A 1,153,433-nucleotide genomic window follows, 5' to 3' on the forward strand; every position below is an offset into this window, starting at 1 on the left:
AAAAAAGATATAAGGATATTTAGTAGCTTGAAATAGCTAGTACATCACAATTAGAAATGTGTAAATCAAACACACCGGTCACCCTGATAGGCAGATTGCACATCAGCAGTCAGCATTGCTGGCATCTTACCACATTTTGTAATATTTTATCAGAGGTGTCAATGTAGTTCTAATAGTTCATCTTTATTTTTTTGTTTGTTTGTTTATTTTTCTCCCTGCATGGCAAACCTCTTCACTGATCTTGCTTCTTAGGAGAAAAACAGTAACATGGGTAAGGAGAGAAATTCTTTACCATTGGTAAAGAGCAATGATTTTAATTGCACCCTCTATTTTTTGGGCTTCTGGAGAGCTTATTTATCTATTTATATGTCTATTTATTTATTTATTTATTTATGATTCATTCTTTCATATTTTTCTGGAGTGTTTCTGAGTGATAGTGGGCGATCCAGGAGTACAGGATCCCACCCACCCCTTACTCTTCCTTCTCAAACAGCAGAATCCTCCTTAAAGCAGCACAGATCTAAGTAGTTCGTAGTATCCAGGGTCTCCATGCCCCAGCACTCCTGTTTCTACAGGCAGAAAATGAGTGTTCCTTTGTTTGGCATGAGGGGAGCCTGAGGGGGCCCCAGGAGCCACAGCACTGCTGGTGTAGCAATTGAGCAGCAGGAACAAGGACTTTCCTAAGAGCAGAAAGATCACACTCTAGGGGTGAGCATCTCTGTCTTTATGAAATGTGTATTCTGGAGAAAAACTCCTGTTTCCTAATCTTGATTTTGAACATCTCCCATGCTGGGATCCTGTATTTTCCACTGTATGTGTTTAAGACATTATCGTGAGGAAAAATGACAGAGAAGGAGAGGAAGGTATCTGAAGTGGATTTGCAAAATTATTTTTTATTGTAGCTTTAAAATTTTTTGCTTCTTTATACATTCACTATTGTTAATTTCAGCCAGCAGAAGGAAACTGGGATGGGTTCTGGAGAAGGAAGAACTAGCTCAGGTGCCCTAGGCATGTTGAGAGTCTACTGTATATATAAACATTTAATTTATTTTTAAGATGCAAAGTCCTAAATTTAAATTGCCAATTGGTCTACAATAGTCTCAAGAATTCCATTATTAGACTTTAGATGGCAGTCTAAAGAACTAACACCCTGTCCTGGAACAAGGCCTGAGGTAAGAGCTTAAACAAAAGGGGAAAAGCATGAAGAAAACCAATATGTTGACAAGAAAGATTGTGTGAGGATGTTTGCAAAAAACACATCAAAATTTCATATTTAATTAAGTAATAGCTAATTTAGAAACTGGGATGTAAATGCTTCCTCCTTTGAGCGATTGGGTTTTTTTCCCAGCCACAGACGTTTTGCTCCAACATAAGCTTCATCATTTTCAGTGTATTGTCACTTAATGTTCCCTCACAAGATTTGTGTGGGTGACATTCCAGCACAAACCAGCTCCAAACAGATCTTCTAGCTTGAAAACAGTTTGTTCATATAGTTGAACTAAACTCTTTAGTAAAGTCAATTGTTGTTTTCCTAATTAATGTCCAGACTCTTAAATACCTTCATTCCAAAGGTGACAAATCGACTCTTCCAAAAGTCATAACACAAAGAATCACTCCTAGAAATAAACCAGAAAGGTTTTGAGTTGAGTCTTATCTCCTCCTTTGTGTAGTAATGCTCAAAGCCCAAAAGGTTTATCACCTAAAGACCATCTCAAAGTTGTAAGCAGACCTAAAAAGGATTCATAATAGTAACAGAAGTAGTAGTGGTAGTAAGAATTAAGATTTAAAGTATGTGTTGAGTCTCCATGTAGTGAATGCCATCAGATTAGTTGCAACCTCTCTGTTGTGTGACTCCTCCAGTTTCATGGAGCTGATTTCAGACTTACTGTTCCAAGTTTCTCTCAATGAGTGAAATGATCTGTCACTGGGTTTTATTAGATTTCTGCTTTTATATTTTAGAGCAGATGGCTGATTCTTTTTACCTGGAGAGCTGCCACTTTCTTTAGATGCATTTGGGCTTTATGGTAGTCTCATTTATCTGTTTATTTGAGAAATAAGTAACCTAAATTGCAAATGTGTTATAATTTCACTGACCTCAGAAAAGCTGATAGAGTTCCTGAATTTTGTTGAAAAAATAAAAACAACCCCACAAAGAGAAAATAATTTAATCCACCGGTAGCTGGACTGCTGGCCATGAAACAGCAAGTCCAGGTCTTTATTAGTTCTGGCATCTGTGATCATGGAATCATAACATGGTTTAGGTTGGAAGGGACCTTAAAGCTCATCTAGTTCCTGTCCCCTTGTCACGGGCAGGGAACCTTTCACTAGACCAGGCTGCTCAGAGCACAATCCAACCTGGCCTGGAATAGTTTCATGGCCAGTTGCTGGATATTCTGCTTTACCTTTCATCTTGCAGACATACATCAGAAATAAACTTGCCCTGTGCAGCCATTCACCTGTATTTATGTCTAGGTTTCTTATTTGCCTTTTATCAGCTTGTATTCCTGAACTGAAATTCCTTCATGTTTGTTTTTCACCACATTGTACTGACAGCACCACAGCTACTTCTGTCCTGCCTGAATGATTCTGCACTGGCTCACTGCAAAGTTGCTGGATCTCCCTTGCTTGGACTGGGTTTGTGTTGGTGACTCAGCCAGAGGTATTTTCTTGCTTTTCTATGGCCACAGTTTCAGGTTAGCAATAAGTAAGTAAGACTTACAGAGAAGAACATGTGGTTTGTAAAGCCACTTTCATAGCCAGCAGTGACTACAGATGAAGTTTCTCTCTGAGTACTTGAGCTCTGACCTGCAGCCCATGGAAGGAGAGGTCTTGTGCTTGACCTTGTGAACCTCCCTCTCTGCTTCTACCTCACTGATGGGAATAAAACAAATTTTGCCTCAGTCAAACATGCTTGTGAAAATGTCCTCTGCCTTCTACAGTGCTGTTCAATGAAGTATGAATGATCTTTCTAAATTCTGCTCCTGTGGGTTGCCCTTTGCTTGAGTGCTGATGCCCTTACAAGCTCCAGGTTTTCCATAGAATCCATGCAGGCACTATGGCTCTGCTGAAGAATTCACACAAATCCTAGGCCTGTCAATAGGAGTGAATCAGTATCTTAATTAATTAGCTATTTATGCTCCCCTTGGCACACTGCTAAAAGGGAATCCTCTAGTAGGGTAGCTGGCACTGAGTTCAAGCTGACTGGTATTTCTTGGTGAAGACAAACCACAATTTGCCTGTGTGGTACAGAGAACTAATTTCAAGTGTGCAAGAAAACTGTATAATCCAGGCCATTTATTTTCTTTTTTTCTTTTCTTTTTTCTTTTCTTTTTTTAACTGACTAGGGAATCCCCATTTTATCCTTTTTACACAAATTTAGCATTAAAGTTTCTGTTTTCTCTAATCCCCATGGACCTCCTGTCAGCGTGGAATATACATCTATTTCTTTTCTTTTTGATCTTAACACTTGTAAGTAATAAATAATTGATTGCCCAAGGAATTCTGGGAATATATTCAGCCTTAAATTGAGCACTAAACTATTTGCAAATGTGCTTAGGCACTAGTCCAAAAGATACATCAAAAGAATGTCAATGGATATTGGGAAGTGAAGTGCCATCATATGTTGGAATTAGGAAGCATAAAATATAAGTAGAGAGATAACCCTGTCAGATCTGCTGCCAGCAGTAATAGAAAAAGGTATGTTTTTATAGAAGGCTGTAAACTGTTGTTCAAGCCACACTGGACTTTTACCTCACTCCAGACCCTATTCAGGGAATGCCTTGTTTTTGTCTGTTGTCTTTAAACCGGGACTCGACAGTGCTCTCATCCCAGAGATACCTAAAGCTGAGCCTGAACAGCCTGTGAGCTCCATCTGTCAGAGAGACCTGGGGTACATTTCCTGCAGTGACTGCCCATCTTTGGCACTGCAGACAGGTTTTCTGTGGCACTCTGATTTCACCATGGCTCCAAGCCCCCACAGAAGCCTGCTCAGTAAAGTGACCAAGTCTGTCCCCCTGTGGGTAAACTGTTTGTAGGCTCTGAGCTAACCTCACTGCACCTGCACTGCTGTGCTTGCAGCAGGACCATACCCCAATATCTGGATATCTGTGAATAAATTTAAGAGTTGTGTAATGTTGGCCTTGCCACTACCCCTGAAGCTCTGCTCTTCATGGAGCACATCCTTTGGAAATCCACTTGGAAACACACAAATGATAAGATGGTAATGACAAGGAAGAGTGAGGATGGATTTATTTACCAAAGGTAAATTGTTCTTGACCAGCCTGGTTGCTTTTTATGGTGAAATGACTGGCTAAAAAGATGAGAAAATGGATGTAATACATTATCTCTTCAGTAAGGCTTCTATAGCATCCTTATCTGGAAGATGAGGAAGTACAGCTTGGATGAACAGACTGTTAGATCAGTTGAACACAGACTGGACCATGAGTTTGAAGAACAGTTATCAACAGCCCAAAACTCAGTAGCTGTGTACCCCAAGATTGGTGCTGTTCAATATTTTCATTGTGATCAGTGAGAATGCAAATTCTAAAAACCTGTGTATGATGCTAACCTAAGGGAAATGATCAGCACCCTGAACAACAGAGGTTCAGTCCAGAGTGACTGAAAACACCTGTGGATGGGACCTTAAGACATTCAGTAATGTGTGTGAAGCCTGGTACCTGGAGCAGAATAATCTCATGCAGCAACACAAACTGGAAACTTACTGTGAAATGTGGAAACTCAGAGCAAATTCAAGGGCAAGGGCTACTGTTTTCATCTTGGGAGATTGCAACTGGACATTAGCAGAATTTCTTCAGTAGGAGGACAGTATAGCACTGGAATACATTTTTTGGAAGAGTGGTGAAATCTTGGTCCTTGAAGGTTTTCAAGATTCAGCCAAATAAATCCATGTCTGGTTTGATTTATAGTTGGTGACAGTCTGGCTTTGAGTGGGAGTTTGGTTCAAAGGGCCTTCAGCAGCTTACTCCTGTTTCTCTGATTCTGCAATCCTTGTTTCCACACAGCACCCTGAGGAGTCTCAGGTGAGTTTGCCTGTGACCTGCCTGGGTCTGTAGGGTTTTCCTTGCTTAGAAGTTTCTCAGAAGTTCCAATCTGTGCAAACTGGACATCTGTGACCATGGCTATGGATCAAAGATGGCTTTGCAATGGCTTTTTCAGAGCCTTTTCAGTCTCCTGGTACTGTGGAAAGCTGCATTATCCATGATGGATGTTACATCAGCCTCAGAGAGTCTCTCTCTTGTGTAAGGCAGCTGGGATTACTTGCTGTGAAGTTGCACATGTGGAGAGTTGCAGGGGACATCCTGCACCCTGGCATGCTTGTAGTTCTTCTGTCACAAGGATGGAAGATGGTCATGGAAGCAACAGCAACATGGAATTGAGTCAGCCAACAGTTTAACAATCTGTAGTTCTCCTATCAGAGAATAAAGTCTGGCAGAAAACAAAAATTCTCTTGTGGACTCTCTTGGCTGAATAAAAATGGGTTGAATGGATATCTCATCTTCAAAATCTCCAGGCAGAAGTGTTTTAGAAGTGCTGAGACATCATAGGTTAACAATTCGAGTGTGAAAGCTGCCCCATGAAACATTTTTTCTGATCTTAACATTAAATACACTAAGATATTTGAATGAAAGGAGGCCATAGTTAAAGTGAAGGATTTAAAAAATGTTCTTGTTAGCTCGGCTCACTGGTGAATTAGAGTACAAGACTTTGCTCTTTGGGTTTTGAAATACTGAAACTCCCCTAGGATGGGAAACCTCCTCCTACTGTTTGTTAAAGAAAATAGCCATCTAATATTCTGTTAGGTTAGATGGCTTGTCATGGCCTGGGAACATTATCCTGTGTTTTGATTTCCTATATGCATTGTGTCCTGACACCACTGCAAAAATTCACTTTGGGATAAGTAGCATTTCTCTAATTTTTAACTGTATTCACTTTGCTTGTGATCATACCTATTTCAATGCTCGATTGTCTGCACATGCTCTCACAATAAACTGCTGAGAGGAATGTTCACTGAAGCAGCAAATTTCTAAGGCAACATTCAAATATAGCTGCAATAAATAATTCTAAATAAGTATATTAAAAATATATATAAATCACATTTTTTCCCATGAACTGTATGTTCTGTGTACTCACATAAGCAGTGATGGCCTGAATCTTCTGATGGTGCATGTTGCAACAAACTTGCTGAGGGATAGGTTACAAAAAGAGTTCCTCTTATAGAAACATTTGGAAAACAAGTTAAAACTGTGGTTTGGTAACCGTAGTCTCTGGAGGGAAAAGTGTGTGACAACGTCCTTTCTCTTCAAATGGACTTTTCTGACATACTTTCTCAGCTTATGTAGATCATGAAAACACGTTCACCTCTTTCACTGCCATAACCTGTGATGATCCGTGCAGCAGTGAACAGTGTTCTATTGAACCATTAAGCACTGCACTAAATCTTAAATTACCTGAGTAATTTGAAATTTTCAGTGTGCAGGCTAAGGTTGCAATTGCCTGATTGCTTTAAAACAACAGAAACTCAAGCTGCTCCAGGAAGATGTGAACCCTGTCTGGGCTGCAGGTCCTTGCTGTCTCCTTTGGGCTCTGCTGGTGGTCGTGCACTGAACCAGGTCAGCCTTGCAATGCTGCTGGGACCTGATGGAGCTGAGAGGAAGGGTGGTACCCCAGTTTGGGTGCTCAATTCCCTGGTGCAGAGATGGCATCATGAAACCAGAAGTGAGAGAGGCCAGGCCACGCTTCTGTATTTAGGTTGGCAAAAAGTGACTACTACAGTTGTAGGGATACCTCAAAACACTGTTAAATCTCAGAAATTAATTTATCCTTTGTGAGATTTAATCTCAAAAACAAAGCCTGAAATTCTGAAGGATGTAATGAAGTGTCCAGAAGAAAATACCCTGTTCCCAGGATCACCTGGAGGTGATCCAAAATGGTTTTTGTGCCTGACCCAACACAGGGCATTTCTACCCTTTTATTTGTGAGGGAACTGTGATAGATCCATAGGCTTTATCCATTTCTGGATAAATCCTCTGACAGCAGCAGAATTTCAACAAACAGTTTATCAACAAGAATGATTTCACACATTGCTACAGCAGCAACAAGTGTGTCACAGTGCTTCCCCCAAAGACCTGCATGCAGACACTTGCTTGGATTGATTAAACAGATGGTCCATAACAAAGGAGATGATCTAGGACAACTTGGAAAGTTGGGAAGCAGAAGCAGACTTGTGGGAGCTGCACAGCCCTTGAGCATGGATTTCTGAGAACCTCTCCATGTCCAAGAGGTATTTCAGAAGTTAACTGAAATATTAAAAATTACTACAAGTATCCTATGCAATAAGAGCAGGCTTTCTGACACCTCACACCAATAAACAAAGGTCCTGGCTTTCTAAGAGACTTATTTGTGTCTATGTTAATTGGGAAATGTGCTTCTCAGGATGCAGTTGTAGAAGGAGAATGGGACATGGAAATATCTGCAAAATTTGTGCATCACTTCAGTGGAATCACTGGTCTGAGCAGTACTGAGAATGCTGAGAGCAAAGGACTAGGAAAGAATGGGGCTGGTTTGCAGCAGAGGGGAGATGGGGGCTGATGTGATTAGGACTCTGAAATTAACACCACAGCTTCTAATTGAACATGACAGCCCCTAATATTGCTGGGGTTTTTTTCTGAAATTAAGGATAACAGTAACAGAGTAACAGAGTTATGGGAGCCTAGATAAGCTCTTCTTACCCCATAATCTGGAGGCTTCAGCAGACTACTGTGCTTGCCTGCTCTTCTAAAGTAAACCAAATAGTTCCTTCAAAAATAAAATAAAATAGCCAGAATCTTTCTCTCTATTTTCTTTTCCCTCTTGCCATTGGAAAAGCCTCAACAGGCCAAAGCCTTCACTAAAATAATCCCCAACCCCACAAATTAATGTAAAGAGTAGTATGGAGATAAAAAAATAAAGGCATAATTTGGTTTGATTTTACCCATTATTACAGCTGCAGGAGTAAGTGTTCTCCATGCTATCAAGAGATGAGGTGCCTCTGAGAAGTTAAATAAAGCTGCCCTAGGAGCAGTAAAAGGGAATACAAATAGGTCAGTTTGCTTCCCTTGGAAGCAGCTCTGCTCATGCATTAACACAGACATAAATGAGGGGCCTGGAGAATGAACAGAAAACTCTGCTGCTAAGTTTGAGTGATTGTGGAAGTATCTTTTGGAGGTAGAATTCAAACTTTATCTGTATCTTCAATATTGCCCTCTTTCTCTTGGGATCCTGTCTTGGAAAAAAATCCCACTTCACATCCAAGGGAATTAGCAAAAAAAAAAAAAAAATCATTAATTACAAGCATCTCTGCTTACATATGACCATGCATTGACCTCTATATGGCTAAATGAACTGTGCCACCGCCTTCTTTTTTCATTTTATCACCTTTTCTTTTCAGTCCCTTTTGTCCTTATGGCACGTTGTGCTTTGCCTGTGGGATATTTCAGTCCAGGTAGCAGCCATGTGCTCCCCTCCTCACTGGCAGCTCTTTCACTTGTGTCCTTTCCCACCACCCACTCATCCCTCAGTGGTAGCAGTGATTTGGCACAGAAAACGATGCTTGGAGGATTACCAGAGCTCTGTCTTTGCAGGGCCAGCCAGGTGTTGACCACAGGAGAAATAAATGCCCATTTTCCTCTTCTCAGGCTCGCCCACTCCCTCTCAGTTAAACAGGAGGGGAACCAGGCCCTGCCAGTGCTTCCATGCCTGCTGACATTCTCCAGCTGTGCATTCCTCATCTGCCTCTGTTCTTTATTTCCCCCCACCTCCCTTTTTGAAGGATGAAAGTAATGACAATGTGGGATTCTAAATATAATCGAGCTGCTTGCAGGTTCTGTGACTGCGCTGTGGGCTGTGTGAAATGTGAGGCAGCAGAACGCCTGCTTACGGCATTGCTTTAGGTGGGAATCTGCTCAGTGCCCTCTGACAAGGCTGGAGACATACAAGAGCCCAAAGGCCAACACACTGAGGGAGATGTTGGCAGTGGTTGCCTGAAAGCCTGTGTCTGTCACAGGTAATGTCCCTGCTGGAAAATGTGTTCAGTGGCAGATCTCCGTTACAGTAAATTAGGTATTTGCCAGTACATGAAGATTCATCAAGTGAAGCTCTTCAGGGAGTGAGCACATCCATCCTCACAAGGGCACCCCAGGAGTACTTGATCCCAGTGAGGGAGTTATTTTTTTAAGGCTGCAGGCCCCAGAGCTGAAGAAGTCCCTTCTGCTCCCTCACCTCCTCCTACTTCCAGCCACTTCTTCCCACTCTCTTACTCCTCCTTCTGCTACCCTGGCACAAGCATTTGGGCATGTGGTGAAGTGCAAAGGGAGAGCTAATCTGACTTAAAAAAACTCTGGCTGAAAAAGAAGAGGTGGGGGGTTATCTAGCTCAGCTCCCTGCTCTAATTTATTTGCAGCAACCTAGGAGGTACAAGGAGAAACAATGTAGGAGCAGGGACGCCTTTAGCAGACAAAGCTGCTCAAAATATTGCTCATCAGGCTATGATAGGATTTCCTTTTTGTGATGACTTCTTCCTGCCACCTGCAAGGAGACAAGACAGCCCTGTGGCAGTTTGCTTGATAAGGATGGGAAGGAAATAACCTGTTCACAAGTGCTGGGTGCCAAACTGGGCATCAAAAGCGAATTTAGAAGAAACTGTTAGGTGACAGTCAAGATCTATATTCTACTTTGACATATATTTCAGTTTAAAATAAAAGTTTTCAAATAGTGAAGCTCTTCATGGTTTGAATCTCCCTACCTCCAAACAGAGGAACTATCATTTAGTTCAAAGCACTAATAAGAGAAACCACTGGACCATTAGAGAATTCTCTACTGAAAGGGAAATATATCCTTGGTTATATCAAGGAGTTTTTCATCTGTCCTCCAAAATGTAACAGTTTATGTAATTTGTAAAATATCTTTCTATGAATTTTTCTTGTGATGTTAAATGTTATCATAGTGTACACAGATCTATTTATATATCTTTTCTTACCTCCTTTGTTTTTCAGTCTTACTCACCTCTTGTCCTCTGGAGATAACTGGAGGCTGTAGAGTGTTTTCAATGAGTCAGTTTGAAAGTGACTCTGGGGATCTGAGGTTGCACAAGTGCTTTTGAAAACACAACCAAACACTTGATATACCCAGTAGCTTCAGGCATTAGGTTAAAGTGAAATAATGCTTCAAAACTAATTCCTGGCCATCAGGCAGTGATTCCAAGTGAAGACAGATAGCTCAGAGGCCATGTCAGTGTGCTGGAGGCAGTAACTCTCCTTTTGTTTGTAATGAATCTCTGAGATGATGAAGCCTGTGGGCTGAGGAAGAAGCTCCTGGGATAGATGATGAGATGAAGATGTGTCTGAGACCAGATGCCTGACTTGGGACTGCCTGGGGGCGTCTCTGTCCCTTGCAGATCAAGAATACTGAGCTCTAGGAAGGTAGGTAATGATAGGTGGACTCTGAAATGGAAAAATACAAGCAGTCACTGAGTAGGAACCAGATTCCTGCCTTCTGGAGCTGCCCATAATTAAGGAGTCAGATTGATGCTTAGCTTCTCAGTGTCCCCCTGAATGTTGTCCTCTTTGCAGCTCAGTGAGCCAGCTGTCATGGGAGATGCACAGGAGTGGGGCTGGGCAGTTTCTGTTCTGATGGCTGGAAGATCTTGCTAGAGAAGTGGGAGCTGTGGGAAAGAAGGGTAAAAGACTCAGATCTTTAACACCCTGGGAGTGTGCTGCACAGACTGAGTTGTGATCTCCACCTGTGTTCAGCACTGAACTCCTGTGTAAGGCTCACTTGGATATACTGAGATCATGTTTTATTTTATTTTTTTCCAAGGAGCTTTGCAAAAAGCAAAATTATGAGGCAGCCTTTAAGGGCTCACTATGTTTCTTCTTTTTCAGACCTCAGGTAAGCTTTATTCCAAAGTGATGACAGAAGTTGATATTGATGTATATACATACATACATACATACATACATACACACACACACACATGTTTATGTATACAATAAGTTCCTCTGGGAGTTATTTGGTACTGCAATAAGTGGCCAGTATCACTATTTTGAGTTCCCCAAACTGGCTGATTTGCTGGTAATGTAAATGGGGAGGATGGGGAGGATCTGACCTTCTGGCTATCAGCAGCCCTCTTTTTTTTTTTTTTTTTTTTTCCTTGTGTGTTTTTTTTTTTTTAACTTAATTGTGTTAGAGAAGTCAATATAGAACAAGCCCCTTGTATTTTGCTTTTTTCAAGTCCCAGCAGAAATGCTGGTGTCTGGGGTGTGGTGCACAGAGATGACCCATGACATTGTCATTAAAAAGTAAGTAAGGGTTCACAAAGTGATGATGCAGTGACTGTGTCCCTGCAGTGTGCCTGGCAGACTGTGACTGCTGGATAACCTTTATTGCCTCATTCTATGGAACTCTCAGCTCCTGAATTACATTAGAATCTCATATTTCATCTACAAAACTGTGAAGCAGATACATTTTTCAAAGAGTATGAACATTTTTCTTTCCTATTTTTTTCAGGCCAATTCCATACCTTTCCTGAGGGAGCCACAGTGTCTGGCTAAGTGGAAAAGTAATAGTGCATCTGCAATGAATAGATAAGATAAAAACTTGCTCTATTGTAAAGGGTGCAGCTGCTTGATTGCATCTGCTTATTTTGTCAGTATGTGATTCCCACTTTCCTCTTGTCAGGCTTTGAGATTATTAGTACTGAATCTTTACCTCACTGCTTGCATCTGCTGATAGGCTTTCTTACTTTGAACCTCATGGTATGATAGCCTGAGCTGCTGTAATGACAGTTTTTTATGCAAAAAACCCCCCCCCCCAAACAACAAAACAAAACCAGCTGAGGAAAGGCATGGCACCCACACATGTCCCAAAGAACTACTTCTTCCTTAGCTGCTCTGAAGAGTTGCTACAAGCCTTTCTCAGAGTGGGAGCACAGGCAAGAGGAAATCTGATATGCAAGGATTTATGGCATGGTGGCCATGCATGTCTGCCTCAGCCGAGGGTCTGCTTGTAGTGTGGGTAAGAACATTTAATTTAACTTTGATCTACTTTGCTTGGGCAACAAGCAGGGTGAGGAGATCAATGCAAGCACCACCCACCTGGTTAATCACCCCCAGCCCCCTCTGCAGGCTGCCCGTGGCTGAGATACAAAGATTAGCAATGCTTTGCATATGTTTACAGGTGTTGCAATTGTATTTTTATTTCCAGTTGCAGAACAGACCTGTTGCACTATGGTGTATGTGAAGGTGGTGTGTGAAACCAGGTGTCCACAGACTTGAAAGTCTTTGTTTTCGCAAACGCTGATGCCATGATACGGGGACTCGGGACACAGGGGTTGCCTCTGTACAGCAGTGGTATTGAAACATTTTGTTATGTATTAGCAAAATTCCATACTTTGTGGAAAAAGCCTAGTTTGTTATTTATGTATTATTTAATTCTATACTTTGTGGAAAAAGCTAGCTGAGAGATATTTCAGTGCCCCAGAACAAGTGGAGCTGGATGCAGGGAGGTATGAGTGGAGATACAGGAGCTGAGGGGGGAGCAGCAGCAAAACATTTGAAGAAAATTATCTCTGTCCATATAGGCGAAGATGGAAATACTGCTTTGGGAAGATGGGTTTCCCTTGATATATTATATAGGGAAATAAGAAGTTTTGAAAGTGACTGATCTTATATAACTTTAAAATGCTGAGGCTTGCACAAACTTTGATGGTGCTTGAGGTAGAAAAAGGAAAAAACGGTAGAAATAGGAAAAATCAATGGACAATTACCACAGGTTTGAGTACTCTGCAGTGAGTGACAGCTGTTGGATGTTGGACCTGTGAACTTAGAATCAAAACAACACCTCACACTCAGCATTTTTACTGCTAAATGGATGAATACTGTCAGTGAGCTAAGTCCAACTAGAGATTCTGGGGAATTTTAATATGCAAATACCCAATAAAGATGTATTTGCTTGAGTTAGCAGTAAGATCTAGCTCCAGTTTTTGGGAATATTTTTGTGGGAAGGCCTTGGAGAATGAAGCAGCCCATTTCACTGTTGGCAGAATGAATATCCCAGGATTTTCATGTAACTGAAGAGAATTAGCCCCTGGCCTCTGTGGAAGGCTGGGTTTCCACCTCCAATCACTGTATGCCAGTACCAGTCTCAGAGCCCTTCTGGTGTGTGACTTGTTGCAACCTGAAAAATTCACAAGTTTTTCCTCAAAAGCTTTTTTAAAAATAGTTCTGCTGCTTAGGAAAGTTACACACAGACTCAGAGAGATAGTTGGTCTACATAGCAGGGGTTTAGGAGATGAGGAATAGCATGTTGCTTTTAATGGTGCTTCAGACCAGCCAGTGCCCTACTCCTGCAGCAAAGCTTGGTCAGGCTCCGTTTTGTGCCTCTGGGGCTGATCCTGTCACATGCAGTTTGGATGTCTGTGATTTTTGAACAGCTGTATTCAGCTATAAATGTTTTCTTAAAGCCTAACTAGATCAAAATGATGTTTGTGTTGTGTGTGACAGTGCTGCGGTGACCTCAAGAACCAAAGACTTCATCACAAAGAGGCTTCACTGTGTCTTTGGTTTGGCTGATTAACAAATGCATTTAGTAACTGGAAAAATACGTTGTTGCTTTGTTGATGTGTGGACTCATTTGATGTATTTTAAAAGAAAACAAACAACAAACTGCTTGTCCAAACGAGTCTACTGACATGTCTGCAGAGCTAGGCTGGGCTGGAGGATATCGTCTCATCAGATTATTGTGAGCTCTTGTTTGCTTCATGGGCTGGATGAAGAAATCACTTCTCTATTACCATCAGGTCTTCTGGGCCTCAGAGGAGGTTTCAGATGGCATCGTTGTGACAAAAACATCTACGCTTTATGAACATGTCATGGGAAACTTAGCAAACCATGAAACTTGAGCAGGTTTGATATTGATAAAAACCACATTGCATAAAAGTTATCTGAATGGTATTTTAATGACTCAGCCAGTAATAGGAGAAAATATTCCGTTCAGTGCACAAGAGACAAGATGTGCAGCTGTCACTCTAGAGTAACAGAGGCTCAGTTCAGCTTGCAGGAGATTTTATTTAAGGATGGAACCATTGGACAGGAGGTTCAGCACACACATATGGGTGACACACTTCTCAGAGCAGGAGTGCTTCTATATTGTTATAGAATACGATGGTATATTCTATATCTATGGGTTCTTGTTTGCACCTGGAGTAGCCCTGCATGAACTTAAATCTCTCTCTGTCTTGGTGGTTTTAATTTGGGTGGCCATACATGCTCCAACAGTGACAAATTCGTCGCTGTGTTGCTGCGTTCTGTGCCTTTCTGCTGGGTTTCTGTAGCTATTTCAGGCAAAATAAGCAAATTGTCCTATAGATAGTGGCACCTGGGAAGTTGCCTCTGCAAAAAAGGGTAATTTGTTAATTTGTTAATAATAGAGCTGTGCTGATGCTAAAATCTTTCTGTGAGGGTGATATTGGCCTTCCCCTGTAAGATTCTCAGGAATTTTCTCCACACAACTCCTGAAAATCTTTCAGGCCTCTACCCCTGACTCCAGTTTGGTTGAAATTGCCCAGTGAGTTTGTTGGAGGGAGGGAAGAAACTATCAGATAATATAACCTTTTTTCCTAAGAAAACCAAACTGAAAACCCAAATGAGGAATTTGAAAGTGAACACTACAATTACTATAAAAACTTGACAAACACAACTGACTCTGTGCCATTCCCATGTTCAATATGGGCAGACTTATTTTTCCTTCCTTAAATTTACAATTCTAGTGTATAGCTGGGATTGTTAAGCAAGATAGGACGAATGGAGTAGTTCAGACCTTCCCTAGGTACTGGCTAGACCTTCTGTTGTTTGCCAGAATTCTTCAGTAGTGCAGTAGTGCAGGTGTAAAATCCCCTGATGTAAAAATATGGCTTCTTCTGGTGTACTCCTTTTAAAATTAGAGCTGGAATTTTTTGCAAATTTCATGGTGCAGCATCACAAAGTACACAGAACTGAGTATATGGAATAAAATTGGGTGTTCTGTTTTAAAACCATGTGACACAGTTATGTCATTATATATACATATACCCTCAATATGCAGACTTAGACTGTACAGGCAATAATCAGATTTTGAGGTAGATGGGCATGTTAACATAGGTGAAAGTGACCATGAGTTTACTGCGAGTCTTCTGGTTTTGCTCACGTTTGAGGAACTGCTGCTTTAATTAATTATGAATGTTCTATATGTTCTATAATATTTCTCTTTGAATATAAGAAATGTAAGTGTATTATTTACATTGGTGAGAGTTGCTGCAGCTGATATTCTCAGCTAACACTGGGTCCCAAGTGTTGGACTGGCTTCGAATTACAGACAGTTCCTTGCAAAGTGCAAAAGGGCAATTTCTTAGCTGGGGTAAGATGAAGTTGAGAGAATTCAATTTTAAAGGCAAAGAATCAGAATGGTTTAAAATAAGCTTTGCATAGTCTCTACCTCAAAGGCACTTTCTAAGGCATTCAGCTACCATGGTGATGAATGTGGTATAAATAGAAAATAGATTAGATAGAATCCAAAACGTTTCTGAGTAGATCTAAATTAACAGTGGCCATTCAGGAAAGGGAGGTAGGAAGTCACTGTGCAAAATTTAAGAAAATACACACCAATAGTAAATCTAGAGTGGCTTATAGAAAGAGGAAGGTAGGAAGTAGTTGATTATATCATGGCTGGTAGTACAATATCAACAGGAGTATTGGATTCTGATTCTGTTCAACCCTAGCACAGAAAAAGGAGACACAGAAGATGTTTTAGAAACCTGAGAAGCACTGAAAAATTTTTAGCTGGGAGACAAAAACTTCTTTTGAACAGACAGATGCCAGTAATAGCAATGTTCCCCCATGGGTCTGTGAAGCACACAAGGGTCTATGAACCACAACAGTGGGATACACAACTAGGAAAGACACTCAGAAATAAGACACTTATTCTGCAAAATGCATCTCTGTCCCCCATCAACCAAACCCTCTTAAACTTGTCTTGTATCATAAGACTCTGATATAATTTGAAGACAGCAAGTACTTTTTTAGACTGTTTGCATAAGCAGCTTGTAGTTTTTTGCCACAGTATATTAAGGTCTGGTTGGCAGGAATTAAAGGCCTTGATTTGCAGACTTTTTTAAATGACATATAACTTCAGGGACATGGATGGTTCTGTTGTTTTCAGTGGGAGCACTCATGTACTTTAAATTGCAGGTGGACTGAAGTACCCTGCTGAAGAATAGTCCTACAAATAGCTGTGCACAGGTATGAATATGCAATAAGCTAATGTGTGCTTTACAGATACATCTTTGTATGAATAGTTCACACTGTGTTACTGCTCTTTTTGGGAGACTTTACAGCCAAAGGAAAGATTTAGCTTCTCCATCCATTTACTTTCTAGTGATTGAGCAACACTCTGTGATTGCTGGTGTGTGAACATCATTATTTGGTGACCTTTCCTAAGTGATTGTACGATGACAACTGTGTAACAGCTGCTCTTAAACCATCCTCAAGTTTATGAAGATCGAAGGATTAAAGACCTGGTTTTTGTGCTGCTGCTTTCTGAGCTTCTGAAGTGAGTCTTTTTTGTTGTCATCGCTTCTGATAGTTAGAGAACAAGGTGGGAATTCAATCCTGTATTTGTGACTGAGATGTCAGCACTGGTTTTGGCTGGTACAATGAATAAAATCAGAGGGGACAGTTCATCTAACTCAAAAGTAATTCACTGAATATGATATGATAGCAGTTCTCCACATCAAAAATCAAAGTTTAAAGAAAGAATGCTGACTGGACATGTATCTAAAGATTAAAATTTTAGATTTGAAAGTAATTTTAAAAATACCCCAAAACATATTATTTTGGATGAAGCATGGACAGCACAGAAACTTCAGGGGACATGTGGTAGTGTTTCCTCATTCTCAAGTTACACAATTCAAGATATTGGTGACCTGTCTGTGAAGAGGTAGAAGTGCAGGAGAATGTTCTCAGGGCCTCTGTGAAAGTGGCCACCAAACAAGAAGATGTGCACCCTGAAAAGGAATCCTTTCAACTAGAATTTACCATGAACATGCAGGTTGGTTGTTTGGGCAATGTGAAGACCCACAGTGCCAGCAGCACAGTCCTTCAGCAGATCTTAGGTGTTATCAGTCCCAGTGAGACAGCAGTGTGCTTTCACAGAGCAGCTCAGCAAGGAGGAAAAGCTGACTGAAGCAATCTCAAGCAGGGCAGAGGTTATGTAAACAAAGAAAACCTTTTTTTGTAGTTGCATTTCTTTGAGGGTATGCAAACACTATGGGTTAACCTGCTAATTCATTTGGTGATGGCCCTGGACTCTGAGCTGCCACTAGTCTTGTGCATCTGTTTTGTTTAAGAACCCCTGTCTCCTCCTGGCAGATTACAGATGTAACCAAGGCTGGGTTTCCATTACCCCTTCCCTGAAACAGCAACATGATGTAGCTGGGTATGGCACTATTACCTTTGGAGATGCACAATCTAGAACACAAAGTGCAGTTCATCTTCACATAAAGCATCACAAGCACCCCCTTCTCACATGCTGGCTTCTTGTAGCTGAGTGCAGATGTGCATTTTCAAAGTTATCTGAGTTTCTTGGGACCTGCTCTGTTAGTGCTGAATAAATTCTCATGGGAGTAAAGGCTTATCAAAGCTACACCACCTTCTACTCCCTTAGGTTACTTTCTTTGTTGTAAACATACAGTAACATCAACACTTTAAGATAAAACCCCTAAAATAAAAAGTAACCCCCCAACCCTCTGCTGCCTACACAGTTCTGCCTTTGAGCCTGAAATGAAAGAGTGGCAGATATTTAGCCACATCACTTAACACATTCCTGGAAGGCATTTGGATGCTGTGGTGAAAAGGGGTGTAGACAAACCAACATAAGACAACAAAGCTTAAATTATGTAACTTGTGGCAGGCACTACAAAGATCCAAACTGAGACCTCCTTGGGTGTCCATTTCCCTTCCAGCACAGCTTAAACTCAGCAACTGCAGTGACCTATACAGTGTTGAGAGCAGAAGATAATGGTATGTGTGGGCTTAAAGCATGAAATGACAATTACAAGGGCTGTGTTCCAAGGGAGAGGCCAGGGTATCCTCCAAACACTGCATGATGATGTATTTGGAAGAACTGATCATTCCCTGTATCTTAGATCAGGTGTCTCATTCTTCCTATTCTACCTGAGAAACTAGTTATTGTTATTCCCATTTAAATAATCATTACATACTGGGTTTCTAATATAGCACCAGGATGAATGAATGTTTTCACACTTCCCACTGCTCTAAGACCATCAGCTGGCGTTTGTCATCACACTATCGTGGCACAGTTTCTGTTCCAGGTACTCCATGGACTCGTCTCTACGTTATTTAAACTATGGACAGATGTCATCTCCTGAAACAGCTTAAGATGTTACTATGTCTTAACCCCTCCCCTCACTTCTGCTAACAAAGCAACTTGTTTGAGCGCTCCCTAACCCACTTCAGGCACAATCAACACAGTTAGTGTATGGCTCCTATTTAAATTGTTTGAACTCAGCTGATTCTGCTTGAAGTGGGTTAGGGAGCACTCAAACAGCTGGGAGAGCTACCCGGGTAGTAATCAATGCCCAAGGGACTCTATAAACAGCTTGAAAAGAGAACGGCAGGGCACAAATGTTTGAAACCTCTGCAGCTGTTTGCAAATTGAATGTCTACAGAGAGCCTGTAAGCTGCACGTCAGCTATTGCAATACCCCTTTCCAGATGAGGTGCTCTCTCTCCTCAGCTGTAACAGCCAGCAGCTTCTTTAAAAAAAATAAAATGAAATGAAAGTTGAGAATTATAAGAAACTTTATGGTGATGTGCCCATACAGCATACGAGCAAATATTCTCTGAGCCCAGTGCAGCATATTGTGCAACAGCATGGGAGAGGGGAAATTTTGGCCAGGAAAGTCAAAGCATATTCTTTCTTTTATCTGTTGGATGCTAAAGCAGCGCCTTCCATGTGCTGTTTGATTTCACTGGCCAGACGAGGGGGGGCAGACAATTTCCATCACGCTCCAATCCCCAGCTCTGGAGGTACTTATTAGAGTCTGAACATCTCGCTGAACATATCAACCCACCGATAAGGGAGCCCATCCAACAAGCAAATTGGGCTCCCTTCCATCATGCTCTGTATCTTCCAAAATCTCCAAGGGGAACAGAGCGAACAAATATGTTGAGCGAGTGTGCTCAGTTTGTGGCAAACGGCAGAACAACCCCCCCAGGACATATGCACAGTCTATAGCCATCACACCAACATTGGGTATGAGGACCAGAGCATGCATCTCATTAATTTTCTTCCACAGGCCTTCAGTCAGCATGAGCTGCTGGTAAAGTAACGTGGAGCTGGGAGTGGGGGATAGGAAACTGCCCCCTCACGGGAAACATGCTTGCTCTGTGCTTCATGCTCAGGCCAAAGCATCTGGAGGAGCTATTTCTGGCATCACCACGCACTCACAGTGTGACCAGGGCTGAGTCACACATCATTATCCCGTATGCAAATTAGATGTCAACAACTTTGCAGGTGATGTTTGTTGCAGCCTATTTTTTTTTATTTTTGTTTTGTTTGAAGTGCTCAAGTGCACCAGTACATGGTATTCTGGGCTGACCTGGAGGATCTGTGGGCTGAAGGGCAGACACCTGCACCCAAAGAAAGAGGGTTTTGTGTTTTTACAAGTGATTGGTTCCACGTTGGTGTTTTTTCCGGGGGCAAACCCCACCTTCACTGAGACGTGAACCGAGGCAGGTCTTGCTCTGAGGGGCAGCAGCAGCTGCAGCATTTGCTGGAGCGTGGTGAGCCTTTTATTCCCCCTGCAACATTCATTGTCACCTTTTGCCATCATGTGTGGCTTGGAAGAGCCACAGAATATCCTGAGTTGGAAGGGATTCACAAGAATCATCAAGTCAGACTCCTGGATCTGTACAGGGCATCCCCAAGAGCCACACCACGTGCCTGAGAGCGTCTCCCAAACATTTCTTGAGCTCTGCCAGGCTGGTGCTGTGACCACTTTCCTGGGGACCCTGTTCAGCACCCAACCACCTACTGGGTGAAGAATAATCTAATATTAATACCTAATATCCAACCTAATTTTTTTAATATCTAACTTAAGAAGATTTTAAGCTCATGAAATCCATCAGGAGCCCTGGTTGACATGGGTGAAGGAGTGTTCTCACAAACAGGAGAGTGAGTGTGGGAGCTGTGCACGATGTCAGTGGTGTGGAATAACGAGTGGAAAGTGTTGGCTTTAGCTGGGGTTATTTTCTTTACAGTGTTTAGTGGCTGGTTGGGATTTGTGCTGAGCACAGTGTTCATAATACAGAGATGTCCATTTTGGGGAATGGGAGTTCAGTTCGGAATGAGCAACCCAGGCAGGTGGCGGAGCCACCATCCCCGGAGGTGTTTTAGAAAAGACTGGACGTGCTCTGCTCGTGCTGGGAGGTAGGCTGGACTCGAAGAGGTCCGAGCTCCTTCCCAACCCCATTGACGGGGCAGTGCCGGGTCCATCACCCGCTCCAAGCACGGCTCTCCGCCACAGACACAGCCCCGCACCGAATTCCCCCTCACGGCGCGCCCGCGGTAGGGCCCTGACCCGACATGGCGGCCCGGGCGCGGGCGGCGGCGCAGGCGCGGGGGGCGGCGCTGGCGGCGGCCGCTGCGGGCCCGCCCGCATGGAGCCCGCGCCGGGGGAGCCGGCGGCCGCCCGGATGGTGGCGTAGGGCCCGCAGTGTCGGCCCCGCAGCATGGCGAGCTGCCTGCCGCCCTGCGTGATCGACGGCGGCACCGGGTGAGTGCGGGCAGGGGAGACCGGCTGCCGGTGCCCGTGCTGGGGACGAGGGGGGGGTGTCTCCGCGCCGCGCCCCTCCGCTGCCTCCCGCTGCCGGCGAGCGCTCCTCGCACGGGGCCGCGCTGCTGCCGTGTGTCCCGGTGGCCTCTGGGCTTGCTGAAGGTTTCTCTCCCCTCCGGCCTTCAGCGGGCTGGTGCCCATCGCTCTCGTCCTCCCTCTGCCCCTCCTGCCCTTCCATCCCGCCGGAGCGCGGAGCGGGGCAGCCCTGCCGTGTCCCCGCCGTGCGTGTTTCTGTGTGCCCTCTTCGCCTCTCTCTCGGGACCCGTGTTCGTTTGTGTCCTCTGGCTGTGAAGTATTGCATGATGCAAGTGCTAAAATTGGGGACGGCTGGTTTCAGAAGGGGAGAGGAGCCAGGAGCCCGCACTGAGCGGTCCAGAGGCGATGCCTGGGGAGGCTCACGGAGGTGCCCGAGCCGGGGGCAATCCTGTCGGTGCCGTGCCGTGCCTGGACACGGAGCCCAGCTCGCCCAGCTCCCTGCCCCGGGCCGCTCTCAGAGCGGGCTCCTGCCTCCTTTCCCCGTTTGAAACCAGCCGTTCCCAATTTTAGCATTTTCGGCTGAGGTGGGAGCGCGCTGCCTTGCTCCAGTGATGCGCTCGGTCATTGGGTCATCCCTTCACCTTTCTCTGATCAGTGTGAGATTTATTCCATACTTAACCACACCACAAGTTTTGTAACTCAAGTCTTTGAGGGCAGGAGTGACTCTGAATTGCATAGGCTGTGCTTGGGAGGCGTTTCAGGAGCGGCTCTGTCCTACCTCTCTGTGCTAGAGAAGACCTGAATGGATATTCAGCATCCAGTCCTGCTGTGCCTTAGCGGGGGAGGTGTCAGAGGGAGCTGTAATTCAGCTGTAATACTGAATATGTGGTGCGTTTTTGCTAATGAATACCTTTCCTTTGGCCCAACAGTTACAGACAGCTCCTAGGAGAGGAAGTGAAGCACCGGTCCATGAGTAACTATTCGTGCAGTAGCTTTACTTGTCAGTCTCACTGATTGCATTAATTCAGCCTTTCCTCTGCAGGGAATTTGCAACACTATTTTAATTTCTTTAATACTTGGAAAGTTATCTTTAAAATTTCCTGAACGGAACAATATCTACAAAACCAAACCCCAGACTAATCCAACCAAATCAAGAAACCCCAATCCCTAGGTAACCACAGGAAGCACTTTCCAGTGCTGTGGTGCCACATTGCCTTCTCCTGAAAAAGTGTGTCACATTTTGAAATATGTATTAAACTGTCATGAAAGTTTTAGAAATCTTTGCCTGTTTCTGCTTGTACTTTAGCTTGCCAGAAACCAGGTCTGCTCCCTCAGTGAGGAATACTGGAGTTCACAGCTGGAGACTTTGGAAGTAGAATAGAGACCAGGTTCTACCTTGTGTCTAATTCTGCTTGCTCTTTAGATACTTCTTGGTAGTTTTCCAGGTTTTTTCTATCTATTTGCTGAAGATATTGTAAATATCTGTTCTCCACAGATCTGTTGATATTACAGGATTACTACTTGATAGTTTAGAGAGAAATGGGAGGTCTGGGTGGATCCTTTAAAAAGGGTACAGTAGAAACTGTAAAACTGAGAAAATGCATTAAATGCCAAAGCTGCCTTTTGCAGGAGACCCCCTTGGCTTTCAGTTTGTGGAGTAATTCCAGTGTTGCACTAGCAGTAGATATTGCTGGCCAACAGTTGCACAAAATAAATAAGGATAGGACATTGCTTATTGTGCCCTTTCAAAGAAATAATAATTGAAGTAGAATTTCTAAAATCTATTTAGTGCTTGCATGGGTAAAGCTGATGGGTTTTGTGGGGGAGGGACATGTATATTGTTTTGTTTCAGGAAAAGTTTGGATAGTCCCCAAGTGATGCACGTTTGTTTTTCAATGCCTCCAAGTGATCTTGATCCACAGGAGACAACATATCTCTGCTGGTGGGACTTGTGCTTGACTATGTTGGAGGGCACTCAAAAATGGAAGACTTTTCAGCAAAGGGACTACTGAATGTGAAATAAGTTGTCTTGCAGAATTCAGGATAAAACGAGTCTGAACAAAAGCAGCCAGAAGAAGTAGCTTGACTCATTGATACACAGTCTCTGAAATTTTCCTCTGTGTGGGCTGAAAACCTTCTTATTGTTAGAATGAGTCTGCTTTGGGTTACAAGCTTCAAACAATTCATTCAAATTATTCATGAAAGGGCTTTCAGATGAAAAATTGGGAAGAGCATAGCAGAAAGGGAAAGGTATATGCACTGTGGGACATTGCATATATAAAATACTTTTCTCCTTAAATCTCTGGTACTGAATGAGGTATTCTGTCCAGCCACTAATCTATCTTTTTTTTTTCATGTAAGGGATTTAAAGAAAATTGTTAAAAGAATGGTTTTATTGTTGTTTTGTGCATAAGGAGACTGGCTTAATTTACTGTAATTTCCAGCCACATGCCTCAGTCCTGTAAATGCCAGAATTCCTCAAAAAAAAGTAAGAACAGGTGTATAAAAAATACTTACAAACCTTCAGTGAGAAACATATTTTTATAGAGGACAGGATAATGTTCCTTTAGTCTATTGGATGTAGATGACTTGAATTTCCTTTGCCATAAACTGCTCACTCTTTATTCACAAATCTTGCAGAAATAGTTAATAATTTGCTATACTCTTTTCCATCAGTATTTGCAAATGACAGAGTGCAGTTTTGATGCACTACATCTTGATTTTCTCTGCGTGAGATTCTCCTTGTGATCAGTTTACACATTGCTGTCACTCTTTTTGTGGAGAAGGGCATGCTATTTTTAGTTTCTTAGGACTACCAGGCCTTTTTGTGTTGCTGTTTTAAATAGCATTAGACTTCATAACCAGTTTTATTAATTGGCATTTAGCTGTGGGACATCAGAACAGTAGTAGGTGGGTGAGCAAAACAAAGGTATCTTAAAATACCCCTATTCAGTGTATTTGTAGATTGAGGAGTGCTTCTGGTTTGGGTGTACTTTATTGAAGCCATTCCTTTTTAGTAAAGAGAAAGTACTTGGGCAAAGTCTTACACATGAGTTTAAATACTTGATTTCTGGGAGAAGTAAGCTGGACTGGATCTTAAAACTTGAAGCTCAAGGTGTTTTTTGATGATGTTGCTATTAAAGATAGCTGGAGCCTCAGAACATGCTATGTTTCCTCTCTCTTACTATATTTGTGAACAGGCATTATTGTAATTGCTGTTCTGGGTCTAAGGAACTTGAGTTAATTAACTGTTGTTTATAATCACAGGCTTCAGTCCTGCAAAGTGCTTGACTTTCTCAAGAAACCCAATGGCTCTACTGTACTCTTTATTCTTATAGTGGCTGCTTTTGAAAAGCTCTTGGGTAAATTGTGCAGACAAAATAGATTTTTTTTTTTTCCTATTTGATATTTTCTCCTTCATGTCTTCTTTATTCCCATCCCTTGATTTCAAAAGTGCTTTTCCAAATCTTCATGGAGAACTCGTGTTGCAAGTTCCTCAGCCATGCTTGTAATAATGATAATAGAGTCTGCTATGGCAGCCTGGCATCACAGGTGTTCTGGCAGCAGCAGCCTGGTTATTCAGCCTCTTAGCTGTCAGGGAAAGTGTTCTATTTACAGAGGCTATTTGTTTGTTTACAGGACTTTCTCAAAGCATTCTGCTATTTTTAGTCACTTCATATTTATCTTTTCAGAAGTTTTTTGTGCGAATGTAACACCTGGTTTTAAAGATGTGGACCAAAAAAGCAATAGAGAGTGATCAAATGCTAAAATGGTCACATTTGGGCTTTGCTCTTTTGCATACTTGTACAGGGAAAAATTGGATGTCTTGTGTTTTCAGATGGATAAAGCAACTGCTTGAGTTTGTGATTTGTTCTCATGCTTTGGGAAGAATTTTCCTAAACAAATCTCTTCTCTCTAAAGTGGCTGAGGGTGCAGCATCTGCTTCCAAGTGCAGTCCATTTGTACATCTTTGGAGTCAATTTTTGATTTAAGTTCTTCCATCTTTCCATCTTGGTGGGACCTCAGAAGAGAGCAGGGTTAGGATGACCAATCCTCATGCAAAGGTTTGTGAAACTGGTTTGTGTACAAGCTCTTCACCTGGTCAAAACAGTATGGAAGAGACCACACTATTTTTAGAAATTGCTTGTTTCAACAACATGTAATTTCCAGAGATTTAAAACAAAATGTCTAGTCCTCCAAATCTCCTTGCATGAAATAGCCTTAGTCTATTGGATCAGCTTTCTGCTAATTTTTAGTGCAGTATCCTATATTTTGGCCTGTTTCCAGTAGGTTCCTCTCTCACTGGCAACAAATTGCTGCTTTTAATGAAATTAAGTTGGAATACTGATTATCTACACATTCCACTACAGCTGTCTCTGTAATTTTACAGATCACAAGATGTTGCATTACCATTAGTCTGCTAGGCTGTAACCCAGGAGAAAGAAAACTGTGTTTTAGATGCTTAAATATTCATTGGAGAAGGGACTGGAGACCAGGTACCCTCTGTAACTGTTCAAGTCCAGAGCTTTTCTGTTCAGTAAATATTTAAATATCATGTAGGGAAGGGAGTATTTTCTGTAGGAGGTGCTGGAAATGGGACATCCAAACATTTTAATGTACCCTTGAGAGGTGGAAGGAGTTTGGGTCCTGCTGGGCACAACAGAGATCTGGGACCAAGTCTGCCATGTCCTGAGGCTCCTGGAGAGCAAAGAGCTGCACAAATGCATAATCTATTTTCCTTCTCTTCCTGAGTGGTCTTGGGAGAAATTTTGAGTTTCCCTTCCATTTGGTTTTGTCAAGAACGCCTGAAATGTGGCTGCTTGTTCCAGTCTGTCTCTTGTATGATCCTAAGTGGATTTTCTTTTTTAACACATTTTGTTTTTCTGCTTATTTGCTTCACCATTGAACTGAGAATTTAGTTATTCTCTTTGTTTTAATATTGGTCTTTCATGGATTAATGACATGCAATAGAAATCTTTCCATATGTTACCTTCTGTGAGATTAATTCTTTGAAGAGAATTTTTTTCATGATACTGAGAGATAAACTTATTTGGTAGTATTTTAGTAGGAGAATTAACCCAGGTTAAAAATGAATCTGTAAAATACTGAGCTGTAGGGGTTTGGTAACTTTACAAATGACCCTGGCAGGGGGACCTGATCCATTCTGGAGAGGGAAGGTGAAGCTCTTGCAGACTGGTAGCCCAAATTGACTTTTAGAGAGTGTTTTCTTTTTTTAATACTGTGAGTGGGTGTGAGTTGAGCATGTGTGTTGAGGGGGAAAAGATGGCAAACTGAACTCACCTCTTGGCCAGACTTTACTTTAAGAAATGAGTTCTGGTTAGACTGCAGGAACCTTTTAGTTTATTCATATACACAGATATATAAAAATTGTATGAAAAGTATATATATGTATGTGTATTGCCTTTGGTTTTTGTCCCTGAGGCTTGAAAGGCTTTTTTTCATGATGTTTCTGCCTAATTGTCATTTCTAAGTCTTGAAACTAGGTCTTTTAAACAAATAAAAATGCTTTCCTTGGTTTTCATTATGTTCATTTAGTCATGATTCATTTCAGAGAGAGAAATAAGAGGAAATGGCCTGTACTGCTCTTAAATCCCAGTGGAATTCCTGTTGTTGCTTGTTATGTTTTAACAATATTCCCTAGGTAGGCCTCATTCTAAAATCTGAGGAATCTATGCAATAATAATCATAAAAAGAACTCCTACTAGTAATGTCCTCCTTTACAGTCAGTGTGATTTAACATCCTGATTATGTTTTTCTGAGAGCCACAGGAAGTGTGCATAAACAATTTGGATTAGACTGAAAGCATATGTCTATAATGATGATTAAAAACCCAACAAACCCTTGCCTGCAAAACACAGTCCTTGTCTTTTTAGCCTTGGGGGAATGGCTTTTTAACTATTGTTTGAAGTCTATTGAAGCTATAGCTTTGAAGAGAAGTTGAAATATAAATATTTAAGTCCAAGGTCATTGATAATTCAATTTAGATTAATTCCTTTATCTAAGAAAACTGTGATCCTTAATGACTATTTTTATACCAAATACTCTGTAAAGAGGAACCTACTTTTCAAGCTGCTAATGAAGATGCAAACCTCTTCTTTGGCTGTGGCATAATATTATTTGCAAATACTGAAAGTAGGATGCAGACAAAGACTTTAAATTCACTTTAGGACCTAAACTGGGATTGGTCTCATTTAAGAATATCATGGCTTTATGGTTTTTGTGTAAAAATGATGTGAACAATGCTGATTCCCTCAAATCCTGCTACTGCTGTACTTTGTTTCAAACTAATGGCAATACTCAAGAATGACATCAGTCTCTGCAAGCATGCAATCAATTTAGTTGGGTTGGTTTTTCTTTTAACAGTTTCTGATGTGGGTTTTGTTGTCATTGGTCATTGTAGGTTTTTTCTTTTTTTTTTTTTTTTTCCTTAGGAAATAGAGCTGTTTTTCACAGTCTGGGATGTTATTTATTTCTAGTTGTTAAAGACCTGGAGTAGCTTGCAGTCGCTAACACCTGTAGAAAATTTTAGGTTTTATGTAAAAATCTCTTTACTTTTTTTGTTTCCCCCTTCTTTCCTCTCAAGCCTTTAATTGTTTAAAATAGATCTTATATGTACATTGAAAGAAATGATCAATGCTTTGTACCATCTGCTGCCCATTTCTAAAGCATTTCATCAGTGCAGGCTTGCTTTGGTGTAGTATTTGTCTTTTATCACACACAGATAATATACCTGTGACAAAGTGAGTGGTTTGTTCAAGGCCTGAAAGGGAATTGTATCAGGATTGTAACAAGAGTTCTCTCCTGTGGTTTATACTTGTGATACTGTATTATTTCTCATTTTCCTGTATTTGAGAATATTAAACAAATATGTCAAGTCTAAGGCTCTCTTTGGTCATGGTAACTGAAGGGTAAAATCTATGTGGCCCTAATTTTTCCCAAAGAGTGCAATGTGACCTGCCTGTCCTTTGTCATAGCTGGTCAACAAGATGGAAAAAGTAAGAGTTGAGTTTTCAGACTTGATAGTTATGAATAACACTAGCAAAATCCATGAGCTGAAGTTGTGTGAAAAATAAATTAACACTTAAAATGTTTCCCACTTTGAGTTTTCTTTTCAGTAGGATGATGCTTGAAAGCATAACCCAGAAAATATCGACATGGCATGTGATGCATGTTTCACCTTTACTTTAAGAAGTGGAGTGAATTGAAAGTATTTTTTTCTTCATGTTTTTGCATCTAAGTGCATCTAATGACCTGGTGATATTTTTTTTCCCCCCTAGGTATACGAAGCTTGGCTATGCAGGAAATACAGAACCTCAGTTCATTATCCCATCATGTGAGTTGATTTTTTTTTGTCCCTCCAAATTGTAACATACACTGCTGTCACTGAGCACTTTGAGGATTAAATGACATGCTTCCAACTCCCAACTCAGCCCTCATAGTCCTGTGTCCATCTGGGAAGTGATATTCACCCTGTTAGCATCCTTGGCTGGAGTGTAGCTAAACAGAGCTCCTTGTCTGCAGTTAGCTAGGACTGTTGCTCATTAAACCAGCTCTTGGTTGCTATGACAAAGATGAAGAGAACTCCAGTCCAATTTCCTTTTTATCTCCATTATTTTTTGGCCAGGACTCTTGAGTAGACAGAATGCAATTTACCTCCTGTCTACCTGACACCATGGTTACAGCCTGGATAATCTGGGGGAAGGCTCCCAATCAAATTAAGTACTAAAGTGCAGGTGGTGTCTGCCTTATTTACATTGTCTGGGACTGTAGACAGTTTAATATACAAAAAAGTTGTTCCTATTAGAAAATGTTCCTTTTGGGTGTGTGTTTACCAATTAAAATGTTCTTGCACATTTAACATGCTTTTGTTGAACAGATTTACTCTTTAATTTTTTTGTGTGTGTTAAAGTTGTTTAAAATATTATACTTTTCTGGTGTTCTTGATTTTAATTGACATCTTCATAGTTTTTCTGAAATGCTGTATATATATATATATACAGATGTATAAATAGTAGTACTATGTATTTACATCTATAATGACATCTGTTACCTCCATTTATGTTAAACACTGCTTTTTACTTTTTGTAAACTTTGCCAATTAACTACTTATTAATGCATCTAGACTACCTTGTAGCTACTCATGGGAGAAAGTATAAAGATAAGGAAGTTATAAAGGTAATTGGTAGCCAAAGGAGTGAAGGGGACACAGTTCTTCACCAGGTATAGCTGCAGTACTGCTTACAGTCTCACTGTTTTAAGTATTGTAAAATTTGAAACCTAAACCACTGGTAAAGATTTGAATGTCTTATTTTAAAGAAATGGGATAGGAGGGATTTCCTGTGATTTTGGTGTAACTGCTGTTTTATACAACTATAAACCTGTTGGGGGTAGATATTTTTGCAAAAGAATTGTTTGCCTGTGAGTCATTTTTTGGTGCTAGTAGTATTTGGTGTGTTTGTGGATGATGCCTGCCTACTCTGCTATATGTTATTTAGACCCTAATTATGACCCATTAAAAGAAAACTATATAAACAAGGTTACATTAGCAGTACTTCATTCCATTTTTATTTTTAGCTTGCCCCAGATTTGATTTTTGCTGTCTCATCTTCTTGCCTACAGCAGCCATCATCTAATAATTTTAGTGATAGTTGAAGGCTGCTAATGGGAAGCATAAGTGTCTCCAGAGATTTCTCTGTAGCCCTGCAAATTGATTTCTCCCCTCCCTCTTTCCTCTTTCTCACCAACCAGGATAATGACTCCAATACTTATTTTTGAATACACAGTTTATTTTCTTCTTCTCCTGTGTTCTTGGTCTTTGTTCTAGAGTTGGAACTCAGAAAATCATGTTGCTTACTGGAATGATGCACTTGTATGGGTTTAGTGACTGCTGTAGTCTGCAACAAAATGCATTTTCAGTATTTTCTGTGATTTATTAGGTACAATAATGAGGGATGGGTGACCAGAATCCTGCAGGATGCAGTGAGAATGAACTTGGCTCTATTGGCTTGTCAGTAGATCACTTATATGATTTCTACTTTTTATATCCCAATTTTTATTTCTGGAAAAGAATCCTTAAGTAAATAAACATTCATCACTTGGTATTTAACTGTTTTAATTTTGTTTTGATTTGTTTTTTGGGTTTATTTTAAGGTATTGCAATCCGAGAGTCAGCCAAAGTGGGGGACCAGGCTCAAAGGAGGGTGATGAAAGGTGTTGATGATCTGGACTTTTTCATAGGAGATGAAGCCATAGATAAACCTACCTATGCTACAAAGGTGAGCATTCAGGAGACTTTGACAGCCTTTCCCAAGTCTCAGATTTTTATGATAAAATGTTCTAGGACTTCTGGATAGTCATTCAAAACACGTTTGCATTTTTTGTAAAGTATTTTTATTGCTTTTTAAGAACTGCATGATTTGGTTCATGGCTTTACCCTTTTTTAGATATCTGTTTTACTAGTGCTGTCTTGTGTGGTTGGTGTTTGTGTAAATATTCATTGATACACTGCAGCTGTTCAGTTTTCAAAATTCTGAGTTATGAAAATAGTCATATACACTGAATATTTAAATTCTTGCTAAAAGTGTACCCTTTTAACATGGCACACAAACTGGGAAATGTGTTGGATACTTTTGCTTCAGGGAAAGTCGCAATTGTTTTGTGAAGGGCTGTCTTCAATGCAGCTTTTCTGTGAATCATATTTTCCATACCCTAGTAAAGGACTTCTTGTACTTACAAAACGTTATTGGCTTATGAACTGTGTGGAAAAAAATCATATTTTATACATCCTTCTGTGTTACTTAAATGTCAGCTGTGTTCTTAATGTTGAACAAAATGTAAACATCATCCCTGCCAGAAATTTTAGATGAAAAATATATAGCCTATATGGCCTTTATTTCTTTTTGTAATATGGAAAGGCATATTGAAGCCAAGTATGCTTCTCAACTTTTTAAGTGATAAAATTTATACAAAAAGAGGTTAAAAACCACAGTTCTGCAACAGACTAACAGGGATAGAGTCTGGATTCTGGTTGCTAGTCCTGCAAGGTAGAATTGGGCTTGGAAGTAGCTGGGAGCAGGAGGTAAATTTGAATTGTGCCTCTGAATTCAAGTCAGGATGAGCTTGGTGAGATTCCTGTGAGATGAGGTGTCAGACTGTTCCTGCTGCTGGGTTTCTTTGTCCTTGCATGAGCCAGTGCTGACAAGTTCTGCTCTTGCAGTGGCCTATCCGACATGGGATTGTTGAGGACTGGGACCTCATGGAGAGGTTCATGGAACAAGTCATCTTTAAGTACCTTCGAGCTGAGCCTGAGGATCACTATTTTTTAATGGTGAGTTAATGAGGCCTGGGAAGGAAATAGTTTTGTAAGAGGAAAACCAAATACCATTCCAAGCACAAGGAGCTCTGCTTGAGGATTTTTCTTTGTATGTCTTATTTGTCTAGCAATGACAGGGTTTGGGTTGGGAGGAGAATACTAATCTTTAAAGCTACATTATAACTATATTCTGTTAATTTTGTGATGCAGGCTACTGCAGGTCAGCTGCTGCTTTTGAAAAGCTTCACACACTGTTTAAATTCTGTTTGAAAATTTTTGAGAGCACTGAGGATTCTAAAAGTTTGATTACCAAAAGTTTGATTGGCTTGATACCGAACTAATCAAGGCAGGATCCTATCGAGGTGCTTTTTCAAAACTCTTTGTTTTTGCAGACAGAGCCTCCGCTGAACACACCAGAAAACAGAGAATATCTTGCAGAAATCATGTTTGAATCATTTAACATCCCAGGACTTTACATTGCTGTGCAGGTGAACAAAGTGAATTTGTTCTTGTAAAGTAGAAAACAACTGCAGTGTTTTGGTCTTTCGTAGGCACGTGTGTAAAATGTTTGAAACTGTACTTTTTGGTAGTGCAAATTAGAACACTCTGCCTGCTTCTAAATCTAAACTCTCTGTGCTGTAGGCAGTGTTGGCCTTGGCTGCCTCCTGGACGTCACGGCAGGTTGGGGAGAGGACTCTGACTGGGATTGTCATCGACAGCGGTGACGGAGTGACCCACGTCATCCCTGTGGTAAGGAGCAGGATGCACTTTGAAATCAGCACTGCTTTGGACAGGGTTTGTTCACTATACATTTAAATAAGAAGCACCAAATGAAACCTTATTTTTAAATTTTTAGTGTTGGCTGAGACTGCTTTCCTTGCAAAAGTATGTATTTGATTATGTATTAATTCAGCTTGCAGACTACAGGAAAGTCACAGTAAGAAACCACCAATCCAGCTTTTAAAAGGCTATTTCTCTGTAAAACCTTACCTTCTGTTACTGTGATGCCTCAGTTCTCTTCAATATCAATGATTATCATGGGTTTGTCTCCTGCATGCCAAGAGTGTCTTTACAAGAAATATCCTAACTTATTTGGGTTGTGCCTAACTTTTTTGGGTTGTGCCTCTGCCTCTGAATTAAAGAGGCACCCTGCATTTCAACTGTTTAATATACCTGGTAATGTGTGCTTTTTATATAATGTATTGTATTTTATTGTTTCCACTCTGCTTATATGGAAACAACTACAAATTTTTATAAGTACCTGTTCTTACACATCATCAATCTCATCAGTTTATGTGAGGATGTTAAAAATACAGTTATCTGTACATACTGGCATCCATTGATGTAATTTTGTGTATTTTTTGAACCATTCTGTGTCCTTGAATGATCAGACATATTAGAAATGAAAATTTGATTCCCTTTAACTTCATCTTGGCATTTTGGTGTTAACTTGATCTTCTCAGTGTTTTGTCATATGGGCAGTGCTGAGAACAAACAGCATTTACTACGTGAAACTCTGAAAAGTGTAAAAAAAAGCAAGGGAAGAAATAATGTGGCTCAGCAATACCAGTGTTTGCAGTAAATGCATCCTAAAAAAGATTCAGCAAGTAGATTTCTTATTTTTGTTGTGCTTATTGTAAGATCCTACTTCTGTCTGTGTTTTCTCTGTTCCTATGTGATTTTTCTTATCTGAGAAATTTAATTTTATACTTTTTTCTATTAATTTTTCGCTCTCAAACAGAACACAGGTGGTTTATCTATATTATGTTTGCTTTTCTGATGATATCATAAAGGAACCATCAGATCTGATTAATATACACAGATGTGACTGATGTGTTTATCACTTGTGTATCTATTAGATAGTCAATATCTGTTTATATGTGGTAATCAAGGTCTTTAAAAATTACATTCACTTTGCGGTGGGGTGCACATTTTTAGAGTGATTTTGAAGTTTCAAGATTTTACTTTTAATAGAAAATCAGAGTATTATAAAAATGAATGTTAATTATTGATACACAGTAAGTTTTCCCCTTAAATATGTCTTTTCCTCTCCTCCTACATAGGCAGAAGGCTATGTAATTGGAAGTTGCATCAAACATATTCCTATTGCAGGTAGAGATATTACTTACTTTATTCAACAGCTTCTAAGGGAAAGGGAGGTTGGAATTCCTCCTGAACAATCTCTGGAGACAGCAAAAGCCATAAAGGTACATCCTCCTTTATCTCTTAATAAATACATAGTAAATCTCTGTGAGCTAATTTTTTGGCTCTAGCAAGTTGCCAGTGGCTCTCTTAAAAATGCAGATGTCGGCAGTGTATTACAATTACACCAGCTTCTGCTGGTTTATCCAATCAAGTGTGGGGGAAGGAGAAAGAGAAAGAAAATATTCATGCTAGGCTGTTTGGAGTGAGTATGTTCTGCAGCTTAAATCAGCATTTCAACTTTGGAGTTGTTTAAAATTTGCTTTGTAATAGAACTTAAAAAAAAAAAAAAGAAGTAGGGTGATTGTGTAGGCCTGCTCTTGCAGTGAAAGCTTGCCCTTGAAATTCTTTATTGTTGGTGATGTTTTCATTTTGGGAGAGGCAAATGTAGCTGAGTCAGCGTGTGCAGCCCTTTGGAAGCAAATGGGCCTCGTGCCTTGAGGGGCTGAAGCTTCAGTAGTGATTTGGGTGGGAAAGTCCCTTGAACAGCTCCATCTGTAACAATGCTCACATTTTTCTTTTCTGATTGTGTTGCACTTTAATTCACTGATGTACTAATGATGTCAGCTATTTTTAACACCTGGTGTTTCTTACCAGGAGAAATACTGTTACATTTGCCCCGACATAGTGAAGGAATTTGCCAAGTACGACGGGGACTCTCGCAGGTGGATCAAACAATACACGGGCATCAACGCCATCAACAAAACCAAGTTTGTTATAGATGTTGGTTACGAGAGGTTCCTCGGGCCAGAAATCTTCTTCCACCCCGAGGTAAGAGCAGGGAACGGGTCTGTGCTCACTTGTGCCATTCCCGGTGCCTGGGCGCCATCCCGTGGCAGCGAGGGGCCAGTGAGTCTCCTGAACACAGCCAGGTGCACTCACAGGTAACGTCAGCACAGCAGAAAAGTGTTTGTGTGGTGTCCAGTCTAACGTTTAAAACATCTTCTTCTGTTCCTGTTTCAATCTCAGCTTGGGAAGTAATTGTTTCATTTCACAGTTTTTGTATAGCATTTTCCTCTTTCAGCATCATTTTAAACAAGTCTGCCTTTATACTTTGTATGCTGCCAGTCCCTTTGGGCACTACTAAGCATGGCATTGATGATATTCTAAATATTGGATACAGACTTTTGATACTGAGTCAGTTTGTAAGGCATGGATGATAAATTTATCCTTGAAGGAAGTCTATTGAAATCTCTCTTGGTGTGGTCATAAGTAGTATGTACAATTCTGGGAAAGATTACTGTACCTCATCTCTCTGGTTTTTGATAGTTCAGTTTGAGTGAGTTCCAGGATGTTGTTGAGAGGAAGGAGTCAGGTTTTAATACAGGTCCTTTCCATTCCTGCACACTTAATTGAACTTATTCAGGCACCCATAGTCTGTAATACTGTTAAAAGGTTTTATTAAAATCCACATCAATACTGGCGAAGCTTCCCTTTTTCTACCCTCCTCCTTTGGAAGAATATTAAAAAGCTTCTTTCTGCTACCTTTTGTCTGTATTCCAGCTGTAATCTTCTTTGGTCAGTTTGTAGCCATCTGATCTTCTGCCAATATTAAATCTCTAAATAGTTTTTCTTCCCTGCTGTTTACCAATGTGATTTAACAGAGAAGTACTGAATCCCATGTTAGACATCATTTCAAGATTTTCTCATTCCATAGGCTCTAAAAAGACTGTTGGGAATGGGATAAAGGACCAATTTCCATTTTTTTTTATTTCTTGGTAGTTTCTTGATGCTGTATTGAAAAAACCACCCAAACCTGAACTGACTTCATAGACAAGAGAAATAGATGATGTGTACTGCATCCAAAGAGAATTTCTTGTTGTGTTTCATTAACTCCTCACTTGAAAGGGTAGCAGCTTAGCTAGGTAAAAGCTGCCTTTGGTAAAGCTGTCTTGTAATCTTTTCCTATTTTCAGTTTACAGGATTTGTTCTGAAGTCTTTAATACTCCTGGAGTTAGGTCTTGGGGTTTGTGGCTATCCAGATTATTTCTCTACTTTTTAAATTAGAGATTTTATTTGCCATTCTCCAACCATATCATGTTGGCAGGCAGACTGCAATTTTACATTCAGTTCTGTTATCCCTGTTCTGGGATGATGTTATACCCTAACTTTCATTCCTATTTATTCCTTTTTCCCTGTTGTTTTTTCAATATCTTTATGGAGAGCTCAGGAGTTTTCAGGCTGTAGTTCATTCAGAGGAAAACTCAGTGTGCAGCAGCTTCTCTTTTGGTTTATGTGGCTTCATTTTTTTTTGCTTCTTGCATGATTCATTCTTACTGTGGAAGTTAGTTTGAATTCTTGGGAACTGCTCCCATCATTCTTAGTGCTCCTGAGCTCTGAGCCAACTTCCTTTGCTAATTTTTTCTCAGTTCAGTGTATACTTGTTATGCTTGACAGTTGTTACTTGTTCATCCATGTAGATACTTCATCTTGTTTTGAATTTAAATCCCACATACTTCTACACTAAAGCTTATAATACATCTACAATAATATATTATTATGTATTGGTAATTAATTAAATTTTGTAGAGTTTACCCTCTGAAAGGAAGAAAACTATGGGCTATTACCAGTTCTTTACTTTAAAGCTTATGTTAAGTTTTAAGTGGAAAATTTCCACTAGATTATTTTCTAGCATTAGCAACTCTTAACTCTCTAGTTTTATAAATGCAGAAATTTACATTAGCATTGTGTTCATGTTTGCATTGATAGGGGCTTTCACTCAAAATCTTAGGCTATTTATGCTTTTTTGAACATTAGATACTTCCTGGGCTTGGGAAAAGAAATCTGACTTTTTGGTGGGAATTTAACTGAAGTGTTTTAGTAGCATTAAAATCTTTTTGCAGGGAAACATTCTGATTTGCCCATTGGTGTTTCTAATCTCACTTGAAAGGAAAGGCAGAACCCCAGTGAGTGGTAACAGTGTGTTTAATATTGCAGGGAAACTCAAACTCATCTTGCTGGCAATAAAAGTGCATAGTGCATCAGTTGTAAACAGTGAATTTCTGACCAAGGAAGAGAATCTGATTTTCCTAGCAGAAAAAAGAAATTCTCATTTCCCTTGCAGAGAAATGTTTATTTTAATGTAGAATAAATTGTGAGCAAGACTTGAAACTCCCAGTCGTCCCCTATTATAAGGTCTCTCCACAGTCTTATTTCTGCATTTTTAATTTCTCTGTTCTTTGGATGAAAAAATCTAATGCCTGTTCTGTTTCATCTTTAGTTTGCCAACCCTGATTTCATGGAGTCCATTTCGGATGTAGTGGATGAAGTGATACAGAACTGTCCCATTGACGTCCGGCGGCCGTTATACAAGGTATGGCCTTTCCCTTGTAGGACTCATCTCATTTATTTCAGGAATTGAAATAAGAGTCTCTTCAAGCTAGGTCTCACAAGCTTTTGGAGATAGATTTCACACTCAAGATAGCTCAGCTACTTTAGAAGGCATTAAAATTACCAGGATGGGTTTTGTGCTAGTGTGTGGTGGTGTCTGAGGGTCCCCAGGACGAGGTGAGAGATGAGAATCTTGACTCCATGTTTCAGAAGGCTGATTTACTATTTTATGACATTATATTATATTAAAAGAAAATGATATATTAAAACTATACTAAAGAAAGAGAAAGGACACATCAGAAAGCTAGAAAGGAATGAATAATGAAATCTTGTCACAGACTCAGAGAGTCTGATACAGCTGGCTGTCATTGGCCATTAATTAAAAACAATTCACATGCTGGGTAAACAATTCTCCAAATCACATTCCAGAGGAGCAAAACATGGAGAAGCTGAAGCTTCCCAGGAAAGGAAATCCTGGCAAAAGAGTTTTTCATAAAATATGTCAGTGACAGTAGTGTTGGAAACAAAAAGGTTTTAATAAAAGGCAAATAACAAAACTCTTTACAAAGAAAAACCAAGCCAGGTGCAAGAGTTCCTTGCCCCTGGTAAAACACCTCACAAAAACAATTAGTTTCTTTGTTCTCTTCTTCTTCTAATAAATTACACAAACAAAACTTTTTAGCTCCTTTCCAATTAACTGTCCTTAAGTTTGAAATAAAATCCTAAATCCTATAAAATGTCTTTTCACCTAATTAAAAATAAAAACTTCTACACTTATTTCCTTTTTAAAAAACAAAAAAATAATTTTGTCACTCCATCAACAAAAACCACATTCTTATTAGGAATAAATACCAGCATTGTATCAGCAGCATGTGCATGGCTACCAGTTTCTCCATGATGAGAAACGTGAACTTTGGATAGAAATTAAACAAAGTGCCACTTCTGAATGCCACTAGATACTTGCTGCTTTTTAGTTTTGAAAGAAAAGTTTCTGTAAAGGCTCAATACACAGGTAAGTATTGTCCCTGAGGAGCTGTGGCAGAAGGATGTTATTTGTATCTGACATTTGTAAAGTGAATTCTTGGGCATGAAGGACTTCTAGTTTTGCTTATTTCAAGGGTTATCCTGTGGTGTTACTCCTCTCACTACCCTCCTTCCCCTGATTTATTAAGTGGTGGTTTCCAATATTTTTTTCATAGTCTTATATTGTACCTGCCCATTGTCTGCAGTGTAGTCAGTACTGCATCACTTATAAAGTACAAGAAAACTGAAAATATTTAAGGAGAGAACAATTAGGCCAACTTAAACCTGCTTAACCCTAGGGTGTAGTCCAGAGAGTACTTTCAGTTCCTGATTCTTTATGGAGTGAAAAGTAAGGTACTGACATGCATAGTCCATGGCAAGCTTTGTCTGTATTGGCAGCACATCCCACATCCCATGGTTCTCTTTTTAAGCTTGTGCAGGAGCAGCACAATTTTGGAAATAACAGCATAAAGCTATAGCATGCAGAGATGTGTCTGCTCATGTAAAAGGTGGTAGTGTTCCTCACCTGGTAGAATTAACATTAAGTTTCCAACTAAGTCATGTCTCAGGATAATTTTGAACTATTAAATTTTTACAGTCTCTTCTCCTTGCCTGGTAAACACTCTGTGTAATCTAGAATGAGATGTAGCACTGCAGAGCAGATCTGTGGGGCAGGATAAAAGGGGAAGTTGAACTGCCTGACAGATTAATATGTCAGTTATGCAGTAGATGTCTTCAAAGACTTCAAGCTTAGGTAGCAGCAGAGTTTAGGAACCCCTTAATGTGTGGTTGTGCTTAGGGGTCTCTGCTTTTTATCTGAAAGACCAAAGCTTCCTCAGAGCAGTTTCTTTGCTTGGTAGGGGTAGGTTTGGTAGTGATTAGAAAATGGTGTTTAAAATTTGATGTCAAGTTACTTCTGCCTCATCATAATCAGTAGACAAATAACTTTCACTTGGCTTGCCACTGATTGAAGCTTTGTTTTTCCTTTTTTCTGTTTTTCATTATACTTGCTGAATTAAAATAATGTTTCACAGTTACCTGTGCAATGTACTGAGAGATGTCAGTAGTTATTAATGGTAATAACTGCTATCTTCTTTAAGCAAGGTCACTTCAAAGGGATGAGCATCCCTTGTTCTCATGGATAAAACAGTGTATGGATGCAGAAATATTCCACTCATACTTCCTCTCTGAGGTTTATCAGGTTTCACTTCCCATGGTGCTGAGTGGTGGCCAGCCAAGGGCCTGTGCTTTGGAACTGAGTTTCCATCAAATGTATTTGGATTCTTCCTCAGTGTTACTGCAGAAAATACCCAAGAGTATCCTTATTGCAGGTTTTATGTGGGATGTAGCCTTTGAATCATTGTTCCATAGCCCATCTTTTGATGTCCTATGGTATTTCTGAGTTTTACTGGCAGTATCCCTGTTTCCTAATCTGATCAACATCTCTCTCACCAGGCCAGTTATCTTACCTCATGTTGATCTTTGGACCAGCAGAACCTTGATAAGACTTTAGCCAGATCTGTGACAACCCAGCCTCAAGGGAAGAAAGCATCTAAGATTTGTGAATGCTCATTGGAAATTACAAAAGTCAGAGAGTCTGAAAGTTTTATTGATAAATGACACACTTGGCATGGAAATTGGTCTGTTAGTCCCTGACCTGCTACCTAAGCACACAGCAGTAGGTTTTGGGTAAAGGGGTAGGGTGAAAGGGAAGACAGGAATTAAAGAGGGAGAAATGAATTAAAGAAAAAAAGAGAGAAAGAGGAAGCACCAGTCCTGGTTTCAGTGTTGATCCAACTACATCAGTCTGGCCAATGACATGTCCTGGGGGCACCCCTGGGCTTGGGGTGGGGACACCTTTTTATGGAGAGGTTTCTCTGCCCCAAATACAGGTTTCTTGCTTTCCATGTAAATTAGTTACCATGTGCAGTCTGTTCTTTCAGGCCTTTCTGGAAATGGGCTGGGGGGCTTTGGGGACTTTAGGTGGCAGCATTCCCACCCTGTAGTGCATGCCACTTTCCTCCCACTCATTCCTTGTACTGTGTTGTGGTTTGTTCTCATGGACAAAAGCCCTATGTGTGCCTGGCCCCTCTTCTCCAGCCAAATCCTCTTCTTTCTCACAGTGTGTTAATACCAGTAGTCCCTGGTTATTACCAGCAATTCTTGTCTGCTGTTACCAACAGTCCTTGGTTGGCTCCACAGCCATTTAGTTATTGGTGTTTGAGACATACTCATGAGCCCCTTATTTTCTGGGAATTGAGAGCTCAAAAGAATTCCACTTTGAACTGCTATTTACAGGACCAGTAGAGAGTGGGCTTTAATCACAGTACTTTCCCATCCTGGCCACAATTTGAGTTGGTAAGGTTCTTTGGAAGTTTAATAACAGAAATATTATTTCACTTGAGTTGTTATTTGGGTAAGAAAAAAGTTTCCAAGGCTGTTTGTTAAAAGACAGGTTCTCACTTTGCACCTGTTAGTTGTGGGAACAGACAGTGTTTCTGTTAAGCTCCAGAAGGGCTTGGTCCAAGTGCAGTTTGTCAGGGCTGAGGCCTAATGAGCATTTCTCACATCCCACTGGGGCCTGGAGAGGGGGAGATGCACCCTTAGAAATCCATCCCACAACTGAAGTCAGCTTCTCTGTGCCTCCACAAGATCCCATAACCTGCAGCTGTTCAATACCAAGCACAAACATCCTTTCACACATGATGAAGCCTTTTTTAATTGTATAATGATTGCCAGCAATGCACTCTCTAATTCCCATGATTACATCATCTTAATGTGATTGCTTGGAAAAACTGATTTGTATTCTCCAACATAGAGTTGAGAGATCTGGATTGCTTGGGATGAATTGCTTTCTGCAAAACAGAAAAAAATAGATATGGGTTTGAAACCAGGGGACTTGCATTGAAATTTGAAGAAATGAGGTGGGTTTTGGTGGGATTATTCTTTAATTTTTTTTATTTTTGCAAGACCAAAGCTTCAGAAAGCAAACTGAAATTTAAAATGAGTGCTCAAATGAAATGAGAATTGACAGAGGAGATAATTTTTGGATCTTAACCATATGGATGAAACAATTTGGCATCCTGGCTACGTTGACAATTCCTATGTTTTGAATTCCACTGAAAAATAACACATCCTGCATGCAGCTAAAATTCTGCATTTGTGGGGCTCAGTGAGACATTCCATCACCCTTAGTGTTCTCTGGGAAGAATGTGTATAGTTCATCTATAGGTTTTTTTTTTTTTGAGAATTTCTTAGCTTCCTTTTTTCTTAAAACACTGTTCTACAACCTTTTCTTGTACTTATATGACTACATGGTATAACTGATCTCTCAGAAATGGAGAGAAATTACAGGGAGAGTGCAGTAGCATGATGGGGGCTGTGGTCTGCACAAAAATGAGACCCTTCCCCAGCTTTCAGGTTCTTGTGAGCACACCAGTAAATTCTGTATAACTACTGCACCCCCAGCTTGGATCAGTGATGAGCATCTGCTCCTGTGGTACAGCCACAGCAGATGCTGGTCTGGAATGTTTTCATCACTTGCTGGTATTTAAAAGTTTCTTTTCAACCTGAAAGTGCTCTGAAACTTGTCTTAACATTGGTCAGTTAGGCTATGAGTTTTTGGTGTTTAGTGTCAAAAACAGTCTCCTCCTGAATGTAGTTACAATAACTTCAGAGGTGGACAAAGGGCTTTGAAAAGTTTTAAAAGCTGCTTGCTATTCTAATAAATAGTATTTTTGTTAGTAACAGATTCAGAAACTGTCCCTTTTATTCCATACTCTACTTGATCTTTCTTGTTCCTTATCCAGAGTCTCTCCCCTGGTACTTCCAGAGTTAAATGAGAACAGTATTAAGTTCTGAGGTCCTTGCCTTCTCCCAGTACAAAGGATAGAAGTGTAGGGCCACTGACTGTCCCAGCAATTGATTTTTTTTCTGCTTTTCTCTGCTGTGTTTTTAGCACAAGTACCTGAAAGAAAGAATATAAGATGAATGACATCTGAAGCCAGGTAAATTCTGTCAGAAATTCCTCTGAAAGGTCCTAGCCAAGCATGCTTAAACATTCATGATTCAGATCATACTGAATGAAATTACAACATCCTTGACCTCAAGCTTCTAAGCCAACTTCTTGAGTTTAAAATTGTGCATGAGGTGAGGGACTGTAGGATATTGGTAAGTTTGGTGTTTTATTGGAGATGGATTATCGAGGTTTTTCCATGGAAACACAGGTGCATGGAGAGAAGATTTTGACAAATGGGCTCTTTTCCTTAGAGAAGGTGACTTAGCTGGGTGTGCAGCTGTTGTGGACTCAGATTAGTCTCTCTCAAAATGAAAACTTAGTGAAATTATGAATTCAAGCTCCTTGCCACATTTAAGACTTGGGCTGCCCTTGTTGTGTCAGTGTTCATTCAGCAAGTTAAACTGCCAAACCCACAAGAGCCTGTCCTCAAACACTGGACAGGTCCTGGGTGCAGAGACAAACTGGGTGGTAAAAACCCCCTGATAGCACTTCTGACTTCATTTGCTGGTAAACAGAAGCCCTTGGTGTGAGAGGAGCTCCAGCTGCACAGCGTGGTGGGTAGATGGCACTGTAGGACTGGCTTTGCTGCCTGTGCTCCAGCACCACAGAAATTCCCTGTTACTGACCCAGAGCACACTGGAGAGGCTCTGGGGTGAGGGAAGAGTGGAGAGACTGCCAGGCCATGGCATCTGCTGGCACCATGGCAGGACATGGGAAAGGAGGAGCATTCCTGCTGAATACTGCAGCATTCCTGCAGTATTTTAATGAAAGCCCCAAGAGATTAAATTAACTCTGTCATTGTAGCACAGGAGTACTGAGCAGAAGCCCTGCTTATTCCCATCACAGCTGTAAATAAATTTGTAAGATTACTCCTGCTAGTTGGTTTAACAATAGCTCAGTGCATCTGCAGGATTTTCTGGTTCCTTTTGTGTCTGAGGCAGATTTCTGCAGAATGGAACCACCATGAGTCATGCTGAAATTTCTTGCTGTGACTTGAAATGTGAAATGAACATTAAATTCATGATTTTAAGGAAAAAGAAATTATTTCTTTATTATTAGAAGTAAATGTACTTTAAAAATAGTGTTTCTCACAATAAATGTACTTTTTTGTGCTATATTTATTGTTTGGTATGAACAATATTTATCCTTATACTTTCCATACTGTGTTGGCAAATAGTACCCTGTTTTTACCAAATTACAGAGACATGTAGCTTAATTGATTCACTTGCTAATGAAGTGCTTGGCTTCAGCTTGTGAACCTTCCTGGTTTTACCCATAATAATTTTTTATTAACAGTCATATATTGATCTCATTACACGTCTCTGGTGGTCTGGTCACGTCATGTTAACTTTAATTTAGGCTGTCAGCTGGAAAGAAAGGAAAATGGGATGTGTTGTTCTTACTTGCCAGAAAAGCAGGAGATGCTTTTCAGTTTGGTGCTGCAACGTCTGCTGTGTCCAGCTGAGAGTGTGCTCACACCACAGAGCAGTGTGAAGATGCTCAAACCAGATCAGCACCTTGTGTTTGGTAGTGCTGAGTTCTTCAGGAGCTAATTTCACTCTTTGGAATTTTTAAGTGAGTTTGATTTAGTCAGAGATTTCTGTTGCAGGAGCTGGGTTGCTTTGTTGGGTAATTTTGTATCTCTGCAGTGTTACATTGTACAGGCATAATATCAGAAATGGTGCAAGGAGAAACTCAGTACCACAGAGTTCATAAGAGAAGCAAAAGGTACAGATGAGAAGGGAGGAATTTCTTGCAAACCCTCTGAAGTGATCTTGATGATCTTTGAGGTCTCTTCCATTCTTAATGATTCTGTGATTGGTATCCACTCCTTGCTCTTCTTCCAGAAACAGCCTATTTCCATTTATTTGCTTGCTGTGGTTAACTTTTTCAGGTGTGTGGAAGAGCTTTGTCCCTCTCTGCTAAGGGAACACATTATTTCAAAACAACTTAAATGTTCAGCTAGTTAGCTGAACGTTTCACATAAAAGTGAAACCAGCTGGAGGTTCTTTCCATCAGCAGGTATGATAATTGGTGTTAGCTGAGAAACATGTGGGCTGCTTGGAGCTCTTAAACCAGCTGAAGTGTGTTTGAGCAGAGTAAGATCAGAAGAAGTCTTCTTTAAAGGAATCAGCTGGAAACAGATACTTAAAGCCTAACTTCTTTGATGTCTTTTTCTGGGAGGCCAGAGGATTCTCTGAAAGGCTGAAAACCTAAACATCACTAGTGAGCTTCCTCCACAGATGTGTTTAGCATGCTTTATTTTTATAGTTTTTAAGTAGTTATTGGAATTACTCAGATTTAGTCTAGAGAAGATATTTAAGAGGTCAGGGTGGAGGGAGGTGGGTGGTGCCCCCTTGGTTGTTTTTTGGGGTTTGTTTTTGTTTATTTTAATCTGACCATTTTACCTTTATTGTGTCCTTTGTAAGGTGGTGTTTGAGGGGTTTGGAATGGATATGGATTCTGCTTTCATTGAAAGTGGGGAGTACCTGGCTTCTGAGCTGACTTGCTGAGTTGAGAACTTGCTGAAGGCTGCATGACAAGTCTTCTGCTAAAGAGTTAGCATGGATTGGTCTGGCACTGACAGTAGTGCAGGGAGCAGGGGAACTGTAAGTGTATAATTAAACATCTTCTAAATGCAGTTGGTGTTGCCTAGTTACTTATATCCAGAGTTTTGCTTAGTCTGGCTGGTCCAGATAGGTGATAATGAGGTGACTCATCTTTTCAACATTTGTGCCTTGGTGCCTTTGATCTCCTTGGGCAGTGTTATTGTTGGACTGATTTCAGTGTGTAGAAGTACTTGAATAGTCAAAATTTGAAGAAGATGTAACTTCTTAGCCTGTAACCCTGGAGTGATAACTAGGTGGAAAGATCCTCTCAGTGATGCTGCTAACTCTGTAGTTACACGAATTGGTCTTGGATGTATTAGAAAAATTATTGTTTGGTTTATTCTGGAATCTATTTTTAGTGATAGCATTGTCCACTTTGTGGAGCATGCTTGAAGTTTAATTTGCTTAGAATAGAATTATTGCTTTCATGTTCTTTGCCAACTTCATTATCTCCAGGTAATATTTTCTGATGACATCTTTTTAATTGCTATTTCATCACTCAGGTTGGTTGTTGTCTTTTTTTGCCCATTAGCAATTTCCTTTTCCCAAATGGAGTGCATGACCACTTTGATGCAGGGGAAGAGATGTTCTTGTGTGTGGGGAGAGTAGGGGGAATCTTCTCTCCTGCTTTAACTTTAGGATCAGCTGTGATTTCTGGTTCCTTTCATCTTCTCTGTCCTCCTCTTTTCCTTTTGGAAATGTTTCATTAATGTTACTGAGACTTGTGCTTTTTTCTTTAAAGCACACCTGCCTTGTTATGCATTCTTTTATACTGTAGATAATCTGAAGCTGTGAAGAAATGAGTTTTTCGTACTGTAATGGTTTAATGATGTGCAGGGATTTTTTTTTCTCATGAAAAACAAACAGCTTTCTTCTCACTTTACAAGGTACAAACAAGATTTCCCTGATAATTTGTTGCTTAAAATCCAAGCATTTCTGCACCCTGCAAGTCTGAACACTTATTATGCATATCTTTGACTCTTTAGATCCATGTGCAGGCTGAAAACAGTGGGTCAGGGATTCTTTCATTATGTGCATAGTCTTGCTCTGCAGTGTCAAAAAATGGTACTGAGACATAATCCTTGGACCTGTGTACAATGAACTCCTGATCTAAGTTCCTTGTGGACGTGTGTCAAAGGTTTTAGCACTGTGCAAAGGCACATGTGAAGTTTTGTCGAGTTCTTTTTTCTGATCATAAAATGCATTTTTGCTGCCACCAATGTTATGTTCTAGGGGTCCTATTTTGAATCCCCCACCTTGAAATTACTCCTGTGTTAGTCTGGGATGCTGCAACAATGTCAGAATTAGGGATGGGAAATTTTAAAATGTCTGTTTAGAATCCAAATACAAGTTCAGGCTGAGAGGCATTTGGTTGTGCTCTGAAAACTGAGTAATACCAGAGAAGCAAGGGAAGAGGCATCATACCTTTCTCTGTGAAGATGTGGTGCCTTTTTGAAGAACTCTGGAAATTAAAAAAGAAAATAGAGTTCTAGATAATTTTGTAGCTCTTGTACCTATGTAATATGATGAGGCTTGAGCCTTATTTAGTGTCAGGGTTAAAACTGCTTGCTGTGAGCATCCCTAGAGAAACTTCTTGATGTAGTGTCTTATTTCTGCTGCTTTGTGTATGTAGAGTACAAGCTTATTTTTTAATGGAATCCTCCTTTGTAATAACCCATTCTACATAATTGTATTTAAAGGAGAAAAGTAGGGGAGCCATGAAGTTCCTGTGATTTGGAGGGTGCTGAAAGGCTTCTACCTACTTTGTCAGCTTCCTAATGATGCTGAAATTCAGTCACCTCTGCAGTGCTGGCTGTTGGGAAACTTGCTTAAAGATGGATTTACAGAGTGTGTGTTTAATTTCTGCACAGAATGTGGTCCTCTCAGGAGGCTCCACCATGTTCAGGGACTTTGGACGACGACTGCAGAGGGATTTGAAGAGAGTGGTGGATGCGAGACTGCGGCTCAGCGAGGAGCTCAGTGGTGGTCGGATAAAAGTGAGTGTGTGTTTCAAGTGCTTTTATTACATGACTAATGACAGAAATCAATTTGAAAGTATTCACCCCACTAGTGAAAATATGCTGTAAAGTCAGTAGGATTTGTTTATGTGTTGTTAAAAGCACACTGGTAGCCTTGCAGTGATGGCATCTCTTTATAAAATTACTGTGAGCAGTTCGGGTTTTCCCTCTAGGAGATGTGTCAGCATTAGGCAAGAGGGATTTAACTTTGTGTCCTTCATCATAGTTATCATGAAGAGTTTTATGACTTGGTCTCCTAGGGGGAGCATATCTGAGTAATAAATGATGTGAATGCAGGGCTGAAGGTGTCTGGTTCTGACCATGTTAAGTTTGAAAACCAACTAAATATGAACTGTTTTCCTTAGCCCAAACCAGTGGAAGTTCAAGTGATAACACATCACATGCAGCGTTATGCAGTTTGGTTTGGAGGTTCCATGCTGGCTTCAACAGTAAGTCTCCATCAAAGTTATTCTTAATTTTTATTGCATGTTGAATTCTGGGTGTATTTGATCTGAGTACTAAGTTCTAAACTTTTTTGTTGTGACAGCCAGTGTTACATTCTGGAATCCTTACCCAAGTTTTATCTCGGTAAAATTTGTACAGGGCAAATGGGAGCTTTGCTCAAGTAAGGATGTCAGGAGTTGACATAATTCTAAAGTAGCTTTGATATGATATTTCCAATATAGTGCCTTTATTCTTTAATCATCACTAGAGATTAGTTAGGACTTCAGGAATATAGAATCCAAATCAATGGTCTTAAATTGAGAGAAGAATTGCAAGAGAGAAGCAAATACAGGAAAATGGGAGCAATTGCTGTCTGCCAAGTGGGATTTCTTACTGCTGTATTTAAAAGTATTCTGGTCTTATGACCAGAAAAACTTCTCTTGATTAGTTGTATTCATATCCTAATATTTCTCATTTTTTTATATTTCAAAATGTAATACAATGTCGTAAAGCTGCAATCTAAAGAAATGCCAAGATGTTATTTATTTGTTGTTTTTTTTTGCTTACATTCTTATGCTTTTGGGGGGATTTGTTTTATATTTTTATAGCCAGAGTTTTTCCAAGTATGTCACACCAAGAAGGACTATGAAGAGTATGGCCCTAGTATTTGTCGTCATAATCCCGTTTTTGGAGTCATGTCATAATGCTCATCCAGTGGAAATAAGATCTCTGATACTGTGCTGGTGAAGAAACTCTTGCAGTGCAGAGGAAGGCAGCAGATACTGTAAATACTGAAACAAGATGTGGTTAACTCTGAGGCATTTGGATCACAATTGTGCACTAAAGCACAGCTTACAGCCCCAAGTCATTTCAGTACGAGCCATTTCTCTGCTGACTTCTCAGAGCCTTTCCTTCTTTCTTCCTAAATGTGAGGTAATTGAAAATAGGTAAGTCTCGATTTAGGAGGTTGTGCAAATACTACTGAAACTGAATCTTGAAGAATAAGGCAGTGTTTTACTGCTTGTGGAAAGATCTAAACCTTTCCCACTTGTGCCCTGAGTTTGCAATCAAACCTTTAGCAATGGAGCACTAAATACCACATTGCCTTTAGGGGAGCTGGAATGGATACAGGTACCTACCCAAATGGAATAGATTGCAGGATTGGGAAAGTACTTTGTAAATGTAGGTTTTCATACCATTTTGTATTTTATGATATTGGTAGGGTGAATTGATGACTAGTTCTAAGCATGAACAGCTGTCAATGTCATTGGAATGGTGTTATGCATTTCCAGGTGTGAGGCATGTATTGGATCAGTGCTGGTATATTTTTTTGGAGAAAAAAATAAGCCATGTATGATAGAAATGGATCTGTTCATGTTTGGATGATGCAAAGTGATTTACAGTATTGTATGAAGTTTATTATAGCCACTGTTCCTTTGTTTTGAATTTTCTGAAACTGTTTTTTAGGAGATGATGTTTTGTTTTGCTGTTGGTGAGTGGTGGGTGACACATGGGCCTTGCACCAGTGAAATAAAAGCTGTTAACATCTTTATGACTGTTTGTGGTAGTCCTGATTTACTCCCACACTTCATTTCATGGGGTTGGCTTTGCATTTTTATGTCAGTCTATGTGGGATCACATACCCTGAATGTAAAGGGACCTCTGGAGATTTCTGCTCCAGACTTGTTTAGTGCAGGGCTCACTTCAAAATCCTCTGTTTGCTCAGGGCCAGTCAGGTTTCTGTGAACGGAGGTTCCTGAAAACCTGGGCAAGTTGTTCCAGGGCTTAACTCTTCTGTTATGGGTACATGTTCTTGTGTTATGACTGAGCTTTTGTTCTTCTGTGGTTTAAATCTATTAGAGTAGGAAATCCTGCTTGCCCTGTCCTTGCTGATATTTAGCTTATCTCTGTCAGCAGAGGTTTCATACAGTTTGTGGAGCCCAATAAGAATTTTGTAAGACAAATCAATTTGATTTTAGCATGCATGGAGGGATTGAGGCCAAGCAATTATTTCTTCAGCATAAGTTGGAAATTAGGCAAAATGGGACTGCAAGACTCAAAGCTACTTCTGAATGCTTTTGAACTTAAAGCTCAGCACTCAGGGGAAGAACATTGAAGCATAATTTGCTCCATCCTCTCACTAAGAAAGAAATGGATATTCTATTACAATGTGTACTGTTTCAGCTTGTTCCAGTGTCACATCAGCTTGTCTGTGTTTAAATCTGCATTTCAAGTTTGTCAGTGCACTGCTGCCTGCTTAGGATTTTGGCCTGTACAGCAGAATCCAGATCCATGAGCACAGCATGGCTGAAGTCAGGCTTCAGAGGAAGAGTTACACATTTTTTGCAGAGAAAGTGGCTGCTGAGGCTCCAGCACATTCACATGGTGCTACAAAATAGGGAATGCTGGGTAAGTAGCTTGGGAAGTTACATGTGGCTTGCAAACAGCTCTAGCCAAGCATTAAGACATCTTGAAATTTGCAGGAGGCAGGTAATTTTTGATAAGAACTTCTGACACAAGACATGGGCAACCATATTGTCTTGGGGGGAAAAAAGCTTTCAGAAAGTGAGCAAGACTTGTATTGAAAACAAACCAGGAAATGTGCTCATGTTTGCTCTTCATGAAAAATATATAGATAGTAAGAATGTTTAGGATGTTTGAGTGATCTGGAGCTGAATTTCCCTGTTCTTCAAGTTTTTGGAAGGCTGAACTACCTGCCACACTACAGACCCAGTGAGTCTGCAACAGTCATTGAGCTGAAAAAAAATCCAAGGTGAGATTAGTCAGGGGACCAATGCAAATGTGAGTTATTAACCCTTCTTTCTTCCTGCTGTTGGGATAATTTGAGCTTCAGCCTTTTCAGTTACATTTTCTGGATTTGTTGCAAATAGTTAATGAGTAGCCATAGTGACACTGAAAATGGTCCCCTCACCTTCTGTTTTGTGTGCTAACCTAAGAAGGAGCACTTTGGCTTTGAATTCTTTTGGACAGAGGGAGGACTTGAACCCAAGACTCATAAACAAGAAGGGCCAGCAGGTACCTAGCCCAGTTCCAGGCCCTTACACACCAGCAGGGTTTCCTAAGGAGTGCTCTCTCTAAACATAAAACATTTCTGGAGCTTGGTGAGGGTAAAGGTTTGCTGCTCTTACAGCTGTTGTTGAAGGAGTTGTGATCCTGCTTTGACCCTGGTGATCACAGGATGCCTCTGTGAGGTCATTTGTAGTTAACCTTGCAGGCAGCTTCACCCCACCCCTGTTTTCCTGAACACAATTATCTGTTAGAGTGCTCCACCATGCTTGTGGAAACTGCAAGTTTGTGAATAGAACAATGAACCTGGGACCTAAATTGGTCTGGAGTTTTGCTGCTGCTTTCTAAATGAGTCTTGTGAGGTTGGGTCCTCTGGTTTGTTTGTTTCTTTGGGCTTTTTAAATTGGTTTGTGGAATGCCTTTTTAAAAGAAAGTCTTTTTAAAAGCTCTTCAAAGATCTAGATCAGCACGGCTCAGGTGGAGGGCCTGCATGGAGGCCAAAGCTAAACTCCAGCAAGAAGTTCAGCCTGATCTGCATAGCTGTAATTGGGGCTTTTGGCTTTGTGAAAGATTTCTGATTAAAAAAAGGGATTACCTGTCCCCCCTCAGCCAGTTAGCAAATGATGTGTTCTACCTCTGATTAACTTTGACTTGATTTGAGTCAGTGCTCTAGAACTGAAAGGTATTGTTTCCTGCTATCAATCTTCTGAACCTTTCCCTCTTTTTTCAGTAGTATTTAAAAACACTTGAAACTTTTATGAACTTGAAGAGCACTGTGTATATGTTCAATGTGGTATTTTTAATTAACTACAATTAGTGAAGTCTTGACATGTACTGGAGTACTGATCTTTATGATTGCTAGGTTCTCTCTCATCTGGAAAAATTGCTGTTGTGTCAAACAAGTGTTGGAGATGGAACAAGCAAAAACCTTATTAAAAACCACCAGGGATACTGAGCAGAGATATGCAGCCTCCAGCCTAATTGGAGAGTGTGTTGCTTGATATTAAAGTGCTGTGTGGTACCTTCAGATAGTTACAGAAGACGAAAACTCAGGTAAAATTGTGAAATAGCCACTCCTCACTTTCATACACTGCTCTCCAGCAAGAGCATTTTTGCAAAAGGTAAAGAAAAAGTAGTGGAGTGTTTGTATAACTTTCCAGCTTCTTAGGGTTCTTTTCTGCAAGCTGAACATATGTGATGGAAGAAAAAATCAAAAGGGTATGTACTCATGTCTTGCTTTTGTGTCACTTCTGTGCTTGCTGTTTCACCTCTGGTGATTCCTCTGTCAATATCCAGGGCCTGACCCAAAGTCAGTGGAAAAGATTTCTCTTTGCATTATTGATCCTGTATTGATATTGATACTATTCTGTATTATTTTCCATTTATTACAGCCACTTGCCATGTCAGTCTTGCCCATGCTGCACCACCTTGGGCAGGTGGCTTCATTCCTGTGTGCTTTTTCCTGACCTTTTCCTAGGGATTGCCTCTTAGACAATACCTTAGCACCAGTGTGTGTGCTGTGACATAAGTCACAAATCCTTAGGTGCAGATGTCTGACATGGTCACTTGGGCTTCAGAAGTAGTATAATTACATTCTGAGGACAAGTAATCTCATCCTAGCATGTATGCATCAAAAGCAGTTGGTTCATTCATCCTTTGGCAGTGCTTTTTCCATTCAGTTAATAAAATTCTATGATACGATGCACAAATGCTGCATTTAATTCTTAAAGGCTCAAAGTTTGAGGAAAAATAAAAAGAACCCACCCTGATTTTGGTCTCTGGGCATTGTTGGTGGAACACACACAGGCAGTGTGGCTGAGGGAGCTGAGGAGGGGCTGCTTCACTTCCCTGCACTACACCCAAGAAAAATGCTGAAGGATGCTGCTCTACTGCTTTGGCTTCTAAACAACCTGAGAATTTTTACCTTGATGTTGTTTAAATGAACAACCTGTGTGGTCCTGCTTGTGTGTTCACACCTTGACTCTCCCTGTGCCAACTGTTACACTTCCTGCCTGTTTTTAGGAAGATGAACTCCTGTGAGCTGCAGCTTTCTCTGGTGCAAGGTAAAGGGGAGCTGGCACAGCTGTTCCCGTGTGCCTGGGGACACACGGAGCTGCCATGGTGGGATCTCACAGCACAGAGCTCTCAGCAGCTTTCTCAGCTGTGCCAGCAGTTGTCACATTGTTCAGGAAGGAGGTTTTGTCCCCTCTAAGCAGTCAGTGCTTGTAGAAGTGGCATTTGTGCCTTGCAGCTCTTTCCTGCTGGGCAGGTGAAAGGCTCTGGAGGAGCCTGAGAACCCATCTGCTGCCTCCAGCTATTGCTGAAGCAGAGGTCAAACTAAATCAGGACATTTGGATTATTTTTCAACTTTCCATTGAGTGAAATTGGGAAGAAGAAGGAGAATTTGGTAACTCTTTTAGGGATTTAAATGAGATTTTGTAGTTTTACCAATATATTACAATAAAAGCCTGTCATATTGGGGAGAGGCATGGGGTTCATCTAAGTACCTGTAAATAAAATTCCTGTCACCTCTCCTGCTTTTCTAGTGCTATTTCCCTTTAAGTCCTCTTGAGTTCAGCTGGTGAATATAATGAAGTTTTATTAGTAGTAATTGTTTCTCACTTAGGCCAGTTTGAGGGTGGGTGCTGCTTCTGTATCCAGGAACCTCTTACATCTCCCCAGTTGCTTAGACTATTCTAAAATTAAAGACTTTACATTTCCCAACAACCATTAATGAATATATGGAACATTATTAAGGAATTTCCCCCCTCATTTTCAATTTATCTTCCAGTTTAATCCAGGCAAGGAAGTGACAGAGCTGCCAGTCAGGGGAGATGTTTCTCTGCATAGGAAACAAAGTGAGTGGATGTGGATTTGAAAAGTCAGTAAATAGAGGGTGTTAATGAGAATGATTGCCTCCATATATCTTGAGTTTGTGATGCACTTAAAGAAGTGGTACACTGCTATGTGTTTCCTATCAGTAAATAAAGGAGCAGAATGGTTTAACTGGGAGGCTGTGTTCCTCTCAAGCAATTTTTCAGCAGTTTGCTGTGCTATTGTTTTTTCCAGCACCCTGTAGGGTAATGACAGGAGTTGCAGCCACTTCTACAAAGGGAAAATTGTTCACTGCCTTTGACAGGTGGTATGAAGGAGAAATATATTTTTAATGTAAACCTGTATTGCTTGTAATTCTATCGCTGCTGATAATCTGCAGCTGGATGTGTTTGGGTTAGTTGCAATAAGAATTAGTTAAAACACAATTAAAGATGTGTTGCTGAGGAGGTGGGCACTCTCCTGGCCCACAGGGGAGCACAGAACTGACAGTGAATGTGTGCTGTCTGGTGTGTGTGGTCTGTTGTGCTTTCACTCCCTTTTGGACTGAGTCAGCATCTACTGCAGTCTAACTCCTCATAACTTCTTCCAAAGAATTGCTAGAAATCTATTTCTGCCCTTTCCTTGGTGGTTGAGTGACATAAGTGGCATTTTATGACAGATTTTTTCCAATAGCTGTGACTTGTGTTTCTAGGCAGGTGCTCTTGAACACCAACTACTGATGCAACAAATCTGCAGAGTGAGAGTAGAAATCCTGGTGTTTCTAGGTTCTGTGCTGTGGTGTTTATGAATTGTTCCTTGTTTAACAGCCTGCATCCCTGGCTCTGCTGTTGCTTTTGCTCTTGCACAACTTCTCAGCCATTTGCTCGTGTGCTTGTGTGCTATGTCTGTAATGCATTAGATGATATTGGCAATTAAAGGATTACAGTCAGGATCTAATTATGGCCCTGTGGAATAAAGTTTTCAAAATTATCCTGCTGCAGTCTGTAATTACACTGTGTGTGCCCTGATGCCAAGGATTAATAGGGGGATTACAGGCTGTTTTCCTGTAACATGCAGTTCATGGATATACTGTTCACAACTCAGTGGCTTTAAGGAGCTGGTGGCCTCTCGTGGGGAATGTTATTAAAGGATACAGTCCAGGAGAATGTTTTGTGTTATGTTATGCTTGTTTCCTTCCCTCACCCTGAGTTTATCGTGCAGGGACTGGTCAGAGTAGCTCAGATCTTGGGTAGACAACCCTGAAATTGAAGTATTAAGGAAGTGAAAGCAGACAAGCTTCAGTAGCCAGCCCTGCATTGTTAAACTCACTTCTCTTTTGCACTCTTCCTTCACACCTCAGCAAAAAGCTGTGGATTCCCCATTGCTGTGGAACGCAGAAGAGAGCTTTCATGATTTATTGGTACATATTTCACAAGTAGTAGGATATAAATATTTTATTTCTGTATATCTGGAAATAATGTACTCCAAGAACCTCTGCAATCAACACTTCTCTGAAGAACTGGAGTTGTTTAGTGGTAATGAAGATCAGCCAATGCTGGTGCTATTTGAAATAGGTGAGAATGTAACCAAGGACTGTCTTTGGAGTATCAGAAGGGTGCTAAACTGTTGTTTGGAAAGCTTAGGCTGCTTGTTGCCAAATTACAACACATAAACTAAATGCCATTTAACTCTGTCAACTTGCATGATTCTCCTGAAGGGTAGTACAAACCTTAGATTAATTTTGAAGTGCATCATCTTGCTTCCCATGTCATTTCTGGGTGGTTGAAGCAATGCTTGTAAACTGAACATGCTCAGAGCCCTTCTGTGGCACTGAGACCCACTTGCCTGACACAGCCTCTTCTTCCTCAGCTCCCTGACTGTGCCAAGGAAGTGACCACATCTGGGCTGCTTTGTGGGCTGATCTCTGCACTGTGTTGATTCCTGAGCCGTGCTCTGCCGTGTCTTGGCTCACTGACAGCTGGCCATGGCCAAAATGGTGCTGTGGATCATGATTACAATTTAATGGCGTAGTTGATGGCACTCCAGCACCTGGGAATGTTCCTTGGCAGTGTTTAATTTGCCAGCATAAATCAAACCTGTGTCTTTTGAGTAGCAGAGTGATGCTAAATATTTCAAACAGGATGTTTTATTTTCCTAAGACCCCATATCTTTGTCATGCTGGTTTTTACGTGAACCTGATTTATGGTTTAGGAGAGTGCTTTTACTATAGTTGCTGAAGAAATGTGAACCTCAGACTGTCAGATAACAGTGATGAAAAAAGACTCTGTCAGAATAGGATTTAAATGTTTAAGTTGTACATATGTAACAATACAGGTCAGCTTATACTCCTGACTTTTTGTAGTTTTTGCAGTTTTTCATGGCTAACAGGATTTTTTTGTCTTTTCATTTCACTGCATGAGTTACCATTGTGTAACCTCAGTAAAGCTGTCATTACAGAGATGTATCTAGCATCTAATTTGTCTTTGAGAGTTTTTCCTCCTGATGGGAACATGTGAGAAAGGAAGAACCATCCTCCCTGACTTCCACATTTCTCTGGATGGCTTTACAGAACTATCAATTGAACAATTTGTTCTGGAGTATTGCTACAAACAAGGCCTGGCAGCTGGAGCCAGCCTGCTGTGTGGATGGCATGAACATTAAAGCTCTTCTGTCTTTCTCTTCAAGCAGAAACTGCTTTGAAACTGTAGTAAAAATTCTCCTTTGTCCTTTTGCGTCTGTATGGTATTTTCCCTCTTCCCTCTACCAAAGTTTTCTGCTGCCTTGGTTCTAAGAAGTTGGCATGGATGTTTTGATTAAATTATTAATGTAACAAAAAAGACTAGCTGTGATAAAATGTGACTTTTCAGTGGAAAGAGGAAGACTTTTTGGGCAACTCTGCTACCTATAGCAATTTTTGAGAACAGGGCATACAGTTCTCAGTATTTAGCAAGATGCAGACTTTTGCACCTGTGCCTTCCTAAATGGATCCAACTAATGAAATAGTAAAGCAGAGTTAAATAACACTGCTAGATGCAATTGCCATTGTGGTTTGTGTAGCAGCAGAAGAGCAGTGAAGGATAGACTGTTAATACCAGCAGATGACAAGTTTAGTGGTGTGATTCTTTTCAAAGCCAAGCATTGTTGCATACAGGTAACATCTTATGAAAGAAAGGCCTTACAAAATCAGGCCCTGCTGAGTTACCAGCTAGCCTGTCAGCTCCCAGAAGAAGGGATCAGAGGAATGAGAAGCAGTTAGCACAACAACCTGTTCTGGTAAGGGAACTGTTTGCACCTGCAAAAACAAGGAGTCTGTCCTATGAAAATCTGCAAAGAAAATATGTAAACACCTGGAGAAAGAGAGAATCTTAGCATGGACACACGTAAGCATTTTCTAACCAATTGAGTGGTAAGAAAGTTATGAGCCAATTAGAGTTATATATGAGGTCTTGAATAATGTATAAAAATGGGCTGTAACATTAAAGATTGGCTTTTCTGCATGAAGAAACTGAGTCCTGTCTGCTCATTACTACAACAAAGCATTGCCTTCTTTTTTACAGGTTAGGCTCACAGTTAGAGGCAAAGAAAGCAAATCTTTCACAGAATAGTAATTGAAATCCATCCAGTGAGTTAGAGACCCTGGGTCATGAGTACTCCAAAGTCTTAATAACTGAAGGTAACAGTGAAATTAATTCCCCTTTCCCCTCCTGGTGCTGAATGTAACTGGGCAACAGCTCGGCACAACCATCAGTTAAACTGTAAAGATATAAACACCTGAAACATGAAATGAAGTAAACTGCAGCACAGCCAGCTCAGTTCTTTCTGAAGGGAAGGTCTGCTTGTTCCAATCATGATTTGTGCCACAGGCTTTTATAGCAGCACTAAAAATCTTATAAAAATTGTATTAAAGATCAGCCACCCTTAAACATATTAGGCTTCCAGCTGTGACCGGATTTGTCACAGAAGCCCAGTGAGTTTTGTGTGAGGTTCCTGATTTTATCTTTCTTTAATTGTGTCTATTGTAATAATAAAGCTATTTCTTGCTCCTGGATGTGTACAGAGCAACAAGCAACTTGCAATTAAATGCATGTTTGGGTCCTGGCTGTAGCACTTAGTGATTCATGAGGCATTGTGTTTTCAGAGGCAAAAAGAAAATTTTGCTCCAGAGAGCATGCTTTAATTGTTCAAATAGGTACATTAAACTTTTACACTTGAATAATAAATTATATGGAGGAGTTGTTGCCTCTTTTCAGGCACTTTTTACCTGTTCCAGCCACTACCAGAAATCATCAGGCAGACCAGCAGCTCCCTGAGACCATTCAGATACTTTCTGACCTGGGGGGTTGGTGTTCCTTGTTCAGGATTTCTCCCCCATCTGAGGGATGGTCTGTAGCTTCTGAAGGCAGCTGTCACTCTAACCAGACACCTAAAATTAGCTACTAATAGTTTTGTTGTTTATTTTTGGTTGGTTGGGTCTTTTGGGTTTGGGTTGGGTTTTTTGTTTTTATTTTTTGTTTAAAGGAAGGATTCATGATGGGCTGCTCAGCCAGAGTAGGTTAGTTCAAAAACCAGTTTTGATAAAACCCTTTTTAATGAAAGGCATTATTTTTTTGTGAGGAAAATAAAGCATTTCAGTCCCTAAACTGAAATAATTATTTTCAACTGATGCTAATAAAAGTATTATACATCAAATTATGATTAAACTGCACTTCTGCTGTGATTGGCTCTGGTTGGGTTCTTCCTTTCCTTTTGGACTACATGCAAGTGCTTTCTGGATTTCTTTATTTTTTTCTTTTCTTTTTATTTTCTTTTTTTTTTCTCCTTTTTTTTAATAAGTTTTCCTTTCATTTGAATGCTCTCAAAAGTTTGGTCAAAGTGCTATTTTGGTTTTGTGAGCTCGAGTAAATCTAATGTTTTGACCAGTATTGTGTACTGCCAGAGATGCACTCAGCACTCTACCAGGCCTCCATGGTGGTAATTAACAACAGATACTAATTTTCTTCAATCCAGATGATCTCTGATATCATCATGGGAATGGTGAGTGCTGACTAAGAAGGCAAACATATGGCAGCCTGGCACAGCTGCTCCACATGAGCATCTTTTGCTCTAGAGCTCTCAGTTTCTTGGCCTTGTTGATCACTCTGTTGGGTTTTTCAGCTCTGTGAAGGGCAGCAGAGTGGAGCTAGATGTGAGCAAATCCTCATGGAAGTAGGGGGTGTTATGAAAAATTTACCATTTTTCCTCCTCCTGAAGATGTCAGCTCTTCTGTGAGGAAGGTATTAATTTGATATTCCAGATTCCTGAGTGGATATTCAGGTAGCTCACTGTTTTGTGCTGAGAAAACAGGGTTATAATCTTGAGATGATGTGCTGTGTTTTAGGACAGAGTTCATCTGTTCCACTTTATGATTCTCAGGTACCTGAACCTGAGCTCATCAGTTTTGGTTCTCTTTGTAATCCAAGGAGGGAAGTGTTTGCTGCTGAGTGCAATTCACCCAGGTCTGAAATAGGTCAGAGCAATGACTCCATGGCACTGCCTGTTTCTTCCCATGCAGTGAGATCAAGACTTGCAGCTGAAACTGAGTGAGAAGAGTTTTCTTCAACTCAAATCTATGTCACAAGCTTGGGCTTAAATCTTCTGCTGGTATATCCAGTGTCTGACAAGGATAGAGATGCTAACCCTTCTTCAGAAACAGCAGGCTTTTTTTGAGCCCTGAGACAGTCAGGTTAGGACTAACATCTCTGAGAGGCTGAGAAAAGCTGTTTGCTTCTAGAAGAAGGGGAAGAAACTGCATTTCCTAATGAAATTTCTGGTAATGTTTTCATGCTGCCCTGGATTTTGAGTTGATTCAGACATCCATTTACCAATTACCAGCTGGTGGTAGCACTAAATTGGGTGGAACCATCACAATCAGATAAACTGTGAGTGTTTATTCTTTCCATGCATCCTTTCTCCATTATTCAGTGGTGCTTTGTGATGCTGTACTTTAACTGCCCCATGGAATTTGTGTGAGTGTGAATATTCCATCTTTTCAAAGGCGTGGGGTTGATGTGCAGTGTCAGAGCCGAGAAGGTTCATTTCACATTGTTGTTGTTTGTGACAGTGCTGCTTATGTTTAAAGATCTTCTTTTGATGTCTTTGAAATCATTTTACTCCTGGACTGTAGCTATTCTTGGGTCCTTCCATATTTGTGTTTCATGAATCTGTTTTTAATGTTATTTTGCTTCTTATCTTCACTGAGCTGTCAGCATCTCTTCCTTCTAACAAACAGGGCAGCAATGACTTGCTATACTGTGACTTATCGAGGGCTGGGGACATCAAACAAGGCATTTGAAACAGCTTTGGAGTTCAATAATAGGGAGTTCAGACACAGGGATTCAGCCTTCTTATCCTAAAGGCAACTGTTCGTTCATCAGTGTCCTGTTTCTGGGTCTGCATTTCTTGCCACTTAAAGAACAAACTCCTAAATAGCTTTATGAATTCATGTCATATTCATTTAGGATTGCTTTAACCTTTCCCAAACCATGAGTTAGAGCTTCTAAGAAGAAGCAGACAGATGAGGAGGAGGAGAGCAATGTGTTAAACTGTGAGCACACTGAAAGGAGATTGGGACTAAATCCTGACCACTCCTTGTGGGGAAGGAGGGCAGGCAGTGGAGCCTGTTCCATCAGTATTTGTTTGTTAAAGGGATGTTAAGATAGGAGGTGCCAAAGGGATACTGTTACCTTGAACCTGATCTTTTGTTTTTATGATAATCTTGATGGGAATTCCCAGACCTGAGACAGCCACACCATGGCTTTGCTGCATGGAGCCTTTTGAACAGCTGGCCTGACATCTCTGGTTACCTGTGGTTTTGATGAGGAACTGACAAGTATTGGCAGGGCTTTGAATGACAATTGCTCAGTGGTCCTTCTCTTGTCCTTCCACAAAGGTGATGGATGTGGTGCCAATGGTTCTGGGAAAAAAGCTGTGCTGTGGTTCCTGTGGTTTCTGTGGTGTGAGCCTAAGACCCTGTGTGATCTCTGCTGTTGGTGTAGCAGGAGGAGAAATAAAGAACTTGGAAGTCACAAGCATCACCTTCATATAAAGTTTAAACACATAAAGAGTTCCCAATCCACTGTCCAGAAGTTCAGATAATCCCTTTTAGCCAGTCTGAAGCATCTCAATGGTCAGTCCAGCACTTGCTGTTCAGGACATTTGGACACATCCAGCTTGGTGGTGTTTTCATTGGTGCTGTAAAACTGAATGTGGTGCTTCTGTTCTCTGCTCTGAGCTGCTGTGTGATGGCTGTTATTATACAGAGCCCATCTATCATTCCAGCCATTCAGCTGCACAGTATCCAGCTATTTGTCTTGCACATTGAAAATTACTGTCAAGTGTCCTGTTTGTTCAGCCAGGTTTGCTCCTCTGCAGTGAACAACAGCAATTGCCTTTGACATCAGACATTGTGTGTCAACTGCCTCAACATTTTGAGGTGCACCCCGAGTCCCTCATCAAAAAGATGTGATTTGACTGGTGAAGGTAAATTAACCCATTAGGATTTGACTCCAAAGAAGCAAAAGGCATGTGCTGTTACCTACAATTATTTGTGCCATTCTACCTGCTCTTCATCATGAACTGTGAGGTTAAAAAGGGCAGGCTCATAGCAGAGAACAAATTCTGTATCACAGGAGTGACACCCTCCACTTAGAGGTGGGTTTTATTTTTAAAGTCAAGAATTGTGCAAGGTGAATAAATTTTGATGACCTCAGGTGGGGAAGCAAAAGCAGAGGATCCTGTAGAAACTACAGCAAGTCATTTACTTCCTACAGTAAATTACTTGCTGTAGGAAGTACAAAGGGTCAGTGGGGGTGGTAAAGTATCAAAGTGCCCTCTCCACTCCCACACCAGAGCATTTTCCCTGTTCACACACAGGGCTGTCGATATTCTCTTGCTCTGGGCTGCCACTTTCCTAGGACATTACTCTAAGGGTATCCTTCTAATTAAATTGTTTACAGACAAGTGATTTGCTGGGCTACCTGCACTGTCTTTCTGCTGCATTGACTAGGAGTGCTGGGCACATCACTTTAGGGCCTTTAGGTTCTTTGCAGGAAAATTTTCCCTGTGAACACACCAGGGATAATGCAGCAGCTCAGTCTGGGCTGACCTTTCCTGAATCAACATAAGCAGTTCAACTATTGGTCCTTTTGGACTATAGTGTAGCTTTTCAGGACAGCACCATTTTCTACATCTGGAAATCCATCACTTGGATTTCCCATGTGCTCTAATGGTGTCTTTTGAATGGTGCCCACAGTGGCTATGGGATGTCAGTGGCTGAAGCAGAACCAATATTTCATGGGTGAATGCTCATGAATAATGCTCATTTCTTTGTTTGTTTGTTGGCAGCTTTAGAGCAGTTTGTGAGACACCAGCCTGCATGCAGAGGCAAATGTCTCTTACCTCCTTGGCTGGGAAGGATCTTGACAATAGATGTTCTGGCAGCAAAGGATGTTTGGGAAAGAGTCACCTATGGAAAGCATGCACTGCAGAGAAGGCAGCAGCCAGGAATCAAGCCATTTGTTTTCTCCAACCTAAAAATAGAAAAGCAACAACAGTGGCTGAAAACAGGACGTCCTGTCCCTCACTGGTAGTGGGGAGGGTGTTTCAGTTTATCCTCTTGCTTGGGAGCACAGCATAATTCTGTTAGTCAAGCTGTCATAAACAGTCAGGTATAACTACAAGGGCTTTCTCAGGGAGTCAAAATCAGTGTTAATTCACTCCAAATGGCTGCATTTATCTGGATTGTGTTGACTTTTGAACACAAAGGGTCGTGAGGCACAGAGGGATGGGGAGGAGGGTTGTACTGACATTTAATCTAAAGCCCATGGCACCTGATGCTGTTTTGGTTACATGCCTTTGCTCCACAGGTACTGCTGTGTCCAATTCTGTGTCCATCTTCTTTTGGAGATTGCTAGGTTTATGCCAGCACTACCTTGTGTCCTGCTGATCACTGCAGTACTTCTGGTGGTCAGCAAGAACCTGAGCTGCTGTGCAGGTTCATAATGTGGGGGAAGATAGACTGATTTATTCTGTAGGATCGATGGAGAAAGTCTGTTTATTGCTCTGTAATTTTCTCTGGGGAAGTTGCTAAAAGTTCAAATGCTTTTAAAAAGCTGATTTACTCGTTGTGCTTAACTTGGATAAGAATATGAAAGCATTTGGTTTTCCTAATCTTGATGAAAAAAAGTTTGTATGAAGAATTTCCCAACAGCCATCCACCACTACCATCATGAACAGTCTGCATGGATCTGTTGTCTCCTGCCTTCTAGTCAGTTTTAAATCCTACTTGTAGTATTAGGATCCTGTAATTACACTTAATAATTTTAAAAAATTCCAAGCTTTGGGCCCGTTCATTGCATGAAGTTTTAACTGATGCAAATTTATTATTCCTTGCCTAACATTTGTATAAGCAAATGGAATTTCACCACTGCAGTTAGCCTACAAGATGAAAAGTCATAGATACTGAACAGCAATTTCCTTCATTACTCTGATTTTTGTGTAAGTCAAGTGCTTCTGGTATATTGCCAACCATTTTTTTCCAAGGTCATTTCTATTTAATGTATCATAATGCTTAATTCTGCTATAGCAGTGCCTGAGTTGAATTAGGAATCCCTATATGCTGTAACAATTTCTTTTGAAAGGATATCTTAGTAATACTTCTCAGAAGAGTGAAATGTTCAGGTATTAATAGGTACACTTTTTCAGGGATTTTTGAAGATGGTAAAAAAAAGCTGTCATGCACCTCAGTGATCTTTGCTGAAATTTAACTGGGACACTTGGTGGAAGTGTGGAGGCAGCCCCAAGTCCTGGGCTTGGTTTGCTGCCTCCATTACAGAAGTGAGTGGGAATCAGAAGAGAAGAGCTTTCAGGAGATGCCAATAATTGGGAAACTGATGGACAGATGTTGCCATTTTTATATGTCTTTAGACAGTCAAAGGCATATATTGCTTTTGCAATATATATTGCTCATCAGTCCTAGCAGGATCCCCAGCTCTCAGGAATGATTCCACCTGACACTGTCCACTGCTCCCTGTCCCATTAGAGATCAAATGCAGAATATAATGTTCAGGAGTGATTTAAACTGGGTCTGGGAGGGCTGCTTGGTCCTCATCTTGTAATTTTGTCACCTTCAGAAGAGCCTGGTTTAGGAGCTGTAGGGGAATAGGAGGATTCCAGTCTCCAAGGGGATTTTGCAGGTTGTCTGGACAGAGTGGTCTCTTTTCTGCCTGTGTAGAATCCTGGACCTGGCAGGTGTTAATTAGCAGCCTCTGGCCAGTGCAATCAGGAAGAGCTGGAACACAACCCAGTGTTTGATGCATAGCTACAGTTCACATCCCATTTAGGTTACATATACAATAACACTCTATGTATAGAAATCTACAGAGCACATGGCCCACTGCACCTTTTCCCAGCCACAGGAATGACTGCATAGCTGTTGTCTTCTATAATTAACATTTATGTCTTTGGTTAGAACACATCTAGTAAAAAAAACCCCTTCAGTAAATGGTTAGAGGTAGCAGTGTGGTGTGTTGTGGTTTTTTTCAGGAAACTGTGTTTAGAAAAACTCAACATCCCAAGGTGTCCTGGATTGCCAAGCAAATTGTTTTCTATTTGCCATCTGTATGAGCAGTTTTCCTTATCTCTTCCACACCCAATCCTCCCTCTGGGGGAACATCTGCTGATAACAGCCATTGAATGTCACTGCACGGCTGATAAGAACTCCAGCATCCCACTGGGAGATGTGGGCCCAGAGGGAGGAGCCAAGCATTCCTACCTGGATATAATCTGGAGATTCTGGAACACCAGCACAGCTTCTCCACTGGATTTCCCAGAGGAACAGCAGCTGCCTCTTCTTCCACTGGATCTTCAGAGGAAGAAACTGCACCCTTTTCTACAGGATCCCTGCTCCAGCAGAGCCACCCCTGACACTGCAGGAGGGCTGAGCCACAATTCCAATGGGACTGCTGCCAACAGCCTGACCCACAGGGTGTCAGGTTGTGTTCTGACTCTGTCAGTGATGTTCTAGTTTACTGCATTGTTTATTTGATCTTTTTATTTTCTTCTCTAATAAAGAACTGTTATTCCATCTCCCATATTTTTGCATGAGACCCCCCTCAATTTAAAATTTATAACAATTCTGAGGGAGAGGGTTTATGTTTTTCCATTTCAGGGGAGGCTCCAATCTTCCTTAGCAGACTCCTGTCTTTCCAAACCAAGACACAAGGCCAAGACATTTTACAGTGAGCAGTACCAAATGAGCAGGGAGAAATAGCCCAGAACATCTGTAGAACATGTTTTAGTTCTGCCTGCATGTACCAGCCAACAGCTCTGATTTACACCTGCTCTGGAGTGTGTCAGTTTTGCCACAGACAGAACACACTGTCCCCTGTGTTGAACTGTCTCTCTGCTGCCGTGTGCTTACAGTCACCTTGTGCTACTTTCACCCCACAAACCACACTCACACCTCATCAGCATCCAGGTCCCAGGCCAAGGGTCCTTCTGTCCCAAAAAAGATCTCCATTACCATCAGAACTGTGCTGCCCCTTCTAGGATCCCCTCTGGCTTTTAATAAAACCAGTTAACTTTGGGAAAGCTGCTGAGTGGCAGGAGCTTTCTGTTTGCTTTGCTGGGCTGTGCAGGGAAGGAGTGGGAGGAAATAAAACCAAGAGTGAGTGTGAACTTGTGTAAGATAGTTTCTAATTTCTTGCTTGACTTTTTCATAGTTGGATACAGGAAGGACACCTGACCATAGTGTCCCTGCATGCTTTGGGTTGGCACTTTTAAAGGTCATTTAGTCCAAGCCACCTGCAATGGGTAAGAACATCTTCCATAGATGACTTTGCTTTTCTGGGGTGCTTGACTTGAGAGCCTCCTGTGTGGATTTGATGCAGTAAAAGGAGACTGTACTGAATAATCAGAACCAGCCCAGATTTCCTGAAGACCCTGTGAGTAAAGCAGAGATATTCATGAAAGCCTTCTCATCTATTTGAATACCTTACACTAGCCATAGTGTTTTCAAAATATTTTTGCTATTTTTTACCTACTTATTTTCTCCTTTAAAAGTACTGTCCTAGATGACAATTGTAATGGGCTTAATTTTGTAATAGAAAACAAAATTTCTATTATAGCATATAGCAGTGTTGTCCATCACTGCAACACAGTGGTTTCCTCAGTTGCCCAGATGCTCACTGGTAGAGCTCTGTGACTGTGTGAATTAAAATAAACTATCAGCCAGCCCTAGTTTGTTAGCTATGGAAAGGGAATTAGGGTACTAATTGGAAATGGAGTGCATAAATTTGACTGGCATGAGTAGGAAATGCCTGAGGAAGCTGACAATCTGTCTCCACGATGTGGCTCCTCAGAAATTCTAATTAGAGATAGCAATTGGGTCCTTTGAATTTTTTTTCCATGTGCACTCTAAGCAACATGAAACCAATTAACTTCCTCATTGCATTGATACATTACTTTATGCACAGAGCACAGTGATAGAAGACATTTTCATTTGAATTCTTGCCTTTTGGCCTTTAACAGAAAATCAGATAGTTGCAATTTATTGGACAATTACAGATGATATAGGAACACAATTTTTTATCTTTTTTCTACCAGAAAGGAAACCCAAGACTTTTCTACTCCTAGAAACTTTTTTTTGCACAGAGCTTATGATTTCTCAGCAATTTTCTAAAACCTGATAAGGATGCACATTAATTAAGTTTAGATGAAGGAAACTTCTTTGCAGTTTATCTCTAAGTCTGACTGCTGTTCTGTACTCTCCTTGGCTGGGAGTAGGTATTTAACCAGGATTCTGTTTGGAGGCAAGGCTGGATTGTGGGCACTGTGCATGTTCACACACAGGATGAGCTATTAACTAAAAATAAGTGTATTGATCCAGCTTGGGATGATTAATAAATTCAACTTTTCCTGTTCTGACTTTCTTCTGTTTAGATAGGACTTATTTCTGAGGGAAAGTTGTATAAAGCTAAAAATGAAAGTTTTATGGTGATTCTAATTACATTGCTCTAGTGAAGAGAAATACTGAACTGAGGCTGATGGGGGGGTTGGGAGGAGGCAGGAACAGATCTGTCTCAAGACATTTCCTCCAAGCCTTACTTCCATTTTCTTTCTTTATCAGTCCTTCATTCAAGGCTCATAAATCAAGAAGAACCATGATGATTTCTGTGAAACAGTGTCTGTTTGGGGAAACTCAACAAAGGGTGAAAACTGACAGAGGCTGGAATACCTGGTACTGTCTAAATGTGGATTTGTGGTGTCAGGGACCTCCAGTCACTCCCCATCATGGTGCTGCCTGTGCTCCATGATGCTGAAGGAGGAAGAGGCTTCCTGCTGCCATTGTTGGACCCTTCCCAGTTGTAACCAGCTCTGTCCAGCTCTGACAGATATCCAGACCCAGCTCTCTGTTCAGACATCACCCCAGACAGATGCAGCTGACTGAGAAAACAGTTTCCCTATTGCTCAATAAAGCAGAGCAGGGCAGCTGTTCTTTATTTTCTGCATAAGCTGTGCTGAGGTCCCTGGCAGTGAATTAAAGCCCAGCATGAGCTCCCAGCTTCTGCAGCAGCGTGGTCCAACCTTTGCAAGTGCTGGGTGTGGGGAGTGTGGCCCCATCCCTGTGATCTCCAGGGGTGTGATCTTCTTTACCTCTGGAAAATCAATTGTTTTCATCTCCTCCCTCTCCTCCCCTGCCCCTCCAGCAGCCACTGCAGGCACTCTGTGGCACCAAATTCCTACCTGGGGACAGGGAGAAGAAAGTGGGGATGGTGGGATGGCTGCTGCTGCCCAACACACAGTGCAGGGGTGCTGCAGTGGGCACAGGGGTGTTGTGGAGCCAGGGACAGTAACTCAGGTGCTGCCAGGTGCATTCCAAGAGGTGCTGCTTGCAGGGGTTTCAAGGAAATCGAGCAATTTCTGTTCTCCCATCTCCTTCTGGTGAACCTGCAGAGCAAAATCAGCTGCATTACACAGACTTGCAAAACAATATTGAGAGCTGTGAGGGTTTTTTCCTTTTGGTTTTTTTTGGTAAGATTCTGAGAGAGTTGCAAGAAGGAGCAAAAACTCTTCTAAAGCCTGGTTGGATTTAACATTAAGGAAAATGAAACTCTTGGGAAACTGAATTTAATATCTTACTTGTTTGTATTTATTGTTGTCCTCGATCCTATGGGAGTGATGAGAAGTGGATTTTCATGCTGTGTATGCTCCATACTGCAATACTTTTCTGTAAATCCAGCTTGCATGTGAAATCTAACTTGCATGTGTGCAGTGTTGCTCTGTGGTGCAAGGAATGGTTTTGTAGTACTGAACACTGATGAGCTAGAGGGAGCTCTTAGACAAAGATATGTGCTATTTCAGCTTGCTTTTTCTCTTCAAAACAGTAATTTTAATATCACCAACCTGTCATGACTATTGTTTTCCAAACTTATGACACTTAAATACTTAGAATAGGTTTTCTGTGTAGGAAATTGGGTTTTGTTTTGCTCGTTTGCCTGTCCGACCTCCAGAAAAAATTTGGGCACCCTGACAGAGGAATATTTCAGCTTTCCTTACAATGACTTCCTGCTACAGTGGAAAGGCAAATATCTGCTTAAAAAAAATCTAATTTTTAATTCTGAAGTCAGCAGAGCTGTGTGTAAGAGGTGATTTCCAGTGAGAAGCACATCTGCTCATGGGATGCTCCCATGCTCAAGGATCTGCTCCTTAACAACCTGACCCAAAGCTCTTTGCTCTCTGTGGGATGGCACTCATTGACTTCAACAGTTTGACCCCAATTATTTCTTGCTGGAGCTGTGATTTCACACAGGAAGAATTCTGTTGTCTTGAAAAGCTTGTGAAGACTCTGTAGGTTTTCTCTTACCAGAGCTTCTCCCTGCTCTTATGTCTGGGTTTGGCAAAAAGGTTTTGGTGCTTCAGGAATCTTGAATTATCACTTCCCTATGTTCAGATTACCTTTCAATGCTTATGAAGTAAACCCTGCAGGGTCTCACAAGCCCAGCAGTGCTGCTTTGCTCAGTCCACAGGTGCAAGAACTGAGGTGCACTGTGAGCCAACTGTGTCCATGGAAACATGCAGGGATTTCTGTGGCAAAGCCACTGAGCCCCCAAACCATCCTGCCTTTGCTGTGTGGCTTGGATTAAGGGGTTTGAAGGCTTTTAGATGTTTACATGTGTGTCAAGACTGAACTGGCAACCCTTTTCCCCTCTGCTCAAGAACTTTGCTGGTTTATTTCTGAATATCAATACTTCCATAAAATTCAAACTCCCTGACTGCCCCATACCTCAATGTCCAGTTTGTTGAGCCAGAGCAATAGTGAGATGTCTCAGCTGGGTGTGGTGGATTTATACTTGTACATCTTTTATAGTGAGCTGGTACCTTGTCACAGACATGTTTTATGAAAAATCCTTTAGGATTTTTTCTCCTGAGAAGCTGAGAGGCCTCAAGAACAAAATGTAAACAATGATTATCTGCTGCTGTGGAGTGAAACAGGTGCATCTTTGATTGGTCTCGTGGTTGTTTCTAATTAATGGCCAATCAAAGTCCAGCTGTCCAGAGTGTCTTGGTCAGTCACAGGATTTTGTTATCATTCCATTCTCTCTGCTTTCCTTGCAAGCCTTCTGATGAAATCTTTTCTTCTATTCTTTTAGTATAGTTTTAATATAATATATATCATAAAATAATAAATCAAACCTTCTAAACATAGGGTCAACATTCTTGTCTCTTCCCTTGTCCTGGGATTCCTGTGAACACCATCCCAGTACCTGGCTACAAAAATGTTATCTCCTAAACCTGGACTATTGGCATTTGTAATTCAAGGCAGGATACATTTTTATGTGTGGGGATAATGGAGAACAAGCCTCAAAGATTCCTGAACAAAAGCAGCACTAAAATCAAGTGGAGCATGGAGTCCTTTTCAGCACAGGTGAAATCAATTCCTCTTTCAGCTCCAGCTGCCACACGTGATGTCCCAGCCAGGTCTGCCTGTGCAGGAAGCTGCTGATGCTGGGAAGAATTCCACAGGCAGAGGGTTGGGTCAAGTGTCTGGTTTTGTACCTGGAGGGTCAGGAAGAACTGCCTGTGTAACTTCACCATTGCCATGACCTTTCTTTCCCAGGGAACAATTTGTTCTGGGCAGGACAAGACATCATGTCCAGGTTTTCATTTCAAAATAAATACATTCAGGGTGAAAAACAAGGAGAAAAACACACACAATAAAGAATTTAAAAAATACTTAGGAACCCTTGAAAACTGCCTTATTTTTCCATTTCAGGATGTTTCAAATAAACTCCATTCACCACCACTCCCTGGGCCAGGCCATCCAGAGAGGTTTTTACCCAGTGAACAGAACACCTATCCGTGCCATGGGAAGCCAGTTTCTCCAGGAGAATGCTGTGGGAGACAGTGCCAAGGGCTTTACTATAGTCCAGGTAGACATCCACAACCTGTCCCTCTCCTCTAAGTGGGTCATCTTGTCACAGAGGGAGATATGGATTTGCCTTTCCTAAATCCCTGCTGGATGAGCTGATCCCCTATTTGTCCTTGTGTGCCATGTGATAGCACTCAAGATGATCTTCTCCATGACCTTCCTTGGCACAGAATCTGTAGTTCCCTGGATTCTCCTTCTGGATTTTCTTGTGGATGAGCATTACATCTTCTGGCTTCCAGTCAACTGGGACTTCCCCAGTTAGCCAGGACTGCTGGTAAATGATGGGAAGTGTCTCTGTGAGAACTTCCTGCAGCTTCCTCAGGATCTGTGGGTGGATCCCATCCAGCCCCATAGAGCTGTGTGTGTCTTTAGTGCTGTACCAGATCCCTTTTCCCCTTGGATTATGGGGGTTTCATTCTGCTCCCCATCCCGGTCTTTGGGGGAGCTTCAGCTTGAAGCAGGGGATGCTGAACCTCATTTCTGAGAGTTGAAATCACAGTTTGAAATATTTGCTCTGAAGAACCTGGAGAGGCAAGGTGTGGTTTGCCCTTTCCTGTTCCACAGGTGAGGGTAGCAGGACCTGCTTTTAGGTGCTCTTGAGGAACATCAGTCAAGTGCTTTGGTCTGTAGGGGAGCACAGATGAAAATGAAATTTCTTTATCTACAGTCAAGAATGCTTCAGTTGGCAGCTGTTGCTGAAGTCACTTCCAATCTCATCTTGCAGAAATGTGCTGCCAGTTAACAGGCACTGGCTTCTCTTCCATTACAGATGCAGCTGCCAGGAGCTGGGACCAGTCCCAGAGGGCAAACTGGCCAGGGAGCCTGCAAGGTAATGTGTGTATAGAACAAGAGAGTGAGGAAGTGCAGGAATGTTTTTTACACATGCATCTCAGCCCAAACTGGAGACCCTGCACCTGGCAAGGTTTTTCTCTGTTTTGTTTGTTGCTGCTGAGTCTGTTTTGCCTGTGAGTGACTGCCCAGGGCCTGCCCTCAGCGTGTGTTTGTGCAGGGCTCTGCATTTCTGCAGCACAAAAAGTGATGGCAGCACTCTGGAGGCTGCTCAGGTTGTGTGGGTGGCAGTGTCCACATGAAACCCTTCCACAGGAGAGAGAGGGTGTTAGGACATTCCTCAGAGCTTTGTCTGGGAGGAAGATTTACAGGGGACAGGCACCAGGATCAGCACCAGGTGCTGCAGCACATTCCCACATCCCCTGATAAGGACACAGCTCTGTAGCTCTGTGGTCCCCCTGCTTGTATCATGATGCATCTGGCCCTGGGGAAAGGTCAGGAGGATTGCCAGTATCACTATAATTGTTTTCAGGCTGGTGGAGCATTGAAACTGCTCCCCAGCCCCAGATTTAATATTTTCTAAAATTCCTAGGCCTGGGATATCTGCCATTAAAAAATCCCTGGCTGAAAAGTTCCTGCTAGTTTAGTGTTTTCAGGTCAGGAGAGGAGTCTTCTGAATTGTTTGTGTGAGCTATAAATAACTTATTATACATATATATGGTGTAAATGACCAATTTTGGGGAAAACTCTTAGAATGCAGTCATGGAGAGATACAAGTAGTGAGGGCTTGAAACTGCCCCAGAGGTTTGAGTCCATCAGTTCAGTGGAAAACAATGAAAATTATATGGGGATCATTTGATCTCTGGTTTAGATTCCTAAGATTTTGTGGCTACAGTGTAAGCATCTGCAGAGGCAAAGCAGATGTCTAAGCTCTTATAGCTGATAAAAATGAAGGCAAAATAGTCACTGGAATTACCTGCTTTAAGCTGAATAAAATGATTCTCTAAATTCTTGTTGATGGACTGTTAACCACATTGGGATCTTAGACACCTGGATTCCATGTATGGAGCTACAGCCAGGCACTTACACAGAGGTTCATTCTCTGGAGCTGAATGCTACTGGAAATTAGCAGAAAATATAACCTGAAGAGATTGAGATCAACACTTGTTTAGCCTAAATATGAAAAGACTGAGAAGGAGTAGTTCTAGTCTTCAAATACACAAAGGACTGCTACCAAGGATAACTTGTTTTTCAAGTTCCTGCAGAATGTGATGAGAAATGATGGATTTTGGTTGCAACAAGGAGGATTTAAAATCGACATCACAAAAAACTTGGTAATGAAACTCTGAAGAGAGATTCACTGAGAAGGATGTAGAGCTGTCAGCATTTGAGGTATTTGTCATCAAATATCTGGCAGAGGAGGTTGGTTTGGATTCCTCACAGTTCAGTAACTGAAAGATAAGGTCTCTTGACTATTGTAGTGCAATTGAAAAGCAGTGTATAATGCACTACACAAATCATAGCTTCATTTACAGAAACATTTCCTGCCCTGGAATTGAGGCTGTCACCAGACTGGGATGTTCCTCATGTTATTGGAGGTTATTGACTGTGCTTACATTTTCCTGAGGAGTCACTGATGTGGCAGCAAGAACAAAAGGGTCTTTTTGGAGCAATTCAAATGGAGTTTTGTTTCCAAAGGCTTAAGCTGCTTGTAAAACAAGTGGTATGAGCATTTCTGCAAGCATTTTGCATGTTAAATGTATCCTATCCACCATTTTGAACCTCTCAAAATCAAAATCACCCTTCTGCATGCCCTACAGAAGCATCTTCTGAAGGTGCAAGACTCCTGTTGCAAAACCTGTGTGCTCTAGAGCACATGGCACATTTTATGCTCTGTATTAAGGCAGAAAAATTGCAATAGACATATTATAAGTGCTTGGATACTGGATTTTTTTGGCAAAAAAATGGGGAGAAATGAAATCTTCAAAGGCATTTGACACAAAGTAGTTTAAACCTTGTGGACTGCTGAAGCAGCATGTTTGGGTAGGGCTATCTACTGTAGCTATTATAAATATCAAGCACTACATTACTGTGGCTGTGTTATCTCTGACAAGATTAAGTGCATTCCTGTCAGAGAGAATTCCCTGATAAAGATTTCATTGCCTCTTCCTCACATACAAAATGATAAGTGACCCTGATATTTCTCTGCTCCACTTTATCAACAAAAATTGTTCTGCTTGGATTATTTCTGTTTGTCTCCTAATGAAGTGACATTTTGTGATGTGTCAGTCAATCCTGGGCTTGAGAGAGACATATGAACTCAAACCCACATCCTAGAAGTTGTAACTATGCACCACACTCTGAAATATGCTGTGCTAGGCTTTTAATCTGCTTTGCTCATAAAACCATAAATCACCAATTAAAAATAATGACTGAGGTGAGGGAATAGATTATTTGATGAACCAGATTGCTCACTGTGAATCATTGCATCACTTGCTGAAGCAGACATGCAGTGGCAGGGACTTGGAGACATCAAAGCTGATTTAGGAATAGACACCAGCAATGTTAAATCAAAGTTACTTCTTGGAGAACAGAATTTATGGTTTGCTGGGTAGACATCCTGAGGATCACATGGAGTCCCATGAATATTAAATATTCTGTGCTGCATGTGAAAAGTGCAACACAATGGTCTAAAATATGCACAGGGACCTGAACTGGTGACAGTGCCATTGTGTCCTTTTCCTCACTCCCTCATCCTAATGCATCCATTTCCAGGGAATATTGGCTGTGCTGGGGTGAGCCCTCCACACTCACTTGGGCCCAGTACAACCAAGGGAGTTGGGATTTCCATGTTGAGCTTGCCCAGAATAAAAGTTATCCTTTGACACCGTGTGGGTTGGAGGACCTCATGATGGCTGGAGCTGCTTTCCAGAGCTTCCTGGGAATGCCATCTTAAGAATATTTTTATCAATGAAGGTGGCTTTGGGAATGATGGAAGGAGTCCATCAGTGGCCAAATGGGCAGAACACCTGAACATTCCTGGCTTGGAGAGCTAGGGAGCTGCTGCAGGTGGTGGAGATGGAAACAAGTTCTGGCACACTGTGAACAGACCAAAGGACATTCCAGTCCCCAGGCATGAGAGCAAGAAGGGAAGAGCAGTTACAAAACACTGGAGCTGGTGAGATTGCATCTGATTTAGAGTGTGGAATTTGCTACCTAAACTGAGCCAAAGAGCCAAATGAAGAGCCAGGAAAATGGAGAAAGGAGCTGTGTGTAGAGAACTGACACCATAGCATGGGGGGATCATTGATTCCCTCCATCCCAACAGAGAGCCGTTGGTTTCTTCTTACACCCATGGCTGTTCTGGTGGGACAACACCTAAGTAGCAAGGCCAGACACTGGGCAAGCTAAAGTGAATCTGCAGCAGTCTGTGCCAGTGGTTGTAAAGGATCTGCAGCTGTTTTCATAGGTGACATAGTTTTCATTGCCCATTATGATGTCAAGTGTGTAAAATTTATGAGGCAGTGTGTTTATTTTAATGTGCAGTGTCTGCATCTCACCAGCCACATACATTTCAATCTTTAATGCAGCCATCTCTTTGGATTATAACACTCTTGCATATTTACTCACACTCTCTCTGAATGGAGAATTGAGCAGTATCTCATGGCATTTTACTAATTAAATAGATTGTGTGTTTTGCTGGCAGTGTGTTGTGAACATTAACTTCTGAAAGCTTTTTCATTTGTCATTGTCTCATTCCTTGGCATTATGATTACTGCAGTTTTATATGTGATAAGACTGTACAGCAAGTTAGGCTCCACATCAGGAATTCCTGCCAGCAGCAATCTGCTCTGTGAGATAGAAGTGTAATGGGATTCATAATGTTCACTCACACTCTCCTCATCAGCATTTCCTCCCTCCTCTTGACTGGGCATTTTATTTGTGTCTCTCCCTGTTCCATTTGGACTGTGGGGAGGGGGGCAGTGCTCTTTTTTGATTTTCTGCTTTAACCTTGACTGTGAAACACTTTCTTATCGGGAAGCTGTTAGATGGGGTTTCACAAAGGCCAGGGTGCTGGAGGAGCACATGGCTGTGAATAGGATGTGTGTTCTCACAGGGACCCTCAGCTCCCTTGCCTCTTTGGCTGTGGAAGAAGCTGCTCCATCCCTGAACCTCCAGCTCAGTGGCACTGCTCTGGCAGGGTGTGATGTGTAAAACCCCACTGCTGAGCACTGGCTTGCTCCTGGCACTGGATGAGGTTTGCAAATCCCCCTGCTGCCTTTAGGTTTGGGGTTGCTGTTGCAGCACTGTGGTGTTTGTACCTGTTTGGGCCCATTTTCTACTGCAGAAAAGCCATGGCCATCAGTGTGAATGGTGTTTGTATCCCCTAATTTAGGATGCCTCCATTATTTATCCAGTAAATAGTTTATCTTTGGAAAAAGATTCTAGTCCTGATTTCAGAAACTGCTGGTGAGATGCAGATTTAAATTTAGGGATTGGTAAACTCTCAGATTGAGATGGCTGTGTGTGAGCCATGTGCTCAAATTTTATTCCATGAAGAACTTGTTGATGGAGAGACCAGATAGCAGAGAGTTGTTCAGTTCTGTATAAATGTAGGATGAGGTTAATACTTCCTAGATTTCTCTAACTGGACAGGTTGGATCTCTTTGAGTATAATATGAGGTCATCTGCAGATGTCTCCATGTAGACACTGGCAAGATGTGCCTGGAGGTGACAGTGCTGGATGTCAGAGGTACTGTGATGTGTGTCCCAAGGGATGGCAGGGACCTTGAAAATTGCCTTCTCCAGGCTCCTAATCTGAAGAGACGCTTCTAGAAATGATGTTGAACTGGTCCCAAACTTGGAAATGCTTCTTTCTTCCTCCTTGATTCTTCCACTGACCACAGGTGCCTCCCACCTGAGCAATGAAGTGCACACAGCAGTGAAGGTGCTGTGCTGCTGTTTCTGCAGGATTATTGTTCCTTGATGCCTCTTCTCAGCTGCATCTCCAGGAGCTATCAGTCTGCTCCCATCTGATGAAGTACAACCATCTTCCTCTGTCTCCTGGTGGCCTCATCTCCAGATGCCAGTGCCTGTTCTTGTGTGGATGTGTTTGGAACCCCTCTAAGCACACTGATCTCAAGAGCTTTTTAATGCTTGTTGGGCTCTTCTATTTCTTTAAGGTAGGGAGCCGCTCTTATAAGTTACACCTTTTGAATTGATCTTTTTGCTCGGGCAAAATAAGATCAATCAAATCATATGGCTAATAAAATTGATAAAGAACCAATAAAAGCCCAATGACACACCATCTGGCCTGCTGAAGATGAATGAGAAAACCAAGCCACTGCTCAAATCTTAACCTTCCCAATCACATTAGAAGCTCATTCACACTTCATAACAGCCTAATATTTCATTCCAGCTACTGAGATTAATGCCAAAGAATACATAATCAGACAATAATTCTCTGTATCTTTCCATCCAGATGCATCGAGTGGAATCATCAAAATAAACAGATCAACTGTTTATTCCTTCCCACTATATTCACCAGCACTGTAACAGCAGCAACCAAAACAGAACCTCTGCAGGAACTGGGGATCCTGCTGTTAAACAGAGGCAGCTGGAAATAACAGCTTTTCCAAAGCATCAAAATTATTTAGGAGGAGAGCCCCTGTTAAAGTCCACAAAATTTCAAGTTGTAACTCATGGAGCCTCCTGCTGTGGAGCCATCAATGGGCTTTTGAAATTTTCACCTGACCCTGCCAAGAAGGGTGTTACCACAGAATATAAAGTAGAATCTCAGATGGGGAGCTGAGGTGAGAGCACCACAGTGCAGCCAATGGAGGTGTATCTTACCAAGGGCTTTCAAACATCAGAAAGAAACAGAAAAGCCAAATAAGGGTTACTGGAGGTCATAGCTCTGATCAGCCACATCTATAACATTGAGTGACCTTTCAGAAACTGAACATACCCTTCACATGGATTGTGATCCTGATGCACCCTGAAAATATGGGATATTTTAAGAAATATTGACAAATTGTCAGTGTAATCCTACCAGACAGGGCTGGAGATTTAACTGCATATCTGAAGTACAGATTGCTGAAGGCTCCTCATCTCCTCCTGCCCCACTGCTGAGCATCCCTCTTGTAACACGGGGTGTCTTGTACAGGTCTGCTGCAGCACTGTGAGCTGTTCACAGTCCCAGTGGCAGGACTTGGTCATCCATCACCCCAAGCCCTAATCAGAGTGCTGCTCTGCCCGTGATGTGTTGGTGCAATACATCTGCCCAGAGACAGGGCTGGATATTGCAAACCCACACATCTGCAAAGGCACACGTCCCACGTGGTTATGGATGTGTGTGGAGGGGTGTATGGGCACACACACTGAGCCTTTGCCCTCTTTGGTGTTGGATTAAAACTGTATTGGTGATTGCAGGGTAGCTCAGGGCTCCCAAAAAGAGAGGTGTGCATCTCTCAAAATGCCTGTGGGCCAAAGTAATCCTGGTGTAGCTGCCCCCAAGGGATGACAGGAATTGGGAACAATGACTTTGGTGGGAGGATGACAGCAATTGTGCTCAGTGATATTAAATGACCATTAAACCATCTATTAAGGCCCACAATAAATGGCATACTGAATCATCTGAACCATGCAAAATATCTTAAAGAGCTGCCTTACCAGGAGAACTCAGTGAGTGGCTACACACAGGGTGTAGCTCAATACAATGCATTTATTAATGATACAAAGGAAAAGATAGGCTCATTGCTAGCAAGGTTTGTGGTTTGGAGCAGCAGCTGGCAGTGGTGAATAATGGTGAAGGAAGGGCAGTTATACAGAGCTCTGTGATGTGGAATGGTTTAAAGAACCATCACTTTCAATGCACCCAAGTGCCAACATGTGCCCCTGGGAAGTGGAGTTGTGCCTGGAGCTGGCAGGATGTGGGGCTGCCTCCTGGAAGTCATTGGCTTGGGGAGGGGATGGGGGGTCATGGTCAATAAACAGTGTGCAATGGTTGTCTGATATAATTGTGTGGCTTGGGGATCTAATGGGAGCCTCAGATTTAAATGGAAAAAATGGAAACAAAAGGGCAAAATGGAACAAAAGAAAGAAAGTGGTATTGCTGCTGTTAGCTGCTGTATTGTGTTCAATGGCCAGAAATTATCTTGGAGTCTGAATGAAGGTGCAATGCCATCCTTACTACTAAGAATAGCCACTTACATTTAAAAAAACCTCTGAGTCTAGGCAAAAAGCCTAATTACAAGAGGAAGTACTCAGAAATAAATATGTGTCTTACAGACTGTAAGCACCTATGTGGGACAAAATATTACTGAAGGCAGAGGGCTGGGGAAATGAGCAGACAAAGACATGGTGAGATGCTGTGTCAGAACTTCAGGCTGGATAAATTCAGGGTAACAACACAAAACTTTTTCCAAGCTAGCAGCCCTGGTGATATTCCATTGAATGATTTTGTGGATTCTGCATCCCCGCTGGATTTCTCTTGGTAAGCTTTATTCAGTTCAAGCAGAAATTATGCAGGAATTACCAGGTGAAATGTTATGCCCTGTATTACGGTGCTGTCATACTCACTGATCCTGATGTTCCCTCCTGGCATTACAAATCTGTGAACCTGAGAAACACATGACTGAAGGGCAGCCATGGTGCAGCTGCTGCATTCTTAAGTGGAGAAAGCTATCTGGGTCATATCTTGGGGAGAGAGATCGTGCTGTGCTGGGGAGACAGGCAGAGGTGAGGACTGACCTTTGGCTTGTTCTCAGTGACAGGAATTGCAAATACAGGTTCTTTGCAAAAATACACCTTTCCCTGCCAGTCCTAGGCAGCCTTGCTTCTGCAAAGGTCTGTTACAGACAGGGCCTGGCTGGCTCTGCACAAAGCTTGGGGAGGGTAAGAGGGGAACATTTTTGCAGGGGGGCATACTTAGGGCATGTAGTGGAAGAGTGTTGTGGTGTTCACAGGGGTCCCAGGACGAGGGAAGAGACGAGGATCTGACTCCATGTTTCAGAAGGCTAATTTATTATTTTATGATATTTATTATATTAAAACTATACTAAAAGAATAGAAGAAAGGATTTCATCAGAAGGCTAGCAAGGAAAGACGTGGAATGGGATCATAACAAAAGCTTGTGACTGACCACACAGTCTGAGACAGCTGGACTGTGATTGGACATTAATTAGAAACAACCACATGAGACCAATCACAGATCCACCTGTTGCATTCCACAGCAGCAGATAATCATTGTTTACATTGTGTTCCTGAGGCCTCTCAGCTTCTCAGGAGAAAAAATCCTAAGGAAAGATTTTTCATAAAATGTGTCTCTGACAAAAGAGGGCTGTTTGTGTGGCCACAGGGTGAGCTGGTATGGTTCTCCCTGTTCCAGCAACAATTCAGACCAATATAACCCATGTTTAGCACTCTGGCATCCCATGCTGTCAATGCTTCTCACAGTGCAGCCCAAGATACCATTTTCCTTCTTGGCTACAGGGGCACATTGCCATTGAAGTGACTTGTGCTCAGCTTGGTGTCCACCAGCACCCCCAGGGCCTCCTCTTGGTGTCCACCAGCACCCCCAGGGCCTCTCTGCCAAGCTGCTTTCCAGTCAGCCAGCCCCCAGCTTATCCTGGTGCCTGGGGATGCTCTTCCCCAGCTGCAGGACCTGGCGCTTGCCTTTGCTGAGCTGCGTGACATTCCTGTGGACCCATTTCTCCAGTCTAGTGAGGTCCCTCTGGATGGCATCACAGCCTCTGGGGCATCAACCTCTCCTCCCAGTTCTGTATTGTCTGCAGATTTGCTTGCCAGTCAGCTGGCTTCAGTAGCCAAGCTGCTGCTGGACATTCTGGCACATGAGGTTTCTATCAGGACTTCCACCAGCTTTCATCATACCTAGGCAGCCCAATGCTCCCAGAGCTGAGTGCCACATTTGGGACACCTCCATACAGACAGAGCAGGTCTGTGTGACAGCAGCCCCTTCAGCCACAGCAGTAGGTGACAATCTATGGGCCAGGGGCACAGGTATCTAGGTTAGGTTTCTCGTAGAGTGTCAGAAGCCAGGACATCTCTCTGGCTGTTCTGGATGGCTCAAGCCCCTGCCAGGGGCTCAGAGACCTTGGCACAGACCCCATAACATCTGTGAGTTTGATTTTGACCCATGGTGCAAATTACCACCTTTATATGAAGGATTACAAGTCAAGAGAGTTTAAATAGAATAATAGTTTATGACAGGGTGAAAAGTAGAATTTTGGGGTTTTTAGAATGGAGTTCAGGAGGCAAGATGGAGGAATTTGGGCATGTTTTGTCTTTCTTTCTCCTCCTTCCTTGCCTCCCTGTTCTGTGTACTGTTGGCACTTTTAGATTGGTTTAAGGTAGGAACGCACTGTCTAACATAAGTGATAGGTATTGGAAAATAATTGTAAATAAAGTACACATAATTTGTAGTATAAAATGTTGACACCAGCCCAAGGGTGGGCAGAGTGCCTCAGACTGACCTGTTGAACGGATCTCAGCAGCCCAAGGAAAGAATGTTACAGATAAGAAATAATAAACAACCTTGAAAACCACAGCAGAAGAATTCTGACTCCTTCGATTGCCGGGAAAAAAGACTTTTAATGTATTTCAGGGTCATCCTGACCATTAGAGATTCCAAGAGTAGAGGACTGATGCCTCCTGTGCTTCTTTTTTTTTTTTTTTTTTGGTCAAAACTATCTCATCCCTGTGGGCTCCCTCTTAGTGCACAGCCACAGTAGGAGACTTGATCTATCCTGCCTCTAGGCACATCCACACCTTACAGCTGATTTCACTGCAAGCACCAGCGAGTTAATGTGGAGTTTTCTGCTGGAGACACAGATCATGTGGGCCATTGAGCCATGCACAGATGCTAGATCAGACCTCAACAGCTCTTCATCACTCTTAGCACAGCAATAAACCCACACTGGTAATCTCTGACTTGTAGCAAAACTGATGCCCTCAGAGGTGGGGCTGGGCTGCTCTGGAGCCTGGGTGGCCGTCACTTGTTCTGGCATTTCTGCTCTGTTCATCTGGTGTGACATAGTTGCACTCTTAGATACTTTTCAGACTCATTAAATCATGGCAGTTCCCGGGAACTGATTGGGAAGTTGTGTTCTCACCTCCCTGGAAAATTATTGCTATTACATTGTCACATCAACAGTTGGGGAGGCATTTTTACAGGCAAATAATACCATATCAGGTGGAGACATTAAAAGGTGTAACCAATAAAAAGAACAAAGCAACAGGGATGAAAAATTATTGCAGTGCAGATTAATTGCACAGCACTTACAGATGTAAAGTGTAAGTCATATAAGTCAGGAAGGGAAGAGAGAGTTTGACAGACAAGGAATAAAATGCAAAGTACAGGAACAAATGCAATTTCAACAGAAAGTTTATGAGGAATTATTGCTCTGAGGTGAAGAATCTGAGGCTGGAAGAAATAGCTAATAAAGCAGAAGGAAAGTAATTTATTATTTGAAGAGGTTAAGGTTTAGGAGCAAAATCTGTGACAGTCCTTTAATATCAGCAGAGATCTGAGTGCCATTATTCCCATGGATAACCTTGAGACCTCTGGGGCTTCTGCAAACTACAGAATGAGACCAGCAATAGCCTATCCTGCTCATGAAATAATTGTGGGTTCTTTCTCCATTTTTCAGAGGGAAACTCAGAGGTAGCAAATGAGAACCTGAAGGCTGAATGAATTTGATGAACACTTAACTTGTGAAATGCATTGCCCTGGGCTGTCATGGAGCTCACCACATTGAGACAATTCATTGAAATAATGGTCCCAAGGAGAAGGCTGCATTGTGGTGGCAGTTTGACATCACAGCTGAGCCAGTCTGGCCTGCTCAGCTGGGAGAGGCAGCACACACCTTTTTTTTCAGCTACCAGGCAGGTGGTGCAGCCATCTCCTGCTCAGTGCAGGCAGCAGCTCCTGCAGTGCCCACAGGTGACACTTCTGTCACTGAGGCTGCTTGACAAGTCCCACTACAGAACTGTCACGTTAGGTTGGCATAATTTTGCTGGACATTAACATTTGGAGAGAGACTTTCTTGGATGGACAGTTTGAGGAGGATGGGATTGATGATTTTGTGTTTCTCAGCTTCTCTCTCAGCCATGCCCAGCCCAAGGGTGGGTGTGGTATTTTCACGGTTCCCAGACAAGGAAAGGAAATTAATCTGACTCCATGTTCTTAGAAGGCTAATTTATTATTTTATGATGTTATGTTATATTAAAGAATACTATACTAAAGAATAGAGAAAGGATACAGACAGAAGGCTGAAAGATAATAATGAAAACCTTGTGACTCTCTCTTCCAGAGTCCTGACACAGCTGGACAGTGATTGGTCATTATGGCAAAACAATTCACATGAAACCAATCAGACAACCACCTCTTGGAGAAACAATCTCCAAACCATATTCCAAAGCAGCAAAACACACGAGAAGCAAATGAGATAAAATTGTTTTCCCTTTTCTCTGAGGATTCTCAGCTTCCCAGGAGAGAAATCCTGGCGGAGGGATTTTTCCAGAAAATATGATGGTGACAGGTGGGAATGTGACAACAGACTGGCTGGGGGGTCCCCTTGGAGCAGCCAAGGCCATTTGTCTTCAGCCATTGGCATTGCCTTCAGCTTTCTTCCTAATGTGCTAATTTTCCTCAATGGTGCAAAGGGCTCCAGCACACAGAGGCTGTGTGTACAGTACTTGTGTTTCTGGAGAAAGAAGAATTTGATGTCTTTTCCTGAAGTAATTAATGCAGGGGTTTGAAACCTTTCACTTATACTGATGCCTATCCAAACTCCACTCAGCCAATGTCAGTCTTTTGATGAAAAGTGTTTTATAGAAGGTGTTTGAAAAACCTCTGAAAGATTGTCAGTGTCTTGTAGACTTCATGCTGTTCTATACTTGGTGAAGGTTCCTGGAGAGTTTGCCCAACAACTCCATCATTTCATGTGTAAATGTCTGCCTTATGTACAGAAGGGATTTCTGGGAAAAAAAATATTTATACATTTCTGGTTTGTTAACTTGACCATGTAATAGGAAGAAAGCCATGCTGTCAGTCTGAAGGGGGATGAAATAGTTTCTACTGAATGAACAATTCATACAAATATGAGAATGACCATACAAGATCAAATCAAAATCCATCCAAGCCTGTGTTTGGCACAGCCAATAATGTGTCGGAGGAAAATGTAGAACAGAAGAGCAAGCAGACAATTTACCCTATATTTTCCACCAGCACTTTATGGTTACCTTATAAATATACTAGTTTTTTTGTGTGTGTGATTCATTCTTTTGCCTTCACACACACAGATCATAATCCTGATCAGAACATAATCCTATAGCAGTAGCCATGTTATAGATTTGTGTAAAAATGCCTGGTGCTCTCATCAGGCTGAGGTCAGTAATCCAGGTTATAGCAGAGCTGCTGATCCAAAGCCCTTTCTGCTGGAAGAGTCCAGGACTGGAGCTCTTGGTGGTTTAAATACCAGATGGGATTGACTTGATCTCTGGAAACTGAGATGCTAATTTGACATTCTGTAAGAGTAAAGATAGTCCTGGGATTATATTTCACTAATAAACTAACCTTGGTAGTGAATTCCCTCAAATAAATAGAAGATTCACATTGGTATTTCAGTAAAAATCAGAAGCCTTGATAGTACAACAAAGCTGATGTACTGAAGCAAATAAAAATTTTTACCAGTGAATGCTTGAAGCTCAATAGATCAGTTCTTTAAAATCAAGAGCATTTATACTTTTCATTACTGAATTTAGTCATATTATAGCAGTAAATACAAAAATACTTGCTATAAATTTTGCTGGCCTTGTATGGTCACATTATTTGTGGGAATAATTGCTACATGGACTAGAATTCATTACCTCAGGTTATTGGATTACATATCATGTCCTGCTGAATTGTAATATCATTTTGTTTAAATGCAAATGCTAAAATAAATGATAGCTTCTGCTTTAGGGCTGTGGATTAGTTATTCAAGATGATCTTACTATTAACTTTGCAGGGAAGATAAATCGGTTAAAGGAAAAAACTTGACATCTTATCAATTTTTTCTATATAGAGGTTTCAGTGGGAAAAACTGCTTGTTGCAGCAGTTTCACTCTTGTTCCTTAATCATGTGTTAAGTAAGCCTCTACTAGGAGTTTAATGTGGAATTTTAAAGTCCTTGGATCTAATGAAACCAGGCACTGACGCTGTGGCAGCAGCAGGACAAGGTGTCTTAGAGTAGGAATAACCCAAACAAGTCATGCTAATGTTCCTCCTTCCCATCAAAAAGTTTACCAAAGTTTTTATGGTACCTAATGGCAACAAATTTAGGTGCCAGAGATTCATTCACAAGAGAGGCAGGTTAGTGCTGTGCGCTCCCAAGACCCCTTTCCAGTACTTAAAAGAGACCTATAGGAAAGATGTGAGCAAAGTATTTAGGAAGGCCTCTTGTGATAGGGTGAGGGGGAATTGTTTTGAAGTGAAGGATGGTAGATTCAGACTAGATATAAAAAATCATTTTTTAAAAAATTAAGGTGGTGAAACACTGGCACAAGTTGATCAGAGAGGTGGCAGATGCTCCATTCCTGGAAACATTCAAGGCTAGTTTGGGTCAGGCTCTGGTCTAGTGGGAGGTGTCCCTACCTGTGGCAGACAGGTTGGACTAGATGACCTTTAAAGGTCAATCCAAACTGTTACATAATTCTATAACTCTGTACAAAAATTTTGAGAGAGAAAACTGGGGAGATGGTTGGAAAAACTAGATGAAAGGCAATTTAAAGAAGAAGAACTCTGCATTAACTCCAGATTCAGAGGAAGGACCAAGAGTAGTGGGAAGGGCTGGGAGAGCAATCATGGGTGTTATGGCTTGGAGCAATGGGAAGAGGAGGCAGTGACTTCACTCTGCCTAAGCTGGTGGGCCTTTACTCTTCTGGTCTTCCTGGGCAGGTCATAACTGGGACACACTGATGGACAGGACAGAATTCAAGCACAGATAGTGATAAGGCTGTAGAGCAGGATTTATGAAGAAAAGTTAAGCACCAAATGTGCCCAGTTTTTCTCTGTGACAGCCTGACATTAGAGCAGCGTAAATACAGATGAAAAGGAAGAGGTGTCATTTAACATAATAGAAGGATGCTGTGAGCAAGGAAGTCTGCACATTAATGAAGACAAAACTCAACCCCTTCTGCATGCTTGGCTGCTGCTGAGATTCCCACCCCCCTCAACTCCTCAGCCTGTGCCTTATCCCCCCTCCCTGGAGAGAAATCAATCACTCCCAGCCACATCCAGGTGCAGTGAAGAGGGATTCACTCTCCTGGGAGTCAGCAAAACTCCCTTCCCATTTCCCCAGAGGCTCAGAATAAATCCCCTTAGTGGATGATGGCTTGCACATGGTTCCTGCTCTCCTGTCACCCATATCTCAGGTTAGGTTTGAGGTGTAGCTGGGAGCTCTAATCCAACACTGCTCACTGGGGCACTGGCACACAAACACTTGGCCCTGAGGAACCACTTAGCCAGGGAAATGGGTTACAAAGCTCCCAAACCTCAGGAAAACTTTGGAGACCATCAGGTTGAAAGAAAAACCTGTCCAGAGGAGCTGTCTGCAGCTCTTTTCCAATTCCTCACCCAAGGATAGCAGCTGTCTGAAAGCTCCTCCAGCCCAGGACAAGGAAACCAGTGCTCAGCTATCAGAAAGCACCCAGAAGTAGTAATTTCCCTTTATTTGTTAGATTGCATTTTAATTATTGAAAGGCAGCCAGCCAGCATTGGATGGCCATGGCTGCCAAGAGCCCAAAGGCCTTCTGTATAGGGGGTTAAATTTTGTTAATGATCTGAGTTTCTGCCAAACTCACTGCCACATATCAGGAGTGACACTAAGTAGACTTGGAGGCTGTTTCAGTTAAGTGCTTACACTTTATTTACATAAGCCATTTCATCTATTGCTGCTCAGAAAATACAGAAGAGCACAGAGAAGGAATAAGGCTGGCTGAGTACCTCTGGATAGCTGACCAATTTCCTTCTTCACACTGTCAAGTTATTTTTCTGCAGCTGGGGAAGAAATTGGCCCTTATACTGTCATGTTGATTCAAGAAAACTCCTTCTTTCCAGTCCTACCTGCCCTTCTGCCTCTCATTCCAGGAAAGAATTTTACTAGGGAGTTTGGAAATTTTTGTACAAGAGGAATGTTGTGATTTTTGGGTTCCTTTCTGAAGTACTTACATGTCTGTTTTATTTTTCTCTGTGCTCCAGCTCAAGCAGTCACAGAGAGAGTTTAGGTTCATTACCTTCCTTGAAAAAGTCTTTCATGATCTTCAGCTTCCCTCCTGGCTACCAAATCTGCATGCTCCCATCTTCTCCCTTATTTTCCTTAAGGTTGCAGATCAGCTCATCTGTATTTCACTTTTGTCCTTACCTTTGGTGTATTAAATACAGAGATTCATCTGCCCATTTCAAATTAATTTTCATCCTTCCATGTTCCACTTCCTGAAGCCCATCTCTCATGGTTACCCAGGGCTTTCCAGGAAGCCCTTATGTTATCCCCTCTTTCCAGAACTCTTGTGGCTCCCATGCCAAAGAGGATGGTGCTGTTGCCATCAGAGGATTTTCACTGCTACCACCAAATTCTTGGCTGTGATGTTTTTCCCAGGACTTCAGTTTTTTCCCACTTCCTGCATTCAGAAGGATTCAAAAGGAATGAATGTGGCACTGACAATCTGTTCAGCAGTGACCTGAAAGCTCAGGGGTGGTATTGCAGCAGGAGATGGTGCTGACAGGATGGGAGTTCCAGCTCACCATTCTGGTGGCCAGGGGCAGTGTCAGACTGTCCCCTCCTGTGTCAGCCTTGCATCAGAGCCTCCTCCCCTGACCTCTGGATTCCTTTGCAATACTTTGTAAAGTGATTTCCTGGGGATTGCAGAACGTCTGAAATGTGTGCCCACTGCCTACACCCACACAGCTTCAGGGCAAACACAGAACTCTTAAGCAGGATTTAGGGCTGAAAAGTACAAGAAGTTATGTGGTTCCTTACTCTTAAGTCAAGAAAGCAATCACCTGTCAAGGCAGTCTGTCTTCCCTGCTTTATCTTCTGAGAAGAAATGCATGGTTGATAACTTATAGACGTTAACACAAGCAGGTTATTTTAAGGGAAATATTCACAACCCTCCAGAAACCCTTTTGTTCAAATTTGGCTGGTCCCCAAATGTCTTGCAGAAAGGTTATTACTGAGTGCTTTAATTCCCTCTCCAGGCCTCCACAGGCATGAGCTATCATTTCCCTTCCCTTCCCTTCCCTTCCCTTCCCTTCCCTTCCCTTCCCTTCCCTTCCCTTCCCTTCCCTTCCCTTCCCTTCCCTTCCCTTCCCTTCCCTTCCCTCTTTTCTGTTTCCACTTCTTATATAAATAAATTTCCAAGTGGAATGCATCTCATTAGTGATTATGTTTCATATTAATTGAGGAAAACCAGGAGAGGACATTGTATAAAGCCCTCAACTGAGCCATAGGCTGAGTACCAGTGTGTTGGATAAGCAGGAAAACAAATTCCCAGGAGGATCAGTGCTTTGTGTTCAGCCTTGCCCAGTTCTTTGTCCTGGCAATAGACTTCCAGGAATGTAAAATAATGCTTAATAAAACTTACACTTGAAAATGTAATTTGCTTGGGCTATTGATTTAATTAAATTGAGTCAATTTGTCTGAGCACTGTTTGTGTTTTAAATGCACAGCACAGAACCCACAGAAGAATGTTCCTCACTGCAGCTGAGTGCTCTGTTCCTTCCTGCAGTGAGGTGAGGAGTGGTACAGGAGTTTCCCCTGGCAGGTGCCCTGTTGAAAATCTAAATATGGAGGGTTAATAATGAATCAGTGACCTGGTGGTCCAGTTTGGGCTGATGTCTGTGGAATGGGAACCTTTCGTGTCCTTGGTGCAATGGAGGAGGGAGAGTTGGCAACTTCACATCAATGGGCATTTTGTCTGTGATTGGTTTTCCTTGTTATTCAACAACAAAAAGGCTTTAAAATACCATGAAACTTGTTAGGCTTTGTGCACCTGATGTCTATTCTAGCAACTGCTTCTCTTTTTTTGGTAAATTTACTCATCTCTATTATTTTGTAATGCCAATTATAACTTCAATTATAACTAATTTATAGAGTTATAACTTCATGATCCGTGAGTCACACTGTTTGTCTCATCTGAGGGAGTGTGTTCTGGAAGGCCTCACCTGTGAAAGGTCTTGATGAAAGTTGGAAAGGTTCCTCCATTTTGGCATTTGTAAAATGCAGCTATGCTTTTCTTCTTGGTTTAGTGCTGGACAACAATCAACAGGCAGAAGAAACAGCAATAAACCAGTAGTATTAGGAAACAACTCCTTAGTGTAAGAGTATAGAGATAGGTTGCCTTGGATCTATGATTGCTAATAAGGCATGAGAAAATATCAGGCATTTCATTTTTTCCTGTGTCTTTTTTTAAGGCTGAGGTGTGGAAAGTGCTACTTTCCACTTACTTATTCTGAACAGGGAGCCAGTAGTGTTCTGCAGAAGTGTCTCTAAAAACTCTAGAACTGATTAAAAATAAGATTTTGAAAGAGTTGAATTTTTTAGCTAGTACAGAATAAAAATGTTGGGTTACAACTGCCTATTGCATTCTGTGCATCACTCTTGTGGGCATGAGAATAAGGAATTACCATCACCCTAAATAATTGAACTTCCTTTGTACAGAGAGTAGAAAATCAAGAATATTTTCTTCAAGCACTGCAGAACAGGGTATCACAATTCTCTCATTTTGGGACCTTGACAGGGCCCCAGACAGAATGGCCACATCACTGAATTTTTGCCTGGAAGGCTTGTTCAGCCCTAATTTCCATTCACAAAATCACCTTTCAGATTTTGAGGAATATGGGTGGTATGAGAAACTGAATGGGATGGAATAAAACCAGAAATATTTTTATTGTTTTGTGTTTATTGCACCATATAAAGCTCAGAAAATGAGTTTGATTTGCTTCTAGCATGATATAATTGTTGTATATTTTGTCCTGACACTTCATTTCCCTCCTCAGCCACAGAGTTGCCATTTTATACCATTAACTAATTGTTCATTATTGTTGAAAATGGAAGAGGAATTTGACACTTCCAGGGAAATCCAGAAGTCACAAGGTGTCTGTAGCTGGGCTCCAAGTGTGAGCTCTGCTCCTCTGGTAGTCAAAGGAGACATTCTCCATCGAGCCAAGGAAGTGCAAGTAAATAAACACCCTCATTATGTTTTGCAGTGAGGGCCTCATCACTTAACTTATTGATATTTCAATCAATTTGGAGAACTCTCAGGATCCTTGCTGCTTACAGACTGCTGACCTTCATGGCCAGTGATGCTAATGCTCAGTTAATTATGAACAGGTTAATGCCCAGTTAGTTATGAGCAGGATCATGCTCTTAAAAAAATGTAAATATGTTTGCTGTCTGAGAAATGATCTAACAGTCAGCAAAGGAATGGTCAGGAAGAGCTGTTGGTATTTTTCCTCTTCTTCATTTAGTTTTTCATTGTTTTTTAAAGTGTTTTTATTAGTTTATTTATCTCCCATTATTAATTATCTCTGCCTAAGGAGTAGAAAAGAAGCAAGAAGACATTGTGATTTTTTGTATCTATTTCCTAGCATGAAGAATATGTCATAAATTTTTAAGACTGCAAATCCAAATGTAAAGAAATTAGTAAATCACAGCCAGAGGTCTCCCTCTTTGTGCATCATTTGGACAGACACATATGGAAAAAATCCATAGGAAGGTACAGTTAAAGAATTATAAAATTATAGAATAGTCTTTTTTTTAAAGGAAGAAACCTTTAAAAGTCATCCAGTTCAGCCTCTCTGCATCGAGCAGGGACTTCTGCAACTAGACCAGGTTGCTCAGAGCCCCACCCAGCCTGACTTTGGATGATTCCAGGACTCAATCCTGGTGCATAGAAATCTACTTGCTTTCTGTGGAATTTCACAGGGCTTTCTGGTCATAAAGCTCCCTGTACAACCACTGGCATGGCATCCATTCCTGCTTCCTCCTGAGCATCTCCCTGTCTTCTTCTGGACCTTTGAAATCCTAGTAGCTGCAGATACTGATTTTTTTTAATATCAGCATAGCAAATATAATGTATGGGCTGTAATGTGAGATGCAATATAACACCGCTAATTCCCTCAGCTATTCCATGCTCTGTGATTCACTCTGCCTTTCACCAGCTCAGCTGTGAAAGCACCATTCACAATGCTACTGGCTGTGCTGGGGAGCATCTGTCTTGAAACTGTACCAGAGGGTAATTAAAAGGGAGATGGGGGACTGTTGGAACCATATAGATTGTTCATATTTATTGATAAAATACTTCTCACTGCTTCTTAATTCTCACTATGGAGAATAAAGGAAAGCAACAGATTTTCAACCATTATTATTTATTAATGTTTATATTAATTAAAATTTAATATTGATATTAATCAAATTCTATTAAAACTCAGCGTAGCTCTTTTGTTTTATTTTTGTTATTTATTAATTTTTAAACAGACCTTATGATCCAGCCAAGCAGTATTTTAATGGCCTTAGTGAAAGAATAATAAAATCCACACTGTGTCCCTTTCTTTTCCATTATCTCCTTGTTGAGCTATCTAAGAAACACTTGCTGCTGCAACAGGCTGATGCTTTAAAATCCAGGCCATCCATCTTGCAATTGCTTGCAATCAGTAACATCAAGAAAGTTCTGCAGAGTCAAGCTTTTTTAGGCTCAATACAGGGAGGAAAATTAAATTCCTGTAGTTTTTTAGCTGCAGAATTCATTCAGTATATTCTTCATTTAATCACAATCAAACCAAATTTCTATTAAAACTCATTGTGCATTTGACTGCCCATGTAATAGGAACCACAGCAAACAATGAGGTATTAGTTGTCTTTTTCCTGTCCTTTTCCTTTGACCCTTGAATCTGTACAATATCCATGGAGCGCAACTAACTACAATCTCTGTATTTAATCTTAAATCATAATTAAAACAAAGAAGTGTGAAATGAAAAGCAATCAGACAGAAAATACAGACTCCAGTCAGAGCACTTCGGTCTGTTTTAGGAATATAAATTGGACTGATTGCATATTTGGATCAGCCTAATCAAAGTAGTGCTAGAAACCCAAACCAGTTTTTGAGGAGAAAAACCAGATATAATTGTTAGGTTTTCTGGGCTACAGTGGACAAAACCCAACCAAGATTACAAAAGCCTTGTCCAGCACTGGGTCAGTGTCTTGGTTTCCAAAGAAAAGTGTCTGCTAAGGAAGGCTGGAGCCTCCCCTGAAATGGAAAATGTAAACCCCCTCCCTCCAAATTGTTATAAATTTTAAATTAAGAGGCTCTCAGGGAAAAATATGGGAGAAGGAATAACAGCTCTTTATTAAGGAAGAAAATAAAAAGATAAAATAAACAATGCAGTAAACTAGAACATCACTGACAGAATCAGAACACAACCTGACACCCTGTGGGTCAGGGTGTTGGCAGCAGTCCCATTGGAATTGTGGCTCAGCCCTCCTGCAGTGTCAGGGGTGGCTCTGCTGGAGCAGGGATCCTGTAGAAAGGTGCAGTTTCTTCCTCTGAAAATCCAGTGGAAGAAGAGGCAGCTGCTGTTCCTCTGGGAAATCCAGTGGAGAAGCCGTGCTGGTGTTCCAGAATCTCCAGATTATATCCAGGTAGGAATGCTTGGCTCCTCCCTCTGGGCTCACATCTCCCAATGGGATGCTGTAGTTCTTATCAGCCATGCAGTGACATTCAATGGCTGTTATCAGCAGATGTTCCCCCAGAGGGAGGATTGGGTGTGGAAGAGATAAGGCAAACTGCCCACTTGATGAAAGACAACTGCCATACAGATGGCAAATAAAATACAATTTGCTTGGCAATCCAGGACATTCAGGTTGGGAGTACAGGGATGAGCCTGTGCTGGGGGTCCATGGAAAGGCTCTAGTCAGGCCCCAGGGGAAGTGGCAAGTGCCAGCCCTTCTAGTTTTGGTCATCACTCTGTGATTGCTGAGTCAAAAATTTTAACAAAATGGCGAAATGAACAGCAGCAATGCCTGCTTTGGTTTGGCATCTCACTCAGGGCAGTGCTTAGCCTTACCTTTTGTATTTCTAACTTATCTGATTGTCACTGAGGAGGCTTTGCTGCCATTAAACAAATAGTTTAGTGCTTAATCATGTCTGTGTCAGCAGCCTCAGCTTGCAAAACATAAAAAGAAAGAAAAAGTAAGAAAAAAAGAGAAAATAATTCCTCGTTTTGGGTAATCTTTGGGTAAGATTTGTCCTCTGTACATGTACAGAGCTTCATCCCACCTTGACTATTTTTATGTCACCAGGATCCATATAATGAACAGTTTGTGGCCATGCTGTAGATCAGCCCATTTGACTCAAAAATTAAAGAATAGTAATATGAACATCAGGGACCAACATTGAAGCTCTTAGTCAGTTCATCTAGGAGTGTTTTATGAAGGTGGTCAGGTACAGCAGTAACCAGTCTGCTCTCTTTCTCAAAATGACACCCATAAGTGTCCATCCTCATCCTCACTTATGGGTGTTTTTCATCCAAACACTCATAAGTGTTCCTCCTCATCTCTGTCCTTATTATTAACTGGCTGAGATATAAACCATTCAAGTGGCAAAGTATTTTTTCATCAGTGTTCCACAGTAAGAGAGAATCTCATAATCCTACATAAGTGGTTTTAAAACAAATATACTCTGGGTCCTCTCAAAAACTTACAAAGAAAGGATCTCCATCAGCTTTGTCAGGTTTTGTTCTATTCACTCTGCATTTGGCCCATATCCACCATCAGTCTTTGGCTAAATTAGAATCAGCTCAATTTGCTCTACCTCTTGGGTGGACAATACAGGAGAACTATCTTTCTCAAGGGAGATTTTATCTCTGTTTGAATCAGGATTGTGAAAAATCTCATTGCTGTGTTGTCTTTCCAGGCTGCAAATCTAATTAATGTGAGCCCAAGAATCTTGGGTATTAATCCTGAATTTAGCTATTTTTAGGTATTGATGGTAAAGCACAGAGAGCTGTGCAGCAGCAGGGAGAAGGACAACTTTATCACCTTCTCCAGGATGGTACACCTGGGGTCAGGGAGGACCTGGGAGGGAGAACTGCTCCTTCTCTCCTTTCCTCACTTAACTGGGAAAAACTGCAGGAACTGGGAGACTGTAGGAGAGGAGGTGACCAGGAAGTTCTGAAGGGAGTGAAGGGCCACACTGAAGCCTTCAAGAGTGAAGGCGGAAGGAAGTGAGGAAGGAAGTGGTGGAAGGAATTGGCGGAAGGAAGGAAGGGAGACATTTTCTACAAACTCTGAGGGATGCAGAGTCCATTGATCTCGAGAAGTCACTGAAGGTTGCTGGGCTAAGAACCAGCTGGGGAGAATGGACCCAGCAAGTGAGGACTGGGACAGATCTCTTTACACCTCCTTATTCTCAGTCATTGCACCCATAAGACCCAAGTTTCATCCCCCTAAAAGTTACCTACTTCCTTCTAGAAGGTGCTTTGACAAAGTGCAGAACTTCAGTTTTTGATGGGGAAGATTGAGGCAGAGGCCTCTCTAAGCCTGACACCTCACACAGCACTGGAGATCCTGGCCAGGCTTGTGCTGGGGCTCAAGCCATGCTGTCCAGCAGTGATTCCACCCTCAATCTCCCCTGCACCAACCTAAGAGCCTCCCTGGCACCAGGTGGTGGAGGATTGGCACCTTGTATCTTTTTCTTGAGAACACCATGTGCTTGCAAAGGCTGGGAAGTGGCCTGGTGCAGCCAAAGTTCTGACCACAAGCCAGATTTTCCCCAGTAGCATTGAGCAGAGAAGAGGGAAGCCATGAAAATTATTAGTGGTGCTTTCCTGTTATAATTTCCATGGTTTAGCAGGAAGATTACTCTGTCTTTCCTTATGGTTTCACATGAAGGGAGGAGAAAGGCAGGTGAAATCCTGTGTTGAGTGAAGTGCTGCTCATCAGCAGGGCATTAGCCACTGATAAGGGGAGAGTGTTTGGTGAGGGCTGTGACTGCCCAGCACTCCAGTCTGACTACAAGACAATAACACAGATGTTCCTCATTCCTCCTGCTTCTGATAGTGCTCTTCTCTCCTTCCCACTCTTCAGTTTGCCCCCTCTTTGATACTCTTCTCAAACTTTAATTCTCTCAGCTTTTTCCTCCCTGCACTGCCAGCACTCTCTCCTAATTTCTCCTTTCATGGTATTTCCCTCTTATCTACTTTTGAGCCCAAATTAATTTTGTTTTGTACCACCCCATTTTCTTTCACCAGCTCTATTCTTCCTCTTCACAACCCTAACTCTGTTTTCCCAGGAGGTCTGGCTTATCCCAGCTCTTTGAATTCAATTAATTGATCTTCATCAGCCAGATTGCCATTGGCAAAGAAAACCAGCATGCTGACTGTCTTTGTGCTTTAACTTCTGTTTTATCCTCATTTAATTTGTGCCCTTTGCAGATTATTGAGCCCTAATTACCTCTGCTGCCACCTCACTGTATTCAATTATAGCCTCCATCTCACTGACCTGATGTCTCTGTCCTCATCAAATCTCACCTTTCTGACTTTGCCCATTATTTTTGTACAAAGTCAGTACCCTCAATGGGGAGCTCAGTTCTTCCAATCTTGCTTCATTTTCTTGACTCCTTCCAAGCACTTTTCCTGTATTTCCCTGCCTTCACTTCTCCAAGATATTATGGGATTCACCAGAGCACAGACAGACCAGGCACTCAGGCAGTGGTTTCAACCAGGGCATCTTGACCTGGCTTGAGGAAAATTGATCTATACACCAGCATCTCATAGTAAGTGTAAAAAAAAATCTCCTACACCCACAGCACAAGCCCTCAGATGCCCATACAGGGCTATTTAATACATTTTGCTAACATTTTCTGGTGAAAATAATCCCTCTTGTGCCTGGCTACCTCCTCTCCTGCTCCTTTCTTTCCTGTTCCCATTATCTCTTCTCCCATCATCCCATCCTATCTCTGTCAGGTCATGATCCTCAGATATGCCTCTTTCCAACAGTGAATTTCCCATATCCTTCACTCTCTGACCTACTTTTGCACTTCTCCTTCTCTTTTCCTTCCTACAAGTGTGGCCATAGTGTGGTGCTGACCACAGCAGTCACACCTTCACTCTCCCTCCACTCTCTCTTAATTCTCCTTTGTTTCTTTATGCCTGATTTTGTTAACTTCTCTGGAAAGGCTGATGCTTTCCTTGTAGCTAACATCCTCTCCCTTTGCCCCATTTTAATTTTTACCTTTATTTTCATATTTGCTCTCTCCCATGATGATGATTTCTGAGAGATTTAAGGGCTGTTGTTTGGAAGTGGGGATGGTTCACCACTTGAAAAACTCAGCCACAACACAGAAATGCCCCTGAAAGTGCATTTCTCACTGAGTTGCTCCTTCAAAGTGCTGGGGTTTGACCTGTCCAGCCTTTTTTGCCTCTTCCTGTGAAGCTCCTTCACATGGCTAAGTTGGGCTCTGGGTGATGTCTATGATTCTGTCCTTGCCCACCAGCAGGTGTCTGGTGTGTGCTTGTATGCCTGGGGGTCACCTGCATCAAACTTCATCCACTGGTGGCAATATACCACGGTCCATGGTGCCTCTGATATCTCCTAATTTCATTAACCTCACTAGTGCTTCTTTAAAACAAGAAATTCTGGCAACTGCTGCCATAGTGCCCATGTCAGGGGTGTCATGCAAAAAGATCCTGGGCATGAGGTCTTAAAAAATGCTCATTCAGGTGATTTGTTTCTGGTTTTGTAATCCATCTCATAGGTGAGGGGGATCTGGACAATTGCCCTTTCCAGGCTGTGTGAGTCCCAAACTCATCAGTCAGAGCTCTGATTCCTCCCAGTGTTCTGATTCCCATTGCAGCTCTTTTCTCAGCTGGATGTTTGACCTCATCAATGATCCCAGAAGTTGCACTGCTCTGCTTTGGCTGAAATTTTCCCTGTTTCTCACAGTGCTGGTGCTGAGATGTGGCCTTGAGGAAACTTGCAGACCATGGACATTGAGTTGTACATTAAATACACCTGCCCCAATCCTTTGCTGTTCACAGGGAGCCAGGGTCCCCTGTCCTGCAGCTGAGCCTCCAAAAATGTCTCCAAAAATGACCTTGATCTTTTCTCTCCCACAGCAATATCTATTGCTCTGGGTTGGGAGGGTGGCTCCTGAAATTTTATGCAAATTCTCCAGTCATTAGTGCAGCCTCAGATGGATATTTCCCTGTGAGGGAACAGGCTGGGAGACTTTCCCTGAGTTATTTTCTCACCTGGGGCTTGCTCCAGAGGCCATGGGCAGAGTTACTGCTGGATCTCTCACTCACAAAGGAGTGAAGCATGACATGCCAGGTTCCTCCTCTGACCTTATGTTAGAAGAGAAATTGCTTTTTAGTACTTTTTCTTTTTGACATGATTGTACCCCTTTGTATTCTTCCTATTCTTCCTGAACATTAAAATCCCTTCACAATCCCCTTGCTAACCACAAAATTCCTTTTTTCCTTCCTCCCTGTTTTATTCTGCTGTGTTACTAGAGAGATAAATGAGAATAAAACAAAAGAAAGTGTAAATTTGGGAAACACAGGGCTATTTTGATTATCTGGTTGCTTTTGTGCCAACATTGAAAATTCTATTTCTGTGTAAGAAATTCTTTTAAATCGGAGGAGAACTTTCTGCCTTCACTGCTCATTGAGATGTTTTGTGGTACACACAGGTACAATATGACAGCAGAGCTTCAGGTATGCTGAATGATTCCCATTTATCCCAAAGGCTTTGCATGAAAGCAAATTATTATGAAATCATTGAACAAGTCTCTTTCTAAGGCTCCCAGAGCAGGCAGTCTGAACCCAATCCCTTCCCAGAGTACAATGAAATGAGATCTTCATCCCTATTGCAATATTTATCCCAAGGCATCACATGGAACTACAGAGCTTAATACTGCAAGGAATTTCAGTAGCATTTTTTATCATGTCCAGCTTACATCTCAGCCTTGCTTTCATTTACTTACCTTTAAATTCAGTCTATTTACTCTTCAAATGTACACTGTGGCTATTTCTACCTGGTAAAAAAATAGATAATGTGTGTGCCTACAGCTTGTTGTAAATGTGTACAGAAGCACATTATGGGGTCAGATTTCCAGGAGACACAAACCAACACTATTTCTTTAATGTGTTTGTAATATCAGCCAACTTTCACTGCTTAGAACTATTTACAGCTATTTTCCCCTTTACACAATGCACAGGTTTCAAGGTCACAGTTACCAATAAAATAGAAGAATTGGGTCAGACTAGAGTTGTCTGCACCTACTGTAGGATGAATGAACTACTTAAAATTGGTGGTGGTGCCACAGGCCCCAGCTGACACATAAATTGGTGAGTGTTAAGTGTGTGGGCTTGGGAAGTTTGTGTCTGGAAGGAGGAATTCAGAGTTTTACTGCCTTATGGGTGTGCTGTAAGTGAAGCAGAATGATGTGATGATGATGGCACTGGGTAGGTTACTCGAAGTGTTGTGTGATTTGGGGCACATCCTTCACCTGGACACATTCTCTCTGCTCACTGGGGTGAAATAAAGGTGCTGTTCCTCTCCTCTGTACTGAGAACCTTAGAGCAGAGCAGTTTTTATTCTCTAATATAAAGCCCTCATTGAGAAAGACAGGTTGGATCTGTAGGATGCATTGCCCATGGAGCTGGGCACTAGAGCTCCTCTGATTTGATGATGGATCATAAACAGTCCCATCATTTTTTGGGTTCCCAGGGCAAACAGGCAGAGGCAAATCTCTATGACTTCCAGGAATACTGGGCTTTTTGTGAAATCTGCTCCTTCCCTAGCCTGGCTAAGGGAGGCTCTTTTATGTGAAAGTGCCTTTTCCCTCCACATTCCTGTCAGTTTTCTTTCAAAGCTATCTCAAAGTGGTAATTTGGGAAATCAAGCTTAAGGTTTCCAATTCCTCTGTTGACAGACCTCTTTCAGAGTGCAGGTCACTTCTTCAGTGGTGATTCACTTTTTGCACTCTGAGTAATAGGTTTCCTATTTCATTAACTCAAAAGTTGTGTCAGAATGAGACCTTGTGTCCTGATGTGGTGGTGGAGCTACAGCAGTGAACACAGCAGCAAACCCCAGCCTATCTCCTCTCATTTAGGGTCCCTGTCATCCTTTGGAGCAAATTAAGGGATGTTCCTTAGTTTTTTGGGCACATCTTCTGCATTTTAGGCATGTGCCATGCCTTTGGACAGTTGCTGCATTTGCTGTCCTGTTTCCTTTTAGGGTGGATGCATGGCAGGCAGTGCAGGTGTGCTGAGCATGGGGTTTTACTGCTGGGATTGAGCTGGGAGCAGCAGCTGCTTATTTCTCTGGAGCTCAGGCTGGAGTGGAGACAAGATGGGGAAAGTGGATGTTTGGAGATGCTAAGGATAAAATGGTGAGGAAGGGAAGTGGTTGCTAATCAAGGAATGTGGTCCTCACGTAGAGATTCTCATGAAGAGTATTGTGCAGGGAAAGGGACTGTAAGAAATGTGAGAAAAATAGCTTTATTTTTGAATAGGAGACTAAAGGAGGGTATGAAAGCCACTGATGAGTGAGAAGAAAACACTTCAATCAGTTTTTTGTTATTTGTATTCATTATCTGTGTCTGACTATGTCTCGGGATCAGGCAGGGATTCTGCCTTGCTTTTGTGCTTGGAGGGCTGCGAGGACCTGAGAGCCAAGACCTCATTACTCAAGATCTCCTGTGGCTGGAGGACAGCTTCATCCAAGCAGGCAAGACCTGGACATTTTGGGTATCTCATGTTCTGTGTCCAGCTGAGAGGAGTTTGGATGGCATCACCACATACAGGTGAGATCCAGGTGCCCGCTCTGGTCTCCCTCCCTGGCTTCTCCTTGCAGGTGGCTCAGAACAAAGGGGTGAATGAGTCAGTTTAGAGCTTGTTCATGCTTTTCCAGTGCTGTTACCAATAATGATTGTAAAAATTTAAAGGCTAACATGCAATGGAAGAAGCTCTTCCTGAGAGCTTTGTTCCAGGACCAGAGGTAATTTCTCCGAGGCTGATAATGCTGAAAATTAATAATTCCCCATTTGAATTAATTAATGTATTTTGGTTGTCTTAGTATTAGGAATGTAATGAAGAAAAAGTGGATGTGGGGGAGGTGAACCCAATTAAAATGTAATTGTTTAATTCAATTCACAATCTGTGAAAATAAGATTTTATAATTAAAAAGAAAAGTAGATTTGATGATCTCCACTACCACATTTGGAGTCCATCTATAGAACAACAAAAAGAAATTCAAAATGTTTGTGTCTGGAAAGAGCATCTGGTATGTACCCCTCCTTTCTGACTAGCTAAGAGTTTATTAATCACTTACATGAGAATAGAAAAAGCAATTCAAAAGGAGAAAATATGTAATGATCCTTTACTGCCACTTCTAATACTGGAAATTTGTAATGTATCATAGTGGGGACTCTCCTCCAGCATGGTAAGGTTTATAAGCTTGATGAAATGACTGCCTACTTACTAAATCCCATCTGTTCCAAGTACTGCAGGAAGCTCTGTGTTGCACTAGATTTTGGCAAACAGTTATATGAGGTTCAGCCCCATATTAGCATTTTAATTGCTGCCTGATTGCTTTTATGTTGCAAAACTCAGCTCGAAACAGTGTGTAAGTTGCAATTAGTTTTTACTGTGTGATTCATTAGCTCCTCTAAAGCATGTCGTGCTGCAACATTTGGAAGGTAATTTGCTAGAAACATTAGCCCTGGCATTCAGGGGTGGGGAGTGGCACTGGAAATGTGGCAGTCCTGCCTTTCACAAACAGAGCCCACGTTGGCTGCCAGGATGTCTTCTCTCCAGTGAGACTGAGCTAACAGCTGTGGGTGGAATTGTCTCACAGTGGCAGGTTTGCCACATAAAAAAGCATCTTGGTCGTGCAGCCTGCTCTGTGTGGGTTCACATCTGCCTGGGATCTGGGGGGAGCTGGTAGAATGGACACAGGTGGGAGAATTCCCTTCCTGGGGGTTTGGCTGCCTGGTTGGTGATGTTCCTCTGGGGGATTTTCTGATGTCTTCTTCATGCCTCAAAATGTCACACTTCTTTTGGAGATGCTGTCATGCTCCCATTGCTTGTGATGGGGAGGGTGTGTGTGTTCAAGTGACATTAATCAGTTTTGCCTTGGGAAAGGGGAAGAAATTAAGCACCATTTTACAGTTCTGCTACCTCTATCATCCTATATTCCTCAGGCAAAAGCAGGTATTTTAGCTGGGTTTAAAACCAGCCAAGACTTCTTATGCCCATTCTGTTAAGAACAGTGGTTCCTTTTGCCTTCTTCCATCTCTTTTGGAAATTATTGTCTCTGACAGAAAAAAATCTGCATGAGGACATGATCAGTGAATTTTCTACTGTTACATGGTGTGACAGCTTTTTTGAGTTTCCATGTCAGTCATGTTATTTTATTTTCCATGACTGGATGAAACTACCCTGGGAAGGGTTGTTCTGCATGTGGCTGCTGGCAGTCCAGATTCTAAATCCTGGCTGTGAATGGCCTGTCTGGGATGCACCACACCACACCTCACACTTCAGCACTCACTGCTAGCACCTCTCTGAAGGTGTAAAACTCAAGATGTGGCCTATGATTTTATGGAGGAATCTGAATTTTTCTTGACTGAATAAAAAATTTTCTTGACATGAATAAAAACTGGATGCAGAAAACAATAGCTAAAACATCTCCCCTCTGAGCAGTTTCCCACAGGATGTTCTATGTTTCCTTTCTTCTATTTTCACAAACTCTCTGAAGGTTTGAAGTCAAACTTTTGTGCATCTTGGCTGTCAGAAGTTTTGCATTGGGAGCATTTGCCAAGTGAAGAGAAACAATTCTCATTCCTGCAGAAATACACTTAAGTCAAATTAAACTGCCACATTTGTAATTATACAACAAATTAGGTGAAATAGAAAGTTTCAATACTTCACCTCAGACTGTAACAACTCACTCAATTTTCTAGCATATGCTTTACACCTGTAGGAGTCAAAAGAACCTGCAGCTGTTTAGTCTCCCCTGTTGGTTTGGTGTTAAGTGGCAGCTTCCTCCCAGCCTTGATTTTCATCTCATTTTCAGCATCTTGCTGCTCACACCAAATTGTAATGCAGAGCGTGGTCTGTGCTGGGAGATTTGAGATGTGTGCTCTAGTTGTCTGAATTATTCCATAATTCTGATTATGGAAAAAGGGTTTTTTTCACTTCTTTCAGCTCAAGCTGTACAGTGTGCTCTGTGTTGTGCTAGGATAGACTGGCTGCTGAGAGCATCACTGCAGAGGTCAGCTGCCAGGTAAAGGTGTGGGACTCCAAAGATTTGATGTTGGGGGTGAGTCAGAAGTGCAGGGTTTATGCCTCATTTTGTGTTTCTGCTGCCTGGAAAGTGAAAGCCATGGGAGGTGTACTGACAGCAGCAGAGGTTATGTCAAAGTGGGAAAGATGGAAATCTTTCTCCTGCTGCCTTTTCCTATTTCTATAGTTTCTAGTGCATGGAGCCCAACCAGCCAAAATCCCTCCTGAAGGTTTACTTGGTAGTCACTGTTGGGCTGCTGTACCAGCACTACCTGTGAATAATTTCTCCGAATTTCTATGGAGTGGGAGCAGGTGGAATTTCCCAAACAGGAGTTTGCCTTGCTCAGGTTTGAGGGCTAAGTGCCACTGACAGGTGTAAAACAGCTGTTCTGACTGCAGTGAAATGTGAGTGACTTTGCTGTGTGTGTTTGAAGTCTTGCTCCAAATATAACAGTCCATGAAGAAAGGGCCAGGGAAATCAGAAGCACAAATTGCTCTGCTCACCCACTGCTGGCCCACACAGCTGGGCAGGCAGGGCATGTGGGGAAGGGAAAATGAGATTTAAATGGTGCAATTGCTTCTTTGGGGTCTGACAAGCAGGAAAGTGGGCACTGAGTTTGTTGAACTCTACTGGTCCTGTCCAATTGCCCTGGATTTAGTCCTGCAGTGTTACCCAGGCTCTCCTGGGGATTATTCAGTTCCCAGCAGGGCTGGTCTCCAGGAGTGTGGCTGAGACTTGGGTATCATGATAATGTAACCATGAAAATATAACTCCTCTGTTGCAGTGGAAATATTTTTCTTCAGCCCAACTTAAACTGGTTAAAGTGATAAACTAAGCTGGGAAAAAGTCCAAAAGTCTGTGTTACACTTGAGTAGGACTGTCTGTGTGGTGTGTGTGTTTGTAAGTAACTGAGAATTACATGGGGCATTGTAGTGATCAAAATTTACTGCAGAGGCAAATCCTTAAACCAGAGTCAATAACATCTTTTTTGGACAGCATGGCTGGAAAGAGTTTTTTTCCACACTACGTTTTTTTTTCTGTATAAGCTTTAAAGGAAAGTGGTGACTTGAATACATTTATATTCAAGAAATAAGCAAATAAATTAAGACTTTTCTCTAAATACAAAATTACTGATTTCTTTTTTTTCCACCTTCCCCAAACATTTTTTAGTGATGAAAGGCAGGATGAGAGTGTTGTCAAAATTTTTTCATCCCAGCACTTTCAGTGGGTGGTATTTAATTTCAGAGGTTTCTTCCTTCTCTGTCTGCTCTTAGAGCTGACCTCAGAGATTTCCTTTGCCCCTGCAAAAAAAAATGACTAAGACTTTTGGAGATAAGGCATTTGCTTTGTGCCACCAATGGGTAAAAAGGGGAATAAAAGCTGATGACAATATAGGTCTTGGTACATACTTAAAAAAAATATATGGCAGCCTAGTGCTGCTCAGATTTCCAGCTTTCTTCTCCTATTCATTTTTCTTTTACAAGTACAAGGTGCAGGTGGGGGAAGTTTGAATAAGTTGGCAGAGACATTTTGTGTGAGACTGTGCTGCTTTTAACACACCCCATGTACCACTGGCAGTGTTAGCCAGCACTGCTGCTTCTGTGAGACTTTTGATGGGGACATTGTGGTTTGCTGAAAAGGCTCTGAAAACCTGTGGAGAGACAGATTTTCTATTTCACTGTGTTTTATAGATTGTCTTTTGCAAATGTGTTTTACTCTGGTAGAGGAATGAAAAACTTCTTTGCGACTCAATATTTCAATCACATGGCATTGTGAGGGGTGAGGGCAAGAGTTCCTAGTCCAACTTTTCAAAAGGAAAGTGGGTGCAAAATGTACATGGGAGAAGAAGATTTCATCCTTGTTTGGATGGCTGTGGGCTGGAGGAGAGGAGATTAAGGCAAGCCTGGAGTCAGGCTGGCATGGGTGCAAGAGAGAGCCTGATGTCTGCTTTCCTCTGCCAGCTGCAAGGAGTGGAGATGTCTTCACTACTGCAGCATAATGGAAAAATTCAGTGTGACAGCCAGCCTGATGTTCACAGGGACCAGCAGGAACGTCCTGCTCTCCCAGAGGAAATGGGAGCAAAGGAAATTGTACCTTAAAGGAGAATTTTTCTGCAGGAGTGACAGATCAGAGACGGCACAAAGCAAATGTGTAAGAAACCCCCCACATGCATCTGGCTTTGGAGTGAGACCAGCCCTTTTCTCTGAGATGCCACACAAGTGCCTAGTGATGGCAAAAGCTGGTGGTAAGACAAAAATAAAAATATGGCAGTCACTTTCAAACTATCAAGCCAGCTGACATCAGTGGTGCAGAAGATCAATCAATGGTTGATTTATTTATCCCTGTATTTCTCTGGCACACCCAGCCCCTGTTTCTGGAAAAGGAAAACATTTGTGTGTTTGCATATTGTAGGAGCTGATTTGTCAGTGGAGCAGCTCAGGATGTTGGTTAAGTGAAAAATAATTTTGTGTGTTTTAGTAAATGCAATTCATCAGAAGCTGTGCAGATTAACTGGGTTAGAGCTGCACTGAACACCATGGCATCTGCAGATAAAAAAAATGATAAATTATGATATTACTCTTGCTCTATGATTCATTGGGAAGAACTCAGAAGCCAAGCATTTTCTTCAAAGAAATTATTCAATGAAGACTGAGCAGTGACTATAAAACAACAAAACACCTCCTTTGCAATGGTTTTAAATATTGTTGTACATAAAATCTAATTTATATGGTATTAAAGGCTTTTCTTTGGACTACAAATCATCTTTGAAAAATGCATCCTGTAAACGGTTCATCAGATGCATCTCAAATACTTTTATGATTATTAGTAAATGGAATTAGAGCACCTTGTAGTAGTTTTATTACATTTTGCACAGCTGTAATGGATTACAGAGAGGCTCTCACTGCTGTAGCTCCGGCTGCACAGCAACTTCTGAGTCAATACACGTTTTTCATAGGTTCTTTGTTTTTTGGGTAGATACACCACTTTGCTTTGAAATGATCCATGCCTGATGCCAGCTGAGAGTGGGAGCAGTCAAATGGAGCTGCCTCTGCTGGTTAAGAGAGCCCATGATGTGTGTAAAAAAACCAGCCTTTGCCACCTGGTTTTGTTTATTGCTTTGTCTGGCAGGGGGAAGGAGACCTGCTGCACCCCAAGGAGGTGTGGGAGAGTGAGGGGTCATGTTGGTGTTAATTGGGGTGTTGAGGGTGCCACCAAGCTTCCATGACACACAGTGGTGCTAAAGGAGCCACTCCAAACCTGTGTCATTCTGGGATGGCATTTGGGGGCCATCTGTGACAACACACAGTGCCCAAAGCAGTGCTTGGTCCTGACGTTTATGGGGCTGGATGTGGCCCCCTCTCTGCAGCTGGGCTAGAGAGAAATGAGTGTGTTTAGGGCATGAATTATTTCAGCTAAGCTTGTGTCTAGTTAGTGTGCAACATCAATATCTTCATTGGTACCCAGAGGTAGCTTGGGTGGACATGAATTCGGTCAGATGAAACTCAGGTGTTTAATCTAAACTGCTTGTGTGGGGCTTTCCAACAAAAACAACAGAGAAACAGAGCATGGTTCATCCCACCCTTATTGAAACCTCCAGATGGGATGGATTTATAGAACCAGTAAGGCTGGAAAAGACCCCTGCTAACCCAGCACCACCATATTCACCACTAAACCATCTCCAGGTGTCACATTGATGTGTTTTATGAACACTTCCAGTGATGATGATTCCAGCACGTCCCTGGGCAGCCTGGTCCAATGCTTGGCAACCCTTACAGAGCAGACATTTTTCCTAATATCCAATCCAAACCTCCTCTGGTTCGACTTGAGGCCATTTCCCCTCATCCCTGGCATCTACATGTGCTCTCCACTGACTGCAGAGAAATCCTGGGTGAGTTGTTTAGGCAGCAGAGCTTATCTGGGGTCAGCTCAGGTCACACAGGATAAATCTGAGCTTTACAGGCCTGTAAGAAGATTTCTGCTGCCTAAACTCTGCAAGTTTCATCCAACTGCATACCATGTAGTAAAGAATACTGATTCCTCCAGAACTTGTGTATTTTTGTCCTTAACTTGTCCTAGTTACAGCTCTGTGCCAAGGTCCATCCAGAAACTGGTCTTGGCTTCTGATTTATAGAGATACTTTGAAAATACAAGCCATTATTCAAAAAATAAAGTATCTTATCTCAGTAGTGCCTGGACCAATAGCACTGGTGAAGTTCTCACTGCTCCTATGATTTCTCACATTTCCCATGATTCCCTTGATTCCCATTCTCACTGATTCTCCCTGAAATCCCATGATTTCCTTGTTCACAAAAGGACCCCTGTGCTTGCTGGATGAGTGTTGAAGTAAAGCACCAGCACATAAGTGCTTTGCTGAACAGGGATTGATTAAAATACATACTTTGGGGCCTTACTTAATTATGTGTTGGGGACTGCATAATTGGCACAGTACTGAAGACATTTAATAACTTTCTTCTGATAAATCTGTACATGCACAGCAGTCCTGAACTGTAATTTAGCATGATAATGCCAGCTTCATCAAGGCCTGTGGAAAAAAGCAGGAAGACGTTGGGCTCTCTGTGTCCTTGTGAGAGGACTGAATTAGTGATTGCAGCCTCTGATCTGATAAAAAGCAGTTCAGTGTATTTTTCCACTGAAATAGTTTCTTGGGCAGAATGAAGGAGGCCCTGCACAGCTGGCAGAGACTGAGCTCCCCAAGGTAGTCAGGTAGATTTTGACCCACTGGTCAGAGTCAGGCTTGCAAACAGTGACACAAGATAAATTCACTACAGGACTTGAAGAGATTGTAATGCCCTCAGTAAGTTTTAAATAGTAGTTCAGTGTCTGATGGGAGACACTAAAGCTTGGTGTAGTAAGAGTCTGAGCCCTCTGGTCTGTATTTTCAGGGTTAATAGAAAGCTACATCAAGGGAAATAGAGGTTGGATATTAGGAATAAGTTTTTTACAGAAAGGGTGATAAAGTACTGGAATGGCTGCCTGGGGAGGTGGTGGAGTCACCATCCCTGGATATATTTGAGGAAAGCCTGGATGTGGCACTGGGTGCCAGAGTTGAGGTGTTGGGGCTGGGTTGGACTCAATGATCTTTAAGATCTTTTCCAACCCAGTCATTCTGTGAATGCTACACTACCAGAAGCTCCACAAAATGTGCATATTTAACAAGTATCCTTCCTTGAGAACAAGTTGTGACTGTTTGCTTCTTCTCTTTGTTGCAATACAGAGGGAAAAAGACAAACTTCTGCTTTCAGACCCAAGCAGGAAGAGGCAGGAGAGACCCCTGATGGGGATGCAAGATGTGATCTAAAGGCTGCACAGGTCACTCTGGCTGCTGGCCTGTCTCTCCCAGCCATGGACAGGCTTTACAACTTCTCCTCCCTGCTGCTGCCTTTCTCCTCAGTCATCCTCCAGGGCAGCTCCCCTGTGTCTGTGCTGGTGGGATCAATGCTGAACAAAGCTTGTCAGATGTGTTGAGTTGGGAAGAAATATGTTCTTCTTTGCAACTAAGAAGGCATTGACTTTTATGTTTGAGTTTTCCTGTGTGTTTCTGGAGCTCAGAGTGCGCTGTGCTGTGTAGTGCAGGGAAATAAGGCTCTGGAATACTGATACCCCTGTGTCCAGGGCATCTAAGGTGGGTGCAAGGTCCTCTCTACCTCAAAGAGTCTCCAAAAAGGAGACAGGTGAAGAAAAAGTCATGAGATATTTAAATTTGTTAAGAAAATTGGCAGTTTGGCAAGCAAATCCAATCAAAGCCTTTGAACATGCATCATAAAACATGAAACATTTGCTCTGAAGGGTGAGTTTCCACCAGCCAGTGCTTCACAGCTCATGGGATGGAGGGTGTATGCTTGCCCTGAGGTCCAGCTGTGGATATTTGCCATGGGGTTCATCCCACCAGCCCATATCCAAGGCTTTTTTAAGAGTGATTTTTCCACTGGGGAGAGCTGATATCTTCAGCAGATATTTCTTTACTGTTCATTTACCAGAAATGTTAAAAAAAGCCATGTTCTGCCCCCCTAAAGATTACAGAAGTATGCAGTGGAGGTTTTTACTACAGGCCTTTTATTATTCTGCAGCAGTCTTCCCACAAAATGGTCTCTTTTCTCACTCAAGCTTAAAGTGAAAATATTTGATTTATTTTCAATAAATCTGAAGGCCATCAAGCAGTGAGGCATTTGGTTTATTTTTTCTGGTGGCTTCTCCAGTGCTATTCTTGCATTGGGTTTGTACATTGGTAGGACCAACGCATTAGAAGAGGTTAAATAGCTTTTGTTTATAAACATGCTGCTGACATAAATATCTGGATATCATTAAGTGGCTGCTCCTCTTCACCAGAGTGCTAAATATCATGCAAAACTGAAATAAATGTCACAGCAGGGGACTCTAGGGAGCAGTAAGAAAAATAGGAGAACTGTAATTTATGTTTTATATAATTCTGTTTCCCATGAAATTACCTGGTTTTATAGTCTAAAAAGAGTGATCTTGTCCAAAGGGGAGGCATATTTTACTAAATTTTGCCTTACCTTAAATCAGGCCTTATTGTTCCTTGAGCAAGGTGGAACAGATGTTAGAACAGCCTAAAAGAAAAAAAATCTCTGACAATCCCCTGAAGTTAAGCAAATGACAAGCTATTGTTCAATGGAATGTAAGAAATGGGAAATAATTTTCAAGGGTGGCTTCTTTAGGGTAAACCCCCCCTAACAACAATCAAAAAAACCTGAAGAAGAATTTCAGAAGGTTTGGGAAGGGTGAAAGCTACAATCCAAAGAGCTGTAGTTGTTCTGTGACTCCTTCATAGCCAAGAAAAGCTCAGCAGTACAGACTCAATCACCATCAGAGTATCTCCAACAAGAGAGACAGATTGTGTTTGGAAGGTCCTTCCATGGGGAGGAGAGGGATTTTGGGCTGATGGCTCAGCTCCAGCAAGTTCCATCTGTGGATAGAAGGGAAGTGTTTGGGCTCTTGAGAGAGTTCTTGGGTTCTTGAGTGAGTTCTTTGGCTCTTGAGACAACAGGAGTTGCATGAAGGTGTGTAGGGAGGGCACAGGGATGTCCCCATGTCCTTCTCATCCCACAAATTCCCTGGGTCCCAGCATTCCCCATTATTGCATCTCTCAGCAGGAGCACACAAGGTGAATGGCAGGCATCTAAATTTAATGAAGGGTGTACTGCAAACAAAGTATGAGGCATATAAAGTTGTTGGGAGCTAAGGAGCTAATGGAGAATGACAAAACTGCTGGGAATAGACAGAGATGAGGGTTAAAGAGTTATGAATTATTAACTTATTGCCATGAGATGAGAGAGGCAGGATGCAATTGATCCTCTCCACTACTCCTTCCCTGCCACATGTGACTTACCCCCACCTCAGATTATAGAATCTGCCATAAAAATTAAATTGCACAGCTAGGAGCATCCCAAGGACAAAGAAAAAACATCAAAGGATGCTCCCACTCCTGCAGATGCTGGTGCTCTGCATATTGACTCAGCAGTTCAGATTTGCACCTGCTGCAGGTGGTGACAATCCCATTGTGCCTTTGGTCCCTGCATCTCCTTTGCAGAGTGCCCTTTTTGATACTTTTTCCAGGACAAAAAGTCTGTGTAAATGAGCACAGCTCCACCAGTCTGATGCATTCAGCTGCAGCCAGCCCATGTGTGATATTCACAGCTCTCACACAACCCTCTGGCTCTGTGCCCCCAGTTGTTCCCCACTGAAATTGTCCCTCTTCAAGTACCTGGATGATGTTTCCCTCTTGCCAGCCACATGGGATGGTTTTGCCCAGCTTGGCCATGAGAAGGGATCAGCTGCTGTTGAACAGATTCATCCCCTGCCTTAGCTGCAATCATTTAGGGTACAAGAGAGCAACCAGCCAGAGCTGTCTCTTCCCTGCATCCCACAGCACCTGCTGTGCTTGTCAGAAGGTGAACTGAATCCTTGAATGACATAGGACCCTTTCATTGCCAGCTGAATTTTCAGCTGTCTGTACATCCTGCTGCAGCCTGAACTGCTGCTCCCAGCCTGGCACTGAGGTGCCCAGACAGGTGGTGCAACCCAGGGCTCATTTATGGGGCATGAGTTTGAGCTTGCATGGCTTTGATTTTCCCCTGCCTCCTGTGCTATTCCTTCTCCATGCTGCTGTTACCAAAAAAGCAGAGCCAGGGGTTGGTCCTGCAGCAGATTTCAGGCTGAGAACAGCCCATTAACAAATGGTGCTAAGTCTCACAGAGCCATTCTGAGTTCTGCTTTGCTCTATCAGCTACCAGTTGTTTCTGGTTTTGTTATTATCAGGCTGCTACAGAGACCTTTGCATAAGGGACAACGTGAATTAAAGACAAAGAGGTGTACCCAATCATTCATTGCCTTTCTCACTTCTAATTTGGCATTGAGAGAATATCACTTCCTGATACAACATTTGGTGCCTGGCCAAACACTAAATTTAGGTTTTTGTTGTCCCCTGTTTACCATTTGCATGAGGAGATAAATATTGCTCATTGAGTCATTGTTATTCCTTAGAAATAGCTCAGCTGCCCTAAAAGCTTGCCCCTTAATTGAAATGGGTAAAAGGTGTGTCAAGTATAGAAAGCAAAGCAGCTACCAGAGGGGCTGCCATGCCCTTTCCTTGCACACAACTTGTTTAATTGTTATTGTTTAATGCCTGCAGGAAACTGTTGTAGCTCACATCTAGGTAAATATTGTAGGGCATGACTTAATTTTTGATACTGGGGGCTATGACACTGCATTTCTGAGCTATTGCAATTTGTTTTTCCTGGCAGGCACAGATCCCAGGGTAGTTTATCTCACAAGAACATTGGCAATGGGGAAGTGCCTTCCTTGGAATAGGAACTCTTTGTGGAAAGATGAACAAAAGAGCTTCTCCTTAGCACTGTTCCCTTCCCTCACTGACTCTGATAAGCCAAAAGCAGGGATGGATCACAGCTTGTGCACAAGATTGTCTGCAAGGTTCCAGGGAACTGTGGGGTCAGTGGGAGCCTGTGGCTATGGGCACACCACAGCCAGTACCTGGGGGTTGGACAGGAGAGACAGGAATATTTGTGTCTGGTGCTTCATTCTGCACTGATACAGATGTCCCCAGCTGGTGCTTTGTGACTGACCCTGCAGTATTTAAGCAATGAGTAAATCATGGATTGGCCCAAGTGTTGGTTTCTTGGGGTCTGCATTGAAGGCCCTTGACATAGCAGTTCATGTTTGGACTCAGGTGTTTCTTATTTCTTATCAGTAAAACAGTCTCACTACTGAGAGTTCATTAGAAGGCAAAAAATGGCCAACAATCTCTTGTTCCAAGGTCTTTTAAGCCTAAACTATCCAATGAAGAACTGACACCTGGATTATTTTCCCTTTTAACCCAATCACTGATCCCAGAGAGCTGCAATGTGGACTTTCCTGCCCAATTACAAAATGCCACCCAAACCCATGAAGAAGAAGCACGAGGAAGAAGCCCAGGATGACACCCTGTGCCCTCCATCTTGCTTCCATCCACAACATACTAAAAATCCCAAAACCTAAATTTCTCACCGAATGACACACCTACACTACTCTCTATAATCTATTTCACACTTTTGTGGATCCTGGTCTATCTTGAAGTCTGGGAAACTTTCGCCATGAATGAGGGTCAAAGTCAGTGCTCCCCTGGGAGTCAGGGCACTCCAAAGGAGACAAGGAAATATTCCCAGTGACCTGGGTTTCCACACCTAAGGAGTCAACCCAGCTGTGAGTGAGGCTCATGATGAGCAACCAGTGCCTGTCCTGCTGAATCAGTTGGGCTCACTTCTGCCTCGTACTCCTGCATCCTTTTGTACCATTCCAGCTCCCCTTCCACACAGCACACCCTCCCCTTGGAAAAGGCTCCTGTACCCCATCACAAGGGCTGTGGTTTGGTTCTCTCCTTGGTTTTCCTTCAACGTTTTTGCCTCCTTCTGTGCCTCAGGCCAGCTGCCAGGCACACATTCCTCCAGCAAACAACATGTCACTTCTCACAGCACCCTTATTCACAATATGTACCTCCTGCTCAAAGTTTGGATTTGTTTTTTTTCCCTTTCTATCCCTCCAGTTATTCCTTGTTGTAAGGATGTCTTGGTTTAGAAAGCCAGGTGTCTGCTAAGGAAGGCAGGAGCCTCCCCTGAAATGGAGAATGTAAACCCTCCCCACCCCCTGAATTGCTATAAATTTTAAATTAAGGGGCTCTCAGGCAAAAAATATGGGAGCAGGAAATAACAGTTCTTTAATAGGGAAGAAAATAAAAGGATAAAATAAACAAGGCAGTAAACTAAAACTACTCTGACAGAGTCAGAGCACAACCTGACACCCTGTGGGTCAGGGTGTTGGCAGCAGTCCCATTGGAATTGTGGCTCAGCCCTCCTGCAGTGTCAGGGGTGGCTCTGTTGGAGCAGGGATCCTGTAGAAAGGTGCAGTCTCTTCCTCTGAAGATCCAGTGGAAGAAGAGGCAGCTGCTGTTCCTCTGGGGAATCCAGTGGAGAAGCTGTGCTGGTGTTCCAGAATCTCCAGATTATATCCAGGTAGGAATGCTTGGCTCCTCCCTCTGGGCTCACATCTCCCAGTGGGATGCTGTAGTTCTTATCAGTCATGCAGTGACATTCAATAGCTGTTATCAGCAGATGTCCCCCTGGAGGAGGAGTGGTTGTGGAAGAGATAAGGAAAACTGCAACTGCCCACTTGACAAAAGGCAACTGCCACACAGAGATGGTGATAGAATGCATCTTACCTTGCAGCCTGGAACAAAGGATTATCTTTGCTCTGTGTTTTTGCAGAGCCACAGACAAGGCAGGTTGGTTTGACAGTGGCTCTGGGTACTTCTGCATGTGGCTGAGCCACAAGTGGTCCCCCCTGGAGCAACAGGAGGTGTCAAAGCCATGAGCTGATGTAAATGCACAGCTGAGGCTGTGGCTATATCCCTGCCATTTCTTTCCCTCGCTAATGTGCAGGAACTCTGCTAGGAAGATTATACAGCTTAGGGGAGGTCAGTTTTTCAGTAGTTTGTACTACTCAGAGCTGCAAAGTGAATTTTGTTTGCAAGCTGTGTGAACCTCTTGCTTGTTTTTCTGACAGGTGCAGGGAAGACACGGGCCACTTGTTTGCTCCCTCGTTTCTATGCAAGAGCATGGTGACATCTGCTCTGCTTGACATTGTCTGTGCTGTGTGCAGGATGCTGAAACATGGATTTTATGACGGCTGCCTCTCTGGGAACTCCAAGAAAATTAGATATTTTTCTCATGAGGCTGATCTGGTGGGGAAAAAACATTTAAATAACTGCATGAGGCTGCAGTGATGCTGTTCTTTAAAGTGAGAAAGCAGCTTGCTTTGCTTTTGTGCCTGGATTTTGTCTCATACCCAGGCTGATTCTTAGCACTGACTAAAAGAGGATGGGTTGATTTCCACAGAGCTCTGGGCAGCATTTATTCCAGTGCATATGTACCAGTCTGAACACCCAATAAAAGCACTAGATGGAGATACTTAAATTTATATGAGCACCAGGGAGCTCTGGCTATGGCTCTTCCTGCACACACCTGTGCTGCTGCACATAGGCCTGGAAATTATTTGCCTGAATTTGACAGAATTGGCTGTGTTTGTGTCAGGAAAGACCCTTCAGAGGAGCTGATGCTGAGTACCCCCTTTAGCTTCATACTGTGATAGATTTTATTTCAAACCAAACTTCACCTGTTGCTCTGCAGTGAGTTTTCTACTTTATAAGTAGCTTGAAGGTGTTCAAAGGAGCAGCCCTTGGTTTGTAATCCTACCCCCTCTTTGGGAGGGGATTTGTACTGCTTTTGGTGAACACCTGTGGAAGAGCTTCTGTTGTAGTTTCCTCCAGAGGAGATTTATTTAACACATGCCAACATTATTTTTCTCTATGCTGCAGAGAAAAAAAATAATGGAAATAATAATAATCATAGTGGAGAACCTCCTTGTGGCTTTGAACCAAGCAGAATACCCTGATGTAAACCCAACCGGCATGAGCTAGACACCACTGTGAGTTTTTCCACATGTGCCCTGTCCATGCTAACCAGAACAAATCCACCTGCTCACACCTTCCCTGTTCTTGGCTGCCAATGGGAAAAAGCAAATTAAGAAAGCTGTGGCATCTAGGAGTTGTGCTGGAGGTGAGTTGTAAACATTTTCTTTGTGACTGGGCTGGGTGAGCTGTGTTTTTTGGGTGAGTCACCTCAAAGATGTAGGGGACGGGCAGCCAAGTCTGGGATCTGGCTCAAGTACCAGGACAGAAAAAAGCACCAAAATCTGCACTGGGAACTGCTGAACCACATTAGAAATGTATTTCTGGGCAGATTTTATAATATTTCTCTCTCTTTCTTTCTTCCCATCCCCCTTTTAGTTCATAGTGGTTTAGGCTGGCTTTTCACTTAAAGTTTGAAATTATCCTAAGAGAATGCTTTGAATGAACACCATTTTCCAGTAGAAGGCCTTTATTAAACCTTTTTGATTAGCCTTTTTGATTGTTGAATTTTAAAAGATTTCCTCTTGGCATGGTAATTCAGGCCTTAAATAGGAAATTTCTTATGAAAGGACTCAGTGGTTGGTTATAAAAAAATGCAAACAGATGTGGTTAGCAATAAAATCACACCATGATGTCTTTTAATTCCATATTAATATGTAATTGAGTAATAAAATAGTGGCCTAATGTTTTGCATGCTGTAGTTTTACATACCCATAATTTATCCTGTAATGTTACCTGGCTTTCTTAATCTCATCACAGTATAAAATTGGAATTTCATTATTGGAATTAAATTCTATTTCTGCTGCACTTTATATCTGAGTCTGCCAGGCAGCACTGAAAACCTTCAGGACAATTTACTAGAAGCTAAAATTGCTGTTTTTCTTTCAGCATAAGACACAAATAAGACAAAACTACATCTTCCAGTAATGTGGATAATATACAGAAGCTGAGCTCTGTTAAAAAAAAAAAAGTTTTATTTATAATTAGAGTAGGATAACCACTAAGCCTATAAAGCCATCATCCAGAGTTGATAGTGGGATTAATATGTCACAGATATTCTGTGTTTTTTAGGAATCTGTAATCATTCAAAAGCTGTACAAAGGCCTGGAAGCTGTCTAGGAGAATTGCTTACCAACCTATTTTGAATGCTTTTGAAATTATTTAATTTACAGTGATCTTTCAGCAAAGCTTTTCTATAAATTCAGTTCCCTCTGGCTCGCTCTTATATCTAAATCTATCTTATAGAACAATCTTCCTGGTTTTAATGATACCCAAGATGAATATATAATTATGCTTCTTCCTGTAAGTCATGACCATTTCCATAGGATGAAAAAATACACGTGGGATTTGTTTGAATTTGATGATAGCACAGTCACTGTTGCAGCTCCAAGTGCTCTGCAGACAGAATGCTTTTGAGTTCAGCAAAAAAATTAAATTAAACCCACAAAATAGAGACCATCAGATGATTCCAAAGCTCTTTTGTTATCTCCAAGCAGGGCTTTTTTAGAGATGCCTCAGCAAGGCATAGGGTTTCTGAATTGTAGATTTTACTCATTTTCAACAGCACATTAAGAAAAAAACACAGAGCAAATGTAATATGGATACTTAATTTGTGGATCTAGCAAACCATAAATGTTGCATTTAAGAGCAGAGGTAGATTAGCATTTTAGCAGGAGCTGGTGTTATCTGAAATGTTTTACTGGAAAATGAGGTTTTCTTTTGAAAATGCTCCTTCAGCAGACCTGTGTTGTCAGAGGCAAAGGCTTTGGGAAGCATTGTGGGCTCTCTGTGTAGCTCCAGGGGATGGATCCTGGTCTGATGTGTCCTCCAAAATGTAACCTGTGACCTTTGGGTCCTCACTGGCTTTTTGCCAACAGAGCATAATGAACAGGATCATGAGAAAAAGCCATATTTTAGACATTCTCCCAGGAAAACAGCATTTCCCTTGGTAAATCACATGTATTTTATCTCAAATATGTATTTCTGCTGCTTTGAAATGTACTGTCAGTCACCACAAGTCTCAATTTATTGGTGAAAATGCTGCATGTTATCAGTTTTTATATACTTTCAGTACATTTTGTTTTCGTAAACCTAGTCATAAAAATCCATACCTCTCCCACTGACAATTTTAATAGAAGTTCAGCTTTAGCAGAATCCCTATTCAGCAAGATGCTGCATCTGCCCAAATCCTATCACAGAGAAAAATATTCTTTCTGTAGCTGCATTAGAGATAGGAAAGGATGTAATAAATTCCACATGTTTTAAAAAAAGTTGGGGGAAAGTGATGTTGAAGGTTCTGGAAGATTGTGTGTGCTCACTGCACTGAGCCAGTAGGTACAATGCATTTCTAAAAAAATCCATGTTCAGATCCAACCTTGTATTATGGTTTGGTCTCTCTCAGTGTTGAGGACCTTAAAAGTTAACTTTTTTTTCTTCCCGAGAAAAAGACTGATTCAGGGTAAGTTTATCTAATTTGCTATGAAATTTGGTGTTCAGGAGCCAGCTCATGCCACAGAATAAAATAATTTTTGAGATTTTTTTTTGGCCAGAGATGTTTTTAAATAAGTTGCACATTTGACTAAAGAATTTATTCTTTTTTTTTTTGTTATAATTTGCTCTCTACTGAATCTTTTGTGTCACAGACTTGAGCACATCCTGTATGAGACTATTCTACTCCTAAGGCAGCACCGACAAATTTTTAGCATGCAATTTTAGCACATAATTACTATTCAGTCAAAAGTGTCTTTCCACTATCTTCATCTTTGCCACTGTGAAGAAAATGTAACCCTCACCTTAACTCTATAGAAAGAGGTAATTTTTGGAAAATATTTGAGATCCTTTCTATATACATGTAATTATCTGTGTGGATGTGCCTGAACATTTTGCTGTGCTGAAGGCTGACAAATGGATTTCCTGTAATTTTGAAATTCCCCTGGCACATGACAAGTGACTGAAAAGTGAAGTTACATAAACTTCCAGATCAAAGGATGCTTGTCTCAGGGAGCTGTGCTGTGTGGTGCTGTGTGAGAATGAAGCACCTGACTGCAAGCAAATATTTATTCTTGTTTTCCTTTGAACATCAGACATATTAAAAATAGCAGCTCCAAATGAGGTTGAATTCTTGAAGTCTCAGCCATTTATTTGACTTCAGTAACCTTTTTGTACCTGCAATTATTCTAAATGAAGTTTCAGTGCTGCCTGGCAGATCACCAGACAATGGATTGTTCCTTTTTGAAGCCCAAAGAAACAAGCAGTTTTGGGAGTCATGTTTTGTATATCCATGATCTCAAGCATTAGTGGCAGAGAAAGAATAAGCTCTTTTCAGCCATTTCATGTTGTCTTGGTTTGGAAAGCCAGGTGACTGCTAAGGAAGGCAGGAGCCTCTCCTGAAATGGAGAATGTAAACCCTCCCCACCCCCTGAATTGCTATAAATTTGAAATTAAGGGGCTCTCAGGCAAAAAATATGGGAGCAGGAATAACAGTTCTTTAATAGGGAAGAAAATAAAAAAGATAAAATAAACAATGCAGTAAACTAAAACAACACTGACAGAGTCAGAACCCAACCTGACACCCTGTGGGTCAGGGTGTTGGCAGCAGTCCCATTGGAATTGTGGCTCAGCCCTCCTGCAGTGTCAGGGGTGGTTCTGTTGGAGCAGGGATCCTGTAGAAAGGTGCAGTCTCTTCCTCTGAAGATCCAGTGGAAGAAGAGGCAGCTGCTGTTCCTCTGGGAAATCCAGTGGAGAAGCTGTGCTGGTGTTCCAGAATCTCCAGATTATATCCAGTTAGGAATGCTTGGCTCCTCCCTCTGGGCTCACATCTCCCAATGGGATGCTGTAGTTCTTATCAGCCATGCAGTGACATTCAATGGCTGTTATCAGCAGATGACCCTGAGAGGGAGGATTGGGTGTGATCACTCAGAGAGAGAGATAAGGCAAACTGCCCACTTGACGAAAGACAACAGCCATACAGATGGTGATAGAATGCATCTTGCCTTGCAATCTGGAACACATGTATTTGTTTTCTTTGGTTGGAAATGGTTTATATATGTGTGAGGTATATGGAGGAAGAGCTGACAGATTTTGGCACAAAACTGTGAAGATGCATCCTTTAGGTTGTGCTCTCCAAGGTTCACACTCCACCTTGGCTGCTGTTCTTGGGGTATCCATATGAGAGACTGTTGGTAATCTAAAGGACACTTCTATCCCTTCTGTAGCCTTGTCATTTTCTATCTCCTCCAAGGACCCTGGCAACAAAGTGTTTCAACTGTTTTGCTGTCAAAAACTGCAGAAATTTTTAACATCTGCCCCATTTGCATGCTGCCTTTTGATGATCCTCCATGAGCAGCTGAGAAACTCTGCCTGCCTAAACTGCAATAAGCCTTAAGGCAATTATTGCTTCCCTCAGTGATCCATGGAAAATCATATCTCTGCTCATTTAAGAAAATGCAAAGCTTTTCCTTCTTTCAGGGCTTATGTCTTGCCTTGCTGATGGGATGGTAACACCTCTGGTGTTGGTCATAAGCCCTTTAAGGCTCTAATGCAACCAAGTGTAAATACATAAATAATCCATTCATCTGCCTGTGCTCTCTCTGTGTCAGCTTAGAGCTTCCCAGGCACTCTGGGATTGGTGCTCATGAGCAGTCAGCCCATGGCTGAAATAATTTTTGTAAAGTAAAAGAGTGTGTGCATATGGTAATATTTATGCACTAATCTTCTTTTCTGGCCAGGCTGTGGCTACTCTAAGAAATTGTCTCACAGTTGATTCTTTTATTTTTAACATGTCAGTAGTGGCTGAAATTTCATCAGTTTGAAGTTTCTAGTGAAGTTTATGATCCATTGTTCTTTAAAGTGTTGCATGAATAAATGATTTTGCCTGGAATCTAAAATGGTGAACTTGATATTAAGCACTTATATGATGGCAGGTACTTAGCTGGGGTTAGCAGACCATCCTCACTGAGGAAAAAATACAGTGCACTTCATAAAGTGTATTCCCTGGGTGACTCCTGCTGAGCTAAATGGGACTAAAGCAAATAACTAAATTTTCTCTTAGTAGCATTTTGTGGTATTTTCAGGGTTCTCAGGATGAAGGAGGAATTCAGAATATGACTTCATGTTCTTAGAAGGCTAATTTATTATTATATGATATGAGATTATAGAATGCTATATTAAACTATCCTAAAGAATAGAGAAAGGATACTTACAGAAGGCTTAACAAGATAATAATTAAAAACTCATGACTGACTCCTCAGAGTCTGACACAGCTGGATGGTGATTGGTCATTAAGTAAAAACAATTCACGTGTTGGATAAACAATTTCCAACCACATTCTAAACCAGCAAAACAGGAGGAGCAAATGAGATAATATCATTTTCATTTTTCTCTGAGGCTTTTCAGCTTCCCAGGAGAAAAAATTCTGGCCAAAGGGATTTTTCAAAAATATGACAGTGACAGAATTTTTTTCAACTTGACCAATGTATTTGGTGGCTACTGAAAGGATTCTTTTAGCATGGGATCCTAGCAGGTACAACAAGCTTTCACCTCCTTGTACTTCTGATAGCAGCTTTTCCCCACTGTAATTCAGATGTGTCTGAGGAAAGCCTCTTTAATTTGGCAAGAGTAAATATCTGCAAAAGTATTTTAATTATTTGAAGATGAGTTGTCATAAAGGCTTTCTTCCACTCTCCTTAGGGTTTCTGTTTAGTTCTTATCACTGAAAGAACATTATTCTTTTACCTTGAGATGGAGAACAGACAGTTTAGGACAGAAATAATTAATTTTTATTTCTTTATTGTTTATTTTTTAAGTTTTAATATTACTGTAGTGGATGGTTTCCATGGCACTGATAATAACAATGTAAGATCAACCACAGATCATAGAATATTGTGATGTAATGGATAATGTATTGAATACATTCAATACTGCACTCTCTTTTATTCTGAGTCAAGTTTAAATTACATGTGACATTCAGATCAATGAGAGGATTTTGAATTAAATGTCTCTTTATCTCCTAATAGAACAATAAATACTAATGCAGGTGTTCCTAGGTAGTAACTCTCTTTGGAATATGGTTTGACTGCAGAATGCTTTAGTTCATAATAACATTTAATGTATTTCTATATTAACACCAGCAGAAACAAAGGTGGGGCAATCCACAGCTGATCCTGAGGTCTGTGTTAATCCTGTGTTTAGTCTAGTCTTAACTCAATCCTCACTGGCTGAATGAGATGCAAGGAGTTGAGCTCTTGTCAATGCAGTTCAACCCCTTGGGTATGAAGGGTTTTGTCTGTGAGCATTGCATCATGACCACTTCAGTCAACTAAAAAGGAACATATTTTAAAAGGAACATCTAACAAACAAACCTTGTCTGTTACAGCAAGCCCAAGGCTGTCCTGTGAGTGTGTGCAGCCTCTGCTGGTGCCTGTTAAACCCCACTGAGCCAGTGGCCAATGTCACACCTCCTGCTTAAACTTTGCTCAGTTCATGTGCTCAGACTTTTGCTTCCCTTGCACATTAAACATGCCCGGACTGCTTTAAGCTCTTGCCACAGTTTGATTAATAAGTGTATAAAACTCAGATCTTGTGAGACTGCAAGAACGTGTCACTGTCATATTTTTTGGAAAACTCCCTTCACCAGGATTTCTTCTCCTGGGAAGCTGAGAAGCCTCAGAGAAAAAGAAAAACAATATTATTTTATTTGCTTCTCCTGTGTTTTGCTGCTTTGGAATGTGGTTGGAGATTGTTTATCCAACAGGTGAATTGTTTTGACTTAATGACCAATCATGGTCAGGCTGTGTCAGACTCTGAGGAGTCAGTCACAGGTTTTTCATTAGCATCTTGTTAAGCCTTCTGTCTCTATCCTTTCTCTATTCTTTAGTTTAGTTTTAGTACAGCATTTTTTTGTATAATATAATATCATAAAATAATAAATTAGCCTTCTAAGAACATGGAATCAGATTCATCATTTCCTTCCAACGACGGGGACCCCAAAAAATACCACAAGAACGAGTGAGTTTCTGTCAAAATGTGTAAAGCAGAGCTAAAGAAAGTTTGTATCTGACTCTGAAGCCTTAAATGTTTAAAGAAATGTATGCACAACATCTGTTAAGAATCAGTGGGAAAAGCCTCAATTTCAGCCGCATGCATGGATCCAAAATTATTTCTCTTAATAAATTAAGGACTTGGCTTTGCTAAATTGGTTCCAAATATAACAGGGTGAAGAACAGCATCTTGCCTAATTAAGATTTGTAAATGGCTGAAGAAAATTGTCACTGGGACTTTATTTAAAGAAGTGGAAGAAGAGTTTGACTGAAAAGCTAACTACACACCAAGATATATAATTAGGAGAAGATGAGTTAATAGTGTTTATCTCTTCTTGCTTTAATTAGGATTTCTTGTAGCTGGGGAAAGAAGGGAAATGTGTTTTTTGAGAAAACTGCAATGTAACAACTGAAGCTTTTGATTCCTCAGAAACAATTATTTTCCACTGGAGCTGGCATTTTGACTGTTTGCTCTGGCTGTCAGTTTGTGCTGCAACTCTGTATGTTTCCCTCAGTGCAAGTTTGGTGTTTTGGTGGTCCTGTCTCATCACTGAGTAGCTGTGAGTGTGTCTGCACTGACTTTAATCCACTGTTGCTGAATCGATGGCCATCTTAATCCCCTTTGTGCTCAAATTGAGGCCAATGGATTTTGAAATGAAGAAATCAATAGGCAATTGATGTCTTGGAGGAGATGGAAAATGAAACTCGACTTGTGAAATAGTGTTACAAGATATACATAAATATGATGGTGAAAATGGCCTTAGGCAAAGCAGCTTCAATTTGCTGCACCTTTACCAGAGAACTGCTTGCATGTTTGCTAGAACAAGCAGAATTTGCTGATGGTTTTGCACCATTTCTTAGACAGGTTACAGTCTTTGCCAGTTTTTCTGTCCTCCTTTTCTTAGTTTGATGTGTTTTAGTAGGTTTTTCTATTTTTATAATTTGCCTGTTATTCTGAGACTGCACATTGTTCTGAGCCTGCCAACATCTCCTCCCATCTCACAACTTTCTCTTTTTATCTTTCTCTTGCTTCTGGCATCCTTCTGCCTTTTGTGCAGTACTCCACACTTTTTGAATCATTCTCTTGTGTGCTAATCCTTCTTAAAATCCTTATCCTTCTTAAAATCTCATATGTTTTCTAAGGCTCTAATAAAAATCCCTTAGGCATTAAGCAAACCTTTTAAGATTGGTTGATGCCTCTTGTATTGACAACAGCAGCTGCTGGATGAGTCTCAGCTGCTTTCCCTGAATATTATAATTCATTACACTTGAAGATTTTGCTGGTGAATACCCTTTTTGTGCAACCCTAAATATTAGTAACCCTCCTTAGGGTTTGCCTGCAAACCCTAAATATTAGTAAAATTGGCTTATGGGTTGGTGTGAGTTAATTGAGTGGTGCTGAGCCCACAAGCCTTGAGAAGAGCTGCAGAGGTGAGATCCAAGCAGGTCTAAAAATACAGCAGTGTGCTCTGTGACTGAGGAAACTGAAATCTTGGTTTCCTGTGGCTTTATATTGTGTGGTTGGATTATCTTCCAGCAAATTATGTGCAGGCTCTGACTGAAACTTTCCCTGAATTTCTAACAGTGTTTGTAGCGCTGCACTCAGGGGGATTCTCTGATGTCTAACTCCATAATTAAAGTAGTGCTGATCTAATTTCTTTCCTCTGCATTGGAACCTCTTTTCACAAAACTTTCAGGATCTAAATGTGTCTAAACCTTCAGTTCCTCTCCTCAAATTTTCACTGAAATGGTTCTGATTCAATTATCACTGAGTGGTTCTGATGTTAAGGGAATGCACAAAGGCAGTGGGATTGCCCAAGCCCTTTTTGTCTCAAATCAACCTTACAAAAATGGTTGGACCAGGACCCATGGTTCAAATATTTGGAAAATTGATGGCTGTTTCTTAGTTATGGGAGTGGATGGAGGACTGTCATAAAAAAATCTCTGCTTGTCTTTTGGTGTGAAGAGTCAGTAACTCTTGAGAGAACTTTCTGGTGGGCATTTGAAACCATCTTGGTGTGTCAGAAGGTGCAGAGAACAAGGCTTATTCTTGTTTTGCATATTACGTGTTAAAACAGTTTCATTCTAAGCAAAAAATGGGAAATAAAATTTTATAGCAAAATTAAAATATATCTACCCTTTCCACAGAGACTTATTTTGTAATTCCTATAGAATTATTCCTTACTGAATTAGAAAATCAAATTCACTTATAAATTATGTAAAAAAGCAAGAACATAATTTTGGAAATTATTGGAGAGAAATCCAGATTTTTAAGTAGCCAGAGGGCACTTGTACATTTGATTTGAAAGCGATTCTGCTTATGTGGGTAGAGTTCCTATCTGGCTTTCACAGTTACTGGACAGCTCAAAGGGGCCTTCTCACTTTGGTTTAGGAACTTGCTCTGAATGGGGAAATCACAAAAGGGGTTTGGCAGAGTTTGGGTACCGGCAGAGAGTGGGAAGGAAAGGGTTGCTCTTGTGTGTAGGTAGGAAATAAAATACTCATGTCTGTCCATCTAAGAATGATAACTGTGGAAATATTTTTGTACTCTCTGATGAACCCAGGTAAAGGTGCAAAGTTAAATTTTTCCCATTCCTGTGTATTGGGCTTGAATGGGCTTTGAAGCAAATCTTCCAGTGCTGATACCCCAGCTGATGGTTAATGCCACAGTGGCTGCTGTGAGGAACCACTTGGAAACCAATTTCTGAGGTATTTTCTGAACACAGCATTATTTTCCTCTGCAGAAACACAGAGAAGAGTGCCTGTAAATGTACATTGGGATGTGGGCAAACCTATGTTGCATTGTCTCCCTGCATTAATGTTATTTTTCCCAGACACTGAATTTTAGGAAATTTTTTTTTAATTGAAAGGGGTGGCCGAAGGCTTTTAGTCATTTGTAGGCATCCTATAGTGATTTGTTATTCTCTCCTAAAAATTTGCTTTCATTTCCTGCTGGAATTTGTTTCACTTTAACATTGGACCTTGTTATGTCTTTGTCTGCTGACCTTAAGATCCTGTTAAGTCAGAAAAATCTCTTTCTTAGAGGAGGTATTTATAGACTAATTCATCATTTAAGCCAAACTGAGCATTTTTAAAACTCTTGGTGGAAAGTTGATTTTACAGACCTTGAATCCTTTTTTCCTTATCCTTTGTGAACCCTTGTGTGACCTCTGCACTCTGAGAATGATGACAGAAATGGAATGGATTGATGTCCAGTCATAAAGTCTCCATGGTCTCAAAAGCCAGCAGTTGTATATTCCCATGGGATATTTCTATTTTTAGATTTCACAGTTCTACAACCATCCTAGATGTTGTTAACCTGAGTTATAGAGAGATGTATATTTATTTTCTTGGGCTTAATAATTCAATGCTTTGCTTCTTAAATTTCACTGGTACATTAAGGTAAACTCTAACATTTTCCTTTTCATCCTCTCCTCTTGTTTGTTTATCTGAAAATGTCACAGAAATTAACTTTTAAAGTGAGCAGTACATGCTTAGAGATAGAAAAACATCCCAAAAGGATTTGCTTTCCACTCTTTGTTGTACCCCAGCCATGCCCTAAAAAACCAGTGAAGGAGCAGTCTCAGACTCAGACGAAGTCAGCAGACAACTATTCATTATTCCTCATTATTTTATTGTGTGTTCCTTATTCTGGTATTATCAGGCAGCAGAGTTAAAACAGTTTTTTAGTCTTCCTTTTTTTTTCAAAGCACTCCAGCCCAACACACTCCAAGGCAAGGATCTCAGTAACAGAGTTCAGGGAGCTATCCAGTTTTTCCTCTCTCAGGGCAATAAGCAAATGTATTTTCTCTTTTTTTTTTCCTCTCTCTTTTTTTTGTTTTTTTGTTGTTAGCACATTAATCTGAAACCAGAAAGAAAAGACCAACAAGTATTAAGGGTGATAAGGGATTTGCTGATGTTTCATGAAGGCAGCTAAATTGCAGCAATACAGCTGGGAAATAGGAATACTAAAGTCTACTCTAAACTCTATTTCACAATAATGACTCATAAAATATCAGTTCTTTGCTTTAAGACATTGTGGCTGTATAGTAACTATGCATTCCTGCAGAAAGCATCTGTAAGATGAGTACTAAGACTAACTTATCAAATTGAGAGGAAATGAGGGAAAGAGATTATTTTTGTAAGCTCAAATGTGATTTTTCTGGCCCCAGTTTTTTGAGTACAAATTGAAGATAAATCTTAAGGAAAGAAAAAAAAGTGGACTATAAATGTAATAACTTGCCAGAGCTTTTTACGAACCCTCAGTACAAACAATATTTCTTGTGATAGCTTTGAAGATGGAATTTGGGTCATATTTTATGTGCTGATGAACAGTGGCTGTAGTACATGACAAATATTTCTTTCTTTTTTTCTTAAAAAAACCCCACCTACATCCCATCAGTACAAAAACCTACCACCTAGAACTCCTATTGCACTTTTTCTTGTTCACTATAAATCTGCAAGTGTTTTGCTGAGGGGAAACAAAGAACAGCAAAAAAAAAAAAAGGATTATAATCTTTCATTTTAATTGAGATCTTTGTTGTACTCATTGCACTCCAAATGGACTCTAGCAATGCTCTTTGTAATGAGTCCATGTCAAAGAGCCTGGTCTTTAATTCATAGGGGTAGTGATGCTCTGCAGTGCAGCTCCACAGAAGTCAGCAGAGCTGCTTCAGACAGCCCCAGAGGAGGGTCTGCTTTATCTGCTGGTGTCAGAACAACCCAGCACAGTTGGTATCATTCTCCCCAGGTTCAGTTTGCTGTGCAGTCATTAAGGTGTTTATCTCTGGATGTCTGTGATCAAGCCATTTGCTGTGGGAAGCTATAAAATCAGAGGGTTTTGGGAAAGCTGCAAAAGGCAGGCCTCAGAGACAGCAGAACTGTGATTGGAGCTAAGCAGCAGCCATGAGATTGGTCAGCAGAAAAATGATGTAAAATGTAGAAAAGTAAGGACAAATGTAGAAAAGTAAGGACAACTAGAACAACGGTCTGTGTATTAACACTTGTCTAGAATAACTCCCTAAGCTACAGAAAAGTTTATCTAGTGAGATATTAGGGAGTTCTAAGCTTAATAGTGGAGCTCTGTGCATTGTGTTTGAAGGCTTACATGCAGGTATTGTGTTTGAAATAAGCAAGCATTGTTTAACCAAAGGTACAAGTGCCTATAGTGGTTGGACAGAACTACTGTCAATGTGCTTTTGCTTTGTGTGATTGGTCAAAAAACTTTTAAAGTAAGTTGGAACATGAAGTTCTGGGTCTGCTGCCTGGGATGTGAGCTGCTGGCATCTTCCCATTGTCATAACCATGTAATGAAACTGATGCTGAAAAATAAAACAGCTCAAGGCATGTTCCTCAGCAGTCCTGTCCTGTTTGTGATTTGTACACAGCCCCTGGCTGGTGATATTTGCAGCCAAACCCAGACAACCCATGCTCCTTTTGGTCAATGGATCAGGTGAGTTGGACCCTAAAATGTTTGTTACATGGAGCTGGATGAAATAGGGCTCTAACCTTTGAAAAGTGGGCAGAATACAGATATGTCTAGTCTTTTGTAGATGGTTACCAGCTTGTTTTGATCTTGATCCTCATCTGAAAGAAGTGGACCCATGTTAGTGTGAATATATCCTGCTTTTGATCTGGGATATATCACCTGGTGCAATGTATGGACTGGTGTAATACATTGGTTATCACCAACCCCACCCCTGCATGGACCCACCATGAGCCCATGGTGAACACAGTGGTGTTGGGGTCATTTTGGACTTTTTCAAAGAGGTCTTTTTCAATGATTCTATATTTTTTTCTTTATGTGATTGACATGTGCTGATAGAGCCAGCTGGGTGTGTGGCTGAGCCTGCACTGCCCCTGAGCTGTGCAAATCCCCAGTTAGGTGCTGTAGGCTATGAGAAAAGCTGCTGCAAAAGGGCATTCTGGCTATTTTGACCCTGCAGAGCACTTCTGTGTTTTGACAAATGGCATTGGAGCCATTTGAAGCAGGTACCCAAAAGGGGGAAGGAGGATGCTCCATGCAGAACTCCCAGTCCCCAGGACAGTGACTGGGAGACAGCACACACACTTTTTTCATTTTTATTTACCCATTTTTCTTTTCCCTTCTTTTGCTGCTATGGAACTCCAGCTTAGGGAAGCTGCCTGTGCCTTATGTTGAAGTTGAGCCTCCACCATCCAGACAGCAAAACTGGCTTGGGTCAGAAAAACAAGTTTTGGCCTCTTGTGATTTCTGCAGCCCAGTGAAAGTTAAACAAGCCTGGAATTTGTTGTAAATGTGAGGGGAATATGAGGGAGGCCTGCCAGCTATCTTATCACATCTCCTTGTCATTTGTGCTGTTTTATTTTGCTGCTCCTCCTAATCCACCTCACAGTGGCTGCCCAGAGAACATGTGAAAATACTGCACAGAGCTCTTGAGGAAGGGAAATAACACCAAGAGGGACCTTGCATGGCAACAAGGAAAACACTTCTGTGGGCTTTCCAATTGGTGGTGGTGGGCAGCATCAATGTCATAAAATTTGATTTCTTTTTCAGGAGGAGATCCTGGGCAGAGGTGACTGCAGCAGGCTTTGAAGGGAATGGTCAGAGTGGCAAATACTTGGCTGGACAGTGATTTCTGCACAGAACACCCTGATCCTTTCTCTGTCTTTCCCAACACAGCTCAGGAAGGGTATGAAGGAGAAGAAACATCTGCATCACGGTAATCTGTGTCCTTGCCAGGGCTGTGACCTGGGACAGTGGTTCCATGGCTGAAGGAGCAACCTGAGGATGCTTTTGTAGGGACAGCTTTCAACAAATTGTTGCTGGTCCTGCCTGTGCCCTGAGTCACTTTGAAACCTGAAATCAGAAGTGCAGAGGTGCCACAAACACAACCTATCCCCTCCTGTCAGCTTCCACCCAATACAGATTATTTTTCCAAAATATGTCATTTGGAGAAGAAAACAATTCACTTAAAAAGTCCTTATGTATGTATCCAGAGATAGACTAACTAGAATTTCTTTTGCAATAGAATTTCTGCCTTAGGAACTGGGCAATAATCTAAATTGATCCAACATACAGCAGCAAAATAAGGAGGGGGAAAAATGTACATTTTTTTTCCTCAGCAAAGACTCCAGGACTCTGATAACATTTAACCTTCTCTCCTCTCCTGTAAATATTTGTCCCCTGAGGACCCTGACAATGGCTAAAACCCAATTGTTCAGTCCAGCAGAGCTCTAGAGACATCCTGCTGTTCTAAAATTGTAACTGTGAAACAGGATGGCAGTGTCTCATTATAAAAATTCCCTGTGATACCATTCCTAAATCAAGTTAGTATGCAAGAAGAGTCTTGGAGCAGAAGAGAGGCTTTCCTGTTTTTCATTCCCCTCTGATATTTTCTGTGTGGGAGGCAGCTGTTGGAAGGCTAGCAGGAACTTGAGAATTTGACTGAAAGCCATAAAATTGTACAAATACATTCAAAAGCTTTGTACAGTTTCTGTTGGATCTAGGTTGCAAGTTTATGGTGAAAACTGAAAGCTTCATCTGCCTATTATCGTTTTTGATATGAAAGTTTTTCTGTGAATATTTTGGAACATCGAATTTGAAATATTAAAATATATCTATAAGAAAGAGGTGTAAATACTTTCCTGGAATCAACTCCCATGCAAGAAATTAATTACAGTAAAGAATTCTCTTCAACATCTATGTCTGCATATGTCTGTTTCCATCTAGGGCTGCTGTTCATTGCTATTCAGAGGTGCTTTCCAACTGTTTTATCATATAGTGTTAATTAAGATGATGTTTTCATTAGTTTCAGTTCACATATTGTTGGAATCTAGATTTTTGAAGAGAGATTTCAGCAGATAATGGGAATGTGGGTAGCATAGTGGAGGCCACAGGGAGCTCATTACCCTTTCCTCAATTCATTATGGTTTCATCAGTCATTAATTCCACTCTAAGTTCCCTGTTGTTAGAATGTACATTGTGAGTGACTTTACTTTTCATATTCAACAATGTGCCACTTTCCATCCATAATACAAAGGTAGACAGTAATTACTGGCAGCATTAGAATACTTCAAAAGATTCAGAGACTTGGAAGAAGGCTCCCTGAGGAGGGTGTGTTTGAGACAACAACACAACCTTGTAAGGCTGGAGACAAAGGCAGTGAAGAAAAGGGCTGATGTTGAACTTGCTCTTCTATCACAAAGTGAGAATGAATTAGGCTGAAGACTCTCTGGTCTAAGGCCCTGCTTAAAGCAGCGCTGACTTCAGTGTTGGGTGCTATTGCTCAGGGCCTTTTCCAAGTGGGCTGTAAACGTTTTTGAGGACACTGATTTCAGGCTTGACTACCCTCAAGATGTTGAGCTTTTACTTATATTCAATGGGATTTTTTTCTTGTAACTACCACTTCCTACCCCTTGTCCTGTTTCACTTCATCTCCCTGAACATTTTGTGTGTGTTCTGTCTATACCACTCCACTAAGCAGTTAAAGAGAGTAATAAAATCCTCCCTTGGACTCTCTTTCTTTTCCAGGCAGAACCAAACCAGCTTTTTCAGTCTCTTTTGGTACTCCATGTGCTCCAGGCTCTGAAACATCTGCTGTACTCTCTCTTGTATGTCTGTCTCCCTCCTGTGTACAGGAGCCCCAACTGAGACACAGTACTCCATATGCTGTCCTGTGAGTGCCAAACAATGATGAAAAATTACTTCTCTTGACTAGTTCTCTATGCTTTTACCCAGTAATTGCTTGTTTATATTTGCTGCAGTGGTGCCCTCAATTTTCCCACCAGCACCCATGGATCCTTACCTGTGGAGCTGCTTTCCAGCTGCTTGGCCTCCAGCCTGTGCCAGCATGCAGATTATTCCTCCCTAGGTAGAGGAAATTTCCTGATCTCTGAGAAATTTCTGCCAGCTCATTTCTCCAGTCTGTTAATCCCCTGCTCCAGCTCCTTATTGCCATCCTTGAAGATGCATCTGATGTTTGTCTTGCTCAAGTCATCACAGGCCTCCCCAGCCACCATGACCTTTCCAAGACATAGAGAACACATCCTTAATGCATCAGCCATCACCCTTGGGTGCATCTTGCCTGCTCTCAGAGGCTTGTGCAGTCTTTACTTAGATCTTCTACCACAATCTGTCAGAACTCAGTGCATCCCTCCGAGTGTCCAGAGTTGCTGAGAACCTTGCCGGGGAGCTCAGAGACCCTGGCATGCTGCTCAGAACACCTGGGGATTCGATTTTGACCCTTGGAGCAAGTTACTAACTTTGTATGAGGACCTGAAAGCCACACAGGTTTGAATAGTGTAATAACAAAATGATCACAGGGTGAAAATGTAGATTTTAGGATTTTTGGTATGGGGGTTATGGGGACAAGATTGAGGAATCTGGGCGTGTCTAGCCTTCCTTCTTCTTCTTGTTCTCCATTTTCTGCAGTGATGTTGCCACTTTGGGATTGGTCTAGAGTAGAAGCTCACTGTCTAACATAGGTGATAGGTATTGGGAATTAAGTGTAAACATGTTATATGCAGTTTGTAGTATAAAAGGACAACACCGCCTCGGGGGCGGTCAGAGTGCCTGTGGCTGCCCTGCTGAGCAGGAGACCTCCACTAGACAGAAAGAAAATTTTATAGATAAGAATTAATAAACAACCTCAAGACTGAAAAGTGAAGAGTCCAGACTCGTTCTTCAGTTGCGTGGGCCGAAGCAGAGACACCCTGCACATCTCAGGGCAGCAAATATCAACAGCAACCCCAGAACAATAAGTGCTTCACTGCCCTTGGCTTTGCCTTCAGCACAGAGGTGTGGGAAGAGACCTTTCAGTAAACACAAAGGCAATGAAATAAAATACCAAATACCAAAACAAACATGAAATACCTCGTGTATTTCTGTGTGGAGGCTCAATGGCCATACCCATTTCAATTTAGACACTCCTGTAGTTTATATCCATCACCCATCTGATTCAGACACACACAAAACCTTGTGCCTGACATCCCCTCTCCTTGTAAAACTGCAAATGGACCATGTGCATACTAAGGCTCACGCCTGGGAGCTGGAAGCAACCTCCCCAAAATGGATTGAGGAATCAGACTTGTGGCCGGGCTATTGCTCAATTAACAGATTTACCATCCTCTTTTGGTTGTTTGCTAGGTGCCAGAGCTTGGGCAGATCCAGAAGTGAAGGCTCACCCTAGAAAAGGGAAGTGATGGCTGGCTATAAGTCAGCTCTCAAGCAGATGCATGCAGAGAAAGGTAGGACAGAGAACTACCAACTATCAGAAAAGCTGAGTATAATCCTGGCACAGTCCTATAACTCACAGGGCATATTAGGTGCTGAAATTCTTATTCCTCATTTTCTTGACAAATGATGCAACAAGAGCAGAAAATGGCTAATATGAATCTTGTCTCAGGCCTGTGATTACAGTGGTAATAAGGAATGATGTAAACTTAACTTGTTCCTGTTAGTGACTGCTAAGGAGAGTGAATTGGACTTCAGGAGCAGTGTGCAGTCAGAACAGAAGCTGTCTATGAAATAGGAGTTTAATAACCCTTTCTCATGATTTTTGAATTCTGTTTAGCATGCAGGGTTCTTGTGTGATACTCAAAGCAACAGAAAACAAATGCTTCTTAGCTGTACCTCTTGACTAACAGAGACAATTTTATTTAAAGGAAGGGCATTTTGTAAGGATTTCAGGCCCACAGAATGGTTTGGGTTGGAAGAAACCTCTAAAGGTCATGTGAAATGAAATGAGCAGGGACACCTTGAACTACATTAGATTGCTCAGAGCCCCTTTCAGCGTGGCCTCAAATGTTTCTAGGGATCATTCACCACGTCTCTGGACAGCCTGTTCCTGTGTTTCACTGAACATTATTGTAAGAAATCAAATTAAAAAAACTTCTTCCTTATATCTAGTCTGAATCTACCCCTGCAGGACATGAAATACTTCTTCACAAATACCATCTTCTAACCAGACTCTGTGTGGGTTTGCTTTACTTGAACATGAAATCTTGCAGAAAACACAATATGATACAGAAATCATGGCAAAAGGAGGCTTCAGTTCCTGGAAATCTCTATTTACTCTATTTTAATCCCTTTCTATACTTTCTAAATGAATGATCATTAAATTAGTAAGCTCTGATAGATCCAGTAACTGGTATAGGCCTTTATTTTGCTTTCAGGCAAACTTTCAGTGTCTTAGGAGGGGGCACAATCTTTCCAAGCCACTGTTTTGCAGCCCTCTGGGGCAGCACTCTGCTGAGCTGTCAATACATGGATTATCAGGTGCCTGCCCCTTTCACTTCCTTCTGTCAAAAGGCTTCTCTCAAAACCTTGATTTCTTTAAAAGTCTTCATCTCTCCTTAGTGACTGTGATTGAAAAGATTCTTTCTGGAAACATAATAGCTTGGCTTAGGACTGTCCATTTTACCAAATTCTTGCTATTTTGAGCTATGAAAACAATTTTCTTCATTTATTTTGTTTTTGACATCTCTGTTCTTTTGGTACTTTAGCGTTTCTTTAATGCTTCCATTTATCTGTGGCCAAATGAGAACTATCTCATTTTTATTGGGATTTTCTGATTCTGGTATTCACTCTGACATTTTTCTTTCCACTGGTGTAGAAGTTGGTTTGTTCAGCCCTGAGAAGCATCCCAGACAACAGCACTAGAATTTTGATATTAGAAACATGCACACAGACTGATTCTCTTCTATTTGCAGTATTTCTTCTTCAGTGATCTGCTTCTGGTTCATCTGCAGACTTGCAGATTCAATGCAAAGCTTTTTATCATGTTTGCATGCAGGTTTACTGCTGGTTTCAGATCATTAGCTGCTCTTGAAAGTGTTTGTGGTATTACTAATGGGACCCAAGCTGAACCTTAGTTGTGATTAAGTACTTCCACATTTGCAAAATCCTCTTTGGTGGTATCTGTTAGTTTCTCTTTTGGGTCTTGCAGCCAGTGCTCATTGATTAGTTTCTGCTTTGAAACTGCAACTCCAGGGGAAGCTTGAAAATGTTATTCATAGGTACTTGCTTGGGTCAATATAGCAAGTGCACCATCTATTTCACTTTGTGTACACATCTTCAAGTAGCTCCCAAACCTGTGGGTGTGTAAGAGGCTAATAAACATCCTGCTCTGTGATTCTGCAGCAGATCTGCTCCCAGCCCTCCCTGTTGCTTCTGTAAAGAGAGTTTAATTTATTCCAACAGGTCAAAAGTTGGTGTTTTCTGCTGATGCCAAAAGGTTTTTCTCTTTTGGGCTCCTCTTGTGCTGTAGCCCCCATGGCAGTTTGCTAATCTAGCACAGGTTCAGTGGGCTTTGCAGGGGGCTTACATTTTTTCTTCTGATTTTTGAACCATTTTATATTGGAGTCTTGGCACATGCAGTATGAGTTGCAAATGAGGTAATGGGGCAAGGCTTTTTTTCACTTTAATATAATATAGCTCTTGTTTGAGACTAAGGTCTGGTCTTTCATGGTTTAAGACCCTTTGCTTCAGTCATTCTTAGTGTTTGCTGCAGCTCATCTCCCCAGGCCATCATCAAGCCCTTTCACTTTTTCAGATGAGTTGTCTGGCTTGCTGTCCAGTGAAATTTTTATACATATTCCTGTATAACATTTACATTCTACTTTACCATTGTGAGGTGGAAACAGATGTAAGGGTTTCAGCTCTGCTCATGAATTTAGCACCCTGCTTTACCAGTTTCCTCTGTCATGGCACAGAAGGTACAAAAATGTCATTTTGGATCCTTTGCTACCTCCCATGGCATTGTCATAAGGAAGGAGAGTGCTCAACTTCTCATGTCATTAAATTTGACACTTCTGTTTAATTTTGTCCTGCTGAACCAAAAATTGTGCAATCCAAGAGAATGGCCCATTTTCTTCCAAGGTGAAGACAATGGTTCCTACTGCAGTAGAAAATGCAGGGAAAATGTACAGAAGGCCTCCTCCCTCTGCTGGTATCGTGCAGGTACACCCAGGCTATCCACATGTGACTGTTGTCCAGCCTACCTCCAAAAACTCCTGCTTGAGGAAGGTTCAGGACGTTCTCTAGGAGGTATGAAAAAGAATTTTGTAATTCTGATATAACATTACCTTTTCCCTTGCTTTACTGGTAACCAAGGAGAAGTCAGATCCATTCATTGGGTTTTAATCTGAATGTTATTTCTTGATTTTGGATGGCAGATACTGCACACTCTGTCTTTTCTGAACTCCTGTGGTTTTACTGGCACATGTTGTTTGGTCATATTTTTATTTTGGGCTCTGTATAGGATACTCTTTTGGTGAAATTTAAGGATTCCCACCCTGTTAATTTGGTCATTTTTTTTAGCTACACTTGCTCCTCTGTGTCTATCTTGTGTTGTGTGTGTTACTAGAATGCTATTTAATGAACAAGATCTCTTAGGAACAATGATTAAAAATTCTTTACTGTGTTTAAAACACATCTCACTGACTTATTGGTACACTGGAACATAAGTTTTACACATCAACACAGCTTTGTTTTCCATTGCCTGTGCAGTTGCCTGAATGTTTTTTTCTCTGTAGTAATATTTTGGCCTGAACTTTTTTTCTGCACTATTTTTCCCCTGTAGTTGTGTTGATTGCTGTGTTGTGGCATTGCTTCCTGCTTTCCACCATTTGCAAAATTAATCTCTGTTGCAGTTGCTTCCCAATTTTGCTTACAGATTATTTTTAATGTATGGTGGCCTTTCTCTAGGATTCTGTGTAGCTATTTCTTTTACTGTTTGATATATGCACGTCTGTATCTATCTTGACTACAGTCATGTGAAATCCACCCCTAGACCTCACAGACTTGCTTTTTAATAGTTATAACCTGTCTGGTTTTTAATAAAAAAGCCTTTTATGACTCCATCTTCAGATGAAAGGGTCTTTAAATTTGCATCTTCATTTTGTCTTTTCAAGATTTTTAATAAGTAATGGAGAGTGCTCTAGACTTGCTGTGAATTTGCAAATGCATTTCCATCTTTGCTGAGTTTTTGTATTAATGTTCACAGAACTCACAGCATTTAGGATGAAAAAAAATAATATGTGAGACTATCTTCAAACAACAGGCAGAAACCTCATGTTCACCTCAACAAGCCCTGAACCTCATGGTGAACTGAAGCCACCATGACATGTGCTGGAAAGGCCCAGCAGGACAGGCAATGCAGCAAGTTTCTGATGACAGAGCTGAGCAGAGCTCCTTGACACAGGTGACTGAGGAGCTGATGAGAGGGGAGACCCTGCTGAACCTCATGCTTGCAGTGCTGGGCTGTGTGAAGTTTGGCAGAACCTTGATGACACTAACTGCATGAAGGTAAAAGCCAGGATTGTGAAAGGAGGCCAAAAAGCAGGATCACAGCCCCAGACTTCAGTAGAACAGACTTTGGGTCTTCAGGGACCTGGGCCTTGTTCTGTCCAGCTTGAAAATCTCCAAAGCCAGTGATTCTCTGAGCATCATTTTCTCTGTCTTTTCCCCTCTTCCATTGTCCTGACTTCTGCCTTTTTATGGTGCAACTGCTGGATCATCCTGTCCCTGTCCAGCTGCTAAAGTCCCTTCACTGAACTGTTGGGGTAGATTTATCTGCTATGCTCAGCCATGAACACACAGCTTTCTGTTTCACTGGTCTCTGTCTTGTGGGGTCTTAATCTTTTCAGTGAACATTTCAGTGCTGCAGGTCAAAGGGATCATAAGGGGCTGAGAAGGGGCAAGGGTGACAGAAACAAGGACACAGCTGATGCTATTTTTCAGCCCTTTCACTCTGAGATCAGTACAAGGAGTGACAACACACATCTTGGAAGTAAATGCATGGCTACATATAGTGGAGGTGGCCTTTGAGTCCTAGCAAAATGCATGTATTGTATTTGAATATCTGTAAAGAGGCTTTGCCCCAGAGGTCCCAGTTGTCCTTGATGGGCTGCAACTGTGACCAATGGAGATAACTGGGATAAAAGGGGGCGGGTTAACCAGTCAGGGAGAGCCTTGAACTGAGAGAGAACAACATGCAGAAGAAGGAGTCTGTGCTGTGAAGATCTGCAGCCATGAGAACACACCAAGGAGGTATGGACTTTAGAAATCTGATAACAACAGTATGGGACTCTAGAAATAGAACAGCAACAGCTACATACCCAGAGGTCTTTGTTTTCCTCACCTAAGAATGATGTTTGAGCAGAAATGGAGACCAATAAAGATCTGTGACTTGGAACTGATCAGTCCAGAAGTAGCATAAAAGATGGTGACTTGGGTGGACGTAAAAACCAAGCTGGGTTGTTCCTCACAAAGTAGGAGTGTAGAGAACTCACTGTAATGGAGGAAGGATGATGAACAAGCAGAGGGAGCTGTAAATCTTAATGCAGGTTCTTAGTTGCCCACATATCTGTTGCAAATTAAATCTATTTCAGAGAGAGCCTGTTCAGCAAGTGTTTGAATGTGTTTCTCATGGACTTTGATAATGTTAATTAAGATAACAGCAATAGGGTGGACTTTGATTAAATACTGACTGATGAAAAAAACTGTTTGACAATATTTAGACAAAGATCGTGTTAGTTGAGAATGATCATGAAATGATACATTTATGATTTACAGGATTTGAACGAACATAAGCAACAAACAGTAACAATGGATTTCAAGTAGGAAGGCTTCAATACTCACAAAATTGGTAGGTGTTGCCTGGGAGGCAAGACTGATGGAACAGGGAATTTTAGAAAGCTGTCAGGTCCTTAAGAAGAATATTAATAAGGCTCTCTCCTTGTGGAGGAGAGATAAGAAGTCAGTAGAAGATCAACTTGGCTAAATTATGAGCCTTTCATTGACTTCAAACACAGGAGAAAAGGATACAGAAAGTAGAAACTAGGTCAGTTACTAAGAAGGAGAATAAAGGCAGTGTGAGAGATCTCAGTGACTTAATCAGAAAGGTTAAGACTTGAAGTGAGATGAAATAGCAAGGCACATTACTTAGGAGAGGTCCAAATGTTGACACTTAATAGACAGAAGATTTGGAGAAGCCTAAACTGATGAGTGCTTTATTCTGTGCTGATCTTCACTTGCCAGCAGGTAGACAGTACTGTTAATATCTGTAGCAAAGGAGTGAAATGACAGCCAGAGCAGGAGAGCAAAACAGCAGAGGGAATTCTCAAACTGATAATGGGAACTTTTTCTGTCAAAGGAATTTTAGCAGCCCTTAGCAACCTTTTATTTCCCATGGGAATGCCTGGAGATAAGTGAGGTACCCGGGGGTGTAAAAGGTGGATGGACAGTGGGGAAGTGTGATCTAGAGGAAATGACAGTAGACTGATGAGTTCTCTCAGAAAAACATAACACACAAGCATTTCACCTTGAAATGGAGGATTTAGTCAGTGAAGTCCTTCAAGGTTTCCTCAGGGTTTGGCTGTGACCAGAGTTGTTTTTTTAGTGACCTGTACAATAGAGATGAGAATCCCCATCAGAGCAACACAGACCATAATTCAAAATGATTTTGACAGAATGGAGGTATGACCTGAAAAATGAGAACATTATTTAATAGGGAATGATTGCACTTATGTAGGAATAATCAAGTAGATGAGCATAGGATGAAAAGAAAACTCTCAGGACATTCTGAGATGGGTGAAGAGGCTATAGAGAACTGCAAAATAGACAGAGATGAATGATGGCAAGCTTTGCAAAGTACTTAGTGTCACAGGGAATGTGTGAACAGGAGTACAGGCTGCCCAGTGATGTAATTACTTCTGTGTAGCAAAAGGGAGGCCTTGGACAGAGAATTGTGCCATTTTTAGTGCTGTCCTTCAACACAGAGATGATCTATTCTCTATCTGAGAACAGCTTGAAACATGACCTACACAAAAATATTGAAAGAATTTGGCTTATTCAAACTAAACAAAAGAATGCTGATAAAAACATACTATCTTCTTTATTTAATTTTCATATTACTTTTTACTTATTTTCCCCTATTTTCTCTAATTAAGAAAAAAATGAGAGTATTTTCTCTGAATGCATTTTTAAAGTGGAAAAAGGAGAAGGCTTGACCTTCAGCAAGGAAGTTTCAATTTGAGCTGCAGAGACTCTGTCTTTGGGGCTTACTTCACTGACAAATTTTCATCAGGAATGTCAGGAATGCCTTGGACAGGGAGATGAGTGGACCAGGTGATACCATGGACTGGACTGGATTTCTTCCAATGAGGTTTTTATTTGCATTACTATTTGGAGGCAGTGACCCTTGTCCCTGCTGATGCCACCCTGGTTTGGGAATGACACGAGGATGAGGAATACGGCTGGCAGTAACCACTTGTTGTTTCCTTATCTTTACTTTCAGACTTCTAGTCACCAAAAAGAGGGATATTATCCCATGGCACAGCTGATTTTTCCTTTTCACTGGCAGAGAGTGAAATTCATATAAAGGCCTTTGATTGAAAACTGTTTGTTTCTGTGTGACGTGTAAATACCACATTATCACTTCACAATTGATGAGTGAGCAGAAAAATAAACATCTTTGTGATCACTTGTTTGTAATACAGGCAAATCTGTTCACATTATGAAATGAAATAAATTTGCCAGCCTTTAAATATCTTTTTTTTGTCTTTGTTTGTCATGCTTCAGAATGGAATAAATCTGCAAGAAAGTTGTAGGAAGGCAAACTGTAATTGCTGAAGAGAGAAATTGGCAAGGAGTTAGGACTTGTCTATCATTTGTCATCTATCAGTTGCAGAGGAGGCATAAATGACTCTTGTTAGACTCTGAGATGTTTTGTATTAGGACAGAGTTTGTTGTGTTTAATGGCATTTAAACCTTCCATAAGACAATATGTTTCAGCCTTGTGTACTCTCAGTTTTAGAAAACAGTTGTAGACAGAATTTCCTAGAAATAAATGATGCTGTGGGTTGATTGATACATATGAACCTAAAGCCCCCAAAGACTGTTTGGTAGCTAAAAAAAACCTGAGGAACCAAGGGCAAGAGTTAGAATTTTCTTCTTAATAAATCCGTTCTCATGGACCATAAATAATTCTGATATCTAGGACGATTTTTTCAGGACAGAGAGCATCATGTTTTGGTGTTTGATATGGTTCCACTTACATGTCATTTTTCCCTGTACATAAGAAATAGCTGTACTGTGTTGAGGTATTTGGTTTTTATACTGTCAGAAATCATAATCAATGGAGTTTTAAATATTCTTTTTTTTTCTTTACTTGTGGGAAGTTATGCATAATGCAGCATGTGAGAATACCTTTAGCACCGCTGCTAATGAAAATTCATTTTTTAAAAATCTCAGGCTTTAATGACTGCAGGAATGTGTTATTCCTTGCAGACATTATTTTGAAGATTATCCCAGGTTATTAGATTTGATTAAAGGATTTTATGCTTGACTTGCTTGAGAGCAGAGGATTAAGCAATAAGGAGCTTTCTCCTATGCTGTATCTTTGGGCTTATCATTTCAGTACCGCAGGGCTTTGATTACTTACTCAATTTTGTAAAACATACAGATTTTGTTAATTTACAGCTTTTCAGATCAGTCAGAGCTATTAAGCCTGCTGGGTGATATCCTGCCTGACAAGCCCTATTACAGGCTCAGTTTGCTTCTTCTGGCTTGACCAATATGTGCCCTTTGTCAATACAGAGCACTCAGCACTTGTGGGGTCCCAATCCCTTCATACAGGGACTTCAGTACCCTTGGGGATTGAATTTGCCCACCTGTTAGCAAAGTTTTGGGCATCAGAAACTTTTTCAAGCTTGTGTGGAGGATGTGAGGTCCTTCAGCTTCCTTCAGAGACAAGGGCAGATGGTTCAGGGGGTGCCTGTCTGGATTGTTTGTCTACTTTACTGTAGAACTGTCCCTGACCTGCCTTTGCACCACACCAGGCTTCATCTGGTGCTTTCTTCCAGAGTCTTTGGAGGGAAATGTCAGGAATCCAGATGCTCACTTCACTGTCACAGTGGTTTACAGACAAGAGGACAAATGCCTTTTCACTCCATGGATGCTGCAGACAGAGGATGTAAGTGTCTGTGTCTGTATGTCCTCTTCTGAAGGCAGTGCAGAGGTGGTCAGAGGTCCATGAGCATGGTCAGAGTATCACTGTCAATAACTCTCCCATTTTGCTCGTGGTTCTGCCTCCCAGGTACCAGGAGTTAGGGCTATAAAAATTCTCCTCCTCCCCAATGGGTGTGCCTGGCTGTTGTGTTATGCCTGTGCTCACTGAGGATGTCCTGGTGGGAATGCTGTCACCCATCCTCCAGCCAAACTTGCAGCAGTTTCAGCAGATGATCTGCTGCAGGTGCCTGTGTAGCCCAGCCTTCCCATATACACTGGCAAAGAGCAGGTCAAATTCAAGGTTGTGGGTTTGTGTTTTGGGTTGGTCCTTAATACCAGTAGATGCACTTCACATAAATATGGTCTTTGTTCATGGCAAAAGACTTTCCTTGTCCCTAAACAGCTGCCTGAAGGATACAGCTTGTGTTTCTAAAACACTCTGTTTTGCTGGTTCTTCAGCTCATTTCCAGTGTGGGATGAAGGACCTTGGAATTTAGAACAAACAAGACCTCTGCTTCTTCAGCCCCACTTCCCACAGACAGATTGCCAACAGAACAAGTCAGCAGGCTGACCAGGCTAATTCTTGATATTTCAAGATCCTACATGTGTATGGATTCCTCAGATGTTCTTTGAAATATGTGGGCTTGTGGTCACTTTAATGTTAAACTTCAGTGTACAGCAGCAGATAAATACAGTAACTGAGCTTTCACAACCTCTAATGCATTTAAGTGTTACTGCCCCATCTGACTTGATGTTCCCACTTTGGTCTATGATTTTGACTTTCTTTTCCAGCCTTGACCTCTTTTCTATTATCAAAGAGCTGAAAAACAGACACCATTCTTTTACTTTTTATTCCCTGGGGTCAGTTCATAACTTATTCAGTGTATTAATTGCGTGTTTCACCATGCTTGGCTTATCTTTCTTCAAACAACTCATTTGCAGAGCTGCAGTTCCATCTGGTTCCAGTTCTCATTTGAAAGAAATTAAACTTGGATTGAGCAGAAATCAGTCTGTAGCTGTTAACCCTCGGGAGTCCAGGGAAAGCTCTGGACTGCACAGCTTCTGTCAACTTTTATATGTAAGGTGGTCTGGGTGGTGATGGGACATAGAATTCAGTTACAGCAATGCCAGAGGAGAGGTATGAATGGGAGCCAAGATGTTTCTAATGCTGTTGATGATGTATATTCCTTTGCTTTCCTTACTTGCTGTTTCTTGGCAGGACCCTCCTCCTTTTTCACATACTGTCCTTGATGGAAGCATTTTGGCAGGTGGGCTGGTACAAGGGTGAATGTCTCAGAATAGTTTGCTCAGCTCATTTCCCTTTGCAAGTTTGGGAGGTGTGGACCTGGGCAACCTTAGGGAACAGTAAAAAAAAATTTCCAGTGACTTCCATTCAGAAACCCTTCCTGAATGAAACACACCATTTTTGTTTCTGTTTTGGTGTTGTTTTAATCAATCAATTGAACTTACTAAAATGTGATCCATATTCAGACATTAAAAACCTTTCACCTAAATTAACTTTTGATAGAACCATTTTATTAGTGTTCTTAGACCTCCAATGAGGAGTAATGATGGTAAATCATTAATATATATTCTGCCATTTTAAAAATTAAATCTGTGCCCTGATGTGTTTTACTGTTTTATAGCTATTATATGAAGCCCCTTGGGATATTCTCATAAAAGGTGCCCCATAAATTTTATATAGCCTTGTATGGCATTATATTTTATTGCAATATCCCAGCTTTTCATAAAACCCCCAAGGAATCATTTTTTTTTCCTGAAGGCCTCCATGAGAGAAAGACATCAAAATTTGTGTTGGCAATTTCTAGTGAAAACACCTACAATTTGCAATTGTCATCTCTGTTCTCAGTGACATATTGCCTTCTGTCATTTTCAATGGAAAAAGCTTGGGTGTAAAAGATACAAATGGAGATGGATCTGTAGGAATAAGAGGGATCTATTTTGTATGTACTTCTCCTGTCTCTGATTACACACCAGTTGGTTTCTCTCTGCTTGTTTTACCCTCCTGCTGAGCTTTCACAGGCTCTCCTGTAGTTTAGCTGCTTCTGTAAAAAGAGCCAGGGCCACATCCTGCAGGGGATGGCAGAGGCAGGTGCTGGGTGGGGTCCATATGCTCCCAACTCCTCATAATGGTCCCTGGGGATAAGTAAATGAACCCTGGGGCAGCATCCCAGCCTGGGGACTGGGATTGCTCTGTGATCCCCATTGGTAGGAACAAAGAGAGAAATGCTGATTTTGTCAGCCCTCTGGAGACTTGTAGTCCCTACAAAGGAGAGAAGGAATGGTCTGGATGGTAGGCTGAAGTTTAGTACATGAGCTCAAATCCCTTATATGCCTCAACACACTGTTCAAAGCATTGGCATGATATTAGAAGGGAGCATGTTTTTAATGTTATTTTGAAGGCCTAAAGATGCAAATCCTCTTTGTGTGTGGGGATCTGAAATGTTCTGGGGTGCTTAAATTATTAAAAACTCAAGATGGGCTCCTTCTCAAGAGGAGAAGACTCTGGGACAGACAGATGTCATCATCTCACTCTCAGTGCGCAGTGCTCAAGGCTGTGGTGCCTGAAGGGAAGGAGTCCTTCAGGAAAGCCATACTGCTGTTCCAGAAACAGCAGCTGCTCCATCTCCAAACTCCAGTGAGGAGGGACTGCAGAAACCCAGCAGCTCAAAATAGACTGCTACAGACACTGGGGAATACAGAGGAACTTCCTCCATGCTGTGAATGTTCTTCAAAATCACATCAATTGTCTCTTAATGTGGAAATGACTTTGCTGCTACTGTTTTGCTCAAGGATTGAATTTAGTCCTTGCTTGAATTGCTTTGGGGCATGCAGAAAGGAGGTACTTTCCATGTCTTTCAATTTCTTCAAGGGACATCAATGCTTTTCCTTCATGCCTTACTTGCAATGTCTCTCAGTTATCAAATATAAAGTACTCTCCTAGATTCCAAGTTAAGATAAGAAATACTTAAATCAGAATGCTTAAAGCAAAAGATAATTTCAGAAAGGTCCCATGAGTTTTCAGGCTTGTGATGTTTCTGAGCATTTGTCATCCCCTTCAGTTATTTTTGATGGGACCACTGATGGCCAACAAATTCTGTCCATCAACATATCTGACAGTACAGGACATATCAGAGTTGCTGCCTCTGAGCAAATTACTTGAGAGTTAATACCTCCTAACTTGTGCCTTTTGAATGATGCATATATTTTCTACCCCCTTTGACCCCGACTTCATCTGTGATCTAATTCAAAGAGTGAACTTGAGTGAGAAAAGGAAAGAAAGTCCAATGTAAATTCATCTATGTATCTGGGTTCTTGCCTTATCTAATGTATTTTTCCTCTTCCTAACACTGAGCAACTTATTAAAAGTGTGAAATTTATAGTTAAGTTTGTCTGCCCTTTGATAGATTAAAAAAAAAACCATGGTCACTTGTAATTTTGCCATCTGAGTTTTTCTCTTGGGATCTGGTTTTGTTCTTGTATTAGATGTGCTGCTGGTCCTAATGCCTCTATAAACCCATTTACTTTCTCACTCCTTGCTGTTTGATTCTGTTCATCATTATTATCTAACCTTGTCAGCAATTTTAATCACAGTGATGAAACCAGATTAGAACTATTTAAATATGCTAATATGGTGACAGGCAATTGAAGGGCTTCTTACAAATGACTGAAAATCAAATAAAACTTCCTGTGCTTTCCTGCGCCTTATTAGCTGTGGTGTTTCTGCCTGTCAAATGTGTTATACTGCCACTTACTTTCTTTGTGGTCTGACCTACCCTTTTGATTGCTCTCAGTTTATTACAAATCCTTCCCAAATTGCCTTTGTGCATTTCTCTCCTCACCAAGGTGGGTTTGTAAAACTGCACTACAGATTGCTCCCAATTGCAACCAACCATAATCTACCAGAAAAGCAGGTGATCAGCCAGGAAGAGTTAAACAATCACTGGAGAACTTCAAAGACTGAATCAGGAATTCTTGTCATCTAGTTTGCAGCTGTGAAGGCAGGAGGTTTAAATGTAGGCTTTAGAAACCACTGACCAGCACAACATGGGAATACAAAGGTATCACAGAGCTGTCAAATCGCCTGGTGAGAGGCTTTCAGCACTACATCAAGGCACTTCCTGCATGTCAGACAGTGATAGGACAAGGGGAAATAGTTTTAAACCAAAAAGAAGGGATTTAGATTACATGTTAGGAAGAAGTTCTTTATTCAGAAGGTCATGAGACACGGGCACAGGTTGCCCAGAGAAGCTGTGGACACCCTTACATGGAAAAGTTCAAGGCCAGGTTGGGCAGGGTTTTGAGGTACCTCCTCTAGTGGAAGGTGTTCCTGCCCATGCCAGGGGAGTTGGAATTAGATGATCTTTTGGGTTCCTTCCAGCTTATACCCTTCTGTGATTCTGTGGTTGTTACAGGACTGAATTTATTGCCAAGCCTAATTTGGTCAGCTAGAAGTATAACTTCATTTCATGCTTCTGACTAATCTAATTATGGTAGCAAAACATTGAGATTAGCAGTCTCCAGTGTAACCCTAAATGAAAAAGACAGCCCAGATCCCAGCAGAGATCCTGGCCTGTGTTATAATTCTGGCAGAGTGGGAGGCAGTGGGAATAGAAAAGCAGTGTGTCTGTTTTGTGGTGGCAGCAGAAGTGCTTGTCCTACACAGACTTACATGGGAGATAAAGACTTTGCCAGAGGATGGTGTCTCTAGACAGCTTTCCTCAGGAACACGTGGGCTTTGTCCATGTTTACAAAGTTAGTAAAGAAACTGTTGGCAAATTTGTAACAGAAAAATTGAATATATTGATTTTTTTTTTGGACAGGGGTCTGAATTGCGTGTTAATGAAAGCTAGTTTATGGCATTCTGGAGGGAAAGTTTTTGCTGATATTAGCATTTCAGAAAAAGAAAACCTAATTTTATGCATTCTTTTTCTCAGATCTTCATGACCATTGGTGTACATGCTATAGTACACTTATATGTAGGGCTGGGATATGCATGAACAGGTCCATGTACAGTGTAGCCAGCAGTGCTGAGATCTCAGCTGAGTGTTACAGACATGCATTAGTGAGACATTCAAAGAAAATCCAGAGCAGTTGTAGAGACCCTGAAAAATGAACTCCAGAAGGAGAGGACTAGAGAATGTGACCTACATCTTCAATTTACTAAAACCACAGAATATGAATGCCTTAGGACTTGGACAAGAAGTGGTGAGCTCAACCCCTAGAAAGGGGAGGTTCAGGTAAGAATGATGTTGAAGTTAGGAAAAGTCTTTTTGGAAGATCTGTGGATCTGTATGGGAGATGCACAATTTCCACCACTGGAGGTCTTTCAGGAGCTGTCAACTCAGCATTGCTTGGGATGATTAAGGCATGGCAAATCCTCAGCTAGGACACAGCTGACAGATCTGCTGGTGTCACTTTCTTTTTATTTACTGCATCAAAAAGAGTAATAAGGAAGTATAAACCCACAAAATGCCATGATAATTTATAATTTCAAATACAATAATAAAAAGATAGAGTATCTAAAAGGCTAGAAACTCTTTTACCAAATGAATTCTCAGTTCTAGACTCTGGATAAATTAATGCTAGATGTATCCCAAGATAAATTTGGAAAGTGCTAGAGAGATTAAATCACATACATGTCATTCTTTTCAAAGCAGGATGTCATTTGCATGTTTTACATCAAAACAAATTCTATAAAACTGCAGTGGTTTGCAAAGCCTGTCTTCACACAGACAAGAAAGTCTCTTTCTGTCATGTCTTCCCAAGTAAACTCCTTGAGAGTGAGCTGGGAGAGTGAGTGACCTTCAGCAGAAGGAGGAGGTCACATGCTGAGGATGCCTTGGGATGCCTTGTCCTGTTCCATCACCATTGCAGGCAACAAGGAAAGCTTTTCAAGAGGTAACAAAATCCAGCTCTTACAGGGATTTACAGTCTAACATGATAAATCACGTTTGCTACCCAGGCATGAGAATAGTCTTGATGCTATTTCTACTACTCATAAAATCAGAAGCTTGCTTTATGTGGGAGCAGGCATTAAAACTGGGCTAATAATTCTGCCCTGTTATGCATAAATATGGCAAAAATATCTATATGTCCAAGAATGCCAGATTTCCTTCTGAGTTTAAAAAGCTAATGGAAATAAATCAGTGTATAAAACCAAGAGAGAAATGTAATTACAGCCTCTCAGTGCAGTCTTCTCCACATAAGAATCCCCTGGCAAAAACTACACCTGTGATCATCTGGGTAATGTAAAGTGTCACTTACAGCCATCACTAATGGAGCTCTCAGTACGTGAAATGATGAGCTCCCAGCCACAGGGTTTATTGAAGATATTAAATAGTTCAGAGCACATAAACACTCAACTCCCAGCTCAGCTTTGCCAAGAGATCTGCAAAGGGAAGGTTGAAATGGGAGATGGCAGACATCTGCTGCCCTGGATCCTCTCACCCTCCCCAGCCAGGGCAAGGATCTTCTTTAGAGTCTGTTTTCTTGTGGTTGTCTATAATCTGTGATTGAGAGGGACAGATCTAAGTTAGTTACGTGTTGTTGAGTGCTGAAATGTTGTTTTTCCTTTGTTGAATTATTGTTGTCATGCTGAGTTGGGGCAGCCAGAGGTTTATTTCTTTTTGTCACATAGATTTATTCTGCAGTTTTCTGTGATTAGAACATTTCAAAATCTGCCAGAAATTTTAATGTAAATGGACTTTAAAAACATCATCACCTTCTATCATCATTTTACTGAACTCCCCTGAAATTATCTTCAGCTTTGAATTCTTCTACTTCATTTTCGCCTATTGATGTTCTAACTTGTAGCCTGAATAAAACAAACCAGTGATATTCTTTTTCTTTTTTGTTCTCATTTTGTGTGTCCCAAAAATGTATTGCCAGGGCCCAGCTAGGAAATGTGGCCACTGATTTAAGTTCAGCTCCCTGAAAGACAGAAAGTGGTTGTGGTGTTAGAAGATCTGCTTCCCCGAAGTTTGGTTTCATATGTTGGAGGAAGCTCTTACATCTCTAGGGCTGAACAGCAATAGCCACAACAGTCTTCAGGCTTTTAGTAAAAGTAAATAGTAATTAAAAATGCTAAGAAGAATATAATTACAGAGCTAGTAATCAGCATCCACAATCAAGTACTTTCCCTGCCATCATTGTTAACAGTGCTCAGCTAATCCTTTGGAAGACTTTTTGCTTATACCCAATACAATTTATTTTCCATTTTCACTTCTATTTATCTGTTTTTATGATAATTAATGCTTAATCCACCATTCATCACTAGTCTTATTATGATCCATTTGTGAACGTTTAAATCTGATTACACCAGTCATGTATCTCAGGGAATTAGCACAGCAAAGTGTGAACAGCAGGACATTATCTGGCTTTTTATTTTTGTGTGGGTAACATTTTTCAGGTGGTGTTTCTAAATTTTTGCAACAAAAATAAATGAAATGGCTGCTGAAGGGGAATGTAGGAGACGGGAGGATTAGGCTTAAGGTTAAAATGGGTTAATAACAGCCAGGAAGAGTAGCTCTGTGAGAGCTTATCAGCATCACTCTCTCCATGGATGTAAGAAGGAGCCTGGAAGGAGCCTGGATACTGCAAGAATTCAGCTGGGGATGGCTCCCCAGTGCTCTGGTGATTCATTTTTACTGGTTCTGTATAAAAACACAGAATTCAGAGAAACTTAAGAAAAGAAGATATGAGTAATTCTGTCAAAAGTGATAAGCAACAGAAGAGGCCAGACCTGTTTTTGATACTACACCAACATTCCAAAGCCAATGTCTTGTTGATTTCCAAGAGGAGTAAGACCTGAAGGCTGATGGTTGTTGGCCAAGGTAGTGATGGGTGTTTGCTGATATTGGGGAGGAGAGGTCTTTGCTGCCACAGCTTATTGCTGCCCCATAAACAGCACAGCAGAAGTGTCACATATGCAACACAACCACCCTGAAAAGCTTTTGTCAACACAGTTGTTGGTCACAAATCACAGCTTACCTGGCTGCAACAAGAATTGTAGCAACAGCTGGTGACAAAGGTCTCTGCTCCAGGCCCCATCCCACAAAAAACCCTCCAGCTTTAGCAATCCTGGCAAGACAAGAAACCCAGACCTTTGCTTACACCAGTGTTGCTGCTCTTAAAAATTTAATTACAGAGCTATTTCATTGCAAAGTTGCTTCATGAAGTTATGCTGGGAACAAGTTTGCGAAGTTCTTTTGGACATAGTTGGATCAGTTCCCACCGGAAGTTTTTAAACCTTGCCCAAGCCTTTCTTTGCTGTTCATTCTTGATAGTGATATGCTATTGAGGTCTCAAGCAAAGCAGGTTTATGAGAACAGTATTGCAAAATACAAGATAAACACAGGTTATTTATTACCATGACAATACTAATGAGGTGAGAATAATTACTTGTTACACATGGAAATTAAAATAATGGCTATTTCCCTGTAAAGCACCGTAGTTTCCTGCTGCACAACCCAGTTCAAACACCTCAAGCCTTACGGAGAAATCTGGGACAGGTTCAAGTTGTGTGGAGTGTAGGAGCACAGTAGAAATAGTAGGGAAAGAGATCACCTTGTAGGCAGATTTATGTAGGACATTTAAAGAAAAGGTGGAAGGTCTGGACTTGATCTATTAGAGAAGAATATCTGGATTCTACTCTTGGACAAACAGTAGGAGAGGAGATTTACAGACCTCTCTGGGCGATGTTCAAGACCGTGGCTTGTTGTATGTCACTCAGCCACCCTGTTTCCCCTGCCCATTCCATACTGAAATATGGCCCTGCTGAGAAGGTAATGGAGAGTGGCCAGAGAGCCTACAGAGAAGGTGGAGGGCAGCTTGGGTGAGGCTGATGTGAGCGTGGGTAATGGAAGAGGCAATAAAAGAGGTGCTGAGATCTTGAGCCAGCTAATCAACACCTTTTTGTAAAGCTAAAAACTCTTAAAGAACAGTCTTCATTTTATAGGCAAAAGGAAAGAATCCTGCAAACTGATTAATCTTTCCAAAAGAGGACTAACAGCTCATACTAAGGCAGAATTATGTCCCTGCTCTTGTGCCACGAGCCATTGAACTTCTATTGAAATATGAAGGGGCCATTTTTTGGCCAGATTGGATTAGTAAAACAACCACATCTATTAGCAGAACTTAAGGCACTGTGAGATATAGTTATCCTATGGAAAAAAATGTGCTGCAATATAAAAGGTAGGTTCATTTGGCATTCTTGAGACGTAAAGTCATTGAAACTGCTTTTGTTAGAACAGCACAGGGGGAGGGAGCTTATGAATAGGAACAAAAATGCTTTTGTGCTTGTATTAAGTGTGAAGTGACTTAGGTATCATACAGAACACAGTTTTTCCTTCCTTTCCTTCCTGTTCTTTTTCTTCATTTTTTCCATCCTTCTGAACGAGCTTCTTCCTTCATTGTTATGTTGAGATAAATAGAATGAAAAATAAATGCTATATGAATGGACAACTTGTATTCCAGCTCTGTCTCATTTAGTTTTACAGTGACCATACACCCACCTGGGACAGAGGACACAAATACCTCAACTCAAATTCTCAGAGTAATTTGGTTAAAAATGAAATTTTTTTTAAAAATAACACTATTACAATCTCACGTTTTTACATTAACAGGCAAAAAATCATTTTCATCCATACAGTAGAGGTGGGTACCCACCTCTGACTGAGTTTACTACAGCAGGTGGCTTGCTGGGGTAGGGCAGGGAGAGCTGCCTTGGGCAGGAGGAGAGGCTGGGTCTGCCTGGAGAGCTCCATGGGGAGCCCCAGTAACAGCATTCCATGTCAACACATCACAATGGATCCTCAGATCAATACTTCTTTGGTTTGCATACTTGTAAGGCTGAATGATTAATTGAGCAAACAAATGTAACAGAATGACAATTCCCTACTGGAGATTGTTAGAGGAGCAGCATGATTCCCTTCCTCATAAATCTGGAGGCTTGTGTGTGTTGCAGCATCATTTTCACAGAATGCTGCTTTGGTCTCTGCTGAGCAAGAGCTGATGGGAGAGGCACTCATGGTGCTCACACGTGAGGGATTGTGTGACCTCTCCAGTCTTGTATTTCCAATGGATAAGAGAATGGGACAGGGCTTAGCTCTGCCTGCTGAACCCTCCTCTGAAAATGGCCCTGCTTAGAAATTCCTGAGCTATATTCCTACTTTGGGCTGATTTTCTTTTTTTGCACAACTTTGGGCACATTAGTCATTGGTCAGCTGTCCCTTGAGATGGAGAGTCCAGAATTTTGTGAGTATTTTGCACTCCCCATTCTAAATGTGCTCCATATTTATAGTCTGAAATTCTCAGAATCATAGAACATTTTGGGTTGGAAGGGGCTTTTAAAGCTCATCCAGTTCAACCTCCTTGCAATGAGCAGGGTTGCTTTGAAAGAGGTGGGGACCTCCTCCAACCTGACCTTGAATGTTCCCAGGGATGGGGCATCCAGCACCTCTCTGGGCAACCTGTGCCAGTGTTTCACCATGCTCACTGTAAAAAATCTCTTCCTTATTTCTAGCCCGAATCTACCTTCTTTTAATTTAAAACCATTATCCCTTGTCCTATCACAACAGGCCCTGCTAAAAAGTTTGTCTCTGTTTTTCATGTAGCCCCTTTAGGTACTGGAAGGTGCTCTAAGGTCTCCCCAGAGCCTTTTTTTCCCCAGGTAGATCAAACCCAACTCTCTCAGCTTTTCCTCACAGCAGAGGTGCCCCGTTCCTCTGTTTGTCTTCATGGCCTCCGCCAGACTCACTCCAGCCTGTCCATGTCCTGCTTCTTTCTGCCTTAAACATCTCATTCTCCTCTCAGAAATCCCTTTTCTCTGTGGCACACAAGGTTGACACAGACACTCTCTATGAACCAAACCAAACCCACACCAGGATCCCTGAACAAAGTAATTTCAGCTGAACTCCTCACAAGCAGCCTTGTGCCTGCAGTTGACTTTGTGAACCTTGGATCTCAGAGTTGGCAGCTTTGACTTCCTGTAGATTTCAGTGGGTGACAAGGTTGAGCCTTCCTGTAGAAACCAGTTTAGTCATTTTCCCTTTTCAGTCTTTTCCATGGGGAGTTGTCTCCCAGAACATCCCCTTTCTGGAGATGCTGTCCATCTGTCAGAAGCTGCTATCACTCCTTCCCACCACACCTTCCCCTGGGCTGCTCCTCAGAGCCTCTGCTGTCAAACCCAGCTGCCCTCAACCCTGCTGTGGATTTTGGAAGTACAGACTCAATACTGTCACACAAGGGCTGTCTGACACTGAGTTGAATAATGAAGTGATGACAGGGGATTTGCATTTGTTGTTGGTTTCATCCTCTGCTCAGGGTGATTGCAACCCTTAGGAAATGTAATTCTTGGTGTAGAAATTGCAAATACTTCAGTGGCATTCAGTTTTCAAGAGGAGAAGGGAAAATGGTGGCATTGGAGGCAGTTCTTATGGTAAGTTCTGCACTCTGCACAGAAATGAGGACACTGCAATGTGCATGTGTATTTATGATCTCTGGAGGCTGGGTGGAGCTTGTCAGCTTGTACTTTGGCAGAAATAGGTTCAAACCCCAGCTTTGCCTAGCTGATAACAGTGCTTCCCTGTTCTTGTCATCCCGGATCTGGGAGAATGAGAGCTGAATTTATCTCTTCAGGCATCCAACTCTACTAACATCTGTGTTTTCCACTCCCAGCCTCTGGTGTGAGATGCAGGAAAGGCAGAACCCGTGGCAAAATTTCCCTCTGATCACTTCTGTACAGAGGAACTATTACAGAGAGTAATATTTCCAAGGCACTTGGAAAAGTGGAAATAGTACTTTCCAATTAAATATTAAATTGCCACTTAGGTAGTTAGACAGGCATTAAGCCACCTTCTGAGCTCAAGGAAGTGGCTCCATGTCAGAAAGAAGGCATAAATCATCTGAGAACATGAACTTTAAGTGACTTGGTGGATTGATATATATAGAGAACAGCTCTTCTAGCTGTATTTAGTTAAAAATCAACGTGAATTACCGAAGGGATATAATTAAGACAAACACTATTCAGCTTGATGCAGGAGTATCTTCAATAAAGGCAGGAAAATCTGGTGACACAGGAGGTAATAAGAGCTGATGTTGTAATTGGTCTTGAGATGTCACTGCCAGGGAGTGGGAGAAGAATCTGAAATGAAATTTGTTTTGGGAGACACCAACCCGTGAATGTCAAAATTTAAGGCAAACTATCAAGAGTTAAATTCAAAACAGGAAAATATTTGCATTTGAAATATTGTTCCTTTCCATACTTCTTGTTCTCCAGTTAAATTCCATAACTTTATTGAAAGATTCAGAAATACTTACCACAGGTCACATCTCTCTCACTTTTCTAATAAAAAGACTATTTATTCCAGAAATGCTGCTATCATGAGTGACTGCCCCAGTGATCTGGTCTGTGGATAAGTCCCAGAGAAATCACAACACACCAATGGAAGAAAGTAGGAAGAGAAATGTCAATAAAATTGGTCTCAAATATCTGAGGATTGAAGTAGACTTCTAATCAGAGGGATTATATCACTCATGACCTTAACTCCCTCACCTTATCCTTGGTGGGTAGTGCCTCCTGTATATGTCTCCCCAATGAAACCAAAGGTGGTTTGGTTTCTCTTTGTGTGTGTAGGCTGTGTGGAGGCCAATGGCATCTGGGGGTTGAAACAGCTCCTGGGCTCTCCCATGATCAGGCTGAGACAATAAGAGCCTATCTGTATTTTTTTTATGCCCTGTGGTAGAAAAACCTTCTTGCAAGCTGTCTAGAGCCATTAGCGTGTCAGTTGTATTAGTGTTTCCTTCATGCATGTAATCACAGCCATTGCCTCTGCTCCTCTTAGACTTGTGAGAGGAAATAATTATCAAAGGGAGAAAGGAGACCCCAAGGTCAGGATTATACCTGAGTGCTTTGTATTTCAGGCACCAGCAGTGTCACAAGCCCTGTGAGAGCCTCCCCTACCTAAAAATAAATGTTTATTGGTGGAGCATGACTATATGTGTCCTCCATATAAGCAGAGGAGGTTAAGACATCTGCCTTGCTCTTGTGACTTCCAGAGAGTTCCATTGGGGTGGAACAAACCTTTGCTTCATTGAGTAAAAGGAATTTTCTCTGCTTTTCAAACAAATGTGTCTTTCAAGGAATTAGTGGGTTTTCTGCCAGTAGAGTTTCACTATGCCCAATACAGGTCAGCCAGATTAAAACTTTACAGTTTTATATGTATTTCTGTAATTTAAAAGAAATGATCAGGTATGACATTTGTCTTGATTTTCATGTTTGGGGCTTTGCCCACTTTTTTGAATCTCTGGAAAGTGGAAACAAACTTTGTTATTCTTAGAAGCACTCGGCTTTCACTTGTCAAATGTAGAAAAATGAAGTATAGAGGAGGGGAAAATTTATACCCTTAAAATTAATATATGGTCATGAAATAGTCACCCTTCCTTATATGACTGCTGCACAAAAGGGTGTGACAGCCTGTTTTTCTATCACCATTAAAACCTCCTGCTTTTTCTATAATGCTTCAAGCTGGACCTTCCCTGGGTAGCTGCCTGTCAGTTGCTGTGCCCATTGCCTTTTAGCACATATTTTTCTTTTTTTATGTCAGTCAGAGGGGTGGGAATTTTCAGAAGAAGCAGATGCTGGAGGAATTTTTGGTAACTTTCCGTGGACTTTTCCAAGCCAAAGTCATTCTTCTTTCCCTTCATCTGAGAATCAGTGAAGGTTGCCTTGAAGATCTGTTGTTGTTTGTGGTAACCCTGTGGAATAGCAAGGCTTGAAACTTGACTGGTTTTGCTATCACTGTGCTCCAGGAGACGTGCTGTGAGGATAGGGACTTGACATAACATTTCTTCTCTTGTCATCTCTGATGATGCAGATGCACAAACGAGGTTCTAGTTGTTTACTCAAATGTTAATTTTAAGCTTAATTAGTAACACAAGGGGTGCAGGGAATTAGTGTTTGACAAATAGAAGGAGACACATTTGGAAGGAGAACGAAGCAATGTTTGTTTTTAAGCTCCTAAGGGGCTGTTGGAAACTATGAAGAGAAAAGGAAAACAAAGTTGAACTACAGGAAAAGTACTTAAGAGTGTGTCCTTTCAAGTACTCCTTCCTCTAATTTAAAAGGGCAATGACTACAAGTATAAAGAGCAGAGCAAAATTTGTCCTGTACTTAATTTTGTAGAGGAATAAGAGCCAGTATGAACCTGGCTGCTCATTCCCCAGGGAACTTAAGGAAGATTAAGTTACAAAGGAAACATCAGTTATAACCCATATAGTTTTTTCCACTGGCCCCTCTGTGATTTCTGCAGTCCTTTAATGGCTTTATTCTAGCCTTATGTTGGTTAAACAACCAACAGAAGAGATTGTTTCCTCATCACTGTCTAGCCATTGCTGAGGGACAGAGAGAATGGCTTTAAAGACCCCTGCCAATTTGCTTTACCCCTAATATTTCCCATTCCCAGGTGAAAAGCAGCCTTTGTGGAAGATCTCAACTTCTGTATTTCTAAACCCTTTCTTCGAGTGAAAAATGGCACAAAGGGTCACATAAAAACTGATAGAGAGTCAAGACCAGGTTTGAGGGCTATGACCTGTGATACAAGCAGCAGCACCAGTTGTTCAGGAGGTAAGATTTACCCCTGGCTCATGGTGTGCTGTTTTTCCCAGAGTGTTTAGAGGCTGCATCTCCTCCTTTCCGGCTGTGCATGCCATCACTCACCTGGAAACACAGAGCAGCAAGATCAAAGCCCATGAAACAGCTACACTGCACTTGCAAAGCACTTTAAAGTCTTGTGCCTCTGTTCTTGGTGTCAGCTGAACAACCTCAGCAGAGCACAGGGGCCTGGCTCCACAGCTTTTGATTCTGAGAGTCTCTGGAGGGCGAGCACTCTATTTAGAATTGGAGGAAAATCAGTAAGAGCAGGTGAAGGGTGGGAATTACTGTGTAGCTCCTGAATGAGAGCTAAGAGGTCACGGTTCCTGCAGCCCATCAGCTTTGAATGGTTATCTCTCTGGAACAGTGCTTTGCACAAGCAGCTTGTCTCAGGCCCTCTGAGCAGCTGGAAACCCTTCTGGTTTTGTTTAGTTTAAAATGTCATTTCAGCAGTGCTGATGAGTAAGGGCATATGGAGAGGCCACAACGCTGTCACCCATGCTGCAGGTCACTGTTGGAACCCTGGATGCTGAGAATTTTAGACTTTCTGTGTTGAAAGGCACAGACCCTCAAGAGAACATTGCATTTGACCTGAAGCTGTGGAGAAGGCTTCCAAAATTGAATTATAGCACTGGGATTAAGAGTGTGTAGTTTGAATAGAAGTGTGTAATATCACATGGTGGCATACTTAAGAGTTTAAGGTTTTAGAATATAGTAATAGATATAAATCTAAAATGGAGGTTTTAGGGCAGTGGCTGGTCCTTCTTCTTCACATTGCTCTTCATGAGTTTGGGTGGTATTTTGTAATTGAACAGAAAAGTCCACATTGTGTGACACGGGTGATTAGTTATTGGGTTAAAAGCAAAAGTAATTTAGGTGTCATTTCTTAATTGGATAGTTTTTCCTTAAAAGACCTTTTTGAGATAGATATGGGGCCATTTTGCAGCTTGTTAGTTAAATGCTGCAGAACTCATGCCTTGTAGGACTGTGATATAGATAAGAACTAATAAACATCTGACTCTGAACATGAAATCCCATCTCGAGCACATTCAATCCTGACCTTGACCAAGGCAGAAAAAGAAGATAAAACTCAAAAGGTCATGAGAAACAGATCTGCCACTTCTCATCCCCAGAAAGGCTCCATCCAGCCCTGTCCTCCAAGAGGTTCTCTCAGTGCATCTGTGCTGTGGTAGGGGCACCCCACACAGTTGGTCTGTTTTTCCTGTTTTGCTCTTTTCCCTGTTTTGCTGTTTTACACTTGGTTTTCCCCTGTAACTGTGCCAGCTGTTCAGGGACAGGGAAGTGCAGCATCTCCTGGTTTTGATAGTCCCATGGAGAATTCTTGTAGAGACATTGGGTGCTGCTTCCATTTCTCCCATTCCACATATCTGTCATCAAAATTTCAGTGACTGTTTATTTCCAATATTGCCTAAAAATTTTGGCATTTGGCATGTTTCTGCTTGCATGTACGAAGAGTTGAAGGGCAAATTGAGTCTCTGCCAGGTATGTTTGGGTCTTGTAGTTGGTTTTTGTTGTTTTTGTTTTGTTTGATTTAGTTTGGTTTTGGGTTTTCCCCTGGAAAATTACAGCTCTGGCACTGGGATCTCTTCTGTTCCCTGCTAAACTGGTGAGCATTTAGAGAAATTTCAGTGTGACTGGTAGTAAAGTGAATTTACTCTGGGGTTTCTGAGCAGAGCAGCTGGCCCTGCATAGATCTGTCTTCAATGCCCTGTGTGAGCTGGTCTATACAATTTAGATTGTTCTTTTTTACACCTCCCCTGAGAAACCATTTGCTTTTCCTTGAAATAATGAGTGCAATAGAAATTGGATTGGTTCCCAAATGCCATAAATCTTTTTCCTGGTTTTGGCCTGATTTTTCCAAAATCATTGACTAAACTACAAGCAGAATTAAATACCTATTACAGACTTACAAGGAATCTACCTTTAATATTTGCACTATGTCAGCTATCTTTATTTCTTTTTTTTTTATAAAAAATCTATTACAAAATTTCTCAGAGTTTTGAGTTGTAAGTGCATTCTGTAGTTATTTATGGCTAAAGGTAGTATATGGCAGATGTAGGGAAACAGCAACCTTCAACAGCCCTGTGCTCAGTTGCTTAAAAGGAAAAAGACCATTTCACATTTTAAATTTACCAGCTTTGATAAAAGTAAAAGGCATAGAGAGACTTCTTACTCCTTCAGACTGAGTTGAAGGCATATATTTTCTGTCTTCACCAGGGACTAAGTGAAGGATGTTCAGATCTTCCTCAGCAAGGTTTCCTGAAATCACAGGAGAGGCTCTTCTTGTCAGGAATTCAATTCAAGGCATCAGCAAAATCTTACTGTGGCTTCTTAAATCAGCCACAGTAATACTTTCCTTTTTGTAAAAAGTCAGCTTTCTCTAGATCAAAGAGGGGTTTTTCTAGAACTAAGAGGCATGTAAGGATACATGTTCTAGTTATATTTTCTATGCACAGATTATCTGAAGTTTTTCCAAAATATTTCTGGACAACTGTTGCAATACTTTTATTGCAGTGTTTTTCTTTTTCTTAGCATTATCAATCAACCTGGTTTGTTCAACAAAATGTCAAGATGAAAATTATAAACCATTTTTCTTCTTCCACCAAAAAAAAAGAGAAAAAGTGGGCTTTTATATTTAGTTCATTTATTATATAAAAAAGTATGAGGATATAGCTTCTATTTTGCTGCCAAAGTTTTGGGTTGTACTCGTGTTTTGAGTCCATGGCTATCATAACTGAGTTGAACCTGACAGCTTTTTGGCAGCCTTCTGCAGCTGAATGATAATTCCTTTGAGGTTCATGTAATAATTTAATCCTGCTTCACCTGTGTTTACCAGTCACTCATGCTCAAATAAATCTTATTAATAGGCCATAATGCTCCAGACATGGGCTGACTTTGATCCTGTTCTTCCTTAAGGAAAGCTCCTGCCCCTTTCCCTGTGATAACAGTTTCCTGTTCTTTGTGCTGCTACAAATAATATACTTCATATTTTAAGTTTAGTCTTTTTGCTGTACTTTATGTGTTGTTTTTGTAAAATTGTTCTGCCCACATGATTGAAATTATTCTTGCAGAATTTCTCTGCTTAAGCCTCCTTGCATTTTTATGAGAGTTTGCATTGCTCCCCTCAAAGACTGTCTCCAATTTACACAATAATTTTCCTATGCACTTAAATTTTTCTCCCAGAAAAGGAATTAGTATCCTCTCTTGGCCTATGTGTTAAGATTTTTGATTTTTTAAAATCTGTTTTAAATTGGAGAATGAAAAACCATCATTTAACTAGACCCAGATGGAAAACTACCAAGTATTTGAAATCCAAAAGACATTTCTGTGGAGTTGTTACCAAAACTCATCTTTATTAAAGATGTTCTAGTACTAGGGTACTCATTTAGGGACTGTTCTATGTACCCTTATTTTACAGCATACGTGGAAACAACTATTAATTCCCTCATTGGTGAATGCAGTGCTACATTCAATTTTGTGCATTCATGCCTATTCTTTAGCATATTTTAAAGTTATTTATGGAACAGGATTTCTACCTACTTATACAAAAACAAAAGTGATATTTTCTTCTTTCTTTGACAGACTGCTTTGCCTCTTGATGGAAACCTAGCTGTTTGCACTACTTCTCCTCATGAAGGAATTGTTTCCTTTCTCAGTTCTTATTTTAAGGGAGATTTGCTGGCTCTGTTGTCTAACCCAATAGTTCAGGTGCCTCTTGTTAGGCTGGTTGGCTGCACTCCTCTCTCCATATGTGATGCCACAGCAGTGCTTATCAAGATGAGAGATGAAAATCTTGGCCATGTGGGATTTAATCAAAAATAGTAATACATGGAAGGGAGGATGAATGAACTAAATTCAATCAAAGAAATAACTTCTGGAATAGTGATGTTTCTTGGTCTGCATTCTATATGATATTCCCCTAATAGAGTAGGCATTATCCTCCCATATTTCACTTTTCTCTCCTGATATCCCTCCTTTTCCTCTCCTCACTCAGGTGCTCTGTGTCTTTTTTCCTGTGTGGCTCCAGACATCAAGGACCTGGGGCAGTGGATGTTTCAGACTACACAGAGTTTTGCCTTGCAGAAGGTTGTGAGTGGGCTGGATTTCTCTGACTTGTTGGAGAGGCTGTGTGTGTGTGAGAAAGGGCTGGCACCAGGGTGGGATAGCAGAGCCTTCCTTTGGGGGAGGCCTTTTGGGAGGCAATGACCAAAAGAGAACAAAGCCATGGAGCTGGAATTTTAATTCCCTCAGGGAAGAAGATGATCAGAAAGAAGCAAGAGTGTGGTGTTAAACAGTCTGTAGAACATAGAGCAGGTTGGTCTTTCTATTTACCCCAGCCCTGAGCCACTAGAACACACTCACCATCTTCTGGAGCTGCACATACTATAGGAAGTGATCCTGCTTTGTCCTTTGGCATCACGCCTTCCCTGGGACAAAGTTAATTTGCATTCACTTTTGCTTTCCTGCACTGCTGTTTTTCCTGATCATGGAGGAGCCGTGGTACTTTTCCAGTGTCTCTCATCTGGGTGTGTTGAGGAGACCTAAACACCACCACCTCTGCCTAAATCTTCTGCTGTCACAGGTAGCGCTCCAGAGGCAGGCATAAATCAGGCCTGATGACTTTTCCTTCTCTGCTGTAATACACCTAGCTCCATTAACCTCAGAACATGAGGCCCCATCTTTCACAAAACATTACGACTTTGATGTGTTCAGGGCCTGAAATGAAGAGACTGATGCTGAGGAGGGAGGGGAGCCACATCCCACCCAACCTCCACCCTCTGTTTCCTTCCCTGAAAACACTTGTGTTTACTGATGTTGGTCATGAGCCCAGGGCAATTCCAAACAAGGAGCTCAGCAAGAGCTGGAAGAGAAGCAATTTCAAAAAAGAGACAATTTAGAGCAATCAGCCCTAACTTGTAACTCATAGAATAAGCTCCTTTCCCATGCCATTGGCACCAGGGACAACCATGATGACACAATGTCACTTTGCTTTACAATCTCCCTCTCTGGATGAGGGCTCTTTCTTGCTTTTCCCCCTTTCATAGCCATGACCAGTCCCAAAAAGGCTGGGAAATGAACATAGACCTCCTGGTTCAAAAGTTGCTGCTGAAAAGGCTGCTATTGAAAGGACTGTTGTCCTTTGAGCGTCTTCCTCCAAACGCTGGGTTTGATTTCTTTCTAGGAAATGCTGAATAACCATTAAAGAGTGAAAAATGCATAAATGTCTGGCTTTGTGGCATTAAAAAGAAATACCTTAGCACAGTGGTTCTTTCTCCTGTTTTCCCACCTCTTATCTGAGGATGTTGTCATAGGGCAGTTCAGAGACTGACACACACTTTGCAGATATGGATTGTCTTTCCCTGCAGTGCTGCAGTAAAATGTGGTTTTGGGAGAAATCTCTCGGTTTCCCCTGTGATCTCTCATTTTAATCTTCTCACTCTTCAGCTCTTGTTAGCAACACCTCTCAGCTTCGGGGAGGACTGAATGGCCACCAGAGTCACTTGCTCACATACCCTAAAGTCTTTAGACAGATATCAGAACTCATATTGAGCATTCCAACATAGAAACTCTTTGCATTTCTGTGCTTTCTCTCAATATTCTTTTGGTATTGGGACACAAAAAAAAGTTTTTAATCCATCTGAGGACTTCCAACTACCAGAGCAGGCTAGCTCAGTCAGTAGGGCATGGGACTCTGTCACAGACATCTTTTACGAAAAATCTTTTCCTTAGGATTTTTCCTCCTGAGAAGCTGAAAGGCCTCAGGAACAAAATGTAAACAATGGTTTTCTGCTGCTGTGGAATGCAACAGGTGGATCTGTGATTGGCCCATGTTGGTTGTTTCTAAATAATGGCCAGTCACAGTGAGGTGACAGAGTCTGAACCACAAGCCTTTGTTATCATTCTTTCTTTTTCTATTCTTAGCTAGCCTTCTGATGAAATCCTTTCTTCTATTCTTTTAGTATAGTTTTAATATAATATATATAATAAAATAATAAATCAAGCCTTCTGAAACATGGAGCCAAATCCTCATCTCTTCCCTCATCCTAAGACCCCTGTGAACACGGTCACAGAACTCTTAATCCCAAGGTTGTGGGTTTGAGCCCTACATTGGGTGCCAATTAAGAATGTGGGTGTTAGAATGGTAGGTGCTGCTGCCTAATTCTTGTCCCCAGCAAACCTCCCCTGTTGAAAGGCAAGATGTGTTAACATTCAGGCAACATGGTCAAACCTCCACTCAACACTCAGCACAACTGGCTCAGTGATACAGGTAAGAAAGGCTCTTTTGCAAGGTTTTATTCCAGCAGAGTAAAACAGTTCCTGAAAGGAAACCTGGCTAGAGAGAGGGTGAACCATGTGGAGCAGGCAGCTTATAAAGGGGAAGGGGTGAGAGGCAGAGCTAAAGGCTGGGCAGAGGGGACTGGGGGTGGCCACCAGGGATGCCAAGCCAGTGACAGGAGAAGGAGAAAACAGAGGAAGTTGTGACACAAAAGTCCATGGGGGAGGCTGTTTTTCCCTTTGGGAGGACTAACTCTATGATAAATAGTTATTAATGTTTCCAGGGCTGAGGGCTTGGGGATCAAGGAGAGAGAGTTCATGGGATGCTACACCAGGGTGCTTGTATCTGCACCATTTTCACTGTATTTCTGTGCTAGAGTTACAGCAGCTGAAATGAAAAGTGACACAGCATAGATGGAGCAGTGTGATCAGGAAGCACAGCTGTCCCATGGGGCTGATGTGATGTGATGTTGTGCAAGGACAAGAAGCTGCCTGATAAACCCTCAAATACCTCTTGTGTACTGAAATGCCTCCAGTTTTTCAGCATCTCCAAGTCTTTCCAGACTCACTGATGACTGAATCACCTCATTAAAGGAGACTACCACAAGCACATCTCCAGAAGTACCCTCAGCACTTATGTCAGCAAAAGAGCAGCAGTTTTACAGTCTGAACAATTTGCTAACTGAAAAAAAATTGCTACTAAAAGGAGTGGTTAAAAATGACAGCTTAAAAAAGGGAATCTCATAAAAGTAAATTGAATTTAGACAGATGAAATAGGATAGTCTTTTAGTTTTTGGCTTCCCCAAATCCTGTTAATTTTGGGTCCTGGTCAGTTAAACATTTTACTTCATGAGATCACTAAAAATAATGAAGTACATGTTGCTGATGTAAAGGAAATTCCAGCAGTGGTTGTATAGAAACTGATAAGGATTTGCTGCTGGTGGAGTTCTTGGAAACAGGAGTTGAAAAGAGGATAATTATTGTGGAAATTTTATTGACTTTAGTCAGTGGTTACATAAAACTGTCCTGATCTGCTTTTTCCTCAGAAATAAGGCAATATTTTCCCAACAAGGGTATTGTTTGGCATTGCTGATGCTATCCATCTAAGAAAAAACACATTCCCTTCACAGAAGGAGAAATGTAACAGGCTTCCTCTGTAGATGTGGAGCTATAATTTGGATAGGACTTTGTGTCAGATAAGACAAAAGACACCTAAATAATCAAAGTTGGGCTCATGTTTTTGTGCAAATTCTTATATTTTCCTGCAGTTATCAATAATATGAAAAGTGCATCTCAATTCATGTCATTTACAGTATTGTGAGGGGCTGGTGGTTTGTAGCTACCACTGAGGATTTGGGGATCTGGGGGCAGAGGCTGTGGATACAGGTGTCATTACAGAGGACTGTAGGGCCATGATGTGTCTCTGGGACCAGACATCATCAGCACAGGACTTGGAGGACAAGGCAGATCCACAGGGAGCTGTAGGGTGTGACCCTGCATAGGCAGAAGTCCAATTCTCCATGGTGCTCAACTTGGGGGCACCAAGTCCAGAAAAACCCCAGAAGAAGATAGGTTGGATTTTCCCTGCTAATGTTCTTTCAGACAGCTGTCCCAGAGGGTGATTTGCCACTGACCTGGACTTTTCTGGGGCCAAGGATGAGCCAGGATCACCCTGCCCAAAGGCTGGTGTCTGTCAGCTGAGCCCCTCCATTCCTCCTTGTGCTGATGTGTCAGGAGGGCAGCAGCCTCAGGTGTGTCCTGCCTGGATGCACAAGGAGCTGAGCAGTTTTCCCTGGATTTTGGGTGGATTTTCCAAGTAAAGCATTGCTGTTCTGCCTCTGCTGAAGCTCTGGGCAGTAACAGCCCTGTGAGGGGGACACCTGGAGACTCCATGGGGCAGGAAAATCTTCCTGGCAGGCGTTGTCTCCATGGGAGAGTTCTTCCACTGCCCCTCTGCTCTTGGCTGCTGCCAGCTGCTGATCTTGGTGTGACCCAGGGGGTTCTCAGCCCCCAGAGCTGGACAAAGGGCTTTCAGTCCTGCAGGCTGCTGCACAATAACAGTTTTCTTGTGCTGTCAGCTTTCACACAGACTGATAACTTCTTGCTGGTTTGAAAGATGGAATGCTTGATACTTTAGGAGGCTTAGGTTCACCTTGCAGCAGATAATTGAGTCTCAGTGTCATTGAACTCCAGATTCTTAGAATGATTCCGTTTGATTCAGTGTTCTTCCATGCATTCAGTACTATGCTTTTGTTTGTTTCACCTTTCCCCCAAAAGCTTGTACTCCTTCAGAAGCAAATTCCAGGTAAAATGCTCTAGTTGGAGTGGCAAAATGTTCTGTTCAGTGCAGGTGAACAAAAAAAAAAAGATATTTCAAGCGATTTCACTAGCACTAATAAGGGTAATTGGAGTTTTTTACTTAGAAGAAGCATGGTGGGTTTAAAAGCCTAAAAGCTATAGAATTTTGTGAATAGAGAGATCCTCCTCAAAAGGGAATGATTTCATTTATTATAAAGATATAAACTCCTACTCTGGACAATAAGTGCTGAGAACATCAGGGTTAGGAATGTTATGGCTTTTAGAATAACTGGCCCAAAGATTTGAGTCATAGAAGAGACTGTACTTTTTGAATCCTGGTCTTCAGAAAAGATTTGTGCAAATCTTTGGAACAATTTCTGTTAAGTGTCCAGTTACACTAAGGTCATACTTAAAAGGAAAAGAGGAGCACGAATTGAAATCCTGATTTCAGCTAGTAATACTGTTATTTGCTTAAGTGAGAGAAATTGCTTCTAAGACTTGTCTTGGGAGAAGGGTGATGTGGTTTACAATTATTCTTGTATAAAATTAATACAAACTGTCAAAAATGCCTTCCTAAAAAACAGGGAAAAGGCTGCTGGAAACTGGTATAAATGTTAGTATGTGACTGTATCATAAAATATTCCTCTGTTTATCTGAAAAGATAAGAGAAGAATAGCAGAAATCACTGTATTGGGAGCACTCTAAGTCCTGGTAAATGTGAGATAATGAGCTCTTAAGCTTCTTCCACTGAGATTAAAATAAAGTGTATTACACTGTACTTGCTGTGGGCAGCAGTGCCTGTGGATGGTTATCAAGGCTCAGTTAGCCCATGGTAGCTGTTTCTCAATCACCTGAATGTACAGGTTGAAAGAAAAAGGAAAAAATCCAAAAAACCCCACAGGTCTGAACAGTTCATAAAGCACCAGAGGTAGTGGGACTGGGATTTTACTTTACCATTATCTGGAAGATCAAAGCTGCTGACTGTCTAGTTTGTCCTCCCCTCTCACACCATGGCAAGCAGCCCATTTACCCCATAGGTACCTAACAGCTGCTGAAAAGATTTTTATGCTTTTTCCAACTACATCAGCTAGTCTAATAAAAATAAAACCATCTTTCCCCATATTTCTTTGGGTCCTTAAAAGCCTACAGCATCACCACCACCATATCCCTAACACATTCAGACTGGGAGGGGGGAACAGATGAGGAATGGGGAGTTAACCCTGTATTTTGTGTGTCTGATGATAACCCTGTACCATTCCTGCCCAATCAGTTAGAACAGTCATCTAATAATAGTGTATCTATTTAGGTGTTAATTGGGTGAAGTATTGCCTTTTTGATATCACTTCCTTTGCTCTGGTCAGATCCATGGAGGTCTGAAGCTGACTTTATCAAGCCCCAGCTGCTTGATTTGTCTGCAGTTCAGGTAGGAGACACATGTCTGTAAATATTGACTTTCTCCTTCAAACCCTGCTGTGGCTGACATATGCTGTTCTCTGTTCCCTCTTTAAGGCCTGATTAATAAAACTGAGGAGCTCAACATAATCCTGACTCCTTTTGTATTACTGAGCCAGTGATTCCTTTTCTGATATTGAGCCAGTTAACCTCTGATCTATTAACATTAAACTATAAAATTCAATAAGTAAGGGCTGGGCTTTAAATAATTGAGAACAGGCTACAGGGTAATTAGATATTATGAACTGGGGTTGAAGATGATCTAATAATCTGAGGAGAGATGCAAATCCATAGTGAAAACTTCTCTGGAGGATTACTCCCTTTTCATTTAGGGGCTGGTAGGGAGGCTGCAAAATAATCTGCCAATACTGAGTGGGTTCAGGAAGAAAATCAGTATAATGCTGACATGACCAATATGGAATAGGTGACAGAGTCTAAGTAAGTTGGATGAATATTTCTTAATTAGTGTAGGAAACATGTTGTAATTGAGATATATGAACACTCTTAAGCATCTTCATGGTTTATTCATGGCTATTCCTAGCTGCTATGGAAGCAAACCATGACGTACTGCAGACTTCTTCTGTTGATAATAAAACCAAATCCTCTATTAAATAACTCTGTAGAAAGTCCTGATGTGCCATAGGATTTTTTTCAGGCAGCGCTGTGGAAAAAGGTTCAGATCCCAATGGATCTGATAGAGTTAGAAGATTTACTCAGATCTTATAGGATCACTGGAGACCCTAAAATTTAGGGCAGGGACATAAGGTCCCTTGATAGCCACCAAAGGGCTCCTTTGGACACAACTGTGTTTAAAACCAAGCTTTTGTGTTCATGAAAGCTACTGGTGTTTGAATCTGAACATTTTCAAGGAAATCTTAAGAAATTTGGGAAAGAAATGCTTCTTGTTATTCTCTCCTGATGTTTGCAAGCCTTGCAAGAGCTGAGTCAGTTTGCCTGTGCTGAGGAAATTGCCTGTGATTATCCAGGACTAACTCAAAATGGGACAGAACAATATTTCAGTATGACTAAGTCAAAACAGGTACTTAATGGGCTGAGCCATTTTGAACTCAAAATGACTGCTCACATGGTTAGAATTAAGTTACTGCTCCAAAATGAGTCTAGATTTCACTTTCAGTTTATTCACCTCCATCTTAAGGGCAGGTGTACAAATTGCACATCTCAATAAGGGGCAATGAAGGGCACCCTCAAATAGTAGCTTTGAATCTTTGTCAGCACTTTATTAAAAAAAAAAATTGATTGGAAAATGGGCTGTTTACTGCTCCTGAAAAGAGCAGTTCATCATCCTGAGTACACACTGTTCATAAAGTGTAGAGAAAATCCTCCAGACAGATGAATTATTGACATCTATCACTAAACCAGTCCTCCTGTGCTCCTACCACAGTGTCTGAGCTGAGGTGCACTGAATATCCCCATGATTCAGTCTACTTGATGTGTTTGAGGTGCTCCCAGTACCCATTCCTGTAGCCAGCAGCATCCTGTGGAGTTGTGCTTGAGCTGCTTGCAAGGGAAAGCAAAGAAGAATTCAGGCTGATGTAATTTCCTGCTTTCCTACAAACCTCTTTCTGTCCAGGGTTCCACAAAACAAATGGGCAACTCTTAATTTTCAGCAGGGAAAGCACAGCTTTAATGCCAATCTGGTTTGGTTCAGCTGGGCCGTTTGGACAATGTTTGTTCACATTCAGAGTGTATTCATGGCTGCCTTGTGATCTCAACAGCAATTCTGAATCCCCTGGGCAGCAGACAGGGCAGAATCTCTTGTCTTAAATTAATTCTGTTCAAGGCTTCATCTGGAGTCCCAAGTAAAATCAGAATGATGTCAATGTCCCTGGAAAGCATGAAGAGGCAGCTTTGGAGGTCAGCTCAGGATCTCAGCTCGGCTTTGGCATTTATTCATTATGTGGCAATTCCCAGGGAGGGTCCTCAAATGTTCTGCTGGAAATACTCACAAATGGAAATTCTCTGAAAGAGGGAGCAGAGATGCTGTTTATAGATTAAAAGTAGGTTATCAGGAAATTAAATTATTTTAGTGAAAATTTGGCTGAAAATCATCAAAGTCTCTTGGGTTGAGATAAAAATTGAAAAAAAATTGCTCCAAGTTATTTCTCTCAGTAGTTTCTGATGACTTCAGTGGTCTGTAGAATTTTGTCCTCTCTGTCAGCAACATCATTATAGAGATCCAAATGAAAACGTAGTCTTCGCTTTTTGAAAAGCAGAAATAAATTCTATAAAAAAAAGAAAGAGCACAAACCAAAAAAGAACATAAAAGAAATCACCCTCTTTAATCCACTTTATATCTATGCTGCAAGACTCTTCATTGTGATGAGTCTATACCCTCCTTTCACAGCTAAAACAGAAAAATGAATAAATGATTGAGATTTTAATCCCCCTCCAAATACAAAGCTCATCTGCTTGTTTGTGAATCCTTTTTTTGCTCCCTCTTAATTGCATCCATGTGTATCAGCAATCACTAATGTCTCTAATAATGAGGGAAAACTTGCAAAGGCTGAATGCTGAGAGTGGCAATTCTGCAGTCTGAGTCTGCTTGTGCACTGTGTTCTTGGTTTTTGTTATGTGGGGGTAGGATTTTGTTTTTGCGGTGTGCTGCAGAAGTAGTGTCCCTCAGGGATGAAGAAATTGCTTCTTGGAACCCTAGCCAAAAGAAGAATGAGGAATAAAAAAGAGGTTTTTTCCTTTTTTTCTTCCTGTTAAAAAAAAAAAAACGATTTCAAAGGTTGATTTTGTGTTAAATAAGAAAACTTGCAGTATGTGTTTAATGTTATATTTAAGCAGATAAATTTGACATTATTGTATTGTCAGGCCTTGCAGTTTGGGGTGATAATAGATGGCAATTTATTTACTTATTCATTCCAAATTTCTACATGCACATTAATGGAGCATCTCTTCCTGGATGTAGGCAGCTTATCAGACACACAAAAATCCAACAAAATTAAGACAAGAAGGAGCACTGACAAACACAAGAAGGAGCACTGACAAACTAGGAGAAGCCTTTTTGGACACAAAAAAATAGCTGTCTGCAGAACTGACGTCCTTCTGATCCATTCTTCTGTTTGATTCCCTCTTCCAACATTTCCTTCAGATCATCTCAATCCTGATGTGCAAACACATCCCCTGAATCTCTGAAACCCTGCAAGGGCCATCCCCAGTGGGATTTTCATGTGCCCTCAAGAGCAGACCTGGGGTCCTCTGAAAGCCAAGATAATGAGGATTATGAGCTGCAGCATTCTCAGAAAGGATATTCCAGCAGTATTTTCCTTTCTTATGTTCAAAGCAGGGTTCAGCACTTTTGTTGCTCTTATTTGTAGGTACATGGGAAGAGAGAGTGCATTGGATCAGAAAAAGTTGTGAAGAAAAAGTACACTGCTACAGACATGTAGAAGTGGTGCCAAATCCTGAAAAAAAATACTTCAGACTATGTAGAATTATAAAAATGCACCCAGGCATCTTGAAAGGCTTAAGGCTTACTGGACATGCTTCTTCTTTTTTTTTTTTTTTTTTTTTTTTAATAAGAAACCATGCAGAGCTCCCTCTTTACCTGTATGCACACACTTTTAAAGCTGCTCAATTTGCAAAATCCATGTCTCAAAAAATTAAGATATGCCAGTATAAAAGAATGACATTTAGTCTTCTTTTTATCACTTTGGGCATATGATGCTATGGTATGTACTTTATAATTTGTAGGCATAGTTGATATTCTAGTTTCCACAGGAATTTTACTTCTGTGTTTCAAGACTAACAGCTTTCTCATTATTTTTTTTGTGGTGGTGTTCACAGGGGTCACAGAACAAGGGAAGAGATAAGAATCTTGACTCCATGTTTCAGAAGGCCGATTTATTATTTTATGATATATATTATATTAAAAGTAAATGATATATTAAAACTATACTAAAAGAATAGAAGAAAGGATTTCATCAGAAGGCTTGAAAAGAGAGGAAAGGAATGATAATAAAATCTTGTGACTGACCAGAGAGTGTGAGACAGCAGGACTGTGATTGGCCATTAATTAGAAACAACCACATGAGACCAATCCCAGATGCACCTGTTGCATTCCACAGCAGCAGATAACCATTGGTTACATTTTGTTTCTGAGGCCTCTCAGCTTCTCAGGAGAAAAAGATCCTAATGAAAGGATTTTTCATAAAACGTGTCTGTGACATTTTTTCCCCATTAGGTGTCACCTGGCTGAAGAAAAAGTAATGAGAGGGAAAGTTTTGCTCAACTTGTGCAATCTTTAGCCCTTCTCAGTAAAAGCAGTATATTCAGAAGTTAGATGCATGTGTATGGTTGCACACCAGCTTATGTGTTTTAATCTTTAACCAGATTCAACCTCTAAATTCCCATGACCATCTGAGTTGGAGTGAAGTGAAAAGTGAGTTTTTCACTGACCATGAGGGGAGATTAGGGAAATCCATGCCATAGCTGGACACCCTTGGCTGATTCCTGAATTTTTTCATGAGCCATGTGGTGTCCTGCATGGCTACTTTCTGAAGCACAGAGCCACTTCCAGTTCAGGTGTTATTTACAGCCTGCTCTTGCTTTCTTCCTGGCCAATTGCATGAACTCTGCCATAATTTGGGCTGGTGTGTTCTTCTATGGTGAAATAATCCCCTGTATTCTTCATTTCACTTAAAGCAGGTGCATTTTCTGTGCAGCTCTTTAGTCACAGAGTGAGTGAGAAACAGGAAAGGGATGTGCAGACACATCTGGTGGCACCATCAGGGGCTGTGCTGGGTGTGCTGGTGGCTGGAGAGGGGGTGTCCAGGTGTCAGGTGTACAAAGTGCAGCCCAAGTTTCCAGTCCCCTAATTAATGACAGCAGAGCCCCATGAGAAGAAAAGCCTAAAGTGGTCCATGAGGTACAAACCTGCAGCTCTCAGCTGGTGGGTGGGCTGCTCCTGGTGCTATGTACAAAATTCCAGCACCCTGCAGGGGTTAAAACTGGATGGGTTTTTTGTTATGGACCTTAGATCCCTCTTTGATACCTGGTCACTGAAGATGATGATCTTTGCACAGGAATTAACAAGGAAAGAGGGATTTAAGGAGAGCAAACCTATGTGAAGGTGTGGCAGATGGAAGTGGATATCAAGCAGAAGTTCTTACTGGTATTGTAAAAGTAGCTGGAAAATATGCTGTGGTGGTAGCAATGTCAATATGAAGAATGCAATGAGAAAATCATAAAAAGAAGAAGCAGAAATATGAATTCACAAATTATCTAATCTGAAATACTCTGAGGTATATGAATAGTGACTGTGAGAGTTACCTCTCCACACACAAAAAAATCTTAAAGGACTACCTCTCCTTCAGCTGGACCAGAAACAATATGAAGTACAACATCCTAATCCAGTTAGGATTCACCTTGAACCTCTTGTTAAAAAGGTAATTTTATTTCTAATTCTCTGCCCTGCTACAACCCAACAATCTTCTTCCCTCTATGATCAACAATTGGATCATGCAGACTGTGACATCCAAGAGACAGAGACACCTCATGGGGAGGCTGCTGCTTCCTTTGTCCTGTAAGGACTTGGATTGGACAGAGCAGCTGGGTGCTCATCATGCAAATGACATCCTTAACAAGTCTGTGGAACAGAAGAGATTATTTGTTTCTGGTAATTTCCCCTATTTAGCACCCCACAGAACTGCCCTGGATTTCCAGCACAACTCACAGGAGCAGAACCCAGCCTACTATTTGGCTTTGTTCTCTTTTGCTTTTCTCTCTGTTCTGTCTGCTTTCCTCCATGCTCCAAGCCCACCTTCATATTTTAGAGCATCTTGAAGCATTTCCCAAATGCAGGTTAATTAGCAGTTTCAGACCAAACTACACAAATAGGCAGGAGCCTTTATCTACCACAAGGCTGGGTTGGTTTGCTCTGTCTGCTTTGGCTCTGTGAGATGATGGACAAAATGGGCATGTGCTTATTGAAGCTGACACAAGGAATGATGCTTTTCTCTGGTGCAGGGTGAAGTTTAGATACCATTTTCTTAGAAATCTCTAATGGTGACAGCCCAAACCCCTCCTTACCATCTATTCCAGCCTTTGAATATCTATCTCCTAGCTACAGCAGGCATGAAAAACACCTTATTACTGTCTTTTTTTTGTGTATATCTTTTATGTTGTTGATGTTTGTGTTCTTGGTCCTTTTTCCAACTGAACTGAGCCCCAAGCCTTTCCCATGGGTCACATTTTCTAGAGCTGTTGTTGTTGTTTTTCTCTATTCTCTGATCCATGCATTCCTTGAACTTGATGCTCAAAGCAGAAGAGTGTTTTCTTAGTGATTCGGTCAACTTTGAGTTGCAAAGCAGAAATTCTGTTTGTATTTCAAGAGTTGTTTTATGTTTTGGGGTTTTTTTTTCTTTTTTCCCCCTTTTTTTTATCTTTTTAAAGCAGTTTGACATTGGCTTCTCTTTACTTTGTGATCCTCTAAAAATCCCAAATCCCTTTTGTAGAAGAGCTGCATAATCAGTTGCTTCTTCTCTCTTATGCAGTTGATTATTCTCTGGAGTTTGTACTTGTGCTCTGCACCACATCCCTTACAGGCTGCTTCTGCAAGGGGACAGTCTTATCAATTCTTCCCACTGAAAGGCAGAACTTATTATTTAGTTTATAGATAGGTTAACCTGTAATTCTTGCTGGTTTAATGTCCAGGGAGAGTGTGACTGTATCTGTAACAAAATTTGGAAAATACCATATAATTTTTCTTTTCCTTGAGCATCTTTTATCCCATTAATGGATAGGACATGTACCTGCTTCTGAGTACCATCACAGAACAACATAGGAACAGAGCAAAGTTCAAATCTAAAAGGATAAGGGAGAATGTAGCTCATTGGAGAACTTTTTTCCTAGGAGAGTTTTATAAAAACATTCAGAATTTGATGTCCTGTTATTTCCTGAGGTTGAAGTCACAGACTGTAGTATTTCCCACAGCTCTAAATCAGAGCTGAGTTACAGCAGGGCTCCTTTCACATGCCAAGTTGTATAGGAGATTTAGGAACTTCATGCTGCCTCTTTGCATGAGCCCAAAGATGCTAAATACTGGTAATTAGTAACTAATGGGAATTAATATATGACTACTATGAGGGAATAATTTAGGTCTTATGTTCATCTGTACTGAGCAGCACTTGCACTTTCATGGTTGCTATTATCACAGTGTGAGCTCTGACAGAATAAGAGAGCTGGGAGTATAGATCAATTTGCAATAATAATAAAAAAATTCAGTCTGGAGGAAAGCAGTTCAGTGATTGAATTAATGGAAATGCAGTGCTGTTCAGTCAGTGACTAAGCCAAGTTGATGCTGTAGAGTCAAATGTCACAGCTATCATAGCAACTTCTAGTAGGACAAAAAAACCTTCAAATAAATTGTCTTCTGCCATCTGTATGATCTCTTTCTGTCTGAATTTTGTTGTGGCCCCTTTCTTGGCTGTGGTTTTGTGCTCTGATGTACAGCCCTGCCCTGAGCTGGTGCTTTCAGCCAGTGCAAATCTCTTCTCTGAGCTCCCAGGGTGCTCTGTGCTGTCTGCTGGCAAAGAGCAGCACAAATCCAGTTACTGCAGCTCTCACTCAGGCACCAATTAAGAGTGATCCTGGAATGGGCTCTGGTACACAGCCTGAGAAGCCTGACAGCTGTGTTATGGAATGCAGGAAGATTAGCTTTTCCCTCCAAATCACTGAGAAATCCCCAGTGACACAGGGTTTGTGGACAAGGAATATAAGTAATATATGCATTTTTTACACAAATGTTTTAAAATATACAAACAGTTTAGGAGCTGGAATTCCACCTCTAAAATCCCTGTGAACTTTGTTTTACTTCGTCCCTTCTCAGTAGCATAAATCTTGCCTTGGGGAAATATTTGCAAGCCCAAGCAGGGGATTTCAAGCCTGTGTGAGCACCTCCTGCCCATATCACAGTGGATCAATCAATACCACAGCAGTGTGATAATGCTCTGCATCAAAAATTCTGCAGAAGCCTTATCAAGACCTACCAGGGAATGGAACCAGAGGGTGTTATTTTGCCTGCAAAGGCTGACCACACGTTTTGAGAGAGAGGTTGTTAATCTCAGCACTGTCAAAATGTGTGACACCTGGGGAAGAAATTAAAAAATAAACAATATTTACAGCTGAGCAATGCAGTATTTTCTTTTCTTATTCCTGCTTCTGCTTCCTCAACAGAATTCCCACCACTGTGATGTAATTGGTCAAGTTAATAACCAATAATGCCACTTGGTTTGACAAGAAGTTGTAAAATTTTTTGTTCCTTTATTTCTGTACACTTTTTCATGTCTACACTTTTTGCAGATTCTCCTGCAGGACCTGGCTCCTGAGGCAGAAGAAGGACAACATTATTATGGAATATTCATACCACCTATGCATGTTTGAAGCTGTCTCTCCAGAACCTTGTTGAAATGCAGCCACTTCTCCCCTGAAAACCAGCTGTGAAGTGCCTACTACAAATGCAAATAGCTATAAGAGCATGCAAGGCAATATATTATCTGGCACTGTAGCACTAAAATTTTGAGGGGGAGGAAGAAAAATTGTAATTTAACCCACAAAGCATGGCTTGCTCTTGCTTCTATTTGAGAAGATTTCATCATAATCTCTTCCAAAACCACTTGTATTAATCTCACAGCATTTATGTTAATCACAGCCATTCATGCAATTCATGTAGAAATCAAGAACCTACAATGTCTCTTATCACAGCATCAGTGTGATGGGTAATTAAAAGCTAATTAAGTGGTCTCCAGGAGTTCTGGGCCATCATTTACCACTGTAGCCAGCATGATGGATTAAAGCAGTAACACAGCCTGAAAAGATAGAATCCATGTTATTTTTCCTCATTTTAATTCAAATGGTAGAATTTAATCCTTTTGGTAAGATGGATGATGCCATTTCAAAATATTGTATGTTTGTGGGTGGATTTAGGAGGGGAGGATTTAATAATAAGGAAAAAGGAGGATAGAATAACAGGAAAAAGAGAAACATATTGTTGATTGAGCAATAAAATACAGACAGCACAGCAAGGAGGACAAAATAACAATCCTGGAGCTCAATCCCTTTTGAACCCAAGCTGCAGATTGGTGCAGTTCAGGCTGTGGATCCTCATGGATGCTCTGAGAGCTTTGCTGAGCTTTTTCTGACAGAAGGATTCCAATATGCCTTCTTTCTCTTCACCTCCTAAATTCCTACTTCCTCTTTCCTGCTTTCTTTCCTCTGGGAAAATCTTGCTCATTTGAAAAGCAAAAGGCCAAAGCTCAGAAACTACAGGCTAGCTGGTGTAAATCATTAAAGCACCTCTGGAGACACTGTTAGCCATTAATGTGCTCTGGGATGTGTCTGTGAATTGTAAAACTCTCTGGGTTGATGGGGACACACATGAAGATTTGCACTAATTATTCTCTTGACTCAGTATTAATTTGGTACCCTGGGCTGTTCTCTATTAACACAATTGGAAAAATAGAGATAAACCCTTGAGGCTCTCACATTCAAGAATCTTCTGCATAAGGTAAAAAACCCACAGTGTAGATCAATCACAGGAAAAGCAATTTTTTTAGAATTCTAGGCTCTTGAAGACCTTTGTGAGGTGCAGTCTCTTGTGGGAACCCAGGAAATTCCTCTGGCTGCCCTGGAGGACTCGAGACCCTGCCCAGGGGGCTCAGAGACCTTGGCACAGAGCCCAAGACCCCTGTGCCTTGGATTTAGCCCTCAGAAAAAACAATTACCAACCTTATATGAAGAATTACAAGCCACTAAAGTTTAAGTAGAATGATAGTGAATTTATCACAAGGTGAAAAATAGATTTTTAGGGTTTTTAGAATGGGGGTTCAGAAAGCAAGATGGAAGAATCTAAATGTGTCCAGCCTTTCTCCTTCTTCTTCTTGGCCTCCATCTTCTGGGTGATGTTGACACTTTTAGATTGGTTTAGAATAGAAGCTCACTGTCTAACATAGGTGATAGGTATTGGAAAATGATTGTAAATATTGTACATGTAGTTTTTAGTATAAAAAGATAACACTGCCCCGGGGGCAGGCAAAGTGCCTCTGTCTGTCCTGCTGGATGGACCTCGGCAGGGCAGGAGAAAGAATTTTCTAGATAAGATACAATAAACAACCTTGAGACCGAGAACTGAAGAGCTCTGACTCCTTGTTCGACCACTGGGCTGGGAAAAGGAACTTTCTAACTTATCTCAAGGTCACTGTGGCCAGCGAGAGATCCCGAAAGTCTCTGACAAGAACCTGTCTTTGCTGTCTCTCTTCAAGGCCCTGTCCTTGGGCTGGTTGTGTCAGTGAAGGAAAAACCATCCTCTTCCCCTCAGTGAACTGTCAGACTGTGCCAATAAAAATGATGCACAGCACTGACAAGTTCATGGTGGTATCAGTGCTTGTTTTCAGTAAGTGGTGTGCCTTTACACTTGCTTCTATGACATTTGTCATTAGTAATAATTAGGTGTGTTCTGCATCCTACAGCTTCCAACTTTCCTTTACCCAACTTTTTCCTCTTCATTCTTCTTCACTGCTTGATTTTCTGGAGCTCTTCTTGGAGCACCAGACACACCTGGTTATTTATACTCAAGCTTCTCCTTGTATTTGATGAAAAATATAAAGGGCATTTTTAGCTTAGGTTAGACTGAGAATGATCACCTATGAAACAGCTGTAGGCCAGAGCAGAGGTTCATCTTTCTCTGAGAGTGGGCAATAGTAAAGGCAAGAAACACGGAGTGATATTTCCCAGCTCATTCTTCCAGCCTCTGATTTGTGACTCAGCAAATTCCTCAGCCAGAGGTGATAGATTTTTGCACTTAGCACCCCTTTCTCCATGAATTTGCATATTTGCTTTGAAATATGTTTGCCATGTACAATGATTTATAAAAATTCCAAAGGCTAAATAGCTCCATGTAGTGTTGGGGGCTGACCCCTGTGCCCTGCATTACTCCAGGAGGAAAGGCTGTCTCCTATGGACACTGACTATATTGGATTTTATGTTTGCAGTGAGGGATTTGAGGGTAGACTTCTCTCTTCTGCAGTGCTGTGCCAGCTCTGGGCAGCCTTGCACGGTGCTCCCCAAGGGATTGACTATTCTCAGGCTTTCACCTGTGTGAGAAAGAAGTTTTTATGGTAAAGCTCTGTGTGGCTTCAACAAACTGTGCACTGGTTTCTCAAATAATTTATTTTCATTTGGTTCAGTGCTGTACTGATTCTGCAGGATGGCTGATTTTATGCCCTTCTACAGCAGTGACCAGTCTCTTAACAGGCAACAATAAAACTTCACCTATAGCCCATTTTCCCCCCCAAATACTGATTATATTTTAATGTGGAAGGAAATGTTCTCATGGAATACATTTCTCAAAAGGAGCAGTAATAAAAAAAATAAAACCAAAAAGGAGACAAGAAGGAATGGAAAGAAAATGAGGCTAACTCTGCTTATTTTCTCCCTGTGACCTGACAATAATTTATGTGCAGTATTATGTAAAAGAGAAGTTACCATAAAGTTTCATATTGCCTCTCTCTTGAGGGAATAATAATTGTAAAATGGCAAAACCCAGACCCTGTTTGCTGTTATAAATTGATTGTAAGTATGAATAGCTTGTGGAGGTAAGTGGTGAAACTGTAGCTTATGAAGGTGTTTATTTTACATTGCTTTTGTGTGCAGGGCAATCAGTCTCCACTTGTTTATGATTTTTATTAAATATGATTCCCTCTCATATTTTATGAGAAATGTTTATGCAAAGTAATCTATTTGATTTGTCATCTGAAATTTACCTAATGAATATATATTGCATATGATTAATCTTATATTTCACTGTTCCAAGCATTTAAAAAAAGCAAATGTAACCAGAATGGGCAACTCCATGCTATCCAATAAATTGCAAATGAATAGACATCTTTTAGCAAAGGTGTTTGAACTTGCAGCTCATGGCTGGCTGGCAATGTTTTGCTTTCAGACAAAATGAGTTTTCTCAAAGAATCTTTTTCTTCTCCTTGTTCTCAACTAAATAGAACTGAAATGCTTGACTTGCAGTTTATAGGATTTAAGAATTTGAACTGTGTAATTGGATGGGGTCTGCAATTTGTTTCCATCCTTTGGTTGTGTTTGTCTCCTTTCATCAGATGCTGCAGAGGGAAAGAGGATCCCTCTTCATAGTGAAACAGAAAACACTGAAAATGTTTATGAATTTGGGCCTTTTTGATCTCTAATATATTCTTATAAATTAAAATGTCCCAGAAGCTGGGACATTTTTTCTGTCTGTTTTGCTGGGGAAAATGGTGGACTTCCTTTAACACACACTGGGATTGTCTCTTAATGACTCTGTCCCTGGAGGTTGAATTTTCATAAGCTCTACATATAAAGAATGTGGCTTTCACATTCTCTGGAAAAATCCCTTTGCCCAGAATTTTTCTCCTGGGAAGCTGAGAAGCCTCAGAGAAAAAGGAAAACAAATATTATCTCATTTGCTTCTCCTCTGTTTTGCTCAAGTGGAATGTGTTTGCAGACTGTTTATCCACAGGTGATTGTTTCATGGATTCTGGTGTGAGTTGTTTTGACTCTTTGGCCAATCAGTGCCAAGTTGTGTCAGGGCTCTGGAGAGAGTCACAAGTTTTTCTTTATTATCTTTTTAGCATTCTGTAAGTATCCTTTCTGTATTCTTTAATATAGTTTAGTATTGTATTCTTTAATATAATATAGTATCATAAAATAATAAATTAGCCTTCTGAGAACATGGAGTCAGATTCATCATTCCTTCCTTCATCGGGCCACCATGAAAATACAATAAAAGGGTGATATGTGACACTTTTTTTGACCCTTGTGTCTTGGAATCAAAGTTGTGTAATGGAGCTTTTGGTCTGTTCTCCTTCAACAGCTTTTGGTGCAGGTGGCCATTTCCACTCAGTGATGGAGTGCCTCTGTCCCTGCCAGCACTGATGAAATCACACCTTGGCTCTTGTGGTCAGTTTTGTCCCCTCACTACCAGAATGACATTGAGGTGCTGGACAGTGTCCATAGAAGGTCAACAAAATGGTGAAGGAGATGGAGAACAAGTCCTGTGAAGAACAGATGAGGGAGCTGGGAGTGTCAGCCTGGAGAAAAAGAGCCTTGGAGGGAGCTTCTCACTCTTCTCACCTGAAAGGAGGCTGTAGCCAGGTGAGGGTCAGGCTCTTCTCCCAAGGAACAAATGACAGGACAAGAGGAAATGGCCTCTAGTTGTGCCAGGGGAGGATTAGGTTGGATATGAGGAAAACTCTTCATCAAAAGGGTTGTCAAGCACTGGACCAGGCTGCCCAGGGAAATGGTGGGGTCACCATCCCTGCAAGTATTTAAAAGATGTGTAAATTTGACTTTTAAGGACTTGGTTTGGTGGGGACTTGGCAGTGCTGAGTTAACATTTGGACTTGATGATCTTCAAGGTCTCACACAACCTAAATGGTTCTATGAGAATTGAAGACCTTAATGATTTCTTTAAAACTTAGGGAAGTAGAAGAGAAAAGAAGGAACCAAAGGGGACACCAAAGAAGAAGGAGACCAAAGGGACAGCAAGGAAGGAGCAAGGGGACAACCACTTAAACAGGCATTTATGGGCTCATTCATCCTGGGCATAAGAGCCCAGCCACTGCCCACCAGCCATGGCACATGAAACCCAAATTGCTTTACTGGGAGGAACTGGAAATACTGATTGGGGTGGATGGGAAAGAAGGCAGAAAACTTGGTTTGTGAGAGAATGTCAAGAAAACTGTCTGGTTTTAGTTTTACCATTCAGCTTTTGTATTTTGGAGCTGGATGGGGTTTCTGAGATGGTTAAGGCCATGCTGTGAATCATTACTGACAAACAGGACATTTTTTGTTCATGGCCTACAGTCCCTGTATTACCAGGCAAGCTGTCAGCTTGGAGCAATTGAGTCTGTGGCAAAGTCAGGGTGAGGGGGAAGCAGAGATGCTGATTAAGATATGGATATTATCCCAATGCATAGGAAAGTGAGGGAGATAATCCCTTTTTCCATAGGCTGGAAATTTGGAGTAGTATATCCCATTATTTCTACCCTTCTCTAGTTTACATAGAAATGTATGGCAGTATGGTCTTGTAGTTTTTTTTCCCCAGAGTAGGTAAGAATATTGTTATTTAAAAATTAAGAATCCTGGGCTAGATTAAAAGCAGGTAGGGTCCAATCCTTTCTCTGTTTGTACTCAGTGATTCCCCCAGGTGAGGATTAACAGGTTGTAAGGGAAGCTATTTTTATCTGGTATATCCTACCAGCTCCTGGCAAGCAGCAGTTCTAGGAATTTCTGAGCCACCATTAATCTGCAATAACATATTCTCTATCAGTGAGATTAAGCTTTTTTTATAAACCAGATTTTTTTTTCTCTACAATTTCCTGTGGCAATGAGTTACACAATTTAATTGTGAAGTGCATACAAAATAACTTCTGTTGGTTTTGGGTTTTTTAATCTTCCTTCTGATCCTTGCATTTCACACTGGCTATTTCTTGGGCATAATGAATAATTCTTGGCAGTCTTTCTTGTCGGCACAGTTCCTATACAGACCTCTCTTTATTTTTTTCTTCCCTCTCTCTAATTCCTATAACCTATAATTTTCTATGTGTGGTTATGGTTTTTTTTCTCCCCAAATGCATTACTTTGTATTCATTACTATTGAAATTTAACTGCAATCTTATCACACTGTCATTCAGCATTGTGAGCTCCTTTTGTGAGTCTTTGAAATCAGCACAGAATTGACTGTTCTGAATAGGTTTTTATTATTTATTCCTTTCCTTAAACCATTTATGAATATGCCGAGCTGCACAAACGCTGGGACAGATCCTAGAGGGACTTCCCTGGTAATTTTACCTTTCTCTCTTTCTCTCTCTCTCCAGGTTTTTGTTATTCCTTTTGTTTGTTGTATTTTAATGTGTGCATTAATCTGCAGGGACATATTTGTTTTGTTGGTCTGTCCATGCTTGTGGTTCACTACATTATTTCCCATCTGCATTCACGTAGTTCTCCTCCAGATGAGGTTTTTTCCCACAAAGGCAGACCTTCCCCATTGATTACACAGCAGTGAGCTGGGAGCAAGGCCAGTGGAGTCAGGAGTAATGCAGCAAACCTAGAAATCCCACTGATAAGGGAGGCTGTGATGCCTTTTCCTTTCCTTTCCTTCATCACTACTGGAAGAGAAGAACAACTCCAGGTACCACACTAAATGCAGCCTGGGCTCAGTGCTGCATCAGGAGAAGGCAAAGGGAGAGCAGCAGACCTGGCTGGCCATTAATTGAACCTGACAAGTGTTTACATGAGGAATCAGACTGGCAGTGCCCTAAATGCTCTGATTTATAAGGCTATTGATTAGCACTGACCAGTCAGGAAAAGCAGTGGCAAACTGCTGCTTCAGCATTGCCCTTAAGAGCCAAGATGAGTGCCAAGAGCCCACACCTGTGTATTTATAGCAATGTCCATGCACTCATTGCCATCCCAGGCTTCCATTTACATATTCATATATCACAACATCTGTGCATTCACCACACCCAGCCCATGCTCTGTTATCCTTCATATTGATTGGGTTTTTACACACATATTGAGATAGATGTACTAGATGTGCTTGTTTTTAACTGATACATATTTATAAAGGAAAACAACTAAGTATGTGCCTGTGGTCACCATTTATCTTTTGCTGCCTTGCTTTCTGAGGGATACAACACAGCCTTCTTCAAGATTACTTCCCTTTTTATTGGTATCTCATCTTCCATACTGAAACAGTCTCTTAAGTCCTTCAAATTATAAATATATCTTAATGCTCCCTGATGTAATGTATCATATTTATGCATCTCACAACCCAAGTAAGAAATAGCCTCTTAGTCTACTTGGGTTGCTGTACATGGAATATTTTAACATAGTAAAAATCAGCTTTTCTCAGGCAAATATTTTTTCATTGCCTTAATATTGGGGTACTTTTTTCAGATGTGTGAATAAAATTTGGTGCCTTAAAATCCTCATTTATAGCAATGCTTTTGAACTTTAGATGCAAATACAATGCAAAATTAGGTTTATCATTTGCCCTTTCTCTGATAGTGCAGAGAAATATTATATATCAAGCCCAGTTTCAAGTCCAGTGAGCTTTCTCACTCAAATGTCTTCTGTTCTGCATCTCCTGAGAGGACAGAAGCCTCTAACCAGAAAATTCCCTACTGGTTCTCCTGACATGCTCTGTGACTGAAGCCCTGCAATTTCTTTTCCCCATCTGAGCTGTCTCTATCTATCTACCCACAAAATAATGAGAAATATCATGGTTGGAGGACCCAAATGCATTGGAGCCCCAGGGAGCTTTCTCAGTAATATCAACCCTCCTCATTTACACAGTTCATTCATATCACTTGTTATTAATATTTATTATTTTCATCCCTCTCTTTGCACAGCTTGGCAATGCTGTGCAAAGAGAGGGATGTAGCCTGGAGTAACCAAGGGGACCAGCAAGAGGTGTAATGCACTTCTGCACTTCCAGGTTACCCCTGACCATGCATCTTGCAGGAGCTGCTGCTTCCCATCACTAGGTGAAGGAATTTTTTCTTTCTGCTCTTCAGGTGAATCAGAGCTGACTTCAAGAGCAGATTTTTATTGCCATTTTTTTTCTCAGTCTCTCTTGGAGAGATTTAGCTGCTGGTGGGTGCTCCTGGAGAGCTGGTGGCTGGAAGATGTCTGAAATCTCAGGATCTTCCTTTGAGCAGCAGCATTGTGGATCCTGCAGTCATGCAGAGGCAATACCCAGTGCAGCATGGGCGCACTTTGTTTCCTGGGCAGCTTTGGGAATATCTGTAACTGCAAGCAACTCACCTGTCACCACACTGTCCTTTCAGGTTAGCTGCATCATCACAAAACTTTGCTTGAGGCACTCAGAGGGAGCTGCTGGTTCAGTTTTTTATGACACCAGGGAACTTTTGGGATGGGTGCTGTGATATTGTATTTGGGTCGCCCCTAGACGAAGGAAGGAATGATGAATCTGACTCCATGTTCTCAGAAGGCTAATTTATTATTTTATGATACTGTATTATATTAAAGAATACTAAACTAAACTATACTAAAGAATACAGAAAAGGTACTTACAGAATGCTAAAAAGATAATAAAGAAAACTCGTGACTCTCTCCAGAGCCCCAACACAGCTTGGCCAGTAAGTCAAAACAATTCACATGAAACCAATGAAACAATCACCTGTGGGTAAATAATCTCCAAAGACATTCCAAATGTGAGCAAAACAGAGAAGAAGCAAATGAGATAAGAATTTGTTTTTCTTTTTCTCTGAGGCTTCTCAGCTTCCCAGAAAAAAAATCCTGGGTGAAGGGATTTTTCAGAAAAATGAATGTGACACTGTGAAGTGCAAAATGAGCAATGTCCTTCAGCTAAGAGCTGAGAGTGCAAAGGAGGGCAGCCATGAATGCTATCTAGAAAAGCCAGCCAAAGTTTAGGTCTCCCTGCTAAATAAATAAATAAATAAGTTAGAGCTTTTGGCTACCAAAGGTTTCATCTGTAAAGAAATTGTTTCTGGCCCTTAGCATGACGTTTGCCTCAGATGTTGCAAGAAGAGAACATTTAAAAGACTGAACTGTGCAAATGGGCTTTAGAAGCAATATTATCTGTATTTGTAGAGATCAATATTACAGCAATACTTGTGGCTATACTCTCACTGGGCTGCTCAGAGGCCCTGAAACAAACCCACTGCTGTCTTTGCCCTGTTTTGGTCTTTGTGGCAGCTCTCACGGCTCCAGATAAAAACATCCATTGGCTGGGTTAGTCCCCACTGTGACCAAGGTAAGACTGATCTGTGAGCTGTTCCTGGCTCCACATCCCTAATTCCCTTCCTCTGCAGAACTAAATGAGCTTTCTGGGGGTCTGGTAGGAGCCAGAGCTGCTCATCCATGATCACAAGGACCCTTTCTGCATTTCACGCTTCTACTACTTCTACAAGAATCTTTGTAGGAAGTTGTGAGTTCTGCAACTCTATAAATTGTCCTGGCAAGAAATCAATAAAGACTAAAGCCTAATGAACTGGGTTTCCATGAATGATTTCATTAACAGCCCCAAATCAGCCAGGTGCTTAGACAGACTTACCTTTAAGCATCTGATTGGTCTTATTTTAGTCAGCTCTCCTCTGTCTTAGCTGCAGGCATGCAAGCAGCTCAAGTAAAGACGTCTTGATGGAATAAATTCATGTGCATGATAAATCTCATTAATGAAATATGTGCTTTCTGCTTTCCTGAGCATAAAAAACCCAGAGAATGGCAATTTCTGGTTTGTTTTTGCTTTGAAAATCCTATGTATAATGATGTCTGTTATCAGCTTTAGGTGGTAGAATTCCTTGGGCTGTATGAATAGTAACTAGATGAATTTTCTAATCCAAATTATCTTTACTGCTGGGTGAGGTTTAGGGATTATGGCAGGGCTCTTCAAGCATCTGTTGTGAATGCTGTTTTGAAGAGTTATGAACAAGGCTTGGGTTTCACCTCTCTACCCCTCTGCTATCCCTCCAGCTTGAGAGGATGATGGACAGAACTTCTGATCTTGGAGGTCATTTTACACTTACAATCCTTTCAACCTCCAGTAATCTCTAGGAATCAAAAATTATATTTCTTATTAATGCCCTCAGAGAGCCTCAGTTTCCTTGACTGAGACAGTGTTGCAAGGAGACAGGATTTAAATGAACAAGATGGACAGAGCTAGAATCCAGAAGCTTTCCTAGTTTGCAAAGTACATTCAGCTGTGACTGTTGTTTTGCATATGCCATTCTTGGTTTGCAGATAAACAGCAGCATGAAGGGATTCACATGTAAATTTGTCCCATGATGATGCTGTGTAGCAGAAAAGAACATGGTTCTCCAGGGCTTATCTGCTTCAGTTCAAAGGGTAGCCAGCTCCTCTGTAAAGCTGGCTGATATGCTCAGGAGTGAGACCAGGGGAAGGAGTGAGAAATCCTTTTTTGCTATCAACTTTGTGCAATTGCCAGCAGCAGACACAGCACACATGGCTTTAAAATACACAGTTAAATGTGTAAAGGGGCATATTTCTGTTAAGGATTTCCATCAGAGCATCCTCACTTCAGAAGCAGCAGGTCCCCAGCACTGTTTAATTGCTGGGGCTCATCCACCAGGGTGCAGAGGGCAGGCACTGCATGACTAATGGGAGCAAAAAGCAACCCAGTGATTTCAAAACCACACTCAGCTCTCCTGGGCTGAGTGATGACACACTTCTGTCTGCAGGATCATTTAGTCAACTCCCCCTGAAACCCAACTGTTTGTAATGGAAATGCTGATATCTTATCTTCAGTGGCAATAATGGAGGAGCCATGAAATATGCCCAGGGAGCCCCTTTATTGGCTTTAAAGTGACAACAGAGGCACATTCACAACTGTAATCTGCTCAGGACAGAAATTTGCTCCTTGTTATCTGTGGGTCCAAATTTAATGTGTTTTTAATTGCCTATTCACTGCACCTACCAATTAAGGCAAAATGATATCTCTTCATTTGAAAAATGTATGAGCTTTACAATTAGAAGTAATTGTCCTCGTTAATTGAAAGTGCAGCTTTATTTTCTGTTGATTGTATTTTTTTTTATTAAAGGATTGTAAAGGCTTATGAAATCCAATTAAAGGGCAAATGTGCTTCCACTGCAGTCACAAAGGACAAACTTGGGGGTCAGCTCAGCACCTGGGGGCTCTTTAAGCTCTGTGAAGATTAAACATAAAGTTAGTGATGTTTAAATATGCTAAACTGTGCCAGAGGGTAACTTTCATACTGGACATCTTTTTCTCACTGCTTTCAGTAGCACTCAGATTCTTGCCTCTTGGGACAATGGCCATCCCTATATCATGCATAATTGCTATTCCAAGGAAAATAGTGCCAAGCTCTGGTGTGCTGCTGTTTGATGAAGGAATGTTAAATATATCTGCACTGCATGCAGAAGAAGACTCTTGGGGAGCACCAAGAATTTTAGGAAGTCCAGGATATTGGACACAGGGTCAGCAAATCCATGGGTGGATCAGGGAACCAGGGAAAACAGAGCACAGCACATGAACCATAGCTGGTGTTCACATCAAAGTTGCAGAAGGTCTGATCAATCTGTGTTTCAAATTACTGTCTCATTCAGGAGACAAGGGAAATCTCCTGTTCCCAATAGCTCTCATATCTCATGCTGAGAATGTTCAGAGTAAAGGAATACAGTAAAAATTGTGAGCTCACAGGAAAATGCTGAAGAAAATTTTGGGAATGGAAACACCAGGGCAGTTCTTTTACACTCTGAACATCTCATTCCATATGAAAAGTTTTTTGGCTGCATCATGATTTTGATAATGGCATCACACCTTCAGTAGTGGAATTGGGACATCTTCAACATCCAGGCTGCCCTGCCTGTCAGTGGATGCCAGAATTAAACTTCAGTGCATGAAATCAAGCCTCACTGCTGTGCAAAGATCCTGCCCAGGAGCCTCAGAGTCCCTATTTCCCCTTCAGCAGAGAGCTGGAGCCTGCAGAGATGCACTGACTGACATGCAAAGGCATCTTTCATCTTTTCCTGTCCATGCTTTTGCAAATGGAAGCAAATGGACACAGCCAGCCTTTTTTTTTTTTTTTTTTTTTTTCTGAAAACTCTCTGCCTTATTCTTCACATGACCTTTAAATTACTGGATCCTGTGTTCCACAGAGCAGCTCAGAAGAAAGACACAAGGCAACTGCTTCATTTAACACTGCTTGACAAAATGATCTCTCCTGACCTCCCAGCAGCAACCTTCTCACTCATTTTAAGTACAGTGTAATTGCTGGGTGTCTGATTCACCTCACTGTTTTTCAAGTGCACATCTGTGGCTACATTTTTAGGCATGACTTTAAAGTACACAGTTAAATGCTATCTGTTCATGTTTCTGTATTGCTCTGGTGTTCTGGCTGGGATGTGTGTCAGTCACATGGATGTTTAACCTTCTCTTCAGAGAGAAGAAAATACTGTGGGATAATATTGATTGGTTTGTGTGAAATGAGCCCTTGAAAGCTGCATGGCTCTGTGTATTTGTTTGGGTGTAATCAGATTTAATGGGACAATGCTTGGATTACTTCTCCCCAGACGTGGCACACAGCTCAACACATTGATTTGTGGGTTTTTCAGTCAGGGACCAGTTCACTTAGAGTGGTTCACTGCCTCAGCAAAGTACTGGAGATTCAGACCCACTGGCAAAAAGAAAGCTTGAACCCTGGTTGTATTCCACATTAAAGCACAAATATATTGGTTGGGCTGCATTCATGTTCAGAAGCTCTCAAAATGGTGGTCCTGCCTCCTGCTGAAGCTGGCAGGCAGTGAGAAGCATCCAGAGGTATTCCATCCTGTCTTGACAGCAGTGTCTGAGCAAGGGACACTCTCAAGGCCTGCCTCTCTTTGCTTTAACTGTTGTGGAAAGTCAGAACACCAGCAAAGCAAAATAGCTGGTATTAGCCAAAACCAACTCCCATCACACTGTCCATACGTTCACTGTGTGATTAATATGTTGGAAATACCCCATGTAGAAGCCCACATTTGTTCTACAAAGGAAATTCATGCTGATTCTTCTGACATTTATCTTAAGATGGGCTAAAGAGCTCTGCAGAGGTGCCCCTGTCCCCATCCAATTCACGGAGCCCAAGAGTAGAATTCTGGATACCCAGAGCAGTAAGAGCAATTCCAATGCAGCCTGGTGAGCCATACTTGGCCACCTGTTCCTTAGTTGTAGTCTTCATGTATATTTTATTTTTCAAGTTCTTATGAGAATGCATCTAGAATATAAATATATTAGTGGAAAACTAGAATTTAACAAAATTTAAAAACACATGGATAATATTATCTTAAACTTACTTCAGAGCATTACAGCTTCTATTACAGGTACAATTTTGCACTAAAAAAATGTATTTAAAATCCATTGTTACTTCTGGATTATGCTGAGGAAACTGTGGAATTAATTTGGACCTAAGGAAGAGATTCTTGATGGGTGCAAATGGGTGCCTGATCCTGTTATCCAGTGTCTGTTGTTTTGTCTTAATCTTGAAATTAAAATGCTTTTCAATCCCAAGAACAAGTAGTCCAATGCACAGGGCATCCAGGAGAAGCCTTTTCTTCTTGTTTTCACTGGTCTGCTGAGGTTACTTGGGTGCTGCACTTTTCTCTTAAAGCTTTTCCAGGCAAAATATATCCATCAAAGGCTTTACCCCTCGGGGTCCAGAGGCTTGTGGGAGAAATGGAAACTTGATCCAGCTTCAGTGGTCCCCCACAAGCACTGGGAGTGCTGGGTGCCCTCCAGAGGGAGCTTTTAAAGAGGGCTTGTCTCCTTCCACAAGTCCTTGTTGATCTTGGTTTCCCCAGTGTTCCCTCCTCATATAAATTACAAGACCTGATCCTTACAACCAGAAGACAGTTTTGCAAGGCAGTGATTATTACCCAAGGTCTTGTTTGCCTTCAAAATTGTTAAAGTATGATGAGAATTTGGAGTGAAACAGGTGTGCTACCTGCTAAGTCTTGAATGATGTCTTGGGTAAATTTATATTAGCTCATTCCTATATTCTATCATTCATGTGGATTTTAATTTAACCTTCAAGAAACATGCAGTGATGTGTGTTTTTATCTTATCTGTGTCTCCTGCCTTTCCCAAGCTGGGAAGTGGGGAGAAGGCATCTTTGATCCATTGGCTGGCAATTGCCATGTCCCTCTGGAATCCAGCCATGAGCAGTAGGATGTGTCTGACTCAGTCCAGCACAGAGGAACCACTTGACTGAAGCTGCCCAGGGTAATGGTGTGTACTGGTTTAATTTTCTTCACAGTAGCAACATGGGGCTGTGCTTTGGCTTTTAGAGATTGGGATGGAAACATCCCTGTTCTTGAGCCTTTTCTGGTAGTGTTGTGAGGACTAGGGCCAGGTTCATTACTTTTTAAACTATTTTTAGAGAAAATTTCTTCTTGTCTCATTCTCATTATCTTTTACATGCTGAACTTCTCCTCTTACATTTCCTTTTTCTGCACTGCTTTTCCCTGTGCTACACATCTGTTACTCTGCCTCTTCCTATTTATTTCCTCTTCATACTTTCTAAAATCACTAAAATCCCCCCTCTTCCATCTTTTTTCTTTTCCAGAAACCCTCAGGCTTTCTGTCTATTGATCTGTTATCCTGCACTTTGTCTTGTTTTCTTGACTTAAGAGGGAAGCTTAGCTGTGCAGGGGACTTGTCATCCAGGAAAGCATTCCCAGTGCTTGGCACTGCAAAGCACAGGGCAGCTAAAATGGTATGAGCATGTTTTGCAGTAATAATCACCTATAATGTTTATGTTTACATGGCCAAATATTAACTAGAGTCAAGTTAGAGGCATAAATCCTGAAAATTGCAGAGATCTCTAATTATGTGGCTACAGCAAAGACTTAAAAATATTGATGACAGTTCTGTTCCTCTTGTGTATGATGTAAGAAAAGAGGTAGCAGAGACCTGTTACAAGTTTTGCCTTTTACATTACTCTACCCTTAGAAGCAGAAACATCACTACTAGTTGTTTTTTTCATTAATTTCTGAGAACAGAGCTGTGCAGCATCATACAAAGCAGAAGCAGCTTTGTAGTCATAGTATCATGCAGCAGAATATCAATAAAAAGGGTGGAGGCAAGAATTCTTTTTGTATATTCAGCATGTAGAAAACCTGAGCTCTAAAGGTTTGAAACCAGTATTTTCTTTTATAGCAGGTACAGGCTGAGCAGCAATGGGCAGATCCCATTTTGTCACTGTGTAAATGGTGACACACATCACTAGTGAGGTTTTCAAATGTGCCTCAGGAATAAATCTTCATGAAAAGCAGACTCATGAACATTCAGGTTCTGCTAACAGCAAGTCCAAATGAAGTTTGTGCTGGCACACGACAGGAAAAAACTTCATATTATAATAATGTGGGGTTTTTTTTCTTGACACTTGAGTATCTAAACAAATCACTGAGGTATTTTTTTCTAACTGTCTCAGCCTAGAAAAAATAAGCATGAAAAATTCTGCTTGCATCCATGCATGAGTGATGCACATGTGTCTGCCTGCCATGAATACACACAGGAGGGAGGGGATGGAGAGGGAGAGGATTCTTTTTGCACCATTACTCTCAAAGATGTTTTGGAGCAAATTCAGGCAGAAGTTAAGTTTTGTCTGCCACATTAAGTCAATGTGTATTAAAGGCACAATAAAGATGCAAAGATGTCAGTGAACACAAGAGCCATGCAGTCAGAACTGTCAGGCTGAGGGCTCTGGAATGTGTGATTTCTTCCCTTTAAAGGTGTTTTGGAAAGTAGCAGGGAGCATAATTAACTGTCCTAGCAAGATATAAATTGTTTTCTGAGAAAAACACTGAGCTTTTGCCAACATATTTCATGCAGCTGTGATTATAGAACAGGAGGTTTTAGGAGACTGGCCTCCTCTGATTGCATCCTTATTATAGATGTGTTGATTTCCATTTCTTTGTTTTGTTCCATTTGCAGAGGCATTTTGTGATAAAAAAAATAATTAATTAATAATAATTTTTTAATCAAAACAAATATGTCATAAGAAAGTGATTTCTTTTAAAGAAGTTTCCTTACCCAAGTTTTAGTCTTTCAATTGTTAATTTTCTCTCTCACCAATGAATCTTGTCCTGATGCTCGTGATGAGGGCAGACATGTCTGCAACATAGTGCAAGTAGTAAGGACCCTGAAATATGTTCAGATATGGCCACATGAGTCTGTCTGAAACCTTTGAGGTCTGCATGTACCTTTCTGAGGGTAAAATTAGGCCTTTGCTATGTTCTGCATGGAGCCAAGACTGGAAGGGGTGTGAGTGGCAAGATGCACAGAGCTTCAGCAAATGAAACACATATTTTCAGGTCACAGTGTCAAGGATCACAAGTTTACAGCTTACAGCCTGGATACACTAATTTTCTTCTATGGGCCATAAAACCATTACAGCAGCCATTACTACAGGAGAAGCAGCACTGTGAAAAATCCTGGCCACTCTTACATCTCTGGGTCAATGGGCATGTGAAGTTTTGCAATCCTGTGCATCCACAGCTGCTTCTGAGGCATGGCTAAAACCCTGCTCAAACCTTCTTTTTTAACGGATAGATGTGATGTTACTGTTTTCCTATATTCTTTATAATTACTGATACATTTTTTAGGATGTGATATGCAGTTTGTTGCTGATTCCGAAGTTGAAATGAAGACTCATGTTCTACTCAGTAACATTTTTATAACAGTGTCCTTAGATAAGCAATTTAGAGCTGATATTATGCATAACTTTTCTGTCTTTTCCTAATGGGTTGGGTATTTAGTGACAGTACAGATTCAGGAGTCTTTTATTTTGAGACAGCCAATGGGAAAGTCAAGGATATACTTTTTATTATCTCCAAACAATGGCAAATCTTGAAGCCTTGGAAATAAATTCTTGCTAAAAAAATATCTGTGGCATAGAATCTAGATGCTTACTTAACCTGAATTCTTAGTAAAGTTAGTATAATGCCTCTATTGTGCAGGGAGATATTCAGAAAAAGCAAATCAAACTTTCACTCCAGACAATCAAAAAACCATTCACAATTCACTCTCTCTGGACAAATTGAGTCATAAAATAAATTCCCTGCTTGCAAGAGCTTCCCTAGAGGCAAGACATCATCTCAATAACAACGTGGCCAATATGGTCTTTCTTCAACACTTTTGCATTCAGAGAATTTATAAAAGCAGGTGTGACAGAGCCTCTCACAGTAAGAGCAAAACTAAGCTGTGTCCATGCCAGGTAGGTAGGCAAATAATTTACCATTGTTTGATACTAGGAAAATTAGAACAGATTCAACTTGGGGTTTTGGGGATGTTCTTAGCTACTTCTGGCTCTATTCACTTGAGAAACAGATGTCTTTCAGCTCCCTGATGGGAAAAGACAACAAGTACTTTCTGGAAATGCTCCACATTCTGAAGAGATTTTTCTGGTTTTTCCTATATAATGAATGGCAGTGGGGAGATCTGTGCTGAGAAAAGAATGTCTGCTGAACTGTAGCAATTAAAGATGTTGACTGTAGTAATTAAAGATGTTGTTCCCTTTTAAACTTTCTTTTAATCTGAAAATTTCATTCATCACAAATTCAAATAAAATGTTGTTAGAGGGTGTAAGCCTCTGTCACATATTTCAGTACACAGCCATACCATGGGGAAATATTGTAAAGAAGGTCCATTTATGCTCCACTTACTGGCTTTTACTCCTTGGAAAGATTCTTTAATGATAAATGTGTTTAAAAATCCATTACAACTGGTACATTGGGTTGTTTTTAGTTGGAAAGGGGGAAAAAGCAGCATAACAATTTTATATTTCAAATGCATTTCGTGCTGAAACATTCTGCTGTGGCAGAATTTAAACTGCAGACAGATTGGAACAAATAATGCAGAACTGCTTTGTTTTAAAATATTGGTAGAGACAAAAAATGTATTATTCAAGGGAGCTCTTTGGACTAGTTCTGAAATAGCAAAGAGTGAATGCAGATGGTCTTAAATACATATGTAAGAGAAATTTGAGGGAGACGTAGCACATGGGACCCAGCTGTGATCCCATCAGATGCTCTGCAGGGATGCTCTCTGCCTTGTAAAGTTTATTTTTTCCTTTTTCCTCCTTCAAAGGCTGTGGTAAATATTTTCTATCTTGTATCTTTTATTCTGCCCACCTTATTTAATCTTCCCTTGCCTCTTCCTTAGACATCCTTCATGAGGATATGGTAACTGGTCAGCTTGCTTATACTTTTATTTCTTCTCTTCAGTGTCACTTCTTTTGAGGTCTTCATCTGAAACCTGCCTTGAGTGGCCACATGGAAGATGTCTTCTCTGTACCCTGCCCTGGCCATCTCTGTGCTTCATTAGAGTGTTTTATAATTGCTTGGAAGGTACTTGAGACAGAGTCTGCTCTGAGGCCTCTGCAACGCCCTTGTGCTGTTGGCTGATGAGAAAGGAGCCAGTCTCCCTCATAATTCCACATAATTCCTATAGTAGAGGAAATGTATTTAAATATCTGTATATAGGCTTTGCCCCAGAGGTCCCGGTTGCCCTTGATGGGCTGCAGCTGTGATGTCCTTAATTGGGCTGCAGCTGGGACCAATGGAGATAACTGGGATAAAAGGGGGTGGGTTAGCCAGTTGGGGAGAGCCTTGGAGGAGCCCTGGCCTGAGAGAGAACAGCATGCAGCAGAAGGAGTCAGTGAAGATTGGTGGCCATGAGAATACAGCAAAGAGGTATGGACTTTAGAAATCTAATAACAACAATATGGGACTCTAGAAATAATAGAAGAACAACAAGAGTACAGCAAAGAGGTATGGACTTTAGAAATCGAATAACAACAATATGGGACTCTAGAAATAATAGAAGAACAACAAATTCCAAGGTCTCCCTTGTAATACCGTGGCCATTGTTTCTATTTCTTGATGACCAGACTTCACAGAGAGGTGGCAGGAAGAGCTTTTGTGTAAGAAACAGCTTCAGGCATCTTGTGTTTGCTACCAGTGGAAAGTCCATCAAACAGGTGGAGCTTCTCCATTTTCAGAATGTGAGGATCACTCCTCCTGCTCTCTCACACTTCACAAGCAGCAGTGACACACTATAATTCTGCCATACAAGCAGCTGGACCTGTTGCACCCTGTGATTTTTAAAGCAGGGATCAATAGTGTTTTATTTTGCAGCACAAACACTTCAAGGGGAAAGCAGCAGAGTGCAGGTCATACCTTGTGCCCACTTCCAATAAATATTTAGCCTAGGGCTCATGGAGGACATGTGCAAGTTGTTGATGAGGAATGTGCTGGGGTCGATGCTGTGTGGTCAGAAAACAGAGACTGGGTGTCTGAAGGGCTCATGTCCCACTTCAGCCCCATCTGCTGCCCAAGAGCCTTCCTGGCATTGCTGGCTGCCAGGGGGAAGGGCAGTATTGGGGTCCAGGCTGGTGAAATGTGGTGGTGACTGCAGCCTGCAGCCTCCCTGCATGGCTCCATGCCCTCCCTGCATGGCTGTTTGCATTTCCTGCATGGCTCCATGCACTCCCTGCCTGGAGCCAGCTGCAGCTGAGCCCCTCCTCAGCTGAGCCCCACCTGTTTGATGTCCCAGCACCTTCCCATTCCCAGGACAGACCCTGCACTGGGCAGGCAGCTGGGGTTTGATCTTCTCCATCCCAGGCATCAGAACCAGTGCTAGCAAACTGGCAGGGCTGCCCTGCCTGTAAAGAAGCTGTGAGGGGCACCCAGGCTGGCAGGACAGATGAGGGGGAGTTGGAGACAACCTTGTGCCTCCATGGAGCAGGCTGAGGTCAATGCTTCCACAAAAAGTGCTGTGGTTTTGCCTTCAGACTCCCTCTGGGAGAGATGGAAGGCATCTGCCATGTGGCTGGCAGGTATCTTTTCAACTCTTTTCATGTCCAGCAGCTGTAGTTGGGCAAAAATAATCTCAAAACCTACAGGTTTCTCTGCCCCCAGCCAACACATTGATCTGTTTGTGAGTAAATCAGCAGGGGGATACCCTTCAGCAAGTGCCATAAATGCCCTCAGGCAAAAAATTATAGTGATCCTCCAAGGGAAGCATCAGTCATTGCCCTCTGTGGTAGTCTGAGTTTTAACTTTTCTATCTCCTGTCAGTCAAGGTTTCCTGACCACTTGAGATGCTCAGGGCTGAATTAATCCACCTGCCATTACAAGCAATCCTGAGGCCAAAAATATAAGGCCAGTGCTTTAGCCAGAATAGGTGTGGAACACACTGCAGTTGTGACTCACCTGTTGCCACATACTGACGTGGGATGAGGCTTAATTTATTCTGGGTTTGTGAGAATGAGGGGCTTGGCATTTTCAAATGTGCCTAAAGGGAGCTGGAGCAAGGATCTGCCAACCTTGCAGGGGGGTGTCTCTGTCTCCACAGTCAAAATTGTCATATTTGTAGCTGAGGATCTCTTGATTGTATTGGTGTGTGAAAAAGAGATGATGTGGCCTGAAGTACTGGTGATAAAACAATCAGCAGGCAACACCACAGAAGGAAAAGAGTATAGTTAACTTCTGTACTTGAGAGAACTGGGGATGGGAGGAACACTTCAAAGCAAAGGCTGAAAAAGGTATTAAACTATTTTATCTCCCTGATGAGTTTTGCTGTACAATTTTCTTCCACCCTTTTAGCCAAGGAAGCTGTATGTCAGAGAATATACACTTAATATAAAAACAGCTCTCAGTAAATAAGCAGATAAGATTGAGGGGTATCTTTAATATCAGCAATGTGCATAAGTACCTTTAATAAGCATGGCACTAGCTGTAGAAGTGAGTGCTCCTTATGAACACCTCAAATTGGCATATTCTCTGGGATCCTTTTGATGTGCAGATCTAATCTGTCTTTGAGCAGTAATTGTGCAGCTCACACAAAGGTATTAGCATGTAGCCCATGCAGCTCCACTCTGTAAATGTGTTCTGCTGCAGCAGATGGAGTAGCAGCTTGTTTTTGAAATTGAGATAAAATATGAAAAAACTTGAAGCAATTTTTTAATTATTTTTTTCAAATGGAGGGAGGTGTGTGCGCTGTAATTTTGGAAGATGCCAAGATAGCAAGATCAAACACCTGGACCCTCTTTAGCTCAAACTTTTATCACCATGAGTTACAAATGTTGCTTTATTCTTTATAAATAAACATCAGCATTTTCATTTTCAAAAACAACCAGTTATTTCTGGTGTCCCAGTTTCTAGTTTCCTTTTTTTCCCCACTATACAGAGACCTATTTTTGCAAAGTGACACTTCAGAAATCAAGCCTCTTCAATGAGATTCAAATTGGACATGCAATCTCCTTAGTTATTTGGAAATAATTTGAACTCATGTAGTTCTAGTGTAAATATCCACAATTTATCCATATGAGAATCAGTTAATATCAGCTGAAACTGATATAAATTCATTAATGTTTTCTGTGCATGTGAAAGGAAGGATCCTGTTCACACTGGGCAGAAAGTGATGGGATTAAAAACAAAGGTTTGCCTTAAATCAGAAGAGCAGCTGCCTACTAGCAAGACAGCCAGCACTTGAATAGTTTATTTGGGAGGTTGAGCAATCTCTGGTGTTTGAAGATTTTGTGAAAAGCTTAGGTACCTATCAAGAATGATCTGTTAGATATGGTCCAGCTTTGCAGAAAAATATTCACTAGGTGAGATCACAAGGTCTTTTCCAGCCTCATTTTTGACAATGTATATAAAATTATATATATGTACACATATTTATAAATGTATGTATTCAGAATTCACATATATGATTTAATAGATATAACTGATTCTGTCCGTACATATACACATATACAACACACTAGACCAAATATATATTGATAGTTTACAGACATGGCCTGATGATTTCTATTCAGATTTCTAATTTTTCACACTGTGGAATGAAAAGCTAATCAGTCTAATGATAATGAAAGCTGGCAAGTGCAGAACAGATGCAGAGGTTTTGCTAAGGAGCTCATTCTTCCTTTTCAGCTCCAAGAAAACTCTGCAGATGGGCCACAAGGTGGCAGATGAGCTGCAAAGATTACAGATTATTAGCTACAAAATGAAAAATAAGAATGCGAATGACACGTTAAAAAAAAAAAAGCAACAATTAGGGAGGGAGTCTTTGCTGTGCTTTTGGGTGCTTTCCTTGAAATTCAGCAATGCTTCTCATTTTCATCATATAACAAAGTAAAGGAAATATCCCCATCCCCGTTGCAACAGGTTTGGGTTCTGATTATACTTGATGGTAACAAAATCAACCACAGTAGTTTTTTTTGGGCGGGCTCCTTGCCTTGGGTAATATTCCAGAAAAAATACTGATTTTGGCCTTTCATCAGTGTTTGGGCTGAAACAGCTCGAGCATGGATTATTTTGCATCTGATGGTTTGGAACCGTAGTGAATGCATTTCCTTGAGACTGGAGTGTAGCAAATGCTCTGTGTGTTTGTGCTGGAGCCTCAGCCTCTTGTTTGAATGCCTTGGTGCATCTGCTGAGTGTAGCAGGAGAGAGAGGAGTGATAAAACCTGGCAGCACCTGTTTGCTGCAGTTCAGAGCTGCTGAGCAGGGGATCCTGGCTCAGATCTGTGGCTCAGCCACTGTCTGGGAGATCATTCCCTTTATGCTGGCTCCCCAGCTTATTGTTTTTTTCTGAACTACAGACAGTCTGCTCTACACAGTTACAACCAATGTTAAAAAAAAATCCTCCTGAATTGCTATAATTTTCCTTCTGGGATGGACTAAATTATAGTTATTGTCTGAATCACTGCCCACCTCAACTGACATGCAGCAGACAGGAAACAAGCTCTAATTAATTTCATTCTTCATTTCAAGAAGACTGAGTTCCCTTTCAGCTTTGTCTCTGAGGCTGATCTGAACCTGTTCTTGTAAGAGCCATTTGAAGCACAGATTTGCCCTCAGAGAGTGACAGCCTCTCACTAACAGTAAAAAAACTAATTGGAGCAAAGACATGCTGCTTCTTAATGGAAACATTAATAACAGTTCCATTGCTTTTGTAGTTTAAAATAATTTTACTGAATAATTAAACAGAAGTTTATTCATTTTGTTTTGAAAGCAGTCCTCTCATTTTTCAGCTTGTGTTTGTTATGTTGTTGTTGATTTTCCTGTGTTTGATCTTATGTTTGCTATTAGGATATATACTGGAGTACTTTTAAAAAGTAATAAATGAATTTGATGGCTGTGGTCTTACATAAGGCTTTGCAATTATATGAGTGAATGTTTTGTTATAAATAATTCAGCCAGTATTAATCAAAAATTCTTGTTTAATAATCACTTGTTTCTATCTGTTTATTAGTTTTCTTCTTATTAAAATAGTCTCTCATAAGTTATAGGAACTCTGAGTATTTCCCAGAGAGACCCAGTGACAATCAGAGTAAGTGGCTGAAAAAAGATTCCTGTCAATGTTTTTTCAAAAGCTTATTGTTGTTTCTGTTACTTTTCTTATCTCATTGTCCTGAGAGCAAGAATGGCCAGATTTTCAGAGTGCAGAAGAGAAATGCTTGCAGTGTTTTTTTGCCTTATGGTTGGTTATGGTGGCATAATCAATCAATACTATTTAATGATTTAATTAATGATAATTCTGCAAAATCAAGACTTTAAATTCTCTCTGTTTCAAAGAAAAAGTGTGAATTATCTTCTACTACAAATTCAGCTTCTAGTCAGAGAAGGAAGGAAAAAAGGTTTTATGAGATTGTCTTGGTTTTGGGTGGGATAGAGTTAATTTTCTTCCTAATGGCCGGTACAGTTCTGCACTTGGAATTTAGAATGAGAATAAAATATCAGTGTGCTATCAGCATTAGTTGCTGCTGAACAGTGCCTACTTTAAATCAAGGCCTTTTCAGCTTCTCACACCAGAGAGGAGCCTCAAGGGGCACAAGAGGCTGGGAGGGGACACTGCCAGGACAGCTGACTCCAGCTCAAGGGGTCATCTCAAGCTGCACCAAGGGAAATATAGGTTGGATATTAGGAAGAAGTTTTTACAGAAAGGGTGATAAAGATCTGGAATGGCTGCCCAGGGAGGTGGTGGAGTCCCCATCCCTGGATGTGTTTAACAAAGCCTGGATGTGGCACTGGGGGCCAGGGTTTAGTGGAGGTGTTGGGGCTGGGTTGGACTCGATGATCTTGAAGGTCTCTTCCAACCCATTCACAGTCATTCTGTGATTCTGTGAACTGGGCAAATACTGACATCACAGTATTTAAAGTGTGGGGAAAGCTGCCAGAGGCTGCTGCCCGGGAGCTGCCTGGGCATGGGTTTGTGGGTGGAGAGCAGTTGCATTGTGCATTGCTTATGTATCATAATTATTATTGATCATTATTGTTCTTTATCCTTCATTTTCTGTCCTATAAAACTGTCTTCATCTCAACTCAAGAATTTTACTTTTTTTCCCCCATTCTGTCTCCCATCCCACTGTGTGAGGGAAGGAGGCAGTGCCTGTGTGGTGTTTAACCATGAGAGATAGATTTTCTGGAATCTCTAAGCTGAACCACATGATTGGTAAACACCCAGTCTCATGGTGATGTGAGCATCCATCAGTTTGGCTGGCTCTGGGGGAGCCAAAGGCATTCAGAGCCTCTCAGGTGTGGGCACAAGCCCTAGAAGAATTAGCAGAAGGGTGTAATGGCTCCTTGCTGGAACTGGCACAGCTGATTTTCTGATTTGGAAGCACTGATTTGCTCTCAGCTGTAGCACTTACACTTAATGAGAGTAAATAATTTGATTCAGGTAATATTGTTCACTCTTCTCCTTTGCATTTCCTGATTTGTCTTTATTAGTTATTTCTGTCCCTAAACAGTGGTTCCAACAAAGCCTCATTACTGCAAAGAAGTGTTTTTTTACAGTTATCACAATTCATATACAAACAAAGTGCTCTTTTTTAATCAGGTCTTCTGGTATTTCTCATCAAAAAACAAACCCTCTAGGGTTTGCCATTTAATAAACTCTTCTCTTAGGGGAGAAGCACATCTGTTTTTAGCTGTACTGAAAAAAATTGAGTATTTAAAAGTTTAAGCAAGAGGAAATGGCAGTTAAGAAGTTATGAGGAAGGCATAGTTTGTTAAGCTGGCTGGACATTTTCAGTTTCTTAAATCATGTTTCAAGTTTTGTCTGATATCCTGAACAAAGTCAATATTCTTTTGGAAAAACTCAAGCAGCAAGATTTTTTTTCACAAGAGTTACTTGCATAGATGACTTCAGCTGAATTAATCTTCCTTGGCTTCCTTTACAGGCACCAGAGTCAAAACTTGGGACTCATGGGATGCTATTCTATTCATCCTAAAATAGTTTAAGTTAATCACATGCTTGAGTCATTTAATTCTTCCTGATGACCATAAAGAGACACTCAGGTATTTGTTTAGCAGCTGACATCCTTTCTGTGGATGTTTTAAGTGAGATGAAATCCCACCCACAGAGACTTTGTGAGGTAAGGCAGGAAGATTTTGTATAATGTGGCACTGAAAGAACGGAAATGGTGTAAAGCTGAATTCACTGCATGAGTCAGTGATGCTGTTGTTGAGATGTGTGGAACAGCTAAATCAATACAGTGATAACAGAATTGGACATTTGCATATTTTTAGTTACAATACCATGATAATCTACACTATTATGCCATAGTTACAATAGTAATAATATCACTGGAAGTTTTTATGCTGCAATGTATTTCCTAGGCCAGGAAGAGGAGGAGAAGCTGTCTCTGGAAAACTGAACTGAAGTCATTATTAACTTAAAAGTCCATGTCCTTTCTTTATGGATTAGGTTTAAACATAATGTTTTTAATTTAAAATGGGCACTTTTGATTTTTTGCTGAGTCCTATCTGTGGGATGTCAGTTATTTCATAGACTTTTTCTAAAGTGCTAATATGAGAACTCGAGAACTAAAGTAGAGAAGCTCTGGCTTTGTGATATCTGTGACAGAACATTATCCCCATTTTATAACCTACTTTATGTTAGTTCCACACCTGAGTAAATGGATATTGTACTTTGAAGGGAAGTTTTTTTTCTGCCATTATAGGCCTGAATATATATGAAAACCTGTTTTGCTGATGGACAGTGGGATGGGGTGAAGAGAATACAGAAGATGGGATTGGAAATCATGGCTCTTGACAATCTTGGCAGAAGATATCTTGAAAATGAGATTATTGCTAAATCAAGGTAGCATCTGTATTCCTACATCTGCTTACTTAGAAATGAAAGAGTGCAGGAATCTGTGAGAGGAGTGGAAAATGTTACAGTAAAAGGCAAGGTGGAGGTGATGATGGCTGGGAATATGTTCCCATTGATCCTGGCAACCTTTACCAGTCAGAATCTCTCATTAGAGAGAATTTCTTGCCTCAAACACCCATTTATCTTTCCTGTAAGGAGCCTGCAGGAGAATACTCACGGCATATTTCAGCAACTGCCAAACTTGATTAGCTGGAGTCAGCCTTCTCCATATGCTTTTATTGGGGTTCTGAGATTAATTTTATGTCCTTTGGTATTGTTATTTCTGTCTCTTCCAGTGACAAAGAATACAAGGAAGGGTGTTTTCAGAGATGTAGGGTACGTATGCTTCTTTCTTTGCTATCTTCTTTCTGTGTAGTTCCTCCTTACAGTCAATAATTTTTCACCCAGGTATGAGCTGGAAAAGCTCTACATGACTCATTGTTGTACTGTGCTGATAAGATGCTATCAAGAGCTGAAGCAGCAGCATATTGGTTTTTCTTCTCACATCCTACACTACAGATAGAAGATACATGTCAGTTGAAAACATGCCCATTTGGAAAAAATGTTCTTATAGAAATCTTTATTATCTGTTTTTTTTTTTTTTTAATTGTCATTGCAGCCAATCCTTTCATGAAAACCTCCTCAGACTAATGTTTATAATGCAGGGAATATAGACCAGCAATTGCAATATTCTCCCCTCTAGTGCACCTGGCCACTTTCAAAATGCAGCAATGTTACTTGGAACTGACTTTAATAACCAGCTTTCCTCTGGAATGGATGAAGATGTGCTGGGAGACAGATTCAGATCCTTTGCCTCCAACTGTTTGGCACTGGCAGGATGTCCATGTGACACAAACCAGTCCATGTGCATCTTGCCAGGTTCTCTTGTGTTCCAAAGTAATCTACTGGGAATGATCAAATCTGCCCAGGAATCTTGTGGGATTCCAGAAGATATTGGTCAAATCTGCCCTTGGAAGCTCTCTGTCAGTGTACCAGGATGAAGAGCATTTCAGAGTCTGGGGATATTGCCTGGCATCTTTCAGTTTAGTAGCAGAAATATGGCTCCTGCAATCATCAGAGTTACATATATTTTAATACCACAAATGCTGGTATTCAAAAAGCTGTCTCTATCATCAAACTTAGAGTTATGTGCCATTTATATGTGCTGTCAATAAAAACCTGGGTTTATAGTCTCTGAAGTGGAGGTTTAGAGGAAGAATTAATGATTCAAGAATTCAGAAACTAAATTTTTCTATTAGATATTATTCCTTTTTGACAAATCCCTCTAAAAGCCAGCATTCACATCGTTCATGGCTGTCTCCATGCACAGATGCAGCTGCCTCCCTTCCAAACATTCTGGCTATTGGTAGGAAGTGAATCCATGACTTTGTGACTATTAGTGGGAAGTGAATCCTTGACCCTGGGTACCAAAAGAGTAAGATGTGAGCCAAAAGAGTAAACCTTTCAGCTGTAAGAAATCAGTGGATTATTGCAGACACTGAGGCTTGCTCTTAGGTGAAGACATGATTATACACTAAGCCAGGGTATTATTACACTTTCATTTTCTCTACTGAAAGGTCTATTACCCTTTCTGTAGCATGATCTAATATCTGTTGAATAGTGTGAGCTTTCCTTTGAGTTTAATCTGCTCTGATTCATGATCCAAATGTGTGAGCTTGTTCATACCAGCTAGAATTAAGCAGGATGTAAGAAGTGTGAAGAGGTAATCTTTAAAATCTATGTATTTATTTCTAGATCTGCCTCTGCATATACATCTGCTTTCCATGTAAACACCTAGACATAACAGAATATCTACCTTAAGATAACAAAATGTGTGAAGGAATCCAGTCTAAATTTAATCAAGTGGTTTTAAAGGTAAAGCTGATAGGAAGAAAAAGGAGATTTTTGGGTGAAAGGAAAAAAAAAAGAGGAGTTCTCAGGTTACTCTCTGAGTAACCTTCCCAAAGAAGGGAAACTGATATGCAGTTTCATGGTGGATGGTTTTCCTTCTACTGCTGTGAAAAACTCAGCTATCCTAGATCTGATAAACACATTATCTTAGAAAAGATTATTTATAATCAGGGTTTTTTATCATCAATGTACGGCTGTTTTGTTTGAAGTTCATTTCCTACTTTTTCTTACTCTGTGACTGCAATGAATATATTTTAGAGGTTTTTCTTATCTGAGAATTTTTCACAGATATTTTGGTCATTGTCACTGAAGGCTGGTTCTCTGAAGGCAGCATGAACCCAAATCCATCAGCATGGAATCAGCCCTCTGAGACTGTGCAAATAATATGGAAAATATTCCCCTATTTTTAATCTTGAAGCACATGAAATATGCCCTAAAGTCTGAATTTTTAATTATTTGAAATATTTACCAGAGGAAAATGTCTGATAAGGACAAGACTGGGGCTTTAGGTCCAGGAAAGGGCTCTCAGTCATCTTCAAGTACATGACCTGGAACTATTCATTTTCCTTTTTACTTCTGTGTACATGACACACTGGTCAAACCAAAAGGTTGTTTAGAGTTCATTCTGTGGCTGATAATTAGTAGGTGCTGATATCCTGGAAACATTTAGGAGACCAACACAGGTTGTACACAGAGCTGTCCTGCAGCGTGCAGCCCTCAGCTTCTCTGAGTCAGCACTCTCTGAGCTCCAAAAGTATTGGGATGTTTTACAGCCAGTCTCAGTCCTCCCCTCTGGTGTTCCAGGAAATTTTCCAGCAGAATAGGGGATTCTGTAATATATTTCTTTCTTGACAAGCCCAGCTCATTTGCATATATTTTAATGGCAATTAATTCACCAGAAACTAAGTTAGACTCCAAAAGGGACTGTATGTGCTACAGTTCTGCCCACAGCTCACATCTCCCCACTTTCACTGACTGGTACAACTGCACAATGACAAATCTTCATTGTGACAACCAAAATTTCCACCAGTGGGAATAACCTCTGTTGGAAAGCAGGCAAGGGTATTGTCCTGCAAATTGTGCTTGATTGCCATAAGGAGTCCATCCAAATGGAGCTCCAGTTGTTCAGCTACAGGAGTAGATGGATCACTTTAAATCTATAGCATAGACAAGGGTAGACTATAAATCAACAAAAATTCTCAGTGGACAAGCTGTTTCAGCCACAATTATTTGTTGTGGTGGAAATTAACATACATTAGGTGTGTGCATATAGAAGGTGACAGGATACAACAACTGGGAGAGGATTACATGGGATATGGCTGTGGGCTGCTGACTGATGGGAGAAAATTCTTCTTTGCATCAAACTCAGGAAGAGACTAACACCACTCAAATCTTCCACAGTTTGTCACTGCCAACAGAGAAATCACCTGGTATTATACTCTCTATAAGCAAAGGAAAACTTTGCTTATAGAGAAAACTTCATAAATCAGCCACTAACTTTCAAAATACAAAAAAATATATTTTTGCAATAACACAGTGCTGACAACTTCAAGCTCTCTGAAGGGCTCACAGACACTTGCATAATCTCTGCAGAGAGTAGAAATAACCCAAGGATTTGGGGCCAGGCTTACTGAATTTCCCTATCTCCCCCTTTATCTTCCAGTCAACAGGAATCAGCATCAATTACTGTGCATACTGTAGGAAGTGAGAATACTTTTCATATTGTATTATTGGTCTATAAATCATATTTTGATTCACTGAACCTAGAAACTCAAACCAGAGGCTGAATCCTGTGTTAGGTAGCAAGAAGGCAGGTGTAGAATGGGGAACACTGTGGCTTGTGTCTCTATTTCCTCCTGCCTGAGGAAGGGAGTGGCCATGGCACAAACCCAGAAATCTTTCCCCTTGAGGATCCCTGCCACTGCATGCCCTCAGCTGGGTAATAATTAGCAATGCTTCTCAGAAGGCTGCTCAATCACTTTATAATCTTATACTTATTAAGAAACCTATTGCCCTTACAGACAGTCACAATACAAGTGGACCCAAATTGGTCCTTGGATCCAAACACCAACACCATTGGCTAATTAGGAAACCACCCTTTGGCAAACAAATCTCCAAAACACATTCCACATGTTCACAACAGCAGGTGCAGCAAGTGAAGATAAGAATTGTTTATCATTCTTTTCTCTGATCTTCTCACAGCCTTCCCCAGGACAATGCCAGGGAAAGTTGTGCATTGCTCTCTGTGGCCTGAGGGCTCCAGCCACAGGTCTCCATGTTTGCACAGGCCTGCCAGAAAACACTTTTGAGGATGTGGCTCCATCCACAAATTCCCTCTTTGCCATCCTTCTCCTATCTCATGCCTCTTCACCACTTGGTGCAAAGAGGCAGAAGAACAGAAAGCAGTGGGAGGAAGCTGGCATACACATTGTCTGGAGGTCCAGGACATGTTTGTGTGACACAAACTTTGTGCCTTTTGGGCACTCTGAGCTGTTGGATGTGTTCATGCTCTGGACTTGTTGACCTTAGATGTCTTTTCCAACCTAAATGATTCTATGATTCTCTCTAGCATGTTCTGCTTGCCCCACAAACAGCCAGAATAACTTGGATTGTGACATGGCTAATGCCAAACCTGTGGATGAACATTGCCCTTTTGAGGATAACAGGAAGTTTCTACTGTGGAGAACCAACTTATTAGTTAAACTTTCTCCCCTAACAACATGACATCCCTAGGGAGCTGGTTCAGACAGGAAAGGAGGAGAAGAAGGAAGAAGATATAATTTAGGGCAACAGTAATTTTTTTTGACATTCCCATTTTGATGCACTTAGCAGGGGTGGGCAGGTTTTCTGATCAAATTTACATTTGACCTAATGACTACAGTCTGCCTTAATATCAGTGGAGACAAGAAGGCCCTGCAAAGGTATGACTCACCTCCTGAAAACACACATCTGAGTCAAGAGAAGCCCCCAGAAGTGCCTATTTCTTTCCATTGATTACATAGGTCAGAAATAAGTGCTCACATTACAGATGTATAAAGATGGGGGTTGTGAAGACACTGCAGAAAAGCGCTTTCTACCTGTCCATCCACCAAGTATAAAATAAGCCAATCAATAATATGATAAAATCTTTTGGGCAGGAAACATCTTACTGACATGCCAGTGCAGGTAAAAGTCTGGGAATAGCAATAAAGGCTCACAGAAATATCAGAAGAGAAAAAAAAAAAAATCATTTATGTGTCTAATTTCACAGGGTGGAAACTCAAGCACTGCACTGAGATCTGTCATGGGATCTATGAAATATGACTGACATTAAAAGAAAGTTTATAAAAAAGGGTAATTTGGTAACCTCATAACTATTCCGGGTTAAATTAGTTTTTATCATTTTAGAGGAGTAGGTTTCCACATAAACTTTTATGGGCTACAACATCTTTATTGCTTGACTCAAGCAGGGTCTAGTTTTCTGGATCTTATTTTGGTCTTGCAGAGATACTTATTTTTATTAGATTATTTGATCTTGTCTAAGTGCAGCTGTTAATCAATCCCTTTCTACATCCTCCTTTCTTCCTCTGCCTTTTCTGGTAAATTATTTTTGCCATTAAGACCAAAATCTGCTTGTCTTAGTAAAATTCATTTTGCCCATTGCTATAGTAGGAAAACTTAACATCATTTCCAGATGCTTTTGAAAGGGCATCTGTTGGGTATATCAAGGAGGACCTTGGTTGTTTTGGGCAGCCTTGTTTCACTTGCCTCTGTGTATTTTTTAATATTCACTGGTCAATAGTCCCATATGTAATTTGCACATTTCTGAGGATTTAGATCTTCTAGCTTTGATTACATATATAAAAATATCAAGCTATCACAAATCTTTTCATACATTGTACTAAAATATATATATAAATGCTATCAACAGGGAAAGTTGTGAGATATTTAGTATTTTGTTTTTTTTTTTCTCATATACAGATTTTTTTCTGAGTTAACCTATTCTCAATCTTGTTGAATCTCAAAGACTTTCTAAATGCTTTTTAATGCAAAAATAAAAATAAAAAAAGAAAGAAAATGAACAGGTATTTTTTCTCTATAAATAGAAAGAAATAGAAAGTTGTTTTTTGCTTTCCAGATTGCTAGCTATCCAATGCTATACAGCATAGAAAGATATTGCCAATTTATGCAGAAAATCAAGGAACAAGAATTAACAAGGAGAATGAAAAGAAAAATTGGTGTTGGACTGATCTTTTCTTTCAGTATCTACAGTCCAATCTTAGCAAAGTCCTAATTTATTTTTATACCACCCAGGGTATAAAAAGATAAATATGGAGTTAAATTAGCTATTCTATATTCTACAACCCACTATATGCATGTATAGTTTCTAAGAAAACCCCAATGTTCAGCATATGCACAAAGATTGAAAGGTACAGTTGAGAGTCTGCCTTCCCAAACTGGATTAGATTCAAAGGAGATAATGAGGTGATAGGAAGGATGCTCTAAAGCTGTTTGTTTTATATTTACTGTGGACCTCAAAGGACCCCCACAGGGCATTGTTAGTGGATAGGAAGTCAAACCATATCATCATCTGGTTATAATTTTGTTCTTTGTATAAGTGAGCCCAAAAAGTGACTGAAAACATGTAATGGGTTCAAGAGCTGCTGGAATTTGTGGTGGGGTTGTGTAGTGTTTGTTGTGGGAATCCACAAAATTAGAGGGCTTTGGGAAAGCTGCAAAAGGCAGGCCTCAGAGACAGAACTGTGATTGGAGCTAAGCAGCAGCCATGAGATTGGTCAGCAGAAAAATTATTTAAAAAGTAGAAAAGTGAGGACAAATAGAACAATGGTCTGTGTATTAATGCTTGTCTAGAATAACTCTCTAAGCTATAGAAAAGTTTATCTAGCAAGATATTAGGAAGGTTGAAGCTTAATAATGGAGCTCTGTGCATTGTGTTTGAAGGCTCACAAGCAGGTATTGTATTTGAAATAAGCAAGCATTGTTTAACCAAAGGTACATGTGCCTATAGTGGTTGGACAGAACTACTGTCAATGTGCTTTTGCTTTGTGTGATTGGACAAAAAACTTTTAAAGTAAGCTGTAACATTAAGTTCTGGGTCTGCTGCCTGGGATGTGAGCTGGTGGCATCTTCCCATTGTCATAACCATGTAATGAGGCTGATGCTGGAAAATAAAACAGCTCAAGACACGTTCCTCATCAGTCCTGTCCTGTTTGTGATTTGTACACAGCCCCTGGCCGGCGATATTTGTTTTGTTTTTTCTTTTCCATTCACTTTTGGTTTTTTTTTTTGTTTATCTCATATGATGCAGTTTCAGCAGACAGGATGTAAATAGGCAGATTTTCTAGCTTACCCTTCAAATAAATCAGAGTTTTTCCCTATCACCTCTGTGTTGGCCTATGTGGGATACAGAAATCCTCTTTGTACTCCTGGCCATTTCCATGCCTTGTTTGTGGAAGGTTGTGTTAAGCCAAGAAACATTAACTGGATTCACCAGCAGCACCCATCCTCTTAATCTGGTCCACTCACAGCTGTGCACACTTGGGCCCTCTGTGTGCCTGGGACAGCAGCCTTCCCCTCATCTTGGTTGTTTGCATGTTGACTTCTAGGATGGAAGAAGTGATGCTCAGCAGCAGTGACCAGCAGTGTGTGCTCCTCTCTCAGCAAGTAAATCAACAGAGAGTGTTTCTCTCTTCCAGACTGTTCATCAGCCCCTGGGCTCTTGCAGCCCCTGTGTCATATGGCTTGTGCACATAAAACACTCTTTGCAGCTAAGAATTGGGCCTGAAAGGAGAAATTGCTGCAGCAGCTCAGTGACATTTCTTCAGTAGCTATATTTTTCTTGTCCTTAGCAGTTCATTACCCTCCAGAAGTTTAACAGGCTGAGCAGGACTTGGAGTTAGAAAATCTGAGTTTTGCAAAACGCGGTTTAACAAACTCCCCACAGTACAGAAACAATATTAACAGTAGATGATAATTAGAGCTATTGGAGCCTGATTGTTAATTGGGTTGTTACAAATGGAACACATGGATCATTAAAAGGACATCAAACATGGTGGCTTGCAGTAGGGACATGAAGCTTTGGCAAAGACAAATTGTTCATTAAGGCCATATGATGACTGTAAGTACCAGTTGTTAACACCAAATTTCACTCTAATGGGAAGCTCTTTGGTGCCTGGCTGATTTCCTTTCTTATCTTCTTGTGCTTCTTTAATGGGCTTTTTTATTGCTGTGTGTTGTCTTTGGCTTTGTCACTGTCAGCTGTGCTCACTGGCCCTGGCAGTCTCCTGGCAGGTTTTCTGTTTGCCTGTTTGTTTGTGCAGCCATTTCTTAGCTAAGTCACTGATGTACACCAGACACATCAGTCCTTTTTAGCTTGGTGGGAGCACTCCAGTGCACATGAGAGTCTCCTATTTTCTCTTTATTATCCTGTTTGTATCTCTTTTCTGTTCCACTGTGCTTACCAGCACAGCCAAAGAGCCAGATTTAGAAAGACCTGTTGCTCTACACCCAAACTGAGTGAACAAAAGCAATCCCAGCAAAAGGACAGATTATAATATCAGCATAAGCAAAATCAGGAGCAAGGTCTCAGTAAAAATATCCTCCACATGTACTGAGGTGATATCTTAGATATCTTAGTGCTCTAAGAGAAAGTTGGTTCTGGGAAAACCTTTCAGCTGGGATATCTTAAGTGTTTTTTACTAATTTCAGTATAGACCTTTATTTTTCTAGTATTTAATTTCCAGGGGAGTTCTGCACTCAGCAGCATTTGGCATTAGTCCTCTAATGGACAACAGGCAGCCTGCTCATTAGTCCTGTATTTAATTGGTTTTTAGTCACACTCTCAAGCTTTCCATCCCTTTAGTTGTACAGATACCTTTATTGAATTCCACTTTTTTTTTTTTTTTTTTCCAGACTTTTCCAGAATTTTTTAGCCCTTGCTTGGAGAGAGGAAGCCTAAATAAAATTTCTGAGGGCATGGGGCTGGCCAAGAAAAGGGTTAAGAGGTGAGGGATGCTCTATTCCAGGTTTGTCCCAGATGAGTGAGAGAGTACCTGAAAGTGCCTACAAGAAAGTTGGAGAGCGACCTTTTGCAAGGACAGATAAAGACAGAATGATGAGGAATGGCTTTAAACAGACAGAGGGCAGGTTTAGATTGGATATTAAGAAGAAATTCTTTACTGTCAGGCATTGGACTAGGCTTTCCTGAGAAGTTTTGGATGTCCCATCCCTGGAAGTGTCCAAGGCCGGGCTGGATGGGGCTCTGAGCAGCCTGGGATAGTGGAAGGTGTCCCTGCATAGACAGGGAGGTTGAAGCTAGATGATCTTTAAGGTCTCTTCCAACCCAGATTGCTTTAGGATTCTATTCCATGACTTCTGGGGCTCATGGCAATGTGCTTTCAGTTGGATTCACCCTTGATCAGTATCTTATGCTGTATTTTCACATCCAGAGGGATCTGGCTGGGTGCAGCCCTGCCAGGTGATCACCTGCAGACCCAGTGCAGGTTGCTTTATGAACTGACCAAATGCTTATGTGCTTGTGCAATCCATATGAAGCAAAATAACCAGGTACTGCTCTGGGGACAGGGACTGCCAGTTTGGCATGCAATCTCTGCTTGAGAAATTAGGCTGAATAAATTCATGCAGATAGCCTGTCAATCAGCTGCTGTAGCTGTGGTCCTGAGCAGTCTGAGGGTCATTTGTGTCCTTCAGAGACAAGCCTGTAGCAGACACATGGTGTGATAATAGCATCCATCTCCACACAAGAGGCCTTGATTCTGCTGCTGATTTCGTCAGCAGAAGGCATTTCTTGTGAGGAAACCCTCTGGCATAAGGATTCCCCAGGCTGGGCAGGGCCATCTGCAGACAGGTATTTGTACCACGGTGACCTGTGCTCTATGGGGATAGAAATCACTGTGATAACAGACTTTCAATAAAGACAAAGTGACACTTCTCTCTTATTGGCAAGATTAATGCATCATATGTATTCTAAACACTGTCTCCTAAACTCTCTGGCTTGAATTTTGGGTAATGCAAATGTTTTTTTTTTTTCTTCCTGCTGCTTACAGTACCCTTTCAGTTGAAGAAATAGCTTTTCAAAGGAGAGATCACACTTTGCAATGCTTTAATCTTTGTAAATGTGGAAATCTGATCTTAATAATCACTTCCAATTATTTCTTATAGCAGACCTTTCTAACCCTAAGAAGTTATTGATGTAATTGTGTTTGCTTCTTGTTAGGCAAATGATATCCTATAAAGTGTCTTGAGCAAAATTAATGGCTCCATTTTTTATTGATCTGTTTGGCTCATGCAATTGATTTACCTTTCAGTACTGATTGGCTGATGATACTCACAGTCAGAGCTGATAAATAAATCCTTTTCTAGTGCAAAGCATCATGAAAGAAATTGTCCACTGAAATCTTTCTCTTTTCAGTAGGTCTTTAATTGATGCAGAAAAGGGATTTGTCACAATGAATAAAAACTAGGGGTTTTATTTTAATAATGAGAGAAGATAATTCCTGACAATAGAATCTGCTTTTTCTTGTCACAGGCAGACTATTCCCTATGGAAAATATCCTTCCTTTGTAATTTTAACTGATCATCAAGTTCACTTAACCAGTCAAAGATGAGAGATGGGCAATGCATGTGTAATGATACAGGATGTGAAGCTTCTCTTTTCTGTGGTGTTAGCAGCAATACCTTGATGTCATCCAGCCAGGAGTCCAGTATTTCAGGGGACATTTCTAAGTCAATCCTTATCCCCACTGAAAGGGATCTACCATCCTGGAAATGTAAAGGGAAAACTTCTTTAAGACACTGGAGAACCAATTGCTCTTTCTTTTTCCTCTCTAATCATCTTCAGGACTATCTTTTAAATGCTGAATATATCAAATGCATACAGATAAATACAAAGTTTTTCCAAAAGTGTCAAAGACTTAAAAACACAAAGGCAAACCCAGGGTGTCTTTTTGCAGCATGGGTTCAGTTGTGAAATGTGCTTGGATCCCTGACCTGTGCCAGTCCTGTTTTGGGGAACAGAAAGGGTCTGGAGAACATTGCCTTATGAATATTTTAACTCTCTGGTCTCGAGTAGCAGGCCTGGATAAGGTTTTGAAAATTTCTACCACCTCTGAACATGAACAAAAGGTGTTTGTGCTCAGTACTCAAGCTGTTGACAGTTTTCAACCTGTACACCATCACAGGGGGTCAGAATTACAGAATTAGGTTCCATTCACATGTGATTTTTAGGGGTGTTACTGTAAATTGAGAGAGAGTTATGCTGTTCCTAGAAACATACCAGGACAATCAGCACCCCAAACCACCTTCCTCATGCTGAAGTTTTTAGAATGACACCTTTTTTGCAGGAGCAGGCCATGAGAAATCCACTTCCACAAGAGTTGCTGAAGGTCGGCAATGATGAGATAATCAGAACGGGGCCTTTTGATTTTTTCTGCTGTTCTGTTCTAACCTCCTAACCTGCTGCTTCTTTCCATCAGAAAATGCAGAGCAATATTAATTTCTCTCACAGAAACCACATGCTCTTGTTGAACAGACTCCTGCACCTGGCTCGTGGCTCCTTTGCATATCCCACTCTCTAATTGCCAGCCAACACTGACCTTCAAGTGCTTTGTGCAAAATGCTGGAGAATGACCAAGAGCAACGTTTTAATAACTTCACTAGCATGTTAAAATGTACGGGGGGAAAAAATCTACTTTATTGTGTGGAACAGCTGGTACTCATTTCAATAGGATTTACAGAAAAACTTTTTTGCTTCTGGGTTTAGGATGACTCATAATTGATCCCAAGAGGAGAGCTCAACTAATCTCTGAACAAAACATAATTATGATAAGTATTTTGGAAAATTTAATTATTCTGCCCTTGGGAACTTACAGCCTTTAGAAGACATCCGCTTCTTACCACATTTTCTTGGACTAGTGATTTGTAAAGGGACAAATAACATTTAACTCCCATCATAAAACAACCTTAATTTCGGCCTCATTAAAAAATTAATCAAGGCACGTATACTTTACTCCAAATGGCATTGGTGTGGCCAAGACCCAGGTCCTCAAAGGTATACAAGTGTCCAGATAGGAATTAGCCATCTAATATTCAGTGATTTTGATGGAATTATTTACTTAACAGCCGTTGTGGGTCTGGGACTAAATCCTAGTGGGGAGCTGTGTACCAGCTGGCATATGTGATGCTGCATAAATGCTGATGCTGCACAGCAGTGACTGAGATACTGAGAGAGCAGCTCTGACACTGTTGGCTGATAAATGGGAGATTATGGTTTGGGCTGCAGAGGGGGAAAGCAATGTCAATGCCATCAGGCAGAGAAAGGAAGAGTCACACAAGGGGAGCAAAGACCCCACTGTCTCAAGCAATAGAAGATATTTTCCATAATTCTCTATTGTTCTAATGCTCAATAGTATTTACAAACATCCTCTGATTGGTGCCATATTTTGTGAGTTCAGACATTCTCTGGAGCACCTGGCAAAAATATATTGAGGCAAAGATCAGAGCCAAGGGGTTACACAGTAAAGTAATAGCAAATTTTTCACAGTCAGGTCACATTTAGATTTTGGTTTCCACAACTCCTGTTAAAATTTCATTTTTCTAGCAAATGGTGGCTAGAACAGTATATTCCTGGTCCTTTTTAAGAGGGAGCTCTCAGAGTTAAATATGGTTTCTGCTCCTAGACTCCAGGAAAGAAATATGTTTTAAGTGAAATGTTATATGTTTTAATGTTTATATGTTTTAAGTGAAAAAAAAAAAGATTACTTGATATAAGAAAAACCTTTAAAATGAAAAAAAACCAACAAACCAAAACCCAAAACTCAAATCCCATAACCAACCAAGCCACAAAACAAAACAGAACAACAGCAAGGGGAAAATAAAGATATTTCCTTCTGACTTCAAATGAGCATTCATTCTTTCTGTCTGTGATAAACCAGTCAGAATAATTGAAATAATCTATCTTGGTGGCCCACAAAAACAATGTCTCCTGTATTTAAACAGTGTAAATACATTTTTGCTGGCAGGGAAAAATATATTACAAGTCTAGACTATTTTCTCAATTCCCTGAGATAGCCTTAACAGGACCCTGAAGCTAAACAAGTACTTACACATATCAAATTCATTTTCACTCCATACCTGGCACAGTGATGCTTGAGAATAGAGACAGGCTGATGGGTATCAGTTTATGCAGTCTACTGAAAAGTGTGGATTTAAATGTTGTATCACAAATTTCTACCATACAAAGCTTCAGGGGCTTATATAAGTGATAACATTGCCATCAAAAAAGTTTAGAGTGGAGCTTGGACCCTTGTGCATCACTGGAGCTATAGGGATGGTGTGTGGGAGGCATCAGCTGTGCACTAAGGTCAGATCCAGCTTGGGGCTGCAGGTGTGGGAAGGGACAATGAGGAGCCAGATGTGGGAATCTGTCCTCACTCACAGACACAAACTGCACTGGTGCTCCTAGGACAGACTTGGACAGATCTGGAGGGGGGAGGTGGAAACACTCCAGAAAAAGAGGCAGAACTCCTGATTCCATAAAACATGGAGCCAACCCTCCTGGCTTCACTCTGCCCCAGGTCTGGGCAAAGCAAAGTCTGCATGTGAAAGGCCCTGCAGTACCCATCAGCTGTGGTGCTGTTTGGGCAGCAGGTGTCCCAAGGAGTTTTCTCCATCAGTGCCACTGCTCAGAGCCTTTTAGAGATGGTTCACTAGAAAGGTGTGTATGTATAATCTGTCTGTGTGACTTTTGTTTTGTTTTGGTATGACTGTGCTTTACTGAGGAGGGCTAAACCTTCACTGCTTGCTGTGTTGTGGGCAATATTTGCATTATCAGCACTCTAGAGAACTGGAGAAATTGTCCTGAAAAATAGAAATCCATGGGTTGGTGTTCACAGGTCTCTCAGTCAATTTATTTGTCTTGCAAGTAAAAGATTAATTTTATAATTTCTGCCAAATATCAAATGCAAAGTCAAACTCAAAGCTGGAAGTCGGGTTGGAGAGACCTTCATCTTCATCATCACCAGTAATAGGAGTTTTTGGGTCAAGATGCTCCTCTACAAATCCATTAGCTTTTAGCTGGACTCTAGGATTTGTCAATGCTTTGTATGCAGACCATAGACTTATACAATAGTAAATGTACATTCATGTCTGTGACTTCTACTTTTGATCTGCAAGATGATCTTTATTGATGAGCTATCTTTTTTCCTAATACTTATTTTCTTTTTCATTGTTTATAAGCATCTTTTTCTTTTTCTTTTTCTTTTCTTTTTCTTTTTCTTTTTCTTTTTCTTTTTCTTTTTCTTTTTCTTTTTCTTTTTCTTTTTCTCTTCTCTCCATCTTTTCTGGAGCTTTTTATTGACACTAATGCATGGCATGGCAATTGTTTAAATGAATAATTGAGTGGATTCAGGTTTAAATATTGATAAATTGTTAAGGAGTCCAGGTTCAAAGTGGGTAGCTGCACAAAGGGCTGGCACACATAAGAAGGGAAATACACGAGGAAGGAAAAGACCATATTTATTGTGTGGCTTTGTCATAAATGACTAAAAAGCTTTAAAAAAATTACACTATAAGTTTTGCTGCTCCAGATATGATCTTGCTGTAAGAAGAGACTATAATTTTCCACATTATACTGCTATAAAGAAGGAATGTGTGACATGCCCACACCTACTGGCAGAGAGGCAAAGAAAATCCACCACACCAGACATTCCTGTAACACCATTGTGGTGCCTGATTGTACTTGAGTGCTGGTTGCTGTTTGAAATCCAATCCATTTTGCAAACTGTACATTCCTCACCAGCCAGATTACAGTGCTCCCAAATGATCAAACCATGAATGATTCCTAATATCCACCCATATGAGAGTTTGGAGCTTTTGAATTTATGGTGCAGTTATGTGGTCCTAATGGCAAATCCTCAGCTGAAACAAACTGTTCTGTTAAAATCAGGAAAGTCACAGTGGTTTAGAACAAAACTGGGGTAAATTTTCTTATCAGAAGCAGTTAATAGAAGACAGAAATATCCTGTAGGATGCTGCATCCCAATGGATCACTTTTTTTTAGGAATCAGCAGAAACTCTCAATTGCAGATCTTCCCTGTTATCTCCTGTATCTCCATTTCTTGTATCAGCAGCTGACAAGGGCAGTTACACTTCTGAAATCAGGAAATTTGGGTTAGATTTACTATAGCAAAAGTGGGATCAGAATTTGGTTTCTCCTTTTTACACCTTAAACATATGTCAGTATTTGTTAGAGCTCTGCCTAGATGGAGACTGGCCAGGGAGAGCTGGCTTTAAGAAAGAGATAAAACCAATTCTATCAGTAAGCAGGAAGAAAAAGAAACTCTTCTACTTGCTGATCCACACAAAAACCCCCATTTTTCTTTCACAGAAAAACCCAAGGATGTGATTTTTCATTCTGGGCGAAGCTGCAGAAACGATGTGAAAAGTGCTTTTTCCAAGGATTTTTCTCAGAGGCAGATCCACCTTGCATCCCAATGATGGCAGAGGGCTGGTGAGCTGTGCAGTCCCCGTGCTCCACAGGAGGGTGGGGTGTATCAGTCCTGAATTGCAAGTGAACAAACCATGTCCTCCTGCTACATTCAGATCAGGGTGATCTGTCTGTCCATCAGTCTCAGCAGTGCTGCTGCTGCCCATGGTCAGGATATGTCAGCACTTACATGCAAAATTCACTGGCAATAGCAGTTTTTGACTGTTCCATTATAATTCACTATCAGGCTGCAAAACCCATGTGGCTGAGAGACTCAGAGAGAGAATTAAAGGAGCCTTTCTGTGTGAAATAAGCAGAAAATCTCTGAAGTAGTAATAGTAATCTGTTTTGGTGTATCTGGTGTGCAGGCCTGGACTTTCAGTTTCTGGTGGCATTAATTTATTATATCAAGAGCTATGGTGTTACTGTCAGAAGGTCCAGATGCTTCTGTGCCTGCATGAGGAAAGTCAAAGCAAGGAGGGGATTCTGGCTTTGATTATTTTTTGTTGCACATTTTTGTTGGAAATGGTGATCTGAGGCAAACATAAATTTTAAGAGGAAAAGTTTTAAGATTTTAAAATTTTTAAGATTTTTAAATTTTTAAAATTTTAAGAGTCTCAAGTTGCAGAGACCTGTGCTGTAGAGAATTCTGCCTCTCAGCATTGGGTAATACATTTCCACAAGCCAGCACACTGGCTTCTAAGAGATGGGAACAAACAGGACTGTAAGGATTGTTTTTTCTTCCAGAGAGCAGTGTTTGCTGCTTTGTAGGCAGGTTTGTAGCTCTGCACAAGTCTTTATTCCTCACTTGGCCAGTCCATGGGTGGTATCAATGCCTCCTTGCTGGAGCTCTGTGCATTGGAGGATTGGCACTGCTGGGGTGAGGCACAGGCAGCAGGCTGGAGGAGACACAGCTCTGAGGAGGACAGCCACAAGGAGCATTTGGTCTTTTCAGCAACCAGACAAAAGCCCTTTGTGTTTGTGCTTTCAGATGCTGACCCCATGTCTTGTGATTTGATAGATCAATATCTCCAGAAAGAATCTGGCCAGGCCTGGATTTCAAACAGCCCCAAACACAGTAAACTACTTCAGAGCTGGGCTGCATAACAGGGGTGAGTGGAGAGGTCATTTGTTTATGTTTCTGTGATCAAGGAGTTGTGCCCTAGAGCCCTACTGAAAGTCTTAGCACAAATAAGCTCTCTAATACCCAGCTGAGAACTAAAAAGCTGCAGTGAAACTTGACTGGTTTTAAAAGAAGCAGAATCAGACCAGCATTAACTGCTTCCTGAAACTTTGGCTTCCCTTGAGCTTTTTTGACAATTCAGATTCATTCTTTGATGTGCTACCAGCAGATATACTTATATCCAGTATTAATTTGAAGAAACAGCAATTTTGCTCTCATGAAAGAAGCACCAACATGATGGCTTGGACCTTTGCACCTTTGCAGCAGCCAGTGCAAGATATCACAGGAGTGTTAACAACATAAGAGTGACCATTCCAATTGGAATAAAAAATCTATTAATCCTAGCAGTACATCCTGCTGCTGCTTCTCAGTGCTCAGCTCCTGCAAATCCCTGGGGTGGAGGGAGTGGCTCTGGAAAAGCTGTATTGGGAGCACTGAGTTTGAGGGGCTCAGCCAATTATGCTGTGTTATCCAACTCTTCCCTGCCACATGAACAGCACCACCTACAGCCACTGACAACTCAGTTACGATGGGAATAAAATCTGAAACAAATCACACAATCTAAGATTGATTTGTTTTTCTTGTACGTTTTACTAACTTGACTGGTGAAACTACCAGGCTTTCAGGCTTTTCCTATCCCAGGTTCCCCTGTGCTCCTTTCATTTTCCACCTGCTACATCCTTCTGATCCCAAGAGAGCTTTAAGGCAAAGGTTAAATGTTGCCATTGGTATTTTGGCTATTTCATCACTGGGCTCTGTTAGGAGTGGATGCCCTGGTCAGTGGCTGGCATTGGCTTTTACTGTTTGTTCCAGCACCTCTCCTGTGATTATTCAGTCTCAGACAGACCTACAGGCTATACAAGGCCCTTTTCAGCTTCTTTTACAGCTAACACCTGTACAAAGAATTTGTTATCTGCTTGGCAATGGCCTTGTCTTTCCTGAGTGATCCTTGTCCACTGGGATTATTAGTTGACCCTGCAGGCTCCCCAGGCTGGCATTTTGCTCCTGGTGTATTGAAAGAAGAAATTACTATTTGTTTTAATCTTTTAGTAATTTGCTTCTCAAAAAGTTTTTTTTTTTTTTTTCTGTAAGCCTGATTTTATTTTGTGTTTATATAGTGGTTTTAGTTTGCCAATTTGAGATTTTCCCAATTTTAAGATTTCCCAGCCCAACACACCTCCATTGTCTATAAAGAATTTATAATACTTCACTAGTATTTTTATTACTATTATTTGTTTTGGGTACAGTTTCAGCCTGTGGAATGAGACCTTCTTAATTCTAATAACCTCTTTTTCTTTGCTGTGTCATCATGCTGTTTTCCTGTTATCTTTCCTCAAGATTTCCTTATTGGGTGATATTCACTGTGCTTCCAGTTTCACATCCTGCAGTGGTCTTCATACTGCCTAAAAGGTTTTAATTCCCCCAGCTGGTTGATTTAACTTTTTAACAAGCTCCCTCATTTTTACCAAAGTTGTCCATTGGAGTTTAGCTCTACTACACTGGACTTTTGTTGTGGTGATAAGGATATTGAATCTCAGTTCATTTTAGTCTCTGTTAAAAGTGGGGCTTCCACTGTGTAGGTCTGAATCAGACCTAGAGCACTGCTCAGTGTGATGACAAGAGTTGCTTTTCATCTCACCATCTGCTCCAATGAACTATTGCAGATAACTGAAATCACTGGATGTATTAAAAAGATAATTCCTATTTCACTTAGGTCATGAAAAAAACCACTTTAGAGGATCCACTCAGGGAATTTGCCAGCATACAAATCTGAAACCTGTGCTCCTGAAATTATCCATTCACAGCCAGCCCATGTGGAGAACAACAGGGTGGAGAACAAATTGAAGAATGAATGGAAGCTACCCTCAAAATTTGAACTATAATTTCCCCTTGAACACATTTCAGTTCATCAACAGCCAGTGCTTGGTCTTTGCTGGGAGTGGGAATGCTGATCCTTAATTCACTAATTCACCCCTAATTTGCCAATCCTTTCCAATCAGACTGGGCCTGCAGGTGGCTGCAAGGCAGGAGGGGAGGGGATCTTATCAGAGGCACAGAAGGAAAATCCCCTCCAACTGCAAGCCAAGCCCAGTCTTTGGGGGTGTGTTTGTGCCATATGGCACCACACAGCTCTGAAAAACAAACCTGACAGAGCAGGCTCTGAACACACAACCTAATGCTGCATCTTGCTGTTATTTTACACTTCTTAGGTACAACTCTGGGAGGTCTTCAGCATATGCCAGCATAACCCAGATAGGTACTCCACTTTGTCTTTTTATACATATGTGTGTATATATATATATATATATTTGTATATATATATTTTTTTTTTTTGGCTGGGGTTGATAGTATTAGGAAGAAGCTTTAGAGTGAAGAACTAGCTGCCATCAAATATCCCTCATTCTGCCCTGAGATAATGTGATATCCTAAGAAGTCTTTTCCCTATTTTGTATGCATTGTATTCTCTATATTGTATGCATTTATGTCTGTAATGAATTTGCAGGGGTTTTTTTGAGGATTACTGAACAGGGCTGGTATAGTTTTCACAGGAGAGAAAATCATGTTTCTAAATCATGAATGCAGGGAGTTACCATCACAGATGGTGGCTTTTACTCTGTGCTATTAAACCCTGCTACAAAACTGGATTCAGATACAGCTGAGGTGGAAGTAGATTGGTGCCTGCTCAGCTTCTGACTTTTTTGTTCTTGCACTGTGAATATCCTTAGATGAGATGAAAACTTATCAGGGGCTAAAGGCATGGTGATGCCATGCTGGCAAAACCCAGAGCAAGAGGAAAGTATGCTGATGAAAGAGGATAGCTGAGGGCACACATTTTTCTTCTCCTGAAAATTATTACTTTTTTTGGGAAGAAAAAAAAGGAAAAAGCTCCACACTCCTGGTACAACACTAACAATGATGTATCACAAATATTTACCTCTTCCTAAGATTGAGTAAAGACAATTCCTATCACTGAGTTGCACTCCTGGTGGTTTTGGACAGTTTGGCAATGGTGTCACACTACTGGCAAGAACTCAAATGAACAGAAACCCATGAAGATACCCAATGACAACTGCAATTTCTGAATGCATTTGTCTAGTATCTTGTGCATTCCTAATTATTTATCCTGCTGTCCAGCTCTCAGCACCAACAGCCTTTGTAGTCTTGGCCTCTCCATGGGGCTTAAAGGAGTTCAGAGATCTCTGAAAGACAGCTAAAACACAGATTGGAATTCCCACTGCATTTCCCTGGGCTATCATATGACAAATATTTAATTGGCTGTAGATCAGTAAAGCACATATCCCACCTGCCAACATTATTTGGAAAGAAATCATTGAGAAGTTTGACCACTGCAATGCAACTCTTGCACAGAGCAGGCAGGACTGGGACGACATTTTATGGCAGTCTTATTTGCAGGCTCTTGTAATTTCATTAGGATTTGATTGTTTCTCCTGGACAATTTTATAGGGCTTTTTTTTTCTTTAAGTTGCTATAGATTGTTAGAGAAGATGCCACTGCTCCAGCAGGTCTTACAGCAAGTGCTCTTATGAACTCTGGATGCCACAGACACTACTGGGAGCTTTTCCCTTTTATGGTGAATTACAAAGCTGAAATGTGAAAAAACAAGTTTGCTCCCTTTATTGCTTCTTTATGATGCATAAGGGCAGTTTCAGCATCTATTCTGCCACTGGCCTTTCAACACAAATATCAGACTGAATACCTGGATTTTTTCAGGAGCTCTGGGGAGAACAGGTTCAACAGGACAGAAATATCACAACAGACAAAGCAGAACCTGTGTTTTATTCTGTATTCAGTGCCTGAACTGCTGTGTGACTCCAAACTCTACTTTACTTTTTCTGTGTTGGGGTCTACCTCTTTGCCAAGATTGTTTTCACCCAAATTTAGGTGTCACCCTTCTAGTTAAAGGGAAAGAAATATATATATTTAGGGAGTGACTCATCCTACCCATCTTAGATGTCATCTTTAGCTTGAGAAGAATCCCACCATTGTTCAAGACATGCTTCAACTTGTCATACATAAGAGCCATGATGGGTCACATGAATCACTTAAACTTGGAAGAAAAATCACTGGAAGGAGAACTTGGAGAACCCCTTATCCTTGTTTGTACATAAACACTTCAACTACACAACAGAGAGAGTCACCAAGGCCACAGGGACCTTCATCTGTTTCCTGTGATCACACACTGAGCAGCACTATCTGATTCTGAGGGCACAGTTCTGCTTTATTTAAGAGTCTAGTTATTTTAAGGCAGAAAAGAAATCAGAGCTTCTGAAGAAATCCCCTAGCTTTTCATCCTAGAGTAGGATGCTGCTTGTAGGCAAAGAAAAACCATCTTGGGAGATGGGGTATGACAGTGCTTTCTGACTGTATTTAAGCATCAGAAAAGCAGTTCTGGGTGTCATGTGGATGGAACTGGCTGACAGCACAAGTCATGGTGAGCTTTTAAGCCCTTACTTGAGTAGAGATAGTGAAAACATTCTAGAAATAAATGATGGTTCTCACATACCACTTGTGTTTCCGTCTGTTTTGATTTCCACCAAATAGGCCCAAGGCTAAAAAAGAAGCAAACTTACTTATCCTTGGGACATAACAGGGAAAAACCCCATCCCCATTGGGATTAAAGGACTTGAAGGGACATGGTGACAGGCATGTGAAGAGACTGACCTAACACTTGATCAAACATTTCTAATATGTTAGAAAACATATTCCTTCTGAACACTGATGCTCATATGCCCTTGGGACACCTAGAGGGATCAGACTTGAATATAAATGTGTGCTGGGAAGGTTGATCACTGAACAGGGGGAACTTGTGCATTGTGAGTGCCTCCCATGCAGATCATAGCAGCTGCTGGGGGCAATCTGCTGAAGATGACATTAATATATCTCCATACCAACTCTTATACAGACCTGTATCTCCACCAGTATTTTACATTCCTCCACTTACACAGAGAAGAGGAAGAATTGTTGGAGGGTTGGGTGTCATCTTTGTCCAGCTTCCAGTGGCTGGTTATGCTCCTAGTGGGTATCTCTTGGGGATAATTGATTCCACCCACAGACAGGTCATGTCTGAGTATGAAGAAAGCCATGAACAGTGTTTAAATTATACAGGTAGAGTGGGATCAGTCTGAGCACTTGAGCTCTTCCTCCCAGAGAGAGGAACCATTTTATCTTACTTTGTTTCCTTTTCCAGTCAATTAACAGAAAGGAGCAATTTAGAGGATGATGTATGTGATTACTTAGCCATCAGCTTTAGGGTGAGATAATTCATAATAAAAGATTCTCTTGACTGGGCATGGAGACAAAGGTTGAGTCATGTTTAAGTGAATGTAAGCCAGACCTTACTTAATAATTTCTGCCCCAACTCTTCCTGCTATGCATTTCTTCCTGCCATCCCAAGGGCAGTAGTTAATGCAGTACAGAACAGTGTCAGACTGGAAAAGCAAGCAGCAAACCCAGCAGTACTAAGGCATCACCTTCTAATATAAAATTGGCAGGCAAGTCAGAGGAACAGGGCTGTGTGAGAGATACCCATCATACTGAATTTTGGAGGCAGCACTGGAGCATAGCTGCCTTGGAAAAATAAAATATATGTACTTCAGATTTTAGATTTGGGTTGAAAAGTCAACATATGTATCTGCCTGGAACTAGTGGCTTCAGTTTGCTATGTTCACCTCTGGAAAATTGTTGCTCATCCAACTGTGAATATGACAGAGAGCCAGGCTCCCCTGAGGGAGTTTCAGTGGATAAAGTATATCACTGGCACACACACAGAGTGCTGGGGAGACCCTGAGTGATGGCAAGTAAATCAGAAATAATATCCTAGGCCAAGGGACTGCAGCTCTGGAGGTTGTTGTGATATGGTTACATGGACAGGAGGTGAGAGTGGATGGCCTCCAGATGCAAGGACATTTAGGGTGGTCTCTGGGGTAAATGAGGTGACTCCTGAAATGGAGAGGCAGCACTCCAAAGACCCAAAGGGATACAAATAGCAGGTAGCACTAACAGGCACCATGGAAATGGGATCAATGTGGTTGGAGGGGGCTTAGACTAGAGTTTGTGGTTGGTTGATGCTTTTGTGGCTGTTTCATGAGAAAGGTGTCTCTGGACATGGAAGAAGCCAGAAGGGAATGGCCTTCACCCAGGTGAGACAGCAAACAGATCAAGTGGAGGGTAACAGAACTAAAGACACACTTGCAGCATGAACCCTGGCTGGCTGCAGCAGCTGACAGTGGACCTGGCAGTGAGGTGTTACTGATGCAGAGGTGCCTGTGCCAGCCCAGGGAGAACCACCCATGTGCTTGCATGGAGAGGAGAAGAGCACGGCTGGGAGGGGACTGAGTCTCAGGCTGACCCAGCTGCCTGGATGGCCCATCCCTGGGGAGTGACAGCTCAGTTCAGTCAGGAATTTCCTTTTGTTCATGCTTATCTACCCCTTCAAAGGCTGAAGGCTTGTCCCAGCAGGGAAGTCTGGAAAAGCCAGAGTATAAACACAAGATCTAGAACTTGCTTTCCCACAGTGATGAAATATTAGGTAAATGTTACTTGACCCAGCCCAGCTAGTGTGGCTGTTGGAGAGCCACAGGTGTGATACACTGCCCAGGGACCCTCACAGGACCAAGGAGAAATTGAATTAACCCTTTTGATATCCAGCTCAGACCACAGTTCCAGCCAGCACATCCCAGCATGGACATTCTGTCCCATTCCAGTGGAGCCAATAAACAAGCCCCTCATCCCTCTCTGGTGCTGTTGGCTGCATGTTGGACACCTCAGGCTTCCCCAGTCTCCTTCACAGCAGAGGTCCAAGGATCCACAACTGATACCCTGTGTTGCTATAGGACATGAAATAAAATGACACAAATGCTGGAACTTCCAAGGTAAAAAAGAAGGGAAGTTTATTTTCTGACTCTAACAGTTATAGACTTTCAAAAGTGACAGTGGATTGGAGGATGAAAGTGCCCCCTCTCCAATGACACTGGGCAAACCAACAGTCTATAAAGTTTCTCCTCCTCCAGAAAAGAATGTAAAACAATAATTATTTACATAAAAATGAATGAGAAACTTCATTACAAGAATGTAAACATCAGGAGGCTTAGAAGAACTTAGAAGAACAGGGCAACAACCCTGCTTTTGTCACTCTTTGCAATACCTGAACAAACTAGAGAAAAAAACAACAAAAACAACCTGCATGTGAGGTGAATTCCAAAGATCACTGTGTGCTGAGAAGCACCATAGAAGGGCCTGAAATTGGAGGGGAGCAGGATACCTTCATACAGGACCCTCATCAGGTCCACAGCAGCCCTTTGTGCCCACAAAGAGTTGTGTTCAGCACGCAAAACCAGATATCAAATTCATGTGAATCCAGTAGGCTAAGCTATAAAATTCTTAATATGATATTGAGGTGTTACTCTGATGTAATAGGCCATTTAGAAAAAAATGGATATAGATTTTCTGTCTTTTACTTGATCCATTTCCTTTCTCACAAAGGAGCAGCTAAGGAGGAAAGTGCTGTGCTCTTGTTTCATAACCATTCCTCTGATGCTTATGGTGATGCTTTAATGGAGATACTTTGAATCATTTGCTTTATATTGCTGTTACCTGTTATTTTCATATCCGCTTTCCATTACAGTTAAGCCAAGCACCCATTTAGTAATTCTTACCCAAGGCCACGAGCAAACAATAGCAAGATATTTAGTGTTACTAAAAAGCCTTGGGAACTTTGTGTGTCCATAAACTATACAAATATTTTTGAGAACAAAATTAATTTGCACACATGGCTGGGATTTGTGCTCAGAGCTGTAGATGTTGCAGTTGTGCAGGGTTCTTGGCATCTGTGCTCCGAGAGTGGGAAATTTCAGCAATTTGTTATAAAATGCTGCATTGCAAAAAGCTTGAGGGCTTTTTTTTTATTCAAAAGATTGAGTACATGTTGCATATCCTTTCCCACATCTTGTCTGCTTGGAGGTTGGGCTCACAACAACCACAAGAAGAGGCAAATCCCTTGATGAAACAGTAAAACTCCTGGATTTGACTGTCAATCCTTAATATCAGTGTCAGAGGAGAAGAGTGATGGGGCTACTTACAGAGTCAATTGCAATTTCCTATATTTTGATAGTCTGTAAAAAAATTGTGGGTTTACCCAAATCTATACCTATTATAAGCAAGAACAACAGATATTTTTAATCTTCAAAAACATTTTTCTCAAAGCAAATAAAATTCTCTAAACCTCTCTGTCTCTCCCTATCACACATGGTCCCTCTGTGCCAACCTAAGGAAAGAGTTTGAAGGCAGCCAAACATTCTACTTTTGACATTTTCTGAATAGATCATTTTTCATTGTGAAGTCATCTGATACCTTAGAATTTGCTAAACCTTTGACATATTATAAAAACCACAAACAACAGCAAACAAGAACAGCAGCAAAACAACATATACTTCCCTGAAACCTTTAAATAAAATTTTTTTTCCCCATTTTGTCTTACAGGTCCATTGAGTTGATTTGTCGTGCTTTGGTTGCTGTGTAATGCAGGGGGATTGGGAGAAGAAAGGGTTCTATTGGAGGTATTTAATTCAATCCTTCATTTTTTAGCTGCTAGCAGTGGTGCCATTAATAATTTAATTCTTCACACATGCCATTGTGGGTATATGTGTAACACATTGTCACTTACCTGCCTCTTACAACCCAGGGGTGTCAGAAGTGGGAGCCTGAACAACAATCGGAAGCTATATTGTATTATTTTGTCCAGAACATTGTACAAAGCAAGGGACAAGTTCACTGTCAGCCACTCTGAGGGCAGAATCTATCATCTGGGTGCTGTGGATTAACAGGTCACATTCCAGGGTTTCTCTGAATGTACCTGTTCTCTTACACTAAATTGGGTGTTGAATGCAGACCTCTTCCCAAATTCAGAGAAGAGTAAGTCGGACACAGCCAAATGCAACTTGAGCAAGGCAAGGGAACTAATGATTTCTAAAGTCTGTGTTTGTGGTATTTTCTGGGTCCCCCGTTGAAGGAAGGAAATTATGAATCTGACTCCATGTTCTTAGAAGGCTAATTTATTATTTTATGATCTATATTATATTAAAGAATGTTATGCTAAAACTATACTAATGAATAGAGAAACGATACAGACAGAAGGCCAAAAGATAGTACTGAAAACTCATGACTCCTTCCAGAGTCCCAACACAGCCTGACTGTGATTGGTCATTAAGTGAAAAACAATTCACATGTGGGATAAACAATGTCCAACCGCATTCCAAAGCAGCAAAACACAGGAGAAGCAAATCAGATAATTATTGTTTTCATTTTTCTTGGAGGCTTCTCAGCTTCCCAGGAGAAGAATCCTGGGCAAAGAGATTTTTCAGAAAATATATCAGTGACATATGTTTAGTAAATAACAAAGCAAATATTAAGGGATTGTCAAAAAGATTTGGTTCTAAAGATAAGTAAAAAGATTTGGTCCTAAAATCAAACCCTTTATGTTCTGCTAATCAATACTTAATCATGCTTAGTATTCATTGAGTATCCTGTGGTTTTGCCACTGCCCTCAGTAACAGAACTCTTAATTTAGTGAGACAAACCTAGTAGGTGACTGATTTGGTAGTGATGTCATTAAAACACCATAAATTATATTGACCCCGTGTTAAACAGCTTTTTGGTTTCAGTCCTTTTTGAAAACCTGAAGCAGTGGGACATGACACAGTGGAGATGAGGGATTAATCTTTCTTTAGTGCTCTTTCTTTAACAAGATTGTGTAAAAAGATAAATGAAAAAACCATTTGAATCACGTTAAAGTGCTAACACACACTCCGCCCTCTTCCCAACTGTAAAAAAAAACCTCAAACAAGAAAAACACAAAATAAATTATTCTCATCATAATGGTTGGTGAAATTCTAGTGCCTGTAGCCACCCTGTTTCTTGTATAGTAGGAAAACTGTACTGGAGTCATGAGACACAAAATCCTAGTTCCCTTAGCTGTGCACAGTGAGGATCACAATGTACTTGCTCCCTAATCATTCCTAAAAAGAGTTTTTAGGTCTGATCCTTTAGATACTCCTGAATGGCACAGCCTGGATTTCAGAGTGTCCTCCAACAGTTCTGTTTCCACCAAAATTTCTCCCTGAATGGTGAAATGTGCCATTCTCCTGATCAGGGTAAGGATTGCTCCATACCTCACTGATTCATGCCATGTTGAGAAAAGCTCTTTTCCTGGAAGAGTTTGGTGCCAGTGGCAGCTCTGCATTCCCCTGGGACACCCTTGCTCCTGTGGCCTGTGATGGAGAGGGTGCTTGGATGGGTGCCACTCCCTCAGCCTGAATGTTTCCCTTGTTGCAACTCCTAAGGAGTTAAAGGACTGTAAAAGAGCAGAGGGGGGTAACTTACATTCAAGAATTTTAGGGGAAACAGCCAAAGTACCCTTAAGTTCTTTAAAACTGATGTTAGCAAGACCATGAAACTGCAGGAAAGTAAACACTGATGTTTTTAAAGGATAAATAGTATGACCAGAATTACAGTTCTTTCAGCATGACATTGATTCCAGAGAAAATAATGGAACAGTCAATCTGGGATTTGACTGATACAAGATTAAAAGACAGTAAAGTAATTAATGCTAATCTACCTAAGATTATTAGCAGTAGATCTTGTCAAACTAAAGTGGATAACTTTACTTGATAGCTTTACAAACTATGCTGATAAGGAGAATGATATCCCTTTGATGGACTTAGGCTTTACTAAAAAATTACATTAGCCCCACACAAAAAAGTAGAAAATCAACATGGATGCATTGAATTGATTAAAAGCTGCTAATGGGAAGAACTCAAAACATTCCTGTAAATTAGAGATCATTACTGGACAGGTGACCTGCTAGTAAAGATTGCTATTTAACAGTTTTGTCAATGCTTTGAATAAAATCCTATCTGATAAAGCAAGGTGATGACAATAATATTGGGGGAGTGATAAATAATGAGGGGAGGTGTGATGGAGATGGAATGATCTGCACTGATTGCCCAGCTGAGCTTGGCCAAGCAATGTGTCTTTTGCAACAGCAAATACAAAGTCATAAATCGGACAAAGAACAAAGGAATGGGCGCTGGACAGAGCCTGCTGCTCAAGAAACTGCTTGGCCAGAAACTGGCCAAGATGGATGAAACTGACCCATTGCAGACTCCTTCTTTGGAGGTCTCACCAGTGGAATTTTCTTGGAGGTTTCTTGGATTGTCAGCTAGGAGTCAAGTCAATCAATTTTGTGAGGTTTGAACATCCTAAATTCAGTTGGTGGTTGATGTAGGCTGTTTTTGTTTTATCATATGTCTATACATAACCAAAGACTTAATCCAGCAAGTTACCCAGGACCATTTCTTCCATTAAGCATATGCTTAAATAGTTTGCTGAGCTGGGGACCTTTGCCACAAGATACTCTTCCATTATCTTGTAGTTGTTTTTTTTCCCTTGGTTTCATAAACTCATTTGGATGCAGTGGTTTTCTGTGGTTTAATTTACTTTCTCTGTGTTATTATTGTCTCCAAACTGTATATATTTACAAAAGGAATTAAATGAGTACTATTTATTTTACAGCCTGTAATGGCCCTTTTGGAGGGAAGCCATTATGTAGCTACTTAGAACATACATCTTTTCACATTAGAGAGCTCTCATGACATAAATACAAGAAAACAAATATCAGGCTCAGTCCTGGGAACAGTTTATTGCAAAACAGGCTTTATTTCCAAGAACAGCTCTGTAAAAAAGCTGAACTATTCATTCAGCTGGCAGTGTCTCCTGATTTTTCCCCATTAAAGCAGGAGTTTTGTTATAGATGTCTGGGTAAAATTGTCATTAGAAAATGAATGTACTTGTTTGCGAGTAATTGCATGTGCAGAAATCACAACCTGTTTCCGTAGGACTGAACTTAAATGAAGGAGATTTAAAAACCCTTTTGTGTTGCATAGTCAGTACAGAAAACTTAAGTAGAAGCTGAATCTGGACCAGTGTAATGAATGTTGGATTAGAAAGGGGAGAGGAGAGGAGAGGAGAGGAGAGGAGAGGAGAGGAGAGGAGAGGAGAGGAGAGGAGAGGAGAGGAGAGGAGAGGAGAGGAGAGGAGAGGAGAGGAGAGGAGAGGAGAGAAAAGGGAAGGGAAAAAGGAAAAGGAAACCACAGGAAACAATTTAACAGAGGGAGAGAAATGCATGAACTTGCTGGTAGTGGGTGACTTTCTCCATTGCCTTGTGTCAGGGACATTGTGATAGTTCCTTCAAATTTTCTTTTGTCCAACATTTGCCTGCTTCAGCCTGGATGAAATTGTTATTCAAAAAATGACTGTACTAGAGAAGTTTTGTGGGGTGAGTATTGTATCTTCTGCCTACAGTAAGTTTTGAAAACAAATGGTGTGTGTTTAAATGCAATTGGTCTACCACAGCTGAAGCCAAAGGGTCTTGTATTAAAGATAAAAATTGTTTGGATGTATTGACCTTAGCAGGGCAGCAGTGATTTATTCCAGCTGAGAATCTCTCTCTGCATGTTTATTTATTTCCTTTTTTTTTGTTCTCTTCCTGACTGCTCCTATACTTTGATTCTCTCATCTCTTCCTGCTCCTTCTGCATACAGACAAATATATACATCTAGACTTGATTCTCATTCACTTTTTAAATTTTGCTATGAAGTTTAAAGATGATTTCTGAACGGAGCCAGAAGCACTTTAGTTTTTAAGCTCAAGAAATTTTTTCTCTCTTCATGCTAATCAAATCCAGCAATTTGTAAGGGATAAAGGAAAGCTGTGCCTAGCCAGGCTCAAAGATTATTTCTTGACAACATATTAATGCCAAAAATCTCAGTTGTTTTATTCTGGTCATTGCTGTTCTATGAACACAGGAAAATGGTTTTATTCTTTTGTATGTCCTAGACAATCAGCCCAATTTTCTTTGAAAGCATCTCTTGCCAGAATGTATCTCTCTGATGCAAAGCCTGATATGTTGATACTATGCCAAATCACAGTTTGAATAAAAGACTTCAGAATTTATATTAAATATATTTATCACCTATTGAGCTGATACTTCTTGGAGAGCAATTTAAAAAATAATTTTTTTTTCCTTTTCCAAGTCCAAATGAAAATAACCAGAGAATGAACCAATGAACCAGTGGATAAAAATGTCATGTTAGTCATGGAAATATTTCTTTGCAGTCATAGTGTTAGGAAGATGTAGCCTTCTGTATTTTGAGCTAAAGACTGAAGTCTACAGCTAAATGTTTGTGGGTCAGATCTGTGCTTTTGCCCTTCCTCTGAAAAAAACCTGCCAGCACAAAACAAAGTAATAATATTTGAAAAACTGAACTTTGTACCTGTTTCTCATTAGAATCAGAGACCCAAGGCCATGAGCAACAGAGAGAGGAGTGGAACAAGGATCAAGGGTGATGAAGGAAAATGGGATAGGAGACCCAAGGGGTCTGGGTTAAGAGGGATCCAGTGATGCATAACTGAGATGATTCTTTGTCAGGAAAAGCAGAAGGCAGAGCCATAACCAGTGCAGTGCACTTGTCATCTTGCAATCCACCTTGCAGAGAATCAATAATCTCAACAAACAATTGCCAAATCTAGAAGTGAATTGGGACCCTAACTGCATTTGATGCTGATTCCACATCATAACTGTTCATAACTGTTCATTTGGGTAAGGCAAAGCTTGTCATCTGACCGAGTTCACTCACAGGGGAAGGTTTCAGGGGAGATTTTACCTGAGGTCCAAACACACTGTCCTTAGCACGCAGAAAGGTAAAAAGGTAGCCAGGAGACTGATGATTTCAGAAAGCACAGCTCAGGGAAACTGTTCACTAAAACTGAAATAGAGGAAAAGATTCATAGCAGGAGGCAGTAGAAAAAGAGTGAGAGAAAGGGAAGAGCCTTTCTGTCACAGTGACAGAAAGCCAGAAGTGAGACAGAAGCAATAATATTTTAATCACTGCTCTCTGTTCCAAGGCTAGCAAGTATTTGATGATTGTTGACAGACCTGTAAAGTTTCCACATGTTATGTTGACCCAGATTATCCCTAAATTTTTCTTTTAATGGTGCTATTAATTCAAGACTTCTTTGCTTCCTGTCCTTCCAGAATGGGGACAGCAAGGAGATCCAAACTTTCCAAACCCAGACAAGTCATAGGCAAGCTGTCATCTTGGAGACAGGAAACAGACCAGAAAATCTAAAGTCTTAAGGGTTTTGTCTTCTTCTACCTGTTTCAATTTCACTTAAATCCTTGTAGAAAATATATATAGTCCTCCATGCTTTTAGATTCATCTTCTGGGCTTCATCTTTCTGCCAGCAGCACTGATACCTCCATTTCTTTTGTGGCCAGAGATCTGGGTGATCAAGAAAATAACAAATGTAAGAAACAGGGGAAATGGTGGTTTTGCTGTCACCCACAGCAAAGACTGGATGCTATTGTGTATCTCTCTCACAAACACTTAATTCCAGTAGCTGTTGATTGTCTGCCTGGGAAAGGGTTTCAAGGCTCCCAAATTTGTCTCCTGCATACATTTCACTCAGCTTTGAAGGGAAAGAAGGAGTGTTTGAGATGCAGGGATTGGGCTGTGGATTTAACAGACAAACACAAGGAATGGCCAAATCTAAAGAGAAGGCTTAGCATGAGCTTTGTGAAATTATCACTCCTTTTGTTTTGTTTGTGAAGTCCAAGCTCAGGTTATGTCTATTGTGCTTTATAGGTTAAAAAGGTACCTGACATTTATAAATGCCTGATGGAAAATCAATAGTTACTGTTTATGTTCAAGGTCATGGGCCTGGGATGCTGGAACCAACCTGCAGCCAGAAGAGTGGCCTCAGCTGAGGAATTATGGAAAGCTCTGAGAAAGGGTGGGGTGCCTTTTATAACAATTTCTGGGGGAGCACCTGATCTCTGAGCAATAGTGAGAAATGCTTCTCTTTTTGTTTTCTTTAATGCATGCACTGCAAATTAGCACAGCCTTCAGAATTTTAGGGAAAACAGTCATTAAGAGGTAACCATCCCACATTTGTAGGATGGCTCCCTGGCAGCATTTGCTCTAATTGATCCATTCAGGAGAGTTATGTTGGTGGTGTGAACATAATCGACCCAGAGCAGATTATTATTTCTGTCACAGTGCTTCTCTGCAGATGTGAGAGAAAGTAACTTGGGCAGGGGCTACAGGCTTCAGAGAATCTCATCAGCCTTCAGCAGTACAAATACTTGTATGCTACTGAGATAAACATGAAATACAACATTCATAAATACCAGGCCCTTGGGCTCAGAACACCCAATGAATGTGGAATGTGTTTCTTATATTATAGTAGATGTGAGGGAATGCTACATAGTAACTGAAAATAGAACACTCTTCGTGAAATATCCGTTGTAAAAATGTCTATTTATGTTTGTCTTTAATTAATAGATTGCAATAACATCTGTTCATATAAAATTAGGAAAATTATTGACTCAAATACAAGTTATTTGAGCAATTATAATTCTCTGACTGACAACTTGCTGGAAACATTTGCATTTTATATCAGTATCATGACAAGTCTGGCAAATTGTATCTTACTAGCCCATTAATATTTAGCAAAATGTCAAATAATGTCCTTGTTGGAAGAGTTTTTTTTATTTTTGTTGTCTATCATACAGAAACCAAACCGAAAATTAAGTAAGGCTTCACTCAGTTTGCCATGAAAACAGTCTACCTATAAAAAATGAACTGTAAATGAAATGTACTGGGGAGATTAATTAAATAATATCTCTTAGTCTTGGACTTAAGTCCTTTCTCAAATCATGGCATGCATATAATCCTGCATTTATGGTGATGGTGGGGAAATACCTTCAGTGTTCCACTGCTAATAGATTTTATAGAAGCTGTGTTTGGGCAACAGTTCCTCAAATCCTGATTGTATTCTTTTCCTATCCACCATTATACATTGCCAGGAGTTTTTTGTATTTAAATTAAAAATTAAAATGCATCATAGGCAAACTTTAAAGTAAGCTGGTATATGAATCATTTCAACTGCAATATATACCACTGCAGAAACTGGCTTTGGATTAATTTCTGCAAAGAAAATAATTTTAAAAAAATTACACCCTCTTATCCATAGAGTTGTGGCTTCCTATGTTTATTTCAAGAAGGTTGCCTGGTTTGGTGACTAATACACTTTTTTACTGTTGTGGCCAGGATAACTGTGCAGCAAGAAGAAATAAACTGTGCATTTGACTCTTTGTGTGCTAGCATCAAAGTCTTTTTACTCCAAGTATTTGTTCCCATGCAAAGACATTGAAACCAATGTTTGTTTTTTTAAATGCTCCTGAGAGCAGTTAAGGCTGAAAAACTTCTGTCATTTCTTGGAATTAGTTTAAGATTCCCAGCTTTTACCTCAGACCTTGCACACACCAAATAATCTACAAAGTGGAATTTCATGGAAAATCCTGTCTTTATGGAGGTGCCATGGACACATCTTAAATTTTGTCATTGACAAAACCTTTAGGCACCGAGTTTTGATGTGAGATGTGAGCTATGACAACATCCAAGGAGGAGAGGATGAGGAAGAACAGGAAGGGAAAAAGGGAAGGGAGACAGAATGAAGGCAAGGCACATAATTTTGAGCAGCTGTACCTTTAGGCCTGGAAGGAAGAGACTGGAAGCCTTTGTTTTTGCCCGCATATGAGATAAACATGACACTGCACAGCCAGGCCTCCTGTCTCACCTCTTCTCAACCCTCCTCAGGCTCCAAGCAATCAATTAAAGCCATCCTGGGCCATGTATGTTGAGGCTGTTTTGGGATGAGGGATGTTTAACGATGAGAAGTGAGCTCTTGGCAGAAGTACAGGGTATGATGCAGAGCCTGGTGAGTGCCAGACTTGCCCAGATGTAGCCCCTGGCACCTCTTGACCCATGAGGGTCACCCAGGCTGTGATCAGCACCATCACCTTCAGCCCCAAAATGCATCCTAAGAGAGAATGTGTGCTCCTGCTTGGGTGGCACTGCACACAAGCAGCTGGCCTAGCCCAATCTGTGATGAGCAGGCATGCAACACGGAAAGGCAAGCAGAAACTCTGGGATGTTGGCCTTGGGGACTTCAAAAGCTCCAGCATAATTTTTGAAGGATTCAATTTCTTGGATTTTATTTGAATCTCCCATCAGACTGATACTTAAATTTTTCTGGACTCCAGAACATTGTACTTGCTCTTGGGAGGACTTTTTAAGTTCTGTGGAGTTTGAGACTCCAGCAGGAGGATCTATTGTGGTGTAAAGCCTTCATTTAAGTCTGCAGAATGGCATGTGACTGCATCAGCAGTGACATGTGACACACTTTATTTTGCTTTGCTTTTGTCTCCTTCAGGAGAATGTGTTTAACTGGAGTAGTCCCATGTGAAAATTACTCAGTTCCTGAGTCCATTTCATTTACAAACCACTGAGAAGTGTTAAACACAGAATCTCACGTTAGCATTAATGCAAACCCACTTTTTAGGGCAGAAGTTGACATTACCAGGTGCCAACTGATGTCTTGTAAGAGCCACTGATAAATGCTATTTGTGGAGACAATTCAGCATGTTAAAACTGTAGAGAGCAAGAAACCGGGTTTACTTGGTTTTATCAAGTTTTTTAGCATAAGTACATCACTTTTGCTTCTCAAATATTGACTTATTCCTCTTGTTACTGCTTAACGTGAACAGATTAGGGCAAATTTGTCTATGGTGCCATTTTGACTTGAATTAAGATAAAAGCCACTTTTAATCAAATACCTTTTGCTCTGTGGCTTCTCAGCCATTCCTCATCTCTTACTGAGCACGTAATCCACTCTGTCGTTTTGATTTTGTATCAACAATTGTCAAGATTGGTTGTCACTCTCTTCCCTGACCAGCAGATACTTGATCAAAATAGATTTAGGATGGTCAGACTCTTTCAAAAGAAGAAAGCAAAGATTTAGAATGTTTTTCTTAGTGCTTAAACTGGTCCCTAAAGGGTTTTTTTTTGCATGTGAGGAGTTCTGGTTTTGTTACAAAAACTTCTAGCTTTCCAGTTCATTTTCTATTTCCATGTGAGTTCAATGTATTGGCTCATAAAGTGACAGAATTCTGGAAATGTTTCTCTAGACACAGTTTAGAACATTCACAGTCCATCTTTCAGAGGACACAACTGAAGACCCATTTTTTCAGAGTGAAACTGAGAAAGAATCAGTCCAGCACACAGCTTGAAAAAAAACCAAGAAAACCTAAAATCAAAACCAAACAAAAAAAAAAAAAAATCCAAATCAACAACAACAAAAGAAAAAAAAAACACAAGAAAAGGAAGAAAAAGCATCTTAGCAGCTTTGAGCTATTAGATTCAACCAGTTCTTAATAAATGGAACATTTCTGTTATATTTCTGTTATTTCTTAAATACATACAGTATTTAAGCTCTCTGATTCCAAAGATGTTACTTTAGGAGCCTGTTTTGTTCTTGACAGGTTTTAAATGCATTTGGACCAGGCTCTGAAAGTTGGAGGGCTTCATTTAGATAGAGAACTATGAAGAGTCTGGGCTGGAGATGTACAGAAATATGGGCACAGTGTGATTTTCTGTCTGTGGTCACCTGGAGGGAAGATGAGGGTAGGAGATTAAGAGGGAATGTGTTTACTTCTTAGGGATCTTGAAGGAGAAATAAGGAAAAATGCATAGCCTAACTTACTGTGCAGGGGTTCCTGCCTCTGTGGAAATGCCTGAAGGTCTGCCAATTAGATGGAAACAAAATAAAGAGCTGAAAGCTATTAAAATACACAAATGCTGGAACAGCACAGCATTTCCAGACCTTGCTATGAATTTGCTTGCTTCCAAGGGATGCTGAGTGAGCAATGTGTAACAAATAATTTATTTGACCTGTTTGTTTGGGTTTTTTTTCTTCTTTTAATCCATCTGCAATCACAGTTTTCAAACTGCCTCTGGGTGTGTTTGTAAAATGAGGGCCCCAGTGCTCACCTACTACAGAAGGATCTTCTGAATGTGGCTGGGTGAATTCTACTGTGTCTGATTGAGCAGCCCCAATGCTGCAGGCTCTTGGAAAATTGAGTGAACTTTGGTGTGGAAGAGGCCAGGTGGGATTTGCTTCACAGCCTCACTCCAGGTCTGAAGGGCTTTTGAGAATGTTGCAGTGGCTCTGTGAGTTTAGAGCCAGCTTGTACAGACTGAAGGCTCTGTGAAAATATTTAGAGCAGCCCTATTTGCTAGGCTTTGTTCATTCACTCTGTGAAGTCCTTTTGAAGGATTAAAGGTGTTACCAGAATGTGTGATGAATTCATAACAAATGTACCTAATTTCAAATACTTTTAATACTTTGTACATCAACCTCTTTATATAGCACCTCTTTATAAAAACAAACAAACAAACAAACAAACAAATCCAAAACAAAGACTCATGCTTTGTAGACAAGCACATGCACAATGACTGCATATTATTATCAAGTCATGTAGAAAGTGCCCTAAGATTTTATTTTGGATCTCATATAAATAGAACTCCTGGGATTCTTTCATGGGGTAACAATTATCATGGACCATGTATTGTCTGCTTCCCTTATAGACAGCTTGAGCATAAGTTTATTTGAATAAGGAGAGCTCTTCCTGATGGGAAACCTATGGCAGGAGGCTTCAATTCTAGACCCTAGTGGTGGGTTAATCAGGATAGTCCCAGAGGTCTTTGTTCTGGGAGAGTTCATCACCCAATTAGGATGTTCTCTGTGGTATTTTTGGGGTCCCCCGTGGCAGGAAGGAAATTATGAATCTGACTCCATGTTCTTAGAAGGCTAATTTATTATTATATTATATTATATTATATTATGTTAAAGAATGCTATACTAAAACTATACTAAAGAATAGAGAAAGGATACAGACAGAAGGCTTAACAAGATACTAATGAAAAACTCCTTACTTGCCAGAGCCTTGTCACAGCTGGACCATGATTGGTCATTAAGTCAAAACAATTCACATGTTGGATAAACAATCTCCAACCACATTCCAAAGCAGCAAAACACAGGAGAAGCAAATCAGATAATTATTGTTTTCATTTTTCCCCGAGACTTCTCAGCCTCTCAGGAGAAGAAATCCTGGTGAAGGGATTTTTCAGAAAATATGATAATGACAGTCCTCCACTGTGCATATGAGTGTAGTGGTGAAGAATCACAGAATCACAGAACTGTTTGGGTTTGAAGGAACCTCTGGAGACCATCCAGTCCAACCCCACTGCAAGACAGGGTAACCTGGAACAGGTGACCCAGGAACTCTTCCAGGTGGGTTTGGAACATCTCCAGAGGAACTCCATGACCTCCCTGGGTCACGTTCCAGTGCTCAGCCACCCTCAACATGAGGAAGTTCTTCACATTGAGGTGGATTTATTGTGTTTTAGTTTAGTGGCCATTGCTCCTCATCCTGTTGCTGGGCACCACTGAAAGGGGTCTGGACCCGTCCTCTGACACCACCTTTGTGATTTTATTTGTATTGATGAGATCCTCTCTCATCCTTCTCTTCTCTGCACCAACCAGGCCCAGCTCCCACAATGTTTCCTCATAGCAGAGATGCTCCAGACCCTTTATCATCTTTGTGACTCTCTGCTGGACCCTCTCCAAGCACCTCCTTGTCTCTCTTGTACTGAGGAACCCAGAACTGGACAGAGCACTGCAGATGTGGCCTCACCAGGACAGGGTAGAGGGGCAGGATCACCTCCCTTGACCTGCTGACCACACTCTTCCTGAAGTGTAGGAGCACTGGGGGGTAGGACAGTGGGGATGGATGAAGATGAGAGATCTCTGAAACCAGGTTGTGGAATTTGGGGTTTATTGTAAAGGGTGTGGATGTAGGGGCCCTGCTTGGAGCTGCCAGCCACAGCTCAGAGCAGGCCCAAGAGAGGAGAGAGGTAGAGAGGATGAGAGAGAGAGGGAGTAAAAGAGGGTAAGAGTATAAGAGAGCGAGGTTCTCTTTACAATACAATAAATCTTCTTCTGTGTTGAATATTCTGATTCTCACTAACCAATCTAGTACAAGATACAAATCCTATAGCATTTACATACAGCCTATAAGAATAATTACATTACCATACTGTGTTACATTTTAAACTCTAAAAACTCCTCTTTGGGCCCCTTCTGCCAAGCTGGCAGGGTCTGCTCTGACCCTTGGGCCTGTCTGAAAGCAGAGGGTGTTGTTTCATCAGAAGGGGATTACCTTCAGCCAGCCACACCATTGTTTTCCAGTTGTTCAGTAACTGAGGTATCTCAAAGCTTGATTTCATTTCAATCTCACTTATAGTTTCTACATTCTCAAAATCTTTTGCCAGGCAATCATATTTATAAGGCTTTCCTGTTTCATCTTCCCCAACACTGAAGCACCCCAGGACACCATTGGCCCTCTGACCAGGGCACTGCTGGCAAACTTGTCACTCACCAGGACTCCCAGGTCCTTCTCAGCAGAGCTGCTCTCTGGCAGGTAGGAAGACACAGTCTCATAGATAATTTTAGTTACCTTTCAAAGGCTTCCTTCTGGAATAAAACTCTGAGCAAGAAATGTAAAGTTTCCCACTTGTAACTAGTTTTATGCAAAAGAGACTTCTATAAGATCAGCCCTCGAGAAACTTCACCAGAAATTTCAGAGAGTTTTGATAAACCTTGGGTCTGACTAAGCTGGCTACATCATGATAACAATCTCTCTGATAGTACTTTTTATTCTAACCATAGACAAATCAAGGGCTATAATCTAAAAAATCATGCAAGTCCCCATTATTTTTAAGTCTGGCTTTATTCCTCCTGCTGGATATAAGCCTGTGTGCTTCTTGGCTCTTATCTGAGCTATTGACAGTTACCAGGCAAAGACTGCACTCAGCTGTTGGATTGATTTATTAACAGAAATGACAAGAGGTCTGCATTTTATCTTATATGTCTCAAGTTTAACTTCTCTTGACAATCACTCAACTTTGACCTTAAACAATTTGAAGCAATTTGCCCACAATTCCTCACTGTGAGTCAGCTCTAGTCAATATGTCTATCTCCTTGAGGGAAAATGTTGCAGTTTGGTCTCTGTGGAGGAAATCCTGCCACTATTTTCACTGGGGGAAAGAAAGTCCTGCATAATATAGCATGATTTATCTGGGAGAGATATGATGAGGATGCTATTTTTAATGATAGCTCAGCTAAAATATAATGTGCAATGACTCTAGGAGGTTATCATTTGAGAATCAGAATCTCACAAAGACAGAAAAAGGGCAGCATGAAAAATTGATCATAGGAATGCCTAATCTCCACAGAAGGCACTTTCAAAGGGGAACACCTTTCATGCTTTCAAAGGGAGCCTTACCTCCTGAAAAGGCATTTATCAGAGACAGGAAACAAGACTCCTGTGAAACTTGCAGTCCAGAACTGGGAACTGCAGTAACAGGTTCCATGTTTTGTTGCAAACTTGTTGTGGTTTTGGCAATATTGACTGAAAGCTCTGGGTAAATTTGTGCTATGAGTAGATCTGGGTGTGTTTACAGGTGGCACTGAAGATTAGACAGTGGCAGTAAGAGAATATTTTTGTTTTCTGGATCTTGAAACATCCTCCCCAATGAACAAATCTTCAGAGAATTCCTGGTCTTAGCACTGATGTTTGAAAGGGTCCTTGAGAGATATTGAAAGTACTGCCCTTTCTCTTTTGGAGAATGTTGGAAGTACTAAAGTGGAATAATTTTTACACGAAAAGTATGCCCACCAAAATCCATACAAGCAGAAAGCAATTAAGAATCTCAGAAAAGAAATATTCTGTTATTCACATGTTATAAGTCTACTTTAATTTTTATGCAATAAAAAAGTTAAGATAAAACATGGACCTCAGATTTCATCCAAAAGTCAGAGACACCCAAGTCTGTGTGTCTCAAATATTGTTCTGTTCCATTGACCCAAGTTGTCCAAGTCTTTTGGTTCAAGCTTGAATTTTTAATCTTTAAAACCCACTTAAACTCTCCTCTCTGAGCACATTAGCAGTTGTGCCAGTCTGGGCCATAAAACTTCCCAGATTTTATAGCACTGCTGCTACATGTGCTGCAAGGTCTCCTGGAGATTCTCCCAGAGAGAGGACGTGGCTGTGTGGGATTTTAAAGGCTGTTATAAATAATGTTCTGGAGCTTGCTGTGAGCACAGTTGGCTTCTTATGCTTGTACACTCATTTTATTTTTTTCTGTTTATTTGGTTTGGACTGGTAGAACAATGTTTGCTTTTTTTTATTTTTTTTTGTGGCAGGTGGAAGATGCTGGAATTTGGGTGTATTTCGTGAATATCTGAGCCTCTTTGGATTACAGACAGATCAAAACTACCTCAGCAAACACCCCAAGGATTCATATCTCTATGCAGAGGACAAGAGCTTTCTTGATCCAAGCTCACATTCTGACAAATAATAGAATTAATGTTTTTGCTTTGGAGCATAACTGATGCAGCACACGAGAGTGACCTATAACTTGTCCATTCATCAAAACCTGAACTGCACAATTTTTTGGTGTTTTCTATTTGGCTGGATAAATGCCTTGATCCAAACACCATGGGAATCAGTGAGAAGATTGTCTTAATGTTGCTGGGATTTAGGCAGAACTCACAGAGGTTAGGGATTTTTGCAGGGAAGATTCTGTATGGCCTTTTGAAATCCATCCTTTTAGAGAGATATCCTAGAGTAAGTGCTAAAGGATTAGCAGTACAAATCATCACAACTCATTAGGACCATCATATAGACATTCATAAACTTCTGTAGGGTTTGCTCAGCAGACCTACTTATTTTATAGTTTCTACCACCTGTACTGGACACTTAAAAATCCTGTGAAGCTAATGTTTTCCATTCAGCTCCTGGCAGTCTGCACCCTGCTGAGCATACAAATGGTTTGCAGTTGTGCCTGTGCCTCCTGCTCTCTGCCATGTCAGGAAGTGAATGCAGATGGACTCATTTGTTGACAACCTACAACATGGGTTTGATATAAATTGCAGCTATGACATCAATTTCCTTTTGTATAGAACTCCAAAATCATTGAATATTTACAAAAGGCCAAATTCACCTCAAGGACAGTGCTGAATTAAATTTAGCAAAGGCACAGAGAAAACATGAGCAAGGATACACGACTCCTATTTCTCTATTTTTTTGTGTGAAGCCTGCAAACCAATTCAGATCTTCATACAAGATACAGAACCTTTGAGATCCCAGAAGTTCTCATTATAAAAGTTGTGTCTTTTATTTCTGTGGTCCCATCCCATTACTAGAGTTGTTTAGAGGGAAAACATCCCCTCATTCTGAGTGACTGACTGTCTGAGGGTGACTGCTTCTCTAGTCACCAGTAGCACCCAAAAAGCCATGGAAACATGGAATGCTGAGAACCAGAGTCAGGAAAATCACTGAAGTTTCTCAAAATCAACCAGGCAAATGACCAAGGGGCTGAGGCAAAGGGACAGCAAACTAGGTGTCCAAAGCTACAGAGCAGGCAGCAGTCAACCTTCAGGCTGTTGGAGCATCTGCAAAACTAATACATCCAGGAAGAACTTCTTCATTCCAACAAACTGATAAGGTCAAATATTTATTTATACATATGGCATTGATCTCTGACTGATCAGACATCAGTTTTCTTCTTCACCTGACTGTGTCTCAGAGTAAGGTTAATTTTGCATCTCAGTCTAGAGTCAGACTCATCCTTCTGGGAGCACAGCTTCAGACTGAAGGAAATTTGTCTTGTTTCATAGATTCTCAAAGGATTATATTTTTATTCCACCATTGTTTAACTATTTATTCTTCCAACCTCCTTTACTGCATCTAATTTTTCAACTTTATGTGCTTCATTCTAATCTATAGTGACTTCCTCATGTGCATCACTTGCAACAAGACTGATGTTTTATTATTTTAAACTGTAGGGAAATGTAAAGAGAAACATAGTGAGAAGAAGACAGAAGTGTCTGGCTCATCTCAGAAGCCTCTAAAAAATCTGAGATAATCCTGGTTCATTTTTGAAAGGGAGTGATGTAAACACTGGATAGCGATGCCAGCAAACAGGAGCCACCTCTCCAGGCTCCCATCAGATGTAAATCCCTGTGATACCAAATTGGAGAAAAGAAGGACCAGTCTTAATTCTTTCTAACAAGGTAGAGAAGAAAAATGTTTTGCACTTTTAATTTGTTGCCTTCAGGCTGTTAACTGAACAGAGACATATAGGGTTATTTAAGCAGCATTTTCATTTTACAAATTACTAGACTATGTGTTCATTTCCTCAGAAAGAAAAATGAGATGCTTTCTTCTCCCTTTTTTATTCTTTGGAGAAAAGATGCATGTGTATGTTGTGGGAAGCTTGCTCCCTGTGAGTGTAACCGAGGAGAAAGTAGAAGTGAGGAGAAAGGGCAGTTTCAGCCAAAGGTCAGAATTGGAACAACACAAAATTGCTATAAATTTTTCATGAATTAGTTTAGACTGGATTGCTCCAATCCACAAATCTACCTTTCAGGTAGTTGAGTAAGGGCAAAGCAACCTGTGAGCTCTGGCAGCAGATCTCAGCAAGCTGCCAGGATAAACACCAGGACTTGGTGGCTGCAATGGGAGCTCTGCAGCAGGGCCTGCAGCCTGTGGCATCTGCAGAGATCCTGCTGGGAAGGGCTCTCTGCCTGGCAGGGGACAGTCTGCAGCATGACCTGACTGCTGGGCACAGATGGCTCAGCTCCTTTCCCTGGACACCTGTGGCACCAAGCTGCTGCTGCTGTCATTGCCACTGTGAAAGGTGGTGTGGAGCCATGGCTTGTCTGAAAATGTCATTAATTTCCTTTTCCTGAACATGGTATGGGTCAAACACACCTGGGGCCAGCTGAGTTGTCCAAGCATCTCCCACCCAAACAGTGTCACTGCAGGAGGCAAATTTCTGTAAGTCTTGTGTCTTATCTGCCAGATTCATGTCCCTGATGCTAAAGGGCATTTTGCATAGGAAGTACACTTACATTTAGAAAACTGATTATGGCCCCACACAGAGGTTTGTCTGAATAGATCTGGATAGCTACAACACAAATATCTCTATGAGTTATTCAATATGTCCATTGACAACACCCTGATTAAATCTATTAAGTCAGTGTAAGTCACTGGCATCTATGGTGCACTTTATTTCATTCTGAAGCAGACACCTAAAATTAGTCAAGTGGCTCTCACCCTAGAAGTGCCAATTTCTCTCAATTGTCTGTAATGTGAGCCTGATGTGAGATATTCTGATTTAAACCTTCGTATTTTTTTAGCTGTTAAAGGTTAAGGGACCGCAATTTTTTTTCTAGTTACACTGGTCATTTGTGAACCCTGATGAAGGCTCCCCAAATCCAAGAGTTTCTGGTTGGAAGGAGGAGAGGTACAGCTTTAGCAACTTATGATCCAGAGTTTTGTCTGAATTAGAGTGAGCTCAATCAACCACAGGGATGGTTGGCAGTTCAGTGACCCAGGGCCTAGCTTAGCTCAACTGCAAATATGAACCCCAAAAATCTCCTGTCACTGCCCACTTAAACCACCATGGCTCAGGTGGCATTGTCCAGCTTGGAAACCAGAGTGAAAAAAATTGTTTACTGAATTGTGCAGGTGCATTATTTTGTCTGTTATTAACATTGGTGGGATTTCCAGTATTTAAACACTCTGAATGTTTTTCCCCTTAGGCTACCAGTACTTGCTTGCAGCCCAGAGGAGAAGAGCTCTGTGAACAGTGCTGTTGAAAGTTTTCACCAATTTATCTGAAGACAGAATTAACTGATATAAGCAATTATGATACTTACAAGATGCATAATTGACCTCCTTTGACTATATGAGATAAATGGATATGATGTCACTGAACTGCCCTCTGATTATCCTTTAAATCACAAACACTCTTGCAGGTAACACTTGGGATGTTATGTAGGAATATAAATATAAAATTCATTGATGGCATATTGATTTCATACAGTGACTCAAAGCATTTATCTCAGCTATTCTTATTACTTATCATAACTCCAAGAATGGCAGCAGATTCAGCTTCTCACTAATGGAAAACATTGTTTAGGTTTCTCTGAAGAGAGATACAAATTGTTTGGTAATTGTGTTTTGCATAATCACCTGTTTAAAAAATTACCAACATCCTCCTCCTGCTGATGTTCTATAATAAACCTAATGATTTCTGAAAACACTGTGTAGCCTTCTCTAACTGGTGCAATCATGTCAAGGTTTTCTGGTCTAGCAGTCAGCAAAAAGAAGAAGAAATTGTGCTGAGCATGTGTAGGACTTTTCCTCCAGTGCCAAAGCCAAATGTTCTGCCAAGCATCTTGCTCATGTGCAGTGTTTTCTGCACATACCCAGCTGTCACTGCCCTGTGTCACAGAGCATGTGCATTGCTGCTTAAATGAGGAAGACAGCAAAACATTTTCTCTTTGGGATAAGTTTAGTCATTAATCTCCTGAATTTTCTTTTTCTTTTTTTTTTTTTTTTCCCAGATAGAGTAAATATGGTTATTGATGTTGCTGTTTGAATTGATGATATTTATATAGTCTTTTCCTGTTGGGGAATTGGGAAATTGACTCCGCAATAGGGTTGAAAGTATGCTTAAGTGAACAGCTATGCGAAATGCAAAGCATCTTGTGATTTTATTTTCTCATTCCTTTCAAAATGAAAGAAATTTTGCAAAATACAAATAAGTGGAACACTTTTTTTTGCTTTATGGTAACGTTTTACCCTGATGCAAGCCAGTAAATTTCTACAATGACATATTGAATGTTTATGGTAGACAAGGATGGCAGCAATGCCACCCCTTGGACTTCAACAGCATCAAGCCATGGCTCCAGATCTGACATCTTGTGGTGGCAGTGGCATTTCCCTTATTGGTTCTGCTTGCTTGTGCTCCACTTTACTGGTACTTGCACTTTAAATTGAACAAAGATAAGATGATTTAATTATCTGTCCCAGTTTAGTGGAAGTGAGGTCATTATTTAACTGTTTAATAGTTTCCTGTGTCAGCATCATTATTTTTTTCCAATAATTTCCTTGTCTTCTCTTGTCTTCGCTTTCAAATTCCTGTGGAGATCATGGGTCCTTTGTGGAACAAACCTTTAAATATATTGACATTAAAGCCTACAGATAGGGATGAGCCAGGATTAATGCTTAAATCTCAAGGGCTTCCAAATGTCAATGACAACATGGGAGTTGTGCAGAGAACTGAAATATACCTGTCGAAAAACACTGATTTTCACATAGTCCAGGCAGTTCACTTGAAATTCTCATTCTCCGAAATTAATATTTAAAAAGTTAGACATTACTTCAGTTTCTGGGAGGATTTGTTACACCACTGAGTGCAATTATCATTCCCAGCCTGTTGTGAAACAAAGTACTTAATGCTAAAAGCAGCAGGGATGCTGGGCGTCAGGGGCTCCCCGTTAAAAGCACCTCGGTCTGTTCACACTGGAGTTAATGCAGCCTGCTTTCCTCCAGGTTATATCTTGTGGTTGGCTGCCTGGTGTCTAATGAAGTGTGTGTTCATGTTGCATCTTTTAGTACTTTACAAGCTCTCTTTGTCAGCCAGTTTTCATTAAACATCTCTGAGATTTCTGCTCATGTTGAATTTGGTTTTGTTATGGCAGGACTGTCCCACAGTTTCTCTGGCGTGCATACGCACAAATAGAAAAGAGCTGCTTAACCTGTATAACCTTAGAAAAAGAGTTTAAGTTGTCTTGGCTGCAAATAATTAAGCTAATTCTGAATTTGCTAGTGGGTTTTGCTTGTGGGGAATGTTGTAATGGTCAGGTTCTGCTTTCACTGGTTGTTGCACAAGTCCATGCCTCAACCTTCCAGTGACCTTCCTGCAGAAGAAGGTTGCTCTGGGATTGTTTGCATCAGCAACCTGTTATGGCCATGAATGCTATTGAAAAAAATGTACTGGTTTGGAGGCTTTTCTTTTGCCAAATGAATGCCAGTGGATAACACTTCATGGTTTGTAACCTAACCTGGTGATTGCAGTGAAATTACAGCTTGTGGCAGAAACAGATGATGGCTGTGTCAGAACATTTGAGGTTTTAATGAGGCAGAATTTTGTTACCCAATCCCACATCCAGTAGCTTGTCATCTAGTTGTGAGCAGAATAATTACCAGTGATAAGGGCTCATTAAAAAGGTAATTCTCTTTTAGCAGGAGCTGCTGTCTGAAGCCCAGCCTTTGGGCTATCAAACCTCTGAGTGGCATATGGGGGATGGCAAGGAGATGGCAGTCAGTGTGCAGCTCAGAGGGCTGGGATGGAGCAGAATGCTTTGTAATGTCACCCTCCAGTTACAGAAAAAGCACATTGGATAGAAGTTAAAGGAATGCCCTTTTGTAAGAACTGCAATAGGACTTATGACTCCCAACCCTTTTAACAATAGAAAGTATGAGAGGATCAGCAATATCTGACTCCATAGATGAGCACAGACCTCATAGCAGGGACAAAGGCAGCAAATTGGATCTAAAATGAATCAGAGAAGAAAAACCTTTAAAACAACAATGACTCCAGGAACATCAGGGCTGAAGAGGATTTTGGGGAGATAGGAAGAAAAAGGAAATCTTTTGTGCCTTTTAGGGACAGTGTCTTCACAGCTTTTGTGCCTTTGGGCTTGTGAAGGAGTGATTTGGCTGACTAGCAGAAGTGACAAGGCTGTGGAAATCTGCTGGCTTCAATGTGCCCAGGAGGAGCATGCACATCACTTTTTGCCCTCCCATTGAGCTTCTTTGTGAGAGACTCCCAGCTAAATGCCCTGAGATGCAGTCAGATTAAGTATGGGAGTTTTTGAGGCTGGGAATTCATCTTCCTCCTTGGCTGGATGGGACTGATGGGAGGGAGAAGACTCTCATTTCAGGAGAGGGCAGGTTCTCTTCCCCTACAGCAGCCTGGGCAGCAGCAAGTGGGTAACTCAGGACAGTGCTGACAGTCTCACAGTGTGGCTGGTTACTGCAATCAGACTGTTCATTTTGTGATGTATTTGCATGCACTAGTCAAAGCAGCAAGAGGAGAGTGCTTTGATGCCTGGAACACATGTAATCAAGTTTCTTCACCCCAGTGTGGATGAAAGTTGGTGAAAAGACAGCAGTTTCTTATCCTTGATATTCAGTTCAGTGCTCCAGCACAGCTGCTCTCCTGACTTTGCAGCATCCAGACCTTAGAACATTGCAGGGGACATTACACTGACATTCTCCCAGATCAGGTTTTGGGCATGGTTCCCCAACCTTGCTCAACCAAGAATCCTGTTGGTTCAGAGACCATTAGAAACTATCTGCTGTGGGACTTTTCTTGTTCTCATACTTCTTTCCCTTTGTAAATCTCGTTTAAGGACCTGTTTTTACTCTGCCTGCCAGTATGTCTGTAGAAATCATGGAGGTTATATTGAGAAGATGAAGGGGGAAAAGCTTTGGGGTTTTTAGACACTTTTCTACAAAAATATCAAGTTTCTCAAGCCCACATTCACAATAGGCATGGAGAAAGACCCAAAATTATAATAGTATTATCATATTCTATGTATTTTTTGTAGAAATATAATTTTACTATATTAACAGGTTAAGTAAATGGCTTTTTAGTAATTCTAAAGGAAAAATTCTCTTCTGAGCTCAGCACAGTTATGTTATTTCCTTCTTTCTTTATCTGGGAAGACTTTTGATGTAGCTCATTTAGGGAGGAAAAGGATGGAGCACCCCTGCACTCCCTGCTCTGGGGGCTTTCCTGTGCCTTGGAGTCACAGGGTCTCTTCTGCTCTGTTTACTGCTTTTACATCCCTTTTTGTACCCTTTCAGGGCTTGTGCAGCAAACTGGAGGTGCCCAGAAACAAGGATGACAGAACTTAATTTAAATTTCCTTCTGTGCTGGATTGTCCTACCTGAGACTGCTCAATGCATTTTATTTCTGTTATTGTAACTATTTTGCAGTTAAGGTTGAGCAGTAAAGATGAAATCCCCCTCCTCCTCTCTCTCTCTACTCTTGTGGCACTGCAAAGAATATTTCAAGGCACTTTTTTTGTGCTCTGCCTTAAGAATACAGCACTGACCAGGGGCGAATGGTCCCTGTAGCTCTATTAATGTTAAATGAGGCTTTTCATAAATCATGACTGAATTTCCTGTGTTACATTATGCCAGAAATTCTTTTCTAAATGCTCAGTGAAATCAAAGTACCATGCAAGGATTGACATTTAAGTTGCATATCTACCTAAAAGTATTTTACACACTCCATTAAAAAGTTGAAGATAATTTAAACACAGTGATTCATATTGATGTCATTAAGTAGAAAGGAAGTATATTTTCAATGCTGAAATATGTTTATCTGGCAGCTTCATCAAGTATTAGAACAAATAGAAAAGTCTGAGGTCTAATTTCCAAATGTTGCACAGTCATATTTGGACAAGAGTAAATAACCCTGCATCTGTCTGCCTTTCCAAACAAAAAGGTTGCTAGCTACCTGGATTTTATATCTCTTTTTGTCTTTCATCTCCCTAAAACAAATAAAATTCATGCTGCACCTATAATGATGGAAGTAATAAGGGAAATGGTAATCAAGCAGATTTAAACACTGAAATTGTCTAGCAATGAATTACTTTAAGTGAATGTTTAAACTGCATAATCATTTTACTGGAAGATTGGAAAATCTCATCAGGCACTGCAGATGGAGAGCTAAGGATTGTCTTTTCCCATGAGTTCAGTCCTTGCTGATGAAAATGCTCCTCCACTTGTTGCTGTGACTTGTAGCCCTCATTCTGCAAGGCTCAATCCTTGTTTAAATCTTTACACTTGAAGGCTCATCATGTTCATCCACTTTGAGACTGATTTCTGCACAGCTTTTCCTCTCACGTCAGTCACTGGGTTTAGAAAAATTTGTGCGACTCTCCTGGTGCTCTTGTCCTTCCCTGTCCCATGCCATGTGTAAATCCTGGTTCCCCTGAGAAGGGAAGGCAGCACAGAGGTGAGTGCTGGAGAGTTTACAGGTTTTATTTTCTTGGTCTCAGTTGAAAACATCTCCAAGGGGCAAGGCTGGAGGGTACCTGTAAGAGTGAGTGAGCCAGACCCATTGGACTGAACAGGAGAAAGCTGTGCCTTGACTTTCCTTAGTTCTTTACAGACCCATTGGATTGAACAGGAGAAAGCTGTGCCTTGACTTTCCTTGGTTCTTTACAGACCCATTGGATTGAACAGGAGAAAGCTGTGCCTTGACTGTCCTTAGCTCTTTACAGACCCATTGGATTGAACAGGAGAAAGCTGTGCCTTGACTTTCCTTGGTTCTTTACAGCCCCATTGGATTGAACAGGAGAAAGCTGTGCCTTGACTTTCCTTAGCTCTTTACAGGCATTGGCACAATTATCAGTGAGTATGGGAGGACTCCACAACTGCTCAGCACGAGGTGCTGGAGAATCACAGCTTGAGGCCCCTTTGTGTCTTCAGACTGCAAATAGGGCAGGAGAGTGTCTTACTCAAACCTCCCTGGGTCATTTTGCCTTCTGCCAGTCTGGTGCAGGACAAGGATTAGCACTGAGGTGTGAGATGAACAGAGAATTTCTGGTTGTCTCTGTCCTCCCTGCTGTGACTGCCACTGGAGGAACTCATTTTACTGAAGGAGAGCAATGTGACCTCAGAAGAAAACCAATTATTAGTATGGCTGTCAGCAGAAGTGTTTTCAGTACTGAGTGCTGGTAATGTTCTCAACCAGTCCCAGCTGCCACCTGGCTGAAGCTTTTCTCCTCCCTGTTCTTTGTGCTTCCTTTTTCTGAGAGCACTGAAGAGCCTTCCCTGATAGAAATTTGCTCAGGAACACACAGCTGATTTTGCCTGCCCTTCCTTCATGGTAGCCAAACATCTCTGAGGGAAAGACGTGTCACGGACATATTTTATGAAAAATCCTTTTGCCAGTATCTTTTCTCCTGAGAAGCTGAGAGACCTTAGAAATGAAATGTAAACAATAATTATCTGCTTCTGTGGAATGCAACAGGTGCATCTTTGATTGATCTCATGTGATTGTTTTTAATTTATGACCAATCACAGTCCAGCTGTCTCGGACTCTCTGGTCAGTCTAGATTTTATTCTCATTCCATTTCTTTCCTTGCTAGCCTTCTGATGAAATCCTTTCTTCTATTCTTTTAGTATAATTTTAGTATATAATTTTCTTTTAATATAATATATATCATAAAATAATAAATCAGCCTTCTGAAACATGGAGTCAAGATTCTCATCTCTTCCCTCATCCTGGGACCCCTGCAAACACCACCACAAAGATGCTGATTGGAAATATCCAATTCCTGTAGTATCCATGTGGATCCACAAGACAAAACTTGCAGCAGAGGCAGGGCTGCTCTGAGTTGTGGCTGACCCTAAATTATGGCTGACCCAGAATTATGGCTGACCTGTTGTCATCTGAGACATCTTTGCTCATTTCAGCCATTCACCTGAGGCTGCCAGACACCGAGTATGGCAGGAGCAGGACCTCGTTGTGCCAGACAACAGCATCCACATATGAACAGCCTCTAAAAAACATGTGGCAATATTTTTTGCAGAGCATTGCCTCCAAAAGGGAGGTTCATACGTGTTCCAGAGTTTGCAGGCTGTGACAGTGCACCTGCTCCCATGGCAGCATCCCTGGCTGTGCACGGGGGGGGGGTTTGTTTCTCTTTTCCAAGCAGTAGATTACTGTTTGAAAAAGCTCCATGGCCTTATAAAGAAATATTTCAATTGGATGAAATCTTTCTGACCCTCTATTATTTTTGTACTTGCCAGCTTCCCCTGTGTGGGTGAGTCTTTTCTCCCCTCATTCAGAAGCTTAACGAAAGTCATTAAATTTCTACAATGTTGTCTGTGAACAATTCCTGTGTGTGAAAGAAAAAAGACAAGAGAGTGTTGGAAGGATTGTTTAGTTTTTAAAAACACTTTTCATTTTTCTGATCTCCTTGTCCTATTCAATCATGTGAAGCAGAAGTAAGCATTTAAATAATAAGACATTTGTGTAAAATTACTTTTTCCTTGCCCTTGTTTTATATTACATGAATCTATCCATTTTCCCCTGCATAAACAAACAAGATTAATTATTCTTGGATGTTTGAGAATATTTCTGCCTCTTATCATCAAGCCCACTCAAATGATTAAAAGGAATAATAAAACCAGCATTTCATGTTGAATAAAACGTCTTTTATTTGGTCATTAATGCACTGTGGTCCTTATGTACTAACACCCTAAGCAATTAAATTCTCATGAGGTAGATTAGCCTTTGAAGGCTAATCAGAAACCAAACAGAGGCGCTTTTGAAGGGGCGCATATTTCAGGAGCTGGCTGAAGGATGGATGTTCAGAGGTAGTTTTGAACGCTGGCTGTTCATAGCAGAAAATGGTTTGTGTCATCAGAAGTGAGTGTGAATCCATTTTCCTGTCTTGTGAAAAATGTTGAAGCTTCAAGGAGTTCTTTGTGCCAAACCCATGTGCATTGAAGACCTATCAAAACGACTGTGTTTGCTTATTTATTTTTCCTGAGAAATGAGGAAGGGGAGGTCGAGGAACAGAGCAGTCTTGGGAGAACAAAGAGTTTGGTAGTCAAGTCCCTCTCCTGAACTCCCTGTGGGTGCTCTGCTCGTTAGGAGGGAAAGGGCTCTTTCCATCTCCATTTTTCCATCTTTCCATCTCCCCTCACTGTCTGCTATCACTCTGAGTAGCAACTGCACATGAGCACAAGAGGGAAAAGAGTGACTTGTGTCTCTCCCTCTACTCAGATCCTGATTGGAGATTTTGATTTTTCATCTACTCCAAGAAAAATGAAATGGTTTTGAGGAAAAAAAATAAAAGACCAAAAGGTCTTGTTGATTGATCAGTCCTTTACAAGGAATATCTTGCCCAATGCTTTCCAATCAATTAGCTCTCTTGTTTTATGTGTCCAGCTCAGCCCCTAACTTTTCTTCTCTGCGCCAGAAGTGAAGGGCCTGCTGTGGAGCAAAGATAAAATTATTGCTTTGCTTCTTGAGACAAAGAGAGGAGAGACTGAGGCATGAGCAGCAGCACTTTGCTAAATTGGGATGAATCTTGAGGATCCCCTTGTCTTGAGAGAGTGACCACACAGGAAGGCAGAGGACAGACCCTTCAAGTCTCCTGGGGCTGGGCCCAGTGAACTTAGTCTGTATCAGCACCATTCCTGCCTATGTGAAATATTTTGCTGTACAAACAGGAGGACAACCAAGCTGCCAGCAACCTGAGGAAATCAAGATAAGGTGGAGTCTTCTCTCCCTCTCCAGACCACCCCCTGGCTCCACAGCTTGGAGGGTGGACCTTCTTGGCAGTGAAGCATCCTTTTGAGTTGGATTAGCTGTGAGAGAAGGTACAGGCAAGTTGATACATGGTTGAGCAATGACCTGCACTGAAGAGGACCACAGTGACCATTTGGGAAGTGTACCAGTAAATAGAGAAATTTCTACTATTGTGAGAACACTCATCCCAGTCAGGATGACATGAAAACATAATTTTTTTTTTTTTAATTTCTACATTTTTTTTCTTCTGTCTTACCCTCCATGTTCAGTATTTTAATGCTCCTGGAAACCTGAACTGAACAACTCAACAGTGGGTGCTGCTGACTGCAGTGTCCCAATGGTATTCTACAGCTCACTTTGACACATTCAGAGTTCAAAACATCTTTGGCCTTTGTCATACTCCTACTGGATTTGGTCTAAGTAACAAAGTTGATGTCTTTATCTTCTTTTAATTTATTTCTATCTCTCTCTTGTGGCTTATGGTTATGGGAAATATTTTATTTGAGTTAATCTTCAATCTTCATTGATAAACACTGCATGTGTCATAAATGTACCAGAGAAAACTTGTTCTGCCAGCAGAGGCATTCACTCAAGTCAGACCTGCTTGGACAGGTGGATGAGGGGAGTGCTATGTGACTGACTTCAGAAGGGTCATTCTGGCAAGTGCCACGGAATTGAATTTAAAATGTCAGACACTTGCTCCTGTTATAGCCCCTGCTGGGCACCAAAGCCTGTTGAAAAACCCTAAAAGACAGCTGGAAAAGGGAGTATTGTAGCAAATGTCACTGTGGTTTAATTGAGTGGTCTGAGCAAGGAAATCCACAAAATACTGAGAGGCCAAGTCCTTGCCCTCGGGTAGTTGGCTTCAGGAGAACTTGCAGGTGCCTTCAAAGTGTACGTCACGCATCCCTGTTGTCTAAGAAGATAAGAGTCTAATGCAGCTGGTGAAGTTCAGCTTTGAGTTTGAGAGGTGCAGATCTGCGTTCAGTTCCACAGGTCAGGGGTTCAAACCTTGCTAACGACTTTTGAAGAGGCAAATCTCACACGTCTATGTCAGAAAGCAGCCCCAGAAGTTTAACACCGCCGAGTTCTCAGTAATCCATTGAAAAGCAATGATATGAAGGAGGGAAGCTTTTTTGCCTTTGAAAATGCAATCTCCACACCCTGCTGTACCTGAAAATGTGCTTTAGCAGTGGGAAAAATGTCACCGTGCCACCAATGTGCATTGGATAGATCTGCTCACAGCAGATAAGGCTCATTTGGCAAAATGTAGTAATGGTAGATATTCTCAGCATTCAAAAGACTTCAGCTGAGCTAGAGTTGAGCCAACCCATCAGGGAAGGCTGCTCTTATTTTCCTTAGTCATTGCTCTCCTCACACTTGTTCATGATTTTCTCATAAAAGTAGAGTGTGGGGAGGTGACTTTCTCTGCAGGAAGAAGACGGGGAATACATATCTCAGGAGTGAAAATGTGTTGTTACGGAGCTAAAGCCGTAGGCATGGGCATGTGGAACAGGTCAAAATATCTTGACTTGCCTTTCAATCAGAGAACAGTGAAAGCTACTGGAAAAAAAATCCCTCAGGTATCACCTGAGCTAGTGTTACAATGCCTTTTATATATAGCTCAATAAAAACAAGACCAGTGTGCAGTGATTACTTGTTGCTCTCATGCTGAGTGTTTGGTCAGTTCCACACATTGAAAAATGAAAAGTGCATTTGAGATTTAGTTCTAGTAATGATTTTAGGGACAACTTTCTAATATCTTACAGGGCACCAATAGCTGCCAGAGGAGGAGAATCATCAGCATAGATGCACCTTCCCAGGACCTGGGCCATGTGTGGCGTGTTATGATGTTCATTTGTCACTGTGGAGTAAGAAATGACACAGACTCACCAGAAGGCTGGTTAGTACAGTAGTGTTGCTTTACTTTGGATTCTCTCTGTTTTATACATTGTTCTGATACAGATAGACTAGATTGGTCAATTAATTAATACATTTCACCTGATTGGTTGATTAACAAAAGGCCTTTCTTATAAACAATCTGAGAAAAACAGGAAAACAGAGAGTATGAAAACAACACCTGCAGGTTGTAGGTTGTTTATAATAATAAGTTATCATTTTTTATCTTCAACTCCCTAGAGTCTCACAAGCTGATTCTGGGAAAACTTATCTAGTTTTCTTGCTCTCTGACCAAGCTGTCAAATCCACATTCATTGGCAAAGACAGACAAAATGGGAAAGAGCAGCATTAGCCAAGGGATTTTGGTAGCATTTTAGAAAGAAGATATGAATACCTCTTTCTCGTGAGAGTGAGGAAAACCTACTCTACTGTAAATCCTCTGGCATGATGCTGAAAGAAGCAAGTGCTGTACCTCAAGGCACAGTCCTTGAAAGAATGAAAAAGATGCTTCTGCTCTGCTGAGGTTTAGTTCAAATAAAGTTCCAGTTTGGGCTTGGGAAGGATCAGCCACTTTGTTTCTTTGCCCTGCTCCCACCTGTGTCATACACTCCCAGGTGTGCATCTGCTTGTGACAACACTCAGGACAGGAAGAGAACAGCTCAGGTTTCATGTGGTGGTGAAGGATTAAGAGAGAAACAGAACCTGAGGGGGTTGGTGTCACTATAGGACATAACACGATGCGGACACACTGCTCTTTTCAAGGTAAAAAGAGACTTTTTGATTTCTGACTCCAACATTTATAGATTTCCAAAAGTGACAGTGGATTGGAGGGTGACAGTGCCACCTCTCCAATGACACTGGACAAACCAACAGTCCATCAAAATTCTCCTCCTCCATAAAAGAATGCAAAACAATGAGTTATTTACAGAAAGTATGTGAGGAAGTTCGTTGCAAGAATGTAAACATCAGAAGGCTTAGAAAAACTTAAAAAATCAGAGTGACAGGTTGGTATATTTTTTGTGTTCTGAGAAGCATCAGCCAACAAAAAGAAATGAAAGAAAAATCCACTTCTGTCCCTAGAGAAGACTAAAGAGACAAGGTATGTGAGGAAAGGGATGCCTGGAGAGGTAAAAGATTTGCTCAAGGCCACAGAGCCAGGGCGGGGTTTGCTGAGGAGTCAAAACTTTCCCAGATGCAGCCTATGGTTTGTCTATTTGTTGGATGTTCTTGACTTAAAATGTCATTTTCAAAGCTGAGTTAGCAGCTGTAATTGCACTCCAGTTATCTTTATTACATTCTGCTGGTTTATTCAGGCAGCCTCTTAGGCACAGCACTTTATGGACCTGTGGAATGGCAGGTGTGTGCTGTGAGGAGCTCAGCTTAGGCTGCACTTAGCACTGCAAGGTAATGGCAGACAATAAAGTAAAGCAGACAGGTGGGAGGGCTGTAACACTGAATGTGCTGATATATCAAAGGAAAGGTAATGAAATCCTACGTGGGTAGATCATCCTTCATCTGCAAAACAGGACAGTTCTCAGCAAAAGGGAATTACATTTAAATGTAACTTTGTCTTCTTAATGTTTTTTGGACATTGTCCCTTCTCTCTGTGTTGTGATGACCACTAGACTTTCCCTTCAATCTCAAGTTTAGTCTGGACAAGAAAAGAAGAAGATTTCAGTAATATTTAAGGATAAAAAAAAATACATAGATTAAAACCTAATTGTTTGCCTAGCATCAACTTTCAAAATGTGGATAAGGCTGGACCTGGAAGTAAAGGTGTGAGGATGCATGGATGAAAATACAGCGCTAGTGAGAATGCATGGATGAAAATACAGTGCTAAATGTGAGGTAATAGTGAACATAAGGAGATTAATCTGCTTGGACCTTCTGGAGTAACACTGTCCTGCAATACCAAAAGTCAGAAGGGTGAAATTGCATTCACAGCACTAACTATATAAATGTATGTTATTACTGTTGGAGAAAGTGCTGTCCTTGAGAGGAAAATAAAAAAAAAGGCCTGAAAAGTGATAGAGAAAATTAAACATTAATAATCTGATTGTAATTGTACCAAAAATCTTTGAATCACTATGAAAGCAAAGAAAAATCAGAGACATTGAGGTAAGCAAAAAGCAGACTAAAAATAACACAGGTTTATCAAAGGGACAGCATGTTGTGCTGCTTGATACCTTTCTCTGATAAAGAGATTTTATCCATGGGATTTACCTTGTATAAAAAACATTTGAGAAAGTGCCATGTGGGAAACTGAAGTAAAAGCAGAAAACATGAGGACCAGTGCAAGAACTGTACAGTGAAATGACAGAAAGGAAGCTCTAGTAGTTGACAGGAGCTATGTCAGTCTCAGGGAAGTTACTGACAATCTTTTTCAATACTTCTTGAAAGATCACTTAATAGACAAATAAAGGGGAAATGGTGAGGAAAAATAAGTACCTTCCTTCACAAAGTGACTCGGAGACACCATGGCTATGAAAAGATAAATCCCTTGGTAGGCTGCACTGGCACCAGCACATCCAGTAGAGGTAGGTAAGAAATGCCATCAATGTAGGGCATTGGTCAGGCATCAGGAATTGTGAAATTTTTTCTATATAAGATGTAAATGTAAAATTCTAGCCATCTACATTCAAGTGAACTGAATAACAAGGAATCAGAAAAGTAGAGTGGGTAGAAGGAAAAAAATGTCCTTTATGAAAAGAGAAATGAAGACTAAAACTTCTACAGCCTAGTAAAAGAAAAGATAAGCAGGTGTGTGGCAACCATCAATAAATCTGTGATTGATGAGAAAATGCACAGGATGGAGACTCAGCAGGAGAGGAGAGGAGAGGAGAGGAGAGGAGAGGAGAGGAGAGGAGAGGAGAGGAGAGGAGAGGAGAGGAGAGGAGAGAGGAGAGGAGAGGAGAGGAGAGAGGAGAGAGAAGATTAATACAGGTGAAGGAACAGACATATACAGACTAGCTGGGGAGTACTCTTTAGTTAGAAATTTCTAGCCATCAGAGGAGCAAGGCTCTGGAGCAGTCAGGATACAAAACCAGACTATTTTGAAGATGGCACATACTTTGCCTGCAGCAGGAAGGGTGAAAACACAATGACCTAAGAAATCCCTTCTTGCCCTGCACTCCTCTACATTAACGAGGAATGGATGAAGCCATGAGTAGGGAACCAACCTCCACATGAATTCTCATTTACTGTCCTCAGCTGAGGATTTTTTGGCTTTCTGTTCAAATGGCAGTTTGAACACTGTCTGACTGAGTTTTGGATGTGATATCTTTTGAAGTAATCTGCAAACTTTCTCCCCAGCCCTGACAGCATGTCATCCATCAGGGAGTACATCCCTGAGCACCCTACCCTCCAAGGATGTGTCCCCAGGAGCTGAGTGTCAATGGGAGAAGACAATGAATCACTGAGGCATGAATGCAGGTATGCAGCTGTAAGAGATGCTCTGGTTTATGTGCCTGCTGTGGAGAGGAGGAGGTGTGCAAAGCAGAGAAAATAAACTGTGGCTCAAACACGGCTGTTATGGTTACTAAAAACATTCACACTCCATCAATTCTAAGACCTCTGGTCTTTAATCCAATACCTGAGGCTTACAAACAACTTGCTACCATAACTCACTAAACCTTCATGACTCTCTGGGTCAGAAATGCAGCTCTGGTGATTAGGATTCAATAGATCTCCACCTCTTTACACCACACTTGGGTCTGGCCATGCAGCCGTCCTGGTGGCCTTTGGCTTGGACTCTGTATTAATTTAGGTACAGCATTTATGTCTGCAGTTCAGCAAAGTTATCTGTGATCTGAATAATGTCATATGAAAAGGAAATACAATTTCATTTAGAGATCTACAGGGATAATTCAGTGTTCCAAATAGCCCCTTGGCAGATCTGTAAATTAAAGGTTACTTTCTTCCTCAGCTTAATAACAGAGCTTTCCTTGATTCATCTATCTTAGTAAGAAAATAAAAAATTTCAAAATCTAATTTAGCAACTGTCCACATAGTACTGGGATATTTATAAGCAAATGATATCTGAATTATTTTAGCCTTTAGTAAATCTATAACTGTCACTTACAGAAGGAGACACTGAGGGTTTTCTTCTGTGAGCTGGAATCAGAGGCCTGAATTCAAATGCTCCCCAAACACCCCTTCAGAGCTGGGCTTCAGAGATCTCACTGAACCCACTGCTAGAGTTGGAACAGAAGGCAACAGAGATTTCCATCTCAATTAAAAGTTTGTTCTTCTTGTAAGTTAACCATTGTGCTTAAAAAATAATTTGTGATTTTAATTCGTAAGGCTGTTGTCCACCATAAAAATAAAAAAAAATATTTTGTGTTATTCAATTTCTTCAATTTTCATATTAGTTGTTGTGATACAGTTGCATTTGTATGATTTAACACACCATTGATAGAAAAAGGAATCCTTTGCTCTTAGTTCAGGAGAGAACGATGTGGTACTACAGAACAAACCCCTACAGCTTCATTAGATGTTGCCTTTTTTTTCCTTTAAAACGTGTTTCTGTGTGTCAGGCATAGTGTATATTTCTAACCACTTTGCCTAAAAGTTGGGATTGGTTAGACTGTCTCAAAACACAATTATTTAAAGACATTTTCATTCTACTAAATTAATACCGTGCTAATTTATTATGGGACACAGCTCTCTGCTCTCAGGAAAATGAGGATGGAAACACAGTGCTGCTTCCTGCCTGTGGCTCTTCCTTTCCTCCCTGGGATGTGAACTCCTCTGGGCCACTATCAAACTACATTTCTGCAGTCTTTTGCTTCTCTGCTTAAAACTGAGTTTCAAACCAGATCCCAGGAAACACTGAACATTTAGATTCCTCTTGAAAAGGACATGCACAGTGAGAGTCTTAACACCTACTCAGGTCAGGTACTTCTTTGATTCTGCTACAAAAGAGGGAAGCTGTGAGCTTCAGTTCCCACAGAGTGGTTCAGTGTTTATCTCCAAAGGGGTATGAGATTTGAAGTGCAGTAACAAGCATCTATCCTCCTAAGCAGACAAAGCTAAATGCAAATTTCACGGCAATGAAAATACAGAATTTCCATTTCATGCTTGGAAGAAGGGGCAGGCTTTGTATGACCTGATCCAATTTCAGAGACTTCCTGAACTGATAGATCTGATCTGATCCAAACTAGCTGCTGCTGCCCTTGAGTGCCTGCAGTCCTTGCTGTGTTTCTGTATGTCTTTCCTGAAATTTGATCCTCTGCCCTTCCCTGTCTCCCAGCACTGACTCCATTTTAGTGCTTTGCAAAGTTCTTGCTTTTGTCCCACGTGGGTGCATTTAGAAGCCCACATTACTAACTTAAACTCCTATCTTTGACCACTCCAACCTCTCCAAATTGTCATATCTTCCTGTCTACAGCATCAACACCTCTACTGACTGTCCCATATCAAAGTACTTCCAAAGGGGAATAGTCCTGCTGGCTGGTAGGAATTATCTGGATAGTAGGCTGTAGGAAAGACAGCAGCCATTTAAACTGATTTTTTTTTTTTTTTAATTGTGGGAGCATTTCACTGTGCTCAGCACAAGCTGCTCCCCCCACTGATGCTGTTCTGTGACACCATCACAGGGCTGATCTGTGCAGGGCCAGGGGGAGGTTGTGGGTTTGCCCCTTTGGTTTTGGTGGCTATTTTTTTCCCCCAGATAAATTCTAATCTTCCCTTTCTGCCAGCAGGTGCTCACATACAGGATCTGTTGGCTGGGGCAGGTCCCAGATGGAACAGGGCAGCTACCCAAGGGCACACAGGAATTCTGTGGTAGAGCAGGAAATCAACTTTCCACCAAAATGGCAAGATTTATTTCTTCTTCTTTATACTGAGAGCCCAGGCAAAATGCCAGACCCTCTGACTGCTGCTGAGGGGAAAAGAAGGGACTCTTTGCTGACTTTATATTGGTTGCTGTCCTTAGAGCAGAGAGAAGGGCTGGGGCTGTCACACTGGGATACAAGTGACCCTCCAAACCTGCACCTGTAAAACCTTGGGGCCCCTCCATCCTCCAGCAAGGACACAGAGCTGCTGTGTGGAGCAGTGAGGAGTTTGCTATCAGGGATGTGCACCAGAGTGGGTGGGAGTGAAGCTTTCCCAGCCCCCAGTTACCAGTCATGAAAATATGGCAGCTCCAATCTCAGTTTTCCCACATTTTCAGGGGAAGGCTGTGGTGTGGAAACCTCCTCCAAGGCTGCACCAGATTCTGCAAACCATGGGTGTGGCATAAAGGAGTGCTGGGTTGTTGTGAAGGTCCCCAGGATGAGGTGAGAGATGAGAATCTGACTCCAAGTTCTCAGAAGGCTGATTTATTATTATATTATATTATATTATATTATATTATATTATATTATATTATATTATATTATATTATATTATATTATATTATATTATATTATCTTTTTATAAGAAATTATATACTAAAACTCTACTAAAGAATGAGAAAGGATACACCAGAAGGCTAGACAAGAATGAATAATAAAAACTCGTGACAGAATCAGAGAGTCTGACACAGCTGGCTGTGATTGGTCATTAATTAAAAACAATTCACATGTTTGGATAAGCAATCTCCAGGCCACATTCCAGAGGAGCAAAACATGGAGAGGCTGAGGCTTCTCATCTTCTCAGGAGAAAAATCCTGGTGAAGGGATTTTTCATAAAATATCATTGTGACAAAGGAGAGTAGAGGAAGGGTGTGTCCTGCCCAGAGTGGCTCATGCAGAGCAGTGTGAAACTCTTCCCCCAGTGTTCTGAACTCTGCCTTCCCTTCAGGCAGGACAATGCCACAGCCTTCAATCAAGCACAAGCAGCCCTGAGTGCAGCTGGGTCCTCTCACTGCAGTGCATCTGTTCCCACTGAGTGTGAGGCGCTGTCTTGCAAAATATTCCTCTCTTAATAAATTATTGATGAAGCTTCTCCCTGACAGATTGCAAACCAGGGAGCCTTGGGCAATTCTGCTCCTCCCCCAAAATGTTCTAACACTTGTATTTATCTGAAGAACATATGCTTGTTGTTCCTGATGACTTTGCAGCTTTTTGAGTTGTTGTCTTCTTCAGGAATACAAATGCTTTGGCTTCCTGCAGACAGGAGAATCATTTTCTCCTCCTCTACACTCAACTTTTCATAGTGTTTTTGGAATCTAATAGGAAAATTCTCTACTGGGGATGTGACTGGACTGCTTACTGATGGATTATGGAGTTTTAACTTTGGACTGACTGTTGATATTGGTATAAATGCTCAACAAAGCAAGTTAACACAAAACTCTGTTTTGTATTTTGTGAGTTTCTGTACAGCTTCACATCTGAGGAGCTTTGGATTGTTCAGCTTTTATAAACACAAGAGGTTCTCAGAACAGTAGGAAAACATGATTTCCATAGATTTTTTTTTCAAAAATACAGACTCAAATTGACCACCTTAGAGTCAGCATGGCAGATATGAGCTTCTTGTCAGTGTGCCTAGGGGTGCTTGTCTGCCCTGAGTCATCCTTGTGTATCTTAGACCACTAAAAACATGAGGCAGAGCTATATCTCTGCTGGAAACTCATGCGTGAGTTCCCCAGGCATGCTCTGACTACAGCAAGCTGCCTTGGGGGTACGTTAGCAGCCAAAACCTGGCTTATCTCTACAAGCAGAGTAGCCCTCAAATGGCAACAGAAAATATATTCTACTGTTGGTAAAGCCACATGGAGCCATTGCTGAGCCAACCACAACAAGGCTGAGGGTACTCTTTGCAGTTCTTGAGCCACACAGGTGGGCTTGGGGCAGGCAGGTCTGCTGGGGTCATGCCCATGCACAGGTCAGGTCATGTTTGCAGGGCTGCACTGAGTGCTGCAAGTTGGGTTGCAGCTTTTACAAAGTGGGTTAACCATCAAACTTCGCATTCTTCCCAGTTTCCCTCAAGTCATCTTTCTAAAACTTGGCACCCTTTTACTGTGCCAAAAATATTTTAAAAGATTCTCTTTTAAGTCAGCAGAATCTCCTGCTATTTCCATATTTAACTTCACCATTATTTTTATCTGCTCTGTTTTGTGCTTCTAGAATCAGGTAGAACTTTTTTTTGTTCTCTTTGAAAGCTGCAAATGCTCACCTACCAGTCTGCTTTTGTGTTGGCTCCACTGGCTTAATGGAGAGGGCTCCTTTAAATTCCCCAAGGAAAGGAAAGGAATAGAAAGGAGGAGGGATGGTAAAAAACAGGTAGGGTTTGGAGGCTGGTCAACAGTTTTCAGCACTATTTGTGAGTGGTTACATATGTTCTCCTTGGAAGCATTTAGATCTGTCTCTGTCAGTCCTTGCATGGTAAGAGCTTGAACCTTTAGGGTTTTCATTTTTTAAATTTGACATTATTTTACTTTCCTAAGCCATCAGTTATCATACCCCAATGGCCATTGTTTCCTTGCACTGGAGAAAAATACAAGCTAGTTCTCCTTTAGTACCTTTGTCCCAGTGTGCCAATCTTTGGTTTAGAATATGAAGTATCATAAAGTTTATGTAAGGCTGTTGTTTCCATTCTATTTTTCACTATAATTAATATAGACTTTCAGGAAAAGGACATAAATACTAAAAAAAAATTTTCTGCTTCTTCTATCTGACCTGGTAGTCTGGCTAATTCTTACTTTGTGAGTAAAATTTAAGGGTACAATCTATTAAACTAATTTTATTTTTACATATCTCCTTTGCTGCCTGAGACCTGCATTTAAAACATTCATCCATTGTGAAAAGCAGATAGGAAAAACATTGAATGCTGGCTAAAATGGAAATTTCTAACCATTAGATAAAATGGATCTCTCTTTCTATGAGATTTCTACATCTTCATCAAAGCTACACCCAGTTCACCCTCCTTAATCCTAAAGTGCAACCATTTTCTAAAAACTTGGGAAAGATGGATAATACTGTAAAGAAACTACCTGGAGTGTCCCAGGGCAACATCTGTGGCAGCAATTACCTGCCTGGTGAAATAATCCCACCTCTCATCTCTCAGAGGTTACAGTTTTTAATGACAGGATCTTTTAAACCCTTCTGTCAAGGTTAGGAGTTTCTAGAGGACTTTCACTCTATTTAGGATCTCTTTATGCAAGTTTCTTTTTACATTACCAGCAAATGCATTTTAACTCACTACTGAAATGATCACGTGAGGGGCAATGAGAGAGATGGGATCACAGATTCACCTGTTAGAGGTCTGGCAAAACACTGTAACTGTGAACATGGTTTCTGGGTCCTGATCTTGGGAACAAGAGGCTTATTTCTGAAACTAATATTGTAAGATTAATCTGAAGTAAATCCAGCCCAAGCACCTCAAAAGAAATATTTTCTCATTTATTGGACAGGTTTGGAAAAAAGTTTCCAAACTTTCTGGACCACAGGAATGCCTCAGCCCCAGGTGTACCTCACTCATTCATGCCCCTGGTGAAAGGTTTGCAGGGATGTGGTGACCAGCTGTGTCCAGGACCTGTGGTACCCTACAAGCCATAACTGTGGGGTCACTGTGCCTGGGTCTCATGGACATGAGCTGCACAAACTGAATACAAGCAAACCTTGAATGACAGTCATGGTCAAGTTTTTGCAGCCAGGAACACAGGTGCTTCATTCCAGGAACTTTTTCAAAACTGGAAGAGGGATTCACTGTTGGTTTTGTGTCTCAATATCCCCAAATTTGGCATGTTAAACTGTGGAATAGGATGGAAGACAAGGGCCAGCAGTGACCCATGCTGGCAGCACACACAGCACAGGGCAGCGCTATGGGGAGATGCCAGCTGTGGCCTGAGGTCCAGCTGACCTACCTTGCATTCCCACAGGATTTATTAACTCAGGTTGTAACAGACCTGCACCATTCCTTATTTCTGGTACTACCTTGGTTAAGCTCAGGGCTTGAGGGGCCACTTGGTGGGCAGCACTTTAGGAACTTTTGAGGATGATACCCTTGAAGCTCATGCTCCTGTCTGGTAGGTAAGGAGTTTTATTTAGTAAAGATAACAAAAAAGACTTTTAGAAACTTCCTAATTCACACCAAAACAGTTCCACTCTGTGTTTCATTTCCAAACTGAGCTCTGGAGCAGCTAGTTACAAAAAAAAACATTTGGTTGGTTCTGGGTCATGAAGTCCAGACACCTTTCACCTTTGTGAAGACTGTAAATCCTATTCATAATCTGACAAACTCTATTTTGAGATCACCTAGATTGCCTTTCCTCCATTTCAGCAAGGCATTCAAAATCCTCACTCTTCTAACAGAAACTGCAGTATGATTCTCAGCCCAAATTTACTGAGTCCTTGTTCCAGCATTTCTTTCAATAGTCCTCTCTCTAGGGTTGATACTCAATCCATCATCTCACATTTTACAGAATGATCATCTCTCTTTCATTTTTTAAACCAAATGAGTTAAACAGAAGATAAATTACTTTAGAGTAAGAGGAGATCAAACATTGTCTCATAGAATTGAACAGAAGTCTTAAGCATCTCTTTCAAATCATCTTTTTTGTTCTGGAGTGCAGTGGTCTGAAGTTATGTAGTGAAGTATTAAAGGCAGGGATTTGTTTATTCCTGTGGGAAAATACCTGCCATTACTGGAAATATCACATCTGAAAAGTCCTGGCTCACAGTGATTATTTTCATGCTGAATTCCCTCTTCCCCCCCGGCCATGCTATTTTTTTAATGGGAGTATTCCCAATCCAGCAAGATTTTTACAGTTCCTGCTGTCAGGGTTGGATTTGATGTGCTGGGATTTTTTTCCCAGCATTCTGGGCTAGGGATTTTTCCATACCTTGGGTATACTGAGATCTCTGGACTTGGCTTTTACCTGGAATGTGACTTTAATCTTTTACCTGTGCTCCATTAGTCTGATTGTCTGGGCTTTACAAACAATCCTGCCTCTTTCTTCTTATTAAAACAAGAAATGTAATGCTTATTTCATATTTTATCTAGAACTTTATAATCCCTTCATAATCCATATTGGCTTTGTCCATTTTTTTCTTCTTCCTTCTAGTAGGTAGACACCTTTCACCAGAAATAACTCAATTTGACTGCTGGAGTTTCTCATCCTGTTGACAGCATTAACAGATCAGATGTTTTCCTGATGGTTCTGAGGTGATGGTCTCAATATTTTTTTCTTGTACAGGTTGGGTTACAGGAGTCATTTGCTAAAAGTGAATAAACAAGAACTCTTTACCTATAAACAGAACTTAATTGGGAGTGGAATAATTTAGAGATAATGCCACAGTGCCCTCCTGGCATGGGATGCACCATCACTTTCATGCTCATTGATCAATGAGGCTGGAGAGGGGCTGGGAACACAAACCCTGTGAGGAACCCCTGAGGGAGCTGGGGGTGCTCAGCCTGGAGCAAAGGAGACTCAGGGCTGCCCCCATCGCTCTCTGCAGCTCCTGAAAGGTGCCTGTGCTCAGCTGGGGCTGGGCTCTTTCTGCAGCAGCACTGACACAACCAGAGCACACAGCCTCAAGCTGCACCAGGGGAAATACAGGTTGGATATTAGAAAAAAGTTTTTTACAGAAAGGGTGATAAAGTTCTGGAATGGCTGCCTGGGGAGGGGATGGAGTCCCCATCCCTGGGTGTGTTTAACAAAGCCTGGATGTGGCACTGGGTGCCAGGGTTTAGTTGAGGTGTTTGGGCTGGGTTGGGCTCTATGATCTTTAAGGTCTCTTCCAACCCAGTGATTCTGTGAATTCTGTGAATCCTGTTTAATTCCCATGGCATGCAGATTGCAGCTTCCATCAGACCTCTGGAGCCCACCATGGTCACTTTATCTGACACCTGCATCTCATTTAACATTTCTCACAAGTGGCTGTCCCTTGGTTTCTCATTTCCATGACTCTCACCTTGTGTAACATGCAGGCAGAATTCAGTGGGTGGGCAGCATCCTGCCTAGGTGAGCACCTTCCACAGGGCTCTTACATATCACCAGAGCAAAATTAAATGGTGCCACTTTGATCCAGTTTAATCAGGTGTCTCAATTTTGTGAGCATTCAAAGTATTTTCATGTAACTCTGACACCTTTTCCCTTTTTTTTTTTTTGGTGATTAATGAAAAGAAGTAGGGTGAAATTAAATACTTCTAAAATGTTTTGCCAGTTTTCCCCCAATGTTCCAACTCTGCTTTGCTCTGACTGACAAATAAGATGCATATGAAATTAAAATCACCAATGAATAACACATTTCTCCAAGAGAGCGTGTAAAGCCAGGAAGATTGTCTTTCCCATTTATGAATTTAAAGCATGAATAATTTAGCAATGTACTGGCACACTAAATATTTATTTGTGGTGCTGCTCTGAACAAAAAAGATTTAAAAAGGCACAGAAAACAAACTTGACTTTGACCATGAAGATATAAATAGGAGATTTACATGCTGACTTAAGAGGTTTAGGAACATGTACCTCAGTTGCAATAGGATTTATGCTACTAAATCCACATATTTCTTCCAGAAATGTTCTCTAACATCCTCTGTGGTTCCTAGATATTGCCTTGGTTTGTCTGGATGTGCCTTCTACTTCTGGCCCTTTTTGAACACAATATGTGGTAATACTCTAGAATCAGCACTTCAGCTGCACTGGTTTTAATTATAAATACACTTCATGCAATTAAAGATTAAATCCCCCATCCTTGACTAGCTTTTCTGAAACTGGGCTAACAATCAGAGCACTTATTTTGCTGTGCACAAGGCAAATCATGATTGGCCCTCCCTGGAATCAGCCTCTGGAGAGAATATGGGGGTGGAAAGAGAGGATAACTGAGTCTGTTTGCTGTAACCTGGGGATGTGTTTTCCACTGTCCAGTGTCCAAAGATGAAAAGCAAACAACACCTAAAACCCCTCAGGCAACTCAATGTCTCTTTTTTCTCTCTCTGTTTTCAGCTGTCACCATTTGAAATGGTTCTTAGGGTCCTACATCTCTGAGTTACTGAGGATGGAGTGGACAAAATGTGCAGACACAGACCCACTTTCAAGTACTTGGCTTTGTAGTTCATACACCGTGGTTTTAAGAAGGAAGATGACTTAATGTATTTTTAGCTAGAGATAAACAGCACAGGTGAAGCTGGAAAGAGAGATGATATTTTAAATAGGGAAGCACAAGATGACTGAGCATCCCATTGTTTGCATTTTGAATTATATTAGAAGTATCTTTTCAAAATACTTTCTTCATATTTTTCATTTTTGCAGTTCCCTTTTTTTTAACAAGCTATTCACATTGCTTTCCTCTGCAGAGTGGTAAGATGAACACTGCATTTTCAAGCTGGGAAATGAGCTGAAATGCTGCATTTAAAACCACTTACTGCCAAATCTCCCACACAGGAGAAGCACCTTGTGAGCTTAATAGTCTGCCCAGAGCAGAGTCTGGGCAACTCAGGCTTCAAATGCAGCTCCTTCCTAGGAGAGGCACAAAAATTGTGAAGTGTCAATGAGATGGCTTTCTGAAAGAAGAGTCCCAGCTAAACTTGGGTCATGCATGCAGAAGGCATTGTCTTGAATCCTCTGGTCTGTGGAACAGCAGATGGTTGGAGTTAGACTAGATAATAGCATTGGCCTGTTGAGGTTGCATAAGCCATAAGTGGCATGAAGATAGGAATGTATGTTTGGGCTAACCCTGTAAAAACTCTTTGAAAATATCAGTAGCATTAGAAAATCAGGCAAACAGAGGCTAAGTAAGGCCAGAATTTGGGGAAGACTACCAATTTATGCACAGCCACTGTGATTGCCTTTTCATGTGGTAATTAATGATGCACATTTCTTTGTGATGTGAGGGTTCAGGGGAAAAAAAAAAAGAACTCTCTTCTGACCTGTCCTGACAGAGCCAGTGGGACACCTGTGTCATAGGAATGCTTGGAACCCCTGTCTTTGGGTTTGGGAACTCTGGGAGCATGGATTTGGATACAGGGCTTCCCTCTCACAGTGGGGTACAGAGCAGAACCTGCACACCATCAGAGAAAACAGATTTAGGCTTTGTTCTTGAATTACTGTTCCAGCTGGTAAGAAATAGTCAGAGCTCTACCCCTGCAGACAGGCTTGTGGTAACACTCAGCCCTGCAGTGCCCCAGCCCATCAGCAGACTAGACCTCAGTCCTCAGGTCTCAGCTGGAAAACAGAGGCAGGAGCATTTCCTTGTTGTACAGGAATGCTGTGAGCCAGGCAAGGCCATTTCTGACAGATTGCAACTTGTTCAGACTGCAACAGTTAAATAAATGGAAAATGTTCCATATGAACCTGTCAGCTCCTCCACTGATCTTCTCCAGAGCAGAGACTGGTAATTATAGCACTGTAGATTAAATTAAATGGTGAGTTTGTCCAGTAAAGCTTAAGTTAATTAATTTTTTACTTATTCTCTATAAGATTTGCACTGAACTTGTGTTCAAAGGCCTAAGCCTTAAGTGTTTTCTAGACTCATTGTTTTGCTTTAGCTACAGCTAAATCCACCTCACTCTGAAGCTTGTATCATCCACTGGCTAAATGGGTAAAAGATGGGTTCTTTCCCCCACTTTTCCTAGTGGTAAGTGGCCACATATCTGAAATAAGAATCATCGCCTTAGTTTACTATTCTGAGTATAATCTTTTTTCCTGCTTGAATTCCTGCTTTATTCTTGACAGGACTTCAAGCTCATTAATTATTTGACACAATGACTAATTTCATCTTCGCTCCATAACTCTGTATATTTTAATTTCTTTCTCCTTTTTAAAAAAAAACCCAAATGATCATTCGTTTTGCCCATTTGGAATAAGAAGTTTCCTGGGAGCTTGAGACAATGCTCATCCTTCAGCTTCCACCTGTAGCTGGAAACAGGAGTCTGCCATGACTTCCTCCACAGCACAGGTTTTCCATCCCCTCCTCTGAAGCCTGGTTACTTCCTGCACAGTCATCTCTTCAGCTGGATGAGCTAAAGGCACTTTCCTCAGCATAACATTGCAGTAGCTGGATGTTGGTCACATTTCACATTCTCTGAAAAATCCCTTTGCCCAGGATTTTCTCCTGGGAACCTGAGAAACCTCAGAGAAAAGGGAAACAATTCTTATCTCATTTGCTTCTTCTGTGTAGTGCTCACATGTGGAATGTGTTTGGAGATTGTTTACCCACAGGTGATTGTTTCCTTGGTTTTCTGTGAATTGTTTTGACTCATTGGCCAATCAGGATCAAGCTGTGTCGAGACTCTGGAGAGAGTAATGAGTTTTCATTATTATCTTTTTCGCATTCTGTGAGTATCTTTTCTGTATTCTTTAGTATAGTATAATTTAGTATTCTTTAATATAATATAGTATCATAAAATAATAAATTAGCCTTCTGAGAACATGGAGTCAGATTCATCATTCCTTCCTGCCACAGGGATCCCTGCAAATACGATAGATGTTGTTTCTGGATCTCCTTGGCAGGGATGCTGTGGCACACCTCACTGTGGGAAGGTGGTCATGGTCACACACACCAGGGGTTTGGGCAGCCAGCTCCTGGAGGGGTGGGGTTATGCAGGGTCACAGTGACCTTTTGGGGGAAGAAATGTTGTCCACACCAGTCTCCCTAGGACCCACCTCTTCCCACTTCCAGCTGTGACCTTTCTGTGTCCCCTCCCCATGGCAGCAATAGCCTGGCCCAAGTGATCTCTGTAGGATTAGGGTAGAAAATGCATCCAACTTTGTGCTCCTCCTCTGTGTTCTCAGCCTGGCACTGTTTCCTGTGCTATACACCATGCTGAAATTTCCAGCCCCTAGCTGCTGCTGGTTTATTTATTTATCTGTGTTTTCCAAATTCCAGGTCTCACAGGTAGGCTCAGAAATGACCCCCTTGAGGTAGGAAATTCTATTTTATCAGACTCTGGATCTGGGTCTCCAATACGTGCCCAGTAACAATGGAAAATTGGGATATTAATACCTAAATAGACAGATTTAGGTCTGTCAGACTTTCCAATGGCTCCTGGTAAAAATCATTTCCTTTGAGAAAAAAAGAGTCCCCTTTCTCCATTTTGGATATATCAATCTTTCTTAAGATTGATATAACCTGGATTTTGTAGAATGGATGACTATAAACATATGGAAAATTAATATATGCAGTGTTGGGTGAATGTCCAGTCAAAGTGAATTCAAATGTGAACTTAAACAACAGAAAGTCAATTCCTGAGCCACAGCTCATACCTACTTAAACAAAATATAGAGTTACTCCTGCCTATATAGATAAATGCACTTTTCCCTTATTTACACTGATAAAATTTTTATTGCAATGGTTTATCTACATCAGAGAGATTTTTTTTTTCCTGTGGAGGAAGAGAAGTGGTTTATATGCAGCTTTATATGGCTTTCTGGGATAAAAAGATGAGGAGAATGCTCTAAACTTTTTAGTGAAAGATGAACCAATGACAAAGATGTAACACAAACCCACAGACCACAAATGCCTTTCATCAAATACTGCCCAATCAATAAAATGCTAAACAAAATTAGACAGCTGGGGTAAAAATAACACATAAAAGATCACTTTGGAAATTGAACTAAAAATAAAGATTAGGATTTGTTTTGGGATTAAATGGTTTAATCCTTCTTTGTGTTGGATTTAAAAAAATTGCAGGTGGTTTGTTTTTAATTGAATATTGTTTGTGGTCCTCTGTGGGAGTGACGTGTTAAAAAAGCAGTGTTAATAGCAGGGGAACACAGAGGGACAAAGAGTTCCCAGCATTGCAACTTGCCCTAAACTTCCTTCTGCAAACCTTGCTTAAAGCAGGTTTAATTAAACAATATTGTCATGATTTTGGAAAGAGCTGGAGACCTGAATCTCCCAGATGAAATATGATTTACATGTGTTATAGAAGCTGAAACTTTTCAGAAGTGTCCAAAAAGCTAAAATTAATTTGGTGATTTAGTCACAAGCTAAAGTAGAAGCTGGGGAAGGCAGGTGGGAACAAGGGAGGGGATGAACTCGCTCACCAATTCCTTGTCCATGAACGTGGAGGTTGTATCCTGCTGGGTTAGCTCATCTGAAGGAGTTAGAGCAGTAAAAGTGCACTTTTCTGGCACTTTCTGGTTCTGGCACTTTCCAGTCACCCCTCTTTTGTTGCATCCCAAAATGGATGCATTAGCTAAATTTGATATTCTTGCAGTCCTGAGAGTTACTTTGTTTGGCTGTTTTAAAGAGAGCAGAATTTGATCCTCTGTTGTGGCTCACAACCCTTCTGTGGGTAAATGCTAAAGAAAGTCAACTCTTTTCCAAAAGATTCATGTCTTTCCAACCCACATCCACTAATTGATTGCTCTCTATAAATTGTAGTGGTGTTTGAGATAGTTTTACTACCTGCTGAGGTTTCTGATTCACTGCTTTATTTGAAGTGGCACTTTCTATTTCAGGGTACTCTGATTAAAGCACTTCTGAGCTTATATTTAAAAGGTTATTTTGATCATCATTGCCTTCATGCAAGTCACAACGCTGAGAAGATGCTGCACAGGTTGGGTTTGTGCTGCTGCTTTCATCACCCGAACCATTTTCAAGCATTCCTACTTGACAAATGCCTCAGCAGTTCAGAGCATCCAAATGGCTTCTTGTTCTCTGCAGCTTCTGGAAGCAAATTATCTGGAGATGGAGAGAGGCTCTCAGCAGCTTCTGGTTTCTGCCTTTAGATTGGGGTGAAGGGCCTTGTGTGGAAATACAGACAAGTGTTCTGTGTGGACAGTGGAGGATAATGGGCCAGCTGGGGGCTGAAATGACATTGCTCTGGTGAAAATAGGCATTGGTTAAGCAAGGTGAGAATAGACACTGAAAGAGATAAGAAAGACAGTGAGGAGGTTTCTATCTGATGGGGAGAAAAATGCATAGAATGAAGAGAAAAACAAATGGTGGGCAAAACATATTGTTGAGATCTTGTGGGGATTATGACTGGGCAAAATTACATTTGCCAAGAGCAGAGGAAAGGGTGTTGGGAGGACCATGTGGTGAGAAGCAGATATCTGTCACTCTCCTCTAGGAGCTCCTTGGTTCTCATTATTTTTTCAGTAACCTTCCAACCAAATGTTTCTTATGGCTGAAGTCCTCCTCTCTTCTGACAGAACTGAAGAGTTGTGGCCTGGATACAAAATGTGTTATTACTGAGGAGAAAAAGAGGAGGTGAATTGTTATTAGAATGGCATTAGGGTGGTGCTAAGGTTTCTCAGCAGTGGTGGTGTTTACTTGCACTGTGTGAATTGTGTGCTGCAGTTTTACTGTGTCCACAGAGTGAAAGGAAGACAGATGAGTTACAATTTTCTGCAAGGAAATTGAGTGGTAAGCTCTGTCCTAAACTCCCAGGAGGAATCACAGGGAGAAGTCATTTGATTTCTCAGATTCATAGCATTGTGGTATTGGAAAAGACCTCCAAAGTCAGCCAGTACATTCACTGCCCAGGGCAGGACCACCTTTATCAATATTATTCCTGTCAAACTTCTCTTGAAGATGTCCAATGCTAAACACTCATTTCCTCCCCAGACATCCCATTCTCTTGCTTATAAAGCATCTAGAAATATTTTTTTTCCTGGTTTACGCTTTGTTGGCTATTAGTAAAATATTTCAGTTGCTTGTTTTGAAAGTCACTTTGTAGACTTGATGAGATGAATTCTTGTCAGGACTGCAAGGCACAGCTCTAACTCCTGTTGCAACACATTTACATCATGTGCTCTACTAATTTAGGGGCCAAGGTATAGCAGATGTGCCCATGGTGGAGTCCAACACCTGCATGTGGCATCATGCTGTTGTTTTACTGCAATCTGGGACCTCAGCAACAACACCTGTCCCCCAGCTCTCATACAAAGACCTGGAATTTTGATTTTTTTTTTTTTTTTGAGGAAAACTGGAGGCTCTGCTCCTGCTTTTTTAATGCAGAAAATAGGGATTCAAATGTGATTTTACTTACTGCTGTTGGGTTCCCTGAACCCACTGCACTCCTTAAATAGTCATAGAGAAAAAAAACCTGTAAGAAAGCTCTGTAACTTGAGTCACCTGAGCTGTGAGAATAGTTGTTTCAAATTTTTGCAGTATGTACTTGTGGGAGTAGAGCTGATCCAGTCTTCATGCTTCTTTCTTTTTATTTTATAAAACATTACTGTGAGATTTCTTAAATATTTCTTTATTTTGTTAATCATGGAGACACAAGACATTAAGTTCAATAGATTCAATAGATCCTCTTGCCCCAAAACAGCATCCTCAGCATAGAAATTGGAGAAATAATCCTTTTAGATTAGTGCAGTTATAGGAAAAAATTACTTGTGTGCTTCAGGAAAAAGGGAAAACAACCTAGGGGACAGATATTGATCTTAAGTTTTCATGTGAGATGTGAGCTCCTTGCATCAAGAGCTCTGATGAACTGCTTGTCTCCACAGCACCTCATGCAGAGCAGCGCTGCTGTAAATGGATTCTCCTGACCATCATGTTAATAATGTCTAATAGGAACCATAAAATTACTTTTGTATCTCTCCTCCATGATCCAGTGCAGACACATGAAAGGCAAAATACCAGCTCTAAATACATATTGCTCTAAATCCATAGACAGCCACTGCTTGTAACCACTGAAAAGTCCTTCTAAACCATGAACAACTTAAGGGATGTTTCAAACACAACTGGTCCCCACATATTTACCTTGAAAATTTGACATCAGTGGGAAAGCTGGAATAGTAAGAACTCCAGGACTGCACTTTGGGTGAATTTTGAATAAAGAAATGGTACAAGGACCCAAGGGAACAGGTTAAGTATTGCCTATATGATGTCCATGGTTGGATATGCCTCATTTAACCCAAAAATAAGCAGAAATATCAATGCTTCACTTTCTTTTGGCAAATTGTGTTGTTTGCTGGTGAAAGAAGTACAAAATATTAGTACTTGTGATCATTATCAATGTTATTACTAAAAATTTCACATGCATTTTAGGGAGCAGGAAAATAAATGTACACCCCCCAAAAATCCCAAAGCCTATCTTTAGGAGCTGGATTGCTGTGAACAGGAGGATGGGGAGTTATCTGAATTGGGTTGAATGGAGCTGTGTGTCTTGTGCTGTCCTCAGGCAGAAGACTTCTGTCTGCTGCCTGTGGCTGGGACAGAATCCTTCTTTCAAATGGACACTGAGCACTACCAGGATATTTCAGAAGTGTATTGAGACAGTTCATCCTGGAAAATGTGATTTCACAGCCAGTAAAACATTAGACATGGTAATAAAAAGGCTTAATATGCATTGTTTGTCTTCCTGGCAACAGTGATTGTTTTTGGTTTTTTTTTGAAGCTGAGCAGAATGAAGCCTCTACAGGATTTTTGGAGTAATTTGGTTCGGATTTTCATCTGTAAAACAATGAGAAAAAAAAATCCCACAAACATAACTGCTTCTCTGTTTTTTTGACAACTACAAGCACAAGCCCCAAACACCCCAGTCCTGGAGCTTGTCTAAAATACACACCCCAGGGTAACATCCTCTTCAGGCAAAAAGTGCTGCCTTGGTGCTGGCCTGTAAAACTATCAGGTAAAGACTGCAGTTTAATTGCTGGTTTAAGACAGCCTAAACCTGCCCTGCTCTCTGCCCCAGCTGCCTGCCATGCCCCAGCAGCAGACCCAGAGGATGCAGCCAGATAAATGAGGCTCCTTGCAGAGTGGCTCCCGTGGATTGCGCAGCCCAGGGCAGTGGGAGGGATGGAACCAGCCCTTTCCACAGTGATATCAAACTGCATAACCATGATTTCAGGCTTGCAGGCAATTAAGTCACTGCTGAAGCCCAGGATGTTAATATAAACTGTAGCTGGTGGTGATTTACATTAATCTGGGGGCTGTGATTGTGGCAGTTCAGGGGTAGCTCTAAGCTCAGTTTGGAGATCTCTGTGAGAGCCTAAACATCAGCTACCCTTAAATGGACTGTGAAATGTGAGTCAGAGCCTTGATTTAATTCTTTATTATGGTGGAGAGGTTCAAAGTGAAGCATTACATTTTACCTTGGAGCTCTCAGCAGTGAAGGCAACAGGCTGGCTACAGCAAAGGCCAAGCAAGGGGCAGTGGCATGAGAATGTGTGCCTCAAGTTTAAAATTAATCAGTTTTTCTCACCTGCAGAGTGCCAGTTATCTTCCATGATGCTTCTTATGTTTTCCAGTGTCTTGTTATTTTCCCTGAAAATAAGAGTCCAAAGCTAAGGAGAGTTTTATGCACTGAATGAAACTGGGGCAGGGGAAGTGACTGCAGGCACCAGGGGCTCTCAGGAGCTGCAAATCCCCTTTGTTTTAATGTGTAACATTTGGGATCCAATCAATGTCATCTGAAACAGGATGGGCCAAAAATAAAAGCAGCAGGTGAGGAATGAGGTGGCCAGAGAAGTAAAACTGGGCTCATAACCTGCTTCTTTAAAAGCATCCCTGAACAGGTGGACAGCCTTCATGCAGCTCTAGAAAATGAGGAGGGAGCAAATTTCTTCAGACTCAGTGGGAACCAAAAATATCAGAGAAAAAACCTCAAAGATCCCTGGATCAAGGGCATCAAAGACAGAAGGAATGTCTGAAGGAATGGGAGCAGCTGTGTGACTGCAATCCATCACCAAGGAGATGCTGTGAGCTGTGGCTCTTGGAAATGCCATCATCTGGGAGCAAACCAAAGTCTCACCTGTCCAGCAAATTTTAGGAAAAAAGCAAGAGGCTCTGGAATCAAAAATGATTTAATCTTTTAATTTTAAACATATTTTAACCTTTGTATTTAATAGCTGCCAGTAGACCTGCCACCCATTAATACAGCTTATGACTAATCTGTTTCTTAATCCATTTATTCTCCTGGCTTCTATGATATATCACAGAAATGAGTTACAAAATTGAAGTGTGGTAAGGTGTTTGGCAGGCTGCTTATTCTTGTGGCCTATTTGTCATACTGTGAGAAATAGTCAACAGCTCACTCTTCTAAGTGCAATAAGCCTTCCTAGCTCTTCTTTTGTCACCTCAGGGCTAAGAGAGCTTCTGTAGAGTAGGAATTGTGGGGCAGCTGGGACCTTTCACCTGTATTTTCTATTCCTTTGAGTTCTTTTCTGTCCTTCACTGCACTATCATTTCTTTTGCTGTTATGCACAGCCTTCAGAATACAATAAATCACATTTCATTTATGTTTCTAGTGGGCTTAAACACACTTTAGTACTTCTGACTCTCTTATAGAGTTTTGGTTTTGTTCTCTTGTTGTTCATCAGCATTTCCAGCCACAGAGGCTCACAAAATGAATTTGGGTTGATCATTTTTTAACATGCTCTGTGTAAGCAGTTATAGCTGGCTCACAATCCTGAAAAGTCCTGAAGCCAGACACAGTTTTACATAGACATAAAAAAATGTGAATGATTTCACTATTTACCTGTTTGTAAGTTATCAGTTTCAGGTGACTTGCCAGTATATGACTTTGCCACTTCATTTATCTTTCCCAGCTACTGCATATAGAGATTTCTCTTTGTGCCACCCTGCAGAAGATCTTTATCTGAACCTTTGCAGAAAATGTCTTCCTCTGGCATCTCCTTCTTCAAGCCAAAGCAAACCAGTAGATTATTGATGCTCATGGGAAACAGGCCAACAACATACATTAGGGGGGTGTGGACCTGTTGGAGTGAGCCCAGAGGAGGCCATGAAGATGCTCAGAGGGCTGGAACACCTCTGAGCATCTTCATCTTATCTTGAGACAGAATGAGAGAGCTGGGTTTGTTCACCTTGGAGAAGAGAAGGCTCTGGGGAGACCTTGGGTTGAGATGACCCCCGAGGTGTTAGAAAATCTTTTTTTTTCCCAGCCCCGCGACCGAAGAAGAAGTCGAGATTCCTCAGTTCTGCTTTTCAAGGTTGTTTATTTTCTCTTATCTATGACATTCTTTCTCTGACCTGCTGAGATCTGTCTGACAGGTCAGTTCGTGGCACACTGACCACCCTTGGGGTGGTGTTAGCTTTTAATACTAAGAATTATGTATACTTTATTTACAATAATTTTCCAATACCTATCACCTATGTTAGACAGTCTGTCTCTACTTTAAACCAAGAAGTGTCACCATCCCAGCAGAAGATGGAGGACAAGAAGAAGGAAAAGAAGTGCGGGACACGCCCAGATTCCTCCATCTTGCCACTTGAACCCCCATTCTAAAACCCCAAAACTCTACTTTTTCACCCTGTGATAAATTCACTATCATTCTACTCAAACCCTTGTGGCTTGTAACTCTTCACACAAAGTTGGTAATTGTTTCCATGGGCTAAAATCAAAGGCACAGGTGTTTGTGACTCTGTGCCAGGGTCTCTGAGCCCCCTGCCAGGGTCTTGAATGACCCACGGCAGCCAGAGGAATGTCCTGGGTCCCAAGAGGGAGACCTTATAGTACCTTGTAGTACCTAAAGGGGATACAAGAGAGCTGGAGAGGAACCTTTGACAAATGCATGTAGAGATGGGACAAGGGGAAATGGCTTTAAACTGAAATTCCAGCACTATCCAGATGAAGGTATCAGCTGTGGATGCAATAGACTGTCCCTCTTCTCTGAGTGATGGAAAAGTCCCTCATTAGGGATTGATAGAAGAGTTGAGAGATTGTTTAGAAAGTGTACAATGAAAGAGTAGGTGGCTGTATGCTGAGCAAGGCTCTGGGCCATTTGTTTATGACAGTTGTAAAAATTGAAATGTTACTTACTCTTCACAATAATGCCTCTGAACAAGCAGCACTGTAAATTCTAAGAAATTGCACATCTCCTAATCAGATATACTTCTCATGTTTGCACTTCTTATGTAGCTTATGATTCTTATATGGCTCACTTACACTCCCTCTAGCCATCAAACAAAATGCATTAACTTTGAGCTGAAAAGAGCTATTATTTCTTCTGTCCTAGCTTGGGAAGGGATAGAAGGCAAATCAGAACTATGTAGTTGCTTGCATTTGTGTCCTCATTGTATGCATAGATGGCTAATCTGTTCATTGTATGCACAGAGGCAGATCTCTGACAGTGCTGCTGTGTGAACCATCATGGTGTCTGGCAGTACAACCTAGAGCTGCAGATCTGAATATATATTCCTTTAACTGACAGGTCTATCCTAAACAAGCCCTCTCTTAGCAGGGAAGTGGGGAAAATGAACCATAACATATTTATGAAGAAATCTTGGCTCAGTATCCATTGAAGTAAATAGAAGTTTGATGCCTTAAGTTATTTTTTTAGTTGTTAGTGCGTAACTATGGAAACCTGAGATCAGTTGTTCAATCAAACAGTGTTCTGTAGTCTTGCAGTCTTTTCAGTCCTAGTATCAAACAGGAGTTAAAAAATACCTCCCAACAGAAATTTGGTCCTTGTGAAAATGGTGATGATGACATTGCATACTTAGAACACCAGCTTGGAAAAGTGCTTTAAGTTATTACAGGGAAAAATAGTTGAGAGTGGTCCACTGGTGCATTATTTACAATGTGATAGCTCTGGTGTTCCTGTCCTTCCAAATGAGTGGCCATGGAAATGTTTGGACATGTGAATGCTTTACTGGGGAGCACGAAGTCACTCTGTGGCAGCTGCTTCATGACCATTTCCCAGGTACAGGCACTCCCCTAAAGGGATCTGACAGTAAATGAGGGACCTGGGGCTAACACACTTTTAAATTTCTGTTCATGGAGGCCTAAAAGCAAAAACACAGGTCAGTTGCTGAAAAGTAACAGTAAAGTGTTGATTTGTTAAACTAAGGAAATTACTCATAATTCTATATCAGTGTTTGTAAAACTATTTTCTAAAAATAGAGAGATGTGCTTTCTTTCTGAGAGCAATAGTACTCTGCAGCATACAGTTATGCATATCTCAATTTTATGAAATGGATTTTTTTTTTTCCTTAATGACCAAAAGATGCATAATTTTGTCCCTGCTGAACTTTCAGAAGAAGAATTTTTACTCTTTGCCTCAAAGTGTTGATGGGTCTGCTCTGTGGCTGGTTTTATGGCTACCATGGCAAAGGTATTTGGTGATTGCTATTTTGATGCCCAACTGTAAAAGCTTCACAGGCTCCTCATCTGCATAGTCTCTTGAAAACCAGGCCAGTGAAAAATTTGGGGCAGTTTGCCAAAGCTGTTAGAAAATGGCAGTCTCTGTTTGTAGTGGGCATAATTTTACAAAGTTGATAATAAAAGAGTGGAAATGTCAGGGAACATTGTGACTAAATTAGACACTGAGCTGCCAGGTGTTTAAATGTCAATTTCTTGCCAGAGTCAAGGGGATATCAGAGCAGAAGTTTTATATCCAGAGTGGAACTGTGGTGTGCATCTACCTCATGTCAGTCCTCTAGTTCCTGGGGAATTGGCATTGGTGGGGAAAAGGAGAAGGCAGCACTGTTGGCATAGCTCCTGCTGTCCAAACCCTGGTAGAAGGAGGTGTCTCAGGGGAAATGGTTGCAGTAAATTGGGTTTGTTCTGGGAATGGCAGGCAGTTAGTCATGTCTCCATTCACTAAATGTGTTCACTGGGATTTCCAAGAGAGAGGAGAAGGCTTTTAGTTCACTCTGTGCAAAATGCTCATCTCTGCCGCAGGATGAGGGAGTCACCAATTGGAGAAGTTGGTTCCTCTTTCTTCCCTCCATGTTACATCTGCACTCTCTTTCCTCAAAACTCCTTTTCTACCACTGGGCCTTTTGCTGCTTTTCACCATGCCCAGCCTGGTAGCTCTTTGGTTTACTTTAAATGTGAAAATCTCTAAGTACTAAAAAGTCACAACTGGATGATGGATATGACTGCTCTGCCTATGTGTTGCTTTTTTTCTCCGTACCTTGAGGCTGAAATGTTCACATTAGGGCTATATTATCTGTTCTGTTTTGATAGGATAGGGATAGTACAAGGAGTAATGGATACAGATTAAAAGAGGGCAAATGTAGCTTAAATATCAGGAAGAAATTATTTCAAATTAATTAGCAACAACTGCAGTTTCAAGACTTAAATCACAAAGTCTTGATCCAAGGATCACATGGAAAATCTACCTCTTCTCTCTTTTTCTCTCTCTCTCTTAGTTATACTGCAAAAGGAACAAGGAAAATGCAAGGCAGATATGCTCAAATGGGATGACACTAAGAATGTGTTGAAACTTTTCCCCTTGGAGATATGAATTCAGAGCATGGAAAGGCTTGAGCCCCTCTGACCTGCTCAAAGGCCCCAGACACCCAGAAACATTTATTTGGCTGCTTGTAATAGATGTATTTTGAAAATATTGCCCCATTTAGAGTTTCTGAGCACTGAGCTCAGAGAAAATGAAGACAAAACATCCCACAGGCTCCGTGCCTACCAGCAGACAAACTTCCAAGCAGATCCCATTGCCAGATGCTGCCTACTTTGCTTCTTTTATCTGCCGTTACCTGCTTTCATACTCTCAGTGATTAATGTAGGCCATCCCCATTCCTCAGGCAGAAGTTGTTGCAACTGAATTAATATTAAATACTTTTGGCTTATTAAAATAATAATTTTGCTTTTGCATAATTAAGATCTTTAAAGGATTATCTATATTTTTTTTACTCTCTATGTGGCAGCCCTAAGAGCTCAGTAGTTATTGATCACCACGAATCCTAATGGAACCACCAGAGTTTCTGATACAGCTCTGATCTGTCTCTGCATTGCTAATGAAGGCACTTTAAGCAAATGAGATTAGCTTCAGCTTTATGTAGCTCATATAGAAGCTTTGAAAATATATGAAATAAAAGTCATCCTGATAATTTTGACATTACTAGAGATGAAAGTCTTATCATGACCTGAGGTAGCATCCTATTTTTTTTTTTGAAAGCTGCAAGTGTAAACCTCTGTCTGTCATCCCAGTCAGCACTCCAGGTTTGTTGTGTTCTGCAGCAAGGAGAGGTCAGCATGAGATAAGGACCATGATACCACCACAGGCTGTGGGGCAGTGGAAATAACAGCTAATGATGATCACAGAATCATAGAATACCAAGGGGTTGAAATGGACCTTAAATATCATTTAGTCCCAACTCCCCCGCTGTGGGCAGGGACACCTTCCACTAGACCAGGCTGCTCAGAACCTCCTCCAGCCTGGCTTGGATCACTGCCAGGGTTGGGGAATCCACCACCTTCTGCTCCAATGTCTTACCATCTTCACAGTAACAAAATTCTTTCCAATATCCAGCCTAAATTTCCCCTCTTTCAATTTGTATCCATCACTGTTTGTCCCATCCCTGTCCTATCAAAACACCCATGTCAAGCTCAGGCCAAGAACAGTCTGCATTGTGTGTTCCATTTCTTCCTCTGGGAAATAAAGCACTGTTCACTTCAAAAGTGGATTTTTACTTGGAAAAGTAATACACTTTGTTCTGTTCTGTGTGGAAGGGAAGATTAGAAATAGTGGCTGGACTTCTATTAACAGAAAAGGAAAGAGGGAAAGGGGGGGTTTTGCAACTTGTCTTTCTAAGTCACTTCAGGAGGCTCCCAGGAGTGCTAGGTACTCAAAAGGAGCCTTTAATTGCATTTCCTGTTTGGCTGTGGTGAGATCAAGCCCAGCTGCTCTGCAGACAGGATCTGGGTGGCCCAACAAGCAAAGTTTGTCATTAGAAGGTACAACAAGACCTCTTGGGATTGACTTCTCTGAGTACTGAACCAAACTCCTCAGGCCCCAGATTGGAAATTGAAGTTGGATAAACATTTCTGACAATGAGGGCTGTGTGATGACCTCTAGTGTGGTGGCAGTTCAGAATCCTCTTGATACTGCCCATGATCTCAGAGCCTGTGCTAAGAGCTTGCAGAGTCCATGCACATTTTCTTCAACCATCACTGACTCAAATCTTGATATTTTTCACTACTACATCTCTAGGGTGATAAAAGGCCAAAAAATCCTTAATGATTATCAGGCCTTTGGATATTGTGGTAATAAAGCCATGTTAGTCACCAGAGAATCTGTCAGTAGTTGACTGAGGTGATGCAGCAGGAATCGGACAATTATTTATTTTTAGGTAAGAAGTTTTTGTCCATTTTAGCAACATTTCACACTAGTTCTCTGAACCCTGAAACTCTAACAAGGACCATTTCAGAAATTAAAAATGTATGGCATGAGGCTATTTGATGCTACCATTAAGGCACTTCACTGCTGTATTCCTGGATCATCAGGGGAGGAGGAGGAGGGGTGCCCTTCAAATTAGCAGAAGCTGCACATTGCACTGCTCTTGGAGGGAGCCTGAGTGTGTTTTACTCAGGGAAAAGAGGCAGTGGTGGCCAGCAAGAATTGCCTTATGTAATGAAAATGGCAAACAGCCTTTGGGTGTGCAGTTAAGAGGGAGAGAAGCCTCTGGACATGACACGTCAAAGCACTTTGGAGATTTTGCCACTGGATCCCAGTCATTCAGAGAGCCCAGTGGCAGCAAAGATATCCCACCACATAAATTTAATTTTCTTTACATGTTTATCCATTCTTTGACTTTGTCTTTTCCTTCAAATCAGTTTGGCTGTGTCCTGGTACTGAGATAGCTTTTCCCTGACTTTTGTGTCGTACATGGAAAAGGCAAGGGATGGGCTGAGAATACAGTGCTGTGGTGCAGATGTGCTCAGCACTTCCTTTCAATTCCTGCTGGCTAAAGGGTTCAAAGCCAGCTGGCTGGAACAAGGCTTACTAACTTTGCCTTTAAACACCTAAATGCAACTGGCCTGACTTCTGAGAAATGATGGGGACCCAAAGAAATTTCCTGTCTTTCTCTGGTCACATTTGGGGAGTTCTCATTAAAAAGCTACAGCACTAATCCCCACACTTCCAGCTGGCCAACCCTGAGGGCTTGGCTAATTCCAAAGGACTGAGCTCTGTGACCTTTCTGTTGAGTACAATGTTTATCATGTGTGAGCTAGAACAGAGAGCAAGAGGGCATCAGAACAAAATTCATGCCCTGAATCACAAACAGAACTGGAAAGACAGCACAGTTATAATAATTATTTTTTTGTTCTAACTCTCCTTGTGGCAAGGCATGGTTGATTATGGGTTTTTGGTGCTCCTTACTGCCATCATTTTACTCTACTTCTGCAAAAACTGCCACATTCATTCTTAGCATGGCTGTCTAAAGGAAGAGAGGTCAGAGAGCCAGTGTAAGACAAGGGAAAAAACTTTTATTTGTCTGCAGGTGCTGGAGCACCTTTTGCAGGAATGTGCAGCTCTGAGCCAATGTTCCACCTGATGGCAGTGGACTGGCTTCTCTCAGGGTTTTGTAAATGTTCCTGAAGACTGCACTCATGAAAATAAGGCCTCTGCAAGTACTTCTTGCTGTTAAAATCACATTCTGTTATTAGGGGCATTCCCAAATTAGAGTTTTGACTGAAATGTTCTGAATGGCCATCTAAATCTATTCTTTGTTTCCAATAATAGATTTAGATGAAAGAAGATGAAGTTTGTTATGTTGAAGAGAGACAAGAAAAGTATCTCTGCTGTAGACTTCAGTAGGAAGATTCTGATTTCTAGAAGAGAAACAAAATATTTCACATATTAAGAACTGACTTAAATGCATGTTTAAGTGAGGGATAGCTCACTGTGATATGACACAAAGATCATCTCTTCCTAGTTCAGAGTTGGCCTGTGATGCTTCATGCAAAGCTCCTTAAAGACTCGTAATGATATCACCTGGTGTGCACATTTGCACCCTGGGCTTGGGCTGGCTTAAGTCCACAAGAAACTCTTCTAATGCTTTAATTTCTCCCTGAAATTTGAAGCTGAAACAGCTTTAGTTCTTTCCCTCTGCAATGAGCAAAACACAGAACCTGCATTCACCACGAAACTTGTGATTTGGTGCTTCTTGGTCCAGAGCATCCTAGAATGGTTTGGGTTGGAAGGGACCTTAAAGATCATCTTCCTTCCAACCCACTTCAATGGGCAGGAACACCTCCCACTAGATCAGGGTGCTCAGAGCCCCATCCAACCTGGCCTTGAACATTTCCAGGGATGGGGCATCCACATCTCTGGGCAACCTGTGCCAGTGCCTCACCACCCTCACAGGAAAAGATTTCCTCTAATACCTAATTTAAGCCTGGCCTCTTTCAGTTTAAAGCCATTGCCCCTTGTTCTAGCACCAGGTACCCTTGCAAAAAAGTGCCATGAAGGCCTGGAGGGTGGGAAGGCAGCAAGGGCTGTGCTGTGACTGCAGAGCTGTTAGCACTGCTGTGACAAGCAGGTCATACTTAGTTAAGCGACCTGTTCATTTCCACTCTGCCTGAACAAGAGGTCAAAAGCAGTTCAGTGCAATTAACAGAAGAGAGATACAGGGGATGCAAAAGTATGAGGTGGTGTTTATTTAAACAGCTATAAACTTGGTGAAAAAAAAAAATTCCTACCAGAGAGGGAGCTATTAGAATCAGCTTTTGTCAGGAATATTTCTATAACAAAGAGTTGTGACTCCATAGAAGGGTGTAAAACTGTATGAATAAAACCCAAGGAACAGATTTCTAAAGCCCAGGAGCCACAAGGGGTAGGAGCATCAAGCTTTGTTCATAGCTCCCTTACCTGGAGCTCATGCCCGTGAGGGAAGCTGCATTCCCACAGATGCCCCATTCATAATGATCCACTATTATCCAGTGGCTGAACTGGAAATTTAGGAGTCCCAGTGAAGAATTCCTGCTCCACAACTGCAGGGGTTGTGTTAGAAATGCTGGAGAGCTTTTACAACTCAGGGAACACCTGAGCACACTGCCCTTCATCACTTTGTTCTGGCTGCAGCTGTACCCTGTGGTAATAATGTCAATAACTGTAATGCCATGGCTGATAATGGTCTTTGATGTGGGTTTGACTGACAATGGTCTCTGACATGGGTTTCCCAGGATTCAAATGGTTTTTGTACAGTGAGGCTGTCCTGGGCTGTTCCTCCCCTCCTCTCCTGGGCAGGAGGGGAATGAGAAGGGTCAGAGCCACAGAGCTCAGAGCAGCAGGGCTGGGCCAACACTGGAACCAAAATGGGCCAAAGTGGGGATGCACAGAGACTCAGGGATTGTGGGGGTATGGTCAGTGCTTCCACCTGGATCTGTCAAATAGGGCAGCAAGCATGCAAGATAGGACAGCACCTAAAATATCTTTCCTGCTTTAAAGCACCAGAAACTAAAAATAGTAATTTAAAAAATGCCGAATTGAAGTTATGATTGGAGTAATGTGATAAGTTCGTATGACAATGTTTTGGTAGCAGGGGACTACAGAGGTGGCTTGTGAGAGAAGCTGCCAGAAGCTCCCCTTTTGTCTGATAGAGCCAATGTCAGCTGTCTCAAGTAGTGAAGAACTGCAGCCTGTGGAAAAGACCCACACTGGAGAAGTTTAGGGATGACTGTCTACCATGAGAGGGACCCCATGCTGGAGCAGGTAAAGAGGTGAGAGTTTGCCCACAGGGAGGAAGGAGCAGAAGAGACAGAGTGTGATGAACAATCCCCCTTCCCTGTCCCCCTGTGCTGCTGTGGGGAGAAGGCAGAGAAAATTGGGAGTGAAGTAGAGGCCAGGAAGAAGGAGGTAATTATTTGTAAAAAGCTATTTGTATTAACTTATTACCAATCAGATGAGAGTAGGATAATAAGAAATAAAAATTAAAGCCACTCCTGTGGTTCTTTCACAACCAAAACCTTGCCATGCAAGCATAACTCAAGTAATCATATTTCAAATATAACACGGGTTTAAAAATGATCCACCATCATGTAAAGGTGGAATCAAATCCTATCTATGGATCAAAGGTTCTTTCTAGTTAAATAATTTGTTCTGCCTTTGCTCCTTTGAAAGTGCTTAGTACAAATTTTGTTTCTGTAAAGATAATAATTATAACCATTCCAATCAAAGGTCACCCAAATGTAGGAAGTAAAAGTTTTATCTGAAAAAGGACTTTTAAAGCTGTAGGTTTTGGCTCACTGTCAAGGAACATTTTCTATTTCACATCATTATAGGAGCTTTTGGATTTGCAAGGAAAGTACAGATTCTGAAATAAAACCCTTTCTCTCTAAATGCTTAGATTCCACACTGTTCTTTATCATTATTGCTCAGTGAGATAAATTTCTAGTTAAAGTTTACACAGCACTTTATAAACCTCATAAGATATTTTCTATGTCCCAAAGTTCCCTGATCTAAGGGAAAAAAGCAAATCATTCAGTTTGGGGAATAGAGGGACCTTGTCACCTGAAAACAGACCTGAAACCCACCTTGCTTAGAATCCTGCCTCTGACACAGAAACAGAGTCAGAGGGAAGCCACAGAACCTGGCAGGATGCAGGTGGATTTCCTTCCCCACTCTCGCTTCTAATCACAGGTAGCTGCCTTAAGTCCTGATGGGTGAGGTTCTAAAATCCCTGAAGCTCCCTCAGGATGTTGGAGGTAGATGAAGGGGTAGGCTTGAAGATCACAGGAGTCCTGTGTAGGGGAAGAGGAGTCCCCCACCTGAGCAAGCTGGTGGGGAGGTGGATGAGGTGCAGACACCAAGATTTTCTACTGGTTACACACAGACACTGCAGCAAAGACATGAATTTATCAGCTCAGGTAACACAGGGATTCTTTTGTAAACCTTGATCAGACCTTGTGTTGTCCACTGCATGGTACGTCCTCCATCCAAGAATTCCAATAATTCCTGGAAGTTTTGAATTTCCAGGGCAACAATTTCCCCCCAGACATGAAACCAAATGGAAGCCTTGCACTTGGTGCTGCTCTCAGAAACACTTCAGCCTGAGCCTCAGCTGTGGAATATAATTGCTGACATGTTTGAAGTAATGAGAATCCTCATGTACTTTGGCAGATGAGACTGACAGTGCTCAGCACCAGCCAAAATTAAGTGCTTGGATGAGCTTACCCTTGTGACAGGGATTTCTTAAGCTTAAAACCCAAATTTCTCTCAGAGACAGATAATTACATATTTTTACTTTGTGAAAATACACAGGTTTACCATGGCGAGCCATAGTGTCCTGGGGTTTGCATGTTTTGTACCCTCTTAAAAAGAAAGAGAGTTTGACTTTGAAAACAACATTTCAGAATGTTCACATCAAATTCTCATTGCTTTGAGGTGCTGCATGAATGGTTGCCAGGTAGGAGTGCAAAGGCTTTAATACAGGTATGTAAAGAGGAAATGTCAAGTAAACTTTTTTTTTTGAGAAAAATGTTTTCTTGTATTTTCTTCTTCTGCTGGGTTTTATCCTGGAAAGCAATGACGAGAAAAGAAAGCTTTCCATATCTGAGTTCACATTTCCATTTGTAGTTGCATGATCAGAGGAAGATGGAGCAGAAAAGTTTTAAACCAGAACCATATGGAGAATAGAATTTCTATACTAATGGATGTGTTAATTCCTCAATATTTGCTGGAACATCACAATGAAACAAGCTTGTGTTTTAAAATTTCAGAAGCCCTGCAAAAAGCTGATTCAAAAATTTTGGAAAGGATTTTTTTGTCATGATTTCTGTGAAAATAAACCTACTCTTTGGAAGTGTCAATATTGCAAAATATTGATTAATGTGGAAGTACCTGATTTTCAAAGTCTCCACCAGAAAATATAAATTATTGTATTCCCTAGCAAGAACTCTCCTCTTCTGTTGATTCCTCTGCCAGCCTCCTTTCTTCACAGTGTAATTGAAGGAATAAAGTTAATTGAAAATGAGTGGTCAGCTCCACTTATTACTGATCAGACACCAAATCACTGCAGCTCCAGAGGGCCTGGGGGATGTGTCCTTCTCAGGTGGTTCTGGACTCCACAGACAGCTTCCATCCCACAGTGCTGATAGGACATCCTGGGTGATAAGTGTTTTAAACTTGAGCTCTTCTTTACCTTTTATTTTGCTTCCAATGAGTCAGTGGGAGTTTTACAACAATGTAAATGTGAGAACCTCCTGCTTAACCAGAATTATATTACAGCAGCTCATTATTTCTTTCATTCTAAAATATATCAAAGGAAATTTCCCTCACAATTAGGATATTGTTGTGTGATCCTCCAAACAGGCAGTAGCTTCTATGACTGTGTTTATGAACAGAATAATTGATTTTTATGTCGTTCTCGACAGACTGTGCAGTTGCTCCTCTGTGGCATAAAGGACTTTATGTTGGTCATTATAAAGCACACTGGATTTCTGCTTTCTCTAGGAATCATAACTGTTGTAGAACATCTGAATCACTGCTGCAGAGGGTGTATCACTGGTGACAACTGGATGATTGATCCAAAACTAGTTCATTAAAAATTAATTTGATGTCTTTCGTAATGTTGGCTCCAGTGCTGCTTTCTCTGAAGTCCTGCTTCCTTTGAAGTTTTGTCACTGTCTTCTTCAATATCAAGATCAAAAACTTCTTCTGCATAAGTGTTACCATTCAGGGCAGCTCTGTGTGTGACCTGTTTCCTTGATCAAGATTTTCTGGTGACCTATGCAATCAATTTGTGTCTGTTGTGCTACTGAACATCCAGAGCTCAGCCGCACATCCTGGAAAACTTTCATGGGTTTTGGTATGGTTTTTAGTTTATTTTTTTTTTATTTTCCATTTTTATTTTCCATTTTCAGATTTTTGCATTTTTTATTCTTTTTTCACATCCTGAAATGGTTAGAGAAGTTGGAGTTGATAATCTGAATCCATCTAGAATGGATTTTATGCTTTATTCATATACTGTGCCATCATGACCTCCCAAGAAAATCCTCAAGTGTCTTGATTACAGTTGACAAAATATACATCACTTTTATTTCTCCTTGGACTCCAAAAGCAATAAGAATTAGCAGTCTGATTCTTTTCATAGCCTTTTCTCCTTGTCACAGAGATCAAGTTCACATTTATCAGACTCCCTCCAAGTCATCAGTGTTGCTCTGCTGTTTTGCAATTTCATCAATTTATGACAGAACAGTTACATTAGTGTGATTGTTTCTTCAATTTTTCCTTTCTCTGAAATTATTCCTCTTTTGGATACTTCTTATTATTACTGCTATTATTCTGCAGGTCTCTGTTCAATCACCTTCTCTGATGAGGGGAGCTCATCACCAGTAGATATGAAAAATACAGGAGATAGAGCTGTAGGTGGTAGTAGGAACAAGGAGAATAAATGTGCAACTCTGCAAGTTATGCAAGTCTAGCAACTTACATTCTCTAATTTTTGTTGGTGCATTTTTGAAAATAAAATCACAGATTTAAGGACTTTGAGGATCTGAATGTTGGAAAATTTCATCCCAGGCATTTTGTCCAGGGTCTCATGTAAAGAGCTTGTGAAGGAGCTGGAACCAAATATCTTGAGACCTGATTAGCTGCAGGATGATGAGCCTTTTGTTTATTCCCTCTCCTGTGGTCATTGCAGCATCACACACTCCCCTCAGTCACATTCAGCTAATGCAAAGGTTGTCATCTAATATGCTGAGGATATTGCTTTGTCTCTCATATTTCAAACATCCCAAACTACAAAGCTAAAGAAAAAAGATGTCCTCAGCTCCTCATTTATCATTTCTGCTCTCACAGGAGCTGCTGCTCAGAATTTGTTTCCAAAGTGAGTTGAGGGGAAAATCCCTGCTAATTGCTAAACTTTTCTGGTTTATCTCTTATTAGTTGCAATTAAACACATGAATTGCTTAGATGTCTGTTATTCATGAATAATTGTAATGAAGTGTCTTTTTAAAACACTTCAAATTTATTGACATTTTCCCCCCTTCAGGAATATTATAATGAAAACATAGGAGGAACTTGCCAAAAATGCTTTCTGGGTGGGGTAATAAATTGATGCAGCAAACATCACCTCAAATGATATTGAAGGCAAAAAGCTCTGTGGAGATTTACCATAGGTAGGTGTGTTCTCCTCCTTGTGGGTGCTTTATTTCCACAGCTTTCATATTTCACTGCCAGCATATTATACCCTGAATCATTTTGAGATAATAAACCCAACAGTCATACTCCAAATACTTCACAAATTACTCAATCCATTTTGCCATTTCCTTAGAAAATCAATTCCATGTCTCTATTTTAGCTCTGGTGAGCACAAAGACCACTGTTTGGAAAAGTGTTGCTGTGCCAGGATAATCTGTGGCCAAGTGGGATCAGCACCTGTCAAAACCAGAGTGTCTTTCCTGCCTTAAGTTTTATTTATGAGCACACCTGGCAAGGAAATGCAAGTATTTCTTGGTCTTTGAGGCAAAAGATGTGATGAAAACAAAATTTCGTAACTAGTTTGCAGATCTATGGTTAAAACAGACACCGAGAAATACACCTTCAAGGTGTGGGGGTTTTTTGTTATTATTTTTGTTGTTGTTGCTGTTTATAATTTTGTTTTGCTTGGGTTTTTTAATAGCAAGAAGTAATTTCCTCTGGGTTAGCACATGGTGACTCATGCCAGTTCCTGCAGCAATGGCACACAATAAATTACACAACTAGCACTTGACATTTCTTGTCATCTGAAGAACCAGGTTACAGATTGCAAGATTTGCCAAGATAGTCTTGGCACAATTCTTTACAAATATGCATAGTCATAATTTTTTATCTTCCACCTGGCACTGAAATGATTTGTCATAGTTTAAAGACAAATAGAGAAGCTAAAAGGAGTTTTTGAGAAATGCTTTTTGCATCCTTGGGGTCCTCTAAAATGTTAGGCAGGTGTAAAGCTGTACACAACATCTCAAGTATGAATTCATTCTCATTAGGCTTGGGCAGCTCCTGTGCTTTTACACTGAAAACCTTCTCTGTCCAAGTGCAGATTCTGCCAGGAATTTCAGCTGAAGGAAGTAATTTTCTTTCCAACCAAATAAACTCTCATCAGTTCCCTTTTTATTTAATCTCTACAAAGCAAGGAGTAAGACCCACACACCAGAGTGAAAATTCCAGCAAATAGCAACCAGTGACCCTCCTCTCCTTACCCTGAGGTGCAGCCAGAACTCAATACAGTAAACTATGACCCCCAGTTACATTCCAGCCACAACAGTAACAATATTTGCATTGTGGATTTAGGGCTGAAAAAGTGAACTATATGGGCAGAGGATCTAGAGTTTTCCATCAGGCTGTCTACACTTGTGTCCAGGAGAGGACAGCAGCTCCCATTGCTGCTTAACAAGGCTGTGTTGAGCAGCATGTAACAAAATCATGGGCACAGGCAGAGATTTAACAGAGCAAAAAGCAGAGATGGGCAAGAAAAATAGAAATAGAAGATGAACCATCTTCAGGGGCACCCTCATGGCTCCATTGTCCTGGCCATCCCCTCTAAAACACACAGTGAAGGCTGTCAGGCTTGGCAGAACTCTTTCTCCAGCCCTTTCTTTGGTTGTGATGGAGCCTGTTTTTGTGGGCATCTATTTACACTGTAATCAAAGCACTTTTATTTTGAAATGTTTGGTTTCATTTGGGTGGGCTGTAAAAGCCTCCTGTTTTTCCTCTGCTTCTGAATGGAAATTGAGGCTTCAAAGTGACAAACTCAAGAGCTTCATTTTGGAAGCTGTTAGAATGAAATGTTCCATCATGTTAGAAAGTATTTATTTGTGAAACTTGAAAACAAAACTCCACTATTTCTAAAATCCTTCCATTTTTTTTTCAGCAGAAACAAAAAATCCCCAATCCGAAAGTAAACCCCAAATTAACAACAATCCTGTTCTGGAAATTAGATATCAATCTACTGGAAGTTTCACTTGCATAAAGCTGCATGTTTCATTCCCACTGAAACTACTTTCTTCATTCAATTTGGTGGTTAAAAGGAAAAATAAAATATTCCTTTCCCTGTTTAAGGAGACAAGCAGAAGGGAATGACAGCAGTGTCACTTGCAGGCTGGGCCAGGGACTTAGGAAGTGCCAACACTACCAGTCTTTTTTCCATTTCTCATGGGGCTTTGCTAATGGGATTTTAGCCAGTGGGTTGAAGGTGCCAGAGATGTCTTTGAAATAAAAGCAGCCTGATTTTCAAAAATACCCAGGGCCTGTCTTTTACTGACTGCAGAGGAACTTCACCAAACTGGAAGAATGGAATGTTAGTGTAGGTGTTTAGCCAGCTGACACTCAGGTTACTTTGTTAATGAGACACAATTTCTGGTGCTAATACACAGTATTTCCCCTATAAACAGTGATGCAAGTGTGCTTTGGAAAAGTGGGTAGTCTCTCAGAAAATAATATGATATTTTCACATACATATGCAAAAAAAGAGTATTATTTACTGTGTCTGTACAGATCCTGTTGGACTCAGTACTATCCAAGCAAATTCTTCTAGAAACTTGTCACAGAGGCAGTTGTGTTATAATGTTCTTTTTACAGCCAGATTTAACAGTTATCTCTTGTTTTCCTTAATTTGTATTAGTTAATTGCTTTTCAAATCAAAATGAATAGAGGCAGAGCTCCTGTGAGACTCTGGGAGTGTGCTGGGAGCATGTTGTGCTACATCTGCTCACTTCATTTTGAATTCCATCAGATTTTGGAGTGTAACAGACTGTTAATGGGTGCTGCCACACACACTTTGATGCAACCATATCTCTACATTCTGAATTTTCAGCCCTAAACTTGACCCCACTGGACCCAGGGGAAGAATTTTAGTTCCTTTTGAGGGGCCTCTTTTAAACCTACACCAATGCATTTTGAGTTCTCTCAGACCACACTGTTTCACAGATGTCACTGCACAAGAATTTATTGTCAGCATCATAGGCTTGTCCCAAAGATGCCAAAGTCAATGATATATGAATCCATTTATTTGCAACTGCAGATCCCTGAGTGCTAGTGAAAGACCCAGTTTGCATCCCTGAATTCAAAGACAATATCATAATAATAAACAGCATAATCATGTGTGTGATCACAGGGTGTAGGAACAGCCCAAAGACTTAATGAGACACAAGAGGCTTTAGAAGAGATCTCGGCGAAGGGAAAGGGTTAGAACGGTGAGTGTGGGATCAAACAGAGGGAGAAACAGGAAAAAAATGGGCACATAGGGCTGGAGTGAAGATACAAGTGACATGAGGTGAAGTTCAGTCTGTTCCACAGGAAAAGAGAGAAAGCAGATGGTTCACAGCTACTGCAACTGTTCCTGCAAGCCGGAATCACGTCGGCAAATTTGCCTCCAAGATCTGGGTGAGGAGTGATGACATGAGGAGGAGAGGAATGGATCACAGGAATTTTTAGTTCCACAGGTAGGGAGGGAAAGGTCTACTGTGGCTTTAAGGCTGTTGGTCCTAGTAGGGCTGCAATGATACTGCTCCCCTTTGCAGTGCCCTGAGAAATCTCTGCTCTCTGAAGATGTGCATGGATACAAGAGAATACAAGCTGAAAACTGAAACCCTAAATTGCATTTAAAAAGTGAATTATCTACTTTAGGGAAATGAAAACTATCCCTGGATCAATCCATTCTGGAGAATTGACCTAGATGTGTAGATCCCCAGGGTGAGATATTTGGTTTTAGCAGAGACATGTTCATTCACTCTGAGTCCTGCTAGAGATTTGCAAAGTATTAAACTTGCCTCTGATACTTATGCAGTGAACCAAATTCTTGCCTTCAGCAACATTAATTTCATATTGGAGTTAGCCAGTGGAGTTGCTCAGAACTCCAGCTAATGGAAATGAGAGGCACATCTAATCTAGAATCTCATGTGGAAACCACCCATATAAATTGAGACATTATTTAAAAATATTTCACAGTCAATACTGTGACTTCAAAGCTCAATGTGATCTGAAGTCTCCTGGCATGGATACATGACATTTATTAGTAGAGGTGCTGAAGGACTGGCATCCAGTTGATGTCATCAGACAAATTACTTCTCCATTACCTATTGATTACTGCTCTGCCCAGCAAAAAGTACATGCTTACTTCTCATACCAATGGGGAAGAGAAAAATTCAATAGCTGACCACTTTAGGTAATTATCCAGTTCTTGAAATGCTTTACTATGGGCAAATGGAAGCTGTGGCTTTTCCAGCACCCAGGAATCTGTTTTCTCAGCAGAATAATCCAAGAGAACGTATTGCTTTTGGTTTCCTTGCATTTCTCTGATTCTTTTCCACTAGATGATAGGTTTAATTCATTTTCTTATTTTCCATAAGTGGGATACAGTTAGTAAAAGATGACTTTACTGTATTTGATTCCCAAGATAAAAGAGAATCATTAGAAGGGTTTATGAAAAAGTTTGGATCCAACAGGTTTCCACACAAAAGAAATCCCAGTTATTTAAATAGAAATGTGCATAAGAATGTGTCAGTTTTCACAAAATAGGATGAGAGAAAATCCAATTTTTTTTTCTCATTGTATTTTGATAGGAAAAAAAATGCTTTCTTTTGACTCTATTGTCCAGACTCATTTTGTCTAGACTGCTCCATCCCATGCCAATATGTATTTTTACAGCATTGCAAAGGCATCACATAAATTCATATATTATTTCCTTATCTTTGCAAAACATTTTGGCACTGCTGAAATGAACTACTTCTGAAGTCTCAAAATCAAACAATAGATTCCTGTGTATGAAAAGACTTCTGGTTTAATTTTTTCCCCCCTCTTTTCATGAAACTACGTAATCCAACCACAGATTTTAAGATGTGTTCTGGTGACAGAATAGTAAGATCTATTTCCCAGTCACAGCTGAGGTTATGGTTAGAAGATCCAGATTGGTTTGTGTTCTCAAAGTGCTGATTCTTTCACGTGGAGAAAACAACCCCACAACTCTCCTTCCTGTGAAATAAACCTGGTGCTGCTGCATCTCTGCAGAGGTGTTGTGGAGGTGACTGTTTATAGACTTTCTAATAGCGTTTGAGATGGGATAGACACAGCACTGAGATTGGAGAGCTAAAGGGGAATTCATCAAGATGGGAATGTGATGGATAAGTTTTAAGAGTGAAGCCCATGGAAGAAAGGATGGAAAACAGCCAAATGCCCTTAGAATGGTGATGAGGGAAAAGTTTCTCTCCTAGCACCAAGTAAAAAAGGGATTTGTCTCTTTCGGGTCTCCTCTCACTGCTAAAGAATCAAGAAAACTCTCCAGGCAATTGTGACTAAACTCAGACATTCCAATCCTGCTGTGAACCACAAGGAGGGTTATTTGGGATGAGCACTTGCACTGGGGTGGGAAAACTGAAATTCATGAGAAATGTGAGCACAGATAGCCTTTTGGTGGCAGATTTCATCTCAGGAGACCATTATTATTCACATTTTAGTCCTTCCAAATATCTCTTTAGGAGTAAGGATGTGAAGAGTCATTGCTTTTGGAGTCAAGGAGCAGCTCCCAAAGAGAAGACAGAAACTCCCCCATATCTCAGCAGTGCTGCCACCACCCCAGGAGTGCTCTACAGCTCTGTGCAAGAGCAGGCAGCTATTAAGATCTCTAGAAATTGCATGGAAAAGACTTTGACAAACCCTGTTCTGATTTACATCCCTCACAACTTCAAAGTTTCAGCCAGCTTGCACAGAGAGTAAATCAGAAGAGGGTTTGTCTCACTGGCTGTTTGATCTGTCTGTAGTTGTTTAGCAGCTCTCTAGACTGGCCAGGGAAGTTCAGGAGCCACTGTGACTTCTTGCAGAACATGAGGTAATTAATAAAAAGTCTTTCTTTAATCTACATTCTCAAGGGCAAAATGGTCACCTACTGGAAAAATGGTGAATGAGATGGATTTCATCAGTAAATAAAAAAAAAAAAAAAAGAAAAAAGAAGAGGTGCTGTTTTTTAGATTTCTGGTATCTACAGCTAGGAGAAGGTTGAAACCTTGCACTACGACATATCAAATAAATAAATAAAAAAATAAATAAATAGGAATATTAAAAACCCAACTACTCAAATCTATTGTTAAAATTTACTCCACAGAGAGGATCTCAGTGTCTCTCTTTGTCCTAGAGCATTCCCCTTTCTCAGACAACAGTGAATCCATGTCCAGCTCCTGTTTTGGTGTTTCCCAAAGCAAAGAGAAGAAACACCTCATCAGCCTGCAGGGAACATCTTGGTTATTTTGTAGTCTCTATGAAATCTTCACATGAATGTCTGAATGCTGTCATTATTTGTCAGGACTATGAATGGGAAAACAGGACCTACCATAAAAATCTGAATGAACCTTGAATGGGAGCCAACATGGAGAGCTGGAATTCATTACTAGTGGACTGCAGTGGTTTCTGTGGGGGGAGAAGGTGAAGGGCAATTGCAGAGCTACAAAAGGTGTGTGTTTGACAGGGTTGTGCTTTCTCCATTTGTGAGTAGGATCAGGATGTTCTTGCCTCCAACCCTTTTGAATAGGGTGACTTTCCTCAGCTAAAAGGACTCAAGTCCTGGCCCTTTCTCATTGGCCCAGTGAGCCCTAAATGCCCCTACTGCATTCATGTACAATTGTCAGTAATAAGGAATAATAGATGTATTTATTATCTGTGCTTGGGAGTTACTCATACCTCCCAGTGCTGAGTGAGGTAGCACTCAGGCCATCTTTCAGAAGATAAATAAATGAACAGACATTAGCTTTTTATTACTTCTGTGATATATGTAAGTGCTTTGGGTAAGTGTCTGCTTCAGTTTTAACAGCTGAAAGTTAAGCAACCTTAAAAGAGAGTGCAGTTTTGTGTTCACTGAGGTAAAAAGGATAACTTTTCTGGCATGATGGAGGTTTTTGAATGTTATTACATGCCCTGTGAGCAAGTGAGGTTTTAAGATTACAGTTCCAGAACTGAAAGCTATTGAGTGATACATCAGGGACTTGAGAATGAAACATAAGCCATGGGTAGGTCTGTTATCAAGGATGAGGCCTGTATGGCATACAATCAGTGTCCAAACCTGGGAGGGACATAGCTCGGGTGCTGAACAGTATTCCACACCGTGTCTGGGATATGAACTAGGGAAATTACCTGGAAGCAGGGACTGGTGTGGGTTCAGGAAGGGGGATCTGGCATCAGTCATTTCATGGTGAGCAACTCTATAGTTGCATCACTTTTTTTTTAATGGGTCGTTTTCCCTTTTTATTATCATCATTACTATTATTATTATTTACCATTGTTTTTGTACTTTACGTTGTTTTCAATTATTAAACTGTTCTTAATTCAACCCACAAGTTGTACTTCTGATTCTCCTCTGTATTCCATAGAGGGAGGGAGGGCGGAGAGGAGGGTTGAGTGATTGACTTAATTTCTCTAATAGTGCTTAATTTCTCTAATTCCTGCTGGGTTTAAGCCATGGTGCTAGTCCATGACTTCCAGTGCTGTTGGCTTTGTCAGTGTGATGACATCCACAGGCTGATGGTTCCCAGTTTTTGCTGTTCCTCTTTGGATAGGGTACATTGCACAGACATTCCTGCTCTTGTTAAACAGCACTTTCTGCAGATGGCTTCCTTGGATTAACATCATGCCTTTGTTCAGCTGTCAAAAATAATTCATGCAACAGTGCGAAACATATTTGAGGCAAATAATAGCACAATAAAGAATATCAACCATGTAGCAGAGCAATGCAGATGAAACAAATAGAGAAGGAGATGAAAGAATTAATAACTACAACTGCTGGAAACAGATTCTCTTTTTAAAGGTAAACACGGAGTGATAAATATCAGCCTAAAAAGTAAAAGTGTGTGCAGCCTGGAAACAAGGTGCAGACAAGCAGAACACAGTCTCCCCTTAAAGCAGCAGAAAAATAATCAGAAAATTTCTGGCAAGAGAAACTAAGTCATCTCTAAACACTGCCAAAAAATAATGCATAATGCATTTGACTGCCTGCTTTGCTTTTTGCATACCCAAAGCTTTTGGTTTTTTTAGAGGGAGATCTGGCAAAGCCAAAGAGGTGAAGCCCTGAACAGGAATCCAACACATATTTTGCTTCTCTTACATCCTTCCCTGCCCTACATAGGCTTATGTGATTTCATCCCCTTGTAAATGATCCCATTATCATCACTGTAACACCTGAAAGTTGATCTCAAATGAACTGATTTGCATAATGTTACATCTGAGCTTATTTATTTGGAGCAGCACTTCAAGCTTGGTTGACTCTTTTGGGGATATTTTCTAGTTTGTTTGCTTTATTTTTTTACATAAATATAAAATATATATAGTGTTCACTTTGCAAAAGAGCAAAGCTGAAGATTTGTGAAACTCCATGAAAAAGAATTTCACAAGATGAGGACCTGACTTAAGCACATTTATGCAAGTCCTTAAATCCCTCATTGTTTAAATCATCACTTAAGTTTGTGCACAATGCAAAGGATGTTTTTCCAGCCCATTGACCACAAGGTCTAGTAAATGTGTTTACCCAGGAATTTTTCCAGCTGGTACAAGAGTAATTTATTGTGCAAGGTATCTACTTAAAATAATATTCATTATTTTTCTGAATAAGAAGTTAATACAAGTCAGAAGGAGGAGTAAATGTGGGAACATCAGAATTCACAGAATTCATACAAGGGGGGGATCTCCCAGCCCTTGTGCCCATCCATCAGGGAAAGAGGGGAGATAGCTCAGACCCTGTTTCATTACTTTCTGGAAATTAGTAGGTTCCCTGGCCTCTGCAGTCACATTGTTGGTGGTGGTGAGGGCAAGCATGAGAAAAGCCAATCCCAACAGGCTGGTGAAAAACAAACACTTTTCCCCATAAAAGTTTAAGTAGCACAAAAGATTCTCCAAAGGAGGTGGTCCATTTTGCTTACTGAGGATTTTTAAATCATTGTATGTTAAATGAGTGGAAGTGGTTTTGATCCAAGAAATCACTTAGAAAAACAAAACAAAGCAAAATCTCTTTTTTCTTTTTTGTCCATGTCCATGGACATCATGTTTATGCCATATTAACCCCTTGATTTGGGACTCCTCCTGGCTATCTCAGGGAACAGGAAAGATTAATTTTACCTATTTTTAAGCCAAAATTGGGCTGCTAGGAGGCAAGAACAATGGTGAATTGTTAATTTTAGAGCTGTCATAAGGAAGATGTACTGGGTGTTCCTAGTAACATCAGGCTTTTTAGCCCCTCAGAGTATGTAATATAGAAAAAGTGGTTTACCTCTTTTTGTCCCCCACATGTTGTCTTTTGTAAAATTGGACCTGAATCCACAGATTTGGGTGGGGAAAGGGAAGTGTTGTCCAGCAGTTCATTTGTATCCTCCTGACTCACAGAGCTGTTCAGAAACAAGAAATTCTGGCTCTTTTTAGAAGCAGGTGAAAATAATTTTCCACTAAACCATGGGTTTCCCATTTAAAATACATATATTTTGTCTCTGTCTAAGACAATATGCAGGCTTGGTATTAAAAAGCATTTTTGCATGTTGGTATTGAATAGGTTTTGTAAAGTACCTTCATGGCTATTTGTCTTTCATTTCAATGCATGTCAGGTGATTTAGAAAATTCTGATAACTGCCTCTCTTATCTTTCTATAAATATCTTAAAAATCTCTGACCTGCATGACCCAGATAAAAGCAGATAAGACAGTAGCAATCTGTATGCTTCGTGGATGGTAAATGATCCACATGGATTGTCTGGCTCCTCTCCACACCAGAACATCTCCTTCCATTGTGGCCCTGAGAAGGACATGACTTTCTGAATTTAATTCAAGTTATAAGCATGAGTAAGGAAGTGGAACTGCTCAAAGGGAGAGGACAGACTTGTCTGACAAGCAGGAGGAGCCTCCCAACATCATAGAGGTAACTTTGGGAACAGTTCTTGATATCTTCTGGGTCACTTTTCTGGAAGGGAGAACACTGGGAGTGGCTACATTTATCCACATGTCCTGTTCTTGTCTCAGACACACTAAGATGTGTGTCTGAGACAAGAACAGGACATGTGGATAAATGTTAAAATTCAGGCCAGATTTATTTGCATGTGGATTTGCCAAGGTGTCAAACAGTCCCTAACACATAATTTGATGATGCTCAGATAATCTAGAGGTTGTCACTGCAATGGGATAATATCCTGCTGCAGAGGGAAAGACTTTGCATGCTTCTTCCATGTCCAATTCCGTTCTGCTTTTTGAGACTATATTAGAAAATAAAAGTTTGGGAGTTCTTGGACTTTGAGGAATTGTAGAATTTGAGAACTCAGATTACAAAATACTCCTTGAATTCTTTATGCCTGCTTTCCTTTGCTAGTAGATGTTTTTGTCAAGAGTGATAGAAAATATCCTTTGCTCTATCAAAAAATAGGAAATATCCTGGGGAGGACTGAAAGGGAAGTTACATGAAGAATACATTTTTGAGAGGCATCTCCAGTGAAGACGCTTTATTTAATGTTGTTTGAAAAAAAAAAATCCATTTCTGTCAAATTCTTGTTCCTTTTTTCCAAAAAATCACACTTGGACACTGCCATCTCAGTCAGAAGGTTGCTGTCAGGGGTTATTAACATTTACATGCCCTTGAATGTTTCAGGGAGTGTTTCCTTGATATTCTGGTGGTTTTTTCTTTTTTGATGTCCTACCTTGTAAAATTGGTAAGAGCTTCCTAGAAGAGGGTAAGTGCTTTTCTTTCTTTTTAATTCCTGTCTTCTGTTGGCATCAGAAGCCATATTGTTGCAAGCTGAATGCCTCAGTACAGCAGTGGAGATATTTTGCTTCTTCACACTCTTTTTATTCTTCTACACTGCCAGCTCATGAGTTGGTCTTTGATGATAGTTCCCTTCAGCACAACTTTTTACAGATCCTCTTGAGGCTAAAACTTTCCAAAGAATCTCACTGAACTTTCACTCAACATGCACCAAACTGTACACCAATATAAAAGTGTTCCTACCATTCTAGTTGGTTTGGAGAGAAAAACTGAAGAAGAGAATGAGGAGAACAGAATATGAAAAATGAAAAAAAAAAAAAAAAAGGAAGAAAAAGACTGTTTATAACTCCTGAAAAGTCTTTCAGAGATCTGACTTTCTCTTCTTGGACATTCTTAAGTCCAAATAATGAGTCCTAATTGTGACTTTTACATATCAGTAAGGGAACAGTGAAGCAAAATAGAGGTAAATGAGGGAATTAAAGAGGCTGAGTAGAAAAATGTACAATAGGCATGGCTCAGGATGTCAGAAGTGTTCGATAAATCTTTATGAGATGGATAATAGGGAAATAGGATGGATTCAACAGGTACAGATGTGCTCCACAAGCCAGTTATAACCCCAGCTATTAGAAACCTGGCCCTCCCCACCAGATTATCCCCACAGGGATCTGTTTGCCCTAATAACCCTCAGTAGATTCTCTGCTGGGATACAGTGCCTGGAGCAGATATTGGGTAACACTTCTGCTTTGGGCCCAGATTAATTCAAGCAGGTTTGTATCATTCTCCTGGAGCAGAAGGAAATGGGTCCAAGAGAATGTAGGGCATTAGGAACCCCTCTCAGCAAATTAATTCCTACTGGGAATTCTGTATACAGCCCTACAAAGTAGAGATTTTTATGGGTTTGAAGGGTGGGTACAAATGCCATCAGAGGAGCGTCTTCCAGTTTCATAGAGGGGAAAATCAGTTCTGCATGCAACTTCATGGATGAGTCTGCACTGGCTGTGGTAGAGTGGGAGAGGGCAGCAGGGCTTTTGTTTTGGTTCCATAATAAAATATCTACAATGAACTTTTATATAATAATCCCTGTTTCCATCAGAAATGTTCAACATACCTGACTTCAAAAGACAAGATTCTTTACCAGGTAGACTAGGTCAGTTATATCTTGCCAGTAAATATGGCATCTAATATCAAATCTATTTTTACTCAAGTTAAAACGATTATTTTAATGTATTATCAGTTGTTAATTTTCACCTGAATGTGTCACATTAAAATAAAACATTTAGCATCCAAACATAGATGTGAAGAAACACAATTTCACCTGCAAAAATCAGAACAGAACAGGGCCAGGCACTTGCTGATGGGCTCACAGGCAATGACACAGCAAAGGGCCACATCCTGTCCTTGGTGCCACATCCCTGTCCTTGGTGCCAACATGTAACTGCAACCTGAGCACTGTCTCTGAGCATTTCCATTATGTTCTGGTTATGAAGTAGGACAGTGAATATGATAATCTGGAAAGAATTACCATGAGCCCCAAGTACAGGAAACCAGTTTATGGAACTGAATGAATTGATGACAAATGTGCATGGCAAAGGTAAATGTGGTTTCTCAGGTGGCTTAAAAAAAGGCTGCCATGGAGAGGGAGTATCCCTTCCCTTTCTGCTGCCCTTACCTGCATGGTTCTTTGTCACCATGATATTTTCTGAAAAATCCCTTCACCAGGATTTCTTCTCCTAAAAAGCTTCAGCTTGTCCCTGTTTTGTTGCTTTGGAATGTGATTTTGAGAATTGTTTACCCAGCATGTGAATTGTTTTAACTTAATGACCAATCCCAGTCCAGCTGTGTCGGGACTCTGGTCAGTCAGGGGTTTTTACTATTCATTCTTTTCTAGACTTCTATCTGTATGCTTTCTATGTAGTTTAGTAATATAATATAATATAATATAATATAATATAATATAATATAATATAATATAATATAATATAATATAATATAATATAATAATAAATCAGCCTTCTGAGAACTTGGAGTCAAATTCTCATCTCTCACCTCGTCCTGGGGACCTCACAACACCACAGTTCTTCTCCTCCTCTTCACAGTTCAATAATTTCACTGAGTGAGTGAAATTTTCAACCAGCTCAGAGGAGATGGCTTAGTTTGACATTACCAACACAGCAGAACCAAGGCACATCTTCCAGGTCCACAACATGCCTTCATTACATCATGGTGAAGGACCAGGAGAAGAGGCAGATACTCACTGGTCTCTTCTGCCTCACAGACACTGTGTGCCAGAAGGGGTTACAACATGTGAGGGTCCCCAGGATGAGGTGAGAGATGAGAATTTGACTCCAAGTTCTCAGAAGGCTGATATGATATGATATGATATGATATAATGGTATACTAAAACTATACTAAAGAAAGAGAAAGGATACATCAGAAGGTTTAATTTTATTATTCATGAGAATGAATAATAAAAAAAAAATAATTTTATTATTCATGAGAATGAATAATAAAAACTCTGACTCAGAGAGTCCGACACAGCTGGCCATGATTGGCCATTGAGAAAAAACAATTCACATGAAACCAATCAAACATTTAGCTGTTGGTAAACAATGTCCAAGCCACATTCCAAAGCAGCAAACACAGGAGCAGCAATCAGATAATTCTTGTTTTCATTTCTCTCTGAGGCTTCTCAGCTTCCCAGGAGAAAATCCTGGGCAAAGAGAATTTTTCAGAAAATATCAGGGTGACAGATCCCCATCTGGACATCAGGGCTGCAGAACCCTGGTGGGATGGGTGGTCAGGGCCTTTACCTCTCAGCAGATGGAGAGGAAAAGAATGCCTGGGTCTGTAAAATGTGATACACAAACTCTGTGGCAGAGCTGGAGATAATTCTCTTCAATACCAGTCAATAGGATAAATGACAGGGCCTCAAGATGTCTTTAGCTATTATCACTGAACTGAACTCTGTCTGAAGGGTTGATATGGCTGTGATGACTTCTATGCCAGTGAGGCAGCTTGGCCAGAGATCAAGCTAGCCAACGTAAAATCACTGTTGGTAAGTGATGGTTTCCAGAAGCCAATGCCTTTTAACATTCCTGCCACAAGAGTGATACTAGGATGTGCTTTCTATTTTCTAATTGGGTGAAGCCCATCCTTATTTTACATCATTTTGAAGCTTTATATAGTTTGTCTTCTTTTTTAGGTCACAGGGCCCACAAATCAATATGTATTGAGTTGAAGAACCACAGTGAGATAGTTAATTCTCATCCACCATGCTTTGAGCACCACCTGCATCGACCAGAGAAGGCAGAACTGCCTCCTTACACTGAAAAGCAAGGAAAAAATCCACTAATGACATTGCCAAGTACTAACCCTAAGGTTTTTAAGTTGGAATTTTTGCTGAATTAAACCAGCAGTTCTTCCACACTGAATAATGACTTTGCCAAGCAAGCTCATAGGTATGCATTTGAAGGTTCTATCTGCACTGTATGTTTTATACTCTATGGCCAATTTCAAACACATTAAAGGTAAAAATGCCAGAATCTGACTTAAACTGACACCCAGGTTCTTTCTCTCATGTATAAACCACATTTTTTTTTTGTATTTCAGTAAGAAGCCTCCATATAAAACCTGGTACCACTGGTGAAATTAAATTTACTGCAGGGTATTTGGCAAATAGACAACACCATTATCCCATCTTTGCAGCTTATTTTTACACATGGACTTTAGCAGCTGGTGGCAAGTGGTTATCCTACCTGTAACAGTGTGAAAGGGTTTTGCTTTGTAGGTATGAAGCACTAGCTGTCAATGCCATTTTTTTTCCACAAAGCTCAGAATACTTAGAATATTTCTTCAGACCCTCTCTGTTATCACGCACAGCTCCTCTCTACCTCTGATTGAGTGTAAACACATTAATGGCTTTATGATTAATGAGAAAAGCCTGGAAATGTCATTATTCACAACTTAGAGCTCAGAAGATAAACAGTAATAATCCCGAAGCAATTGGCTTAAAATGAGTAGAGTTATATGTAAATAATTATAAGTTAAAAAAAAAACCAAACCACAAACAAAAGCAAATTTCATACTGGCAGTTATGAATTGCCTGGAAAGTCAATTTTATGGTTCACTAAGAGACTGGGGGAATGTGTTTTTCTCAGGCCCACCATGGCAGGATCCTGAACCCAGGTGATGATTTCTTAACATTGCTACAACACACATGGATAATAAATTATTCTAAGAGCAGTGTTCAGAGCCTCAGCATTGTTTAGTAATGCTGAATAGCAGATGATACCTCAGGGAGCTTTCAGACTCTTGGGGATTAAATGGAATATTGCCCAAAGCCCTGTGAAATTATTTATTTGAGGATACCTACCAGGCAATGAGAGAGTGGAAATAAATCATGTCCAGCCCTGGTGTGACATCCCAGGCAGAGCAGTGCCTGGTGTGACTTGTTTAGCAGTGAAGACACCCAAACCATGGCATGGTCAATCCTGACCTGGGACAGGTCCAGGGTTTGCTTTTCCTGCTTTTGGAACCTGCTCCCATGACCAGCACTGATGGAGACACCTGACAAAAAAGTGTGTGGGCTTTTGTTTCAGCTATCTTAAAGCTCCATTCCTTCATTAATTCTTTACAACTCTTTTGATCCAAATTTTCTGTGTTCAGTTTTGCATTAAGTAATTCTGCTCTTTCAGAAAACAGAGATGAGGAATTAGCTCAGCCATCTTCTGTGAGAGATCTCAATATTTTAAAGTAACTGCCTCTGCAATCTGATTTTTTTACTGTCTTTTTTTTGCTTGTTTTGTTTTGTTTTTCTTTTGAAAGTTTACAACCAGACAAAGGCCATTTGCAAAAGGAAATTAACATTTGCTATTTTTCCAGATTTGATAAGTACATGTAGTGGGGTATTTCCCACCTCTCTTTTAGGTTTATAAACACAAAAACAGTGAAAATCATGTTCATGTGACATGAGAGATCATAATATTCCTGGGAAACAGCATTTTTGATGGAATCAAACCAAAACTATTTCTAATTCTTTTTTTCCTCATAAGAGTGCTTGGTCAGGGAAGAATGTAATCTTGGTGCTAATTTTTCCAATATACCCATATGCCATTGTGTTTCTGGCTTTCTCTATTATTATAGTAATTCCAAATAAATTTTCTGTGTCTCACATATGACTATAGAACAGTTTTCTGGAAAAAAAATCTTTTCTCCCTCCTATCAAACTCTCTGAAGAAGAAGATGCTACACTCACATCTATTCAACCACCTCCCTAAACAGAGAAGCAGCAAATAAAGTCATTCTAACTCTCTAAATAAATGCCTATAGGCAGGAAATTATAAACAACCTGTTGATATTGGTAGTTAGGTTACAGTGACAGCATTAGCACCATGAGGCTATTGCAGTGTACTCTACTATTTTAGTTACTGTTTGTGCAGTAAAGGGTGTGCAAAGACCTCTAACAGCCTTACCTCTCATTAAATGTTCTTAATACACTACTTTATGTGGACTGTCAATATCTACAGAGACATCTTTTCAAACAGAACTTTCTGAGTTGATCAAAGCTGTTCTAAATGGTTGCTCCCTTCCTTTGGATCTGGTACCTCACTTAATACCCAGGTGTTACGGGTTTATTTTTCTTGTTTGCCAATTTGCAAGGTTTGTTTTCTTTTTCTTCTGTTTTTTTCTGTTTTTCTTTTTTTTTTTTTAAGCTACAGTTAAATAAAATTTAAAAGAGCCAATGAAATCAAATATTTAATGTTTCATACATATGTCTTTTCCTCAATGTATTTTCCTCCCTCTCATAATCTTTGTATAATTTTGTAATTAAATCCACAAAGTCTGAAGGTCTGTCTAGCATTTCTCCTACTTTCAACAGAAAGGTGCTCTCTTTAATGCATCTGTTTCTTGTTTTGGTTGCAGAGAAGTTTGTGCATTTTCCTTAAAAAATGTTGAAGACCCTTGCAGTGATTTTTATCACTCTGCATCTCCAATTTTTTGTTGGGAATGAAGTCTTTGCTAATGGCTCTCTTTTATTATGCACTGTTCTCTTTGGTGTCAAATATGACTACACTCTTTAGGGACACTTAAAAAGGGATGGCCCACTCATTGTCCTAGTTCATAAAGAGCAACTGAAGTGGAAGAAAAATTATCACTAAAGAATTTTCCTGGAGATCTTCCAGGGAAATATTCAAGACTGAGCAAATGAGAAAGGCAATCTCCATCAGTTACACCTGATTGTTCAGAGAATTAAGCTTGTTACAGAAATCATAACAAATGCATTTTCTGTCATTGGGAGGTTTGCTGGCAAGGCTAGAGCTGGAGGAAGAACTTTGGGCTGTGCCAAAATTATTCTACTTAGTGATGTTACAGTTCATACCTGCTGCAGCTTATTTTGAGCTGCCATTCCTGTTTCCTTTCTGCTGGCACCCACAGAAACAGGGAATGCTGTTTCCAAGGTCCAGGCTGATCCAAGCCCAGCCAGCAGTTCAGTTTATATCACTGATTAACTAAAGAATGCAAACCAAGACCTGTCTAAAGGGGACAAAAGCCATTTAGAGACAGCCTTGTCACATCATGGAGAAGAGAGGGGCAGGTTGTGCAAGGGGCTATAAGGAGAGGCAGAAAAGCAGATTTGTACCTGAATAGCACACAATGATTGCAACCTCTAGTGCTGCTGTAATACAGCTGAACCACAAAAGGATCTGAGCATAGCTAATCTTAACCTTCATGGCTGTTATATCTGGTTTGATAAACAGCCATAGCCAAAGACAGAGAGCAGCTTTTTATTCCTGTGTCCTGAGTCTGGATAGATCCTGCTGCATTTTGCATCCAAATCAGTTCAACTACTGCAGCTGCATTCTGGGATCAGCTGGCAGAGCTATGGTGCACCACAAGGTCCCCCTGCCCCAGGACTGGGGAGAGGCAGGGACAGGTTCACACTGTGGCCTGAGAGAACTAGAGTTTCCTCTGATAAAGCCCTGACTCTGGATGTTAGGGATGGCAGAGGAAGCCAAAAGAAGGGAGGTTGACACTTGCTAGAACTTCTGATCTCACTACCACTTCTACAGGCAAATCATCCAAACTCCAAATGGATGAAATCAGAACCAAGAGCACCAGAGATGGATTTTTTTTTTCTCTTTCTTGCTCCCTTTTTTTTTTTTTTTTTTAAATTTTTTTTGGTGTTTTCCACCAGTCTCTGCAATACTGTTTATGTCTGCCTGCTATGTGGGTCACAGACAGACTTGTCTGCTCCTAAAAAGTTATCATGTTCTTTTATCTGCCATTGGGACCAGTCAGGCTGCTGCAGATCTACCTGCCCCAGATCATTCCTTGCTGTGGCTCACAACTGTGAATTCTTCCAGCTCATAAGATGTGCCAGAAATCCCATTTTCCTACAAAGCAGCATTGTTATAACAGGTATAAAATAACTAGAGGGTAGGCAGTGGAAGCTGCACGTGGATGGGCAGAAGGAGGCTGGATCTCATTTTTCTGCCTCAGTAATTGCTCTGTTTCCTCTAAGGGCAGCTCTCCTAAGGCTGGAGCAGGGCTGGGCTCACCACTCCTGGGCAGCACCAGCCAGGGTCTGGTCCTCTGCTTTGCTCCCACTGTGAATATTGATTAGGGTTTTTTTCCCTAAACATCTGCTAGAAAGGGAGCTGCATTTTTTAGGGGATGGACACAGGAAAGTGGTGCTTCCAAAGGGTGTGCAGACTACTGTAAGGACCAAGGCTACTAGAAATGCCTGCAATTCTGCTTATTCAATTATTAAATCAGTGCTTTCCACTTTTTAAAATACTTTTATGTGCTTGGAGGAGAAAGGTACTTAATTTGCACATTAGCTAGAACAAAAGCTTTTGTTCTGAGTTGATGAAATCCCACATCTTTCTCCAGGCAAGCACCCAGAATTTATCTACTGAAAAAACATCAGCACTGGTGGTGACTGTGCACAAGAGGATGAGGATAGAGAGGATTTTGCTGCCTGTGTTCTTCTGCAAATGCTCATTCCTGTCTTCAGTTTGCTTTCCACCAAGCAGTGGAGAGCACTGGTTGAAGACTTGGATGCCAGATTGACCTCCAGCTGCTCCAGGCCAGAACCCAGAGGAGTTTGCTGAGGAAGAGAGGAAATGCTATTTCAGCCTTTCAAAAGTCATTTGTGCCTCTAGGGATGATCAGAATGTCTGAGAGGTCATTCTGGTGTGTCACTAACAAGCAGGCATCCAGTCAGTCATGTTGCATTTGGGGTGCTTTGCCTGGACAGGGAGAAAGAGCTGAGGGAAAATGAGGAGGGAGCAGAACCCATCCCTGCGTGCCAGCTCAGCCATTCCTTGGGTCTGTCCTGTCTGCTGCAGGACAGAGCTGCAAATATTTACACTTGGCATGATCTGTTACATAAGCAGCTGAAACCCTCATCACCAGTAACCATTAGAAGCTGACATCTACAGAAACCATGGATTTGGCACTGGTAGTCAAGGTGAGAGAAGAAAAGTCTTGGCTGATCCCTTCTGTGTCCAAAAATCTCCAAGCCAATGTGGGTTTAAGAGCATTTTCAGTGGCAACAGCCCATTTTACAAAATTCTCCTTGCTCCTCTTTTTACTCCAGCCATCTTTTGAACTAAGCTTGTCAACAGCCTCTGGAGCTGTTCAGAACCTTTTCTGTTGGATATCAAACTTCTTTTTATAGTGCTGCTCACTTCTTTCTTCCAGTTTGCACAGAGGCAGTAGACACATCTAAACCCGCAGGATATTTTTGGAAAATTAAAAAGGAAAATATTGTGTTTATCTCAAGAAAACAAAGAAGGCAGCCCACTTTTTGAACAGGGCCAAGGTGGCTGTTTAAAATATTGATGCTGTTACAAAAGGCCTGGTGACAGAATGGTATTTCATCTTTGTTGGTGTTTGTCTTTCCCTTTGTTCTCTCATGAGACAAGCCTGTTTATTTCTGCTGGGGGCAGCTTGCATGGTGCAGATGAGACTGAGAATGAGCAATGAACTCTCTGGACAGGAGAGGAGCTGTCATAGCCCTCCTCAGCCCAGGACTGCTGAATTTAATTCAGAAGAGAGCACAGGGATCACAACTGCTCAGGGTGGGAGGGAAGAGCTGGCTCTTGAGGCCTGCTGGCTTAATAAATCAGCTGGATTTATTCTCACATAGCTTTAGACATCTCTGGTACCATTCTGGGCTTCCTTTGCACTCAGTGAGAGGAATGGGCACCTACAGCAGTGTTACAGATGTTGTTTCCAGAGGAGCTGCACCCCCAAGACTCTGCTCACTCTCCTGCTGAATATCCACTCACTCTGATGGGATCCTTGTGGGATCAGTGTGGGTTAGAATATTTAAGTGCAGGGAGCTACATTTAGCCATCTGAATGCATCTTTAGTGGGGAAAAAAGCTTTTTGCTGCTCTCTCCTAGAAGCTTTTTGTACTTTAAATGTATGTATTCCTACTTTTTATCTGCAACCACTCCCTGGTGGGAGGATGCATGTGTAGCAAATTTAAACCTACTGAAAATAAGCTTGTTTTTCTTATTTACCTTTCTCTGACTCTGTAGGAATAGTCCTCTCACTTGCCAGGCTCCATGGGTGACAGAGTAGAAACCACCAAGTTTTAGAAAGTGTTTTGTGAATAAAACTGTGAGAATAATCTGAGTGAAACTGCTGGTGGCTTATGGCTTATAAACCAATGAGGCACCTCCAGAGAAAGAAATAGCAAATAATGGAGGAATAATGAATAAAATTCTGTTCTCCTTACCCTGATAGAAATGTGGAAAGTATTTACCTGGCAACTCCCATGGTGAGTTTTGTCAAAGCAGTTGCTGCTGGCCTAATTCTGCTGAGTAAGCCAGGTTTTAACCTTTGTGACAGCACAGTTGAGGCAGCCTCAGTGTGTACTGCTGTTCCCCAGCACCCAGATGAGGGCCTCTGGCACCAGAAGGGTTGCAGGAGTCCCAGTCCTCATGAGCAGTTTTGCTGCCCTTAGACACAGTTCCACTCTGTGTTTGGGAATTTTGTTGTCTCCAGGTGCAGCCTCTCATAGTGGAAAAGAGACAGCACAGGTGGTTTTCCCCAAATTTGATACCTGAAATATAAAAAAATACCGCCTTGACTGAAAAGTTCACATTTTTTCTGGGATACTCTGAAATCCCTCCATGGCCTGCTGGATGTGAGGAGCAGCTGCCCACCTGTTTTGCAAAGAGACAGAAGCATTCTGGTTTTGCCCTGTTGAAATAATGACTCACATAAAGGGAAGGTTTTGAAAAATCAAGCAGGAGGAGTGAGAGCGCATGTGACTGTGTGTGCATGATGCATAAAAGTCTCAGTGAGGATTAATATTATATTAGAAATTTAACAACTCTGAATCACTGCAGTTTTCATTTAATGTTTTACCAAATGCCTGTAACCTTACAAGTCTAATACATGACAGATACACTTAATTACCTCGCTGTAAGGAAAATAATGATCAGGACTGTTAAGCAGGAGAAATGAAACATGACTAAGCTGGCATTTGTTACAGTGCCTAGTTTTAGACTTTTCCAAGCCATTTGATGGCAAGGCAAGTCTGTAAGCAGTGGGTGGTTACTAATGACTTTCCATGGTCAAAGTAACACTTTCTGTGCCACTCTCCACGCTGGGCTTGGGGTGGGCTGGGTCCTCCCCAGGATGTTCTGACAGAAGAAAGAGAGGACTGGGATGAATAGAGAGAAGTAGAGTCTGAGAGTTTCAATCTGTTTTCACTACTGACACCATTGGGACTGGGGGAATCATCTCCTCCAAACAAATTTCAATTATTTTAAATTTTAAAATTTTTTATTATAGCAAAATGCAATAGCCAGTGCCTAGTTCAACATTCAATTTTCATTAATAAACATAACATGTAGTTTCAGAGAAGCAGACTTAGGTGTGGGCCTATTATGGAGTGCACCACCAGAAGGGAGAGATGATTTTTGACATAAATTGAGTTAATCTTTATTTGTGGAGAGTTAGTTTAATTAAAAAAAAATCAAAACAAACAAACAAACCAAACTTTATATTAATGGCAAATCCAGCTATAGTCTTCAAAATATACCTTGTGAACGTGCTTGAGCATTAGTACACAGAGCCTCTGGAGCACCTTTTAATGTAGTATTTGTATTTCTCCTTCTTCTTCTTCTTTCCTCAGTTTTTGTCTCATTACAAAGTAAAAAACTGTTGAGCTGAAAAATGATCATGTTTAAATTTCTTTTATGTTAAACATGTCAGTGAATCAGCAAAGTGCTTTTTGTATTTCTCCATTGCTCATTGCATTTCTTAAAGCCTTTTCTCATGATCTACTTCTACCCAAATGCCTGGGAAAAGAAAAAATTCTTCTGAATGAATTGATTTATGAACAAAGCTATTGGGTTTTAACACACTTTTTGGGTTTTTTTTGTCTTTCTCTCCTGGAAGAAAGATGTTTAGTCTATGAATATTATTGGTTCTAAAAATTCTTTCTCATATTTCTCCTACAATCACAGAGATTAGAGAGAGACAGAGACGCCTTTCACATCCTTTAGTGCTTATTGCAGTAATCAATTAAGGAGACTATGCTGAGCATTTTTTTAACTCAAACTCCTAAACCCATATCCAGGAACCAAAGAATGCACCTGGATTTCTATGTGCCAATGCCCAGGAGATTACATGCATAGAGGGCCTTGGTAAAAAAGGAAAAGAAAGCAAAAAGGAGAAAGAAAAAATGATAAAGGAAAAACAGAGAAAAGAGGAGAAGGAGAAGGAGAAAGAGAAGGAGAAGGAGAAGGAGAAGGGGAAGGGGAAGGGGAAGGAGAAAGGAAAAGGAAAAGGAAAAGGAAAAGGGAAAGGGAAAGGAAAAGGAAAAGGAAATTTCTACTTTATAAAGTTGATTCATTTCATGTAGGTAATTTCAGAAAATTATGGCCTAGGGACATCAAAATTTACTTATACCCACTCAGGCAGACTTTTAAACTAGAGACACCTATAGCACTGAGCTGTGTGTATTGGGTATGTTCCATTCACTGTGGGGACAGCCAAGTCCCAGAAAATTTTCTCCTCAAAGGCAGATCCATGTGAAAGTGATGCTTCTTCATATCTGTCTTTCACCAAGGCACCACTGAACCTTGACCCAAACTCTCCATGACCATGTAGCAACAACTCCAATTTTTATTAATGTCATTAACAGCTCCTCACTGCCCTTGCTGCTCCCTCCATTGAAATTTTAGGGATATGTCCACACCACTTATTTAATTTTAGGCCTAGGAGACAGTGGGGGAAGGTAGGTCCCAGCACAAGCCTTCAGTGGCTGACTGTGTTTTTGCCAAGCATTTTTAAAGGGACAACTGCCAGACCTTGCTGGATAAAGATATAGTTTGCTTTAAATTTTAAAGAACAGCCTACAAGGTGCAACACCCACTCATCTCCCTCCTGCATATCATGCCTGCTTAGAGACAAGCAAATGTTATAAATGATCAAATCAGTAGCCAAATTTATAAAAAAATTTAACAAAGATTTATTAGAGCGAGAGAGAACAAAAAATAGAATTTCAAAAGACCTCCACAGCCAAGACAGCCTCGGCCCTGGGTGCAGGTGCTGGGTGAACCAGGATCCGACTGACAAAGCGACAGCGCTTCCCCAGGGGTTCACCCCAATGCTTCCAGCAGCCAGCTTATATACAGTTTATTCTGCCTGAGGCAGGGATGAGGAACGTTTCTTTGTGTCTCTTCACATGTAGAACTGGATCCATACACGTGCAGGAACAGACAAAGGTAGGTCCACGGGTCCAGATGAATGTCAGCATCTAGGCAGAGGCTGCATTCATATGTAGCAGAGTGAGCCAGTTCTTGAGCACGTAGATGCAATCTTCCCAGGTGCAGGTCTCATGAGTAGCTGAGACATTCCAGCAATCATGGCCCAGGAAGGTTTCATTAGATGCAATCCTCCCAGGTGCAGATGCATTCCAGGGAAGTCAGCAATCATGGCCCGGGAAGGTTCCATTCCTACGTTAACAGACCTGGCATTATCTTAACGTTGTCAGGGGATGAATAGAAATAGGACTCTGCTCCCAGCCAGAGTGGTCAACGACATAGCTTTGGACTTTTACAATATTTTATACATATATAGCATGAATTATCTCTACCATATACTACAGCAAATATCTGGAAAAAAGTTAATTGAAATCTACATTTCTTTCTGGCTTAACACCTGCACTGCTCTGCTACCTGGTAGCTGAAGTCATAAATCCAGTCTCCCCATGTGCTGAATGCTATGGGAGGAGAAGGAATTTTGGGGAATTGTTAATGTTTGCTCAGGTTTGCAAAGTCCCACATCCCTGTTCACCCACCTTTTGGATAATTGTAACACTTTCCCAAGCAATTGCTGCTATTTCTTTGGAGGATAGCCTTGGCTGCAATTCACTCTGGCTTTTTAGCTCTTAAATCAAAATATCATTATTAGTCTATCTAGGTCTATCAGTGAGTAGAGGCAGGGGATCCTTGGTATTTGCCCCAAAAATACTGTGTTCTTTGGCCAGCCCTCTCTAAATGAGGTTAGAACAGGAGGTCACCAAGTAAGAAATCAAAGGCTAAATCAGCAGTAAGCGAGATTAACTAAAAGGATGAACTGAATAACAACTAAACAGCATAAAGCTGATCTGTTAAAGGAGGATATTCAATACAGGTTTTTCTAGTAATCTTCATTTTTTTCCTATGAATTTCCAAAGAGGCTGAGGAAGGAAGAAATATTGGTAAAAGAAGTGTTTTCAATTCTGTTTGAGGGACAACTTAAAATTCTACCCCCTCATGCAGCTGGTTGTCAGTAGGGCACAGAATTGCAAAACTATTTTTGTAATTCAGCCTTTTCAACTTGATTCCAAGCAGGGCTCTGACAATTGCAGACTACTTGGAGATATTCCCCTGCTCCCAGTTTAAGGTCTCTCTCAAAAACAGAAGCAACAATAAAATTGCATAGATTGTTACTTCAGACACAGTCAGAAGTCACTGGTCTGCTTTCCATTATGTTCCCTTGAAGCTCATTACCCTATTTTTGGGGAAGCACAGTGAAAGCCAACAGTAAGTGTTGTGGCACACATCTGTAGTGGCAAAATTTTGAAGGGGGCTATGGGATGTGGATAGCAAAAAGAGACAGAGAATAGTGCTTTCTGTAGCTCTTTGTTGCTGTTGTGAATAGCATCACAATGTCTCTTAATGAAGCAGATGTTCAGATAAATAATTTCAGGCTATATGCACCAAAAAATAGAAGTTTCCACACAGCTTGAGTTCCAGCTCTGTTATCCTTGTTAACCAGTTGTCATGCTCTTCCTGGCAAACCATAAGCTCCAAGGCACCTGTTTGATGGAAAGTATATCAGAAATATTTCCATTCTTAAGCACATCTTGCTGTGCACTCTTTGATCATGTTGGATGGAAACTTTTCAAACTTGTGATCCCAATTCCTATTTCTCATCTCACTCTTGTGTGGGGCACCATGGCCCTAATGCACTGCTGTTGAAAAGTGGGAAATAAGTTTACATAAAACGGATGAGTTTTGATTTAATTGCTTTTTACCCTAATTATATGTTAGAGCTTGCTAACTGGAACTGTGTCAAACAATCTCCAAAGTCTCACAAGAGAATTGTAATGTTAACATTAACATTTGGTAATACTCTAATACCTTTGGGACTCTAGCTCATTTTTGGATATATAAATGAGAAAATTGTGAGGGGAAGGGGAGAAGATATTTTGGAGGAAAGGTCTGGTTTGCATGTTAATTATGGGGTAAGAAGGTCACACCTCACTTTGGAGAAACCTGGATCACTTGAGGGTATCACCATTCCTAGAGTGAAAGAGATTTGGAGACCACTTTCAAGCACAAAGTAGCTGCTAAAATGGCTTGGTGAACCTAGAATTAGGTGCAGAGCAAAGACAATTAGACCACTGGGTGAAAATCAGGATTTGCACTGGGAACATCTGCTCAGTGTTTGTGTCCAGGCTCTCCCAACCTCCTGCAAACCAGAGGATGGTGAGTATCTGCTAGAGAATGTCAGCCAGAGGCATGGACAAAGGAACAAACCCACCCATAACAGGATGTGCTTGTTTTTTAGCTGCCATGGTTGATGTTGAAATGGCCTGCTTGGCTTGTTGACAAGGAGAGATTTGGCAAGTGGAAGCATAAAGCTGGCTAATGGGAAAGGTGCAGAAATCTCTGCAGAAACAATAGCTGGCTCTGTGCAATCTGGAGGCACAGCCAAAACCATCATGTGCACTGAGGTATAAAATGAACAAAATAAAAAGAAAAATAGGACCATAAAGGGCAACAGCAGTGACTACAGTGTAGTTGTGCTGCTTATGGCCTCCCACAGGCTGTGTTAGACAGCACAGATGCTGTAATCACTCCTCTCATGCTTCTGACTGGGAGACAAGAATTCTCCTTGTGCTGTGGAAGAGCTTATGTGGTGGTGAAAACCATCTGCCAGGACCTGTGCTACTGCCTCCAAACAGCACACAGAGGAAGAGTGCCTGTCCTTGCTGAGACAGGGATTCAGAGGGACACGAGGCCCCTGGTCACCAAAACTCAACTCAGATTATGAAGTTATGAGGTCTTGAGCTACAAGAGCCCTGCAGTGAGACCTCTGTGGAGGCAGCTGGAAGCAGAGTAAGCTACAACAACAACAACAACAACAACAACAACAACAACAACAATGGGTGGGAGTTAAAGCTCCTGACCACACCTGTGCTCAACCCACCCTGACCCCAACTCTGCCTCTGAGCGTGGGTTTGTGTCCATGGTGTGAGTCCTGAGGTGTGGGAATGGCATCTGCCCTACAGCAGGACCTGGAGTGGGAAATGATGAGGGAAACAAAGCTCAATTTGTCACCCTGCAAAGGAGAAAGGAACCTGAATGCACAAGGTGGTACAGAGGGTGAAAATCATGTCGGTGATCCCAAAGTTTGAAGAGCTGGTGTGAGGTTTTCAGGTTTGCTAACACATATGGATGCTTGGTGGTCCTATGAAGACAGACTGATGCTGCTCTTGTGTTATGGACAGGATTCTTTCCTCAGCCTCAAGGGCAGAGTTGTCTGGAATTCCCAGATTCAGGAAGGGGAATTATCTGACCTGAAAGTAAATTTTTTTCGCTATGGCTTCTGCATCTTCAGACCTTTGCTTCTAAAGATCACATTCCAATCCTGGGCTATGCTAAGATGCCTTGGGAAGATGGCTTTCCTCTGGAAGTCTCTATCAAGGACTGCAGCACCATATTCCCTTTGTTTATTTTAGTTAATGGCTTGAGATCACTTCAGAAAAAAGAGGGTATGTGAGTAAGAAGGAATTTGTCTGACCTAAGTATGATTACAGAGGAATCAAAATAGCTTCACCCCCTCAGATTTATCATGAAGATCTGCCTCAATAGGACTCTTTGTTATCAGTGGAGATAAAAAGGTGGTTTGAGAGCAGCTCATCTGGCCTGTTTCAGATGCCTCTGTCAGTACAATGGTTTCCCCCTCCCCTGTTCACTGGACCTGCCCTGCCTTTAAAGGCAGCCTGCAGTGACTGGCTCAGCTACAGCCTCCTCCATTTAGTCAGCTAAATCCACAAGCTGATGCACAGAATCTGGGTCAGAGATGTCAAGTGCAAAACCAGGAAAGCAATGAAGAGACACATTCATCAAACTCTCCTATTGGATGAAAAGCTGGTGCAGGAGCAGCAGTACACAGCTATTTCTTTTTCATTAAAATGTGCTTAACTTGGATTGCTATTCACTTAAAGGTTCTCCTTCACATTTCACCTTTCCCCTTAGAATTAGCCTTGGAACTCACAGCATTTTCTTTGAATATCACAGCCCCAGCCTCCAGGGTTAGATACTTTTTTAGCAAAATTGTTCTTGCCTAAGCAATGCTGTATACTAACCAGAGCTATGTCAAAACATTAATTCACTTTCCTAATTATTTGGTGAGGGGAAGGCATTTGGGATATTTAAATAATGTTGTAAATCTAATTAAGGAAATCTAAAAGACTCTGAGTTTTCCCAATTGACATTATTTCCTGAGTTTCTTCCACTGATGCTGATGTTTCTCCCTGTCACCTCTGGATTCATCAGATGTCAGGCTTTGCAGAACAAGCTGTTTACCCAGGAAAATTAAAATTGCTCAGTGCCATGCAAGTCTTCTGATTGATAATATGCCCAAAAAAGAGATCTGGGCTTCTTTCTCTTCCTAGGCTGGGTTCTGTGTGCCAAGCACTGTCTGAAGCCCGCAGTGATTTATCTGTGCACCTCTCTGCAGCTGGGGGGGATGGAAGGATGTTGCCACAGTCTGAGTTGGAAGTGCAAGTGCATTGCTTGGGCACTAATAGCAGACTGCTGTATTTCTGTCAGCCCAGGCTCTGTCTGGAAGTGCAAGTTAAGACCTCTTCCAGTAATTTATGAGATGAGTGAGGAGCCAGCAATGTGAAGGAAGCTGCCAGGGAAAATCCTTGATAGCATGAAATGAAGTGCTAAGACAACATGCAGCCCTGGAACAATGTGACATGACTTCTGTTCTTCATCTTTCTCAAAGAACTGCAATTTCCTGAAGGTCATGAACAGCTTGAGCAGCCACAGTCCCAGTCCCAGCTAACTGTCCAGATCATAGTAGGCCACAATGGGACATTTTTTTTCTCTCCAGCGACACTTCCAAGAAAGTCAGCACTGACTGACCCCCAGATTTACCAAACTATTTCTTCTCCTGCTTATCAGCTCTGGTTCCTCCTGATGGGTCATGAATCATAAAGTTGCCCTGAATATTTGTGCAGTGCATAGGACAGAGGGAGCTGTGACCCATGGCTGAGGTCATTGAGCTCCTATAAAGCCAGCAGTAATTACAATAATAACAAGAAGTTTGAAGAAGCCTGTGCCTTCCTAGAGGTTCTGGGAAAGACATCTGCTGTAAGCAGTTCTTTCATGCAAGATGCACAGAAGCACTGTGGAAACCATTCTTGTGATTTGTCACTGATTTCTGTGCCGTCACTACGCTTTCTCTAACCCAAATATTTGCATCTTCAGTTGTTCCCATATTGTTAATCCTTTTATTGTCATTGTTGTTTTCATGGATACAATTTCTCCTCATAAGTGACTTTTCATTGGTGCAAGCATTGTTTCATTGCTGTATTGTGCTGTACAGCTGCTATTTCCCCTAGAATTGCATTCTTTGCCTGTAATTTCCTGCTTAGTACTTAGCACAAAAACCTGTTGTCCTTTCCTGTAATTTTTGCTTTTTTCCCTCCCTAGTTCAGTTTTGCTATTGTCTGTGATTCAGCCTCCACAGACTTCTTTATGGATTGTCCTTTTCCCTCTCTATAATTTGCATCTTTTGAAATATTGTGTATTCTTTTCTTGTTTCAAAGGAAAGTTGCAACACTGTTAATCAGATTCTCTTTTCCTATGTGCTGTTCTGCTTCAGGTCCAGCAATCCTTTCTTTTCCCCCTCATTTTCCACTATCACACTAATACAGAATTTCTACCACCTTCCAGAGCAGCCTGTTCCAATGTTTGAGCACCCTTTCAGTGATTAAATATTCCCCAGTATACAATCTAAACCTCCCTTTCCTTTCTCACAAGAATCTGATGACTGAGAAAGCATTGCCTCTCCACTACCCTCTTATTCCCCCCTCAACCTTTCTCTTTCTGTCTTTTCCTTCCCTACCTTTCCTTTTCTTTTTCCTTTCTCACTGACCTACAATATGTCTACCTAAGCACTCTGAATATTGGGATATAAATTATTATTTTGCTATCAAATAATTATAATTAATTATAATTAATTAATTATTATAATGAGAAAGAATAGTAGAAGAATAGAATTATAATTATTATTAATTATAATAAGTATAAATAATAATTTTGCTGTCAAATAATTGCTGTTTCATTTTTGTTCCCTTCTCTGGACTATAATTCTTTATTGAGTGGTCACTGCATAGTTAATCTCAATTCATTACATGGCTGTCAGAAATCCAAGCCATAGCTTGATATATTCAATCAGTGCCCTTGGCTTCTGTGCAATAATGTGCAGTGGGCTTTAGATTAAATTGCTATTGTTTGTTAACAGCTTATGCTCCTTCCAGGGCAGTCCTTGCAGGGCCTTGGGTTGTTTGGATGGAGAAACAGCTGCTCCCAAGTGGGATTGGAGATGGAAGAGCAGCAGTGGCTGAACCAAGACTGGTGGCAGGACTCCAGTGCCTGGGATTTGTCTCCTATATTGTGTGGACAGGCAAGGCTCAGGGATCTTGGTCCAGGCTGCAGCCAAAGCAGATGGCACTGCTTTGGAAAGTCATGGAAATACTTAGTAAGCTTTGAAGCTTGTTGAATTGAGGCTGTAAGTGAAGCAGGTTTTCTGGAGAGAGATGAAATAGATTTCTGGATTGACTTTCATCCCTGGCTAAAATATGGAAACTGTTGGGTAAACAATCCCATCTTCCAGGCCAAAGTAAAATCTCTCACCTTCAAAGTTAAATTAACTTGATGGTGCAACTCAAACTACCTTGCTGCTACTGCCTTAGTGATGAAGGATGCACAGTGGTATTCCACCCTTGGTGGCAGCCCAGCATGTGCTGGTGCCTACAGCCTGCACTGAGGACCTGTCAGAATAAAACCTACCTGTAGGCCAGCCCAAATATCCTGCCAGCCCAAACACACTGCCAAGTTCATCTTTTAACAACCCTTGCCAACACAGTTCCTCCTGACTCTTTGAACAGAAGTGGACATCAAGGTGTCTCCACTCTACAACAGTTTCATCAAGCATTGCTGAAGAGGATTAAAAACCCCAAATTTGAAGTCAGCTTCAGTCAGCCTTTTACCTGAGAAACACAGATGGTATCTATATTGTCTGGGATGAAATTTTTGACTCCATCATTTGTTTCTAAGAAAAATTTGAGACACTTCAGTCTACCATCAAACTATCTCTTGAATTCTCTTCTAGCAGTATCAAAGTGTAGCAAACCATGGTCAGCATAAAAATGATATCCAAAAAACTGTGCTATATGAACATATGCAAGTCACAGCCCAGTGAACACAAACCCAGCAGTCATCCAAAACCTACTGAAAAAGGGACAATAGGCTGTCAGGTTTTCACCACCATCACATCTGTTCTAAGGGCACCCATACCCACCTCGACAGTCTGAAGAAGCTGCTTGGAAAGTAAATATTTCCCACACAAACAATTCTTTTATATTTTCTCAGAAGCTTGCTTCAAACCCCTTAAGCTGCACCATATACCACCAAGCTCATAATTAAAAGGAAAATCCCAAAGAAGAATATGTACCAAATGGAATCATATAGTTCCTTGAATAAAATGTAGGAAAATTTCCAATATGTGCCCAGTCTTAAAAATATTCCTGAATCCTATGCCTAGGGCTCCTCCCAAAGCATAATATATTTCACCTACATCCTCACAACATCCTCATGGAAATGTTATGGTTATAACAACCTCCATGAGACAGGAAAAATAACAGGCAAAGCTGAATGGCAAACCCAACCAGTTATTAGTAGACTAAAAACTTTTTCAACACAGACACTCAATTTCCTCTCTCTCAGTCTCTGTCCTCCAGGGGAAGCTCCAAAACACTTTCCAAGGGTGACAATCAAAAGACATTACTCATGATAAGAAAAAGTCACAGCCTCAACAGAGACATTCATGGCATGTTATAATTCTCCCCTTTCAGCACCACTCCAAATTGCTTCCCAATGAAACTGCCCATGTGCAGTAAATTCTTACTCTCTCCTTTCTCTCTCTCTGTGTATCTCTTTCCAGTGGTAGTTACTCTCATGGCACCTTTTCCTTTGCAATACCCTTATCTCTAGTTTGATAGAGATATCTATCTACTACAGATATCAAACTTTTTCTCTTATGTTCCCCCCACAACTGATTAAGAGAACATAATTAAATTCCATCCTTTGCTCTCAGCTCATCCTCACCTTTGAATTTTGGCCCATCTATTCCTGGCTCAGCAAAGAGCCTTTAAGCCTGATATCTGATATCTGTCTGTTGTTTCAAAGTAAATCAGTTAATGTAACAAAAGGTGCTTTTTCCTCCATACAACTCGGCCAAGCTGAATACATAACTTAGATCAATGCTTAGAAAAACAACACCTCCAAATCTATTTTGTTGCATAAATATTATTCAGACTTGATTTCCATGGCTCAAAATGAATTTTTAAGGGATTTTTTTCCTTTTTTATTTTTAATAGAGTGTGTGGGAGTTCTAGTGGTCTACTACTTTCTGACTTAACAGGAATTATATGAACTGAGTTAAACTTTAAAAAGTGTATCTAGATCTATGTGAATAAATTTGTCTCTCCATCAGCCAGGATAGCTTGCTGCAGGAACACAGCTCTTCTTGTTCCTCTTGTAATGCATGTTTAACTGCCTCAGTACCTCCATGTGAAATATCTGGCTTTTAGAGCCATATGTCGGTGTTGAGCTGTAAGATGTGTGCTCGTGCATCACCTGCTGCAGTGAGACTCTGATGCATGGCTTGGTCCCTGAGCTTTTACTGCCCAGGCAGCTCCATGCAAGGCTTAATTCTGCCATTCCTGTGGAGTGGAGCCTTGAACTTAAAACTGAAGTGGTGCTAGGCACAATGCACGGTGTGGGGAGTGCAGAGAGAGCTGGGTTAAAGATCCTTCTGGAGCACAGGTCCATGGATCAGAGCAGCTCTGGGCTCCCCACTGCAGCTGATCACAGAGGGAAAGCCCCCAGGTGATTTACATATCAAGTCTGGTACTGCATGGTGAGCAGCATCTTTGAAATTGGGAAGGTTTTGCCCTTTCTCCCATTGAGCCCAGCACGTGACGTGAGTGCAGAAACGCTCCTGCTGCTCTTTAGGGAAGTGGTTTGGCAGTGAAATAGCCAACAGACAGGAACACTTGAATTCAGGTACCTCATTTCTGTTGCCTTTGAAATTTAAACAGGCTAAGTGACTCCTCTTGAATTACTCTTATCACTCCATATGAATCTATGATTGTATTTTACCTCTTTATTTTTTTTAAACTTGTCTTCTTTCTGTCAGTAAAAGCCCATCAGACTATTCTGTGCTCCTTGTGCCCCTAATAATGACATATTATCTCCTAAACTCTGTGCACAGGAATGTACTAGGGAAACTCTCAGGGACTGAAATTCCAGGGAAATATTTCTCTAGGTGAAGTGAAAAAGGTGGGATGGCGGATTTTACTGAAATATTCACCATGAGTGACTTATAAGTTTGGGAAAATGTGTTCCCAGGCCTCTCTCTGGGTTGTGTGAAAGCAACCTGTATTGCAAACCTCCTAGTAACACATTCAGCACTGCTTCCTTCAATATTAAATTAATCCACAAAGCCTTTATATGTATGACCCTGTGGCAGGGTGAATGACTATTCACCTGCTCCCAAACTGCTGGAAACACAAGGGAAATTTAAATTCTCAAAAATTCATGGTGCTTTGATGTTGGTAAATTTTTTAATGCCATTTTAGCATGAAATGGCAACCAATAGAGAAAAATCCTTAAAGCTGTGAATGTCTTTGTCAGTTGTTTATGGTAGGATTTGTTCCTGTAAAAGCTAAAAAAGGGATGCTGTTGGGGATTATATATTTATAAAAATAGACCACATTCAGTAGCTCAGTAAGGGCAAGCACCTGGTTCCAGTTTGGTGGAGGTGGTCACCTGCACACAACCACTGGCTAGGGGGTGCTGGGGTGGGTTGTGGTGCTGCAGAAAAGACTTTGGATACATTTGCAGGAGCTATGGTAAATGGGTCAGTGGGGTCATGGAATTAGGCATGGGATGCTTAGAAATGGAGTCTTCCATTCCCTGCAGGAAAAATACAGGTTGAGCTCAACCACAGCATTCAGTCCAGAGCACAGCAGTAATAATGCAGAGCACCTATGGGAGTTTGGAGGAGTTAATTGGAGTTGTTCAGTAAAAGATGAGGGACATTAACAGCCTTAAGAGATGCAAAAAATGTTATAAACATCAAGGAATAAACTGCTCAGCCTGTTCCTTTGGGTGGGAGTAAAGAACCAGCATTAGTCAGCAACAATGCAGAGTTTTGTAAGGCATTAGGAAAAACCTTTTAAGGTTGCTGAAGCTCTAGGAGGGCCCAGCATTTCCACCTTTGAGGGTTGTTATGAAGAAGCTGTGCAGGCACCTGTCAGCAATATGTTAATGATTCTGAGCAGAGCTGACCTCTGAAGGTCTCATTCCTATGAATGGGAAGCCAGTGGGTTGTGTATATCCCATACATAATTTAGGAAGACCACAGCTGCTGCCTATAGGCTTCCAAACCCATTAATGCTCCAAAGTCCTTGGCAGAAGATGCTGTCTTTCTCAGTGGTACCCAGGGGTGTTTGTGGAGGTAATTTCTTTTTTCTGCCTGAGCATCAGAGTCCTCCATTTACTTATCCTTGGCAAACTCTATGCTATCATCAGTGAGGTAAAAGGCAATAGGTACATTTTAGGAAGCTACATCACTTGCTTTGCTTCAAACTCTGGCTTGCCTAAACTGAATTTTTTCTTCAAACATGACCAAATTTTATTTTTTAACAGGACCTTTTTTTTTTTATCCTGGTCATCCTAGCCATCCTGGCTTTCCTTTTTTTTTTTTTTTTACCCCAAGTTCTGTATTTCAAACTAAAATGCTTGAAGGACAAAAAAGAATTGTACAAAACAATTTTTCCTATTGATCCTCATCAGCTTTAGAAGTTGGCTGGATGGACACAAGTCTAAGTATTCCACTTCAGCTACTTTAAGGTGCAAGCAAAGATCTGAAAATCCCATTCAGAACCTTTTCTGAGAGCTAAAGTTTATGGCTGTCTTACAATGCTCATTTCTCATTGATTTTCCTATGCAGAATGTAACTAGGGAAGCAGGATGCTCAGGCCAGGTCCTGCATCACTCTCCCTATGAGGAAATGATTAGATTTAGATTTGATTAGAGAAATGCTTTACTCTGCTTTACTACTGATTCGAGCACTCTCATAACATCATAATCCATCTTTAAACTGATGCCACCAGAGAGAGCTTGACCATACTTAGCAGAAAACAGCACTACAGAACAAGGGATGTGTCAGTTTTCTGTCTGGTGGAGGGCTCTGAAATAAACTGCTGAAAGACACCTCTAACAAAACTTATTCCTAGACCCAGCAGTGCTACCTGAAAAGCAAAGTGCCCTTGAAAAATTATATATTCCTTCCTTAGCCTAGTATCTGCAACATTTGCAAGCTCATTGAGTAGTTGCTAAATAATGTATTCAGCTCCTAATTATTCTTGCAGATGAGAACAGCTATAGCACAGCCATCACGTAGCCCAGCTCTGCTTTTTTTGTGAGCATTGATGTTTGCTTAGCAGGTTTGCCAGCTGTGGGTGCTACATTTTTCTTGTTTTACTTGCAATGAGCATGAACATGGAAGATCTTATGATCCTTTTGCAAACCATGAGCTTCTGTGCATCCTGACTCATTTCTGGAGCAAGCAGGAGGATGGAGCATCTCACAGGGTCAGACTTGTGCACAAACAGAATAATTTAGCATTAAAAACCAGAAAAAATGCTGTTCTATTCAGCAAAATATTTCCCTCAAGGATTAGTGAGTCTAAGAGGAAAGCAGAGGAAGCTAATGTTTGCCAGAAGGGAAATAAGGTCTCTCCCCCATTATGGGGCTCAACTGAGCAATCAATCTTGAACATGCAGCCCAGCATGCCCAGAGACAAACACCCTACTCCTTATCCCCTGCAGGAATGTATTAGTTTGAGAAGATTTCCACAGCTTGCTCTCTGTACTCTATTTTCATAGCTCACAAGTGCTCCTGGAGGGCAGGAAACCCAAAAGTGTGTTTTGAGTAATTGTTGCATTGCTCCTTGAGAGCAGGAAGGGAGAAGCCACAGACATCCCATTCTCCAGCCAGGGTGGCTGATGTTCAGTTCTGTGTTTTTTCAGCTGAAAAGGAATGCAGCACACATTTGGTGGAGGTGCCACTTTAGCTCTCAGCCTGCTGTCCCCTCAGTTTGGAGCTTTCCCCTGAGAGTGGTGAAGGGTTTTTGAGCTACAGGCAAGGAGAGCCTGAACCAGCACTGCTGTTTTAGACTCACTCCCCTCATCCCACTGGGCCTATTGCAGACCAGTCAGGAAATGTCTTAATCTTCCAGTACAGCACAGCAGAGATAGGAGATAGGAATTGTTGATAACTGCATTCACTACTTTCTTTTCACTTGTGAGCAAGGGAAATGGTGAACAGGAGACTGAGGGAAGGCCTCATTACAGATACAACTTCCTCATGAGGTGGAGAGGAGGGGAGGCACTGACCTCTGCTCTTCAATGGCCAGTGAATGGAACCTGAGGGAATGGCCTGAAGTTGTGCCAGAAGAGGCTTAGGCTGGATGTTAGGAAAAGGTTCTTCACCCAGAGGGTGCTTGGGCACTGAACAGGCTCTTCAGGTAAGTGGTCACAGCACCAGCCTGGCAGAGTGCAAGAAGTGTTTGGACAATGCTCTCAGGCACATGGTGGGACTCTTGGGGTTTTCCTATGCACAGCCAGGAGCTGGATTTTGATGATCCTTGTGGGTCCCTTCCAGCTCAGGATATTCTGTGATTCTGCTGCTCATCTCTGTCTCTGCCCAGCTGGAATGGCAGCCAGTGAGATTTGCATTAACCTCCCCGACCCCTTGGGCTAGTCTCTGGGGTGGGATCACCTTGGGATGCCTGCAGTGAAATTCTGAACCTGTCACTCTCGTGGCCAGCATGGGTTGGTGGGCACATGGAAGGTGTAACTCACCTAGTCCACATCAGACCTTTTGTTTAGGTGACTCACTTGAAAAACCAATGTCTGCAATGGCTGTCAGGGTCTCTCTGTGACTCCAGGCACCCGTGTTCAGTCAGAAGCAGCCCCACCTGTCTACTTGTGCCATATGTGGGATATCTCTGGGGACAGGACACTGTTTCTCCCTGTTATGCAATGCTTAGCCCTGTGAGGAACCGTATTCCTTACCAAGACCACCAGTTCTGACATAAAAGCTCAATAATTAACATGCTATTTCTATAAACTTATGGTCAATAATAAAGATGCTATTTCTATCATCTTGTTTTCCATTTGTTTTCCAAAGAACTATTCCCAAGGCAGTAGCAAACTGACTAGAAGTCAGATCAGAGACATTGTTGACCTCCATTTGCAGATGCCACCACTAAATCTTAAATTACAGATGAGACCATGAAATTGTTTCTAACAGCTACTGCTTGGTTTGAATGATGTTGTCATTTTTAAATCTCACTTGCAATGAGTGTTCTCATCCTGACATATCTTTATTTTGTAGAGTTGGTTAAAGATTTTGGAGAACATTTTTCAGGAAGGGATTGTTTTGATGATATACTTAGCACATAATACTTGAACAATCCCCATCTGAGAGCTGTGTTGTTAAGATATCATTTTACTCCTGGTGGAAGCAGGGAAGTGCTGATGGATTGTCTATAATGTGCATGAGCAGGGGAAGCAGATTAAACAACAAAGTCTGAAGGAATAATTATTCTGTGTGCTTATCAGAGGAAATTGATTATCAGACATTCCTGATCAATTCATTTTCCCTACATCTGCTTTTTCACAAGAATGAATACATTTCACTTTATTAAAATTTCATGGTCTAAGGGAGCTTTTATTTCTATAAACCAATCTACCAATAAGCTGCTAGTATGAACAGTTCAGCCTAGCAGTGATATGCAAAAACTTCAAATATGGAAGCAAAACAGTTGGGAAAAAGAGCAAAACTAGGACCAGCTATATGAAATGAAAGAAATGTGTAGCGAGTGGTAAAATTATCTTCTGCCTCTTCCTCGTTGTATTACTCTGTCATTAGAGTTTTCTGTCTGTATCCTGTCTGGAATTATCTCTTTTCTCTAAAATATAATGCACATAAGGTGAGGAGATTATTTGGAATGTCACAATGTTATTTTTGAGACTGGTTTGCAAAATTAATGAAATCTCCCAGTGCTCTTACCAAAACTCTGGGCTTTGAAATTTCTTCCTCAGTGTTTGGAGCCCATGGAAAGCAGCCCATGGAAACACAAGCCAAGAATTCTCTGGGGAGGGCAGGGGACACACACCTTGGGCTGTTAAGTGCAGCCAGGAGCCATGAGTTCCTCCATCTTCACATGTGCTGTGGTTTGCTCCATCTGGAGTGCTGACACAACTCTGCATGAACCTGCAGGATTGACTTACCCTCGTATTTTCTTCCTGACCCTTCTTGCTCGCTTGTCAAGACCTAAAAATTCCTCACTTGGTCAGGAGCTCCCCAGCTCCCCAGGAACAGAGCAGTGGTTGAAGTTCAAGCAGGGGACCAAGAAAGCTGAAGCAAAGGGACTGACTTCACTTCTTGCCACATTTTCATACAAAATATTTAATTATTCAGTGTAACTGAATAGTAATTTCTAGGTGGGAAATTTGAACTGTCCTGAAGACTTCTCATGTGCTGTGCCTAGAAAAATATTTATGCTTCAGAGCAGTTTTTTCCATTTTGATGTGTTGATTAATGCCCTGGATGGAGAATCTGAAGTATCTCGGGTAGTTCTCTCTGCAAAACCAATCCAATTGTATACAGATAACAAACATTAAAGAATTCTCTTGCAGGTACAGAAAGGCTCAAAAAGGACATTTTTTTGTTATTTTGTTTTGTTTTACTCTTTTGCTAAGATGGTAAATGTTTATCTATGGTTTAAGACAACCAAGAACAACCAGAATTGTGCATTTGCAATAGTGGTCATGTAAGAGCTGGATGTCAGAACTGCACTTTGGGGATTATCATGCAACCCATATGGGTCTCCAGATGGAGATGCTCTTGCACAGCTGCTTGCAAGTTGGGCTCTGGGCACCATCCAGGCAGCAACCAGACACTGCTCACAAATTTTGTTTTCTCATGGAAGCATTACCTTTTGCAAAAATGTCAAGTTTTTGTCAAATATTCTGTTGGTGCAATAGTTAAGTGATGGAAGGTAAGTGAGACTTTCCTATCTGAACAGAGAAAACCAGTTTCTACTGGAGTAAATCACCTAATCAAGAAGAGAGATATGCCATATAATATTTAGGAAAATTTATCAGGAGATTGCAAGACACAGTGCTCTGCTGCTGACAAACCCCTCCACCAGCTCAGAGTTCTGCTTGTAATATTATTTCCTCCTCTAGGAACACTTTCTGCATCAATCTCAAAAGTAGGAATGTTTTCTTCATGAGCTGTAGACCAGCTGGTCAAGAGGGAATAGCAGCAAGGACAAAAGTGATGTCCTTGAATCCTTCATACAAATAATTTAGATTCAATCTGCTAACAGAGGTTAGATGCCAGTACTTAATTCAGATCCCATTAGACTAGAACATCAGGGGTGAGATGATGTTTAGATGGATCCTACAAACACAAATCTCCTTTTCCTTAATGCAGTTAACCTAATACATATCACCTTACAATGCAAAATAAGCACTCTGAAGAATCAGAAAGATGTGTAATTTAAAGAAAAATCCCAGTTTCTTTATTAATTTGAGAAACTGCATTGCTTTTTGCATTGTTACAACTGTATTGCATGATTACAACAGTCAGCACTCTGAATTTCCAGGTTAAAAAATCACAACAATAAAATGAAAGGAAATTCTTTCCATTACAGACTATGAAGGACAAAAGGGCAATCAAAACACTTAATTTGAAAATCCTTGTTGACTAGAATATTGACTCACTGTGATCATTACTGAGGAATTCATCTAACTGAACTTAGGCACATAAAATGCAGGCTTCTGTGTAGGGGCTGCTAGTTATCCTGGGCTCCCTGTGTGTGGCCATTGGAAACTCAGCCAGGGAATTTTCAGAGAAGTTAAGATGCATTTCATCTCATCCTAAAGATGCCTACAGTCCTGACATGAAGGTGTTCCTCTCCACAGACTGAAGAAAACACCCTGGCAGGCTCATAGGCTGGAGGAGTGCAGTGTCAGCTGAGGTGGAACAAACACTGCCCATTTGTAAAGAAGCCACAGAAGCACTTGACACTCCTGGCTGTGAATACTAAACTGGCTGCTGTCTTGTTGGCCTGGTTCTAAACAGAGGGGTCACAGCACCATGAGCCCATGAAATTCCCAAAGAAACCCCTAGGAATGAGAGCAAGAACACATCCCCGTCTCAGGGAAGTCTTAGGAAACCTTGGTCCTGCCTCACAGTGTAGGGCTGTGGGGAGAGGAAATGTGCTCATTTTCAGGATGCTAGAAACAGCAGAGCTGTAAAATGTTGTAGGAGGAATGGGAAAACGTCTGAACCTCTGTTAACCAGTGGGAGCCAGGGGCCAGCCTGACCTTCTGGAAATGGCTCCTTTTGAGAACTGATGAGCTGTACCCATTTTTATGACAGACCTTGTTCAGCAAGTCCCTTTTGCTCAGTTGTAATTTCTGCTGGAGTCAGTAGCTAGATTACAATGTTATAGTGTACATATGGTCCTTACAGCCGGTGAATTAAAACTTCCCTGATTCTCCTCAGTCGCTGCTGCTGCTGCCAAAATAAAGATATTTTGCATTAAACATGAAATCTGTGACTTTAAATCTGCCTTGCTCCAGCAGCCAGGCTCACTTAAAAAATGATGGTTCAGCCAATGACCAGCCTGTTAATTTGCTGAAGAGATTATTGAATCTTGCCAAAATGCAAAAAGGAGAAGAAGAGCTGGGCTTTTCCATCATCGCTGATAAAAAAAAAAAGTGAAAGTGATGAGACAAACGTGTGTGTACAGGAAATTAAATCTCTGGGACAAAACAACCTGGTAAGCTGGAAAGAGAGCCAAGCACCCAGGAGACAGTAACACTGCAATCATAAAATATCCACATTTTTGGCTGCCAGGTTCCTAATAAATGCCCCCTTGGCTTCAGTGTTTTGCTCTCTGCCTTCTGTCTATTCATCTTCTTCCCCTGGAATAAAGCTTTCCACCTCAGTTCTGCTTTTCAATTCTGAATTCCATCTTTCTCAGAATTAATCTGTATTGTGCAGTGCTGTCAGTAGGTGCCAAAGTCTCCAACTAAACTACTGCACAAATTTAGGAATTGCAACAACTTCCTCTACCAAGTGTTTTCAGCGCAAAGGTCCATGTTAGAGTTCCCAGGTCTTGCAGCAGACAGGTCCTGTCTCTTCTCACAGCCAGCCTAATTTGCTATAAGATCTTGATTCTAACAGGATAAGAACTTCCAAAGTTGATAGCTAAGATTAAAAGTGTAGGAACAAACTACCACTAATGAGAAAAAGCCATCTTAATCAGGAGGACAGAGCTCAATTTAGATTTTTTGGCTCAATGCTTGCTCTCCCTCCTTGAAGATCACCTTAGGAGAGAAGAAGAGCCCTTGAAGCTTAATTTCATGAAGTTTGGCTTAACATTGGCAAGCAGACTTATGAGAAACTCTTACAAAGTCGGATGGTGCAGGAATCCTTCAGTCGACGGGATTTCTGGGAAATCCTGTAGTACACAATATGCATGTGTGTAAAAATGGACCAAAACCATCCAGGATCACTGCACAATGACCAGCATCATCTTCTGAGCATCCAGCTAGCACAGCAAGGCCTGTGACTCTCACGAGATGTGGTTTCTAAAACCCAAACATTCACAAATAGTTTGAAGACTGGTCGCTGCTGAATGCTCATTGTCATAGTTATTTTTAATTATAGAGCTTGTCATGGTGAAATGTTTATGACGGTCCCAGCTTTCACTGGCTGTCAAAGGGAACTTAGTCCCTTCACACCACTGGAGAAACTGGCACAGTATAAACCCATCAAGTGGAAACAAAGAATTAAATGTCAGTGGTTTGCCAGAGCTTTGGTGACAGCCTTCTCCTCCCCTCTTTTCATTGCTGAGCCAACAGCTGAGAGAGGCACAAGAAAAGGCAAAAGAAAAGAAGCCTTTCAACAGGAGACAAAAATGAATCACTTTAGAATAAACAAAATTCCTCATCCATGAAGGGCAATTAAACTTATTTTACTAGTGAAAAGGAGAGCTTAATAAAGTTATGAGTGTTTTAAAACTCATAAAAGCCATTTTTACGTTCCCCCTTCACGGATGAGCTCTCACAAGTCACAAGTTTGTGAGCTCATTATCAGCTGCCATTCAGGGAGCTGCAGGTTGTTAAAGTGCTTTGTCAACTCTCTCCATCTCCAAGCTTCGCCATTAATTCAAGACTGGGGTTTTTTCATTCCATCCAAGGAATTAGAACCCAATAACAATTTTGATTAGAACAAGATAAACAATACATTCAATTGCCCATCTCTTCCCTTCGTGCCAGCTCTGTAAAATGATCAGCCAAATAATTGGTAAATTTTCTGGTTTTGTTTCTCCCCAGGTAGCTGTTGAAAACAGGTGGAAATATGAACACATGATGGGAGGAGCAAAGCAAGGCACTGTGGTGGAGCAAAACCTGAAACACAGGAGTGATAAGCAAATAACCAAGTTTAAGGAAGGTATTTGAAAGCCTGGACAATTTAATTTAACCCTGGTTCATCTGTGAGCATAATTGTCACCTTCTAAGCAGATCCATATCACTTTGAATGTTTACATCCTCTCTGGGGTTTTCTGCATTATTTGGATTTTTCCTCCCCTAATCTGGATGAACTTGACTTGCCGTAGATTGACTTGTTTTAGTGATTCTGGCTTAAAATTGATTTGGATCTACAGACTGAAATTGCCTTCTCTTTCAGTGCTTATACAATGACACATACAACAGGGGAGAGGATGAGCTGGGAGGATTCTTGATTTGTTTCAGGTTCCTAAGAGCTGACATACAATAGACACAAACCTTGGTTGTGATCTGCTGCTTTGAAAATTCCTGTATCTGCAAATGCTTCAAGAAGTTAAAGCAATTCCTAAAACAATGGTGACTGAAAGCTGTATGTAAAACTCTTGTTTTTTAACAGCAGCTACCTTGTGCCAAGAAAAATAAAATAAGTAGTTAGCTGAGATGTGGAGCTTCATTTACATTCTCCCCTTCTGTTGTAAACCAAACAAAATGTACCTTCTCAGATGAAATTTCAGACACTTAAAATAATAGCACAAATCAGTCACAACCCAGGTGGTGTTTTCAGAGGGGTCACCATATGAGCAGCTACAAGGAGTCTGCCCAAAAATCATCTTTCACTCAGGCACCTCTGTAAGTGGCTACCTCTTAAAAGTCAGCTGCTTTGTTCCTGTCCATAAAACATTAAAAATGTTGAAAAATTCAGATGTTATTTATCAAGGCAACAGCAGAGCAGGAAAATCACACTCCCTACAAAGCTCTTGACCTTTTGTTCAATCCCACTCTCCTGCACATTTTAATGCATGATTTTAAATGCTCTGCAATGAAAGGGAAATCAGACTGCTGTGATAGTAGTGGTGCAGTTATTTACAGTTGTTCCTGGAGGCTGATTCAGAAAGGCTTTTGCTGGACCATGCACCCTCAGGTTTCTTTGAATATCCTCATCATAACTCTCCAGGATCTGGGCATTGTTCAAGCACAAGTGTGATGCATGCACATGCATATTTTAGGAAGCTGCTCCTCTTTGAGCCCTCGGGTGTCAGGATTATGAGTAACATATTTGTTCTCTGGGACAACCACACCATGTACTTCCTAACACAGAAAACAATTTTTGAAGAAAGGTGAATAAAAAAGGAAAAATCTATCAATTATAAATTTTAACAACCTTAGCTGTAAGATCTAGACCTACCCACAACAATATTCTCTGTAACTGTTGGCAAGAGCATGTAGTGATAGGACAAGGGGGAATGGCTGTAAACTGACAGAGGGCAGGTTTAGATTACATATCATGAAGAAATTCTTTACTATGATGGTGGCAAGGTGCTGAAACAGGTTACCCAGAGAAGCTGTGGATCCATCCCTGAAAGTGTTCAACCCAGGTTGGATGGGGCTTTGAGCAACCTGCTATGGTGGAAGGTGTCCCCAGCCATGGCAGGGGTAGGAACTGGAAGATCTTTAAGGTCCCTCCAATACAAATCATTCCAGGATTGTGAATATTCAGCCCTCTTACATGGTCATTGGTGAGTAATTTACGGATCAGGATCACTTATAACACCAAAGTCAGAGAAGTTACTCTTGCACCAGCTGTGCGTTAGCAGAACAAACTTCTGAAAATGATACACACTTTTGCCACTTGCAGTGCTCAGGTTTTTAACCAATTTCCCATTCAGACACAAATTTAATAAGATCTTGGTATTCTATGTGGTGCCCAAATATAATATCATTATGTGATACAAACCATTTTACTGATTTCAAATGTAACAACTCTCCAGAGTGCAATACTGTTAATGACCAGCATAAAACAGTGATCATTTTAGTACAGGTGGTAAATCAAAATTTATTTTGTACCTTGCCTGCCATGAGGGTATGATTAACTTTTATAAAATGGGCAGGATTTGGGGAGCCATTTGATTGGTCAATATTAGTTCTAAGCCACAGGTATAAATCTTTATGACTAAACAGGTCGAAATTCATTAGTCCCGTGCCCCTCCTTCAGTTCACATTGCTGTAAAGTGGCAAGGAAAAAACTACCAGTGAAAAGAAGTGCTTCTTTTTTCATTTCCTGATCTATTTTCTGCCAGCAGAATGAAAGCATACTGTGGGCTTTAGGTGCAGCCTTACTGAATGATGATTTCTCTCAGTTACAGCCATAGGCTGGCATCTGTGGAGAGCTCTGTGGAGGCTGCACAGCTTGGAGGGGCTTGTGAGAGCCAAAATCCTGCAAAAGGTGCTCACCCCTCTCAGCCAAGTCCTGGAGCCATCCCTTACCCCTTCCTGTGTCCAAGGCCAGGGCTGAGAAGCACAAAGCCACCTGGTGCTGCTTGGAGAGCCAAAATGAGGAGGAAAATGTGGCATGGATTAAACAGAAGTCCCTGAAGTTATCACCTCTCAGCTAAGCCATTGCCTCCTCCATGGCCTGGAGCAACCCTCTGTGCCAATTCTATTCAAATGGAGACACTTAATTTCACACTGCTTATTCATTCTCTGTTTCCCTTCCTCTCCAGGACACAGACATCAAACTCCACAGGAAACAGGATTTCAGGACTGCAGCTTCTCGTGCAGGTGCTGCTTCCCGGAGCCATCACCCCAGCAGGCTGTGCTGGAAGGGAAAAAGAGCCTGCTTCTTGATTACTGTGCTGTTTTCCACCTCTCTGCCCAGGCAGGTGTGGATGCTGAGCCACCTGGTGCATGGGGAGGAAAGAGCCCTGTGAACAGCTCAGCCCATCACTGGCATGGTGAGGCACATCCAGCACTGCATTTCTCAGAGGTTCTCATGGAGCTGGAAAATAATTCACTTCTATACCTCCTTCTGGGCAGGCAGAGGGAAATATCTCCATGCCTTGACTGAGAGATCTGATTTCCTCCATTAAAAAAAACAAGGGAGAATGCAGAAGCCTTGCTATCAGGTGTGGGCACCTGAAGAGGTTTATTTCTGCTGGAGACCTGCTTTGCAGATGAGGAGGTCAGGAGGGGGCCACAGGAGGAGCTGTAGCACAGGAATATGTCCCCAGGAAGCAAATGGCCACACCTGCAGTGGGGTGCACTGGCTCAGAGCTGGGGGCACCTGGGGCCTCAGCACCCCCATAGAGCTCGTGGCCAAGTGGGGGTGACAAGGACACACAGACAGGCTGGTGACAAGGACACACAGACAGGCTGTGTGCCACAGCAGGAGCCCAGCCAGGACCTTGTCACTCCTCTGCAGCACCTCTCTGGCAATAAATCTATGAAAACTCACTCCAGACAGTTAATGAGGTGTTTATGTACCAGAGTTTCTAACACTTTATAAGCGATTCTTATCATCCCTTTAATCATCTTCCTTCAGCCATTCTAAACTGCTGCTCCCATGAGATCTATAAATGAATATTATTCATCAGTGAACAATGTTAGTGAAGGAATCCAAATAGAATCTGGTGCTTTATATGTGGGAATTAGGAGGCTTTATTATGAAAACTCTTCTGCAGTTTTAATTACAGTGGCTGTAACTTTTGACTGTGCATATTAAAAAAATTATTTATCTCTGATAAATGCTAGAATAACAGCTCCAAAAATGACACCAAGAAAACAACAGAAAATACGTGGTGAAATATTTGTTATTTTGTGTCTTTAAAACACAAAATAGTATGGGCATGACTAGTGCAAAGCAAGATTTGGAAAATAGTAAAATTGCTATTAGATGGGAAAGGGCTTTCTTTGCATAAAGGAAACCTAAACAGATTTCCTCACTCTTAACAACAAATTGAAAAGAAATCTTGATCAAAACTGGAAGGACTGTGCATGCAATACTTATTAAGCAAATTATTGTTCATTTCCCATCTGAATAGTCAGAGATTTATCGAGTCTGTGAAGCAAACATCCTCTGCAGCAGATTTTAGCACCTTCCTGACCTGGTGGCCAAAAAGCACAGCCAAGCAGGCAAAAACTGGCTCTGCTCTTTCCAAATGCTCACTGCTTCTTGTTTAGATAAGAAATGAGTCATCTGCAAACTTAGCAGGCAGCACTGCTGGCCTCATTGCACAGATTTTTTTACTTCAGAGGGTACTTCCCTGTCTCAGGCTGTTCCTCCCAAGGCAGGATGCATTGCCCTGTGTCTGGAACAGCACCAAGCATGGCACAGCACTTGCCATGGTACATGCAGGGCTCTTCAGAGCAATCGAGCCTGGTTTGGTTTAGTTGATGTTGAAAGAAAACAAACAGATGAACATCTATGCTGAAATAAAAAGAGTTCCCCTAACAGAGGAATATTTTGGGGACAGAAGAGGCTCTTCTTTCTGAGGATGGGACACTTTTAGCTTCTGAGCTCCAAGGAGCAGCCACTTAACTGGGACTCACAGAACCACACCAGTAAGAATTACTTAATCCCCAGTACTCCTTCCAAATGCTGTGTCTTCTCCTTTAAGACTGGTGGCTGACTGCAAGCTAGGCAGACCTTTAAATGTTTTTATTTGACTTGTGCCCCCCACATCCAGGGTTGATTCACAGTCTTTAGTGCCTTGGTGCAGCCATCTGTTCCCCTGGCCAGCTGCCCAGGGACAAACCTGCTCCTGCCCTGCCCTGGACATATGGTGCCAGCACTGAGTTGGGGGCAGCCTGCCCTGCAGGGAAACTCGGGGAAATTCTCCTCTCTGCCTCTGCTCTGACAGGGAAAAATAGAAGCAAAAAGGTGAAAAAATACAGATAAGGAGCCTGAGGGTCTCCTGAGTTTCTCTGGTTGCTTGTGCTGCTCCCAGAAGAACCCACAGCCAGGCTGAGGGGAGGCAAGGTGGGCGACCACCCTGGAGGAGTTTACCCTGAGGTCTCTGGATAATCTGCAGAGCTTTTTGCATTGCCAGCCATCTGACTTGCTCCAGGCTGTGCTCAGATGAGCACACCAGCTCCAAGGGGAGCTGGGGAGGGCTGGTTCCCCTTAGACACCCTGCCTGCAGACATCTACCTGCAGGTGAGCCAAGTCCCTGCTTCCTCCAGGCTTCACAGCTCCCACAGGATGCTGCAGGGAAAGACATTCTGGGGAGGAGCAGAGTCCCAGGGCAGCCACCCTTTGAGGCTGGATTTGCATTTGGCACAGGTGGGTGAATGTCATTTTAAGGTCTGGATGCCACAGCATCAAAAACGCAACTACAGCTCTCCTGGGTGCAACTTGTGGAAAGCTGCAAACCTCAACAACAACAAATACCAGCAAAACAAAACAAAAAACAAAAACCAAACCAAAGCAAAGAAAACCAAATAAACAAAAAACCAAACAAAAAACAAAACAAAAAAAACCCCAACCAAACCAAACCAAAAACCCAAAAAACCCCAAATCCAGCCTGCCCTTAACAGCAATTGGCAAAAAACCATCTCACTGAGAGTTTCACAAGTTGTGTGCAGGCTGGCAGAAAGTGGCAGGTCACTCTCAGCACAGCACACACACTGGGATAATGAGCTGCAGGCGGAGGAGTTATCCATAGGGGGATAGGAGGCAGCAGGTCTAAAGTGACAGGGCATTAAGTCAGCACTCCTACAGAAGATACTCAATTTGCCATGGTTTGTCATGTATGTAGAATTCAAAAATTAATGTGCAGTTCTGCTCCTTCAGTTGTGCCTTCTAATGGGTTTTGGAAGGATTTATTTACTACTGCTTGTTGTGATATTTTATAAATTTTATTTCAACATTTTATTACCGACAACAAAAGCTGAGAAAATACTTTGAAATATTGCAACCTCTTATTATATTCACAAAGTACCTTTTCTGGAGAGGGAAGTACTTGCTATTTTATATAGGACTGTAATGATATTCTTGCTTCATGGTTCACTACAGGTTTAGAAGACTCCTACACCCAAACTCAGCTTTGCTGCTGCAGAGTTGAAAAAGGTGGCCTGAAATGAAGAGCTAATTGTAAAGATGGATGTATTAACTCAAGCATTCAAATGGTATTCAAATATGAAATTGAGGAATCGCTAAGTACTGTTAAACTGAGCCTTCCTGTGTGAGCAATGCAGGGCAATAAGCACAATCTCAGTGGGAAATATATTATTACCCTTTAAAAAAGCTTTAGGAGTGGTGTGAGAATCCAGAGATTAGTGATTCTGTCTTTCACACCAGACCAAAAAAGTGTAAAATACAATTAAAAAAAAGAATTAGAAAATACAGATATGAAACCCTGATATATTATAAAGAAGTAAGAGGATTTTTGTTTAAAAAAAAGGGAACAAATTATGCTTTTTGCATATCTCAGGATTTTTTGCAAGGAGCCAAAGAGCATGAAGATAATGGTTTTGTCACTGCAAAGGAGCTGAAGTTTAAAAAACTTGAATATCTCACCAAAGACTGTTAAGGAAACTAAGTTCTTCAGGGATAAGAAGGAAATTCTTACTCCAGATTAATCACTGAAAGCAATTAACCAGGAATTGCTTAATTAATTAGATAAGAACAGTTTGTTCTCACTCTGGAGAGCAAGGTCCTACAGAAAGGATCTCTGGTAAGGTTGGTGTTGTCTGTGTTCAGAAATGACCCAGGAATTGGGGAAGACAAATCAACCCCTGGCTGATGAGCTGTGCCAGAGTCTTGTGCTGTTCTGCAGCTTCAAGATAAAAAGATGTGTTTAAATAATTTCAGACCTCTGTCCCAGCTCTCACCATGTGGAAAACTCAGATGTTTTCTCTCAGTGGTACCAGGGAGGTCTGATGTCTGTCCTGAAGGAGTGTTGCATGGCACGTGGGTGTCTCCTGAAGCCATAGAGACACGCCTTTGGAAAATCCTGTGCTTTGACCCTGGTCTCTGGCCAGTGTGTGATGTGTCTGCAAATAATGTAGAGCAATTTTCTTTCATGGTCAGTGCCAGAGTGATGCCAGAGGCAGTGGGAAAGAGGAGTAGAGGAAAACATTTGGGCTTATGACTGAGCATCCCACAAGCATCCCACATCAGCAGTAAAATAAGTCCAACGAGATGGAAAAGGTAAAGCAATGTCACTGTGGCAAAAGTGAAGCTCAATAAACCAAGAGAGAAGTGATATGCATATATCAGAAAGAATATTTGTCAAAGTTGATGCTGTAAGTCCTCTTAAATCTATCCCAGGTCTTTGTGAAATGGAAACCTGCCCTTTTTGTGGCTCACTGTCCTAGTGCCACAGATAAATCCTCCTGGGAAAGAATTGATTCTGAATTTTTCTTGGCTCTTTTTTTTTCCCTTTACTGTGTAACAATAATAAGTGACTTCCTGTGCTCAATTTTTAAATGGTCAGTGTTGAGATTATGAGCTGAAAATTAGAGCACTTGACAGCACACACCATGAAAAGCCCAAACAGAGGAACTTTTACCCCAGAGGAAGGGGAGGAGGAGGCACCTTCAGTCCTTCATTGCCTCATGTTCAATCAATTCTCCCTCAATGCTGAACCAGTTCCTTTTACTGTTTCCTGTCTTTCCCTTATGCAGGGCAAATCAGTCCCATCCAGTATTTATAGCAGCCCTTATTTCATATTGATTATTTTTAGCTCTTGGTATTCAGCAGCAGCAGAATTCTCTATTGAAGTTCAATGTAAAATCTAACTACAGCAGCACTCTTGCAATAATTATTTTATGAATTAATTACAGGTAAGTGGCTGTACATAAGGGCAATTGTAATTATCTGTATCACACAGTGAGCTGCAGTCACACTTTTGGGCTTGAACACTTTTCCTCTGCCTTTTAAGAATAAGTCCATGGAGTCTAAAAGAGCTCCTTGCACCAGAATTTGGCTGACAGGCTGTGTTGATTGAATGCAATATTTCTGTCTTAGGTTTGTGGGTTTTTCCCCTGAAGAATCTATTAACAACTTTTCTTTTCTATATCCTTGCTCAGTTGCTGTGTGATGTGAGTTCCAAGGTCAGGCAACATCACCATGGGCCTTCATTCCACCACCCCTTATTTGGGCAGAAATCTCATAAAAAGGAATCAGGAAAGAGTGTGGAAGCACCTTTGTAATATTGCTCACTTTTTTGGGGGAATCTGGCTGAGCCCTGATTAGTTATGTGGAGTTATGTGGTATCTCATACCTGCTGCTTCACTCCATCCTCTGAATCTTTCTAAGTATATTAAGACTGAAGCCAAACAATCATGAAATAATACAGATAATAAATTCAGGGCTTACACGTATCTCTCCTCACACATGCTCACTCACAGCAGCATGTCTCAGAAACCTTTATTGTTTGCAAAGGTCAGGAGCAGATGAGCTGGGTGTTGCTGGTCCATGCCAGCAGGAAGAGGTTCCTTCCCCAAATCTCCTTAGGGCCAGTGTTGGAACGCAGCTGGGATAATCTGCAGGAAGCTTCCCTGGCAGGGCCTGAGCTGAAGGTGCCCCAGTCCAACCTCCTCTTCCTGTGGTCTCACACCAAGCTTAGACATTGTTTACAACTTGTGGAAACCCAGGGCACTGGGAATATTTTCCTGTCTGCTCTGGGGTGTCCTGACCCCCAGGGGAGCACTGACTTTGACCCTCATTCATGTAGAAAGTTTCCTAAACTCCAGAATAGACCAGAATCCACTAGGGTGTGAAGTAGATTATAGAGAGCAGTGTAGGTGCATCACTTAGATAGGAAATTTGGGTTTTAGGATTTTTAGTATGTTGTGGATGAGAGCAAGATGGAGGGCACAGGGTGTCATCCTGGGTTTCTTCTTCATGCTTCTTCTTCCTCCTTCTCCATGGGTTTGTTTGGCATTTTGTAATTGGGCAGAAAAGTCCCCATTGCAGCTCTGTGGGATCAGTGATTGGGTTAAAAAGGGAAATAATCCAGATATCAGTTCTTAATTGGATAGTTTAGCTTTAAAAGACCTTGGAACAAGAGATTGTTGGCCATTTTTGTGGTGCTTTTCCAGTGTGCTGAGCCTGGTGTGGACAGCGCGCAAAACTCTAGATAAGATCACAATAAACAAAGATCCAGCGTGTCTCTCTTTCCTGACACAAAACCACTCCAGGAGGGTCTCCCCCAACAGGGGAGCCCCCTGGGAGGGCCCCCAGCCAGAGTCCCAGAAGTCGGGGAATCAGCAACAGGTACCCCAACAACTATTTCTCATTCCCCCAGGTGCTCAGCACCCCTGGCCATCCCTCTTTGCTCTCCACATCCCTGGTCCTTTATCCATTGTTCTTCTGGGCAGGACTCCAGATGCACAGGGGCATTTAAGCACTTAATTCCAGTGTGGAGCACAGGGATGCAGCCACCGTTGCAGATTTTGGGTGAAGGAAACTCCTTCCGCCCACTGTGGAGATCTCTAGGAATGACATCAGGGTTCAGTGAGTCACCTGTGGGTGTTCAGCAAACATCAATATCTTGCACACCTTCTCTGGAGTGTGTGCAGCTGATCAGAGGGGTTCTACCACAACCCTTGGGAGGTGGGCAAGAACATTGCTCTGAGGGCTAAAGGGTCCCTTTGCTCTCTCCTTCTCTCCTGGGGATGTCTGCACACATTCTGTGTATCCCACTAAGGTCAGCACTGGTAGGAAAACGTGTTTGAAATCAGAGAAGGTTCTTTCTGTGGGAAGAAGAGATGATCAAAGACTAATTAACATCTTGAAATGAACCATGGCTCAAGCAAGAAAGAAACTAGGGAGATAGATAAGGGAGATCTCTTACCTATCAGAATTCAGATCTGGAGAGCTGCAGTACCCTGCACTGTCTGCAGTGAGACCAACAGGTCTGGAAGCATTTCAATATCAAAGGAAAGACACGGTTAAAATAGAAACACTTTTCTACAAAACCGGTTACAAAACAGTCAAGGAAAGCTAGCAAAAGCATACCTCTGCTAAGTTAACCTCTCTCAAATGTGATTTTTTTCCCAAAGTCAAAATATGAAATATGAGGAATAGAAACCATTGCCTCAAAAAGTAACTTTGAGAACATTTTGGTTACCACACTGGGAGGCACCACATATTAATTGCTCTTGAGCCCTTACTCAAGAAGTTCTGAACACCTTCAGAAGTTAGTAGATCTTTAGTTTCTAAACAACTCCAAATTTTTCATGTTTCCTTTTCCTGTCCACTGTAAATCATTTCCATAAAATTTCTGAACTTCCACAGGAGAAGTAGCTAGTGCACTTATCTTTATCAAGCAAAACCAGTTTGTTAGACTTTCTTTCTCCCCAGATTCTCTGAGCCGAGCTAAATAAGAGAATCTCAATTAGTTAAATGCACAAAAAAGGGTTAAAACTGAGAATGGTCTGAAACTTGGCCCTGGTGAATCACATTTAAAATTCCATTGACTTCCATCAGGCAGAAAAACACATCTGCTTTGGAGAGGATGGGTTTAATTTTATGGTAGGATTAATACAGCTGCTTTGGAGGAGGCTCACTCAGCCCTAAATGCTTCCAACTTTCTGACAGTTTTGCAGCCCTAATCTTTGATGTTGAAATGGCTCAGGGGGTCAGAAGTCCAGCTGTAGTTCAGATCCCAGCCTTGCTGAGATGAACCTTCTATAAGAGAACTATAAGAGATCTATAAGAGAAATATTAGGAGCTGGATTTAATAGTGGCCCTGGAAAATGTTAAAGATAGACTCTGAAAATGTTAGGTTTTGTGTTTTGCCAGATCATGTGAAATTGCACCTGGGTAAGCAGTATGATAAATGATATAATTGTTAGATGTGATGATTGTTTAGTAATTAAATATAATTATTGTATAATCATAAGAAGAATCATGAGAAACTATGTTAGAAGTTTGAGGGGGAGCCACGAGGAGCCCATGCTTGGCTGAAATCTATGTATACAATAGAACAATATCAGTTTAATAAGTAACATGAAAATTATATATTGATAGAATATAAACATCCCCAATCCATATCGGAGTCAGATTAAGGTTGGTACCCCTGACACCCAGAGCTCTTCAATAAAGCACCTACATACATTCATTCTCGTGATTATGTGTTTCTGAATGCTAACAGATTTGCCAGGATGAGCAGACTCTGAGCAAAGAACCTTTCCCATCCATTTTGCAAGAGTCTTTCAACAGATGTCCCTGCCTGGATGTACCTACTGAGGGAAAAGTGTCCTGGAAGTGTCAAGGTGACATTTTGCATGAGCTCTCACAACCTCATGGTCTTGACAAGTCAAAGGGTTTGAGAAAGTTATGCCACAAATAGGCTAAACAGCAGCAATTTCCAAACACTTCAACAGGCCTCTGACATTTAAAAAAATTGGGTGTTCAGCTTCTCTGAAAATCAGGCAGAGAGGTTAAAATTCATCTGCAGTGTAGACATTCATATCTGAGCAAGGTGATGGGGGCTATACAGGGTAGGGAACAGCTCAGCAGTCTGAGACTGTGAATACAGGTGATAAATTATGTCCCCAAAGTGCCTCTGTGTCCCAGTGACCATGAAGGGTGACCAGCTTGGCTCTTAAGGTGGGTGAGATGAATCACAGCACTAGTTAGCTAGAAAATGGTGCAATGACTTTGCTGAGTTGGTTCTTAATAAAAATATAAATTTCACAGTTTGCCACCTGTAATTGGTGTAGATTCAGATTACTGAGTCCAGTATGGAGGAAGTTCTGCCCTCACCCTCTAAAGACCTGAAATACTCTAAAAGCACCAATGAATGGTGGTTTCCTGAAGAAGCTGAGACAGAAAATAAGAGGACATATCACTTGCCAGTGCCATCAGGAAATGTTGCAAAAGTCAGGGACTGAACTGTAGTTGCCCTTGCTCTTTATTTCTGTTTCATGTTTGCTCATGAAGCCATTCTTTCTACTGTCCAGAAGAAGTGGCAGGATGCAGACTCCAAAAATGTATTTCAGTCTGCTTGCTGATGATAAATCACCTTTTATTGTGACGGGTGGAGGACTGACAATCTGGTGAGCAGGCTTCTTAATCATGTCCTTATGGAAGAAAATTGCCTCCAACTATTTTGAAATGTTTGTTTAAATAAGTTTAAAACAAGTGTCTGTGTCCTGGTTTAAGGCTGACATGGACACTCATACATCTCCTCCCAGTGGGATGGGAGAGACAATTGGAAGGGCAAAAATGAGAAAACTTGTGGGTTGGGACAAAAACAGTTTAAAGGGCAAAGCAAAAGCCACACACAAAAGCAGAGCAAAACAAGGAATTCATTCCTCACTTCCCATGGACAGGCAGGTGCTCAGCCATCCCCAGGAAAGCAGGGCTCCCTCAGGCATGAAGGTGAGTTGAGAATTCAAAAATCATCACTCAGAACATCTTCCTTCTCCTTCCCCCAGCTTTATGTACTGGGCATGATGCCATAGAGTGTGGAAAATCTCTGTGGTCAGGCAGGGTCAGCTGTCCTGGCTGTGTCCCCTCACAATCAGGTGAAGAGAAATGGCCTTGGCTCTGTGTAAGCCCTGCCCAGCAATAACTAAAACATCCCAAGCAGAGCTCCTGTGAAGGAAATTAACTCTATCCTAGCTAAAACCAGCACAATAATAAAGATTTCTTTACAGGGAAATAAATTTCACTTTTGTCCCTAGACAAACCCATAATCTTGTCTTGTACTGTGGTTGAAGCAAAGTTCAAGAGTGATGTGTGGCCAAAGACAGCTTTATGATTATTTCCTTAGAATCAACTATTTTTTTATGAGCTACTTTAGCCTGTTTTAAGCAATATATCTGGCAGCCTTAGTTCTTTTGTCAGGAATATAAAATACCATGCCTGTTTGAGAAGTTGATTCCTATTAATTCCCAACCCTTCCAAAAGTCAGTTTTACTGTGGTCCTTTCAGGTCTTCCTCTCTAAGACTGGGTGCTGACTACATCTGGTGAATTTTCTACATCAAGAGTGTTCTGTGAGTCACCCTGGGAGAAGGCACAATTAATAGTCAGACTGTCTCAGATGCTTGGAGATAGATAAACATCTCCCCCATCTCTTTATACTCTTGGGTTTGAGTGGCTCTCATATCTCAGCTGAGGCCATCTCTTTACTCAGGAGGGGACAAGGAGCTCTGGCTGGTGTCCCCACATGATCTTGGGGAAGCATCTAGCCATTTATGTCTGTAAAACACACTGCAAAACTGAATTCTGCAGGGACTAAGCAGTATGAGCTGGGCTATCAGCAGGATACATCTCGAATGTGAGTTTTTTATTTTCCCTTTTCCAGATTTTGCACCCCCCTGTTAAGTAAATCACTTAACACTCCAGAGGTTCTTTACAGAGTTGTAAACTGAGATGTTGTTCCAAGTTGCCAATTTCCACTCTGTTATTTCACCCTTCCCTCCACACAGGTGAGCTCTAAAGAATCAATTTTCATCTTCAAAGATACTAAAGCAGTTGATTAGATTGATTGGGTTACCTTCCTCTCCAGATAAAACTGTCCAGCTTTTACTCATTGTTCTCTTTGTCAAAGATTATTACTCTTCCTTTGAAAAAAGAATGTGTAAAATTCATTCTTGACCCATATCATATAAACATTTTCAATCACAAAGGAAAGGACTGCTGACAGAACTAACTTTTCATTGTTTTAATGTTTTTATGAAAAGGGCACCCAGAGTGATAACTTTTGAGGGATTTAAGGCTTCCATGTCTCTCACTTACAAGATGTGTTAACAGCAGTTAGAGATCTCTGCTGTCAATCTGTATTTCATATTTGGCTTTCCAGTAATGGTCTTTTAATGACAGTTTTGTTTAATATTAAGGCTCCCTCATTCTGCTTTGGTTAAAAACCCAGACAGAACATTGTTACCACCAGGGTGAAATAGTTTGTGTCCCACATCCAGCAGAGTGAAGGTGTGGCCTTTGGTGGTGGTCACTGGGATCAGTAACTTAGAGCAGGAGCTGGTCACTGTTCCCAGTGCAGACTGCACTGAAGAGCAGGGCAGTGGCTGGCCAGAGGGTTTCATGCTTTTCCATCAGTGGCAGGAGAGTCCAATGAGAATCTGAACCTCTTCCATTTACCATACTCAGAGGTTTTTCTGCCAGTGCACCAGGTGTCTCTCCCTTCCCTCCTTGACTGTTTGGTCCCAGCTTTATTTCCCTTTCCTTGGTCTCTCTTCTACCTCCCAGTGCTCGTCTCTTTGTCCAAGCATTTTTTCTGACTTCCTTCCCTTATCTCTAATTTATTTACATTTTTAACTCTGTCTAGCCCTGAAATTCTCCTTTTCACCATCACAGTAGCAGTAAAGAAGAAAAAGCTGTGGGAAGCACAGGACAGAAACTGGCCACTCTGATATTGAGAAGCTGAAATGTGTTACAAGAACATCTGGCTCTGCCTTGGAGCTGTAAAAAGCAAATTCAGTCACTGTCTCCATGCAAGCAGAGTTCAGGAGGAGCAAGAGCTGAAAGGCAGGAGGAACCTCAGAGAAAGCCAAGCCTGGAAGATGTTGCTGTCAAGCTTTCAGAAGTCTCTACTGATCCAGGGGAAAACAAACTGACTTCCAAAAACAACAGCTCAGTAGGTTTTCTAGGCACTGGCACAGTCATCCTTGGCATAAAGGCAACTTTTCTGCCATAGTTTCACCTAGGGAAAGGGGTACTAAAGCTGCAGAGAAAAGTCTCAGGTGTTGCCTGGCACAAGCAGTGCAGTGGTTGAAATGCCCTGGCAGAGTCCCTATATCAAAAAGTCATGGAAAACTCAAAGCACACAAAGCCCACCTTGCTCTACAGGTCTCAAAGCTGGCTGAATAGGAATTGCTTCAAGGATTAATTCAGGTGGGCATTCTCCCTCAGCCAGGATACATGAGCCCTAGCTGATGGGATTCAGAAAACAGAGAGTAGAAAAGTGGTGGAAACAGGCTCATCTTACAAATATTTGTTAGAAAAGCAGTGCCAGTGAGCAGCCATGATTAAAAACACACAAAAAAAGAGGCAGCAGCAGAAGCCATTGTCAGGATTTTCATGCTCTGCTCAGGCAGCACATTTGATCTGTCACAAAACCCCCAAAGCCACCTGAATATGTCCTAGCTCCTGTGAAGGGTTCTGGTTTAAAGGAGGAATCTGTTTTTAAAGGACTCACAATGTGATATAGGCTCTCCTTTGGAAAGCCCATGTGATTTGATAAACAAAGTGTTGTGCTTTGCTGGCTTGTTAGAGCATGAGTTTTACTGTCAGTGTAAGGCTTCTGTGATGAAACCAATCACTGCATTGGGTAGGAAATTCATAAAGCTTTTAACCCAATTCTTTGGTTCCTAATTAAAATAACGTCTAAGAAGCAGTTATACAGGCATGAGATATTAGCACTGTGCTTAAAATTAGGTTAATTCTAGAAATCATCTCTTTTAAAAGAAAATTTAATGTCCATGAGAGACTCTGCAAAAGCCATCTGTGGGATGTGGGATTTATTATTGTTTATATTAACACTGGATATAATGGCACTGAAATCAAGGTTTTCTGGTTTTTAGATTATGCTAAAGACCCACAAATGATAATGGGCTTTGAAATTGGACTCTGAAGTAATATCAAATAGTGAATGTGATTAAATATAGATAAACAGAGCACAATCAGTCACAGAACAAGAAACCAAAAAAGCAGTTGTGAAAATGGAAATACAGGGCTGCAAACTGCCAAGAAAAGATTTGTCAAAGAAACAGAAAATGGTTCAGAAAATGTCCTGAGTTTAGGCAGGAATTTTGGTAATGAATGCAAACAGGACTTTGGACTTCTGGGGAATATAACAATTTATAAATCAAAAGGAGTGGTAGTACAGTCTTTCTGCACAATGTACATAGTTAAAGACCACCTAGAGTAACTGACATTGTGCTTCTGAAAGAACCTAATTTCTCTTTATTGGGAAAAATAGAGATGAAGTCTAACATTATGCATCTCAAAGATTTGAGGGCTGCAGGGATTTAATAAAAAATTAGACTTTTCCTTCAGTGCCCGATGAAAAGGCTGTTTTTGTAAACATTCTCATATCAGATTGGTAACATTGCCCAGAAGAAAAAAATACACGTGGAGAGGTGCAAGAGAGAAGAAATATTGCCACTTCCAGCAATATCTATCCAAATCCCCTGCACCCCATGCTGTGCTGTTGTGGTTCGTTTTGGTATGTTCTGATCCCCCCATATTATTATGTTAATGGTTCTGCTGGTAGTTCCCTCCTTTTCCTCGTTATTTGTCAATCTCCTGACTCCTCCCCGGTTTCCACAGTTACTATATGTATCCTTTTAATTCCCCGCCCCTAGCTGCCTGCCAGTCACTTGGCACTCCTGCCTGTTTTTCTAGAAGCTTCTAGCCAGGGTGTTGGGTGGTTGGTTCAGGGGCCGGGGCCCCTCCCTTAGTTTTGTGTGATTGGTTTTCCCATTATGTCAGTTATCAATGTATCACCCCTTCCCTGTTTCTGATTTGTCCCTAAGTTGTTACCACCCCTACCTCTCACCTTCCTTAAAACCCGAGGTTTCCCCTTCTTCAGGGCCCTCCAGTTCTTGGACTCCTTGGGTGTGCTTGGTCCCTCTGGGGGCACAATAAAACCCGATTGTGCCACCAACTAGAGAATCGTCTCTTCATCCTGCGGATTGAAGTCCTGCTCGGCCACGTCCTTGAAGGTGGTTTATCACCTTAGGCACATGTCCTTGAAGGCGGTTTATCGCCTTAGGCACGTGTCCTTGAAGGCGGTTTATCGCCTTAGGCACGTGTCCTTGAAGGCGGTTTATCGCCTTAGGCACACGTCCTTGAAGGCGGTTTATCACCTTAGGCACATGTCCTTGAAGGCGGTTTATCACCTTAGGCACACGTCCTTGAAGGTGGTTTATCACCTTAGGCACATGTCCTTGAAGGCGGTTTATCGCCTTAGGCACTGTACCCAGCGACGAGGTTGGGGGAGTGCCCACACTAGCTGAAGGCGGGCTGGCCAGCTAGCCAGGGTGTGTCTCCATTGGCCGGGTCACTTCACTGTGCCCCTGCCATGCAAGGGGGGTCACTGCAATGGTGCACTCAGAAGGCCCCTCCTGAGGAAGGTTCAGCTCTCTGAGGGCTCCTTGGTGCAGCTGTGGAGGTGCCAGAGATGTCCTGGAGAACAACAACTCCTGTTTCACTCCATTTACAAGGGGACATGCCCTGCTCTAGAGAGCTTTCAATGCCCACAGAGGAAACACAATCAAGGAAAAAGAGAGGTTTGCAATAATTTAAGTGGTAGGAGTAGAAACAGCATCTCCAGACCCCAGAATTTTATGGTTTAGCAATACACCACTGTCACAGACATCTTTTATGAAAAATCCTTTCCTTAGGATTTTTCCTCCTGAGAAGCTGAGAGGCCTCAGGAACAAAATGTAACCAATGGTTATCTGCTGCTGTGGGATGCAACAGGTGCATCTGGGATTGGTCTCATGTGGTTGTTTCTAATTAATGGCCAATCACAGTCAGCTGTCTCGGACTCTCTGTCTGAGCCACAAGCCTTTGTTATTCATTCTTCCTTTTTCTTTCTATTCTTAGCCAGCCTTCTGATGAAATCCCTTCTTCTATTCTTTTAGTATAGTTTTAATGTAATATATATCATAAAATAATAAATCAGCCTTCTGAAACATGGAGTCAGATCCTCATTTCTTCCCTCATCCTCAGATCCCTGTGAACACAGTCACACACCACTGTGGGTCTGAGCTGTAAAACAGATTTGCAGTGAAGATTAATTCTGTCCAAAGTTTTGGGTTTTTTTTGTTTCTGACCCTCAGTTCCCGGATCTGCCATGGGCCCCTTTCCTCTGTTGGTGCTGCTGTAAATCTGAGCTCTCTAATGCAGCTCCTACATCCACCCTGTACAGCACAAGCTGCTGTCAGAAACAGAAACAGTTCATGCCAAAACATCTGCTCAGCAGGAATGCATTGCTCCTTGCTTGCCTCTCTCCTGTTCCCATGATACTGCTGTTGACAGGTTCTGAACACGTCACAGACACAAGGGAGGGGAACAATATAAGAATCAAGCTAAAATCCCCAGCAATAAGATTCCTTGCTTCTAAGACCTTGTTTTCCCCTGTGTTTGATAAGAAAGTTCATTTATTACCCTGGTTTTAAGTGAGTTGTATATTTTACCTTCAGGATCCTAATTGCTTTTCAGGTTGTGAATATCATTAATACTGTATATCTTCATTTTCTAGCCTAGGTAATAATTGAGCATTCAGTCATTGTTATACTCACCATTCTGCCAAAATTTATTAAAATGAAGCAATTAACTATTGTCTTAAATGGAGTTTAGAGGTAAGGCTCATTAATTTTACACCCAATACAATTAACTGGGATGATAAATGTAAACTTTTTTATCACGGCTTTGTACAAAAACCTTTTTTTTATTATGCAGTGTCAGTGTTCCCTTTGTGCTGCACATTTCTTAGTTTGTTTGGCCTCCTTTTATGAAGACAGCAGTCATTACTGTGTTTGACATTGGAATTGTTGTGACTCACACCCAGAGCAATATTTGCACCCCCGTGGTAGGCAGAAGGCAGCACCCTCCTGGACAAGACTTTCAGATGCAGAAATTCACAGCTAAGGGCTGTCACACAGAGTGGCTTGATTTCAAAAGCTGATTTCTCCCCTGCCCTCAGCTCAGCTATGAGCCTTTCAGATGAAGCCCTTTTCTAATTAAGGTCCTTAATGCAGATGAACCTAATGATGTAGCTACATGTTCATGAACAAGGTCACAGAGATGAGGACTCCTGATGAAGTCCAGAAGGAGCACTCAGGAGCATAATGTCAAGGCACATGATTAAGTGCCTTGCTGAATGAAAGCCTCAGGATCTAAATATACCCAACCAGGCTCCCCAGAGGCCCCACAGCACATCAACTCAGACCCAAAGATGATGCAAAAGTTTCATTCCATTAAATTTTCTTCTTTAACACACAACTTCCAGGGCAGTATTATCCATATTCCTCAGTTTGATTTATTCCTTCTCTACTGAAACAAGGGGAAGAAATAAGAATAATAGCTAAGAGAAGAGAGTCTGAGGAAAAAAAACCTAAAATAATAGTTTTAAACTCTGTCATTTGGTCACAGGTCTGAACAGTACAGCTTTTCTGCACCTTTGTCTAGCAGCTGGACAGAGCACTTTGAAAGTGTTTTCAGTTCTTAGAGACTGGGTATTTTTGTCCAGATATCCAATTATAGTCACCTTGCAGGACATGTCTTCTGCTGTAGCTTTTGTGTCATTTGAGATGTAAATTACATCACCACTTTGCTTATATTTATTTAAGAAGAGCGAGGAAAGGCATCAGGATAGGGAAGGATCTGGATCTGGCTGTCTCCACACATTCCTACCTTCCTCCCCTACCTCCACAAGGAGATAAAAGGGGGACAGTTGGTAAATGGCTCTTTGAAACCTGCCAGACTTTCCTTTTGATTCATGACAGCTTTGAGAATCCCTGGGCTGGCTGCAAAAATGCTGCTTTTGTAACCTTCACTCTGATCTGCTCCTAGGGTAAAGGTACACAGCTAAAATCAAGAAGGGTTTGGCTTCTACCTGCAGGTAGGTTTTCATCAGACACCCAAGAAATGCCTGAGATCATCTATTCCAAACCCCTGGCAATGAGCAGCAGCATCTTCAACTGGATTTGGTTTCTCAGAGCTCCATTCAATTTAAGATAAAAATGAAATCCAACAATTTCTGAGTAAACAGAACAACTTGATCTTCTCAAGAGAAAAATATTTCAGTAAGGACAAGTACCTTATATGAAACTATTTTGTGCTAAGGGAAGACAAAAATAACCACAAATAAACAACACTTTGTCTGAGTTTGTGTTTCCATTGCGGTACCAGATTAAATCTCAAATCTGAGAATGCTTCTTAGGTCACAAACTTTGGTTTTCAACTTATTCTCATTCCCTGGGAGAGTTGGTGAGGTAGCAAAGGAGACTCCAGAGAAGTCACAGATATGTCAAGACCTGTAAGTAATATTTCAGGAGAGGTCCTTGGTGATTTTGTCTGGGTGATAGCACTTCAATGCAATCAGCAAGAGGGTTTGTGCCTTTCTGGGGATCTTTCACAGAATCAGTTGTGGCCATTCTTCATTGTCAGATCCTCAGGAGCCAACAGATTCATACATTCAGCAAACAAATAAGATCAACAGTGAATTATTTGCTCTAGCAGTAACTTCCAGGTAGAAAGTCTCATTTCTCTGGTTTGCAAAGGGAATTTGAATTATAAAATTCAAAGCATCCAACTTAAACTATTACCCTGCAAAAGGCCCATAACTGCTTAAAATCATCCTCAATTCCCACCTCATCAGAGAGTTTCTGCTCATGGTACAGCCAGTCTGGTTTCATAAATCTGCTGGCTGCAGAGCAGGAAGCCCAGGTCACCCCCAGGTCACACATGCCAGTGTTTACCCAGAGAACAATGGCACAGGGGCACTGATTTACCAGATTAGACGTGACCCCACTTCCTGAGCTGCACAGAAGAGCCTGCCTGTGATTAGTAGCTATCTGTGAAATGTTCAAAGTGAATTGAGACTTAGCAGCCTCATCTGACTCCCTAAAGGTCTGTAATCCCTCTGCAGGGGGGTTCAGATGAGTTGATGTGACGTTATTTGTAATGAGGCAGCTTGAATAACAGAGAGCCTTTGGGGGGGCTGGGTAAAGTCTGCTTTCTCCAGGGAGTGTGTTCTACACAGTGAAAGGGGGGGAAAAAAGCAGCAAAACAAACACACAGCTTCCTGTAAAGCCAAGAAGCAGCCACTCATGCTGCCCATGGCATCTTTGCTGTCTCCTCCAAACAAGCTCTCTCCTAGGAGGCTCCCTGTGCTGGTTTGTTTCCAGAAACAGTGGCTGCTTCCCCTGTTGGTGATGTGAATATCCCAGTTGTGGCCCTAAAGAAAAGGAAAGCAACACTACAATCATTCAGAACCTCATTTCATGCCTATTTAGATCACCACTGACTCCAGTAACCCTGAAAGAATTCTATTCCTGTCTGTGGCAGATTTAATGGTTGGTTGTCACTTTATTTTAAACATTAATACCATGTTTTATTTCTATAAATAGAAGACCCAGGTGTTTTCTCAGGATTAAAAGGGCTGTTTTCTTGTCTTCTTTCCCTTTAATTTCCTGCTTCAGTTCAGAGAGAGCTGGATTCTACAACTCCTGCCTCTAAATCCTTGCTAGGGTAAAAGGAGTCTGTGCCAGGGGTCCTGGCAAGGACAGTTTCATATTGCAAGTTCATCTTAAGTCACTTTATTGCATTTTCACTGTTCAGCCTCCAATCCAAGATTATCTTTGCCCATCTGTTATTTATCCTACTGGTTACATGACCTGTGGATTACCCAGCTTTTCTTTTAAAATCTCATTCTGCTTATGTCCATTCATTACTTGCTGCTTATTTGTCAAAAAAGTTGCCAGCCTGCAATTTTACTTGAGGCAGTGGTGGGATGCACAGTGTCCAGCTGAAGGGTTTGTGCACACATCTGCAGCTGTCTCTAACAGGGACAGCAGAATTTGGGAGAAGCACACAAGTATCCACTGCACCCCCTGAGGAAGTCCAGATGGCCACAAGGGGAGATTTTGCCTGAGTGATGCTTCTTGAGAAAACATGTACCCATCAATGTGAGCTGAACATTGTCATTTGATACTTCCACTGATTGTTTTTTCACTGACCTCTGTAATTTTCACTCACAATCACCCAGTGCTGCCTGTGCATGAGCACCAGCCTTGCAGAAGCAGCACCACTTGACTTTGGGAGCAGTTTTGCTGTCATTCCTGAATTGCTGTACTTCTGCATTTTTGGGTTCCAGAAGGGTTTGGACTATGTCTGTTCTTGCTGAGACATAGTAGGGGTGTTCTAGCACTAAGGATGCAGCCTTTGACCAAAAAGAAATCCTTCTTTCCCCCAAAATAGTTCTAATCCAACTACAGCTCCTGCACCTCAATCATGACTTAATACATATACCCTGTAAAAATGCAGAAAAAAAAGCCCATGGACACAAGAATAGTTAGAAGAGAGTTGTTGCTTTAGGGGACTGTAAGCCATAAATTAGCTACAAAGAGGTTTAACAAGTTGTGTGCATTAAGCCCCTTCTGATTTTAAAGGCATTCTTCCTATCTTTTTTCATAATAAATAATTTTTCAAGAGGGAGACTGAAAATGTGATATTGCTGCTACTGCTGTATGTACTTTGCATCATCCTGCTTCTTTAAAGCTTCACTCAGGGCTGAGTTCTGTTGTGCTGGGAGGTGGAAAAGCAGAGGGAAAGTCACTGCTCACCTTAGGGAAATCAGCTTTGAATTAATAGCATAAAACAAATAGCTGTGAAAACTTGGAGCTGGCAAGGCCTGGGAGCATGTTGTACAAACAGAGAGGAGAGACTAATGGGAATGGTTCAGACAGGAGGGGAATATGTAGGGAGTTAAACCTCGATTTTTTTTCCCCCATCCTAACACCTCTCCATTGCAATCCCTTGGTGTGAAAGCAGAATTAGTCTCAGCTGCTTTGTTGCCATTTTCATGTGAAATATGATAAAATTATAGGTATAAAATGCTTTGAATTCTTTAAATTGTCTGTATTTGTACAGTTGTTGATATTACCTGGTGCAACCATCATCTTCTTGATCACAGTGTGGATGTACAAACCAGTGACACGGCTTGCAGTGGACTGTGTGAGCCAGGAGTTGGAACAAAGTCTCCTGCACCCAAAATCAGCATGGTTTACACCAGTTCTATTTCCTATTGCTCCCTTTTATGTTTGTGTGCAAGTTTTTGTTACCTAAAAACAAGTAATAATAGCCCTAAGGAAGATACAGAGGTGCCTGGCAGCATCCTTGCCTTTGAGTGATTGTCCTGGTTTAGGGCAAATTTGGGAGGAAACTTCCAAATGTGTCCCTCTAGAAAGCAAATTCAAGCAGCCCAACTGGTTCGGGAAAAGATTTCCTTGGAGAAAAGTGGAAAAACTAAAAAATAAAGCTCTTTATTTAATAAGCAAAGTATTCGCAAGCATAAAAAATTAATTATATTAAACAGTAAAACCTCTGTCTGTTCTGAAGAGATGGCAAATTCAGAAAGTCCTTGTTGTGGGGGGTAGTTCTGCTCACTCAGTCCTTGGCCCCAGTGTCAGCTCCTGGTGTTTTATTGGGTTTTCTGTCCAGAGCAGGTTTGAACAGTTGTATGAAAAAAAGAAAAACCATCATTCAGGGAACTTCACTGCCTCAGCTAGCTAAAAAAAAAAGAAAGGAAAGGAGAGAAAGGAGAGCTCTCTCCCACTGTCCATCCAGGAGAGAAAAATGCTGAAGATCTTCATCTCTGTGTTCTCAAAACAACCACCTCAGACATTCCACTACTTCTCTTTCTCCCCTCTCTTTACTCTCAGATCTAGTTTTAAAGGTGCAAAACTTATTTCTGGGCTAAACAGACAAATGGGGATAGAATTCAGCCTCATAAAGTCACCCTGGGAGAGTGCTAAAGGATAGATGGATAGGGGAAAAAAAGCTGGGAAATGGTGCTGTGAGCTGTTACTGATGTTACAAGTGGGTTCTGACTGCTGAGCTCATGGACACATCTTTTTCTATTGCACATGAGGCCAGTTATCCTCTTTCAGGCTTGGGAGGGAAGCAGGAGGACAGGACAGGCTGCTGTATTTTCTCCAGGCATGGTTTCCTCCACACCATGAAAAATACTGTCTGAAATGGCTGAAAACTCTTAGTCTGTATAGGCTTTATTGGGCCACCATGGAAAAGGAAGTTGTGCTGGCTCTGCTTGTTACGTGGTGCAAAGAGAACAGAGATATTTTTTATTCTGAGAAAACTTAGGATACTACTGACAGAAAAGGAGGAGCTGTGATTTCAGTCTCACAGCCAGAGGAGGATCCAGAAAAATGACTGTCCTCATGTTCTCTAAAGCCTTATTTTCAGGGATGTGTCTTAAAATGCTGATTATTGCTTGTGGAAAGCAAAGGGAGCTCCCACATTCCCTTGCCCCAGTATTGCCCATGTCTGGGTTCTGGAAGGCAGGTGCAAAAACATCTGAATGGAAGAAAAATAGATTTTCCATAATGCCAAACTAAAGGCAATTTCTATATTTTTCCTAAACAGAATTTACAAGCCATTACCTATCACATTCAAAATATTACCAGAGCTGTCAAGAGAAAGAAATCAGTGTGGAAACAGCATTCCACTGGGAAATGTGAAATGGCAACAAGTTGGTCCCTCTACAATATGTCCAACACTTAATATGAAATGATGTACAACTAACCTGCAATGAGTTCTGCACAGGAACTCTCTTCTGGGATGCTGGCTTGTGATTTACTTGCTTGCTCAGAAAAAGAACTCCTTATAAAAAAATATAATTCTTTGTTTCTCTTCTTTTTTTTCAGCACAGACTAATGAAGAAGCTGAGTGATTCAGCTGCTAAAGTGTTCATGAGGGGGATATGTTTCAGCATTTATGATGATTCTGTAGTGATTACAGCTCTCTCTCAGTAGCTTTCCTTGCCATGCTCTCTTCAATATGAGTAACAAGTGGTTTCAGGAACTTTTGTGGAGGAGTAAGTATCATGTCAGTGATGAAGTCTTCTCCTCTCTCAGCTGCTCTCTGTTCTTAGTGCTTTGTGTAGATCTCTTCCATTTGCTTTCCCCTCACATGCTCAAGCTCTCCCCCAAAAGTTAATTTTGCATTTCAGCTTTGGTTAACCTGTGCCAGTGTATGGTTAACAGCCAAGTGAGGGCTCAGGGACACTGGAGGAATTTCCTGCAAGCATTTGCCCTGTGCTCCTTCAGTTATGATTTCAGCTCCCAGATAGAATCCCTAGACTATCAAACTGTGACAAAGTGGCTCAAAGCTGCAGCCCCCTCCATCTTTCTTTCTTTCTTCATGATCTTGTCTTTTTTTCCTTCATTCTTTCTTGTTTTTCTCACTCTCATGTCTCTGCTTGCTCTCTATTCCTAATTCTTTCCTCCATTGATCAATCCTGCATCCCCAGCTATTATCTGCCTTTATTTCCTTCATAGCTTCCTTTCCTGAAGTGGTCCAGGCCTTTAACATTAAACATTTCTGAGAGAAAAAGCACTAGCTAAGCTGATTTTACAAGTCATTACCCATCACACCCAGCACCTTGCCAGAGCTGTACTCACCTGCTTCCTGTTAATCTTATCACCTCCCTAATTTCCTTCTTCTCTCAGCTAACTGGAAATGCTGATGAAAACCATTAATTCCATTTTATATTCCCCCAGCCATTTTTCTGGCTTGCTTTTCACCCAATTTTAGCTTCTTCCTGAACTCTCACTGACAACTCTTTTTTTGGCCATGGCTCCAGATCTCAGCTCTCTCCCCATCCTCCTCAATGCTTCTTCTAATGTTATTACTCATTCCTCTTCAACAGTTTATGGCTTGCAGTCCCCTTAAGAAACAACTCTCTTCTAACTGTTCTTGTGTCCATGGGGTTTTTTTCTGCTTCTTTTTTTACAGACCTTCCTCTTATTTCTTTTGTTCTGTAAGTGGTGCCAACCCCATTTCTCTCTTCCCAGTCCCAGCACTCACCCCCATTTAGCCCTGCAATCAGCTTTCTCTGTTGCCACTCCATCATGTTTCTTGTCATTCTGGATGAATCATGGTCACCCTTGGTCTCCATACCAAAAAATCAAACAGGATGTTGGCTGGGGAGCATCTTTCCATGGGAAGGCCTTGGTGTTGAGCAGCTTTCTGTGCATTTCACATTTCCATGTAAATTCAGATGAGTTATGTGTAAATAAATATTGCCCAAAAGGCATTTTATGGGTTATCCAAGCATTTGTAAAAGCTAGGTCATAAGAAAGTACACTTTTACACTGTGGGAGAAGTTTTACATCAGGAATATTCCAGGGCCTCCTAGACACTGTGTCCTATTAAGATGATCTGTTGTAACTGCTGTGCCTCCCTTAGGACACAGCAAAGAATCATTCCTTATACATTATTTACACACAGCTCCAGCCTAGGTAAATACACATGGTAATGCTGACTGTGTCATTTTGCACCTTGCTGTACTCATGCTCTTTTTGTTGCTGTGGTAAAATACACTTGTTTGCAGCAGCTGTTTCATCAGAATATCCTTCAGCAGGGTTAGTAGTGCCTCTCAGGCTGTGGTGCATACATTTGCTGGGGGATACAGAGAAAATTGAAATAGAGGAGATTATTTTTTAAGCCCCAAGATGTTTGTCACTTAGGCTGTAAGTCAGCTGTGCATTATACAGATATGTTACTGCTTTTTAAAGTGTTTGTATTTAAAAATCCACTATGGTGGAAGCTGCAAATTCCCTCTGGACTTTCTGCCATTAGATTATTTTAATTATGCAGCAACTTCATCCTCATTTGAATACAAAGGGCCTGATTTTCATTGTGTTAAAGACACCCAGGCACTTTCTAACCAGAGCAAAGGAATGTCAGCAGGAGCAGCTCAGACCTCTCCACACTTGCTCCCACCAAGCTGCCAGCTTCCATATGGCTGGGGAGAAGGGGACAGTTCTGGTGACCAGACATCCCCAGTGACAGATGCTGCACTTCAGGGAGGTTGCAGATCAAAGGAGTGGCTGGAAGCTCCTGGGAGCTCAGCCCTGAGGAGGGGCTCACACTCCCCAAGGGTGGGAGCATCCCGTGGTGCCAGCCCTGCTGTGGGCACCTGCCAGGGCTCAGAGAGGGAGCTGGGCTGGGATGAGGGTTTGTCCCTGCAGGAGAAGGTGTCAGGGGCTGAGCCTCTGCTCTGGTTTTGCTAAGAGGTGCAATTTGTCTTTTCTACTGAGCTTTCTTAGCAAAACTCTCTCTGACCTGGACAGTAACTGTACAACCTTCCTCCATTTTGGGGTGATATGAAGAAAGGATTGTGCCTCAGCCAATGCCTTTTTTAGTCTCCAAGACATGCAGAAAAATGTATTTAATGCATTTTTGAGTGCTGCACTCACACAGTAGAGAGGAGGGTGTGGACAGGCAGCTGCCCTCACCCAGCCCTCCCTCTGCCTCATCCAGGGAAGCCCAGAGAATTGGCTGATCCCTCTGTCCACCAACCCTTTTCTCCCCTGAACTTCTACAGTAATTTCTTTAGGTCTGTGCAAACTTTTAGCATTTATAACACCTGCAAGTCTGACAAAACTACCACAGCTTAAATATTCATTGTGCAAAAAATTACCCACTCTTTTGGTTTTGATTTAAACTTGCCACCTCACATCATTTCTAATTATGACCTCTAACTCTTGTACAATGAGGGTGAAGTGCAATCACCACCTTGCCTCCTCCACTGTGACACTCACAACTTGTATCTTTGATGCTGGTTCTATTCAGTCTAGTGGCTTATATGGAAATAATTTTGTACTTCTGATCACCTCTGCAACTTCCTCTGTGTATTATCCAATTGTCTGTATCCTTTTCAAGAGGAAGGATAAAAATTGCATGCATTACTTCAAACGTGGGATTATTTAATGGGTTCATATAATGGCATAATGATGTTTTCTGTTCTATTCTCTATTCTTCTCCTTTTTATTTTATCATTTTTTGATTGTCAGTGAGCATCCAGCTAATAGATGCACGAAAGTGACTTTTCTAACCTCAAGATGTTTTTCTTGAGTAGTAATAACTAGCTCACAGCCCATAATCATCTATGCAAAGTTAAGATTGTGCTTGGATTTTTTTTTGGCATTTTTAAAATGAAGTTCATTACTTCACACTTTGGTGTTAAATTTCATCTGCTGTTTAATCATGAAGTCACATAGTACTGTAATTCTTCCACAATTCTTTTCAGTTCACTTGTCTTTTACTAATCTGAATAATAAAAAATCAGCAAGTCTCCTCACTGACAAGGCTGTTCTCCACATCCTTTGTGTATAATTTGTAAAGTGCACATGCTGGAACCCTCTGTAGGGTGGCACTGGAACAACCCCTACACTTTCCTACCCTTTTATTCCCACCTCCCAGCCATCTGCTTGTCCATGCAAAGATTGTTCACAATCATATTCCAAAACAGCTAACTTTTTAAGAATAGCTGGTAAAACCATTTTTCAAAAGCCTTTAGGAAATGTGAGGAGCTACCTCATCAGACTACAGTCTTTTGCACAGACAAGTTTCCTTCAAAGTACTCCAATAGACTGGAGCAACATTATCTTTTTTTTCTCTGCAAAAGTCTCAGCTGTGGTATTTTTGGGGTCCCCCATCGAGGAAAGGAAAAGATGAATCTGACTCCATGTTCTTAGAAGGCTAATTTATTATTTTATTATATTGTATTATAATAAATAATACTATACTAAACTATACTAAAGAATAAAGGATACAGACAGAAGGCTAAAAGATAATGAAAAACCTGTGACTCTCTCTAGAGCCTTGACACAGCTGGCTGTGATTGGTCATTAAGTTAAAAAAATTCACATAAAACCAATGAAACAATGACCAGATGGTAAACAATGTCCAAACCACATTCCAAAGCAGCAAAACACAGGAGAAGCAAATCAGATAATTATTGGTTTCATTTTTATATGGGGCTTCTCAGCTCCCCAGGAGAATAAATCCTGGGGAAAGGATTTTTCAGAAAATATGATGGTGACACTCAGCTTTTCCTAATATATCCCAGATTTGGTCAAGGTGCCTGTTAGTTTTTGATATACTACAGCTTCTACCAATTTACCCAGTGTGACAACCATTTCCTACCCTGAAGCTTCACTTCCCTGATTCTTCTTCCACAATCCTTTAAACCAGCATCATAAGGCCATTTACTCCTTGATATTAAGACAGTTTTAAACAAAAGACCAGGTACTACCAGCAGCTCACCTATTTTATACCTCAGTATCTACATAAATGCATTCACCTAGCTTTTGGTGAGTACAATCTAGTCTATGCCTTTTGTTATTCTTCACTTTTTCAGCTGTCTCATCTGGACTTTTTCTCTGAGCTCTTTTTACACCTTGATCATCTTCTGGCACCAAAGCTTTTTGCAGATGGAGCACCTGGAAAGGATATTCAGAGATTTGAACAGTAAAGGCCTTGGTTTGCATTCTGCTTGTGCATTTAGTCTGATAGGAAAAGTGCAATTTTTTTTTCTTTGATGGATAACCTCAGCCAACCAAGAAGTGATTTTTTTCCCTTAACTGCTCCCTCTACGTTCTTTTAACCACAATTAAAAAGAAAAAAAAAACCAAACAAAAAACCCATAAATATTTATCTGTATTTAAGCATGTTATTTTTTATCAATTTAAGCATTCTCTGATCTGCATGCCAGCTTTTTACCTTTTCAGATGAAACTAAAAGCTAAGGGAATAAAATGCTGTAGATAGATTAAGGATTGAGTATGCAGACAAGGGATTGATTTTCAAAGCATTAATTTTCTAGGTGACTTTATAAGGACTCTATGATCTGGACAGGTTATGTATACAGTTTAACAGAATGTACTAATTTTTCAACTAATTTTAAAGATCTCTGCGAGAAACTTTTAATCAGTGTGAAATTGCTGAGTAATCCACCTCTCTGCCTTTGAAGCCTGTGCTCAAATCTCTGTTCCATCCCAGCTGTTTTGTACAGAAGGTGAGCAATTGCAGCATATAAAAATTCTGCTCAGGTGAAATAGCAAAAAGATCCCTTCTCTCCCATATGTGGCCAGAAAAACAGATTTACAGATTTTACTCCATGAAAAATAAAATTGATGAAAGATTCACATATGTGAAAGATCCACGTATATGGGATCTACAGCTTGATCAGAGAGCACAAGAAAGGAACAGATGAACAGGTAAAGCCAAATGATGGTTCAGATAAAAAGTAATTTATCCTTCAGATGGACCCAGCTGAAACCTCTAAAACACTTGGAAGACAATTCTACAGCTTGAGTGCCAGAGGGCTTTAAAACAGGGGAGCAGAGAACAGAAACAGAGGTGAGCAGGCTGAGGGTTTACCTGTCTTCTGTGGAGCAGATGCTCTCTCTTCAGGACTTGAGGCAGCAATGGATTCCCTAACACCTTGTGATTTCTCACAATGCCATTCAGCTGATTAAACCAATAATTAAACTTCTTAAATTGAATGGAGATCAGGGAGATGAAGGTGTGTATGAAATAATTATGCTGGTTTTACATTTGTAGCTTTCCTTATCTGCAAACCTTGTTTGCAATCTTACCTCTAAATCCACAGATTGTATGCTTCTTTTCTCTAAAAGTTAGTGAAACAAGTGATGCAGTTTGACAGAGACTGCTCTAGCAGCTGAATTCTCTCTGCCCCACAAGCATTTCACAACTAAGTCATTCTCTTGCCTTTTTTTTTCTTTGTAGAAAGTCAAGGCTTTATATCTGTAGGAGTGATGATTTTTGATGATTTTGGGAGAACTAGGCAAATAATATTCTGTGATCTCAGAACTTTCACCAGTTTGCTGGTCCATTTAGTAATTTTCCTTTGCATTGCTAAATCCATGCATTGGAAATGAGTAGAGCTAAACACTGTTGAACCCCAAAATTCCTGAATGTCTCCTAAAGTAGTCATGCTCCACTAACATTAAAAGTTAAGTGCTTCATAACAAGTAAATGATCATCTGAAAAATATAGCCTTTGCTTAGTTAGCCTTTAGGAGGTGTGGAAGCTCTGTAGGTAATAGCTCAGAAAAATTAAGGAAAAACTGGAAAACTTTGCTGCCTGGTCTCATTGTATCAACATTGGGTGCTTAGCAGGACTTGGGAAATGAACTTTGGTAATGTAGCATAAGGGTTACATCTAAAAGTCTCCACTGGTGCAGGGTCACACTGTGCTGAGAACTCTGAATATAAAACCTGTGTAACAATGGAGCAGCAGGAATTAATAAGATTATAAACTCAGTTATGAAGTACTTTACTTAAGGTACTTATTCTTTGAAGTCAGAAGGATTTTAAATGCAACACTCCCTTGACTTGAAATTCAATCCTTTCAACCCTTATTGTTTGCTTGTTAAAGTTGCTACAGACTATTGGGTCAGGTGGTCTTCTTACATATTGGAGACAAAAGGCTTTGATTTAGCTGTTCACAGAGTCTATACAGGAGCCTAAATTGTAGATAATCCTTAAGGACCTATGCAGGGGCACTGTGTTTCTCCTCTGATGCCATTGCTGAAGTTCTTATGAATAAAGCATTTGGAGACAATAAACTTGCAGCATCAAGTTTCATTCTCTTCCTTCTCATTCAGCTCAGTAAAAGTCTTTCCACAGTGAAGAAACTGAGGGAATGAACTTTGAATTCCCAGAAATTTAGGACTGAAAATGGTGATTTTGACTTCTTTATAGTAACCAGAATGACTTTGATAACGTGACCTGCAGAGGGATGAGCCACGTTGACGTACAGGCATGACCATGTAGCTTGCAGACACTTCTACATCTGCTGAATTGCAGAGGGCTGAGCTGGCCCCAGCCAAAATGCAGAAGCAGGGATTCAGCTGCAGCTGGGGGCCCATATTTCCATCCAGGTGATGCTGAGCAAATTCACAGCTTGTTTCTGCTGCAGTAGATGCAATAATATCCCAAACACCCACCAGAGCCTCTGTACCTGTGCTGCAGCACAGCTGATCTCTTAGAAAAGAGACATGTCTGAAAATACCCACATGTTTTGAACAAATGTCTTTTGTCTTCCACTAAAGCAATATTTCCCGAAGAGGAAAAGAAAGTAAAAATATGATCATAGATACCAAGTCAGAAAGCAAATTCCCCATCTACTGAATTTGTTCCTCATAGCTCCTAGTCCATATTTCACACTGCATTAATTTTAAAAGGTTTGCAAGTGAAAGGTACAGTTTTTTTTTTAGTATTAGAGAAAGATGTCCCAAACCAGGACACTTTGGTTCACCCATCCAGCTAATGGAAGAGATTAGAATTGACTTGGATTGCTGCTGTGGGAGTAGTGATGTACAGGAAATGTCCTGCTTCTGAAAGGGCTTTTTGGCCTAAAAGAGGATAACAAGAACCAGTGTCTGGAAGTGAAGACAAAGCTAAATTTGAATGAAGGATGTGTTTTGTATTAGCATGACGATGTAACTGCTGGAAAAATTCCCAAAGGAAATGATAGGTTTTTCTACTTGTTTGTCCTTAAGGCCAGCACAGCTTTCTGAAATAAATGTTATGATCAAATACAAGTTTCTGGGCTAAACAACAATATCTGTTTGTGAATTGGAATAATGAAGGACACCTAAGAGGACAAAATAGGTGCTCAAATGTTTCATTTAGCAGTGAAAGTCCTCCAGGTTTCTGAAGCTGCTCATATACCTGGTCTGAGTAGGGCTGTAGGGATGCAGGATTCACTCCAATATATTATTTATTGTTTCTATATGTTTGCAATTCATTATTATTTATTTGCAATTAGAAAGATGATCATTTTCACTTTAATATTCAGCAGCATATTGCATTTTTAGGGAACAGGGCATTACCTTGGAGGGACAATTTATTCTCAGTGCAGTCATGTTTGACCTGGTAATGACAAGATCCCAAACAGGGACTTCAGCTTAAGTTTCCTAAAGAAAAAGGTATCAGAGAAGAATTTCATTCCACTTTGAACTGAGATTATTTGGATGACTTCCAATATGATTCCTTTCTGTTTCAAAGGATATAAATCCTCTAACATTAGGGCTGTCTTCTGCATTAAGAGTCAGGGTTAGTGTCAACACAACTTTGCCAAGACTTTGTTTTCACTTCATCTCCATTTACTTTAAAAAGATGCCATACTGAAATAAGATGCATGCTGGTAATGTAGGATTTTACTATCTACCCTTTGAATATTCTCCCTTCCTCAAAAAGCATCCTCTGATTTTCTGAAAGGAAAAGATATTTCTCCTAGAAATCAATAAACTTTAGAGGACATAAAAAGCACCATTGCCTTTTTCTTTTTTCAATTTAAATCCTACAAGAAAATCAAAGCTGAATTATTATGATCTGTTCTAAAGTTTATTAACAAAAATATTGCCTAGCTTCTTTCTACTGGGTTGTAGTAGAAAAAAGAAATCACAACCTAGTGTCAAGAGAAACTTGGCCCTAATTCAGCACTGTATAAACAACTGCTTATGATACATTTGCTGAAAAATTATATATATGCTTAAATGTGTAGCTGAATCAGGACTTTCCCATGTCCCATTATAGATTACATTCAGCTGCTTTTCTCAAGCACAACCAGAGTTTGAATCGAGGAGATGTTTCAGCTCATATTTAACCCTTCCCTACATTCAAGATAATTAACTAAGATGCCTAACAGTAATGGAAACACCTCTCTCCTCTTGGCATGGGCAGAACAGGGACACAAATGTCCCCAGACTGCCCCCATCCCACTGTCCCCAGGTCCCTGGGAGTGTCACCCTCCTCTGTGTGCCAGCACTGGCAGAGAGGCATGAACCCCACTGGGATCAGCTTCCCAAGCCCCAGTGATCCACAAACACCAGCAAACATCCAGGGAGGATGGGAGGAGCTGCTGCTCTTCCTGGCACTCCCTGTGCCAAGCCAGCACTGCAAACCCTGCCTCTTGCCAAAGCAGATCCTTGGAAACCATTTATCCCAGTCCCATTCTGGGGGTACCAGTCTTTGGTTTTCCTGGGTCTGGATTGAAGGCACTTGAGACAGTAGTTCATGTTTGGACTGAGGTGTTTATTATTTCTTATCAGTAAAACAGTCTCATTGCTGTGAGTTTGGCAGCTTTTCATGAGAAGGCACAAAATGGCCAACAATCCCTTGTTACAAGGCCTTTTCAGATTAAACTATCCAATTCAGAACTGACACCTGGATTATTTTCCCTTTTATCCCAATCACTGATCCCACAGAGCTGCAATGGGGACTTTTCTGCCCAATTACAAAATGCCACCCAAACCCAAGAAGAAAAAGGAAGAAGAAGCATGAAGAAGAAACCCAGGACGACACCCTGTGCCCTCCATCTTGTTTCCATCCACAATATACTAAAAATCCCAAAACCTCAATTTCTCACCAAGTGATGCACCTACACTGCTCTCTATAATCTATTTCCTACTTTTGTGGATTCTGGTCTATCTTGAAGTTTAGGAAACTTTCTCCATGAATGAGGGTCAAAGTCAGTGCTGCCCTGGGGGTCAGGGCACCCCAGAGCAGACAGGGAAATATTCCCTGTGCCCTGGGTTTCCACATCCCTTTCCACTTTTCCCAGCCCCTTCCATCATCATCCCGTCTTGTTAAGGAATTTGCTATTTTGCCCGTCTTTTGATAGGATATGTGGTGATAAAACGAAGGTTTCTGTGTTCTTATCTCTCCATCTATCTCTACTAGAATAACAAAGATTCAAAAGCTTAGTGCTGGGAGATGAAAATTATGAAAATGAATGACAGCCAAACCCTCTCCAAGTGATTTTATCTCATGCTCTTCTCCTCCTTTTTTCCCTGCTTACTCTTGGAGTGGAGCTCTGCCAATTATCAGGCATCAACTAAATCAGAAAATAATCACTGAGATATGTCTATCTGCAGATTTCCTTGTATTGTTTTCTCTCTGTGTTCTCTGTTCAAACCACTGGCAATTATTTTTTGCTTCTCTTTTATGTCCCTGTCTATTTCTTTTTCACCAGTTTCACAATTAGTGCACCTGAAAGTCATGCAGGACACTTCAGGTACCACACAGAGAGCACTGAGCTCTCAAAAGTCAGGGTAGCAAGCACACAGTGCAGGAAAAAAAAATGACAAAATATAATTTCTTCAGTGACAAGCTTTGCTCACACTGTGAAATGATTGAATTCCTTTCTTCATTTTAGATACAATATTTTATGCTTAGAACTTCCCCACAGCACTTCTCTTCCTGGTTCAGAATTTAGCTTATGGACATTTAATTTCTGTGACTTGTAGTCCCATTTAGAGCATAGAACTTCCCTTCTTTGATTGTATTTTGAGTTGGCCATAGTGGAGCTGTGCTGCTCCAACTCCATGAGACCAAGTGAGGGGATGAGCCACATACAAGGGGACATATTGCCCAGCTCTCCTTAATTTCATGGACTAAGAATAAACTTCCCATGGAATTTTTTTGAATTAAATGAATTAAATGAAATAATTAATTTACTTCCCCTTACATCATAATCAAATTCACAGGAGTGAGGAGAAGTGATGGCATCATTTCCCCTTATTTCAGTTATCCTCCCATGAAGGTGTTTTTTGCTCCTGAAGAAAAGAATTTTTTTTCCTTGAAAGGCAGTCTCACTATTACTTTAAGATCTATGTGAGGGACAGTGCCTAAGAAACATTCCTTTAACTTCCTCCTCTAACCTTTACATGATAAGGGGAATAAAGTGTGAATGAAGACCAATCTCCATGTAAGAGTATGGAGTAAATACATTTCCTCTGAGTAAGAAAGTCTGAGAGTAGATGTGTTCTGAAGAAGCTTGGCTAATATTGCTGCTATAACATGTAGATGTGTCATAAATCAAATTCATCACAGCTGTAGGAAAACTCCCAGGAAAAAATCGAATGCAACCTCACTGGCAAAATTGCATGAGAAACCTCAAGCAGCCTAGCTGTAACTTCATAAGAAAATAAAATATCTGTGTTCCCTAGACCTGGCCTTCTGTCCAAATGAAAAGTTACTACTTAAATTATTCCTTCAATATGACTTGCAAGCGTAAAAGTGGATGCACACATTTTGATAGTTCCTCAAGGAAAATTTACTTCTGTGCTGCTTGTAGGCAGATGAAGATTTGATATTGAACGTGGTTTTAGTAGAAAATTAATTGATACAATGTATTTGCAATGAACTTGTCTTTGTGAGGTACCTTACTCTACTAACATGGCAATAGCAAAGTTTATTTAGAAAAATGCAGTAGGCTAAAATTCCATGGCAAATTTATGTTTTGAGACTCCTAAATGTATTAATTTCCCTTAAAAATTAATCTAGAAGTTAGAAAGAGTAAAATGGGTGGTAGTTTTAACTGGAAAAGCACATTTGTAATCCACCAGCAGATTTTCATGTACTCTGCTATGGTAGTACCTATCATGTGAATTGCTGAATGGGAGGCCAAAGCAGAGTCTATCCATTATTCAGTTTATATTATAATTATCAGTGAAGATTTGTGTGGTTACAGCCATCACACCTCATTCACTGGAGTGTCACTATGGCACCACAGTCACCACTCCATCACCCAGGGTGCTGGCACATTGGAATACCCTGGAAAAGAGCAAATCCCTGGTAGCACCCTGGCATGGATGGTGTCATTCCAGCTTATGTGTTCTGTAAATGCATGGCCACTGATGAAGGAAGGAATGATGTATCTGACTCCATCTTATCAGAAGGCTAATTTATTACTTTATAATACTATATTATATTAAAGAATACTATACTATACTAAAGAATACAGAAAAGATACTTGCTGAATGCTAAAAAGATAATACTGAAATCTCGTGACTCTTTCTAGAGCCCTGACACAGCTTGGCCCCAGTTGGCCAATGAGTCAAAACAACTCACCCCAGAGTCCAATCAAGCAATTGTTTACCTTGGGTAAACAATCTCCAAACACATTCTACATGAGCACAACACAGGAGAAGCAAATGAGATAAGAATTGTTTTTCTTTTCTCTGAGGCCTCTCGCTGCCTTTCAGCTTCCCAGGAGAAAAACTCTGGGCAAAGGAATCATGTTCAGAGAATGTGAATGCCACATATGTGATGATCCCTGCTGACCCAGGCCATGGCAGGCTGCTGTGTAGGCACTGGCACTGTGCTCTCCATGCTTTGTGTTCCTGTGTCGCTGGCCGGGGGCTGCATACAAATCACAAACGGGACGGGGTTGCTCTGGAACGTGCCTTGAGCTGTTTTATTTTTCAGCATTACGTGATTATGGCAATGGGAAGATGCCAGCAGCTCACATCTCAGGCAGCAGAACAAGACCTTAATGTTACAACTTACTTTATAAGTTTTTTGACCAATCACACAAAGCAAAAGCACATTGACAGTAGTTTCATCCAATCACTATAAGCACACGTACCTTTGGTTAAACAATGCTTGCTTATTTCAAATAAAATACCTGCTTGTAAGCCTTCAAACACAATGCACAGAGCTCCATTATTAAGCTTCAACCTTCTTAATATTTTGTGACATAAACTTTTCTGTAGCTTAGAGAGTTATTCTAGACAAGCATTAATACACAGACCATTGTTCTATTTGTCTTGCTTTTCTACTTTTTAAATAATTTTTCTGCTGACCAATCTCATGGCTGCTGCTTAGCTCTAATCACAGTTCTACTGTATCTGAGGCTTGCCTTTTCCAGCTTTCCCAAAACTCTCTGATTTTGTAGATTCCCACATTCCTGGAGGAATCAATTCCAAGCCAAAGCACAGTGTAAATGTGCAGGACTCGTTCAAATCTGGCTTCCTAACCAAGCTAACAAGCCACAGCCTGTTTGGATCCAGGAGGACTTTTCTGATTCCAACCCAGAGGTTTGGGACCCAGGGTCACTGCAGTAAAGATGCTCAGGTTATGCCTGTACCAAGGGACTCAGGAATACTTTCCCAGTCTTGGTCCCACATCCTGATTGCATGGCACTGCCTCAAAATAAACATCCTTCTCTCCTCTGCCTCAACCCCCATGGTCATAGGAGTCAGTGCACTCCAACCAGCTCCAGATGAGAGCTCAGATGTCTTGAGGCCACTCATAGCCTCAGTGTCCTGCATCAGTGTCATCTTGGAAATGATCCTGGCAGAGAACTTTGTTATCTTGATTGTGATCCTTAGCAGGAACCAGGTAGATGTGCCTTGATCTGTCGTGTCTGGAAATAATGATCCCAGCTCAACCAGAGCTGGATGAATGTGGAACTGTACAGGTTGTGGTTCAGATCTCAGCCCAACCAGTTCTCAGGAGGAGCACCTGTGTCAGCTCTAGATGTATAGATTGGCTTTTATTCTGAACAGGTTTTTAATTCAAGTTGGCACAGCCCAAAAATGAATAGCCTTATTTCTGTCCCTGGAAACAATGGAGCTGTGTTTCCATGTGCTTCCTCAAAGAGCTCGCTTAGAGCTGAGTCAGCTCTGAAGTTCTGGCATGGAAAACCCACAGCCCAGGTAGCCAAGAGCCAAGTGCCCTCAGCAGTGCTTCATCTTACACATGCATTTTTCAGGAGGGCAGGAATTCTGTCAAGTGTTGGCACTGTGAACCTCAGGAGAAGAGCACCTTTGATGTCAGCTGAGTAAGTAACCAAATTATACCCTCTGGGAGAGCAGGCCAAGTAGTTGAACCACAGTTTGTAGTAGTTGAAACACAAGTTGAAACCCAGAACAGCAATTATCACATTAGCAAGACAGATGCTTTACAGGTACAAGTGTTCAGCTCTGCACACCTACAGCTCCCACCAACATCATGGTGAAAATATTTGCATAAGGGTGGTGGGATTATCTTTGTGATCATCTGAGATTCTGTAAGAGGGAGCTGACTGCTTTTTTTCAGAGGAAACAGAATAGTGCACACGTCAGCTGCTGTAATGAAAATGTTCATCCTCACATCATACCAGGAAAAAAAAAATCACTAGAAAATGGTTAGTCAAACCCATGTTCCCAGTACAGAAATGCTGACTCTTAAACAGAAGGTATAAAATATTTATCTGTTTGGAGAAGCCCATATCCCAATGGTCCAAGCTTCTTTGCACTCAGAGAAGAAACCAAGGAAGAATGGTACATTGACCCAAGTGGGAAAGTGGGTCACCAGCATCCCAGGTTTTGAACTATTCTGAGGTTTCTCTGTTGAATTTTCCTATGTAAGATTATTTTATTTTTTTTAAATTCTGATACTGAATAAAACCTTCAAGTCCTCTTTTTGTGAGCATAAAATACACTGTTTTGTTTCTTTTCCAGCAAGGCTGTCAGCTCCTTTGAGGAGCAGAAATAGGGAACCCACACAGCATATGGTGATAGTTGTCTGCATTGCTGTTCCTAAAGAAAGCTGTCTGGCTGTCCTAAAAAAAGAGAGACAAAACATGTGAGGAGAAATGCTGCAGATTAGCACCAAGGATTACCTCAGACACCACATATTTTTCTCAGAATATGTTATGAAGACTCAGCAGGAAAAGATATTTAAACATATACCTAAAATAGTGAATATTCTTGTGTGAATCACTGAAATTACTCAATCTGGTAACCTCTCAGATTCTATATGCTGAATAATGCAGTTATAGTAGGTATGCTGGTACATTCATATTCCCAAGATACCTGGGAACTTGTACCAGAGCCCTCAGTCTGAGTCCTGACCTGGTTAATGCTCATGACACCACCTTGAGCAGTGCCTCAACTACCCCTAAAACTTTTTGCCTCTTTAGGATCATCATCAGATTTATGTGTAGTGTAAATGTACCTGAACAGGATTGCCCCAAGCAATCTCCTTCAAAGGCTGTGCTGTGCTGAGCTGTGTTGGTTCTGAATGCTCCCTGCCAAGAGTATTTGCCAGCAGAACTTGTTTCCAGCCTTGCTGGTGATCAAATTCCTGACAGGACACCAAGAAACAAGAGCTTTGCAGCTTTAAATCAAATGTTATTGCAAATTGTCAGCAGCTTTCTTACCCCTGGTTATCAAAAGGCCTTGGGAATGAATAGTTTAGTGACAGCAGGAGCTGTCAGAGGAGCCTTGGTCCCTGCCCTTTCTCTTTGCAGTGGCTCACCTGGTGACCAGTGGCCCTCTGATTTAAGTGTGGGAGTTGTTCATGTAGCAATGAGTGCAAGAGCTTAGAGCAGGGCAAGATCTCTGCCTAACAGCATGGATAGGGTACTTGATAATTCTGCTTATCATTTAAGTGGATTTCCTCTGTGCCTGGTTTTCGTGGTTCTCAGGCAACCTTAGCTACAAGTGCAGATTTAGATAAATTGTGGGGAACTACACATTTTCAGAGATGATTCATCTGATATACTTTAGACATCTATTCTACAGTGAGATTATCATGTCTTAGAGTCCATTGGGTGACAGATGAGCTCTGCATTGACAATAAAGTAAGGCTTTAGTGGTAACTCACAGGGAGAGAACTCCACTGTAGCTACCTCCTGCTAGTCAGACAAGTCCCATGCTAAATACCTGTCCCAGCAAAACAACTCAGTCTGAGTCCCAGGATTTTTGACTCAAACCACATGTGAAAGGTAAATGTGTCTTAAACAAACATTTTGGGATTCCTCTGCTTACATTTAAGTAATATTGCTGTCAACAGAAGGAGGGTTGTTTCATTTCATTAAGCAATCGAGTACCTGTTCTGCAGATCTTATATGAGGGGAGAAAAGCAGTTAGGTGTCCAAGAACTATAAATCAGTACAATCACTCCACTTATCTTGGCATATGGAGTGGCTACAACAAAAAATTTGGCTGATCATCTTTCTTCAGCTGTCAGCTGCTTTGGGGCAGTGGAAGATTTCTATCCTTTACAAAGAGCTCTGCAGCTGCCAAATGTCTCAAGCAATTCAGGAACCTGTCAGGGCTTTCCTGTGGCAGCCATGAGTGAAGCCTCACTGCAGAGGAGAAGGAAATGAACTTGCTTTGCTGTTTTAGTATGGGTGTAATCAGCATCATTACCCAAGAGAATTGAGCTGTAAATCTGATGTCAGCTTCAAGGTTAGGATCATCCAGAGGGCTTCCTAGGGAGGGATGGCTTTGCTGTGACAAGGGGTTTTGACTTACTACTGTTGTGTTACTTTTGACTGTGCAGCCCTGCAGCTCCACAAGCTGTTACCTCAGTGGACATTTCCTGCCTGTGGTCCCTTAGGAAGGTGATTTGGAAGACCAGGACTGTGTGCACTGAAAATCCATATGCCAGAGGAGGGGCTGAAGTGCAGGGTTGGGGGTAAAGTGTTCAACTGCAGCTCTCCTTGGCCTTCATGGTCCCAAATCTGAATAAGAATGAGTGAGCCTGCTTTCCACATGCCCTTATAATGAGATTTAACCTGCAGGGTCCAGAATGGTGACCAATGCCAGGGTAATCTGAGCCAGTGAATTCCTTCATTCTGTCTCCTTTGCTCTGCCAGTTCTTTTGAAGAATAATCTTCTTCACCTGGGGCTCCTTCAAGTTTCTCCAGGAAGTCTGAAGTCAGATGTGCCTTCCTCCCATCTCTAGATGCCTGTCTGGGAGTGGGTGTGTTTTCCTTGTGGTTTTGTTTCTGGTTTTCCTTTTCTGCTCCTGCAGTTCTTCAGGGAGAGCTGTGATTCCTTAGCCAGCCCAGGGCTACAACAGTCTGTCAGCATCACCAGAGCCAAGCAGGGTTCACCAAAAAACACCTCACCCCTACCAGGTACAATCTTTCCCACTTTAGAGAGTCTCCAGCACTCCCCTCCCTCCTCTGCTGCCTGCCAGCATGGTGGCCTGATGACAGATGCCTTGAGCTGACTCTTCCTCAAACAATCCTCAGGATGGGCTCAGGCACAGCTCCAAAGAAGGACCTGGGAGCTGTCATAACCCTTCAATACCAGCTTCATGGTTCAAAGTCCTGTTAAAACTAAGAGCACCTTGCTGCTCCTTGTCATATGATGGCTGGCCATGGATTCTCCTGGAGTGCTGGTGTTGCTGAAAGAAGCCAGAGAGGTTTCTCCAGAACTGCTACTCCCAAAAGCTGCATTACTTTTCTTACTCCCTTTCCTATGAGCCTGAAGCCACACCTTTTAAAATGCCTTTCTGGTGAAGGTAGGAATTTCAGCACTCAGAGATGTTATGGGCAGTGACCTCATATTTATCTCAGCAAACACTGAGGCACTCCACTGAGCACAGGCTGTGAGTGGCTGCAAACACAGAGAACACAGGACATGGTGACACTCTCCATGGAACATGGTTTTACATCACAGATCAAAACACAAGGCTGAACAATTTAATCACAGCATAACCAAAGGTGCTGTTAAGCAGCAAAGGCTCATGAAAGAGACATGAGGGGGTTTTGTTTCCTCTCCCAAGACTGCTGAGTGTGTTTCATCTTGAAGTATGAAATCTGGTTTATTTTACTAACAAATCTCAATCCCAATTTGGCAAAAAGGCTTCAAATTTTCCTTCCCCTTTTCCATGCCCATTCCCTTCTCTTTGTTTTCTTTCCTCTCTGAATAACTTGAAAGTGAAAACTCATGTTTAAACACCTGTGATTGAATATTTTTTTGTCTAACTCAAACAAATCTATTCCCAGTGCATTATTTTGTAGTTTGCCTTCAAATCTGTCTACTTGCTGATGTTGAGTGGACATTACAGAATCCTCTGTTGGAATTTCAGCACATTTTCAGCACATTTCTGAATTCTCAGAATAAATTATCACAGTAATTCCTTGTAATAATAATTATAATGATGATATTAATAATAAATTCCAAGAGGACAGATTTTGCCCTTGTTTTATTCCCATGTAAACCCATGGGCAAAATTTCAGTCACAATACTTCAAAGCAAGATCTGGATAACAAATTTTCAATTTTGCAGAGCTTGCAGGACCCGATTTCTCTAATCTGGAGCTGGGCCCTAAGGCATATTTATGCACATGGAGGTTCATCCTTGTGCAGTCAAATAATGTAAACTTCCATTTATAAATGACAGGATTTACACATGCAAGGGCTATAGTTGTCCTTGTAAATAAAATCTTGTGAAGGCACTTGCAATTATCTGCAGGAATAGCAGTCTCTTTTCTGGCCTGATGGCTTTTTTTACCATATTTAGGTGAGAAATAGATTTCAGCATGACTTTTGTATAACCCTTTTTATCATAACTGCATGACTCCTTCCACTGTCTTCAGCTGAGATGCTGACTGTGCACCTCAAGATCTTGGACTATTAGCTCTGTTCTCTCTCTAAAGGAAGTTTAACATCCTACAGTTAGGCTGAAAAATGGGTAGCATGCATGTTTCACTGTACCCTCCTAAGTTCAATTTCTGCAATATAAATTCCATTTCTACTACATAATGCAAGCCAATAAGACTAGAAACTGCTTTTGTAGAAAACCAGATAATAGCTTCTCCCTAGATTGCTTCTTGGCATAATAACCTTATTTGGTGGCATCTCATCACAAGACTGATGGGGCCATGCCTCTTTGTGGAGAATGGGTAATGGAGCACTGCAACAAGACCCTGACATAGTTTAATTGGGAATAAAATGCATTTTATGCTAAGTCATAACATACAGGATTGGAAAGTGATTTTCAATGTAACTCAGTTCCCTCTTTCTTTCCTGTTACTTTTTTTAGCAGGCAAATTAATAATCTGTAACATAGAATTATAATAATTGAAATTCTAGTATAGAACAGGCATGAACATAATTTAAATGAAGCAGAGCTGCATGGTGACAGCAAGAAGTCTCAACTTTCTTGGCCAAGTATAGCTATAACAGTCATCATGAACATGTTTGTGTGAGTTTCTGCAGTCAGCACTATTCTGATATGGTTCTGTATGTCTGTATTAATTATTGATGGTATTGAGCTAAACAAATATTGATGTGTCTCTTATCAATATAATTGCCTTTGGAAAGTTTGTATTGCCTCTTGCACTGATTCCTTGAATGTCGCAGACATCTTTCATGAAAAAACTTTTCTTAAGATTTTTCCTTGTGAGAAGCTGCAGTTTCAGCAACCAAAAGTAAACAATAGTTATCTACTGCTGTGGAATGCAACAGGTAGACCTGTGATTGGTCTCCTGTGGATGTTTGGATTTACTGACCACTCATGGCAGAGCTGGCTCTTGCTCTCTGTCTGAGACACAGATCTTTGTTATTCATTCTTGTCTATTCTTAGCTTAGCTAGCTTCTGAAGAAACCTTTTCCTTTCTATTTCTTTTTAGTATAGTCTTAATGTAACATATATCATAAAATAATAAATCAAGCCTTCTGATCATGGAGTCAACATTCTCGTCTCTTCTTCATCCTGAAAACCCTTGTGACCACGGTCACACTTGAATAGTGAGGTTGAATAGTGACAGTGCTGGCCATGTCCAGTTTTTCCTTTGGAGAGGTTGTCTGGGGAGGTTGGAGCAGTCTAACAGCCTCCCAGGCCCACCTGGCCCATGGAGGATCTGAATACTTGGCCCTTGCACTGCTCAATGGCCTGGCATCATCTCAGTGTCCTTTGCAGAGCCTCAGAAGGGATTTCACAACCCAAGGAGGAAGGTGTTTGCACCAGCTGGTAAGAGATCAGCAGGCAGATGTGTTCTGTAAATCCCACTCTCCCTATGCTCCAGTGATGCACTTAATGCATCCCTTTCCTCCATTCAGAATTAATCCCTAAGCTCTGTTCTTTCCATGGGAAATACAGCAGAGATCTGTACTGCCTTCCTAAGGAGACTGCAGTAGGGCCAGGCTTATGTGTCACATGGATACTACATTTTTATCTACATGTGGATAATTCAGTACCCTGTGTTGGATAATTCAGTAACCATAAAGGACCCAAATCACTTTTGAGTGTTCACTGCAGATAGTGGGCCAGCAGCATCCTCCTGCCTCTCCTCAACCACTGCCAGAGTGCCTAAGCCAGCAGCTGCTTGAGCCATGCTGTTGGATCTAGAGAATCTTTATCCAAATGCTCAGGAAAGCTGCACCAAGAGCAAATGAGAGTAACTCTCTTGGTTCCCAGCCCTCCCTCCCCTAAAGGAGCCCCATACACATCCCAGGTTCACCTTTGGCCTCAGGGTAGGAGAGGGACCCAAACCACCCACAGTAAAATAAAGCTGGACCAGGAGCAGCAGGTCCTGGTGAGGTGGGTTAAGGGGCAGGTTATTTCTGAAAGATGGAGATCATGTTCAGGCCACAGGCCAAAGGAATGCCACAACCAAAGGTGGTTTTCTGCAGGACAGCCTCAGCTGTCCATCAGCCCAGGGTGTGAGGGGCAGATGGACAAACAGAACCTTCCCATGTTCTCCAGACACTTCTAACTTTCCCTCTACTGAGAACTGGGATATCTGGGGACTTTAAGCATTCAAATTAAACATATTAATTTTTTACTTCCCTGATAAGTGAGAGGGCATCAGTGAGAGCAGAGGCATTTTTTGGATCTAGCCTTGTATGTCCCCCTCTGGAACTAGGGGAAAGAGCCTTTTTGAGAGTAAACACATTGAAAATTGCAAGAAACATAGCTAGATGTCATGGTAATTGGAACAATGACTCAGTTGGGCAGAATCAGATTCCAGGGAAATCTCCTTCCCAGAGAAAATCAATCTGAAGCAAAAATCAAATCAAAATCCTGAAGAAAACAGAATTACAGTGGAGAAAATTCTAGTCCTCCACTTCCCAGAACCTATAAAAAGAACATACCTATTTGACACTTCACTGAAATGGTATTACCTTCTTATCAAAAAAACTGAAAGAGAATGAAAAGCCAGTGGTTTTATTTATACAATATACATTTGTTCCTGCTTCATTTTTCTAGGTTTTTGTTTGGTTTTGTTTTTTTATAAAGAGTGCAAACCCAGCAAGAAAAATCTCTTGAATTTCAATTTTTCTGACTGAAATAAAAGACTGAATCCTTGTAATCTCTACCATTTTACTTTTATACTGTTTATAAATACTGTTTATTTTTCTATTCAGAGACACTTCTAAATCATAATTTCTGACTTCCTGAGTTGACCTAAATCAGGTTGCTATGTATGTTTTTTTCCTGTATCCTAAAAACCTTTGCAGCATAAAAAACGTCCTGTTTAGTCAACAGATTCCTCCCTATTCCATCAAGCTTACTGAGTTCACAGAAATGCTGGACATTGCACTCAAGCTGTCACAGATGACAGCTAAAAACTGCTTAGGTCTAAAACCTAAATTAAAAATAGTTTCAGTATGAAACTTGAAAAGTAGCCAAAGACAGATTGCAATTCACATTTTCTAACCCACCCCACAATTACAAAGGTATAACTGAGTAAGAATAAAAGCTTTGATTAGTCTCTGGAGATCAAAATGGGTTGGACTTTGTCATGCAGAGAACAAGTACCTCAGTAACAACTTAATAGGCTGAAATTAGGATCACCCACTTGTAGACTCACAATAAATCTATATCATCATCATCATCCATCTGGAATTAGCATCTTCAGAAGAAATTAAATAGGTACTGGCAGACATGTGGTTGATCCTTCAACTCAATTTGCTAAATATGTAGACAAAAATATAAATATAGATATAGATAGACATGACTGTGCTGTGAATGTCTCTGTTGATGAGTATACATTGATCTGTTTGTCTCAAAAACTTTCTGCAGGAACTGGCATTGTTAAGGCATTTTTTAGCAGACTGGATGGAGAATTAAGAGTCTCAGAGTTATTATGGGATTCCTGTAAATAGCTGGCCTGGGAGAACAAGGATCAAGACTATAGGAATTCCTTATTGAGGAAAGGGATGCAGCATGAAGCCAAACTGCACTGGAGAATCTAAGTCAAGGACAACTGTTGCAAACATACCAGCAGCAGAAAATGCTTCAGCTGAGCCTGGTCCTATTCTGGAGACCAGAAAACTCCCTTCCTAAAAGTCCAGTTCCAAATTCCTTCATATTTGTTGTGTCTCTCACCTGAATTCCCCCATATTCTTTTTCCACTAAAGACTTTCTCTCTTGGTTGTGCTGCATGGTATGAGAGAAATATATATAAAAAAAAATTATAAACAAGGGAAAGAAAAAAGCATAATCTGCATGTATGCATGTACATACAACTTTGGGGAGCTTTTGTTTGGGTTTGGTTGCTTTTTTGTTGATTATTTTTTTTCAGTGAGCATCACTTCTTTTTTTTTTTTTTGTGTTCCAGCATTTTTATTTTTCATTGTGGCATTTTTTTTTTGCCAATTTCTAATGCTTAGTTCAGGATCTCTGTTTCCAAGAACTTGGTGAGGCGCTCAGTGTCAAATGGGTGTTTCCATTTATTGCAGTCAATACCTTAGAACAAAAAGTAAGAACAACAAAAACTTGTGTTGCTGATTGTAACACTAAAGGAATTTATGGTTGAGTCACTCTTAATAGATTTTGTCCCTATAACTCAGATGAGCTGGGCACTCTGCTGATTCAGCTGAGTGCTTTCAGCACCTGGACATTGTGAGATCCCATCTGCTCTGGACAAGGCATAGAAATCCTGACCCCTCCTCTGCCTTTACCATCCCAGAGACCCATCCTGAGATGGCCTTACCAGAACCTTTCCTGAGAGGAACCTGAAACCAGACCCAATTTACAACAGCAACTGGAATCTAGTTCTTCTGCAATGAACAAATCTGTACTTGCAAAGATTGCCAGTGCTGGCTGTTGTTTCTGTCTAACTTTTAAGGAATAAAATAGGAGCTTTATATTTGTAATATCTTAATAACATACCCCCTAATCAGTCCTGCACTGATTAATTCTAAATGTAGCAGGTCAGCAAGAGCACTCCAGTGGCTTAATTTATTTGTCAGATGAAGGCTGTATGTGTGTTGTTATGGAAGCTCCCATGTGCAGTGCCAGGTCAATGTGTTGGCCTTGACTGTAATGCTTCAGTAGATTTTTTTTTTTTTTTTTTTTTTTTTTTTTATTTTGAATAACTCATCACTAAAAGGATCAACTAAACTTCCCCCTCCCCTCCCTAGACAGACTGTAATTAACACAGACCACAGACCCTAAGAGGTTTTACAGCTTTAAGTACAAAAGCCACAATGTTTTTTTGGTTTAAAAATCTGGTTGGTATTCCTTCAATATTAGCTAGAATTAGGTAGTGCCTGCTAGTATTGCAAGATTTTTCATCTTAATGATGAATTCTTTAGGATGGAGTTCCTATAAAACATCAGTCCTGATTTCAACTAGGAAAGAGTTAAATTTTCTTTCTTCTAGCAGGTATAGTGTTGTGTTTGGATTGACTGACTGCTATATCAACATCATTGCAGTAAAATCACCCAAAAAATCACCAATGAATTCTGGTGATAGAACCAGACAAACACAGTGGTGATGAAACCATAACTGACTTCAGCCCCCAACAATCCAAACCTCTGTGTGTATATCAAAAGACAGGGAAGGTGATTGTGATTAATTGGGATGAACTAGAAAATGTTGGATCGGAGCAAGACATCACAGCATAGAATATGGGGTGGACACTGCTCTGGTTTTGGCTGGGATGGAGTTAATTTTCCTCCTAATGGCTGGCACACTGCTGTGTTTTGGATTCAGTGTGAGAATAATGTTGGGAACTGCACTGGGTTTGCATGGCAAGGGTTTGGTAGAGGGGACCAGAGACATTGTGTGCTGAACTGACCATAACCCTCATTCCCACAGAGCCCCTTTGTGACGCTGTGTGGGAGGAGTAGAGAATTTGGGACTAAAGTTAAACCCAGGAAAAAGGGAGGGGTGGAGGGCAGGTGTTTAAAGATTTAATTTTTATTTCTCATTATCCTATTCTCTTTGATTGGTAACCAGTGAATTTCCCCAAGTGAAGTCTGTTCTGCCCATGATGGCAACTGGTGAGTGGTGATCTCACTTGTTTTGTATACTCTAACTATTTTACTTTTATTATTATTATTACCCTTTCTTTTTCTCTTCTATTAAACTGTATTTTTCTCATCTCACAAATTTGCTCACTCTTCCAGTTCTTTCTCCCATTATGCTGCTGGGGGACTGAAAAAGTGGCTGTGTGGTGCTGAGTTGCTGGCTGGTATTTGACTATGTCATCACCATAGTGCAAATTATTCCTCATTGATCTCTTACATGGAGGTGGAGGGAGAGTCTAGACACATTCTGTGTTTCAAAGTAACTGCTTGTTAAATATTGATTCATTTAAGTTAACAAGCACCTTCTTGCCAAGTTTTCTCTAAGCTCCTATGTGATTTTCACTTTTATTTAGACGTCCATATAGAAAAACTTATTTCTGTAAATGGTTTGATAAAGACATCAGAAACAGCATGCAGGAGGAAAAAAAATAAGAAGAAAAGGCACTTACACCTGCACAGTAATGCATGACTAGTTTTTCTGGTAACTGCTATAGCAGTGATTGCTTCATTTGCTGCCCTTGATGCAGGGAGAATCTGTCACCTCAAAGGTTTTCTCCTGCTGTCTATTAATTCTCCTGAATGTGTTTGCTGTGGGATATGCCATTTTGTCTTTCCTGGCAACTAAAATTTGTTCCCATGCAGCTCCACAATGAATGCCCCTAGAGAGATAATATTGCCTGCCTTAAAAACCAAAAAAAAAAAAAAAAAACAAAAACCCCAAACCCCAAAACCTAAAACAAGCAAAAATTAAGCCATAGCTAAACCATAACAAATGTAGAGGCTGGAATGCCCTTTTAAATAGAATATGTTCTGATGTGTATTTTCAGGATTTGTACTACCAGGGTACTTTCAGATATAATAGGTTTTGTACAGGTCTGATATCCCTTGGCAGGAGGCTTTACAGGCACTATTAACCCAGGCTTAATTTGAGGGGACTGAAAATGTCACCAGATTGTATTGATGGAAGGGCTGACCTAAGGCACCACCTAAGGTTTAATTGCAGCCACAGTTTTTAGGGGGCTCATAGACCTGACCCAGCCATCAGGCCTTTACCTGAAGCTGGTTGGGTTGGATGACCAGGTGTAACCTTCTAACCAGTAGTAACCTTCTAACCTGTTGTAACTTTCTGACCTGTTGTAACTCTCTGCTGACAGGGGGGAAGCACTAGGGTGAGATGGGATTGCAGCTGAAGAGCAGAGGTGGGGAGGATCCAGGAAAACAGACTTAGGGGAGTCTGAACAAAGAGCTCTGAGGATGAGATGAAGGAGAGCATGTACAGAGCCCCATTTAATCTAAATTCAGGCTGTCACTAATATGCTGCTAAATCAGGCTTTAGTAGGAAACTGTGGTCTAGAAGATACACAAAGGTGTTTTGTTCAGTGTATAAAAAGCTGTCTTGGTGCCAAAACCTGGGCTTGACCTCTTCTGTTGCCAGCCCTTCTGGAGCTGCAGAAGGTTTTGTGAGAAATGAACTTGAGAGTGCAAAAAATTTTGTGGCTGATGTGAAATTGTTGTCTTCAGCTGCCTTTCAGAGCCAACCTTTCTGATCAAATTTGGCCTCACAATGCAGAGCAGGAGCTGTGGTCCTATGTTAGAGGATTCCTGATCCCATCTTGTGCTGCAGAGCCACCAATCCTGCTCTGCTGGCTTCTTTGTCCAGGTGATAAACAAAACTTGCCCCAAACTGAGCATTCAAGGCTAAACCCTGCCCTCTGGTGCTCTGCTGCTGAAGGGGTAAAGAAAACTTGAAAAATCTTTGTATACAAAATTAATGTCCCCCATTTACTCCTTGTTTTTTGACATGTATCTCTGAGTACTTCCTGTGTTTGGGTTGCTTTTTGAAAGCAAGTTAAAATGCTTTCAAAGCATTTTAAGTTAAAATGCTTCACATTCAAAGTACGAATTTGAAGAACTCAAATGCTTGAGAAGTGGTAAATGCTTGAGAAGTGGTAGGATGGAAGTGAGGTGGATTCCTGGGCCATCATTCCAAACCTTGTGTGACAGTTTAGGAATTTCAGTGCTGTGTTACTTCATGTGTCTGCCACAGAGTTCTCCAGAAATGTGATTTTAGGCTCTTTGACCTCTTCAGAGCTGGTGGTGGCCATGATGGGAACAGGACTCCAATGTGGGGTCCCAGCCCAAGGCTTCAGCCAATGATTTGGGTTGTTCCTTAGTGTTGAAATGAGGGATAATGGATATTCCACCCCAGCTTGCCTCTCACCACCCACATGTGTATCAAACCTCCCCGATCAACCCAGCACCACTAGAGATACCACAAAGAGGGAACACAGATTGATTGCTTCTGTGCAGCTCTTGCTATTTAATGCCACCTTCATCAGCTTATTTGTGTATCTGTACACCTGACTGTGGTTTTCAAACACTGGAGTTTATTTCAACATCAAATTACTTTTTTTTTTTTTTGTCTTGTAAAAGATGGAGGTTTGAGCAGTGGGTCTTGGAAGACAACAGGGGGTTTGTGGTTGTCCCTGACAAATGAGCAGACAGCCATTAAATACATTGTACTGATGTAGTTAAAAGAAAATATTTTGTAGAAAACTGAATAGTCTTAAAGTTTGAGGTTGAAAAGGTTTTTGAATCACTTAGGTTTTTTTTAACTTTCTCTTCCTTGTTGAGAACAGGAGGGTAAAGGGAGAGCAAAGACCCTTCAAGCCAGGAGGACCTGCCCAGTAAGAGGTGTGGGGGACTGTGGCATAGGGCACTACATACTGGAGGGACACAGGTTCCTCATCCTGTACCTTGATTTCCACTCCAAGCTGACCAAACAAGCAGCTAGAAACACAATTCAGAGCTCAGAAGCTGCTACATGAGCTCTTCAGGAGCCTAATGCAAGTCTTCTTAAAAGCACCTGATTTTAGAGAGTGAAAGCTTACAGCCCAGCACTTTGTGAAAATGAGGAATATCTTTTGGGCTTGTTGTCCAGTAACTGAAGCGTTCAGAAGAACTGATCTGGTTTCAAGAATCTTGCCTTAAAACATCTTTTTACTGTTCCTTTTCCATCTAAGCAAATGCTTTAGTTGCCTTGGGGATACTGCGTGTCTGTGTTGCACATCCTTCACGCTAAGAAGTAGTTCACACAGAACAAAAATGAGAACTAAGCCTGCCTGGGAATTTTCCATCAAAATTGACCATTGAGAAATCCTGTGCTTTCATCCCAGGAAGGGCAATGTGGATTCCACCACCTCCTCAAAGAAAAAACCCCAATGATTTTCCTAACTACTGGGGGAAGAGTTTAATGTTTTTTGCTGAACAGTTTTAATGTTTTTTGCTGAATAGTTTTAATGTTTTGATTTCAAAATATTGTTATTCTTTATAAAAATTCTTATTTGGTGGATCCAAGTCTCCTTATCGTTCTCTAACGTCCATGATCCACTGAGGAACTTCAGACCCCATAAAAACCCCACTGGGTTTTTAGTTCTTCTCCAAGAGACAACTGTTCTGCAGCATGACAGGTGAAGAGCAACTGAGAAGTCCAGGGAAATGGACTTGGATTACTGCTCCTATGAGCAACTCTGAGACAACCATTCCACCTAAACCTCATTTTTTTTAATGAGATACTGTGGATCTTAAAATTTTAATTTTTTTAAATTTAATATTTTTCAATTTTTATTTTTGTTTTTCAAAGATATTCCAAAATAAAAGATTTCCCTTCAGTCTTCTCTAAAGAGAAACTTAAGTAGTATCTAGTAAACTTTTTTCTTTGTAATTAGTATAGGCTTTGTGCTTTGTTGGGCAGCTGTCAGAGGTGACCTTAACTTCCAAAACATCTAAGTGGTGACCAGTGCAAGGGACAGAGATGCTCTTTGAATGTGTCACCCAAGTCAGGCATGGCCAAAATGTGTCACTGCCTCATGGTCAGCAGGATTCTGGCATCACTGCCAAAACCCCTCTCATTCACCTGCAGGTGAGCTTTAGCTAGATAGATGCCCTTCATTTTCAGTGCAGATATAACAATCTTTCATCTGCTTCACACAGCTTGCTTCTTCTGCAAAGGTGAGATTTGAATGAAATTATTTCTCTTTTATTTATTATATTAAAAGGGCTCATGTAGCCTTAATCTAGCCTGAAGAACATTTGATGGCAGGGTTTATTGGATGATTTTTCTTATGTTTATAATCTATATAAATTATGCAATATTTTTGTAACATGTCATGTATCATGATGTGATTTAATATCCCATATATATTCTGGTGCCTGAAAGTAATGTGGAGAGATGTCTTTGAAAGGCCATTAAGTATAAATAAATTAGAGTGAGAGCTAGAGTGGTGCTGATGAATAACATTCCTCGATAAAGAGACCTCGTAGACTAAATGGAATGAGTAAATTATTACTTAATAATGCCATGCTTAAAACATTCCTAATAGTTACAGCATTCACCTGGGAGTGTTCATGCATCTGGCCAAAGAACTGCTTATCCAGCAGCTGCATAGCATAAAATAAAATGCAGTTCCAGAAGCAGGGAAAAAACCCAGAAATACTAAAACTAAAAAATCCCAAAGAACCCAAACTGTAGATGTTCACCCTGGACATATGCTCTTTGGCCCTGTAAGCCTCAATTTCTCCATTGGGCAAGTTCAAAACTTTCAGGGGATGCAGGTTTAGTACCTCAGCTGGGGCTTTCTGGTGCTCAGTGAATTTAGAGCCTGTGTGACCTACAAAATATAAAGGTGAGGTTGGCTGTTTTCTAACTAACTTGGGTGTTTTGCTTCCACTAAATTCCTCTACCAAATCTAGCAGGTTGTCGGTGACCCAAGGTGTTAGAGAAGCTGCTTGGCTGACCTGCAGCTGGAAGAAAATGTGGATTTCAGCTCCAGGGAGCTGAAAGGATTCAGTGGATCAGCAGCTGAGCCAAAAGCAAAGCTTGGAACCCACATTCCAGGCTTGTGCTCAAGTGTTTGAGAAACCACTTGCTCATGAATTATGACAGTGGGATGGGATAGGCAGGCAGGGAAAGGCAAGAGGAATATTGTGGGAGAGCAGAGGAGTCCAGCATTGTAGAATTAATTGGTTTTTGCTTTTTAAGCTCTCTTTTGCCATCACATCTTGGGGGAATAACAGGCCAGGTAAAAAACCATTTGGAAAGTGTAACTGAGGAGACAGGATGAACTTGGTTGAGGTGAGAGCTGATGTGAGTACACTGCGAGAAACAAGACCAGAAAAGTGTGGAGTTTTTTGATGCTCACAGCCTTTTGAGATCCTCATTGGGTCAACTTCTTTCAGGGACAGGTTTGCCACCAGTCAGGACTGCAGGCTGCAGGGGGCTGTGGAGATGCCATGATCTGGTTTTGAATGCACAGAACTGAAATTGATCCTTCTTGAGGAGTGGATATTGGACCAAGCTGGGCTCTGAGCTGGCAGCAGCAGCCTGGGTATTCTCCCTCAAAGATATGCCATGATAGGGTCTGCTGAACAAAGATTTCTCTTCATGATTAAGGTTTTGGGGCACTCAAAACGCCTCTTATTCCATGCCTGTTGACAGATCTGGAAGTCTACAGAGATGTCTCTGTTCTGGGGAGGTTTAGTGCTCCTATCAGTGTTACTCTACACTGGCATTTTCCCCATCATTACCTTGTCTTTGATTAACCCCCACCATGGTAGCAATGAAAGGAAAGTGAGTGGAGCTGCCTCCTTGCAGTTCCACAGCAGAGCCACAGAGCACAGTGTGGGCAGAATATATCAAAGTGTTTCAGAGTTTTGCTGAGTCCACACCACTCCCAGAAGCACAGCTGCAGTAGGAGATGCTCTTGTCTACAGGTATCACTTTGTCATGGTTAGAAGAAAATTTGAGAGAGCCCTGTGTGTGCTGGGGCTTTTACCCATATTGCTGTAGGGAGACTGAAAGCTCCTGTGAGTTTGCTCGGTGTGGCTGTCATGAGAAGAACTGCAACAATCAAACCAAACTCTGCACTAACTCTGTCCACTTGAGTGGATTCAAAAAGCTCAGTCAGGCTCCTGGCTATGACTAAACCATCTAATTATAGCCTTCCTGTGCTGTGCTTTTTGCATTCATTCCTGATCCATCACTGCATTGATTTTTGGAATTGTGTTCTTTAGCACTCCATGGTCTCAATTTTCACATCCTCCTTGTCTCCCATGCTCTCCATTTCTCTGCCCTCACTGCATGTTGACTGCTCATCTTTCTGTTTTCCTTAAACCAGCCTTGCAACCACATTTCTCTGCTGAGGTGGAGAGCAAGGTGAACCTTGGTGGTTTCTGCAGTACTTTGAACTCTGTACAAGTGCCAGTTCACATTTCAGTTTCTGTGTCCCTGTGCTGTGGCTTTGACCTGTTCAAAATGGATGTGCTTTTCTGGTTACATCACAAGTGATGTCCAAAATTACTGAGTGGTGAGGTGTTGGGCTAATCTCAGGCAGCTTTCTACTGAAAATATTGGAGAAGGAAATCAGCAGGGTTGTGTCCTTGCCATGTTATTGAGAAAACCTCAAAACCCCTGGAGTTCAGAGAGCAGTGTTACCATGCCCCAGACAGCTCAAATTTAGATCAAAATAGGCTCCTGGGAAGAACTTAAAACATTAAGAAATATTTCAAAAGTCTTCATCTAAATCTAACCTGGAACTTGAAACTAGTTGCATGTAACAGTCTTGGCAGTCCTGTGTTTTTTCTTTGAGTTTTGTGACACCGGATATTTCTTCAAAAGACTCAGCTGTTGGAGACAGGATAAATATGTAAAACTCTGGATTTCAGTTTTGATTTTCACTCAACTTTACAGAGTTCATCTGCAAAGTATGAATTTGAAGAACTCAAAAAGTCTTCCACACATTATTAAATTTTGTGGCATAACTCTGGCTTTAAAATTTTGTTGTGTTTTTAAGTCTTATGTCATGATCGCATGGATTTCCTTGCATTCATTTTGCATAGCTTTAGCTCAGCTCCAAAGACAGATTACTAAATGTTCCCAAAAACTATGACTGAGATTCCTTTTTAATACTCTTTTCAGCCCAGCTTATGTATAATCCTTTTCAAAGTGTAAAATGCCAAGGGATGTTTATATGCCACAGCTTATATGACAGTATATTGTGGTTCCTTCACACTTCACTAAGCAGTCTACGAATACTAATCTAGAAATCACTTACTTTTCTCACAGGCACTGGAAAACTGTGCTGTTTGTGGCATTGTCTGTTCTTTTCTAGATATATAAACCACTCCAGTTTAAAAAAACTATAGGCTGTAATGATTTCACTGTTGGTTTTCTGCAGAAGTTAGGGGCCTTCACTGAAACAAGGGCCAAAATGAGGGTGGTCACTGTAGGCTTGCACAGGTATTTCCTGCCTTAGGGAAGTTGGAAGTAAGATAGGCAGAGGTGGGATGGGCAAAAAAGGATGGTGGTGATTTTTTTTTTCTCCCAGGATCATGTAGAGAGACCTTTGCAGAGTTAGAAATTGAATCAATTTCTCCCAAATTTCAAAGGCTGCACTTCCACCATGCATTCAGTAGCCTCCTTTCGAGAGTTGGTAAACATCAACATGCTTGCTCACATATTTGAAAGCAAAACCCCTTTTCTGTGAACATTCCCTGATATCTCAGTTGGAAATTGCTCTTTCCTATAAAGAAGGCAGGTTCAGAGCCATAAGGTTTGTTTTGGTTTTAGGTGAGAATGGAGATGCCCATGATGGGACAGGCATTAAGTGGAAAAGTGGGAGAGACCAGGGGACTTTCCTTGTGTCTCTCTTGCCAGGGAATAAGACAAAATGTGCCCTATGGTGAAAATAGACTCCCTGCCTGCTCTGACTGGTTACAGAATGGAGAGAGGCCTTCTGCTCAGAAATGAGGAGTGGAGTGGTATCTTCTGCTTTGCTTCAAAAAAACCTGATAAACCCAGTGGGACAACACTCCCGTGATCTATCTGTATAATGCAAAATATTTTTTGTGCAAGAAAGAGAGAGAAAAGACTACAGATTTTTCACCTGTTCCATATAGTGGCCAGAAGGGTTTGCTATGGATTTGAAATCTCTTTGGGCAGTGTTTCTTACCCATCTCTTTTTTTTTTTTTTCCCCAAATTTCTTTTGCTCACTTGTACAATTGCAAATAATCCAGGGACTTCTGCATGTCTCTGTGCAACAAATCATGCTGAGAGAGTATAATCATGCCAGGCCCCATCAAATATGCAACTCTAAGTGTTTAATTGGATTTATTAGCAGGCATTTTCCTTGGGAAGGTATGAAAACCAAAGCACTTGAATGGAGCAGTCAGAGAAGGAAACTTCAAATCTCAATTAGTGTAAGAAAGTGAAAGCCATCATAGAGCTGTAGCAGGGAATAGTGATAATGTGGGGTTTGGGGCTGAGCATGCTTGATAGAGCAGCCAGGGTGCCAGCACTCACTGAGATTGGTGGGACACTTGTCCCTGAGGGAGGCTCATTGGCAGCACTCTGAGCTAAGGAGGAGCTGACACTGCAGGATTCAGGAGCAGAGTGTGGCCATCACAACAGCACAGCTGCCTGAGGAGGAAGGACAGACCCTGACAAGGTGGTTTGTGCCCAGAGGCACTTGTTGCTCTGATAAAGCCAGTCCTTCGATGGCCACTCTCATCTCAAAAGCAATGTGCTCTCTGACAGGGAGGGATGTTTGACCACACAGGGTGGCACTGGGTCCTCTCTCCTGCCTCTGAGCTGAAACCAAGTGCCTCTAACTTTATTTACCATTTAACTCCACTATATTCTGCTGTCAACCTCCATGATGGGCTCCTTACATCTCTTTAAGCCACATGGGCAGAAGATGCAGCCAGTTAAAGGTGGGCTATTTGCCCTTCAGTAAAGAGGGAGCTGAGCTTCTCAAAGCAGCACGGGCTCTGGGGCAGGACAAGCAAATATTTCTGTTCTTTCTGCAGCATCCAGAAAGGGTTTTATTTATTTAAAGGTTTTAAAGTATGCTGTAGGAACTTAAAAATACTTGAAACAATTTATTTGGATAGATCAATTCCAAGACAAAAGAAACCCTGATTTGATAAGATGAAGTGTGGATCCTTTTAGCCTTGGCTATCCAGATCTTGTTACTCAAACATACACTATGTTGAGTTTTTTGTTTGTTTGTTTGTTTCTTTTGCTAGTCTGAGAACTGAGTTTTGCCATAGTTTTGTTGCAATAAAAGAGGAGGTGGTGTCTGACCTCATGGGCTGAAGTGGAGAGGTGGACCAGGGATAGGAAGAATATCCCAATAATGATATCCCATACATGGATATTTTATGTTTGGTTTTGGTTTTTTTTTAAATCCCACAAACTTAAAGCACCAATTTTTTACCAGCAAAGCAGAGCTGCTTGTGCAGCTCTTATCTCACCAAAACGAAAAACAACAAAAAAGCCAAACCCTAAACCCTGAATCCTAGCACACCTGGAAAAGGAATTGCTCAAAAAAAGTAAGACCCAAATCCTTCAACTTGGTCGTAAGAAAACATCTGCCCAGCATTTCTTTCACTGTAAAGAGCCGGACTCACTACCCTGAACACCAGCGGGTCAAACCCCAGCTCTGCAGGAACCCGTGGCATCTTTAACACGATTTCCCTCTGCCCACGCCGGGGGTGGGGGATTAAATAAAACGATGCCGTGGGAGTGAGCGGTGCCGGGGGCGATGCCGGGACCCCAGGGCGCGGAGCGGAGCATCCCTCGGAGCGGAGCATCCCTCGGAGCGGAGCGGAGCCGAGCGCAGCCGGGCTCGCCCTCCCCGCTGCCGCGGCGGCCCCGGAGCGCGGGGGGCGGGCGGAGCCGGGCTCGCCTCGCCTCTGCTTTGGAGGGCGGGGGAGGGAAGCGGGGCCGGGGCCGGGGGGTGCTCCGGGTTTTGTATCGGAGCCGCCAAGCCGGGAGCGCCGCCAGCGCGCAGATCCCGCGGACGGGGGCAGAGTCGCGGTGTGGGGCGACAATCCCGGCACAGGGTGACGATCCCGGCACAGGGTGACAATCCCGGCGCGGGGTGACAATCCCGGCACAGGGTGACAATCCCACTCTGCTGCCATCCCCCATCTGAAGCTCCTCGGAGAGTCGTGCCCGAAGCCCAACTTTGCATCCCGCCCGCCGTTCCCAGCATGAACCAGACGGCCGGGGTGAGCAACCACGTCCGCTGCTCCGGCAAGGGCTCCAAGGTAAGAGCGGCCGGGGCTCGGCATCGCGGGCAGCGGGGCTCGCTGGGGCGGCGGGGATGCCCCGTTTTCGGCTCACGGTCCCCAAATCTACTGCTGAGAGCGTGTTCCCCTCCCGGGGAAGCATCCTTGAACTCCCTGCTAGCCCCCCATCACTTGGCGAAGTTCAGCATCTCTGCCCGGCTCCCGCCGCCTCCCTGCGGGGTGCTGGGGCAGGGATGGCTCCATTCCTCCGGACAGGGGTGACCCCTTCGGGCTGAGACCTGGGTGGGTGCTGGACCGGGCATTCAGGGTGCTGCGGCCTCTCAGCATCAAGTGCTGGAACGGTCGGAACTCGTGCACCTGCTCCAAACGGGATAAAATGCTTTGCAGGTAAGGGTTTGTGGAGTGAAACCAGGGGGGACCTGGTACTGCTTTAGCCACTGCTTTAACTTCTTGCCATGGTGTGTTTGCAAAGCCAGCATGAAAAATAAATAACTGAGATAAAATATGTCATTGGGCACTCTGCTGAATTCAGTAGAAATTCTGGCTGCTCGTACCTGATCCAGGTCAAATTTGTATTAACATTTTTTAGGTAGTGATGGACATGGTCCTTACATCTACACAACTACTTTATGTTGCAGAGTGAACATAAAGTACTGCTGTGAAGTCAGATGCATGTGCCCTCTTACAGACAATTCTGTTGATGTTGTTCTTCTGCAACTCTTTGAAGTGTTTCTCCTTGTTTATGTTTCTCTGTTAGGGTGGACACACCACCATCCCCAAGATTTCATGTTCTTTTTGGGGCTGGTATTTGGTAGAGAGATATGATTCTATAATACCTAATGGGATGCACCTTAAGGAAATGCAAAATTTACATTTCACCACATATAATGCTGTGCTAACTTTTTTTTTTTTAATTTTATCTCTTAATACTGGTGTCCTGTTCCATCCTCTAGACTTGGTGTTGTGGTGTTGTTTGAGATGCTGGTGCTGCTGCTCACCTGGTTGTACACTTCATGTGTAGTTAGAGTGGACCTGACCCTACAAACTCTTAGGCACACAGGTTTACTTCATACCTCCCCTACTGTGAAGTGAATACAGTTGTTCCTCCTTTTTTCATATTGTATTTTAGGATTAAACCCACTAATCATAAAGGCTATGTGCATATTAAAAGATGCTACATGATGAGGGCTGTGGAAGTAAACAAACAGATTAGATGAGTCTGCTGAAATTATTTACTTAGCTCCATGACTAATCATATATTTGAAGTTGAACCCATACCTAAGCTCTTTGCATAATTCAAAGGCCCTAAATTAAATGTCCTCTGGATATTGCCTGAATTTTGAATGTTGGGCCTCCTTCCTTTGCACTTTCTGGTTTTCTTTGAGTTTTGGGTCGAACAGCTAAGGTTATTGCATATCAGTAATAATTTATTGTATCAAGCTGCTGACCTAATACTTTAATGCAGAAGAAAGAGATGGGGCTCAAATGAGTATATTCTTAGCACATGAAAATTGATACATTTTTATTTGCCTTGAAGGCATTTTCATCTCAAATTCCAGATATTTTTTCCATTGGAAATAAATACTTTTTTTTTCAAGTCAGAAGATTGAAATGATTGATGGTTTCAGGATTTAATTAAAACACAGAAAGCTTCATGCATGACTGATTTAGTTTCAAGGAAACCTTGCAGAGTTCTGAAATGAGAGTTTATCAAATGGGGCTGAAAAATCAAGTAACTGATCATTAAGAGGTTTCTGATGGAGTAGACAGGAGGCAGAATAGCCAAGTTTTTGTGACTCTGACTTCTAAAGCATAGAAATTAGAAATGCTGGTGCTGAAGTTTCATATCTGGGCTTCATTTGTTTGAGTTTTTTTCTGAACAACTAACAAACAAACAAAACCTCAATGAAAAATAAAACAACAGAACCCCAAACAGGATTTATCTGACTTTCCTAATCTCCTAACTTTTGAACTTGCAGCCAATTTTAACCAAAATTGACAAAATAAGAGTAATCTTGTGTTCAGTTTGCCACAAGTATCATAGAAATAAATTTTTAATACAGAAGGATTATTTAATAGCTGAATAAAGGAAGAAGCAGGGAGAAATCTGTCCCAGCCTGTCCCACATGGCTTTTGCTACAAGAGCATCTGTCCTTTGCCCATCACAGGCTGTGCAAAGATTGGGAGGGAATGGCAGGAAGGAAGGAGCACAGAAGGAACTTCCAGAAGAACTGGAAGTTTATGAAGGCAAAGCGGGAGCTGTGGGTGAGGGCTGAGGTCTTCCCAAGGGGGAGTGTGTTGAGCAAATAATTTGTCATAAATCACTTTGTTGTCACAGCTGATGAAACAACATGTTAGGGTTTTTTTCCTCCCCCCAAAAAAGTTGTTATGTTGTGTTAGCTCTAATGCCAGCTCAGTGAGGTAAGGTCACTCTTCTTCCTGGCTTCTCCCGAGCTTCCCTCTTGCTGGGCAATGGGCACTTAGACTTCACATTTCTTCTGCAAGATTTACAGCTGTGCTCAGTTGTGGTGAGCAAGAGAGGCAGCTTTTCAAAGGAGGGATACAATTAAAGCCCTTAAGTAGATGGGCTTGATTGTCATTCCAAACACTAGTAATGCATGCCCACTAAAAGGTGTATATATTTTTAACATTTCTATGTAATGTTTTTCAGCTGTTTCTAACCAAGAGCTAGAAGCTCTAAGCCACTTGTGAGTGCTATTGAAGGACTGATTTATTGTCTAGAGAGAACTATTTTTGAGAAATAGTTTGTGTACATACAGCTTCTAATGCTTTTTTCCTGCCTGTGACTAATCCCTTTGCCTTCCCTAAGATAATTTGTGGGAGGAAAGCAAGAGGATTCACCCCAATGCTGTAATGGAAAGCTGTGTCACAGGAAGATTTCTGATGTGTTGGGGTGGTTGGGGTGGTGAGCAGCCCCAGTGTGTACAAAACCCACCCACCTCTCTTGTGTGGGCTGGGAGCAGCCTTTAACTCTGGTGAAGGAAGTGCACTTCACTGCAAAGTCACTCACATCCTGCCAGAGGAACTTGGGGGTCAGCTCCAAGCTGCCACATTTCAACAGATTTCTTGAAGCAATTAATGAGGGCTAAGTCCATATGGGGATTCAGGCTTTTTCAACACTACATGTTGCAGCTCCTGGCTTTTGGCTTTTATTCAGCAGTCCAAAGCCCCACACCAGCCAATACAGGACACAGAAATTGTGAATTTAGCTTCGTTTCTTAATACCAAGGAAGACACTATGAGAAGGCACTTGGTTTCCTGTTGGGGCTCCCAAATTCTTCAGGGAGGAAAATCTATAGAAATAATTTGGATACCTTCTTTAGAAACAACTATACTTGGGGTTCTTCATCTGAGGACCATCCCCATCCTCACCCAGTGAGAAAGGAGGTGTCCTGTGGAGCAGGATTTGTGGATCTGTTGTCCTTTTAAGTGTTGAGGATTCAGAGACCCACCATTTTCCATCCTTCTGGGGGCTGTTGTACCCATCAGGAGACAGCAGGAGCCCCATCCTGCTCCACAGCAGGAGCCCTCCCATCTCTCCTTTTGGGGAAGGGGCAGAGCAGAGTTCAGGGCTGTTCTTTGGAGTAGGTAAGATGGAAAATCACAGTGTAGTGTCTCCTGGGGACAGGGGGATGCACTGTCTCTTTATTTTGGATGAAAATGCCTTTGGCCAAACCATTGGCTGACATGCACAATTTGGAGGGCTAAACCCCCAGCTCTGTACAGCAACCTCAGTACCACCTTAGGACATGTTTGGCACAAGCCTGCTGCTATTCAGTCTCTTCTGACTTCTCCCTGCGTGTAGTTTTGAACAATTGCAGCTGCTTTAGCTGTTTTGTGTGGAGCTCAGTGCATTGCTCTGGATCAGGTCACCCAAACCCAATTCCTCTTGTCATATGAGATGTCAGTCCAGCTCCTTTGCCATCCTCATATGCAGCTTATGACACCACTGATGAATACCCAAACTGGTTATGTGCTTGGAGGGTTGATTATGTGTTTATTAGGCATTTATATCTTTATTTTGTGCAGCCAGGCTTTAACCTCTCTCTCATTCCAATCCTGATGTATGGGTGGGAGACAAGTGTTTTTTGCTGCCTCAACAGCAGTGATGAGAGTCCCTGTATGGTAAGAGGAAACAAATCTGCATTAAACCTGAGCAAATGGGGCTTGTTTCCATCATGGATTTTGTTGGTGTCAACACATGTGACATTTTGGAATGTAGCAAATACTAAAAGCCACCTTTCCTCTCTCAGCTTTAATTATGTAAGCATTAAAAAAAGCTTGGTGAAACAAAGTTAGAATATTCACCTGAATAACTGTAACCTCACTTTTAATCAGCAGTAACGAATGCTCAAGAATAGCAGCAAATCATTTGGACAAATTATTTTTTTTCTTTCCTTTTAAAGGAGAAACAATTGTCCTAATTAGTAGTATTGGTATGTAAGAATGCAGTTATGAAAACAACTCAATGCAGTAATGTAAAGTGTTTGTTAAAGGAAAGCACACTCAATTAAGCTGAACTGAAAATGCAGTTATCATTGTACTCCTGGCTGCTCTCTCTCATTGTTTTGAAAGAAACAAATTTAACCTCTGAGAGAAACAAATTACAGATGTAGGGTGTTCTGGCTGCCCTGGTTTAAAGGGACAGGGCAACAATTGCACAGCTGTGGGCAAGAGGTCCATGATGTCCTTTTAACAGATTATGAGGGAATTTGATTTTATAGTTTATTCCTTAAACGATTAATAAGAGATTATTGCATCTACACTGGGTAAATCTAATTACCTTCTCTTTTACATGAACTATTCCCCTCACATGAATTCCACTGATTTCAATTGAATTACTGCTTATTTATGCTGGTTTAATTGCAGAGAGATTCAATACCTCCAAAGTTATGGAAGCAATAGAGGCACAGCATTTCTAGGATTCTTGGATGCAGAAAATTAAGATGAGGAAGCTGTGCTGGCTCCTCTGTATTATTGCTGAAGCAGAAACAAGTTCAGCTTTCCTTGCACATTGTGTTTTACTGTGAGTGGTAAGTTACCCTGCATGGGCACAGCTAAGCAGTGTATTTTTGAGTTTCCTAATTTTAATGCTCTAGTGGGAATTCAAGGCTGACTTCCACACCTAATAAGTATTAAAGTAGGACTGGATGTAGCTGCCAGGGCTTTAAAACATGATTGGTCAGCTATTTCCAAAATCCAGCCTTACTCAGAGGGCAGTCCCTTGGAAATTACACTTCCATCTCAAAACATCAACCCTTCAGAGTGGTCTAATACAGCATTGCATGAAAGAAACAGGCAAGATCAATGCCCCATCCTGCTGGATGCTGTGACCCCACACAGACAGAAATGCCTTGGCCTTCAGTGTATTTATGGTTTAAGTTAACAATAAGAAATAAAAATCTGGGAGAATGAGAGAATTACTCTGGTTTTGCAGGCAGTGAAGTACCAGGAATAAACCACCAAAAAATTTCACACTAGGTAGAGATGATAGACTAAAGTTGAGCTTTTCTGCCACAGAAAATAAGAAAATACTAATCATTGTCCATTCAAGAGCCAGCAGCTCATCAGCATGTGCTCCCCAGATCCCACCAGCATATCCCTCTCTATGAAGCATGAAATCCCTTGCCCAGGACAGGTGTCAGCAGGAAAAGCCTGTGGGCAAAGAAGGGAGAGAAAACTGTACACTTGGGTCCTCTGTCCATTAGGGATCCAGATATTAGTTTGGCTCCTTAAAGAACAAGGTTTCATTTTGCACAAGCTGTGGAGCTTGTGTTGATTTAGCTCTTTCCCCTGTACCAATTTGTGAAAATCCTCTATCTCCTACATCCTTGGGGAGGAACTTTCACAATGCTGCAGAGGCAAAACCCATCAAAACTTCAAGTGGTGAACTCTAAATCAAGAAGACATGCCAAGGAACTTAAGGCAAAGTGTTTGAAACTGGTTTTTTATTACAGTCTCTGACTTTCTTGGAAACTGTAATTTTCAGTGGACAGTATCTGGTACAGGTACTCAATTTAGTGAAGTTCTGCTTCTGCTGATGTAAATGGAAAGATGATTTTAGAAATTTTACTGCCTTAACCCATGCAGCCCTAAGGATTTTAGGAGTAACAGCTGTGGGAACTTCTTGAATTGATCATCCTATTATTTCAGACAGTGAAATCTGCTTTCTCTATAATTCCACCTGTAAACCTGATGGCTTTTGGCAGTTAATTCCAGCCATGTTCCCTAGAGCTCTTCCTGCAACTGTCTGAGTGTCAGCTGTCTCATAAAGGTCCCCTTAACAGGAAATTTGGCAAGAAGAATGATGCTGGGTCAGGACCAGAAATTTCAGTGGAAGGCTCAAACACCCCTTTGAAGGATGGGAAGACAAAGGGAGATGGTCAGGCTGACACTGTAAATGTCCTGAATGATCAGAAAACCTCCTGCCAGGGGTTGTGCTTTCCCTGACTGGAGGGAATCAGGAATCAGGAATCAGGATGCACCCTGAGGAACAGCAGGCTCCTCTAGCCCTGGTGTTGATGGAGCATCCTGTCTGGGATATTCTGGGTGATGGGGAGCAAAAGGAGCTGTGGTTTTTGTAGCCTTGAGCAAATATGAACCAGCAAGAGTGTACTTTGCTTACAACAGCTATTATTTTAGGGGCTGGAGAAAGAGTGTTCCTCCCCCATGAAATATTTGCCTGGAGCCTTATGGAGGAGCTGTGTGGAGCTCCAGGGGTTTCCAGCAGTGTGTGGGATGTTGTGCTCGGCATCCCTGCAGTGTCCTCAGGCACAGGAAGCCCTGAGACCTGAATCTGGATGAGTTCTGGGCATCAGCAGTGACAGAACCATCCCTGTTTGTTTGTGGGTGCTGCTCTGCTGCTGTTTTTCATCTTTAATGAGAGTTGAACACGCCATAAAGTTTTATTGGGTGTTTATGCTAACAAAATTAACTAACAGTTGGTGCTTTAAAAATGCAGCCAGAGCTCTGTGCACTATAACTGGGAATCTGCAATGGCTTTTTAACTGGTGTAGGACAGAGCAAATATGTGAGTGCCAATGTCATTTAACAGCAAACCACTTTATATTAACTTTTTATAGACCAGAACTGATTAATTGAAATTTCCAAAATAAATCTTAGCACGATATGTGCTTAAACAAAATCAGATTTTCAGACATTAGGTAGCTGGAAGCTCTGTCAAAATTGTGGGGTGAATTTATAATACCAAGACTAAGGTGCTGATAATCAAAATAAATTAGCTTAGCCACTTCAATACTTCAATGCTTAAATCAAATAATAGGAAGAAGATTTATTTTAGCATTTTGATTATTGTGTTTCCCAATAAAACAGATATAATATCATGCTGTGAATGCTGTATGGATTACTTGAGGCCAGGATTTCAATGGGAGTACAAAGGACCTCTAGGCTACAGAAAAAAAAAGGGATTATCTTCAAACTCAATTTCTTGCTCAGTAGAATGTATTTGGCTTATTTCTATGTCAGCACTGTTAAGTAAACCTAGGAAAGTGATTTGGTTTCATTCATTTATTTATTTAGTGCTTTTCTTTATTTTCATGCTGTTTGCCTGTGTCTAGTCTGGAGAGTTTGAGGTTTATGATCTTTGCATTATACTGGGGAGTTTTATGCCAGTTTTAAAATAAGCAGATTGACATGCTGGGATTTTTTTTTTATTTTATTTTTTTTATCAGTGAAATAGTTTGATAATCAAATAGCACTGATTTATGAAGTATTAATCTAGGTACAGTCAAGGATGATTTGCATTTCATGGCATTTACATTAATAAAGTTTAGCTAAAACACTTGAGGGGAATGTTCTGATTCCTGCATTAAGCCCTGAGTTACATTGGGATAATATCTGAGTCTTTTAGGGTTTGCATTTTCACACTGCTATGTTATCATAAGTGATAGCTGATTCTCAAGGCCAGACACTGCTGCCATCAAGAAAAACTTCTCTAACCTGCTTTTAACCTGCCAGTGTAGGATGGACTTGGTGATCTGATGTGAACTCACAAAAGTCAGCAGTAGTATTGTATTTGCAGGGAATGCCCCACGAAGGCAGGAATGATGAATCTGACTCCATGTTCTCAGAAGGCTAATTTATTATTTTATAATACTATATTACATTAAAGAATACTAAACTATAATATAATAAAGAATACAGATAGGATACTTACAGAAGGCTAAAAAGATAATAATGAAAACTCCTGACTCTTTCCAGAGTCCTGACACAGCTTGGCCCTGATTGGCCAATGAGTGAAAACAACTCCCAGCAGAATCCAATGGAACAATCACCTGTGGGTGAACAATCTCCAAACACATTCCACACGAGCACAACACAGGAGAAGCAAATGAGATAAGAATTGTTTTTCCTTTTCTTTCAGGCTTCTCAGCTTCCCAGGAGAAAAATCCTGGGAAAAGGGATTTTTTTCAGAGAATGTGAATGCCACACAGTAGTTCCACCTCACTGAGACTGGGACAAAGGTTCTGCCCATGCTTTAGTTCTTTAGTGAAAGTAAGGATGAGCACTTCCTTTGCATGGTCTGTGAGCTCTTTGGTGGAGGAGGATAACTTGGTATTCACTAAGTGGGGTTCCCATCTTTATTTTTGGCCTTGTTACTCTGCTTAACATCTGAGAATCTAACAAATTTTGGTGCCAATCATTCCTTGGAATGAAGGAAAAAAGGGAGAGGAGTGACAGAGATATGGTTGTTTTCACAGGCTGTGTTCCATGTCATCCAAGCCTTGCTCCAAAAGACAACCTTGGAGGGAAGAGCACCCTAAAGACTTGATTTCTGTTGCAGGTGTGGAGTGCATGGAGGATAAGCAGGCACCACATCAATTTTTCAGCTCACTTGAAAGGAAGGCTGTTAAAATTATAAAACCTCGGGTAATTTAAAAAGAGAGTGTGTACAGCTCTCCTTGGTGTCATGTCTTCAACTAAACAGAATAAAATACACTGCAGCAAAGTCAGGGCTTGTCCTTTGTCAGAGCTCTAGGGAGAAGCTTGGGGTCTGACAAAGATGGTGGGCACTGGGCCCCTCTCAGCTCTGCTGGCAAATTAAAAAAGGGCAGGACATCAACATTTTGAAAGCAGCAAATTTTCTTATTTGCAGATGGCATCCAAAATTGGAATGCTAGGAAGAAGCTGAAATTATGGCAGACAGATGTGTGCTGCTGGTAATTTACTGCTACTCAGGACAGCAAAGACACAATACAATTTCCTTTTTTATGTATCAATTTATGCTTCTAGGCTTTTGACTTTTCTTGGACCTTCCCTTCACATCCAAGCCATCCTAGTGTTTGCAGATTTTTAGTGCAGTTTTATATTCAAGTCTGACTTTGCTAGATAATGACCTCACACAGAGCCTTTGCCACTGCTTTAACTGCTTCTCCTGAGTGGAGGATCAGAGAGTTTTTCATAGCTACAAGCCCAGGAAAGGGCCAGCAACAGGGACTAACATCAGTGTTATTTCTATTGCAGCACTCTATAGGAATGCTGGTTGCATATTGGGATTCAATTGAACAGCAAGATACAGAATACTGCTTGCTGCATCAAAGAACTTCGATTTGAAATTTGTTCACTGCTTTATGGTCATCCCTCAAGCTTAGAACTTTATTCTTCTCTTTATATTCTTGGTGCTCAGCTGTGATATCACACAGTGATATCTGTGTGAGCTCACTGAGGGTCATGGGGCTTCTTTTATCCTGGGAAACACCAGAGTTACACCTGCAACCCTCTGGGAGCAGCAGTGGAACACATTTCCCTTGCCACACTGTGCTGCCTCACTGCCCCTCCTCTTGTCTGACCACCCACTGCACAGTTAATCTGCCAGCAGAGACCACTGAGGTTTTTCAGTCATTTACTCCAGTTTTAGCCACTTTTTACTGTTACAGATCTCTCCTCCAGCAGCTCAGGGCTATCCTTCAATTTCCCAGGTCCTGATCTCTGCATGCTCTGTACCATCACATTTTCTGACTTGTTCCAAATTTAATCACCTGAGTTATCTCGATATTGTTAGAATTCCCTAAGGCTGAAGGAATATGACAGAACATATCTGTGTTGTGTCTGTACCTTTCACTCTCTCATTTAGGGTTCATTCCTGCTTTCCTCCTATTCCTGCTCTGCTCCTACTGTTTTGGGTGGATTTTTTATGGCAGGGAAGGGCACTGAATAGTCCATTTTACAAAGAAGTTAATTTACTTTTGGTGAATAAAACCAGCTGGTTTTCCTTTACATTAATTGATAAGGGAAATTTCCCTGTATTTTTTTTTGGTTTTTTTGCTGTCATTGTTAATCTGTGTATATTTTGCCTGTACAGGGCATTTGTAGCATAAAAAATAAACAGCCTTGCTGGTTTTTCCAGCTCAGGGGCACTGAAAGGCTGATGTGGACTGAAACACAGGCATCTTTAATGGGCCACTGAAAAGGCAGTGGTGGCTCTTAGGAAGGTACTTCAAGCTGCCATTCAGAAGCTGCATTGAGAATTTCTACCCATGCATGATCACAGTGGAAGTGACAAAGGTATTAGCCAAGGAAGAAGGGAGGAAAGAAGTTGTTTATGAACCCTCAAACTCTTTAGTTATGGCAGGAATTTGGTGGTGGGTTTTTTTCTCTTTTATCCTTTTTTATTCTTAGAAAACTTCAGTGATTTTTATGATTTTAATGGAAAGTGATCAATGCTGTGCACCATCACAGCATTATGATCAAAATGCTTCAGCTATCTTTGACAGCAGGGACCTCCAACAGTTAACCTTGCCCACATTCTTTCCTGCTGTAGATTCATTATTTTACAACATATATTTTTCACCAGAGAAATTCTGATTGGCAGCTGATACAGACTAACTGCAAGAGAGGGACATTGTCCTGGTTTTCTTCAAGAACAAGAAATATATCCATGTCTAACTTCCAGTAATGCCAGCAAAAGTAACATCCCTAAATCTCTAGTGTGCTGATGGAAGAATTGCCCCTAAAGATTTTCCAGTGTAAAACATAAGGTTTATTGAAGATCAGTAATGAAGAATGATAGTTCCTGGTGCTTAAAGTTTTAGTGATTTTACAAAAATGAGGACTATAGCACTTTAAATTATAGTTTGTAGAGACATTACCATAAATTATTCTTTCTTGAAAGATCATTTCCTATTTCTTTGTTAGCATTTGATAGATTTGGATTTTGATATGGACATCATTTAGGAAAAAAAAAATCAATATTTTATTCAGTGGAAATTGTCATTTTTGTACTCTCATGCTTTGGAAATAGAAATTAAAAAGAGTTAGGGAAAGGGAGCAAATGTCACTGTGGTCCTACCATTGTCGTTTCTAGACTTAGCAATTTAACCAAGACTGTAAAAACACTCATCTGAACACTGACTTTATTTATCTGAGAAGCAGCTGTACTTTGCAGAGGCTGATGTGCACAGATGCACCCAAATACTGCAATAAAGTAATAAAATATATGTGCTACCAGAGCAAAGGTATATGTTTACATTCTGTGGTAGAAAAGGTATCTTCTGTCCCATGAATCATTTGAAAGCCAGCATGCCTGATCTTCTTCAACAGCACCATGGGGTCCAGCTGATGGTGTTTCCCAAAAAAGAGGTATTTTTTGATGAGTCAGAAGGGTATTCTGGAACATCACTGGAGGGAAATTGCCTTTTTGATGTGTAAATATCAACAAATCTTCACATTTTGGCTCCGTGTCTCTGTGTGGTGTAACAGCACTCCTATGCACCTCTACAGCATTATAAATGAAATTTATTAATTTCATTTAATAAAACCAACAAACAAAAGAAAAAAAGGAAAAGAAAATAAAATGTTTATAGCTAGTGTTGTTGCAGAGGTGAAAAAATGCCAAAGTGCTGCAAGGGACTTGAATGAGTCTTCAGAAAGACTAAAATTCCCTCTCTGCACTAATTGGAAAACCAATGTAAGGTGATCCTTAAAGGATAGGACTCAGTTTAGGATGAAAGCACCAATATTTAGACATTTATTTCTGCTCACATGTAACTCAGGAGCAGGATTTTCTGCACTAGTGATGTGTGAGGCGTGCCATGTATTCTTCCAGCTGCTGTTGCACGGGGACATGAGCATCCCACAGCTCCTGAGTTGTGTCTGCTGGCACCAACAGAATGTCTTGGAGGTGCTGGGATGTCTCAAATGATGCTAGATATCTTCATTTAGTCAGTGGGATTGGACAGGCAGTACCTAAGCTCCCAGTATAGTCAGTGGGACAAGGTGGTGTCTAGGGAGTGATGAAACTCACTGCAAGGCTGCTGTGGGCTGGCTGCTCCCTGACTTGCTGCTTGTATTCCATTGATTTCCTTTGACTAGACCCCTGTTGGCTCTAATAGGAGTTTAGACACCTGGTACTCACATAAACACCCCAATGCAGACATCCTAATCTCAGATTGCATCCCTCTTGTAGCATCAGCCTGGTCTACTGTGTTACCAGTTTTCAGTGTGGGTAGAATTATGGTATTAAATCCTTGCCTGCCATTTCCCAAGAGCCAGGACATTTCTTGTGTGTCCAGATGGATGGCTGAATACCAGAGCGTAATCAGCAAAGCTGAGAGTGATTTATCTATAAAATACAAGGCACAGCAGTCAGAGCTTGGGAAATAAAGACTGGGTCTATATTCCTAAATTTCAGGTTTTAGCAAAGCTTTGTTTATTCTGATCTGACTGAGATTGATGTCTGCATTTCAATCTTGATGAATCCTTGGAGAGGCAGCCTGTTGTCTGGACCAACAGAAAAAGGATGCTCACATGAATTTGAAGATACCAGTTCTCTTGAAATAGGCAAATGATATTTCAAGAATGCTGATGTCAGTGCACAGAAGATTTATGAATCTCTGTGTAGAGCAGAAGGCAGATGTAGATAAAGCAGGCAAGGTTAAATCATGCTTTGCCAGAAATTGTGAGCATGATATCAATGTCAGTGTCTCTGGCTGCTGGTTCCTTTGGGAGCCCTGATAAACATTAGCTCGTCACTTGTTGCTCAGGCCATGCCTTATTTTGTAGATTTTGCTCTAAATAAAGTTAATTAGTGATGAGATCTTGGGTTGAAAAATACACTGCTTTCTCTGCCCTCTCCTTACTGCTCCAAGAACTAGAGATGGGGTATTTACTTCAGTGCCCAAAGGCAAGGCTCATTCTCCACTCCCTTAAGGTGGTTAAATACCAGCATGGTGACATTTCCCTCAGTCCTCTTGTCATAACCTCAGTGGGCTTAATTCAGCATGTGGCTGATGGTAAAGAAAATTCAGGCTGTCTCAGCACTGCCAACAGCTCTTGTTATACCCACTGTTAAATCTTAGCATTTAGTTCTACCCTGGTTCTTCAATATTTAGGAAAGAAGATATAAAATATTTAGACCTCCGAGAGAGGCAAATGTCAGAATGGTTATTTCAGGGGAAATAGAGTTGATTTAATCTTTTTTTTTTCTGGTGGGTAGCTCTGACTTGTTGTATTTAGAGGGTTATTTAATTTAGTTGTGCTTTTTAAAGAAGGTATATATTTCCATGAAAAAATAACTTTATGGCCAAGTGACAGAAAAATTTGTAAAATCTGTGGGGAAAACATCAATTCCTAAGGGGACACATACACACATTAAAAAGTAATTTTCAAAACTCTACCAGAACTTAGTGAACTGTTGTTTAGGTGCATTATCCTCAAAAGGGAGGAGATAAGGACTATAAAAGAGACAGTAATCAGCTAGGATATGTCTGTGGGCTCCATTGCTGCAATGTTTTAGCTCCTCAAAGCCTCTATGGAGATTTGCTACAGATAATTACTGTTTGCTGTAGATTGGATTGAATGAATTACATTAGATTAATATTACTGTTTTAGAGTGGATCTGAGAAACAGAGACAGCAGGGACTGGATTTTGGAAGATATTCTTCACTTTTGTGTTTAAACATGACATTTGGTAGTCCCTAGCATTGTCTTCCCCTACATGGGAGGTGGGAGCCCTTTGTAGGGTTTTTTATTTCCATCTTCCACCTCTCTGGGCAACCTGTTCCAGTGCCTCACCATGCTCACAGTAAAGAATTTCTTTCAAATATCTAACCTGAAGCTGCCCTCTTTCAGTTTAAAGACATTACCACTTATCCTATCACTGCATGCCCTTGTAAAAAGTTCCTCTACAATTTTTCTGTAGGCTCCCTTTAGGCACTGGGAGGTGCACAGAACTCCTGAGGGATAAATACAGAATATTCCTACTTGTTTATTATTTGTAAGGTCACAAGCCTGCAAAGGGGATTTTCCTGTTTCATCTGGTCAGTTCTGATGGCTTTCTGCATGACATGCCCATGATATGTACAAACACACAAATCCTTCACTTGGCTAGGAGCAAAACTCCTCTATGATATTTAATTAGCCCTAATTTGCAAAGCCCTGAAGAGAACTCCCTGAGAATCTCCCTTCTTTGCTTTATTCCCATGTTTGCTGCGTGCAGAGAGCAGGAGCAGGGGGCTCTGTAGTGACTTGAGTGTTTTAAGCCATGATTTTTGCTGAATGCTGCTTGGTACATTTGCACACAAGGATCTGCATTCCCCAGCACAATTTGTGGGGAGGAAGCAGAAATGCCTCTCTAGAATGGAGCTCTGAGGTCTCCTCACTCAAACTCTGGTTTTTGTTCATTTGGACTCATGCATGCTCTGCTAATCACTCAAAGGCTCTGCTGCTCTTTAAAATGCTTTGATCATGAGGTTTTGGCATTTTTTTTCTCTTTGTGACATCCCTGCTTTCCCAATTCTTTCATTACATAAAGGAAAAAGGGCAGTGGAAGTTTTTTGAATACATTCATGCTTAATTTTCTGTAAGCTGACTTGTATCCTCCTTCTTTGCTGTGGCCTCAGGTGAATTTTAGATTTTTAGAGCAGTGATAGAAACCATTAAAAACTTTTGCTGTCTAACCAGGCACAGTGCTTCTACAAAGCTGCCTCTTCCATCAAATAAAGATGAGAGAAAGATCAGACTGAGAAAATCACACTCTTTAGGAACAAGGAGCATGTTTTATTGATCCAGAACAAGGAGGCTGCGGTGCTGGGCTCTTGGTGTGCATCATCTTCACTTGAGCACAGGTTTGGCTCAAGGATTGATAGCCAGCAATAGCTGGCTGCCAGTCTAAGCTCATAGTCATGGCCTGTGCTTGACAGCAAAGTTTCAGAAGAAAATTTGAGTGTTATATGAGCAATTAAAGTGTATTTTGACGTTGAATTTTGGGTACAGCCAAATTGTGGAAAGCACAGGAGGCACCCACAGAGGCGGCTGTAAGGCTGTTCAAGCAGGCAGGAGCTTCCAGCATCCCAAGAAAGTTCTGCAACAGGCAAAGAGCAGTGATGGGCCAGCTGGCCAACACTGTCACCATGCTGAAATGTCTGAGCTGTGCTGGAACACAGGGAACTGAGCTCTGACATGCTCCTCCCAGCAGAAAGCAACTCCTTTTTATCCCCTCACATTTGAGTCAAGGCCAAAGAGGAGTGAGTGGCAGGGCTGTATTTTTGTAGCAGTACAGCTGCTTTCAGCAGGGCTCCTTTACTCTCTGGGTGGCTGCTGAACATTGCAAAGCCCTCATGGCACAGGGCACCATCCAGGGCACATCCACACATTTCCAGCTGAATGAAATCCCTCAGCTCTTTCCCTTTCACAGCACCCCAGTGATGGAGACCCCATTGTGGTGGTGTTCACAAGGGTCCCAGGACGAGGGGAGAGATGAGAATCTTGACTCCATGTTTCAGAAGGCTGATTTATTTTATGACATATATTATATTAAAAGAAGATGATATACTAAAACTATACTAAAGAATAGAAGAAAGGATTTCATCAGAAGGCTAGAAAGGAAAGAAATGAATGACAGTAAAGTCTTGTGACTGACCAGAGAGTCTGAGACAGCTGGACTGTGATTGGCCATTAGTAAAAAACAACCACATGAGACCAATCAAAGATGCACCTGTTGCATTGCACAGCAGCAGATAATTATTGTTTTTCTTTTCCTCTGAGGCTTCTCAGCTTCTCAGGAGAAAAAAATCCTAGCAAAGGATTTTTCAGAAAATGTGTCTGTGACACCCCATTTTCCAGGGAATCAAGCCAAGAGATCATCATGTGCCAGTGGCAAGTAGAGGCTGCTTTCTGCCATGCATTATTTATCACTCTGTCCACCTTTGTGCTGCTTTAAAGGCTCCTTCTCTCTGCTCTGAACAGGTCTTAAGCCTGGCTAAAAATCAGGACTGTTCTGTGCAATTTGGTTTATCTTTTGGCAGCAGCATATTAATTATTTTGTAATGAACCTCAGATGTAATAATAGGCTGCATACTGAAATCTGTGCCTTTCTCTTCTTTAAATTCTATAATAGTTGTTGTGTTATGGGGGAATTACATAGTTTTTTTTTTCCTCTAGGGAAAATAAACATTGTTGGTCCTGACTCTTCCATTTTTGCCTGTCCCTTGATTTTTGGGCTGTGCTGTAGTTTAATTTCAGTTTGTGCTGATCTGTTTAGCACTTGTGGTGGGTTTCCAGGTTTTTAAGATGAGAACCAATGTCAAGCTATCCTTTTTTTTATTCTCTTCAGCTTTCAACTCAGATCTTGGCCTCTCTTTGGCAGGTTGAACAGCTAATATTTGCACCATTGACTGCTGTCTTGGCATCTGAGGGGGTTTTTGTTTCAAACCTGAGATTCTTTGTGAGAGGACTGCTTTTAGAAAGGCTTTAGCACCCAACAGAAGCAGAATGAGGCCACTTATTTAGCAAAGTTAGATATCTACAAATTGCTTCTTAAAAATCCTAACCAAAAGATATACAATGATTTTTTTTAAGAGTGGAATTATCTAATTAGACTTTTTTTTTTTTAATTTACCATGGCATTCATTTAATCTGCTCTTTCCCATCTGAAAATGCTCCTTGTTTTCAGTTCCTTCTGTTATTCTATTTAAAAGTTCCTTTCACAGTGCACTGCAGAAAGAAAAAGAAAAAAGATGTGGAGAAACTTTATATGCTAAGGAGGCTACTTCAGACAGAGGCAATTAACTGGTGCTGTACAGTTCAGACAAGAAAATCAGGAGATGTGAACTGAAGATCAGTCTTTGAAAATGTGGTTAACAGGCAGAGCCTAAAGTCTCCCACTGCAGCAGACTGGGCTGAGGGCACCAGGGTTTGATCTTGGGTCCTAAGCGGCTTCCTGGCTGCAACCCAAGATGAGGAACTTGGTTCCTTCTATTCTCAGATCTGTAATTATTCTTAATTTTCTTTTATTTTTTTCCCAGACCTCATATAAGGAACACTGTGCTTCCCTCACAAGAGAGAAGCAGCAATATGTTTATTGCTATAAACTGAAAATTTTATGAAGTTTAATTGTACAAATTCAGTGGCAAGGTACATTTGATTATTTCCTGCAAGAGGGTAGAGTTAAACAAAACTGTCAGGGAGACCCTCCTGTTAAGCCATGAGATTCAGAAGAGAACCTCTTGAATTCTAAACTCCTCCTCAGAGCTGGGTTTAGGTGCAGCTAGATCCAGACTTAGTCTCAGGCTTGGTCAATGGTTTATGTCTAAGGGATTATTTGTGCATAGTCAAACCTTCATCTCACTTAGATCTAAGATTTCACAGATTCAGGGATCTGATTCCCAATTCGCTTCCAAGAGTAACCCTGACTGTGGTCCCAGTACTGATGGGTGGGTGGATGGATGGATGGATGGATGGATGGATGGATGGATGGATGATCAGAGGACAAGGCCCTCCTTGCATCATCTTAAAGAAATTTTGATCTCTGCCATTTGTCCTTTGTTATTTGTATTTTCTCCCTTGAAAATGTCTGATATTACAAAACCTCTCTCTTCTGCTCACTTTACTAATTAGTATGTCTTTGCAGGTCAGTTACAGAGATTTGTGGTGGTTAATTGTGAAGGTTACTTGCTCAGGAACTGTAGACCTGGAGACATTATTTCTTTGGCAAAATCTGAGCTCCTTCCTTCCTTCCTTCCTTCCTTCCTTCCTTCCTTCCTTCCTTCCTTCCTTCCTTCCTTCCTTCCTTCCTTCCTTCCTTCCTTCCTTCCTTCCTTCCTTCCTTCCTTCCTTCCTTCCTTCCTTCCCTCCCTCCCTCCCTCCCTCCCTCCCTCCCTCCCTCCCCTTCTCTTTTTTCTCTGAACCAAACCTGTTCTCTTTGTTTCCACAGATGGAATTTTTGGACCAAAGGCTGGGTATTCAGTCACCTTTTGCAGGAACTAGTTTCAAGCATGTTTTATTCATGGATTTAGTAGATGTCATTCACAATAGAAACATTTCAGTACCTGCTTGAAAGCTGCAGGAAGAATCAGGAGCTGCATCATTTGCACTTGTACCAGAGGCTGCCCATGCATGAATATGCCCAATGAAAGAGCAGGACTCTGTGTCTCTGTAACAGTGCAGTGCCTCAGCCTGTGACTCAGGACTGGCTGAGCTGGCACAGTTTTGCTTCAAGTATTTGCAGGCAGGGCACTGACCATTCTCAAAGCTTTTCTTGCAGCATTTCCCTTGCTCTAAGCACACTGGCACGTATAGAAGCCACCCATGCCCCACCATGCTCAGGAATTTAATGCAGTAGTAACACAGAGAGGGTTTTTTATTCTCACAACATTGAGAGAGAAGTCTCATACCACAGAATGCAGAAATCATTAATGGGGTCATTGGATACAGATCTTATTTTGCTCATTCAAATTTTTACGTGAGGAGCCAGGATATGTGAAAATCTATAAAGAATGAGGTTTCAGTTCTGCATGGTTTTTGTGCCTGAATCAACTGCTGAGAGTGGAGCTGATAAAAAGTCAGAATTTATCTTTCCTCCAAAATTTTGTCAAAATTGGTATGATTGCATAAACAGAGCTGGTTTTCTCAATCAGACTTTTCCTGGTGGAAATCTATTTCAGTGGAAAACCTCTGCCAGATCTTGTGAAGGAACACAAGGATCCTAAAACTACTTTGACTGAGGAATGAGGCAATTGTCTGCTTTTGCATTGAAAGGAAAAAAATAAAAATCCACATCGACAACAGGAACTGCTGTTTTGAGACTTAACACTTATCCATCCATCCATCCATCCATCCATCCATCCATCCATCCTTCCATCCTTCCATCCATCCTTCCATCCATCCTCAATCTCAGCTCTTGGTCTGAGCAGAATTCTTCTACATTCCAGATCTTCATTTCTGGCAGTAGATTTTTAGCACAAATGCAGCCACATCTGTCTGGAGAAAACAAAATTGCACAAAACAAAATTCAAGACAAAAATGAAATAAACACATTTATTGCCCGTGATGGAAAGCTGTAGGAGTGTGGCAGAGGCATATTCAAACTCAAAATGCAAAGCCTGCTATCAGGGAGCTGAATGAGCTGTCAGATAAAACAAAAACACTGTAGAAGGCAGCACATTCATAGTAACATTCAGAAAGATAATATACTACAGATAAAAGTCAAGCCTCCTAATACAGAGAGAATTATACTTCCTTACAATGAATATGTCTTTTCTAGCAGCAGTGCTGAATTTTTTTTCTAGGCTCAATTCCACTTTTTTCACTTGTTCATGTGAATACTACTTCTATCACAGTTAATTAAGCAGATTAGGGTTTGTGGGGTTTTGCCAGGCTCTTTATTGTTTCTCCCAGCAGAAGTGGTCACTGGCTACAAATTCTCCAGAGGGTGTCAAGAGTTGGCAGGAAAAAGTCACTGGGGCCTCAAGTTAAAATGGAAATGTCACTGATTTGCTACAGTAAAGAAGCAAAGATGGTTCTTCCCCAGTACTGCCATCCCAGATGTGCTCCCACATTATTTGAAATTCATGGAAATTAGATATTTATAGCACTGTGCTCATTAATTCAGATAGAAATGGGTCCCAAATAGTAAGCAAATGTTTTCAACTTTCATGTGTTAAGCAGCAAGAACCTATTCTTAGCTGATTCATTTCAGGTTGTGATCAAACTGGATTAAGATGTGTATTTATACATAGTTTGACACAGTGTTTGAAAGGTGGAAGGAGAGTTAAGTGATTTCCACAGTTATCAAAGTATTTGCTTGTAATTAGCAACCAGAAGCATGAAAGGATTTGTTGCAGCAGGGATAAATCTTTAAATAATGCCAGAACATTTCCCAAACTTGATCTCATTCTGGCCTCTGTGGTTAAAGCATATGAACAGGAATAGAGATAAACCAAAGGGAAAAAAGATACTTGGAGAGAAAGAGGCAAAAATGCAGTGTCTTTTGAGGAGATGCCTCAGAGAATTGGTTTGTGTTTGAATCACAGTAGCCTTGTATTTGAGATGTGTGCTGGACATCCCTACTGTTCATCATGCCCCAAAATAAACAACAGATAATGTGTAAAACGTGGAATCAGAGATGCAAAGTGCAGATTAGTGGCAGAAGGTGGAGGAAAGGCTTATAGATCCTCAATTCCAGAGCACTGGCTCTGCTCAGCAGCTCCTCCCTGGAGGGTGCAGGCACAGCCACACCTGCCTTTCCCTGGGGGATTTTTATAGTGAGAGCTCTTGCCAGTGGATGGCTGGGAAGACCCAAGTCCCTCTAGCTGCTGCTGTTGGACTAAGAAATGGCAGGGAGATGCAGCTTGGAATATTCAGGAACATTTAGGAGATGTGCTTATGCTTGGTACCCTGAAACAGCTTGTTAGGGGAGGTCTTACACACCTGGCTGCTTGTGGTGGGAGGTTTTCCTGTGCCAGGAGGGGATTCTTTCCAGCTGATCATAAACTGCAGAGGAAAAAGTCCCTCTGAGTGAGAAGAACAGATTTCTTCTGTGCTCTGGAGAGAAGCAGAAGCAATTGTGCACTCACACACATATTGTGGTCACATAACACCTCATTTTCCCTGAAAACCAGACTGGAGATCTTCCTCTCTGTACAGGCCATTGAGAAACAAACCACTTCCAAGAGAATGGAATTGTTCACACTGTACCACAGAGGAAAGTTCTCAGCATGTACTCTTGAGGGGAGGTCTTATACACCTGAACTGCTTCTTGTGGTGGGAGGTTTTTCTGTGCCAGGAGGGAATTCTTTCCAACTGATCATAAACTGCAGAGGAAAAAGTCCCTCTGAGTGTGCAGAACAGATTTCATCTGTGCTCTGGAGAAACATGGATGCTGCTACCTGCTCCAGCTGAGGGTTCTGGCATGAACCAGGGTGGCATGGCCCTGCCTCAAGACTCCAGTGTGCTAGGCAAGATGGCCATCACCTTAAATGAGTTCTGATCCCTTCTGGCCCAAGTCTGTTAGCCCTGTGTCAACAGGAGACTGAATTATCTGCTGTGGCCCAAAGTCTGGGTGCCAGCAGCTGCCTGCAGTCCTGTGCCACTGCAGCACAACTTGTTCCTCTCCTGGCTGCACTCCTCATGGAAAAGCACTCTTCCAATACCCTCTAAACTTCCACAAACCACGTTTGGAGTGAGTGTTAGAGGCTGAATTGAGTGTCCCTGGTACCCCCAGCACGGAGCTCCCTCAGTGGGGTCTCTCCTGCAATGCCTGGGGCTCACAGGGAGGCAGCAGGAGGAGGGTATGTGATGTCCCCATGGTGTCCCCATGCAGAACAGCCTGCACACTGCTGCTCACTGAGACTGATGGGCTGCCCTGTGTGGCTGGGACAGCTCTGAGGCACTGAAGCCATCTGGAATATGCTGCCTGCATCTCCACTGCTGAGCTTTGGAGCCTCCTCAGAAAGGATGAACTCTGCTTTTTGGCAATGGCCAGCACCTGTGTTAATTCCCAATGCACCCAGCAGTTGCTTGGAGGAGCAGTGGCTGTCAAGGGTCAAAATCATGCAGGTGATTTTGTTAACAACATAAATCTGTAAAGGCCTCAGGGCCAGAGCCCAAAAGTGGCTCTTGACTCTGGTTAGTTTATTAACAGAGACATGTGGCCCTTTCCTTTTTTATCTCTCAGGGGCCCAGTCTCACAGCCATGCCCAGTGCTTCTGGCTGCACAGGGGGCAGGTAATGCCAGCATTTGAGAGGCCTTAGGAAAGAGAAGTATCTTTCTTAAAATCACACAGTTTCCAGATTTCTCTGTATAGCTCCAAGCTAGGACTAAAATCCAGAGGAAAACTTCTTCTGAAGTGTTTTAGCGACTCTCACAAGTCAGTAAGTAGTTTCATGGGCTCTTTAGAGCATGGCAAAATGAAAAGACTGAAAATGAGTGCTCTCATCCCAAAGGCACCTTGGCTTATTCTCAGTCTTTTCAAGGTAACCATTCTGTTACTTAGATGTTGCAGGCAGTTGGGCAAAGCTTCTTCTTTAAAGACCCACGAATGGATAGACTGTGTGTCAAAATGCAATTTAAAAAGGCACATAATAAAAACAATATCATTCCATAACTCTCAGTACCATTAAGCCAGTCAGCAGGGGATGCAGAAGTCACCCAGGAAAGAAAAAGCATGATAATTTTTTCAGAAGAACATAGGCTGCTAAATTACTTTGCAGCTTCCAACCATCTGGGGAAAAAAATAAAGTACATTCATCCCTGCTTGAACTGATGAATAGAAACTGCAGAAAAGACTGGGTTTTTGTATTGCTGGTCTGCATGTTAATTCAGAGCCTGGAGCTGGTGGATTCTGCAGCGACTGAGCATAGTTAGCAGAGAGTACGTGCTGGGAACTTTCCTCTGTGGTACAGTGTGAACAATTCCATTCTCTTGGAAGTGGTTTCTCAATGGTCTGTACAGAGAGGAAGATCTCCAGTCTGGTTTTCTGGGAAAATGAGGTGTTATGTGACCACAATGTGTGTGTGAGTGCACAATTGCTTCTGCTTCTCTCCAGCAGCTTTTTTGATTCAACCAACCAGTATCAGCCAGATGTGATGAAAGGTCTGACAAACTTCATGAAAATCAATGGCTTCATAAAGGAGAGAGACTCTTTTTGTGTCTCCACCATATTAAAGCCTGCAGAATGGATTTACTCACTGAGATACTGGAGGCACTGTACAAAGGAGACAATGGAATGCTCTAGCCAAGGAAGAAGCATCAGCAGGAGCTGATATCTTCTTAGACATCAGAGAATCTCTCCATGAGCCACAGAAGACAAGACTTCAGTAGTTTCATTTCCCAGGGAACCAATATTTTCCCCTCTTTCAGTTTCTCTCTGTTCTTCCAGAGAGCAATATAATGTTATTTTAAGGGCTATGAGTAACTAATAAATAAAGAAGTTATGGCATCCTGCTTAAGACTTCTGGAAAACAGCCCAGCAGGGAAATTTCTAGCAAAGAAACTGCCACCTAGACCGTGCTGCCTTCCTGAGGTAACAAAATTGTGGTGGAGCATCAGGGGTCTGCTTCTTTCTTTGAACTTGTGGGCATCCTTTCTGCAAGGAAAGGTTGGTTCCTTTTGGGGGTGAGGAGCAGCTATTACTGTGAACATTGGCTGTGCCATGGTAGGGTTATGGACCCTTTGGAATACAGCCTGTCACTCATGCCCTTAAGACCAGAAAATTAAATGGAAGTGTGTAGTTTTTAGCAGGTTTTGCTCATTTTAGGGTGAGCAGGTAATTAGTAATGCTTCATGAGTTGCTATGAAGGGTAGGATTCCTTGGGGGAATGATCCCAGATGTGTGAGGATTGGGGTGACCCAAAGGAGGCTGAGCTAACACCCATCCAGTGACAGCACAAGTGACAGTGGAATGAGAGCAATTTCAGTAGAAGAAGTTGGGCAGACCTGTATCTAGGTCCAGACTTAGCATCCTTCAGTGCCTTTCAGTATTATTGTTGTGTGTGCAAGAATTAAAAGAAAAAGGGCAATAAAAACAGCTAATGAGCAGTTTGAGCCATCATCACAAGATGTGATTGTACATGTGGGAGCCATTTACCCACATACATCTTCAAACAAGGACTCACTTTCTTCCTTTGCATGAGAGGAGCCCCATGTACACATTTATGAAACTATTTCACTATCATCCTTTATCATCCTTCAAATTATTTTTCTTTTTCCTCCTTATCATCCTTCATTCCTTCCCCTGTTCCTCTCCTGTCTGTCTGTTCATGTCTGTGAGCTGTCTCCTCTCTGAAATTTGGGATTTCTGGTGCACAGGCTCTTTCTGTTTTTTTACACAGCACATTGCACGATGTGAGCCCATTCTTGATGAAAATATTGTATTACTTTTATAATAATCATACTTTACACACACAACACAGAGGTTTACTCCTTATTTATTTTTTAAATTCAAAAAGAAATATGAACTCTCTGACATTTTGATAAAGAATATCCTAGGTAGAATTGCATGTGAGTTTTTGTTTTATTTTGTGGTAATTTTTTTTCCCTAACTACAAGGCACATTATCCAGAATTTTACAACTTTTTCATTTTCCTTGGGCCTGGTTGGTGTTTGGCTAGCACTTTATCAGGTCCTGAGTCCTGTTTCTGCCCTATTTCTTGAATATTTTCTAGCATTTGCATGATTTTTGGCAGTAACCCTTTCAATCATATCCATGTGATAGAATCCTCTCCCACTTCCAACAGGCAGCTTGGTTAACAGCAGCAGCATTTTACTCTTGATGCAAAACCCTGGTTCTCTTTGCTACAGGGAGTTGTGTGCTTGGGTTCATCCAACCTTGCTGACAAATTTAAGTGAGAAGTCTGGTCCCCTCCAGGCTCTCTTTATAGTTGGTGGAGTTTGATGGACTTGCCCAAAAGCAATTCTCCCCACCCAATATATGAAACATTCTTCACAAGCCTGTCTCAGAGCTTCCAGCCTTGGCCTGAACAGTGTCAACGTTTGGGGATTGATTTTTTTGTGCTGGAAAGTGTTGCAGAACACTCATGTCATTCCTAATGGAGGATGGACTGGTGACTTCACTGCAGTTTCAATTTCCAATACAATAAGAAACAAGGTAATGCATTTTTGGGATTTATAGCTTGTGGTTTATGACTGCATTGCTGCAGTTCAAATGGATAGCTGTATATTTAACAAATTTAAACATGAGGTTGATGGGTCAATAAATAGGTGGGCAATGGGGGTACAGGAGTTACAAATGAAGACACACAACCCATGGTCTTTGGAGTCACCTGAAGTGTGGAGGAAAAGGAAGTTGGAGAGAATTGAGAACCTGGGGCAGAGTCTGGCCAGCTGGAAGGAGGCACTGAGGATGGAGTGGAGTGGTTGCACTGTTGGACAGGAGCTCTGCCTTGGCAGGAGGCTGCAGTTTGATCTCTTTTGGGAAGGCCATAGCTGAACTGCTCAGGGCAGACCATTCTGGGACATAGACTGTAGGCAGAGGCACCTGCATTCTCAACGTCGTGCCCTGAGTCAAGAGCCAAAATTCAGCTGGGATAACTCTGGAACTCTGGATAATTCTTTATCTTTTTGTACACATGAGAAAACTAAGAGCTGTGTCCCACGACTTTTGTATGAAGCATCCCTTCCACATTTTGCATCCAGTATTTCTAAAACCTGTCAGAGTATGTCTGGGGTGCAGGAGAGAGAGAATCTGCCAACATGTCTAGAGAACTAATATTTTATTGAAGTTATTCCATTGCTGTTTAATGCATTCTTTGTCATCTTACTCCTGGAAGGCAGGAAAGTCCTTTCACCTTTCTGTAACTGGAAACTGTGCCATGAAATCCTTTGTCCAAGGTATTTCAGGAATATCTTTCATTCTGCTGGAAGGATCAAGGTCCAACACTGACTTCTGAATCTGTGTAAGATGAGATCTCACTTGGGATCTTTGCTGATGGGTTGGGACTAGCTACAAAGGTAGGTTACTTTTGACCAGAACATGTTCAGGACTTTGAAAGGGCTTCTGTTCTACCCTCAGGGAAGTGGTGGACACAGGGATGGTTAGGAGGTGTTTGTGCAGTTCACTGATTTCAGGAAGGGACAGGAATTTAATATCCAAACTTTGGGGCTGACAGACACAAGCAGAATTTTTTTTTGGTCAATAATATTCAATGTTCAGACTCAAATCTGTCAGGCTCTGTATTTTGCTGTTTGTCAGTTTCTCTTCCAAACTCTATCTATAGTTAATAATTTAAATTTTGCAGGCTGGCTGCTCACTTTGTTTTGCTCTGCACTGCATTCTTTGAAAAGGCATGGGAGCTTTCCTTGGGATGATAACAAAGACTAGGTATAATATACCCAGAGAGGTCTTATCACTTTCTTACAGTGTATAGCAATTACAGTAGAGCTTTTGATGGATGTTATATCCTCCTAGCAACCACATATTTTGTTTGCTGCCTTCATTTCAGCTGCACATTGAACTAACTGATTTGGGATTCTTTTACTCACAGTGAAAGTCCTTAATCTCTTAAACAGCTCCAAACCATTTTCCTGATCTCCGTGCTAAAACTTCTCATTTTTATAATTTTTTAAATTATTACTTTTTTTTCCTTTTCTTTAGACCTATTATTTTCTTCACTTTTTGCATGAACTTTAAGCTTGACCACTTCATAGATTTAATACCCAACTGTACATTTTTTAGATTTGAGGCATTGATATAGGTACTCCGTGCCTACTCCAAGTTGGGATTTGCAAAATTACCCACCAAGTCTTCTGTGCAGGGTAAATGCTGGCACATGGGAAGTGTTTACTCCATCCACAACATTCCACTCTTTGTGCTGCTATTGCATTTCTGCTCTGAATGCCTTCAAGGGAAAAGCATTTTCCCCTCCCATTATCCACTGGAGAGAGAAGGACCATTCAGAAGAGCTCATTTCTGTTGAGTGGGTGCTAATTTATTATGGTGCTCTAAATTTATATATAAACAAGTGTTAATTTGAGAGCAGGTGGCTTTTACAGTGACAGAGCCATCTGTAGGGGACTGATTCTAATTTCATTTCTTTATTTCAGTTTCTATTTCTAGAGCACGGCTACCACTCAGTCCATTGCCAGTGTGGAGGCAGGTGGGGACAGCCACAGGGAGGACACAGTGGCTGCTGAGATGCAGCTTGGCTGGGGGCTGATGTGGGAGGAGTTTCCTCACATGAATTGTTCCAAAGGGATTTCTCCCAGTCCTGTCCTTTCTGTGCCATAGTTAATTCCCATAGACTCAAACTTTAGGACTCCATCCCGACAAAGTGTGTCAGGGAAGGGCAACAAAGCTGGTGAAGGGTCTGGAGAACAAGTCTGATGGGGGAGTGGCTGGTGCTGTGGGTGTTTAATCTGGAGAAAAGGAGACTCAGGGGGGACCTTATCAATCTTTACAACTCCCTGAGAGTGTAGCCAGGCATGGGTCAGACCCTTGTCCCAGGAAACAGGGAACAGGGCAAGGAGAAATGACCTCAAGCTGTACTAGATAGGTCTAGATTGTAGAGCTGGAAAAACTTCACTGAAAGGGCTGTCCAACATTGGAACAGGGTCCCCAGGGAGGAGGTGGAGTCACCATCCCTGGTGGTATTTCAGAGATGTGTAGATGTGGCACTGAGGGATGTGGTTTAGTGGTGGACATGGCAGTGCTCAGTTGAACTCAATCTTCAAGGTCTTTTCAAACCTAAAAGTTCCTATAGTTCTTAAATCAAGCAAACAAAAAATAAATGAAAGGTTGCAAGCAAATAGGAGATCAAGTCCTCTTGAAAATGCTTATTTAATTTGAAAAGCAGTGGAGAATTAAGCATTTGGGTACAACTGAGTGTTTTAACACATTTTACAATCCAGGAACCTGCATCCCTCACATGGAAGACTTTGAAAACCTTTTTTTCTTATAGGTGTCTCACATGGAAGAGGATTTATCCCTTTACAAGGCTATTTGTAGGGCATGCCCCTTGCCTTTTGTTTTTGAAAAACAGTAAAAAAATTCCTTGGTAAATTTAACACAGGACTTTGGAATATGTTCTCTTATTCTGCATGTTTCAGAATGTATTTCTTTTTGCAAATGTTTTGGGTGGATTCTAATCCATGATGCAAGAAAATAATGAAGTCAACAGGTAAAATGTAGTGTTAAAACTCTAGTAGGAAAACACTGAAAAATGTCTGTGCTGAATGAGAAAACAAATAGTTTCTGAACTGCAGCACCACATGTGCATGTGACATGAGGGCCATGAAAGGTCTATGCAGACTGATCCCCTGCCTTTGGGAATGAATAATTTCCTTTTCATACTGCTCATCTGAGTTTATAATTTTTTGCATTTACACTATCAGGAAGAAGAGAAGTTTTGAAGTAATTTTTCTGAATTTCAATTAAAATTGAACTTATGTTACACTAAATTCAAAAGAACAACCATTACCTTTATTGTTCATGGGAATGTATTTTCTCCTGTGACCTTGACACCTTTGATAGTGCCCCAGGACATTTTCTCTCATCATCTTGGTTTAAGCAAGATGATTATGAGGATAATTCTTTGATTTATATAAAAAGAAAGGAAAAAGAAACCTGTATAAAAGCTTTGAGCTTTTTCTGACCTAATGATTATTACTGCTAATATAAAATGTACTAACAGAGAATATATTTCTGAGAGATGGGTATGTGAAAGATTCTACCAATTCCACCCCAGCCTTGATGCTCTGCATCCCAGCTCAAAAGCTTACAGAAGGAATCTCAGACACATTGGAAATTGATTTGGAAATGTTTCCTGTGTTTCTGAACAGAATAAGCTATGAAACTGTGTTATAGGAAGATCAGATGCTGTGAATTTGAAGTAAACAGCAGTAGCACAGCCTTTAAAAGACTGAGCAAGAGGCTGGCAGAGTGAATGCTGCTGCAGAACTCCCAGCTTTAATTTGTGGATCATTTCCCTGGAGAGATACCCTTTCCAGTGGCATTTCTGTGTATTGTGGGAGCTCAAGCTTGACTTCTTCCTGCTGGCTGATGCTGGATTCATTCAGCCCTCACAGTTTCAGCATCATTGCAGACTAAGACCTAGCATTGCTTCAGTCCCAGTGAACTCCTGAAGGAATATTTATCCCACTATCTTTGTTGTTTCCTACTAACTACTGACCCTAAAATTCATAGCTCAGATTAGAGAGATTAAAGACCAGGATGAAGAGGAACATCAGGTGTACAGGTGAAAAGATTCTTTTCCATCTTTCACCCACCCAGCCATTTTTGCTGTCCTTTTTCTTCTATCAGCAGGAAAAAAAAAGTACAGATTTGTAAAGCATTTAGTTGTATTCATCTCCAGGGAAATTTCATGTGTCTGAGGGCCCAGGAGCCCTCAGGGCTTTTTAACTCATGCTGTTTCTTGGTACAGTGGAAGGATGATAACTCAAGATGACATATTTGCAGGGCAGTGATTATTAATTAACTGAAATAAGTTTGCCTTTGGCAAAAGCCAGGTCACATCAATGGTACACTTGAAAATCCCACCCTCTGTGTGTACCAGCCACAGCCTTCAGGTGTAACTGTCATAGGCAGATAAAAGTCCTGAAAGTTTTAAACCACTATGGTAGCATAACCTTTTCATTTTCATCTTTATAATTTTGATGGTTTCATTACAGGTGGAGTGCTTGAGTTGAGACTGAAAATGCAGAGGTTCAAGCATATACTGATAAAAACTTGGATTTGGCCACAGTGGCTTCATAAATTTGCCAGTCTGAGCTCCAGCTGGGAGGGGCACTGGAAGGAGCAGAGATGGAAGCTGCCCTGTTACCCCTCTGGAAAGGAACGGGCTCCTTCTGCTCAGCAGAGCTGCCGGTGCTGTTCTGCATCCTGCCAAAGGATGGTGGCAGCACTCCAGGAAAGCCTTTGTGATTATCAGTGCTTTGCTCTGAGCCCCCCAGCCCTCTCTGGGTTCCACAGTGCTGTGGTCTCACCCTGCCCCTGTGAAGCTCAGCTCAGTTGTCCCATGGGGAAGCTGCCCTGCCCCAGTGACAGTGAAGATGTCACCTCTAATCTCTGTCCCTGCAGCTGGGGAGTGAGCTGAACCCAAATACCAGCTTGGCAAAAGTTTAATCTGGAGGAAACTTGCTCTTTTCCCAGAGGACTCTTCTATATTTCACCACTGATGAATTAACTGTCTTTGTCTCCATTTGCCATAGGAGAAACAACCTTTGTCACCCTGATCTCTGAAAAACATCCCCTTCTGCTTCATAGGTGCACTCTGCCTTTTCTCTAAGACAGTCTGATTCAGATAAATAGTAAATTCTGAAGAGCTGTTCTTAGCTTGCACCTTCTTTTGAAGGTGGGTGCTTGTGCCAGATCTAGAGAAGTTCATTGTATATCCTCTCTCCACAAACAGAGAGGTGGACAGGTAAAATCTGCAGAAGGCTCTTTGATAGAATGTAGTGTTCTGCTCAGGGCATACTTCAACAGCCTGCAATTTTGAATTTTCCTTCCTAAACATTTCACCAACTCTGAATGACACATAGCAATCTCTGACACACACCAAAGAAAAGTAAAAAATTACACACTTTCCCACCTCTGGGGAGCTATGTGCCATCTTTTCCAGAAACAGTGCAGGCTTGATGGTTTAGTATACCAAATGTTTTCAGTACTTTCCACTTCTTCTATTGCAAAATACTTTATCTGACCTTGAAAAGAATTATACTTTTATGCTCCAACAAAAACAAAATCATCTAGTACAGAATGGAGCTGTAAGCCTCCTCAGCTGCATGGATTACTGAAATCACATCACCTCTGTGCTCTGTTCATTGCACCGACTGCCTACATAGAGCAACAAAAGGATTATGCAACTCTCTAATAGATTGGCTGTCATAACAAGACCCAAAATCAGGTGAGTTTGGTCTAAATTTGGATTGTTATGAATGCTTTTCAGATAGCTCTGTGTATGACTCCAGGTGTCTCAGTCTGAGAAAAATAGGGATTCATTAAAACTCAACATCAAGCTTTCTGATCTGTCTTAAATAGTTATATTACACATAATTACATTTAGACTCAAAATCCCTAGAAGTCTCTTTTATAGTTTGTCTTAATTAGCATTGATCTGGACATGTTGAGCAAAAGCAAAAATTTTCGCTTTGCCCTATTCCATTCTTTCCTTTACTAGAGCAGTTTAAAGGATCCACTTGTCAAAAAGAATAAAAGACTCTCTCATATTGAGAGTTCTCATAAAAGGCCCTAAGAGCTTCTACAGCGCCATTACTGTCTATTGTGCACAGCAGATCTGTAAAGTACTGGCATGGGGTTATATTTAATGCACTGAACATGGTTAAAATCAGTGGGAATCAGCATGTTTTCCTGTGGAACTGGGCATCTTTTGCCCCTGTCTCCAAAGAAGCCCAGTGGTTTAGCACTTTCTATTAATTCCTTTATTTCTTTGAAACAGGGTGCTTTGTAGGGGAAGAAAAAGGAAAAAGGGAAAAATACAGGGGAAGGCAGAAATCACTGGCATTATAGGTGTGAGTAAGCTGTGTGACGTGACAGTTTATGTATTAAAATGACAGCTGGAGGAAAATTCATTCCTATTAAGACTGAAAGAACTGAATGTGAATACACGTGAATGAGATGCACAGAATTGCTAGAGACAGAGTAAATAGTGGGTGTCACAAAGCTGCATCAGCCTGAAAAAAAAAAATGCAGAGAAGGCAGCACTGAAACTTTGAAGGAAGATTGATGTGGCAACAGCTGCAGGTAAATGCTGGGGGGGGGAAGTAATTTCCACACAAAGTATGGCAACACTTCCCTTTTAAATCTGTTTATGATGGCAGCAATGCATCAGTATGCACAGGAGGAAAAGAAGAACACAGAGGATTTGTGTAAAGGTAATTAAGGTAATTAATCATGATCTTTTGGTAGCCTTATCACTGAAAACTTTGACATTATAGGAGAAATTATCCTTTGGTATTACTTTTGCAGTATTGTACGTACAGTCTGTGGGACCCTGACTAATTCAAGGAGGACATAATGAGGCCATCTCCTACAGTCTGAAATCTTGGCAGTTCTTGCAAACAGCTCCCCCAGAAATCTACCCCATAACTGCAAAAAAAAAAAAAAAAAAAAAAAGGAAATTGATGCCATTAAAAAAAAAAAGAGAGAGAGAATTCCTGTATCAAAAAGACTTTTTGTCAGCAACAAGAAAAGTGGGTAAAAAGGCCACAGAGTCCATTAAGAATTTTGCTATTAATGCCAATACTTTAAGTCATGCTCCAACAATGCTCCAACACTGTGAAACTAAGAAATGCTAAAATATCTTAGTAGAACTAAAGGAGCTCAAAACAAAGATTAGCTTTTCACGAGGCTAGTGGAAATGCCCACTGTTAATATATGAGCACTACATGCTCCATCTTTCTTCAGTTTCTTTGCTTGCTTGGAGTGTAATTAATTTCTCCTAACTGAGAGCTATGAGAGTTAATTTCTGTGGGTGACCTACTCACTAAAGGGACAATATTCAGGAAGAAAGAGACACCTCCCAAGGACTGCTTTTCACTAGATGAGACATTTAGATGAAAACTGCTGGGAATGCACATTTCTCTCCATTGAAAATATCAAACACTGATGCCTGAGTGAGGTTGGGGTATCAGAGGAAATAAGAGAAATGCTACCATTGATGGTCATATTTAATCTTAATCATCACAATGTTACACTTGTGGAATTTATTGCAGGCTGTAGTTTGTGCTGCTTTCTGTGCATTTTATTGCAGCCAGGTTCATTTCTGTAAGGATGCTGGCTAAACTTGAGAAACTTGTCTAGAGCACAATGTTGGTGACAATCAGCTTCAGTGTTTGCTGGCAACAACCAGGGCAGAGAGCAGGATTATGGTGGGAGTCTGTTATGAGCCAGGATGAGGAGGCAGATGAAATATTCTATAGGATAAGTCTGGGATAAGTCTTGCTGTGGCTGGATCTTGTTCTTTTGGTGGACATCAACTTACCAGATGTCAGCTGGAAATGCAGTGCAGCAGAGAGGAAAAATTCCAAGCCTAGCTGAGAGTCCTTTGGGAGACACTCCTGAAGAGCCAAGGGGTCCAGGAAGGTTGGACATTCTTCAAGAAGGAAATTCCCACGTGCTGTAGGACAAGCCAGCAGGGAAGAGAGCCTGACTGAACACAGGGCTTTGACAGGCACTCTGAGAATAAAAGTAGTTTATGACCTTTGGAAGAAGGCTGAGGGAGTTAGGGATGTTGCACCTGTGGTGACTGAGTGGTTGAGGCACCAACCCTGGAGAAATTTAAAAGCTGTAGAGATGTGGCACTGAGGATCTGGTGTGGTGGTGGGCTTGGCAGTGTTGGGTTAACAGTTTGACTAGATCATACAGGTCTCTTCCAACCTAAACAATTTTATGATTCTAACTTAGTGAACCTTGCCATTCACCACTAAAACTTTTCTCACACCTTTCTGATTCTCTTGCCATTGCTTTGGATTCCTCTGTGCTGTTGTGCTGCTGGTGGAGGACTCCCTTGGAACAGGAGGTCCTTGCACTGTGGCAGTGACACAACACGTTGCAGGTGATGTAAATGATTCCTGCCTTGCAGCCAAGCTGGCCAAAAGGGGATCCTGATTTAGCAAGGGATGAAAAGGTGGAAGCAGTCAGGCAAAAAGACTAAATGAGATACAGGAATCTGGGCCTAGCTGCTGGTTCAGTGCCTTCCCAGTGTCCAGAAGCAGGTGCAGAATAGGGGAAGAGACTACAGCATGGTCCTAATGAAAACAAAAGATTATTTCACATAGGTTTTTGCCAAAAAAGGGATTCAGTATTGTTAGCAGGAACTCTTCCTTTGAATTCTATTTCAGGACATTGCTTCAGATGATGTTCCAGGAAAAAAAAAAAAAAAAAGAAATAAAGGGATTGTGTGAAGTTGTTTTCAGTGAATAAGCAGAATAATATCAGGGAAATATCTGACTGTCAGCCACCAAAACAAAACATCAAAGGCTGAATCAGCACTTGGATCAAAAAGAACTTTTAATTTCTTTGAGTTTGACCTTAAAACTTCTATAATTGGTTTCTGATGCTTTTGCCTGCTCTTACCTAAATTTCCATCTCCATTTTTGTTGTCTTCATCTCCCAGTATTGTTGAACTTGTAAATCAGGTGTTGGCTCCTGTAACAGCTCAGCTTCACTCATTTCATGCACCAGTCACTGTGTTACTGGAAAGTACCTGGAAAAACAGCTTATGCTTTGCATTATCTAAACATAGCTGCTTCAGAATGCATGCACCTACAGAATGAAGAATTTGTTCCTTGTACTTTTTTTTACTATTTGATCAATTTATATGCATACACTTGAGAGAGCTGGCTTCTCTGTTCAGAAAAATTTTTAGTTCACTTATCCACCTCAAAAGCTGTGCCCTCAGTTTGACTTGTCTTTACCTTGCACTGAGGAAAACTATCAGTATTTTTATATTCCAATAGCATATAGTCCACATCCATGAAGATTCATGAACTTCATCTATTTGCAGAACCTTTTACACACAGTGCTACCTCACTAATTTTTCAGAAGGTTAAATATAAAAATATTGGTCTGTTTTTCATAGATAGTCTATTGGTAACTCTTGTCCCTGTGGAACAATCCTATTTTATGAGTGCCCTTTCATGCTACAGGAATTCAAAATCATCCATGATTACTTTCAGATTTTTTGGCAGTGCTGCTGTCACAATGCTGTAGCCAAAGTAACCTAAATTAATTTAGGTCTACGGGCTTTAGGACCAATTTGCAGTAATTGATGATCTGTCCTTTATGGTTAATGCTTTTTATATGTGCTTATCCTTACTTGCTGCAATAGCTTGTCACCCAAATCAAAATAGACAAAGTTGCATAATTATGTCAAACTTGGCCTCCCTACATACTGATCATGTAATAAACCACTAGATTTGATCTAATCAGCCTATCATTTGCCTTGTTTATATATAAATGCATTTTTTCAGTACTTCCTAGCCTGACTACAGCTATTTCTCTTGCTTGAAAGTGTTGCCCCCAAAATCTACAAACTGAAATCTTGGTAACAAACCTCTTCCTATCCTCAATATGTTGAAAAGTTCTATGTACTCTTTATGTTTTCCTTTTACCTAGTTCCTAATCTGTGCTGTTACTTTCTCTCCCAGCCTAGCAGAAGCCACTGAAGCTCTTGTGAATGTCTGTCTGTTGTGGTTAGAGGGCTTTGGATCAAACAGATTTTCCCCATAGTGTCTTCTGAGGGATTTTCTAAAAAAAAAAAGAAATTAAATTGCTATGATATCATTGCTAGTCTCCTTTGCTGTGGCACAAAAGCAAACATGACTACAGAGGTCTCCCTTCCCTCTGAAATGCCTGATGTACTGAACATTTCCATGCAGTGAACTGCCCAGGGCCAGGGCAGCACCTGCCAGCTGCCTGTGCCCATGGTGCCAGTGTGTTTACAGAGCTGCTGGCACAGTTTGCCTCAGCTGGTGCCCTCAGAAGTGTTTGGGCACAGCTCCAGCCACAGCAGAGGCTAAAGAACATTCCCAGTGGGCTGCCAACATATGCTCCCTGTTTTGGAGGAGCAAGGGACTGCAGCTGGATGGCTGGAGTTCTACTGCTTGGCCTCTGGACAGAAGATGCTCAGTGGGTTGTTTTGTCTTTTTACATAGACATGACTGCAAACTGGTAGCAAAACCAGCTGTTCTGAGCCATGGTTTTTGTGTATCACAATGGGTTGGGGCAGAAGACAACGCTGTGGTGGATGCACAAACTGGATGCTGGGAAATTGAGTGCCCAAGGAAAGGCTGGCAGGATTGCCACTGATTGTAAAGTGTGAGGAGGTGCAGAAGGAAATGAGAATGAATTTTGATGTCCTGTTTTTCAGTCTTTGTCCCTAGGCTGGCCTCCTACTTAGAGCTCAGTAGGCACAAAGTGTCCTGGGCTGAGATCATGATGGGGTCATTCCCCAAATGATCTGTGCAGGATGCTCAGTGGTGTTTTAAGAACTGGGGGTCAGCTGTTTGGTTAGTTGGACATTATGTGTAGGCAATTGGCTGCAAGAAAGGTTACATCCTTTAATGTATCCTTTAAGGATATACCTATTCCACCTCCTTCACAATTTAACTGGAAATATTGAAGTTCACTCTTGAGTGGTTCACATGAATAAAAACCCTACAACCCCAAAAAATCCCATTATGTAAAAACTTCAAACTGAAAGCACAACATTGCAGCCAGTGTTCAACTGTACAATTTCACTTTGCAAAACCCAAAGTACCAGGATGACATTTAGACAATTGACTATCCTTGCCCCAGAATAACACTGTTTATGAAGTTCAGTTTTCTTCTGCCCTTAAACACCGCATCTGTTGATTTTTTTGGTAGTACCGTAACTCACAAAGATGAATTTTCAATTCTCTCTGAAAGGGAATTACTTTAAAAAAAAAGAGCCAAACTAAGAAATGTCTAATAAAACAAAAGCCAACTAAAAAAAAAAACCAAACAAAACAAAAAACCAAAACAACAACAACAACAAAAACCAAACAAAAAACCAACCCCCCCAAAAATCCCCCAACCTCCTCCTCTCAAACCCTGAAAACAGTGAGAGGCTGCAACCCCGGGGGAAGGAATGTGCTGGGCAAAGATCACACAAAAGAGCATTATCCTCCTCTTCAAGGTTTCTCACCAAACCTGCCTACATCATAAAGTTTTTTTCTTTGGAAAGTGGTTTGGGAAATGGGAAATTTCAGTTGACCAGAATCATGTTTTGGTGAAGTAATCATTCAAGTAAACAAAGTGGGTGTCCATTCCTTAAAATGAAAATTAAAAAACCCCAAATACTGAACACCTAAAAACAAACTAAACCCCCCAAATAATTAAAAGAAACTCTATTATTGTGTAGGATGAGAAATTCATGAAATAGGTGTAGCTGTACTCTTCTCTGTACATCTTCACAAAGACATGAACACTCATCAAGGCAAGGGCTGGTATAGCCAGGGAGTTTGACAGGGTACCAAGGAAAAAATGTCACCAAATGAGAGGCAGGAGGAGACCTGACTTCTCAGGTAGCTAGAAATGATGAACAGCCAGAAATGAGTAATCAAGAGCTGCCCCTGTCCTCCAGAGGGCCACTTATTTGTTTCCCTCAAAAGCATTTTTACAAGGATGCTGCTCTTGCCTTGGCTTACCTTTGTCTACCATCCCCACCCCTTGTGCCCTAAACATCTGAACACCACTTTGCTTGTGCTTAATCTGGGGCATGTCTGAAAAAAAAAAAAAAAAAAAAACAAAACCAAAACCTAAACCAGAATTCCTGCAAGCAGGAAAGCAGGATCATTTTTTTTGTGTTTGGAAGGTAATGGGCATGTCAGTGGCGTTGCATAATGGAATCACTCAGGAAAAACAATAAATTTGGATTTAGAAACCATTATGAGATGCCATTCAATAAGGAACTGGATTAATACCTTAAATTACTTAGAAATGTGGGGCTGTAAAGGGCATCTGGGGCTGAGGCCAGCCCCTTGCCATAGTCAGCCTCTGTCAGATAAACCCTTTCATAAACTAATTAGCTGATCCATCTTAGAACAAATTGGGTCATTTACCACCACTACTCCCACGGGGAAATTGTTCAAGAGCCTCACTTCTCTGTTGCTTTGAAACATTCTTCTAATTTTCAGCCTCAATTTATTCATGGCCAGCTTATATCCATTTGTTCTTGTGCCAATGTTGTCCTTTAGCTTAAATAGCTCTGTTTCCTCTCTTATTGTATTCCTTGATGTATTTATAGACAACATTCACATCCCCTCTGGGCTTCTGTTTCACTAGGCTGAACAAGACAAGCTTCTAGCACAGGCTCAGTGTTGGTGTCATCATTCTCCTCAGAACCTGATCTTGGATTTGTTTCACCTCTGTTTATATGGTGACAAATACAAGTAATTGAAAATAACAGCCATCGCCGTTATTCAAGATCCAATAGAGAAGAAATAATCTGCATTAAAAATAGGAAATTTTACCTCCAGTAGAAGAAGTAGCATCATTCCCTATTTTTGGTAGCATTTATATAATTCTGAGTTTATTTCAAAAGCAAAAGAAAACCCATTTCATGCTCTAGAAAGTGTATGTGTTGCTTTCCTCCACATATCTAAAAGTATAGGGTTATTTGACACTTGTGGTTGATATTTTCTCCTTCCAAGCAGAGTTTTAGGCCATGTTCTCTTTTTAGGGTCTGAGTTAAATTCAGATGGAAAAGTTATCGGTGATATTTTGCCCAATGTCTGGGAGGAGTGATGAGGAGGACTCCATCTTATCAGAAGGCTAATTAATTACTTTATTATACTGTATTATTCTATACTATATTACCTTACATCTAAACTGAATCTGCCAAGCACTCAACTCACTCACCAAATCTCGTCACAGTCAGCCGACAGTCCTGACTCACACATGGGTTCAATTGGCCAATGAATCAAAACACTCACACCAGAATCCAATCACCAATTCCCTTCAGGTAAACAATCTTCCACAATACATTCCACTTTGGCACAACACAGGCACAGCAAATGAGATAAGAATTGTTTTGATCAATCTTTTCTCTGCTTCTCTCATTGCTTCTCTCAGGTTCAGAGAATGTGAATCCCACAGGAAGTAGGGGAACTTTTGCATTGACGTGGCCACATTACTTCAGCAGAATTTGAAAGGATGTTTCCCCTTTCTGCCCCTACTCCACATGCAGTTGTGTGCCAGGGAAGGAGCTGTTCCACAGTTCTGCACTGCACTGGGTCCCTGCAGCTGAGGCTCCCCCTGTCCCTGTGCAGAGGTTGGTGGCCAGAGCACTGCCCTTGCTCAGAAAGGCTTGGGCAGCTGTGAAAAGGACGTGCCACGTGCCTTGGGACATGTGGCACGCCAGGGCATGGAGGTCGCTTTGGAACCCTGAGTGAATCCAAGCTTGGGGAGGAAGGTTTGAAGGAGCTGGGGCTGTTGAGCCTGGAGAAGAGGAGGCTTAGAGGTGACCTTATTGCTCTCTACACCTTCCTGAAGGGAGGCTGCAGACAGGTGGGGTTGGTCTCTTCCACCGGGCAGCACAGAGGACACAGTCTCCAGCTATGTCAGGGAAGGTATAGGTTGGATATTAGGAAGAAATTTTTCACCAAAAGAATAATAAAGTACTGGAGTGCTCTTCCCAGGGAGGTGGTAGAATCACCATCTGTGGATGTGTTTAAAAAAAGACTGGACATGGCACTTGGTGCTATAGTCTAGCTGGGGTGTTAGGGCATAGGTTGGACTTGATGACCTTAGAGGTCTCTTCCAACCTCATTATGCTGTGATTCTGTGACTGTGTGTGACTGGATTCATCTGTTGTCAAACAAAATATACAGTTCTCTTTCATGCTTTCACACACTCCCAAAAGCACGTCCTGAAAACTTCATTATTTATTATTTTAGCTCTCACATTGTGTTTGATTTAGAGCAAGAACCAAAGATGCTGACAGCAGTGTGTGAGACACATATGAAGATTGTTTTAAGGAGTTTGTATTCTGGTGCTTCGGTGCTGCAGAGATTTGAGTATCTATTTCACTTCAAAAAAAACAACCATATTTTAAAAATGAATGTATATTTCTATTATTTAGAAATATACATTCATCTGCTTCAGGTTAAGAAACCATGAAAGCCTTTGAAAAACCAGAGCCTAAAAGAAGCACATAGCTGAGGTTTTTTGAGAGATACAGAAAAGGTGTTAACACAGATTTATTGATTCAGTTACAAAACTCTCCGCATGCTCATCTCTTTATACTAAGAAATGTGACATTTATGGGCCTCACTGGTAAAGTAAGACTCAAGCAGAGCCCTAAAACCTGATGCTTCAGGTGTGGGAAATCATTCAAGTGAAGGAGTTAATGAGAAGGAATGAAAAATATTTCACAAACATTTCTGGAAATGTGTGTTATTCCTTTCTTTCTTCATATTCCTGGCACAGATTGTCATCAAATGGCCATTTGACATACCTATGGACATCTACTCACATCTTTCTTTCTCATCTTTCTCTCTGCTTTGAGCAGTTTCTAGAGTGTTAGAGGTCTCTCAATTAGAGATGATCAAAAACATTTCAAATTTAACAACCATCAGGAAATACAGCTAAATCAAAGTAGGCACATTTTTCAGGAGCAAATTGGTTTCAGTTTTGATACAAGTTTAAATGGAGAATGAATGTAAATTAATTGTGTCAGGTTTCTTTTGTTTAAATATAGAAAATATTTTGGTTTTACTTTACCATTTTGATTAATATTTCAGCTGTCATAGTAAAAAAATATATTTCTGTTAATCATGCATCTATTTATAATTCATATTTAATTAAAATGCTTTAGACTTGAAACTTTCCTGTAACTTGATGGACTTTTTATTTCCCTTTAGAGTTTTGTGTTAGTGAGGAATTAAATGGTGATTTTTTTTTTTTTTTAATGAAGAATTCCTTTCTTCCATCAGTAAAATTGGAGTGAACCTCTTCTCTGTATTTCATATGTTGTGGGGAAAATTAGCTTCTCCATATTTTGATTTTTTTTACCAAATGATCCACATCAGTTCTGCTCAGACAGCCTTTGGCACCAGAGGGTCCATCGAGATGTCACTGAGTACCAAAAACTGGCTTGGCAGTCAGAGATGTGCCTTTCTTGAGATGATTCCCTGTGTGAAGAACTGCAGAGGGTTTCGGACAGGGTGGTTCAAAAGCTGTCTCTAGGAAGTGAGGGTACAAAGCCTGGGGGAAGACAGGCTGGCAGAGCCCAGATGAGTCACAGACTATCAGACAGTTCATTTCATGATAAAAAGTGAATTATCGTGGTACACAAGTTTTGTAGTTGAGAACACAGCACGGAAGGCTGAAAGCAGCATTACCCAGGTCTGGCTGCTTATAATATGGATTTAACTGTCTTTGACATCCAGTGCCCTGTGAGCAGTTTATTATCTGGAAAGTTTTAGAGCCCCGTGTTTCACTGATGGTTATTCATCAAGTGTTGTCTTCCTTCCCAGGCTGTGCTCAGACGTCTTTCAAAATTATGGTAAATATTGATTTAGTGCCCTGCTTAAACATGCATCTCTGGCACAGACTGTTCAGCAAGTGTGCCTGTGTCAAACAGGAGAATTAAATTCACAGCCAGAGTTCACTATAATAGCTGTCTTATTCATCTAGTGCTTGCCTTCTTGGAAAGCATCATCCTGTCATGTGTGTCTCTGAAGTACATAAATGAAATAAATCTATTAAAATGTTAAGATCTTTGACAGTGAAATACGTGCAGACCCTTAATGCTGGAAAAGTCAATTTTGAAAAGGCACTGCAAAAAATGGTGTGTTTGGGCTGAGTGTCTCAGCTCCTGCAGGAGAAACTCCCATCATTCCCTCTTCCATTCTCAAGTTGTATTTAGTTTCTAGTGTTAGCATTTCCTCCTTGAGAAGTTGTGCTGTGGTGACTGGTTCACCTCACCCAGTGCCAGAATTAAAAGAGACAGACATCCTTTGAAGAAACTGGTTTGTGGTTTGTGAGCCAGGTGAGCAGAGGAGATGAGAATGGGCAGATGGATGTTCTTTTGTGTGTGGTGCCTGGTGGAGCATCCTCATCAATGGCAGGCCAAATTTATTTCTGTGGGTAGAGGTTGACAGAGAACTCTGCAGGGATTCAATTGTCTGGTGATCCTTGTGGAGAGCTTCCGTGTGACCCACTGAGAATGCTCAAAATTGGGATCTTTGCCAACTCAGTCTAATATTACAATGATTCTCTTATTCCTCAGTATCAGCTTCCTTGACCACAGTGTTTGCAACAACAGAAATTGCTAAAGGATGTAAAATTAATAGAGCAAAATAGAAGAGGGTTGAGATGTTTGTCAGATGCACAGGAAAGATTAAGTGCACTCAAATTTAAAAAAAGAAATAGTGAGTTTTTGCTTCATAAGAAACTATGTTGAGTTGTGCAAACCCCATCTAAGTTGGTTTTTTTCTCTTTAGTGAATGCATGAAACCACAAATATTATTCTTTTTGATGTTGCATAAAGCCACTAGCAGTATTTAATCATTGGCCTCTCTAGGAATTCAAGTTATGAGAGGAATTCAATTTTCTTCATCAGAAATATACTGTTAGCTCTACTGGATGTGGTCCAGTTTCTGGCTATGAGGACTTTTGCTGGTGACCAATGTTGCCTCTGTTATTAACTGATCCAGTTCAGCCCCAAGCTGCAGGAATGGCACAGCTCTCAGCAGAGCCTGAGGATTTTTACCTGAAGGTTTCTGCTGCTCTGCTTGCACAGGACCTTTCCTTGGTACTCTCCTTTTTCCATGCCACCTGTGACCTGCATTTACCTGTACCTTATTGCTTTTTCCTAGAACCGCATCTTTTATAATCTACCTACTCTCACTCAAATAAGTCAAGCCTTACTTTTTATTTTTCCTTCATTCTGCAGAAAACTCACCCATGAGGAAGGGATTGTGTAGCTCCTGCTCTGGTGCAGCGTTTTTCTGGGATAAAGAGTTTTGATTTCATTAAATGCATTTTCCTGGAGAGCAGATGGGTAGATATTGGTCCATTTCTGTGTCTAGGAGGTTAACCTTGTCATTAGTCATTTCTCCTCATTTAGGTTTCAAAACTGAAAGGGCAGAAAAGAAAATTGGGCTGATACTGAGTGCTGCAACAGCCTTTATCTCCTATGGAAAAAGATTTAGATATTTGTGCTGATTACACTTCTTTGTCTTTTTTTTTTTTTTTCCCTTTGTGTTCCCTTTCTGATTTTTGATGTCTTTGTTAGGCATCTTCAGAGGAAATCATCTGTTTTGTGGGAGGCATGAGGCAAGGCAGCTGCTGCTAACTCTGGGGAAGGGAGAGGATGTAACTCTTAGTGGTGTCAGTTTAAGGTGCTGATGGATGGGATAGCAGATTCACACAGGCAGGCTGGTGTCCCTCACAAGATTAATGATGTGAAAGGTTAATTAATGACACATGGCTCATTTAGATTCGGAAGGGCAGCAGCTGGGCAGACCACGAGATGGATTTGCTGAAAGCATCACAACTGAAATGGGTTGTGTTGGGTTTGCTCTTGAGGGAATGAGCTGATTTCAGGTGGACATTCCTGGATTTGCTTGAGCAGAAATGGTGTTTGTGCATGTTTGTATGGGTGCTTTACCATGTGTGCATCCCCTAAAGGTCCCAGAGAAGATAAGAGACTCCCAAGAGAGGACATCATTGATGGTTTCTGAAGAGCCAACAGAAATCTGGGTCCTACTGAGCATGCTGGCACCAGGCCAGGGGGTGTTTAATAATATGCTGAAATTTTAGTGTGGGGATGGTCACTGAAGCTCAAAGTAAAAGCAGAAATGGTTGGCTGGTCTGAGCCAGGCTGCTCAGCTTTCTGCAAGAGTGAGACTCCTCATAGAAATAGTGGCATTTCCCAAAATTCAGGCATGAATTCAGTGCTTTTCATCTCAGCACTTTATACAGGCTGCCAGTTTGCCTTATTGCAGTAACAGAGTAAACCCTTTACTCAAAGGTTACCCATAAAGGCCAGTGGCAGCTTTGCAAGTAAAACTCAAGTGTCTTGAGTTGTGAGACTGTTGGGGACTAAGTTCACCTGAGCCTCCCCAGAGAGTCCCTCTCACTATGGATGGCACTCACAGTAGTGCAGTTCTGGTTCCTTTGGCTCTTCCACAAGAAAATCACCACTAACAAGAAAAATCACTTGGCCCCTAAATCTCACCTGTGTGAGCAGAACCCCTCCTTCCCTCAGTCCCTGTGAGTGATGATGTCCCCACACCTTTGCTCTGAGGTTAAGTTTGTCGTGGCAGTCTCTGAGGGCTCCCAACAAGAACAGGCACCAGCTTTGCTGTTCATCCCTGGTGCTGAGGAGTTGAGCTTGAGCTCCTTGCACCTCCAGCTGCTGGCTGTGAGCCATGATTTCTGTGAGAGGAACAGGAGACAGACACACATGTGAAAAAGACTTTGAGAAACAAAAATGGACCATGCAGCTCATCTGGCCAGGGTGAGGTATTGCTGGGAAGGCTGTGGGCAAAGTCCATGGCCAATAACAGCAGCAGGATTTTGTATTAGGGGAAAGAAGTTCTTCAAGAAGTTCTTCAATGTCCACCTGAAATCAACTTTCTTCAAGAAAGTTCTCCAAACATGCTTGTGTTGCTTCATATAGCCCACAGGTTTAAAGCAGATGTTACTCTTTTAGACAGCAGCTAACTCAAAACAAATCTGCTTGAAGCAGGTGTTCTGATATGTGTTATTAAGAGCAGGGAGGTGAATTCCTCATTTATCTGTTATGTATGTGGGCAAACTCCAGAAAATAGCTGTGTAAGTGCTGATTAATCAAATATTGGAATTAATGGGATGAAAAAGCATGCTAATGGAAAATATTCAAAGTGTATGTTGTTCCTTATCAGTTTGTTGATTTTGTAATAAACATTGATTTGTCTGAACAGTCACTGAATTATAGGTATGATTGAAGCAGCTTCATCTTATAAATTCTGGTGCTGCAGGTTGCTAAATATCTTTGTAGGTTATCAAATGAAAGATAAACATGTCTGAACATCAGCCATGCACTGTCTTAGGAGCACTTTGAGAATATATAGGCTAAGTTTGCCCTCTACTGGATTGCAAAATTACATCACTGCTTTTATTACTGGCCAGATATGTTCTGGTTATTCCCAAGGAAGTTCCCCATTACATGATATAACCCGTACACACCTCATGCTCAAGGCTTGTGTCATCTTTCCAATCAGTCATCTTTGCTGTGTGAACTGCTCCCTGAATTATTTTGTTAAGAACTGTTCTTTTTACAAATGTCTCCACCCAGGGCTACTTTCAAACAGGGTTATTTTGGTGCTCTTTTCTTTGGATGAAAAGTTTGTGCAGCGGGAGCAATTCTGAACGTCAGGAATAAACTAAAAACTGATTGACAGGAGCCAGCTGCACAAACAGATCTGCTCTTTTCCCTCTGACAGCTTGTTTCTAGCAAGGCCTGGGGTCTCCAGCAAGCTGCATTCACAGCCAGAAAACAGCCCCTGAGGGGCTGCAGCTCCTGCTCTTCCCCTGCCAGTCAGGCTCCTTGCCACACATTTACTGAGCACTTTTAGTGGGGATGCAGCTACTTGCAGTCAAGGCATGAAGCAATGCTGCATCTTAATTCTAAGTATGTACAGGGATTTCAAGCCTCATTTGGTGTGTGCTTGAAATAATAGCTACAAACATACACATCTGTGACAGACTGCATTTGACACCAGCTCTACACGAGTGATCCCAGAGTTAGGAGGTCATACCCATGAAAGTTAAATCTGCTGTGATGAATCATAAAGTATATGGGGCCAGGTGCTCATCTAATGTAAATCAGGATAAGTTCTCTGACCTGAACAGAATTGTGTTGACTTGTGCTGGCTGAAGCACAAATCAATGTAATACTTTTTTGTTTTAATGTAATTTCTCATTTGTTGTTTTCCCCTGTTGGGTGTTCTGGTAAAGAAGATTTCTTGGCCTCATCAAGCCACTTCAAATTTCTGTCCTTGCTCATAATTTTTAGGTTTGCCAGGCTCTGTTTATAACCAGAAATGCTGTGTCAAAAATATGTTAGTTCCAAAAAGTAAATCAGCATCTGACTGGACACTGCTCAGCTGTTCTTTGTTCTGTCTCTGTGTTCAGATTTTATCTGTACTGAAAAAAGACCAGACAGCACAGTGGGGCACTATTGTCTGTCCCTCTGGCAGTGCCAAAAGCATGTCAGGATCAGCTTATGGCATTTGTAAGGCTCCTGTTACAGGTCTCCTTTAGTCCCTGAAACTCCTGGCAGCAGTGTGAACCAGAAAGCTGCTGAGAGCTGTTGTACTGACAAGGTTCAGGGTTTTTTTTTTTGCTATGAAGTTGTATATCTGCACCCTGGTGTGCTAGAAGGTTGTGGTGAAAACCCCTGAAACTCAGAAAGCTCTTTCCAATAGCACTGTAGTTTTCCAGAGCCAGCAGGTTGCTGTTTTCATGCTGGTTTTATATACAGATAACCTGAAAGAGGAATGGAGACTGAATATTATCTGAGCTGCTCCACAGTCAAAACTAAATTTGGAGGTGAGGAGGAAACCAGCATATCTTAGAGCATTAGGTAATAGAGGGGGAGATATTTCTGTCTGGCTGATTTATTTGTCTATTTATTTCACCATCAATTTTGGAGTTAAAGTAAGTCCCTGGGAAAAATGGGGTAAGCAACAAATGATCAGTGGTGAAAAGTGTGTGATGAATTACTGTGCCCATGGCTCTACAGTTCATTTCAGGGGCAGCACCTCCAAAAGAGCCAGAGGAAAGTCAGATGCTTCAGACTGGGAAGAAATTATTAAAAAAAAAATTGGATATTTGAATGATGTGTAGGCAGAAAAGGAGGACTGCTGTACCAGTGGAAAACCCACTGACTGCTCTGACCATGGAGATTCCTCTTGAAGTCTAGGGAATTCTCCTCATCAGCCTTTGATTTCAGAATGTCCTTAGGAAAAGTAAAATCCTGGCATTTGTCCTGGTGATTGATGTCTTGTAGTGTCCCAGGCACCCTCCCAATCTCTGTGGGAACTTTGTGCTGTGCTGTCAGGCTGGGCACAATCTGCTTGCTCTGGGAAATGTGTTTGAAGGCAGAGACTGGTGCAAACTCCTTGAGTCAGGAGATACAATTGCACAGAGAACAGCTGTGGTGGTTTGACAGGAAATGTGTTTTTTGGGATGCTGTGTTTGGGCCAATGGATATTCAGGCTTTAATATTGGCATTTAACCTGGCCATTGGGACATGGACACGCCTCTGAGAACACGGGGTTAAAAGCAGAGCTCTCCCCTGGGAGGCTCCTCTTGGGTTTCCGGCGAGAAAGAGTTCGGGTCTCTGTCCCGGCCCAGCTGCTGGCTGGGCAGGGGGAGGGGAAAAGCCATGAGGCCGAGAGAGGTAGGCCTGAGCCCCGGGGGTGGAAGAGAGAAAGAGAGAGAGAGAGAGAGAGAGAGAGAGAGAGACACCGACACCGGGAGCCATCGGGCAGCCCCCCCTGAGAGAGAGAGAGAGAGAGAGAAAGAGCCGCTGCCTGAGACTGTAACCTTGAGACTGGATAAACATGGGCCTGTGCCGGCAGCAGGGCTGGGACGGAGAAGAAGGGGGGGTTCAGCCGGCCACTTGTAGGAGCTTTTAACCCCTTTTCGGAGAATGAGAACTTTACAGAACAGTGACCTCTCCTGGAAGATAGAGTGGAAGATGAGGAAGGAAATGGGCCAGTGTCAGAGAGGTCTGGGCGAGTGAGAAATAGTAGAAGAATAGAGAAGAACCCTAGTGGGAAGAGATGATGGAGTGGCTTTAGCTGGACTCTTTTTGTATAGCCATGGACAGAACCATGTTCCTTTTGACACAGAGACTGCATCTAGGGGGAGGCAATGGCCACAGAACCAAGAGGGTTCAGTGTTGGTGCCCCTCGGCCCCAGGGGGTGAAAAAATATGGGTGGGACAGGTGTCCCAAAGGAGAGACTGTGCCTTTTTGGATTGGGACAGAGCATCCTTAAAAAGACAACCCTAGAAGCAGCTCTGGTCTGTGTTCAGGGGTGAGAGCACTGGACATGAAAAGGAAGAGGTCACGACGGCAGATGTACTCCGGGCAGTGCCACGAGTGACACAGAAACACACGAGGCTTCAGCTGTGTTTCCAGGGGAAGCCCATGGTACAAGAAGGACTCCTCTCCTCTTGATGAACTGAGGATTGATTGTCTGAAGGGTGGTGCTGGACCAAGAGTTGGTGATTTGGGGAATAGATGTGTTGTATTGGAAATTTGATGGGGGGAGGAGGAAATGTATTTGTGAGGTTTTCATTTTCCCTCTGTGTGTTTCTTTTTATCTATAGTTGTAGTGTAGTTAATAAAGTTTTGTTTTCTTTCTTCCCTAAGTAGGAGCCTACTTTGCTTATTCCTGGTCACATCTCACAGCAGAAACCAGGGAGAGGGTATCCTCATGGGGGCACTGGCATTGTGCCAGTGTCAAACCATGACAACAGCTCTGCTCTGTAAGGAGCTCCTGTGACTGCAGGGTTCAGGGTTCTTTAATCATTCCCAACCAGCCCCTCTGTGCTGAAGTAGAATTGCATGGAGGTCCCATCCCGAATCTTATGTATCCTGAAATCTCAGATTTCAGGATTTTTTTGGATGGCACAGAACTCTTTCACAGAGAAGATGCTACAGCTGTGCTTTGAAAGGGTGAACAAGGCTGGGTGTGGGAGGCAGCTCACTGGACCCCACCCAATACCTGGAGGAGCTGGGTGGGGGCTGCTGGCTGCAAGCAGACCTACAAATTCTCTTATTTGAGTGACAATTTTTTTCCCCATTTCGATAGTGAATATTCAAGAACAAAGTGTGCAGGTTAAGACCTGAACAGTTGTAACATTGCTGGCAAAGCTCTTTCCTTGACTGTAATGACTTTTGGCTTCTAAGTGATATTCTTAGGACAAATCCTGAACATCACAACCTGTTTCCTAACGAGAAGCCTGGATAGAGCTAGAAGTGTCCTCATTTTTCCATGGACTGGTGCACAGAGAAGCAAAGATCTGGGTCCTCATAGGTTATGAGTGCTTTACTTCAGTGTTGTGAGTGCATGAATTGCCTGACCAGCCACATCTTGCACCTGTGTCCACATCTCTGGCCATGTCTAGGAGCTGTTTAAGCTTGTGCTCAGGTGTCCAAGTCGGCAGGTGTCCCTGAGCCCAGCCCAGCCTCCTGCTGTCCTGGCACTGGACAGGCACTGCTCTCCCTGGATTCACCCCTGTGGAAACCCTTGGGGGCATTCCCTGGTTTAGGGAGACACAAGAATCTTCCCTCAAAATGCTGTTAAGACACTATTGGCTCCTTCCCTTGTTCCTATGTCCCTGAGCCACTCCCTCCCTATTCCCTGACTGGCCTCATCTTTGTACTGCCCCAAGACCAGGGTCATGCCCTGGGACAGAGACCTGGACCCTCCAGGTGTCTGTGCCTTGGACCTGAACATCTTATTGGGCAGCTGAATTAAGCATCTGTGGACACCATGCAAAGGCCCTTTTTGCTTCCTTACCCTGGACTTTACTAGCATCAATTCCCAAACCTTCCTCAAGGGTAGCTTGTCCCAGGCTGCTCTCATGCTGGATCTTGCTGGATAGACCTGCATCTGACACCCCATTCATTTCACCTGGATGGATGCTCAGGCTCTTATCAGCACAGCCCTGCCCAGGTCTGTGGGGTGCTGCCCTGTGTCTCCCAGCTCCTTCTCCCTTGAGGAGCAGCCCTGCTTTTGCTGCTCCCTGGCACTCAGCCCTGTGGAAGACAGTAAGACCTTTATAGACATTTCAGGAACTGTGCCTGAGGTCACAGAAGAATATCAGCAGACATGACAAATCTTCACTGAACCATCTTTCCTTTGTGCTGCATCAATCCTCTGTAATTAATACGATTTACAAACTTACTTCCATCACTTAAGTGCTTCTGTATTCATAAAAATGTCACAGCATTTTAGTTCCTTTTACATTTATGGGCTGGAGCTGTGCAGGCTGTGGGGCAGTACACAGATTTCCACTTCATCATTACACAAATGGTAAATAAGTGCACAAATGGCTTTGTTGTTAGCTCAGGCCTTAGAATTGAGCTCTAGACCACTGCAGAGCACAGGCTACTTTAAAGAAAAGATACGTGGAATGTATCATGGAGGATGATAGAAAACATGGAGATAAGCCATGGAAAACAGTTTGGGAAAATGAAAGCAAATGTGAAGGGTAGGTTGATTGTCTTTGAAGACAAGCCATTTGAAAGGGTTTGGAAGTAGATGGGGAGAGAAAGAAGAAGAGGGGGCCTGACTTATAAGCACATTGCACAAGACTGGCCAGGAGGTTGTGCAGCATCTCTCACAGAGGAGTAAGGCCAAGCCAGTTTTCTGTAATGCACATGAAAGAAGAAGAAACACCCACATCCATTTTACCTGTGCAGGAGCCAGCCTGGATTCTGTTCTGTAAGTATTGCAGAGATATTTTGTTAACTCAACTGGTAGTCTGCCATTTTTAATTTTAAAAACAATAGCTATGGCGCTAGAACTAATCTGTGGGAGTTGTAAGGGAAAGAAAATAATTTCTCTTACATGCCTTCATCTCAGCTCACATCTAATTTATTCACTTCATAGACGCATAAATTCACACAGAGTTCAGACTCAGCTGAAACTAGAATAGATGGAGTATTTATTGCACAGGCAAGAGCAGCCTGAGGAACATCAGAAAAAAAAGAGAGCACCAGAAGACATATTCCCAGCTCTTGTCTCATGAGCACCTTTCATTTCAAATTCTCTTACAAAGGGGTAAATAGTACCAGAGCAACTGCTTTAACAGACTGCATGTTACAGCTGCTTAGGGACAAGTTGTATCTCTTGTACCAAAAAATGCCTACTTTTTATTTTATTTTTTTAAAAATCAATTATTTCAAGAGGAAGTAAGGCATAAAAACTGTAATGGCCAAACTCATGCAGCATTTGGAGTTACATCAAATTGCTCCACAATGACTTTGGCCCAGATCTGAGTTCATTTTCTTTGTATTCTACAAAAACACAGAACACTTGAATTTCAAGAAGGTAGCAAGGATTTGTGTGGAACTGAATGGGAGACAAAAGAAAATGAGTGGCTGCCTGGGGTTAGGATCTCAATCCACTTCTAGCTACAGCAGCAGACACAGGAATATAAATTTTGTCTCTCAGTAAATTTTTGAGAAAATAATGTCATTTTTCTCCATAAAAACTGCTTCCAAGCTCTCCTCCTCAACTTCTAAGGGTGTCTGCATGTGTGTTGTAGCTCTCGGCCCTAGAGGTCTTGGGGATCCACCTTGTTCCTTATGGAAAGGGCTGAGGAGAGGACTCCTTGCCCCAAAGCTGTAGGGTGGGTGCTGGATGTTGGTTTTCAGGCAGCCCAGGCACACAAATGAGCTGTGGAGCACTGTGGTTATTCAAACTCAGGGCACTTGTTTGGGGCACCCAGGTAGGTCTGTGTGAACCCAGGACAACTGTGCGAGTCACAAACCTCAATGCCAGTGGAGCTGAAAAGGTACCAGAGTGAGGTGTGGGCTGAGCTGAAATTCTTATGATTTCATCTGTAGACCCAAATGTCAGAATTCCACTCACATCTTGCTTTAGTGCTCCAAGTCTTCCACTGGCTTTAATTCCTTTTGTTCCTCATATTTCCACTTCAGAGCCACTGTTGCAAAGTTATTCCAACTCTTCCCATTTGCCTCTGTGTTTGATCTCTATGTCCTTTTACAGTATGGATTGGTCAAAATGTGTTGTTTACATTTTGACTTTGCCACTATTTCATCCTTGGAATCAGTGATTCCTCTTGCTTGATTTTTTTTTTTTAACTATATAAATGACAGTTGAGATGGGTTCAATTTGTAAAACATCTTGCATATAGATATTACAGAAGTCAATAAATTTTCTTATAAATATGCAAGTTTTGGTTACAAAAAGTATATTTTAAAAGTATATTTTAGCTTAGTTTATGAGAAACAGTAGCCTGATTTTTTTTATTTTCAGCAGCCTGTAAAACTTCATTTGGTGGGGGACTTACAGGACTTAGCTTCAATGGAAATGAGTGACTTAGTAAATTCTTAATCATCTATTTTAAAACTAAACAGCTTTAGACACAATTAGCAGGTTTTGATAAATAAAAGTTTTCATTTTTTATTTTTGATAAATAAAAGGTTTTCAATTTCACCACAATTCCCACAGAAACTTCCACATTTTCTCCTTGCTTGTGTAGGGAGAAGGTTTTGCTGTCTTGTAACTAGGATTTGCCTTTTTATGCCCTTGTTGTTTCTGGTTAACTTTCCTTGTGTAAGGCACATTGTCCATATTCATGATGTGCATAAGACACCTGGTAAAAAATCCAGTAGTTGAAAGCCAAGATCAGTTAAACAAGGATCTATCCTGTAGAAAGAGTTAATGTATTATGAACCCCCATGATGTAAAACAGCTGCATTTCAAAACAAAATCACTCATGAAGAATAGTTTTGCATTTTAAAATGTCAGCATAAAAATATATTCTTATCTGTAAGAGAAGAATATAATCCTCAAAATGTTTCCTCATGTTGTATTCCAAACACTGAACTTTGTTGTTTCATTTGTATTGGTGTTTAATAAATTGGTTTTGTTTTTCAGCTGCAACAAGGCAAGATGAATTTTGTGGAAAAGGGCAGTCTAATGGAGATGTGGTGTGTAATTTGGATGATGAATTATCAGAGCAACACAGTAGTCTGTGTTGTGGTCATTTTATTGTTCAGTGCAGTAATAGAGTTAACTTATATTTACATTTTCTAATTATATTTTGTTATGCAAAAGATTATACGTACGTAACCTCTTGCCAAACCAACCACTGAACTCTACTTCTCTCTCAGAGAAAAAAAGAAAGAGAATAACTGAGACTGAAATAGAAAACAAAATAGATAATGAAAGCCCACAGAAATTACAGAGAGGCTCCACACTGAATTCCAGACAAGCCTCCTGCATTTCATCATGGCCATGGCCTTCTCCTGTCCGCCAAGCCTGCAGCTCAAAGTCTCCTCCTGCCAGCAGCCTTGGCCAGGATCCCTTGCTGACTTCTGCTCTGGGAAATGCATCTTTAAAATCCTTGACTTTGGGATCAGCTGGGGAATGTGCCTGCTGGAGGTGGTGGCACCCAAAACACTGAAATTGTTCTCCCTGGAAAGGTGGCTCCCCATCAGAGGAGCTGCAATGGCAACCCAGTGATCAGCGTGAGCAGATGCCATCTTCCCCAGACTCCAGGCACAAAGAGTTTTTGTTCAAAGGGATGGCTCAAATTTTGGTCCCCTTTTCATGCAGGATGGTCACGCAGGAGCCACATGAGTTGCCTGGGCAGTCACTTCACTGACAGAGAGAGAGGGAGGGACCCCAAAGTTTTGGACCAGTTTTTTTTTCTCATACCTTCCTGTGCAGTATCTGTCTTGGTTTGGAAAGACATCTCTGCTAAGGAAGGCAGGAGCCTCCCCTGAAATGGAGAATGTAAATCCTCCCCACCCCGCTGAATTGCTATGAATTTTAAATTAAGGGGCTCTCAGGCAAAAAAAATATGGGAACAGGAAATAGCAGTTCTTTCATAGGGAAGAAAAATAAAAGGATAAAATAAACAATGCAGTAAATCAAAACAACACTGACGGAGTCAGAACCCAACCTGACACCCTGTGGGTCAGGCTGTTGGCAGCAGTCCCATTGGAATTGTGGCTCAGCCCTCCTGCAGTGTCAGGGGTGGCTCTGCTGGAGCAGGGATCCTGTAGAAAGGTGCAGTCTCTTCCTCTGAAGATCCAGTGGAAGAAGAGGCAGCTGCTGTTCCTCTGGGGAATCCAGTGGAGAAGCTGTGCTGGTGTTCCAGAATCTCCAGATTATATCCAGGTAGGAATGCTTGGCTCCTCCCTCTGGGCTCACATCTCCCAGGGGGATGCTGGAGTTCTTATCAGCCATGCAGTGACATTCAATGGCTGTTATCAGCAGATGTCCCCTCCCAAGGGAGGAGGGATTGTGGTCACTCAGAGAGAGATAAGGCAAACTGCCCACTTGACAGAAGACAACTGCCATACAGATGGTAATAGAATACATCTTGCCTTGCAATCTGGAACAGTATCCCAGTAAGCTGCTCTCTGCATCCCTGAATTGAAAAAAAACCAATGTTTTTATTAATCTACTCGGACACACTGGGTCTGCCTAAGTCAACTGAGAGTCTGCAGAGGTTCCTCTCACCTCCCCATCATGAGCCTCAATAGCTGAATTTCCTGAAACCTCATTTATGTGTCTTCATAAGTGAAGGATGGTAAAATCTTTTTTTTTTCTTTTTCTGATAGGATTTCTAAAGATTTTTGTTTGTTGCTTCCCATGCATTTGTTGCAATGAACACCATTTTCCTTACTTAACTGTTTCCTCACCTTTAAATGACTGTATCTAAATTAGACACAATAGGGTGCATTAGAAAGATATTGAGAGGATATATTAATTTATGACCCCAGGCAAAAGAGAACTTCCCCAAAATAAAGTCCAAAGCAGGTTTAAACTCTGGTTCTTCAACCCCAAGGCTGGCAATCTGAGCTAATACCTAGGAAAATAACAACTTTTCCAAAGTTCCTTTTGATTCTGTTAGGAAAAGTTCTACCTCCACATTAGGCAGCACTGTCTTTAACTGAGGGCAAAATGTTGATGTAAATTATCATTTGCATTCTATAGACCTTGATTTGGAGCTGAAAATGACAGAATTAATTAGATACTTGACTATTCTTCTTAAATATTTTAGACATTCAGAGCTAAACTCTTGGTCTCTACCCATCTTACTAACACTGGAAAAACAACAATTCTATGGTAATACTTCATATTATTGGATAGATGTCAGGTCCCTGTTTGCTCCAATATTTTATAAATGTGATAAAGTGAAGGCCCTAATCTAGAGAGTTCACACTTTGATAAACTTAAATAATTAAAATTGAGTGATTGTCACAAGAGATTAACTAAATCCTTGACTTGGGAGAACTCCAGAACACCATCCTAGCAATTGATTCACACCAATAAACAGCAAGATTGCTTGTAAACATGATATCAAGCTCTTCAAAAGGAAGGAAACTTAGGTACCTGGTCTCAAAAAAATTAAGAAATTAGCTTACAAAACACATATAAGAAGAGTAAACTCTTTGTTAAAATGCCTATACAGCAATATTTGGTCACCTAATTTGGTCACTAAAATTCCACTGAAATTCCACTACAAAGTGGAGAAAAAAAAATTTTAATAATTTTCTCTACTTTCTGGTGTTGTAGGAACATAATCCAAGAGCAAGAAATGTTATCTTTGCCCTCAAGGTGGAGAAGAACTCAAAGTGAATTGACAGGCTTATATCAACCTCTCATCATTAAGAAAAGGAGTAATGCAATTAAATGTAGTCTTATTTTGTTGAAATATTTTATGTCAGGCACAGGGTGTTCTGAGGTGATACAGATAATTAGCAGAGAAATTTAATCATCCATATCACAATGAAAGGAAAAAAATTGGCTCTTTAATCAAAAGATAGACCCACCTGATCTGAAATGAGAATGTTTCAGTATGTCTTCCAGGCTAGAAAGCCTAGTTAAAAATTAATGGAAGTTGGCAAGCATTAAATTATCTACCTAAAAGATCCTATACAGCTTCACAAATTAAATAGAAGTCCATTGATATTCACAAAATAAGTTATCTGCAGGACTAATGCATTGGAATAGTGAAATAACATATACCAAAGGCAGAATGCCTTCTGAGCAATGTGCCATCACTGGGGCTTGTGCTAAATACAAAGTTCATTTGTGGCTCCAGGTTTTCTGCTTGGTTTAAGTGGGAACTGTGCTGTTTTATACCAGTAGAGCTTGACTTATGGTGGTGTTGAAGGTAAATTTATGGCTAGAGCTGGCTGCAGCTGTGGCTTCAGTGGCAGGACTTGTGTTGATTTCAGTGGGATGAGCCTCCTTGGCTCCGAGTGCTTGGCATTTTCTTGGCAATATATGAGATCCTTCTTGGTTCTGGGACTTGTGGTTTTGATATCTTTCCAACTTGGCTGGAATCACTGTCAGGAGTGAACATTTCAGTGAAGGAGATTTTGATGCTTTTTTGCATTCTCAACATAATGGTGATTAAAAAATGTAGACTGTCAGAACTGTATTGAAATAAAATTAAACTTGTTTCAGAGGATAAAATCTGTTGCATAACAAACTTTCAAATGTTTACCACAAGTCTGTCTGTATTTTCATTTCAGTGGTAATGAGAAAACCTTAGCACATATGCTGCTTTCAGCATACTTTATTCTAGTTAGGCTTTTGTGTGGATTTATGCATTTGTTTTTAAAGATCTGCTGAGTCTCCACTTGCACTGGGAGAAGCTTGGTGGCACAGGATACTCTTAATTTAGCAAACACAATGGGATCCATTTGCTAGGCACTGGAATTGGTGAAGTCCAGATGGAAATCCAAAGTACATGTAAGGATGAGGATACTTGCTAGAAGAGATTAATGAGGAGTTTATCATTCTACAGCAGGACATGTAGTTTTGGAAGTATAAAAAAACTTTAGCTCTGATTATCCAGAAGTGGTACTTGCCTGAAAAACAGCTCCTATAATGCTTCTTATTAGCATTTTCCTGTTACTGCTAGTAATCCTAATGATGTTGCTCAGATTTTCTAGCATCCCCATGCATTTAAATTTCATACGCCCAGACATGATGCAGAAATCATATTCTGAATGCTTTTCCTCCTACTCTGAATCCCTTAGCAACTTCAATTTCATTCATGGAGAAGTAATTATTTGAAGTCTGTGTATTTTTAGCTTTTATTAATGGAGTTTAAAAGTTGGAAATGTGAAAAAACAAGAAGCCTTAAGGCAGAATCTATACTTCTAGTAGAAATCCTTCAGATTTTGCCCTCCTACAGCTGTCCTACATCACTTCATGCTTGGGCTGTACTACAGAGTTTATCTGGTGCTTGTCTTAGGAGGAAACCTTGTGTGCAGTGTGGACAGGGACTCATGTATGAAATACTTCTACCTAAGCAAGTGAAAATACAGCACATTCATTATTCTTATGGATGAGTCTGAAATCTCCCCATCTAATCTGCTTTTGGGAGGGCACAGAAGGTTCTGCCTGGGCCAGGTGAGGTATCAGCACAACAAAATAAAAGGCACTGCCCCACATGAGCCTGTGAGCTTTTGGGTTTATCATGGGCTACATGAAAGCAAGCTGGGGATCTCTGTACTGACCCCATGCTCTGTTTGCAGGGAATAATTCACTCAGGGCTGGTGGGGAGTTGACTGAGTTCCAAGTGATGTGTCTCAAGCCAAATCCTGGTGAATCTTAACAAATTACTGAGTTTTCTGAGAACTAAATGTCAGAGCACACATGTGAGTATTTAGTGTCTCAGTAGTGTCAGGAGGCACCTGATGTGTTGAGCTCCCCACTGTTTCCCCTGGGAAATTGGTACAGGAAGAATAAACTCTCCAATTACACCCTTGGGAAGATACACTCCTGTTGGTGTAACAGGAACATATCTGTCTTCTCTCAAAGACAACAGTGTTCAGCTGTTCCACTGCAAACTCCCTGAACATGTGAAGGTTTAAAGTCCAACATTAAACTGGAAGGGATATGAAGTGAATTAACATGCTGTCAGAAAAATGAGATGGAGAACAGGTTGGTAGTAACCAAAAAAAAATCGAAGAATTAAAAAAAAATCAAAATATATATAATTCTAAAATTCAGAGGTTTCTATCATATTCACTTTTCAGGAAAAAGAAGATGCTGTCTGAGATAATATAATCTCCTTTTTTTCAGACTCTTCCATTCATGTTAACAAAGATGGCTTAAGCACCCTCATGCAGTAAGAGCTAGCAAATATTAACTTTTCAACAGCAGCTGCTCTGTCATTGTTCTAATCTCTTGAAGAATTAGTGATCCTCAGAAGTAAATTTTAAGTTTATTTAACTGTCTATTTACTTTATCTTTCCTTCCAGCTTCTTCTCTGGAAGACAAGCCAAGACTTCCTTAGAAGTCAAGACTAGAAGCTGTAAATACTTGGGCAAAGTTTTAGGATATTAGGAGTGAAGACTTTTCAGAAAAGACATGTAGCTTGGCTTGAGCAATGAAATTCTCAAAATTGATCCACTTAGAAAGAAAAACTTATTCCTTGCTGTAATTCTCTGAGGATTTTTTGCAGTGTTGCATTACTAAATACTCTTATGGAATATGTTTACTATTACTAAAGCTGTTTCTGACTTATTTAGGATTGCACAGGATGGATAGCACTCAACCATTTCATTTGGGATCCCACCAATTCTGTTCCTCTTGAATATTATAATTTAATAACAAAGCAAGTACTAGAGATAATCTTTGCCTCAGCTGTTGTCTCCTTTTCTTGGCACTCATTTGACCACATCTGTGGTTCTGTTCTGAGGCCTCACTGCAAGACTGATATAAATTGGAGCAAGTTCAGCAGAAAGCCCCCAGGATGGTCAGGAACTGGAACATTTAACTTTTTCAGAGGAGCTGAAGGAGGTGGACTGATTCAGTCTGGAGTAGAGATGGGTTTGGGGAGACCTGGCAGCATCTTTCCAATGTTTTGGGGAGGTTTATGAGAAAAGGGAACCAAGTTCTTCACAGTGAGGTGTGTCAGGAGGATGAGAAGCAACAGGCACAAGCTGAAACAAGAAGAGTTCAGACTGAATATAGGGAAAATCTTTATCCCTGTGAGAGCAGTCAGCCTTTGGGACAGGTTGCCTGGTGAGACTGTGCAGTCCCAGTTCCTGCAGGATTTCAGGATATGGCAAAGCTCTGAGCAACCTGGTCTGACCTCAGAGCTGACTCTGCTTCAGCAGGAGGTTGGGGTGGAGACTTCCTGAGCTCCTTCCACTCAGAGTGATGTTTGATCTCAAGCCTTTGGGATGGGTTCCCCTCAGCCTTTCTAATGGAAGTCACCAGCTTTCAATGACACTTTACAGAAACTCAGCCTCCCTCCCTGCTCAGCTCAGACTGTGGGCTCAGTGAGGGGAATTAGATGTGAATCACATGAAAAACAATGTGCTGGGGACCTGGGTCTGGTGGGATGCAGAGGATGGGGAGAACTCAGAGCGAAAAAGTAATATGGCTTAGCCCAATCTTAGAGAACACAGTCTTGAAATTAAGTTTGGACAGAAGCCTGGGCATAGGCTTGTGGCATCAAGCTGAGAGGTTGAAGACAGGATCCTCACAAAAGGGTCTGACAGAAGAAAAAAACATTTGTTGCATTTTGAAAACACAAATACTTTTATTGGAGACAGTAAAAAGTAACCTTAAATGAAGGAGAGGAAGTGAAATCCTGATGCTCTTAAAACTGCTTCTTAGTACAACAGCTGTTGCATTTTTCTGTGGTCTCACATCCTCAAAGATTTTTCTTTCAAAATATTGAAAAAATGAATGTCTGTGCTCTGCAGCCAGCTAATACTTTGTGAAATTAATTATTTCCTTCTATTCAGAAGGACTGTTCCTAGGCTTGTTTGGAGAGTCAGGAGAGCCAGCATCAAATGCATTGAATGGGTTTTATTTGATAAAATAAATTCTCCCAGTCTCTTATCAATGTGGCTTTAAATAAAGTATTGTGAGTAGGATGTAAGCATTGTAGCCTGTGTTCCTTCTCAGATAAAGAAAGTCAGCCTCAGAGTACTGAAACCCACAAAGAATAGAATATCTATGAGGCTTTATTTTTTTTTTCCTAGATCTCATTCTGTGAGAGATGTAAGAAAAGCACATTTTCTCAAAATGGCCTATAAAAATGTTGGGGGATGAAGATGCCATGTTGGTGTTGTCATAGTACCTGAGGTACAGAGGCTATCTCTAGATCAGATTGAAAATGAAAACTTCCTCATTTCCCAGGGTTTTCCTCCTGTTATACACCTTAGATTCAAATGGACAGATTGCAAAAAAAGCCCCTTTTTGTACAGGGGTTTCACTCCAGACCTTGCTGTTAAGATGCAGCTGAGTCTGGGCCAAACCTTCCCACATTCATATCAAACGTAAATGTACTGGCAAAGGAGGTGCACTGAGACTAAACCAAGGAATGCAAAAGTAATGAATTTTCACATTTTCCCTCTGAGAAAAAGCCTGATATGATGAAGGAATTTTTTCATGTTTTATTGAGGTTTTGTGGGCTGGATCTCTGGTCTTAAATATGGAGGCTTTTTAGCTACTTAAATCATACTACTTTATTGGGTCCCAGGGTGATTTTCTGTCCTTCCACATCATTCAAAGGAAGCAAAAAAATATGTTCCCTACAAAAATACAGAAGAAATATCAGATCATCTTTCTGCATTCACCATGTCACTTCCTAATCATAAAAAACTTGATTCCTTGTTGAGTGAGAGTATTTGTTGCAGCTCCAGCGAATTTCCATTAAAATGACATGGAGAATATCCATCAAGAAGAAAAGCTCAAAAGATGTCTGAATGGTGGATGATAAGGACTCCAGTCAGATTAATGCACTTGAGGGAGTTATGTGGTGGTATCACTTGTAGCTGCCCTAAAAGTCCCAAATCTGAAGGAAAATGTCATTGACTGTTTGCAACAGAATCAGCTGGCCACAGCCTGAGGTAGAAATCTGCAGCACAGCTTAGTCTCACACTTCTAGATCTGAGACCAAGTCTTGGATGTTCCATCAGCCAAGCAAAAGTGGTTTAGGAGTGAAAATTACCAGCCAAGGTCGTGATCAGTATAACCTGAACTCTCTGGGAACACGAGGGATGCAGTTTTGCAATCATAGAGAGCAACAGGCAAGTCATTTGTTAAAGAGATATTTTGATCTGTAACTAAAAGGATTATTCTGTCTGGGGTGCTGTGATCCTTCAGGCTGGAAGAGGCCTCAGGAAGTCTCCAGCCCAACTCCCTGCTCGAACAAGGTGACCTCTCACATCAGACCAGGCTGATCAGGGCTTTACCCACTCAGCTTTGGAAACTTCCAAGGGTGGACTCTGGTCATAAAACTTATCAGAGTTTTCACTATGTCTTTTCTCAAAGTGTCAAACGAGTCAGAAAATGAGAATTAAAAGCTGTAAAAAAGAATTCTCTCTCGTAAGGTGTTTGGCATTTTTCTACGGCATCATCAGTGTTATTTTGCACAACACCTAAAAAAATTTTTGTTTCCTGCTCTGGAAATCTCTGGATTATAGGGTCAGCCTTCAATGGCAGAAATGGGAACATAGTAATGTATAAATTCTAGACAAATGGACCCTGGTTGATGTTTAATAAAAGAAAAAGCCCTAGATATTGTCAGTGGTAAACTAAGCATTTTGCCAGTAATCTCAACCTTAAACAAAGCTGTCCTAATCAAGATAATTGCTACTTTTATGCCAATAGTGCATAAAATAAATATGAAATGAAAATAAGAGATAAACACTGCAACTGCATTATGACAAATCTGAGGTAAAAATATGCAAAACCCCACTACTGCCAGAGCTCAAAGTATGGTGAGTATTTCTATTGGTGTATGAAGTCATGCAGGAGGGAAATGAGACTATTAACAGTCAAGCACAGATATATTTTGCATTTCTTTGTAATTAAAACACCTAAGGGTAAAAACCGAGATGGAAGAGGATCTGCCTGATAAAACACCAAAATTAAAGAAATCAAGACCAGAGTTTGAGGAACAAAATGAAGAACTTCCTGCTCAAAATGCATCTTGTGTAAGGTATAAGCCATTCCCAATAAAGACAAGGGAGAGAGTAGTCAAGATCTTCAAGTGGGGAGTGGGATTTTTGTAAAACAAAAGCTCTCACAGGTAACCCTCAAGGGTATCAGCATCACCTGCCATTGGCACTTGCCACAAGTGTCCTGGAGTCTCACCTCTCCCATTACCACCAATTCTGAGATACTTGCTTAATGTCTTGGGTGAGATTTTGTATTTAAATATCTTTCAACAGCTGGGTGGCTGGAAGAAAACTAGAGTGTGAACAACACTCTGAGATTGCACAGGTTGTGTCCTATTTCTAGTGAACACCCATTGCCTATGAAAATGCTGCAAACTGAGAAGGAGCAGAGTTCAAAGTGCTACAGATGGGCATAAAATAAGGATGCATGGACATGTCTGCAGTTCCCTCACAGGAAAAAAAGAAAGAAAGAAAGAGCTTTTGGTTTAGCCATTGGCTTGGTTAAACCTTGAATTATAAGAAGAGTTCCTGCTTTTTCTTCTCAGATATTAAGCAAATCACTTCTCAGTTTCTTCTCTCCTTTTGAGTGATCAACACGCAAAGCATCCCCTTTCCTGTGAAATCAATGGGCACCTAATTCTCCTGAAATATAATTACTTCTGGTGCATCAATCAGGGAGAGACAAGAGACACCACACTTCACAAGCATTATTTTTCTGTGTGCAAGCTGAGGTGTGAACCTCTGGGATGTGTGGCAAGGCTCTATCCCTGGAAAGCTGCACCAAGGCGATCAGGGACCACGTTCTCACAAGGGCAGCAGGATCACAGCAGGATCACAGCAGGATCAGAGTCTTCCAGCGGCTGCTCCAGCCACCTGTGGGGCAGCAGGACTGCAGTGACAGCCAAGGGAAACCTCTCACAAGTGTGGGCACCTCTGGAAAGGCACAGAGGCCACGGCCGGGTCCATCTGCAGCCCGGCGCGGGCAATGCCCTTGGCTTTGCATTTTCCCGTGAGGGAACCGAGCTCCGGCATCCCCCTGCCCGCTCCTGCGGCGTGCGGAGCGTTCGCCTCGGATCCCAAAGCCTGGCGTTGGGACAAGTGCCTGGCAGCTCCCCATGCCCGAGAGCGCCCCACGCTGTGTCCTGCGGGCTGGCAGCCGAGGGTCCGGGGGCTGCGGGGCCGGGATGCGGGCGGGCCGGGGCGCAGCCATGGAAACGCGCCGAGCATCCCCCGCTCCCCGCGGCAGCGCCGTGCGATTCCCCACCCTCCCTGCACCAGCCGTGGCCTGGCCGGGGCCGCGGCGGCTCAGCCGGTGAACAGTTAACGCCGGAGAGGCGGCTCCTCTTCCCACACCCTCCCCGGTTCCTGTTGTAAAAAGCGTGTGTAACCCCCCCCGGGAGAGCGGCGAGCCGGGCACGGCCAGCGGAGGGGGCGACCGCCCCTCCGCCTACTCCAGCTCCCCTCTTTTTTTATTTATTGCCTCCAAACCCTCCCTTTTTCTGCAACTGCTCTGCGGGGTGGGCTCGGCTCGGCGGGACCGCCCGGGCCCGGGGCGGCGGCCGGGCATGGCCGGGGCGGGGGGCGTGTGTGCGGCTCCCTCCTGCCCACCCCGCCCCGCCGGCTCCCGCAGGGCAAAGCCTGGATCCGGGTGGTGACAGAGCTGGGTGCCCCCGCTGCTCCCCGCCTCGCCTCTCCTCTGACAGGGGTGCTTCATTTTTATTGCCTTTTTTTATTTTTTTTTCCTCGCCTTTCGGTCAAAAGGAAAAATATATATTGAAAAGGGTGGGGAAGGAAAATATAGCAAGCAGGCACCCTCCCCCCTCCGCTGCTCGTAGTCCCCTCCACTCCACACCAAAAAGAGCCATCGCAAGTGCACGCCAGTTCTTCACCAAAGTGATCCAGCCGCTGGATTAAGTAACTCTCGGGGAACAGCACACGCACGCACACACACGGCAACAATGAAGGAAAAGGCAATGTTTCAAACGGCTAAAATGCAAGGAAACATGCTGGTAAGTGGCTGCTGCTGGCGCCGCCAGTGACTGTGAGTGAGTGTCGGGGCTCCGCGCTCGGCTCGGCGCTGCCGGAGCCGCGGTCGGTGCGGAGCCCCGCTGCTGGGGCTGGGCTGCCCGGGGACACAGGAGAGGGGGCTTTGCTCGCTGTCCGTGCCCCGCGTGGTGTCTGTGCCCCCGCTGAAGGGGTCGAGGGGGATTTGGGGCTGCTGGGGTGTCCCCCTTTGCCGGGGGAGTGGGGCGCAGCGGGGCTCGCTGGGGCTCCGCGCCCCGGCACGGCCAACTTCGCCAAGTTGATGACCACGGTGTGTGTGCGTGAGCTGGGGGCTGTGCGGGCTGCATCGCCTTTCCCCCCGGTATTACTACTGGAAACATTTGTCTTCATGCCATTAAAAAAAAAAAAAAAAAAAAAAGGGAAAAAAAATCCTACTCAGGATGCTTTTTCAATAATCCCCCTCCTCCCTTAAGGAAAAAAAGAAAAGCATCCAGCTGCTGTGCCGGAAGAAGTGCTGGTTGCCATCTTGTGCTGATGGAAATCTATTGGTGTGTTTTGCCTGCTGGCTTGACCCGCTGGGGGCGGCGGGGCCGGGGGTGCGCGGGGCCCCGCATGCGGCGGCTCCGCAGCCGGGAGGAGCTCGCTGCGGTGGGGCGGGGGAGCACCGCAAGCTGGGAGAGGCTTCAGCGAGCTTCGCCTTCGAACCAACTCCTTTCAAATAACCTGAAGCTCGTAAAGGGGACCTGTTGGTCTCCTGTCCCCTCTCTGCTCAGGCAGAGCACTCCTGTCTGTGTTTTGCCTCCCCTGTGAGGGGAAATGCTAATATTTAATACAAAGGTGGTATCTGTTTCTCTCATGCCTTCTGCTGATGTGTTCAAGAAGCAGCCAAAGTATTCACCATCCTTTAATCAAGTTCTGTAGTAAAATGCTTTGCTGGCATTTTAAGGAAGTGCCTCCTTTTTCAACTCCAGTAATATTGCTTTTTCCAGCAGTAGTGTTTAAGAGGAAGGTGCAATGCTATGTGACCTGTGAATTCAAGTAAGGGAACTGAACAGGAACTTCTACAAACATTTTTTTTCCAAGAGAATTGCACAGCCTGTGTGATTGCAGTGTGGTGTTCCTTTTATTGTGCTTTTTAAAAGCCTGGGGAATATCTAGTGCTGGAACTTGGAAAAATTTAGATTATTATCTGCTTAAGCTACTCATCCTCGTGGTCATTATAGCCTTTGGTTAGGATGTTCTCTATCAGTAAGAAAAAATAATTAACCAGCTGAGATGACATTGTTTGATTCAAGTACAGGGTGAGCCTAATTCGCATACACAGAACGTGTAAAATCACAGAATCAATAAAAACCTCTTGCACATTTTCCTTGCTGGTCTCTGAAGTCAGGGAATGAGGAGCAGGCAGGGATTCCCCCACTGCCACTCAGCACAGGGCTGGAGCTTCTGCTGGGATTTCTGCCTGGTGCTTCAGAGCATGGCAAAATGGATCCACACATCCACAGCTCTGCAGGATGAGCAAAGGCTGGGAGATGGATCTGCACTCAGGGCTGGGTAGCAGGGGCTGCCCACAACTCCAGCCTTCAGCCACAGACAACAGCTTTTGCTTCTGACTCAGACAGGAGCAGGATCTGGCCCCTCAGGCTGCTAAGTCACAGTTACTTCTGTCACTTGGGGCAGCCTCCCTGGATTTGAATGCAAGGTTTTTCTTTGGAGAGCTCATTTTTGAGACACTGGGCATCAAATTTAAAAACAGACAAACTGTTACATTTGATTTTGGTGGGGGAGACAGGTGGTTTATTTAGATAATGTCTGTTTTTATGGGCCACCACAACCAAACACACAGCTGGTTTCTGAGTTAGTCTGTGGTTGCAGATGGATCTGTTGTTTATTTAAGCGAGAATTAAGTTTAGGTGAATATTTGAGCTCTAAAATACTTGAATAGATTTTATATTCCTGCAAGATAATATTTAGCAGACCTCATTCTGAAAACTGAGGTATGCTTTGGATGGAAGTTCCAACAAGTTAAGCCAAGTACTTTCTCCTTTTCCTTAAGCTGTTGTTTAAAAAAACAGTATTTTTTCTTTTATATCACTTTTTTTACAATTAAAATGAGAATTCCTGAACTATACATGTCAAATCCTATACTGTGGATGTCCTCCCTCACATATAGGCAGTGATGGAGGATACAGGGTTAGGGTGTGTGGAATCCCAGAAGGTGCACTACAGAGTGCCCTGCAGTAAGTGCCTCAGCAGAATTCAAAGAGTCATTGAAAATTCAAAGCCCACCATGACTTTTTGTTTGTTTGTTTGTTTTCTGGCAGTTTTGCTGTTGCTTAGAATCCTGACAAGCTTCTAACGATGTATATATTTCTCTTCTCTTTAAAAATCTTTGTTAAATTGAGCTATTTCATTCCTAAAAGGATGTGACAGCAGGTGATAATACTGACACACTGGTCCCTGGCCATGCAGTGGACCCTTTTTAAGTGTGGTAATAGCTCATGGAGTCACTACACCTGTGACTTCTTTATTACCTAATTAGACCAGCAAAAAACAAAGCCATTCTTGTGACACTGAGATATATGTTTTTATCCCTGTGGCAGTATTTTACCAGGGCTTTGTTTGGTTTTTTGGTGGGTTTTTTTTTTTTTTTTCAAACAACAGCATTTACCTGGAAAGGTGCCTATTTTTATTTTACTGCTGTACTTCCCATTCATCATTTGAGCCAGGGGAATGCAACTTACAGAAATAGCTCAAGCTCTTACAATGGGATTTCTCTTAATTCTACATAAAAGCTGTAGGGAGTGATTAATACACAGTGGTTTCTCCTAGTAAGAACTGACATACCCTTGAGTTTTCCACAGTGTATTTGAAGTTAATGTGCAACAATATGGTATGGAGATAAATGTTTATCACTTTTGGAAGTAAATTTAATGCACTTGCATTTTATCCTAACTTTAGGTATGGCTATATAAATTATTTCATTAAAATATTCCAGATTTCTTCCTTACATGTCCAGTTGTCAGGTGAAGGACAAAAATGCCAGCTACATGTTTTATTCTACACTTCCCTGTGCCTCCCCAGGGTCTGATCTATCATGTACACAGGCTTTTTGTTTGGTTTTATTTGATTGATTTGCAAAGAAATGTATCCAAAAGAGCTGTTTGGAAGAGGGCCTTGTCTGTAGTGCCAGATTCTTCTCTTACATGCACCCATGAAAATCCCAATTTGTTACAGGTACAATTGCAACAAGGGTAAAAAGGAGCTACCACCTTTGATTGTAGACAATTACGTGAGAGAAAAATGGGTTTGGAGGGGTACAGAGGGGTTTTGAAGGCAAATTAATGTGGTGTGTGTGAGCAGGCTGTTACTTTGGCACACTTAGTGGTCCGTGGAAGCAGTGAGCACCTTGCTCTATCCATGTGTGTTAGAAGGATATTGCTGGGAAACTCATGTTCTGAATTTCAGTCCAACCTGCAGTTGTTCAATTGTTTGGAAACTGCCAAGAGGAGCCATAGTGGATGTGTCATGTTTCTGCTTGACTCTGATGAAAAAAATCTATGAATAGGGCAAAAGAGACAGTGTGGGTTCAATGAGAGGAGTTGAAGGAGAGTCTAGAGATTTAGATTTTCAGTTTGACCATTTAAATTCCAAGTCTGATAGCTGCAGTTTTGATGCACATATAAAAAACCCAACTAAAATAAGCCCAGTGGCAGCTGTTGTCTCCTCAGAAGTCTGCTAGCACCTCTGAGGCCTCAGAGACCACAAGGGTACAATTGACATGAAGACTAAGCTACTCTGTCATCCCAGGAGTGCTCCTGCTCTTCCTTGAGAAACACGACTCTGCTGCCTCTCAGGAGCAATAAATTCTTACTGAAATAAATAAGACCTTGGTGTTCCACTGTGATTTCCCTTATTTGCCATAATTTACCTACAGGTGTGTTTCTTGCAGTGTTCAATCACATGGCACTGAAACAGGGTGAAATTCTTCTCAGCCAAAAACACAGTTTTCCTAACAAGGGCTAGAAAAGCTGGGTAAAGATTAATTTGTTTTGAAACTCCCACACTGAAGTGGTGGAGTTTGTGATCCAGTGCAGCTCCCTGCTAGTTTGGCCTTCCCTATGTCTTATATTCAGCTTGACTTAGGAGCCAGATGCAATCCAGATTTTGTGTACTATTCCTTAGTTGTCTGCTACCTCAGCTGAAACACAGGGAGCTCCCGAGCTGAAGGCAAGGGAGCTGTGGTAGCAGTTCCCAGCTGAGCTATCATGAGTTCAGCTGAAGTTTAAAGCCAGGCAGGAATTCAATTGCTGATACTACAGCAAGAATTGCAGCAAAAAAAAAAAAATCTTTGGGGCTGCAGCTGCTTAGTGAAGGCAAGTTATGTTTTGAGGACTGTGACATTCTGGTATCATTTCTGGGTCAGGCACAAAGGGAAACAAGGGTTCCCCTTTGTTATGTGCATCAGGTGTACAATCCATAGGAGGTGCTGGAATTGCTGCATTGTGGGGAAGCTGTAAAATATGCTGAAACTGTTCTAATATCAGGCTGCTAGTTGGTGGAAATCAGGAGTCCTTTTATATTAAAGGTGGGATAGCAGAGAGCTCCACAAGATTTGTAGGGTCCTAATATTGTCCATATAATGTAGTGTCCTTTTAGATATATCCTTATTTAGGGCATAGAGAAGTTCAAAGCCTGGAATTATAAGGGATCCACTAAAGTTGCTGGACCTATGAGAATTACAAGGTGCCAGACTGTCTCAGAATTACTTTGGGAGCTGTGGGAAGCACTACACATTGCTGGCTCCTTATTTAGCACCATGAGATTGGAGGAGGGCATGTGGTCCAACTAATTTTCACTGTCAGAAGGGTTCAAAATCTTGAATCTGATGGTGCCCCTCACCCCTGCATCTTTTTCTTCAGTGTTCCTCAGCAGCTTCTCTGGTTCTTCTTATGCAAGGAAGAAGGTGCACTTTGTGGTAATTTCTCCCTTCCTCCTCTGAGTTGTCTGACTTTTCACAGGATAGTCTATCTCCTCCCTCTCTTTATGAATCCTTTCACAGTAAAGGAGGAGAAGTTGAAGGGACTGTTGTGATTTTAGTGAATGACAGCTGAGTAGGTGGCTGTAGAGCCCTGAGCAGCAACAGAGTCACAGAGCTGTCTGTGCAGCTGGGAAGGCAGCATTCGTATTTCAGAGGTTACATTTATTCATTAATGAAGTCTGCATTTGCTTGTTAAGATAAATACCTAAAATGTAAGTTTTGTAGATGTTGATGGCCTGAGGCTTTATTTGATGAGGAGAGCTTCCCTTTCTGCACTGTGGAATGAGTCTTTCAACTGCCAGCAGATACTACACAGCACGTTTCAAGTGTCACTCTTGCATATCTCAGAGGTCTCATTTCTTGGCAGAGCTTTGCACTCTCTGTATTGGCCTCACTGATTATGTAAAGGGGAAGGCTATAGAGCATCATACCCCAAGAACACCTCTGGTTTGTACACAACTCTTAGTGCTAACAGGGTGTTTAATGCAGCTGACAAAGACAAAACAAGATTCAAAGCTGGAAGTTGAAGTTAAGAGCATTCCAAACTGGAAGATGAAGTGCCTGGTTTTTACAGTGAAGGTGATGAACTGCTGGAACAATCTCCATGGGAATGTGGTAATTCTTCATTAGAACAAGATGGGCATAGGATTCCTCTGACTAAACACTGGCTTCTACAGTATAGACATTTATATCTAAGTTAGTCAGCCTGGGCTCTCTCTACAAATTAGTCAGTAGAGTCTGGGCCATGATTCATCCCATATTCATGTAGATTGTGAAATGGGCCAGAGTACCTGCCCTCTGAAATGCCAACTTCTCTCCATTGACTCAAGGAGTTATGGGGTACAAGCTGAACCATAAACATCTACCCTGCAGATATCTAAGTGATGAGTCTGTCTGTTGCTTAAACATAGTCATAGATATTCCAGAGCATCCTCAGTGAAACTAAGAGCCCTTTCCAGCCTCCTCTGTTAAATCAGACAAAAACTACTCTGCACGTCTGCCCAGGGTTTGTCAACTACATCTGCAGTAGCATGTGAAGACAGATGATCTCCACAATTGGAGCTTTTCTCTTCTGCAAGCTTGTGCAGAAGCAGATCCAGTCTCCCAGCAGCACAGCCCAGCTGCAGCAGGAGAGGAGCTCCATCACAACAAGATGCCATCCTGCAGCAGAAATCTCTTGGTCCGTAGTTTGTGTAAACTGAGCTGTCCTAGAACATTATAATTCACCTTTGGCTTTAAAATGATATAATCCAAATGGTTTAATGCCATCACAAGTGCAATATGAGGATTTATTCTTCTAGGTCTGTGTTTGTATGTGTGCTGTCTGTACAGTATTGTACTACACAGTGACTCACGTGAGATTAACAAGCAAAGCCCATTTATTAAATTGTTTTATGTACTCTAAATCTCATGTAATCCACTAATGCATAATGCTGTCACTTAGTAAGCTTGGCATTCCTTCCCAATGGAGCATTGCATTTAGCAAGTTCCCATAGTACTCAGTCCTTTTGAAAAGGCTGCAGTTGAGAATGCAATTTTAAAAATAAATCTATTAGAGCCTGAATGCTTACAATACACAGAGAACTGGGACCCAGCCGTAGCATGCATTCACCTGTAGATTGCATAGATTTTCTATCCTCTTAAGGAGACTGTACAGACAGACCTTGCATTGTAGCATGCAAAGTTTGCTTTTGTAGTGTCCTCTTGCCCTTGGAGCAGGTGATCAAGATTATACCTAAACTCTGCTTTTGCAAAAACTGGCTTTGTGCATCTGTGGAGATATTGGTGAGGTCTTGGGAATTCCTGGAGCACCTGTGTTGTAACGCTTATGCTGTGCTCTGGGAAGGAGTGTGTGATTTCTGAGCACAACATTTTCCCTGTGGCTTCAGTATGCCCAGCAATATCCTCTTCATCACTACAGAGGTGAAGAGTGGGAGCAGAAGCAGTGGAATTGCCTGTCATATCTTGATCAGAGGGATAATTATTATCTGTGTAACTGGATCTGAGTCCAACCCTCAATTGTAAATTGGTGGTTCCCAAGTTGCACACTTGCAAGGCACAGTAGAAGAGCTGAAAAGTCTCTGCATCTCCAGCAACTGGTTCAGGATTTTGTTTGTGAGAAGGCCTTTTTCACAGTGTGTCTCTATTTCTATGAAATATTCCCACCATCTCATCCCCAATTACTATGGAATGATGATTTAAGGGGTTATACTGAGATGCAAAGCAAGTCAGCAGAAAAGAACTCCAGTCAAAGCAAGTGTGAGGAAAGAAACAATTCAAGACAGTGGGATGAGCTGCAGTGGTGAACATTGCAAGCCCAGGTCAAGCACTGGATGGCAAACAGGCTGGTCAATGCTGGGGAAAATCCCTCTCAAATCACAGGGAATACTGGCCAGGAGATTTTGTCAACTCAGGCATGTGTAGGCAGACTTGGCATGAATTCCAGTCACATATTGCATAGCCTCATTCTGTAGTCATTATTCAGCACTTACTCAAGCAAAACTTTTGCCAAACTTAATGGGTTTACTACTCCTGCTGAAATGAGTAAGACTTTTGTCTGAGGCTCAGGTGCTTTCAGATCTGAGTCTCAACACATAACCCAGCCATGTCCTGTGTCACCAGAGATTTTCAGTAATTTTTTAAAGGTAACAACAGTGAAATATACTGCAGTCGACAAGAAAAAAATGAAATGGGTGAACTGCATGGTAAGAAGCAAGCAGAAGAAAAGCAGGGTGAGGTGCTCAAGACAGGCACTCTGTGCATTTTACTTCATCTCATTTTGTAAGTTGTCCCCCATGGAGGGCCCCATGAGCTGCTCCATCAGCTGCTCCCCAGAGCATGCTGTGTGCCTGCACTTCTGCTTATGTTTGTTTTCAGTGATGGTGTTAAACTAGAAAACATGGTGAAAATGAAACATTTTTATTTGTTTATCATTTGGGACCGATGTTATTAAAAACATGGAGAAAAATTGAAAATATAGCTTGGCATGTTTTCTGTAAGTACTGAGTAGTCCTTCTGCAGCCTATGGTATAACCAAAGTAACCTAGAAATAAGCTTGTATTGCTTTTTTCTAGTGCCTAATTATAAGGATATAAAAAATATGCTCATAATAATGCCTTCTCATCTGGCTGTGAGGGGGCTGAAAGTACCACTTAGGAAGATCTAGTCTGTAAAGCAAGTGATTGTAATGCAGGACTATGACTATTCATGAGCTCTGAGTTTATTGACTCTGTTAAAAACTGGATCTGTGGTCTACATGAAGGATGTATAAAATGCTGTGTGTATCAGAAATTAATTGTAGTTCATATCAGTATGACTGAGCCTTTCCTGATCTCACTATTTAGAGTTTTTCTCAGGGAAGAGAAGTTTATGTTATATATTCTATGTTGATTTTCAGTTATTCTCTGTGCATTTTATTTCATTTGCATTAACCATGTACATCTACATTTGTAATAAGTTAAAAACATCATTAAGGATGGTCCATTTTGGTTGGATTTAGCCATTAGGAATCAAAATCTTTAAAAGGTTCTAGAAAGTTTAAAATTAAAGTTTTCTCCTCTCTGTTCTAGTATCTTGGGTTTCATAGATATGCCTTGATTTGTTTTTTGGGTTTTTTGCATTTTTTATTTATAAAGAGAGTATTTCTCACTATTCTTCTACTCAAATTTTAACAGAATTGCAGTGTTGGTAGGGAAAGGAGACCGTTGTAAATATCTAAGGGTAGCAAATAAATCATATGCAACAGCAATTAAAGGAAAACTTGCGTCCTCCAGAGGCGTGCTCCTTGTTATGTTCCCTGTTCAGAACGTACTTAAGCACCTGTTTAACATTAATGGTAAGCATATGCTTAAATGTTTCTGGTGACTTGGGAGTTATGAGAAGCCTGCCTTGCACACACAATAGTTGAACAGCCCATTTTCCATCTGTGTGCAAGCCCAGAGCGTGGTGCTAGCTGAGCATTTTCCAGGTTAATTAGATTGGCATAACAAGATCCCTGGTGGACTCCGTGCAGTCATCAGCTCTTCTGTGCTCTCTGGCTATTGGGAGCTCTGCTTTGAGTTGTGCATCTTGTGCTGGTAACTGAAAGAGAATATTGCACTCTATTTCACCAGCGTGCTCAAATGGAAACAGAATTGAATGGATTGCAAGTACACCATAAATACAAATTTGGCTTTATATTGCTAGCATGAATATGGCGCATCCTTCAAATGCACAGTGTCTACCAAGGACTATTTATTCTACAGAGCTACCAATAATGGGTATGCTTTCATGAATTATGCATGTGTTTGTCCTTAAGCCTCACCTGGATGTGATATGGAGTGTTTAAGATTTGAAGCTGGCTGTATGTATAAATTGCAGATATTTTTCATAAAATATAAAGTCCTTAAAGGTTTCTTTGTGATATTAGAATCTGTCGTGCATGTGTCTACAATAAAAAAAAAATAGAATCAAAACAATTCTAATTCAGTACTGGAGGAAAAAAGAGAGCTTGATACTCAACAGTCTCTCAAGAAAAGGCAAAATTATGTGAAGTCAAAGGTGATCTATTCATCTATTCAATAAAGTAAGTAAGATGAGATGGAGGCAGAGAAATCCATCTTTGGAAAAATAAGGGGTTATTGTAGGAATAAGGGAGTTATTATTTACCAAATGTGGGGGCATTCTGACCCCATAGAATGCCTAGAAGCAACTTGCCAAAGTATAAAAATGTAGCACTGAACATCACATTATCTATTCTGGTCTTCTGATGGATTGAAATGAGGAAAAAAAGCACCTGCTTTCAGGGAGATATTAAATAGATGTGGAGGAGTATGATCATTTCACCTCAACTCAGTGGCACAAAATTTAGCTTTTCAGTATTTTCAGAGAGAGGCTGCCTTGGTTTCCTCTAAAGTTTCTCCTATTCTCACCATTCTTACTGTTCTATTGTGTTTGAATTTCTGGTTTCTAGAGAGTTCCCTAGTATTTAATTTTCACATTCAGCTTCATTGTTTGGTTGGTTTTAGCTTAATCCCTTATGTTTTTTAAGAGTTATATGCTAGTGAAACATTGCATATTAACAGTGCCATCACCAAAAACATGGAGACAAAGTGGACTAACCTGCAGAACGGTGACAAATGGCTGTAGTGCACTCCTGAGCTCTCTGCTTCCTGCTATGGTGAAGAGAACACATTATGAATAGATGTGACTGCAGAAAGGCAGAACAATGGAAAGACTGGGAGGCTTTGGGCATTTTGCATTTGTGTAAGGGGAAGCTTTCAATCTTTGAATCCATCCTAAACGGATAGTTATTGATGATTGCTAACATTCATTGCCTGCTTACTCATTTTTGGGTACTGTGGGAGGAAGAGAGCCCCATCTGAATGAGGAATTGCCTTGAACCACCTTGTGACCACTCAGGCACTCTCTGGAGGTGACTGATGCATCCACATTGCACATAACTTGGCAGGAACCTCCTTGTTCCCAAATGGCTTTGTTGTTACTGGAATTGAAATAAATTCCATGGGTTTTCTTCTGCTTGAAGAGCATGATTCAGTCCTGAAAGGTTATTTTGTTCTGTGAATGTGTGTTTGTTTCTTTCAGGGGTTGAGGCTACAAGGCAACCTGAGACAAGGCTAGATCAGAGGAGGAAGGAGATGAGATGTGTCTTAAATGTGCACCATCTCTGTGGGGAAGGCTCTGGAATGGGCTGTCTTTGTGAACTGTGCCTTTTGCAGGGACCTAGCAGCATTTCTTGGAGGATGAATTGCCACTTGGGAAACACAGATGCTCAAATTCTGGTTCCTGGAGTGAAATAAAGAGCAAGTTAAATTTGTAGTCAGGACACATGCAGTCTCCACTTGTGGGCAGAGCCCCTATGCCAAGGAGTGTTGCAGTTGAAGCAATACTCAAGAACTTGCAGCTCATAGGGTTGGAGGATACAAAGTCTAGTTCCAAGCTACCTAAAGTAACTGTAGCACAACATCTTTTTTATTGGTGTATGCTGGAGAAAATCTGCTTGAGGCTAGGAGAGTCCATAGGATCACACAAGGTAAGCCCAGTAAACACATTTTCTATTTGAAAAGTGAATTCATTTATTTCTCTTGTGCCTTGTAAATGTGTCAGAATGGCACATCCATTCTGCTGGATTCTGTATCTTGTGCTTTCTCCTTTTGGAGATTCTCATAGTAAGCTGGTTTTCCTCCTACGTAAGTAAACATGTGGAGACTTGTAGCAGAAATACTAACATTGAATGAAATACAGATGCAAATATGTCTCTGTAAACACTGGAAAAAACCGTGAAATAAGTGTGAGAAGAATGACATATGCTGATAATAGAGAATATTGTTCCCAGCAATAAAGCTGAGCAATGTGCTGTACTGTCAAGCCCAAAAAAGTCACAGTACAGACATCTCTCCAGCACAAGACCTCACTTTCTAAGGACACTAAAAGGCCACAAGGTACTAGCACATTGTGTGTGTGATTACAGTTCTTTCCCTGTTATGCCTACAAATGCTACACCTGCCAAACAAATGTTTATTTTTCAGACAACCTCCATATAAACAAAATCAGTTACTGACCTGCAACCTCACTAAGACTTAGGAATGCCTAAATAGGCAAGATTTGGAAGGAAAGGATCAGCTGTTCTCAACTGCTGACTCATAAAAATGATAAAAAAGATATGCCAAAAACCTAACTTGTCATTACCAGTCAAGAAAAAACTGAGTGTTGTGATGAGAACTTAATAGTTGATAACCCTTGTCTTCCATGACATGTGCAAATCATCTCAGCCAGACTACCTGAACACACATCTCAGTGCACTTGACAGTGTGATGGATGAACTCTGAGAGAGACAGCGAATGAGTGAGTGGATAAAACCAGCATATTCAAATTTTGCTAATAAATACCACTTTCTTCCATATGGTATTGCACTGGAGCTTGTTACACTAATTTCACACATGCTCAGAAATAGATGTCAGTCATTTGCTAAATGCTAACAAGAAGGACCTGTGCTTTGTGGTGGGTCACATACAATATATGGGAATGGGGGAAGGTCACATCTCCTGATCTCCCCAGCCATGTGATGGCACTCATGCCACTGAAAGATGTGACTGGAAAACATGAGAGCAGGCAGCTGGGGGCTGTGAAAATCCAGTGATGGAATGTGTTCAAATAATGAAGTCAAGTGCGTTTCCTAATGTCTGAGTCTGTCATGCCTACATCATTACCTTTATCAATCAAATCTGTAATTTCATCAAGAAATGAAATTGGATTTTTTGACAGGACCTATTTTGCAGAAATCTGTATGGAGTAACATTAATTATAATGCTATCCTTTAATTCTTTATTAATTGACTCCCATTTCAGTTTTACAACTTCTCCATTCTTAGACAGAGTCCTTCTAAAGGGAGACCAACCAAGCCGTATAATTTCTGTGGGTAAATAGGGCATTAATTTTGGAAAGGCTGGTCGTAAATGCTGTAAATCATGAGAGTAAAACCAGCAAGGGTGAAGAGGAGATGCAGGGAAACACTTTATGATACGAGGTGAGACGGAGCACCATCAGCAAGAAAGTCCATTTGAGAATCTGTGGCATCAGTGAAATGGAGTGCACGCATCCGTGAGAGGACAGGGGAGTGTGAGGCAGAGAGAATTGTTATCAGGGAAAGTCCTAAGGAATGGTATTGTTTGTTACACACTGTTTGCAAGCAGTAGGAATGTGTGCTGAAGGTGTGAGGAGAGGCAAAAATGGTATTGGTGATTCCATAGAGAAACAAGTTCACGAAGAGAAGAAAGGCATTAACAATTAACTACAGCAAAGACAGACTGGGGTGAGAAGCAAAAGAATATTGATGGAGTTCTGTGTGTGCTGTGCTGGAGTGGAAGTGTAAGTCATGCAATCTGACTGAAAAGCCTGTGCCACAGGCTCCATATCAAAACAACTCCTCAAGTTGTTTTGATGTGGAGCAACTTAAGGAGTTGTTAATGCAAATGTGTCCTGCCGTGGGGAGAAAAGTAAACCTAGAAATTTGACTGTAAACAAGAGTAAGGACTAACCTGTGGTAATGAAATGTAAAGTGTCTGATCAAAATTCAGCATGTTCATCTGAACAGTAAATCTTTTATGTGAATGGGTCACTTGAGCCCCATAGTCTATGTAGTTTTCTTCTCACAGTGTATGTTGACCTTGATGTCCATTGTGACTACAGAGTGTGGTAACATTTCACTGTTCCCACTTTGTTTGCCTGACAAAGCTGCATGGGGTTTAATGGCTTTAAAAGTATCCTGACTACTGGAGGCTCCAGGATGTGCAAGACAAGTGTGATTTGTTGAACTGTAGGGCCTTTGCATGGGGTTGAGGGGGTGAGATATTTAACTAGTGATTATTACATTTAAACCAGTCATAAAAAATGAAATTTAATGGAAACCTCATGTTTAAACGCCAGCAGGAGAAATGCTCTGTGCTGAGCAGGGGCCACTGTGGTATCCTCAGCTTATCTCCTTCATGTAGGCTCTTGGACTTCTCATGGTCTCTGAGGAGAAGCAGTATCCTGCAATGAATACACTTGGATTGGCACACAACAAATTTGAATTTAGAGGGAATATGATAGTGGTTTCCTGTGTGACCTTGGACAAATGTCATCCTGCTGCCATGCACAGGAGAGCTGTGTCCCTGCAGGGCAGCTCTACCACCTCCTTCTGTGGGAACCACATCCTGCCTAGAGCTTCTCACTGGGCTTTGCCTTCCTTTCCATTTGTTGAGTAAGGTTGATAATTCCTTCCATTCCCTTTCTTTCCAAGTTTTGACTGTGGAATTTAAACTCCCATAATATCCATCTGTATTTGTTTAGTACATAAACTGTGTCTTATTGTGCTAAATATAAGTGGTTATCTATAATTAGAATTACATTAAAGGATTCAAATATCATTGATCTACTGAATATACAGTGTTCAATAAGGGATGATAGGAATCTGTAAATCCATGCAATACTGGTCAGGGTACACTTGTAGAACAGGTTTATACCCAATTACAAAGAAAATGGAGGATAATGTCTTCTATTCATGTCCATGCTTGGGGCTGTCAGGGTTTTAGTATGAACCAAAGCAGAATTTGTCACAGATAGTGCACAGAAACTAACTTTTTTTACTGAATTAGACAATATCCTATGTATTAGTAATAAAAAAATTGATAATATTTCAGTTGATAAGGGAATTCTGGCAGATAGTGGAGTCTAGTATAAAATTTCCAAATCAAATATTTCTTTCTGTATTTTTGCCATTAACCTCATTTAGGAACATTATGGTTTTGATAATGCAGTGCTTAGAAAAAGATGAATTAGAGTACTCTGTTGAAATCTGATATCTGAAAAAACCACTTTGAAATGTAATCCTTGATGGTTGTTTGCTTTTATGTTATATAAATAATATGTGGAAAATTAATTATTTCAGTTTTAATAAAATGAGAGTTTGATTGATGTGAACTGGTTTTGTTTATTGGGAAATTTCTTGTTTTCATCTTGCTTTGGAAGGAAAACAAATATTGAAATAATTTTTCTGCTAAATGGAGATTTAATTTCCTCTTCTCACCTCGGTTTTGCTTTTTAGCACATAATTTTCCCATCCATCTACAGCCTGCCAATACCATTAAAAATTTATTGTAAATTGAGCTGACTGAAAAAAACATTTTTAAACATAGGCTATTAGTCTGTTCCTAATTCATCCTTTGCTTATGCAAGACCACAATCTGCATTTGCAACCACTTTAATATTCAACATGGTGTTTCTAGCCTGATTTGACTCCTTTCAGGTTGTTGGTAGGGATAAAGTGAGAAGAATTTAGACTAGAACCCCCTACCGGATGGAAAGTTTTTGAGAGGTGCCTGGTTTCTGTCTTCATCAGAAAGAGAGCTGCTGTTTGAGATCTGTAATGGGTGTGTGTAGCTTTCTTTGTGTTGAGGCCCCAGAGAGTCATTACAGCTTTTACAATAAGAATGTGATAGCTCCTTTGCAGTCATGAATATTCCTTTAAAAACTTGCTTTCAAAGTCACTCATTACCAAGAGTGCACTGCTGACTGAGTACTGCAGGCATCCCTAAAGTCCTTGGTGTGCACCATGATTGGTTTCAAGCAGAGCATTCTAAGACCTCTGAAAGGACAAAACTTTCTAACATGCCTGGATGGATCCAAATCCCATCCAGGGTAATCATTCTGGTGCTGGTACCACCCATTTAGATCTTGGTTCTCCATGCATATCATGTAGAGTTGTGCATTTTAAGATGAGCACAGAGAGGGAAATGATGCTCAAGGTGAAACCACAGTACATAAAGGCACTCTTTATCCTTTTTTCAAGTAATCACTGGCAGAGAATCTGGGTCAAGCAGCTGCTCTGAGCACCATGTTCGTATGACTAATCTAATATCATCCCAGACCTGCTTGGATAGATCTACCAGAGCTGCTGTCATGCCCTGACTACATTTAAACTTGACCTTGATCACAGTTCCCACTCTGTTCACTCTTTCTAAATGCAGTTTATTCTGTCCTTGTTTGCCTTGTTAAATCTGCTGAGATGTGTGTTTGGCTTTAGATAAACAGTTCCTAGAGAAATACTATCTCTTAGGGTAATCCTTATTCCATAGCAGATTTGCCGGGGTGGTGGGGTGTGGTGTGTGTTTGTGGTGAGAGATCCCAGTGTCCCAGGGCAGCCATCAGCAATCTACAAGAATGGGACCAACTGACCCAAAAATTACTTGAGCATGAAAGCTGGCCTGGAGATTTGCTGTCTTTTTATAAAGGACACCCTTCAAAGTTTATGTGAGCTCCCTCAGAAGGAAGTAAAAGAAAAAAGAAGAAAAACATAACTCTATGAAAGCATCAGTAACAAAGTTTTTAGCTGTAGTCCTAACCTTGTTTTTCTCCCCAGCATGGAAGATCTAGCTTCCAGACTCTCCTTTCTTCAGGCCTTTTCTGTGATCACAAATGTACTGTGGGATGAAAGTCATGCCTTCCTCATGGTTTATCTCTCTGTACCATTACAGTGCTATGGTATATGTAGGTCATAGGTTTATTTTGCTGGGAGAGGCAGACAGTCTTTGAACTTCAACAGGAGAGAATTTGGATGACTGTGGTGTTCCTATTTTTTGCTGTTTTTTGTTTTGTTTTCCACTCAGCAATGTGACCAGGAGCACTTCAGTACGTATTTTTACAAAATGCAATTGATAAATATTGAATCCAAAGCAAAGAACTGGATTTAGCTGGTGGCAGTGTAGGTGCATATTTCTGTACACTCTATCATGAAATTTGGATGCCAACTGCTATTGAGACTGAGGTGATGGGGCTTTTTTAAAAATCAGAACTGATACTTCATTGCAAAGCTGCAGTGCATAAGGACCTTGTATTTCTAGCCATGCTGTCTGCAGTCTTCTCTATTGTAATGACAAGAACTCCTGGCTATTAGTGGACTGACCCAAATAGACTAAAGGATGGTTTTGTTGCAGAGAAGGTTTTTGTTTCTTTTAGTTTTTTTTTTCTTTCTGCCTCAGCACTGCACAGCAGAGACTCATGGGGGCTGTGAGTATGCTGGTGTGATCTATAAATGACCCCGATTATCACTTTCATAAATGACTCTGAATTTTCCAACCAAATTACCAATGAAGTGAAAGGCACTGAACAAGATTTTTAATTATAACAGATGAAATCTGTGCTCTCTAATCAGATTGTTTTACTGGTGGCTATTATTCATTGCTAAAAGTTAGAGCAATTAAACTTCAGACAGTCATTGGGCAGATTATATAAAAGAATCACTTCATTTGAAGGTTTGGGTATTGGTTTGTTGTTTTCTTTTTTTTTTTTTTTTTTTTTTTTTAATTACCATCTCTAGTGGAAACTCACAGTATATTGATTTTTCAAACCTGCCTAAAGGTGAAGTATTAAGACTTGTGCCAAAACAGCTGCTACAGGTGTTACTGTTATAGACTTGCAAACTTGGACAAAATTAATGTTGTATCTTGATTTTTTGAGACAGTAAAAGTAGTAGCAGGCAATATGGGGGTTTCTATTATTTTTTCATCTTAGTGTGTCTTTCAGGATCTCAATTTTCTATCTACCTCTGAGATGACAATACCACGTCCTTTTTCCTTTTCATATATGTCAAGGCTGACTACATGCTTGCCAGACAAGTATGGAGGGGGTATCTATTCTACCTCTTTTGGAGATGAGGGTATTCTGGACCAACACTGAGGGTAGATGTGCTCTCTTTGTTCAGTCTGCAGCTGGCTGTTGATGCAGTTTGATCCTGCTTTGAAGAGTAAGGTATATGGCTCCTTTGTAACATATTTGTGGTAGGGCTTTACAGCGACATTGGCAGGAAAAAAAAAATCTCTATTTCTGCAAATATTCTCTAATGGGCCTCATTGTATCTTTGTTCAGCCATTTGTAAAGTGGGCAAGTTAACATTTGTCTGTCACATGGGAGTATTGTTCAGCTTGCTGAGGGGTAACTTAAAAGCATGTAGAGATCCTTGGATGACAGACCCTATAAAAATACCGATTCTTTGCACTCTTTCACTGCTCTTATTGTCCATTTTAAGTCCAGCTCAGCACTTAACACAAGATTTCAGCACTCTGCTCCCGTACAAAAGCAAGTTCCCTGCCTGTTTTTGTGGAGACGTAGTATTTGTATTCACCATACATGCACAAACAATGCCTTTAGAAATTAAGAATAAAGCCACCAAATCCTGAGTATATTTAACTGACAGTAGCATATACCAAGAAGGTGCTTCTACATCCAGGTTGATGAATATTACAATAATTCCTCTTCAGCCTTTACATACAGAAACAAAGATGAAACTCAAGACTGTAGTGTAATTGTGGTTCCCTTCAGGCCTTGGATATTTGGAATCACAGAATCAACTCATTACTTAAGTGAGCTTTGAGTGATGAGCTTTAAAGGCTGAGCATCCTTTTTAAAGGATAACAGTTGCTGCTTAGTCGAACGTTTTCCAAAAGCCTTGATGAGATTTGAATGCCTGGTTCTCTGGAAATAGAATAATCCTCCAAGTGGCCTGGAAAAGCCCAGCCTGAACACTGTGCTTTCAGAACAACCTGTTCTGTGCTACCTTCCCTGCTGAATCTGAATTCAAAGGCATTTCTTTGGACAGGCTTTTTGGCAAGGCTTAAAATCCTGTGGGAGGGAGTGGATGGTGTGGGCACTGTCCACGGTGCTGGGGTGCTGTCCTCAGTGCTGGGGCACTGCCCGTGGAGCTGAGCACTGCCCATGGTGCCGGGTGCTGTCCGTGGTACTGGGTACTGTCCATGGTGCTGAGCGCTGTGTGTGGTACCAGGGTGCTGTCTGCAGTGCCGGGTGCTGCTCACGGCACTGGCGCACTGAGTGTGTCTGTGGTGCTGGGTGCTGTCTGTGGCGCTGGGCTCTGTACTCGGTGCTGGGCTCTGTCTGCAGCGCCAGATACTGTCTGTGGTGCTGGGGCACTCTCTGTGGTGCTGGGGCACTCTCTGCGGTGCTTGGGCATCGTTTGCAGTGCTAGGCACTGTCCCGGGTGCTGAGCGCTGTCCATGGTGCTGAGAGCTGTCCGCGGTGCTGGGCTCTGTCCATGGTGCTGGGTACTGTCCGTGGTGCTGGGCACTGCCCTCGGTGCTGGGCACTGTCCGCAGTGCTGGGCGCTGTCTGTGGTGCCAGACGCTGTCCACTGTGCTGGAGCTCTGTCCTTGGTCCCGGGGTGCTGTCCGCACTGCTGAACACTGTACACAGTGATAAGTGCTGTCCGCGGTCCAGGGGCTCTGTCCATGGTGCCAGGTACTGTCCTCGGTGCTGGGGCACTGTCCATGGTGCCAGGTGCTGTCCGCGGTGCTGGGGCTCTGTCCATGGTGCCAGGTGCTGTCCTCGGTGCTGGGGCACTGTCCATGGTGCCAGGTGCTGTCTGCGGCGCTGTGTACTGTCATGGTGCCAGGTACTGTCCTCGGTGCTGGGGCACTGTCCATGATGCCAGGTGCTGTCCTCGGTGCTGGGGCACTGTCCATGGTGCCAGGTGCTGTCCACGGCGCTGTGTACTGTCCCTGGTCCTGGGGTACTGTCCTCGGTCCTGAGCGCTGCCCACCACTGGCAGCGAGGAAGGTTGAGCCTGTCCAGTGCCTGCCCCACTCCCTGGTTTTTATCCCACAGACCTCTTCTTGAGAGTCAGCACACGGTGATTCATTTGGCACTGATTAATTTGTTTGTAGTGGAATCCTGTGTGCACAGAACTGTACAGAGGCTTGCTCTGAAAGTACCACAAGAATGGTGTCTTCTTAAAATGGGGACACAATTAGGCATGCAGGAGCCAGGATGAAAACACAATACTACTATTCTCTGCCTTGTTCTTTATTACTGTGTTGTAAAGAAGAAGGAACATCTCTACAGGATCACCTGCCTCTTATTTCTGTTTGGCCACTGTCAGAGACCATCTATATGGGGATCTTCAGCAAATTTCATCTGAGAAGTTGTGGATTCTCCATCCCTGGAACTGTTGAAGGGAAGATTGCATGGATGTCTGAGCAATCTGGTCTAGTGTAAAGTGTCCCTGCACATAGCAGGAAGATTGGAATGAGATAATCTTCAAGGTGTCTTCCACCCCAAGACATTCTATCATTCTCTGAATTAATTAAAATGTTTCCAGTTGTCAATTCAAGCCACACAGAACTCTCATTCAGAATTAACGTAGCCTTCATTTCATTTTGTTTATTTTACTCATGAAGTGGATTAAGCTAAATTAAATTAAAAGCATTTAATTCTGTAGGGGCCATCTTTGCATATTCTTAATGTGGCGTAACTTGTCCATCTACAAAGTAAATTTACACGTAGCATTCCAAGAATCTTAGGATAAACAGCTCTTTAGCCTTTATCAAGAAAACCTTTATTTGCTGTTTGATAATGTACTTTGAAAGTGTTTAAACTTACAGTGAACAAGGGCACCAACTGTTCACCTGGGGAATTGACATGGAACAGCAAATGGACTGTGAATTTCTAGCTTAGTATGTTGTAGCTTTCCCTCCATATAGACAGAGCAGGTTCTGTTGAGGTCTATAAGTATTTTCTGTGGACTTTAAGACCTCAGTTCACCTTAGCAGCATGATAGTCATGGATTCATAAAGTAAAGTGGGAATCTGAGGCCTGATTTAGCAGGAAATACTGTGCACATGCTTAGCTTTAAATACAGAGGTACTTTGATTGACTGGTTAAGAATTGCTCTGAATCAGAGCCAAAGTGCTGTGGTTTTTTGTGACATTTATATGGCTTCAGGATATGGATGTTCAATGAAAACTTCAATGACATTGTTCCTCAATAATTCAGAACTCCCAATTTTTCTTTAGAATTAATATCATTCTGGATGATACAATCATTCTGCAATTTTGTGTCCTGGCTCTATAAGGATTTGTTTGAAGGAAGTAGCTTAAAGATAGCAGTTTTATTACAGGCAGAAGAAGCAGGCTGTAAACTCTTTTTTATTTTTTTTAATTGAAGTTGCTTGTCTTTCATTAAAGTCATTATAAAGCTATTTTTTTTAGTTTCCTGGGAAACAGTGGTGTGCTTTCCAGCAATCTGTATTTTGTAAGGCCTCACCTGGAGTACTGTGGTTTGATCAGATCTTCAGCACAAGAGAGATGTGCAGCTGCTGGAGTGAGTTCAGAGGAAGCCACAGATGCTCAGAGGGCTGGAACACCACTCCTGAGAAGACAGGCTGGGAGAGTTGGAATTGTTTGAATTGGAGAAGGGAAGGCCCTGGGCAGGCCTTAGAGATCCTTCCAGTGCCAGGGCTGTGTGACATCTGGAGAGAGACTTTTGACAAACGCATGTGGTGATGAGAAAAGGAGTCATGGATTTAAACTGGAAAAACACAGGTTTAGATTGGATATGGAAAGAAATTCTTTACTGTGAGGGTGGTGAGGCCCTGGAACTGGTTTCCCAGAGGATCTGTGGATGCCCCATTCCTGGGAGTGCTCAAGGACAGGTTGAATGGAGCTCTGAGCAACTTGGTCTAGCGAAAGGTGTCCCTGCCCATGGCAGGGGGATTGGAATAAGATGATTTTTAGGGTCCTTCCAACACTTTGCCACTGTAAAGAAATCCTCCACTACTAATCCTCTTATTAGTTTAAAAATGTAAAATAACATTTTTGTATATTTAAAATAATGTTTTGAAACATGAAAAATAACTTAAGAACTCTAGGAACTTACCTAGACATTTGAAAATGTCTAGGATGAATGACCATTTCTCTTGAGTGTCATTGAAATAGCACAGAAAAGAAATCTGTTTTTTTGTCCCAGAATTCTGCAGAATAATGGAAAGCAGATGCAAAGACCACAGTTACCTGAGAAATGAGGGTTCTGTCAGCTTGGCCTTAGGAAACATGAAGTATACCGCAAGAAGGAAGAATTTTGTTTAATGCAGATATATTATTCACTACTGTTATATGCATTCATTTTGCCCAAGTGTGTGGACTGAGGCTACAGACATATTTGAATATGCTGAAAGAATCCAACAACCTGAAGTTAAAAACCTTCAATAAATTTATGTCATTATCTCCGTAAGCGGGGTGGGAGGAAAAGACAAAAACCTGTGTCTTCTTAAGTGCTTGAGAAGAATGAAATTCTCTCCATGTAAAAGGTTATCTCTTGACTTTAATTGCCAGATACACTGTGTGTTTCTACATAGATGTTTAAAGAAAAATTTAGAAAGGAAAAAGGCATTATGTGCATATATTAAAAAAAAAGGTCTATTCTGTAAGGAAAACTATGCTTGCTGGAAAGTCAAATGTGCAATTGAAACAGTTTGGCCTTGAGTAGTCATAATTTCCCTCATCTGAGGCCTAGGTGGAAGTCAAGGCTTTGAACCTGTAAATGTTTAAGTGCATGAGCAACTTGCACCTGTGTTTTGTACTTGGAAGTCCCTGGGGACTCTGTCACGTGCAGGGATGCTCATGTGGGTGAGTGTTTTCTGGCCAGGTCTTACACAGCAGTGATGCAGTGAGTGCTGGGAGCTGCACTGCTCCAACCCTGCCCTTTCCAGCTTCAGGGATTGTGGATCTTCCACAGCTTCTTGTATATGCCACAAAGATGTATCAAATAATTTTGGATTGCTTTTAGCCCTGTAAAAAATGAGCTATGGGCTTCACTTTTGTGTGTATGGAATCCAGTCAATAGAGATCTGGTGAAACAGGACCTCGAGGTGAGGCTGAGACAAATTTGGGATAAATGCCAAGCTGTGCCTCCAGATCTTGCTTAAGGCCCTTTATTGTAGAAGATAAACCTTACTCTACAACCTGTTCCAAACTTTCATTGTTAAGCAAATTGATGTAACATTCATGTTCTTTCTATAAAGAAAATTCTACCATGGGAACTATTAAAGCTTTTCCTTTTAACTGCTCTATTCTGTGTTTTAGTACAGGACTATTTTAAATTAATTATCCTCTAATTTGTAGTTGAGGCACTGAGTGGCTGTAAGTGATAACATCTCCACTGTGCAGTTAATGTTATGCTTCTTTGTGTATATAAATACTTCACAAATGCATTTTTCTGTGATGTAAATTGAAATCTAATAGTCTAAACAGCATCATGCCTGTACAGTGCTTAGCAATGCATTCCAGGTACTTGAAAGCAATTTCAGAGAGAGTGAAAAAATTTCCACAAATTCTTCATATCTTAAAATTTCTGTCACTCTCTGCAGTTAACCTTATATCCTGTTAATTGGAAACATTGAAATATTTTTGAGCATGGGTTTAGCATGGGTGCAAAGATAGTGAAAAAATTTAGATTTTCTGGGTTTTTGTTTGAGCTTTTTAATGCAGGTTCAGTTGAGAAATTATAATGAAAAGTTTATTAAAGTGTTAAAAAAAACGAGGCATAATTATTTTATATATTCTAATATACAATCTTTTAAAATCTGATGGTGTGAAAGCAAGAATTACAAGAATGATTTCTCTAGGAAGTTTTCATTTTTCCAGTATTTGAAAAGACAAATTAAAGATTCTTGCTGAAGGATCTCTGCATTTTTGGGCAGTAAGGCCCTGTAAGGGGCAGGTTGCACTGGAGAAAAAATTGTGACCTGTCTTGAATGTCTTGGGTTTTGGAATTAGTCTTCCATTTAAAAAAATGGCAAAAGGTGTAGCATTTACTGGGATTCAAAAGCCTTGTCAGATCAATGAATAACACAGAATAAATGTCATCTCAGCGCTGTTAATACATTGCTTTTCCATCCACCAGTCAAGAAGAAAAAAAGACATGGTAACTAGAGGTGTTTTTGCTCTTTTAGATAAAGCCTTAAACTTTTAAAGTGCTCTCTGATACACTATTATGCATGTCTTGATTGTTATCTCTCCATCATTTATTTTATAATGCATTACTGGACAATCTGGAGTAAATTTAATTTCCTTACCAGCTGCAGTCTTTTTCTTTTGGCACAGAGTGATTGTGTTTGGCTGTGTTTAGAATGAGAATAGAAAGAGCTTTCCACAGGGCTTCTTAGACCTGTGGTGATGTAGAGAGAGCTGAAGTAGGAACTTGGTGCAGTAGAGACCCTGGAAGATGGGAAAAGAGCTTTTCAGCCACAGCAGCACAGTTCTTATTCACTCTGCAAGAACTCTGAAGGAAATCAATTCCTTTTGCCAATACTCAGAACATAAACCATATCAATACTGCAGGCAAGATCACTGAAACTCCAACAGTGAGAGAACAATCTGGGATGTTTTTTTATCAATTCTTCATCCAGGGTGATGTAGTTAAAAGAGAGCAAAAAGCTTGATCAGCAGTTCAGCGACACAGATGTGATTACCAAAAGTGTCAAGCTTAGCAGAGCTCTTGTTGAAGTCAGCAGGCATTTCCTCAATGACATTATGGGTATGGGGAACTCATATGTTTTAAATAAGCAGTTTGCAAATGTATGTCCCATGGGCACATTTCAGAGCCTTAATGGATCATCTTGTTCTTCTCATAATTTCTTTTGATTATACCAAGCTGCTGATGGCTGTTCTGATGTGTGAGATAGGTACACCCCAGTGCTGCTCCTGAGTCTGTTCCCTTACCAGTAAGCATTTATCCAAGTCCCCAGTGTGACTGCCTCTTCAGGAGTGGCTTTGCACGGAGAATGTCTGTCCCTCTGACCTTTATGCACTGTAAAAAAAACCCCTTAGAAAACAGAGTAAAAGATAAACACAGCATGATAGCAGCAACAACTCAGCAAGCTTCAGTTTTTCCTAAATGCAAATCAGCGTAATTAAATTCTGCAGTTAATGACAGACTATACAAGCCTGATTTAGCAGATCCTCTAATGAAACCCTGGGGACTTGAAAAACAGAAGAGTGCTGCCCTCTGAGGTTATTAAGGCACAGCAGCATCCTCACCTAAGGTTCTGGAGCTGCTACTGTGAGTGGGAGGCTGGGGCCCTTGAGACAGCCAGGCCAGGTTCCCCAGAGCAAGTAAGAACTGAGAGAATGAGCAGAAGGGAAGCACAACACTCTGTCATTTCTCCCATAGTTATTGCCTGTTTACTCAAGGAACAACAGGCAAAGTGTTTGGGCCTCTTCCAGCAAAAGATTCCTGTTTTTTTGCCTCTAATCAGAAGGCTCTCAATAAATGTGATTTCATGTGCATTTCTGAGCTTTGAACATTATTTGTGTCCTGTCCATAGAAAAATACTTTTGATTTATTTTATTTCACCAAGACAATTTGGTGTGATTTGTCAGAGATCTGCAACCAGTGCCCAGTTTTGTCACTGTGTTTCAAAATGTGTAGCCAAAGAACTTAACTGTGGGGAGAGAAACCAGTGCAATTCATTAAGGTACAGTCCCCTGCACTCTTAAGCAAAGGCCTTGAACTTTCACTTTGAAGTCAGGGTAGACACTAATATCTGCCAGATGTGAAATAGCAGTGACATGGAAAAGCATTGAAGGGATTAACATGCAAATAAAGGCACAAGTCTTGTGGTTTGTTTCCAAATTCCCACATTCAGTACTTTCACAATAGATTTCTGAAAGTAGAGCAGTTTTTGCCCACAGGACAGGTTTATAAGATCACTGCAGCTTATTCACTGGTGTTAGGTCTTATAACTGATGCACTGATTTGATTTCCACTCTAGGATGTAAATTCTCTTTCAGCCCACCTCCAGTTTTACAGGAAAGCAATGACAGAACTCTGTGGAGTGTGGGGATTGGGGCAAAAAGGTGGCTGGTTTTGTTAGCTGTGTATACTTAGAAAAAACAAAAACAAACACCCCTCCTCCCCAACTTAATAACTTGTTAATTTTCTTCTAAGCAAAGACCATCTGAACACACAGTAGGCCATGGTCTCATGTAATCTCTTCATGAATCTACACTGACAGCCTAAGAAGTTTGTTTTCTGCCAAGTTCCCATAGTCTATATCTGTGAGGAGGTGAAATAGGTATGTGCTGTGATATTCCATTGCTTGACTAGTGCTAAGCATCCCCAAAGGGCCAAGGTAAGTGTTTGTTCATGTTGGCAATTTTTAGGAATTTGACAATGGTTTGTAGAACATCCAGCACAGTAAAACACAGAACAAAGTGAGGTCCTCATGTGTCCCATCACAAGAGGTGCTGCCATCACCTTCTTCCTGCTGTCACATCTTCTGAGAGAGAAAGAAAGTCCCAGCTGAAGTTCACATTCATATATTCACAGTGTTTTAAAAATTATTATTTTTCAAAGAGTAACAAGTAAAAGAAAAAACATTAATAAAGCAGATATTTCAAGGCTACTCAACATTATAAATTTTCACCAAGATTTTTACATTCAGAACTCTTCATGATGGAAAGGATGTGAAGCTGGTTTAAATTTACATGTTGGAAGTTTCTCTTTGACTGAAGGCTTTTCCAGGGAGAGGAGTGAGGATAAGGAGAGCCACTCAACAGTGTTTAAGAATGAAGACTGGGAAAGGGTTCTTTGGGGGCGGAGAATTAATCTGTCCTTGTCTGACCCATCCCAAAAACCACATCCTACTTTTGTTAAAGCAAAAGCAAGCCTGGATCTAATTGTTTTGTGAGAAAATTGGATTGAGTGTTACAAAGTACTTTCTCATCTTCCCCAAGTCCAGTTCTTTGATGGCTACACACAAGAATTACTTCTATTTCCTCCAACCTGTCTCCAGTATTATGGATAAAGGTCTGGAGTCCATCTAATTCCCCACTTGCCCCTTTTGTGTTTTGATTGTGGGATTTTTTCCATTCTTTGACCTTTTCCACTGCTTTCTCTGTAGGGATTGACATGTTTTCCTGCATGATGGTAGAAGATATTCTTCACCACAAAGCACAAAGTGCCAGAGCTGCAAAATTTTAGGATCTGCCCATTGTGTTGCAATCTGCTGGGAGAGCTCTTGTTTGAGTGCAGGAAAATTCTTTTAACTGGTGAGCCTGACTGAACAGCTAAGGAAAAGATATTGTGAGATTTGGGACATGATATAATCCTTACCCTTAATTATGAATGACTGAGTCTGACTTTAATGCCTATGAGGCCTAAATTACAGAGCAGTCCCATGCTGCTCAGAGCAAAATGAAACTAACAGTAATTGCCAAAAAAAAAAAAAACCATAAGTTAAGATTTCCAATCCAACTGATAGAAAAAATTGGTCTCCAAAATGTCAAGGGTGTGAGATAAAGAATTCAAAAGGACATGGGAAATCATCAGTATGAAGGCAGATAAGTGAGCAAATTTATGTCTAAGAAGGTATCTAGCAGCCTGAAGGTAGTCATCAGGATGTAAATTATTATTTTGAAGTGTGTTTTGTTAATACAGTGGTTGATTAAGTACTCCTCATGTCTGGTCCTAATTTGCTGAAAACATCCCTTCCCTTCCCTTCCCTTCCCTTCCCTTCCCTTCCCTTCCCTTCCCTTCCCTTCCCTTCCCTTCCCTTCCCTTCCCTTATCAGAAAATCTTGAAAGTTCAAAAAATAATCATGTCATTCTGCCTATTACCAAACTGAGTAATAATTACTTGCATTTGGTGTGTTAGTACCAAGATCTGCTTTCATAAATGGAAAATATTGAGAATTACTTTCTTTTCTCTCAAAAAGTTTAAATATTGATTTCTAGGGCTGTGTGTACATGGATTCTTTTTTCTCCAATAAATTCATGCCCAAAAGAAGCCATTTCAATGTTTCAAAACCAGTTTTTCATTTCTCAGCAAACTGACTGATGAGATTAACTTAAGTTTGATATACAAACAGTGCTAAAGAAATACATAATTTCTCTAACACAGCATTAATGTCTAATTTTTTCAGCATTTTCAAGTGACAGTTGAATTTTTTTACAGTGCAATCTGTTTCACAAGGTTGAGCCTCCTGCTGGGGAGTAAAGTGCTATATCACTGAAGGTAGATGTCAAAGCAAAGTGCTTTTAGGTTTTTTGGTTTTTTTTTTGTTCCACTTCCTTCCTGATAAGACACAAAGCAGCCTTAAGGGCCTATCCTCCACTGGGAAATCTAAAAGTGTCCCACTTGTTCATCTGCAAGTGATGAACTCTCAGCTGACACCAGTGTTTTAGTCCTCCATCCTGAGTAACCCTGCTGAGAGCAGGTCTAATAGGCACAGCTGTAATGGCCCCGAGGTGATGGAATTTCCCAGGTGCAGTCAAAACTAAAGGTTAAGTGGTGTTCTCTCATTGTGTTTTTTAGGACTAGCAGAAGTTTAACTTTTCTTTCTTTGGGCTCAAGGGCTTTGTTTATAGTTCAGGTAGTAAGTTATTCAGTGCTGCAGTCCTCTAAAGCTGAAAAAAGAAAGGAGTGAATGAGGATCTGATTTTTCCAGAAAAATAAATTCCAGTAAGCCAGCACTAGCTTTGAAGATGTCTCTTCTAACTGGGAAATGTCACTACTCTTGTTTCATAACTTCCTGAAAGTGTAAATTGAGGTAGGGCAACTTGTGAGGGAGGCTGGAATAAAGGAGACACCTGGAGCAAAGCCACCAATTCCAAAGCTCAGGATGGATTTCTTGGGCCCTGGGTTTGCCACAGCTGCACAGGCAGTGCTGAGAACTGCCAGGGAAGGAGAAAACACAGAACTTGTTTGCAGAGAGGTCACTGCAGAGTTTCCACAGGGGCAAATGTAAACTTTACTCAATATTATGTAGTGATTTTCTGTGTGGCCAGACCTGTTCCATAATTGAAGTGAAATTGTGTGATTTTTTAGGAATTAGTGTCAAGGTCCTCTTGACCTAGGAGACACTGGGATGGTTTTGAGTTAAAAATAACAAGCAAATTGATAAGAATGTCGGAGAGAGGGTGTTTTGGAAGCAGGACACTCTGCTATTTCAACCTGAAATTATTTACCTAAACTGAGGGGAACTTAAAAAATGACTAAACAAGGTAAATAAAAACAGAAATTTTTTTTACTACTGTCCTCTTTTGTTTTATATGTTTTTTCCTTTTGGGCTGATTAAATAATGCTTTGTACTGAAGGTCTAGAGCCACTTTAATCAACTGGCTTTTCAGATATTCCTTGGAAGAGCTCAAAGATGTCAAATGCAGTTACTTTTGTTGGAGTTAAGAATGCTGGAAGATGGAGGAGCACAGAGAGGCAGAGGCTGATCCCAGTGTGGGTAAAGCAGGTGGTTCTGCTCAGGGTGGTGCAGAAATACCAGCCTGTCATCTCAAATATAAATTGAAGGAATATTCCTGGGGCTCTCTGGCAGAGGTCTCCTGGGGGTGTGACACTGTCTTTGTCTAATAAAAGCCTGTCCCCAGCAGGGTGACAATAATATTAGGGTGACAATAATATTAATGACAACTTATTTCTGTTATCTTTATGAACTAGACTTCTCAAACCCGGTACCTTTTCATTACAAGCCTTTTTCATTACAAGCTGCAGAGTTTAGGGCAGAAGCATAAACCTGGATTTTCTTTTTACATTAGAGGTGACTAAAAGGCTGTCAAACTTCCATTTGTAATTTCAGTAATTCAGACATGGCTTTGAACTTTGTTCCATTTCAACAGGAGCTACTCATTTCTTACGCTGTGGTGATTACATGTGAAAAACAACTTAAATGTGCTTAAATGGGCAAAGGGTCACCAGACTAACAATTTATGAACATAATTTAAATAATTCCTGTGAGGAATTCAGTTTAGATTTAAATAAATTTATTTATTTTAATCAATACAATAAATTTTAGCCCTTTTGGCAAAACAGAAATGATAATTTCTTAAACAAATTTAACTTTTGTGGTATTTCTTATCCATGGAGATAAAAATTGCTTTTCAAATGAGAATAAATAACTTCATGTCAGTTATTCAGGAGTGAAACTAAGCCACCAAAGAGGTGATACAACAAGATACATGCAAACAAGTCCTCTACAGTGTGGATTTCTGCTGCTTATTCTGCTGCTTATTCTGGACTTCCATGATAGTGAGTTGAGAGCAAGTTGCATGTTTAGGGTACAATTCCTCTGATCTATTCTAGATATATATATTAGGAGGAGAGAAATCCAACCTTGCATGAGGGCTGTTGGCTATCAAACAAGATGAAGATGGTCAGTTCAGAAGTCAGATAGTCAGAAGCATCTACATTTGATCAAATAATTCCCATCCTTCATAAACATTTCATTTTCTGGAGTGATGCAGTGTCCTAGTTTTCCTTTGTGGACAGTGACCATGTAGCCAAGGCCCTTAAGATTGAAATCTTATATGGAGGGAGGCTGAAAATAAAATGTGGTAAAAAGGAGAAGCTGCCAAACAAATGAGCAGAGTGGCTACCTTGGCACCAGCCAGGGTGAATGCTGACACACTCATCAATGGTTAATCAATCACTGTAGCAATGCAGAGTAATAATCAATGCTGCAAGAATTTTCATTTTCCACTATGAAAAGCAATATGACTAGAAAAAAATTAATTGCACTTCCATTGCTATGTAGGTCTTAATTTCATAGCAAATATTCTTTCAGAATAAAAACTATTTTATTTAAGATTAGAGTGCATGTAATAGAATGCTATCAATTAATCCATAGCCATGTATTTTTTTCTCTGCTTTGTAGCCACAGCAGTTAATTTTCCTGTGCAGCTGAGTACTGAAATGGGTTGGCTTTGAAGCCCAAATGCAGCTGTAAGTGAGATGGGATACATTGTGAAAATTGATCAGAATGTCACAGCTTGTAATATAGAGGACAGCAGTTCCTGTTAGAACCTGTAATATCCTACTCCTCAGCCTCTGGCACGAACATTATCCAGAGGAGAGGGCCATCTCAGACAATTTGCTGAAAATCAGTTCCTGTGTAGGTGTCCCTGCTAAGCAAGTACCTCATTTAAGCTTCACACTGATTAAGGAGGTCTTTCTATTTACAAAGTTATTAAAATGAGGTTGTTCATTTTTTTCCCCTTGTAGATTTAACAGATATTTTTTTCTCTGGGAAAGAACTTCATTATTATCTGTTTCATTTGTTAGTAAGTAATAAAGTTGTTTTTTATTGCCAAGTAATCAAGGAGAGCTCCCTGATACCTCAGACACTGCAGAGACCCAGAATAGGCAGCTCTTACCCTAAAGGTGTGTGGTCTGTGTGAGGTAGCTTAGTGGGAAAAAGGTTGGGAGTCCTCATTTCAGACTTCACACAAACACAGAGGCAGTCTTTGTGCACAGAGCAGGGCAGTGCCCTTTCCTAAGAGCTTCTGGGACATTTTACAGTGCTTCTGCTTGTTCAGCTGGGACTCAGCTAAAAGCAAAGCAATGAAGCAGGTGTGAAGTGAAGCTTGGGGGCAGAAGATGAGAAGCAGAGGTGGAGAGAGCTGGAGTTCACAGACTATTAGTGTACAGTGGTGGAAATCCAGGCAGCACTGCAAGTGTTTCTGTGAATGGTCAAAGGCTCCTCATGTATTTGCTTCCACAATTGTTTTTATTTTCTGAGGTGTCTGAAAGACTCTGCAGCTTTTCCTGGTGCTTGTTGCTGGAGTGGAAACACTGGGAGGGCAGAGTTTATCAGCACAGCAGATAAACATTCCTCTGACCAGTTTATAGATCAGAGGAGAGAGAAGCTGTCCTCATTGAATGTCTCATTACTTTCCCCATCTCTGTCTGATCCACCCCCCCATTTGGTAATGTGAATAAAATCTCAAGTAAAATTGCTACTGGTTTTCTGGTAATACAGGGGTTTTCTCTTTGTTCACTGTAGCAGTATTTATTTTTTTTTAGCTTTCACTATGTGTTGCTGGTGTTTCATGTTAAGATGCAAATATGTTGCTAATGTTGACAATAATATTAATGGCATTTAATTTCATGGGGAGCATTCTCTCCATAGGGATAGCAGACAAAAGAAGGAAGCTGGAAAATAGACCTGTATGTGTTAAGTGAAATGAAGACAATCACTGAGGTGTCCCAATCAAAAATGACAGCATTCTGTTTTGATTCAGACTGTCATGACACTTTCTGCAGCCCTGCTGGCAGCACATGCTGTGAAATGTGCAGCAGGATCAGGATGAGACTGCAAAGCAAGAACTACTAAGCCTGATTCCCAGTCCTGACAGCTATTCCCAGTGACCTGGAGGGTAATTCCTGACCTGCCACACTTGCTCCTTCTAGGGCAGCTCGTGGCTCCCAATGGCCACACACTGCCCCATACCCCTGAGGGTATCACAGCACTTATTGCTGGCAGCTCTAAATAGGAATTTTTTTACTGAAAGGGAGGGTGTGTTAGGTGTGGCATTTAGTCACCAGCCCAGAAAATATTGGTTCCTTCACTGCAGTTTAAATCATCACTACAGGAAAAAACCCAAGGCATTGTCATTAACCTCTATATCCCTGTTGCCACACAGTGGCAGAGGAATAAAAGTGGAGGTTTTTTAGACAGGGTATTGAAGTGGTATTTATTGCCTCAGGACTCCACTTCAATGCAGATAATAAAATGCATATTGATATTGGCCCACATACAGCTGTGCATAGGAAAACTCTGCTGTGGGACAAGGGACAATTCCTCTTTCTTTTCTATAAAATATCAATGGAATCTTGAGGTTAGTGAGACCTCATATGTATGGCTGCAGTAAAAATTATAAATGTTAACAATTAGGGCTGTATTTAATTGAGCAGGGTTCCTTTGGTATCTTAAGTGCAAAGCTGTTCCATGCCAGTGACTGTCACCACAAAGGATCCATCTCGTTTGGTGGTACTATTTCCAAATAATAGATCCCTGAGCAATAAAGAAAACTGCAAATATCACTTTAAATCTTTGAAATGGGAGGCAAACTTTAACTGATGGGAGCTTTAATTCTCCCTCCCTATTGCAACCCAGGGAACCAATAGATAATGCCACAGCTTATGTGTCAGCTCTGTTAAAAGCAGCTTCTGACAGAAATCTAGCACAAGGGGTTTTTATTTTTTCTGGAGAATGGAAGAGATGTTCAGTGTTCCTCTGTACAGATGCCTTTCTAAAGTGCATTGTTCTGGGGTTGGATTTCAGCATTTTTATATGAGAAGGAACATCTGAAAAAAAAGCAACAATCACATATTCAGTCTTTTAATGCTTGGATCTCTCAGTGATAAACCTTATTTCTATTGTCAAGTCTCTCTTTTAGGAGAGTGTATTGAGAAAGAAGCAAATATTTGATTAACACAGTTGAAACACTACCTTAAAATCTCTTACTGAAATATCTTATTTCTCTAGACAAACTCAGGGACAATGAACATATAAATTTATTGTTAATAACGGAGTTTTGGGTTTGGATAAACATTAATTGGTAATTTAAAGGGATTGTAACTGAGTATGTAACTTACTTTTACTTCTATCTTTTACTCCAAGAACATGCTTAGAAAGAGTCTGTGCTGAGGAGTCTGCTCAAAAAGTGATTTTTCATCTTTAATGGTGATTTTGTTTTTAACCAGTACATATTGTCTAAATTAGGATTGCATTTCTTTTACCACTACAACTATAAAATAATTGTGCCAATGAAAAATTAGGGCAAACCCTGACTCCATGAATTTTCTAAAGCAAGTTGGGAAATGAAGCTATCTACACCCCCTACAATTAGAACTTTTTATAAAGAAATATTAATTTATCTCCTTCCTGATACAAGCAGATCATCAGAGTAAAATTGTGCAAATCTTCCTGTAGCAGAGTGCAAATATTATTAACACACAGACTCCTTGGTCTGGCACCCCTGTGATATTACAACAGAAATGATTTGAACTTGTAGAATTCAGCATCTCTACATATTACCCTGTCCCCCAGAGTTACATGTGCTGAATGGAATAATTAGGTCAGTAATCCAGAGCTGAAACTTTGCTGCTGGATAATAATCCACTTTCTGGTAATGGTTGACTCCTGTGAAGAGTCAGCATGAGTTGCATTGATTAACAAGATGAGAGACTGCAGCTTGACAGGAACCTACACTGGTGACTGTAGAACAACAGACATATTGTAAATTGCACAGACTAACAAATTAGACAGCAGGAATAAATTGGTACCTGGGCATTTTGAGATCTCTTGACCAAAATCTCTCTAGCATGAGCAATAAGCTACTCCACTTCTGTCTCTAAGGGAAAGGGAAACAAACTAGCATGGCAGAGAAAAAACAAGGCATGTTCAATAAAATGTTGATAGCACATTGGTACCTAAATTATGAGTCTACATAGAGAATTTATGGAGTGGTGACACAAGTCATAAAGAAAGGGCTTGGTAAAAAACTGACCTCCTAGAACAGATAAGAAATCCAATAACCTGTATCTGGTAAGATCATATATACATTTAATTTATTAAAAGTATATCCAGGAACTGTTTTGAGTAAGGCCTGAGAAGCTTCATGACAGACTCCATGCTTCCACTGTTCTCAGAGGAATTCAACATCTCTGATACTGTATATTGTAATACTGGAAATGAAGTTGTCAGGAAGTCTAAAACAGACTTAAAAAGTTGTGAGGTTGCTTCCTTGAAGCCTGGGTACCACTCAGCTTTTCTAGGCTGGACTGGGGTGACATCCCTGCATGGATTAAAGGTCATAGGGGATGAGGATGAGATCACAATGCCTTGATAGCCTGTTCCAGCTTTTGGTTGATTGTAGGGTGGGTGCCTCATATATGTAAAGATTTTGAGAAAAGAAAAAAAAAAAGATACAGTTGATGGGGTTTTTACAGGCTTCATTTCTAGACTCTCAACATAAAGTAAATATCTGAGGCAAAAATAATTAAATATTGATTATGGAAAAAAAAAATAAGAATCACCCGACTTTGAGCTGTTTTGTAACTGGGACAAACTAATTCGAGGAAGAAAAATTATAATATGAAAGCAAAACAAAATCAGCAATTACAGATGAAAGCAAATAGAAATAGGGAAAAAAAGTCACCAAAAAATCCTTAGCAAAGCAAAATGTTGGCATTCATGATAGGAATTTCCTGCTGACTTCATGGAAACAGGGTTAGGAGCAAAGGTGCAAAGTTTGACAAAAGACGTTACTTAAACTGTCAAGACAATTCTGATGAGCCTGTCAACACTGTGTGGATGCCTAATCTCACATGTGATGCCAGGACCATAAATCTGAGCTAATTTATTCATGGAGAATTAATCTGCCAGCATCAAATGTTTATTCTAAGAGCTCCCTTACTGATATATGGCCTTACTACAAAACGAAATCTACTCAGTGAAAATATTTTTAACACATTTTGGCAGTAAATGCCTACATTCAATCATAACCATAAAGGTGTCCTCTTGGTGCTGTTGTGAATGTTTGTTATTGATCAGCAGTGCTTCTTCAAAGGTAAGAAATCCAAGTTCAGTAGGGGTGAACATTCTTGATGCTTTCCATGTCCTCTGTAAATCTGAAAGATTTACAAGAAATGTTCTTGTAACTCTTGAACCTGAAAGGTTCTTGTAACTCTGTGATCCCCTGCACAGCAAGCTGCCACAGGCCCTTGGTGAGCATGAAGGACTTTGAAATTCCAAATCATGCTGTGTGTTATGCTGTGCTTTAGGTGGGAGGGCTGATTAATGAGGAGCTTGACATGACCTGGCAACGTGCACTGGAAGCCCAGAAACTCATCTGTGTCCTGGGCTGCACCAAAAGGGCTGCAGACCAAGGGAGGTGATTCTGCCTCTCTTTTCTACTCCTGTGGGACCCCACCTGCAGTGCTGCATCCAGCTCTGGGGCCCCCAATGTGAGAAGGACATGGAGCTGTTGGAGGAGTCCCGAGGAAGGTCATGAAGATGATCCAGGCACTGGAGCACCTCTGCTGTGAAGCCAGGCTGGGAGAGCTGGGGTTATTAATCTTGGAGAGGAGAAGGCTCTGGGGAGGCCTTAGAGCACCTTGCAGTACCTGAAGGTGATGCCTCGTGAAGGCTGACGTAGAACAGAGACTAGATGGAGCTAAAGAATAAAGTAGGTATTTATTGAGAGGCCTCAATAGATCCGCCTTGGGCAGCACAACCCAAATGGACTACAGGTCTGGGGTCTCACACTTTTGTAAGTTTTGGTCCATTTGCATATTGGAGCTAACTGTCCAATTACAGCTTTAGCCCATGAAGTCCCATCCTTCTTATTTTCTCTCTTTGGTCCACATTGTTTATGCTCTTGGTCCTGAGGTCTCAACTGGCTGTCCTTAGATTCCCAGCTAGAGAAGGAGTTTTGTCTCCCTGTCACCCCATTCTTCTAAGTTCTTCTAAGTTCTTCTAAGTAAGTTCTTCTAAGCCTTCTGATATTTACAATTTTGTAATGGAGTTTCTCATGTACTTTTCATGTAAATAATGATTGTTTTGCATTCCTTTCTAAAGGAAGAGAGAACTGATGGACTGTTGGTTTGACCAGTATGGCTGGAGAGGTGGCAATTTCATCCTCCAATTCATGGTCACTTTTGAAAGTCTATAAATATTAGAGCATTTGAAAATAAACTACTCTCTTTTTACCTTGGACGTCTCAGCTTGTGTGTGTTGTTCATTTCATGTCCTATTGTGACATCTCCCTACCCTGTGAAGAGAGCTCACCATCCCCTAATATGAAACCCAGACTTACATACTCAAGCAGAACAGAATCTGAAAAATATAAAAGCTAAAACCTGAGGCATCAAAGGGGCTACAAAAGAGCTGGAAAGGGACTTTGGGCAAGGACTTGCAGTGATAAAACAGCTTCAAATGGCAAAGGGCAGGGTTGGATTGGATATTGGAGAGAAATATTTTACTGGGAGGGTGGTGAGGCACTGCAACAGGTTTGCCAGAGAAGCTGTGGATGTCTTACCCCTGGAAATGTTCAAGGCCAGGCTGGATGGGTATTCAAGTAACCTGGGATAGTGAAAGGTGTCCCTGCCCATGGCAAGGGTTGGAGCTGGATGGTCTTTAATGTTGCTTCCAATGCAAATTCTTCTATGATGATTCTTTGAAAACTGGGAAATATCTTGTCCATTACTCCAAAGAAAGAGTGAAATTTGATCTGATACATCATAGGTCTCTTTTAAACTCTTCTACATCTCTTGGGTATGGAGAAACAAGTCCCATTATCCAAACCATTGGCAATCAATAACTATCAATTTACTGCAAATTCTAGTAAATAATGTTAGATTTTGAAAATGGAGCAACTTAAATCAAGCTTTTATTCCCGAATCAAACAAGTAAATTCAAATTTGATCAAAAGTCATCTATGCCATCATTCTCTCCTTCTACTCAATTAATTTTAACACACAGCAAGGATTAATTGAATCTGTAATAGTAATTGTTTCCCAGAGATAAGGATTATGGTGAATGTGTTCAGATGAGTTTTACTCAGTCTCGTGGGCATCTTTTCCTCCTGCTTCTCCAAATTTATGTTTTGGGAGCAAAGCTAGAGATATTTTTGGTTTCCCCTCCTCACACACATCCCCTATTGAGTATTGATTTGTTGTCCCATTAAAATACAGCATTCAGCATTCAGGTGTTTAAGTGGGACATAAATAAAATGGCTTACTTGGCTAAGCCAAAGGAACTATTTTCCAGGGAGCTGCTGTAGTTTATGGTAGGCTTGGCACCAGCATAAATTTCATAAATTCATTACCATAACCAAATGGTGAACCATTTTGGGCTCATGGAAGAAGGGTTGTCCCAAAGAATGGAGAGGAGAAGTAGGAATTGAGTGCTGCAGTGGTAGGGATGAGGGTTTGAGGCAGCCATGCCTTAACATGGCTGTGACTGGATCAGCTCTGCTCACTGCCACACACAGCAGGAGAAAGGAGGATGGCTTCCTAGAATGGGGATAATCACAGAATGTTCTGAGTTGAAAGGGACCCACAGAGATCATCAAAGTCCAGCTCCTGGCCCTGCACAGGACAGCCCCAAGAATAATTGTGGTTTTCATTTTGGTGATTGATTTGAGCCCTGAGGAAGGCAATGGGAGGCTGATGAGAAAACTGATGGGGGGACTCCAGGCTGCAGGGACAAGAGCCATCAGCACCTTCAGCTGTAGAGGGGGCCTGGAGCAGGGTGAGCCTTGACCTGACTGAGGAGGGGGATTTTACTTCCCTTTTTCACAGGCTTTGTGATGATTTCAGCTCAGTGAGTGACCACCACACCCTCCTCCATGGCCTCCACATCTCTCAGGGAGCTGGCAGATGCTCTGCCCTCACACCCCAGCCATGAACCTCCCTGGCTGCTCACCCTGGCTCTCTGCAGCTCTCTCCTAGGGCTGGGCATGCCCAACCTCCCACTGGTTTTACCTCTCATGAGAAAAACCTCCCAGGGCTTTGCCTATGGAACAGCTTTTTCCCCTTCAGATCCATCTCAGTGCCAGGGCAGCTGAGGCCACTCGCTGTGAGGAGCCTCCTTGGGGAGCTGGGGAGGGGGTGAGTTATGTCAACCTTTTAAACACAGCAGCACGAGTGCATGTTGTAAAGCAGAAGGATAAATTCATCTCCACGATGCAGTTTCAGTGTTTCAGCAGCCTACAAATTACTATGGAAATTGTATTTCTCAGTGGTGTCCCATCCCCCAGCTCCTGGCTCTCCTCAGGCAGGAAAGCAGAGCTGAGAAATCAGTGAGAAAAGTGTGGGAAGAGGAGAAGGGGGTGGGAAGAGGGAGGGAAAACCCCAGTGATGAGGGAAAATCCCTTCTGGTGGTCGACAGAGCCTCCCTGTGTTTCCCAGGCAGAGGGAGAGGGGCCAGTGCCTCTCATGGGCACAGCAGGGTGGGAAGCAGTGGTTCAGCTGAGACCTCCTGGGCCCCTCATCTTGCCCAGAAGGGCACCTCCTGTGCTTTGCACTGAGAGAAAAAAGGCTGAAATCTCATCCAGCACGCTCCTCTAAATCCCAGGGAGGAGGGGTAGTCAGTTTTATTTACAGAGAGCGATCTGGAGCTGTGCACAATGCCAAACACTCCGGGATGATGGGAGGTCGGCTGCTTATTTATTTGCTTTATGGATCCTTCTTGTGGATGCCACTCCCCTTCATCTTTCTGATGCTGCTGCCAGATTTTGTAATTTTTGTAATTACTGTATGTGAATGGTTTTTTATTATTAAAATATTACACTCCATCCCCCACATTTCTTGCTGATGCTTGTCCATGAGACATGTGAAGACAGTGGAACCCAGTCCTAAGATTTAATTTCTCACCTGCATACCTATATGACCAATCACCTGAATGTCTTTAAAGGAAAGGCAAATCTTTCTTAAGGATAAACCTAAAAGTAGCCTAAAAACCATTCCCCAGGAGAATGTCTCTGTACTGCTTCACTTGGGTTAAAATGCTGATGTTTTTCATCCCTTAAGCCCTTGGCTAATAGAAGGTAATAATTGGGTTGATTATAATGTTTAGTTTATTTTGTTGGTTTATTCTGTTTCCTACTGTGAGAAGCATATTTAAAATGGCTTTGAACTGTTTCATTTTGTGGCTGGAAATCAAAGTTAATCATAAGCCTCTTTTTTCTTCTTAATATAATGAAGTGTTTCAAGTTGTAAGATCCAGCCTGCATTTTGCACCGTCTCATATAAGCTTCATGCTTCATGGAGTTAAATAACAGAGTCAAGGCTTTTAATCATAAGTAACAGCAAAGACAGAAGCAAATTAAGAGCTGCAGGCAAAAGCAGAATGGTGTGTCCTGGTGAGTTTTGAGAATTGATGGATTATATGCTTATTTATTCTCCAGGAGCACCTATGGTCTTTGCTCATGGAAGAAGGGCCAGGTGTGGTAGGCACAGGTTCTGCAGGATGTTCCTGATGGACAACAAGAAGCAAAAAAAGTGGGTTAAATAGAGATGGAGAAGGGGATGATGCAACAGAAATATGCCCAGTTATGTTTTTAGGAGAGTAGGTGTAAGAATAATGTAGCTCTGTGGAGGTTACAGGCATTTGGCAGCAGTCAGGAGTGCAAGAGGTCCAGTGATGGCTCCTGAGGGAGTTTGGATGGTGTGTGGAAACATGAGGATATAGCAGTGTGTAAAAAGCAGTTCCAGAGCACAAGACCTGCACAGGAAAAGGTTTAAACTCACTGTTTAAACTCACAGTGTCCAGGTGATATGAAGAGATGGGGAGTGATTTCATTCTAGGCAAGAAACACTCATTTTGGATGTGACATCATACTCAAAGTCAAATTTTAAAATAATAAATAATACATAAATACATAAATAAGATTTCTGGCCATATTGCTGAAGATATCAGCTCTTACCCATGAGATGAGCACACAGTTCCAAAGCCCTGAGAAGGGACTTGCCAGCTGAACCTTGCTGATAAAGCAGACCAGATTTTTTGTTTCCAATGGCTTTGTGCTCTTGGCTTCTTTGCTGCAGTAGGATGCCTCCCTGGTCTGAGCATCTTTCAGCTGTTTTCTTGGCTTGATGATCATTTTTCTCCTAGGCTGCAGTTGCCTGTTCTGAAGAGACCAAGCAGGATCCTGACTTTCTGTCTGCTGGAAGGAGAAAACTGCAGTGTTTCCATGTTTTGGAGCAAGGAACCCATATTTTCCCCTCTTGCCTGTGCTGTTTAGTTTCTTGGTCACTTATTCACTTCTGGCTTCCTCCATGGATAAAAGGAAGGAACTGGCACCACAACACTTCCATGTTTCACCACATTCTGATTGTGTCTACTTTCTTTGTGTGTCTGAGCTCAGCAGAGAAGATGTGCTGCTCATGATAAATTTTTCTCTTGTGTCAACAGGCCATGCTTGAACATCTCCAGAGCTCTCAGCTCAGAGAAATGGAGCAATACCTTTGAGCAGACACTTCCCCATGCAATGCTGTAGAAAGTGGGTTTAAGTCAAAGTCCTCAATTTTTATAAGCTTCTTGTTTACCACTGATAGTCTTAATTCCATTATAGCTTTAAATGCCTCCCATGGATTCTGAATTTCACTCTCTTCCTGGGGTATATGACATGTTATTTTCAATCCATTGCCTGAAAATATGTTTTTTTTAAATTTTAATGCAATGCAGCATAAACCCTATTGTGACACTTTTTATGCCTGCATCACTTCAAGTTTTCCTGATGTTTTACTGTGATTAAATCCACAGCCTGTGCTTCTCAGACCTGTTCAGTTCTGCATGTCAGCCAGTGTGAACTTTATGCAGTACTTGCTCTTGGTTTTTGTGCCTCTCCTATTGACACCTCGCATTTGGCCTCAATGTGGCTTTATTGTCTGTGGGCAGATCCTGCTCACCAGTGTTATGGTCTGCTGTTAGTGCCTTGTCAGAGCTGCAGGGATAACATTGCAGCTGGCTGTTCAATCCTGCTGAAACAGAATTGGTCATTGACCTAACAGCATAACTGCCAACGTGGTGATTGAATTGTTGGCAGTTCTTTCCTGTAGTGTCTACACACTGATGGCCCTTGGATTTGCTGAAGTCACTTTGTGTAGCTCTGTTTAATTGGAAATCCCTGTCTTCAATAACTGCATACATTGCCTTTCTGCTTTAAATGGTTGTGTTTTTCAAAATGACAAGACAGTGATTTTCAGCACATGACCTGCCTGTCTTCCTTTAGCCTCCTGCACCCCCACTCCCTCTGTGTATCCTGGACCCAAATGCCTCTGTATTGGTTCTGTTTCTTGTTCTCCTTTGACCTTGGGCTTCAGTACTTGGTCTGACTCTTTCTGTTTCAGAATTTCTCCTGTCAGATCACTTACCTTTGCTGCTTGCAACCACTTCTCTAAGAGCAGGTGCAATTCAAGCCTTGTTCCTACATGATAAAATCAAATCTTCCAAACATTTCTCTGACTAGGAATCTCTGATGGCAGTAGAGTCACATGTTAATTGCAGAAAGGTCTCACTTACTGCAAGACCTGCCAGCCCCTCATTGCTCAGCAATAACCAACTACTGTGCTCCATTTCTTGGTTCTTGCTATAAGAGGAAAGGTATTTCTCTCTGTTTTTTTTCCTTTCTTTTTTTTTTTTTTCTCTTCCTTTTGAATGTTGGTACTTACTAAACACTCTCATTAGCTGTTACCGGATTTGAGGCATCATTCCTGGCAAGTCTGTCTCATATGCCTTTCATTTTTTTCTGCAAAGGAATTGTAAAAGTTCTCATAATATTCATGAGCACTGTTAATACAAATTGTTCTTCCTTCCATTGTCTCCAAGTTTTTGCAAAGGTTTTTTTTTGTAGATAATCACTTTCTTCCAGTTGCCAGCCAGAATCCCCATCTGGCTGCTTTAGTAGATGGTATTCTATCCTGTTACTCTCACTGCTCTTTGCTACATTTCTGTGTTATTTTTATCAATTGTTAGGTCATAAGAATTCCCATTTTTAAAACTGTACTTGCTTTCTTTTCCAGGGAAATGCTTGCAAAAATATATGTTATATGATAGCCATGTGAAAATGAATTGTCTTACATCTTTGCCAAACTCTTTTCAAGATCTGCTTTCTTCTCTTCTGCTTTCATGGTGTTTGGCTAATGTGCTAAACAAATGATTCAGTGATATATGAGGCAATGAAGAGCCTTATTCAATTTCTGGAGTGAAAATTAATTCATTAAGATTGTCATCCACCATTAAATATCTGTGTTTTCTGGCTACTCATCTTTCTAGTGTTTTGCAATTGATCATGTCATAATTTTTCACTTCTTTAATGGTTTGGTGTTTTTCCATACATGGATTGAGTAATAATTTTGTAGTATGTACCTCTGGTTCTCTTCAGTCCATACCAGTCTTAATTTTTATACAGACTAGGGGTAAAGTGATGTTACAGACACATTTATTTTAGGGAATGAGAACTTAATCAAAAACCAGGATTCAGCTGATTAAAGCTGAAGCTGTCAAGAATTTAGCCATATAAACTAAGAATTACAGTTCTGGAACTCTTGGATCAGCTCTAGCTTAAAGCTCAGGATATGTATGTGGGTTTAATATCTTCCTTTTTAATCTTAGTCTGCCAAGTGCCTGCTCAGCCTGTTTTTGTATGCTAAGGTTTGTCTCTTTTTCACAATGGAACAACTTTCTGCCTGTGCCAGGTCAGGAGAAATTGTCCAGATCCCTGCAAGACTGTTCCAGTAGGTGCTGCTAGCCTTAACAGGCATTCACCACCTCTTACTGAAAAAACCACAGCTGCTGCTTCAGAAAGAATGGTGGAGGTGCATAGAGCAGGGATAGTTCATATTTTTTATGCAAAACCTCATGGTTAGAGTTTTCACCTATATAAAGCATGAGTTCCTTCCTCTGCCAATGTGGCTCAAGCCCATATGTCCCTTCCTGGATGTAAAAGAGCCTTTTCCCATTAGCTATTAAAATTTTAACTTGAATGCAATTTGGGGTTTCACAGGATATCACAAGACCCACTGGGCAGCTGATTAAATTACTTATCTTTGACTGGGGAGCCTTGGGTTCTCCTTCTTCATCCTAGGGCCTATTTATGCATTTTGAATCAACCAGTTATTGTAATTCAGACTGTCACTGCTTGTTTCATTGTATTTTTAAATAGCATATCTCTCCTAGAGAGCTGGGTTATAAACTGTATCTGTCAGATCAAAAACTAAATAAATGTAAATATCCCTTAGGCCAGAGAAATTATCAGTTTACCTTGCTATTTTTGAAGTAATAAAAACACTTAGAAAAATCAGCACCTCTGTTTCAAGAGGAGTTTTATCCAGGAGAAAAATGAGCACTGGAGAAATGTGTGCAGGAGACATTGTCTTGTCAGTGGCTCTCTAAAATTCCCCTTTATTTAACCTTTATCCACAATAAACCTTTAAAAAGTATTCTCTTCACACCTGATTTAAGAATCCTTAATCAGATCTTTGTCACTTGAGTGTGTAGCAAACAGAAATTGGAGAGAAATCACAGATGCAGCGTTGTATGAACACAGCAAATAACCTCCAGTGAGGTGCTTTGATTTGACTGTGCTGGCACTGACCTCAGTGACCTTGGGCTGCTCCTGGACACTTTGTGTGTCTCTTGCCACCTGTAAAATAGAAAGAATAGATCTTGTAAAAGGTGTTGAGAGGTGTGGAGCAACATAATGAGATACTTCACTCCTCTGCAGTTACTTGCTCTGTTACTAATGCTGGGGTAGGGTTTATACATAGATGTGCACATTCTGGATTAGGAAGTAATTAACATTTATTTCAATGAAAATGCATTTTCTGTTTATGCCATGGTCTTGTTATTACTTGTTATTATGTTCCTCTCCTATCTTTGTTACATCTGGCTATTATAATCTCATGCACATCAAGGCAATAATAGCCTTTGTATTATCAGTTTTTATGTCTTTGAGAGTATGTCCGTATAGAGTGAACTGCCTCCCATCTTACAGCCTTGCAGTCATGTGTTTAATGGAAAATCTAATATTCAATTGCAGTATTTATAAAGGCAGTTGCTGTCCATGATGCTTATGAAGGAACTTGCAAATGGAAATCTCAGTCATTTGAAAAGCAAATGGCAAATAAAAGCACTACGAGTAAATAATTATTGGATTTCATGATTTTTAGACTTGCATTATTTAAGGAAGTTCAGCACTGTAATTGATTCATTAAGTTCTCAAAACTTTCAGTCCTGACTTTCTGATTTGTGGTTTTATCAAGTATTCTGTGACACCTCTGGGTACTACTTGGAAATATAATCATAGAATGATTAAGGTTGGAAAAGACCTCCAAGATCAAGTCTAACCTTTGACTGAACACCAACACATCAACTAAACCAAAACACCAAGTACCACATCCAGTCATTTCTTGGATATTTCCAGGGATGATGCCTCCACCACCTTACTGGAAAGCCTATTCCAAAGCTTGAAAACCATTTCAGTGAAGAAATTCTTCCTGATGTCCAAGGTGAACCTTCTCTGGTGCAGCCATTTCTTTTTGTCCTGCCACTTGTTGCTGGTGAGAAGGGACCAACACTCTCCTTGCTACATCCTCTTCTGCAGACTAAACCACCCCAGCTCCCTCAGCTGCTCCTCACAGGACTCTCCAGACCCTTCATCAGCTTCTCTACCCTTCTCTGGGCTTGCTCCAGCACCTCAAAGTATTTTTGTAGTGAGAGGCCCAGACCTGGACACAGCACTCCAGGCATGGCCTGACCAGTGTTGAGTACACAGGGACAGCCCTTTCCCTGCTGGTTACACTATTTTTGGTGTAAGCCAGGATTCCATTGGCAGATCCCCTGTCCAGAGCCTTCCTGCCCTCCAGCAGATGGAGGGAAACACTCCCACACAACTTAGTGTCATCTGTAAAGTGGCTGAGGATCTACTTGATCCTCTCATCTAGATCATTGGTGAAGATATTAAGCAGAACTGGCCCAAATCCTGAGCCCTGGTGGACACCATTAGTGACCAGCTGCTCTCCCAGGAGCCCTTCTCTGTTTGTAAACATCAGATCTTAAAATATTATCTTGCATTTAGAAGGTAATTACCTAAATATTTATTTTGTTGATTTAATGAACAATAATAGCTTGATAAATTGGGTGAACTATAAAAATATACAAGCATCCAAATGATAGGACAAGGAGTAATGAGTACAAATTGAAAGAGGGGAATTTAGATTGTAGGGAGGAGTTCTTTGCTGTGTGGGTGGTGAGACAGGCTGTCCAGGGAGATTCTGGATGCCCCATCCTTGGCAGTGTTCAAGGTCAGGTTGGATAAGGCCTTGAGCAGCCTGGTCAAATGAGAGTTGTTCCTTCCCTTGCCAGGGGAAGTTGGGATGAGAGAATCTTTAGGGCCCATTCCAACTCCTTAACATCCTATGGTTGTATGATTCTATGCACACATAGATGGGAAAAAATACTGGTATGTGATTTTTGGGTTTTTCTCCAGTCTCAAAATCCCTGTATGAAAACACACTTTGTGAAAACATAATAAATCTTCAGTGGAATTCTGAAATTTGACTGCAGCAGGTGTTACCAAAAAGATAATAGATCCTCAAATATCTTCTCATTAATTTCAGGTTATTGCATACTGCACTAGACATATGGCACAGCATTAGCAGAATTTTAAAAAGTGCAGTTGGGCAGAGAGTGAAAGTTTATCTACTTTTTACCCATATTTACAAGGAAATGTTCACCCAGTATAAAAAGATACTAATTCAGGTTGAGTAGCACCTATGAGCCCAGTCCACAAACCAGAGCTGTGACTTTGTCTTGTGCTATCCAAAACCTCACAAAGTTCTAATCCAGGTGCTCTAGAATAGAAGCACATACAGTGTTGTCCTTCTCTGCTAGCATAACCACATGTCTGGGAAAATCCATGCATTGAAAGAGGCTCTTTTGTCCAGGAATGAGCCTTGATGGAGTTGCTGAAAATACTGAGGGATCTTCTTGTACATCAGGACCATTTTAAACAGGTGTTATTTTTCTCCCACATCTCCCTGCTTGTCAGATGCAAATTGATGTTTTATTTTAGCCTCTTAAAATACACTCTCAGTTGCAACTCATTTTAAGAGCTACCACTGTCATATGGAATAGTATTTCAAAAGTTCTTCATAATGGATGCAGTGCCTGGATGTCTGCTTGTGTTAGTGAGATGAGGTTTTGCACATAGGGTTGAGGATCAATTTTAGTTAACTGCCAAAGTTCAGATAGTGCAGACTGTCATTTCAGATATCTAAACCCTTTAAAACAGAGTAAAAAGCTACAAATGTTCCCTAGTCTCCTGCTTGTGAAAATACTGTAAGAAAAAAACACCATCCTGATAACAAATCATGTCAGGTTAAGGACATTTTTATTACCACACAATGATGTAAATGTGACTGTTTTATAGGTTCTGTCTTTGTGACTTCTGCTGATGACTGAGTTATTAAATAGTTTATTATGCTTTTATTTTAAATATTTTATTTCCCCTCAAAAAATGAGTGCAGCCAACCAACATTTAAGGCCATGCATCATTGACGAGGTTGAAATATTTGAACATTCTGATTTGCTTCAGACTGTGGAGAGCTCAGTTTCAGTCTGTATTGAACCCCAGTAGGTTTTTTTTTTTTTTAACTCTCTGTATTTCATGCACTCTCAGAGCACCTTGTAGGTGTAAACAGAAGTGGTGCAGCTGAGTGTCATTGCTGTCCTGGTAATGGAGAAATTCTGCTGGGCCTGCCCTCCAGGAGAAACCTGATTTCAGACTGCATGCAGCCATACCCATCTTGCACCAGTATTTTCCCTATGTACTGACAAGAAACAGTATGATTTTTTTCAATTGCATCATTCTCAAAAAGTTTGCATGTACAGAGAGAGAACAGGTTTTTTTACCTCATTGGAAAATGAGACTTTTTCACAGCTATTACCCTCACCAGAAACAGTTGGTTTTTGACTGAACTTTTTAAACACTCAGGAACTCTGAAAACTAACCAAAATCTCAGTCACTCAAAAGCCTCTGAAGCAGGAGGATGGGTACTATTTCTAACTCTCCTCTTTTGGGTTGTATTTCTGAGTTTCTGTTAGAATTGAACTGCCCAGAATTGCTGAAGCCCTGTAAAAAAAGCCATTTTTGCTATTCTGTGCTGTGGTCCAGACTTCCTCTTGCCCTGTACTGCTGTTGTTTGAGCTTTTCAAACCAAATTAAAGTTTGAGGCCAGTGGAGATCTGTGGGAATAGAGAGGTCTGTCTGTGTTCTCTGGAGAAGACAGAAGCTGTGACTTCAGAATCATCTGTATTCATCTGCAGTGGGCTACTGGAGCATGCAGCAAGATGGGCTGGATCTAATCTGGGGTTTGGCACGTGCCCACATTTCTGTCAGCTCCTTTGGCTTCCAAGGAAGGCAAAACTATACCTGATTTCACAAAAAACCTGCTTTTTTACAACCCTAACTTGTCCATACTCCTGTAATGGATTTAGATCAGCAGAATGAGCTCCTATTGGACAGCCTGGTGTGTCATGTAGGCAGAACATTTTTGGTCTGGTGCTGTGAGCCTTACAGACAGGTTTTCTGCATTACTGAACTGTGGTCTGAGTGTAGAAATGTGAGATTTAGAATTTCTTTACTACTTAGCTCTGCTTGTAAATAGAGGGCAAGGACACATTTGTGCAGTTTTTTGTTGCAACAGGAATTCTAATAAAACAAGTTCTACTAAAGTTTCTGTCTAGAAAAACAATTTCTAAGTTTCTGTCTAGAAAACTTCAGATTTACATTAATAAGTCTGTCTTACAATTTTCATAAAATTAGTCACATAGAAGGTAAAAATGAGAAAAAATTAAAATAAATGTGTTTCCTAAAATAAAGAAGCAAGAGAAACAATACCAAGACATGTCCCTAACATTGTGCTTATCCATAGGGATTTTCCTTATCTGTTCCAAGTAAATCATCTAATAACTTCTACCTGACTTGCTCTGGAGACTTCTCAGAGCTACGTCTTCTTCTTTTCTTTTGGTTTTAAAAATCAACCTGCTTTCTTTTTGACAGAAAATAGAATGGTTTGGCCTGGATTAGCCAGACTTTTAGAAGACCAAATTTTTTTGCTACTTGTGATTTGACACTGGGACATCACAGATACTATGACAGTGTAAAATTATATCTTTTCCCTGTCCTTCCTATAGTTGCTGAATTAACATCTTTATGGCATATCTGGATTGGATTATATTCCTAGTTTTAGGCTTGGAGCAGTCTACCCCATACTATACCCTTTTTAATAGATGCTGATATGGCTTTAGAAAGTGCATTATGGGACATTTTAGCAGTGTGCAGTAATCTCAAATATTGTAGTAAATAGGTCACCACAGGCTTTTCTCAGGTATATATGTGTCTATGTATATATGCACAGGTAAAAAATAGAGTATATAAGGCTAGAAAACCAAAACTGAGTAATGCTTCGCTTCCTTTCACTTTTACTTTGTTAGGTTTGAAGGGGTTTGGCAGAATTTCCATTGCAGGAGTTTAGTGCTATGCTGTGTGTTCTGAGGCCTATTTTAGGAGCTACTGGGCTATTTTCTGACACAATACCTGACTTTAAATGCAGCAGCTGTGTGTCTGTTGCCTTCTGCTAGCTGTATCTCTCATACCAATTGCTATTGCTCAGCAGAGATGCAATTTTAAGCAGATATTCCTGGTTTGACTTCCAAGTCACCTTAAAACTGATGCCTGCATCAGATTGCTTCATAAACCTGTGTTCTGTAGCCAATCAATGAGAAAAATACAGGAAACTTAAATACATAATTCCTTACAGAACACCATGAATTTTCGTCACTTTGCCTAGGAACAAAAGAAGTTTCATCTCTTTGGATACAATTGCACAATTTCAAATACTGGAAGGTTGTGATGAGGTCTCAATGCAACTTTCCCTTCTCCAGGCTGAATAGCCCCAATTTTATGGTCTTGTTCTTTTCTATGGTAAAATCTCAAAAAAACCGCACCTCTTTGATGTTTTGGGTTGGAAAATTGGTGCGTATTAAAACATTTTAAATGCTGTAATTGTTTTGCAGAGTATTTTCCTCCAATATACCCATCAGTGAGAGAGTTAATCACCTCTGCTGAGAAGAATCAGCCTAACAGTGAGGTGTTTACTGTGGCTGAGGAGCTGAAGACACCAGCTCAGAATTAGGAACTCATTTTGCACTAATCTTACATGTTTCAGGTAATTATGGGCAAGACCATCAGGAGAATTTCTGGATTTTTTTTAATCTTCCCCAGATAATTCAATTAGCCAGGAGTATCCAGAGCAACATGGGTTATTTTGGAAACCGACACTGGTTTAATGGCTTGTTTTAAAGCAGTTCTTTACTGCTCCTGTGTATTGATGAGAAACAGCAAGGAGCTTAAGCTTATCCTTTTCCACTAGTATATGTTTTCTAGAAGGTGGCTCTTCTTTCCTGACTCTTTGATTGATGGATGCTGTGGCCAAAAAGCCAGAGCTGTGCAGGATGTGCCTCACCCCCACTTCACTTCCAAGCCTGATGTGATGGAGTGAGTCAAAAGACATTATCTAAACTTGTTAGCCATGGGAAGGGTCCTTCTAGAGGAATGTGTACATTTAGGATCTCTAAGGATAAAACCCAGAGGAAGATTGAATTGCATCATTAAATTAGCTGATAACAGGAATGCATCAGGGAAAGCTGGTGTCTTGCCAGCTGGGAAGTTTACTGATTTGTTTCCAAAGCAGACTTTCTGGTTCTTTGAAAAGCTGTCAGAAAATCTACTCCTGCACAGGAGGTGGTCAGGGAAGGTTGGTGCTGTCAATACATCCTGTAGTTTTTCCTTGGATTCATTACTAAAAGCAATAGGATTTTTAAGAGCAACTGTTAGCTAATGTCAGTTAGGCAAGAGAAACTTCACAGAAATTCAGGGAACTCCTGTTTGACTAAGCAAATAGACTTGATACTTGCCCTGAGTTCTGCAAATACTACAGTCTGTTACTGATGCACTGGATACACATAAAGACTCCAAGGAATTTATTTCAATGTTCCAAGCATTGATCGAATAGTAATCTGAGTTTCTCTAATGTTGACATCAGTTTACAAAATTATCTCTGATAATGTGCTGGTTCAGAATAATAGATTTTGTGGCCTAAATCAGATCATTATGATAATCTAATCAGAGCTTCTAGGCAACACAAGTCCACAGGGGACCTGGTGGAGTTTCTGTGCTACTTTGGCTGGCAAATTTTACTTGCAGAGTGTATTGCCTCCTACCTTACGTAAGACTGGAATGTTTCCTGAACATTTTTATGCTCTATGATTGTACTGGGCCCCAGCATATGACAGTGGCTCAAATAGTCTGCTGAGGAAGGAGAAATCTTGAGGGTTTTTTTCCTTTATTTTTGCAAAAGCTTGTTCCTGTTTGTTCATTATGCCAGAGAGTTATTTTGACCTTCTACAGGAAGTCAAGTCAATAATCCTAGAGAAACCTAGGATAGATAAACAATACAGATAAAGATCTTGAAATCATATCAAAGTGCTGATTGGATAAAACAAGGGCTTGAGGTTTGGACTGAGGTTCCTTGTTTAAGAAACTTTGATAAGTAATTTGGAAATGGTAGAAAGAACAATCTTGAAAGAGAGAGGAAACAAAAACTAAATGGGAAACCTTGGGTTTTGTAATTGGGGAACTTTAGAAGAAGACATTGGGCTCTCTTAAAAACTCTTGGGAAGAGAGGGTACATGTAATCCATCTTGTGTGATGGCCCATAGTTCCCTTGCAGAAGCAGTTTGCTTTTACTTCAGAGAAGCTTTCTAGGGTCATTGTGTCTTTTTTGTGCCTCTCAAAGGAAAATTGCCCAGAACTGAATGCAATCAGGCCTGCTTGGGAAGCACAGGAAGTGCATAGAGTTATGGAATGGTCTGGGTTGGCAGGAACCTATGAAGATCATGTAGCCCAAACCCCATTCCACAGGCAGGGCCATCTTTCACAGGTTCAGGTTGCTCAAAGACCCATCCAACCAGCCAACCATCCAAGCATCCAACTTCTAGGCAAGGGACATCCACAGCTTCTCTGGGCAATCTGTTTCAATGTCTCAACAATCACTGTAAAAAATTTCTTCCCAATGCCCAATCTAAACCTACCCTCTCTGAGTTTGAAACCACTGCCCATTGTTTTATCACTACAGACTTTGGTGAAAACTCTCCCTTCTTAAGTCCCTTCTCTTTAAGTATTGAAAGGCTCCAGGAAAGTCTCCCTGGAGCTTTTTCCTCTCCAGGGTGAATAACTCTTTCAGCCTTTTGTTATAGGAGAGTTGTTTCAGCCCTCTGACCTCTCCTCTGAACCTGCTTTAACCGCTCTGACCCCAGACTTTAGCAGCTCTGACTCCACAGTGCTCCAGATGGGTCTCACCAGAGCAGAATAGAGGGGGAGAATCCCCTCCCTCAACCTCCTGACTCTGTTTCTTGTCATGCAGCCCAGGATATGGTTCTGGGCCATGAGCACACATTACTGGGGCATGTCCAACTTTTCATGTCACTCTCAATCCAGTCACAATTTATGTGCAGGACCTTGCACTTGCCCTTGTCAAACTTCATGAGGTCTGCACAGGCCTGCTCCTCAATCCTGTCAAGGTCCTTCTGGATGGCATCAGAGTTACTAAAGGTTATGTCAGAGCAAGATCCAGATAAAAAGCTATGTGAATTGTGACCTTTCATCTTAAAGTAGAAGCAAACTCTAGGTGTGCTGTTTGGAAAATATTGAGCATATGCTAGTTGCTGCACTCAGGACACAATTTCATTAGTGCTAATAGATAGTGAATGCCCACCAAGGCAAAGAATGCAGTTGTGAAAAATGCATGTTTTACGATTGGCTTTTGGCAAATATTAAAATCAATATTATATGTGTTATGTTAGAAACTTATGCTGTATTAAATTTTTTTAAGTAGTGTGTTAAATATAGTTTTAGGTTATAACATAATGTTAAAATAGAAACTATGTATGTGGGATTATTTTTTTAGAAAGGAATGAGGTACTTGCACCAGATAGCAGCCACAAGACACCTAAATCTTTCAGAAAAAAAGAATTTATTGCTCCATTATCAGAAGAAATGAACTTCTTCCTGTCTTGCTCAGTCCTGAAGATGTCCTCAGGATTAAGAGGAAGAAGTTCACACTGCCCAGACAGAATCCTGTGTTTGAATGGAATTTATGCATCATGAATGAGGTGCATGAATATGCAACAGGCTGTTGTTTTTAAGGGTTAATCCTCTGTTAACATGTGTCCTTTTTCAGACTTATTTTGCCCAGAAAATGGTACCCAGACGTCCATAACTCTTTGTTCTTATTGTCTCATATTGTCCTAATCCAAATTGTCCAAATTTTTATTACTCTAATTATATTGCTATTTTTATAACCATTTTATTACTATTAAATTTTGAAAATTTTGAAAACAAGTGATTGGCATTTTTCACACAGTGATACTGAGGGGAGCTCGAGTTCCCAGGTGTAGCCAGTGAGCACTTTTATTTTGTCCATTGATTTCTCTGCGGTTTTGCTCTCGTAGTTTCAGTCCTGTGCAGGTTTTTTTTCTGATTTCCCATGCAGTGCAAGGGTTATGATTTTCTGATTGATGTCGCCAGACCTGCTTTTCACATTATTTCCAGAATAGCTTCTTGCAACTCTCAACTTTGAAATAGTTTCAGAGATGCAGTTTTGCCATACTCACAGATTCCCTCAAACTGCTTAAGGCAACACATCGTTCCTGCATTCCCAAACAGCTTCACTCAGCTCCCATTTGTCAACAGCACTTCTCTTCCTCCAGGCTATTTTGGGTAGGAAATGTCATTCAAAACCAGGACATTCTAGCAATGTGATTATGTGAATAGCTTTAGTCACCTATCACAGCACCTCCCTATTGATTAGGTACTTGTTCCTCCAGGGTGATTAACAAACTAATTTATTCTGCTAATTGCCAAAGGACTTGACCCTTGACCTGGAGAATTACCACAGATTTGAGACAGGACAATGCTCAGGATTTCTTGTGTGAGTGGCTTGTTAGAGATCCTGTGAGCTGTTGGCAGCCTGCACAATCAAGGAACAGTTCTCTGCTGAAATGTCTTCCAGCAATGGTGCTCTGCAGGAGCTCTTTCACAGGGAGCACAGGTGGAGCATTTCCTTTGGAGTGCTTGCCTTGATTGATGATCCACACAATGTTCAAGGCATCCTCAGCTAACCCCAGCTCTGGATTCAACACTGGTTTCCAGGTGCTGAGTTTTATGGGCTTACCTCCATCTTAGGCACTTTCTTTTTACCTCTTATCCAGGATTCTAGGGCCTTCTGCTTATAATATATGCAGAAATCAGAAACAGTCCTTTACAAAAGCCACCATAATTACTTCTCTTATGAGAAAGTGGGGTTAGGGTAGGCAGAATTTCCTTGCTGTGAAAGTAATGAAATCTTTTTCCACGTGAAAAACTCTTCTACATTACCTATTTTTACTTGCAAGGGAAGAAAATTTTGGTGATTATCAGCTCTGTGGATTTCCTCAGGTTCAACTTTAATGGAAGAGTTTAGCAAACAAAAAAGGGGTCATGACATAACTTTTTGTCTCCTGGCTCCCTGAAATTGTCCTTTACAAAAGTCACCATAATGACTTATGAGAAAGAGGTGGTAGTGTGGTTAGGTAGGCAGAATTTCTTTGCTGTGAAAATAATTAAACTCTTTTCCATCTGAAAAACTCTTCTAACTTACCTTTTTTTACTGGTAAGGGAAGATAATTTTGGTGATTATCAGTTCTGTGGATTTCCTCAGCTTCAACTTTCATGTTTAGCAAACAAAAAATGGTCATGACATAACTTTATACATCCTGGCTCCCTACAAACCTCCAGCTTGCCAGTTATCTTCCTGGGTAGGACAGAGTTTTGAAGGGGACTTAAACTAGATTATACTTGAACGAGAAAAGGACACTTCAGCCTTTTGATTCTGTAAAAGACAGGTGAATTTTGAGAATACAAACTAAGAGCTACCTGCTGTGACTTTCCCAGAGCCTTTAGAGGTTAAATATCTTCTTGGGTGTAAGGACTGTTTACTCTTGGCATATCCTTTATCCATGAAGGATGGTCTCTCAAACTACCTTTGCCAGCCCAGTGTTCTTGTTATTAAATATGTATGCCCCTATTTTGGGTATATCCTCCTTCAGGGAGTCCTCCAAGATAAAAAGAGGCAAGTTCTCATTTATTAGATTGTTGTTCAGATCTCAAAAGTTCCAGTTGAACATTGTGAAGCCGCAAAACTTTATGTCTGAAAGAAATGAAATTTGTGTTTGGAAGATGCCCAATGCTCCTGATATATTCAGGAGCAATGATGTGGCACTGCTGGAGATCAGCACAGCTTTGATATTGAATGCAATTTTAAAACACTTACTAAAATGGACTTTCAGAGTATTTCCAGTTAAGTTTAACTTGCAGGTCATTATAGTTATTGTTGTGGTAATAATGTGTTTCCTCAACTCCAGCCAATGTGTAAAATGTTGAACATTATTAGGGCTTTTCTCTACAGGTGGACTGAGATCTGAAAAGAGCACCAGATTCTCAATATCCCTTACTTCATGCTGCTGAATTCATGAATTCAGGAGTGCAGCTTACCAGGGGCTGAAGTCACAGAAAGTGAGTGGAAAGCCCAGCCTTTTGAGGAAGCTTGTCTTATTCAGTGAGAATTTTGTCACAATGAGATGAATCTGCTCAGTCACTTCTTGAATTGTTTCTAAACAGACTGCTGCATTCAGCAGCTTGCTGGAGAGCTTTTCATGTTACCTGTATTTAAAAACTGCTGGACTGAGTTACAGATCAATCTCACCCCAGCTGCAGGGTTCTGCAGGGGTTCATCTGTCTTCCTGGGCTTATGGAAGCAAACACTGTCTTACACAAATACATCCCTGCCACTGCCATCAAAGAGACAATTTATAGGTATAAAGGAAACCTGGAGGACAGTAGTAAATGGCAAAAAATACCCAGAAGTTTGAAATTGTGTAATGCTAAATCCATTTTACTCATTTAGGGCTGGGTCTACCCTCATTTAGAGTAGTGTGTGTGAAAACAGGAGGAATAATGCTGTTGAAGTCAGTAAAAGTGCTGCCTATTAAAGTGAGAATAGAACCAGACTATAATCAGGTGAGAAATATGGAGTATAATGAAAATCATCTTTAAAATACCTACTCTGAAGGCTCTGAAACTTTTTTGTGGAATTTTATCATTTCAAGTGTGCAGTTTCCTCAGAATATAAATATTTTTTCTGTGTGCTTACACCCTGCAATCTCGTGTCAGGATCTGAAAGCCAGGCTGTGGAAATTCTGCCTTGCTCATCCACAGGATAAACAAAACAAGAAAGAAACAAAGCTCACCAACAAGAAAGAGGGAAATACAGAGCTAAAGGGAAAAATAAGGTTTTACTCAGTTCATTGCTCAGGTGCAATCTAGGATCATTCTGCCTTCGTCACCCTCCGGTTGTGCCTGTTTAGTGTTTCAAAAATTCCAATGGGGTAGGTTTCTCACTCTTCCTGGGTGATACTGCAGCATCCTTAGAAATCTTTTCCCTCTCTTATCTCCTTGTACTGTCTGTTGTCTGCTCTGTCCACCACAGACACAGCAATTTTTGCCTCTTCCCTTAGAACCAGCTGTTAAGAGCTGTTGGGGTTTTACTTTACCCCCTCAGTTACTTTTTCTTTTGCATGTTCCTCTTTGTTTTTCTCCATACTTTCTCCAAACTGATCAGTATTTTGTGTCTCAAAATGGGCAGAGAATCCTAAATGCTAAATTTAGTAAAAATCTTACTGAAAGTGTATTTAAAGCTGTTCTATCTTTCACTGAGTCCATCATAGTTTTTTTACTTCCCATAAATTTGTGCTATTGTCTCATATCAAGTTTAAGAACTGTTTTAGTAGAAAACAGTTCTATCTATCTGTAAATTCCCCAACACTTATTTTTGTACCTCGTTATTGTTGAAATGCAATTTCTTGTCCTTATTGTATTATTTTTTTTTAATTTCTCCACTTTAAAATCTGTTGGAATTGTGATATCCTGATGTTGACTAATGTGTTGGTCAGCTTTTTCCAAAATCAGACCCACCTGCTCACTGTAATGATCTGGAGGCATTTACAGGTGGTGCACCCACATTTGTTGACTTGGCAGCAGGTGGGGGGACTGCAGTTGTGCCCTTGACATGCCAAGAGTAGATGGTGATTGCATAATATGGGATATTATGATCCCCTTTCCAAGCCAAACCTTAGTGGTCCATTAATGTAAACTGCAGAGTTAAGGCACGCAATCTGCTCAGCTCCTGATACAGAGGAATTCATCACTTTGCAGAATTATACCCAGTTATATTTTATAAATAAAGAGATACTACAGCATTTTCCAAACATCTATTAATATCCAGGAGATACAAGTGCTAGTGATAAAAATCACTGCAGCATTACCAGTTCCTTCACAGGGAGAATGCTGCTGTCATTCTCTGGCTGAAGGCAAAGCAGAAGAAATTTATTTTTTCTGTAATGCTTTTACCCTCCAAAGAAATCAAGGTGAAATTAAACCCATCATAGCTGTGCTGAAAAGTAAAATTTACACGAGGAGAATACGAATGCAGTTTGTGGGCAGACTCTGTTTTCTGCCCCTAGGAAATACAATGAAAATACAAACCAGCTGGCTGAAATTGGTTTGTGAGTGTTTTTCTAAGGCTGTAGGCAGGCCTGATGAGTCTCATGCATGAAGTATAAGATCACACATTTGGCTTCCAGCTCACACTCTCGAGTCCCTTGGTTTGAGCATCTCACATTTGAAGCACACGTGGCTTCCCCCTGTGCTGTGACCCCACAGGACTGTGCTCTCCAGCTGCAGCCTGTCTGCGTGGCTCTTCTCTTTCTCTGGCCTGTGATGCATGGAGATACATCCACATCTGACAGAAGAGAGACTCCATATCTGAGTATCTCTATAGATTTAATCTTGGCTTCTCCTTACACTCGATTCTGAGTATAGCAGACACTGCCAAACTGGTTTTTCAGTGGTCTGCCAGTGGGATTTTAAGTACTCTGATGCTTGTCTACAGATGGTGCAATTTTGGAATTGTTATGCAGACACTGTTCTTCTTTTTTTGGGTTTTTTTTTCATAGTAGCTTAATCCTCTGTGAAAGAGGATTTAACTAGAAAACAGTTCTCTTCCTGTGAAAGGAGCTGATCATGGTATAACCCTGTCCTCTCCATTGCCTTTGTGACTGGGGCTGGCTCTGTTTGGTTTTCCTTTTGCATTCACTGATGAGTGAGTTCACACACAAATAAAGTCAGACTATTCTTTAGGGATCTTTGCAGTTTTCACCATCCTCAAGTTAATTGGCCTGCACATCCCAGTGTCACAAAAGAGTTAATGGTTGAAAATCAAAGGCATTTGTCCTCTCAAGTCAGATAAGGAATTGAGGCCAGGTATTCTAGGTAGCTTGAGGTTTTGCAGACATTTAAAATATGTATTTGTTCTTATTCTTATATGTTTTCAGTGCCTTTATTTATGGAATTTACATAAATACTACAGAAGTGATTACACATGTAATTAAGAAACCATACTTGGTTTATTTTGATTTTGGCGTACTTGAAAATGATTTAATAAACATAGAAATGTTTCACAGAGAGTACTGGATAGATTTAATCTGGATCAGACCCCGGGCATATCCCTTGTGTAGTAGCTGTAGGGGTTTCTTTTGCTGTGTCTTAAGGCTGGAAATCTCCTTTTACTGAGGTAAATTCTCCCCAGGAAGGTGTCAGAACATGAGGTCATGGAGGGCCACTCAGTCTCAGCTCTGCCTCATCCTTCTCTGGCCTCTGCCTCAGTAGCCACATGGAACAGCCTTTAAAGGCTTTTTCTTTATGGTACTTTTATGTGAGATCAGTGTTCCAGCCCACTCAGGAGACTGACACACACAGGGAAGGGCTGATTCAGGATTTCTGATGGAATGTGGACATGTGGATGGATATTCTGCATCTTAACCGGTTATCCCAGTTTCCTGCTGAAGTCTGTGGAGGCCCAGTGAGTGCTCTTAGCAAGGCTTGCACAGAACTCATCTCTGGGAAATAGGTGCTGAAATAGATCAAATGACTCCTGACCTACAGTGGTTATTACTTATAAATGGAGCTTATGTAATGAGCTTAGCTATAAATATTTAAATTGTAGGAGGTTAAAGGTGTGAAATAAAGCTCAGCTGGTACAGTGAGGGTACAGCATGGCCCAGAGCTTGATGATTAAGAAGCAATGAGTTAACTGTGGACTCCATGCTTTGTTTCTAAAGAAAGTCAGACAAAGTGTTGGCTTGAGATCCTTTTCTGTCACTGCTGGGTTCTATTTGTGTTGAGATCCTTTTCTGTCACTGCTGGGTTCTATTTGTGCGGCCTTGCAGACATAATTGAAGATGCAGGTTGAAAATGGGCAATGCACTGGAGGTAATAGTGGTGTTCATCTAAATATCACAAAGGAGAACTTCCACTGTGCAGGAGCAAATCCAGAGAAGTGAATTCATGTCCAGGTAGCACACTTCACACTGGCCTATCTGTCCTGTTGCCACAGCAGAGGACAATCTAGAAGAGGGAAATTGATGCTGTTGTGTTGAAATGCAGGATTTTTTTCCTTGCCTGCTGAATGGTTTACTGCATGCTGTTAGTGAAGTTATATGAAGAAGGAAGACTTACAGTGTTGCTATCTGGAAACTCTGAGGCTGGTGCTCAGTATTGATTTAGCCATTGTCCACAGGAACACTAAGAATTATGCCTGCTGTGCTTGTTATGCTTTCATCGTAAAGCCTTTATTGAGCAGCCTTGGCCAGTAATGCTAATGGATGGAGAGCTACCAAACCCACTGCTCCTGCAGGTCAAATGGAGTCTCAGAATTTAGTAGTTGCTTGGTGTTTCCTTTCTTAGTGGTTCTGCTCACAGTTTTCCTGGAGCAAGTTGTAAAATCTAAGTGGTGTGAAAACTCTGCTTTTTCAAACATCGTGGCTGCAAAGGCTCTGCACACACGAGGGACCTGGACTGACTGTCACCAGAGGCATTAGGAGCTCTCATACACACTTTTCTCCTAATCCTCAGAAGAGATCTCTATTCCAGCCCTGGATACAGCTGAAAAAGGGATTGAGAAGATTTTCTGGTATCAGCACTGTGTTATCAGCTATTATGTATGTTATCAGCTATTTTGTTGTAAATAGTGTTTTTCATCAAAGTTTTTGGAGTGTGGGAAAACTGCTTGTGAGTGATTGTAAACTGCAAAACAAGTGGACCAGAAAATTGCATAACTGTGTCATCTGGCATTATTAACAAGTTTTTTGAAGAGCTTAAATTTCCCTGTGAATACAATGAAAGCTGTAGGTCAGCAGACACTACATTAGTATAGTTGCCTTTGATTCCATTGGAATCAGATATCAGCATAGCTGGATACCTAATTCCTCTTGTGAACTTCATTGATTTATTTGCATACAGCAGCTTTCTTGATTTGAACATTGTGTTCTCTGCTTTGTCAAAAGTAAGGAAGAACCATTGATAAAGGATGCCCAGAAAGAAGGGCTGCTTTTAGTTAAAAAATGTATCCACACGAAGGGAGTGGGTAGATGCAGAGGAATGTAGATGGTGTTTCAGGTAATGGCAAGGTCCATGGACTTGTGGTTAACTCCTAAGAAAGGTATTGGATCTTAACAGGTGTTGGCCCTGAGGGAAGCTAGTAGGCTTTAAATATAAGTGAAAAATTGAGATTTTTTTAGGAACTCCTTAAAAATTAGAGTTTCTTAGTGCACCCTTTTCTGTTTTAATCTTCTAAAGAGATTTTCCTATTCCACATAATTTTACTGCTTACATTACAAAAAGAATCTGCCTGTTGCAGAGAAGCTTGGAATATGGGGTTATATCATTAATTTTTTAAGGACATATGTTATTAATCTATTGTCAGAAGCGTCTTCCATAAGAGTGGAATGTCAGCATTTCCATAAGCGTGGAATGTCAGCATTTCAGTGTTTCTGTTTAAATGTCCACTGGTGAATCAAGGTCCTTCATGACTCTGTGTTAATGTGCACATGGGAGCTTGTGTGTGCTGTCTGCTACATTCATAAATATCTCTGGAATCATAGCATTGGCATCCACCTCTTAATAAAATAGCCACAAGCTTTTCCTTCACTACAGACAGCCTGAATGCAGGTTCTGCTCCACTCTGTGGGTTTCTTCAATCTTGCCTTGTTTCATGTGGAGATGTTTCCCAAGAACAAGCATCTGTTGTTGATGATTTTTTTGGTGGTGTGAACTGAGACCTCTAGAATCAGTGTAAACAGAAATCAGTTTAAAAAGATGCAAAATAAGAATACTGAGGGAAAAAAAGAGGTGTTTGGTTTTATTCTATGAAAGCCTCACGTATTAGACAGGTCCAGGGTTTAAGTTGTTGGGGATTTTATTTTCTCAAGATCGACTTATTAAAATGTAATTAAGGATCATATGTGAAGAATCATTGTGACTGAGAGCCCTCTAAGAGACTAGAAAGGGCAGTCTATCATGATGCTTGTAAATCATAAATTTAATATAAATGTGTATCTAGGAACAGAGAGGTCTTGCACAGGGAGGTAAAAAAAACCCCACATTAATTGCCTTATGTTAAGTCTAACAAATTGAAATTCTCAAATGAAATTATTCTCTGACCTTTTATCACCCTTGGACTGTGCTCAAATGTTTTAGAGAACAACTTAATGGCAAGAGTGCTTCTGCCTTCACTGAGGGTTTCATGCTGCCTGTGTTTGAGACATGCCACAGAAGCCTGACAAAGGCATTTGTCTATTCTTGGAGGTCGATGATGAACCTTGTAGTCATTCCCATACTTCTTTCAGCAGAGAAGATCATGCACACAAAGAGAAATAAATCTCCTTTATGTTTTCATAGTCTTACGGCTTCATACTTCAGGAGATGAGGTGACCTACTTAGGAAAAAAAAAAAAGATGGTAAAAGAGAAATAAAGGACAAAGGAGCCATAACCTAGTGTAGATTCACAAAGATTTATAGCAGAATAAACTGATCATTTTTGTTTCTGGGGATGTGATTCAACCTGCTTTCTGCTTGGAGCTCCCCACAGCTTGGCTCACAGAGATGTTGTGGAAAGCAAACATATTAAAGATGTCAAACTTGTGATTAGCAGGCAGCATGACAGACTGGACAGAGGGGAGGCTTCAGAGCCTGGAAAGAGACACTTTTATTCCTAGCTCTGTGACTGGTTTTGATGTGTTTATATTAATTCTGTCTGTTTCTTTTCTCACCCCCCACCTCTCTTGAAGACTGTAATCTTTTCAGAGCTGGAATTGGCTTCCACTGTGTATTTATATGTTGCCTGGCACACTGAGAGTCAGATCCCACTTGTGGTTCCTGTGTGCTGCTGGTATATAAGTAATAAAACTCTATTTTCTTTCACTAATTCTAACTCTGCATCTCTTGATACTTCTTTAGTTGTGCTCAGTTATTTTATAAGATTGCTGAGACATTTCAGGGAGTGCACACAGTCCTTGCCTACCAGTTATCCTACAGATGTCAGAACAGAACCCCAGTGGCTGCAGCTGAGCTTGGGATGGAGCTTTACCAGAAATAAAATAGAAGTGATCCCAGATGGCCTTTCAGTAGCAACAGGTGCTGTAGTGGTGAAGGTTTTTCTGTAAATGTTATGCAGTTTTTCAACACTGAGCTGATAGGTGAAGGAGGCTTTTTAGCCAAATGCAGCATCTTTCTCTTGCTGAAACAGTGCTCACCTCACAACACATCTCAATATTCACAAACATCCCGGAGGATGTGCCACATTTATATCACAAAAGATCTGAATCTTTGCAATTTTACCACTCTTTGCTTTTGTGCCAGCTGTGTTTCAGTATAAACAATGTGTGTGCTTCTCTTCCTAGAAGTCCTTAGGAATGAGCTTCAACTCATGGAGGGGCTGCTCACAGACTGTCTCACATCCAGGGGTTATTCTAATTTGACAAAGGAAACTCCCTGGCTTCACCAAGGGAATGTTTTTGGGGGATCCACAGAGCTCTTGGTCTTCAAAATTGACAACTTGAGAGATTCATTTTCAGCATTCAGTTCAGATGTCTTAGAAAGGAAGTTTGGTCTCTAGAGCCAATGGAGAGTGGGGTGCCCTCCCAGAGAGGGATTTCAGAGCTTGTAAGTTTTAAGTGTGCTTAATTTCATTGTCTGAAGACCCCAACTGCAGATGGTAATACTTTTCTAATGCTCCCTTGTGGAGGGATAGAATATAAGAAAATAAAGATAGTGCAGAAGGTAGTCTCACACCTGAGGAGCTGCAGCTGCACTAATCACCAAAGATTAGGAACAGGCCTGCCCTTAACAGGCCACAGCTGTGTCCAATAAGGAGAAAGAGTGGGTTAGGTGATTGAGAGAGGGAGGTGGAGTTAGTTTGTTGGTTGTGCTGATAAAGAGTCAGTGCTGCAGGGAGCTGCCCATGAGCAATCACTAAGAAGGTATGGGATTTTGCAATAAGATGACAACACTCTCTCTTGTTTGCTTCTTTTCCAAAGGAGTTGAGGCACCCAGAGCTGTGTTTGGTGTGTTGCTATCTGATTTTGCCTCTTACAGTACTTTTGTAACCAGCTCTGGAAAAATGCTACAATTTTCTTTAAAATAGGTAGTTTGGTAAGAAAATACACAATTGAGAGGCCTTTAAAGGGAGAATGCTGTGTAATTTTTTTCTTATCAAGCACTTGAGGCCTTCTAAAAGAAGAGCTGTTATAAAATGTATGCCTGCAGGATAAATTCTAGCTGGAGCTGATACCTCATTAGACACTAGAGGATTTAACCATTACCTTTGCCTAGCTGGAAAAGTTTGCTTCACTACTTCTGCTCCACAAAAATATGTGTTGGGGGTTTTTTTATTGTCCTGGTTTTAGGCCAGTTTTGGTTTTGTTGTTTTATGGTTTTTTTATGAGTGGCAAATCCCAGTACTGCCATCTGCAAGCAGCAGCACAAAATACCATCTGCTGTGAATGACTCTCATTGCTCTGTACCCACTAGAACCCCACCAAAGATATTTGTTAAGATGCAGAGGAAGGCTTCAGGAGACAGAAATGCAACTGGAGCACTGGTTTGTGCTATACATGATCCCACTGATGCCAGGAGGATTATCTGAAGTTTAAATTAGCATATAACCTGACCTCAGCTGTTTAACATTAAGCAGTGGGGATAAATCTATTTCCATTAATCATGGCCATGGTGGATGTAAAACGCCTGCATTAAGTCATTGTGATGATTTAAGAAAGCAAAGATTGCTGGTCTGATTTGAGATGGAAAGAAATAGGAGGAAATCTGCAGTAGGGAAATTGCAAAAGTGAGTGGTATCAAAAATTGCTTTCATGCAATGCTTTTTGTTCTGCATTAGATTTTTGCATTGCTTTTCTAAATGGAAACCAGTGTTATTCCAGCTTGAAAAGAACATTGCCCACTTGTATTAAATTTCTGGCCTGCATTGCAGAGCCTTTTGGCAATTATACAAATAGACCACTCAATTTAAGGATTCCTCTGCCTTTTTTGACATATATAGAAGGTTATTGCATTTCCTGTGCATATTTGCTGTTCAAATAGTAGAAAGAAATTTGGTTATTGCCGGTGGTCAGTTCATTCAGACTCATAACATTTCTCATCTTGTAATGTCAAAGTCTAGGCAGGGAAGATAAGCAGAGAAATAGTGTTTTGAACTTCTCCCTTTTATGGGTCATCAACAGAAACAGGTTTTGGAGAGATTAAATGTATTTTGTAGTTGCAATATGCCGTGTATTCTACCACATTGTGAAATGACTGGTGGTGCTTTGAAATGTCTGTGGTAGTCATTTCAGCCAGAGTCATGAAAGATGTGTGTAGACAAAGGCATCACAGGTAAAATTCAGAGTGCAGGAGGAGAGTGAAATATTGCCCAATTGTATAAATAGAAAAGCTTACTTAGAGATCAAAATACTGCTCGTTTAGACAGCCTGCTGTGGCTGTACTGTCTTTACAGATAAACAAGAAGCCTGATTCTCTAGATATAAATAATCCCAGGGATGAACATAATATCTCATCAATGTTCTACTCCCCTAGCCATTTGCTACTCTTGGGAGAATTCAGTTCTTCTTTCAGTACATACAGGGCTAACACCTGGAGCCTGTGATAAGACTCTTAGTGGACTTTGGATCAGGCCAGAGTTCCAGCTTTAGACTGCTGAGAGTTTGGAAGTCCTGCATGTTTCCAGTCTGGACCGAGGCTCCAAAATTTGCCAGTGCTTTGAGTCTGTATGTTTGTGTGCCCCACCATGTGTCTGTACAAGCACTGAGGTACTTGGGAGCATTTTCAGAGTGAATCTGGAATGCTGGAAGTCAGCTTCTCTCTCCAGTCATGTCTTGGTGTGGATTAAAGCAAACTGCCTGAACTTCATCTACTTCAGCAATATGGAGGTTTTGAGGCTAGGATGAGGAGGCAGGTATTTTATGTGCCTTAGAAAGAAAGAATTGCATCTGATTTCATTTGGACAATGCCTGTTGACCTTCCTTTTCAGCTGCCTTGTCCATGCCTGGTCATGAATTAACAGGTTACTGTCACAGACCAGACATGGAAATGCACATTTGCAGATGCAAGGCTCCTCCTTCTGAGGAAAACATTTTGCTTGGCATGGCCAGCCCAGGATCTCCACTGGTCATTTTAAAGTTATGGATGGTGCACAAGATGCCAGCTATGATTTGTTATGCTGGGGGCTTGTCCAGCACAAGGCTCAAACTTGCATCATCAAGCTGAGATCAGAAAGGTGCCTGACTGTGGGGGGGTAGAATGTAAGAAAATAAGGGTAGTGCAAAAGGTAATCTCACCCCTGAGGAGATGCAGCTGTACTAATTATCAAAGATTAGGAACAGGCCACAGCTGTGTCTAATAAGGATGAGTGCTATAAAAGAGTGGGTTAGCTGGGTGAGGGGGGGCTTGGAGTTTGTTACCTGTGCTGTGAGGAAGGAGTTAGTGCTGCAAGGAGATGCCTGTGAGAAATCACCAAGAGGGTATGAAATTTTTGCAATAAGATGACAGTACCTGACCTGTGTGTCCATTAAGAGCTAAGGCAATTAGAAGAATGTTCTCCAGGACTCTGGAATGAGTTTCTGTTCAAAGAACTGAAATAATCCATATTTAAAGAACTCGAGTACACTGCAAAAGGCAGAGTGGGCTTATTCAACCTGCACTGAAGCAAGTGATATCTTGAAGTGGTTTGCTGCCTGGGTTTTTGTGAACCTGATGACTTTAAAGCTGTTGAAATTCTATTGGGTAGTTAATGATGTTAGGGCACTGAGACCCATGGAGAGGCAGATCTGTGAATTCTTTTAAGTCTAGATAAACAAATGTTGTCATAGCACATGAAGTATTTCCATTCTGTTTTTTACCAATCCTTCTTTTCCTCCAGAACTGCCTCTCCTCAGTGCTGCAGACAGAAAACATTTCAGTGATTTAGTCTCATGATTTTAAGAAATGCATGTGATTCTTTAGTCACTTCCTCAGCCCATCAGTAATCCCAGAAACAGAGGAAAGTGTCTGGGCATGGAAACAGTGCTTCTATATTCCTGCCTTCCCAAGGTGTGCTGCCCTGCCCTGCAGAGCCCTCTGTGTGTGCACACAGCCTGGGAGCAAGAGCAGCTCTGGTTCTTGTTCTGTGGTTCTCCTTGTACAAGGGGAGTGACACAGGGGTGTTGCCTGCTGTCAGCTCAGAACTTGCTCACCTGCTGCCTAAAGAGGCAGAGGCCCAAGAGAGAGAAGGGGACTTTGACTGATACACAGCAAATGAGAATTGCTGTAAGGGGTGGGCACAAGTGTCTTCCTCTGCTATGCCCTGAGGCTTGGCAGAGCTCTGGAAGGGATGCATAAATGGCAGACTGTGATGGGCACCTTCAGTACATCATGGGAATCAGGCAACCACATATGCCAAACACCTGCAAAGCTCGACCTTGAAATTGTTTTTTGAAATGGATATTCCAGTGTAGACCATCTCCTTTCAAGAGCAAAGCTGTTTAGTGCTGGCTTGTTCCCAGTACAGTGGGTGGCTTTCTCTCTCTGTATTTCAGCTCAGAGGGAACAAGAGTGACACAGACTTTGGAACTGACAGTCTGGCAGAGTGTCTGGCCAGGGCTGTGCTTAGGAGAAGGGTATGTTTGTGCCATAAAGGAGTACAAGTGGTGATGAGGCCTAGGAAGCAAAAATGTGGTGTGGTGATAAGCTTGGGGAAGAGCTGCCTGTGGCCTGGGAAGAGGATTATGTGGAAAATCCCTCTGAAGAGAAAAGTCTTCTAGAGGAAAATGTGGTGGGGGACTACCTGAGGTAGCATGAAATGTGGGATGAGTTAGTTACAGCTGTTTTTTCTAGGATTCCTGAATTAAAACACAGGGTTGTTAAGTCTTTATTCTGCTTTGTACGTTATTTTCCCCAAGGAGCAAAAGAACTTATGAAATACTGAGAAGTGGTGAAGCTTTTTTCTTAACAGGAAAGAGAATGATAGAGCTGGAGAAAGCAAGGAGTGAAAGAAGGATTAGAACTCTTCATAGGCTAAAGGTGAGGACAGTGGGTTATGAGGTGACCATACCAGAAAGCTGTAGCCCTGATCTTGCAAAGATTTCCATGCAGGCTTGTCACTGTGATATTTTATGGAAAATCCCTTTGCCAGGATTTCTTCTCCTGGGAAGATGAGAAGCCTCAGTTTCTCCCTGTTTTGCTGCCTTGGAATGTGATTTGGAGAATTGTTTACCCAGCATGTGAATTGTTTTAACTTAATGACCAATCTCAGTCCAGTTGCATTGGGACTCTGGTCAGTCACGGGTTTTTATTATTCATTCTTGTCTAGCCTTCTGATGTCTCCTTTCTCTTTCTTTAGTACAGTTTTAGCATATCATTTTAATAACAAAAAAAAACCACAAAAAAACCCCACCAAAAAACAAAAAAGAACAAAAAAACCAAAACCCCCCCCAAAAAAACCCAAAAAAATAACAAAAAAACCCAAAAAATTTTTAAAAGCTAAAAAAAGTAAAATAAAATAAAATGAAAGTAAAATACATAAAAATTAAAAATTTAAAAATAATAAAATAAAAATTTAAAAATAATAAAAATAATAACATAAAAATAATATAATATATTTTAATAATCAGCCTTCTAAGAACTTGGAGTCAATTCTCATCTCTCACTTCATCCTGGGGACCCTCACAACACTGCAACAATTGGTGACCACACAGACTGAACAACATTTCTTACAGAAGTTGACCAAATTATCACTTTATTAGGATCTGCCATTTCAAAGGATAAGTGTTTTCAACTTCAGGTGAAATTCTGCTATCACTGAACTCAGTGGGGAGTTGTGCAGGTGATTTGCTGGTGTGGGATAGATGTTTGAAGAAATGATAAAATGCACAAACATTCATGTTTTCCTGCAAGAATTGGGTAGCAGATGGGAATTCTGGAGTGTGTTCTAGCTTCTTGCTTTCCCTCCCCTCCAGCTGTTAATTATTCTTTCTGGTTTGGATCTTAAGGGAGGAATTATTTATCTTTTGCTATTTGTGTTTCAGTGAAACATTAACAATCTCTTATTAACTGCCTGTGCTAATTATCTCAACAGTAGCAGTGTTCCTGCTCATCAGTGAATCCTTGAAGGAAGAATGTGGAGCAGGAATAATGAAATCACTTTGTTGTCCCCTTTCTCTGCAAGCTGCACACAAAGGAGTGAAAGGATGGTAGATCCTAACCCTGCTATGCACAAAATGCAGTGCTCATGATCTTCTTGGTAGGAGGAGAGAAGTTTTGAAATGCTTCTGTGGAGAAGTTTGGGGAGTTTTGCACTGTGCCATAATTCAGTGTTTGCACAGCTGGCTGTACCTCCTGTGTGTGTTGACACAAAACAGCCACATGCTCCTTTGAATGAAATATTTCAGCCCAAAGATTTCAATGTTTTAAAAACATTTGTGTGTAGGAAACTGAAGTGGTCTGATGTGAGTGTCAGTGCTCCTCATCTGTGATGGGTGCTCACAGGAGTCTGCTGTGACACCAGTTATTTACAGGAGGAAAATTGGAAATGTTACCCAGCATGTCACTGGTGTAATTAAACTGAACAAAACATAAAGTAGGAGTGTTTATTGTGCAATAAATAATAAAATTGTTTGTTGAAAAAGCTGAGGGCTCCTAACACTTAGGAAAGATTTTGCAATGGCAGACTCAATAAATATGCCTTTTCCACAGTGCTGTTTGCCACAAAACATAAATCCTTTTAGTTAAATGAGATGACTGAAAGAAAGCAGTTATGGAAATCCATGACTGATGAAGAGAAGGTGATATGAGTTATTCTAATGTGAAAGGTTGTCTCCTATCTCTAATGCTGACCTTTTCCCAGTGAAATACATTTACAGTGTTACATGTTACTTGTTAATAGTTTCAACTATTCTGGTGTTTGAGTTCATAACTCACAGCTTGAATATGTTTTTTAAACTAACCATGACCATTTTCTGAGAAACAAGGAAGTTCTGATCATTTTTCATAGACAGACATAACTAGGACAAATGTCTGTCCCTGGGATCCAGGTGCTTTCCTGCCATTAATCTTCACAGCCCCCTCTGGGGTAGGTGAAGGTTGTTCTGCACACATTTTATTCCTGGGAAAGTGAAACAATCAGAGAGGCTTGCCCAAAATTTAATCCTGCTCTGAGTGAAGTGGATAGGAGAGAAATGCTTTGGTAAAAGTTGTTGGAGGCACAATTTGCTATGCAGTAAAGATGCATTTCAATAATCACAAGTTTGTGTCTGTGCATCCAACAGCCAAATCACTCTGGCCTGTCTGCTGACACTTCCTGCAGGAGAAGGCCAAGCTGGAGCTCTCACCTGTGTGAGATGGAATTGCATTTTAAATGAGGCCAAGATGGTTTTCTGCCTTCCTTTCTTATTTTTGCCTTTCAAAAAAAATCCTCACAGCAGTCCTTTAACTTGTAAAAATTGTACATATCTTTTATTTTTTTCATTGGGAATATTTATCTGGTAGTTGTGACCTTGGCATAGGGAAGCAGGTAGGTCTTGGGCTAATGTTAATCATGTGTAAAGGCATTTATAAAGGTATTTAAAAGGATGCCATTCTCAATGGAATAATCAGGGCACTTTGTGCAGAGTAATGAAAATTTAAAAATAACTGGTTGAACAATGCAATGTAGAAATGAATAGGCTGTAGGAAAACCCACATAGTGTCAAGACTGTCTGCCTATTTCTGACACACTTTTTATAAAGAGAGTGAATATTGGCATGCTGGCTCTAACTTCAGATGCTTTATTAAAACAATGTCTTGCTACATAGCCTCAAAGATTACTCCTGTCTCTGTAAAGTGCCTACAGTAGATTATTCTCTCTTTTTCTGTTGCTGAGTATTGCAATCTAGGGGCCAAATGGCTCTAGGCTATTAGAGTGCTAAGGCCAGGGAAGAAGCACAGTTTGCAGAATGAATTTCTGGCCCTTCACACCTATCCACAGTCACCCTCATCTCATTGCTTTCCCTCTGTCATCTTTAGCTGGGAAGGAGAGGCTCAAGCATTCACTGGGCAGTGCACACACGCTGCAGAAAGATGTTCATCATGTTGAAATCAATCTTCTTCAAAAATTGGACCAGTTCCTTATTTCTGAGAGCAGAGCCCTGGGCGATGCAAGCTGTGGATCAGGGGTGGCAAACACCTCAGCAGCAGCTGCTGTGGAGCAGTGCTCTGAGGGAAAGGATGTGGAAACAGGGGGAGATTCTTTCCCTGTCACTGCAAAGAACTATTCCTGGTGTTTCCTCAGGTTCTGAGTTGCTGAAATGGCTCCCAAGGTATTAAAAGTCTTTTTCCCAGCCCTGCACTCTCAGAGAAGAAGTAGAGATTCCTCAGTTCTGCTTTTGAAGGCTGTTTATTTTCTCTTATCTGTTCCATTCTTTCTCTGACCTGCTGAGGTCTGTCCAGCAGGTTGGGTTGAGGCACAGTGACCACCCTCAGGGTGGTGTTAGCTTTTAATACTAAGAACTACATGTACTTTATTTACAATAATTTTCCAATGCCCATCACCTATGTTAGACAGTCTGTCTCTACCCTAAACCAATCCAGAAGTGTCACCATCACAGCAGAAGATGGAGAACAAGAAGAAGAAGAACAGGATATGCCCAGATTCTTCCATCTTGCCTCTTGAACCTCCATTCTAAATCCCCAAAATTCTACTCTTTCACCCTGTGATAAATTCACTATCATTCTATTCAAACCCTTGTGGCTTGTAACTCTTCACACAAAGTTGGTAATTGTTTCCAAGGGCTAAAATCAAAGGCACAGGTGTTTGTGACTCTGTGCCAGGGTCTCTGAGCCCCTGCCAGGGTCTGGAGTCCTCCAGGGCAGCCAGAGGAATGTCCTGGATTCTGACAGTGCTTACCAGTTTGCAGGTTGTGCTCAGCCCAGGGCACTTTTATTCTTCCAGCTGATTTTTGCAGCACTTTGACATCAAGGTCAAGGTCCAGGTAATCATCATCATTTCCAATAGTTTCAGAAAGAAAATTTCAGAGCATCTAGTGGGTGAGGAGGTCAGAGCTGAGAGAAACTAAGGCTTCAAGACTTCAAAAACTTTTCTGCTGAGCTGGGATGGGTGATAAGCCTTGCAATTGTCTGCTCTGTGCCAAGCCAAGGAGTCAAATTAGTTTGGTTCAACTTAAATGATTTCATTTTTTTTTCCCATTCTTCATTCAAATTTGAAAATCACTTTACTTTGGGATATAAATTGCTGTTATATTCAGGCTGAAAGTGGCTGATTTATATCTTCTTACCTTAAGTAATAAATCCCCCTCCACCAATGTCTTTGATCAGGGAATTTTCTTCTAAACTAGCTGTTTTACCACCATCAGTTTAACTTGGATGGGTCAGCATTTCCCAAGAGTATCACAAAATAGCTCCTGACCAGCTCTCTTGAGTACCTGAGAAGAGTCAGATTAAAAAACTGCAATTGGACAAACTTTACAAATGAGATCTCATTTCAGTCACTCTGCTTTTACATACAAAATGATTTCATACATTTCAAAAGATATATCATTATCATTTTTTTTCATGTTTTTATATCCTCACAAGCAAATAATGTTGGGTTTTTTTATTATTATTATAGAAAGATGTTTCTACATAATAGGAGAATCCTAGATTATGTTTGACACAGGCTCTTCATTTAGGTTGCTGTGGCTTTTTTGGAACATTTTCTACTGTATTTTGATATTGCTTTGTGTTTTACTGACTATTCAATATATTTCCCACAGAGACCAGTTCTGTGTGTTTCCTGTAGTGGAGACTATTCAAAGAGGCTATAATCCTGCAATAGTTTATAGCAAAATCAATTTGATATGCCTTGAAAAATACTCACTTGTATTACAGTCAAAGGAAATGTGTGTGCAGAGCTGAGAATTTATACTTGTAATGAATTTCTTGAAGCTGGAAATGCATGTGCTTCTGTAATTGAGGGTCCTCTTATGTTGGACATAATTTTTCCTTTTCCCAGCTCTTTTGAAGGAGAATCCTATTTTATCACTGCAGTTGGTTAGGAAGGTTTTTAGGATTTTAAACCTCTATTTCAGAAGAGGCTCTCCTGTTCAGCAGTATTTTGTGCTAATTTAGCTCCAAATGCTCTGAGTGCCTCCAAGGAGGTAATTAGGTGAATTATTGTGGCGTAGCTCTGTGTACAGTACCTGCTTGGCAGCACATCTTTGAGTTGAAACTTAAGAACTACTGCAGCACCCTCAAGTGGTGATGCTGATCTGTGTTTACAGTTGGTTTTTTTTTTCCCAAATATTTATTTCTAGGCTTATGGATAATTTCAACGCTCAGGTATTGTCAGACCCTGCAGTCCTTACTCAGGTGAAGTACCCCCTAAATACAATTAATCACACTGGGATCTGCACAACAGTCTCAGGGAAGTTTTCCTTGGATTGTCAAATGATTTTATGGAGGATATAAAGTGTTCTCTGTGCCTGCAGTAACTTTGGCTTTTGGCTAGAATAAATAACCTGAGAACCCTATAGAAAGAGAAACCAGCACTTAGGGTTTTCCTCAGACTGTGGTACAAACATGGAACAACTGTGGCATAAGAAACACAATTTCTTGAGCACACACACCAACCCCAGTAACATCTATAGCAATGACTTAAGAAGAATGAATGCCATTTCTTAAGGAATTTTTTTGCTATCCATGTGGTTTAGTTCTTTTTCCATTAGCTGCCTATTTTAAACAAGCAGCTGGGCACCAGATCAGATGAATAGCCCTGGTTTGGGGCCTTGTTGCTTCCAAAATTAGCAAATAGCACCTCTCCTGATGTTTAATCTCCTTCTAATTCTGCTGAGCCTTCCCAGTAACAAGAGTCACTACCCTGTAAAACAAAAGGCCAAAGGACAAAAAGCCTGTGCACCCTCCTGCCCCCAGGACAGACCTACATGAACAAATCCCTCAGCTCCACTGGCCTCTAAAACACTGACGAGAAATTTCATCTCAAAAATTTACTGTAAGTCTTAATGGGTGTTGTCTCTGCTTTAAGGGCTTTAAGTGAAAACAGGTATCACAGATACTCTCTTGCCACTTAATTTGTACTGGACACAGTGCACAGGGTGGGGAAGTGGAAGTGCTCCCTCACCCCCAGAGCTGCTTTGTGCCCTGTGTGCTAATGCTGTGGGTTAGCAGAATGGCACAGCTGCTAGATTTTCATCCCTTTGTTCCATGTCTGGTGTCTTTTCTGGATCAAACTCAGAGAACAGGCTTGAAAAACATGATAAAAAATTCAGTTTTATTTCTGGAGGGTAGAAGGCAGTCCAGACTCTTATTTATAAAATTGTATTGATCCAAATGAATTTTCTTCAGATTATTATTAATATTTAATTTTAATTTATTTTTTCTTTTTTGCCCTCTCTCAGCTATTTGACATAGAAAATAGACATCACTAGAATTGCAAACTTTGTCCTCCTGTCTTTTTTTTAACCTCTCTTTTGAAAAAAAGACTCATTTTAAATGTGCCATCTAGGTTGCCATCTCTATAAGAGACTGCATTGTGTTCAGAAGAGAAGCATGTCAGTAGAGGGCAGGGTCCAACAGCAGTGTGATTCCAAAGGGATCTGATAAAGAAATGACAACTATTTTCTAATATGAGCTATATAATAGACAAAAACTTTGTGTGATGGAATATATTTAATTTAACGTCTGTGCTCTGATCTTAAAGGCCTGCTGTCAGCTTAGAAATCACAGTGTGATCTTTTTTATTGTATTTTTTTTCCTATAGAAAAGCACTCCTGGTAGCAAAAGAGAGAGATTGCTTTGTAAACTTGCCTTAGGCTGCTCCTAAAATAAGCAGAAAGGTGCAGTCAGGCCTCTCCCACCATGGCTGCAGTACTAAGCTGGGATGTGCAGGCAGCCCACACTGCAGCTGACCCACAAACCTATTTTGTGACATTTTGGGGCACGTGTGGGGCTTGCAAGGTGGCAGGACAGGCAGCTTCTGCTGCCTCTTAAACTAGGTGGCCTGGCTAGAGAATTGCCTGTGGTGGAGGGGAGAGCTAAGCTCAGCATGAGAATCCCTGTCAAGGTTCAGTCATGGTCACAGGGAGTCCCTCATGCCTGGATCAGGAGCTCAGGAGCATCCCAGATAAAGCAGGGCTCCTCTGCAGCTCCCTGGCAAAAGCAGACCAAAGATTAAATGATTACCACTGTACTTATTTAGAAATAGGCCTCCACGAGTGTGAAAAAGCCACACTATTTCAGGTTTAAGAGGCTGGGAAATTCCAAAGATTTGAGCCCCTTTCAGGTGTTTTCTTCCCTTTTCCATAGGATCATGTAATCATAGAATTGTTTAGTTTGGAAAAGATCATTGATCCCGACTGCTGGCCCACCTTTAAACCATGTCCCAAGTGCCACATCTACACCTATTAAATTCCTTCAGAGAATGACTCCACCACTGCTCTGGACAGCCTGGTCCAGTGCTAGATAGACATCCCTTTTCGTGAGGAAATCTTTTGTAATATCCAGTCTAAATCTCCCCTGCTCAGCTTAAGACTGTTCCCTGTCATCCTGTTTCTTGGAAAAGAGACCAATCTCCACCTGGCTACAACCTGCTCCAAGGGAGCTGTAGAAAGCAATAAGATCTCCCCTGGGCCTCCTTTCCTCCAGAAAAACACCTTCAGCTCCCTCAAATATTCCTTATTGGACTTGAGCCCTGATACAGGCCAGTTTCCAAAACTTTCTTGCAAATTCTTTAACACAAAGAAAGCGCTGTGCGTTTCAAGATACGACAGATGCTTTTTGTAGGAAAATCCCAGGTCATTTAAATTCCTGCATGTCCTATTCTAGCCAAAACACAGTTTTTCCCCATTTTGGGGTGGCTGTCCTACTTTCTGCTTGTGTCATCTCTGTTTTCCAGCAAACATTTCCACCTCTGACAAGTTGTTGCCTGCATTTGTCATAATGCGCCGCAAGTGTCGGTACCACGTGTGCTCCATCTTCAAGGACCCGTATGTTTCTGGGTGACACAACTGGGCCGTGCTCGTTGCTTTTGAAGCATCATCCACTTCCAAAAATACCAAGCAGTACCAATAGAAGGACAGACACCTTTGAATGGGGGTGCTCTTTTCTCAGTAAAGGAAATTTTCACTATAATTATCACCCCCAGAATCAGCAGCGCATTCTGTTTTGCCAAGTTACTGGATAGGCAAAGATGTATTTAAATTGGTGAATAATGGCTAGAATAAACAATTTCCACAGAAAAATGTGGAAATTTTTTAAAATTCTCTCAGCCTCATGAAGTTGAAGAAGGTTACATTGTGGTTGTTTATATAAAATCATTGAAGACGTAGCATTGAGAAACAATTCAGTGATTTAAGAACCATAAATTCCTGATAAATGGTGATGCTGGTTCCCTCTGCCCATTGCTGATAAGGTTCCTGGAGGTCTGGCATCAACCAGTGTATCGAGTGATGTTTCATTAGAAGTTACTTAAAGTCATGGTGGCCTCATTTTTTCAACAATTGGATTAAGGTGTTGGTGTTTTTACAAAATGCTGCTCTGGTTGTGCTGCTGAAGTTGTGTTGCAGAAACTATGATGGACTCAACAGCTGCATTTTGGACCCTCTTGTGACATTTTTCAGCTGCCTGGTTGCTGTTTGTCTGCTTTTGTGGAGAGGAATAGGAGAATCTGAATGCTCTTGTATAATTTGGAGGGAATTAAATTATTTTTCTCTGGAAGAGCAAACCTTTTCTAGAGGTTTGAAATGATCAGTTGCATTCAGAATTTTCCAGGATTGCCTTTGTCACACTCTTATTCAGATCATGATGAAGCAGTTTGTATTTTCTCACTTAGTGGAGTCCTGAATTGCTTTTATCTGTGTGGTGAAATTATTGAACATCTCTAAATACTTTCCTCAGTTCACTTGACATGCTTTTATGATTCCTTGTCATACGAAAATAATATAGATCTATCTATCTATAGATCTATCTCTAAATCAGGAGTGACTAGGTGTGTGCCTGCCTTGTTTCACAAAGCACTGGGTTTATTTGTTTTTTAAAGATATTACTTAACAAGCCAATAAGATCTCTGTCAGTTTAACTAGAAACTAGAAATATAATGCACCTAAATTTAGGTTCATGCAGTGAATACATCAAGGTTCATGTGAATATCCCTGGAATTTTCCAAAGCAGCAGCAGCTCATATTGATTATATCATCACTGATCTTATTTTGATAATTCCAGTGTGTATTCCAGTACCTCACGTTGCTGACTACCCTTGCAAAGTTTGGTGCCTCTGGCATATGTTGAAAGAGTGCAGTAAAATTAAAAAAAAAGCACATACGTTGGTGAGTTTAATCCAGGTACATCCTAAGAGATGTTTAAGATGAAAACCTCTCATTGGTTGGCTTGTTTATTGACCCTAAACATCTTTGGTCATAAACTTTTTTTAAACTGGTAAAGATGTAATCTATTAGTCTCCAATTCAGTATTCTTGTCCTTGTGTCTCCCACCTTTTAAAAAAATGAATGCACTGTTTGACAGCCACATATAATTCTGTATATTTGTTGTTACATAATGGCACTTGACCAGAAACATTTACAAACCTTTAAAATAACTTCCTCAGCCATTTTTGATTTTATGTTACTGAGACAGGTGAATTGGACAAACTGTGTAATTTGTACTTTAAAAACAATGAGCAGGCCTGTAAGCTTTTTTCCTCAATCAATTTATGAAGGCGAAGAGGCAGGCAGGAAAGAACATGCACCAGCACTGAGAGTGAAGAAGCACCAATATCAACCAATTTAAATTAGTCCCAAATCCAAAATGACATTATTTACTTTAAGGTGATTTCAGGGGACTTCAGACAGTTAATCTAGAGCTGTGATCTATAAAACTGCTGTTCACAGCCTACTTAGCTCCAGATGACTGGAACTCATCAGATGCTTTCTGTTCAGCCTGGAAACCTCCTCAAGCAGCCCCAGTGTCAATTCTGCATATTCAGAACTGCCCATAAAGACATCCCACAACAGCTCCTCACCTGCCTGTAATCCTGCTGGGAGGCAGAAACTGGGATGAATTGTACCTACAGCCTTTAAATTTGCCTGATCTGGTATTTATTCCTAGAAAATATCCAACATGCTCCTCACAGGGAGGGGTTTTACAAACCTCCATTATTGCTCCTTTCTCTCTAAATGCCACAAGAGAAGAACATTTGAATATGCTGAATCTGTGCCAAACTGGAGGAAGAAACATATGTCTGGCAGGGCCAGAAGGAGAACAAAGGAGTGGGAGGATATTTGGTTAGCCTAAGGTAGCCTTTTTGAGATGTCCACTTCTCCAAATATACTTTTTTCCTTGCATATACATATTTCTCTCTAGGGTTTCCTTTTATCTGGGGGGTTCCAAAACCTAAAATTGTGTCATTACATCCCCTGAGTCTTTTAGTAAATCTAGGTTTTAGTTCTCTTCCAAGCAACAAAAAAAAAAACCCTGTGAATTTAGTGACAACTCATCTAAGGAGTCAGGTCTGTTTAAAGAAATCTTTGTATTAGAAAAAATAAAAAGTCTTCAAGTTAAATTATTTTGTCTTGTCTGCTCTCTTTGAATCTTGTGGCATGCATTTGAAATGCTAACTCATTAAATTCCTTCTGCTTCTCCAAGATTCTTCATGCACAAGTGCTTTTTGGGAAGTGGAAATTCAGAATTTCTCCAAGGTATTTTGCTTCTGCGTGCTGCCAGAATTTTACAGTGGTGAATTAGGCAGGAATTGCATCAGCTTCTCCCACCTTGGGCAATTAAGGATGTGCAGATGTGGCTCATGCACACAAATGGAGCAGGAACCTTTCACATCTAGGGCTGAGTGTATCTCTTGCCTTGGGTCAGTCTGTCTGAGGTGACAGAGGGATGCTTTTGCAAGATGGTTGCATTTCTGATGGACCTCCAACAGCCTGCTTTGACTTTCTGAAGACAAATATGTTCCCTTTTCTTTCTGAAAACCCCCTTGAGAGGTCAGATTAATCAGGCAACCTGGTTGCTGTCATGGCATATCTGACTTGAGTACCAAACCCTGGCAGTTACACAGCAGAGAGGAATGTGCCTGTTGGAGATCAGCTCAGGAATGTTGGCCAAGTCTCACATGGATGCCAGCAGCTCATGGCATCCAAAGAAAGATGTATTTATCTGTAATGCTCCACTTCCTAGCTTCTCTTGGAGACACAGAATTGGGATCTCATCCTAACTTCTCTCAGATAAAGCTCCCAAAGACAGAATGTTAATGTTAGACAAGAAAGACAGTCTGCAGTACAAATTCTATTGGTATGGATGTCAGTACCAGCTATGGGGCCAAGCCAGGACCCTGATGTGGTGTGCAGCTGTACAAACACGTGTACATCAGTATTTTCTTTTCCTTAGGCTTGGCATAACCTTTTCTAGCACCTTTTTTAGCACTTGCACAACCATTGTTTCCAACTCCTCTCTTCTGTCTTGGTTTCTTTTTTTCCTGCCTTTCATCACCTCTGCACCAACTGCAAAATCATAAAAAAAAACATATGGGAAAGACCTTCTTGGTCATGTGATCTATACTTTTGCCAGTTGGCAGGATTATGCCTTACAGCACATTTTCTAATGCCTCATACAGGCTATTTATAAGTGCCCTCAGCATTAGGACTTTCACCCATTTCCTTTGGACACAGTCCTGCTCACACTACAGGGAAGAACCTGCTGATATTCAGCTACCTGCTCTTGATTTCATTTAATTAGGCCTTGGTGGGTACCAGGACTCTTACTTGTTCAAATCACCTGTCTTGCTGACCCCTGAGAGAACATTCATCCCCCAGGTGTTGGAATTGCCCTCTGCAGCAGCTGATCTCCCTGGTTTGGACAAGGCTCCATTGTGTGGCTCCAATTAACCCTGTACCAGCCCAGCCTGGCTCCCTGCTCCCCAGGCACACTGGTGCTTTCCATCTCTGACAGTTTTGGTCCATTTCTTCTCTGCCTCTTTGACCTCACTCATCTTCATCTCCTTTTTCTCTCAGCCCTCCTGGTACTTCACTGTGTCCCTGCCTCTTCTATATGCTTCTGATTTTTTTTTCTTTTTGGCTCCCTCTGGCCCATTTATTCTCCTGAAGAGCCTTTTCTTCCAGCCTACTTTCTTTTTTCCCCAAAATCTTGTATCCTGTGAAGCCACCATTGTCTATTATTCCCAGTACTTGAGTATCAGTGTTTTCTATTCCCCACAAGAGCCTTCATTCCACCACTTGTGGAAGACTGCATTATTCTTGTGGTGCCCAGCTAACTAATTTTACCAATGTTTCTCTTAGTCCAGCCTGCAGAGCTTCCTTGTTCATTTAGGAGCTTTAATTTGTTTTAATTATTTTTAATCATTATAAGGCCTGCATAGTTATTTTTCTGAATAGTGTGTGATTCCAGAGAGAAATATGCATCTCTATGTCCTCACTCACTGGCCAATGCTGCATTTCTCTATCACTTGCTCTGAGATGCTGCTGGCACAAATGATGAGCTAAGAAAGTGAGCACTCAGCCTACCAACTCTACAATGTCCAGTGCCCCTCTGCAGCTCTACTGTCACATCTTGCCACAGTGCAGTGCTCCCCCCAGCACACTCATTAAATCTAAATGAATGACCAAGTGTGTCCTCAGGGACTGACACAGGAAAGGGAATTCTTGTTCTGGTTTGGTTGGGTTTCCAGTTGACACCAGGCAGCAGATGTATAGGAGGCATAAGCCTGGGGCCATTAGAGATTCATGAGCTGGATGATTTTATCTTGGCTGACCAAGGTAATAGGAGTTAAAATATTGTATCTTTGTCTCTCTAGTGCCTAGACAGTTGCTATTATAAAAACCCCAGGTGTTTTATATTAATAAATACAGTCATTTAAAGAGAAAATATTAACTTGGCCTTTTTGGGAGTGATATTAAAAAAATAATCAGGAAATTGTAAAATTCCTTTACAAGCTTGTTGGAAAATGAAACTATAATAGTTCAAATAATAAAAAGTGTACTTGAACTGTTGAAAAAATCTTCTGTTGAAAAAATACACTAATCAGCTGCTTAATAGCTATCACCACTTGAAAACGAGAAACATGTTTAGCTCTGTCTGCAACAAACTCTATATTATTTAGATGGCAAGCTCATAAATTGCTTTGTCAGAAAGAGGAATGGAACATGAATAACAATGCATGAATTCTCTGACAGATAGAAGTTATATCTAAATAAAAAATGTCCAGGAGTAATATTGCAGGATTGTTTCTTTGCCAATGTTATTCTGAGCTGATTTGTCTGAAAACAAATATTTAATGTAAAGTTTTAAAGGCAGAAGGGCTTGGGTTTGACCTGCTTTTGATTGTGTTACATTAATAGTGCTGAAATATGGGCACGCTGTTTATTTATACAACATGGGGAGAAAAAAAGTATAATTTTTTTCTGAATGCTTTAAAAATGTCAGTAAAACATACTTTGGTGCTGCAGGGAAAATGTCTTAACTAACACACTTTATTTTGATGGAAATGTCACTAGTTAGGAATCAAACCTCCCTTCAAAACTTTGGATACTGAATTAAATATACAACTAAAAGATGCTTGAGGACACTGTTTGTTTTGAAATGCCTTGATTTTTATCTTGGGACCTCATTGCAGGGTTTGGGGGAAGGATTTTCCTTACATGCAGGATGTGTGTTTAAAGACAAGAACCTTATGTTCGTACTTTTGAACTATTTTGCCTCTTTACTCATGCTTCATAACACAAATTGCTCACTTCTCAAGTCCTGCCATGGGCGGGGAAGGTGTTTAGCTGCAATACAACCCCAGTTCCTGAAGTGGTGCTTGTTTAGTGCCATTTTGCTGCCATGTCTCCATGTTTCCTGTGTTTCTTGGTTTTGGCTCCATGTTTTCCATGCCCTGTCTTTGTGCAGCTTGTGTGCCACTGTCTGGTCACATAACCAGGACATTGTAGAGGACTTTGTGCTCCCAGTCATGCACAGATGAGCAGCACATTACCCAGGGCTTGCAGGTGCAGGGGAGAGGTGCCCTGAGCAGAGCCTCAGGAGCCCTGGGCTCCCTCCCTAGCAGGCAGCCAGGGCTACCATAACACATTTGCAGGGACATCCTGAGCTAACTTGTGCCCTGGCAGGCTGGAGTGCTCTCCAGAGTCTCTAATGCAATCATCTGGGTCCCTATGACTCAGAAAAATCCTCCTGCTTTCAGCAATGGCATTGACAGACTGATCCTGGTGCATCTTGTTGCAGGGGCTTATTTAAGATATTTCTGCCTCCAGCTGCCTGCAAAGCCCTTCCACACAAGGTCACTCTGGCTGGAACAGGGTGACAGAAATGTGTCTTGCAGTTCCCAACTGGTGCAAACATCCTTCACTCACCATGATACCAGAAAGCAGCATTAAATTGTTTCTTCTGTCCCTGGTTTGTCATGGAGGGGAGAGCTGGAATCAGAAGTGCCTTTAAATAGCTGTAATTATGTATTTTTGGGTGAATGAATCACAGCCCAAAGCTACATGATCAGGATCTCTTGGTGGATGAGAACCATTTGGCTGTTTGTTTTTTACTGAGCTTTTCAAGTATTTGACATTGCAATTCTGTGTTCCCCTAATATAATTTTTCCAGGAATTGTGTACGCACATACATGTCCAATATATGTGTGCATGACTAAGCAAACTCAATTATGTGAAATCTTGGTTCTTAACAATTAAGGCCACAATGTATTTAGATCTGAATTGGTCCTTAGAGGTTCTTTTGGTTTTGAACTGGGCTGTGATGCTGAATGTTTTCTTTTTTCTGTACTTTCTTTGAAACTTTTTAATTCAGACATTTAATCTTTGTTGTTCTTTCCTGCCTAGTGGTTTTGTCTTGCCTTTTTGTGGCTTTCTTTGATTATTCCTTTGTGTCCTAGTTTTTCCTTAGAAGTTAAAAATGTATTATTTCTTTTAATTTTATTCTCTTGTTCCTTTTTTTTTTCCAGTGCTATTTGTCACCAATTACAAATATCATATGGCCATGACTATTCCAAATATCATTAATGCAGTTTGAGGTGGAATTTAGCTGAGCTATGTGTCCAGATTTTTGGTAATCTATTTGTGCCTGAAACAGAAGTTACAAGGTGCCCAAGTGGCTTTTGGAAAGTTACCTCTGTTATGATGGATGTCACTATGACTTAGAAGCCAGACCTTTGCTTCAGAGCATTGTGTGCTCATCTTGTTTTCTAATTAAATGTCAGCATCTCAGTTGGGAAGATCAAAATGATTCCTTCTTTGAAGTTCCATCAGGAAGGAGATAGAGCGCTTGTTTTTGTTTTCTCTCCTGATGAGATAAGGTTCCCTTTTCATCTAAATGTTAAGACATTTCATGCCTGACTTTGAAGGCTCAAATAAAAAGGAGTGGATGAAACTATTCAGACACAAAGTGATTTTTGATCAGGCAGTTACTGAAATCATGGAGGGGGGAATCGTTGCACTCTAGAATATTGTATACATGATCTACTGAAGTGGGTTTTTTAAGACTGATGAAATGACATATATTAGAGATGGTATTATCTTAACAACTAAAACTTTAAGCAAGAACAGTGTTTAGAAACAGAATTTTAGCCCATAAAATCCACTAGTTAAATTATAATGAAGTTTGTGTGCTCTAAAGCAGCAAGTTTCTCAATGGGAATGAGCAAACACCGGTTTGTGCTTTGTGTGTTGTGATCCCAATAACTCTGGCAAATTTAGAGGTCAAAGGGGAGGATTTTGCAGAGCAGAAGAGGGGACACCACCTCTGCCACTTTCCTTTTAACCTAAGCATCTGTTGCTATGGAAACCCCTGTGCCTGGTGCTGGAGCAACAGGAACTGTCACCCTCTGTCCGGAGCAGCCGCAGCCGCGCGGGGCTGGCGGGGCAGGAACCCGCTGGCAGCTCCGGTGTCCCCGCCAGGGCCGTGCACGGTGTCCCCGCTGGCGGCTCCGGTGTCCCCGCCCGGGCCGTGCCCGGTGTCCCCGCCCGGGCCGTGCCCGGTGTCCCCGCTGGCAGCTCCGGTGTCCCCGCTGGCGGCTCCGGTGTCCCCGCCCGGGCCGTGCCCCGCTTGGCACCTCCGGTGTCCCCGCCAGGGCCGTGCGCGGTGTCCCCGCTGGCAGCTCCGGTGTCCCCGCCCGGGCCGGGCCCCAAGCGCTTGGCAGCTCCGGTGTCCCCGCTGGCAGCTCCGGCGTCCCCGCCCGGAGCTCGGAGCGGCGCCCGCGGCTCCCGGGCTGGGCGAGCGGGGCCCGCCGGCCCCGAGCAAAGGCCGTGCCGGAGGCTCCCGGCGTGTCCCGACCCCGACCCCAACCCCGATCCCAGCCCCGGCCCCAGCCCAGCCCCGCTCCATCCCCGCCGCCGCGATCGCGGTTGTTTATCCCCGGCCGGAGCCGCCGGGAGCAGCTTTGGGCGGATTTCCACTGAGGGGCGCTGAAGCACGTTTTAATGCAGCAAAAATGAATTAATACAAAAATAGTAAGAGACGCGATTTACCGGATTATTTTAAAAAGCGACGACAACGACCACCTCCAAAAAAGCCGCAACCATCGCCTGCTCTCCCTCCTCTCCCCGGCCGTGGGGGGAAGGAGGACGGGCGGAGGGACGGGCCCCGGGCAGTGCCCGCTTGCCGGGCTGAGCCCGCTGGGGCAGGGCAGGGCAGGGGGGAGGCTTCGCCCTCCCTCTCCTCGCCCCTTCCTCGGGGCCGAGCCACTCCGCGCCCAGCGGCCTCCCAGAGCCCCTCCAGCCGCCGGTCCCGCCTCCCAGCCTCGCCTTCCCCCTCCCCACCTCTTTTTTCTCTCTCTCGGCTGGCGATCAGGTGTCTGTTGCCTTTTTTTTTTTTTTTTTTCCTCTTTTTTCTTTTTTGAGTTGTTTCCCCGGGAAAAAAAAAAAAAAATAGGCAGGAAAAAATCCCAGCCCCAGAAGGTACCGAAAAGGAGATGATCGTAGAAGAGCCCTCCTTCCCAAGAAGAGCAACGTGCTTTGAATGAGGCTTCCCAGCCTCTTCCACTCCGTCTCACACACTCTGTCACTCTGCCTCTCGCTTGTGCACACTGTTGGTATGCGACCTCGGAGGCGACTGCTCCGCCACCTCTGCCTGGGGAGCCGCTGACAGCCAGCGATTGAGCCAGCCCCCCTTCCTTTTTTTTTTTTTTTTCCTCCCTGCTTTTGCAAACACACACGCACACCCCCAAAGCACATTTAATGCTGATCCACTCAGGCGCCATTATCGGGGGTACGTCTTCGTGGAGTGTTTTGGTTATTTTTTTTCTCTTCTGTTTTTTTTTCCCTTCCCAACACTGGATGGTGCAGCATTCCCGGGGCCTGTGGTGTTACGGCTCGATTGCGTTTTATTATTTATTTATCTATCTTCTCTCTTCCTCCTCTCATCACTCCCCCGTCTCTGCTCTCTTGAACCCCCCGGCTTCTCTCCGGGCGCCGGTGCAGAAGACCGGGGAGCAGCATCCCTCTCTCTCCCTCCCACTGATGTGGGACTGATCCTCACCCGCGTGTAGCATGCTGTAGCCAAAAAAGAAGAGAGGAGGGGAAGAAAAAAAAGAAGCGGCTCTCTTGCCCTCCCTCTCCCTCGCTTCCCGCGGATTGACTTCATGGCTTCACTGTACCAGCGGTTCAGCGGGAAGATCAACACCTCCCGCTCGTTCCCCGTTCCCCCCGAAGCGAGTCACCTCCTGGGCGCCCAGAGCAGCGAGGAGGACGGCGCTGCCGGCAAGACCCCGCGTCCATTGCAACAGGAAGGCAGCCGGCCCCGCTTCCAGTACCAGTCGCGAAGTGACTGCGAGGAGGAGGATGTAAGCGCCGCTGTGGTTCGCGTGGGGCTGGGTTGGGTTTTGGGTTGGGTTTTGGGTGCCCCCCCCTCCCCGCCCCCTGTCCTGCGGGATGGCTGTGTGCCCCTCTAAGCTGGCAGCGATTTCTTGCGGTTTGTCCGCTCGTCTTTCCAGGCGGGTGTTTGCGCTGCTCCTCTTGCCCTGGAGTGCCGGGGATGGTCCGGGACGGAGCCCGCTGGGAGCCGAGCGGAGCCGGGACCCGCCCGCCCCCGCGCTGGCCCCGCAGCTCTCGCCGGTACCGAGCTCCTTGCGCGGCTCTGCGCTCCCGTGGAGCGGGGCTGGGGGGCGCGGGGTCAGCACCTTAGGAAACGCCAGGTGCCAGCTCCGTCCTGCTGCCCCCAAGCTACGCGACAAGGCTCCCCATCCCCTTTTTTATTTTTTAATTTTTTTTTTTAATTTTTATTCCGTCTTTTACCCTTTAGCAGTCTCCCGGGGCAGAAGTCTTCACCTTGTCCCTCCCTCCTCGCCTTCCTGTCAGCCTCCTCCTAACCTGGCAGCAGGAAAACTTTTTAACCCCTGAGCAGCCGTTTCGGGGTCTCTCTGTCCCCCCTCCCCGCTTCCGCCGGGCGGGCCCCCGTGGGGAAGCCGAAAACTTCGGCCGCGCACCTTCCGCTCCTTCAAAGGGTGCATCTGCATATCGCCTTAGTAACGAGTGACTAATCCAGGCCGCTGGCTGCCTGCTGTGTCCGATGGAGTTAAACTAGTCTGGGTCGATTGCCCCTAGTTCCTCCGGGGTGTCGAGGAGGGGGACAGACTCAGAACAAGGGCCAGTGATAGATCAAAACGTGTGGCTCCACATGGCTGGCTGGTGTTAGGTTTGCAGAGGGATTTGAGTGTGTTTTGCCTCTGTGGAAGCACACACAAGGGGAAGCAAATGGCTGCAGCTGGGAATAATGTTTGTGTCTGTTAAAAATACTTCTTGCCCGAGTGGGACGCGTTAGCTTTGCAGCAGGGTTTAGCTTTGGCTCTGGGAGCCTTCCCAAGCAAGGCAGAGCTTCAAGCCACAACAGCAGGGCTGCTTCACTCCGAGGAGAGAGTTGTGTATGCAGGGAAATGCCCTCCGTTTATCTTTTAAATCCCTGTCCATTCTCCCGTCCCTTTGTAAAGACTTTTATGGTCCACAGAACAAGTGCACTTCTGTCAGTGATGGGGCCAATCGACTTAAACCTCTCCCCGAGGTGACTGAATGCTGACAGCCCCGGGGGACAGCAGTGACAGGGACCTGAGCTGACTCTTCCTGTGACTCGCTCACCGGCAGCGATCCTGGCACTGCTGTCCCTTGGCCCTGGCCAGGTGCAGGAGGACACGGCCCTTCCCCGGGTGCCCGCACCCCCTGGTGACTCTCTCCCGGTGTGGCTGGGGACACGGGGCCCTTCCCGGCCGTGTGCTGGGCTCTAGGTGTCGCTGCGAGCCAGCGGAGTGCCACCTCCAGGGCTGGGCTCAGGCACATTCTCCTCATTGTGTTAATTTCGCTTTCCTGCACTTGCAGACAGCAGATGTCTGGAGCCGCTTCTCTGGTCACCAGAAGCTCTGAGTCCGGAGGCAGAGGAAAGCCTGCAGTTTAGCATGTGCGAGGGATTTCTGCTGATAGGCTCCAGAATAGTAATAATAAGAATATCCTTAAACTTCTATTAGGAAAGTTTTTCTCTCTTTCTTTCTTTTATTTTTTTTTCCTTTCTTTTCTTCCTCACCTCCGATTCTCCCCCATCCCGTCAGAGTTGTGTGGGTGCCCAGTGACTGCTGGGCACTGTTGAGGGACGCTGCTGTCTGTGCCTGCCTGGTGTCTTCCGCAACGAAGTGCAAAAAAATTGTGGCCAGAAGCAGGGATTTGGGGTGACTCTTTAACGCACGTGGACAATTAGTGTGAATTGTTTCTAAAGGGGGCAACCTGTCCGAGAAAGCGGCTCGGCAGTTCACAGGGGTGTCCTTCAGCAGAGACTGGTAAACCCGAGCTGGTGGTCTCTGGCATAGGGTCCTTCAGGTCGGGAGGATGAAGTCGTGCCAAACCAGTGGAAATGGTCTTTAAATCGCGTGTTTCAGGGAGCGGGGTCCAGGCGCCGGCAGGAGGGGGCGGGAGGCTGGAGGTGTCCGCGGTGCTGAACCGGAGCGGGGCTGGGGCGGCCGTCCGGGGTGCCTGACCCGGGTCAGAAGGAGCTGTCCGAGGTGCCGAACCCCTCTGTCCCGGGTCAGAAGGAGCTGTCTGGGGTGCCAAACCCCTCTGTCCCTGGGTCAGAAGGAACTGTCCGAGGTTCCAAACCCCTCCTGACCGGATCAGGACGAGCTGTCCAAGGTCCTGAACCCCTCCTGTCCCGGGTCAGAAGCAGTTGTCCGAGATGCCGAACCCCTCTTGTCCCGGGTCAAAAGGATCTGTCCGAGGTTCCAAACCCCTCCTGTCCCCGGTCAGGATGAGCAGTCCGGGGTGCCGAACCCTCCTGTCCCGGGTCAGAAGGAGCTGTCTGGGGTACTGAACCCCTCCTGTCCCGGGTCAGAAGGAGCTGTCTGGGGTGCCGAGACCCTCCTGTCTCGGATCAGAAGGAACTGTCCGTGATACCAAACCCCTCCTGTCTGTGTCAGAAGGAGTACCTGGTGCCGAATCCCTCCTGTCCCGGGCCAGAAGGAGCTGTCCAGGGTACCGAACCCCTCCTGTCCCGGGTCAGGAGGAGCTGTCCGGGGTCAGGAGGAGCTGTTTGCTCTCCAAACACTCCCAGGACCGTGCTGGGGTGAGCTGACAGTGACCTCCCGCCCTTGTCTGTGGCGACAGCAGCAGAGACAGAGTGGCAGCCGGCAGGCTCACTCAGGATGAGCAAATGCATCCCTGGGCCTGAGAGCCTTGAGGGAAGGGGGAAAGTAAGGCAGAGAGCTGGCAAAGACCACGGGACAGGTCCAAGGAGAGTGGTCTGATTGTGCAGGGTGCCAGGAGTACGTGCTATTGCTCATCATGGGGAAAGGCTTAAGGAGACAGCACTGGAAACTCTTTCCTAAGATTAGACTTCTGTTTTCTGTTTTGCACAACTGGGACATTCACCTTGTCTTTCATCTTTTCTTTCATCTTTTGACACCAATGTATTAGGAGAATCTAGAACTTAAACAAATAGAAACAAAGGGTTTTCTCCCTTCCCACACTTGGAAATATCAAAAGCAACCTGAGAATGAGACTGTTCTGTTCCTAACTTTGTCATGTGATTAATAAAGGGGAGAGAACTGAGTGTATTTTATGGGTTACTGATGATGACTTTTCCTGCTGAAATATGTGTGCTGTATTTTTAAGCACCAGCACAGACCTCAATGCAGAACAAAACAGAGGGAAAGACAGGATGTTGCCTTTGAAGGTCACAGTATTGAAAGTAAGCATTCTGTCCACTGGAAGAACTACTGATGGAAAAATACTGCTTGAAATCTATGAAGAGTTAAAAGGAGGTAGTAACTCTCTAAGAAAATTCAAATCAAAACCAGTAATGATTTTATATGACAACTGCTGACCTACAGGCACCATTGAGACACACTTGAGAACATTATTTTAGTAACAGAAAAATACAGCAAAGTAGAGGTCACAGCATTCTTTTGAATGTTAATTTTTTTACTATGATTTTTAGAATTTTAAAGTTTTTACTATGATTCAACTCGTGGCAGGTATATGAGAAAATATATATAGTAGACCAAACTACTGAACAAAACCTGGATTAAGTCTTGCAAAATGTTCATGTTAATTGTTCATCTAATTAGGTTCTATATAAATGACCCCTGAAAAACACTTCCTAGTTTGCTCAGTGGCATCATTGATATTAAAGTTATTGCAACAGCTTTAAACAAAATTCAGAATACATATTTACCTTGTTATAAAATTAGTTTTTTACTGCATTTATTTAGATGAGGAAACGTCTCTGAGAACTCTTCATTCAGTTCAGTGTGGTGGTATAGCAGGTTATACAATTTTGTTAGCATAATTCTCTCTTTTAGATTGATGAGGTTACCTTTTAAATGGTAATTTTGATTGGTTTACCTTTTAGACTGATGAGAGAAATGCTTTGCATATTGTACAGTGAAAAGGATTTTCTCCTACATGTTGACTTGAGAACTGTTTTCCCATAAAATAGAGCTTCTTCATCTTTTCCAGGCTTCTTTCTTGGCATCACAGTGATTAATGAGTTTAATTTTTGCAGGCAACTGCCAGGAGGTGCTGAGTAAGATGTATCATGCTGATTGTGTGTAATGCCGCTCCTTTTAATTACTGGGATGATAACAATGCATTAATCAGGTGCATAAAAAATTCAACACTTTCCTGTAATGTGGAATATTGATCCATTTTATAAGTCACTAACAGAAGTACTTTTTAAAGTGAATTGTTAAGTTATCTGTTAAAAATATTGAATCCTCCAGTGAAATATCATAACATTTTTTTATATGAAAAGCCACGTGCTGCATTCTTACAGGTTCATTACTCAGCCAAAACTCTTATTTGCTTTAATAGGAGACCTAAGCATATAAAAAAAGCCAGTCCCAAAGTACAAAACCTTTAATTCCTCTGATATTCTTTCAATAACTGAATTCTGAATTTTTTTTTCTTTTCTACATTTGCCTAAAACTACATTTGGCCATATATTATACTTTATTAGTTCTGCAATTGATTATTCAGACTTATTTACCTTTTGAGAAGGTTTTCATTCAGATATAAATACAGATCATTTTGAGATGCCTCAGTAAAACTGTGTTTTGTGCTTAGATAAATTAAGGACTTAGTAAATTAAATATCCTTTGTTAATAGAGTGAGTGTGAAAAAGTGAGAATCAAAGCCATCAGTATAAAAAAGAAAAAAAGTAATTTGGTACAGCAGACTTGCTGTTGCATGTAATTGAAAGTGTTACTTTTCAGTTCATTATTGGTCTAACAGGAGGAGATATTGCCTCCTAGAAATGTGTGTCAGGGACAGAACCCTCAGAAATGTTGAGGCCTGAGCTTCAGGCAACAGGCATTTCAAAAGTGGGCTGTTTTTCTCCTAAAGAGATGAATGGATTGATTATATAGAGGAGTTTGTGGGACTGCAGAAACCCTGAATTTGTTGTAAGCTATAACAACTTGAATTGTACCAGAAGTCTATCTATAGATCTGTACTGCTGTGTGTATGGACAAAACCAACTGTTTAACTCCGTAAGAATCTCCTATTCTCAAGTCGGTAAGATTCTCCTAGAATCTTCTTGGTGAGTTCTTGGAGCTGAACTCAGTTATCCTCCAGCCATTAAGATGCAGAGAGTGGGAATGGATATTTCCATGGAAATATTTAGGCCCTGCTGACATTCTGTAAGCTCACCTTTTGAAAGGAGCAAAATTTGCAGCTTACTTCCTTCAAAAGGAATAGCTACAAACCTTATAAAATCATGGGTTATATTTGCACAGAATCTCATCGTATATTTTGTGATTACTGAATACTGGACACTGGTCTGCAAGTGATACACTTTTTACACTTTGCTTTATGGCTATATCTATAATTAAACAAAGTTATGATATTTGCTGCCAGTTTAAAACCAGCCTCTGTTTCTGCAGTCTTCCCTAGCCTTGGTGATGATGCACACACTAGAAAATCTACCAGAGCAAATGTATTTTTAAGTATTCAGAAATAACTGTGTGAAGAGGCTGAATCATCTCTCTAATAGTAGTGAACTGTGCCATAGGTTGGGGTGCTTCATGTGGAGTACTCGGCTCATGTTATTTCTCTTTCTGAGCTGGGAGCTCCAGTGCAGAAAGCAGAGACTGAGCCCAGGGCTGGAGCAGCTCAAGTTGGTTTCCAAGGGGTTTTAAAGACATAGGAGGGGGGGGGGGGGGGGAATATAAATCTGTGAGTATGTGCTGTTCTCTGGCCATTTGTGTGTATTTTTGTTTTAGGAAAGGCCAGACTGAAGGCAGTCCTTAGGGTGGTATCCCAGCTTGGAAAATTCTCTTTGAGAGTCAGCAGATTTTGTCCTGTGAAATAAAAACCTATACGTTATTTTGGGCTAATATATTTATCCTTGTGCTGGTGCAGCAAACCCTCCCATTACAGTTCATGAACTGCAGGTTGATTTTTGGGGGATTTCTGCCTGGAGAGCAGGATGATTCCCAGCACGGGGCCGTGAGCTGTGGACATTTTCATCCCGTGACCAAGGGGTGGCAGCGTGTGGTGATCACATCGTTCCTATGGAGCACTTGGCTTTTCCTGGATTTTGCAGGGGAACATCAACCACCCCCTTGTTTACACACTCACACCTACACGTGGGGGTTCTTCAGCTCCTTCCTGCCTTCTCTAGGTCTGCTGGAACTGGTGGCAGTTTTGTAACTCTCTTTTTCACCTTCTGGTGGAAATATTTTCATAAGAAAGGGTTCAGCAATAGTTTAAGTACATGGAGGAAGAAATAAACCTTCCTTCTAAGGGAATGTTTTTTCTTTTCTTCCAAAGGAAAGCAAAAAAAAAGCCAATTTTTTTTTTTCCAAAAGCCTCTTTCACTCACTGATTTTTATTTATTGCTTGTGATACAGTGTGTCTTTTCAAAAGTACACTCAGAAAATTTAGGTTTGTCATTTCAAAGTGTTTCAAAAGATTTGTGGTCAAAGCAAAAACAGATACTGAAATATATTTCCTCGTTAGATGCACAAATACTCATTTTTGGATTCGTTTTTTCTACTGATATATGCACTTTTGAAAATATTGTATGTATCCATTAAGTTGTGGGTGTTTGGTACTGGTAAGATTCAGTGTGGGTGAGTTAACTGAGTTAAAGCATATTTTGAGTGTGTGCATTCATCTATAGAAATAGATCACTGCATTCATCTATAGGAATAGATCACTGTGCCATAATCTTTACTGCCAGTATAGAACTATAAAAGAGAGTGGGAATGAGCAGTGGGCTCATGGATGTTTTGCAGCACAGAGCTGTGCAGGAGGGAACAGAGGGAGAGCGTGGTGGGACAATCCAGGAAAGTGTTCTGAAGGGGGAATGGGCAGTGGTTTCTCTGTGCTGGAAAGAGAAGTCCTTCACAGCATTTCCACCTGTAGAGTGTTTGGGAACATAAATTTTCCACATGCAACCAGAGATTTAATTGCATCTTATTTTTTAAGCACTTTAATTTAGAGATATTTCATCATTTATTTTGTCAAAATAGCACTTGAAAGTCTTCCCAAAGATTACAGCAAAGATTAATACAGCTTTTAAGCCTCAGAGAACTTGCAATATGGAGGCAGGGAGTGAGATAGAGAGGGGTCTGGTCCTCATTCACTCTGAAAACATTTAAGTTTACACAGAGGTACTGAAGTGTATGAAATAATTAGAAAAAGATCAATTTTGTGACTCTCTGCTGAGGAAAACTGAATATGTTTTTAAATTGTTTATCACTTAGGAGGTGTAAATTATTTTACTTTAAACAAGGTGCTTGTTAGTAGTAGAGCTCAGCTATTACAGAGATTCTTCCAGGAGTTGCAGTCTCTGGGCCTTTTAAAACTACTACTACTATTATTATTATTATTATTATTATTATTATTATTATTATTATTATTACGTTCACTTTGTAGATGGAAAACTGGGGGCTGAGGTGGCACATGGACAATTCATCTCAGCTCTATGGCAGCAATGCTCTGCTGTGGCACAGCCTTGTGAGTTATTGCAGTTTCTGGTTTTGGGCCCCAGGGGCTTTAAAACTAAAAATTGTTCGAGTTATCACCATGGATATTCTTACAGGTGTAAAGCTAATTGTGAAGTCTGGCACATTTAAGTCTTTGTTGTAGCTAGCACTCATTTCTGACAGTTTTCCAGCTCTTCTAGGCTTTGGAGTTTGCTTTGAGCAAAAGGAGATTTAAAGCATCCAAAAGGAAGGACAGGAGTATCTTAATGCTTTCATTATAGTATTTCAGGGAGGGGGTGGTTTGGGGCTTTTTATATTTCTTTTCTGTATTTGTCAATAGCATCTGTGCTCCAGCATTTCAAGCAGATTTCAGTCTAGGCAGAACTCAAAAGCAAATGCAAATTTCTCCCCAGGCTTTCTCTTTTGGATATACAGAGCTACATGAAATGGAAATGCAGCAGTGGGAAATGCTTGGTAACCTCAGCTCCAATTATACCACAGTCATTGATTTTAAAGTGTTTATGACAAAAGCATGTTTGTGTTCCTCATTTTCCATTAAAATAAGCTCAAACTCTCTATAAAAAAAATGCAGCTGTGGCATTTTGGTCAGAGGAGAAATGAAACCCATGCAGACTGAGCAATTACAGATGTTGCTGCAGTCTCCCAGCCCTAGATCTGAAGGCACTTGGTGAGCAGACCCTGCAGGAGGTTTGCACAGGGTTCCTGTGCCTGCTGCTTTCCTCCTGTTCTGGCAGGGCCAGAGGGAGAAGTCCAGCAGTAGGAGGCTTGGTTCTGGCTGCTGTCCCTTCTCAAGGGTATGAGCAGAGGTTTGCAGAGCCCTGTCTGTACAGTTTGTGTCTGCAAAGAAGAATTCAAGTGTCCTGCAGTGCCTCTGGCTAAGGGGGATTTAAAAAGACTTTTATTTATAAGGCCATCTTTTGGCAAAAGGAAAAGTATGACCCGCTAACAGTAGCAAAAGAGACACTTATGCTTGTAGCAGTGTCACAGAAAAGGAATCTTGTGGCAGCTGCTGCTGCTGGCTGGTAGGGTGCTGTTGGAGGTGGCTCTGGGGTGGAGGGCTCTTCCAATTTGCTCCCAAAACTTCTGAATCCCTTATAAACCATAGGGGCAGCAAGCACAGCTCATCCCTTCCTCTCTCCCATCCCTCAGCTCTGCCTCATGGAGAAGAATTCTGGGTTTTTTTGCACTGCTGGGAAGCCATGGGTCAATTCTTCCTCCCTGTGTAACAGGGGGCTGCTGGCAGCCTTATCTCCCTGCCCTGGCTCCTAGGGATGGTGCCCAGCAACACCCAGATGGCTCCACTGCAGCCACTTCCCAGGATGCTCCCTCTGGCACTGTTCAGCTCCTGCCTGTGTCCCTGCCCTCCTCTCAGGATGGGCAGGTTGGGCTGTCTTGTGCTTCAGGGAAAGCAGGAGCAGACTGGAGCAGAGAGCAAGGGGATGTTGGGATCTGCTTTAAATAGAGTTTGACCTCTTGCATAAGAGACTGATTGTCCCAAGATAAGTTTATTGCATACACAGCTCTGAGATTTGCACAGATTGCTTGTGGGATTATGTTTCATGTGACTGTAGAATCCTATCTTTGTTTGTAATTTATTGCTTAATCTTTCCTCATGTTTCTGTAAAACCTGTATTAAATATGATTTGGTTTTGGTTTTGTTTTTCTATTTCTATTTCATCTGGGTGCTAGAAAAGAAAAGCAATATTTAAAAGACTGAACTTCTATTACTTTGTTCTCAGGGAAGCTGTAGAAATCAACAACCTTGTTGCCATAGACACATAAATACTTTATAGTGAACCAAAGATTTTCACTTCTACTACTCTTACTGCTAGGCATATTGAATCTCTGCACTTTATTGATACTGTTCCTCTGCCTGCTCTATATTAACTTCTTTTTCATTTTTTTTTCTTTTCTTTTTCTTTTTAAATATTTTTTGGTGTAATGCCAGATACAAGAGGAGACACATGGAGAAAACACTGAAGGTATTATAGTGCTTCACAATGGTGTCTCTGATAAAGTGGGTGCTGTTGAAGCAGCTTCTTTGTTCTGTTATGAACTGCAGCACAAACATTTGTCAGAACACATACAGTGAGTCATTGCAAACAAGAGTAATTAATTAAAACTGACAAACTGACAGAGCCAAGGTTTAGGATCACAGTAACCCCTTCTATTGTGCTTGCCTTGTTTATACTCTCTGTGTTTGAGGATGGTGACATTGAAACAGGCTTCTTCAAGGAGTGGGCAATTCTCAGTGATTTCTGGGCACATTTGGATGCCTTCTGTTTGAGGGGACATGGATCAGTGGTGGAGCCTGGAATAAGTCCCAGGGAAGTCTTGCAGTTCCTGGGTGTGCCATGGACATGCTGCATGACCTTCAGCCAGTTATTTGCCTTTGTGAGGCAGGACCTGCATCTCTTGGGCACCAAAAAGGAACCAGGGCCTTCACTTCATTTGTGGCTTCCTTGTGAAGGGTGCAGAATTAAATAATTTTTGCTTTGGGCCTAAAGCTTTGGGCTAGAAAGAACCCATGGACAGAAACATGAGATTATTAATAATTAGTAGTGCTGTCATTAATTCTGACAGTGGCAACATTTGTAGGAGCATTGCTAATAACCAAAACAGGCCCTGATTGTGCTTGTTTATGGTGGGCTAAAGGTCTCTCTCATTACAATGTTTCACAGGCACTGCCAGGAACTGATAATCACTATAATGCACATTTTTTCTTTTAGCTAAGGAAAGCTAATAAGCATCTGTAGTTTTGAAAATGTCAGATTGAGCCAAAGTGCATGCAATTAGATAAGGATAATATAGCAGATAATAAGGAGATACATGATACTGGGTGAGCAGTTATCAGACTGTTGTGCTTTGGCTGCTAAAGTGGAAAAGGGAGCAGTGGTTGGTAGGGGGGAAACATGCCAAGAGTTGTCACAAAGGGAAACCTGGCTAATGTGGTAAAGTGACAAGGTTGGTCCTGGGGAAGCAGGAATGTGGGTGTCAAGCTGTTGATAGATGGAAGGGGTGTCTGGGTTAAAAGTCAGGTACTTGGGAGGTGGGAAAGGCCACTGAGGAGAAAAATGGGAAGCAAATATGGAAAGGGAGATGGGCAGAATGGAGTAATTTGTGGTTGCTGTCCCTAAGGTTTCTTTTTTTCTTTTTTCAAAGACTCTCTGCCTTCTGTGTGTGTGTGTGGTGTCTGGGCTGTTCTGGCAGCTTTAGTGGACTAAAACCTTTCTGAGATTTCCTTTGCCCAAAAGGAGACACAGACATGATGCACTCATTAAGAGCCTGGGTGGGAATTTTCAATCAATGTCTTCAGTTTAATTTGCCTCTGGGGGAAAGAATGAGGCAGACTCTGGGAGCAAGATTAAAAACAGGAGGATGAGAAACAGACAAAGGACAAGAAAAAAGAAAGAAGAAAGAGGAAAGCCATGAGGCACAGCACTGGAAGCCAGCTCTGATATTGGAAGATAAGGAATTTTGCTTCTAAATTATTTTTTTCCCCTATGGGGCAAAATATCTTTTGTGGCTGAGACAGAACATTCCATATTTTCTTTTTCCTTCTACTTAGCCTAATCTAGCAGCTCATTCTTGACAGGAAGGCAGGCTATTTGTAATCTGGAAGACTGGACATTTTTGTCTGATGTTTTTTCCTGAAATGTCTCTTCTACTCTTATTCCACCTCTCATGAAATGTTCTGGTGCCTCCAGAGGGAAGAGATTGGAAACCATTTCTGCTGTATTTTAGTTCTATGATAACTTTTTCCATTTTTTTTTCTCTTTAGAATTCAGCAAATAGTTGATATCTTTATAAAATACATGACAGAAAAGCTGTATAGTTCTCATTCTCTCCTCTTCTCTAAGAAGGTATTTTATAAATACTTAACTTGTGACTAGCTATGTAGTGTCACACCTGCAGTCCTTAAGAAAAAGAAAATATCCTTATGATATGTTGGAAATGTGAATAACAAATTCAAGGTATATTTTTGTCACTTAGAAAACACTTTACATTTCACTTTACACGAGAATATACTCTTTTTTTTTTGGTGTACTTCCAGCCTAGATTAACTGTTTGTATTACAGGGTTGTAAAGAAGTGTGTGTTTGATGTTTGGAAAAGTCTCTAGGAGAATCATGGAAATCACAGAATTGTTTGGATTGGAAGGTATCTTAAAAATCTTCTTTCCCTTGGGCAGGAGCACCTTCACTGTCTGTGACCATTTAAACTCAGGGGGGCTTGAAATTTTCTTCCCACAAATGTTCAGAGAAGATAACAGTGCATTCACAGGATGTAAATTCAGAGCACATATAAACATGGCCAAAATGGATGTTTTTGTTATTGTTTTGTTCTATTTTACGTTTCAGTCATTAGCAAGTTATTGGTTCCTCAGTAAGTTGCTCTCCAGGCAATGGGCAAACTTGATTTTAGAGGAGAGGCAGAAGAGAGGAAATACTTTCTCTTCTCTTCTCTCATGTTGGGTCAGAGGGAGTATTTCCTTTCTCCCAGGGGTGCTCATAACAACTGCACAGCTCTGTAGTGGCTCTCATTTTTGGGTGAGCTGCAGAAAGTGCCTCATGGCACTGGGCAGAGAAGGTGAAGAGCAAGGTTAAAACCAGTTTAATCCCACTCAGTAAATCTGCATGTGAAATCCCTCAAATTATAACCATGCTCCTTCCCTGTCCCTCCCTATGTGTGCTAAGCTGGAGCTCTCCTGGAAATAGGAGATTTCCTATTTGGAAATAGCACACATTTGGATATTTCCAAATATGAAATGGCAGATGGCACCTGGTCCTTGGGCTGGAAGGATGCCTGAGAGTGCCACAGTCACCTTTGTAACTGTGCAGCTCAGTGCAAAATGCAGGGAGCAGCAGTGTGAATCAGAGGGTTGAATTTGCTCTCAAGGTTCCACACAAGGCCCCTCTTTTGCTGAAGACAGATTGTGCCAGTCCAAGCTGAAAAACTGTAATTTAATTTGAAAGCACCGTTCTGCTTTCCTTTCAGCTGATCTCGATTGGTGACAAGCCATAAAATTTCTCTGTGGTCCGCTGCAGTTTAATAGATGAGGATTTCCTAACTTCATAAAATGATTAAAAGCACTCCAAAGGTACACCAGTAGCAAGGCTTCTGTGAGACAGCTCAATCAGCAGGCTCCAGGGCCCTTTGAGAAAGGTTTGGTGAGCCTTACTTCAAAGGCAGATTGCTGAGATAGGCCATAATTGAAGGAAAGACTCATAAACTGCAAGACTTAAAGTAACTTAAAGAAAAAATTATAAAGGATCTGTGTACCAGAGGTTTTTCCTATTTGCCACAATGCTGTGAAGATGAATTGCACAAGGATCAGTGTCTCTAGCAGGGATAAGTGATAACTGTGGGGCTCATCTTGGCAGCAGCCCACTCCTGGGTTTTCTTTAACCCAGCACCTTGGACAGCACTGAAAAGCAGAAAGGAGCAGTTTGCTTTGTGTGCTCAGCCTGAGTCTCATCTAGAAAACTCATCTTCCTCCAGCATGTTGGATCATAAACCAAAAGCTGAATCCACTTTCATCAAATGTTTGTAAGTAATGAACCATTTCAGGACTGCTCTGTTCTGCTCGGGGCATTTCTACAAAGAGAAGAAGGATGATTTATGGACTGATTGTAAAATGCATGTTGGGCATTAGGGATTGCCTTTCCTATCTCCTTTTCCCTCCTTTTGTAGGGGCTGTCTGTGACTTTCCAAACAATCAAGAAAAATGTGGCTGTTTTACTTTCCTATCCCATTTCTTTTCATGAATGTGAAGCAGAGGCTGGTTAAGGGGTAAATGGGCAACCAGGTATTTGGAAACTGAGCCTCTTAAACTCAGTTTAGATACCTCAAATTTCTAAGATTGGGTGAAGAAATCTGGTGGTGGCTTTTAATCAAATGAGTTATTTGAGAGTTTGCCTGCTGACATTGCTGAACTTTCTGTCAAAAACTTAGAAAATATCTCATAGTTAGTGCTTACTTCTCTTTTCTACCTCTGGAGCTCAGGGAATTCCAGCCAGGTACAGCACCGAAATATTTTCTTTACATCACAGTGACATAATCTTCAGAGTTTCCAAATGTAAATTTGTGTGCTGACTAAAAGGCAAAGAGCTTTTTATACTTAATAAGTCTTATCTCTTATCAAAGCAGGAGATAAGAATTTTCCATAACTTAGGCTCTCCCTTCTGTTGATAATGGTGGAAATGGAGAATCTGTCCATCCTCAGGATATCTATCTAGGAGAAAGTTTCATTGTCAGACTGAGGCATTTGCAGCATTTTTCTTGGTCAGCTTCAACAATCACTGATTCTCATTTATTCAGGTCAATGGGCCCTTCTCTGGAGACAGTAAAAAGTTTTTTTTAAATGAAGGATATTGTTGGAATAAGAATTGATGGCTCTGATCTGGTCATAAATTGTTTCAGGCAGGAAATAACAAGATTTTCATGATCTTGAGCATTGAAGTATTGGAAGAGTCTTCTAGAAAGGCTGGGCAAAGATAAAAGATATATCTAGCTTTAGGCTAGATCTCAGAAATCCTACTTTTTGATATTGTAGACCTGCCCTTGGTAGCAGAGAAAACATAAGGGCCACTTTTTAAACTAAACATATTGAAATTTTGCATGAGCCAGTGAAGAGGTCTCTGCCTCCAGCTAGGTAACAGGAACTCAGTTTTGATTATGCAGGCTAAACATCTTTTCAAAGTATCTTCAGATGAGGTAAAGGTTATTAGACTCTATTTTTTTTAGAAAATAATCACAGTCAAATGGGTTATACAAGGCTGAATCTGTCCTTTAAAGGTATTTTAAGATAGTTCAGTCAGGTTTATTTGAGAGTCCCTTGATTGCTGCATTTCAAACAACTTGTGTCAGATGTCTATGATATTTCTCTAAACATTTCCAGCTCCCTCCCCTGTAGGCCAAACACTTTTTCATTTCCAGAGGGAAAATGTCAAGAGGTCTGTAACTAGGAGGGCAGCAGCATCTACAGACATTTATGCAGCAAATATTCTGTGGGGGAAAATCTAATTCAGTGCAGTCCTTTTTCCCTTATTGTTGTAGAATTGTACATTCTTTTTTTTTTTTTTTTTTTGCTTCTACCCAAAATCCCAGAGTCCTTCATAAGCAGTAGCTTTGCCTATCTCCATAACAAAGGCAGTTTGCAAAGAAAAGCCTATGGATGAGAAATTCAGAATATCAGACAGCTTGTTTTCTGCTATAGGACCACTATAGTGTATGAACATTGTCTCCAGACTACCTGAGTTGTAGATTTTAGTATCTGAAGAGAATTCAGTAGCTCAATACATTCAAATGATTGAGAAAACTGAGCTGAGTTTGAATGGCCTCACTGAGCATTTTCCTTTTTTAATAAAAATCTCCTCCAGGCTATAGGAGCAGTGCTGCTCATTGCTCATGTGACAGAATTTCCCAGCTCTAAGCACATAAATCCATAAAGTTTCTCTGTGTTTCCTCTCACAAACAGGCAGAGCAAGAGTTCACCTCGTGTAGGAACACACCTGGTGCCTTTCAAGGGCTCATTGCACTCATTGTATGGGTTCAGAGTGGGTTTAATGTGTGTTGGAATGTTTGAGTAATGAAACACAAATTGTTTTAGAGGCCTCACCTGGAGGAGCAAAACTGCCCATTGCTGTGTGGTGAGAAGTCTGGAATTCATTCTCAGCCTTGTTCCAAACCCCATCTCCCAGGCTGAGCTCTTGGCTGCTGCTGCAGAACCAGGAGGGGTTTCTTCTCTCCTGTCCTTTCTGAACACAGGAAACACAGGAGAATTGGAAAGAAAACTGAGGAAAAGTGAACATGGCTGGGTGTGGGGGTGGTGGTCAGAGTGCCAGGAGGAAGGGCCGTGCTCCTCAGCAGATGGTGAGTGCAAAAAGGACCCAAGAAGGGCTACCACAGGCAATGCCAGGCAATTCCTGTTAGCTTCCTCCCCTCAGTATCCCTAGTGCTGATTTTTCAAGCTCACAGTGGGCTCTAAATGTTGCCAGTGAGGGAATGGCTTGTGAGCAGCTGTGTCCTTTGCTGTGTGTGGCCCTGAGCACTTGTGAGAACTTTACCCCACAGCCCAGGCTGGTTTCATGCAGCCACTTCTCCAAATCAAATGATGACACATGGGAAGAGGTTTAATGTAGCAGGATTGCTCAGAGGCAGAAAATTTCTTACCAATTATTCCAGCGCTGAGAGAGGAGAAGGGAATTCTCTCTCCTTTTCTGAGCAGTGCAGGAGGGGAACAGCAGAAGTGGAGCTTTCAGGAATGGGTGCTGAGGGGAAGCAGTGACACTGGTGCTCTGGCAGTGTGGTTAGGGGCAGAGGAGGCAGGTGACAGCTTTGCACAAGTGCACAGGAGTGGATTGGGTGCTCAGGACAGCAGTGATGATGATGATGGGAAATTGCAAAAGTAACCTCCAGGTATCTCATCCCAGCAGCAGAGGGAAGGCAAGCTGCACGTGAGCAGTAAATCAGCCAGACCCATGGCTGTGGCACATGACTGGGAGTTAGAAAGCTGGCTTCTCTTCCTGTGTGGCATTTAATTTTTCAGGAACATTTAAATCCCTAGGTTGTATTGGGTAGATTTTTCAGAAGATTTTGGTTATGCAATAAAAGCCATCTGATATTGTTTCCACACTGCTGTTAAGATGAAGTGTTCTGTTATATCCTATAATCTTACTTGAGCTTTCTGTTCCTGATGGTTTTTCTAAGCCCTGGGCTAAAAGGCATTGTGCTAGAAATTATTCAGCCAACAAAATGTCCAAACTGTGTGGCACTAAAACTCTTTTTTTTTCTACTTCTCAAGACAGCAAAGATCAAGCAGCAGAGCTCATACTGCTTCAAAGTGCTAATATGTGTTGAAGACTCAGGATTTTTATGGTTATTTGAGCTGGAATTTCACATGTCACCAAACACACAGCCAATCTAAATCAGTGCCTCCCCAGGGCTGTGTGTGCCCCAGGGATGAGGGTCCCTGGTGCCAGAGCTGGGCAGGGCTCAGTGCAAGGCTCTTGTGGGAGAGCTGAGGGTACCACAGGCTCTTTGTTGCACGGATGCAGTGCAAGCTTTCAGCTGCTGATCGTTCACATTAGTCAGAACTAATTTATCCACTGATTACTCACCCTGCTGTAAACTTTCAGATTGCTGATAGAGGTTTTTCAGGGCTCCTGTAGATGCATCAGAGGAATCACCACTCAAAAAATATCAACAGTGCTGGACTTTTTGTTGCTCTAGTGAATCTCTTCATTATTTTTTTCTTGTATTCGTTACTCTAATTTCCTTGAGCGTTTTGTGCATCTTTATGAAATGATTTTATGTCATTGTGGTCGTGTTTGGGGTTTTTTGCACAGGACTCCTCTTCCTGTGCTCACAGTCCTTTAATGAAAACCTCTTCAATGTTTGATTTCCTGCCCATTGTTTAATGTATGGCCTTGGGCCTTAGTCTGTACTCTTTTCAGACACTGTTTAATTTTCTCTTGCACTCTTTTCTAGCATTTTCTGCCACAATTTTTGAATGCTTCTCAAAACCTAGTGAATTTGTTTTCATGGGACAGCTGCTGAACATGAGGAGGGGTTTATTTCCCCGAGCTAAGGAACAATTCCTAATGTATCCTGAATACTGAGAGGTAAAGGCTATTTTTGTGAGAGTCTAAAACACAGATCTGTGACCTCAGTGGCAGTGCTGACCCTCAGCATTTCTCAAATAGTACCAGAAGTCCCGGAGGTGAACATCTGTGAAGCAAGTAACACTGTAGTGCTCACTTAGCAAAATTCAACTTCAATGTTTTGCCCAGCATCACAGAAAGTGGCTGCATGAGCAACAGGGAAATCATCTGTGTCTTCAGCACGTCCTGCTGAGTCATGGAATTGTTCCTCCTCCACCTTTCCAGCTCAGCACTTCATTTACTGCACACTGCTGCTTTCCAGTCATGCATGCCACCATGGCCCCAGTGACTCCCTCAGGAGGGCTTTCATCAGAAATCCCTGAGTGCTTGAGGATGAGGCTCAATTTTAAGGTTTGCATTGCACTGTATCAGTTCCAGAGAGACCCCCAAAAATGTGCTGTGCTTAGAGTTAAAGCAAGACTTGCAGGGAGAAGTAATTTCTTTTATTAGGGTAACTGGTCTTGTGGGTAGAAAAACTTTCAAGTGCATGAGCCCTTCAGTTTCCTCTCTCATGAGCTGACTCTTCCTAAAACAGAGCCTTTTTTAGACCCCATCTGAGTCTACAGAAACAATCTCCTCTTACAAAAGCCAGCAGGAAAACAAGAGGTGGCATTACATGTCAGCAAATGGAGTCCCCAGAGGTTCATTAGTGGATTAAAGCAGGAGAGTGACCACAGACCTTTGAGTTAATGGAGTAACTGAAAATTATTTTGTTCTCATCCTCTTTAAGGATCAGCTGTTGTGGGGAAAGAAGTTCCTTTTCTCTCCAGTGTCATAGCTGTCAGAATGCAGGAAATATGTAAGGAATTTGGGATGCTGCACTCTTTTCTGAAAGCAAAGGGTGTGTTTTTAGTAAATTCTACCTGACTCATTAGGAAATTAGATCAACAGCTCTGACCCCTTTCCACCATCTATCTGTTCCTCTTTTGTGTGCATCTGAATATCTTCTGTAATAAGCATTAACAATAAATTATTTTGGTAGAACTTACCTTTCTGTTGGTATTGATATAGTTTCTGGCACAGAGGGGATGTGGTTTGTGCTGGGGTAATTAGGTAAACTTAGCTGAGCAGTTCTCCAAATAAACTGATTTCTTTCTAAACTCTCTAATTTCAGTTTACATTAAACTGACAAGGTTGTCCTGGCTTTAGGGACAGTTTTGGCAATGACAATTTAATTTAGACTAAATTAAAATAGAATAAGGAAGTTGTAGCAATCTGTCCAGATGGGTGAAATCATCTTTCAGAAACTTTCCTAGTCACAAATATATAGGATTTTATGAGTCTGCCTTGTAGAAGTCCTACCACCTTGTATAGGTAATTAAACCATCCTAGGAGCAGTTTTAAACCCAGGTATGTGAGTTTATTTCCAAGAGTGTGTTAGAACCCCATGGTTGGGAATTCTGTGACCTACATAATCATTTAAGCTGATCCATGGAAAGTAGATCAGTTCACATGGAAAAGAATTACAGTATCCCCTCCAAGCATATTTCCAAAATCTTTAGCCTGGGACACACAAGAATAAAATTCCAGGAGGTCAACAGTGGAACAAAAAGAATTAAGTGAAAAGAAAAACTTTCCACAAAAACATAATTATTCTAGTTGTATAATTCTAGTTGTTACCTCACCCAGTTTTCTTCTACCGATGTTATTCAAAAGATGTTTATCTTTTTTGTAGTTTCAGTGTTTTTATTCCTGAGAAAGAATAATTGAAATATTGTCTCCCATTCAGCTTTCTGCTCTGTGTGTATCTGCACTGAGTTTAGGCAGAACTTCACAGCTGATGTAACATACCTCAGGGTTTTAGAAGGGTTCCTGGAGGAGTCAACAGGAAGAAATGTTCATCATTGCTTAATGGAAAGCAGGAGTTCTCCTGCTAGGAGAGAAATAGAGCACCACAGGATGCTTTATTTTATTGCTTTATATTACAGAAGATCTGCTTCCAAATTCTGAGCCTGGAGAAACTTCAGGTACCTGGAAGATAGAAATTTTCCTTGTCTTGAGTGGCTCAAAGGACTAAATTTGAGGAAGAAAATTAAAAGAAACAAATTTATGAATGAATGCAGAATGAATTATTCATGTGTGTGCTCTGAGGACACAAATGTATTTTGGCAACAAAATTTGCATAGAATTGGCCACAAAGAGGAAAACAAACTTAAAGTGTGGTCTGTTTGGAAGTAAGGTTAGTAAGGGTGAGATTCCTCAGAGTGTTGAAAATTCTTTCTCTAAAGAAAGGTAAGTTTCAGGTTTTTGGTCTGCAAATATTTTAGTAGTTCGCATTCAGGAATAATAAATTATTATTTAATGTAAAATATATCAGTCTTTGGTGCTAAAAGGAGTAGTTCTAAACTACTTGGAGACATAGGGTAAATGTGTTCACTGTTTTCCATGATTATGTTCAGTTCATCTGATCCCCTGGGCACAGGAATCTGCTGGATTAGAGCTGTGATTTCAGGTTTGGATAATAAACCAGTAAAGAGCTTGTAACTCTGAAAGCACCAGGAAATATTAAATATTCCCCAGTCACCCTGAGCTCCTGTGTTAGAAAGGAGTTTGCTGCATTGCTGGAAAAGTGCTGGCATATTTATTGCAACAAGGGCAGCTCGCACACCTGGTGTTTGCAATGAGCTTGCATCTACCTGGTAAAGCAGAAATCACAAACTTTAGGCACAAGTGGCAGCTCTGAGGCAGTAAACCCTGTAAAGGCTAAGCTAATCCAAATTACCTAACATTTCCATGGGCTAAGAGTGTGCACAAAGTTGGTTGTTGCACATCAGCAGTCAAGTGATGATTTTATTGCTTGCTGCAGCTTGTCTGTTTGCACCTGAGCCCCAAGGAGCAATCCATTCTTTAGAGATCCTGAGCACCAAGGAACAATCCATCCTTTAGAGATCCTGAGCCCCAAGGAACAATCCATCCTTTAGCCTGTTTGTGCCTCTCCCAGTGCAGTCTTGATCTGTGAGTGGCACCATGAGGACACAGTGACAGACTGGTCACTGTGGGTGAGAGCAATCTGCTCTGCTGCCTCAAATCTCAGACTAAACTTGTGATTTTCACTTGCATTTTTAGTGCACAAAGCTTCAGCATCCCTGTTCCTGTCCTAGTCACCTTGTTCTATATTTCCTGACTAATGATGACCTGTTTCTTTAACATTCCACTAATAATAATGTAAATTTCTCTTCTTCCCTGAGACTGGTGGGAGGCTCTCATCTCCACTGCAGATGGACAGCTCATATGTCTAACCCATTCCCAGAACAAATGTCTGGGTATCCATGTGTTGATTGCATCTGCAGGACCCCCTCTTCATTCAGAATTTATAAGGACACATTCCTGGCATGGCATTTTCATCATGTCAGCCTAAACTGGACTGTAATAAACTAAGAAATGGTGATTTACTAGAGATGGTAAATTTAATTGCAATCATTCCATTGCTTCTGGTTGTTCTGGTATCTCACAGGTCAGATGTGATCCATGGAACACTTCCTTCCATCCATCCATCCATCCATCCATCCATCCATCCATCCATCCATCCATCCATCCATCCTTTTAGCTTTGGTGGATAGGAACAGGAAGGTTCTTGCTCAGGAAACGTTGCATTTCCTTTGCCTGTGGGATAAGGGGATCTGTTGCTGCTGCTGCCAGGGGGGTGTGCAGATGCTGGGAGCCAGAGCTTTGCCTCATCCAACCCAGGCATGGCCCAGCAGTGCAGGGAGTGTGACTGGAAGCATCTCCAAACCTGCAAAGTGCTCCTGAGGTGGAATGGTTCTGAAGGTGTGGGACTGACACCTTCCTTCCACAGGTCACGAGCTTCCAGGAGTTGTGCTAGCTTTGAGCTGAGGAACTTTTTTGAGTCTGATTGTGACCTGACCATGCCCCACTGACACAGAGTACATCAAAGTGTTTAAGTCATGCAGCCATTAATGACTTTGCTCTCAACTCTGTGCCTCGTTTTCACCTGGATTTTTCTGAATTTGTCTGGCTTCAGATTTCAAGCATTGAACTCTTCTGGGAGGCTGAAAACATTGCTATCACTCAATACATTTGTTAGGGGAAGAAACTAATGCTCTCTAAATGTGGGCCTGTGATAATGTCACTTTTTCTAACTTCTTTTTCTGCATACAACATTTAATGCCATTAATAATACCTCTTCTATTGCTGCTGCAAATATTTGGAAAGGAACTGAGGAGGTAGAGCTGCAACTCCTGTAGGTGTAGCCATGTCTGATAAAAGATTATTTTGACTGGGTGCCATTAGGAAATTATTTCTGGCACCACAAATCTCACTGTGGGCTCCTCATGGCTGCCAGAGACAGGAAGTTTGTGCTTGCATGGCCAACCTTGCTGAACTTGCTGCTGGGGCTTCACTGCTCCAGGGACCTGAACCTGCTAAAACAAAGAGTGTGGGCTGCAGTCTCCTGCCACTGGGTATGGAGATATACAGTGTTTCTTAATTTATTTCTCCCCGATCCCTATCTCTTGTCATGAAATTCAAATTAGTTCTTGGCACTTAGGAGTCAGAAAACTTTCTGTTTATTGTCTATATGGGACTGATCAGAATGGAAATTCTGTGGAATGATATTGCTGAATTTTGAGTGAACAAGTTCACTTCTAGTAGTGTTTGCCTGTTATACTTTTAACAGAAAATGAATATTTAGGATGTACCACTTTTTAATTAAAAAAACCATAATACAAATGATAATAATTAACTTGAACATTAGAGTCTGGTCTGGGAAAGAACTGAATTTTGTTGGGCTTTGGCATTTAAGTATCTCTGTGGAGGTGGCCTAGAGTCTTCCACCAGTATGTCCCCATAGACACATAAATGATGGATTTGTGGCTTCTGTATGCAACCCCAAATGAAATTCAAGGATAAAAAAAAGAAAATGGAGAAGAAAAGCAAGTAAGGAGGGGAACAGTCAGTTGTCTTACAGAATATGTACTGTAGGTGTGTGATCAGACATAACAGCCAATTGAGAGAAAAAGCAGAAATAAAAAATAGTAGAATGGTCACAAAAGGACCAAGAGAATAGTCTGGAAATATGTGCAGAAAAACATTTTGACAGAAGCCACTACTGATGCAGAGAGAAAGATCAATTTCTCTTTCCTGTTAAGAGGGCAAGGGGGTAGATGGTAAACTGACCCTGATAACTTTGGGTATTTTGAAATTGAAATTGAGGCTGCTGGAGAAGCTGATTTTCAGAGATCTGATGATTCACCAGGTACATTTCCAAGTCCTCAGCACTGCAGCTAAGGATGGTTTTCCTGATGTGCTTAGGTCTGATTTTTAAACAGGCGCTTCACAGGATGGCCCTAATGTTACTCTACTGGGAAAAACAGTTTCCAGCTAAAGTTCTTAACACAGTTAAGAAGTGATGAGGAGAGAGATGAGACTAAGAAGGTTATCTCCTATCCTTCCAAAATGGGCTTTTCTGCATAATGCATTCTTGTGTTTGTCCAGTTTGACGTTAAATTATTCAAACTGTGGGCATCCCTGAAGTAACCTGTTTTGTAACTAGAATCTCAATGAGCCCCTCAGTTCACAGAGCAAACCCCTCTGCGTGCCTCTGGAGAGCTGCATGTGCTGATTTGGGATGGGATATGGGCCATGGAATATAAATTGTTCATGGCCAGCCCCAGGGCTTGAGAATGACCCTGTGATCTGAGCTGGGGATCTCAGCTTAGAGCAAACCAGCTGACCATGTGTGCATTAACCTCTCTGTAGGAATTTTGAAGTGCTGTGAGAGCCATGAGGGCTGTGGGCTCCAGTGGAGCCTGGGTTATAGCTGCTCTGTTGGGACAGCATTAATGGTTTGAATTTGGGTTTATTCTGCCATTCTTCTTGACTGCCAGTCTCCAGATCAATGCACAGAGCAGTGAACTCCTTATTTTTCAGAAGCAAAGTCGATGGAAATCCCCAGGGAAGCATTGGACTCCACATTGATCAGTTGGGCTAGCTTTTCATCTTCAGCTGAGCATGTCTGTTTTGCCACCTGGAACAGTCCTGGGTAGCTTTCTTTCCCTCCTGGGAGGGAATGTTGTACTTTTCACAGAATTCACAGAATTCACAGAATTCACAGAATCACTGGGTTGGAAGAGACCTTCAAGATCATCAAGCCCAGCCCAGGCTCAACACCTCAACTAAACCCTGGCACCCAGTGCCACATCCAGGCTTTGTTAAACACACCCAGGGATGGTGACTCCACCTCCTCCCCAGGCAGCCATTCCAGATCTTTGTGACTCTTTCTGTGAAAAACTTTTTTCTAATACCCAACCTGTATTTCCCTTGGTGCAGCTTGAGGCTGTGTGCTCTGGTTGTGTCAGTGCTGCTGGAGAAAGAGCCCAGGGCCACCTGAGCACACTCACCTTTCAGGGAGCTGTAGAGAGTGATGAGGGCACCCCTGAGTCTCCTTTGCTCCAGGCTGAGCACCCCCAGCTCCCTCAGTGGTTCCTCACAGGGTTTGTGTTCCCAGCCCCTCTCCAGCCTCGTTGCCTTCTCTGGATGTGCTCCAGGCCCTCCATTCCTTCCCAAATTGAGGGGCCAGAACTGGACACAGCACTTGAGGTGTGGCCTCACCAGTGCCAAGTACAGGGGCAGAATGACCTCCCTGCTCCTGCTGGCCACACCATTCCTGATAGAGGAATTTTCTGCTCCCTTGTTGCTTCTGGGATGGTGCAGAGGATGTGGAGGCTCTCCAAGGGTTCCCATCATGGTCCCTTTTCCATCACAGGACCAGGAGTGCTGCCTGTGGGTCTTATGTGCCCCTGGCAGGGAATGCATGTGCTGTTCTCTTACACATATCAGACAGGGACAGGAGCACCCAGAGCAATGCACAGCCTAACTCCTGCTGCCTCCCAGCTCCTTCCTGCCACAGGACAGCAGGAGAAAATGATCTTTATTTGTTGATCAGTGCACTGTCTAGGAGAAATAGAGGAGGCAAACATTGAAATGAAAGGTGTGTAGCATTAATATTGAAAATTCCCAGCAACTGTAAACTCAAGTGTACACAATCTAAAAATTGATTAATTTAATCAGGAGATTAAACAATTCTAAGTCCCTTAAGGCCTTTTATGATTTGCTTCAATAATTTCAGGTGTCGAGCTTCTAAAAGAGAGCTGAAGTCACCAAGTAAATTCCAGTACTACAGCATAGCAGAGTGTAGACTGGATCACTACAAAGGTCAAAATAGTTTCTCTTTTCATCTCCTTGACAGTTGTCAGTAGCCTGAAGAAAGAATATTAGACAAGTGTAAACAGACTCTGTAGCTCCCCCAGCACGTCCTCCCTGCAGCCTGTGGCTGAGGATGCTTCTGTGCCCAAGGCCATGTCACTGGATTTTTCATACAAACACATATAAACTTGTGGCATACACAGAATCCTGGGGCACTGAGCTTCAAAGATTAACTCTCTGCTCTTGGAAAGGGAAAGGAAGGAAGGAAAGAAAGGTCTTCTGTAAGAAGAGGATAAATTGAAAGAAACATTGCTGTTCCTGTGCACCTGAGCCCTGCTGTACCCTTCACTTCTTGCTCTGTCCCTGCAGTGAAGCCATCAGTTCTGTGTCTCCACACAGGACCTGGCCAGCCCCTATCCCCTTTTATTTCTAAGAATCAGTATTTTTTTGGGACACAGTGGAATTGTTCCCCTTATGTCCTAGCTCAGTATATCAAGGAACAGGGCTCCCCTCTGCAGTCTAAATTACTGCTTAGAAAACAGTGAAACTGGTACAGAGGCTGACCTTGTGTCTAGTCAGAGCAATCCCTGGATGCAATGCAATAAATTTGCTAAACCACTTTAGGCAAGAAATGTACTATTATTTACCAGTGAGGTGAAAAACCCCTTTGGTTTCCCTAAGTGAGGGTGACCAGTGAAGGTCTGGATGTTCTGGAGGTCTCTGCATTACATCAGCAGGATGTTTGGAATACATGGTGTGGGGAGCAGAGATGGGGAGGGCACAAGAGATTCCTGTGAAGTTAACATGCTGAAGAAAACGTGTGGGAGCCCAGCCTTGCTGTACTTTTGCCCTCGTGCTGTGAGTCTGAGCTGGAGTGGGGACAGAAGGCCCCAGTCTCTCCTAAGCAGTGTGACTCAGACTTCACTTTGATTTTCAGCGTCCAGGTGAGACTTGCGTAAAACTCACGAGCTTCAAACCGCTCTACAAGTTCTCCACATTTCCAGGGAAAGAGATGAAGATAAAAGGAAGGGAAGACAAACTGAGAAAGAGAGTAAGGGACAATGAACACAAAAAGGAGGAAAGAAGAGATTGCTTTTCATCTTAGGGGCTTTGCCGCCAGGCTGGCACACTCGTGCATTGTAATGCACTTTTCAAGTTACAGGGTGGTTTGAAGCTGTGGCTGGTATCAGAGATGGGAGTGAAAGTATAAAGCTGTCTGCCTTCTGCCCTGAAATTCACTCCTTGCCTTGGCTGGAAGCCACTAAACCACAATTAAAATAGCATGAACAGGACGTGTCACTGAAATGAAGATCACAGTGTTCCCTCAAACCCTCTGGTGGTGCCCTCCCAAGGCCCTGTGACAGAAGGTGAGCTCAGTGTATGGCTTGCATCCCTTGGGCACTGAGGTACAGGAAAAAGGCTTTACAAGCACAGCCAGGAATTTATGGCAGGAGCAGATGAGACAAAAACAAGAATATAAAGCAAGCGACAGAACTGGAGACAAGACAATTGCAAGTAAATTGCCTCTTCTCTCTCTCCTTTTCCAGCTATTTAGTACTAAGAACAGGCTCAACATTGTCATCAATAAAGAAATGTTCTCTGTCTCCAAGCCATTCAGCATGTCTTCAGTAAATCAGCAATTTGACAACCATTGCAACAGCAGAAACCCTCCTTTGCATTGGCACTGCTGTGTGGGCTACATGAGCTGATGGAGCCACACAGTGCTGCAAATCCAGGGCCTGAGCCACTGGCCCTTGCCCTGTGCAATTTCAGTCCTAGCTGGAACTGGTGCCACACATAAAAGATTTTGGAAGATGCTTGGCTTTTTTGAAACCATCCTTGAAACCTCATGATGTTTCATCAGCCTCAAGCCACCTGGGATTGGCACAGCCCATCTTCCTGGCCATCCTGTTATGCAGTCTTTCTGTAGAAAACTGCGTTGAACTCAATTGCCCAAGCTTGCAGTTAGATGGCAGGGTGCTCTGGCTTCTCCCACTGCTCCAAGTTCTAGTTGTGCCCCAGATTTTCTGGTTCTTTAGCACCTGTTGGCTCTTGACACCTCTTGAGCTCCACAGCAGTTCTGAGCTGCTTTAGTGTCCCATTGGCTTGAGGTTGTGCCCATGTGTCCCTCAACCATGAGTCAGTGCCCTGAGCCCAGAGCCATACCTGAGCCTCCTGCTCTGTTTCAGCTGCTGAGGACAGCTTGCACAGCTGCCTCCCTGCCTTGATATCAGGAAATCAGGAACTCCTGTGGGGCTCCTGGCTCAGCACAAAACCCATACTGGGTTTTCTCACTCCATACATGGTGTTTTCACTCCATACTGGTTTAAGCATGAACTTAAACCCACACACATGTAAAACCTTTGCTGAGTCAGGGTAAGTGACAGCAAACTCCTGTGCCATGAATAGCAATGAAAGCCAGGAAAAAAAAAATTAAGGGCACCATTAACTTGAAAATCCCACTCTGCCTGAAAATTGTATCTGTTCTAATTAGCGGTGGGGCTGTGACTGAGAGAAAGTAGCAAAGCATAAAATGTCTCTCCTCTTAGCCTGATAATTGTTCTCTTGATTGTGCTTTGAGCTCTGTTGTTCTTACTGCTTTATTTGTTTTCTTCATGCCTGCTTTGCCTTTGCCTCGTGCATTAGCAAGAATCGTAGGACCCAAGAATCATTAAAGTCGGAAAAGACCTCCAAGATCATTGAATCCAGCTATTAATCCTGTTCACCACAAAACCAAGTCCTCAGGTGCCATTTCCTCCTTTCAGACATGGAGATTCTACAGCTTCCCTGAGCAGCCTGTTGCAATGCTTAAAAACCCTTTCAGAGGAGAAACCTTTTCCTAGTATCCAATCTAAACCTCCCCTGGTGCAGCTTCAGGGCATTGGGTGGCTTTGCTCTTGCCTGGGGCATTCTCCTTGCCCTAGGCTGTGCAGAAGGACACTTTCCTGGAGCAGCAGCAGGAGCACCCACACTGCTTTTTGCTGGGTTTGTTCTCTGCAGCTCTCCTGTTTTCCCAGTGGATCCTCTGGGCCAGGGGAGCAGCTTTGCTGACTTGCATGATAGGCTGGGGGAGCCAGCAGGCATCATCCACTGCTGCTCAGCAGCACCTTTCTCTCCCTTGCCTCTCCACTGCATGAGGGTTAGAAGAATTTCTCAATTTTTGGAACAAAATGACGGGAAATGGGAATTATTTAACTGCCTGCTCCAGTGCTGGGAGCCAAGGGTGAGGTCTGGGTAAAACTTGTCTTTCTTCCCTTTGCTGGGATGATTTCTGGCTTCCCCACGTGTGTCAGCATGTGGTCCCACAGACATTTGTGTTCCTGGCAGAGGATGGAGAGGGCAGGAAGTTTCTGGCTGTGGTGTCTGTTTAATACCTTCTCAAGCCCTCTTTGCAGGAGCTGTGGTGTTTAACAGAGGTGTTTAACCCAGTGAGTGGGTCCTGCTGTAATGAGAGCAATAGAAATGCTCTTGTTAACCAGTTTTCCCAGCTGTTTCCAGTCTTTCAGCTGTCCTCCAGTCCCAGCTAAGTGCTCTGGGGTCACTTGGAGCCTGTTTTCAAGGCTTCTCTGAAACTTGGCACCCAACTCTACCTCCACTGTGCAGTTCTCAGCCTGGGACCGGCAAAAAATGTAATATTTTGTGGTGTGCAGCCATTGGACAGGGAAGAAATTGTGATTTATGGGCCTCTCCCCTCCCTTTCTACCTGCCTGTCCAGGTGTGTCACAGCATGACAAGCTTTGTGCCAGACCTTGATGCTGCCTAACAATTAGCAGGAGAGAAAAAAAAATCCACTGAAAATTCTGGTAACTCCTCAGTTTTGGAAGAGAAACACAATGTGTGCACCTGGCAGCTCTCAGCAGAGTTGCCAGTGAATATATAAACTCTGGCAACTGCTCTAAAAATCCAGTGACCTGCTGATCTCTGCCCCTCAACTGCTATTTTGGTTTTGATGCCTGCCTGGATTTTGGTTTAGAGCAATTGAAAAGGTGTCTATGCTACAACCACACCAGTTTTTGCATGATGGGAGGGGGGCAGATGCTGTTTATAATGCTCAGAAAGAAGCACAGTTGTGTGCTGAGCTGATAACTGTTTAGGAAAATAGTTTAGCAATAACTTTAAATAAAACAGTTGAATAGGAATTCTGAAAAAAAAAAGGTTTTTGTCAAAGATATGTACATACCTGCATTTCACAATTTTCTTATTGTCTGTGGAAGGCTTTGATTTCTGATTGCACAAATATGATGTTTTTCCATCCAAAGATGTCTATTATTTATGGAAGATAAATCTGTAGCACTGTGTGATCAGACTGCTTGTTTCCAGAGAAGAGGGGTGAATTTAATATGAAATATTTATATATATAATGTACAGGATAAGTAGCATGAAGTTTTCTCTGAAACAGAAGAAAAAGCACAGAATTTTTCATTAATATCTGAAGAAGGAACAAGTAAAATCCAAATAATGCAACTGAATGGATGTTTGCTTGCATTTTTTGTGGCAATGTATGTGCAAAGAGGCAACCCCCCCAAATATTTATATATGCATGGCACTAATGGCATTTAGTCACCAGAGGGCAGGGTTTGCTGAGCAGAAATTCTTTCTGCTGAGAGAAATAAGGCTCAGGAAAGAGCTGCTGAGTCCCACTCTCAGTGCTTTAATGCCCTTCCAGCACTCTGCTGCCTACCTCCAGTTAAATTCATCTCAGTTTCAGCTTTATTATTGAAATCTCTTTGAATAAAATTTATAAATCTCTGTGTGTCCACCCACAATGTACCCTTAACTCTCTGGTTCAGTTAAGCTGTTTAGGATATATTTATGAGCTTTGTAGGTTCAGGGACTATATAACTTTGAAAATCATTGTGGGTCATATTCTGTCTTTTGGGAAATGTTAAAAGATTGACAGAGTTCAATGAAGTAAAATTGCAATGCAAAAAGAGTCACGGGGAAATTTTTTCTGAGCTGAGGTCAGGAAAAAGCCAAAATCTCCTGCAGGAAGGAGTTTCAATTACAGTGAACAAGAATAAATTCTGGAGTTTCTTGTTCTAGGATGGTAATAACCAGACAAAAAGGCTGGGGAGAATATTAAGTATGTTGGAAGTATTTTACCTGAATTGGTGGCAAAGGCATTTGAGGCTTTAAACCTTTCAGGCTGTGAGTGGCAAATTATTGATCTATTTATTTTATCTGATATTGATATGGAGTACCTGTAAGCAGCCTGCTAGAAGGGAAGTTTCTTGAACTACATAAAAGCCCCAATGTGTTCATTCCTTTGTTAAAAATGAGATTAAATGGCACAGTGCAAGGACTGATAGGCAGTGAATGATGAGAAAGTTGATTCCTCTTAGACATCCCATGAGGAAAAGCTGATTATGTGTAGGAAGACTTAAATCTAGACCTGTTAGCTTGAAAAGTTTCCTTTAGCTGCTCTCATCTGTGGCTGAATTTTAATCAGGTTTACTTGTTATTGCCCTTATGAAATGTGTGCAAGGTTGTCTGGAGGAAAACGTAGAGGAAAAAAGAAGAGTCACAGCAACAAGCATGAAACTGTTGTTTGTAATCTCTGAAATGCTTGAGACAGTTTAATTTTCTGTTAGCTTAATTCTGCTTTCAATAAATTTTGGAGTTCCTGTTGCTTGTTTAGTGTGTATTATTGGAGAAGTTTTGTCATTTGGTGGAGCAGTTAAATTCTGCAGTAATGTGAGGAACCTGCCTGATACAAGGGGGGGTGAGAGAAATAGCTGCTGCAGCTTCTTTGGTTTTCTGTCTTGTTCTGATAAGAACTGTTCCACTGAACCACCACTGATCTACTTCAAATAAATCATAAGAAATGTGGGAATAGTCAGATCCTTGGAGAGGAATAAATGTTTCAGAATAGTTACATCCTCAAGGGGGAATAAATATTTGGTCTAAGAGAGGAGTCTCTTTTAAACACTAGCAGAGGTTCTGAAATTAAGACCATTAACCAGCAACATTCTCTTAACCCAATGTAGAATATTAAAACCAATATAAAAGGATTTAGGTAGGAAAGAGTTAATTGATTAATCATTAATAGTTACTTGATTTGCTTCTTTGGAAAAAAGGTAAATGAATTGGAGGGACAGTCTGATGTCTAAGCAGAGAAGTGGAAAGTTTGACACAAGGTGACAGCGTGGAGTCCCCAGAGCTCCCACCCTCTGGCTGTCCTGGTGTGGCCCCAGTGCCTGGTACAATCCCTGGTGAATTTGGCCTGTCAAACAGGGAGGGCTCTGATTTCCAAGCAGGAAATTTCCTTTTGGAAATTGGCTCCCACTTACCAGATAGACACCACCTATTTTACAGGTGGTGAATTGAGGAAAGGAGAGACCAAGAATGCTGCCTGTGCTGGCCAGGGAAGGCTGTGGCACCGAAAGGAATTAACTCCAATTCCAGACTATGGATCATGGTCCATCCCCCTTCCTGCACCTTTTACCATTTATTATAGAGAAAGGAATTTTATTTTGTTTTCTTCCATGTCTGACTCTTACACAGGGCCACTCTTGGCTTTGCTGTTCATACCTACAATCTTTCACAGAAATATAAGCAGGTAAAAGACAAGCTAAAAAAAAATTTTTAAAAAACCCAAACTTTTCTGGAAAGTTGGTTTCAGAAGTAAGTTGTGGATTTGTTGGACATGTTCAGATTAATGTGCACTGCAGTGCAGTGAATATTAAAGGAACTGTCAAGAAGGAAAGTCTGTGTATGGGATAAATTAGGACTCTCTAGGGATTAAAAAGATGTAGGATTTTTATTAAGTAGCTAGCCTACTATTGAAAAATAATGAGTAGTTTCCATAGCAACCTCACTTTCACATGGAGCAGACATACTGTAGCAACATAAAAAAGAACAGTATCAAAGAAGGAATAAAACTGAGCTACACTATTTGGATTTTTAAAAATATCCCTCTGTCCTGAACTCTCTGTTTACAATGCAAAGATCAGTATATCAGAGGATTTTTTTTTTTTCAGAGATTGTAATTGTTATAACTTTCATCCAAACACTCGGTAAAAGGAAGTGAAGTGATAAATATTCCTGAAAGGACGACAGGAAAGGATTATGGTTCTTTCCAGCCTGTACTGTTGATTGAACAAAGGCAAGAGCAGTTCAGGTTATCAGCATCTTGTCTCAGCCCCACATCTCTGGGTGGGCTGGGTTTGGTTGGGAGGCTGCTGCTGGTATTTCCCTCGTGCAGGAAAGGTCTGGGACAGTTTGTGCTACACTCATGCTACTCAACATCTGACCTGTGCAGAATATTTGTGAGAAAAGGCCAGAGAAATTCAAACTCTCCCGGCTTTAAATTCAGGTTCCAGTTCCTCTGAAGGTTGACTAAGGGTTCAGAATTCTTCAAGCAAGGCTGGGTTCCTTAATAGTTTAATGGAGAAATCAAGTAGAAATGACACAATCTCAAAAGAGAAAGGCCAATTGACAGCTGACAACTTTGACAGAGGTTTGCTGTGGTTTTTTCATGTCAGTGTGAGTCCAGAATTCACAACAAGTGCTGAAGGCCATGAACTTCCAGGAACTAAATATCAGGAAAGTTTCCGATACACTAATTTTGGCAAGAGGGCCTCTCCCTGTGTTCTGCTCAGAAGTAGTCCTCTAAGTGACCTGATCACTCAGAAAGAAAAATAACTACTTTTGTTTTCCTGCCTATCTTTTTGAGAAAAGCTGCAAAGGGATTTTTAAATACAGCTAGAGAAGGGATTATAAATATAAAAATACTAAATCAGGATGCAAGTAAAGAAAAAGTCATTAGTAGTAAGAGTAAGAAGAGACAAAGATGCTGCAATCCCAAAGATGTCAACATCCTCAACATGTGTAGACAGGTTGGGCTGTTATCTGGCCAATAACTTCAGAACAGTGCAGTTGTACATCAAGAACCATCACAGAGTAAATGTGCTCAGTCTTTCATGAGCTGGTTCTTGGTCCACCCTCCCAAAACTTGTGTAATTCACCCATAAGAATGCAAGAGGCAATGGAAGACCAACTTTTCTGATTATGTTACTTTGACATTTATGTCAATACTAAGGATAATGTGACAAATGCACAATGGGTTGGATCTGTTGGAGGAACACAAACCCCATCTGTTTCAAGTCAGTCACATATGACACCAAAAAATATGGGTCATATTTGAAGGGTGAGGGAATATCTGTGAAAAAAAAAAAAGATTTGGTGTCATTGAGGGATATCAAGTGAAGAACAAGCTCCCTGTACATTGGTGTGTTCAAAAATGCTCACATGTATTTGACCCTTCAATAAGAAGGAAATTGGAAAGAAGTAGATGTTGGCTGATCCTGATAGGATTGTTAAATAAAAATACACATGTGACAAGTGCCCATGTTTCAGAAAGTGTTGAGCACAATGAAGAGGATAAAGAGTTTTCTGCTGTTGCATAAGAGAAGGAGAAACATGTCTCACCAAGTTGAGTGAGTTTGAAATATTTGTTTGTTGAAGTGTAAGTTCAGGTCTCTATTGCATTATATCTCTCTCTGATCTGCTTGAAAGAGAGGTAAATAGAGCAGAGTAAAGAAAACTGAAGGTAGGGAAAAATTTCCAGAGGAGGCAGGAAGGTGCAGTCTGCTAGCTGAAAAAATTGCCAAGAATTTTGTAATGAACTCCAGTTTGGGATTTTCTTTAATCAGGACTAATGGATTGTCTAATTCAAACAGATCTCAAATTCAGAGAAGACCTGCAACCATCAGCATTTCTGGATAAATGACTTTAAACATCCTTTACAGTTGATGAATGTATGAACTTTCCTGTTTTGTGAGGCTTTGCCATGTGAACCGTTGCTGCACTACAGGATTTGCCTCGGGGCAGCTGACTCAGAGTTGTTGATATGAGCCTGTCTTGCTCCACCATCAGCTCTGGGAGGCAGCTTGTTTCTTCCCTTTTGCTCCAGGTATCATTCAATCAGCCCAGGCTTGATTAACTCAGCTTACCTCACATTTACCTCTGAGTGCCAGGTCGTAAAAGTGAAATTGTGCATATTTACTGCAGGGAAATTGATATCTAACAATTTCCTGTGCTTAGTCCTTTAGAAATGCCAGCAGGTTTATGCTATAAACGGTATTCTTTTTTCTGGCCCCAGCTCACAGGAATAAAAAGAAACTGTTAAGTGCAAACAGGTGAAAAATGCCATAAAGATCATGAAATTTTGCTTTTGCAGCAAAAGTTTTTACATAGAGTAAAATGTTGTGAAGTCTGTCCTTTAAAATGTAGAGAGCAGATTAAATTTTGAAGCATCAAGTGTGGTTCCAAAAAGCTTGTATCCTTAAAATTAAGAATGTGCTTTATTAACTGGGCTATTTGTTAACACAGGAAAGGGCCATTTTCAACTCAGAATGTTGCAAAAAGTTGTTTTTTCTTGATGGTATTTTCCATCTTTCTTCTTCCTTGTACATAACTTTTCATATGGCTTTAGTTTCATTAATATTAAAACAAAATTTTACTATAATGAAAAGGTTTTGATTTTAACTCTACAAAGGCAAATTAATAGATACAACCAACAGTCAACTTTTCATTAATACTCTCCAACATTTCTGCTTGGGTTACTTAGAACCACGGCAGCTTTCTTGATAAAATACTTCTTAATGCCAAATGCTAATTATTCATGGGAATATGGTTTTCTGTAGCCCCAGGCCGTTGCAGAAAATGACAGCTTTTGATATTACTAAATAAAATAATGTCTCCCCTGTGGCATTTATTGCATACCACGTTTAATGAAATGTAGATTTTTAAGGTCATTTCATTAGCAATGAACCCAATAGTGTTTGCTTTTGGTGTCTGATTGCACTGCAGTAGTTTTTTTAAAAAAAAATCTGAGTAATTTTATTTTTCTACACAGTTCCTTGGGGTTTCTTGAACTTTCAAAGTCTATTTTCTCAACTTGCATAAGAAAAAAAAATATGATTGCTAGGAAGAAAGCTGTAATGTGAAAATCTGAGAGATTCCAACTCATTTTGTTTTTGTGAGGATCTGAAGTGCATTTACCCTTCATCAGTTAGATGACTCTCCATCCTATATCACTTACTTTTCAATTAATAACTTTCTTTCCAAATCCATGCCCTTTGGGGAACAGATTTTTATTATGTCAGGAATCCTCTGCTGCTTTTTACAACTGTTCAGACTATTTTAAATACTTTCCTTGTGAATTATGGAAACCTCTAGCTACTATGACAAGACTGGATGCTCACCTGAGAGTTGTTCTCTTCTCTGCCTGCAGGCCTGATCCTGACCCTTAGGAATCAGTAGGGAATTTTGCCAGTAATGCCATGGAGATGTTTCCCAGGCCCAGGGGTACAGCCTGCAGTGTTTCTGCAGGGGAAAAGGCAGTGCCTGAGCTGTTGTCCTTGCAGGAATTTCTTCCCTTTGGAGTCTCCCTAATCACTTGACCCATGTGAAGCCATAACTGGTGGCCCTTCATCAGCCTTTGCAAAGCCTGTCCACCTTCAGGGTGCCCTTGCAGGATGCCTCTGTCTCACTTTCCCCACCGGTCTCGGTCTCTCTGCGAGCCTCTCAGGAACCCTGGGCCAGTCCCGAGTCGGCAGAGACCAGGGAGCAGCCCCGACACGGCCGACAGCAGGGAGACACTGTCTGTGTGTGCCCCGAGGGTACTGAGGGCACCTGGGCTGGGGGAGACACTGTCTGTGTGTGCCCCGAGGGTACTGAGGGCACCTGGGCTGGGGGGAGACACTGTCTGTGTGTGCCCCGAGGGTGCTGAGGGCACCTGGGCTGGGGGCAGACACTCTCTGTGTGTGCCCCGAGGGTGCTGAGGGCACCTGGGCTGGCAGGGAGACACTGTCTGTGTGTGCCCCGAGGGTACTGAGGGCACCTGGGCTGGGGGGAGACACTCTCTGTGTGTGCCCCGAGGGTGCTGAGGGCACCTGGGCTGGCAGGGAGACACTCTCTGTGCCCCGAGGGTACTGAGGGCACCTGGGCTGGTAGGGAGACACTCTCTGTGTGTGCCCCGAGGGTGCTGAGGGCACCTGGGCTGACAATGGGGAGACACTCTCTGTGCCCCGAGGGTGCTGAGGGCACCTGGGCTGGCAGGGAGACACTCTCTGTGCCCCGAGGGTACTGAGGGCACCTGGGCTGGCAGGGAGACACTCTCTGTGCCCCGAGGGTACTGAGGGCACCTGGGCTGGTAGGGAGACACTCTCTGTGCCCCGAGGGTGCTGAGGGCACCTGGGCTGGGGGCAGACACTGTCTGTGTGTGCCCCGAGGGTGCTGAGGGCACCTGGGCTGGGCGCCTTTGCAGCACAAGAGACACCAGAGACATCGGTAGAAGAGAAAGGGCCGACTCTTAGCAGGGGTTACTCCAAGGTTTTATTAGGATCCCAAAGGAGCTCCTGCACCTCAGGGGCCTCCTGCCAAGAGCCCCGGGAGATGTGCCAAAGTTACATTTGAAGGGAGGTGGAAACCGAAAGCAGATAACATTTTACCAACCAATGAGTGACTCTAAGGGATGGGTACTGGGGGATGGACATATAGGACAGCATATGGGGCAAGGCTCGGGGGGCTGACCCCTGGCCTCTGGCTCATCACTCGACGACTTGGACTGAAACTTCTGCATGGAGGGATGGGATGCTGAGTGATTGACAGAGAGCCAGGGTGGGGGTTTGGGGATGATCTCATCCCGGGAAAGGGATAACACAGGTAAAGGGAGGGGGGTACAGTCTGAGATAAACCATTTGGGAAAAATATGGGAATACAAAACAAAACTACTTTAGAGTATTACAAAATATAAAAACGCACTACAACACCCACCTGCCATTTGGTCCAGAGGGACATTTGCACTCCCAATATCCCTTCTAAACCCCACTGTAGCACTGGCATGGTTAAATCACTGCCCCTTTTTAGATAGCACTAGTGATAAAAAGCTCCTTCTGGTCTTGTTTCAGCTTCATGCCAAGGCATGCTGCTGACTGCTGGTGGTGTGTCTTCTACAAAGGATGGCTGCCATCCTTGCTTATCTCTCTGCAGAGAGCAAAGAGACTTTGAAAGTACCTTCTGCCTCGCTGGAAATTTAAAAAACCTCACCAACCCCAGAGCCAGCTCAGTTGTTCAAAGTTTCACTGGGTTCTGTGTAATTAATTAAGATTTTTTTTAAGCCTTGGTGGCTCTGCCAGCCTGTGTATCTAGGTTGTGCCAGTTTCCAGGGTTCCCCTCCACCCCTGTCCCCGCCCCTCGCCCCGGTTCCTGCACAGCCCTGAGCAGCTGCAGCCATGGAAGAATTCTTTGTGGAGGAGGCAGCTCCAGTGAAACAGGTAGGAGGGCTGGGGTGGGCCCCCAGTGCCCTGAGTGTGCTGTGCAGGCTGGAAATATTTAAACCCAACAGGCTCCAGCCAGCTCACAAGCCCCTGCCACCTGCAAGGATGATAGGATGTCTCAGAGACACATCAGGTGTGGCCAAGAGCAGCCTTTAATTCTGGATGAAGGAGTCCTGGTGTGCATTGGGAGAAAGCTAAAAAGTTTCTTGTGCAACTGGAAATCTCTGTGTTTTGCTCATGGGGGTGGGTGTTGCTGTAATCAAACCTCTGTGTCCCAGGGAAGGGGGAATTCAGCAGGAATGATGTTGAGCAGAGAAGTTCTGAAGTTTTGGAGGAGCAAGGAAGGGGAGGAGAGGTCTGGAGGTTTCCTGTGCAGGCCTGGGTGTGATGAGGGTGTCACTGATCTGTCCTCAGATGGAACTGTTGGCACTGCTATTGCTTCTCTGGCTTTTCCATTGCAGGATGTGTTGGATGCAGATAACTGAGGACACTCTTGCAGCACAGGTTACATCAGGGCTGGATTTGTCCTGTCTGCCTTGCATTCACATAGAATGTTTTCTTCCCGTGTGATTCCTTTTATTTTGTTGTTATTTTTATTCATTTGGTTGGTTGGTTCTGTTTTTGTGAGCTGGCTACTCTTTAACTTATTTTTTCCACCTCTGCCAACCCTCTTGTTGCTTCAGCCCTGCCCTAGACAGACAAATCTGTGCAAGCAGCACTCTTGGACAAAATTATTTACAGCAATAATGTGTGGGGCAGAAATGTGAAGCTGGTTAATGCTGTGGAGTTTGATCAAAAAGGATTCAGGACAGCAGGTGACTTGTTATTGTTGCAGGTTCTTTAGGCCAAACCTGATGTGGGGAGTGCTTTCCTCATTAGGAAAAATGACAGCTGCAGAATTGCCTGTACACTTCTCTCATTCCACCAGACTGATGCTGCAGTGTTTGAAGAGTTGTGCATTAGCATTGAGCTGGGATTTCTATGATGTAACTGTACAAACTGAGCTATTCATTGTGGAAAATAATGTTAAATAAAAGCTAATGATTTGAACTGGCTTTTTAAGCCATGGGCATCTTTTGAAATGAGCTACTCTCTTTGGTCACACCGGGGAGGTTTTTGCTGCTGAGTTTTGCTGCCCTTAGAGTAACTCCTGAAGACATCTGCAGCATGAGCAGCATCAGATCCTGCCACACTTTTCCAGTGACCCTAACCCAGATAACAGCTGAGAACACACAGTGCACTCACTGTGCTCACAGGTAAAGCTGTGAATATGGGAGAAATCCACAACCTGTGGGAGCCGTGGATCCAATGTTGCTGGTGGCCACCACAGTGGTACAAAATCTGCTTGCTGAAGCAGAACTTTATGTTTGCACGATGGTTCACCCAAAAATACATTTCTCAGGGGATTCATAAGCAGACAGCTTGTACCAACTTGGGGAATCATTATGCTGAGCTCTACTATATGGATGGACAGCTATTCATCTATTGGGCTTGCAGTCCTTCACTGTTACAGTGGCATAATAGCATTCCTCACCTCCTGGGAATGTGGTGAAGATAAATACTGCATCAGCCTGCCAGATGCTGTGGGATTGTAGCTTCATAAGAGGGCCCTAAGTGGGTAGGCTATGTTCACTTCATGCCTGATATGTGTTTTGGACCTGTTAGGGAAGTTGAAGAAGATTTCTAGCTCAGTGAATCTAAAGTGCTCAGGACATTCATCTTACAATAATTCTTGGAAATGAAGATTAATATGTGCAAATTCATGTAATGTTTCACAACTTTTTATAAATTGAAACCCCATTGTTTCCAAACCAATTTGGCAAATAGGTGTACATTGAACTTCAGGATTTTTTCTTAGTGGATAGCTGACAGTACTTGTGAGAAGAGTGAGGAGTTATATTCCTGTGTTAAATAATGAAGTAGGCACATCAGTAACAGGCTACCACTTCTTTAAGCAGATTTGAGTAATTTGGACATAAGCTTATAGTTCAGTCTGTATGGGCAATTTGCTTGTGCTGGATAACTTGTTTTTTTTGTGCAGTGATGCAGGTAGAACAGGACTCCAACTTAATATTAGTGTCTATTTGGAATATATGACTTTGCTCTGTTTAAATCCCAGTTTCCCTTGGGAGTGGTGTGTCAGCCTGTAAAAATCACTGTAGGATCCCTACAAAGGGTTGTGTTCAGCTGTTTCCTTTACAAGTACCCCTGGAAGCAGGAACTGGGGAAAAGTGGCCTTGAATTTCTGAAATTCTGAACTGAGGATTTTTTTTTTGGGTGTGTGTTTTTCTTTTAATACAATAATTATATCTTTCTATGGATTTCCACATGCTTGCAGTCATTTTTCAAAGGCTGATGCTTTAATATGAGTAGGAGAGTTTGTGCACTATATCTGCATATTTGTTCTGTAAGCATTTTGGATAATGGAAGAAGGAGTACAATTAAAGTTTTCAAAATTGTAATTGCAAGCACTCTCAAAGAGTACAGGCACAGAATTTCAGATGATCATGATAAATGTGAGTGACAGTGTGAAATCAATAAGATAAAAGACAAGAAAAACAAATGCTGAGTATTGTAGTTAGGAAGGAAACTCATTTGACACCAGGACAAAATGGGGAATAACTGCCTGAGCAGCTCCCTGCAGGAAATGGGGTTTGTGGCTTTCATAGGTGCTGACAAGTCAAATATAAATCCAAAATGTGTGCAACTGCAGAAATGGTGGTGCTCATTCCAGGGTATATTGATGGTTGTATTTAAGTTTTGGGAAGTAATTATTCAGTTCTATTTGGTACCAGAGAAGTCTGAAATTGAATGCTGGGCATAACGCTTGGAGGGAAATTAGGGAAGCTGGAAGGACTCCAGATGAACTCAGAAGGGTTGAGGGACATGAAAGAAATATGAAAAACTGTATTCATTTAATTGAATAAAAGAGAAAACTGAAGAGAAAAAAAAAATAAGTGTCTTAGGTATGAAAAGGCTTTTTTTGTAATAAAGTTTTCTACTAGGAAATTTTAATTTGCAACAATAATATATTGGTCAGATTTTAGAAGAAACTTTATAATTATACATGGCTTTAAGAAAGAATACGGAGTACTTTTTGTGAAGAGAACAATTCAGAACAGAGAACACAAACATCTATCAGTGGTACTTGGGAAACTTTGCTGTAAGGGACTGGAAATTCCCCTGGGCTGTCTTCAGCAGAGTCTTTCTGTACATTTCATTGCTATGGAAAGTGCAAGCTATGTGCTATGCTCAAAAATGATTTTTTTTCCCATCAGAGAAATGTTGTGGTGGCTTAGAAGAGAGATGCAGAAACAAGAGCTATGTAGGTGCAATCAATAATGTCCAAGCAGTCAGGGAAAGGGTGTGGATGTCAGGGCTACTTCTCACAAAGAAAGGAGGGCTGCTCTTGCTGTCCTTTGGGTTAAGTGCCAGGGAGGCATTCCTAAACACCTGGAGATGAATGGCTGTCAACAAAACATCAAAATATCCATTTTTGGAAGAATTTTGCTTCTTTAAATGAAATGAGTGACCCTACATTGTTCAACACCATGCTCTAACATCAGGTAACCACCTGTCCCTACCACAGAATTAGCTACCAACATATTTGGGATCTTTATTTAAGAGCTATTCTACCTTTTAACTAAAAAGATGATATTTCACTATATTATGTGTTGAGTTGGTGCACATGTAAATAAGAGGGTGAGTCAGAGAGAACTTCAAGGGTTACTCCTATGATTACTTTCCTAAAAAAGGTCCCATTTTACTGCTTGGCTCACAGGGAAAGAGCTAAACTAAAAAATGTTTTCCCCGTGGGTTTCATTAAACAAAATCAGAGATCAAGTCTTGTCATGTGCCCAGTTTTATAAGAAGAACTATAGCTCTTATGAAGCAGGCAAAGAGTTTTTGTTGTGAGTCACTATGTAGCAAAATCCTTAAGTGAAAACAAGCACAAACACAGGCTGGGTGGGGAATGTGTTAAAAGCAGCCCTGAGTGGAGGGACTTGGGGGTGTGGGTTGATGAGAGGCTCAATGTGACCAGGCAATGGGTGCCTGCAGCCCAGAAACCCAATTGTGCCCTGGGCCACGTCAAAAGCAGAATGGTCAAGAGAGGAGATTGCAGGGGGATAGAATATAAGAAAATAAAGATAGTGTAGAAAGTAATCTTACCCCTAAGGAGCTGCAGCTGGGCCAATTATCAAAGATTAGGAACTTAACAGGCCACAGCTGTGACCAATGAGAAGAAGAGTGCAATAACAGAGTGGGTTGACTGGGTGAGAAGGGAACTGGAGTCAGCTGGCTGCTTTATGAAGAAGAAAGAGTCAGTGATTAGAGGAGATGCCCACGAGAAACACCAAGAAGGTGTGGAACTTTTGTGGTAAGGGGACAACAATATGGAACCCTTGTAATAAGATGGCAACAGGGGATTCTGCCCCTCTCTGCCCCTTCTACTCTGCTCTCAAGAGATCCCACCTGGGGCCCCCAACATGGGAAGGACAAGGACTTGTTGCACCAAGCCCAGAGGAGGCCATAAAAATGCTCAGAGGGCTGGAGCACATCTGCTGTGAAAATAGGCTGAGAGAGTTGGGTTGTTCATCTTGGAGAGGAGAAGGCTCTGGGGAGACCCTCCAGTGCCTAAAGGAGCTAAAAGAGCTGGAAAAGGACTTTTTGTAAGAGCATGGAGTGATTATGCAAGGAGAAAAGGATTTTAAGTGAAAGATGTTATATTTAGATTAGATATTAGGAAGAAATTCTTTACTGAGAAGGTGGTGAGGCACAGGTTTCCCAGAGAAACTGTGGCTGCCTCATCCCTGGAAGTGTCCAAGGCTGTGTTGGATGGGGTTTGGAGCAAGCTGGGATGGTGGAAAGTGACCCTGCACATGGCAGGAGGGGTGATGCTGAATGGTCTTTAAGGTCCCTTCCAACCAAGCCATTCTGTTTCTATCACATATAAATGAGGGTGCTGCTGGTAGCTTGATATTCTTGGATTTCTAAGCCTGGTGATATTTAGCAAGGTTATAATGCAAAACATGAACGACTTTTAGAGTTTTCTGCTGAGAAGAGAAGTTGTCAGAGCTTAAAGATGATTTAGCAGAGCAAACTGACATTTTAAGAAGCACACTGCTATGTCATACATTTTGATCACTTTGACGGAGTTCTGGATCATCTGTTGGTGTGAAAATCCAGAACTCCAGTATAAAGCATGATAGGGGCTAAAGCCATTAGAATACAGCTAGCCAACTTCTTTTTCCTGAAGGAATAAAACAGCCCAACCAACAACTTATTCCCTTGATGATCATGACTCTACAGCAGACTGCTAGAGTTTTCACAATACAGTAAGAGGAAATAAGAGAATGCTGTACTATGTTATCGCTAGAGTTGGATCAATGAGCAATTAAAATAAATTTATCCAATTAACTTGGCCTTTTCTTCTATTCTCAAGTTGTTTTCAGATCAGCCTTGTCTCCTGTGTATTTATCTTTGCCATTTAGTACAAAACACATTTCTGTATCTAGATCCTCTGTAAATTATAATTGCAGTGTTTTTCCTGTTTGGTGGCTGATTAATAAATTCTTAAAAGAATACTCTAAAAACAACAGTCTTTTCTGGTTTGGTTATTTAGATATTAACCAAGTATCTTGAAATCCACAGATTTTCAGATTTCCTGAACGTGCTCTTAGTTATTTTCAAGTACATCTTTGTAGCCTCCAGCAATTTCATAAGCCAGACCTCTCCATCTTTTTAGCAGTCCTAAACTAGTTTTTCTTTTATGAATTTGTCCATTAGCTTTTGAATCCATATCCCTTTTTAGTGCAATAGATACAATGTTGCATAATTATCATATTGGATAGAATAAATAAGCATTCCCTGCTCACCTTTTGCATTCCACACTTGCTTGTTTAAACCCTTGTCCTGTATATTTTTTCTGGTCTGTTCCCTGTTTCTTGTCTAATGACTTGCAGCATTTGACTTGCATCCTTGACAGGTCCTGATCACCAGCTGACATTTTCATAGATCTGTTTGTTTTAACTCTCCCCTCTGAGTGCTAATTACTCAAAACCCATCACTCTCTATGTAAACTTTAGGGTCATTTCTTCTTTGTGTACCACTTTGCCTGTGTTTAAACTGGGCTCTTGTGGGACATTTCATCATTCCCTCATGCTTGAGGGTTTAGTCTCAAGACACTTGAGAGCCACTTGAGCAAATCCCAGTTTCATTCTTTTCCTGTCCCCCAAAATCTCTGTGACATCTTGGCTCTTCTCTCTCCACTTGTTGTTAGAGCTGGTTTCTGCCTTTAATTTTAGCTCCACTGAAGCTGGTGATACATTCCCTGGGATGGATGGATGTCCCTCACATGCCATATTAAATTCCCTTTCCGGGTGGTCTCTAACCTGTTGGTTTGATTTAGTAATTGATGATGTTCATTTTCTACCTGCTGGCATGACCAGAGATGCAGTCCTTTAGTTCAGTAAGATAATAATTTTGCTACAAGTTAAATAATAAATCATAAAATAAACTGTCATTTTGGGGTCCTTTTTATGATTCCTGCAGTTTTGCTGCTAGACCTTGGGAAATTATTCCATCTGAAAAATTTAGTCCATCCATGGAGATACTTTGTCAGTGGTTTAAAAGTTGGAAATGTGAGATTTATGGCGCTGAAAAACTAATGATCTCTTTTTCTCAATGCTTTGTCAAACCCTGCTTGGCTTATGCTGCCCTTGGTGTCTATGAGGGACACCAAGGCTTAGACTGGTTTATGGGCAGCATAAGCCCATTTTGGTGATTAACAAGGTGTTGTTTTCATCATATATTTATTACACTGAACCTTGTCAGAACAATTCTGATCCAGGACACTTATTAGATTGTATCTCTTCATGCCACTGTGATAGTTTCCTCTGCCTGGTTGCAACCAAATTAAAAAAAAAAAAGTCAAGGAGCAATGTATATATTTGCATAGATTGCTGGAAAAGATGCTCAATAAAATACTGCTGTGTTTTTATGTGCTGAGAATGTCTTGAATTGCAGCCCTAAGCCAGATGATAAATTCCCTCAGTCAGGTATGGCTGAATAAGTTCTTCCCTTGATAAGTCAAAATAAAGATGTGTGAGTGAGAGAATTTGTAAGGTGAAAGAAATGCCAAAGTTAGTGGCTTTAGGAAATGCAGTGAAGGTGGGAGAGTGGATATGCTTTCAAACCCTGGGACTGCCCTCACTCATTTAGTTTGCATCTGTGACGTGATTAGAATGTAGATTCATTCTGTGGTAAGAAGAAATCAAAAAACTCCCTTTCTTCCAACAATAAGCCAGTAACTTTGGGGAAAATCTGTGTCCCTTTTTCTATGTGTTTGATGGAAATTTCACCAACACTATCACTCACTTCACCTTGCAATTAATGAATAAAGTATCCCTGCAGAGCCATAGAATCAGTGAAGTTGGAAAAGATCTCTACAATCACCAAGTCCAACCCAGCACTGCCAAGTCCACCCTAAACCATGTGGAGAGCCTGCACATCTGCACACCTCCAGGACATGTGCCCAGCACTTTCCTTGAGCCTGTTCCAATGCTTGACAACCCTTTTGGTGAAGAAATGTTTCCTAATATCCAACCTAAACCTCCCCTGGCACAACTTGAGGCCATTTCCCCATGCCCACTTGATTTTTATGTGGGAGAAGAGGTTCAACCTGACTTCCCCACTTCTTCCTTTCAGAGAGTTGTAGAGAGTGATAAGGCCCCCCTGAGTCTCCCTTTCTCCACGTTAGACACCCCAGATCCCTCAGCTGCTTCTCATAGGAATGCCTTGCTATTCCTTAGAAATCCTTGGAGGAAGGGTTTTTCAGAAGCACAGCAGGCAGGTGTGCTGATGCTCTTTGAAACTCAGCAGAAACTCTCATCTTTTTTGTCCCATGGAATTAAAAACTGACGGTGCAGTGCCTATTTCTGGGTTTGCACCCCTGAGCTTTGGGAGTAGCACAGCATCACTCTACAATGAAACATGGAAAAAAAAATTCATTTTAGCTCCAAATGAAAGGCTCATTTCCTCCTTTGAGCTTTAGTGCCCCATAATGCGTTTTATCTGCCAGGATGTTGATGTGTAAGCATGTGAGCCTGCATCTTTCTACATTAGTAGCATAGAATTGCAGTTGGTATAAACCACAATTAAATAAAGCTATGGAAAGGGAAGAGAGAAAGCTAGTCATGGCCAGGATATGTTTGTTTTCTTTTATTTTGTTTTATTTTAGTTATTTTTGCTGTAGACAGGAGTTGGAGCTGCTAAAATTGCTGGTAATTTTCTCCCCAAATAAAGTGCTTTGCAATTTATGTTTTAAATACTTTCCAAAGAATCTTTCCTCACATACATTCCACTGCATCTATAAATGTCAGTGAAACCAGTTTAAAAATCTAGCTAATGTCTGCATTTTGTATCATATCCTGATCAGGCTTTTTGCTAGCCATATTTTCTTGCCATTTTTCAGTGCATCTGATAAAAATGTTGCGCATTTTTTTTGTCCTTCCCTGTCTCCAGCTACTTTCAGAGTGCAGGTTTATTTAATAATTAAACAGTGTCGCAGCATCCACTTGTTAATAAGGGTATGAGAAACCTGGCAGTGATTTCCTGAGTCCTTATTAACAAAGAAGAACAGAGAAACATGGAGTGCATGAAAAGCATCTCTGAGAACACAAGGGCTGGAAGGACTCTGTAACAAAGGTCTCCTGGAAGAGCCCTCCAGAATAAGATGAAGCTTAAAATTCACCCAGAGCTTTTTGCCAGTGCAGTTATCTGACCCTCCTTTATCAGAGGACACAGAGAGCCCTTGCAGAAGGCACATCTGTTGTATTTGCAGGGAATGTCCCAACAAAGGCAGGAATGATGCATCTGACTCCATGTTCTCAGAAGGCTAATTTATTACTTTATAAGTAATTTATCATAAGGTATTTATATAATAATTTATTACTTTCTAATTTATTACTGTATTATATTAAAGAATACTATACTAACTAAGCTAAAGAATACAGAAAAGATATTTACTCAATGCTAAAAAGATAATAACAAAAACTTATGAGTCTTCCCAGAGTCCCAACACAGCTTGGCCTTGATTGGCCAATGAGTGAAAATAACCCACACCAGAATCCAATGAAACAATCACCTGTAGGTAAACAATCTCCAAATACTTTCCCCATGAGCAAAATAGAGGAGAAGCAAATGAGATAAGAATTGTTTTCCTTTTCTCTGAGGCTTCTCAGCTTCCCAGGAGGAAAATCCTGGATGAAGGGATTTTTTCAGAGAATGTGAATGCCACAGCCCATGGACCTGTTGGTGCAGGAATGGCAGCAGGAGGGGTGAGGGACTCAGTGTGGGGACAAAGATGCTGCTTCCCTCACCTCAGCTGGTTGTGCAAACAACCCTTTTCAGGGTGTGTCTTTGCCTTAGCGAGGGGTTGTGGTGTCCCCTCTGATGCACAGGGCACAAATGTGACTGTGCAGTCTGTTTCAAGCTTTCTTCCATGCTCATGGATGCTGGTGGGAATGTTGGAAGCTCAGGGCAGACTCCTGCACTGTGGGAAGCTGCTGGAGGATGTCTCAATGAGGGCAGATGCACCTGCTGCAATCAAACTCAGGCACCAAATGCCAGCTGCTTTGTGCTGTCCCTGCTGTGACACCTCTTCCCTGTCAAGTGTCTGTGTAATCCTGAGAATGGGTCCTTATTACTATTTCTCAAGCCAAAAGCTTCTTTTAGAAAGACTTTTTCTTAAAGAATTGTGACAGCTAATGCAATCTTCAAGTCATTTTCCTGCAATCAGCTCCTCACCCATGACCTCTCCTGCCTGTTCTGTGGAGAGGTTTGTGTCCAGACTCTGTGACATGTGGCCCAGCTGTGTCCCACATCCACTGAGTGCTGGGCTCCAGCTGGCTGTTGGGTGCCTGGAACTGAAACCAGGGAAAAGAACAGCAATGGTTTGGGAGGCATTTCAGGAGACAGCTCAGGGCAGCTTGAGGAGATGTGATCCAAGAGATCCAGCCCAGTATGTTTCTGCCATACTGGCTGCAGCAGCAGCATCCTCTCCAACCTCAGGTACAGAGTCACTCCTCAGCAGCCCTTCAGATTAATAAGAAGCATTAAAAGTCAGATTATCACAAGTCTGCCAAACAGCAGCTAATATTAGCACGCTGCTCTTCTGTCCCAGTGAACAAGAGCAACTGATGAGAGGACACCAAAGTCATGCTCACCAACTACAGGAAGGAAACCAAAGGCATTTTATATTTCATCCTATCAAGCTGTATTAAAGCTCAATATAATGGCATTTGGAAATGAAGTAAACAGAGGCTTTAGGCACACAGCAAATTTAGTCCTGGTGTTTGTACTCATGGTGTAGCATTCCAGGTAATGACTGCTCCTGATTAAACACCAGAGACCAAGCAAGACCTTGAGCTGAGTAGGTGTCAGTGTTTCTGCAGGATTCACTCCTGCTGCACGTTGAAGATGCTCTGTGTTAGAGTAAGGACACATCTTGTGTCTGGGTTTGAAAGTGCAGCTACATCCACTCACTCAGACTTGCAAAACTGTAATGGAAATTTATCAGCCACAAAGACTAATCTTCCAGCTTTAGCAGAATGGAAATACTAATGGCAATTTACTTGCCCATCAAAAATAATTACTCATCCCAGCTGAGCAGGCAAGTAAAATTTGCAAGACTCAATTAATTACCTGCACTGAGGAGAGTTTATATGATATTCTTGTTGCCAAGCGCTTTGATTCTTACTGGAGCTGTATAAATTAACCACTTCAGTGCTTTCCAGGAAACCCCATGGGTCAGAACTCAGATTCCTTGACACCTTTTACACTGTTAAGAGTGGCTTACACTGAGGAGAAGTTAATAGAAAATGTCTACATTAGGTAATAGGAAATGTCTACAGTAGTAAAGTAATTGCTACCAGATGCACTGGTGGCAAATATATAATGCTAAATGATACATAGTAATAAATGAACTGACACAGTATAAAAATTAGCAGCATTTTTTTTGCAAATCTTTTAATGTTTTAGTCCTCACTTAGCCAGTTGGGAGCCACATGTGGAGCTGAGACCTGCTGAAGCAAAGCCCAGCTGTGAGGACTGGTGTGGAGCCAGTACAGAGGTGTTTGTGATGAGGTTAATTCCGTGGAGAAATTATTCTCACGTTTGCTACTGTGCCTCCAGAGTGCATGTCCTGCTTAATTCCATGGAGAATTCATTCTCACATTTGCTACTGTGCCTCCAGAGTGCATGTCCTGGTCCTCCCTGCTGCCCACCACAGGCCAGCCTTGGGGGACATGGTGACATTCCCTGTGATTTTGTTCTCCCTGGGAGAGCTGATGAGGAGACACAATGCTGTCCTGAGTGCTGTGGGGAGGAGATGATGCAGATGGATTTCAGAATTTTAACAGTGTGGCCTTCTCATCATCAGGGTTGTGATGAGGAAAGTCACTGGATGACAAAAGGGAAAAGTTTCTGATAAATGAAGCACAAATATATCCACATGCCAAGGGCCTTCCTGATGGTTTCTGAGAGCCAGCTAGAGATGTTCCTGGGAAATGTGGGACCAGTGCTCATCACCTGTGGGAACACTGCATCAGATGCATTTGTGCCTGCCTTTGAGAGGGAGAAAGATTCCTTGAGCTGTTTTCTAGACCCTTCCAAATACCTCAGTAGCTTAAAATTTTGTTCCAAGTTGTTGCTTCCCACTGCTGTGAAGGTAAATATTCTCCAGATAGGCAGCTCAGGGCCTAATTTCTGACAAAGAGGAGTTTAGTTCAGGATTTATGTAATGAAGCCTTGGATGCAGGGTAAATTGAACAGCTCCATTTGTTCAGACATAAATCACAAATCACCTGCAGCCTGAGTGGCTGTCCCCTAAATATCATGGGGACATGGGTCATTGTGGAAATATTGCAGGTCTGAGTCACACACTTAAATAGAAACATGAAAATCAGGAGACAAAGCAGGCTGTCAACTCATCAAGCTCATCACCTGGCTTGTACTGAACATGCCCTGAGACCCAGAGCAGTGTCTGCTCCACCATCAAATCAGCTCAGTGCAAATCTTGGAAGGTACCAACTAAATATAAATGTGAAAGGCTCTGATGACATAAATACATTCAAAAACCTTTTTTTTTTTTTTTTTTAACCATGCCTGGAGAGGGATTTAGAGAGGATATTTCTGAGTAGTCTAAGAACAAAAAATGGCTATTACTGAAAAAGGTCAGGACAGGAAGACTTTGGTATATTCTGACATTTTTTATAGTTAATACTGAGACAGTATGCAAAAAAAAAAAAAAGGACAAATTAATAAAGCATTTCCTTCTTAAAACAAGAAAACTCCTTCAATCTATATTAAAACCAAAACCCATAGTCCACCCACCAGTTAATTAAGCCTACAGCAACATAATGACCATTCAGCATTAAGCACTCTGAATTAGGTAACAAATTTGCTCAGCCAGCCACAGGCATTGAATAACCATACATACATAACTTCCACTAGTCAATAAATCAAAGCTACACAAAATCATGACTCACTTTTCTGCACATCTTTTCTTCTCTGAGATTTCCGCTTCCTTTCCAATAATTGTGCACATTAAAGGCTTTTCCAGAGTGTGTGTTGAAAGGGCATCTTTGAGATGAGCAAGGAGAGGGAGCAAGTGCCAAGACTCAAAGGAATGGTCTGCTCAGGTCCTGCAAGAAGGGGTTTAAAACCCCCATGCCTCTCTTTCTTGCAAATGGACAGAGGTGCTCCTGCAGGCCAGGCTAGTTGTGAGTAAACTAGTCCTTGTGCTCCATTTCAGTGTTTTTACATTGTAGATCAGTGTACTTATTTCTCAGTTCCTTATTTTTCCTCCTTCAAAGAGTACATACCAGCTCCTGTAATTTTGGAGACAATAAATATGTTACAAATGGTGGGGCAGTCAAATACCAGAGAACTGAAGCCAAAAAAAAACCCTAAATTGTAGGACATATGACCTGTGTGTTACAATCAACCCCAAGGGCTGTTCTCAGGGACCCTCAGCTCATCAGTCACCTTCTCCATGGAACATTTGATGCTCATTGCATCACCCATGAGCAGGTACAAGGTGAGGCCTCCTGGAGAATGTTGAGTTTGCTGGGGTCTCCAGGACGAGGTGAGAGATGAGTGAATCTGACCCAATGTTCTCTAAAGGCTGATTTATTATTTTATATTATATTATATTAAAGACTGCTGTACTAAAACTATACTAAAGAAAGAGAAAGGATACATCAGAAGGCTAAACAAGAATGATAATAAAAACTCGTGACTGACTCCTCAGAGTCCAACACAGCTGATGGTGATTGGTCATTAATTAAAAACAATTCATATGTTTGGATAAACAATCTCCAGAGCAGAAAACACGGGAGAAGCTGAGGCTTCTCAGCTTCCCAGGAGAAGAAATCCTGGTGAAGGGATTTTTCAGAAAATGTGACAGTGACAGGAGAGTGCCTCACACTGAGCTCACCTTACAGGTGCTTGGTCTTCTGTCTCATGTCATACAATGTCAGGCTCTCCTGTTTGATCATGGCTGGGTCCTCCCTTCAGACTGGCCAATGGAGTTTTACCACAGAAAAGTAGCTACTGGGAGGCAAGTTGTGAGCTGGAGAATTGTCCTTGCCCCCAGGTTTTTCATTTTTCTTAAACCAGTCATGTATTCCTAAGGCTTCCCTTGAGCAGATGTTGCTGGATGTTGATTGTCAATATGTGAAGTGCAGGCAAAAATGTGTTAGAATTTTCTTGTAAAAAAAAAAAGTTTGAAAATTTCCAGATAGTTCTGTTGAAACTCCAAAATAAACCTTTACTGCTTCTGCTGCTTTCTATGTCACTCTAAGACGTTAAGAAATACAAAAACCTCAGTTTTAAAGATTAAATTTAAAGAGTTAAAGCAACAAAGAAATATAGACAGGGTAGAGATGCAGGTAGCAACCAACTCAGTGGGCAAGAGGAAAGATGAAAGAGCTGTACAAAACAGGTAACAAAATATCCATCTGTAGTAGGCAGAGAAATAAAATGAAATGTAGAAATATTTAGTGATAAACTCTTTATGAATATTTCTTGATATTATTCATGCTTTCTAAAAATGTGCTGGGAAAAAGAAGAGTCCTGTCTTTGTGAAACCCAGTGTTCACAAGGGGAAATGCAGGATGGAAGAAAAATGTTTGTTGTATACGTGGTTCTGTTTCCTGTATTCTGTTATGGAATCTAGTATCAAATGATTTCTAGCCCTTAGTTTGTAATCACAGTGTCTTTTGGATTAGGGAAACAAGAGATTTCACCAAGAAGAATCCAAATGCAAAATCAGGTACCTGTAGAAACAGACTCCAGAAAGGCAGAATTTATGTTTCCAATAAGCTCTGTGTAGCAGCTCTTGCAAATTAGACAGAATGCAGCCATCCAAGACTGCCAGTTTATCAGGTCAATTGGAAAGTGCATCATTGCCCAAGCCCCATCCAGCACCAGCTGGATCTAAGGCTCTGCCAAATCTCTTCAGACAGTCGTGGTATGTGAGCAAAACCTCGGCTGATGGGGTTTGCAGCACAAACCCAAAATGAGTTTGTCACTCTTTTAAATTCCCACATACACTGGTGGAAAATTGCTGGAAAATGAAATAAAGAAATGACAGAAGTAGTTTAGTTTCCTGTCAGCTACGAGGTACAGACAGCCTTACACAAATATGATTCACAGGCAAGCTCTTGTCAGTGTCCTGGTTTCAGCTGTGATGGAGTTCATTTTTTCTCAGTAGCTGGTGCAGAGCTTGTGCTTTGGATTCAGAATAATGTTGATAACACACTGATGTTTTGGGTTGCCAAGTAGTGCTTACCCTAAGCCAAGGAATTTTCAGTGTCTCATGCTTTGCTGTGGAGGAAGTGCAAAAAAAGCTGGGAGGGAGCACAGCCAGAGGGATATTCCACACCAGAGAACCCCATGCCCAGTGTATAAACTGAGTGAGTTACCCAGGAGAGGGGCTGATCATGGTTCAGGATGGGTTTAACATTGGCCAGCAGGTGGTGAGCAATTATATAATGCAACATTTGTTTCTTGCAGGTTTTACTTCTCTCTCTTCTTCTTCATACTATTACTATGACTACTACTATTATTATTATATATTAATATTATATTTTACTGAATTTCAGTTATTAAACTGATATAGTGTTATCTGAACCCATGGGTTTTACATTTTTCTGATTTGCCTTCCTCATCCCTCCACGTTGGGGCTAAATCACAGCATGGCACAATCAGGGATCAAAGAGAAGGTGCTCAGATAGGAAAGGCCCAAGGCTGGTTCTGCTCCTGGGTCTCAGTAGTCTCCTCACTGCAGAGGTTTTCTCTACTGATTCACCTCCCTCTTGGCTTCTCAGGTAGGCTGATCTCAAGCTGCTCATCCTACAGCTGCTTATCCCCATATGGGAAGAGAGGGAATCTGCAGGCTCCTGGCAAGCCTTACAGTGCTGCAGCTCCAGGCTTCTTCTGCTATGTCTAATACTGTTTAAATGTGGGCCCAGCACATTGTGGCACTGGCTTCTTCTGGACTTCAGGGCATGGTCCAAGTTCTGTTTATGCACTAAAAATTAAGAAAAAATAAGGCATCAGCAAGGTCTTTTTTCTGCTGGTTGTAGGGTTAGGTCTTGCTCACTTTTAATGTGGGTGGAAGAACACACAAGTGTGTCCTTGGTACAGGATACACAAATGCATTCTGTGTTGTCACACAAGTGTGACCCACACAGGTGGGTCCTTGGAACACACTTTGTATATTTATATGTATAAGACTGTGCACATAGTGAGTTATTTGGAATTTCTTCTCTTGAACAACCCTTTCTGGAGTAATTTCTGTTTTGAACAAGCCCTTGTTTCTGGATAATTTTCATTCTGCCATGTTCATACCTGACTTTCTTTTAGCTTCTTTCCAGAAGACACTCACAATTGGAGAGGGTGCAAAAAATGCAGAATCCAATGGATTAGCATTGCAAATACTCAGTTTTAGTACTAAGCTGGGCTCCAGCAGCTCTCTCAGATCTCTGTCCAGGTTTTAGGCACAGAAGAGAAACAGGGGAGCAGAAGGTGGACAGTACATGTTTTCACATCAGAGCATTACTACTGAGAAGTGCTGAGCATTTCACTATTCATTTCCAGGGGATATATTGAGAGGCAAAGATGCAAAGATTCTCAGATGATGGGGGCCCAGTTTGTGGCACAAATGGAGCAGGGTGTGGGGTCACACCTCTCATACAGCAGCCAGTGACTTACTTAAGGAAACCAGGCTGATTACAAACAGGTGTCACATCACTTTTCCTATTAAAGTGATCAAATGGGTTGAAATCCCCAAAGATGAAGTTATTGAGGTTTGTGCTTGAGGCTACATAGCCCAATTGCCTACAATCTCAGGGGAGGGGGAGCTTTGCACAGGAAATGAACTCTGGCCATCTGAATTTTCTTTAATAACTGCCATAAAGTCTATTATGTGTGCACCACATCAAATAATTAAAGGTCTCCTTATTTTAGTTTAAACTTGTTACCTAGGACTATTTGCTTGGAAAATCAAGTTTAATTTCTTAGTCCTTGAACTGCTTCTTCCTCTACATCTACTGCATTTAGGGATTTATCACTGGTCAGAGTAAAACCCCATGAAGCAGTAGTAGTCTTAAAAGTACAGTGATATGTGAATTGGATGAACAAAAGCATGAAGTCAGGCTGTTTCCTGTAGTGTGGATTAGTGGAATAAGCCAATTTTTGGTGTTCACAGGTTTTGAAAAATGTTCCTTTCAGCTGTTTTCAGGATCACCTTTCATTTTGTATAGAGTAAATGAACATAGGATGTTTATTGGAAGCAAAGCATTTTATTTCCCAGTGATGAATTATCAGTCAGTGAGTTATTCCTGTGAACCCAGTGGGTTTTTTTGTAATCTCTTGGAACTCTTTTTCACTTCTTCTTGCTGCTCTCACTACTTCTCAATGAGCAGGCTTCCATCTCTCTGCATGTCAATGAAGGTTCAGGTTATGTGGTTAATTTCCCTTATTATTTTTCAAAACTGATGGAACCCAGGGGAAATTTTAAAGGCAGGAGATACCCTTCCCCCTGCCAGTGCCCTTGTCTGACCACCCTGGGCTGTTTGAGAGCCCAGTTTAAAAGCAAATACCTACCCTTGAAAGCAATCCCAGGCAAGAGCTCACATTAAGCAGCGGGTGGTAAATGAGGCTCTGATTCAGAGCCCTGCTGGGTGCTGCTGCTCTGATACCAAAGTGGGGGAAATAACACACAAGCACAGGATTTTCCCTTGCAATCAAACCCTTTCTGACTGCTCTAATGGATCTGTGCAGGTGCACTGGAGCACGTGGATGCTTGGAGAGAGCTTTGGATTTCAGTTCCTGTTTCAGGCTGGGGTTTTTGGGTGCAGTGTTACAGTAAAATCCACCATCACATTAAGCATTCAGAGTGATTGCTTTGCATGCCAAGTAGCAGCACTCACCTTTTTGCACCAGGTAACATCCCAGCTATCCAGGAATGCCCAATCCCAGTTCCCTTGAAATGAAGCTGTCCCTTTCAGCCATAAATCTGCTCTAATTGTGGTGTTTTGTAGCACTGCAGCCGTCGGACTGCGGTCCTTCTGCAGGTGTGCTGCAGGAAGCCATGGAAATGCAGCTGCCACCAGAGTGTCTGGGAGAGCAGGGCCCAAATTACTCAGGCTGCATAGCAATCAGCTGAAATTGCTGCTGCTTTGATGGGAAGGACAAATAGGTTGACAATAACACACGGCTGTATTGACAGACAGCCCTTCCCCACAGCTGGAAAAGCTGAATAGGAAAAGGTACCACAGGACTCCAGTGCAGAGCCCAGCAGTCAGATTGCCAGCTTCTGTTTTATTTCACCACCAAATGCTATTACACTTGACATTTCTGCATGTTCACCACTATAATTTTACATTGAATTATCGAGATAAAGAATGGTATGTGAAAGCCACAAATGATAGCTCATTTAGTTCTTTCCTTGTGGCTTTGGCTCATCATGTTTTTTTGACTTATGAAAGACTTGGCAATTACACAACTGGGCACAGTGAGGGAAAAAAAACCCAAAAAACAAAACCACAATACATTTCTGGATCAGATTTTTAAATTAGTTGAATTTTCTTTGCAGAGGAATTGTTTGGTTTGGTAGGGTAGGTTCCCAGGTGGGATATTTCTGTGATCATAAAAATTTGTGCATCTGAGCAGATTGCTTAGAACATGCTATGGGGGAAACTCTGTGGCATGATGATTCTCTGGTATTTTCTACTGTGGGCAAAAATCTACATAAAGTTCAGCTCTCAGAGATCAGATTATTTCAAAAGGTAATGTGAAGGAACACAAAATAATTTGGAAAGTGAGGAGGTTGAGCTGAGGCACAGAATAACTTGCAGCAAGCAAGTCACCTAAAGCCACAACAAAAAATTCCAGTATAAATACATTAGGAACATATGAAAGGACCAAAAAAAAAGAAACTAATTACATAATGTGGATAGAAAAAACAAGATGGCTGAGAAAAGGCTAAAATTTTTATTCTTAATTTCAGTTTTCTATGAGAAATTTGTGACCCTTTAATTAAAGTGATTAAATTTAACAAGGGGACAGATGACCTGGAGAAAATAATAAAATATAAAATATGTAGATAAAAAAATGTATATATAAAAAATATGTAGATAAGTCAAACATATTTAGTTTAGGAGTGTCTGAGTAAAATTACCTGTGAGAATGAACCACCCTTGGGGAATGAACCATGAGGAAGGAAGAAGAAACCTGAGAGAATGGTGCACCAGTCAAGCTGACTCCAATAGCCCAAAGGAGAATGGATCTATTAATTAATAACCCTGTGGAGCATAATAAGGAGATAAAAATAGATCCTGTGGGTTTGTCAGGTATAAATGGTGTCATCCCTGTGAAAGAATAGGATCTGCCAAGTGGATAAAAAGTGATAGGTGTGACATATCTTGAATTTTAGCAAGGCTTTCCACACCATTCCAAATATTTTTTCCCAAAAGATGTAGAGGTTCAATGGTCTCAAAATGGGTGTAGAGATGCCTGAAAAGCTGTAGTGTAACCTATTCATGGTTTTGTGTAAAGGTAGGAGAGCATTTCACTGGAATGTACCCAGGCATCAAACCCTGGGCCTTGGTGTGCATATTTTCACTGGTTTTTATGATGGAGCAAAATCTTCCCTGCTGACATTTCCTATTGATGCCAGCCTGGGATGGGTTACAGACACTGCAGAGTACAGGATAAGGATGCAGTTTGACATGGAGCTCCTCATCAAATAGCCCTAAATCACTAAAATTAAGGTAAATAAACAAAATACTGTCCACAGGGCTGAAGGGAATCAAATGCAGAGATATAAAATGGGGAATAATTCACTGGGCAGCACGGAAAGAACTGATGTTAGATCATAAATTAAGTAGACATTATTAGTGCTGTTGTAAAGATGCAAGGAATTTCTTAAGGGAAGTTTTAATAAGAGTAGCATTAATAGAATGTGGGAAATAGTTATTTTGCTATAAATAACTTTTTTTTGAGTCCCCATTTCAGAATTAGAAGTACAAATCAAAAGGAATCCAGAGAAAAGCAAGTGGCAAGATTTTAAAACTAAACTAAGCTTATTTAAAGGCTGAGTTTGTTTGATTTAAAGTGAGAAGATTTCAAAGCATCTCCAGTGCACAAGAGCTTCTTAGAAAATGGAGAGTAGTGAGTCAGGAGCAGAACAAGAGTGAATGGACTTGATTTTGAGTAAGAAACAGATAAGTTTATTAGCAGGAAAAAAACTCCATAATTCTAAGAATAATTAAGCTTTTTGACAATCTTGAAAAAGATTGAAGTTGTTGATGCATGATGCTCAATGATTGCTTAGTGAGAGATAACTAACAAAATCAAAACACAATGCAAATACATATGTAATTTTGTAGTACTATTGCACAATAAAAATATTACACCTAACATGAAACTTGAATAGAAATCATTTAACAAGGGCAATTTGCACCAAAATTGGTTTGAATCTAAAATATTTCAGTTGATCAGAAAATGCAAAAAACGCCAATAATTTCTGTCATTCTTTAAGTCCTAACTTCAGGCTGCAATATTGGCTAGACTTTGAGAAAGTGGTAGGGTTTATGACATTTTAAAGAAAGAAAACTAATTCCATTTGTAGACTGTCCCATTCTTAACAAACCTGTTTATGAGTAAACATATGCATAACACAGCATAGATCTTTATATGGTGGAAATTCAGTTTGAAATTTAAATGTGTTCCATTTCAGAAATGGTATGATATCCTAAAGTTTAAATGTGAGCTTGGAAACGTGGAAATAAATAAGGCCTTTCATTCTCTTACTAGTAAACTTTAAAAAAATAAAATTTAATAGCCTTGAAGGACAAATGATTCAGAGCACTGGAAGCAGAAAGTCTCTAAGGGTTTGGGTCATGCCCTCAATCATTTCTTCTAAACTTAAGCATAGATTTGAGAAACACTCCTGGTTCTTTATACATTAAATCCTGGATCTAAACTCCATACTTTTGTCACAACTTGATATTGAGATATAAATCACCAAACTGAAATCTCTGTAAAGCCTCATTATAAGAAGGGACTTGTGTTGGCAGCATAGAGTGAGTTGCTGATTTACTGCATCCTCATCATTGAAGTTCTCAGTCTCCTAAATGTATTCCACATGCATCAAGAGAAGCTGGTATTTATGAAATCAAATACACTGAAAGGCACACAGTTGCCTTTCCCAAAGGTCGTTTGAGCTTGATAAATCATGGAATTGTAACATGCATTTGTCATGAGTGAAGGGACTCGTGGCTGAAGATGGGCTCTTGTCCCTTTGAAATCCACAGTATTTAAGCTCATGCCTAATTCTGTTAATTTGTGCTTTAATTTACCTGCGTGGGAGCCATGGTTGAATAGTTGTGTTTTAGTACACAAAAAAAAGATGCTTGGTCTTGGTTTTTTGTTTATTATTATTATTATTATTATTATTATTATTATTATTGTTGTTGTTGTTGTTGTTGTTGTTGTTGTTGTTGTTGTTGTATTATTATTATGGTATTATTATTATTGTGGTATTATTATTATTGTGGGTTTTGTTGTTATTATGATTATTCTTTGGAGCCTGACAGACCTTTAAACACGCATGTGGTCTGAAATATCCAAAACAGGCTCTAAAATACAGAGGTTGCAATCTCCTTTGGTAGAATAAGCAATAAAGTGTGTTATTTCATAGCTTTGTCATAGAAGGAACTTGATTCCTCTTTTATTATATTTCCTTCATTCAAGGGCATGTTCAGATGAAAGAGGGGTTTTATATGGTTTTTCAATGCTGTTGATCAAAATAAATGCAGGCGTGGGCATTTTTTCCCTAGTTGCAAATAGTCAGAAAAACAAACACACATAAAATTGGAAGCACTTTGGCCATAGTGATGTTGGTGATAAATATATTTATTTCTATTCAGGTCTGGCTGTTGTACCTCATACTTTCCATAGAAACAAAGTGGAGAAAGCTTAAGAAAAGGAAAATGAGTAAGAGTATTTTCTTGGTTCAGACTTGCAAGTCCTTACTTCCAACATGAAATTTTAATTGTGGTCTGAACAACATGAGTACTTTGTGCCTTCTGTAAAATAGGAAGGAATTTCTATATTTCTATTTGCAATCTCTTTTATCACTTGAGGTCTGTCACTCCTACTGTGGAGAGCATTCTTAGACCACTCTTGTATGACAATGGTCAGGGTACAGAAATTCTTGCAGCGCCATTAGAAACTCATGGATCTCACTTTTGATGTTTGCATTCAGAACATAAGCACAGTAAAAAATCAAAAGTAACTAAAGCACAGATTATGGCAGATACTTAATTTGGAGAGCCATACTTCATGCCTCATAGTTTGATGGTTAGGAAATATTTTTTTCTAAAAATTTCAGTGCAGTCTTATTCAATCAAGAATAAAGAATTCCTTCTGAAAGCAGGAAAACCACAACAAACCACAGCAGCTTCCACTTCAGTGAAGCAGACATCTGAAAAGCTTCTGAAATTCATATAGCAGGCACTTAGAGGGTAAAATGTGAGCAAGACACTGTGTCAGGCTCATATTCATGCACTGCACACCTGTCAGTTCAGTTAACCTCTCTCTGATGAAATAATTACATCGAGAGCCTGATGATGTGCTGTTTTAAGTCTGCCATTGCTGATGGCTTATTATTTTGTCTACTTCAACTTAAAAAGGTGCAAAGAATGTACAACCAAGTATGCACAAAGCTCTGGTCCCTCTGGAAGGAAGTCTGATGTACCAGATTTTCTCCAACAGCCTGACTGGAATATCTGAGGAGGAAGAACAAATGTATCTTGGAAGTAAAAACGCAGCCCAGATTTTGCCCTGTGCAGACTCCTCATTTGAGCTGTGAAATGCTTTTTTCTGTGTTTGCCAAAGGACAGCTGCTCAGAGGAGGATCTCACCCCTCTTGCTTCCCACCTGTTCTTGTGACAGATTTGCTGAATTTGGGACTTTTAAACATTTGTATCTGCTTCACCCAGGCAGCTCCACTGCCTATTGACCTAAGCTGGCTTTTTTACCCAACAGATTTACTCCATTTGGATTAGCTGGCCCTATCTGTTCTACTTGTTTGCCCTAAAAAGCTATAAAGCATTTTAAAAAGTAACTTTCATGAGAGCACTTTGTACCTTTCAGCATAATTACTATGCCTAAGACAAGAATTGTGGTGAATCAAATTCACCCTTTTGTGTTCTATTAAAGATGTTTGTGACCCATGGTTTGTATTGGTAGTCAACACATTTTCCACTTTGTGACTTCCAAAGCCTTGAAGTTACTTGATCATCTTTAAAACAATATCAAAGATGCCAATTTACAACAGAAGGTGGAACTCTCCCTTGTTTGGGGATTTAAATTATTTTCCAACTCTACTTTAGTGCCCATTGTTTTTAATATCTTTGAATGGGTTAAGTGATGGTCAGCATCTGTCTTGATGGGAGGAGATTGATATAAACCTTACAGCATTTCTGACGGCTGCCTGCTTCAGAAGAGCAAAATGGCTCATAAATCCAGACTGGGACAGTGGGAGGACTTTTCATTCCTTCCATCTCCCTCTGGTAATGAGCAGGGCCCTAGTGGGGACTGCACTCAGACAGTCTGCCTTGAGTGGAGGGGATGTCTGAGAAACAAAACCTTCAGCCCCAGTTCAGTGTAAATGCTCTGAGTAAACTCATCAAAGAAGCTGGCAGCTGGATAAAGGCATCTCACACTCTACAACACTTCAGTTTTTCTTCTCTGGTTTATAGATGTCAGATCTTGCTTCTTTGATATTTTTTCTTCTAGTTCTCTCCCTCTCTGGTAGTAACAGCTGAGAAGGATGAAATCTGCAACTTTTTCATGGTCAAGCAAGACAGTGGTATTTAATTAGCATTAGAAAAGACAATTACACCATTTGGCTTGTGTTCTTACAGACCATTTTAATGCTAGTAAATGGCATGGCCTTGGTTAAATGCAAATGTTTCCAGAACAGGAAAATCTTGGCTGCCAGAACCTTGAGTTCATGGCCATGGTATCTTAATAAAGCAGTCAAGGTCGTAGTTTACCCATCAGTGTTCCCAAAATGCAGCCTCTAAATTACCTTCGGCTAAAAGCCAATAGAATTTTTAAACTTTTTACAAAGACCCCACTGGGCTTGGTTCTGTATGAACACAGAGTAGACAGATGGTCCCTGCCCTGCAGAGCTGGACTCTGAGAGCTTGCATTTCTCCTGGTGACTTTCTGTGTTTTCTCTGATTAGGACATAAGCACTGGCAGGCCAGGGGACCTTGTCAGACCCTCCTTCCCCCAGCTTCCTCCATATGTAGGGAACATTCAGCAGAGGTTTGGACTTTTAAATTTTTTTGTCATGTTCTTTCACAGCCCAGGACTACTTGTATAAACTCAGACTCTGAATGAGGCCAAGTCAATGCAATCCTTCCTTCTTATTACATTCCATAAAAACTCTATCCATTTTCTGGTGTGTTATTCTTCATCCTTGAACAAATGAACATTTTGGATGGAGGTAGAAGCATTCAATACATAATTCACTATACAAAATTACTCTTTGATGTTCAGTAAATTGGAAGATCTGCAACTGTACTGCTTCATGTTGATAAAACACGTATTATATTAGCAGACTTGCTATCATTTATTAATAAATTAGGCCTTATTTTTGTCTCTAAATGAACTAATTGTTTGTGTGGACTGGAAACATGTAAAAGAAATTACTTGCACTTTGTTGTGGAGAAGAAATTCCCTGTCATTCCCTCCCTTTCCCACCCTTTTTACTTGAGTTTGCCATAAAGTTTTATACTTTTTCCAAATTGAACGCAGTATTTTTGTTCCATTGTTCTGGTCTTCTTTCCTTTCTCTCTGCTCTCACCTCTCTGGAGCTGAGAAAAGGTTGGTTTGTGCCTTTTCCCCTTTTCTTGGAAAAGAGGGAAAGAGAGGAAGAAAGGAAGACAGAATAAAGGGGAAGATTAGGAAGAGGATAGATAAAAGAGAAACTTTCTGATTCACTATGATTTTTTCTAAAATTTTAACATATAAAGTATATTTTTAAAAAATCCCCACTACTTATATCGGAAATGTTTTATTGAATTATTTTTAAGCTCTCTTGTGGATTTTCTTTCTGTGATTTTACTTTTTATTTTCTACCTTTTGAGGTGTTTCAAGTTCAGTATGTTATGCATCTTTCCAGCAGACACCACTCTGAATCCTAGTTCCTACTCACTCTTGGGTGGTAGAGCACCAAAGTCCAGAAGGTGCTTCCCATTTTATTGGGGCAGAGTCTGCATAATTTGCCTTCTGTTTCTACCATGCATAGTAGGATTTATTAAGGCCAGGATTGTGCCTGTCAGGCTTTTTAAAAATCTGTTTATTATTCATAATTTCTACATCGTCTCTATCTTACCCTGTTTTCTGCCTGTTTCTCCAAAACTGCCCAGTTTTCTGAGTGCTTATTCTTCCTTGGTGGCTGCCATGATTTTTTGCTCTCCTGATATCCACTGCCTCCTCCCCAAAAGTGAGGTTCCTTCCCTTCTTCACCTTCCCATCTTCCCCTTCAGCCTCTCCAAGCCAGGACCCCCCTGCACTGTGGAGGTTTCCCCAGGGAGCTGTTGATGCCTGGCCATGGTGTGCAAGCCATCAGCAGTGGTGCACACTGATAATTAAAGGGTTGGTAAAATAATGCACTGCTGAGTGTAAAGGATGTCAGATTAAAGGTTATGCAATGAACTCAATTAAACTGACAGTGGAGAGCTGTGGAGGCAGGAGTTCAACTTCTTATCCCAACAGGCAGTTCTTTTACCTCCCTAGCTATTATTAAAGAGGAAAAAAAAAAGCTAAACCCTGGAGATATCCCTAACTGCCAGTGCACATATTCTCATGAAAGTACAATAAATTCCTTAGCACGTAGATAGGACTAAGCAGTGCACTTGACAGTCCTTAATCCTGTTGACTTAAGGCATTCTCTGAATATTCCTTTCACATTTCTGTAAGAAAGTCTGAGAAGTGGGACAGGAGATTTTCTGTCAAAAATGGTACATCAGCATCAAATCCATTTTGCAGCTTGCAGATGTAGATTGTACTGAAAGTAAACAGAGGAATTTGAAAAGATAAGAGGAAACACCTTAGATCCAATTACATATAAAAGAAGCAACCTCAAAGTCAAGAGATTTTGTAAGTCACAAACAGTATGCCAACTTTTGGCCTCTCCATGCTGTGGCTGACCATATGATTCACCATGAATATAATCACATTTACAGATGTTAGAGGTAGAAAGGATTTTACTATCTGAATTCCTGCATGCAAAGGTCCTTAAACTTTCACTTGACATCCTTGTATTCAACCAATGGCTTCCAATACAGATTTTGAAACATATTGGGGAAAGCAAAACTAAAGGATGAAAATACAGATGCAGCATAGCTTCTTTGCAGCAGCCTAAGTGCTAGATTTTTGAAAAAGAAATGCTAATAGTAGATAATTCTGATTTGTAGTTGTAAATATAATAATGTATCCTTCCAATGTGGTGTCATGGATGGACAAAAAAATCTACTGTCCTTTTAAACACAAATGATTTTTTTCTATTTTCTGACAGAATTTTAAGAGGAGTTGGGAAATAGGGTCATTCTCTGGTCATTGCAGTCTTCCTGCATGGCTGCTCTGAAAGCCACTCCATGCCATATGTATCAGCTCATTTGGTAATAGCATTAGGTACTAGAGAGGGGATTAAATTCACAGATCAAGACACCTGAATATCAGTGTCCTCAGGAGTGTCTAAACTCCCATTACATCCTGTGCATATCTAGACAATACAGCCAATTGTTCCTAGAGAAATAAAGATGATTTTCAGGTTAATATAGGTCCTTAATTTTAAGTATTTGAATTTGCAAGTTGAATTCCGCCCTCGGTGTCCCACGACCTTCTGATGACAATCCCTAAAAACCAGGCACAGAATTCCTGGAGATGCTGTGGGATTTGTAGCCTTGTGGAAACCTGGTGGAAACCCCACATGTGGGTCTGGGCATTTGCCCTGTCTTTATCAGGTGCCACATTTAGGGAGGTGCAGGGAAGCTGTGACTCTGGGAACAGCAAACCAATCTCACCAGGGATGAGGAGGTGCAGAGCTCAAGTTTTCCCCTTTTGAAGCTCTGCCTTCATCAGCCATAGAGCTGTTTCTACCTCTGATATTCCAGATTATTAATTACCTCTGCCCTCACCAGTGAGTCTGGCCACCTCCTCCAGCCTGTTCCCTTTATGAGTGAACTGTGATCAGCTCTGCTCCCCACCCCAGGAGAGGTGCAGCAGCACAGGTGACATTGCCAGGACACCAAAGACAGCACCATGTTAGTAACACAACAACCTCCTCTTCACAGAGCAGATGAAAGAAAATGAAGAATCAAGCTGTCCTTGCAGCAAATTCCATGTTATTTCCTGGTTTCCCAGATCGTGCCAGGAATTTCCTAGCTGTGGAATACTCAGTCTTCAGTTCCAGTGTCTTCCCATGCAGACCCAACTGAACACTGCCCACACAGTTTGTCAGATCAGAGAACATTTCCCTGGGGTTGGGGGAGTAGCTGTTACTTCAGTTGCTTTCTCTAAAGAGTTACCACCTCAACTGAGAAAAAATAAGAAAAAATAATCCCTGATTAAGCTTTTTTTATTTGTATTTACTATATAGGATTGAGTTGGGTTTTTTTAGGCTGACAGACCTTTTCTTTTATTCTTTTCTCATGTGAATTGGATTTTCTTTAAAGAAAAGTGCCAACATTGTTAGCAATACTATTTTAAAAGTGTCTTACATATCTGTAGGGTTCATTAAAATCAGTATTTTTAGCAATCACTCTTTCCAATATAAAAGACAGCAGATCTCACAAACCATCTGGAACTAAGCAGTGAATTCTTTCAATTTTTTAGGCATTTAATTAGACTGAATGGATATAATGGTTTTCCAAAATATTTTTCTGACAGTTATACTTTACTAAGCATAAAAATTTTATGAGAAAGTCAAAGTTATTTATCATACTTTCATCTGCTTTCAAGTGATGCCTCTTTTCTTGATGGGCTCTTGATGGGATTGTTTGTTAGGATATAGAAAATGCTGCTCTCAAAGAGATTTGCTCCTGTAGCACTTTGTTCTTGTTCCTTTTTCAAAATTATAACTCCAACAAACCTAAAAGTGGGTTATACTCTTTGCACTGCTAGAATTAGAGTATATTTTGGAGGCATTTCTTTACAGTTTTTCTTTGGTGGCATTTCTTTACACAGATACTGATTTATGAGTTTCCAGTACTTTCCATATTCCTAATGCAGTAGAATAATGTAGAACACACTGAAGCTATCCTGGCCCCTACCACCTACAAACAGTGTGAATTTGCAGCCTGCTTCCACTTAGATGCTAACTTCTGATCCTGGAAATCCCACAGAAGGAATTAGACACTGCTCAGGACAAAAAATAATGTACAGGCAGCAGCCCTTAACAGTAGGTCTGTAAATAAAAGTCAACACAATAGTTGGGAAATTTGAATTTTATTCTTTTTTTTTCCCCAGAAGTTTAATTTTTCTCCATGTGTTTTGTTAGGAAAAAAATGTCTTTCCATTCCTTGTGTATTTGACCTCCACACATCAATTAAGCAAACAAATGAAAGCACAGGATTACTTGTTCTATGGTGAGACAACAACAAGTGGCTTTTAAAATAACCACTAATTGTGAGGCCCAAGTAAAAATTCAAATAAAGCCACGGGATACCAAGTAGAAAGTCCTTATTTTTCAGAATCATAGGCACTGACTCTGCTGTTTCTTTCAGGAGTCCTTAAAGTCTGCCTGTGCAGTTGTAAAGGATGAGCTTCAGGACACTGGGGTTTATGTGACCATGCATCACTGCAAATGATGCAGTGGCATTCCTCTGGCACACCTCCAGACAAAGCAGAGAGATAAAGAGCAACCATGTCATTGCAGGCAGATAAATGTGTGCTATCTGCAGATGCTTCAAGGAAGAGCAGACCAGAGCACTACCTAGATAATGCAGTTAAAACAGCAAAACTCAGAAAAACTCACCATTCTGTGGGTGTGTACAATTCCTGACAGTCATTCAACAGGTCTTTTGATGAACCTGTCTTTTATGGCATTCATAAACAGTCAGCTTTTATCCATGCATTTTCCTTGAACATTTGGGTTTACCATATCACCTAGGTCTTTCTTGATGTAAGCAGTATTTGTAGAAATACAGATCTTTTAAAAAGCCCAATCATATTCTTCAGTTGCTGGACAAATATAGCAAGAAGATTTTTTTTCAATGTTCTTTATTTTTGATTAGAATTAAGAAAGAGCAGCAGTTTCCAAACTTAGTGATCCCTGGCAAACCATACTTCTGTGATAGAAACCAATCAACAACCTTAAACCTGTCAGATTCAGAAATGTTATGGTGAAGCATGTAACAATACCTGTTGGAACATTTGCATGGTTCAGATGATAGTTTAAGAGTCACTTACATAGATCTTCACACAATAAATTGCATTTCTGCTCATTGACCTGCCCTGGCATTGGCTTGTGCTTCAGAGATAAAAAAGACTGAATATTTGAGGGCAGAAATGTTGGGTTTATTCCACCAAATGGAGAACATTTGACTAGAGCTCCAAGAGTGATGAAAAAGGTTTTGTTTTTTTGGTTTTTTTAATTAAATAGCAGAGAGATGAGTTTGATATTAATGCACTAGGAAGGTCATAAGATATTTAAACAGTGCAATTGAATAGCAAAGGCCATCCTCCATAAAACAAGCCCTTCAGGAGCCAGCTGGAGCTCTGCCCTCCTTACAGTTTTTTGGATGGTGCCTTTACTTGCACTTAGGCAACTGAAGCAAACCCTGAGGATGAAATCAGAGCTGTAGGCATCTCAATGTGGTCCAGCCCACTAAGTTCCCATGACAGTGGAGGTTGTTGATTAAATTAGTGGAATCAGAAGAATTCAGATCACCCTAACACAGAAATCTGTGCCTCATCAATTGAACTGTGCCTGGAATTTCATTACCTGCATTGTCTGGATCTGCACGGTCTGCAGTGGGAACTTGGAGATGGTTTGTGTGCTCACACTCAGGTATCCCTCAGCAAGGCCCATCCCACCCCAAAATCTGCTTAATCTTCTCTCCTTTTTTTGGTTTTAGCATTGCAGGAGACTCTGCAGATGCAGTTCATTACAGTCTTCTGGAGGTTTTCACAGTGGAAGTGGCAATAAATAGGGTATTTGGCCTGAAAAATGCCTGTAAGGGATCTGGGTACTGTATGATAATTATACTTGCCATGATTGTCAGGGTTTAAATTTCACAGCTGAGAATCTTTTGAGGAGACCAGAACAGATATTGATCTTCCTTTGACTCTGTTGTCTCACAGACATCTACACAGTGAGGATGAATTCAGTGGTTTTGCTCAGATGACATATTCTGGGGTTTTTTACAGCCCTTGCAGCTGCAAACAGCACCTCCAAACTAGAGCTGCAATTCTATTTCATGCTAATGAAATAAATGTGACAGCAACCTGAAAATGTCACTAATCACAGCTCTGCCTAGGGACATGAACCAGGAAAGCATTATTTCTGCCCTGTTTGGTGGAGTATTAAATACTGCTTAGACTCCAGTGAAAGTAACAGGTACAACAGGGAAAAGGAGCCATCCCTGCTTCGAGCAGCGCCTGCTTTTGTTGCAGTGGGTGGTTTAACCTGTTTAGGGTGTATTTTTCTAACTTGTGAAGATGATTGAGAGTTGCTGACTCCCCAGCATGACTCCACACTTTTGGATCTCTTAGCCTCCATCAGTCACAGTTCTGCTTCTCCTCAGAAATTCTCTTTCTTTGCCCTTTTTTGCCCACTGCTGCAAGTGCCATCCTGCTGCTCCCTGCCTGCATCACTGGGACTGCCTCTCAGGCTTGGTATTGTGAGTTTTGGAAGGCTTTTGGAGAGAGTGGAAACTCCTGCTCATCCTTAAATTGCCCTGCTAAGTGGCCACTGGCTTTCTCTTGTGTTCTCTGCCTCTCTTGCAAGCTCAGTTCAGCCTGAAGAGCGAGTGAATGAGGAACTAAGAGGTGGTGCAAGATGCTTTTCAAGTCATTTTTAATGAAAAAGTGTAAAACCAGGAAAGAATGAACCTTTCTGTCTTTCTCAGATCCTTTATAAAGGCCCTGATTTTAATTTAAGTTTAACCTCATTGAACCACGGTCCTTTCTCTCATTTTTACTGACACTTCCAGGCAATCCATTAAGACTACATCTAGTGATAATTAAGGAAAGTTCAGCAGGAACAGATTCTGCTCTGGGCTTCTCAACTGTTACCAATAATGATGTTAGAACGAAACAACTGCTCAAAATGCAGAGTCTGTATTTACATATGGTGAGAGGGATGGAGTAGGGAAGATGAAGGTTTATGGTGCAGGCAGTGTGTGTTCTACAGCTATCCTTGGGAAGCCACTTTTTCCACGACCCTTTGCTCTTCTTTAGTCTTCTGTCTGATTTTTTAATTTTATTTTAATGGTAGGACTTAATAGCAAGTAGTGCCTCCTGGTAGATATTTACATGACAACTAGTCCACAGGCTCCAATTTCAGAAAGGGCTGTGGGCAAGATTATAACCATCATTAATTATCCCTTCTGTAAGTAATTGCATTTTTTTGGATGAGTAGCTTGTTTGCAGAATTATCAGTCTACTATATAATAGCACATTTACATATTAAAAAATGTAAAGAACAAGAAAATGATCTGCCCTAGAGCATCAGAAGGATACAGTAGTTAATGCAGGACCCTACCAGCTCTGTATTGCTTTCTTTACTTTTCTTAGGCACTGTTGATTCAAGGGAAACTATTTCCTGATGTCAGTTCAGTATAAAACCAGCTATTTTTCTGATGCTGGATTTCTGGTGGACTGGGGCCCCTCATCCCATACTCATTGCAGCTCTGCAATGAAGTGGACAATGAGTCTTGTGAGGTGTAAGGATTCAGGGACACTGAGGTGATGTTGAACACTTTTTTAGTATTTCTCTCTTATGGAACCTGAAGTTTGATCTCTACAATGCTTAAATGAATTTAAACACCACCATGAGTATCAAAGGCTTTTGATTTGCATGTGGCCATTATGAAAAAGAGTTTGATTTTATACTTTCGAGGTTCTTTGTTGTTCAGCTGTTTGGTCTGCTTTGAGGGCTGTGGTTGTTCTTTTCAGACTGTGAGTATTGAGGTCATTGAAGGGACCAAGCTGTTTCTGGTTGTCCTTGAAATGCAGGCAGGAGGAGGGTTTGTGATGTGACACTCACATGCTCCTTCCTCTGGCATCTGTAGTTTCCATTCAAAGCGGAAATAAAACTGAATTCTCAGTTTAAATACAATGTTTAAACCTGTGAGATTATTTTCTTTGAATGTGAGGTAGGCAGGTGAATTTCTAAAACCTCTGAGGTAGTTTTCAATGCAGGAAAAAAATTGTGAGTGGTTTTATGTCTCACTACCCCATGGTACTTACATAAATGGCCATTTGAATTGGTAGGTGATTGGGAATTCTAGAAATGCACTTTGGAGATACAGAAGCTATTTTTATGCATTATTAGATAATTTCTGAATCCATCCTGAAGTGACTCATCCCTCATTTTAACCAGGAGGTGGCTGTAGGTCCTGTTAGAGGGGGTATGCTGGGGAGAAGCCAAAGTGGGTTTGCTCAGCAAGGGAAAGTCATCCAGGACTGGGGAGGCAGGGCAGGGCAGAGCAAGGCAGGCAGAGCTGGCCCAGCCATGGCAGCCAGGCTCTGCCAACAGGGGAGGTCTCCAGACATATCTGTAGGATAAACAAGTCCACAGTCAAGCCAGAATTCAGATCAGCACGTTGGGACCAACAGGACCCCCGGCCAGGCTCAGGCATGGGGTCAGCATCACTCAAGGCAAGGGCAAGGAATGGCACAGGCATCTCCCAAGTGAGGGGGTCAGTCCTTGATGGAGCCTCTCCCAGATGCTCTCACAGAGCCCCTTTCCCACAGCCTGGTCCCAGATTGAGCCAGGCCACATCTGAGCTGACCTGGCCCAGCCAAACCTCTGGACAACCAAACCTCCAGAGTGGGGATGAGGTTTTGCAGGGTCTGTTGGTGCACCCAGGCCTGGGACCACTGACATCTGAGGAGGGAAACCTGCATTTTCTTGCTGCATTCCCTCTGCATGAGCCAGTTATCTACAGGACTGCCTGTGCCTGGCAGCCCCACAGCACAGTTCTGGATTTTCTCCTGGGGCACTTGCAGTGAATGCCCCTTGCAGTCCTTTCTCAGCTGTGGTTTTTGGGTGCAGCTTAAAACTGATGTCTTGGTTACTGACATCATCTCCAGCCTGTTAAATAAAAGTGGAGATGATCCCTACTCCCTCCTCAGTGTGCTTCAGTGTAAAGGACTTGGTTAGAGATACACGAGTCACCCCTGTACTTCCTGTGCAGAAGGAAAACTTATTGGTGTCTGTTTCTGTAATGCATGAATCAGAGATGATAAGATGTCACATTGTATTTTCTGAAAAATCCTCTTTGCCCAGGATTTCTCTCCAGAGAAGCTGAGAAGCCTCAGAGAAAAAGGAAAACAGTATTATCTCTTTTGCTTCTCCTGTCTTTTGTTGCTTTGGAATGTGGTTGGAGATTGTTTATCCAACATGTGAATTGTTTTGACTCAATGATCAATCATGGTCACGCTGTGTCAGACTCTGAGGAGAGAGTCATGAGTTTTCATTAGTATCTTGTTAAACTTTCTGGCTATATCCTTTCTCTATTCTTTAGCATTCTATAATATAATAATATAATCTAATAACTATAATATAATAACTAATATAATATAATAATATAGTATCACATAATATCATATCATCATATCATATCATATCATAATAAATTAGCCTCCTAAGAACATGGAGTCAGGTTCATCATTTCCTTCCTGCCATGGGGGACCTTGAAAATACCACAGATAAGGTGTCCTTCTCTGTGGTCCAGGAACACACATGAGTGTGTTGAAGGAAGCTTTCTTATGTGGAGGTCATGCATCAACTCCAGGGAAGGTTGAAATCTTAGCCTGGTGTTTGTGCTGTGCTTCTCTGGATACAGAACCTTCTGCTTCAAATGCAAACACTTGCTAAGAGAAGAAAGAAACCAACTATAAAATACAACTATAAGATATAAAATGTCCAATTTATTTGTATGAGACACTATACAATGCTGTTTTTCTATGAGTCAAAAATATCCAGGAGAAGTCATTTTTACTCCCAGCTTCTGCAAAATCACTGTGCTCTTTTGGAGGAAAGGTGACTGCTTTGCTGTGTCTTCATGAGACATGCAGAGAACAGCCTAGGAGAGCAGATGGCTCAGAATGCCACATAGCATCCTCCTTCTGCAGAGTTACAGATCCTGGGTCTCCCTCCAGGCCACTCTGGTATCTCCTGAGAATGGATGGGCTCAGACTGAGACATGATGTGCTGTGATTTAGAGATATTCTGCAGTCTCTGTCAACCCAGTCTGAGATTACTTCATGTTTCCTGATCTTTGGCACATCTGAAGAATCAGTTTGCTGCTTAGAATACAGAAAGCTCAAAAACTCCATCTCTCTTTGTTTTATCTGTTGAGAGCAATGTGTTGAAAGTATTTCTGTGGTATAGAGGACTCCAGAGTGTAAAGCTACTGGGGGCTCAGGCATTTGGGGGTGAAAAGGAGGGTGAAGATTTGTGTTGGTATGTTAAAGAGTGATGTCCCAGTGCATTTGCACCTCTGAGTGCAGAATGAATGCTCACAGCCATGGTGTGCATGGTGCAGACAATCAGTGCAATATCATGGCTGCAGCCAGCTCAGAAGGTTTGGCACATCAGATTTTCTCTATTTTCCAAGTAAAAACAACTTTAAGAAATAAAGGATATGCAGAACAAACTTATTCTAGAAGAGCAGACTCATTTTCTAATGAGCTTATCATAAAAACATAATCTGTTCACTGAAAAATGAAAATGTTTTCTTCTTTGCTTTGATAGGGAGAAATGGGAGGCAACATTAGATGAAAGTTATTCTTAAGAACTTAAATAGGTACTCCTTCCTTGAAGTTCCCAGTGTTGCCTTTGGCTAAAGTGACTGAAGTTAAAATATAAGGCTCTTTTTTGAAAGACTTTTGAATTAATGAAGACTCTCTGCTGGGCTTTCTTGTTCAAAACAAAACACTGTGTTTGTGCAGGGAAGAAAGGGAAATGGAAGTGGTTAAACACTCAAGGAAAGCAATGACAATGAATAGCAGCAGAAAGTATCTTCCTTGTAACACTGATAAGAAAGAGGAGAAACCTGGTGTGGCATTGTGTGTGGGGCTGGTAAAACTCCCTTCTTCAGTCTGGAAAGAGCTTTAAAGAAGTTAAAAATTAACTTAAAGAAGTTAAAAATGAACTTGAGTGAGATATTAAACTTCTAGGAAGATGATACCTGCAAGAAGAAGCAGAGATTGTACAGGGAAAGGCCAAGAAAGCAGTGCACAAACTCTGCAGCAAATTCTAAATGGCAGGAAAGTCAAAATCATTGAGCTGTTTTTAATACATGAAGAGATCGTGCTGTGCTGAAGTTACAAAACAATCCAAATCCATAACTTTGCCCAATAATGTTAAGAATTTAAATTTGGGTTCAGACAGTGTGGTAGTGAGTAGCTTAATGAGCCAGCTACCAGACAAGATAAGCTGTCTGGCCAGGAGGTGCCACATTTGTGATCAAAGCCTGGGAGCCTTGTCACTGCATTTTCCACATCTCACCCTGGAATAAGCTTAGTAAACCTCATTAAAAAACACTGTCTTCCCTTGCAGGTTATTTGTGGTTCCTGTTTTTCACATGGTTTGAAGTGTAGTGCTTTACAAGTTCCTATTTTTTATAAGATTAACATTGACAAAAGACCACAGGATCATGCAAGTTTTTTCATCTTTTATTTCACCTGTCTCTGGGTCAAACCCTTCAATTCTTTCAATTTGTCATCCAAGAAGACATCCTGTCTGATCTGGAGGTATAAACACCAGAGAATCTTCCCCTTCCCTCAGCAGTGCTGTACACCTGGCTGGAAAATCAGAATCTCTGATATTTCTGATTTGACCTACCAGACATTGTTTGGCTAATGCGAAATATCTCAGTGCCCTTAAACAAGAATTTTTTATATGCTGGAGTGAAAGATGATGGGTGCATTCAAACATGTAATTGTACAGGCTCTGTGTGCTCCATCCCACACCCAGACACATCCCTGGGGCATCCAGGACACACATGGAGATGCCAGCTGGGTGTTCTGTCACATCCACCTCAGACAAGGCTGTGACACCTGGGAACCAGGTCTGAAATGAACATGGGGACACCAGGCATCTGACCTGTGACAGCTACACCCTGCTCTGTCCTCATCCTGATGGTTTAACTCATATGAAGATGTTTGGCTTCATTTTGACAAACCAAAACATTCTCTTTCAATAGTGTTGTTATGAAAAACTGAAATATGTGAGTTGAAAGACACAAGGAAAATGTTGATTTTCCTTGAAATTGTGTTTCCTACTGCAAAGAAAAAGTTATCTGAGTGGTGGTTTATTCCCAATTGACTCTAGCACAGATTCTGTCTGAATCTTAGTATTGCCATCTGGCACCCAGTTGGAGAACCACAACAGCATATGCTTCTTTTATGTTACTATTTGATATTTATGAGTAAGACAACTTAGTAATATATTTGGATAATTACTTTTTAAAATTCCATGTCCAGAAAATTCATTGGAAATGTGGTGCAAAACTTTGTTGAACACAAGTGAGCAGGAAATTGTTTTCAACCTGCAATAAAGAGGAAACATAAAGCAAAGACACAGCACACAATCACACTGTAATCTGCAGTGGTGATCATGCCAGGCTTCATTGCCCACGTGGGAAGTGATGAGCAGTCAAATAAAATCTTGAGCTTCCAAATCTGAAACATTGACAATAATGATCTAGTTAAAAATCATTGCTTTTAAATGTAATGGTGCTGTGTGTTGGCCCCCTTTCCTCTGTGTCCCTGAAAAATAAGTCTGTTTTCTAGAGAAAATACAAAATATGGATTGAGGGGAAGACATACGAGGAGTGGCTGAGATCCCTTGGTCTGTTCAGCCTGGAGGAGACTGAGGGGAGACCCCACTGCAGTTACAACTTCCTTGTGAGGGGGAGAGGAGGGGCAGGCACTGATCTCTGCTCTGTGTGACAGTGGCAGAACCTGAGGGAATGGCCTGCAGTTGTGGTTTAGGTTGGATTTTAGAAAGGGGTTTTGCACCCACAAGGTGGTTGGGCACTGAACAGGCTCCCCAGGGCAGTGGTCACAGCACCAAACCTGACAGAGCTCAAGAAGTGTTTGGACAATGCTCTCAGACACTTTTGTGATTCTTGGAGTGTCCTCTGCAGGGCCGGAGTTGGACTGGATGATCCTTGTGGGTTTCTTGTCTTAGTGTTGGAGAACAGCAATTTGGAACAGGGATGGACACTTTTGGCCTTTATGTTGTGCAAGGAGCTCTTCTGGGTGTTGAATGAGCTCCTCCTGGTTTGAGAGCCAATGGTGTGGTTTGGGAAGTGAGTGCTCAGTGCATTTTGGAGGACTACACAGTCCACAGGTTTGAACCTGAGACCAGAATCCTGTTATCACAGCAGAACTAACAGCTGTGGAGTGTGTCACAGCACCACATGGAAACCCCCTGCTACTTTTACACAGAGGCACCAGTTGTGGGGGTACTAGTTGTCAGTTTTTCTGGGTCTGGATTGAAGGCACTTGAGATGGTAGTTCGTGTTTGGACTCAGGTGTTTATTATTTCTTATCAGTAAAACAGTCTCACAACCATGAGTTTGGCAGCTCTTCATTAGAAGGCACAAAATGGCCAACAATCTCTTGTCACAAGGCCTTTTAAGACTAAATTGTCCAATTAAGAACTGACACCTGGATTAGTTTCCCTTTTAACCCAATAATTGATCCCAAAGATCCTGAAATGTGGACTTTTCTGCCCTATTACAAAATGCCACCCAAACGCAAGAAGAAAAAGGAAGAAGCATGAAGAAGAAACTCAGGACAACACCCTGTGCCCTCCATCTTGCTTCCATCCACAACATAGTAAAAATCTCAAAACCTAAATTTCTCACCAAGTGATGCACCTACACTACTCTCTGTAATCTATTTCACACTTTTGTGGATTCTGGTCTATCTTGAAGTCTAAAAAACTTTCTCCATGAATTGGGCTGTTACAGGAATACTGCTCTAAGTTATTAATTAATAAATGGAATAATTTTAAAACAATTATTATTAGTAGCAGTCTTGGATGCAAAGATATAAAACTCTGACTCTTTAGACCTTAAGCTGATTTAATGGGTATTAACAAAAGGACAGCCACCAAATTTGCTGGAAGGTTGCTCAGATACTGAGAGACTGCATGAATCCATATATTACTTTAATAGAGCCACATTTCACAATGCAACACCATTTAACAGATTTAAATTGCAAAACAATGAGTGCACTATTTTCTAAGAGCAGTATAAAAACTAAAGCTACCTTTGCTAGAGTCTGTGCAGAGGAAATGAGAAAGGAACAGATGGGAAAGCATTTACATAGGAGATGGCAGGCAATTTCATTTTTTTCTATTGGCATGCTAATTAATGATCTTTCCAAAGCAGGAATGCTGTATAAATCTCCTAAAGGAAGGATAATAGCAAGGTCAGATGTATCTGCTAAACTATGCAGGAATTTGAATGCACAAGTATTGCAAAATCATGTGTCAGATTAATAACCTGTTATAAAGAAAAATTTGAAGCACTTGGTAAATACAATTTGAAATGCAGATAGGAGGTAGAAGGACAATGCACTAGAATTTCAAGCTGCAAAACTTGAACTCTTGAGCTGTCCTGGATCGTCCAACTTGTTTAAATCTATTGCACAGGGTGAATGCTGAAAAGCAGAGATGGGGCTCAGATCTGTCATTTTCTTCTCTTTCCTGAGTGCACAGGTGCCTTTGAAAGCCTGCATGGTTTAGCTGAGAAATAGGGATTCAAAGACTTCAAAGCATTCTGTTTAGCTGAGATAAACATTTGAAATAGGGGAGGCTTTTCTATAGCTTAGAATAATAGTCATCATCTTTGCAGTTCTTGATGTAACTAAAAGCTGTGTAATGCTGCTATTTCTGCTGTGCTGGGAATTGAACAATTCTCCTGGCTGGCCCAGAAGGAGCCCAGCTCACAGCTACCAGGAATTCCCAATTCCATGTCTGGAGTGCTGTTCAGCTGATGGCACAGTGCCTCACACACACCAAACCTGTGACAGAGTAGGACTTTTTCCTTTTTCATAAAATAAGTAGAAAAATTGTCCAAGGTCACCCTGATAGTAGAACTGTAACCTGGGGCTCCATCCCAGCTTTGTCTGCCTGAGGCTGCACTGCCTGAGTGTGTTTGTGCCACCTCTCCAGCCTCATCTCTCTCCTCATCACCTTTGACACTTTTGGATCTCTTCCTCTATGATGACTTTCTGCCCCTGCAACCAAGCCCCTGAGGACCCAGTGTTTCAGTGTGCTCAATTGTGTTTTTTTAGATTATAAACCTAAAATCCACTGTGGCTGGAGACCACTTGGAAAACATTTTGAATAGGATGACTATGAGGAGAGTTAAAATATGTATTTTGTGGAAAAGACCACAGGGCCATGCTGTGCTGTAGAGAAGCCTGAAGACACTTTGGTTTTGGTTACAATGCATTATATACTTTTCTTTGCTGAGCATCTTAATACAGTAGAACCAATCTATACCTTAACTTTTACCTACAGCCTATCATAACTACTATAATTACCATATTCCTGTTACTATTCTCCAATCACTAAAAGTTAGTACATTACAGTTTAAGCTAGAAGTTGTTTTTCAGTTTTCTTGCAGTGGAAAATTCTGAGACCTTTTTTCTACTTGCAACATTGGCAGGCTTGTTTGCCTGTGCTATCTTTGTGCTTGGTAAAAACATCTTGTTTGAGGTGGGTTTATCCTTTGCTCTAAGCCATAAAAACCCCTTCTAACTAACACACTCTTTGCCTCCTTGGTTAGCCAGTAAAACTGGCTCAGGAATTCTTTTCTTCTATATCAAAACTTGCTTTCATTTCTATTCCTTCTTCATATTCTACATTTAAAAATCTTTCTGCTAAGTATACATATCTGTGAGACTTTCTTGTCAAACTTTCATCCTTCCCAACACTGTGCCTCACAGGTTGGCTCAGGACTGCAGTTCTGGGAAGAATTTGATCTGTAATGCCTGTGGGAAATCTCTGTGCTCACTCAGCATCCAAACTGCTGGATATTGAACTGGGTGAGGAGCTGCTTGGTGATCCTCACTTTGGATCAGCTCTGCTTGCAGGTAAGTCTGGGCTAAACTCACAAGGAAGGCTGAGCAAGCTCCCAGGTCCAATTGCAGGGCAGGAATAGCCCCATGAAAGCCTCCTTGGAGCCCTGCCTGAGCAGAGCCATGGGTGCCTTGGCAATGTGGAGCTCTGTGGTTTGTGTGTTCTCACACTGTAGGACTTGTGGCCTCCAGCCATTCCACTCCTTTCCTTCTTATTTTCCATGCCAGCTCAGCCTTTTCTACATAGGAAGCTTTTAATGTCTTTTCTCTCCATCAGCCTTTAATGGGAAGCTGAGGATGTGAATTTCATACCCAGAAATTACCTTTGGAGCAGTAGGGCACAACTCCAGGTACACCTGCAAGTAAACCTGATGGAAACAAAGGATAAAGAAACCAGCGTGGAGGTGGAAATCAAAATGCTGAAGAATAGTAGCACAAATGTGATTCTCAGAAGTAGTATTTGACAAAATAGTAAAGTCTGCTAGTGAGTATTCACACATCATCAGGTGGAAAATTGTCCCCATCCCAGTATTTTAAATGAAGGAATTTAAACAGGAGGAAATAGCATCATGATATTGTTCTGTACTTTCAGTAGTAGATGAGATGCATTAACAAAATGTGACTTAGAGAACTTGGCAAGCAAGTAGGATTCAGATGAGTGAGCCTACACTGAAAAAATGAATGAATACAGCTAAAAATACAACAAGGCAAGCATTAAAAATTAATTTTAACCTTGACATTGAAGAAAATGTTAGGTATTGCTATACTTGTATGAAAAGATGCCAATTCTAACCATTGCATGAACAAAAGAGACTCAACTCTCCAGCAATAAATTTTCTCAAAGATTTTAAAAAAATATTTAGAAGTAAGTGTGGCTGTTAGCTTAACTGGGTTAGCATCTAACTTAATAGAAAATGAGGAACTGGCAATAAAATAAATAATGCTGTTTAATTACAGTCATGACCTTTAGTAATTGCTGTTTTATTGCTTGATATTGTAAGAGATTTATTGTATTTGCTGTAACAATTGTTGTTTTTTTTTCTTTTCCAAAACCATCAGGCATTGGAATTGGAAAATATCTATGAAATTACCCAGTTTGTGTATCCCCTGCTGTGCAATGTCTTGTCCAGTTCTCTTGCAAATATCTTGAAATATTGTATTGTGTGAAATGCACTGGAAGGTTATTTTACAGACTGAAATACAGATTATTCTTACCATGGAAATGTTTTCCCCTCTGGTGAGTTGAGGTCCAGGGTTACTTCCATCCCATTCTGATGGTTGCTCCTTTTCTTGTGCTTCTCTTAATTTAAAATGGTTTTATTAATCCATTCTTCCTCAATTCACTTTTTTCCAAGACTGAAACCCATATTAAGAGGGATTAGTTTTTAACAATTCACATGATTGGTTCTCTGATATTGATAAAAAACAGGAGAATTTGCATTTTTTCATTGAATCTGTAGAACTCTTGTGCACATATTAGTGAAAAAAAGGCAAAAAATAAGCATAGTAGAGCCTTTGGAAAGTCAAACTCAAAGAGATTCCCTAGTCCCCCTAATTTAAGAGCATCCTGATGACAAGGGAATTCCTAGGGCAAAATTTAGTAAAAATTTAAAAGCAAAAAATCAAATGAAAAAACAGAATCCCCCTAGCCTCTTTTTTTTTTTTTTTGTCCAGGCCTAGTGAATAATTTTGGAAAGACTTTTAAAACACTTCTCTACAAGAGATAAATATTATCACAAGGAGCTTCAGCTAATATAAAAGAAGTGTCACCAACAGATTATAGCCTGGCACATGTAATGAGCTCTCATATTCTTCCCTCACATCAAACTTGAAAGAATCTTTCAAAATCTACAATGATCTGCATTGTGCCAACCAATTTATGGCATTTGGCTTTTGGGTGGCCAGGTGAACTATATAAGTAATTGGCAAAAAGGGACTCCTGGGCATAAATTAAAGGTTGACATGTGTGTATGTACCTCCAAAAGCAGATGACAAAAAAATTGCTTGCTAAATGTATTTAACTCATACATCAAGTATACACAGGAAATTAATACCTGGACATCAGGGGGGAAAAAAAGGAAAATGTAAATCTAGAATTTGCCAAAAAAACCCAAACCTATTTTTAGAATAAATAAGAGTTCTTAAAGAGTCAGCATTGAAAGTACATCAAATGGTTACTCTGCACTCTCTGCTGTCACCCTGTCTGCAGGCCCCTCTGCCTCAGTTTCCCTTCAGAGCTGCTTCTCACTGGTTTCCTCCCGAGGCTCACGTGGCTGAGTGAAGACAGGGCTCACCTGTATGGCAGAAAGGCAATCCCTGCCTTGCTGGGAGCTGCACACCATGAAGGGACTTGAAATTAAGTAATTTACCCCTATGAATAAAACACTGAGCACTATTTTTAGAAGCTTGACTGACTTCTGACAGACTCAGTGCTTTATTTCAGCTCATCTCACCACTCCTGAGCCCAGGGCTATCCTCTGCACTCCAGAATCCAGAAAGTAACATCATTAATGGTTTTGATGGAATTTGCCACCTTTTAGCCAAGCACATTCCACTGGGGCCTGCAGGCTCATTTCAGAGGCAGTCTCCCATAGATAAGCTGCCTTGGCCAAACCTCCAAAAACTCAGATTATTTAATTGAACCTCTCACTCTCAAAAGGAGGCATTGCTTACTCTCAAAGACTTAATAGATCTCCTGGTCTAGACAGTTCCCTCTGATCATTACAAGAAGTAAAGTCATTAATATCAGCTCTTCAAGTTTTGCTGCTCTCTCATATTTCCCCTTTTAATTTTACTGAAAGTGTTACATTAACACGGTTCTTCCGAAGAAACATGAATATTTTTGCTCTGATTTTCCTCTTGACTGACCATATTTACAAAATAGGTAATTTTCTTCATCAGCCTGTTTTAGTTTTAAAGACTTTAATTTCCTTCTCAAAGGATGGGAAGAACACTTCAGATGTGATGGCTGCACCAGGATCCAAATTGGATTCTGAGGGATGCAGACAGATTGAAAAAGCACATGTTTGCCAATAGTTTGCACACATTATAAATTAGGGCCTTAAACACAGCACAGATATCCCACTTTTTTGAGCTATTCCAAAACTCATCACCTGTGGGGAGAGAGCAGTGTGGGAGAGAGTTTCCAATGACAAAACTCATCTCTCTTAGGATCTTTTTTCTCACTGGATTGGTGAGACCACTTCAATGTTCTCTCTGATAGACACACAAGAGGCTCCCAAAATCTTGTACTAGTTCACCTAATTCCAGTATAACAAAAGAGAGGCATCTTCAAAGGAACAGGCTTAGAAATCCAGCAGGGAATCTCTTTTTAATAATCCTACTTATTTATTGAATAAATTGCAAATTTAGACACCTGTAAAAATCAACAGAAGGGGAAAAATTGTGCAGCAATGCTTCTGATAGTAATTTTAAAGAAAAATGAAATGTATATCTTCTCAGAGAACTCAGCAGGATGCTGCCATTTCTTTCTTCCTCTTATTGTTTATTGTATTCAGGATGGAACGAATGATTTTCTCAAAGGCTTATTCCTTTCAGAAATCTGTTCAGAAAAATCTATCTTGACAAAAGAGCCAGAACTCTTCCAAAGCAGGCCTTGCTAACTGATATATTGCTCCTTGAACTCTGATGACCTTCACAAGCACTTCAGCTCAGAGGATAAATCTCATCTCACCCCAGCCTCTCACAGCATTGTGCAGGTGAAGGTAATGTTACAAATGTGCTTTACCCCCCACACAAATGGTGAATCTTCCATGTGAATATTAGAACTTGCTTAATGTGACTTCAGACACTTGAAGGTTTTGATGGAGGCAATGGGGGAAATAAAGGAAAAAAATGTGGAAGCTTTTCAAACATCTCTATAGATAGGAATTGTCATTTCCTACTCCAAAGAGGGGAGAAGATCATATTCTATTCTGGGAGCTCCTCTGCCCCAGATAACATTTCTTCTGTCTGTTCCCACTTTGTCAGGACCAGGTATCTTTCCTCTTGGCATCTTTCTTTTCCTTTCAGCAACCTCCTGCTCCTGTAACCTTCTCTTATTCACATCCTTTTCACCAGGCTGCTTTATCACTGTTTCCTTGAGATTCTCTCTTTCTTTCTTCCCTGGCCTTCAATCTTTTCAGATGTGCTCTAAGAGGATCTTTCTTATCCCATAGCTCTTAGCTCCAGGCTTGCCTTCCTATCCCTACTTATAAATTCCTTCTCTCTCAGCCTCCTCATCCTCCCACCTATGTGGGGTGGCTCAGGTGGAGGCAGAAGTCCAGATCCCAGCCTGGACTTTGATGTCCCCAAGAGCAGCACTCCTGGCAGGTTGGCTGCTGCCATCAGGCACTGCAGCCTTGTGCTGCTGCTCTGATTCTACTCCCCTGTGCTACAGTGGCAGTGCTGGTGCTTCAGGGGTGGTTTTGGGGAGATACTGGGTGACATGCTGAGGCAACAAGCAAATTTGGGCCATATTTTAAAGGAAGTCCTCTTGTATTTGTGGGGTGCCCCGTGGCAGGAAGGAATGATGAATCTGACTCCATGTTCTCAGAAGGCTAATTTATTATTTTATGATACTATATTACATTAAAGAATACTGAACTATACTAAAGAATTCAGAAAGGACACTTACAGAAGGTTAAAAGATAATAATGAAAACTCCTGACTCCTTCCAGAGTCCTGACACAGCTTGGCCCTGATTGATCATTGAGTCAAAACAATTCACATGAAACCAATGAAACAATCACCTGTTGGTAAACAATCTCCAAACACATTCCAAAGCAGCAAAACACAGGAGAAGCAAATGAGATAATTGTTGTTCTCCTTTTTCTCTGAGGCTTCTCAGCTTCCCAGGAGAAAAATCCTGGGCAAGGGGATTTTTCCAGAAAATATGACGGTGACAAAGTCCTAGAACTGCATTTCCCATGCCCCTTGATATGCAAAGAGCCCATTGGGACAGGCTGCCCAGGGAAGCGGTGGAGTCACCATTCCTGGAAGTGTTCAGAACACAAAAAGATGTGGCACTTTGGCTCTGGTTTGGTGCTCATGGTGGTATTTGGTTGAAGGTTGGACTTAATGGTACTGCAGATTTTTTCCCAGCCTCAACAATTCTATGATCCTGTGATTGTATGAAATACACGCTCTGAGTGCATTTGCATCCTCTGACCCTTCTGCATCCCCAGGTGCTTCCACTGCTGATGTGGGGGCTTGCTGTGGACTCTGTGATCGTACTGTAGGAGACTGTATTCATTCATTCATGTATTCACCCCTTTATCTCAAGCTGCTTTAATTCGTTATGTGAAAAAATGCAGTCAAATTATTCAATTTAGTGCAAATCAGACACTTGGCTGCTCAGGTAACAGGAAAAAATTCTCCAAGTGACATTTTTGAGATGCACAGTCTCTCCCTGGCCATTCTCCCTCTCAAGACTGCCTGTGCAGATGCACTCTCACGGGACTGGGTTTAGCTCAACTGGTTTCTATTGTGAACAATCCTGGCAATGGCTTGTTACGGAAAGGAGGTCACACAGATGTGAGGGGTGAGCTGAAAAAGGGGCATTTCAGCAGGAAATTTTGTTCTGTCTGAGCTCTCTGAGCTACAAGTCCCTCTTTCATAGGGTGACAGGAAATGGCAGGACCCTATTGTCCCTAAATCTTGGTTTTCTGAGCTCTGGTGTAATGAACAAAGGGAGCATTTGCCTCAGTATCAGTTTCTCTGGTTCTGGACATAAGGCACTTGAGATGGTAGTTTCAGATTCGTTCTCAAGTGTTTATTATTTCTTATCAGTAAAACAGTCTCACAACCATGAGTTTGGCAGCTTTTCATTAGAAGGCACAAAATGGCCAACAATCTCTTGTTACAAGGGCTTTTAAGACTAAACTATCCAATTAAGAACTGACACCTGGATTATTTTCCCTTTTATCCCAAAAACTGATCCCAAAGAGCTGCAATGTGGACTTTTCTGCCCAATTACAAAATGCCACCCAAACCCAAGAAGAAGAAGGAAGAAGCAGCATGGAGAAGAAGCCCAGGACAACACCCTGTGCCCTCCATCTTGCTTCCATCCACAACATACTAAAAATCCCAAAACCTCAATTTCTCACCAAGTGATGCACCAACACTACTCTCTATAATCTATTTCCCACCTTGGTGGATTCTGGTCTATTCTGGAGTGTAGGAAACTTTCTCCATGAGTGAGGGTCAAAGTCAGTGCTCCCTGGGGGTCAGGGCACCCCAGAGCAGACAGAGAAATATTCCCAGTGCCCTGGGTTTCCACACCTCAGGTTGCCCAGGGTGCTCTGCTGTACCTCAGGCTGATGGCACCAGTGATGGTGCAGCTTTGTGTCCTCTCTACTCCATGGAATGTCTTACTGGTACAAACCCACCCCAGAATAAGTTTATGCAGAAAACTCCATTTAAGCAGTGATGAGTGTGTGATTGCTGAGGGTGCAGCCCTGAGAAACTCATTGGATAAGTCACCACTTTGCCATTTTATCACTGTAACTTAAGGGAACAAAACCCTGACAAAAATGACATGAAAATTCCCATTAACTTTTGAGTGCAATCACAGTGTATATTTTAAATGGCCATACAGAGACAAGGAATCCTTCATGAACACAACTCCAAAACAACAGATCTGTTTTTACTGGATGTTTTCAGGCTTTATTCAGTACATGAAAATTAATGGGCAAAATTTTTCTGCATTCCTGTGCTATTAAAAAAGAAAAAATATCCAAACCACCTCATTCAATTTCTCATCTTGTACCAGCCTGTTCTAACAGGAACTGAGGCAGTTTGCCAAAGGCTAATGATTCCATTTTATATGATTAGTTTCTTTAGCCAGAACCAGATATTTAGAGGAACTAATAATTTGTTGCACTGCTAATCTCTAAAATGCCTGCAAGGACTCCCATCTACCCACACTGAAGTGTAGTCATGAATCTTTTTGTTCATATTTTTGGTCTATTTTTTTGGAATTAATACATTAATGTAAGAAAAGAACAGTGAAAAGATTATATGACCCATATAATTTTTCACAGCTTGGCATCACAAGGATGTATAAGCACAAACAACATAAGGGAGAAGTATCTAGATAGAAGCTGGAGGTTTAATTAGAGAAAATTATGTGGCTATAAAATTGTCAGTATTATTCATAGCTGACATTGATCAATCAAACTGTCTTCAAGTGGAGGCACAGCATAACCTGACTGTGTTTGTGCAGTTTAGGACAAATTTCTGTATCTCAGAGTGGCATTTTGATGGTGCCTGATAGCTTGGAATGCTTTATTCTTGAGTGTAGCATGGAAAGAACTCTGATATTCAGAAATGTGATGAAAATCAGTTCTCTTTAAGATCACTTGTGCTGGGTCTTTTGGACTCTGATATGCTCAGGATTATTGATCATTTCTGAAAATGTAGCATGTTGTAATCATAGACTTTTTTCTGTATCCTTCTGAGCCAACATAACTGGGGTTCATAAGGGAACCTTCAGGCCTCTTTATGATGCTGACTGTAATGCCACTAAATGCTGCATTTACTGGTGCATATCTCACCATACTTAAGCTCCTAAATAGTTGAAAAGACATCTGCCAAATCTGCAGATAACAACTGTAAAAAATGTTCCCCTTTTCATTCTGTATCTGAGGCAGCAGTGGGAGCCCACCTCTTAAATCCTGAAATCTGCAATGCCTCTTTTTTTCTCCACAGGTGCTGTGCTGTGAAAATTAACATTAAATAAAAAAAAAGGCTTTTCAATAGAAAAAGAAAAGGGGAAAAAAGAATTTTCCTATAATAAATTGACTCAGATTGGTCCCTGTGGCCAATGCCCATCAAAATTGTCATAAAAATTAGCATAGGAATTACCAGATCAGAATGTCACAGAATAATGCTCCATCTGGTCCAACGTTCTGTTTCCAGAAGTGACTTACACCAGATGCTTCAAGGGAGGAATAAAATATTAAACATTTAGAGAATGCTATAAGTGCCCTAACCAGCCACTAACGTGGTCATTGGGCAGCTGCTTGCAAATCCAGTGGCAGAAGGAGCCTGCCAGCATTTCTGCTTTCCCAGTAAATAGAGCAAAGAAATGCACTTCCCTGTGGGACATTGGTATCTGCTGGTACCCAGCCCTGGGCACATTTATCATCCCTCCTGTCCTGGTGTGCTCACCTGCATCCAGATGCACACACCAATCCTGCTTGCTTAAGTGCAAAAAATGGGCAAGGGTTGAAGCATGAAGGATTTTATCAGAGGTAGGGGAAAGTTGCTCAGGAGGCTCATAGGGCAGGATTTGTTTTAATGAAGCAAAGTCATTTCCATCTGATCCAGTCACCTTAAAATCCCTTTATAATCCAAAGAGCAATAATGGCACTTCCAGGTGCTGCCTCTTCTCTCTGGATTTAGGTGCTTCCTTCAGGAACCCCTCACTTCACAGACTTGAGCTCCATTCACTTCCAGAGGTGCCCAGGATGGCCTTGCTCAGACCTCACATGTCTGTGTTTCACCAAATGAGTCCCTCCTTTGGAGGCAAAGCTAATATTTTTAGAATGATTAGGGGCTTTAAGGAATTAAGATCCAAAGCATTTAAGGCTCTTGAGGACATATTTCACTCTGTCCCTTTCCTTAGCCTCCCTTATTGCCCATCAGTAATTACATCTAACAGAGTCTGAATTATTATGGGAGGGGGATAAGAAGCTTTCTCCCTCTAACTAGCAGCTCAAAATGATCCATCTTCATAATGAGCCAAATGTGTTGGCAGTGGATGGCCATGAATGGGTTGATTGCATCGCTAATGGTTGATCACACAAAATGCCCTCTGGATTAGCATTAATTGGTCACCTTGGTGGAGACCTCAGTTGAAAAATCTGTCTGAGCAGGGGCAGTGATTGGGTTTTACTTGCCCTGTAGAATTTGTCCTTTAAAGGAGGAAAAACCCTGAGGGAATGGTGGCACAATTACTGCATGTAGAGTGACTTGTCCTCCCCATGCCTGGCACCTTTGAAAGTCACTACACCTGTGTCCTATTTGTTTTATGTTTCATGTTTTTTATAATTCAATATTTGTTTATCTAAAATACAGGTAATGTTCTTAGGGGTAGAAAATTGCTTTCTGTGTATTTTCTTTAAGCCTAATTTATTGACCTTTCATGTAATGTTTTTTTTTGCCTGCAGTGACTGGGGACAAGATGACTTTGGGTGGCTGAGCAACTCCAGTGAAAATAATACCAGGGCTGGTGAACCATTACTATTCCTAACAAGCCAGGAATACACAGGATAGATAAACAAAAGCAGAAATCTTCAAGGCACAGTGTTGTATCACCAATCAATGTCAGAGAGCAACACAATTTAGAAAGACAAAACACAGAGTGCAATGCACCATTAAATACAATGTAGACAATTTTATCTGTACCTAATAAGGGACAGAAGTAGAAACTGTCTCTATAAAATAACATCTATAAAGCCTGACAATGAATCTATTCCATATATGGAAAATTAATTTTTAAAGTATAAACCCAGGTACTGTTTAATGCCTGATGTCACAGGAACACACAGTGACATTTTTTATTTCTCTCTAGAGTAATGACAAAGAAGAAAACTATCCTTAGGTCTTGATGTAGACGTGGCATAGAATAATGAGCTTGGAAATATAACTTTCCAGCTGTAGCAGCTGGGCTACATTGCCTACAAAGGATGTCACATCTCCATCAGTGGAAGTTTCTAAACTAGGGATGGAAAAATATCTGACAGGAACAGCTTAGCTATTTACTCCTACTTTGCAAATTGGTTTGTTTGAATTTAATTCCAGAGAATTGGGACTTTCTTACAACAAGGTGTAATTAATTTTCTGTAATTTGTTATATGTAGAAGAGGTTTGCAGTGAGCTGTCAGACTCCCAAAACTCAGTGGAGGACAGCCCTGGAGCTGCTTGTCCTGAAAGTTTCTGCTTGGCTGGGCTGCCCCAGCTGCAGGGTGCCTGGAAAGAGGAGATGCTCAGAGAGATCTGGTAACTCTGACCAGTGCATCTTCCCATGGATCCCACATCTCTTGTCTACTCATATTTGACAATTTTAACAAATTTGACCTTTCAGAAGGGTTGATTTGGCTGGTTTTTGTGTTTATATCTGTCCACTTCTCTCTCTTACTCCTTTTCTTAGCCCTCTTGCTCCCAAGAGAGAACAGGGGTTTGTCCAAATGTCCCTAAAGACGACAGGAGACCCCAAAGTCCTGAGTCTCTTTTGCTGCAGACCAAAGTCCAAGACTTTGGGCTCCTGAGTGCACAGCATGTCCTGGATCATCAGTGCTGCTGGAATCAGGACTTCACAGCCAACCCAGTGGTGCAAATCAGGAGTGGGTGTTGCTGTCAATCTGCCATGTGGGTGAGAATGGAAGTTTTCAGGGAGCTGATTTAGAAATCACAATTTAAATAAAAAAACCTCTTTAATCCCTGTCTGGTTTTACCTTTAATATGAGTAAGAAGATTTTGACTTTTGGCAGTGAATTTCCATGAAGATGTTTGATATCTTGTATGCTGTGGTCTAAACATGCTGGCAGAAATGGGACAATGTTGCTTTTTCTTCTGTACAGCTTTTGTACAAGCTGAGACAGAACACATGCAGTGGAGGGAAGGAGAACTTGTTAAACACCTCATACTGGGATCCTAAAATCTGTGTAACTGAGTTTGATGAAGACACTGCTTGCAAAAAGTATAAAATCTATAACAAATGGGGTCTTTTAGTGACAGCCAGTGGAGATGGCAGGTTGTCTCAGATTATCTTGTTCCACCAGGAGCCCACGCTGCTTTCAAGCTTTCTCTCTTCCATCTCCTGCAGGCTGGAAATCAGCCACTGAGTGTGACTTGGAATAACTAAGCAGAAATAGGTGCTGCATTTTGCAAAGGCTCCATGCCTGCCAATGTGCACTTACACATGAGAAAAGATATTTTTTTCCTCCTTCATATTTCTCTATCACTGTGCATGGATGTGGCCAAAGTATTCATTTGAGTTAATATATATGCAAATAGTAGAGACCATTAAATAGACATTATTTCCTGCTGCTAATGATCTTCAGTACTCTCACACTGCTGCACTGTGGCTTCTTCCCAGTGCTTTTTGCTTGCAAACAGCTGACTCCTTGCCCTGTGAGGGCTGGTGTTTCCATGAAGCACTGGGCAGGCTCAGGAGTTCAGTGAAATCCCAGCATGAGGGGCTGGAAGGCAGTGCCAGAGAAGGGAGCTGCTTGTCCTCAGCCTGGACAAACCATACAAACCATACAATGGTTTGTACACAATGGCCTGCTGTGAGCCTGATCACTGTGGGATAGGTGAACTGACCTGCCCTGAAGATAACCTGGTAAAAAAAGATGGATTTTCTGAGCCACCTCACAATGTTTTATTGCCACAATCGAGGTGGCCTCACACTGCAGTGTGCTACATACTCAAGGGAGGAACTTCATTAAAAGTGTCTCCTGGGTCTGGTATTGAAATAAAGTCAGCAGGAATTTGTGTTCAGACATCTGTGTGGCTCTCATGGGCAGTGTGGGATAGCAATGGGCATGCTGTCCTTAGTCTCCTGATGGTGGCAGGAGGAGCAGGAAAATACTGTTTGGGGGTGACTTATGCCCCTGCTGAAAACAGAGAAAGATTGCCATCCAACTCCCTGCTCCTGAGCATGCAGCAGGATCAGTGCAGACTTAGGAGTACAGCCAGTCCTGGAGGCAAGGGAAGGACAGAACACGTCAGTTTTTCTGTATTTTGGCCAAAAGCTGCCATCATCTTCAGAGGCTACAATGGGCAGCTCAGGCTGGAGAGACAGGGGAAATCTGGAGGTGGGAAAATTCTTCTCTCCAGGCTTCTATCCATGAGCCACAGCTATCTGTGGGCAGAGCAGGGCACAGCATCTTCCTGTCACTGTGGCCTCATGTGTTTGCACCTGTTTTCATCACAGCTCAGCTGTACTAACACATGTCCAAGCCATTATAAGATCTTAATGAAATGAGATGGAGAGCTGGGTGTTCCAGTTCTGCTCCTTTTACTTCCAGCAGTTACTTCTCCTGCAATAATACAGGGGGTATTTTTGCTCTGCTTTTTTCTCCATGAAATCTCACATTGGAATCTCACATTCCCTGTTCATTGTTTTGGGCTGTGGCTCTGGGGTACCATATCCATTTCCAGAATCAGTTAATGAACTGTGGTGGGAATCAGAGTGTGATTCTGCTTCTTTCACTTCTGAGGAAATCATGATCAGTCAGGACTGCAGATTGACATATTTTTCCTCTTTTGTAGCTTTTGTTTGTTAGCTTTTTGTTAGCTTTTTGTTGTTTGTTTGTTTGTTTGTTCAGATTTTTGTATTTTCTTTACTTGTCAGAACATTCTGCACATGGCTGTTGTGACTGATCCCCAGTGCAGGGGTGTGATCAGATCATGTCCTGGTGAGCAGGTGCCAAATGGACCCAGGGGCTTACATAGGTAAATGGAGAAAGTTAGACCAGTCCTAAGACCACTTTGTGGGGCTGTGGGTTCTCCCTGGGAGCAGAAAATGATCACAGCTGGAGCACACAGTGCAGCTGAGCATCAGGTCCAATTTGCAAAGATGTTTGCCTAATTCTGTCAGGAAAGCACTGTGAGGAGTAGGAAATTGGTAGCAGCTTTTCAGGATGTCATAATGCAGACACCCTGTCATTCTGTCCCCCTCAGAAACCACTCAACAATGATCTTAGATTCATGCAACATTTATTCCTTTCTGCTTGTATTAGGAAGATACTCCATATTTGGATGGTCACAAACCATTTTTTGATTTTTAGCTTGCATTTGTTCTTTCTGGTTCATACATATCTGCCCTGTGTCAGTGTTAAAGTTGGGGTTAAATAGTTTTCCCCCACTGCTGCTTCCTTTCCCAGTATATTTATAGATGGCAGCCTTACTTTAATTAGGCTCCAGTATTTTCTATCATGAGACAGTTTCTCCACTGCCCCAATAATTTACCAGCCATTATTTGCATCTGTTCTGGTTTTGTTTTCATTTCTTATAAATATGAGTGACCAAAATTGTACCCACTATCCAAATGAGGTGTCAGCAGTACTCTGTGATTTCCTACTAATATTTCTCAACCTTTACTGGAAAGCAAAGACTTCCCCAGTAACTCCTTGCAGTGCAGATTTTGTTTTCACTGCCTTCCACACCGGTGGTTTATAATCCTGTGATCGATTACTGCAATCAAATCTTCTTCCTCTTCTGTTAATTTGAGAGCTGCTATAGGAACCAAATTACACTTACAGGAACACACACAGTGTTATTGCACTCAGTAAATGCAGCTGAGGTGGGATTTTGAGCTTGCAGTAAATATTCTGGGATGATTTCACTCCCTTAACTAAATTACTGAGTAAAAACTGAGCATCTCACCTTACTGGAAGCAAAGCAGTGAACCCCAGAGCAGCAGCAGCCACTGCTAAATGGCACAAATGTGGAACTCACCAAGGCAGCCAAATGGAGAAAGTTAATACTGAAGTATCATCTCTAGGAACTTGTGAGAAATTTGACAGCTGCTGTTGCTTTTTTTTTGAAAACATCAATACGACTCTTTTTGTACCTGTGTTTGTCCTCATTTCTTCACCTGTTTCTTCCAAAGTGCAGGTCATGTAGGAGAAGTTTTATGGTTCAGTGAAGAGAGAACAGGAATTACACTTGCATCTTATATTTGCTGTAAGGAGGTTTATTTTAGAGGTCAGAGTTTGTGGAAAGAAGTTGAAGGACATGAGAGAGTGATTTGGTCATTAATAGCTGGGCTCTACTCCAACCTCCTCAAACCCCCTCACCTTGTCAGCAAGACCTGGGAAATTCCAGTGCTTTGACATTTGTGGGCTTCAGACTTCCTGAGTCCAGAGAGAAGTTGCTCTCCTAAAGTGTTCTGTCAGAGTAATGAGTATAGTGAATGAACCACAGCAGTTTATTTCTGAATGAGGACTTTATCATGAAACCATGTTAAAAATGTGCTGAATATCACTTTTCAGCACATTAAAATGTCAAAAGCCCTTAACTTGGTGAAAGCATTTTGAATGATTTTGAATGATTCTGCAGTGGCTTTAATTCAGAAGAAATATTTCCCCTCTCTCCTGACCATAACATTCAAATCACAAAGGAGAAATCCCCAAGGTAAAGTCATATTTGGCTCAACCTTGGCCTGGATGTGCTGTGTTATCAGCCCTGGTCACAGAAAACAAAAGGATTCTCCTGGACTATTTTGCTTCTTACAGCATGGAAAGCCAGAAGTCCATCCCCATCTTTTGAGGACAAAGGAATACAAAGCACATTCTTCTACTGGTTAGAGGAACCATTTCAGGGAGAGATTCCATTCCATTTTGGGTATCACTGGAGTCCAGGAAAGTGCACTTTCAGCTGTGGGTATCTAGTGGTGCATAAACAAAGACAGTGAAGAGTAGAATAGCTCCCAGAGAGTGACCCAGCTCTTAGTGGGCAGGCACATATCTGCATAAAGCTGTCACTCTGGGTTTGCTCCATGCAGAAGTCACACAGCTGTGCCTGCAGGCAGAGCACGTGCTCCCAGAACAGCACTTGTCTGCACTGAGCTTGACTGAAGTGCTTGGGGCCTCAATACTAATTGCATCACATCAAGAAGGGTTTCTACATGTTCTCTTACATCTAACTAATCATTAACTAATCTGACTAACAATAAATGCAAAGAAAATTGAAATATTATTACCCATCTCTTCAATGGCAGTCAGATTAAGGGTGTGTTGCCAGAATGACAGAAAATTAAGTCTGAAAAAGTTTGGAATGCTGTTAGATAATTGAGAGGCTGATTACTAAGGGAGTATGAAGAAATTTAATGAGGTATAGCTAGTCCTTTCAGATAAACATGAGATGAGTCACTTTTATTCTTAATTGAACAAAGGTCAGATTCCACTGCCATTAAAATAAATGGGAATGCTCCTCATGGAACAACATTAGGACTCTAATACTAAATGTGAGACTAAAATAATCAATTAGATGCACAGGACCAGTCTGTCATTTCTATAATTAACACATAACAGATCTTGATGTAAACTAAATTTGGTATCCACATTTGAAATGGATCCTTACATTTAGTGAAACATCTCACAGCCATTAGGAAGAGTGGGTCAGGTCCCAAATTCTTTTCAATGCACATTCCCATGTGGGTTTGCTTGGCACCTTACACAATCAGAACATCACGAGCTCAGACCCACAACTCTTCTGCCTTTCTATGCAGAGAAGGAGAGAAAAGGTCTCATAAGGGCGGTGTGAGTATTGACCAGAATATCAAATGTGGTCTTGTAGGGGAATAAAATATAGGTAAATAAAGGTAGTATAGAAAGTAATCTTATCCCCTAAAGAGTTGCAGCTGAGCCAATACTAAAGATTAGGAGCAGGCCTGATGTTAACAGGCTGCAGCTGTAGCCAATAAGAAGAGTGTTATAAAAGAGTGGATTGGGGGAACTGGAGTCAGTTGGCTGCTGCTAGGACAAGGAAGAGTCAGTGCCTGGAGGAGCTGCCTACAAGGAACAGCAAGGAGGTATGAAACTGTAGCAATAATGAAACTCTAGTAATATGTAATGACAATAGAATTCTTCCAATATACTGACAACATGGTCTTACATTCAGTGTAATCTCATCAAGTACACTTATGCTGTGTTGTAAGAAGGGAAGAGGAGTTGTGATGCTCCTTCTGTGCTATTGTAGCACAAAGATGAAGATGTATGCTGTGGGGACCCATGTTGGGTGCCAAACAGAGATGTGGGTGTTAGAATGGTAGGTGCTGCTGCCCAATTCTTGTCCCCAACAAACCTCTCCTGTTGAAAGGCAAGATGTGTTAACATTCAGGCAACTCAGTCAAACCTCTACTCAACACTCAGTGCAACTGGCTCAACAATAGAGGCAAGAAAGGCTCTTTTGCAGGGTTTTATTCCAGCAGAGTAACACAGTTTCTGAAAGGAAACCCAGCTAGAGAGAGTGTGAACCGTGTGGAGCAGGCAGCTTATAAAGGGGAAGGGCTAGGGGGCAGAGCTACAGAGTTAAGGGCTGGGCAGAGGGGACTGGGGGTGGCCACCAGGGATGCTAAGCCAGTGACAGGGGAAGGAGAAAACAGAGGAAGTTGTGACACCAAGTCCATGGGGGAGGCTGTTTCTACCCCCATGGGGGAGGGCTAACTCTATGGTGAATAGTTCCAGGGCTGGGGACTTGGGGATTGACCAAGGGAAGAGACTTCATGGGATGCTACGGAGTGGTAGCACAATGTGACAAAGAAAGTAGCATCAGTCACATAAGAATATGGTGGCCACCCTTTTTCTTATTGAGAGAGCCAGTCACAACACCAGATATTCAAAGCAAATCTCTTATATAACTCTGCTGATCCAGTACCTGGGTTACACCCCCAGGCTTTCAATCAGAGCTGACACTTCAAAAGGGTGTCCTCTGTGTAGAGGTGGCCTGCTATGCTCCCCCACACTGCAGAAGATCAGCTTTGAAGTTGTAACTGCCAGTAATAAATCAGTTTTTGTCAAACAAATTTATTTTCTCATTCCAGAAATGGATTCCAGATATGGTAGGGGGTTTTATGTTTTACCAGAGAGGGATATTTCACACTCTTTCTGCTTTCTTTTCCATTTCCTGAAATTATAAAAAGGAACATAAGAAACCCAGATGTATGAACAATAAAACCAAATGGTCCTTCTCTATTATAGTGTCCTATGAGCTGGGTAGCATGAACTGTGATCAAAATTTTTATGGTTATGACTTTCTATGGGATCTCCCTCCTGGACAGATTCTCTCACCGATGTCTTTCCTTCCTAAAAGAATTGGTACAATTTCATGAGTAACTGATTGATTTTCAGGGAATTTAAAAATTAATATCTCTGCATTTTCTGTTTTATGTGATACTTTATTTTTATTTACAGAGAGGCAAAGAGTTAAAAACAATTTAGGAGGAAGGACAGGTCTGTAGATGGCCACCATCATACAGATCTCTCACCCTTAAGAAACCACAGAAATAAAGTAGAAAACACTACATAAGGTATTTCTTAGCTTCCTTCCTTTGCAGCATATTTAAGACATTTTTGTAGCATCATGTGATTTCCAAACTGCTTAACTAGCTTGGATTTTTTTTCTTTTTCATTTTTATTTTTTTTTCCATAGGATTAAAACAATCCCTTTGTAAAGACTCATCATGACGGTGCTTTAAAGTGCCACGACTGTCAGCTCACAAGTCATCTTAAAGTTGGATGGCTGACATAATAGCATTTTTTTTTTTTTTTCACTGACCTAAATCAAGCATTGGATGGATCAAGACTTCTTCCTATATCATCTCAAAGAAGGGATTTTGGCTTTTTTTTTTTTTTTTTTGTGCCTATGTTCAGCTATTGGTTACTTTATGCTGAGCTGGGAACTGTGTGGTTGTTGGAAGCAGCATTAAAAGCCAGGGAGTGCCTCTGTTTTCAGGAATATCCATCACTCTGCTGTTTTAGGCTCCTGACTGGTTGTAAAATATGTTTACAGCCACATAGGATATGTATTTGATCTGCAGACCTCAGAGATGAACAAAACCAATTTGTCCAGAATGAAGAGATTTAAAAAAATATGGAGGGTGAGTGAAAAATATGCATCAATCTATTAGAAATATTGCAATGGTAGCAAATAAATTGCAAGCAGATGATTCTGGTGTTTGTGGACAAGTTGTCTGGCTGCATGCACGTTGCTTGATCAGACTTTTCTAGCAGGGTTTGATTGTAATTGTATGCTTTTTCTTTTTTATTTTTGCATATTAGCTGCATCTTCGCAAATTTCTCAATACATTAAGCACTCAAGTTTATTTGACTTTTGAGAAAAGTTTCAGAGAATTTGCAACAACAACATTTATACAGTAAGAGCTCTTGAAGAAACTAAGCTAAACTGATTTCCTCTGTGGCCTTTAAAAATGCCATTTAAGGTTGGATGAATATAAAAAAGGCATTAAAAAAAACAAGCTTCTTTTCCCCTCAGGCTGTATTTTAGAGCTGGTAGATGCTGTAGAGCTGAACTAAGTGGGACATGGTTAAAGCCCTTGTAGCATTGGAATCTAGCATGGTGGTCAAATTAAATAATAATAGATTGTCATATTTACTTCATAATCAACTGAATGTCTCATAGGTTGGCAATAACAGAAGTTAAACAGATGATTTTTTTTTTTAAAAATGTGAAGTTACTGTGGTGCAACAAGTGGAATTGGCATCTCTGTCTCATGAACTGGGTTTCCTTGAAAAGTTTGGCATTTCTTTTTCTCATTGTAAAATTTGCTGCAAAGAGTAGCTATCTCAAAAGGAATTTTAAAGTCTTTAAATGCAATTGTTTGGATGCTTTCAGCAGATGGGGCTCTGATATCAGTTAATTATGTAAATTATATTGCATTATTAGTTAAATAATGTGTATTTTCCCTGATCTGAAGCTCAGTTGACTTGCTTAGTGATAACATTGATTTGACTACTTTAACTTAGCTTTGGTTCTGTATTCATTCATTTTGTTTGATATTCAATGATGAGAAATGGTTAATTTCCATAATATACAGCAATTTATAGTCAGGGCATTGAGTACTAGAGGACATTCACATTTATAAGTCTGTCTTCAAATAGATGTAACATCTCTATTTATGGTTTTGTTTGTTGAAAAGTGTTATTGCCTGAGTGAAAATTATATTTTAATCATCATACAAGTTTCATTTGTGCAAACAGGCAGTTTCCTTAGAAATTAAAACAGATCCATTAAGCATAAGTAGATATTATATCATATTAAGTGACATGAGATAATTACTGTAGTCAAAGCATGGTGCTTAAATGGGCTCTGGGAGTGGTTTAGTTGTAAGAGACAAAATGTCCTTCTTGGATAGAAGTATTTTATTTGCATATAGCTGTGTCTGCTGTTGTGCAGCTGAACACTTTGTCCTTTACCTCCTATTTGTGAAAGCTATTTAACTGCAGGCTATTAGGCATCCTTTAATTGATGCATTTTCTGCTCTTCTCCCTGAAGCATTTGTCCCTGTTCCATCATTGTGGTACCTGGCATTTCAGGGTAATATAGCTCAAAATTAAATTTCTGCAGAATCAGATGTCAGTTTTAGATATTACTGTTTTCTTTTTTCCTATTCCAAACTATTCTGGGTAGTTTGGAATAGGAAGAAAGATCAGGACATCAAAATCTCCAAGAGGGCTTTTATGGTTGGGATGAAACCAAAAGGTTTAGTCCTCATATTGTGCAGAGTGTGCTTTTATAATAAGCCATAATATATTTATGCAGGAGATTATATGTCTATGATATGGCACACAGTCCCTTCCTCCACTTAGCTCCCACCATTAACTTGCTCAGTATTTATGGATATATCAAAATTATGATTTACACTGTACTTATCATTAACATCCCTTGCAAAAGCTCTCCGTAGTTCTTGCCATCCTTCAGAAGCCAGTCATAAAATGAAGAGATTAACAGATAATTAAATTAAATCCTTAATTATTTGGGGATGATGAATTCACTCTGTGATTCCAGAAAGGTATAGAGAGTCTTTTTCAGAAGCAGTATAAATTGAAACCAGTGGAGCTGTGATGATTTATGCCTTCTTGATGATCTGACTCACACTGTTAATTCTCTGCTCCTCTTTTAAAAACATATTAATAAAAAATGGATGTAGGAACTGTTTATTAAAATATGAAGCTTTCAAGATATTTTTGAAATATTATATACACTCCAAGATAGCACTGCTTGAAAAGTATCTGTCATTTTTCACACCAAATAGAATGTCCTTCAGAAAAAGGCAAGGAAACTTCACTTTTTTTTTTTCTCCGGAGGTTTCTGCCATCCATGGGAAGCCTCTCATTGTTTTCAGCTAATTCTTGATCTGGCCTGTGTTTCATGCTGATCTCCAAAGGGTTGAAATATATCATTGACAGTTAAATCTTCCAAAGTGTTCAGCAGGTACCCACTCCTGCTGGAGTAGTGGCTGGCTAACAAACACTCCTGGAGATACAGTCAACTCAGCCCAATAAGGACATAAAGCCAAATTCACTGGAAAAACAACCCAGGGAAATGAATTATAGGGTCAAAAAGAGCAGAAACAAGAAGTAATCAATCCTTCTGTACTCAATTCTGAGTACATTTGCTCAAAAAATCTGCCTACAGTCATTATAAAGCGAATTACAGATTATGGTATTTGATGGGACTGCCGGGCTATGGTGAGGATTGAGGGTTATAATATTTATCTCAGGTACTGGGCTGTTTTGAGACCTTGTTAGTAATGGTTCTTCCTGATGCAGAGATGTCTGGTTAACACTTGCTCCAAGCTCAGATGAAAACACTGTGCTGAGTTTTCTTAGCAATAAAAAGTAAAGCAATCGTCATGGAAACATGGAAATTGTTATGGAAGTACATAATGGCTACTTGAAAGCCACTGATTCTCTTGTGTAAGCCTTTATTTAGAAAAGAGTTTAGAGCAGACATTATTTACTCAATAGGACACTCCATTGTGATCCATCATACCTGTTAAGTGTTTAAGCTCTGGGTTTTTTTAATGTGTTTTTGACCCAATAGACTATGACAGCTATAAAACCTTATTATGGCCTTTCATGCTAAGTGTTTGAAGGGGTGTTTGGAGCAAATATACCTTTTTGAAGAATCCCTATAATTTGTTCTGGGAAATGCTTAGTGTAGTGGGCTGGAGCAATTTGTTCTCTTCAGGAAGAGCTCCTGGAACTGTCACTGATTCCATCAGGCAGCTGTGCTTTCCTACTTCATAATTTTTGTATTTTAGTCTGTAAATTGGTATAAAAACAGTGATTCTGGAGCAGTTTTTAAGTCTCTTTGATTCTTAAATACACATCTTGATAAAGATTACTTTAAGAAGCTTGTGTTAGCATATTTAGGATCTGAGATGCAAAAAGAATGCCTTATTTAAGTGCTGTTAAAATACCTTATATTTTTAAAAAATTGTAGCCTGAGCCCCAGCCTTAAAGGCAACAAGGCTGAAGGGTTTTAGCCTGTTAGCAGAATGTGTATCCTGACTTTTAGGACTTTCCTTCTCCCTGGAGTGGCAGTGATCTGCCCTGTCATTGCTGAGCATGAGTGCAGGTTCCAGACTGTCCCTCAGTATGGCACAGCTTTAAATCTGGAAAATTCCATTTCCTCCTTGCAGTGTGCAGGACAGCTGCTCCTGGGCTGTGCTGTGTCAGAGCATCCTGCAGCATCTCTGCCCAAGCCAGACCTGATGTAAGAGTTGATGTCCCCAGATTTGAATGAGCAAAGATGGATTTAAGAAGGGAACACAATCTCCGGAAATTTCTTGATGGTTTCTTTTTTCCTCTCCCTCTAGTAGCTTTTGACAGGAGGCTAATGGTTGCAGCAGCCCATCAATTAGCACTCTGCCCACTTTCCATTTTCAAGGATGCTGCTCCCAGCCTCTGCAGCAGGCACTAATGGGGGAAGGATGACTGGGAAAGGAGAGGGAGGAGGGATCTGAAAGTCTGGGAACAACCCTCAGCACAGGCAGGTGGGGAAAGGCTTGAGCTGAGCACATCCTGGAGGAAAGGTCCTGCAGCAGAGGATGAGCCTGCAGCACCCATGGGTGCAAGCCCAGGTGGAGGGGGAGCAGCCCTCAGGCAACTTGAGCAGCGGGGACCTGCCTGAGGATGATCTGGTTAGTGCTGGCAGGTAGGAATGGGGTCTGAGAGGTGACAGAGACCCCCCAAATCTGAGGCACAGGTGTGGGAGATATCTTGACAGAGACCCCCCCAAATCTGAGGCACAGGTGTGGGAGATATCTTGACAGAGACTCCCCAAATCTGAGGCACAGGTGTGGGAGATGTCATGGGGGAGCTACTTATTGTGTTGGCAGAGGGCAATGGAGGGGTCAGGATTTCTGCTTTTGTGGTTCTCCCTTTGCTCTCTCCTCCCTTTTCTGGCTTTGTGATCAGAAAAGGAGGAGGAAAGAGGGATTTGGATGGAACAGCTCATACCAACACTGCTCCTGCTGGGACCAACTCCAGTCCCTCAGACTCCTTTGTCCCCATAAAGGAGCAACAGTGAAAGAAGGTTGACCAGTGTGGGTCAGCTCTTTTCTCACAGGTAACAAGCAATAGGACAAGAGAAAATGGACTAAAGTTATGCTAGGGGAGGTTAACATTAGATATTAGGAGAAATTTCTCCACCAAAGGAGTTGTCAGACTGTTCAGGGAAGAGGTGAAGTTACCATCCCTGAAAGTGTTCCACAAATATGCAGCTGTGGTTTTTAGACACACAGTTTAGTGGTGGACCTGGCAGTGTCAGGTTAATGGCTGGACTCAATGATCTTCTCCAGTCCAAAGAGAACTTCTCCTGGCTTAAAGATTCAATGATTCTGTGTGGGTTTTAGTTCCTGTGATTGTGGAAAGGTCTGGCTGTGTCCACATCAAGTCCTCTGCTTTCAAGGATTTCTCATGGCTGAATCAGGAGGCTCCACCATTCTCCCCTCGGGAGATTCTTGTCCTGGCCCAGGACTCAGCCATGGACTCATGTGGAAAATGCTCAGACAAGTGAACCAAGAAAACTGTTCAAAACCAACCATTTCCATATAAATATGAATCAATCACTTATAACTTTGTTTATGAAACTGAAAAGGTCAGAGGCTCACCTTGAGGAGGCATTTGGCTATTTGTTGCTCTCTGTGAAATGCATTTTGCTAGTGAGGATGGCAGAAAACAAACTGCTTTGATTTAAAATAATAAGGGAAAACATTTTTATATATTCCTGAACATAAAATTTTAATGTGTTCTTGGGCATAACAATTGGTGCTAGAGGCCTTCCTTGCAAAGATGAGTTTGCACCAACTGGTCTTAGTTATTCAGGGCCTGTCCTTTGTGTCATGAAACTAGTGAGAAAAACCTTATAGATCAATAGAAATGTACGTTACAGATTTTGCTGTATGTTGCTCCTTTTGTAACTCTTATAAGTTTTCTAATTATACTTAAATATTAGTATTTGGTATATTGGTTCAAAAGGGGAACTTCTTAATTCAGTTGATGTTTAAGGGGTAGATCTTTTACTGCTCAGTCCCCGAGGTCAGTAGGTGACTCTCAGCTGTGGTAAAGCTGTTAAGTGCAAACTGGATTAGAGAATAATTTACACATGCTTGCAAATTGCAGTGAGCAGGCTTTAAATGGCTTGATTTAAGGTTTTAAGTGGACTTGGTAAAGCAATCTACAAATACATCCCACTGCAGCATTAGATACAAATGTAGCACATGCTGTTTTAAAAAGCTGCTTTCTGCTCCCTATTTGAGTTTTTCAAACTCATATGAATAAAAAATAAAAATAATATTGAAATTTAACAGGCTGATCCTGCAAACCCTTATTTTGATGAGTAATTCCATTAGTGACAGCAGCTCTTTTGGTTTCTGTGGGAACTGCCTATAAAATTCAACATATCTATAAATGTTTACTGCCCTGTCAGAAAAAAAAAATCAGTGAATTGTTGAAAAATGAATGGCATTAGATTTTCACTGCCCTGGCAGTGCTGTGAGATTTTTGGATAGAGCTAATTGAGATGTAGCTGAGCTGTAGCTACACAGATTTAAGGGTGGTTCTCTGATGAACTTGGATTCACCTCCCTCTCCTGTGGGATGTAAAACTGTGGCAATAAACTGCAAGGAGACCCTCCCAGGGTGAAAAACCCTTTGCCCCCAACATTTTGGCTGCCTTAGCAAGTTCCTTTCAGGTTATTTCATCTGAAGATATCAGAGAGGCTGCTTGTTTAACATCAGGGATGACATCAGGGTGTCTGTAGCGCAGGGGCAGCATTTCTACATAGAAATTACAAACTCAGAATATCCCACTATTGTATTTGCTGGGTCCCCCATGGCAGGAAGGCAATGATGAATCTGACTCCATGTTCTCAGAAGGCTAATTTATTATTTTAAGATACTATAGTATATTAAAGAATACTAAACTAAACTGTACTGAAGAATACAGAAAGGATACTTACAGAAGGCTAAAAATAATGAAAACTTGTGACTCTTTCCAAAGTCCTGACACAGCTTGGCCCTGATTGGCCAAAGAGTGAAAACAACTCACAGCAGAATCCAATGAAACAATCACCTGTGGGTAAACACTCTCCAAACACATTCCACATGAGCAAAACAGAGGAAGCAAATGAAATAATTATTGTTTCCCTTTTCTCTGAGGTGTCTCAGCTTCCCAGGAGAAAAATCCTGGGCAAACGGATTTTTCAGAAAATGTGAGTGTGACACCACTGCAATTCAAACACTTCAGCAGCATGAAGTTAAAATGGAAAACTGAGTAAGCAAATGAAAATGAAAATCAGTATTTCCATCTTAACTCTTTTTTTCTAAATCACTTTTCACCTGATCCACTTTTCACAACAGACCATGCTAAGAAGCTGACTGCACATCTGTTTGTGGGACACTGGTGCTGTGCTGATGGCTGGCCATAATCACTGCTAGCAGTGACAGCAGGCTGCAAAAAAGTCACTTCAGCCTTTCTAGTCAGCATTTTTCACTGTGAATGATGGGATGTGAGGTTTCTGGAGTAAAATCCTTGTAGTCATGAGCAGACCTCCAGTAAGTTACTGTAGCTCAAGTGCTGGGTGCTGAGGTTCTTCTGGATGAATGCATCTGATTTAACAAGCCATGTGGCATGGGGGCTTAGCTGCACTGCTTGCACAGAGAGGCAGCTTCAAATTTTCTGTTCTTTTTTAAATTAGATTCAACATATTCATAATTGCTTTAATTTATTTTTAAATTATGAAGGGAAGGGAAAGGAGGAGGACAGCACAAGAATTCAGCCCTTCAGTTTGGGGATGACAGGAGCAGCTTCTCTGATTTTGTATTCATAGAATCATAAAATGATTTGGGATGGAAGGGACCTTAAAGATGATCATTATTTGTCTCCAGGGTGGAAGGGTCTCTTCACACCACAGCTCAGGCTCATATTGCTCTCTTCTCTACATCAGCATATCCTGAAAGGGATGGGGAGCTGGGCCTTGGCCTTTGATTCATTTTCTATAGCCACAGTGGTCTTCTTGGCAGAGTCTTGGGGTTTTTGGAATAAAGGGTCGGTGTGCCATGATTGGATGTAGGAGTTTGACTCTAGTCTTGCTAATTAAGCTCCTTAATAGGACCTAGCCTCTTCCAAGCAGGAAAAAAAAACCAACCCTAAACAAACTGGTAAACAGATTTGTCTTCCAAAAAGTTAGGGTTAGACTTAGGTTCAATGGGGCAGAAGCTGAATGTAATGTATTTAAATTTAGCAAAAATATTTATTTATGCAAAAAAATGAGCTTTTTACTACCTGTATTTAAAGGACTCACCAAAATACTGGTGTCAAAAGAAGTTCCCACCTCACACATGTTTAATACAACCAATGGACTCCTTGCTAGAGGGAGGTGGGGATGTCTCTGTGTGAGAACAGTGACCCTTGATGGGCAGTTTCTGATCTCCTGAGGGCCTGCAGGGAGAGATGGGTTGTGCTGTTCATGCCTGGCCCATGGCCCCAGCACAAGGCAGATCTTCCTTGGGGACACCTGCTGCCACCCCAGCCCCAGAGCAGCGAGGGGTCCCTGTGCCCTGTGGGATCTGGGCTTGTTGTGACAGAGCTCATGGGCACAGCTGGACCCTCTCCAACACAAAAATCTGAGCAGGGAGCAGCCCTGCCCCTTTTCCTGACATCTCCATTGAGAAAGGCCTTTCCTACAGAGGCTTTCTTACCCATCTCAGTTCGAGTTTTCCTTTACATGAGCAAGAAAACTCATGAGCCTGGTCCAGGCTGGCACCTGAGGAACCCTGCTGCCGGTTAATTTGCAGTACCCTGCTAAATTGAATATTTAATCTAAAAATTTTATAGGTTATACTCATGGGAACTAATGTGCAGAATTTAATGTCAAATAACAGAGTCAGTAAAGGTCTACACACAATAATTTATTATAGGGTTCTCTGTATGTTGGTTTTTTTTCTGTTTTAAAGAAAGTTCAAATTGTCCTGGGGCTTCTCTTGACCCTCTCTCCCTAGAGGATAATTGTGACTTGTCCTCCTTTGCCCAGCAACAGCACTGGAGGGTGGGAAGGTGAAAGTATCCTTGAAGCATGGCACAGAATAACTGTTTGGTAGATAATTGCTGCATTTAGAGAGGGTACAGAATTAATGGTATGGTGTCCTTCTGGCGAAAAAATTACATGTATTAGAGAAGCAATGCTAATAATTCAGGATGCCTCTGGAAATGGCAAATGCAGAAATCTCATAATTGCACCAATTTGGTAAGTGTAAAAGCCATGTAAAAGTAATGGTTTCTGATGGCAATAAATAAAATGGCACATCTTTCAGTTCCTAAAGAATTTGTTTATGCAAACTCTGGAGCCTACCAAAACCTAAGGGCTCACTCCCTTTGCCTTTTACTGGGTGCTGTGTGGCAAGGTGTTACCAGCTCCTGTCCTCAGGGGGGGTGACTGCCTGCTGCCCACACCTCTTATCATATGGTGAAAATCCATAATCCTCCTTGATCTGGAGGGCTGGTCAGGAAGGTTGTTTCCTTCTCCTCCAGTGATTTTTTGGGCAGTTTTTCCACAAGTTAATAATCAGAAGATTTTTCCTTTGCATTTCCCTGCCAGATCACATTTATCCTCACTTCAGACATACCATTGTTGAATTTATGGCCATTTTTGTCCAGTGATGATTTCCTTTTGTTACCAGTGGCTTCCAAACAGCTCACGTGTGAGGCAAACAGGAAGAATATTTCTGTGTGTTTACTCTGTTCTCTTCTAAAGGAAGAAGGGAGGTTTCTTGCATCCTTCTGAGGTCAGTCTTAATTTCATCATTCTTGCTCATTGACAAAAAGGAAATGCTCTTTCCTTTTGCTGCACAAAGAAAAGGACAACATCTGGAGCTGAGTGGTGCCAGAAGAAAGTTCCTGCTGGTAAAAAGGCCAAGAGGGCACAAATATTTAACCATGAGTTTGGATGGAGACCTTATGGGGTACATTTGAGAGCTTAATTCTGTCAGCCTCAGAGACTGAGGAGGTCTGTTGTAATATATCTCAGTCCCCACCTTTTGGGAAAGCCATTTTTTGTTATGGAAGTGTCTATATAATTAAAAGTCCCCATTTGTTTTGAACATGTCTGTTGTGTTGGTGCATCCCACAGATGCTCTTGGAGGGTAAAGATGTGCAGTGACAAAGAGGGGGGCTGTTCTGGTGTACCCCACAATCATGTTCCCATCTGGATTTTGGACTTGTACAGAGCTGAATCCTTGGAAGGAGGGAGGCCTTAATGTTGCCTTGGGAATATGGCCAGACCCCTGGCTGAAGAGCCAATATTATGATAGAATTTAGGATCCTTTACTTTGCAACAAGGATCTGACCTGTGCAGAGTTTGGAAAGGGTTCTAGTGAGCATTTCTGCCTTTCCCTCTCTTGTCCTGTTGCTGCTCCCCATAAAGCTTGGAGCAAGCACTTGCTGGACCACAGGAAACAAACAGGTTTAGGGCTGCTTTCTGAATTTCACTGACTCTTGCCTTTGTTGGGCTGTTCCTGAGAACCAACCATCTCTCAAATGCAAACTTGATTGTCAGTAAGGAGATGGGATATTGGTCTCCACAACATCTGCTACAGTTTCAGCAACTGTAGAGCAAAAAGTCCTCTTGCAGAAGGAGACATCACTGCATTGTCTTTCTTTTGGTGAAGAGCAATCCCTTCTGGAGCACATGAACACTGATAGATGGCTGCAACTAAAAGACACACTAGGGTGGACTGAAGTTTTTTGACATCAGTTCTTCACAGAGGTGCTTTAAATAGATATTACACACAGATTTCCAGCTCTCAGTTGTAGTGGTGTTCCCTGTCAAAACTGCCAGAATCATTTGTTTGCTCAGAAAATGAAGCAATAAGGGCAGATATTACTTAGGACAAATCCAGCTTATTTTAAAAGCAATAAAATAATAAAATGAATAAAATGAATGATTTTAGTTTATTAAACACACATGGATATTTTCCCACAGATCATAGGGTTGGGGGTGACACATAAATTCTCTATGGCTTCTTCAATAAATTTTTCTCTTTTGAATGGTTACTAGCATTTTTGTGGTTTCTCTTGGTTCAACCCAGCTATTTGTTTCTGTGGAAAGTCCTCCTCCTGTTTCATAGCTCCCTGCTATTTCTAATGCTAAAGTCAGAGAAAATTTTCCATATTTCTGCTCCTAAGCACTCAAAAACCACTGGGATGCTCCAGGGCCTGTGCCTGAGCAGCCAGACACACCTCATGAAGGTTTTGTAGAGAGTGTCAAATTCATTATTAAAAGTTCTCAGGCTCTTTCTTTGGCCTCTGGGAGTGCCCTGACTGTGACTCTGCTCCTGCTTCCCTCTCACTGGGGTCTCAGGGCCTGTGGGACTCCCACCAGGAGCTTCCAAGGTGTGGGCTCAGCCTTGTGCCCAGGATTTCTGCTTTGCAGGGGATGCTGGGTGGGTGTGTTGCTGCTGGTACCCTTCAGGTATCTAAACTGCTCCTATTTTCCTGCCTCACTCTCTCCTCACATCATTTCTTGGTGCTGTGCACCAGCACAAAGTAAAGAGGACTCTGCCTTTTGATTTGTGATAAAAGTGATTCTAAAAATGTCTTGAAGAGATCCCCTTGGCCTCCCTTCCTACCAAATCAAATCCAGAAATCATGCTTGCCTCTTTGTTTTGCTTTCTGCTGTGAATTATTTTTGTCTCCTTCAGCACTCTTTTATAGGATTACACTCTGAGTGAAAGAAATGATCAAAGGATTGGAACAATTAGTGCAAAAAAGAACATTAAAATATGTATAAAGTTCTTTGATTTAATGACAACTAATGTGGATGAGAGTTTATAACAGTTTACATATTTATGAAAGATGTAAACATGGGGAAAACAAGAAAATATTTGTCATAACAAGTTGGAGTTTAATTTACACTCATGGAATGAAATTTTAAATGGATTAATGTATGCTGAATATAAAGAAAATTGTACTGCTTATAACATCTCTTCAGCTATAAAACAGTTCACAGGAGATGCAACTAAATCCCTTTGCTATTATATTAAAATTTTCAACTGACCTAGAGGAAGCACTAAAATATTGATTTAGGAAACCAATCTTGCATCACTAAAAAGGTGGTCTGAATGAGGTTGGTGCTGTTTTCCATCCCCAATTCCCAATACCCAAGTCTTTGAATTTGGTGAGATGTGCAGAGGGCAAACAACCTCAGAGATAGAGTTTGTTTTTTGTGCTATGCACTGAGCTAAACAGCAACTGCTGCAATGAATTCCAGCTTCCATGAGCCTGGGATGGAATTGCATCTAATTGTTTTGCAGACTGTGTTATATTTTAGCTTGATACCTTGTAGGAAAAAAAAAAATTCTTAATTCCTTTTTGCACCAGAAGTGCTTTGACAAAGAGGTGCAAATGTTGTTCTGGCAGAAACAGTGTCTGTGCAGAGTGGTTGGTATGGCCCAGAGACACCAACCTGCTAGACCACCTATGGCAAAATTTATTCCTCAACCCCTCATTTAGGAATTTCTCAGGACAAAATAACCCATAATTAATTCTGAAGGAGTTCACTGAAGCAAACAAACCTCATTTTCCAGGCTAGGCTCCTTGGAAAAGATGGCACTGGTGAGGCCACACCTGGAGTGCTGTGTCCAGTCCTGGCCCCTCAGTTTGGGAAGGGCATTGAGACACTGGAGCACATCCAGAGGGGACAACAAGGCTGGAGAGGGGCTGGGAACACAAACCCAGTGAGGAACCACTGAGGGAGCTGGGGGTGCTCAGCCTGGAGCAAAGGAGACTCAGGGGTGTCCTCATCACTCCCTGCAGCTCCTGAAAGGTGCCTGTGCTCAGGTGGCCCTGGGCTCTTTCTCCAGCAGCACTGACACACCCAGAGCACACAGCCTCAAGCTGCACCAAGGGAAATATCTGTTGGATATTAGGAAGAATTTTTTTACAGGAAGGGTGATAAACTTCTCGAATGGCTGCCCAGGGAGGTGGTGGAGTCCCCATCCCTGGGTGTGTTTGACAAAGCCTGGATGTGGCACTGGGGGCCAGGGTTTAGTTGAGGAGCTGGGGCTGGGTTGGGCTCTATGATCTTGAGATCTCTTCCAACCCAGTGATTCTGTGAATTCTGTAAAGCTCTCCCAGAGTTGTGAATATTCACTGCTGTATGCACTGGAGTTACTCAGCACCTTTCAAAACCAGCTTGTTTGTGAGTACCTACAAAAGGGCTTACACACCTTGCATGAGCCTTCTAGATTAGACAACTGCACCTTTACACTCCAGCCTGAAAGAACTGCAGGCAAATTCAGCATTTAGACATAAATTCCAACCATATCACACCACTGGGGGCTGGCACAGCAGCTCCTGAGAGCCTCAGTGTGTCCCTGCCCAGAGGGCTGGCACTGAGAATAATCTGGGCTAGCATTTCACCGGTGGGGAGATGGAGGGATGGACCTGTGCAAGGCTCTCAGAACCTGCCCATGCTTTGCATTCTGGAAGTGCCTTTATCAGGCAAGAGAGCACACCAGGATGCAATTTGCTGTGTAGACTCCAGATATGAGTTGGGAACCATGAGATACTGAGCATGTGGAGCTCTTGATCTAGTGAATACAAATAATTTTACTTTGAATTTTACATACTTACTAGAAGGGCATACAGAGATGATGTGGCAGATACTTGCATTACAGTCACACGGAATATATGAATGTGAGATTATGTGGATAGGAAGTGATAAAGAAAATAAATGTAAAAATGAGGAGAATTTGTTAAAATCAGAACAGAAAAATAACAGTAACAAGCAGGTAACTTAATAGTGGAGAAACTCTTTCCTGACTTACCTCAGTCTGTGTTAAGATTCATGAGAGGTTTCAGGCCATCTGCTGATGTAAAGCAAGCTCAATGCTGAGGAACTCCATCTTGGTACAAACCAATCTGCTTTTATTGTCTGAAACTTGTATGGCATTAGCTTAATTTCTCTAAGGCAACTAAATATAGCATTATTAAATTATCTTAATGCAACCATGGTAAACAAATAGCTGTACTGCTAGTATGATTTTTCTCTCTGTAAGGTAATGAATATATTTATTCACTGATTTGTAACTCAGCTGGATTTCTGACTTCTGCCTATAGAAAGCTCCAGGCCACTTCTTTTGAATCTCTTTGCTTCTAATCTTTTCTGGAAATCTTTATTTTCTATTAGCATAACTAAACAGAGCAAATGAAGCTATAGCTATTACTTGCTTATGCTAAGCTCCTTCATGTATTGTTACATTATTCTGGATATCTGATTGTTGTTCCTTGTATTATCTTTTGCTCTACAATACTACAGAAAGACTTAAGATTGAATGATAGAACTGCACTTAGCTCAGTCTTCTTGCTGTTGTATGGAATTATTTGGGATTTAGGTCAGTCATCTAAGGATTCATCTCCTAACTAGAAGATAGATTTTCTTTGAGTCATTAAGTCTCACAGGTCTGTTCTTCCCACATCTCTGAAGTGGTTCTTTCATTTATAAGCTCCTGGCATGCTCAGATAACTTTCTTACATGGCTTGACACAGTATCAAAGTCCATTACTCACTCACCAACCCTAATCCATCCTCTGGCCTCCCTGCAGTGGAAGGAGCTGAATCTCCATCCTCCCTGGGACTCAGCCAAGCCCTGGCTGAGGGATGGCTTGTGCAAAAATCCTCCTCACAAACAGCAAAATCCCCTCACTTAAAAAACCCAGACCTGGGAGCAAGGATTCTCTTATGCTCACAAACTCAATGCAGGGAGCAGGAGGAAGAATAGAAAAAAGGCAAAAAATTGACACACTTCAATACAATATGTCAAAATTGACACACTTCAATACAATATGTCAAATAGCAGTTTGACATAGATCTGGAGTCCTTGGTGCCATATTTAATTCAGAGGAATATAACTAAATGTGTTTCCTTACACACACAGGTATGGAAAGCCCCCAGGCACACTGCCCATGGCTGTGGATGTGCAAGGGCAGCAGTGCTCCTCAGGGAGGAGAGGTGTGTTGCTTCATCAAAAGGTGTTTGGAGAGAACTTTGAACACTGTAGCAGCAAAGCCATTCCAGCAGTACAAACTTGGGGAGGATGAACCTCTCTTAACTGAAATGAACTCTGAGTAGGTTGAAAAACCCCTTTTCAACACTGCCAAATCTTTGAAGTGAAAATCTGCACGTTGTGAGGGAATGATTGAAGTGTGAAAACCACCTGTCCACCAGAAGCCCATAAAGGATCCCCAGCTACTCTGAGCAGTGTGGATGTGGAACATGAGCCATTGTTGTGTGCTGCTCTCTCTCTTTGTGCCGTGCATTTCTCCAGCCCCAGTGTCAGTGTTCAGCTCGTGCCACAGCACTGAGGAGCTGCCTGTCAAATGCAATGTCACAAAAAGGGCCACAGGACACAGAATTGGGGTGGGCCAGCTTGGCTGGTGGGCTGGCACAGGGTGGCAGAATAAAAATATTCATCACCCAGGGATGCAAAGAGAAGTTTTGCGGTGAGCGGAGATCAGATATGTGAGTGGTGCTGCTTGGGTTGCGTGAGCATGGCAAAGTTCATGGGGAACTTGGAAAGAGAAGCTGACCCAGGTGAAGGTTTCCTCTGTTTCTCAGTCAAGGGAGAGAAACCCTCTCGTTCTGGGTCTGCAAAATTTCTCACAGCAGACTTGGGCTTCTGCAACCCCTTTGGTCAAGGGACCAGCACCTTCCTACTCCCATCTCCAGAGGCACAAGGCACTTGCACTGGTCCCATCCAAAGCCCCAAAACTATGCTTGAGACTTAGAGCTACATTTCCCAAGGTTGTGGAAGCCCAGTCTTGTTGCTGGGGTTTTTCTCAGACTGTATCAAGGGTGTTCTCCATCACAGTCACAAGCCAGATTTCAGAAAATGTGATCAAAATGAAAAGTAGTGGCAGGCAGCTAAAGTGAAGTGATGCCTGAGAAGGGAGTAAAATAACACTTGGGCAGAGCTACTCTTAAAGGTACTAGTGAGCACTTGTGGCAACTTTTTTTTTTTCTACAGGGACAAAATAACCCCTTATGGTTTGGGGCTTTTTTTTTTTTTGTTGCTGTCTTTTAGTGTGGTTTTTTTGTTGGGTTTTTTGTTTTGCTTATTTGCTTGTTTTTGTGGTTGTTAAGGGTTTTTTTCCAAGTATCCTTATTATCAATTGTTACCATAGAGCAACTGCTCTGTATTTCTAGAATAGAAGGCACCCTCCAATATCTGTTCAGAGATTTTGACAACATGATTGGCTGAATGTCCTATAACTCGTGAATTGTGAATGTCTTATAAATATTTTAAAACGACTGTTCCAGCTACAGACTCGCTGAAATCCATACTGAGACTTCATTTTCCTGACAGATGCCTTTGTGTTTGCAATTCTGTCTGGTCCTGCTGCTGCAAAATCTAATCAAGAAAAACAGGTCACTGCTGGTTTGAGCTTACTCCCAGGTGTTTGGTTTGGGGTTGCAGTTGTCACCAGCTTCTTGCACAGTCCTGCAATCTCAGACCATTTCCCCAGACCATGGGCTGCAGGTCCCTTTGCTGAAATAATACTTCCACACTGCACAAGCAAGCTGGGAAAATAATTTCCACTGAGGGGGGAGGAAGGTTTAGACACAGCAGTGATCAGGATTAGATTTGTGCATAGAGCAGTGACAGTGAAACACCCTTGAAAAATCTGTGCCTCAAAGCAAAATGTGACTTGCCTAATGCTCTCGTTTTGTCTTGGGTGAGGTTGTGATAAAAGGTTATCATAATCTCAAGGGAACTTGTAGTTCCTCTGCTGAATCACTGTTTGCAATAGGGATACTTTACTACATAAACATGAAAGAAATCAGAATTTCAGGACTCAGTGGCTGGAGGAATTTCCATAAAAATCTGGGGTATGAAATGAATACAGTGCCTGCCCCACTGTTATTTCCATTAGGATCACCAAGAGAGGGGTAAATTGGCCCCAGCCTATGTGTATCAAGTCAATAATAGCAGGACTAACAGAAAGAAGTGTAGATTAAAAAAAAATGTTTCCTCTAAGATTCTAGATTAATTATTTAGCATAATTTTATTATTAGCAAAATTAATTATTCTAGCATAATTTTATGTTTGGCTTAGCCATGCTATTCATACCTACCAACATCTTCCAATTATTTACAAATACTCACTAGAAGTCTCCTACTATGACCAGATGTTTAACAATAGATTTTACTATTAATCTGTGATATATATGTGCTTTTTACTTTGAGAGAGACCTAAAGCCTTCTACAGTCTTTCAAAATCTGCACTTTCTAAAAAGCCAAAAGCCCTCAGCTGATTATCTCACATATTTCAGAGTAACTCCAGTTATGCTTTGTTTTCTGCACTCCATAATAAGCACCTAGCATTTACTCTCTGGTTATGTAATTTATAAAATTCATCTGCTAACTAAAAGTCAGATTCACTGACAAAGAAAAAAGTAAAGGCAAGTGAGATGTCTTCTGTAAAGGTTAAGTGCATACTTTATTTGCAGCAGAGGATTAAGGATCTTCCCCACAAAGTTTTGTATATCTGAGTAACCTTGTAAAAAAAAATTTTCTTTCTTTATAAGCTGTAGTTCTGTAGTTAGAGAATTCTCTGAATTCTCTCTGCCATGGATGGTCTTTGGGGTGAATTCTCCAGTGACTCCTAACAGGATTGCTTTCGTCACCTCATTTCATTTTGTACTGATGTTTGCTCTCATCTGTCTTCCCTACCAGGCTGCCCACTTGTGCAAAACTTGTGACAATTTTAATATATTTGTTGAACTTATTTTGTCAATTTTTGAGTAGCCACAAGTCCAAAACTGAGCAGGGCTGACACACATGCAACACAGTCATATCAGAAAATCATTAGAAACCTGTGTTAAATAGGATTAAAATAAGAAGCCAGTGAGGAGTTCTGTGAATCCTTTTTGCAGTGTGTTTGAGGACATGGTGATGTTCTGCAGGGTCACAGCTGGGTTTGCAACCACAGTCAGAAGCAAGAGCAGTGAGAGGGGATGTCGCAGACATCTTTTCACTAAAAATCCTTTCTTTAGGATTTTTCCTTCTGAAAAGCTAAGAGGCCTCAGAGACAGAATGTAAACAATGGTTATCTGTTGCTGTGGAGTGCAACAGGTCCAGCTGTGATTGGCCCATCTTGGATGTTTATAATTAATGGCCAATCAAGGACCAAGCTCTCTCGGAGAGAGTCCAATAGAGCTGCCTTTGCTATCATTTTTTTATTTTCTATTCTTAACTTAGTTAGCTTCTGAGAAAACCTGTCCTTCTTTTTCTTTTTAGTATAGTGATAATGTAATACATATATCATAAAATAATAAATCAAGCCTTCTAATCATAGAGTCAACATTCTCATCTCTTCCCTCATCCAAGAACCCCTGTGAACACGGTCACAAGGGGATATAGGTAACAATTCATAAACTGTTCAGGATTGTCTGTGACAGATTCTCTGTATAGAAAGCTGGAGAGTGGCAGAGAAAAAGGTAGAGCAAAACTTTTCTGAGCAGAGAGCAACTGAAACATGAGGTCAAGCTGGAGATGCACAAAATGTTCACTATTTCCCTCTGTGCCTTCTGCATTCTGGGGTCACATGAAGAGAGCAAACTTCTTCCCTATACTTGGCTTTACAGGCTCTGGTAACAGATCTGCTTCTCTAAATTACAAATGTGTTGTCTCCCAGGGCAGATAGGGCAGAATTAGTCCCTGTTGTGCTCCCCTCGATACAGCACAGCAAAATTACATCCAGGAAAGAACCAGACTTGATTCCTTTGCACAGCAAATCTTTCTTGAATGTTGAGTGTGAAAATCATTTGTGTAACTTCTGTATGTGGCATTTTAGTTTTGCAGCTTGTTATACTTATTCTACAGGACAAATATCCATCCCAAGAGATCACAAGATGAAAGAAAGGCATAAATCTCTAATATTCCCAGTCAAAAGGCAATGAGGCTATATCATGTGACATTCTAACTAAACAGAGATTTGGATCCCATTTTCAGCAGCCTTCAACCCTTGAGTCTACCAAAGGCACTAAATGAAGCAGCACAAAACCCTTTCTAGAGCAAGATGAAATGATGCTTAAGCACCCTGCCAGTTAATGGGTGATTAGTGTATGCCTTTGCTCATTACTCCATCAAGGAACTTGCTCTCAAACAACAAGCATTGAGAAATGCTTTGATTGTTCCTAAATTATTTTGTGGTAATTAGTCAGCTGCAATCCCAAAGAAAAAAGTGAGTTGAGGATGATGGCAATATTTCCTGATTACCTAAGAGCAAGTTAATGCCTGCAGTGCTGGATGTGTCTGAGGTGATGTGTGCCTATGCCAGAGCCCTCAGCCTTTGCTGTGTGCTCTCTCAGTGTACAGCTGAGCATAAATACCACATTTCTGACCCTTTTTACATCTTGACCCATGGTTCACACTCCTTCCAAGAGCTGAATCCTACAAATTAGGGGAACCTTAGTATTCTGTAGGCTGTGTGACTTCTGCTGTAAGGTTGAATCATGTAACCACAATTGTCCATTTCATTTCCCTCCATTTGCATTGATGACTTGATATTTCTGTCATCCTTTACTGTTGCAGCTTGGTGCTTGCTTGAAAGTTTCTTGGCAAAATTTGAAACCCACAGAAACAATGCCATGAATTGTGGCTGTTGCATCTTAATTTATCCAATGGTAATGCAGGGGTGGGTTTCAGTGTGGAAGCAAAAAACACCTTGAAAATTGAATGTGCACAGCTGATTCTGCAAACACACAAAACTCTGTGTTTGTGTGTTTGCAGACTTGTAGATGTAGTTTGATGTTATTTTATTATTGATAACGAACCAAAAATTATTTAGGATCAGAGCATTCCATAATTTCCTTTGTAACTTTTATATTCCTGGGCACAAAACATGTAATTTCCTCTGTCATCATAGTTTTGAAATACTCCCCAAATCTTCCATGTTAATTTAATAAATGTGTGTTTTCTTTACCTACTGCTAAGTACTGTGTGAGTCAAAAGTAGGGGGTTTTTTTTCTGCCTTAGCTACCAATAAAGCCCTGTGTATTCTGGAGTATTCTGGACAGATAATTGAACAGCTGGCAATAGTCCTGTCAATGAGTACAAATGATACCACAAAAGGTAGCCCAGCAGCTTTTCTTGTGTTGTTGTAACTTGTACAGTGCATCCATTTTCCCCCTCTGTCTAAATCAGGCAACTGTACAGCAATTACTGTCAGCATAAATTGAGCAAGCTTGCAAATTGTCTTCAAAGTCATCCAAGAAAGCAACTTTATCCTTTAAGGTAACTGAAATATTATGTTGATATTATATGCATTATATATATACACAGTTATTCATATAATTTATAGGTATTCACTGGGACAAGTTAAGTGCACTTTATCTGGATGACTCCTAATGCATGGAAATGGGAATTATTCATAAGCTGCCTTTTGGTTATAGAGTCTTTATATAGCTTTTGTTTGCTAATGCATTTGATAGGCTATTTTGTGCACTAACACATTATATGGGGAATGCTGGCAGTAAAATAAATGCTAAATTATACATTGTGTAGTTCTGCATTAAGAGCTGGTAGAGTCTGCTTCATCATCTTTGCTTTGTTTCACAAATCTAAAGATAATTGATACTGTGGAACCATCACTAAGCTCATCAAGAGCACGCTGCCACTGAACTGTGGCTGTGTATGTTGGTGCACAACTGGCAGGGCTGGCCAATCCCTTAGAGCAGTGAAAACCTAAATATGTGACATGGAAGCTGCAATATAGTACCTGGAGTCCAGCTGGGGCTTCTTAAATGAGAACAAATAGAATTTATAATTATCATACAAACAAGATAATTAGCAGAGGTTTTGAGTCTTTGTGTGTCCAGGCAAACTGATGACCTAATTCCATGGGAAGGGAAGATGGAGTGACTTCCATATTTTTTTCACCCACAAGACTTGTTGTTCACAGTATGAACCAAGGTGATTTGAGGAGGAGTCTGTCTGCAAGCACAGAGGGTTCTATATGATGTGGAGGTGGGAGAATAGCTGGTTCCAGTTACCTCTTGCCAGATCCTTTGAGTTAGCAGCTCCCTCACACCTTTCCCCACCCAGCCATTGCTATGATAATTAATGAGCAGCTTTAACACAGTCTGGAATTTTAAGTGTCTGTCATCAATTACTAATTGAGTTAATGGCATTCACTCAGGCTTTGGGACCATTTGCACTGTTGGAACTCCTCAGAGGTGCCAACACCATGGCTGTGAGGCAGGGCTAATCCCTTTGGATTGTTTACTTATATCCTTGGAAACAATGGGCACTGTGCTGGCATTAATCATGGTCATTTTTCATGAGCAGGGTCTTAATACACTTTGTCAGTCTCTCAAAACCTTTAATAAGATTTATATCTCCTCTCTCCTGGACATCTCGATGTAGGATGGCTGTGGAACTCCTGGCTTGCTCAGCCTGATTGGGTATATCTTTCCCCTCAAAGGTCAGCATTCAAAGGAGCTGTTGAATGACTTAAAACCTTCTGCAGTTTCCTCTAGACTCGTCTGTGCTGACTCTGCCCTGGGTATATCAAGTGGTCTTTTGTGGATTTGAACGCTTTGGGACCACAGCATCATTTGTCTTACTGAGAGTTCCTATTATCAAAATGTGCCTGCTGTAGCAGATCCTTGTCCCTCAGGTACACTGAGGAGATTTTTCACTGGAAATGGGCATTTCAGCCAAGAAAGCAATAAAAGAGTAACCCTAGAAGGCAAGTACCAGGCACAAAGTACCTGAATTAACAACACGGGCAAGAGCCATCTTCTAAATCAGCGAGATTACCTTTTATGTGGAAATTATAATTATTACTCTAGTCTGGTGTCTTGGACATTTTGACAGCCATTTGAATCCTCAGGTCACACACTTCCCCTACCATGTGTAACATTTCCCCACTGATTTTGCTGCAAGCACTCCAGGCTACCTTTACAATATTGTTGAGGAGGACTGGTGTCACACTCACATTTTCTGGAAAAATCCCTTTGCCCAGGGTTCTTCTCCTGGAAAGCTGAGAAGCCTCAGAGAAAAATGAAAACAATAATTATCTCATTTGCTTTTCCTCTGTTTTGCTCATGTGGAATGTGTTTGGAGATTGTTTACCCACAGGTGATTGTTCCATTGGATTCTGCTGTGAGTTGTTTTGACTCATTGGCCAATCAGGGCCAAGCTGTGTCAGGACTCTGAAAAGAGTCACAAGTTTTCATTATTATCTTTTTAGCATTCTGTGAGTATCCCTTCTGTATTCCTTAGTATAGTTTAGTATAGTATGCTTTAATATAATATAGTATCATAAAATAATAAATTAGCCTCCTGAGAACATGGAGTCAGATTCATCATTCCTTCCTTTGTCTGGGAGGAACTCAAATACAATAGACTGGAGTAGATGGGTGACCATTTCATACCTAGCAATTCAATCACAGGGGAAAATATTCACCATCTGCAGTTTTGTGTTCAGCTTGAGCCAAATCCATGTTTCAAGTCCAGCCTGAGTCCCACTTAGTGCCTGGTTTGATGGTTCTTGTCATAAAGGTGTTCATCTATTGGGTTTGGATCTTGCATTTGGCAATGATCAGCGTATAATGTTTCAGAAAAGAGACTAAAGGAAAAAAAATCCCAAAACATAATTCACTAAGCCAGTTTCACACCACCATTAATTTACTCTCAGTGCCCCATGAGCAGTCTTGTGAGTTCTTCAGCCTCAGCTGAGTCTGGTCTTAAATTTTGTAGATAAAAAGTAATTACTGTTAATGAACAGTTTTCACACCTGTATTCAAATTAGCTAATCCTTAGTTTTTGGAAAATGTAGCAGTCTGAAATATATCTCAAAGCCAAAGATGATTCAGACCACCAGAATTCTTATTCTTTTGGAACCATTCAGCTTCATTTGTTAATCTTTTACTTAAGTTTTCCCATTCCATTTGTGTATTCAAATACCTCCTATTCTGATGTAAACCAAAAGGCTCTCAATAATAGCATTACACCATTCTTAAGATCCTGGTTACACTCACATCTGAATTAAGCTTTCAAAAACAGGGAGTGTGCTAACATTTAGTGAGTTAAGATTAATGGTTATTACTTGAAAATAATCTTCCATTAATTATTTTTAATTTACTAATGTTTTCTCAGTGATGGGCTGAAAATGTTCTCCTTTACCACTGCATTATCTTTTCTTTTGTTAAGGATTTTTAATGCATCTGATAGTTCAATTGATTTAAGCAGATTCATTCAGAAGAGCTGTATTTACCAGAAAAAATTGCAAGAGATATTTCTATTTCTGATAACGTTATAAAATGTTGTTTGCTTTTTTCTTTTTTTTTAAGGCAGTTTTATTTTTGTATTACCATTTCAGCACTTTTCTGAGGTTCCAGGGGAACTATTGGTTGAAAGTCATCAGAGTATAATTATTAAACTCTCTGGAATTAAGTGTGTGAAGGAATGAGCAACTCTGGAGGGAATCCAAATCTTTGTAAACTTTGTGAATTAGGATATAAGCACCTATTAAAATACATCATTATTCAATTAATTTGTAAGGTAATGGGAGCCTTATTTCCAAATTACTTAATTTTTGTGCTTGTGAGTCTAAAAAATATTTCCAAATGCAGTAGAATATATTAAGGATTACTGCTTAAAGTCTACCTTAGAAAGCTTTTTCTCCCTTACCTTGTGACTCAAGTAGTCTTTTCACACTAGAGAAGATTTAGAGTTGAATACTCCTAAATGAGAACGTTTGTTTCACATCACTTGCAATCTGGTGTTATCCCATAGATTTTTTCTTGGGGAAGGAGTTAAATGGCAAGAGCTGCAGGTTCAAATGTTGCATAACTTCCCCTTCCTGGGTTTGAAAGTAATTTCCTGGAAATTCCTGCCATTCCAAGACTTAAGGATACTGTGTACTTGACACCTGGAATCCATCAGCAGAGCCTACTCATTGTCTTTTTTTTGTGCTACAGACCTATTCACATTGATACCAACATGGATTTTTTGTTGGTTTTTTGGTGTTTGGTTTGTTGGGTTCCCCTCCTCTCCCCCCATTTGTTGCTCTTTTCTGCTGTCCTTGTTGGGAAATTATTATTTTACAGAAAGCAAGAGTTTCAACTCCCCAGGTTATTTTAAAACAGCAGCCAGACTTTTCAAAAAACACCAAATCTAACGTCTTTGGAAGTTCTTCCCTGTCAAGTTGCAAATTGCAGAATTTCCCAAATATAGTGTATAGGATCATTGCTAAGGGGATTAGGCCTTAATTTGTGCAGTTGTTTCTAGAACCCCCTAATTTAATAAAAACATGAAGTAAGTGTGGTCATCCTGAGGAAAAGAGAGAATATTAATGAGGCAATCATTACATTTGATCTCCAAAAATAATTTGATTAGTTTTTATTTTAACAGGGTAATTAGAAAAGATGACTCACATTTTACTGATTTCATTTCCTTTGCCCGTATAAGGACATAAAAATTAGAAATAAAACCTCTATGTGGAACACTGATTTAGGTATATCTTCTTATGCTCCCTACTTAAATTTTGTGTTTGCCATTATTCTTCATGTATTGCAGTGCTTTACAGCTGAGATTTCTGAGATATACTCTTTCCACTGACATTAATGGGAGCGGTACATCAAAATCCGCTAGGTGGCTTTGAAATTTTCAGATATATTTTCAGTCTGCTGTGGGAATACTGCTGAATTTATCCTTACACCACCCCTCAGAGACAGGTAAATACCCTTTAAATATATTTTATTGAAGTTGAACTGTGCAGAACGGAGATGTGAGAGACATAATGGGCCTAATCCTATTGACTTATCCTGGCATTGGAGGCGTAATCATGAGCCAAAACCATTAAGCATTCATCAGCAAAACTAGACTGATATTGTAGTGGCCTAATACTATTTAAAGACATGATTTAGAAAAAATCTGTGGCACTCTGAGTTCTTTTTCTGGTGCACAGAGGGCAGAGAGTGCATTTATATATTTTGAAGTGGAAATCAAAATATGTCTTTATAATTGGAATTATAATGCTTCATGGGAGGAATAGCTCTTGAGCTTGATATTCTCCTCTTGGCAGAATCACATATGGTTTCTTTTTTGGATTCAAGAGCAAGTCAGGTCATGTCTACCACAAAATAAATTCCTGGCTGCTGTGGGTCATAAATAGATAAAATAGGCAACATTGCCTTTACTTTCTGAACAATTTATCTCTGCTCTTTATGCCTGCTCTTTCCCCATTGTCCACCACCTCTGAGACTTCATCTGAGCTGCTGTGTCTAGTTTGGGGATCCCTAGAAAAAGAAAGACATCAACAAACTGGACAGAGGTGGTCACCAGGATGGTCAAGGGCTGGGTCAGGGGCTGTGTGAGAAGAGACTGAGGGGCTTTATCCAGCCTGGAGGACAGCCAGACTCAACACCTCTTGCAGGTGCACAGCTGAAAGGATGACAGAACAGGCACACAGGTTACAGCAGCAGAAAATTAATGAGTTGCTGTAGAAGTTACCTTAAATCATTGTGCAGTATGTGAGAAAAAATGACATTGTAAGGAGGCCTCAATTAAAAGTGTTGGAAAGAAAGGTTACAAATCATATTTGTTGTGATTATGGCAAGAAATCACAGGCTTCAGGAATGGGTGATTCTCATCAGACATCAAGAAATAATGGCAATGTTAAGCAAAGTGGGAATAGAATCAATTTTCAATAGTGTGGGATCCCCACTAATTAAGGTGTAATAGGACATCCTGGAGAAGTATCTTTCAGGAATGTCCTAGGGGAACTTTATTCAGTTATTTGGAGGAGAGTCAGAAAAACAACCTCTCCCAGGCTCTTCCACACCTGTTTTATCTGGTTTTGTTGATAAAAGTGTGGAGCAAAGACTTGGGGCCAAAGCCTTGGCTCAGCTGCAGTCTTCTTGTGTGACCTTGGGTACATCTGTCAGCTTGGGCTGTGTTTCTACACTTCATCTCCCAAAAGAGATTATTATTATTAGTGTTTAGCATGAGAGGTGCAGTGAAGGTACAATCCATTAATGCTTTTAAAGCACTGGCATACTACATAAATGATAAAGAAATGTTACGTCCTTGCAGGATTTGTAATCTAAAAAGATGAAAAATTGTGAGAGGAAACATCTATATCCTTGCCTTAGGGACGAATGACACAGCCATGGGAGAAGTGATTTGTCAAATGTGGCAAAGCAGGACTGAGAGAAAACACCCAGATTTGTCATGTATTCCTGAAAGACAAGGCCATGTTTCCTCTCTTAGCATAAGTGATCATGAATATTGTGATTTTGTTTCTTTAAGCTCCCCCATTGGTGTTTCTTCACAGGAGTAATTTCTCCTGACAGCATCAGTGGGAGAAATACAACCTGCAGCCATTCAGTTTGACTTTATTTTCAGATGGCAGTGAGAATTACAAAATTAACAGGACTAACCCAGTGGTGAAGCACATCCTCCCACCTTCTGCCCAGCCACAACCTTGTTCACTGTCAGCTCTCTCAAAGGCTGGCTTGCTTTGCACAGTGCAGGCACTGCTATTAATAATCCATATGTTACTCATTTTTCATGGCTTCTATTGCCTGAAATCCCTTTGTTCTTTTTGGCTCCAGGATCTTCAGACCAGAAATTCTGCCAGTGGGTTTGACCCAAACCTCACTCTTGCTCAGAGCAGTGTCCTTCACACTGCCATGAGTGTTGCACCAGTCCTGCTCTTGTTGCATAAGTAAAGATGACCTCTAACACTTGGCTGGGTTTTGTAGAATTTACTGAGGTCTGTGCGAAACCACAGTAACTTACTTATTTTAAAAACAAGAATTAATCCAAGAAAAGGCATAAAAGGCCTGGGGAATGCTTCACCCTTGGGTGAGAACTGTTTTCTCCACACTAAGTGGAGGCACAAAGACCTGTGACTCATAGGATTATTGTGCTGTTGGAACAGTTTGTCACAGGCTGATGAATGATGTCAAGGCAGGACACCATCTCCTAGCAACTCCTCTAACCCAGAGTTGTTGCCTTTACATTTAGCCCTTCTACATTCCCATGCATGCCTGTCACCCTGATATTTTCTGAAAAATTCTCTTTGCCCAGGATTTTCCCCTGGGAAGCTGAGAAGCCTCAGAGAGGAATGAAAACAATATTTATCTGATTGCTGCTCCTGTGTATAGTTTTAGTATAGCATGATATGATATGATATAATATGATATGATATATAGTATAATATAGTATAGTAAAATATAGTATAGTATAATATAATAATAAATCAGCCTTCTGAGAACATGGAGTCAGATTCTCATCTCTCACCTTGTCCTGGGAACCCTCACAAACACCACACATGCCAACATGCCACCAGGATGTGTTTGAACTCCAGTTCTGCCACAATTTTATCAATATTCTCTTCCCCTGCTCTTTGAACAGTGGGCAGGGTAGAGGGCTCCAGCACATTGACTCAGCTAAATGAAGTGGATCAATCTGTGATCCCAATGTGATTTTCCCCTTCTTTTTCCTCTCTGTTTCTTTTCCTCCTGCCTTTTAGACATGGGATTGTTTCTGCTTTATCATGTGTTCAGTAATCCCTATGGTTTCATTGAAGTCTGCTTTAAAACATTCTTCTCTGCACGGCTCTGAGCTCGTGGTATCCGAAATAGTATTTTTAAATGATCAAATTATTTAAATAATGCAGGGAAAAATCCAGCAGCAATCTGAACTTTGAGACTTTCCTTTTGTTTTAGACTGGTAGATAGATGAAGCCTCTCCAGGATGCAGCAGCTCTTCTTCAATTCCGAGGTCCTACCACGTGTGACACATGTGCCTGGTGGCAGCTGGAAAGATCTTTCCTTGCTGAGAGGAAAATTGGGAACAAAACTCTCTGCAAATCCTTTCACTACACTTTTCTAAAACAAAAAATAGGATATAGGTGGTTTTGTGGAACTAATTCAATCTCAGCAAGCTGAGTAAAGGAAGTCATAGTGTCATTGATTCAGAGATATGTAAGAATTCCAAGGCAAAGGAAAGCATTTATCAGTTGTGTAAGGGATGCCTTGTGCCCAAGCCTCTGTGTTTGGTAAACTGACTTTTGTCTCAGATCACAGCAGAAAAGACCTTCAGTCTTTGCTTAACTCTTCCTGATGCCTGTGCATTGTGCTCAGAGCACTTACCTGAATGGAAAGAAAGCTCTTCGTATTTTGCTTCAGTTCTAACTTTTGAATCAATGAGGCATTTGTGTAAATGGGATTAGGGTAGTTGGCTCAGGCCAGTTGCTGCTGGAATTGTGCTGCTCACACCAGTTTGGTGCATGAACTGACATCATCCCCATGCTTTGCCCATAAGAGCTCACGTTCTTGTTGGTGCCTCATCTCAAACCATACACAGCATTTCGAATTTTCATACCCAAAGCCAGTGGGAGCTGAGCAGCTGGCACTTGCTGAGCATGTGCAACTTGAAGAATTAGTTTTGAAATTTGAAAATTATGACCAAATGGAGTCCTCACCCCTCATGGCATTTCTCTGTTCCCAGAATGAGTTGAGAATAACCATATATAATGAGAATAACCAAGAGGAGTGCCAAGTTTGTGGAGAAAGGCTGCCCACACTGCCTGTCTTCCCAACATAACCTCACAAAGGTCCCTCAAGTGAAAGGTCCTTTATTTATCTGCGCTTACCTGCACTAAAATCTCTGCTACAAATCACTTCAGCAGTGGCTGCCAATTTGTGAATCACCTCATAGCAGCAGCCCAGCCTCTGAGCAGCAGTGCTTTGCTGTAGTGCAATCTGTGTTCATTACAGAAAAAAAAATGTGAGCCTCTTCACAAGTTTGGGTAATATTGCAAATCTTTCAGCATCTATTAGAGCTGGAGCTCGAGGCTGGAATGCTAATGACACTGAAACAGAACACGAGGTGATCTGACAAAGTCGCCTAAGGAGGTTTTCATAAACCTTTTGTACAATTTCTCTGCTTCTTTGCCAGTGAAAATTAACCTCTACTTGCAAAAAAATGAGACTTCACCTAACTCATTTAGAAATAGCAGAGGGAAAGAGAAAATCAATCCATAATGAACAGTATCACATTAAGAAAATCTAATTAGAAATGGCTTCTCTTTTATTGCACTGATAATGGTAAGCTCTAAGAATGACATCACTACAAAATTCAGTAGCTTATAAGGGAGTGAATTTTTTAAAAAGTGTTTAAACTACCAGATCAATACCTTCACACACCACCTAATTAAATTGTACAGAAATTCTCAATAAGCACTAACGTTAGAAATGTGGTGCTTTATTTTAAAATAAAGTATATATTATCTTGTGCTGCATGTACCTCTAAAAGTTGCCTTGATATTACTGAAGAGTGAAATTCTCTCTATGTGGCATTGAGGACAAAGTCTTCCCTACTTAGTCTTACTTATTTGTCTTCAGTTGGAGTTGGGTGGAATTTTTTTTGAGTCTATGTGTCAGCTTCTCCTAGAAATGTTATTAGAATATGGATGCAGGTTTTTAGGGCAGGGACTTGAACAAGTACAAAAATTTAAACCCTTCCAATGTAACATCCAATATTTTCTTTTCAAATTATTTTTCATTTCTTCAGAAAGAAACAAAACTAAGAATGCTCCTACTACCTGGAAACAGGCCTGAATTGTAAAATTTTATCCAGGGTTCCCTCTGTTGCACAGCCTTTAACTTCAGTTAAATCTTTAAAACTTCAATTTTACAAAAGTAAAACACCATTAATGAGTTTTTAATCAGTTACTGCATGATTTGATATTTGATATAATTCTTCAGGTTCTGGATACAGCTAAAATACAGTGATGTGCAGCACACACGTTGTATCCTATGGCCTAAGGAGTAATTTACTGGTGGTAAAATTATTGTTTTCTAAATGCAGTCAGATAATCTGCTCTCACACTGAGGGAGCAGCATATCTAATGTGTAATCTTTTTGTAATGAGCCTATTACTCTGCTTTCTAGGTAGAGTTCCACCAGGCATGTCTGTGGGCAGTTTTGTTCATACTCTCATTAAAAATGTCTCAGTAAGATGAGCTGCTGTTTGGCAATTTACATGCCTGGATGTATTTGTTTTTAACAAGAGCAAGAGATAATTAATACACTTAATGCAGAAAGCTTCAGCCATTTAAATAAAGAGGAACAAGATAAAATCAGTTCTGCTTTCTTTTCAACCAGTCAAGGGTTGCAGGAGTTTCAAAAAGTTTAAGCAAAGGATTCAAGGTTACACAACAAAAGAATTTCTCTAGTGTGGACCTTGCAGATAAGAAACAATGTGCTGCACATAATACTTCTGAGATGTGATTAAAAGTGCCAGGGATATTGGCAGTGGAGAGGAGCACTGTAATGCACTGTTCTGCAGAAGGAGTTCATCACTGCTAACAGAATTTGAATTATGCTTTACTAGATTTCCTGCATATGTCAAAAATAAGTAATTGCCAATTATCCTGCTCAAAAGAGCTGGTGGGATACAATCATTTAACTTAAGCATCAGTGCAGAGCTGCAGAGCTCTGAGGAAAAGCTCTGCAGAGGGAAAGCTTCAAGAAGCAGTCGCTCATAAATCGAGATAACTTCAACTGAAGCAAAGGCCAATTTTAACTTCATCCTAGCATGCAGATTTTCTGCACTGCTTAATACTCTGCAGCAATGCACCAACTGAAGCAATGGGTTAATTCCAGCTGGCTCAATAAGGCAGGACTTTTATTCCTCAGGAAAGAAACAGCCACAGAGACTGTGGCCTGCTTGGAATAAATGTGCAAGATCAGGAATGAGCTTGGGTCTCCTAAGCTCACCACCCTCAGCACTGGAGGCTGCTTTCTCTGGATGACCAGCAGAGAACTAATGAGAAAATATGATTCCTTATATTGTAGGCTCTTTTTTGATTTTTCTTTTTTCTGCAAAGGTTATTGAATCCATGTAGGAGCCAGAATTTTTAATGATTAGATCACAGATCAGAGCTAGAGCTCCAAATTTCTATTCCAGGTTCTGCTGCTACTTCAAGAGACCTAGGCAGGTCTTTTTCTAGGTTCCCCTGTGGATGAAATGGAAATAATTACATGGAGCTTATGGTGGTGCTTTGAGACATCCCTGTTGGTTTAGATTGCTTTGGGATCTTTGCAAGAGAGGTGATAGAGAAATATGAAGTGTCAGAGCACTGAAATCTTTCCAGTATCAGAAAAGGTACACTGAGAAACTGCACACAGTATTCAAAAAACTAATAATAATTCCAGAACAAAAAATATAACCATTATCATAACTGTAGAGGTTTGTCTACAAATATACTCACCTGATAAAATTCCTGGTATGACTAAACTCTGTGTGGCACAGGCAACACTGAGTTAGACTCCAAGCATCAAACAATTCTAGGTTTTTGCATATTCTTAGGTTTCTGCATAAATTTGTATGTTAGTGCATTAGATTAAGGAGAGCTTTTGTAAATAGATTTCTGTGAGTCAGGCTTCATGGCAGTTTAAAATTGTAAGGAAGTTTCTAAAATTTTTTGGTGCCTACACATAAATTCTTGAGAACTGAGGATAGCAAATGGCACTGATAATATTTGTGTGGGAGACAGGCAGAGAATTCCCCAGGAGCAAAGCAAACAGCCCAATAGTTCCCTGCATTAGCAAAGCAAGCTTTTAGCTGCCTTGAATAGGAGAAATTACCACTAAACCTCCCAAGCCTAGCCTGCTGGGGTGATATAATCAAATTATGTGCAATTAAATACTGTGAGTAGCACACCTGCAGAGAGAATGGGCAGGTCTATCCCAGGTGATCCTCTTGGGCATTGCAGGGTCCTGGAGTTGCTCTTTCTCCCCATCAAGCTGGCAGCTCATGCTGGGCCCTGCAGGCTCACAAGGTGTCTTAGGGGGATCTTGTGGGAATCTGTCAGGTTCTGGAGCTTCCAGGACCTGTCCAGCACAGGGTGTGACTGGAGCTGCAGGACCAAAAGAGCTGAGAGGTTTTTATGTAGGCTGCACATCCTGGAATCACAGCTGAGGGTTTGAGCTCTGTGGTTCCCTGGTTCTGGGGTTGGGACCCTGAAATATTTGGGATCCTGACCAAATTTGCCAATGGCAGCACAGCAAGTGGTGAACTTCACCCCTAAAGTTACATGGGTCTTGGATTGCCATTTAAATTAATCTGTGATTTTTGGCCTGACCCCTTCAAGCTGTTTATTTGACCTGACAGATCTGGCAGCCAGAAATCAAGGGAGTGCAAAGATTTTTTTGCCTAGAAATTTAGGAGAGAAACTATATAAGGTAGTTGCCTCTGAGAAATAAAAGTCTTATTATCTTCTTCGTTAGAATCCTAAACAGAGAGAATGAGAATTGAGGGGGAAGAGGCTGATAAATTGACACACCTGAAACTTCAGGAAGATCTGAAATTAATTCTGTGATTGTACCATCCTCTCTGGGCTTTTACAAGGTAGAATGTGTCCTGTGAGCTGCAGGGTGAGCTGGTGGCTAAACCTGTCACTGGGGCACTGTGGTTTCTTCTGCCTGCCCCAAATCCATGTAAAATAGCATCTTCAGATACAGTGAGGTCATTGAAATGATTCTTTTGATCAGATTTGTGCTCACCTTAAGGTCAGAAAAAGGTGATCTTTCTGATGAAAGCAGGATTAAATCGGTAAAATCTTTTTGACAGGTTTTTAAAGTTTATGTTTTCCTCTTCGAATAAAGAACATGCACAGAAATTGTTACACATCTTGCCTGTAAACTTGGTAACTCCTGAGACACACTGACCTATCTGAGTGAATTCATACTCTTCCCCTTCTGTGGGAGATTGTGGCCTCAGCAAGATTCAATGTGGAATGAAAATCCAGCCATGTTCACAGCATTACCTTCCATGGGGAAACAGCTGCTGCATTTTAACGTTTGACTGGAGAAAAAAGTAGGTTAGAAGGTTTTGGTGTCCTCCCTGGAGCTTCATCCTTGGCTGAACAGATAATAACTCTCTAGGAAAACACTCCAGCAGTCTGGTGTTTTCATCCTCCTTCCCTGCAAAACCCACTTTTCTCTAAGGAGGTGAGGAGGGTAAATGTCTGCAATTAGCAAAAGATGCTGCATTGAGGAGCTTGAAAGATTCAATTCACATTTTGGTACTTTTGAAAGGACTGGCCCCCAGTCCTCACCTGACATCCCTCACACTGCTGAGAACTGATGTGCTGCAGGCAGGACCCTGCCTGGCTCTGGAGCTGGTCTGTAGTTTTGGCACGTTCCCTGCAGGTTTGATACACATTTTCAAGGGGAAAACCAAAAATGGTGCCTTAAAGACATGGAGTAAGGCTGTACAGGATATGTCTCTCTGAAGTACAAATGCCAGAAAAATTCATATCTGGGTATGTATTTGACCTGGTCACCCCAGGCTCTCTTTACAGCCATGGAAGAAGAAAATGGCACATTAAGAGTATAATTTCTGACCTAGGTTTTCAGGCTTTCTGTGGGATATGTTGATGGATAGCTCTTGACTAGGAAGCCACAGATCTTGTGGGGAGCTCAGGTGTGAACATATTCCTTTGGCCACTCTCTGTTGCAGTGTTGAGTGGGTCCCCAGGATGAGGTGAGAGATGAGAATTTGACTCCAAGTTCTCAGAAGGCTGATTTATTATTTTATGATATTATATTATATTAAAAGAAAATGATATACTAAAACTATACTAAAGAAAGAGAAAAGGAGACATCAGAAGGCTAGATGAGAATGAATAATAAAAACCTATGACTGACCAGAGAGTCTGACACAGCTGGACTGGGATTGGCCATTAAGTAAAAACAATTCTCATGGAACCAATCAAAGATGCACCTGTTGGTAAGCAACCTCCAGACCACATTCCAAGCAATCAGATAATTACTGTTTACATTTCTATTCTGAGGCTTCTCACTTCTCAGGAGAAAAATCCTGGCCAAGGGATTTTTCAGAAAATATCATGGTGACAACTCTCCAGTTTTAGGACTCTTTGCCATCACCCTGCAGGGTGCCAAAGTAACTGCATGTGTAATATTATGCTGTCTTTCCTAAATTGTGGCAGAAATCCATTCCCCTCCATCCCTGGGTTATTACTCAAATACCACCCTGAGGACTCTGGAATGACTTTTTGGGAATCCACTGTTATTCTTCAGCTTTTTTTGTTCAGTCTCTCTGGAGAAGGAATAACACAATTAGTGCCTGACCTCAGCTTCCCCTTCTCATCTCATTTGGCTCAATTGCTCTGGCAAATGCTGCAGTGGTTTGTGGGTTTGCCCAAATCTGCCCATTCTTTATGGTAAGCACTGAAGCTCTTTTACCCATTCTTTCTGTCCCCACTCAGTGTCCCCTCTGCCCTCCCCTGTCACTGAGGTAAGACAAGGTAGTGCAAAGCTCCATCCCTATCTCACTCTCTGGCATCCTTTTTAATAAACAGACATTGCAGCTGTGATTCAAATGGTTCAATACTAAAATATATATTTATGTTGTCACTCACCTTCATTTCTTCTCCACTCTTGGAGTGATACCAACCAGCCTGAGTGATATATTGCATTTTAATTTATTGAACTGTTCTTTCACCTCTTTTCTTGATACATCTGCCTTTGTGAGTACCTTGGCTTCATTACTTGTAAAGCATCACCTTGAGATGGATATTTCCCATTCACCTTCTGAAGTGGCAGAGAAATGAAAAGAAATTCATTTATTTCCTTGCACCTGGACTGAATCATTTACCTTCTCATTCTCTTTGACTGCCACTTTTACACCACAGGATTGCTACTAACAAACTTAGCAGCAGGGTCCTGAGGCACCCTGCTGCTGAGGAACTGGGTTTATTTCTCACCTTCATAGTTGTGGTTAATTCATCTTCACCCCTGAACCAGCCCATTTCCAGCAGGAGGTTTGCAGGAGACCCAGAAAGTAGAACTGCACATGAGGAAGTGACTTTATTACTTGTCTCTCTTTGCCTGAAGGTTTTTCTGGCCTGACCTCATGCATCCTGCTGGTTAATAATATTTGGGGAAAGCTCTCTGGTAGTTTTGTGGACTGTCCTGGGTTCTTACAAACTATGCCTTGTAGGTTGATTTTGTAACATTTTTTTCCCCCAACGATGCCCTGAGGGGAAAAAAAAAAAAGGATTGCTCATAATTTACTGTGACTTTCTAGGCTATTTAGAAACTCCCTGAAAGGAAAATTTAAGAGAATATCAAAAAGTATCTCAAATCAGCAGGGGAGTAGGTAAGGATCACCTTGCTGTAGCTCCTGGAGGATTGTCAAGTCTGTGAACAGGAGCAGATGTTGTGCACATGAAGAAAAAACCCATCCCCTGGAGTCTGAAAGCACTCAAAGAGCAAGGGAATTGCTGCTGGTACTGCAGGGCTTTCCATCTCCTGGGCAATGAGTGAAGGGCTCTCAAATTCCACCTATCTGCCCTGGGGCTGGCTGGGTGTCCTCTGTTTACCTAGACAGAAGAGAGGGTTATATCAGGACAAATATTTCTGCTGCTCCTAGTAGAATTTAACTTCAAGATCAAGCTGTTCAAAGTGCGTCTGCTTAAACTTGTTGACTCAGTCAGCACTAATTACAGAGGCAGTGATTGTGTGATGCTGGAATTATGTAATTCTCTCATTCTTCCTTCCCTGATTTTATTTATTCTCATTCTACATTCTATTCTTGGCATCAAAAGTCTTGTCTCTTTCTATATTTTTTTCTTTTCAATTCAATAGAAATGGAAATTTATAGACATGAACAAGTTTCTGATTGAAAACTGACATTTTTTCCCAAAATTTAGTATGGACTACATTGTATTTAGCATTTAGGATGGGCTACAGTGAATTTAGCAGCACTTGGGTTAATTTTTCTCTCAGGCTTTTTTGTATTTGTTCTTGTTAGACTATTCGTTATTAGCCCTGCCTGCCAACAACTAAAACACAGTTATCTGATCCTTATAAACACATAATTCTGTTCTTTGCAGGATTAATCACCTGACATGAGTCTTCCAAAGCACCTTTTGACTTCCTTTCCTCATTTACCAAATCTCTTCTACCAGTTGATCAGATATTATTTATTTTCATTAACAATGGTGTTCATAATTATTTTTTTTTGTCTGGTGAGTAAAGCAAGCCTTCTTAATTGGCTCAAAAAGATTTCCTGATGTGTTTAAGGTAATAGTTGACCACCATTCTTCCACTTCATCAGGGCCTTAACACACGGAGACAATGAAATTATGAGTGGATTTTTGTTGGTTGGTTGGTTTTTGTTGTGGGGTTTTTTTTTTCTGGATTTTTTTCTTGGTTTTTTTGTTTGTTTCTTTGGGATTTTGTTTGTTTGTTTTTTAATTTAATGGATTTGGATTTGCACCTCTGTAAAACACAACAGTTGTTGGTTTATCCTTTCATTGGAGCAGCTGGAAGCTGCTGGAAGCTCTGTATCTTCAATTCCAGAACATGTTTGCAGCCTTGATTAAGCATCACTTAAAAGACAAATTAAAACAGCCTGACTGGCTTTGCATTAAATGGAATTAGTTCTTTTTGACCAGTGCCTCTTCATATCCCTAGGGAAGGGTTACCTGGGGAAGTTCACCATTCTTTCCTTTTCTAGCCCAATTTTGGAACAGAGATTCTGATATGATACATTTAGCAGCTCCAATGTGGAACTTTCCTCTTTTGTGACTATATGCTTTATACTGAACTTTATATTTCATTCTTGGGAGATTTTATATTTTATTAGATTCTCCTTCATTAGAAGCATCATTTAGATTACATTTTCATTAAAAAGTCTGGATTCATTAGGACTAGACCCTTCTCCTTTATTAGCCCAGAGATTTCAATTCCTGACCCATATGAAAAGCAGCTATTGTCCAGTTTTCAAGCCTCAAAAAACATCTTCTCTATTCAGTTCATCCTAGGAAAACAACCATCAGCAGCCATCCCCAAACTTTTGTGTCACCACCCAAACATGTCCAGCACTACTGAAGAAGCATGGAAACCCACAGAAGCACTTCTATGAAGAATCCAGCATTTGACTGAGTGGACTCACTGTGGAAAGAAATTTAGAGAAGTTTCCTGTAGATAGTAAATGAAATTGTCCAGTTGGTCAAGATGCTCACCTACTAACCCACACAGGCACCTGGCAAAAGATAAACAGTTTCCAATAGGCAGGTTTGGGTTTTTTCTCACTCTGGAAATTCTTTATCCAGCCACTTCTCATTAATAATAAAGGTATTTCTGAATCACCTAGATGGCCAGAGTTCCTTGAGGATGAAAAGAATGTAATGAAAAGAAGATAATGAACAGAACTTGCTGGAGCAAAATTAGCAGCTTAAAAGAGCACAGGAAAAGAAAGGTCAGGGCCAGGTCTACACTGAAAATCTTCTGCAGAGCTGTAGTTAATAAAAAAAAATTCATGATTCAGCATCCAATGCCTCCTCTTTGTCTAAGCATGAGTATCTAAATCAGCAGATAAATAAATAACTAAAACAAAGCCAATTGTTGCAGCTCTGAGAAATTCACAACAGAGGATTAAACACTAGAGATGGGGATGAGGGGAGGTAATTAAAACAAATTGGAAATCTTAATAGGTAGAAATAAAAAGGGAGAACTTTCTCTCAATGAGTAATCTTGATTGCAAAAGTTGTTGCAGATGGCTTTGAGCCTTAGAGGGTTTCAGCTGGGAGGTTCTTCAGCAGCACAATGAGCTCTGCGAGTGCTGACCCTTTGTAAGTACCTAAACTAATCTTCATTTGAAATTCCTGGGGAATTGGGAAACAACTGACACTCACCCGAGCTTTTCTCAGGTGTGTTTCACAAAAGGCTCCCAGCAGAGCCGACGGAGCTGCTCACAAAGACATCAGTAATCTTCCCAACCTTATCTGTTCTTGTACTTGTGTTAAAAATGAAAATGCCCTGGTGAAATTAATGCAAAATACAGTCGGGAACATAATGAAAACCCTTTTCTGATAGTCTTTACACCGCTGCAAGCATCCCTCACTTCTCTTTTTCAAAAAGGATATAATAGTCCTTTTCACTGTTTTGTTATATTTGAAAGAAGAACATGTGTTTTCTACTTTTTTTTTTTTTTTACCAATTTTTAGTAACCTAAAATGCAAATTGGATGAGGACAACATATAATCTCCTGGCTTATTATTTTTCTTTTTCCTGCAGAAAAGATATGCTCAGTATTTTAATAGCACCATCTGTCACGGCAGCAAGTGCCAAGCCGCAATATTGATCTTGTCACTTTGGGGAATGGTATGGTATTTAGGATTATAAATAACATTTTTCTTTGCTCTGTTCATGTGTTAGTTTTTATATAGAGTCCAAACTCAAGAAAACACTCTTGCCATCTAATAAGACAAGCACTTCCTTAGGATCCTCAGCAGAGTGTCATTAGGACGTGGAGCAGTGTTTGTGCTATTACCTGTCACAGCTCAGCCGAGTGAATAACCCAACTGGTCTATGAGATTTACCTAGTGGCAAGCACAGCCACAACTAAGCAGAGATAATATCTTCTAGTGACCATAAGTCATCACTGGGCATTAGTTTCCTCCCTTTAAAAGAGAAGATTATGCTGATGAGATTTTAAATTAAGAGCACTCAAGCTGAGGTTACCAAAAAAGCAAGTGCTGCATTGTTTGCAACTTTATGTGTTGAACAACAAACTTGGATTTTTGTGGTTTTGTTTTTTTTTTTAAGGCTCTGTCCCCTTCAGATCACTTGGATTTTGGTTAAAATTTACACTTAGTTTGCCTTGGGAAAGTGAACATGCAGTATTGTTGCCAGTTTTTATCTCCAAACAGACTCTCTGGAGAGGCCAGAATGGTGGGGTCAGGTTTGAGGTTACCATGAGCCTGGAAAGGTCTCAGTGTGTTGAGCTGCCTGATTCAGAAAGAGACTTTTCCTGGCAAGGAGGAGACAATTATCCTTTTAATGTAAAATCTTTGGGTGTTTCCTCCCCTGTTTACATTTCTGGATGTAGATGTATTTTTCAGTTTTCACCAGGCAAAACCCTGGTGCTCGTGAATGGTTGAAGAAAAAGATGCTGGACAGATGTAAGGGCTAAATTAAATTTTCTGAGAGGTAATGATGTTTTCCAGGATTCACAGGGCTGAGTACTTCTCTCTGTAATACTCTGTTAGACAATCAACATTTTGATAATATGCCAGCATTTTTTTCTGCTCCACAAGTTACTTTCCTTTGGGTTGGGAATTACTGAATTTTGTGCCTGATAAAGTAAGATTTCACTTGGAGCTTGAAGTGTTAAAGTGTTAGAATAGAAATATTTTAATGCTGTTTTTTTTCTTTTGCTAGTTCTCCTGCTGCTGAACATATATTTATCCTCTGCATGCAATTTCACTCACAACTTCAAGGCAGCTCCATGGTGTTCCTAAGTACTGCATTTTATAGATTTTCGGCAGTTGTCATTAAACATCTCTCTTGAGGAACAAAAATACCAAAAACATTTACACAAAACATCAAAAGCTTGTACTAAAATAATCCATTATAATCCCATTCTTCATTTTTTCACAGTCTCTGCAAATTGATTTCATCTAAGATATTACCCAGCTATATTCAAGTTTGGGCCTGGTTTTTTCATCTGTTTCATTTCCTGTAACTCAAGTAATTTTATGAAATGCAGTATTTTTTCTGCAGAAAAATAAAATCTAGTAAATAGTCTGCTGTGTGTTGGGATCTGGATAATCTGTTCTGTACCTCATTACTTGCTTTTGCTGCCTGGTTGTTCAGACACTTGCTCAGCCTTTTCTGAGTACCAGCATTTAATTAAATACCTGGTGTAGAGGACAGCCAGGCTGTAGCCATGGATGCAGCAGACATTTATACAGATGGCACATTGAGCTGTTGTACAAAGATGTACAAACATTCTGTAGCATAAGTCTACAGAACTACAGAAAATTTCGTGTATTGTGTGTATGTATGTATATATATGTATATTTATAAATGTATATACATATATTTATATGTATATGCATATGTAAATTTATAGCATTTATATTTATATTTATATTTATATTTATATTATTTATATTTGGGATAAGGGCAATTGCCAAAATCTCCACAGTGGTCTTAGCCTTACCTTTGAATACCAAATATGATTTCTTTCCTGGTGTTTCCTGTGGTGCAAAATGTGAGCCTTGGGTAGCTCCTCAGCACGGTGTGAGGCTCTGGCAGGGGTTGATTATCAGCTTTTGTGGCCATGGGAAGTCTGTTTGGCCAGTGTCCAGCCCATGATTTGTGGGAGCTCAGCCTGCTCCCCATGGACCTTAACATGATGGCAGCACTGTGGTGTGGCAGGTCCAGGATCCTGCTTCTCCAGCAGGGAACAATGTTTTAGAATAGGAATAGACATTATTTTGCATGTTATTGGATAGGAAAAAAACCAAAAAATACTTTTTTCCCTCTATTTTTAATCTTATTTTTTTTCAAGCAAAAGGGAGTATCTGGCTCACCTTCTCCTTGCAAAATTGGCACAGGGTACTCCTCCATCCATTGCCTTATGTCTGTAATTATTCAATGCTAGTGTGTTTTCCTATATGTGGGTCGCTTCTCACATGGTAATTGCAAATGTAACCTCCTTTACTGATGCTCCACCAGCTCAGAGCCAGCAATGCCTGGCTGCAGGTGGGAAAGCAGACAACAAGAAGCATTGCTCTGTTTGAGGCTTGACACACTCAGCTTTTCATGTGTGCTCCTCTCTGGTGTCTCTTGGTGGTGGAGGGAGCAGTGCTGTCATTAGCAGCCAGCAGGCTGTTGTAAGGGATGTGTTTTTGCAGAGAATTCAGCTCCCCTGGTGCCTCATGAGCCTGTCTGCCTTCCCAGCTGCACAGAGTGGGGGAGGCTCAGGGCTGTCTGGGTCAGCAGGAGCCAAACTGCTGGGGAGAATGGAAAACTGGCAATAATCTCAGCTTTTCCTTTGAATTGTGGGGTGACTTGACTTGCCTGGCCTGGGGACACGGGGGGGATGAGGCTCTGCACAGAGCCAGGGCGGCAGGACAGCTGCAGGGTGTGGGGTGAGAGCGTGTGCTGTAGGCAAATGTGCAGAGGGAATGGAGGGAAAATGTTTACACGAAGCTCTGTGATCAAAGAACAGATTCTGTGTGTTTCACCAAGAATTTCATCTGCCCTCTGGGCTGTGTTACACAACCAGCTGTCAAACAGAGCTTTTTAAAAGAAAACACAGGTAGCTTTTCCCTTTTGATGATCAAACCAGAGATGCACAAAGTTACCCAAAGTACCTGATTAAAACCAAATATCCCTCCTTCCAAATGCCTAAGCTGACAATTGTTTCTAAAAGGGAGAAGTTTTGTCCAGCTGCATGTAGGCTTTGCCTGAGAAAAAGGACCAATTAATAACCCCAGGGAAGCAGAGGAGGATGTGGTGAGTGCAGCACAAAGCAGAGCAGAAGCATTGGTCAGAGGGAAGGAGAGATGGGCACTCTGAGTGCAAATTAATTAAACTGCAGATTTAATCTGCAGACTATGGGCATGAAAGGAAACGTCAGCCTTAATACAGTTAAAGTTATTATATTTGTAAATAGATGGTGCAAATTCACAAATGAAGGAGAGCTTAAAAAGCAGCTGTTTTGGAGATGGGGATGGATGTAGGAAGCTACATGTTCACTCACCAACATTTTGGGTGTGGCTAGGAAGGGTTTGTGGAGACCAAGTGTGATGGTTAAGAAGTGATAAATGGGAAATGATTCATGTCCTTGTTTGTTAAGAAAGAGAAAAATAGAGGGAAGATGTTTTTCTCTAAGTGTTATCAGAAATAAAAGCTAGAGACAAGTGCTTTGATGCAAGTGACCTCCTGTGATAAATTGTGCTGAGGATCTCTTCATTAGAAAGGCCAAGAGGGTGGCTAGAAGTGTGAAAAATGCCAGTAAGATGACTGCAGCAGGCCTTGAGGGACACTCTGCTTCAGGGAAGGGCAGCCTGAATGCTGGACAGACAGCAGCACTGCCAGCAGCTGCCCAGACACATCTTCCCAAAGTGAGTTTCTGGCTGGTGGGTGACCCAGGGGAGGATCCAGAGCTCAGATCTTCTCTGATGCACCATGAGAGGCTTTCCCCATGACCTTGGTGTCCTGGTGTGCAGCAATTCCAGTGTTTACCTCTCTTCCAGCCCTTGCTGAATTTCCAACCCTTGAAATGAAGATTTGGCAGGACACTGAGCACCCAAAGCCTCAGCCAAGGGGTCTGAGGGGAGATGCAATCCTGGAGCAGCTGTGGGTGCATTTGGGGTGCAGAATGCAGGGCTCAGGGCTGCAGGGCTTCTGCCTGTGATGGCTGATGCCTGTGAGAGAAATTTGGGCAGACAACCTCCCCAATCAAGGCATCAGAGAAAATAGGAATGGAAAGGATCTCTAAAGGTCATCTAGTTCACCCTTGTGTCCAAAGGCGAGTTTAATTATACCCACACCATTCCTGAGAGATGTTACATCTCCTCAGCATCTGCCTCTCTAAATTAAACCATCTGAATGCTTTCAAGTTTTCCCTCAGATATGATGCATTTTTGGAAAATTGTGAGCCTCTGCTGGGCTCCTTCCAATTGATGTGAGTCCTTCAGCAGCCCAGGGCTGTGGCTGCTGCCCTGCACACAGTGTCTCCAGCTGAAGAGAGCCACACATTTCCAGTTTTGTTTCATGATTCCATAAATGTATTCAGCCTTCCATAGAGGTTTGGAGAAAGATTCCTCAGACATCAGTTTAAGGTCTTGAAGAGCTCTTGTTTGAGTTAAGGGCCTTTTTTTACTAACTTCTGTCAGGGTAAAGTAATGGTTCAAGTCTGAATTTGAAAACTTTTAGAAATTGCCTCAATATAAACAACTTTGTGTGGACTGAAAATTACTACAGAGTTTTTGATAAATGGGAAAGTCCCTGTTTACAAGGAAATGCTTAGTGCAGGTGTGTTAGGTCAGGTCTCATTTAGCATCTCCATTTAATGATCCTGAAGAGGGAGTAAACAGTCTGCTAATGAATTTGTGTGTGGTTTTGTATAGGGAGGAACTGTGAGTAATAGGCAGGAAAGAAAAAGACTACAAAGGGACATGGAGATTAGAAACACTCACAGATAATGAAGTTAACTTCATCTCTGCTAACACAAATGAATGTGTTTGGGTGGAGGGGAGGAAGGGAATATGCTTAAATAAACTTGGCCTACTTGAGGGCATTTTATGAGAAAAGCAGATTTGTATGCCAAGTACCCAAAGAGGGCCTGCAAGAGAGCTCTAGAGGGGCCTTTTAAAAGGGCAGAGGACAAGGGGGGATGGCTCTGTGCTGAAGGAGGGTAGATTTAGATTAGATATGAAGAAGAAATCACATCTCTGAAAGTGTTCAAGGCCAGATTGGGTGGGGCTTTGAGCAACCTGGTCTAGTGGAAGGTGTCCCTGCCCATGGCAGGGGATGGAACCTGATGATCTTTTTGGTCCTTTCCAACACAAGCCCTTGATAGTTGGAATCAGATTCTATGATTCTGTGTGATATTACTCCCAAAAAGCTGAATGCCTGTTTGGACTGTTCAAGGAACTGCTCAGACACATGTGGGACACAGGAATCTTGCTGCTGGTCTGTGTGTTTCACTACCAAGGAGATGTCGATGATTTGCTACCAAGAATTTACACAAAACCTGTGGTGAAGATGAAGGAGGAGTGGTTAATGAGCTTGAATTGAAACGTCCACAGTGGCTGATTACCCTAAGGGGCAGAGCAGCCTATGGGTGTAGGTTTCATCAGAGAAAACAAAGGTACCAGCACGGTAAAAGTGAAGATGTTTGAGAAAACGCATTTGAGAATGGGGAGATTGTCACCAGCCATAAGGTGCTGGAGCTGATCCCACGTGGTGAATAGCCTGGTATTTAGAAAAATGTGTAGTATGTGGAGGAAAAATCCCAGGGAAAAGCTGAATTTCTGGGAAAGACAGAAGATAAGGGGTGTCATCCTCATTCTCATTTTAATTTATTTTACCTCCCCTTACGTTTTTCTGAGAAGAGTAGCATGGCAGGAAGCTCAGTGGGAATGAGAGTGTGGCCCTAAGGGTCTCTACTGAGAGCAGGTTCCTTCCAGTGTTTCAGCCTCTGAGTTCCTTCTGCAAACAGAGATGAATTCAAGGATCAGGTGTATCAAACCTACAAAGATTTGGATGTAAAAACTTGAAGGGTTTTTTTTTGAAATTATTTCCTCTCTTCCTTTTGTGAGTGTCCCAATGTGCTGGAGGTTTAAATAAAGAAAGTTACTTATCTAAACTAGAATGCATCTAAAACCCATTCCCAAATGCATATTTGTGTGCATGTGTATAAAGAGATTGAGGGAATGTTTAATTATGACTTTCCTTAAAAAAAACTGCATAGAAAATAGAAAAAGGCATTGAAAAATTAAACTGGGCCTGCTAGACAGTAACTGGCTTATGGGTAAACAGCAGCAACATCCTTAAATATTACAGAAAAAATGTAGGAATGCTGAGGTCAAAGAGGGCATTCAGAGATGTGAGTAGGGAATGACAGATGAGATTGTCATTGCAAAAAGCCTCCATGGGTTCTGTGCCATTAGTATTTAGAGAAAAAGCTGAAGGTCATATCAGAGACTAGAATACAATTTCCTGGGGGCAAGCTGAAATGCTAAAAGGTTTTATGATTATGCCAGAGCAGATAGTTAGGCAATTAGAGCTCTTAAAAATTGTCAAGGCATGGGATCCAGATGAGTTACATCTGAGAACTGAGATGGGAGTAGCAAGTGGAATTGAAAGCTTTGGCAGATATTTTTTTGGTCCCTCTCCAAGGATGGGGTGGCTGGAGAGGATTGGGCAGCATGGCTGATGTAGTTGCTAAATATAAGCAATGATCCTGAAAAATCCAGTGCCAAAGCAACACTTTGGTAGGAATATGACTGACAGAGGATATTTTGCTTGGACTTAGGAAGTTCTTGGCTTATCAATTCACTTGACTTTCTGAAACACGTTTCTGTGCCAGAAGACAAATGTCAAACAAAGTCCATAATTTATCTGACTTTTCTGAAAGCATAGCATGCAAAATATTGATCTGCTTAAGGAATGCACATTATCTCCTGAAAATGACTAAAACTTAGCTCAGGGAGGAAAAATAGTGTCAGTAACACTGCAGAGGGATAACAGAGCAAACATACATTGTGCATGATCTACTTGCATCAGGTTAGACATCCTTGTGCAACATTATCCTTGTTTTGATCTTTAGACTTAAAATGTAGAAGAAAAAGGGGAAAACCTTGTGCTTCCTTGTGCCAAAGTACAGGTACAGTGAGGAGCAGGACCACAACAAGCCATTCAAGGCTGTGCAAGTCTTTAGGCTGTATAAAACTTCCTGTCCATTGCTGACAGGGGCTGCCCCGCAGGCACCATTCTGATTGAAAGGAGCTCAGCTCTGTCAGGGGTGAGGATTGGCCTCATAAAGTATTAATGATGGCAAACTAGATTGTTTCCAGCCCAGCTGAATGCCATGTCAGCAAATACTTATTAGAAAAGAATGAAGAATGCAGTGTGATATTTTTAACATTTCCCTCTGTGCTGGGTTCCTTCCCCACAGAGAATTCCTGCTCCTGGCTGGAGATGGGAGCTTGTTACATTGACATTTTCTGAAAAATCCCTTCACCCAGGATTCTTCTCCTGGGAAGCTGAGAAGCCTCAGAGAAAAATTAAACCAATAATTATCTCATTTGCTTTTCCTTTGTTTTGCTCATGTGGAATGTATTTGGAGATTGTTTACCCACAGGTGATTGTTTCATTGGATTCTGCTGTGAGTTGTTTTCACTCTTTGGCCAATCAGGGCCAAGTTGTGTCAGGACTCTGGAAAGAGTCACAAGTTTTCATTATTATCTTTTTAGCCTTCTGTAAGTATCCTTTCTGTATTCTTTGGTATAGTTTAGTATTCTTTAATATGATATAGTATTATAAAATAATAAATTAGCCTTCTGAGAACATGGAGTCAGATTCATCATTCCTTCCTTCCATTGTCTGGGAGCAGTGCAAATACAATGGGAGCTCCCAAAGCAACAGCAGTGGGCAGCTGTCCATCCTTTCCTGTGTGTGATGTTTTCCTTGTCTCTTCACCTTCCAAAGTGATATAGGTCAGCATTAAATTGACACTGCATGTCCCTGAAAGGCAGTAGATATGCAAAGGGGCAACTTTTTTTTTCCCCTCCTCACTTTTCTCTTCATTCTAGGGGTGCATTTATTTCTAGGGGTCTCCTATCTTCTTTTGCAGACTGAAAAAGCAGTAGCAGGTGTCTTGCAGGTGAGATTTTTATTCCAAGTGGGATCTGTCCTGTGGTGCAAAGGGAGCACACCACCCATACCTACCTGTGCTGCATCCTAACCTGCCAGACCCTTGCACTGATCCAACAGGAATTAAAATAGGAATTGTAAGTACTCAGCACCCTCAGGGATCCAGCATCGTGGTAATCTCCTCCTCCAGCACAATCTTCATAGCTGAGCCACTGTTAATGTGCTTGCAATTCATCTGTTGTGGTATTTAAAATAGTAATTATTAGTGGCATACTCTTTTGGGTGATCAGCCCAAAACTGCAGTGCAAGAGTGTGACCTTGAGTTTTCCTACAGACAGTGGAAATTAGTTGATAATGGACAACAGTAATTGCTTGGATGACAGTGCACCTCTGGAGTTATATCACCACAATACATCACAGAGGCCAGGAGCTTAGCAGGACTCAGAAAAAAAAAAAAAAAAGAATTAACAAAATGCATACAAGATGTTGAAATGCATTAAAAATGGGACAGGGGATAATACAGAGGGTAATTATAATGTAATTATATAATTGTATAAGTAAGCACTGTGGTTTCACTGGGAATCTTGCATGCAGGGCTGGGCTCAGAGGTGTCTGATGAGTATTTAGAGGCTCAAGTAAATCTTACTGACTGGAGAATTCTTAAACAGTGATGTTATTTAGTTTTGGAAAGGAGACCATAAGGAAGGCATCAAAGGTGTCCTGCCAGGAATCCTCAATCTTGGAGCCCTTTTCTCTCACAGTAGAAGAGGGTGAAGGAAGGGAATGGGACTAATCAGATTATCAGTACATCTTTTCCCCTTCTTTGCATGCAAATGGTCATGGTCATTGATGAACAGATGCACAAGAAGTTACAGAGAGGAAGAAGCCAGGGTAGCAGAAACCAGAGCAATGAGATTCCCCACCCAGACTCCTGTTAAATAGTTGTCCTTACCTACCCACCCCCCCCCCCCAAATATTTCTCTTTCTGTGTCTCTTGTAGTCCTGCTGCAAGGCATGGTCCAGGGAAGAGAAAATAAAAACTTCTGAACAAACAATAAGTCTCACATTTTTAATATTTGAGTTCAAATTGAACACACAGACATTATTTTCTCACATGAAACTTGTTGTCACAAAAAGAGATGAGAGATTAATTCTCACATGTTTGGGAAGGATATGGAAACATCAAAATTAAGAGTACTGCTGTTTTGATTAGCAGCAGCACCTTTTAGGATAGTCAAGCTCCACAATTTAAATTAAAATTTAAGTATAGGGGATGAAGATAAAAGCTAAACTGGAAGCACAGAATCCTTCCTGGTTTTTACACTTCCTAGAATTAATTATGTTTTCTGCACATTGAATTCACCCATTTGTATTTCTAGTCAGGTCTTCTCTGTGCTCCTGTATTTACATGAACAAAAAGCATTCACAATCATCAGCATAAAGATTAGAAATATATAAAAAGAGCTTTTGGGAGGAATACTAATAACAGAAAATTTGTGCCTTTGAGCAGGTTTGTGAAAGTATTTTTGTAGTTTAATCTGGCTGATTCTGGCTGTCATAATACAAGCTGTATTAAACTGATCATTAACTTGATCCAATGTAATGTGTTTTGTGCTTTTGATCTTGCTTGCTGCTGCAAATATGTCCTTCATTCAGAAATGGCCTCACATGTAAGGTGGCTGCACTTGCAGGCTCCAGTTTTATTAGATTTGCCAGACTGATGCACTCAGGCCATTTAGTATCACTTTATCACAGATAACAACAGCACAACTAACTACAAAACCACAAAAAGCCTTTAAATTTTACATATTGAAAACTACTTAAAATTCACTTTTAACCAGGGGGTCTTCTTCAAGCTGAGAAGAAAATGTAAAATGTACAATTTCATTACCCTGCATTAAACTTCTATTTTTCCTTTAGAGTTTTACTAGCTAAATCAGCATGACCAAAATCCTCTTCACTTGCTCTTCTTGATTTTCTTTTTTTTTTCATGGAACTTGAAAATGGGTAATATTTCCATGATTTTTCCATTCTGTGGTTTTACTGCTGGGACAATATTGTTTCTGTTATGCCTTGTGAGCTGTACTTTGTATCTGTTCTTAAACAGATCTGATGCATGAAATGATGATGTTCCTGTGCTTTCTCAGGCTCTCAAGTTATTAGAGCTAAATACTGTCAAGTTTGCTAAATGTTTAGGTGAATGAGCTGCTGTACTGTCAGACCTGAATGTGAAAGAAGTAATAATCCATACTAAGAAGAAAAATATATCAGCATTTAAAATAAAGAAAAAGAGTACTGGCATTTTAGAAGGAAATGTATTTTCAGGCCTCTTTTTCTCTCTACTGGGTTTTGCACTTTGTGTTAATGAAGTCAGTCTTTCCCCTTTCTTCAGGAAGGCCAGAAATTGATTTTTTTTCTTCTTTTTTAATGGAATTTGGGCTTCTCACATTCCTCACTGTGTGAGGACTCTAAAGAAATCTCCACACACGCGTCTTTCCTGAAAATTCAGTTGTACCTTCTGGCAGCCTCTCCAAACATGTTTGTCTGCACTTTCCTTTATCATAAATACTTCCCCTCTTTGCAGATGGATTTTAGTCCTGAGCAAGGGATCAATAGCTGAAGGGAATCCTGGAAAAATCAGGCTGGTGCTATTCCTTAGTGCCTAAGGTATCATTAGGGTTTGCTGTGCCTCACATCACCCCAGCACTGATGGAGTTTCCATAGTGGGGAAAGCAATTATTGCCAGTTTGCCTTGTAAATGTTGAAAGGCATCTGCTGTTCCTCTGGGGTGCCTGGAGAAATGGAAATTGATGCTGATAATAAACATAATTATAAAGAAGGTTGCTGCAAAGACTCCTGATCTGTAAGGGAAAAGTGACATTTTAAGGGCTGTGCTATGGATATAATGAGAATAGATATTGGCTTTTAAACCATTATACTGAGGCAGGGATGGATGTTTGATAAAGTCTCACTCATTATGAGACACTATATTGAAAAAAGTTTGTGTTGCATCAAAGTCCATGATGGCACAAGGGTTTAGATTGGAATTTCTTTATTCCTGTATCTCATTTGCAAACCTCTGGATCTGGGTTTTCATTGGGGTTTGTTTTTTTTTAAAGGCAGAAAGGAAAGGTGTCAAAGACCTTCCCTTTACAGATTCTCCTAACTCCTGTAAGGTTCAAGCCTGGCCTGTCCAGACCATCATCAGGGATCTCCTGGGTTGCAAAAGACAAAGAAAAATGAATGTCTGGGTTTGGTGTGAAGGCTCTGGCTTGATGTGCCTGCACAATCTAATCTTGAAAACAGCAATGTCAAAGAGGAACAGAATAAGAACACATTCCATAACATTTGTGCTATCTGGTAGTTTATGTACCAGGTATTTAGACTGAGGTCACAAAATACCTGCTTTTAAATTAGAGACAGCTTGGTGCAAATGCCAGTGATAAAAGAGTCAAGCTGAAAATAATATTAAATAATTACTGTAAAATAAAAGTACTATTTTGAAGTTGTAATTGAGTTTGATGTGTCAGGATTATGTTATTGGTAGCAGTTCATGGCTCATCCAATGTAATTATTGCAGAATCAATGTTTTCATTTAATGTTTTCTGGATCATTGTTGTCATCTGTGGTGCTTAATTGAATAAAAAACAAGATTCACTTGGAATAGATGCAGATACAAAGTACTAAATTTCTCAGAGGAAGAATGTTTTCACTTTGCTTAACCCAAAGCATTAGTTTATTTGCAAATATAATTGATACTGGCTTGAAGAGCATTCCTGGAGTACATTAAGCAGGACAGCCATAACAAGAGTATTAGATTTATGGCAGATGAGTGTAAATAGTGCAGTATTAACTGTAATGGATTCTGGGCTATAAATACACCACCACATCCCACTGGGTAGGATCAGGAGTCCTACTCATGAATGACTCTTTAGATGTGCATTGTGTGAAAGGAAATAAACCCTGGACTTTGAATTTTAGCACAAAGTTGCACATTTTGGTAATTCTGAGCTGCAGGGTAAATACCAGGTCTCAGCCCCCAGCAAGGTTGTGGTCTTGGTGTCCAAGCCCAGCACTGAAAGTGGAAACAGAATGCCGAGTTTGGTGGAGGTTCCATCAAATCTCACCTGCCAATGAGCTTCACCTGTGCAGGGAGCTGCACATTTTAAATCCTTGCTCAACCCAAACTGAGGTGTAGCATCACCAAAAGCTGCTGAATGTGAACCATTCAGTCTTTGTGTGTGCAGGAAGGGCACAGAGATGCAATGCTGCAAACACAGAAAGAGTCTTCTGCAGGGTGCCTCAGAAGTGAGGGCTGGAAAAGGAAATATCTGTCCTGTGTGGGGAGAGAAAGTCCCTGGCAGTAAAGTAGTCTCTTCAGGGGCAGGCAGCAGTGTGCTGTGCAGGTGGCAGGCAGAATGTTCTTGCTGGGACTGAAAGGTATTTTCTGCAGGGTCTGTCCTGTTGAAAACTCCTCTAGCCAAAAGCACAGGGAACCCCCAGCTGTGCAGCTCCTTGGTGATTAAAAGGAAAAAAAAATTCTTTTTCATTTAGAAAATTTTCATTTTCATTACAATGATCTTATATGGTGGCTGTATCGATTGCACGCAACTTTACTACAGGACTATTCTATGAAGAGATGCTTTCTTTGGTTTTGACTTCAGCACACAAAAAATGGGTGTTCATTTTTACTGTTGGAATTGCACTTTCTCTGACTGTGCAAGGAGGCTTCAAAATTGATGTGCCTTGCACTTACAGCCACTCTGAGCCACTTCACAGAGGCAGAGTAACATCAAGGAGCTTCAGTGCCTGGGAGAAGAAGATGTACAGGATTTTACCAGGGTGGAAGCTCTATCAGACTTCTTTGCAATCAATTATCTCTGATTAGAGAAATTTAAACCTCATTTACAGCACAAAATCTGATGAATATGCTTAAGTTTCTGTATCCCCAAAAAAGGATTCATCCCAAACAAATTAACTACCCCTTTTCCTCATGGGAGGAGAGTCAAAGTGATGTTCTGGTATCATGTTCCACAATTCAGTGAGAGCTCTACTCTTTCAGCAAAGGCCTACCTGCATCACAAGGGCTCATTCTACCATCTGTGTTTGCATAAACTTCTGTTAACAAACCATATTGTTATTGGGGAGAAAATTAAATCTTTAGAACAGGTTTCTCTGAGGCAGCTGTCTGAACCCTCTGTGTTGCTGAAGAATGTCTCTGTATCAAGGAATGTGAGACTGCAGAGTTTATTTAACAGTGAGATAGAAAAAGGGTTCATTTTATTACAATTCATGCCATCCTAATGGACCACTTGATAAGAAAATATTAAAATGTAGTGCTGGGTGGACTGTAAGTGAATATTTATTTGCCTTCTACCACTACCACATAGCTGAACCAACAATCTCAGGCTGACACTCAATGGTTAAGATGAACTGTTTAATCAGGTCTGTGGCATCCTGCTGTCAATATTATCTGAAGTGAAATCAGTTGAAAGAAAATGCCAATTGAAAGCATCCTTGCAAGACTGTAACTGCTATTTCTGTAGCTTTTAATCACATGCAGCCTGTCTCTGGCATCTATGAAGAGGGGAAAAGGTTGGAAATAGATTTATCTATTTTGGAAAGCTTGTCTCTTCATTTCTAGACATAATTAAAAGCCTGATATGTTGCTTAGAGTTTTCCCATGTACTTTGACTTTTCTTTGACTGCTGGAAGGGGTGAAGTGATCAGTGCAGGTACTTCTGAAGAATGATGTCTGTTAAAGCTTTGCACAACGGTTTCCCTTTCATGCTGAGCTCAGATGCATTGCCCATCAATCTCTTCATTTTCTGCTCATATTAATCCTCTCAGAGTAGCTACTGCTTGTTCTGGTGTCACCAAACTGCAACTCAAGGTGAGAATTACTTAACTTGGTGCTCTGGATTGCTCCATAAGGCAGATAGGATTTTATTTTATTTATTTATTTATTTATTTATTTATTTATTTATTTATTTATTTTAATGCTGGCCAACTTCTATTTCTATTATTTCAGGCTCTTGCAGCTTAAGCTTCTAAACATCCCATCCTGCAGTCACTTCCCACACCAGTCCAAGTCTTGATCTACAGAGATGAACAATAGAAATGAAAAGACTGCTGATTCCATGAATAAATATAAGCCCTTAGCTGCCTTATTATCCCTGGAAAATATGTCCAAAAAGATGTCTTTGGTAATATTTGCAATAAAAGGCTGATGGTGTTCTCAGGACTGATGAAATCTGCCCCTTCTTGTTTCTAAAATTCTGATTTGCTCAAGAGAGAATGCAGTGATGGGTGATGCAACTTTTTTCTAGCATAAGTTCATGCATGAATGTGAAACTCTGTGAGTTTTCCAAAGGTAACAAGTTGCAGCTACTCCACAGGTAGAGCTGGGCACTGACCCAGGGTTTTTCAGGATGCACTGTTTACAGCAAATCTGAGCACATGGCATTGATCTCCTGCTGCCCACCCTGGTGGGTGGGTTCTAAGTGCTCCTGCATCTCCTCTGGTAAACAGGGCAGGGTCACAGCAAGCTGGAAGAGGAGTGGGCTCAGTTTTTGTCACTTTGTGGGCTTTGGTGTTGGATTACAGCATATACAAGCAGTCACATGCACCACCTGTAGCTGATTTTTAAGTGTGCACACATGATGGGGATATTTCATATGTGCAGTTACATGAAATTTGAGAGGTATGTAAATGAGACATGCATTAATTATCTGTGACAAGGAAATGGCTCACTGTGGTTTGCTCTCACACTCTAGCTCACATTTCATACTTGTGTGATTTCCTAAGGGTTTTATATTCAGGGTGAAAAGTCTACATTCCTGCATAGCTTTGTGTAACCATGCTATGGAACTTTCTGTAAGTCTCAAATATCTCAACTTCCCTTCTTTGTGCTATTTTCTAAACTAAATGAAATCACAGTTTGGTTTTGTGGTTTTTTGGTTTTGGTTTTTTTGGGTTGTTTTTGTTTGTTTGGTTTGGTTTTTTTGTGTGTGCAAGAATTCAGAGGCTCACAGCTGTAGGCTACTTTGAAATGTTTGTATCATTATTTCTACTTTGCTGTCTTCAAAATATGGTAAAATCAAAAGGTCAGAGATACCAAATCAAACAATAATATAGGGAAAACTGTGTTGGAGACAAGCTTACAAGTGAGTGTTATAGAAAGGACACACTTCTTGTTTGGGGTTGAGTGTGGGAAATTATGATTAAGTACATAGAGTGTCACGGACATATTTCATGAAAAATCCTTTCCTTAGGATTTTTTCTCCTGAGAAGCTGAGAGGCCTCAGAAATGAAATGTAAACAATGGTTATCTGCTGCTGTGGAATGCAACAGGTGCATCTGTGACTGGTCTCATGTGGTTGTTTCTTTCTAATTAATGGCCAATCACAGTCAGCTGGCTCAGACTCTGGTCAGTCACAAGATTTTATTATCATTCCATTCCTTTCTTTGCTAACCTTCTGAGGAAATCCTTTCTTCTATTCTTTTAGTATAGTTTTAATATATAATTTTCTTTTAATATTATACATATCATAAAATAATAAATCAGCCTTCTGAAACATGGAGTCAAGATTCTCAATCTCCATGTCGGGATTTCCCGCAAATTCAAAATTTGATGGCCCCGAGTGAGGAACAATTCAACATCAGAGTACCTGTGCAATGTTTTGGGGAGGCTGTACCGTATTTTTTATTCATACTCATTAAAAAGTGTGAAGCTCTGTAAAGCTGGATTGGAGCAATCTCAAATCCTGAGTCCCAGTGAGTTAAGCAGAGGTCCTCAGTCCCCCAGTGAGTGGTGCTCAGCACTCCTAGCACCCTTCAGCAACACTCAGACATCCAGAGCCATTCCCTGTGCCTCAGCCTGGCTGTCAGACCCCAAAGGAACAAACACCTTGGATGGGAAGGCACAGGGAGTAAGAGAGAGAGACTTTTGGCAAGAGACATTTTATGCTCTCTGATTTTGGACATCCCATCTCTGCTGCTGCTGCTCTTGTGCCACTGACAGTCACAGCCTTTTAAAGACCCACTCCTGTTTCCAGTAGGGTCAAGGCTCAGGCACCCTTTGTCATTTCAAGTGGCAATGTGAGGGTTTGCCCCCCTCCTCCTGCAGGACATCAGGGGCTGTGAATCTGCCCCTGCTCCAGCCCCACCTGAGTACCCAAGGTGGCAGTGCTGAATACCTGCTAAATCTCTATAATTCATGAACATTATCAAGGCTAAATAAATGATGTCTTTTCCCCTTTTGCTGTGCCCAGAGCCCTGCTGTTCTCCTGTAAGATGTATAGGATATATAGATGTTATGCATCTCTTCTGCATTAATCTTCTTGTGCTACAGGTAGATCAAATAAATACATGAGAACTGGGTTTCACCACCACACTACTTGAATTATTTATTCTATTTAGGTTTCTATTTGGGCAGTTATGTGCTGCATGTGTTTGTACATCATGCTGTAAGGTTTCCACTTTCTTTACTGTGTCATCTGGCTACAAGTGAGCTGGGAATCTGGTTTGGTGCAGTATCCTCAGAGCTGAAGAGTTCCTCTCTGTGGAAGTTAAAACAGTGACACAGTACTAGCATGCTTGTGAAAATGAAAGCTCTTTAAGGTGGTAGAAATGGCACATCAAAACTGCTGGTCAGTTTTACAAAAAAACATGGAGCAAGGCATTGTTCTGGTTTCTGTTTGCTTCATCACAACAGAACCAGCTCCAGAGGTTACAGCAGTAACAAGACAATTCTGTTCACCTCCTTTATTTATTTTAGTAAGCACACACTTTTACCTCTGCATTGGGGTTCTGAGTAGACCTTTCCAGTTGGCCCATTTTCCATAATTTGCATTTCCCCTAGAGGGCTTTCAACATACCAGTAACATTTTTTGTGTGTCCTCTGGGATAATTACATGTAGTGTGCAAGACCTGCAGTCCAGAAAGGTGAATGCAGGGAGGGTACTGAGGCACACAGGGGGAAATTGGGTGAGGTGACAGGAATCTGTGCATTACTTGTTTTATCTGCTCCGTGGAGTTTTGCCCAAGTGTTGTTTTCTGCCTCTTCCTTCCACTTGAGAACAGAAATCTGAAAACATTGTGGGTTTGCCTTCTCCAAAAATAAAGACATGAAGCAGACAGGAAGGGCTTTGGGTCCCTTTGTGCCTCTTTTAGAGAAGACAAGTGTTGGCAGTGTTTTCATTGTTCAGACTCTTGAGGAGGTTATTTTAGGTTGGAGGAAAAGCTTATCTACCACAGAGCTAGCAGGAATGCAGCAACATATGCTTACCACAACAGATTGAATCCCAAGAAGTCTAGAAACACTTGATAAAAACCACACCAGCTTACAAATCCCCACAGCCATCACAGTCCCCAGCAGAAACTGAGGGCAGTGGTCACCACAGCCCATCCAGCTCCTGTGAGCCTGCTGGGGAGGCACTGAACACCAGAGAAAACACCAGGGCAGGTGGCAGAGGTGACATCTTTGCACCTCTTGGTGTTGTTTGGGAATGGTTGAGAGAAGTTATGAGGTTAACATGGTGTTCAGTGGGTTACCAGTCCTCAGGGCAAGTGGTCACACCCTGTGCTACAGGTGATGCCAGGCCTGAGGAGATCCTCTCCACGTGGCCAAAGGTGGGCTCAGCCTGCCCAGCCTGCAGGATCCACATCTTCATGTTCAGAAACTGAGGTTGTTTGGTCTTCATGCCTCCATCACCTGTGAGACTTCAGAGGCTGTCTTGGTACAACTTTCAAGTATGAGACATCTTTAGGATGAATATGTGTTTTACTCAGCCATTTCACAGTGTCATTATTTTGCACAGCCTCACTATTAAAAGTGTGTGGTTCATATTGTGAGTTCAAGTATTTCTTTTTTTTTTTTTTTTTGGTTAAAGCTGATATAAAAGTAAATGAAAAATAACAACCATTGTGATGAAAAGTGTACTTCATAAAACAAATGCTTAAAAAGCCACTTGCTCCAGCTGCAGATTTTATGTACAAGGATCTCTCAGGCAATGTATGTGCTTACATAAGAAGTCTTTCACAACATTTACATTTAAACCAGTCATCATCTTATATGCAGATCATTTATTCATCCTATAAATCACTTTGGAGCTAAAAATGAAGATGAGGCTCTCTCTTTTCCAAGCAGTAGGCTGCTAAACAGCCTAATGTGTTTGCAGCTGTTGTGAACATGGGGATTCTCTGCTTGATTCTCAGTGATTTGGGAGGTATTTTCTCATCCCTGGTGATGTCTTTTACATTTTCTCACCTAGATATTTCAGTTCCAAAATATAAATTATGGCTATTCAGTAAAATGGGGAGGGGAGGGGAGGGGAGGGGAGGGGAGGGGAGGGGAAGGAAGTGGCGGAAGGAAGTGGCGGAAGTGGCAGAAGGAAGGAAGTGGCGGAAGGAAGTGACGGAAGGAAGGAAGTGGCGGAAGGAAGGAAGGAAGTGGCGGAAGGAAGGAAGGAAGTGGCGGAAGGAAGGAAGGAAGGAAGTGGCGGAAGGAAGGAAGTGGCAGAAGGAAGGAAGGAAGTGGCGGAAGGAAGGAAGTGGCGGAAGGAAGTGGCGGAAGGAAGTGGCGGAAGGAAGTGGCGGAAGGAAGGAAGGAAGGAAGTGGCGGAAGGAAGTGGCGGAAGGAAGGAAGGAAGGAAGGAAGGAAGGAAGGAAGGAAGGAAGGAAGGAAGGAAGGAAGGAAGGAAGGAAGGAAGGAAGGAAGGAAGGAAGGAGCTAAGAATTAAATTCTTCCATTCCTAAAACAACAGTTAAAAAGATCACATACAGAGTCAATAAGGAAGGAATTCAGATACCTAGAAATAACCAGGAGCTATGGGGGGAAAGTGTCAGTGAATATTGATCCCTAAGAGCACAGGGAGCAGGAACACTGAGCCAGACTGTGAGGAAGCAAACTGCAAAAGCAATTTGGAGACCATTCACAGCTGGCACTGAAGTTGGGGCCTCAGAAGTCTCTCTCACACGGATAAACAAGTGAGAAAGAGGCATCTGTTGCATTGCAGCTGCCAAGGTTACACCAGCAGGAGCAGGCAGAGGGGCAGAGAAAAGCCAGCAGCAGGGTCTGTATTCCTTGCAGGGATAACAGAGTCAAACAATTGTGGCACTGCTCATCCCCTGCCTTTGAGACTGGGATGATGTATTAAAATATATACACTGACTCAAAAAATAACCCCACAGTGGATTCAAAGTAATGTTTTTGAACAGTAACTACTTCAATAGAAAAGCCTGACTGTCACACTTGATCTTTAGGGTAGGCAAACCAAAGTGGGTGCGGAATCCTGAAGTGAGAGGAGCACAAGTACCTGCCTGCTGTGTTCCCCAGAGACACACTCCAATTCAGGCAGGAAAGTGCTATGCAAAACAGCTCTAGCTGTGCATGAAAGAGCAGACTTCTTCACAGCTTACATGCCCGTGTTGTCTTATTTGTTTACCATGAACTGTGGGGCCCTGGGACTCAGAGAGGCAGCAAGAAATGGGAAGCAGCAGAATAGAGTGCTTCAAATCAACCCAGTATAATAATTTTAAACTACCTTCTCCTCGTCAAGATTTACAAAAAATATTTAAAAAAGCAACTTAGTGAGGCTTTGGTAATGGACAAATAGTAACAACACCACAGGACTATTATGCAGACACGCAGGTTGTTCTTGCAATTCCCATTGTCCCTGTGTCCCCTGCTGCCACACACCTGCTGTCTCAGATAGCAGGAGTTCTCATACTTGTAGGAACATTTTGAAGTGTATCCCCTGTAGGAACAGATATTCATGCAACTGACTAATTAATGGCATTGACTGAATAAACTGGATTTGATCTGCTAAATGAAAATAGCACACCAGATTGCTTTCTTAATGATTTTGGTCATGCTTTCTTAATGGCTTTGGTCATGTGTAATGGAAATGTGATGTATTTTTAACTGTAACTATATTCATAATCTGTTACTGCCTCTAGTCCTTTCACAGAACCTCTGAAATCTGGAAAATCCTGCGAGTGGATCCCCAAGACAGAGAGGTCCTCAGTGGAGCCTCTGAAAGTTCCTCTGGCCAGAGACTCTCCCATGACTGACCCTTGGTAGAGCCAACACATTGGAGACAACCAGAGAGGGGCAACAGTAGCAGGGCTGATGCAAGATAGAGCTAATTAGTGTATCTCCTTAAAGGCCAAAGATTTTCCTTTCTTTTATAATAAAATTAGTTTTGGGATGTCCATTGACAAGCTGGGCAATCTTGCCAAAGTTAGGGATTAACTTGGAACAAGACTAAAGTGGTTTTTTGGTCTTCTAATAGGAACTATTGTGAGGAGCAGTGCTGGGGATGGTGTGTAGGCAATAGAGATGCTCTGCAGCCTTTGTAGGAGTAGGGCTGATGTCAGCTGATCTCCCACTAAGTGTTTCCAATTCCAAATTCCAACTGGGGATGTTGCTGTGCAATAATGTGATATTAGTGTTGTCACATTCTTGGAGAGGGGCAGGGCACAAAGCACAAACTGTGCTTTCTGAACAAAACAAAATTAAATTCTCCCTCTCCAAAGCTCATTCAGATGAGCACAGAACAGAAATCTCCAGAATGAACAGCCAGAATGTCTGCCTGCTTCTGAAGCATCCAAAGCACAAACTCCTGTAAAAAAAGCTTCTAACCATGCAGCCCTCATGGGTTTAAAGCTTTCTGTTCTTTGGTATCTTTTGTATGAGGAGCCCTTGACATCCAGAGGGATCTGCAGAGGAGGCACAGCCCCCTCTGACTCACTGCATCTGAGCCATGCAGGTACAGAAGGAGAGGGGCTGTGCCATTGCTCTTTGTGTGGATGAGATGTTGGCACTGGGACTGAGGAGGGGGAACTGGTCACCAGCAAGCCCTGGCACATCTTGGGACAATGGGCATCTTGATTTTTATGGACCCTTCCCTCTTGTTCCTCTTGGAATTTCTCTATGAAATTGGAATGGTGGTGCAATAGGGCACTAAAGGTATTTTATCATGCTTGGAGATTGAGTAGATTTACCTTTTCTGGAGTATGCTGCTGCTCTTAGAAGAGCACTGGTTAGGGAGACCTTCTGCCACCACTGCTGCAGGAGCTGCCAGCCTTGTGTCCCCACCCTGCTGCCTCCACACCTTGGACAGCAGCACCAACACACACTGAGCACTGCTCCCCTTGCATCCTGTGGGCCAGTACTGACTACCAATGACTGAATGCTAAAATCCATGGCTGTAACATTTCTAAAGGCTTTTCTCACCTTTCTCATAGTGGATGCCTGTGCTGGCAGAGTCTGTCCCTCTTCCTGAGTTGTCTTTAAAACATCTGCTACCTATAAAACTGTCCCAAAAACCTGTAGCCCTTACACCTTTTCCTTTGTAACATACCTCTGAGTGGGTTTTTCTCTTGCCATGAGCTTTCCTGGGCACTGTGTCCTTCCTCAACTGAGAGCAAATCAGCCAAACCAGTGGGAGCTGTCAGCAAGTGTGAAGCTCAGAGGGGCTGGATGTACAAAACCATATTGAGTGTGTGTTCTGCTGGAGGCAACACATTACTGCACCCCAAATACTAATGGTACTAATGGCTTACACCCCCCAAAATTTCAGATATGTAACTCTCCATGGGATCTGGTCATTATCTGGAGAAAGGAGTACATTAGCAGACTGATCAAATGCATGGTTAATCAAGTAGAATTAATTTCTACCCACTTTGCTCACTGGCTCCAACTTCCTTGCTGTGGCAATGAAAGGGGAATAAATAACCCAGTGTGGTACAGCTAAACCCCCAGGCTTCAATGGAGCAGAAGGGTTCTGCATCCAATAACTGTACCTGCTGCAGGCTTATCACTGCTCTTAGCCTGTGCTCCCTGGAACAGATGTGTGCAGCTGCAGGGCTCTCTGTGAGCTCAGGTGGCTGGTGAGTCTGGCTTTGTAACTCACAGGGAGCAGGAATGCTCTGCACTGACTCCTGAGAGCCCATTGCTGCTTCCCATAAAGGAGCTGCTCTGTATCCAGACACCTCTTCTGCCTGGGAAGGGCAGAATCAAGGATGGCCTTGCACCCTGATCTGCTAAAAAATGTTTGGCAGCAGTAACAAACTGCTTTTTTTTGCTATCACATGTTGCTGTGATGCTTCATCATTTGCTGTGCTTTAGCTCCTAGGAGTTCACAAGTCTTTGTGGTGGTGACAGTTTGAGCTTTTGTTCCACCTTATCCTCCAGAGCCACTGGAACATTAATTCCTCTTTGCAGTGTTCTAAGTTTTCAACAATCTTTGAGCAGGAAGAAGCTTTGTGGTGACTTTGTGAACTCCAAGGAGAATTTTAAGAATGATCCCAGACCACAATCTTGTTCCTGCCAGTCTCAGGAGAGTGAAGCACTTTCCTTCTAACAGAAAATGCTCCAGGACATGTGTGACTAATTTGTTACAAGGTAATTAAAAATTATCTGTATTACTGCAGTGCTGCATGATTTTGTTGAAACAAGCACTCTGAGTGAAGATGAGTGGAGAAGCTGGAACAGCTCCTTCCACCTGTTGCTGGTTCCTCTCCTGATGGGAGGGAGTTGGCTCTGTCCTGCTGTGGGGCCTGAGGAGGTAATTGCTGTCAAGCCCGGGGATGCATTCATGCCATTGTAGCTGGCATTTTGAACGAGCATCTTGGTTAATGAGGAGAGCTCTCTGTGCTCAGAGTGGGCTCCTGAGCTGTCCCAGTGGTGGCACAGCACAGACCACATGGATTGATGGAGGATGCTGATGATAGACATGCACTTTGTGTGGGCAGGGAGTGAGTCTGGAGACTGACACCCTCCCATGGCATGGGCAGGAACTGGAGACAAGCATGTTTCAGGTGTGGGTAGTAGAGGTTGGACAGCCTGTTGTATCCCTGACCCTGGCAGGGAGGAACAACCTGCTCCCTGTATCCTTGTGGTCAGCTGGGATGCTGTGGGGAGGGATGGATGGAAGGTTGTACTCCCAGGGTCCTTGTCTGCCAGTGCCTCCTGCCATGCCCCACACGGGGCTGTCTGGCACCCACTCCTGCTGGCCTTGGCAGTGCAGATTCTTGTCCTTGGACAGGGATGTGCTAATCCTTCATCAGTGATGACTCAGCCAAGCAATGGCATGGGTACCCTAACCCTGCTCAGAGGTCAGGAGGGACAGCCTCACCCTGCTGGTGTGTGAGGAGATCATTCTCTGCCTGTCACTAATAAGCCCTTCTGAATGGCAGTGGCCACTGCTGCTCATCCAGGAGGTGTTTGGCAACCTCAGAACCCCTTTGATGGAGGCAGGAGGGGGACAGAGAGCTCGAGGATGCCACTGCCCCTGCTGCCACATCCTCAGGCAGTGAGCAGCTGGAGGCCACCCGAGGGGATGGGACAGCCTGCCCTGGTCAGGGCTGACAAGGAGGTACAGCCAGGCAGGGAGATCAAGGCATTTCAGAAACACTGGGCTGGCTGTGCCAAGCACTGGGAGATGCAGTCAGAACAGCAGCCTCCTAATGCACCCCTGTAATGAGGCTCAGCCACATGCATTTGCATAGCTAACTACTGGACTAATTAGCACAATTAACTTCTTCTGTGTCCAACAACAAGCTTAGTGGGGAAAAAAAATCTACATTGTAAGGGAGAGTGGCCATTTCCAGAACAGTTAAAACTGTGTCTTAAGTTGTTAACTGTGAAAGAATTGAATCTGCAGAGGGAGAGCATGCAGTGCAATTAAGTTTAGGGATTGCCAGTGTAGGTACTGAGGGGTCAGGGACACAGTGAATGGATCCCATGTTTTAAAAAGGGATCTGTTTTGCAGAAATTTCCAGCATGTACAGTGGAGGAGTAAAATAAAACAACCAACTAAATAACAAAAATCCCACAACCAAAAAAAAAAAAAAAAAAAAAAAAAAACCCAAAACCAACACACCAATTCCAAATACAGTTTTGTTTTCTTTGAATTCCTCTTGGAAAGAAAAATAGCAGAAGTGTGGAGTTAAGCAAGCCCTCATTACCACTCACAACAGGTAGAAAAGTAGACCAAGCCAATTGGAAAATTCAAACTGATCCACTTATATAAAACCTTGAAAACAATTTTGTTCTGATGGCTGGGGAAAAATGTATGAGCAACAACCTCACAGTAAACATTTAGAAAATAGCGTGACTTAAACTATGGGGACTAAAGAGATGGAATTGCAATGTAAGCCAGGACTGTGTCAGAGTATAATTCAGCAAGAAATCAACACAGGCTGTTAGATTTGAATGCAAATTACTGTTTCTTGTTAGAGAGGTGCTATTCACTTATTTTTTAAATGAGCTGTTGCCTGGGTTGTGGCACCTGGGAAAAGGCAAGGTTGTCCAGTTTACTACCAGCACAATTCTGTGTTGCAGATCTTTTATGTTGTGGTTCCTATAAACTCCTGTGAATGTAATGGTGAAAATGTAGAAACAGTTAGGGAGTCTGAGTGGTGCCTTGCAGATATCTTTAGGGAACTTGGCCTGATGTTGGCCTGTTCCTGAAACAAGGATCAAAATTATCCCAGGTGTAAGGAGACATTGACTGCAGTGGTGTTGGTGAATGTGACCTTGTGTAATAAATCTGTGCTGTAAAATTGGGGACCAAATGAGGCATAATCACTTCTCTGTCAGACAAACACTGTGATGTTGCCTTTCCTTAGCAGGCTCAGCCGAGGTCCCGGTACCACGTGAGTGAGAGAGCATTTATCTTTACACAGCACCACAGGCTCCATCCCGACTGTGCTGGGTAGGAGGTGAAGATGGGAGAGGCAGCAAACGTGGCATTTTCGTGTCACCAGGTGTTGGGTTGAGTGAGGGCTCCATCAGTCCCGAGCAAACACCGAACTACGCTGCTCTGAGTTTTGTCCACCCTTGCGAGGGCTCCTTCCCGGAGCGTGGCTCTGCCTCGGCACAGCCCGTGTTACCCCGTGCCGACAGCCAGGTGGGCGAGCGGGCTCGGGAGCCTCCTTCGACAGCTCCGATGCGCCGGAGAGATCCCTGCTAAGGCAGAGAAGCTGCAGGGAGCGAGCTGCAGCAGGCAACGCGTGCCCGTGTGTCACCCTGCAACGTGACCTCCATGGCAGCCACCACAGCAGACACGCACGGTGGCCCCCGGCACACCGGGGACATGGAGGGGGCTGGGGGTGCCTGGGGGCCACCTTTACCCTTCGGCAGTGAAGGGGCAGCTCCCCGGAGCATCGGTCCCATTGCTGGGTGCCCTGGCAGAGCGCTGCATCCCCGGGAGCCGCGCTGGCAGCTGGGCAGGAGCTGCCCTTGGCACGGCTCTGCTGGGCAGGAGCTGCCCTTGGCACGGCTCTGCTGGGCAGGGGCTGCCCTTGGCACGGCTCTGCTTCAGAGCTGAGCACTGACGGAGCCCCCGCAAGTTGCGAGAAGACGGGAGCGCGCCTGCCAGAAACTCCGCGGGTGCGCGGCCCCGCGGGGATGCGGGATGGGGGATGCGGGACGGGGCAGCGGCCCCGCAGGGATGCAGGATGGGGCAGCGGCCCCGCAGGGATGCGGGATGGGGCAGCGGCCCCTCAGGGATGCAGGATGGGGCAGCGGCCCCGCAGGGATGCAGGATGGGGCAGCGGCCCCTCAGGGATGCAGGATGGGGCAGCGGCCCCCGGGGGATGCGGGACGGGGGATGCAGGACGGGGGATGAAGGACGGGCCAGCGGCCCCGCGGGGATGAAGGACGGGCCAGCGGCCCCGCTCTCCGCCGCTCCGGGAGGGGGATGGAGCAGGGCCGGCCGCGCACATCCCGGCGATTGCACCGCCAGCCCCGGCAGCCCGGTGCATGCGCAAGGCGCGGGCGGCCGCCGTGGAGGTGGGGAGGGAGCGAGGACCACATCGCTGCCTCCGGCTCCGAGCTGCCAGTTGCTGGTTGCCAAGCAGTTATCATTGTTTCTGTGACGATTGCAGAGGCTGTTGCTAATTGAAGAAGCCCCCACAGCATCCTTCTCTCTGCTCCTGCTTCTGCTTTTATTTTAGAGGCTCAAGGGGGAAGACAGCCAGACTAGTGCTTTTTTACATTGCATTTTTATTTATTTCTTTTTGTGGGGGTGGGAAATTTCTCAGCTGGTGATTAAGTGATGGACTAGTTACTCATCCGTATCCCTTTAGTCTTTGTGTGTGTGTGTGTGTGTGCGTGTATGTCTGAACACACAGACAAGCTTACACACACACACACACACAGAGTAAAATCCTGTTTGCCACTGCAGTGGGCACAAATAGGTGAGCATGACTACAGCCAAGGAGCAAAATGCATCAGGGAAACAAGCCCAACAGCAAGACCAGGTAAATGCTTATTTTCCTCAATTTCAAACAGATACAGATTTGCAATGTGTAGCTTTGTGTTTCTCGTATGATTGTTATGATTTTTAAAAAAATCTTTTTGGTGTGTGTTCTTAAAATTGTCAACTGAGTCACCAGCCAGTGGCAGGAGGGAAGTGCTGTGTAGCTGGGTTCAAGGTCTGCTTTCTCAGTGTGTGTGGAGACTTGGGGGGAAGCTGAAATTGTGATCATTTTAACAGCCTGCACCTCTTGCTGAAGGCAATAGAGGTTTGTTCTGTAACTTGTTCCTTACATGTGTTCTGGGAGGGGGAGTATGTTGGGATGGAGGCCCTTTCTCACTGGAAGAAGGGGGCAAGGGTATTTAAAAGCCCTTCTGCAGATAGATATAAAATTGTAAAAGTCGTGTGCAGCTTCTGACTTTGCCATGCACTTTCAGTGAATTTTTCTTGCCTGGCATTGTCTTGGAGGGGCATTTCAGGGTACAGCATGTGCCCAGGCTATGCACAAGCAAGAGGGATGGCAGGGGGGGCAAAAAGCAGCTGCAAGTAGGTAAAACTCCTATGGGCTTTGGGGCAAATTTCTGTGCTCTCAGCATGTCTGAACTCAGTTAATCTATTTCTCTTGGTAGGTGCTTTGTGTGTTTCTGGAGAGGTAGAAAGTTAAAGATTTCATTTTCTCTGTCAAGCCTGTATTTTGGAGGGCATTCCTCTCTGCCTACACTTACCAGGATGGAATGAAGTCAAAACTTTCCCTGTCTAAAAAGCAGCGGGTGGCAGAAAAAAAAAAGAGGTATAGAAGTATATCCTCAGCTGTAAAGGACGGGCAGAGTTACGAAGTGGTGGCATAAGGGAAAGTCTGGCTGCGATCTCGGAGCTCCAGCTGAGGCTGGTGAAGGTTCCTGAGCTCTGGGGGCACTTTGGCAGATCAACATCTCCCTTCTCCTCATGCCCACCTTCCCCTCCCTGTGCTGGGGCACCGCGGTGCAGCCCAGACCCTCCAGTTCTGCAATTGTTCCTCATCTCCTTAAGACACTGGAAGTTCTCCACTTTAATCTTTGGTTAGGACAGCACAGGAGGATAATTTAAACAGATCTCTCAGGGCACAAATTAATTCTTAAAATAGCTCTTCCTGGAGTGATAGGCTGAGAGCCTCGCATACTGTTTTTTTTTCTTTTTGGTACAGTATTTTAGGGAAGGAACGAGCATGGGAAGACACTAAGCACCACAAATAGCATGATATAATCTGCATTTTCAGGGTGACATTATACCAATGACCAAAACAGACAGGCTCAATGGTTCAGAGGAAACAAGAAGAAAATAACTTTGATATTTGGGGTTAAGAAACTATGCCTTCATCTAATCCTGCAGGTGTTGGACTTTTCTTCTCTTTTCAATGCTTTTGGAATATATATTTTTGTCACTGTTTGCTGCAGGTTAAAACGAGTCTACCTGTGTTTCTGGGAGGCAGGGGTTTAGAAGTGCCTTTTCTGAACAAAGAGGGCTATGGGGCTGTCCCTTCCTCCTCCTTAAAGCTGTGTAAAAGTGTTGAGTTTTGTAAGTCAAGAGGTATATGTTGCATTTTTATGAAGCAGAGGTGGTTTTGTTTCAAGCAGTGTTACCTGCCTAATGCCATTTTGCTGTTGGCATGCCACATCTTTGCTCCTTTGGTCTTCCTACATGAAGTACAAAATGCTCAGAATAGGTCCTTAGTATATGCAGAATCTTGATTGAGTATATTCCATAACTGGCTGAATTGCAATTATACCCATATGGTACATTTAAATATTCTGGGAGTACGTGCTCTCTTAGCTCTGCCCTAGTGTGAGCATGAAATAGAAATATCAAGAATATATAAATATCAATCATATTGATGAATATTAATGTCTGAGTCTGTGAGCAACTTTGCTCACTGCCATCATTTCTTTTATTGTTTTCACAATACATTATTAGTAAAATGGCTTGACAGCAGGGGGCTGAATCCAATCTCTGTCTATTGATTTGAGTGCACTTTTATCTTCCAACACCAAAAGCAGATCTAAACCCTTATTTTATCTAAAACTGTTCATAACTGAAAAAAGGCTCTATTCAAATTCTATTTCTAGCTGAAATTCTATTTCCAGGCTTATGCATATCAAGAATTACTGAGCTTTTTTTTTCCTTGCTTAAAAGTGATCAAGAAACTGAAAAAATGTAGCTTGGAGAAAAATTGAAGGCAAAGTGCTGGTCTGGCTGTAGAGGACTGAGTCTCTTTCGGTAGCAGCTGCTGCTGTCGTAAGAGATCCTGTCCATCCCTTTTCTGTGCTCCCTGCTGTGACATTCCCTGGATCCAGAGGCAAGCAAGTGTCACAGTTGGCTTAAATCTCTGCTGTGTCCTACCATACTAACCCAAACAGAAGCTGGCCATTAAAAGACACTGCAGGAGCAGGGTGGGGAAAGTTTGAAAATGTCTGCAGAAGCTTTGCAGGCATAAATTTAAAAACCTACTTTAGACTCGTGTGTCTATATGCAAATGAAGTCGTGTTCTGTCTTGAGATTTACAAAAATGATAATAATTAGAAAATGATTGGGATGTGGAGATAAGCAAAGCACTGCTTTAACTGCTGAAGGCAGGCAATCCCTTTCTTCCTCAGGTAATTAAAAATGTTTCTATACAATTCCTTTCTGATAAGCAGTGCTGCTCACCTCCATGCCAGTTAAACTGCTCAGAATTCCAGTCATTTATCTCCTTGCTTATCTGTCTCATGGGTCTGAACTCCTAAGTCTTTTGGACATCATGTACAGAGAACATTCTGTAAGTGATAAGTAATGCTGTCTGTTACTGTCAAGTTGTGATTGCTTGATCAAGAAGTGAGCTGGACGTGGTTGTCTCCGTGCTTTTGGCTGCTCCTGGTGCAGCTGTGGTTTCTTGTTCCGAGGGCTGGAGCTGGACACAGAGCAGTGCACCATCAGCACAGCTGCTTCCTGCTCAACCCAGAGCTCAGGAGTGCGTGGCAAAGACACTGATAGACCCAGGATCTGGCTCAAGAGGACTAGAGAATCCTGTTCTCCCCCTTGGGGTTTGTTAGCTGGATGTGTGGATAGGCCATTAAAACACTTTTCCATTAAAAAAGGGGAAGAAAATAGCAACAGCAGGTCAAGTACTCTGACAACGCTTTAGCTATTTATACAGGCTGAAGATCTCTGTGTTTTAACATAAGCCTGTAAATTTGTTATCTTAGTTTAGCCCAATTCTTGCTACTTTTAATGGCCTTTGGGAATGCAAATAGCTCTGCAGTCATATATAAAGATAAGGAGGCTGATTTTTTAATGAAAATGTGGTAACAGGCGTAATGCTAAAATGAGTCTTTTAAATATTTTAAAAAGTGAGTCAGCATATCAAGTATAACAGGATCACAGATTCTCAAAGAACAATTTTTATAAAACATATTTAAAGGGTTGATTGGTTAATTGGGTATTTGAACACTGAGGATAAGGATTGTTCTCATTTCTTTTGCTGTGTAGAAAAGAACTGTCCAGGGCTTATGGGGAGCAAGATCCTGTTCTGAAATGTGCTCGTGTCCTAGACAAGGTTGTTAATGACTGCATGGAATCCATGTAAAAGACCAAAAAATAAGTGAGGAGACAAAATAGCTTGAGGGCTGCCTTATTGAAGTGGGCTCCGTGGAGGAGTGGAATCAGATCAATGGAACAGCTCTGCCTATTAGCTGTCATTAAGGTAATCAATTCTGAATTTTACAGAACAGCTGGAATTCCAAATCAGAGGTGGGGTGTCTTCAAGTGGAAAGAGAACACATTTACTTGGAAAACCTAGGCCAGACTCAGGAATAAAATGATGAAAAGATTAATATTTCATGCTGCTAATGGTCCCCTGCCTCTCTACTTCACAGAAATAGCCTGTAGTATCTTGAAGAGTGAGTACAGTTGCAGTATCTAATATACTGTGCTGAAGTGTGCCTCTACTTGTGTAACTTTATCCAAATAAGAAGCTAAGTGTGCACTTCAGCTGCATTATGCAGACAGTCCCCCTGTGTTGTTTTAATTCAGGTAATTCTGGGATTCCTGTACCAGGGGATGCCAATCCCTGTGTGCCCTGCTGTCTTCCTGCAAGGTGGTAAATGTTCTCTGTCATTGTGAGCTGAGTCCTGTGCTGTTATTTCACTCCCAGAGTAGATTAAACTAAGAAATATGGGTGTGCTCACATTGGGAAGTGGTGTGTACCCACCCTGTGAGAGTCAAAGAGATGATACTGAGGTCCCAAACACATATTTTTGACTGGGGGATTATTTCAAACAAATTCCAGACTGGCATGCATGTTCTTAAGTAGCTGTTCAGCATCTTCTCTCTAAGCATCATCTGAAATGAAGCCAGTTTGTGTACTTTGAGTCTACTTTAAAATGTGAGTGAGAGCATGGTAGCTGTGTACAACTCAGAGATTTGGTCAGTAGTGCAGTTCTGAAAGGAGCAAAAGGACTAAAAGTCAAACAAATGTAACTTCATGTGAGCTACATACCTGTATCCAAAGATATCCCTATATATGTATATATATATTTTTTAACTCTGAGGTGTGACTTAAAATCATTCCAGATCTTCTCTGCTCACTTGGCTGCTGTCCAGAAAATCACTGCCCCTGGGTACCAAATGTCTTGGTTGGTTCTACATGCTTTGCATGAAAGAATGCAACAATCCTGATTCTCTGTGACAGCAAAGCCTCCCTACAGCACATGAGCAATACAAATGATGTCCAAAGAGTGCAAGATCCCTTCCCATTGTAAACAGGCAGTGCTGTACAGTGGTGAATTATAAGTTGTGAATTTTATCTCTTTGAAGCAGGGAAGGGACTTTGCCCTTTTATTTGTCAATATATTTCTGTTGTATGCTAGATCACAAAGAGCCACTGCTGAACCCTCTCTCTTTTTTAGCAAGGTTTGAAGTTCCACATTTTAACTGAATGTTTGTAAGCAGATTGAGCTGTGAATTCACAAGAAAGCTCTGATTCACAGAGCCATTATCTGGCACAGTCAGACTCCCCAGTGCAGCATCCCAGTGGCACAGAATCCATGCAGAGGAATGGAACAGCAGCATGGAATAGCTCTGAGGTGCCCAGATCCAGCACTGGGCTGAAAGGAGCCTGGCCTGGAGCTGTTGAACAGGTGGGAGGGAGTCTCCTGGGAGATGAGCTAATTTAGTGTGTTATCTCAGTGACTTGTGACAGCAGAGCTCCTACATTCCTGGCTGGAGCTGAGAACTGTCACATCCCAAAGGTGAGGCCCTGCTTGTGAGAATCCCTCATTCTCCTTGCAATATTCTGGCTCAGGTTGTTACAGCTGCGCAGAAATCAGGGGCAATGCCCACTTTGGGGAGGTGTCTGCCAAAGAAAAGGGAAAAAGGAGAAAGCTCTGATTTACATAGAAAACTATAAGTTTCTTTCGTTTTAATGGAACTGTTTAATATTTTCTGTTTGAGGGCATAATTTTTTTAAAATATTTTTTTCATATAGAATACTTTTTATTATTAATATTTAAATATTATTTATTGTTAAAAATATTTTTTTTTCTTGATAACAACTCTTTAAATTACATGTCTTATTTTAGACCAACACAGGCTTTCTCCAGGAATCATAGAGAACATTTTTTCATTCTCTTAATGGTATCTGATCTATTCCTCAAGAGATTAAATTTCTGTAATAGCACTCCCTAGAACACTGTATTCAAGACCATGGAATTGCATCAAACTGGCAGTCTTTTCTACCTATTAGTTTGCCACAAGGAATGCAGTCAGCTAAGTCATGGGGAGGGGGAGACAGAGGTGGAAAGGAATTCGTTTGGTGTAAAATTGGAGTCTCAAAGCAAGAGACTGCACAGAAGCCTTTTCAGTACTCAGTGCTGAAGTGGAAGTGTTTCTGGAAGGTCTCTGAAAGTCCACAGCCTCTAAAGTTTGTACTTTTCTATCAGATGCTGCTTAAGATTGTGTAAATTTTACATGCTCTTCATACCTTGACCAAGTGGGATGTGCTGTGCCGCTGTCCTTGGTACAGCTGCTCCCTCCATTCCTAGTACATGTGACTTGTGTTGCATTCTTTCCCTTTTTTTTTTTTTTTTTTTTTTTTTGCTGTTGGATAAGGGCAGAATAATCTGTCTCTGAAGTTCACTGTTAATCTGGGGTCGTGGGAGTGTGTTTGAATGCCACAAGACTCTCACAGAATTTGATGTGTCATTGCAGTTGTGGTCCATTAGCAGTGCTGTGCATTGCTACAGGCATTTCATGAACAGTGGTTGTACCTGCTTTCAGTTCTTTAATGATGCTTCATTGTGATCTTTATCAGGCATTAAATTCTGGTGAATCATGGTCACTTTGGGTGATGTGAGAGAAGGCAGCACTTTTAAAATGATGTAGAGTACAGTAATGTCTATTTTTTAACACAGTATATTCTCTATGTTTTACATTCACATTTTTTGATCCTTTGTCCATTTTTTTCCCCTCTCATCTTTTCTTTCACCTTTCTGTTCTGCCCACTCTGATTCTTAAGTGGGATTTAAGTAAATGAAAAAGAATCAGAGAAAGGAGAGTGCCAGCAGCAATGGACAGGAAAGGTGTGCACACTCCTGCGAAGTGCAGATGTGAAGAACTAACTGTGAGAGGAGTGCATTCAGCAAGTTTGAAACCTTTGTTAAACATAAATTTGGAGAGGGACCTGTATTTGAAATCAATGAAGGGGGTCAAGAATGGAAAGACAAGTTAATATGAATTTCTGATTTAATGACAAATTTTGTGTGGGATTATTCATTGGCTTTGAATGACAATTCAGTGGTGGAGTATGGAACTTAGTCCTTCCTGTGTGCAGACATCCACTGTGGCTTTGAGCAAGAGTGTTGGGTCCTTAGTGGCAGTCAGCAGTTTCTCTTCTGCTGAGATGGTCCATGTTGCCTAAAATTGGAGGGGGAGGAAATATCTGGGAGTCTCCTAAGGACAGGTATGTGAAATATGGAGTTCTGAGATACCACAGTAACTCAGGCTGCACGAGTACCTGAGATATCAGAGAGATGCACTTCTTGATGTTTGGAGAATGTAGGGAAAGGGTCACAGGAGAAAACCTAAAAGTTAAAACTCATTCTGAAGGTTTAGCTATGAATAAGAATTTCACCAGAAAAATATCAAGATAAAGGTAAATGCTGTCAGGACTTGAGACAGTTGTGAGCAAACTTGCAAATGAGAGAGAGATAATGCACAGAATCACAGAATTGCATGATTCTAAGATTTTGGGAACTTGAAGCAATTTTATACTTTAAGGAAAGATGCATCTTTCAGCTCTCCATTGCATCATACAGAGACCTTTTCCGAGAAGAAGTAATTAATATTTTTTTCAGAAGAAGTATTGCAGTATAATTGGGAGCCAGAGAGGTTAAATGGAAATGTAAATGGGGGGATGATGAGCCAAGGGTATGTGTGGTCATAGGTTAAACCAAAACCTTTCAGAAATGGAAGCCAGAAAGCTGCAGTTTGGTGCTGGGCAGGCTGATGGAGAGCATCTTCCTGAAAGTCAGGATGAGGGGATGAGCCAAGGCTGGAGCTCAGGGTCTGGTGGGTGTAAAAGAAAGCTCTGGAAAAAGTTGTGGAAGTTGCTGGAAGCTCTGAAGTGTGATGGTAGCAGAGAGGACACAGCTACTTCCCAGCTCCATTAGTGAAAGTCCTTCCCTATATAAAATCCTTTACTATATAAAATTTAGGAAACTGCTGATCTTCAGAGGTCCCTTCCAACCTTAACTTTTCTGTGATCCATGAGAGATGAGATGGTGAGGGGGCTGGAGAGTGACTATTAAATCTCTGAACTAGTTATGGGAATTACAGAAACAGAAGTAGGATTGGATTTTGTGAAAAATGCATATTTTATGTTTGGCTTTTCACAAATATTAAAATAAATATTATATGTGTTGTGTTGGAAAGTAATGCTGTGTTAATTCTCTTAAGTAGTGTGTTAAATGTAGTTTTGGGTTATAAAAAAATGTTAAAATAGAAACTATGCTATGTTGGGTACTTTTTTTAAAGAAAGGACTCCCACTGAGATAGCAGCCACAGGACACCTAAATCTACCAGAGAAAAAGAATTTATTGCCCTCTTTTCAGAAGAAAGGAACTTCTTCCCACCTCGAAGGTGCTGTTAGGATTCAGAGGAAGAAGCTGACACTGGCCAGACAGAATCCTGTGTTTGAATGGAATTTATGCATCATGTATGAGGTGTATGAATATGCAACAGGCTGTTGCTCTTAAGGGTTAATCCTCTGTTAACGTGGGTCCTTTTTTGGGCTTGTGCTGCCCAGAAAAGGTACCCGGACATCCGTAACTCTTTGTTTCTATTGTCTCATATTGTCCTAATCCAAACTGTCCAAATTATTATTACTCTAATTGTATTACTATTTTTATAACCATTTTATTACTATTACAATTTTAAAATTTTAAAAACAAGTGATTGGTGTTTTTCACAGATTTGGTGGTGAAAGATGCTTGTGGAGGAAGGAGCTTCAGGCCCCTGTTCACCTGCCTGCCTTGAGCAAAGCAGAAAAGAGAGGTTTATTTTGGGCAGCTCTCAGATAGCCTGAGAGAGACACCCTGCCTTCAAAACAAGTACTTAACACAGTAACCAGAGACATGGCCTGCTTTTCTGGATGAGGGGAATGGTGGGGAAAGGCAGTAGCTGTCTTTGCCAGCTGGGAAAAAGATTCCCAAAAAACAAGAGGGAGAAAATGACCAAGATCAACCCCCTTTTGCTCAGGGAAGGGGCCCTGCTTCTCTCATTTTCCCTTGTACTCCCCATCCCTGAGTGCCCTGCTTGCTTCTGCCCTTACTGCTGATGGATTGAAGCTTTTTGTTGAGAGACAACCTGTGCGCTGTCTGCATGATAAATGCTCAGTGGCAAGAAATGTAGGGCTATTACTATTATGAGATACAATTTTGTGAAAGAAATTGCAGGTGAAAAGTGCAGATAGACCATAATTTCTCAGAGAGGGTTTTGCCCTAGACTGCTGAACAACATCTGCTCACAGAGGCATAACAGAGGCTCTGCTTTGGGATCTTGTCTTGTTAAATGGCCCTGTGGTGCCAGCACCTGGGAATGTGCCTCTGGGCTAAAGGCCTTGGCAGGAGAGGCTGGTGAGAGGATGGGACAACCTCCTTGCTCTGCTGGTGAGGGAGGAGCATTTCCCTGTCTCAAGCAACACCTTAAAAAAGCTGAAATACAGATAATCATGGGCAGAGGATGGACCAGTTTTGTTAGAGCTGGTGAGTGCTGGGATGGAGAAGAGGCAGTGGTGGGATCCTGGTGAGTCACAAGGGAGCAGGAGCATCCAGAATCATTTTTCTGCTGCTCCCTCAAGCTTTGTGTGTCCCTTTCAGCCCTTTGGTGGGCACCCACCACCTACCCAGGGTGCCAAAGCCCCGTGCCCTCATCGCGCCTCCATAAATACACAGGTCTAAGCTGAGCAGGGAGCCAAGCCCTGAGCGTGTCTCATGGTGAAGGAGGGTGAGATACCCTGAAGCAAACACTTTTGAAGAGTTAAACTGAGCTTACAAGTTAAAAGATGTAGGGGGATACAGTATGGATAAATGAAGGTGGTACAGAATGTAATCTTAGCCCCTAAAGAGTTGCAGCTGAACCAATTACTAAAGATTAGGAGCAGGCCTGATGCTAACAGGCCACAGCTGTGGCCAATAAGAAGAGTGTTATAAAAGAGTGGATTGTGGGGAACTGGAGTCAGTTGGCTGCTGCTAGGACAAGGAAGAGTCAGTGCCTGGAGGAGCTGCCTACAAGAAACATCAAGGAGGTACAAAACTCTGGCAATATGGAACCCTTGCAATGTAATGATAATAGAACTCTTGCACTATAATGACAACAAAAATAGCATTCAGAGAGCCATTAGAAAGAGGATGAGTTTGAATGAAACAGCAAATCGAAGCAGATCTGGAGGCTGAATGGTTGTCTTTTTATTTTTTTTAGCCCCTTACCTTAACATCCTTTTTTGATCTGAAAACAAATGGCTGTTCCTTTTATTGTTTATAACATCATAAGACATATAAAATAAAAGTAAATTTTATATAAGTTTTGCAATGCTTTGGCTAAAGTAGTTTCTATTGCTGCTTAATTGCTGCTGAGCTTGAAATTGGAGAGATAATAAGGCTTCATCTGCAGCAATTAGCCTGCAGTTTTTGACTCCATTACCTTCAGTTATGTCTGTGGCCAAATAGTTACATGCAGATATTTAAGACTTAGTTGTAGTAAGATATTGTCAAAAGTGAAATCACAACTTAGACTTTAATTTATTGTTAATTTGGACTGTCAGAGGTACTGTAATAAACATATAATAGCATATTATGTGGAATGCATTTTGGGTCATTAATTTAGCTTAATCACACACTGTGACCAACCTCTCAACTCTTCTTGTGTTGGGTTTAAAGGGGTCTGATACTTCATCTTAATGTGGTTGTTGGAATTAACAAATGGTATATTAAGATGTAACTGTGCTTAAGTGTGTTGAGAGCCTCACACTTTGATTTTTCTGTTTTCATGGCCAGGAGCAAACAGGTTATTTTCAAATGCACTTGCAGCATTTTGTGCTTACTGATAGAAAGAAACTTAAGGATGCACAAGAAAAACATATTGCAACTTAGCCCATGTTAAAAGAGAGAGAGGAGGTTTGGGATACATGGAAAATCAGATATTATTGCTTGAAGGATGTAGTAAGGAAAAACTTCATGGTTGTTATTATCCTGAGCTATGGTGGTGTTAGAAAAAAGGAGCAATTGCTCAAGGTGGGGAAACATCATGAAACTTCTTTTTTCTATTTATTACCTAAATTTGAGATTCTGCAGATGGCATTGCAGTGAGTGTAATCAGCATTGACTAGTCCTCAAAGCAGGAAAATTGTTTTTCAGCTTTGTTTCTTCATAAGAATCCCTGGCACATCACAGTTTAGTTGAATCTAATACACAAACAACCTTCCTCTTTCTAATTTTTATGTCCTAATATCTGTGATTTAAAAGTTAATTTACAAACATTGCTGAGAATGTTGATCCATTGACTCTAACAAGGATTTGAGATTAATCTTTGTAAGCTTAATCATTGGAGGGTGCAGTTGAATTAAATTGATTTATTTTCCATGGTGTTTACCTCATAAGGTACAACACATGGTTTTACATGGATTATATTGGTGGTTGACTTTGCCATTGCAAGTCCTGGTATAATTTGAAGATTTTTTTATTCCAACAAGCTAAACAAGCCAGTTGTAAAAATATGGGACAGAAAAATCCAAGGAGAAATTGATTGAAACAGCCCTGGAAAGTACTTAACACATAAAGTTTGTGCATTAGGGTGATTATATTGATTGGGAAATGCTTTGACTTTGGTTGCTGAGGGCTGTTCAGTGCTTGCTTGTCCAAATCAGTATCTCTTGGCAGGACCAGCTAACCTCAGTTACTGCTCCTCTGCTTGAGAAATGTTGCCTTCCCACCTCTGAGAGTGATAATAAGTAAATAGATGATGTCTTCTTTTGGTTTTGTGCCTTGTTTACAAACTGGGCTTTCCAAAGCCCATCTGGGAGACTACAAGACTGAGTTGTTGGGTATGAGGCATCTTTCCCTCAAATGTGTTAAGGAATTCAGTGTTGATACTGGGCTGTAGGATGACAGAGCATCCATGTGTAAAACAGAACTACAAGAAATTTTGGATAGTGTATGTATCTGAAATTTGAGATGTTTAGTGTCTACACTGAGAATAAATCTGCTGACTTCATCAGGCCATGAGCTGGTCCCTATATTACCTTTTACTATCTTGAAAACCCTTATGAAGAAACTTGAGGCTTTTAATCTACAAGAGCAACAAACCTGTAACTAACAGACTTATTTCAGCTGGCTCAATTTGTTTTCATGTGGCTTTTATTATAGAAATGGCTGATATTATAAACCGTTCTCTGTACTATTCTATCATGGTAGAGAGAAGTGCTTCTTCCAGAAAGCAGATTTCTCTTGGAAATTCTGATGGAAATCTGATGGATTCTGTGTGGAAATCTGATGGATTCTGTCTCATTCTCTCTGTGTGAGAATGGACTTCAGGATTAGGACCACAATATAAATTATACCTTGTATACACATTGGAATAAGGTTGTGGGTCTGGTTTCCTCATCATTTGTTTCAGAAGATTTATTTTAGCACCTGTTGGCTCCCATCCTCTTGCTTGTGAGGAGACACTCTCTGCACTGGTGTTCTCCTGACCTTGGGGTGGGAGGTAAATAGAATGAACTTGGGGACCATGTAGGTTCCCTGCCAAACCTCCATCCTAGGTAGTGTGCTTCCTATAAATTCCTGTATGTTCCTAAAATTCCTGCAATCTCCAATAAATTTTAGACCTTCTCCAGTCAGTTATAATGCTCTTAGCATCTGGGTAGTAAATCATGTTATCAGTAAATAAATTGTCATCTTGTTTGTCATGCCAAAAGGGAGCAATTTCTTTTTTTTTTTTTTTTTTTGTTCTTCAGCATCCTCCTGTGAATTCTGGAGAGACTCTGGTGATCAATAGCACACAGCCCCTGTCACAGGCTAAGCCCAGGTTTTAAGTCTTCAGTGATCTCTCTGCTGTAAATTACAGCTGTTTGAAACTGTGATGCATAGCTGTTTTTCTGTAGAATGCAGTTCATTTGTGCAAGGATATTCCCATTAAATCATCCAACTCACAATATATTGGGGAAACCTTTCAAATCTCCATGGAGCTCTGCCTGGGGATGGGTGGGGAGCTGGCTAAAAACTTAGATTGAAAGTAGGGAAGGGACAGGTGACTTTGAGAGCAGCCCTTAGGAAAAGAACCTGAGGGTGTTGGTGGATGAGAAGCTCAACATGAGCTGGTGTCACATTCACATTTTCTGAAAAATCCCTTTGCCCAGGATTTTTCTCATGGGAAGCTGAGAAGCCTCAGAGAAAAATGAAAACTATAATTATCTCATTTGCTTCTCCTGTGTTTTGCTCATGTGGAATGTGTTTGGAGATTGTTTACCCACAGGTGATTGTTTCATTGGATTCTGGTGTGAATTGTTTTCACTCATTTGCCAATCAGGGCCAAGCTGTGTTGGGGCTCTGAAAAGAGTCACAAGTTTTCATTATTATCCTTGTAGCATTCTGTAAGTATCCTTTCTGTATTCTTTAGTATAGTTTAATATAGCATTCTTTAATATATTAAAATATTATAAAATAATAGCTTAGCCTTCTGAGAACATGGGGTCAGATTCATCATTCCTGCCTTTGTCTGGGAGAAACACAGATACAATAAGCTGGCAGCCCAGAAACCCAACCACATCCTGGGCTCCATCACCAGAAATGTGGCCAACAAGTAGAGGGAGGTGGTTGTCCCCTTCCACTCTGCTCTGGTGATGCCCATCTGGAGCACCATGTTCAGCTCTGGGGTCCCTGATAGGAGAAGGACAGAGGAGGCCACAAAGGTGGTTGGAGGCCTGGAGCACCTCTCCTCTGGCTGGGAGAGTTTGGGTTGTTAACCCTGGAGAAGAGAAGGCTCTGGAGAGACCTTACAAAACCTTCCAGTGCCTAAATGGGGCTATGAGAGAGCTAGAAAGGGGCTTTCTGCAGGTGCATGTAGTGATGGGACCAGAGATAATGGCTTTAAACTTGAAGAATATTGTTAGATTAGATATTAGAAATTAAATCTTTACTGTGAGCATGGTGAGGCCTTGAAAGAGGCTGCTCAGAGAAGCTGTGGCTCTCCCATCCCTGGAAGTGTTCAAGGCCAGGTTGGATGGGGCTTGGAGCAATTTGGTTGAGGGGAAGGTGCCTCTGGCCATGGCAGGGGGTCAGAATGAGATGGTCTAGTCCTAAGTCCCTTCCAACCCAAACCATTCTATGGCTCTATGGTTCCATATCAAGTATGTTTGGACCATAAACCTAGTTTTACCTAAGAAAAAGGTAAATTCATTTGTGTATGCCTACATTAAAATGTAAAACCAAAAAAGACTGAAATCAGATTTAATGGGACGAGGAATTACCAAATCAAAAAAATTCTCATTGTTCTAAAAATGTTTCTGCTGCCCAAGTGTGCAATAAACTTCTGGGTTTATTCTCTAAGGTTTGAGATATCTGAAAACTGAAACTTTTTTCCCACTTTGATAAAACTGGAGTTAATTACACCCCCCCACACACAATTAACATCATAAATCTCTTTCCCATCTTTCTCTAGGAAAGTAAAGAGGGCTTGGCTGGTTGCTATTTCTGCAATAAAGCATTCTGGAAATACTGTTCTATGTACACAAAGATATGAAGTAATTGAGCTCAACAGGCCATGTAAAATACGCATGAGAAATAAAGTATGTACTTGAGGCTAAAAATATAATCCTAAATGAATCCTATTGGGATGGTTTGTGCTCATGCTACTTCTAGTCCTCTTTCTGCAAGTAGAGCTTATTTGTCTTTGCTTTTGTTTCCCAAATAGCTTTTTTGTCATTTTTCTTTGACCTCTATGAAAAAATTGGAGAAAGAATTGATTCTTTCTTCTTGTAAGTTGCTACAGCAAGGTCTACCATAATACACAAATTGTGCATAGTCCCACAGAGCAGAAAAATAGATTTAGCAGAGGTTTGGGGAAGAAATTAATGAGAGATTCTAATGAATCTATATGAGTGTGCTCCTTCTCTTTGGAGTCACTGTGATCCACATTTTACAAACCATCTCCCAGATTATTTTGCCTTCAGTGCTAACCAGGCACTTCCATTTTTGCTCACAAATGCCTATGGGTTTCAAGAAACACAGCCTCCAACATCCACCAAGCCTTTGTTTTATTTTTCCTTGGCCCATTTCTTGAGTAATGGTTTATGTTTTTCAAAGAGAAAAAATCAGGAATTCACTTGTTGCAAGCTACTCACCAAATACTGTTTGTACTTTTATGTGTGGTTTGCTGCTTGTCAGGTGTAATGCATAACTTTTATCTATTTTTATTGCTGAAACTGCTGTTAAAACAAGAGATGACAGTTTCTCCAAGGAGACTGAATTGAGGTGACACTCAGATGTTTATACTTCATTACTTTTCATTGCCTTGACAGTTTCTGTGGAGTTTCTTTCAATCATAGAAACCTTCAATTATGATTAGTGCTTGGCTCCCATGCCAAAAATCAATTGAACTGCATTTTGTGTAGTATTCATCAACACGGATAATACAACTAAATCAAGAATAGATCAACTTCAGTTAAGGGATTCTTCAAGACTTGTTGAGTTGGCAGTGTGCAAAAGTGAAGATCTGTCTGCAAAAGATGTGGCATTCACTTGTCCATTTGTGCTGATTGTCTTTGCAAATATGACCTATCATTACATTACCCTTTTGCTTTCATATTCTGTAAGGGAGGAGAGAATACTTAAAAAAATTGCAGTATGCCAGACTATTAGCTCAAGACTGATAAATATCACTCCTGTCCATTTTGTGGAATTTCAGTGAATGAGAGAAGACTGGGAGCTTTCTTTAATATAAATAAATAGACAAATAAATAAAATCCACCTGTGACCCTTGCCTGCAGGAATTACAGATTTAAAGGAAGAGAGATTTTTGCAGAATCAGCTGCTGCTGTTACTGGTCTCTCAGATCCCCTCTCAGTGCCTGGGAGGTGTTTGCAGAGGTCTCTGGAGGTTCTGTTGTTTCCCATTCCCTGGCTGCAGCATCCTGCACAGGCAGATGGCTCAGGGTGCCACAGAAGGCTCCTGTCCATTTTTAGCAGCAGATTTCGCTGCCTGCTAGCCACTTACTCTATTTGTAATTTGGGCAATGCTTCAAACTCTGGCCACATTATTTAGCTTTTAATAAGCTGGAGTAGCTTTTTTTTTTTTTTTTTTTGAGCATTTGGGACAAACGTCCTCCTGAGTTTTGTCTTGGTCATGCTGCTGAATGATGTGATTCTTTTTGTTGTGAAATGCACTCTGCATGCACAAAACACAGCTAGAGCTACTCAACAAGCTTCAGGGACTTATTTAGCTAGCTGGGCTTTGGCAGGAGATGACCAGTGAACATGAAAACCCAGGAAGAACATCAAATAGTTGTGAGAGATGTTGAAAGTAACAGATGAGAAGAGATTGCTTGCAGAATTTTAATTCTACACAATAAATTATTGCCGGCAAATTGAACTGCTGCTTGCTTTTCAGGGATATTAGAGAGCTGGAAATAATGCCTATTTTAGCCAGGCAATCATCTACTGCCTTTTGTTGACCAACAACTAAAACCTGAGCAGGGAAAAAGACTAATTAATCATTACTTTATGTAACCTTTACCAGCATGATACAGCATTTGCATTTGAGTCCTAGTGTGCAGTGCTCATTTAAATTAAGTCTGGTTTTCTTTCTGTTGGTTTTTTTTTTTTTAATTTTATTATTGCCGTAAGATCCAGGGAGAAAATAAGTGGAATTGTTGTTTTCAGAGAGCCTAAGACAGTTAATTTTCCAAGTCCAACCAAAAATGTCAGTCTCAACTGTCTCCACTTTCTGTAGACCACATTGTTGGTAAATGATGCCCAGGGGAGAAATTGTTGAGTCGTGATAAATTGTTGAGCATCCAAAAGCTATTGTTGGTCTCACTGGGGACCACTGAAAGCTCAGTGCTCTTGAAAACCCAGCCAATTATGCAGGTGCTTATGCATGGGCTTTGAAGGCTCAGTTTTCTTGCTTATTAAAATGGATGTTTTTTTAAAAGCTTTCTGTCATTACTGGTCATTTATTTTCCCCTCTGTTTTCTTTTGAAAACATCTGAAAAATAGCACACTTGAAACAAACACATTTGAACTCCTGTGTAGTCAAATGATGGCATTTAATTCAGGAATCTGAGGGTGGTCCTTTGGACAGCATTAAGAAGGAAAAGGCAGCATTTTCCCAGATTTTAGAGCATTAGATAGCCCTGTTGAGTTTTTGCCTTTTCCTTTGCATCCAAGAATAAATAATAGAGCTGAAGTGTCATTTTAGTTATAGAATATGTGGGTTTTTTTCTTTCTTTAGTTGGAATATAACAGATTCTGAAAGACCTCAGGAGATGCTCTACAATAACTGTTTATATTATTAATGAAAATCAATTTTAATGATAGGGTTATGTTATTTAAACATATCTTCCTTGCAGAAAGATGTGTGTTGCTAAAATGGCTCTTTCCACATATAACACTAATAATACCTAACACATCCTTCATGCTTTATGTCTTTGAATTGCTTTCAAAAATATTCCTTCTGACATCTCAGTGATGTAGGTAAACTGCATTCCCCACACTTGGCAGAAGGGGAAGATTAAAACAAGAATGAAGTGCCTTGCCCAGGGCTGTGTTACTCCTGCATTTCAGGCTCCAAGCCCATGAATTGCAGTGATGATCAGTGCTGTGGGGACAAACACTTTGGGTCAGCACTGGCTTCAGGCAGTTTGTAGACATGTCCTACATTGCTTAAGCATTTGAGAATGTTAACAATGATTTATTCATCCATTCATTCCACTACTCATGTTTGGATTCCTTTAAATGAGATCAGGCACACTCGGGTCTTTGGAACTTTATGGGCACTTCTAGAGATTTTACAGTCTTTGAAAGAATCTCCTCCTAAGCCAGACTGTAGTAAGCATCCATGGATATTAATAGTCCATCAGGAGAATATGTGCACACTGATTATATATGCTCATGTGTGCAAATACAGACATACAACCCGTGATGAAAATCATCAAATGAATCCTCGTGCCTGGCAGCATTCAATGACCTCTGAACCTGAAAGCAAGAAATCACTGTTAGAAATCTAAAATGCTTCCAGAAAAGTGTTAGGCACTATCTCTTCCCTTGGAGATGCAGCATTTTCCAGCTTTCACTGGATTTCTAGTGGCCTAAGTAATAACTGACCAGGGAAATTAAAGCAGACTGGTGCACCACTCTCAAAAAAGTGTAGAAAATAGTGCCTTTCCCCTGCAGATGGTTCTAAATTTGAAGTGGTTGGTTATTTCTTCCTGAAGGAAGAAGAATTTCATGGTACCTGCTTCTTTGTGTCAAAAAAATATCCAAGTGCTGTGGGTCAGTGCTTTGCAGTGACAGGATAAAATGAGCCCCACAAGTGCCTTTTGGGTGCACTGATATTGCCTCTTCCTGTGCTGAGTGCCTCACAGCTGTTAATGAATTTAATCTCAGTGGCTGGGATGCAGGCATAGCTCATGAAGCCTGAACAGACTCCTTTGGCTGCCTGCTCAGTCCTCCTAACTGTGAAAGGCTTCACTCTTACCTTTAATTCCTGCTTCTCCTTCCACAGGGAGAGGACAGAGGCACAAATTGATGATCCAGCTCTGTCTCAGACCCTTGCCTCCCATGCCTTCAGTGCTTTCCTCAGTGAATCAGCCTTTCTCCCAGGAAATTCAGTGTCTCCTGTCACTGCCAGTGAAAGGAGTTATTTTATAATCTGTAAGGGTGTTTGCTTCCCTTGAGCAGCAGAGTATATGTCATTCCTTAGTGGGCAAATAGGAATGGCATGAGGGACAGGAGAACAGAGCTGGTTTTGGCTGTCCCCCTAGACTGATGGTGCTGTGGCCATGAAAAAAGAAATATCATGAGGTTTTCAGGAAAATCCCTGGAATTTCTCTGTTTCTGCTTTTCATAGCATGGCAAAGTGACAGCGTTTTCTGTAAGCTACAACTAATGAGAGCAAGAGGACCTAAAGAAAGTGTGGAGGCTGGAGGAGGGGGAGCTTTCCCTTGAAAATAGATGTAGTGTGTTAAAAATATATATGTGGGGATGAGGAGAAGTGACTAGTAAAATAAAACACCATCAGCCTCTGCTTCTTGTTCTTTCTGGAAATTCTGCATCTGAAGCTATAGACAGTTTCTGTCCTGAAATACTCCAAGTGGTCTTTCCCTCTCCCTTTGGCTCTAGCAATGTTAGTGGCATAGGGCTGGCTGTATTTGGCAACAGAAAAGGATTCTGGACCTTGATTAACTCCAATAAGTGCTGGTTTTAAGAAGTATTTTTCAAAGAAGTATGATAACCCTTTAATGACCTACTCAAGATACTACTTTTATTTTCATTATGTCCACATATTATCAAGCAATAAATGCAGACCTGTGCATCTGAGTGGAAATGTGGAAATACCCACTCAAAACCAACCTCTCCTATCCAAAGAAAAAAGCAAATAAGTTTTGAACCAAATGTTGGGAATCTTGAAAGAAGCCAAAATGCCTTATTTAAGGACTTTCAAAAGAGCCATCTTTGATAGTGATTTTTTTGGAGCCTAACACTGATGTGTTACTATCTAGGACTTCAGGCTCAGTCATTGAAGCTGTCAGATGGAGTACAGGACCAAGAAAGATGTTCTGATAGCTGAGGAGGTTAAATGCTGTCATGGGGACCCTCACACCTTTGTGCTGCAGTTTCTACATCATTCTGAGTGATACCCTTGACCAAATTTTTCACAGGTTTAGCTCTTCCCCATTTGTCCCTTTTTTTTTTTTTTTGCCAATGCTCAGCTGGATATAGTTGTTAAGTAAGAGTCTGGATTCTGAACTTTATTTCTGACTTTCAGAAGTGCCAGACATTTCTAACTACAATTGAACTAGATAGGAGCTACACTCAACTATATAAAGTTATGATAATTGCTCTGAATAAAATCAGATCTCAAGCAACTGAAATTAAACACCCTAAATTAGCAAAATGTTTGACCTTAATCATTCTCTGACTCAGCTCCCCATCTGTGTGATGGGACAACATCTTCCCTTCCCCACGTAGAGGTGCTCTGGAAAGAAAGTGATGAATATTTGAAGCACTCATGTATTGTAGTGATGAGCTCCATAGAAACCACTGTGAGAAAATTGATAACTCTGCCTGTAGAGCAGGCTGAGATTGTGGGCTGCAAATGCAGTGGGGATCAAATGAAATATGGAAGAGACCTCATTACATGTGAGCACCAACCACTTGGTGCAGTGTTGGAGGTAGTTGAAAGGGTGTGGGATGTATAATTAGACTTCTGCACAATACATATGTACAGGGGGCTGAATTACAGCTCGTGAACCTTGAGGTTTGAGTTTGATATTGAACAATACATATGTACAGGGGGCTGAATTACAGCTCGTGAACCTTGAGGTTTGAGTTTGATATTGAACAATACATATGTACAGGGGGCTGAATTACAGCTCATGAGCCTTGAGGTTTGAGTTTGATATTGCCCAACTTACTGCCTAGGTTTGAACCTTAACCTTAAGGTAGATTTAGTCTCTTACTGTTGATTACAGGTGAGGTTTTCAAAAGCTCTTTCTCTGCTGCCAGTAGAGACAACAGGACTTTATGGATGGCTTTAGTGGGAGCACAGCTAGGACCAGTGTTGAGTATTTTCAAGTCACAAGCAAGGATTTATGTTGCACACTGCCTGAAAAATAGACTGAGAAAAAAAAAAATGCTGTGTTTGATGCTTGAACTCAGTGAAGTTCTTGTCATTCCTAAGGGCTGTTAGCTTTTCCTATTAAGAACAACCTTGTAGGTGAGATGCTAAAATTAGGTATTGGCAGCGTTTGTTGTTGTTTGCCAGTGCATAACATGAGTAGGCACAATTTCTCTTATTAACCTTGAATGCAGAATTCCATTGACCTGGTTCTGAGCATCACAAACCTTGTGGTAACCTCCAAAGGTTTTTATCTGACATGCACTGAGTGGTATTTAAATGACCCAGAGTCGAGCTTTAGTGCTATTTATATTGCAGAAAGCATCAGAGATCAAAACCTCATTGTGTCAGGTTCTTATCAGACACTGCCATGAAGATCTGGCAGTATAAATTGACAAATTGAGTTTTCTTATTCCTGTTTTACACACAGAGGAGGCAGAATCTGGCCTGCAGAGAGCAGAATTTGTTTTATGCTCACTGAAGAAGAGGAGAGGCTTTCTCAAAGTCAGGAACAGAATCTTCAGTGAAGTCAGTAGCAGGATCCAGAACCGTTGGGTCAGAACTGTAATTTTAGCAGCATTAATTCCTTTCTCATCTCCTTTGCAGACACAGTCTTCCAGCCTGCATGCTGAGATTTTGCTTTTTTCCCCTACCCATTTAAGACTTTTTCTGTCCCTTTTACATAAGCAATGTCTTATATTATTAGCAAGTAATTGTCTTCTTCTGCAAAAAGATTTTTTTTTTTATCCTAGCTGCTCCAATGGCACTTACCATGTCTCTTTTGAACTTTGGAAGGCAGACTGTACTGAACTGATGGTACAGTGCATTCCTCCCACCTCCAGTATAATTTTCTACCATACCCTTGGCATAGACTCCCTGATCCTGCACATTTTCTTAGCAGTAAAAAAGAGCCATTTGAACTGCTACAATTTATGTGATCTCACAGGGAAGAAAACATTATTTCCTTAGATGCAGCAAAAGCAAATCGAAGTGTTCTTCACTGCAGGAATAGGAATTGGATTGAAACACCTGTCTTAACCACAGGAAGCCTTCCACACTCACAAACCAATGGAATGTTTTGGAAAACATCTGTCAGCTCCCAAGGAACCCCACTGGTCCAGCACCATGTCTTTTTTCCATTGTTTCATGGCTTCCACCTACTGGGGTGAGCTGTGGTACCAAAGAGCAAAAATAATCTTTCAGTGACACAGATACATCCATGTACAAACTGAGATGCTCATCACAGGAGAATGTTTCTTTGCCATGCTGGAAAGGGCCTGTCATGCTGAATTCTGGAACAGAGATGACCACATCTAGAGGTGGCAAGAATAGATGAAGATACTGTCCTTTCTGTGAAATCATTGCTCAAATTTTCATTTTATTTTTCTAATTCAATTGACTTTCCAACACCCTTCATCTTCTCTTAGTCACAAATCTAACTCCTATTTTTTGTTTACCTTGTATTTATTCCTATTGTAATAATATCTGGTAGCTCTGGTCATTTTTATGGTTTGTTTCCAAGGAAATGAAGAACTGAGTGTAGAGCAAGAGATTAGGTTGCTGATGAGCACCAACAGTGAAGCAGAAAGAAATAAGATAATAAAAAGGCCACTTTCTTCCTAGGGCTTGCTAAGGATCCTAAAGCACAGAGTTATACATTATATTCCAATAATTAGGAATGAATAATGTGCTCATCCCAAAGGAATGTGACTTTTTTTAAAATCAGTGCTTTCTGCAGTGGGACTCTGAAAAGGAGGAAAAGTGCACTTGCAAGTGGGTTCTCTTCTCTCATTGCTGTGTTCAGGAGGGAAGTTCAACATGCAGCTCAGCAAGCCTGACTGGATGGTGGCACAAAAGAGAGGCTCTGCATTGCTTTTTGTCTGCAGTGATTCTGGCAACACAGCTCTGAGGGGAATTGGAACCAAGTGATTTCATTGTTCCCTCTCTCCTAATATCTCATCTCTCTCTTAATGACTACCAAACTCAGTTTTAAATCCCATTTCTGTGTTGTTTCATTTTTTATTGTCTTTATTATTAAAGAAAAATCTAACAATCCTAATAAAATAGCAGCAGTCTATGTGATTATGAGATTTTGAGTGTTAGATATAAAATAGTCTTAGGAATAACAAGGCTTTGTTCTCTTACCCAACAGGAATGTACCACAAAATCTCTGATATTTTGTGTTAAATGCATTCTTAAGAGCAGTGGTGTGCCCTCAGGGATAAGAGATGGAAGCCTATGCTATTTCATAGCTTGAAATCTCACTCTATCCACCCCATTTCAGGATTTAATTTTACAAGGAGCGAGATCATTGCTGAGTGACCAAGACCAAACTCCATGTGCTAGGGCATGTCCCCAGTGGTTTGGTGGGCATCTCTGAGGTTTCTGTCTCTACCTCTGAAGGAAAAAAAAAACCATCAGTCTCCTGTTCCAGCTTAGCTGATTTAGCAAGAGAGAGACTAAGAACTTGGATCCCAGAAAATTTCTGTAAGATAAAGAAAACATTATGAACAGGAGATTTCACCTACAATGGAATCATGGTGAACACTACAAAGCTGCATTTAATTTATTTTCATATAGAATTGCCTCCAAGTCTTCACCATCCAGTTCTACAAAAACAGCTGAAGTTACTCTTCAGCTGGATGGGAGCAGTATTCATCACTTCTGTGACAGGAAAATGCTTGGGAGGAGTTTATAGGAAATAATTTTGTGAGATGTAGGAAGGTTTCTGCAGCTCTTGAGCTGCTCCATTTCTGCAGGTTCTCCACTGCAGGACCTGGGCCACCCCAATCTTTGCAGAGCACCTGTTCACCTGCACAAGCCTTTGCAAATGGCTCCACTGTTGGGATAATTTTGTTGAAGTGAACAAGGTGTGGTCTGCCATATTTATAGAAAGCTGATTAAATATTCCAGTTTCAATCTTCTGCAAATCGTGTCAGAAAACACTAATGAAAAACAAAAGCATTTAAACCACAAACCCAAACCAAACTATTAATTCGGGGAACTGGTATTTATAAATAAGAAGAGAATGCAGTGTAACCAGGAATTTCTCTCAAAAGGCTTCCTGAAATGTCAGTATTATTTTAAAAGTACCTACAAAGCAAGTGTTATTTGGAGGCACAAAGCCCTACTACTAGAAACACTGTTTTCCTTTTAGTTCTATTGATTTCTTTTGTGACTCTTGGTTTCGTTCCCAGGAACTCACAATGCTTGCTAAAAGCTCATGTTATTTATCTTCCATGAACTCTTGCATATCTATGATTGCTCAGCAAAATTCTGTTTCTTAGCAATTTGCTCTAAATGACTTATATTTTCCAGAATTTAACCACAGGCTTGATTTCTTTTTTCACCTGATATCCAAATCATTCAGAATATGATGCTTAAGAAATATGATGGACAATTAAAAGGAAGGATAAAAGGGATTTTGGGTGCAAAGATGGTCAAAATCAGGACTTTTTTACTATTTCTCTGAGCCTTCTTTCAGCACAGCTCTGATTTAATATTATTCCCTGCTTTCATCCTCCTTGCTCCTCTCTTGAGTTCAGGATGTCAGTCATATCAATGCTGGAAAATGTCTTCAATCTGCTTATAGATGTGTATTAAGGAAGAATTATGGGCTCAGTTTTGCTGGAAGCATGCTTGGATTGTAGGAGTTATTCAATAAATCTTAAATTGCACCTTTGCTACTGCTGCATCCCTGCTGTCTGATCTGTCAGTAGCAGCACTGCCTTTGGGTGGTTTCCTGCTCAAACACCTTCTGATGTTGAATTTGGGTGGGACATCCTCTCTGTGTCCCCTAGGACAATGTCTGCTCCTGGGAAAAAGCAAATGCAGTTATTGTACATATTTATCTATTTGCACATGGGCAGAAAAAAATCCCTTTGAAAGCTTTTTCTCTGGTGTAACTCACCAGAATTTCCCTATGTAGTTGTAAGGAAACACTTCTTGGTGTCCCTCTTTCAGCTTACACACATTGAAGATATAATAGGTATGTCTTGATAAGCAAGCTTCTAGTTATGCTTAGTGGCTGCCTGTTTTTCATAATATTTTTCAACTTTTTGTATGGTATTATTAAAAGCAGTTCCATTGCACCCCATTGCAATATTTCACTTTTATGACTGATATTAGGAAAATGTGTGGTATTTAAAGCTTTCATTGGATCCATGTAAACAGGCAAATGGAAATGGCTGCTCAGCACTGCCTGAGCCTTGAGAGGAGTTTTCAGAGGAACATTATTGCATAGGAGAAGCCACTGTTACACAGAGCATGAATTTGCTTGAGTTAACAAGAGGATGTTGGAAGTTCCTTTAGGAATAGTCTGGCAGTGACTTGAGCACGTTCTTTGAAGTGCTGTGCTGGAAGTAATGCTCTATTTCTGATAAAGGTATTCTATTTGAAATGGTATGACACAATCATTACTCACTTCAGTCCCTTGGACCAATGAACTTGTAAACAACCTCAGGCAGTGAACTTGCATTTTTCTTAACAACCCTACTGTACCAGGGCAAGGATAATATTGAGAAATTTCATTGCTGCTTATAAGTGGAGATATCATTTGTCATCAGAGTCATTACTAAATTATATGATTTGTTTAATGGATCTGCAGTATACTTGAATTGCTGAAAAATCAATTATTTTTTTTTTTCTAGGAATTATAGTAGAGGGCCTACAAGCACACACAAATAGGAATTTATGTGACTGTTCTAGTGGGAACCAGACTGAAGCCTGAATTGCTGTGATAACTGCTTAAGAAAAAGCCTTTCTTATTTCTGAGAGCTGGAAGTTGGTGCCATTGAAAGGTTGAAGTTAGGCCGAAGGGACTTTACCCACAAGCAGTCATTACCTCAGAGCCATTCATTGTCTGCAAATGACTTCAGACAGGATTATGGGGGGGTTTTCCCTGGCATTAAGAATGGCATTAAAATATTTGAATGTAAATGTTTAGTTCCATTTCATGTCACAGACAGAGACCTAATGAGCTGCATCTTTCTGGAGTGGCTGGGGAAGCTAGGCAGGGTAGACCAGGACATTTAAAATAGCACATGACATCTGTGATTAGGGATCAGAATCCTGCTGGTTTAGAAATATTAATTTTTTTACTGACTTTTAATTTCTTTCTGGTTTCCTGCAATACTCTCTAACAGCTGATGTTATTTGCCTTCCAAGCAATCCTGCAGAGCTACAATGTTTAATTTTTTGAGAAAGTGTTCCAGCTAAAGCTCTGCTTAAAGATTATACATGAGTTGTCTCTCCCACTGGCTTTTGTATCCCATAACATTTTCATAGTAAGTTCTTTATACCTCATCTCAGATAACAATTATAGACATTTATGAATGACTAAAAGATAAATGTTTTTCACAAAATATATACAGACATTATTTCAACTTTCATTGACCCAAAAATAAGTTGCTTGGATTTCATAGAATATTTCTCTTCTACTTGAAAGAGTCACAGCTAGGATTACCTCCTCTAGATGAGTTTCTAGCATGCAAAAGTGATTCCCTCTTCTGTATTTATCATGGGATAAACTTCACATATATAAACCACAGAATCTGAAATCTATTTGTTCAAGAGAGTTATGGAAGAACAAATTGAATGATTATGAACTGATCTACTTGCTGTAATTCATACAGTAGAAATATTTCAGTTGCTTACTCTGAAACCAGATCTGAGGCAGCATGCCACTAGAGTGGATCATGAAGGTACTTCCAGTGTAATTTTAAACCCAAAAGATCTGAAATTACTCTTTATTTGGTAATCACCAGGAAATACAGGAAGTGATAGTGGCTGCTGAGGAATGAGAAAAAGGATGTCTGCATCACTCATATAGACAGCTTGCAATATGAAAAAAAGAAAGTGGAATAAAGTCATTTGCAAGATGAGTTTATACCTAAAACTATACATTCTGGTAGGATACAGTCCTTGCATATTGATGCAAACAACTTTTCCTTGAAGAAACACCTCTAGGCTTGATTTGGGAGGATATGTTCAACATACTCTGTCTGTGCCTTCACCCTTCTGTCCACCTCTGCCAATTACTCTGGAACCCAGCACTGATCTCAGTCAAATGTGGTGAAACAGGCAATGATTTCAAACTTATTAAATCCAAATGTGCAAATTAGTGGGTGAACAGGAATAAAGAAACTCAGATAAATGCCTCTGAAGGGGGAATGGGTGGAACACAAACCCAGCAGTGGTATGGTCTGGGTGATCTGCCAGCTGGCTGAGCAGCTCATGGGGTAGCTTCCCTTTCCATGGCCAATTTTCTGACTTGGGCTGTAACTCTGTCCAGATCACAGCTCTAAATCTTCCTGACCTCTTTTGTGTGTATTGGAAGAGATCTGAGACTCCCTTTTCATCAACACAAACTTCCAGGGGAAGAAGAGAACCAGAATTAATGAATTCGACACAGAGAAACATTGAGTTACTGTAGAAGAAGAGTCTGTGTAGAAAGTGAAGCTTGAGCTTCTGGGCAAAAAAGCATTGGAAATTGTTCCTTTTGGCTCCCACTTCTCAGGATTCCTTTAGTTTTTAGCACTTGTCCCACAAGTTTTCCTCAAGCAAAGAAATTCAAACTTCATAGTGGTTAGTGACAGGAATATTGCAGCTTGGGAGTGGGCTGTAAATCCTGGGTGGCTGTAGAATTCCCAAGGGAATTGCATGTGTCACCACAAATGAAGTGTGAAGCTGATGGATTTTCTGTCTCAGATACAGCAGAGGGAAAACTCATGTAGTAAAAACTCAACAGCTTTCTAAACCTCTACCTGAAAAAATGTAGTTTGCTTGGAGGAGTCCAGGCAGACTAATGGCTTCCAGCTGGAATTGCATGGATGTGTGGGGCTTGTGTGTTGGACAGTTATATTAGCATAAGTAATGGGTTTGTTTTCTGTGAAGGTCTGAATAGGGAGACAATTTTAGAGCTTTGAAATTTATTAATCCCCACACAGAGTGTAACCACTGGAGATTTATAGCTGTAATGTTTGGCTTTCCTTAATTTCCATAATTTTCTGTTTCTTCTCCATCCATCTGCTCATCTCCCTGTATTCTTGTAATAGACATTCATTAGCTCTCAAGTTTTTGGGTTTTTTCCTATCATAAACTCTTTGATGTTCTTTGATTCTGCTATTTTTATTTTTTAATAAATTACAGTCTTTTTTTGTTGTTATATTTTTCTATTTATACTAAAGTTTTGGTGAGATGTCAGCCTTGCTTGTACCATCCACTCCATCAAGTTTCAACCTGTGTTGAAGATTTCCAGCCAAAAGGAAGTAGATTAACATGAGCCTTTAAATGAGTGTGAAGAAATCAGAGTGCCATTCCCTTTTCTCTTGAAAATTCAGCATTTCCCTGATGCCCAGGGCCAGCAACTTGCTAACCACTCATCAGCAGAGTTCATGGCCCCAGAGCTTTCTCTCTGTAGCAGAACATTTGTGCCCACACAGCTCTGCAGGGAGGGACATGAGCCCCTGAGCAAAGGCTGCTGCAAATGGCAAATAATGGCAAATAATCCTCCTTCATGATTCAGGTGTACCCACAGGATGTAATAGTGGAGGAGAGGCTGCCAAACTGGAATTTGGACTCAGTTCAGGGGAGGCTCTGACATTGTGCTGATTTTTGCAAAGCACCCAGAATTCTCCCATGTCACAGACACGTTTTATGAAAAATCATTTTCACAGGATTTTTTCTCCTGAGAAGCCTCAGAGGAAAAGAAAAACAATTATCTGCTGCTGTGGAATGCAACAGGTGCATCTTTGATTGGTCTGTGTGAGTTGTTTCAACTTGATGACCAATCACAGGTCCAGCTCTGTTGGGACTCTGGTCAGTCACAAGATTTTATTATCCTTCCATTCTTTTCCTTTCTAGCCTTCTGATGAAATCCTTTTCTTCTATTATTTTAGTATAGTTTTAATATATAATTTTCTTTTAATAGAATATATATCATAAAATAATAAATCAGCCTTCTGAAACATGGAGTCAAGATTCTCATCTCTTCCCTCATCCTGGTACCCCTGTGAACACCATCTCACTCTCAGCCCACGCAGATATTTCATTATTGTATATTAATATGCATTATTGAAATACCACTGGAAGGCCAGGAAAAATTTAGGCTGTATTGTGCTGACATGAATAAAAATTACAGTAAGCAACAGATATGGCCCCCAAGGGACCTTTGTCAAAAAAAATAACATGGACCATTCAGGAAAGATGGGCAGAAATAAGAGGTGCTGAGGGGAAAGGGAAATAAGTGACTACCAATGAGATAAATGCAAGCTAGTATCAGGTGTGAAATAATTCCAAATAAATGCAGAATTTATTCAATAACAGTTGTTCTCTTGGTGAGCTGCTCTCTCCAAGAAGACAAGCATGGGAGTGAGGGGATCAGCATTCACAGGCATTATTGAGATTCTGCATGTGTGGCAATGCTTTTGATTTCCTCCAAATGCAATTGAGACAAAAAACTTCAGCTACTTGGGAACCAGATGAAAATGTCCCCAGGAAGCTTAATTTTTCAAGATGTGTTGCAAACATACATGATATAAGTTGTAGCCCAATGTGTTTATTAAATACCAGGCTCTTCTATGCCCCCCTTTTCACCCATATTTTTGCACTCATTTCTTTTTCTAGTTACATGAGCATATTAGTTCTGTATCTGCAATGAATAAAGTATAAGTTGTTATTGCAGTTCCTCCCTTCTCAAGCTTTTATATTACTGGTTGTGCCATATTTATGGGCAAATCCTGCACACATGACTCAGGCAAGCAGATCTATTAAGTGTAGAGGAGATATCTTTTTTAAAAATTTTTTACTCATACAATAAAGACAGATCCAACAATGGCATTCAGCTGGGAATTTTTCTGTCAATGTTAATTTTAGAAGTACCCATGAAAATACATTTTGTTTTCTTTGATTTTCTTCTCTTTATGAAGAGCTGAAGAGAGAATCATAAAATTCACAGTGGTGGGGCTTTGAATCCTGCATCTCTGTTGGGCTATCACAGTTTGCATGCTTTTGTACAAGGTTCTCCTGCTGTCTCCCACCCAAGGGAAGCAATCCACTGCAGGAAGCACTTTAAATGGTCATATAAACACAGAATAAAATTAAATTTATTTTATATAGAGGTGTGTTTATACTTACATTTTAAAAACGAAAAAATTGAAAATCAAGGATTCCAGCTTTTGATTTATTATTTGGAAGGACTACAAAAAGTCAGTTGTGCTGTCTCTTATTTTATTAAAAGGCATTCCAGGCTGCTTGATCTATTCCAAAGATCTTCCTTTACTGGAAATTTTAGGTGATCATTGAAAGATGTTATAATACAATTAATTAAATAAAGCTTAATATTTTCATGGGTTATTTATTGTAACCAGCATGCAGCAGAAGGACCTGTATCAAGTAGGAGAGAGAGGATACTGGAATAGGAAGCAACCATTTTAAATCTTTGCTTTTCAGAAAGGGGCATAACTAAAATGTGGAGATAAAATTAAAGTGCTTTGGTGTGTGAAAGAGTTAAGGATAATGCATATGTCTGTGTGTGGGCCTGTACATACATTTATGTATGTGTTTTTAATGCAAATTATAGAAATAATAACTGTAATTTCCTGTTCCCTATATATTATATACAAGATTTCTGCATAGAGAATCCTAATTCTCATTAGTGTAGATCATTATTTAAATTTGCTTTCAGTTTTTTGCCATGTACTTGGGACATCTATTTTAAATACTCTGCTGGCTACTTACTGTTTGTTAATAGTTTTTTTTTTAGGTGTAAGGTGACTTTACAAGATGTATTTTGATTCAAGAGGGAGGCTCTTTTGGTGGTGTGGATTTCAGAGGCAGCAGTTGTTGGCCTCAGGGCACTCATTGAGCTGGCAGCTCTGAGCCAGTTGTGATTAGGTGCATGTGAGAATGATATTTTGCATCTCTGTGTACAGAATTTTCTTGAAGATTATTTCTTCCCCCCAGCATATTTAGATAAGAGAGTTCTTTTTTTTTTTTTCCTCATTCCATAGTGATGCTCTCAGTTTTAAGTGCTGGCACTTTATAGTTCCCTTCTGAAGAATCTTATGACTTTTCTGTGCCATCTCTCAGTAAAAAAGAATTTGATGTTACTATCATATGTATTATTTCTTGATCAAGCAAGTCAGCATTATGAAGGTCGAAATATTATCCTAGTTTACTAAGAGCAAACAAGGGGACACCTCTTAACCTTAAATAAAAGTACTCTTAACCTTAAATAAAGGTACTCTTAACCTTAATACACAAAGATAAATACACATTGCCCCCCTTTCCTGGGAGGCAGATGAATAAATACACCTCTCTGAACCTAGTCCTTAAATTTCATCATAAAATCAGAACTGAAATTACGGACATTTCCCAAGAACATAAATATACTGAAATACTCCTTTGGTGAGCCTACAGTATCTAGTTTTTGTTGAAGTAAATAATGTTACTAAATCATTTGAAGTATCCATTCAATTTGGGAGTTTTAAGCTATCCCATACAGGGCCAGGTTTGCTGCTTATCTAAGCCTGCCTGCTCTCTAAGGCACAGCTCTTTATTCTGAAATATGCTGCTATCAAAGAGTCCTGCCTGGTCTGGGTTCCTCCTACCTGTCTGTGGAGCACAAATGCATCTCTCTGAGGTTAAAAGTGTTAGTGTGAGTTGGAAATAGGGTACCCACTCAGCCAGAGCATTGTTCTGATCCTCAATATAGAAACTAAGGCTCACTTTGTTGTTTTGTTCGGTTTGATTTCACTTCACTGGAGTTTGAAAGTACTAGGGGAATTTTGCCAGTGCCCTATTTCAAGGAAATGTTATTAATCACTTTCAGTCATGCTGCATGGTCTCCTGCTGTGTACTGTTGCTGAAGAAGGAAATTCCAGACTGATCTGATCATTAATGATTGCAGAAAGCTGGACTGGTACTACTTGCAAATATTGAATCAAGAAGGGTTGTATGAATCATTTTCATAATGTGCACCACATTGTAAGAGAAAAGTTATTCCATGTCCATGTTCTGTCTGCACTAAGGCTTATGCCACATGAAAGCAGCAGCAGCTCAGGAAGTTGCCTGCAGAGAATATTAGCCTTAAGAAAGCACTGTAGGTTTTTTTGTTTTTTTGTTTTTTTTTTTTTTTTTGCTGTTTCATAATATCTTGTAAACTTGCAAAATATAGGGAGTCAAGTTCTCAGCTGTTTCTTGTAAAATTTGACATTTTTGATGTGGGTAATGATGAAAACCAAGGTGCACCAGCACCATGAGAGCATCCCCTCTGAGAATAACCTCTGCATTTCCATCATTGCCTTCACCCTTTGACACCCACATCTGTCTTCACCTGTTCTTATTCACAGGCTATATATTCTTAAAAAAGAATTCTAAATCTTCTTGTGCAGAATAGCATAAGAAAATAGCTCAGTTAAAACTTTGACTTTTCATTCCAGGTGGGAATTGTGTTACCTTTTGAGGGGCTTTTTTGTGAACCAGTAGTGGCCCAAAGATTACAGCCTGAGGATCCACTTCCAGGCACCACAGCTGGGGAACCCATGAGCCAAGCTGTAATTTAATGAGTCAGACCTCATTAAAAGCTTCTTCCTCTAATATAACAGGATGAGACATCTCAAAATCTTCTGGAAAATATAGTTCAGGCTTAGATGCCTGCCATCACTTAGGATAGCTAGCTTGCTCTCCTATTCATCTAAATGACATGAAGGATAGGGATTTTCTTTTAACTTACAGGTGGTTCTGTATTTGTAGCCTCCTGATTCACTGCTTATATTGATACATGACCCAAGTTGATAGTTGAAATGTATTTTAAATCCCATTTTATTTGCCATATATTCTAAGTATAGCACTTAATGCAGTGTTTCACAGCGATTCAGAACAGAGGCAAGTGACTCAGAATCAGGAAGAAATAACTAAATTTTTTTGACTGCTCTTGAAGGCATTTCTGTCATGAAGAGATACTAGGAAAGAATGCAAATATTGCTTCATAAGAGCACAAATTAAGTCAGAGAAATAAAATGGAGTGCTGCAATAGAAAGTAATGATACTCTGGATTGGATAAAAGATAAGAAGCCTGTAGAAGAGGTAAAAGCTGGTGTTGGCATGCTCCAACATGATGCTTGGATGCATAGAAGCTACAGCCTCAGGGATTTTAAACTATAAAGAATTTAGAGAGCAGTAGTTACAGAACAGTATTGAAAATGAAAATAATTAGAAGTTTCTTAGTGAAGACAGATATAACCAATTTGTTCTAAATTCTTGCTAATTTAAAGTTTATGTAGTACTTATTGAGAACTTTTTTGATGTAAATTGGGTGTTGTGTCCTTGCTTAGCATTTGAAATATTGGATAAACTACAGTACTTTTGAATATCTTATACAAGCACTGAAAGTTGTCTCAGTTTTTCAGTTCTTCTTGGAAGATGGTTTGCTTAGCTTGTTGAAGCAGGACTTTTTTATTGAAATCTCATGGAAGCTTCTAGAATTCTTACACATGAATGAAGTGTAAATTCTCACTTAATTTGTCTTGTGGTTTTTTTTTTCTCTGTCTACTGAGTTCACTTTGCTTTCTGACTGAGTTTAATGAACTTGCTGTCCTTAGGGAACATTGATATTAATGCTGTGTACTGCTCAGGAGCCCCAGGCAGGACTGGTGCACAGTGCTGTGCAAACTCTCAGATATCATTGTGACCCCCAGTGTCATCTTGCCAGATTTATTACTTTGGTTTCACACATGCATGCAGCAACTTCAGCTAAAAAGTGTTTTCTTTGAAGCCTTGTTGTGGTAGCCTAATTACAGCTCAGCAGCAAGAAGGGCAGTCCTTTGAACCCCACAGAGCTGGGTTCAAGGAACTGAATAGCTGGGGCCATTAGAAATATTTTATCATGTCTGTCCCTGTCCTTGAGTTATGCAGAATTGTGCAGGAATAAGAGCAACAGGTCCTCCTCTATCAGTCTTGACAGCTCAGATTTCTGGAGTGCAGGGGGTGGATTTAGTTTTTCTGGATCACCTGATTCACTGCTGTGTTACTGCAGGGATCACCACGCCGTGTGATGAAGGGGACAGAAAAAATATCCTCCTAATATCAAACAGATACCAAGGTCTTGCCAGAGCTGTCACTCTCCACTTTAATAAAATAGTGTGGAGCACAGAAGTGCTGGAAAGGAAAAGCCATGTCCCTACACACATCTGCTTCAGTGGGAGAAGAGGAATTTTACAGAGGGATGGATGTGACCGTGTTCACAGGGGTCTTAGGATGAGGGAAGAGATGAGGATCTGGCTCCATGTTTCAGAAGGCTTGATTTATTATTTTATGACATATTGTCATGGTTTAACACTGGCACAATGCCAGTGCCCCCATGAAAATACCTTCTCCCTGGTTTCTGCTGTGAGATGTGACCAGGAATAAGCAAAGCAGGCTCTTACTTAGGGAAAAAAAAAAAAGAACAAAAACTTTATTAACTACTCTACAACTACAGATAAAATGAAACACACACACTGGGAAAATGAAAACTTCACAAATGCATTTCCTCCTCCCCCCACCAAATTTCAACACAATACATTTGATCCTCAAATCACCAACTCTCGGTCCAGCTGCACCTTTTAGACAATCAATCTTCAGTTCATCAAGAGGAGAGGAGTCCTTCTTGTGCCATGGGCTTCCCCTGGAAACACAGTCGAAGCCTCGTGCGTTTCCGTGTCACTCGTGGCACCGCCCGGAGTACATCTGCTGTTGTGACTTCTTCCTTTTCATGTCCAGTGCTCTCACCACTGAACACGGACCAGAACTGCTTCTAGGGTTGTCTTTTAAGGATGCTCTGTCCCGATCCAAAAAAGGCACAGTCTCTCCTTTGGGACACCTGTCCCCACAATCTCTCCTTTGGGACACCTGTCCCCCCCATATTTTTTCACCCCCTGGGGCCGAGGGGCATCAACACTGAACCCTCTTGGTTCTGTGGCCATTGCCTCCCCTAGAATGCAGTCTCTGTATCACAAGGAACATGGTTCTGTCCATGGCTATACAAAAAGAGTCCAGCAAAAGCCACTCCATCATCTCTTCCCACTAGGATTCTTCTCTATTCTTCCACTATCTCTCACTCGCCCAGACCTCTCTCACACTTGCCCATTTCCTTCCTCATCTTCCACTCTATCTTCTAGGAAAGGTCAATGTTCTGTAAAGTTCTCATTCTCCAAAAAGGGGTTAAAAAGCTCCTACAAGTGGCCGGCTGAACCCCCCCCTCTTCTCCGTCCCAGCCGTGCTGCCGGCACAGGCCCATGTTTATCCAGTCTCAAGGTTACAGTCTCAGGCAGCGGCTCGCTCTCTCTCTCTCTCTCTCTGTGTCTCTCAGAGGGGGCTGCCTGATGCTCCCGGTGTCTCTCTCTCTCTCTCTCTTCCACCCTTCCACCCCGGGGCTCAGGCCTACCTCTCCCGGCCTCATGGCTTTTCCCCTCCCCCTGCCCAGCCAGCAGCTGGGCCGGGGCAGAGACCCGAACTCTTTCCCGCCAGAAACCCAAGAGGGCCCTCCCAGGGGAGAGCTCTGCTTTTAACCCCGTGTTCTCAGAGGCGGATCCATGTCCTAAATGGCCAGGTTAAATGCCAATATTAAAGTCTGAATATCCATTGGCCAAAAACACAGCATCCCAAAAAAAGACATTTCCTGTCAAACCACCACACATATATAACATTAAAGCTATACTAAAAGAATAGAAGAAAGGATTTCATCAGAAGTCTAGCTAAGAATAGAAAAAGAAAGAAATTATAATAAAGGCTTGTGGCTTGGACTCTCTGTCTGAGCCAACTCACTGTGATTGGCCATTAATTAGAAACAACCAACATGGGCCAATCACAGATCCACCTGTTGCATTCCACAGCAGCAGATAACCATTGTTTACATTTTGTTCCTGAAAGCTTCTCAGGAGGAAATATCCTAAGGAAAAGGTTTTTCATAAAAGATGCCTGTGACAGATGGATGCAGAGCTGTGTAACCCCTGCCCTACACTCACAGCAGCCTGGCCCAGCCAAGTGGGACCCCACAGCCTGGCAAGGCACCACAGTGCTGGGACAGACTCACAGCTCTTGCAAAGGTCAGCCTGCAGCTGGACCACTGCTCTGGTGCTAGAGTGACAGTGACATTCTGTCTGTCATTCTCTAGATGGAGGATCGATAAACAAAAGAGCTTGAGGGCCCTAATTAGGAGAATACAAAGATGAATCTGATGTGCAGGCAGAATTAATTTTCATTAATTTAAATTCATTCTTTAAATTTTAAATTAATTAATTTTGATGCTGTTGTTTCTATTAGGAGATATGGCTGCTGCAGGCAATCATTGTGATCACCTCTGCAACACAGTTACAGAGGGAAAAGTAGTGTTCCAGGATTAATGCATGAAAATTGGACTGTCACTTTCTAGTACTGTTTCCAATTATATGGCTGATTATTAGAGTAGCCTTGGTAAGATCACTTGTTCACCCTGGACATTTCACTTTTTCCTTTACAAAGATTCTATAAAGTAGCTTTTAGTTCCCAGAGGTGACGTAGGTTCAGCTTTACCAAGTAAATATGTTTTGAAATCACTGGATTAAAACAGGTTGCCAGTGCAGGGTGTTGTTAAACTATTTCACTGCTAAATGGCTCATCTGAGAAGTTAAAAAAAGAGTGCCAAGGGGTTTTTGTTGTACCGTTGTACTGCGAGTCTGGAATTATCTTACCACTGTTGCATGGCCAACTCAAAGGCCATGTCTCCCTACTGGAAGAAAGACTTGACAAGCCTCCCCTGCTCTGAGGGTCTCCAGGCATTTGAGTTGTTCTTTTCTGGGGCAGATGCTCACAAGAGACTTTTCACTTGAGCAGGAGGGAATTGATGTAATGGAATAGTTTTTCACATTGTTTTGAGGGAAAAATTTCCTCAAACTCTAGTCTTATACTCAGAAGTGTATTTTGTGGTTTTGGTGACTGCAGCTGGAAGGTTTGCAGTGAGCACACATTGAGTGTGTGTTTCTGCTTTCCTGCCTCAAGTGAGCTTGATTAAATACTCCCCATTATTCAGCTCTCAATCAGATTTATTTCCTCATTCAGGCTAAGCAGTGTTCAGTGTGCTCCACAGTCAGGTGTGGTGAACAGTCATGGTTCAGTATACATCCACTTCTTCAGTTTTGCCTCATATACTTCTGTATTTTTCTTGGTTTTGTTTCACTAAGGTCAACAAGCAGGCAATGGGAAAACAGAAGAGCAAAATGCCTGTGTGATTTTGCACAATGATTTCTGGCCATTTGTTTTTGTTTGTCTGAGCTCAGACTATGGCATTTAAGCCTTTTTTGGTTTAGAGAGGAGTATTAAAACCCATCAATGAGTGTTTTCTCACTTGACACCAGCACAAAGTCAGCACAAGCTGCATGTGAGAGGAGGAAAGATCAATTCAGCATTTCCCTGTCCTTACCTCCTCCATCTGAATATGGCCCTGAGTCCCCAGATTCACAGAGTTTTGGTGTCACCCACATCCCAGAGTTTTCCATGCCTGTGGAGGTTTGGGGACAGCAGAAAAGAAGGCCCAGGTGTGAGACCTGAGTGAGATCAAGCCTGTGTGAAACCAGGCCTGTGATGCTCCACAGAGGGATCTGCTCTTTCACAGAGATCACTCACCAGTGAGCTTTGCTCCAGCTTTTCCACCCTTGGAAACCAGTTACTGATGCTTTCTGTCTTTCAACTACTGTCTTTCATTTTATAGACCTATTCTCTTTTCTAAACAGATGAGCTATACCCAAAATACCATTTTCAAATGTCCTGCCCCAGGAAGTAGATCTTTAAAGTGTAATACCTTCTGAGATGCTGGAGCCCAGAAGCTTCCCTAGAGTTTTGTGTGTGACCTTTACAGCTCACTTTCTGAGCAGGTATTCAGAAGGTGTGGGGTTTTTGTAGTCTCCAGTGTCAGTAACAGCTCTGATTGCTGATTATTGTGATGAGGCCTAAAAATCATTTCTTTTGCTCTTCATTTTCACATTTCTGAACAGTGACAGGTCAGGGGGTGCTTTGGTTCTCTAGAGAGTAACTTCTGTAATGTGAGCTCAATTATTTGACAGGGTACTTCACTCATCCCTAGAAAGTGGCCTGGGAGGGGATAGAAAGGTGACTGCAATAATTTAGGAGTCAGTTTGGAGAATCAGGTTCATTCATCCAGGGAGGACCTGCCCTTCAGGCAGTGAATCTGCTGTATGATACTCCTGAGTAGCTACAGCACGTGGATTGCAATAGGAGAGAGGAAAGCAAACCAGATTTATGGACTTAGTGAAGTTGGGAGCATGGCAAGAGCATCTTGGCATGGTTCAACCTGGTTCCAAGTCAAGAATATCAACCTTCTCAGGCTCTTGAATTTTTGCAAAGCAAAATTTTTATTACTACAAGCTTTCTATGAACTTTCCCAGAGCCAGATTTGGCCATAAATCTACAGGCTGGATTTGGATTCTGGTGTCTCTAAGGTGTTTCAATGCCTCTTTCCTGGGACACATCCTTTCTCTGCATGGTGTGAAGGGCTTTGGGTGCAGCTTTACTGGAAGGACTGGAGTGCTTGGATACAGCTGCAGAGCCCACCAAGCAGCTGAGCCTCTCTGAACGTGTGGGACATGTTATCCTCACAGTGCAGCACAGCTCATCAGCAGCTGCAGGGCTGATCACAGCCTGCATCTGGAACTGGGACAGGGAGTGGGAGAGAGGCTCAGAACTGCAGGGATGTGACTGCAAGGTGGGAGACAGGAGGGTGGTTCCATACTGAATGTCTTGAGCTCAACAGTTCTGGTGACCCTTTTGGTTACATCTCAATGATGTGGCAGTCTGGGTGAGGGGAACACCTTGCAGCTTTACAGGATTTCTGGTGTGCCTGGGGTTCTTGTGTGCCTCTCTGGAGACCCAAAGGGTATCTCTTGCAAAAGCATATTTTTAACACAACTACAGGTGTGCAGTGAGCTAAAAAAATGTTTGCATAACCTTGATATGTCTATGTAAGAATTAGCTTTTACATCTGGTAAATAAAATACTGTGTAAACTTTCTGTGACCAAAGGATGACATTAACACAAAATGAATTGTAATTAATCTTAGTTAACTGCTAATTACCTGTAAAATCTGATTAAAGGGAAAACTAAATTTGCCTGCAGCAATTAGTGTTTCAATATGAAGTCTATGTCCATGTAAATATGTCTAGTTCTCTGTGTTAATTTATCACCACTGTTATTTATGAGCTTCTTTTTTTCTTTCTGCAAAGGTTACAGAGAATGAAGGACAAAATTAGAATAATGAATCTTTGTTTATTAGCACAGCAACAGAACAATTATTGTATAGACATTTTATAAACTCCAGCATTATGGTATTGTCAGAGAAACGTAGTGTTTCAAACATATTAGCATAGAAATAGGCTTGTTTCTTATTATTTCAAATAGTTCTGCTTGCACTGGTTTGTCATTCAGCTGTCAGTAGAAAGGCAACAAACATTCAGTGAGAACTGACCCCAAGAAAGGACTGGCCATTCTGCTATTCATTGACAAATGGATTTTGAAATAGTCACATAATGAAATCCCCAGAACAAATGGCCTTGAAGAGCTGATGGGGTTTTGTAAAGCAACATCAAATCACAGATAGATGTCCAGAGTGAATTTTCATGGGGACAGCAGGGAAGTAAATACCCAGTTAGAATGTGATTGAAAGGAGTAGGACATGTAATTCTTCAGCCTGACAAGTAGCAAGTCTTTTCTCTGTTTTTTTTTAGCAGAAATACATTAACTACCTTGTCCTCCATCAAATTGTCTTAAGAATATTCCTGTGCCTGGAAAAGTTGGTAGGTATCATGTTCAACAGCAAAAAGAGCAATCTATAGAGTATTCCTTATAGAGAACTCACAAGCCTACACATTTCCACACAACAAGCTTTTACTGAAAACTGCCCCCATGCCTGTGATGGAGTCAGATATTGCTGCATTTGCATCCACACTGAGGGGAAAATGCACACAGCCTGTCCCAGCCATCTCAGGGCAACTTCCATGCAGCAGGACGCTTTTCCATGGAAATAATTCCATCTTTGAATGAAGGACACTTAACACTCTTAAGCACTCTTAAGAAAATGTCCAGGGGTTTTATGCTGCTATCCCATAGGGGATAAAGAAAATCACTCTATGAGTCCTGAATTGGAAAAATAACACATGCTGACCCTCTCCTTTAAACAGCTCTCCTAAACCTTACCAAACTGATTATTAGAAGCTTGCTAGAATAAGGTGGTGTGAGAACAACAAACAGAAAAGCTGCCAAAATATCTCCAAAGCCACGACATAAAAAAAAAAAAAAAGTTCTTGTCAACCAAATAACCAGTGAGCTCCACACATAGAAATGTTACAGTGTGATGTATTTTCTCTAGTGCTCCAAATACCCTCCTGGAATTATGTGAGTGAAACAGTGACTTTGCACGAAAATACTTCTCTGCTGATAATTGGAAAAAGACAGAAAACTGGTACTCAGAGAAGCAGCAAACAGCTACTTTATCTCTGTTTGGCTGGGTTCTCAGGGGAGATGTATAAAATACCTTTGAGAAAGGCAATTTGGGATAAAGTGCATAACTTTGCTGGGTATTAGAAATACAGACACAACAGCTTCATTTTTATTTTGAATTACAATTTTTTTTTCTAAGCCTTTTTTCTTGATAAACCCTTTCTGCTCCACTTTCTGTCCAGCCGATAAGGAAATGAGCCTTATCACCTCTTCCCTTGATTACCCTTCATGAGCTTTTCTCTCAAGTTGTTCAGCTGATTAACACAACTAAATGAAATTCAGAACAGTGTGTCCTGCTTTGTACTGAGATTGAAGTTTGCTGCCTCTGTTTCAGCCAGAATGCTATCAATTTCTCCATGAAAGACATTAAAATCTTCAAATCTTGCCAGTCTTATACAGATAAAACATGGGATTTAGGTGCTTACTGCAAGGCTACTGGTAGCTCCCACTTGAAATTGCTCTCCCATGAGAACAAGGGAGCACAAGTTGAGATAGGTTTTGTCATTCAAGTAGGAACTGGAAGGATATCAAAGCAACTCGCTGGATGTTTCTCTGTTTCTCCTTGGATTAAGGGCATATGGATGTTCTCCCAGAAGATATGTACCATAATGCTCTACTTACACAAAATTTAGCAAGAAAACTGTAAAAACTTTCAGCAAGATCTCCAAAGAAAAGCAGTTCTGAGTTAGGCCTTTAACACTGTCCTAACCTGCCCAAAGTTTATTGTGTCAATGGTTAATTCCTAAATGATCTCACGACACAAACTATTATATCACCTGTGTGAACCTCCTTGGAAATTTGTAGTGAGGCATAAATCAAGGTAGAACAGAATCTTTTCCCTTATGTAGAAATTTGCAAACCATTCATGTAACTTATTCATGACGATATCCTTGATTATTTTTATGCAGTTTCATAATTTTCAAGATCTAACCATTTGTTACAGAGAACCAATTTCCTTAGAAAGACAAATAGACAATATGCACACAAAACCTCCAAAGAAACAAAGGAAAAAAAAAAAAAAACAGGAAAAAATACTCTGGTAAATCCTGGGGCCTGTAACTTCTAGCAATCATATTACTGGTGTAAGATTAAGTGGACAATGCACAGAAATCTCACACACTGACCTCTCAGTGCTTTGTGTAATTCTTGACGTGCCAATGTCCTCAAGGAAGCTCCACCTCTCTCTGAAACAATTATAGAATCATGGAACCAATGAACCCTTAAAGTTGAGAAGATCTTTAAGATCATCAAGTCCAACTGTTAAGCCAGCACTGCCAAGTCCACCACTAAACCTTGTTCCCTTGTGCCACATCCAGACTTTTTTAACAATTCCAAGTATAGTGACTCTACAACTTCCCTGGGCAGCCTATTCCAATGTCTGACCACTCTTCCAGTGAAAAAGTTTTTCCCAATATCTAATCTAGACCTCCCTGGTGCAACTTGCAGCCATTTCTGTTTTTCTGAACACTTTTTCCTTGGGAGAAAAAGTGTTTCACATGGCTACATCCTCCTTTCAGCGATTATAGGGAGTGATAAGGTCCCCCTGAGCCTCCTTTTGTCCAGGCTGAGCTCCTCAGCTCCCTCAGCTGCTGCTCCTCTGTGCTCCAGACCCTTCCCCAGCTCTGTTTCCCTTCTCTGGACACAGACCAGCATCTCAAAGCCTTTCCTGCAGTGAGGGGTCCTGTACTGAACAAATATAGCTAAATCCTTATCTTTTTCTTTCCATTAAGTTTAATTTAGCCAAAAAAGAAGAGACCTAATCTTACAAACCAATGACTTTATTCATTTCTGTAATAGTATTGACACTGAGTTTGAAGATGGTGAGGTTAGGCATTAAATGGGACTGTGTTATTCTATTGCCTTTGTTCTTCATTTCTTTTCCATATTCAGTCATTCCATGAAATTCAAATAAAACTCTGCATCACCCCAGCTTAAAGACAAGCATCAATTGCATTGCCTGAAACTGTGAAAGCAATTTCAGCCAGAACCTTTTGCTATAGACACAATATTGCAGTGGAAACTGTTCTTACATGTACAAAACATTGCAAGGGCATTGTAACAGATCCTTTGTGGCAGATTTTCAGACTACTGTGCTTGTTCTCATTATGGGATGAGAAGGCATCTCATTCATTTTATTGAAGGGAGCAGGAGGTGAGCTCAATATCCTTTACAGAAATATTGTTTGTTTAGAGTTTTGGGGTTTTTTTCCCAGCTGTATTTTTCTGCAGTGATTTCCTCTGATATTTGATCATATTTAAAATTCACTCATTTGATTGTATTTTTCAGAAACTGCTGTATCAGTGGCTCATCTTCAGCAGATAGAAGCCCAAATTATTTTGATCATTAGGTACCAAAGAAACTTCTTCTACTCTTCCCTTGTGTCTTATACAGAAACAGTTGTAAAATTGCATTTCTGCTTTTTCTGCTCTATAGATAATAATTGGTAATTCTGAGAGGCTGAAACACTGATGCTTCCTTTGGCAGTGCAGCTCAAGAGAAAGGCCTACAGAGGTTTTTGGCTATTTAGAGGGCAGGGAGTGTGCCTGTATTTCATTCCTGTAGTGCAGCTCAGTTTTTCTCTAGAAATCCCTGAAGAATATGTGAATTGATGCTTTCATGCCTGCTTGGTTTTGTTCCAGTACTGCTAATACAACCTCGATTCCCTGAGAATAGGAGTTATACAATAGTAGTTTACCACTTTCACAACTTTCAGCTACCAGAAATTGTTTATCACTGATTATTCTTGTTGTGTAATCTGCGCACCAGATCAAAACTTCCAGCCAAAATTGTCTAAAAACAGAGATTAAGAGGAAGGGTAAAAAATCAAATTTTTCCATGACACTTTGTTCTTGCTCTGTCTTGCAGAGCTTTTAATAATTTTTTCTAAAACCCTCCAGTCTCCCAGGTGAGTTCATTTGGTAGGAAGCAGTTATACCCTGGAGTAATAAATACTTATTTTCTCAGAAGATCTAATTCCAGCATCCTTGACTAGATGGGAGATGTAGGAAACTGTTGAGCCAGAGTCCTGAACTAGACCCTGGCTTGCTGCAATCTTTCATGCCTGTCCTTGTATCCTTGTAGCTTGAATTCCAATCTGATTCTCCTGTTATGACAATTTTATGTATTAAAAGCCCTTGAAATCCCCCCAGGACATGAGGAAAACTTAGATCATCTCCATGAATAGCAACAACTTGCCTGGCCAGGATCAACTGGGCATTTCACTTGTGGTAGGAAGTCCTGATCTCATTGTACTTTTGGCTAACACTGAGAGCTCCATCCATTAACTTTGAAGCAGTCTGCTTTAATTTCCCTTCTTTTCCTGAATACTCTGTGTAGCAATGATTTCAGAAATGATTGTCCCAAGTTTTAGAGAATAGGAGCCTTGACTAAAAAAACAACATGGCGTTTTTGTTCTCAATGGTGTTTTCTCTCCAGCACTTGGCCAGATCTGTATCCTTTCCTATGCCCTGTTGCTGAACTTTAGGCATCGACACAGCAGGATAATACTTTGAAATGTATTTGAGAGATAAGATTTGTCAACCTGGCTTTCCTACAGAGTATTTTGCACCAGGGTGATACACAGAAGTGGACAAATGTACCTGTCATGGGGAAATATGTCTTGCAATGCCAGTGTAATTGAAACACAGCAAAACTGTCATTTATGGGTAAAACTTTTAATCTGAAAATGGAAAAGTCTAGATTTGAGAAAAGGGCAAACCTGCAGGGTTTTTTTTTTTTTAGCATCTTGCAATAATCAGAAAAGGTAATTTATAGGATCAAATGAAAAAATGTCTTTTTTCTCATGGGACAACATGTACTTGATCAATTTTGGATGGTAAAACACAAAAGATGAGAAATGACTGAAACTGTCAGGTGAATTTTCCAATGGAAAATTTGGGGGCAGTTCAATGGTAATTGAATAGGGTGAAGTGTGTTGGTTTTCTGATGAGTATTATCAAAGAGCTGGTCAAATCTCTAACCAGATTAAAAGATCTTTGGTTAGTCAGCATTGGCTAAGGGGCTTTAACAGTGCTCTCTTTATGCAGTAAGCATGTGGGGCTTTTGGCACCGGGAAGTAGAGTCGGGTTTTTTTTCCCTCCTAGTGTTTGGATTTAGCTCTGATTACTGAGGCTGATTCTTCTTTTATGTAAGAGACAAAAGCAGCCAACGACTCCATCCCTTAAAGCCAAACTGTATAGGAATGACTGGTGATTCTGTGTTGGAAATCAGCAATGGGCTACTGCTTGCTTTAGAACAACAAAAAAAATATCCTGATAACATCATTGATGGAAAGCTATCCCGTCTGCATCTTTAAAATTCCCAAGAAAAACAAAGGCAGACTTAACTGCTGAATTAATCAACACAGGCTGAACTTTTCTCCAGCAAACAGCTTATCTTGAAAAGAAAAACAGGAAAGAAAAAATTTAAAAAAGAGTAAGGAAAAAAAGAAAAAAAAACCAAGAAAGGTAAGGATGATGTATGACAGGAGTGTAAAATGGAAGTTACAGAAAGCAACAGACCCTTAGCAAGCTTAATAAAATTCTGGCAAGAAAACAGAAGATTAAACCCCTCAGCTTCATAAAAAGGAGTAGAACTCTTAGGAGAGTAGAAAAGCGTGGAACTCACTGCTGTGGGCTATTGCAACACCAGAAGGATGTGTGAGGGTCTGAGACAAGGCTGAATATCTTTCAATGCTCATTTCCAAGTGCCTTTTTGGCTCCTAATTCCTCTAGGCTTCTAATTTGCCTGTTGCTTTGACTCAGCCTGGGGGCTAATTATGTGCTTGAAGAATCCATTAGGAGACAAAGGGCACAGAAAGGCAGCCCAGCAAGACGTGTTGAACGAATGCTGAAGGCAGAAATAACAAGTGTCCTCACAAAATCTGAGCAGGAGAAGGTGATAGCGAGTAGCCCCTGCAGCAACAGCCTGCTTCAGTCTGTGCCAGCTGCTGCCCTTCCTCCTCCCACTCCCCTCGGGAGCCTGAGCCCTGCATGCACTGGGGCTGGTTTTCCTGGAAGTTTATTCAGCATGAACTGTTCCTCTCAGCTGTTCCAAGTCTCTAAAGGAAGTGTGATCAAGGACAAGTCAGGGCGAGTGATAGAGCTCCTAATTCAGATCATGTTCTGCAGTGGGTGCTGTATTAACAGGTTAGTGCATGTAAACTGTGTGATCTGAGCTAGGTTTCCCTGTCCTTTAAAGCACATAGATAATGTAAAAAATGGGGCATATTTAAGTGAAGTTAATAATTTTGGGCCAGATTCTCGATGAGAGCCAAACAGCTCTGACTCTCTGTGGAGATGCTGAGCTATCAGAGCTGACAGACACCCCCAGGAGGGACAGCAGTTTCTGTGTACTGTCTCACACTTCTGGTGGAGCTGGCATTATCATATTGCCTAGGGGAATTAGGCAACTTTGTTAGCTCCCTAATTTCTTTTTCGGTGTTTTGAAAATACCAGATTAATTAATTAGTAATTAGTGTGTTTTCTCCTAATATGTACTGCACGCAGTTTTCTTTTCCCATGCTGCCCAGGTGAATCTCCAGGCTATGGGAATGCTGGAGGATCATGGATCTGCTCCTGCTCCTTCCCATTCGAAAGCCTGTCACACCCATGGTGCTGTGCAAACGATGACTTTTTCTCTCTACAGCAGTTCCAAAGCAAAAATGAAAAATGGATCTTTCCCAAGGGCTGGGAAGAAGTTAATAGCTTTGAACCAAATGGAAAAGGTTGTTGTCTGTCTTAGTTTGTGCTGAGTATACCTTTGAAAAGAGACAGAAGCAGACTCATTTTGAAAACATCACAAGGCAAAAAAATCAACTTTCTATTAATCAAATGCTTTGGCAGAAGCCTTTTGTCAGAATGGTTTTCATTGCTGCTCTTATTAATGTGGTGTTCTGTCTCTGATCTTTGGTTGGCTCAAGCTCTGCTGTGCCCCTGCCCTTTGGGACTGGAGTTCTGGCCCACCTAAGGCAATGTCAAAGTTGCTTTGCAGTCTCAGTCCTTCACTGGGAGCCCACAAGGGTTTGTCTGTGCCCTCACCAGTGCAGGAGGCTAGGAAAAGCTGCCTTATTTACTTTCCCACCACAGACTGCAATTAAAAGATATTTAGGCTCTTTGTCACTGGCAAAGGTGTCCTGCTGTTCTTCATGTCATTATTCCAGCTGCAGTCCAAAAACTGATGTTCATAAACTGATGTTCTGGCTTAGGAAAAGAATTTATGTGGAGTCAGATATCTGAGATTAAAGCTAAAATGCTGTTTGACTGCTTTTGTGTGGTGTCATGAATATAGATCAGCTGAAACACTCCATGTATCTGTCTGTCTAATCATATACCTACTTCTTGAATCAATAAAGTTAAGCACATGGACATCTATTTGAAGTACAAATCCAGACAAAAGACGCTTTCTTTAATCTTGGACCAATACTTGGCTATTTCATTAATATATTATCTCTGAAAGGTAGCTGGGTTTGTCAGAGTTGAAATAAGATTAAATGAATCAGCTATTGTAGTTCATCTGTTAAATCACAGCACTTTGCTCTCAGTTTGTAAAATACTCTCCAGACTAATGAAGTAGGGTCAATCACATGCATTTTTGCTGGAACCAAATTGCCATTAATTGTGCCATCAATTGTATGGATAGGTCAATAAATGTTGCCACTGCACACTGACTGCTGCAGTGCCAGAAGATGAGCCATTCTCTCATGGTGTGGGGCAGATTTAGTCTCTGCACAGATCAGTGTCTGATTTCTGCAGTGTTAGGAGCTCCCAATCTACTTGTGGATTCCTGCAGGAACATCCCTGGCTGTGTCACCTGTAAGTGCCCCATGGCTGGAATGGCTGATTTAGCCATGGGCATCTGGAATTTGGCACTGCCTTGGTTTGGAAAGACAGGAGTCTGCTAAGGAAGGCTGGAGACTCCCCTGAATTGGAAAATGTAAACCCTCTCCCTCCAAATTTCTATAAATTTTAAATTTAAGGGGTTCTCAGGCAGAAATATGGGAACAGGAATAACAGTTCTTTAATTGAGAAGACAATAAAAGGATAAAATAAACAATGCAGTAAACTAAAACAACACTGACAGAGTCAGAACCCAACCTGACACCCTGTGGGTCAGGCTGTTGGCAGCAGTCCCATTGGAATTGTGGCTCAGCCCTCCTGCAGTGTCAGGGGTGGCTCTGCTGGAGCAGGGATCCTGTAGAAAGGTCCAATCTCTTCCTCTGAAGATCCAGTGGAAGAAGAGGCAGCTGCTGTTCCTCTGGGGAATCCAGTGGAGAAGCTGTGCTGGTGTTCCAGAATCTCCAGATTATATCCAGGCATGAATGCTTGGCTCCTCCCTCTGGGCTCACATTTCCCAGTGGGATGCTGTAGTTCTTATCAGCCATGCAGAGACATTCAATGGCTGTTATCAGCAGATGTCTCCCTGGAGGGAGGAGTGATTGTGGAAGAGATAAGGAAAACTGCCCACTGAACAGAAGACAACTGCCATGCAGATGGCAAATAGAATACAATTTGCTTGGCAATCCAGGACAGGCACTCTGGGAGGTGTGGGAATCATTCAATTCCCAGGGATCCCTTTGTAATTTTGGTGTATTGAGCAACTTGTGAAGAAACATTGATTGCTCACAGTTGTTCTGCTTCAGTTTGCAGTTTACTGGCAGAGGAGAAGGGCAGGAGAAACCTTTGTGATAAGTAATGCAAGCAATGTGTTGAGAGGCTGCTGCAGTGATTGCATCAGGGGACACATTGGGTGTTTAATTTGTGAATAAAAATCACCCAGGGGCAGGAGGGAGGGAGGGGCTGCACTAGCTGGTGGTGTCACACATCCTGGTTGAAGTTTCCAGGGATGCAGAGCATCTGCTCTGACACACAACTCTGACACTGCAGAGGGGCTTTAACCAGGCTGAGAAGACAGACAGTGACCTTGGGAGCCTTTCCAAAAGGGCAGGTGAGAGAGGGGGAAAAGGAGAGAAGGAAAGACCTGCTCCCTCTCATAGGGGGTGGGGTAGAAGTGACCTGCATAAAAGGCTTGGGTAAACAAGAAATCACAGATTTTTTTTTTTTCTGTATTAAAGCTTTTTTATTTTTTTAATCATTTTTTTTTATATTTGTTTCTTTTGTTGGGATTTGATGATCTTTGGCCAATCTGATCACTTCTACTAACCTTGGCGTGCAGTTTTCAGAGAGAAAAGTGTCACTGCCAAAACCAGCAGGGCTCTGGGTATAAGTGCAGAACCTGCTGTGAAATGTCTTCAAAAGAGGGGGAATAAGTGGATCTTTTGCTGAAAAGCAGAAGTGGGGAGAGTCTCAACAACTCTTAGAGTCCATAAGGGACCAAAGTTACACTGCACTGTGGATGTCTGTGGAAGAAATATTTCTGTCTAGCAAAGAGGCTCAAATTTGTGATTTGTTATAGTATTTTGGTTTGCTCTTGTGGGTGTTATTGGCTTTTTTTTTGGTTTTTTTTTCTTTTTTCAAATATGCTCTTTTTTCCTGTTTTGTGTGGGTGAAAACCCAAGAACTGAGCAAGTTCTTGGTAAAAATAAAAAAAAAAAATACAGCTTCTAAGCAAACAGCAAAGAGATGAGAGCATTTTCCATTCTCCCACTTCCCCAAGGAATGTGCTAACCATTCAGCAGTTAGCTGCTCTGGGCTGGATTCCTCTCAGCCTTTCTTGTTGCAGCTGCATAAACAATTAAATATTAATTGGACCAGGAAAACAGATTGGCCATGTGCAGAATAAAGACATTCACCTGGGACATGAGTGGCCAAGTTCAGCTCTCAACTCTGAAACTGGTAAAGTAAATTTTTCTGACCTACTTCTGAGTTAACTGGTCACAGCCACCTCAATAGATTTACCTCTCTTTGTTGCTCTTGCCCATGGTGTCTCTCATGTTCAGACCATTCTAAGCACAAAACGCCTTTTCTAAAGATTTAATCAAAATTAGCACATTCCCAGCAGAAGTGTTACTTTCTGGGACTGGATTGTGGCAGGTTCAACACTTCTGTTCCAAAAAATTTGACTAACTCCAAAGTGTTAGAAATATTTATTTAAAAATACCTTCTGCCATAGTTTGGTTTTTTTTTTCCCCCAGATGAATCTTGGAAGATGAAGGATGAAAAATATGTGCCTGTTAACTTTTTCTGTCCCTTCTTCTGGGAGGATAAATATTGTGTTGCCTTTTGCAAGTTGTGAGAGGTTTTCTTAGCACAAAGCATAGCATGTGCTATTTCTCTGCCCATATGTGGTAGTTTCTGGATATTCAAATACTGCATTTGTTCCCCCAAAAGTGCTCAAAATCCCCTGTATTTTATCAGCACGTGTAGTGCAAAAAAAGGGCCAAAGTGAGGAATTTAGTGTGATGAAAGTGTCATACTTAATTCAAAAAGCAAACAAAGACCAGGTGTTAAAAAAAAGACCCCAGAGGTGGTTATACATTATGGATACATACAGGATGGAAAAAAGTTCTGGTTTTTGCACTTTGAGTATTTTTCATGTACAAAAACACTTTTATGACATAACTTTTGATGTATATACAGGCTGTCCTGTTCTTTGCATTCCCAATGGAGTGGAAACTACATTATGAATATTGCTCAAAGAGGGTTCTTAGATAATATAATTATTTTTAGGTTACTTTTTTCAGCTTTGAATTTGATCTCATTTGGTCCCAGAAAGGTTGATTACCAAATGTCCCCTATTTGCTTCTCATAAGTCCCTCAAAATTTCTGTAACTGAGATTTTACCCTGGCTACTGGATGAAATTAAGTGGTGATGCTCTGTATTGAGTCAGAATGTTCTGAAACCAATCTTAATTGTTCTCTGTACCCTGTGAATCTCCTTTGAAGCTGGCAGGGCTGGTGTGGGAAGAAGATCATTTGACTACTGCTTTTGCTGCCTGCTGCAGCTCATCTTAACATTACAAACTGGGTAAGGCATAAGGGATTTCTCTGGAGATCTCAGTTGTCAAAAGGGTAGAATCTTCCCAGTAATTCCCACAGAAGAGCTTGGTTTCCTGGTGCCATAATTGTTGCTCTCTATTTGTCAATAGTGCAACAGCTTAGTGTGCTGCTAAATTCAGATGGGTAACAACACTTCTCAAAAATTGCTATCCAGTGAGACAAATAGATAAAATAAGGGAATTTTTTGGTTTTGCTGTTTTTTTCTTTCTTCTTAAATTAAATTATTAAAAGCCAAGTCATGCAGACCTTTCTCTGAGTTGATTTAATAAACCTGCTGTCGTTTTGTAAACCTGCAGTAGCACATGTATTACAGGGGAATGTTATGGGAGGATGAAAATTATAAAAGGATTTGAGGCATGCAAGCAGGAATTTCAAGGAAATTTCAGGGGAAGGGAAAATGTATTTCTTAATGCAGTCTGGATTCAAAGATGCTCCCCAAAGCCAGCTTCAGCTTTTGTCACTGCAGATACAGTAAAGGGCAAGGAGACAAACTGTATTAATCAGGGCCCTGTCCTGATTTTGTCATTTCTGATGGTCTTCTGCTGTAGCAGTGTGACTTTCCCACCAGCACAATTTTAAGGACAAAGCCTCCAAGATCTCATTCAACTGCACAATTGATTTTTCCCTTGTCCAACATGAGCTATGGGCAGTGCATTACAGCTCCTGGAGGGCTCCTGAGAAATGCAGCCTCTGGGGCAGTGACCAGAGCAGGATCAGGGAAATGCCTCATACTCAGAGCTGAGTGGAGCAATGTCCCTCGGGCCACACTCAGCACACTGGCAGACTGTGGCAGCACTGCAGGGAACTGAGATCTCTGCATGCAATGTTTCTTTTTTACGTATTTCTGCCCCTCCAAAGAAAGCCCAGCTGCCAGGACAGTGTTCACTGGTATTTATTTGAGATACCAACACGTGGTTAGTGTGCTGCTCAGGTGAGGCATCAGGGAGGGTTTAACCATTGCAGAGATGTTGGCCTCTGGCATTTATAAACCACAGGCAGGGACACCTTCCAATAAACCAGGCTGCTCAGAGCTCCATCCAGCCTGGCCTTGGACACTTCCAGGGATTGGACATCCACAATTTCTCTGGGCAAGCTGTGCCAGGGCCTCCTGATTTGAGCTCTCAAGAAATCACTATTTGCCCTAGAAATCTGGAAGTTTGAACAGTTTTGCTGTCTTGAATTACTGCTTGGCTTTCTGAATCTCTAAGGGATTACTCAAATCATGTTAATAAACTCCCTGGACCATAAAAGCCCTTTTTTTTTTCTTCCCAAAAAAGAACCTTTTTATATTCATCACAAGGCTGAAGGAAGCAGAGTTTCCCAATACTGGTGAGTAAATCTGCATGCTCACAGCTCTTATTAAGCTAAACAAGAGTTGTGGGAATTGGAAGACTATGGAAAGGAAGTTTTAAGTCATTAAATCATTCTGATATCTCTATGAGGGCCTCCATTTTCTATTTTATTTACAGCTTTGATATCACACCAGACCAAGAGACCTGTGCCCCTGGCTAGGCACTGGACCCCTAAAACTGCTATTAAAAGTGAAAAGCAGACTTTTCCAGGATTTCCCAATTTCACTGCACAGCTCATGTGGGAAGGGAAAATAATTTTACTAAGGGAGAGACAGATAAAATAAACACTTTTTCAGAAAGTGATTTATAAAATACACCTGTAGCATGTTTGGATTGGACATCACAGAGAGCTGAAGGTCTGCAGAGCAGCCCTTCACTGCAGGGGAAAGGTTTAACCTCTGCAGCAGCTGGTCTCTGTGCAGTGTGGGCTGTGTTTGTGAGCTGGCTGACTGGTAATTGGGAAAACCTTTGAAGTGTGAGCAGGATTTCTGATGATCCTTCAGCTCTGGGGTCATTAACAGAGCAGAGGGTGGCAGGATTGGTGACAATCTGCTTTTCTGGGAGACTTGCTGCCCTGGCTGGCATGCAAAATGTGCACTGTGTAGTAAATCCAAGGGGTTTTCTTTCTCCACAAAGGGGAGGGAGGCTCTATCTGGTGGCTCTGACACTGACTGGGGACCTGGGTGCTGTGCTGGGAGGCACTGGAGGAGTTTGACAGGGCAGACTCCCCCTTCACTGGCCCCAGTGGGACTAGAAGTTTTTTCTTGTTAGTCTCTGTATCTTGAGAATTCTTCAAGCAAAGTAAGGCCAGGAGTACCTCAGCATTCCACAGGAACAAAGGGCAGGCTGTTCCTTATGGTTTGCCTGAAGTGAAGCTAGTACAGTTTAGTCTGACTAGTGATTTAAAAATCAAATCAGACGCTAAATCAAAAAAATGAAGTTATGAAACTTTGTTTTCTTTTGTCATGAATTATCACTGAAGGGGTACTGGGGACAGGCAAAGGTGACACAGAGACTCCATCAGAAGGCATGAAAAGACACTTCATTATTAGAAATCTAAAGTTCTTATGGAAACAGTGGTGGACCTAAGCCCTGATTGGCCTTTAGGAATCTTCTCTCACACTACTGGTGAACTATGAACAGCACACTCTGGAGAATCATATCTATAAACAATGGTTACAGAAATAGATATAATAATTTTTTAAATTCTTTCTTCTAAGTTTCCCAGGCTTGGCCTGGAAGAAATTATCTCTGTTCTTTCTTTGACTGAACTGAGAATATCCACCATGAATTCTGCTTCTATAAAGCATTCCTAGAAGCAAGGAATCCTTCCACTGGTCAGTCTTAGTTAGCAGGAGTAAGTAAGGATCCAACCCCAGCATTTCACACAATCCTACAGGGCTGAACTGACACAAACTGGTTTGTTCTACCACTTCAAAAGACAGATGAAGTAGAAAATTAATTATAATATTGATTCCAGATTAGCCAAGTTAAATTAAATGGTTTGTTCAATACCAGGTGATTTTTAAAATGTATTATACAGTGCATTATTTACGATCTCCACTTAAAAAAAAAGACCCAAATGTTTTATGCCATTAAAGAAATGGGTTCTGAGGTGTAGCTCTACAGGCTAAATGAGTAGGCTAAATGCACTGTGGAGATATTTGCTCCAAATATCCAAATATCCAAACAAAGAACAGAGGAATGACCTTAGGAGAGCAGACAGAGGACCCCCGTGTATTTTAGTGCCTGGTCTCAGGCAGTGGTTACTCACAGATAGTTGTAGAAGAGTATAAAAAGGGCAAATGTGCAACTGTGTTTTTTCAAAACAAATTTTCCTGGTTTCCAGCTACAGGAAGGAGAAGGATGGAGAAGGGCTTGCACCATCACATACAACTTTCTCTATATGTAACTGTGGTATTTGTTGGGTCCCCAGGATGAAGGAGGAATTGAGAATCTGACTCCATGTTCTTAGAAGGCTAATTTATTATTTTATGTACTTATATTGTATTAAAGAATGCTATACTAAAACTATACTAAAGAATAGAGAAAGGACACAGACAGAAGGCTTCCAAGAATGAGAACGAAAACTCATTATTCCTTCCAGAGTCCTGACACAGCTGGATGGTGATTGGTCATTAAATCAAAACAATTCACATGAAACTAATCAAACAACCACCTGCTGGTTAAAAACCTCCAACCACATTCCAAAGCAGCAAAACACAGGAGAAGCAATCAGACAATTATTATTTCTTTTTTCTCTGAGTCTTCTCAGCATCCCAGGAGAAGAAATCCTGGCGAAGGGATTTTTCAGAAAATATGACAGTGACATGTAACCACGTGTTATGTCACTGAAATCAGTGGTATTGAAATCAATAGATTTACACTGGTGAAACAAATAGCTTCTAGCTTCCCACTTGGAGAATGTCATTGAGTCCCTCACTGACTCCAAAAAAAAAAAAATAAACAGGAAAAGGTGATTTTATTGCATTATCTCCCAGTAACACCAAATGCACACCTTTAACAGGAGTCAGACTCCAATAAGAGCCAGGAGAGTAGTAGTATGTCAGTGATAAGAATCACACACCGAGATTATGAAGATGAATTATAGAGTGGTTTGCTGTTTCTTTGACTCTGAGGATTTCTCTAGAGAATTTGATATTTAGATATAAAATGTTTCTGGCTGATAGAGTTGCTCATATGATTGCTGTATCTTGCTGATGTTTTCCCCTAAACTGATACATTTAAATGACATCTAAGGTTTGTGTCCTGCAGTCCTACCATCACTGACACTCCTTAAGCAGCAGAAAATGAAAGGAGATTTGTATCTCTGAGCTGAAGAGACTTGGTTTGACATTACAATTTCCAGGGGTAGCCAGCATCTCACGATTGTCACTATAACCATGTGGATCTCATGACCCAAAATTTTGTCTTTGGCACCTATGAGTCAATAGCACAGTGCTGAGATTGTGTTCACAAGGCTGGAAAAGCAATAAAAAGTTGTGTTCTCAGCAGTTCCTGTGGGGCCTGTTTCTCAAAAATTCCCCAGTGCTCATGTTCCTGACTCATGGCACTAAAATCCTGATCACACACTGCTACTACAAAGGCTGCACCCTTCTCTCCCACTTTCAAGCATGTTCTGTAGCCGCCTAAATAAATTCCACAAGTTTCCCATGAGAACCAGAGTGAGGCAATTCTGGGGCTCATCTGTCTCCTTCTGGCAAGACATGAGTGGAGGAGGAGCCTTAGCTGGGTTGTGAGCCGCAGTTTTTATCACAGTTCTTCACAGTATTGGGCATTTCTCCTCATGTCTCCACTCCAGGAGGTAAGTGGCTTCATGCAGACCTCAACTTAGAGCAATCAAACAGGTGAAGAAAAATAATCCCTTGAAGTGAATGTGCTGGAAATATCAAATCCAGAAAGCTAATGATAAATTTTAGGTTTCCTGTTTGAAAATATCTGTCTCTTTGCTAGTAATATCATAATTTGGTTTGTGTTTGAGTCTGATTGAAGGTCTTTCATTATTGAAAAGTTGGCAGAGCTCAGTTAGCAAAAAAAGTTGAGAATGGTTTTTGTCTGTCTATCTCTGACATGATATTGACTTTTTAATTTCCTGTGCAGAGCAGAGGGGCTCCGTGTATGAGATGTGCAAGTCAGAGCCCTGGTTTGCAGCACATTTTCCTTTGATATGGTAGAACTTCCTAAGAGAAACATGGCAAAAGTCTGCTTAGAGAGGGTTATGTGCAGCAAGGCGGGAAAAATATCTGCAGTCATACAAGGTACCCGTGCCATGGAAAGAAGGCAGAATCCTTCAGCATAGCAGAGCTTTCCCCTACCTGTATTTTTCTATTTTCTTAGCTGTTTTCTGGATGAAATCCCAGCCAAATCTCTGCTCTGTGGTGGTGAATCAGTGGGAATGCTCTGTGCATACTCATTAGACTTCAAAATCCTCATGCATAAAGAAGGGCTCACAGTCAGGGCAAGTGGCAGTGTTCAACCAAATGCATTCCTACTGAACCTCTTTTATGTCCAGTGCTAAGAATTGCCACACTTTAAGTTGTAGTTTGGTTGTGGGGTTGGGGATTTTTTTTCCCCCTCTTAGCATGTGTTTTGCCACTTGGGATATACTGTGCTGTTTGGTGGTTGTTAAGCAATTAAATAAACTGGCATATTTTGCATCCCATTATGTGGAAAGAGTGACAGAGCTCTTCTTGTGTGTGCAGATAAAGGCAGGACCATTTAATTCTCTCTGCCCTGCTGAAACATGCCTGGTCTGTGCTAGACTTGCACTGTACTGCTGCAGCAGGATTGGGGGTTTGTAATGCCACGTATATTAGAGTCCCTTACATGCTGTGCTATTTTAAAGGATTTTTTTGTTTCATTATTCAAGGCTGTCAGGAAATGATTTTTACATAATTTATCTTACTCTTTTTTCTAATATTAGTAATTCTTTATGGTGAGTCAGGTTTGTCATTGGCTTGGGACACAAAAGATTTGATTTCATCCTTTGCTGCCAAATATTTCATATGACTTTGGGTGATGAGTGTTCGTAAGAGCTTTTTGCTGTAAGCAGGTCACAGGCAGGTAAGGATTGCTCTAGCACCTTGATTACCATGCAAAATATGTGTTTGAAGTTTATGTGACATTTATTTAGAGAATTTTGGGGAAAAAAACCCAACCAAATAACCATAATCCTGTGGTTATTAATTTAGGGCCATGTATCCTTCACAGAACTCTCTACAAAACAATTTTCAAGTCTGGATTGAGAGCTCTTCTATGGGTCTCAGTGCAAGTATGGCCAGATCCTCCTCTGGAATCATCTGTCCAGGACTTCTGCTGCACAGTTTACCAATAATCAGGGAACCATATGCTGTATTTCATAGTTAAGTTGAAACAGCCTTCATTGCCACCAATAAGAGTAGTAGGAATAATTTTATATTCTGCATTTAATTAGGAAAAATGAGTAGAGAGTGTGTCATTTTCTTTTATATGACAATTAGAACTATGCCAAAAAATTCAGTCTGGAATTTATGTGCAGCTATCCTTTGCAATTAGTCATCGTATTTACTGCCAAATAAATGTGTTTTTAGCAGAATTTCTGTGAAACTGCAATTACAACGAGGGAATGAGTAGATTAATCCCATCTGCATGTTTTGTATGGATCTTCCCACAGACACTCTGCATTGCCTCCCCACATGGTCTATTCATGGCTGACTTACTGAATCCACTAAAACTGGGAGAAGGAAATTCTCTGCTCTCTTCAGATGAAAAACTGAATTAATATAACTTAACCTTATTTACAAAAAAAAAATTACATTTTCCTATGCCACCTACTATCATGGCAATTTGAGCAGGCAGAATGCATCATTTTCCTCTGAGGAGAATATTGGTTGGAGTTCAGGACCTAATCCTTCAGACCTTTCTCCCTTTGCTAAAAACAGGGTGATTTAGAAGAGAAAGGACTAAAGGATCAGACCATGACACAGAGAACAATTGCAGTATTGCATGAGGTGAAAGGGGTAATAAATCATGTCAGGATTAACTTCTTGCTTTTCCTTCTTTTTTTTTTTGAGACAGTATTTGCTTCCTGAAACTCCTCTCCTTTAAAACAACTATGGTCCAGAGGTTTCTTTCTTGAGAACTAATTGGGATTATTTGCTGTAGGAGTTGTTGGGTGATAAATTCAGATGATGCTCTGTGGATGTCAAGAATCATGTTTTGCACTTGTATACAATACACAAAACCTTGCCAGAAATAAACAACACTGTGCACTGCTGAGGTCTTTGTGCAGCAGGAAAAATGTCTCCCAGGCATATTCATAGTCCTGCACTGCAGCACTGCATCAATAAATGGGTTGAAATCAGGGCTGGACAGAGAACTGAACACTGCTCTTACTGTTCCCCTTGGCTCTCCTCAGCACTTTTTTGGCTCGTGTTAGGCAGTGCTTGCCCAGGAACACAAGAGGAACAGTTTGGGGCACACAGGGGCTATGACCCTTCCAAAAATGACCATCATCTTTTGGCCTCTGAAATAGTGACTAAGTTCTGGCCTCTTTTATTGAACCAAATGTAGTTTTTCAACACCATTTACTGAGGCAACTGTTGGTCCTATGTTCTTCATAAGTAAAGACTTCTGAACTGTCTCAGAGAAGAATTGTTCCAAACTAAGGATCATGAAGTCAGATTGACATATTCATTATTACTAAAGGTAAATCTGTTAATTGTGGTCATCTTTAAGTTCTTTGTTAAATTACCTTTTGAAAGCAAAAAATATTCAAAGGAAATATCTTCTGAAATTTTACTAAAATGTTTCACTGAGCCTACCCAGTCAGAAGGCTCTGTTCACATTTGCAGGTTGATATTTCTGCAAATATTGCTCTTTTAACATGTCTTAGGGAGTTAAACTGTACCCATATGATGATTACAGCCATTTGCTGGACCATCTGTCTTTCAGAACCATCAGAAAGTCTAGATGGATGATACTATAATTTGGAATAAGGTATTTCATTCCCTTGAATTTACTAATGTCAGACAATATATAGCTCAGTTCTATTTCTGGTAATGATGATCTAATTGCCTCAGCCAGACTGTGTCACCTCACTGGGAGAATAGATTTGTGTGATGGCTGCTCAGTCATGGGGTGACCTACAAGGGGTCATGCCTAAATAACCAATCATATGATTGTACAAATGGTATCTTCAAAATGAAGTGGGTCACGAGTGTGATCCATTTATTTCCCTTTCATCTGGGCAATGAGCAGGTCCACAGTACAGGAGGGACAATGTCCCCCACTATTCAGCACAAGCTGTTGGACAGGAAACAGGACAGTCACAGAAAACCTTAGGCTGCAGGTTCTGCTGCAGAAAGGTGGCCCAAACCTCCTCCAAGCAGGGCAGAATTGCAGCTCCATCGTGTTTCTCAGGGCCTCATGCAGCTAGGAAACTCTTCAAGGGTGGGGATGAGAGCCTCTCCAGCCCTTGTTGCAAAGATTTACCATTCCTGTTATGATGATTTTTTTGTGTCTTATCAAAATTTCCCACGTTACAGCTCATGGCCTTTGCTTTTGCACTTTGTTGTCCGTGAGAGGCCTACCAAGAAATCTTTCTCTGTTCAACAAAGGTTCATAAAAGCAAAGAAAAGAAGTCTCAGAAGGGTGAGAGATGCTCACATTCACTGGTAGTGTTCACTCAAAAGTTGCCTGTGCATTGATCAGCAGAATCAGGCTGCATGCAAGTGTGGGAACTCAGCACATCACTCTGGATGTCCAGGGTTACCGAGAGAACCCTTGGGGGGCTTGGAAATCCTGGAATGTTGCCAGGAGCGTCTGGCGGCTTGATTTTGATCCCTCTAGGAGTGTGACACCTGTTTGAGGATGTGAGAGTCACTTGGGAGTGAATGGTGCAAGAAAGATATATTTACAGGGTAAAATAGAGATTTTAGGGTTTTTGGTACAGGGGGGTTATGGAGACAAGATGGAGGGATCAGGGCATGTCTTGTCCTTCTGCTTTCTTCTTCTTGTCATCCATTTTCTGTGGTGATGTTGGCACTTGGGGATTGGGCCATGGTGAAGGTGCACTTGCCAACATGGGTGAAAGGTATTGGAAAATAAAGGTAAATATCATGTACGTAGATTTTAGTATAAAAAGACACAACCACCCCGTGGGTGGTCAGAGTGCCCTTGGCTGCCTTGCAGGTCAGACCTCTGCTGGGCAGAAAGAAAATTCTGTAGATAAGAAATAATAAACAATCTGAAGACGGAAAAACTGAAGAGTCCAGACTCGTCCTTTGAAGCACGGGCCGCCCCAGAACCACCCTACCCGTGTCTGGGCAGAGACAGACAGACAGACGGCTGGACATGCAAGGATAAAGTGTCCCCTACATATGTCCCATAAAGTGTCCCTTATCCTTGCACAGTCTTTAATGCTCACCTCAGTTTTTTTTCACTCTATCCTCTATGCTATTCATTCCCCAAGCTTGATGACTTCAGAGATTAAGCAGAGCTTGCATTGTGAAGCTTTCTTCAAGATTGATTGCAGAAGGTGAGACTGACATAGTGAATTTTGGATCAGTCATCTAAATTAGAAGTAGATTTGGACATCCATCTGTCTAGCCTTAATTATACATTTGTAAAACAAGGAAAATAATTCTTACTTCCTTAAAAACAGTTGTTAGGAAGAAAGATTCCATAAGAGTCTTCAAGTCTCAGGAGAGGTGGTGTCCAGGCAGGCTGGTGACAGAGCCATGCCAGTCCTTTCAGGCAGGAATGGGAGCTTGAAGCAGTGCTGAAGGGCTGAGCTTTGTCCTGGAGCATGCTACAGAGGATGTGCAAATCCACCATGTGAACAGTGGGAGAGCCCAGACTTCACAGAGGGTTTAGAAATGCCAATGGGAAACTTTCAAGGGAGTTAATAACCTTTAAATGTAATGAGATTTGAATGGTGAGTTATGAAAAGATGAGATATACAAATAGAATAAAAATAATGAATTAAATAGTAGCATTGAGCATGCCCATAGTGTGAAACAAATTTTGTGAAAGATAAGAGATACAGTTTTAGGCAAGGATATGCTAAACCCAGGACATGGTAGGGTATCCAAATGCTTACAGCCTGATGAGACAGTGTAAGTCTTGGGTTTTGCTAATTCCTGAGACCTGACTTTGCAACCTGGGTCATTTAGTATGTTTTCTTTTAAGCATTTAACAGTATTACAGCATCCAAACCTGGACAAGCATTTTTGCAGGCCAAATATATAAGCACTCATCTGTAACAAACCTGCTGCAAATTCAGATTATTCATGTGGTGCTTTGGAGAATCAGCTGGTAATGGGTATTTTACTGGACATGTGGAGATGTGTGGTTTGTGGTGAAGGACAGACCAGCCATGGATCTGAGCAGATGGTGGTCATTACTTGTGCCAACATGCCACTGCATTTAATTACAGCAGGAGTGCTGAGGCAGATTGTTTTGCTGGGCTCTTCACATATATCTGCCTAGCAAAGTGAGTTAAGTGCTCAAGGAATCATTGCATTTAAGGATCAGAGCTGAAACAGACTCACTGTAATCTCTGCTATATGACACAGTGTCTAATATTCAGAATTTCCTATTCTCGTACACATTTGCAGATTGTTCTGCCACTTGAGAGCAACAGAATATCTTCTTCTCAATGTGCAGCAGCCACTTAATGCAATTCAATTTGATGGAAGCTACATTTCTCCTTGAGTTCACAAAACAATAGAGTAAACTGGCTTCTCATAATAAATATGTCTGCACACCTTAAAACACAAATGCAGTTTGCCATTTTTGAACCACATTATATGGAATTATCTGTAATGCAATATGATTTCATCTTGGGAACCTCACTGTTTTATGTTTATATGCTCTCACTAAGACATATTTTCAATTTTTATGGGTTATTTTATTATTGTTTTGCTAATGACACTTAAACCTCTCTGTTTCTCCCTCATAATGCATCTTCAGTGACAGATAGTGTGGTCTCTTGGCTGTGAGTTTGCAGTTGTGGAATAATTTTTAGCAATTAAGCATGTTATTGATTAAACTGTGCCTTCTGTTCCATGATTCATGTCACCAGACAGTGCACAGGGAGCAAAAAAACAGCTGCAAAGAGAACAAAGTGTAGAAAATGAGAGTTGTGTTGGATTCTTCCTCAGCAAGCCCAGCTTTCACTGCCTCAACAGCCTCTTGTAGCCAGCAGCCCGTGGTGAAATGCTCCAGTAGAAAACCACATTGTGGTGGTGTTTGAGGGTCCCCAGGACGAGGGAAGAGATGAGAATCTTAACTCCACGTTTCAGAAGGCTGATTTATTATTTTATTATATATATTATATTAAAAGAAAATTATATACTAAAACTATACCTAAAGAAATAGAGAGAAAGGATTTCATCAGAAAGCTAGAAAGAAATGATAATAAAATCTTGTGACTGAGAGTCTGACACAGCTGGACCATGATTGGACATCAAGTAAAAACAATCCACATGGAACCAATCAAAGATGCACCTGGTGGCAAACCATCTCCAGACCACATTCCACAGCAGCAGATAATCATTGTTTACATTTATTTTCTGAGGCTTCTCGGGAGAAAAATCCTAGTGAAAGGTATTTTTCAGAAAATATGTCAGTGACACCACGTAGCACCTGCAGAATTAACACATAAAGTGAGTGCTGCTGGAAGTGCCAGCACTTCCTATGTGCTTTGAGATGGGGACTGGAAAAGGGGCAAAAAGTTACAGCTCGGCAGTCTGTGACACTGCATGGCCCTGCCAGCCTCGTAGGGATGGGGAACAGGCTTGCAGAAGCAGCCCTGCCTGGGATTTAGGGACTCTTTGTACTTAGAGAAGGTGCAGTCAGCGTCCCTGCAGGTGCACAAAAAATGAATGTGTGTGGTACTTCACCACAGGGCTTAGTGGGTTTGGTTTGGTCAAATGTTGAACTTGATGGTCTTAAAGATATTTTCCAACCTTGATGATTCTATGATTCTAAAGGCCTTTCTAGCTATTTCAGAGATTCACCTGTCTGCCTTTATTCTAGGTCCCATGCTGTCTGCATTGTGTCCTGTAGCTTGGACTTCCATGGGCCAGCACACAATTTTAATGTTAAGGGAATCATGATGAAACCATCTGAAAGCATTTGCTCCTTTATGAATGTAAAAAAGCAGTGAAAATAAAGTCCTTTCTTTAGTAATAAAATCTTATGCTTGCAGCCATATGGCTGATTTTGCTGCCCACAGTTGCTGGATCATTTCCTAAACCTGGCTCCCTACCCTAGCCCAGGCTGGAGGCAGGCATGTTCTCCTGCTAAGGAGGAGCTAGAGGCAACACAAAGTCTTGCAGTTTATTCTTTGAAGCTTTGCATGGAAATGACCTCCACTTAAGCATTTTGTACTATATAAATATTTCAAGCGAGCCATGAATCAAGATTAATGTGTTAGGTGACTACCAAATCATTAGCAGTGCAGGATGTAATGAAGTTGTTGCTGGGTTTCATTAAGCAGGGTGTGTTGGTCATTAAGGCAAAATAATGGTGTTGTGGAAATGTGAGACAAAAACCAAATTTCTTCTGAGTGTCTCATCTTAAACAGGCAGCAATGGTAGGAATGGCAAAGTAGCAAGGCAGGAAGTTAGGCATGGTTAAAATTGCTAAAGTGAGTGAATTCTGATTAACAGATTTCTGCATCTCTTCTCACAAGGAAGATGATGCCAAACCTTATTTTCTATTAGGTCCCAAACCCATAATTTGGTTAGTGATGGGAGAGCTGATTTGTCAGAATCAAAACTGAACATTGAAAAGAGCACAGAGCTGGGGAGCAAGGCAAAACTCTGGGTTTGCAGCAAGTACACAAATTTCTAGTCTTCTCCTTTTTTTTTTGCTAGTTTCAGAATAAGAGCAGGCAAAACATTTATGATTCATTGTCAAAATAGCCTTTCAGAGAACAAATAGGAAAAAAACCCAGAATCTACTAATTCTTTTTGTGCTTGGAATTTCCCTAGTTTATAATCATCACACACTTAATTTATTCCTTCTGTTTGTGCCTCCACATAGTCTGAGCCTATGCTATGAACTAGATTAAAAAAAAAAAAACAACACAACAAAACACTCTTGCAAAGAATTTCTTGGCTAAGAGCTGAAAAGTTCCCTGTGCTGGCATTTTCCTTTTTGTACATTCCTGTGAATTCCAAGAATGAGAAAGAACATTAGCTGTTAAACCAATGCAGCCAGGATTTGTATTCAGGCAGGAATTCCTGCCCTTTCCCCTGGGTCCTTACAGGGAGGGCTGGCACTGTGGTCCCAACTCAAACTTTCTGTGACTTTTAGGCCATTACTATTGATTTCATAACTATTTTGAGTTCCTGATTATATTTTTTTTTACTTTTTGCAAATTAATGGCTTGAGATATTTGTGTTGATTGACTTGCTTATTTCCATTGTAGTCTTGTTCAATCTTGTTTTCATGCCTTGTGAAGGCTGACCCAGAACAGAGGCTGGACAGAGCTAAAGAATAAAGTAGGGATTTATTAGAAGGCCTCAATGGATCCACCTTGAACAGCACAAGAGCCCAGCCAGGGCTACACCCAAGATGAACCAAAATGGTCCCAAAATTGTCACCCCAGTCATGAGGTCTCTCCCTTTTATAAATTCTGGTCCATTTGCATATTGGAGTTAATTGTCCAATTACTTAATAGCTTTAGCTTATGAAATCCCATCCTTCTTGTTTCTCTGTCTTCATTCTGCCATTATTTATGCTCTTGGGCCCAAGATTTGGGTCATTTGTCCTTGGTCCCCAGCTGGAAAAGGAATTGTTTTGTCTCCCTACTCTGTGAAGGGAGCTCACCACCCCCTGATATGAAGCTCAGACCCACACACTAAAGCAGCACAGAATCTGAAAATATAAAAGCTAGAACCTGATGCATCAGTTTGTTTGTATCTCAAATAGCAGCTTTACCACCCCTACCACTCCTGTTTTCCCATGAAAGTACTGCTTTTATCATCTTTACATCCCCTTTAGCATTTAATTCATCACTGGCTTTTCTTACCCCTTCATAAAAATGTATTTCAGGGATCCATTCAAATGATGGATCCAACACACCCCTGGCTGCAGTGATTCTCTAGCCAGGAAAGGAGATTTCTTTCTTTCATAATTTTTTCCCTTTTTCATTTAAAAACAAATTCTGAAGGTTTAAGATTTTTATCTGCTAGTTGCTAGGGGAAGCATTTTTTTTTTCATCAGTTTCTCACCCTCAGCATTCTTCTTGAAATATCATCCACCCTCTTCTTCAGATTGTTTCCTTCTTTGCAGTCTGCAGCCTTTATAAATAAAGTAATTACAGGTGAAATGCCAACATAACATTTTCCAATAGCTAAATTTTGCAAACCAGAATTATATAGGTTTTTCTTGGGAATTAAAAAAAAAAAAAAAGTTCATGGTGACTTTAGAAACTGATAGTAAGGATTAAAGTGGTTTAGGATTTAACTTTATGCAAATGTGTGTTTTAGCTGGTGGATTTGCCCTGTATTTTGTAATACATTGTCCTTAGCTGAAGATAACCTATTTTTTGCATTTCTTATTTTTGTGAGCAGTAACAAACTTATGATTTAAATGATCAATTTATAGCTCTCCGAGGCTTCTACCTTATTTTATGGTGATTTATTTTTGTGTAGAATGTACTTTTACTGCAAGTGACATTTCAAGAGCGTATTGCAATCTCTGGAGTCCTTGAACTATTTCCAAGCAGTGAGCCTGCTGAAGTTTAAGCCAGTTTGGAAATCTGTCTGTTGGGTTGATGGATTATAGTCCATGCAGTGAGCACTCAGCCTCCACAAGGTTCATGGCATCTTCACCTTTAAGTATCTAATTTATGTAGAAATGCCAATAAATTATTTAGAAGGGCATGCTTGCTGATATCAGCAGTTCTGGAGCAACTAAAAATGGTATGACTTTGAAAATCATTGGAATGTTGGCAGATCTTCAACAATTCTTTATAGGTTCCAGGTATTAAATATTTTAGATGAAAAAAAAAAAAGAAAAAAAGCTGGTTTTTATTCTTTTCCCCAAGATTTGTCAGTTCTTTAGGAACTTATCAGATTGCTCTTGGAGTAAAGTTCACAAGGAGAAGCATCCCAGAAACGTGTGAGAGGAGAGCAAATGTTCAAAAAAATAGAAATATAAAAGAGATATAAAAGAGCTTCTTCCTTACTCCCTGGCTCATTAAGGATCTGTTCCTGAGTTTGCAGGAACCTCACATCTCCACCAACAAATGTCATATAGGTACATTTACAGGGGCCAGGCAAGGACCCAGGTTAGCACATCCTGCAGAGCAGTTGAGGATGTACAATTTTGCCTGGGAGTCCAGGTAATCCTGCTGGAGAACTGCGAATATTGACTCTCCAGGTTAAATACCTAAATCTGCCTGTCTATTGAAACAGCAGTGTTTTTGCAAGTGCTGAACACCTAAGTTCTTTACTATATCAACAGGAATTTGAAAATGACCTTGCAGACAGACCTTGTAGACTGATAAAATTAACATTTATTAATGTACAGGCTTTAGAAGAGAGAGAAAAACCCAGCTGTGCCTCCTCTGCACTTGGGGTTTGTAAGATGCCACCAGTCAGAGAACCATTTGCAACTCTCTTCTTCCCCCAAAACTTCTTCTTTGCCCTCCACAATGAGGTATCCCTGAAAGCAGAAAAAACAAGCAAAGGAAATATAGAAAGTGAAGATGTAGCTTGGATCATTTTTATTTGATTGCAAATTGAAATTATCATTGGGCTCCTGTGTTAGACTAATAAAAGGCAGGTGCTACTGGGCTGCCTCCCCTTTGGGTGGCTGTTCAGAACCAGGGCTCTGCCTCCTGTGTCACTCTAAAGGTCAGGGCATTACTTGGCCACCTGTTCTAAAAAGAAACATGAAGGTGTAGAAAGTGATTGTCCTTTTACTATTTTATTTAATATTTATAGCAAATAAGCAGTCACTGAAAACTGGACTTAAAATTTAACTTCCTGCACAAATGAGAAAACAAGTGGTACTGCAGATAATATTTTACAGGAATATGACACAGTATATTGATTTTCTTTAATGCTGAAATTCACAGGAGTAGTGGTGCAGATTTGACCTTAGCTGAGATCTGTTTATCTAAAACTTTAATGACTAATCTTATTTTTTTTTTTCTTGCAAAGTCTAATTGAATTTTGCAGACAGGATTAGATCTTTAAACTCTGAGGCATTGATGGGAATGATTATGGAAGACCAAACTAAAGCAATTGTCTGTTATTTGCAGTGACAGCACAGCAAGCTCCTTTCTAAGGGTGTCATGTGCAAAGAGCTGTTAACTTAGCATGGATCTGGCTTTGGACTTCCCAGCAGTTTAGGAAGCTCGTGAGTTTTCACCTGTCAGAGCAGCTGTGGGACACAGAGCCCAGATTTTGTGTGTGAGCACTCCCTGCTAGGGAGGGGAGCAAAGGGAGGCTGTGCCACCTGCTTGGACTTGGGTGCTCACTACCAACTTCTGCCTCCCTGGGTTAACTCCTTGCCTGCTTCAAAGGAGATCACATCATATCACATGTGTGCCAGGATCTTATTTTAACCAGTTAACATATGGTGAGCATAGCTGCTTTTTGCTGTGGCCAGAAAACTGAATTTTCAGGTGTGAATCTGCTGCAGGGCATTGCCTTGAGGCAGGATGTGGTAGCAAAAGGCAAAGCTTCCTGAAATAGATCCTAATTCACATGAATTTGGCTCCTATTAACAAATTAACTCTTTGACATCATGGAAATGTGTAGCGGTAGAGGAAGACTCCAAAAGCCCTTTCTTATGCACAGGGTTGGTAGAATCATCTTAAAATTTTCAGAGAATATCGTGGGTTTTGTCTGCTAGCTGTGTCAGAGGTGCACTAATGATGCTGAAACATTTCAGGTTGTCAGCAGGTACTTGCTTAACAGGGGCTTTAGGGTCAACATTGCCTCTTCTAATTAAGCCCTTACAAGGAATGTCAGGACAATTTCTAACACAGGGAGGTCATGGTTATGATGAAAACATTTACTGTCCACTGCCAAGACTGAAGAGAATTTGAAAATCTGGTTATTAAGCACAGTGATAGCCACAAGTGGTATTTTTTATTTGTGGTGGGTATATGAATATATCTAATATCTGCATCCCACTCTCCCAAGGCAATGCCAACCCATGCATCCCCACCTTCTTTGGAAGCTGCAGCACATCCTGGTAATGGCTAATTTATCCAATCATCTCATTACCTCACTGGGAGGCTGGCTGAATTTAGAGGAATCTGTAAAGGAATGAATAGTCTGAGGAGGAATAATATCTGAGAAAGGAGCAAAAAAGTAATGTTAGTATAGGAAATATCCTTTTTGAATAGTTATGTTTCTGTTGTGGTCAATTGTGGTCAGTTTTGGTCATTACATTTGTTCCCACATATGCTTCATGGCTGTCGCAGGAATATTTTTACTTTTGCACTTATTTTCAAGCATTTTTTAAAGCATTTGATGTGTGCTGGGCATTCCTTTTTAGCTCTCTCTGAAAGCATTCCTCAAAGACAAGTAAACACCTCTCTATCTCAGGCACTATCTCTGATGGCTGCTTTGATGAAGGTGATGAGGAAGGAACAATCTGTCTGAGGGCAGCTGGCATTCAAGTAGGAGGAAAGACAATTTAGAGCTGCAAACCAAAATAAAACTAATGGTTGTATCCTACAGTGCTTTGCAGCATCATCCAGAAGAGCCTTGTTAGTCAAACTGAATGAGCTGCCTCTTGAAATGCTTGATCCTCTCTGAGCACTCCCAATCTAAACAAGGCAATAGAGAAGGCAGCAATAGAGAATGTCACATGTTATTCTCCCTGGATACCTTTAAGGGTGTAGATATGTGAAACTACAGTTATATAAACGGCTCTGGAACAAGAAAAATTCAGTATGAAAAATGGTGAAAAGGGCAGTAAGGATGAAGATGGAAGTACAAGATCTGTATTTCTATATTTTAGATTAGTTTTTAATCACTATCAAGTCCATTGGAGAAGTGAAAACACAGGATGAGCAATTGATATAGAGGGGTTTTTTTCAAATATATTAATGTCTTTATTATAAAGTAGCACCTGCTACTGCATTGGAAGTTATTAGATTGTGTGTGCATGAAGCAATACCCTTAGAAGAATTTAGATGAAAAACTCATAATAAATTATATATCACAAGTGCATGCAGTTAATATCAAGATTAATTATGCAGTGACTTGTAAGTCATTATATCATAGATATCAATGTAGAGGTTTAATTTTTCTCTAAAAACTGATGAATTCTGATATAACTGTTTAACTATTTATAAGCTCCCTTGAGATGCAGGCTAAAGCAAGGCAAGGAAACTGACATTGGTTTGCTTCTGTAATGGAGTGGTTAAATCTACACCATCAATCATATAGAAATTTAATTGAAGTTTTTGTTTTCTCTCTCTTGTTTTCTATCCCAAAATTTCTGTCCCAACCAACCTTGTGGGAGCACCCTGTTTTTCTCACTTTTATGCTGCTGATAATCTTCTCTTGTAATGGTATTTTGTGGTATCGTTTTTATCTGATTTATTGGAATTATTAAAAAGCAGGAAAACACAGGATATATTCTGCCATGGTGATGAAGTTTTATGAGCTCTTTAATATATTATGTCAAATATAATTTATATTCTCGAGCCATTAGTGTGTTGTGTTAGGTTTGAGAGGTTGGGTTTTGTTAGGGGGGGCTGCAGGCATGGTTTCTGTGGGAAGCTGCTGGAAGCTTCCCCCATGTCCAGCCAATGCCAGGCAGCTCCAGGATGGATCCACCACTGGCCAAGCACCTCCCTGTGCTGCCTGCAGGGAGGAGGCAGAGCTCAAGAAGGAGAGAGGGGTGAGGGGAAGGTGATTTTAAGATTTAAAGATTTATTTTACTTGTTATTATCCTGCTCTGGTTTTATTGGTAATAAATTCAATTTATATCCCCCAGCTGAGTCTGTTTGCCCACAATGGTTTTTAGCGAGTGACCTCTCCCTATCTGTAGCTAAACTCATTAACCCTTTGTTATAATTTCTCTCCCCTGTCCAGCTGTGGAGGGGAATGATTAGAGTGGCTTTGATGGGTGCCTGGCATCCAGCCACGGTCAACCCACCACACATGTGAAACACCACAATATTTAATTTCCTCTCCTAATTAAGGGCCAGATCCACTTTGAGACAGACACCCAAGAGCTGGGCTCAGCTCCCCACACTGTGCAGAGAGGGCTGGGTGCTGCAGGGAGCTGCTGCAGGAGTTTGTGCACAGGGCAGGCATCCCCTGCCAGGGAAAGGATATCCCTGCTTAGACACCTATGTTGGATCTGGGGTCTTTCTCTGCAGAGCGAATGTTTGTGTTGGGAAATCATACACCAAAAAGTCTAGGAAGTGCTGAAATACTCATATCTGCACCCCACTGAAGTAGGTGGGACTTGAACACAACTCTAAATGGTTACAGAAAAGCATAAGCATCCTGTTAAATGCTTTCCATGAATTCATCTACAGCTGAGCCTATGGGCACATGGGACCAAAGGAAACCATTTGCATTTCTGGCAATATTTTCCCTGTAGATGTAGGAGAGAGTCCTATGAGAAAGGAGAGAGAAAAGCCATTGTGCAGGATCATGCATTAACTGACAACAGCATTTCTTTATTTGTACCAAAATGATTTAGTAAAGTAATAAATACAGTTAGTGATTTTAGAAGCAGCCCATAATGTACAGTGTTAAATTTTTATTTGGATGAAGAAATCAACAATACTCTGAGGCACATTTTACAGTTACTTAATGAATTTTTGACTGACAAGCAAAGCCCAATTATGATAGAGTCACATTTTATTTTTTCTGCAAGTTGCCTATTTTCTATTCCTTTGCTTAATTGCCCATGTTTCCCTTAAAAAAAGTATATTTAATATATATAGATATAATTATTTAATTTATATATGAAATATATCTATTTAATTTATATATATATAATATACATTTATTTTATATATTTTATATATATATATTAAAAATTGTGTACATTCACACATGGCTGACACTTGCAGCTTGGAACTGCACACACCATCCTCATACACCACACACCATCCCTCAGAGCTCAACTGCTGTGTGGAATTCACATTCTCTGAACAGAGAGAAACATAATTCTCTCTCCCAGGATTTCTCCTGGGGAAAGCAGTGTGAAGCATAGAGGGAGAAGAGAAAACAATTCTTATCTCTACTTGCTGCTCCTGTTGTTTGGCACATGTGGAATGTGTTATGGAGGTTGCTGCTCCTGTTTGGCACATGTGGAATGTGTTATGGAGATTGTTCACCCAGAGTGATTTGTTAATTGGGTTCTGGTGATGTTGTTTGGATTGATTGGCCAATTAGGTCAAAGCTGTGTCCTGACTGTCTGGAGACAATCATGGGTTTTTCTTTAGTATCTTTTTAATAATATATAGTATTAGTGTAATATAACCTAGTTTAATAAAGCGTTTGTTCAGCCTTCTGAAATCATGGAGTCAGAGCACATTATTCCCTACATTGGGGTCTCCCTGCATCAATACTGGTGCACAAAGGGTGATGAGAGCCATGTGGACTAAGGTAAATGTCATCCCTAATGGACATGGGAAGCATTTTCCAGAGGCTGGTTCCAAGTGTGCTCCCCATCAACAGACAGACCAAGCATCCCCACCTCTTGCTGCTCCCATGTCTGCCCATGGCAGCATCCTCTGCCAAATCAGGCTCTGTGAAAGATGCTCAGGCAGTTTGTGAGGGAAAAGGGATTCTGCTTCCCTCTGCATCAAATGTTTTAATAATTTTAAGTGAAAGCAGCAAGCTGGAACTCTGTGTGGTGTCCATTCATGCAGCATAAGAGGAGTTAACAAAAAGCACAGGGATTACATCTCCCTGTGCAGAGCAGCAGGTAACAGGCAGCACAGCTGATGGTGCTCTCTAAGCCAGGTTCAAATGCTCCTGCCCTGACAAGGGTGGAAACAGATGTTACCTCCTGCTCCTCTTACTGAGAGTTCTGCCCTTACATCCTCCCTTGCTGGTCACAGCACAGCTGTGCTGCCCCTGGGCACGGATGTGAGACCAGCTGCAGCTCAGGATGTGTTTGGTGACCTGGCACAGCTTCAGAGAGGGTGCTGCTGCCAAGGGAGAGTTCTGGCCCATCCTGCTGAGCAGAAATCAGGGGAGCTGCACCCTTCTCTGTGCCCCACATAGCAAACCCCTTGTGTGTTAGCCTCAACTTCAAGGCTGCTCCCCCACCTCAAAACTATTGTGGGGGATTGGGGCTTTTCTTGTGGTATGTGAGGATAGGAAGATGGTTTTTAAATGATACTCAAATGGAGAGGTGCTTAGGCACTGGGCATCAATCTTCACAGATGTCTGGGAGCCTTGCCTGCAGGGAAACTGAGAGCAGTCAAGAACCTAAATGACTTTTAACAAGGCAACCCTGCTTTCAATGCAATTGCCCAAATATCTTGCATAGATGACCTAGTAAACCCTCCATATTACCCAAAAACTCTATTCTGAGTGGGGGTGTTTCATCTTCTCATACTGTGGAAGGCAAAATTGCTGGGGAAAGAGTGGCAGCAAAAGCCACAAACCAGTGAGGAAGAAGGAAGATGCAGATTTGGGGATCAGCATTGAAACTGAGGGTGTTTAATGAGTAGTCCATTACTGGATCAAAAACTGGATCCACACCATGGGCTCCCCAACGTGTGGTTCACTTCTACCATGGAGTGACCAGCTGACAGGGAGAGGGATTATTTCAAAATCAAAAAAATGAACTAGTACAAGCATGAAGTAGTCTGTAAAAATGATATTTTTTCCAACCATTTCTCTCATTTGGTCTTTCCACTTTTATTCTTTTTTTTAGGAGGTGCATTTTCTGATTTAAGAATTTTAATTCTCATTATAAGGCTTAATGCAAGTGAAAATGCAGTTGTCTTAAAATTAAAAGATATATAAGTGTGGATGCTATAGAATATGAGAGGTACTTGTGAAGTCCATGCTGAGCATAAATCCAAACACAGAAGTTTCATAGGCCCATCTTTTGAGATTTTCTGAGTTCAGAATTCTTGTTAAAGGATCAGGATTATCTCAAGATGTCTTTCATTCCCATGGGAGAGAATGACTTCCTGTCTGGATGACAAATGTTCTCATTTCCATTGAAAAGTTACAGGACAAATTTTAATTACCTCCTGTAATTTCACAAAGAAATTTGATAGAAACCTCCAGCCATTTTTTTGTCTGTCTGTGCTGGGCATTTTTTGTTGTTCTAGAAGCTGATGGCAAGGTACAGGCTGTAGCACAGGGGCTTGTTAGGGCCTTGGAAGATTGATTATTTTGCACTCCACGTCTTCAGCCTGCAAAGGGGATGGGCTGTGCAGTGGTGGAACTCAGAGCACCTCCTCACGTGGCACTTGCAGCTGGACTTGGCATTGCTGGAATTGTGTCACCAGACCCCAGGGAAAAAAGAAATAGAACTGGGCTTATTCCCTGTAAAGGAATTTTTTTTAATGTATTTTTTTATAGAAGCACAACAGAAGCAAACAGCTTCCAACTCTTTGTCCTATTACCCAGGAGAGGTTATTCTCTCTCACAAGAGGGAAAAAAAATGCACAAAATCACAAATAAATGGTGATGAAGCCATTAAACAAAATGGAAATTAAGGGAAAAGTGGGAATGAGATGCTGTTGATGTGAATTTTAAGAGTCCTTCACAAAGGGTTATGTAAGAGAATGAGCTAGATTCTGATTGTATTTTTGAATAAATTCCAGTAAAATGAGAAAAAAAGAGCAATCCTAGGTTTGTAGTGCCCCATTAGTTTGCTGTGAGATTTTCTGCGCATAAGATGATTTTTTCATTTTACTTTATAAGACAATATTTTAAAAATACTGTAGACAAAAAAAAAAAAAAAAACCCAAGAAATCAGTGCTGCTTCTTTACTATTCCAATAACCCAGCTGGACACTAAGGCACAGTCTTAAGATATTTCTTTTTAAAAAGGACAGGTCATAAAACATTTTTTTTCTCCTCCATCCTACTACTAAAAAGTAAATGACAGTCACAAGTCATAGCTCTAAATTATCTTTTTGGGGTCCCAGGACCCTGTGGCTGCTCTGGCTGTCCCAGCCCCTCTCCCAGCTCTCAGACAGGTCCATGTTCCAAACACAGCTCAGCTCAAGGTGCCCTCCTGAGCTTTGGGAGGCTCAGGGCAGGTACCTGACCCCAACAGACACCATTCTGTCAGGAGCACAGATGGGCATGGGGGGAGCTTTCAGATTTAGGATATGGTTTGGGTTGGGAGGGACCTTAAAGCCATCTTGTTCCAGCCCCATTTCCATGGGCAGGGACACCTTCCACTAGAGCAAGTTACTCAGAGCCCCATCCAGCCTGGTCTTGAACACCTCCAGGAACTTGGGGAACACAATCACCAAGGGCCTTTTTATTCCCTGTGAACCCAAAGAAGGTCAGGACAAAAATAGAAAGAAAATGGGAAAGAAAAAAATAAAAAGAAGCCACTGGCTTTTACTTCAATTCCTCTGATTCTTTTGAACTTCTGATCAGACATATTTTAATTAATTATTCACTAGTCATAGTCTCTGACCATATGGGGAAAGGATTAGGTGAGGAGATGAAAATGCTGCTGTTCTCCACTGCTGCCTGATGGGGAGGAGGCTGCAACTATTGACTTGTGAGCTGCTCCCTCAGAGAAGCCAAAGCCCAGCTCCATTCAGCATAGGGAAGGACAGTGTATTTCACATTTCAAAGGAGATAAAAAATAGTGGGTGAAAAAGAAATGACTTCTCGCACAAAGCTAAAGGTGTGTAAAGGGTGAGTCTCTGCTTTCCCATGACAAGACATGGAGAGAAAAAGTTGTGTCTTTCCATCTATATCTTTCTATCTATCTATCTATCTATCTATCTATCTATCTATCTATCTATCTCTACATATAGATATATATATCTACATATATATATATAGAAATATAAATCTACATATATATCTATATATACACACATACATATATGCATATATACTTCATTGCTGTAGCAACACAAAGCAGTGAATGAATCTATGCAAACTAAGTTGCTTTTGGTTGGGTTTCTTTGATCCTCACTCCCTCACAACCCTTGTCCAAATTAATGTAATAAAAATTATTACAATTTTTCTAGTACCATGGCTCACTTCCTTTCCTGTGTTCAATTTTCAGGTGAAATGGTTGCTTTAACTTTGTGTTTTTTCTTGGCAACCAAGACCACCACTTGATAGTCCCTTTATTGATAGGTCAAACCAGCTGTAAGAGTAGGGAATAAATGGTCCATAGCACCCTGACCAGACATAATACAGTTATGTTTAGTCACATAGTCTTGCCATTATTTACCAACAGATGAAGAATTTCTGGAAGTAGAGGTGCAAAATCCCATGGTACTGGCAGGGAAATGGGCAGGGAAATGAGGAGTCTGATACTCAACGTGGGGGACACTCCAGGGGTGAAAAATGCCAAGAGCAAAACAGTCATGGCCTTTGTTCCTCATTTGGCAATGAATGAAGATAAATAACTGAGATTCTTTACATTGACCACTATCTGCTCTCTACAGAGGGAAGTTCCAGTGGTGGAAAGCTGTTGAGTACACAGGGGGAGTGAAGTAGGTATTTATGCCAGTGCCATGGAAGGAAAATAAATAATAATAATTTATCCTGAGCAGCTCACAGGTTCTGTCTGTTCCTTCATGTGCTGTGGTATCTTTTGGCAACCAGCACAGAAGCTGAGAGAAGAGCACAGATCAGTTGTGTCATGTCCTCTCTTCATTCTATTGATGCAGGACGTGCCATAAAATGTTGCAGTCCTTTCGATTCCTGAGCTTGGTGACAGCAAATGTCACTTGAGAAAAGCACAAGGGCTGTGATGGGTGATAATTTTGAGAAACACGGTGTGGGGCTGTGTCACTTCAAAGCCATGTTCTGATTGTGGCTTCGAGAGTGAATGTCACTGTCCTGCTCTGTGTCCTCTCCATGGAGGGAAGACACCCAGTGTATTGTTGTGAAGGGGAGAGGAATCCAGAGTTTGCAAGCCAGATGATGGGGAGAGGAGAGCTGATACTCAGTGTGGGGGACACTCCAGAGGTGAAAAGTGCCAAGAGCAAAACAACCATGGCCTTTGTTCCTCATTTGGCAATGAATGAAGATAAATAACTGAGATTCTGTACATCAACCATTATCTGCTCTCTACAGAGGGAAATTCCAGTGGTGGAAAGCTGTTAAGTACACAGGGGGAGTGAAGTAGGTATTTATGCCAGTGCTGTGGAAGGAAAATAATTCAGCTGTTTTATCCTGAGCAGCTCACAGGTTCTGTCTGTTCTGTGGTATCTTTTGGAAACCAGCACAGCAGCTGAGAGAAGAGCACAGATCAGTTGTGTCATGTCCTCTCTTCATTCCATGCCATAAAATGTTGCAGTCCTCAGTGCCACCTTTCAATTCCTGAGCTTGGTGACAGCAAATGTCACTTGAGAAAAGCACAAGGGCTGTGATGGGTGATAATTTTGAGAAGCACAGTGTGGGGCTGTGTCACTTCAAAGCCATGTTCTGATTGTGGCTTTGAGAGTGAATGTCACTGTCCTGCTCTGTGTCCTCTCCATGGAGAGATGACACCCAGTGTAGGGAGAGGAATCCAGAGTTTGCAAGCCAGATGATGGGGAGAGGAGAGTCTGGGGCAGTGCCATGAAGTTACAGGAACTGTTTTGGATCTCTTGAAAAAACAGGATTTCAGCTGATGTTTGCTCTTCTGCCAGTTGAAATTAGTGGAAACCTGAAAATTGTTTCAGGTCTTCTAGAGAGATGCCATGAGCCCAGTGAAGCTTCACACCTTCAGCTGTACCAAGGCCAAGGTCAGGTCCTGCTGAATGGGAAGCCTGGAGCTCAGAAGCCAAACCCTGCTTTTTCTGAGATTACAGAAATGTGTGCAGGAGGAGGTACAGGGGTCACAGTCTGGTGATGTGAGGAGAGCTGACAAATGGATTTCCTAACCAAAATGACTTTATATTGCATTACAGAAAATGTTGTGCTTTGCAGGCTGGTAGGAGGGAGAGTCCTGCTTTTAATTATGGTTCAACATTATTTTTCACTTTTAATAGCCTTTTTGTAATCAAAGGAGGTAAAAATGAAATGTATGTTGCTGCTTTTTTTGTGTGCACCAATGAGCAATACAATCATAATGTAGTTTTAGATTAAATTCTTTTGTTCCTTTTGTTAATTTGAGTTTGATGGCTTTCCCTGGTGCCAGAGCATAATTTACAGCAGACAAAATTCCCTTAAATTGATTTTTAAAAATGCTCTCACATACACTACATTAACCTTTTCATTCCCTTATGGTGTGTGTCAAAGAGAAATGATCCCTGTAACTCTGCTTATTGAAGAGATACATCTGTGAAGTATGTATTAATTGGTAGAGTTCCCATTCTGCTATGAATAGATTTTTCACATGGTAAATGAATTCCTGGCTGTGCTAATGCCCATCTATCTTTAAAAGTACCAGTATTCCATTTCCCTGTCATTTACTGTCTCTGCCCCATGTCTGACCACTTCTGAACTCTTTTATCAGTTGTGGAGGAGTTTTATCTTTTAACTTGGATCAGGTGAAGAGAGGCACCAAGGCAAAGGTCCTCAGGAGCATCCTTGTGCCTGAATCTTGGTGAAGCCACAGGGATTTCAGGGCCTGAGCAGCTCTGAGGAGGTGCAGGGTGCAATGTGCTGCTTGCAGCACCCCATCAGAGGGCTCAGACTGGGTGCTGGGTAGGGAGGTCTGTGCTGGAAGGCTCATTCAGCATCACGAGTTCAGGATGTCTTTGAGTCTTGAAGAATGAGTGAGATGGACAGGGAGATGAAGACAGAGGGCCTTTATAATGTGTGTTTAGATCACAAATTGATCCAAAGCTCTGCTGATCTCCGTAGGGAAATGTGGCCATGGCTCTGCCTGCTGGGTTTGATAAACCCTTCAATTTCAGAACCCAAACCCTGCTTCCCATGAGACTAACAGGCTGGTGAGGTGTGGAGAAGAAACTTCTTTCTAGGACATTGTTTTCCTTACCATCTCTGGGGCGTTTTTCCATGGGATGCAATGAAGCTGTCACACATAAGTCATCAAGTCTGTATGAGTGATTTTTCTCTTTTCAAATCCTCCACCCTGTTTATTACCATAATATTCCTGCATTTTTGAATAAACCACCTGCATGACTCAGGAGAAGAGGTGTTTTTGTCAGTGCTCCTGAGATGGTAACATGAATTTTTGAGGGAGATTAGAAATTATCATGAAAATGCAGTGGTTTTACTGCTGTTGGCCCTGGTGGCAGTGACCCTCATAAAATGATAGAAGACCATCAAGAGGGAAAAAAAATGCAATTTGTGTCTTAATCAGTTTTTCTTGTTTTTATTTAATTTCTGTTTTGAGTGGGAATGTGGGTGTTTCCATTTCATTCTGTAATTTACTTATTGAATCTCAGAATTGTATTGAATTAAGGATAACTCCTTCAAATGAAAAATGAGCAATGAAAATGTTCTTTCTATACAAGGAGTCACATTACTGTGGTGTTGTGCCACACTTAACACAACTCAGTGTGGCAAATTTGGCATCTTGCTTTCCTGAGGAAAAATGACTTCATGTTTGTTGGTTGTGTTTCCTGTCAACCAGAAAGTTTTGAAAATTAAAATAAACGACTTTGCAAAGCCTTGTAGTGTGCTGTGAGAGCCCTAGCAAAAACACAAATCAATTAAAACAGACCAAGCATAAGACTCACAAACCTTTGGAGACCTTGGAGTCGCTTTTCCTGACAGCAGCACCGGGGCTAGGCCAGCTGCTGCCTTTTCATGCCAAGAGCCCAAGCACCCTTCAAAGAGCAGCAATTCTTCAAACCACAGTTGTCCTAAGATAGTGCTGGACAAGGGCCTGGAGAAATTTAAACTTTTTTAAAAAAAACAACTTAATGAACATCAAATCAGGACATTCATGAAGTGGTTTCTGGTTCAAGAATATCTGAGAAATGCCCAAGCAAATCTCATTGGGAGAAGTGAGGTGTCTCCCAGCTGCTTTGAGGGCATTTCACAGCCTGTGGACTCTGCCTCATTATCCAAGTGATGCCCATGGATGTCAGCACAGGTCACTGCTGGCCAGAAAGAAGTAGTCAGCATTATAAAATATATGAAACAATCTGTTCTTTTGCTGTTGTGTCCCTCTCTCTTTACTTCTGTGCGAGTAACAGTGTGGGCTCAAGCAAAAGATTTCCCTTAATTGTAAGAATTACACAACTGGGGGGACTTGGGGACTAATGCAAAGGTTTTGGGATACTGATGGAGTTCAGGCCTGCATTTCTGTGATGAGGTAACCCAGAAGGGTGGGGAGCACTGACCACAGGGGATCACTGGTGTGGTTGGTCAGTGTGCTCCCAGGTGTCACAATATGACACAAAATGAACGACACTCACGTGCTGAGATGTCCAAGGCAAAAAAGGCACGTTTATTTATGGAACTCGATATTTATAGAATTCTAAAAGTGACCATGGATTGGAGGATGAAATTGCCACCTCTCTAACCACACTGGTCAAACCAACAGTCCATCAATTCTCTCCTCCTCCAGAAAGGAAAGCAAAACAATCATTATTTACATGAAAAGTGCGTGAGAAACTCCATTTCAAAAATGTAAACATCAGAAGGCTTGGAAGAAATTTAGAAGAACAGGGCGACACCCAGGTGTGGTTTTGGCCCATTATAGCAGGACTGTCCCAGGAATGCTGCAGAAGAAGCTGATGTACAGAGTGGGCCTGTTTTGCTAAAGTTGTGGTGGGGTTGTGCTGCACTCCAGTATTGAAGGGTTTGGCTTTTGGGTGAGAGGAGGGCACAGCCAATCACCCTTGGGACAAGAGAACAGATTTTGGGTGACTTTATTTACTGGTTTGAATTTACTTGTGAAACCAGGGATGAAATTTTAAAGAGATGAGATGAAGGGGACAGAGACTAAGCAAACACTCTGGTCTGTGCAGGCTGGGGAGAAAAGCCTCCATTCTGGATCCTGCTCTCATATCTTCTAATGTCTTTTCATCTAAAAGAATTGTGTAAAATGCAGGCACTCACACATTCTTTTTCCATTGTTTGACTCAGTTAAAATTATATCAAAGAATATTCTTTCCATAACTTTATTTAAAATCTTGGCTAAATGCAACATTTGAGACCTACATAGAAAAATGACTTTATCCTAGAAACAACAGAAACACAGTAATATTATCCCTTAAAGGTAAAATTATAAGTACCATTTTCATATAAATATTAGTACAATGATGAATTATGCAACTACATTGAAACATCCATGCATGAAACAATTTGTCTTTTTCAAAACTGTAAATGACTGGTACTTGAAAATAAGTTGTGTAAAATCCATTTTGTCCCCCACCCCCTGCTCTACATATGGATTTCATATTCCTCTTCCCACTGTCTCTGCAGCACACTGACCTCAAATCTTGGCTGTCTTCTTAGCTCTTCCTCACATTGCTCCCAAGCAAATTATTGAGGAATTAAACATTTTTTGCCTAATGTTTTCCTTCCTGTACCATTTAGAAACAAAATTATTTGTAAACTAAGTAATAAAAAAGCCTAGGAATTTATAAAATGTAACATTGAACGAAATTTTTAATGCTGTCTTCTGTCCAGGGGGATTAAACACCTCACTATTTCCCTTATCACAAATTCTTTCTTGGTGTTCAGAGTGATAAATTGATGTTGAGACCAAATATCTTCAAACCCCCACTGCCACAATAAATTGAATAATTTTTTTTTTTTTTAACCGAAATACAGTTTCACTAAAAATTGCAATTGCCTCTTTACAAATGTAAGCAGAATGCCATTTTGTTAGGATTAGTGGGGACAAAAAAGCTGAGAGGTTGTTTTGCCAAGCTCTCAAATCTTTCAGGAAAGCTTCTTTTCCTGTTTCTTGAGATCATAATTCTTCAAGGAAAGAAGAATTATGGAAAGGAGAAAAGGAGTAGGGAGATGCCCTCCTGGCCTGCCTTGGCAGCAGCGCTCTTTGCAGATGCTTTCTGCACGGGTGGGAGCTGTCTCAGGGCTCCTGTGTGCTGTGGCTGGCTTTGCAGGGAGTCAGGCTGTGAGAGCATGGTGCTGGAAAACCTGGAGCTAGGCAAGTGCTGTGGCATAGGGATCAGTGATACAATCTATGGCATTTGGTCTTTTCATGGATTTGGGGAACACACATTTCTTCCTCTGGAATAAAATCCTAAGCATCAAAGCGAGTTTTGCTGGTGGCGTGGCAGATATTTCACTGCAGGAGATGATTTGCAGGTTAATGTGTGTGCTTATATCAAACACTGAAATAAAATCAAAGAAATGCTGTTGATTTTATGGGCTCTGTCAGTACTGGGAATAGGTCTTTAATTATGATTTGAATTACAGTAGTGGCTAAGGGCCCCTGAGAGGATTTACAGTCCCACTGTGCCAGGTGCTATAAAAACATCTGGGTTACAGCACCAGAATGAACCAAGCTAATGGGGGGAAATGAAGGACATTAATAAATGACATTAAATCAACGACAACACATTTCTTGGCTAAAAATATCTGTAGTCACATATGTCCTCTGCCATACACAGGTGCAGTATTTCCATTTCCTTCCTCCTGGCCATGGTCAGAGTGTGACTGTGCCTCTGGCTGGAACCACTCGTAGTGCAACAGGTTCAGATGATGTTTGCAGCTTGAATTTTGTCACCTTGAGACCAGGCTTCTGGCAGGATTTCAGAGTCCACGTTCCAAGCTTCTCATTTATTTTGAAAGTTCCATGGAGTCGCTCTGTCCTGAAGCACTAGGAATAATTTGGGATTGTTTCAAATGGCAGTGGTGCTTGTTTACATATGCTGGAAGGGCATAGGAAGGTGTTGTAGTGTGGTAATTCTACTTGGGTACAAAAGTCATGTGAAATGCCAGTTCAAAACACAGAGAATCTAAATTAACCTTTTAGTACTGCAGGGTCTGGAGGTGATCCAAAACCATTTCATCATGATGCCTATAAAAAAATGATGGGAAGTTATTAAATATCCATTTCTGCAATCTAAAACAGCTAGGAATTCCAGATATTACTGGATTTAAATCATTTTACAGATTTATTTTTCTTTTAACTTAGCAACAGCACTGGGTTTCATTTGTAGCTGAGAGACTGGCAGGGCTCCAGTGGAGCCAATGATCTGTGTCAGTCAATGCTAACTGAGGATCTGGTGCCTTCTGCTCCAAACTGTGGAAGACTTGTCATCTGTTAAAGCTACACTGAGGTGTGTGGGATGCAGATGGCATTCATTTTCTTCTACTGGCTTTGTAATAGAAACAGGCAGGACTGAAAGCTCTACCAAAGCAGAAAACATGCAAGGTTTAAATTCATGGGGAGCTGAGTGGTTTGGGTACAGCCTTTTCCCCACTCGTTTTCAAACTCACCATTGGTGCCCAGCCTCTGAACACTTGCCTGCGTGCACTTTGCAGATAATGGTGGGAGGAGATGGAAGCAAACAGAATGGCTTTAGGGCATTCATAAAAGAGCCTCCCAGAAAGGCTGGGCAGGGGAATGTGCTGCACTGTGTGCAGGGTAAAAGGTTTGTCTCACAGTGCTGGCGAGTAGGCAGCAAAGATGTTGCCTACTGTTGCTTAAATCATTGCTCCCTATTAGCAAAAGCATCAACAGAAGATGAAGAAAAACATAACATAGTTGTCTTTCATCACCACAACAGGCAGATGGTTTTATCCCTCTTATTTCTGTTGGGGTTTTGCAGGAAAGCCCACGTACATGCCATGCCTCATTTGTAAAAACAGAGCAAGTTTTTATTCCTCTCACTCTGAAGTGTCCCCTTTAGCACCTGAACAACAGAGTTTCTGTAGCCTGGGGCTCAGGCTCTGTGTCTGTCTGGAACCTGGTTGTTATTCTGCATCACACTCCAGCCCATGGTGGTCTGCAGCAGCAGAGAGGAGGGAGGCAAGGAGGGAGGAGAAGGAAAGGAAAGAAAATAAATAAAATATCCCCAAGCAAGAGTAACTCAGCTTGACTTCAGAGGTGAGAGGGATGCAGTTACATGCTTATTATTTTTTATCTGTGTTATGATACTTCCTAAATTCTGTAGTGACTGAGGTTCCCTCTGTGCCAAGCAGGGTATCAAAAATGATTCCTGCCCATGAAGAACCTCCATCCTAGGTTCAAGGTAGGGGAGCAGAGGAGGATCCAGGCAGGAGGATTGTGATGAGACAGTAATGCAGTATCAATCAGCAGAATAACCAGGAGTCTCAGTGAACCTCCTGCTGTAACCACTGCAATTCATTCAGTTTACTGCCATTATCATTGCAATTAGTGTTTCATTTTTGCAACATAAGGTTAATAATCTAATAACTGTATGGGTTACCCACTCCTCAGCTCATTTGTTGTCCTATTCAGCAGGTATAATTTGCTACAATTTTGTATTATAAAGAACTAATTAACAACAAGATTATTTTTCCACTGAACTTCACAGGAGTTTTTTGTCTTGGACAACATTTTATTTTTATTCTGTGCCATGTTCTGGGCTTGATAAGCTGAGTTGCTGACAACAACAGTCACTCACATTTCATCAGGCAGAAGTCCTAATTCAGAGCCAGGTGGCATGAGTGAAAGGTATAATACACATTTTTCAATTAACAGTGTTAACAAGCTTGTTAGAAGAATATTTCTTTCCTGTATTTATAAGTGTAATATTTAAGGTCAAAAATTAGAAATAAATCAAAAAGAAGAAAGAAACAAAGCTTGCAAGAGTAGGGAGTATGGAAACTACAAAATTACTATTAATTATTATAATTAAAAAATTATAAATCCCCATTGTGCCACCTCTGAAGCCAACAAAACATCTTGCACCTGCTTTTATTCCATACCATTAATTCATTGGATTTTCTTTTGTCTTTTGCTTCAGATTTACACCAGTATAACTGAGTCCAGAGCTCAGTCTCCATGGCCCAGTGTCACCTGCTTCTGCATGGAACCTCTAAATCCAGCACCTGTGTCTGGAATGTATCAATTTCATATAACATTTCATATAACACACAACTGGGATTTATTGTTATTGCACAAAAGTGGCAGCTCTGTGTTGAAAAAGCCTAAGAGGACAACCATGACTATTTCACTGCTGACACTTCAAAGATTTTGGTCCAGGATGTATTATTTTTATTAAATAATACCTATACTTCACAAGTGATGTCTATATTGTCCTTCAGCCATACAGACACGGTTATTAAAAAAAGAAAAAAGAAGTTGTGCTTTATGAGTTGTTTTAAGAAGCCATTATATTATTGTAATATGACCACTGTGCTGGCAGGCTTTTGGCAGGTTTCAAATAAACATGCCAGGAATAATTTTGTTGACAGCATCTTGGGTTGGAGCACATCCAGCCTTCATCCATAAGATGTCAACACAGTGATTCTTTCACAGGCAGGAAAATATGTCACCTTGGATCTGTATTTTAGAGTCTTAAAATACCGAAGATGTCTAGATTAATGGCTCCAAAATCAGCTTCACAGGTGGCTAGTGAGGTTTTTCAATCACAAATGAATATGTAGGTGTGTAGCATTTGCAGGTTTTAATATGCAGCATCAATGAAGTGTGCTTATGTAAAAACCTGTGGAAACACCTGGTTCACTTTCCAAACCCAAAATCAATTTAGTTTTCATGTAATAGGAAGAAGGAGGTGAAAAACAAGCAGCAAAGGAGAAAGAGGAGAAAACCAGGCTGAAGGGCTTTAGCTTGCTTGCAGAGGTCAGGAGGATGTGTTAGTGCTTCATGTGAGGCAGAGAGGAGGTGGTTCCTGCTGATGAGTGACTTCAATGTTTTCTTTCATGTTCTTTTCATCAGAGCAGAAACCATATGTGCTTGGTTTATTTCCCTTTGTGTCATATGCTCAGATTTCAGTATGAACCCCAAATTTGGTATCTTTAGGATTAACACAAAGGCATCTGCTTGCTGGTCAGTTTAGATCTCATGTTTATCTGCAAGCTGAGTCTTTCAGGACCAGGCAAATTTCAGTTCTGAGCTCTGTGCTGGAAATGCACCCTTTGAGCTGCCTCTTCAAGGACATCATTTATGTGCTTGAATCAGTACCTGCCCAGGGCAGAATTGAACACCTTCCTGGCTTCAGTCCCAAGTGCAGAGGCTCCCCTGAGCAGTGATGCCCGCTGCTGAGAAATCCCAGGGAAGGGTGGGGGTTTGCTGCCAAGGGCAGGGGGTATCACAGGCTGGTGGAGCTGTAAGCCCCTGGAGGTAAAAGATGGTCACAGTGACACAGCAACACCCTCTGGAATTAACAGAAATCCAGACAGGAATAATCTGAGGTGCCCATCATGAATATGGTGTGACGTGTCTGCAGTTTTGCTGTAAGTGATTCTATCTAAAGAGACTTCAAATGACTGAGAACAAAAGAGCAGCTTTCCAAACCTGTGCTGAATGAAGATGTTTGTCTTTCTTTGAAAACTCATTTATCTCTCCTTGCTTTTTACCGAGGGAAATTTCCTGAGAGAATTTTTAAAACAAAGTGAAAATGTTCTTTTCTATTTCTTTACAGTGTATTAAACCCCAATATTTTGCTTATGAATAGCTTTCCTCCTCTTGACACACTAGAAATTCACTGTATTTTTTTGGTTGAGATTTTGCTCAAATATTGATTGAATGCCTGGAGAATTAATGGGATTGACTTGATAATGGATTCAGTGCAAGTACAGCTGTCCTGAACACTCAAGTATGTGTGTGGATTTCTATCACACTGGGACTCATAGATGGGAAAATCACACTTCATGCAAGGTGTTATTAAGCTCTTGAACTACATCTGGGTTTGTAGATGTTACTCAAGTCCATGAGCTAATTTTTTATTCATTTTTAAAATTTCTGACCATTTGTGGTGACAGTGTTAGATTATTTTCAGGACTGTTGCCATCAGTTCTTTTACACTGTCAGTGGTTTACCTCTGTCCCAGGACACTCTGAGGGCTTGGCTGGGTTTCTCACCTGCTTCTCCACAGTTCTCCCATTTCTCTTTAGACCCTCCTGTACCCTGATGTGAAAGAACGAATATTTCTGCCACTATGTGAGAAACCCTGCATTATTTCCCTTGCTTATTTATAAATTTCCTTCCCTTGGTAAGCCACAGACTTTAGTGCCTCTTGTGCCTCTTGTGCCTTTTTGCATCACCTGAAAATTGGAGATCATAACAGTTTCCTAAAAATGGCATTGGAAGACTAAATTGATTAACATTTGTATTCATATTTAGGGTAAAAAATCTGTAGGAATGAAAGTATTTATTCTGCTTGCTTGATGCCAAAATTATGTTTCTCAAAGCTCCTGACCTACTTTTCAAATTTTTCCCCAGTAACAATAGTAGATACAAATTTTTTCCTTCTAATTATTTTTCAATTCAAATAGAAAGCCAAGTACAAACAAAGGGAGACAAGGAAGGGAGGCTGTTCTCACCTCTACCCCTCTTTGCCAGAAGGAAGAGAAGCCTCATGTCTTTTCCTGAATTAGAATAGATGATGGAGTTCATTAGGTGTTTAATGCCTCAAACTTGGCTTTCCATTGCAGATTTATAGCTTCTGTAGTGGCTAGATCCTCAAACATATAGAAACAGATTCTAGACATTTTTTTTTTTCTGTAAAATGAATTCTAGGGAAAGGTAAAAAAAAAATATTTCCCAGCATTTTCTGAAAACAAAACTGTGAGGTTTGCCTGACTTCTCTTTTCCAGTCTTGTTGCTGTGTATAGGAAACAGAAATATTCACATTCAGTTAAAGCAAACTCTGAATAACAGAAGAACTGAATCTACTAGAAAGCTTTTTGTTTTCATAAAAAATTTTAAATGGAAAGAAAATAGTCTTTTAAAGAAGTACCAGCAGCTCTGTTTTAGACACACCATCCCTCATAATAAAGGAAATGAGGCAAAAAAACTGAAATAGATGAGTTTCACAAGGAGGAGGGGCATCCAGAGTTGTTCTGGCTGTGACCAGATCCCCTGAGTGAATTCAGCCTCCCAGAAAAGCTGAGTGCACTAATATTTCATACAGTTCCTGTGGGTGCTTCAATGCATGCATGAAACCACATATAGTGCCAAATGCTAAGAGGAATCCAGCAAAACACAGGAAAGTGGAATAAATTTTTAAGATCTTGTGAATGCGAACACAGCGCTTCATAAAAACCTCAGTCCTGAGAGCAGGGCTGCTGTGTACATCAGAGGCAGAACATATGGTGCAGTCAGAGCTAATCAGTGAGTGGTGATGGAGGTTTTATCCTGAAGTTTTAAGGATGTGATTAAATTTAATGTATATGCTAGACAAGAAGCCTGTCTTCAATTCCTCAGACCTACCAACCTAGGAGTGCACGCAGAATGCCCTGAGGAGATGTCATGTTTTCTGGGAAGGCAGGAAAGTTCACCAGGGGGATATCCTTATTGATTTTTATCTCTATGCATGCCCCTGTGAATTATTTATCTTCCTGTATGCTTCTCTGACATCTTATTATGAAAGTCTCTTGAAGGTTACTGTAAAGCTCCTCATTCCCAGCCTTAATGAGGGTTGGTAGGAAATCGGCGTTGATGAGTGAGTTTGGATGAGTGCTGGGATGGGGGCTGGTGCCTGTGTGCCAGGAGGTAATGGGGAGTGTGGGTTCCACTGCTGAGCCACCTGTGGGTACATTGCATTTATTTGCTGTATAATTATTCGGGATGAATTCAGTTAATGGCACCACGAATTATAAGAGCCTGAACTGTATGTGGCTCAAGGGCGTCACCCGCTGTGGTCACAGGGTGTAGATCTGCAGACGTTGCTGTCTGGATCCTGTGCTTGTTTCCTTGTCTAAGTGCCCTTTTCTAAATGTTCATCTTCTTTTGATGTTTCTAGGAGCTGGTGGGGAGTAATCCTCCTCAAAGGAACTGGAAAGGAATTGCAATTGCCTTACTTGTTATTCTCGTTATCTGCTCGCTGATTGTCACCTCTGTCATACTCCTGACACCAGGTATTTATAACCTTTAACTCACTTCCAGTCTGGTTTTCTTCTGTAATTTTATACTTCCAAGAGTAAAGGGATTGCAAACTAACTGCAAAGTCGACATCAAAGGAATTCTCCTTCATCACTTTATCTCAGTGTGATGCTGAATTCAAGGCTATTCTTAGGGAGAATGTTTTAGAGTTTTACATTTCAGTTCAGAAATCAGGGCTGATGACCTGAGGGCACAAGCCTGGAACTTGATTGCCTTAACATGGATGGGGAATGTCATTTTAGATGTGCAGGGTAGGAGAGGAACCCACATGGGGCAGTCAGTGAGGGCACAGGAACTCCTGAAATTCATGTCCACGTGGAGCAGTAGTTGCCTGTTGAGTGTCATACCCTGGACCATTGGAAATGGCATTGGGTGCCATTCAGTTGGATTGATTTTTAGTTCAGACCACGGTGTTTACAAGGCAATTTCAGATAATGATATACCAGATTGTACTTATCCACACCAAATAATTAGTAACTTCCCAATAAGGAATTCTTTTAGTTAATCCCCTTACCAAGTTTCAGCAAAGTTCTGTGCGTGTAACCTCTGTAAATTACTTCTCTTACAGTAGTTGCTGACACTGTAGGCTTGAATTTTAATGTGGTGTCATTATGATTATTGATTATTATGCATTTATACAGCCCTGAAAATTTCCATGTCTACTTAGGGAGTAGAAATAAAGTGCTTTTGCAGCACTGACAAGATTGTGAACTGAATATGAAAAGACAAACAAAATGAGAGACAAGACATAGAAAAAAGAATTCAGTGTCAGAAAGAGTGAGGAGCTACAAAACCCAGGGGGAGGCAAAGGTCCCTTGCTTAGGGATGTAGAGGAGAAGAACAGGGACTCCTCCTTGGATGAGTGCATGTGAGTGGTAGAATCTAGGGAACAGCAGGAGAGAGAACACAGAGCTGAGGAGCAGAGTGGAGGCAAGAGAGAAATGAAAGTGGAAGGAAGTGGAAGAGCACAGGGTAGTGAAGTGGAAAAAAGAGACAGAAGTTGTGGGGCAAAAAATTTCCAGCTCATTACATGCAAAATACGTGCAGTCCAGCAGGCCTAGACCATCTTCCCTGACAAAATTCTTATCCCACAGTCCTGCTGTGTGAGGAACTGGAGACAGGGACAAAACAAGAAATATAGGAGTGCATTGAGTTAATTTGAAAATGAGTGAAGCAATCAGTACATTATTTTTTCAGTTATTTATTGTCATGCCATATTCAGTTTATTTCATGTTATCCTGAAATTTTCAATGAAAATTTAAGTTTCATGTGGTCATGTGAAAATAATTACATAATTAAATTAATTAAGGTTAAACTTAATAAAGATCATTTGCTAAATTAATTTTGCTGGTGCTCAGATTCAACATCTTTGGACAGTGCTGTTCATCTCTGAGATGTTTTGGGGTATGGTGTGGGGACTACACTCACATCAGGCACAACTTGTTATGTATGCAAATGTTGCCTGCAGTTTTACAGAAGCACAGACTTTTCAAAGATGTACAGGAAAGCCTTGATTACACAGTCCATACCCATGAGCCTCAACAAGTTCTCTTGAAGCCAAAGCACTGCCTGGGTGGGACCAGGGGTGTCACTTCCATCAAAATCCAAAATCCTTAAATCCACTGGCTTCCCTTGATCAACAATGTGGGAATCCCTTGATCAATCCCTGTCATGATATGAAATCAGGTTTGATAAGCAGGACTCTGCCCTCATGAGGCTTTGCTGGCTGTGACCAAAGACTGAATTCTCTTTAAGGTGTTTTTCAATACCTCCCAGAATAATCTCCTCCATAACTTTTCCAGGCACTGAAATGTCCCTAACAGGCCTGTAATTTCCAGGGGCCTCCTTCTTCTTCTCCTTCTTGAAATATTCACATTCAGTTATAAATAAAATTCAGAAGTGTATTTATTTATGTATGTATTTTATATACATACACAAAGACATTCTCCCTTTGGGGTGTGTGTGTACACACATGCACACATATTTTTGTTATGTACCCAGCAACACCTCCAGATAACAGTGTTGAGAGGGTCTCTGTGCTTAAAACTGAGGAATATGCAAAGTCATTTCTTTTGCTGAAATTTCCATTCATGTTTTTTGAGATTTCTAATTACCTGATGTGCTGGTAAGCTGGGCTTGGGTTGGTTTTTTTCCCCTGTTAATGTTTCAGAATTGTGTCTTACATGCACATACAAAAACTCTGAGTCAGTATTGCTTCTGTTTTTATTATGGATCCAAAGTGGTGGAAGTTTACATTTAATTACACTATAATTATATCTATATAAAAGGTGGAAGTTTACATTTAATTACACTATAGAACACCACACAGACACCATTGCCTATGCTGAGCTTCTCCAGTTTCATGATGTGTGAGTCCTGCCATTTCACCCACCTTTGAAAAACGTAAAACCATTTATACAAATGATGCCAGTGCTGTCCTGAGGCTTTCCTAACTGGCAGCTCCTCACTTGTCACAGCACGTGGCACCCGTGCAGGTCCCATTCCATTGTTTGTGTATTTATATAAAGGCATGCAGAACTTTCCAGAAGTCTGCCCATGCACACACACACACAGAGCAAAGCTGAAAAAAGGACCCAGCCCTACAGAAATTTTGAGTAAAATAAGGTCTTCCCAAATTTCATTAGATACTGTGCTTAAGAAGAGGCTGATTTCTCATACATCTGTTCCTGATATTTAAAGCTTTCTGGAGATATACATCACATTTGCTCCTTTCAAATCTGACCTTTTAGTTGAAAAAAAAAAAAGTACACCCTAATCCATATTAAAATTTTTGAAAAATCCATAAGAACTATTTCTCAGAAGTGTTACTGAGCTAATCATTGCTCAGAATTAATTCACAACATTCTGTCTGATGGTCAAAGGCATTGCCTAAAAAGCTTTTTAGCTCTTGTGATACTCAGGGCAAGGCACTATCCTTTGACCAGCTGTGCAGGGGAGGAATTTGTAAACTGCAGTCATATAAAAATGTGTATTTTACACCACTCCAAACAGGTGGGATTTTTCAGAAGGGAGAAAGACTGCCCGTTTGCCTTGTCTGGCTGTGGCAGCAGCTCTCTCATCACAAAGAGCAATGCACAACTTTGCCAAGCATCATCCTGGGAAAGGCTGTGAGAAGATCAGAGAAAAGAATGATAAACAATTCTTATCTTCACTTGCTGCACCTGTTGTTGTGAACATGTGGAATGTGTTATGGAGATTTGTTTACCAAAGGGTGATTTCTTAATTAGCCAATGGTGGTGATGTTTGGATCCAAGGACCAATTGGGTCCAGCTGTATTATGACTGTCTGTAAGGGTGAGGGGTTTCTTAATAAGTATAGTATAATAAAGGGATGGATTGGCCTTCTGGAATGATGGAGTCAGTGCTAATTATTACCCAGCTGGGGGCCTGCAACAACATCTGGCCACTGCCTTTTTGGTACAGAGAGGTCATCTGGGGATAAAGAGGGGTTGGGTCTGCCCAGGGATCAAGCAGGTATGCTGAGGTGGAGATGGAGTTCCTGGTGTGCTGGCCACAGAGGGATGGAGGCACTGTCCCTCTCATGCAATGCACAACAGCCCAGGAGTGTGTGAGGAGAGCATCCAACACCAGCCTGTGGCTGAGCGCTGGGGTGATGGAAAGAAAGGTGGGCACCCAAAGGTGGCTGCAGCCTTCTCACCTGTCAAGGAGCCTCTGAGCATGGCTGGAGCTGAGAAAAAGCTTGGAAGAGAAGAAGCAAAACAGGCAGTGAGGTCAGCTCCTTGCTGACCTTTTTGTTGGGAGTTTTCTGGATTTGTGGAGGATCTTTGTTCTGGAGAGCCAGGGGACATCAGATCAGCCCAGGCTGGTTTGGGTGCAAGGATGAAAACTTTCATCCTTGTTTGTTTGGGTGCAAACATCCTTTGCATGTTTGGATGCAGGCAGATGAACACAAACACAGGGTTCCTGTCATGCCTCTAACATTGAATCCAAACCAATATGGAAACCAACATGGAAACCAACAGCAGGCAGATGAACCCAAACACAGGGCTCCTGTCAGCCTCTAACATTGAATCCAAACCAGTATGGACACGGTTCCTGCTTGGTTCTCTCAGCACAAAGCTGTGGAGTTTGGATGCTGGCACAGAGGCACTGTCCCTCTCATGCAATGCACAACAGCCCAGGAGGTTTGTGAGGTTTTCCAACACCAGCCTGTGGCTGAGCACCAGGGTGATGGAAAGAAAGGTGGGCACCCAAAGGTGGCTGCAGCCTTCTCATCTATAAAGCAGCCTCTGAGCGTGGCTGGAGCTGAGAAAAAGCTTGAAAGAGAAGAAGCAAAACAGGCAGTGAGGTCAGCTCCTTGCTCCTTTTGGTTGGAGTTTTCTGGATTTGTGGAGGATCTTTGTTCTGGAGAGCTGCAGGATGTCAGATCTGCCCAGGCTCGTTTGGGTGCAAGGATGAAGAGCAGGCAGATGAACCCAAACACAGGGCTCCTGTCAGCCTCTAACATTGAATCCAAACCAATATGGAAACCAACAGCAGGCAGATGAACCCAAACACAGGGCTCCTGTCAGCCTCTAACATTGAATCCAAACCAGTATGGACACGGTTCCTGCTTGGTTCTCTCAGCACAAAGCTGTGGAGTTTGGATGCTGGGTTTGTGACTTGGCACTCAGATCCCAAGTCCCTGTGCCACTTGCAGGGCTGCCATCTGGATCTGCTGGGCTGGGGGATGTGAATGTAAAACAAAAACAGGGTCTCATGCTTAGTCCTGTCCTTCCATAAGCCCAAAGAGGCCTCCAGGTCCCTGCAGCTGGGTGTGGACAGCACAGCCTGTCCACCAGCCTGTTGAGACACCCCGAGGCACACTTAGAATCTGCTGCTCAGGGCAGAGTGGGGTGCCTGAGATCCCACAATTGCATTTCTTCCTCCATAAATATCTCCATTAGGGCCAGAGGAATGGAGCAGATGTTCTTAATAAGCCCTCTGACCTACCTGTGTGTAAGAGGAGAGGCCAGTGAATCTCTTTTATTTTTCTATTACTGAAATTCATTGATGGATTTATTATTTAGTTTCTTTGTTTTCTCCCCAGCTCTGTGGCTGAGATGAATGTAGCCCATGGTCCAGCAGAGGACCTCTTGCAGCTCTTACAGCCCAAGCAGGGGACAGGAAGGGAATCTCACCTCATCCCTTTGAGAGGCTCCTCAAGTGCAAAGTCCAGGTGCTGCCTCTCTCTTCCTGCTGTCCCTCACCAGGAGCTGAGTGCTGTGGAGGAACAGAGATGGTGCAGCTCACAAACTGGCTGTCCCCATCCTGCACAAAAAGGAGGAATAGGAAGGGCTTCCCACCCTGCTTCTTCCCAAATCTCCAGCACAGAGGTTTGATTGTGCCTGTCCTTCTGCCTTCATGTGTTCTTCCAGAGGGCATTTGGGAAACATCTCCTGGACAGGCACAAACATAAAGCTGTGTTTGGGCTCTGCCCCACCTGACCTCCCTGGGTATCCAGCTCTGGGGGCTCTCACCACAGTGAAATTAATTGGAACGATTTCCTGGGTTCCTTGTCACCTATATTTTCCATTTTAATAAATAAAATTATGCAGAATAACTTGGCATGATGCTGTCGCACAGAGGGATTTGGCTGAGGAATTGTGTGAATGGGTTCTGGAATCTGGAAGCCACAGTGAACAGTGTGGTTGAAGTCTCAGCCAGACTAGGGAAAAATATGAACACTGAAGGATATAATTTAATTTGGTAAAAGTGAAAGTTTGTTCTGAAACACCTTTTAGTGGAACAAAACACTGTTCACAGGTATTTTTCTGTAATCTCAGGTAGCTCAGGGGCTTCAATTTAGTACAGCAAAGAAGATTTTTTTTTCCACAAATAAGTGCCTTCAGGGTCTGCTTCCATTTCTCTAATCATAAGTGTTCAGTGTAAGTTTAGTACTAAACAATATTAGAGATATCTAAGGCTGCCAATAAACCTCAGGCATGAGGATAGAGGATACTGTCTTGAGGAAAGATGCTGGAACACACATTCCTGCTGTGGAAATATTCAGAATGCGGCCTCCTCTTTTCTTTAAAATAGCAAATGTATTTACAGCTGACTGAAAGGTTTCCATGAAAATATTATTTCAGCAAAAAATTGAATGTTGACAACAAATTATTCATAGAGGGTGACTGCTTGTCAAAACAAAAGATATTACAGTTGATGGGAGAAAAGGAAAGAGGAAACATTAATCAAAATTGTTGGGTTTTCAAATTTGTTAGTTTTTCTCTAAAACTTTCAGCTTTGATATTTCCCTGTTTACAAATGAAACTGTATATCCTTTCACTAAAAATTAAAATTAGTATGGGCAAGCTATGCAACACATAAGGATTAAGAGTTATGTCTCATAGACTTTTCAAAAATATTTCTGAAACCAAATGTCTGATTCCCATGGAATATCTTTTGGGAATTCCTGAAGTAACCTGCATGAGCCCTTAGTTAGAAGGTTAAAAACCTTTCCAGCTATGGTTTTATGTTAAAAATTTAAGGAAATAAAAATATAAGCCCTAAAAAATGGGGCATTTTAAATACTTTTTTAATTGTTTGTAGCTCATAATTTCAGAAATATTTTAGGGTTTAGCTGTCGAATAATAAACATTATATATCATTATGACAGCCATAGGTGTGTTTGCATGACTTAGATTCTTTTTTGATCATGTTATGTCTGAAAATGTCTGTTTTGGACAATTTCTTGGTCTTTTGGTAGCTGTTAAGACCAGGCATACATAGCAAGGAGGGCTCTGTTAGTGAGCCATTGGGTGCTCCTTTAATACCACTGACAGTGGGAAGGGATTTGTGTGTGACACAAAGCTTAATGTGGACTGTATCCAAATGAGATATGTCACTATTCACAGTTCCTGTGCTTTCAGATACATTTCAAACCTGAACTAATGGTAGTTTGTTTTTGAATGTTTAACAGTGGAAGATAACAGCTTGTCTCAGAAGAAGAAGATAACAGTGGAAGATCTCTTCAGTGATGATTTTAAGATTCATGACCCAGAGGCTAAATGGATAACTGGTGAGTTTTGAGCACTTTGTAGTATCTTTGCTTTGCTTCCTTGCTCCCTGGCCATTGTTTTTTTTTGTGGTTTTTTTTTTTTTTTATGTCCTTCTTAGTTCCTCCAATTCTTTGTGCTGCTCCTGAAATTACAGGATCAAGAACTGGTTGGGGTTGGAAGGCACCTCTGGAGATCATTTTGTCAAACTCCCAGCTCCAGCAGTGAGAGCTCTTTGCTCAGAATCATGTCCTCAATTTCCTCTTTTCAACCTTCAAATTCCTATTCCAGTTTTCCTCCTGTTAAGCATGCAAACACCACAGTTCTAACTTTTTATCTATGGATATCTACTGGATATCCCAGTGAGCTCATAGATAGGCATGGAAAACAGCAGCCTTTTTCTCCAAGATCATCCAGAACTTAATAATTGATGTGACACATGGTTGGAAGAAGTGGTTGGAGCACCATCAGTGATTATTTTACCATAAACAAAACTGGAGGTTTATATTCCCTCATCAAATCTGGTTTTTTTCCTGGCAGGGAGGAGAAGCAATGCTAAACAAGAGGCAAACAGTGCTCCAGCAGCAGCTGGGCTGGGGCTTGCACACAAGCCATGTGCTCTTTTTATCCTCTGCTGCCTTGCATTTTCCAGTCAGGGGGAAACCAAATAATACTTGAATTAATGCATGTTGGATTTGCTGGAGTGGAGCTACTTTGGGGGATGTAGATTCCAGCTCTCCCTGGAAATTGCTGCAGTCAGAGCAAGCTTTGTCGAGAATAAAATGATTTTTGTTGTGCTGCTCATGTGATTTCTAGTCCAGGTCTTATTATCATGGAAGTTATTAGCTTTTCTTTTGAATTTAATGGGGAACTGGATCAAATCCTTCCTCTGTTTAGCTTTCCTTATCTGCTGTGCCCATTGGGAACAATTTTAATACCTGTAATGAAAAGAGAGAGTGTTAAAGGGTAGTGCTGAATGAACACATTCCCCAGCTGCAAGTTCTGCCACCCACTCAAGCAGAGGGGAAGCTGTTGCAGACAATGAACACCTTCACAAACACACCTGCAGAGTGCAGGAGCTCTTTTCCAGGCTGTGCTCTCCCTGGGAATGGTGCTCCCCACAACCATTTTCTAGGAATGGTGATAATGGAAATATCACCATTGGATAATGAAAATGGTGATAATGGAAATATCACCAATGGAAAGCTTCATTGCAGTTCAGGGGTTTTTGTCTAGAATCCTTTTCCTTTTAGCACAGATATCCTGATGGCCCTAGTGAAGGAAAAGGTTTTACTGAGACCTTGCCTGCTATTTTCTTTATTTGCTAGAGTATAGCAAAAAAAGCATAGTGAAGGGAATGATAATGAATGACTAAACTTTTTCAGGAACAGAGAATGAAGTATTGCCATAGAGCTGGTATAATATCCCCCCACTGATGAGTGATCACTTTGTGTGGACATCAGGCTTGTTTTCCACAATGGCAGTCTGCTGTTAAAAATCAGCATTTCCCTTGCTTTTTCACTTATGGTCAAATACTAAAGTCATATAAACTTTTATTAAGATAAAGATTCTTATTTTGAGTGTTTAAAATCCACCTCTCCCTTTTCATGTACCCTTAATTACTCCAGTGCTGTTTTGCTTCTGAAATTACTAAAATATTGTTACTGTAAGAGACAAAATAAAAAGAAATATTATTAAAACGTACACAGAAATTTTATAATTACTTACTCTATTGTTTTGACATGAACAAACACTGACACTGATTTTAATACATCTAAAGGACTTTTATGAAGCCAATAGATACCTTTCAGATTTACCCAAGGGTGACTTTGCATTTAAGAGCAAGATGCTGATCTACAATGTCATTCATCCAAGGACCCAGAGCCATTTTACAACATTAGTTGCTTTTCTGTATTAAAGTTGGATTTTTCATAGCTTTCTCTAGCTGGCTAAGTGGTGAAATTGTGATTAAGATGAAAGACCAGTACCCAGATTCCTAAGCACATGTTGTTATTGGCCTCTTATTTTTCAGTATGCAAATGAAAGACTCCAAAAATGCCAAAGCCAAACTAATTAACTTAGTGTAACAAGATTGCTGGAATGCCCCAGCAAAGGAAAAAAAAAAGCATATTTGAAAATAGCATATTAAAATTGGATGACTGCTTATAAACCTAGCTGATGCCTTGTGGGGATCCACAGAGTTAAAATAGAAGTATATAAATATAAAATAAATGGGTAGCTGTTGTGTGTCCTTCTTCCCCTTTCTCTCCTGTTAATCATACAGCAAAATATCACAGTCATTCAGAGCTCTGCACAACTCAGTCCTCCTGGCTCACCTAAGCTCTGTTTCCTTCCTTTCCCTCTGCATCATTGCAGAAGAGAGGAGTTTGGTGGCTAGAGATGAAGCACACTGCATGTTTAAGAGTATTTAAGGGATTTGCTCCCAAAATAATTCAGTCAGTAAAATATCTGTGTTCTTCCCAGTAAGCAAGGGACTGGTTCAAACACTGAATGAGGAAGATCTTTCCTCCAGCTAGAATGAGTCTTAGATCATGTGTTTCAATAAATAAATAACATATTTCTATTCAGGGTCACACTTAAAAATATGCTGAAAGTTCCATGAAATTGATGCTTTGAGCTCATGTTTTAGTGTTTCCTTGATTCTCAGTGGGCATGTGGAAAAATAACATATTTCTAATCAATAGCTTTGTGTCATTCTATTCCATTGATTTTAAAGGATCTAGGAAAAAAGAAAAGAACCAGTGTCAAAGCTGACATAAATACACTTTCAGTGTAAAGATTACAGCTTCCAATCACAATTTGTGGCTCATTTGTGGATATATCTGCATTTTTTTTAATGGAGTTGCAATTAAATTTACTTGCGCAAAGTGAGGAGTGGCAAAGTTGTAAAATTTTGTAAATTTGAACATTTTACAATTTTTGTGATGCCACTGTAATTTCAAATTTCAGTTTGCATTTTTATCCTCTGTTTTAGGGAGAGGAAAGAACGATTTGCTTAATTAGCATCTGTCTTCTGCTGTCCTGACCACTGCTGTCTTTGGCTCTGCTCAGAGCGATCCAGAGAGGAGCGGTGCATTCACAGAGCACATAGTGACAGGCCAAGGGGAAATGGCTCCAAACTGACTGAGAGCAGGCTTAGACTAGATATGGGGAATAAATTCTTTACTGTGGGGATGGTGAGGCACTGCAACAGGTTGCCCAGAGGAGCTGTGGATATCCCATCCCTGGAAGTGTCCAAGGCCAGGCTGGACGGGGGCTTGGAGCAACCTGGGATAGTGGAAGGTGTCCCTGACCATGGGAGGGGATTGGAACTGGATGATCATTAGATCTCTTCTAACCTGGTCCATTCTGTGACTCTATGATTCTGTGACTAGAATGGCTCCAGAGTTTATTTCTAGATCCACTTCCAGGGGCTGCTATTGGTTAGGTTTTCCCTGTAGTGTGAGTAAATGCTGACTTTACTGTGAAGGTTTTGTTTTTTCAGGACAGCATAGCATTTGTGTTATACTACAGTAGGTGTAAAGCAGTGAAGTACAGGAAGTTTGGGGTTCTGCTGGTGATTAATTGGCACACCCCCTATCCATCTGAGCTGTGTTCCTGTTCCAGCCCCTTCTTCTCACCCCTCCTGCACTGTTCTCATCCCTCCGTGCCTCACACTCTGCTGAACTTCTCTTTGCTGTACAACTACAATTATATTGTCCATATACTTAACAAGCATATGATCTCCAATCAGTGGCTTTTTTCACACTGTATATCTTAAATTCAGTATTTGAACATCTTGTTTTCATATCCCCTCCACAGCCCATCAGGAGTGTCCTGTGCCAGCCTTCCTTCAGCCCTCTCCCAGCTGACAGGTGGCCTGCTCGTTAGTCTGGTCCCTAATTGTTTAGCAGTTCTGCTCATGAGCACCACATTACCTTGTAATTAGGCTTTGCAATTACTGGGCTTTTCCTGTAATTTCTCTCACACAGCAGTTTAGCTCAGGTTTCTGCAAAGCTCAATGGGGTGGTGCAATGTTCCTGTAATATTTGACAAAAAACAGGATAAAGAAATTTGTTGTAATTTTGCACTGAAGAGCAGCTTGGTCGTCTGATTTCCTCTATAAACAATAATTCACAGTCATTACTTAGACCTGGCTTGAGAAGGCAGTTGAAATTGAGTCCTGCTTTCTGGTTTTGTGGCCCTTTTGAGCTGCAGTGATGCCTGACAGCTGTGAGTCTGCCCCACACATCCTGGGAGCACTCCTGCCTCATGGGGAGGGAACATCATGTAAAAGAAAGCACTGGAGACTGAACTGTACGTGCCATTTGTGGAGACTTATGCTAATCCTCTGTCTTTGTACTTAAATGGCAAATAGATTTTTTTCCTACTTTGAAAGTACTTGGATGCTGTTTTAATTAGAAAAACATCAAAGCAGCGTTTGATATCCTGACAGAGTTCATTGCAATGGATTGGGTGCAACAAGTCAGTCCTTACTCTTTAGAGAGTGTTTTTCCAGCCTTGCTGTAGGCATCTTGCAAGACATTGTATCTAGCAGTGGCTCTTGTCAGGATTTTGGGCTGTAGGTAAGTGACTGGAGGTTTTAATTAGGAGAGCATTTTCCTTGGCCAGACCTGGGGAGGCAATCCTTGCAGAGTGGTTGTAGCCAAATGGGAAGGATAAAGGTTAAAATTAGGAGAGCACAATATATTCAAGAAGGGAGGAGCAGTGAGGTACAAGACAGAAAAGAACATGTTAGGGTCACAGGACCTTAAAAAATGTGAAAATCAAGCCCTTCTCTCTAAGGTCCCTGCCCACTCATTTCACCTGTAATACTGGAAAAATAATATTTATTCTTGTGAGAAGAGGAATAATGAGTAAATTAGCAAGAGGCTTCAAATGACATTTTCAGAAATGTCTCAGTTATTTGGAAACCTGCCACTGAGTGAGAGCCAGGACCATGGTGTGCCCAGCTTGCCTCTGAGAATGGCAGCTGGGCTTTTATCTCAAAAGTCCCTTTGAAAAATACATTAATAACTAATATCTAAATATAATAAAGTAATTATTTTATCTGTAATGCTGAAGCACATATGTTTTGTTGCATGTGTCTCTAATAACATCATAGAATTTCTAGCCTCTTTTAAAGCCTAATATTGAATTTAATGACCTAGAACTAATAGGTTTTATTTACCATGCTGAAAAAACCACAGTGTAGTGACTGAGGCAATTTATTTCAGTTTACCTTTAGTAATAATGCTCAGATCAACAATACTTAGATAGCCCAAATGCCCTCAAGCCTCTTTTCTGCAGTGTAAATCCATTGCACTGTATTGATAAAAGCACTGATGCATTTCAAATGATCCAGATGCTGTGGAGCAAATGAATTATTTATAGGTTGCTTTGCATAGATATTAAGAACTTTGTAAGCGCTAATATTTTTCATTATGAAAAAGGTTTTGTGGTAAGGTGCAGCTTTGGCAGCTCTTTAGACTTAAACTGCCCTCTTAGAAGGTACTGTATGGTTGATTGGAGTGCAGGTTTCTCTGGGCTGCTTCTCCATGGGCCAAAATGATTCATGGAAGCATTAGGGTTGGAAAAGACCTCTGAGTCCAACCATCAACCCAGCACTGCCAAGTCCACCACTAAACCATGTCCCTAAGCCCCACCTTGACACATGTGTTGAGAACTTCCAAGGATGGTGATTCCACCACTTCCCTGAGCAGCCAGTTCCAGTGTTTGGCCAGTGAAGAAATTTTTCTTAATGTGCAGTCTAAATCTGGTATGACTCAAAGTCATTTCCTCTTGTATTATCACTGGTTACTGGGGAGAAGAAGCCAACTCCCACTTTAATACAACCTTTTGTCAGGTAGTTGCAGAGAGCAATTCTCAGCTTGCAAGTGACCATCCAAACTGTAAAGGCAGAAGGAGCCTTTCTCTTGGCAAGGCTGGGCTGTCAGCAGGAAAGGAAAACTCATTTTTTCTGTTTGGCATCCAAGGGACAAAGCTGCCTTCTTTGGGCACCTCACGTTGCAGTCTTGTGTCTGTGTTAGGAAGGTGAATTTCCTGTGCAGCCATCCTTGAGCCCCAATGCCACCCCCGTTCCTGTCTTATGTTAAATGAATTTAAGGCAGAAAATGCTCACAGGTGGTTTTGTTAGTGTAAATCTGGTGAAGGCATGAAGAAAACTGGGTTACTCTACCGGAATATTTGCCCATCTTTTTAATTAGAAATAGTAGCTCGTTCATTTCAATGTGTTTTAAATGTATGTCAAAAAGACAGAAATGAATGGGTTTACTGGTCTAAATGGTTCAAAGAAAACTTTCTCCACTCAGTTCAAACCTCATATCCAAGCTCATGGCAGCTTCTTTCTGCAGTATTTTTATGTGTGTTTTGACTTTTATAATGTTTTTAAATATTTTCTGAAACACAAAGCAAGATACCTGGTGCACAGCACATTGGATTGTGGTGTCTAAGGTTTAGTGAACTTCCAGGCCCCATTACAAAGAACCCCACAGCCTACAAGGATGAGAGTAAAGACAGCCTCACTAAAGGAAAATGTGTATGGGCCAGAAGAAAATACAGGGGAAGGAGTAAGAAAGCTCTTTTCGTCTAACATAGCATGGTTTTGCTGGGGATGGCCTTCAGAAACACTCTGTTAGGATTCATAAAGATGTGGTTGTTTGTGAAATGAACTTTTGGGGAGTGTTGGTGCCAGTGGAAGTGTCCATGCACTTCAGAGCTGGTAGATCACTATTTTATTCTATTTTTATTCTAAATTCATGAAGTGACATGAAGTGAGTAGGTAAGAGATCTTGCTCTGTCATGACTTCCACACTGAGGAAGAAGTGAGGAATATGTTAAACCATTTGAACCATAATTTTGATTTTAGATCTCATCCTGGATCATCATCTTCAGAGATTTCTGTGGCTCTGTGATCTGAGAGCATTGGAGAGAATTTGTCCCTCTCCTGCCTTTCAGCCTCTGGGCAGCTGCCCGAGTTCAGCAGTGACAATAACCTGTTCACTAAAGACAGGAAACTTGGGAATTAATGGATTTTTAAGAGACTATAATAGGCCATGGGGGAGAGCATTCCTGCCATGTAGCTGTTTTGTTCATTACTGCTAGAGAGAATGAAATGGGAAATCAATTTGGCTCTTTCAAAAATTAATCCAGTCTGCAGGAGCAAGCTGGGGAGGAGTGTGCTGCCAACAATTGGGCAGTGCCTCAGTGCACTCTTCTCTGCAGTGCTGGAGTGCTCGTGGGACACATGGGCTGCTTTTGGACTGAGAAAATAATTCTTTGGTGTTTACAGCAGCTTCTGACTTTAGAAGGAGAAATGTGTTGCATAAAGTCATGTTTGGGAAAAATATTGCACCCTGGAAAAGCAGAAATAACAGAGTAATGGTCAAATAGGGGTTTTGTGTGTGGTGCTTTTGAGTAGTTTTATGTCTTGAGGACACCAAGATTTCCATAAGAGCCTAACCTTTTATTTAGAAGCTTCCATAGATAACCTAATTTCTCCAAAGCCTGCTGAACTGTAACCATTCTCCTGCTCATCATGATTGCTATTGAGTCTCTGAGTCAAATGTCCTCCTGAGGTATCAACACATGGCTTTAGTTAGAGAACATCTAAAACCCCACATGCATTAAAAAGTGGCCTCAGGCACTCAGTGGCATGGCTTTCTGTATGCTATATCTCTGCATCTTGCCAGGACGAGTGAAGAGCCTGGCCCAGGGACAGGGCTGGTGGCATGAAGGTCACCTGGGAGAACAGAGGCAAGGAATGAGTGATGAGGAGGGTATGGACAATGTGGTGCTGCACAGTGACTCAGGGGAGAAGCCCAGGCAAGCAGGAAGGATCTTGGGGGTGTCCCAGGTGGAGCAGGGGCTGGAGTGCTCTGAAGAGTGAAAATGAGTCTGGAAGTCAGCACGGCTGAGAAGTGGCTTAGTGGCCTATGATGAAGAGCTGGAAAATACATTCAGCTGCTGTGGCAGTATCAAAGAGAACATTTAATGAATCAAAGATGACTGGAAGAGGCAGGAGAATTCCTTGGACTTTGTTTCTTCTTGCCTAGGTTCTATTAACACCTACTGCCCATAACTGCCTAATTCTGTTCCCACCATTTTTTTTTAACAAAAGGGGAAAAATAGACTTCCCCCTAACAGCCAACATCCCACTCTCACATGTTGGACCAGCAGGCTTTTGTAGACTTTCTATAGCCATTAACAAAAACAGATTCCCCATTTCCATTTCAAGCCCTACTCCACTAAAATTAGTGCTTTTCCTCAAAGTAGCTCAAAAGCAAGGCAATGCCTCCTGTTGTGGCTGTGTCTGCCAGCAAGAAGCAGCTTCAGGGAATAATTTAAAGTTGTAAAAGGTGTGTGAAAACTAGAACAGTTTGGGCTCCTTTGTGTGTTAAATTTGTCTGTATATTTGAGGAAGAAATCCCTGGGAGTTATGTAGAAGCTGCCCTCTTTGCTCCTCCCCATCAGCTGCGTGTTGCTCTAAGGTGCACTGCAGCATTTCTAGGCTCATTTCCTGGTGGTGAATGCAAAGCTGATAAATTCAGTGCTGGGTCCTTTTACCTGCCAGCCAGGCAGGTACTGCAATGACACTGGATTCATAGTGGGGAGCCTTTTGATTAATAAACAAATAAATAAACAAAGGAGAACAGCAGGGATGGAAGTGGGAAGGAAACACTGCCACAGGGAGCAGTAGCATCTGGAGGGGACTTTGAAGAACGTGGCTCACAACAGAGGTGATTCTGAACCACAGACACAGAACCACATGCACAGCCCTGCCTGTGTGCTGAACAGCTCAAATCCAGTCAGGAAAAGGATCAGGGTTTTTTTCATCCTGTTCAAAGTGGTTTGAAATCAAAACTCTGCTGCTCTCAGAGTCGAAGGAAAGGCACTGGTTTTTCAGGAGTTTAACTGGGAGAGCAATTTGGTGTTCTCTCAGTGGGTGTTAGTTATAAAATCCATGTGAATAGATACAAAAAGAGTGTGACACCAAGAGATGCTCTTCCCCATCTGACACCTGTGAACCACGTAAGGGTGAGCTCCAGCTGTCCCCAGCCCTTGGGGAAGGGGACACTGCAGGGACAAAAATTGTCTGTGATAAGCCTTAAAAAAGATGGGCATAATTACATTCCTGCTGGTTGAATTTTTACTAAAATAAAGTTGCTGGGTTTTTCTCTTTGACTCTTCAGAGGAATGTAACACAGGCAAGAGGAGGGACAGGAACAAGAGCTGTGCTCTTCTCCTGGGTGTTGGGGCAAGCTGGGCACAGCAGAGGGTGATGGTCTCCCTTCCCCAGGAGCTTGGAGGATTGCTTCTGGAGAGAGGAAGAAATGTTATTTTGCTTGGATCCAGCACTGCTTAGAAGATGTGTGTAGATAGAAAGGAGACTCAGTTTTGAACTGTAGGAAAGGAAGGTCAAGAAAGAGGGTTTGCATGAATTTGCTGAAGGTTTTCCTAACAGTCAGGCTGATTTAAGGATGGAAACATTTTAGGAAAGAGGCACTTAAGAGATAAGCACCCAGGAAAGCACAGATGGAACAAATGAGGTGCATAATTGCAGGATATGCTGAGCAAAAAGCACATTCAAGTGAGGACTGTAAAGGGGTGATGGAGAAAGGAGAATTCTTTGGGGTGTCCAGGCCTCTTGTTAAGCCATTGATCCAAAGTCCTACACACTGCTGATACCTCCAGTAGTGATCTCCAGAAATGTTTCTCTTTTGACACAGTCCATCCCTGGGAACCTTTTGTTCTCTAGGATGAAATTTGCTTACTTTTTAAAACTTTTTTTTTTTTTAATATTTTAATCAAGCCAGTTTTCTGTTTTTCACGCTGCCCTGCCCAACTTTGATTGCTTCTTGGGGATTTTTACTTGGTGCAAAGAACGTTTTCCTGACTCAGTAGCTTTCCCAGAGCTTGCTCCACTGCTCTTGGACACTTGTTATACATGGAATGCTTACCAAGTATTAATTAGAGCAGTATGTATTCTACTTGTTCCTATTAATGAACATTAAATAAATATATGCTGAGACACCATAATTAAATAATTTGAAGACAGGAAATACTGTATTTCTGGTGATTAAGCTTCATATCTAGTCTTTGTAACAGAAAATTTAGCAGGCAAAGATTTACTTATCTAAAAAAAAAGTCCCCAGTGAGCTTGGATCTCCTGACTGGATTAAGATGTTGGATGTACGAAAAGCACTTTTTTTAAACAAGAAATAGTCCCAGACTTATATAATTCATTAAAAGAAATTTGTAATGAGATAATTATCATTGATCAAGGGAATGTAATTATACTTTAAAACCTCACATCAGTGGAAATTCAATTAAGAGCACAGGAGACCAAAGATTTGCCCAGCCCAAAATCCTTTTTCCATGGGAGGCAAGATGTGTGTGCACAAGGATGAGTAAGAGGGCAATGAACCTCACTCACTTTTTAGCTCAGAATCCTCAGTTCCTCTTGTATATTTTCTGTTTAGTTGCCCAAAAATAGTTTTCTCTTCTAAGACACTTTCCAAGGACCCTCCAGAGCCTCTTGCATCCAGCATTTCTCTCATCAATGAGTTTCACTGACCCGAGACCTGTTGCAAGAGGAAGGGTTCTTGGGAGCTTGTTTCTATTTGCTTTGCTTGGTCAGCCTTAGATCAGGACTTTGGACAGATGTTTTCCACCTCTAGGGTGTAATTTTAGAGAGCATGGGGTGGGAACTACACACAAGGACTGCACAGAAGAATCTGGGGTTAACTTCTCAAAAATGTTCAAATTATTTGAGTTTCATGACACTTGAAGACAAATGTATGGATGCAGTATAATTTGTTTGACCTTAAAGAAAAGCCAGATGATTTTGCTGTGTGTTACAGTTAAAATCTTTAGGTCCCTGTACCAAATCATACCACACCAAGTAATCATGAAGTCATGAAATAGTGTGATCCAGGTCCCCAGCAGAGCTTCATAGTTTCATGTGAAATTTGCACTGGGTCTGCTGGGTATGTTTTCCTTTTGCTACTTGACAAAGTCCCAGCCTCTGGGGACAGGTAGCATGCAAATATAATCTGCTTTGATTCAAAAAATAAATGTAATAAATAAAAACATTTTTAGTACTCAGAGATATTATCATAATTATTTCTAAATGGTCCTTCAAATGTTAAACTTATCTGGAGGTAAATGGAGACAAAACCATTTAATTGCATTTGAAAAGATGTTTTTAAAATATCAGGTTCTTTTGAAGGCTTATACCTGTCTTCCAATGCTTAGGTTTCATAATAATTGACAAAATTTGGGTAATCATCCTCAAAGCATTTTAGCTTTCCAGGGAATGCAGAATGGCAGGAGTGAAAAAAACTTTGTGTAAACAAAGTCTAGTAAGAAGGCAGGGTTGAAACCAAGAAAAGTTAAAAAATTATCAGTTCAGAAGCATTTCCTCCATAGTGGGCAAAAATCTGGATCTATTAGATAAATTATTATTCTATTGGCATGTACTTGACTCCATAAAATTGACTCCACAGTGAATGGTGGTGAATCCAGCAGTTCAGAGAGGCTGTGGTATCATTGCAGTTGTGTTCCATGTGGTCATGCATGCAGAGCAAACCATTCCAGGCTCTGCCTGGAAGTCTTGGCTTTGCCAAGTAACGTGGTGCCTTCAGGCAGACTGAGAGGAACCATCAAGACTTAGATAAACATCTAAAATCCACCAATTCTCCCCAGACAGGGTCCAGAAATTTTTTCCGATACTCTAATTTGTTACCAACCTAATAAACATTTATTCTGTGCTCAGCAGTCAATTTTCCCATTTCCTGGTGGACAGGAGCCCATGCCCAAGCCTGCTCCTGCAGCTGGCTCTGGATGCTCAGCCTCTGGCAGCACCAGCAGGGAGTGGAGCCAGGGGGCTGGGCTGGCCCATTGCCCCTCAGAGGGGTTAATGCACATATGCTGGGCCATGTGCAGCAGTTTCCACTGTCTGCTGCTGCTTCAGCTGATGGACTGACTCATTTTTACAAGACAAATTGCTTGGAACACCCATGCATAAGCCAAGAAGCTTATTAATAATTTGGAGGTATCTTTTCCTTCCTTGTTCTCCTTCCCAGGAGGAGCAGACTGTGAACGGTGATGTAAAAAATATCTTAAAACACTTGCTTAAAACATGCCCAAGAGAATATATGTGTGTGTGTATATATATATATATATATATATATATGTATATATGTATATATGTCTATATATATGCCCAAGAATACATATATATATGTATATATGTGTGTGTATATATATACATATATATTATATACATATATATGTGTGTGTATATATATATATATATGTATATATTCTCCATGTATTCCATATTTTCCTTCTTCAGCTGTCAGTTTCAGGGGCAGCATTTGTAAGAGTTTGCCATTACCTTTTGCCTTGAAGCTGATACCAAACCCAGCAGCAGGCATAAGATATGGCCTTAATGGCCTTAAACCAAATACCTTTAACATAAAAGCATGTTTGTTATGTATTTTCTAATTTTAATGTCTCACAAAGGAAGATATTTTTAAAAACATACACCAATAATTATAATATTTCTGATTTTCTCCCTTATTGGCACAGAATGGCTAATATAGCTATCAAGCCAGAAGACTATGAATAAGAAAATAAGGGAGAGAATATTAGAATTCCATAGTTTATATTTGCTTTCCTTCTTCTAGGGCAAGAAACAGAGAGCATAATCAATTTTCTGTTGCAATCAACATTTTTAGGAGAAACAATATTGAACTATACTCTGCAGAGAAAAATACTGAAAACAGCCTGGTTTTATCCAGTTTGAGGGACATTATCACCTTGATCACTGCAGTGAGCATGGGTTGCTCCCTCCAAAAAAGATAGATTGTAATGGGAATAGAAATGGTCCAGAGAAAGATTAAGAGCATGACAGAAGCATGGAAATGCACAATAAAAAGAATTGCCCTGAGTTATTAAGAAGTTATGTAAGGATAGAAAATAAGGAAAAAAATACGAAGAACTCAAGCTCTTTTCATTGAATAAGGGCATTCTTTGGATTTAATCTCATCTGCTCAAAGTTCTTAACCCATTGAGAAGGTAATTTTGGACAGAAGCTTGATGAGAATTGGAAGGAAGGAGCAGTCATTCTTTTGGTGTAACTATTTTTCACCCATTGCACTCGAACCAGGTGTTGATATCAGCCCTTTTGCTTTGCACATCAGCACAGCTGTCTTCTTAGCAACAGCTGGTGCTTCAAGACCAACAGGACAAAGGCAGTAACAGGTGAATGATGTTGGTTCTGTGGCAGAGAGAGGGAAAGGAGCAAGAAGAATGGAAATAAGGAATTCAGGAATCTTTCCTGGGGTTTGGTGAGGACTCTGTGTAGCAGCTGACCCAGCAACTGCAGGCAAACCAAACCAATGGGCCATGCTAAGGAAAAGCTCCTCACTCATCATGGAATCATAGAATGGTTTGGGTTGGAAGGGAAATGAAAGATCATCCATTTCCAACCCCCTGCCATGGGCAGGGACCTATTCACTAAACCAAATTCCAGAGCTCCATCCAACCCAGCCTTTAACACTTCCAGGGATGGGGCAACCACAACTTCTCTGGGCAGCTTTTCTATTGCCTCACCATTCTGCTTACCTGACATGAATTTTTTTCATTCCATCATCAGTTGGTTTAAAAATGATGGGATTTTACCTATAATTGTAAAGTGTTTCTCCATTAGTGTGTTTCTCCAAAAATGATGGGATTTTACCTATAATTGCAAAGTGTTTCTCCATTAGTGTCCCCCTTTGCAACTGGGTGCAGCAAGACTGCTCTCATCCAGGTGCCATTTCCTTCCCTCAGTGCCATCTCACTCAGCACACCAGTCTCCTGCACTGAATCTAATTATTATTAATGGTTCTTTGCAAGTGTTGAAAGTGTTTCCATTGGCTCTGTAGCAGGGTGCCCTCTTGTGACCGCTCCAAAACCAGAAATCGTGCACTGGTAACCTGTTGTGTTGTGAGGGTCCCCAGGCCGAGGTGAGAGGTGAGAATTTGACTCCAAGTCCTCAGAAGGCTGATATATTATTTTATGATATGATATTATATACTAAAACTGTACTAAAGAAAGAGAAAGGATACAGACAGAAGGCTAGAAAAGAAAAGAATAATAAAAACCCATGACTGACTCAGAGTCCGACACAGCTGGCTGTGATTGGCCATTAATTAAAAAGAATTCACATGTTTGGATAAACAATCTCCAGACCACATTCCAGAGGAGCAAAACATGGAGAAGCTGAGGCTTCTCATCTTCCCAGGAGAAGAAATCCTGGCAAAGGGATTTTCATAAACTATCACAGTGATAGTAACCAAAACGTGTAATGGGGTCTTGAATTTTGTCTCTTGTCTGCCTTGATTTTCAAAAGCCTGAGGTCAGGGTGATGGCCACGACTCTGACAGACTCCTCACACATGAAGTTAGACTTCATCACAATCATTCCTCACCAGACACATCTGAAATAACAGGCTGACATAAGAGGGACTGTGAAATATTGCACACAAAGATAATTAAAACTTCTCCCACAGCTGCACACAAAGCATATCTGCTTGTTAACATACAGCAGTCTCCTTCAGTCTGCACTGAAATTTAAGTAATCTTCCCATGGTAATAATAATGAAAAGTAAGAAAAAACACTTTATGTTCTTCCTGCCCATCATGGCCATTAACAAGTGCAATTTGTTTAGGGGCAAAGAGAAAGAGGCAAGGGAATGCACAGAGAAATTAGGTAAGCGAGCTGTGGGGTCACATTTTAATGAAAATTTATTCATGGATTCCTTTTTTTCCTCAGTGTCAAGTGGATTATTACATTTAGGTGCAACACTTTGGATCATGCACTCTCCTATGTGAAGCCAAACCAAAAGGCAGGAAAGATCTGGCATATCTGGCAGAGAACTGGGAAGTCACTGGGTGACGCTGCACTGGCCTGGGGCACAGCCAGAGAGGGCTTGGAGCAAGGTCCCTGCATGGAACAGCCAAGCTGGGTGCCACCAGCAGGAGTGGTGACTTGGGCTCCCATCTGAGCTAGAATCTACAGTGGGAAAAGCCCTGGAATTTTTATATCCCAGTGAAATCTGTGCCATTGTGTATCTGGGGCTGTGCACCCACCCCAGTCACTCCATGGAGCTGGGATAAGCTGATTCCTGCTACCTGTTGGCTGCACTTTTTTTTTCTCTCTTCAGTTGCATGATGAAACTGTGAAAAATATGTAGGGTGTGGATAAAAGCATTAAGGACCATTTTCTGGGAAAATAGTTGTCTGGGGTTAAATTGCTTCTGGCCTGTGTTGAATGTGAAATGTTTCCAGCAGGGAATCAAAGGGATGAGTGTAATCTGCTGTCTGCAGCTGTCCAGTAACCCAGGGGTCATCACTTCTCCTCCTAGAACATCTAGCATTTGAAGAGCACATGGCACAAGTACAGCTGAACAGGAAGAGTGAGATGGCAGAGAATTTTTAAGGGAGATTTCTCAGCTCTGGAATACAACAAAGTCATCTCAGTGTGGTGCATTCCACTCCTCCCCCCAGGCATTACAAAGATAAATTGAGGTCACCGAGCAACAAGGTGTGAGGTTGCACTGCTGTTGTTAAGGTTTTGCAGCAGTTTTGTAATCAAGATGGTTTGCTCTGGATGGAATAAAAATGGATTTAGACCAGAGAATGTCTCATTCAGTTTTTGCCTAATTGTAGTGTCTCTCTTTTTGCCCCTCTATGAGTTATAAAAGCAGATAGAAGTTGGGAAGGAGTAATTTGAAGTTGAAACAAGGTCTCAGTTTCTCACATGCATTTCAGCTCTTCATGCCTGTGCCACTGAGTCATGATCTGAGCCCACAGTATTGTATTTGTGTTTCTCCCAGAGGAAGGAAGGAATGATGAACCTGACCCCATGTTCTCAGAAGGTTAATTTATTATTTTATTATACTATATTCTATTAAAGAATACTATACTAAACTATACTAAAGAATACAGAAAGGATACTTACAGAAGGCTAAAAAGATAATAATGAAAACTTGTGACTCTTTCCAGAGTCTCGACACAGCTTGGCCCTGCTTGGCCAAAGAGTCAAAACAACTCACACCAGAATCCAATGCAACAATCACCTGTGGGTAAACAATCTCCAAACACATTCCACATGAACAAAACAGAAGAGAAGCAAATGAGATAAGAATTGTTTCCATTTTTCTCTGAGGCTTCTCAGCTTCCCAGGAGAAAAATTCTGGGCAAAGGGATTTTTCAAAAAATGTAAATATAACACCACAAGGTTCCCAGACTGGGGCTCTTTGAGGAGGAGTTCATCCTCACAAATGGGGCAGGAGCAGAATTTTACCTGGTTTCAAATTTAGGATCCGAATTTCAAAGGTGTGCTTTGCCTGTATTTCAGGCTTGCTGCTGAACTAGTTTTGTTTTTTTTTTCTTTTTTGGCTTGAATCTTGAAGGACTTGGGATTAGATAAAAAAGAGAAACACACCAGCATTGCTGATTTTTATAGTTTTAAGTTTTCCCAAGACTCAATCTCTTGGAGCTTTTGACAAGTTAATTTACAAGCCTGCTAGAGATGCACGTTGATGTGGGAATTTTCCTGAGCTATAATTGTGTTTTATTTTACTGGTAGTGCTGTAAAAGCACTATATTGGTGCACCAAGTGCAACTGCATTGAGATGATGAGCAATTAAAACCACTTCTTACATAATAAAGTACATTCTATCTTGTTGCACTTACTTAATATACCAATTCAATGTGTTATACAGTATTTAGCTAGATTACAGTAAATCACCTATTTAAAGAAGTTTTTCTTTCAGCCTTGCATGTGGGGAAAAAAGTGCTGGGAACAGTAAAAGGATAATGACCCATAATGGCAGAGAGCTAAAAATGGGATTCCAGTTGTCTCCTGGAATTAAAGGCTGTAGCAATGTTGTTAAAGGCAAGCTGTTCTCTGTCCCCTGTTGCTCCTTGTATCAGCATCACAGAGTGTAAGAAATTCTTGTTTATTTCTTCCAGGCAAAGTAGCAAAGAGGAAGAAAAAGGAGTTCCTGGTGGGGGCAGGTGGATTGGAAGAGGCAGGGGCTGTGGAAAATTATGAATGCCAAACTCTACAGGGTCCATCCCTAAGGAAAGCTCACTGAGGGCACAATGAAGCTGTGAGCATGGAAATGGGGTTTTGCTGCTCTTCCCTATTTGTGATCCTTGCCTCCCACTTTCTGTTATCCCAGCCTAGTGCAGGCACCAGGGGACAGGGGCTGGGAAACCTTCCCTGTGTTTTCTCCCTGGGAAGCAGCACATATCAAAACAGTCCTTGCTTCTGCTGTGGGGAGGGAATTTCAGAGGCAGTTGTTTGTTGGGTACATGCTGTAAATATCAAATAGATGCACTGCAGCATGTCTTGAAAGAGCAACACATCACAGCATTAAATGCATCATCCCAACAGCCTTCTTTCCACCTGAGCTTGTGATTGCATCTCTCTGGACACCTGAATTGGGGCTGATTGTGCTTTTCTTTTGCATTCTGATCTGTGTGGTGAAGTTTTGCAGCAGTCAGTGAGCAGGCACAGTCCTGGCATTTGTTCAGCCTCTGTTCTCAGTGCTTTTCTGAGGAGTAAATTCTGCCTGCCCCAAGGGGTGTAGGTCTTGGGGGAGCCATTCTCCCACCTGACTCCTGATAGGCAGATACTGTCCTAAGTGAGTCAATAATTCTGCAGGCCTGGTAAATAAGATGTGATTTTCCCTTTCATGAATGCAAAGAAAAATAAGTATTTCCATAAATCTGCCTGTGTCCATCCTTCTCCCTGCTCATGCCATCCTGCACCTTATTCCTCGTTTGGTGCTTTTTAATATTTGCTGGTTTGGGGTCTTTTCCTGACAGTTTCTATTTCCTCTGTGAATTTACCCTGTTCTGTTGTTTTCCACTCTGCTTCCAAAAGCCACTATATCCAAAAACCTCAGGTCCCCTCTCTCAAAACCATTCCCTGAAGACAGCAGGCTCCCTGAAGATAGATGCTTCTGCTGCATCTGGCAGGATTAAAGGGGTTTTTTAGGGTTTTGGCCCCTCACACAACAACCTGTTAACCACAGCTTGTGCTATTTCCTCACCTGTGACACTCAGAAATACCATTTTTATAGGAATCTCAGAGTCCCCCCAGGTCTACTTTCCCTGTGAGCTGCTCACCTGCTCTGTGGGGATGGTGCTACTGAACCTCCATGCCTGGTGCAGCTGCTGAGCTGCTCCCTGCCCTCGGGCTCTGCTGTGTGCCTGGGTTGTGGCTGTGGATGTTGATGGTCACAGCTGAGCCCAGCCTGTCTGGGAAGCAGTTCAGGCATGAGCTGGGTTCATTCAGGGTGCTGCTCCCTCAGACACCGCTGCAGTGTGAGCTGCCAGCCGCCCCCAGTCCTGGAAACAAGGCAACCACTGCAAGCCAGTGGGCTTTTCCTGTGTGCTGCAGGCCACCTATGGCTGGTCTGGGTTTGCTTTCTGCAGCTGGACCCTCCTCTTTGGCCCTGGTGAGTGTGTGCTGGCATGAGAGCTCATGCCCAAGCCCCAGGGCACAGCCACTTCTTTCCCCACTCTGGTCTCCATCCACAGTCCCCAGTGGAAGCCCCTTCAACCCTGAGAACAGAGGCTGAACAAATGCCAGGACTGTGCCTGCTCACTGACTGCTGCAAAACTTCACCACACAGATCAGAATGCAAATAAAAGCACAATCAGCCCCAATTCAGGTGTCCAGAGAGATGCAATCCCAAGCTCAGGTGGAAAGAAGGCTGTTGGGATGATGCATTTAATGCTGTGATGTGTTGTTCTTTCAAGACATGCTGCAGTGCATCTATTTGATATTTACAGCATGTACCCAACAAACAACTGACTCTGAAATTCAGTTCTGGGGCTCACCTGACCCTTCAGAAAATTTGCTGATCTGCTAAACAAGCAGCAGATTTTTTTTTTAACTCCACTGTCTGATCCTCACTGTCTGATCTCTTTCCAAAAGAATACAACTGTACCACATCCTGTTGAAAATACCAATTGTCTGAAGAAACATCTGTCCTACCACTGCAATCTTCCTGCCTCTTATCTTGTTAGATGGTGAATGTTGTCCAGGTGTTTCTGATCAATACCTGCCTGGGGGGACTCCAAGAAGTCCTTGGCTGGTTCAGGAGCTGCTGTCACCTCAGAGAGGGTGGGCTCAGCCTGGTAGTGGGGCCCTTGAAAATGTTAAAGATAGACTCTGAAAATGTTAGGCTTTGTGTTTTGCCAGATCATTGCACCTGGGTAAGCAGTATGATAAATGATATAATTGTTAGATGTGGTGATTGTTTAGTAATTAAATATAATTATTATATAATCATAAGAAGAATCATGAGAAACTATGTTAGAAATTTATAGGGGGGCCATGAGGAGTCATGCTTAGTTGAAATCTATGTATACAATAGAACAATATAAGTTTAATCATTAACATGAAAGTTATATAACAATAGAAAATAAAAACATGTTCATCCCGAATGCATATCGGAGTCAGATTTGGGTTGGTACCCCTGACACTCAGAGCTCTTCAATAAAGCACCTACATATAATAATTTCCATGATTATGTGTTTCTGGATGCTAACAAGCCTGGCCAAGGGCTGAGTGATGCTGGGCACCACGCTGGGCAGGGCTGCAGGGCTCCTGCAAGACTCCTTCAGATGTAAAACATCAAGGATCTGACTGCTTTGGGTCATTAAAAACCCAAAAACGTTCTTTGTTACCCCATGAGGAATGGCAGAAGGTGCCAGGGGTCTCCTGGTGGCCCTGTGACATCTGCTGTGCCAGTGCAGAGCTCCATCCCAGCATCCCTGCACGTGGCCTGGGGCAAAGGGACCTCAGTCCCTCGGGAGGGGACACAAAGGTCCCACAGGACCCACAAAGGTCCCACAGGAGCTGCTGCTCTCTGCTCTCTGACACTGGGTAACGTTTGCCAGCCCTGCTGCTATCTGGAGCCTCGTTTATCTGAAGTGCCTTAGAACAACTTCAGGACTCGAATTTCCTTTATTCACCAATCTTCCTTAATCTTGGGGATTGAAAATGATAATTCCCTCGATGCTGGCTTTCATCATACTGAGCCTCATTCAATTTTCTTTCGTGTCTGTTGATCAGGACTTAAGAAGATGCCTTTTCCTCAAATCTGTTGATCTAAAAGACTGGATTGGCCTTAACAATTCTGACTGTACCTTCTCTCTTTCACTATCTCTTTCTGCTGACTTGCTGCATCTGAATTTCATAACCTTTTTTGTCTACTTTTCATTCATCAGTTATAAAAATTATAGAAAATTACAATTTCATTAAAATATTTTTAGAGCTGGATTTTTTTTTTTTTTGTTCTCATATTTTATTGCTCAGTTTTGCTTTCTGCTTCCCATAATCTCTGACAAATAATGAAAGTTTCCCTCACATGCATGGTCCTGCTAGTATCTTATAAACCAGTCTCTCCTCTCTGGTAATGTGGACTTCAGAGGAGCTTTACTGCACTAAAATTTTGGGCACTGATGCTGTGTTTTTGTCAATGGATGTAGTTCCTTCAAACTCTTTGCACTCAAACTTGCTCCTTCTAGAAGTGAAGTTGTCCCAGAGCTTCTTGTCCTCTGTGGTGAGCTGTTTTGCCTGGTGTTCTGTCTGTGCTGCTCCTGGTGAGGGCTCAGTGACTTCAAGGGACATGAGCTCCCTCTCCCTGGCTCTGTTTTCTCTGCCTGTGCATTTCCTGGCTGAATTCAAGACACAGAAGCAGATGGGGTTTATGATTTCACCTGTTCTGCCTAGCAGGTTTTTAGAAGTTTCTCCCCAGGCCTCCCCATTCCTCTGCACAGGCTCTGTAGAGCCCCAAGGCTGATCCATTATTTCTGGTAATCGTTGGTTTTTGCAATCAGTCACTTTTTTCCAAGTGTGACTACACCCCTGTGCCTACATTCACAGTCAGAAAATGTGATATACCACCCAGACAATTTCCTGGAAGATGAAAGAGGGATGAGGTGTTGGAAAAGTGAACTTTGTTATTGAACCATAGGATCAGAGAGAGGTTTGGGTTGAAGAAGCTTTAAAGACCACCCAGTTCCAACCCCATTAGACACCTTTCACTAGACCAGATTGCTCAAAGCTCCAACCATCCTGGCCTTGAACACTTCCAGGGATGGAATATCCATGACTTTGGTGAAGAACAGATGGAAAAAAATCCAAAAAAGATTGAAGAAATTGAACAAATGGCTGCATGCCTGAAAATTATAATTTTCGGCATCATTTATACTGAACACCAGCCCCAAAGAAAGGCAGATATAAAAAATGAGATACAGTGATGACCTTTATCAGCTCTGGTGACAGCTATAAATCAGGCTGCAAATTCTCATCAGCTTGCTGGACAGAATCCATTACAGACAGAGGCCACTGCATTGCTTTCTGGCTTAGATTGAGGTATGTCCCATTTAAAAAAATGCTCTTGCACTGCAACAAATCATACATTTCAAAACAGAAGTCCAGGGATATTATTCATCTTTTGAGGACTAAGACCCAGCTAAACTTCGCAGTGTTTTGTTTGGAGTATAATGCAGATCAATTTGTTCTTCTCTTAAGCAGACCAATTTTCTGTTCATTAACTCAGACAGTGTGTTGATGGCTGGTATTGAATATAATGGCAAGATTTAGAGCCCTAACAAATCAGCACTGCTTCATTTATTCTTTTTTTATGCATTCTAAAAGTACATGTGGCAGATTAGCACCTGATTTTAAACTTGTTACGGTTTAACAAATAATGGGAAAGTCTGTTATCTCCTACTTCCAACCATGGCACAACTTTTATGTAATCTTGAAGTTTCATACTTTATTAAAATGTTATGGGGTTTTTTTGGAGCATAAGGAGCAATAAAAATTGGTAGCAATGTCATTATGGGCAGTAATGTGAATTCCATCAGTTCCTGCAATGTTCAAGAAACAGCTTCACAGACTCATTAGATTAATAGGCTACTTTACCTATGTTCTGAACTTGGAACTGAATTTCATTGCTCTTTTCTTTTCTGTAATTAGGAAACATACTGAGAGCCTTACAATTATCCAAATGTTTTGCTGGCCATGCTTAAAACATGATTTTTTTTTCTGTCTGGAACTTAGTGTGGATTGGAAAACATTCTGTGTTGTTGTCAGAGGGTGATTATTAAAGCAGTAATATTTTTCAGTATGTCTGATAATTAGGTAATAGTCTGTCTCTCAGTTTAATTTTTCCTGTTTTTTTTTTTTTTTCTGGAATGCCTGAAATATTTCTGGAAAATAAAAATTTAGGCTGCATATTTTCCTTTTATAACAATGCTTCAGACTTTGTGGCCTGAGTATATAAAGACCAGGTTTGTAAAAAGCATTAAATCTTTTTTGCCTTACTTCCTAAATTGTTGGCATAAACATTTTCTTAAGGACCTGGACACAGAAGCTGGAAGTTAGAGCTGTAAATAAGTTAGTGCTGGATCAGAACCCAGGGATTGTTTCTTCTGGCATATGGCCCAGGACAAGGGCAAATACTTAGGGAAGATTCTGAAAAGCAGGCAAATCTCTCAAATTGAGGATTCAGGAAATTCCTTTAGCCCCTCCCAATGGCTGGTTCATGAGCTTCCTGAAAAGGATTCCCCTTCAAGACATCTAATCTTTGAGGGATTTTTCTTCCATTTTTCTGATTCTAGTTTGAATCCACCTGCAGCCCTGGCACCTGCTCTCTTCTGGGACTGTGACTTCCACAGTTTGTTTGCCCTCAGCATGAAGAAATAATCCCTTTTATTTGTGTTGAACCTGACACTGACTGGTGACATCTGCTGCCTTCCAGTATTTATTTTGGAAAAGGCAGGGAATAAGCATCCCTTATTTATCTTCTCCATACTACTTATGAATTTTTTGACTTCTGTCCTGGCTCTGTTCAATCAGTTCTTTCTCAATTTTAAGTTCCTTAGTTTGTTCAGTCATAAATTGTATGAAGGAATACTTTAAAGATAAATGTAAGTCAATCTAATTCAAATCCTTCTTTTTTTTTTTATTCAAGACAGAAGTTTCTGATAAAATTTATTCCATAATTTAAAATAAAGTTATGCTTTGAGAACTATGCCTATGAGTCTAAAGGGCTATTGCTCTGATTTGGACTCTGAGAATCTTAAAGTCTCTAAAACCTTGTGGTTTTGAGAGGATCAACTGTGTTGCAGCAACCATTTGCCCTTCCAGAATCTGACTCATCCCAATCTCAGAGCAGATTTCTTCCTCTTCCACTTATGTGTAAATCTGTGATATGGAGGAAGAAACTTCTTATATTGACAGCAATAAGTAGTGTGTAGAAGATTTCCATCTGCATCTTCAGAGCATTTTATAAAGCTGGTTGGTGACTGTGATGAGGATTACCATCACCAGGTTGGAAATAAAAGACTGGAACATGGACAAGGGCTATGCTAAGTCTGTACACCCAGGTTTTGAAAGAACCAAGACTCCAAACCCAGTGCTGCCTTTAGCAGGTGACCCCAACTGGGCAGTGCACACCTCTGCAGTTACAGTGAGCTGGGTTTGTGCTTGGACCTGTCCTGGAGGGTTTAAACTCAGCTTTGACTCATCCCAGGACACCCCATGGGTAATGTTAAACCATCCACGTGTCCCTAGCCCTTGCTGCATCATGGTGACATTCCTGGGGCAGCCACCATAATGGTAGGTGGTGAGGAATTGTTTCCCTAACTGGAACTGCAAGCAGAGGTTTGGTAGGATCCATCAGTTCTCAGTTTAGCCAAGCTGCAAATAAACCATAACCCTAGTCCTGTGCCAAGAAAAACTACTGATTCCTTTAATGGCAGAGTGCTTGGGACTTAGGTTTTATGTTTTATCTGCAGGGCAGTGCATGTAAGCACTGATCAGACTTGAACTTCAGTTTATGACATCCCTTTATTGTTGTAATGTTTTTCATCCTGAACTTTTGCCCTGCTACCTAACCCTCATTTGGAGTCCCTTTCATATGTCTGGCCCAGCCTTTCTGCCAGGCAGGCTGTGTGCTTTGAGAGCTGGACACTGTCTCCAGTATTTTTGTTCTTGACCACCTGTCTGGAGAGCTGGAGTAGTCCCAAAGTGCACAGAGACAAGCTGATTTGCCTTGTTTCATGTGCAAATGGTGACTTCTCTGCATGTTTCTCCTGCTGGTATAAGTCTGCAGCACAAATGTCAGAGTTGGAGCACAATATTAGGTTCCAGAATCTGCTTTGTTAGGGGATCATCTGCTTTTCACTTCCAGAGATTTTCCAGGCTTATTAAACTCCTACAGAGACTGTGGAACTGAGAAACCTTTAATCATAAAGAATGGGTTTTTTTGACCTTGTTTTCTACACTAACTATACAACATGCTGTGTATGTACATTCAAACCAGGTCAGTCTTGCATTCATCAAGGGAAAGTGTGGCACCACAAACATATGTCAAACACCAACCACATTGTTTCATGGCTGTCCTCAAAGCCACTTTTAGCAATAGCTGTGTTAAAAAAATAATTTGAGTTCTTCAGAAAAAAAAGTTCCCAGCAGTACTTTTGGTTTTAAGTCCATAATTAGGTTCCACACAAACACAATTTCAGATTTCCTTAATGACCTTTTGTTTTCCTCCTTGCAGATAATGAATTCATTTATAGAAACCAGAATGGCACAGTGATTCTGAGGAATGTCGAAACCAACAGTTCAACAATATTAATAGAAAACAAAAAAATTGTGAGTATTTTCTATGACAAGTAGCTGAATTTCACAGCTCTCTTGCAGTTGGATCAGTAAAGCAGAAAATGACTTGGGTTTCAACTCCATGTATTGTCAAGGAGAAGCAATTCCCTGGTGCTACAATGGGCTATGCAGTGATGGATAATGTGAGATTGAACTCCAGCTTTTGTTATTATTCTGCAAGCTCAGTTTCTCTCATACTTCTGGAAAGTATCATATAGAGATTTGTAGCTTGTCTTGCATATCATATATAATTGAAAGAGGAATAATTCTTATCTCTGAATGCTTAATAAAAAGGACAATTGATATAACTTACTGTCTATTGCCATTCTCTACATCCCTCCATGCAAATACTTATTTTCTATTTGTGCATTTGCTGATTTTTCTTGCCTAATAGTTGAAATGTGATTTCAGTGGTTTTTATGAGCAGTGTTAAGGAAAAGAAGTGGAGTTTTATTTGAGAGAAACCCTAATTGTGGGAAGAAGTTAGTAGGTGGTTATTAAAATGAATGTAAAGAAAACAAAGTCACATCTGATACAGAGGATTGCTTACAGTGATAGAAGTGTTTTGTAGCATTGTTTTGTGTAGTAGATGAAACCAGCATTGTGGCAGAGGTTAGTACATCAGTTGTATTAATTATTTTTTAATGAGACAAAGAATTTATTACTGAATTATTATGTCGGGGCCCAAATTTAAACTTCACATGCTGCATTTAACCTTCAAACTTTACAGCATCACATAAGCAATCTTCTTTTACCAGAGTGTAACCCCTTTCTTTACAATTCTAAGGGAAGGGGCTGGCTTCCTTTAATGTCAAGGTCTGCTGAAGTCAAATTACTTCCATTTGGCCTCTTGTTTATTCCACTGGTTTTTAATTATTGCCATTTGTAAGAAAAGCAGAGTGCTACAAGAAAATCCTACATTTTCATGCCATTTTCCACCCTACTTCCTGCTCTACCTCTGTTCCTCTGCCCTCTCAGTAAATACATCTGCAGGTCACCTCCACATTAATGCACAAAGCCCCAGTGCAAGAGCCACCATTATATTTACTCAGACACATCTTTTTCCTCTTTCTTCCCAGCCCTGGGGCAGAAAACTTCTCTAATTGGTCATGTTTTCCTTCCCCATGTTATTAACATAAAATTAAATAAATCTGTCTTCTGTAAATGAAATCTGTCTTACTGCTGACCCTGCTGGTGCCCAGGGCCCCCCATCCCTCCCCATCCCGAGCTGCTCTGGGTCAGCAGCCTGTGAGATGTCCCAGAGAGGTGCTGGGTGCCTCTTCCCTGGAAATGCTCAGATCAGCTTGGATGGGACTCTGAGCAGCCTGGTCTGGCTGAAGTTGTGCCTTGTCAGGACTCAAGACATCTTCTTGGCAGTCTTGAGCAGCTAAGACTTTGTTAGGGGTCTCAGAGACTTTGACACAGAGCTTAAAATGCTTGTAGTTTTGATTATGACTTGTGGAGCAAGTTACTAACTTTAGATGAAAATCTGCAAGCTAAGATAAATTAAGTAGAATGATCGTGAATTTATCACAAGGTGAAAAAATAGATTTTGGGGTTTTTTAGAATGAAGATTCAGAGAGCAAGATGGAGGGATCTGGACATGTCCAGCTTTTCTTCTTCTTCTTGGCCTACATCTTCTGCTGTGATGTTGGCACTTTTAGATTGGTTTAGAGTAGCAGCTCACTGTCTAACATGGGTGATAGGTATTGGAAAGTGATTGTAAACATTGTACAGGTAGTTTTAATATAAAGACATAACACCACCCCGGGGGCAGAGAGAATGCCTCAGACTGTCTTGCTGAGCAGATCTCAGCTAGACAAGAGAAAAAATTTTATAGATAAGATACAATAAACAACCTTGAGACCGAGAAATGAAGAGCCCTGACTCCTCCTTCAAGTGCCAGGCTGAGAAAAGAGACTTTCTAACATTTCTCAAAGTCATTCTGACCAGCAAGAGACCCCAACAGTCCCTGCTCATTGCAGGGGGTTGGGCTGGACAGCCTTTAAAGGTCCCTTCCCACCCAAACCATTCTGTGATGGTGCCACCTGTCCTCTCTGCTTCTGGCCATCCCCACAGCACATCCATCCTTGCTGGCCTTGGGGAGGACTTTCCCCAATTCCCCTTCCAGTTTTGCCCTGTGGGACTCTCTCAAGGACTTGGATCTAATTTGTTGGGTGAGAGGGTGAGATTTAAAAGGCAGTGCATGAGTGATGTGTTAGTGGCGCCTCTCTTTGACCTTGGTGCCATCTGTGCCAGCAATGCATTATATTGAAACATGCTGGGGAGGAGAAATGGCTTCACTACACAAATGAAAAGTGGAGCTGGAAAAAGGAGGTAATTCCTGGCAGGTCTGAGATAGCCTGGCACCTCTTCTTGTTAGCAGGATTTACAGTGCTGATTTTTGCAGAGCCCAGGTCAGGGTGCACTGGATCACTGCAGCATCCCAAAAACTTTTGACTGGGGAAAACAGAATAGTTTTCCTCTGGGTTATCTTAATTGAGGGAGGTAGTGGTGTCTTTATTACTAATTTGCTCCAGAAGCTATTTACATTTATCTTCTGCACTGGCCAGTGAATACAGATAATGAGAGGAAATTAATAAATTGCCATTTATCAGAGCTTTCTACTAACTACTCCCTACACCTGCCACCTCACCAGCCACTGTGCAGTAAGGAAAATTCTGGGTTTTTTAATATATAGCTGCCTGCTCTGAGTCACAATGCATTCATTCTTTCTCTTACGAGTGCCCACATAACATTTCTGGGGTTTGAAAAAAAAGATTCTATATTTTTGAAGACACTTAATTCTGGCAGTATTCTTCATCCTTAGACAGATGATCATAACCATTAGTTCTAGGTGTCATTAGCTTGAAAACTGATGAAGATTTGTTTCAAAACTGTGTTTATTTTCCAGGTCTCCTTAAAGGCTATCCGGTACGAGGTGTCACCTGACAGGGAATATGCACTGTTTGCCTTTGATGTTGAACCTGTAAGTAAACAGATTTGATTTCAAAATACACAGCCAGTGGCAAACTTTTCTTTTTTTTTTTTAATTTTTTTTTTACTTTTACGCCAGCAAGATGATATTTGAAATTAATTGCTTCCTATGAAAGAAAGCAAGAAACCCCCTCACTTAGCAATTCTGAGAGCATGTCACACTGCCATCTAGTAGAGGAGAAAGGTATAAATTAGACTGTGAGGAAACACTGTCACTGCCAGGGTTTTATAGCCTCTGGGAGGGGGATTGTAAGGACATGTCTTTGCTACAAGGATTTCTATTCCTCTTCTGTGATTTTTTTTTCCATAGTGCCTTTTTCCATCACCCTATAAATTTCTTTCCCAGAACAAAAAGCTACTGTCAGTGTCTCCCACAACTGAAATAATACATTAATTATGGTGTCACCATTCCCAGTGCTGCAGTTAGGCTTGAGCTATCACTTTCATTATAAATCCTTTTCTTCTGAGGGCTAGGTATAAATCATTTGTAAAAAATCACCATTAGGTTGATACTAAGTTCTGGATTACAGCAAATTTTTTACCAGACTTCAAAAGGGAAAAATGTAATGAGTCATTTTTAAATGATAGCCAAAGAATCAAACATGGGGGAAGCAATTCTTCTGCATGAATAATATTTTTGTCTTTCTCAATTCTGCTGGTATAAGGCCTGAAATGTTTGAGTGATAGCTATGCTGTACTACTTGGATGAATTATAAGCCCTATATATTTTGTTTCCATAGTCTAGAATATCACAAATTCTTCAAAATTAAAATAATTAATTTACTGACAGCTGTAATTGTTTTTTTTCCATAATGTAAATAACATTTCAGCTGCTAACCAAAGGAAATTTGTGGGTCCTTTAGGCATTCAAAGTTGTAACTCTGTTGCTTATCTGATTTCTCTGCTATCATCTTTGTGGTTATTCCTGGCTTGGTGCTTTGAAAGTCAGAAAAAACATGTCTGGTTTTAGAAGAAGGGAAAACAAAACTATATCAGAAGCTTAAGGAGTAATTCATAATGATTTTTCCTGGGAAATTACTGGTGGTGGTAGGACTTCACTTACCTGAAGCTTAGCTGAGTTCTAGGCAGAGATGGATGGGGAAGTGTTAAATTAATTCTAAACATGGAAAAGACAGCCTAAGGGTCACTGAGCAAGCAAAGCCTTCTTTCAAATTTCCCTGCCTTGTAAGCCAGAGATGTTTTGCAAAATGCAGTTCTTTTAGTGGAAATCAGCCTTGGTCTGTGGAAGCCCTGTGCCAACTCTGCTCAGATGGACTGTGAGAGCTGAAAGAGCCCTGAGGAGGGAGGGCTTCCTCAGTTCCTCTCAGAATGACAGAAAAATGCCTTTAATGACAAAATAAAACAAAAAAAAACTCAAAAAAAACCCAACCAAAAAAAAAAAAAGAGAGAAAAAGTTAAATTTCTGAAAAACAGTAATGAGAAAATAACTTGATTTTCAACTTTTATCCACTGAAAGGACTGCACACTCTGGAGCTCTGAAAGAAGCAGAGTTAGGGGGGCTTTTACAGCCCAGACCTTGTGTTCAGTCTGTGGAGGAGTGCTTGATGTGGGCAATGTGGCAGGAGAGCCACGGGAATAGAAAGGGATGGGCTGGATGTGCTTCCTCTGCATCCTCCTCTCTGCATGCCAGTGATTGCAGACCTGTGAGTTTGGGGTACAGGAAAATACTGAGTCTGTGGTTCTTAAGATACCTGTCTGGAGAAGAGAGAGCAGCAGACAGCCAGGTGCTCCCTGCATCACAGCACATCTTTTTCTAGAAAGGAAAATCCAGGGTGGAGAGGTGAAAACATTTTTGGGAATGTTTCAGGATGTGGCATATGCTCACTGTAAGAGAACATTGCAAATTGTTCAGATATTCATATATAGCAAGAATTTCTGAAGCAAAATAAAAGAAAACAAACCCTCTTTTATTCCTTTAAGATCCACATTTATGGAGAAAAGAAAATTTGTTGGGTTTGTTTTGTTTTGTTCTGTTTTGAAGCATGCTAATAGAGGGGTAGCTGGGTTCAGTCTTGGTTATTGCAGCCTTCAGCCATGATGGGTGGCTCTCTGTATTAAAATGGCAATAACTGCTAAATTATTTCTTCAGCTTTCTTCTCCCTTGGTATGCAGACTGTGGCTGCAAATAATTGCATGTTAGTTAGCTCTTCACATTTTCTGCATTTCAAACTGTATTCTTGGACAAAATTCAAATTACGCTGTTTTCTGCAACACAAGGAATTGATCAGCAAGGCCTTGGGCAGTTGTCCTTGTTGCAAAGTCAAAAGGAAATTTCAGGAGATGTATTGGCAGAGGACATGTCTTTAAAGTTTAATTCTACAATTTAATTGTAGAATTAATCCTTTTAATTTCAAAAAAGGAGCTTCTTGGAATTACTGCATACTTATTTTTTAGCCATCAGAAATTGTTTCTTATTTTTTGGCATTTGGAAGTGTGGTGTGCTGCCTTTTAATTGTTTGTGAGTATAGATATTTTCATCATTTTTTTACACAGTACAGTTGTGCTGCTTTAATATGCATAGTATGAATTAATAATTTGTCTGAATGCTGAAATGAATGGATTCAGCCTCTATGTTTAATACCAGCCAGGAATAAACATCAAAGTAGAGGAGCACAATGTGTCACTCCAATGAAGCGGAATATTTTTAAGAAAAGTGCCACAAAGTCATTTCCTTCCAGTAATAGCTGCTTCTATATTTTTCTATTTATTTGCACAGAAGCATGTCTGCTCAGTGTTGGTCTGGGTGACAGCACTGACACCCACACTGGAATAACACAGCACTGAACTGCCAGACACCTATTTTGCAAAGACACTGAGGCAGCTAATGTGTGTTTTCCTGTTCTATCACTTCATCATTTTAAAGGATAATGAATTAAAGCACATTCCTGAAAACATATTTCTCCCAGGAAGCTTGGCAGACAGCTGTGAAGCTGGTGTGGGTACATTGTGGCTAGTCTGGCTGTCAGATTTCATTGTAATGCTTTTTTTTTTGCAGTGCTTATATTTACAGAAGTTTAATCTTTCAGGCAGCAATATTCTGGGTAAGCCTTGTGCTAATAGGGAGCTTTTCTAACCTTGAACACAGAAGATTTGTTCTTTTTCTGGAAAGGTCACAGGAAAGGCACCGAGCTCCTTTGTCTTGAAATACTCCCACAGTTTTTCTGCTGTTTATTTTTAGTTTCTTTACACCACAACAAGGTGCAACCTGAGGCTGAAACAACAGAGTGAGATTTTGGGAAAGCATTGGGGAATAAACACCTCCATGGAGAAACTTTGATTTGAAATCATCCTTCACCAAAACAAGTGTGTGGGGCTCTGATAGGAGGTTGAATAACCCCAAAACACGTGGGCAAATGGGGTTTGAACACAGCAGCTCAGCAGAAGGGGGGCAGAGGCTCAGGGCTGTCTCTGGTGGTGCCTGGCCAAGGACACTCTTGCCCAGCCCATGGCTCCAGCAGCACTGACTGCTGTGGCATTCACATCCTCTGAACAGGATCCCTTCACCCAGGGTTTTTCTCCTGCCTGAAAGGCAGTGAGAGGCCTCAGAGAAAAGGAAAACTGTAAGAGCCAAAATGAGAGACACAGGACTCCAGGCAGCTCTTCAAAATGCATTTATTCCATCAAAGATGTTCCAGCAGTCCAGGGTGATGGGTGACAGAGCCTGTCAGCTCCGGCTGCAGGCAGGCCTGCAGACCCTTTGGTTTTGGTTACATTGCATTCTATACTTTCCTTTGCTGAGCATCTTAATACAGTAGAACCAATCTATACCTTAACTTTTACCTACAGCCTATCATAACTACTATAATTACCATATTCATGTTACTGTTCTCCAACCACTAAAAGTTAGTACATTACAGTTTAAGCTAGAAGTTGTTTTTCAGTTTTCTTGCAGTGGAAAATTCTGAGACCTTTTTTCTACTTGCAACATTTGCTGACTTGTTTGCCTCTGCTGTCTTCCTGCTTGGTAAAAACATCTTCTTGTTTGAGGTGGGCTGATCCTTTGCTCTAAGTGATAAAAACCCCTTCTAACTAACACACCCTTTGCCTCCTTGGTTAGCCAGTAAAACTGGCTCAGGAATTCTTTTCTTCTATATCAAAACTTGCTTCCGTCTCTATTCCTTCATCAGACTCTACATTCAAAAACCTTTCTGCTAAGCACACATATCTGTGAGACTTTCTTGTCAAACTTTCATCCTTCCCAACAGAAACCAATTCTCATCTCATTTGCTTCTCCTGTGTTTTGCTCGTGTGGAATGTGTTTGGAGATTGTTTACCCACAGGTGATTGTTTCATTGGTTTCTGGTGTTGTTTTGACTCATTGGCCAATCAGGGCCAAGCTGTGTCGAGACTCTGGAAAGAGTCACAAGTTTTCATTATTATCTTTTTAGCATTCAGTAAGTATCCTCTCTGTATTCTTTAGTACAGTATAGTATAGCATTCTTTAATATGATATAGTATAATAAAGTAATAAATTAGCCTTCTGATAAGATGCAGTCAGATGCATCATTCTCTGCCCTTGTCAGGTTGCCTGCTTTTACAGCAGATGGGCAAGCTCTGTGCCCCCCATGTGCCTTCTGGGGACACACACAGGTCTTTGGGCTGGCACCACTTCTGTGGGTACCCCTGGTCTCCAAAAGGGGTCTCCCAAATAGCCAAGTGACAAAGCAACTCTTAAATCTCGAGGCATTTCTGTGACTGAGCTAAGAGTAAAGACGAGTAACTAAAGCTTGTGCAGCTTTGTGTGGCAGTCAGTTACCAGTGGAGTTTGTGTAATGGAGCAAAAGAAACAGAGGAAATATGTGAGAAGAAAACCTTTTTACTGGAGTGATGTAGTGAGATGTTAAATAGTGAATATTTAGTTGCCTGTATTAGCAATCAGTGTTGTCATCATGCAAGAAAGGAATTAAAGCTGCCAAGATTCCTTGTAAAACTTTTTGCTCTTTTTCTGCAATTTTACCAGCCCATTACTGTGTTTGTGCCAGTTAAGGGCAATTTCACTTAGAAATGCTAGCTGATTAGCATGGGCCAAACTGCAAAGGCTTCTCAACAAAGTTAGGGTTCAGAGGCTTTGGCAGCTGATACAACAGATGCTGTTACCTATTTCGCATTAAAATAAATGGGTTTTTTTTAATCCAAATGGCTGGAAAGAATTAATCATTGTTGTAATTAGAACACACTCAATAATTATTTTTTAGCCTAGTTCATGTGGTGAGTTCAGTATTTCTGTTCTCCCTGCCTGTATCTCTAAGACAAGTGGTGGGACCAAAGAGAGCTCAGAGAGACCCAGAGCAAACCTTAGACTTGGTATGGTATTTACAGTGTGAATAAAGTAAAAAAGCATCATTTATAGAAAGCAACATATTACTATTGTTGTTGTTAATATTTTTTACTATTTCTCCAAATCTGTTATGTGAAATGAAGGGGGTTTGTGCTTATGGTCCAATTAGAACCTCATACTAATTTAATTAGTTGTGTGAAAACTAAAATAATGTAATGCTTGTTATTTCCAAAACACTAATGGATATAAATATTAATGAATCCTCATAACATCCTTTTGAGCTAGGTGATAAACATTATTATGATAAATATACCTCTAAAAATTGAACACTGTCATAACTATCACCAGTAATACTGCTCAGACTCTAGTCATGATATTTATTGCTTAATTGAAATGGATTTACCAGGCCTAGAAATAGGCTTGCATAAATCTATTTTCTTTATATGGCAATAAATATATTTCAAATTTATTTTTTTCATTCTCATCTAATGTTTTTTTCAGGAACGCTGAAAGTGTTCGGTGATTTCATGATAAAGTGAGCACAGATAGAATATTTCTGTCATAAAATAATGTTACCTGTTTTATTGATTTTTATTTAAGTGTTGGTGTTTGTTGTAAATTATTAGTTTTTGAAGGGGCCATTTTGAAGTGAAAAGCTTATGTTTATGGTTTTTCATATCCTCTTTTTAATGTGAATACAGTTTTGAATCGTTGCTCGTAAATCAGAAGGACTCCTCTATTGGAAATTGTACAATATAAGGACATTGTTCACTTATATCAAAGGCTGCTGGCTAAAATTATTTTTTCCAACATTTTCAAGCCTAAAGCACTGTAATTTCATATACTTGTGAGAAATAGTTACTGTTATTAGGATAAATAATGGATTAGGATAAAGCACTTACTAAACAAAAAGAAGAAAAGGACTCAATCCAAATGCTGTTTATATTAGTTAAAATATTTCTGTTACTACATCTGTGCATGTGTGTATCTTCAGGCAGAGTATCTTCTCCTTTCTCAATTCACCAACTGTATGAATGTAGTTGTGAATGAAGAATGAGTTGTATCACTGTAGTCATCCAGTGCTCTTTTAATGAGCAGAAATAAAGTTATTAATGAATTAGTGGAAACACATAGGCCAGATACTCAACAAATCTGATCATTTGCTAAATTTTCAGGAAAGCAACAGCTTCAGTTACTTCCCATAGGATAAATATTATTAATACCATTCAACTATTCTTTAATATTCCCATAAAATGCTCACAGCTTCTGAAAATGGCAGCATTTTCATGTGTGTGCCTGTGTGGGCTGTCAGTGAGGTTGTTCTGGGGTGTCAGGGCTGAAGGTAGGGACCACCTTTCTTTCTCCTTCTTCTTACAGATCCTGTTTTGAGTGATACAATTTTAAAAGCCAAGATTAGCAGTGTGATAATCTTGTTTGATAAGTGCTGTTTAACCTCCTTGTGGTAGAACAGCAGTGCTCCAGCTGCATTTACATAACTAAAGCTAAGGCCTGTGTGTCCAAAAGTGTTGCACAAGAATGTACTAATAGCATAGAAGAGGTTAATTTTGTGGGCGATAGTTTATTTTGGATTTTAAGCTGAAGCAGCAGCTATTGTTTGACAACACTTAAAGGCAATATTTTACTTTAATAGAGCTTGTTGTGGTAATTTTTAATTATGAATCTGGTCTCTGTGAAAGACAGCTTATCTTTTCCAATCTCAAACTCACCATGAGCAAATTCCCTCATCTACTGTTTTCAACAAGACAGACAAAACAGAATTTTCAAAGGTATCGGACAAGATTGATTCAAAAACATTTCCACACTCCCATTTGCTTTTCTGTCTGACCTGGGGGAGCCTATCTAGGGCAGGAGATGAGCTCTTCATGGTCACCTTTCATTGAATAAACTAAAGCTGCTAACCCTCAGCAGCTGGGGGGTTTTCCCTACCAGTGGATCTCAGCACAGGCAGGAGCAGCAATATCTCTGTCAGGGGTACCAACGTGTGTCATGAGTTGGTATCAGTAATTGTTTCAGGCTAATTAATATTTGATATCTGCAGTGGCACAGAGAGAGAGGGAAGTTTGCCACACAGCTCTCAGGGGATTCCTGGGTTTTCAAAACTCTATTACAGACTTGTGCAAACACTGCCTTCTCAGGTGTCCTCAGCTGTGCCTACAGCAGCAGGGCCCTTTGGATGCCAAATCTTCTCTGCTCCCTGTGCTTACAGAATAAAAACTTCTTATTATAGGAGGGAGGATACCCACTCTAATTGAGCAAACATGTCATTAAATGGAGAGAATATTTGTTCTTCCAGCAATTTCTGTCCCGTTGTTTGTTTAGAATAGAAAATTTTGGACACAGTTACAGGCCAGTGGAGCAATAATCAGTGACAAGTTTAATCCTAGAGTTTTCTTTTGAGGGAGAAACTAAAGAAATTATTTTAATATTGCTAAATTTCAGGGCAAATTTTTGGATTAACATAGGGGAGGTAAACAGGTCAAATCTGTTCTTTATTTGGTTTGGGGGGACCCTCATGGTTCATTTGAAATCCTGACAAAGTTCCAGCAGAAACTGTACTCCTTTAGGTAGCATGAATGGTTCTTTGCTTTTGAGAGCAATTCTTCTCCTTTAGAACAGCTTGATTTAATGAGGAAAAAAAATAAACAAGAAGTTAGAGGGGGTTAGGAGTTTATACAAACATACTGTAGGGACATTTTGGTACTTAGGATCCTTGAGCCACGGGGCCTTGGGTTCTTATTTAAAATAGAAGGGTCTGCCATTGTAACTCAGTAGAAACTGGGGGGGAAAATGGAATGAAAAGACACATCCCAAATATGCATACTTCATTTTCCATTCTTAGTAAAATGGAAAGGATAGGCACTGAGTGTCAGCAAGGAGGTGGCTGGTTGTGTCTGTTATCCGTGGAAAATATGTTTGCACCCCTAAAATACAGAGAGTGGGTCCTCTCCTCATGCTCAGCAGGTATTCTTGGAGTGGGATCATCTCAACATTGAAGGAACCTGGTCTATAGAAGGTGTTGCTGCCCATAGCAGAGAGGTTGGAACTGGATGATCTTCCAACCCAACCCATTCCATGATTTGTCATTGGTAGCCACTGTGGTGACTTAGGGTCTGCAGCTTTTCCATGGCCAACAATAAAACCACACTGGATACCAGATTTTTGGCTCGATTGCTCCCTGGTTTTGGGGATGTTTCCAGGGGGAAGTCTGTGCTTCTGAAATGATGGTCTGGCTGCATTCCTAAGCAACAACAGGATGTGTTTGCCTGAGCTGGGAAGCAAAGCTCAGCACCGCCTGCAGTCCTCCATCCCCACATTCCAGCTCTGCTGCTGCCTGCTCCCTACATAGCAATGGTTTTGGGAAAACTGCACCAAACCCCAACTTCAGTCTCCATTCTCTCCCCTCCAGGGACTGTTTAGTCTGATTGTTGCAACAAAACTTGAAATGCAGAGCATTGAAAATAGAGTCTGCTGGTTTCAGCTGCTGAGGTTTAACTGCTTTCCTATTAAAAACAATGGATTAAACCCTTTCTGTTCTCCTAATAATGCAGATAAATTGAATTAGAACTAAACCCAAAGCCTCCTGAATTGAGCTGGGAGACATCAACAAAAATTGCACAAACATGACTGAGTGCAAAATTGTTTTTAAGACTAAGTTGGACAGCCTTGCTTGTGTAGCAAAGGCCAATAAACTGTATCCTGCATTTATTCACAGGCACAGATACACATCAGTAAACACACAGTTCCAGGGGAGACTAGAGGAGCATCCAAACTCAGGAATAATTAGCCTGTCATACAAAAGTACATAGGTGTACTATGTATCAGTATCAGCGATCAGCAGTCTTCCTCTGTAAATATTTTCTTTAGTAAATGAGATTTTCATCAAGCAGGGAAGGGGAAAAAAAAGCCTCAAGGCAAAACACTATGATACAGAAATAAACAATTTTTCTTAGCTTGCATAAGGCTGTATTTCTCATTCTGCTTCCTTTTCTAAGTGTATAGATGAGCTAACTTGAACAAAGTGGTAGAGGTTAATGTACTAATAAAATTCATAAAATGTCTTAAAAACATATTTCAATTTGTTTTTGATTAAAATCTTCATAAGATAATGTACAAGGTCTCCTAGACAGTCAAAATCAGATGGACAGCATTAGAATAATCACAGTTTTCTTTCTTGCACGTGTATGGGAATTTATCTCAGTGAAACATGGGGTAACTTTGCTTTAAGAGGAATGAAATTAATACCAGTATGAAAATTACTGGAAAAAAAACCTAACAAATAATTAGATTCCTTGCAACATAGAGAGAATTCAGAATTACATTAGAGATGAGTTCCTGCTTTTTAGCATAAATTTGCTTCCTAAGTTTTTAGGGACAATGAACATCCTGGTTTGTGCTGGATTGTAATGAGTATAGGTGGTTATTTTAAAATAGTATGGAAAGAAATATGCTAGGAGCAGCATACTAAATGAGAAAACAAGAGAGATTTAAAAAGCTTCAGAAGGCAAAACTAGAAAGAATTTTATTCTGGTGTCTCTGCAGAAACATATGAAGCAGTCTATAATCTAATTCCTCTGGATTCCAGTCCTTTTTGGTTTTTTTTTAATTTTTACTCACTGAAATAGTAAATATATATATATTTAGTGCCCTCTTCTGGAAAAACAGCTCTTGCTATGCAGGGCACTCCAATGAAGTTCCTGTACTCAGAAATGCAAATCTTCTGACGTAAATGTTCTCCTCTTTAGCTGAGTTACGTCCCAAATCCAAGGAGTGAGTGGCTCTCTGTGTTTACCCTGAACAAGTGCCTTTTATCTCTTTAACTGCCTGCAGAACTCTGCTTTTACCAGCTTGATGTTAAAACCAATAATTAATGTTCCTCCTTGGGCAGCTAATGACCCAGATTTGAAAATGGAATCTTCTATTCTTCTTTCTTCTATTCTCTGCTCAAAAGAAGCTCTTTCTTGAAAAGGGAGAGGAATCACAGGGCTCTAGTCATGTCTTTAAATGCTTGAGTCCTCATATTCCTGTGTGCAGGAGAGATGCTGTTGGTGGCAGGGCTGTGGAGGGTTCTGCAGCAGGCAAGGAGCAGGGCAGGTTCTGTGCCCCCTCCTCTCCCTTTTGCTCTCCCCCTGCTTTCCAAAGATGCTTTTCATCACCACAGACCATTTACCCCATGGAAGTTGCCCACAGCATCACAAAGAGAACACAGAAAATGTCTTTCCTGCCTTCTGTGTGATTTGAGTTTGTTTTCTTCCTGTCAGAATATAGAATTGTCTCTTCCAGTGAATTAGATCTGTGTGTACATTGAGGTACAGCTCTGAGTCTTCTGATCTCGTATGGAACTGGAAAATGAATCTCTCACTGAAGGGGGAGAGGATTTTTGACCAAGGCTCCCAGCATACATCTGAGTATTTTCATTTCTTTCACATCCACTTCACTGCTTTTAAACTGTTGCTCTCCAATGCTTTTTGACAGACTCATATTTCTTGTCTCAGATTCTTTTCTGAGTCTTCTAAAAGTGCCCTGAGCCTAGGACCAACTATAAAAATTCCAATGCCAATGCTAACTTCTTTGTAGTATTCACATTCTCAGCTGCTACAGTTGAAAAAGCAATTTTTACATGTTAAGAGTAAATTTCAATAGAAGGAACATATGCTGTGGTTCTGTAGTTGTAAATTTCTGCCTCTAAAGCGAATTATTTAAAAATGAAGAAATTAATTAGATATACTAAGCATTCAGCACTTTTGATTCTTCCATAATTGCTCTAAAGCTTCACCATTTGCATTGTAAACTTCACAAAAAAGAGGCTTTTAGAATATTTCCAGAGCCAGTGTCCACACAGCTCAAGAAATGTTTGTTTGAAAGCAGGCATTATCTAATGTTTCATTAAAAGCTGCATTAAGCATTCATTTCTCATGCTGTCCTTCAGCCCCAGACTCACAGCTCCAAAGACAATGAAGGTGAGAGTGAATGTGGATGTGAACCCTGGAAACTCCCACCTCCACCAGCTAACCCAGGCTGCCTCTATAAAATGCACAATTCAGGGTGTAATTCTAAGGCTAAAATAAACATCAAAGGCTGCTGAGAGGAATCATAACCCACACAAGCTTTTGGCACCATTGTCTGGGAAAAGGGAGCTGCTGCATGAGTTTGTAGGGGCAAAAAGGGGAAATGCTTGTAAAGAATGTCTGGAGAGGTCAGCAGCAGGGACATCCCTCAAGGCAGACAGCTGCAAAGAGAGACACTCCAGGTTGCAAAGTGCAAGAGCCTGGGAAGGTACTTTGGGAAAGGAAGTCTGTAAATCAGATAACTCTTGTTTTCTGTCTGAGCTGGCTTTGGGCCACTGAGCCAGGGAAGGGAGCTGGATGGACTTTGGGTCTGGCCCAATACAGGGATTACTGTGATCCCAAATATTCCTAAAGAATCATGGTTGTGTGTTTCTGTGGGTGTGATTGTATGGATCTGAAAGTGCTTTTTGTTTCCTGCATTTGGGGTAATTGCAATGTCCTTCTAAATATTTTATTTGGCCTCAGGGTACTTTTGTACTCATAATACATTATAATGTTACTTTATCTTTTATTTCTGTTCCTTAGATATATTGTTTGGTGTGTTAGAATCACCACTATGTACTAGATAATTTCATTCTCATTTCCGAGTTCTGAATAGAGGGTGAGAGAGGAAACCTGGGAGTTCTTATCTGTGATGTGAATGTCGATAAAAGTTTAAAAAGATAACGAAAGAATGAGCTCATTTTTGATAACGTTGATTCATAATTCCTTGTAACCTCACTGCAGCTACCTCCCAATAACCTGAGCATCAACAAGTGCACAAAGGCTGGTGCAGAAACCCCACAGAGTGCTTTGCAGCCCCCACTTCATTTACCAGTTAAAACCATCGCTGTTGTCCTTTAATCCAGTGACTGCAGGGCTTTGTGGTGCCAGTGAAGTGCTGTGAGGGACAGGTGGCTCTGGAGCAAAAGGAGCCTTTTGTAATTGCTTGGCAGGGCAGAGCTGCATTAGAGAGCAGCAGCAGTTGGCAGATTGGATTAACACTCTCTGAGGGGTGAGAGCTGGCACACGAGCTGCCTGTTAATACCTGTGCCCTAACTTGCTTCTGGAGCTGCATTTGCAACCAAAAGAGCATCCACTCCACCCTGCTGCTGTCACAAAGTCATAAATCCTCAAGCTGGCCTCAAAATTCCCTTTTGGCGCTGGCAGCAGTGTAAGGCTCTCAAAAGTGTAATTTGAAAACTAATCTTTTAACAAAGAATTATTACCATGAAACAACTGAGATAGATAATCAGTCTGTGGGAGGTGAATGAGCAGCATTCTCTTACAGCATGGCAGTCCATCCATTGCTGTGGTGGATGCTGCCATCACTCTTTATTTATGGTTGATTTGCAAACTTGAGATGAGATTATTTGCCAAGGAATAATTCCTTGGCTTTGATGTTTCAGAGACCTTTGGTTTGCTGCTTGGAAAGTCAGTTTCTAATCCCAGCCCAGGCTGTGGATGTTTGTGGCAGAGATTTGCATATTAACCACGTGTGCTGCCTGTGGTGCATGACCCTGCCACACAATCAGCTTCAGCTTGGTTATAAATGCTTCCAAAATGCAAGTCCCCATGGCAGGAATGTGCTGTCCCTCCCTGGTGTCACCTTGATGTGAGATTGTTCTCCAAGGAAGCCTCTCTGGTGTGGGGGGGCAGGGCATTCACAACTCTGCAGGCCTGGAGAGATGCCCTGGTTGCCCTTCAAACAACAAGGACAATGATTTAATTTTCAGTTTTAAGAGATTAAACAGTGAAAAGATTTGCAAAATAGAGACATGTCCTGGTGATCCACTGCCTCTTGTATTACTGCCTTCTTCCTAATCCAATGCTAAAGTTTCTTCCTGACTCTGGAGACACCCAGTTGCTGATTTCCTGTATGGAAATGAGTGGAATGATGCTCTCTGATGCTCACTGGTGTGCCTGAGGTGAGCACAGACCTGCTGGCTCTCTCTGAGGCACTGGCAGGTTAGTGCTGGCTGTGCCACCCCACCCAGGCACAGCTGCCCTGCTGGGTCAGGATTCTTCCCCCCTCTTTGCAAGAAGAAGCTTTACTTCCCTTAACAACTCTAATACATGCATTCCCCAAGTCCATATCTCCCCCCTCCTTTTGCACAAATGTTAAATTAATTCCTCTGGAATACAGAGACTATTATAGCACAGGCAACCAGTTGCCAAATTCTCTGTATGTTGATTGATTCCGAGACCCCTTCTCATCACCTTTCTTGCTCAAACCCATTTTCCCCCATCTCTGCCCTCCCCTGAGCTCCCCAGACTGTCCTGGAGTGTCCCAGCAGTGCCAGAGAGCCATTTCTGTGGCTGTGAGCACATCACACGTGAGGCTGATCAGCTGCATACAGCACAGCAGGCAAGAGCATCCCAAATCAGGTGTTTGATGACAGCTGTGGGGTATTGGCTGCCAGCTGAAGCAATGCTCAGGAAATGCTCCTAGATAGCATTTCATTATGGGGTTTCTAATTTATTGGAAGCACAAAGAGAAATGGGCAGAGTTCCTTCGAGGGCTGTGCAAGCAGGTTGACACACAGCATGAGACTCTACTGGCGAAGTGATGAAGTATAAAGGGATAATTCAATGCAGGGACAAAAGAGAATATGCTGTCTCAGAAGAAAGCAAAATAGGTCAGTATCACAATGAATCTGAAAGGTGAGAATGTTGAAGACACCTCAAATTATACAGCTTTATTGATTTGTTTTGTTCTTGCAAGCAATCAAGATTCAGTGAGTGCAGAGTACAAAATACCAGTATGGATTTTGGTCGTTTTTTTTCTTTTTTTTTATTGCAGTGACACAAAAAGAAAAGATAGCATGATGTTTCTGAGAGAATCTCATTCCAAGCTGGTTACTATGGAGTGCCTATTAGCAATAAAATAAAATCCTTTGCAAAAATAGTTGGGGTGAGGAGAGCACTGCTGACCATTCTGTCTCCACAGAGGGGAAAAATGAAAAAAACATTAACCAACCATGCCTCAGCCAGAGGTAACCCCTTGTGCTCTAAATCACAAACAGAGGGGAGAATAAAAGCACAAAAATTGAACAAAACATTATACAGAAGTTGGTGGTCAAGTGCAGGAATGGATTTTTCATCCTTTTGGAGGGCCAGTTCAACATGTCATGACTAAAGAATTTCTTCTCAACAGAACCGAAGGGTTCAGTGAAACCAATGGTATCATAAAGAATTTTGATCAAGGCAAATGATGTTGACACATTAAGTGAAAATTCAGTTTTTAATATTGACTTTCATAAAAGATAAAGAATATTCTGCAAACAAGTACAACGACCTGCTTTAATCCTCCACAGACTACAGATTATGGCAGCGAGATATTTTTAGTCAAGAAAATTACCCTTTCCTCTCCTGGAAGATCAGATCTGATGAACAACACAGTTACCCTGTGAAGTGAACATCAGATTTGCTTATTGGTGGCTGACAGTAGAAGAATCCATGTGACAGTGTGGTATCCTTCACACACATGCTGTGTCCATGCAGGAGAAGGAAACTCAACCTCTGGCTAATGCTTGCTTGGTATTTTCCTCCTGAACTTGTTTTCCCCTCCCTTTCAGAGCATTGTGAGAAAACAAGGTACAAAATACACGAGCTATTTGCCAATGCATAGCAGCAGACTTCCTGCATTCTGCTTTATTCCTTTTCCTTGTTAATCTGTCAGCTTCAGAGCCTGGTTAAATATCACAGATTCTAAAGGCCAAATGGCAAATCATCTTTTACCTGCATATTTTGCATCACACTGTTAGTTACTGTTTAAGGGCGCCAGGACCATTTTGAAAGGTGGAATATGTAATTATGTCAAATGCTTGGGATTATTCAATTGGCTTGACATTCATATGTGCATTTGGGGATTTGTCTGCTCATATAAGTAGGAAAATGGGCTGTGTAATCTATTTCCAGCAAAAGTCTTTTTAGAGACTCTTTGTGGGAAACCCTTTAAATGGATCTGGCAGTTCCTGTTTCACCAGCCACTTGTGATATATTTTTACTGTCTTACTGCACAGTGTAAAAGCAGATAGATTCTCGAGACAACCAGGGTCTGTTAAGAATCCTGAGGGGATCTATTATTTGTTGATATACTTTATTGCTACAGAATAAAAAATGAGTGATTTTACCCAGATAAATCCTGGGTGCTTTATGATTAATCACATTAAAATATATTCTTGCTATTTTCAGGCTCTAGCAAACTGTTGTACATTTTTCTTTCTGATGACTGTTTGGTATGTTCAGTTTTATTTGGGAGGGCTGAGATGGATTTTTGGATTAAATGTGTGGTTCCTGAAAAAGAAAGACACTAAACATTGAAAATTTTGTACTTAGCCTTGCAAGCTGCAAACAGCTTGCATTTCTGTTCTGCCCTGTACTGGTCCCTTGTGAGCTCTAAGTTTTATGGGATTTTTTTGTGAGTTTTCTGGGCAATTCTTTAATGTAAATAACACTACTGTACAAAGGGCCAGGGGCTCAATGGAGCCATTTAGAAAATGGATGCAAAGCATGTTTTATTTCTGTGTTTATCAAGTGAGTAACAATAATGAGCTCATGGCAGCCAGTCCCTGGGCTTAATCCCAGATCCATGAGCTGTTTTATACACTGGGTGGTAAGATCCTAAATCAGCTCTTTGGGTAGCAAAGCCTGCTGGAAGATGAGTGGATTGGGCTGATTTGGGGAGCCTTCTTCCAAGAGCTTTGCCCCCCTTTCTTTGTTTGTAAACCTCCTTGAAATGAGCTGCCTCTTCTTTGTATTGATTCAGCACCTTGCCATGCAAACATTTCAGAAAGCCTTCTATAAATGCTGATTATTGCTGGTGCTGGCCTGGCATCAGCCCACAAAGTGAGACAGAAACCCACAGACAGGAGATGGAAGTGTAAACTAAACCCTTTCTTTCTTACTGATGCTTGGGATAAACCCTCAGCAGGTAGTGCAATCTTTCATACCAGCCATAAGGTGCTGAAAACCCATCTCACAAATTTCTTGGATGTATGTCACATATTTCTGCAGTTACTCTGGGGCAAATACAAGAGCCATGGATTCTGATTTAAAGTATATGAAGAGTCACAATGAATAAATGAATCCAAATCTACTCTATGCTTAAATAACAGATAGTTTCTATTTCAGTGAGCCCTGCTGGACAAGGACCTGTGTCCTTACAGCACTTAAATTCATCTTGACCCCAGCATTTAAACCAGTGTTTCCAAGGAGACACTGCCATTCACCACACTTTGCTCTGTAGTGACAGAGCACAGAAATTGCTTCTTCCATTTTGTTTCTGTACCTTGTTGGAACCACAATTACCCCATTTCTTTGGAATTTGGTGGCCTGAGAGAGGCACATGTCCTTCTCTGCTGCTCCATGTGCTGCAGTGTTTCCATTCCTGCTCTCATCTGACCAGGTCCAGGTTTCTTCTGTTGGTTGCATAAAATGAGGTCAGTGGCTACACAACAAGGTGTTGTCACATATAATTAGCCCTGAATTCTTCTGAATTTTAGAGAGATAATTGCCTTTCCAAGACTTCAGTGGAACAGATAGATCTGTCCCTCAGTCCCTGTATGATTTCAGTGTAAACATGCACATGTTGCAGAGCATAATTTAGATTGAAAGTAAACAAGATCTGTGCTGTGACCTGGGATGAGAAGCCCAGCAGGAGAGTGTTTCTGGCCCAATGGTTTTGTCATAATGACTTTTACAGCACTTGTTGGTGACAGCTGGCATGGGAGCTTCTGTGACCTGATTGTGGTGATACCCAGAGCCCTTCAGAGCACTCCCAAACCTGCTCTGACTCATGTTGGTGGGATGGTTTTACACACAGAGTCTACAGAGCACAACAATTGCCAAAACCTCTGCTAGCCCCAGATATGCTTCTCTGCTGAGAGGAGCTGCAAGGCTCCTGGAATCCAGCTAAAAATCAGGGCTGAGAGCATCAAATCTGTCAATGGCTTTTACCACACCCTTTGATAGAAAAGGGGAACATGGAGTTTATACAGCTATTTTTGTTGGCCAAGCCTCAGCAGCAGACAGGATTAATGAAGTGAATATTGACTTTTAAGTACTCTCCATTCTCTGAGGCTTAGTTTGGATTTGGGAAGGATGCTCATCTCTTCCCTACACTTTTCCTTGCTGTGGGATTTCCCTACTGCTAAGTGAATAGCCAAATTCATCTTGACCCCAGCTTAGTAAAGACATTAAGCAAGCAGTCATTCTCTCAAAAAGTTCAGTTAACTTCATTTAGTTTGCATATCTAAGAGGAAAGCTGCCATTTAATTTCTCAGAGAGACATAAAGTGATTTTTCTCTTGGATTCTTCTCTGCTTAGTGCCATTGCTGGCAGAGTATTTTCCAAATAAGTTTGAAACAGTTGGGCTGAGAGGGATTTTTGAGCTGCATGTGTTTGTGACCTTAACAATTGTAATGTTAATAATAAATGTCTGATCCTGAAATCTTTGCTCATACAAGTAGATCTTTTCTACATAAGCAAACCTACACATTGTAAGGATTTATCTGAGAAATTTTTTTCTCCTGTTAGTGAACTCTGCCAGCTGCAAGCCTTTGAAGTCTGTATACTATAGCACAGCTGATGTGAGATATTTTAGAGTCTGGCCAAAGACCCAAGATGATGACAAACGACATTCAGAAAATAAAAGAGCTCTCTGAGTGTCCTGCAACTTTTGTTTTCCTCAGTCCTAAGCTCTCCCAGCAAAGAGAATGTTTTCCCTCAGTGTCTAAGACAGCTCTGAGCTTTCCAGCAGGGCTGCAGGACTCTGTTCCACAAGCAAGGACATCAGCAGGTGTCCTGTTCAAAACTCCCCTGGCTGTTTCCTTTCCCTCCAGCCTGCCACATTTTTTGATTTTCTGCTGAAGGCATCTGTTCATACTCATTTTGGGGGGCTTGTTTCTCTGCTATCTGACAACACAGCATGGTTTATAACCATGAACAAGCATCCCAGCATCAGATCAGAATTTATATATCTACATCATTTTCTCCAACCTACTGCCAGGATATTGGAAGACAAAGTGTCTCAGTATTCAATGACAATGTATTACCAGGTTTTTCAGATCTGTAGGCAGACTCAGTCTTCCAGTGCTTTCTCTTTAAGGAATTGTATCAGTTTTAGGACTTCATCAAAGCTGGAATACACTCTAAGGCTGCATGCATCAGCCAGGTCTCAGGCATCAACATCAGAAGATTCAAGAGCTCTTTGGTATGATTGGGTGAGGATGAGAAAATGGTAATTTATTTAACATCATCTGACACAGGTGGATCTAAAAAGGACACTTATCCTAAAATAAATGCTGGCTTGTGGGGAATTCACTTGTATCCCAAGACCTTCCCTGATACCAACCCGCCAGAGAATCACCTTGTGTGAAGAGTCCTTATGGATCTGAATGCTGAAAGTAGATAGGATTTAGGGATGTGCCCTCTTGCAATGCAGGGAGTGAATTGCACAGGCAAGAAGGAAATCACATCAATCAGCATCAATTTCTGCATTTCATAGGTAGAAATCCAGTGCTGTCACCTCTGTGCCTGTTTTTCAGGGAGCTCATGCAGTAGTGTGAGGATTCAGTGCTCGGTTTCAAAGGGAGAAGTTTGATTTGATATTTGCAGGATGCTGTGCCTTGTGTTTATTGATGTGCCTCATGTTTATCTGCCTCTTCACTGAGAGCCCGGAGGCTGCAGGGCTGTTCTGGACACCACTCTGCAGGTTTGCCCTCCAGAGGGGCAGGGAGTGGCGCTTGCTTGTGGTACTGATGATGTGCTTGGCATGGCCCCTGCTGGGGCTCCCAGCACCATCCAGGACATTTCATGGTTTTTTGGCATAAGAATAAAAAAAATTTAAAAAAAAAAAAAAAAAAAAAAAAACCAAAAAAACAAACTCGTGCAAAACCAGAGTAGCCTAGGAAAAAATAACTTTGATCAAACTTGCTTAGTGAAGCAAGTATTCAAGAAATTTCTCATTTGTTTCTGGGACCGGATACTTTCTGAGAGCTGCTGGACAGCAAAAATGGTTCAAAGATTTAAGTAGAAGCCAAATGAAATTTGGATTTCTAGGAGATTTATTTATTTAGTTGCATATAGTAACAGGACAGAATTTCAAAAAGTGATGCCCTGTATGAATCTGTATAAAATTATTCATATTTAAACCCTGATGTCCTGACTCCTGATCACTGTAAAGGACTGCTGTCACCATTGCAAAATCACCACCACTTAAATCACTGGCATTGACTCTGCTGTTATTATTTACTACTTAGAAAATAAGTAATAAACTGTCTCCTGTGAGATGAGCTGCTGTGCAAGCTGCCCAGCTCCTCCTCAAGGTCCACTGAGCACAGATTGTTATGAAGATGCAACTTAGCAGGTCATACAAACATGAGGTCAACTTTATGCCTTGACTGAATACAGTTTTATTTCCTGACTGGCAGGGCCCTGACAACCCTCTCTGATATCACCCAGCACCACTCCCTGCTTTATTTATGTAGAAATAAAGCCACAAAACACCCCATGCCTTGTGTCTGGCTATAATGGTGGAGAATGCCTCCAGCTGACCAAGGTGTCCTCATTAATGGCTGTTCTAAATTTAGCCCTGGCAGATCCTGTGTGCCCCCAGTCTAATCAAAGACCTGGTGGCCATGGCAACGACACCGAGCATCTGGGTGTGTGAGCTCTGCCAAGCACCATCACAAAGTGCAGGAGGGAAACACAACAGCTCCAAGTGCATTCGTGCTTTGTTCTTTCCTACTGCACATTTTGAAGTGTTTAGGAGAGCTTCTCAGCCACAAATGTTAGACTGGTTTTTTTTTGCAAAAAAAAAGAGCTCTATTAACACAGGTGGCAGTTACTAATCTCTTTTTTTTGTTTTGTTTTGTCTTTTTCTTAATTTTGTTTTGCAGGTGTATCAGCATTCATATACAGCATATTATGTCCTCAGCAAAATACCTCATGGGTAAGCAATTTTTCAATGTCTTCATTTAAAAACTCAGCCATTAAGAATCCAGCAAAACAATGTGTGTGGTGACAAATGGCTGCCTGTGACAGCCCTCTGCAATTGCCTGGCTTTCAGCTGCAGCATCCACTGAGCTGTGTGCTGTGCAAAAGGTGAGGAAGTCTGGAAACAGAAGCACTCAGCTTCCCCAGAGAGCCAGACTAGATGAATTTCATATTCCAGATTTCAGGGTTTTTGTCTGGAATATGGATGTGGTGGTGTCTGGCTGAGAGCCATGGTTGGCCACTCACCAGAGCCCTGGAGAGGAGAAGGCTCTGAGGAGATCTCACTGCAGCCTCTCAGTGCCTGAAGGGGGCCTGGAGTGAGCTGGAGAGGGACTAAAATAAGGGCATGGAGTGTTAGGACAAGGCTCAAACTGAAAAAGGGCAGGTTTAGACTGAATATTGGGAATAATTTCTTTCCTCTGAATGTTGTGCAGCCTGGCCCAAAGGAATCGTGGCTGCCCCATCCCTGGGAGTGTTCAAAGTAAGGTTGGGTGGGGCTTTGAGCAGCCTGGTCTGGTGGAAAGTGTCCCTGCCCAGGGCAGGGGGCTTGAAACTGGATGATTTTAAGATCCCTTCCAACCCAAACCATTCAATCATTGTAGGATTCTTTAGCTTTTATTAGTTGCAGTTTGTTCCCAAGTATGGTTGGAACATGGAAATTAGGAGATTTCTCACCACCAACCCTGTTAAAGCTGTAGTGTCCATGTAACACACTCCAGACTCCTTCAGCCTCTTCCCTGCCACAATCTGCTCTTTGTTTTTTGCTTTCTTTTTTCTTTTTTTGGGAGGGGGTAGGTTTGTATGTGCATGTGTGTGATTTTTTTGTTTTTGTTTTGGTTTGTTTCAGTTTGTTTTGTTTTGTTTTGTTTTGTGCCAGTTGCTTGGTAGGTTGGTTGGTTGGTTGAGCTGGCTTTTTGCTTGGAATTTACTCAATATGTTTAGTTTTTTGAAAACTCCATCTTTCTGCCAATATATCTGAGTAGTAGCTTGTGGGCTGAAAGTGTTCAGCAACAGGATGAAGCCACAGCAGGAGCACATAAGCTTTGTGTCTGCAGCAAACCTGGCTAAGAGCAAAAAAGGCCTGACTGACAGCACAGCTCTATTCCAGACAAAACAAAGGTGGAAAAAATAGAAGTATCATGCATAACATGCATTAGAAATGCTAAAAAATAGCAATACAGTGGTCCAAGAAGTTTTCTGCTGCTGCATGATCTTTCTTTGTCCTTGACAAGCAGATCCTTGTTCCCCCCAGCTCCAACTCTGCTGTGCACCCACCTGTGGCTCCCCTTGCTCTCTGTGTTTGGTTGGGCAGTGGTGCAGGGAACTGAAGGGTTGGATATGTCAGAGGAGAAGTTTCCAGCATGAAGGGCAAATCTGGAAAGTGAGAGCACACCAGAGGGCACACAGGTGTATCAGGCATTGGTGTCCCCACAGCATGATGTGGTGGTGGTGGATCAGGAGGCCATGAGCTGAAGAAGGGCTGGAAGGATCAGAGTCTCCTGTTGGTAAAGGTGTGGTTTTCAGAGTTTAGGCTTTTAGGCATTGTAAACTACATTGTGCAGTGGATATTTCATTGACCTTCCAGGTGATGATGGTGCATGTGAGTGGTGGAAAGAGCAGCACTCTGCCTTTTCCATGGGACATGGGCATTCATCCTTCCTGTGGAGCTCTGGGTACATTTTAGGGTGGTGCATGAACAAAGAGAGTCCAATATGAATTTTCTTAGTCATTCACATCCTTCACTGAAATAAGGGAAAGAAAACTTAGTTACTTCAGGTCTAGGAGGTGACCAGTGAACGTGATTCAACAGGTGGTGAAATACATCAGCTGACAGTGGAGCCTCTGTTGGATGAAGGGATAAAAACCTCTTCATCACCTATTTAACATTTCACACAGGAATATTGCCCTGATGGATATCTGTGGATGAAGGTTGTTGAGGGCAGGGCACAGCACAAGGTTCAGTTCAGTTTGACATTCCAGCTTCTTTGGTGATGATGAATTTGCCATCCACAAGCAGCCATCCTTGTCCTCCACCTGTCAATAACAGGAGTGACAAAATTCAGCACTGAGCAGCGACCCCTTTGCCATTTTCACAAAGTGTTTTCAGTTTTTCCTCCTCTGCAAGCAGGCCCAGCTTTCACCCTGTTGGTGTGTGCCCGTGGCCCTTGGCATCTCTCCAGCTCAGCGGCCGAGGCAGTGACTGCTGGGGAGCAACCTCAGTCCCCTGCACAGTGTCCTGGAAACAGGCTGTGACAGTGCCCCTTTCCCTCTCTCTGTCCTGTTCCCCATCCTCAGCTATGATGTGGAAGGCCTGGCAATTTAGAATTTGCACCCCCTCATGCCCTTGCTACTCCCCTGCTGAGGCTAACTAATAAGGAAGCCAATTAACCTAATCTCTGGCATCACTTTTTAAATAACATGCCATTAATCTGCCAGCATAAATTGGTTTTTAAAGGGAATTTTCTAATTATTTTTGCCACGTTCTGCATGCTCTCCAGATTCAGGCTGTGCCTGAAGTCAAAAAGAGCTCATACCAATGTTTTCCAGATTTCATTCTGAGCTCTCAATAAGTTTGACAAACCAATTTGGGAATGTCCTCAGTACCTATGTTCCCAAATGGTATTTTACACAGCACTGCAGCATTTTTCCACAAGAGCTGTTGCCAAAGTAAACTCCTCACACTGGCTCTGTATAGGACAACTAACAGATGCCACTGACACAGACTCAAAGGATCTGATTTAAAAATTAAAACAAGCCCGAGGTAGCAGAGAGAGATCACACGGATTTAGTACCTCCCTTCTGTTCTTTCAGCTTTCTCACAGCCTCTTGGTAAATTGGGGGTAAAACCCACCACTGCTTTTGATCTAAAATTTTCAACAGTCGATCTGAATTTTATTTCCCTATCTTTTCTTGTAAAGAAAGCAAGCAAGTGGTGCTGGGTGGCCTGGGAGTCACTGCCCCACTCAGGGCACACACCACTTACAAGTTAGGCAAAGTATATATACTGGTTTTATCCTACAAAGCATTTCCCAATGTGCTTGGTCAGTCCAAATCAGCAAATATCAATAAGCTGGCATCAGCAAATTTCATAATCTTTCCAGGTGGCTGTTGGCTTCCTGTCCTGCTTGTGGTCATCTGGAGGGAGGCCTTACACTGGTGTTTGCAGCATGATTTGGTCAAGTGCATCAAGCTTTTTATTATACATAAGCATTTAGTTGCTTTGTTGTGATATCTCTTAGCTTTACCAAAACCTCCTCTATTTTATTCCAAGCACCAGTCACCTTGCTACCTCATCTCTTTCACTCCACTGCACTTCTTTTATTTTAATGCTTTATTTGGTGTGGTGGTGTTCGCAGGAAGAGGGAAGAGATGAGAATCTTGACTCCATGTTTCAGAAGGCTGATTTATTATTTTATGATATATATTATATTAAAAGACAATATAGTAGAACTACACTAAAAGAATGGAAGAAAGGATTTCATCAGAAGGCTAGAAAAGGAAAGGAAAGGAATGATAAAAAAATCTTGTGACTGCTCACAGCCTTGACACAGGTGCCTGTCATTGGTCTCATCAAGTAAAAACCATTTCACACGCTGGGTAAACAATTCTCCAAATCACATTCCAAAGCAGCAAAACCTGGGGAAGCTGAAGTTTCTCAGCTTCTCAGGAGAAAAGATCCTGGCAAAATGATCTTTCAGAAAATATGTCTGTGACAATTTGGCTATTTGGTCAGAAAGTTTCAAAACCTTTCTTTGTCTCTATTTTTGACACAGCAGACACAAGCATTCGCTCATTCCATTGCCAGTTGACACGAATCACAAACACATTTTTCACACTTTGGCTCATTTGCCTTCTGCTTTCAGTGGCTTGTGGCAGTTCCCGTTTTCCTGGGTGATGTGAGCAGGGTTCGTGTTCCATTCCTCTTTGGGTGATGTGAGCAGGGTTTGTGTTCCATTCCTCTTTCCTCACGTCCCCGGCTCTGCTCCTGCTGCTCTCCCAAAATCGCGCTGCTGGCTCCGGGTGCCACCTAGTGGAACCATCCCTGTGTTCCTGGGCTGAGCATCTCCGTCCTGCCCCTCCTGCTCCCCTCCGCTGCTTTTCGGACACAGCTCCTGAGAGCGGCTTCCAGCTGCCTCCGTTAGAAATGTTTTTGCAAGGCTCTTCTCGTAACCCCACAGCTGCACTTGCAGCATTGCAGTTGCCAAGCACTTGTAATTTATAGTTACTGAGATGCAGATGCAGGGCTAGATATGGAACAAGGAGCTCTCCTGCAAGGTGCTGGGGAAATGTGGAACTCCAGCTCCACATATAGTTATTTACTAATATTATTTTTAATTAGTTAATAATATTAATTTCATTAATTAGAGTTATTTATATTATATTAATTAGAATTATTTATATTATATTAATTAAAGTTATTTATATTTTATTAATAAAAGTTATTTTATTTATTAAAGTTATTATTATTAATTTTAAAATATTAGTTATTTGCCAATATTATTTTTATTTATTACTAATATTCTCTTTCCTAATTTTGGAAAATAAAAAAAATCTAGCCATACAGGCAACAACCTACTTAGGAAAGCTAGGCACTGAAAACTATTCTATTCTTTTGTACCTCCAATATGAATTATCTTAGTCATTCACATCCTTCACTCAAATAAAAGAAAAAAAACAACTTTATTACTTCAGAGTTTTTATGGTCAGGCTGGGCCTGAGCAGGGTGTTTCCCTAATCCACTTGCAGGATTTCCCTCACCAGTGTTAAGGTGTTTTCCCACCAGTGCATGCTGCTGGACCACTGGTGTGATCTGGCATTGCAGGTCCTAAGCAAGAGCTAATTTTGGATAGGATATCCAAGGGGGTACTTCTGTATTTAATCTCTTGCTGTGGCCAGCAGAAACGTTACACTTTTTTACAGTTGTATTTGCATTCCACCAAATAAAGGCCAGCATAAAACATGTTTTTTTCAGACCTCCCAGCACCCACCCAGTTCTGCATGAACCATTTCCCTGTGGACACAGGCCTGTGTCAGGGATTGGGGCTGACCCCCTTGTAGGAGCTCTTAGCACATCCAGCTGGCACTTGTCAGTGGGAGCTTCCAAATGTTTTTACCAGGATCAGGGAGAAAATCAGCAGTTTTTCCCACTCCTCACTGATTATGCATTTGAGAAAGAGGGAGTTGAGTTACTCCTAAGCAGAATCCATGTTTCTCACTGGATTTATGTGTTGGACTCAGAGGAACATGGCAAGAACAAACAGGAGTGCTCTTGGAGCTGAGCTCAGCTCCTCCTGCCTGCACTGCCAGGGCTTTTACAGGTCTGGAAAATCCTGCACAAGTGCCCCATGCTGAGCCCCAGTAACTTCAAGAGAAGTCCCAGGAGTGGAGTGAGTGCACAAAACGTGCTGGAGATCCACAGAAGTGATAACAGGGAGAGGAACTGAGCCAGTGCTTCACTGTGAGTAAATTTTCAAAGTGCTGTCTATAGATCTCTGCGCAGAGCTCCCACTGTTCTTCCTGCCTTCTTTTTTTTATTATTTTTTTCACCAGCCACTGGCAGGAAAGAAATGGGCTTTAAAGTTAATTAGAGAACACTTAATCAGTTTTGTATGTATCCTATTGTATATTTCAAAAGACAAGAAGTTTACCCTTACACATGTTCCCATTTCCACATTCACAGTAAAAAGAAATTGTGATTCATTATTTAAAATCATAGATAAAAGAACTTCAGGGAACTGAATTTACTTCAGAAACCTGCCCATTGATCAAGTCTGCTCTATTTTATTTCCATCTGGCCTGTTATTCTGTAGCACTAAAAAACCCTGTGCCTCAGTGTCCCCATCTGCAAAGCAAGAAGAGAAATTGTAGCTGACCAATGGGTGCAAAATGTGGTAATTGTTGTACAGACTGCTGCACAATTTCACTCTAACATTTATAAACTTGCACTAGTGCCCACATTTTATTTTAAGAGGAAAAAGTACAGAATTTAATAAAACCCGTTTTCAGCTAATTAAATTTTACTTAGAGCAGATGAATGTTTTCCCCCAAGAATGATCTGTAGAGGTTGAAATAAAATCTTTATGAAAAGGTATGTAAAACCAAATGAACATGTGAAATTTGTGGAATAAGTAAAAAAATATATTCTGTAGTTCATGAAGAACCTGCTATTTCTACTCCTCTCTCCTCCTTCTCTAACAATTCTCATCCTATAGATTTTATCACATTTTGAGGTAGTTTATACAGTTAATTAGGGCACTTCTGCACAGTGTGGTGGCTTTTATGCCAGACTATAAATAAGAACATCCTCATGATGTCAGATGCTTTTTCAGTTGCATTTTGACTACAGAAAACTTGGAATGGTTGCATTTGGTAGCTTGATGGTGGAGCTTGACCTTTCATCCTCTGATGTGGACAGGAATTTTTCATCTGAGTTTGCTGGCATTTGGCTCAAGCCCTGGTGGAGCTGTTTGGCTTCTTGCTTTTTCTAATCTTCTGAATTAAACACTCTGTAAATCACTGGAATAGTGGTTAAATCACACAGCAGCTTTCTGCCTATGAACACATTTTGGGCCTCTTTGAAAAGAAAGAGCCAGCATTTCATTAAGCAAAGCTGCTATTTGAGCATCACTCAGCTCCAAGCTGTGGCAGGTTGAAAGCAGCTCAGCCTGGAAGGCAGCTCAGGAAGGACTCTTGGCTGTGCTGGTGGGAGGAAATCCACTTCAGCAGCTCAACACCACATCATTTCCCCAGGGGATTTGCTACTTGCTCACCCATGCAGGTCACTGCACAGCATTTTTTTTTTTTTTTTTAATTAATGGGAAATGTTCCTTTCTTGTGTAGGCAAAGCAATTCCTACCACACATTTCTTTCTTCCAGAATCAGTTGTGATGTGGGTGGACACCTTGGAAACCATGTATAGTGATAATAATAAGGAATGGTCCCCTGAGGGGAGGATTTGATATTAAGAATTAGAGTAATGACCTAAAAAAAAAAAGCAAAAAACTTGGGTAATTAATAGTTAGACACAAATGTTAGCACTTTAGCAGAGAAAAGCCCAGAAACCAACCTCCTTATGTTACAGAAAAGGTCAATAGCTTATGGCTCATCAAAAAAGGAAAAAAAGGGCAAAAAAGGTTTGAAGCAAACTCTCCCATTGTGATTTTCTGAGACAGCACCCTCTGAAAGGGAGGCAGGGTTCCTATTAGAGTCTAAATAGTGAATAAAATGTTCTTTACTGGTGAGAAACATGTCTGCAGATGGAAATGTTTTCATGCCTCAGGATGACTGAACCCCCTCTGGATCCCAGGCTGTGGTCAGCCCAAAGCACAGTCACTGCTGGGTGGCTCCAGCACCAAAAATCAGCACCAAAAATCAGCTCCTTGCCATGGGTAGTCCTCCTCTTTCATGCTCAGTAAGGTTGAGTTAGTACAGAATTTTGACAGAAAAAGGAAACAAAGGTGGATGAAAGGGAATTTATAAAATGATGGTGCATAGCACTGACTAACCACAGCCTGTACAGTTGCTGCTTCCATGAATCACCTTCCCAGGAATAAAATTGTAGGTGGATTTTCATAGTGGGAATCAGGAATTTTTGCTGGCATTTTTGCCCTGATGTTCAAGGTCCTGGATGGAGTTTCCACTGGGATACAGACAAGAAACACAGGTTTCCCCAGGGAGCTGTTTGTGCTCCAGTGCTGTGGGACTGCAGAGCCACCCTGCAGGGTGAGCCTGGATTATTCCTTGCTGTGGTTGGGTGATAAACTTCCAGCCCATTAAACACTGGGCTGTTTGATTACACAGCACAAAGAGTATGAGCCTACAAAAAGCAGACTTGATTTGTCTGTGGACATGCGAAAAAAAGTCAGTTTTGAGGACCCAAACCTGCAAGATTTTGGCCATTTCCTCCAGTTGTGGGGTTTAATTGGTCCTGGGCTCAGGTCACATGGTGAGGGCTATACAGGGACTGTGCCAGCCACTGAGCACTGTACAGTGCCCCACCTCTGAGAATTGTGTAGCAATCCATGCCACACCTCTTGTGCACCCCACCACGTCCTGGGGCTCCCTGCTGTCCTTGCTGCTTGGTGCTGTGACCCCTCCTCAGGTAATCACTAGCCAAATTTAGCAAAAATGCCCTCTTATCCCAAAATGGGCGTCCTGAACCCCTATGGAGCTCAAAACATATGGAGAACAAGGGTAAGGGGATATTTTGGAAAGCAAGAGAGGACCTCTGGGTGGAAAATGGATGCTACAGCCAGAATTTTCCTTGGCACAGTGACCACTGAGAAAATCTCTTGGTGGCAAAGGTGTAAAATACTTGGCTGATAGCCCAGGCTGTGTCACTCCAGCCCTGATGCCTCTTCACCCCTTACCCTGACATTTACTGAATGCTCCACTAGAAATTTGAGGAGATAAGACTGGAATAGAAAAAGTTGCTTTCCTGTGTCACACATGAGAAGGAGATAAAAGGAATGAAGGGACCTTTATGCAGACACCTGAGGGCAGATGTTATATGTTATATCTGTTATATATGTTATATTTTATACCCCTTCTCAAATGCAAGTATTTCCTCTTCTGTGGGTACTTCAGGTTTCTACATCTCTATTTTGGGGCAGAAATGCAGAGCTAGAGTGGTGCTTTTGTCCTCTGAAAAAGAGAGTATTTTACCACCACTTTCAAACCATACCCAAAAACCAGGCTAATTGTGATGGGGTGGTGTGTAAAAGTGATCACATCACTGATGAAAAGAAATGGAAATAATGGCACAAATAAATGTAGGCCTTGTTAATTTTAACTGATGATGACACAGTCTGTGTGGGGAGAGGCTGTTTAGAAAGTTGTCTTGTCACTCTAGGACACGAAACAGAAAGACACAGACACTGGATTTTCTAAGTCATAAAAAGAGAGCTTTTAATTTCTGACTCCAACATTTATGGATTTCCAAAAGTGACAGTGGATTGGAGGGTGAAAGTGCCACCTCTCCAATGACACTGGACAAACCAACAGTCCATCAAATTTCTCATCTTCCATAAAAGAATGCAAAACAATAAGGTATTCAGGCAAAGTGTGTGAGAAAGTTCGTTACGAGAATTTAAACATCAGAAGGCTTTGAAAAACTTAAAAAAAACCAGGGTGACAGTGTCTCAATACCCCTGAGAACCTACACACAAGCCTCCAGGACCTCCTGACATGAGTAGAAGCAAGATTTGCTCAAGGACTTAGTTTTCAAAAAGAAAACAGAGAATAGTGAGTCACTCTGGTTTGGTTTGAAACCAAGTAGCACAGGCTGTTGTATTATTATTATTTTAGAGCACAAGCCCAAGAATCAATCTCTTGCCCAATTAGAAGTGTGACCCAGCAGCCAGTGAAGTCTCATGGTAACGAGGCCCTTCTGCTGTCTCTGGTGGTAGGAGATCATTTCTGTATCTCATTTTATGTACTAATAATCCCAGATTGCTCTCTGCAGGCATCTCATCACGGTGCCATATTTTTATTAGTGTTTGAAAGTCAGACAAGGTCAGCTGGATGGAAAATGCTCAGGTTTCATCACAAACATCCTTTCCTGTAGATTGGCAGAGCTGCTCAGAAGAACCACACTCAACCCAGGCTCATCCTTCCCACTTCATTCTTAAACATCTCAGTGCTTATCAAGCTATTTCTCTTCAACCTGCATTTTCCCCCCATATTTTGAATTGCTGATCTTTGGCTAGCTGCAATTCTGACTAGCTTTCTTTACAGCATTCATATATTTTGATTTTTATTTTTTATGTCTCTGCTGTAGAAAAATACTAATGAAACCCTGGTAAATCCAGTGCCTTACCTCATGCCTTATACAGGGCTGAGGTCAGAGCTGACTGAGAAAGATCTACGGAGTGAAAGAAAATTACATGAGTAAGAGAAAATTGCTTTTAAGTGGTTGCATTTATCACCTGAGTGCTATCGCCTCTCATTGTCTCTTTAGGAGACAAAATATTACTCCAGTAACAAAAGTTCCATTTAAAAATACTGTAAAAATTCACTCTGTCTTCTGTGATGTAGAGGGGTCACATGATAAACATGATAATGTCATCATTTTAAAAGTAATGTTACCGGTACCCAAGGTCCATTTCCACTGTTTGCTTACTTGGGGAAATGCAGAGTTTTTGATCAATGTTTTGCAGCCTGCATCGCTGCAGCTCAGGGCTCTGTACCAGTCTCTGATGCACTTTTAAATCTCTTTTTTTTCAGACTAGAAGGACAGGTCCATGCCATCATTTTATACCATTACCAGTGGAAATTGGTGGCTCCTTTTCTGACAAGCGATTGGTTTTTGTGTCGTTGTCCATGGCAGGGGGGCTGGAAATAAATTATTTTTAAAGTCCCCCCAATCCAAACCATTCATGATTCTATGATTTTAAGGTGGTATTAGTGAAGCACAAGGTTTTGCAGGCTCAGTACCAAATATTGCATTGATGGGGGGTTACAGACACAGGCAGACTACATTAAAAAAAGACCTCTGAGCTCATAATTGTTGGCCTGAATCCAAAAGAATTGCCAAGTTAGAGACAAATGTTTTAGATTCCCTTCTTTATAGCCTTTATACGTTAAATCCATGGAATTAGTTCATCCTGGAAAAAATGGTTGGTGAGCACTGATGTTTTTAAGAGCTGAATGAATTGATGTGAATCTGCAGTTTAAATTAATAACTTCAAATTACTTTCATCTCCTCCTTCTACATTTGTTCATTGAAAAGATTTTTTTCTTTTACATTGCTGTAAAGAAAATATGTGTGTGTGTGAGTGAGAATTAAATATTTAATAGTGGTTGAGCCTAGATGAATGGAAGAGCCTTTCCCATCTAATTAAGCACTTTTATTAGAATTCCAGGAGTGTTCTTTTAGTTGCATCTTCTAACAGTATGATTTCTTGATTATCTGTTCTGGCAAGTCTTTATTCCCATTTGTATGATATTTTATTTTATCTCACTGTGAGTCTCAGCAGGGCTCTGTATCTCCTGGGGAGAAATTTTCTTAATGGCACCTGTCTTCTCTTCTCCTTGGTGAATTTTGAAGTAAACAAGTCATTTAATAGTGTCAAGTCATTAAAAACAACTCATTAAAATGGTGTGTGTGCTACTCATGGAATTGCATTCCTGCCTCTTAGAAATCTTTCTCTCTTCCTCCATATCCTTATCTATGGTTCTTTGTAGATTTATTAATTAGCCTGTATGCTTTACATCCTTTTATTTGGTTTTGCAAATTTCCTCCAGTTTGCTTTTCTTTCCTCATCATGCATCAAAAACTCTCAATATTAAGACGTTTCCAGTGGTTTATTGCTCTTCTGAATTTATTCTTTACTTCCTTCTCTATTTTCTTTCCCTTTTTCTAAGGAAGAAGAAATCTGTCTTAGCTGCTGTCGGATTTTATGTTATTAAAGGTAGATGTGAAGACATTGAGTTCTGGTTCTGAGACAAATAGTTTAGATAGAGAGTTTTTTATACTTAACCATAAAAAATGCTTAAAAGACTGTGAGCTGATCTCCTTAGGACTGTTGTCTTTCAAAATATTCAGTGCTGGCTTGATGCAGATTACAAGAGGAGATATTTCTGCCATCCCCACATGTTTTTGTAGCTGTCTTTATTTCTTCAACTTTTATTAACTACTGACATTTAACATACTAATTACACAGTAAATGTTTTCCAAAATTATGACCTAGTGAAGGAAGGAGGTTTCAAATTTTTCCCCAGTAAAACATATATACATAGTTTACATTATTTCTTTAAAGGATGGACATATCAGAGCAGCCTGTGGTGAAAATTGTTGCATTTTTTTTCACAGTGGCAGGATATTCAAAGAATTTCCATACCAATCCTGTTGCTCTGTATTTGAAATTAAAATGAAGTTATGAAAACAGACCTTAGAGCAGCAGCTTATACCATACCCCAGAATCTGACTGCTTTTATCAGTTTCAGACATTTTCAGTCTCACATTGTAAAATATTCTTCTTGAAGTAAAGGGAGCCACTCCCTCAATTACAGGGGAAAATTTATGGGTATTTTTAAGTTGCTTTTGAAGAACTTTATATAGAAGAGTTAATCATGTTTCTGCTCAGAAGGAGAACCAGTGCCACAATTTCTCTGAGGGAAATTTAGGAGAAAATCATCTTTAGGAGAAAATGTCAGAAGAGGGAACACATAGATATAAAAATTTCAGAAAAAAACAGGACAAATTCTTTCAAACAAGTTCCTCATTAATCACTGTAATTTTTAAAGTCAAATGCAGGTAACACATGATTGATTAGTTTGTTTTATTCCACATCTTGTTCTGAGCTCAACTGCAAGCAAAGATGACTTGGCAGTCAGCACTCTGCCTGCACTCAGGAACTTTCCTTGTTTGGAAATTTTGAGGGGAGACTTTTTGGCAATAAAACTTCACTTAAATGAGCGAATTTCCCAATTTATTACCTTAGAAATGGTTTTTGAACATGGTGCTGAGGTCATGCCCGTGTCTGGAGCAATTTAACAGTCTCTGGTCCAGACAATGTCATTTTAATGTGGAAGAGTTTATGTAGCACCTGCTCCATCTTCTGTCTGGTCTAAAATGTATTATTCCCTTCTTTCTCAGCTCAATCATTTTAAAAGTGGAAGGAATAATGGCAACAGTTTAATAAGGTCTTGCCAGTTCTTTGGCCAGAAATTAAGATTAAGGTTGTTTTTTGGGAGGAAATAGTGAAAATATTGTGAGGATGCAGCGAACTTGTTCCTTCATCCAAACCAGGAGCCAGAGATGTACAGACTGCCTTCAGAATTGCCCATTTCCAAGCCAGCATCCTGCACAAATGAGCTCACAAGGGACAGGCTCAAATCCAAACAAGCCCTAATTATGAGGGTCTGTGAGGAGCACTGGCTCTTTGGAGAGGCTGAGATGACCCATAATATTGATTGATTCGGGGGAAAAAGTACAGGGGAATTTTAAGCAGGCTGTTTTGGAGGAGAAGGAAGGGTTTAGCTGTGGAGGGCTATAGCTTAATAGGAATAACATACTTCCCAGAAGAAGCTGAGTGGCATGAGATGCCATTTATCTGTAAAATGGAAGAGTGCTCCTGGCACACAGGTGTGCATTTGGCCTGACTCCCCTACAGGAATTAAACAGAGAGTTAAATTCCCAAGTAGCACGAGATAATTGGAAATGTGGTTGATAAATGCTCTCCAAAAGAGTTTTTCAGTTTGAGGATCCCTAAGAGCTTTCTCAAAGAGAGCATCACAGAGTTATGCCAGTCCTGCCCAGAGCATCTGTGTAGACTATTCTCCCTCCCCCTTCTCTCTCTGGCTGATAAAATATCCCAGAGAAGTTAACTTATGGTTAGTTAGGACACAATTTGCCCAGAGAATGCCCTATCCCTGGAAGTGTTCAAGGCCAGGCTGGAGGGGGCTTGAAGAAGCCTACTAGAGTGGGAAGCATCCCTACCCATGGCAGGGGGCTTGGAATGAGATGACCTTTAAGGTCCTTTCCAACCCAAAGCTACCTGTGAGTGAGTCTTTGATAATGGGTTTTCATCTGTGAGTCCTTGACAATGGGTTTGGAATGGGTTGTCTGGGGCTTCCAGAGCAGGAGTCCATGCATATTCCACCATGGAGCAGGCATCAAATGGAGCCCAAACACATCTGTGGGAATTTGAGCTTTCACAGAGTGAGTGAGCTCCATTTCTATGCCACCTTTGGGCCTGCTGACAGCACAGGTTCCCCTGGCCACTGCTGGTGCAGCCCAGCTCCAGATAACTCCTGAGGTTTGTCTGGAGCCTGAGAGATCAGGCTTGGCCAGGAAAATCCTCTCAACCCCTTGCCCATGGTGCTGAGCTTTGCTGCAGGTGGATGAGTGAGTGTGGCTGCTTCAGAGAAGATTCTCCTCAAAAAGATGAGAAACAAGCCAAGATGAATATGTGCATCAGTCAGGAGCATTTGTGGGGGAAAAACTGGGATTTTGGTCTGCTTTCATAGCCTGTGGTAGAAGGAAATATCTCACAGGATGGAGGATGGATGTACACAAGATTTTGCTACAAAAGAAGCTTCCCAGCCATATGAAACAACTTAGAAAGAACTCAGGAGATGCAATTCTGGCTTTCCTTGGCTATACCAAAGAATGAGATGACTTTGCTTTTTGTTTTGTTTTGGATTTTGGGGGTTTTTTTTGGTTTCTTTTTGTCTGCAGCACAGCTCTTTGCTTTTCCTTCTGCCATATCAGCTACCAAAGCTGGTTTATGCAGCATTTTTTACTGAGTTAGAGTTTTCCTCTTCCAAAAGATGATGCAATGAACAGAACTGACAGGACTTGTGTGTGCTCTGGTATGAATTATTTGCTGTATTTGGCACGTCTGTCCCTTAGCTCCACCTGTGTTATGTGAAGCATTTCAGCTTTAAATTCTTACAATTTGTATAATCTGTTTATTTAGGGATGGTATTTCCCCCTCTATTTGTAATTTCTTGCTCTTCTTCTCACCATGGGTAAAATAACCCAAGAACTAGATAGTTCATTTGACAAATAGTGAAGTGCTATTTTTTCTCCCAAAAGAGGTTTTGATTTGATTCACTGTTTTTCTCTTTTCCTTCTACCCTCAGAGGTTACTCTCTGTTAAAATAATCAAGACAGCTAACCAGAGAGATTGATTCCTAACAGGCATAGCTGACTGGAAATTTAAGCAGCTAACACACACAATCCAGAACAAGTGGTGTGCCTCATCTCTCTACAGCAAAGGCAATTTTGTGGCTGCTCTCAGTATGAGCATTATGAGTTCTCTTATCCATACCTTACAGAAAATGACTTTAGGCTGCTCACAAAGACACCTTCTAGGTAAAAAGACATAATAAAAGACACAATTTTGCTCTACAGGCAGCAGCTGTGGATGACATTTTGCATGTAGAAATGAAAGTTGTCTGGGTCCCTTATGGTACACTCAGACTTTGAAGTGTCAGTGCCTCAACAAACCCCTCTTGCCCCTCCACATCCTCTGTTCATCCCATCTCCATCCAACCTCCAGCTTTACTGTGAGGGTTCCACCTGCAGGAGTGATGGAAGGGGGAACCTGTGGCCATCAGGGTCCCCACCTTGGGTCTGCCCTGATTCTGGCTGGCCTTTGAACAGCTCAGAGGAAACGAGAGTGGAAAGATTGCACAAAGCCAGTTCTGAGCATCCCTCTTGCTCCTGTGCTGTCCTTCCTCCAAGAGCCCCAGTGCAGAGGAAGGAGCAGCCCAGGGACTGTAACTGGGAGGCTGCACCAGGCCCCCAAAAGGCAATAAAGATGTGAAAAATGCGTATTTTATGATTGGCTTTTTGCAAATATTAAAATGAATATTGTATGTGCTGTGTTGGAAAGTTATACTGTATTAATTTTCTTAAGTAGTGTATTAAATATAGTTTTAGGTTATAACAAAATGTTAAAATAGAAACTATGCTATGTAGGATACTTTTTTAAAGAAAGGACTCACAGTGAGATAGCAGCCACAGGACACCTAAATCTTTCAGAGAAAGAGAATTCATTGCTCCATTATCAGGAGAAATGAACTTCTTCCTGCCTCACTCAGTTCTGAAGACACCATCAGGATTCAGAGGAAGAAGCTGACACTGGCCAGACAGAATCCTGTGTTTGAATGGAATTTATGCATCATGTATGAGGTGTATGAATATGCAACAGGCTGTTGTTTTTAAGGGTTAATCCTCTGTTAACATGGGTCCTTTTTCGGGCTTGTGCTGCCCAGAGAAAGGTACCCAGATGTCCATAACTCTTTGTTCTTATTGTCTCATATTGTCCTAATCCAAATTGTCCAAAATTTTTATTACTCTAATTGTATTGATATTTTTATAACCATTTTATTACTATTAAACTTTAAAACTATTAAAATTTGAAAAACAAGTGATTGGTGTTTTTCACAAAGAGAATTCACTTTGTGCTGAATTACTGCATGCAGCTCTGTTCTGTTTTGAAAGCATGCTCTGCAAAACACTGTGCAAGGCCTTTTGCTTAAAGGCCAGGCAGGGTTTGGCTCTTTTCTCTGGTTTTTGGTGATGTTGGCCTCAAATTGCCTTGTTATTCCTGTCTGTAGACCAGTGATGATAATAGCCTCACTTTTTCAAGCAGTTTGAGATTTTCTAATGAGGCACATTTTATACAGGCTTTATTAGAGTTCTTGTTTGTAGGATATTACGATACACAGGGTTGTTGCAATGTGACTTCAGAATATATAATGTAATTATTTGTGCTGAGTATAAATACATTTAAGGCAATGCTATCTGTGCTGGGAGAAAATGACATTATGCTGCTTTGACATTTACCAAAAAAGCCTCCTTTTTCTATATTGCATTTGCTGTGTGTCACTTGTGTTCTGCTACCAAATGAGGGTAATGGATGAAAGAACAAGAAAAGCATTTTTATTTTCTAAAAAATTAGAAATTTTGTGTTAATAGGAGCTTTTCCCTTTGAAGCCAGGCTATGTATCAGTTGTCATACAGTTGCTAATCTTTTCCATCATATTCAAAGGAAATTTATGAGGCAGAGGAGTCATTGGGTGCAGAAGACGAAACTTTATTTTTCTTGTGGCTGTAGGATTAAAATATAGAATTATTGTTTATCCTTTGTGGACATGATCAGAGTTGATAATTACAATTACATTGTTTGCCATCCCTGAACTAATTCTTAAGGCTTAGGCAAGTCAGCAGTGGAACTGATATGTTTAGCTTCTTATTAATAAGAAACAGAAATTCTCATTTAAATGCTTGATCTTACCAACACTTGCTAGTGTTTACCTTACTGTTAAAAAAGTCTGCTGAAACCTGGCTGAAAGGCATCTTACAAGTTTGTGGTGTATTTCCAAAGCACAGCTGTGCAGCAGCTGAAACAAGGACATTTCTGAAGCTGAAATCTTATTTTTCTCTTTTTGCAGGGATCCCCAGAATTTGTATCCCCCTGAGGTCAGCAATGCAAAGCTTCAGTATGCTGGTTGGGGTCCAAAAGGGCAACAGCTGGTAAGAGAAAAAAACAAGTGTGCAAATGCATCTAGAGACCATGCTGCTATTGCTTGGAAGTAAAGAAAAATAATTCCTTTTCTGAACAGTTTCTTGAGGCCTGTGTGGTAGCTTCTAGCATTTTTAATGATTGTTCTATCATGTAATTTATTTACAAAATTCCCAAATATATCCATTCACTGCAAAGTAATCGTGTCCAAAAATGCAGAGAAAGAACTCTTCATGAAAGCTTTTTGAGAGTATGCACCTGCTTCTCCCAGTGTTGGACACAGGACAGATTATAGGGATAATAGTTTGATTTATTTAGCATCTCATTGCTTCACAAGGGCATCTTCAGACTTGCAAACTTGGCTCTGGGGATATGTTAATATTAGCAGCCCTGTTTGGAGAATGCATCTCTCTAGAACAGAGCTGCCCTGAGTTTGCCCTGTGGTTGTTTGCAAAATAGACAGAATTAGAAGAGGATCCTGGACAGTTTTCAGAGCTGCTTAAAAAAACAACCACACCACTTGTCAGGGATTCATTGTATTTCACAGAGTTGTTCATACTGCAAAAAATCTTAAAATCCCCAGCATTTCACCCCTCAGCCACTGCCATCCTGGATGTGCCCATTTTTCAGAGCATTTATTTCCTGGCCAGATCCCCTGGCTTCATTCCCTGGTGCAAATCCAATATTAAGTTTCTCTATATTCCAAACATTCTCTTTCTACCATAACAAGAAATGAAAAAGTGGCAACTTATTTTTTGATATGGAAGATTTATACCAAGAAATGAGCTTTGAAAACTCATTATAAAAGAAAATCTGGCACGTATCTCCTGTTCCCAGTCCTCTCTTGGGGACTGTTTGTCTGTGTCCTTAACTAGATTGTTTTAAATTCTGTGATTAAAAAAAAATAAAAAATAAAAATATAGGAGTCATCATCATTGCAAGCCTGAAAATCAGATTGGAGAAAACATAAGAGATACAGGAACAGGAAAGTCTTTCCTCCATCAGGAGGCTTTCCTCCTCCTGCTCCATCAGGAAAATTGTGTTTGAGAGTCATTGACCCCAAATCTGATCAGAGAGGGGAGTCAGCAGCCTTTATCTGTGTGCAAAATGTCTCCTGAGGAGCTCTTTGCCCTCACTGCACACAGCTGGGGGACCTCTCACTCCATTTTGCTCCAATCCCCACACCACGTGCAGGGAATACCTGTAGGACCTAGCAAAGAAAGCCAAAACATTTTTCCCATCACTGCTCACTAGCTCTATTTTAAGTCTAACAGACTTCACAATATGTAACAAAAACTACATTTTCTAATTAAAATCTAATATTGAGTGGCATTAGTCACATTCTCCACCCCACAAGTGAATTTTCCTTCCTTAAATAGAGTTTTGTGTGAACCTGTGTGCCCTCAGCACCTGTGGTCCCAGCTCACTGCTCACTCACATCATGCTCATTTTACCAAGCTGAAGGGCTGCACCTGATTCCCTCCTTGGAAAGAAAATCTAAGGAGATTTTCTACCAAAACAAAGAAAAATGTTCATACCAAAACAGACAAATTAAATATATTTCCAACAGGAGAGTATGCACAATCCAGGAGAAGAAAAGTCTTCTTTACAATCAACTTTATTATTTAATGTTGCAGAGGGTGATACCAATTTCCACCGTATTTTTTAAGCAATTTACAGTGAAAACTGTAATTTACAGTGAAATTTACAGTGAAAGCCCTAGGAATTCCTAAAGATATCAAGTTTCATGCATGTTCCTTCTGTGGGGTACATGCTATATATACGTATATTTTTGGTACCTTTAAAAATCCCTATGTTTGTTGAATTCCATATGAATCTTGGAAAAATCTTGCTACAGTAAAATTGTTCTGCATACTTATTTTTTCCTTTAGATTTTTTGTCTTTTCTTGTCTTTTTTTTTTTGGCTTTTTTTTGGCTTTTTTTTTGGCTTTTTTTACTTCAAGATTTGAAAAATTATTGGCCTGTAATTGAGCTCTATTCCCTGTTCTTGCATTTGGAATCAGGGCAGGTGAGTAGCAACTCACTGGTAGTCTAAGCATTATTTTTTCATACTTCTAACATATGTGCCTTTTTGCCCTTTTCTTTGCCAGGCATTGACCCTGAAATAAAATTACAGCTGTAGTTTATAAAATAAACATGCTTTTACAGACATCAATATAATCTTTTTATATCTAATAATCAGCAGAGAATAGCCAGAGGGAAAAAAGAAGCTTTTAAAATTAAAAAAAAAAATGTACAAGAAAAATAAATGAGATCTAGAAACACACCATGTTCATGTTCTGTATTTCAGGACTAATTGGGTTACTCAGAATATAATTGCCAGTGAAATTCATGTCACCTTCTTTGGAGATGCAAAGACAGAGGGAAAATTAAAGCCTATTAAAATTTGATAGTGGGAATGTGTTTGCTAAATGTGCACTGAGTGCTGTCGCAGGAGAAGGAGGGAAAATGCAGGAGTGGGAGGGAAAGGAGTAGCTGGGAACCCCAGATCAGCTCCCCTGGTCCCAGGAGGCTCCTGGGGGTGTTTGAGGGGGGTCCTGCAGCAGCAGGAGGAGCCCAATTTTGTGTCAGCCCTGGTGCTGCACCCTGGGCACAGGCTCCATCCTGCACCTCCCAGGAAAGGTGGGAGCCAAGGGCAAGCGTGGCTTACATCACCTTGAAGATACCCCAATTTTCAGGAAATAAAAAAGCTTTCCCCTTGAAATCTCCTGGTTTGTTCTTTTTTGGCAGCATGAAGGAAAGGCAGGGCAGGAGAGTAAGAGGGCTTGGTTCCAGAATTTTTATTCTCTTTGTAGCTTCTGTTTCATCCTTCCTAGGGGAACTTTGGGTTGCTGAGCCTGACCTCTTTCTCTCTTGCATGTCTATTCATTCAAAAAAGAAATAAATCTGAAAGAGAAGGAGCCTGAATGATCTGCATTCTCTGCAATTAAAAATATAGTGGAATATTCCCAGGAGCGATTTTCTATTTATCTTGCTTTATTTTGTCCTTTCTCATTAAATTATATGCCAATTTTTGGATGATTAAGTCCTCAGAGCATGTTTCTTGACTTTTTACTAGCCTGCAGAATGCCACACATGCCAACTGAGCTGTTTAAATAACAGCAGATACTGGATCAGAGAAAATCTGTCAGAGGATCAGAATGCAAAAAAGCTCTCATTTCTGGCATCTCAGAAAAAATGCTTCAGCTTTTCTCTGATCTCAGCCAAAGTCTTGACAAATTAAGTCTCACAAAGCTGTTGGAAGAATGGGGTCCCTCACCCTGGAGTGTGAGCTCCAGAGTCATTAGAAAGAGAGCCACTAATTTCAATGCAAGAGGGAACACATTCCCTAATTTTGGCTGTTAATAAAGGGCTCATTCCTCTCATTTGTCCTACAGCATGAGTCATCATTTATGCCTTTCCAGAATAAGTGAAAAACACTGTTCACTTGGAATAGCTGTGTGATATATTCACTATTTGTGGGTGTAAGTGACTATGCAAAATGCCTATGGGAAAAATCCATCCTTTCCATGGTGCACCTGACAGCCCAAAGCCACACTTAGTATTCCATTTCATCAGCTACTGGCCTTCAGCATGGTGCTTGGTGGCTTTTTAGTGAACAGACTGTACTATCATCAGTTTGTGTGATATTTTCCAGCAATATGAGACTGTGGGTGGCATGACAGGACTGCAAAAAAGTGTTATTCTGTACCTTTGTCCTGTTCTGGGCATGCTTCTCTGCACTCCTTGGATTTCTTCTCTTTCTCTGATCATGCCATCTATGACTCAACAGCTACCCACTTCTGATTTTGCCACCAAAAAATAAAAACCTTCTGTTAATTGATCTTATTGGAATATTTTACCACTTTCATCATGTTCCATCTCATGTTCCAAGGCTCTGCCCACATGCTGAGAGCTCAGCAATGTTCCTGTGGTACATTTGCCCCAACAGTATCTAAGAAAAGGTTAATGGTGTCTGAGATCCTGAGCTCAGCTTCATGAAACTTCTGTGGCTGATAGGCCTGGACCTGTCTATTTTTCAAGAAAAGTGAGTGTAGTGTGAAGAGGTTTTCTTTGCTGTTTTTCTTGGCAGCAGAGACAAAATCAGAGAGTGTTTCAGGAGTGCTTCAGTGCTTCAGGGACTGTCCAGTTCCTCTCTTGAACCGAGGTGCTCAAGGAATCCAATAAACCCAAAGCTTTCAGGAGGCTTTTATCTAAGTCATCCCAAAATGAGCACATCCAGGTTCAAAGTATTTGCATTAAGGACAAGCTAGGAATATCCAAGGGCCCTGCTGCCACAAGGGAGGAGGAGGAAGCAGGAGGCCTGCTCCAATAAAATGCAGTGAATATTTGTCTGCATTGACAGCACTAAATACAGTTCACAGGAGCTGTTAAACTCCAATACCAAAAGCAGAAGCACTTCTGTTGTGCTGCTATTTTCTTTTTTTTTTTTTTTTTTCAAAATCAGAATCTGTAACCATCCTGACAGATATTAATGGTAATGGTGACACATCAGATGCTGGGGGAAGCAGTCGTGCACAACTTCAGAGGCAGCAGTTATAACTCTAAAAAATCTCTCTCATAGATCATAGTATTTATTCTTCTACAAAGAGAAATATTTCTTTTAAAGTTCTCCTGACCAGTCAGTCTATTATTGTTTACACAGTTTCTTTAAGTACAAAAAAACATCCAGAAAGCAGATGGGGGTTGCTGGAATTTTTGCATGTCCTTGCATTTACTGCAGCCCCACAGAAGGGTAAAAACAGGTTTTTCCTGCATTCATAGACAATAAGCCTTTTTCAGTGTCAACTCTTTTTGGAGCAGGAGCCATCTCTTTTTCTTGTAGATTGTGCTGCAATCAAGTTTATAATTGGTTCTAAGGTAACAGAAGTTAAGTTTCACAGCAGGTGCAGAAGATGCAATAAGAAATCTCTGTTTCAGGGAAATGCAAATGCCAGGGGGAAAATGGAGGGATTCTTTCAGCCTCTTCCATGTTAGGGGCTTGCAGGTGCCTTCAAACAGTGAATGCTGATGCTGGTAAACAGCTTAGTGTCATAAATATTAAAAAGTACAATACAATTAAATGAACCATTGGATTTTTTAAATATATAAAATATTTGAATGATAGATCCTGCTGCATGACCACAACCGACCCATTTCCTTTATCATTTTTTGTAATGCTGTAGTACAATGTTTTTCCAGCTTGGATATCTAGATGCAAAAAAAAGCTGGTTAAGTGATGACACCTGGAACTAAACTGGAGTGACTCCTCTAATTAGGAGTTTTTTTCCCTGCCTGAATTTGTGCCTGTCATGCCAGCTTAGTTCCAGGCAGAAGGGCTGCACAGATATCAAGGGAAGAGGACCATTTCCACAGGAGGCACTGAATCATCTGCTGTTGTTCCTATTCCAGCAGGGCTTTTAAACTGCTCTGTGTATAATTGCTGTAGGTCTACTTGTCTCTACCATTCTTTCATAGATTTTTGCATCATTATTTTCAAGCTGTTGTTCCCTCACCTTTTCTTTTTTTGCAATGACATATGAATCAATATTTAGCTCTGTTGTACTGTATGTAATTATTCTGGCTTGCTTATCTTGCTAGTTGCAAAAAACACAAAGAACTTCTGCCCTGTCTCCCTCTCCCCCCAACCCCAAAGTCCATTTAAGCCCTATTTAAGCATAGTGAGGGATATTCAGGCAGATTTTAACATGCTCCCTACATTCTGGAAAAGCAAGAATTTCAGAATAATAATGTGTCATCCATCTCCTCATCCCCTTCTCGAGCATCAGAATACGATTTTTTTTTGGAAAATTTAATTTAATTTATATATATTACATATACACTGAGCACCTGGACAGGTTGCTCCTTTCCCCTCTCCCCTCACTTTATTCAAATAATTCCACTGGAAAGTGTTGTATTTAGGTTTGGTTTTGTTTTGTTTGTTGGGGCTTTATTCCTTTGATGCTCTCTCTTTGTTTACAGGGGCAGCACTGTCCTATTTTTAACTTTTCACATCCTTGTCATTCCTTTGTCACCCCTGGGCTTGGTGTTGGGTCCTTGTGCCCTAAAGGGAGGCTTTGGCACAGTCAGTGTTATGTTCTCTGCTGAGAAATGGTCACATCTCTTCTCCTCCCAGCATCCTTGCTACTGCATCTTCATCAGGTGGCAAAAGAGCAGGATATTTAGAATAACTGCAGGTGCTGCAATAAAATGTTACTGAAGGAATATGTAGGTAATTTTATTTAAAATAGGATGTTGCTCTTTTTGTGGCCATGAAATATTTCAGAGGACAAAATGAAATTTGCTATTTGCCATAGAATTTTGCCACTAAATCAGAAAGTAATTGCCCTTCCACCCAAATGTGACACATAGGATGATGCAGGCATTTCCCCTGGGGCTGAGACACTGCCACAGGCTTCCTCTGTGATTTCTTATATGTCACTTTGTTTTCTGGTGAAGTTACAGCAATAGATTCCTACTTTTAAATGGATTTACAGAATTGATGCATTAAATGTCACTGACATTCACAGTCTGCATTAAGGAAACTGAGTGTGTTCTCACAAGAAATGCAAATATTCATGGATTTGCTAGCTTAGAGGAACTCACCATCCTGTTCCTCTACAAGGAAAGTGCTGAGTTCTCTTCCTTTATATGTTCCCACATTTCCTCACCTGCTACCGTACAATATTCCTAGCAGGAAAACACTCCAGCACTGGGTCAGTACCACTGGAAGTTATTCCCTCCCTTTACAGAAATTTCTTGAATTTCAATGGAGATTTATGGATATTGAACCACTCTTTTTTATTAGGGGCAGTTTTCATTTCAGAGATCTGACTGCCAAAAGTATATTCTTGTCTGTGCACAAGTGTTCCTGACACCTTACAAATCAGTGGTAGGTGGAGGATGTCCTTTGGAATACGTGCTTATGAAAAGTGCTGTTCTTGAAAACTGCAGTGAAAATATTGACCTTTTCTTTTAGATAGCTGCCATGAAAATGTTGACCTTGTCCTTTAGGCAGCAGCAGTCACAGCTGAGAGTGTGGGGAAGTCACAGACATTGGGATGCCACAGGCAGGACTGGACCCAAGGAGGGTCCCAGCTTGGCTTGTGGTGCTGGTCTCTCCTTCCCCAGGAGCTGCCATTTCCCAGAGAGATGAGGAAACTTCATGGAAAATTCTGTTAGTTGTCCTCCTCACCTGCTGGAATAGGTGTTGAGTGTTTCTACAAGCAAGCTTCTAATTAAAGAGCAATATTGCAGTGGCCAGCTCACTGTCCAAGGTCAGATGTGCACCTGGAGGAATCCTAAATCCCAATTGCCAGTTTCTTTATGCTGACACAAATAATCTTTGTGCTCTTCTTAGTCAGGTGTTCTCTCTATAACACAATAAAGTATTTTAAATGGAACACTGTATCATCTCACATTAAATAATCTAATTTATAGTCATGCCCTACATAACCATCAGAGATATTAGGTTATAGAATACACGATAATCCATCAAGCAGAACTTAAAAGCAGAAGCAGAGTTCCATACTAAATGGTACATTTACTATTACATTCTTTTATATAACAAGGCAGTTATAAATTAAAATAACTCCATTAGAATACAGAGCAATGAAATACAAACAGACATGGCTCTTTCTCTTTGTTGAGGTGAAACAAACCCTCCTTTCTTCCCTGAAGAACAGAAAATAGGACAGCACATTTTTCTTGAAACAGCCATTTTCAAATCTCCAGAACTGTGATAGCTGTTTATTTGGCTGTACTTTGGCAGATTCTAGGTGTGATTAGAATCCATGCATGTTGTGGTCTAACCTGATCACAGAATACAAATGGAAATGCACAGCATCTGTAACAATGCAATGTCAAAAATAAAAAAAAATCTTGTAGAAAATGGAGAAGAATATTAATGCACTGAAGGACTTAAACTGAGAGAATCAAGAAGAAAAAAAAAATCGCTTCTGTACCCAGTTCAAAAGGAAAAATTTTGGGAAAGTGTCTCCATATCATAGAAATCTGCCATTACTTCTATAGTCCATTAAGTGGGACTTTATCCTGAGTATTAATTTTGACAATTTGGGATTGTCTAAAGTCATTTAAACCCACAAGATCTTAAAAACTCTTCTGATTTCCTAAGAGAGAATGCAAGGGGGCTACTTCCAAGCAAGTTTCTGAGTAGGCCAAACTCTGCTCTCCTAAATTCCAGGGCTTTATTCTTTTTTTTGCCATATTTCCTCTTGTGATCCTGAACTTCACCACCTCATGGTGTGTGCAGCATTAGCTACTCCCAGCTTTCACCTTGCCCTGAAATTTCTCAGGTTTGAAAGTGTGAGGTCCAGCAGAAGATCTCCACCATCTCCTTCATCACCTGTGTCAGGACAAATGCCCTCCATGGACCTCCTAGGTTATTGTGCTTGGTTTTTTTGACCCTTAACCAAAGGTTAAGGTTCCCCATGAGGATCAGGGTGTTTGAATGTGAGCCTTCTACCATTTATATGAAGAAAGGCACATCTCCTTCCTCCTGACCAGAAAGCTGGGATCAGGTGCTCCCACCTCTCCTTTCCTTCCTCCACCCGTACCCACGTCCCACAAGGAGATCAGATCACGTCCCCCAGCCCCAGTCACCTCCAGACCTGGAGAGCCACATCCTCCCTGGGGAACCCTTAAGACTCTGCTCTAGAGCTCTGGACACCCTTCACAGAGACAGGAAATGTTTCTTTATTTGAGGACATGAAGGAATGTTTTTTTCCATTCTCTCAGACATTTCTGTCACTTTGTTAATCGCATGTGAAGAAAGCAAAATTAAGTTCTTAATGTTTATTTTTCAAGTTATATTGGCAGTTTCCAAGCTATGTGCCTAAAATCAGGAGATTTTCATGATTTACTAGAGGTGACTCTTCTACACTTCCTTTTCCAAATATGCAGTCAAGGCCACTGAAGGCAGGAGATTTTTTATTTGACTTTTGCAGTGGCCCTGTTCATTTCCCTTGCACAAACAGCTGCATTTTCTTTTCACTGCACTGATTTCTGTGCAGCCAAGCTCTTACACCACTGGAATCAGATGTTTTCAGGTCTTCCATCCCCAGTGATGAGTCATGAATATTGATTTTGATGTGTTCATGCATCAGCATGATTCTTACATGCATCAATCTTCACTTCTGTATTCTCTGCCTGTAGTGATCCCCTGTTTTTTGAGCTTCTCTGTCCTGAAAGTTTCCCTGCAGAATTATTTTAAACAGGTGTAGTCCTCCCCTTGATGTAAACATTACCTTTGCCTATGTCTGGGCAAGGTAAATTTGAATTGAACTAAGCTTTATCTCTTTGTGGCATACCTTCAGAAACTCCTATGTCTTCTAAATCCCTGGTGTCTTAAGGAGTCAGCTTCTTACTTTGAATTAAAACAGATAAATGGTCTGGTATAAAAAACTGCAACTGTAGCCTTTTCTGTCAATTATTTATTAAGATGTGATTCTCTGCAATGTTCTGATTGAGTGGAAGAGTTTAATTGTGTAATCATTGGTCTTAATAATGGCATTTTCATTTTGTGAAGAAAAAAAAGTTGATTTAAAATTCTTTATCTCACTCCTCTGTCACAATTGTATTCTGTCTCTTTCCTAAGTTATGAACATGAACCAATTGAAGGAGAGAATGAAAATATTTTGAAGTTTTTTGTCTTGTATCTTTTTTATCACCTGCTATCAAACTGTTTTTAAATGGCAAGAAGAAAAACCTAATTAAAATACTAGATCTTATTATGCAAGCTCACTGGTGAGGAGCAGTTTATGGTTTTATTACCCTTTTTAAAGAACTGATAAGAGCTGGAGTAATCACATCATATGCATTAGGAAAAACACTAATGACAGAATACATTAATGACAGCTATTTGAACATCAAAGTTTGCATTTTATGAGGCTCAAAAGAAGAAATTGGCAGAGTATTCATTAAATAATGCATAATCAATCAGCAACAAGCTTTAGAACTGATTTTTAATTGATCACAGATTTTTCTGCTGAAGTTGATGTAAGAGCAGTAACTGCAAAATGCCCAGACCTTTCTGGTACAATGCTTGTCACACTTCCTTGGGATCACAAAATGAAAAAACAATTATTGTTTCTGCTTCAAGATGCTACATGGATGAGCACAGGCCCAGGCTGATTCTGGGTGGTACAGACAGGGTTTAACTCAAACAAACAGCAGGGAATCTCTCTCTTTGCAGGTTTTCATCCCCACTGTCCTCAGCTTCCATGTTTCCTATGGCAGCATAGAAACAAAACCAGCTAAGAAGGGATATCTCCAAAATATTTGGATGGAATTAGAGAGCACTAGAAATGGTGTAGAAAAGGGAAGGTCTTTCTGTTTGTGCATTTCCAGGAAGGGTTTGATCACAATCAAAACTCCTTGTGTCCATGGTCTGACATTTCCAAACCACATTTACAAGCTGTGGCTCTGTTACAGACCTCAGCCAGCTACTTAGCATATAAATAAAGACATAATACTTTTCCAGTTCCTGAACATATTGGTAAGATAAATCTGTGTATTTTCCAGAGGCATTCTGATCAATGTGATGAATAACACCATATAAATACATAGACAGTTAATATACAGTTCAGTACAAAACATTCCTATCACTGAAACCCAAAAGAAAATGGACAGTAGTCAAACTGTTCTAGGGCAGTGTCTTATGATGAAAAGTTTTTTAAAAAGTCCTTGATTAAAGGGACTTTAAATCCCCTCGTGAGATTATTGTGGTGGGCTGCCCACCAAGCTGCTCTATCACTCCTCCTCCTCCCCAGTGTCCCTGGGGGAGAAAATTCTGTGAAAATCTCACGGGTGGAGCTAAGGATGGGGGATCACTTGCCAGTTGCAAAAACAGACTCCAGGGCCAAAACAGACTCCATTTGGGGAAATCAATTTGATAATTTGCTATTAATTGTAAAAGAATTGTGAGTGAGAAATAAAACAAAAATAAACACACCATCCCTTCCTACCCCTCTTCATCCACTGACCACGGTGTCTGCAAGGCTGTTTCTCTCACATTTTGTCACTCCTCTCACATACATACAAACCCAGCATTTTCACCCTTTTATAAATACATTTTCACAGATGCACTAGCAGTGCCCCTGATGGGCTCACGTTTAACCAGTGGCAGGTCTGTATTTTTTCATACATTTTTTTGTTTACTGATTCTGCAAAATAAATACAAGTGTTTCTGAGAGGTGCAAAAAGTCTTTAAATTATTCTGTTTCTTTTTTTTATTATTCAGAATATGTTCTCAGGTAAACTGGTTTTCCAACAAAAGAGCAGAAAGAGAAGAAATAAAGGTTTGACATTAAAAACAAGAAACAATGAAATACATCATGTTGGATGAGGAGAGAATAGTGTAGTTCTATTTGTAGTTCTATTTCCCCATTCACTGTGTCTTCTTTTTTGTGCCTGGTCTTTTTAAGCCTCAAAGGAAGATTGAACTGATTTTGAATTTAAAGCAGGGTTTTGTGGTTTAACCCCAGCCAGCAGCCAAGCCCCACACATCTGATTGCTCCAGTGGGATCAGGGAGAGGACCAGAAGAGTAAAACCCAGAGCACTTGTGGGTGGAGATAAATGCAGTTTAATAGGGGAAGCAAAAGCTGTGCACACAAGCAAAGCAAAACATGGAATTAATTCCTTGCTTCCCATGGCTGGGCAGGTGTTCAGCCACCTCCAGAGGAGCAAGGCACCATCACAGGTATCAGTGACTTGGGATGACAAACACCATCCCTCCAGAAGTTCCCCTCTTCCTTCTCCTTCCCCCACTTTATATATTCATGATGCTGTGTGGTCTGGGACAACCCTTGGGTCATTTTGGGTCCCCTGTCCTGGCTGTGTCCCCTCCCATCATCCCAGGCACCCCCAGCCTCCTTGACAAAATGGCAGCACAAAAAGCACAAAATTCTGTGTAAGCCCTGCTCAGCAATAACAAAAATATCTCTGCATTATCAACACTGTGCTCAGCACAAATCCAGAACACAGCCACTGGGAAGAAAATTAACTCTACCCCAGCCAAGCCCAGCACAGTGCCAAGGAAATGTTTGTGCCTGTCTGTACATGAAAGCCAGTTCTTGTTGACCAAACTCTCCATGTCAGAGTGCCAACCTTTCCATGCCATCCTTCTCTCACAGATAAATCCTGTGGGCTCACCTTGCAGTGTGGAAAGGTGCCTTTAAGGTGTAGGAAACATTTGCACTTCTCAATGTGCTAATAACTTAAAGTAATAAGCACCCAGGCATTAACTTTATGAGAAATTTGAGTGATGCAGTTCATGCAGTTGACAAGTTATATATTGGAAATTTTGGGGTAAAGAGAACATAAACTTAGAATGCCACTCTACAGCTGGTAAATAAATAGGAGCAGTAAAAAATGCAGATTAGTGCACATGAATTTATTTTCTTTTGATCTATGGAGAAGTAGGAATTTCACACAACTCTTTGGCTGGAAGGAAGGTAGGTTGACCAGCTGTAAAAGGAGATGTTCACCTACTCAAAATAGTTGGTCACTGTGACTTTTTAAGTCTTAAGGAGATGATTTTCATTATATTCCTAAAAAAATCCACAAATTAATCCATTTAAAAGTACCAATATTTTAATCAATGCAGCATAATTGCTGAACACCACTCTGGGTCAGTTTGGTAGAGAGTATTATTTTAGAAGCCCTTAAGCAGTTGCAAAAGCATTTTAAATAAATCCTTGAATCAATCAGTGTCATTAAGGCTCTTGCATGTTTGAAGTGAATTAAGTTTAATTTGTTGTTAAATCAAATATTTACCCTACTGTATAAATTTATCTTACTGGATACTTAAGCTTTGACTTTTCTTTCTGTCTCAGGCTTGTGGTCCAGTCACCCTCATATTTTTTTTTCCCTCCAATTTTAATTGTGTGGTGCAAGGATGTAAATGGTTTGGGGTTATCAATTCTAGCACCAGTTGCATACAGGCAGAGATTTCTTCCCAGATCACAGGAGTTAGTGATGTGCTGATACCTCAGGATAAAGGGGTTACAGCTGAAAGTCACATACTGAGCCACAAAAAGCCAAGAGCAAAATCCATTGATTTTTATTATCCTGGGATTAAGTGAATGCATTTGAAAAACCCCAAACTTTATCTTAATCCCCTCAGATGTTGCAGTTATTTTTGTTAAGTGTTTAATCTTGGGGGCATCTGTTAAAACATCCAGCAGAAAGAGAGGTCTTCTGCTAGATCCAGTGGCAAGAAGTTCCATATGTTAATTCTGATTTCATTAGGAAAAATATTCTAGGTTTCATTGGTTTGCCTGTTGTTTTTGAGAAATAAAATGGTAAAAATACATTTTTCCTTTTATTGGAAGTCTGTCCATCATCTTGTAGAACTTACATCTTCCTTGGTTTTTTCTGTAGATTTAGCAATTTCTGTTTCTTCAATCCATGTATGGATGTTTCCATTCTTCTTGCTTCTTTCAGAATATCTTCTCTGGAATGTGTTGAATGTGTCATGATGCAAAAGGACATGGCATTCAGCACAGGGTTCTCCTGGCTTATCACAGCTTGGTTTTCCATGCCAGTAGTTGTGTTCAGTGTTGGATTTTAAGGCACATGTGCTGCAAGAATGTCTGGGTTAAAGTCTTGCTCAAATATGCCCAGCAAAAGAGAAAACACCAGAAATCTGGGCTCTGCTCTTTATCTCCTGTACAGAGAGGCATAAACCTGGACTTCATCCCTTCTGTCATCATTTTAAATTTGTCTAGGAGTGCTGTGCAAAGCTGGCATGAAGTAATGTAAAAGTGATGTCTGAACATATTTTTACTATTTTCCTTTACTGAAATTTCTTATCCCCTAATTAGCTGACAGGATTGATCATTTGATAGAAAGCACTGCTTTGATTCCATGAAGCCAAAACAGTAAAAATTATTACACAGGTATTTCACTATAACTTCAAATCTGTTTCTAACATGGGATGTGAGGTAATCCAAAGACATTTCTTTTTTGATGAATAACAGAAGTCCAAAAGCTTTTTCTTAATTTATAAGATACATTACACAGAAATCTTCCTTGTGCTGCTTCAGTTATCTTTTATCTTGATTATGGTTGACGTTTTTAGGGTACAAGGCACTGTAGTTAGGAGGATAATTTTCAAATCTCCATGAGGTGCTGCAGTTTGGCTCTGAGTTATATGGGAGGCAGTTTGAAGTCAGAGCACTTTATTATTTTTCTACTGCAGCAACCAGATACCTCACACAGCCTGATGAGTGCAATGAAGCTTTGAAAGATCAAACAGTGAAGATGGAAACATTGCAATACTTTAAAAAGGGAAGGGTGGGAACAGGTTGTCAATCCACCTTCTTTATTTTTCCTGTAAACTCATAAAACATTGAGTATAGTACAAAATATCGCAAACCTTATTCTGCTGGAAGAATGTGGGCAAGGGAAAGGTTGCATCACTTGAATAAATCCACTTGATTGTGTGCCTGTCATAGAAGAGCTCTTACCCAAGCATCCCTTAGCACATTCAGTACTCAGACACAGAGATTTGGATTTATTTGAACCCTGAGTATCTTATTCTGCTTAGTCTTCACAATTTTTATGCACATTTAAACTTCAACAACCTCCCCATATGCAGATTAGCTAATACATAAAATTCTTTACTTGGAATACCTTATCTGGCTGCTCTGTTTACTAAAATTCAAGGTAGGAAAGAGAATGTAATATCTTCCACAATGTTTTTTTTTTTACTTTTCAAAACTATTCATTGAATACAGCTCTTCCTAGTTCAAAAGGAAGAAGAGCAAACTACAGTTTCAGTAATAATTTTTACCTTTAGGCAAACCTGCTTTAACTCCTGCCAAAATTAAATTAGGATCTATGCTTTCTTCTGGAATCTTTCCAGCTCATCTTTGGGTGAAACATATACCATAATAGGATGTGAAACAGGAGATGAAAGAAAATATTTTTCCCAATTCTGCCTTTTCATAACGTGTGAAATTGCTTTCTAGTATCATGGTAAAAATACATAACATTTATCCCAATATCTTCAAGTGTAGAAAAACCCATCTATAAATGTATACTAAATTATATTAACAGTTTGCATTTCAGTCTAAATAGCTTACTGATAACATTTTTTCAGTTTTAATAGAGTTTAGAAATGTTGAAATGTTTAGAAATGTGTTAAAGACAGGGATGGGGAGCAGAGTACAGGTCCCATGAGGTGAAAGGGTCAGTGACCTGCCACACCTCTCAGACACACACAGTCCATGGGCCTGCATGGGATCCATCCAAGGGAGCTGTGGGAGCTGGCAGAAGTGCTCACTGAGCCCCATCATTTACCAGCAGTCCTAAATGCTAACTGGGGAGGGCCCAGGTCACTGGAGGTCAGCAGGTGTGATACAAAAAGAGCCTACAGAAAAATGTCTACAAAAAGAGCCAATGGTGAGAGGTTCAACGGGGCCAAGTTCTGGGTCCTGCATTTGGGTCACAACAACCCCAGGCAGTGCTACAGGCTGGGGACAGAGTGGCTGCAAAGTGGCCCTGGGGAAAGGACCTGGGGGTGCTGGTTGACAGCAGCTGAACATGAGCCAGGTGTGCCCAGGTGGCCAAGAAAGGCAAAGGCATCCTGGCCTGTATCAGAAATGGTGTGGCCAGCAGGACCAGGCACTGATTGTCCCCCTGTCCTGGGCACTGGTGAGGCTGCACCCCAAACCCTGTGCTCAGTTCCCACACAACAAGAAAGACTTTGAGGTGCTGGATCATGTCCAGACAAGGGAAATGGGGCTGGGGAAGGGTCTGGAGCTCCAAACTTATGAGGAGCGGCTGAGGGAGCTGGGATTGCTTAGCCTGGAGAAAAAGAGGCTTGTGGGGGTGATGCCTTGTGAGGGCTGACCTAGAACAGAGACTAGATGGAGTTAAAGAGTAAAGTAGGGATTTATTAGGAGGCCTCAATGGATCCACCTTGGGCAGCACAAGAGCCCAGCAGGGTGCACCCAAGATGAACAAAAATTGTCACAAAATGCATGGCCGGTCACGGGGTCTCTCACTTTTATAAGTTCTGGTCCATTTGCATCTTGGAGTTAATTGTCCAATTACAGCTTTATCTTATGAAATCCCATCCTTCTTGTTTTTCTCTCTTCATTCCACCATTGTTTGTGCTCTTGGGCCTGAAATTTGGGTCATTTGTCTTTGGTCCCCAGCTACGGAAGGAATTGTTTTGTCTACCTACTCTGTGAAGAGAGCTTACCATTCCTTAATGTGAAGATCAGAACTACAAACTAAAGCAGTACAGAATCTAAAAATGCAAAAGCTAAAACCTGAGCCATCAGGGGACCTCATCACTCCCCATAATTACATGAAAGGAGGGTGTAGCAAGGGGGGATCAGTCTCTTTTCCCAAGGAGCAAACGGTAAGATAGAGAGGAAATGGTCTCAAGCTGTGCCAGGGAGGTTTAGGTTGGATTCCAAGAGTAATTCCTTCACAGAAAGGGTTGTCAAGCATGGGAACAGGCTGTCCATGGCAGTGCTGGAGTCACCATCTCCTGGGGTGTTTAAAAGATGTGTAGATGTGGCACTGGGGGACTTGCTCTAGTGATGGGCTTGGCAGTGCTGGGTTAATGCTTGGACTCAGTGATCTTAGAATCAGAGAATGGTTTGGGTTAGAAAAGACCTTAAAGACTTTAAGAGTATTTTATAACCAAGTGATTCTGTGATTCTGTGACTCAGACCAAGGTGTGTTTCACTTTGGGATGAGGGGACAGGAATTGTGCTATCAGTGACAGAGGAACACAGAACAATTGAACCACATGACAAAGACAGATGCCATGGAAAAATATTTTTATTATTGGCTGGCTAAATCTTTACTTCCTGATCAGCATTTAAACACATGAATAAAGAGCCTGATTCACAGGAGCATTTCACAGCAATAGCTCTAACAACTCTCAAAACCTAAGCAATGGAACTCTTCATCTCATGCCCTCTAACTGAACTGTTCAGTTTCTGAAATGAAGACAGGAGTGAGAGAAATAAAGCTTATATCAAAGCACCAAGGCTTCAGCTTGTTGTAAATTAGCATCTTTCTATTAGCTGATGGCATTGGAAGCAAGCTGTGGAAATCCTTTTTTTGGACAAAAGATGCCATAAAACTGTGATATGTGATTTTGTACTGCCAATTATTGTAAAAGCAAAATGCAACATTTTATGCTGGAGCCACTGCTTAATGCTGTTCTCTTTTTCTTCTTTTTTTTTTCCTTCAAATCAGATATTTATCTTTGAGAATAACATCTATTACTGTGCCCATGTGGGGAAACAAGCCATCCGAGTGGTCTCCACAGGAAAGGAAGGTGTTATTTTCAATGGGCTCAGCGACTGGCTCTATGAAGGTAGGACACAACATTTAGGCCAGCAGTTAGTTATGAGTTTAAGTCACACTCCAAAATTACAGACCTTGCTGGAATCAGACATCCAGCATTGCGTTTCTGGGCACTGGTGGACCACAGAGCTTGAAAACCTGCTATTCTAAGAGCTGCCTGTTGTGCTGGAGTGGATATAATGTGAAATGGTGTAAGAATTCTGTTTTCAGGCTGTTTTCTTTCCCTTAGTCCAAAGGTAATAAATCACTGGGCTTTAATGAACAGAACTGCTTCATTATTTAATGGCACCTGCAATCACTCATGGACGTGCCAGTTTTCAAATCACAGAAAAGGACAGAAATGGGGAGGGAAAGGGGTTTTATCTTAAAGGAGAAAGCGAGGAAACAATTTTACTTGATTAGCTGTTTTCCACAGAACTAGGTGGGCCTTAGAAGCTGCCCACATCTTGCCACCTAAAAAAATTTCTAAAAACAGACCCCAGTAATTGGCTTCTTTCCTGTGAAAATGGGCCTGACAGGGTGGAGGGTCATCTCTGGAGCACTGTTGTCTTTGATCCTTTCAGCTGGCAAATGGCCATTTTGGTGTGTGTGAGCAGCTGCTTGAAAAGTGATCTCAGCTGCTCGTTAGCTTGGGAGAGGATCCTCACCACCCCCAGTTCTTTAGGGCATTGTTGTATTGTAGGTTTTTAAATTAATATAGCAGAATAAAAATTTTAAAACACTCACACACACACACACACACACATATATGTATATCTATATGTATATCTATATGTATATCTATATGTATATCTATACCTATATCTATATCTATATATATGTATATATCTATATCTATATCTTTTTATCTCTTTATATATCTATATCTGTATCTATATATCTATATCTGTATCTATATCTATATCTATATCTATATCTGTATCTGTATCTATATCTATCTGTCTACCTGTATCTATATCTGTATCTATATCTATAATTATAACAGGTACATATCATGCATCTCTCTCTCTGCTGCTGACTAATGCTGCTCCTTCTCACAGGGATCCTGGTTTTTGGACCTGGCAGTGTCTCTTTCCTGTGGCACAGCTTCCCTCTAAAGTCACACTTTCTCCTACAGGTCCCAGCACAGTCTCAAGGTTTTCTTACTTCTACAAAGAGAAATTCCAGATACAGCTATGAACTGTGTCCTGTTGGTTGCTCCCACTTCTCTTGAGGCTTAATGGAACAGAATAGGTTACAAAATGCCATTAACAGTTAATTGGTGAAAAAATTGGAATCACTACTTAAATTGGTCTGTATCACAGTCAGAACCAAGGCCCTGTGACTCAGAAATGAGGGAATTAAAATGAACGAGTTTGTTTGCCCCTCCTAGAGATGCTGATCCCATAAATCAGTGTACAAACTCATCAAATACATCAGTGGAAAAATCTGATAGGTCTTTATTATTTTTTATATTTAAATATGTGTTTCTACTGCAATACAGCATAATTGCAAGTGTCCTCCTTGTGCTGTGAAAGCACTTTGTAACCAGTGAAATGGCCAAGAAGTTACAAAATGCTAATTTTCCTTCACTTTATTAATTTGCTGGTGAAGTTGTGGGCAGGCTATCTGACTCTGGAGGTCAAATGTGCCTACTCCTACTACCCATATTTGTCTGATAAACATCACTTAGTACATCAGGTCTCCTTGCAGAGTCTCACACACAGCACCACACTGAGAGGAGTTTGTCAAGCCCATGAACCCAGAGCACATCAGCAAGCCCAGGATGACACTTGTTTTGCTGACACCTATTTTTATTCAATTACAGGATTGCTCAGGCAATTTCTTGGCTGACATTGACTTTCAGGTTTGCCCTCTATAATGAATTTGCTTGTTAACTTTATGTTAATGTGCTCGGGTAAGAAATGAATGTGTGATCGAGTACAGTCTGCTTATGCCGAGCCAGGTTCTGTAACTTGTGAGACACAAGGCAGATTAGGACCATTGGACCTGTTGCTCACTGGGGTTATGTTTGAAAGAAATTAGGATTTGGAAATGTCACTTTTTGTCCTAATACAGTTTATATTGAACTAAATAATTCTCTTTTTTCACAAGCAAGTTATAGAAGGTCCCACAGGAAAACCCAATTTAAACGTTCCCAGCTAACGGGAATCCAAAATCAAATCCAGAGCTGAGCTGTGTGAGCTGAGCTCCTTCTCTTGTCATCACTTGTGCAATCCTCATGGAGGTAAACCTGGGACTGGTGTCAGGACTGAGAACTTGTGCTGGAACAAGCTGTGGGTTCGTGGTGTTGTTGGGTCTGCAGTGCTCAGACACCAGCTGTCTACCTGCATGGATGGATGGAGCAGGATCCAGAAGAAGCTGGATGTTCCATGGGGATAAATGGATAAGGACAACTGAGAAATGAGAGACACCTCCCCAGTGGGGTCCAAGAGAATCCAGTTGTGCTTGCCAGTGAGCTTTAACCTTGGATCCTCTGCCAACACATCATCACCTTTGTTTTTCCAAAGCCTTTCCTTTTCTTGGATGCCACCTCTTCAGTGGGAGGAACCTGGACCACATTTTAAATCCAGACTTACCTGACTGGAAATGCTTGAAAACTTGGCAAAGACTGAGCTGTGCCACCTCAAGACTACTTTTGCTCTTCACCCATTCCTGCTGTGGTTTATAGCCCTGCCTTCCCCACCTCCCAGCCGAGCTGGGTGGGATGCTCAGGCCCATGTTTGTTTGCACTGCTGCCATCTCAGCGAGCTACCAGGATGAGTGCTGAGCATATGCAGAGCCCTCCCTCCATCTGTGCAGGCATGCTGCAGAGGAGCTGTGAGAACCAGGATCACAGAGAGTTCAGCACACTCCTCTTCCCTTCCATGCTCTTTTTGTTGCTGAAGTTCTGTGACCCCTGGCAGCGACAGCAGAGCCTCCTTGCAGCACCCACTGGGTTTCTGTGACAGCTCACAACCTGCTTCTCACTTTCCCTGAGTGCAGCATGGAAAAAAACCTCAGTGTTCTCTATTTGAGGAAGATGATTTTAAATGACTTTTAACGACTTTTATCTATGTAGCAAGAGCACCCCGACAGCAACCCCCCCTCATTTTGTGAGAGCTGTTTGCACAGTGAGCTCTGCAGATGGCAACCCAGCAGTGCCACCCTTTGGGGTGGCTCCTGGCACTTCACATGCATGGCAGACCCGGGGGGACCCTTTTCTTCACGATGTCATCGCTCTTGTCACGACAGAAGAGATGCACTGCACTATTAGTCATAGGTTTTTCCTGAGTCCACAAGTACAGCAGATCTAGAGTAAATTTGACAGGCTTTTTGCCCTGGAAAAATGCAGAAGTTCATTGCAATTCAAGTTAAGCTCTGCTTTTGTAAATCTGCCAAAGGAGAAAAAATTTCTTCGAGGTATTTATGCTGATCTGTAGACTTTTGATAATATAGTGAAAAACATTTCAAATCAATCAGAGCTTAATCTACTTAGTGCATTTAGCTGGGAGGTTATAGATTGATACATAGATTACTGTAACATGAAAGCATAGATTAAGCATGGGGTTTATTACTAAAATAAGCACTGACAATGTTTTCATAGTCTGACTTAACATTTTCAGAGCTGTGCCTGATAAATGCTTGTACTAAAATCGAGTGATATCCTATAAAACAGAGTTTAAAGTTCTGCCACTGAAATCAGCTACACATTTAAATGCATAGCAGCAGCAAGGAGTGGTTTTTATTTCAGTTTGCTGTATGATCGTTGTTAGTTTGAGAATATGTTTTAGCAATGATAAGTCTTACAGATAATTTTAAAGCAAGTGCTGGTGTAGCAAAAAGGACTTCCAAAGCAATAAGATAAGAGTATTTATATGTTCTGTATATAAGGAGTAATATCTTTAAAATAACATGCATTTAAAAAGTGAACTGCAGGTAAAATTAATTTCATTTATATGCTTTTTTTAGAGCACTCTTCCAGAGAAGTTAATTCTGTCATGGTGTAATTAAAGTGTCTTAATTTGCTACCAAGCACTTGGAAAGGCTGTTGAGCTGTTATGAGGAGGGGTGGCAGCAGGGCACTCTGATGGAGGTCACCTCCATGATTCTGTTAAGTGACAAAAGAAGGCTGAGGTGTCCCTGTGCTGCAGTTAGGAAATGTGTTGATTTTGGGATTATGTGATGCTGAATTCTGGGGAATGGGGCAGGAGAACTTCCCTCCATACTGGCAATGTTGCTGCTAGACCAGGAGCAGCCCAGAAGGGTTAATCAGGGTCCCTTTAGCAGGACAGGGACCTCCTCTGGGCTGCAGTGCTAGAAAGTCCTGGTGTGGTCTCCTTGAGCAAGTCACAGAGAAAGCTGGATAACTTCTGGTGTTATGCTCTGAGTGCATGCTTGGAAATCGAGGATGTGACACAGTGGTGTGTGCTTCTGTCACTGCTGGGAGGGGAAGGAAGGATTTTCACCTGGAGATGGTCCTCTGGCATGCATAAAGTGTGACATGAGCAGTTTGCTGCATGTGTCCTCAGATATTAGAGTAGAAACCAGGAAAACAAAGGAACAGTTCTGCAGCTTGTTCTGTGGGACACACCTGTGGCTATTAGGGACTTTGGTAGGAATAGCATGTGAGTTAAAAAGTGAGAAGTGAGTTATAAAAGTAAGATTTGCATGTGAGTTACTCCCTTATCTTGTGTCACTGTCAGAGGATCAGAGGTAGTCTCTAAATTTGGAAGTCTCTAAATCTCAAGATCATCTCAAATTGAGAATCCCCATTCCAGACTGTCCTGACACCATGGTTGGGATGTCTCATCTGGACATCTCCTCATCCTCAGATATCAAGAGGGAGCCACTCCTGGCAGCCCAGCCCCAGCCCCAGCTCCCACAACACACATTTAAATCTCTTGAGTAGTAGGAGCTTTACACAGTCATCCTTTAAAGCTGATACTCTGCTTTGTTGAGCTTACCACACAGTGGTGTTGCTGTGTTTCCTTTTTTGGCTAGGAACCAGGAGGAGGAGGGGGAAAAAGCCGCTTTTTCAGAGATGACTCCTATGCCTTATTAATCTTCATTTTGTCTGCGTGATCACCAGCAGATCCTCTTGTGTGACTTCGCAGTGACACCTGGTGGGAGAGGCCAGGATGTCATCGTCATTAAGGCAATGAAACTGCAGATTTTTTTTGCTGCAAGATCTAGGAAAGGCTCCCAATTTCCACTCACATACATTTCCCTGAAACTCTCTCTCAGCTTATGGGAACTACACATCCGAAGCCGCTGGCTGATTCATGCTAATAGTGCTTCTGTTCTTTTGTACACTTTATAAAGAGAGGAAAGAGAACACAGTAATAAAGAAAAATCTTTTCCATAATTTAATCAGCAGCTCACAAAAAATATCAGAGGGTAAATTTAGAACATGTATGACTGGTCTCGGAAGTGCAGCACCTGGCAGGAGCTGCCAAATCAAATATCAGTTATTTTGAGCAGTATCTTCTATGCCTATAGCATTTCTAGCAAGTGAAGTAGACATATTTCTTACATTTAGAAATATTAATTCTGAGACTGGAAGTGTTCTTAGTCCTGGGAAAGCAGTCAGCAAGTCTTCTGAAGCAGTGCCTTACCTAATTCGTCTGTGTGCTCAATTTTTCATTGCATAACATGAGAATGCTGAACTTCTGCTAGGAAGCAAGGAACTTTGATGATCAAATTATGCCTGAATGTGAAAAGGAACATTCATAATTAGCCTGAAAGCAAGTATGTCCTAAAGTTCCTGTTTAGTGCCACCAGAGAAGGAGATGACAGATCCTCATATTTCACAGGCAGGGCTAACCTTTCCCAGTAATTAGAAGCTCCAAAACCTGGTTGGGGAGAATGAGATGAAGAATTAGACTGACTCATCACTGCATTTTTTAAGATAGTCTGGATAAATAAATCTCCTGCCATACTAAAGTAATTTCTGCAGACAGTGAAAGAAACCAGCCTTAATGGGACTACAAATTGTTCTATTTTGACAAGATATGTGAAGAATCACTGGGACAGAGAATCTAAATTATACTTTAGGAACTTTCCTCTTTTCATCCACAAAGAAAATATTCCATGGGCATGGGTAAATTTGCGGTTCTCCACAGCTGCTGTGGGGTAAAGGGAATTTGGAAAATATATGGAGCTGGGAAATGACACCAGATAGTGCCAGAAATGCAAATCAAAAATCCATTCGTTTGCTATCAAGTACATTCTGGTATTTTTGAGGGGTTTTGGGGGAAGCTGCATGGAATTCATTCCCTCATTTCTGTGCTTGCTCACTGAGGTAGCAGAAGCAGAGTGGTGCTTTGGTGGCATTGTCCCCATAGTAAAATAGGAAGTTTTCCTCTGTTTTGCATTTGGACATCATTGAGTGCTGCCCATTGAGTTCATGCAGCTGTTGTGCAGCACTTGCAGCCATTCAAGTCTCAGTTAGCCATTATTTAGCTCATTGAAGGTGACCAGATTTCTGTGAAGTGTTATGTGCACACTGATTTATACCAAATGTGCAGAAAACCTGCCCAGTTTAGTTGCATTCAAAGGATGAAGAGCAGCTCTTGACCTCAGCCATTTGTTTGAAGTGGATATTTCTACAATTCCATTGTAAGGAAAAATGAACTAGATGCAACATTATTTTGCCTTGTGCATGTTCAAGCAGAGGAAAAGAGTCTTAAATTTCACCAGATGATGTCATGAAAGGTTCTATAGAAGTTCCATCACCCCCTGGCTTTGGTGGAGGTTCCCCTGTCCCAAGGAATCTCCCATTACAGATTGCATCACCAGGAGGAGCCTTCTGGCCCTTCTCAGCCAGCAAAGGTCAGGGAAAAATCAAACCAATTACAGTGAATATTGTGAATGCCTGCCTGGAAACCAGCAAGCTCCTGAAAACTTTAAAATGTGCTGTTACCTGGACTTTAAAATGTGCTTTAAAATGTGCTGTTACCTGGACTGGCTTCAAAATCCGGCACCGCACCATGAGAAACCCTGCCAGCTCCAGCCCAGTCCTTAACCTTCCCTCTCTGCAGAAGGTTCTTTGGAAGGAGGATGCCAGCCAAAACCAACACCTGTCACCCTCTAATTTCTGGATCAGCATCCTTCAGGCTTCAGGATGGCTTTTGGAAGGAAAGGAGAACATTATTTACTGTGGTCAGTGATCTCCTTGGGGCAGTGGAAGGAAGCCAGCTGTTCATCCTGATGTCACAGCACAGCCAGCAGCTGCCAGTGCTTTAAAGGTGTTCAGTGAGTGAAGTTGTTTTTGTTTGCCCTGAAGCCCTGGTAGGTATCACAAAATAGGTGTTGTATCACTGGAGTCAAATATTTCCAAAAAAAATAAGGTGTATTGTGAGTTGTATAACAGAGCTACTGTGGTTTTCTGCTTGCACACAAGTTCTGTTTCTCTGCACCAATTTTATTACAGTGGCCTTGGGTTAAATTGCCTGTTGGAGAGCTGTGTCCTCATTTTCTGATTATGCTGGTATTTTTAATAACTAATTAGTAGACCAGCACTTTGGATATTGCAGAACAGATTTTGACCTATGCCACGCTAAGTTGAAGTTTGGAATAACTCCCTGGAGATAATTGTGATGCCCTGGATCTGCACCAGGATGCTGAATGAGAGGGTCTTGCTGTAATATTCATGCTTTATGTCCACTTTCAGGGTTTCAGAGGAAATATCTTAAAATACTATTATTCCCAGAAAATAAAGAGTGGCATGTTAGAGACTATATTCAAATCCAGTCAAATTTAAAAGCCATGCTTTTCCTCCATAGAATAATTTCTGTGGTTTGACAGTATAAAACATAAAAAATGTGTTTAGGTGGTCAGGTTCACTGCATGTAAAACAAAAATGCATCATTTCTATGTTGGTAGAATTGAGCTGGAGGGCTGTGACACATGTAGGAGTCTTCCAGGCTGTAGAATGTTGTAAGAGATTAAAAGAATTTAATTAAATTGAACAAAAATGATGTACAGTATTATAGGGTAGAAATACAGCTGTTAGGGCATGTTTCCTAGGGATACTGCAGGGATGTCTCTCCTGAGGGATTTTTAAGAGTGAATTAAACAGATTTTTGTCATGGGTTGTTGAGATAAACATCAATCCTATTTCAGTGCAAGGAGGGGATTAAGACTTCTTTGAGCTTCTTCTGGAACTACAGTTTTATGATCTTGTGTATAGTTTTGATTTCTTTTTCTCATATCTTTGCAGTTTGACATTTTGGCTCTGGGATTACAAATAATGCCTGTTTTTATATACAACGGGGTAAATACACATAAACTGCTTGTACATGATGGTTGTAGGGGATTGAGCTCTTTATCATGATAAATTTATATGTGCCTCATTATCTCCCTGAGGAAAATTGGTCATTTTCTTCTTCTGAGGGTATCCATTAACTTTTATTTGAAAAACATGTTAGAAAGAAAGAAAGAAATCTTAATGTTTTTTAAGTGCTGCAATCAAGAAATTATTACAGAAAGAACAAAGAAATTGAAAGATAGCCATAGAAATTTTATGTTAGTGTGTAATTCCATCAGTTTGAGTTAAAAAGTAATTTCCTGTAGGTTTTTTTCTTGGTACAGCCTTGCTTGTGGAAATTAAGGGGCCAGTGCAAAAGTTACAGGGTGTTTAAATAGCTTTCCTATTTGTCTCACTGCTCCCTAGCCTGAACAAAGAGTATCTGCCTTAAGAAAAAAAGCAAAAATGAATGTACTCTGTCCAAATTAGAATGAGAGAAAGCCAAATGAAAAGGATGAAAATTCTGCTGTCATTTGTGATTCTCACTAGAGAGCTGGCCTGTCCGTTGTTGCATAATAGCAGGGAAATCTAAAGAACATCCAAAATTATGACACAAATCATATTATAATTTGTTTACATCAGCTTCCCTAATTTGAAGAAAAAAAAAAAAGACAAAGAACCAAATTGAAAAACAGTTTCAAATACACAACTCCAAACCCTAATGCCATCTGGAAGCAATCAGAGGTCAGAGTGGGTCTGGGACTGGAAGAGCAGAGGAGAAATGATGGGAGATGCAAGGGGTGCATCACTGCTAAGGGCTGGCTGGGCACCTGGGAGGGCCCCACCAAGCTCAGGTCCATGGTTTCCTCCAGCAGAGATTAAATCTTTGTATGTGAAATAAGCAGGAGGTCAAATCTTTGCATGTGACAAACACCCTCCATAGGTCTGTGCTGCCTGTGCTTGGCCCTGGGGGAGGCAATGATGACAAATATGCACAGATCCTGGTGCTGGGAATACAAGACTGTTTTTCCAGCAGTGTTCCCAGCACCAGCTCTCCACAGGACCTCAGCCCCTGAAGACAAGAGGGGTGTGGGTGATACAGAGCAGGGAATTCTTCAGATTGTGCCAAAGAAGCCCAGTGGTGACTGCAGTGCTGGCACCAGCCAGGACATGGAGCTGACCCTGGCTGGGTTCTGCTCTGTGTCAGGAAGCTGAAGGGCTAGAGCAGATCTTTAAGGCTATCAATTGACACTGCAGCAGCTCCTGAAAGATAAAACATCCAGGGATTGTTTCACCCTCAGCACTCAATTAGTTTACATTGCTATAAGTAACAACCATATGGTGCAGCTTCTGCACCAGCTGCTTTCCAGTCTTCAAGTACAGGTCTAAGGGGAACCTGTGCCACAGAGTTAACAGCAATTATAAAAGTAGGGGGAAATGGCAGGTTTTAAAGGTGATCCTGAAGCTTTTGGATGGGTTAAGCAGTAAAATATAAGTGGGCAGGGATGCATTGGCTGCTGTGTGCCAGGCTGGGGACTCCAGGTGCCTGCAAACACCACACTCAGGTGCACAGCATCCAGTGTGGGACAGGAGGGACAGCTCCAGAGGGGTGGCAGAAACCTTCAGTCCTCTCCTGGGACGAGGACTGCAGAGACCAAGCAAAGCAGTGACATGCAGGAGATTTTTTTTTGAGGTTTTCCTTCAAATCCATGGCAAACAGCAGCAGGCCCTGCTCAGACCTGCTCTGGCTCCCTGCAGCCCTTGCCCACATCCCCAGGATTTCTCTGAGGCTGGAGTTGGGGATACATATTGAGCCAGGTTTCATGGCCACCAAGGCAGAGTCAGAGCCTGCAGGGGGGGAAAGACCAAATGAAACCCATTTCATTTTCTGAGATGTCTGCTCAGCTCGGCAGCCTCCAGCAAGAACAGCCCCAACCAATTCTGCATTGCCCAGCCTCTGTGCCTGCTTTCCTCTCTCTCCACTGGAAACAGAGTTTCTTGCTTTGAGAGCCATCTCCACAGCACAGATGAGCCTTGTAGAGCTGCATTTGCTGCCATTCTTCCCAGTTCTTTTCTTCTAAAGGGATTGTGGTCATTCCTGTGTTTGCCTGTGTCATTCTGGTGCTGAATGAACTCTCTCTCAGCCAGTTTGCATACCAGAAAATCATGATTAGAATACCTTGTTTATTTTATTTTTTTTATTATTTTATTTTATTTTTAATGACTAAAAAACTGCTATGCTGTATTCTCCAACCCTAAGAAGTTTTAAGACCATGAAAGTCTTTGCATGTCACTCTGCACTGGAAAAATTTATTCTATTGCTTTGAGTCACATCAGACAGCACAGGAACACAAAATGCTGCTAAGAGCTAAATACTGTGTTTTATTTCTAGTTATTTAAAAAACTTCTTCTTAACAAGTTCCTTAAGTGTGGATTTTGAAGAGATGTCTTTTCACTTTTAAAGTTTTTTTCAGATTTTAATGAGAGTGGAAGTATCACATAGTACCAAAGCAAACTATTAAGTGCTCTGTGGTTTTATTCATTAAATTTCCTGTGATGTAGTGAGGTGTCCTGGATGGTTTTGCAGCTGTACTGGCCATATTGATATAAGCTACAGCAAGAAGTCATTTACTCTCCATCTCACCTGGAGCTGATTATACAGCAGAGGATGACCACTGCAAATACTCTGTTGGGCACATTATTCCAATTTCAAACTCTTAGCTGAGAAATATTTCCCATCGTTCAGACAAATTTGCCAGAAATTTAGATGTAAAATTCCTAATTACAATCTCATTCAGTGTGCATAATGCCCTGATTCATTTACTAGATCCAGACCAGAATTGTACAGTTAAGCAGAAGCTGATACCTCTAACAAATGTATATATTCCCTTAAGTTCTCTGAGTTTTGCTTCAAGATTTTTTCAGTGTTTTCACTGACTTATATAATGTTGTATTCTTGGATATCATTGATTAAACCATAAATCTGTGTTGCCTGGCCTGTGAACCAGACAATAAAACCTTTATTCTGAGACCTGGTATAGTCATATATTATATTTATATATGAAAAGTATCCACACTTTTCAAAAGTGCAGACAGAAATATTTACATTGCAGTTTAGATGTAGACTTTTGATGCATACTGATTTTAAAATTAGTAACGAATAGATCTTGTTTTTTCATTTTCTCAGTATCACAGTCATTTAAAATGAAGACTACAAGTTCACTCCTTCACGTGATTTTAAAAGCATGTTTTCTCATGGATCACCCTTTCTTCTGCACCTGTAATTCCTTTCCAGGCTGAATATTTTACTGGTTTTTTGTTGTTGTTATTATTTTGTACCTGTTCCTAATTTTTCTTTTTTGTGCTTCATGCATTCTTTTTAAGCTCTTTTTAAATAATTTGAGACTGTTCTCAATTCCAATGAGGCAACAAAAGCAAGACAGTCTAAAGAGAGCTATTATCTTGAAAGAAAAGGGTTAATACTGAAGGGCACATGAATGCCTGTTGGCAGAAGGGAACAGTTCCAGAGTGGTCCTCAAAACTTCATTAGAGATCAGAAAAACATGCAATATTGCATTAACTGGAAGAAAAACTCTTCTATTACAGGGTTAATGTCCTTAGAAATGTTGCAGAGTTTATTTGAAAAATAAACCCAACAAGCCTCTATTAAATTTATTGAGGAAATGGAAAGCAGAAACTCAGAAGTCTGTAATTGCCACCTACAAATATGATAATTAGAGTGAATAAGAAGTAATGAAGGAGGAAATCAGAGACAACTCTCCTCCTGAGCAGGAAGGTGGAGGTTACATTGCCACCGTGTGGTAAAACTGTGGAGAGCTGGAGCAGCTCCTCTCTCCATCAGGATTCCAGAGGAGAGCTGCAAACAGCCAGAAATCTGCATGATTTGCTGGAAAAAAAAATATAGTATGCAAATGGCATCCTGATTGGAAAGAAGCAATGTGAGATTAAATCCTCTTTTGCTTTTGATTAGCCTGTGCAGTTGGGTTTTTGGTGGTGTGTTTGTGGGGGTTTTGACTTGAATTTTAATACAAAATGTTGTTACATAAAATATTCAGTGGAAAAGTGAGCAGAGTGCAGAAAAGGATAGAAAAAGAAAGTTCTCTTTTTAAAATGATGTCATTTATAAGCTTTTTTGAGTACAAAAATCCATCATTCTGTTGCATGTCTTCTTGAAATCATCCCCAACGTTTCTGCATGAATTTTTATTTTTTCAGATTCTTCTGATAACTCTGGGATATTTCCCAGCTCTATAATATTTAGAAACATGAGCCTTTGTGTTTCACAAAGTACTTTTTAAAGCAGACTATATGAAATTATAATTTTTTATGGAAGTTCTGCCTACAGCAGGATTTGGGATTCACAAAAATGCGTCACCTTGCTCTACCCCCACCCCTCAACTCCAGCTCCTAATTCCTCATGGCATGACAACTGGTTGCTGCAGAAATTATTAGGATTCAAGAGCATGATTTCACAGCCTGACTCGGATGAGCTTTTCACAATCCCCTTTTTGATCAGATTAGTGCTGACCCCTGAGCTGACCCTCAGCCAAGGGGAGCTGGCTCCTGCCAAGGCAGGGATGGCTGCTGATCCCTCCAGACATCCCTGTCCTGCTGCTGGCCCTGCTTCTTGCCTTCCCTGCAGCCTGAGCCTTTCCCTGGCCTGTGCACAACATCCCTGGGGTTCATAGAGGGCTTCAATTGATGCTAAATACAGTGGCTGCTTCTGTGCTTAAGAGCAGCCCCCACCCCACCCCAGCACCCCCACACTGGTGGCCAAAGTGCAAGAAAAAGATGAAATGACCATCACAGCTGATGCTCAGATGTAGCTCTTGGTACAAGTCTAATTATGACCTCCACTGAGGCAATTATTCTGTCTTGATCTTAATGCCTTTTGCATCAATTAATAAAACTTCACATAATGTCCTGGTAGAACAGGAGTTATTACCATCTTTTTAGAAACAGGGAAACTGAGGCACAATTATTGACCTGGTTTTAGATGAGATGAGAGAAATTAGGACACAAAACTGGAGTCAGAGTTTCACCTTAGTCCCTAGAACCCAAGTGCAGAGTGTTGTGTGAAAACCCAGGTTTTGTGGCTGTTTTCAGCACATCCCTGGGCTCACCTGCAGCACAGACCCCCCTCAGCTGTGGTCACAGGACAGGAGGGAGGCACAGCTGGAGAGATGTGTCTGTGCCAGTCACTCTGCAGGAAGGTTGGGCTAGTTCCTATTGATTTCCACAGGAATAAGAACCTTTCCAACCCACAGGGCACCCTGTGAGCAGAAGGCAAATGCCTGTTTTTAAAGCTGCCCCAGCTCTGTCAGACTGTTCTGCGTCCTTAAGAGACTAATGGACTCTTACCTGCCTTTCAAATCCCAGAAAAAAGGAGCAAATCACTTCCCTTTTTACACAAATGACTCACAAGAATTTGCCTCCTACATTAGTTTTGCTTTTGCTCAAAGTTGAGTCATTGTCTTGTATTTGATTTAACAACAATAGCAGGAGAAAAAAAAATGGCCATCAGTAGCTACTGCATGAGAGTAGATCAAAAGCAATTCCTTAAAGGAGGCTTTCATGATTGCTAGATTAAACATTTGAGAAACTGGTAAGAAACAGAGCTAAAGAAAAACAGCTCCAAAAACCAAAGCATTATGTTTTCATGCTATTGTGCTTTTAAAATTGAAGGCAACAGTCTGAAAACAGGCATCAAAATAAATCTTACTTGAAGGGAATTATCTGGAGATCATTGTATTTATTGCATTTGTTTTGATTTTCCAGCCTTTGCCTCAGACTGTAGTCATGGACATGACTTAAAAGATTCAATACCTCATTTAAAAAATTAAGCTTCACTTGGTTATTGAACTGACCCATCCTAACCCTGAAATTGTCATGCAGTTTGGAGTATCACCAGCAGGCTGGAAATGGTGAGAATAGGACAGGAGGCAAGAATTGTGTCCCCAGCAGCTGATGGATTTGAGATGCAATAGCTGAGGCTGTGCTGCCCCTTGGAGGCACAGCACAAAGTTGCATAAATCCATGAGGAGGGAAAGGATTAATTATGGTGCTTTGGTATGATCTTGTTTTTTAACTCTGCCTCCTCTCTACCTTCTCCCCCCATGCCCAAAGGGCTGCATGTCTGAAGGCACTCCTTGCCCACTCTGTATTGTGTGTGATGATACACTGGATAAATCATTTTCCAGCTAAATGTTGGTCTTTTAGATCCCTTTTGTGCTCCTCATTCCTTTTCCCATGTCTGCTACAGCTGTGGCTATCTCAGCAATTACAGAGGGGGAGCAGTGGTGGGAAGGGAGGGTCAGGAGGGGTAGGAATGTGATTCTTGTCTGGCTCTGTGCAGCAGGGAGTGGATTTGGGCATTTCCTTCCTCGTGAGTTTCCCCATTTCAGCAGAGCCAGTGGAGCTGTGGATCTGGCTTGTGAGCACTGCTGATAAAACCAGACCCTGAGCCATGGTGGGAGAAATTGTCACCCTGCTTGGATGGCCCCAGTGCCAACACACTGAGACAAAGGAGCAGCTCCCTTCTGCCCACCCAGGATCCTTTTAAAAACTCTCTCTGGGGAATGGCCCAGCTAAAATATTATGGTCTTTGAGAAACAGCAACACAAGGCTGCTCATGGGACACCTTCTTTAAGAGCTTGCCTGGGATTTTTGGGCATCTGATGTTGACCTTGTGACAGAGTAATTTGAACTGGAGGCTGAGCTGGCAGGTAGTGAGCCAGGAAAGCTGGGCATGTATCAGGAATATTTCAGTGAGATTTTGTGAGATTTAAAATTACTCAAAACAGAATAATAAACCCCAAAAGGAGAATTGGTAGCTTTAGAAATAGTAACTTTTAGTGGAGTTTTTCTGGCTGTGTTAGCAGAGAGCCTGCAGCTGCAGGTGAGAGGTGGGAGCAGCAGGAGAGAAGTGCAGTCCTCAGAACAACTGAGCTGCCATTTGGAAGGGTTGTAGTGCAGCATCTCCCAGTTACTGAGGCCAAAGTTTATCCTTGATGAGGAGATCTCCCAGCACAGCCCTGCAGAATGGCTCTGCAGCTGAAGGGAGTGGAGAAGCCAAGAGGTGTGCTTTCCTTCATGCCACTGAACCTTCAGAGTCCAGCCCTGGCTGAGCTCCTTCCCCTGGAAGAGGAAAAAGGCAGCAACATGATGGATCTAGCCACGTTGCTTGGAGCCCAGGCTTGTCCCTGACTCAGCAAATTAGGTTTAAAACAACTTCCAGAACCTTCCAGAACCTTCTGTTCCCTCCCAGAACTGATGTTGACCTGCATGAATTACTTGCTTGGACTTCATAGAAATTGCAAATGCAAGTCCACTGAGTGCAGTAAACACCAGATCACAAACAATTTGGCTTTGGTTCCAGCAAAATAAGTTTCCTAGGACATCCAGAGATGCTTCCTGACCTGGCCTTTCCTGTAGGAGAAAACACACATTTGACAGCACAGCTGAGAGAGGGTTTAGAGGGGAAACAGCTCTTTGCCTTCTACAGCTGAATTGTGCCTAGAGGTGGAGTGACTTCTCCAGTATGACTTAACTTCTTTCCAAAATTTTAGTTTAACTTACTGGAAAGACTGTGTGCTTTGCTGACCAGTTGAAAAAGCATAAAATCATTGCTTGCTGCACAGTTTTCCTAAGTTTATTTTTAATTTCAAGAAAAAAACCAATAAACCATGAGTGTATTCACAGAAATTAAAGGAGTGGACTTGGCTTCTTCGAACACATGAATGGACAAACCTGACAGTTACATTCCTTTATACTTTTGATAAAGAAATTACAAAATAAGAACTGGATCCTTAGTAAGTATGTATTACTATTTATATCAGTTATGAATTTGGACTTAAAACCACATTAAACCATCTGTCAGAGTACAAGAGGCACAGAAAGGTAATTTACAGGCAATTAGTCAGCCAGGTGCTTGTGTTTGTATCAGTGTATCATGGTCACATTTTCAGTCTGGAAACATAAATCAGCAAAAGAGAAACCAGATATCCTGTTAGCATTCCTTTAAGTTCTTCACACTAAAAAAAAACAAATGATAATGATAAAAATCTGTATAATCATGGTGTAACCATGCTTTGAGTATTTTTATAACCTGGTGGAATCCTGCTAAGCCTGATGAAGATGAAACCTTCCACCCAACATGCCAACAACATAATTGGGATTTATAGCTGCAGGCTGGAGCACACAGTCTTTAGGGACTGGAGGGCACGACAGAGAAATATCATTGGAAACAGCCTGAGGAGCAAGTCCCAGCCTCCCTCCCTGGCAAACACCCCCAGACAGGAGGGTTTGTGCCTGCAGGAGCAGGGCTGAGCACCCACCTCAGGCACTGCCCGTGGCATCAGCAGGAGGGCGTTCGGCCAGCCCAGAGCTGCTGGGCTCTCCAGGGGGAAAGTTACCAAGAAAAGGTGAAAGACAGCCAAGGAGGTCTTAGAAAGAAAGGAAAATGTATGTATTAAAATTGGCATCTCTGAGTGTAACCCACATCCAAATGTTCCAGGAATAACCTGACTTTGAAAACTGGGTTTTAGTGATAAGTAATAAATGGCAAAGAGTACAAATCACCATTTCTGGTCTGCTCAGCAAGGACAACAGCATTTTTTTTTTTTTTTTTTTTTGCAATTTCATTATGTTTGCCATCAGAACATCTTAAGGCATTTCAAAACCTACATTTCATAGTCTGGCAGTGGGAAAGTTCTCACCAGCTTGTCCTGTGCCCTGACTGTGCCCAGTGCTCAACAAAGACCCCACAAAACCAGAGCTGGTCCCCAGACCACTGCAGGGAATTAAAAATATACTGGTGGAAAAGGAGCTGCTATAATCAGTCTTTTTTAAATGGTTGTGGTTTGGGTTTTTTTGTTTTGCTTGTTTTTGTTTTTTATGTGGGAATTGTCCTCAATACTAAATAGGAAGTTTTTTAAGGGTAGAGCAGGATACAGTGACCTTGAAAATTAAGATTATCCTATGTTAGGTATTGTGATCTGTTGGGTAGATAAAAATGGAGCCATCTCCATCCTGCCAATAAGTGCAACAGATAAAGAGGGGAAAGGAGGCTGTTTCTTTCCAAAGCCACCCTTAATCAGCAAAAAACAGCAGACAAAATTATCTTTGGTAGATGGGGATTTGTGCAGTGTGGGTTACATTTATTATCTGGCAGGTTATAAGCTGTATTTTAATTTCCGGTATTTTCCTGCTACATCTGAAGGAACAATACAAGCTGGATCCACTGCATGGCATTTATAAGCCTGTGCATGTCATTTATATGGTAATGGAGGAGTTCACCCTCATCCCCAGTGATTTCTGCAAAATTCTGCATGCTGGTTCTCAGCATATTTAGCTTTCTCCAGTGCAAATTAAAATGCACATTCATGATCTTTGAACAAAGCGGGCAGGGATAATTGGTAATTTGAGCCTGTTCTGTACAATGCAATTCAAAGTAATACTTATAATTTGCAGTTAATTAATCAGGGCTTTATTTTTTCCCTTAAAACTCTTAATTGCCTTTCTATGATATTGATTTTTAATAAGTTTTACTCCTACCAGTTTTAGTTCCAATTATACAGGCAATTTCTTGTCACTGTTTCTGCATGGCCCTGTGTGTGTTTATATGTACATTTCCGCATATTTTGGGATATTTTTTCAGGATTTTTTATGCTGGTTTATGGATAGAGTTTTTGTTGGCTGAAATTAAAAAGTTGAAAATAATGGAATCAATGTACAGCCAAGAGAATCTAGGTACAACAGGGAATAGAAAACTCAAACCAATAAAATGAAAATTTTAAAGAATTTTAGATACTTGTAATTCCACTGCCACATTTAAATACCTAGAATTCCATGTCAAACTCATTTGGCATTTAATTCACTATCCAATTAAAACTCTTTGTAGAAGACTCTAATTGTTGTAGCTTTAAAGTAAAAACAGCCATCATTAGAGGTACAAACTTTGGGCTCTCTGAGGAAATCCAGATGGTCATAAATTCAAAAATAACAATATTAGTGAATATAGATGTACATGAGGGTGGTGCCTGTGATGGGAGATATGCCCTGAGCACCCCATGGCTGACCAAGCCCAGCCCTGTCCAGCCTGACCTTGAATGACCAGAGTGATTCCACCACCTCTCTGGGCAACAACCTGTGCCAGAGCTTCACCACACTCATTGTAAAATCTTCTTTCATGTGTCTAATCTACCCTTCTTCGATTTAAAATCATCACCCCTTTTCCTATCACAACTGGTTATCTAAAAGATTTGTCCCCATCTTTCTTACAGGCTTCTTCCAAGTACTGAAAGGCTGCAATAAATTCTGCCTGGAGCCTTTTTTCTTGAGGCTGAACAACCCCAGCTCTCAGCCTCCATAGCAGAGGTGCTCCAGCCCTCTGATCCTCTTCCTGGACTCCTCTGGACCCCCTGGAAATTCCCCACTGGGCATTCTGCACACCAACCCCACTGGGATTTATTTCCTGCCTCACTCATGGGAGTTTCTAGGCTGTCACTGACAAGCAGAGCTGCACAGACCTGGTTGGTGCCCCTGCCCCAGGGGCACAGCTTTCCTCTTATTTAATCAGGAGATTTAGGATTACTGCACTGGAATCTACAGATCAAAAATATTGATAAAAGAAAGCATTTCCTGGTAGCAGGGATAAAAGAGATTTTCATGCATGGACATTATCCTGCAGGGATGTTTGTCTTTTCTTTATTCTTACCTGGGTCCAGAGTGGATGACCTTCAAAACACACACCTAGGAAAGAGCAGAATTGTGCTCAACATGCAAGTGCAACAACTCTGATAAACACAGTCATCAAACCCCACTGATCCATCAGTGGCATAACCTGATTACATACCATTACCTTCATCAATAATAAATGTTCCTCTTATTTGATAAGAACATTTTTTTTTTCTGAAATATTGCTGTAAGCTAATTTGAATTCTGGTTTTATCCAGCTCTCTTTTTTTTATTATTCCTTGGTGATTCTATTGATCTCAGTAGTTCCTCTGATTATTCAGTCCTGTAAAATCAGATTCACCCTCTGAGTCATTATTGAGCTAAATCTCTCAGTTAGCCAGGTCCTGAGTCACTGTTCAAGTTGAAACCTCTGGGAATATTGCCATAACAGGGCAATATATACCCTGAGTGGTTTTAATGGCTGTTCAATGACTTCAGCTGCTTAAACTGGGTAAGGAATTAGGAGCTAGACTAAATTCAGTCAGTGTGCTCCAGTTCCCATTTCATAAAGCAGGGCTGTATTTTGCAATATTAACTGACATTTATTAGCACTCAGACTAGGTGACTAGCAGGTGCTGCTCAGGGTGAATAAATCATGCAAGCAATTCACATGAAAGACAGCTTGTGCAAGTGCTGATAAAAATCCATGGGGTTGATGAATCAAGTTCTTCAACAGCAATGTCAGGCTGTTCAGTCTTCTTATCTCTCATATTTCTTTATGAAACATTAAAAGAGATTGCTTTTGGGCACTTGTGTTCTTGAACTATTGCAATCGTCTAATGAATTTTTGATTCCGAGGGTTTTGTGATTACCAACTTTCTTGATACACGTGCAGCTATTGAAATGGATCCCCTGTGCCAAGGCTGGCTGTCCATCTTCCTCCTATCATAAACCCCACAGATTCGTTAGACAGAACCTGTAACTTTTAATTTAAAGGAAAGGTGAAGTTGAAGCTGCTTGAGCATGTCTGAATAGAGAAATATTCAGCATATAATGAAAGGCCTGATTTGTCTCACTGCATTGCACAGATAAGCAAATTGTATTTCCAGCCATAGCAACCTGTTCAGTGGCACCAGAGGGGTAAAGAAGAAAAGGATCTGTCTGTGAGGAACCCTGCTTCATTTGGGCCATGTGAATTCTCTCTGCTCTGGGTCTTTAGCAACTGAGAAGGTACAACAGGACCTTGCAGTGAGCGTTCACTCTCACATCAGTGACCTGCATTGCAAATTGCTCAAAGACTTCTGCCAGGAAATGTTTCTACAGATTTAGTGCCTTTACTAACAGGCTTTCATGAGGAGCTGACAACAGGCTGTGGGTTTAAGCTTTGTGCCAGGTGATGGAAAAACTCATTCTTATTGTACATTAGTGGCAGACAGCAGTTTCCCACTGCAGATGGGCTTCCTAGATGCATTTGCTCTTTGGAGTGAGTGCAGGAAACAGGAATAGCTGAGGGTAGGATGGCTAATATTTCTCATTTCATAATTCAAACCCCATTTTCATTATTACATCTGAGCATCCTGACAGATCACAGCCCCGTTGGAATCTGCACGTCAGTCTTGTCACCATGGTCCAAAGGTTGTCACTGACACTGAGAATGACTCACACAACCAAAGGACACTTACTAATTGTTAGGAGCAGTTGTGAGCATTAATCATCAATGCTTTTGAAAATTAAGGATTCCTAAAGACGGGGTATAGGTGACAAAAACCCAGAAACACAGAGAAAGAAACTTCTAGAAAGAGGAGAGGGAGGATGTGGAGGCAACTCAACATTTTTCTGGTGTGTTTATTTGAAAGAGGACAGCTTTTACTAAAAATCAGGCCCCAAAATACTGATGTGCCAACAGGACAGTATGGCTTTGTGTATGATACCTGGTAACCCTACCTGCCTGCTGTGATGCTCTGGAGAGGTGCCAAACCTCCTGAGGAGTTGCTCATTGATCCTGCTGGGCACCCAGGATCCATGTGAAACCTGGAGGACAGCTCCTCTCCATGGCTTTTTGCCCCTCAAGGGGGATTTGCAGAGCTGGGTGCACTCAGTGTGTCACAGTGTGAAGGTGGCCTGGAGGAGACACTCTGACTATTTTCAAATAGCTGAATTCTTCTCTTATTTGTAAGAATCCACCTGTATGTCTCAGCTGACATCTCATACTTGTGTGTATCTGTTTTGTTAGTTGGTTGATTGGGCCTTTTTCCAACAAATGCATTTGCATGATTGAGGGAGATTTTAAACATTCATGATTTCTTAGTTATTGCAGTCTGAGCTTGGCCTCCTGTGTGTATTCTGTAGGGGCTGTAGAGGTGTACCTGAAAATGGGATCAGGCAGGTGTTCAATAATCCAGTTTTTGAAGCCCCCAAGCAAATCAAACACTCAAGAAACTCTGGCAGCTACTTGCCAATAACCTTATAAACAACATTCCTAATGCCCTGACTCATATGGCAAGCACAGAATCCTTCAGTGTTGGAAACACAACAAATTAGGAGAATCAATGGGTCAGGGGGGAGACAAACAAACAAACAAAACCAAAACCAAAACAAGGAAACCACATTAAAATAACAGTTTTGAAACAGGGTGAATTTAATAGCCTCAGAAAACCTCTTCTGTTTGTCAGGAGCTTGGTCCCATGCTCTTGTCCTGCTTCTTGGGGATGGGTGTCCTAAATATTGTCCTAGAGAAACATCGGTGGTGACTGCTGGTAGTTGGGAGTGTGGATGAGGAGGCCAGGTTGGAGTGGTCAGGATTTGGCCAGGCTGCCTGGCAGATTTGCCTCTGGTTTTGCTGGACACTGCCCTTCATTCCTGTGTGTTCCCTCAGGGATCCTGGCCAGGTACCAGCGAGCATCCCACAGTGACTTGTCTGCCTCCAGAGCTTTGCAGCTTGTTGTGTTGTCACCCAGAGCCACCTCTGTAGCCATGATATTTTCTGAAAAATCCTTTCCTTAGGATTGTTTCTCCTGAGAAGCTGAGAGGCCTCAGGAACAAAATGTAAACAATGATTATCTGCTGCTGTGGAATGCAACAGGTGCATCTGGGATTGGTCTCATGTGGTTGTTTCTGATTAATGGCCAATCACAGTCAGCTGGCTCAGACAGAGAGTCCAAGCCACAAGCCTTTGTTATCATTCTTTCCTTTTCTATTCTTAGCCAGCCTTCTGATGAAATCCTTTCTTCTATTCTTTTAGTACAGTTTTAGTATAATATATATCATAAAATAATAAATCAGCCTTCTGAAGCATGGAGTCAGATCCTCATCTCTTCCCTCATCCTCTGACCCCTGTGAACACGGTCACACACCTCCCTCTCACAGCAGTGCAGGTGGACCACAGCCCACTTGTGTCCACATTGAGTGGGGTTTGCCTGTTTGCCTCTCGGAGTCTCTGTGGTCAGGATGACCCCAAGAGGTGTTAGAGAGTCTTTTTCCCCAGCCTGGAAGCTGAAGAAGGAGTCAGGGCTCTTCTGTTCTGGTTTTCAAAGTTGTTTATTTGCTGTTATTATAGTATTCTTTCTCCAACCCGCTGAGGTCTGTCCAGCAGGTTGGGTTGAGGCACACTTTAATTTTATACTAAAAACTACATGTAAATTATTTACAATAACTTTCCAATACATATTACCTATGTTAGACAGTGTGTTTCTACTCTAAACCAATCTAAAAGTGCCAACATCACCCAGAAGATGGAGGCTAAGAAGAAGAAAGAAGAAGGACAAGGCACACCCAAATCCCTCCATCTTGGCTTCTGAACCCCCATTCTAAAAACTCAAAATGCTACTTTTCTATCTTGTAACAAACTAGCTATCATTCTACTTACACTTTTGTGGCTTGTGAGTCCTCATATAAAGTTGGAAATTGTTTTTTCCAAGGTCTAAAATCGAAGGCACAGGTGTTTTTAACCCTGTGCCAAGGTCTCCAAGCCACTTGTCAGCATCTCGAGTCCTCCAGGGCAGCCAGAGGAATTCCCTGGGTTCTGACATTTGCCAAGCCTGGGCTTGGCTCAGGCTGCACAGCAGCTCTGGGGTCCATCAGAGATGTGGAGACAAGATATGATCCTGCTGACCACACAGAAGAGTGGTTTTCCTCAGTGCCCAGCATAAACCACCCTGCTGAAATGAGCTTCTCTGCTGGCCCTCAGCATCTGGCAACCAGGGAGGCAAAAGCAGTGGCCAAACCCTCTCCTGCTGTCTCAGCACGACATTCTGAGCAGAAAACAACCTGTGTCCAAGCAATTAAACCAGGTGACTAAGAGGAGCTAATGACACTTGCAGCTCTCACCTCCCCTGTGCTTGAGGAGATGCAGAACTCCTGGCTGGGCTCCTTTCCCTGAGATGAGGGACTGCCACCCTCTCATGGCTGCCAAACACACAGGAGCTGCTCACCTTCCACCATGAGATTTTGGATCAAGGATTTGGTATTTCTAAAGTGCTCTCTAAAACACATCCTCAAGAAATAGTTTATTCTTCCTAAGCTTGTTGCCTGTCAGTGGCAGAGGAGACTCTGCGCTCTGGGTAGGAATAAAGGGTCACGGGGGTGAGCATTGCAGCTTGTTTTTCCTAAGGATCTCTGGCAGCATTGCAGCTCATTTTTCTTAAGGATCTCTTGGACAAGAGCATGAGCAGCTTGAGAGGGGTTGCTGTTTGCATACAGATTCACAGAATATTCTGAGTTGGAAGGGACCCACAGAGATCATTGAGTTCAAAGTGGCCTGCACAGGGATCAAACCCAGCCCTTGGTGTTATCAGCACCAGCGAAGCTAATCTTGGTGTCAGGAACTGTGGAATTGGGCTGAGCCCATAGTTTGACCTCAGCCACATCAATTTTTATATTTTCTACAAAAGGTTGTTGAATTGTTCAGCAACCCTGCAAAATTGCAATTTTTTTTCCACCTGGCTCAATTAGACAACTGTGAAAGAGGATTAATTGCTCTGAAATCAATAGTGCAGCAGTGCAGCCGTGCTGACATCAGCACAAAATAATGTCAACACAGGAAAATGTAGATTGGGTATGGTAATCTAAAACAGTTTTATACTATTTGCATACACATAACTACTTTTTTGCACTCATTTTATATCTATTACAATGATTTAATGGAAGTCAGTGTAGACCTACTCTACAGCAACTGAGAGAAACATTTGGTTGCATAGAATAAAAGGTCATTTTCCACAGCCATCCCTGAAACACATGTCAGTAAAGGAGAATATGAACAATAAATTCTCCCTAACTGGCTAAAAATACTTGCTTTCACACTCTACAATAGTAATCGATTTGGACGTGTGGTTGGTGCTTTGAGATCATCTAGTAATTGATTTTAAAACAGATGGCAGCTGTCAAATAAGCATTTGTATTTATTTGATGTTTCTATGAGAACCCTTGGGGTTTCACTATCTCAGAAATCTTTGTTTTCTCCTTTCCTAGACCCTTTTGCTGTTCTCTGATCTGTCTTCCTCTCATGTTCTTTTGATGCATCCTACTGACAATTTCTTTGGAGCTTTCTTTCCCAACGTAAACCACAGCCTTTATGTCAGGCTTTAATTTCATTTTGCTTGAAATTCCTTTTTATTAACAGTTTTAATAAAACAGCAAAATGTCTTCAACACACCAAATACTTCATAATCTGAGCATCAGCTACAATACATCACACAAACAGAACCATTGGTTGTGCTCCCCAGAATTGCTGTAGTTTACCAAATCAGCAACAAATAACACTGGTTTTGAGAGGCTTTTGAACCTTAAATTGCTGATATCTTGGATTTTTTAATTTATTTTATTTTTAGTGATAGAAAAGAGTGGCAAAGGTAAAAGTTAGACTGTCAGAGTATTGGCCTGGCCAAGCATCTTTGTCTTCTTGTGCAAGTCTCTCTTTTTGTTAACTGACACTTAAAAATTACAAGTTATTTGTGTCTTCTAACAAGAAGGCCCAGGAAAAGGTGTTTTGTTTTGTTTTTTTTTACTTGTAAATTATCTTTTTTATCAGTTTTTTCTCCTGATATCATTGGAAGCAATCCCTAAGCTACCAATGGATTTTTCAGCCAGTCACTGGTGAAGGCTTCATCTTTTCCAAACAGCAAGCCAGAAATTTGCCACCTTCAGCAGAAAGGCAAAATTCACAAGTATGGCTCAGGATGGACAAAGGCTGCAGAACTATCTGGATTTTAGAAAAGCATGAAGAAACCTCCATGGCCATTTACATGTATGTGTTTATCAACAAAGAGGAACTCTGCCAGTCTAAGGCTCTGTGCAAGCCTGGGAAGTGGATTTGTCATGGAAATGTCTTTAGAAATGCCCCAGTGGCAGATTATGGTTCAGAACATTAAAACCATCTCAGTGGATTTACAAATGTGGTGCATACAACAGGGTTTTTTGTCCAGAACCTGCTGGTTGCCACAGAGGTGGCATAAGATAAAGGCCTGGTGCTTTTCCCTGCATTGAGTCTATCAAGGAATTCAGAGGTCTGAATGCCCTTCACTGGACTGTTCAATGCTTGGACAGAGGTGGACATGATAATTATAAATGTTTGAGTTCTATGGCTAAAGTTGCTATACAAGTATCAAAAGGAATAGCAAAATCCACTTGTGATGATGTTTACAGGATTGGGGTGGATATTATCCATGGAGGAATGAGCCAGAGGATTTGTGGGGTCTCTTCCAGATTCATCTGCTGTGATTCCTTGAGAAGTTTGTTACCTGAAGTGAGATAAAAGTCTCTCATTTCACTGCTCTTACAAGTGCTGCTGGAATTAAATTGCAGTTTGAAACAATCTGGGTGCCTGCTTAATTTTACACATGCTGGGCTAATTTTTGATGACAGACCTACTAGAAATGTCCACCCAACTTCTGATCCACTGTTCATATTCTTTCCAGGGATTACCCACATGGTATCATAGCCAAATGCTACATCCAATCCCAAATTAACCACAGCCTGTTACTTGGCATCTGAGAACCACCACGAGGGACTTGTCCTTCTGCTCCCTGATGGTGCAGGAAACACATCCTTCAGAAGATACAGCACTCCCTCTTTGGGCAGCCTGCTTCACTCCGGGTATTGCCCAGGTCTTGATCCCAAAGACAGCCACCCACATAATGCACAAGTGCAGCAGCCTTGAATTCAGCTCAGGGAGTGTGGAAACCCAGGGCATTGGGAATATTTCTCTGTCTGCTCTGGGGTGCTCTGACCCTGAGGGTAGCACTGACTTTGACCCTCATTCATGGAGAAAGTTTCCTAAACTCCAGAATAGAGTAGAATCCACTAGGGTGTGATGTAGATTGGACAGAATAGTGTAGGTGTATCGGTAGTGTATCTATCAGTTAGGTGGGAAATTTGGGGTTTAGGATTTTTAGGATGTTGTGGATGGAAGCAAGATGGAGGGCACAGGGTGTCATCCTGGGTTTCTTCCTCATGCTTCTTCCTCCTTCTTCAGGGGTTTGGGTGGCATTTTGTAATTGGGTGGAAAAGTCCACATTGCAGGCTTTTAGGGATCAGTTATTGGGTTAAAAAGGGAAATAATCCAGGTGTCAGTTCTTAATTGGATAATTTAGCTTCAAAAGACCTTGGAACAAGAGATTGTTGGCCATTTTGCAGTGATTCTCCAGTGTGCTGAGCCTGGTGTGGACAGCGCGCAAAACTCTAGATAAGATCACAATAAACAAGAACCTGAAGACCAAAAAAATCCAGTGTGTCTCTCTTTCCTGACACAAAACCACTCCAGAAGGGTCTCCCCCAACAGGGGAGCCCCCTGGGAGGGCCCAGCCAGAGTCCCAGAAGCCAGGGAATCAGCAACAGGTACCCTGACAAGGGAGCATTCTCTCTCATCACACCTCTGGTATTTCCTCCAGCTGCTGTTCTCCTCCAATGACATTGAAGTCTCTAAGAGGGATATATGCCCAGTTGTCACTGAACATACTCTGACCTAGGACTTCAAATTCTCTTCCTGAGGGTCTGGTAACTTAGAAGACTCTTGGTTTCACACATTTGAAATGATCATTCAATTGAGCCATACTCAACTAGAAAAAGAAGGATTAAAACACACATCCTGTAACATCCCCTGAGCACAAACACATCACTGGCCAATACATGTCCCCACTGAAGAGTCACCACTCAAGAGCAGGGTCATCCAGCTGTTTCAGAGTGATTCATTCTAAATGTGCTGAGATGGAATAACTTGTCTCAAACCCTGTGCTTGAAGCCAGCCAGCAGTTCTGAGCAGCCCTTGTTCAGCTATGGCAGCCACACACTTTATTCTCATTATTTTTCAAGTTTGCATGCCTTGTTGTGGCTGGCAGGCAAAACTGTGGAGAAAGAAAGAGACCAAGCCAGCAGGATCTGACTGTGAGGAATACCAGCAGCTCACTCACAGCATCCTGGCATCATGAGGCACTCAGTGACTGCAAACTCTGGGGAAGAGGGCAAAAGTTTTGATCAATTGTCGCCTCATGCTCTTAGTCAGGTCATGATCCAAATATGTTAAGGGGCTTTAGTGTATAAGGAGAATCTGTTTTTTCACACATGAGGCAGGATCTGAACTAACTTTAGAAAAACTCAGCAGTTTTGAATGAAACTGATTTTCAAAGCATTTGCTAGATGCAAACACAATGAATAAACTGTCTACAAGAGCAAATTTCGAATCATTTTTTCTTTCAGCTGAAAGAACTTTCTGGTACTAATCCATTCTGTAGTCCATGAGAATGTTCTCTGGTTTGCTAAAACTAACTGATCTCTCTAATAACAGCAAGGTCCTGGCTTTGTTTCAAGGCAAAGGTTCACTCAATTAAATCTCATTAACAGAGGACCACAAAACCTGCACTAAAACCTTTCTGGGTATGTGACCTTCAGCAGAACTGCTTCATTAAGTCTGAGATCCTGGAGAAAATGTTTGCTGAATAAAGTCATTCCTAATTAATGTTAAAATGTCAATGATTCATGTGCCATCCATCTTTACTCCTTTTCCTTTATGCTCTTCATTATCTCTTTAATGGGCAACCAATATAAAAGTCAAAAGCAGAATCTTTTAAATGTACATATAACAGGTGGGACAATGCAGCAAAGCAAATTTGCCAGATGTGCTTTCCCATGAAACATTTGTAACTTCCTAAATATCTTTCGAAAACCCCACTTCTCTGCTGCCATTAAGAATTGATTAATTAATTTGTTATTTCTGAAAACCATATGTATCGAGGATGAGCTTTCCCTTGCACCCTTTCTGATGTTACCTTGAGTTTTATTCCAAGCCATATGCAAGTCTTGATTAACAAAGTGTTTATTTACCCTGTGATGGATATAATTGTCTGTTCTCCAAGGGTTGCTCATCCAATTTTTTTTTTTTTTTTTAATTAAACAGTGTCTGGTGAGTTTTTACTCTTCAGACCTGAGGGACGTCCTGGTTGGACTGGGGGCTCATCAGAGGGTGCTGTACAAACCTGGTGGGTCTGAACTCAGAAAATCCTCACCCCTTTTTCCAATAAGCAGTGATGGCAGCAGATATTGGGGCTGCTTGGACCTGTGCAGCAGGACTTCATGGTGAAGCCTTAGAAACACTCGGTAGCCTCTCTAATTTTTATTCTCACATTAAAGTAATGGGACCCATCTTCCTGCCCATCAATCTGTACAGCATATGCAAGCCCTTCTGGTGGTTTAAATAGGAATGACTCACATGATATTAAGCCTCTTAATGAAAATGTATTACATTATTGTCTTTCACAAAATGGGAGGTTTAAAAAGCCAAGTTAATGTCTTCCAAATGTCATTTACTGGAGACACTTTGGATCAAGAGTGAATTTTATAGCTTTTCTGCAGATCTGTAAGATGAACTCATCTTTACAATGAAGGACATTCAATTACATGAAAATTATTAGAAATAAGCAGCTATTTAAATTTGAATTTGAATTTAGTAAGAACTAGGTTCTGACAGTCTTAAAAATAATTTCACATGATGGCAATATTGTTTTCTCCTTACATGATTGAACTCTGACATGTTTGCATTTGCATTTTTCTGAGCACCTTTTCATTGGTAATTATATTACTGAAATCTCAAAAATCCCAAATTTCACTGGTATAAAGGATCAGTCTCTAATCCTGGCTACTTATGGCAAATTGCCTTGCAAAAGTGATTTAAGAAATGAAATAGGGATAAAAGTCAAGATGGTATCCAAGGCCCAGACTCTGTGGTCTGGCATCTTGAAGTTCCAGCCTTTCATAAGTTACAGAAAATTTCTATATTTATTTATTCCCAACTGGCAACAGAACTTAGGAATATTTAAATTGTTGCTGAAGCACTTGTATAAACACTGTTTAAATTGATTGACATGTGTCTAGTCTGATGTTGTGAACCCTAATGATGTGCAGGACACATGGCAGGAGCAGCAGTGCCTTTTATGCTGCCATGAGTGTGTGTACTAATATGAATAATTGGGTGTTTCTTCAGCAAAGGTAATTAAGCCTAATAACCTATAAATACAGAGTAATTGTTATCAATTGTGCTCATTTGTGTATGTGGCATAATTTGATGAGTATTTTTGATTGATATTCCTGTGGCATCCTCCCTGTGCTGTGATTAGGCTGGGATTTTCATATCTGCACTCTTTCATTTATTGCTAACTAGTAATTTACCTCTAATAGCCTTTTCTTTTCTGTTCTCTCTCTCTTTTTTTTTAATTAGAGGAGATCTTGAAGACTCACATTGCTCACTGGTGGTCTCCTGATGGCACCAGGTTGGCATATGCAACAATTAATGCCTCCAGAGTCCCCACCATGGAGATCCCAATATATACAGGCATCCTTTACCCTACTGTTAAAACATATCATTATCCAAAGGTAAGGAAAAATAAAAATATAATTCCTGCTGCTCTATCAGAAAGAAATAATTGTTTATTTCCAGTAGGCTCAGACAGGAGACTAATAATGCACACTCATAAGCAATGAAAATAAACAGATCAGCTGTTCCTCAGCAAATGTGCATTTAGCACATTCTTTAGCTGCATTTGTAAAATTGCACTTTTCTGGTTCTGTAAGAATTAGTAACTCTCTATACAATGAAAATCAAATTTAAAAATCCTTGCTTTTTCCACACAAAAAAAGCAATTGTGCTTCCATGTTGGAACAGGTGGAAGCTGGATGTTAGCTGTGGGTTTGTCTCTAGGATGGCTTTGTTGGTGTCTGAGGGCTTGGAATTTCTTTATTTCTGTGTTTGGATATGTTTCTATACTTAGACATGTTTCTATATTTAGATACATTTCTATATTTAGATTTTTTTTTATTGATAGATTAGATAGATAGATAGATAGATAGATAGATAGATAGATGATAGATAATAGATAGATAATGATAGATAGATAGAGATGATTAATAGATAGATAACAGATAGATAGAGATAGACAGATAGATATAAATGATAGATCATAGACAGATAGATAGATATAGATGATTAATAGATAGATAACAGATAGAGATAGACAGATAGATATAAATGATAGATCATAGACAGATAGATAGATATAGATGATTAATAGATAGATAACAGATAGATAGAGATAGATAGAGATAAATGATAGACAGATAGAGATAGATGATAGATAGATATTGATGATAGATAGATAATGATAGATATAGATGATTGATAGATAACAGATAGATAGAGATAGATAGATAGATAGATAGATAGATATAGATAATAGATGATAGACAGATATATAGATAGATAGACAGACACATACATACATATATTCTATATTTACATAGATTCACTTTTGTATAGAAGGAAAATGTAGTATTTGGACTTAGAATATCCAGGACAGCCTAATGTCAGAGGACACAGTGGTTTTAGAGGTTTGCTGTGCCTGAAAGACAGAAAAAGACTTAAGAGCCAATCTGCCCTTGACTGCAGACCTGCAGGGAGTGCACAGCACTGGCACAGCTCTCCAGCAGCACAGACTCACTGCTGCTGGTATTGCTGCCATTTCCTGCTCTAAAAGCACCACAGGGGGGTCTGCTGCACTCATTCCTTCTGGGTTTCTTGCTTTAAGCACTGGTTGCCTAAGACCTGACATGCTGGTTCAAATTGGAGCGTACTTTAGCAGGAGAGATAGCCACAAATATGCAGGTTTTGTGGTAATCAATGGTTCAGCAGGAGATGCCCTTTCCTACAGTACAAAATGGATCAGTATTTCACTATATCAACCATCATGCTATTAGACAATCTTTTGTCAAAAGGTGCAGGAAATAGCAAAATTTCTAGCTGCCATGAAAAGTAGGGTTTTTTACTAAGGTTAGAAGCGTCCTGAGTAAAATTGCCCTTTTTTTGTGCCTGCCAGCCTCTCCACTGCTCTGTGCCACATCCCTAGATTTGCAAACTCCCTGTGAAAGACCACAGCACTCCCATCCATATCCTGGTCAATGGGAATGCTTTTCATAACCCATGCAGATGCAATAAATCAAAACCTTTCTGTGGTTGATCATATGGTATGATGGTATGATATGGTAATTTATTCTTTTCTAAAATCCAGGCTGGAATGGAAAATCCAACTATTTCTTTGCACGTGATTGGTCTGAATGGGCCCACTCATGACCTGGAAATGACTCCCCCAGATGATCAGAGAATGAGGTAGGTGCTTTCTCCCCCTTCAGTGCTGGCCCCAGTTCCCTTGGGGTTTTTCAAGATAATTTTGCAGTTTTTAACATGACCTTTGTGTGCTGCTATCAAAAAGTTTCATTTTGTGTAAATCTGTTATTTTTTTTTCCATTTACTTGTCTTTTTACATGTATTTTATAGAATGCTATATTATAACAGACTTACACTGAGTAACTTTGAAATAATCCAAACACATGTATGCAAAAGAAGATGTATGACCTGTGGCCAAATCAAATGGGTATTTGCCTTTCAAAAATACAACTTCAGACCTGTGTACAGCAGGTGGGAATTCAGGATCACAGTATCCCCATCACAGTAACAGAATGGTGGCTCCTGAACAATGTAATTTCTCTTTTGGTAGCATTCTCTGTAAACAGAGAGACTCAGAAAGGTTTTAATTACAGCAATAATTTCTGACTGCAGGATCCAAGTGTTGTTCATAAATTTGTTCTATATGGTTATGGGTGGCCATAATTTATTTAGTTGCAATCAATAGTGCAAAATGATGCAAAATACATCATAATTAATTAGTGCCTGTATATTTCATCAAAACCATGGCAATTGCCATCTCTCATCTCTAGGGATGATAGAAGTAGTGCTGCCAGAGCAATAGGGGTGTATTTTCATTATGCATATGTTTTCTGAAATGAGAAGATTAGTGTGATAAAATGTTATTAAAATAGGCAAGAGGGATGTACTGTACATTCAGTTACAGAAGGGAGTCTCAAGAAAGCAGGGGAAGCTGGTGATAAGGATCTTCCAGCAGGCACATCCTATCTGAAGCATTTCAGTGTGCTCAGTGCAGATGATATAAGGACAGAGTGGTATTTCATGTTCTTTTTATCTGGAGCAAAGTGATTTAGTACAATTAATAAAGCTGAGAATAAGGTGGAGATATGCCACGGCCTTTTTTCTTTCAAAATTGAAAGAAGCCAGGAATTTTCCACAGAAATTGGATATTTTTCAGTTAAAACAAAAAATAAAATAAAATAAAATAAAATAAAATAAAATAAAATAAAATAAAATAACAAAGAAAAAAAAACAAGCAAAGCTGATGATGGGAAAACATATTTGGCGGGGAAATGTACAATATTGATCACTTGTCCTTTTTAAATATCTTTCATTCTGAACATTTTTATCAAGTTTTCTCCAATGCTCTGCTCTTCTGTGAAAAAAAGAAAGTGAAGGGAAGGGGTTGAAATTGAAGGGTGAAAAGTAGTCAGTGCCTGACAGGCATTTTTTATTTTGGTGAAAACTACTGGACCTCAGGAGTTTCATCTGCAGATGGTCAAAATTTGATCATCGCCCAGCTTATTTCTCATATTTGCATCTCAGGTGGCAAATTGAGGGATTATGTTATCTCCCTCAAGTGCAGAAATCCTCACTGGCCCTTGCATGGGCCAGAAACAAATAAATAATGGAAAAACTCAGACAATTCCAGTCTGGATGTGAGGCAGTGTCTGTGCCCAGGGACCATGGGCTGGGCTGCTGCCTGTCCCTTGGCCTGTAATAAATCCCTGTCTGTTCCTTGTGCCGTTTGTGACTTTGGCCATACTGCAGATATTCATATTGTAGAGTCACACCTCATGTGTGGGATTCCTGCCTCCAGGAAGCAGCCATGGAAAGCTGGGGCATGAACGAGTCTGCTGCACAATTATCTCAGTCTCAGGTGGTTCAAATCAAACCAAAAATGTCTTTACTGGGATGTGGAAATCCATTGCAAAACTCAGGATGGCTTCACCCTTCCTGGCAGGGTTCAAGCAAGGTGTCCCTTCCCTTTTGCTGTGCTGTGGATGTCTGTAAATGCAGTGCTCAAGGATAGATTTTGTTATATGGAAGAAACAGGATGTCCCCTAAATCAGCTCCACAAAAAATGTGGGACAGGTCAGGCAGAGAGGGCTTGGGAATTGCACTGATTTCCCATTTCTCTCCACTGGTGCTCAACCAGTGCAGCTGCAGGAGCAGCAGATGTTGAACATTAGCTGAGATGAATCACACATTCTTGTCTCATTTTCCTCTCCAAAATGAGAACCATAAAACTTGGGTGTCCGATAGAAGAGATGTGAAGGGAAGTAAATGAAATTAAAGACTCCCCACTACTCAAAAACTAGAATAATGACTATCCAGGTATCTGCAGTTACCTGTGGGCTGGGTTATCCATGGTCTTGATGACTGCAAGAGGGTTCAGAGGGGAATTGAGACTCCATACCTTTCTCTGGGGTGGTAGGGAAGACCATGATTCACCTAAAATAATAATCAAAAGTTCCTGAGAAAGAACTGTGGCTCCTGTGTTCAAACAGTGAGAGGGATGTAAAAATTGAATATATGTCCTTGAAACCTTAAATTGGATTTATAGAAGAAATGCTCCAAGCCACAATAAGTACTACAATCACATTCCTTTTCTGGGGAGACTGAATCTGCTCAGTTCATTTTGGAGAGAAAGAAGAGACAGTTATACAATTTAATTTTGCTGTGTTGTTTTTTTTCCTCTTAGGGCCTACACTGTTGCTGATGAAGAGTAAAATTACAATTTTATTTCAGGCTCTAAATTTTCAGACTGCTGTTGTCTCACCTGGGCATATCCTTCCCCCCAGTGCAGTGGATGCAAGCATTGAGGCCTTTTGTTCCTTTTCCCTGCAGCCAATTTCAGGCACTAAATATTACTGAAAAGTACAAAATCAATTTCCAGCTTGTTATTTTTCTAGACAAACAGACCTTTGTGCTTTTGCCCTTTCTCTTCAGTATATGCAGGAGCTCTTGCCAGAACACAAAGGGCTCTCCAGTGACACAGAGCATTATTTCCAACGAGAGCAACAGTTCCTTATACATATTTTATAGCAAACAAATGAACTAATAAATTTTTTATAGACTGTATGCTGTAAAAAGTCTTATTATACTTTAAGGATGTCTTGGCCTACATGGCCCAGCAGTATTTATTATAACATCACAGCTTTGGCAGTTCAGCCAGAGTTGTGCCCAACAAATGAAGTGGTGGAGCCCTGAATGGCTGCAGAGGTGGACATCTGGTAGCACCATGCCCTGGCTCTGAGAAGGCAACCATCAGTGAATTTATTCCTGCATTTTCCTGCCCAGCCCAGGTGGTTGCAGTCCTCACTATTGCATGGGACTTTTCCTGGAGATATCAACTACAGGACTGTGCAGCCCACACCCATGGTTTGCTCCAAGTATCATCACAACCTGAAAATGTCCAGCAATAAGATGGTGCAGGTAGTGTAGGAGGGTGGTTTTGCTCATGCAAACTATCTCTGCTGATGTCTTTATGGCAACCAGCTGCATCTGCTTTACAGAAACCCTGTGTCACTCCAAACTCTATTCTTCTTACTATTTGTCTTTTAATACAACACTCCTGGACACTTTGGTGTGTAGCCAGCATGCTCAGAGGCCATCAGCTTTTCATAAGCATCAAGAACCCAACCATTGATAGTGATGGGTCTGAGTCAGCTCAGTTTAGTGTGCTCAGAATGGAAATGGTTTGCAATTTCTTTTCCACCTGTGCATAAATTTGTAGCTCCAGGCAGTTCAATCCTTCTTGGAAGACAGAATAGCTTGAAAGATTCTTTATCTCTGCATTCGTCTCTTCTTTGAAAATAACTTCCAGAAGTGGCAGATAAAACACCTGCTCAGTCCTAAAAATGTCATTTTTAGGGGCTGAAATCCATACACAAAGCAGCCTGGATACACCAGGACATGATGTTCTTTAAAACCACAGCTCTCTCCTGGCCTGTTTGCCTGCAGCAGCTGCCATGTGGCAATTCAGGATGGCAGCGTTGTGATCTGCTTTCTGTGTGTGTGTGTTTGCAGGGACTACTACATCACCATGGTGAAATGGGCCACCAGCACCAAGGTGGCAGTGAACTGGCTGAACAGAGCCCAGAATGTGTCCATCCTGACCCTCTGTGATGCCACCACGGGGGTCTGCACCAAGGTAGGAGAGGTTTGCAGAGCACTCAATTGCCATCAGTGTCCAAAACCCATGCAGGGAGAAACTATTTCACTTATTTTTATGGTGAAAAGCCAGCTGGAACACATTAATTTAGGCGAACAGAACATAAACATTGTTTAATTTTTAATTTTTTTTTTAACACCCAGTAATCCAAGAACACTCTATGTGTGTTTGAGAGAGGGTGATTGTTTGTCTTGGTTACCTTTACCCACATACAAGCAACAATTTGCAACCTAAATACCTTTGCAACATTCCAGCTGCATTATATGTAGTTAATAGCATTAAAACCAGCTCATGCTTATCTTAACTGTAGTTAATTAATCCCTTCTATAAATGCACTAATACAAATGATGAATTGATATAAGATCAGCAGATTCCATTAGCAGATTCCATCATTTAAACTGGCATGGGTTTCCACTGTATAGACTTGTTCTAATACACCCATCCCTTGAAAAAGATCATGCAATTCTGTGCATAGAGCATGGTGAGAAGTATTTTTTTCTTAATAACTTTCATTTCAGCCTTTATTTATTTATTAAGATTTATTTCTTTGGGGAATAATACATCTTGTGGATTTGTGTGTTTTCTCTGTATGTATAAAATGCTTTTTTGATCTAGTGAATGTTTATCCATTAGGGAGGAAAGTCAAGAAAAGCAGCCACTGGATTCCACTCCAGAATCACATATTTAAACAGTTTCTCTGTATTTCTGACCAACTTTTCAGCTCCAATCCAACAATTTCATGCATTGTTAGGCAAAATATAATATATGACAAGTATGGTTTTAATGATCTTTTTGTCTTTTAGAAACATGAAGATGAGAGTGATGCCTGGCTGCACAGACAGGTAAGAGTGATCTTCCCCATGTAGTCAAGTTTTTGGTAAGATAATTGCTTCACTGAGTTTTTCCCCAAAGAGAAAAAAAAAATATTTCCAGATTTGAGAGAGCTACTTGGAAGGTGGCATGATGTGTATAACAGAAAAGAGCTTCTCAGTAACAAACAAGTTCTCAGTAAAGGTGCCATCCACTCTGGTAGGTCCCATAGTCCTTAGCCTGCAATTTAATTGTATTTAAAAGAGATGAAGAGCTGATGTGGGTGGGAGTATCTGTATAGGTGTGTATATATGTGTGTATATGTATACATATATATAAAATCACTGGCAGTATCTGTATAAGACTCATCAGCCTCAGAGGCAACCCTTCATTCCCTGCCCTGACACTGTTGATGACAGTTCAAACACTATTGTGGTTGTTTTCTGGTCATTTTGTTGAGAGGATCTCTGTCCATTCAGAGACAAAACCATGCAGACAGACTGTTGAGTCACTTAAATATCATATATAACACATGCCCAGGAGTCAGTTTGTGAAGGGAGCTCAGATTAAATGAAGCTTTTTTTCAGAGAGAAGCTGTGATCTTGATTCAGCCACAACACCAAACTGTTTTTTCAAGCCTTGTGTGAACACCAGACAGGGAGCAGCATGTCACAAAATACCTTGTTCAATATATTTTGCCAAGTCCAGATTTAAAGCATTTCAAATTTTTGTCACAGACTGTTCAGAGGAGCCAAGACCCTGTAGAAATGGCACTTCATCAGTTCACAGCAAGAACAATGCTCTCCTCTGTTCCAGTGGCTGTCCTGCAGCAATGGGCTGTGTGTGATGCACATGAAAATTGATTTTATGGGGAAATAGATTTTGTGCTCCAAGCATTTCAAATAATCTTTTGCTGATATAGAGTAAAAATGGTGCTGAAATATTCTTTACATTCATAAGGACTGTATTGGCTTAAGTAGGAAACAAAGCCTTAAAAGACAAGGCAAATCAAGAGGAAATTCAATTGTCCAGATATTGTAGATTAAAAATAAAAATTAAAAAACAAACAAACAAACAAACAAAACCCAACAAAAATATCATCCTTAACTGGCATTATTTATTTTATAAGTTTGAAGGCAATAGCAGTAAAATAATCCTTCCATTGCTATTTACTGAAGTATAGTAGAATCTGTGTTTTATATTATTAATACAGCATAGTAGAACTTGTGTTTTTACACTGCTGTGGTTATTTAGTCACCTACCACGTGGACAGGCATTAAAAGATAGTGCTTTATCCTCATATCTGAAGTAAATGATCTGTCAGTCTCTAATGGGCCTGCTCCAGGGAAATACATTTTGTTTTACTACATCTCCAAAAAGCATATACTTATCTTGAGAGCACACTCTTAGTTTAATGTTAGAGAAGGATGTTCATTACAGCCAAATGAGTCAGACATCTCAGTGCTAAACCAAAATAACATTTTCTATGGACTTTGGAGACATTTGATAGCATCCTTCAAAAGCTTTTGTAGCAGTCTGAAGAATCATATAGCTCTTTTGCCAGTATTTCTGACAACAAAATTACTTAAAATTCTAGTTTTGACTGAAAATGATTACTGGGGTAATTGTATTTTCTATATTTGCCTTTTATTCTATGACACATTAATCTAGATAGCTGGAAAGGTATTTTCATGGCATGTGTGCCTGACTATGAGGATGATGTGAAAATGTTAAATGCTAGTCTGGGTCCACTGACCTCTTCAAGAAGGAGATGAATTGCACATCAACCTCTTCAAGAAGGAGATGAATTGCACAGAAGGAGTTCAGGAGTGTGGCTTGGCTCAGGATGAGACTCCTTGGTTGAGACATTTCAATATAAGTGTCTGCAAATGAGCCCTGTCCCCTCTGGTGACACCACCAGGGTGGTGGCAGTGGGGTCACACAGCCAAGGGACCCTGGGCAGGGTTCAGCCTCGTGAGCAGTGCCCCAATTTTAAATCAGCAGGACCAAGGAATCCAACCTTGTTCTTTAAAACACTCCCTCAAAATGTTCCATATGCCAGGTTTGAAAGGTTTTTTGCCCAGGTTTTACCTTTTTCCTGGGAATTTAATAGGGACAAACAGTCAGCTGGGAGCAGGAGACAAGACACTCACCAGGGACGTGAGGTGATCTCCAAGGATGACAGGGTTGACTTTTTTCAGCTGTCTGAAATCCTGGGACTTCTGAGATAAAGCATACAAGCCATGAATTTGAATTTTGTTGTTTAGTAGTTTTTAGTAGACTCAGTGGCATTTGAAAGTCCCTGTATGGAAGGTCATAGTAAACAATCTCATGCTTCCTTCTGGGCTCAAGTTCATGAATGTATTTTATGCAAGTCCAAAATCTTTGGAGAGCCTCTCTCCAACACAGGCAAGGAGAAATAATGCAGCCACTCCCTGTGCAGCTAAAAAATGGAATAAACTACTCAAAGTATCATGAAGAATATTTTCACAGGATTTGTTAGAAAGTATCTGTCACTCTTTGTCAGATGAGGTGGCACAAGTTCACTAAAACTGTCCAGGGACTCTGCAAGTTTATACTTCTTTTATTTAAGTTTATACTTCTTTTATTTATATACTTGCTTGTGCACTTCTGAGCACAAGAGCCACACTGAACTTCACTCATACTTTTTCTTAAATGCACAAACTGTTTGAAACACTAATTATGGCTGTAAGCAATTTTGTTTCAATTTCTGTGAAGAAGCTTTTTTCCAATAGTTCTGGGGATGGTCATGTACAGGCAATGATTCAGCAAGAGAGAAATCAGGCAATTTCTGAGCACCTGCTGATGATAAACTTTAGTGGCATTTTAATTGTTTTATTTATTTAATTGTGAATGTGGCCTGAAAAAAAGATTTAATTAGAAACCAGGGTGCAATTGCAACTCCACCAAAGGCTGCAGTTTTTGGCAGGACTAGGAGACCATAAAATTGTTTAGAGACCTATAACCTTCAAACCTGCCTGCATGGGCTGGCTGCCCTCCCCTGATAACAGCTTCTTTGGGTTGCATTTTTCTTTCCAGTCCTATTTGCCCATTGTTTTAGATGACCTCAGTCTGAAGCTAAAGACTCACTCTCTTAAAAGGTGGGGATGATGAAAACCTGGCACCATTTTTCTTTTACTACTCCCTTGCTTTAATCCTGCATGATAACCCAGTAATGATTCTTACATGTAGTTAATAGGAGGTTTGAAAAGAGATTTTTATTTTAAAAACAGAGTTCAGAAGAACTTATAAACAGGACCCACTGCTTCACCCTGTAAAGCACTTTTTCCATGCAATTATCCCATAATTAAACTAATTTTAGCCTAAAGACAGAGGATGCATCAGAAATAGGACCCAGAGTTCCATAACTCAAATACTCAAATTCATCTGCCAGAGATAAAAAAGCAGCTCCTGGCTACAAAGAATCTTTTTGGTGTTTAAATGAAGAGTTCCCATTTCACCCAGTGGAGGGGATCTGTACCCAGAGACATGGGATCCTCTCCAGTGGTTGACCCTGATTTTTGGTGCTTCAGAGACAGCCAAAGGTGTGGTGCACCCAGCCACAGAAGAGGATGAGGACAGGGATGAGGATGAAGATCAGCATTGCCCCAGGGGCTGAGTGTGTCAGAGATGGAAGGAGATCTTCCCCCTGTGTCCTAAAGAGGAGGTGTCTGCATTGTCCCATCAGAGTCAATGGACATTGGGCGTTTTCTTTGTTGGATTTAAACAAAGTGTTTAGCAAGGGATTAAAAGAATTCATGTCACACCTATCTGTTTATCAGAGCTATGGGCCTGTGATACAGAAAGTATTGGGGCATTTCACTGAAAGAATAATTTGACAACACAGCAAAATCATTAATTCTGGGGTCTGGGCAAAGGTGGGTCAGACACAGAGGGCAGGAGACTGCTGAGGAAGGGAAAATGCATCAGAGAATCCATTGGAAAGGATCCAGTTATTCAGATGAATTTGTTTCCTTTTTAAAACCTGAGGATGAACCAGAAAATCATAATTCTTATGGAAGTATAACTCTCAGTCAGAAATAACACCAACATGCAAAGAATGTGCTTTGCCACTAATTTCTATGAGGAAATGTATCCAAGAGCATGTGAGGCACTGCAGAAGAGCAGGAGGCTGGGAGTGTGTTGAGCACAGACAAAGCAGTGTGGAGCTGCAATGTGTGGTGCTGAAATGTGGTGATTGTTTGCCCCATGTTAAGGTGTGGGTGGGTTTGGGGCAGCTGCACTTCTGTGCCCACTAATCTTTCATAAATTCCAGCTCACCCTAAATCGGATGATTTCTCTTTCAAACATCTGTCCTGGTGTGTGTTTGATCATGCAAATCCTCAAGGTCAGAGACACCTGTGCATTCCCCACCATCCTGCACACACCTTGTCTTCCCTTGTTTTGCCAGAGCAGCCTTAGGTGGCTGCAGATTCAGTGATTCTCAGGGATCTCTCTCCAAACACAACTGAATACACTCTACCTTTTTCTCTTTAATTGTTATTCTTTACACCAGGACTTTGTGCTCCTCTCTAGGATCTACAGAAGCTCAGACTGCATTTAGCATTGTGCCCTCACCCATCCTGATTCTGCCAAACTCAGGATAAGCCCCTGAGGCACCCCTTGTTTATTTTCCCCTGACCATTTGCAGATGAGTTGAGTTGTGCAGCTCTGAGCTCCAGCACTGAACCCTCCAGGAGGTCCTGAGCCCTCCAGCAGCCTCCCATTACCTTCCCTTTTCCAATAAAGCTAAAGTATTTGGTGGCATAACTTCCTCACATTTCACTATCATCCACAACAAAAAGATTACCAACATTTGTGATGATACCCATATCCTTTAAAAGGTATTAATGAAACATGAATTTGTTCAAAACCTTTTTTCACCTACTGATTGCAGCTGTGTCTAGAATCCTCCTGTGGCAAAAACTTCCAAACATTCCATACCTGCTGCATAGTAAAAGTATTGTCTTTTACTAGCACTAAACTGATCTGTTATTTTCCAGGAGGGCTGTCCTGTTCTATTATTGTGGGATTCAATCAACAACAGTTGACAAAAGGTTTTGACAGTTCATATCACATGCAGAATACTTTAATTATGTGCCCAGTGTAGCTCCCTAAATTATAAAATCCTGTTCCAAGAGAATTTCAGTCTGTCTCTCCATTTACCCCGTGGGTAAGTCACCACCTCTGTCACAAAGTTCTGCCTCATTCATTCATTCATGTGTTGCCTTTCCAGCAATGGAACAGGCAAGCAGACTGTCTTGTATCATCAGCCCAGTGCTCAGTCCTCACATCTGTCACCTGTGCCATGAACCTCTGTCCCCTGCAGCTCTGAATGAACCTCAAACTCTGCAGCACAATGCCTGCTCTCACTGGCAGAGACATATTGCTGGAATACATAATGCAGGAGGCACAGATATAGAAATGGAGGGTGAGCTCATGGCTACCTACCTCAGGAAAGGAAAACCTGTCCAGCAGAAGGTTTGCCTGAGCTATCACAGTCATTATTCAGTGAGGTTTCTGCTGTCATGAAAGACATTTGGAAATAATATAGAGTTTCGTGTTTCAGGCTCCAGAGCAATGTCAGAAATAAATGAAACCATTATTTCATTGAGCTGCAACAAGCTGCAAATGGCCACATTTTAAAATACACTGAAAACATAAGCAGGGGAAAATAAAAGGCAAAAAGAACAGTTTGAACACCTAATAGAGCACTGACAAATCTGATAAATAGCAGAAAAGAATTAATCAGTAAAGAACAAAGGAGCAAAGGAACACAGAATAAGAATAATGTGCTAGCTTATGGGAAATAAAAATGTTTATTCCTTTGCTGTGCCATAAGTCTCCATGTACAATCAGATTCAGTGTGGTTCAGTGCTTGGCATGTGCCAAGCAGAAAGTCAAGGGCTTTCATTAACACTGAACTGCAGAGGACCCAGAAAAGGCTGGCAACAATCTCCTTGTGGATTGCCCTGGATAAAGAAGGGTTAACAAAGCCCAGCCAAGGAAGGGCCCATCCAGGCACAGAAAATCCTGATATCACAGGACAGCTTCAGCAGAGGTTCAGTTTATTATTCAGTGCCAGCTAGCTGAGACTTGGAGTTAGCTTCATGTAGCCAGTCCTGTTGGTACAGTGCTCCTGTGTCCCACCACATGGGCCACCTGAATCCCACCACATGGACCATCTTTCTGCCTTCCCTGGTAATCTGCTGTTCAACCTCTTCATGTAGTGGAGACTTCTCATGTGCCTCAGGGCTCTTGTTCACAAAATGAATGCTCCCTTCCAGGAGATGCTTGCTTGCCACATGTGGTGTTTGATTTTCCTTCTGCTGAGTCTCTTCTATCTCTGGAGGGAAGTTCCAGTCACCCAATAAAAATCAATCACCATGTTCACCTGGGAGCTCTGTGTCAAAGAGTTCTGCAGGAGATCCTCTCCTTCATAAATAATTCAGTGAGATAAGCATTTGTAAGGCAGCAGAAAAAGACAGCAGTTCGATGCTGTTCAGCATTGTTTCCCCTGGAAGAACACAGAGGTTCTTCCAGCAGGGCAAACAGGGTTTGTCACAGCAGTTCCAAAGGCTCCAAGTGCCTCAAGCAGCCAGCTGTACACGTGCATTTTGGCTTTGAAAATGGCAATTGACTTTATAGCCAAGGAACTCTTCTTGCTGCCTGTCCTCCCCCAGCTGAAAGATGTCTGCTTTCCCAAGAGCAAGAAGCAAAGCTCAAAACTTCCTCCAGTTTTCAGTGGGCTCTTTGTTTGCCTCAGCTTGCTGTCAAAGAGCACTTTCTATTTGCTGTGAATTCACTTTACAGGGTGTTGGAGGGCTGAGCAATTCTAAATACAACCAATTAACACTAATGCACCCCTAATTTTGCTGCTTTTGCAGAATGAAGAGCCCGTTTTTTCCAGGGACGGTCGGAAGTTTTTCTTCGTCCGGGCCATTCCCCAGGGAGGACGTGGCCATTTCTACCACATTGCCATGTCATCCTCACAGGTAACTCCCTGCTGCTGCTCTGGGTCTCACCTGAGGCAGACAGCAATAAAAAATAGTGGCTGTGCTTGTAGCAATGAGATGGGGAGGTGCAGATGTCAAAAAGTCTTGGGCATAGAAGAAAACCTCCGATCATGCTTCATTTGGGCATAAGATAATGTGAATTTCCAAAGAAAAAGGTCAGTGGAATTTCTCTTTCCAAACATTATTATTGTTTTGGTTTGGTTTTTGTAATGCCACCTCTGTTGTAGATAAGTGAATCTCCATCCTGCCATAAAGGATTAAACAGAAGTATGTGGGCACCTGTATTAGAGGAAGGGGTTTGAAGTTGCTCTGGGTTGAATTCACTTCATTATCTTCAGTGGAGTCATGGTTAAGATGATTCAGACTCTCTGTTCTTTCTATGCCTGCAGGTTCACAGAAATGGCAGGTGTAGTGGTGGAAATTGCAGATGTTTGGTTTATTTTTCATGGACAATGGAGCCAGAAGAGCTCCCTTTTTCACAAGTTTTAACAATAAAGAAATCTACTTCTCTTTTCTTTCTGGCAGCCCAACAGTAGCAATGATGATTTACAGGCTATTACATCTGGAGACTGGGATGTGACAAAGATACTGGCATATGATGAAAAGAGGCAGAAAATGTGAGTAGACTTTGGCCTGACAAATCAGACTTCCTTTGTTTAGCCCTGGGCTCTGGGTTGGTTACAAAGGTGCTGTGTATGCACTGAAACCTGTGAGCATGAGGAGCTGGGAATAAGAAAGCAGAAGCTGTCTCCATTTTGGCTTAACCTCTCACACCATTACACTTATCTTGTGTGATTTTGAATAATCTGCACAGTTCAAACCTCTCTTTCTATGACTGTTAAATATATTGTGCAGATGAGTAATTTCTCCTGCTGTAACTTCTGATATTACCCACTGTAGGAAAGCAGCCTGTTTTCATCAACCACTTAGTCAGTTTTGGAAAGAATCTTTTGTTGACCTGCAAAAATACCAATGCAGTGGAAAAAAAAATTAGTTAGAATTAGGAAAAAAAAAGAAAAAAAAAAACCAAGAAAAACAAGAAAAACAACCCCACCCTTCTTCACACTTGCTCTTTATGCTTTTAAAATAAGTTCTGCAAACATTCACTTTTTCAAATACACTTCAAAAAATTACATAAGAAAATATTTAGACAGCTTCTGGAATCAAATAACAGATTCCTTTCCTGAAAAACTTTTGGGTGGATACAAGGTTCTCAGCTCTCAGTTACTTAAGGGCACTGAACAGTGGAGTAAACAGTCTCTGGAATATGATAAACTTTGAGTGATCATTAAGAGCACAGTGCTTCAGAACAATATAAAATCATAGAAATATAGAATCACAGAATAGCTTGGGCTGGAAGAGAATGAGCATCCAGTTCCAGCTCCCTGCCATGAGCAGGGACACTTTCCACTGGACCAGGTTCCCCCTCAAACCTGGTCTTCAACACTTCCAGGGGTGGCCTAAGTAGCAAATTAGCACCAAAGTCTTATTAGCATTTTAACAGGCCAGTCAAGCAGAAAATGCCAGACACAATTTGTAGACTCAAGATGTGTGCCCAGGCAAGTGCAGATCAGCAGGGATGAAAACTCTTCCTGGCATTGTTCACCCCATGGATGCTACATTAGCTCCTGTGCTCTAGCATTATCCACACAAAATGCATCTGGGGGTTTAAATCAGATTTCACAGGTGGGACTGAGGTTGGCCTCCTCCTGCAGCATCACTCTTTTACCTCCAGAAACTGCTACTGCACAGCTGAGCTTGTGTTGATTATCCAGAGAGGAGCTCAGCACAGCACAAGGAGAACAAAGTGTTCTTCAGCTTCAGGCTCTGCTTCCCATCAAATGCTGAGTAGATGTCTAACTTCCTTTTCCAAAGGAAATAATGTGGGCAGAAAAGTAAAAACTTCCCCTAGAGAGAGAAGGAAGATCTTTAAAAGAAATTCTGAGCCATGAATCTTGAGCTAAAAAGGTGGATGTCTTCCATTTAATCACTTGATCCTTTTTTGATCCACTGACATGACGAGGGTGGGACCCAAAGTTTTCCATGTTTGTTTTAATTACAGTGCAGTATGCAATTACTTCCTTGAGCCTCTCAGTGATGTGTCCCTCTGTATCCTTTCCTAATTCAGTTTAAACTTCCCTTGCTTTTACAAGATCATGAAAATGGCAGTATGAGTGAAGATGTTGCATGAGACACTTCTAAACACCCTTCTAAAGGTGCAATTCACTTTTATTTTCCCCCTCCAGCTATTTCCACAGCACAGAAGATTCACCAAGAAGAAGACATTTATACAGGTTTGTGCTTTACTAACTTCATATTCAGAATTTCCCATTTCTTCAGTTTTACACGAATCATAAGCAATTGCAGTAGGAGCAGTTTCTTAAGTTTTTTTTCTTTAATAGCATTGCAAGATCTGTCAGTGTGTCACTGGAAGAAACAGTGTAACCATAGCAATCAAAATGCTTGACACTTGGAAATGTTTTACATTTAGCAATTTTCTCATATCAATTCAAATTTTAAATTGTGTCAAGACTGACTATCACAAAAAGATAGTCAGTTCACAATAGAACTGCCTAGCACTTGAAGGAATTCAGAAATACATAAAATAATGGTATAGACTTTATACTTTATAGTCTTTATACTTTTCAAAAGAGGTTTTAAGAAATTTCGTAGTAGCTCACCTCTTCATGAAACTGAAAAGAATTAACAACATTTTATGTTTACAAACCCTTTTCTGCAGTTCCAGAAGATTTTAGCATTGTCCCTAAGCATATGATAAGTAAATAGCTGGTTTTACAGCAAGCTATTGGTAGTGTTGCCATTGTGAAATATTGTGGAAGCAGATTACAGAGTGAAGGAAACACAAACTTTAAAACAAACATTTTGGAATCATTATTCCACTTGTCCTGTTTCTCTTCTCAGTCACGATGCTGCCATCACAATACCTGCAATGAAGGGCAGAGTTGGTGAAGGCATCAGTGGACAAGGGACAGTCAGGACATTTTCCTTCTCTCACATATAGAGAGGACATCATATCTTTTTGTTCTTCAGTGGGAAGGAAAGTAGAGCAAAGTAAATTACCTGTGATTGAATATTTTTTCCTTTAAAGACCTATATGTCTGTTCACTGCACTCCACAGTTTTTTTGAGTGTTTATTTTCTTGAAGAAAATTCTAAAAATTATATTAACCTTTCATTTCTTTTGAAATGAGAAGAAAGCCTCACTTGAGAAACAGAGTCCAGGCAGAGTTCAAGAGCTGCTGGCATGAGTGAAAGCACTCCCACTCCTCCTTGTCAGCATCCATCTCACCCTGGGGCCTCATCAGCCTCATCTCCCCACACAAACAGAGAAAGAGCAGATGAAGACCTGTTCAGGGGTTTTCCTCCTCCTTTTTTTGTGTTTGATTTAGTAGATTTCATTAGGATTGTAGTCAGAGATAAAATCTGAGCCTAAACAAGAGCCCATGATCACTCATTTCAGTCTCTGTGATCCTAAAAAGGTTGCTCAGCCTCATCTCTTGAAATGGTAGCAAGAAATACTCCTCTCCTTTCCAGTAATACTAGAAAGATCTCTTGGTTAATATTCTAGATGTTTAAAAATGCTATTGATTAATATTTGCTAGTAATCTGTAATTCTTCAACATTCAGTGAACTCTTAGCAGCAAACTTGTGAGCAAATGGACAGGCCACATTACCTTCCTCAACAACAGATCCCTAAACACAATCCTTTCTTTCTGCTTGGGGGTTTTAAGAGCAGAGGTTTTGCTTATTTAAACCTGTAAAAAGGGCTTTGGCCTCTGAGGAAGCAGCTAGCAAATCAGACCAGTGGTGAAACCAATAAGAAACTTAGAGAAAGCAATTCCAGCTCTTAATTGTCTGTTATAAATAAGTGTTGAAATGTTGCTCCTTTGTTTCATGCCTTCATCCACCAAATTATTACTTCCTCTTGTGAAATTGCAACCATCATTTTCTTTTAAAAACTGTGCCTTCCTTCATAACCACCTGACCTTGCAAAATGACATCAGTATCCATTTATATATTCTCTATTCAAGCAGGAGGGGAAAAATCCATCATTGCTATTTAAACTCAACCAAATGGAAATACTTTGTCTCTTACTAATGTTGGACACATTAGATTTATATTCTTGTTCTAAAGAAAGGTTCAAGTAATGTTGCTTTCAAATAACATTTGCTCAGTGACCTTCATGGAATTGTATTAACTTTTTCAGTGCAAGCACAAACGGGAACTTCAACAGGAGGTGCCTGTCCTGTGATCTGATTGAAAACTGCACTTATTTCAGTGCATCCTTCAGCCACAATCTGGAATACTTCCTGCTGACATGTGAAGGTATGTGCTGGGTTCTGTCACTGCAGTTGTTGTGCCTCGGGGGCAGGATTTAGAGCCAGCACTGTCATCTTCAGATATTCTGTGTACCTGAGGTCAGCTTTGAAAGACTTGCCATGAATATGTTGCTTTTAAAGCTTTACTCTTTGCATTTTTCTTTTCTTTTATATTTTTACTTGTAAAAATATATTTATTTGCTAGAAAGCAAATATTTACAACCTTTTTCTGTGTATACATGCACAGAAGGTAGAAGTAGATTTCCCCAGCCACCACCAGCATCCTTAAAGGACTGTAACAGCAAAACCTGGAGGATCTAAAACATCAGAAAATTTATGAGAGAGAGGCCAACAAGGTGGGGTTGACTGTAGGTGACTGGGTCTAAGTTCCAGATACATCAACCAATACTGTGAACAGAGGGATTTAAAGTAGGTTACAATGAGAAGACAATTTGCCAAAAGGCATCTTACAGAAATTTTCCTGATGGACAATGTGAGTACAATGTGGTGTATCTTCCCTGCTCATCCATCCTAGATCTACTTTAACTTGGCATAATCTGCAGGTCCAACAGGGATTTCCTATTCTGAAAATGCCTGAGAGTATCCAAGATGCATTTCAGGAGAAGAGTCATTGAAGTTTTCTCCAACTCCAGTCAAGACTAAATGCAGAACTCCACTAAACTTAATCTATATAATTTAATTCTGCTTAATTATCCAAAATTGCACACAAAATGCATGCACACCAGTCATCTGCTCCTGGGATTGAAGCTGCTCAAATGGCTGCATGTCCTCTGCAGAGAGACCTGGAATGGTTGGATGGATGGGCAGAGTCTAACAAGATGAAGTTTAATAAATCCAAGTGCCCAGTCCTGCATTTTGGCCACAATAACCCCTGCAGTGTTATAGGCTGGGGATGGTGTGGCTGGACAGTGCCCAGGCACAAAGGGACTGGGGGTACTGGTGACAGTGACTGAACACGAGCCAGCAGAGTGCCCTGGTGGCCAAGAAGGCCATCCTGGCCTGGATCAGGAATGGTGTGGCCAGCAGGAGCAGGGAGGTCATTCTGCCCCTGTACTTGGCACTGGTGAGGTCCCACCTCGAGTGCTGTGTCCAGTCTGACCCCTCAGTTTGGGAAGGATGTTGGGATGTTTGAGTGCATCCAGAGGAGGCAACAAGGCTGGAGAGGGGCTGGGAACACAAACCCTGTGAGGAACTACTGAGGTTGTTCAGCCTGAAGAAAAGGAGACTCAGGGGTGCCCTCATCACTCTCTGCAGCTCCTGAAAGGTGCCTGTGCTCAGCTGGGGCTGGGCTCTTTCTCCAGGCAGCACTGACACAACCAGAGCACACAGCCTCAAGCTGCACCAAGGGAAATACAGGTTGGATATTAGAAAAAAGTTTTTTATGGAAAGAGCGATAAAGTTCTGGAATGGCTGCCTGGGGAGGGGGTGGAGTCCCCATCCCTGGGTGTGTTTAACAAACCCTGGATGTGGCACTGGGTGCCGGGGTTTGGTTGAGGTGTTGAGGCTGGGTTGGACTCGATGACCTTGAAGGTCTCTTCCGATCTTGTGATTCTGTGAATTCTGTGAAAAGGCTTGAAAAGCAAACAAGAAATTTCTTATTTTCAACAGCTCAGGAGAGAAGTGAGTAGGTTTTGAAGGGATATTAGGAAGGAATTCTTTACTGTGAGCAAGATGATGGCCTGGCACAGGCTGCCCAGAAGAGTCATGGATGCCCCATCCCTGGAAGTGTTCAAGGCCAGGTTGGATGGGACTCTGATCAATTTGGGATGGTGGTGTCCATCATGGGGGACAGCAGTGGCTCTGTGGTGATGCAGGGGCTGCCCCTTCTCTGACTGCCAGGTATCCACTGCTGCCAAGTATCCACTGTTTGTGGTGAGCACCAAGGGTAAGGAATATTTGAGATGGTAAAATGATAAAGTAGAGAAGTAGAACCATTTGTATAATGTAAAATACCTGGACTAGGACAATTATAAAAACATGTTTTTTCACCTGGAAGGGAATGATAGGTTTCATGTCAGAGGCATAACATAACACAGCACAGAAAAATAGCATTAACAGGGCAATACACTAATTGATTTAATGGACTAATTAATTTAATGCACTTACCTGTAAATCTGAATTTATAGTTATGGCAGACATATGCACAGAAGTGTCATTTGTCAATAAACATTCAGTTCTCTAGTAAATATTATGTTTACTAAGTTCTTCCCTTTAAAAGAAAAACCTTGTTTATTTTTCTTCTTGTTTTCATTTCAAGAACAGCTGTCAGGAGCTACCAGAGACAATGTCCATTTCCTTTGCACCAAGATAATTGTTTTACTGTAATTAGAAGCATTTGTGAATAACAAGATTAAGGTTTCTGAAGGGCCTTATCAACAATTATGAGGTGATTTGGTTTTGATTACATTATATCTCATCCACAAAAACCTGCAGTGATACCTGAAGAGATTAATTAGTTTTATTAGTGTGTACATTAATCCAGTACACAAGATAATGATTTTGCATAATAAACTATGGGTCTGATTCTCAGCTGCTGTAAACAATAACTCAATTATAAGGTCATTAGGATTAGATATATTTACATCTGCTGAATATATCTTTGTCTGAATTTTAGTTATTTGGGACTAAATTCTCAAATCTCACTGTAGCGCAAATACAGCACAGATTCATCTGTGGAGCTCATCTCAGTGTCTCCATTCAGAAAACTTAAAAAAAAATATGCATACATGAGAAAGTACAGAAATCTTGGTAGAATTTCCATTTTCAGTGATTTTATAAAAATATCAGTCTATTGCATTTGGTGGAGTTATTCCTTATTTACATGACTGAAAGTGAGAGGTCTTTCAACCTCTTTGCTTTCAAGCAGTTTGTGGGAACCACACTTCTTTTTGGCATTTTTCATGTAGGATCCATCTAATTCAGATGGGTGCTGTGGGTGCACTTGCAGCAGGGACAGCTCCCTCTGGTTCCTGTTGCAGCTGATGAGAGCCAGGTCAGTAGAAACCTCTGTTCTGGATGAAGCACAAATTTCTGGATAAAAACATCATCCTGTCAGACTTTGGTGATATAAATAGGTGCTGTGGTTTCATGGAGAATCACCTGGATCCACTCAGAGGAGAATTCCTCTTGCACAGCTCCTCAGACTGCTTAGCCACAGCTTGGCCATGCCTCAGCTCCTTTGGATGTTGGGTCATTGCTCACAAGCATTCATGCTCTGGTATGGTTTAGATTAACAGGAAATCTAATTTATTCATATGCACATATAACACAAAAAAGGAAAAGCTCCTTTGTCACAGACATCTTTTATGAAAAATCCTTTCTTTAGGAGTTTTCCTCCTGAGAAGCTGAGAGGCCTCAGGAACAAAATGTAAACAATGATTACCTGCTGCTGTGGAATGCAACAGGTGCATCTGTGATTGGTCCATGTGGTTGTTTCTAATTAATGGCCAATCACAGCCCAGCTGGCTTGGACTCTCTCTCCGAGACACAAGCTTTTGTTATTATTCTGTCTTTTTCTATTCTTAGTTAGGCTTCTGATTAAATCTTTTCTTCTATTCTTTTAGTATAGTTTTAATATAATATATATCATAAAATAATAAATCAAGCCTTCTGAAACATGGAGTCAGATCCTCATCTCTTCCCTCATCCTTGGACCCCTGTGAACACGGTCACATTCCTTGAACAAGGATCTGTCAAGGGACCCTGCAGATCCTGTAGCTGATCCAGCAGACAGAACAAACCCACCAGGGTGAACAAGAGTTTGTCTTGTTCCCCAAGGGCTTCTGCCAGGAGTTCCCATCTCTGCTTCCCCCAAAAAATCCCCCCAGCTGGAGCCAATTTTCAAGACCAGGCAGTGGCAGACAGTACCTGTGGCTGTTTAGTGCTTTCTACTCCACAACATGTCTGACATGCATAAATTTGTATCTAAATAGGTATCAAATACATAAATCTCCATAATATGTATAAAATGCATCAATATGTATAAAAGCACCCAGAGCTCAGGTCTTGCTGTCTGCTCTGTGGCTGTGACATAAAAATGAGTGTCCATAGCAATCACTGGTGTACCCAATGTCAGCCTCATATGTATCTTTGGAGGTAGCTAAATTAAATTATTTTCCTGTAATCAAGCCTGTAATAGCTTAAAAATCTGTATTTTCTCAGTCACATGGGCAAACTTTTATGGCTTGAAAGCAATTTCTGTACTGACAGAGAATAACCACCACCATACCTCAGTTTCATTCTATCTCTTCTTTTGTGACCTTTTGCTGCAAATTTATTTGTGTCTAGAGCCACAGACATGACTGTGGCTCAGCTGAACTTCTTTACATTGGATGGCAAGGTTTGTAAGATTTAAGCAATCAATCAATGCTTATAAAATACTTTGTGATACTTAAATGAAAGGCAAGGTTAAGGGAAAATATCTTCCTCAAAAGGACCCCAAAAAAACCAAGAAAGGTCTGGCATTGCTCATTTGATCCCAAAGGTCAAAGCTGGAAGTTTTCTACTCACTCTTTTGATGCTTGAAAGGCAACATATAATTTCCTTAAAAGATTTTTTGCTGTCCTGCAGAATACATTTAACAGCCTTGCAAGCTGGCACAGGCTGAAATGAGAGCAGCTGCTGCAGTAGGAGGTAACCTCTCTTGAAAGAGGACAGTGCAATGCTTGCTGTCAGGAGGCAACATTTATTGCAATCAGTCAGTCCCAGAAGGCTAGTTACCTTATTTTTCATCTAATTTTATATGCTCATGATTGAATTACTGTAGTAGGATTTAAGGAAACATGATGCTTTGCAGACTGCTGTTAGATTATCTCCTCTAGACATGGTTGAAAAAGCAGTATCTGCTTGACCAAGGTCACTCCTACTGTCATTTTCACCATAAAATATGGGTTTACACTTCTGCCTCTTCTCATAAACCAGCACAGGCACATCCACTGATTCCCTCTAAGATAAACAGAAATAAAATCTGAATGGAAGTGGTTTGCTATTTTACACATAAATTTAATTGAGGTTGGATTTTTCTCATCTGAAATGGGATGTAAATTTTAATTTCATTGAGAAAAGGATAAGAAGCTGCAAATTTTGGCTATGGGAAGCAATTTATTCCTGTTTCTTGAGTGGCACTCAGACATGTAGGGTGCAAGCCTGAATGACACCAGCCAATAAAGCCCTAAAGCCCATTTTTAGGTGATAGCTCTTTCTCTGAAGGATGAAGCCCTATCAACTACTGCCCCTGTAGTGAACTGTGCAGTGTTTTAGTATTTCCACTGTACATGGGGTCACTTTGTCTTCAGTGGCTCCTTCTGTCTCTCCCCAGAGTAACCAGCCAGCACTAATGAAACTCAACTCCCAGTGAGGCTGTTCATGGGGAAAGCAAGGGAAGCAGCCCCTCCTGGCACAGCACAATTGGTGCTCTGGCACTCTGCTGTTTTGGCTGCAGTGTCTTCACTGACATAAAAAAAACCCTGTGAAATCACAGAGATTTTCAGCTGGACTCACAGAGCTGGCAAATGTCTCCTTGGAGCCTGGAGTTCATGTCCCTGACATTACAGACTGTGGCATCAAAGCATCCTTTACATCACTTGGTCCTTTTCCATCAGCTGACCTCATCCATAAGCTCATCCTGGCCCTAGGTTTTGTGTGGTTTTCCCCACAAAGGGTTAATGCCTTCTGAGGCAAGAGGACTAGAGGGGAAGACCCTGGCCTGTGCATGTATCTCTGCAATTAATGACATTTAATACAAAATAAAAATGTGTGGGCTGGAGGGCAGAGGCTTTCTTCGTCCTGCTAATCAAAGTTCTCCATAATCATGTGTCATCAAGGAGGGATTAATCATTTTTAGGGACGTCACAAAGAAAATTGGAGGGGAGAGGACTGTAACAAGGGCTAAGGGGAGGTTTGTCTCATGCTTGGCATGGTTGCTGAGGACAGAGAAGTGCCTTGGCCACTACACTGTGTGTTATTCTTCAACCAGTGACCAGTTAGGGAAGAAACAGCTTTCACTTTGAGGAGGGACAGCAGTGTGACTGAACAGGGAACTGTCTTCTTCTATGATAGTTCCTCTTCCAGATCCAGTAAGATTGTTTTGTTCCAAAATGCCATAAACCCACTATTATTTATCCTGTCTCTTTGAATATTATCTCTGCTGTAAGTTGTGTCTGTGGCTCACTGGCAGCCTTTATTGTGCAGGCCAAATGACTTTAAAGCTGTCTCTCTCTTTGGAGAGAAGAAAACAGATTCTTGTAAGAAAAAATGTTAAAATATTGTCACCTGATTTGGCTCCTCTCTGGCACACTGGTTCACAGCAGCTTAGCCTAGATGCTGTAGATCAGTAATGACAGGTAACAGAAATGAAGTCATTTCTGCCTTTCCTAGCAGGCAACTCTGCAGCTGTGGAGCAAAATGTTATGTTGTAACTGAGCTGTGCTTGATAAAATACCTAAAGAACAAGTACAAAAGGAATTTGTCTGGGTATATCTGCTTTTCCCCATTGTGACAACAACTCTGTCACTGCAGTGCTGGCCCTGAGGCACTGAGGGGTTCCTATAGGCCTGGGAAATCTTTAAAATCCTAAGAAGAGGATTTATTGTTCTTACATCTTGCCAGAAAAAGTCGTGTTTCAATCCCATTCACAGATAAGAAGTGGCACAAAAGCACTGATTAGAAAAAACTCTGCAGTTTAAGGATCTCCTCTGAGAGTGATTCATACTAATGAAGGAGCAGCACAACCAAATTAGCAATGATCTGAGTCAAGTTTCTCATGCCATTGGACATTCATTCATTCTGTCTGTGCTTTTATGAGTTTTAAAGACAAGTGCTGCAAGATTTTTTTCTTTATAAGCAGCAGGTAGCTATAAACTTCTCAGCTCCTTAAACTGTTTCTTGAGAATTTAATTTAATCTTCTTTCCTCCCTCTTAGTGAAACTTGGAAACACCATCTGGAGATGGGAACACTTAGGAGCATCACTTGCTGCTTTCACTTAATAGGTTTATGCTGAGCCTTGAAAAGTCCTTTTGTTGTTCCACATTTGTTTTATTTTCCAGAATTTTGCTGGGGTCAGGAAAGATTTTCACTACCAAGTTTCATCAAATGATCTGGCTCTGCTTTGTGGCAGGTTGTCCTGATTTTGCTTTTAAACACATTTTAGCACCACAGAGCCCAGAGCATGATTTAACAAGGTTCAGCCTTCCACTGTGGGGAGGTCTGAACCCCTGGTTTGGAATCCTCTTAGAATTTGGAATCTCAGGTTGTTCTACCCACTGATGTGGACACAACACAAGATGACAGAAGTCTGAAATGTTTGGTGCTTCTGGAGTTTACCATAGACAGAAATTTTTAGTGTGGGTGTGTCTAAGTCATGAAATCCTTTGAGTGAAATCAGTGTTTTCTGATGAGAAAAATGTGTTTTCTGATGTGAAATCAGTGTTTTCTGATGAGAAATATGTATTTTCTGATGTGAAATCAGTGTTTTCTGATGAGGGCTGCTTTAGGAGAAGCATTTTTGGTGTTGGGGTGAGGATCCAAACCCAGGTTTGTGTCCTTGAGCGGTGCCATCTCTCTAAACCCAGTCAGGGATTGCTCACCAGCATTTCTCCTGCTTTCTTTTAATAACATTGGAAGGTTTCTTACTAAAAATCACAGACCAGCACTCCTGGGCAAGGGAACTTTTAATGGAGGCTGGAGGTGGTCAGAAAAGTGGGAAAACTGGGCCATTAATGCTGCCTTGTGTACAGCATAACCCATGAACAGTGTGAGAGAAGCTCAGCCAGCAGCTGGGTGGGTGGGAAAACCTTTGAGGCACCAGCTTCAGTATCAGCATCACTGCATAACTCAGCTCAAGACTGAAACCCCAGGATTTTTATTTTTTTTTTCTTAATGTCAGCAAACATAAAATTCTGAGCAACGTTTCTAGTATTGTGGCTATATTTCATGTCATTACTGCATAAAGATGTTGACCTTTTCTGAGGAGATTCATATTTTGGAAAACTTCCTGGTATTTTATTCTCTCATGGGATTACCAGCTGATTTAGACAGAAATGAATGTGTGCCATAGAAAAGATAAATTAAAATCAATAAATCACATGGATTTGTTGATGAATTTCACTAACAAAGTAACATTTTGTTTTGGTTTGCCCATTGACTTAGGGATTCAGTCTGTTTCATCTGCACTTCTTGTAAGTGGCTTTGGGGAATTTCTTTACATGAAAATTGCTTAAAATATCACTCTTGTGGAAATTTTGAATGTAACATTCATCAAAAAAACAGGGTTTTCTACTCATAAAGACTTACTTTGTGAATAAAAGTGTCTAAATCCTTTGTGCCTCAGGACAGAAGATCATGACATTTGTCTTTCACTGTGAATTAAACAAATCACATTTTTCTTCAGTTACTCCATCAAAATCAGGGGATCATGTCACAGAGACATTTTTGGCAGCAATTTTTACATTTATGGCTCCTTCAACAGAAAGAGCTTAATATTATTTAATATCTCAGGAAAATACTATACTGATATTTGTCAGGATACAGAAAGGGGGAGTAGAAGTTTTATTGTTGGCAAAATAAATACTGCACTAAGTTTTTAATTTGAATTATGGAAAGGTGTGAGAATCCTTTCACAACCTTTCTCCAGATGATCATTTTCATGCTCTTACCAAGTGGGGAGCACAGGCACAGCGAGAACTGGGGGCTTGCCTATGGACACATCTGGAGTCAAGTATCATGACCCCCATTTCCATCTTCATATTGCAAGCCAGTACTCCAAGGAAAAGCAGCACAGACTCCTGGAACAGACCAGAAATGTGACTCCTTCTGCAGCCTGTCTCCATTGTGGATGGTGGATAATTAACCCTCTTCAGGATTTTTGCAATAATGTACCCATCAGGGATGTGTCTGCCCAGCTCCTGCAATAAGAGGTTGGTTCATGCCTTCAGGCAGGAGAATAATGAACCTCTCTCTACATCTTCCTCAGTTCCTTCATTTAATCAGACCTTTTAACCTGTGCCATTTGGGCCAGACCTACCATCCCAGGAAAGCAATGGAAAATCTGGAGACAGCGATATTTTAACTAACCATGGACAAGCAAAATGTAAATCAACGATTCACAAAGCACTTGTGCATAAAGCAGTGTTTTAAACCTCTCTGCATTGCCCATGTGTTGCCTTAAATACCACATAGAAATGTTGCATGTCACAGTCTCATCAATAACATCCCTGGAAGCAGATTGTAATTAGCAGTTGTTATGCTCAGGTAAACATCAGTGCAAGCCATAATGGAAGCACACATTGGCTCTTCCCTGAATGCACTGGGCTATTTATGAACTGTAAAATAGCTCCATGTTTAGGCAAATTTATCTGCAAAAAGCAGGTGGATTGCTTCTTTGTTCCCCTTTCTGTTACAAAATGATCATGTTTTTTGGACAGTACTGTTGGATTCTCTAAATTTTGAATTGGATGTGGATCCCTATGATACATACACTTACAAACAGGTGGTTTTTACAACAGTTGCTTTAATTTGTTGACCCACATCCAAACATGGAGAATTCCAAGACACATTTGCTAACAGTGCTTTGAGAAGTCCTAACCAGCTGCCAAATGCTGGTTAGGACACATGGATTTGGTTTTTTTCTGCTGTCACAAGCTCCTTTAGAGAACTCAAGCAGGTTTTGTAATTCCAGCTTCCTGTGGGTGCTGTGAAAATGAAGTCCATTACTGCCTGCCATGCTCAGGTGTGCAGTGACAATAAGGGGCACAGAGGCTCCTAGACAGATAAATTTCCAGAATGGTTTTGAAAGCTTCAGTGAATCTTTAGTCTATTCACTGCAGAGAAACCTTCCCAGCACAGCAGCCCAGCCATCAGCATGCAGGAGTGCACTCCAGTGACAGGACCAGCATGCAAAAGTGATTAATTGGCCCTGGGGTGAGGAGCCAACAAGGCACGGCCGCAGACGTTCGCGCGGTGCCTCGTCTCAACAGCACCCCAAAAACGAGTCTGCAATTACACCACAGGCCTCAAAAAGTGCAGGGCCAGTCCTCCCAGTGCTGCAGCATCAGAGGAGCCCTCTGTGTGCTGCAGGACAGGGCTGCAGCAAGCCCAGCCTCCCTTGCCCCCATTGCAGCACTCGGTGCCTTTAGAGACAGGCAGGGATCTCAAACCAGATTGGGGTTTGAGTTGCAGCAGCACTAAAAGCAGATATGGAAAATGTACCAACCCATTTTGGCTTAAAGCACGTCATTCTGTGTTTTCACAGCACTGGGAGTGCATCAGGATCTGGGAAATCCAGTGTAGCTGCAAGGGGGAACATTTTCCTGTGGCTTTTTTTCACTTGGAGGGTGCTCAGGAATGCATGTGTGTGCTACCTGCTTCTTGTGGGTGATATGGAGCTACTGAACTTAGAAGAAGAATTCTTAGAAGAATTTGCTTCTCAAATGCTGCTGGGGTAATATTTCATTAGGAGAGTTTTCTACCCATGATGCCCAAATTAAAATAACAGAAACTCTTTTTCTTGCTTTTGAGAGATGAAGAAGCTGCAGTCCTATTTAACCTCCCCAGGTAACAAGTCCATGATGACTTGGAGCATCTCTGGCAGATAACCAGGGAAAGCTTGTGGTTGTGTGTACAAATATCTCACTCCAGGGCCTGAAATCAATATTAAATGCACAGGGAGGAAATACCTTCATTTAATCCCTACTTAAATTTAGTTAGGTAGAAAGCCTGCTGCCTGGCAAGATTTATGGATTTGTGTCAACTAAAAATGTCATAAAACAGCCCATGGTCAAGGCAAAGCATCTTTGCAAGGCTCACTTCCTGCTGGAATTCAAGCAAATGCTTTCCAAGTGCAGCTGGTCCTGCTAAGAGGGCCAGAGCTTGGCAGGTGACCTTTGGCAAATATCATGATAAATTAAGTTGTTGAGATCTAAAGTGACTTAATTGGATGCTGAAATAACTCTTAGCGCTGAAAATGGGTTTTATTAACCAAGTCAAGAGCCTATGGATATAAAAGTGCAGAAGGAACACCTAGGTTTAAACAAATGTGAAAAGCTGATACCTGGATTTTATTGCTGGAATATGCACCAGCTGGAGGCTACAGCTCCACGTAGCCATGCCAGCAGCTCTGAAGACATCAGGCAAGGCTTTAAATATTTTCTTTACTTCTGACACCATAAGCAATAACTGGCAGGTGGTGACTGGGAGGAGGAAACCCAGGGGAAGGTTGTTTCTGCTGCTGTCCCAACAGGTTGTGCCTCCCAGGGCCCCACCTCACCTTCCTGAGAAATGCAATAAGCCCCTGGTGAGCTCCTTATTGTAGCTTTCCTCAGTACATCTCAGAGGAACACAGCACTGCCTGTCCACAAGGACTGGAAGGCAAAGTCAGTGCAGATCCATTCTCTGCCCACCTCAGGGGCTTTTTCACCAACCTGCTGCCTGTGCCATAAACAGGCTCAGTCTGAGCTGGGCCCAGGAACTGAATTAAATGAAAATTAAATGGATTTTTATTTTTTTTTTTTTCTGCTGGGATCAGAAGTTCCAGAAGCTGTTCTGCTGTTTTACTGGATGATTTTACAAACATTTCTGATCTTGCAGGGAGTGGGACATGCTGGCATGAGACCAAAGTGCTGAGGTGGGGATGAGAATGGACAATTCTAAATTCAGTATCTTAGGGAACCTCAGTGAGGATTTCATCATCATAGAAACATGGAATACCCTGAGTTGGAAGGGACCCACAAGGATCACCAAAGTCAACCCCTGTCCCTGCACAGAACCACCCCAAGCATCATTTGGAAATTTTTTTATGGGCCACCTAAAAATATCTACAGCCTATTACTGCTGCACTCCAGAGTAGAGTGGTATCTATATTCTATATCATTCAAAAATAAAACATGGTTTTCATCAGTCCACCCAGATGTAATTTTTTTTATAAATCCCACAAAGTGCTATAGTATTCTTCAATATAAATTTTTGCTACTTGGTTCTTGATGTGCAGGTCTTGAGGGTTTGTGTTTCCTGAGCAGCCTGAGCTGTCCTTGGCTGGGTTCTGAGTCTCCAGCAAGGGACAGAAAGCCAATATTTGCCAGTGTATGCTCTGGGGGTCTGAACACTGTAGGGTCGGTCTGGGAGAGCCGGGCACCCAAGATACCCAAGACCTATCTTGGGTTAGAACCCAGGTGGTTCTATCCTTGTGTGACCACACAAACCAGGTATCCTAGCTTCAGTTCTATCCCAAAACACCCAAAATACCCATCTAAAAACGCCAGAAACACAGAGGCAATGCTCAAGCACAGCTGGATGTCTGCAATGTGCTCAGGGCCTGCAGGTGCCGGGTGCGCCCCGGCCATGTGCCTGCAGGTTGCCACCCAGCAGGATGCTAAAGGGGCTCAGCAGCGTGCTGGGGCCTGGGGGCATTCCCAGGGCTTGCTCACAGCCCAGGTCGCTGGGGGAGCGTTATCTGTCGTGACCAGAGTGGTTTCCCACACAAGGATGATCGCCACCACCCCGGGTTGCTGCATGCGCGGTGGCGGCGGCTGTAATTAGCGCTTCCAGGCACACTGTGACCTTCTGGAACTTTTCCTGAGGCTTATGAAGCCTAAATTAGTTTCTGCTGTTTGAAAGCATGCACAGGCTTAATCTCTGGGCCCTATTTATATTATAATTACTATATAATTCACATTTGCATTCACTTGACTCCTTTTCTTACTTAACAGCCGAGGTTGGCTCTGGCTCCTCAAGCCCTTTGTGTGCAGTTCATGGGTCACAGATCCCATGGGTGAAGGCAGGGTGGGGGATGCTCATTCTCACTCCCTCACATGCTGGGAGTGAGCAGCAGGCTGGCATGAACACCCCCTTTGGCACTAACAGAAGGTACCACCAGAGGTTTTCCTGCAGGAAAAGAGAGGATGGTGTTCTTGGTTTGGGAGTTGGGTGAGAACTTCTTTTCTATCTCCTGTTAACAGCACAGTTATGGCTATGGTTTGAGGCTAATTAAAGTGATGGCTTCAGTTATTTTTATAGTCTGAGATTAATTAAAATGGTGACTTTTGTGGATATCCCAGAACATTTTTTCTTCCTTTAAGCAGATCTCTCATTTATGTTATAAACTTTTACACTCTAGTCTTATACATCTTTAATGTGTTGTAAACTCCCCATAAACACTCAGTGACGTAAAAACAGGTGAAAAAGAACCCAAACTAATATGCATGAATATTTAACAAGAAAATGAATAGAAAATGTCTGTGATTTTCAATGCCTGAAAAAATAATGTGGAATTAAAGAGAAATTCCTCTCCTCTTTGAAATGGCCCCTTCTGCAAAGCACCATGTGTTCTTTGCTTTAACATGTTTTCACCCTGTTTGCATTTTGACTCTTGCTTGTAAATATGAGCTGCCTGGCATTGCCCAGAGGAAGGTGATCTATCATCTGCTTCCAGCCAGGGTTCCTGTCACTTGGTCATTCTGTACATATAAAATTTTATCTGAGCTCCACTGGCAGGAGATAAATGACCATGACAACAGGCTTCCTCTGATGCTTCAAATAATGAAGCCTCACAAATCAGGCAGAAGCCTCCTGCATGTCAAGACCAGGGTGCATGTGCGTTATTTCCAGCTATATGAGCAACCTTGGATGAACTCATTATTCTGCAGTGGGTAGTACAGATGTTACCATCCCACAAGATTTAATGCTTCCTCTGAGGAAAACTGCTTCTTTCACCTTGGTTGCCAGCTGGACCAGCTGTAAGGTTTATTGCTGGCTTTTGTTTTCTGTTTGCATGGTAGTTGCTAAGCCCTTTATTAATGCAGTCAGTACATTAAGGGTGTATTAAAACCTGAGAACTCATGAGAGGAAAACAGCTTAATAACCAGACAATGTGAAGAAATGGCATTGATGGGTTGGTGGTGGTGTTTTTTAAGTTAATATCCAGCACCAGTTATTACTTAATTAGCTAGGAAGCCATTATTTTGTTGCAAGAGAGTTTTACTTATGGAAAAGAATAAATTAAGATTATCTAAATCAATTTATACTAGGATTTTAATAAAATAAACAGAAAATATTAAATGGGGTTTTATTCAGTCTATTAATGAGGTATAAATGGCACTGAGACAGAGTCTTTTCTTTCATACTTCAATTATAAAGAATTATCTTTTTTTCCCTGAATGTCATCAAATCATGGGATGGTTTGGATTGGAAGGGACCAGCATGTACTAATCCAATAAGAAACCTTGACTTTAAAAATAGGGACAAGTGTAAACTTTTGGTTTCATCTCTTTCCAGAGTTTGCAGAAAGGCTGGATTAAAACTGAATTGAAAGAGGCTAAATTGAGGTATTCAAATAGAACACAAACTGGAAAGAAGAGGGAGTTGGGGATTTTTCTGTTCAGATTCCATGGCTTGGACCAGCACACTAGAACAAAATAACCTGGGATTTTGGGAAGTCAGGTACCCCCATGTGGACTGGAATTTTTCCCTCCTCCCTCCGGTACTTGCATCTCCAAGGGGGGCACTGTCAGGTTCATGAACTCTGCAAACCAATTCTCCAAACCTACCTCCTTTCCACAGCTGGTTTTGTCACTAGGGTGGTTATGTACCTGCTCCATGCCCTGGAGTTTGTATGTTTGCCACGTTCCTCTCTGGATCCATCCAAATGCATTATTGCATTATGCTTCTTAAAACCTCAGCCAAAGCCTCAGGAAAGGGAGGAAGTGCTCAGCCCACTCAGTGTGACACCTCATTGGCTGATATTAATTAAGAAGGAGAAGAGGGAGATTAGTGAAAGAGTTGTGAGTGAGGGTTAAGTGCCAGCAAAAGGAGCAGGAAGTAGATTAGGATGAAAAAGAGTAAGAGGCTAATTAGAGATCAGCAGCAGGGCTCATTAGGAGCTGGTGTGGGAAATGACCTTACCCAGATTGTTCCCTGGCAGCCTGGGAACCCAAAGCTGGTTGAAGCTGGTGGAATTTAAGACAAAAAGCTGATAAGCATCATCAGAAGGCAGAGACAAATACTAGAGAAAAGCTGGATGTCTTGCAGGGATGGATTGGGAAAAATTAATAGAAAAAAGAGAAAAATTAGGCACATGGTGACTCAGGGCAAGAATTTTTCATGTCTGTTTGAAGCTCAAAAGTTACAAATGTGTCAGCAAAGAAGATGGTGCCTGGGCATGCAACACTGATGTCTGCAAGCCGCCTACCTGCTGTGGAGTCATGGAAAAGGTGAATGCTCTTTTAGGATGCATCAGGCAAGGAATTTTCCATGGAATGGGAACGTGGCAGTTTCACTATAAAAACCAATTAGGACATCCTCAACAGCAGGGATGACCTGTAGTTCTGGTCATTTCTGTTCAGGAAGGAGTAACTGAATGTAAAACACCATTGCATCAAAGACTAAGTTGAAAAGCAACTTTGTCCTACAAAAGGGAGTTAAAATAATCTAGTTTATCTGACACGATGAGAGCTCTTGGGGACACATGATACTCTGACTAAAATGGAAATACTCATGATGAGTAGAAAACAGATTATTGGAACAACCCCAAAAAGGTGTAAATGGTAGTGACAGCCAGTACAGCTTCAAGTTGGAAGCAGCTTCTACCAGAAGAGCAAGACACCAGCAAGAATTACATCAGCAAACCCAATTATATTTAGAGGGTGTTTGTCAATATTTTGTAACACAAAATTTCCCGAAGCAGCAAGGGAGGATCTTCTCAGACCCAAAGGCTCTGTGTCCTTGCGTGTCCATAGGGCAGAGAGTGGGATGGACTGCTCAGTGCCAACCCAGCTTCCCAGTGCTGTTTGCAGGCACCTCTCAAAATCCCATGGAATGGACCTGATCATGTTTATTCATTCCAGCAACCTTTTGGAGAACCCATCAGGCCTGTTCTGTGTAGTGGAATTAAGACCAAATCTCTTGTTCATTTTCCCTCTAGTCACTGCTAAGTGATGCTGCCTCAGAGCACCCAGATTTATTTCTGCTCCACATAAAGTAAGCATGAAATTTATTACCAGTATCACACAGGGCAGAGACAAGCAGCACCATCAGAGTGGTTGCCTGAGAACAAGCCAGGATTGATTATTTTACAAGACAAGTTACATTTGAGGAAGTGAAGATTTGATTAAAAAATTAAATGCCTTGGGGAGGGTGAATAGCAGCATAAATCTGTTTGATGTTTATGTCAACAGGGTTGCCAAAGCAAACAGCACAAACATCTGTCCATAGCATCAGCTGGAAAATGCTGCAAATTGGGGAAACCTTTTAATTGTGAGCAGTGGTTCACGGATCTCCCCATGTCTTTATTTATTAGGCTGATAACATCACCCCAACATATGAACTTTATGCAGCACATATAAATAATTCATGGATTAGCAAATAAAGAGATCTGGAATCTGTACACAGAGATGGCTGTTGCCAATTATCTCACTTGTGCAGAGCCAGACCCTTTCAGCTCCCATCCCTTGCAGCTGCTCTTTTAAATCATTCATCAGTGCTTAAGAGATATGCTGGTGGCACTGGCAGAGAGTATTTGAATTTTCATTGTTTACACACTGTGAATTTAGCTTCTGGTCTGAAATTATCTGCAACATTGAAGCCTTTGAGAATATAGATGAGAAGAATAAGACAATTCCTCTTTTTATCCTTTTTAAACACTTCTATAATTTTGATTAACTTCTCTTCAATTTTACTTCATATTCTTTTTATAATCACTACTTTCATTTTAAAGTTATATTAACTGATATAATTCCCTATGCTGTTTAGATCATGAAAATGTCAGGAATACTCTGGAATATAAAAAGTATTACAAAACAAGTGTCTGGTACATATTTTCTTCAAGGTTGTAAAATGATTTTCCATTTTTAATTTAGAAATCTATACCTTACCTTACATCTAGAGTTGCTTCTTTCCGTTCACGTTTAAGCAAAACCCTCTTAGAAATAATAATAAAAGATGCTTAAAAATTGATCAAAAACCATGGCCAGTGCTTTTTGTTATCAAATTACTGAGGCACTGAGTTTCTGTGCCCATTCAGATCATGATGGGCAGCACTTCCTGGATGATAAATTTGCCTGTTGTCATTACAGCAATATAGCTCAATTTACTTCTTGCATGGATAATTACAGTAATGGTTTTAAAGTCAAAGGCCTTATGATAAACCCAGACTTTCATCTGTATTAATTGAAAATCTAATTGATGTAACTAGAGACTTGTGCAGCATTATTAACCATGCAGTTATCTCTGATGTACAGAGTGTGATATACACAGAAGTTCTGTCAATAGTTTTGCTCCTTTCTCTTAAGCTATCAATAAAGAAACATCATTCCAACTTCTGTCAGGATGCTGGAGCTGGCTGGTACAATGCTGGAGGCAGGAGAGGGGAGTGGAGCCTGCAATGGCATTCGAGCACAGCCCATCCCACTCACACAGGGATGCAGAGAGGGATAACAGGAGCCTGTGTGGTGCCACCTCTAAAAATTCTGGTGGAGGTGGCAGAGAACATCAGTGCCAGGTCCCACACCTTGGGGAGTGTCACAGCCCTGCTTGTAGCCACCCCTCTGGGGCAAGAAATCCAGCAGCATCATCTTCACCATGTCATGCAGAAAGTGGCCTGCCCCTGATTTTGGGAACAGTCATGAGGTTATAAAGTATGAGCTGGGTCTCTCTTACCTTTGCAAATCAGGGCAAAGCAGTTCAGTGTTGGGATCTGTAGCTTGTCAGACTGACCCCAAGAAATGTTAGAAAGTCTCTTTTCTCAGCCTGGTACTTGAAGAAGGAGTCAGAGCTCTTCATTTCTCAGTCTCAAGGTTGTTTATTGTATCTTATCTATAAAAAATTTTCTCCTGTCCTGCCGAGGTCCACTGAGCAGGACAGTTCCAGGCACTCTGCCTGCCCCTGGGGTGGTGTTATGTCTTTATACTAAAAACTACCTGTACAATGGTTACAGTTACTGTCCAATACCTATCACCTGTGTTAGACACTGAGCTGCTACTCTAAACCAATCTAAAAGTGCCAACATCACCCAGAAGATGAAGGCCAAGAAGAAGAAGGAGAAAGGCTGGACACACCCAGATCCCTCCATCTTGCCCCCTGAACCCCCATACCAGAAACCCCAAAATCTATTTTTCCACCCCCTGATAACTTCACTATTATTCTACCTAAACTGTTGTGGCTTGCTGATCTTCATCTAAGGTTGGTCATTTGCTCCACAGGTCATAATCAAAACCACAGGGGCATCCTGGGCTCTGTGCCAGGGTCTCTGAGACCCCTGGCAGGGGTCCTGGCTGTCCTGGGTCCTGACAGCTCAGTATCTGCTTTACTTTTTTTAAGTGGAGGGACAACTTTGTGTTTTATCCTTCAAGGAGCACAAGCGAGTTTTACCCTTCAAGGACCCCAGCACTGCCATGCTCTCAGGATCTCTGTGAGCAAGAGGCAGAGCAGTCACAAGGTTCCTGAGGAGGGCAGGTGCACACAGGGGGATGGATCATCAGTGCAGGTTAAAGAGCAGAATGTGCTGGGGCTCAGGAGTCCCCATCAAAGCCCCTTTGGATGGGCACTGGAGGAAGGAGGCAGAGCAGGGGATGTCCCCACCCTGCTTCTGTCAGCTCCCAGCAGCTCAGTGAACAAATCAGGTTTCCCTCTCAGATCCACACATGACAGTGGATGGCATTTAGCAGATGGCATGTGTAATGGGACTGTCACACCAACACGGGTTTAAAAATAAAGCTGGGGAGGCAGTTAATGAATGTACAATTCTCCTTTCAAGGAATTCTTTCTGTCCCTGTCAGGCATTAGGCACTCAACTTGTGAGTCTTGAAAGACTTCTGATGTGTGTGCATTAAAAGACACAGTCTAGCATGTAACTGGGTTGTTTTACTTTAAAAACTGGCACTGAAATAAGCAATTTATGTCATTCCTAAAAAATTGACTTTTTCTTCTTGATGACTTTCAGCCTGCTCACAAGTGAAGTGCATTCTCTAGCTGGAGTGTTATCACTGAGAATATTTAATATTAAGAGTAATCCTTTTCACAGAGATGATTCTACTCTGTAGTTGTCTGTCTTTATTATTTTTCCTTGTTTGTTAAAAAATAAAAATTAAGCAAGTAAAAAATCTACTTTTTCAAGGAGACTTGTTAATTTTTAATTACTTTTTTAAATTTCATATTACCTTAAACTGAATATCTTTATACAGGACTTTGCTTAAGAACATTGATTTGGGGAGATGGCACAGTAACAGGAGCAGTAGTTAGTAGAGAGACTAACACAATATATAATACATGTAACTTCCTAAACTACACACTAGAATTTCTCTTTATTTAATAGTTTCTCACAGCTTTTTCAATGCCAACACCAAAAAAGAATGGAAAAATATATAAGAAAATAAAAGGAGTATATGCATGGTATTTCTCTCTTTATCCCTTTCTTTTTGTTGGCATTTTGGTGTTAATTAAAGGACTGCTCTAGCTCCAACTGAAGCCATTTGGGAGGATTCCTTTTCTTTTCAGTGATGATTTTATCACACCCATGTTTATTAGGTTTCACTGCTTTTCCAGCAGTCTGGCTTCTGGGACTGCAGGGAAAAAGCAGGGCAGATTGATAAATAAATATGGTCAGCATATCAATGTATATCAGTAGGAGAAAGGTAAATTCAGCTAAATCCTGGTGAGCAAAGCTGTTTTCCTTAGTGCATTATAATTCACCTTCCTGCATTCTAAAAATTGGTGCTAACAAAAGAATTGGATTGTCACAGGAGGAGATTCTTGATTCCAAGGAAATAAAATCAGGTTGCCATAGTAGTCAGCTTAATTATAAATAAAATAATTTTCTGCCTTTTCTCTGTATAGGTAAGGTCTGGTTGTAACACTCTGCCTGCAATGGGATGTGGGTTCTTGGCAGCACAGGGAAAACCACTGACACAATTACAGCACCTTAAAGTGCTTTTCTTGCTCTCAAGAACTTATTTCATGCACCAAACCAGTGTGAATGGCTCACAGGAACCTGCTTTTGTTGCCATTTCTGTGCACACACCCAGTTAAAGCATTTCAGGGGATTGCTCTCAGCCAGCCCTACACACATTGCCATTGCACAAGTGATGATCCCACAGGATTTAGGATTTGTAGGTTGAATGGCTTCAGAAGGCAACTTAAAAGGGTTAAAATCTCAGGGAATGTCAGTCTCTTAAAGCTGTCTTACTTTTGAAGCTTAAAGAACATTGGGTTTGTTGATATTCAGTGTTCAGCTTTGGGTCCCTCACAAGAAAGACATTGAGGTGCTGGAACCTGTCCAGGGAAGGGCAGCAGAGGTGGGGAAGGGTCTGGAGCACAGGTCCTCTGTGAGGAGCAGCTGAGGGAGCTGGGGGTGTTTAGGAGAAGAAGAAGCTCAGGGAGATCTTATCACTCTCTACAACCTCCCTAAAGGAGGGTGCAGCCAGGTGGGGTTGATCTCTCCTCCCAAGAAACAAGTGATAGGGCAGAGGAATTGGCCTCAAGTTTCACCAGGGGAGGTTTAGATTGAATATTAGGAAAATTCTTTTCTCCAAAAGGTTTCCCAAGCATCAGAACAGGCTGGCCAGGGAAGTGATGGAGCCACCACTCCTGGAGGTATTTAAAAGATGAGTAAACGTGGCACTGAGGGACATGGTTTAGTGGGCTTGGCAGTGCTGGGTTCATGGTTGGACTCAGTCATCTTAGAGGTGTTTTCCAACCTAGATGATTCCAGGGGTCTCTGGTTCTGGGATCTTCCCACACACACGACCTGGGAGCCTCCTGGCCCCGCTGCTGGGATCTCTGCTGGGCACACACTTCCCCCCAGCTGCTCACACCTGCTGCTGTTGTACCACGTTACATTGTGGGGAAAGGGAAGGAAAGTGAGATATCCACTGTCTCTGAGGTGAAGAATTCACCATTTCATCACTGCAAGGCCACTTTCACCATCCTGAGCAGTATTGTCAGGCTGAAGGAAAAACATGCAAACAGATATGGGAGCAACATGTGAGTGGCTGTCCTGGGTCTGCCCACCTTGCCCCAGTGTCCTGTCTCCAAGAGCAGTCACCAGATGGCAACTGAAAAAAAAAAAAGAGAAGCTGACAACCATAATATGAGTTTGATCTCATGTACCATCCCATTTTTCTATCAATCAGCCACTTGATGGCTTTCTGAACAAGAAGATGAGCCTAGATCACTGTGCTAAGGACTAAAGCACCCTGCAGCACCCCCTGGTTAAAATTGTGGCATCCTGAGTGCTGCAGCATCCTGTGGCAGTGAATTGTGTGTTTCACTCATGTACACTGCATAGTAATGATAATCCTCTTTGTACAACACTGACTGGTTTCAATACCCAAATGCTGCATTTTAAGACAGAATATGTGGCCCTTTTTAGTGTGAGAGCCAAGCTGGTGTTTAATTCATTAAGAGAAAATAATATGCAAAACAGCAATATTTATCCATAGCATACAAAATGTAAATGCTTTGTGCTGTGATGTTTGGGTGTCATTAGAATAATTTTAAAGGCAAGTGATTTAATTGTGTTTGTGCTAATTATAATGTTTACAAATTAGGGAAAGATGCATTTAGTGGTCTGTTGGGAAAGAGCTTTGAAACCTCACATGTCTTTGAGTCTACAGGACTGTCATCTAGTCATAAACTCTTTCTAACACCAGTGTGATTTGCTTTTTAGATTACTCTTGCATGAAAAGCGAGTCTCAAGAGCCTTGAGCTCCATGGAATTCAAACCCAGGTTCACATGTGTGTGTGTGTGTGTGTGTGTTTTGACAGAAATTTAACCAAGTTCTTTTCTTCTCCTTTCCAAGGTCCCCGTGTCCCGATGGTGACTGTTCACAACACAACAGATGCACAGAGTAAGAATGGGCTTGAGCTTTGCAACTCTTCAGAGAAAAGCAGCCAGGCAGGACATTGAGATGTAGCTGCTCTTTGCTAAACTTGCACTCCTGGGGACCCCACACTCTGCCTAAATGCAAGTTTTCTGCAAGGCAGAGGGACTTGCAGAGCTGTTGTACTGCCATCACAACAGCTGCTGTTTGGGGTGAAAAGAATGGTTGGAGCATGTTTGTTATCCCCTGTCTCAAAAAAATGCATAATTCAAATCTCTCTTTTTTGTTAGTCTTGATTTTGTTTTGCATCTCATATATAAGAAATAAGATGAGATAAATGTAAGAAATATTTAGCCTAATCTGTGGTTTTAATAAAATCACTCTGATATGAATTACCAGAGATAATGCAGAGGAGGGAGCCCCACAAGTGGTGCCTCTGCCTGGTTCCCAGATCTGTCCATGGAGATTGTAGCACTCATTGTTTGGTAAAGCTTTGTCATGCTAATGATTTGCATCTACATCAGTGCAAAGCTGGAATCATTCCACAAACAGGTTTCTTCCCTCAAAACATTTGGCATTCTCTGTAGTCATTATCAGACTGGCAATGTAGAGTCTAAAAAGCCATGGAGCTTCTGGGGTTCCACTCTGGCAGAGTGTGGCACTGAGTCTCACATGAAACCAAGATTTATCTGTTCCCATCATTTGGATGGGAAAACATCATCTTCATTTTAACAAAGAATTTAACCCAGCCTTAACTGCAGTCAGGGACTTCAGGCCCTGATATGATCCAAGTATAAAGCAATACCTTTATTCTATTTCTATCTGTTTTACACACAGTCAATACCAGTTTATCAAGTAAAAGTTTTACTTATCTGGATTTACAGCAACTCACTGCTCTTGTCTCAAAAGAAAAAAAAAAAGAGAGTGAGCAAACCAAGAAATTTGGTTTCATATACTAAAGATTTACTGTGAAATGCTGACCTGCTTCATTTCCCACTGAAGGCAGGGAGTGTCACAGGAAAGGCTTTTGGCACAAGGTCAGGTCCTTCTTCGTCCCAGCAGAGCCTGAGTTTGGCAGTGCCCTCCCCAAGGGTAACCCCAGAGCAGCCCAGCTGATTTCCACAAGGCCCTTCAGCCAGGAGAGCTTCTTCACCCTGCAGCTCCAAAGTCAGTTTCTTTCTCCTCCACTTTAAATAAAACACCTGAATTTTACCATAGACATGGAGGTGTCTGAGTGGCTATACCAGCATGGGATAGTGCTCTCATGAGTGGTGTTACACCCTCCTCTACAGTTTTATAAAATACTTTTAGGTGAATAAAATGACAGACAATATAAAACAGAAACAGTAAATGGAGGGCTTTAAAAACTAAAACAAAACACACCAGGACTAGTTTAACTTTGACAGATGCATATGGGTAGCATCTATTACACAGAGAACTCAGTCTACTCATGTGCAGAACACATCCTCTACTGAAATTCATGATTTTCTGCATACAATTACCATTCCCCCTGGTTCTTTTCTTTTTTCCCCCTTCCTTCTTTTGCTTTTGAATAAAGGGCAACTGACAGTTGCATGTTACTGAATTTACTTATTTAATATGAGCCCATTACTCTATAAAAGGGAGTCTGCCTCTGTATTCTGCAATAATCTGATAATAGTGAGTTGCACTGAATATTAGAGAATGCTTACATTTAATTAAGCAATGACCATTTGTACTCCACAGACTCGAGCTCCCTGTGGTCCTAAAGCAAAAAGGAAAGTCCTTTAGGAGATATGCCAATCTTTTTATTTCCTCCACAGTCTTCCTGGCTTTCTGTGAAGGCAATTATATGAACAAATAAAAGGGCTTGACTAAATTCCCCTACGTGGCAAGCCCCTTTCTGCTGATAAAGCTACTTGTGTGTGCCATAATTAAATGAGAATCTTAATATTTAACTAAACGTAATAGGCTGTTGCTCTGCCACTTTTGTGGGAGCTGTGTCTTTGATAAAGGGCCAGGCTTTGCAGAAGCAGGGTGAATAGTCACTGAACCAATAACTACTGCTGAAAGATCTCTGAAATATATTAACTGGGAAGGGCAAGGTTTTGTCTGGCTGCCCAGCAGAGATGGGCAGTGAGAGCAGGATGGTCAGGTACCAGAATTGTTATTTGAGGAGCTGGGGTTACATATAAATTCATCAGTGTGTCTCAAAAGGGAAGTTACAGTCAGTGACACACACAATGGGATGTGAAATCCCACACCCTCCTGTGGTTCATGTGGCAGAGACAATGCCCTGGATCCCCCTGGTTCACACCCAGACTGATGCCAGGGCATGAGCACTCCCTAGACCAGGATTCCCTGAGCCCAGCCCTTGAATCCCCCCTCCATGGGCTCAGGAGCTTTGCCCACACATGGAGACATTTCCCACCACGTAAGACACCCAGCCTGAGGTGTCCCCTACAGAGGAGCCCTTTCCCTGCCAGCTGGGAAGGATTTATTCTTTCTGCTGCTGGAGGGGGCTGCTTTTTCTAGAAGAGGTTCAGCAGGTAGAGCACATGGCCAGGATGAGGGGATAGAAGTTAAATCTCAGGAAGGAAGAAGGAATCCTCTATTTGTGATCCAGACAGTCCTTGGGTCAGACACACAAGCAAAATGAATAATTTTGAAACACTCCAAAAGTCAAGACTGCTGCAAAACCTGATATTACAGGTTTGTATGGGCTTTCTCCACTCTCCTGTCTCCATGGCTTTCCCTCCCATGGATTTTTTCTTGCACAGCAGCACAGCTTTGGCTGAAGCCCTCCATAGTCTCCTCCCCTTCCTAGTTATTATCTATAATTGGGACACAGCCTTGAGGACCTCTTCACTTGAGATCTATCTTGGCATGCTGGGTGGATGTCTGACTGGGACCCATGGTGGTGTCCCAGGTCACCTTCCCACCTCCTGCAAATCAGCTGAATGTCTCTGATTTCAGGACTATAGCTCTTTGCCAATGCAGAACTTGGAAGGGGTTTCAAAGATTTAAGTGAATTAGACTTCTGTGAGGACTAGAAGGAAATCCATTTGTAAGGAAACTTGTTTTGTATATATCAAGGTGACTATAAAATGTTAAAATGCATTTTCACAAACTGTGCCAAAAGTTTCTGTGATCTTGTCCTGTTCTTCTTTCAGAAATTTTTGAGCTGGAGGTAAATGAAAATGTGCAGCTGGCTGTAAATGACAGGCAAATGCCTAAGGTAGAATACATGGAAATCAAGATAGATGATTACAGTAAGTAGCACCTTTCTTCTCACTTATTTTTCTCTTTCACTGCTGTAGCTGTGAAATGATACAGCCATCCTGACTAGACTGGCAGAAGGAAAAATGACTTTGACTCTCAATAAACTCACACAGTTTGCAAAGCACTCTCCTGGAATGTGCTACATAAGGAGGTTATTACAGAGGCAGAATTTGATGAGATCTCAGCTGAAGAAAGGCAAAATGATAGGGTTGGATTTTGTTTTTTCCTCTTAAAACTTCCTCTGTGAAGAAAAGGCCACTCTAGGAAATGACATGGTGGGGTGCCCCATTGTTGGAAGCTTTTGCCCTGGGTGTGTGTGTGTCATTTGAAATGGGTTTGGAGTGGGATAATGTGTGTGATTGCTGCCTACAGCCATGGCTGCCTCTCAGTGCACAATCTGAGCTCCAGTGAATGAGGATGACTCTTGCATCCTTTGGAGTCACTCAGGATTCTTCAAAAAAGCCATGACTTGGGAGGGTTTAAAAAAATTAAAAAAAAAAAAAGGAAAAACAAACAAACAAAAAAACTCTTTATGAGGAAAGACAAAGGAAATTTCACCTGGAGTAAAGAAAGCAAACACTTACAGCAGTTTGCACCTGCAGCTGGTGTGCTATTTCTACCACTTGTATAATCATTCCCCATACACATATATATATATATATATATATATATACATATCCCAAAGAGATATATACATATCCCAAAGAGGGAGAGAAAAGCCTGGTGGCAAACGGCCAAAGGGTCAGCCTGTCTCTGTAGTTGTACCTGAAACAACCTAACAAAACCATCTCCCCTGGCTGTAAGCAGATACCTTATCCCCATATGGGGAAAATCCACATACTCAGAGATGCACAAAGACTCCCCCAAATCCCAGCCTGCATGTATGGTGGCAACTCTAGAACAAAACCCCAAAGACTCTGGGTTCAAAGTGTGGCCCATAATGTTTCCCATGCCAGGAAGGAGTGCATTTCTCAGGCCAGAGGAGTGAAGTGAAAGCAGCAAGATGTGCTGGGGGCAGGTTACTGATTGCAGCCATTTCCAGAAGTTATAAAATGAGAAACAAAGGCTGAGAGATGGCTGCCATTTGAAAAGGGTAACAATGGCCCTAAAATGTTCTGTTTGCCACATGGGCATAAGGAACATAAACCAGTGCATAAAATAACAGGAACAGACGTGCACTTCCAAGTTTTATGGACAGGAAAGGATGGATAAAGAACCCATATTTCCCCCATGAGCCAGCTCATGTGAGACTGGAAGTTTATTCAGGATAACTCAGCTTGATACTAAATTTTTTAAATACCGGCCTCATTGCAATTCTTCTCATTTAACCAAAAATATACTTGTGTGTATATATATAATAAATACAAACTGGCCATTCTGCTGTGCCATCCCTGTGTTTCCAAAGCTTTGGGCTGAGCAGCCTGGGGAACACTGCACGTAGCACTTTGTAATATTTAAAGTCAATCCATGGCCTTTTTGGCTGTCCCTGGGCCATTGATCCAATTTGCAGCTATTAGCATTCAGATGGAATAACTAATTAGGCAGAGTGTCAGGCAACGATTGCAAAGCAAGCCACTTAAACCGTGCTGCTAATCTGTGTATTAATCTACTGAAAATGCTCCTAACACCGATTTAATTGCTGGGTTTTTGCTAATCTAGATTGTAGTTAACGTTTCAAAAATAAATGTGCCGCTGTTGATGCAGAGATGGTTTTTATGGAGGCAATTTTGGCTATTGATACAAAGCCACAGAAATGACATTCAGTTAAAAGAAGCTTTAGTGATCACAGCCCTCCTTTACATTGGTTCTGCACCAGTGTAACTTGGGCTTCAGCACCTTTGCCTCCCATTTTAAACAAAATTTAACCCTTTGGAAGTTAGGATTCAAATACTTGTTTCTCCCTCTGTCCTCACACCATTATAGCAAAATAATTCTATTTCTCCCCCAGCCACCATACTTAATTGGGTTTTAAATTACCATTTTCATTGCCAATTTTCCTCCCTCTCTGCTGCCCTGAAATATTGATTTCTGTCTGCATCACTCATCCAGCTGCCAAAAAAGGAAAATTGTAGCTATTGACAGATGTTAATTGAACGCTGTAAAAGTGATGCATGACTGAGCAGCTTGCACTGTACTCCCCATTTACATTTCTTGTCACCTCAGCTATCACAATATGGGTCTTTTCTTTGGCAACATCTGTGTTTCTAAGGTGATATTCTCCACAGCCTCTGAAGAAATGCCATTTTGCTCCTACTTATCTGTGGCCAAAACACCAGAAAAATCTTTTGGAATCATGTCAGCATTGCCATATCGAAGATATCTTGTTAATTGTTCTTTTTTTTTGCTTAGGATTGCCAATGCAGATCTTAAAGCCAGCAACCTTTGCCGACACCGCTCACTACCCCTTGCTTTTGGTTGTGTAAGTTCTCTCTTGTCCTTTCTTTCTGCTCACATTATCAGGGCAGCTTGCAAACCTTGGCCATGATCAGAAACCTTTAAGATATGTTTTGTACAAGGAACGCCAGAGTCCAGCACAGTGGTTCCTACCCCATCTCACTTCACAGCTGGGAGAGGCCAGATGTACATTCCTTCTTTCCCATGTTTGAGCCAAGGTTTTCAGCTCTCAGGAGGGCACCCTGTTGAAATCCTGCAGAGCAAATTTGGGATTTTGTGAGGGCGTTTCATGCACACTTCAATCACTTGTGGGGCATCAATGGGAGGAGGAGGAATGCAAGATGAATTTTGGCTTGCTGTCCCAGTGCTTAGGGCACCCACCTTGTGATTAACAGGAAATTTTAGAGTGGAATTCAGTCAGCCTTACTAAAGCTTAAATTTTAGGTGCCTTCATGCAGAAATCATCCCCTTTTAAGTGCTGGTGTTCGCTGAAGTGACAGTAAAGAGAGAGCTGGAAACCTTTGAATATCTCCACAAAGTTAGCATTTCTATTAAATAGGTAGGTTTTCCTCCTGGCAGGCAGAGCAGATGGGTATTTCTTTATGCAACATTTAGAAACAATAATACACATTACTGAGTGGGGTTTTTTTGGCAATTTGGAAAGAAACTGTGGGAGGGAATTCACTGACCTTGGAAGAACCCGTTTGGCCCTGGCTGCATCCCAGTGCATCATTTGCTGCCTGCCAGGGAACACCCCATGAGAGAAAAGCCTCATGCAGGAGGGATGAATGCCTGCTGAATGCCTGTGCCACCCTGCACAACTCTCCATGGAGGACAAAGCCGCTGCAGGGAGCGTGTCACTACATCATGGAATTACTGCAGAGAAAACCTGCTTCATTTCCAAAGTGCTGGAGGAAGATTGGCTCTCATCAAGCACCCAGCACTTGATTGGGTTGCCCCTGGAGCTGGGTGGGCCAGGGTCTCACTTGGATAAATACAAATTACTGGAGACACATGTGCATTGAAGTCCTGCAGGGAAGTGCCTAATGTCTCTGAGAACTCCAAAAATGACCAAAAAAATGGATAAAAATGCCAGTGGCTCTACACCTAAAATTATTGCTCAAAGTCATCATCATCATTATCATCATCCCTTGTTTTTCTGAGCTGCCTGGCTGAAGTAGGGTCTGTATTTCTCAAGACAGTTCCCCTGTACAGGATCAGATCCTAAGCAGAAAGATGAAGAGAAGGCCTTGCCCACTCCTTTCCCCTTCTCAATTTTGAGCCAAATTGGGCATTATTAAGTTATTTTTTATAACTCCAGAAGAGTCCCTTCCCTCTGTAGTTGTGTGAGGCAGTGATGACAGAACCACTTCAGCCGAAATTAAAAAAGAGCTTTGGGGAATGTAGAAAACAAATATACATTAGAGCAGGCATAAAAAAGGGAAAACTCAACTGATACCTGGTTACTCACAGGGGGAATCCTGACCAGCTAGAGATGTGCTTGCAGGTGTGGTTCAAACCTCAGCTTAGGGGCTGCTGTGCACAGAGGGAGGAAGAAACCAACCCGCAGCTTCCACCCAGCCTCAAAACCCACCCCACACAATCATCCTCCTGCACACCATTGTGAGAGACAACTGCTCACTTTGAAAATTTAAAAAGGTTTATTAAACCTTAACAAAAATACAACAAAGGACTACATAAGGAAAAATCTGCAGTGTTGGGAACTGCCCTCTTGGATACCACATGGCCAGTTCATCTTCAAGATGAATGCTCAGGCTTTTATACCCCTGGGGGTTGCATCAGCCAGCCCTGGCCCCTCCCAAGGTCTGTCAGACAGCTCTTCTTTGCCATTTATCAGTGGAAACTGCTTTCTTGTCACTGGATTGGAGGTCAGGTGTTGCCATGCCTCACCTCCTAAGCTCCAAGCTTTTCCATTCCCCACTGCCCCAGGTAAGGGACACACGTGCAGCCTTCTTTGTACCTGTCCTGGACAGCCCAGGCTGTCTGATGGCAACAATACAGGGGGGAAAGGGAACTACAGGGAGAACAGAGGACATCTAAACTACAATAACATAACTATGTTATAAATGGTGTTCAATTTGTGTTAAATTAGGGCTGAGGTGAGAATTGTTGTTTTGGGGTGGGTTGATGAATATTTGTTGTGGGTCCTGGGGAGGGGAGATCCAGGGTTTGGTGGGGGTGATGGTCAAAGGGGGCGGGAGGTGATTGAACAGGGGACTTGACCAATTATTTGATGCCCCAAGAAAATGATTGGTCCAGAAGGAATATCGATATCGAAGGAATATCCAATGAGAGCGCCAGAAAACAACCAATCAATGCATAGATCCAAAACCCACCAATCCTGGACCTGAGAGGGGTTACAAAAATGAGGGTTTTGGTTGAGTTTGGGGTTTTTCTCCTTCTGAGGAATTTACATTTTGGGGGAGAGCCCAGCATGTTTGGGACGCGTTGTTATTTTTGGCTTGTTGCATGGGAGTTTGAGCTTATCTCAAACTCTCCGTGCCCTGTAGTTGGTTCTAATAAACAAGAGCCTTTTTCTTCTTGAAGTCTGGCCTCGTTTGATTTTATAACAACTACACATCACTGAAGCTTTTCTTAATATTCACAAAATAGTTATCTTCTAACTGCAAGAGCAAATCATCTCATTATCCATCTACAACACCATCCTTGAGGAGACTGGTGTCCCTTTCCAGAAACCTGTGTCACCTCACCCTGCCCCATGGGGCTCTGGGTGCCCACCCACGGCAATCCCCCAGCCCTGGGGAGGGTGTTGGGTGCTGTTCCCTTTCCTTGATGCCCGTTTCTGTTCCAGGGATGGCACACCTGGCAGCCAGATTGTCACGGAGAGGTTTGAGGTGACGTGGGAGAGCGTCATGGTCAGCTCCCACAGCGCCATCGTGCTCAAGTTCGACGGGCGCGGCAGCGGCTTCCAGGGCGCCAAGCTGCTGCACGAGGTCAGGAGGAGGCTGGGCCTTCTGGAAGAGAAGGATCAGCTGGAAGCTGTCAGGTGAATGGCACTGTTATTGAAGGAATTCATTGGGATAATTGTTACCGTTATATTTTCTGGAAAAATCTCCTTGCCCAGGATTCTTCTCCTGGGAAGCCTCAGAGAAAAAGGAAAACAATATTATCTCTGAGAAGCCTCAGAGAAAAAGGAAAACAATATTATCTCATTTGTTCCTCCTGTGTTTTGCTGCTTTGGAATGTGGGTTAGACATTGTTTACCAACAATGTTTCTTTGGTTTCATGTGAATTGTTTTTACTTAATAACCAATCACCACCCAGCTGCGTTGGGGCTCTGGAGAGAGACACAAGTTTTTCATTATTATCTTTTAGCCTTCTCTCTTTATCCTTTCTCTATTCTTTAGCATAGTTTTAGTATAGCATTCTTTAATATAATATAGTAACATAAAATAATAAATTGGCCTTCTAAGAACATGGAGTCAGAGTCTCAATTCCTCCTCCATCCGGGGAACCCCAAAAATACCACAGATGATTAATCCAAGACTCATTAGTCCTGGCTGCTTTAATGGTTTGTAGGGTAGAGCAGGGAGATGATGTTGTACAATCACAAGTGCATGTGAGAGGGAGCTCATGTCAACCAGAGCAGAGGGAGAAAAACAAGCCTTAAAGAGAGCTAAATTAGAGCACACTTATCTGTATCACATGTTCAAAGCCTATTTATTTTTATCTCTGTAGAGTCATACAGCTACAAACAAGGAAGCTTGCATATCTGTTCCTACATTAATCTTTTGCTTGCCTGGTATTTGGAAAAAATCCGTCTTTAAATCCTTAAACTTTTTAAGCAGAATAACCAGGGCAAAACCCTAAATGTCAAGTCCTGTCATATTGTTAGATTTATTCTGCACATAATCACGTTAAAACCACTATCAGAGTATTGCAATAGCTGTGCAATAGCTTATTATGGCTTCCAGAGGTAGTGCAGGTTATTTGTTGCCATTGCTTGGTCAAATCCAACACAAGAGGTTGCAAGATTAAATCAGAGAGATCCATGTGAAAGCAGCTTGGTGTGATTTAGATTGTCTGTGTCAAGGGGAAAGGGCTTTAAACTGAAAAGGGGCAGGTTTAGATTAGATTTTGGGAAGAAATTCTTAAGTGAGAGGGTGTGAGAACTGGCACAGCCTGCCCAGAAAATCTGTGGGTGCCCCATCCCTGGAAGTGTCCAAGGCCAGGTTGGATGGGGCTTGGAGTAACCTGGGATAGTGGAAGGTGTCCTTGCCCATGGCAGAGAAGTTAGAACTGGATGAGCTTTAAGGTCCCTGTCAACTCAAACCATTCTATGATTTTTTTTTTTTCTGGGGCCTGTTTAATTTAAAGCTGATTAAAATCACACTGGTTTTGCTCTTAAAGAGAAAAATATTTTTAACCCATTGCTTTTCCTCTCTCATGTTCTAGGACAATGCTGCAGGAGCATTTCATTGATAAAACGAGAGTCGGTGTGTTTGGGAAGGTAATGCTGTGACATTGCTCCTCTGTGCTGTCCCAGCTGCCTGATATGGCTAAACAGCTGAGTTAAACCCTGACTTACTGAATATATCAGTGGTGACTTTTTATTATTATTTATTTGTGGGATAGACTGCACCTTGCCCAGTGCTGTTAAAGGTGGAGGCCTTCATTTCACCAATGTACTCATCAATGACTTCTTTTAAATTAACTTCCAAGTGCAAAACATGACTATTGTTCAGAAAACATCATCAGGCTGATTTGCCATGTGTGCCTGGCTGGGAAACAGCCACTGTAAAGTACAAACAGTTTGAGATGAGAGTGGGACTGCGAGTGGAAATTGTTTACTTGAGAGACAAGGGCTTGGAGTGGGTGAGGAGAGCTGCACGTAGAGCAGCATCTCTGCAGGGAATTGTCAACAGGCTGGCAGCAGACACTGAAATTGTGATGCTCATTTTAAGTAGAGAAAGTCTGTAAGAGAAAGTAAACATTTTGGAGAGGTAACAGATCTGGTTAGAGCTACAGCTGTAAAGTGAGATGAAAAAGGCCAGCTCTTGGGCACACAACCCTCCTGCCTCCAGGAGAGTGCCAGCCACGTGAGCAGGGAGATGTCCCTTGGTTTGTGTTTCTCCAGGGCAAGATGTTAAAGGCTCTGTAATGGCCAAGCATTTGGTGCAAGGTCTCAGCTGCCCTGTTTCTGTACCCAAAAGCAGCTGTGCCTCCCAGCAGGATCAGTGACACCCTTGTCCTGTTTCTGTTCCAGGATTATGGTGGTTACCTCAGCACTTACATGCTTCCAGCTGGTGAAGACAACCAGGTGTTCACCTGTGGAGCTGCTCTTTCCCCAGTGACAGACTTCAGACTCTATGGTAAATCCCATTCCTCAGCCCACAGATCCCCCTTCTGACCACAAGGGATGTTTCTTCCCTATCCTTTCCCAATTGCCATTTTTCTTTCCCAAGATCATGCTTATTTTTTATTCTGTGTCTTTTTAGGAGTAGCCATACACCTTTTTTTCCCCACTAAAGCAATTTAACTGCTCCAGTGGGACCAGCCATGTAGTTAGAGCAATCAAATCACTTTATCAGTCCTTTTAAATAAAGGAGAATTGTCTTTAAGCCCCTCCAGCCTTTGCCACCAACCACCCCCAGTGCCTTGAACATGCTTCCTTCCTGCCTGGAGCACCCATCCGTGCAAGCTGAGGTCCAGTCTGCCGGGCCCATCCTGCCTCTGACCACAGCACTACCCTGCACATGGGGGTCCTTTTGCTCAGGGATAGCAGTTCCCTTTGCACTTAGTGCCAGTGACAAACAGGGGGCTGCCAGGGAACTCAGTGGTGCTCAGCCAGACTGCAGGAGCTGTGCAGTTATCCCTGAGACCAAAGGGAGCTTGCTCCATGTGAAAGGAGAAAGGGACACAACCTGATAAAGCTCTTCTATCTCAGTTGCATTAACAAAGGAAAAAAGAAAAAAAGGTTTTTCTGTTTTATTTAGAGACCAGAAGTCTGTGGTGATGATAACAGACTGTGGTATCACACATATCCTTAGTGCATTTTCAAAAACTTTCAGAAATGCATTCTCTGTAATTAAGGCCATGTTAGAAAATAAGGGTTTTTTTAGCATTTGCCATATTTGACTCAAAAGCACCGGTGTATTCCTGACTGAAAGTGATATTTTCATTTTTTCTCTTCAAGCTTCAGCCTTTTCTGAAAGATACCTGGGCTTGCACGGGGTTGATAACAGAGCATATGAGGTAACTGCATGCACACTGCATTTCCCTGATAAAATGTGAACTGGGTCTGAACTCTTCCTCCATGTGTTCTCCTTTGGGGAGGCAGCAAGGTTATGCAAGAGGGACTCACTAGTGAAGCTCTGAAGGTGTCCTTCAGCCTGCTTACTGCTTTTCTTGTCTTAATAGTAATCATGGATGAAGTTTTTATTGATTAGCCCTTGTGTCTGCCTCTCTAAATTGGGTAAATACAGTTTTAGAGATTGAAGGAGCTGAGTGACTCAAATGTGCCCAAGAGGACACAGTGTCACAACCTGCTGGAAAGCTCTTGCCAATGATCTTGCCACTTTGATTCTCTCTGAAATAAACAAATTACAGTGAAACTCATCTTGACTTTCTCAAACTTTGTGATATTTCGAGATAGGCAGAACCCTGTGCCAGAACTGAGCAGGACATGGGAAAGGAAGCACAGCACCAGTTAATAAAGATATTGTTTAATACACATGATGGATACAGTTGGATCCTGTGCTGAAATTACTTGGAGGCAAAACCTGATAAAGAATAATCACACAAACAAAATTAATTTTAGAGAAAATCTATTCAGCTTCCAAGCCTTGTCTCCAGCCAGAAGACATGAAGGTAGCAAAGGTCTGGCACTGTTCTCACAGAGAAAGCAGATTCCATCCTGTGCCCTCACAAGGGAAGATTTATCCTGGCTACCTAAACTCTGAATTCATTGTCTCTCAAATTTTGCACTCATGTTCTCTACATTAGTGCAAATGCTTTTTGTTCTTTTAGAAATTGTTTGTATTTATATTCCCTTTTGCATCTGAAAGACAAAGCTGAGAGCAAAGGTGTTCTCAACAGTGGACACTTGAATTTCATATCAGATCATCTCCCAGGCTGCCAGAACTCATTGAGGTTGGCTTCCAAAAGACACCAAAGTCCCTCCAGACCCATGAAGTGTTCTTAGGCATAGGCACCCGGGCACACTTTTCATCAGAGTTTTTTATTCACTTTGATATTTTCCATGTATTCTACAGTTCAGGCTTTTATTGGACATTATCAGAACAGAGGAGGGTCTCTGACATGTTCCTGCTGCTGACACTGCCCTGCCAGCACAGGGTGGGGGGGGTTTATTTTACCTCTAGATTTTTATAAGTAGCCAGGAGAATATGCTGTGCTGGTGTCTGCTTGTTATCCTGGTGATAAAGTATTAAATGGAAATAAGCACTCCTATTGCTTCCATATAAATTGCTAATTCCTTACAAGTTTTTTAATCTTATTGCAACCTTTACCTTCACAGATCAGCAAATTATCACACAGAGTCTCATTACTAAAGGACCAGACATTTTTGATCATTCATCCTACTGCTGATGGTAAGTTAGCCCATCATTTGAGTTCATTATATGTTTGTGATAGCTTTGATTTTTGTTAATTAAATTTGTCTCTTTAATGCTTGCAATCTGTTTTTACAGAAAAAATCCATTTTCAGCATACTACAGACCTTATCACACACCTAATTAGGGCAAAGGCTAATTACAGCTTGCAGGTACAGTATATGTTTCTTTTTTTTCTCTTTGAACAGTTATTTACCTATTTGAACTCAAGCTGCTGTAATGAAGCAAGGTTTGAAAAACCACTTGCAAACTCAGCCTGGCAGTAGAAGTAGCACCAGCATATCACATGTTTCTATTAGTCCCATGCTTATGTGACATCAGTGTTTTGATCTGGACAGTTGTGGAACAATTATTGAATTACAGTGAATTAGCTTGTGAGAGACATATCCCTAAGGAATTTCTGCATGTTGATTTTCTTTGGGAACAACAGAACAAGTCCAGGATGAATTTTGGGGAAACAGGGTTTTAAATTAATCCAACCAGAAAAGTCACAAAGATATATGTCATGTAAATCTGACATCCCACTGGGAATGGCACAGCTCCACTTTCCACCAAATTATATTTCTATTTTGCTGAATAGTCCTTGTCTAAGCCATTAAATCTTTCAAAATGAACCCACCCTAGCATCCCTGCCTAGACAACCCATCATGATCCTCTTGCATTTCTTCAAGTTACCTGCTCCATTTTATTGAAAAGTTGAGTTTAAACAATTTAATTTCTGGCTTCACGATTTTTTTTTAAATTATTTACTTCACCACCAATATTTATTGATTTTTAAACTTAATGACATTTTTGCTTTAAAGCCCTCATTTTAGTCAGTATTACCTAATGCCATTTCTCTCCAAAACTGCACATTTTTTGGTTTTCACCAGGAAAGTGTGGGCTGGTTCTTCTTCTTAGACTGAACCTGTTCAGAACAGAATTAAATGGAAAGCCCTCCACCCCAGAAAGGTTCCTTGTGAAGGAAGATGCAGGTCTGCACTCAGAGCACTGTGGTGCCCAAATTAGTTGAGTTTAAACAATTTAATTTCTGGCTTCACAATTTTTTTTCTATTTAATTACTTCTCCAGCAATATTTATTGATTTTTATACTTAATGACATTTTTGCTTTAGAGCCCTCATTTTAGTCAGTATTACCTAATGCCATTTCTCTCCAAAACTGCAAGTTTTTTGCTTTTCACCAGGAAAGTGTGGGCTGGTTCTTCTTAGACTGAACCTGTTCAGAACAGAATTAAATGGAAAGCCCTCCACCCCAGAAAGGTTCCTTGTGAAGGAAGATGCAGCTCTGCACTCAGAGCACTGTGGTGCCCAAATTAGTTGAGTTTAAGCAATTTAATTTCTGGCTTCACAATTTTTTCTTCTATTTAATTACTTCTCCAGCAATATTTATTAATTTTTAAACTTAATGACATTTTTGCTTTAGAGCCCTCATTTTAGTCAGTATAACCTAATGCCATTTCTCTCCAAAACTGCAAGTTTTTTGGTTTTCACCAGGAAAGTGTGGGCTGGTACTTCTTAGACGGAACCTGTTCAGAACAGAATTAAACAGAAAATCCTCCATCCCAAAAAGGTTCCTTGTGAAGGAAGATGCAAGTCTGCACTCAGAGCACTGTGGTGCCCAAATTAGTTGAGTTTAAACAATTTAATTTCTGGCTTCACAATTTTTTTTTAATTTATTTACTTCTCCACCAATATTTATTAATTTTTAAACTTGATGACATATTTGCTTTAAAGCCCTCATTTTAGTCAGTATAACCTAATGCCATTTCTCTCCAAAACTGCACATTTTTGGGTTTTCACAAGGGAAGTGTGGGCTGGTTCTTCTTAGACTGAACCTGTTCAGAACAGAATTAAACAGAAAATCCTCCACCCCAGAAAGGTTCCTTGTGAAGGAAGATGCAGGTCTGCACTCAGAACCCTGTGGTACCCAAATTACCCTGGGCTCAGGAGCATCCATGGGAGGCCCTGGGATGCTGAGGAGATGCAGGGGGTTTGCAGCTCAAGCTGCAGGTGTGGGTGGTCACTCCTGAGCCTTTCAGCTCTAAAAGGTGTGTATTTACCTGTTTCTTTGCAGATTTACCCTGATCAAAGCCATTACTTCAGCAATGCAGCATTTGAGCAGCACTTGTACCAGTCCATTGTCAACTTCTTTGTGGAGTGTTTCCAGGTTCCAGACAAACTCCCACTGGCCCCACTGAAAGAGGAGGAGGAGGATGATTAACCCTACTTGTCCGTGCTAAGCACAAGGCAGATCTCTCTGACAATATGCAACTGGATCATTTTCCTGAAGAAAGAGATGTTGTTAGCATGTATTTAAAAAAAACAAAACAAAAAAAAAAACCAAACTGAAAGCAGCTCCTCTGCTTTACTTGACAGCAACTCCTTCCTAAATGGAAGAACATTAAGCATGGTGAACTCAGCAGAAACTGCTGTCTGAAATAAATCCATCACAACCAACATCTTCTTTTTCTTTGGTTGGGTTTTTTTTTTTTTCTCTTTTTTCTTCCTTTTTTTTTTTTTGTTTGCCACAAAATGACTTCTAGAATGAAAATGGTAAGACATTGAACTTGAAGGAACACCCCAAGAAACCACTTTGAGGACTGGAAGATTTGATGTCTCTTTGCAGTCAAGCAGTAGCAGTGAAATCCATCATCCACATCAAGGTTGCTATAGTTAGCATCACACTGTGTCAGAACAAAAAATCTAATCTAATACATGGAGAAGATTATAGCACAATTATTTTGAAGGATACAGATTCATGCCTGCTCTTTTCCATCTCCAGGAGGTTTGTCATTGCTACAGGATACACAAACCCAGTTGTGCAAAATATTACTACAGCTACACTGATCTTTACCTCCCTGTAATTATTTGTTAATTTTGTATGGCGTTTACTTCTGTTGTTCATTGGGTCTCATGCTTACCTTATTAGCTTCTCAGCTTGTTCTGGATGGGGAAAAAACATAAAATTAATTAACCAACTCACTTTAGACCTCAGGGGTCTAATGAGGCAATGGGACTTGAGCTACCCAGATATTACAAGATCTATTGGAATAAAGCAAAGAAAAACTCACTCTTGAATTCCCAAAATAGCTCTTGCCAGCAAGATTGAGTATTTTCTTTGGCAGCCTTGAAAAATATGCACATAAATAAGCTAAATCAGCTTACATTGAGATATTTTTTATTGCAATGTAGAAAAATATGCGACAGTCATGATTATTCTTTCTCTTTCTTTAGAGTTGGAACAAATGGTTGGTAACCTGCTAGGGAACAGCTAGGTGAGGCTGTGGTACAGGAATTTGTACCAGAGACCTCACACATCATCTTATAAAGCCATTTAAACAGAGACAAAGTGCAGAGATTTACTGCACACGCTGTCTGTGGCTTAGTTTTATTCCGGGTCAATGATTAGCATATTCCAAACACATTTAATTGTCTCTTCTGTTCACACTAGTCTTGACAACCATAAAAGAAAAAAAAAAAGGATTTTTTTTTGCTTTAAAAGGTCTTAACTGTTCATTTGAGCAGTGGAAAGCAAGTTTTAAAACTCCTTGTGAAAACATTCAGCTTTCAGAAAGGAATCCAACCTCCATCCACTTCCACGTGCTGCATCATAAGAATTTTGACAGTGTCGCTCCTTGTAAAATATTCTGACCAAATGTACAGCCAGTATTAATACTGTATATTTCATTTTGTTGTATATAAAGGAATGTAAGTCAGCTCTTTGTCAGATCCCCAATCCAATATTAGTCTTGTGTTCGACATGCATGCGGGAACACTTCTTTGCTGGTCAGGACTCCTTAGAAGCACTAGCTTGGAAATATAACAATTAATGTCATTTCTTTTCTTGTTTTAACAGCTTGAATGTCAATGCCAGTTCCTACTTTTTACATAGTACTGTGGGTAAACTCACATCCTGACAGCAATGATGATGTTTCCATTGTGTTCTTTAGTGTGTCTTTTTTCTTACCTTTATTTTAAGCTTTGAATGTTGGTTGTACTTTGACCATCATGAAAAAATATATTGATAAACCACAGGAATTACCTAGTTTGGTTGGGATTATCTCCTTTAATTTACAGTGCATCGACATTGTGTGAACAAGAACTACAGTGTAAATCTGCTTTATCTGGCAAAAAGCCAAATAGACCATGAGAATGCTGCGTGTCCAGATTTTGCTACGCTGAACAGGCTCGAGAGCCTGAAATGAACTTGAACTGAGAAACATAAAAATCTGCTCTGTCCACAATCTTTTTGTAGAAAGAACTTTAGGATGTGGCATGGTAGTGTTTGTTCATTCATGGAATAAAACATTATTTTACCACCCTGGTTGCTACTGCTGTTATTTTGTGTTAAATTACTAAATAAGCATTAAGTTTCTGAAAGTGCTGTTTCTGGTTGAATTGAGCCCAAACTGACACGTGCTGATTTGCTGCACATCATCAGTGCCAGGGTGTTGTCCCATCAACTGACACCCACTAGACCAAACCAGATTTAGAAGAAGAGAAATTTAATATTTCAAAGCAAAACCAAGAAATGATTGAGGACACTTACTCCAGTCTTTTTTTCCAGCAGATCAGGAAACAAGCAAATGGAGCACTGGGACAGGGAAGGACAGATTGCAACAATACAAAATAGTTTTGCCATTATTTTGTTTAATTATCTAAATGTAACTATTATATTTTATTGTCCAAACAAATCAAGCTTGTACTCTCAGCTCCCTGGCATATCTGGATGCCATAATGTTCAACTGTGGCATCCCAAAGAGGAAGAGAACTAATGAGCAGTGCCCTAATTCAGGAGGGAACCACAGAGGGAAAAATGAAGCATTGCTGGTAGCTAATTAACAAAGCCAGGCAGCCAGCCATGTTTGTAATTGTCTGTGGGTTCAGGCATAGAGCTCATAAACCCATCCAAGCTCTGCTCACAAGCTCAAGCCAAATAAACACTGCTTCTTTGAAGGGTGGGGAGGAAAAAAAAATGAGTGAATGAGAAAGGGAATGTGGGATGTTCCCATGGGAAGAACAGTGGAGTCTGCTGTTTGCAATGGGGACAAATGACAATTTGTGGGGGAGACCAAAGGTGCAAGGCCAGTTCTGGTACCTGGGACATGCTCCTGCATTTGCTGTCGTGCCCATGTTGTCCCAAGCCTCACCTGGGTTGGCAGTGACCAGGCTCTGGATGTTTTAACTTTGCTTGTTGGGTCTCAGGGCTCATCTGCCCTGCAGCCCTTGCTGGGGCTGGCACAGGACTGCCAGACCTGCCTGGCTGAGGGCTGGGCTGAGGACAACTTCTCTAACCTGAGCAAATGCTGGCTCCCAGCAGTGCTCATTCCCCCCTGGACTTCCTGCCTGCTTTCCACTGGCAAATGAAGAGTAAATGGCAAGAATGGAAAAGATACCATAAAAAGCTCAAGATCTCAGTTGCCAATTCCTTAATTGTGTTGTTTTACTGAGCCCAATGTTTGCTTATTTTTATTCTGCCCTCTAAATTAAAGCTCCCAGCTGGAGGCTCAGAGTGGAGCTTAGGGCACTTGCTGAGATCTGCCTCCTCTTCCCACTTCAACTTTGCATCCTTTCCCCACTCACAAGGTTACAGTCTGAAAGCAAACCCAGCTTTGGAACCCCTTTGGAAACTAGGAAGAGACAAATATAAAACCAGCATGGTGAACCCCCTCAATAAGCAATAACTAAAATAAATTCTTTATTCTAATAGCTAATGCATGATGATTTTTTTTTTTTTTTTGCTTTTTGCTTTGAGACATTCATTAGAAGTCTCAGATTAAATGATGCTACATTCTGCCTTCTCACTGGAAAAACAGCTTTAATCAAGATGTCCATTTCCGTGACTGAGCAAAGAAGAGTAAAAAGCAAATACAGATGGAGCAAGGCCCCAGGAAAGCACAAAAGTAAACCATGCTCCAATATTCCTGTGGAATAGCAAAGTTCCCTCCAGGCTGTTTGGTTGGTTTTTTTTCCTTCCTTCACTTTAAATCTATCTTTTGGGTCATTTTAAAGCAAGAAACAACTCTGTGAGCTGATGTAAATGCTCTCATCCTTGCTGGGAAAGGAATCCCTACAGTGGTAACAGCTGTTGTCAATGTCCTGAGCTGCAGTTTGTGCTGAGCAGTTCCAGTAACTTGAACTGACAGGTAATATCCAGTGAGTATTTGGAACCTGCCTGCAGAAGATCCTGAGCACCTGCTCCCCACCACCTCGTTTGGGAGCACTCAATGTGAGGTTAGTCCTTCATCCAAAAAACAAAACCCAGAGCAAAGCATGAACAAGGCAAATCCTCTGCTCCACGTTCTGTTCTGAAACACCACAGGAAAAAGGGGCAGAGAGTCAGGAGCCCAGATTCTGGCTGTGCCAGCTCCTGGTTGACTTTTGTTCCCTGTAAATTCCCATTTGAATGTGCAGAAAGCAGGGAATTGAGGAGGTTCTCTTGCCTGTACTTGGCTCCTTTGTCATCAGAGCAATGCTGCCGTCACGGGAGCCATGGCACAGACGGGGAAACACGGCCACCACAGGAGGCTGGCACGGGATGCCAAAAGTTTGTCATCTGTTAAAAAGTGTTGCAGAGCAAAGGGGAAATAAGCCCAGAGGTGGGATAGCCCATCCTGAGACACAGTCCCTCCTCTGACAAGATTAGAGAAACAGAGAGACTCTCCAAACACTTTCAGTCTGTGCACTGAGGCAGGTGCCAAAAGGCAGATGAGAAAAGCAAGACTAACACATTAAACATAAATTTCCTAGCTATCAAGCCTCTGTGGGATGTCTGTAGGAATCTAGAAATCAATGTGAGCTGAAGACAGCTGAGATCTGGCTCCCAGCTCTTCCTTGGAGCTGCTCATCACAGCCAGCACCCTCGGAGCTGCCAGGAGCAAGAAGCACATGCACCCATGATGATGCTGAGAGCTGCTGGGGGGTAACAGATATGGGCACATTCTCACCCAGAAACCACCAGCCATGCCTTCAATTTTATCCTGAATGTTGTGCTCTGGAAGTTAATGGTCACTGAGGAAATTAGCACTGGAATGTGAGCAGTAAGCAAACTCAGAGAGGGGCTGGAGCCATGGCAGGAGCAGAAATCACTGCTGCAGGACTATCAGCACAAGAGCTGGTGATAAGGTTTTTGTCACATGATGGAGATGAAGGTGTTGTAAGGAACAGGAGCAAACAATGTCCCAGCTCTGAGCAAAAACAAAAGCCAGAGCTGTGGAATCATTTTTAATCCTTATCGTCTCTGTACAGTGGGCTGCAGTTCTTCTTGAAGAGGCATTTTTTGAAAGTAGAAGCCCCAGAAACATTAAATTCAAACCTCATGTCTCTGTGATCCAGTAGACTTTTGTTTTCACTGTGATGATTCTGATAATTATATCATTTACAAGGAAATTTGGATAGGAGAAACTTCTTCACTTGTCTCTAGAGACAGGCTGTAAACAATTTATCTGCAACACAGCAACAGCAGCCACAAACTCAGCCTAAGCTTCCTTAAAGTATCTGCAACTCTGCCTCAGCCAATAACAGTTGGAAAAGTACAGTCTGTACCTACATCAGGATTTTAAAGAGAAAATATCCTTCATCCCTTCACTCAGCATCATCAGAAAAGAAAGTGAAAAAGAAGGAATTAATGCCCACTTCATTGGATGCAAAGACTTTCTCTATCTGCAGTAGTTCTGGATTACCTCTTATGGGAACTCCTGTAGAAAGATGTTTTTAGGAAATACTTACAGTGCCACAGTTTCTTCAGTACAGGTATCAGCGAGTCTCATGGAGGGGTGTAGTAAAATGCAGATGTCATGGAACATCAACATGGAACATCTCTGCAGCTTGATGCCTCAGGTTTCAGCTTTTATATTTTTCAGATTTTGTGTACTTTAAATGTGTAGTTTTGAGCTTCATATTCGGGGATGGTAAGCTCTCTCACAGAGCAGGGAGACAAAACAATTCCTTCTCTAGCTGGGGACCATGGACAACTGACCCAAATCTCAGGCCCAAGAGCACAAACAGCGGCAGAATGAAGAGAGAAAAATATAAAGCTGTAATTGGACAATTAACTCCAATATGCAAATGGACCAGAATTTATAAAAGTGAGAGACCCCGTGAGCAGTCGTCCATTTTGTGACCATTTTGGTTCATCTTAGGTGTAGCCCTGGCTGGGCTCTTGTGCTGCCCAAGGTGGGTCCATTGAGGCCTTCTAATAAATCCTTACTTTATTCTTTAATTCTGTCTAATCTCTGTTCTAGGTCAGCCTTCACAAGGCATCAGCTGAGACAGCCAATCTAGACTTTATAACTTTTCATTCAGACTAATAAGCACTTTATGGCACAATTCCATAGAATCATGGTTTGGATTGTGTCCTAGGGTGACTTTATGATGCTTGTAGCCCCAGTGGTCTGTCCTGTTTATGCTGGATATTGAGCTTTGCACCTTTAAGCCTGGTTCCAAGAGCAAAGGGGGAGAAGAAAAGCCCAGTTTATAATCAGAAGCTGCACTTGCTCCCCCACATCCTGCTCATGGACTGTGCTGTCTGCAGCACAGACATGCAGGGGAGAGCTCTCCTTTCCTATTTGGATAGTTTATTTTTAGCTAGCTGAGGCAGAGAAGTTCCCTCGACTGTGGTTTTTCTTTTTCTTGCAACTATCCAGCCTTTCCCTGGACTGAAAACCCAATAAAACACCGGGAGCTCACACCTGTGGCCCACTGGGCCCAGGGACGCAGCATTTCCAGCACGGGAGGGACTGACAAGAGACTGAGTGAGCCAAGCTACCCCCCACAACAGGGACTTTCTGAATTTGCCATCTCTTCAGAACAGCAAGAGGTTTTATTGCTTAATATTATTCAAATTTTATGCTTGTGAACACTTTGCTTGTTAAACAAACAGGTTGTTTCCACTTTTCTCCAAGGAAATCTTTTCCCGAACCAGTTGGAGGAAGGGCCATTTGAATTTGCTTTCTAGAGGGACACATTTGGAGGTTTCCTCCCAAATTTGCCCTAAACCAGGACAGGTTGTAAGGGACCTTAAAGATCACCTAGCTCCAACACTCATTCCAACCCAAGTTTATCCAGCCAGCTCCCTGTGCCCACTTCCTGAGGGCTGCATGGGCCAGGCAGATCTGGGTGAGCAGACCAGCTGCAGATACTTCCTTTCATCCCAGAAAACAGGGACAACAAACAGAGAAAGTATTTGATTTGTAAAGGAATGCTTCCTAACCCCTCCGTTTTCTAGCAAGTTGCTGAGCAGAGCACAGGCACTTGCAATTCTGTGTTTATTACACTTTCCAGTGCTGGGAAGCTTTGGAGGGGTAGGATGCCATCTGCTGCTCCAATGGGTTACTTGCTCCCTCCTCATCCCTTCACAGTGGGCAGCTCCCACTAATACGGGAAATTTGAAATATATTCAGAACATTTGTGAAGTGAAAATTTCTTCATCCATAAAAAAAAATACATTCTCAGATAACAGAAAATGGAATGAAGAGTTTAATCTCACAAGCGCTGGCTCAGTTATGGAGAAAAGTTTGTGCAATGAACAAGGCGTCCTAGAGAAGACACACAATATTTACCCACAGACCAGCTTGCCAAGAAGATTGGATTTTGTATAATTTCCAGTTTAGTGCCAAGAATTGCTGCTAATTCTGCCAGCACCCATCCCCATTACCACAGAAACAATCACCTCCACATCTGTGATGGCCTGTGACCCTGAGATATGGCCCCAGCATGGCTTCCTAAAGCCTGCAGAGTGAAGAACAAATTAAAACACCCCATCAGCTCTCAGGGACCGGAACTTAAACCTGCAAGCAAGCTCTATTAAGTCCAGTAATAGACACCAGCCATACTCAGCCACACAATGGAAGTAAAAGGGGATGAATAGCACTCCATCAGCTCCAGCACTCCAGAAGTAATAAGCATCATGCTGGGCTCACTGCACTGACTAATCCATAATTTATTGGCTTCATAAATATCAAAACATACCACAGCTGTTAGTACTTCAGTGCAAACCCTGCAAATATTGCTTCAATTATTCAAGAGCTCATTGCAGGAGCCAGTCGAGTGCTCCGAAGGTGCAATTACAGAAGGTATCTATTGCTTGGGAGCCTCAGCAGAGCTGTTGCCACCCAGGCCCCTGAGGCAGTTGGTACAGAGAGTGCTGGGAGCACCAACAATAAGAGGACAAAATTGCCTTTCTCTCAAAAACAGCCTAAAGCCTTGAGCCCCCCACAGGAAGGGATGCAGGAGCTTGGTGGCAGCGCTCAGAGGGGTTGTGTGTGGTCCCTCAGAGCCTTCAGAGACATGTCTGCTTCAGCATCTCCCTCTGAGGGCTGCCCAAATGGTCATTAAACCAACAATCCCAAAGCTTGCACTCCCAAATCTACCCTTCATGCAGGACAGGCCCCTCCATGCAGACAGAGCCAGAATTGAATGAATAATCAAGTCCAGCAGACCAAGTCACGTCTCCACCAAGGAACCCCCACCTGAAGCCACCCCAGGCTTTTCCTCCTGAAGATATCTCCCTCTCCCAACGGTGTTTGAGTGCCAGAGACAGGACCAGAGGCTGTGTCCAGCTGCTGGTGGGTTTGAGGTCAGGGTTACAGTGACCAGATCCGCTCCCACACACATCACTCCTGTCCATGCCCCCCCTCCACTTGGGTTCATACATCAAGCCCCCTCTGTTTAAAGCCAGGTTTCCAGGCTGGACCATGTGGAAGTTGCTGGTTGTGTTTTGTGGGACAATACATTTCTCCTCTGAAAAGAAAAAATAAAATGTTGGTTTAATTGTTTATTTCTTTTCTGTTCCTTCCTCCTGCAAAGAAATGGGGAAAGGGAAGTCCCAGGAGGGGCCAGCAGCCATCAGGGGCTCAGCCCAGCACACAGCCTGGATGCACCCATGGGTTTGGGATCCACACATCCTTCATGAAACAACACAAAGAATTTTATCTGGATTTGATATTAGATAGCTTGGCCAATACCTGCAATGCCTTCAGTTAAGCAAGCAGGACAAAGTCAAAATGCAAGTGTGACCAGACTTACAGAAAGTCACATTTAAGGATATGAAGCCTGGCTTCTAAAATAAACTCAAATTTAATTTCAAGTCCAGATACTGGAGACCTGCTGACCCAGTTTGGTCCACCCCTTTGCTCCAGAAGTGGGAAGCTGCTTTCCTGCATGCCCAAAGATTTTTAAAGGGGTTGTTTCTCTGATCTTTAGTTGGACCAGAGCAAACTTCAGATGTTTCAACACAGCCAGAGCTGTCAAAAAGCCACCCAGGACTCCAAAGCCCAACTTTGCTTTATTTTTTTTAACAGACAACTTCCTGGTCCCATGACTTTTTCAAAACAACAACAACTACAGAAAAACCCCCTTTGAATTCAGTATTTCTATTAAAGGGTTTGCTGGAGCACAGCAGGACCTTTTCCTGCAGTGAGGGGAAGGGCAGCACAGCAGGGAAGGGCTCCTGCAAGTGAACAGCATGAAATTTTCATGCAAATTTCCCACCAGGGCCTCTGGAATAAAGCTCCAGATTTCCCTGCCCTTAATGAATAAATCACTCAGCTCATTAGTGGAGTCTCTGGCAAGAGGGCAGCAAGCATCACCTTTGTTGCTGAGCTGACCAAAGGATTGACATGACCAGGGATAAATATTGCTCTTAAATGGTGCTGATGAAGCCATGAAAACCGTGTTAGCTCATAATCTCACACACAGAGAAGCAATGTGCAGATAATTGAGATATAAGTGCTGCTCAGGCACCAACCTCAGAGATGGTTTTTCCTCCCTTAGTAGGCAAACAAGCCATTTCAAAAGCAGTGAAGCTCTTTAATGTATGTCTGGAGGGGCTTTTGTATAGCAGCAGAAACAAAGGGGCTCTGAAAAGGGTCCCTTTATAGAAATATGTATCTGTCAATATGCATGAGCTGCTGGGGCAGATGTGCTGCAAGAGAGGTGCTTTGGTCAGTGTCCTGTGCACAGATGTGTCCTGGGGAGTTGTGCAAGGCCAGTAGCTCAAGCATTTCCCAAAAAACACATCCCAAGGATACCACACAGCCCAGTCTGAGCTGGGGCCATGCTCCAGGAGGCTCCACAGACAGGGCCAGTGATGCTGCACAGAGCAGGAGCGCATCACAGAAAGGGGAATTCTGTCACCCCTCCGATGCCCATTAGGGTACCCAATTACATCTGGCTCTGCCTTCTCCCTCCTTCATCTTTAATAAAATAAAAAGTAAACTTTCTGGAGCTCTGTTGTCATCTTATTGCAAGGGTTCCATACAATTGTTGCCTTATCGCAAAAAGTTCCATACCTTCGTGGTGTTTCTCGTGGGCAGCTCCTCAGAGCACTGCCTCTTTCTCCCTCACAAAGCAGCCAGCTGACTCCAGTTCCCTTCTCAAGCAGCCACACACTCTGTTATAGCATCTTCTTCTCATTGGTTACAGCTGTGGCCTGTTAAAGTCAGGCCTGTTCCTAATCTTTGATAATTGGCCCAGCTGCAGCTCCTTAGGGCTAAGATTACTTTCTACACTATCTTTATTTTCTTATATTCTATCCCCCTACAGAGCTCACCCACATTACAGAGCATCTGGGTGTCTTGTTCTCCTAATCAGGCAATTTGGATGTGGCAGCAAGGGTTCCAGCTCCAAATCCAGCCTTGGCTCCACACAGGTCAAGTGAGCTCAGTCCTTGCATGGGTCTGTAAGGAGAGGGAGGGGCAGCATCAGTGGTGCTGGTTCAACGTCACCATCATATTCTCTGAAAAATCCCTTTGCCAGGATTTCTTCTCCTGGGAAGCTGAGAAACCTCAGAGAAAAATGAAAACAATAATTATCTGATTGCTTCTCCTCTGTTTTGCTGCTTTGGAATATGGTTTGGACATTGTTTACCAACTGGTCATTGTTTCATTGGTTTCATGGGAATTGTTTTGACTCAATGACCAATCACAGCCAGCTGTGACAAGGCTCTGGAAGCAGTCGTGAGTTTTTGTTATCTTTTAGTCTTCTGTCTGTATCCTTTCTCTCTCCTTAAGTATAGTTTTAGTATAATATAATATGATATGATATACCATAAAATAATAAATTAGCCTTCTAAGAACATGGAGTCAGATTCTCAATTCCTCCTTCTTCCTGGGGACCCAGCAAATACCACAGTTCAACAGCAGAGCTCTGGTGCTCCTGGATATGAATGTACCTGGCTCTCCCAAAGAGTGGGCAGACATATGAAGTGTCCAAGAAACCATCCAGCGTATTCCCAGGCAGCAAGGAAGTGCCAGTGTTGAAGCAAAAATCTTCTTGTGCAGCCTTCCCCTCCCCACACACCCCAGGGAAAGGCAGGTCAGTGCTCCAGAATTGCATTTGCACAGGAAACCAGCCTGCTTTAAGGCATGGGTATTGCCAGGGAAATCCTTGCTGGAATTTCAAATCCTCCAAATGAACTCGCTGTCACTCAAAGGACAGCTTTAAATTTTCTCATATTTTGTACACTGGGCTTGGTGTCCACAGAAGCCACGAGGCAGAGCCTTGTTGTGTTTGTGCTGTGGGTTATTTCACTTACCAGTAATAATGTTCTTGGAAAACACAGGAAAACAAGCCCACCTGCCTTGTCCCCACCCTTGCTCACACTTGCAGAGGGACATTCTCTGGCACCTGCCACGCTGTCCCTGCCACACACTTTAAACCCCACAAATCTGAGCCAGAGGTTCTCAGCACCTTCTTTGCTGCACAAGCCTGGTAAATCCAATGCACATCCACGGTGTCCAGCTGCTGTTGAGGAAAACAGAACTGTGGAAAGCAAATACAGACTGGCAGTTTGAGGCTTTCAGTCAGTATAGGAACATATGGCAGTTGTCTGCTGTTTAAACTTCATCACTTTCTTACTCTGCAGAGTGGCATAAACAGACACATGTCTGGGCACACCTCTGACAGCTCCAACTTCAACAGAGGGAAAGAGGCTGATCCCTGACTTGTTTCAGAGCATCCCATGGATATCTGGGGATGTGTCCCTGTGCTGGGACAAGCCTTGCTCAGCATTCCACAGTGCTGCTGTAGTTTGTGCTGCCAACACCCAGCTTTCCAACGCCTCCCAACAATGCTTTCTTCAGGATAGGAACATTTGGAGTTTGTTACAGTGTACACAGGGGTCTGAGGATGAGGAAAGAGACAAGAATGTTGACTCTATATCTCAGAAGGCTTGATTTATTATTTTATGATATTTATTATATTAAAACTATACTAGAAGAAAGGATTTCATCAGAGGGCTGGTTAAGAATAGAAAAAGAAAGAATGAATAACAAAGGTTTGTGTCTTGGACAGAGAGTCCAAGCCAGCTGACTGTGATTGGCCATTAATCAGAAACAACCACATGAGACCAATCACAGATGCACCTGTTGCATTCCACAGCAGCAGATAACCATTGTTCACATTTTGTTCCTGAGGCCTCTCAGCTTCTCAGGAGAAAAAATCCTAAGGAAAGGATTTTTCATAAAATTTGTCTGCGACAGGAGTTAGCAAAAAGTCCCCAAAATATAACAGATTCTGGCACTGTTACTGCTTTTGCAGAAGCACCACACTGATTTATCTCACTGTGCTGTGGTGCAGAACTCACCACTCAAACACTGGAAAAAGTTGAGTTGTGTGAGTACAGTCTCTCAAACAGCTAATGGAGCCCTCAGGAGCTGCTGAAGAGGAACACTGGGTATTTAGATGGACACTGAGTTCATTCAAAAGGCAGGGGAAGGACAGATATCAGACATGCCTGCTTTCATGTCGTTCACCTCTGGAATGACTCCCTCCAGGACCTCAAGGCCTGAGAAGCCACAAGGAGTAGAACCCCAAAACATTGCACAGGGAGATCTGGCCCTTCCAGGGGAAAAAGGAACGCTGAAGTTGGCTCCTACATGTTGCACTTTCCCTGCTGCTCACTTCCACCAGCCTGCAGAGGTGGCACACAGAGATGTGGCCTGCGAGGTCCTGGGGACATCTGCATGGGGACAGAAACCAAATCCAGCTGGATTTGCAGTGGGAAATGGTGTTCTGGCTTCTGGGCATCCTTTCCTCCAAGCAAAACAACTTCACCTTGCTTTCCAAGAGAGGAACTGAATGAGATGTTCATCCAGAAGATAAAGAGCATTTTACAGCTGTGAATCACAATTGTGTGAGATAGATAATTAGGTAATTAGAACAATTAGGTGTGAAAAAGATGCTATGTCTAGAAATGAGGGTGAAGAACAAGGAAAGACAGGAAAATTCTTGCTGGAAGTTTTTCAAATGATGCAGAGATGCTGGAGAGAAGAGAACGGAAGAAGGCAGATGGCAAGGTAAGTTATCTTATCTTGGGCAAGGCATATAAAAATTAGTATTTTCCCCTGTGAATTTGTGGGATTTCTGAGGTGGTTATGTTTGCTTATCAGAATTAACAATCAAAAATCTACTGAGGACACCAATTATCCACTATTTGGGCTGTGGAACCATTAAAACTTTTGGCAATCTTTACATTTTGATGCTGTGGTAAGCCAGACCCACCACTTGGAGAACAGTCCTGCCCCCAGGCATCTCCCTGGAGAGCCACATTTCCTATCAGGCTGAAACAGGCTGTTCTTCTTCTGGGGATTACAATTTGCTTTGTCTGCCTGGGACTTTTGAGTCTCTCGTGTCTCATACAGGGCTGACCAGAATGTGCCAGAATTGGGTAAAACTGATTGCAGAGTCATTTCAGGTCTTTGCTTCTTTCCAGGCTGTCAGCTTGGTCATTTGTTCAGGATATTCAAGGTGAAGCCTTGGCCTGGAGCAAAGCTCAGAGCCCAGACTGTCCCCACCTCTGCCACTGTTTGTGTGGCTGTGGCTGAAGCCCCTTTGGAAACAGGAAAAATTCCCTTTTTCCTTAGGGAGAAGTCAATATCTTGGGTGCACCAGGCAAGAGAAAGGGCGTTTGCAGGGCTAAAGAATTCATGAAGATTAACACAGCAAACCCCACAGCTGTTCTCCTGTGCTTCTCACTGCCAGGAGCAGATCTGGAACCAGGGTGGAGAAGGGACCATGGCTCTCCAGACTGGGACAGGTGCTCAAAGATTGCCCCATTTCTCTGCTTGGGAGCAGGGTTTGTTTGCTGTCTGAAAAGCTCCAAAAACATGAAGCAAAATGTTGGGTTTGGTTTTTTTTGGACTGTAATTCAGGTAACCAGGTGAAGCATACAGCTTTGCTCCTGAATTTTTGGGGTTCCACTGTAGCTGCATTTCTCTTCACAGAGAAAAGCAAAGCACAACTTCCCAAGGATTTTCTGGGATTCACATTCCCTGAACCTCAGAGAAAGAAAAAGCAATTCTTATCTCATTTATTGCTCCTGTGTTTTAGAACAAGTGGAATGCATTTTGGAAGATTGTTTAATTTGAAGGGAATTGATAATTGGATTCTGGTGTGAGTATTTTGATTCATTGACCAATTGAATCCATGTGTGTTTGTTGGGACTGTTGGCTGACAGTCACAAGATTCTGAGCAGTTGAGTGCTTGTGCAAATTCAGTGTAATATAGTACAGAATAATATCATATAATATTTAATTATCCTTCTGATATCAATGGAGTCAGATGCATCATTCCTCCCTTTGTCAGGGTTACCCTGCTTTTCCCATATCCCCTGGCCACTCTCTGCTGCCCACAAATATGGAGAGCTGTTTCTCCTTGTCAAAGCCCACCTCATGAAACCACTTTGGCACAGGTAGACTTTCCTCTTCTCTTGTAGCAACAGCACAGGAAAGCTCAAATTGCTGAGTGTGACAGCCCAGGGTTTTTCAGCATTTATTCCTGCCTCACCCAGGGCTCTCCAGCCTCCCATCACCCAGCACAGGATCTGGGCACCCCCACATCCCCACTGTGCCTGCTGAGGCTGCCATCCCTTCCTCCCCAGCCTCAGCTCACCTCTGCCCTGTCCCCTTTGCTTGTTGAATGTGGGAACTCAGCACATCGTTCCCGATGTCCAGAGATGCCAGGAGAACCCTTGGGGGTCTCGGAAATCCTGGAATGTTGCCAAGAGTGTTTGGTGGCTTGATTTTGATCCATCCACAGAAGTGACAGCAGTTTGAGGACATGAGAATCACTTTAGAGTGAAGGGTGTAAGAGGGACACATTTATAGGGTGAGATATAGACTTTAAGGTTTTTGGTACAGGGGGGTTATGGAGACAAGATGGAGGGATCAGGGCGTGTCTCGTCCTTCTTCTTTCTTCTTCTTGTCTTCCATCTCCTGTGGTGATGTTGGCACTTGGGGATTGGTTTATGGTGAAGGTGCACTTGCCAACATGGGTGAAAAGTATTGGAAAATAAAGGTAAATATCATGTACGTAGATTTTAGTATAAAAAGACATGACCTCCCCGTGGGTGGTCAGAGTGCCCTTGGCTGCCTTGCAGATCAGACCTCTGTTGGGCAGACAGAAAATTTTGTAGATAAGGAACAATAAACAATCTGAAGATCGAAAAGCTGAAGAGTCCAGACTCGTCCTTTGAAACGCGGGTCACCCAAAAACCACTGTACCCGTGTCTGGGCAGAGACAGACAGCCGGACCCGACAGCTGAACCCCACAGCTTTGTGTTGCTCTCCATGGAAGGCAAAAAAACCCACCACAATTTAAAGTGCAAAAGGCATTTTCTGCATTTCACAGGCTGTGTTTTCCCCTGGTGTTTGGGAAGGGGCTGGGTACAGCACATCCCTGCTGAGGTGCAAGGAGCCATGGCGTTTTTCTGTCCTGCCATCACACCAGCCTATGTGCTCAGCTGAAACAATCCCTTCTTAACCCAACAAGCAGCTGGAAAACTAATATAAATATTTTCTTCTTACTTTCTACACATGCCAGCAGGGCAAAGGGTGCACACAGGGTGACTCCTGCTCCTCTCTCCCCCTGTGCCTGCCTCACAGCCCCTCCTGTGACTGGCACTGTTTTGTATTTTACCCACCCTCTCTTGCATTTGTTTTATATTTCACCTTCACTCTCTTGCATTTATCCCAGCCAAAAATCACTTTTTGCTCTGATTTCCAAAAAATTCCTCAATGCCTTTTTGGGAGTGTTGCTTGCCAGCATTTCTGGGCTACAGCATCTTCCCAGGCACATCTGTTCATCCCTTTCTCTGCCTCACAGGATCCTGTCCAAATCTCACACACAGGATTAGGCACACACGCCTATTCAACACATGCCCTTCTGCTGTTGTTGCTGTGCATGTGTCCAAGCTATGGCCAAGTTTTTTTTGGGGGGATTTGTTGCCACAATCAGGTTTCACAATAAAGTTTCACACTTCTCACAAGCCCACTGATGCTTTTCTCTAAGAGGCTGAGGTACCCGTGCTTTAAACACTTTAAAACACAGATTTATCTATTTAAAGGAAGCATGTCATGGCATTTAAAAAAACTTATTGAAGCAAATGAGAGTTTTGTCCCTGATGTCAGCCAAGCTGGGGTTTCACCCAGAATCTGAGAGCACAGATGAGCAGACAATAGAAATGAGCCAGCTGTGAAAGCTGGATCTGCAATCTCAGCCTGAACTCCCCTGCCCCATGTGAGGGTTACAGCAGGGCTCAGCCTCTAATTGCTGCAGGAACTGCCATGCTGTTGGATTTTCTGCTATTCCATCACTGAAACAAGGACACCTCTGATACAAATGACAGAGGGAAAAAATAGGGAAGGGAAAGGGGAAAGGAAAAGGGGAAAAAGGACCAAACCCCATAGGTATTAGGCTGCCTTATACACTTATAAAATGAGAAGGGTATTGCCACAGAGAGGAATTAAGCTACAATGCTGGTGCTGTGTCTCACTGAGGGCTTACAGAGTGGTAATTAGGAGAGGCCCTTTCTCCATAAGAGAGCTCTTCTGCTGCAGAGAAAGAAGAAACATTTCTGCTCGTTTCAGTCAGGCACTGCTGGATGGTGTTAATCAGGATAAGGTGTCAATGTCCCCCTTGTCCTCTGCAGAGCTCCTGGAGCTGCTGGATAAGCCCAGCATGGCCCTTCCTGACTGTAGCACAGCCCACAGGGCTGGGGAAGCACACAGAGGCTGGTTTTATTAGAGCAAGGCAAACACCAACCCTGCTGTTTATTGTTTCAACATTTCCAGCATTGTTTTGGAGCACCTGCAGCTTCACAGACACCAAACCCCAAAATCCCCGTGCCTAGATGAATGAAAAACCCCTTTCTCCAGGTCAGGCTGCTCCTGCCCATGGGCAAAAATCACTGGCAATGAGTTCCAGAGCCAGTGACACAGGATGGACACATCTCTGGGGCAGAGGGACCCAAAGGACTTTCTGTGAGTTCCCCTTTCCTAGATGGTCCCCATGAACCTGCCTGAGCAGCCTGGTTTGGGAGGCTGCAGGAGGACACCGTGGGTCCTGGGGTGCTTTGAAGGTCTCTTTGCACACACATCCCACAGCATTGGGAGCCCCCATCCCTGGGAGGCTGGGGAATCCCCCTGTTAGGGGCAGGGAAGGAGCATGGCAAGGTTAAAGCATTCCTGTACTATGCTCAAAGGCAGGAATACCTAAGCTGTGGAGTTTGGGGTGAGCTGGTCACAGCAGGAGCACGTTCAAACAGTCTTCAGTGCTACAGCCCATGATGGACACAACCCAAAACCTGTTCGAGGTCATTGAATCCTTCAGAGCTTTCCATCTGCTTGGCAGCTTTTGAGACTGGGTGAAAAAAGAAGTGCAGAAGGCAGATAAATGTGGCTGATAGGAATGATCTCCAATGTCCTGGAGAGCAAGAGGTGAGAGAGGGGAAAGAAAAATACAGGAGCCTGAAATTCAGACATCCAATGTTGCTCCTCTGTTCATCCACTGTCCTTGCAAGGTTTGAGGGGTTTTGGTTCAAGGGAAGCTGTGAAGATGAGAGGAAGCTGAGCCTCCCTCCTCAGAAAATGCTTCTTTTGGATCTTTTTCTTCTGGAAAACTTGGAAACAATTTTTCATGTCCTCCTGCTTGCCCAAAATCAGCAGGGGAATTTCTCCAGCATCTGTCTCTCTGGAACATCACAGGCAGTGTTTCTTTTATTTTCAAGCACATCTTTAAAGTGCAGGGGGAGAGAGCAGCCCCTGGATGTGCCTCAGCAGAGGGTCCAGCTGTGTGCCAGGGGCAGAGCATCAGGCTTGGTGCCAGTGGGTGCAAGCACTCCTGCCCTGTGGTCCTGCTCTATCACCATGGTATTTTATGAAAAATCCCTTCACCAAGACTTTTCTCCTGAGCAGACTCAGAAAAGAAATGTAAACAATAATTATCTGATTGCTTGGAATGTAGTTTGGAGGTTGCTTACCAACAGGTGCATCTTTGATTGGTCTCATGTGAATTGTTTTTACTTAATAGCCAATCCCAACCCAGCTATGTCAGGAATCTGGTCTGTCATGGGTTTTTTATGATTCATTCTTTGCTAGCCTTCTGATGTCTCCTTTCTCTTTCTTTAGAATCGTTTTAGTATATCAATATAATATAATATAATATAATATAATATAATATAATATAATATAATATAATAATAATAATATAATAATCAGCCTTTCTGAGAAGTTGGAGTCAATTCTCATCTCTCACCTCATCCTGGGGACCCTCACAACAACACAGCACTGCTCAGTCCTGCAGCTGCCAGAGCTCAGAGCCACAGCTTTGGGGGAGCAAAGGAGGATAAAATGGTGTTTCTTTGAGTGAAAAGAGTCTTCCAAGGACCCAGCTGTTATTTTGAAGAGTGGAGCAGGAAAAGCCATGGGGATCCTGCTTTAGGGTGCTGCTCATTGCCAAAGGCACTGTCTGAAGGAAGAGCAAAGACCATTGGAAGCACAGGTAGGGCAGCCCTGGCTCCAGGTGAGCACCATGAGCATCTCTGTGGTGTCTCCCTGTGCAAGACAAGGTTTTATCATGAGTTAAGGGAGTGCACAAATGCCTGGGCAGTTTGTAGAGCAGTCCATGAGCCTGATCCTGCAGAGGCAGTGTCCAGCTGGCTGTCCATGGAGGAACTGGGGCAGTTTCAGGAGCAAGGATTGGAAGCAAAACCCCGGTACTGAGCCCACCACAGGATCCCTGTCCCACTGGAGGAAGGGGAAGGTGATGGACAGAGACATCCCCCACATCTCTCTGGACAGAAAGAGGTCTCTCCAGCACATGGTTACAGCCATGGCCTTGTCAGCACTGTGACTGTTGCTGGGACTGGAAAAATGCAGATAAACAGCAGAGTTGCTGTCTCAAAGGGGTGGATTTTTGACTTCTTGGTTAAACTTTCTAAGCTGAAGTCAAGCAGACAGACACAAGGTTATGGAAAAATGCCAGTGTTCATGCAGGTTGGGTTTTGGTTGGTCCAGACCTGCCTTTGGTGGGATGGATTCTAGTTACCATGGAGGAAAGGTGTTGGGGAAGATGAAACAGGAAAGCCTTATAAATATGATTGCCTGGCAAAAGATTTTGAGAATGTAGAAACTGTAAGTGAGATTGAAATGAAAGCAAGCTTTGAGATACCTCAGTTACTGAACAACTGGAAAACAATGGTGTGGCTGGCTGAAGGTGATCCCCTTTTGATGGAACAACACCCTCTGCTTGCAGGCAGGTCCAAGGGTCAGAGCAGACCCTGCCAGCTTGGCAGAAGGGGCCCAAAGAGGAGTTTTTAGAGTTTAAAATGTAACACAGTATGGTAATGTAATGATTCTTATAGGCTGTATGTAAATGCTATAGGATTTGTATCTTGTAATAGATTGGTCAGTGAGAATTAGAATATTTGACACAGAAAAAGATTTATTGTCTTGTAACAGGAACCTCGCTCTCTTACCCCTTTTTACTCTCTTACACTCTTACCCTTTTACTCTCTTACCCTCTCATCCTCTCTACCCCTCTCTTCTCTCAGTCCTGCTCTGAGGTGTGGCTGGCAGCTCCCAGCAGGGCCCTGCCCCCAGGCCCTCTGCAATAAACCCCAAATTCCACAGCTTCAGAGATCTCTCATCTCCTTCCATCCTGACCATCCTACCCCACAGCGCTCCTACAGAAAGGGGGGGAAAAATTCACAAACACCATTGTGGTTTTGGCTTTTAACCAGGCCTTAGTGCAGCCATGGGCCACACCTTCATGGTGTTGGCTTTTACAAGCCCACAAGGACTTGCAGATGGCTTCTCCCACTGGGCCTCAGGCAGCAAAGGCTGCAGCTCCTGTCTTTTTCCCCAGCCTGGGACAGGAGATCATCCAAAGCCCTGGGACAGAGAAGGCTGATGCTAAAATCATCCCCAAGGACTCTGTCCAGCCTCTGTTGTGTGACAAAGGAGCCAGCACTGTGCCCAGCCTGCAGCTGCAGAGCAGAATGCAGCTTGGTGGAGGAGAACTGAGCTGCCAGTTCTTCTTCCCAGGGATAGGGATGAGAGGAAGAGGGACTCACCTTTCCCAGATTTTTAATCATCTGCTGTAAATTGCACCAATGCAAGAACTACAAAGACTATAGCCTTGGAGCATGGGAATTACTGAGAACAGCCTTTGCTGTAAAGTGTAAACAAACAAACAAATGAAAACTTCAAAAAAGCAACAGCAAAGAAGTCCAAGGTCACCGGCCTATACATGTGATTTCAAAGGCTGAATTTCTTTTCTTAAAAGCAAGGTTGACTCTCTTAGAGTTATTGTTTGGATTACAGTCTTGCTCTGAAAGAGGATGAATCTGCCTCTCTGAGCCAGCAAGGAAAAATGTTGCTATTCACATCTCACTGGAGGTGCTAGACAAAAGTCAGCACTGCCTGTAAATAAGCTGCCTTAATAATTGATTGCCAGCACAGCACAATAGAAAAGCTCCAGAAATAAGTTATTGCAAGTACAATTTCAAGCTAACAGTGCATGAACAGTTTCTGAAAAGAAAACCCAAAAAGCAAACCCTGAGTGTCAGAGAGGGGTAAAACACCACCTATCAACCTGTCTTTGCTCTCTGAGTAAGAGGCTTCTTATTCCACTGAGGTGAGGCAGCACACAGCCCACAGGTGAGCCCCCATCAGCATCCCATGGCTGCCAAACAGGAACATAAAAAATATTTCAGAGCAGCAGGGGTGAGGAAGCAGTGGCGTGGTGGCAGGGAGCAGGGGAGAGGAGGGAGGAGGAAATGGAGAGGAAAATAGAGGGATGGATGGATGGATGGATGGATGGATGGATGGATGGATGATGGATGGATGTGGTCTGTGAATGTGTTCAATAAGAAATATCATCACATGGAGAGAGCAGCCATGTGACAACCACAGGCATCCTCAGGGATTGCATCCCCAGCAGCAATGGGAAGAAGAGGAGGGTGAGGAAGGCAGGACCTCTTTAGGCCCAGGGAGCACAGCCTTTACCTGTACCCTTCCCTGAAAAATGCAAGGTATGAGACACATGGAGAGGACAAGTTTTATCAGAACAAGGTACAAAAGGGAAGAATGTGAAGTGGTCCATGCCTGAAGACAGTCAGTGCTTTAGAGGGATAATGCCCTTAGTATCATGTTTTAAGCTCTTAATAAGTCTTCTCTTTCTCTTTCTCTTCTCTTTCTCTCCTCTCTTCTCTTATTCTACCCTACCCTACCTTACCTTATTCTATCATATGATTTAGTACAATTCAAATCTTCCTTTAAGCTATCATTAGCAAGCAGGGGGGAGATGGCAGTCACAGGAAGAAGGAAGAAATTGTAAATAGAAAAAAACACCAACAAAAAAACCCCACATGCAAGCAGAATTTTTAATTCCCATACAAAGCAAAGAAGTGTTAATGATGCACATCAAACCAAGCAAATTATCCTGCAGAGTGACTACTGGCTAATTAAATTTCTTACTTAGCATACATTAACTGAGCTGCAAGTGGCACCTCCCTGCACTGGCATTGGCCAAAGCTCTGTCCCTCAGCAGAGCGAGAAATGCCACAGGAGCAGAGCAAGGCAGCTTTATTTTACACTGCACCCACCCAGAAGTGCAGCCAGAGCATGGCTGAGACATGGGGGCAGCTCTGAGTGACCCCTGGGCAGGAGCACAGCCCTGGCACAGAGCTGCAGCACGTGCAGCCCTCAGCAAAGGCCACAGCCTGCCCATGACAGGGCAGGGGGGTCACTCTGGTGGCTTCTCAGTGGCTGTGGTCCAGGTGTGCTCTGACTGTGAACCAGCAGAGTGCTCTGAGCCAACAACCCTGCTCGTGAGAGCTGCACCACAGGGGCCAAATCAAATTTCTTCTGGTACAGGGTCTGGTTTGTGGCTGGAGATTCATTATTTAGTGTGACCGTGTTCACAGGGGTCCAAGGATGAGGGAAGAGATGAGGATCTGACTCCTCATTTCAGAAGGCTTGATTTATTATTTCATTATATATATTACATTAAAACTATACTAAAAAGAATAGAAGAAAGGATTTCCTCAGAAGGCTAGCTAAGAATAGAAAAAGAAGGAATGAATAACAAAGGCTTGTGGCTTGGACAGAGAGTCCGAGCCAGCTGACTGTGATTGGCCATTAATTAGAAACAACCACATGAGACCAATCCCAGATGCACCTGTTGCATTCCACAGCAGCAGATAACCATTGGTTACATTTTGTTCCTGAGGCCTCTCAGCTTCTCAGGAGAAAGAATCCTAAGGAAAGGATTTTCCAGTAAACATGTCTGTGACAATTTAGCAGTTTTGCTGAGGACAGGAGGGCTGTACCAGGACACAGTGACTGTGTGCTGAGGACACAGCTCTGGGACAACAGATCCATACACCCACACACTCCCACACCCTGAAAGTCTGGTGGGCTTTGGGTGAAAAGTTCAGCTATTTCAGGTTGGGGTTTTTTTTTCTGGAAACACAGTGGCATCACCATCAGAGCCCACCAAAAACCCCCAAACAGTCTGAGCCAGGAACAGGGGAGCAGCCAACCACGCTGGGTAACCCAAAGATGAGATGGGAAAGCTGTCCTGGCACCCTTCCACATTTCCAACCTGCCAGCCCTGATCCCCCATGCCACTGAGATGGGTCTAAAAACAAAAGTGCTGAGTGGAGACACATCTGTGTTTTCACCTTTCTAGGGCATTTCACAGCCTCTGTCACTCAGTACCTCCCTGGGCATACCTGAATAGCACCAGGCACAGCCTGCCAGCAGCAGATGGGCAGGAGGGCATTCCTGAGGCCCCAGAGAGCCACCCCCAGCTGGCAGCCACTGCTCTGGAAGGGATGAGTGGGAGATGGTGGGAAAATGCCCACAGGGGAGCTGACAGCTGTTCTTATGGAAAAATCTCCCCCTAGGTTTGCTTCAGTTTGGTTTCAGGGAGCCTTTGGGAGCAGGATACTGTCGTGATGCTGGAGTTCAGGCTCAGATAAGTGCTGAATCACAGCAAACATTTCACTTAAAAGTGAGCTTCATTCTAAATGTAACAGAGAGATAGGAATTTTTTTCTGAATTTTAGTCAGATAATATGCACATTTCCATATTAAACCATATAATTCTTGATAAATATTAAATCTTTAAAGCATGTAAATTTATTATAATTTTTTTTTTTGCTTTTTTTTTCATCCTTTGCAGCCAAATGACCAGAAAACTTGGCTGCAAAACTCTCTATCTTGCATTTTCACCCCCTGCTTTAGGATTAAATGTGAAACACTCAGCAAAGTTCAGCTGGGTCTGCAGCCCAATGACAGAGAGGGATCAGTCCACGAGGGTTCAGAGGATGTTCCTCTCCTCCAGAAGAGATGGCAGGAAAGATCCCACCATGAACGACAGGAAGGGTCAGCCCAGTATGCCAGGCATGTTCTTCCACGTGTCTGTCTGCACTGCCTGAAAGAGTCTTTCTTGCCAGAATGATCTCTTGTGGGCTACACAATCCTTGCTGAATAATTAACCCAAATCTACTGTGGTTTCTTGGTGAGTAAAAACAATTCCCATCCCTAACATCCATGAAAGTTTCTGGGACAAGAAGGGCCATCAAACTGAAATTCAGGTCCTTGAGTGGAAGCTCTGTGATCATCAGCTGAAGCCTTTCAGGGGGAGAATCAGTTGCCATTTCCCACAGATCACTGTTCCTCCAGCCCCAAACTTCAAGGTCAGTTAAAGTTTTCAGAATGTGCTTGACAGAAGTTGTGCAGGGCTCCCGTGGAGAGCAGCCACATCCCCAGAGCCAGCTCAAATGGAGAGCATGTGGTGACCTTCAGCCTGCCTGGATGTCTGATTCCCTGCTTGGATCCTCTCCTCATCACTCACTGGGGACACCAGGTATGCTTGAAGGAAGCCAAGGCTTCCAGCTTGTCACTTCTGACATGTGTTGCCTGAGGCTGCCCAGGCTGTGGTTATTCCTTATTCTGTCTGTGGGCAGAGGGTTCCTGCAGCTCTCACCCTGCTGCTGTGCAGATGGGTTTATCCTTGGGCTGCTGCAAAGAGGGGAGACTTGTCTGCAGCATCAGCCAGGAACAGCCTCTGCCCTTATGAAACACAACATTACCTGGAACTGCAAAAGGACAGAGGTTCCACTGCCCAGTGAAACCCATCAGTGAGGCCAGCCCAGGCTGGCTGCTGGTCTGCAGCTGGAAATGCCCCTCTAAATCCCCTGTGTGCTTCTCACCTTTTATAACTTGTGTACTTCTCCCCTTTTATCATCCATGTGCCACTCTCTGCCTGTTTCCTCCCACAGAGCATCATCTCCAAGGAAGGAGGGGTTGCTGTCAGATGGAAACACCCCCACCCACATCCTCCCCCTGGGACAGCACCCACCCTCCTGGCAGCAGTCTGGGATTCAGCACCTCTACTCCAGCCCAGTTCCTGCAGGAACAGCCAGAACTGCAGCTCCTGGAGCACATGCCTGCACCACAGGATGCCTGGGAATGTGGGCATGGCAGGACTTCAGAGCACCACTCCAGGTCAGGAGATGCAGCCAGGTGTTCCCAGAGTGCAGCCAGCACAGAGCATCCTCCTCCAGAGCCACTGGAATTGGGCATCCTGTGGGAATCCTTAAGATCAGAAGGTTTTGGGAAGCTGCAAAAGGCAAGCCTCAGAGACAGCAGAACTGTGATTGGAGCTAAGCAGCAGCCATGAGATTGGTCAGCAGAAAAATTATGTAAGAAGTAGAAAAGTAAGGACAAATAGAACAATGTGTATTAACACTTGTCTAGAATAACTCCCTAAGCTACAGAAAAGTTTATCTAATGAGATATTAGGAAGTTCTAAGCTTAATAATGGAGCTCTGTGCATTGTGGTTGAAGGCTCACAAGCAGGTATTGTATTTGAAATAAGCAAGCATTGTTTAACCAAAGGTACGTGTGCTTATAGTGGTTGGATGGAACTACTGTCAATGTGCTTTTGCTTTGTGTGATTGGTCAAAAAACTTTTAAAGTGAGTTGTAACATTAAGTTCTTGGTCTGCTGCCTGGGATGTGAGCGGGTGGCATCTTCCCATTGTCATAACCATGTAATGAGGCTGATGCTGGAAAATAAAACATCTCAAGGCATGTTCCACAGCAGTCCTGTCCCATTTGTGATTTGTACACAGCCCCTGGCTGGTGATACACCCCAAAAGGGATAACAGGGGAGATGACAGACCCCAGCAGGGCCACATCCTGGCACCCTGCCCTGCACGTGGGGCCATGCAGGACAGAGCCAGAGGGGTCACTGCTCTCTCAGAGGCTGGGAAAGGAGGATGTGCCTGACCCAGGGGAGCACCAACCCTGGGAGCATTTCTGCTTTCCTGTGTCCAGGTGCCCACCCTGGCTGTGGCCAGGGGCTTTGGGTGCTGCCACACTCTGCACACCAGTGTGGACTCCAGGAGGAGCAGCATTTGAACACCTGAGGTCCAGGTTTCCTCACTTGGGCCCTGTGTGCCCCATGGCCCAGGCTGCCTTGGGGTGCCAGAGGGTGAAATCCATTCCTGCTGCAATTTGGGGAACCCACTCAAGCTGAAGCGAGCTCCCAGTTGGGTGTGGGAGGCTCTGGTGAACATCCAGGTGCCAAAAGTGCAGCCAGGTCCAGGAAGATGCTGCATTGCTGTGAGGATGCTCACAGGAGAGATGCACCAGGATGGGGGTCCTGCCATGGCAGGGGCAGGGAGAGGGACCCTGGACAGGGGTCTCTGGACAGTGAGCAGGGCCAGGGACATGGCACAAGGGTGTCACAGTGTGTGACAGAGAAGCAGCAGTGCCAATGCTGCTCCTCCCTCAGCAGGAGCTGCCAGGAGGACACTTCAGCCCAGGATGCAGGAAGAAAACTGAATTTCCACATGGTGAAGCAGAGCTCTTCCTCACATAGCTCTGTCACTCTTTTGCTGAGAATGACACAGGAACAGGAGGGAGGCAGTATTGCAGAAAGAGCACAGAAGGCTTTATTCAAGAGTGTAAGAAATGTAATGAGGGATGCAGGACTCCAGGCAGCTCTCCCAAATGCAGTTTACTGGATCCAAGATGTCACAGCAGTCCAGGGTCATGGGTGACAGAGCCTGTGCCCACAGCTGTCAGCTCCAGCTGCAGGCAGGCCTGGAGACCCTTTGGTTTTGGTTACATTGCATTCTATACTTTCCTTTGCTGAGCATCTTAATACAGCAGAACCAATCTATACCTTAACTTTTACCTACAGCCTATCATAACTACTATAATTACCATATTCATGTTACTATTCTCCAACCACTAAAAGTTAGTACATTACAGTTTAAGCTAGAAGTTGTTTTTCAGTTTTCTTTGGAAAATTCTGAAACTTTTTTTCTACTTGCAACATTTGCTGACTTGTTTGCCTGTGCTGTCTTTCTGCTTGGTAAAAACATCTTGTTTGAGGTGGGTTTATCCTTTGCTCTAAGCCATAAAAACCCCTTCTAACTAACACACCCTTTGCCTCCTTGGTTAGCCAGTAAAACTGGCTCAGCAATTCTTTTCTTCTATATCAAAACTTGCTTCCATCTCTATTCCTTCTTCAGACTCTACATTCAAAAATCTTTCTGCTAAGCATCCATATCTGTGAGACTTTCTTGTCAAACTTTCATCCTTCCCAACAAAGCGAACAGTGTGGTTTTTATAGAGTGGTACGATAGATTCTATTTGAGTGGCTAACTAACACAAACACCTTCCTCATACACTGTCCTTGAGAAGAACAGAAGGATGAAGCAGAAAAACACCACCTGCAGATTGTTTATACTTAACAAGTTATCACATCCTTACAACTCCCTAAAAATTCTCACAAGCCACTGTGAGGAACATTTGCCGTTTCTCTCTCTCTGCCCCATGGCATCCACACACCTCAATTGGGAAACTTTACTACAGAAGTCTTAGGAAAATAAAACCTTCTATGTTCAGCGGTTGTTTCCCCTGTGAAACCACTTCCAAGCCTTTCCACGGGTTTGCTGTGGCTCAGCCATCGCTCCATCTAGTGGGAATCTGCTGCACAGAGCTGTGAGACACCCGGGTGGGACACAGGGAGGGCTCCAGGACTGTCACCACTGCTGCTGGCACCACAGCTGTGAAAAATGTGTATTTTATGATTGGTTTTCACAAATATTAAAATGAATATTATATGTTTTATGTTAGAAAGTTATGCTGTATTAATTTTCTTAAGTAGTATGTTAAATATAGTTTTAGGTTATGACAAAATGTTGAAATAGAAACTATGCTATGTAAGATATTCTTTTTAAAGAAAGGACTTCCACCGAGATAGCAACCACAGGACACCTAAATCTTTCAGAGAAAGAGAATTTATTGCTCCATTATCAGGAGAAATGAACTTCTTCCCCCCTCACTCAGTTCTGAAGACGCCATCAGGATTCAGAGGAGAAGCTGACACTGCCCAGACAGAATCCTGTGTTTGAATGGAATTTATGCATCATGTATGAGGTGTATGAATATGCAACAGGCTGTTGTTTTTAAGGGTTAATCCTTTGTTAACGTGGGTCCTTTTTTGGGCTTATGCTGCCCAGAAAAAGGTACCCAAACATCCGTAACTCTTTGTTTCCATTGTCTCATATTTGTCCTAATCCAAATTGTCCAAATTATTATTACTCTAATTATATTACTCTTTTTATATCCATTTAATTACTATTAAACTTTTAAAATTTGAAAAACAAGTGATTGGCATTTTTCACAGCAGCCAATCTCCAAGCCCTGCCCTGCTTCAGTACCCACAGGGATCTGGGCAGGAGGGAGGATCAGCACCAGAGCTGGTAAGAGCAAAGGGAGGATTCAGATCTCAGGGTGTGATAGATGAGTAACCTGGTGATTGACACTCACAATTAACAGACAAATATCATGGATACAGGTGAAGAAAAGTTTTATAGATTTATAGTTATGTTTTGCCCCCTCGTGTGTTTATCAAGGACAGCTGGAGTTGGGACATCTGGGAGGGCTGGCTTGTCCCTGTGGTGACATCTGACCTCCAATCAGGATCTGAGGAAGAGATTTCCACCCCTGGACAGCAAAGAAGGAGTCGATGGACAGAACTTTGGGAGGGTTTAAAGGGTTAAAAAGGGAAAACCTCCATTGTGAGGGGGCTGAGCACATGGCACAGAAAATCTTTTGCTCCCAGTGCCGTAACCTTTCTTCTTTATTCAGTCTTCTGTTGTATTTTTGATAAGGTTTAATAAACCTTCCTAAACTATGAAAAGTGAGTAGCTATTTCTCACAGAAGACTGAATAAAGAGAAAGGTTACAGCACCAGGAGCAAAGGATTTTCCCACCATGTGCTCACCCATACAATGGAGATTTCGCCTTTTAACCCTTTAACCCCTCCCAAAGTTCTGCCCATCCGCCCCTTCTTTGCTGTCCAGAGGTGGAGAATCTCTTCCTCAGATCCTGATTGGAGGTCAGATGTCACCACAGTGACAAGCCAGCCCTCCCAGATGTCCCAACCCCAGCTGTCCCTTGATAACCACATGAGGGGGTAAAACATAACTATAAATCTATAAAACTTTTCTTCACCTGTATCCATGATATTTGTCTGTTAATTGTGAGAGTCAATCATCGTGTTAATCATCTATCACACTTCTGTTGTATTTTTGTTAAGGTTTAATAAACCTTTCTAAACTGTGAAAAGTGAGTGACCATTTCTCGCAAGGGGCACTGACTGCACAAACCCTGAACTTGAGGAGGGAGTGCTCCTGCTCCCCTCCAATGCACACAAACTGATAATCTCCATGGAGTCCAAGAGAGGATTTGAGGAGAAAGTTCTCCACCTTCCACTGCTCCATTCCACTCCTTCCCTCTTCTCCATTCTGGGGATGCACCTCCCTACTTAACTCCATCCCTTAATTTTCAAACTTCCTTGGATTCTTGTTTAAAAACATACTAGATTAGGTCAGAAAGTCAATCTTTAAGCCCAGAATTACTGGCTGCTCTGTAAATCCCACCACGACACTAGTGGACAGTCAAACAAACAAGTTAAAGGTCAGTTCAGCCACAGAACCAGAAGAAAATGCCTAAAGATAAAAGAGAAAAAATGCCCCTAAAAAAAATGCCCCTGAAGATAAGAGAGAAAACTGAAAGGTGTCACACGAGAAGGAGAGGGACACTGGGATGGGATGTTACAATTTTAGCTAACTTTAGCTAGGCTAAGTCTTATGCAATGTTCTCTGCAGGTGCAGGTGCTAATTTTCCTGCCTGTCCTCCCTCTTCAAGCCTTGAAAGCCCCTATCCACTGCTCAGTGTTAGCAGAGATAACAGGCCCAAAAATACTGAGCTCTGAGTGAGAACAGGTGCCTGCATTGAATGATAACCTTAAATATCCTCATGGAAAGTCAGTGACATTCCTGCAGATCTGTGAAGTTGCACAGGAGAAAGTCCCCTGAAAGCAAATGGTGTTTGTTCTGCTGTTCTGGAAAACATTTCTTTCTCCTGGAGTGTGGAGAGAGATGAGATAAGATGAGATGAGATGAAGCAAGATGAGATGAGATCAGCTTTTTTTTTTACCTGGCTCAGTACCTCCACTGCAGTTTTAAATAGGAAGGGAAAAGTCAGAGGAGTAAATCAAATTCATGGACACGAATTCCCGTTGGTGTGGGACTGACATTGCTGTTTGGTTCATAAACTCCTCACATGCCAGGGCCTGACACAGAATCTGCACAGTCAGGGTAAGCCCAGAATGAGCATTAAAGGCCCAGACTCTGTGATCACCATCAGGACACCTCCCAGAGAGGCAGGGACTGAGCTCTGAGCAGGGATGTGCAGAGGGATGGGGATGAGGTTGGATGCCCAGCCCCACACTCACAACCTCAGCAGCAGCTCAGCCACCTGAGCTCAAGGCTCAGGAGTTCAGTGGGGACCCTCTGCCCAAACCATCTGCTTCTCCAAGTGCTCCCCAGCCAAATTGTAACTGGGAACAACATCTGGAGGTGGAGGCATCAGCAGGAGGGGTTTTTTTGCAGCCTTAAAAGTGGTCTGGGATGTTGTGGTTGATGACACAAAAACACCTCACGCTGCCTGTGAAAAGTGCCAATCACTTGTTTGTAAAAGTTTAAAAGTTTAATGGTAATAAAATGGTTATAAAAATAGTAATACAATTAGAGTAATAAAAATTTGAACAACTGGGATTAGGACAATACGAGACAATAGAAACAAAGAGTTACTGACAGTCTGGGTATCTTTTTCTGGGCAAAATAAGCCCAAGAAAGGACTCACGTTAACAGAGGATTAATCCTTAAGAGCAACAGCCTGTTGCATATTCATACACCTCATATATGATGCATAAATTCCATTCAAACACAGGATTCTGTCTGGGCAGTGTCAGCTTCTTCCTCTGAATCCTGATGGTGTCTTCAGAGCTGAGAGAGGCAGGAAGAACTCGATAAGAGAGCAATAAATTCTCTTTCTCTGAAAGGTTTAGGTGTCCCGTGGCTGCTATCTTGATGCAAGTCCTCTCTTTAAAAAAGAAAGGGGCATTTTTTTCTTAAAAAAAAGTATCCTACATAGCACAGTTTCTATTTTAACATTATGTTATAACCTAAAGCTATATTTAACATACTACTTTAGAAAATTAATACAGCATAACTTTCTAACATAACATATATCATATTCATTTTAATATTTGTGAAAAGCCAATAATAGAATATGCATTTTTCACACTGCCCAAGTTCCCTTGGAGTGAGCAAAGTGAGGATGAGATGCCCAAGGGTGGGTGGGCAGAGGTGTCACTCCTGCATGCCAGGGGCACCTCCACATCTCAGTTCTCTCTTGGAAAGTAAATCCCTGGAAATAAACCCCTGAAAGCTGTGGCAGCACTGGGGCAGGGAAATAATAATTTTCCCCATATTTAAAAGAGGAAAAATCAAACATCCTCATTTGTATCAATAACAGTGTGACCATAGGACCAGGGCAGTGATTATACCCCTTGTGTTCACCACTGGTGACACCACATGTCAAAGCCTGTGTTCAGTTTTGGGCTGTCACTACAAGAAAATCATTGGTGAAGGTGCTGAAGCACGAGTCATGGGGAGAGGCTGAGGGACCAGGCAGTGTCAGCCTGGAGGAAAGGAGCTCAGGGGGATGTTCTCTCTTTCTACAACACCTGAAAGGAGGTTGTAGCCAGGAAGGGATCAGTCTGTTCCCCCAAGCAGCAAGACATGGACACCACAAAATGGCCTCAAGCTGTGCCAAGGGAAGTTCAGATTGCGTATGAGGAAATATCCTTCGCCAAAAGGGCTGCCGAGCACTGGAGCACGGGACAGGGGTGGAGCCACCATCCCTGGAGGTGTTTTAAAGGGAAGATGTGGCCCTGAGGGACGTGGCTGAGCGGGGGGCAGAGGGGAAAGCGGCCCCGGGGGTGCCGGGGGTCCCAGGGCTTCTCCAGCGGAGCGCTCCGGACTCAGAGCGGTGAGGGCCGGGGGTGCCGGGGCTTCTCCAGCGGAGCCTCCGGACACAGAGCGGTGAGGGCCGGGGGTGCCTGGGATCCCGGGGCTTTTCCAGCGGAGCGCTCCGGACACAGAGCGGTGAGGGCTGGGGGGTCCCGGGGGTCCCGGGGCTTCTCCAGCGGAGCCTCCGGACACAGAGCGGTGAGGGCCGGGGGTCCCGGGGCTTCTCCAGCGGAGCGCTCCGGACACAGAGCGGTGAGGGCTGGGGGGTGCCGGGGGTTCCGGGGCTTCTCCAGCGGAGCGCTCCGGACACAGAGCGGTGAAGGCCGGGGGTGCCGGGGGTCCCGGGGCTTCTCCAGCGCGGAGTGCTCCGGACACAGAGCGGGGCCTGCAGGGGCGCCGGACGGGCGGCAGAGGGAGCCAGAGGCCGCGCTGAGAGCGGGAGCGCGGCACGGACAGAGAGGCGGACAGGGACACGGACAGAGAGACGGACACAGGGACACGGACAGAGAGACGGACACGGACACGGACAGAGAGACGGACACAGGGACACGGACAGAGAGACGGACACGGACACGGACAGAGAGACGGACACAGGGACACGGACAGAGAGACGGACACGGACAGAGAGACGGGCACGAACAGGGACACGGACAGAGAGACGGACACGGACAGAGAGACAGGCACGAACAGAGAGACGGACACGGACAGGGACACGGACAGAGAGACGGACACAGGGACACGGACAGAGAGACGGACACGGACAGAGAGACGGGCACGAACAGGGACAAAAGCACGGACAGAGAGATGGACATGGACAGAAACACGGACAGAGACACCGACACAGACAGGGAGAGAGACAGATACATGGACAGGGACATGGACAGAGAAACGGATACAGACACAGACAAAGACACGGGAACGGACATGGGCAGAGACACGGACAGGGACAGAGACACGGACAAGGATAGGGACAGAGAGACGGGCACGGACAGAGAGACAGACATGCACAGGGACAGGAACACAGGCAGAGACACGGACACAGTCAGAAACACAGACAGGGACAGAGACACGGACAGGAACACAGACACGGGCACTGCCACTGCCACGGACAGGACACAGAGAGGGACAGGGACAGGGACACGAGCACGGCCAGGGACGCAGACACCGTGGGAGCTCCGGGATCCGCCGTGTCCCTCCCGGCACGAGGCATCCCTGGGACACACCAGCCAGCCTGCCAGGGCCTTGTCACCGCCTGCCCTTTCCCTGTCCCCCGGACACACCAGCCAGCCTGCCAGGGCCTTGTCACCGCCTGCCCTTTCCCTGTCCCCCGGACACACCAGCCAGCCTGCCAGGGCCTTGTCACCGCCTGCCCTTTCCCTGTCCCCCGGACACACCAGCCAGCCTGCCAGGGCCTTGTCACCGCCTGCCCTTTCCCTGTCCCCCGGACACACCAGCCAGCCTGCCAGGGCCTTGTCACCGCCTGCCCTTTCCCTGTCCCCCGGACACACCAGCCAGCCTGCCAGGGCCTTGTCACCGCCTGCCCTTTCCCTGTCCCCCGGCGCTGTTTCTGGAGCCGCTGTTGGGGATGGGCTCCCAGGAGGGTCCCGGGCTGCGGCCTCGGAGGGCAAGGGCTGGAGCACAGGGGGCCAGAGGGTGCAGGAGGCTTTGCTGGGACACATCCCGGCTCAGAGCTCCCTGCAGTGACATAAATCCTGCACTTTCACCCTTTCCTTTCCCGTCAGACGCTGTGAGGTGTTACAGGATGTCCTAGGGTGACATTATGATGCTTGTACCCCCAGTCGTGTGTTCTGTTTATGCTGGATATTATGTCCTGTGCCTTCCAGACTGGCTAGGAAGAGCAAAGCTTTGTTTTGTTATCAGTTATCAGCCTGCTCACTCCCCCAGCTGTGACCAAGGATGAGGGTCCAAGGATGAGGGAAGAGACAAGGATCTGACTCCATGTCTCAGAAGGCTGATTTATTATTTTATGATATATATTATACTAAAACTACACTAAAAAAAATAGAAGGATTTCATCAGAAGGCTGGCTAAGAATAGAAAAAGAAGAAATTATAACAAAGGCTTGTGTGACTTTGTTATGGCCAGCTGACTGTGATTGGCCATTAATTAGAAACAACCACATGAGACCAATCACAGATCCACCTGTTGCATTCCACAGTAGCAGATAATCATTGTTTACTTTTTGTTCCTGAGGTCTCTCAGCTTCTCAGGAGAAAAAATCCTAAGGAAAGGATTTTTCATAAAAGATGTCTGTGACACCCAACAGCTGGCGGGACACAGACGGGGGCAGTACATAGTGCAGCTTTTGCTTTTGGCTCTTGCTCCTGCTTTGCTCCTCTGCTTTACTCCTGCTTGTAAGTTAGTTTAGCTAAGCAGTCCAAATTTTCCCTGGGCTGTTTTGTCTTTCCCTTTCTTGGAACCACTGGAGCCTGCTCTGGACTGGGACCTGGGAACACCAAGAGTTTGCACCTTGTGGCTGCAGCAGCTGCCCCAGTGCTGGAGGGACTGAGAACGGAGCAACCACTCCCAGGAGAGACTTTCTGAATTTGTCATCCTTTTCAGAGCTGGGAAAGAGTGGTGTCATCTGCTATTGTTCATTTTGTGTGCTGGCGGGTGCTGTGCCTGTTAAATAAACAGGTTCTTTCCATTTCTCTCCAAGGAATCCTTCCCAAACCGGTTGAGGGGAGGAGCTGTGTGGGTTTGCTTTCTGGATGGGCCCCCTTTTGGAGGTTTTCTCCCAAATTTGCCCTAAACCAGGACACAGGAGCACTGCAGGGAATTCCAGGGTTCAGGCTCTGGCTGCTGTGTCCCCCCTGCCTCTGCAGAGATGTTTGCCTTTGGTTCTTCCAGCCCAGGTCTGTGTTTGCTGAGGATCACCCTTGGGAAGGGGGCTCAGGATCTGGATCCAGGGATCAGCTCAGTGCTGTGATTTGCTGCCCCTACTGCACAACATTGTCTTTTTGAGACCTGATATCCAAACCAATTTCCTTTTTCTGTCACCTTTCCAATCTCCTCTCATAAAACAAAAAGTAGAAAACCCATCTCAGTCAAGGGAGGGGCACAAAAAGAGAGACTTTCACAGGTGTCTGTGATTGAAACTCCAAAGCAGGGAGTGCTAAGCACAAATCCAGGTGTCTCCTCCAATGGCATTTTCATGGAGGTGATCGCATACATCAGTGACCATTGCAATGAAAAACAATTGGTTTAATAATTCCTTTTACTGTTACCTTTCTTCCCAAGAAGCAGGTTTGAGTTGGAGCCACTGTTAAACCCAGCTCCCTTTGCCTGATCAGTGCTGATTTTGGAGTGCCCCTCCAGCAGCTCTGTGCACTTCTGGTTCATCAGACTGATCCCTCCTGTACCACACCCAGTATTACAGCCTATACTTTGAGTACTAAACTACTTTAGTTAATAATGAGCAATTCTGGATGACTCTGAAAACTGAAGGCTTCCTCTTCTCTACCAACAGGAGGACTAATAAGGGACAAGATACTTGCAGACAGTATTTTTCATTTTCTTTTTTAGGTTGAATGTGTGCAATCAGCTTTTTAATTTCTTTTCATATGAGGAAGTCAGATGAGCCTGGATTCAGATAGCCAGAAGTTCCATGGAGCTCAGATTGTCTCTAAATCCCAAATAAATGAAAACCATTGCAGTGACCCCAGAGGCTGCTGCCCCTCAGAAGTGCAGGAATCACTTAGAGACCCCAGATGTGAAGTGATGCTCTGCAAAGATGCTTTTCATCCCAAGCAGGATGGATCCACAACTTTCTGAAGCCACAAGTGCCAGCTATTTCCACCAGTCCTGGAATGACTGTGAGGCTCATTCTTGGGAAAGTTGATCCTGTTGTTTGAGTTGCCCCAATTCATGGCATTAGCTATAAATTGCAACTCCTTTTTCATTTTCTTCCCTCCCATTTTCCCTTCATGGAAATATTTTGTTAGGAGACACTGTTCCTGTGGCTCTCAGCATCCTCACAGCTACAAATCTGCTTCTTGAATCAGAGCTCCCTAAAGTTATGAAAACACAGTTTAAGGAAACCATGATGTGACCTGCAGCATCTTCATAAAAGACTGAGAGCACTCTGAGAAGCCCATGAGCAGTACATTTGTATGGGTAAAATTACATATGAATATGTTTTTAATGTTTTATTCATAGTTGCATCACACTGATAAATTACAGGGTACAAACTGTGTGACAAGACATAATTAGGAGCACTATTTATTTTAATTAAGGTGTATTATTAGATATAGTAGTCCAGTTCCCCAGAGGTGCAGCAATAGCTCTCTGAAGGGATGTATGCAAAACATCCTCTCATCATACAAGAAATCTGCTTCATGTGCTGTGATCCCTGTGCAAAACACAGAGGAAAACAACTCCTGTAAGGGCTTAGGAAATCCTGCTTTGCTGGTGAACATGAGAAATGGAGTGTCAAGGGGAAAACACTGCTGGTGCACATGAGAAATGGATTTTCAAGGGGAAAGTTCTGCTGCAAGTCAGGGACTGAGCAAGTGGCAGAAGAGATTCTCAGGTTCTGGCATGGTCCCTGTGGATGGTGAAAAGGTTTTGCTGCTTGGAGTTGTGGGGACATCCCTCACTGGCTGCAGATGCTTTGTCTGGGCTGGCATCAGGCATCCCTTGGAATGCACATTCCCTGCAGGTGAACAGGGAGTTTTCCAGTTTCTTTTCCAGGTTTAGAGGGCACAGTTTTATCTGCTCATCTTTTACAGGTGTCAGACACAGGCTGAGCTCAGAGCTGTCCCCTGGGGAGGGCAGACACTCTAAGTGGTGCTTTTGTTTCCTGCTGTTGAAGAAGCAGATAAAAGAAAATCTTCACCCTCCAAAGGGTACCCGGGCACACACGTGTGGCTGTCTGCCCGCACTGGGTGCTGCTCCCTGCATCCTTGTCTGGATTGCACAGCATCCCTGGGGCTGGCAGCTGCAGCCCTGCCCTCACACCGTGCCCAGGCTGCTCCTGGGACAAGGAACCACCCAGCACAAGGAATTCCCTCAATCAACATCACTTTCATGTGAAATGATACCAGGCCAGCTTAGGTAAAATGTCATTTACAGGGAGAGGAAATAGCTAAAAATGGGGCAGTGACACCAAATGCTGAACTGGGATGATCTTTCTCCCCTCAACACAGATTGCTAAATCCAAATTTAGAAATCCTAAGGCCACAGAATGGATCTTGGAAGCAGGGACTGAGAGGAGCCTGGCACTGGGCAAACAGGCTGAATCAGGACCCTGGCAGGCAGCACCCTCCTGCTGTTTCTGCACAAGAGCTGATCCCATCCTGGGCTCTGCCCATCACCAGTTGACTTTGAGATGTCACACTGGGATGATGAGACTTCTCCTGGAGTGGCCAAGGACTTCAGGGTTTTTAACAACATTTCAAACAGCCTGTCATCTGAAGCCACTTTGGGAAAGTTGAAAGAGTTAATCACCATTTCCATGAGTGGAAAAAAAGATGACAAGGACTATCTCCAGAGAAAGCTTCCATCCCTGAAGGCCAGAAGCACTGATTCCTCTCTCTTTGCAAGGAACATCAGAAGGAAGGAGATCTCTGAATTTTAATGCCTGTTTCTGTATGTGATTAAGCCCATGTGAGAAGATGGCAGCAGTGCCTGTATGGACCATTGAAAATTCGAGTTGGCAGGGGAAGGGGAGGGCAGACAAAGGTCACAGCAACATCCAGGATGTCCTTTAACATCTCTGCTTTGTTCTTAGCACACACAGCAGCAGAATTGCCTGAGCTCCACTCTGGGTTATTCCACCATCACAGCCAGTGCAATCCCACCCCAGCAGTGCTGCTCCAGCCCCTTTGCCATGATTTTTGGGGCTGATTTATGAGTGGGGGAGAAGGAGCTGCCAAGAACAGCCATCAAGTTGTCACCTTTGTCCCACTTTGGTGTCTGTAATTGGTGTTTTCTGACAAATGTGGGTACTGAGGGGCCAGGCTGACCAGCCTAGCATGGAGGCTCCCCACACCAGACACATGATCTCACATTATCTTTGCTCCCTCATCTTTAACACTGCTCTGAATAACTAGACTCAAACCCCACAGGTATCTGCCAGGCAGGTGCTGGTACCTGGGAGGAAGCCTCGGCTGGAAGGAGGTGGAGGCAATGTGATCTGTGGAGTCATTCTTGAGTGAAATAAACAGCAAAAAAGGGGTGGCTGAGCTGCACTCCAGGTGTGCAGCCACAGCCCAGCCTGGGCAGTGTCTGACTGTGTGACAGGCTGCAAAGGGTAGTGTTGGGGAAGATGAAACAGGAAAACCTTATAAATATGGTTGCCTGGCAAAAGGTTTTGAGAATATAGAAACTATAAGCAAGATTGTCATGAAAGCAAGCTTTGAGATACCTCAGTTACTGAACAACTGGAAAACAATGGTGTGGCCAGCTGAAGGTGATCCCCTTTTGATGAAACAACACCCTCTGCTTGCAGGCAGGTCCAAGGGTCAGAGCAGACCCTACTAGCTTGGCAGAAGGAGTCCAAAGAGGAGTTTTTAGGGTTTAAAATGTAACACAGTATGGTAATGTAATGATTCTTATAGGCTGTATGTAAATGCTGTAGGATTTGTGTATTTGTCCCGGTTCAGGGAAAATTTTGGAGAGAACCCTCAAAGGGGCTCTCTCCCCACTTCACTCTCTGGAACAAGTCTTAAAGGTGCAAAACTTATTATTCAGAATAAACAAAACAAGATGATTGGGGACAAAAGCATCATACAGTCAACCTAGGACATTCTTGTACTAGATTGGGTTCGTGAAAATTGGAATATTCAGCACAGAAGAAGATTTATTGTATTGTAACGGGAACTTCACGTTCTTTTGTCCTCTCTTTCATCCTCTCTTTCATCCTCTCTTTTCCTCTTGCTGTCTTTCTCTTGGGTTCCTCTTTTGGGCTCCTCTTTGGGGTCTGCTCTGAGCTGTGGCTGGCAGCTCCCAGCAGGGTCCCTGCACCCACACACTTTGCAATAAACCCCAAATTCCACAACCTGGCTTCAGAAATCTCTCATCTCCATCCGTCCCAGCCGTCCTATCCCCATGGCTCCTACAGGGTGGGCAACAAACAGCACCAGGGCACAGGCAGCTGGGAGCAGGGATTGATCCCTTGGACCATCTGAAGGTAGGAATTGGGCCTAAAGTGTTCTGGTAGACAGGAGTAATTTTCTGTGCTATGCTGACACCACATCTACTCCAACTTTCAGCTCATTTCACTTTTAATAACACTAAACCAGGGGTAAATATGTGCAAGTGGCTTCCACAAAGTGCCACCAAGCAGATTAAGATCAGAGCTGTGAAGTGTGAGCATCTGTCCCTCCTTTTCCCCTGAGGGTTCCTCTAGGGCAAGGGGAATCCCAGAGAGCCTGAGAGGAGGCTGCTCCTCACTCCCCATCTCCCACACCTCCGGTGGGAGCACGTGGCCTTCCCTGGCTCCATCCCCTCTAACAAAGGGACTAAAATCAATCCTACTGGAAAAGGGAAGTCAAATGAAGGCAGTCCATATTAATGTGCTGCTCATTAAACAGAGGGGAAAGGCTTTTCACAACCCCCTACACAGATGCACACATCTACAATTATCTTTATAAATTCTAAATCAAAGCAAATTAGCAGCTTAGCGCCGAGCAATAAACATGATTTGATTAGGTATTCCATACCCAGGGCACAATAGGATTTTTTGGTGTTTTAAGTACTCAATTACCATCATGATCCTGTGTTCTGTGTGTTATAAAGAGCTCAGTGCCCTGTGTGACAGCTCAGCACACAGGGGCAGCACTCACAGCTCTCCTTTGGCCCTGGAACTCTGAGCAGATCACAAGAGCTGGCAGCTCTGCAGCTCACTGGGCTTTGGGTGACACTGCCAGCTCCAGCAGTCACCAAGGGCAAATCCTGCTCCTGAGCCAGGAAAAACCCCAGAACCAATACAGAACCAATGAAGGGACTGAGAGCAGCTCTGCCAAAAAGGACCTGGGGGATGCAAACTTGGACATGACAATGGCAATGTGCACTGGCAGCCCAAAAAATCAACACATCCTGGGCTGCACCACAAGCAGCATGGGCAGCATGTGGAGGGAGGGCATTGTCCCTCTGTTGTGGTGGTGTGAGGGTCCCCAGGATGAGGTGAGAGATGAGAATTGACTCCAAGTTCTCAGAAGGCTGATATATTATATTATATTATATTATATTATATTATATTATATTATATTATATTATATTATATTACTATACTAAAGAGAGAAAGGAGACATCAGAAGGCTGGAAAGGAATGAATAATAAAAACCTGTGACAGACTCAGAGAGTCTGACACAGCTGGCTGTGATTGGCCATTAATCAAAAACAATTCACATGTTGGGTAAACATTTCTCCAAATCACATTCCAGAGGAGCAAAACAGGGAGAAGCTGAGGCTTCTCATCTTTTGCCAGGAGAAGAAATCCTGGCAAAGGGATTTTTCATAAAATATCTCAGTGACATCCCTCTCTGCTCTGTCCTCCTGAGGTCCCACCTGCAGTGCTGCATCCAGCTCTGGGGCTCCCAGCACAAAACCTGGACCTGGTGGGGCTCTCCTGTGACCCATCCTGGGGAGTGTTCAGGATCAGGTTGGATGAGGTTTGGAGCAACCTGGTCCCTTCCAACTCAAACCATTCTATGAGTCACAAAATCCTCTGCTCTCCTGGGAGCAGGTGGCTGTGGCTCTGCCTGGGTTGCTCATTTTCAGGCTGGGTCTGGTCTGGGTAACCCTAGCTCTGGTGCTTTAGGGGTGGGTGTAAATTTGGTGAATTCGGTGAAATTTGGTGAATTTGGTATAAATCATGAGAGGTCAGTACAGCTACTCCCTTGCTTCATGTTAAACATGTGTTTTCATTCAGGGAAAATCCGTTACCTGGATTTTATTCACTGGATTCAGCAGCTAAAGGGCAAAACCCAGAGAGAGCAACTCAGTTTTTGCTGATATATTAAATTCTCTCCATAGGGCATGAAGGTGTAATATTGTTTTCCTAAAATCCAGGGAGCCATACTCACCACAGCAAAGCAAACCAGACTTGCCGCAGAAAAAGGTAAAGCAAAGAGGCACTGGCTGCAACAGCTCCTTCAACCTCCTTTGTCATTGCCAAATTTGAAAAGCAGAGAAGCCCAGAAATCATGTTTTTTCCACTATGAAATATAACCCAGTGCCAGCTGATGTTTGGTATGGCAGTTTCTCAAAGGAGAAGAAATTGATTTAAATCTTCATAGGTAAAAAAGAGCTGTTTCTGCCTCTATATTTCCCATGCTGAGCTTAAAAATTTTATGAGATATTGCTATCAAACCTGTAATTTTCCTGACAGTCCTTTGAAGGATGTACTTCTCCTTCCACTTCTACTCCTCTTTTTTTTCTTGCCCCTCAGAGGATGCTCAGGACAGAAACTTCACCTGGGCTCAGTAAGGGCTCCATGGCTGTTTGCAGCTCGTGTGTGGAGGGAGGGTGATGGAACCTGGAGGTCTGTGTAACTGAAGGTTAAACAATTAATAACATCAGCTAGGTGAGCTAAATAAATGACTGAACCACCCTGAAGTGCTGCATGATGTGCTCCTGCTGCTGAGAGGTGCCACAAGGAGGAGGTGGTAAGTTAGCATTTATGCCTAGTGTGCTGCCTGAGGAAAAGTTCAAGAGTTTCTCTCCTTGTTTGTTCAGTTTGGATAAACTGCACTGCTTTTTCAGCAGTTATGAAGTGTTTCTGCTGCAAAACTGGAAATGAGAATTCCTATTCCTCAGCATGTTTGATTATAGTGGTTTTGTTTCTGTTTCATTTTCTCAATTAGTTTAATATCAGTTACTTTATTATTTGATACTTTAATAATTCATTTTGCCTTCCCAGTCAAGAAGCCCCAAACTAGTTTCATTAAAATCAAGGTTCTTTCAATAACCATCAATTTAAATGGAATAATTTACTAATTTCTTAGCTCCCAGAGGCTCCTATCCTTAAAACATTCCACACACACACACCCACCCCATTTTTTGGGCAGGATACATTTTCTTTCATTGGTCAGAGGCACTAACATGAAGTTTTCACTCTTGCTTGCTGTTATCCCTGCATCTTTCAAAGCAAGCAAGACCACACCTGCATGGGATGCTCAGCATCTCCTGCATTCCCTTGCCATTGAGTTCAGGATTTCATTTAACTCTTACAACTTTCCTGGTTCTCAGAAAGCCCCTGTGTCTGACATCCATGTGAGAACAGGGTTTAAAATGGCTCTGTAAATAGTTCATCATCCAAAATGATCTGCAGAGAGAGGCACAGCAGCTCCAGCCCCCAGGCAGGGTTTGTTCTCTCTCTGTATTGCTGGTGAGTGACTGATGCTCCCCGGGCTTCCCACAGCCCCCTGTGCTGAGGGATGATGTCACTTAACCAGATGATGTCACCAAATAAAACAGATGAGTTTCCAATCACAAAACCTTTCCTCCAGGTGCACACATTACTCAGAGCTTGGCCATCTCTTCTAGGAATACATTCTCTCTGCTTGTAAAGCATTTTATAAACATTCTTTTCTTCTACCAAGATGAAGGGAGATACTTCTTTAATAACTGGACTTCATTATATTGTCTGTTCCATGGGAGTAGAAATGCAATTCACAGTACAAAACTGTACAAGTCAGTGGACCAAGAGGAAAATGCTCTATAAACCCAACATGTTGAGATACTCATTGCAAAGAAACTGGAGAATCTGCTAGTGAGCAAACTGCTCAGTTTCCACTCCAAAGCCCTGCTGTGAGCCCATGTTCACTTGAGGAACAGCCAAGTTGAAGAGCACAGATGGAGTTGCTGCTCATGCTGCAGACAGCAGCCTGGAGGGGTTAGAGACTGTTCAGAGGCCAAGGACATAAAATAGATTGCTTTTAATGCCCTAAATAGCAGTTTTAATATGCTGGATAGTTTTCATACTGTGCTGGGCACTCTGTCAGAAAGATGGTGGAACTGGGGAGGGCTGGTAAAGAAGTCTAGAGCCCAGCAGCAGCTAGAGAGTCTGGAAAGTTTAATTCATGGCTACTGCAGCCTTCTCTAGGCAAAGAGGGAAAAGGAGCAAGGGCCAAAAGCAGTGTGAAATGTGAGAGTAGGAAGCACTGGACTGACCCACACTCACTGCATGAGAAGCAAGGTGCTGGTTTTGGCAGGGAGGTGGGAGTCTCTCTGTCCAGGTGGAATTGCACAGGTTTGTTGTGTTTGAAACATTGCTGGAGAGGTGACTTCAATATGCCTTGGAGCACAGCTGAGTGACAATCAGGAGAGGTCAGTACAGTCTGAGCTCTCCCCTGAGGTGGTGTGAGCTGTAACTGGGCAGCCCCTCAGCTAAAGGATGCTGGAAAAAGAAGGACATGCCTGTTTTTGATCCCTCCTTTTTTCTTCCAGTGCATTCCAGTCACATCTGCAGAGTCTCTGCACAAACCTGCACCAGCCTGCAGGATCTGTGTAGCCACAGCCAGGTTTGAAGGCTGCTGAGTCACCACCCAAGGGCTCAGTGGCTGCACTGGCCCAGCTGAGCAGCATAAACAAAGTTGGTTTGTGCCCCATCTGTCACAGCCTTGCAGCCCCGACAGAGCTCAGTAACTTTTTAACCCCTCCTGACTTATCTGCAATTCAGATTTCTCCAGACTGGCCTGGTGGCTCCAGCCTGCCTCTCTCCATACTGGGCTGGAAGCCACAATTGTCACATGAAAAATCACACTCTCCCTTCCTCCTTTGAAAATATTTTACTGCTTTAACAGAACATGGAAAATTCTGAGCTGCTTTGAAGTACATATTTTTCTTTTTTTCAGAGGGTTCCTCTGGCTGACTGACTTTGCCTGCTCTTATCAGTGAGCTCCTCTTCCTTCCCTCTGCTCCAGCCTGGCCTCTGCAAGGCTGCTGGGCTCCATTCTTGTGGGCCCCAGGGGTTAATGCAGCCTTCACAAACAGAGTTCAAATAGTTATTTTTTTCTGACAAAGACATTTCTCTATCTTCCCTCACAAAGTCAGGAAGGGACTGTATGACATAGTTTTTGTCAATAAAAAGCTGTGAGTTTATCAAATTAAAGTATCAAATCCCAAAAGCCATGAAAATGCTGAGGTTTTTTATTTGTTTATTGAGATGTTTCCAGTATCTGTAAGGAGAAAATTCCTGTCACCAGAAAGGGCTGTGTAATTACCCACAACACTCCAAGTTAAGTAGAATTAAGTGAGGATCTGTCCTATGAAGGCACAAAAAGCAGGGAGGGAAACTTGTATTCCATCTCTTTCATAGAGCTGCCTCATTAAAAGTCTTTTGGGTGACAAACTAATAAAATTTGGCTTCTTGAGCTTAAAATACTCCTTTTCTTTTTGGTGTAGCTTGCTACAAGGACAAACTCACTCAAAGCTGTCTGATCTGGAGTGCTCCCTGCTACTGATGCTTCCTTCCTGGCAGACCCAGCCTGGTCTCTTTCTGACAAAATGCTGCTCAAGGATCAGAAAAATTTATCCTTTTGGTGAAGGTGGGAGCATTTTCCCAAGCATCCCTCACTCTTCACACTTGCCTGCATACATAGTCTGCAGGTTAAAATTCCCTTTGAAGAGCTCATCTCCTGAGGGCTCAGTTCTCCAGGGAAAGCTCCTCTATCCCACTGAGGAAGCCTCTCAACCATGCCTGTCCCTTGGGAGGAGCCTCTTGTGCTTCACAAAAGGAAGGTGAGAGCCAGACTCTGATGGAAGGGGTGTGGGGATGAAATGAGCATCACCAGCCTCTTGTGGAACAATGGATTTTCTGACTAAATACAGAGATTATTTATTTATTTATTTTCCCGACAGTAGCAAAATGCAGAAACAAAATTATTGGAATTAAACACAAAATGCCCACAGAGGTTGTGGTACCTCCATCCTTTGAGATACTGGGTGGAGCAGTGGCCGGTGAAAAGTGAAACGCCCAGGCTAGATAAGTGTCCAGCCAACCTCCAGCCAGTAAGGCACTTCCCCAACCCGGAGTCAGGGCTTTGTGCCCAAGGCGATGTCAAGCCTTGCGGACGTGTGGCCGCAGTAGAGAGCTCCGAAGTCGCAGGATGAAATGAAGAGGCGACCCTCAGTTTCTTCGGGGGGGTGGTTTTATTGGTAGGGAAACGTGCAGGTTCGGTGGAAGAAGCTGAGAGCCCCGAGGCAGGGAAAAAGCCTCGGTTTTACAGAGGGTGGGAGGGGTGAAAGATAGCAAATCAGAGAGGGATACATTAAGGATTGGCATGATCGGAGAACCCATCAAACACAGTTGCGGGAGGGACCCTGGCCCCTAACCCAATCACTCGACACCCTGGCCCGAACTCTCTAGAAAAAGAGGCAGGGGTGTCGAGTGACAGGCAGGCTGCCAGGGGTGGGGAACAAGAAAGATACATTTGGTAACCAAGACAACTGGGGAGGGGTTTGGGGATTGACACAAACTGGTAACAGGACAGGACTTTCTGAGAGAACAATGGAGGGAAAACTGAACAAGCATAAAACACACCACAACATCTCCCCCTTTTTCGTTTAAAAATAAAAGAACTGTAAGGGCAAACACCGTCCATTGGGGGAAAACTAAAAACAAACAAGAGACAGACATAAGGAATGACTCTGTATCAGGTCCTGCCCGGGGCAGGGAGAGGGTTAAACTGGGAGTGGCTCCATCCCTGGGAGCTTCCGCCGCCGCCGCCAACATGCCTCCGTGACCTGTTCTACGTTTTCTGCTCTCAGAGTCTTCCCAGGGCGGAAGGGCTTGACCCACTTAGCGGGGATCCATCTCGGACCTGAGGGGGTGGACACGCAAGCGTATCCCCTCCCCCAAGTCACTAGATCGAAAGGCCCCTCCGTTTTCCAGGTCTCCGGATCCTTAATCAGGACAGGAGGCCTGACCCTGGCCTGCAGCTGCTCATGTCTCCCGAAATGTCGCACAATAGGCGGATTGAGATTTTCAAAAGAACAGTTTAGGAAGTTAATGGTAAAAAGCGCCTTCGCGAGACGGATATGGGGGGACTCCACTTTCACAGCCACTCGCTGTTGTTCTAAAACTCTCTTTAGGCTCTGGTGGGTCCTTTCCACCACGGCTTGGCCTGTCGGGGAATAGGGGATGCCGGTCTTATGCTCTATTCCCCATTGTTGCAGGAAGCTTCGCAGCTCCCTGGATTTATACGCCGGGCCATTGTCTGTTTTCAGGACCTTGGGGATGCCCAGGACAGCAAACGCTTGAACTAGGTGTTTTTCACAATCTGCTGCCTTTTCCCCTGTGTGGGCAGAGGCATAGACTGCGCCGGAGAAGGTATCCACTGAGACATGTACGAATTGCAGACGGCCAAAGGCAGGAATGTGGGTAACATCCATCTGCCACACCTCGCAACTAGATAGACCTCTGGGGTTAGCTCCCAAGGGTATTGTTGGGAGCTGGTGGGACTGGCATTGAGGACATGTAGCCACGATCGCCTTGGCCTGTTCGCGTGTAAGATGGAATTGTCGAACAAGGCCAGGGGCGTTCTGATGAAATTGCTGGTGGCTGATCTTGGCCTGACTGAACAGATCAGGGAGTGGGGCAGCTTGAACAGGAGCGGCAAGGGCGTCAGCACGCCTATTGCCTTCCGCAATAAATCCAGGCAAATCGGTATGTGACCTGACATGCATCACATAAAAGGGTTGCTCTCGGTGGGAGACTAAGTTCACAAGTTTAGAGAGCAAGTTAAACAAAGGGATGTTTGATACCTCCTGTAAAATTGCATTTTCGGCTCTGGAAACTACACCCGCGACATAGGCTGAATCAGTGACCAAATTGAATGGTTCAGAGAACCTCTCAAAGGCTCTGACGACTGCGTCCAACTCAGCAACTTGAGGTGAACCTTCCACCTCTGTGACATCTGCCTCCCACCGCTGAGTCTGAGGATCCTTCCAAGTCATCACTGACTTGTGGGATGCTCCAGACGCGTCTGTAAAAACTGTCAAAGCCTTCAGAGGAGTTCTACTCTGAACTGATTTTAGAGACAATGTGAATTCCTGATTGAATAATTTGTGGGCCGGCCGATCTACTGCGATTTGGCCGGTGTAGCTGTCCAAAGCCAGTTGAAGCATCTCATTTGTTTCCAGAAGGTTATCAATCATCTTTCTTTTTAGATGGCCTGAATCGAATTTTAAAGGAATGTGGATGCAGTCAAAGTCACAACCTGCCAACTCTCTGATCCGCGATCTAGCCTTTCTGATCAATTCTGCCACCAGCTCGGCTGGCTGCGTCATCCTTTTGGACCTGTGATGGCTGAGGAACACCCACTCTATGATTAAGAGGGGATCCCCCGAGCCCCGGTCCTTGCCCTTGATGGAATCATCCCACTGGAAAATCACCCCATGGAGGTGTGGCAGCTTACCTAGAACAATGAATTTAAATGGCAGGCCCGGGTGATATCTGTGGGCCTGCCTGGCCGAGATGGAGTTTTGGATCTTCTCCAGCGCTGTCTGGGCCTCTGGGGTAAGGGACCTTGGAGAACTAAGCTCTTCTCCCCCTTTCAATAAATTGAAAAGGGGGGCTAGGTCTTCTGTTGGAATGCCTAGCCAAGGCCTTACCCAATTCAAGGACCCACACAGCTGGTGGACATCTGCCAGGTTTTTGATGTTAGTTTTAATAGCCAATTTTTGCGGAACAATGGTCCGCTTCGTTATTTCCAGGCCCAGGTACTTCCAGGGTGGCATCTGTTGAATCTTATCTTGCTGGAGCTCGAACCCTGCAACAACCAATGCATCGACTGTTAGGTCAAGCGCGTGGGTAAGTAGGTCGTTGGTCGGAGCGCACACTAGGATGTCATCCATATAATGGTAAATAATGGTGTCTTTGGTGGCTGCACGTACTGGGGACAGCAAGGAGGCGACGTACCATTGACAGATCATCGGGCTGGCCTTTAGGCCTTGTGGAAGAACTCGCCAATGATAGCGCTTGCTTGGGGCTTCACGGTTGATGGCAGGAACCGTGAAGGCGAAACGCGGAGCATCGTCCGGGTGTAAGGGAATTTGGAAAAAGCAATCTTTTATGTCAATTACGACCAAATTCCAATTTTGGGGGAGCATCGTTGGGGACGGCATCCCTGGTTGGAGAGGCCCCATATCTTCAATGATGTTGTTAATTTGGCGGAGGTCGTGAAGGAGCCGCCACTTATCTTTGTTGGGCTTTTTGATAACGAACACTGGGGAGTTCCACTCTGACATGGTCTCCACCAGGTTGCCCTTGAGTAGCTGCTCCTTAACAAGCTCATTGAGCGCCGCTAATTTTTGCTTGTTGAGCGGCCACTGCACTACCTGTACTGGTTTATCAGATTTCCAATTCAGTTTCCAGGTAGGGCGCTCATCAGTGACCGCTGCCCGAAAAACCTGGGGAGCTGCTGGGAGGTCAATTCGGGCTCCCCACTGGGCCAAGAGGTCTCTCCCCCACAGGGGTTCCGTGTAATCTAATACGAATGGGCGCACTGAAGCCAATTGCCCATCCGGCCCCGTAATTTGTACAACGCTCTTTGATTGACGTGCCAATTGTAAACCCCCGACACCTCGGACGTGGCCAGGCGCGTTTTGCAATTCCCAATGTGACGGCCATTCCCGGGAAGGAATGATCGTTACATCTGCTCCTGTGTCCAACAAGCCTTTAAGAGGCTTGCCCTCTCCCCCTTTTGAGATATGACAGGTGACATGAGGCCTTTCTCGCCCCAGGACCTGGGCCCAAGCTACTGTTGGATTTTGGAGTTCAGCCGGAGGAAACCCCAGGGCCCAAGTTATTTCGGGAACAGGGATCGCTTGCGCGATCACCTGTCCCTTGGGCAGGAAAGTGGGGGGTTGGACACAGTGCAGCCCCACGGCGAACAGTCCCGGGTCAGATGGCAGAAGACCTGGAATTATGTTCACCTCTAAAGGTGTGTGCTTAGTGTCTCCGACAACGACGTACTTACACCTTATCCGCCCCCAGTTTCCTGGGCATTCCGGGCTGACTGACACGAGTTGAAAATCGGAGTTCTTAAGATGTAGCGGCTCCGTCAGCTGCAGCCGGAAGGGTCTGAAAGCAGAAAAGGCAGTTAGCACGGGTCTAGGTTGGAGACATGCAACATATGACAAGTCCGGTGAGAATATGTCTTGTTTGGCAGGCGGCGGTCCCTGAGATCTCTCCTCCCTGCGTGGTGTTTGTTGTCCCGCCCTATTTTTATCATGGCGCAGGGGGGAACTGCGCTCAGATGTTAGTTTTTTGTCTGGGTTTTCCCCAGGAGTCCCTGCCCCCTTTTGAATTCATAAAATTCCCGCCGCAGCGGGCAGTCGGGCATCCAATGCCCGAGCTTTCCGCACAGATGGCAGGGTGATTTGGCGGCGGAAGGACCGGGAGCAGGCGAGCGGCAGGTGGCTTCAGAGAAGGTGTTTTCAGGCGCCTCTTCTGCGGCGCTGACTCGGGGTGGCAGCTGTTTTCTCTTCTCTCCCTCCCTAGATGGCATGATTAGGACTTTCCGGGTGCAGACTTCGAGCATATCGTGCAGCGAGGGGGGTGGGTGCATCGGGAGGCTGAGGATGGCATCCCTACACGCAGAGTTTGCATTCGTGGATGCTACTTCCTTCAGGATATGTTCCCGGGCAACTTTGTCCGCCACTTGCTGCTCGACAGCTTTTCGAAGACGCTCGACAAAATCGAGGAAAGATTCCTCGGCGCCCTGAAAGATTCTGGAAAAAGAAAGGAGAGGAGCCGCCCCCGGCAGCGCCAGGAACGCCTTCTCGGCTGCCCGCGCTGACTCCCGGAGTGCTTCCTGGGGGATGGCACTCGCCTGCGAGTGCCCATCTGCCCAGTTGCCGGTCCCAAGGAGTTGATCGATGGCCAGGACATTGCCCGTTAGGTCCAGCCCCGTGTGGGGCCGTTCCCACAGGCTCGGGAGGGCCTCCGTCACTCCCCTCTTCCAGGCTGCCTCCCACATAGCCCGCTCGGTGGGATTGAGCAGACACGTGAAGAGGCGCCGGATGTCATAGGGGGTGACATCGGCTTCGGTAAGTGTTGCCTGCAACACTCCCCGAAAGTATTCGCTGTCCCGGCCGTAATCTTTCTGTGCCTTGCACAGCTCCTTAATTTGTGAATGGTGTAAGGGGACCCACTGGCGACGCACCCCACCATCTCCCTCTGGATGGTAAACAACCGGGGCTGCGGATGGTATCGCAGCAGACCCCGGTTCCCGGTTCCCAACTGCTGCCCCCCCCCCCGGAACCCAAAGCGCGGGAGCCGGCAGGGAGAGCGTGGGAACCGGGAGAGGAGGAGGTAGGGGCGTGGCTGGGAACTTGAGCAGGGCAATCCGATATCGAGGGACCCTCCCAGGAGGCGGAGACAAGGGGTGGAACCTTTTGACTGGCAGGGGGTGGAGAGATGGGAGGTGGTATGGGAGGGACCGAGGGAGGAGCTATGGGCGGGGATGTGGGAGGAGAAAGGGGAGGGACTGCTGAAGAGGAGGTTTCTGGAAAGGAGGAGGGACCAGGAGGGGGGAAGGACGAGGGGGTAGAACATTGGGAGTGGCCGAATGGCAGGAAGGGGTTGGAGCTTGGGAAAAAGGGATTCTGGGGAGAAGAAGAGGGCTTTCCCGCCATTTCAGCCATGTGGTTGCCTCCATCTTGGGCCCCATAGGAGCCATTTTGGGGAATTGGAGGCGACTGGGAGCAAACTGGGGACTTAGAAATTAGGGTTTTGGATTTTGGGGTTTTAGAAACTGAGGACCTGGGGGCGGGAACAGGAGAGGTAGGGGAAGACGAGGAGCCCCTAAGAGACTGGCCAGGACTCTTAGGGCGGGGGGGCCGAGGATTTTGAAGGGGGCCAGGGGACGAATGGTCACCCTGCGTGGGGCTGGAGCGCGCTGCACCCTTCAGAATCCCGGTTTTACGTTTATGGGGACGGGAAGAAGGGTTAGGGGTAGAGGGAGAAGTAGAAGAACTGGGGCACGAACTAAAACTGACCGAAGGTTTTTCTGAGTTTCCTCCTGCTTTCAGGATAGATCGAATTTGTGAAATCCAAAAAGCTAACGGAGAAAGCGAGGTGTCTCGTGATCTAATCAAGTTTGATAACTTGGCATTTGCCCTCTGCCAAAAGGCAGGATCTTTAATTTGATCGGGGGAGACTTCGGGAAACTCAGAAAAAAGCCATCGGATTAATTTTTTAACTTCCTTTTTATCAACGGAACAACCCCCCCCAACTAGGATACCCACAACTTGGTAAAACAGCCCCTTCTGAGCTGCCGAGAGCGAAAACTTTGCACCCATCGCTCGATGTTATAAGTGGCAGCTGCGGAAAAGCCCCCCCCGTTCCAGTAAACGCGAAAGAAAAAAAATAAGGGTGCCCACCCCCGGCCCCTGTCTAGAGAAAAAGAAGGGTGGTGACGAAACACCAATAGAGGGGAAGGCGACAGGGAGAGTAGCAGAATACTCACGAAGTCCGGAGGCGACAAACGAAAAGCTGGAACGAGGGGTTTCCTGCGACAGGACGACTCCCAGGTGCAAGGAGCTGCCGTCCAGGGTCCCCGGGGAGCGCTACCTCGCGCACAAGGTCTGCTCGACCACAGGGTAGTTCCGCGACCGCTGGGATTCTCGAAATCCCGTCCGTGGGGTCCACGAATCCGAGAAAAGGGGGGGCCCCGCGCCGGGCGCCAAAACTGGAGCAGTGGCCGGTGAAAAGTGAAACGCCCAGGCTAGATAAGTGTCCAGCCAACCTCCAGCCAGTAAGGCACTTCCCCAACCCGGAGTCAGGGCTTTGTGCCCAAGGCGATGTCAAGCCTTGCGGACGTGTGGCCGCAGTAAAGAGCTCCGAAGTCGCAGGATGAAATGAAGAGGCGACCCTCAGTTTCTTCGGGGGGGTGGTTTTATTGGTAGGGAAACGTGCAGGTTCGGTGGAAGAAGCTGAGAGCCCCGAGGCAGGGAAAAAGCCTCGGTTTTACAGAGGGTGGGAGGGGTGAAAGATAGCAAATCAGAGAGGGATACATTAAGGATTGGCATGATCGGAGAACCCATCAAACACAGTTGCGGGAGGGACCCTGGCCCCTAACCCAATCACTCGACACCCTGGCCCGAACTCTCTAGAAAAAGAGGCAGGGGTGTCGAGTGACAGGCAGGCTGCCAGGGGTGGGGAACAAGAAAGATACATTTGGTAACCAAGACAACTGGGGAGGGGTTTGGGGATTGACACAAACTGGTAACAGGACAGGACTTTCTGAGAGAACAATGGAGGGAAAACTGAACAAGCATAAAACACACCACAACAACTGGGTACTTAACCTCCAGAGCTCTACTCCAGATGTATTTCTGGAAATCAGTTCCACAATTCTACCTGATGACTCACAGCAAAGAAAGCTGCACAGTGACAAGTGGAGACCATATGTGCTTGACTTCCAACCTATCCCTAACTGATGGAATGTCTTTGCTATTAGCCTTGCTCTAATTTAAATAACTACTTTATCAGAACAGGTTTTCTACACAAGTCAAGTTTTGCAGTTTTTATTATGGATCTTTTGCAACAACATGAAAAAGTACTTTTTTTCCCCTCTGATACAGAGGACGGGATCAAATGGACACTTGAGTATGTTCCCAACAGCAGTGCTGTACCAGAGTACTCCATCAAAACCCTTTCTCTATCACTAATCACACACACAGTAACATCTGTGCAAGCCAGTTGGCTCTGGACAGCTCCTGTGGTTCTTGAAAGACTATTTCTTGGCAGGTTGTGTTTTTCACTCTAATTGAAAGGTTAATCAAATCAGTCATACTTGTATGTTGGCTAAATAAACACACTGTCTTCACTGATCACGAAACAGATGCACTACCACTCACGTTTCCCATGGGGTTCATTTGTTCCATGATCACATTTGGTTTTCTTCAAGCTTCTCTATGCAGGATCTGACAGCATTTTGGATAGTTTTCATAAGGAAATTTACCTTTCAGATGCTACTGCATTCACATGTCTTAACTCTTAACAGCTTTTGGCAAAGGTATTACATATCCTCAACATTGCTTCATTGTAGAAAACGTGGAGGAAGCCAATCCTGCAAGAGGCTGAGAACTCCTCAGAGCATAAATACATCATGGAGTGGAGCAGTCTATGGTGCTGAGGCTGAAACTGCCCACAAACCAAACCTGTTTTCCCTCTGCCTCTCCCTCAGTGAGGCTCTCACCTGCACCCAGCTGTTGTAGCAGCTCTCTTTAGCTCCCAGGACCCAGGGAGGCAATGTCCTGTGCCTGGGGCCTGACTTTGTGCACAACTGAGCTGACTCTGACACTCTGAAAACACTGAAAACACTCCTGTCTCTCTGAAAGCAGCATTTACTGTTTGCTGGATATATATAATAGGACAACACATCTCTGGGAAGGCAGACTTGCTCAATGCATGACAGGTACAAAATACGCATTCGAGTTAAGATCTGTGTACCACAAAACTGCCAAGCACTCAAAAGCTGCAACAGCTGATAATTGTTCTAAAGGAAAAGGCACTCAAAAATCTTCCTGTCCCTTGGTAACAAGTACAATGAAGAAAATCCATTCATTCAAAGAGATGAACACAGATTTAGATAATTTCAGTATTACATTCTTAAATAGGAAAAAAGGTGCATTTATTTCTCTAGTAAAAACAGTATTCATGCAATGTATTATGACGTTCTTTAGGGTGGGATTAACTTTATTTATTTTCTGTGTTCTGAAAGATTCAGATAACAAAACTTTGTTGAACTGTTGAGAGATATGTCTCTACAGGGCTCTTTAAGTCAGATTTCAGAGATGCTCCCTCCCTCCACTGACAGGGAGACCAGACTTGCCAGGTCCACATCTGAACAATTTAAGTAATTTGTACCACAACTCATCAACCAACAGTTACCTCCCACTGCAGTCCCTCCTTCTTTTTTTACTATTTTTATGACATCATATCATCAATTTCCAACCTCAGGTCTCCACACTACAGACTTTTCTTTCATCTGTCTCATAATGAAAAGGAAGCTGCACTTCAGAGAGCTGAACATCACACTAAGAATAAACTCAGAACTCTCACATAAAAAAATAGCATTTGTGAAAAATTACCATTTCCTCCCATCCTTACCACACCTTTTTAACCTTTCATAAACTTAAAACCATTGTGACCCAAGTGCAACATTCTCATTTATCCCATTTTGCCACATTACAATAGTCACACTGGTAGAAATGTTACCATTCCAGTGATCCTCACACAGCCCCTACTGCTCCCAAAAGAAAAGCCAAGCACAGGAGCAGGTCAGGACAAGGATACAGGAGAGGAACCAGAGCCAGCAATAAAAGGCAAGAGGCACACAGTGACCTCTGTGGGACCTGACTCACCTTGACATTTACTACCACTGTGTTCTTACAGCAGCAATTTGTCATTCACTTAAGCACTTTGTTCAACTAAGGCACTGGGAGAAAGGCAACAGAATCAGTAAATCCAAGCACCAGCTGGATTTAAGCCACAACACAAAAGAGATTTGAAATCAGTAATTTCCTTATGGGGGAGTGCAGATACTCACTTGTCTATACAGCATCAGAGCTGAATTGCCTGGATGATCAGAAAGCAAAAAAATGCTTTTAGGATCACTTTTTCATCTACTGGAATCTAAACTGATAAAAAAGGTCAAATCAGATTATTAGAACTGTGTGTGTTTTAGGAAATACCACTGAATATAGATTCAGGAGACTGGTTTTTTAATATTTATTTAGTAAAACTTACTATACAAACAAAAGGTTATCACAACAGTGGAATATGCAGGGTTATAGTTTCTCCTTCAAGCTGCTTCTCTGCTTCAGTAAAAACACATATATAGATTTACAATTATTTCCCTTTAAACACTGGGATTCATATATTAAAACATACCTGGTAAAATAAGCTTAAAATAATTTCACATTGCTTGGAAAAAGATTTGAGTAATTTACTCTTACCAGAGTGCCATTGTTGCACAGTATTCAAAAAAATGAACGACCACTAAAATATAGAGTAAAACATTTAAAAGTACATTTATTTCAAATGTGGGCAAAATATCAATATAAAAGAAAATAGAGTATAAGAAATAAAAATAAAGTACAAAACATTTTCATCTTCGACATCCATAATTTAATAGATAACAAGCCCTTTTATTTTTACATCCAAATTACACTTTTGGCTGAAGTACCATAATTTATTTTAAAATGCTAAAAAATGGGCTCATCATGATACCTAAAGTGGGCTCTTTTAAAATGGTAGTATAATACAAAACATAGTAAATTATGTTTCAGCATAATAAAATTACACATCCTAAAAAAGATGCAGTTTATTTTTGCTTTCCTGCTTTAAACTGCTCATCATCCCTAGGAAAACAGCTGGAAAACAGCATCCACAGGAAGTTCTAGTTGCTTTGTACAATGGCTGAACAGCTAGATATAATGCTCCAAGGATTCTGGAGCAGTAAGGCATTTTACTATCCATCAAGTAAATTTATATGTAAGCATGTTAAGGAAGAACAATTGTAAGAAATGACAGCAAAATACAAATTCTATTTAAAAAATGCATAAAGACACAGAGGCCTTACTGGTCCCTCCACTGCATTTATCAAACAGGGTCTATAATCTTCAGAAAAAGCTGTTTTCCTCATCTGAAAGTACCTTGTGCCAAATATTTCCCTTAGTGGCAAGTTCTTTTCCCATTGCCTAATATTCTACTATTTACTAATTTATTTTACTATTTACTAATACTTACTACTCCTTTGTGACTACCCTGCCTTCCTTCTCCTTTGAAGTATTCCCCATCAAAAGTCAATTCCATGTTGAATTTAAGCTACTTTCCTGGGTGTTAAACTACCCTCCTACCAAGTAAGCATAACATATCCTAAAAAAATACAATTAATTATTCCTAATTAAGAAAAAACTTTTAGTAAACCATTCTCCCCTAAGCAGCAGAATGTCTTTACACAAAAAGGATATGATTCATAATCCAGTGTTTGAGTAAGCACTCCAGTCAGGACAAACTCAGCATTGTGGACATCTGGAAATATCAAAATTCATACAGTTCACACAGAAATTCTGCCTCATTCTGCAGGTGTCTCACACCTGACACTGCACCTGGCACTGTTACTAAATACAGCATTTCTTGGGGCTCTACACTAAAGTGAAAATAACTGAAGTGAAAACCCCTAACTCACAAGATGAATACTGAGATGGTGCCCTGGTTTCAGTTAATTTTCTTCTTAGTAGCTGGTACAGTCCTGTGCTTTGAATTAGGATGAGAATAATGCTGGTAACACACTGATGTTTCAGTTGTTGCTAAATTCAAAAATTTATGGTGATCTGCCTATAAAATAACTATTAGATATATCCAGCTAACAGCTGGCTTGGACTTCTCCATGGTTTGCAGGACAGTCCATGTATTCCTCTATTACTACCTGAAAGCTTCAAAAGATCTCTATATCTGTATAACAATAGTAGCAATAATAACAACTGGGAAATAGAAAAAAAAATCCAAGTAACAGTTATACTGTTCAATCACAAAAAACACTTATACCTACCTATGCCTCGTGCGAAATATTCTCGACATAAATGAAGGTCATTTTCACAGGAAATCAAGATTATCTCTGGCAAACTCTAAAGGAAAGAAAGTAATGGTTAGCTCAGAAGAACATGGTAAGGCATTATAAATAAATTTTGGAAAGCAACACTCAACACACTTTGTTCTGCTTATGCTCCATGAGTTTTCGAAAGGAAGGTTGTTTGGATAATACTTTTCCTCCTGCACACTCCACAATGGCTTTCATGGTGGAAAGACTGGGACAAATTCCAGGTGTAATGTAAAAATATTTTCCCTAAAGAGAGAAAAGGAAGAACAAGAAAAAGCATTATTATGCTATTTGATTTCTGTAACACATGAAGTTTTAATGTCATGTCAGACTTTTATACAACAGGGCAGGCTTTGTAAGCTGGGGTTGGGCTTATGGACACAGATTCATCAGTTGATGAGTTGTCCTTAATTACTGCTGATGTTTCCCCTGGAGGGGTAAATGTACAATTTTGATGAATTTGAATAGTTCAGGTGTGTCTATTTCCACACCTGCAAAGTAACAACTGCAGCTTGGTAAGACACATAAGAACAATGCTCCTCACTTCTTTGAGCACAGGGACATCTCAAGTGTTATAAAAGAACATTTACCTTTTAATTAACACCCAATTTATTACTTCCTGACAAAAATTATTCTACTACTTGACTGAGATAGGTGACCAAATCACAAAGTAGATTATCTCTGTTTATCAGCCAGGAATAAAAACCAGAAAACACCTTGCTATTTAATCTGCAAAACTGAGAGCAAAATGTAGCATTTAGACATAATAGAAGACATAAATTCCTCTTCATTACAGGTAGAAAAAATACCTGTTTTAGGTGGTTCACCTCCATAAACAGGTGTAATTCAGTTAGGCTGAAGAATCTTTAGCAACTCAGATCTCCAGATACCTCTCTGCATTGTAATGTAATTTTAACCAGAGGCACAAAAACATCTCCCACCATCCTAGCAAACAGCCTGGTGGAAATGCAGCCTCCAAGGAGATTCACACTAGAACTCCCTGAGGCTGAAGGGCAAACTCACTCTCACACTCCCATTTTTATGGGCAAGTGCTCTGGCTACAAGGCTGGTGTAAAAAAGAAAAGAGAAAACAAAGAAAAGAAAGTCCCTCCCATAAATGGCTTTTTGCAAGTAATAGAGCAATGTTCTAAATTTTGGAAGGGAGCAAATATACTGAGAATGGTTAACATCTACAGGATCCAGGCATTCAGAGGGTTTACATCCACCCCAATGCTTAGGCAGAAAACAGGCATAAGGTCAAAACCAAAAATTAAAACAAATGTTTCCTGTTATATGCCAGCCTGCCCTACTGCTTTCAGCTATAAAACCTGTGGTCCCAATGCTGAAAAAATCAGGTTGAAAAACTCCCAAGTATTTAAATGCTGTGGTAAACTGCATACCTTGAACAGTGGAGCTACCTGTGCTCTCTTTAGAGACTCCTCTAAACTAAAGCAGAAAAGCACCTCAGCTTCAGCATCTCTGAGCACAAAGTTCTGCTCATCTGAAAAAGAAAGACTGATGATGTGGGACACAAAACACAGACATCCCATGGCCCAGGATGGAATCTGAGCAGAACATCCTGGTGGCAAAGTGGCTCTGAATGGCAGACACCTACTAGAATTTAACATGATTAAAACATCCCTCTTCATCAGGCTTTTCACAAAGATGACACCCAAATACTTGGAGAATTAAACTGTGTTTTACACTTGCATACCTAACAACAATCACTGTCCTATCAAGTCCCTTTTTCTAACTTATTGGAGGTACTTGCAAATTTTTATTTTTTGATTTTCTGCAAAGGAGAATGATCAAGCAAGGATCAAGTTTAAACTCAAATTACTGTGACCACTTATGGGAGGCCAGAAACTCTCTTCCAGTCCTCAAACAGCCTTAACAGAAAGAACTTTCCATCTGTTTTATTTGTCCTGCAATTTACCCAATTTTTCTTCTTTTATTAGGGATGGAACTTCAGTCTTTTATCTTTCCACTAAAGCTATGTCAAACACATTTCTAAATCAAATTTAATCCAAAATCCCTAAGTCTAAAAACTAAAACAAAAAAATTATACAGAGAACAAATTGGTCTGTCCAAGGACAATTCTGACAACTTGCTAGAGACAGTGTTAATACTCTTTCTTCCAAGGGACAAACAGGACAATTTTTGTAAACAATTGCCATATTTTCCATCATTACAGCAGGTACAAAACTGAAACCAGCCCATTAGCTATAAATCAACCTAATTTCAGTAAATAAGTAAAGTACTTCAAGTACTAGATCATAACAGTCATCCTAAATCCCCTGATTTTCTTCATCTTTAAGAGTTTTCAAATTAATCAGTTTCTCAGTTCACTGATGCTGAAATAAGCAAATTGCCTTCCTGAGATTTCTAAAAATGTTTGCTGGTTTATTAGTTAATGATCCATAGATTCAAGTCTTTACAGTGATTAGCCAGCCATTTTCTTCTTACAATTATATATGCACAAAACAATCATAAACCAAATAATCACCCTTTCAGGAAGGGTGAATTAAAAAATAATGCAGCCATGAGTAAAAATCTACAAAACGGCTACCCAAGAAAGAAATGCAATACTTAACAATATCCAGCCATTTAATCACCCCAACACTAACTTTTTAAGTGTGTTTTTCTTTCATTTAAGGGGAAAAAACTGTATTAAAACAAATGAAAACTAAATGAAACAAAATATTCTGCTGAAAGAGAACCTGATTAAAAAAAAAAATCACATAACTCTTGTGACAGCTTTGCTTAACCATACTAAGACAACCTTCTAACTGAAGTGGAATACAAACTAGCTGCTAATATCATTATTTAAAAAACTTTGCAAATTATTCTTCAAGAGGTGTGAATGATGACAATCGGACTTGCTGTAGAATTAAAATTTCTCCTTTCAAAAGCTGAACTCCTTAGAAAAATGTAAAAAACACTGAAGTCAGAAGACAAAACAACAAAATGTATTTAAATATGTCAATCAACATTTATTTTACTGTAGGAATTGACACTAATTTAACTTACCAACAAATTTCTGGCATTTGAAACACTCTTCTAACCACTCTGGAGTTACTATGTGCTTGACTACAGAAATTGCTGTCAGGAACTTGACAGTTCGAGTCACTTTACTGGCAATGAGATGGGTGCACTTCTGGGCAGAGTCTGCTACTTCACCTCCAAGGATATACAGTTTCTGAAAATTGTACAAAACACAAACCAGAATGGAATAGTTGTTAAAAAATAGAGGGGAAAAAGGAAACTAAATATTAGATCATCACATCAAATAAAACTAAGCTCCTAATGAAATTGTAAATGTAGATTATTTAGTGTTAGTGATTCCTTTACTCAAGCTGATTAATTTAGACAGAATTTACAGCCACTGAATATCCAGGTATTTCCAGACATAAATATCACCTGTCAAGATTGAAAACAATTTCCCACTTCTGCAGTTTTTTGATTTTGGGTTGTGTTTTTTTAAAGCAAAGAACTAACTGTAAGACACAAATTAATTTTTTTTTTCAGTGAAACAGGATATTAAATTTAAAGTAAGCAACAGTAAGAATATATAATAATTCTGCTCTCTTCTAGGGAAGGTGTAGTACACACTGTAGCTACAGCAAACTTAAATTTTGCTAGGCTTTTCTTTAAAGAGAAAAGCATCTCATGAAAAACACATATTCCACATGCATTTCTGATAATACTGAGCAACTATTCCCTTTTCCATGGTAAAGGCACCAAACTCAAACTAGCTCCTCACAGTTGCTACCTTATCAATTAAGCCAGTCATTATCTGAAGGAATGAGTGACACAATGAATGAGCTGGTGAGGCACATCAGATTACCACAGGTGTTAGAGATAAAGAGTGCTCCCCTCATAAAAATTTCAAGGATGAAAAAATATTTGGACAGCTTTAGTAACCATGCACCCTGGATTTCTGATTAAGACAATCAGTTTGCACAAATAAATAAAACCCACACCAATATCTCTAAGTATAAATATTTAACAGACTAGGGTTTTTATTGCATGAATGATTAGGAGTCCCAAAGCAAGAAGGCTTGAGGGTTAGTTAGGTTAGAAGGCCTAAGAGGTCTCTGTGCACTCCACTGCTCTGATAATGATGAGCACACAGGACAGACAGGGACAGTGCTTTTAGCTCTATTTTACCATGCTCTGATGGGTTGCATAAAGATGACCCATGAAAGTATTATTTAATGACACTGAACCTCTCCAGTATTTACTTCCTTCCTGGTAATAAACACCCTGTGAACAGGACATTGCACTCTGAAAGGCAAAGGCTGCTTTTCTATGTTCACCTCAAGCACTCACATCCATGAATGCAGACCTGGCAAGATTTCCACTGTCATGTGGAAGGGACCCTTTGGCCATACACGTACAAAGATTACTCCTCCATCTCAGTAAGATGAGGAGTACCCAGCCCCATTTAAGTATACAGACTCTGCAGAGTTTTGATAGCATCAGTGCTGACAGGTTTACATTCAACTTCACAAGCTTTGAGGCTGAAGTTGATTTTTTTTAATTTGTGAGCCATGTGAGCCATAGCTGTTACCAAAACAGATTGTCTAATATAATTAACCTGGAACCAACAGGACAGAAACAAGAAGTTGATACTGGAACTTTATGGGATACATTGAAAAACATTTTATGTCCTAAAATATTCAGTATCAAGCTTCAAATGCACACACTGCAAGGGAAAAAAGACCTCTGAAGCTGAACCACTTTAAAAACAAGTATAGGTGTAATAAAGAAAATATTTTATATTTTTGAGGACATCAAAGTGTGTATTTCTAAGAAACATAGTAACTCAAACTAGGCCTTAGTTACTTCTTATTATCTGAATGTTATAAATAATATACATTTAAGTTTTAGCAGAGCTTTATTAAGGAACAGAACAAAACCTCCACAGGAACATACCCCACACCTGCCATCAGCTTTGCCATCAGCTGTCTTTGAAGCATTTGGTACTACAGACAGCAACCCCACTAGAAGAATCCTGGGTCTTATCCAGTACAACTATCACTCTTTTTCTCACCTAAATTTGGTCATGAAATTTTCTATTTAAAAACAAATGTGGAAAGGGCTTTCTTGCCTTTTAAAGCAGTCCTACAGAAAGAAAAAGCAAGTAGCACAGTAGTGTAAAGTAGTTAACTAAAGGAGAACAGCTACCAAATAAAAATCATTTCACATAAACCTACCCTAACGTCGGCTGGTAAGTACTGGTTTTTATCCACTAGGTACATGCTTATCAAGTCTTAGCAAAAATTCAACATCCATTGTTTCAATGTAGTTCACAAGAGATAAGCCTGAAAGTCACCTTAATGTACTGTTGCACTTGCATAGGTTCAAATCCTGTGAAGAGCACCATTGGTGTCAGCTCAGGGGTGAGTTTCTTAGTAGGTGGCGGCAGGTCTTCAATCCTACAGAATATGGGAAATACAGCAGAATGTGGCATTTGGGCCCAAGGCTCTGCAGAACTGTCATTTTGAAATTAGACATGCACACTTTTGCAAGTTTCACCAATGGACTCACCCAGATGACTGAGAATTAGGCACAACTTTTTCTGAAAAAAACCCCACCATACAGAAAACACTACATATTCTCCTCTTTCTGCACTCCCACAACTTCACTCTCTTAAATTATTGTTTTATTCCTGCCAGCTGAGGAACTGGCAAATCCAAAGGCCACTGAGAGTTATTTCACTGAGCAGGGCACAGGATGGTGCAGGCTGATGTGCAGCTGACCCTTCTGAGGAACAATCAATAAACAGGCATTGACTGCTCACTGTTCTTACCTTGCTCTTTTGGAAGACGGCTGAAGACTGGCTTCATTCTGCTTTGGTTTCAAAGGCAACCTCACACCCTGAAATCACACCAGTTCCATGTTTAGATCTGCATTTAACAGGGAAAATGACTTCTATCCTGAATTACTCACAAATGAAAATTACACCATGCTGAATACGTGGGGCACCTACTACTGACACAATGAGCCCAACGGCAAAGCTGAGATTCAGCCAAAGCTTCTCCACAAATGTGGGCAACCCTGAAAGCGCACACTAAATAAAATATTGTGGGACTTTTTTCCTTTAAATAACACTGCTAATTATCAATGGAAAAGCCAATGATTTAAATGAGAAAGAGACTGAAAAGCCTGTCCATTTGTTAAGCACATGAAGACTACAATATTCTTCCTGGTGCTAAATTTAATGGAACGGTAATATCCCAGAAAATAATTCTGTTTTAAACTCAAGTTTCCTAACTACATAAACAGAACTGGATAGGAAGTGCCACCTCCCCACCACCAGATCAGCCTCCAGAGCATGTGCCTAGGGGTGATCAAATGTAGCTTTTTAGGCTCTCCTTGGTCTGAGTAACTTGAAACCAGAGCTCCCAGGTGGAGGAGTGTGTGACATCTATTTCTTTTAACCTTCAATACCTGAAATTTCATGAAGAATGCTAAGAGGCACATGACCAGAAAGACAGGCAGCAATGTACCAGCCTTGCTGTGAGAATGTTCCTTTGGGAGGAACAAGCCACAGGGGTTTGTTCCCTGCTCTCAGGCCAGGCATTTTTATGCTAGTCAGCCCACAGCATGAGCAGCTGGAAAGAAAAGTGCACATATTCACATTTTGATAGACATTTCAACTATGAAAATGCAAGAGGTAGATGGCAGCAACAGCATCTGACAAGACAGCTGTCCTCAGAAGAGGACCCCAAACCCCAAGACAAATAGAAATGCCTCCTGTGAAGGAGTGAACTCCCTGACAATTCCACATACCCAGCATTTTCTATTACCAAACCATACTCCTCTGTGGGCACCCAGAGGGCAGCTGGATGATATTGTCTCCAGAAGCTCTTTTCAATATAAATCACAAAACTCCCACCTCACATGGGCCAGAAGGGTCCCCATATAAATACAGAAGGGAAGGTATTAAATTACCCACCCAACCCCTGAGGTCTCCATTTGCTACATAAGACAAAACTTGGACAAAAACCTGGTGTGACTAATGCACACAAAAAATGTATCCAGTTTTAAGATGAGCTCAACTGCTAAGTGGATGCAAAGGGTGGTGGTGAGAAAACCAAAACTGAGTTAGTTAAAAGCTATTTTAAATCTTAATAATGCTCACTGAATCTTCTCAAGGACTTTTTTCTTTTATAACAGAATGTTTTCCATCTTCAGGAAAATATGAAGACCATGAATTTTTAAAAGCATTTAGTTTTCTAAATGAGAGTTTCCTACAGGCCCATGAAACAAATCCACAAGGGTCTCTAAGAAGAATGTTTCAAACTTAGGGTCAGGAAAACAGCAGTGCCTATTGCTAGAGCTGAAAGGTATTCAAGCCACAGTGCCCAGAATCCCCATTTAAAACATTGCTGCAAATTACATTTTGAGAGTTTTAGACTCTTCTTTTCTGAAGAGTCTAAAAGTGACTGAGATACAAGTGATCCAAACACAAGAGGTGAGGCAAAACGTTTTTGTGCAATATAAAATGTTAACTGAGAATCACATGTAGTACAAATTTACCTACATCAAGACATACTGTGAAAAATTATCAAGTATAAATCTGAAATGGGAAGAAAATTTACAATACAAAAACATGAGATAAGTGTAAGAGCTAACAGGGAAACTGCAGCTTAATATGCAGAAAACTTACATTTTGCACAGTTCACAGCAAATACCATTCATGACAAAAATTTAGTTCTCTTGTATGTTTTTCAATGTACAATTTTTCATTGTTCATTCCCATTGATGTTTCAGGGTTATCAACTACACTTTTTAGCATGTATGGCATATTTTTAAATATTAAAATACATGGTATATATGCCCATGGTTTTAGTTCTTAGTATATATCAGGGAGATGATATGAAGTAGCAGCACCCTTAACTTACATTATGTATCATACTAAAAATTCAGTCAATATTCTAACAAACTTCTTACTGATTTTGGGTGTTCTGTCTTAAAAACCCTTATGTGGTCTCATCTACATAGTGTTAGGCACTGATTTAAGAAGTACTAAGGTCTGATGTAGAAACTGAAGAGTGAAATATCTAGCCTAAGGTGTGTCAACAGTAACTAAATTTTGTATATCCTACTAAAATTCCTTAATTCTGCAAAAAGATTATTTCTCAGATTCCCCAAAATAAAATAGAACATTAGCAAGAAGCACAGGCAAGGAGTGATCTTATCAAAACAGCTGTATTTATACAATAATTCAACGTACCATTAGAAGTTCTGGTGACACCTTTAATGGGACTCTCCAAGCATCTAGGGAATGGAGAAGAGAACAAAAATGACACCAAGTCACCAAAGTGCCAAGTTATTTATACCAGAGGAAACATGTTCCTGCTGATGAACAGGCACATAAAAATGCTGCAGAACAGAGGGTTTTGTGACTCTCACCCAGCAGGTTGAGCACCAGGTGCTGGCTGGGGGAGAGCGGGTCCTGGAGGTTGAAGACGGTGTAGCGGCTGTGCTGGATCTGCCGCAGCGCCTCGAAGTTGCCCAGCAGGATGTCACAGAGCCACTGCGCGTTCACGCACGGGATCCGCCACTCCTTGGCCTTCTCGTACTTCAGCCCGCTGGCCCTTGGTGGGCAGACAAGGAGAAAGAGAATTTGTATTGCAAATACAAAATATAGCAATTTTTAATAATAAACCTAAAATATCAGTGGTTTTTATTGGTCTATTCTTTGTTTTAACTGTGATAGGAGATACTCCAAAAAATGCTTTTGTTTTACTTGTCAGAACAAGCCAGTCAGAAGAGAACTTTTGCTGCAAATGGAAACTTTAGACCTGGATTTAAATTTTCCCTCCTCCAATTATTAAAAAGAGGTATTTTATTTATGGATGATCTAAGAGCATCACTTAGCAATATTATAAAACAGGAAAGTTAGAAATTACTTCTGGTTTGCCTGTGTTCAGAGGCCAAATTTATCACTTAATATGTGCTGTAATTTAGTTCAAGAAACAACACCACTAAGTTTATTGTTATCAAACTGCAGAACTGATTACAATTAACAATCTTATAACAAGCCACATGTAGCACCTCACTGTGGTGGTGTTTGAGGGTACCCAGGAGGAGAGAAGAGATGAGATTCTTGACTCCATGTTTCAGAAGGCTGATTTATTATTTTATGATATATATTATATTAAAAGAAAATGATATATTAAAACTGTACTAAAGAAAGGAGACATCAGAAAGCTAGAAAGGAATGAATAATAAAATCTCGTGACAGACTCAGAGAGTCCAACACAAATGGCTGTCATTGGCCATTAATTAAAAACAATTCACATGCAACCAATCAAAGGTACATCTGTTGGTAAACCATCTCCAGACCACATTCCACAGCCATCAGACAGTTATTGTTTACATTTCTTTTCTGAGGCTTCTCAGGAGAAAAATCCTAGTGAAAGGATTTTCATAAAATATGTCAGTGACACCTCACATGTTCAGAGAGGCACTGCCTGGGAAGAGGCTGCTGAGAAGCAAGGACTGTAAAGCAGGGACTGTGGAGTGCAGCACTTACTCTTTACAGATGAGAACTGTATTGCTGCGACACAGGTAGCCCGTGTATTTGGCACCTGCTAGGTAGGCCATGAGCTTGAGGTCATCTCTGTCACTGTCAACAAATCCTGTCACAGAGATTATCTGCAGGCAGAAAGACAGTTTGAAGGAACTGAACATTGATGGCACTTACAAAACACTGCCATGAAAAATATGTTTCCATGACTAACTTTTTACATTACAATGAAATGCACAGCATGGTGTATAAAGCACTCAAAGCATGGTTTGTAGGATACAAACAGTACAATTAAAAAGTGATTTGTTTATACATAAACACTTCAGGCTTCTGATTCAGGGAGAATAATTTTCATTCTTCTGGTCAGCTTTTTCTTATTTACAGAGACCACAGCATTATTATGGAAGAGCTCAGAGCTAATTTTTTTTTACATGTCTGCCATCTTCCTTCTACTACTATTTACAGAGGCACACACAAAAAAATGCTTACACTTACTTGCTCTACTCTAAAAATCTGAAAATTGTGCTTTACTCTGCAATGAAGCCAAATAAACTGTGCCAGCTGATCATAGGTGGTGAACTGTAATTCAACATCTTCCATTATTATCTTTAATCCTGACAGGTTTTTGTTTTTGCCATTCTCACCTTTTCATTAGGGAAAGGCAACAGTACTTCTGTTTCAAACTGCGTTTATTACATTGCATATTACATTTACTACTCACCACTGAGTAGACACACATGTTGTTATACTCTGATTTTCCCAAATGTGTGGGGTTTTTTTATGTCAGTCAGGACAGGCTATTAGCAAGGCCATCATCCCATATGTCTGCATCCAGCACAAAGAAATCCAGTGCCAAGACATACTTTGGCACCTTGGTTTATACTGCATAGTACATTCCAAGATGCCTCTCAATGAACTGGAGTTTTCCAATTCCACAAAATTCCACTTTCACAGCTCCTCATTGCACAGGCAATGAAACTGTGACCTCCTATCCTCTGATCAGCAGCACAGGCTTCCTTTTTAGGTATTTGCTAAGCACAGACTAAGAAAAACTCTCAAAAATCCTCTCCAAATCCTGGGTTATGGTAAGGAAGCACATGCTGTTCGATGTGCTGCTGCTCTGCTGCTATAAACCGTGCAGCCTGGATTACTGCAACCTTGCTGTAAGTCAATCTTTGCCCCTCAGTGTCTGAGAGTAACTCACAAAGGCAGGTGTTACTCCTCACCACTCTGAACTCAGGGAGACTTGCAAAGCACTGACAAACACCTGGCAGCAGCACCACATCAACACAGCACCTTAGGATTAACAGAAGCTTTTATTCCAAGGCAAAAAAAAATGTGTAAAGCACTTTCTAGCTCTGTTTTAATACTGCTCATGGAATGAAGCAAGCAATGAAGCAAGCATTCTTTCAAAGTAAGCTTTTCCTTCTTACATGTTGAGAGCATGGCTTTCCTCCTGGTGGAAATGCCACTGGAAAATGAAGGGCTCGATGAGGTGGGACCATCTTCTTCTTCTTCAAGATTGCATTCAGCCAGTGTGCTGTAATACATCTCTTCCTTTCTCTTAAAGCCTAGGAATACAGGCACAAACAGCTTTTAAAACCCAAAATACATGTTTATTTCTTTATACTTTTTCAACAAATCAAAACTTAGATTTTAATTGTTTTCTCTACATTTTAGACTCCTCTCTTTCTCACAGCATCTTCCTTAGTGCTCTCTGGAACAAGTCTACTACATGCACTATGAAAGTTTGTACCCCAAAAAAACCACAAATCATAACAAAAAACAATGAGAAACTTGAAATTTGCTGTCTGAGCCTGAAGCACACAGTGCAAAGGCCTTCCTTTCCAGTGCTAAAATGAAAGCATGCACCCAGCAGGTTCCCAGCTGGCTCACCTGAGCATACATGTTACTGACTTGGCTTTCACAGAGAAGGTGAGTGCATCTGCTCGTGAGGGTTGGGTCCACTGTCCCACCGTGTGCTTGGATGATCTGGTAAGAGAGCAAGTGCACAACTTCTAGGATATAACTATTTTTACATTACATTAAGAAACAAAAAGTCTGAAATGAAAGTCCACCCTTTAGGACACTGCCACCATTAGCACCACTTCACTGAAGAGTTACCCCCCAAAACTAGGTTTGTTATCTAGCTTTAGAACAATTTTGAAAACAAAAAAGAAAATTAAATATGCGGCTTTTCACTGAACAAAAAGTCTATTTTTTAGAAGAAATGGAAAAAAATAAACAAAATAAAGATATATAAACAAAAATAAACCTTCTCATGTTTTTTATTTTTTGTAGTATAACTATTAAACAATTTTTCATGAACTATTCAATTCTATCTCAGCAATAAACACAAGTGCTGTTAAAAATGTCAACAGCTTACTTGATTATGCAAAATTGTAGGGAAAATTCAACTATAAAATCCATCAGAGGTTTCTGAAGAACATCAAAGTCCTCTTATTTAGGAAAGGATACAATCAGATTTTTCTGAAAAATAGAAGTTGGCAAAAAAATAGAAACACTCTATTCTTCCATCTTATTCACTCAGGTGGATACCTCACAGGCTACTAAATGCCAAAATTATATGCAAAAAAGAATGGTTTTATACAATCAAGTTAAAGCTAGACAGCGATGCTATATTACATTTGCTGTACTACAGCTGCCTGATTAAAGCATAAATAAGTGGGAAATAGTTAAGGCTGCAACTTATTTAGACCATGTTCTGATTGAAGACTTAATTCAACCAGGCTGCACACCTAAAGTATCTTTATTACTTTTTCTGGTCAGCAGCAGTTGAATAATTCTTTTTTAGTTTGTAACAGAAGAATTACACAAAAGGATGCCTAAAGAAGAGTGAACAGTGCTGAAGTACTTCCAATGTTTTCTTTTAGAATTTAGGGACTATGACATTATGTTATATTATATTATGCACAATCTTACCCGTTTCCAGGTCGCTAGCAGCTGTTTGTCAGACATCTGCTCTGGGTAATCAGCAATTGCAAAGACACAGCCCAGTAGGAAATACTCTTCTGGAACTGAAACAGTTTGGCACATAAAGAACAAACAATTAAATACTTAAAAGTCTGAAGAGTTTATCTCAAAATACATTCACTACACCAACCTCCTCCTATTACCAGGTTATAAACCTCTTTAGTGTACTTCCTTGGAAAAAGTAGGATCCAAAATGCCAAAGCTGAAAGCCTTTAAGGCTCAGCTCAACCCAGAGTTTGATTTTGTTAAGAGTAGATTTTTTTTCCTGGATGAAGAGGGGCTAAAGGGTCACCAGAAAGAAAACATAAGAATACTTCCTCTTTTACAGAGATCAGCCATGAACAGCCAAAACAATCAAAAAGCTTTCAGTTCTACTCTAATTCAAAGCAAGGTGTGACAACTTTCTGAAACTGAATCTTCAATAATTTACTGGTATTTCTGAAATTGTAGCTGTTTGGAAGTTTCCCCCTCCCCCTCTTCCAAAGGAAAAAAAAGTTTTTAAACAACTGTGCTATGCATTTACTAACACTGGTCTGAAAGTACAGGTTGTGTGCCTGTGGTATCAACTGTATATTTGGAAAGAGAACGTTCTCAGCACTCTCATGCTTTTCAGATTGCTGGATCATCATTAGCTATTATTTGAATAAAAGAATATTGTAAGTATTAGTATAATATTATAATAATATTATAATTATAATATTATAAGTAATATAAATATTTGCCTAAAAATCAGAAAAAACAGTTCTGAGCCAGGAGTGGCATTTCTTACAATCCCATCCTGTAAACACGGCATTACTTTTTGATTTTCTACCCCACTTCATGTCATTAGCTACTTTTTCCCAGGATCAGAAGGCAATAATTACTAACTCTCCACTGCTGGATCGTGCCCAAAAAGCGGCTGCTGCTGCAGTTGCTGCTGTTGCTGCTGGTGGTGTTGTGGCTGCTGGGCTGCAACTGGAAGCTGTAGTGCTTGAGGTGTCTGAGCTAAGTGCTGCGCTGCCTGATTCTGCATTTGCTGCTGCTGGTGCTGCTGGTGCAGTCGCTGTAAGTGCTGCTGCTGCAGTTGCTGCTGCTGATGTTGCAGCTGTTGCTGTTGCAGCTGTTGCTGTTGCAGGTTCTGCTGCTGCAGCTGTTGCAGCTGTTGCTGCTGCTGCTGCAGCTGTTGCAGCTGCTGTTGCAGCACATGCTGCTGCTGGAACTGGAGCGGCTGCGGAGGGCGGTGCAGCTGCTGCTGCGCGTGGAGCGGCTGCTGCGGGAACTGGAGCTGCTGCTGGGAGAACTGGTGCTGCTGATGGACTTGCTGCTGCTGCTGCTGCTGGGGAAACTGGTGAGGCTGCTGCTGTTGGAAAGACTGCTGGGAGATCTGGGGTGGCTGCTGCTGCTGCTGCTGGAGCTGCATAAGTTGCTGAGGTTGAAGGTGTAAAAGAGGATGGTGCTGTTGCTGCTGTGCTTGATGTGACTGCTGCAATAAATGTGTCTCTGGTGTTAGTTTCACTTGACTAAACAGCACCACATTTGGATGTCCCTGTTGGCTATGATTTACTTGTTGTTCTAAACTTTTTGTAGGTGCTGAAAGTGATTGTAATATCTAGAAAACAAAGATTATTTTTGTGACCTTTTGGTTGTCATTCGGTTTTAAAAATATTTAAAGAACTACTGGGAAAATACAATTCCTAAAAGAAAAGAACCCTACACCTAAATACCTTGTGAGCTAAACAAAATCTTTAACTGCCTAATAGCAAAATGAAACTACAGGACTTACACAAAGAGAAACGTGGAGCTGCATGGGACTCCTAATAAACAGCAATGCACATTTTAGTTAAATTTAAGATTAAAGCCCATCCCTGTATTATTAATAATTTTTCCAACAGCATTATGACTATTAACACTATATTAATAATTACATTGATCAACTGCAATATTAATTTTAAAATCCCGCTGGCCCATTAAATTCAGAGCTTAGTTCCATAGTCCTACTTTCACTTAAAAATTGCTAATGATACCTCCATTAATTAGTGCTGTTTGAAACCTTCATTAATTAGTGCTGTTTTGAACCAATTCAGGAATAATAGCTTGGTTTTTAATCTCAATACCAAAAAACAAAGAAACATTGATCTGCTGAGCACTAAGGGTTACTTGGGGAAAAAACCCAAAACAACCTAACCTCCCTACTTAAGAATGCTAGATTTTAGGTTTATAGAGTGCTGAAGCAATCTAGAATTTAATTTTATTTTTAAATGCATAACCCACTGTTAAGAGAAAAATCATTTCACACTAAGCAGAAACAAGTTAGGCAGTGAATTTTTATGCATCAGAAAAGGGAAAATTAAGCAAAGTTCTAATAGATTAGGATACGTTTTACATATTTATCAAAATATTTTAATATAAACTACCTATTTCAAATGAGAAGGAGCAATAGGAAATTCTAGACTTGCCATTCATGAAGTCTTTTAAACATGAAATCAGCTTTGATGAATCCTGCAAAGCTTGTTTCCTTCACCCTCACTACTTCAGCACACACAGCGTCACCTTCAGCGACGTGTGTGTGCAAGAGAGGAATCAAAGCCCATCACCAGAGCACAAAGCCAATTACTGCATCCTCTCAGCCATCCATCAACTCTCCATCAGAGGTGGCTCAAGTGTTTTCACAATGCACATCAAAACATCTCAGGTGTCATCTCAACAATGCTGATGTGGTTGGTATTGCACACATGTGCAGCCATGATTATCAATGCATCACCCATCGCTCATGTCTCGGCAGCACCACAGAAGAAACATTCAATAACTAAAAGTAACACACACAAAAAATGTTTCCATGGCCCGGTGTGAGGAGCTTCTCTCCACAAGTAGCAAAAGCCAAGATTACAAAAGCTTCAAGACATGCATTTCAAAATAAATGGCTAAAACCTTCAAAAGCATTCTATGGCTATATTCAGAAATTAACTATGTATCTGTAAACACCTGATTTATGACAGATTTTGCTACTTGGCAGAAATCTGAGATTCAAACCAAACACTAACTTTCCAATAATGTTCCCTAAGACTTGCACTCATCATTCAGGGCAGAAATAAAAGAGAAGTTATAAGATGGAAAGGCAGAACAGGTATTCCTCCCTCCAGGAAGCAGATTCACAATTCTAAGATGCAGAGCCTTTCTGCACATGCTGGAGCTGGCCCAGCAGCCTCAGAGGGTGCTTGGTACAGCCCTCACACATCTCCAGCAGACTTTGGGTGAACAGAGACAAGCCAAAGCACACAAGCACCAGTGCCCTGTAGCTCTGCAAATGTTGCTGACAGAGAAATACTTCCACAGGGACACCCCTGATGTGTATTTGATGACACAGTGTCTGGGCTGAGAGGACATGGTGGCTAAATTACCCATGCTGGCCAACTGAGCAAATGGTTGGCAGCTCTGCTCAGGCTTTGCCCAGAAGTCTCAGCTCTTAAACAATTCAAGGCACTGAGAAGAGGAATCTAATCAGATTTAAAATAAAGCCTGTATTTCCATTTTGTATTCAGATGTCATATAATCAGCACAGAATCAACACTTCTGAGTGACTCCACACTGTGTGTTTAAGCACTGGCTGGAAGCCTCCGTACTACTCTGGCACCTTTCAAAGTTTACCATCAGATGAACATGAAGAAAGGCACCAATGCAATTACTCAAGTAAAAGAAATGTCTAACATTTACCAGTACCTACTTTACTCATGCTCCCTTCCCACAAACATCTAAGCATTTCAATGCTGCAGGTGCAGCATGCTCACTTGCTTTTTATTATCTTGTAGAAATACATTCAACACAAGAGCTGCAATTATTTCCACTACACAAGTGGCATAAGAAAGTGCAAGTTAGGACCTCTCCATCATATTATGCACACTATATAACAACCTAACGATGCCCAGCAGAACAATGCAGTATAGAACTGAACCTGGGAACAATCAATTCCACAATTTCATGTGTTTATGGCATAAATAATTCCTTGCACTGACTGAGAATCTAGAAGGATAGGAAACCAGGTTTCCTGAACCAGCAAAATAACTCTAAATTAAAGTTTTTCCCTCTCTTACCAAGAAGTCCTTACTGAAAATCTAAACCATGCTGTAGTTATACATAGCTTTACTCTTCCATATGTTTTTTCCAATGCATTCTGTGAACCTGCTAGAAATTAAGTTACTTATTACGGGGAAATTACGAATTTGGCTACAATTTTAAGTAATAAGGAGAAGTATTACCTTCGGGTATTTCAAGAACAGCAAAAGAAAACTGAAGTTCTTGGACACTATAGCTCCTAAGAAAAAGTCCAATAGCTTATAAATTAAAAATCCAACACTTACATGTGCTACATTTGATGGTCTATTAATCTGCTGAATATCAGCACTATTAGTAATATTCCTTAACGTCCGCACGGCTGGACTCCACGTGGCCATCATTTCCTGGCGGTCAGAACTTTGGGCACCTTGCACTGAAGCCATGAGGTTGCCTCTCATATCAGGAGGCAAAATGTTACCTGGCACTGGTGGGACATTGGCACACAAATTAATCAACCCGGAGTCCTTGCCTTGAGGCAACCTACGCTTTGCTGCAGATGCCTGTGGGACTTCAGCTGGTGTCCAATTCAAATTCCTTTCTTGCTTTTCTGGAGAGGAATCGGAAGAATCATCGAACATCAGTTCCCCTTTTGCCTTATCAGCAGTAGTAGATTTTGGTGAAAAAGCTTGATCACCCAAAGGTGATCCTTCTCGAGAAGATGCTGGGCTTGATAACTTTTCATCAGTACTAGCCTCATTCTGTGAATCTTGTTCTTCATTTTCTGCTTCTTCCTCCTCTTCCTCTTCCTCCTCCTCCTCCTCCTCATATATAATTAAACGAGGATGATAAGGAGTCTCTTCTTTTTTACTCTTATCAGCTATAGAATCCAGTACCCAGTCTGGGGTCACAATTTTAATGCTGTCCCGTTTATAAGCACATTCATATTTTTCCTGGGGGGGGAAAAAAAGTTATTTAAAGACAAAAACAATCACAAGTAAGTTCTTTGAGATCAGGGCTAGAGGATGGAGAGGGAGATTACAAGGATGCTGTCCAATACCAGACAGTAATCTCACCCAGATCCAACAGGACTTCCACTGTGCAGAACCACAAGTTCCAAGAGATTAAAATGAAAAAAAACCAAATTCTCCACATTTACACTATAAAGGACTCAGAAGGCACAACTACAGAAGATCAATGTCTTCACTTGCAAAATTCTTCTCTAACCCAATCACCAAAATATTCCAACCAAGCAGCGAGGAACATCATGGCCAATACTAAAATGTATGTGATTTTAGGAGGACATTAAGGCAAGTCTGAATACAGTTTGTTTTATCCACTATAAAAAAAAAGTAAAAAACCCAGTCCCACTATGAAAGAGCATTTGGGGAAAAAGTCAGAATCTCATAATAAAGTAGAGACAAATATTTAAAAGTTGGCCACTGAAAAAAAAGCACTTCAGCAGGAATGTATCTTAAATCTTAAAGCTTCACTGTTTCCTTTCCTAATAAATAGAATAGACACAGAATCAGTGTCCTATTTATTCAAATATCCTCTTTAATGGAAACCCCTCACATACATCAAAACAGTACAGAAAAAAAAAAAAACTTTCTTTCAGAAATTTAAAACTTATTTCAGGATCTAGTATTTAGAAATGATTGAGCTTTTATGCCAAACAACATAAATTAACAACAAGCACATTCAGAGGAAATTAATATAGTGATTCTCTGAAGTTATTTCCTACAATGAAACTGTCATTCATGCACAATAAAGAGACTGGAGTTGTAATCAAGTTTATTTGCCAACACAAGATTTTATTCTTTCATTCTGCTGAGAATTATTAACAATCTTGTTTTATCATCCTGTATCTAGTCAGTGCAATCATGTAAGCTTTCCTAGTGACAGAACTGTTCTTGTTACAAACTGCTGCAGTTTCCCTTGTAGTGTATCAGAGCATCAGGACTGGAAGCCTAAGTAATAATCCCATAAAATTGTTCCAATTCCATGATTGTGTGCATTAAAATATTTGTATCCTACAGACAGAAAATGCTAAAACCTCTTTAAGTTTCTTGTCTGGCAAGCTAAAGACAACATCCTTTGTTCTAAAAAGCTTATTATTTAAGCTTTTAAGTAAGCTATTATGGTACAATTCTTAATGTATTTCATTGGTTCTTACAAACAAAATTTTAGGTAATAAAAGTTTTGCCTAAGTATTTTATTTTATTGTGATGAAATAGAATGGTGTTCAATACACCCTTCTAAACAGTCCACAGAAGAAATATCAAGCACTTAATTAAAAAAAATAACCAAAGCCAAAAACCAACACACACACATATTCAGCAAAAAGAACTCAGCCCTACAAAGCTTCCTATATTTTAAAGAAGGAAAAGCATTCATTTCCCATAGCCACACTTTCTCTTCTCCCAGTGCCAGCCCGTGTTTTCTTCTACAATATTTCAATTTTGTCCTTTGTTTTTCTTCACTGATTGTGTATCTGTGGATTTATAGTGTAATCACAATCACTAATGACTGTGACATATCAAAATTAGGCTAAGACAAACAAGATAAAGAATAAAATTCTTTATTCAAACTGGAATTCAAATACCAGTGTGAAATTGGACATCTTTTAAATTAATCAGGCTTAAAGCCATGCAGAAAATAAGTGCAAACTGAATACTGCAATGCCTAATTTTGCTGAATTTAGTTGTTAATCAACAGTGTTAAGAATTCTGGCTTCAGGCAGATGGAAAATTTTTGACTACTTGAAAGCAAATGAGAGCTACAACAAGAAGAACTGTACATGTAATAAACTCTTACCCCCTTTGGCTCAGGCACAATCAAGTGAGTACATTTCTTATTGAGGCTCAGCTGGCAATTCCCTCCATAAAAAGTAATCAAAGCCCACAGCGTACTTCGGTCTTCAGATGAAACCTAAAAGGAAGGTGGAAAAGCCTTTTTAGCTCTGTGCACCCAGCTGGCTTCAGCTGCAAGAATTTTAGTAATCCACAGCACACCCTTTACAAGGCTGGCTAATGTATTACCTATCACTTTTAAATACCAAATTAGCAGGACAGTAATAAAGGGTGACAAAGACACACAACAAGAAAAACCACTAAAGAGTCATTTTTAACCTGCAGAGACAGAGGAAACAAAGAGGGGGGAAAAAAAGTCATAGTACAACAGAAAGGCTGGTATCTGCCCTCAAAAAAAGCAAACATCCCACATATAATGCACATTGGAGTAGACTGAAATATGGTTCACTTCTTACCTGAGAGAGACAAGCAGTGACTCCAAAAAAGATCTGACATGATTCTGGAGAAAAGCCATTTACACTGGAAAGCAGGTGTCAAGGATACAAAATAATTAAATAAGTTTCCTGAGGGACATTAGAAGGAAATGAAACAGTCTATGCAGTACTTCTCACATCATACCAAGTACCTGACCATTCAAAAACTTTCACCTTTGAAAGCACATTGTCTGTTTGCAATAGAAGCTTATGCATCAAGAAAAAAACCTGATGTACAAACTGAATCAGAACACTTGCAATATTATGATCAATTTGGGTAACACTCTAAACCAGAACTATCCTGGGAAAGACAGATAGACCATCAGACTTCTGCAACTTGCCCCTATTTTCCACACTTTCATAAGATCTTGTGTTTAAGATCCATGCACATTTGTCACAAAAAAATGACTACAGAAACGGGTGAACATTGTGTCACATGCAGACACTGAAATTTTTTAAATGAAACAAAATTATTTTCCCTGTGATGCTGACAGGTGCACCAGCAACACTCTCGTTTTGAGGCCCAGAAGAGACAGCACACAGTAAGCTGATGACAAAGCCAAGAGCACTTTAAAACTTCAGAATAAATTACTGCCATAACCCAGGATACCTGAAGAATTTCAAGCCTGATGAAGATCCTAAATTGTTCTCCATTTCATCCAAGGCAGAAATTCAGTACTGGATCTTTCAAAAGTGTACATGTGTCTACTCCCTGCCTGAGTACCTTCTGCTAGCACATAAAGCAGAGACAGTCAGTATTTAACTTTTAAGAGGTCCATCAGTTTGCCTGGAGCTTGCACTCTCTAAAGAACAGGAGTGAAAGAGACTCTTTTTTAAAAGTTACAAGCAGCATAACAATAAAATAAAACAGAGGGAATACAGAAAAACTCACTTTTCTTCCTGCCATCAACAAAAGCTTGAAAGTGCTCTGATTCTCTTTTATCTATACAAGACCATTGAAAAATACACCCTCCCCACTCTTGCTTTTGCTGCAAAAGAAATTGCCAGCCCTCTTTACAGCATTATAGCCATGGTTTTCAGACATGAAACTCTCTCTGCTTCTTCAGAGTCTCCTTCCAGCTTCATTTTTCTGCTACTTCCCTTCCACTGCAGATTACTCAGACTTTGCACACATCAGTGAGCAGAGCACAGGAGAACATTCTGCCATCTTAAGTTCCCTCTGGTGAAAACAACTTCTACTAAGAAACAGAAAAAAAATTACTGTGCTTTTACATTGTATTAAATCTTTCTATATTAAACTTTACCTTTAGCAACTGACAGGGAAATGCCCATCAAATAAGCAACGGAACTGGTAAGGCAACATAAAGTCCTTAAGGCTCTTATTAGATCCATATGTCTAACTGATACAAGATGTTTGTAGGACTTGGTTCTTCAGAAATTCAATGACCACTTTGAGTATTACCAAATTAAAACATAAACTAAAGACAAAAATGCAGAATCTCAAACTTCTGCCTAAACAGGGTCTAAAACCAATCAGCTGTTATTCCTATTAATGACTGTATTTTTTTCATTATGGCAGTAGCTAAATCCCTAATGAAAGGCCAGATGTCACTGCACTAGAAGTCATAAAGAGACTGAAACAGGCTAAAACGAAGTAAAGACTTAACAACCCATTTTAGTGAGCACAATAAGGCTCAGAGTAAAACCTAAACCCACCATGTTCTAAGGACACGAAGTGCTAGAAAGTCAAAGGTCCAAGGACACATTTATTGCTCACAGGTGTAAAAAACTTCCTTCTTCCATGCAACTGAAGAACAAGTCACTACTGAGACCTGGTCTTTTCATTTGGCCATTCCAATGTTCCCACAATAAAGACTTCCTGAGCAATAGCCATTGAGAGCTACATTCCCACATTTATAGCTACAATTTAGTTATGGAGTGCATCATTCCATTGTTTCATCTGTTTATTTCTCTTCTGGGTATCCAATAACATCAACTCTTGGAGTACTCTTTTAAAAAACCCTGGTTGCAGATTGAAGACAAATTTTTTTAATAGTGCAACTTCTTCATGTGAAAGAACATCAATAAAGAAATATTAGGTTACTTAAGCCTGAAAATGTAGCTAATTGTAAATGTAAGCTTTTTTTTTTTGTGAACACTCCTCATGGACAGGGAAAAGGTTTAGAGACGTGTAACATAAGCAACTAAACACTCATCCTGATGATAAGAGCACAATAAACACATTTATTATGTCCAGACACAAATGACCAAAATCACTAGCCTAGACCACATCACAGAAACACAGCAAGTTGCAAAGGCACACACCTTAAATTATTGGGTATAAAACAGGAATTCTGAATCTCTGAAGCACATTAAGGCCTGAATTCCTAGTATGAACATCTGGATACTTGCACCTACCAGCTCTTGTTTTCCATTTGATAACAGTTGTCCTATAAGTGCCTATGAAGCACAAAATAGGCAGAGGGACAGGGAAACTGAGGCCAAAGAAGCTCCAAGCACACTTCAACCTTGGCAGGCAATGCACAAGAGACCATTTTAGAAGTTTAAGCAGTAGCTATCTGAAATAGTCTTGAATCCTTCAATGGTGTCCATTTTAACACGCTTTCTACAGAATTTTGAACTTAAAAGGATACGGCAGAAGAGCTCCACAGCGAACAGACAAGATCACCCAGGAAGGCTGGAAAAAACAAAAACCTGGTGTTAGACATTAAAATCCTTGCTCTACATGCACAAAACATGAATTACTCTTCAAGTTCATCCTATAGCTAGTTTTAATATATGTTTCCCAGCTTTGGAAGTCTAAGTGTTTCACAGACATTGCACTTAAGTCTGCAAAAAAAGACTTTTCATTTATTTGAAAGAGTTCACAATAAGACAGCTCAAAGGTTGTGCAGCAACCCCCTGTCTCTCATGTCCTTTACAGTATTTATTCATCCTCCCCCTTTTTGCAGTTCTTGCTTTCAAGAAAAAAAAAATTCAGATAATCCCATCTTATACTTATCACAAGGAGTGAAGAAGCATAGCCCTACACAGAATGAGTTTTCTGAAGACAGAACAATGCTGGCTGCTGAGCAGTGATGGCCCCTCTCTGACAGTATTCTGGGACAGAAGGGCTCAAAGGGACACAGGGAGGTGGCACTGAGTGGAGGAGATGTAGGACACCGGTCCCAGTGCAACAGGTAAGGAAGAATGACAAGAATGGCAAAGAATGACATCACATTCAGAATGGAATTACTTTTCCCCAAAAGACAAACAAAAGAATATATTGTGGCAACTGTGTTTATGGTGTCCCAGTTGTGGTTATTCTCCTTCCCCTATAAGGCATAATACAAAAAAGAGCTAAAAACACTTAAATTCTAACTCCTCAGTCCTCAGGAAAAAAAAAAAAGGATCTTTTCCTCCCTTCAGTTTTTAATCTTCCTTTTTGCCTATAACCAGCTACTTTTGCCTCTGACTTCCAGTCCCTTTAATACTTAGTCTGATCTTCTTGATTACAGATCATGCTGTGATGTTTTCAGGTCAAGCCAAGTGACATTAGTGAAAGATTTGCTCTCCTCCAGCAAATGAGTCGGCGGTTATGAAGCAAATTAAATTATTTAAGTGGCATTAGAAAGCAGGAAGTGCTCTCTACAATGTTGATGTCCTTCCTTCTCATGAAAATGGAAGCAGTTTCCTTGCTTATGAAGTTAAAATTACACCAAAAACCACTTCAGAAAAAGGAACTACAAATTAACCAGCACACCCAGTATAACCATAAAGGTCCCTAGCCAAGCACCTTTCATTTTTTGGAGTTAATTCACAGTTCTACCCTGTCAGGTGAGCTCTCATGACAAAACCTTCCTTCTACTGCCACCTGTACCCATATGGAAAAAATAATCCAAAATCATGTGCTCAAAGGTATCAGCAGTGAAATTCCAGTGTTATTTCTTCCAATCTCTCTCATGACTTCCAGAGTGACAAGTTCACATATTCAAAGATGAAGCCCATAATTTTTCACTGAAAAATATCCTGCTATTGGAAAACAGTAACAAAATACTGGTAATTCCAGTGTAAGAAAGAAAAAAAGACTAAAAAACCCATAAAAAACTAAATAAGGAGGAAAAAAACCCCTAATTTTCTACAAGTCCCTGTAGTCCATAATTAGCATAGTACATATATGCAGAATGAACAAAATCATTTTGCACTTTGCCAGTTTTATGTGTTTTAAAAAAACCCTCATCAATCTACTACTTATTCTAAATTGAAGCTTTCCACTGCCAGAAGCTTGTAAGAACCTTTTCTTCAGAAATACTTCTAAAGTAGAACTAACAGGACATCATCTCACAGATGACTGAAAGAAAAATCTGAAAAAAATCCAAAGCAGAACACTAAAAATTACCCACACCACTGATAGATACAGAGCAACAAGCAGAAGGAGAGAACAGAACTGTAACAGAATCTGCAAGTCAAGATAAAAGTTTTTTTACAAGAATGTAAGATTTTTAAAGAAATGTTTTATTCAGTCATCATCCAAAGATGAATATTTTGTTGTAACTATGCTTCATAATACTAAATACTTTCACAATATCATGGATGAGTCACTCACCTTTACCACAGGGAGATCAAAAACTTCTCGAGATTCTCCAACTTCTGGATTGTCCCCATCTTCTGAGATAATATGTGAGGCCAGTGCATTGTAAGAAACTTCCTTTGCTTTCCCAGCTTTCAGAAGTTGGATAACCTAAACCCAAAAGAGGACAGGGAGAAGTCAGCAATTTTTAGCAACTTTTATTTGAGAAAAACATTACTGCAAGAAGACACTGGATGGATGAATGAATATGACCTTCTCTCTTGGCTGCCCTCCTGTAGGTGCCAGAACTTTTCCTGAAGTTGCCAAACACATTTAAAATCTGTCAAAAGCTTACACCTCTTCTATATTTTCATCATTGCATCTGAAGAGCTACTTTTCAAAATAATTGGTGATAGGGTAGGAATTGGGAAAATGCTAAGGTTTTTCCAAAACATGTATTCCTCAAAAAAGATATTAAAACAATTTTCCTTCATGCAGGGAAGGAAAGGTCTTCTCAGTGTTTGTTTTTGCACAGGGTAGCTCTGGAAGTGTTTGAATATACTTTAAAATAAGAAGTTGAATTCTAAGGACTAAGTGATTTTGATGAAATACAGAAGAAAAAAACAACAAGTAGGACTCATGCTCCCTAAATTAGTACCTTCAGGAGCTGGAACTGAAGTGCCTCACTCCACTGCTCTGCCCTGAGAATGGAAAACACCTCCCAGCTACCAAAGCACAGCTCACTCCCAGTGTGCAAGAACCAAATAGCAGGTGCTGCTTCAAGAGTTCAGCATTCTCTCAGCTCTGCTCTAGAGATCTGTGTGATGAACCCAGCCCTGTGCCCCAAAAACCAGAACTTTCATTTAAACTAAGAAGGTAACAGAGAGGTAGTGAGGTGTAGAGGGGAGGAAGAGAAAAATTATTTAAAATATTACAGTCTAAAACAGTTCAAAAGTTAAAAATGCCATTTAAGATCATTGTTTCATTGCCCTTTGATTTAGAATAAAACTGGTGTGATGCTCATCTTCCAAAACCTGCCATGGACAGATGCCTGTCCCTGCAAACCTGCTGGGGACATTCCCTTCAAATCAGAATGCTCTGCCCACAACAGTGAACAGCAGAGAGCAAGGCCATGCATTCATCAAACAAAGTATTAATTCATTAATCGGTCCTTAAGCAAGTATTCCCCACCCTGTACACTCACCAGGACAAAGAAGCACTGAAAAAGAAACTCTCAAAACAGCATCAAGCTATTTTATAAAGCATTTCTGCCAAGCAGAAAAACAGAGATAGAAAAATCAACACTTAATGAGGAAGCAATTTTGGCACTTCCTGACTGAAGTATCCGACTTTAAAACTCCATTAAAGAAAATAAAAGTCAACTTTTTTTTTCTGCAATGGATGAATACTACCAAAAGAAATACTCTAAAATAATCAAGAAAATGGATCATGAGCTTGCTGTTCTTCTCACCAGCACCAGAAACAGGAGTGAATGTTTCCATTTTGCACACCAATCCCCTAAACCATGATACACCTTCCTTCATGAAATCCAGTTAACCATAAAGAAACACAGGATGCTATCACTCCAAAGGGAAAACCTAAATCCAAATGAAGCACTTTTGAAAACAGAAGGTATTTAAGAACAGTCTCAGCACATGAGCTCCTTGTCTCACACAGCTCCCCCTGAGTTACAATCCCATTCAACTGCTCATTTAGGGGAAGGCTAAAAAATGGAGCGAACGTCATGAAAACTGAGAACCCAAATCTGACAGCATCACAAAGCAGCTATGAACAATGTGCTAAAAGCATGATTTTTTTGATATCAAAACAATACTGCATTACAATATTACAAAGCATCTGCTTATACAAAAAATTACACTAATTTCATGTAGTCTAAACACTATAAATATGATAGATAATGCATTTGATTATTTTATGTGTCATGAAAAAAGACTCTTCCTAATTTAGCTCACATCAACTTCAAAATTCCTCTCAGAATACACAACTTCAGATTAAGTAGTGCCTGGACTGAAAAGTTGCATTAGCACAATTAAAGAACTCATTTACATTGATATCAACCATACACCTGTAACTAGAAAACATAATGCTGAAAAAACTTAATATGAACACTGTAGAAATCCTGCATTTTAAGTATTGGTTTATACCCATTAAATTAATTTATTTTGGGGGGAGGGGAGGGGAGAATTAAAATTTCATCTTGCTCTCTCCCACTAAAATCTGTGTTGGAAGAAACAAGAGGAATAGTTCAAAATTAAGAAGACGATGGGTATATAAAAATAAATTAAACAAGATAACCAAACCCCAAATATCCTGTTCAAAGACCTTGTGCTGCATTGCATTACTTTTTATCTCTTTCTGAAGGAAATATTGATTTTAACTGGTGTTTCCAAAACATGATGGTTTGGGATTTTATGTTTGAGGAAAGGAGGAAGAGCATTTATTAAAACAAAAAGAGGAGCTGACATCTACTGATCACCCTCAGTAAGGTGTGAGGAGCAAAATGCACCCAATGGAATGGAATGGATGTGAAGTTGAGAGCCAGCCTCACTCTCCTTCATTTGCCAGAGAACACCTCAGCACAATTCCAGAATTTTGCTTCCCTTCCAATTTATGCTGCACATGCTTTAATAGGCAGCAGGTATGCAGTTATTCACCTGAAAAAAAAAAATTTTTTTCCCTCTTACTCTTGGATTTGTTTTGATTAGCATACTCACTTGTGCTAGGTCTGTTTAATATTTATTACAGTAACTGGTTTTCTGTGAAACCGTTTAGAAATTTAAGCTGATCAAAGTGTGCTCCTCCCCAGAAGATGAAGGAGGAAAAAATCCAGTTGGCATCCACTGGTATATGAAGCAGTAAGAAGTGCCAAAGATATTTGTATTCTTATATCTGTCATGGGACAAATTTCACTCTAAGAACTGTTTGGGTTTGATTTACAATTCCTGCACTGTGTCTTGGCTCAAAACACACCTGATAAATGCTCCTCACTCTCAGGTGCCCCAGGAGGACACCCACAGGAGGGTGTCCTGGTCTCAGCAAGGGTAAGAGTTAATTTGTTCTCAGAAGCTGCTACAGTTCTGTGTTTTGGATTCAGAGTGGGAATAATGTTGATAACACACTGATATTTTGGTTTTTGCTAAGCAGTGTTTATCCTAAGTCAAGGACTATTTTTTTGTGTTATGCTCTGCCCATGAGGAGGTACAAAAAAGGCTGGGAGGGAACACAGCCCAGACAGGCGACCCAAACTGGCCAAAGGGATACTCCACACCAAAGCATGTCATGCCCAGTATATAAACTGGGGGAGTTACCCCTAAAAAGGACTGATCTGGAGTCAAGAATGAAGTCTGGCATCTGTCAGTGCACGGTGAGCAATTGCATTGCACATCACTTGCTTGGGGTTTTCTTTCTTTCCCTTTTTCTCACCATTATTATTTACCACTACCATTGTACCTTACCTGGTTTTCAACTACTAAACTGTTTTTATATCTCAACCTGTAAGTTTAATTCTTGAATCTCCTCCCCATTACACTGCACAGGGGTGGGGGTGAGAGAACAGCTCAGTGTTGTCCCTGGTTGCCAGCTGGGCTTAAGCCTGTACAGAGGATTCTCCCAGGAGCTGACCCTGAGCTGAGCTCAGCCCAGCCCAGCCCAGCTCACCTCTTCACACTGACACCTCTGTCTCCCAAGCCAGGCAGAAGAAAATTCAATGCCACTGAATCAAAGCCCTATAACAATGACTGTGACTGCAAAGAAGAATAAAATTTAACATGAGAAAGAAAACCAGCTTAAGAGAATGCTTGTCTACTTGCTCTATGGGAAATCTGCTCATTGTCCTCCCATGTCAACACACAACTAAGAACAGGCTTTTCAGGACACTACTCCTATGACAAACGATAGCAAGAGTGCTACAGGATTTTTGCACTCCTCCTCATACACAGACTAACGTTGCTGCTGTAGGGTTTTTCGGTAAGTACAGGAATCTGTTATTTGAGTGCCAAGCCACTATTAAAAATTTTATGTGTAAAAACTTAACGCCTAAAGAACTAATTTTTATATCTAGAGACCTGTCTAAAGAAGTTTGCACCCTGATCTTTAACTGTATTCTTCCTAGACTGTATTTCTTTTAGCACAATAGGAATGAAAACCATCTGAACAGGCCAGTGCCTATGTCTCCAGGTCACTTACAGGCATCCGAGGCTCAGTGAGTGCCAGGACAGGATGCTAAAGGAACCCAACGCTGAACTAAGACTTTATTGCAGCAAATACCAGAGAGGCAAAGGCTTTAACTTCAGCGTGAAGCATGCAGTAACCTGCTTGCAGGAAGTCGCTGTCCTAAAGCTCCGTAGGGCGCACTTCAAACACCTGTCTAATTGGACACGACACAAAAACTTTGTTTCAACCACCTCCGCCCACCACGAGTGTTACAGCCAGGCCACCTGCGTTACCCAGGGCGCTGCCAGAGGGGCGGGCGGCCCCCGGCCTGAACTACAGCAGCACCGCGCCGGGCGGCCCGGGGCGGTACCAGGGCCGTGCTCGGGGCCGCGCCAAGGCGGGAAGGTCTGGCTGGGAGGGAAGAGCCAGTCCGGCCCCCGGTGACGAGCCTTCCCCATGGCCTGTCCCCGTGTACCCGTACGGAACCGGGCACAGGGAGGGGCCGGGCCTGCGGAGCGCTCGAGTCGGGAGGAGCGGCGGCCACTGCCCCCGCTGCCCGCCCGGCCCGGCCCGGCACAGGAAGTCCCTCCGCCCGCTCCTCCTCCGCTCAGGCGGCTCCGGCGGGGCCTGCGCGGCGGGGCCGCGGCTCCCATGGCGGCGGCGGCGGGGCTTCCCGCGGGCTCAGCCGGGATCGGGGCCGGGATCGGGACCGGGATCTGAACCGGCCGCCTCCCCTCCCCCCGCGGCCATCCCTCACGGTCCCTCCGTGCACGTTCCCCCCACTCCCGCCCTTTCCCCGTGAGGCGGCGCGAGCCTCGAGCCCGCGCGCGGCAGCCGGACGATTCCACAGTGCCCCCCCCGTAGGGATAGTGGGGGGAGACGGAGGGGAAGGCGGGAATGATCTGAAGGGATGACCCGGTACCTTGGGGTCGATGTCTCCCACCACGAAGAACTTGACGTCTTTGAACATCTCCTCCGGGACTTTCAGCTCCTCCTCGTCGTCCGCCAGCATGGTCCCGGACGGCAGCAGCGGGCGCTCCCCCCCTGCCCGCTATTCCCCCGCGCTCGCGGCAAAACCCGCCGGGGCCCGGGTCTCTCCCGTCCCCCTCCCCCCGCAGAGCCGCCGAACCGCGCGAGCAAGGCGCGCGCTGCGGGACACACCATCCCCCGCCGGGACGTAGGGGGGGTGGAAGGGGGAGGGGAGAGCCGCCCCCGCAAAGCGGCTCCCCCCGCCCGATCAGCCACCACGGCCGCTGCAAGACCGCGCCCGCTTCTGATCCACAGGCGCTATCCCTGCTCCTCCCTCTTTCCCCGAACCGGACCGGCAGACAGCATCCGGGTCCGGAGCTCCCCCCACGCGGGATGCAATGGACTCGCCCCGAACGACAGAGGCGGGCAGCGGGGATACCCGGCCCCGCCCATTGCCGGGGGAGGGAAGGAAACTGCCCCTGACCACGCCCATTGGGTCGCCCAAGCCACGCCCCCTGAGGCCCCGCCCCTCGGCCCCGCCGTGCGGGGATGCGGGCGATGGCGGCGGGGCCGCTGAGCCGGCAGCGGCAGCCGATGGCTGTGGTGTGTATTCCAACAGCCGGCTCTTCAGGGAGCGTGCCGACTGCTCCCGAAATCATTCCATACAACCGCCAAAGTGGGGAAAGACCTACAAGGTCATCGAGCCCCACCGAAATAAATTCTTTTCCCTCAGAAACTGCAAAGCATCCATCTACATTGATAGTGAAGTGTTCCCACCTAAAGGGGGATGTATCTTACCTAGCTATTTTAAATAACAGAAAACAATAATTATCACTCTCTATAAGTTTGAGTCAACAGAAAGAAACAAGCACTTTCAGAGCCTGCTTCATGTTGTATATTTTAAACATGGCTGCATTGACAAGGATGTTTAAAATAAAAATATTAGATAATATAATCGTATCTAACAGGCATTCTGCTTTCCAAAGTTTTGAACCTCCTCATAATACTTTGATGTGGACAATGATTCCCTCCCATACTTAGAGCAATGCTAAGAGATGGCATTGCAAGACTTAGTGAAATAAAATACAGGGCACCTACTATTTCCCTCCTGCCTGCAAGGCCTGTCTCATTTTCTTTTCTTACCTATGTTATTCTTGAAACTATGGTAGAAACTATAAATTGGTTTACAAGTAATTTATTTACTTTTACTGGATAAAATTTTACTGGATAAAGGCTTCACCCAGGTCCCCTGGATCTCCACATGACGTTGTCTCCTTTCTGCTCCCAACTATGGAAGAAATACCCAACCTATCACCTGTTCTTTTTCCACCCCAGAAAGGATATTTAGTTGAAAGTTTTACTGTTTTGTCCACCCTCCCAATGAAATTTACTTTTTAAAGTGAAAATCAAACTAAAAAGTCCTTAACTTTCATATGGTGCACTTTTTTGTAGTGGGGCAGAAAAAAAGTAGAAATAACCATCTGCTTTTAAATCCACTTAGCCCTTTCTTTCAACAATTCATATTCTCATCTCACTTTCCATCTTTTCTAATAACCCTTGTTTAGGATAATTTTATTCTGTGCAATGTATATCCTAGACTGTCTTTGAAAAGAAGGTTTTTTTGAATAGAAAGCTCTGCTTTCCTTTATAGCCACTCTCCAGGCTGCCATGCCCAGCCTTTGCTTTCTTAGTTCCATAATTTTCACTCTTTCCAACTCCATCTTTGATCCATTTTGACTTCTTCACACTAAACTGAACTACTTTGACCAAAATCTTCCTTCGCCTGCAGCAAAATACGTTATGTATTCTTCTTGATCTATCAGATTTCATTAACACCACTGCTTCCTGAGCTCCCTTTCCTCCGTTGGATTTCATTGCCTCTGTAATCATCTGCATCTTCCAGGACTGGTAATTTTCACTTCTTTTCTTTGATAAATATAGCTATCTCTCAGGTTTCTATTCCACATTCTTCTCTGAGTTCTTTCCTCTTCCTGATGCCATTCATTACTTAAATTCATCTTTCTCAGTGTGATCCCTGAGAAATTGCCCTTTCCCATAGGAATACTTTCCTTATATTTAAGTCCCTACACTATCACATATTCCAGCTCCACACAAAGAAAACCAAAGTTTTGTCCTCCAAGGGTTTCTCCTCTTGATTTCCCTTCTCTGCCTATTTTTTTTTTAATTCTTTGGATTTTTTTCCAGAGTCGCATAATTTTTGATTCTTTGTACAACTCCAAGATTACAAGTATTTCAAAACAGGAGTTATGCTAATACTGGCAAAAATCATAATGCAAACAACATGCACACATTTTTCATTTCATTGCCCTTTCCCAGACTTTCAGCTGGAGTTGCAGCTATTGCATCTTGGATCTCCCATTTGTTCAGCTAATCATGTCAGAAAAATATAAGATGAATTTGCTGTTTAAAATCACAACAATTAGAAAATTCTATAGAAATATAAGGTCAGAATACTGTCTCAAATCGTTGAAATTCACTATAAAATTAATTTTTTACAAATAAAAAGTACCCATTCATAAGAGTAATTGTAATTATCCTTAAGGGTAAATTGTTTTAACTAATTATGATAAAAATCCAAGAATAAAGTGTGGTTCCATCCACAGTATAGAACTGTAATGAAATATGAAAAAAGAGGAAAAAATAACTATAATAGGTTTACCAGAAGAAAACTGTTTTATAAATTTGGTCCTGTGTAGCAAAGAGAAAATTGTTGTTGCCCTGACCTGAGATGTGGGACATGGACTTTTGGGTCTGTCCTCCTCTTCCTGAATGGAGTAAAAGTAATTTGCTGAGGCACAAGTTAGGGATGGCCACGGGATGCCTAAATCCTCTGGGTGTTCTTTAACCACAGAGCTTTCTATAGAAAAGGGAGGAATTAAACCATCCCACCCTCCCTCCCCCAAAGGAAGCAGCTCCTGGCCAAAGCCCCAGGAAAAAGCAGGTGAGGGCAGGAGGACTTGGAAAATCCTGCCCAGCTGGAGCAGATGCCAGGCAGGTGACCAGCTGTGCAGCACAGTCAAAACACACATAACAGAGTTACCATTATGTGCCATGAAACAATGCACAGCAACAACTCTACACAAAACCCACCTTAAAGCAGTTTAAATAGTTCTAATGGCCCCAGAAAGAAATTTTGGAGATCGCACTGCTGGATTGCACAGAGATGTTGTTGTATTATCAGCAGTGCTGCTAATCTTCTCACACAGAAATAGCTTTCTTTATTCAAAATCTTCTGTCTTCAAAATGACCACTCCCATAAGTCACAAGTTTTTTCCCTTTAAGTACCTTCTAAATAAGCAGTGGAATTAGATTAATGAAAGTATTTTTTACTTCTTTATGGATTTCATGAGTTACCTGTCAAGAAATTATTTAAATCCTAGTAATTAGACTATTTCTAACAAAAATGAATAGTTCCAGTTTTGCATCATGTGTGTGATCTTGTTTCCAGACCATACGAGCAAAAAACGAGATGGAAAAAGTGTGATTTTGAACATGAAAAATATGTTATTGAAGAAGAAAAATATCCCCTGGATTTGCCAGAAATAAATTCTGGCTTCTGCTCACATGTCAGCAGACAGAAATAAGTCAGATCAGTGGGCTGGTCTCAGGTGTAGAGCAAAGTGCTCGCCTGTATTTAGCCTCAATGCATTTGTCAGGCTGTGAGGTAAAGCTCATCTGCCAAGCTGAGTGACAAAGTGACAGTGGAAGGAGGGGGAGCCCAGCTTGTCTGAAGCTGCTTCCAGCCCATCCCAGGGACCATCAGCCCACCTTAGGGTCCATCTCTGCGAGCCAGAGGAGCACAGGGCAGACGGGGCTGGGAACCCAAACCAAGGTACCACACAGAGCCTCCAGGTGTCCCCAGGGAGAGCAGGGTGAGGCCATTGGAGCTGTCCCTGCTGCTGGCAGTGCTCTGAGCTGATGTGACCCTGGCCATGTACAGTGTATGTCACCACCAGAGTCCACAATGATGTGAACAGCACATTATCTGTGCCAGAAACACTCCTCTGACCTCTTAACTGCAAGAGCTCTGTACAGAGAATTTCATGAGCATGTTTCCAGAGGAACTGTGATCTAAATTTTGTATTGGGTGCTGCTTGCATGATTTGAAAGCCCACCAAGCTGACAAGATTTGTGCATGCTTACATAAATGCCTTATTTGTGTGCACAAATGATTACATGAAAAATTCATTTGCACCTACAGTATCATATTTAGGTGTAATTTCTTGTGAAAAAACAACAGCTTGGGTTTTTATTTGTAGTTAATTAAATTTGAAGCTTAGATTAAATTGTATATTTGTTTTACTCCTGTGAGCAGAAGGCTTTCTGAGTCCTTTGTTAATAATACATACTTCTTTGGTAGCAGCTGGCTCTCTAGATGTTACTTTTCCAACAAAATATATCTTCACAAAGTACCCAGCATTTTACAGAAGCTGATGTTAGTTTCAGGGTGCGTGGAAAGCTGTTGAAAACCCCCAAAGAGATGCTGCCTGCATTATCTCCATTCCCATTTCCTATGAATAAGATCTGCTTTTTAATCAGAATCAAAATGTGCAAAACAGGTACACAGAGGGCTCTGTTTTGGCTTGAGCTGTCTATGCATTTTTCCTCCATCCTTCAGTGGGACTGCTTGCAATGGCAAATATGATTTATAATTAAAAACTTTCTTATTATCTGTACAGCAACACTGAATCCTAAAAGGCTCCCTTGGAACTGGTAGTTTCATTTTCCATTCTCTTCTAATTCCAGAACTGCATTGAGAATCCCTTGTCATTTGCTTGACAGTTTTCTTTTTTAATATAATAGTCACTTTTTAAATTTTTTTTTGCAAGTGCCAAGTAGCAAGTTCTACCTTTACTATAACTGAGCATAAAGGAGCTGGGGGGGGAAATGTTTTGATTAGCACATCTTAATGTAAGGATGTTTTTTGTCTGAAGTGAGACATAGTGGTAAAAGAGGGGATATACTTCTTTGTGTTACCTGCTAAGGAATGTGAAAGGTTCATTCACCTTTACAAATAAATTCTTTCTATCTTTCCCTCAGACTGCCAATAACCACCTCTATATATGTAATTACATACATACTATATATATATATACATATATATATACACACATATATGTATGTACGTGTATATATATATATATACATATATATATACACATATATGTATGTATATATATATGTGTGTATATATATATATATGCATATATATACAGGTATATAAATACATATGTAAAATATTATAACACTTTCTTAATGAGTTTTGGACCTGATTGTTTTGCACCAGGAAAGAAGAATGCAAGTCTTCCCAGTGATCTTGGAAAAAACAAATAATTTGCCACAAATAAAATGTGATACTATAATTTCTAGACTCCATTCTTTGCACCTCAAGAGAAGTACTTGTTTCTGCTCCAGCTAAGGTACCTACCAATTTCTGTGTATTTTCTGAGTTTGAGAAATATGGTGGGTAATTATCCCTGTAGCCCTTCTTTGTAGCTTGTCAAGATTAACATCATTTACAGGCCTTCCATTGGGATAAATTAGTATCAGCAAAACAATAGAGAATGCAAATTTTCCTTTGAGCCTGGGCTTTCATTCATGCAGATTTGAAAAAAGCTAATGAAACACAAAGTAACCAAAATGAATTTTTCTAGAAATGAGCAAATTTGGCATTATTTGTGCCAAATCTTTTTTTGTTGTTGTTGTTGTTGTTATTCAAATAACACTAACACTTGTATTTATTTGTACATTATTGATGCATAAATGCAGAAAAAGGCAACTAAAGTTGGTGGCATTGCAGAGCATATTACAGAACAGTGTGAAGAGTGAGCCTGGGTACTGCTCTGAGATGATCTCCAATATTCATTTATGGCTTTGTGCTTCTGAGTAGAGTGAAAACCCTAAATTTGTGCTGATAAAACATTGACATCCCATCTCTCTCTTTCTGTATGTTGTCCAGATAGTTAAATATTCCCTTTACTCATGCAGAAAGAGGAATGGCCAGAAGACCCTTGCCTGAGGATGCATCACTGTGCTCACACAGAAGCTCCAGTGTCTTGGGGGTGACCTGTGCTGATTTTTCTGGGAACAGCCCATTAAAAGAGGCTGTTTTCACACAAGTTCTCCTGACTCAGTTAACCCAGTGCTGGCTGGGGGCAGGCAGTGACTCAGGGTTCCCCTCTGGAGCAGAGACAGGACAGCAGCTCCACCAGCCCACCTGTGCCACCAGGGAAATCCATGTGCAGCCATGGGGTCGTAGTGCTAAAACCTATTGAAAAATATTTCATTGCTGATGCATTTTCACAGCAACTGCATCATCTTCAGAGCAGTTCCTCCAATTACTGAGTGTAAGGCCAGAAGGCCACTTAGATTAACCTTCCACATGGAGCACTGGGAGCAGAATTGATCATCCCATTTTTTGTCCCTAAAAGCAGCCCCATCCTGGGAGTACATTTCTGCTTTATGGCCTTCCCAAATGCTGGAGCTTAGAGAAGCATTTTCAGCGTGGCTGAAAGACAGGTGCCTGCACATCTTTAAATGCAGACACAGGTAGGCAAATGATACAGTACAAACAGAGAAGCTGAATGTATTTGTCACATGTTTGTGGCTGCAGCTTTGGGAAGCTCTCAGTGCTTAGACATGGATATGACTGCACTATGCAGACAAGAAGTTATTGCTGCTGGATTGAAATCCCCCTTTCCTTTTCTGTAGAAGGAACCTGATTTCTATTTCTCATGTATTTTCAAATGAAATGAAGAACCTACACTGGCATTCTTGAAAAATGTGTTCTGACAGCCTTATATTCTTATAACAGCCTCGAGGCCAGAAGAAAGCAGTAGATCTTCCAGTCAGTTTTCCTTATAATTTGCCCTTAAATTTCACCCCAAATACTCCTGCTATGAGCTAAGGTAATATTGAGTTCTAATCTGAAGACATCAAGAGATGAATCCACTGCTGCTCTTAGCTGATCAATCTTAACAGGACCTTGGTTCCACCTTAATTAATTACAGATTGAGTATGACACACAGGAAACAGTATAAAATGAGACATTTTTTACTTAATTGTCTACCACTCTTGAGTGCAAAATTAAAATTATTATTTATTTGATATCTAGAATATGTCTACTATATTGATTTCAATTATTGAGTACAAAGCAGGAGTTGGGATTCAGACAAACAGGTGTCACTGTCAGGACTTTCTCATTAGAGCCTAAGCTGAGGACAAATGCAGGTAAATTGCTTGTACTCTTAGACCAGTTCTGGCTCTAATCCTCTTTTTGGCTTACAGGAAGCTTTCAGGGAATAAAGGCTCTGCAAGCCTCCAAATGTTTTGGTTAGTTGAAAGATATCTCTGCAATATGCTAGAGCTCCCTCAGTAGGAGCAGACAGATCTCTGACCCAGGAAAGGCTGCAGTCCATTTATGCCTCCAGGTGTAACTCCTCCAGTAACTCCTCTGGGCACTGCCTGAGGCCAAGGAAGGTGTAAGTTCACTGTGTGGCTCCTTCAGTGTCTGGCAAGGTCTTTCACCTCTGCCATATCCTTGATACCCCTCGGCCCAGTCAGATATGGTTATGGTTAAAATGATATGGTTAAATGCCCAGGAGTTGGGAAAGCAGGACAAGTGCCATGCCACACACAAGAGACTGTGATCATGCTGAACCCCTTCAAGACACCATTCTACAAAGAAGTGCTTTCTTTTTATTTTGGCCTATTCCAGCCAAACTTCTTATTTTCCTTGTTTGCCTAAAGGACCATCTTCCTCCTCAAAGGACAATCCTCTTTCATCACTGAGGCTTCTGCCACATTCATATCAATGTTGGTCATTTTTAATCTTTGACATTGTGGCAGATACAGCTATCTGCTTAAACTTTGAAAAAGCCACCAAAAGGTCTCCGGGTTTATTTAGAGCTGGCTCTATTCCCTACATAACCCCTCATGATCCCAGGACTTCCCAATTCTGAATTCTCAGTGCTGCAAATGGAGAAAGAAATCGTGGCATGAGGCAGCAAGCACCAAAGCTGTAATGATCTTCCTTCAGGGAGTCAATTACATTTGCTGCTTGCCTTATGGCACACATAGGTGATTACTGTGTGAGGGCCAGGGTGCATTTGTTTAATGTATCCTTGAACTCTCATTACATTTTCCACTCATCTTGCTAGAGCCTTATCTTCAATTACACTCCCTTCCATATGCCCCAAGCTGTTATTTCTTATAAGACCAACCTGACCCTCTTGTATCCAAAATGTCACTGAATTAAATCAAATTTTTATACTTTTCAACTTGAACAGTTATCTCTCGATGCACATAACAAACAGATAATGAGATCTGCATTTTATTAGACACAGTGGAGCTCACTGATGTTTAACTATTAGGCAGAACCATTTTGCTGCTCACAATTACGTTATTTTTCTCAAAGTTACAATTGCGTTATTTTTCTCTGTGGCTGGATAGGTGTCAGTTGATTTAATTCATTCTAAATGTGTAGTATAGTTGTTTCCTTAATGTTGTCTGCATTCAGAGAACTGAATACATTTCTACACTTTTTTCCTAAAAGGAAATGTATCCCCCTCCTAAAAGGGAGGGGACTTCCCTGTAGTTACATTTCTCTACAGTCTAATCTTTTTGCCTCCAAATTTTGTGAAATTTTTCCCATGCTTTGCCTTTGAGTCAGGGATACTTCAAAATCCCATTCTTAGCTTTAAGCATATCCTCAAACTCTGCCCGTTGGGATAGGAATAAAGCACATATTTGAAATGAAACACTCATGAATCAGGATGGGCTCCTGAAATAAGTCCAGCTTAAAAAGGATCCACTGGCCACGTTCCAAAGGCTGACATGCCCACCTCAAGCTGTAGTGCCCTGCACATCCTGTGCTGTATAGTACATGCTCAGAATTTATGAGTCACACAGGACTCATAATGATGAAATAACAGCATCAAAGTGGGATCTAATCGATGCAAATATTTAGGTCCATCACAGGCCACAAGAAGATCTGCTCTCCCAGAAGGGCCCAGCTTCCACGTGACTCCCCTGCATGCTGGGAGCCAACTCACAGAGTCATAAATAATCCAGTTGGTAAATATCAGAAGGTTACATTGCCTCTCTGGTTCTGTGTGCTGACCCCTGCTCTGGCTCAGTGCAAAGAAAGGGAGAGAGACGTGCAGAGAGCTGGGTCTAACCCTCTTTGCATTTTAAGCTGACAAGAACAGAAGGATGTATGTCATCTTTTACTGTATCTAAATTTGTGGAGGGTAGTTTTTCATAATAGGCTGCCTTGATTGCTTACTGAACATACCTTGGAGAGTGGTCTTGGTTTTGTAAAGCAAAAGCATGTCTCTCTTCACTTGAAATGATAAAGGATATAAGAGATAGTAGAGGAGTATTATTGTTCAGCTAAAGAAAAGAAAGCTTGTTTCAGAGAGGGATGTCTTTCTGAGATTTACTAAGCAGTCCACAGGATTTAGATATCTACATTTTAGATATCTCAGTTTAATATAGAAAAAAAAATCTTATTACATTTCAGAATAATAATTCTCCTTGAAATGAATGGGAGAGATTCATCTAGAGCCATAGATTGCTTCAAAAAATCTATTTCCTCACCTATTTCACTGACATTCACAGAAAGCAGCTGCCATAATTTTTTATTATATATGCTAGGCATATGGATGGCTAACTGTGTTTGCACAGCCTCAGCCTGTACAGTAAACCTCACTCTGCAGAACAGTCCAGCTGGTTGTTTGTTGGTAATTGTTTGCAAGATGCCCCCTTAGGAAGCTGCTGTGGCTCTCCATGGCCTGTGGTGCTCTTTTGTAACACTTGTCATTAATCTGAGGCTGTAATGTGGTGTTTAATGGGGCAGGTGTCTCACTGGGCAGGAGGGATTACCTGGGACAAGGACACCAGGATTTATGGTTCCTTACAGTCACAGCTGTCATAAAAACAGAAAACCTCCTTGGAATGAAGAACAGGCACTGTGGAGAGACCATTTGTCTTTGTGCAACTCAAGCCCAGGACTCCACTCGTAGTCTCCCATCAAGCTGCAGAAGGGAAGATGGCAGGGGAAGGACTGAGCACCCACAGCCAGACTGGCTGGAGTGACACCAGAACTGGAGGGATTGGAAGCACATGTCTGAGTGGGCAGCTCTGCAAGACTGGGAGTACAGCTAGGAGTCAAAGCAAGGGACAGGAGATGTCATATGTGTGAATGTTGGATGGAAGGCTTTAAAACATGCAAATGTTGGTGGGGTTTGGGGTTTTATTCCATTGAATTCTTGGTTGTGGTTACATAGTTGCATTTATAACCCTAGCCAAGTCAGCTGCTAGTGGTGATGTAGTAAAAGCTGCCTATATTAACTACTCTAGTGCTCAGGAAAACAGAGAAGAATGGAGACACAGGAGCATACAATGAAGATGCTGAAATGTGGAGAGGAGGAAGGACACTGAGAGTCTGCCCAGAAAGTTCTGAAGTTGTATCAGGTCAGATGAGGAGTCCTTTTAAAAATCAGTGGCTTCTTTATTTCCAAAATCAATTCAGATTTCTCCTGGATTGCCAAGCAAATTGTATTCTATTTGCCATCTGCATGGCAGTTGTCTTCTGTTCAGTGGGCAGTTTTCCTTATCTCTTCCACACCCAATCCTCCCTCTGGGGAGACATCTGCTGATAAGAGGATATTGAATGTCACTGCATGGCTGATAAGAACTACAGCATCCCATTGGGAGATGTGAGCCCAGAGGGAGGAGCCAAGCATTCCTCCCTGGATATAATCTGGAGATTCTGGAACACCAGCACAGCTTCTCCACTGGATTCCCCAGAGGAACAGCAGCTGCCTCTTCCACTGGATCTTCAGAGGAAGAGACTGCACCTTTCTACAGGATCCCTGCTCCAGCAGAGCCACCCCTGACACTGCAGGAGGGCTGAGCCACAATTCCAATGGGACTGCTGCCAGCACCCTGACCCACAGGGTGTCAGGTTGGGTTCTGACTCTGTCAGGGTTGTTAGTTAACTGCATTCTTTATTTTATCTTTTTATTTTATTCCCTATTAAAAAACTTTTATTCCTGCTCCCATATTTTTGCCTGAGACCGCCCCTTAATTTCAAATGTATAACATTTTGGAGGGAGGGGGTTTACACTTTTTTCCATTTCAAAGGAGGCTCCTGCCTTCCTTAGCAGACACCTGCCTTTCCAAACTAAGAATGAGCACACACCATTAAGTATGCTCCTATCAGACCCTGAATAATTCAGTAGTGTCAACATGGAAGATTTTTTACTAAATTGACACCAAAATCCTGACAAAATCAGAAAAAAAAAAAGCTTCAGTCAAAATCTGAAAGCAGAAAATAATCAGAGAAGACGTGTAAAAATTAACTACAAAAGATGAGCTTACAGGAGCCAGCACCTGACCAAGTCCAAGCAGGTCCCTTGCCTCAGGTCAGTCTCTGCAGGGACAAGAATTACATCATCCATTGCATCTGCCTGGAGGCACCCAAAGAAAGGGAGGGGATGGCTCTGAAAGGAAAGGAGAAACTCACTGGTGGCAGATGCCAGCAGCCTGGTGGCTTCAGCGTGTGACAAGGCACAGGAGGGCACACAGCTGTACCCCAGGGTGGCTCAGAGATGCTGGCCTCAGCCCCTCTTGCTGGATAATTTTTCCCACCAGCAGCTCTTGTGTGAGCATGTTCCCAGTGTCACACATGATGTCCCCAAAGTGGGAGCTGAGTGGAAGCACAGGGAGATGCTGCAGCTCACACACCACTGGGCCACCACCTCTGAGCCACAATCTACCAACCTTGACTCACAGATCAGCAGCCAGAAGAAAAATCTGCTGTTTTTAATAAAATGCAGTGCTAGACAATTAAGAAAGGTCTGGCAACATTTTGCTGTTATAGCAGTGAATACTGGTTGTTAAAAATAATGATGCAACTAATAAAAAACCTTGTGAAAAACAGAGAGACATTTAGACACATTTATACATCCCCTTCCATCCCAAGGGTTCAGAAAATTTTATAGCAGTATGTGGTGGTTTGACAGGAAATGTTAAACCATGACACAGTACCAAGTAGATTGCTTGATCAGGTGCTTGCTGTGGTAGAAGGGACCAAAACAAGACATTTCTAACATGATACTGTCAAATTCTACAAGAGAAATTATGTTTGGGGACCATTAAAATGATTGTGTTTGTTCAAATAGCTGGGAAAGTTTGCTGTCATGCCCATGATCCAGGGGCAAGCTCTTTATCAGCCTGCAGAAGACATCTGCAAGTACTTTGCTTGCAAAGACATGGGAGCACACTCATTTTAGCTGCAGACAGAAAGTGTGTGGCCACAACCTGCCATTTGACTTTTTCAAACTTGTAAATAGTTCCTCTCATTTGTATGACCCTCTCACTCATCCAGCAACACAGATATGAAATACAAATAAGCAAAATTCCACAGCTTTGGTATTTTCTCTAATGACCTGCCATGTTGTATGGCTTTAAAATACTGGGAATTTACCTTCCTTAAATTAAGACCCATTCTGCTGACCTGAATGACCTGGGCAGGCTGGGGCAGGGAAACATCCAGCTACACTGAATAATCAGGGGGGAAAAAAAATATTCCAGAGCTGGAAGCATAATGTGACTATGAATCTGAGAGACTGAGATGGTACCCTAGCTGAGAAAGCTGTACAACTGTGCCAGTGCTGCCTTTGGCAGGTAGGGATGTGGCTGTGGCTGTTCAGAGATCTCCAGGGAAGAAGGCAGCAAGCAAAGGCCTATAAGGAAATCAGGTTGTTGGAGTGGGAGAAAAGATATCCCTTGAGGATGGCATCAGTGGTTTAATTTTTGCACCTATTACCAACTAATTACAATAACAAAACTAGTCCTGCATGTTAAAGTGAGAGGAGGTTTGGGAATAAGGCACTCCAGCCAATGGAAGTGGGTTGCCCATTGGGCATGGAAACACACTGACAGAGAGTCAAAGGGAATGTAATGGGGATGAAAGTAGGTATATGAAAAAAAGTTGAAGAACTTCTGGCTCAGAAACTGTTGAGAGTGATTTATATTCTTAATATGATAAACAGACCCTAAAACGTTTTGTCTCTTTCTAGACTATGGATGGATTTATGTAAATAAAGGTTCAGAAACCTGTCACCTGCAAGGCAGCAGAAAGGTAACCTGGAAAACACCAAACAGAAAAGCTCATGTTCAGCCTCACACTATAACAGCCTTCCCTATAGCTTCACACCTATGCAAATTATCTGTCACAATGCATAAAGCTCAAGATAAACAAAGCTCTTCCACAACTTGGCATATGGAAAAAGGGTCTGAACTGAAATGGTAATTGAGTTTTAGAGACCCATCCATTTGCTGTCATCGTGCCATCTGTCTCCCTGGCAGAGTCCTGACAGCTTGCATTGGCAGCTTTGATTGCCAAAGCTCATGTATTAAGTTAGATTTACCTAGTCTTCCCACGCACAGTTTCTTATTTTTCTATGGCCCTGCTATTCTAGATGATTCACAGAACTGCAGGATACCCTGTACTCCCAGAAGCATAATATATTTTAGTATTTTTAAACCTTTTTTTTTTTTAATCAGAAATATGGATCATTTTCTGTTGTGGTTTGTAAGCCACCTGTAGACACCAAGTCCACCAGAGTCAAGAGAGACTTACTTCTCAGGGACTGACCATGGTAACAGAGATCACAGGTGCTGGTGTATGTATGTGGGAAGTATTTCTACCACCAGAGTAATAAATGAAAACTGCAGATGCCATATGAGGGCAAGACCCCCCAAGGCAGGCTCCGAGTTATTGCATTACTGTCATAACTGCTCACTGCAAAGCACCTTTGACTAAAAGCCAATATGATGCCTAGCATAACTCTGCTGACTCCCCTGAAATTACACAGATGATTAATGTTGCCCCTTAAGGTATGAAAGAAGAGATAAGATTATTTACATTTAACTTCTTTACCCAGGATGGAACTTTCAACTGTGGCAGTGAATGATGTGGGAGTTGCCCTCAGACTTTATTGAGTCACATTCCAGCTGGCCCTGTGACCACGAACATGTTTCCTCACTATGCAAGAACAAAGGGTTTAATTCCAGCAGGAGTTAATTCATGCTGGGCAGAAGACAGATGAGCACTCCTGGCAGTCCATTTACTGAGACATACACAGCAGTGCAAGGTACCAGGGTCCATCCTGCCTGTAGGCCAAAGGAATTGTGGCCACAAGTAAAGAAACAAGCACTGAGACACCACTGACTTTACATAGAGAAGACCATGCTCCAGGCAAGGCAAGAGGCTGCTCTGTTGAACAGCTTTGGTTTTTGTTCTGCTTTGTTCCTGTTGCAGAATTAAACAACACCTTAGTTATGTCACTGAAATCATTGTCCTGGTTTTGACTTGACACAGTAATTTTCTTTTTAGTAGCTGGTTTCAAACACAGGGCTGTGTTTTGAATTTAGGATGGGAATGTTGGTAGCACACTGATGTTTTAGTTGTAGCTAAGCAGTGCTTACCCTAAGTCAGGGAGTTTTCAGCTTCCTGTGCTCTGCCATCAAACAAGTGCACAAGGAGCTGGGAGGGAGCACGGCCAGGACAGGTGACCCCAGCTGGCCAGAGGGACATTCCCCACCACAGAACATTGTGCCCAGTGTATAAATTGGGGGAGTTGGCTGAGGGCACTGATTGCTGCTCAGGAATGTGCTGGGCATCCATCAGCAGGTGTTGAGCAATTGTGTTGTGCATCCAGTATGTCTCTTGGATTTCGTTCCCCTCTTCCTCTCTTTTTTCATTAGTACTAGCAGTAGTATCATTATTGTTGTTTCAATTATTAAACTGTTCTTATTTCAATCTATGAGGTCCACCTTTTTCCCCCAGTTCTCCTCCTCACTTGGGAGGGGAGCAAGTGGCTTCAAGGGAGGACAGTCATTCAGTTGGTGACTTCCTAAAAGAAAGCTTACATGCCCTAAACTGGATTAGACCTGCCTGAGGAATAATTTTCCAGTCATACAAATAAAAAGCCAACAGGATTCCAACTCATTGTTTTAATTTCTTTCCCAAGACAGAAAGACTTCTCAAAGTTCTTCACAAGCATCCAAACCAAGAGAACCCAAACAGGTTACAGGTAACAGGTTGGTAAACAGGTCACTCAGTGGGACACTGTGGGGCACTCAGGTCCCCCTTGTTCTTACTCCAAAGTCCTCCCACAATTCCACTGAATCTCCTAGTAACACACAACAGGATTAATCTCTGCTTCTCAGTCAGAGAATTGTTCCACTTTGAAGTAAGTAAGTAGAGAGAAAGGGAGATTCCAACTGTGGCCCTTGGTTGGCATGTGAGAAAACCTCAAGTAAGTCCAAGCTCCAGTAAATATATGATTATTAACCAGCTACAGCACCAGAAACCTGAGGGAGAAGCCTACCCAGAAACCTACCCAGAGCAGCCAGCCACTTGGCTGTGGAAATGCTTACATGAGTTATAAAGCATCATGATGATCAATAGCCTGAGCTTTGATGCTTTGAACCTTGGTTGGAACTAGATGATCTTTAATGTCACTTCTGACCCAAAGCATTCTATGATTCTGTGCTCTTGGTTTCAGAAGACTAGAGTGACATCAGAGCTGAGGATGGGCTCTGAGGGTGTGAGAGCAACCTCACAGTCTGTGCATTCTCACCGTGGTCATGTTTGACCATTTTGCAACAGGAGAGGAGTGGGTGGCCTGCAAGTGTGTTCAAAAAAGCATGGCTGGATGTGGTGTGAGGAAGGACTGAGGCTGGTTGAAAGTGAAATGAAATTCAAGTGATGAATACCTGAGGTTTAGAAATTGCTGTGACAGGATGCACACTTACTGAGCAGTCTGGCTGGCAACTGAGCACAGCTTTCAGTAGTGCTGTATACACACAGTGAGAATATGTGTTCCTTTAATCCTTGTATAACCTCGCAGCTCCACCTACCCTGGAGACTGAAATTCTCTTTGATTCATTGAGCATGCCCAGCAAAAGCTCCTGAGCCTTCTCCTCTCCCTTTTCTGTCAGTTATAAGGGCAGAGGTTCAAAAGATCTCCATAGAGATTAACAACATAAATCCATTCACCCTTTGCTCAGGAGCAGCTAATACTTGGATGTGCATTTAGGCAGTGGCACAGATTACATTGTGAATTCCCTCCTAACCTCCAACCATCTGATACATATTTTGAATTGGAAGGTACCTCCAGTAAATGGCATTTAGCAGCAAGCATAATTTAATGTCTTTACTGGAGTGGATGCTGCTAAACCCAGGGAAATCCTGTCACTTTTAGTTCCTCTGGCTCCATCAGTGAAGATGTGAGATAATCCTGACTTTGCAACATAGATCTTTTTCTCAGAGACTTTCACAGATGTGATCATTCCTCATTCCACAATCATTATCCACTCACTAAAGATCTTGGCCTTCTGCTCGCTTAATATCAACAGTTCTGAGAAAATGAATGGTCTTACTAATCTGTGTAAAGTAAACAGCATTTTGTCCTTAAAAACAGCAATATTTAGTCACCCCCTGAATCTGGTGCATTCAGCCAAAGCACCTAAAGAATGCAGGATCAGAATTGTGGAATGATGCAGGTTGGAAAGCATCTCTGGAGACCCAACCTGGTCCAAGCCCCACTGAAGAGGGGAAACTCCAAAGTCAGATCAGGTCGTTCACAGTGATGTCCACTGGAATATTGGACATTGCTACAGTTGGAGATTTCACAGCCACTTTAACTGATTTCAGACCATTCTGCAAGTGAATATTTATTTCTTAATTTCTAACTGGAATGTAGAATCATAGAATGGTTTAGGCAGAAAGGAACCTGGGACTTCCATCTAGTTCCAACCACTCTGCCATGAGCAGGGACACTTTCCACCAGACCAGAGCCCCATCCAACCTGACCCTGAACACTTTCCACAACTTCTCTGAGCAACCTGTTCCAGTGACTCACCACCCTCACAGGAATGAATTCCTTCCAATTTAATGCTAGCCTAATCCAATTTAAACCTACCCTCCATCATCCTAATGCTCTTACCTCTTGTTCTATCATTCCATGCCCTTTCTAAAAGTCCCTCTGCAGCTCTCTTGAAGCCCCATTAGGTACTGCAAGGTGCCATAGGGCCTCCCCAGAGCCTTCTCTTCTCTAGGCTGAACAACCCTAACTCTCCCAGCCTGCCTTCCCAGCAGAGGTGCTCCAGTGCCTGGATCACCTTCATGACCCTCCTCTGGACTCCTCCAACAGCTCCATGTCCTTCCCACACTGGGGGCCCCAGAGCTGGATGCAGCACTGCAGGTGGAGCAGAGAGGCAGAATTCCCTCCCTCCACTGCTGGTCATGCTGCCTGTGGTGCAGCCCAGGGCAAGGTGGCTTTCTGGGCTGCCTGTGCCCATTCCCAGCTCATGCTGAGCTCCTCATCAACCAACAGCCCCAAGTCAGCAGCGGCTCTTGTGACTCTCACTCGCTGCATCCCCTCCAAATGCTGTGTACCTCTAAGGAGAGTTTGCTTTTATGCCTTTTTATGCCCACCCCTGAGGTAACTGGAGGCAGCAGTAAGATTTTTCCCCTTAAACTTCTCTTTTTAGGAGTGATAAACTCAGTTCTTTTTGTCTTTACACATCATACATGAGTCTGCTCATCACCTTGATTACCTACGATTGGACTTCTCCCAATAAGGAACCCCAAATAGGACATAAAATTCCAAGGTTTGTTGAATAGAAGGAAATGGTTATAACCCCAAACCTTGATGGACACAAATATAGGCCAGGATGCTCCTGCTCCAGGATGTGTCCAAGACACTTAGCAGGTCCTCCTGTCAATAAAGTTGTCTGCCCAGTCAGTCCCCACCCTGGACTCTCGTATAGGTCTGTTCCATCCCAGGTGCAGACCTTTGCTTTTCCATATACATACTTATACATATATATATATATATGTACACATAAATATATATTTACTTGTCTATGTTCTGTATTTCCCTTCACCTCTCAACTGACCCATTCAGCTCCAGCTGAATTTTGGAATATATATAAAAAATATATATATTATATATACATATATATTTAAAGTTTAGTAAGTAAAATAATGAAAGCATTAATGACTTTTCATGAGAACATAATCTACTTTTACTTCTTTAGATTTAATACATTTTATTTTCATTTCCCTTTAAATGTAATTTTTGTCTATTTGTTCCTGAAACAAAAAATAATCTATTTTCAGGAGCACATATTTCATCATTTGTGGTTGATTCTATTAATTCTGGGTCATAGGTTTTTTTCTGGGAAGAGCCCACACAACAAAAAGCTCTCAGCCTTGGAGCTGCTTAGTGTTTTGATCAATATAATGACAATCAATGATGCTTTGCACCTTACAAACCAGGAATTTTAAATCAAGAGGCTTTATGAAAAGCTGCAAATCCTATTTGTCCTTTGAGTTGTATTTTAAGAAAACCAACTCATTCCAAAATTGTCAGCATTCTTGTGTATAAAAGATAAAATAATAATTTCTCCCCCCAAAAGATGGCAGTTTATTTCCAAAAGGATGATATAGTCTCTAAGGCTGAATTTGTTCCAGTACTACAATAGGATCCCTGGTTCTGAGAATGGGTAGCACAGCACTGAATGAATTCATATGGGGAAGATTCTGTCCCACCACCAAAACAAGGTCCTGGACCTGTTCTGGATATGCTGCTTTGCATTTCCCTTGGTAGCACAGAGGAACAAGCAGCAGCAATGGAAAACATCTTGTTCATTACCCTTTGTTATTGTTCCTTGCTGTTTTCATTAAAAATTCCAGAGAGATTCAGGAGAGGCAGAAGGAAGCACCAGTTTGGCTTTACCCTCCGTACACCACGAGTATGGAATGCATGGGGTACTCCCTGAACATCTCTGTTTGTGTCTTCTCCCCAACTCTCTCTCTCAAACTGCAGTTCACCAGCAAATGTCATTGTCACCTGATCTTAACACAGGTGCCCTTCCTTCCTTCCTTCCTTCCCTCTCCCCCAAGAGATGCAAGCCGTGAGCCCCACGTTAGTGCCCGCCAGCTTCTCACCTCACGTGTCCGACCCAAAAGCTCTTTGGACCTGTTATCCCAGGACTGTCTGGAGAAGCAGAGTGCCAACACCAGCACTGCCCTGCCTGGATGCCATCCAAGGCTTGTGGGCTGGAGCTGGCATCCCTGCATGGAGCTGGAGCACAGGGAATCCTGCTCGGTGGGGTTAGATTCTGACTTCTGCTAGGAAGCCCAGAATCCCACTACTCATCACAATTAGTACTAAAAACCAGGGGAAATGCTCATGCACTTCATTAATAACTAATGTTATTAAATAGACAATTAATAAGAGCAGTCAAGTGAATTGTTATCTCCAATAAAAGCCCCGACAATTGCTAACAAGTTAGGAAATGCCAGCACAGAAGTTCTCAAAGAAATTGAGACATTGCTACATTGCCTGCTACATTGCCCCTACGCAGAATAACCAGGGTTACTAACAGCTTTCCTGGGCGCAGACTGTAGCCTGTCTGGGAGCAAGGAAATTCCCGCGGCGCCTCACTAACACAATTTTAGAGGAGCCCAGGGACAATCTCAAAGGGATGCTAACTTTCTGCGGCTGGCACGGAATACGCCCGGAAGGGGCGAAGCCGCCCCGAGACAAAGCCGCGGCTGATTCCCGCACGGTGCAGGGCAAGGACAGCGGGCAGCAGTACCGGCAGGGGCGGCACGTACCGGGCACGGACAGCCGGCCGGGGCAGGGACTGGCGGCTCTGCCCTCCCGCTCGGCCCGGAGCCGGTTCCGAGCCGCGCACGGACATGACTAAGCAGCAGCACCTCTCCCTCTCCCTCCGCGGCCGCTCCCGCACCCGCGCACGGCGCGGACTCACCTGCCCGCCCGGCCCCGGCCCCGGCCCCGCCGGCCCGCGGCGCGGCTCCTCCGCAGGGGCCGCCCGCGGCTCCTCCGCCCCGCTCCAGCCGCTCCGCCGCCAGCGCCGCCCCGCTCCAGCCGCTCCGCGCCGCCCCGCTCCGCTCCAGCCGCGCACCCCCCGCGCCCGCGGAGCCGCCGCCTCTCGCCGCGGGGCGGGCCGGGCCGGGGGCTGCCGTCAGCCGCGGCTGGCGCAGGGCTCTTCCTGCCGGGGATGAAGCCCCCGGCGGCCGCCAGCCGGGACCCCCCGCGCCCGCGGTAGGGCGGCGCTTCCCCTCTCCCAGCGCAGCGCCTCCCGCCGCCGCCGCAGCCCGGAGCAGCCCCGCAGCCCCGGCATGGAGCGCCCGCTCAACCTCAGCTGCCTCGCCGATACGACGCCGGACAGCGGCAACAGGAGCGGGTCCTCCGGCGGCCCCGAGGGCGGCCAGGCCCATCTGTCCGTCTTCAGCGTGTTGGTTCTCACCCTGTTGGCCATGCTGGTGGTGGCCACGTTCCTCTGGAACGGGCTGGTCCTGGCCACCATCCTCCGCGTGCGCAGCTTCCACCGGGTGCCCCACAACCTGGTGGCCTCCATGGCCGTCTCTGACGTGATGGTGGCAGCCCTCGTCATGCCCCTCAGCTTGGTGCACGAGTTGTCCGGGCGGCGGTGGCGGCTGGGCCGGTCGCTGTGCCAGGTGTGGATCTCCTTCGATGTGCTGTGCTGCACTGCCAGCATCTGGAATGTCACGGCCATCGCCCTCGACCGCTACTGGTCCATCACCCGCCACCTGGAGTACACGCTGCGCACCCGGCGCCGCATCTCCAACATCATGATTGCTCTCACCTGGGTGCTCTCCGCCTTCATCTCTCTGGCCCCGCTGCTCTTTGGCTGGGGAGAGACTTACTCAGAGGACAGTGAAGAGTGCCAAGTCAGCCGGGAGCCTTCCTACACCATCTTCTCCACCTTTGGGGCTTTCTACCTGCCCCTCTGCGTGGTGCTCTTTGTGTACTGGAAGATCTACAGGGCTGCCAAGTTTCGAATCGGATCTCGCAAGAGCAACTCCATCACCCCCATGACACGAGAAGCACTGGAGGTAGGTCAGCTTTGCTCGGGTCAAGCACTGGCAGCAGGCAAGCCTTTGTAGAAGTGGGGGAAACTTAAACCAAAAGTGTGCAAGTGAACAGTGATCCACCAAAGCCCTGTGGATCCTGGAGGCTTCCAAGGGAAGGCAGACTGCAAAGCTTGCAAACCCAGTCTGTTGGCTCCATCTGAGCCCCCAGCTGTGAGCACTCAAGGTGTAGCTGAAGCAACTTTGGGACGTACTGTGAGCCTGAGCTCCACGTGGGCGAGCGGTGACTCACGGATGTCCCCCCATGGAATGCTGAATCAGTGCTTGCCAGCATGAGTAAGGGGTCACCGTCCCTCCCCTGGGGAGGCAAGGGGACAGTGGATGGATGGGCAGCTGTGTCTGCTGGGGACGATACCCTGGCAACCAGCTGGGGCTTTGGGGACACTGTGAATTTACCCAGACAGAAAGCACTCGTGCAGAATGTCCTTGGAAATCTTTCCTAATCATGACTGCATCGTGTCAGTTCATCCCAGGCACGGTGACTCTGCACTGTAAAGATTTCTTGCAGGGAGGAAGCAAATGTGTGCTAATTTTCTCTCCTCTCCTACCAAGAACTCTTAAACTCAATGGGTTTAGAGGAAGTAAGCAGACTTCTGTGCACGGCATGTGGGTGTGTGCCTGTTCTGCCGATCAGATTGTAAGTGGGGAAGTAATCTTATTGTGCTGCACTATGAGTAACCCCATGTACCCTCAGGACTCTCTCTAGTTTCTAATCTCACTTAAATAGTCTCCATCACCCAGAAGAGGTTATACAGCCACCTTGCCCTCAGTTAGAGTGTGACCTGCATGGCTTGTGTTTCCCCTGGAGCCCTGGCCCTCGCTTGCACTGCTGGGCTCTGTACCTGCTGTGTGGGATCACCCGACTGGGGTACATGTGGTGCAACTTGTGTTTGTGTTTGACAGGTGAAAGAAGCTGCCCAGCAGCCACAGATGGTCTTCACTGTCCGTCACGCCACTGTGACGTTCCAGACGGACGGAGACACGTGGAGAGAGCAGAAGGAAAAGAAAGCTGCCCTCATGGTGGGCATCCTTATTGGGGTCTTCGTGCTCTGCTGGATCCCCTTCTTCATCACAGAGCTCATCAACCCACTCTGCTCATGTGACATCCCACCCGTTTGGAAGAGCATTTTTCTATGGCTGGGCTATTCAAATTCCTTTTTTAATCCACTCATCTACACTGCTTTCAACAAAAACTACAACAATGCCTTCAGGAACCTATTCTTTAGGCAGTAGTGAGCAGCAAAAGCTTTCCTGCTGCCCCAGGAAGCTGATTTTAAGTGTCAATGGTTCTGACCAAATTCCTGAGGAAGTTCAAAGCCACAGATACTGAGGTGATGCTAAAAATGCAAAAATGCATCACCACGGGTCGTGTGTCCCAGACCCAGTCCCAGTCCCCAGGCAGGCTCTCCATCCCAGCCTCTTAGCTGCTGTTTTTCCTGCAAGTAGCATGTAAGGGCTTCTCCTGCCAGCAGCCTGGCATCCTCGCTCCAGTGCACTGCTGTGTTCCTCCTGCCTCCCCAGTGATGCTCTGTTTGGTGGCACCAGAGGTACAGAGGCATCCACGAGCAAAGAAACCTTGGTTTGGCCACTGCTGGAATCTCCCAGCACTGATCACCTTTGTCCCGTGTGCAGAGCTGGGACCCTATAGCATCAGGAGGTTTTGTGATTACATGTGAGAGTACATATTTTATGGCTTGGCTGACAACATGGTTTGTCTTGTCTTTCACTGGTAAAGACTGCAAAGTGTTTGGTTTTTTGGGAAATAAAACCCTTGGTAAGGGTTAAGCGCAGACTACAAGTACCAAGCTTTTTCTCACATACTTTGGGAAGAACAAATTGTGTCTCTTTGCTTTTGGATTCTATGTAGCAGGGTTTTTTTAAAAAAAAAAAAAAAAAAAAAAAAAAAAACTAATTGTGAAAGCTTAATGCATGGTGTACCCTGGAATGAGAGAGAATGCATGGGAAACTCACCTCTCATTCCCCAGCTGCTACATGTGAGCATCTGCCTCAGACCTTTATGTTCAGAAATACCAGCTGTAAATGCTAACCTTCCTGCCTGTTGTTTCCCATTTTAAAACATTAATGTATTTTGAGCAGCTGTGGGCAGATTTCCTGTAGTTTCAGGGGATGCAAGGGGTGTATTTCGAGTTGCCTTTCAATGAGGAAAGTGTTTTAGTATTTCTGAATGCAATCCAGAACTTGAAACCAAAGCAAAAACCCCACTTTGTTTCCATGAGCACTGGGTTGCAAGCAAAGGGCAGTTTATGGCAGGTGATATTTCTTTCTGGAAGCATGATCAAACCATGGAGCTTCTCTTCTGCAAGGACCAGGTTTGAATATTTATTTTTTTGCTCACCTGTCCTTCTCTGCCCGCCCCTCTAAGGCTTCATCCCATGTGGTTGTTACTGCTCTGTTGCCTCCCTGCCTTTCCATGTTGCCAAATTAATTATAATAGTTTGAATTTCACTCCTAGAATTAGGGTTATACACTTTATACTGCCCTGCTGAAGGACTGACAGGTCTGCAGATAAAGGAAAGCTTTAGTTTTAACTTGGTTCTGGGACAGCCACTGAAATCAGACCACAACTAAAACAGTGGAAAAAAATAAAAGATGGAAGTCAGAACTCCCTGGTTCCATGTCAGATATCTGAAGAAGAGATAAAAGGAAATAATGTCAATAAATGATGGTAAAGCTCCCTGGGGTTGGGTAGTATGCATTTCTATCTGCAGTAGATCGTGAGACATCAGATGTTAAAATTGTCACTGGTCCTTTAAACCAGACAAAGATCCTGGCAGAGTTGGCAATAAAAGCCCTTTTTCTTTTGCTGTGTCTGGACAGGTGAAAATGGAAGCAGAGGTCAAGGTGCTATTTAAGTGTTGCAGCCCTTTCAGGACCAGTTAGACAAACATCCATCAGCACTGACATGGACATTGTTGATCCTGCCTTTTGGCAAGAAGAGAAATAGGATAGCCCTTGACATCTTCCTTAACACCATCTTATAAAAATCTGTTAGAAATATTGGGTAAAACCCTGCCCTCATTGAAAGCAAAGGAGAATTTTTTTTCAGTCAATCAGATTTTTATGTGGCATGTCTTGTCTCGTAAAAACATATTTTTAATGTCAATTAATTCAAGGAGAAGATGGGTGGGATGGGAGTAATCTTCTAACTCCCATGGAAGAGGCTCTGACCTGCCCCTCACTGTGGGCCAATCTTTCCAACTAGTAAAGAGCATTTTCTTTCTTTATTAATATATTAAAATATTATTAGTGACATCTCTGATGTATCAAAAATTGTAATAAACTCTTAAACTGTTTTTTTTTACTGAATATATAAAGGCTGTGCTGCTTTCTCTGGACAGTCCATCACTGATGCTGAGTTGTTCTGTTGGGAATTGCTGTTTTTGTTGTGACAAGGGTTGTCTAGCCAAAAATGACTTTGAAAAAATGCTTCCTTGTTCAAGCCTTCAAGAACTTCAGCTAAGCTTGGTGGTGCCTGACAGTAGACTACTTCTTAGGCTCCCAGAGTGATACTTTAAAGCATGGATTACCTGACAAGTTGGACCTTAGATCCCCATTTTCACACCTAACATAATGTCTGCACAGCCTCATGTCAGTCCCAGCTGTGTCCCTGCCATTTTAATTTGGTCCTTGATGAGTGTTCCAGATTCTCTTGTCTCTGTTGTGTGGGGTCCTAGTGCAGGGTGTGGATTCAGCTGTAAACTCAATGTCCACTGTGAGCAGACAGGAGTTAGACTGAAATCAGTGGGAAATTCCCTACTTCAGTTGCAGTTTGGTGCTGGGATGAAGCTCCCTTTCATTACACCCTTTGTTTATTCATGCTGTGCCTTAAACAGTGACAGGGAGACAGGAGATCATTTTGAAGTGACACTAGATAATTCCAATTTGCCTGTAGTCATGAGTATTCCACTATCCTGGTGTAAATTACTCTTACATTTATTTGGCAGGCCACATCTGATACAATCATTTTCTGGAAAGAAACAGCTTCCAGTTGGTGGTAAGATTTGTTCTTTTAAATCTTGACAAGATTAGCAGCTTTTGTATTGGCCAATTCCTGCAGCTCATATTTGAGACCTAACACCATGGGCTTTCCTTCTGAAGATCATCCCTGCAATGCAATATGACCAGGCAGGGAAAATATCATTATTCTAGAGGTTGCACTGCAGAATCATACTGAAACATGCCACAATGATCTCAGCACAGGGAAGTGGCACAAAGAGACCTGGGCACCTGATCCAGGCTCCGAGGCTTTTTACAAAGCTCTCATTATTCAAACACAGATGCTGAGTGGGCTCCCAGAGATGCAAATCATGTTTGAAGACATAGGCAACCACAGCTTCAAAGGAGGCATCTTGTACCTCCTTGTTCCCATTTATACACAGAATCAGTGGTGTGAAGAGATCTGCCTCACCGAGGCTTTGTGAGGATTAATTACAAAATGTTGATCATGTACCAGGAAGGTGGAACACTCTGGTTTGAATGCCGAGCAGCATTATAAATTGAGCTTCTATTTAATTCCTAGGAAGAACGTTATTACCCATTATTATTGAGTTTTGTACGCGGTTTAATGGCTATATAATACTTCCAGAACAGATTTAACTAACCTGCTCCCACTTACAATTAATTTAGTTCCCTCTCAATGCCCTGACAACCCAATGAACATCTGTTTGGGAGCTCAGTAGTGAGGGCAGCATGTGCTGAATTCCAGCTGCTGCTGAGCATCTGCTCGTGGTGCTGTCAGGGTTCAAGAAGCAGCAGCTCTCTGGGCAGTCTGCTCTGGGTTCCTTTTACTTTTTAGGGAAGAAAGAAAAGGTCATTGAAGAATGCCCATGGATTACAGGACAGGTTGGCTAACCACCTTCCTCCCTCACCCTCAGCCTGTTGGGCTCTCTTCTCATCACAGGCAGGTGATGCCAGGACGTGCACCAGCCCTGCACAGCCAGAGGTGAGCCACACATGACTTCACCCCCTGGTATTTTTTCATGGCTTTTCAAAAAAAATACTGCTAGGAGATGTGTCCTTTGGACTGTCAGCAGCAGCTGAAAGTGGGAGTTTCCTGGAAGTAGGTAATTAAAGAAATTTCACCTGACAAAGGTAATTAATGGCTATTCCTTCCAGTGATTGCAGTGGTGAGGTGCAACTGACAAAGTGTCAAAGGGATTTCTGCAAGGCAGTGGTTTGAGCTGCTTTGTTCATTGTGTTTTACTCTTGTACCCCTTGTTTTACCATCACTGGTAGAGCATCCCCCTGGGGCTCCAGCAAAGTCATGGTGAACATGATACAGGCACCATGAATGCTCCATGTAAGAACAGTGGGGTGAAACAGCCATGACAAAATTATCATCCCCACTGGGATACACCCTGGCATGAAAATAATGACATTGCCAGCATTTCATTGAATTTAGGACATGGCCAAAGAGCTCTTTAAGTCCTCATTATTTTCAGTTACACCGAGGTATTGAGGAAGTTGCAGAATACTGGAAAAGAGCTGGAGTTGTGCCAGTATTTTAAAAAGGCAAATTTGGAGAGCCAAGTATTTCTAAGACAAATGCTGTTACTGATTTACAGCTTGAAATTGATCCTTGGCAAAAGAAGTGGAGGAGATGATAAATAACTTGGTGAATAAAAAATTACAGGAAATAAATATAATTAAAATAAATCACATTGATGTTTTTGATTGCAGCACATGGTTCATTGCTGATGGTGATATAAAGTATTCACTCAATAATGAATCCGACTTGACAACATTCAATGCCTCCATTAAAAATTGAAGAAGAAACCAATATGAGGTTCAAACTGTCCAATAATTGCTTGTGACTTATGGACTGGGAAAGGTGTAAATACAGAAAATAAGGTCACTTCTACAGAGAAGTGAGGATAAAAACTGGTTGGGAGCATTTTGACCTGGCATGAGGGAAAGCCACGTGTCCAGGAGCAGCAGGATGGGGCCCTGGTTGCAGGAGGAGAGACAAGGCTGTGATGGGGTGCATCAGGAGCTGAACATATGGGACTTTTCAGCATTTCAGGAACAAGCAGGCTTATTTCTTGCCTGTGCATGGGCTGTATCCAGCTGTGGGTTTTATTCTGGTCACTGGAGGAGAAGCTGCAATTTCAGTTCATCGTCTTTTTGCTCCTCCCTCCTCCTCACCACTGCCAGGCTGTCAGCCTCAGCATTGCCATTCTGTGTTATTTTCCATGCTGGCCAAGTCAAATACTGTCCCTAATCATCCTCAAAAGCAGGACAGATGGGCCCTTTCCCTGGGTCCCCCAGTGCATTGTTGTTGTTCTCTGTCTGTCCGTTTCAGCAGTGGGAACAGCAGCTCCTGCAATGCTGAAGCTCCACTGCTGCCCATGGATGGGACCAGACAGGGCTGGGTGCAGCTCCAGGGGTAATCCTTGGACCAGGCACTTCCCACCAATGCTCTCTGATAGGAACTGGGATGGGGAAAGATAAAACTGGAGCTATACCCTCCCCTTGGTTTTCTGCCAGAGCCATTCCCAACCAAACTGTTCCTAATCCAGCCTCTAGTCCCCTCCCTGCTTCTGGTGAGACAGGCAGCCACTATCACAGATCTGGTCATCTCTGCAGGAAGGAGAAAGAGAGGGGTAAAAAACCTTCCACTGCAGCTCTAATTGCAGGAAAAAAGTTCCCCAGGCCTGACTGCCCTCCTGGGAGAGGACACAAAGTCCATGTGGCTGAGATGTCCACTCTGCCCAGTTCAATCCCTTCCCCACTGGTGGCTGCAGAGAGTGGACACCTCTGTACCATTCCAAAGTGCCTGCTGCTCACCAGGTCCTGAGTCTGTGCAAGTGTTGGAAACACTGCATTTTTCATCAATTCAGGGCTGCAGCCTGAGGTCAGTGCTTCTTCCTTGTGCCTTTCCATCCCCAAACCCTGGTTAAGAACAGGTCCCAGCAGCCTCAGTTGCTGGCACAGAGGAGGGCAGCCTTTCAAAATTAGCATCTCTGTTGGTGAAGAAGACCTCCTTGCCTCTGGGCTCAAGATGCCAAACCCATAGCTGAGGTGCCACAGAGCCCCAAGATCTGCTTCTTCTTGCCCAATTCAATGTTTGGATCACCTGGTTCTTCACAGGACACTGGGCTGGGCAGTCCCATGCCCAGTCAGGCTCACCTTGCTAAAGTCCATTACATGTCCCACCTTTTCACTGCTCCCCTGTGGTGCTGTTCTGGAGCTCTGGCTATCAGGAAACCGTTCACACGTTGCTCAGGGTGCTGCCTCTGCAGTATCTCACAGCTGGACCAAATAGGGCTGTTCCAACCCAAAAGAGTCTGTGTCACATAGACCATGGTGAAAATGAATGCGATCACCTTCTAGATCTGCTAACAGCCTGATATCCTGCCCCACAGCTACCTGTGCTGCTGTCAGACAGACCTTAGAGGGGAAAAGCAGAGCCATGGTCACGTATTTTCACAGTTTGAGTGGAGACATGCCTTTGAGGAGGGGGAGGAATCATTTTGGTGAGTTGCCAAATGGCTCTTTCGATGGGCACCGGAGCATATGGAGCCTCTCTCACAATTGCCTGGGAGCTGCAGTTCTGTGATGTTTTTTCTCTCCTCAGCTGCTCGCCTGATGCCAAAGTTTCCAGGTGCACTAAGGCAGGATGCTCCTGCTGCGTGCCTTGGACCTTCCACCTTCCCATCACAGTGCTGGGGTGAATATTAAACAGACAGCAGATGCAAAGTGCAAGCACACTTGCTGGCCCAAGGGGTTACTCAATATCTGGAATTTGAATGCAAAAAGAAACTGAGAACCCATGGTATTAAATAATTAAGCTTTTCTGAGAGTTTTAAAAAGGAGGCAGGTAGATGCTGAGGAGAGGTGATGCAGCTCCTCTGCTTCCTGCAGCTTTGCAGCACAAACCTTGGCCTTACAGGGGGTTTCAGAGCACGTTACTCTGACTAAAGCCCCCGGGCTACTTTATAAGCTGTTAATAACTGCCAACCAAAATGAGTGTCAGGGCTGTTTCTTATTGAAGTGAGCATTTAAGGCACCTGGAGAACACTGGAAGTAGCATAAACCCTATAAATTCTTTCTGAAAGCATCAAATTGGCCAGTGCTTGCATGCAGAGCATAGCAAATAACTTTCAAATGAAATTTATTTGACAGCAAATCTGCTGCTGCTCATCAGATCATCTTGCCCACCACTGTTACCCACGCAACTCCAAGACACCACATACCCACCACATCACCTTCCCACAGGTGACTCTTCTGCAGGGACTGTGTCCTGGATTCCCCAGCATGAGGTGCAAGGCAGCACCCCCTGCCCCTCCTTGGTCATCTGGCCTTCAGGGTACACTGATGTGTACATGGTGTGTCTGGGTGTGGAGCAGCTGGGCTGTTTTTCAGACCCCTGCTCCTCATCCTTCTGTCTGGCAGCCCCAGCTGAGCAGCAGCTCCCACTCCACACCGCTTCTCCTGGCTCCCTTCTTGCTCTTGGAGATGCCCCGAGGAGTTCTTCCATAGCTGGGTGGAGCTTTGTAGAGCTGTGGTGGTGTTCCCAGAGTCAGGGCTGCTCCTCAAGGGCCCATGGAGAAGGTAAACGGAATAAATGTGATGAACTGAATGGGTCATGAAGCCCCAGATTAAATGGGGTGGTAAAACACTGCTGGGCTGCGCTGAAATTGCAGCAGGCTTGGGCACTTCAAAACCATAAAGTAGGTGTGATCCTCCTTTATGAAGAGGGAAGAGGGAATTATCTCAGGAATTACCTCAGGAATTATCTCAGGAATTAACAGCGATGGAGAGACCAGCCTTGGTCTCTCCATTGCTGTTAAGGAGAGGCGTTGTTTTTTTTCCAGACCCCTGTTCTTCGGGATGGGCTCGTGTCACAGACATCTTTTCTGAAAAATCCTTTCCTTAGGATTTTTTTCTCCTGAGAAGCTGAGAGGCCTCAGGAACAAAATGTAAACAATGATTATCTGCTGCTGTGGAATGCAACAGGTGGAGCTGGGATTGGTCTCATGTGGTTGTTTCTAATTAATGGCCAATCACAGTCAGCTGGCTCGGACTCTCTGTCCAAGACAGAAGTTTTTGTTATCATTCCTTCTTTTTCTATTCTTAGCTAGCCTTCTGATGAAATCCTTTCTTCTATTCTTTTAGTATAGTTTTAATAGAATATATATCATAAAATAATAAATCAAGCCTTCTGAAACATGGAGTCAGATCCTCGTCTCTTCCCTCATCCTAAGACCCCTGTAAACACGGTCACAGGCTCGCTCACCCCATGCACCGGGAGATGGAGAGCGCTGTGCTTCCATCCCTGCTCGTACCGACCGTGTGCTCCACCACAAGCCCAGAGCCTGCTGAGAAGAGAGGAGAGGTGGCTCTGGAGGCCCAGAGAAGGACAAGCAGAGAGGGAGCCGCTGGCTCTGTCCCCCTGGAGCTGCGGGCGGCACACGGAGCACTCTGCCCGCCCCACAGCACCCGGGGCAGTGGTGATGCTCTGGCACAGTGAGGTGATGCTCATGGTGAGCACAGTGAGGTGATGCTCGTGGTGATCACAGTGAGGTGATGCTCGTGGTGATCACAGCGAGGTGATGCTCTGGCACAGTGAGGTGATGCTCTGGCACAGTGAGGTGATGCTCGTGGTGATCACGGCAAGGTGATGCTCGTGGTGATCACGGCGAGGTGATGCTCGTGATCACGGCGAGGTGATGCTCTGGCACAGTGAGGTGATGCTCGTGGTGATCACGGCAAGGTGATGCTCGTGGTGATCATGGCGAGGTGATGCTCGTGGTGATCATGGCGAGGTGATGCTCGTGGTGAGCACAGTGAGGTGATGCTCGTGGTGATCACAGGAGGTAATGCTCGTGGTGAGCACAGTGAGGTGATGCTCGTGGTGAGCACAGTGAGGTGATGCTCGTGGTGATCACGGTGAGGCGATGCTCGTGGTGATCACAGTGAGGTGATGCTCGTGGTGATCACAGGAGGTGATGCTCGTGGTGAGCACAGTGAGGTGATGCTTGTGGTGATCACAGGAGGTGATGCTCGTGGTGAGCACAGTGAGGTGATGCTCGTGGTGATCACAGTGAGGTGATGCTCGTGGTGATCACAGGAGGTGATGCTCGTGGTGAGCACAGTGAGGTGATGCTCGTGGTGAGCACAGCGAGGTGATGCTCGTGGTGATCACGGTGAGGTGATGCGTGTTGTGATCACAGTGAGGTGATGCTCGTGGTGATCATGGCGAGGTGATGCTCGTGGTGATCACAGTGAGGTGATGCTCGTGGTGATCACAGTGAGGTGATGCTCGTGGTGAGCACAGTGAGGTGATGCTCATGGTGATCACGGCAAGGTGATGCTCGTGGTGAGCACAGTGAGGTGATGCTCGTGGTGATCACGGTGAGGCGATGCTCGTGGTGATCACAGTGAGGTGATGCTCGTGGTGATCACAGGAGGTGATGCTCGTGGTGAGCACAGTGAGGTGATGCTCGTGGTGATCACGGTGAGGTGATGCTCGTGGTGATCACGGCAAGGTGATGCTCTGGCACAGCAAGGTGATGCTCGTGGTGATCACGGCGAGGTGATGCTCGTGGTGAGCACAGTGAGGTGATGCTCGTGGTGAGCACAGCGAGGTGATGCTCGTGGTGATCACGGTGAGGTGATGCTCGTGGTGATCATGGCGAGGTGATGCTCGTGGTGAGCACAGCGAGGTGATGCTCGTGGTGATCACGGTGAGGTGATGCTCGTGGTGAGCACAGTGAGGTGATGCTGGTGGTGATCACGGTGAGGTGATGCTCGTGGTGATCATGGTGAGGTGATGCTGGTGGTGATCACGGTGAGGTGATGCTCGTGGTGATCATGGTGAGGTGATGCTCGTGGTGATCACGGTGAGGTGATGCTCGTGGTGATCACAGCGAGGTGATGCTCGTGGTGAGCACAGTGAGGCGATGCTCGTGGTGAGCACAGTGAGGCGATGCTCGTGGTGAGCACAGTGAGGTGATGCTCCTCACAGCATGGAGAGCACTCAGAAACACCATCTGGCCCTCTCGCCTTCCCGCTCCTCCGCGGCAAGATCAGTGTGTTCGGCATGAGGTGAGCTGAGTGTGCTCGGATCTGCTCCAGGGTGGCAGCACAGGGCAGAGGGAGATGGATTGTGGCTCACTTCCTTCTGCCAGCTGCCACCAGCCCTTTTACTGTCCCCAGATGTAGTCCTGAGAGATGATAGGATGCTTAGAGATTTCTTTTTTTAGTTGTTATTGAATGGGAATGAAGCACCTAAATAACCTGGATAATGCAAACCTTAGTGCTGACAGTAGAAGGAAAGGAAAAATGCACTCTGTCACTGAGCAGGTCCCCTCCAGCTTTGTGAGATGTCTCAATACTATGTTAAATGAGCACTGTGTTCATGTTGTTCAGCATTTGGATACTCACCTTCACACAGCCTCTTGTAAGTGGAAAACTTCTTTCTTGCTTACCATGTAGAGCTGCTGTAACAGCCCTCTGAACCACACCAAGCCTGACAGAGTTCAAGAAATGTTTGGACAATACTCCCAGGCATGTGTGTGACCCTTGGGGTTGGTTCTTTGCGAGGCCAGGAGCTGGACTTGATGATCCTTGTGGGACCCTTCCAACTCAGCATATTCTGTGATTCTGTAAAATCCACTCTTCTCCTTTCTCTGCCTCTTCTGATTGCCCTGAATTCTGAGATACCTCATAGCAGAATTAGCACTGCACATTTCCAGATTCCTTTCTTTATCCAACTTTGCATCCTCTAACACTCCTACTCCTGGCAAAGGCACAGCTACCCAGCCTGGCTCTGGCTGCTGGAGCCCCAAGTGGGGTGTGTCTTCAGCAAAAAGACATGAAAACCAGAATTAACCACATTGTAGGGTGATGCTGTTTCTGAAGAATGACTGGTTTATTTTATGGGGCCAGGATGCAACTTTTTTTATGCACAGATGTCCCTAGGAGACTTTATAGATACAGGTGAGTATGGGATCCTTTGGTCTCCAAGCAGAGCAGCACAGAAAACACGTGGGAACATACACACAGCAATTTCCCCGATTAATTGCTCTGAGTTTTTCCCACCAAGCATACAGCACTGCTTATCAAAACATACCAGGAAATCATGTTCTCTTTGGGCACAACGATCAGCCCCCACACACTGGGAAATATCAACACAAACAAACACTTTTCCTACTAAACATAAACATACTAAACAAAATTTTCATACTAAACACAAAAAAGCACTTGTGCATTTCTTTTTAGAATCACAGAATCGTAGGATGGTTTGTGTTGGAAGAGACCTTAAGGATCATCTAATTCCAAGCCCCTGCCACTGGCAGGGACAATTTCCACTATGCCCCATCCAGCCTGGCTTTGAAAACCTCCAGGGATGGGGAAATGGTCACACTGCATTCACCATTTTAGTTCATTTTTGGTTATTTTGCTCTTGACTAGAAATACTGAATGAAGATGTGAAGGACAAAAGCCTGTCTCAGCAAAATGTTAATTACTAAATCCTCTCTCTGATCAAGGATAAAAGGAAAGGTGAATGAAAGGTAAACTGATTTTCACCAAGGAAAATTCTGAGAGGTTGTTGAATTTTTCTATTGCATCAATTATATGTGATTTGAGGAGATAAAACAATTCCTGAGCTCTTCCTGGAGGAGATTAGCAGAATGTTTTGGTAATCCTTCTGATCCCTCAGGAATGAGTGCTATTTTATTAATCATTATGCAGGAATGGTTGATGTTATAGACAGAGACCGCTACAGACACAGTTGAGAAATGGGACCAAGAGTTCACAGAGTGGCTGGGGTTGGGTAGAAGTCACTTGGTTCACTCCCTGCTCAAGCAGGACCACCTGGAGCTGGTTGCCCAGCACCATGTCCAGGTGGCTTTTGGGTGTCCCCAAGGATGGAGACTCCACACCTGCCCTGGGCAACTTGTGCAAGTGCTCAGGCACCCTCAGCAAAAACATTTCCTGATGTTCAGAGGGAGCTACCTGTGCTTTCATTTGCCCCCATTGCCTCTGGCCCTGTCACTGGGCACCACTGGACCTTTTTGAGTGGTCTTTAGCTTTGGACTAACAGGAAGAGCTTGCAGGGGTTTCATTCATTTGGACTGCAATATGACAGATAGCTTTATCTTTTCACATTCACATCCTTGCCTGCAATTAAATGAAGTGTATTGTTCCTGTGTCTGATTGCATGTGGGAGGCAGGGATGTAGTCTCTACTCTGACTTACAGTGTTCTAGGAATTAATGAAAAAATTTTCTATATTTCTTTTTAAATAGAGAAAAAAATGTTATTGTCTTCTTTTTCTTACTGCCTTGAGGGATCATCAGGAGAATTCTTGTACCTACGTGTCTCACAAGTATTTAAAGCAGTAAAACATGTAATAGCCTCTTTTTTCCTTCTTCTTTTTCTTCCTTTAGGAAAAAAACCCTGTGTGAGTTGCGTGGAAGTTGTTTGGTGGTGTGTGGGTGTGTTATGTCTGTGTCTAACTCGCCAGGGGGAAGCTGAGGAAGAATGAGGAGTTGTGCCTACAACTTAAACACCTCTCCTCCAGTCACTCATTTGACTGGCATTTCTGGGGAAAAGACAGTGGTTTGAGGATTAAAGAGAAGTCAGGAGTGAGGAGGTGACAGACAGTGACGTTCAGCTGTGGCTGATGTGGCAGCACATCCCTGCAGTTTCTGCTCATCTGGCTGGGGAGGTGACAAGCTGCCAGTTTGCTGCTCTGTACTCAGACTCCTCTTCCTCCTCATGCCCTGTGGGGATCAAAAATGCCCACCCACCCCCATGCAGTGCCAAGGAGGCAGCCCCATGTGCCTGGCAGCTGTGGGGCACCTGCACTCACAGTTCTGTGGGTCTCATACTGGCTCCTGGAAGTGAAGGAAGAGCTCGTCACACAGGAAGAGTTTTTGGGAAGATCTGATCTGATCTGGTCAGACAGGGAGAGTTTTTGACAGCCCTGTGCTGTTCTTGTTGCTTGGTGCTTCTGCTTGAGACAGTTGAAATGGGCTTTGCAAAGAGGCAGAGCCCAGGTGTGGGAACAGGAGTTACCACCTGAGGATAATCCAGGTGTGAAAATCCCTCCACAGCCTGTTAGTGAGAGGGTCTGGGAAATAGAAGCATCTCTTCATTTAAGATGAGACTTAGATGCTAGAAACCATAGTTCTGAGACAAGCTCAGGAATTAATTATGTGGGTTTCTTTTTATTTGGTGAAATGAGAGAGAGCACAGTAGGACTTTCTTCTTTAGCTCAATAACTTGTTACCCAAGTACCTCCTTGGAGCTGGTTCATGAAATCTGTGCACAATAGCAGATCTACTACAGCCACATTGCCAGAAAATGGGGAAATGTATGGTTTTTAAACAGGTTTACAAAGAAGCACTGGTTTTTAACAGATTTAAAAAGAAACACTGTTTCTTTGACTACTGGCCATAATACTGGCCAAATTTATTCTTTGTAAATAAGAACACAAATGTCCAAAGGCAAAAATATTGATGCTGTTTCAAGTGCTGGCTAATGTGATCTCCAAAGGAAATCACTCTCTTGCAGTTGGGTGTTACACACCAAAAGCTTTTCCTCTGACAACCGCAAGTGTTGCACTTATTTTCAATCCTGGAGACAAAGCATCAGGCTGAACTTCTAACCCACAGTTTCACCCCAAAAGCACCCACACTAAAAATGCCAGAGCCACTGCTTTTTAGCCCTTCAATATTCAGTGGAAATGGATGTTGGATTCACCAGCTGGATTTTTGAGAATGTGCTCAAGAAGTGAAACATGGGTGCACATGGCTCACGAACAGCACTTGAAAGCATAGCTCTTATTGATGAGTTTTAAACAGGTCCCATCTGGTTCTTATTTGGTTTTTCAAAATCCTTCATGCAAACAGCAGGAAGTCACCACCCAGATAAGTGTTGTTCTCTTGGCAGCACTTTGCATTTCCTAATTATTGTCAGGTTATTCCCAAGCAATTCTGCACTGCAAGAAGGTAGAAGACGCCTGGCTTGACCATCTTATTGCCCATGCTGTGCTCTGAAAGCATGTCACTGTCCTTTGGGTTGGGGCTGTTCTCATGGTGCCACCCTCTCTCTGCCTGTCCACAGGCTCTGGATGGACCCCCTGCCCTGCCTGGCCTTGGCTCATCCCTGTTCCCATTCCCACGGAGGTGCCCAACATCACTGAGCTGCTGCTGATGGCACTTGCTTGGGAATGCTGTTGAAAGAGGGCAGAGGTTGTTTCTCACTTTCCATGAGGGTAATACATAAAATATTTATATGTAGCTCCAAATCCCAGGTTTCTGGCCAGGACTTGCTCTTCAGAAGGTTCCTGGAGGCTCTGCTGTTCCCCTCTGGCCATTGACATGGGCTGCTCCCCTGAGCTCCCTTCCACTGCTGCTGAACCAGACATGGATACCCCAGAAAACCCCAGGCACCAGCCCATGTTTAAACATTGCAGATAGATGCCCAAGGCACGCAGACAGGCAGTGTGGATGCTGCCTTTGATCTGTGCACACACACCCCATCCCCTTTATCTTTTACTACCTGTTGTAAAATCCTTCCCTCCAAAGGGCTGTGATACCAGCTCGGGCTTTTTGCTGCTCCCCAGCTGCAGATTCCAAAAGGATTTATGGGAGGTGCAAGATGAAAGAAAGGCTGAGAGGAAGAGCTCTCAGTGCAGACAATTTCTGGTGAGCAGGGTGGGACTGGCGGTGCTGGAGAACAAAACACTCCTGGCATTTGCAGCTCAGGTTTCCACAAAGTGAGAGCTGGGAGCTCCCCTGCCAACACTCACCAGGCTGGAACCTCCCCTGGGTGCTGCCTCTCACCTGTCCCTGAGTCAGACCAGCAGGAAAGGGGCACAGCAACACCACAGAGCAATGCAAGGAGTGAGTTCCTGCTGCCCAAAGCTCACAGTGGCACTCTGTGCCTCTCTGACAGCCTGACATTAAGCAGGGACATCTCGGTGCAGAGCAGGGTCACTCTTGCAGGATGTTTTCTGTCCTGTGCTTTGGAAGTTGGAAGTGATGCTCCAGCAAGCTTTGCAGTCTTACAGAATATGAATTGTCCTCTTTTGACTCACTTATCATGAGTCAAAAGAGGACAATTCATATCATCGTGAGATGACTTTTTGTATTTCTGAAGACAATTTTTGCACGTTAGCTGTCACGGACATATTTTATAAAAAATCTTTTCATTAGGATTTTTTCTCCTGAGAAGCTGAGAGGCCTCAGAAACGAAATGTAAACAATGATTATCTGCTGCTGTGGAATGCAACAGGTGCATCTTGGACTGGTCTCATGTGGTTGTTTTTAATTAATGGCCAATCACAGTCAGCTGTCTCAGAGTCTCTGATCAGTCACAAGATTTTATTATCATTCCATTCTTTCCTTTCAAGCCTTCTGATGAAATCCTTTCTTCTATTCTTTTAGTATAGTTTTATATATTTATATTTTATATAATAGTTATATCATAAAATAATAAATCAGCCTTCTGAAAGAAGTCAAGATTCTCATCTCTTCCTTCATCCTGGGACCCCTGTGAACACCACCACAGTTTGCTATGTTGCTCATCTGCATGGGAAACACTGCTTGGCTGAACCAAACACCAAAACAAGAAGAGCTCTGAGCATGGCTGGTCCCACACTCCTACTCCATGGGCTGCTCTGGGGTCATCATTCCACATTTTATTGTACATATTCTTTTGGAACCCACTCATCCCCAAAGCCTTTTAAAGTGAGGGAAAATGGCAAAAGTTGGCAGTGAGCAGAAGAAAGAGGGAAGCAGTAAGGGTGGACAAGATTTGCTGGGTTTCAGTGGGACACAAGCTGAAGGCTTGGTGTGAAGATAAATCACAGCATGTGTGCTATTGTGGTAGTGTTGAACTGTCTACATCTCCTCGAATTATACGAAGTGGAACCCCTAAACTCACAATTTCATCCCAGCAAGCAATGCTCAGGTGTAGCACCATGGAGCAGCACATTCCCTGCCTCCTGAGCACCTGCATTGCCCTCCCTGGTGTGTCTCCCATGACTGTTTGCATGCCACAGGGTCTGGTTTGAATGGGTGATTCACTGCTGTGCTGTGGTTTGGAAGCTGTGTTCACATGTCTGGAGATGAAGTGGGTAGAGCAAAAAAAAATCACCTCCCTGAGGAACTCACTGGAGCTTCATGAGGCTCTTGGCATCACTTTCCTGTAGGAAACCATGGATCAGAGCTTCTCCCACTGCCTGCTTTCCATCCTCCTGTCCTCTCTCACTTTGACAATAGGGACCCTCCTCAGCAGGGACCAAAGTGAAATTCAGCCACATACAAAGAAGCTAAATTTTTCCAAAGCTGTTAACTGTGGGAAAAGCTAACCAAACAGCTTACCATTACTTGGAAGCAAGAATCTGGGTTTTTTTTCTGAAAGATTCTGTCCAGAGGTAGCAGAAGACCTAAAGCTGCTGAAAAAAGAAGGGTGGAAACCTATAGAAATGATAATTAGAGGGCACCTTGTGGTATGGTGCCAACAGTCACTCAGAGATCTGGGATTATTTCTCCAGCTTCTGCCTGAGTTCTGAATTCAGCTGCCTCAAATACTTCGATCCTCCTTCTTCCTCATGTTTAAAAATTCCTGCCCTGAAGCCAAAATCTGAGATGCTGACATTAACATTAATGCAGCATTAATGCAGCCTCGGACTCCCAGCCTGCTAATCCAAAAACCCACAGTAAACCACTCTCTTGATCCAAATGGTCAATGATAGGCACTGAGAAAACTGCAGTGAGTACAAGAAGTGCCTGGAGGCATGTTAATGGCAGGAGGAAAAAAAACCACATTACACCAGTATTTGGATTTGAGCACTGCTTGAGCCTGGTATTAAAGACCTGAAGACTTCCAGGATCTCACCCATCCTTGGAACATCACTTCAAGGCCTAGAACAAACCCTCCTTGGTCCTTAAACTGTTCCTCATGCTGGTAGGAAAGTTACAGAAGTGATACTAATCTAAATCCAGATGTCAGAATGCAGATTGCTGCCAAAATTTAGCTGTGCTTAAGAAAATTAACAGAAAAAAAATATCCAACTCAAAGATTTGGGGATGCTCATTGCAGAGCAGGAGCCAAGGAAACTTGTTTACAGCTTGTTCTCCATTTAGAACAATTAATCACTGAGCCTTGGCTGCACTTCCCAAAAATTACCCAAAGGATGCCTCTCAGGTTGGATTAATCCAAACTGCCCTGATAGAGTCAGTAACTACCTGGGATATGGATGAAAACTGGCAGGTCAACTTGCTGATTTACCAAAAAAAAATATTAATTAAAAAAAATAAAGGTAGAAACTATCTATTGAGATAACAGGGACCATCTCTTCCCCCCCTTAACTGCTTCCTGGTACCAGGCTGAATTCATGACCAAGGGGGTGTAGCTGAGATGCTCCTGGACCTCCCCAGCTGAGGGGTCTTTCTGGCCATGAAGTCATAAAATTCACTAAGAAACGTGCTAAAGGTGAAACAAATGAGAGAGAAAAATGAAGGTTTGGAAAAAAATTACAATTCCTTTGGAAGAGCTACTGTCCTGAGGAAGCAGCAGCAGGTGTGGCCTCAACAATACCTGGACACCACCAGGAAATATGAGTTTTTGTGGGAGATATATCCCCCAGGTGAGTCTGCATTTGGAAACCCTCAGCTTTTCCCTAGTCAGGGGCTCAGTGAGGGACCCAGGATCTGCAGTTTGCTCTCCAGCCATGGCTATTATCCCAGGCTGACCCTCACCTTGCCATGCCTTGGTCATGGGCCTGCCTGGACACTGGGAATGTGCCTGGAGATCTGGCTGGTGGCCACAATTGTAACTGCATGCAGGATCTGCATGGCTGGTACAGACTGCCAGAAGCTGTCACCAGTTAGAAAAGACACAAAAATTATAAATATCTCATTCATCAGATATTAGGTAAGTTATGCACACAGTAAAGGAACCAGAAGCTGAATTTTATGTGAAAGCTAGAAAGTATCTTGATCTGAAATGGTTTTTTTTTGGTTTAAATTAGGGGAAAAGTCAAGATGGATGTGTGCTGTGTTCCCAGACTGTCCCTGAAGATGCATGAACTTCACAGAGTCATAGGCCTATCTGGAAATATTCAGCAGCATTCACTTAGGTCATTATCAGACCTAAATCTGACCAAGCGTAGAATTCTAATTACTTTTACAAATAATAAAGTATCTAGAACATAATTTCTTGGTATTTTCCATTGCATTTTTCCTCTATACTGCAGATACAAAGTGATCACTGATGACTAAAAAGCACCAATGAAAAGAGACATCAGATATTTGGAAGTCTCTTATTTATACACTATATCTACAAAAAGAATGTTTTTCTTTAACATTTCTTTAACAGCAACAGTGAGTTGCTGTTTTAGTCTGAGTCTCCAGGTCTCCTTTCCTGTTCCAATATAAAATCTTCATCAAAAAGAGTTTTCCATTTAGGAGGTCCTGTCTATACCATCTTTCTCAATACATTGGCAATTATTTTGTCTCCAAGTGAACTCATTTGCATTTTGTAATCAGAGTTTTTCACAGTCCCTCCCTGGGCTGCAGCTCAGCTCACTCAGTCTCTGATCAGTCCCTCTGGTGCTGGAAATGCCACAGCCCAGGCCTGGCCCAGTGGGCCACAGGTGGAGCTGCCAGTGCTCTGCTGGGTGTTCAGTCCAGAGCAGGTTCAAACAGGTCTGTGAAAAATGCCAGTCACTTGTTTTTCAAATTTTAAAAGTTTAATAATAATAAAAATGGTTATAAAAATAGTAATACAATTAGAGTAATAATAATTTGGACAATTTGAATTAGGACAATATGAGACAATAGAAACAAAGAGGTACAGATGTCTGGGTACCTTTCTCTGGGCAGCACAAGCCCGTAAAAGGACCCACGTTAACAGAGGATTAACCCTTAAAAACAACAGCCTGTTGCATATTCATACACCTCATACATGATGCATAAATTCCATTCAAACACAGGATTCTGTCTGGCCAGTGTCAACTTCTTCCTCTGAATCCTGATGATGTCTTCAGGGCTGAGTGAGGTGGAAAGAACTCAATAAGAGAGCAATAAATTCTTTTTCTCTGAAAGATTCAGGTGTCCTGTGGCTGCTATCTCACTGTGAGTCCTTTCTTTAAAAAAAGTATCCTACATAGCATAGTTTCTATTTTAACATTTTGTTATAACCTAAAACTATATTTAGCACACTACTTATGAGAATTAATACAGCTTTACTTTCTGACACAAGTCATACAATATTAATTTTAATATTTGCAAAAAGCCAATCATAAAGTTTGTATTTTCCACAAGGTCCAAAGAAAAGGAAAAAAAAAACCACAGTCCAGGGAACTTTGCCTCAGCTAGCTAAACTAACCAAAAAAAAGGAGAGCTCTGTCCTGCTGTCTGTCCATCTGCAGACAGCACAGCCCAGGAGCAGGAATGTGGAGGAGTGAGTGCAGTGTCTGAAAACAAACTGCAGCTTCTCCCCCTTCACTCTCTGGGACAAGTCTTAAAGGTGCAAAACTTATTATTCAGCATAAACAGAACAGACAATTGGGGATAAAAGCATCATATAGTCAACCCAGGACACTTGCTTGTGTATTTTCAGTCCACATACACAAGCTCAAGGCTAATGGAGCATTTTTTTTTCCTCTTTCTCCTTTGAATCTCAGTGTTATTCCTGTTTGCAAATGGCACATTGCACAGCAATATTGCTCCCACTCCTCTATCCCACATGGAGAATGAAAGGTTTCACTGCAGGAGGGGATGCTGAGACCACCTTGAAAGGGTGGGGGGCACATGAAACAGCCCCTCCACACCACAGCAGCCCTTTGGCAGGTCCAGTCAGTCCCCACAAAGCGTTTTGGAGAGGCTGGAGCAGTGTCACAAAGTGAGATCACTCCACACATCACACTCAGCTTGTCCTGGTATCCCACTGCTTGCTTCAGGGCTGTGATTTCTTGTCCTGAACTGCTCATAGTAGTAGTTATCTTCTGACAGAAAAGGCATGAAATCCTCTGTAGTAAGGAATGTGTGGGTTTTCACATGCTGTCTCCACTTTGTTCACAGTTTGCAGGCAATTTAAAAGCAGCTACTGAAGATACCAAGGCAGGCTCTGCCTGTAATGTGAAAAGCTTTTATGAAAAAACCTTGGATAAGATTGGCTGGGGGGTATTTCATAGTGCTGAACATCCATAATTTTAACCAACTATACTTTAAATAATGCCTTTTTTAACCTGTCATATGAAGCAGAGAATATTCCCAGCACTTCAGAAACCCAGTGCAGCATTTAACTCCTCTCTTCTGAATGGCCCTTTCAGAACATTTTTGTTCAAAGAACAACTTTGATTCCCCAAATCTGTTTTTTTTTGTTTTTTTTTTTTACAGGAGGGCTGCCTTGAAAGCAGTGCAAAGCACATAAACCTCAGAACAAGATATATGGTAATGCCCATTACTGCTCCCATGCAGCACTGCCCAGCTGCCCTGGCAGCTCTTCACTTTGTGGTTTAGAAGTATTGACACTTGTAAATAATAGAAACCAGCTGTGTGCTTGCAGCCTGGCGATGTGCAGATGGGTTTTTGTCTGGGCCTTGGGGTTCCAAATTCAACTGTTTTCAAAGTGAAGGAGCCACTGAAAAGCAGCAAAGTTTAATTTGGGAAAACAGGACAAATTTCAACCTTGCAGCCAGTGAAGGGCTGGAGGATGCTTCTGGCTGTGAATGTTTGCATCTGTCCTGGTGCAAGAATCAAACTCACCCAGGAGAGCGTGGACACGTGGCCTTTCAAGAACTGGGAGCACTATATATAGCTTGAGAAGGATTTTAAAAATGCTGATTACAGATGAAAATGTGGAATCACAGAATGGCTTGGATTGGAAGGAACTTCATTTCCAACACCTCTGCTGTGGGCAGGGTCACCTTCCACTATGCCAGGGTGCTCAGAGCCCTGTCCAGCCTGGCCTTGGACACTGCCAGGGATGGGGCATCCACAGCTTTTCTGGGAAACCTGTCCCAGGGCCTGCCCACCCTCTGATTGAAGAATTTCTTCTGAACAGCTCACCTAAATCTCTTCTCTTTTGTTTTAAAACCATCCCCCCCTTGTCCTATCACTCTCTGCCCATGTAAAATCAATGAAGGGAATAAAAGTCTCGTTTGTTAAACCAAGCAGGCAGTGATCACTTAGAAAATACCCACCACTAGAGCTGAAATCTCCACTTTGGGGAATACTTTTGGATTATACCCATTGGATCTGTGACTGCCTTAGTGTCACTGTTATCTCTCTATCGAAATTTCTATTTGCATTGCCTCTCAGATGATCCTGTCAGGTAAATCTGTGCTGGTTTTGCATGCTGAGACACTTATTCAATCCCCTCCAAAGCACTCAAATCCTGCACATCAAAGCATCCAACAGGCAAATCCAGTTACTCCCAGCTAGTGTTTCTATAACCAGGTTTTGTAGAGGGTTCAATATGCAGAAAAGGTAGAAGATATTTTCAATGAATACATTGAGAAGGATTTAAGTGATTTATATTTATTTGAAATTCAATAGGCATGCTTTGTTATGCTTTCTCCATGAGCTTCCCAAATGTGCCAGGAACAATGCACAGGCTCAGAGCCATCATTTCAAGATGCTGCAGGCTCTGTTCTGCTCCAAAGGCAGTTTCCCCTCATCCTCTGCATTTACTTCTACTTGCAACGTTAAAAATTTAATACAGAAAAACCAAAACCCAGCCTGGTACAGTCTCCAAGGAGTTATGTGTCTATGCTAATGGATGAGAATCTTAGAAGTGACTTCATTTTGTTTGCTGTCATCTGCTTCCTCCCAGTATAATTTTTTTGGCTGAACCAACACAGAACAACTTGTATTGAACAAAATTGTATCCGCATCCAAGAGCATCTCCCAAATTCTGATCAAAATGAGTCTTGGACCTGAGGATCCTTGGCAAGTGCTGGACAACATTTCAAGTGTTTGATGGTAACAGTGGGAGCTCAGCCTCATCCTCACCCCATTTCTTCTCCCACCAACCTGATTTCACCCACAACCAACACTGAGCTCATGATCCCTGCCCTGCCTCACATACACACAGATCCAAGCACATCCTCTCTTCCCAAAATGCAGCTCCAGGCTCTTGCATCTTCTTCTGCAAAAATCTTCCCTGCAGAGCAGCCAGGCCCCATCTCAAAATGCAAATGCCACAGACAAACCTTCGGGGCACTCTCAAACCTCCCATATTGGCCTGAAGGAAATCCCCAGAGAGGACTTTCCCAACCACTTTGCAGGGCCAGGGTTCTTGTTGAATCCCCAAATCTTTTGGAGTGGCAGACCTGTCCCTCATGTCACCTGTGACACCACAGAGGTGGCTGTCCATGGGATCTGATCACTGACCTCACAGCCCATCTCATCTCAGAGATGGCTCAGCTGGGATCCACCACACATCTGATTATGACAGGAACCAATTCCCTGTTGTTGTTAACCCACACAGATGGAAATGAGATGTGGAGAGATTATTTCTCCCACCACCACCATCAGCTCCTTGAGTTCAGTGTCCATCTTTCAGAGAATTGAGGAGTAATTTCTGTTTTTAATTAATTTTTAAATTTTTCCTGGGTGGTATTTCATTTGTGGTAGCCCTTTTTCCTGCCAGTTTTTCCACTGTGCCTGCAGTAAACAGAATTGCCTCCCTCTTTTTTTTTTTTTTTTTTTCATATTCACTTATTTCCCTGGTATTGCAGGTTGGATTTATGACTTTTACTCAGAATCCCATAATGTCACGAGGCAGCTGAGGATCAATTTTTTCCTCATGCATATTAAACCCAGCTGCACAGAGAGCTCATGCTCCACCAACCTCTTGCTTTCTAGCAAAGGTCAGAGTAAGAAAATGGAAAGAAACACCTCCTGCTGTGCTTCCTCCAAACTCTGGGAGATCCTGCTTTGTCCAAATGGGAGTGGGGAGAAGTTGAAGGAAACCTGACCTGACTTCCAATTGCTGGAGGTCCTTTCTGTCACCACGGTATTTTCTGAAAAATCCCTTTGCCAGGATTTCTTCTCCTGGGAAGATGAGAAGCCTCAGCTTCTCCATGTTTTGCTGCTCTGGAAATTTGTTTATCCAAACATGTGAATTGTTTTTACTTAATGACCAATCACAGCCAGCTCTGTCAGACTCTGAGGAGTCAGTCATGAGCTTTCATGATCATTCTTGTTAAGCCTTCTGTCTGTATCCTTCTTTTTCTTTAGTATAGATTGTAATGTAATGTAAATGTAATATAATAAATCAGCCTTCTGAGGACATGGAGTCAGATTCTCATCTCTCACCTCATCCTGGGGACCTTCACAAACACCACACCTTTCCAACCCAAAGTTTTCTCCAGCCCCACAGAGCTGCTGTGAATGTCACACCTCTGCCAGTGACACCAACTGGCCCAACTGCATTGCCCAGCCCCTGGGTCACACTGAGTCTTTTTCTGATGATGGATTTTTGCCTCCTGTGCTGCCCTGCATATCTGTAAGTCCCAGGCTAGTCAATATTTCCATGTGTAGCCCCATTTCTCTTCACAGAGAAAAGCAAGGCACAATTCTTCCCAAGAATATTTCTGAGATTCACATTCTCTGAACCTCAGAGAAAGGAAAAACAATTCTCATCATTTGCTGTGCCCGTGTTTGTGCTAAAGTAGAATGCAATAAGGAGATTGTTTACCCAGAGTGATGGTGTTTTGTTTCCTTGGCCTACCAGGGCCAAGTGTGTGTGTGTGAGGACTGTTGGGTGACAGTCACGAGATTCTGGGCAGTTTTTTGCAGTTGAGTGCTTGGCAGATTCAGTTTAGATGTAATGAAACATAGTAAAATATAATATAGAACAATATAGTATAATAAAGTAATTAATTAGCCTTCTGATAAGATGGAGTCAAATGCATCATTTCTCTCCCCTCATCAGGGCTGCCCTGCAAATTTCAATATCCATGCTTTCCTCTGTTCCATGGGAAAAGCTCTATAGCAGGTTGTGTGTCATTTTTTTGAGCTTTTCAAAAGGTGAGATTTGCTGGTGGGCTCCCAATGTGTGCAGATGTTCAGGATTTGCTGGTCATGGAAAGATGCTGCCCAGATGTTTTGTGTTTCAAGGAAAACTGACTCCTCTTGACAGAGACCTGATTTTATCTCTTTTGGCAAGGTCTCTGGGCTTTAAATCCTTTTTAACCACGCCCAAGTTTGTGACCTTTTCTATTTCATGCTCTGCCTTGCCTGGCTCACAATTCTCCTTAAAAAGCTGAGTACTTCTGCTGTCTTACCCATGAGCTCTCTTTATTTGAGAGCTCTATATCTGAGGGGTCCTGCATGGGGAGCAAGGCAGAAGCAGAGGCTCAGCCCCTGATGTCACCACCTCGATGCACAGGGACATCCAGAGCCCAGCCTTGCTGAGTGCAGGATGAACAGCAAGCACAAAGAACCTCACTGCTTCCTGTTCAGCCAGCACTGGGTCCCAAAGCCCAGCCTCAGAGGCACACAGGATGGCAGGAGCCATAAAAGCTTTCTTTACTACCTGAATTGCTGCTTCTCATCACCCACTCATGCTCCCTCCTGTACCATGCTCTACAAATCTCCTCCCAGGCTGCTGGCACTCCTGAGTAATTTCACATTTGCTTTTATGAATACAAGCTCCTGCTTAAGCATCTGTGACATTGCCTCACGTTAAAGGTGCTGATTACACATCTCACTTCCAAAGAGGTTTCACCCACCTCAGAGAAAATCCTGTGCTGTACCACTGGGACTGTCAGGGCACAGTGCTGGCAGCCTTGGCTTTCCTCCCCAGAGGAGTCCATCATATCTGTAACATCCTGCCTGGGTTTGTTCCTTTATTGAGCAGCTTTCTTCCACTGAATCCCTTCAGCCACTCTGACACCAGGAGAAAAATGCCAGTGACGTGAGCAGAAATCAGCAAGGGACAGAACTGGGGTGAAGTTGCAGTGTTTTATGGTGTAACTTAGGTAACAGCTGCAGCAGCTCAAACTCCTCATGGTGATTCTTTTGATATTAGGAGTCCTACAAGGGAATATGTAGGAAAAAAAAAAAAAAAAAAAAAAAACCCACCCCAAAACAAACAAACAAAACCCCACCAAAACCTTGGACAAAATCTGATTGGTTTTTTCCTTTCACAAAAATCATGGACACAGCAGTGAAGTTCCCAACCCCCTCTGCAGTGATTTTTCCCAGCACATCTCCAAGCAAAGGAGATCTGTTTGCCACCTTGTGCTGCTCATGGATGCCCAAAGTAACAAGTGACAGGGTGAGAGAAAATGGTAATGAGTTGCACCAGGGGAGGTTTAGGTTGGATGTTAGGAAAAATTTCTTCTCCAAGGAGGCTGTGAAGCATTGGAACAGGCTGCTCAGGGCAGTGGTGGAGTCACCAGCCCTGCAAGTGTTCCAAAAACATGAACATGTGTCCCTTAGGGACATGGTTTGGTGGTGGACTTGGCAGTGCTGAGTCAGAGCTTGGACTCGATGATCTTAAAGGTCTTTTCCAACCTGAACAATTCTGTGATTCAAAGTTTGACTTCACTTTCACCTGCAATCCAATTCACAATACAGAGATCACTTCTGCAAGGAGTTTTCTGTCCTGCCCTGGCTGAGGCTGAAAGCACTAAACTAAACACTAAATACAGAGTTTGGGAGTCTCAAATAATATCATTCCACTTTTCTGTAATGGTTACTCCCTCGCATCTCACTTCACTGCCAGAAATCTACAAGACAGAGGGTCAAAGGATAAAAAATTTAATTTCCTGCCCTGCACAAAACAACCTTCCTGCTTACTGTTGTGAAAAAATGACCAGATAGAACTGGTAAATCTTATTTCTCCCTCTGTCTGATCTTCCTGGTACCATCAACTCTTGTTGAAGTATTTGACCAGCTGACCTACCACAGTGCCATGATGACAAAGAGATCCCTTCCCTTCCCTTCCTGGCTGCCAGCCCAAGATGTGTTTTTTATGCCTGGGTTGCTTTTAAATAGTTTCCTTCTCTCTCTTTGATGCTGGAAGAGCAGCCCCACCACTTCCTGTGCTGATAAGGGAAACAGGGTCTGAACAGTCAACAGGGAAAATAAATTTCTAGAGGGAAGAGCTGGATTATTTGAGTGGCATTCTACCAGGCAGCCCCAGATGAGCCCTGAACTCCTAAATATTCCTCGTGAAGTGCCATGTGCTTCAGGGATGGCTGAGGGTGGCTCAGCAGAATGGGCAGTGCCTCTGCTGTTGTCACCTGAACCTGTCACCTCCTGCCCCTGTCAGGGGAGGCCAGACAGTCGTGAGGTTTTGTGGCATTCACATTCTCTGAAAAAATCCCTTTGCCCAGGATTTTCCTCCTAGGAAGCTGAGAAGCCTCAGAGAAAAGGAAAACAATTCTGATCTCATTTGCTTCTCCTGTGTTTTGCTCCTTTGGAATGTGTTTGGAGATTGTTTACCCACAAGTGATTGCTTTATTGGATTCTGGTGTGAGTTGTTTTGACTCTTTGGCCAATTGGGGCCAAGCTGTGTCAGGACTCTGGAAAGAGTCACAAGTTTTCATTATTGTCTTTTTAAGTATTTAGTAAGTATCCCTTCTGTAGTCTTTAGTATAGTATAGTATTCTTCAATATAATATAGTATCATAAAATAATAAATTAGCCTTCTGAGAACATGGAGTCAAATGCATCACCCCCGTCCTGTTTGGGGGTGCCCAGCAAACAGGACGAGGTTTCTGTTCCATGTGGCCCCAGTGAGGATCCTCACCTCTGTGTGCAGGACTGTAAATCACCAGCACACCTCACAGCACCAGGGCTGGAGGGGGTGGCAATGCTTTCTGAACAGCTGATGAGGCTGGAGAGTGAATTGGAAGGCAAAAATCTCCACTTCATTTTCTAAAATAGAGAGAAAAATTTCTTTGCTTTGCAGCGTTCAAAATGTCACCTTTGTATTTTGCAGTTCTAAATGGCATTTCTAAATTTTACTTCAGCTTCATTACAAAAACCCCAAGAAATTAATGGAGCTGGTATTTCTCTTCTCTCTGTAGACATTTCTCAGTGTTTCCATTCAACTTTAAATGATTTTTCCTTCAAACCCTTGGTTCATCTAATGAACTAGCACACTAAATAGAGGTTTGAAGCTGTTCACCACCTGGTCTCTGGGCTTTTGTCACGGCAGATCTCAGCATGAGACCACAGGGTATCAAACTCAGGACTTTCAGGGGTCAGCAGCAGCCCAGTTCCACTCTGAGTACAAGTAGTGCCCTTCATAACTATCTCAAGAAGCCAGAAATCATAGCACCAAGTTCAAATGAGTTTTAAAATAAAAACCAGTATATAAATACTTTGAGTCAAGGACCATCTTTATATTCTGCACATGGGTCATGATGGGAGACTTGAGCCCAGTGTAATGCAACACTCAGGCATTGCACTTCACTGAGCTGCCACAGGTGTTCACTAACTTTTATCAATTTTGGCTGTAGCTAGTTTCTCCTTTTTGAATTTCAGGCTGTATTTTGGCCTATGAATCTTTCCTGGATGTCTATTAAGGGGAGATTTTTCCAGCTGGGAGAGAGTATACTGCCACTACTCCAAAATCTGGCACTTAAGACACACTAAATGTTATGGGAATTGCAGAAAAGATGCCAGCTCTGGACACTGGCTAGGATCTCCTGCCACAGATTGCTAACACTGCATCTTCTCCAACCTGAATGATTCTGTGAGGTACTGACTGAGAGCCAAGCACTGCACAGCTCTGTCAGAAAGCACACAGTGTGTTCAGCTGTGCAGGAAACTCATTCAGCTGAAATATATCTGTGGCATTCACATTCACTGGAAAATTCCCTTCACCCAGGATTTTTCCCCTGGGAAGCTGAGAAGCCTCAGAGAAAAGGAAAACAATTCTGATCTCATTTGCTTCTCCTGTGTTGTGCTCACATGTGGAATGTGTTTGGAGATTGTTTACCCACAGGTGATTGTTTCATTGATTTCATGTGAGTTGTTTTCACTCTTTGGCCAATTGGGGCCAAGCTGTGTCAGGACTCTGGAGAGAGAGTCATGAGTTTTCATTATTATCTTTTTAGCCTTCTGTAAGTATTCTTTAGTATAGTATAATATTCTTTAATATAATATAGTATTATAAAGTAATAAATTAGCCTTCTGATAAGATGGAGTCAGATTCATCATTCCTGCCTTTGTCAGGGCATTCCCTGCAAACACAATATATATCCAGCCACCAGTACAAATTTCATCAAGATGGGTTTTCTTAACCTCTTAAATCCCTTCTGATAAGTTTTAGGGAACTAAAAAGATACTGTGATAATGAGCTGTCTATATGGAGATGATGTCTGTATGCCTATATGGAGAACACATAGGCATATAGAAAAAAAGGAACACAGAAAAAAGGGACACATCTCTACTATCCAGACAATCTGTGGAAGAACAAACACAAATATCCACTGAAACTCATCAGGAACTGTCATTCTTGCACTTACAGGTAGAGATCCAGCTCTCTACAATCTCAATGGGGAAATTCAGAAGAATAACCCAGGCCAGCCTCCCCCTCTATAAACCATGGAAACCAAACCATGTTTGTGACCACAATGTCCTAGGGATGCTCCATAACTACACACATCCCATAGGCTTGGTAATGTGAGCTGCAGCCCTGCAAAGCCCTGATGAAGCACAGACAATGCTGCAGAGTCAGCCTCTCCAAAAGCTTTCAGAGCTGAAGCAATTGCCTGGGTTACAGCTCAAAATCACACAAGTACAAAAAGAATGTAGGAAAGAACTCATCGGGTCCAAAAGTTTACAGAATTGGGAAGAAATGGGGATAAAATGCTAAAAGGATGAGGTAAAAAAGCAGCGTTTCAGTTTCCTGCTGCAGAAACCAAGGAATGAGTGATGACTGAGGCAAAGCAGGCAGAGCACAGCCTTGCTCTGGCCAGGCAGCCCATGGCAAAGGAATGGAGACACCCAAATTCTGGTGCTCACAGATTCGTGCCATGGCTGGGGAGGACAGTCCACACACACTCCTTCATTTTTCCAGCAACAGGGGCAGTAAGTGCAAGGCTCAGCATCCTGCATCCCCAGCTGTGGGACTCACTCAGCTGAGCATGCTGCATTCAGCACTGACCCCTTCAGCTGCTGCTCCCTCCACCCAGCAAGGAAAGCCTCTCCCTGGGGGAGCTCCTGGCAGCTCAGGCTGCTCCATCCCAGCTCCTGAGGTTTTTGTGCAGCCACCGAGAGGAATGAGGGTCACAGTGGTCTGGGGGTTTCCTGCAGAGAGAGCTGCAGGATGGAAGGTGGAAAGGCTGCACAAGCCTGGAAGAAATCAAAATTGAATTACCCTGTTAATCAACACCTGCTCTGCTACCAACACAAAAAATGCAACTGAAAATAGCATGAGAGATGCTCCTCACAAAAACACCCCAAGCTGCCCACTGAGCCATGGCTCTGTGCCATGTTCTAAATGCCTGGGGGTGGGAAAAAAAAGACAATAAGCAAAACATAAAAAAAAGCAGCCATCTCTAAAGTAAATCCCCAAGGCAAAGCCTTGTCAAAGACTATCATGGGTATGTGCATCTGTTTCCTACATCTCTGAGTTTCCAAACTCAGAGTTCCCTTTTTCTTAACTCAGACAAAAACAAACAAGAGACCTGAAAGGTTTTTATGAGTGGACTTCAGGCCATAACATGTGATACCATGAACAAGACTCCCCTTGTTTTTTTTTTGGAGTTTAACTCTACACAATCCCCAAATACCCAGTAGCACTCCTTGCAGCTCCCATCCCAGCCTTGAGTTCAGGAATTCAGCTATAGACAGTGACAATCTTGTTGGAAAGAGCTCCTCTTCTGAGAGCTGCTTCTCAGTCTGGAGAAAACCTTTCTTGTTCTTCCTACCTGCCCTGTCTGGATGGCACTACAGGTCTGGAGGGTGAAGCTACAGCTGCAACCTCCAAAATATCAGATAAAATTGCATGCCATTGGGGGCCATACAGACCCAAGCATGTCATTATTAACTCTGCACAAGGAAAGGGCTGTGAAAAGCCTTGATGAAAAGCACTAAAATGGGGAAAATGAGGAATCTCACCACTGAGGACATGCTTTGCTGTTGTCTCATATACACAGAGTTCTATTATCATTATAGGGCAAGAAATCCATATCACCAGAGTTCTGTACCTCTTCAATGTTTCTCATGGTCACCTTTTCTAAACACTGACTCTTCCTAGTTCTTGCAGTTGCAATCTGACTCCAGTTCCCACCAATCCAGTCTTTTATATCACTGTTATTATTGGCTACAGGTGTTGCCTGTTAGCATCAGGCCTGCTCCTAATCTTTAGTAATTGGTTCAGCTGCAACTCTTTAGGGGTTAAGATTACATTCTATACCATCTTCATTTGCCCATACTGTATCCCCCTACACTTTGGTCCTCTTCAGCATTCAGCAGGTGGTACTAGAACACTTCAAATGACAGCAGTGCTAAAGAAAAGGGAAAAGTCTCAGTCATCTGTCATCACATTATTCTGCTAATCCTCATCCACATTCTCTGCAAACATGAAGGGGTACAAGGCCTGTGCTCAGAAACCCAGCTCCTGTTGCTGAATTTGTGCTGGTGCCCGGGGGGTGCCATAAATAATCGTGTCTGATAGCACCCAGCTGAGTTCAGGCTCAGGGCTGGGATTTGCATTACAGTTCTTACCAGTTGTTCCAAAGGCTGGTTCACTCATTAGCTGATGTTTTTTGCCTGATAATCACTGCACAGCTCTACCTGTTTAACAGGGATGCTTTTTAGTGGATGACAATGCAGAAACCTCCCTACTCAAAGAGCACAGCAGAGGTGCCCTGTTTATTAATGCCTGGTGGCTGCCTCAGTAAATGCCTCTGCAGACAATACCCACATTTGCTCTGCAAGAATGTATAACTAATGCATTTCTGGAAGGGATCTCATGAAGCAGAAACCATGAAGCCAAGAACAGATGGGAACCAAACTTTCACTCACAGCTGCATTTTGAAATGAAGAAGAATTTTTTAAAAAGAGCTCAAATGAACAAAGAGATTGCAGAAGTGGAAACGCACAGTTTGTGGTTCTCCTGGTCATTAGTTTGGAACATTCAAGACTTCCCAGCATTGCATTTAATTTTAGTGATTACCTGCCTTTTTTTTTCCTTAATGAAAAGTGTGTAATTGTGAGAAAATAATTACAGCAGAGTTAATGAGAAGTACTTGGTCAATCTTCTGTGTATCATTAAATAGTCTGAAGCAAAGTCTGGATCTTTATCAATCACAAATGGGAGGGATTTAGCCACAGTGCACCAGTACAGACAGCTCAAGGAGCAAGAGGAAGAAGAGTTTTCTCCTGGAAAGCAGGGAACATCTTTTCCACATCCTGTTCAGTTCAACTAAAGAAAATGCTGAAAGGAAATTCATCACACACAGGAGGGAAGGTAAAGGTGGATGGAAATGTTGACAAGAAAACAGGGAAATTGTTCTGGTGAAAATAATTAACAAAAAAATAAACACAGTGGGAGGACCAAGGGAAGTAGTTGTGAGTCTGATGGATCTGTAGAAAGCAGGCATTGTTTCATTTGCATTTTTTTAACATCTGAGAAATAACTTTTGTGGTCAGATTAGTTCCTCTCCCTCCTTGTGAACTTTTCCTGCTTGTAGAACAAGAAGTAAAATTTTAAAAATAAGGTTCAAGCCTTGAATTTCACTCTACAGATGTGCCATGAGCACAATCAATGAGCAGTGGCTCACACAGCTGACATCCAAGCACAGATTTCAGGGAAGAGAGAGCAGCAGTCTCTCCCCAGTGTGCTGCTTGAGGAGCATGGAAACACCCTGGAAGAGAAATAAACAGCATGCCCAGGGCTGGAACAAGCTGGAAGGCTCATCCTGCTGACAAGAATTACATTTAAATTGCCATTTTGGATGGCTTAAGGAAAGAAAAGTGCTGGTTCTGCCCTGCATGAACAGAACCCTTGGGGCAGTTCTGTGTCACCTGCTCTGGGGGTAACCCTGACCTCAGGGGGGACCCTGTGGTCACTCTGCCTTCTGCAGGGCTGAGCTGCTGCCAAAACCACGAGCAGGGGACAGATAATGGGGAGTGGGAATGCTGGAGAATGCCACAGTGATGGAAAAATCACTGCCTGAGAGAGCAGGAGTCTGATCCTCATGCAAACCTGGAGAGGAAAAGGCCATTTCAGTACATCTCATATGCACTACAGAGCAATAGAGCTGCCTGGGCTCTAAGAGGAGATAAGAGCTCATCTTCTGGCTTGTTATGGAATGATTGTGGGCTAATAGAGGGAAAATAATGGTAAAGGAACCCAAGAGAATGTGTGTTAAGTAACCAGGTAACACTTCTAATGGAGGTAAAAGTGATACTGACTAAAAGGGTTCATTACCCAGTTTTTTTTTAGTTTGTTTTTTTTTTTAATATGCTCTTTATTAAAAATACAGTGATAAAAGACATGCATTACCTTTAAAAATATGTGGCTGAAGTGCAAGAAACATGCAAGAAACGCAAGAAACACAAGTTACACAATACTTTCTCTAGAGAGAAGGGACTTCTGTGCAGAGGAGCAGCCAGGCTTCATCTTCCTGGCTCCTCAGACATCTCTCTTAGAGGGAACAGAAGCAGGCTCCTGCCTGCTATAAACCCTTTTGAACAGATTAAGGCCAGGTGCTTGGCCTTGGGTCTGTCTCTACCTGTGGCTCTTCAGAAAGAGTAGGCAGGAACCTGAATTATCCTTTTCTTTATCTCTGGTCTTTAATTCTTCTTCTAGCTTTATCTCTAGGACCTTCTGAAGTTCCTGGCAGGAGGTCTCTGGAGCAACTCTGCCCTTTCACAGACTGTGACAAAAACACCTCTGACATGCTTTCGTGGTGAGTTGGCAGTGCTGGGCTAATGGTTGGACCCACAGATCTTGGAGGACTTTTCCAACCTAAGCAATTCTATGATTCTATGGAAAGCAAGGAGATCCTGATGGCCAAAAGCTCAGCTCCAGCCTACACAATTGTTGTGCAAATATTTATCTGACGAGCTCACACAGGTACAAACTTCCCTCAACATCCAAATCTTTCATCCTGCACCATCAGGGATAGGTTAAAGAGAGCACAGAGCCACAAGATATTACAGGATGAACTGTTTTGTGTCACTTCTCTTTCTTGTCAGAAAGGGAAGTTGCAAATTCTCATTTAAAAAAATACAACAGACAAAACGCACTGAGAGGGATGCCATGATCCCACCCAAGCTGCTCCACCAGCCCCCTCCTCAAATGGACAGGGAGGGAGAAAAATATAGCAAAGAATGGAAGTACAGGGAGCCATGGCTGTCATGGACAAAACAGACTCTGCTTGGGGAAATCCGTTTAATTTGTGACAATTAATCAGAGTATGATAACAGGAAATAAGGGAAAATCCAAAAGGACCTTCTCTCCACCAGTCTTTTCTCCCTGGACTCAGCTTCAGTCTCCAGTGTTCAAACTCCTCCCTCCAAGCAGCACAGGGGAGCAGGGGCTGGGGGCTGTGTTCTGCTCACATCACTTTGTCAGGAAAATTAATCCACACACATCAGAGGTTTATGTCCAAAAAGCAGACAGAGGAGTCTTTTTACTTTAATAAAGGGAGAGGCCATGGGCATTCCCCTGGGATCTCTCTAATTTTTGGGGGGTGCATCCTCCCTTTTTATCCCAATTTCCCTGCCACATTTCCCTTCTCTCTTTCCCCATTTCTGAGGTACTTGAGAGGTACAGACTCCTCAAAACACCTGATATAAAAGATTTCCCTCTAATGTATAACTCTCCCTTTTAATTTTTAATTCCTATGGAATTTAGGGGGTTTCCCCATTGTTTCTTTCATCTTTCAATGTCCAAGTTCATTTAACAGCAAACCTAAAGTTTATTTATAAAAGCAAATATCTTTTCCCATTCATCAATCAGTGGAACCCTTCCCATTGTTTCTTTTATCTCCCAGTGCTGGTTTTACCTACCAGCAGACCCACAGCTTGTTCGGAATGGCAAATCCATCATTCAACTTCATCTCCACTTCTCCCTCCTCCTCACTCCATCCCCTGCTGCAACACAGGGTCCCCCCATGGCAGTCACTCCTCTGTGAGCTCCAGTGTGAGTCCTTCCCATGGGCTGCAGCTCTCCATGTCCTCCCTTGGGTCAGTCCCTCAGGTGCAGCCTGCCCCAGCCAGCCTGGGTCACCCTCAGGGTCACAAATTCCTGCCAGCCAGCCTGGGTCACCCTCAGCTCCTCTCTGCACAGGTCCTGCCAGGAGCCTGCCCCAGCCTGAGCTTCCCACAGAGTCCCAGCCTCCTTGCAGCATCCCCCTGCTCTGCTTTGGGGTTCTCCAGGGGTTCCAGGTGGATCTCTGTTCCCCCACACAGTCCCAGCATCCCCCTGCTCTGCTTTGGGGTTCTCCAGGGACTTTTGGAGGATCTCTGCTCCCCCCAGACCTCCCTGGGCTGCAGGGGCACAGCTGCCTCCCCACAGGCTGCTGAGGAATCTCCTGTCTGTCCTTCTGCACTGACCCTGGGGTTTGCAGAGCTGCTCCTCTCACTTATTCTCACTCCTCTCTCCCAGCTGTTGTTGCACAGCAGGTTTTTTGCCCTTTTTAAATATGTTGTCACAGAGGCACAACCACCTCTGCTGATTGCCTCAGCCTGGCCAGTGGGGGTGGGAAGGGGCAGGTGTGAGAGAGGAGGGATGGAAAAGCAAAGGAAGATGAGAGGCACTGGCTCAATGCAAATGAGGAGGGGAAAACACCCTTGGTATAAAATAGCAATCACAATATGAGGGTAGACAAAACATTACCTGTTCCTGTAATACAATGTATTGTGACTGATGATGATTATCACAGTGTATTGTGATAACAATTGTAATTGTTACTGTAATACAGTTCCTGTAATAAAAATGTGGATTTGTTTGCTTTCTGCTTTGCATTGATTTTGGATTGTGTGAGTGCAGTGACTTTAATACAGTAACTATTGATTTGTTGTGGTGAAACAGAGCAGAGAATCTGACCACATCTGTCAGAAACAAACAAGGATCCTTTGGGGTTTACAGAAAAGATTTTGCTTCAGCCTAATTACAAACAAAGCTACAAGTTCCAATCCAGGTTTGGGAATGCAGAATTTCCTTTCAGGGGGTGACAAAGGCTGTTCAGCTACTGTACAGTAGCATCAAGGAGACTGGAAAGTCACTTGCAAGATGCAGAGGAGTTGTTTCATGGAATCATTGAATAGTTTGGGTTGGAAGGGACTTTAGAGCACCCCTGGTCCAGCCCCCTGCAATAAGCAGGGACATCTCCAATGGGATCAGGCTGCCCAGGATGTTTGACTGCAGCTCTGTTCCTTGTGGTGGTGGCAGTGATCAGAAGGTGACCTCCAAACAAAGCCCTTGAGCTCTGTTTTTCCCCTCAAACCCACAAACTCAGCCTGCAGCTCTCACACCCTGGTAGCTGCAATGGCTCAGCCTCCACTGCCCTGTCCCTACTGATCCTGGACCCTTTTCTGCCTCCTCAGTTCCCTCCACAGCTCCAGTGCCCACCTGGAAGCACCATGGCCATTCCTGAGGTGAGGAAAGGCAGGTGGGCACCCCAGCCAGGAGCCAGCTGCACTCTGCTCTGCCCAGACACCCCCAGCATCCAACATTTCCCTCTAGACACCTCATTAACCTTCTCCATCTAATCCCAGCTAAGAGGATTCACCCTGACTCGCTGCCAGTCAACCAGCACTGGGTTTGTGGCCAGCCATAAAGGCAGAAACGCCCAACTCTGGGCTTCAGGCACCATGTCTGATCATTCCTTCCTCCTGGGTGTTTCTGGTTTTGGCTTTTCCTGATGCAATTTGGAGCTAGTGAAATATTCCCTAGGTAATAAGACCCAGGACTGTCACCATCAAACCCAAGCTGATGAATGCCCTCAGTCGGCAGGGGAATGTGATTTATTTGGAGATTTGGGGTTGTGAATCTGTCCTCAGCTGACATGACTCACTAAGCTTCTCACTGAAGCCCACAGCAGCTCTTAGGAAGCCCTTTAGCTTTCCATGATCCTTGATTCACTCAAAAACAAGTGAGATGATTCTGGTGGAGCCTGGGAGCGTTTTGAGCACCTGTGAGGATCCCCAGCTGGAGCTGAGTTATCCTGAATAGCTGAAATACCCAAACTAATCCCCAGGAAAAGAGCAGGATGACAGCATGATTCTCGATTTTGGAGAGAAGTCCAAGCAACCAGCAGCTGCCTGGGGGCTGCAGGCATCCCTCATTTAGGGATTGCTTCCATGGTATCCCTCATTTAGGAATTGCTCCCATGGCAAGATGATTCTCCTGGAACTGAGCAGCGTGTGCCTGCCAGCCTGAGCTATGGAGCTGCACTGAGCTTTCAGGTGTGACACCAAAAATAAAAGCTGGCTGTGTCCCCATGCCAGTCCCTGCTGGCAGCTCTGGCAGCCCATGATTGAAGCTCTGTGGCCCTGTTGGCAGTGCTGGGCCAAGGAAGAGAGGGGGTGGTGGTGGATGCATCATCCTGGCAAAACTGTGCTCCTGGGATGAGACTTTGTGACCATGCTCACAGGGGTCAGAGGATGAGGGAAGAGATGAGGATCTGATTCCGTGTTTCAGAAGGCTTGATTGATTATTTTATTATATATATTACATTAAAACTATACTAAAAGAATAGAAGAAAGGATTTCCTCAGAAGGCTAAGTAAGAATAGAATAAGAAGGAATGATAACAAAGGCTTGTGGCTTGGACTCTCTGTCCAAGTCACCTCACTGTGATTGGCCATTAATTAGAAACAACCAACATGGGCCAATCACAGATGCACCTGTTGCATTCCACAGCAGCAGATAATCAATGTTTACATTTTGTTCCTGAGGCCTCTCAACTTCTCAGGAGGAAAAATCCTAAGGAAAGGGTTTTTCATAAAAGATGTCTGCAACAAGACTTCTCTGCCTGGTGAATGGAACTTTTCCTGTGCCTGCATAAAGCACAGCCCTGTGAATTGTTGTGTGCCCTTTGCAGGCACAAAGCTGCCCAAACCAGGTGAGGGAGGGTGTTTGGGCAGTGTAGCCCCAGTGCCAAGCAGCAGAGGGAGAGTTTTGTGTGGTGTGTGTAGCTGAGGTCATTTATCACATTGGAAGTGCCACACAAACAGGAGCAAATGAGGTGGCTTGTTCAGTCCCTCGTGAAAAGGAGAAGCCACTTCCAAACTATAGTAGAGGAAATGTATTGTATTAGAATATCTGTATAGAGGCTTTGTCCCTGATGGGCTGCAGCTGTGATGTCCTTAACTGGGCTGCAGCTGTGACCAATGGAGATAACTGGGATAAAAGGGGGTGGGTCAGCCAGTCAGGGAGAGCCTTGGAGGGGCTCTGAACTGAGAGAGACCAGCATGCAGCAGAAGGAGTCTGTGCAGTGAAGATCTGCAGCCATAAGACTACACAAAGGAGGTATGGGCATTAGAAATCTGATAACAATAGTATGGGACTCTAGAGAAATAATAGAACAACACCAAGCAAAGCAGCTGTGAAGCTTTTTGGCCTCCAGAAAGCTCATGGTGGGATGTAAATATCACTGTCAGTGTTTCTATGGTGTAGAGGAGCTGCAGTGGGGAGAACACAGAGTTCCTATAAAATAAGGTCTCAGAACACAGAAGCTGAAGATGAGGAATGGTTTGGCCCTTCACAGCAAAGAGGAAATGATGGAATTTGTCTCTCACCTGCCTTTTCAGGTGGATGGTGCACAACAATGCCATTGCCTGCACATCCTCAAAGCTCAGGCTGATGTTGCAGAACAGACCTTTGCATGGCTGCCCACGTGGGCTGCTGTGTTAAAGGGATGTTCCAGGGGAGAGAAGTGATTAAGGAAGAAGAAAATGGGTTTAATCTCAGTGCAGGATAGCTGAAATGTGCTTTAGGAAGACATTGACTCAGCTACATCTAGGAACACATCTGTCAGCCCAAAACACTGAGCACTTGTGCTGCTGACCTTCTGTACTGATGCCTGGAAAAACATTAGTCCACTTATGTCCCATGGTGCTGGAGGACTTCTGATTGATTGAGTAAATTAAAGCTGTCTGAATAATTCATTAAACAAATCATTTATTTGAAGAATTTCTCTCCTGTTTCATTTGCAGATTGGAGTGTGGCACAAACAGCATCACACTGATTTGACATTATTCCTCAGCTACTTCCTACCCATAATTGTAGCTCAGTCAGCAGTGCTGACAGCTCATTTCCCAAGCTCAATAGCTGCAGTGCTGTCAGCAGGGAGCTTTTCTGGCTGGTTCCTGACAGTCTCAGCCCCAGTGGAAGAGGAATTGAGGTTTCACCCAAGCCAAGGTCAATATGATAACATAAGGGGAGGGATGAATGTAGGAGTGTCGGGGGGTGGGGCAGTCGGAGATGAGAGATCTCTGAAGCCAGGTTGTGGAATTTGGGGTTTATTGCAAAGGGTGTGGATGCAGGACCCTGCTGGGAGCTGCCAGCCACAGCTCAGAGCAGGCCCCAGAGAAGAGAGGGGGAGAGAGGATGAGAGGGTAAGAGAGGCAAGAGAGCAAAAGGGGTAAGAGAGTAAAAAGGGGTAAGTGAGCAAATTCCCCTTACAATACAATAAATCTTCTGTGTTGAATATTCTGATTCTCACTAACCAATCTAGTACAATATACAAATCCTTTAGCATTTACATACAGCCTGTAAGAATCATTACATTTCCATACTGTGTTACATTTTAAACTCTAAAAACTCTTCTTTGGGCCCCTTCTGCCAAGCTGGTAGGGTCTGCTCTGACCCTTGGAGCTGTCTGCAAGCAGAGGGTGTTGTTTCATCAAAAGGGGATTACCTTCAGCCAGCCACACCATTGTTTTCCAGTTGTTCAGTAACTGAGGTATCTCAAAGCTTGCTTTCATGTCAATCTCACTTATAGTTTCTACATTCTCAAAATCTTTTGCCAGGCAACCATATTTATAAGGCTTTCCTGTTTCATCTTCCCCAACAGATGAGGACAACAGCACCAGTTCCCCACTGCCTGTAGGGTAAAGAAACCCTGTGACAGCTCTGTCCTTTGAAGCAAGGTTTTCCAGGGTCCTGATTGCACTATGGAAATCCAGCATGGGTATTTGAAGCCAAATAAGCTGTTCACAGGGAGAACAGCCTGCAAAGCCCTCATGAGCCCTCCTCCTGTGTCTGCACAGACCAGGTTTATGGGTCACTGCCTGGAGAGCTGGGGGCTAAAGCCAGTCCTTGTCCCCTTCCCCTCCATCCTCCTTGGCATAATAAGCCTTGAGGAGCAGTGAGCCACTCTTGTCATGGCCAAGGAGAAATTGGGTTTCCCATGGAAATCGTTGCACATATTCACTTAAATTAACTATTTCCAAATATTTTCTTGTTCTTAAATATTCCTGGCTCCTGAGCATTCCTGTGAGCTGTCACTGCCTGAAATAGCCATGCAAAAGGTAACAACACAACCTGCTTTATAACAATGCACATTTGTTCAAGTCTTTGACTCTGAAGCATTTTCCTAGGGTTTTTTTCTATCTAGACTTAAGAAGGGAGGGGAACAAAGCAGGTGGAAATGGAAAAAGAAAACCCATCCCCAAATGCAGGATGTCTCCTGACTGTTGGTCCCTCCTGTTGCTTTGCTCCTTTGTAAAAAGACTAAAAAAGGAAATTAGGTGTCCACTAATTAACATTTCTTTAGCATTTCTACCTGAAAAGGACCATGAATTTTACAATATGGGATACATGTTGAGTACATTTGCCATCATTTGTGTACCATCTCTTGGAGGTTTTATATCTTGGAGTATCCAAATTGCACTGAAATAAATGTCAGGATCCTTTCGGTTCAGTTCCCAATGGCGCACGGCAAAGTCTTCAGCTGATCAGTGGTTTTATCTTGCTTTGTGTGCTTATTGTTATATCTTGTTATTTTAAAAGAAGAAAAAAATCCACTTTTAAAAGAATGTTTCAATGTTGATAGAACCTTAGGCACAGCTTTGTTGAGGTGGCTTCTGCATAAGAATACTCAGTGCATTTTTTTAAGAATTAGCTTGATGGATTTTTTCCCCCCCTCCCTTGGCTTAGCAGTCCTGAAATCAATGGAATCACAGAAGTGGAAGGCAGAACTTCAAGGTGATGCAGAATATTTGGCACCTTTGTGATGAACACAGACTTGCCAGCCACAAAAGACTCATTCTGAAATTCAAAGCATGTGGGTTTGCTGGCTAGGGGTGGAAGGAATATTGGAATATTGACTCTGTTTACTAATACATGAAGATCATCTACACTGCAGGATAAAAACACAGAAGGTAGGATGGGAACTAGTCTCCAGAATTACCCAGATTATGTTTAAAGTCCACTTAGACTCTCCAAATATGCAGTTTATATGGCTGGGACTGAATTTTAACTTGTGAAAGCACAAGAAAGGTAGAATAGAATCTTGTGTTTTGGGGGAAAAAAATCTTAGGTTGAGTGTAGATCTGAAGGAGTTGAAAGCCCATCCTAACAAAAGCCTCTTGGAATCCAGATATTTTCTATCATCTCAACATAAAGTCATGTACTCTTTTTTAGGAGCTGGGACATGCTACTGATACATGGCTTTCCTCTCAACACACAAAGTGAACATTCCCAGAAATCTAGCTAAGCATTAATCAACCATTCAGTGGGACAAATGTGTTTTCTAGTAATAATAGTAATTACCCCTAAAAGTCCTTGAAAGTTTGTGGCATTCACATTCTCTAAAAAACCCCTTCACCCAGGATTTTTCCCCTGGAAAGCTGAGAAGCCCCAGAGAAAAGGAAAACAATTCTTATCTCATTTGCTTCTCCTGTGTTTTGCTCCTTTGGAATATGTTTGGAGATTGTTTACCCACAGGTGATTGTTTCATTGGTTTCTGGTGTTGTTTTGACTCTTTGGCCAATCAGGGCCAAGCTGTGTTGAGACTCTGGAAAGAGTCACAAGTTTTCATTATTATCTTTTGAGCATTCAGTAAGTATCCTTTCTGTATTCTTCAGTATAGTTTAGTATAGTATTCTTTAATATAGTACAGTAATAAATTAGCCTTCTGAGAACATGGAGTCAGATGCATCATTCCTGCAAAGGTTCTTTTATTGGTCAGAGCTCCTAAAAATATTACTTAACTGAGGATATCTCTGCAAGACACAGGGAAGAAGAAGGATGGCAGGTGTAGAAATATAAGCCTTTGAAAAGTGAATAAACTGATAATGAACCACTACTAAATAGCTCATGGCTATTTAGATTTTGTTACTTGGGTGGAGAAATAACTTAGACTCTGTCATCCCTGATATCCTTGGGAAATAAACTACCAAAGTATCCACAGATTAACCCCAGAATGAGTTATGCAGCAGCAGCAGAACCATATTTTACTCCTTGTCTGGCACAAACACGCAAATGTGGCCTGACACCTCCATTCTCTCCCCCACTAACCTGGTACATATAAATACAGAAAATGGGTGCTCCAAAGCGGGGTGCAAAGGCAATCTAAACCTTAATCATTACTAGAAATATGTACTAAGCTTTCTTTAATTGAAATGAAGTAAAGGAATGCTTCCAGGGGAGCTGCAGATACACTTGACAGGGCTTTCCAATGCAAATCCCCAGTGTGGCTGAAACCTCAGCACAGCTCAGATTTATAGCCAAAAAGGGCTGCTTACACTCCAGGCTCAGGAAAAGTCTGTTGAAGAAAGCCAATCTCTGTTACATCTGAGCCATTTGGTTCCTCACTCTTTAGGATTCCAAGGGCAAAATAGAAATAAACTTCCTCAATCATCCTCAAACCCAGACCTGCTTCTATACAGGGTACACAGTGAAGATCCCTAAACCTTAAATCCCAAACTCCCCCTTCCTTTTCGTCCTCATATTACCTGGTTTTAGTCAATCTGGTCCCTCCCAGAAGTACCATCCCCCATCCCAGACTCCATCCTACCAAGTGCTTTATACACACTAACAGGAATGGAGGAAAGAAATGTCATCTTGGGTAAAAAAAATCAAACCCAGTAACAAAAGCAATTATTAAGAGCTACACAAATAAATTAACATATGAATAGACAGTGTTCACTGTCTTAACAGTGTTAAGACCCACTATATAAAAATGTACAGTCCAATCCAGGTCACTTGAAACCAGTAGAATTTTTTTTTCATTGGATACAAAGGTTCTGTTTCTGACGTGGTTCTGCTGCCCTAGAGACAGTGGTAAAATTTTCATTAACCTTTTGGTGAGCTCGGTTGGGCTGCAGTCATTGCTGTGAATAATCTGTCATATAGATGTTAAAAAAAAAAAAAAAGAAAAAAAGAGTCTTTTTTGTGGAAGTCTTTTGGACATCTGAAAGCTATAATCAATGTTTCTAATCTCTGGCAATGGGTGGCAGAGGTAAAATGTAAAATAAACACAAGTCTGAGTTACAGTGGAGCATCTGCCTTGGCTGCTCCGCCACTGGCCTAAGCCCATTCCCAGAGAGAAGGGCAGGGGAGAGAAGTGAAAATGAGGGCTCCAGACTGGGGCTGTGCAGTCCCTGGAGCTCAGCTCTTCTGGAAAACTTGCCCCAGTTTGTTGTGCAAAACCTCCTCCTGATCCCCAATTATTTCCCATTCCATTCCCTGCAACGCTCAAGTGTGACAATCGGTTCTGTGAGGAGAAAAAGGAAAACACAAGAATTTTAAAAATACAGCCCCTGTGCCTTTTCTTTGTCTGAAAACTCCTCTAACTGAGTGGCCCTTTGGCTTGGCAGTGCCACAGCTTTGTGCATTTCCTGCCAAGACAGCTCTGCTTGGGAAGCATGGTGATGTCAGGTCAGAGGATATTAAGCAGAGATTTGCACGTCACTGTGAATTTGCAGTTTTTGGGCCTTGCAGACACATTCAAGGGGCTGTGGGAGGAATTTTTTTCCAGTGAGAAGTAAACACAGAGGTGTTGGCCTCTTGGGAGGTGGAAAGCAGTTAACTTCAGAGCTAATTACGGGGAGGCAGAGGGATGCTGACAGATGCATTGTCCTGGAGAAGGGCCTGCTGCTGGCTCTGCATGAGACAGGGAGCAAAGCCTCTCTCCTCCTCTCAGCAGGCCCATGGCACCAGGGAGGAAGGAGACAAGGATGTCAGGACTTCTAATTATACACCAGGAACATGTGAAATTGGAGCATTAGAAGTGTTAGTTAAGAATGATGCCCCGAGGTGCTGAAGTGGAGCAGCAGGAGGAGGAAGAGCAGGGTGGTGGGGATGAGGGGCTGGAGAGGAGATCTCCTGCTCATCCTTGTGTGATGGGGTCTGGAGAGGCATCCATTTTCCAGGGATGCACAAAACACATGTGCAGTTATATATCCACCAAAACCCTTCCTGTACTGTAATTTGAGGTGTGTTTCCAAAAGCAGTTTTAAACTCAGTTGAAAGCCACTTCTGTTGAAAGCTTTGCCAGTGTGGTCTGTCAGTCAGTCATCCTCTAGCCTGGAGAAAGCTGCTTTCCTGTTAAAAAATGGAATGGACATTTTCCCACTTCCCAGCTGTGCCACAGCTGAACAAGGCAAGAAGACGCCTCTTGAGTTAAATGTTGTTGCAGATTCATTTGAAATCTTCTGCATGAAAATGGAACTTCTTTATATTGAGCTTTAGCCTGAAAATGAGCTGGAATGCTAATAAAAGTCATTCACACCAGCTTGGAGGAGTGAACTGAACTGAACACCACTGAAAATCTCATGTGGTGTTTGTGAGGGTCCCCAGGACGAGGTGAGAGATGAGAATTTGACTCCATGTTCTCAGAAGGCTGATTTATTATTATATTATATTAATTATACTAAAACTATACTAAAGAAAGAGAAAGGATAGATGAGAATGTTTAATAAGAATGAATAATAAAAACTTGTGACTGACTCAGAGTCCAACACAGATGGCTGTGATTGGCCATTAAGAAAAAATAATTCACATGGAACCAATCAAACATTCACCTGTTGGTAAACAATGTCCAAGCCACATTCCAAAGCAGCAAACACAGGAGCAGCAATCAGATAATTATTGTTTTCATTCCTCTCTGAGGCTTCTTGGCTTTCCAGGAGAAAATCCTGGGCAAAGAGGACTTTTCAGAAAATATCAGGGTGACACTCTTACTGAGGGAGGTGCAGCTATGACAGGCAATGGGATGCCCCTTGTCCCTGGAGCAGGACTGGGTAGTTCCATACCCGAGGGAAAGTCCTGTGAGAGTCTGTCCGAATTTTCCCTCATCTGCTTCACGATTGTTATTGGGGGATCACTGAAGAGAAGACCCCCCCTGTCTGAAATCTCTGGCTCTGAAGGAAAAAGTCACACGCCAAAGGCCCTGAGACCCGAGAGGACAGTGTTAAGTTATTGTTTTCACAGGTGTTGTTTGCTGTATGCTACACTGAGAAGAAGAAGGGGGCACTGTGCCCTTTTTGCAACAATGGCTTTGGAAGCTGTCCCACCTCTTGGCCTGGCTGACTTCTCCTGAGTTTCGGGTGGTCTCCCACAGAAGCCCCTCACCTGTTTTACAACCACCGTGACAGACAGACTGAGATGGAAGAAGCCTCTCCATCAAGGACTGAGACATGGAACCCCCATGTGAAAAGGCCCCTCTGCTCCTCCCAAGGACTGGGACTGAAATCCCAACCCGGGGCAGGTGTGTGGGGGAGGCAAGCTGGCCAAAGTGAGATGTTTGCATGCAGGTTGTGACCACTGGACCATGAAAACAATGGCTCTTGTTTACTGCTGAGAACATGGACTACCTGTTACATCTATTCCTTATTGTATCTGTTTCCCCCCCTCACAGTTTTCAATAACAAAAACCTCTGAGTTAGCTAGAGATTTTGAGATCTCTCCAGCATAACAGGTGGATCCTCAACTGGACTGGACCAAAGGACTTCATCTCTACATTGGTAGCTATATCCCCCTCTCTCTCTTTTCTCTCTCTTTCTCTATCTTTTTCTCTCCCTTAATCCCTCTATCGCATTTTGCTGTGGTCATTCAATAAAGGTGCATTTGTTTTGATTATTTCTGCAAAACCCCTCGTACCGTGTCGGTTCTTTTGCACCCTGAGATCACTCCTACGAACCATCACAACATCCCTTCACTAGGACAGATCATGACAGGATGCAGCTGTGGCTCAGAGCTGGGATGTTCTGAGGAGCTGGGGACAGCAGATGTGGCTGCACTTTGTGGGTTCTCTCATTCATCTGCAGAGTCACTTTTTCATTGTTCTGGTGGCCTGTAAGGCACACTCCCTGTAAATTATTGTATATTAATTGGACAAGCAGAGTTGTTGTGCAGGGGGGTGATTGTGGTGGTGTTCACAGGGGTCCCAGGACAAGGGAAATTATGAGAATCTTGACTCCATGTTTCAGAAGGCTGATTTATTATTTTATGATATATATTATATTAAAAGAAAATGATATATTAAAACTATACTAAAAGAAAAGAAAGGATTTCATCAGAAGCCTATAAAGGAATAGAAAGGAATGATAATAAAATCTTGTGACTGCTCACAGCCTCAACACAGGTGGCTGTCATTGGTCATCAAGTAAAAACAATTTCACATGCTGGGTAAACAATTCTCCAAATCACATTCCAAAGCAGCAAAACATGGGGAGGCTGAAACTTCTCAGCTTCTCAGGAGAAAAGATCCTAACGAAAGGATTTTTCATAAAATATGTCTGTGACAGGCGATCTCACCATCAGACTCATTCCCCTGTGTGAAGGTACTGAAAGCATCTGGGGAGGACAGAGAAACTCTAAACCTACCAAAATGGGAGCCTGAGGCCACTGTCCATGTCTCAAGCAGCTCTGGGTCACACTGAGCACCTCTGTGCACACTGGACACCTTCCCTCATCACCAGCACCCCAGAGAGCTGATGTGAGGAAAAGTAACCAGTGGAGTTTCTGAACCCACTCAGACCAGCCCAAACTGGACAATTTTACAGACTTGTGGGGCCATTGCTTTCTGATCACCTTGCAAACTGGTGGCATCACAAAGGCTAAAATTTGCTGATCTGCCCATAGGAAAAGCACTTTTCTTAGAGCAGTAGATCCCAAAATGAAGAAGGGATGCTATCATATATCTAGCTCCTGGGTTTTTTATGTGTCCACAGCTCCCACCAAAAATAAAGTACTAGGAGGTAAAACACCTTCATTTATTTCTCATGGGCACTTAAGAAAAGAAAACAAATTTAGGGAGGATCACAGGGAATTCCTCTCATGCTCTAGCATTGCTTGACAATGTTAAACCAAATAAATAAGAGAGATGGGGATAAAAAGCCATTCAGAAGCAATCATTGGCCTCAGCACAGCTCTGCCTTGACCCTGCAGCTCATGGCTCCTTTCACCTTTGAAGCAGGGTGCCTGGTGGAGACACCAGCACAACTCACCTTGTCTGATGGATGCTGGGCATTTTGAAGAGAAAATAATAGAGAATTTCAATTTTTTTTTTTCCTGAGGGATTTCACAGATTTTATCATCTTCCAAGGATGCAGCCCAAGGTGTGCAGACAAAATAATCTGACACCCCCTGAAGAAATGATGCATCATCAGTTACTGAAGTCTCATCATCTTTGGTTTCACTACATCAGCCTATTCATAGTCATCACTTGAAGGATCACAGAATTTGCCCCATGCATTTCCAGAGGCAGCTCTGAAAAGGCCAGCTGGCAGGGAAGGAGAAGAGACAATGATTTTGTTTGAATGTGAGCCCTTGGAGAGTGGGATCTCCTGGAAAAAGAAAATACCAGCCTGGAACAGTAAATGCTGCCTTCTGTGCTGTGAAGTGACTCCAGATCCCTTGATCATGGTGTGCTTTGTGCCCATCCTTTTACAGGGAGCCATTGAAAAGCATTAGCTGGACAATAGTACAGAACTGAAAACCTGTGAAAAACCAGAAAAAAATTTCCAAATAAAACCTGAAATGCCAAGTGAGGACAATAATGGGCTCTGTGTGTCCCTGGAAGAGCTAGCAAATGGCAAGGGCAGCCCTGAAGGGCAATCTGTGCCTGGAGGCAGTGGAGCCTTCCCATGGACAGATTTAGGGACAGCTTCCAGGATTTTCTATATATATATTTATGATCCATTTCTATATATATTGATCCATATTCTAGATACATGATCCATTTTCTATATATATATTTTTATGATCCATTTTCAGGGCATGGGATTAATTCTGTGCTCTCTTGAAGAGCTTCCAAGCCCTGTGACCCACAGCTCAGCATCACACACAGCCCCTGCATGGGTTATTACTCCTCCAGTGGCTCTGTTTCTGTGCTTTCCAGGGAGAGACAACCTTCCCCACAGCAGAAGGGCTTTGAGGATTCAAAATCAAGACCATTTTCAATGGACTCAGATGCCACTGTCAAATTTTCTGGAAAAATCCCTTCGCTGGGATTTCTTTTCCTGGGAAGCTGAGAGGCCTCAGAGAAGAATGAAAACAATAATTATCTGATTGCTTCTCCTGTGTTTTGCTGCTTTGGAATGTGGTTGGAGATTGTTTATCCAACACGTGAATTGTTTTTACTTAGTGACCAATCACAGTCTGGCTGTGTCAGACTCTGAGGAGTCAGTCACGAGTTTTTCATTAGTATCTTGTTAAGCCTTCTGTCTGTATCCTTTCTCTATTCTTTAGTTTAGTTTTAGTATAGCATTCTTTAATATAATATAAGTACACAAAATAATAAATTAGCCTTCTAAGAACATGAAGTCAGATTCATTTCCTTCCTGCCATGGGAGACCCTGAAAAATGCCACACTCAGTCACTACTTTGTTAGGTGTTATTGATACCATTGCTGGGGTGGTGTGCATCTCCCACAGGACTTCTGGCACTTACAGTCATTTGTTTCCCAGCTCTGCACACACACAGGCAAGGGCAATCTCCAGGGTGTGCTCAGCTTCAGGAAAATGAGGTTCAGCACATGCTCATGCTCTGACCATGGAGCAGAAGGACTTGTTCCTGCAATCTCAGAGCTGCAGGGTGAAATAGGGCCTGGTAATGAAATTGCCATTATGCATGAAAGGACAGAGGATGAGAAATCACAATAGAAATTGTCTGTTCTAATGAGAAAAGGGTTGTATGGTGATGGTCAAGGAAAGGCTTTTCAAAGGAAGGAAAACAATACCTTGTGCAAATTGCATGAGGCTGCTGTTTGCTTAGAGGGAGCAGAGGCCAAGGCCTGACAGTTTCATCAGAAAAATTGGTTAGGAAATAACCAGAGGAACATAATTCATTGCTCAAATGTCAAGCTGCTCATATCTAGAGAGAGAAAAGTGTGCATTTATCAGCAGCAGTAGTACACACCTCAAAATAATATAAGATAAACCAAAAAATTCATCCCAGACCTGCCATGACTCAGATACCCCCCAGTGCTAGGGCTGAGGATGCACAGGAGAGGAAGATTCAAATTCCATTTCCCAGGAAAGTGGTGAGATGGGAAAACACTGAGTGTGATATAAGCCTGGCAGAGGAGAAAACAAAGCTTTTCCCAGCCATGGGTTGTGCATGATCTCAGCACAGCAGAGATGCATCTGTAGTAACTGGAGATATTGAATTGGGGCACCACGAGCAGACAGGAGGATTCAGTGTAAGGGGTCAGGGAAACACTGCTAAAGTAGTTTATTTTGCAGGCAACAACAGATTAAGGCAGGTTTGCAGGGGGAAAAAATTCATCTTTTCTTTAGAAGAACAAGTGCCAGCTTTTAGGTAGAAAACAAACACAGCTAAGGGAATAAAGGGAAAATTGGTGCTGTGTCAAAAATAAATGTGTTTGCTGTGATGTGTCTGCAGGAAAGCAGAAGAGGAGGGGAATGGCTGCAGGAGAATTGCACACAAGGTTTGTTGGAACAATTCTGAGTAAGAAAAAGACTTCTTGCATAGCATGCCTTTTGGTTCAAGCCTCTTGTTGTTTTATATTATTGTCTAAAAGCCACATGTAGAGCACAGGAATCGTGTTCACATGACAGGATGCTGATGTTGAAGCACAAAACTACAGTGTCAGAGGTGAGGTACCACTCTTAGATTTGGAGGCTTTTATTTTTTCCTTTGAATCAGTGTAAGTGGTGAGCAGACCCACCTTTGTTCTGCTTTATCAGAACTGCCACACCCAGACTAAACTGCTTTGAGTAGTTATCAATGGAACCTTAGAAAGTCAATCCAGGTCAATAACTAGGATGACAAATTCAGGCTAGTAGACATGAGTTAACAGAAAAATTGCAAAAGCACTGTGTGCCACTAGGTGTCCAAGCAATGAAATGGCAGATGAAAGTCTGTGGAGATTAAAATTGTGTACGTGGAAAATATTCATAGTTTTGCTTGTGTAATAATGGGCTACTATAAGCCAGGAGGAAAATCTTGGGGTTATAATATGAGGTTACATGAGAATATCAGCTTGGTACAAAGAGTACATTGATAAGAAAGGATTAGAAAAGGAGCAAAGAACACAAACAAGCTGTGCTAGTACATCAAAAGCAGATCTGATCTGGCAATTAGTATCACATAAATTTTATATTGTAGAAATTGAAGAATCAAAGAAAAGAGTAATGGGATGATCAAATATGTAGTGAGATTCCTGTAGAAATTTTGTTTTAATAGAAAAATCGGGGAGAGAAATGACTGAGAGGACCTATGACCATCATCTCAAAAACAATTAGCAATATTCATTAAGGTAATTGTCTCTGGCCCAGCAGTTCCATGAGGCACAAGTAACTGGAGCCAAGGACAGCATCCTGGAGGAGCCTTAGTGCAGTTCCTGAGGTGCTCACAATTGGCCTCTGTTGGAGGTAAATTTCTGGGCTGGGTGGTCTAACCTGACTTAGCTTCCCTCACATTTTTAGGATCCTTAGGCCATGAATGGATTATTTTGTCTCACACATCATCAAACAGCATTAGCACTTATCTCCCCTAATGCCTTCTGCAGAAGCCACACAGCTCCTCTCCTTCCTCTTTGTTAGGATCAACAGCCTGAAGGGCTCCAAAATACCCTGATTTTTTGGTTATTTCCAGGTGGAAGTGCCCTGGGTGTGTCAATGTGAACAAACTCCAGCAAATGCCTGTGGCACAGCAGATCCCATGCCACCTGTCACCTGTCCCCTTGCTCCTTCTCATACACCACCCCCAGCTTTCTCTGGAAGGTTTGTCCACACTGGGAAAGAGTGACTGTGGTAGTTTCTGGGACCCCCATCGATGGGAGGAATGATGAATCTGACTCCATGTTCTCAGAAGGCTAATTTATTATTTTATGATCTGTATTATATTAAAGAATATTATATTAAGCTATACTAAAGAATACAGAAAGGATACAGACAGAAGGCTAAAAAGATACTAAAGAAAATTCATGACTCCTTCCAGAGTCACGACACAGCCTGACCATGATTGGTCATGAAGTCAAAACAATTCACATGTTGGATAAACAATCTCCAAGCACATTCCAAAGCAGCAAAACACAGGAGAAGCAAATGAGATAATATTGCTTTTTTTTTTTTTTTTTTTTTTTTTTTTTCTGAGGCCTCTCAGCTTCCCAGGAGAAGAATCCTGGGCAAAGAGATTTTTCCGGAAAATATGATGGTGACAACTGACATTCCAAACCCACCTGGGTGTGTCCCTGTGTCACCTGCTCCAGGTGACCCTGCCTTGGCCTCTCCAGAGATCCCTTCCAGCCTCAAAAATTCTGTGATTCTGTGGCATAGCCCACCCAATTCTGCAATTCAGATATACACAGGGTACAGAAGAACTGGCTGGACCCAAACACCTCAGCACTGTGGTTTGGTTTGACCCAGAAGCTACAAAAATGAGAATTTCTCTAATTGCTGATGATAATTTTGTTTGGATCCTGTGAACCACTGCACATGGAGCTCACAGCTCAGCCTGCAGTGAAAAGGCAGCAACTCTCCTCCTGCTACTCTCAGAATGTTCTTGCCTATTCTACACACTGCTCTGATCAGCCTTTAATTCATGCATGCAAATCTTCAATCATCTTTTGGCCCTTCAAGCTTTCAGGTCAATGGGGGGAAAAAGTCAAGAAGTCAACATGAATTAATTTAATTTATGCACCCTGCAGATGAAGAATAGAGGAGTGCAGCAGGTTCAGAGCAGGAATGAAGGTTCAGAGAGGAAAATGACAGCAAAGCATTTGAGATGTGCACAGTTTTGTATTTATGGCCACCCAAGGTAGGAAAGTGCTGAATAGGAGCTGGGGAAAGCTGCTCCATGCAGCTGCTGGGGCTGATGATATGGTGACATGAGAAATATGTTTTCACATCAGAAAATATTTTATACATAAAACCCATGGGACTTTCACCTCCTTTGCCTCACAGGCACTGTTTCAATGCCCTCAGTGCCCTGCCTGAGCTCCCATGGAAGGGCACAGGACTGCTGTGCTCCAGCTGCCATTCCTGCCTTGCACCCTTCCAGGGATGGGGATGCTCAGTCAGGCTGCAAGGACTCTGCACACCTCTGCCTTTGGGTTCAAAGCAAACTGAATTTGTGTCCTGTTTGCTTGTAAGAGGATGATGTGCCCAAGAGTTCCTGTCTCCAACTGTAAACAAAGAATTATTGACATATTTCTCAAAGATTTGAGATAGTCATCAAAAGATGAGTGATTGTCACAAGCTGCAGCCTGGCTGCTTCCCAAATGTGTGTGGGGAAGCTCCTTGGCTGGGATGTGGCTGTGATTGCAAATTATCATCTCTAAGGCTACAGATCCAAGAGGATTCCCAGGCATCCCTCTCTGAGGCAGCTGCACATTTCCATGCCCAGGGTTTGGAGCTGCTCTGTGACAGACACTGCACCTGGAGCTGTGCACAGGGGACACAGCAATGGTAAGCAGTGTCTGGGTCCAGAGTGAAAGCAGGGTGTAGATAGACCTGTAAAACCAAACATGGCAGGAATGGGGAGCCTTTCCCACACACTTTCTGCAGATCCCACTGGGTAAATGCAGGATTCCCCGCTGAGAGAATAGATATAAAGTTTTCCTTGGGAGGAAGGAGTTGTGGGGAGCAGCCAGCTCCAGAACTTGTTCATTGGCAACAGCCAAGTTAACAAGAAAGTCCATTTTAAAACCCTGGAAAAGTCCCCTGCTCTTTCTTAGATGAAATTTGTTTCTTAAACAGAGTCTGCTTAGTGCAAGCTAATCCCTCAGCTCATTTGTGGGGAAAATCATGGTATAAATGGATAAAGCTCTCAAGATAGCTGCTAACAATCATGTTCCAAGCCAGTTTTCTGCTTCACTAATACTCTGAAGCTAATCAGCATTTTTCTAAATGATCTCTGCATACTTCTTGATTTCTCTGCCCCCAAAATATTTACTCAGAAACATTTACGCCGGTCACACATCTTGTCACTCACTTGTACTTACCAGTTAAAATGACATTTTCTAGAAGCAATTTCACCAGCTGCAGCCCCCAAAGATGAGTGACCCTCTCCCAGAGCAGGGTTTCCCCGAGATCCAAAGCACAGAGCCAAAGAAGGGATATGTGTGTGAGGTGGAGGATGGCAGCAGGGTGGAAGAGGGCAGCAGGTGGCCAAGAGCCGAGCAGGGGGAGCATCACCAAACCCTCATATTGCAGACAAACTGGGGGGCTTGAGCTTGTTTTTCCTGGAATCCAGAAGAGGATCTGCAGGTGGCTCTGAAAAGATACACAGGGGATGCTCCTGCCCTCTGGGGCACATCAAGCTTTGTGAGCTTGTATTAAATTTCACCAGGATTTAAACTTCCTATTGCAGCACCCTCCCCAGCCATTTTTATAGAAGTTGGTAGTAAATTCAGCACCTCTCTGTTTTCTGATAATGAGCCATATTTAAGGAGCAAAGTATACCACTGGTAATGGCTCAGCTGATTTTTCCTTGGCTTCACAATGATAAAGCTCCCAGTCCTGAGTGTAACTCTTCATTTTCTAGACTTTTTTTCCATAAGCTGTTCTACCAGCACCTCATTTTGGCATGAAGCTTCTTTTGAGTCCCAAGCAAAGATGCTCCCCAGGATACATTAAGATGAACATTGACAAAAAAAATTCAATTTTTTCTCCTATGACCTCATCCCAGCTCTTCTATATCTCAGTCTTCTATGGGCTTTACCACTTTTGGGCAAGCCTTCTGTCCTGAAGTATTTTTTAAAATGTTATAATATATTACTATTTTGGTGCATTTTGCAAGCTGTTCACCAAACTCTTTTTTAAGCAAGCAGAGTTTCAACTGAGCACCACATGGAGAGGGCTGAGGCTTCCAGGTCCTTGTAAGATGCCCAGCAAAAGTCATCTCTAAACATGCATCTACTTGTCACTGTCACATTTTCTGAAAAATCCTTTCACCAGGATTTCTTCTCCTGGGAAGCTGAGAAGCCTCAGAGAAAAAATAAAATAATATTATCTCATTGCTTCTCCTGTGTTTTGCTGCTTTGGAATTTGGTCTGGAGATTGTTTATCCAACAGTTGGTTGTTTGATTGGTTCCATGTGAATTGTTTTTACTTAATGACAAATCACAGCCAGCTGTGTCAGGAGTCTGGCGTCAGTAATGAGTTTTTAGTGTCATTCTTTGTAACCTTCTGTCTGTGTCCTTTCTCTATTCTTTGGTATAGTTTTAGTATAGCATTCTTTAATATAATGTCATTAAATAATAAATTAGCCTTCTAAGAACATGGAGTCAGATTCTCAATTCCTCCTTCGTCCTGGGTACCCAGAAAATGCCACACCTACTGTTGCTCCAAAAATGGTCTGTGATCTCAGGAGAGCAAGATTGAGCCATGAAGGCTACAGAAAGAGTAGGTGGTTTCTGAAAAAAAAAAAAAACAAAACAAAAAACAGTGGGCCATCTGTTTTTTCTGAGATGTTGATCATTTTTAGTTGATTTATCGTTTGAACAATATAATTTTTTTCATACCTCCATGAGAAAAAAAAAATTAATCAATTTCTGTCTTCAGCACTGGTCTATTGCTTATCTGGAGTCTGTCTGAAGGCAATGACTCCATTAAACAGCACCTGTGCTACTAAATGTTATTGAAATACTGAAAAGGGTCAGGGAAATTACTGCTGACTATTTTATAAGAAATTTGCAAGGAGGAAAACCATGTGGGCTGTGATGATTCCACAGGAATCAAACAGGAATGGGTTCAAAAAGCTCTATAATAGGCAAGATATGGAAATAATATTGAAATTTGCAGCTAGCTCAATTTAAGAGAAGTATTTGTGAATATAACTGAAGCATTTGCTATTTAAATCTTCCCATTGACAGCAGAATTCATAATTTTCACAATCTGTTCAACCCCATTATTTCCTTTTTCTGTTCAGCTTCAATTCTATTCTCATCTGAATGAGATGCACTCCCACAAACTGAAATCAATGAAAGCCTGTACAACTCCCTGCAAATGACATCCATCAAAAGGTGCTTCCCACTGTGTTCACTCCAAGAAAATCCTTCCCAAGTATTTCTGTGACACCACAAAAGACTCACGAGTTCTATGAGCCACAAAAATAATTGATTTAATTTATGCATTCAACTTGTTTTCATTAAACTTCTGTTTTACTCACTGGAGCAGAGAAGTAGATGTATAAGAACAAGTGAAACAATTGGTCACTTGTTTTTGTTTACAGCCTGAGAGATTGGATTTCCTCCTGTATAAAAAAAAGTTGCAACTTTTGATTTTTTTTGATTCATAAAGCAGATGAATTTTCAAGTTTTCTATCTAGATAGGAAATACTAAAAAATTAAGTTAAAACAAACAATAACAACAAAAAAAACCCTCAGGAAATGTCAGATCATTTTCACCATTATGAAGCAGGGAAACAACTTTGACCTGTGGACTCTGTCTCCACAGGCTGCCCTGTGGAACACAGATCTTACAAGTCCTGTGTGTCCCACTTTGCAGAGGCAATTAAGAGCCTTCCTACACCATGAAGCTTTTTCACCCAGAGCCATGGCAACCTTGTCTCCAGATCAGTTTAGCAAACTCATCTACCTCAGAAGCATTGGGTACTGTTCCACTGGGAATGCTGGGGGAGCATTACAGTCCTGATAATTAGAGACTTCCAATTAATCTGCAGGTTCAAATGTACTCGTGGTCATTTGATACCCATTTCTTCTGCTGCCAGCACTGCCTGCAGCTGAGAGCTGGGCACCCTGTGAGCCCCAGCATGCCAGGAGCAGCTCTGGGATGGTTTTTTTTCTCATCTGCATTTCAAAGTGCACCAAAATCAACATGTGCCACAGAAAATGCCATGCTAGCTCCAGCTGCAAACATCTGCTGACCCACCGTTGATGCAAACCAAGGGGCTTCACCTCTGGGAGATTTTGGGGGAGACTCAGCTGGACAAACACACAGAGGAAATTCAGTTGTGAATTTGTGAGCATCTGCTGCCACTTCAGGCTCCTGGGAGGTCTGGGTGGGGCAGGCAGAGTGGAACAGGATCTGAAGGGTTCTTGCTGCTCTCTGGAGGCCACGCAGGGCAGGTTAGGGCACCCCAAAACTGTGGTATTTTTGGAGTCCCCCATGGCAGGAAGGAAATGATGAATCTGACTCCATGTTCTTAGAAGGCATATTATATTATATTATATTATATTATATTATATTATATTATATTATATTATATTATATTATATTATATTATATTATATCATATATCATATCATACCATACTATATTATATTATATCATATTATACTATACTATATTATATTATATTATATTACTATACTAAAAACTAAACTAAAGAATAGAGAAAGGATACAGACAGAAAGCTTAACAAGATAACGAAAAACCTGTGACTGACTCCTCAGAGACTGACACAGCCAGACAGTGATTGGTCATTAAGTAAAAGCAATTCTCATGCTGGATAAACAATCTCCAAACACATTCCAAAGCAGCAAAACAGGGAGAAGCAGATCAGGTAATTTTCTCTGAGGCTTCTCAGCTTCCCAGGAGAAGAAATCCTGGCAGAGGGATTTTTCCAGAAAATTTGACAGTGACACCAAAACCTTTAGACAATTCTGTGAGAAACCTGAATCCCAGCTGAGTGCTCTGCACAGTGTGAGATGCTGGAGAGCTCTCTAGGGTCTGTTAATTCCATTTCCTGCCATGGGATCTCAGCTATGGTGCTCACAAAGGAATACAGGTGTGGAGACACCTGAGTATAGGTGCCTTGGCTTTTGACCTGAATCCCACTTGATCTTAAAATATTATCTGGAGAAATTCTATTTTTCTGTACATAAATGTTATTGATGATTTTCTGGACTCCACATATGAAGGGCAGCATTAGAGAATACATAACAATAACAATAATGTTATTATAATAATAACTTCTACATTAATATAACTTATTATTAATAGGCAAAGGGGAATAAAAAAACTAAGCATAGATACATGTTTTCCTCTTGCTTTCTTCAAAAGAGTCACAGTGGTACAAGAGAACCCCTAAATGTAGTGTGACTGTAGGGGAGCCTAGATTTTCAAAGTCAGACTCAGAGAATTCAACTTTTTATAGTTGGATTTCATGCTCTCCTAAGGTGAAAGAATAAAAATCACAAGGAGTCTAATAGAAAACCTGGCCTGACCTAATTTGATATATCCTTAGAAGGAGTTTGTTAGAAAAGATGACTCTGTAAGGAACACTTTGTACTCCAGAACTGAGATTTCTTAATACTGTTACCTGGTGTTCCTGGGCTGGAGTCAGAAGAGGGGAAGGAGAGGAGAGCACTGCAAGAGTTTGTGCTGGTTTTGGCTGAGGTGGAATTACTGCTCTTCCCAGTGGTTGGTGTAGGGCTGGGTTTGGGGTCATGCTGAGCACAGGGTTGATAATATCAAGATATTTTATTATTACACAGAGGGATAAAGCAGAAGAAGACTGAAGGTGAATTTCATTATTTTCAGAGGACATCTCTAAAAAGTTGGGTGTGGAAACCCAGGGCACTGGGAATATTTCTCTGTCTGCTCTGGGGTGCCCTGACCCCCAGGGCAGCACTGACTTTGACCCTCACTCATAGAGAAAGTTTCCCAGACTTCAAGATAGACTGGAATCCACAAAAGTGGGAAATAGATTATAGAGAGTAGTGTAGGTGCATCACTTGGTGAGAAATTGAGGTTTTGGGATTTTTAGTATGTTGAGGATGGAAGCAAGATGGAGGCACAGGGTGTTGTCCTGGGTTTCTTCTCCATGCTGCTGCTTCTTCCTTCTTCTTCTTGGGTTTGGGTGGCATTTTGTAATAGGGCAGAAAAGTCCCCATTGCAGCTCTGTGGGATCAGTTATTGGGTTAAAAGGGAAATAATCCAGGTGTCAGTTCTGAATTGGATAGTTTAGTCTTAAAAGACCTTGGAACAAGAGATTGTTGGCCATTTTGTGCCTTCTAATGAAAAGCTGCTGAACTCATGGTTGTTTTACTGATAAGAAATAATAAACACCTGAGTCCAAACGTCAGCTACTGTCTCAAGTGCCTTCAGTCCAGACCCAGAGAAACCAAAGACTGGTACCCCCACAAGGATGGGTTGCTCAGAGAAGTGAAAGGAGCATCTGAGACAACTTTAGTATGGTGAAGAGGATGAACATGGAAACAAGGAGTCAGACTGATCCCAAGCTCCAGGATTTTTACATCCACCAGACTGAAGGATCAGATTCCCCTCCTGAATCCCGTGTGACACCTCTGGGCAGCAGCAAGACTTTTAAGCTCATCTGTCTAGCCAAAAATGGCATCACATGGCTGAAGACAGCAAGTTTAAAGGAAAGAGAAGAAAGGAAAATAGTAAAATCAGTTTCAAGTCTGACCTCAAAAACATGCAAGATTTAAGATGAAATTGTTAAGAAAAGCATAATGGAGATAAATGATATAACTGATATATATGATATAATGATATAACAGTATGGACTTAGCAAAGTCAGCTCAGTAGGTAATGAAATAATCCCACAAAAGCTGTATGTCAGAGGAGGGAGCTTCTAGCTTCACATGTGGCTTTACAAGACATTTCTATCAGTCACAGGGAATGACTGGAGTTGCAATAGTACAATTTTAGAATGTTAATTGGCAATATGAAAGAATATTGATTTTTTTAAGGTGAACTTAGTGGCTCAGGAACATAATTTTTCATAAGGCTTTCCAGATGCAGAGAGTGCAGCAGAGCTCATCCAGAGTGTCTGGGAGAAAGCACTCAATTAAACAGCATCTGAGGCATTAGCTCAGATGGGAAGGTGGAAACCAAATGAACTGCAAATGTGCTGCAGTGTGAAGGGGAGATAGAAACATGCACTGCTGTAAAGGTAGGGATCAAGAGGGAGGGAAATTCTTCTGCTAAAATTTTTTAAGAGACAGTTATGACATCAATATTTTTGTTAATTACTTGGGCACAGAAAATGCCTGACAAAATCTACTAATGGCAAAATTTAGAGCAATGTCAGTATGTAAACAGAGAGAGAATAAAACAGAAGCCCATGATCCTGAGGTAAGCAGGGAGAGATAAAACTCACTGGTGTGAAATGCAAGGTAATGAATGTGAGAACCCAATAAAAATGGAGCTTTCTGATACCTGTGCACCTCCCCTCCTGGAAATGACTGAGGAGTACCAGCTGAGCACCAGGAGAGGGATCAGCATGATCAAGTGATGAAAATGAGAAATGTGGTCACAGTCTCAGGAGGGACTGGGTTGAACACCCCTGTGTAGCCATGATATTTTCTGAAAAACCCTTTCCTTAGGATTTTTTCTCCTGAGAAGCTGAGAGGCCTCAGGAACAAAATGTAAACAATGATTATCTGCTGCTGTGGAATGCAACAGGTGCATCTGGGATTGGTCTCATGTGGTTGTTTCTAATTAATGGCCAATCACAGTCTGGCTGTCTGGACTGTCTCAGTCAGTCACAAGATTTTGTTATCATTCTTTCTTCCTTTGCTATTCTTAGCCAGCCTTCTGATGAAATCTTTTCTTCTATTCTTTTAGTATAGTTTTAATCTAATATATATCATAAAATAATAAATCAAGCCTTCTGAAACATGGAGTCAGATCCTCATCTCTTCCCTCATCCTCAGACCCCTGTGAACACGGTCACACCCCTGGGCTGGCTGGGGATGGTGTCTGCAGCAGAGATGGGAAACAAAGCCTTGGCACGGCCTCACCTGAGTGCTGCTCACATCTGTCACCACCCAGTTCAGGTGACAGGCAGGTACAGCCCTGAGTGGGGGTGGGCAAGGGTCATTAGGAGCAACTGGGGGGCAATCGTTGGGGGTCCCAGAGAGAGGAATGTCCCCCAGTGTCCAAATAGACACGGTGGGCCCAGTGTCCCCAGCCTCGGCCCTTCTGTCAGCCCCTGCCCTGGTGAGCCTGGCCAGCCCTGCTCTGCCTCACCTCCTCCTGGTCCTTGGCAAGCAGCTCCATCTGCTGCTGGTGAGCCAAGAGATGCTCAGCAGAGTCCAAGTCAGAACAACATCATTCCCAGTTTTCCCTCTGGACTGGGAAGGACAAGTGTAGGAATGTTCCCGCTGTTGACAGAGTGACAAAACTCTCCTTTTTCCCCTTTGCTTTTTCCTTAAAAAGGAAAAAAGCCCAGAAGTTGCTCTCTCAATTAGGTAAAAAAGACACCTCAGAGGACTGAGGGACTACACCTCAAACTTAAGGATAGCTAATTGGACAGGAGCCAAAAAGCCCTGCCTAAGCAATTCACTAGAAAAAGAAGAGAACAAAGGAACTAATGGCTTTTGTGGGGTGTTTTACCAAGAGCAAGAACCTCTTGCACCTGGCTCGGGTTTTCTCTGTAAAGAGTTTTGTTATTTTGCCTTTTATTAAAACTTTTTTGTTTCCAACACTACCACAGCAGTCATCCTGCTGATTTTATGCGTTCTAAGGTGGCTGAGCTGTCTGGGGTGTGAAATAGATCTCTAAGAGCTTAGGAGGCTTGAGGAGGCTCATATTTCAAACAAGTTTCCCTCTTCTGGACAATGAGATCTGATTAGGACAGTGTCTTCCATGGGCACAGTTTCTCTTTGGGGGATTTACCCTCCAGCACCAGCTGTGGGTCTCTTTTTTCACCTCAGAGGGTAGAAGGAACCAAAATTATAAGAAAAATGTGGACGAGCCAACCCAAGCTCTCAAGAGAAATAAATACCTCCTCTTCAAGGCTGTCCTTCCTTGGGGGGAAAAAAACTCCAAAAAAAACCACAGCCATTGTTCTATTGGTTTAAATATGTTCTTGTGACAGTTCACTTACTCCACTTCCTTCTACAAACAAGCTCATAGTAGCAAACAATACAACAATCAGCTCTAGCTCAAGCATCTAATAATCATTAACCTTTTATCCACCTATCTCCTGATCACTATGAATTGCTTCTAACCCTCAGCTGAAATCTTAACTTTTTGAAATCATGCCTCATCACAAGCATTTGTAGGAGTCATCATCCAGATTTTCTGAGAGCCACTGAAACTTATCAAAATTCTGGATCTCATGCCAAAAGCTGGGCAGGGATGTACTAAGAAATGTACTAAACCCAAGCACTCTCTGCTTGGATGTACAGCCACATGCCTCTGTCACATTACACATTACCTCTGTCAGGTGGAATTTAGGCTCCCATTCTTCTTCTCTCCTACCACCATTTCTGTATATTAAGTTCCATTCTAATTTAATTATCCTTATCACAGCATTTCTTAATTGAAAACAAACAGCTCCTAGGAATGGTGCTTTCAGGGGAACACAGTGGGCTGGGGATTTTTTTTGGCACTGGCAATTGGCATTTGCATCAAGCATGGAGAAATCCCAATTCCCAATGTCTTGGGGAAGATAACGAAGTTCTGAGACATTAGAAGGGAACTGGAGGTGTAAAACAGCTTTTACAAAAGAAACACAGAAAACATGTTAGGTTATGTTACAGGCAGCAAACAGGAGGCTCACAGACAAGTTAAACCCTGATAAAGTAATTAATTGCCCATGTTAATTTTATTTATGGGCCACACAGCAGCAGCAGAAGATCCATCCAAGCCTGGGACCCCTTGCTCTAGTACTGTACAGTAGGTTACATTAAATCATCCACACCACCCATAACCCACACAAGAGCTCCATTAAAATTGCCCCTAGGACCATATTTTTCTCATAGAAATTGAAATATCCATAGATCTGGTCTAACCCAGCTCTGATTATTTCAGATGAGGGATGAGCCCACACAGTTTGTGCCCTGTGCACACCTGCCCTGCAGCTGCTGGGCAGTGCCCTCTGGTTTGGATTTAAGGGCTCTGTGGATCTCCCTGGAGATTCTGAATGTGTTTGCTGGGCAAGGAAAGAGTTTGATGCCTCTGAAACCTGTTGGACCTGCTGCAGCCTTCAAAGAATCTGTCCTCATACATCCAAAAACTCCTGGGTAGCACATGGAGAAAGACAATTTCTGCTAGGAAAAGCCAGTGTGGCACATCTTGGGGTACAACCCCTTCTCAAGCATTTTGCCAATGCTGAAATACAAAGCAAGTGAAGCAGGAGTTTCCAAAAGGGGCCTGAAGCACACCAGAAGTGATTAAATCAAGATTACAGAGATGACAGCAAAACCAAGAAACATCTAACTGAAAGCTCAGCTTTGTGTTTGATCTTCTATAAGAATAAAAATTGCTGCAGATTCTGTATATAACATGAATTTTTGATCTAAAGAAGTACTGGAAAATGTGAGCCAACTTGGAGAAAAAGGCTAAAGGACAGTGTTATTGGGAAGCTCAAGCCAAGTACATTTTGTTCTCAATCCTAAAATTTAAAGCTACTCATTACTTTGGTGTTTCCCTTTTAGACATCCATGCGGATTATTAGTTGAAAATTTATGTTCACCATCTCTTGTCAAAACACTTCTTTTAACAGATTTTAGTTCAGCAGCCAAAGGTACACAGATCTCCAGTTGCTTTTGGAAACTGAGTATTTTGCATAAAGACCAAAAACTTCCCACCATTCTCTCCTGTCTTGAAAAGCCAGGTGTCTGCTAAGGAAGGCAGGAGCCTCTCCTGAAATGGAAAATGTAAATCCCCCCCCCCTTCCAAATTGTTATAAATTTGAAATTAAGGGGCTCTCAGGCAAAAAAAGATGGGAAAAGGAAATAACAGTTCTTTAATAGGGAAGAAAATAAAAGGATAAAATAAACAATGCAGTAAACTAAAACAACCCTGACAGAGTCAGAACCCAACCTGACACCCTGTGGGTCAGGGTGTTGGCAGCAGTTCCATTGGAATTGTGGCTCAGCCCTCCTGCAGTGTCAGGGGTGGCTCTGCTGGAGCAGGGATCCTGTAGAAAAGGGTGCAGTCTCTTCCTCTGAAGATCCAGTGGAAGAAGAGGCAGCTGCTGTTCCTCTGGGGAATCCAGTGGAGAAGCTGTGCTGGTGTTCCAGAATCTCCAGATTATATCCAGGGAGGAATGCTTGGCTCCTCCCTCTGGGCTCACATCTCCCAATGGGATGCTGTAGCTCTTATCAGCCATGCAGAGACATTCAATGGCTGTTATCAGCAGATGACCCCCAGAGGGAGGATTGGGTGTGGAAGAGATAAGGAAAACTGCCCACTGAACAGAAGACAACTGCCATGCAGATGGTAATAGAATACAATTTGCTTGGCAATCCAGGACATCTCCACATCTTTTTTTTTCCAAAGCAGGTGTGATAAATTCTCTCTTAACACAACTTTTTTCAGTGTCTTTAATTCTTTATATTACCCCAGGGACATGGATAAGCAGCTCATGCCACAGTGCTTTGTGCATGCACCTTCTGGGCTACTCGGATTTGAGGCTGTGTCACACCAACACCTTCCAGAGAGAGGGCTGGAATTCAGACCCCCAGTTCAGATGGTTTTACTGCTGAAATAACTGCAAAGAGTAGCAGCTATACTTTGTTATCCACACAAAGAACAGCAAAAAGTGGTTCCTGAATGTTGCTGGCATCACCCAGCTATGAACTCCATCAGCACCTTGGTAAGAAACATTCCTGGCACGTGGAATACAGGAACACATCAGTTACTGCTATGTCCCCCATTATCCACCCTCTTGACAAGGTAATCCATCAGGAAAGTGGAAGCAGATCACTTTTTGGGAGCACACTGCATTCCTGTCTTTGGTTTCCTTTGTGGTTAAGCCCACTTGCTGCTCCCATTTGTGTTGCTGCCTGTAATTTGATTTTTCCATCTTTAATCACATTGTGCACAACTAACACTTGCACAAAAGGCTTCAACAATAGCAATATACAGTCAAATGCACATAATTGCTTCTACAAAAGGAAATCACACCAAGGAACATAAACCTCAGCTGCTGTGTACTGCAGTTTGAAATAGATTGTGCCCTATGGCTGATAATGTATTTCAGCTATAATCATTATGAGTCTACTAAATAAGAGAGCAATTATTGTTCTAATAAGGCCTTCATTAGCAATCTGGACGTGATATAGATGGTATGTAATGGCTGGAGGTGGCAAAGGAAAGCAGGAGAGGGAAGGGATGGAGGCACAGGTATAATAAATACAGCTGCAGCCTTGTCCAGGACCTGCCTTTAATTAGGAAGAACAGCAGCCTGCCATCAGCAATGCATGCTCCATCCTGCTGGCTTTCTGATGAGGGCTGTGCTTTCCCAAGCCTTTAATGTGGGAAGAAAACAAATATCAGAGCTCCAGAACACCATTGCTGTGGCCAGCATGACCTGGGCTCTGCCCTGCTCTGCCTCAGCTGATTGCTCTTGGCCAGGCATGGGCTGTGCAAGGAAATGAGCTCTGTGTGAATGGGACAGGCCAAAATGAGCTCTGGGTGTATGGGACAGACACCTGAGAGTCATTTCAGTGTGGATGCACCAGGGAGCTTGATGGAGGAAATTCCCTCATTAGGGAATTTTATTTTATTGCTTCTACTCAGGCCAGGAGCACAAAGTTTGGTATAAGGTAGGAAAAAAATCCTCTCTCTGTGTCAGGGCAGTGACAAAGCTCTCCAGCAAGCAGGAGCTGCTCTTGAGATGCCTTCAAGTTGAGAGGAATAGTGGATTTGTCTTTCCAAACAAAGCTGTGGGTGTGCTGGTAGGTAAAACTAGCACTGGAAGATAAAAGAAACAATGCGAAGGGTTCCACTGATTGATGAATGGAAAAAGATATTTGCTTTTATAAATAAACTTCATTTCTCAGGTTTGCTAATAAATGAAATTGGATATTGAAAGATGAAAGAAACAATGGGGAAGAAAACCCCCTAAATTCCATAAGAATGAAAAATTAAAAGGGAGGGTTATACATTAGAGGGAAATCTTTGGTATCAGGTGTTTTGGGAAGTCTGTACCTCTCAAGTACCTCAGCCAATGGGGAAAGAGAGAAGGGAAATGTGGCAGGGAAATTGGGATAAAAAGGGAGGCTGAGTCCTCCAAAAATTAGAGAGATCCCAGGGGAATGCCCCATGGCATGTCCCTTTATTGGAATAAAGTAAAAGGACTCCTCTGTCTCCTTTTTGGACATAAACCTCTGATGTTTGTGGATTAATTTTCCTGACAAAGTCAAGAGAAATCTCTGTGCCACTGGCACGTGGGCGACAGTGGTAATGACACCTGAGATTGCATGGGGGTCCTCATCAGGCACGTGGGTAAGGCTGCAAATGGACAGGAGAGCAGGTCCAGTGGGGATTTTGGGGATGGATGGATGGATGGATGGATGGAGGGATGGAGGGATGGATGGAGGGATGGATGGAGGGATGGAGGGATGGATGGAGGGATGGATGGATGGATGGATGGAGGATGGATGGATGGATGGATGGATGGATGGATGGATGGATGGGAAGCCCTCAGCCAGGCAGGAGGGATGGTCTTTGCCTCAGCTGCAGGTCCCAGCAGTGCCCTGCGGGCAGCACCTGGCACAGCTGGCCACAGTGTATGGGCTGTGTATGGGCTCTGTATGGGCTCACAGTGACCATTCCAGGGCCAGAGGTGTGACATACAAAGCTGTGTTTCGTGTCAGGTACATACAGGCAACGTGTGCATCTGTAATTGTGAGATGTGTAGAAACGGACCATAAGACAATTATAAAGAGGAATTCTAATAATAACTGAGGAAAGTAAAGCATGAAAGAAGGCCTTTGAACCTATCCTTTGTTCACAATTAACCTTAGTTGATTTAAGAACATTTGAATTAAAGCGTTAAGGATGTTGCTCTTTGCTTGTAGTTAAGCTTAAAAGAGCTTTGCAATAATAACCTTTTGAAGTATAATTTTAGAATATTGCTTGTATCCTTGAAACTATAGCTTTAGAAAATATATAAAGGAAACTTGCTTATCTCAGACCTTAACAAAACAGAGAAAAGCAGCTTGAGAAAGGAAGATGAACATCAACTCAAAGATTTATGGTTTCGACCAAGGGAGGCTGGACATCACTGTTATGAGATTTATAGTCCTTGTAATTAAAAGGTGGACCCACATCTGGGGAGCTGGAGCTCACCAAATAAGATTCATCTTTCTTCTTTCAGAAACCAGACCACCACCATCTGGGGATACTCCTTTCTGGGATACATCCTGAGAAAAACTAAATCACAAGAGTGTATAGAATTGTGGCGTAAAAATTAACAATAGAAACTGCTGATGAGTAAAAATTAAGAATACAAACTGCTGAGAAAGCTTATGAGCCTATAACCCCTATAAATATAAAAGCCCCTATAAAAGCCTCAACTATGGGTGTGCAGTTGGAGGGAAAACTTCCCCCACTGTATCCAGCACTGTATTGCTCATACTTTACCATATTAATTAATAAATTGCTGCTTGAATATTGGCCTAGTCAAGCTTCTTATTTATAACAGAGGGAGGATGGCAGTGACACAGCCAGAGCTTGGCTGCCTCCACCAGGTGCAGGATGCCCATGTCAGGCCATACCAAAGCTGTCCCAAGGCTTGGTCCTGCTTGTGCCACAGGCTCAGGTGAGACCCAGCTCCCCAGGCCTGGTGATTGTGGCTGAGATGAATGAAGGCTCCTTGGTGGAAACTGAGGACAGCAGAGGATGGAGCACATGTGTTTCCTGAGCTCAGTGATGCCTCTCTGCTTGATGGTCCTGCCTCTCCCCATTCCCAGGGCAGTGGCTCCTGTGCCAGTAGTGAAACCCAAGTGCTGAAGGCAGCTGCACCAAAGGGGAGAGATCTCCTGCTCCCTGGGTAACAGCTGGCACACCAACACACCCATGCCAGTGTCAAACACTCCCCCTTTGGCCTTTCTTTCCAACATCACCACAGCAGCCATCCTGCTGATTTTATGCCTTCTAAGGTAGCTCAACTACCTGGGGTGTGAAATAGATCTCCAAGAGCTTATGAGACCTGGCTCAAGGAGACTCATATTTCAAATAAGTTTCCCTCTTCTGGACGATGAGATCTGATTAGGAAAGTGTCTTCCATGGGCACAGTTTCTCTTTGGGGGATTTACCCTCCAGAACCAGCTGTGGGTCTCTTTTTTCACCTCAGAGGGTAGAAGGAACCAAAGTCAGAAGTTCTAACTTGCCTTCACACTGCTTGGGAAAGGGAAAGTGCAGAGGATAGAAGCCCAGAGATGCAGTGCAGAGGACACTGCAGAGCTTTGCTATGCCCTTAAGCCCTCCTGGGTCTCACTTTCCCCACAGGGGGACCCAGAGCTCAGCATCCCCCTTGCCAGTGACCTCAGTCCAGGTTTGCTCTTTGTGGAGCTGCTGGAGAGGAGATGAAGGGTTCCACATCAGGGCAGAGTAAACTGTTATTAAATGAGAGCTAATGAATGATCACATAAATCCCAAACTGGAGCAATTAGCCACTCTGCTGCTGCCAGAGGGTGTTATCCCTGCTGCCACAGCTGCCTCTAGGTGGCTGATGTTTAAATTACTCTTTCCTCATCGCTTCAAGACGTTGTCTTGGGAGTCAGTCAAGTTTCTTTCTTTCCAAGTATGCCTAAGTGCTCATTTACACCCAAGAGCTGCTCTCCTGCTGCAGCTCAGGTGGGGCTGACCTCTCACTCTGGAGGCAGTTTATTCCTGCTGAAAAAATCTCATTTTCTTGCAGGGAGAATAAATCCTGAGTGGTAACAAAGCACCTTTGCACACACACAGCTGCATGAGGAACCACCAGAGCAGGGGCTACAGCACACACCAAGTCCAAGGTGCAACCACAGCTTTGTCTGTGCAGGAAAATCTGCTGTATTTCCTGCAGCAGAGCCCACACCAAACCAAAACAGTGACTGCCATGATTTCCACAGGTACCCTGGCCACATGCTGTGACAGGACTCAGTATCTCTGACCTGGTTGCTGTTGTTATCCCTTGGTGTGAGGAAGGAGGAAACTGAGGCAGGACAGGCAGAGAAGTCTCCAAAGTCCCTCAGGAGGCAGCATCAGGGTCCCTGGAGTTGTGCAATGAGTTGGAGTCACACAGCTGCCAGCAGTGGCTGCTTCAAAATGCCAACAGCCACCAGGCAAGGGACCCAGCTTTGGCAGGAGATAGGCTTGGAGAAGTCCAAGCTTAAAAAAACCATTCTTCTGAGTCCTGAATTCTCCCATTTTCATTGGCTTTTTATCAGGTGTGGGTGTGGGGATTTCTACACCCAGACAAGCTTAGCCCCAAGGTCTGAGGTGGGGCAGAGACCCAGAGGCACAAATCACAGCCTCTGATGCTGGTAGCTCTGGACCTTTTGCCTGAATATTTGTATTTCACCCACTTTGGGTGTACAAGATCTCATGGGCCAGCTGGCAAGTGAGTGTGACAAAAGAGGTGCAGAAAACTGGGTTTTTCATCACAAACTTGGTAAATGGCAGCTGCAGGACATAAAAATCTTCACTTCTGCATCCCTCCCAAAGGCTCATCCTATAAACATCTTTATGGCTCCTGTAATTATTTTACTTGCCTGTAATTAAAGCCCTTTTGCTCCCTGCAAGCTGGGTAGGATGGCTCTCACCACCAACAGCAATGTGGCTGTGGCTCCTATCTAAGGCTCTCCCCTGGCTGGGATTTGGTCTTTGAGCAAACCCAGGAGGGCTGGTGGGATCTCAGCCATGAGCAAGTGGTAACAAGATCCCTTCAGCCAGTTATTTCTTGATTGACTGCACCTTTTTAAGCACCTACCTCAGTCTGTCATCACTGGTGTGAGTGCTGGGACCTGGCCATGCTCAGAGACCTCTTTTTGGTTGGCTGGAGGGGGAGATGAGGCAGAATCTGGCAGAGAACTGCTGGAGCTGTAGCCAGCCCTGACATGTTTTCCCTTCCCTTACAGAGAGTTCAGCTGGGCACATCCAGCTTTTGTATTTCATCAACACCAAAAAGTGACTTTGTCACCATGGAGACAGCGATGATTTGCATCTTAATTAAGCAATGACAGATGCCCTACTGATAGAGGTAATCTTTAGCTTTGGATATCCATCAACTTCCAGTTCCAGCATTCCCATTTATTAACAGCTGCTTCTGAAATCAAAATTTTATCAGGTGATAAATACTTTTGCTGTGTTGGTGTTCTGATGGGAACAAACATCTCCTGCTGGCGAAATGGTCAAATACTTTGGGATAAAGAAGAGTGAGATTGGCAGGACAGGGGCCTGTTCTGAACATCATAAACCCTGTTCTGTACATCATAAACCTCCCTGCCCAAAGAAGGGATTCAGGGATGCCCAAAGTGATCAGCAAGAGAATAACCATGGAAATATGTATGACAGTATCAAGCTCCTCCAAAGGGCTTCAAAAGCTGCAGAGTTGGGCACTCACAGGGCAGGCAATGCTCATAATGGATTTCCAGCTTTGGCAGCTTTCTTTCCTATTGCTGGATGCTGAAATTTCATTTCCACCTCCTCTGTGCTGAAGGGATGTTGCTGCTGGCCTGTGCCCATGGAATAAAACAGTGCCAGGAGCTGATCAGGCCGCTGGGCAGGGAGGAGCAGAGCAACCCCAGTGAGGGGGAGCTAAGCCAGGAACAGAGGTGTCCCAGGGATCTGGCACAGCCCATGGCTCTGCACAAACCCTGCTCTGACTGAAAACTGCTCCTGGGCTCAGGGCTGTGCCCACAACCCTCTCAGAACTTCACTGCCATTATTGTAGTCAACAACACAGCTCTTATCACCTTCAGCAGCTTTATCATCCTCCTCTTGTGCAGGGGGCACTGGGGCAGAGGGAGATTCTATAACTGCCAGCAGTACCCACGGATTTGGAGTGCCTGAGGAGTGAGGCTGGAAAATCCATTTCAGCTGGAAAAAACATGATCCCAAGCTGTTCTTGTTCAATGAGAAACCACAGAGTGGTTTCAGAGAGGACATGGTTCAGGGCCAAGCCAGGCAGATCAGATCCTTAGAAATGAGGCTGGTGGAACATCTCCTGGTGTGGAGCATCAGCCAAACACTTAGGGACACACAAACCCTCACAACAGGAGGTAATTGAATCACAGGGAGGGCAGAAGTGGGTTCCTGTCCTTTAGGTGAGAATTAACTTTTCCTTGAGAGGTATAAATGTGAGCACCAGAGCTTCCAGAGCCTCAAGCCCTTTGGATTTTATCCCATTGCTTGTTTGCTGGCTCTAGAGAAGAAGTGAGCTTAAATCCAAGCCCATCACACTTCAGTGGGGTTCATTCACATTTCATTCACAGATACAAGGGCTTTTTGCCATGTGAATTTGCTGGCTCTTGGTATGGTCTCAGCACACATTGCCACTCACTCTTGGGTAAAGGTCTGCAGTGCATCTTTCTCCTCTCTCTTGCCACCCATTTTAATTTAGCCCAATTCAGACAAAATTACTTCTCTTTACAACTTCTTCTCACCTGCAGAAGCCTGACCAAAAGGCTTCAGGAGGAATGGTGAAAGTGAGGATAGGCAGGTGGAGACTGACAGCTCTGCAGGTTATAGGAAACCCATACAGGTCAAAAATTGCTTCTGGAATTTCAATCCAAATGGTGATTCCTTTGCAGGCATATTTTGGGAATACTGAGTGCAGTGTTCTGTCCTACAAAAGATGGCACTCCTACACCAGAGGCACAGATTGGGCCAAGCAGGTAACAGAGCTGGGAAGGGATGGAAGTGCAGCTGATGACAGAAAATGGAGCTGTTTCACTGTGGTGATATCCCTGCAGAAAACAGTGAGGGCATTTCTCCCTCTGCCACGTGAAACCAGAGTTAGCAGTCAGGTCAGGTTCCTCCCAGGAGGATTGTTTAGCCTCCTGCTCTCCTTTGAGCTCTGTGGCATGCTGAGCATCTCCCACGCTTGAAGGGCAGGAGACCCCCGCCTGAGAACACCAAAAAGTTAATTGGAAAGAGCAGCCATGAAAAAGGCCTGACCTTTTCCTGAATCACAGCCCAGTGCTGGCTAGCAGAGGTCATCCAATTAATGGGGAAAAGGATGTTGGAAGAAAACTTTCAGCCTTGAAGGAGTGATGTTGTTAGCAGGGTCATGGCGTGCTCGCTGTCCAGGTGAGATCCTTCACAATAGGAAATCAGAGGTTCCAGCCCTGAGATGTGGAGGGCTTTCACTAACAAGGACATGGTTCTGTTCTCCAGAAGCATTGCCAGAGGTTGGCCATGGTCCCAAAAGCCTAAAATCATGCTTCTGGCTCCAGAGGTTTTTGCTGTTGGTAAAGCTGAACTCGGTTCCAAGGTAAGAGGAAGATTTCAGATTTGGCTATTCTCCATGCTGACAGGAAAGAGAGAAGGCTGCTTCTGTACCTCATGCTCTTAAACATCATAAACCCCCCTGCCCAAAGAAGGGGTTCAGGGAGGCCCAAAGTGATCAGCAAGAGAATGGCCATGGAAATTTGTATGACAGTGCACCACCAGGCTCCTCCAAAGGGCTTCAAAGGCTGCAGAGCTGGGCACTCACAGGCCAGGCAATGCCCATAATGGATTTCCAGCCCTGGCAGCTTTCTTTCCTAGCATGTCTAAACCTGTCACAGAAAATTTTATGAAAAATCCTTTCCTTAGGATTTTTCCTCCTGAGAAGCTGAGAGGCCTCAGGAACAAAATGTAAACAATGATTATCTGCTGCTGTGGAATGCAACAGGTGCATCTGGGATTGGTCTCATGTGGTTGTTTCTAATTAATGGCCAATCACAGTCAGCTGGCTCGGACAGAAACGAGCCACAAACCTTTGTTATCATTCTTTCTTTTTCTATTCTTATCAGCCTTCTGATGAAACCTTTTCTTCTATTCTTTTAGTATAGTTTTAATGTAATATATATCATAAAATAATAAATCAGCCTTCTGAAACAATCAGTCAAATCCTCATCTCTTCCCTCATCCTAAGACCCCTGTGAACACTGTCACATAAACCCTAGCAGGTTTCCTGCTCTCCAGGAACTCCATTAAATTTAAAAAGAAACCCTTCCCTTGACACTTTTTACGACATTCCCAAGGTTATTCTCCAAGGTTCCAGCAGACTGAGTGCACAGGACTCCTTCAGGCTGGCCCAGTGTGTCACCAACTCACATCCACTGGGGTGTCTCTCATTTCACTGGCTAACAAGGGTGCTCCTCCTCTGTCTTCTGATGAAGGAAAGCACTCACTGCTCAGTGCCACAGGTTATTAGACAAAAGTGTCACTGCCTTATGCAGATAAACTCCACTCCTTTGGGCTTCAAAACACTGAGAAATCATGTCATTTGGAACAAGGTAGATTATTGCAGCGCATATTAAAAGCAGGTGAATTGGGACTCTGATCTTTCCTCCACAGTGATTTTCTGTATAGAACATGAACACTTAGAACCAAGCAGATTCCCAGGCCTGGGCTTGTCTGTCTGTGGCTGTGATGAGATTTCTGGTACCCAGGTCATTCTCCACACTGTACTCATCAGACAGACTGAAAAAGTCATGAGAAGCGCAAGGGAGAGAAACAGTTCAACTTTTTCACCTTCTACAACCCCATTAAAGTGTCATAGACAAGGCTAATACAAGGAAATCAGTCAGGATGGATCTAATTACATGTTCTCTGGATCAGAACAGACTTTGGCTTAGTCAGAGGTTCAAAAGAAAGCCACCAGAGAAAGCATAAACTCACAATAATGAAAAGATCTGTTAACTTTATAGTGATTTCCCCACCAGCCATTACCAGCCACTTCAGAAAATATGAAACCTGGTGTAAAAACCCTCCAAAACTCATTGGTGCTGACTGACAGACTTAAGAGGAACACCAGGAAAAGTTTGTAAAAAGAAGTATTAGATGAACTAAGAGATGGAAGCAAATGAGGACAGGTAAATGGACAGGGGACAGCTGCTCAGGGGACTGTGGAAAAACCAAACAGCTGGAATTTCAGATCACAGTAAAATCATTGAAATAATATTTCTTGAAGTGCTTTCTCCAAAGAGGTCTGCTATTCTCTTACCTATTTTATTTAATTTGGTCATAAAGAGTAAAACTAATACATGTAAAAGTAAAAAATCAAGCAGGGATTACCAGAGCAGTACATCAGAGATGTGTCAGATTTACTACAGCACCTGCTTAGCAAGTTTAAAATAAATTTCTAAAAAAATTATCATATATTTTAAATAAGCCATTGATTACAGCTATTTGCTTTGTGAAGAAATACAAGCAGGTGTTACCACCTAAAATTAGAGATTTACTCCCTTTGGCAAGGGTTTCACTTGTTTCTCTAACAGCAGCACATGAGCCCTGTGTGAGGAAGGCACAGTGGCTTCTCTCTTCCAGCTTAAAGCAGGAGAGATATAATAAATAAATATATAATAAATAAATAAATAATAAATGTAAACAAAGGAATTAATAATAAATATAAATAAATGCTGTAATTAAAACTGACATCTTTTTGCTTGACTGCTAACAGTGACCACAAGGACAGAAATGACATTGGTGCCACCAGGGGCAGGGACAGCTCTCGTTGCAGGGAGAGCATTAAGGAGAGAGGAAGTGGCTTGTGAGGTCTTTCCCAGGGATGCTGGAGGGTCCCTGTGACCCACAGTGCCATTCCCAGCACAATGGCTGCCACTGGTGGAGAGCAGAGGTGCCAGCTTGCAGGAGAGCTGTTCCTTGCAAATATTCTCCATGCCTGAGGTGCAGAGGGAAAAACTCTCAGCAAAGGCAGAGAGGGGTGATGTGACAGTGAGAGGTGGTGAGGACAGCTGGGTGGTTTAAAGGGACAAGCAAACCAGCAGTTCAAACACTGATGGCATAGAAACTCCACTGCCAAACACTCTGCACCCTCTGTGCTCATTGCACACCTAGGGACAGGGCAAGCACAGAAAAGTCAGAGGCTGCAGTGGGGTGACACCACCCAGATTTTTCAGGAACACCTCACCTTCCACCCCAACTTCCCAAGGGCTGCATAAACTTCAGCCAGGCCAGATTCCTGGGGCCAGGGGGTGACAGGGCACAGGAGAGGAGTCCTGTGGACTCCTGGGGGGCTCTGGAGATGTGAGAACCCCAAAGAAGGTGACACCAAGATGTGATGGCTGCTCAGGGTGCCTGGGACATTCAGTTTTCTATCCACTCCTCCCTTTGGGAGGAATTCTGCCAGGAGAGGCAAGGGGGGTCCTCAGCTGACCTTGTGTGTGACCCTGGTGTGCAGGGGCATCCCCAGCATCCTGCTCAGAGCTCCTCTCCTTCTCCAAACAGGGAGCCCCAGCCTCTGCCCTTGGCAGACACATTGCCACTCATTTCTGGAGGAATTGAAAGAAAAAAGATGTGGGGCAATTTCACAACTCTGTGACACAATCAGGACCCAAAAGCAGCTTCCTGAAACATCACACTTGGTAGCTATGCTGTGCCTTGCTGGTAATTAGATGCCAGTGATTAATAAAGTGTGGCTGATTCTGCTTTGTGGATTTTTATTTTTCTTCTGCTCTTGCTGCCTCTTGAAGTGGAAATTTAGCTAATTTATTCTGGCCAGCACAGCAGCATAAGAGCTTGGGTGTAACTGTTGCATTTTTTTCTGAAAGGAAACTCAGGTGGCTCGAATCCAACACCACCTATTAAACAAACAGGCACCTTTTCTTCAACTTCTGCTTGAAGTTTGGGAGTGCTACCTCTCACTCAGTATACAATTGTGTGCTCTTCCTTTTGTCTAAAATGAAACACAGAGTTTCATTTACAGCCCACAGCTTGTAAAAATCACATTTTATTATCTCTAAAAAATCAGCTAAAAGTGCCTTAAAATGCACATTTAGCAGAGGGCTGATCAAAACAACTTAATTAGAGACATGAGGCTATTTACACTGGCTTTTGCTTTTTTAATTTAGCCTTAATTTTCATGCTTGAGAGTAACCAAACTAAACAAAACTCACGTGACTTCACGGAAACTCATGTCATGAACAAAAGCAGCTCTCACCCTGTGCAGGAAAACAGCAAAGGAGATGAGTAGGAAATGGCAATCCAGGCTGACCCAGCAATGCCTCAGGTGTGTGGGCACCACCAGGTGCCTGATTCTTGTCCAGCACAGGGATCTCCTGCCCATGCCCCTCCTGGACCTGCTCAGGGCACGTCCCAGACCCCAGGCACATCCCATGGTGTCCCTGCTCCCTGTGCCCTCCCTGTGCCTGCAGCACCAAGGTGCCACCAAGCACCCCCAAAGGGGTCCAGCACCCCTGCCCAGCCCTCAGGTGAGATTCAAGCTTGGACTTGACCAATTCCTTATGGAAGCACATTCTGCAACCTCCCAAAATGCCTGTGCTTTATTCTGATGGTGCTGGCTGAGAAAGGCTTTACACTGTTGTCACTGTGACATTTTCTGACAAATCCCTTCACCAGGATTTTTCTCCTGAGAAGCTGGGAAGCCTCAGCTTCTCCATGTTTTGGAATGTGCTTTGGAATGTGATTTGGAGAATAGTTTACCCAGCATGTGAATTGTTTTTAATTAATGACCAATCACAGCCAGCTGTGTCGGACTCTGAGTCTGTCACGAGTTTTTATTATTCATTCTTGTCTAGCCTTCTGATGTCTCCCTTCTCTTTCTTTAGTATAGAAATATAGATATAATATTATATAGATATATAATATTATATATCTATATATTATATATATAGATATATAATATTATATATCTATATATACTATATATAATATATATAGTATATTATATATAATATATATTATGTAGTATATTATATCATATATATAATATTATATATAAAATTATATATAATATCTATAATTATATATATTATATATAATTATATTATTTTATATATAATTATATATAATTTATATATTATATAATTATAATATATATTATATAATATCATATAATTATTAATAATTATATAATATTATATATAATATTATGATATTATATATAATATTATAATATATTATATATTATATATAATATGATATAGATATGATATGATATGATATGATATAATATAATATAATATAATATAATATAATATAATAATATAATCAGCCTTCTGAGAACCTGGAGTCAATTCTCATCTCCCACCTCGTCCTGGGGACCCTCACAACAACACCACAACACACTGTAGAAAAACGTTTCCATCCCTCTAAACCAAACTTCTCCTCCTCTACCAGCAGGTTCCTCTGTTGTTTGGAAAGGCTGCAAAATACAGAAATACACATAGGAATATGTCATCTGGAAAAGGGGAAAACACAGAATGAAGGGCCCAGAATGGTTTAAAAGTTCCAGACAGGTGCAAAATTTGCAGAATGGTTTTTAAATTTCACTGGTCAGTTTGGCATAGCCAGAGGCTCAGTCCAGAGTGGAAGCTCCACTCAGCAGCAGCCCACACCTGTGGGGTATCCCTCTGCTTTCATTGCCTGTATTACACCAGGCTGGCACCTCTGGGGATTACAGCCATAGAAATTTTTATTTAAAAAAAAAATAATGTTTTTTCTCTTCTGGCAGAGATATTAGACATTACAGCACTGGAGTGAGTGTCTGGGTAACAAGGCAGGCATCAGAGTCCAATGGGAGATGAAAGGAGCAGAGTCTCCTGAGAACCTGGTTGAACCTACAGGCTGCATCCCAGCTGTCCTCACCATCCAGCTCTGAGAGAACTTGAGATGCCAGAAGAAACTTGAAAACCCCAGAGGTTTTCTTCTCCCTGCAGAAAAAAAAAAGCAGAGGAAAAGATGGGTCAAGGACCATTCCCCTCAGTGACCAATTCTCTCCAGATAAATTAAATATGAACAAAATTATGGTGCTGGTTTGGAAAGAAGAGAAGGAAATGAGCTGGCCAGGATCCAGCTATCAGAGCACAGACAGCAGGGTGTTCAGAAGTTCTAGACACTCAAACAAGATGGACAGTCTGGTCCTGTTTGAATGCCACAGTTTTAAACTACTTGACTTATTTTAAAGAATGGCCAAAATACAAAAACTGAAACTGGATAAGGGCCAAACTCTCCCATTTCCTGGGGCAGTTAGTGTTTTTTCCTAGCAAGACCAGCAACCTTGACTCCTTCCTTCCTTCCTTCCTTCCTTCCTTCCTTCCTTCCTTCCTGGATTGAGCCTGGAGGGCAAACAGGAAAACCTGAATTTACAGTACACAATAAATATGACTGAGAGAATTTCAGGCTGATCTAAAGAAGGAAAGGAAGGCAGGAATGCAAAGCTACATCAGCACGAACGTGGCACAAGTGATCAGAGAGGGACTAATAAAGTGGAGACTGGAAAGAAAATCTTATTAGATGGGCAACTTGGAGCTAGAAAAAGTGTTTGTCAATGAAATAAACAGCCCTTGCTTCTTGTTTCAAGTGTTACCTATAAAAGGTTGCACCTAAACTGCCTCTGATTCTGTTAGCAAGTTTATGTGCTCTTTCATTTTTTATTCCTGCCTCCCCCATTCCATAATTTTCTTGCTTCTAAGGATGAAAAATATATGTAACCAATTTCTGAATTTCTCTTGCCTTTTACTCTCAACAGAATTTGTCAGAAATATGAAAGAAAGTAGCAAAAAGGAGGGCTTGAAGCAATTATTTTAAGAATTCCTTCTATTCAGGGTCTGATTAACACCTGGCAATCAAACCAGCAGGGATCGCAAAGACCTGACTGCATGACCTGCCACTAGAAGGAAAATGCAAGCACCATAAAGGTTCATTGGAAACACTTCCAGCTTTCCCAGGGTGGGCAGCTACCTCTCCCTGCCCCTTCCACCCCACATCCCATTCCCAGGAGGATGAGAAGGAGCTGGCCAGGATGGGGAGGTGATCAGAGCCTGCTCCTGTGGGGCTCTCCAAAGTGACCCCATCTGGCCCATGAGGACACCTCCCCACCAGGGCTCCTTGGGCAGCCTGGCAAGAGGTGCCTGAGTCAAAATGCTCTTCCTGTTTCCTGCTCCTCCTTTATCCTTTCCTCTGGATTCCCCCTCCTGTGGAACAACTGCTGCTGCTGCTGAGTGAATCTGGATTGGCCCTTCACACCTGCCTGAGGTTGAAAATAGGGAAATTCTATTCCCATCTGTCGGAGCTGGGGCAGTTCTCTGCTGTCCATGGGGCAGTTGTTTCTTTATCTCTCCCCCAGCCACTCCTCCCTGCAGGAGATCTCTGCTGTCCATGGCCACTGAGTGTCCCTGCAGGGCTGAGCCAATCCCATCATCCCATGGGGAGATGCTCTGCCCAGGGGAGGAGCCAAGCATTCCTCCCTGGATCCAATCTGAGGTGCTGGCACAGCCCAGCAGCCTTTGCCCAGTGCATTGCCAGAGGAGCAGCTTCTGCTGCCCTGCATGGCCAGAGGGAGCCCAGGCCCATCTCCAGCAGCCCTGGAGCTGCAGAGGAAAACTCCCCCCTTGTGCAGGATCCCTGCTCCAGCAGAGCCACAGCTGGCACTGCAGGAGGGCTGAGCCCCCATGGGATGGGGCTGTGCCACACAGGGGGACAGGGACTGCTCTGACTCTGGCAGTGCTGTTTTGTATTACTGCATTGGGTTTTTTTTTTTGTTTGTTTTGGTTTCATTTGGTTTTGGATTTTTGGGGGGTTTTTTGGTTGGTTTGTTTTGGTTTTTTATTTTGGTTTTTTTTGGGGATTTTTGAGTTTTTTAAAATTTTCTTCCCTAGTACAGAACTGTTATTCCTGCTCCCATATCTTTGCCTGAGAGCCCCTTAATTTCAAAGTTATAACAATTCAGAGGGAGGGGGTTTACATTTTCCATTTCAGGGGAGGTTCCTGCCTTCCTTAGCAGACACCTGGCTTTCCAAACCAACACCAAGGGCAGGCTTGAGCTTCAGGCACACCATGAGCTGCTGTGCTCCCCTGTGCCTTTGGGGCTGTGCTGTAACACCTCATTAACCATCCAGGCCCAGAGATCTCCCAACTTCTTTTGCAAATGCCTCCTCCACACTTCCTTATCACTTTAATGGTGTCACAGTTATTTAATTTAGCTCCTTGGAGTTTCATTTTCATTTTAATTTCCCCACGGTTCTCTTACTTATTTCTTCTTTTTCACTGTCTATATTTCAATGTTTGCTCTCAGCTCTAACTGAGGTTCTTCCTGGGCCAAGCCAAGATGTTTAGCTGGTCTAAAACTGCTTTTTTCATTCTGCAATTAAAGATACTGCATTATTTGAAGCAATTTCATGGAGAATTCTTGATGGCAGAGGTTAAGGCATGAGCAGATACACACGTGTTGCGTAGCCACTGACTCCAAGTTCATGAGTGGTCACAGGCATGTCTGTGCAGCCATTTGTTTTAAGTTTTAAAAGACCCCAGCTGCTCACCCTTGGCTGATTTTGCTGTGACAAAGCCTGGAGGAAAATGACCAAGGGGTTATGACCCAAAATATCTAGTCAATGACTCAGACAAGAAGTTTCTCCTCGGTACCACAGGGCAAACTCCAGAAAGCCTGGTGGATCTGAGACATTTTCTCTCTGGAAATTATTAAGCCCCAGAGAACCAAGATAATGCTAAAGCAAAATATGATCTGTTATCTTTGAAGCGTTGTTTCTAATTTAATTTTAATGATGCTTATGAGAAATATGACGCCTCTGTCTCTGCTTTATAATTGCTGCATATTCTATCTCCAAGGCTCCAATGTCATTTTACAGGGGTCTTGTTGATTTCCTGTTGTGTATATCACAATGCAGCTTCAGACTGTTTGGTAGATTTTCTGGAAATTGCAAATTATAACTTCCCTCCTCCGACATGGGTTATGTGGCAAACATGAGTTTATTAGCTCTGTCATAAAAGGCAACAGCTTTTTCTGCTGTAGCTGAGGCTGAATTATGGATCTGAAAGTATTAGGTCTCTTATGAAAGTGTATAAAGAAATGTTATACCAATAAGATATCCAAAATTAATGGAAAAAATGGTGCTCTTGAGAGGTTCTGACTTTTTCGCATTCATTGTCCCAGCAGTCGCGTTATCTGTGCTTAATTTGAGATTGCTGGATTAATTCACCTTTTTTTTTTTTTCCTGTGGGTTGCCAGGCAGTCAGATCTCTCTTTAGCCATTTCAGCCTGTCTTGCTGTCTGAATGAACCAGGATCTAGCAGCACATTGTAAGAGATTATTCATTACACCCTTCAGTGCCAGCAGTGCCTCTTCCTGGACAAGAGGACATGCTGATTTTAGCCTTCATCTCTCCACCTCCTTGGGACACACCAAGTATTTCATTACAACAGATTTTTCAAGCACCACAAGTGTTCATTGAAAACATTTGTCAATGTTTTTGGAGGCACTTCCAACAACTATTGCATTTCCTAATTTCAGGTGCTCTTCTCAGCCCTGACTGCTGATCTCTCTCCTTACCTGTGCAGGAAGTAAGGCTACAGAAGAAACCAAAGCAACATCTTAGAACTTGGCATTCAAGTTCTGATCTGAGTTTTTTGCAGCCAGGTGTTCATCTTGAAATGAAATGGGAGCAGGATCACAGAACCCCAGAATTGCTGGGGTCAGGAGGGACCTCTGGAGATCATCCAGTCCAAGCCCCTGCCAGGGCAGGGTCACCTGGAGCAGCTGACACAGAGACACGTCCAGGGGGAATGTGTCCAGAGAGGAACACTCCATGACCTCCCTGGGCATCCTGCTCCAGGTTTCCTGCATCATCTGAAATGGAATGTGGGAAAATTTGAGCAGATGTGAGGAAAAAGGGTTCTCAGTGGAGGTGTCAAGGGGAATCTTGATGGCACAAAGCAAGCCACCTGATCCAGGTGTGTCCTGGAACTAGGGGACCTCCAGAGGTCCCTTCCAACTGTGATCCTACACCTTCCCTGTCTTCCCTGCCCAAACAAACCAGAAAAAACCTGTATGACTGACAAAACAGCAAACACAAGGCAGCTGTTTGTCATTCCACAGGTACACCAGTATAATAGACACCTAACACCTCTTTGTCTGACAAGCAGTTCTATGTCCATCAAACACCAGAAAAAAACCCTCATCAGCCCCATTTCTCACTGCTCTGTTCACACCAACATTTTCAGCTCTTAGGGCTGTAATACATAACTAAAGCTTTCTTATTTGGCAGCTTTATTAAACTCTGGAGACTGACTTAAGCTCCCAGTTTGTTACATTATTAAGCTTGTCATTCATTATTAGATCAGTCTGGCTTTATTGCAGCTCTGAGCTACAGACTATGAAATGCCAAAATCAGCATTTATGCAACATTAAGAGAGCAGAGGCCCACAGAAACTTGGGGAGGGCAAAATTTTAAGCTGGCACCTCATCATTCATGTTGATCAGAGAGGAAGAAGCATTCCAGCAAGAATTCCAATGACAGAGCCTGGTTCTTCACAGCCTTCCTCCCATGAGGGAGGGCTGTACCACAGCCTTTGGGGTGATGGATGAGGTTGTGTTTGATGGCTGGGGTACTCCCCCACTGAGGGAGGTCATGGTCACAGAGCAGCTGGGGAGCTGGAGCAGTTTCTGTCATCTTGGCAGGAGCAGCTTCATTCTGTTTCTCTTAGGGAGTTTCCTGTCTGCCTCCTGTCTGATGCTGTTTCAGGTCTTAACCTTGCAGTAGGAAGAAAGTTATGGCAACCAATCCAAATTACATTATTTAGGGTGAAGTTTAACCAGTCCTTCAGTCTCATCATGGTGTTGGTATCTCCTGAAGGACAGACAGAAGGTGTCCATACCAACACACAGCATTTGTTCTGTGCTTGGCAGGGTCTGCTGTGCAGATAATGTGGGCACAGAGCATTCATGTCTCCCTGCTGGTGGACTTTACCTCATTTTAAGAGGTTACTTGGTTTGTGGGCAAATAATTGTTCAGGTTTTGAATTTTTCTTATGTAACTTCAAGTTTATAACAGGAAAAGCAGTTTTTGTCTCTCAGAATACTGATCTTGCATTTTTCATTTTGGATCTTACAAGTTTCTTTTCTCATCTCCTATAATTCTAAATTCTCTGATGCATTTCTCAAAAGGGCCCTACAAAGACTGAAATCCCCATGTTTAAGTGAACAGATATTTATGTAATACAGGTGGTTTTTTTTCTGCAGAACACACATTTGATCTGTCATCCATATTTAATTTCCTTGCCACGACAAGGACTTCCTATTTGATGTTAATAAGGGGTATTTTTCCATTCTTTTCATAAACTGTTTTTCTTTTCAGCTTATCAGGATCAAAGAGCAAACATTATAGCTTGTGATTAAACATGCCCTTGGTTTATGGCTCTCATCTTCTCCTTTAATTATCTGGCCATTCAGAGAACATGTCTGATGTGCTTATGGTGGGGTTTTCAGTTGCTTCATCCCCCTGTTCAGTCCTTCTGGTCATCATCTTATTCTTTAATTCCTCTAATGATCTGAGAAAGAGGAAAGGTATCTGAATAAATGCATGTGAGGGAGACTTCCACATACCCTTTAGGAAGTCAAGGAGGCTCAGAAGTCTGGCAAGCCCATAGAGCAGTGATTCAGCCTCTAAATGAGCACATGAACATCAAAACCACCTTTTGTTCAGCCTCTCAGGACTCATTCACAGTCCTATCAGCTTTTCCTGGCAGAGATCCCAACAGGACCATGCTGGCTGCTGATGGAAAGGTCAAGTCCCTGTTTGTGAGTACTGCTTCACCTTTTTCCCAGGGGATGGGCCATGGGACTTTAGCCCCCCACTTTCCCCTACTGTGGAACAGACAGTTATGAAGAGTTGGGTGACCACATTGGGGTTTTTTCCTGTTATTTTATCAACAGGTGACATTGAAGCTTCCAGCATTTGCATTCAGAAATTCTCCCTTCAGCCCTTGTGCTCAGGTTGGAACTGAATCAACCCCCCAGGGTTTTGTTGGGTCTCTTCCCAATCTTTATTTCCAGATTGCTCTGAAGTTGACAAGGCTGTACCAGATGAAGGAATGAGCCAGGCTCACATTTGCCTTTCACTAGGTACCAGGAGATTTGAACAGAGAACAAATCAATGACACAAAGCTGAGATACTTTTGAGACTCTAAATAAAAAATCAAAGCTGGGCCCGTGTGGAGCTTCTCAAAACCAAAGCTGTGTGAGGAAAAACACCCTGTGCTTCAACAAGACAGTTGCTAGAGGGGTTTCTCAGGTTTAACACCACATCCCAAGGACACTGGACATTTTGCTAACACCCAGATGACCTATGTTCAAATCCATCATGCATCTCAAGGTATACAACAGTAGTTTATTGCCATAGTTGTCAACTGTGGAGGTTGCTGCTTTATTTCTTATTTGATGTACAGTCTGCACCTGAGAGCTTTTTGGTTTTCAACACCTTTTTCATTTGGTCTGAACTTAATGTGGCCTGTCATGAAGGGTTTTGAAAGGCCTTGGGTTCACCCTGACAGGGAACAGCTCGACCCTGTAGTGAAACATCACACTCTCCTTTCAGCTCTGTCAAAAACAAGAGTCCTCAAAAACACCCCAGAGCAGTTTATTGGCATAACTGCAGCTGAAGCAGCTTGTTTGGTGTTGGAGACACCATCCTCTGTGTGATTCTCTGAAACACTTTCCCTGTTAATATTTCAGCCTATGGGGGAACCATCTCAACAAACAATTCTGGGTACTGAACATCCCTTTGCACACCTTCTCTTCAGCAGAAAGGAACCTTTCTTGAAAACATGCACTACATCACGAGGCAAAGAGAAGTGTTTCATAAACATGAGCTCCTTAAATATATCTTAAGTGTTATCCTGACCTGAAGTAACAAATTTTTTAATGAGGAGTTTAAATCTGACTGTTTATGCATTGTTTCTCTCAGTGCCTTTAGCAATTCCTTGATTAAAAAATTTAGCACTTGAAGTCTATTTAGAACTATGCTTAGAGTTAGAATATTCAAAATCTCAATACATAAAAATGAGGAGAATTACAGAATTGTTAACTTTCATGTACTCTCTCATTTGGCAGTCTGACTGCAAGAAAGACAGCAATAAAAAAACAGTGTTATTTTATGGTAAGTCAGCTCTGTGGCAGGAGAGCAGCAGGTCCAACCCACAAAAATGTCAGTGTTTATTTTCTGCATTTTCCAAATAAACACTGTCTTGTAATTTTATGTCATTCTTCATATTCCTGGCTTGAAAATGTTTACATGCAGTATCATATCCACTTCATTTGAAGGTGGGAATCCAATTATATTTACCAACCTTAGTGATACTTTCTTACTAGGAAAATCTTTAGGCAAAAGCATTAAAAATTAAAAAGGGAAGGGAAAGGGAAAGGGAAAGGGAAAGGAAGAGAAAGGGAAAGGGAAAGGGAAAGGGAAAGGCTGAAAATATGTCTCATAAACAATGTTATTCATTTATTTTCCCAGCTGCCTCTCCCAATCATGTTGACACATTCCTCAGGGCATTTTTCCCTTGCTTGTTCCTCTCAAGTGCATGACTTTCAGAAACTTTCTCATTTTAATCACATCCTGCAATGAAGTTCTGAATGGAAAATGAGAAGCTCTGCAAGAGACAATGTCACTGAGCAGTGACAGAACTGAAAGACCTTGCTGTGAAATCCAGGAGACAGAATTGTTGATGCTACCAAACCCACGGAGTCCTTGCTCATCCAGCTCATGGTTACCAACAAATTTGGCCCACAATACATGACTCAAATGTTCATGTGCATCCTGCAGGGCTTCACAGAAGTAAATGTGCTCTGAGTTGCTTCATGACCAGAGATTTTGGGTACTCTGGGCTTCCCAGGCTGCACCATCTCACTTCCCCAGGACACAGGGACACTGTGTAAGTGGCTCCTACCTCAAGTCACTCCAGAACAGCTGCTTTGAGACTTCTCCAGCATTCCTCATCAGAGATGGATGCTCCTGCAGGGTACAAACACTGGTGGTTGGACATGTCCCCAAGGGCCACACAACTCATGGGTGTCAAGCTTGTCTCTGCCTTTCCTGACGGGCACAGGGAGGCTGAGTGATGGGTGTCCTTCAGGAAATCCCTGCAGCAGAGAAAGACAGAAGCTCATGTCTCCTGCTCCTGCACCATGCAGTAATCTGGATGTGAAATATCAGCACAGCTGCTGAGTGTCACCTTCCTATTTTCTGAAAAATCCCTTCCCCAGGATTTCTTCTCCTGGGAAGCTGAGAAACCTCAGAGAAAAATGAAAACAATAATTATCTGATTTGCTTCTCCTGTGTTTTGCTGCTTTGGAATGTGGTTTGGACATTGTTTACCAACAGGTGGTTGTTTTATTGGTTTCATGGGAATTGTTTTGACTTAATGACCAATCAGTGCCAAGCTGTGTCAAGGCTCTGGAGAGAGTCATGAGTTTTTCATTATTATCTTTTAGCCTTCTGTCTGTATCCTTTCTCTTTAGTATATTTATTATATTGTATTTAATCATATATAATTATATATTTATTATATTATATTAAATATAATTATGATATTATATTCTTTAATTATATATTTTTCTATTGTATTATATATAATTCAATCAATTATATTATATTATATTATATTATATTATATTATATTATATTATATTATATTATTATATTTAATTCTTTGGTATAGATTAGTATAGCATTCTATAATATAATATAATGTAATATAATATCATAAAATAATAAATCAGCCTTCTAAGAATATGGAGTCAGAGTCATCATTTCCTTCCAACTATGGGGACCCCAGAAAATACCACAGTTGAGCAGAACACGTTCAGAGGTTCAGTGGTGAAGGTTATCCCATGAGCCAGGCACTGGGAATTCTGCACACCAGTGAGGAGTGGGAAGATGTCAGGAAGTATTTTTGTGAGGAGACCTTGGCTGGGTGAAGGGTTTGAGCATGAGGCCGGGGGTGGAGGTGAAGGATGGCAGGAGGAAGCTGGAGCTTGGTTTTCCATTGCTGTTGGTAGGTCCATCACTAGAGGGAGGCCAAGATCTACCCTATGGCTGGTGGGCCTCCACCTCACCTCAGACTGCAATATAGCAAGGAAACTTTGACTTTCCATTCTCTTCTTTGCTCAGAAATGTTTGGGGTCCAGCTCAGGGAAATAGTTTGGTGTGATTGTTGCCATCAAACAGCACAGTCTGCATGGATGGTGCAGTGTATCCTCAGGATTTCCTCCCATTTTAATGCCATGAGCCTGGTTTAAGCTTACCAAGCATTACCATTTGCCTGGTTTAATTATATTTAGAGAGGAGGATTTGGTCTGATGTCAGGTGATAAATATCTACATCAGAAGTACATATGAAGTTAGGCTTCAAACACTGTCTGGAGCTTTGCCACTGGGAAAACTCTTTTGTTGCTCTGCTTTAAACACAGCTTTAAACAAAGCTTTAAACAAAGCACAATTCAAAATTTTACACGATAGGCTTGGAGTTTCTCATGGTGGTCAAGAGGATATTTACTCTTGAAAGTTTATCTTTTGCTTTTGTGCCAGCAGTGAGCTGGAGAAGAGGCTCTGCTGAAACTTGCTGGAGGTGTGTGCAGGGTAGGGGGCACAGCCAGGGCTCTGGCCCTCTGCACCCCCAGCCCTGGGGACACTGGAGAGGATTTGGGTTAGGGTTAGGGTTAGGGTTAGGGTTAGGATTAGGGTAAGGTTAGGGTTAGGGTTAGGGTTAGGGTTAGGATTAGGGTAAGGTTAGGTTTAGGTGTGCCAGGGTGGTGCCCCCTCTCATCCCTCAGCCACAGGTCTCACCCAAAGAAGGCATCCATGCCACTGCAGCCCAGTTCAACCAGAGCAGGATGACCAACCTGTGCAGCAGGTAACACAAGCTCTTTGCTTCCTGAGTAACAAGCCAGTGGGGAAGGACCTCAGACAGAATCTCTTGCCAGCTGGTTGTTTCACTTTCCTAAGTGAGGAGAAACACTGCCTAGTTTGAAGCCTATATTATTCTAATTGCCAAGATATTCTGCCTGTAGAGACAAAGCCTTCAAGCTTCTTCATCTATTTCCTGGCAAAATTCTGTTTTCTGGCTCCTTTCTGGAGCACGTGTGGGAACTGAAATTTGTTTGCAGCTTGTGTTTGCTGGGTGCTTATGGCCTCTCCTCCTTCTAGGAGCAGCTGATACAGAAACATTTGCATTGCAACCTGATGAGGCTCATCAAACCCTGTTAGTGTAAACACCATCAGATTTACAAAACAGCTCGTGTCCAACAGCAACTGGGGGCTGCTGCTGATGGGGACAGGGACAGTCCCCATCCATCATCTGGGGAAGGGCACAGCTCGTGTCTCAGCCCAGCCCTCATTCTCATGCAGCTGGTGGGGTGTCTGTCCTGCTGGGATGCAGCCAAGGCTGGGCCTGCTGGAGGGATGCCAACCAGCTCTGCTGCTCTGCTGTGGGCAGGGGAGCAGCAGAGGATGGTGTGGGGCTGGGGGCAGGAAAGCTCTGCCTTGGCCCTGGCTTCACTCCAGTCTGCCAGACACTGGGGGAGAAAAGGTATCCACTGAGAGGCTTTTGCATCAGGTTTCAGTGCAGCAGCTGGTCTCTGCTCCTGGGCTCCCTGAGGTCTGTCCTCCCGTGCACTCAGGGCTGCTGAAGGTTTGTGTCCCTCACTTTTTCACACTCTGGCTGTTTTGTCATTTTTTCCCTGGTGCTGCAATGTGTTCCCTGTCAGATGGGATTCAGGGGCACACAGCTCTGCCTGACAGGTGGGGTGTGCCCAAAGACCTTTGCAAACACTGATGCTGCTTGCTCCTGCATAAAGTAACTGGGAACCTGTCACAGACATCTTTTATGAAAAATCCTTTCCTTAGGATTTTTCCTCCTAAGAAGCTGAGAGGCCTCAGGAACAAAATGTAAACAATGATTATCTGCTGCTGTGGAATGCAACAGGTGCATCTTTGATTGGCCCATGTTGGTTGTTTCTAATTAATGGCCAATCACAGTCAGCTGGCTGGGACAGAGAGTCCAAGCCACAAGCCTTTGTTATCATTCTTTCTTTTTCTATTCTTAGCTAGACTTCTGATGAAATCCTTTCTTCTATTCTTTTAGTATAGTTTTAATGTAATATATATCATAAAATAATAAATCAAGCCTTCTGAAACATGGAGTCAGATCCTCGTCTCTTCCCTCATCCTAAGACCCCTGTGAACAGGAACCCAACCCTGTGTCACCTTTTTTTGTCACCACCACATAAAGGTGAAGTGTTGGCCTATTAATCAATCCACTGTGCAGCTCTCAGGACACGTTTTTAAGGGAAAGAGTAGAGAATTAAGGGTTGAAAACAGTATCAGGATTCCTTGCACAGTGGTTTTTAAATGCACCCTACAAATCACAGTCTGGCTCCCAGCAAAATCTAATCAGTTTGTTGTGTCACAAGGTAACTTCCTCAGCCAAGGAAACTTGTGATGGATTCATTTAGTCACAGCATTAATTAATCAAAACACAGCCTCACTGCACACCAGCCTGCTCCTGAGCCCCAAAAGGAGTCACAGAGGGAACACCCATCTCCTTCCAGCCTCAGTGGGGTTGTGGAAATACCTGCTTGTCCATGAAGGACTCAACATGACAGCAGCCAGTGCAGCCATCTACCCACCCCAGCTGTGTGCCCTGGGCTGAACAGCCCCCTGGAGAAGAGCAGCTAATGCTGGGAAGGTTTATTTCAAATAGCTCCCTCATTTCATTTGCTTCTTTGGTGTGCAGAGCAAACTCTTCTGCAGTAGGTCATGGTTGGGTTCTGCCAAATGTGTTGGTCATCACTGCTGGCCTGGACTTCTTAACCTGGAGGAGCTCCTGGGGCATCACTTTGCCATCAGGCATGTGTCCCAGCAGTGCTGCTGCCTCTTTGGATGGTCCCTGAGGGATTTTATCTCCATGGTCCTCCTCATGAGCCATGTGGAAAGCCAAGGTCCCCCCATGATGCCCTGTCATGGTAAAAGCAGCCTGGCTGCTTTTAGGGCTGTGGGCACCTCTCAGGTCTCTCACTTCAGGCCAGTAACACCAGAGCCACATTTATGGATCTGGATGAAGCCCAGGGTCTTCCTTTGAGCCAGCCTGGGACTCCTCTGCTGAACCAGGGAGGGATTTCCTTGCTCTGAAAAGCAAACACCCCCTAAACCAAAGCATTGTACATTGAATCAGGGAGGTATGGGAGAGCAGATCTGAAAAATATTTTTCAACAAATAGAAAGCCTTATGAAGGATGTGAGTGAAGAAAAACCACCCTGAGGAACCAGTCAGAGAGAGACAGGAGCCAGCCCAGGGCCAGCTCAGCTGCTGCACCCCACAGTGTGATAGCTCACCATGCAAAGTTTGTTTCTTGTCTACATCTGCTGTCAGGCCAGGTAACCCACATCACATCACATCACATCACATCACATCACATCACATCACATCTGCCTTCTCTGGATGTTTAAAGATGCCCAAGGAGGTTCATGCCACTCCTCTCAGAGGGATACCTGCTACATCCATCTAGTTCAAGTAGCTGGTATGTATGGACAAAACTCTCTTGAAAATTAATTTATTACTTAAAATAAACAACAGTTTGTTTTATTGATGCTTTAAATAAATAAGAGGCAGAGGGTTGTCCACAGATTTAGCTCAGCAGTAATTTCCATGGAAGTCCAACTCCAAGCTTCAGTTGCTTTGGATTTTATCTGCATGTTGCTGCTGCAGCAAAATTGCAGGAGCTGGTGATGGAGCAGTGCTGTACTGCTGTCAACCAAAACAAGAGCTCTGAGCATGCCTCTTGCTGCCCTGTTTGTAACAATCAAGTTTATACCCCAAAGCTACCTAAATACTGCTGTGGTCTGCCTCAAAGAAGCGACCAAAAGGATAAACCTTCCTGCCTGCCTTGAAATAGAAATATAGCCCAGCAGCACTATTTGCTGTCAGTTTAAATCTACACAGACACTGCTGCTTTATCTAGTGGGCAGGTGAGGATGAAGAACAGCAGCCAGAACTAATATATCAGCTGTTTGCTTGTTCCCTGTGATGCTGGAGAAGAAGCTGTTGACATCAGCCAGTTGTGCTTGAAGGACTCCCAGAGAAATAAAATCCTTTAATGAAGCCTTGTTACCATAAAGCCATTCTGCAAGGCCTCCTTTGGAACATTTGCTCCTGCTCAGGGTCCATTTAAAGCTTATCTTTGGCCTGGTTAACCACAGATGCCATCTCTGCCCTTCTCTCCCAGCCTGGTGCTCACAGCAGGGATGGGTATCCCAGGGCATGCCAAGAACAAACCCTCAAGGAATCACTTCTCTGTGGGCATTGGGGGGCAGGTGGTAAATGCAGTTTATGTGCAGAATTTCCTTCACTCTTCACTGGCTCTCCTCAGCTCTGGAAGTGTTCAAGGCCAGGCTGTGTCACAGACACATTTTATGAAAAATCCTTTCCTTAGGTTTTTTCCTTCTGAGAAGCTGAGAGGCCTCAGGAACAAAATGTAAACAATGATTATCTGCTGCTGTGGAATGCAACAGGTGCATCTGTGATTGGTCTCATGTGGTTGTTTCTAATTAATGGCCAATCACAGTCAGCTGGCTCAGACTCTCTGAGACAGAAGCTTTTGTTATCATTCCTTCTTTTTCTATTCTTAGCTAGCCTTCTGATGAAATCCTTTCTTCTATTCTTTTAGTATAGTTTTAATATAATATATATCATAAAATAATAAATCAATCTTTCTGAAATATGGAGTCAGATCCTCGTCTCTTCCCTCATCCTCAGACCCCTGTGAGCACCATCACAAGGTTGGATGGGGCTTTAAGCAGCCTGGTCTAGTGGAAGGTGTCCCTGCCCATGGGATGAGCATTAAGTCATGTCTGAGGTTCCTTCTAACGCAAACAATTCTATGAAGTGATGAATCCCAACACCAGGAGTGCAGAAGGCACCGGGCAAGAGAGCAGGGACAGGTCTGTGAGCACACACAGAGCCAGGACAACTCCTCCCATGTGGGAGCTGGGACTGGCTGAACTCAGCAGCAGACAGCAGGCTGTTGTGTGGGGAGGTTGTTGTTTATGCAGAAATCATGAAGCTGTGCATGGCCACAGGATGTGGTAGTCACCAGAAGTTTCCAAGGGCAAGCAGACACGAGCATGGCAGAAAACCCTGTGCAGATTTTTTGACACAAGGACACTCTTGGCTTTGGGAAGGTCCCAAATCACAGATCACTGCAAGGCTGACAGGACTCTGGGGAAGTGTCACTGGAAGTGTCTCCTCTGGAGATGAGGTACAGGCCTGGGGGATGCTTTGCCTGACACTTTTGATCTTCTATTGTCACATTAGAACAGTTCTTGTCTTTAAGACAGAAAGTAGAGAACTGCAGAAGCTCCTGAACTGTTGCTCAGATAAAGTGTGTGCTCCCTGCTGAGGAGGGCAGTCAGAGCTGCAGTTTCCTACTCAGAGACCCGAATTCTTTCTGTGTCAAACCTTACACTGCCTATTGATTCCCTGGAGACTTCACCTGCCTCTTATGTTCATGGGATCCTGTCTTCTCCAGGATTGCCCCTCATTTTGATACCATGATATGCATTCCTCAATCCTAAATTTATGAGCTTACTTTTATTGCCTTAAAATATCTTCTTAATTATGGTCAAGCTATTGAGTGATTAAGGTCATGCTGTGTAAATGATATGTCTGCTCCATCCTCATGCCAACAATCACTGCATCATCTGGATGTTTTTCACCACTCACTCATATTTTCCCCTCAATTTATGACAGACTTGTGATCCTATAGTAAATACATAGATATCTCTTGGGCAAATAAATAATTCCTGAAAGGAAAAACTGTCTAATAATTCCTAACTTAAAATATTCATTTAAAAAATTAATAATATTAATTTACTTCTTTTTGAGATTAGCCAGTTTTTAATCCATTTAATGTGTTGTACCATTTTTTATGCAAAGTTTTAACAAAGTTAGATCACACCATAGGTTGTAAACCCTTCAAAAAGCATAACTTCAGTGCATTCAATTGACCTGTAGCAGCTAAATTTGTTAGCTCACTGAGGAAGTCTATCAAAATAATTTAAGAAAGAACTGTTCTCTATGTAAGCCTCTTGACTGTTGACAGCATCTTTCAGCTCTTAAATTCAAATGATCAGCTCATATTCAGGAGGGACATGAAGAGTGGCTGCTGCTGGGAAATCAGGGAGGAATGCAACAGCAGCTGCAACTCCAATAGCATGTGGAGGTGTCAGGATTTCTTGGCAAGGTGTATCTATTTATAAATAAACCACCTGCTTTATAGAAATACAAATAAATAAAATAAAAATAAGTAAAGTACATAAAGATTGGAGCACAGCTATCAGCAAATTTAAAGACTAGGGGATTGTATCCTGTAAAACTGCAACTTGCCAGGAATAAATAGCTCAACATTATATTTTCTTAAGCAATGTGGAAAAATACTCACAAAAGGATGGAGAAACATTGTAATAAAACACCAGAGAGGTAATTCTTACCTGTATGAGTACACCACTGGTGAGATTAGGTAGGGAAACTAAAATAGTGAAATACTAAAATACTGAATGTAGTTCTAACTGGCAACATTTTAGAACAGATTTTTAATGATGGACTAGTGATAATAATGTAATAATCGTAATAATAGTAATAAATGTAATAATAGTAATAATGGTGCCTAACAAACACAAAAACTGAGAAGTTCCATCTGCTTGCTTCATGAAAAAGTTTAAAAACTGGTTTGATCACAGAACAT

General features: G+C 41.8%; 4 protein-coding genes and 1 long non-coding RNA gene across 10 annotated transcripts; 3 read left to right on the plus strand and 2 right to left on the minus strand.

Moving 5' to 3' along the window:
• Nucleotides 1–20,725: 20,725 nt before the first annotated feature.
• ACTR3B (actin related protein 3B) lies at nucleotides 20,726–48,448 on the plus strand. 2 transcript variants are annotated; one of them, XM_071428570.1, is made up of 12 exons: nucleotides 20,726–20,883; nucleotides 28,218–28,273; nucleotides 30,091–30,215; nucleotides 31,157–31,267; nucleotides 31,645–31,740; nucleotides 31,895–32,002; nucleotides 33,316–33,459; nucleotides 34,052–34,225; nucleotides 36,675–36,767; nucleotides 46,306–46,431; nucleotides 46,818–46,901; nucleotides 47,505–48,448. In XM_071428570.1, exons 1-12 carry the CDS (start codon nucleotides 20,840–20,842, stop codon nucleotides 47,598–47,600), a joined length of 1,257 nt encoding a protein of 418 aa, XP_071284671.1. In that variant the 5' UTR covers nucleotides 20,726–20,839; the 3' UTR covers nucleotides 47,601–48,448. The 2 variants fall into 2 exon arrangements, with proteins under 2 accessions (XP_071284671.1, XP_071284672.1); XM_071428571.1 differs by having other exon boundaries at nucleotides 47,509–48,448.
• Nucleotides 48,449–387,353: 338,905 nt separating this feature from the next.
• Nucleotides 387,354–956,157, plus strand: DPP6 (dipeptidyl peptidase like 6). Of its 4 annotated transcripts, none has more exons than XM_071428575.1 (26): nucleotides 387,354–387,487; nucleotides 779,374–779,488; nucleotides 786,456–786,554; nucleotides 811,202–811,296; nucleotides 814,217–814,291; nucleotides 834,567–834,619; nucleotides 851,572–851,653; nucleotides 868,888–869,008; nucleotides 898,628–898,782; nucleotides 900,471–900,568; nucleotides 904,418–904,541; nucleotides 905,366–905,404; nucleotides 912,281–912,388; nucleotides 912,935–913,026; nucleotides 914,656–914,703; nucleotides 916,637–916,755; nucleotides 938,550–938,597; nucleotides 941,723–941,821; nucleotides 944,181–944,250; nucleotides 947,059–947,253; nucleotides 948,663–948,717; nucleotides 949,474–949,579; nucleotides 950,404–950,462; nucleotides 951,745–951,817; nucleotides 951,917–951,990; nucleotides 953,913–956,157. In XM_071428575.1, the coding sequence occupies exons 1-26, from the start codon at nucleotides 387,431–387,433 to the stop codon at nucleotides 954,057–954,059; spliced, it is 2,406 nt and encodes an 801-aa protein (XP_071284676.1). In that variant the 5' UTR covers nucleotides 387,354–387,430; the 3' UTR covers nucleotides 954,060–956,157. The 4 variants fall into 4 exon arrangements, with proteins under 4 accessions (XP_071284676.1, XP_071284677.1, XP_071284674.1 ...); XM_071428576.1 differs by lacking the exon at nucleotides 387,354–387,487 and adding an exon at nucleotides 449,940–450,409; XM_071428573.1 differs by lacking the exon at nucleotides 387,354–387,487 and adding an exon at nucleotides 533,869–534,459.
• On the minus strand, nucleotides 509,745–533,345 carry LOC139590808 (uncharacterized). Its single transcript, XR_011679443.1, has 3 exons — nucleotides 533,147–533,345; nucleotides 520,940–521,086; nucleotides 509,745–511,056 (listed from the first exon to the last, which is right to left on the minus strand). It is a non-coding gene; the product is annotated as an uncharacterized lncRNA (long non-coding RNA).
• Nucleotides 956,158–1,008,224: 52,067 nt separating the features above from the next.
• Nucleotides 1,008,225–1,039,964, minus strand: PAXIP1 (PAX interacting protein 1). 2 transcript variants are annotated; one of them, XM_071428578.1, is made up of 21 exons: nucleotides 1,039,588–1,039,964; nucleotides 1,034,529–1,034,663; nucleotides 1,032,577–1,032,620; nucleotides 1,029,944–1,030,007; nucleotides 1,029,493–1,029,606; nucleotides 1,026,984–1,027,628; nucleotides 1,023,517–1,024,111; nucleotides 1,022,599–1,022,693; nucleotides 1,021,552–1,021,647; nucleotides 1,021,089–1,021,226; nucleotides 1,019,662–1,019,783; nucleotides 1,018,536–1,018,720; nucleotides 1,018,357–1,018,400; nucleotides 1,015,927–1,015,994; nucleotides 1,015,450–1,015,552; nucleotides 1,013,142–1,013,310; nucleotides 1,011,512–1,011,612; nucleotides 1,010,223–1,010,357; nucleotides 1,010,064–1,010,139; nucleotides 1,009,479–1,009,543; nucleotides 1,008,225–1,008,999 (listed from the first exon to the last, which is right to left on the minus strand). In XM_071428578.1, the coding sequence occupies exons 1-21, from the start codon at nucleotides 1,039,675–1,039,677 to the stop codon at nucleotides 1,008,988–1,008,990; spliced, it is 3,096 nt and encodes a 1,031-aa protein (XP_071284679.1). In that variant the 5' UTR covers nucleotides 1,039,678–1,039,964; the 3' UTR covers nucleotides 1,008,225–1,008,987. The 2 variants fall into 2 exon arrangements, with proteins under 2 accessions (XP_071284679.1, XP_071284678.1); XM_071428577.1 differs by having other exon boundaries at nucleotides 1,023,517–1,024,237; nucleotides 1,039,588–1,039,962.
• A 19,667-nt stretch (nucleotides 1,039,965–1,059,631) lies between these two features.
• On the plus strand, nucleotides 1,059,632–1,062,537 carry HTR5A (5-hydroxytryptamine receptor 5A). Its single transcript, XM_071428579.1, has 2 exons — nucleotides 1,059,632–1,060,626; nucleotides 1,061,566–1,062,537. Exons 1-2 carry the CDS (start codon nucleotides 1,059,889–1,059,891, stop codon nucleotides 1,061,893–1,061,895), a joined length of 1,068 nt encoding a protein of 355 aa, XP_071284680.1. The 5' UTR covers nucleotides 1,059,632–1,059,888; the 3' UTR covers nucleotides 1,061,896–1,062,537.
• The last annotated feature ends 90,896 nt before the right edge of the window (nucleotides 1,062,538–1,153,433 follow it).

The sequence above is a fragment of the Agelaius tricolor genome, unplaced genomic scaffold, assembly GCF_023055355.1.
Source record: "Agelaius tricolor isolate 1412-34295 unplaced genomic scaffold, bAgeTri1.0.p SCAF_6, whole genome shotgun sequence".
Taxonomy (NCBI): Eukaryota; Metazoa; Chordata; class Aves; order Passeriformes; family Icteridae; genus Agelaius; species Agelaius tricolor.

Coding starts and splice junctions, on each gene's coding strand:
- HTR5A (XM_071428579.1), top strand. CDS start 1,059,889: ATGGAGCGCCCGCTCAACCTCAGCTGCCTCGCCGATACGACGCCGGAC. Junction 1,060,627..1,061,565: donor TGACACGAGAAGCACTGGAG/GTAGGTCAGCTT, acceptor TGTGTTTGACAG/GTGAAAGAAGCTGCCCAGCA.
- ACTR3B (XM_071428571.1), top strand. CDS start 20,840: ATGGCGAGCTGCCTGCCGCCCTGCGTGATCGACGGCGGCACCGG. Junction 30,216..31,156: donor AACCTACCTATGCTACAAAG/GTGAGCATTCAG, acceptor CTGCTCTTGCAG/TGGCCTATCCGACATGGGAT. Junction 31,268..31,644: donor AGGATCACTATTTTTTAATG/GTGAGTTAATGA, acceptor TTGTTTTTGCAG/ACAGAGCCTCCGCTGAACAC.
- PAXIP1 (XM_071428577.1), bottom strand. CDS start 1,039,677: ATGCTGGCGGACGACGAGGAGGAGCTGAAAGTCCCGGAGGAGATGTTC. Junction 1,029,607..1,029,943: donor TCACTGCTTGTCTCTCTCAG/GTAAGAAGTGAA, acceptor CCTTCCTTTTAG/GTTTCATCTGAAGACCGAAG. Junction 1,022,694..1,023,516: donor GCACGATCCAGCAGTGGAGA/GTTAGTAATTAT, acceptor AAACTGTTTCAG/TTCCAGAAGAGTATTTCCTA.
- DPP6 (XM_071428573.1), top strand. CDS start 534,259: ATGGCTTCACTGTACCAGCGGTTCAGCGGGAAGATCAACACCTCCCGC. Junction 779,489..786,455: donor TGTCATACTCCTGACACCAG/GTATTTATAACC, acceptor AATGTTTAACAG/TGGAAGATAACAGCTTGTCT. Junction 814,292..834,566: donor TTGCCTTTGATGTTGAACCT/GTAAGTAAACAG, acceptor TTTGTTTTGCAG/GTGTATCAGCATTCATATAC.